We start from the raw sequence: 1,153,433 nt of genomic DNA, 5'->3' as shown, positions 1-1,153,433 counted from the left end.
CAAAAGTGAGAGCTGACACACAGCAGCCCAGGTGTCCCATATGGACAAACTTCACATAGAACAGGGAAGACTCCTGACAGAGGCCAAGCATGGGAGGTTCAGGTCACTCAGGATGCGTTAAGGCTGTGGTTTGATATTCTCGATTTCAGTAGAACTGGATGATTTTTATTATGCCTCCTGGGCCCAGACTAATCCTGAGTCATGGGAACACAGGAAAGAAGTGAGAGCAGATGCAGCTACTCCAGCATACGAAGACTAAAGAGGAAAGTACATAGGATTTTTTCTGACAGTTCTAGAAACAGCCAGGAACTTTGTGACTCATTATCCGTATAACCCAGCAGCCCACTACACCCCAAACACTGATGCTTCCTGCCAAAGGAGCTAGACTTTTCAGAGGGCTATTATCTGGTTCTAAGGATAACCCAACATCACACACGCAATCTCTGGCTCCCCTAGTCAATGCTTCCTTCTTCCAGCTTCCTGTCACAGGGCAACTGGCCCCTGTAAGAGGGAGTGAAGTCAAGTGCACCTGGACTGATTAGCTGCCGCCGATCTGGGCTTAAGGAAAGGCACCAGGGCCTTACAGAAGGCCTGCAGACAGTTCTGGCAAGGGACCTGAATCAGAAAGGGAAGACACCTGTGGAGACGGCCATGCTCCAGACAAGAGGTGCTGGGAGGTGGGAAGATAGACCTTTGGGGAGGAGGGTCTTGGCCCAGCAGAAAATGGAATAAGGACTTTCAACATAGAACTCAACCTTACAAAGAGTTTGTGCAGGACTTAGTACACTGGATGCCAGAAGGAGAATGTTTTGAATATCTGGACTGTGTGGACTTTAAGGGGCCCAGGGTGAAGGGGAAACTGAGGCAGGCCCTGGTGACCAGCAGAGGGTACTATAAGGCAGACATGTGCTTTGGCACCCCTGAGAAGAGAGAGATGGTTTGACTTGGAGGAAATAGGAGAGAATCCAGTGACAGAGCAGATACTTCCAAAGAACCGAGTCCTGATCAGAGAACTATGAATTAGAACTTAAAGGTCAGTAAAACATCAGACCTTGGAGAGATGAGGCTTTTACGAGGAGAACAGCAGCAGCAGCAGCTAAAAGAGCATGAGGGGGGAAATCACTGCATGAAGCACACACAAAATCCATTTTATCTCGCACGTCACTTTGCTTTTCTTTCCATGGAAGATTTTAGCATTAACATGCAGCGCTCTTGGCACCTCCTCAGCCAACACATAAGAAGGTGCAAATAACTTCCTAGGCAAAGAAATCCATCCCCCAGAAATACAATATTTTGCATTAAAATGCATCAGCTAATTTACACTCCCTGTTGGATGTTAAAATGGGGTTGTGACCAGGCAAAGATCTAATCTGGTATCCAGGATCAGACTGCAAAGGACTGTAGGTTTTTTGTGCCGGTGTTTGTCAAACTAATGGGCTCAATATGCCTCATTTCCTGTTCTCTCTATGAGCTTTGTTGAGAGAATGAATAAACTCAGAGGGGCTCCTTTATGAAAAAGGAATCGTGATAATGTGGAAGAAATGATGCACTGTTCTCCTATCATATGGCAAGGTACTTTATAGCTCACGGATGTTGGGAACTGAAGACACAGGCTGAAGGAGATGCTCTGACTGGAGTGGAAATGACCAGCTAAGATTTTACTGTGTGATCTAGGGTGCAGTCTCCTCTCATTTCTATAGACTGGGCTTAAGTCATGCAGTTGATGAGGGGGTAATTTGATCCCCCATCCATTGCTAGCAGCTGCACCCCAAGGGGGATTCCTCCTCTGCAAAAGCAGCCATTGTTAGCACCATCATCTCCCCTTTTGGGTTCTGCAAGGAGATGGTGGTGACACTGGTGAGGCTGTATATGAGAGGAATTGAATCAATGCATCTCCCAAGCACCCTACCCAAACACCTTTCCCCACAAATACCTCCCAGAATGCCCCCCACCACGTGCAAGGAGAATGGAGTTTGTGCACCTTGTGCCATGCAACCCTCCTTTGAAATGGAGTTTCCAGTGGGGGCATTGCTCCCTGGTGTAGAGCAGTGGAGGCTGCGAGGTAGTTCAGAGCCCCGTGTAGTGTGTGATATCTAACTGGGTACATTCTCCTCCAAAGCCTCGTAAACAAAGGGCTGGTAATAATTTCAGATACCAGAGGCCCAGATCCTCAGCTAACATAAATGGAGTCCCACCACTTTATACCAGCTGAGGATCTGGCCCATAGACTTTAACTCCAGGTTCGCCTGTCTCAGATGTACAAATTCTAATGAAAGCACCAGACATAGCTCCCTTCACAGAGCATCCCAGGGGGCTTTATCTATACAGAGACAAATTCAGCCCGATTTACATCCCACTGATTTCCTTTGGCTACCTCTCTCTCACAGCTCCCGGGGCTAGTTCAGTCACAGAGGTTACATCTGCCTGGGTTCAGAAACCAGGAAACATGCATGAGCATGTGTCCCTCAAATTAGAGAGTCGTTTACTTCTGTCTCCCTCACTTACCTGTTCTTACCTCTCATTTCCAGCATACGTTATTGCATGATAGATAAATGAGTCCCACACCATTAGATTTTCTACTCTATTGTTCCTGTCCTAGTCCCACATGTGGACGCTGGATCTGACTGAAGTATGGGGATACAACTAAAATATTATATTCATTTTCAATTGAATTAGCCAACAAAGACCACATCTACAAATCTTTGTGACAATAAACATTTTCAACAATCTAAAACCCGGTTGCTTTAGCCTCCTGCACTGACCCTTGTCATTTAAGAGACAGATTGTTTTGTTTCAGATGATATTCCTGGCAGAACATAGGCATTACTTTATTTTCCTTTACACTGGAATTTCCCCGGGGTCTGACCTAAGATCTGTTACTACCTGACGAAGGTTGGGGAAATCAGTCTTTCATGATGTACAGTACTTCCTGTCCTTTAGGTTCACTATTCCTGAGTCACATTTCCCAGAGTTTTTTCTAACAAGAAAACCTGAGAATTTGCATGTACAGTGCATGTGCTTTGTGTATACCGTACAGCCTGTGTGTGAGAGAGAATTAGGAAGCGTCTGTAGCAAAGTCCAAGGAATATTATTTTGTAATATGTCTGAAGTCTTTGAAAGGACAGTTGTGTTGTCAAGACCTCATAGTTGTTAAAGTTCAGTCAAACAGGCAGCAGAACGTTACAAGTTAAAACAGTAAATAATTGGAGTTCAAGATAAATAGCAGAAATCATTTGAGTCAGTCTTAAGAACGAGTGAGCATCCATCTCCAATCACTCAAGATTGATAATAGCAAAGGACAACATCTTGATAATCAGTTTTATCATGATGGATGGGGGGATAGCTTAATGAGTGAACATCAGGATTAGAATTTCATTAGAGAGTTTATTAGAGTTAAAAAAACAACCTGCAAATGCATGTGGCAAATCTTCTGCCAGGTTGGGTGCCTTAGAAAACACAGGCATGAATAAGTTTCTGTCCCCATGATAGATGCTGAAATATCACAGACATTTGCATCAGGAGGAGTTTGAATGGAATCTACTGCAGCAAGACGTGTCTTCTGGAAAGATATTATGCCTACTACTATGTAATTTAGCAGTCATGAGAGCTGAGCTAACATAATGTAATTGTATTTTAATGTCTTCTGTGAGACTGAGAATCATTAGTCATCATCTAAGGAGACAACACAGACTGAAGTCACATATGATTATGGCAAATTTCTGGGCTTATTGTGTTCACCACCACCATCCTTTCAGTCAAATTCCACAGGGTATTTCCACATTATTTCATCCTCAGGGCTTCACAACTGACTTTCCCAGCTGAGGGGAGAGTTTCAAGGCAAAAGTCTCCAAGTCTAAAACAAAACCAGGTCAATGTCAGCTTGGCTACCTAAAATAAGGTCACTGTTTCTTGGGTCAATTCCTCTGCTGGGATAATTCAGAGGCACGCCACTGAATTCAATGGAGCGGTGCCAATTAACAGCTGCTGAGGATCTGGCCCCTTTGACTGTAAAACCTCGGCATGCATTTCATAACAAAAAACTTAACTACATTTTTTAAAGAGAACTTTATTTGCTTTCCAGACCATTTAACACACTGGCTGTGCTCCTCCTTCTGAGGTTATTGAGGATTTGTTCAATCATTTAGTTAATTTATTTTATCATTTCACCCATTACGTTGAGCCAAGACTATACTCCGTATGAGCTAAGAATGCTAATGAAAATCGTGAAGATCCAGCTCAATAGAAGATTATAAGCAACAGAAGGGTCCTGATTTTATTATTTTTTAAATAAACCTTAAGCAGTAATTTTTACTCAGAGGAAAGGTAAGTTTTTTCCTATTGTTAACCGAAATGCTGTAGGCAATGTAAGTGCTAATAACATAGATACACAATGATTATAAATTCTCTGGTGTTACAATAAGTACATTGGCAAATGAGTGGTTCTCTGGAATGAAAATGAATTTAAATAATTTTTGCTGAAGAATATCCCCCCCTCCTTTCTGTGAGTTAAAAAACAACCCTATTTGATAACACAAATGTGACAGTCAAACAAGAACAAGCTTTTTATCATTTCTTACCCCTAAAAGTAGAGCAGGGAGGGAATGTAATTAGATAGCTAATGCCTGGGAATATTTATAGAAATAAATAAAACAGATTGAGGATTTGTAATAGAAAATTTGTACTCAATTTTTTCAAAAATTATAATAATATGCATCCTTACCAAATGATGATGATATTCATCCATCGTTGTTGATGAAGACCTCAACAACTCATTCATTTGATAACCAGGCTCTGTGCGTCCGAAGATGACTGATCAGTCCGATTCGGGCATGGAACATCCTGTCACACGTCGGGCAGACATGTGATGGCACTGTCGATGATGTGCGGGCAGCTCTGGACTTGCGCAGCTCATGCTTTTTTCAGCCTCAGCAGTACGCCTCGCCTCAGAGGTATTACGGCCTGTGTGAATGAGGCTGCACCAGGCTGGACGGTTCAGTGCGAGGGTTCCCATGTGATGGTGTTGATCGCGAGGGATTTCAGAGAAGTCTTCAGCGTGTCCTTGAACTGCTTCTTTTGTCCTCCATGGGAGCGCTTTCCCTGGGTGAGTTCTCCATAGAAGAGCTGTTTAGGAATGCGCTCGTCTGACATTCTCACGACATGTCCGGCCCATCTGGTCTGAGCTCTCATCAGCAGTGTATGAACTGACGGCAGACTGGCTCTGGTAAGACTTCAGTATCGGGCACTTTGTCCTGCCATCTGATTTTTAGAAGCTTTCGCAGACAGAAAATGTGGAAGTGATTGAGCCTTCGTGCATGACTCCGATAGACAGTCCACATCTTGCAGGTGTACAGCAGAGTTGGAAGCACCGCTGTTCAGTAGACCTTCAGCTTCGTTGGTAGGCTGATTTCTCCACGTTCCCAGACATTGGAGTGCAATCGGCCAAATGCAGAGCTGGCTTTAGCAATTCAGCAGTTTACTTCATCATTGATTGACACTGCTCGGGAAAGGGTACTGCCCAGGCACGTGAAGTGGTCCACTGCCTGAAGTCTCTGTCCATTTACAGTGATGGACGGTTCTGAGTAGGGAGCATGGGGAGCTGGCTGGTGCATAACCTCAGTCTTCTTGATGTTAATGGTGAGACCGAAGTTGTTGCATGTAGATGAAAACTTGTCCATACTAGCTTGCATTTCTGGCTCTGTACTAGCATTCAGAGCACAATCATCGGCAAAGAGAAAGTCTCGAAGTACAGTTTCCTTCACCTTGGTGATGGCACACAGTCGCCTCAGATTGAATAGTTTCCCTTCAGTTCTGTAGTTCAGGCCTACTCCTTCAGTGCAGTGCTGAAAGGCATCAGTCAGAGTGGCAGAGAATATCATGCTGAACAAAGCGGGTGCTAAAACACACCCTTGCTTGATGCCATTGGTGACTGGGAAGGCCTCAGATGTTTCACTGTCATCCAGGACACGAGCCATCATACCGTGATGAAACTGACATACCATTTGTATAAATCTGTCTGGACAGCCGAATTTCGACATGATCCTCCACAGGCCCTGGCGACTGACAAAGTCGAATGCTTTTGTGAGATCCACAAAAGTTGGGCAGAGTTCATGATTCTGCTCTTGACATTTCTCCTGTAGCTGACGCGCAGTGAAGATCATGTCAATAGTCCCACGTCCCTTGCAGAAGCCGCACTGTGATTCTGGCAGTAAGCCCTGCTCCAGGTGAGTGACCAATTGGTTCAACAGAACCCATGCAAGAACTTTCCCAGCTGTAGAGAGCAGCGAGATTCCAAGGTGATTGTCGCATACCTGGCGATTGCCCTTCCTCTTATAGAGATGCATGATGGACGCATCTCTAAATTCCTGTGGAATGGATCCCTGCTTCCAGAAGGACAAACAGCTCAGTGAGTTTCCTAGCAGCACGGGTCCACCAACTTTGTACACCTCTGCTGGTATGGCATCTGACCTTGGGGCTTTGCCACTTGACAGCTGGTGATGGCTTTCTTCACTTCATCCTCTTCTGGTGAAGCATCCATGGAGTCATTGATTGCAACCTGGGGCATCTTGTCAATAGCCTCATCATTGATGACTGAGGGGCAGCTGAGAACTGCTTCAAAATGTTCAGCCCATCTCTGGAGAATCTGTGTCTTCTCTGTAAGGAGCACAGTGCCATCAGAGTTCAGGAGGGGAAAGCTCCCAGAAGACTGTGAACCACAGAGTGTGTTGAGGGCTTCATAGAACTGCCTATAGTCGTTCCTGTCTGCATACATCTATATTTCATCTGCTTTGGCACTCAGCCACAAGTCCTGCATTTTGCGCAGTCGGTTCTGTACTGTTCTGCGAGCGTTGATAAAGGCAGTCTTCTTTGCCGCTGAGGATGGGTCGTTCTGATATGCACAATGCAGGCGGTGCTAATCAGCAAGTAAGGCCTGAATTTCTGCATCATTTTTGTCAAACCAGTCTTGCCGCTTGTCTGTGGAGGGCCCCAATACCTTCGATGCAGCTGTATGGACAGTGTTGCAGAATCGCTCCCAGTCTTTCTCAGCATCATCCTCAATACGAAGATCGGCAAGCTCATTCTCTAGGTCTTCCGCTAGATTTTCAGTGATGTGGCTGTTCTTCAGCTTCGACACGTTGATCCTTTTGAGAGCTTTATAGCCTTGTGGTCATCTCTTTGGCATGATACGGAGCTTCATTTTGGATACTATGAGCCTGTGATCCATCCAGCAGTCAGCGCCGCACATAGCTTTTGTAACCCTGACATCTTGTCTGTCCCTTCTCCTGATGATGACATAGTCGATCAGATGCCAGTGCATGGAACGGGGATGCATCCACGAAGTCCTCTTACAGGTAGGGAGGCGGAAGACCGTACTGGTGATCAGAAGGTCATGTGCTGCACAAGTTTTCAGCAGTAACAGGCCATTGCTGTTACACTTTCCCACTCCATTTTTCTCGATGACGCCTTCCCAGGCTGCAGCATTGCATCTGACCCTTGCGTTAAAATCGCCAAGCAGGATCAGCTTGTCTGTGCGGTGCACTGATGATAGCAGAGCATCTAGTTCTTCATAGAATTTATCCTTCACATCCTCTGGGTTGGTCATTGTGGGAGCGTATGTGCTGATCAAAGTAGCTTGTTTTCCTTTTTGAAGCGGAAGCTGCATTGTCATGAGTCTGTCATTCACACCCTTGGGGGGGACTGGCAAGTTTCCGAACAAGATGATTCTTGATGGCGAAGCCAACTCCAGATTCGTGACGCTCATCACTGCTGCAGCCACTCCAGAAGAATGTAAAGCATAAGAACATAAGAACAGCCGTACCGGGTCAGACCAAAGGTCCATCAAGCCCAGTATCTGTCTACCGACAGTGGCCAATGCCAGGTGCCCCAGAGGGAGTGAAGCTAACAGGCAATGATCAAGTGATCTCTTTTCTGCCATCCATCTCCATCCTGTGATGAGCAGAGGCTAGAGACACTATTCTTTACCCTTCCTGGCTAATAGCCATTAATGGACTTAACCACCACGAATTTATCCAGTTCCCTTTTAAACATGGTTATAGCCCCAGCCTTCACAACCTCCTCAGGCAAGGAGTTCCACAAGTTGACTGTGCGCTGTGTGAAGAAGAACTTCCTTTTATTTGTTTTAAACCTGCTGCCCATTAATTTCATCTGGTGACCCCTAGTTCTTGTATTATGGGAATAAGTAAATAACTTTTCCTTATCCACTTTCTCCACATCACTCATGATTTTATATACCTCTATCATATCCCCCCTTAGTCTCCTCTTTTCCAAGCTGAAGAGGCCTGGCCTCTTAAATCTTTCCTCATACGGGACCCTCTCCAAACCCCTAATCACTTTAGTTGCCCTTTTCTGAACCTTTTCCATGCTAGAATATCTTTTTTGAGGTGAGGAGACCACATCTGTACACAGTATTCGAGATGTGGGCGTACCATGGATTTATATAAGGGCAATAATATATTCTCAGTCTTATTCTTTATCCCCTTTTTAATGATTCCTAACATCTTGTTTGCTTTTTTGACCGCCTCTGCACACTGCGTGGACATTTTCAGAGAACTATCCACGATGACGCCAAGATCTTTTTCCTGACTTGTTGTAGCTAAATTAGCCCCCATCATATTGTATGTATAAATGGGGTTATTTTTTCCAATGTGCATTACTTTACATTTATCCACATTAAATTTCATTTGCCATTTTGTTGCCCAATCACTCAGTTTTGTGAGATCTTTTTGAAGTTCTTCACAATCTGCTTTGGTCTTAACTATCTTGAGTAGTTTAGTATCATCTGCAAACTTTGCCACCTCACTGTTTACCCCTTTCTCCAGATCATTTATGAATAAATTGAATAGGATTGGTCCTAGGACCGACCCTTGGGGAACACCACTAGTTACCCCTCTTCATTCTGAGAACTCACCACTAATTCCTACCCTTTGTTCCCTGTCTTTTAACCAGTTCTCAATCCATGAAAGGACCTTCCCTTTTATCCCATGACAGCTTAATTTATGTAAGAGCCTTTGGTGAGAGACCTTGTCAAAGGCTTTCTGGAAATCTAAGTACACTATGTCCACTGGATCCCCCTTGTCCACTTGTTTGCTGACCCCTTCAAAGAACTCTAATAGATTAGTAAGACACGATTTCCCTTTACAGAAACCATATTGACTATTGCTCAACAGTTTATGTTTTTTTATGTGTCTGACAATTTTATTCTTAAGTATTGTTTCAACTAATTTGGCCGGTACGGATGTTAGACTTACCGGTCTGTAATTGCCGGGATCACCTCTAGAGCCCTTTTTAAATATTGGCGTTACATTAGCTAACTTTCAGTCATTGGGTATCAAAGCCAATTTAAAGGTCAGGTTACAAACCTTAGTTAATAGTTCTGCAACTTCACATTTGAGTTCTTTCAGAACTCTTGGGTGAATGCCATCTGGTCCTGGTGACTTGTTAATGCTGAATTTATCAATTAATTCCAAAATCTCCTCTAGTGACACTTCAATCTGTGACAGTTCCTCAGATTTGTCACCTACAGAAGCCGGCTCAGGTTTGGGAATGTCCCTAACATCCTCAGCTGAGAAGACTGAAGCAAAGAATCCATTTAGTTTCTCCGCAATGACTTTATCGTCTTTAAGTGCTCCTTTTGTATTTCGATCATCAAGGGGCCCCACCGGTTGTTTAGCAGGCTGCCTGCTTCTGATGTACTTAAAAAACATTTTGTTATTACCTTTGGAGTTTTTGGCTAGCCGTTCTTCAAACTCCTCTTTGGCTTTTCTTATTACATTCTTGCACTTAAGCTGGCAGTGTTTGTGCTCCTTTCTATTTGCCTGACTCGGACAGCTGTCCTTCATTAGCAAGGCGAGTTTCGCTAAGGGCTGCAATGTCAATTTGTAGCGTGCAAGCTCTCTGGCGAAAAGTGCTGTTCTTCTCTCCGGTCTCTCTGCTGTGATGTTGTCCAGTAGCGTGCACACATTCCATGTGCCAATGGTGAACGGTGTCACTCTAAGTTTTGTTTTTGTTCAACCGCTTTTGTGGGATCCCCACCAGCCACGGTATGCTGGCCAGGGTAAGGTGAAGCAGGCAATGTTTAGGGCACCTTTTCTAGCCCCCTCCTCATTCTACAGAGGTGAGCAGTGCAATCCTGAATAGGGCTGCTCAGTCGCTCAAGAAGACGCCGAGCTCCACTGCTGCTTCGGTCAGTGAGGAATGACCATTATACCTGAGCCACCTGTGTGCAGGTCCGCAGCTACAGCTCCCAGTGTATCCACACCTGCTGCTTCGTCGCTGGCCCATCGCCACAGGACTTGATATGATGTGATATGATATGATGTCGAGACTTGCGCGTGAATTGGACTAAAGTGAGAAAGAGTTGCGCGACATCAACCTCACTCTCTCTTCCCAGTTCCTGTCTGTATCCAGTGGCAGGACAAGAGTCGAGACGGCTGGAGACAGGGCAGGGCGCAGTGGATGACCAGGACACCTACGTGTCTTGTTGTGCTCTTGAGCGTTCCACAACGCTTGCTGTCACTGTCTTCCTGACCGTTGAACCGGGTTTCCTCAGTCAGCCGGATCCAGCCTTCGCGTGCAATGGGTAGACAGGCCCTAACTCACCGAGGGTCTCAGACTTATCGGCTACCCTCACCTGGTTTAGCCCACCAGTTTAATCCTTGCCAAATCATAAGTAGTTGTAGGAGATGAGACCGTGACTTGAGTGCATGCTTAACTTTAAGCACGGAAGGAAATGGGAGTCAGTGCAACTCACATGCTTAAAATCAGGCATGTGCTTAAGTACTTTGCTCAATAGAAGCCCATGATCCCAAGTCTTGTGGTCTGTAAGCCGGTCGTGTCAGGGCCCGTCCCTCTCAGGCGCGGCGGGGAGCCAGGGCGCCTCCTTACACACTGCAGTTCGGGTAGGCTTAGCCCCTCGGCAGGTGTTGAGCGGGGTACAGGGTCTGTAAACAAGGTAGAGCCCCGACCCTCTAGCCGGGGTCGGGGCTCTCAAAGTAAATAAGCCCTAGCCCTTGGACAAGGCTGGGCAGTAACAGTTCAAGCTCAGACCTCTAGCAGGGGCTGAGCCAACGCAGTATCAGCCCAGGCCCTTGGCAGGGCGGGCAGTAAAAGTTCTAGTTAGCTCTGGCCCCCTGGATCAGGACAGAGCAGCGGCAAAGTCAAAGGGGGCCCAGCCCTTGGTTCGGGTGGGGCACCAAACACAAGTCTAGTTCGCTCTGGCCCTCTGGGTCAGGGCAGAGCAGCGGCAATAGGCGGGAAGAGGGGGAGTCTGCCACCTGGTTACGGGTGGCAGGGGGAACGCAGGCCCTCCCACTCCACTGCGTTCCAGCCCGGGGCCCTAGCAGCGGTCAAGACCCGCTGCGGTCAGTGGGGATCCTGGCCGCAACACACTGACATGGGTTCGGGCTCTTCAGGAGCCAAACCAGGGTCGGCTATCCCCGGGCTACTTCCAACCTCCCCCTCTCTGGGTACCTGGTCCTTGCTGGAGTCGTCTGGGGGGTCCCAGACCATGGGCTCCTCCGGGTACCGGTCGTGGGGAAGCTCAGGCCACTCCTCGGGGTATCGGGCACACGGCAGGTCAGGCCGACATTCCTCCGGGTACCGGGTCTGAGGCAAGTCCAGCCAGCGCTCCTCTGGATAGTGGGAGCGGGGCAGGTCCGGCCAGCGCTCCTCTGGGTAGTGGGCGCGGGGCAGGTCCGGCCAGCGCTCCTCTGGGTAGTGGGCGCGGGGCAGGTCCGGCCGGCGCTCCTCTGGGTAGTGGGCGCGGGGCAGGTCCGGCCGGCGCTCCTCTGGATATTGGGCGCGGGGCAGGTCCGGCCGGCGCTCCTCTGGATAGTGGGTGCAGGGCAGGTCCGGCCAGCGCTCCTCTGGGTAGTGGGCACGGGGCAGGTCCGGCCGGCGCTCCTCTGGATAGTGGGCGCGGGGCAGGTCCGGCCAGCGCTCCTCTGGATATTGGGCGCGGGGCAGGTCCGGCCAGCGCTCCTCTGGATATTGGGCGCGGGGCAGGTCAGGCCAGCGCTCCTCTGGGTAGTGGGCACGGGGCAGGCTGGGCCCAGCGGGAGCCCGGGCACCAGCGTCTGTCCTCTCCGGCAGCCTGCCTCCAACTGAGCGCTGGGGCCGGGCTTTTATACTTCCTGTCCCGCCCCTTGACTTCCGGGGGGCGGGGACAGGCAGTGCTGACTCTGCCCACTGAGGCACCTGCTCTGGCTCGTCCCTCTCAGGCGTGGCGGGGAGCCAGGGCGCCTCCTTACATGGTCTTTAATTTGCAATTTATGAAACCATACAGGGACCCTTCCATGGGCTACAAACAAGATAGTACAGCCCCAGGCCTAATTTCTCTGGGGGGTTGGGAGGGGGCATGACAGGGACATTGTGACCCTCCCCTAATTCCTGCTCTCCATACCAAACTCTCCCCCCAGGCCACCAAGTCTCCCTTCCCTCACTTCACCAAGAGGAGACCCACTATCACAGGGCCAGGCCACCTCCGCTGGGAGCAGTGCCAGCGTAGCAGCTGCACCTCCACCTCTGGCTGGAAGGGGGAAGTTTGTACCCACACTGTTCTTGGGCCCTGTGTGGTAGATCGGCAAGTGCTAGCACATCCCATAGCATGAGGAGAAACTGACACACAAAGACTAATTAATTACGTGCCCAAGGTCACATACATCCTCTATTGCAGAGCCCCTAACAGAACTCAGATCTCTTGGCTCTCAGACCAGCTCAGGGCCATTCTTCCCCTCTCTCTCTCCGCCATTTAGGCTAATGCAGAAGGCATGGATGCAATGCTTATCCAGAGGAGAATATCACTCTTCGGTGATATTCTCCCAGCTGGGTTAGTAGGAGATCGTTCGAAGAAGAGACATTCACAGCCAGAGTAATCTAATAGCTAGAGATGTGCTGAGTCTGTTCTCCAAAACAAAAAAAAAAAATCCCTGGGCCTCACGCTCCAGAAGCACTTAGAGGCCCAAGGAGATTTTACTAACAGCTGTGCCTTTTGTTAAACTGCATAAACTGCCAATGTGGTTTTTACATCTTTCCTAGAGCTAAAACTCCTGAAAGCAGTGCTTACTTCAGGGACAGAAGTGCCCAGGGCATCAGTGGCCAATGGGTATGGTGATGGCGGCTTCTCTGCTAATAACTTAAAGCTCATCTTTGTCCTTCGACATGAAAGATAAGCGGTATCTTTTATTAAGCTATTTAAGCACCTTCCTGCTAGAGCTCACTCTTTTGTACTGTGTCTTGTGAGGGCATTCTGAATGAATGCTAGTTGGCTCCAGGCACCCAGGGTCTGTATTTATTTATTTGGGGAGGGGGGTAGGATATTTTTTTCTACATAATTTAAGCTAGCTCCAGACACAATAAATTCAACCAACCCACTTCCAATGGACTGCATTATTAAAAACATTTCACTTTTCTGCATGACAAAGAACATGAGTAATCATTTTGATAACAGTTCTATTCATGATTAACAATAGAAATGCAGTATGCAGATCTGTTCAGACAATCTTTTGGGCAGACTAGAGCTTAGAAATATTCTAGTAGATAGGACTCCTAAAGGTAGGGGACAGAGAGCTTGAAAAAAAATCCCAGGTTTTAATTAGTTGGCAAACCTATTAAATTAGTTTATTAAATATTTAATATTGCCATAACTTTTTTGTTGAATATTTTTCCAGGTCACATAAAAGGAAATTGATCATGATTATGATGATTATTTGTCACCATGATTTATTACGTGTATTGCAGTAGAATCTAGGAGCCTCAAGCATGGACCAGGACCCCACGGTGCTAGGTGCTGTACAAAACACAAGACAGTCCTTGCCAACAATTCTTTGTGTTTCATAAAGACCCTTGAATCTGATACTTGCCCCTGAACAGCCTGTCCACAACCTACTCCTGTCCATAATGAAGACTATACAGCCATTTCAAGGCTCACTCCAGTAAATTTGGTGGTAGGCCTGGACATACGCCAGAATCTGCAATGATGGTGACTTCTTTCTGTCAATGCATGAAAATCAGGTCCTTGCCATGCTTTTTGTCCTCTGCTAGGCAGCGTTCCATAGTGCTGTCCAGGAATTGTTGTTGATAAGACCAAAGAGCCTAGGAGGGGTGGACAGAGAGGAAACATAGTCCAGAGGTTAGGGGACTAGCTTGGAACTCAGGAGATCCAGGTTCATAGATAGATTCCTAGGCCAGAAGGAGCCACTGTGATCACGTAGTCCGACCCCTGTAGAACACAGGCCATGAGACTGCCCCACAACAATTCCAAGAGCCAATTTTGATTTAAAAATGGTCAGGGATAAAGAATCCACCATGCCCACTGGTAAATTGTTCCAATGGTTAATTACTCTCATGGTTAAACAAGTTACACCGTATTTCCAGCCTGAATTTGTCTAGCTTCAACTTCCAGCCTTCGGACCATGTTAGACCTTTCACTGCTAGATGGAAGAGTCTATTAAATGCCTGTTCCCTGTGTGAATACTTATAGATTGTAACCAAGTCACCTCTTCTCTTTGTTAAGCTAAATGGATTGAGCTTCTTGAGTCTACCACTAGAAGGCAAGTTGTCCAATGCTTTTATCATTCTTGTGGCTCTTCTCTGAACCATCTCCAATTTTTCAATATCCTTTCTGAACGGTGGGCACCAGGACTGGACATAGCATTCCAGCAGCACTCATCTCAGTGCTGAATACAGAGGTGAAATAACCCTTGTACTCCTACTTCAGATTCCACCTGTTTACACATGCAAGGATCACATTCACCCTTTTCGTCACAAAAGGCTCAGCTCCCTGCTCAGACACAGATTTCTAGTATGACCTGGGGCTAATCAGTCTCTCTATGCCTTAATTCCCTACTGCTAAAATAGGGGAAACAGTACAACCCTACCTCACGAGGACATTGTGAGGTAATAAGATTCTACAGTGTTGGCAATAAATACTGTATCTACAGAGCTGCTTTGAGTGACTTCCTTTCTGAGAGAGTCCACATTGTTCGTCAGCCCAAGGGCTTGCTCAGCAGGGTACCTCACTATGAGCATGTGATCCCAATGCACCACATTCTGTACTGGCTTCCTATTACTTTCCAGGTGGAATGTAAAGGTATTGGCTTCAACCTGTCAGTATAAAACCTGAAATGGCTGGAGACCTGCCCACTCTTCTACGCCAAGCTGTGGTCAGCAGAAATATTCAGGCTGGAGGGACCGCGTTAGAAGTAACAGGTCTGTGTGTGGGAAGAGTGGAATATTTATCTGTTTTTGACTGGCCGATTTTGGCTATGGCTGTGAGGACTGCTGGATATGTTTAGATGATGTATTATCAAAAAGTCCTGGAGAGGTGCTTTTTCAGAAGGGATGTAAATCCAAGTAAATAAAATGGTATATTCAATGTCATTCAAATGAGAAACATTTCCTGTGGTACAGTGTAAATCTCTCACCCAGTCTGCACTGTAAATGTACATTATACCACAGTCATCGCTGTCCCAGGTACTCACATGCCCCTATCACCTTATTAGCGGAGCACCTCTCAGTAAGAATGTCCCATAGCTCAGTGGCTAGAGCACTCGGAGAGGTGGGAAACCCCTGTTCCAACGCTTTCTTCCAATCTGGCAGAAGGAGGAATTAAACCCGGGCCACTCACATCCCAGGCCAATGCTCTAATCACTGGGCTAAAAGTTGTAAGGTCAGCAGCACCACCACTTCCTCCTCCTCCTCCAGATGTTGTGTGTGGTGTGAGGCAGGCACTAACTCAATCTCACAAGAAACGCCCTGGGCATCTAAGCTGCCTAGCTCCAGGAGACGGGCTCCTGGTTGTGGATCACTAGCAAAGATAGGCGCCAATATTCGTGGAGGGGCGGGGCTTATGATATACTCCTCTCATCAACATCTCCCATGGGCTAGCTTAGGCACCTCCCTGCCTAGTGTGCTGGCTTTTGTACACCGCTCTAAGGAGCCTCTCTGCCCCCATCCATTGTATAGGGAGACCAGGTACCTAACTTAGGCTTTCTGCATCACAGGTGTCCCTGTGATTTCCAGGTACCCAAATGCTAGATGTTGCAAAGCCCAGAAACACAACAGCTATGTTCTTTTGTGAATCCAGGCCTATGGGACTTGCCCAGGTTCACACAAGATGTTTGTGATAGTGCAGGACTTGACCTCAGGCCTCTCAGAGCCCTCAGCCATTGGACCATCCTTCCTGTAACAAACACAGCATTCACTGTAGGACCAGGTTTGCAAGAGCTCAGCAAGCAATGAACTGAGTAAATTTGAAAATCTGACCTTAGCTGTCAATGGGAACAACTGGCTGATGAGAATTCTTGAAAATCTAGCCTTTGTTCAGGTGCCTCAAATGAAGCTGAGCTGCTTTTTTGAGACGCTGGCGCTAACCGGTTACTTTCATCCACTGTATTATGTTATGCTTTCGTTTTAACTTTCATCTCCATAATATAATATTCCATCAACAGGAAACTAACCTCCACACCAGCTATTTATGACTCTCCATGGTTGCAAGAACTGTACAGGATGACACAGTTTTAAGTAAGAGTGGCTTGGAACACTGGAAAATTGTAGATCTTGACTCTCTGGTGACAACATGATGACTTTTTAACTGACTATAAAACAAACAGGTTTAACATTAGCTTGGCATGAATTCCTCAGTCTAGGAATATAACTGCAAGAAGTTGTGGTCTTCATAAGTGGATAATTGATTACAAGACTGAGCCAATGATAAAAGAATGAAACAGAGTGCACTGGGATTTAAGGATTTAAAATAAGACTGTCAAAAATATGTAATAATATTGTCAGATCAATTTGCTGTCGAGTACAGGTGTGATGTGATAAAATTTCAGAGTGTTTAGCAGATTACATTCTAGAAACAGTAATTTAGGAGTAACAAATTACAATAAATCAAACTTTAAAATCTGAAAGCATGCACTGTAATAGATATAGAATGTGGCTGAAGAGAATAAGCAAATTTAAGCAATATTCTTGAGTTGAGAAAAAGCAGGTGGAACTGCTTTTGAAAGATGATGATCAAAGTCTAGTTAAGTAATGAATCAATAAGACTACCAAGGTTATAGGGAAAAGAGGACTTGGAATATTGTGCTCTCCACACTTCTACTCAGGAGTGGCAATAATCTAAGGATATATAGGGATGTGTGTATACAAAAATGTCCTCCACATGAGAGAGTGGCATAAGTAGAACTGGTCAGAAATTTTTCATCCAAACAGTTTTCCATGGGTAAATGCCATTTCAAGTGAAACCAAAATTCATGAAATCACATTTAGATAAAATTTTGTTTAGAAAAAAATGCAAAAAAATGTCAGAACAGCCTGTGTTGACATTTTCAAAACAAAAAATTTGATTTTTCATTTAGAAATGACTGTTTCAAAATTATTTTTTTAAAATTAAAAGGGTCAAATGAAACATTTCAAATTCATCAAAGTAATGTGTTTCAGTTGAACCAAATGAATTATTTCTTTGTTCTCTTGACATAAGGCAATAGCCTTCCAAATAAAAATTCAACATCTCCAAGGATAGCGTCAGCTTCTCTTCCCAATTTTCCAACAGAATTAGGGGGGAGGGTGGGGAAGAATCAGATGGTGATGGCTGAACAGAGCGGGAAGCTCAAGCATTCTCTTGGTTAGTGGCTCTGAAATTCTCAAGATTTTTCAAAAGTCACCAATGATTTTGGGTGCCTCCACTGTTGGATGCCTAATATGATGCATTTTAAAAGAGGCCTGATTTTCAGATGGCAGGAGCTCATTCATTCACTGGTCACTTCTGGATTCTTGCTTCACCTTGTCCTGTTAGCCAGTCAGCAACGCAGACCCACAGCCATGGAGCATGTGAGAGTGGCACAACTTTTCCAAACCACCTGCCCAGGCCCGATGTTGTTGGTCTGAAATCAGAATTTTCCTTCTGCTAGGAAGACTGCCTGCCACAGCTGATGGGCCCCACCTGCCTGATAGAGGCACAGAAAAGGGAAGTGACATGCCCAAGGTAACCTACCAGTCTGTCTTAGAGCCATGATCAGAACCCATATCTCCTGAGTCTCCCTCCTGCATCACCTTCACTGAACATGCTGCTTCCCTCTACTAGCCCCAACGTTCATGTTCTTTGCTGTCCAATTTCCAACTGAACTCAAGCTACTGCCAAAATGAATCTAGAACTGATTGGCTTAAAAAGGACTTAACATGTCTTGAAGAAAATGGGTCAAACACCTATAAATACTTGCAGAGTGGCAGAAAGCCAGAGTTCATTTGCGCAAGCCTCTTTGGAGATACTTATGTTTAAAAACAAACTTTTTCTGTTCTGAGTGTAAGCAAATCAAACCACCATTCTCAGCTAACAGACTCAAGATGGCATCAGGAAGTTGGTTTGAGAGAAGCACTTTGTAGATATTAATTAAAAAACTGCATGATTTTATGTCTAGTCTAAATCCTATGTGAATTCACAGACAAACCAGGAACGATCTTTGGGAGCCATAGCAACTTGCAAATGCAGTCATAGGCTTAGCAAAGACTGTACACTACTGCTGGGCAAAGACAAAAGTTTTGGTCCCAAATAAGAACAGAGAAGCCGAAGACATCACCTTCAGTCAGAGGGAAGACTTACTATTTAAAATAGAATCTGGCTTTACAGGCTACTTTTCATACTAATGGTATCTCCGAAGGCACTTTAAAAGTGCAGATGGTAACCTTGCACTGGGCAACTTTCACTGATTTAAAAGAGGTGCTGATATGCTCACTTGCGAAGTCATTGTACTCCAAGTCCAGCATCTAACTCATTTTTTTAAATAGCATGGTAGGATCCAATGACTTATTCTGGGAGATCCACCAGATCCAGGGTGAGGGGACCTTGAGTTACTGTTTTAAATACATGATGGTACCTCTTTCAGCACGACACCCCTTAATTTGGTCCACGCTATGCAAGGTGGAGTTACCTAAGCATACCACACATTCCATCCAAAGGCCCTCCCCTACCTCTGAAAAGGTTAGCGTGCCATTGATACCCTTATTTCCACTCCTTAGAAGGATGGCATCTTTAACATGCTGAAATTCACACCTGTACCAAGAGATCATACAGGACATATGTATCACTTAAGGCCTAGAGAATGTGGAATTCAGCCACAAAGCACAACTCACTTAGCAGGGCACTATAGTGAAATTACTGGTGTCACAACAGGAATCAGAAAACACATTCTTCTGGACCAGATGGGAAAATGGTATAAGCCGAGTTCTCTTGATTATTGTATTGGTTGTCAGTCAAGTCCAAGTACGAAGTACGTCAACAAATAGGGCTAGTTGTTTCATCCTGTGAGATCATGTCTGACATTGCCTTAGAGGCAAGGGAGCAAAACAATGATTGATAACGTCACTCGCAGCAGGCAGAGATCACGTAACATAATAAAAGAAAGTTTGTCTACATCAGTTGGAAGAAGCAGGTCATTAGCTATCTTTATCAAACTCGAGTGGTGTATAGTGAACTAGATAACAAAAGTAAATAATCACTCCTAAATTTCTCTGATCACTGCTATTTTTCCTAACTGACTTAACTCTGAATATATTCATTACTGGGCATTCATGACTGCAGCACCTCTCCCCTTCCCGATTGCACATCCCTTTGACAATCATAGCAATTACTTACACAGAAAAGTAACGGCAGGGGGATGGGGGGATTTCGTGGAATTTAGCAATTCAGCACCTGGAATCAAGGATTGAGCAGCATGTGACCTGCAGTGCTCCACAGGCCACCAAAAATAGATTATAGTTAGGGGACCATTCACAGGTTGAAAATCAAAGGAATATTTTTCCGTACAATGAGAGCAGGTGCTATAAATTCAGCCAGCTAATGCCCCACCAATATCTACCTGGGTTCAGAGACAGCATACCATTCCTTCTATTGTGTTGTGCATCTTTTTACTCAGCGAGGGAGACAAAGAATTTCACTTTTCTCCTGTGGCGTCGAATCTCTTCTCCCAACAATCCTTTGCTTCAGTTTTTCTCTTTCAAATGTGGGTCACAAGCAGTTTTGCTGACTTCACTTTTTGCTGCAGCGAATTTTACTCAGATGCAGAGTCTGTTGGCATCGCTCCTGTGTCCCTCTCTTTTCAGCTTGGGGTTGGAATTGTTCCACAAAGAGGTGCAGATTATCCACTTTCTGTCAGGATTTCGATGGAAAATGCATTGTCAGCTCTGATTTCTCGCATCACCATCTCAAATGGGCAGAAAAGGACAACTAAACTGGCAATCAGTTCCCAACAAGAGAAGGTCAAAAGAGACTCTGCCTCGTGTGAAGAACTGTCAGCTATTATGACAACGCCATAATAGCTCGAGCTAGCTGAGCAGGACATTTAATGTGCAGGTTGGAAGAGCACTCACCTACAGAGTTCAGCCCCAGGGGTTCCAGTCTGATGGTCAAACTCACCCCAATGCACACAGCTCACGCAGGAGCTTATATACTAACTAAGCTTGGTGTTAATGGCACACCTGAAGTAACTCATAGGACCTACGCGAACTCTGTTCACCTCTAGGTGAATTTCACCCTAATTATTTTTATACAGCACACTGCAGAACATGTAAGTAATGATGGGTGGTTAGCAGAGATTGAAACCAGGATCTTGATCTAAAAGCAGGAGTATCTACTGTATGAGCCAATGTCAGTGCTCCCATAGCAAACGTATAAACCTTGTCACGTGGATGCACCCATCTCAGGGACAGAGCCGTAATGTGGGTTACACATACATCATTTTATTAGCTGGCTGGAACCCACCTTCCAGCAGATCCCTGCCCGGATGATAGGAAAGATTTGCAGCTGCTTCATTTTAGCATTGAAAAGAGGATTTATTTTAAGGGTTGAGCCATAACAGTGCCTCAGATACTGAAAGCTTTAAAAACTCATCATTAATGAGCAACACGTGTGCTATGTGTAGCTATCAAATAATATAAACCTAAAAATAAAGCTATTCCTTCCGTAAGAACCGACTCCCATAAAAAGAACAGTTATTGTGAGTCCACCTATAAGCACCAGCGCAGACAACTATGGGAGTTAGTTTGTAGCTTAATTGAGGTTAGATATTGAGGGATAGGACAGAGCAGCAACATAAAAAGCCCATCAGGTATTTGAAACTTTTCTACAAAAACACCGATAGGGAAAAATTCACCCCTGTGCAAAGGACCAGCAAAATGCATAGACACCATTTAAGATTGCTGAAAAGATTCTAAGTGCAACAATAAATACCAGAATGGGAACTTAACAGCCAGGCTAATCAGAGTGCATAGCTGACAATGGTTGTGTTTCCAGTTTACTTGATTACAGATTCAGAATGGAAGTGTTACCCTTGTTCAAAGCATCACTCTCAGATTGTCTGTCTGCAGGGGAAAGAGGCTGTAGATATTACAGACCATTTTAATTCAGCCACTGAGCAAAAAAGTGTTGATATTCATCTATTTGGCAGGGGGAAGGATTAAACCCCCATGCCTTCCTTGCCCCTGGCTAGAAAGCAAGATATCAAAGAGAATGGCTACAAATTACTTACTTTGCCTGTTTACTGAACACAAGATTATGCAGTCCCCCATGTCATACAAAACAGCATTTGGTCTAAATGTTAGCAAGCTTAGTGTTGTCACAAACTTTATCATGCATTAAAACTCAATATCTGAACCCCTCTCTGCACCCAGAAGGTGAATTGATATTGAACTGAAGCCTTCTACAGCTACAAAATAAACCCTTAAAACCAGCAGTAAATGGAAAAATACAGTGCCTGTGGTCGATTGCGTTGTTTTCAGTTCACTAGATTCTGCCTGTGGACCTCTCAAAGCAGCGTATGTGCACCAGACAAGGTGCTGTACTAACATAAGCCAATAACTTTTAGGAAATGGAAAGCTGAGTCTGTTGAATAGATGTTTCCAATTCCCTACATCACCATCAGAATCTGTTTGAGTCACTTGGCAGGTTTTCCAACAGCTCCTCAGACTCCAGTTGATTTCAGACCCATTTGGTAACGTCAATGCAATGTCAGGGCATAGTGATTCATTATTTTTCACATCTAAAGGCATGTGAATATAATTGTAGTTTTGAAAATTATGAGCACTTATTTGCATTTTAACATGGGGAAGTACGGGTTATGCTAATCTAACAATTCAGAAAATTATCAGCTACTGAAGTGACCCTATTTTGCTATTCTCCTTTTACAAACACACACACACCCTTGCATGGAGTTTTGACATATGCTGCCAAGGCTTGAGATTCTTCCACTTATCTTATTTCTAAATGCTAAAGAAAAAATTGCCGTTGAAGAATCATTAACTGATCATTTATGTTGATCAAATGAGCTCAGTGGCCAAATAAGTCATCTAAAGAACTCTGTCTTGGCAGTGACCAGATCACGATCACCAGTGCAGAGAAGATTACACAGCAGAACCACGAAGAGCTTTTCTGAATCATTCTCAAGGCGCAGTTTTCTTCACACCCGAGGGCCCTTGGTGCTGCAGTGGCACCTGTGGGCTGTAAAGCTGGCCAATGCCATGGAGGAAATCAGCCAGCTCTAGTTCACTCCTCTTGGCCACTTCATCCCAGCTTAACAGTATGCCCAGAGCAGAGCCAGCGGGTACTGCACTCAAGCAATCCAGAGAGTATAATGGCCTCTTGGGCTTGAGAGAAAAGATGATTACGGCACTAGCCATAGACTCAGTTCAATTCTCTGTTCCACCACAAGCTTCCTAAAGACTGGGATTGTTCAGTGTGGAAAAGAGAGATGACTAAGCCAAGATGATCAGGAGGCAACCCCATGCTCTGGATATCCCTAAGGCTCAGAGTACCAGATGTTGGGACTGGAAGGCGGGGGATGGATCACTCGATGGTTGCCTGTTCTGTCCACTCCCTCTGAAGCCTCAGGCACTGGCCACTGTGAGAAGACAGAATACAAGGCTGGATGGACCACTGGCCTGACCCACTATGGCCATTCTTGTGTTCCTGTGTGACAGTGAACGGCAGCCACTGAGAGTTGCAGGTGGCCATGCAAATGTAAACAAACTGTCTGGAGGCCCGCCAGCGGATAACTCTGATGTGCTGCATGCAGCCTGCGGGCCACAGATTGCCCATCACTGCTCTAGCATCAGGACTCTACACTTTGGTTCTCTTTGTTAGGCCGGGTGAGCACGGGAAATACGCAGCCACATAATCTCGTAGACACACTATGTTCGTACTGGGTCATTAGATATTTATTATGAGGAATGGAAAAAATGTAAAGAAATGAGGACTCGTGTATGCAACACTGACTTTTCAAATGCTAGTGATGACAAAAGGTTAAAAAACATTAATTGACTGTTGGTTTTTTGTTTTAAAACCACAAAGCATCAACTTACTGATTATACATAATTTGTGTCTCCTGCAAAAATTGCTTGGTATCTGAATCAATGTAAAGAGCATCATTTGCAAAAACAGATGAACAGTGCAAAATTCATAAATTATGCATCTATCTATAGCATATGATGATAAGTAAAATTTGATCTCAAGACCAAATTTCCTAATTCGCTAGATCTAGTCATACAAATACTTCTTATGCAAAAAATAAATTAGATTCACTGTATTAATAAATAGAGTGTGAAATGAAATGTAGCCCGATTCTATGCAGAACCACAAGGCCCCTAATCAGATTGTATGGAAGTCAATGGAGCCCCACCAATGCCATTCTAAAAGCAGGACTTCATATGTATTTTGCACTTTTGATTATAACTAGGGAAGATCTGCTGCTTGATTTCATATTTTGGCAAATGTCCTCTTCATATTCCCCACCTAACATCTGTCTTCACAACAAAATAATTCCTTCCTTCTTACTATTGTAAGAGGATGAATGCTATTGGCAGCACATTCCAAATACAGATTTTGCAGCAGGTGGTTTTACTCAGGAAAAATAAGTATTTGCTGATCTTATCAATAAATTCAAGTATTTGGGGATTGCAAAAACAAGGCATTAGTGAACATGATTTAATTCTGATTTGTCTGTGATGTGTGTTAAAAACATAGTGTCCAAAAACTGAAAGATTTGAGAAGAATTACCCATCTGGCCTGATAATAGGCTTAGATGTATTCTAGTAGTAGTTTACAATTCTCTAGCTGAGTGTATACAGTTAGGTAGGCGAGGAGTTTCTGAACAGAAATATGGATGGCACAAGTAAACACACTGGGCCAGATCCTCAGTCCCTGCTCCGGCCTCACTGCACCACTCCCACAATGCAAAGGGACTGGAAGTCTGCCCTGCACTGGGCAGCTGAGAATTTCCTCAACAGGGGAGTACTGAGATTCCTTGGCTGGCATAGATCCAACATGGTTAGCTAGGCCATCTTCTCCTAGCCCTTTTGGTGCCGGGGGTGTGTCAGAAGGGGAGGGGGCATGATTGGTCATGCTCATTGACTTTAATGGAAGCTGGTGGCACACCCATCAGATAGCATCAATAGTCCATGAACACTGACTATTTGCTAAAACTTCTGTGCCTTGTAAAAGCTGCAATCACGAAAGGTGAACAGGGGGAGTAAGGGAGAGGAGGGTACCTTGTGAAGGCATTCAGCCAGGGAGCTGGATGTGCCCAGGAGTGAGGCAGAGGAGGTCTGGGTGTATAGAAAGGGGAGCTAGGGGGACCTAGCCAGGTCTTGTCTAGTCTTACACAAGTGGGCAGATTTGTACTAGAGGAGGAGCAGGCTGAAGGTCAGTTAATATTTTACCTGAACTGAGTCAGCCATTGCTAGTGGAAATTTTATCTCTTCTTTCCTGTCCAGCCTATTAGGGTGGGATGTTCTTGCCCCCACTTCTCCGATTACCTTTCGGCCTTTTGTTCTGTGAAGCTTTAGATGTTTTTAAATTAGATGGTTACATGAACCAACTCCAGCTCTCGCAAGCCTTGAGCTGTTGCAGAGGGGTCTGCTGCAGAGCCGGCCGGCCGGCCAAGCAATGCTTGTCCTGCTTTCAGTGGTCTCTGAAGTGAGACGATAAGGAAAGCACTTAAGATAACAAATGGGATCCAAACTAGAGAAGAACTAATGCAGCAGCTGGTTTGCTCACCCTCTTCTAGATGTCAGCTGCCTCCTCTGCTTTGCTGATCCAAAACATTCATTCTTTGATTGAAAAAAAAATACAAAAATCCCTGTGTGAGAGCTCTAGGCACCCTAACAATCAGCTTTACAAGTAGCAAAAAAATAAATAAATCACCCAGCAACCCAATAAAATAAGAAAAATTAATGTACTAGGCAGTAAACATAACAGTAAAATTCCCATCTCACTCCATCCAAAGCTGATCACATAGACAGCTTTAGCAGCGTGTCCAAAAAGCAAATTCAGGTTCTTTCGGGAGGAGGTGGGGGGGAATCAGAGCTAAGGGTCCTCAGAAAATAACCTTCCCACTGCCCTCTTTCTTAATGCAAGAGGCATCAACTTTGAGTGTCCCAGACGCTCTCTAGTGTGGCACAGGGAAAGGGGTGGTCTCTGTGGGTGCACAAGAGCTAGAAGAGGGGCCACTTGTCCCCGCACTGGTGCTCTAAGCATCCTAGACACAAACATATCCTGAGTGCAGCAGTACACATCAATAGAGGGCTTTGACCTGTAACACTAACACTTCAGACACCCACAAGGGCCCTGGCACCATCTGCTACCAGCAAGACATACCAGTCACTAAGCAGGCTGCTGCATTCGGCTGCTGTCTCACTCTCTGAAGGGATACAAGGTGTAACCCCACTGAGAGCACATGGCAGGAGTCGAATCCTGCAGTGGCACAACAGTAGTGAGGTCCGAGTCAGAGAAAAAGGATACGACTTCTTAAGCTGGTGCAGAGCATTTCTGGGCACTGTATTAATGCGATTGTACATCAACAGTTAGGCCTGAACCTGATTAACTAATGGGGTGCACACCTTTGGAGGCAGTGAGGCAATCATCCCCTTTTACATCTCCCCAGGCAGTTCCCCGCCATCACTCTGTATAGTTCTGTTTGTCTCGCTTGTCATACAGCATTTAGGACTTGCTTAGAGGGTTTGCTCCCTCCTCTTCCCAAAATCCTGGCTCTGGGCCTGCCTGAGCCTTCTACTGAAATGACGCATGACATACCTGCATCTGGCCAACGACAATTCTGCCTTGTTCAATTTCAATTCCCATTGATTTTGGAGACACACATTTCTGAGATGTATGGTATCATTAGATTATACTGTTTAGCCATTTATTTGGGTCTGTCTATATGCATTGGGTTTTTTTCACTGGAGCCTCCAGAAAAGATGCTTCCATCATTGTTATTCAAGTAGCATCACCATTCATGGAGCCCTGAACTATTAGGCAACATTGCTCCGAGAGCCTCCGAGCTAAGGTAATTTGGAGACTAAATCAAATTTTATCGCTGGATGAGGTTAGTGGATATTAATGAGAGAGCAGGAGTTTGCACTGAATCATTCATGTGAATAAATGGAGAGCTACTGTTTAATACTTAATACCGCAGGCACTAATATCTTCTGAAAAATGGAGAGGATCTGCTGCAAATTATATTTAGCATGCTGGAGGAGGAGTCCCACTTTGGCAAGATGGCCGTTCCCGCACGTCAGCAATGGTTCTACCTTGGAACTGCATAATCAATGTTATTACAAACCAACTACGCACACTCCTAGAATACAGCTCAGTAATTACACATCATAATGCCATGAAGAGGTTGTGAGACTGGAGGGAATTCAGAGAAGAGCAACAGGAGTGGGACTGCTTTACTAGCACATGCAGAAAAATTAGAAGAACTTAGTGGATCAGATTCTTTTCTGAGTTAAACCCAATGTAAACCAAGGCAGGAGTTGACTAGGATCCACCCAACTCAAAGTGAACAAATTTAATTGCATTTGAAGGGCACTGACACCAAGAACTGTGACAATATTTAGGGTGGCCCAAGAGGATGTAACAGGTATTTGGACAGGAACTGATTTTTTATTTCATAGCAAAATCCAATATTTCAAAAAGTTTTCTGTTCTGAAATGGAACAGAAACCAAAAAAAATTGTAATTTCCCATGAAATTAAATGCAAGAAAAAATGCAGGTCAATCAGAATGTTTCATTTTGATAAAATTCAAAATATTTCAGTTCAATTTTGACATTATTATTACATTAAAAATGAAATAAATGTATTTTGAAACAAAATTGAGAAATATTCAAAGCACTTTTCTTCAATGGTTCTTTCTAAAGAAACTTTCATCAAAATTGACACATTTTCACAGAAATGTTTTGCTTTCAACCAATCAGCATTTTCCAATGGAAGACCCTTCTGTCAGAAAATTTCCAACTAGCTCTCCTAATAATAAGAGGGTGAAACACAACAAAGGGAATTTGGGGCTGGATATCAGGGAAGATACTGTAAATGTGGACTGTCCCATGAGATAAGGGACGGAAGTCCCATTGATGTAATCATTTCAAACTAGACAAAGCAAAGCATATGCTGCACTATGAGAGCAGTCCTGTATTGGCCAGGGATGGACAAATTGATCTAGTAGAGTCAAGTTCTAAGATTCCATGATGCTTTACAGACCATGGGTCAATTTTGCTACCCATACTCACGTTAATGAGAAGACACCCTCCTCCCCCTCCAAAACAATCCATTGTTATTGGCTCTTGGTTAATTAGTTTAATTAGAGGAAGAATTCTTCTGTTTTTATGCATTTTGATTTAGTAGATGAAAGCTTATCTTAGCTTTGTTACTGATACAATTTAGTAACTCGTTTTTTCCTTAAAATGTAAATGTTAAAGGACAAAGTTCCAGGATAAGATGACCTGAATGGCTGTCCACAGAGCACCATGGAAAATTATTACAAAAAAACATGTAAAAGGAACAGTGAGCTGGATCCTGAGACCCTGTTATTTTGATAGGAATTGCAAATGCTGAGCCCCTCTCAGGATTTAGCAGTGGTTGAGTGGTTTACACTAGAGACCAACAGAACAAGTTGCGTAACTTCTTATTAAACAAACTTCATGAAGAAAGCAATCTTAACCCTGGAGTGAGCATGCTAGGGCTTCATTCACTTTCCCTGGATGAACCTTCTGCACATGGTTCTTTGGCTAACAACATAAAAATTGATGAGGCTTTTTTAAACAACTACCAAAATCATCCAAAGCCCAAGATTTGGTGGTGATGGGGGACTTCAACTATCCAGATATATGTTGGGAAAATAACACCGCGGGGCACAGACTATCCAATAAGTTCCTGGACTGCACTGCAGACAACTTTTTATTTCAGAAGGTTGAAAAATCTACTAGGGGGGAAGCTGTTCTAGACTTGATTTTAACAAATAGGGAGGAACTCGTTGAGAATTTGAAAGTAGAAGGAAGCTTGGGTGAAAGTGATCATGAAATCATAGAGTTTGCAATTCTAAGGAAGGGTAGAAGGGAGTACAGCAAAATAGAGACAATGGATTTCAGGAAGGCAGATTTTGGTAAGCTCAGAGAGCTGATAGGTAAGGTCCCATGGGAATCAAGACTGAGGGGAAAAACAACTGAGGAGAGTTGGCAGTTTTTCAAAGGGACGCTATTAAGGGCCCAAAAGCAAGCTATTCCGATGGGTAGGAAAGATAGAAAATGTGGCAAAAGACCACCTTGGCTTAACTACAAGATCTTGCATGACCTACAAAATAAAAAGGAGTCATATAAAAAATGGAAACTAGGTCAGATTACAAAGGATGAATATAGGCAAACAACACAGGAATGCAGAGGCAAGATTAGAAAGGCAAAGGCACAAAATGAGCTCAAACTAGCTATGGGAATAAAGGGAAACAAGAAGACTTTTCATCAATACATTAGAAGCAAGAGGAAGACCAAGGACAGGGTAGGCCCACTGCTCAGTGAGGAGGGAGAAACAGTAACAGGAAACTTGGAAATGGCAGAGATGCTTAATGACTTCTTTGTTTCGGTCTTCACTGAGAAGTCTGAAGGAATGTCTAACATAGTGAATGCTTATGGGAAGGGGTAGGTTTAGAAGATAAAATAAAAAAAGAGCAAGTTAAAAATCACTTAGAAAAGTTAGATGCCTGCAAGTCACCAGGGCCTGATGAAATGCATCCTAGAATACTCAAGGAGTTAATAGAGGAGGTATCTGAGCCTCTAGCTATTATCTTTGGAAAGTCATGGGAGACGGGAGAGATTCCAGAAGACTGGAAAAGGGCAAATATAGTGCCCATCTATAAAAAGGGAAATAAAAACAACCCAGGAAACTACAGACCAGTTAGTTTAACTTCTGTGCCAGGGAAGATAATGGAGCAAGTAATTAAAGAAATCATCTGCAAACACTTGGAAGGTGGTAAGGTGATAGGGAATAGCCAGCATGGATTTGTAAAGAACAAATCCTGTCAAACCAATCTGATAGCTTTCTTTGATAGGATAATGAGTCTTGTGGATAAGGGAGAAGCGGTGGCTGTGGCATACCTAGACTTTAGTAAGGCATTTGATACGGTCTCGCATGATATCCTTATCGATAAACTAGGCAAATACAATTTAGATGGGGCTACTATAAGGTGGGCGCATAACTGTCTGGATAACCGTACTCAGAGAGTAGTTATTAATGGCTCCCAATCCTGCTGGAAAGATATAACAAGTGGGGTTCCGTAGGGGTCTGTTTTGGGACCGGCTTTGTTCAATATCTTCATCAATGACTTAGATGTTGGCATAGAAAGTATGCTTATTAAGTTTGGAGACGATACCAAACTGGGAGGGATTGCAACTGCTTTGGAGGACATGGTCAAAATTCAAAATGATCTGGACAAATTGGAGAAATGATCTGAGGTAAACCGGATGAAGTTCAATAAAGACAAATGCAAAGTGCTCCACTTAGGAAGGAACAATCAGTTTCACACATACAGAATGGGAAGAGACTGTCTAGGAAGGAGTATGGCAGAAAGAGATCTAGGGGTCATAGTGGACCACAAGCTAAATATGAGTCAACAGTGTGATACTGTTGCAAAAAAAGCAAATGTGATTCTGGGATGCATTAACAGGTATGTTGTAAACAAGACACGAGAAGTCATTCTTCTGCTCTACTCTGCGCTGGTTAGGTCTCAACTGGAGTACTGTGTCCAGTTCTGGGCACCGCATTTCAAGGAAGATGTGGAGAAATTGGAGAGGGTCCAGAGAAGAGCAACAAGAATGATTAAAGGTCTTGAGAACACGAACTATGAAGGAAGGCTGAAAGAATTGGGTTTGTTTAGTTTGGAAAAGAGAAGACTGAGAGGGGACATGATAGCAGTTTTAAGGTATCTAAAAGGGTGTCATCAGGAGGAGAGAGAAAACTTGTTCACCTTAGCCTCTAATGATAGAAGCAGCAGCAATGGGCTTAAACTGCAGCAAGAGAGATTTAGGCTGGACATTAGGAAAAAGTTCCTAACTGTCAGGGTAGTTAAACACTGGAATAGATTGCCTAGGGAAGTTGTGGAATCTTCATCTCTGGAGATATTTAAGAGTAGGTTAGATAAATGTCTATCAGGGATGGTCTAGACAGTATTTGGTCCTGCCATGAGGGCAGGGGACTGGACTCGATGACCTCTCGAGGTCCCTTCCAGTCCTAGAGTCTATGAATCTATGAATTTATGTTTTTAAACTGAATTTTACTATATTTGGAAACTAGTTTGAAGCTCCAAAATTATACTCTCAATCTATGCAAGCCAACATTTCAGAAATGGGGTGGGGAGGGTCACATGGTGCCCAGGAAGAAGACGGCTGCCTAGGCTCACACCTCCACACTCCTCACATATCAGTTCATCTCAAAGAATTGCTCTCCTAGCAAATTGGCAATACGTTTGTCATAAAAGCATAAAGTTTCGATTCTTTTTGTAATGAAATTTAATCAAAATGAACATGCAGCAAGGGAGACTTAGATGAGATATTAGGAAAAGCTTTTTAATGGTCAGGGTGGTTAAGCACTGGAATAGGCCCTCTAGGGAGGCCATGGAATCCCCGTCATTGGAGGTTTTTAAGAGCAGGTTAGACGAACACCTGTCAGGGATGATCTAAGTATACTTGGCAGTGTCTCAGTGCAGGGGGCTGGACTAGATGAACTCTCATATATTCAGACACCGTATGTGTTGTTATCTTTGAGCAATTACCAATAGCTTTTAGCCTGGATCTCATCAATTCACAGACTAAGGTTTTGGTGACCCAATATCACCCACGCACCCTCCTGCTCGTGCTGAGGAAATGTCGAGATTCTTGGTAGGCAATATTTACTGTGCACATGGACTCCATTTCTGCTGACCTGGTAATACCTGGATGGGTTTTGGAACACTTCTGCAGCACTGAATTTCATGTGGCACAAGTTTGACCAAAGTCTGTAAGGTTCCATACTTGAGCTAAATAAGCAGCTATGCAATCAAGACAATGACATAGTCAGAGGCAAGTGTTCTGAACAAATGCCTGTAGGAACTTGAATTTGGCAACATTTAAAAATAGTGAAAATTAGTGTAAACCCTACAGGAAACAATGAAATGCTAGTGCAACTGGAGAAAGCTGCCTGGCAATTAAATTCAAATATAAACAGAGACAATGGTCAGGATGTTCAGAAGTGCTCAGCAGCCATGTTTACCCACGTGCCTAAAAGGGAGCTGAGCTCTTTGGGAAATCTGGTCCCAGTTGTGGGCTCTGAGGCATTTTGAAAGGTCTGCCTCCAAGTCAGAGAGAGATCAATAAACCTTTGTGCATGCTTCCTGCAGCTGTTTTAAAAGTGGCCATGTCAGTGACATCAATGGAGAATCATGGATAATTGATACTGGAGGCACCTGGTAAGTGTGGCAGCACAGAAGCAGCTGAAGTTAATGACATCTACAAGCACTTTCCCCACCAATAAACTATGGGTCCAACTGTCCTCATGATCATTCGCACAAATACTGATTTAAGGAGTAATTTACACCAAGTGAGCTGTCATAAACAGATAGCTAAGGGTTAATGTCTCTTTCACCTGAAGCACCTGACCAGAGGACCAATCAGGAAACCGGATTTTTTCAACTTTGGGTGGAGGGAATTGAGTGTCTAAGTTTTTTTGTCTTTGTTTTCTGGCTGCCTGCTTTCTCTGAGCTTTGGAGAAGTAGTTTCTATTTTCTAGTCTTCTGTTTCCAAGTGTAAGGACAAAGAGATCAGATAGTAAGTTATATGGTTTCTTTTCTTTGGTATTTGCATGAATATAAGTGCTGGAGTGCTTTGATTTGTATTCTTTTTGAATAAGGCTGTTTATTCAATATTCTTTTAAGCCATTGACCCTGTGTTGTATCATCTAATACAGAGAGAACATTTGTACTTATTTCTCTTTCTTTTTATATAAAGCTTTCTTTTAAGACCTGTTGGAGTTTTTCTTTACTTCAGGAAAATTGAGTCTGTACTCACCAGGGAATTGGTGGGAGGAAGAAATCAAGGGGAGATTTGTGTGTTGGATTGCTAGCCTGACTTTGCATTCCCTCTGGGGGAATAGGAAAGTACTTTTTGTTTCCAGGATTGGGAACAGAGAGGGAGATTCACTCTGTTTGGATTCACAGAACTTGTGTCTGTGTATCTCTCCAGGAGCACCTGGAGGGGGGAAGGGAACCAGGATTATTTCCCTTTGTTGTGAGACTCAAGGGATTTGGGTCTTGGGGTCCCCAGGAAAGGTTTTTCAGGGGGACCAGAGTGCCCCAAAACACTCTAATTTTTTGGGTGGTGGCAGCAGGTACCAGGTCCAAGCTGGTAACTAAGCTTGGAGGTTTTCATGCTAACCCCCATATTTTGGACGCTAAGGTCCAAATCTGGGACTAAGGTTATTACATGAGTGGCAGCTGGTGGGATATAGACAGAACCCAGAAGCCAGTAGAAATATTATATTTTTCTTTTCTCTGCTAAGGGCTTTTTAGCAGAGAGAAACAGTTTGGTTTTTAAAGGGAACCAGAGAGAAATTTTTTTTTCTGCTCTCTCTGGCAGTTTGTGGCTTGCATGTTAAGCGAGAAGCCATTAAGAACCTGTTAAGGGTCTTTTGTCATGCAATAGCCCTCCCATTAGGAGGCAAGACCAGCACTTATAGGCATGCAAATAAAGTGGTTTTTCTGGTTTCCCTTCATTGAACATTAGCTAGAGAGAGAAAAGGACAAAAAACACTGTTGCTAGGCAGACTTCAGGAGGCAACAGAGAACCTGCAGTTCAGAAGATAAACACCGGAGGGCACCCCAACACAAGAAAACAGGAATCATGACTTCTAAGGCAAAAATTGAGGCCCAAGAGCAAGTCAGAGAAGCTGAACACAGGCGACAACTGGAAATAAAACAAACAAAGATGGAAATAAGAGAAAGAGAAAGAGAGGCGGCCCACCGCCGAGAAATGGAAAAACAACAAAAAGAAAATGAAGAGAAGGAAAAACAGAGAAAACATGAACTGGAATTGGCAAAAGCTGGGCTGCATGTGCCAGCCAACCCTAACAACCCGGTGCCAAATATTGCTCCACAGCACAGGAAATTTCCCACCTACAAGGCAGGTGATGACACCGAGGCCTTCTTGGAAAATTTTGAAAGAGCCTGTCTTGGGTACAGCATTCCCGAAGACCAGTACATGGTAGAATTGAGGTCACAGCTCAGTGGACCTTTAGCAGAGGTGGCAGCTGAAATGCCTAAGCACCAAATGAATGACTATAAACTTTTTCTAACCAAGGCCAGATACAGGATGGGGATAACCCCAGATCATGCCCGTCGGCGCTTCAGAACCCAAAAGTGGAAACCAGAGGTGTCATTTCCCAAACACGCCTACTACATTGCAAAAAACTATGAGGCCTGGCTAACAGGAAACAACATTCAAACCTTGGAAGAACTGAACCTCCTCATACAAATGGAGCAGTTCTTGGATGGTGTTCCTGAAGACATCACACGGTACATACAAGATGGAAACCCCAAGAATATCGCTGAGGCGGGGGAGATTGGAGCCAAATGGATGGAACTGGCAGAAAGCAAAAAAGCTACTGTCAAGGGGAACGATTACCCCAGGGGGCACACAGACCATAAACCCTACAACCGAGGACAGCCAAAGACCCCACATACCACCCAAGTAAAGCCACAGATACCCTACCCTTCAACCTCACCAGTCTCCAGGAACTCACCTCGGCCCAGTGACCCATCAGATGGAAGATGCTTTAAGTGTAATGAACTGGGACATATCAAGGCCAACTGTCCCAAGAACACCATGCGAGTGCAATTCATTACACCACCATCACACCAAAGATCCCCAGGCCCGGATGCCTCTCAAATACCCTTGGAGCGAAGGGAAAATTTGAGAGTGGGCGGAAAGAAGGTTACTGCGTGGAGAGACACGGGGGCACAAGTGTCAGCTATCCACCAATCCTTCGTTGACCCCAAATTCATCAACCCAAAGGCCAAAGTTACAATTTACCCCTTCATGTCACAAGCTGTAGACTTGCCTACAGCTCAACTGCCTGTCCAGTACAAAGGCTGGTCAGGAATGTGGACTTTTGCAGTCTATGACAATTATCCTATCCCCATGCTACTGGGGGAAGACTTGGCCAACCAGGTGAGGCGGGCCAAGAGAGTGGGAATGGTTACACGTAGCCAAACCAGGCAAGCTTCCAGACCCATTCCTGTTCCTGAGCCATCCACAGAGGCCCCGTCTGTGTTACCAGAGACCCAGACAGAGGTAGTGGACCCGGATTCCATGCCAACCACTGAAACAGCCACAGCACCTCCAGTCCCAGGCCCGGAACTGGAACAGCAACCAGCACCAGCAAGTGCAACCCCATCTTCAAACTCAACGCCAGAGGGCGCCAGCGAGCCAGAACTGGCAGAAGCAAAAGACAGCCATACCCAAAAGGCTCAGCCAGAGCCTGAAATACCCTCAGGTGCACCAGCGGAGAGCGGTACACCAGCAACGGAAACAACCCCATCACCTACATCGCTTCCAGAGGGACCAAGCCCAAGTCCACAGTCTGAGGAAGAACTGGTGACCCCAGCCTCAAGGGAACAGTTCCAGACTGAGCAGGAAGCAGATAACAGCCTTCAGAAAGCTTGGGCGGCGGCACGGAACACCCCACCGCCTCTCAGCTCTTCTAATCGATCCCGGTTTGTTATAGACCAAGGACTTTTATACAAGGAAATTCTTTCTGGTGGACACCGGGAAGAATGGCAGCCGCAAAAACAGTTGGTGGTTCCAACTAAGTACCGGGGGAAGCTCTTAAGCTTAGCCCATGATCATCCCAGTGGCCATGCTGGGGTGAACAGAACCAAGAACCGGTTGGGAAAGTCCTTCCACTGGGAGGGGATGGGCAAGGACGTTGCCAAGTATGTCCGGTCTTGTGAGGTATGCCAAAGAGTGGGTAAGCCTCAAGACCAGGTCAAGGCCCCTCTCCAGCCACTCCCCATAATTGAGGTCCCATTTCAGCGAGTAGCTGTGGATATTCTGGGCCCTTTCCCAAAAAAGACGCCCAGAGGAAAGCAGTACGTACTGACTTTAGTGGACTTTGCTACCCGATGGCCAGAAGCAGTAGCTCTAGGCAACACCAGGGCTAACACTGTGTGCCTGGCCCTAACAGACATCTTTGCCAGGGTAGGTTGGCCCTCTGACATCCTTACAGATTCAGGGTCTAATTTCCTGGCAGGGACCATGGAAAAACTGTGGGAAACTCATGGGGTGAATCACTTGGTTGCCACCCCGTACCACCATCAAACCAATGGCCTGGTGGAAAGGTTCAATGGAACTTTGGGGGCCATGATACGAAAATTCATCACCGAATTCTCCAATAATTGGGACCTAGTGTTGCAGCAGTTGCTGTTTGCCTACAGGGCTGTACCACATCCCAGTTTAGGGTTTTCACCATTTGAACTTGTGTATGGTCACGAGGTTAAGGGGCCATTACAGTTGGTAAAGCAGCAATGGGAGGGGTTTACGCCTTCTCCAGGAACTAACATTCTGGACTTTGTAAGCAACCTACAAAGCACCCTCCGACACTCTTTAGCCCTTGCTAGAGAGAATCTAAAGGATGCTCAGGAAGAGCAAAAGGCCTGGTATGACAGACATGCCAAAGATCGGTCCTTCAAGGTAGGAGACCAGGTTATGGTCTTGAAGGCGCAACAGGCCCATAAGATGGAAGCATCATGGGAAGGGCCCTTCACGGTCCAAGAGCGCCTGGGAGCTGTAAACTACCTCATAGCATTTCCCAATTCCTCACTAAAGCCTAAAGTGTACCATGTTAATTCTCTCAAGCCTTTCTATTCCAGAGACTTACAGGTTTGTCAGTTTACAGTCCAGGGAGATGATGCTGAGTGGCCTGACGGTGTCTACTACGACGGGAAAAAAGACGGTGGCGTGGAAGAGGTGAACCTCTCAACCACCCTGGAACGTCTGCAGCGGCAACAAATCAAGGAGCTGTGCACTAGCTTCGCCCCACTGTTCTCAGCCACCCCAGGATGGACTGAACGGGCATACCACTCCATTGATACAGGTAATGCTCACCCAATCAGAACCCCACCCTACCGAGGGTCTCCTCATGCCCAAGCCGCTATAGAACGGGAGATCCAGAACATGCTACAGATGGGTATAATCCGCTCATCTACCAGTGCATGGGCATCTCCAGTGGTTCTGGTACCCAAACCAGATGGGGAAATACGCTTTTGCGTGGACTACCGTAAGCTAAATGCTGTAACTCGTCCGGACAACTATCCAATGCCACGTACCGATGAGCTATTGAAAAAGTTGGGACGTGCCCAGTTCATCTCTACAATAGACTTAACCAAGGGGTACTGGCAAGTACCGCTAGATGAACCTGCCAAGGAGAGGTCAGCATTCGTCACCCATGCGGGGGTGTATGAATTCAATGTCCTTCCTTTCGGCCTTCGTAATGCACCCGCCACCTTCCAAAGGCTGGTAGATGGTCTACTAGCTGGACTGGGAGAATTTGCAGTTGCCTACCTCGATGATGTGGCCATTTTTTCTGACTCCTGGCCCGAACACCTACTACACCTGGAAAAGGTCTTTGAGCGCATCAGGCAGGCAGGACTAACTGTTAAGGCCAAAAAGTGTCAAATAGGCCAAAACAGAGTGACTTACCTGGGGCACCAGGTGGGTCGAGGAACCATAAACCCCCTACAGGCCAAGGTGGATGCTATCCAAAAGTGGCCTGTCCCAAGGTCAAAGAAACAGGTCCAATCCTTCTTAGGCTTGGCCGGATACTACAGGCGATTTGTACCACACTACAGCCAAATCGCTGCCCCACTGACCGACCTGACCAAAAAGACCCAGCCAAATGCAGTTAAGTGGACTGATGAGTGTCAAAAGGCCTTTACCCAACTTAAGGCAACGCTCATGTCTGACCCTGTGCTCAGGGCCCCGGATTTTGACAAGCCATTCCTAGTAACCACAGATGCATCTGAGCGTGGTATAGGAGCAGTGCTCATGCAGGAAGCAACAGATCACAACTTCCATCCTGTCGTGTTTCTCAGCAAGAAACTGTCTGAGAGGGAAAGTCACTGGTCAGTCAGTGAAAAGGAATGCTATGCCATTGTGTACGCCCTGAAAAAGCTACGCCCATATGTTTGGGGACGGCGGTTCCAACTACAAACTGACCATGCTGCACTAAAGTGGCTTCATACTGCCAAGGGGAACAACAAGAAACTTCTTCGTTGCAGTTTAGCTCTCCAAGATTTTGATTTTGAAATTCAACACATCACAGGAGCTTCTAACAAAGTAGCTGATGCACTCTCCCGTGAGAGTTTCCCAGAATTCAGTAGTTAAAAAGTGTTCTTAAAATGTAGAAGTCTGTTAGTTATATACTTAGAAGTATATGTAAAGGTGCATGTGTTGTATTAATCTGTTTATTTTAATGTTCTAGAAGGAAATCGCCGCCAGTGAGCTTCCCCACTGTCTGCAATTTGGGGGGCGTGTCATAAACAGATAGCTAAGGGTTAATGTCTCTTTCACCTGAAGCACCTGACCAGAGGACCAATCAGGAAACCGGATTTTTTCAACTTTGGGTGGAGGGAATTGAGTGTCTAAGTTTTTTTGTCTTTGTTTTCTGGCTGCCTGCTTTCTCTGAGCTTTGGAGAAGTAGTTTCTATTTTCTAGTCTTCTGTTTCCAAGTGTAAGGACAAAGAGATCAGATAGTAAGTTATATGGTTTCTTTTCTTTGGTATTTGCATGAATATAAGTGCTGGAGTGCTTTGATTTGTATTCTTTTTGAATAAGGCTGTTTATTCAATATTCTTTTAAGCCATTGACCCTGTGTTGTATCATCTAATACAGAGAGAACATTTGTACTTATTTCTCTTTCTTTTTATATAAAGCTTTCTTTTAAGACCTGTTGGAGTTTTTCTTTACTTCAGGAAAATTGAGTCTGTACTCACCAGGGAATTGGTGGGAGGAAGAAATCAAGGGGAGATTTGTGTGTTGGATTGCTAGCCTGACTTTGCATTCCCTCTGGGGGAATAGGAAAGTACTTTTTGTTTCCAGGATTGGGAACAGAGAGGGAGATTCACTCTGTTTGGATTCACAGAACTTGTGTCTGTGTATCTCTCCAGGAGCACCTGGAGGGGGGAAGGGAACCAGGATTATTTCCCTTTGTTGTGAGACTCAAGGGATTTGGGTCTTGGGGTCCCCAGGAAAGGTTTTTCAGGGGGACCAGAGTGCCCCAAAACACTCTAATTTTTTGGGTGGTGGCAGCAGGTACCAGGTCCAAGCTGGTAACTAAGCTTGGAGGTTTTCATGCTAACCCCCATATTTTGGACGCTAAGGTCCAAATCTGGGACTAAGGTTATTACATGTGAAAGCTGGATAAATTGGACAAAAGCAGGGACACAGGCCTGATGTCACTGGATGCAGTCAGGGGCAGACAGCCACTGCATATAAAGCAGGCAAATCACTGGCAGAAGGGCGAGTTGCGGAGTGAAAAAAAGGTATGTGCTCTGCTGGCCAGAGCAGCATGGCATACGCCTCTCCCCAAGGGGAAGTGACTGCTGTGAGAACATACTATCTCCTTAGCAATAATAAAAGGAGACCTTAATTAGCACTTGCCAGCTGGAAGAGACAGATGCAGCTTTCAGTTGCAAAATGGCCACTTCAGAGCTGCTGCTACTTGGTTCTGCCAAATCAAAAGGGCCAGCCCAAGAAAAACCTTCTGGGAAACAAAGTTCCTGGAAGAAGGGAGCTTTGGTCTCGGAGGGTTAAAGAGGACCAACAAGCCACCCAGGGGCTGTTTGCCTTCACAGGGGCTACCACCATTGTATTACAGAGGCATAAGTGAAAGTAGATTTACAACATCCACAAGGTAATATTGTCGAGAGTTCATCTCCCATGTAAAAAGCAACAAAGAGTCCTGTGGCACCTTATAGACTAACAGACGTATTGGAGCATGAGCTTTCGTGGGTGAATGCCCACTTCGTCAGATGCATGTACTACACCTACATGCATGTGATGAAGTGGGTATTTACCCATGAAAGCTTATGCTCCAATACATCTGTTAGTCTATAAGGTGCCACAGGACTCTTTGTTGCTTTTTACAGATCCAGACTAACACGGCTACCCCTCTGATACCCATCTCCCATGTAGGCACCTAAATGACATTTCCAGAACTCCCTTGGTTCACACTAGGAGGGGCTGGAGGTTGAGCAAGTGAACGTTGGTCGCAGTGGGGACTGTGTACTCTTGCATGTGATTGTGAGCATTGTTGTTTTCATGCATGTATAAGCCAGATTTGAGCCATGCTTCATTCATGGAAGTGCCCACCAGCACTTAATGATAAATTTGCCTCCCAGACATCAAATGCTATTTGCTTCCTCATTGCCACATCCACTATGATGCTGCTGGTGAGGTGTTACCTAGCGTGGTCACCATGTGTGAATTGTCACACTGCCCTTCTGCTCTCAGCTAACTCTCAGACTAAGTGTCCTTTCACTCTGACTCCCTGTCCTGGTGTGCTGCTTCTTTGGGGGCAGGGCATTATTAGTTAGGCTAGGTCTTGTAGCTTCTAGGATTCTCCCATGGCTGTCGCTCATATCCTGTTAGGACATGTTAGGCATGATGGGACTCCTGCCTTAGCTGCACTTGCAGTCAGCTGGTCTTCACATTTTCTGGGGACAGCAGGCAGGTGTGTGCCTTTTGGGGGGCTCACTTTCTCCAGAGCAGCCTTTGAGGACACCCATGGACAATTGGGGGACACGTCTTCATCAGCCCAAGGGAGCTGCAGTAAAGCCACTGGCATGAGGCAAATTCAGCTGGTCACGACACGAAGAGCTCCAGCACACTGGATTTTGGAAAGGAAACTGGTGGTGGGAATAGGAGAGAATGTATTCATTGCGCCAATTGCTAGACCTTTCTCACACAATTCTGAACACTGGCAAATCTGGTAAAAGAACCAACAAAAACACACACACACACACACTAGAAATGTTGTTTGGGAGAAGAAGGTAAATATCTGCGACCTGTGTCTCACATTTTCCCTAAGAACCCAGCAGATTCCTCCTGCCCCTAACAGTTCTCCTGGTCTTGCATAAACTCCTTCTGCAGCCTCCTCTCTTTAAGAGCCCTTCACTGCTAGTCACACAGACTTGAATCTCTGCAGGGGGTTTGTATGGCCTATCTGCTCAAACAGCGCATACTGCAAGGCCCTCTCAAGGAGTGCACATGGCACATCAGGGGAAAAGCACAGAAAATGGGGCAGCCCTGCTGGTTCTAGCCCAGCAGGTAGACAGATCTGGTGGGCACTATAACAAAGTTCTCTTAGAAATCACAAAAATAAATGAGATACAGAGGGGTCCAGAACACAGGGCTGGGAGCCAGGGACTCCCAATCCTAGTCCATCTCTGGCTGAGGGCAAATCACTTACAACTATATTTTACCCTCTCTCCCCCCATTCAAAGGTCACATTGAAGTCAATGAGATTTTTTTTTTTTAAGAAATAAGGACAGAACAGGGCTAGTTCTTTACACATTAATCAGGGTCCTAAGTGGATTTTAGTGATGAACAGCCCGATAGCCTGGTTAAGCATTCCTCTGAGGGACCAGGGCCCCCAGAGGTGAGTGGAGAAAGACCAGGGAAGGTTACCAGTAGGGAGGTGCTGTACACTAAGAGCTTGTAGCTGTTCACTAAGCTGAGGTATCAAGCCTAAGTTCCACCCCACGAATCTGCCCCAGCCTGCTAGGCACACCCCAGAGGCAGAACGTTCAGTCAAATGTAACGTTTGAAAAACTCTCTCAAAAATGAGTTTAGCCTTGCAGTCACCTGCAAAGAAAGAATTACTGCCCTCAGGTCCCCAGCCTAGCCTCCCTCACTGAAAAGCTGCTGCATTTGTTTTTCTAGGCAATAGACTTCAGGTACAGCTATATTTTTAGCTGCGTATATTTTCGCAGTGGTGAGTGCTGAAGCTTGGGAAGTCAAAGCACCACCTATGCCAACCAAATCATCAGCCTTGTCTCAGCTGACCGAAAATTATCTCTGTGGTTCTGAAGAGGACAAAAGCCACAGTCAGCGCAGAGGAAATGTATTATCCCAGGAAGAAGAGGCTAAGTAGAACCTTTCAGTCAAACCCAGATGTAATTTTCAGATGCAATTAATTTATTTAAAAAAAAAGTCTTCCTTGTTATTTGAGAAAATGAAATCCCTTGTCTTTTTCTGTGTGAGTGTGAGCACACGCCCAAATGAGAGAGACTTATAAAAATGCAGAAAGAGATAAAAAACACTAACAGCTAAAACCAAAGAAAAAACATAGGAACATCACATAGCAACAAGAGGAAATGATGAAGAAATGATTACAGTGTAGGAAGGAAACAAAAGAAACCATTACATAGATATAAAAAGATATTACAGATATAAAAAGAATTACATGCAAGGAAAAAATACACATAAATAGGGAAAATGCACAGAGATCACGACAATGTTTTACGAAACCCTGATATCTTTAGTTTTGCACAGAAATGCAAGCAATGCAGAACATTTTACAGCTGTAAGGGTATCATTTGAAGTTTCCAGAATCCCGAGTTTCTGTGACGATTCAGGGATCAGACAGACTCAGATTCAGAAGGCTGGATGTGGCACGTAAATCATCTAGTTTGATCTCCTACATTATAAAGATCATGGAATTTCATCTCCTGAGTCTTGCACTGAGCTTAAACTTAAAATAAAAAAACCAAACACACCCAGCCATCATTTAAAGAATCCAAGCGATGGAGAATCCAGCACATCCCTCGGTGAGTTGTTCCAGGGGTTAATCACCCTCTTTGGATATATCTGCATTGCAATGTAAGCCCAGGGCGAGTAGAACTCGAATTAGCAGACTCCGGGTTTGTTAACCTAGGGTTTGAGCATCTACCCTCATTTGTAACTGCAGGTTAGGAATCGTTGAATCCTGGGTCCCCCCTTGGAGTTCCAGAGTCTACACTGCATTATGTGATCTGGAGTCCAGCCACCCCTATCCCAGACCCCCTAGAGCCCTCCCAAAGTGTGGCCACACTAGCCCTTAGTCATGTTTTCCCCACACTGCACCACAGAAAATCAACTGAACTTGACTGTCCAGAGAACAAAGAAAGTTGGCCCGTAGGATCGCAGGATACTTTTGGTGGAATCCCAGAGCACCAGTCCAGAGGGGCTACATCTACACTGCAAAGCAACAGAGCTTAAACCCTGGGTCCCAGCTTGACACATGACCATAGCCTCCATCCCTGTGGGGTCAGGGGTCTGAGCCCTGGGTTAACATGATTTGTGTGCAGACAAAAGCACAATTAGGCTCGAGCTTGCATTCAAATGCTAGGCTTACATTGGCATGTAGACATACCCTCTGTTAAAAATGTTCATTATATTTCCAGGATGATCTTTGCTGACTTCCACAGTTATGTCTGTGTGAAGTCAAAACACTCATCTGTATGAAGCCTGGTCTACACAGAGTCTGACTATTTTGGTCACAGGGCATGATTCTAACCCAAACAGGTATATTTGTATAACCCCTAGTGAGGGCACAATTACATCAAGGTGCTTTGTACCACTGAAGCAAATTCCCCTTCCCTTACAGGAATAAACTATACAGTATAAGCACCTATATATCAGTATCTGCATCCACACTTGGAGTCTTGTACTGCTTTAACTGCATTGGTACAGTTGTGCAATACAGTGTGTGTGTTTAGACAAGCCTTCGGACTCACAAGCCTCTCTCCTTGTAGGTACTTATACACCATGATCAAGTCACTTAACTTTCTTTCTAAGAAGCCAGAGAAGATTCAACTCTTTAAGTCTCTCATGGCCAGGTGAATTTTCCAGGCCATGAATCACTCTTATAGCTCTTCTCTGAACCCTTTGTAAAGTGTTGACATGAAACCTGTGAACACAGTTTACATCAACTCCATGGGACTATTCAGATGTATAATTCTACTAAATTGTTGACATGTCGGATCAGGGCTATTGTTTGTAATGAAAAGCTCTCCAGAGCTTCTAGAATCTCAGCATGCTTGCAGTCCTCTAATTGCTCGCTCTCATGCCCCAGTCTTTTGTCTGGATTGTAACATGCAGGATCCGACAAATACAACAAATACAGGGTGGGACCTCGAGGATGACATTCACCACTGGGTAGAGGGCCAGAGCAAGGCCATAAGTGATGCATAGGCCTTGTCCAGGTGTGAAATTCTCCAAGAATGAGGGACTGAACAGTCAAGATAATCCTTTCAACTATATCTGCAAATGAATCAATTTCCAAAGCAATATTCTTACACCAGAAAAGTCTCTTTCGTAAATCATAATTTCAAACAGGAATGCTGAGAAGGAAAAAAAAATCCATCTCAAAGAAAATTAGGTAGATGACTAAACAATAGGAATCATATTGAGAAACATGTCCTGCTTTGTTAGCCTTCTCCACCACATTCCCAACCTAAGGTGTTACATTTGTTACTTCCTAAGGCTGCTCGTGCAAGTGTCTGACAGGAGTGGGGATTGCACAGTCAAGCCCTAAAATAAACAACCTGCATACACCTCTCGCACACCCCCTTGCTTATCAAATTTCATCAAAATTGCGCAGGCTCTCTCCAGCCTGCAGGAGAATGGGCAATCTGACCAGACGAGCAGGCTAGCCACCTGAAGACAGCCATTTTCCCTGTCCCAAACTTACACAATGCTGAAGAGCAGTGTCCTCCATAAGAAATGCAACAGCATCCTACAGTTACAGTCCAAAACGTCAGCATTTATATTAGTGATACTTTAGGGTTTCGGTCTCTTACTGTAGTATTTTGCTGAAGTGTGAATGATGGCGACACTACTTGATAGCCTTCCAGTAGGAGGAGTGGGGTCAAACAACCAGACTGGAGATAAGATAGATCTTGATATATTTAGGAATGGGATTATATAACAGGGCTGCCTGCAACAGCCGGACACTGGACTTGATGACCCAAGAGGTCCCTTCTACTCCCATGTTAATATGATCACAGATAAATGTGAGTATTTGATATTCATTTTTAGTTCCATTATCCTTCTGGTGTGGGGAAAGTTAAACATTTCCTATTTATCTTTGGATTATGCACAGTAGGGAGTAACAGGGTCATACAGATAACGTAATGCAACGTGGGGATGGCCAAAGGGCTCTGATTGCTGTGGTTGTCTTGGAAAGAATATTCAATTTAGTGTTGTACAAATGCTGCCGTGATTAACATTTGCTGAAGTGTAATCTTCAAGTCTTGTTCAGAGTGCAGAGGTTTCCCATCAGGGCAGAATCCACCCCTCACACTCTGAACCTGCAATCAAATCCATGAGGACAGACCACTGAGCCACGGTGAAGCCACACTGCCTTCAGCGAGATTCTGTGCAGGCATAAGGGTCTGCAGACCTGTCCCGATTTCTGCAGGCCAACTAGGTTCTGCAATGCAGCAAAGTCCTCCTCATTCTACTCTCTCTCACACTAGTGAGAATCCGGAGTAACTATTGATCTGGATTTATGCTGGAGCAAGTAAAAGTAGAATCCAGGTTAGAATGTTTTTAGATCTGCAGGGTTTCGATAATCAAGTTATGTTTTCACCATTAGAAGAATGTTAGAAGAGAGGATCTAGGGTTGCCCATTTTGGTTGGACATATTCCTGGAGGTTTAATTATATGACAATCTTTAGAGATTAATCTTTAATTTCTGGAGACTCCGGGACAATCCTGGAAGGTTGGCAACCCTAGAAGGATCAAGTGCAAATGTCAAAAGTGGTGCTGGTTCCACCTTTTCTGCTATTGCTGAATTCTGTAGTTATTGGGTCCTTTGTGACGTCTGATACGTCTTCCAGTTCTGCAGTTGGTGTTGTGAAATCAATCAACTTAAATGGCACTTCATGAGCATCTGAGAGAGGGGATAAGTGAACCTCCAGGAATGTCATTCGTCATTTACTGTACTTGTTAAAAGTTACAAAATAGCAGTACAGCAGAGGTTATAGAAAGTACAGGGCAGCTAGATAAACTTTCAATCCATTTACCAAATTGCTCACAGCTCGCATTGTCAAGGAGGGTGAAAAAAAATAATAAATGTAGCATTTTATTTTAAGTGTCAAAAAATGCGTAACATGGACCTTTCAATTCTTGCCAGGCTCTTATTACTCCAAACCGAGAGACACTGGATGAATAGTATCAAGAATTTCTCTCAACCAGAAGTTCTTGAACAATAAAGTGTGTAAAGAAAAAAAGATTCATAGTTAAAGGTCAAATGCGCTGAACAATAGGAGTGGAACCTTGCTGATTTGCACTAGAGGGAAGTTCACCCTGGAAGGGGGTTAGCACAACTCCGGACTTAAGTGAGATTTAAGCAGAGATGAGGCCTTGTACTAGGCCTCTGCACCAGAGCGAATTTCTAGTAAACCTTCTTACTTTCTGTACTAAAGGCCAGAGGTAGATTCATACGTCTGCATGAAGGACACGGTGCAACTGATTGGACTGTACAGTAGAGCTGGCCAGAAAATGTGTGGGGAAGCAGGGGGCAAGGGTTTAAAATAGAAAAAACATTGTTATAAAGTTTTAAAAGGTTTTGTCAAAATTGGCAGCAGAAAATTTGTAGCATGTTGATAAGCAGTCAAAGCAAAAACAAAAACTGAGGCAGAAGTTTTTGGCCAAACTCCCCACCCCAAAAAGGGGGGGGGGGGCGGTTTCCCAATGGAAAACTGAACATTTTCAATCACTGCAAACACTTCCCATTAAAACTCTTTTTTTTTTAAACCAAAAATCAAAAAAGTTTTGATGGAAAATTGTTGGTTAGCCCCACTTTGAAGTCCAGTTCAGGGCTTTGGGATTCTCTATAAACAGCAGGGCCCCTTTGGCTACAGTAATAAAGATGGAGTCGATGGCTACTGGGTGTAGAGCACAGTGCTGTGAGCTCAATAGCAAGCGTTTGCAGGCTCAGGCTCTGGATTAAATCAAAGGTCCATATACCATTATTTCAAAACCTCCAAGTAAATGTGCTCCCACTGCTTCTGTCGCATGCTGGGCTAGACCCAGCACCAATTGGAACGAGGAGTCTTTCCACTGACTCATTTATTGGGCACTGGATCAGGCTCTGAATCAGTGCCTAGTGCCCCTGTTTGGCGATTTACATAAAGCTGCTGAATGAACTCACACACAAAAGTGATGACACACAAAACACCCTATCACCCGGGGGCAAACATTTTCCACACAACATTCACTCCATATCAGACCTCTCAGTCCTTGTCCTCAAAAGAAATCTGCACAATGCTTTCAAAAGACAAGCCTGGCAGCTTAAATTCATAACTTTGTCAGATGCTAAAAATCATGGACTCAGAGACACTGGTTTTGTCTCATGACAACAATCTGTAACCCACAAACTCTCCTTGATCTGATGACTGCAGACGTGTTAGTTGCCCACTTCATCTTGAATGGTCTCTTGCAACATGAGTTAACTCCTCGTGTGTAACAATCTGTTTCACCATGTACTTAGCTATGACACTGAACACCTTCCCCAGACCTAAGGAAGAGCTTGGTTGCTCGAAAGCTTGTCTCTTTCACCAACAGAAGTTAATCCATTAAAAACAATATTGTCTCACCCACTTGGTCACTTTGAAATAAGCTAATTCTACTAATCCTCTTGGGGCTAAGTATCGGAGGGGTAGCCATGTTAGTCTGGATCTGTAACTTTTCCTTATTTGTGAGTATTTCAAATTACCTCCTACACATTCACTTTAGTCAGTAGCTACCTTTGGTAGGAGTTTCTGTACAGTGCAGTTCTAGGCAAAGCTTTTCTGTTCACTGCAAAAAAACTGAGGTGTGGGGAGGGGCAGGAAATCATTTCTGTGAGTTTAGTGACTGCCACTGTATTTACTTGCTGTCAAAATTAAATTACAACCTACTGTGGTTTGCTCTTATAACCCCTATCCCTAGTCTGTTCTTGAGAGTCAGTTGCTGTTGAAGAAACCATATAAATTTTGACATTTGCTTAATTTGGATACCTATATCCTGCCTGACAGAATGATCTCTCTCACTTTATAAACGGTACCATGTACTTCTCAATTGGTATTCCCTCTCCCTGCTGCCACAGCACTGGGCTGCATGTGAACTGCTTCCCTAAAGATTTTAGAGCGGTTAGTTGTGATCACTCACAATAAAATAAAAATATTAGCCCCTATTTTTATTCTGGCACATGTTCCAACAATATTTTCCTTCTCCACTGATAATTTTAAATATTTATATGGTGTGCCTCCTATAGGTGTAACCTCGCATATGAATAAACATGAGACTAATAATTTACTGCTTTTAGTGAAACACAAGGTGCAGTTGACCTATTCAGTCTACCTTCCTATTTAAGTGTTACATTCAACACAGCAACCATTTAAAATCAAAGAACTCATTGGGTGGCCCTAGTTTTTAGCATTTTCTAAGAGCAGGAAGTGTAGCTAGATAGGCTGGTCCTATCAATATCCAAACAAACCAACACCGTTCACATGTTGGAAGGTATTATAGCACATTACACACATTAAAAAAACCAGAGAAATAAAATAAATCCATTGTCCATAAGTCTTTGATACGCATAGCATATTATAGCTAGTTGCTATTTCATTGCATTGGCTTAGGATCCATATTTCCACTCCTTACTGGGGAAGAAGCTTAAGGAAATCGAGCCTCAGGTGATCTTCAGCGGGATTCTGCTGGTTCCTAGAGAAGGGCAATAAAGGTGTGACAAGATTATGGTAATCAACAGATGTCTCAGGCAGTGGTGCTATAAGGAAGGGTTTTGGATGTACTGCCACTGGGAAGCATTTATGGACAGAAGACTGTTCTTTCGGGATGGACTTCACCTGAGTAAGGAGGGTAATAGACTTCTAGGATGCAGGCTCGCCCAACTGATTAAGAGAGTTTTAAACTAGGAATTTGGGGGAGATGGTTGGGAGATGTCCAGGTGATCTCCATGCCGGAATTTAACCTTGAGACAGAAGAAAACAAAGTAAGAGGGGATACAGCCGTGGACAGAAGAATTGACATAAGGAGGAAGGGTAGTGTAGATACCAGACTAACAGGTGATGCTGGTGGTAGAATGTCTGTGCCTAACCGGGTAAAGAATGTCAGTGAAGCCAAACGGCAAAAATTAAGATGTCTGTACTCTAATGCGAGGAGCCTAGGGAACAAAATGGAGGAACTAGAGCTACTGGTGCAGGAAGTGAAACCAGATATTATAGGGATAAAAGAAACATGGTGGAATAGTAGTCATGACTGGAGTACAGGTATTGAAGGCTATCTGCTGTTTAGGAAAGACAGAAATAAAGGCAAAGGTGGTGGTGTGGCATTATATATCAATGATGATGTTAACTGTAAAGAAATAAGAAGGGATGGAATGGATAAGACAGAGTCTGTCTGGGCAAAAATCACACTGGGAAAGAAAACTACTAGAGCCTCCCATGAGATAGTGCTTGGGGTGTGCTACAGACCGCCGTGATCTGATTTGGATATGGATAGAGACCTCTTTAATGTTTTTAATGAAGTAAACACTAATGGGAATTGTGTGATCATGGGAGACTTTAACTTCCCAGATATAGACTGGAGGACAAGTGCTAGTAAGAATAATAGGGCTCAGATTTTTCTAGAAGTGATAGCTGATGGATTTCTTCACCAAGTAGTTGAAGAACCAACAAGAGGGGATGCCATTTTAGATTTGGTTTTGGTGAGTAATGAGGACCTCATAGAAGAAATGGTTGTAGGGGACAACCTTGGTTTGAGTGATCATGAGCTAATTCAGTTCAAACTAGATGGAAGGATAAACACAAATTGATCTGGGACTAGGTTTTTTGACTTCAAAAGGGCTAACTGTAAAGAATTAAGGAAATTAGTTAGGGAAGTGGATTGGACTGAAGAACTTGTGGATCTAAATGCGGAGGAGGCCTGGAATTACTTTAAGTCAAAGTTGCAGAAACTATCAGAAGCCTGCATCCCAAGAAAGAGGTAAAAAAAAAAAAAACATAGGAGTTGTAGACCAAGCTGGATGAGCAAGCATCTCAGAGAGGTGATTAAGAAAAAGCAGAAAGCCTACAAGGAGTGGAAGATGGGTGGGATTAACAAGGAAAGCTACCTTAGTGAGGTCAAAACATGTACGGATAAAGTGAGAAAGGCTAAAAGCCATGTAGAGTTGGACCTTGCAAAAGGAATTAAAACCAATAGTAAAAGGTTCTATAGCCATATAAACAAGAAGAAAACAAAGAAAGAAGAAGTGGGACCGCTACACACTGAGGATGGAATGGAGGTTAAGGATAACCTAGGCATGGCCCTATATCTAAATAAATACTTTGCCTCAGTCTTTCATAAGGCTAATGAGGAGCTTAGGGGTAATGGAAGGATGACAAATGGGGATGAGGATATGGAGGTGGATATTACCACATCTGAGGTAGAAGCCAAACTTGAACAGTTTAATGGCACAAAATCAGAGGGCCCAGATAATCTTCATTCAAGAATATTAAAGGAACTGGCACATGAAATTGCAAGCCCATTAGCGAGAATTTTTAATGAATCGGTAAACTCGGGGGTTGTACCGTATGACTGGAGAATTGCTAACGTAGTTCCTATCTTTAAGAAAGGGAAAAAAAAGTGATCCGAGTAACTATAGGCCTGTTAATTTGACATCTGTAGTATGTAAGGTCTTGGAAAAAATTTTGAAGGAGAAAGTAGTTAAGGACATTGAGGTCAATGATAACTGGGACAAATTACAACATGGTTTTACAAAAGGTAGATCGTGCCAAACCAACCTGATCTCCTTCTTTGAGAAGGTGACAGTTTATTTAGACAAAGGAAATGCAGTAGATCTAATTTACCTCAATTTCAGTAAGGCATTTGACACGGTTCCACATGGGGAATTGTTAGCTAAATTGGAAAAGATGGGGATGAATATGAAAATTCAAAGTTGGATAAGGAACTTGTTAAAGGGGAGACTCCAACGGGTCGTACTGAAGGGTGAACTGTCAGGCTGGAAGGAGGTTACTAGTGGAGTTCCTCAAGGATCGGTTCTGGGACCAATCTTATTTAACCTTTTAATTACTGACCTTGGCACAAAAAGTGGGAATGTGCTAATAAAGTTTGCGGATGACACAAAGCTGGGAGGTATTGCTAACACAGAGAAGGACTGGGATATCATACAGGAAGATCTGGATGACCTTGTAAACTGGAGTAATAGTAATAGGACGAAATTGAATAGTGAAAAGTGCAAGGTCATGCATTTAGGGATTAATAATAAGAATTTTAGTTACAAATTCGGGACACATTAGTTGGAAGCAACAGAGGAGGAGAAGGACCTTGGAGTATTGGTTGATCACAGGATGACTATGAGCCGCCAATGTGATATGGCCGTGAAAAAGCTAATGCAGTTTTAGGATGCATCAGGTGAGGAATTTCCAGCAAAGATAAGGAGGTGTTAGTACCATTATATAAGGCACTGGTGAGACCTCATCTGGAATACTGTGTGCAGTTCTGGTCTCCCATGTTTAAGAAAGATGAATTCAAACTGGAACAGGTTCAGAGACGGGCTACTAGGATGATCCGAGGAATGGAAAACCTGCCTTATGAAAGGAGACTCAAAGAGCTTGGCTTGTTTAGCCTAACCAAAAGAAGGCTGAGGTGGTATATGCTTGCTCTTTATAAATATATCAGAGGGATTAATATTAGGGAGGGAAAGGAATTATTTAAGCTTAGTACCAATGTAGACACAAGAACAAATGGGTATACACTGGACACTAGGAAGTTTAGACTTGAAATTAGACTAAGGTTTCTAACCATTAGAGGAGTGAAGTTCTGGAACAGCCTTCCAAGGGGAGTAGTGGAGGTGAAAGGCATATCTGGCTTTAAGACTAAGCTTGATAAGTTTATGGAAGGGATGGTATGATGGGATAGCTTAATTTTGGCAACTAATCTTTGATTATCAGCAGGTAAGTATGCCCAGTGGTCTGTGATGGGATGGGATCTGAGTTACTGCAGAGAATTCTTTCCTGAGTGCTGGCTGGTGAGTCTTGCCCACATGCTCAGGGTTTAGCTGATCGCCATATTTGGGGTCAGGAAGGAATTTTCCTCCGGGGCAGATTGGCAGAGGCCCTGGAGGTTTTTCACCTTCCTTTGCAGCATGGGGCATGGGTCACTTGCTGGAGGATTATCTGTAGCCTGAGGTCTTCAAACCACAATTTGAAGACTTCAATAACTCAGACATAGGTTGGGGGTTTGTTGTGGTCGGTGGATGGGCGGGATTCTGTGGCCTGCTTTGTGCAGGAGGTCAGACTAGATGATCATATTGGTCCCTTCTGACCCTAAAGTCTATGAGTGTCTATCTAAATTAACTCCATGAAAATATAGCTGCCTGAATCTGGAAATTAGGGTTTTAACTGGCAGTTCAAGCCTCCTTCAAAGCCCACTGCAGTCAATGGAGAGACTCCTATTGACTTCCATGGCTTTGGATCAGATCCCTGATGTCTTATATTTATCTGTAAGGTGGGGCTCTCTCCTCAGTGAGGTTAGCTGCTACACAAGTGCTTGTGTAAGCTCATTCATGGACAAGCCGTACCTCACAAGACAGGATCTCCTCATCCTTCCATGTGTCTCTGGGTTCCTTGCTCACATTGGCAGCAATCCCGGGGACTGAGTTATGGACCAAGACTCAAAGCTTTCTGTGAATCTATCTTCTTCCACACTTAGTACTAATGTGGGTGAAGACTGCAACCTACTTTGCAGCCTTGTATTCATGCCGGAACTCACTCCTAGTTCTGGTTCCTCTGAGGTCAGAATCTAACTTCTCTCTGCTGGGAGAGAGAAAACAGGATGTTACTGGTGTGGATGCTGTAAGACACTTCTAAGATTATTCTGTGCCTTGGCATGTATTTTAATCTACGTCACTGCTGTGGAGGCTAGATCCATTGCAACAGCCCAGTTTGAAAAGTGGCAGCTAGTCCCAGGGCTCTGCATAGGAAGGGGTGGCTGATTTATTAGAACATTGTGCACTTTGTAACTGAGGTAGGCTGGACACTGTTCGCTATCCATCTGTATGTGCAAGTGGCTTTCTGGGTTTAAAGACCGTATCTGAGAAGCTATCCAGAAGCAGAATCTTAGCGGTGGCTGCCTCCAGGAAAGGAGAATGGAGCTGTGGAGGTTGAGGCTAGAAGAGCTGTGGCTGTCGCTCCCCACTGGAACAGAAGAGATCGCAATGACAGACACTCATCGGGAGCCCATTGAAAGGGGTCCGTCCCAGCTGACTGAAAGGAAAGGAGACAGAAGAAATTTCCAAGGAGATTTGGATGGGAGTAAAATTGATTGGGAGGGTGATGTGGCATGAAGATGTCTGATATATATATCATGCTTTTCTATGTACGTAGTTATGCTTGCATTGTTGTGCTGGAAGCTATTAATGGCAGTCAACCACAGACCAGATTAAAGCTGGTGGGTATGCACCCTACATCTCCCCTCATACAAGAGTGCCCCGCTCTCTCTCAATGTCAGAGTCTCATTCCCTCTCCCCGACACCAGGGGCTCTGTGCATTTCCCCCATGTCTGGGGCCAAGGTGACCAGATAGCAAGTGTGAAAAATCGGGATCGGGACGGTCCTATATAAGACAAAGCCTCCAATATTGGGATATCTGGACACACTATCTGGGGGTCTGTTTCCCTAAATTCCCCCCTCCGCCATACAAGGAACTCTGGGTGCCCCACATTCTCTTCCTCCTCATATCTGAGACTCTGTATTTGCCCCCAAAGTACCTGCTCCCCCCCCCCCATGGAGGGGACTCCCCATGCGGGTAAGCATTGGGAAGACAGCACATTAAGAGACGCAGTAAGATATAAAGCCTCCTTCACTCTCCTGTCCTTCTGTCGGCAGGGGAGCCTTGCTGTTAGGCAGGTCTTAGCAGGAGGGTGAGGAGCAAGGTTTTAAGTGCTAATGGCTTTTCCAGTTTTCACCAGAATCTATAGGGTTCTGCTCATTGAGGCCTAGAATTTGCCCTGAAACATTGTGTTTGATTGGCTGTGGTGTTCAAAAGTTATCGCGTTACATCCAGACAATCAGAGAAAATCCCTCAAACTGGGGGTTCGATCTCACTTTGCACATTTGGTTTTTCATGTACAACCTATCAGTCCTGCCCTCTTAGGGTATTTTAGTCCAAGCTCCACCAAAGTGAAAAACATTTTTCTCAGCCAGAGTCAGAATTTACAGGGGAATGAGCTTGCTTTGATCCTGAACGCTACAGACAGCCTGTTTTCCTGTCACTCCCTGTTCAGGATTGGTGGGCTCAGTTGTGCAAACCATTACACAAAAAAGTTGTACTCATAAATGCTCACTAATCTGACTAAGAGTTGCACAATCAATCTGTGATGAGGAGATGTGGGATTTGCATTTCGCCATGGAAACACTACTCAGCTAGGAACAAAGAATGGCGGCCATACTCACACAATGGGGGATTCCATCCTGGGAAGCAGTGACTCTGAAAAAGATTTGGGGATCATGGTGGCTAATCAGCAGCACACAAGCTCCTGGAGTGACAATGTGGCCAAAAGATCTAATGAGATACTGGGATACATAAACTGGGGAATCTCAAGTAGGAATAGAGAGGTAATTTACCTCTGTATTTGGTACTTACACAACTGCTGCTGGAATCCTGTGTCCAGTTCAAGAAGGATGTTGCTAAATTGGAGATGGCTCAGAGAAGAGCCATGAGAATGAATAAAGGATTAGAAAATGTGTCTTATGGTGATAAACTAAACAGATTGAGCTCTGAGTCAAACTAAGAGAAGATTAAAGGATGAGTTGATTATGATCTATAAGTACCTACATGGGGAACAAATATTTAAAAATAGGTTCTTCAATCTAGCAAAGAAAGGTTTAACATGATCCAATAGCTGAAAGTTGAAGCTAGACAAATTCAGACTGCAAATAGAGTGTAAATTTTTGACAATGATTGTAGTTAACCATTGGAACAATTTCCCAAGGGTCATGGTGGATTCTCTATCACTGACTATTTCAGAGTCAAAATTGGATGTTTTTCTAAAAAAAATATGCTCTGGGAATTATTTTGGAGACCTTCTATGACCTGTGTTATACAGGAGGTCATCACACGATCCCTTCAGGCCTTGGAATCTATGGCACTTGGCCACAATCTGCTAATAGGGATTCAAAGTATCTCCAACCCACTGCACCGAAACAAAAAATAGAAGCACATGGCTCTTTGGGGAGAGGGCTTTATGCCTGTTAAATTTTAACCCTCCGCTCTGGATGCAGCATGGTGTCCATTTACCCCATCTCTTCTCACCTCCCTCCTCCAGCTATGCCATCCAGTTTAGAATCTGCTTCCCAACATTATGGTGTTTAAATTGCTCATTGTTTTTATTTCAAAAATAATAAAACAGTGGACTCATAGAATGCGACTATTAAGGTTGGAAGAGAACTCAGGAAGTCATCTAGTCTAATCCCCTGCTCGAAGCAGGACCCACACTAACAAAATAGATCAAAACAAGAATAAAACTAAAGCAGATGACAGTCCTTAATGCTAATTTCCCCTGTTAACATTTTTATTTTTCTGTGGCTCTCCCTGATTTCATGCTCATGGACACAATTGCATGAGATTCAGCTCTCTCCTTGCCCTCTGTTCAACCCAAGACACCATCTACAGCAAGGACATTTAAGATGATGTAAAAAGAATTATGTAACTACATTCGTAAGGGTTCCTTGGCTGCAAAGTGTGTCACAGAGACAGCCAATTTACAGAAGATCTTTGTTTTCTAATTATTGCAAAGGAGGATTCAAGCAGTTATCAAACTAAATATGTTTTCCTGTTTTAGGAAGTGAGTATATGAACTCATAAGTCATTAACTGGACTTCTTTTCAACTTGCAGACAGAGACAAAGGCTCAGTTATGCCTCCTTAACTCATGCTGCTCCACAAGTAGTCCCAGTGAAGTTGGTGGGATTGCTTTCACAGGAAGCTACTCCCCTACATCAGTAAAGGCAGCAGAATTGGAGCCTTTAGCAACATGCCCACCATCCCATTCATATTTCCTCATCTCTTGTCCACGTATCTGTTCCCCACCATCCCTCCTGGACTGTTTTCTCACCACTGGATAAATATTGATACAGAACAGTCTGCAGGTTGGATCCTCCATTGATGGGAATCAGCCTTACCCTGTGGAAATAAAAAGAGCTGTAGCAATTTCCACTAGCTGGAGATGTGGCCTTTCATCGCTAGGCCTCTTGTCAGCACTACTGCTTCCCAGGATTCCCCTGCCCACTCAGGATTATTTTCCCCAGATGTATTGAGGGTTTTCCCCCCAGGCAGAGCTTTACATTTTTAAAAACAAACATTCTGCCCATTTCTCATCCCTCCTCAAACTCCCCAGCCTCATCGCTGCTCACAACACCTCCCGACTTAGTTCATATTTTAGCATACTGTTTCCTTCAAGATCAATAATGAAAGTATTCATTATAACAGGGCCTAACACTGATTGCCACAGCACCCCATTGGGCCCCTTACTCACCAGCCATTCCTCATTCCCCTTTGTTTCCTTCTGCCAGTTTTCAATGCACAGGACAAAAATATAGTCAAACTGATTTTTTTTTGTCTCCTCTCCAATAAGTACAGAAATAAAGGGCAGACCGGCTGAGTCCTAGAGACAAATGGAATTCCTTTTCTGAATATCTGTCTTGGACGGGAAAAGAGTAGAGTCAACTCTACCAGGATAACTCTGCATGGTTCCAGAAAACGCAGACTGGATACTTATCACACTCCATGAAGCCATCTCCTCCAGACTCAAATACCTGCTGCAAAGGTAGGAGGCGCAAAATGGGTTTTTAATTCTTATACTATCCTATGAAGGAGCCAAACCTCATTCTAGTTCTTAAACACAGACCATGCATTTGAGAGTTAGGTAGCAAGACTAGTGACATTTTTAGGCCCCAAGTCTGCCAGGAGCTCTGCATGAGCATGCCATTGTATCCTGTGGGCCATTCTCCCTGAGCTCATGAGCAGCACTTTACGTCCATTTTTCTTAACATTCATGGTACCAGTTTTCAGGGGGACGGGATGCTGCATTGCTCCTGTTTAAATGAATCTTTCTGAGCCCCAGCAGCATGAATTAAAGAAGAAAGTTAAGTTCATTTTACTCTGCGAGAAAAGCTGATGTGAAAATATAAACTTACCTGAGATCCAGTCTCTATGGCATTATTGGACTCCATGCAGAGAGGAACCCAAGAATGTCTTTCCAAGAGACTGTTTACAACTCGGATAAATGTGTTTTTTTTTTAAATTAGCTTATAAATCTTCAGAGTTGCTCAACTCACTCCAATGGCCTATTGGAGCTTTTGTTTTATTTAAAGGTCTATCACAACCTGTCAGTGGAGTATCAAGAAAACGCTGGAAAGCACCATTAATCCTGAGCTCTGGACAGGACAGACAAGCTTATTTTACTAGCTGTACTGTATTAATGCCTTGTTAGGGTTTCTTACAGGTCTCCTGCTAATAGGAATAACCTCCGGAGCAATAGCAATTTATCCATACATCTAGCTTACACTGCTTGTCACTGCTAGTAACAATTGCTAACCCTCCTGGGCAGCTTTTCATCTTCATTCTCATTCTAGCATACATTATTTTAACCTGTCAGAACAAAAACAGGACAATTACTTAGACCAACATAGGCGGAAAGTGTTGATAACTAAAGCTAAACCCAGCATTGTCACTCTAATGTGCTCACATTAAACCAAGCACCATGTGCAGCTTGCCTTCTCACATGAAAACATTTGTCAAGCTCACTAATTCAAAAATTGACCAACTACAGCATCTCTTGATTTGCACAACTTGATGAGAAGCCTAGTAAAGCCACTGCAGAGACAGCGAGCTGATTATTGGTGCAGATATGCAAAGTTACAACCCAGGAAGAACCAGGACAAATATGTCTCTATGAAGGTATAACTTGCTGGATTCCACTCATAAAAACTGTTTCTCACTATTTATGTACTGCACCTTCTTACTGAAAGATCATAAAGTCTTCATACAAACTCTGGGCCTCTTTCTGTACTCCCAAACACCCAGAACTCCTGGTGGCCTCATATTTTGTGGATCCATGCACAACAAGATAGGTGCACCTAAGAAACAGCATTAGTTTCTTCAGTAAAAAGACCAATGGTGAAACCCTGGCTCCCCTAAACTTGAGGACAAAACTTTAAAGAGACAAGCCCCCGTCCCCCCCTCATTTTAAATCATGTCCTAACAGGGAACAATTTAAGGAGTCATCTTTGCTGTGCTGTTATTGGAAGCCATCATCAGTATGTTGATAGCACTATGACCAAGTTACATCTTCAAGATCTTCCCCAGTAGATTGGCATATAGGGCTGCATAATAACTAACTGACAGACTTGACTCATTTAGGACTCAAATATTCTGCCTTCCTGTGAACATCACCTCCATCTTACTTGGAATGATATTAAGCCAGTTATTTTTCATCGACAATTGATTTTCTTTGCAGGCTGGGTCAGCACTACCTGTACTGTAGGAGAAAGCTGCATAGCCAGGTGTCGTCCATATATTGGTGCAGACCCTGGCCTCTCACAATCTCCATCATAAGGCTGGACATACCTGTTGGATAACAGGGTCCTAGTATTGAGCTCTGGAGAATTCAAAATAGCAGCAACACTTTTTTCTTGTGGAGCGGAAATGTCAAAAGGGGAGTTCGGTTTCTGTGTGCTCATCTGCGCGTTTGTGCATAGAAAGGGATAGTACATGGAAGAAGAGTTGGTTAAAAGTGTCAGTGGATCACAAATTAGGTTTTTTTTTGTGAAAATAAGTCACTCTGCAACTCAACATACAGTCTCTGCTATGTTAGATACAGGTGTTTATACATGTACTGGACCAATACTTTGGATTTACATAGTGTTACATCAGACAAAGCTCTCAAAAGTACCTCTTGTAGCTAGGTAAATGTAATTCCTAACTTATAGATGGAGAAGCTAAGCTTAGAGCTGGCCACAATTTCCCACCTCCATCTCTCCTCTCCCCAGAAAATGTTGAGTTCTCAGTGAAAAAAATGAAAACCTGAAAATTTTCAACCAAGAGTTTAGGGTAAAACTGAACATTTCAAGTCAGTAATGGTGTCTCAGTGCCTCATGCCCCATTCTCCTCTAAGAGCTGAGCTGCATGGCTGAACTACATCTCCCATCATATTCCAAGGTCTCCCTGGTGTACCACTATGGTGCATCATGGGAGTCCCTGGCCACTGTGGGAAATGTAGTCTGGCTGGAGACCCCAGCCCAGAGAAGGCAGTGGGGGAATGCCCTCTCTCCCCTTCTTCCCATCGGTATGGTTATTGATTCTCCTCATGCTACATGCCCCTCTCCCCAATCAGAAGGTCTGCCCTGCCAGCCACCTGTCTCCCACCCAACACCTGCTTCCTTGGCTCTTGCTCACCTATTCCTTCAAAGAGAAAACTGACAAAATGTGAGGTGACCTTCCCCTCCTACAACCGTCCCCTCCTTCTCACCCGTCATGGACAGTTTCTCAGTTGCTGTTCTCCTGTAACTCCTTCACTTGCCCCAGTGAGACCCCATCCCTTCCCCTGATCTCCTTCATGCTCACTCTCATACCGTCCCTCACCTCTCATTCTCCTCCGGTTCTTACTCCGTACAATAGAAGAATGGTTCAGTCTCATCCATCTTAAAAAACAAAAGACCTACAGCCTTGACCCCACTCACCTCTCCAACAGCTGCCCCTTTCTCCCTTTCATCTCCAAGCTCACTGAACACGCTGTTTATAATTGCTGTCTGGAATTCCTTTCCATCAGTTCCATTCAATTCCCAATCCAGCTTCTACCACTTGTGTACCACTCAAACTATTCTCACTAAAGTCTAATCATCTCATCCTGGCCAAAACCGCTACTCCATGCTTATTTCCCTTGAGCTGCCAATGCCTTCATACTGTTGACGATACTCCTTTTCTGGAGATCTTGTCTTTCCTTGCTTTCCATGACCACCCTCCTACATTTCTAATGGCTCCTTCAGCATGTTCATTAGATTCCCCCCCCCTCACACACACACACACTCTTTGTGAGGGCTGCAAAGGACTCTATCCTTGATCCCTGTCTCTTTTCCCTCTACCCCCCCTTATCCCTGGGTAATCTCATCTGCAAATACAAATTCAGTTATCGTCTCTATGCCGACAACTCACAGCTCTGCCCCAGACCTGCCTGCTTCTATCCAAACTAAAAATTTCAGCCTCTGACATGTCCTCATGGAAATCTAGCAGTCAACTAAAGTTCAACATGGCTAAAAGAGAGCTCTTATAATAATAGTAGATGTATCTTTCTCCTAGAACTGGAAGGGACCTTGAAAGGTCATTGAGTCCAGCCCCCTGCCTTCACCAGCAGGACCAAGTACTGATTTTTGCCCCAGATCCCTAAGTGGCCCCCTCAAGGATTGAACTCAGACTGCTGGGTTTAGCAGGCCAATGCACAAACCACTGAGCGATCCTTCCCCCCTCTTCCTGCCTGTCATTCAGGCCCATACCCTCAGTGTCCTCTTCAACTCAGCCCTTTCCCTACATCTTCACACTCCAGCTGTGCTTAAACTTTGCCTATTCTTTCAGCATAGTATAATTTCAGTGACCTCCCCTATCCAACCACACTGCTGAAACGTGCATCCAGACACTCATCTCGTTTGACTGGAACAACCTTCTCTTCTTTGGCCTTCACAAATGCAGTCTGGCCCCACTGGTACCCATTCAAACTCTGCTGTAAAGATCATATCCCAAGCTTGTTGCTTTGATCATGTCACCTCTCTCTTCGCGCTCCTCCAGCAGCTCCCCTTTCTCTATTACATCAAACAAAACCTACTTGCATTCAGTTATGGCCCTTCACAGCTCATCCCCTAGCTATGTATCATCTCATTCACTCTTGCAATGTCTCCCACCTCCTCCCTACCCATGATACCAGCCTCCAACGCCCACTTGTTAAATCTTCAAGCAAGCACTTTCATGCTTACTAGTATGCTGCCCTTTGCACTTGGGAAGAGTTCCCAGTAAACATCTGCAAACCACCTCATGGTCTTCCTTCAAAACCCTCCATAGAATTCTCCTTTGCAGTGGTGCCTTTAAAAAAAAAAAAAACCAACAACTTAACACTTAGGCGGTTAGTGCTCTAAGAGTGCAGCCCTTCATGTTAACCTATATGATTGCTCTGTTTCTGTGTGCTGTCCCCCATCTGTCTGTAGTCTCTGGTCTTCTACTGAGGTTGTAAGCTCTTCGAGAAGAGATCAGTTTTTCTGTTCTGTGTTGGCCTAGTGCAAGGGGTCTCTGACCTGTGACCGGGACTTCTAGCCACTAACACACTATAGATAATTAATGATAGTGTGAGGCACCCAATTACCATAACGACATTTGCAAATCAAAATTCTTTGGTTGTCAGATAAAAAACTTTTTAGGTTTTTGGGGGGGAGGAGGAGGATGTTTGTTGACAAAAAGTAGATTTAAAATGAAATACACAAAACAGATATTTTACCCAAAAAGGGCCATTTAATTGAAAACCCTAAACGGTTTTCCACAAGCCCTGGATGAGGTGTAAGATTTAAGTGACAGGTCCAAGGTCACAAAGTGAGTCAGGTGTCCTGACTCCAAGTCCTCTGCCAGGTGTCCTGGACCATAATGTATGCAAAGTCCATGCACTCTGTTTGCAACAACCAGGGATACATGCACCTGGATATTTAAACACTGATCTGTGCAAGTTGTATTTGATGCTAAATTAAAAAAAAAAATGCTAAATTACTCTGATGTTTTCATGCTGGTGCACAGAGAGCCAGTGGCAGAGCTCACTAAAGTCACTGGGAGTCTTTCTATTTCCCCTCGGTGAGCTCCAGATTAGGCTCCTAAGGTCAAATTCTCATGTCAGCATCCAGCCCACATAGCTGGGGAACAATCCTGTCCTTCACATTTCACTGAGGCCACTCCTTGGAGCTGTCACATCTCGCCCTGTACATACCCCTCCAGTGGGGCAGAGGACAGAGAGCTGCATACCAGAGACCCCTCTGGCCCCACTCCCAGTACTGCTAACACTGCCACTCTGGGAGCCCCTTTGGAGCAGAACTCCTCCCCGAGCAGGGCATGTGCAATGCCCCAGCCCAGCCTATTCCCCTCAAGCAGTGATACCGAACAGAGGGCTGCGGGGCAGGATTTGTCCTTTAATGGCTAAGATGTACATGTCAGGTCCCCAGAGAACTATATTAAATTACTGTCTCCGGGTGGGCAAATTTCACAATGAACTCAGGATAAGTATTGCACATAAAGTGAAGCCTTCAGTGTTAACAACTTTAGCTCTTTTGGGGCTTCTGCTCAGTTCAGATTGCTCAGGGACCCTGGGACTTCCCTGCCACTTGGTCCTACCTGAAGATTATTAATAGAGTTTTATAGAAATTTAGTTCCGATTGTACCAATATCAAAACCCTCCCCACTCTTAAGAGGCAGCTCTGAAACAATGGTTTCTTTGGCACTGAAAACCTAATCTAGTTTGGAACCACTGTGGAGTTACACGAGAATTAATATAGCTTGCCTAAAGCACACCATCTAATGTCATGCTCAGAGCTTGTTCTCCTGTGCACACAAATTACCCCTATTGGCTAAAGACTATGCAAAACCAAGCAAAAATGATGAATTTCTTTTCGGTCACAGGAACGGCCACACTGAGTCAGACCAAAGGTCCATCTAGCCCAACATCCTGTCTTCCAGCAGTGGCCAGTGCCAGGTGCCTCAGAGGGAATGAGCAGAACAGGGAATCACCAAGTGATCCATCCCCTGTCGCCCATTCCCAGCTTCTGATAAAGATACAGACAGCGCAAAACATGACTGCTGTATTTGGAGGAGAATTAAGAATTGTAACATAGATCCACATGCAAACTTCAAAATTGGCTCTTATCCCTATAAAGCCCCCAATTTGGAACACCCTGAAGTCTAGCGTATTTAAAATCCCTGATAAAAAACAGGTCTACTTCAAGTTTCTGTGGGCAGCAATAATTAACCCAGTTCTGATGTCAGTGGAGTTGTGCCTGGGGACCAGGGTCTGCTCACACTCATCTGACACCAGAACTGGGACCCACTACCACCAGTCTAACTATACATCCTTACTTCTGAGGCTTTTCCTAACGTTGGACACTAGTTGTGCCAATGTTCTCAGAGTTCTAAACTTTGTTACATTTGTGAACAATTCTATTTTTGAGTTTGCAGCCAGGCTTAGCTCCACAGTAGCCATCTTCTGCATCTAACACTTGGCTCTTAACTTTTTTTAGTACAATACTTCAGGCAAATCATCTTAACAATGAACAGAGGTGCAGCTGATTGCTTAGCACCTCTGAACAGACCCCTAACCTGTGCTTTTCAGCAAGACCATTTAATTGGAAAAACAAAACTGAAAATTAATGACCATGCAAGTGTCATGTGAAAATAACTGAAGACAAGAGATTCTGAAGAGCAATAATTTAGCAAGGCCAAAGTGCAAAGCTGCTGATATTTTCAAAGCACATAAGCAAATGAGATGTTGCTTTAGTGCAATATGCAGCTCTGTCCTACTTTAACAATATCAGCACATCCAAACTAGTCAGACTGACAGAAAAGATTCCATTTCAATAAGTTTCAGCCCAATTAAAAGCTCGAGTTTATTGGAAATAAAAGCTGACAGCATAGTGTTTAAAAATTAATCAAAGAAATTAGAGCTGGGTTTGTAGAAAATGCCTTATATGAAAGGCTCCGCTACAGAAAACAGCCCAGTATCGAAGATTTTCACATACCGGATCCCTGAGCCAAACACTTCACATTTATTGTCAGTAAATGTCTCCTTGTGCCTCCTGTTCTCACAACTCCACACTCTCCTGCCTGCGTTTCCTATCTTTTTCCTTCCCATTATTTCCCTCTTTCTTCTATACACTACAGCAGCGGCTCTCAACCTTTCTAGACTACTGTACCCCTTTCAAGAGTCTGATTTGTCTTGTGTACCCACAAGTTAAAAACGTATAAAATCAGACATAAAAAATACAAACATGTCACAGCACACTATACTGACGAATGGCTTATTTTCTCATTTTTACCATCTCATTATAAAATAAATAAATTTGAATATAATATATAGAGCAATATAAACAAATCATTGTCTATGAAATTTTCCTTTGCACTGAGTTCGCTAGTGCTTTTTATGTAGCCTGTTGTAAAACTAGGCAACTATCTAGAGGAGGTGATGTATCTCCTGGAAGACCTCTGAACACCGCCAGGGGTACACGTACCCTTAGCTGAGAACCACACACTATAGTATATCACATTCTTTGTCTACCCAGTGCATTTTCTGTGTGTACTGCTGTAACTGGTTCTCTATAACCCAGTATTGTTCATTATTCAGGATGCCACTAACCTCTTGATGCTTACAGCTTGCTTTCCCAGTATCCAACATGAGAACTACCACTGAGGCATTCCCCTCATCCCCCACAGTGTTTGGTACCTCCCATGTTCTTCCAGAAATTATGGTTAGTGGTTTAGCCAGTTAGTTTGCTAATTGCCTTAAGCCCCTGGCACATATATCATCCTGAACTGCTGATTTGTATCTCAATTGAAGGAAATGAAAACCCAGGCTTGCCTATGATATTCATAGACAACCCCTGCCCTGACAGATAAAGACAATAAAATCTAGCATCTAAGTACTTTCCCTGTACATGAACTTCATCATTGTATTAGTTAATTATAGTTAGAATATCAGTCACGGCACAGTTATTTCCATTTAGCCAACAATACTACTCGTTTTTATCCTTATGATACAATTTCCACCCTTCAAGAATCTTCTTTGTTGTTGCTTTTCAGCTTTTTACTTTTAATGACCCTATGGCTGTTTACTGTGCTCTCAGAAATGTGCTGTTTAGTTATTGCAAAAGTCATTCAACAGGGTACAGGAGCTGCATGAGAGACACATCTCACGTCCAGCAGGCCCCTGAGGGGCAAAGTCTTGCAATCTGACTCCAGTACATCACAAGCAACATAGGAGCATAGGTGTAACAAGTTGCCCTTCACCCCAAGTACCCACTTCCACACCCAGCATCTCTTTCCAGGAGGCTTGTGTCCCAAATGCAGGCACAGCAAACAAAGAACAACTCCTTGGCCCACCCCAGGGGCCTTCTCCACTCCCCTCTCAGAGGAACTTCCAGCTGCTCCTCCTTCTTGCAGCTCCCTGTCTCTGACTCACCAGCTCTCCTGTCCTGTGTTGACTCTTCCCCTCCCCCCGGCTGACCTCTTTTAAATCTAATTGGGGTCAGCTGACCTGTCCCTACTCCCTCTTAAAGGGCCAGTACCACCTTGTGACAGCAGAGCGTTAGGCTGATAAATGCAGATAGCACTGGAGTGGAAGGGAAGAGCCATGTTGATAGAAGAGCTGTGATGTTCTTATTACGCCATTTTACTCATCCAGTCTAACATTTCTCTGCCTTTCTTCGCTATTTGCTTTGGTTTTTCCCCATTTGTGCGTTTGTTTCAGACACCAGGAGACATCCTGCAATGAGGGTTCCTGGCTCTCAAACAAATGTCATAGCTTCTTGCCAATGTTCACTGAGAGCGTCTCCCCTGCCCGTCCCCGACTGGTTCCCTGCACCATTTGGGAGTGGCACCATCACCGCACAGACATTGCCTATTGCTCACCAGCCGTGGCGGCAGAATTTCCACAAAAGTCAGGATTCCAACAGAGGCAGAAAACCATGGAATTCCTGCTACTCCGTTTTACAGCAGCATCTTTTGGGACCAGTGCCTTAGGCCCTACCCAACATGTGGAAGGGTGGCAGGATCTGGCCTTTTCTGAGTGGAGTGACTGGCGATAGCTACATCTCCTCTTCCACTTTCATACTGTTTTTCACTGACATTTGTACAGCTGATCTTTACTGCATCAGCTCTGAATTCCGCGCCCGCCCTGCCTCCCCCATACCTCTGCCTCAAATGCTTTGCAGGGTACCCAGAAAGCCACTGACCAATCCTGCTTAACATTTAGTGAATTGAAGGGATGATCATGCCCTGTTCTACCCTTCCCAGTCATCCTCCATGGTGCCACAGAGTTCCATATAGGGAGTGAAATCTATGGACCATATGGAAAAGACTCACTTGAAATTCAATACGATGCAGTTTCAATATGATAGAGCTGAGGAAAAAAACCTTAGAGCAATAATGAGGGTATGGAGAGAGACATCATGCCTATTGCTAGAGCCAGAATAAAGCCCCTGAAGTAGGGCTTTGTGGATCAATGTGCAAACTGTTATTCTCATTGTTCAGTGGAAGAATTACTAAAATCCATTTGCCAGTAAATGTGCCTTGTCTTGTAAATCATTGGGTCATTAACCTTAACAATGTCAGAGTGTTGGCACTTCCAATTAAATTAAATTACTGACCAAGGTAATACTTAAGAACACAGTCCAGACAAAGGAATCTACTATTATATTATTACAGCCTAAGAAATTTACTAATATTATAATTCTGCATGTGAAAATAAGGAAAAGCAACATCTGCTAAGCCCAGTGTACCGACATCCTTACCAGAGGGAGATAAACAAAAGTGGAGGGGCAGGAGAAAGAGAGGGAGAACGAAATACAATACTGAGCAATCTACTTCAATGGGTCTTAGGTGCATTGTTCTGCATCACAATGCTTCAGTATTCTTGGAAGCAAAGAGCTAGAACACAGGCATTGCTGTACCAGAGCAGAGCAGTGCTTACTGGTCAGTTATTTAACCTGGTATCCTGCCTCCATCAGTGTCTAACAGCTGATGTTTCAGAGGGATAAGAATGTTGTTCTCAGCAGCTGGGATGGGGATGGTCATGCCTAGTGGTCAGAGCCAGAATCAGGAGTCCAGGGTGGAAATGGAGCAAGACAGGAACAGGCACAGGACTAGGACCAGGGCTGGAGCAAGAGCAAGTCTAAAGCAGGCTAAGGCTCCGGAAATCTGGTGCCACAGTCAGAAGCAAGTTCCAAGCTCCTGTTAGGCTTGTACACCTGAGCTGGGAGTCACAAAGCCAGTCTCTGGCTCGTGGATTGGTTGGAGCCTAGCATAGGAGCGACTCATTCCCTTACAGCTGTCCCACCACAATCGTCTATTTAGCTACATGTGTAAAGTTAATTGTGTATATAAGGGTTGAGGGAGAAATTCCCATCTCCCCTTCCCAGCTGAGCACTGATGCAAGAGTCTGGTTATTATTTTACCTGGCTAATGGCAAAGCAGCCAGGGAAAAGAATTGTAGCTGCGATGGGTGAGGGCTGGTAAGCTGAGAAGTGGCATTTAGACTGACGTGGGCTGCATACTGCCCTGCAAACCTTCTGAATTTCAGACAGCTATCTCCAGGCAGGCAACTGTTTCCTTTAATTTTTCCTTCTGGTTCTGTTTTCCAATCCTGAACACCTGCAGACATTATTAGGCAAAACAGAGGCGAAGGAAGAGCCACTAATACAAGCTTAAGCAATTTGCCTTGCGGTGGTACCTGTTGCAAAGTTAATGTATTGCAGTAGAGAAATCAGTCCCCTGTGCTACATCAAAGCAATCCCTTTCTGCAACCTGACTAGTGCGTGCCCCTTTGAAGTACTCGGGGAGCTGAGTGTCTTCTCTTGCTCATTTCTGAAACGTCCCAAAATATGGAAAGTTCCCTGGGGGGCTCCTTATGGACCACTGGTGTGTTTGCCTAGTTGTGGTGTTAGACACACCAAGGCCAAGATTTCCAAAAACAGCTTCCACTGACTTCAACAGAACCAGGTAGCACCGAGCACTTGTGAAAAATTAGGTAATTACCAACTATGGATTTTATGCTCCTGCCTTTGAAAAATCTTGGCCTGAGCTTTTGTGAACATTTCTTTTTTTGGCAGTCGTAACATGGCTTCTAAGATGAAACAAGGACCTTTTAAACCCCACTGCACAGCTCATTCCCCCTGCATGCTCCATGCCACAGATGAATGGCTCTAATACAGTGTGCGTTCTCGCAAACCAGGTTACCAGGTTGTGTGTCTGCTGCCTACGGTATGTTAGTCACAGAAAACAGATATGAAATCCTAGGCCTACCGTAGCAGGATTTAGGAGAGTTAAGCAGCTGAACACCTGCTCTTACCGACCTGTGCCTCCTTTGCACAGCAGGCCACTGCATGGATGCTGCAGCACATTGCATTAAAATAATTAGTGGCTCCTGTGTGGTGTCCATTGCCTAGCATGAGAACTAGCACTCAGGAGAGCACACTGAGTTTGCATGGTGCACAGCGGGTCATGAACAAAAAGGAATAGAAAGGAAGAGGTAATCAGAAAAAAAAACCTATCTAGCTTCAGAAGATGGCAGAGCACACTGGTAATTAAGTAGTTCTGAGAGATGCATCACAGAACAGTTTTAACCCAAAGATGCATGTAAATGACTCAGCTAAAAGCCCTTTTAAACAGTCATTGCCCTGCATCAGAAGCCTGATTTTGTACAGCTGCAGACTCATTCCCCCAGGGAGAAAACAGTGCAGCGGGAAATGCTATAAAAAATTTCAAATGAAATGAAAATATTTCATTCCGTCCAGTTTTTCCATTATTTTTTTTTTTGGTTTTTGACTAAAAAATTTTTTTTTTAATGCAAGCATTGGGGTTTTTTGTCTCTTCCCTCCCCTCCATATTTTCCTTTTCCCATTGCAAAAGGGGCTGAAGGGGTGGCGAGTAAACATCATGAAGGTATTCCAGGTTGTCTTTTTTAAACAAAAGGAAGTTTTGACCAAACTGACCATTTTCAGTGAAAATTTACATTTTGATCACAAAGATTTTTTTTATAGCAAAAATCTTTTTCTGTAAAAGTTTTCAGCAGCTCCAGTAGACACACAGGTATCGGCTACAATTGTATAGGGTTTGGTTGCAGATGAAGAGAAAGTTCCGTACCTGCAAAGCAACTACGTTGGACCACATGGAAAACTCCTACTTCTGTTCATGAAAAGATCCATTCCAGGAACAGAACCTGAAGAAATGTACCAGCACACAAAACCAGCAAAGCACTGCTCTATGGATATAACTACATTGAGGCTTGGGTGCAAAATGGGGCAGTTTTATGAAGAGGGCACAGGAAAAAAATTCTATCCAACAAACATATAGAACATGATTATTGTTCACCTATTATAAAGAGGACATAGAATGACGCTAAGGGCTTAGAGGATACATAAACATTAGAAGAATTGTAAGGTTACTTAAATGGGAATTTAGAACAAAATAGACGAAATAAAACGCTGACAAAATAATTGCCTGTGGAATATCTGAGGCGTTGCAGCTGCACTCAAAGTTCTGCCATCTTTTGGGAAGTCCCAGCCAAGGCACACAACATATGAGAGTCTATTTTCTATTAGTATTCAGTGTGTAAAAGTGTTTTCTGGATGTATCAAAAAGAGACCATACGCTTTAGAGTCTATCTTAGAGACGCTGACTTTCATTGAGTCAGGGTATTTATAATAAAGGAGCACAAAGCCCCCACACAAACAGAAAGCAAGTCTCAAACAATGCTCTGTGCCTTTCAAACAACTGCTCAGATACCAGATAATTAACATTAACAATAACTGCACTTGTATTCCTTTCCTTGCTTTGAGAGCTGGATTTGGCAGCACACCTGAGAGCTTTCACAACAGTCCTGTTTGATAAACTATTAGAGTGAAATTCATATTTCATTTTGCAGTTAACACTCTTCATCAGTTCATCTTTTAGCAGTCCCGGCCTGGCAGCAGTCAATTTGTTTTTAATAGATACAGACACTTTCCTTCCAAAAACACAGTCGATGCTAAGGTACTTGTTATGTGGGAAATTATGGGAAACGGAGACAGCAATTCTAGACCATTACAAAACAGCCGTTGTCACCGTTCTCCCATTCCCCAGTTTGAGGCCCCGCAGGAACGATTACAGAGTGTTCCTTAAACATGTTGTCTTCATCCATCGGATCCCGCTGGGAAAGGCCTTCAGTCACACCCTGAAGCTAGCTGAAGGGCAATTCCTCAGCCAAAGACAAGGGAGGCAGCTTCCTTGGATGGATTTTCTTCCCTGAAATTGAACTTGCTCCAAGTATATTATTGCTGTTAGAGAAAAAAAATGAGAACCTGTCTAGGTCATTCCAGTCTCTGGATGCTGCCGTCAGAATTCTCCCAAGAAAGTCAAGCTTTCACCAGACAAATATTTTGCGGTAAATTAGCTTCCAGGTTGTGTTTTGAAACTACAGCATTCCAAACGATTATACGGCTTGACTTTCATCTCAGCCCATTCCAGGGTGAATGCAAGTTTATTAAAGCTCACAGAAAGACCCTGTAGGGAATTCAGGTAACCTATTATTGTTTGTGAAGTGCTCACAAGGTGCGAGGTGCTCTACACACAGAGGTAAAAATGTGTCACGGTTCGAGTCCTGAGGATCTAAGTAGGCAAGATAATAAAGTAGAGTAACAAAGCTGTGTGAATGAGCAGAGCTCTGTCCTGTAGGTCCATGATGTTTATTTTCAGGATCTTGTAATTATTTAAATGGAGGCTGTGCTGGCATTCAGTGCCCCAGCCCCACTGACATACTGGAGCCAACAACTGGAAGCTATCAATTATTATTGAGTGTGAGGTGTATGTAAGAACTAGTGGATGTAAACTGGCCCTCAACAAGTTTACGGTTGAAATCAGGAAAAGGTTTCTAACCACCAGATGAGTGCAGTTCTGGAACAGCCTTCTAAGAATGGGGGCTAAAAACCCAACTGGCTTCAAGACTGAGCTTGATAAGTTTATGGGGGGATGGGATGATGGGCCTGCCTCTGATGGCATATAGCCAATCTGTGACTGTTAGCAGCAACTATCCCAGCCGCCAGTGTTGGGACGCTAGGTGGGGAGGGCTGAGTTACTACAGAGAATTCTTTATCGGGTGTCTGGCTGGGGGGTCTTGCCCACATGCTCAGAGTCTGATCACCATAGGTGGGGTCGGGAAGGAGTTTTCCTCCAGGTCAGATTGGCAGAGACCCTGAGAGTTTTTTGCCTTCCTCTCCAGCATGGGTCTCAGGGTATTTGCATGTTTAAACTAGTGTAAATGGCGACTTCTCTGTAATTTGAAGTCTTTAAACAATGATTTGAGGATGTCAGTAACTCAGCCAGAGGTTAGGGTTTATTGCAGGAGTGGGTGCGTGGGGTTCTGTGGCCTGCAATGTGCAGGAGGTCAGACTAGATGATCATGATGGTCCCTTCTGGCTGGAATGACTATGAGTTTAGTGCTGTCATGGCTTCCTCACAGGGCTGCTATGAACATTAAGGGATGCATTCTGCCATCTTTATTCACAAGAAGCAGGACCTCTGACTTCACAAGCAGCTCCCTTTATTTCAATGGACCAGAGTCTCCTACATGTTCTCATACTGAGAGCTTCCTTACTCCATGCATCATCTCACTGACTGGCCCTCAATATTTGTTCTGCTCTTAGAAAATGAAAAGTTCCCAATAATTCCGAGGCATGCATAGGTCTAGATGTCCCTCTGCAACCAACTGCCTACAGCCCCTCTGATCTCCGACTAGTAAGGCTCTGATGCAGGGTTCCTGTCTCCTCTCCTTTTCTTTCATTCCCCCTTGTCTTTTTCCCCTACATCCCACATTTCTGTCCCACCATCTGATGCCTTCTGAAAATTCAGCCAAAACTGCCGGGCAGCTGGTATCTCCTCCATCTCTGAACCAAGACAAGATTACCTTGCTTCTCCTCTCCCTCACTTGCACCAAGATTCACCACCCGTGGCTGGCACTCCCCTGCTCCCAGAAAATGAACAAATCTCCTGGCTTCCTAGATCTTCCTCAGTGCCTTAGCAATTGCTCACTCTCCAATGAGCAGAAAGTCCCATTCCCAGGCTTTCCTTTGTGTTTGGGGTTTGTAGAGCAACCAATGAGTAGGCTGGGGCCCAAATGGCTTAATTTGCTCCTGCTGGCTGAGCTGTGCCTCTGACCTAATTTAATCAGCATCACCAGGCTGAGCATATGGGTGCCTTGGTTAGAATATCCTGATTGAGCAGGCAGGCCCTTGTCCATCTCCAGACTCATCCCCTTCAAGCAATCAGAAATTAGAGCACTCAAGGGACACGGCTGGAACTTACCAGGTCTCCTGAACGTCTCCTGCACACTCAAACATCTGCAGCTAGGCAAGCACTAAACAATTCTGACAGGGAGGCGCACTGACAGCAGGACAGACCCCTAGGTGTCCAATAGCACAAATATTCCCTAAAGATACAGAGGTCCCTACCACAAGATCTCAGCACCTCCAAACACGTGTTCACTGGTCAAACCCTGGGTAGTTTTTCTTGCCACGGTGAGTGAAAATCCTGGCCTCGCTGAAGGCAGTGGTAAAACTCTCAGATTTTAATGGAACCATTATTTCACCATGTATCTTCAGGTTTAATGGCATGTTCCTCACCCTTCCCCAAAATGCTTCTTTTGCACGGTAGCAGTTTTTCCGTGAGGATAATCAGGGAGGGATGCCTTTATTTGGGAGATACGTGGGTGATGGAGGTTCAAAAACACCTACTCCTCTCTGAATGCAGGCACAATTGGCGTGTTTAATTTCAAAATGAATTACTTCCATGGCTATTTTTATGAAAAGTTATTCACATCAAACAGAGATGTTGCATAAAAGACACACCAGCCTGCTTGGGCAATTATGAGCATAATTGTTCATAAAATAATTGTTTAATTATAATATATTTATGAAATGAAACAAGCATCAAGAGTTCACTCGCATGCAGAGACAATTGTGACAGCATAGGAGAATTTCAACCACACCATTCAAGCTAATTCCAGGTACCGGGTTATTGTTTGCATTGGGGTTTTGGTTTTTTTCCTTTTACAGTATTCTAATCTCAGCAAAATTATACTCATCTTTAATAAATATCTCTAACTAGCCATGGAGGTATCATTTGAAGCATTGTTCTGCATGATGAATGCACAACGTAATGTGATAACACTGACCACTTTCCAAGCAAGAGGTCACAGATATGCACTCTGACTCCAGAAAAACCCATCTATCTGTAGAAATTCAAATCCAAGGTTAAAATCTTCAGCCTCTATAGTTCTTAGGGCATCTCTGTCCCTAGAGGGATATCCATCATGGCTAAACTTGTTAAAATTCCTCAGCTCCCTGAAGCTGGCACTTCACAAGAATTCTAATAAAAAAAGCCACATTTCAGTGCCATCGGAAGTCAAGAGAGAAATGATCATGATACTTTTCACAACTAGCCCCAAAACTAGAAAGAAAAGCCAAAGCTCCGAGGAGATCTTCATAGCCATTAATACAACAACTCCGACAGGCTCATCAACATGACGACCAAAGGCTTTGATACACCACAGCAGTCAGTACCCCATGGTTCACACTAGCAAACGAGCTCCATTGCTAGTGATGCTGGAACCATTTTTATAGTGCAGGTGATGAAGGCAGAAACCCTGCATTTGAGTTATTACTACTTCAAGCCAGGAGGTGCAGCAACACCCCTAGTTCCAGCACCTATGTCCATATCTAGATTACCTAAAGGATCCCTCCCTGTCTCTCCACTGTCTCATGGACAGAGAGGAACTGCAGAGTTCCTTTCCTTTTCCCCTACAGCCTATTCTACTCGGTGCTTCCTCTCTTTATAGTAACCACCCAGCTCAGCTTTATGTTTAAGTAGGTCTGGCCCACTCTTCAGGTGCAGCCCGGTGGGTTAAGGAGCATCTCTGAAAAGCACGGCATCTTGTTGAGGAACCAGGGCTATAACATTCCACATCCTCTGTGCTGCAGATCCATGATCCTTTGTCCTTTCCAACAAGTCCCACAGATTCCTCTCAAAGCTCCTATAGAACTTCAGAATTCTCTCCCCACGGGTTCTCATCCCCACACCTTCCAACGTGGAGTATAACAGATCTCCAGTCTATCTGGTAGGCCAAAAGTCAGATTCTGGTTCATTTTTGGTGCACTCTCAGGTTTTTTAACTGAAGGCTTCTTACATCTCTTTTCAACCATGAAGTGACAGGAGGCCTCAGTCAGGCTCCACAAGTAATGTGGGGTTGGAACGTAGAGATGGATGGGAAGACTAAAGGCCCACCAAGAATTTGAAAGCAGGGGGTTTATTGAGGTGTTGGAGGCACAGAGTGAGAATTATTCAAGCCAACCTGACCTTTACTTGATTTCTGAGTTAAATTCATGAAAGGCCTGATCCAAAGCCCACCAAAGATTCCCATTGAATTCAGTGATCATTGAATCAAGTCATAAGGGGATAGAGCATGTTGGACAATGGGAATGTAGGGCCTGAAAATATGACAATTCCTGAGCCATTAGTGAAAGGGCAGGAAAACAAGAAACTCTTGAATGGAAATAACTTTGCTTCCACTGATACTGTACTTGACATGAAAGTAACTACACAAGTTACTTACCATTCTGCATGTCAGTGATAAGTGCAAAGTAATGCACATGGGAAAACATAATCCCAACTATACATATAAGATGGAGTTTAATTAGCTGTTACCATTCAAAGAGATCTTGGAGTCATTGTGAACAGTTCTCTGAAAACATCTGCTCAGCATGCAGTGGCAGTCAAAAAAGCTAATAGAATGTTAGGAATCATTAGGAAAGGGATGGAAACAATACAGAAAATATCATAATATCACTATACAAATTCATGGTATGCCCATACTTTGACTACAACGTGGAGTTCTGGTCCCCCTATCTCAAAAAAGACAGAATTGGAAAAGTACAGAGAAGGGCAACAAAAATGATTAGGGTACAGAACTGCTTCAGTATGAGGAGAGATTAATAAGACCGGGACTGTTCAGCTTGGAAAAGAGAAGACTAAGGGGGGATATGATAGAGGTCTATAAAATCATGAATGATTTGGAGAAATTGAATAGGGAAGTGTTATTTGGCCCTTCACATAACACAAGACCCAGGTGTCACCCAATAAAATTAATAGACAGCAGGTTTAAAAACAAACAAAAGGAATAACTTCTTCATATAATGCACAGTCAACCTGTGGAACTCGTTGCCAGGGGATGTTGTGAAGGCCAAAAATATAACGAGATGTCCCTAAACCTCTGACTGCCAGAAGCTGGGACTAGATGACAAGGGGTTGGATCACTCAATAATTTCTCTGTTCTGTTCATTCCCTCTGAAGCACCTGGTACTGTCCACTGTCAGAAGACAGGGGCTAAGTGGACTACTGGTCCAGTGTGGCCATTCTCATGTTCATAATATGGAGATGATACACAGCTCTACATACCCTTCAGTCCTTCACCATATGGGACCACAGCCCTGACACCAAGATGGCCCAGTGCTTGGATAAGATCAGCTCATGGATGAAGAACAGCTGACTGACCTTGAACCCAAACAAGGCAGAAGAGAGTATTTTGAAGAGTGCAGTCACAGTACTGTCTCTGTTGGTTGAAGCTACACATCCACAATTGGTTAATTCTGTCCATAGTTTAGGAGCACTCTTGGATTCCTTGCTGATGCTGAGCTCACACACAGAAGCATCTGTGAGTAATGCTTTCTTCCACCTCTGCTCTGCTTGGAGACTCTGTCCCATCCTGACAGATGATTATCTGGTCACTGTTATTCATGCTTTCCTCACCTCTTGGCCTGATTATAGCAACACAATATCTCTGGGCAGGAATCCTTCAGCACTTAGGAAACTCCAACTAGTACAAAACACTGGTGCCATCTCCTCAGCAACACAGGCTACTGTGCACACCACACATTTGCACTCAGCTCTTTTCATGGGTTCCCATAGAATTTCTGACCAAGTTCAAGGTCTCAGCCCTTATATTCAAAGCACTCCATGACCTGGACCCATTCTGTCTTAAGGATCATCTAATTCCAGGATAAAGACCATGATCAACAACAATACTCCTCCAGCACAATGGAACTCTCACCAGTAAGAATAAAGCTCATCTGTGCGGGAGACAGAACTTTCTCCAGGGGCGACCAGAGACTGCGGAATGAACTCTCCCAAGATCTAAGAACCATTACAAACCTCACCATCTTCTTTTTGTGTCTTCTCTAACACAGAGCAACAGGTATATTTATTTAAAAAAAATAAAAACCCACCAAGACAAGACACGCCACTGCACATGCTGCTTCTCCTGAGCAAAGGATGAAAGAACAAAAGACACATGACATGCTAGTCACATGGCTTAATGCATTACTGGAAGGAGCTCAGATATTACAGTCATGAATGTGGCATAAGAACCTATTAGGGCTGTCAATCGCAGTGAACTCACGCAATTAACTCAAAAACATTCATTGAGATTAAAAAATTTAGTGTAATTTACAAATGTAGATTTTGCTACATAACTGCACTCAAACAAAACAATGTAAAAAACTTTAGAACCTACAAGTCCACTCAGTCCTACTTCTTGTGCAGCCAATCGCTAAGACAAACAAGTTCGTTTACATTTACGGGAGATACTGCTGCCTGCTTCTTATTTACAATGTCACCAGAAAGTGAGAACAGGCATTTACATGGCACTTTTGTAGCCACCATTGCAAGGTATTTACGTGCCAGATACACTAACCATTCTTATGCCCCTTCATGCTTTGGCCACCATTCCAGAGGACATGCTTCCATGCTGATTACACATTAAAAAAATGCATTAATTAAATTTATGACTGAACTCTGGGGAAGAACTGTATGTCTCTTGCTCTGTTTTACCCACATTCTGACATATTTCATGTTACAGCAGTCTCGGATGATGACCCAGCACATGTTCATTTAAGAACACATTCACTGCAGATTTAACAAAATGAAGGTACCAACGTGAGATTTCTAATGATAGCCACAGCACTCGACCCAAGGTTTAAGAATCTCAAGTGCTTTCCAAAATCTGAAAGGCATGAGGTGTGGAGCAAGCTTTCAGAAGTCTTAAAAGAGCAACACTCCGATGCAGAAACTACAGAACCCGAACCACTAAAAAGAGAAAATCAACCTTCTGCTGTTCTGCTGGTGGCATCTGACTAGGATGAAAATGAGCATGTGTTGGTCCACACTGCTTTGGATCGTTAATCAAGCAGAACCCATCATCAGCATGGACGCATGTCCTCTGGGATGGTGGTTGAAGCATGAAGGGACATATGAATCTTTAGCACATCTGGCATGTAAATACCTTGCAATGCTGGCTACAAAAGTGCCATGTGAATGCCTGTTCTCACTTTCAGCTGACATTGGAAACAAGTGGGCAGCATTATCTCCTGCAAATGTAAAAAAATGTGTTTGCCTGAGTGTTTGGCTGAACAAGAAATAGGACGGAGTGGATTTCTAGGCTGTAAAGTTTTACACTGCTTTATTTTTGAATGCAGTTATTTTTTGTACATAATTCTACATTTGTAAGTTCAACTTTCACGATACAGATTGCACTTTAGTATGTGTATTAGGTGAATTGAAAAATACTATTTCTTTTGTTTTTTACAGGGCAAATATTTGTAATAAAAATATAAAGTGAGCACTGTACGCTTTGTATTCTGTGTTGTAATTGAAATCAGTATATTTCAAAATGTGGAAAACATCCAAAAATATTTAAATAAATGGTATTCTATTATTGTTTAACAGCATGATTAATCATGCAATTTATTTTTTTCAATCACTTGACAGCTCCTAGACCCTATATAGAATAGAATCTTTCTAGCTCTTTTGAGCCTCTCTGAGCAGCAACTACAAGCTTAGTTAACCTTTGGACCCCTGGGTTTTGCACTGAGTGCAGGTTGTCTGGGCTGAGAATCGGCCCCGAGGATGCACCTGAGTGTAATAATGTTTCCTTATTTAAATATTGAAAAGTTGCTTTTACTGAAAAGCTTTTTTCTTCCCTTGTATTTTTCTGAAAACTGCTTTTAACAGAGTCTCTTGCTGATGCATCACTCACATCATGCCTTGCAAATGGCTATGACCCATCATGATAATGCAGCATCCACCCTGGAAATCTGAAATAAAACAAATCTCATTATGAAAAAAACATCCATATGTAAGAGAAGGAGGAGTCCTTCCTGGGTAAAGGCCACGCAGGCCATTCAAGATAATTTAGATGTAATTAGCATTTCAAATAGCTACATGAGAGGCACGTTTGCAAATCTCTGTTGAAGAGACCTCTGCCTGCACTTCCCGCATGCGCTGCTTCAAATGATTCAAATGTCATGAGCGTTCCACTGACTTGAAAGATGTCAAAGTATATTTACCACCTACTTACGTAAGCATCATATTTTTTGGAAACCTCCATGCGTGCCCATAAGCTGGGGAAGAGGAGGCTCACACTTGTCAATGACCCATTCGTTTTCCATGATAGCATACATTTTGAAGCACAAGAAAGCAGCTATTAATTAAAAAAATAATCAGTCATCTGCCCTTCTGGTTGCAAAGATAACCTTCAAAATGTGAGCCAAATCTCAAAGGGTGCAGTGCTGCCTGCCTGAGTTAGCAGGGAGCTGAAACAATAGCTCTGGGGAAAGCGTGAACTCCCCCATTTATCTCAGTGAGGCATTAATTCTGAATCCAACCATCAGCATTGCAGACTTTCAGCTCTGATCAAAACACACAAGAAAGAAGCTGGAGGGTGATATTAGGAAGATCTATCTGATCTACCAAGTAGCATCTCAGTGTGGCATCCATGAGTGGGGTGGAGCATGTCAGAGCACCACCACTTATCTGTTTATTTTACAGTCTGACCCCTCTGATCCTTCCACCTCTGAAAGGATTTTTACAAGGAGAGAGCTGTATCCAGGAAAGCCTGATATTATTCATGATAGACCTAAGGTGATGTTTAACTTTTGATGTTTGCCAATAATCCACCACTTCTTGTAAAGTTGCTACTGGGTGGGGGGGGCACAAATCTCTGCATTTAAGAATGAGCAATGAATGCTGGAATAAATTTGAAGAACTGGTCTCAATCTCAGCCCAAGCTGAACCCAAAACCTTTCTTGATATTCAGCTAATTCTGGGTAACTCAAGCTGTGCCTTTTCCAAGATTTCTTCTGAGGAACTTCTTATTGGCTCGGGATTCCCCAGGGATGGCAGGAGAGATTATTTACCTTGTACAGTAACTGGAGTTCAAAATGTGTGTTCCCCTTCCGGACGTGCGCATGCCTATGTGCTCTTGGTGAGTTTTGCTGGCAGTGTCAGTGGGTCTGCGCTGCCCCCTATACATCCTTGTGCTCCGGGGCAAGAGCATATGCGGAGTAGACCCACTGCCACTCCAGTTCCTTCTCAGACTGGAAGTCTAGTTAGAAGACTAAGGCAGAGAAGAAGGAAGGCGGGTAATGGCGCATCTATTAGGGAACACACATCTTATAATACTGTATATGGAGAAATACTTATCTCATAGAACTGGAAGGGACCCTGAAAGGTCATTGTGTCCAGCCCCCTGCCTTCACTAGCAGGACCAAGTACTGATTTTGCCCCAGATCCCTTGCACCAAATCTGAAAGCGTTTCCACTGCTGTCGGTAGATTTTCCTTGTAGTGGGTTTCCTACTATTTAGAAGTGTTGTCTGCACCTCTGCAGAGCTGTCTGGTTCGGGGCCAGAGAACCATCTAGTCACTGGGCTTTGAGATGAAGTGATAAGCATTCTTGGTGAGTGAAGAGTGAGGCAGCTGTTGAGACATACTAGACAGTTCTGGAAACCACACTAGTCTTGGCCACAATGGTGCTATGAGGATGGCTAGTAATTTCTCATTTCAACTTGTTCAGGTCCTCAAACAGTAATGGCATCAGGAGATGGGCATATAGTAATACACATGGCTGAGGGATGGCAAAGGCATCTCCCACTGAATTGCAGTTCTCCCCTTGAACAGCATCATCTGCTCTTCGCAGTGGATGGTGTCATGAAGAGATCTATCTGCAGACAACCTCAGGTGGGACATATCCTTCCAAATACCTCAATCAACTTCTGCTCATGGTTGAGGCAGAAATGCCTGCTGAGGTAGTCCGCCACTGTGTTCTGCAGTCCTGGTGGATAACTCGCGGAGGTCTGTATGTGGGGAGATATGCACCAGTTCCATAGCCCTACGGCTTCAGCGTGTAAGGACTGGGATCTTGCTTCTCCTCGTTGACCAATATAATGCATTGCTACTCTGTTGTCCAGCATTATTCTGATTGGGTGACCCTGGGCTGGGGAAGGAAGTAGTGGCAAGTGTAATGGACTGTGCTGAGCACTAGTATGTTGATATGTGGGGGGGTCACCTCCTGTGGGGACCGTTTGCCCTCAGCTGTGACTTCCGGAAAGTGTGCACATCAGCCTAGCAGGGATGATCCTTGGGAGAGAGGCTGTGAGAATGCAATGCCCATACAGACCTCTGGGGCTCTTTCCACCCACCCAGAGCTCCCCCAGCATCCATTATCTCTGCCTGCAAGGCCTCTGGGCTGGAAAGGTGTGAGCTAAAGGAGACTTAAACTAATCAGAAGATTTAAAATAAAAATCTGAATTCTGAAGGTAAGGGAAGCCTGGCTAAGCTTCCCCAGCGCAGTGATTAGACCGACGAAAAGGAGAAAACCAACACATTGCTTCTTTCTTCCCTGACTGGCTATGTTTATAAAAGGTAGAAAAGCAACTTTGAATGGAACTTGATGGAGAAAATAGAGAGTTTCTGCAATCTCTTTAGACCACCCCCTTATGGCCTTCCTGCAGTTGATATAGCATATCTGAAAAAATATACTCTCATTACCTTGTCAGTAAGACACTGCAGGGGAGGGACTGTCATTTCCAGGGAGAAGAACCCATTGGCACTGAACTAGTAGGAGTGTTCCTCAAAGTTTGAGGCTTTCCCCTATGGATGGCATATATGGTTAAAAACAAAATACAAACTAAACCCAAAGGCCCAAATTAAATCATATTTCTTTCATTTCATGATATTTAAAAATCCTTTTAAAAAAATTAAGCCATCCATCAAGCAAGGGTCTGAAGGCATGACACGATTGATTTTGTTCCAGCAACACAGTGGTTAAATAACTCCTATCTCACAAATTCACACAAGCATCCTGCCGTTTGTTTGTTTCAGCTCCCGTTCAAAATAACCATCATGGAGGCTGCACAGAGGTACTGACTTAGCTATGAGTCCCCTCCTGCGTTAAACTTTCTTGAGCTGATAAAAGAGCTGTTAGTAGCTCTTTGTTAAATAAATGTCAGCCAGGGCAAGCAGAGTGGAAATTTGGTGGTCAGATGTGGGTGGTCAATTGCTGCTGAAAAAGATTAGTTAGCTGATAGAGAATGATATTTACCAGCTGCCTACGGTGTCAGGAGTTGGGGAATGGTACTTGCCTAAACAAAAATGTCTTGGAATAGTCCCCTATTGTTTCCATCAGGCTTTTCAGCTAGGCTGAAAAGGAACCTGCTGATCCCAACAAGACAAAGAAGATCCTTGAAATATTTTAAAGCCTGACTGAATCCTTAGTACTGCTTTTACAGCAGCACTGCGGGAGCCTTTGTGCTGAAATCTAAGTTGCAGAAATATAGTTTGCTTACAAGAAATGAAACCAACAGCCACAGATTCAAGCATCTCGCCAAACTCCTAACCTCTGACAGGGATTTAGCACACGTTTGCAAGCAAATCTTTTCCCAGCATGGTGGAGCTTACAGCCTCCTTTTTCAGTATCAACATTCTCCAAAGGAATTGCAAGAATTCTTAAACACCTTGGGCCCAGCTCCTGAGCTGGTGTGAATTACAATTGCTCTATCAAATGGAGCTATGCTGGTTTACACAAGCTGAGGATCTTGTCCCTTCTATGTAACAGATTTTCTGGGGAACAAAATGTACAGATCTTCGTGCGGTGCAAGGTTCATCAGAACCATTTCATCCAGCAACACACATGATATCGCTGGATTGAGACTAGATGGCTCTCTCTTTTCAATATTGTTTAGCTTATATTGGGGGTCTGATTCTCCTGACTTACAGCAATGTAAATCAGAAGTAATGGTGTTACACCACTGTAGTAATAGGGTAGGTGAGAACCAGAAGTGTTTCTGGGCGCTGAGTTTTGTGATATGTTTGTTTCCCTGGTGTGGTGGGATTTGTTTTCGCTGGGTTGTGTTTCAAATCTATGTCCCAACCTTTTGGATGCATGCATGCAAGCAAAACAAACATACATCTGTGTACACCTGCTGGCATGTCTGTGCCATGGCCATTGCAATCTGGGGTGCTGCGCATATGTGTATTTGCAACTCCTGCTCCACACATTCATTGGGCAAAACTGCATGTGGACATTTGCAAATGCGGGGCCTATGTTCTTTTTGGATCGTTTGTGCCATGGTTGTGTCAGATGCCATCTTGGGCCAAAATGGGGACCTCCAGAGCTAAAATCATGAGCCTTGGTAGCTGCAGCCAGACAACCAGGTTCTATGACTGGGGCTGTAAGTAACAAATTCACATGCTCTGTGGAGACACACACACTCTGACCAATGGGTTGCACTTGTTCTTTATATTACTTTAAATTTCTTAGGGTGGCATCTGAGTGCCATGAACGTCAATCTAAAACAAATGCATTTAAATAAATGTGAATCGCTCAAGTGGGTAACTCACTAAAATCAAACCCCTTACCAACAGGAATAGTTGGTAGCTAATTAAAAGCCAGACAGAACAGATGAGCCTTAAATCATGCTTTGCAATTTGTCCAACTCAGGCTTGTGCTGACTGGCAGAGCAAGCATGTTGCATAGACGAGGCCATAATGGCCAGAGACAATTACTTTCCAGAAAGTAGCAAGCATGAGTGTCCCCAGACAACCGAAACATGGCAGGCCAGATCCTTCCCTCACTACCCCCTCCCAAGGCCCCAGTTGCTCTGCATAACCTGCTCCCTTTGGGTTCCTCCCTGATGGCACAGAGTTGGCAAAGCAGCCCAGACGCACCTTCTGTTGTATGGAGAATGTTAAGAAAGGGAGTATCACTGGAGCACCACTGTGCTCCAATGAACCCAGCTGCCAGAACAGTCTCTTGGGTGTAATTACAGCCAGGCACAACTTAGAGCAGCCCTTAAACTGCTCTACATTATACCAGGGGTAAAACAGTCCCTACCTAGCCTCAGGATTGAGTGGGGGCAGTGGAGGTGGCGTAACAATTCTCCTGCAGAGGTGTTGGGTGAAGCACTGGTATAGCTGAGGATCCTGGTGGCCCAAGCCAATGCCAGCCTTCATATACGCTTAACTCAAGCTGCCGCATTAGAATGGCTTTAGAATGTTATTCTGCCCAGCCGAGAGCATAGAATACAGTTCTCCTTCTGCACAGACTTGCTCATCACTTGCTTTCTACGTGATAAACGAGAATCTTGAAAACACATGGGGGAGGCACACTGGAGCTCAATAAAATTAGATGACATCCTCGCTGCTCTGCAAAGGCCAAGACAAATTTCTCACTGAATTGCAGCAGTAAAACATCATGATAAAGGAGCTAAAGCAAAAGGCTATGATATGCTTGTATCACTTCAGCAGAAAACAAATGCTGTGCATAACTAGGTAAATAAATAATTAGACAAGCAAAGGAGCACTGCCCCCTCACTCACTTCAAATCAAAAAAGCCATTTGCCCCCTGCTCCATCCATTTGGAACCAGCACTGGGGAAAGTTATGAAGCCACTCTTGGAAAGAATAAAAACATCTAACACAGAACTGTGCTCACAAGAGATACATATTCCAAGTTTAAACAGATACCCCAGCAGGACTAGTGACAAACCATCTTACAGACCTGAGGAATGCTGTCCAGTACAGACCCTGGCATCTTCTTGGCACTTGGCTCCATGCTAACTAGGGGTAAAGGCCTACCCCTGTACACTCAGCTGGTTCAAATGTAATTTCCATACAACATGCACTGTGCTTTGGGACTGACTTGTTTTAACTTTCACTCAATGTGGTGCTTACTATACCCTGCCAACAGACTGTACTTACCAACAAAGGAAAGCGTCTGAAGTCACCATGAGAGGAAAGAGCTGTTTGTGCCCTTGGACACCCAGTGTCAAAACCCATCTAGAAGCTCAAAAACAGGAGAAAACTTGACAGAGAAAAATCTGGCTTGGCAATGTTGCCTGCAGCATTCTCAAAAAGGGGAAAGTGAAAACATATTCCTCACAAGGGGCAGGCACTTAGTGGTGGGAAGAGGATCTTGTAAAAAGTAATACAATTTTCTCCATCTAAATTGGATTACCTATTCTGAGTATAAAGCCAGAAATTGCAGCACCTCAGAATAAGATAGATAAAAAAAGTTTCCTAAGACACATCCACTTAAAAGTCATGGCTGAGAAAGACCGACTGTGAGAGAGACTACTGTTTTTCAATAGGCACAGACATTGCAACAGCCGCATGGCAAGGATATTGAGGAAGAGGAAGGAAATCGCTTTATAGCTTTGGCTCTACTGAACAATCTATCTATATATCTTAGGTCCTTATAGGGCCTCTATCACCATGGTTACCGAACACCTTCCAACCAAGATGTTGACTCCCATTCCAGCTGGCCCATAGCACTAGCCCCCATCACCCACTTCTTCCATTTTCAAACAAGCTCCTTTGTGCTTTTCCCCATGCTGCCCCTCAGACCTCCCCTGAAATAGTCACAAAACTAACTCATTATCCTCCTTACAACACTTCTATTAAAGCCTTGACAACAGCTAGGCCACTGGTGAGCTGTGACCACTGCCCGTCATGCTGACCTGTATTGTCTCATTGTTTCCTGGTACTCCCCCTTAGATCGATCTCTTGTCCTAGATCGCAAGCTCTTTGGGGCAAGGAACTTTTTTGGCTTCTGTTTATAGAGCGCCCAGCAGATAGGGTCCTACTCCATAACTGGGGCTCATATGTACCAAGGTAGTACAAATAATCTCAGGTATTTATCCTCAGAACTCCGCTGTGAAGTAGACAAGTGCTATCACCCCCATTTTTCACATAAGACCCAGAGAAACTATGTAACCTACCCGTGGTCTCATAAGAAGTTTGTGGTTGTGCAGGGAATTGATTTTGGATCTCCCAAATCCCAGATTAGAGTCCTAACCACTGGATTTTCCTCCCTCTCTACAAGCCAAGCCTGACTAGTGTTAACTATGGAACTGGGCCCCTCTTTCTAACGCTGTGAGCATGGATAAAACAGACGTATGGTTTGAAGGAAAGTGACGGCCATTAGATACTGGCTCTGGGGGCTACCCAGGCTTTTAAATGGGCAATCTTCTGTTATGTGCCTGCTGTGGATTTCTGAGATGGTCAATAAGATGTGTGAGAGGCATAGAGAGGCAGGAGATACCTTAGAGAGGGTAGCTGAAAGTGAAAGAAAGATGAACTCAGAGCCAATTTACAGATATACAAAACTCATACCAACTCTGACTTGAAGCAAGGTCAGGAAGGCCCCAAAACTCTGACGAGCCTCTAATCAAGACAAACTCATAGACTCATAGACTTTAGGGTCAGACGGGACCAATATGATCATCTAGTCTGACCTCCTGCACAAAGCAGGCCACAGAATCCTGCCCAACCACCTCCACAACAAACCCCCAACCTATGTCTGAGTTATTGAAGTCTTCAAATTGTGGTTTGAAGACCTCAAGCTGCAGAGAATCCACCAGCAAGTGACCCATGCCCCACGCTGCAGAGAAAGGAGAAAAACCTCCAGGGCCTCTGCCAATCTGTCCCGGAGGAAAATTCCTTCCCGATCCCAAATATGGTGATCAGCTAAACCCTGAGCATGTGGGCAAGACTCATCAGCCAGCACTCAGGAAAGAATTCTCTGCAGTAACTCAGATCCCATCCCATCTAACATCCCATCACAGACCACTGGGCCTACTTACCTGCTGATAATCAAAGATCAATTGCCAAAATTAAGCTATCCCATCATACCATCCCTTCCATAAACTTATCAAGCTTAGTCTTAAGACCAGATATGTCTTTCACCCACACTACTTCTTGGAAGGCTGTTCCAGAACTTCACTCCTCTAATAGTTAGAAACCTTCGTCTAATTTCAAGTCTAAACTTCCTAGTGTCCAGTTCATACCCATTTGTTCTTGTGTCTACATTGGTACTAAGCTTAAATAATTCCTCTCCCTCCCTAATATTAATCCCTCTGATATATTTATTAAGAGCAAGCATATCCCCCCTCAGCCTTCTTTTGGTTAGGCTAAACAAGCCAAGCTCTTTGAGTCTCCTTTCATAAGGCAGGTTTTCCATTCCTCGGATCATCCTAGTAGCCCGTCTCTGAACCTGTTCCTGTTTGAATTCATCCTTCTTAAACATGGGAGACCAGAACTGCACACAGTATTCCAGAGGAGGTCTCACTAGTGCCTTATATAACGGTACTAACACCTCCTTCTCTTTGCTGAAAATACCTCGCTTGATGCATCCTAAAACTGCATTAGCTTTTTTAACGGCCATATCACATTGGCGGCTCATAGTCATCCTATGATCAACCAATACTCCAAGGTCCTTCTCCTCCTCTGTTGCCTCCAACTGATGTGTCCCCAATTTATAACTAAAATTCTTATTATTAATCCCTAAATGCATGACCTTGCATTTTCACTATTCAATTTCATCCTATTACTATTACTCCAGTTTACAAGGTCATCCAGATCTTCCTGTATGATATGCCAGTCCTTCTCTGTGTTAGCAATACCTCCCAGCTTTGTGTCATCCGCAAACTTTACTAGCACATTCTCACTTTTTTTGCCAAGGTCAGCAATAAAAAGGTTAAATAAGATTGGTCCCAAAACCGATCCTTGAGGAACTCCACTAGTAACCTCCTTCCAACCTGACAGTTCACCCTTCAGTATGACCCGTTGGAGTCTCCCCTTTAACCAGTTCCTTATCCAACTTTGAATTTTCATATTCATCCCCATCTTTTCCAATTTAGCTAACAATTCCCCATGTGGAACCGTGTCAAATGCCTTACTGAAATCGAGGTAAATTAGATCTACTGCATTTCCTTTGTCTAAATAATCTGTCACCTTCTCAAAGAAGGAGATCAGGTTGGTGTGGCATGATCTACCTTTTGTAAAACCATGTTGTAATTTGTCCCAATTACCATTGACCTCAATGTCCTTAACTACTTTCTCCTTCAAAATTTTTTCCAAGACCTTACATACTACAGATGTCAAACTAACAGGCCTATAGTTACTCAGATCACTTTTTTCCCTTTCTTAAAGATAGGAACTACGTTAGCAATTCTCCAGTCGTACGGTACAACCCCAGAGTTTACCGATTCATTAAAAATTCTTGCTAATGGGCTTGCAATTTCATGTGCCAGTTCCTTTAATATTCTTGGATTAAGATTATCTGGGCCCTCTAATTTTGTCCCATTAAGCTGTTCAAGCTTGGCTTCTACCTCAGATGTGGTAATATCCACCTCCATATCCTCATTCCCGTTTGTCATCCTTCCATTATCCCTAAGCTCCTCATTAGCCTTATGAAAGACTGAGGCAAAGTACTTATTTAGATATTGGGCCATGCCTAGGTTATCCTTAACCTCCATTCCATCCTCAGTGTGTAGCGGTCCCACTTCTTCTCTCTTTGTTTTCTTCTTATTTATATGGCTATAGAACCTTTTACTATTGGTTTTAATTCCTTTTGCAAGGTCCAACTCTACATGGCTTTTAGCCTCTCACTTTATCCCTACATGTTCTGACCTCACTAAGGTAGCTTTCCTTGCTAATCCCACCCATCTTCCACTCCTTGTAGGCTTTCTGCTTTTTCTTAATCACCTCTCTGAGATGCTTGCTCATCCAGCTTGGTCTACAACTCCTGCCTATGTTTTTTCCCCTTTCTTGGGATGCAGGCTTCTGATAGTTTCTGCAGCTTCGACTTAAAGTAATTCCAGGCCTCCTCCGCATTTAGATCCACAAGTTCTTCAGTCCAATCCACTTCCCTAACTAATTTCCTTAATTCTTTACAGTTAGCCCTTTTGAAGTCAAAAAACCTAGTCCCAGATCTATTTGTGTTTATCCTTCCATCTAGTTTGAACTGAATTAGCTCATAGTCACTCGAACCAAGGTTGTCCCCTACAACCATTTCTTCTATGAGTTCCTCACTACTCACCAAAACCAAATCTAAAATGGCATCCCCTCTTGTTGGTTCTTCAACTACTTGGTGAAGAAATCCATCAGCTATCACATCCAGAAAAATCTGAGCCCTATTATTCTTACTAGCACTTGTCCTCCAGTCTATATCTGGGAAGTTAAAGTCTCCCATGATCACACAATTCCCATTAGTGTTTACTTCATTAAAAACATTAAAAAGGTCTCTATCCATATCCAAATCAGATCCCGGCGGTCTGTAGCACACCCCAAGCACTATCTCAGGGGAGGATCTAGTAGTTTTCTTTCCCAGTGTGATTTTTGCCCAGACAGACTCTGTCTTATCCATTCCATCACTTCTTATTTCTTTACAGTTAATCTCATCATTGATATACAATGCTACTCCACCACCTTTGCCTTTATTTCTGTCTTTCCTAAACAGCACATAGCCTTCAATACCTGTACTCCAGTCATGACTACTATTCCACCATGTTTCTGTTATCCCTATAATATCTGGTTTCACTTCCTGCACCAGTAGCTCTAGTTCCTCCATTTTGTTCCCTAGGCTCCTCACATTAGTGTACAGACATCTTAATTTTTGCCATTTGGCTTCACTGACATTCTTTATCCAATTAGGCACAAACATTCTACCACCAGCATCACCTGTTAATCTGGTATCTACACTACCCTTCCTCCTTATGTCAATTCTTCTGTCCACGACTGTATGCCCTCTTACTTTGTTTTCTTCCCTCTCAAGGTTAAATTCTGGCGTGGAGATCACCTGGACATCTTCCATCCATCTCCCTCAAATTTCTAGTTTAAAGCTCTCTTAATCAGTTGGCCGAGCCTCCATCCTAGAAGTCTATTTCCCTCCTTACTCAGGTGAAGTCCATCCCGAGAGAACAGTATTCTGTCCATAAAGACAAATGAAACAACCCCATGAAGACATAACAAAATCAGCCAAACACCCCATGTTTGTTTAAACCCACTTCTCCTGCCACAGAAACCCTTTTCATTAGGAGAAAATTAAACATTCTAGCAATGTGTGCCATTTCTTTAAAGGCCTTTTAAAAAAAGTTTTGTTTCATAAAACATCCGCAGCATTGAAGCAATCCTTCATCCTCATTGGCACCCAACCTGACTGTCACCACCCTCCCAACCTTAACTTAGTCATCTTGTTTGGCCCAGTAATAGAGATGTGCTGTGGTATGTATCATATGGACAGATGATTTGTTCTATTGTTTATGAAATGTGCTGTAAAGTTTCCTAAAGGAATACTGACCCAGGGGACAGAAAGTCTACGAGCTCTGTCATAGTGTGGTATGCTGGGGGAATGGAAGACATTTTTGGTATTAGAAGGGTTGTTGTTTATGGTGTTACGTTTATATGAGGCGATATAGGGCATTCAACTTTGTGTTTAAATATATTGAGTAGCAACTGCCACCTGGGAGTTATTTGCTGTGAGTAGGATTTTAGAATATGCTAGTGTTAATGCATTTTGGAAAGGCATCCCTTACATAGGAAATGGGATGTTATAATCCTCTAGGACATAGGAACCACAAGACTGATCAGACCCAAGGTCCATCTAGCCCAGTGTCCTGTCTCCGGCAGTGGCAGCACCAGATGATTCAGAAGACAGTATAAAGGCCCCTCTGTGGACAGATGAGGGATAATCTGCCCTCACATGAAGCTCACCCTGGTCTCTAACAGCTAGCAATTGGCTAAAATCCTGAAGCATGAGGCTTACTAGCCTTTCCAACATTTTTAGCAATTTGCATATATTTTGGCCAATTTTAAGAGTCAAAATTAAGGTGCAAAAATACAAGTGAAAAATCAAGCAGCGTAATTCAGAAGTTGAAGGAGTATATACACACCCAAACACATGCCTACACATACTAGCCCTGGGTGGATACAAAATCTGTATCCGCATCCGACCCCCCAATACAATCAGTGGATATCAAGCAGAGATTCACAGATCTGCAGGGCTGTACATTCATATACACAGCCACACACATCTAGCAATATATATGTATATGGCAGGGGGAATTGCCTACATCATTTAAGTTTATTTCCAGCGTTCTAACATTTGGTGGGTTTTTTAAAATGTCTACAAGAATTTCCAAGAAGTGTAATTCAGGAATGGGGAGGGACTTGTCAGCTGGAGTCCTTGTGGGCTGTAACAGGGTGTCTGACTCACCACTGTGGCGCCTCCTGCTGGCCATCCTGGGAATTAGCTTGGGGGTTACCAGTACACCCTCCTCAGCTGGTGTCTCGCGCGTCGTCTCATCTGTCTCCACCTCCAGGACCCGCGTCACTCCCCAGATCCGTCATCCTTTTCTGGACACAGCCCTCAAGCTGTGCCCCAGTCGGTCCTTTCCCCCATTCCAGGGGACTAACAGTCCTTAGTCCAACCACTTGTCTCAGTGGCAAACTGCAGTCCCAATTCTAGTCGCTCATTGCAGGGGCAAACTTCAGTCAATTCAGTGGCCACTCCTCTCAGTGGCAAGTGGGGGCAATGAAGGAGGGGGGCACCCAGGCCCACTCACTACTCCAACTCCTAACCCAGGGACCCTATAGCTGGCAGCCACGTACTGACCCTCCTCCAACTCTGCTGTCTCCTTCCCTGGGCCCCTTCCCCGCAACCCCAGCACCTTCTCCGCCTGTGTATCAGGGCCTCAGTCTGGCAGCCATCTGCCTGGAGCTCTCTCCTCCTCTGCTGACCCTTCCCACCACTGCTCTGTCCATGGTGCTCCAGCCCTTTAAGTAGTCAACCCTCCTCCCTCACCCTTCAGGGAGTGACTGCCCCCTCCTCTGCTCAGCAGCCGCTTCTTATATGGGCCAGTCTAGCCCCAATTGGCTGTTCCAATAAAGCGTCTCCTGATAGTCTGGCACTATAAGCCTTTTCCTCATTGGCTGCCTCCCGTGTAGCCTTCCCAGGGTGGCTTTAACCCTTTACCTATCAGTGAGGGGCAGCCACCCCATCACATGTGCAAAAATAGGATTCATGCAAAACTGCATTCGCACCTGTGAAAATCTGGCGCTTGGAGCACTGAGTGCAGCTTGAGCATGGATCCACTGGACAAGCTCAGAGGAAGGCAGCAAAGGGTCATAGGGAATGACCAGGGAAGCAATATTCAGAAAACTGCACATGTGCAGCTAAACAGAGGACTAAAAGGCAGCACAACTGTACAAATAGCAGTAGGGATTCAACATCAAAGCAGGGCGTTCTTTAGGGAGACTAAAGGAGGAATTACAAGGAGCAATGGAAGGAAAGGTTTGGGCTAGACGTCAGGAACAGTGTTAACCCTAAGGGCAGCCGGAGAGTGATCTGCAATGTGTTACATAACAACATATTTAAAGATCTGGCTAACTTCCATCCCTTACCCTCCCAGGGAGCCAATCCTGAAGAGGCCTTTTTGGCTTGGCAAATAGATGGCTCCTTTAACAAAATGTCATTGGGCTCCATCCTGACTCAGCAAAGAGCCCAGTCTAGTCTCTCTTTAACTTGGTCTCAGACTGTGTGCCTACCGTGCTGGTGTTTCGCTGTTATTTCTTTGTACAGCAATTTGCGATAACGATCTATGATTAAAGGAATAATCTCTAACAGCCTCTTTACTTTTGCATTCAGGCCATGCAAGGCCAGAAACTGTTGATATTATTCATCTTTGTCAGGACTGTGAGTCTGATCTGAGTGGGACGATTCATGAATTAAGGTGCTACTCACAGCAAGTACGTGTGGCAGAATCAGGCCGCCAGGGTGTAGACAATGCATTCAGAACACACCATGGGATAAAGTGACTCTGTACATATGCTTCTTCTCAGCATGCAGGTGTAGGCTTTTAAAATCCATATTTTACTCCAATAAACTAAACAGCTACAATATATACCAAAAGCACCATCTGCCCTCAACATATACTGGGGCTTTTCCTTTGCAGAGCTGATGCTACTTCTCGATATAGCTCAATCCTAGCTTGTTAATGACTTCATAAAAGTGCCAAGAACCCCCATGGCTCCAAGTATCTGTGTGGCAATATGTTTTAACAACCACTCGCACAATGTTTCTAATCCTTTAAACTACTACACTGTTCATGCAAATACACCATAGCATTTCGACTTGCGGGGACATGAAATTCATGCATGAAGGTGCCCCATACACTTTGGCATGAGTTGATTGGAGACTGCTTTGATTAACCCTGTGTTTGACATTCAGTTACATAAAAATACAAATCTTAGGGACAGCCTACCATTGAGATCAAGCTAAAAAAAGGCAACTGTTTCCAAGTCTTTGTTTTCTTCCATTGGCACTGGCAGAACTGCCTTGATGTGATAGAGATAAAAAGTTAAGCAAACTTCCAGAGGAAATTAGACAGATCCAGAGCCTGGCCATGTTCGTGTTTCATAAAACTCTTCCACATAGCTGGAATGACATTCCCAGTATCAGCCACTTTTCCTCGCCCCTTTCCCCACCCCCTATAGAAACACCCATCCTAAACACCCCTGCTAACGGAAAAGAGCTAGACACTCTTTGAAGTTATGGGGGAGGTCTAGGTTGGATATTGGGAAATACTATTTCTCTAGGAGGGTGGTGAAGCATTGGAATGGGTTACCTAGGGAGGTGGTGGAATCTCCTTCCTTAGAGGTTTTTAAGGCCCGGCTTGACAAAGCCCTGGCTGGGATGATTTAGTTGGGACTGGTCCTGCTTTGAGCAGGGGGTTGGACCAGATGACCTCCTGAGGTCTCTTCCAACCCTAATCTTCTATTACATTTTAAGTTCATGAGGGACTTTCTGCCTTATGTAGAAGGTGTTCAGATACCATGGTAATGGGTATTTGTATAAAACCCCATAACGGGGTCAGCACTTAATTCTCACGAGTGCGTCCTTCTAGCTGATACATGCCTGCAATCTCTCTGTTTTGAACTGGACAGCACCCACCTCTCATGGGTGCTCCCTTTCTCATTGGGTGTAAGCTTGCTTTTCTTTCAGTTCTTACAACAGGGTGGCACCAAACTTTCACAAACACACCCGCCCCTCCACCCCTACCCCCATCCCCAGCCAATGGTTGTTTAGCATGTCCTCAGTGACTCAGCCGTCCAGCCAAGATACACACACTGTCCCCTCTTCCAGGGTATAAAGTCTCTAGTTCTTGCTCACAGCCCTTGTATGGGACCGTAGCACCAAGGCTTCCTCCTGGAGACACTGCCTCCTCTAACAGCCCAACAGGGGCCCACCTCAGTACCCTCGGTTGGTGTGCTATCAGCAGCCCTCCCTGGGCTTCAACCAGACCAGCAGGGCCCATCACAGTACCCTCTCCTCATCTGGCCAGGTTCTGGGCTCAGTCTGCCCACACTGACCTGCCCATGGTCCTGCTGCTCTTCCCGCCAGCCAGCCAGGCACTCGGTCCTCCTTCTTTGGTCTCCAGGCAGCAACTGACTGGTCTGTCTCTGCTGCCTCCTTTTATGTGGCCCTTCTGACCACTGATTGGCCACTTCAACAGGCCCTCTGATTGGCTGCTTCCTGTGCAGCCACTCTAAGCCACCTGGAGTACCTCCTCTTGCTCTTTTCTGGGGCATGGTGAAGCAGGGCCACAAGGCCTCCAGACCTAGTCCACCCCATCACAAACCCAAAGAGAGAGAGAGAGCACAATATGGATGGTGAACCCCTTCTTCCTGACTCACTCTCTCTGTCTGTCTGTCTCTCTCTCTCACAAACACACACACACATCAATCCTCCCACTGCTGCTGACTATTTTGTAACTTTCCTTGCAGCAAACAATCCAGCACTCACAGGCTCCTCTGAGAGTCATGTTAGTGATACTCCATTAGCCTGGAAAAGATGCTCTATTTATTGCAAAGTCAGTATCTGCCTCTCAAGACTTGAACTCCTGCTCCCAGGTTCTGCAGAGAAGGCCCACAGATCTCTCTGCAAACCAGCAGGCTGCAGACCTTATCTGGGATCCTCCACTTGCATGCAGGTGCTGTGGAGCTGGGGTTCCATTTTAAGCGCACGCACACACAACTGCTTCTCTCGGATACACTTGATCCAAGGCAGAAGATATTGTATGTTTTGAAACAGATCAGAAACCCGTTCTGTGGGCAGTAACTATAACATAGGCATAAATTTGCCCCAAGCTTTCCCAAATCCTTCCTCTAGCCACAACCTTTTCCTGATTCACCCCTCTTTCTTTCCTTTCTTTGCCTCTTCCTGGCTCACTGATACCTGGTATCATTTGCTAAACACTACTGAAGACTTCTTTACAAAAAGCATGCAGTAATTATTCTCAGGGATTGCGACACTGATAGTAAAGGAAATAGCCATGAGAGAGCTGGGGCAGCAGAGCATGCAAGTGAAATCAGGTCACTAGTGGGCTGCAGAGAATGTCCATCTTACAGGAAAGTTTCCAAGAAAACCTTTAAACAGAAATACTGACTTCCAGCAATTTCCTCTTCTAATGACAACCAGAGTTCCTCTGGCTTCCTTTTGTCTGCTTCCATTTGTTCTCCCAGTTTGTCCCTTCCATGGAGCAAGGTTTCGTGTCTGTGACCATCTCTCTTTCAGCTAAACCTCCATAGGGAATGGGTCCTTGACCCACATCCAACATCTTAAATGCAAACTTGTCCTAAGACTTTTATAACTGCCAAAGATTGAATGCATATCACCATCCTTACCATGTGGTAGGGGGATTGCACACTGGACTCAAATCAGTTGGCCTACCATGACAGTAAAGATGCATTTTTTGGGCACATACATCAACCTGCATTTTCGACAGATGCTTTATATTGTATTCTCATGCCCAAGAAAATCTGTTACACAATGCACTGCAAATTACAGCCAGTATCATTTCAGCCACAACCAGCCCTGTGCACGTCCGGAAAAAGTTCAGATCTGTTTGCACTGACCTAAACCAACGTGTGTAAATTCTCTCCTTCTCCACTGTGAAGCATTGGCTCACCTGCCTCTAGTCAAGAAATACAGCCTGGGACAAAGTGCTGAAAAATATCAAGGTAAATCCTCAGCTGGGCCATGTCAGCATAGTTCCAGTAAAGTCAAGGGTGCTAGCTGAGGATTTGATTAATCATTTCTTTTCAGCCTGCTACTGGCTAATCACTTTGAATGGCAGCTATCTGATTCAAATTTACTGGAGTTCACTGGAGCGAGTGAAAAATATAGTAGCTACTACTGTCCTCTAGATGCCAATTAATATCTTTATTTCTCTTGTTAATCTTTGCAAACATCAAAGAGAAATAATAGAAATCATTTAAAACTGAAACATGTTAACATTTAAAACCAATGACCAGTTAGAGACCTGAAACCTACTGAATAGACCCACTATTCAAAATGCCACCTGGTCTTCTGATTACTCCTTGTGTGTGCTTTTTAATGACAAATACATCAAAGAAGACTAGGATAAAACTGTTTTCTTCAGAAGGAGATCATTTTTACCTTACTTAGGTGCTGCCAGTGCTAGGCAGGATAAACAACTGGGTTCCAAATAGAGATGTCTAAAGTGAGGTTGGTGAGTAAGGCTTTTCTCCAGCTGCTTTCTTTTTACACACTTTTCAACCAATATCTAGTCAGTTGCAGTGCAAAATGGCAAGTGTACCTAAATCTGCATTCAAATTTCACCCCTATTATAGTTGTGTTGACACTTCATCCTAGAAGATATATGCTGAGCTCCAGGTACATCATTTGTAACCCTTATAATGATGATGGCAACAAATATAGCACAGTGCCCTCCAACTGATACGGAATGGATACTCAATTCTTCACTATTTTGCAATGAATAAATTGGTTGTCAGCATCTGCGCAGCAGCAGGTTTTTCCCCCCAGTTTAATGATCATATATCCATGGCTTAGCGGATCTCTGTGTACTGTAATGATCAGGAAAGCTTGATTGAAAGATTTTAGAGTGGAATTCAAGTCAAAGTTGCAGCCACCAGGAAAAGCATCTGCATGAATTGATTTCTGTGTTTGAGAGACATTGTAGCATGTTTCACCTTGCATAGAGGTGACCTTCATTAAAACAGTTGTATTTTTGAACAATATGATAGTGTCACAGCTTTATCACATAACCAGATGCAATAACCACATTTTCCCATGACAATTGGGTAATTATATTCAAATTACTTATTTGCACAGGCAGTTATATTTTGGGCAATGCAGACATCCTTGTATGTACCCAAATGGTGGTTGTGCATAAGAAGTGGGTACATGCACAAATGGTGACCTACTCCCCTTCTCCAGGACAACAGGTTCATCTAAAGGAAGGCAGTGTGTGGTTGCCATTTCCATGTGTCCTACCTCATGAACTACCTTAACCTGGTGGGTAAGAAGTAGCAGAGTGATGATGGGAAAGTGGATAGCCCAACAGATCTGTGCCCACTTCCATGATGAACACCATGGTCTCTGAGGGCTGTATGTGTTTTCCCCACTTTCTTGTTTTCCTGCCTCTTCCCAATACTCTCCAGGGGAAAATTGGGGGAAGGGGGGAGGGAGGACTGAGAAAAATGGTTTTTCCCACTATTTAAAAAAATGTTTTTGCCACTCATTTTTCATTTCAAACTGTTTTTTCAAGTGATCAAATAGATTTTTTTGCCAAAAAAAATCACTTTTATTAACCCCATTTTTCAACAAAAAATGATGCCAGGGCCTGCCTCAGACTGCTTGTTTTATGGAAAATTTCAACCAAAATGGTTCAGCCATTTCTCAGAAAGGGTTTGGGGGAAATATATTGCTTTGCCCATGTTAAAAACATTCGGCCAACCATTTTGTTGAAATGCCCGGTGGCCCCATGCTTTGGAGCCAGGACCTGAACTCTGTCAGAGGATGGTGTTTGTCAGGGATGCAGCTATTGCTGCCCCCATGAAAATCTGTCCCAAATCTGGCCAAGTTTTAAACCTTTGAAAAAAATCACAGTTTGCACATGCTTAGTAGAGACTGCCTAGATTTTAACAGTTAAAGTCCCCAAAGATTCCATCCTCACTGAGCATGCTCTGTTTCCTCCCTGGGACCAGACTGTGCATGTGGTATCCCCACAGAGTGACTGAGCATGCCCCAGCCCAGGGCTAAGGGAGCTAAACCAGACCTTCCCTACAACAGCTGCTCTGGGGCATGATGACACCACGCATGACTGAGAGCTGGGAGCCTGTCTCTCCTGTGCTCTCAGAGACCGCCTGCTGCTGCCCAGGCAGCCTGGAGGACAAAGCCATCCGATCTGAATGCAGAAGGAAAGCCCAACCAGGGGAGATTGGAACAAGGAACCTGGCAAGACTGGGCCTGGGTGGGGGAGGAGAAACTCGGAATGGCTGGGCAAGAAGATTAGGCCTGGGACAGGAGGGGAAGATGGAACTGGTTGGGTGAAGAGGCTGAAGCTGTGAGTCTGGGCAACTGAGGTGGAAGGAGAGGCTGGGACTGGCTGGGCAAGGAGACACACTGGTATCCCGGGAGGGCTGGCCAGGGCTGGAGAGGGAGGACTTGGAGCCAGTTAGCTGCGGAATAGGGAACATGGAGATTAAATGAGAAGCTCTCTTCTCCACAGGATACCTGCTTCATTCAATGCACAGGCTGGGTCTGCTCTGGGGATGAATCAGGGATGTGTGGAAAGGAGGCTATTGTCTGGAGGGGCCCTGCCTCATTTGTTGCAGAAGTTGGAAGAGGTGTAGTGAATGAGTCGGGAGGTTGCAGAAAGTGTAGGTTTGGACTCAGTGTCAAAGCAGAAAAATGCTGCCCTGGAAAACTAGATTCAATTCCTGCCTCTGCCACCGAGTTCCTGTGTGATGCCGGGCAAGTCACTTAGGACGCACTTTTCACGGGTGGTCACAAAGTGTTTGTTTCTCATTTTCTGCGTGCCCAGCTTGATACCCTAGGGTCTGATTTGCAGAAGTGCTGAGCACTCAATAGGAGCTGTGCTTCATAATCCCTCCCGATCACCTCAGTGCAGCACTGTGAAAATTAAACATTGAGCACCACAGAAAAGCTCAGGAGGAAATTAATAATTCTGCCTTCAGAGCTTGGTTTGAATAGGACATTCCAAGGTGTTGGCATAAACGACTGAAACATCTCAGGCTCCTAAAGGTTAAGTAAGAGTCAGCTGCAATTTAGCTCTAGAACTGGGCAGAGGTTCGGAAGGGTTTCTAAGCAGTCCATTTTCAAATCTTTGAACGTTATAACTCTTCACGTCTCACGCAACACACATTGCACCACTGGACTGGTTAAGGCAAAGACACAAGAGGGCAGGGTGAGCCATATGCCTGGGCACTCCCTGAACTGAAGTGGACAGTTTAGATCACCTCCCATAGGATTGTGTAACAACAAGCAATTTGATAGCTGTCTGAAATACCAGTAAGGTTTTTCCATAGAGTTGGCTGCCGGGATGATTTTTAAAACTATTGGTAGGTATTATATTTTTGCATTTTTTTCTGTCATAATTACATTTCCTTTGCACAGAACATTTCCCAAACATTCTGAAAATGCAAAATCTTTCTTTGCTTTCACACGCCTGAAAAACTGTAAACATGCTTGGTTCCCTTGCTAATTCCCATGGCCCTCTCTTCAGTTAATTACTCAGTCACAGTTCTGTCGAGTGAAAAATGAATTCTGTCCAGTTTCCATCCTGAAAAACACACAAATAACAAATAGGAATCTCCATCATTCTTCCAGGGATGGGGCTGTGGACCTAACAAACACAGCATGTGAAACAAATCAATATTGTAATCACTAAAGCAACCAATCAAATGTAACGTTAGGACCAATCAATACCGTATCTTCTACTGATGACAACTGTAAGACAGAAGCCTTTAACACTGTAAAGATACTTTTCTTCCCTCAATGTGAGAGGGACCTTGATAGCATGTTCTGTATTTAGTGTTGTCTGGATTTTAAAAAGACAACAGATTAAGGGAACTATTCCTTATGATGTCTCTTGTGTTTGAAGTAAAGATTTTCCCTCCACCTGGAGCCATTCTCTGTATTTTGTGTAGTAATCCCTCACCCAAACTCTTGGATCACAGCCCAAGCAGTGGAATCAGGACAGTCCTCCTGCTCTTTGTTTTTGCACATTGTGGAATATCACAAACATTTCACGGTTGAACTGCATTCTCCAAAACTAAGCATTTGATTGGCCACACGCACTCTTTTGTCATTGTCCAACAATGGTTCCATCGTCCAGTTATGTAAATCACAGGGGTTCCCTCCCTAAGGCCAGCTCAGTAGACATACGCCATGTGATGAGCAAGGCCTATGTAGTTGACATGAATGTTGTGCATTAGTTGGCCATGTGGACTCTGCTGGCATGCAGTAGTGGACATTCATGTAAACCTCATTGACCCGCATGAGGGAACTCTTAGTGCACACTAGCAGGAGCCACCAGGCCAGTTAGCGTGCAACATGCACACTAGAATTGAATCCTCTCTGGAGCAGACTAACGCACCATGTAGACAATCCCAAAGTGATTTGCCCAAAGGCACACATGAAATCTGTGACTGAGATCAGAATTGATCCCAGCTCTCAGTGCCCTATTAACCAGACCTTCCTCTCTACTCCAACACATGATCAGTCTCAGACTCCTTACTTTCCTTTCAGTGAAAAAAAGTTTTAATAGTGAAATGTAATATTCAAAAGAGAAGATGTTGATATTTTAGACCATGAGCCAGCAGCCTGAAAGCCCTTTATCCCAGGGAGAGGGTCTCCCAAACCGCAGTGGGACAGCTCATGGGAAGAAAGGTGAGCATGTGTGATTTTGCAGCATAGGGTCCTACAGCCAGTTCAAACTCCTAGCATCCTGGGGTTGCTACCACAATAATGTAATAGATGACACCGATTGCTATTATTTCACATCTAAAAACACAGAGAGGAAAACATAGGCAGAAAACTCACTGCTGAGAACATTTTGACTTCCTATTTACTTATTTCTTCAGAGTTTAAAAATATGCCTCGAGATGCCCATCTGGTCCTTTGCACCCGGCCTGTAACTTACAAATGACATCATACAGTGCCACCCTTTACAAGTGTACTAAGAGCATTGGAATGAAGAGTGAACCCTGGACATTGCAAAGGGAAGAGACGGTTAGAACTTATTTCTTATCACGAGGTTTTTGTTTCCTTTGGAGAGGAGTGATTTCTCTGATACGCAGATTTTAAAGCCAGAAGAAACAACTATGATCTAGTCTGGCTCCCCAGTATAACGTAGGCCAAAGACCCTCACTCCGGATTCCTGCATTAACTGAAACGCTTTTCGCAAGGCACACTCACTCGGAATCAGTGACGCTCCAGGTGGCTGCAGCAGTCTGCCCAGTTCCTATCAGTTGCAGGATTGGAGCCTAAGTGTCTAAACTGCCAAATTGCGCAGTCCTTACTCCCTTGGTTCTCAGGCAGCCATCCCACTGGCTCCAGTGGAAGAGATGCCTGGGACAGGACTCCATGCAGGCTGCAGGGTTCTGGCCCTTGATTTTGGATTTGCAACAGACATCACTGATTTATTTTTTAAAAAGCATTTCTGTTTGCCTTTAAAACAGGAAGTCCAGGGCTCTGCTGCCCCAGCCACTCAACACCATACAAAAGCCCCTTTTTCCAAGAAGGTCCTTTCATGTCTCTGCTGTGCACGTTTTACGTAGAGATTGCTGACAAAATATGACAGCGCAGCACTTTATTTGTGAGGGTTTTGTTTTTTTCTCTCAGTTTTAACTTTCCACTCCACTAAGCAAAGTTTAACAGAATTCATTTCTCTCAGTAGAATCCTCAGGGGAAGGCACCGTTCTGTTGGTTTCCTTCAGTTATTTATTGCCTGTCTCCCACATCCTGCATATGCTAAAAGATGGACTACTAGCACTGAAAAATTAATCCTATTGCTGTGAGGAACATGGAATGCTACCAAAGCAGCAACAAGCTGGGCCGCATGAAAAGACCAAGTTCACCTGCAGAGCAGGGTCCCAGGATTCCACGATGCTAGAATCCAGCGCAACACATTTCAAGATTCTTGGTCTGTTCTCAAGCCAGAAACTCACCTCAGAAGTGTCTGCAGGTAGCTTTCAGCTCTGATACCCTGTGCAGGGAAGAGCCTAGTCAGCACTCAGGTGGGAGACCTCCACGGAAAACCCCAGAGCTGGTGTTGGTGGCTCAGATCACCAGATGACACCCTTCCCTCAGAGTCAGTACTGTGTGGATACCCCAATATAGTGCTAGGGCATTTTTCTTTCAGGTGAGATATAAAACCAAAATCCCTGACCATTTGTGGTCTTGACAGATCCCACAGCCCTTTTCACATGACTAGGACCATTGAACTAGAGTCCTGGCTACATTCCATTCTGCCGGCATAAAGCAGTCCAAACACCAATCACATCATCCCACCCACAGTTAACAGCACCTATTATTTTAAAGACAGATTCTTTTGAAATATAAAGTGCTAGTATGAGGCACAAACGCTGTCAAACGATTTTTAAGCTTACACAAGCTGCAGCAGATTCAAGGGCAGCCGTGAGTGACACCTGGAGTACATTCCTGGCAGTCTCTCTGAGTGACAACCCAAACACTTTGTGAATGGCAAAAACTTCCATGTATCTGGGGAAGGGTTTTAAGCCCAAAGGGACAAATTCCATCCTGCCCTGCCCCATGTGTCATCGGCCACACCAGTATCAACTGGGTACAAAATGATACTGATTCCAAATCAATATTTCTCTGAAATTTCTGTTGCACTAAACATTTCAAAATTTTGACTTTTTTGTCCCACTTCACAGAATCATAAAATGTAGGACTGGAAGGAGGGGCAGGCCTCTAGGGGGGAGAGGACTAGCCCCAGGCCTCTGTGGGGGTGAGCGGCTGGCTTGGGGGGCAGGGGGAACTGCCCCCCAGCACTCACCAGTGGCGAGGCTGGGGACAGGTCTGTGCACTTCCCACTGTCGGTGAGTGCAGGGGAGTGGGGGCGGGGCTGGGGCGGAGCAGGAGCAGGGGCAGGAAGATGTGGGGTGGGGGCGGAGCATGGCAGGGGCTTCGGGGAAGGGGTGGAGTGGGGGTGGAGCAGGGGTGGAAAGAGGTGGGGCTGGGGCAGAGCACAGCAAAGGCTTTGGGGAAGGGCTGGAGTGGGGGGCGAGGCAGGGACGGAGCAGGGGCGGGAAGAGCTGGGGCTGGGGCCGGAGCAGCATGCAGCTGCTCAGGGCACCAGGAAATTTGGATCCCCACATTTCCTGGTGCCCTACACAGCTGTGTACTTTGCGTATGGGTAGGGACAGCCCTGACCACGAAAGGTTCTCTCTTCCAGCCCCCTGCGCTGAGGCACGACCAAGTAGACCTGGACCATCCAGACATGGGTTTTTCTAACCTGTTCTTAAAAACCTTCAATAATTTCACAGCCTCCACTGGAAGCCTGTTCCAGAGCTTCACTATCTTTATAGTTAGGAAGCTTTTCCTAATATCTAACCTACATCTCCCTTGCTGCACATTAAGCCCATGTCTTCCTGTCCTACCTTCTGTGGACATGGAGAACAAATGATCACAACATCCCTTATACACATCTGAAGACTTATCAGGTCCCCCCTGGGTCTTCTTTTCTTAAGAGTAATCATGCCCAGTTTTTTCTAACCTTTCCTCATAGGTCAGATTTTTTAAACCTTTTATCATTTTTGTTGCTCTCCTCTGGATTCTCTCCAGTTTATCCACCTCTTTCTTACAGCATGGCACCAAAAACTAGACACAGTACTGCAGCTGAGGTCTCTTCAGTGCCAAGCAGAGTGGGACAACTACCTCCCAGGTCTTACTTATGGACATTCCTATTAATACACATCAGAATGATATTAGCCTTTTGTGCAACTGCATCACATTGTTGATTCATATTCAGTTCGTGATCCACAAGAACCCCCAGATCCTTTTTAGCCAGCTGTACTACCACTTAGCTGGTTATTCCTCATGTTGTATTTGTACATTTGATTTTTCCTTCCTAAGTGAAGTACTTTGCAGTCGTCTTTACTGAATTTCATCTTGTTGATTTCAGGTCAATTTGTCAAGGTCATTTCAATTCTAATCCTGTCCTCCAAAGTGTTTTCAATCCCTGCCAGTTTGGTGTCATCCGCAAATGTTATAAGCATACTCCCCATTCCACTGCCCAAGTCATTAATGAAAATATTGATTAGTACTGGACCCTGGACTGACCCCTGCAGGACCCTACTAAATATGTCACTGAACCAGTGATAACTACTTTTTGAGTACGGTTTTGAACCAGTTGTATACCTTACTTATAGTAATTTCATCTACATCACCTTTCCCTAGTTTCCTTTTGAGAATGACACCTGGGACTGTGTCAAAAGCCTCACTAAAATCAAGATCTATCACGTGTGCTGCTTCCCTGCTATCCACTGGGCAAGTAACCCTGTCCAAGAAGGAAATTAGATTGGTCTGGCATGATTTGTTCTTGACAATCCATGTGGGTTCTTACTTATCACTCTATCATCTTCTAGGTGTTTACAAACTGATTCTTTAATAATCTGTTCCTGTATCTTTCCAGGAGTTGACGTTAGACACGATGAATTCCCTGTGGGACAGAAACTGAGTTTTTCAATCAGCTGTAGAGCCAGCTGAGAAAGAAAAGTCCCCCAGCACAGACATTGCCTAAGGACTCCCATAATGCATCATGGGAAATACAGTCCAGTCAGGGAGCAGGGCACGTGCAGAAAACAGAGACACAAACGGCCCAGAACCACAACTCTGATGAGGTACCACAGCAGCTCACGTGGACACAGAACAATGTCAGCTCAGCCCAAAATGAAATATTGTTTTGATTTTCCCCATTGTCTCAAATTCTCAAGGAGGCTGAAACCAGAGATGGGCCCAAACTCCAAATTCAGAGCGAGGTCTGGTTGTGGATTTTAAGCCACCTTCTTCTCCCGCACCCCCACAGTTTGGGGGCATTCAGCTTCAATTTTACAGTTCAGCCTCATTTCTAGGGAAAATCGCTGCATCAGGAATCACTGCTGCCATCTAAATGCCAAGAGCCATCAGACAGCAAAAAAACTGGTTTAAAGATAATGAAAGGGTTCAGCATCGCAATTCTCCACCCTCAAGCCCTTCAAGGTGGCAATTCGCAGAATGAACTATGGACAGAAATGATTTCAGAGCGAACTCAGCTAGCACAAACTAAATAATAGCCTCACTCCTGAAATTTTGCCTCCCGCTCCCAGACAGTACCAAGCAATGCAGGAAGCAAATGAAAGGACAAGCAGTGGCGAGGAAATGCTATCTCGCTGTGCCCATTTTTGTTCAGAGTCCATTTGCACTTTGGACTTTGGTTCAGAGTAGTTGTGATTGCATTTGGAAATGGCTGCCTTTAATAATGGCCTACATTTATAGAAATAAGAATCTCACATGATTCTGCTGTTTGCTCACTAGCAAATTCCAGACTTGATCCAAAAGACATTGACATCAACAAGCATCTTTCAAGTGACTTGAGTGGGCTTCAGATCAGGCCCCCATTACCTAGGAGACAATCTTTACTAGCCCATCTACTTGAGAAAATTTTTACTGCACCCATTACTAGAGTTCAGTCATGACCACTGAGGTAAATGAAGAGTCTCTCTCTTTACGGGCTTGATTATGCACCACTGAAATTAATGGAAGTTTTGGCATTGACTTTTATGGGAGTAGGAGCAGGCTCTACAATGGGAGAAGCTCACATATGGATCCCACTGAGGTCAATGGGTCAAGTTCAGCACCTGGCATAAGGAGATGTATGCAACTCCATCAGAATCAGTGGAATGCATTGGTTGACATCAAGGCTGAATGTGGCCAAATGGAGTTCCATCCATGCAACCCAGGGCAGTATTTCCTGTTAAACTTTGGTTTGGAATCGCCACCTTTTCTGCAGCTCAGAATTCCCATCCAAAGTTGGTGATTCACAGCTAAGTGCTCATGTGTATTTCGAGTCTGTATTCTCTCTACTTCACAGGCTTCTGTCACCCTGTAACACAGATCTAGACATCTAGCACCAGACATCCATTGATAGGTTTTCTAGGTGGGCTACCAGAATCAAAAAAGTAGTGATGCTAGTCTGTGCAACTTTCAAGGCATTATTAAAGCAATATTTTTGGTATTACCAAGGTCTAATGCTGTTTTGAATTTGCAGTTATGGAGTTCATTTTAGAGCACTTGATTATACTTTGAGAAGAAATAGTCTTACAGTACAAGTCATTTTCTCAAGTACACTCAAAGAAAGGATAGTCTATGGCTCAGTAAATACAACAGTCTGAAAAGTTATGAGCTATCAGCCTAAGCTGAATTGACTTACTGATATTACCTGCAATGAATGAGTTTTAGATAGTCTCTCATAAATAGAAGGCTACAGAGCCTACGATTTTATGGACGTCTTGTGCTTATCAATATATATGAGAAATGGCGCTGTCAGGTTTTCGAGGGGATACTGTGTGAACCACACCACTGTCAATTTAATTTTTTATGATTAAATATTTGGTGCTGTTAAAGGTTATTTAACATTTAATATAGCTGCTCTTCTACATAGCTGATAACTGTCACCTTTACATAATACTGTAGTTGAAAATGGATGGGGAAGACATATTTTTAAGACGGTCCCTATTTTTTTAATCCAATTTACTGTTAGATTTGTTCCAGTAATAGGATAATATGAGGTGGGTTTAAAAGGCTTTCAATATTCAGATGTTCTGAGGCCATTGTATAGTCTTCCACAGTGGAAAATCTCTCCAAGCCTGGATTGCGAGACCCTTCTGAGCTCAGATTCCAATCAGGTTTTCTCTTATTAAAGGGACACTATCAACTGAAATGTCACATTTCTGGCTGGCCACCTTTTGTTTTTACCTATAGTTATTAAAACACCCAAGGGGCTATAACTGAAAGAGTAAAAGACAAAATCATTTCTCTCTATTTTGTAGGATGTTTACTTTGTGCACGGGACAGAATTTGACAATGGACAACTGTTTCCTTCATGTGGTCAGACATCCCCTATCCTGCAAACACTTAATACTTGGATAAAATCCTGCCTTCACTTGGGCAGATCCAGGTACAGGTTCTAGCTCCTGCGTAGGACTACTTATGGATGGAAAGTTAAGCATAAGCACAGGTGCTTGCAGGATGGTGCCCACTGTTGGCATGGCTCTTCCATGGGAGACTTACAGAACTCGGAAGATGGGCCTTTTTAAAATCACCAAAATTGTCAGGCAGCCTCAGAGACAGCTGTAATACCTTGAACTATTTTTATTTTTTTATTTTTTTTAATTGGAAAGTGCTCAAGGTTGGTGTGTCCCTTTAAATAGGAGTCCAAAATCATTCTGGTCTTTCTGGTATTCATCCATCATGAAGACAAAGTTCTTTAAGATACATACATAGAAGGGATTCATTTTGTAATAAATAAAATTAAAATTAAATTAAAAAACCCAAATGCTTGGTCTGTGCAGCTCAATCCATTCACAGAATCCGGGCCTTGGATTTGCATTCAGTAGTACTCGCTATGGTATATTTACTAAGAAACCTTTTTATCACCTTTCAGTGACTGAATTATTTTCTTGGGCAATAAAACTCTTTATGTGGATTTTACCTAGCAAAGTGTGGGTATAAAAACATTAGTCTTTCCACTCCCCAAAAGACAGGACTTGATTTTGACACAATCTACGATCTGTTGTGTCATGAATTTACTGTCCTGTGACCTGAAGTTAGTGTACCACAGGTTAGCTCCCAGAGTTTGCCCTGGTTTAGTGCTCAGAACACCTATATAAATGAGCATTTCTGGAGCTGTCACATCTTTCCTGGAACAGTGCTTACATACTACGGCGACAGTGCTTCAGAAATGCAGACCCATGAGAGACAGGAATACCACTTCCTAGGGAATTATACCTTTGCAGGGACATCAAAAAATATACTTGTGCCCCTTGTGGTAGGTAAAGGTACTGATATTGACTTTGTGCAGGCATTTTTTCCTGTGCAAAGTGTGCATTAAATGCTACTCTTCTAATCTGGCAGCGTTTTAGACACACTTTGCACTGAACAACAGTATACACGGCCATCTCTGACTCAGGAGAACTCGAATATTTCAGTATTCCACTAGATCTTTAGAAAAATACCATGCCAAGGCTATTAACTGGCAAATACTCTGTATTGCACTTGTGAGACAATGGGTGCCATGATGCCACATTTGACAGTTTATTTGATCCCTGCACATTACTAATCTATTTGCCGCTCTTTCCTCAAATTAGAAACATAGGTGTCCAGATCCTCAGCTGGCACAAATCCAGCCATTTATCCTAGAACTAGGGCTCAAATGGTGACTGTTTTGTGAGGGGGGAAACAGGACTCTTCTTCCTTCCTCTTTTCATTGTCTGTATTAGACTAACTCGTGGGTGACTAAGAAGGGGTGATTGGAGGAAGTGTTTGCCACTCAGCCTGGGCTCTGCCTGGAATCCTGTGTTTGTTCAATGGCATAATGCCAAGGAGAAGCAAAATGTGTAGCTCAGCAGGGAGAATAACTTTAGTGCCCAAGAAACCCGACCCTTTGCCCATTTACCAGCCCAGGACTGCACTCATGGGGAGCATTGTTTAAGTGCTCAGGATGCAATATGGCCCTGTAACAGCCCCTTATTTTAGAATTTAATAACAGGGGAAACTGCCAAATATACTACGTACAAATATGATTTGTTGCCATTGACAATAATCCTAACTGAGGCCAGGTGGACACCCACCAGACAAAGAGCATCAGCAGCAAGGCAAGGTGGAACCCAAGAGCCACCATGATTGAGTATCCCCCATGGCTCCACCCCTAGTGCCCCACGCTCACTGGGATGCATTGCTCACTTGGAGAGGTTGTGACAGGGCTCCTTCAGAGCGACAGGGGCATTCGCATGGAACCCCTTCCTGCCCCAGCAATGGCAGAAGGGATCTCCTCTTCCCCTGGAGAGGGAGGGGATCACAACAGAACCCCACCCCTACTTACTCCAGCAGCTGGGGTGCTTGTGTTTGGATGGGTGGGTCCAGGACACTGCTCTCTCCTTCTGCCACATGCAGAGGCCCCTGCTCTGGTTGGAGATGCCACCAAAAGTAGTGGGTCTTGGCATTAACACCCTATTGAGGCAACTGAGGCAGTTCACCCCTCTCAGAGCTGCTGCTTCAGTCTCTGCAGACGACACTGCATTGGTTTCACTCAGGTCACAGTTCCAAACTTCACTCTGCCACAGTCAGGGCTAGAAACTGATTTTATTTTTTAAATGAAAGCTGAGCTTGTGCTGTAATCCCAGAAGCTGGGGGAAGAGGCATGAAGAATTTAGGCCTTCCTCCAGGCCTGGCTGAAGAGCTAACGGTGGTAGGACTGCTTTCAGTTCACTGCATGTCAAAAGGAATAACCAGGTAAGGGGACCACCATTTAAACCACTTAGAATTAGACGTGACCCCGTGCTGAAAATTTGGCTCCAGACCTGAACTTCCCCAGAGTCTGGAAATGTTTGAATCAGGGATTCTGGTGGGAGGCATCCTTTTCCAAGGTAGCTTTATTAGGAAAGTGCATGCTGATTTCTGATGCTGTACAGCCTAACAAAATTAGATCTTAGTAGAAACAGACATTGTTCCAGGTATTCAAATTACATTTACGTACTGCCAATGAAATACACTTCCTTATGTTAGGCCAAATATATAAAATAAATAGGGCAGAAATACAGATTTCTTTCTGCATAAAACACCCTGAGAAATTTTTGATGAAAATTCCTGAGTACTTTAAAGGCCTCTTCTATCTCTTTGCAGCAGAGGCGAGAAGGGCAGCAAATTATGACCCAGTAATTATGATGATGGATGTTGAGGCAGTCCATTATATTAGATACAGTGCCGGTGCAAGAACCAACGCTACCGATCGCATACTTCACTAAGTAGGACACTCGAAATTATAATGGGCAATATAGATTTACAACATTAGGTTAAAGCAGGATAATTATTCTTCTTTTCCATTTCCTTTCCCATGGACCTGCCTCTGCTTTACATTTCTGTGCTTGTTTCCAGAGCATAATTTGTATTTCAGGCACGCAGGAACTCGACCTGCTATTCCATTCACTCTGGTGCAAATCAAACATAACTCCATGGAAATCAACAGGCATGGAAACCAGTGTAAAAATGGGGTGTGAGCGAAGAATCAGCCTGGCTGTCTGTTGCTAATTAGAGGTGGTGATGTGCTTGCTTCTATCTCCTACAAACAGCAGGGAGGACAGATTGATTAAACTATGGAGATGCCTATTCTGTGTCAGTACAGGAATGTAGTCGAAAGGCCTGTCTCAGTACAATGCAAACAACAAGCTTGCTGTTACAAAAGTGAGCTCTTGGTTTTATTTGTATTAATTACTTCATCATTTGGGCAAGACTGAGAAAAGGGGAATGTTTTTCAGGTGTGTGCAGATTGAATACTGTCCTACAGCAGGTTTCAGAGGGGGAGCTGTGTTAGTCTGTATCAGCAGAAACAACAGGGAGTCCTTGTGGCACTTTAGAGACTAATAAATTTATTTGGGCATAAGCTTTCCTGGGCTAGAACCCACTTCACCAGATGCCTGGAGTGGAACATACAGGAGCAGGTACAAATACACAGCACGTGAAAAGAGGGGAGTTACCTTACCAAGTGGGGGGTCAGTGCTAACAAGGCTAATTCAGTCAGCGTGAATGTGGCTCATTCCCAACAGCTGACAAGAAGGTGTGAGACTCAACACAGGGAAAATGACATTTTGTAGTGACCCAGCCACTCCCAGTCTTGATTCAGGCCTAACTTGATGGTGTCAAGTTTGCAAATTAATTCCAGTTCTGCAGTTGTTCATTGAAGTCTGTGTCTGAAGTTTTTTTGTTGAAGAAAGGCCACTTTTAAGTCTGTTATTGAGTGTCCAGGGAGAATGAAGTGCTCTCCGACTGGGTTTTGAATGTTAAAATTCTTGATGTCTGATTTGTGTCCATTTATTCTTTCGCATAGAGTCTGTCTGGTTTGGCCAATGTACATGGCAAAGGGGCAGTACCCAACTTGAGAACCCCTGGGCATGATTTTCAGAGGTGCTGAGCATCCAGTATTCCCATGCAACTTCACCTGGAGTGGTAGGCAATCAGCATTTTGAATGTCAGTCCCTGGGAGCAGGAGCTGCAGCAGGGGAGATTTAGGTTAGATATTGGGACACACTTTCTAACTCTAAGGAGAGTTAAGCACTGGCATAAGCTTCCAAGAGAAGTTGTGGAATCCACATCACTGGAGGTTTTTAAAAATAGTTTGGACAAACACCTGACAGGGATGGGCTAGGTTTACATGGCCCTGACACAGCTCAGGGGGCTGGACTTGATGGCCTCTCGAGGTGCCTTCCAGCCCTGCCTTTCTATGATTCTATAATTTCAAGGAGTGCTGAGCAAGCCCAGTTTCAACTGAAGTCACTGGGGGCTGCAGATGACTCAACATATTAGAACACCAGGCCCCAGGTATCTCAAGCCTAACACCCAACATTAAAGCATAGTTTGAAAAAATGTTGCCTTCTACTTTGGAGGCCCCGCCTTTGAGTGGCACAGCACTAAGCCCTAACCCAGCCAGTCAGACTGCAGCATTCAAGCCAAGCAGTGGAGATAGCACGATACAGGGATCGCTGTCTGAGCCACAGAGGCTGGGATCCGATACAGCAGTGGAATCAGAAATGCAGCAAGTACTTAGGGCAAAGTGCATCCCTGTCCAGAGGAGCAGCACAAGGTTTATGCCATAGGCCTGACTCTCTGCACAGGAGAGAATTTCACCGTCTGTGAATGGCTGTGGCAGTCATGGAGCACAGAGACTTGTGTGAGGCTGGAAGATGACGTTATCTCTTCTTTATTGCACATGCCTCTCGGTGCCTTCAGCTGTAGAGCACCAGACCCGTTGAGGGGATTGGGGCCATCTCACCCTCCTGTAGGTGGCCAGCAAAGAAAAAAGACTTGATCAGTGCCGGAGCTCATGCTTCATTCCTTACAGCTCCCGTGGCGGAGGTCTGGGGCTCCCTGCACTTTGGCCAGGAAGCATCGTGTCTGTGCGTGTCATATCCATGAAGCTGTTGAAGAAGGAGGCGATATTGGGGATCGCTGACAGGCCAGCCACACAGTGGTAGTTTAGGGGATAGTGCAGCAAAGATTGTTTTTCCTGGCTGGAGCTTGCGACGCAGTATGAAGTGCAATGTGATACTTCACTGGCTTTCTCACATGACATGAATTTTTAAAGCTGACCAATTACATGAAATGTTTACCATGTGTCTTGCTGCAGCTCATATTAAACATTTAGCAGCATCTCATTGCATGGGAAAGTGGAGTCCTCAAACTCTTATCGGATGGGATGGGTCAGCCCTGCATGTTCCTAAAACAAAGAGTGACAGGCCCACTTCGGCATTTGCAGCAACACCGACATAAAAGTGCTGGGAGCCGTCAGGCCCAAACACGCTGAACTCCCTAGCAGCTGGGCTGCTACTGCTACTCCCCTTCTACCTGGTGCTAGGCCCAATGGATCTTCACAATGTGCAGACCCAGCAGCCATGCTCCAGGCCTGAGCTAGGTAGGGGGCTCTGTTCTGTAGCATGGAGCTGGTGGAGATCCCACTGTCCAGGGTATCTCCTTTTCCCTGCTCAGCCCTAGATCCTTTTAGCAGCCAAGATGCATCTTTTCAGCTGTGTTAGTGTCTTAGGCACCACAGGGGCAACCTAGCATTAGGCCCTAATGATACAGTCTCCTGATTTCCCAATGACAGAGGTGCCAAGGGCTTGATTTTAAAGGTGCTGAGCACCTGCAGCCCCCACTGACTTCCACAGGAGCTGAGGGTGCTCAACAGTTTTGAAAACTGGCTCCTAAAAGACTAGTGGGCGGTCTAAGTAATCCCCCTGATTAGGGAACAGGCAGGGCCAGCTTTAGGAAGTGCGGGGCCTGATTCGAATACCCGGCATTGGTCCGGGGCTTCGGCAGCACTTCGGCAGCGGGTCCTTCACTCGCTCCGGGTCTTCCGTGGCACTGAAGGACTCACCGCTGAAATGCCACCAAAGACCTGGAGCGAGTGAAGGATCCGCCACTGAAGTGCCGCCGAAGACCCGGACCACCGCCGGGTGAGTAAAAATTAAAAAGGCACCTAAGTTAGGTGCTCTTCTTCAGGGCGTGGGGCCTTCTTAGATGCGGGGCCCAATTCGGGGGAATCGGCTTAAAGCCAGCCCTGCAGACAGGGCAGTTTGAGGTTAAAGGAAATAGATAAATTTGTCCCTGGAAAATTGGCTGTAAATTACTCATCCAATATGTGAGACTATTGGATAATGTTGCAATTATATATCACTTACCAGCTTGACAAGGTCATGCAGAGAAGAAACTGGGCTCTGAAACAATGCTAGTAATAACAAGGCCAACCACCTCAACAGCACCTTCTGTGCAAGGATCTCAGAGCACTTCGGAAAGCTCAAGGATGGCATTTGCAGGGAGAACTCAACTCTGAATGCATAAGCCCCTGTGCATGATTTTTTGTGCACTAACTTCTGCATGCCCAGGTGATGGGTGTGCACATGCATATTCTGTCACCCGGAAGAGAGGCAAGTTCTTGAAACATACATGCACAGGTGTTTGCTTGTGCAAAATTGTGCACACATAAAAAGTTTGTCTGTCCACTGCCAGAGGTTACACAGCAAGTGTAACCCACACACCTCCTGAGTGTGGTTCTCTGTCCCCTCTAGTGGCACCAAAACCACTTAGAGATTAATGAGTCTGCTCCACAGCCTTAGCGAAGGGCCGTGTGGCTTTTAGCTCATGCAGTACAGGCTCATACATTTAGCTCCAGATGAGGTTCAATCCCACTGGCCAACAACCAGGGTCTGCCGGTGTTGCAAGTGAGGGGCTTGTTCTGGATTTGAACCCGAGACCTCTTAGAAGTCTCTGAAGCTCGGGAAATGCTTCCTCAGCTAGGGGATGTATGTAACCCACACACCTCCTGGCTGTGGGGCTCTGTCCCCTCTAGTGGCACCAAGACCAGTTAGAGATCAATGAGTCTGCTCTACAGCCTCAGCTAAGGGCCACATGGCTTTTAGCTCCTGCATTTCACTCCAGAGGTCTCAGCTTCGATCCCGCTCACTGACAACCAAGGTCTGTCGGTGTTACACAAGCAATAGTCAGAGCTAAGAAGAGAACCCAGGTCTACTACTGCTCGTTCCTTTCTCTGACCATAAGACAACACTGTTGACACATCCATAGATATAGTAGGAAGTAAAGTCCCCACTTCATCGTTCATGTTGCCAAGAAATCATGAAGCATGCACACATCGACAAGCTGTCTGTCCAGGCACCAACCTTTAGAACAGCGGTAGGCAACCTTTCAGCAGTGGTGTGCCAACTCTTCATTTATTCACTCTGATTTAAGGTTTCGCGTGCCATAATACATTTTAACGTTTTTAGAAGGTTTCTTTCTATAAGTCTATAATATAGAACTAAACTATTGTTGTATGTAAAGTAAATAAGGTTTTTAAAACATTTAAGAAGCTTTATTTAAAATTAAATTAAAATGCAGAGTCCCCCGGACCGGTGGCCATGACCTGGGCAGTGTGAGTGCCACTGAAAATCAGCTTGCAAGCCGCCTTTGGCACACATGCCATAGGTTGCCTACCCCTGTTTTAGAAGAATGCTGATGGGTCCCACTGGATACCTAGCTTTGAGCTGAACGACAGCTGTTTTAAGGAGTGAATTATATTATATTTGTGACTATATGCTCCTGGCTGTTCCCAAATTTGCATCCTCTCTACTAGGAATTTTGAATGGAGATGAACGTTGTGTACATAACTCCTAGGAGTATCCCTAGGCAAGGCAGGGGTTCTGGGAAAGGTCACAGTCAGGACCAGCAGGAACAAAGGGGGAAGAAAGACCACCATGGGGGGGAGGGGCCACAACAAAATGAAGAAAAAGCCCTCTAGTCCCCCAAGGTTATTCTAGTGCCATTAAGAAGAAGGGAAAAAATCCACCAAAGGGAATTAGCTGTTCTGAATGGACAGAAAAGGATTAAAGGGTGGCCTTGCCTTGGAAAGTGAGACCTGCTGCTATTGAACATGTCCCATCATAACGTCCCCCACCTGGGCTGTCAGTGGGATTGCACTCCAGGACCTTCATGGTCAAAAGGATGATCTACACTGCTTGAGCGAAAGACCTAACTCCCGTACCAGTGGCTATAGTAGACTCTTATCCTCTTCTGTGAGCCAATCACTAGAAGGGGAGCGAAGACCCACACTCTGCTAGTGGGTACACACTCATGTCATCCATGGCTCAATGCATACCAGGGGAGGAGCCAAATGAAAGCAGATGAGATAAGTGTCCTGGATCAGTACCTTATTCTCCCACTTGGGACAGGTTCAGCCACAGATGCTTGTAGCATTTTGTTCCTGCTTCTGTGTCCAGCATATTTGTCTCTACCACAGATGTCTCCACAGACCTAAAGCCTAAACCGCATAAAGAAAAGAAATCTGCGAGTTAGGTGACAGAGACTGAAAGGCCTGAGAATTACTTGTGTAGTGTGTTATCAAGGCTAAGGACTGAAGATAATAGAGATGATAATACAAAAAACAGGCTTACCATGAATTTATGAATTGATAAGTCAGTTTCTTATAACAGCACACAGTAAATCACTGCTTGCTCCTACTTGTCTGTGACTCGTTATGTACTCCCTACTTTCTATTTGCTTTTATCTCAGTCTGTGCTTTATTTTATTTTTGGGAGGGCGGGGTCAAGATTTCTCTTAAGTCAACTTGGTAAAACTTTGGCCTTCAGCCCTCTTGATTCTTGGAGGGGAAGAAAAGTGGTTTATTCTTTAAAACTATTGAACAGCTATGTCTTATTTTATTTTTCTGTAAAGTCTATTTGGTCATTTGAGCAAGCTGAAAACATGGGCATTGAATTTTATCTGTCTAGAAAGGGGAGATGGTCCGGGGGTAAAAGTACAGGCCAGGAGATCAGTGTTCAGTTCCTGGTTCTATCACTGATGCCTTGGTGAAATCTTCTAATCCCTCTTGGGCTCAGATCCCCAGCTGTAAAGGAAGAATGATCATTCTTCTTTCTCCCAACCCATTGTCTGTGTTGTCTTTTTAGATGGTCAGCTCTCCAGAGCAGGGAGTGTCTTTTAGTATGTGTATGTACAGTGCCTAGCACAATGGAGTCCTCATCTCAGCTGGTCCCTCTGAGTGCTTGCAAAATACACACAGTAATAGGTATTTATCTGGCCCTCTTTCACTGTAGGCTTGGAGTGCCAAACAGCTAGTACTTTGCTGGGAATATTGTGTCTAATTTGTTTGGAAAACTAGTGTACCTAATGCTAATTCCCCATTGGTATCCTCTCCAGAGTGGGGCACTTTTACTGCTTATAGCATTAGTATGATATCTTTCCTATCAACTGGAGGAATGTACTGCTTCAGTTCTTTTTCCCAGCCTGACCTCACATTGCCAATGTTACCCTGCCGTTCTGTGGGATGAAAGTGCATATAGTGTACCCATTACTTTTACCAAAGATCTGATTATCTTTGCCTCTTCTGTATTCCCTCACCTCTTGTGTTTGGCACCCTTTCTTAATACATTTGGAAGGAAATTATTTGTCCAGTCTCTCTGTTTCTCTTTCATAAAGAGTAACTAAAGTATAGAAATAACAGTGCTATATTTCTCTCTCTTCTTTCAGCAGAAGTAGCCTGATTGGTTGAGAAAGAGAGAGATCGTAAAAATTATCAAGGGAAAGCCAAGAGTTTGATTTTCCGCACAAGGCCTGATATCCTGTGACAAGAGTGGGGCCAAGGTTTGCACAAGTGACTTGTGATTTTGAGATCCCTCAAGTGGGCCTACTTTTCCTGAAGTGCTGAGCATCCAACCTTCAAGATGCCTCCAGTTAGGCTTTCACTAGCCCTTTCTTAAAATCTTGTCCCAGACTTTGAGCTGTTGAGAGCAGTTTAAAAAGTATATAAGGAACCTCCAGCACAAACACGAGAAGCCATACGTCGTCCTTGCAAACACATTGTCTAGCCTCTCCCACGGATGTTGTGGCTTACACCTCTGCCCTGGCACTTGCTACTTGGAGTGACTCCTCCCCTGGCTCTCCTCACATGGATTGGGTCCTGGATTCTTTTTTTACTGGTCCCTGGTTCCTCCTACCAAGGTGACTCCTCCTCACTGTGCTTGAGACATAAGAGGTGCTTCCTTTGGGAAAATGAGTAATGCCACCCCTGCCAGCAAGGAGCATAAAGCCCAGGACATAAAAACAACAATGTACATCAGCACAAAGCCTAGCAAAGACATGACACACCCCAAAATAACAATAGAACACAGGGGGACTTTACTGGGAGCAGGAGAATCGGACCTGGGGAAAGAAAGGTTTAGGTACTAACACATCAAGGAATTCCCACCTTCCAACACTCCCAGCTCTTCCTAATTGCCAGGTCCTCCCTGGCACCTTGCAGACAGACAGGACGCTGGGGAGGAGTCCAGAGACCAGTGTTGCAGTGCTATGAATGTTTGCTGGCTTCAGCAAAAAGGGTCCCCATATGGAGTCTTCACTCCTGGGTGGGGCAGGGTCCTCTGACCTCCCAGATTCGGAATCCTGTGGGGTCTGCGTTGGCTTTCCGGAGCCTGCACTGGGTTGGATCTCTGCTCCTCTGAAAGCTGGTCCCCACAGGGCTGGAGCTGCCTGATCCACTACATCCCACAGCAGTGCAATGCAGAGGATGCTCAGTCTATTCTTTTACTCCAGATGAAGAATATTCAATGGTTTTGTTATTTAAGCCATTGAAAAAAGGAGCAACTGACTTGCCTGAGTAACGCCAAAAAGCTGCAGAGAAAACTCTTTTCTTGGTGGATTTCTGGGTTCCTAATACCCTGGTTGCAGGGATTAGGATAAACACTTAGAGATAACATTGTTTCGGAAAAGAGGAGTTGTGTTTCCTTGTCTTCAGACAAACAATCCTGCTCTGGTATGTTGTTAATCAGCATTCTAAGGAGGGCACCATCTGCCCTCTACACTGTCCCAGTTCCAGGAGAAAGTTAGCAAGTCTTTAGCTCTCTCTTCAGTGACATTGTATATTAATAAATGCTTTCTAGCTGTTACAAGCCTATCATAGATAGTTGTATATCTTCTAGCTGGTTAGAAGTACAGCAGCAGCAGATGTTTTGTATGGTCATAAGGAACCTATTGGATCCTATACCAATCTATGATTAACTATTTATTAAAACATCTGTTAATCATTTGTTAACCTTTTATAATATAAAGCATGACTCTCTATTCTCTGTGTCTTTAAAGAGGAAGGTTTTGTTTACAGGTAATAAACTATTCACTAATACGATGTGACCCTGGTACTACACAGGTCAGTTTGCCCAGTTACTCTGGGTAGGTTATTTGGGGCCAGATCCTGAGGGGCTGCGCATATTCATCTCACACTGTGAGTTAGCAGCTAGACAACTCAGATCTGTGGCCCCTAGTCTCCCTCCGGATCAGTTCTTACATGCCCCCAGAACAACCATATGAACCAAAAGATCCTTCTTCATTACAGTTGACACATTGCGGTGACAGGCAGTTCAACTTACACCTTTACTGTTGAGGCTGCGTGAGCTCCCCCATCCTCACCCCTGTGGAGCTCAAGAACAAACAGCAGACCTGCTGGTCATGGACTGCCCTCTTCCTCATTTTGATGGCAGATGGGTGTGCTTGATGTCTCTGGATTCCGCGGCCATGATGGAGTAGCTGCATCACTTACCCAACATCGAATTTGTTGTTTGTACCATCAGATACCATGCATCAGAAGTTGTCACACTGTAGTCAGTGGGTGTTACAGACCTTAGCACCAATCAGGATCAAGTTACTTGTGTATTTTATGTCGTTGTCCACCACTCAGACAACATACCAGGAGATAACACAAGAAACCAGCTGTCAAGATTTACAGCTCCCAGGAGTTTACATATTCAAAACAAAACCCTTTCTTATTTAAATGTAGTCAGAATTAAATTCAAACCACAATCACAATGGTGAGAAGGTCACGCATTGTCACCTCACAAAAACAAATGGCTTCTCAACTTCGTTACTACAGTACTCACTAGTTATCCCTTTCCCCAAAAGAAATCTTTGTTGATCTTCTTTGTTTCATGGCCTCTTTATAGTCTGCCTCTCTTTTGATTCACTAGAGTCTTGTTTTTGAGACATGGCCAGGTTTGGTGGGGTTTTATTTTGTACAAAGTGCTTCCAGAGAAATCCTCTCTTACTCAAGCAGTGGGTCAGGTAAGAGATAACAAGGTCTACTGAGTCCCTGTAGAGCAGAATTCAGGGTGTGGAGAGATGCTTTTTTTTAAAATCCCTGTTGGGAAGGTTGTTAATCCTGAGACTCAGGAAGGAAAGTGACCCAATTGTCTAGTGAACCCAAGATATGCAAACATGACTCATCATTCATATCTCAGCCTTTTCAACAGAACTGGGATTTGAACCACTTCTTGATGCTGCGGATCAATTCACTAAGGAGTACCACAACAGAAATAACATTTTAAAAGGTACTGTGCATGACTGATTTCCCTGCTCTGGTTTGTGTCCCCTAAAAAAAAAGATATCCCCATAAATAACTAACCAGAAGAAAGGAAAGAGGGGAAATGAACTAGATCTGATTGCTTTGTTTTGATCTCTACATTCTAGAAATAAAAAAACAGCACTATATTCTTTTATATTTAGGTTCATAGTTTGCAAAGAAGACAACCCATTTAAACCACACTGTTACCAAATTATGGGCACTTGCATTTCAGATTGAGAACATTTATGCAACCAATGATGCATGATTGTTGCAATTTTCATCATCTATGTATTCTATTACTCTTTGCCTTTAGATGCTTTTTAAAACTATTCCAAGAGAATTTTTGTCTATCGTTTACTTTCACCTCTCTACCTATAGTTACCATAGATAAGCACTATGGTGACTCAAATAATATCATCCATGCAGTTCAGTAGTTTGAAGAATATGTAAAACACTGTTTACTTATCTTCTGCCAATGTGCTGTCATTTATATGATGGGTATGGAAAGTTAATCTAATTTAATATTTAGAGTCAAAGCTAATTAAGTTTCAGAATGTTTGTCTGAAGTCATTTCAGGAGCCTATGTACTGTATTGAGATTTTAAAGAATTCACTGAACTCTGGTAAGGACAGCTAGGAAATACTCTGAACTTTGTAACTGACATTCACGACATTCCATAGTTTACATAATAATAAATTCGATTTATGCTGTGTAAAATAACTGAGAGACTAATTGTTCAAAATGTCAAGTAATATCCTAACAATGGATACAATTGTAGCCTGGAGGGCATGCAAATATTTCAATGAACTAGAGTACCGCACTCCTGTCTGGTGTTGCTCGTCTCACACAAGGCTGGTAGATGGAGAGCTTAACAAAGCTATGCGTATTGTTACTGGGACTTTATGTGCAACTCCGTTGCCATGGCTGCCAATGCTTAGTAACATAGCACTGCCTCATATTCGTCGTGAGAAGGCCTCTATCTTGCCGCTGCCCAAGATCCATGAAAATAGTGACCTGCCTTTGTACGCAGACCTCGTCAACCACCGCCAGCTCACCTGTCTTCTAGACATCCTTTATGGTAATTTATGCCACCATAGGATGGTGGAATCTGCTTGGTGTAATGAGTGGTCAGCAATGACCATTGTTAATCTCTCTCTTGTCACTGACCCAACTGGCTGGCCACCAGGTTTTGATCTGCCAAGGCACCTGTCATCATCTCTGAACTGGTTTCAAATAGGTCAGGGCAACTGTGCAGCCAATCTCTTTAAATGGATTTTTTCTAATGACCTGCAATGCAGCTGTGGTCAACCTAGGACTGTGTCACATATTCTTGACGAGCACTCAGTGACTTGTTTCGATGGCGGGCTACTGGCTCTCCACCTGGCTGATGATGTCACCATCAAATTAACTCCCTCCATCCTGCATGTTTCATTTTCTTAGACCACAAGCTTGTGGGGCTCTGATCCTGACTGGGACGCCCAGTCGCTATTGCCATATAAACATTAAATAAAAATGAAGAGAGTGCCAGAGACATTATAGTGACACAACTCATCTCCTTTGTATAATATCTGTCCCAGCTCACCCTTTCTGCTGATGGAGCAGGTGCTCATAGTGGGAATGAGAAATTCCATGAGGTTCCTGACACAGGCTTTACTCAAATTCTTCCATTGGGGCAGGGGGTTCCCGGACACTGGTGGATCTTTGATCTGCCAGAGACCCTCACATTGCATGAAGGCCTATCGAGTATTAGTCCTGCCACGAGTGCAGGGGACTAGATTAGACCTCGTGAGGTCCCTCCCAGTTCTATGATTCTATGAGCCACTTGTGGGTGCCTGTCTGGTCTCCTTGGCAGCACAGTATCACTGGAGCTACACTGCTGTGGACTCCCCAGGCTGTGGGTGTTCACAAAATCCCCTCCAAAGGGAATTTGCAAAGTTAAAAGGATCTCCCTAAGGAAGCACTATCTTTCCTGCAGGTTTCCTCCTCCACTGATGGTATGGTGCACCACCCAGTCCTCAACCTCCTACCTATAGAGGTCTGTCCCCAGGTCCTGGGCAAAGGGGATTCAGGCCATGGGAGCAGCTGAACCAGCTCTTCCATACAGGCAGCGTCAGACAATGCACAAAGGGCCCTGTGTAATTCTACTGACATTGCACCAGGGATTAATTTGCCTTCACTATGTTTGACACAAGGAGATGAGCAAAGTTCCTTTTGCAGGTATGGACTGTGAAATCAATTATGGCATGAATCTTACATGGCCCAAAGAAATGGATTTCAAACACAGAGGCATAGCTGCTATCTTGGAGACGAGAGTCAATTAATATCATAATATTGAACTGGGACTCAAATCCTTTGCACTCATGCCAAATTTTGAGCAAACAAAACCAGACGGGGAATAAAAAGAAAAAGGTCCATAAAAGAAGGCTGAACTTTCAATGAATAAATAAATAAATGCATCATGCATTTTTTAAAGTCATGATTAACTAATAAAATATTGACCCTGGCTGGAAGAAGACATGGAGTGTGCTGATCCCTTTAGATTTTAGGAAAGAAGGGGTTTGAATCAGGATTTGTATTTAAGAAAGGAGTGAACATCTGCTGCAATAATTAAGAATTCAGACCTAGAGCTGATTTCACCAGCAGTTTCTTGTCCTGTAACCATTGTACTCAAAATGTTTAAGGAGCTGCAGAAATCATCTAAGTGAACAAAAGCTCTTCATGGTAGGTGTCTACAGTGTGGAAATAGCAAACATTAATGACAAAAAAGTCAACAGAAATGTAGCTAGAACAGGTTGTGGGGAAAGACTGGTCCTTTCATTGCCCCAAAATGAAGAGAGGATTAGGGATACTTTGGTTCAGGATTTAGCCTGAAAATAAGTGAATTAATCCTTTGACTTGATGAATACAAATATTTTAAAGTGGTCTCTGAATATAGAACACAGGAACATAACTGTAAATGTCTCACACCTCACAGGAATCCACACTCAATCTGTTAGCAAAGTTGATAGTGTGCAAGTGTATTTGGAAAAGAAAAGATTCATATGATGTGAAGGGAAACCAGAGCATTCCTCTTAACAACACAACACATTTATTTCCTCACAACACCTTAAGTGCTAAAAAGGCAGGAAATTCCATGGGCAGGTGACCGCAGCCAACACAATCCCTGTCTCCAAGTATTATCCCACTCCCCTCCTGGCAGTAGGGCTGGGTGGGAATTTTTTGGTTAAGCCAGGTTTTTGTTGGAAAACATCAGTTTTTCTAAACAAAAATGTTCACAGGAACATGGCGTGTCTGACAAAATTTCCATCACAAAAGGGTTCTCAGGTCCAGGATGGAATTTCTGGTCAAAGCCAGGTGAGAGACCCACTCCAGGATAGACCAGCAGGAAACATGGGTTCAAGACCCTACTCAGCCTGATTTGGACCAGGGACTTGAGCCCACATGCCAGGTGAACCCCTCAGCAGGCTAGTCTGGGGCATGGTGTCTCTCCTTTTTCTGTGAAGCAGCAAGGGCCTAGCAGCCTGACAAGCTCTGAGTACTGGAAGCTCGAGCATCACTGAAAGCTTTTGCCGCAGCGCTGGCTACGCTTCACCAGCTCCCTCAGCCCTGCACCCTGGCCAGCGCAGCTCCTGGGACCCTCGGCCAATCTCCTTCCTCTCCTTTAAGCCCTATACAGACACATTCTGTAGCCCCAGCTACAGTCTCTGACCCACTGCCCTGTCAGGCTTTCTCCTTGTAAGTGCTAAGACAGAGTGGTTAATGGAAGCAACCTCTACTCTGGAATAGCAGCCTTGTAAGTCAGCTATCTTCACGCTACAAACAGAGTCTTCTCTCTTCCTTCCCTCCTCACACTGCAACATCCATGGGCTGATCCCAGCTCTGGCAGTTTGCGTATGCTGCTGCTCATTGCCTGCATACCCCTCATTGCCGGCCACTGTGACAAAAAGGAGACTCTGAGTGACCCAGCTCCTCTGCAGTGCTGCAGCTGACTCAGCAGCCACCTACATGGCCATTTCCATTTTGTTTGCCTCGGAATCGCTCAACATTAAAATTTTAGCAAAATCAACCCCACTGCGTGTTCCCCAGACCCAGCACTACCCTCCTAGATACACCTGTCAACAGTTCTGTAAGCCAGTTGCCTCAGTAGATCTGAGGGCAAGGTGTCAGAGATCTTGAATCACTATATACCGTATATGAGAAAATTGACACACACTGTCTCAGGCAGAGCTGGCAGAATAAGAGATTTTCTGTTCACTGGCAATTCTGAAAAATTAAAAAAAATTATTTTGAGTTGAACCAAAAATGAAAAATTTTGAAATTTTCAGTGAGTAAAAAAAAATACTCTGGGTCATACAAACATTTTGCCACGAAATGAAATGTTTTGTTTTGATTTCAATAACTGTTTTGTTTTGCAGAAATTGTGTTTTCCATTGCAAAAACATTTTGATGGAAAATTCCTGGCTTCCTGTAAGGAACAGGACAGCTCGAGAAAGAAGGTGTCAAAACCGGTTGGTTCCTTGATGCCCCCAGCCACACTTTGCTGAGCAGATCTCAGGGTAGGAAGGAATCTGGCTGGGCATCTAATTTTGTGCCTTTCTAAATTATACTCTACTATTTGCAGCGTGATTTACAGAGAAGGGCCCAGTGGAAAGTGCTTTTACATAGTATTCATATATAAATTATGAAAACACAGATTTACAGTTTAATCTCTGCATGTGCACTGATGTGTATTAAACATATTCGGTTAGCCTCAGAAAAAGCTGTAAATTTACTATATATCTTACAGAGCATGGCTCAGGTTACTATCAGTACAAATTACTTCCAGGGTGCTTACCATCCATTTTCCCCCACAGCACTACTTCTTAGCTGAGCCAGGATTAGTCTCATTGGAAGAAAATTTAATTTTCCTAATCCGCTCTTCATTGTTGTTCAAAGCAGCAACAGCCCACTTAAAAACAAGTTAGTGGTTGATTTTTCTGAGCAGGTTCTACTCTTTGGTCATTAAGTAGCAAACTGTTTACTCCTGAAAAGTATCTGTTTCCCAGGGATTATTAATCACAGTTTATTGGGAACCAATCAGTTATTTTGTTTATTTTCCCACTCCTTTTAAAATATTAAAATGCTGAGATATTCATTTTTGCAATGAAAATCTACTCAGTAAATTACCACATTTATTTTTCATTTATGGGGGAATAATCTGTTTCAATTAAGCCTAACTGCAGAACTTTTATCAGATGTAATTATCCATTTCAATAAATATGTCTCCACTAATTACATTTAACCATGGGATTTATAGCTCTTAAGTCATTTTGTAGGAAACATAATAAATCTTTAGTAATGCATGCTAAATTCCTATAAATTAACTCAAATCATAAACATAATAAACAAATTAGGATAATTTCACTTAATTAGTTTGGGTGGTTAACTCAAAATCTCCTCTAAAACTTCAAGAATTTCACAAGTATTTTTGGAGAGAAATTTTTGTAACAAGACTGTTTGAATAGGTATATAAGAATCAGATCACTGCTGGAACACAGTAAATACATATTCCTCTTTACCAATAAAGCCTTTTAATAATAGTAGTCAGTGATACCAAACGATCTCGATCACTTAGTAAGCTGGGTGCAAGTAAACAATGTGTGTTTTAACATGGCTAAATGTAAATATATACATCTAGGAACAAAGAACGCGGTCCATACGCAAGGGGAGAGTCTATCTTGGGAAGCAGGGACTCTGAAAAAGATCTGAGGGTTGTGGTGCATAATCAGCTGCACATGAGCACCCAGTGCAATGCTGTGGCCCAAAGGGCTAATGTGATCCTAAACAGGAGACTTCTGAGTAGCAAGAGAGATATTATTTTACCTCGGTAGCTGGCACTGGTGTGACCATTGCTGGAATACTGTGTCCAGTTCTGGTGTCTAAAATTCAAGAAGGATGCGGATAAATTGGAAAGGGTCCAGAGAAGAGCCCTAAGAATGATTCAAGGGTTAGAAAACCTGCCTTATAGCAACTCAGCACCTTCAGTCTATCTATTAAAGCTTAAACAAAGAAAAGGTTAAGGGGTGGCTTGATTACACTCAAACTACCTATATGGAGAACAAATATTTGATAATGGGCTCTTCAATCTAATACAGAAAGGCATAACAGGATCCAATGGCTGGAAGCTGAAACTCGCCAAAGTCACACCGGAAATAAGATGTACTTTTTTAACAGTGAAGGTCATTAGCCACTGAAACAATTTCCCCAGGGTCATGGTGGATTCCTCAAAACTGAACCTTTTAAAATCAAGAGTGGATGATCTTCTAAAAGATCTGCTCTAGGGATTATTCTGGGGCAGTTCTCTGGCCTGTGTTCTACAGGAGCTCAGATTAGACAAACCCAAGGGTTCCTTCTGTCCCTGGAATGTATGAATCTATATTTCCACCCTTGGGACCCACTCCTGAGATCCTTGACTTCAACCGGAGTTTGCACTATGTAATGTCTTCAGGAATTGGGATGTGGGGTGAAAATCACTTCTGTGGCCAGCTCAAGGCCTGTGCACTACATAAATCCCACTTAAGATCAAAAACAGGCCTTAAGTGGGACTTACATGGTGCATAGGCTTTGATCTTGCCTTCTTCAAAAGGAGTGAATTACATCCAAACTGAATAGTTTTAATAAGTCCGGCACATTCTGTCCCTTTACCTCCTCTGATACAGATAAATTACAGATCCTTTATTTTACTTAGCGTAAAGATACAAAATCCGATCTGTATCCCTGAACTGCCACGTTAACTTTCTTCCCATTTTACTTAACTTGTTTTCCTTAATCATATTAATTGCTATATAATATTAGACAATGCTCTCTAACCATTAAGTCCCAAAATAATGGTTGTGTTAAATCAGAGTTAATTAGTATGTCACAAATTCCAGTCCCACTACAGGGTGATGACTTAATGAAAAAATGCAATGTCACTTTACAAGAATTACATATACAATTTTAAAAGGTATTTTAAATATTTTTCTTAATAGCTGTCAACAGAAATGATGGAATGTGATTCTTCAGAGAGCATTTCTCTTTGCTAACTATAGGCAAGCGAGCTATCACAAGCTTTACATGGCTGCAGAAAACAGATTTAACATTAATTTATGAACAGCTGAACTTTTTCTCTTTAATGTCTAATAGTGAATCATGCTTTAAGCCATTTATATTTCACTGCACATCAGCAAGGCTGTCAGGAGCAAAAGATCAGAAAAACGTAATTCTTTTGGCTTGTTCTCATGCACTCTCCACCTATTCCTTAAGAAGTCAGAATAATTTTGAAAGGAAGAAACGTGGAGTAGCAATGTGAAAGGAGCTGCATTTTGAGGGGCCTTAAGTTTTGAAAGCAGGACTCTCAGGATGCAGTCACTCACAGTCTTTTATAGCATACAAGCAAACGAGGGTCTCATAGACTCATAGACTCATAGGTCAGAAGGGACCAATCTGATCATCTAGTCTGACCTCCTGCACAAGGCAGGCCACAGAACCCCACCCATCCAATTTTATAACAACCCCTATCCCAGGACCGAGTTATTGAAATCCTCAAAAATGGTTTGAAGACCTCAAGCTGCAGGGAAACCACCAGCAAGCGACCTGTGCCCCACGCTGCAGGGAAAGGCGAAAAACCTCCAGGGCACCTGCCAATCCGCCCTGGAGGAAAATTCCTTCCCGACCCCAAATATGGCGATCAGCTAAACCCTGAGCATGTGGGCAAGACTCACCAGCCAGCACCCAAGAAGGAATTCTCCGCAGCAACTCAGTACCCATCGCATCCAACATCTCCCCGCAGACCATTGAGCAGACCTGTCTGGTGGTAATTCAAGATCAATTGCCCAAATTAACGATCCTATCATAACATCCCCTCCATATACTTATCAAGCTTTGTCTTAAAGCCAGGAAAGTCTTTTGCCCCTACTACTTCCCTCGGAAGGCTATTCCAGAACTTCACTCAGTCAGTTGACTAACTGTGGTCATTCACCTGAGTCCAAGAGTTCCAGTCTCTAAGAGGGAGAACAGTGCAGATTTCACAGTATAAGGGTGAATGCCCTCTCTCGGTGCTCAGAATTCTCCCTTTCCTGATCTGTTTTCTAACGCACTTAATGCCCCGAATAAATTATATACAGCTATGCCAATGCATTAGCACCTTGTGAGTCACAAAGCAGGCCTGCCAAAACACGAGTTTTAATCATTGCTATCTACAGATCACAGCAAATTATGGATTCCATTCATTTTACCCCTGATGTCTCTGTGATCTAGAGCCAACACTGACAGCAGAACTGCACTTTTCATTATAAAGCCATCAGCGCTACTGGGGGAGTCTTCCAGGCTGAAGGAAGTGAGGGATTAGGGCCTAAAACCCTGGCCTTGCACCACTCTCAGTGGCGGATCCCTGCATTTGTCCAGGGCTTTGTGCAGAATTTGGGCCACAGTCATGGTTTGGGTTTTGTTTTTAAGGCTTGAAGTTGGCCTCAGTGTGAATATACGAGAGCTTCTATTTCCTCTTTGGGGTACGTGCACAGCCCAACTTTGTAAGTGGGCCCACCAGAAAGAAACTGTAGGGTCTAAAGCCTCCATTTAATTCCCTTACTCCCCAGCACTCTTTGGAAGAAATATGTTCCCCTTTTTGCTATGAAAAAAAGTCAAGAGACGTATCATGAGGCTAGCAGGGTCATACAACATACTCCTAAAATAGTGGTGCTCAAACCTAGCAGAGCTGTTAGCACTTGCTAGCACATGACATTGACACACCACAGCCCAGCAGCCTCGGGGTGCACAGCCAGGGGCGGCTCCAGGCACCAGCACGCCAAACACGTGCTTGGGGCGGCAAGCCACTGAGGGTGCTCTGCCGGTCGTCGCGAGGGTGGCAGGCAGGCTGCCTTCGGCTGCCTGAATCCGCGGGACCAGCGGACCTCCACAGGCAAGCCGCTGAAGGCAGCCTGCCTGCCATGCTTGGGGCAGCAAAATGCCTAGAGCTGCCCCTGTGCACTGCAATGCCTGTTGCAATGTTTCAACAGACCATAAATGCAACATCATGACACAAAGACCACAATGCATGGTTAGAACACCACACCAGGAGTTTACTGTTGCTGCATTAGACATTCTCCTACTCCCCCGGCTTGGCTTTTCTTGTCTCTAGTTTCTAGATTCCACTGCTGCCAGCTCTGTCCAAGCAACATGCTGCTTTTGAACCTCTGGAGGGTGTAGAAAGCATCCTAGACTTTGGCCCTGTCTTGTCAGATATTACAAAAATAATAATAATAACTTCACAATGCACTGTAGGAAGTTGTCCTTCCATTATGTTTGTGTTCATTTCCCTGGTTACAGACGGAAGGATTTAGAAATGGGTTTCAGTTTCATTGCATAATATGCAAAAGAAGGAATTATAACAGGAACAATCTTTGGACAGAGGACATCATCATTCATTTAGATGTATAAGGTGTGTGGGAAGGGGTATTTATCCTGGACATCATTTTAAAAATATACTGAGGTTACAGAGCTAGAGACATAGGAGAGTCCAAAGCTCTTCAGACACACTTTGGTTAGGTTTACGATCTGACTAAATTAAGTCCAATGTGCTGAACTACCACACATTTGGTGCCATGTTCAAAGACACGTTCTGCTAACCCAGGCAAGCCACTATAGTAGCTTTGAAGTGCTTTCACTGCTGAACTTTGGTGAATGAGCTGTGTTTATCCATCATCTGAAAAACCAAAGATCCTTTGATTAGAACTGACAAGACTGACTGTACCTAGTACCTGATGGGGGAAAGGATTCATTGCTCAGAAGTATAACAAGGGCTCCTATTAAGGAGATGACCTATAGTACTTCAAATGATGCAGGAGGAAAATGAACCCTTTGTAAAGACCCCTGCAGTACACTTAATGGTAGAACTCTACTCCCTTATCAAGCAGACAATGGAAGAAAGGGAAATGAGAAAGAGGCCCTTATGAAGTATTTATTACCAGCATGGGTTTTCTTGGCCTACTGTACATATTTCACTATCTATTAGGTGTATGGCAACACATCATTTTCAAGGTTAAAATCTGGTCAAGGTCGGACATAAAAGAAGTTAGTTTGTTAGGTTCTGATATCACACAATATTTCCTGATTAGCAGGAAAATGGTCCATATACCGTCAAGAAACAACTTCCTATCTGTTAGCGATAACAAGTGCATTCAACTCTACCACAATCTTTCCTCCCTGAGTGCTATTTGTATGAGCCATTGATTATAACTGTATAAAGCCGTGGAGGCTGGTTGTTATATTAGGTAATGATGAGATTGTTAGAGAACTGTGTATGGAAAGCAAATCCTCAGGCTGGTACCATATCTAACAAACCTGTCATTAATTACGGAGGAAAAACTTCCTACCTCTTAAATAATTTATACAGCTGGATCTACAGTAGCAAAAGATTAAATATAATTAAAATGGAAGCATTAAATTCCAATGGGTTGGGTGGCATTAGAAATCCTGCAGCATAGGCAAAGGCTAGATAAGGGTCACTGCTAATGATGATCTAGTCTGTAGGTAGACAACAGACACTGCCAGAGCTCCTCCTGGAGTGATGGTTCTTTTTATAAAGTAATTTAAGATAAAGTGCAGTAGAGACCTGTTAATCTCAAACTTGATGCACACAGGATGCCTTCCTTAAGCACTTTATCCCTATGGCAGGAATATCTTAGAAGAGCTTCTTTGTCTTAGTCTTTGAGGTTTAGTGAAGGGGAGTGTAATCTTTCAGCAGGGTTATTCCCTCACTAGGTTTTGATTTAATTGGGCTGCGCAGTAGTTCAAATACTAGGCATTTTATTTTTTTAAAACTGTGGGTGAATTCAATCCACATAAAGAACCTAGTCCCCTAATATGTAAAGTAGTACATTATCGCACACTGGCATTCTTCTTTCACGGGGAACTGCTTTTATTACATTGTATTTTAAAAAGGGAAGTAACATGTAACAAATATTAATCACATCATTATGCTTCATTAAATCAGCACACTGTCTCGTCTGGTGTGTTTGAGCACAGATAAGTAGTGCCCCAGTTTTCAGATCTCTGAAGTTTAACATGAGAATTGTTTTTATTCCAACCTAATGACACACACAATTTACAAGGCATCTAGAAGTGCCAAAATTGGAGTCCCTTCCATATTCTCAGATCTATCACCTGAACAGAGAAACTCTGGCGTTTTCAGGGTCTGTCCTCCCAGTGATGTGTGGGAAATTGACATATACACGATGAGTCCAGTTACTCCAGTAAACAAAGCTACATTAATCCTTAATTAATACAGCCCCTGCATAGCTGGTCAGATAGACCTCCTGAGCAATGACAAGGAATGTCCACTGATTGTTGGGGAAGGAGGGAGTTTAAAGCAGTATCACTTCATAACTCTCTAACCTACTATAATATCGTTATCTGAAGTACGAGCTTTTTCTCTGGTAGGTCAGCTAGATATGTTCAATATCTTATTTTGATTGCAAAATTCTCATACTGAAATCACATCAATGCCATCCTGCTCTATATATTCCATGTTGGTATTGCTTTGGAGCTCTGTGCAGCAGGGATCACGTCTTGCTCTGGATATTTCACAGCAGCAAGCCCAGTGTTGGTCCTCAAAAACCCAGTCTTAGGATTAGTTTATTACTACTTTTATTTTTATTATTAAGGCTGCCTGACAAATGTTATTCTATATAATGGGCCAAAGGTATCGGTAACATTATTTTCAGGCTATATACATAATTCTTTACACAACATCCGCACATGCATTTTGCAATGATATTGATGACCAGTGTGACACTGGCTTTTATTTAAGAACTCACATGACTTTCTCTGGTGAACCAGAATATACATACCAGACTCAGGAGAATTCTGTAACCCCTCTACACTTCTCCATGTGCCTCTTGCCAGTTGCCAGTATCCTTGTTCTAACTCCATGTAGCTAATGGAGCTACCACGGGGTTAATTTAGTCCTATGTGACCAATATAATTACGCAGTATCTCCCCAGTGCTGTTACTGCTAACCCCAGCAACTGTTGACTTCCAGTGATCTCTGCAAGGGTTCAGTGGTCCATGTTAACAGACCCCGATGCAGGATTAGGACCTAAAACGTGGGATTTATTATTTAATATGCATGATACAGTAGCGCTCATATGCTCCAGTAAGAATCAAGGCCCCATTATACAGAGCACTGCACGGTAAAGAGACAGACCACACCCAGAGCAGCTTACAGTCTAAGACTAGGGTCTCAAGCTGGGGGTATGGAGCACCCTGCCTTTCCAATAATGCTGAATGGGAGGGTGGTGCAGGCTAGATCTTCTCTAGGCAGGAGGAAGGTCTTAGCTAATTACTTGCTAGATGGAGGTGGTGGCCCAGCATGGAAGAGGTTGAGACCCCTTCACCCTCACTCTAAGAAATGTGATGTAGAACCACCGTGGTTTGGGTGAGCTATAAAACCCACGACAAAGCTCATTATTCAGCGCTCCCATTGAGTTGTCTGAGCTGGATTATAATTTCTGTGTTGCTGTTGTTAAGAACATAACCAGTGAATTGCTGGGATTAGCCACTGTCAGGCCAGCTGCACACTGACTCGAGTACTAGTCCCTAAGCAGGCAGAACAATGCACATGGCACCACACATTTCCAAGGGGCGTTATCAATGCTGTCAGCTCAGGCACAGCAAGCTGACAAGCCATCTCCTTCAGTAAACAATAATTAAGGAATTACTCCTGTCAGGAGAAAATAACCTTTGCTTTGATTTACAGCTTGATAGATTACCCCTTCCCCCTGGTCTTTTTCTTTTTAAACACACATCAGTTTGCCTGGGAAGATCCCATTTCGTTTTGTTATAATACCCCACAGTCTTCACTGGAAATCTACCCAGCCATGCTGCCATAGCTGTATTTCTTTTTAATTCCCAGAGAAATGTTGCCCATGTCAGAGGGGAGCAAGACACATCCTGTAGCTACTGAGATTCACCAGGGGAGTTTCTCTATAAGAAGAAGAGTTTACTCTTTATCTGATTTTTGTATAAAAAGAATGCCCCTGTAGCCTACAGCCCCCATCTTGCAATCAGATCTTTGTAGGACAATCTTTGCATCTATGGATACGTCAACACTGCACTGAACTCTTGTGGACTGCTTGAGCATCCACAGGGCGCTAGAAAGCTGAGTTTACAGTTACTGGATCCGTGTCTCACAGGTATGCTAACAAATCCATGCTGCACTACACAGACCTTCTGATTCAGGTCTGCAGCTTGACCGGTATCTACACTACAAAACAACAGAGGGCTTGGACCAGAGTCCCAGTGGGACTCAGGCTCTGACCCATCCCACCCCCCTACCAGGATACTAGGACCTGGGTCCTGAGAGCTTGTTCACCCAAGTCAGACTGATGTGTGTGTGTGGACGGAAGCAGGGGCGTGGGTTCAAACCTGAGTCAGAGCCAGGGCTTAGTGTGCAGTGTAGATATACCCTATCTGGCATCCCACTCATTTCAAGGGAACTCCTGATATCTACCAAGGTAGCATCCTTGAAGCCAATGGGCTATGCACAAACACAATCATAAAATCATAGAATATCAGGGTTGGAAGGTACCTCAGGAGGTCATCTACTCCAACCCCCTGCTCAAAGCAGGACCAATTCCCAACTAAATCATCCCAGCCAGGGCTTTGACAAGCCTGACCTTGAAAACCTCTAAGGAAGGACATTCCACCACCTCCCTAGGTAACCCATTCCAGTGCTTCCCCACTCACCTAGTGAAAAAGTTTTTCCTAATATCCAACCTAAACCTCCCCCACTGCAACTTGAAACCATTGCTCCTTGTTCTGTCATCAGGTACCACTGAGAACAGTCTAGCTCAGGCCTGCACAACTCATAAAGCGGCAAGGGTCACATTACTCCAAAGAAAACAGCTGAGGCCGAAAACCCCCAGCCCCACGGAACCGCCCCCCAGCACCTCCCAGCCCGCGGAAACACCCCGCCCCAGCGCCACCCAGCCCTGCAGAAACAAACCCTCCTTCCCTAGCGCCGCCTCAGCAAAACAGCTGTGGGCCAAAAAGGAAGGTTGGGGGTGGGCAGGTGATACTTGATTTTAAATCAACCAGGGGCTCCCAGCTGAAGAGGTGGCTGGGAGCCCTCAGGGGCAAATTAAAGGGCCCGGGGATCCAGCGGCTGGGGGAACCCGGAGCTTTGTGGCGTTGGGGCAGGGATTTAAAGGGCCCAGAGCTCCTGCTGCTGACGGGAGCCCGAGCCCTTTAAATCCCAGCCCCAGCCCAGCCGCTGGAACCGCAGCCGGGATTCAAAGGGCTCTGGGCTGCCCACATGGAGCCCTAAGCCCTTTAAATCTCAGCTGCGGCCGGGATTCAAAGGACTCTTGGCTGCCCGCATGGAGCCCTAAGCCCTTTAAATCTCAGCTGCGGCTGGGATTCAAAGGACTCTGGGCTGCCCGCAGAGCACCGTGTGTGCGGGATTTAGAATCCCCCCACGGGCTGCTCAGTGAGCCTCTGTGGACCGCATGTTGTGCAGGCCTGGTCTAGGTCCATCTTCTTTGGAACCCCCTTTCAGGTAGCTGAAAGCAGCTATCAAATCCCCCCTCATTCTTCTCTTCTGCAGACTAAACAATCCCAGTTCCCTCAGCCTCTCCTCATAAGTCATGTGCTCCAGCCCCCTAAGCATTTTTGTTGCCCTCCGCTGGACTCTTTCCAAGTTTTCCACATCCTTCTTGTAGCGTGGGGCCCAAAACTGGACACAGTACTCCAGATGAGGCCTCACTAATGCTGAATAGAGGGGAATGATCACATCCCTCGATCTGCTGGCAATGCGCCTACTTATGCAAGGCTACGTCTGTCCCAAATCAATTGCAGGATCTGGTCCTGTATTTGTACAGATACTGATTTTCACATAATCTAGTCTTGAATAGTCCAGATCAAACCCCGGATCCTTTCACCCCCCAGGTCTAGGAATGTCTGGAGCCAAATTCTGTAAGTCAGACCCAGCTCTAGTTTTAAGTGTCCTAGATGGTTACTTCAGTGGTAAAGTCAAGTCCCTTTGTTTGCTTTAATGTTTATTAGCTGCGCTATGATAAATATTTGTAAAAGACTGGAAGTTGATGTTCTATAGCTGAGCATTGGCACTGCCTGTTCTTTATTCATAACCCTCTTTACTTGTCTGTCACTTAAATATTCAAAAGATTGCGGTAATAAAAATTCATGTCACAACACTTTGCTGGTTTCCTGACCAATCAATGTTCTATTTTCACCTATCATGGATGGCAGATTCTGCTTACTTGTTGCATGTGACTTCTTAATGTGTTAATTGTTTTATTGAAACAATAAGCTGTCTCCTTTTAATTGTTATACAGTACTCAAGTTGCCTTTCGATGCTGTTAATTTATGATTTTGCAGGTGATGCTCTTCCCACCAATATGCTAAACTCATTTACCTGGACTAATTCTGCTGTAATTTTATCATTCCGTTTTTACTGAAATATGCAATTTACATTTAAAAAGCCATCAATACAGGTTAATAAAATTGTGTTAACTGTCATTAAGGAGATGTAAAACTGGCATAAAATAACCCTGCTTTCTACAGGTTCACTGTAATGGAATTTCAGCTTCTTTGGCTGCTGATCAGAGAAGCTCATAGGCTACTCTGCCTTTAACCCATGGAGCCAAATCTGACCCCACATGGACAGGACTTCAGCTTTAGAGTTCATCTGAAAGGTGCTGCCTCCATACCCCCTAAACCAAGCTAGAGCATTGAGTCACTACCAACTCACAGGTAAAAGTATCCCCAAGACCATTTATTTCCTTCTAGACTGATCTCATCCAACACAGACCTACAATGACCTTGCTTAGCCTGTGAAACATGTGAGACTTCAGCCTGTGGTAGTAGAGAGGGGCTGCACACTATAAGACAACTGTAACTTTCCTGAATGAAGGTAATAGGGTGGATCAATACAGAGATATGTGAAATTCTATCTACGGTTCTGCTTTGCAGCTATTTCCATGTGAAACCTGCAATTTCCACGTCTATACTGAAACACAAGGGTCTCGGAACCGCTTTCCACCAGGAAAATCTTCTTGCTATCCACTATTGCTTACTGTACTCCTTCCAAGCCTGTATTTGACTTGTACCACTGATTACCAAAACTAATACAATAGGGAGCTCTGAGGACTAGCATGTGATTGGAGTTTGAATGTTAGCATAGGGATTTTCTATTAATACCAAGCCAGCACACTGGGCAAATGTTTTACACCCAAGGACAGCATCTCTCTCATTCACTTTCCAGCTCGAACCTAAAAGAAATCTGACAAGCTCCCAGTAGCTTTTTTAGTTGATGTCTGGTGAGGTTTCGCCTCTAAAGGATCAGGGCAAGTGAATGGAGGAAATCAGTTCCATAAAGCCTCAAACACAACAGGACAAACTCTTCTGGCCTCAGGAGAATTACATAAGCTGATCTTTGGGCCTCAGAGACAGACTGTGAGATTGTAGCCCCCCTGAAGTCTTGCCACTGACTTCAGTGGAGCCAGGATTTCCCCCCGATAGATACTGATCATTCTGAACCTCAAATGAATTCCCAACAGAATCTTCTTCCACCAGGTCAATGACCTCCTCAAGTGTCCACACGTTACTGCCCCTGAATTGGCCCCTGGAGTAATTAACCCCTGACCCTGCATATCAATTCAGCAATAAAGGCACTGAAAAGTTGTCATTAATACATGCAATTTGTATTTCATGTAATTGCTTTGGCTGCTGTTTAATGCCACTTGTCTTTTTTTATTCATCTCCTCGCTCCCAGCTGCCTTACATGTTGAGTTGCCATATGCAATAATAGGCAATTTGGTTGCAGACTGACTCCTGAATAATTTACTGAGCAGCATTGCTTTCCAAAGTGCTCCCATTTCATGACTGACATGGAGTGTCACATTGTTGTACACACACCCTGCCATTTGCTTTCTTGCTTTCCTTCCCTGCAGGATTCGAACTACTCCCGCTCAACCGCTTTCCTCCGACCTACTCTCTGCTGCAAAATTAAACCAAGAGATTAAAAACCATCTTGCCTCAGATTTGTTAATAACATTAAAAGGCTAAAGTGAATCAGGAGTATTGAAGCTAAGACTGACAGCCCTGAGCATTCAACACGGGAGCGAGTGCCAAGAGGTAATCACCTGCAAACGAGAACAGCTCGACAGGAAAACCAAACACGCATGAATGGTCTACTTCTGCCACCCTTCGGCACATTAATCCCCAAGGTTGCTCAGCCCAAATTCAGGCTCATTAATAAAGATGTGAATGGAGAGATAATGCTAATTCCTGTAGTACTTCGCTATCTTTTCTCCATAGGTAATATTAATTTTATCATGGATCTTTATTTTATAAAATTCAAATAAGGTCCAATCTCTGCTCCAACTCCCATAAAAGTCAATGGAAAGAATCACATTGGGCCAGATCCTCAACTGGTGTAAATAAGCATAGCTCCATTGAAGTCAATAGGAAGGGAAGAGTGTTTACTCACTATTCCAGTTTACACCAGCTGAGGATCTGGTCTGTTGACTTTAGTGGGAGTTGGATCAGGCTCACAATGCTGTTAACATTTAATGTCTGTAACCAGTGTATACTATTAAAATCAATAAAACATTTAAACAGAAAAAAACCAAAAGGAGAGATGTACTTTAATCTCTTAAAATGCTTTAATCCCCCACATCTCTGCATATGACTTTGTTATTAGTGAATTAATTGCATAAGCATTAAGGGATGATGTTACCATTCCCAATATATAAATTCCACCACCAAATCTGCCACCACTGCTTTCCCAATGCTAATTTAGTTTGTTTGCAAGTTCTATACCGAGAGTCTCGTGGTACCTTATCTTACAGACAACACAGGTCTTTTGTTACATATTCACCATATACTGTTTTAAGAATTAAAAGTAATACATGCGTGTTTGAATTGTTAAAGAGCATGAATTCTAAAGGCATCGACTTAGCTGAAAGGTCAGTACTGAGAGCATCTCACTGAGCATGGTATAGCAACTGGGACTCAGCTGTCTAGACATTGTAAGATGTATTTTCAATAGAGCCAGAATAAGCTCTAGTATTCGCTCTAATTCCACGCTGCTATGGAAATGTTTCACTTGTCAGTGTCTTTTTGTCCATTTGATGTCTATGCCACTCTCAGTGCTAAATTATTTTCCTATGTACCAATATCTTACAAATTTGCTTCATAAGAGCTAAAATCAGGTACTTTTCCCATGGTATTTTTGAACATATAGCTTGGATTTTAAGTTGTGACTATTTGCTGTTGAAATCAACATGCAAAATCATTGTAGAATGTCTGTATATTAATATTTCATATCTAAGTTTTGTGTAATTATATCATAAATTATATACTCAAACTAATATAGGACAAATAAAAGGTGTTGGTCTGAAAGTAATGCCTGCTTCTGACCTACCTGGGCTTGACGTCAACCCCAAGAAATTTAAACAATTTGAAAAAGTGTTGTCTAGACTACGTAGTTCACTGAAAACTAAATCAAAGTATTTTCAGTGAAGACTCACATTCCAGTCTTCACTCAATGTACAGGGTGGGCAAATCTTGTTTTTCCCCAGAGTCGTGAGCAACTGAGAACCAAAAATAATTCAGAATTGATGAACCACAGAATCCACCTTGGTGTAAATGCTAGTCACTTTAACATTTGCTGCACTTCTATCTGTTGCCATTAATTCTGCTCAGATGCTGGCTGTCTAGATAGATTACTAACTGATGGCTGACACGGTGCTCTCTTGGCCAGTTTTGTGACAGTCCAACCTTTGTGATATTTGAAAAATTCATATTCAATTATCCTAAATATTCAAGAGCAGAGACATTCTTCTGAGCTGGCAGGGAGCAGTTAGCAGCTCTCTTAACTTTCCTTCCATGCCCTAAGGCTGATACAGCTATATAAAATAAAACATTCGGGTAAGGTGGGCAAAGATGACATTATGGTCCAGTTAAATGCAGAAAAGGAAGCACAGGTAATTTACTCCTCCTCTCAGATGTTGGGGGCCCAGGTCAGGAAAGCACTTCAGCAGCTGCTTTAGTCCATCCATCTTGAGAAGAGCACAGAAGCATGTGCCTAACTTTAGGCATGTCTTTAAGTCGCATTATGTGCTTACGTGCTGCCCCGTGTAGAAACGTTTTCCTGAATCAGGACCTTGACCACAGCCATTCACATTTACAGTGCACAAAAAGTTTTGATGGATTGAATCCACACTCCACTAGCATTGACGTCACAGCACTCAGCACCTTTGCAAGATCTGCCCAACATGCACCAGAAGGTAAATACCAGGGAGTAGGGAGAAAGGGGCATCTAGTTAAGGCAAAGGACAGTGTTGGCATGAAAACAAATGAGGATAAACTGGCCATGACCAAATTCAGATTGGAAATTAGAAGTCTCTAACCATCAGAGGAGCAAAGTTCGGGAACAGCCTCCTAGTAGAAGAAGTGGGGGCAAAAACCGAACTAGTCTTAAACTGAGGCTTGACATGTTTACTAATGAGATTATATGATGGGGTTACCTGGGAAAGCAGCAGATGGGTCTCAATGACCCAAGAGGTCCTTTCCAGTCCTATGTCCCTATTAATAACACAAAATGAGAAAATTTATTTCATTTCCTGGAAATTTTGGTTCTGGGTAGAGGGTGGGTCCATAAATTCAGTAGTGATGACCCCCATGCTCTGGGAGACAGAGGCAGATGTTTTTGATTGGCTGGGCTGACTCTCCAGATAACTCCTCCTACTGAAGAGTCCCCCCAGAGAGATGCTTCCAAAGCTGAAGGTTGTCAGAACTGAATAAAACATTAATAGCTTATACATCTGCCCAACTAATTTACTAGTTACTAAATTTTGAGATTGTAACTCAATTTTATTTTTTAATTTTCATGGCTTTAAGCTTATTTATGGTTTTTACACTTTTGTAACTTGGTATACTTTGCCTGCCCAGCTGCACTCATCAAATATAGTCCTTGAAGGACGGCTGTGTTTTTTAATTTGGATTTATAACAGACATCATGTTCTCCCTGACTTTCCAGGATTTTTTTTATTTAGTTTGGGGACATTTTATTTATTATTTAGATTTTCTCTTTATGCTTTTTTGTATTTTTCTTAAGGTGGCACATTTTGTTGGTAAAGTTTTAGCTTCTAGAAATAATCCTTGTAAAACCTCTGGCTTGATTTGGGCTTTCTTTGCCTTAGGATAAAACAAACTGGTTACTAGTTTTTCCATGGCTGCCAGTGGGTCCCATTTTTTCAAAATATTAGTGGCAGACCTTTGCCATGCTCTGCCAAGAATTTAAAAAAAATCTAATACCACTCTCTGGAGTGCCCTTTTCAGCTGGCCCCAGTCTCCCTCTAATATTTCCCTGGGGAGTCCATATGGTCCACCCTGAGATTCACCCCTACTCACCAGCATGGTACTAATTTCCCCAGTGATAGTTTCTAAAACCCTTCCAACGCCATTTTCCTTAAAGCTAGGCTGTGGCCCTTATACTAAAGGGTGGACACATGACTTGCACAAGCCAAGCAGATCAAGTCATGGCACCACTATGGTGGGTTCTCTCAACACCTCTTGCACTTGGCTCCCCACCTGGCTGCCACTCATAAGAACATAAGAACGGCCATACTGGGTCAGATCAAGGGTCCATCCAGCCCAGTGTGACAGTGGCCAATGCCAGGTGCTCCAGAGGAAGTGAACCTAACAGGTAATGATCAAGTGATCTTTCTCCTGCCATCCATCTCCACTTTCTGACTATCAGAGGCTAGGGACACCATTCCTTACCCATTCTGGCTAATAGCCATTAATGGACTTAACCTCCATGAATTTATCCAGTTTTCTTTTAAATGCTGTTATAGTTCTAGCCTTCACAACCTCCTCGGACAAGGAGTTCCACAAGTTGACTGTGCGCTGCATGAAGAAGAACTTCCTTGTATTTGTTTTAAAGCTGCTGCCTATTAATTTCATTTGGTGACCCCTAGTTCTTGTATTATGGGAACAAGTAAATAACTTTTCCTTCTTCACTTTCTCCACATCACTCATGATTTTATATACCTCTTTCATATCCCCCCTTAGTCTCCTCTTTTCCAAGCTGAAAAGTCCTAGCCTCTTTAATCTCTCCTCATATGGGACCCGTTCCAAACCCCTAATCATTTTAGTTGTCCTTCTCTGAACCTTTTCTAATGCCAGTATATCTTTTTTTAATAATAGGAGATATACCTATCTCCTAGAACTGGAAGGGACCTCAAAAGGTTACTAAGTCCAGTCCCCTGCCTTCACTAGCAGGACCAAGAACTGATTTTTGCCCCAGATCCCTAAGTGGCCCCCTCAAGGACTGAGCTCACAACACTGGGTTTAGTAAGCCAATGCTCAAACCACTGAGCTATCCCTCCCCCTCCAAGGAGACCATATCTCTAGGCAGTATTCAAGCTGTGGACATACCATGGATTTATATAAGGGCAATAAGACATTCTCCATCTTATTCTCTATCCCTTTTTTAATGATTCCTAACATCGTTTGCTTTCTTGACCGCCTCTGCACACTGCATGGACGTCTTCAGAGAACTATCCACAGTAGCTCCAAGATCGCTTTCCTGATTAGCTGTAGCTAAATTAGCCCCCCATCATATTGTATATATAGTTGGGGTTATTTTTTCCAATGTGCATTACTTCACATTTATCCACATTAAATTTCATTTGTCATTTTGTTGCCCATAGCTTAGTTTTGTGAGACCTTTTTGAAGTTCTTCACAGTCTGCTTTGGTCTTAACTATCTTGAGCAGTTTAGTATCATCTGCAAACTTTACCACCTCACTGTTTACCCCTTTCTCCAGATCATTTTTGAATAAGTTGAATAGGATTGGTCCTAGGACCGACTCTTGGGGAACACCACTAGTTACCCCTCTCCATTCTGAAAATTTACCATTTATTCCTACCCTCTGTTCCCTGTCTTTTAACCAGTTCTCAATCCATGAAAGGATCTTTTCTCTTATCCCATGACAACTTAATTTACATAAGAGCCTTTGGTGAGGGACCTTGTCAAAGGCTTTCTGGAAATCTAAGTATACTATGTCCACTGGATCCCCCTTGTCCACATTTGTTGACCCCTTCAAAGAACTCTAATAGAACTCTCAGACATGATTTCCCTTTACATAAACCATGTTGACTTTTGCCCATCAATTTATGTTCTTCTATGTGTCTGACAATTTTATTCTTTACTATTGTTTCAACTAATTTGCCCAGTACCGATGTTAGATGTACCGGTTTGTAATTGCCGGGATCACCTATAGAGCCCTTTTTAAATATTGGCATTACATTAGCTATCTTCCAGTCATTGGGTACAAATTTAAAGGACAGGTTACAAACCATAGTTAATAGTTCTGCAATTTCACATTTGAGTTCTTTCAAAACTCTTGGGTGAATGCCATTAATTCCAAAATCTCCTCTAGTGATATTTCAATCTGTGACATTTTCTCAGATTTGTCACCTACAAGGCTCAGGTTTGGGAATCTCCCTAACATCCTCAGCCACAAAGACTGAAGCAAAGAATTCATTTAGTTTCTCTGCAATAACTTTATTGTCTTTAAGAGCTCCTTTCATATCTTGATCATCCATGGCCCCACTGGTTGTTTAGCAGGCTTCCTGCTTCTGATGTACTTAAAAAACATTTTATTACCTTTTGAGTTTTTGGCTAGCTGTTCTTCAAACTCCTTTTTGGCTTTTCTCATTACATTTTTACACTTAATTTGGCAGTGTTTATGCTCCTTTCTATTTACCTCACTAGGATTTGACTTCCACTTTTTAAAAGATGACTTTTTATCTCTCAGTGCTTCTTTTACATGGTTGTTAAGCCACGGTGGCTTTTTTAAAGTTCTTTTACTGTATTTTTTAATTTGGGAGTATACATTTAAGTTGGGCCTCTATTATGGGGTCTTTGAAAAGTGTCCATGCAGCTTGCAGGGATTTCATTCTAGTCACTGTACCTTTTAATTTCTGTTTAACTAACCTCCACATTTTTGCATAGTTCCCTTTTCTGAAATTAAATGCCACAGTACTGAGCTGTTGAGGTGATCTTCCCACCACAGGAATGTTAAATGTTATTATATTATGGTCACTATTTCCAAGCGGTCCTGTTATAGTTACCTCTTGGACCACATCCTGCCCTCCACTCAGGACTAAATCAAGAATTGCCTCTCCCCTTGTTGGTTCCTGTACCAGCTCCTCCTAGCAGCAGTCATTTAAAGTATCGATACATTTTGTCTCTGCATTTCATCCTGAGGTGACATGTACCCAGACAATATGGGGATAATTGAAATCCTCCACTATTATTGAGTTCTTTATTTCGATAGCCTCAGATTCCTTTATCTGGCATACAGCAAAGCTACACAGAATTGATCATACTCAAGCATAGAGGGTGGGGTATACCACACATCCAAAGTTACACAGCAAACCTCTTCCACTATATACACTTGCGTATTACAATGCATCACATCTTTTGGGATTGAGTTCGTCACGCTGTATGAACCAATCCCTGTACAGCACCCACTGTCCATGCACAACTTACTCTTTACCTCATCTTACATTCTAGGCTTACCTTATCCATTATTATCTTCATAAATTGTCATTGGTTCCCTGGGTGTTCCCCCTTATTTTAGCCACTACAGGCATTCTGATTCCAGCCTGCTGATCCATTAGCCTCCCTAATCCTGTCTCCTAATAAACAAGGCCTCAACCATGTCCAGTTACTTGTGTCAAGCCAGACCTGGACAGTCTGCAGAGGACCTGACCCTTAACGTGCTACAACCTTTGAAGGCAGAGAAAACTGGAGCAGCTCTTCAGTGGAAGGAATTATCTGGAGAGCCACCCCCACCAAACAAAAATGTGTGACTCCGCCTGCTACAGCATGGAGGACTGAAGAACTAATTGATCCATTCCCCAAAGTAAGATATTAATATTACATACATGCTGGGTCAGTAATTATTGCCAAAACTATTGTTTAAACTTTGAAAGAAGATAAGTGTCCAATAGCAAGTTTGTTTATTTGTTCAAATTCAACAAACTGCACAGAACAGCCAGCCATTTTTCTTGGGAAGAAGCCAGCCCAGTATCTGAAAGTGCTTTCTCTGCTTCGTATAACTTCATTACCCTCTTAAAATTAAGGGAATACACTGTGTATCTCTCCTGGACTGGCAAATACATCATCAACCACACTGGGCCAACTTTCAGCTCTTGATCACACCTCAGCAGACCCACTGAAACCTGTTGGGCTGCACTGGTGTAAGCTGAACAGAGTCTAGCATGTTGAGAGTATCATAGCCCCAAAGAGATAAAGTGCACTGTCCTTCCTTTGTCTTGTAACAAGCAGCAGAAGTACTCCACTAACAAGCAGAGCAATTAGCAACACAATTTGAGAGGATTTGCACAATCAATTATGTCTACATTCTTCAGAAATGATTTCCCCATACAACCAACTTCATGTGCCTGGTTTCAGGCCTAACCTCACCCCCATTTCCTGCCAAAAAGAAAAAGAACCAGAAGTGTCTGTGCAGGAGCTTGTGCGTTGTATTCCCTATTAACGATAAAACTCAGCATAGTTCGCCTTTCGCCATCTTGCAGATAAATGGAGAGAGGCTAAGAATGAAAAATACCCCTTCATAACCATGACGTTCTGTACCAATTGTGTTTTTCTAAAAGACACTCCTCCTGAATCATCTGAGACAAAGCTTATGACGTTTGTTATTTCTCTGTTTTGTAAAGTTATTAAAATTCAAAGTAGTAATAGGGGTGGTGCAGCTTTTTAAATGTAGTGTGAAAAGTATTGCCTTCAACTGTTTCAACATTCTTAGACAGGAAGCCAGCTTGCCAACACTTTAAAATTGATACACACATTGATCTCTTGGATCCATTCACTCATCTCCATCTGGCAGGATGGCTCTGCGCCTACTTACAAGGTAATATGGCAGTTTAAATATTAGTAGAAGGTATCCTGCAAATAATCTCAAAATGTGATAGTGTATCTGCAAAAGGTTTCATAGTGTTACATCTCTGAATCAAGATAACATCTATTGTCCTGGAGGCATCATTTTTTTATCTTTTCAGGAGGATGACAGAGGAGACATGCTGCCACATGGACTTACCTCTGCACAACGATCTGCACAACCAGCATGACCATCCAGGAACCCAGACATTTCTTGTCACCTCTGAAAAAAATAAAAATGGGAAATAGACTAGTTTCATAGCAGCACTGCAAGTACGTCAAGAAGGAACCTCACATTATTTGTCTTTGTTCTTGGATACAAAACATGATACTAGTTTCTGACCATAAAAATCTTACCCTCGTCACACATGACCAGCATGCTTGTGTTTAGGAGTACCTGTCTGCAGAGGTCTTTATCATCATCATCTATTACGTATAAAGTACTAAAAGTGTGCTGAGTACTGTACAAAACATGGAAGATGCCAAGCTTGTACCAAAGAGCATACAACCAAAGTAAGATGATGGTCATAGTCTGCCTTGACTTCCAGCCATGCCAAACTACTGAAGACCATTTAATATACTCAGGTTGAACAAAGTACAAGGAAATACGTTGAAGGACACGATCCTGTCCTGGGCAGGAGGATGGACTAGATAGTGAAAAGGGTCAAGACCTGCTGGACTACTATGAATACTACAAAGAAAGAAAAATGTGAACCCTTCCCCAGGGTAACTCAATGAGCTGATTAACAAGTGACCTATTACCTGATGGACGTCATGAGTAACATGCGAGTTTCTCACAGAGATCACAGAAGTCATGGATTCTGTGACCTTCCGTGACCTCCGTGACTTCTGCAGCGGCAAGTGCACCTGGTTCACAGGCAGCTCAGGCAGCCCCTGTGCCAGGCATACTAGCCACTGCTGGGGAAGTCTCTTAGGCCACCTTGCCCCCACGTTTCCCCCGACGACCAGCAGCAGCAGCACAGAAGGAAGGGTAGCAGTACCGCAACCCGCCCCCCTCCCCCTCCAGTAATCTTCTGACCCCCCCACCCCACCCCACAACTTCCTTTTGGGTCAGGACCCTACAGTTACAACACTGTGAAGTTTCAGATTTAAAAATCTGAAATCATGACATTTACAATTTTTAAAATCCTATGACTGTGAAATTGACCAAAACGGACTATGAATTTGGTCGGGTCCTAATTATAGCCATTAGTTCTTGGAAAGTCTGTATCTGAAGTTACTAGTCAAGTTTCACACTGGTAACTGCAAAATCAGAAAGAAAGAACAAAGTTTTTAGTCTCCGTAAGACTAGTGGGAAAGTGAAAAATCTCTCATCTAGTACCAAAGTATGCAATGGTTTTGATGCAGTATGTGAGGTAACGGTATTATATGCAGGTAACAAGATACGTAACATTACTCAGACTGTGGCATTTCTAGCTTGGCTAGAGTGGTACCAAGTAGACCATATTTTCAAACTACCTAAAGCTAACAGAACTATGTAATGCAACACATTTTGAAATGGGCATTTGCTAAAAGCACCTTCTGTACATGCATACAACCCTGTTTGCAGTCATGTGTCTAAACTGCACTGTTTGAAACATGCCTGTGTAAAAATCTGAGCCAGTATAGTTCACCAGAGAGAGAGAGCGAGGGGAGGGCAATCACTTCTCCGGTACAAAATCAGCTCCATTTTAGTTTAGCTAATATGCATATTCTGATACCTCAGGGGATAGGTGGTGGGAAGAAGAACCTTTCGCCTCTAGGTGGCACAGGTAGCAATAGTGACTAAATGTCACTGTCTGACTGCTGTTTGGCAGGCGCTATGACATAAAATAAACTTTCCATCCAGATCCTGGTGTACAAGAGGCCTAACTCTTAAAACTGCCATCATACCTGGCTCTTCTCTCCTTCTAGGACAGACACCAGCACGGATAAAGAGTTTAGACCTACCACACCACTATCACAGTTATTCATCTACTTTTGATGGTCCGAGGTGCTGGCGCTTTTGATGCTGAAGACCCCGAATTCAATCTACAGTGATGACCAACCATCAAGCCAGCCAGACTCCAGCCAGCAGTGGCAGAAGCAGCCAAACAGAGACCTCTGGACATTCAGAGAGCTTTCCACAGTTTTGACTGGACTTCTCTGCTAGGTGCTGATTGGCTTTTTCCTCTAAACCTCCTGCTCCTCCTCTCTCACAGTCTCTTCACCTCACCTTGACTCCACCACCTGTTTCCCCCTTTCCTATCTGCCTTTCCTATTTAGCTAATCCCCTGCTTACCATATCCACCAAAAACAGTGGAACTAGCATGCCATTTGCTGCCATCACACTGTTCACTCACCTTGTGTTCCCCTTCCTTCCCCACCCCTTCCACCATGGTAGGTCTGTCTTGTCTATTTAGCTTGTAGAGCTCTTCAAGGCAAGGGCCATCTCCTAGTCTGTATTTGTACAACGGGACCCCATTCTTCATTGACCCTTAATCAATGCCATAATAAAACTTACTAGATAATACTAATGCTGTCTGTCTGTGTCCGTGGCTGCAATGTGTTCCACATGGATTTCTGTTGCCAGACCTGTCAGTCTAGTTCTGTTCACGAGTACCATTTTTTCCTTCTAATCCGGATGGATGCTTCATTGCTCTGACTCAAATTATGAAAGAGAATAGTAAAAATGCCACAAAATTAATTCCTCCCTATGACAGGTTATCACAGGAAGCTGAAAAGATACAAAAATAGACCCATTCTCATTATTGCCATAAGACTGATAGGTAAATCTTATTGGGAGAAGGAAACTGTAATGAGAAGAATATAAATGTTAATGTGAGGTTCAAATGCAATTTGAATATTTATCCTGTAGAGGTAAATAGCCCTGGAGCATATCTGAACAGTAAACACACACTGAATCAATTCAAGTGCTTGCAAACTAATCCCTTTTCAAATAAGTTTCCTTGAAGGCAAAGAGTCTACACTGCCTAGGACCCAGCCCTTTGGTGATGGAAGCAGAAAACAGAGGCACTAATCTGTGCCATTTTAAAAGCACCAGACTGCTGCATGCAGCTGTCTCCACTGGGCCATCACTCATATCAGAAAGCACTTAGATTGTCAGTTATGCTTTCCCGGAGTCTCCAGTCATTGCTAAGACTTTTGTTGTGTTGACAGCAGGGCTGGCTCTAGCCATTTCGCCACCCCAAGCATGGCGGCATGCCGTGGGGGGCGCTCTGCCGCTCGCCAGTCCCGTGGCTCCGATGGATCTCCCGCAGATGTGGCTGTGGAGGTCCGCTGGTCCCGCAGCTCCGGTGGAGCATCCGCAGGCAGGCCTGTGGGAGGTCCACCGGAGCTGCGGGACCAGAGGACCCTCCACAGGGACGCCTGCGGGAGGTCCACTGGAGCCGCCTGCCGCCCTCCGGGCAACCGGCAGAGCGCCCCCCACGGCATGCCGCCCCAAGCACGCGCTTGGCACGCTGGGGCCTGGAGCTGGCCCTGGTTAACAGCTAAGATTCATCATTCTGAACACACACCAAATCCAAACACCTTTGAAATGTAGGGCGGTTCAAAAACCGTATCTGACTCTGGACTAAAATTTGATAATAGCTCCAGTCCTTATACCAGGCTGAAACCCAGCTGGTGGATCTGAACACAACAGTGCTTAGGACCCAGTGAAGTGAATGGAAAGTTTCTTACTGACGTCAATGGACTCTGATTAAGGCCCACTGAAAAAGCGATACCTATAATATCTGCATAGCAGCAGTTAGGAAATGCCGATTTTCTTAAAATGGTTCCCACCATACATGTTTTGGTGGCTGATTTGCAGATCTTCAAATATTTCATGACTGTTAGAGCTTTGGAAAGCAGTAGTAATTTCAGATTGCGCTCAGCTGCACATCTGATCTGTGACAATATTAATCAAACGAACACGCAATGGGTTTTTGTCTCCCTCCCCCACTTCAATAAAATACAACACGTGTATAGTCCAGAATATAACCTGTGAAAAATGTTTAATGTTTGGTGTTGACATGTAGGAATTAGGTGATAACCTCAGGCATTTGCCAGAGCATTGGTCTCGCCTCCAAAATGCCACAGATCATGATTTTAGGAAATCGAGGTAGGTGTTAGTATATAGGTCTGTTTGTTAGCCTGGGATAGAATGTTGGGTTTGACTTTTTGATACTCTTACATCTTATACTAATATGTGTAAACAAACGACAAAGATGCTGTGATGTTGCTTCTGCCTAATCAGATGGATTTGTTAGTACAATGGGAACAGATAAGAGCAGTTAAAGTGTTACTCGACAGCACAGCGGGCAAAGGGGGATGGGGAGAAGGTATAAACACTAGAAGACCAAAGAAATGCCTGTCCCTGACTGCAGCACAACCTCCCTCCATACTCCTCCCACGGGGTACAAAAGGGGTGGGACCATAGGCATACATTGCTGGTATATTTGGGCCTGCTAAGGAGGAGGAGGAGATGGGGAGGGACCCAGGCAAGGCTCTGCAACGTCAGAGCTGGGAAGGGGGACACGGGGTAAATGCTCTGCAGTGTCAGAGCTGGGAATGGACTCTGCTGGCGTGTAGAGCCATGGATGTGTTTGCTTGGCACTAACCCCAATAAACATCACATTGCCTGCACTTCGACTTCTGGTCTTCTGCTTTCTGTCTTCATGACAAGAACCAGGGAGGGGGTGAAGGGAAACCCCTCTAACAGTAGGTATCCCTTTAAAATATGGTGGGAGTCATTAAAAAGCCAACACATGCCAGGCTTAGCTACCGTTATCTCCTATTCTAAGAAAAGGTGAACATGGGCTTCCCACCCACCCCCTCCTGAGATAACTGCTGAAAAATGCTGCCCCTTGGCCATACACCAAACTTCTGACAATTAGGAAGAAGCTTTCCCAGTGGACAGGTTTCCCTGTAACTGCCAAATGCAGGGTTTCTTGCACCTTCATCTGCAATAGCTGGGGCTGGCCATGTAGGAGAGAGAATATACTGGACCAGAGAGGCCACTTGCCTGAGTCTCTCTGGCAATTTCTGTGTTCCTATGTACTAATGTCTGCGCTGTTAGATTACAGCCAGAATGCTTTCAATTGCTTTGTTTCTAGATGCAATCACCACATTTTTCTCGATATTGTTGTATTTACTATTACCTATCATTGAAAGGTAGTGTATTTGATCTTAATACTTGTGAATTTCAAACAAAATACTATAGTTTCAGCCTCTGTTTAATATAATTTCCTTTTAAATTTGCTAGAATCTCTCAAAATCCAATAATGGTACATGTTATTGCTGCTGGACATTACCTACAACAGAATAAATGGGATGTTCAGTGAAGACTGATTAATCAGTGCTCTTTGTAATTTCGCAGTATGCCAAAGAAGAGTAAATCATGCAAGCCTATCTAATTTTCCACTGCATAATGTCACTAATTATACAACAATTCTTGGATTAAACAGATCTTATGTAAACATAATGATCTAATTTGCAGTGAATTCCCTCAGTTTAGTTAACCAATTGCTTTTGTAATTCTGGAGGTATCATTAAAACCTTTCTAATTTAAATACAAACAGATGTGTATCATAATACCATTGTCAAATGTAACTCTTGATACTTTACTAAATAAGTGAAGGAAAAATTATATATTTCTCACATGATATTTAATTACATGATTTGAAGAGGAAATAATAACTCCTAATGATGGAATTAAAGGTTTCAAGATCTAATTTGATTAAGCTATGTGCATATTGGCATATATCTTGGCATGCAGCAAAATGCGTCATGATTTTCGCATTCACAAGGGGATTAAAGCATTTTTGTTGTAAGAGACACTCACTCCAAGTGTATTAATACTGGGTCACTTTTCTCAAACTGCAGGAAATGCCTCCGCTACAATCCTTTGTGGTACATGTACAATCACCAGATGCTGCCCAAAATGGGGACCCACTGGCATCTGAGCAGAAGATAAAAGGTACTAAATGACTCAATATCAGATGTCTTTGGAGCATGAAAATGCTTGTTTTTCAGGATGTTATTACGCTAATAGATTAAAACAGGCTCTTCTAAGCTCTTTTACAAATGTGTTTACTCCTGAAGACCATAAACAACTTGCTTTGCAGGCAATTCTCATGAATTATTACAGACTCTAAAAACAATTAGAGTGTTATCTGTTCAGGTTTCATGTTCAGTGCAGTTAGCCTACATACAGTAAAAATAACGAGCAATCTACTGGAAAATATATATATAAAAGAGGAGTGTGAGATTGATCAGATAAAATAAATTAAAGTAGATTAGATTAAACAGATACTTATTCAGGAAATGAACTCTTATTCTAGGCACTGTGTACTGTTCTATCAAGAAACAGATTCAACAATAGCTGTTAACTTAATATCTAATTAGATGAGTCACTTTTTTCCCCCTGTTACCGCCCATCTCCACAGCCAGCTGTTCTGCACCTCCAGGCCTCTAGCACTGCCACCTCCCCTTTTCCTTCTCAGCTGTTCTTGCATATGAGATCAGGAAGATGAGAATAAGACAAACAGAGCAGCCCAAGCTAGCAACAGTCCCTGGAGGAATCAATTTCAATCATCTGTTCAGCTGACTCTCCTGGGGTTACGAATCTCACTTGAGAAGGCCTGCCTGAGGGCATGCAGCCTGCATGCTGTGACAGGCATAAACTGGGTTTTATGGACATATGCCACACATTCTTCTGCTACATCACCCTCCAGTTAACAGGTCTGGTTCATGGCAGGCACCACGGTATGCTGCACGGGGGATTAATATTGAACTATATTTTAACAAGGGGTTTTTCAGCTACCCTAGGGTACCTGCACATAGTTAGACCCTGCCTCAGTAAGAGGTGTGCTGCTCAAACATGGGCAATTGCTGAAGTACAGGACAAGGAAACATCTAGGCCCAGTTTACAGGTAGAATTTGAAAGCAAAAAATTCACCCTGCTAGGAGCACAGCTCTCGTTTCCCTGTGTTGGGCCAGATTGCCGGCAGGTGCACTCCACTGAAGTTAGCAGAGTCACACCAGCCCATCCATGGCCCATCCGTTCTTCAGCTATACAGATGAGAGCAGCATAACAGAAGCTATCAGTGTGGCCGGTGACTCTGTGACCATTAATGCCATGTGTTGGGAGAAGAGATCAAATTGAATCAGTGTTCACAGACAATGAATGGGAAGATTGTATCATGACTCATATAGGCAGATACCCAGGGTAAAATCCTGATACTGCACAGCACCAGTGGTCACCATATAGTAACAAGGGAGCATGCAACAGGAAATGACCAAGCTTTAAAAAATGCATAAGATTAAACTTAGGCTACTGGATCCATAATTAGCAATTTAAGGACTGAGTGAAATCCTACTGAAGGCAGTTGGCTCTTTCCCTTGATTATAATGGGCCTTGGATCAGGCCCCTAAACAAGTGGTCGGACTTTCAAAAGTGTTAAGTACCCAGTAGTCCCCACTGAAATCAGCTAGAGCTGCACAGTACTCCGTATTTTTGAAAATCAGGCCTCTTATTTAGGTCCTTATATCTGCATTTCAAAACGTAATGTTTGACTCCTAGGTTTGACAATCTTGGCCCATTTTCTAACCCTATGATTTGAAATGTCTTGGCTCTGTTTGCTGTACATATAAAACTTCCCTGAATATTTGCAGCACTGTAGATTTTCAAAAATGAGATAAATTCATCTTCTTGGCTCTTTGTATGCAATTTCCTGATTTGAACAGTAACCATCCATTCAAATTAGGTGCCACAAGTACAGAATTATTCAGTGCCTGGAATGATGTACATAAGGATTTTGAAAACATGATACTTACTGTGCCCTTTTATCTGCAACTAATGTCACTTATCTGTGCATGGAAATTATTACCCAAAATGTTTCCTTGGGGGAACTCATGAACAAACTTTGTACTGAACCATTTTGTTAACATGCTTAGTTTCTAGTTAATTTACTTTTCAACAGCAGCAAACAGAGAATTAATTGGGCTTAGGCTCATTCCACCCCACTCAGATATCCTTAGTGAGGAATAATAACTAATTAGTTAGACTAGCTGACCCTTGCGATCGCTTCTAGCCCTATGGTTCTATAATTCTGTGAATTAGGCACGAGATGATTAAGGTTAGCAGTTGCATTATCTCTTCTTTTTGGGTGATTACAGATTTTTATCATTATTATTATTATTATTGAATTCACTCCTGTGCTACTGTTTGAAAAATTATTACATTATAGTCCTTTTCAAATCAACAGTATGAATTAATATGAACAGAGACCCTTCTCTTAACTTTAGTCAATCATTAGCAGCCTACAATGCCAAATATTAGTGGTTCAACACCGTGGTATCTTTATTTATTTGCATTTTCTGCTGAAAAACTAAAACACAAAACCAAGAAAACGTAGTTGCAATGACTGGACTCTGAGGATAAAAGGATGTTTCACACTCTCCCTGAGGACACGGTTACCTTGAGAAGTTCCTCATGCTATGACAGGTCAGGTTTCTCAGGAAGGTCATTTTCTGACATTCGGTAATGGTACGGCTGAGCATTATCAATTTAGGCAGCGTGTACAAGACACTAGACATCTATATAGCTGCCTTATGAGAATTAGCCAGGACATGTCAATTTGGTAACCTTGCTGTAACGAAATGATCGATGACCAACTGGTGGGAAAGATCACAACTCTACAGATCTGTACAATATTACTCTCTGAATCAAATCTGACACGAGTAAGGCAGGAACATTTCTCCTCAAGTGGAACAAGACTTCAAGGAAGCCAAGACACTTAAAAATAGGAATATAAGTGTAGAAGAAGTTGAGCTACAAAGGAAAGGTTTGAATTTTAGGCAGAGAAAAAAGCCAGAATCTGAATAGACCCTTAAATGGCTCGTATCACACTGCGATGGATGTGCCAACACCCCTCCCTGGCTAATACACTTTTCAGGAAGCATAAAAGATATTTGCTTATTTTTTAACTGCAAGAGCATTCCACAAATTATGCCATTCTCCTGAGTAAGCTGTAATTAGCAAGTGTCCTACTGCCTTTCGGGTTTATTACAACGCTGCACATCACAACGCTGCCCTAACAAGGAAATAAAAAAGAATCGAATTAATCTATGCACTGGAGCACATCTCCCAGGGAGACAAAGATATAGTGCAAGTACAACAAGGCTCCAGACACCCCTCACTCCCCTTTATGACTGAGCGCAAGATGCTGCACTTGGCGCAAGACATAAGATTGTAGCAAAGGTGGCTGGTTCTGTAATTTCCCTGATCCTTGGCCTGGTCAGGGCAGGAGTCTCTGGGATAAATTAGAGCAGCCTTGCAAGGGGCCTTTCCTGCCCAGCCATGCCCCCTTGCCCCTGGCAATAGCACTAATGGCAGGGGCTGAGCATGGTGAGGTATGAGCCACTGCAGCAGCTCTACCCTACCCGAGGACTCCATAGGCAGAGAGAATTTCCTGAAAGGCTGCTTTTGTGCTGGGGCCAGGATCTGGCACGAATGTTCCAGCTCCTCCTCCTTAATTTCCTCAGCTGCTTCCTATTTACATCATGGTGTTTTAATAACAGGAGAGGTACATGCCAGTGCTGGTTCAGAGTCCTGTTCAATACATATTTGGGATGAAATCCTGGTCCCACTGAAGTTACAGGGAGTTTTGCAATTGGTTTAAGTGAGGCCAAGATTTCACCCATGGGGTTCCAAAATTTATCAGCAGATCTCATTATCTTTACGAGGTCTGAAATCTTATTAATGTTTCTGCTCCAGGACTGGCTAAAGGGAACAGCAGTCACAATTCATGGCTCCCCACTAACTGCAATGGGTGTGCTAATCACCCCTTTGCTCCTCCTCCGATCACTAATTTCCCACCTCAGTCAGAGTTTGTTTGCCTTCACGTCACATCACAAACCCTACTCGCTCATCAATGCAAAGGGGGCAGTGGACGACAGCAAATGTTCAGGGTGGGAGGTAGATTGAGTTCTTGGTAGCTGGCTGTATCATCATGTGCTATTTGATGTGGTCTTGTGAGACAGGCATCTCTACTGAACTGAATAAACAAACATACAACTTAATGTTAAGCCATAGGGGATGGGCCAAAGCTGACTGAAAACATAGCAGCAACGTATTTGACTGAATCTTGGGCAGTACATGAAAAGGTTAATCCTGCAACAAGCATGGACTATGCTATGCTACTGAAGTGGTTTTGAGAGGACGAGTGGATTCACTGTTCTAGTGCCTATTTAACTTCAGCTAAGGTAAAGATTATGGCTGTTATTTAAGGCATTAGACAAAACTTTGACTCAATCTCATTGACAGAGTAGACATGGTTCCTCCAGCAGCTTTTGCCTTGAGAAGTGCGGAAGACGTGTCCTGGCCATGAGTTGCCTTTAGACTATCCTTTTGAAGGACTCTTCTTGATATAAAGAACTTACTAAAATTCACTGATTCAGCTAATAGGGGAAAACAATGTTCCCAAGAAAGTCTCACCCAGAAAGCTGTGTAAAATTATGAGCTTTCACATAAAGCCTGATCCCAACCTGTTACATCAGGTGGAAAAGACTCTCAATAAATGCCTTTGGGTCAGGCTTTTAATGGCTTTATTTAATTGCAATATTAAATTGGGGGGTTGGACTAGATGACCTCCTGAGATTCCTTCCAACTCTGATAATCTCTGATTCTAAGATCTGAGATTTTCCAAGATTCTGTTAATTTGGACCAGGGTGAAAGTTGCATGCATTTCACCAGGGCAAGATTTTTAAAAATGGGACACAAAAATCAAGCTCCTAAATCCCTCTATAGGCTCCTAAATACTTGGCCTGATTTCTGTGGGTTTTACCACCTACTACTTTTACCAAAGTCAGTGCTCCGGTATGTTTCATTTAAAATCCATCTGTGCTCTGAGGAGTGACTGTAAAGTGGCTTTGTGATGCTCCATGCTTCAGAGCCAAATTTCCAAAGCGCTCAGCACTTTGGTCAGCACGGGGTGCTGAGTCATTGAGAAATCTGGCCCTCAGCGACTCCACATCAAATGTGCTCAGATTACAAAGAGGAAAAATATATTGGATCTGGTCCTGACATGGTGTCACTTCCCTGACTTAAATGGAGTTATGATAAGAGCTGGCACCAGCTGAGGACCTAGCCCACTTTCAATAGCTGCCAACCCAGCAACCTCAAGCTGGATTCTGAAATGCAAGACGGATTATTTCCTTCCTTCTCATCTGCCGTTATCACTAGTGATAAAGATCCCAAATCCTGCCCTTAGTTATCTGTGTGCAGCCCTAGGGCTTTCACTGAGATTGGAATTCAGTAATCGGCTACACCTGTGCAAACAGCTCTGCAGCAGATGCACAAGAAGGCTCAGGATGCAGTTCATTCTCTTTACCCATTTGGCTCTACAGAGCCAGCAAGAGGAACATAGTAGTAAACACGTATTATTGTCAGTATAGTGAGCAGATAGGCCCCAGAATACACCCGACGAGCAGAACTGCCATTTTTCCATAGTCATTTTCCAGACTAGAACTTTAATATATAATATATGGTTTGTTAATTCTATGCTTTAACTCTAGTCTAGTACAGAATATGTTGTCCTAGGCTGTGTAATTTGTTGGGAGGTCCCTCTTCCTCCTTCTCAGAGCCATTCATCACTTCCACCAACGCTGGAATAACACTGCCTCTCCCACGAACCTGGAGGCATGCCGTGTAACTTTATTTAGTGTGGTTAATTGAAAGACATCAACACCATTAACTGAGGCTGCACTTGTACTTTCTTGGTTAGCCACATTCGTTTCTTGGGCACTTGTTGGCAGTCTCAGTGACTGATCCCCTCTTCACTCCCTCTTATGCCCACAATCCTGACACACGTCGGAAGACAAAATATCGAGAATAAAGGCTGGGCTATTCTTGGCTTGGAACATCACTCAGTGAAGGTCTCTGGCCTGTGTTATGCAGGAGGTCAGATGAGATGATCAGCATAGTCCCTCTGGCCTTGAAATCTACAAAATGTCTAAGCTATTGCTCTCTGGACGAAGGGCACAGGCATGCCTAAAACATGTTGTCAGTTGTAAAAGCAAAATGCAATATTTTTAATATCTAGATCAATATTTTAGGAGTATTTGAGTCTAGCTGCCCTCTGTATGTCCGTGCAAATGTACCTCATTACTCATTTGCAGTATGTAAAGTCAAAAGACCGTTTCTGAAAAAGAGTTTATCCTTTAAAGGCGTGTGAGACTCTTATTTGTCTTCAGTCTTACAGTAAATAGTTTACCTACATATGGAGGAGAAAAATTTACCCTTGGAATATAGCATCAAGATTGCACTCATGCAACTAAGACACCCTGTGTCTAGCGTGTGTTGGTTAGCAAGGTCTCTTTATTATAGCTAAACAGCTAAATATTGACTATGGAGGAGAACAAGGAAGCAGATGCTTTATCTAAATTACTTCTGATCAGTTGATTTGAGGAGGCTGGTGAAAATAAAGTGGTTTGCAAAATTCACATGAATTCAGCACACACACACCCCTATCTAAGCATGATCAGTAAAACCTTCCCAACAAAGATCACAATCCTACTGGCAATGAACGTCTGTCCTAAGTGACTGGCCTATTAAGAACACATTAAGACGGATTGCTGTGTATGGTATTTACACAGAAAGGAAGGTTGTCTGCTCCTTGCTTTACTCACGTGAGTGGGCCCGTTGGCTTCACTGACAATACTTGTCTCAGTAAGGCAGGAAGAACTGGGCATGGAATCACGGTGCAGTGTCAGGAAGGTGGATGTAGCTTTCGGGTGCATTGGCTACCCAAAAATAGTGTAACCTATCACTTACAACGGACTCTGTACCAGATGACTGGATGATAGTTAATGTTACACTTATTTTTTTTAAAAGGTTCCAGAGGCAATCCTGGCAATTATAGGCCAAGAAGCCTCACTTCGGTACCAGGCAAATTGGTTGAAACTACAGTAAAGAATAGAATTATCAGATACATAGATGAATACAATATGTTGGGGAGGAGTCAACACGGCTATTTAGAGGGAAATCATGCCTCACCAATCTACTAGAATTCTTTGAGGGGGTCAAAAAGCATGTGCACAAGGATAATGATCCAGCTCATATCATGTACTTGGACTTTCAGACAAGCCCTGACTAGGTCCCACAGCAAAGGCTCTTAAGAAAAGGCAGGCATAGGATAAGACAGAAGGTCTTCTCATGGATCAGTAACTGATTAAGAGACAGAAAATAAAGGATAGGAATTAATAGTCAGTTTTCACACTGGAGAGAGGTAAATAGCAGGGTCACCCAATGATCTGAACTGGGACCAGTGCTGTTCAACATATTCATAAATGATCTGGAAAAAAGGAGTAAATAGTGAGATGACAAAGTTGCAGACAATACATACTTATATAAGATAGACTGTGAAGCTTTACAAAGGGATCTCACAAAACTGGTGACTGAGCAACAAAATGGCAGATGAAATTCAATGTTGATAAATGCAAAGTAATGTACATTGGAAAACATAATCCCAACTATACATGCAAATGATGGCATCTACATTAGCTGTTACCACTCAAGAAAGAGCATCAATTCATTGTGGATAATACTCTGAAAACAGCTGCTCAGTCCACCAGAGCAATCAAAAAAGCTGACAGAATGTTAGGAACCATTAGGAAAGGGACACAAAATATCCTAATGACACTATATAAATCCATGGTATGCCCACACCTTGAACATTGTGTTAATTCTGGTCACCCCATCGCAAAAGAGTTATTAGAATTGGAAAAGGTACAGAGAAGGGGCAATAAAAATGATTAGGGCTATGGGACAGCTTCCATACAAGGAAAGATTAAAAAGACTGGGACTGTTCAGCTTGGAAAAAAGATGATAAAGCGGGGATATGATAGAGGTCTATCTACTCATGAATGATGTGGAGAAAGTGAATAGAGAAGTGTTATTTACCCCTTCACATAACACAAGAAACAGGATTCACCCAATAAAATTAAAAGGCAGCAGGCTTAAAAACAAACAAACAAAAGGAAGTATTTCTTCCCACAATGTACAGTCAACCTGTGGAACTTATTGCTAGAGGATGTTGTGAAGGCCAGATGCATAACTGGATTCAAAAAAGAATTAAATAAGTTAATGGAGGATAGGTCCATCAATGGCTATTGGTCAAGGTGGTCAGGGACACAACCCTATGCTCTGGGTGTCCCTAAGTCTCTGACCGCCAGATGCTGGGACTGGACAACTGGGGATGGATCACTCAATAATTGCCCTGTTCTGTTCATTCCCTCTGAAGCACCTGGCACCGGCCACTGTTGGAAGACAGGATACTGGGCTAGATGGACCTTTGGCCATACTGGATGAGATCATTCTTATGTTCTTATGTTATGTTCCTTACTGGCGGAAAGATTCCAATCAGACCCTTCAAGAACCTGGTACCAGTGGGTGAATAAGGATCAAGTTACCATCCATTGATGGTTGAAATGCTCTGATTGCCAGCAGATGAATCTGTAGTGAGCTAAGGAAATGGTCTACCATCCTGAATATAAAAATATAGTCCAAAATAGCAGAAATAGTCCCACTGTCTCTGGAAGGTAAGGGTTGTGGCAGGGCCAGATAAAGAAATGTTTCCACTTTGCTAAGTAATATTTTCTGGAGTCTTTTCTGCTGTTAAGAATAGTTTATACAGCTTCAGAGAAGGAATGTTCTAGGCTTGAGTCCTATCCAAATGTCAAGCCACAGAACAAAAGCATCCAGGACGTGATGTCTGAGCCTGCCATTTTCCTGGGTCAAGAGATCCAGGAAGGTCCTAATGCTGATAGTAGACAGGTTGATCTCTGTAGAAGCCTGGGAACCCAGAATTGTCTGGGCCATTTGGGGGCAATGTAGATGATTCATGCCCTGACCAGTTGACTCTTTTGTAGCACCCAAGGTAGTAGTGAGTAGGAGGGACTACTACTGATCTGTCCAAGGCAGTAAGAGAGCACCTCCTCGGGAACACTATCTCATGGAACACTATATATTGCAATTCCTGTTTGCCTCTGAGGTCCCAAACAGCAGGACTGTGAACTGGCAGTAGGTGTTGTTCACCACAAACCTGAGGTGCTTCCTGTGGGACAGAGTTATCGCTATGTGAAAGTAAGCATCCTTCAAGTCGAGGGCGGTGTACCAGTCCCCTAATCCAAGGAAGGGATGATGGAGGCCAAAGAGACTAAGCGGATTTTGAGTTTCTTCACAAACTTGTTGAGTTCTTGCAGATCTAGGATGGGCCTGAGCCTTCCTTTGACTTTCGGTATTAGGAAATACCAGGAATAGAAGCCCTCACCTTTCTGCTCCTGAGGAACCTCTTCCACTGTCCCTAGCAAAAGGAGCAAGTGCACCTCCTGTGTAAGGAGTTGCTCGTGAGAGGAGTCCCTGAAGAGGGATGGGGAAGGAGGGGGAAGGACAGGAGGGCAGAGAATTGGATGGAGTATCCCCTCTCTACCGTGCAGAGCACCCAACAGTCTGAAGTGATATGGGACCATGCACGGTAGAAAGGGACAGTCAAGAAGAAAAGGTAAGGCAGGGTAGATCCAGTGCTCGATCTGGTACACCATCCTCATGCGTGCCTTCAAAAGGCCTGTTTCTGGCCCGCAGAAGGCTTGGTCTGGCCAGAGCCCTGGCCTGAGGATGGATGTGGCTTCTTCCTGCTGCTCCTATTCCTCCTCTGGGATCCATCCTGTCAGTTTTGCTGGTAAAACCACGGGGGAGGTTGCAGCCTGAAATGTCTGTGTTCTGTAGCGGGGGGGTGTATACCCAGGGACTTGAGGATAGCACTCGAGTCTTTAAACTGTGCAGTCTCCTGTCTGTCTTTTTGGAAAATAATGCCTCACCTTCAAACGGTAGATCCTGGATGGTCTGCTGACTTCATGAGCTAGTCCAGAAATTTGGAGCCAAGAGGACGTCCTCATGGCCAGCCCCGTAACCATGGTACAGGTGGCCACATCCACGCCATAAAAAGCCACCTGCAAGAAGGCCCTAGAAATGAATTTGTCTTCTTCACCAAAGCCTTAAATTTGGAACAGGAGTCTGGCGGTAGCAGGAGTTAAAGGAGTATTTGCTAATGATGGCCTGTTGGTTTGCAATTCGGAGCTGCAATCCACTGGTAGAGTAGACTTTCCTCCCAAATAAATTAAGCTTTTTGGCCTCTCAGTTTTTGGGGGAAAGTTCTTGGAACCCCTGGCGCTACCTTTGGTTTGCAGCATCCACCACCAGGGAGTCAGGTGGAGGGTGAGTGTACAAGTGCTCATACCCCTTTGAGGGCACAAAATAGCATCTCTCATTCCTCCTCGCTGTGGGGGGCAAGAAGGCCAGGATTTGCCACCAAGTTTTTGTGGTTTCACTTATAGTTTTAATAAGTGGCAGCGTGATACATGAGGGCCCAGTGGGGGCAAGGATGTCCACCACGGGATCTGCATCCTCTACCACCTCCTCTGCCTGGATCCCCAGGTTCTGGGCCACCCAGTGCAACAACTGTTGCAGGAACCTATTGTCCTCCAAGGCCAGGGCCATTGACATGCCCGCAACAGCCTCATCTGGGGAGGACGAGGACGAAAACACCAGCCCATGGCCCTGGTCATGGCCCTTGGCACCCAAAGGGTCGTGGAGCTCGTGGGGCTGGCCTGCCGATTGTACCAGGATCGTCAGCGCCAGGATCATCAGTGTGGAGCTCAAAGCAGCAGGCAGGCGTGATCGCTAGAGATGCCAGTTGCTGCGAAGGGGCGACGAATGTTGATGTGATTGATGCCAATCTGGATCTCGAGGCCTGGCTCTGACTCTGGACCTGATGGTAAGGCCAGGGGCAGCTCCAGGCCCCAGCACGCCAAGCACGTGCTTGGGGCGGCATGCTGCGGGGGGCGTTCCGCTGGTCGCCGTGAGGGCGGCAGGCAGGTTGCCTTCAGCGGCGTGCCTGCAGAGGATCTGGTGGCCCTGCGGCTCCACCGAAGCCACGGGACCAGCAGACCCTCCGCAGGCACGCCTGTGGGAGGTCCACCAGAGCCACGGGACCGGCGAGCGGCAGAGCGCCCCCCGCAGCATGACGCCGTGCTTGGGGCAGCAAAATGTCTAGAGCCGCCCCAGGATAAGGCCAGGGAGCCTTGAAGGTTGCCGTTAAGATAGCCATGGTGCCGGATCAGGCCAGCAGTGACGCCTAGATCTAGACCTCCTGCCAAATTATTGGACTCTGCCTTGGACTCTGAGGTCTCAGAAAAAGATGACCACAGAGGAGCAGTACTGGGTGGTGCTGAAGGGCGGTGCCAAGCCTCTGGGGACTGGTGCAGTTCCCACCCTGTGGGGGGCCGGTGCTGGGGAGTGGCACACCAGAGATGGGGAGTGGTGTGACATCATTGCTGGCTTGCTCCTAGATGGAATAGGCGGGCAGGTTAACACTGGGGGAAGGCTGAGCCGTCAGGCGAATAAGGTCCTGCACTGCCTCAAAAGTATCCAGAGTGAAGAGGAGTTGAATGTCCCACCCATGATGGTCCGGAGAATGGCAGTGAGCCGGACTCGACTGAACCCCTTGCGGGGCAGGAGTCAATGAGCCCCTTGGAGCTGCCAGGCCTGAAGAAGGCTGGGTAGGCTGAGTTCTCCCTGCTGCTGTCTCCTTAGGCTTAGAAGCGGGAGAGTGCCCCCTCTCCTGCCTCTTTTTCTTCTGGGGCACTGGAGAGACAGATCGGCGCCTACCAGAAGTCTTATGTTCGGTATCGTGTCAGTGCCGGGAGTCCTTAGTCTACTTTCTAGGCACTGGTGCGCTGGGCATGGAGGAGGTGGCGCGCGGCACGGGCTCCGCCGACCTGGGGTCGGATTGCGGGCGAAGGTATGCCACCATGAGAATAAGTCTGAGTCTCTGCTAGCAATCCTTAAGGGTCCTCGGCCGAAACCCTTTACAAATGTGGCACTTGTCCTTTTGGTGATTCTTACCAAGGCACTTCAAACAAGAAGCGTGCAGTCACTTTTTTGCATCAAATTTCCGCAGACTTCACATAGTTTGAACCCCGGCGACCGAGGCATGCTCTTTCTTTTAATCTGGCCTTGAAATCTACCGTGTAACAATCACAAACATTAAATTCAGTGACAAACTCTAATACAAACAGCAGCTCCAGACGATGTTATGGAATTTACTCACTGAAAAGAAAAATGACTGCCAGCCATATCCCCATTCCTCTACTAAGGAGCTGATCTGGTTTATACCAGGTGAGAATCCAGCCCTGTATCTACAGACAGGACATTCGATTATTTTGCTGCTCAAAAACCTACTTTCACTGTGGATAGAATCATAGAACTGGAAGGGACCTTGAGAGGTGATCTAGTCTAATCCCTTGCACTCATGGCAGGACTAAGTATTATCTTCTAGATGGTCTAAATCCCTGACAGGTCTTTGTCTAACCTGTTCTTAAAAATGTCCAACGATGGAGATTCCACAACCTCCCTAGGCAATTTATTCCAGTGCTTAGTCACCCTGATAGGTAGGAACTTTTTCCTAATGTCCAACCTAAACCGCCCTTGCTGCAATTTAAGCCCATTGCTTCTTGTCCTATCCTCAGAGGTTAAAGAGAACAATTTTTCTCCCTCATCATTGTCACAACCTTTTATGTACTTGAATACTGTTATAGGATAGATATCCAATGATGTGCATGTTGCTCAGGATTAGAATTATGGGTAAAACCCTGGCCCTATTGAAGTCGATAGTAAAACTCCCTTTGACTTCACTGGGGCCAAGATTCCAGGGTGTATAACAGGAGCAGCTGAAGTTTTCTACCAAGGACAATGCATATGTCAATGGATTGACAGAACAAATGCATTCAGGCCACTGGTTATTGTATACACTAGGTATCAGGTCTTCTGCTTTGGATTTTTTATTGTGTAGCATTTGTGTGTTGTCAAACTTTTAAAATGTGGGTAAATTATAAAGGTAATCAGCTGATCGGGAGTGGAGGAAGTAAGAAAAGAATCTCCTCCTGTGGGCTAGGTGCATTATTCTGTTCTAAAAGGTTTTCTACCATCCAGTGCTGACCACTTTAGAAGTCAGCATGCTGGATTAAATGGGCCACGGCTCTGTTCCAGCATGCCAGTCCCTATTAAAATTAGTGAGGAAAACAGAGTGCTCCAGGTTACTATGGTATTCCAGACAGCAGCCCTCTAAGTCCTATGCTAATGATTTAGAAGCCTAATGTTTACATGCTTAGTTTAAAAGTATAGTGATTTACGAGACAGCAGGATTACATCAGTGTAATTGAGAGAAGGATATTGCCCAGAAACTCTATTTAGAAATTAGACATCACTTTTAAAATAAGCCCACTAGCGTTTTAGTGCACCGTTCAGAGGTTCCTGCTCTGATGCTGCATCAAAGCAACATTGAAAGCAGGGAACATGCAGGTTTTAAAGTGGCTAGATGAGAAAAAAACCTTGGTTACCTATAGGAAATGATTTGAAGGGTTGATGCCAATATACAGAAGTATTTTGTAATCCAATCTAATAAATCTCTCTAAATGAGTGTTGAATCCCAAAGCCCCTCACCAGGGAGAGAAAGAGCCTCCCCCAACGGAATCAGAATAGCAGCGAACATGCTTTAAAACAACAGGCAAGTGAAAGGAGCAAGATGCGACCCTAGTGGGGGAATGGAAGGGTAAAGACAGCGTTTTGCCTGCAAGCCCAGGTGCGGCTGCTGGCGCAGCTCAGATCTCCAGCGAGCTGTTCAGTGCTGCTCTACTAATACACGACAAGAGACAACTATCACACTTGAAGTATAGGCTGTTTTCCACACAGCCCCTTTTTGTATTGTCTTCCAAGGGCAATTGGAAGAAGATGCTGAAGATTCCGGTTATAGGTAATGTTACTGACATGTTCAGCTGTCATAGTTCTATAGTTTCAACTTTTTTTTAAATAAGTTTCCCATAATTATTACAAGTTTTTGGTCTAATTCCAGCTGAGGCTTTAATGGGACTCATTCTGACAAGATATAGGATATTGTCCCCATAGAGTCTCATTTGGAAATGGGCCACTTGCAATTACCAGTGTGCAGAGCTGTGCAAGATTAAAAGCACAGGCAGTGTAATTTCTACCTTGTGTCCCAGGCTCTGTGGATTTGTTGCTCATCCAGGCTGTCCATCTGGGGAGCAAACAGCATGTACTCCTTGATGAGAAACTCTGGCCAACCGACCAGCTGTGAAAAAAATAGATTACTCTTGTCATTTTTCCTCCTAGGTAATTTGCTGGGAGTAAAAATATAATTTCTTTGAAGGTGTGCACTTAAAAGAAAATTCTACGGATGGGTCTGACTTATATTTAAGAGTTCACTACATTTATTTGTTAAATCTAATTTTTAAAATGGTACCACTGTTGGAGCAGTCTGTCCGGCCATTTAAGATGCTAGGAAAGTGAATTTCTATTCTTTGAAGTGGAGTTTAAAAGCACAACGGTTGCTGAAGGAAGCAGTTCTTTCTAAATGCGCTGTTGCACTCTCTAAAGGTAAAGCAGACATTATTAAAAAGGTATTAGGAAAATTATGGGAAAAAACCAAATGTGCCTACTGCACCCAGGAAACTGAATTGATCTATTATTCTCTGTTATTCAAGAGTATTTCATAATTCTTTGCAGGATTCAAGAGTTCATTTGAAGTCTTAGGTTAAAGGTAGGTCCAGTGACCCAGAACTGCTGTGAAAAGGGAGACTGCTGATACCACATTAAATAGTGATACAAATACACTAGCGGTGTTTTACATGTAGAGATCACAACGTGTAAAGAGGATTGAATATGTCAAATTAAATTGAACTGTTCAGTGTGGATCCAACAGAGTTAAGGACAGAATCTGAGAATAAAATATCAGCTATAATACTTCCTGCACAGTGAGTTACAAAATATTCAGACAGCAATAAGCAGTGCAGTCTATTAATGGCTGCTTGCTCTCTAGAATTTAAAACCTAGATGCAGCAGCCAAGTGTGTTTGGGTTACACTACTCTTTTGCCTTCGTTATAAACTAACAGAAAAAGACCAAGAAGTTACACATTTGCCAGATAGAAGTCAAGGGGCTTTTTAGATTCAGAAATTATTATAACATTTAGAGTAATACTTCCAGTTTCAATTATGGTAGTGTGTGTTCACCTTTAGCACAAGTCGTAGAGGTCTGTGCTGCGGTAGAGGAGATCCCAGATTCAGAGCCTGTGGACAAGCATGGGGGTGTTTGGCAAAGAATATTGATCTGTACTCCAAACGTTACTTGTGTATTGTGTGGCTGAGATGGTGTGACTAGCAGAGGGAAGCAGACTCCTTTCTCAGGGTACGTTCAGTCACAAGACCAGTGATTTCAAGCCATTAAAACTGAATGGGTCTAACAGAGTGGAGCAACCATTGCTTATGGGGGCATTCTCCTGGCTGACTGGGAAAAACTAGCCTGAGGCTGAGGGAAGCCTTGACACCTGGGTCCTGTAACAAAGACCCCTGTGCATTCCGGTAATTTGGCCCAGACACAAGGAGGGAGGGGCCTTTCAGAATGTGGGAGTTAAAGTGAGATCAGACTGGGTGCCAAGAACTCCTGGGCTTCTGACAGAAACGTAAGTGGTTTCTGTTATTTTAACTGAAGAAGAAAGCATACCTACTGGGCTACCGGAGTGTCCTGATTCTGAGAGCTACATTCTGCTTCACGCTGGTCATTCACATCATTGTGAAATGTACAAACAGATGCAATGTAAGGAGTTATGTACCTATACTGAAAATATGTTCTTAGAATCTGTATCAAGGTGTGAGTCACCAGCAGAGGTGAAGAAACAGACAAGAGATGCTTATTCACCTCTCTCTATCGGATGTAAATGAAGCATTGTACTTTAACACGCTGGATGCCCACTTACATACAAAGCTATTGACAAGATGGGAAGCAGCACACAGAAAAGACAGGCCATGGGTGGTTATGCTGTCTGAGTGCAGACAGATCTTGGGGAGTATAAAGTAGAAGGCAAAGAAGATATCCCCTTAGCAAGCACCTCGCAAATAAATGGGCAGTGCTTTCACATTCATGGCAATGGGATTTCAGCAAACCTTGGTTGAAAACATTCCAAAAGCACTTTGAGGTCACATAAATTTCTTTAGACAGGAGGTTAACCTGGGAAGTTTAGTCTCTAGAAAGCATGTTATGATTTTTATATGGAACCATTTTTTCCCAGTATTCTTACTCACTATCACTTAAATCTTCGGTAATAGATATATTTATACTGAAAACGAAGAGAAGTTTAAGTGCTGTGATACCAACCAAGGAGTTGAATCATACAAGCTCTTTTGTACACTGTTCCTTTTGGGACAGCAGACCTGGTATTTCTGTGAGTGTCCCGTGGAGAAGGGGCTGGACATGACAGGGGAATGCTGCAAAGGGACTCCAGGACTGGGCTGTAACTATTGTTAACCTGCAAGGCAAAGGGAGGGCTGGCGAAGCCCAGAGGAGAGCGTGTGGGCAGCTAACAGGCTGGCAGCGCAGTGTCAGCTCCCTGGCAGGGAAGCATAAGCCACGCTTCCTCGGGGATAACAAGGTGACTCTCAGTCCTGCATACCCCGAGAACCAGCACAGGGTGTGGTGCCCAGATCTTGGTGTAAGAGTGGGAAAATTCTCATTTCCATTTGGACTTACAACTGCCTTGCCTGACTGGAACCAGGAGCGGTTTGGAATATGAAAGTCTGGATAGCGTTACTGGGACAGTGGCAGCTACTGCAAAACCTGGGACGGCTTCAGTGGCCATAGCTTTCCCTGACTTCATGAATCTCAGGTCTCTCACAGCAGGATGGAACAGATGAAGAAGAAAGTGTTTTAGGAACGGGGGCTCCGTCTGCATTGAGCCCCACTTAGGACTGAGACAGAGCACTGAATCTGGTATACTCACCGCTCTGTAAACAGAACGAATAGGTGATCCCTACCAGCCAAAAAGCAATTCAGCTTCCAGCTCTGGGAAGCTAACTGCAAATAGCTGGTGAAGGGGTTGTTTACATCGCCCTCCCGTCCCCTAATACCTGCCAAAGATCTCAACTTTAAAAACAAATCTCGTTGCCTCATTTTGCACTGAAGTGAGTTTTATACAGAGCAATGTTTTGAAATGGAGAGAGAATCCTGTTCTCCCTCACATTTCTCATTACCGCTGCCTTATGTCACAGAAATGCCTCTCATTTTCTGTGGCCAATGTCTATTCTGTACGAGGGGCTGGGAGAGATAGGGAAAGAAGAGCAGACAGCCACTACAGGAGAATCAGCGCTTGCTGTGTGTAATATAGCCATCATTAACCTGGCCTGACTGCCAGAGGTCACTTGGAAGGTATGACTCCTGGTGCGATCTGATGCCTCTGACTTCAGGCATCAGACTCTCCCAGACAACAGACAGACACTTTAGAACAGTCTGATATCTTCAATGTTACGAAGACAGCCAAAAGAGCAGATGTATTCCCACTGACTGGTAAAAACTGACAACAGCCTAGCTGTCAGAAGGAGATGATTGCAGGGAACCTGCATTACAAGCAAGTGTACAGATTACTTCCCTTTGTGAGGTCAAAGATGGAACATCTCAGGGGACAGAACTGATCCAGCATACTCAGTCCTAAAACACTCAGAGATAGGACCTCATTCTGCAGCAGAGATGACTTCAGATTAAAGAAGAACTTCCTCTTCTCTTAGTTATAAGGCAATTCGAAACAAGGAAATAGGGAAAGAGGTACCCGCAAAGGACATATATTTCAGCTGGTCTTTAACATTTGTATATTTCAGTTTATCACAGGCAGAAAAAAACCTACCAGACAGGGATGAGCACAAAGAGTGAAGCCAGATAAAACCTTAACCAGCACGTTTTCTAGGATCAAAAAGCAGGACATTCTTGATGTTAGTCCTCTAAGGAAAGCAAATAAATTGAAACACATCAGAAGATCCAGGAGGTAGACTGCAATACCTTTAACTCCTCAAATCACCTGATTTCAACTGCTTTACATGAATGAGGTGATCACAAAGTAGACATAATATTTACATGCTAGAACTCATATTGCATCAACAGGGTTTGGACAAAGATGCTCACTGAAAATACATGTTCAGATTATACATGCTGCCTTCTTTGAATAGAAATTCAGCTTTTTCATAGGACTTGATGAATTCTGTGTTATAGAGCTTGATCAGGGAAGAGATAGCTCAGTGGTTTGAGCATGGGCCTGCTAAACTCAGGGTTGTGAATTCAATCCTTGAAGGGGCCATTTAGGGAACTAGGATAAAAATCTGTCTAGTCCTGCTTTGAGCAGTGGGTTGGACTAGATGACTTCCTGAGAGCCCTTCCAACCCTCATATTCTATGAGTCATTGCTTAGTTTGCATGAAATATTTTCAATCAGCTCAACACAAAAACCACAGCTATCTCATGTCGTTACTACTGATAAGTAACAAATCTGTATTCTACAGTACATTAAATATACTGGATTACTAAAAACACAAAGACTCTCTCAACAAAGGGTCAGATTCACAGCTGGGGTAAATGAGCATGGTTCCATTGAAGTCCATGGATCCACACTGATTTACAGCTGCTGAAAATCTGGCCCCCTGTTGGGAAAATCAGGATACATCTGTTGACTTCAGAGCCATGCTGATTTGCACCAACTGAGAAACTGGTCCAATCTCTTACTTTCTATTAGGTCTGGTTTGTTTCTGGTAGCGCCTTGACCATGCTGGTTACTGTAGACACAATCTCTGCTTCACATTGGTTATGCACCAGACTTCCAGGGCCAGACCCGTAGCTGGTGCAAATCAGTGAAATTCCACTGTTAGCCCATGAATGTTAAGAACTCAGCCTAGAAAACTGGGATGCCACGTTATCTTGAAGCCAATAGCATCTGAATGTACGTATGTGTAAAGTTACATACAGACAAATAAAATGTTTGGCTGGGAATCAGATCAAACCGTGGCTTACAGGTCTATAAATATAGAACAAAGCATTTATGCTGGCAAAAGTGTTTTTATACCTAAATGCCAAAACACAAAGTCTGACCATTTAATTATAGAGATATAATATTTTGTAGATGTTATAGTTAAGGATCTATCTAACTAGAGAACAGGATTTTCTTCACTCAAATATATTTCTTCATATTAGACAGCTTTCATGAGTGCTATGAAGTACCAAATCACATTTATTCTTTGTGCATTTTCCTTTTTACCACATTGGAATTCATGCCAAATAAATCACAATCTATTAACTGTGGATGAAATTCACCCCAAGCACAGGAGCCAGCACAGGTTCATGAACCGTTTAAGACCTCAGAATAGACCTTGTGCTGTTGCTGTTTACAGGGATGAATTCCATCTAGCAATGGTAACACTTTAACTGCAGAAAGCCACGTTTTCAAGTAAAAGAGATACAAGGCAACGTGCCCAAAAACTACCATGTTCCGCTGTTACAGGGAGGGTAAAAATATTTAGCCAAATTGTTTGTTGGCATAACTCCACTGACTTGGAGTCAAAGGAGTCATAGCAACAAAAACCAAGGCCCATTGCTAACAATTAGCAGCATATGAACTCACTGCACACGTAGCTTTCAGATGACTAAACATGGATAATTCCCGGTGTGTTCCTAGTTACAAATATTTCAGCTCATGTGCTATATGGTACAGCTCGAGGTATAAAAGTCTTGCATGTAAACTTACTGGAGCACTTCCTCACAATCAGACCGTCTAGGGAAATATGGCATCAGCCAGATCTGCAGCAAGCTTCCCTGATAACCCCAGAGACAGTTCCACAGCCAGCTGTTAGGAGTCAGCAAAGAAGTCAGGCAAGGAGCCAACCTAAGCCCAGATGCTGCTATTGGGAACGTTCCAGAGCTTTGCATCTGGATTCTGCCCTTGCCAAACGCGCCCCATCTGTGGATAAGGTGATAAATTCACCTCTCAGAGGAAGAGCAGCAAGAGGAGAACACAGCAGGAGGAAGAGAACACTACCACCAGTCTGAGAGATTGGTTAACACTTGGTCGGTATTTAAGAAAAACACATTGGCCCCAGCGCTGTTATGCTTCACAAGCCCACACCAAGAACCAGAAACACTGCAACAAAAGCCAGGACATTGAAAAGTAAAAACTAGATACGCTGCATGTGAGGACTAATCTGGTTACAGCATCAAGGAAAGGATCTGCAGAAGACTTAAAGCAACAGGGTCCATACCAACACTGTTCTATGTAAGGCTCAAATAAAATTATGTGGGAAGAGTTATCAAGGCAGCTCAGACCAAAACCTGGAAACAAGATTACACAAGAGATTAAATCAATAGAGCAGGGGTTGGCAACCTTTCAGAAGTGCTGTGCCGAGTCTTCATTTATTCACTCTAATTTAAGGTTTCGCGTGCCAGTAATACATTTTAACGTTTTTAGAAGGTCTCTTTCTCTAAGTCTATAATATAGAACTAAACTATTGTTGTATGTAATGTAAATAAGGTTTTTAAAATGTTTAAGAAGCTTCACTTAAAATTAAATTAAAATGCAGAGCCCCCCAGACCGGTGGCCAGGACCTGGGCAGTGTGGGTGCCACTGAAAATCAGCCCATGTGCTGCCTTTGGCATGTGTGCCATAGGTTGCCTACCCCTGAATAGAGAGTGCTGTCATAGGGAGAGTTGTAATTCTTAGACAGGATGAATGGAGAACTTAGTGATATAAGGAGCAAATATGGCTGGGGTCAGAACTGATCGCTTTGCATCCGTGAGCACCGGGGAGAAAAGGGAAGTTGCATGAGAACAAGACATATATTTATTGTCGGGACAGCACGTCGAACTGCTGAAACTGAGGAGAGGCTCAACAGTGATACAAAGGTTACGGCAAGTAGAGCCATGGGACACCAAGACTGGACAGTCTGCACTTTAGAACTGTAGAACAAGGAGATGCAATGAAAGTAGTGACACCAGCAATTTCCAAGTATACCTGATGTAGGGTTTGTACTATAGCTGATCTGAGCACCATCCATGCAAAGTAGATTGATAATAGCAAGGTTCCTATTGGACTTTAGGGAATCTCTACAACCCAGTATTGGAGAAGTCCCAGAAAGCTCTGCTTGAGGTAAAGTCCTTTCTGAAAATAAGACAAATACCTCCCTTATGAAAAATAAATCCCCGCGGCATTGAACAATTCAAGCACTCTGGTGAGCTGCAGTGGTTTGTACCATCACCTTAGAAAACTGAAATTATTCTTCAATATGGGGAGAACATTTGAGAAAGGCTGACATGACACCCATGTCAAAAAGGGAGTTAAGGGAGGAAGTGGGTCCCTACGGACTTTTAGTGCAGGCAGAGATTCTAGACTCAGGGATAAGGGATAAAACAGGATAATTCTGTGACTACTTAGAAAATAGAAGTTTGGAGAGGTGAATACTTACAATACAAAACATGGTAAGCTGATGGTAATACAACTGTGCAAAAACTAAGGCAAGACAGATACAGCCTGCCTGAATTTTCAGCTGAACGCGCACAAGTATTGCCTGGAGGGCATTTTAACTTCCATGCCAATTTTTTCCAAAAAATTATAGCAAGAGAACACATATATTAGAGCCAGGTAAAACCAACTTGTCCCTATCTAGAACAATCTCTCATCAACATACTTTGCAGATACTAAGAAATTGATGCATTCAGGATTGCTCAGAACCCGCCAGAAATCAGCCCAGGTAGGTCGGTGAAAGATGCCCAACACATCCTGGCCACAGAGTGCTGCAAGAGAGACACGACTTCTATGGGGCTACTAGGATCCAGGCATCATCCTCTCTGCCTCCAGACACGTGGGAAAGAAACTATCAGGAGAAGCCAGGCACTGACTAAGGCTGGCAGAGCACTGTTGAAAATCATTCAAGCCAGGAAGTCTGATATTGTCAGACTTTTTTCTGCAGATTCCATCCCCCGTGACCGGCTGTTTGCTCCAACCCCTCCCCGGGTTTCCCTTCCTAGCTAGCTAATCCCCTCTTAACAGAACCCCACAGAACGGATTTAAACAAAACAAAAGCAACAAAAAAATCCTGGCACCACTTTGCACTGATCACTGCTGGGGTGTTCTACTCCCTTCCCCCACCCTGGATCTGCCTTGTCTATTTAGCCTGCAAACTCTTCGGGGCAGGGACAGTCTACTCCTCTGGGTCTGGGCAGGGCACAGCCCAATGGGTGCCCATTCTTGACAGACCCGTGGGCACTATGGTAATAAATGGGATACTAAACATACCTGAAAGCAACCCAACATTGGTTTAATTCTGTTTGTACATCACTTCGCTTACCACGCTACCACCTCTGATACTCCCCCAGCACAGTCTCTCCTCCAACAACAGATATACCTGTCCTCCACCTGCCCTGCTCCTCCACCCACATAGCGCTCATGGGGCCAGAGATATTCAGGAGACACACGGGGACCACTCTCCTCCCCCAATGTAAGAGTCAGACCATGTTAGTCCTAGACTTTCACCTATGGAGACCTCACATCAATCTGGAATCATAGAATATCAGGATTCGAAGGGACCTCAGGAGGTGTCTACTCCAACCCCCTGCTCAAAGCAGGACCAATTCCCAACTAAATAAGTCCAGCCAGGGCTTTGTCAAGCCTGACCTTAAAAACCTCTAAGAAAGGAGATTCCACCACCTTCCTAGGTAACCCATTCCTGTGCTTCACCACCCTCCTAGTGAAAAAGTTTTTCATAATATCCAACCTAAACCTCCCCCATTGCAACTTGAGACCATTACTCCTTGTTCTTTCATCTGCTTCCACTGAGAACAGTCCAGATTCATCCTCTTTAGAACCCCCTTTCAGGTAGTTGAAAGCAGCTATCAAATTCCCCCTCATTCTTCTCTTCTGCAGACTAAACAATCCCAGTTCCCTCAGCCTCTCCTCATAAGTCATGAGCTCCAGCCACCTAAGCATTTTTGTTGCCTTCCACTGGACTCTTTCCAATTTTTCCAGATCCTTCTTGTAGCGTAGGGCCCAAAATTGGACACAATACTCCAGATGAGGCCTCACCAATGCTGAATAGAGGGGAACGATCACGTCTCTCGATCTGCTGGCAATGCCCCTATTTCTACAGCCCAAAATGCCATTAGCCTTCTTGGCAACAAGGGCACACTGTTGACTCATATCCAGCTTCTCATTCACTGTAACCCCAAGGTCCTTTTCTGCAGAACTGCTGCCTAGGCACTCTGTCCCTAATCTGTAGCAGAGCATGGGGTTCTTCCGTCCCAAGTGCAGGACTCTGCACTTGCCCTAACTACAGAGCTCCCGAAGGGTGGAAAGAGGACAGGATGACTCCCACGGACAGGGTCTGTGCAAGAGGCTCTTAGCCCCATTATACCCGTGCTCTCTGGGGCTCTGCCCTGGTTCCTTTCAGAGCTGTCAGCCAGCTCCAGTTGCTCCAAGGGCTAGTTGGTCCATCCAGTATCTCTCCAACTGTCACTGATCCGGGAGATTGTATCTCCAGGCTGAAACTTCAGGGAAATCTCTTCCCCCACCCCCCCGATATAACTCCCCAGTGCCCCACTCGTCCTTACAGCCCAATGTCACTACAGGGTGGAATCACAGACACTGTCTCGAAGGGAAGCCCTGGGTCAGGATTTGGTCTGATCTTGTGAACACAGGGCATGAACACACAAGCATCTCAATCCACTAATTAATTCAGCTTCATTGTCCCAGGGAGGTGGGGAAGTGAGAACAGAATTGGGTTTTCAGAGTGCAACTGTGATTTTTTTTAATCATTTAATATGGACAGATTCATTTTTGTGCCCTGGAGCAGGAGTTCATTGGTTTTGATGGGTGCTAAAGGGAGTTGCTTGATTTTCCGATGCCGAAAATCAAAGATTTGCACCCTTTAATGAAAAGTCAGAGTCACGTTCCCAACAAGTCAGCAGTACAGCATGTTGCCAGGAGAGCAGAGGTGCTTATTGCCAGGGCTGTACTGCCATTCTGTGGAGGGCTGAGCACCATTCTAATGTCATGGAAGAGCTGTGCTGCATTTCTGTACAACAGTCAGTGGGAGATTAATGCCGTCTGATGTGAGACTAGTGCACACCACAGAGGGCTGATTGACAGAAGCATTAACTAATGTTTATAACATGATGGCTTTACAATCAGCTATTTTCATGTCATTGAAACCAAGGGCTCCTGAATGCAACAACAACACGTCATTGTGGTAAGCCCCATGCGTGACATACAATATTGCTGTATGCAGAGAATCATAGAAATGCAGGGCTGGAAGAGACCTCGAGAAGTCATCAAATCCAGCCCCCTGAGCTGAGGCAGGACCATGTAAACCTAGACCTGCCCTGACAGGTGTTCATCCAACCTGCTCTTAAAACCCTCCAATGACGGGGACTTCACAGCCTCCCTTGGAAGCCTGTTCCAGTGCAGAGCTACCCTTATAAAGATCTTCCTAAAACCTAACCTAGATCTCCCTTGCTGCAGATTAAGCTCATTGCTTCTTGTTCTACCTTCAGTGGACATGGAAAACAAATGATCCCCAACCACTCTATAAATCCCTTAATAGATCTGAAGAGTTATCGGGTCCTCTCTCAGTCTTCTTTCTCAAGACTAAACATGCCCAGGATTTTTTAAAGTTTTCCTCATAGGTCAAGTTTTCTAAAGCTTTTATCATTGCTGTTGCTCTCCTCTGGACCCTCTCCAATTTGTTCATAACTTTCCTGAAGTGACAGGTGCAGAACCGGGCACAGTACTCCAACTGAGGCCTCACCAGTGCCATGCAGAGTGGGACACTTACGTCCCTGTTTGTCCCCACCCAGACAATTTTCCACAGCCATTCCTGACTTGCCAGGGGAGCGGGGGGAGGCAAGAAGACAGGGTTCCTGGAAGTTCCTGGACTGCATTGCAGACAACTTTTTATTTCAGAAAGTTGAAAAAGCTACTAGGGGGAAAGCTGTTCTAGACTTGATTTTAACAAATAGGGAGGAACTTGTTGAGAATTTGAAAGTAGAAGGAAGCTTGGGTGAAAGTGATCATGAAATCATAGAGTTTGCAATTCTAAGGAAGGGTAGAAGGGAGTACAGCAGAATAGAGACAATGGATTTCAGGAAGGCAGATTTTGGTAAGCTCAGAGAGCTGATAGGCAAGGTCCCATGGGAATCAAGACTGAGGGGAAAAACAACTGAGGAGAGTTGGCAGTTTTTCAAAGGGACGCTATTAAGGGCCCAAAAGCAAGCTATTCTGATGGGTAGGAAACATAGAAAATGTGGCAAAAGACCACCTTGGCTTAACCACAAGATCTTGCGTGACCTACAAAATAAAAAGGCATCATATAAAAAATGGAAACTAGGTCAGATCACAAAGGACGAATATAGGCAAATAACACAGGAATGCAGAGGCAAGATTAGAAAGGCAAAGGCACAAAATGAACTCAAACTAGCTATGGGAATAAAGGGAAACAAGAAGACTTTTTATCCATACATTAGAAGCAAGAGGAAGACCAAGGACAGGGTAGGCCCACTGCTCAGTGAGGAGGGACAAACAGTAACGGGAGATTTGGAAATGGCAGAGATGCTTAATGACTTCTTTGTTTCAGTCTTCACTGAGAAGTCTGAAGGAATGTCTAGTATAGTGAACGCTTACGGGAAGAGGGTAGGTTTAGAAGATAAAATAAAAAAAGAGCAAGTAAAAAATCACTTAGAAAAGTTAGATGCCTGCAAGTCACCAGGGCCTGATGAAATGCATCCTAGAATACTCAAGGAGTTAATAGAGGAGGTATCTGAGCCTCTAGCTATTATCTTTGGGAAATCATGGGAGATGGGGGAGATTCCAGAAGACTGGAAGGGGGCAAATATAGTGCCCATCTATAAAAAGGGAAATAAAAACAACCCAGGAAACTACAGACCAGTTAGTTTAACTTCTGTGCCAAGGAAGATAATGGAGCAGGTAATTAAAGAAATCATCTGCAAACACTTGGAAGGTGGTAAGGTGATAGGGAATAGCCAGCATGGATTTGTAAAGAACAAATCGTGTCAAACTAATCTGATAGCATTCTTTGGTAGGATAATGAGCCTTGTGGATAAGGGAGAAGAGGTGGATGTGATATACCTAGACTTTAGTAAGGCATTTGATACGGTCTCGCATGATATTCTTATATATAAACTAGGAAAGTACAATTTAGATGGGGCTACTATAAGGTGGATGCATAACTGGCTGGATAACCGTACTCAGAGAGTAGTTATTAATGGCTCCCAATCCTGCTGGAAAGGTATAACAAGTGGGGTTCTGCAGGGGTTTGTTTTGGGACCGGCTCTGTTCAATATCTTCATCAACGATTTAGATGTTGGCATAGAAAGTACGCTTATTAAGTTTGCGGACGATACCAAACTGGGAGGGATTGCAACTGCTTTGGAGGACAGGGTCAAAATTCAAAATGATCTGGACAAATTGGAGAAATGGTCTGAGGTAAACAGGATGAAGTTCAATAAAGATAAATGCAAAGTGCTCCACTTAGGAAGGAACAATCAGTTTCACACATACAGAATGGGAAGAGACTGTCTAGGAAGGAGTATGGTAGAAAGAGATCTGGGGGTCATAGTAGACCACAAGCTTAATATGAGTCAACAGTGTGATACTGTTGCAAAAAAAGCAAACGTGATTCTGGGATGCATTAACAGGTGTGTTGTAAACAAGACACGAGAAGTCATTCTTCCGCTTTACTCTGCGCTGGTTAGGCCTCAACTGGAGTATTGTGTCCAGTTCTGGGCACCGCATTTCCAGAAAGATGTGGAGAAATTGGAGAGGGTCCAGAGAAGAGCAACAAGAATGGTTAAAGGTCTCGAGAACATGACCTATGAAGGAAGGCTGAAGGAATTGGGTCTGTTTAGTTTGGAAAAGAGAAGACTGAGAGGGGACATGATAGCAGTTTTCAGGTATCTAAAAGGGTGTCATCAGGAGGAGGGAGAAAATTTGTTCACCTTAGCCTCTAATGATAGAACAAGAAGCAATGGGCTTAAACTGCAGCAAGGGAGATTTAGGTTGGACATTAGGAAAAAGTTCCTAACTGTCAGGGTAGTTAAACACTGGAATAGATTGCCTAGGGAAGTTGTGGAATCTCCATCTCTGGAGAAATTTAAGAGTAGGTTAGATAAATGTCTATTAGGGATGGTCTAGACAGTATTTGGTCCTGCCATGAGGGCAGGGGACTGGACTCGATGACCTCTCAAGGTCCCTTCCAGTCCTAGAGTCTATGAGTCTATGAGGGTTACTTGTTGCACAGGGACTTTGATCCACTGGGTTTTCATTTACATTTCCTTTAAGAAAAGGTTTCACTGTCAGTAAATGTAACTGTTCAATTTACTCACGTGTAGCCCCTCGCTGACTACGACAGATAGGATACTTTCCCCAGGGTTGGGCGAGCTCCAGACGATTCACAGCATATGAATTGGATTTCTGCAACTCCCCGGCACCGTCCCACTGCAAAGAGTTCCCCGACTGTCACATGCCCAATTTTCTATCTCCCACTCCAGACCCTACATAGTCTCCTGTCAAAGCAAACAGCAGAGGGCTAAGGAGAGTGAACTGTGCTCAGAACTAACTGTTCCTGTCACCAGCGGCAGAACTAAAGACAAGAAAAGTTCACATCTCTATGGCTTCAATAATACAGTAACTGACTGCACACAGAAAGGGAACAAAATTTAATTAACAGCAAAGACACCCCGCAACGAGCAGTGCTGAAACAGCCTCCTGCCCCACCTCCATCAAACCTTCACCACTTTCAGCCGGGGGCGTAGTCATGCAAGACAGCCAATCAGTGCTACCAGGGAAAAGTGTAAAGAAGGACGTTCTGGTGCTCTTCCCAGAACCGTTTTGACAGTTGTTGCCAATGACTGAGTGCTCTCCACAAGCCACTCCTCAGCACAGATGTTTGCATAGAACAACATTGCACAGTGATGGCAACACTCCCTTCACAGCACAAACCCACAGCCATAGTGTTCACCTGGAGAAGGCACTCTCACAATCATCTGCGGTTAATGGGTACAGGAGCATCTGCTGCAGGGGCTAAAACCCACGAAGATATGTCAGCACACAACTAAGTGACTATGTTGTCTTGGGCTTTCCATGCAGCAGCACAGGGTGGCATGTCCCTTGGCAGTCACAGCAGTTACCTTCTGGTTGCCGGCTGTTCCAGGATGTGTGAGCATATGTTGTCCTGGATGTCCCTTGCCTTCTGGGAACCTGGGCCAGTGTGCACATGGGTGGGATTTTATCTGTACAAGCTCTGCAGACTGGTTCTGCCCTGGGCCTACTCCATACAGAAGTATTCCCCTTTATCCTCACATACACTGAAGGACACAACATGCCACTATTATGCTAACCACGCTGGCCACATTGGCATCCAGCTGGGTGTACAGGCATCACCAATGGCATTCAGCCACCCAGAAGCCCATTCAGCAACCTTTCTGCAGCTGCCCAGTCTCAGTTGGATTTCCTTTTTGCTGAGGGTACAGCTTCATGAGCCAAGTTAGGAACGGGTATGTAGGGTCCCCCAAAACTGGGCACAGAAACACCAAAAAGAACCACAATGTTTTTGGGGAATAACGTTCCTTCTTCCCTCCTGAAGTACAATCCCGATCTCCAGTGCACCCTGGCGTCGTGAACGATTCCTGTGTGCCCAGCAGTGTTCATGAGCCAGCATCTGTGGTCCACTAAGCCTTGCAGAACAAGCTAATAGTAACCTTTTCGGTTCACATAGTCACTCACCACTTTTTATGGGCAAAGGATGGGGTTGTGGGTGCCATCAATGGCCCCTGCACAATTAGGAAACCTCATCCCCTGAAATTTCTAGTTGCTGTACTTGAGTTACAGCAACCACCTGTGGGAAGATGACAGCGTTGATACCTGGCAAACTTGCACAGTCACCAGGCGGACAGTGGATATTCCAACCCTGAACTGGTTTGAAAGTGATCGGCAGCTGTCAGGTGTTGCCAGTTTCCAATGGGCAATAGCCACCTGCTCCTACACAGGTATGGGTTTCTGAAAGCGAGCGGTCTGGTTGGTGCAAGCTCCTTGCACAGCTCCATGAAGTTCTGCTTCCTCATTCAGACATTCTGGAGCCACTGGTCATAGTCCTGGGTTTCCAAAATGATGTGATCCCACTACACTGTGCTGGCTCTCCTGGACGAATCTTGGCAGTCCAGCTATGGGCGGACCATGGTTCTACCAGCAAGTGACAACATCTGTACCATGGGACCACACTGGATTGTCATTTGCCCTCTCGGTCAGCTGTCTTCGGTGTCTCCGAAAGTTTTGGGCCGCATCGGTCCAGTATCTTGCGGATAGATACTGCACCACAAGGAATGGCAGGGGCAGAACCACATGATCCTGCACTTGCTCCATGCCTTCTGGCAGATGGAAGAGGTGAGAGGCAGCTGCCATCACCAAATGTGTGAAAGCAGAGGATGGTTCCAGCAACAAGCAGCAAGGCGGTTTCTAGAGCGTCTCCTATGATGCATTGAACTCTGGGATACCACCCCTGAAATGGTAGTGCCAATGTCGTGTACCAGCAAAGGGTGCTGTGGACATGAGTATATGTGTGGACACAGAGTATACATATAACAGCACTGTAAATGTGCAGGTATGGGGTACATGCACTAGCAGTACGTGGACAACTACCTATGGACACACACACAAGAGGAGACATAGCCATAGAAAAAAAATAAGTTGATTTAGCATGTTTTGTTCTTGACAAATCCATGTTGGTTATTCCTATTACCCCTGAAATGCTTACAAACTGTTTCATAATCTATTGCAGTACCTTTCCAGGAGCTGCACGTGGGCGTGTTTCTGTGTGCATACAGTGTCATGGGGTTGTCCCCCTAAAAGTGTGTTACTAATGATTACCTTTAAACCAATAGCTCAGTGCACCAAAAACTCCAAGAAGATTAATTATTGCTTGTTAGGAAAATAATTCTGTTGTGAAATTAGGTCTTTTCCAGAGCAGGAAGATATGAATCTAAAGCAGCTGTTTTGAGGCTTGTGGAGTTGTGTTTATATGTTTTTTAGCAAACCATATTTTGAAGCTAGTACAAATCCTTTTCTGTCAATCAGTGGTCATTTTAATTTTTAGCAAACTCAAATACAGCTTACAAGTTGTGAGTTCAGATCCCATCTTTGATTTTTGTCCTTTGTTGCAAAATTAAAATTAAGCCATTTTCAGTTCAGAGGAGAAGGAAAAAAACATAAGAATCTTATGGATTCAGGCACCGTTTTATGCACCTATTTTGACAAAAAAATTATTTCTCATAGTCTATGATGAACTCCTCTGAGCTGGATTTTTCTCTTTCATTAGGTCTCCCCTTATATATAAAACCTGGGTTTGCAAAACCATAAGTAATCTGCTTGAGTTAGAAAAACTAAATCCCAAAACCACCTCTGGTTTTCCTCGTCTCTCTTACAGACTCGTCCACTAACAACTAAAACCAACACCATCAGCTGAGTTATTTCCGTAAGCCTGTGAAAAGCTCATGTTGATGAGGACTTTCCATATGAACTGGTGACTTAGGCAGGACATGATCAACAAGGCACTGAGCCATCCAGCACCCCATTGTAGCTTCGATGTAAAATTTCCAAAAGCACCTAAGTGATTTAGAAGCCTAAGTCATGTTTTCTAATGTGATTATTTATTTCAGAGCCTAAATCTCATTGAAAGTTGATGGGACTCTGGCTTCTAAGAGCCAAAGTCTCTTTTGAAAATGGGACTTTGGGTTCTAAGTCACTTAGGTACCCTGGACATCTACAGATTAATGGTTCCAGTTTTGACCTACATCTGTTCTCATGCAGACATGGCAGAACTAGAGTTAGTTGGGTGTTGTAAAACCCTACTTGACTGGATATTGTTACCGAAATATTGGGTTTGCCTAGCTGAGAGCCAATTAACAGCCTGACAGGGATAAGGAAAAATGCTTTATTTTGCAGAAAAAGGAGAGCCTGTACCTTGGTACAAAAGACTTTGTTTTACACAAATTTTACAAACCTTTTATACACATTTAGACAAAGACACTTGCGTGTTAATACTTGATTGGTAAGTGTAAAGTTTTATGTTTTTTTTTATTTAAGTAGAACTAACTGGTTAGGAGCAGGATTTTTTTGCCTTGAGGCAGAGGAAAAGAGATAGTGAAAAAATGCAAGCTACTGTGTTTATGAGCAGTACTTACTTCCCCCCCACCTACTGGCCGCTTGTAATTTATTAAGGGGGGTTAGCCAGCTTTTACAATTTCCCCTTCGGGCCTGGCAAGCCCAGATTGCGAGGCCCGTAGCGTAATTTACGATTAAGCTGAAGAGACAGGTATTGAGTTGTTTTACGGACAGCAGAACCTTTGATTACAGCATTATATAGACATTTTGCGCATTGTATTACTATTTAAACAATACATAGGAAAAACAAACAGAAAAGAATTTATTTAATAATTGTACGGAAAAGGCCTGTAAACCATGACCCAAGGTTTGGGAGAAGGTTTTTAAAATTAAAAGTACGATTAAGAGATACAGCATGAAAAACAACAGCCGCATTTTTAATAGCCCGTAAATTTTGTTTAATTAAGCCAGAGTGATTTACATAAAAGCAGCATTTTTTTAATGCGAGCACAAGCCCCCCCTAATTTAGCATTTATTGCATTTAGCACACGTTTATTTTGCATAGCTACTTTTGCTACCTTATTAATTTTTTGTTGCAACTTTTGGAAAGCGTTTATTGATGCATTAGCTGCTTTTGGCTTCTAAGAGCCAAAGTCTCTTTTGAAAATGAGATTTTGGGTTCTAAGTCACTTAGGTACCCTAGACATCTACAGATTAATGGTTCCAGTTTTGACCTACGTCTGTTCTCATGCAGACATGGCAGAACTAGAGTTAGTTGGGTGTTGTAAAACCCTACTTGACTGGATATGATGAAGGTTCCATTTTAACTGATCCCTCGCATGTTGGAAGAGTTGTGCCAGACAGGTGGCCCCAGGCTGAATCCATCTCTTCTTTATATCACAAAACCCACTACGGCAACTGGATGCCCCATTAGTGGTATTAGCAAAGAGGTCATAGGGCGAGCTGGCATGGAGAATGCCCAGCACAGCAATCCCTCCTGAAACTTGGTATCACAGCTGTCCAGTGAATAAACAGATCTTGCCCTTTTGCCAGCACTGAGTGCAAATAAAAATATTTGACATTTTGAAAATGAAGTCAGGCTCTTCCGGGTGATATGGACACAGCCTGAGAAAGATATGGTCACAGCTGCTCTCGTGACAATTCCACTCAAAATCAACTCTGGAAGAACTTTTCTTTTCTAAATATGACTGCATGGTCGGAAATCGATGGCTCCCCTTGCACATGTTCAGGAGTAACACCAGTACTCTCCTGAGTAGTCACAGCTCCTCGCTCTACATCCCTGCACACACCATGCTCCCACTGACTTAGGCCACGTGCTCCCTCCTGCCCAAAACAAGGAACAAGCTGATGCAAAAAGTGCAGCACCACTGAACCCCCAAGTCCCAGCATCCCTTCCTCCCATGCCACGGGACTAGCAGGGTGGGGGACAGGCAGAGGGGGGTGGGGATCCCAACCCTAAGGAGCTCAGGCAGCTGTGTAGAGGAATGACCCTTGTAGGGTTGCCAACTTTTTTATCGTTAAAAAAAAATCCTCGCCCCACCCCCTGCTCCACCCCCTTCCCCAGGACCCTGTCCCCACTCACTCCATTCCCCCTCCCTCAGTCGCTTGCTTTCCCCCACTCTCACTCATTTTCATTAGACTGGGGCAGGAGTTTGGGATGCGGGATTGGGTGAGGTCTCCATCTGAGGGTCTGGGCTCTGGGGGAGGGCCAGGGATGAGGGGCTTGGGTGCGAGAGGGGGCTCTGGGCTGGGGCCAAGGAGTTCACAGTGTGGGAGGGGTCTTTCCCCCACCTTCGTTCATTTTCACCAGACTGGGGCAGGGGTTTGGGCTGAGGCACGGCGTGAGGGCTCTGGCTGGGGCTGTGGGCTCCGAGATGGGGTCAGAAATGAGTGGTCCATGGTGAGGGAGGAATTGGGGGTGTGGGAGGGAACTCCAGGCTAGGGCAAGGGGTTGGAGAGTGGGGGGTGAGGGCTCCAGTTGGAGGGTGTGGGCTTTGGCATGGAGCTGGGGATGAGGGGCTAGGGATGCAGGAGGGGGCTCCAGGCTGGGGCTAAGGGGTTTGGAGTATCAGAGGAGGTGCAGGCTCTAGGAGGGAGTTTGGGTGAGGGAGGGGGCTTAGGGATGGAGCAGGGGGTGAGGTGTGGGCTCTGGATAGCGCTTACCTCAGGCGGTCCCTGGAAGTGGCCAGCATGTCCCTACGGCCGCTGGGCAGAAGCACAGCCAGGTGGTTCTGTATGCTATCCCCAGCTGCAGGTGCTGCCCCTGCACCTCCCATTGGCCACGGTTTCCGGCCAATGGGAGCTGCAGAGCTGGTACTCAGGGCGGGGGCAGTGCATGGAACCTCCCTGGCTGCCCCCGCACCTAGAGGCCACAGAGACGTGCCGGCCACTTCCAGGAGCCACGCGGAGCCAGGGCAGATAGGGAGCCTGTCTTAGCCCAGCTGTGCCACCGACCAGACTTCTAACATCCTGGACAGGATGAAAAACCGGACACCTGGCAACCCTCGACATTTGACCATGCAGATCCCTGTTTAGTCAGGGCAACACATCTAGTTCGGCAGCTGTGCATGCCTTTGGCACAGTGCACCCATTGTGCTTAGGGTTGCCTGGCTGTGCTTCCACCCAGGGACCGCAGGGACATGCCGTCCACTTTTGGGAGCTGCCTGCACATCCCCTCTCACCCTAATCCCCTGCCCCAGACCTGAGACCCCTCCTGCACCCAAACTCCCTCCTGGAGACCGCCCCCCTTCCACACCCCAACCCTCTGCCCAAGGCGGGAGTCCCCTCCCACACCGCAAATTCCTCATCCCTGGCCCCACCCCAGAGCCTATACCACTAGCCAGAGCCCTCACCCCCTCCTGCACCCCAACCCCCTTCCCCAGTCTGGTGAAAGTAAGCAAGGGTGGGGGAGAGTGAGCAACGGAGGGAGGGGGGGAAATGGAGTGAGTGGGGGTGGGGCCTCGGGGAAGGGGCAGGTCCGGGGGCGGGGCAAGCGTGTTCAGTTTTCTGCAATCAGAAAGATGGTAACCCTAGTTGTGCTCTGTCATTCATGAGAGGAGTCAGAACAGGCAGAGGCCTGGTAACACCGAGCAAACCATCCCTGGAGAGCAGCCTAACATGATGGGGAGCATGCTGTTTCCCATGGCATGGTGCACGGGCCCTGCCCTCTGCAGGAGTGGGGCCGGGGGAAACAGATGTTTGGGAGAGTGGATAAAGAAGCATCCCTTTTTGTCCCTTTCCCCCTCCACACGGGTCCACCACAGATCTCAGTAAATGGCAGTCAATTCGGTTCTGTTCCAGTTCCTCTATTGCACCCATCACTGCGGAGGGACCTAGTGGGACAGAATCTGTGCCTAGACTAACAGAACACAGTCAGAGCCAGAAAAGCTTGATTCAGTCATCTAGCCCATTCCCCTGCCAGTGAGAGATTTGTCAAGCTCTGCCTCTTCTCCCAGTGCCAGCTGGGCTCAGGTCTCATTTCCCCATTCATTTGGAGTGTGTATTTGTAGGTGCATCCTTTAGATCAGTGTGATTCCATTTCGCTGTCACTCTTATTAATCCTTCTCCATACAGCGCGTGCGCTGCGGTTTATCTGTTTGCATGACAGGCAGGTTAATACTGTTTGCTTTTAATAATTATAATTCAAAAGTGGCTATTTTTAAAAAGAAAAAAATCCAAGTGATCGCATAGTTGTCCAATTCCAAACGGCTGATGCAGCCAAACCATTTGTCTTCCATCTCAACATTACAGAAAACTGCATGGCAGGAATGAGAACAAACCTCCATTTGTGTGTGTTAAGTTCAGCTGCTTTCTGTTCTCAGCGATCTTCCTGCTGCTCTCTGCAGCCTTCTTTGTTGCTGCTTTTATGTTCTATTAAGAGGGGGGGAGGGAAGTTAACTGATTCTGGTTCTTTTTTTCCTAGCCGCAGTTCAGATGGGGCACTAGAGAGGATAATACATTAGGTCTTGTGGGAGTGGTTGGGGCTGAGGGCACATGCTCTCTTGCTCTCTTTGGGGCTTTGCAAATGATGGACTGAGGATTGTGAGGAATCACATGTGAAACGATGCGTTTTAAGTTGAGGTTGAAATTAACTGATCAGACTGTCATCTGGAGGGTACCATTCCGCCTTTTCTTATGCTCTCCCTGCTGTGGGAATGAATCTCTGCAAAGAGAACAAAAGTGCTACTCATTTCAACTCAAAAAAGAATTCTTTGAAACTGCACGCTGTTAATGTATATACTAAAGATCATTTTCCCATAGCGTTTGTCAGCCAGTTTGCCAATCATTTTAGTTCACAATATCGCTTTGCTTTTTCTTGTAGTGACTTTCACACACTTGTAAGATTGCAAAAGAACGGAATGTCTCCTGCACTTTCATCAATAGCTGGGAGAAGGTAGCTGATCCCACATGAAACCTGGGTCCATGAAGGGAAAGTTCATTGTCTGCATCTCAGATCAGCCAGGTGCTGAGGCTTGGAATAAGAGCACTGCAGACCACACAGATGAAAACCTGCTGCTACTGGGGAAGTGTTCACACACACTGTAAGACCAGGGACATTACATCTTTTTTATTTTTTAGTGATTCTATGGAAATAGGGAGAAATTTTGCCTTCTCCCTGGTTCAAATAATATCAAATACCTGCAGCAAACAGTATTCTTGTGGCAGCTGTATTGAATACCTGAATAAAGGACCCCACTACATTTCAGTCATCAAGCAGCAATTTGTTTACCAGCTAAATGGAAGGTGCTGTGGCACAACGATCAAGAAGGACCAAACTGGTCATGAACTGAGTCTTCTCCAGATTGGAACCAGCCCCCACTTTCATACCACTTGCAAGGGGAAAGGTCCAACATGGGCACCAGGAGGAAAAACACAAGAAAAGTCTTTTTGAAATGGTCAGAAATAGGCTGAAGTTACCTTCCCCATTGTGACAAAACCCTGATCGAATGAGTTAATTTCAGCTTTTCAGTTTGTCAGAAAGCAAGTACATGGTAGCCCCAGATAAACAATCAGCAATTTAGATTTCAAATCCCCCTTATGAAAGGCAACAGTACAATCACTGGCTTAGTGAATCTAAACAACGCTCAGGCGAACCTGCCAACAGGTCCTGCTAGATGACTGATTAGACAGGTTGGCAGAGCTGTAAATGCCAAGATATAAGGTACGTTCCCCTGCATATCTTGAACAAATCCATCCCCATTTGGATGGGGACAAAGGAAAGATGTTATCTTAAGGGACACCAACACTGATCTATGGAGTCTCATGACAGAGTGGAGGAGAGGCAGGGATGCTCAGTGGGTGTGTTTTTGTGCCCTCGAGGGGAATGGGGTTGGAAGGCTGTTGATGGAAGGAGTAGGCCCCCATGCAGTTCCCAGGGATCCAAGGGGAGAGTACATCACAAAGCTACAGCACCCTGTACAGACAGGGAAGAAGTCTTACTACATGAGAAAAGGGCAAACAAGGAATGAGCCGGGGGGAAAGTGAGCAGTGCCAGAGAAACCAACACCTCCTGGCTAACAGAATGAGCAACAAGAAGGTGAATCTGTGCATGGAGCAATAGCATCTCCTTCTTCTACCTTGTTCCCAATGCCCTCCACCTCACACCCACTGTGACCTAGAAACCCCTGTTGGGAGTAGTGCCAGAGATCCCAGCAAAGAGACACAGTGGAGAAGCAATGGCACCAGGAGTGCTACTGCTGTAGCAGACAAATTTAGTGACACCATTCCTAAAAATAGCATGCCTTGGCAGGGAGTAAAAAAAGTAAAACGTGTCCCAGACAGAGCAGGAGAGCACAGAAAGGGGCCGGTCTTTGTGACACACACATTCTACGAGTAGGAAAGAGAGAAGTGAGATGATATTGTCCTGTCATAGTCTTAGACCATGAGCTCCCTGGGACTGGGACAGTCTGTGCAGCATTGAGCACAATGGGACCCTGATCTTGGATGGAACCACTCACACTATTGTAACACAGACCATAATAAGTGTTTGTAAGTGACAGTAATGGCACCGTCAGCTTTGCCTACCACGTAAGGGAATGTGAAATACCCAGAAGTTTGTAAACACTGTTCAGAACCGTCACTCGAAGGAAAGCATTCCCCAGTCTCTGGGAAAGATCTTAAAAGTTCAAAAAACCCTTCAGAGTTAACATTAGTGTTAAGAATAAAAATACTGGCTTTTTCCTCGGTTGAAATATTCCACTGCCTTGCTGACTGCCCAAGCACTGATCAATGGGGGTTTCCATGAAGTAAGCCCATTACTCTTTACAGGCACGTATGAAACATTCCAAACAATGCCTTTTCCCAGTTTGATAGTATAAACCAAAAAGCGCACAGACTTTCAGAAATACAGCTCCCAATGGACTTCAATGGAAGCCAATGGCAAAATTCCCATTCACTTGACGGGAAAAGGGACTGGGCCCATGGGCATTAGAGATAAGCCATCAATATTCCCTGCCAGTGCTGGATTGTTCCTTAGAATATATTTCACCTGCTTTGTCCAGCCTAGACGACAAACGGAGCCTTTTACCACATCTCTGGGGAACTCCCCACCGCCAGCAGTATATCAGACCTCCCCACTGAGAAATATTCCTGATATTCTTCCTGGATCAATCTTCTCAGTTTCAGCCCATAACTCCCATTTACACTGTTTCATCATGGGCATCCCTCAGCCCTGTGGTTTACTCCCTTGAATTACACCTCAATAGTGAGCATCTCCCTTAGTCATCATCTGCACAAGTGAGCGATGAGATTTTTCACCTTTTCTCATTCCTCACATAGTGATCCCTCCAGCACCGGAATTCTCAGATGCTCACAATTCTCCTCTTTCAAACACGACTCCACAGCAATGGGCCCAACCCTGACTCACTGACATCAACAGGAGTTTTGCCCCGGGTTCTATTGGAGGCAACAGAACTGGGCATCTACTTCTCTGCCGGTCGGACTTGAACAGAAACATTAAAAAATATGTGAGCCCGGTAGCAGAGGCACTTTAGGTAGATCAGAGGCTGCTTTTAATGGCAAGGGAGAGCTGGGCTGGGGAATAAGTGCAGGATCAGCGTGGCACAGGGAGGTAGGCCCTGGCACAGCAGCAGGGGCAGTACAGAGTGGACTGCAGGCAGCTGGGTCATGGGTCAGTCCTGCCATGGCAGCCTAGAGGAACTGCTTCTGGACAGGAGCAGAGCACTGCAGCCCTCCTCTGCGTAAGGGCCTGGGGACTGTCCCCCAGGCTGGCAAGGGCTGGTGCCTGGCTAGGACAGCGTACAAGCAGGCTGAGCTACCATCGCATCATGTGCATTGAGCCTTGCTCAGTCCTTGGTGTCTGAACTGAGGAGCCTGGGGGGAAGCATCTGAACTGCAAAGCGTCTCAAATTGAATTTTAATAGCTTTTCTCCTTTAAAAAATTATTTTTCATCTCTTCACAGTTCACCTTTAAGCCCAGCACATCACGAGGGGAAAATACTCTGCGGTGTGTGAGAAACGATATCCCAGCAAAAGAGCCAGTGAGCCAGGTATGTCTGAAGGGGGAATTCATCGCTGCTGTTCTTGAGGCCCTATGGTCATAAGATCACTTCTCACACAAGGGGCAGTCTGTCACAAGCTTGGTGGAGACTGTTTTCAGCTCAGCACTCATTTGGACTGGACCAATGTGTCATGTCTTAGCACACTGTCAAATTACATCAGCTGTCGGTGGTGGATTATCCATTTTCAGGCTCATATATTATGTGATCTGAAGGCTGGTATCACACATTTGTGAGTGTGATACATATTTAGTATTTGGGATTAGTCAGAGAGCTTTAGATTAAATTTGGGCTATCGCCTTCAACCACTTGAGAGCATGCACTCAGGCGTGCAAAAGATCCACAGGCCCAGGACATTTTAAGACAATGAAAATCTTTTCCTGGCCTCTTTTGCACAAAAACAGCATTATATCTGGGTATACATAGGCATCCCTGCTTTAAAAATACTGGGGTTCCTTTCTGAGGGGCAGAGAAAGTCACAACCCAGATTTACTGGCTTTTTAGAAGACTTTACATTCAACTGTCTCCTCTCCCATTCACTATGTGCACATGCAGTGCTATTTGCAACAGGTGCCATCATGTATCCTTGCACATCATGTTTAATTGTCTCCGCAGCAGGCCTCTGGCCAGGGAGCATGTCACTTTTCACTACAATCCCTGCCAATCACAAGCAATTTAGTTGTTGTATGTACTTGCTGATGCCTAGCTGGGGAAGGTGCGGTAACATAGATCCTTGTCCAGCTCATTAAATTAACTGCCTCCCTGCCAAGCCTCTGGCCAGGGGAATCTGGGGAACTGCACCATTAAGTGACCCATACAATCACATTTCACATATCGCCCCAGACCATCTATTGAATTTACCAGTCACCCATTTTCTGTCACCATCCTCTGCAATCCTTGCCACTCAAAGAGTTTAGCAGTCACACGTGCGTACTTGGGCCTTCCTCCTATCTCCCTGCAATGCGTTGACCACTGTGCTCCATGTTCTAGGGCTGCCACAGATTAGGCAGGATGCTTTTCTGCCTACACTTGGCCTCAGGTTAAAATCTTGGCTTAAAGGTCCTAGGTGGAAAGTCAGTATTAATGATTAAACCACTGAACAATCTAGCTTCTTCTATTGAGGCTCAGTCTGAGGTTTCTCATTCATCCCAAAGGTCTCTGCACATGCGTGGCATATTTCGGTGTGCAAGTGTAACCGCTGGTCAGTATGTGCCTGATCCGGAGGATGGAGTCGGTTACAGCTCCCAGCTCAGGCTCCAGTGTAGCAGCACGTGAATGGTGACTCGTCCAGGAACCTCCACGCTGAAAGTTAAAGACTCTACAGCTTGTGCTAAAGAACCAGGCTCCATCGCTAGGACTAACAGAGTCACAGCCTCTGTGGATCAGACACAGAGGGGAAAAATACACCACACAAAGGATGGAGGATTTGGACTCTGAGTGAATTTCTGCTCCCCACTAAAGTGAATAGGAGACTTGCTGTTGACTGCAGTGGAGGAAGGATTTCACCCCAGAGTCTTTATCACTCTCAGCTGATTTTAGGAAACCACAGAAAAGTGAACTGTGCATGTTTGCTTCTGATTTCTCCATAACAGTGATTAGTCACAGGCCTCACTCTCTCTGAGAAGTGAAAGTTGGTAATGCAAAAGTGCCATGAGAACAGGATTATGAATTGTGTACGATAAACAGTTCTGGCTGACTGCCTACGATTATGAGTTCATAACTTATTACTCAACTCCAATCTCTACATTAGAGTCAGCTAAAATCTTCTGGAATATTATTTCTAGGTAATTTACAGGGAAGGAAATAATGAAGTTTCAGAAAGGAGACAATACTGAAAAACCTCCAGCTCTTAAACGGATCGTGTAGCAGGTGTTCCAATACTGTAGCTCATTCCTCTATGTGCTTTTCATCTCTGACATTATTAAACACACAGCTTCTCACCGTTCAGCAAAGCTGCACACGCCACTCCTTGAGTTAAATTAGGTAAACTGTGCAATCTGAACAATTACCAGCCAATCTCAAACACCTGTGCAATCGTTCGGAAGAATGACCAATGCAGACACCACTCACATCATGCCCCCAAAGTAGATGTATATACCACTGAAATTACTGCTTTTAATTCTGGATTTAGAACCCACTGGATTCAGTGTAACTATGTAGTATAGCTCTGTGCATTGGGAATATTGGGGTTTCTCTAGGTACAAGCCAAAGAGCTTTATGGAGCTTTATTTATTGATTTACCCAAGGTTTTTGATATAGCTGATCTCCATATTTTTATCACAGCAATTGCAGCGATCTAATTGGTCACTGGATGTTGTCGGCAAACTGACTCGGGCTGTTTGGGGGGCTAGAGAGGCCCTCAGTGTATCTTAGATCACCCTGGGGCCTAGTTACAATAAGGCTGGGGACTTGACATCACAGGGGTTCTGCTCCACCATGCCCCTCCATCCCCCTGGATATCTGCTACGCCAAGACTTGAAAGGGGGCCCTTGGAAGACAGTCTGGAAGACTGGAGGACCCTTCTCTGACTGGTTATGGGGCTTTTAGGATCCCATGATGCTGCTCTGACCCTTTACCCATTGGGGGCCTGGATCTTTGCCAAGTTTCAACAGGCATTTTTGCTGTAGCTTTCCTTGTGGTGGTGGTGGGGGGGGGGTTTAAAAAGATGGCCAGAGCGTTGTTTAAGTGCGAAAAGTTCACTTGTTTGCTTCTCTCTCATAACTTACAGGACTGAAGTGATTTTGCAAAGTAAACAAAAGCCCATAGAACCCAATGGAAATTTTCAACACAAAAGGGGGATATTTTGGTAAGTCACAAGCATGTCAGAACAAAGGTTTGCAACTTTCAAAATGCTAGCAGATGTAACAAGAATCTATTAGAATACTGTTTGCTTAGGAAAGGTGGCCTGTTTAAAATGTTTCCGCAGTTGCAGTTTGCCCTTCTGAAATAGGATTTCCTTCTATTTTAATTCACTTACAATGTATCTATGGATTACACACAAAATGGTGCAGCAGACATCCCTAAAGATTCCCTGATTAAAACGCCGGGCTGTGTTCCCTGAGTATTTGCATATAAGACAGCTGCAGGTCCCATTCCAAATTATATGTACTTACTGAAACCAGATCTAAAGTGGATAGAACTTGAGATCACAAGTTTATATTAATTTTAATGTTCCAAAGATTAGTCAGAATTTTTTAAGCAAATCAATTCGTTTACTTGGATCCTTGCTTCACATGAGAGAGGCTAGTCATTCAGAGATTTTAAATACATTTTCGATTCTTTTCCTATTGAGGATTACACTTGCTGATTAAGAGGCTTTATGTTAATTTCAGTAAAGTTTTGCCTCCCAAACATCTTCTCATTTGCCGTTTTTAAATGCAATGGGATTATTTTGTGTAGTCTCTGTAGCTGGGAGCTGGAGGTTGGGTATCAAGATGCCAATCTGCAGGCAAGTTGTGTTTTTAATTTCTGTCCTGACTGTTCGATTAATGGCCCCTTTAACCCTGTCTATTGGAAGATTCCCTTTCCTGCCCCACCAGTCTAGCTAAATATGTTGTGTGACAAAATAAGATTGAAAGAATGACTTGCCAATAGACCCCTATGGCTAACAGAAGTTACTCTCATTACAACTAAGAGAAAAAGCAAGCAATGTTAATTAAAGGAGAGTAATATAATTAATGCCAGTCAGCATGGGTTATGGAAAACAGATTCTGTCAAACTAACGATATCTTTTTTCCCCATTGATGTTACAGGTTCAGTTGATAAAGTGAATAGCGCTGATGTAATATACAGACTCTGTACAGTATTTGACTTAATACTGCATAACATTTTGATTTTAAAAAACACTAGAAAGAAACTTAATATGGCACACGTTAAAGGGATTAAAAGCTACCCAACATAGGTCTCAAAATGTAGCTGGAAACAGAATAATCAAACCGCTGTGTTTCTAGTGGGGACCTGCAGGAATCTGTTCTTGACCCTACACTATTTAACATTTTTTAAATCAGTGTCCTGGGAGAAAACAAAAATCACTGACAAAGTTTGCATGACACAAAAGTAGAGGGAGCAGTAAATAATGAAGAGGTCTGGTCATGGGATAAGAGGGAAGGTTCTCTCAGTGACTGGTAACTGGTTAAAGATAGGAAACACAGGGTAGGAATAAAGGGTCAGTTGTCAGAATGGAGAGAGGTCAATAGTGGTGTCCCCCCAGGAGTCTGAATCTTAACGGCTGCCTAGGCAATCACTTGTAAAGTCTTTAGCATTAGAAAGCCTGTTTCACTTTTATTTGTAATAATTTCAGTCTTTATTCCTTATACATGATCTCACTTAAAACCTCTTTGTAATTAAACAAACTTGTTTTACTTTCCCTTTGCTCCTCCTTTACAGTCCAGTAAACATCTGAAGTGGATTCTTCTGAAGATTAGCCCCCAAAATACAGTTCATGCAAGCTTTGAGGAAAGAGACACGGAGTCTGATGGAGAAGGAAATTCCAAGCCGGTTTCTTCTCCTGCTGGTGTTTGCTATAATGCAAATTGATAAGAACATAAGAACAGCTGTACTGGATCTGACCAATGGTCCATGTAGTCCAGTATCTGGTCTTCTGACAATGGCCAATGCCAGATGCCCCAGAGGGAATGACAGAACAGGGAATCAACAAGTGATCCATCCCATCGCCCATTCCCAGCTTCTAGCAAACAAGAGGACACTTCAGAGCATGGTTTTGCATCCCTTCCTATCTTGGCTAATAGGTTCATGGGAGATAAGGTCCATCAATGGCTATCTAGTTGTTGTTGTTGTTTTTTTTAAAACCTTGTTACAGTTGTGGCCTTCACAACATCCTCTGGCAAGAGTTCCACAGGCTGACTGTGTGTTGTGTGAAGAAATACTTCCTTTGGCTCATTTTATATCTGCTGCCTATTAATTTCATTTGGTGACCCCTAATTCTTGTGCTATGAGTAAATAACACTTCCTTATTTCCTTTCTCCACATCAGTCATGATTTTATAGACCTCTCTCTCTTTTCCAAGCTGAAAAGTCCCAATCTTATTAATCTCTCCTCATATGGAAGCTGTTCCATACCCCTAATTGATCTGCTCCTGCCCACTCCTTTGCAAATGAATGGCCACTTGCCATGATTGCTAATGGACTCTGGTGAATCTTGGCTGGAAACGCTGGCTTGTCATTTGTCTGGGAGAAACCCATTTTCCCCCTCCCCATGCAAGTCTGTAGAACATGTTTTACTCCCACATTTCCTTCATATTTGTATGGTCCCTTGGGCATTTAGCATACATACACCACACAGGAATTTGAATGATCAGCGTGGTGTTCATTTTCCAAAGATACTTTACATGTCACAAATCTGATACAGTTCATGGCATTAATGAATAGGGGTGCACTGAATTGGTCAGACCAGGTGGAACTGATATCAGGGAGTCCCTTGCCCTCTGACATCGGGATGCCCTTAGGTTACGCTGATCTCTGATGCAAAACATGTGTTGCTCCACACATTTGTTCTGCTTTGGGAAGCAATAGCTCACCAGGATTCCTAGGACTGCTGTGAGGCTGAAGGTGGTGGACTTTGGGGCTGGGTTATGTCTGAAATCCAGGGCTCTTGGGCTGCTTTACAGGGAGATCCACGGGTCCTGGTGCCAGAGGCTGCCTTACAGAAAACTCAGCTCTAACACCGGCACCGTGTTTCATTCACTAGCGTGAAGCTGAGTGAACTTTAAGTTGAACAAGTGAAATTTTATTAAATCCTACGCTGCTCTGTCCATGTGGCTGAGCTGCTTCCAGCCCAGCTCCCCACATTCCCTGGTGTACCGTCAGTAACAGTCCCCCCAGGAACACTGGCTGTCTGCCCATTAACCATCTCCACTGGCATCAAAACTCACAAGCAGATTTGGGGGGAAAAAATAATGAAACGAAGAGATCTTGTGTCAGTCAAGCTGCCAAAGGAGCATTTCCTTCTTTTCATCAAACCTAGAGATTTCCTCTCAAAGGGAAACTGACCTGATTCAGGACGAGGCGGGCAACACACAAAGATAGCCCTGTGGTAAGTTGAAAGTCACTCTCACAACTGCAAAGCTAGAAGTGGGAGTTGAAGAATGCTGAGAAGGGGAGATTCTTAGCTTCCTATTGAAATACACAGCACCTGCCTCTAACCCCGTAAGTTCTGAGATCTCAGACGTATGTGCGGAAAAACTACTGGGCATCATTTTGAAGGTTATTTTGAAGGTTTTACAGCTCCCAAGGAGCCCTGTGCACTTGGATTCATGTCAGTATTACTGAGGGAGCTTGTTACATCAAATTTCAATAGCTCTTTCTTCAAACCGGGGCAGTTTGCTCCAGCTATTACAGACGGGCATTGCTGAGCAATGAAAAAAGGATGCAGGTTTTCCCTTGTAGTGTCCAGGGAGTTTTCTGTGCTGTGAACAAGCACTCCCTCTGTCCCCATCCTGCACAGAGTTTGCAGACCCCTGAACCACGGTCCAAACTCACCCTTCTTCCTGGTGTTGCCTTTATTGGTAACTTAACAAGTCTCAGCCTGAGTTTAGCTGTTTCTCAGTTTCCATCCATCCCTAGTCCCCGCTCCCTAGAGAGCCCCTTATACTGCAGGTGGAGTTAACAAGCTGCAGCTGTCCCCACGTGAGGCTCCAACAGCTGCTAAGAGGGTGGTCAACAGCAGTGGTGCAAGTAGAAATCATTTCTTGCCAGTACTGCACTCATGGGAGGGACACAAGGGGGGGCATGTCACTCTCCATGTGACTCTTCCCCTTCCCACCTCCAGCCCAGGGCCCCCATCCCCTCTGATACCCTTCTTACCTGTTTAAAATTTTACAAGTGCACCTGTTAAACAGATGCACTTGTAAAATGATGCTTACAGGTGTCATTGAGGACCCAGCAGCACCTCAAATTGAAAACTTCTTAAATGAAAGAAGGATAGGATGGACAATCACCCCACTTTCTCTTAACACACTATCAGTGCCTCCCTTACATCCAAACTAAGCTTCTGCCAGCTTGCCTTTATCTAAGTATTGCTCTCTGCCAGGCAAGAAGAAAGCAAAGATGCTATCCCATCTGGGTTTGATGGAAGAGAGGCATAGGACTGTGTGTGCCATGTACCTCTTGATAGAACTACAGCCTAAATTGTTTTGTTATTTTCCTCAGCATGACATAAAGGATGGGCAATCAAAATCAGCCTGGCAGAACGTGCATGAGAACTGTCTCTGGACAGATGAGCAGCTGATCAAAATCACATTCTTTGATCTCAATAGGAACAGGATTTGACCCCAAGAGATCAGAAGGAGTTTTGCTATTGAATTCAATGGGAACAGGCTTTGACATTTGGAGAGAAAAGAAGAAAACCACTCAAGGAAGGACTGTGTTGCTTATACCACATGTATCAAAGGCTGCTGGCTCATGTGAGAAAGTCAGCAGACATCTGATCTTTGTCCATTGCAAGGGAGAAATCAGCAATCAATGAAGCTAGAACAGTCTCTGTACCAGATCCAACTCATAAATCCATCTGCAAAGGATCAAGGAAATATGAAGGCTCCAGATTACCTTAAAGTCCTCAGTCCCTTGGTTAGAATGCGCCATTAGTATATTTTCATAGTCCAAATGCTGGAGCAGGAGAGCAGCAAAGAGGCAAAATGGAGATGTTTCCAGGTCAGGACCTTTTAGCTTCAGCCAAGTAAAGGGAAATCTGTTCTCACTGTGAAAGATGGTGTTTGGAGTCACATGGGCAAGTTACATGTCCATCACCTCCACCTATATTCTAGTTAGAACGTTCACAAAAAGTCCATTAAGGGTAGACAGGCGTTTTCCAGGGTTCATTGTCAGCTAAGTGCTCCTTAATGGGCCATTCAACTTGACTTGTCCCTTCAGGTGCTGGCTAAATACTTTGTGGGCCTTAGCTATGTTTACTACATGTTAAACTCATAACTTTAGATACCAAGATGAATATACAAGCATAGAAATAGCATAATCATAAGTACCAGCTATTTCCCGTACATGACTATTCCCAAAAGAGATTCTGAAATTTAAAAAAAAAAAAATCTGAAAGAGGCAGAGGTTCACAGATTTGCAAACCTAAAAACCTGTGTTATGCTTTACACCACCCAAGCACATAACTTTTTAATGTTCGTAAACCCAGTAACGGCAAATGAACACTGAATAACCATTAACCTGAATGTGTGCCAGCCAGTATGCCCTCACTGACTAAAGTGGTCCGTAGTCATGCAAATCAATCCCATTGTCTTCAGTAGGACTGATCAAATGATTAAGAGTTTACAGAATTAGGTTCCAAGTTTGTAAATTGTTCTGGATGAACTGAGAATGCCTGAGCTGTCAGATCAGAAGGAGCTTCATTCGAATATAAGGTGGGCAGATGTGTGATAAGTAGATCCGTTGCTAAGATGAAGAACATATTTTCAGCAAAGTTCTTGGCAGGTTCCTGAGGCAGCCGGTTTAAGGCCGTCAGTGTCTGGCATTATAATTTTCACTTATAGTTCTCTCACCCACAAAGTTGGAAAATGAGGCATTTCTTTTCTTTGTTTTGCTGCTCCAGTTCCAGATAACAAAAAATGCATATTAGACTAGTTGCAAAGAAGAATTCTGTGTACACTGGGGACAACACTTGATTCCCATCAGGCTGAAGAACTGGGCTGACATCAGAATCCAAACATCATCTGGTCAGTGCAAGCAGAGGCATTCCCGTAATGATTTGGACTTGAGGTGATGCAGTATGGATGTCATGGATAATTCAGACCAATGGGGAGAAAGAATAAAAAAAAAAAACACTGTTTAAACACCATCCATCCCCCCACCCCTCCCCTCTGGAGGGCTCCTGACCAATTTAACAGCAAAATACATATGCTAACAAACTTAAACAAAGCCTGACCCTAAATTTAAGTTTGTTAGCATATGTATTGTGGTGTTAAAGCCATATGAAGAATGAATGCCCTCCCTAGCCATGTTCTACTCCTTTAAGGAGATTTAACAAATATTTTACCATATTAGCACTACTATCAAACATGCAGAAGCCTGTAACTGCAATAGAAATTGAGCAGGTGGAGATGCTAGGGATAGTTCTCCAAAATTAGGTTATAAAATCCTCTGTTTGCACCTAGGATTACAGAGTCTCTGTCAGACCAAAGCTTACAGCAGCCTTGCCATGGAAGGGAGTTCAGATACCTCTGCAGTTTTATCAGATATTTCTGCAGTCACTTTCCACCTCAGTTTGCATCATACTCTGACTTAAGGAAAACATGCTTTGTTCTGTGCCACTGCTGCCATCCAGAGCCAGTCTGAATCGTTGTTGTTTCAGAAAATTAACTCCAGGAGCATGGATTTCAGCTAGAGCTTATTGCTGCAGTGTTGTAGCAACTAACACCCAGCATTTACACACACACACACAAAAAAATCAATCAATGCAAACTGAGCAATAGAGAAAACATACTTTGAGAAAATGGCCCTGCAAGTTTGAATACTTTGAATGTTATGCTCAAGGATGGGAAATGTGGGTCTCATAGAACAAAGTCATTGGTTTTCCTTTGCTGTCACCTTTTGTGAAGTGCATATCCTGCTTCATTTACATTCCTGTCAACATCCCTATCCCCTCGCTTAGAAACAAGGAGGCAGACCACAGAGCTCAGGCAGGAAATGGAAAAACAGTGATGCATCTTTTTATGTTTAGGATTCTTTCAATGAGAATGGGCTCATACCATGGAGTGACAAGTGGGCTAAATAATCTCTGCAGTTACTTTAAGACTTCTTTTCTACCTAAACCCAAGCTCTTCTAGACACTTAAGCCCACCGTTTCAAACATGGGTGCTAAAACCTAAATCCAGGTTTGGGCTCCCAGCTAACTGAAATTATTTTCTTTAAGTACCCACAGCTCTTATCGACATCCACTGAAGTCAAATGGGCATCACACTCCTGGGATTTAAAAAAGAGCCACTTTTATTTAGGGACGTAAATTAGGATGTGCACACTTGAAAGTTTTGCCAATTCTGCCCACAGCTTCCTGGGCACAAGTCCCACCAACTTCATTATATTCCAAGCCCGACTGATTGCAAGGCTTGTCAGTGGCAGTGTCCATTCACAGGCCTGGTCTACACTAAGTGTTTAAACCAATTTTAGCAGCGTTAAACTGATTTAACGCTGCACCCGTCCACACTATGAGGTCCTTTATATCGATATAAAGGGCTCTTTAAACCGATTTCTGTGCTCCTCCCCGACGAGAGGAGTAGCGCTGAAATCGGTATTACCATATCGGATTAGGGTTAGTGTGGCCACAAATCGACGGTATTGGCCTCCGGGCGGTATCGCACAGTGCACCACTGTGACCACTCTGGACAGCAATCTGAACTCGGATGCAGTGGCCAGGTAGACAGAAAAAGCCCCGTGAACTTTTGAATTTCATTTCCTTTGCCCAGCGTGGAGCTCTGATCAGCATGGGTGGTGATGCAGTCCCAAATCCAAAAAGAGCTCCAGCATGGACCGTACGGGAGATACTGGATCTGATCGCTGTATGGGGAAACAAATCTGTTCTATCAGAGCTCCATTACAGAAGACGAAATGCCAAAGCATTTGAAAAAAATCTCCAGGCTATGATACAGAGTCCACAGCACAGTGCTGTGTGACAAGCGTAACGGAAAGCCAGAGAATCACATGGAAGCTCATGGAGGGAGGGAAGGGGTACTGAGGACTCCAGCTATCCCACAGTCCCCAGCAGTCTCTGAAAAATATTTGCATTCTTGGCACTCCCAGTGCCTGTAGAGTCAAACACATTGCCCGGGGTGGTTCAGGGTATAGCTACCCCTCCCCGCCCCCCCATGAAAGAAAAGGGAAAAAAATCGTTTGTTGACTTTTTTCAATGTCACTGTATGTCTACTGCATGCTGCTGGTAGACACGGTGCTGGGGCAATGAACAGCAGCATCCTCTCTCCTCCCTTCCCCAGTGGCAGATGGTAAAGTGCAGTAGAACTGGTAACCGTCCTTGTCATCAGCCCATGAGTGCTCCTGGCTGGCCTCAGGTGAGGTCGGCTGGGGGCGCCTAGGTAAAAAATAGGAATGACTCCCGGTCATTCCTAGTAGATGGTATAGAACAGCTGGTAACCGTCTTCATCATAGCAACTGGGGGCTGAGCTCCATCAGCCCCCTCCCTTTCATGTGTAAAGAAAAGATTCTGTATTGCCTGGACTATCATAGCAGTGGGATGCTGGGCTCCTCTCCCCCGCACCGTTTAATGTCCTGCCTGGACTATCATAGCAGCTGGAGGCTGCCTCTCCCTCATTTTATCTCACTAACAAGTCACTGTTTCTTATTCCTGGATTCTTTATTACTTCATCACACAAATGGGGGGACACTGCAATGGTAGCCCAGGAGGGTTGGGGGAGCAGGGAAGCAACGGGTGGGGTTGTTGCAGGGGAACCCCCTAGAATGGCATGTAGCTCATCATTTCTGCGGGATCTGACACGGAGCGGCTGCGCTCTCTGGTACACTGGTTCTCTAGTACACTTGCCCCATATTCTAGGCAGGACTGACTCTATTTTTAGATACCATAAAGGAAGGATTGACTCGAGGAGTCATTCCCATTTTTGTCTTTGCGCCCCCGGCCGACCTCAGCCAGGGGCACCCATGACAGCAGCAGATGGTACAGAATGACTGATAACCATCATCTCATCGCCAATTTACAATGGCACAGCAGACGGTACAGAACAACTGATAACCATCTGCTATCTTGCAAAGGCAAATGAATGCTGCTGCGTAGCGCTGCAGTACCGTGTCTATTAGCAACATCCAGTAGACATACGATGACAGTAAAAAAAAGCTGAATGGGCTCCATGGTTGCCGTGCTATGGCGTCTGCCAGGGCAATCCAGGGAAAAAGGGAGAGAAATGATTGTCTGCCGTTGCTTTCACGGAGGAAGGAATGAGTGACGACATTTACCCAGAATCACCCGCGACACAGCTTTGGACCATTATGCATTGGAGTCTCAACCCAGAATTCCAATGGGCGGGGGAGACTGTGGGAACTATGGGATAGCTACGGGATAGCTACCCACAGTGCAACGCTCCAAAAATTGACGCAAGCCTCGGACCATGGACGCATACCACCGAATTAATGTGCTTAGTGTGGCCACATGCACTCGACTTTATACAATCTGTTTTACAAAACTGGTTTATGTAAAATCGGAATAATCCCGTAGTGTAGACATACCCACAGCAAAGCTTCATTCCCTGAACTGACTGTCTCGGAGACAAAGTTCTGCAGGACAAAACTTCAGAGCAGAGCTGGAGGGGGCAACCTTGCAAGACCCAGTTCAATACCCTATGAAGTCAGTGAATATCCTCCACTATTTGAGCAAGCCTTTGATCGGGCCCTCAGTGCCATCCTGCCAGTGAGGATTGCATATGAACATTTTGTCATGGGCATATGCAGGTGTTGGAATCTTGTAGAGGAGTGCACCAAGGAGTATATACAGGGAGAGAGGGGGTGCAAAATGGTGTGCACACGGGTGGAGCTTGGACTGAGGCCCCAAAGTCAATCTAGTCTTGGATGTGTACAGTGTCCAAGCCAATGGGAGCTGCCAGAAGCAGCGCGGGCCAAGAGACATACTGGCCGCCACTTCCAGCTCCTCCCATTGGCTTGGAGTGGCAAACCGCAGCCACGATCGACTGAACCTGCAGACGCAGCAGGTAAACAAACCGGCCCAGCCCACCAGGGGCTTTCCCTGCAGAAGCGGCAGAACAAGTTTGGGAACACTGCAGTAGATCATAGTCTTTGCAAAGATATGTTACATGGCATATCTAGCATAAAACATTTCACAGCTATGTCATATTTACACTCACAAGCATATTTCCATAAAGCATTACGGAGTGCAATGTCACCAATGCGGACACAGTGTGTGCGCTAAGACATGGCATAGCTAAGTGTTGCAACAGAGGATATTGGTACTGAAGGAGAAAAACGCCCTTCAAGTACAGCTGTGTTATAGCAGACATCACCAGCTGGTGCTGGTATGCATAGCTTCAGAGTTTCATTTTCTTGGTGTAAGCAGAGTCAGGATGAGCTCTACCCTGACATCTGGTGGTGAATTATGGGAAGTGCGGAAAGAATGTCAGGAAGAGTGAATTCTCAGATATTTGCATGGGCACGCCCAGCATAGCCCAGTGCAGCCTGGGAGGGTCATTTTGACAGCTCTGGGATCCCCAATTTCTTTGTTATTGGGGCAGGACAAATAAAGTGTTGTCACCTGATTATGTGAATGAGGAACTAGGAGACTGCTTTATGACAGAGATGTCTCAATATAACTTAAGTGACACTTGCTAAACAAGGGACATGGGTTGGGAGGTTGGGGATTGGTGTGTGTACCTGAGGGCATAGGTCCCTTTTGAGGGCTTGGAACACCAATTGCACAGCCGCCTCTCTCCACTATAAAAGAGTAGAGCTAATTTTGCATTCCATTAGGAGTCCATCTAGAGACTATTAAGCTGAGTTCATGTTGGGCCAATGGTGCACCAGTACCAGGGCTCCCCTACTAAGAGCTGAAATCACTGAGTGCTGTGTTAACTAGTGGGGGAGCCTGAAGACCTATTGTTAAGTGGTTGGCAGAGCGGAGCAGTTTGCAGCATGTTGGAGCAACCCATGGAACAGTGAGTGGAGTGGAGTGGTTTGTGGGGACAGCTGGAGTGGGTCACGGGTCGGCTGGAGGAGCAGCACAGCTGGTGTAGTGGAGCTGGTCATCGTGAAGGCTGCAGCAGAACTCCATGGAGAGGCGGAGCAGTTGGCCCCTGGCCCACGTAAGGTGCCCCTTAACATCTTGTGTGGACTTCCCCCCACCATTTCCACCCAAACTGGGGAGGTAAAACTCTGCAGATAAACTTTTGAATTCTGGGGTGGCACTGACCAGACTTTCGGGTTGTTGGACTTTGGGGTGATTGGACTTAAGACCCTAAGGGGGAAAGGATATTGCCAAACGTACTTGGAGGTGGGTTTTTGCTTATGGTTTGTGTTATAATCCTGTTTGTGGTGTTTCTCCAATAGGATGCAGCATTGTTTCCTTCCTTTATTAAAAGGATTTTGCTACACTCAGACTCCATGCTTGCGAGAGGGGAAGCATTGCCTCCTAGAGGCGCCCAGGGGGGTGTAGTATGTAAGTGTCCCAGGTCACTGGGTCGGGGCTCGAGTCTGTTATGCATTGTGTTATTGAAACAGAACCCCTGGATACTGAACCCGGCCCTTGTTGCTGCCAGCTCAGAGGGGCAGAAGGGTTACATTGGCATGCAACCACTGGTCAGTTTTGAAGAAACACTATGTTAGTTTTGCTATTAAGTTTCTTTTTGAAGGAGCTGTTGAAAACAGCAGAAGAGTTTGTTCTCTGCTTTAATCTTTGTAACTAGAGTCAGTTCTTGGGGCAGAGTAACACTGAGAAGCTAGTGTTTGGGCTGAAAGCCCTGTAAGAGGGAATTGGTGTGTGCTGTTTGTGAATGCCTCTGTTCCAGGACTGGTGGGCACACGTAAACAGAACAAGTTGCACTAAGAATATACGCAGACTCTGCATCGCTTATCTCCTCCAACAGGAAGCCAACCTACAAAGTCCTGAAATAGGCTATCGCTCAGCAGAGGGGGCCACACCTGCGCTCGTTCAATGGTAATTAAATGTGAAGGCTCCAATTCTGCGCCCATATGTTGAGTAGCACCTTATTCCTCAAGCATTTCCACTGAAGTCAATGGATCTTTCAACTAGAATCAGAACCCTGCCTTCACTGCACAGCCAGGCTAGGAAAGAACATACACACTACCGCATGTATACAGGCAGCTCAGTCAGAGAGGAGGAGACCCAGCTGCTTCATGGGAGATGTAGTCTGCACAAAGAGCCAATCCATAGGAACGAATGGGCCTGCCTCATGGGTGTTACAGTTCAATGAGGCACCATACAGAGCTGCAATTTAATGTTGAATTGACTCAAAACTAAACATTTTGGTTCAGTTCAAAAATCTGAAATATTTTGATTTGGGTCCCATAAGCCAAAAACAAAAAATATTGTGGAGATTTTCCCCTCAACGGTATTTAAAAATTTCTGCAAAACAAAGTTCACAGGAAAATTTCAATTTGAAGTCATATCTCAATCTGAAATCATATTTTCTGTCAAAAAATAATCTTTTCCATGGAAAATTCCCAGCCCAGCTCTAGCAGAAAACCCAGGCAACAGGTCTCTGAAAGTGCAACGCCACTGCCCCAGGGTGATTGGCTCCAGTACCAGCTTAGCCGATCCAGAGGGAGGGATGGCACCTGGGGCTATCAAGGATAAGGGAGAATCAGAGCTAGGGGGAGAGCCCCAGTGAGAGACTCCTGGTGTGTTAGAGCTGTCTGAGTGGGAGTCAGGGGCAGGCCCCAGAAAGAAGCAGATGTTTCTTGGGGGAAGGCTGATGGAAAGAAGAGCAGCAAGTGGGGTTTGCTGACTTCCCTAAGCCAGAGAGCAGGGCCAGAGGGCTGAAGCAGGGAGCAGCAGAGAAGCTTCCCCACTGATGTCTCCATGCCAGACAGCTAGACCCAGTGAGAGGGCTGCAGGGTGTGAACAATACTCCCAAGGTAAAGATCTCCCAGCAGAGAAGCCATTAGGGTTCCAGCGAGGAACATAAGAACGGCCGTACCGGGTCAGACCAAAGGTCTATCTAGCCCAGTATCTGTCTAACGACAGTGGCCAATGCCAGGTGTCCCAGAGGGAGTGAACCTAACAGGCAACGATCAAGTGATCTCTTTTCTGCCATCCATCTCCATCCTCTGATGAACAGAAGCTAGGGACACCATTCTTTACCCATCCTAGCTAATAGCCATTTACAGACTTAACCACCATGAATTTGTCCAGTTCTCTTTTAAACAATGTTATAGTCCTAGCCTTCACAGCCTCCTCAGGTAAGGAGTTCCACAAGTTGACTGTGCGCTGCGTGAAGAGGAAGAGCAGGGTTGCACTCCAGTTAGTGGGGCTAGAGGAACTGGCCTGGCAGAAGGACAGAAGAGGATTGACTGTCGCAGAAGACACCGGAGGCTGGCAAGGCAGAGAGGCTGATGGTTGTGCCGGCTGGGAAGAATGGGGTTTTATGGACTATATACACTGGGTGTGGGAAATGAACTACGTTCGGAATTCTTGCTGAGGACTATTTGAACTAGTTTTTGTAATAAGCCACAGGATAAGCTTGGATGGAGTTACTTGGAACTCTTTATAGTAAAACTGAGGCAGGCGTTTGAGCTCTGCCATGTTAAATGTTCAATTTCACACCACTCTACTGAATCTCAAGACCCATGACAATATTCTTGTTAGAAGGACTAAACTGGTCCAAGTTAGTTCATATATAGGACATAGGCGAGGAAGAGACCTCTGGTCCACAGAGTCCAGTCCCCAGCTGTCACAGGCAACCCCATCATACAATTCCCTTCATATATTTAATCAAGCAAATGCAACTTCTAGATTTCTTCCAGCTAAATCCTCATTGGTGATTAAACATCTTGTTCATACTGGGTGAATTGCACTACGCTCTTAGCTACGTGATACAAACCTGAGCCTCCTTTATTCTCAAGGGCTTATATTACCCGGTATTTGTATTACAGAGCACACAAGCCCCAGTCGAGATTGGGGTCCCATGATGCTAGGTACAGTAACTCCTCACTTAACGTTGTAGTTATGTTCCTGAATAAAGTGACTTTAAGCGAAACGATGTGAAGCGAATCCAATTTCCCCATAAGAATTAATGTAAATGAGGGGGTTAGGTTCCAGGGAAATTTTTTTCCCACCAGACAAAAGTATATATACACACACACACACACACACACATACATACACACACAGAGTATAAGTTTTAAATAAACAATTTAATACTGGTACACAGTGATGATGATTGTGAAGCTTGGTTGAGGTGGAGGAGTCAGAGGGTGGGATATTTCCCTTACTGCTAAATGATGAACTAGCAATTGGCTGAGCCCTCAAGGGTTAACTCTCTCTCCACACAAAGCCGCAGGAATGGAGGGAGATATGTGCATTTCCCTACACTGCCTTGTTAATTAGTGAGACGCAGCTGTTTTAAGTCCTGGTCTGTCCCCCCTGCTCTATGGAAGACGGGGTGAGCAGTCCAAAAGTTCAGCTGTTTAGGTTCTACAGTGACCACCAACCTCTTACTGGATGAAGAACTAAATGTTTGTATTGGAAAGGCTGCTACCACCTTCAGCAAACTAACTAAAAGAGCACGGAACTACTCAAAGCTGACCATCAAGACCAAAATGCTAGTGTATCAAACCTCAGCATTCTCAGGTATGGTGGGGAAACATGGACAACTTAAGCTCATCAGGAGAAAAGGTTAAACAGTTTCCACCTACGTTGTTTACGCCACATACTCAATATCAAATGACAGGATAAAGTCACCAACACAGAGGTTCTTCAAAGGGCAAATTCACCAAGCATGACAGCCCTGCTCAAGCAAAGACTACTGCGCTAGCTGGGCCACCTGAGTAGGTTGGAAGATGGACGTATACTCAAGGACATGCTATACGGAGAGCTATCCAAGAGAACAGTACATTCCAAGATTTGCTATAAAAACACATGCAAGTGAGATATGAAGAAATTTATCCTGACCAATGGGAAATCTTGGCAAATAATTATAACAAGCGGCACTATCATCTCCATCAGGGCATCAAAGTCAATGACAGGACCTGGCTCCTACAGCTTGAAGAGAAAAGAGCCCGTAGGAAGCGAGCAGCTCCCAACCAAGATACAGACATTTGTAATAACAGCCAAAGATCATGCAAACCTCAAATTGGACTATTCAGTCCCATGAGACATTGTAAACCATCTACATCATAGGCTGCAATTCCCACCATCTCTCACAGATGAAAGGATGCCAACATTATTGTACCACAGAGACACACAAGAGATTGAATCCTGACTTGTAAGACAAAGGCAATTCAGAGCTGGAGCACTCACGGAAAAAAATCCGCAGCTTCCCATGGCCCCACCCCCTGCTCCAGCTCACCTCCGCCTCCTCTGCGAGCGCACCACCACATCCTGCTTCTCCCCCCTCCCTCCCAGCGCTTGCCCCATGAAACAGCTGATTTGCAGGGCTAGGACTTTGGGGATGGGGTTGGAATGGGGGTGTGGCCAGGAGAGGGGATGGGCTGGTGTCGGGGCAGGGCCAGGAGTGAGGAAAGGCCGGGGGGGGACAGGCACCCACCGGCACTGGAGAAAATTGGCACCTATGATCGGTGCTGTGCAAGTTGATTAGAATGTGGGCTTCCAGGATGCTGACAGCATGGAGTGTTTTACTGTGGAAACAGCACACTTAACACCATCTCTGTGACGGTCCAGAGGGAGGGACTGGTCCCTGCAATAGGACGAGTTTGGGGCAAATACAGGGCTGGAAGAGTTTTAAGGTCAGCATGCAAGGTGTAACAAGATTGGGTAAAACAGATAGAGGCTTGTGAGCTCCTTGCAGACTGCGGGGATCAGAGCTGTGAACTAAAGTCATACAGCCACAAGGCACCCAGGGTTACAAGACAGATGGTGGCTGAATCCCTCACTGGCCGGGGTGAACCCCAAAACATTGCAATAAGCTGCAGCGGTAAATTGTCCAATATGGACTAGCCATTTTAATAATTTGCATGTGACGTCTGACATGGTAGATAGCAGCTCTTCCCAAGGGAGAACTGGGAGCTTTGTAATGGTGCAATCTCATCCAGCAACTTGACATTCAAACCCTTCTCACAGTTATTGCAAGACACCCAACACTTCCCCTCTCCACGTGAACGGCTACATGAAGACAAGTGTCCAGCCTGCAGCACAGATTGCCAGGAACTTTTGATGTTGCTCTTTCACTAAATTATGTCTACAGGTCTGCTTCTTATCTGCTTATTTTCACTGCCAAGGTCTAATCTTCACCAAGCAATCATCACAGCTTTAGTTCAAGCTGTTTTATAATGCTGCATTACATATCTTGTAAACCAGTGTGCTGTGTATATCTTCATATTACAAGTGCCCCAGCTGCAAATCTCACCATATATCTTACTATAGCTCAATGTGATTCAATTTCTGAACAAAAATGAGCTCTGGACTCCAGAGCAGTGGATGGCTTACATGAGGTACGTGGTTATGAAAAGCCAGTGGAAGACATTTGCAATTGTAACCAACACACCTTCTGGCTTTGGTGTTCTGTCCCATCTAGTGCCACTGAGACCATGTAGAGAGTTTAATGAGTCTGCTCTACAGCCTTAACCAACAGCCATATGGCTTTTAGCTCATGTGGTAGAGGCTCCTGCATTTAACTCTCAAGATCCCAGATTCGATCCTGCCCACTGATGACTGGGTCTGTCGGCGTTACACAAGCAGTGCCTAACAATGCTAGTGAGGTTTTGCACAAATGCCACCTTTCTTTATGAGACATCCAAGTATCTACTAAACATGCAAGGGTCAAGAAAATGAGGCATGTGGGTGAATTGGCAGGGGGGATGGGAAGAAAACCCAAGTGTCCACCTCAGACTCATTGGGACTCGGGCTGTGGGGTTAAAAATAGCAGTGTAGCCATCCCCACTCGGGCTGGAGCTGGGGCTCATATACTCAGTGACAGGGAGGGTCTCTGAGCCCAGGCTCCAGCCTGTGTGGGTAATGTCTACACTGCTATGTTTAGCCCTGCAGCCCAAGCCCCTCGAACCCAAGTCAGTCAATTGTCTTAGGCTCTAAGACTCTGCATGGTGGGTTTTTCTTTGGAGTGTAAACATGCCCAGAGAGGATGGGAGCGGCTGGGCAAACTGCCCCTTTAAGGATAGCCATTTGGGCCTGGCAACAGGTGGCGGGGGGACAGTCAGACCCATCTGGAGAGGGGTCAGATGGATGCCTGAGCACCTCATTCCTCTGAGGATGGAAAGAGCTCTGCTGGCAGGAGCTACAGGAAGTGGGTTGGCTTGTAGGGCCAGCCTTGGAGCAGAGGGACTCCCAGGCAGATGACCTGAAGGAGGAAAATCGAGACAAGAGTTGCAAGGTGCAGAGAGGCTGTGGCATGGAAGCCCCAGGGGAAGCTGAAGTTAGCTGTTGGGTTTACATCAGACTGTTTTAATTTTGGGAGTGTGGGGGGCTGAAGATTGGCAGTGCAGCCATTAAAGCATGCCCCGAAGAAAGGGCCTGAACAGTCCGTGGGTGTGGTGTTAATCCTTCCTCAGCTGGGCAGACAGACCAGCTGCCTATAGCATGTAATATTAGGAAATAATTCAAGTCCTGGATACTAGACAGATGAATTGCCGAGCGCTGTGAATTAGCACTGTCCTTTAAACTAATGTCCATTCTACAGTCTCTGGCACTAACATCGGTCACCCTCACACACAATGTCATATACAGAAGCTGTCCAGTAATTTTGAAGCAAGTGCCTCCCTCTCAAGTTTCCAGTGACTGATGTGGGACACAGCTGATTATTTTCCTGTGTTTTTTTACCCTTACAGAAAGGAATCAATATATGCAATCAGAGGAGTATGTGAACAAAGGACTAGGCAGGCACCCTTTTGTTCAGCATTCAAAGCCCAACATCAGGCTGGCTTGTAATATTTTAGAGTAGCATGCTGGGCTGTACTTCATACGAAACAATAGCATCTGCTCCCTCCCCCACCCTTAAAAATTCAAATTCAAATGAAAGCATAATCCTGACTGTGTCAACCTCTATCAAACTCAAATGTTCAGTACAGCATTAAATACTTTGAAATAAGGACTCTTGGAGGACTGTGCATACTGCATGAAAGCATTCATTAAGTGCAAGTTACGGTTACTTTTGCTGTCAAGTCAACAATGCTCAATCAGTGGTGCTGAAATTTTGAGCTGGCCTGTTTAAGTCTTACAAATCGCCTTTCAGCACAAATAAATTCTGTTTCCTGCTAATGAGGACAAATTATATGTCACCATGGGATTAATTTCTTTTACATTTGCACCAAAAAAAATAAAGGGGAGGGAGAAACTTCCCACAAATATGACTGTGAAAAACGTGTCACGTTTTCTGCTGGCAGCCATGTTTCTGTTCTCATGATTTTGGTTCTGTTTAAAGTTTTATATAGATAGAGTTAAGATTTCAACTAAGGAATATTTGGATTCAAACACCTCTCATCTCAGCTGAGTGAGTCAGCAGCTAACCCCAGATCTGGATGCATGTTCTGCTAGTGCTCCTACCTTCACATTCGTCTCAACTGGTATGCAGGACAGAGCATCCATGAACTTGGGGGTGTACAAAATCTACATCAAATTCTAGGGTTTAGATCATCACTAGTTAGGACAGCCACCTACTGTACCCAGAGCATGTTTCAGAGACCATAAACATGAGCTAGCTCTGTTGATACAGTATTAGATTTTAGTGAATATACTGCTTAACATTAAGACAACTCCTCTTCTCTAGCCTTGGCAAATGCAAACATAGCCATTCAAAGCACTACCATGCAGAGCATTCTCCTGACCCGTTGCTTTCACCATGTCACCTGTCTCTTTGCACCCCTCCTTCATTATATCAAACAACTTGTCTTCACTTCCAAGGCCTTTCATGGCCTAGGCCCACCCTGCCGTTGATGCCAGCTTGCTCACCTATTACATTTCCAATGGTGTCTCTGGTTTTATACCCAGAGTGTAAGTTCTTCGTAGCTGGAACCATCTTTTTGTTCTGTGTTTGTACAGCTCTTTGCACAATGGGGTCCTGGTTCATGAGCAGGGCTCCTAGAAATCACTGCAATATAATAATCAGTCCAAATAAGAAAGTGTTATACACAACAGCAACTCCTTATTTTGTTGCACAAGGGGTTTGCCCAGATTAATGACATCATTGCTAGTAGGAGGTAGGAAAGCATGGGAAAAAAATCTTCAATAGAACAAGAGACCTCTAATCTGGCCATGTTCTAATGAATAAAACCAATATGGCAAAGTAGAAATGAGAACTCCCTGGGCTAAGCAAAGGATTAAATGTTCATATAAGGACTGGAGTGTTGCAATTTTTGCCATTTCTAACAATATTTTATATTAGTGCTTTGACGCCAGCTGCATGATCATCGCATTGTGTGTGCTGTGCTGCATTTGTTGCTCTAGAGAGACATGATTCAAAAGACTGAAAGCTGGGTTTCCATGGAGTCCTTTAAGATTTTAACAATGTATTAAAACATATACGAAAGCCTTTGTTTAATAGCTGCTCCAAGAAAACCCAAGTGTCCACCTCACCATTAGTCACTGGAACTGTCTGCAGAAGTGCTACTTCCTCACAGGAGGGGGACATGACAAGAAACATGGGGGCATTCTGCAAGAAGAAGATTTGCTTAGGCTTCGGCAAAGCAAACAGACTTCCACACTCAAAAGCCATGATGGTTCAGCTGGATACAGTTCCAACAAGACACTGATAGAGCCCTGTACCTGCAAAGAACCCTCAGGGGTCAGGAAACGCTCGCAGAAGGGTCTCTGTGGGATACACTCTGCATTGTGGTCACCATGTGAGGGACCAGGAGACTGTTTGTTTCTCCTTTTATGAGCTACTGACTTATGTAGTTTGATGTGATCTGGGGTAATTCCTGAAATGTGCAGATTTGACTCACAGACAACAGCATAGGGAAAGAAGAATGCTTTGAAAGACCGGTACTTGCACAGAGGTTTGCTGTTCAACGTTATTTATTGAGTCCTCTCTGAGGAGAGTAAATATTCAGGAAGCCAATTATATTTTGGATAAGGATAGTAATTATAAAGAAGGACCTAGATGTGTTGATGTGGAGGCCAGTTAGGTGTTTGATTCTGCCATGGGAAGCCGAGTGACCACTGCCTTAAGTTTCTCCACCCCCAATTCAAGTTCCTAATATTACAGCAAAAGGCTGGAGGTTTTGTGTCTACGAAACGGGTGAGAACTCTGAGAACTTCTCCTGGGAAATGTGTTTTTGAGGGAGTTGGTGATCATTTTGTTCCTGGTGTGTCCAACAGACACAATTAAGGAATGTGATTTTACAGATTTAAAAGGGGTCGTAAGTTATCTGATCAGTTTACATCATGGGAGAGTAAGTGGGGTGTTTCTGAATGAAAAAGGAGACTTCTCTTTAGGCTAGGGATTATGGGTAGTTCCTTCCTATAAAGTGGACTGAACTAGAAAGCTATGGGTCCCAGTCTGGGAAGGCTCCGCTTGGGAAAGCTTGAATAGGATTGGAGAGAACATAGCAGCAGAAGAGGACTGACTCTGAACCATAAGCTTTCTTGCATATGCTAGTGTATTTGATGGGGAGTTACTTAAACTGTCCTGTGGTAGATTTTGGTATTTTGTTTAATTTCCCTTTTTAATCTTTTCAAAGGAAAAGCAGCTTTTATATCCATATTCCCTGATTCCTCCTGGAGATAGCCTACTGGTTCACAACACGTCCCTGATTCCTCAAGGAGATGTTCTAGCATCACACAACAGGAGTCTTCACCTTTCTTCAAAGCCAAATAACTCCTAGCATTTCAGTAGGCAAATGAAATAATCTACTCAGTTTTAGCTATAATAGTTTTGAATAAATTTATGGGGAAGAAGAGGTGCGAAAGAGATGTACAGCATGACTGATTATATTAGCATAGAACAGGCAGATAAAATGTTATCCAGAAAAAGCAGTTTAATAGCAACTCTGTAAATTAGACTTTCTGAAAACAGGGAGCAATCACTTTAAAAAATGTAAATAAATATTTCTAAAGGAAGTAGCATGTTTCAGAGGGTAAGACTTTCTCCTATCTCACTGCATATGGTAGATTGTGATTATTTTCCCCATAAAAAAGGAAAAAGTTATTTGACTGTTAATCAAAATTCCCTTTAGCTTCAGAGAAAGCACATTGAGATATGAACCAGGGAAGCATTAGTTCAAATCTCATTGTGACTTCACGTGAGCACCCCAATGGGCCAGGTTTGTCTGCATTTGTACTCTCTCAACTTTGTTTTGCTTGTGGTAATCCCTGTTGATAGTTAAACTTCTAAAGCAGGTTTTCAGTGCCTCGGCCGTCTGGCTGATTCACACAGTGCCTATAGGTGTACAAACAAAACAGACCCTTTCCAGGGTGCAAGTCCAACAGGGCCTCTCACGGTGCCGTCTGTAACATCTTGGTCCATAGCCCTGACTCCAGGCTCGGTTCTCAGTAAGTCTAACAGGGCCTATCACAGCACCCTGACTAGCCTTGGCTCCTCCTGGGCTAGCTTCCGATGCTACCTGCTCTGTTAGCAAGCAGTGCCCCTGTGCCCCTCCCTGGAGTCTCTTTGCTCTGAGCTTTCCTGACCCTAGCTGAGGCATTAGTTCAGTTCCATCCCCTTCAGGGGTTAACACAGTTCAATTAAATACTGATCCTGTTTGGGGTCTCCTGTCCCCTTTTCTGGGCTTGTTTAAGCTCTTTCTCTGGGCTTAGGTCCCTCTGCCTGTGGCAGGGCAGTGGGGAACCCAGGTCTGGCCACTGCTCCGGGTCCAAACCCAGGGACCCTAAAATTAGCAGCTGCTGACTGCTTCCCTTTAACTACTTGCTATTGCATTTCCCTGCACCACTTCCCTTCTCAGCCCCATCACATTCAGCTTCACCCTTACGTCAGGGCTGCAGTCTTGCTTGAGTCCAAGTCATCAGCCTGGAACACCTTCCTTGCTCCACTGGCTCTACCCAGCAACTGATCTGCTCTGTTCTCTCCAGCAGCTCCTTTTATATGAGCCTGCTGGGCTGTGATTGGCTGCTTCCCTGCAGCCTCACTAGGCAGCCTGGAGGACCCAGCTCTCCTGTTCCTTCCTGGGGCACGGTGTAATAGGACCACGAGGCCGCCAGCAGGGGGCCTCAAAGGGCCTGATACACCCAATCACACTCACCTATTCCTCTCTTTGATCAAGAGGTAGTGTGGCTTTAAAAGTTGTAGGGTGTGAAGGTCAATCTCTGCTCAGTTTAGAGAGATCACACGAGACAAGAGGTCAAATTCCACACTGGCATAAGATGCTTATAAAGTGGTGCCCTCTATATTACACCTGTGTACACCAGCAGAGAATTTGACCTATACAGTCCATGTTATAAACCTTGCAATTGGCTCTTTGTAATCAGAGCCTTGCACCTACACAGAGGCACTTCGACTTCAGTAGGCTTGGGGTTAGCACACGGAGCCACCCAGACAAGACATCTTTTTATAAATGAAAAAGGCCACCTAAATCTGCCTTGTGAACTTATATGAACTTGGTCACATTATGAAAGTTAGAACCATGTTTATTTATGAAAAATTTGTTATTGGATACCCCTTGGAGCCTGAGAAAGAGATGAATACATAGTCTATGTCCACAGGGCATAGATTCTTGATGTGTCATGACATTACAAGTGAAGGCCATACACAGACAAGAATGGGGAATGGAGACAAAGGAAAAGGGTGCTGTCAGGAAGATCAGATGGCTACTCAGCAAGGAGCATGCAAGTTGTGATGATTCTATTCTGCTGGGTTTTTTTAATTCCCTCCTTCCTTTTGTCACTTCTTGTGGGCTTGAAGGCAGAATTTAAGGGATGGGAATGCAGTGAGGGAGGCTTTGGTAAATAAGTTCAGAGATTATGTTCCAAATATAAAGAACAGACTAGAAAAAGGGGACAGAGATGCCAAGAGAAGTAGCTAGATGGGATGTTAAGACTAGCGATTGCCATTGGCAGAGCAGAAAGGATAGGAAGATCATAGAAATGTAGGGCTGGAAGGGGCCTTGGGAAATCATCAAGTCTAGACCCTGCACTGAGGCAGGATCAAGTAAACCTAAACCATTCCTGACAGGTGTTTATTCAACCTTTTCTTAACATCCAATGATGGGGATTGCACAACCATCCTTAGAAGCCTATTCCAGAGTTTAACTATACTTACAGTTAGAAAGTTTTTCCTAATATCTAGTCTAAATATCCCTTGTTGTACATTGAGCCCATTATGTCTTGTCCTACATGGACATGGAGAACAATTGATTTCTGTCCTTTTTAATAACAATCCTTAACCTATTTGAAGACTTGTCAGGTGCTCCCTCAGTCTTCTTTTCGCCAAGACTAAAAATGCCCAGTTTGGTTTTTTTTTAAACCTTTCCTCATAAGTCATGTTTTCATTTGTTGCTCTTCTCTGGATTCTCTCCAGTTTATCCATCTTCCTGAAGTGTGGTGCCCAGAATTAGAGACAGTATTCCAGCTGAGGCCTCAAGACACCAGTGCCAAGTACAGTGGAACACTTATCTTCTGTGTCTTATACATGACACTCCTGTTAATACACTGCAGAATATTATCCTTTTCCACAACTGCATTACATTGCTGACTCATACTCAGCATGTGATCCTCTAAAACCCTCAGATCCTTTTCAGCATTTATTCCCCATTTTGTAGTTGTTCATTTGATTTTTCCTTCCTAAGTATAGTACTATGCACTTGTCTTTATTGAATTTCATCTTGTTTTAATTCAGACCAATTCTCCAATTTGTCACAGTCATTTTGAATTTTAATCCTATCCTCCAAGTGCTTGCAACTCGTTCCTGCTCAGTTTTATCTGCACATTTTACAAGCACACTCTCAACTCCATTATCCAAGTCATTAATGAAAATATTGACTAGTACCAGACACAGGAATGACCACTGATGGGCTCCACTAGATATCCCAGTTTGACAGTGAACCGCTGAAAACTACTCCGAGTTCAGTTTTGCACCTTCAACTAGTTTTGCACCTACCTTATAAGAATTTCATGTAGACCACATCTCCCTAGTTTGCTTAGGAAAATGAAATGTGGGACTTTATCAAAAGCCTTACTGAAAAGCAAGATATATCACATTTACCATTTCCCCCATACACTAGGCCAGTAACTCTGTCAAAGAAGGAAATTAGGTTGTTCTGGCATGATTTGTTCTTGGCAAGTCCAGATTAGCTATTCCTCAAAACAATATTATCCTTTAATATCTTACAAATAGATTGCAGTATCTTTCCAGGGACCAAAATTAGGCTGACTGATCTCTAATGCCTCAAGTCCTTCTTGCTCCTCTTTTTAAAGATAGGTACTTTTTTATTTTCAGCTCATTAAAGAGCTCCTGGTGGAGCCATATTGACCTCTTGCTATTCTGCCGATCTTTCCTTCACATTGGGATAGTTTGCAGTTGTTCCTTTAATATCATTTCTTTGAGAAACTACCAGCTCTCCTGAATTTTTTTCCTTAGATTTTCTTCCCTGCCATTTCTCTGAGTTTGTTAAAGTGTGCTTTCTTGAAGTCCATTGTCCTTACTCTGCTTCTCACTCTTTCCTTGCCTCCGAATCATGAAAGCTATCATTTCATGATCACTTTCACACAAATTGCCTTCCACCTTCAGGTTCACTAACAATTCCTCCATGTTGGTCAGAATCAAGTCTAAAATTCCTTTTCCTTTGTTACTTCCTCCATGTCATAAACAGAGTGCTAAGGGTTAATGTCTCTTATACCTGTAAAGGGTTACAAGCAGGAAACTGGACACCTGACCAGAAGACCAATCAGAAGACAAGATACTTTGAAATTCGGGTGGAGGGAAGTTTGGGTGTGAGTTCTTTGTTTTTTGTTCTTCTCTCAGAGGGTCTGAGAGAGACCAGACATTACTACAGGCTCTCTAAGTTTCTTTTCATATAGTAAGTAAAACAGGCAGTTTAGGCTTTTTAATTGTTTTATTCTATTTGCATTTGTGGATCTGGCTGGTTAAGTTTTATATGTGTAGTTGCTGGGATTATTTTGATTTGTATTGGTACTGGTGGGAAAGTCTCTTTCTGGTGTCTGTAAGCTATAAGACCCTGTAATATTTATATCTTGAAGTTACAGAGATAATTCTTTACTTTTTCCTTTCTTTTATTAAAAGATTTCTTTTCAGAGAACCTGATTGATTGTTTTTTCTCTGTTTCCCTTGTTTTATCCCAGGGGATTGGGATAACTCACCAGGACGGGTGAGGAGACGGGAGGAGGAGAGATAAAATCTCTCTCTGTTTTCCTTGAATCTGTTTGCCTCTTTGTGGAAGGGAAGGGAGATGCTTCTCTGTATGGTGATTTAAAAGGTTAGATCAGTATCTCAGGATAGCCCAGGGAGGGAAGTTCTGAGAGGGGGAAGGTGGGGGAATGGTTTATTTCTCCTTGTTTTAAGAACTCAAGGGATCTGGGTTCTTGGGGTCCCCAGGGAAGGTTGGGAAGGTCAGAGTATATTTTTGGGTGGTGGCAGCCTATCAGATCTAAGCTGGTAATTAAGCTTAGGGAAATTCATGCTAGTATCTCATTCCTGGACTCTAAGGTTCAGATTGAGAAAGAATGCTATGACACTCCACTTTTTGAAATGGAGAGTTGTCCACAATACATTCCATGAACTTATTTGACATTTTGTGTTTTGCCATATTACTTTGCCAACAGATATCTGGGTAGTTAGTGTCCTCCATTACTACCAGGCCTTGCAGTCTGGATATTTCTGTTACTTATAATAGAATCACAGAATATCAGGGTTGGAAGAGACCTCAGGAGGTCATCTAGTCCAACCCCCTGCTCAAAGCAGGACCAACCCCAACTAAATCATCCAAGCCACGGCTTTGTCAAGCCGGGCCTTAAAAACCTCTAAGGCTAGAGATTCCACCACCTCCCTAGGTAACCCATTGCAGTGCTTCACCACCCTCCTAGTGAAATAGTGTTTCCTAATATCCAGACTAGACCATTGCTCCATGTTCTGTCATCTGCAACCACTAAGAACAGCCTAACTCCATCCTCTTTGGAACCCCCCTTCAGGTAGCTGAAAGCTGCTATCAAATCCCCCCTCATTCTTCTCTTCTGCAGACTAACTAAGCCCAGTTCCCTCAGTCTCTCCTCATAAGTCATGTGCCCCAGCCCCCTAATAATTTTCGTTGCCTTTCGCTGGACTCTCTAATTTGTCCACATTCAGTAGTGGGGGCCCCAAAACTGGATGCAGTACTCCAGATGTGGCCTCACCAGTGCCGATTAGAGGGGAATTATCACTGGCAATGCTCCTACTAATACAGCCCAATATGCCATTAGCCTTCTTGGCAACAAGGGCACACTGTTGACTCATATCCAGCTTCTCATCCACTGTAATCTCCAGGTCCTTTTCTGCAAAACTGCCGCTTAGCCAGTTGGTCCCAGCCTGTAGCAGTGCATGGGATTCTTCTGTCCTAAGTGTAGGACTCTGTACTTGTCCTTGTTGAATCTCATCAGATTTGTTCTAGAAATGCATCAGCCACCTCCTCTTCCTGATTTGAAGGTCTATATTAGATCTCTACCATGACATCACCCCTCTTTTGACTCCTTTTACATCTTTACTCTGAGACTTGCCAGCTGGTCTGTCTCTCATCTCATTCTGGACTTCAGAAAAAAATATACATATGAATAGTAATACGGAATATGACAGGAGATTAGGCCTCAAATACAGACAAGGCCTGCACAGTATAGGGCCATGAAGACAAGCACAGGAAGCTTGAATCGGATACACAAATGTACCTAAATGATATACAACTTTGTGGAGAGTTACCTGGGCTGAAATTCATTCCTTCTTGCATAACACTTTGTGCCAAGCATTAAAGGGAGACAGGGTGAGAGAATCCACTCTAAACCCCTGAGGCATCACTCTGAGCTGAACTTATACCCCTATTCCAGTCATGAGCTTATATAATGTGTGCAGTCCCCAGGATCCTGTACTGGGGGAGCCCCCTGCCAAAGCCTTTAAGAAAGTGATGTGGCAGAGGCCTTACTCCAAATGGCTCCAGGTGCTCCGTGCTATTTGCAGGTAGGGAGGACTCTCCCACCAGGATCCACAGAGTTTTCATAGATTTAAGGCCAGAAGAGACCATTATGATCATCTATTCTAAGCTTCTGAATAACACAGGCAGAATTTCACCCACTGACTCCTGCATAAAGCCCATGACCTCTGTCTGAGCTACAGCATATCTTCTGGAGATGAAATAAAACCTGAATGTAAGATTTCAAGTGATGGAGACTCCACCAAACCCTAGGAAAACTGGAACAATGATTAGCTACTCTCCCTGTTAAAAATGTGTGCCTTGTTTGTAATCTGAATGTGTCTAGCTTCAGCTTCCAGCCATTTGATCTCATCTACCTTTGTCTGCTAGACTTAAAAAGTCCTCTACAACCAGAAATCTTTCCCCCTGTAGGTAATTCCAGACATTAGACCTTATTGGAGGGATAAGTAAGCTCCTCTTCATGGTTTGTCCCTGTGCTTCTCCAGCACTATCATGGTGCTTTAATGGAGTAAAGGATTCGGCTTTGCACAGACTCACTGAACAGTGCCCAGTGTAGTCACTGATTGTTTTCATTTGTGCACCCTTGCACACTCGTATGGAGAGGAAGGCATGGGTGAATACGAGAGAGAGAGAGAGACTATAGTTAGCCACAGGGTACACACAGGTAACCACTGAGGAAGATGAGAACATGAAAAGTGAAGGAGACAGTGGAAGAAAAAGGAACACAGATAAAGGATTGTCATTCACAGGTTACTGCAGACCCCTCTGCTTTTTAGCAGCATTAGTCACAACAGGCACCATAACAGAACTTTTGGAACCAATGTTTTTAGTCTCATGACAGAGCAGACAAGAGTCACATGACCTATTCTTTGGGCAAGGCTACAGCATGCTTTCCAATAGTCATTGAGTGGAACTGCCCTTTTGTTTCTCCCCTTTCCAACAAAGCTCTCTAACTGTGAGCAGGGCAACAGCATTCCCAGAGTTTTGCCTTCAGACAAGTCCTGGGTCCCACCCTACTCCCCACTGATGAGGGAGTTTAGCGTGACATGGTGCTCAGTGCCTTGCAGGATCAGGTATCTTGTTTATTAGCCATGGAGTTTAGCAGCTAAAGCATGTTGTATCAAAATGCCATACCTTCTCCAATGTCTAGATAACATATGGTCAATAGCAAAACAAAATTCTCATTTTCTTTTGTTGCCTCACAATAGTGAAAAATAGAATTCAATCCAGGGAAGTGCCAGGGGACGCCAACAACATTTAGATGAAAGTTTTCTGTGACTTGTTGCATCCAACTTTCTTGTAATCACCCATGAGACTTCCCGCTTTGCAGACATCCCAGATGCTGCCAGAAGAATATGGGTGATTGATTGGGGCCGCAAGATTTAATGTATTCACTGAACCTTGCTCTGCTAACTGCTCATATTCATCTCAATAAGGATTGAATCAGCAGGTCACACTATGCCACCAGGATAATTACAAGCAGAATGTATGAGATTTTTAAAATCCACCCGTTTTAGTTTATATCAAGCATGAATGACAAGTAAGGTTCGAAAGGTCATAGCAAATGTATAGTACAATAAACAGACTGCAGATTGTTATAAGATTGGGGCCCAATCCTGCGGTCATGATGGAGACAAAACTCTCATTATTTTCAGTGGAAAGGTTCTTTTGTGGGGGATATTTGCCTAAATAAGGACTTCAGGATTAGGCACTTATCAGACTCCTGTACTCTGAAGAGAGAGATATTTCACTGCAATTTAGAGCAAAGCCCAAGTAGCTAACGCACATGTAAACGATTTATTCAAAGTAATCACTACTACAGTGCACAATTTCCACACTTCTGTTTGGATCACATTTCTCAATGTTTTGTTATTTATTTGGTAATTTTGGCTTTCACTAAGTTCCTGCTTTTTACCCAATTACCACAGCTAGGGTCCCTGGAGCAGAAGAAGGTCAAGCAGGCAACTTTGATGTTCTTAATATGTTTGTTTTCAGTTTCTGTAGATATTTTTACTCATGAGCGTGAAGGGCTAACATCGCTGGCTTTAGCTAGGCACATTGTGGACAGACGTAGACAAAATCAGTGGGATGGACATTCTTCTACTAGCCCTCTGGCTCCCAGGCAATGGTCCCTGTATAGAAGCCTTGCTCATCCCACATTTGGAAGGGCTCCACTCCAGTAAAGCGCTTAAGCACATACTGAACCTTCAGCACATTTGAACTCCCACTGGCTTTAGTACGACTAGGAGTGTGCTTTACATTCAGTACGTGCTTAAGTACTTTGCTGGATAAGGGCCAAGGGTGGAATTGCAATAGGATTTGTAGAACTTCTGGTCAATGCTCAACTCCCCATTGTGCATATCTGTGTGCAGGCAGCAGGGAGCGGGTGCTGCTGAGGTAACAGGGACTTGAAAGACTTCTCCAATACCAGGCTTGTCTTCATTGGACCAGTGGATCTCAACCAGGGGCCCAGGGCTGCAAGCAGATTTCAGGGGAGCCGCCAAGCAGGGCAGCATTTGATTCGCTGGGCCCAGGGCAGACAGCCAAAGCCCCACCACATGGGGCTGAAGCCTGGGGCCCTGAACACTGCCACCTGGAGCTTCGTGGGGACCCCTGTGGTTTGGGAGCCCAAAGCAGGTGCCCTGCTTGCTACCCTTTACCCCAGCCCTGGCTTTTATATGCAGAAAACCAGTTGTTGTGGCACAGCTGGGCCATGGAGCATGGTGTAGGGGCCTCAGAAAGAAAACAGCTGAGAACTCCTGCACTAGGCCATTAGAACATGGGCCTGAGGGACCGTGTTTAATAGAACTCAGCAGGCAGTGTAGACAGGGACAAATCATATTTAACATGAATAAGTTTCATAAACAAAACTGTTCAATAGTAACTATTGGCTATTTCCCCACATAGACTTCCCCAGTTTGTGGCTGTTAGATCATTTTCAGTGCAAAGTATATTTTAGTACACACACAAATACCCTCTCTTCCTCTCTTCTCATAGAGATGACTTCTCATTTTCTGCAGTGTAGCAGTACCAAAGGCTATATCTCAAGGCCATCCCCTTGGGGTGCAGGCAGACACCTCACTTACCTCCTAAGTCATTCCCTGTGACAGCAGTCTTGTGGGCCAGTCCCTGGGTATGAAGTATAGCCCTGTGGCTGTACCTCTGAGCAAGTCCACCCACTTCCAGAGTGTGCATAAGTACAGGGCCGGCTTTAGGCCTATTCCACCAATTCCCCTGAATCGAGCCCCACGCCTAAGAGGCCCCACGCCCAGTGAGAATCCCTTCCCTGGCTAGAGGCGCCTTTTTAATTTTTACTCACCTGGCGGCGCTTCGGGTCTTAAGCGGCACTTCGGCGGTGGGTCCTTCGCTTGCTCTGGGTCTTCGGTGACACCTCGGCGGCAGGTCCTTCAGTGCCACCGAAGACCTGGAGTGAGTGAAGGACCTGCCGCCGAAGTGCCACCGAAGACTCAGAGCACTGCCCGGTGAGTACAAGCCCCATGTGTTTTTTTACATGTGTTTTGTTGTTGTTGTTGTTTTTTAAGTCATCCCTGCTGGGGTCCCGTTGAAACTGTTTGAATTGGGCCCCGCACTTCCTAAAGCCAGCTCTGCATAAGTAAAACAGTCCAAACAAGAAGGAAAAGTATTCCAAGGTCCAAGAGGGGCCAGGCCCCTTTCCTCACACAAACAAGAGGAAAGCAGGCTTTCCAGGAGTCTCGGCTCCTATCCTTCTTCTGGTTAAAGGCCAAGTTAGTCTTGAGTGTTTCAACAATGAAACACACCAGCCCAACTCCTTGCCTAAGAGGGCTCAGGCTAGTGGTACCCCCAAGCCACTCCTCAGAAAGTAACCTAGTGCCATGCTCTGGGAGCCCTGAGCTCAGGTTCTCCTAGTTTCAGAGTCTTGGGGCAGTCCCATGCACCCTGTTGTGTCCCAGTGTGTCACTGTAGGTGTGCTCCACCTTAGTTTCCCCCCGCAGGGCAGCCATAGGTTCATTTTAACAGCCACGGGCAAGGAGAAGCTAACAAATAGCATGTCCCTTTCCATCAGGTTTCAGGGCCAGAGCAGTTATAACACACAGTTCATAAGGACCTCACCTCAGGGCCCTGGTTCAGAGCTCCCGAAACTTAAAGTCCCCAAAGCAAAGTCTCTGCATCTGGTTAGGCTGGTCTTCTAGAGCCTGAGAGAGAAACTACCACCTACTGCAGCCTGCATGGCTTCTATTCCCTCCTCCCTAGCATGCCTGCGTGTTCCTGTTTAAATAGCCCAACTCTCGAGTGGGGCAAGGTATTGCCTCCCTTTTTACACCCCAATCTATCCCTTAAAGTGGAAGGACTTCCTTCACACACCCTCACTGGGCTGAATTTCTCCCTTTTAAGGGCTGCCCCCAGGCCTGGCTAGCCAGACAGGTGCAGCAGGGTGTGGCTGATTGGGATCATAGAGTTCTTTTAAGCCTCATTGACTGAGGTGTAGAGGGATGGCATGAAAAGTGCAGGTGCGTCACCAGGATTCCTCAGAGCCAGAGAGAATGGCAGCCCTACAGTTCCCCCCCAAATGCTCACACCATCTTCACATATAGATGATTCCAGTCCCAGAGACAAAAATTGGCCATCTCCTCGTTGTCCAGCAGGACAGGGAGGCTGCACAGTGGCAGACTCTGCATACAACAGGTACATCTTAGTCCTGCAGTGTTCAGCCACTAAGTACCCAAGATGTCTCCAGCCCTCCTATTTATAATATTTCCCCCATTGGCTCAGCTCTCAGATGGTGAATGTGTGAGATTGTTAGCCCTGAATAGAAACCTTCAACACAGCTTTAGATGCAGCTAAAGAGCATGTCTGGTAACTGCCCCTCTCCCCACACTTCTGGGTGTTTCTAAGCTGTTATAACTAATTTGCCTTGCCTTGCTGTCTGTACCTGTGCAGAGACAGAGAGGATTCAGCTAAAATCCATGTCTCCTCCCTACTGCTTAAAAATCAAATCCTGCAGATTACTATGGCTGCTAGTATGAATTCTACAGTCCCAAGTTTCACCCCTGTCTGCAGTATGTGGATGGTAGAGATACATCAATGAGACTTCCTCTGCTTCAGAACAGAGTGATGGTGGCACTTGGGGATCTTCTTGCTGTGCCTGAATTAAAACTCCAAAGTATGTGTTTCACTACAGGATAAGGTCCCATTTAAGTGAAGGGGGCTCCAGAGAAGGTAAATGTTACTCATAGACTCTAGGGTCAGAAGGGACCAATATGATCATCTAGTCTGACCCCCTGCACAAAGCAGGCCACAGAACCCTACCCATCCACTTCTATAACAAACCCCTAACCTATGTCTGAGTTATTGAAGTCTTCAAATTGTGGTTTGAAGACCTCAAGCTGCAGAGAATCCACCAGCAAGTGACCCAGGCCCCACGCTGCAGAGGAAGGCGAAAAACCTCCAGAGCCTCTGCCAATCTGCCCCGGAGGAAAATTCCTTCCCAACCCCAAATATGGCGATCAGCTAAACCCTGAGCACGTGGGCAAGACTGACCAGCCAGCACTCAGGAAAGAATTCTCTGCAGTAACTCAGATCCCATCCCATCTAACATCCCATCACAGACCACTGGGCATACTTTCCTACTGATAATCAAAGATCAATTGCCAAAATTAAGCTATCCCATCATACCATCCCTTCCATAAACTTATCAATCTTAGGCTTAAAGCCAGATATGCCTTTCACCCCCACTACTCCCCTTGGAAGGCTGTTCCAGAACTTCACTCCTCTAATGGTTAGAAACCTTCGTCTAATTTCAAGTCTAAACTTCCTAGTGTCCAGTTTATACCCATTTGTCCTTGTGTCTACATTGGTACTAAGCTTAAATAATTCCTCTCCCTCCCTAATATTAATCCCTCTGATATATTTATAAAGAGCAAGCATATCCCCCCTCAACCTTCTTTTGGTTAGGCTAAACAAGCCAAGCTCTTTGAGTCTCCTTTCATAAGACAGGTTTTCCATTCCTCAGATCATCCTAGTAGCCTGTCTCAGAACCTGTTCCAGTTTGAATTCATCCTTCTTAAACATGGGAGACCAGAACTGCACACAATATTCCAGATGAGGTCTCACTAGTGTATAACGGTACTAACACCTCCTTATCTTTGCTGGAAATACCTCGCTTGAAGCATCCTAAAACTGCATTAGCTTTTTTAACGGCCATATCACATTGGCGACTCATAATCATCCTGTGATCAACCAATACTCCAAAGTCCTTCTCCTCCTTTGTTGCTTCCAACTGATGTGTCCCCAATTTATAACTAAAATTCTTATTATTAATCCTTAAATGCATGACCTTGCACTTTTCACTATTAAATTTCATCCTATTACTATTACTCCAGTTTACAAGGTCATCCAGATCTTCCTGTATGATATCCCGGTCCTTCTCTGTGTTAGCAATACCTCCCAGCTTTGTGTCATCCGCAAACTTTATTAGCACATTCCCGCTTTTTGTGCCAAGGTCAGCAATAAAAAGGTTAACTAAGATTGGTCCCAAAACTGATCCTTGAGGAACTCCACTAGTAACCTCCTTCCAGCCTGACAGTTGGCTGTTACAACCCTGTTGAAAGCTTTGTTTAACTGTTATCCAAGACTTTAGTTGTTTGGAGACATGTAATGAAGGGCTGCATTCACTCATAGAGCTTGAACAGAAATACAATACGTGGATGGAGAAATCAATCCAGTGCTGAGACGCACTACTCAGAAAGAAGCTGCACCCATTTTACTCAGATCAGCATCTTCACAGTTCAAGTGGCGAGAAGTTCTTCTCCTCCTTTACAAACCATAAATTGTACTGGAGAATAAAGTTTTGAATCAGCCTCTCTGAGGCTCTTTGTGGCAGTCCCATAACGGCTGACAAGTGACCTCATCTGTAGCAGTGACAAAATGCTGGGGCCCAGTGACGGAGACTGTAATCCAGTTTCCATCCTACTTTAACAATCAGAACAAGAACTTTATTGTTCACAGTTAAACAGTGCTGTTACTGCTGATAAGGAGTTTCAAAATATGAAATATCAGGATTCTATACAGTGGATCCCATTTAAAATAAATCGGGATCTGCCTACTGTCACCACAGCAGAGTATATGAGAAACCTCAGGTAAACTGCTGTGGGAAATGTTGATTGGTTAGTAGCTGCCACAATAACTGCACTATTTATTATTACACCTCTGCCCGATATAACGCTGTCCTCGGGAGCCAAAAAATCTTACTGCGTTATAAGTGAAAATGCATTATATTGAACTTGCTTTGATCTGCCGGAGTGCACAGCCCTGCCCCCCTGGAGTGCTGCTTTACCATGTTATATCCAAATTCGTGTTATATCGGGTCACGTTATATCAGGGTAGAGGTGTATTACCATACTACATAGGAGCCCTAGTTATCATAGGTGCCTAATCCGTGTGTGCTCTGAGGCTGGAGCACCCACAGGAATAAATTAGTGGGTGCTCTGCACCCACCAGCAGCCAAGCTCCCCTAATCCCTCCTCCACCTCCACCCCCGAGCGCACCACGTCCCTGCTCCTCTGCCTACCTCCCAGTGCTTCCCGCCCGGCCGCCATCAAACAACTGTTTGGAGGCGTTAGCACCCTCCGGGAGGGAAGAAGAGGAGTGGGAACATGGCGTGCTCAGGGAAGGAGGTGGGGATTTGGCGAAGGAGTTGGAATAGGGGCAGGGAGGGTGCTGAGTTGGGGTGGGGACTTTGGGGAAGGGGCTGGAATGGGGGAAGGAAGGGGCTGGAATGAGGCAGGGCCTCATGGAAGGGGTGGGGGCAGGGTCAGCGGCAGAGGAGGGGTCGAGCACACACAGGAAAGCGAGGAAGTCGGTGCCTATGCTAGTCATGCACCCACACCCCATTGCACTAGGCCCTATACAAACACAGAACAAAAAGACAGTCCCTGCCCCAAAGAACTTACAGTCTAAGACTCCAAAGATAGACAACAACAAATGGATACAGACAGTCCGATGGGGAGTAAAGGAAACAATACTAGTCAGCCTGATAAGCAGTGGTTTCAGCACACCAGCAGCCTGACCATTAACAAGTTTTTTGTAGGTGGTCATGGCAAAGGAGAGTTGTGAGGAGGGTTTTGAAGAAGCATAATGGGAGGGTGCTCTGCAGATAGTTGTGAGGAGAATCTCCCAAGAGCAAGGGGCAGCGTAGGAGAAGACACAAAGGTGCTTGTCTGAAACTGTAATAAGTGGGTGAGAGGCTGGCATCAGGACCCAACCAAAGGCAGGAGTTGACATTTAGACAGCAAATGAGGGACAAAAGGTAGGGTGGGGATAGGGCCTGAAAGTGAAGCCTTCTTTAAAACTTCTTTGGTACAAAATTCACATATTTGAATAAGAGATGAAAAGAAAGAAGGTGTCAGTGAAAAACTAATCTGGTACAATGTTCAGCCTCCCATTTCCCAGCTGACAGAGATGGTAGAGAAAAAACAATCTGTCTTCGTGTCATGCTTTCACAGTGAAAAGGTCCTTAATGCAGAATACCATTTGTTCTTGATTCTTCTACAACCACAAGAATCTGAGTGAATTTCTCAATAATCATGTTTGCTTGAGAGAAACACTTTGAGAGATGTCTCCCATTTATGTTCTTCCTTTGTCCCTGCTCCTCATTTCCAGAGTACTTTGAGAGCTGGCGTAGGTTTTCACTGATGAATGGACTAGACCATTTTCTATTGTCATTGTGATTTTTTTCAATTTTCTTTTTTAAGCAATCTTCACTTCACAAACTTGCCTTCTCCTTCAGTTTTTCAGTGTCTGATTTTTATTCCTGGCCTGCAGTGGAATACCGCTGTTAACATTTGTGACTAGGGATGGGCAAACTCCTTTTGCCTGTGAGTTCAAAAGTTCAGTTTGAACTTGAATGCTGTTGGGCTTGTGGGAGTAACAGTGATAAAAGAACAGGGGGAGAAAGATGCAGTAGAAGAAACAGGATAAAAATGGAACATGGGAGGAAAGAATACGTTCTAATGGAAATGTAGATACATTAAAACTATCACATACAACACCCTCATCAAGTGCAATATGTCCCCCCTCTGGTGAGCAATCTACAAAGAATAGCTGCCTGCTCCTTATTCCAGCTCATGTCCTTTAGCTCTCATGCTAGAGCTCTGTACTGCAGCAATTCAGATTAACCCCAGAAGGGCCATTGTGATACTCTAGGCTGAACTAGATAACAGAATTTCACCCACTGATCCCTGCATTGAGCCCAACAACTTGTGGCTGAGCTAGAACAAGGAGATGGAATGTACTATATTTTAAGGGCCACACTGGAGCCACAATCAGAGCCATCTGCATATAATCAAGGAGAGTCCCTGCTGCACTGGAGGGCTGCCCTATTTAACACAGGAAGAGGCAGCTGAGTGCGTGTGATATTGAGATTAGATGGTAAATAATTAGTATGGTATGGTGATCTCTGGCCCAAGCCCTTGATAATTTGTCTGACCAGACCCAGGGACGTTATGTTCTGAGCAATCCAAATCTTTTGGGGAGGAGGCAGCTCTACCTTAGCGCAATATTCCTTTTACCTAGAAAAAAAAATACCCTTTAACTGAAGTGACTCTGCAATTAAAGAGTTCACACTGAATTACATGAAATGAAGGCCTGCAAACTTGAGAAGTAGTTTTGTGAAGGGAAGTCATGCTTTACCAATCTATCAGAATTCTTGGAGAGTGTCAGCAAGCAGGCGGATAAGGGTGATCCACTCAATACAGTGTACTTGGATTGTCAGATAGCCTTTGATTAGTTCCCTTGCCAGAAGCTCTAAAGGAAGCTAAAATAGTCATGGGATAGCAGCAGTGGCGTGTATAAGGGGGGCAATCAGGGGCACGAGCCCCGCCCCAATAATTGGGGGCACAGAACTCTTCTGCCACAGCCAAGTACTTGTGGCTACATTTATTCAGATGGCTCCACGGCGCATGAATTTTCATGGAAAGGGCGAGTGTAGTGCTGTTTATTTCTATGCATATGATGTATGTGTGTGTGTTGATATGGTTTCATGTGTATACTGTGTGTGTTTAACGTTCCCCTCCAAAAGCAGTCAAATTTAAATTCCTGTGCACACCCCATCTCAGAAAGGATAGAGTAGAATGAGAAAAGTTTCAGAGAAGGGCAACAAGGATGATCCAGGATATGGAAGCCATTCTATATGAGACACCAAAAAAATTAGGGCAGTTCAAGTTAGAAAAGAGAGAACTAAGGGGGGGATATGATAGAGGTCTATAGAATCATGAAAAGTGTGGGAAAAGTGAATAAGGAAATGTTATTTTCACTTTCCCACAATATAAGAACCAGGGATCACCTGATGAAATTCATAGGCAACAGGTTTAATACAAACAAGAAGTATTCTGAGAACACTAATACAACACACAATTAACCTGTGGAACTCATTGCCATGGGATAATCTGATGGCCAAAAGTACAACTGAGTTCAAAAAAGATAAAAGATAAGTCTGAGACAGGGTTCACTCACCAGAGCAGAGCCTCCTGCTGGTCATGTCAGGGATTAGCTCTGTGGAAGTAGAGAAAAGGATAAAGGAAATTTGAACATAGAGCTCTTAGTCTCTAGGAATAGAGCAAGAGTCAGGCTAACAAAGTCAGGCTGACTCTGACCCTAATAATGCGAGACTTGAAGACCTAGGCAAGTGGAAAGCGAGTGGGGGGGGGGAACTGTAAGAGATACTGTTTTTCGACCTTGTGTTAGATAAGAATGGAATACAGATTGTAGCAGGAACTGCTGAGAAAGAGTAAGATATCGGGAAGGAATATGTATAAACAAGATGCGGTTGTTGATCATTATTGTCTGTAACAAAAGGTATAAATGCTTGCCCTGTTTATCTAACGGAGACCTGCCATGAGTACTCTCCTGTGCATATTGCAATTGCTTGAAATAAACCTACCTCTGGCTTGTTGCTCCAAACTCAAAGTGAGGACTTTGTTTTCCTCCACCGCTCTCTCAGCTGGCACACCCTCTCTTGTGGTGCCTTTCCCACCACCTTTTCCACCCACAGACCCATCTCAGCCCAGGAACTGCAGCATCCTTGTCATGCCTCCGGCCATGTCACCATCTCTGGTTCTCCCCTTCCAGGGGTTAGATATCTCAGACCAACTGCCAAGCCACTTCCCCAGTGGCGGAGAGGGGAGATCTGGGAACAGCAGCAGTCAAGTGCCTTGAAACCACAGGCTTTGGTTCAAAGCTGCCCCCATTAATCTTCAGTAAGGATTCTTCCTAGAAGGGCACCAACTTGCAAAATATTAAATTGTTTGCAGATTTGATTCAAGGAATCACCACAAAGAAAAAAATCTGATATTCCCTGCCTGCTTTATACGTCTGCAGTTGACAAACTCCCACCAACATTCTGCTGTCTATTCCCAAAAGTGAGCCTTTATCTTTCACATCCCAGCCCACAGACCAAAAATCCTCAGCTACATCCTGTACTGTTGCCTACATATGTATTTTTAATGAGTTGTAAACTTGGCTCAGGAAAGAAAATTAGTTGATGTGTGAAACCCAGAATTTTAGCAAACTATAACACACCACTAAATGAGAGAGTTAGAAAAATGGATCTGGAGAGTTACGTCAATTTGTTCTTGTTCTCAGTTCTGTTATCAAATTCAAGTTACGTGCTCACTGTTTTCTTCTTTGTACTACCATCTACCTTAGTTGGTTGCTGGGAGGATTAATTACTGTTCTTCTGCTGTTTTGAAAATATAAATCAACATATAATTGCTAAGTAGCTCTACACATCTTGGGCCCCAATCCTGCAAAGACGTGTGTACACATTGCCTTCAGTGAGACTACTCAGAGTCTAAGGTTAGGCATGTGCATTGGTCTTTGCAGGATCTGGACTTCCAGCAGTAGCATCTGCTGCATTTCAATCCAGAGGCATATCCGGGATGAAGACATCCCAGACAATGTTGTTCTTTACTCTGACAACAGCTTTGCATAGTTCTGACTGGGAACCTTCTCGTATCCTGCCAAGTTCCACGAGGAGGGAAGTTTCATGATGAAAAGCCCCATTTCCATAGGCTTTATTATTATTTAACATTGACATTGTGGTAGCGCCTAGAGGCCATAACCAGGTTGGCCCCTATTGTGCTAGACAACATACAAGTATGAAATACAGGGCAGACCCTGCTCCAAAGAGCTGTGAGCCACAATTCTGGCCCTTTAAAGATTTACCATTCATGTCTCTTGATCTGCACTGGCTTTACATCTCACTTTGTACTGGCTACTCCAGCACTTTTCAAAGCGTTCTGGCTACCCTGCCTGTCAAGGAAATATGCATTGACCTCCAACAGTCAAAGGTAGTGTACCTGTTAGTGGAAAGCAATTAATAATGAAAATAGCCACGCTTTGTGTTGCTCTGCCAAAAACCTGAGATTTATTAATAGTACATTGGATTGGAAATAAAAGTGATAAGCCCTGTTTAGGTGGCTTTTATGTGCCTTTTTTACACATTCTGTTCTTGGAAAATCTGGGGGATTTAACTGTACTAACAGATGCCCATTAAGAGTCCATGTGTTGTACTCACAAAACCTTGACCTCCGTACAAAGGTTAATCAGTCCCAGCTACCCAGCAATACGAACTGCATGGAAGTGTTTTCAGCTCCATAGAGTGCTTACAGGTCATAAATAGCAGGAAGAAGAGGAGGGAAATAAAAATCTGAACATCTTCCAAACAGACGTGCCACAAAACACTCCAGGTGTGGAAAAGAGAAGTTGCTGCAGATCTCCCAAGTGTTTCTTTTGAAAATTTCCTAGGATTATTTCTTAGGGCCCACTTTGCCATTTCCGTAAGGCCCCGTTACACTGCTCATATGATACATAAAGTGCCCTTTCAAGTGCCTTCATTGTAAGGAGATTCTCTGGCCAGCAAAGAGTGTGATGGCTCTATACCTGCTCCCTCCAGCATAAGGAGCATACCAGAGCACACTGGGCAAGGGAGACAATATGGCCTGCTGCTGGGAGCATGTCTCCCAGCACTGGTTGACAGACTTGTGTTAGCGAGGCTCAGGCTAGTGCTCTGAACATACCAATGTGGACATTCCATCTCGGGCTGTAGCTTGGGGTCTCAAGCCCACCTGACCCCCATAGCTCCAGAGCCTGAGCCAGAACATCCACACTGCTTTTTTGTTTTGTGCTCTAGCATGAGTCCTGCAAACACAAGTCTGTTAACCAGTGCTGGGAAATACGCTTCCAGTAGCAATGTAGACATACCCTAGGGAGTCCTGGGCATCCCAAGCATGTCAGACCAACCTTGAAGTGTCTGATTTCATAGGGACCCAACAGGCCCATGACTGTCTCAATAACAAAGGACTTAGAGCCACCTTTGCATTCTCTTGCTGCATTCCTGCACAGGCCATATTGTTTAAGTATTTTGTACATTCTAAGCCCACTTGGCATTAGCCCTGACTCATAAATAAAATGTCACTAAGACAGATTTGGGCTCATGGTATCTACCTAATATTCCATATATCTTTGTGCAGAAGTAGTCCTTGACTAGTAGCACACCCATTTACCACATAGTTTCTAGTAGAAGTTGCCCTCATTCAATATCTGCTCCTTTATTATGCATCTTTCAGTGAACCTGCAGGGGAACGCAATAAAGCAGTGGCTCATACACAAAGATATACAGATGTTCCCTCTCCTAACATAGCTGAAGGCCATGCTTCCTGTTTCTAACCAAGGAGATACCCATGTGTATGATATTACAAGCTCTGAACCACAATGTGCAGACAATTCAATGATAACAAGCCTTATTTATGCTGTGAAACAAGCTGTTACCTTGACTGCAATTCTGTGGCTGCTGTGCAGGTGCATCTCCCATGGGCTTGAGAAGTGGTTGCAAATCCTGCATGCAATTATTGGGGCGGGGCTCGTGTACTGGTAGAGGGCAACTCCTGATCAGACACAGGAGGAGCTGATCCAGACTGTGGGGGAGATCACTGAGGTGAGCAAATCTGCCAATAAGCTCAGGACCCACCAAGGTAGAGGAGGAACTTTGTCACATGGGACTGAATCAGGATGCCCTCTGCAGAGCTCTCATCCACATACCTGTAAATATTGGACCATGAGGTGTCTTGGAGTAAAAAGGGGAGGAAAATAATTGTCAAATAATTCTGCCACTATGTGCAGTCAGTCATTCTTCTGCCAACTTTGTCCTTTGATTTAAATAGCTATTCTCCCTCCCTGGTGTTTACATAGTTCCCCCTCCAGCATCTATTTATAGAGAGCAATCGGATTCCTTCTTACCCTTTGCTTTGCTAGGCTAACCAAGCCAAGCTCTTTCAGTCTTCTCCCATAAGCAGCAGCGGTATTAGGCAGCTGCAACCCATGCAATTACAGGGAGCCACAAAGCTACGATGGGGCCACCAAACACAGTAACTCAGGTTCTTGTCCTTGGTGACAAAATGAAAACCAAAGTGAAATGCATCTGCTCAGCATGATGACACAATGACACAAACGCCACCCAGCATGATGGGAGGCAACAGTGGCAAAATTGAGTTTTGTAGGGGACCACCATAGGACAAACGGGGACGCTGCTCACAAATAGGCTCTCTGTTCCCTTGATCATCGTAGTAGCTCTTCTTGCATCTGTTCCAGTCTGAGTTAATCTTTCTTGAAAACGAGGACCAGAACTCTACACAAAATTTCAGATGAGGCTTACCAGTGCCTTCTACAATTACATTAATACTTCCATATCTCTACTGGAAATGCCTCGTCTGATACATCCTAGGATCACCTTTATCTTTTTATGGCAGCAATATGCTGGTGGTTCATAGTGACCCTGTGACTGACCTATTTACTCAAGTTGTTTTCCTCTGATATTTGCTACTGATGAGTTACATAAGAACATGCTTAACAATGCTGGTTAAGTAAATGAATAGTATTATCAGGGGGAGGAGTTGGAAAGAGACAGAGGGAGTGTGTGTGTGTACTCATGTTCCTATGTTCTGGGGGTAAAATCCTTGCCCCATTGAAGTCAATAAGAGTTTTGCTATTGACTACAATGGAGCCAAGATTTCACCCTGAAAAAATTACATTAAACGGTTTACATTTATATTAGAAACTCCTAGTAAACAAGTTCATATCCTCTTAACTAAAGCAGATTAAAGAAAAAAGACGGTTACTCACCTTTGTAACTGTTGTTCTTCGAGATGTGTTGCTCATATCCATTCCAGTTAGGTGTGCGTGCCGCGCGTGCACGTTCGTCGGAAGACTTTTACCCTAGCAACTCCAGTGGGCCGGCAGGTTGCCCCCTAGAGTGGGGCCGCCATGGCACTCGATATATACCCCTGCCGGCCCACCCGCTCCTCAGTTCCTTCTTGCTGGCTACTCCGACAGTGGGGAAGGAGGGCGGGTGTGGAATGGATATGAGCAACACATCTCGAAGAACAACAGTTACAAAGGTGAGTAACCGTCTTTTCTTCTTCGAGTGATTGCTCATATCCATTCCAGTTAGATGAATCCCAAGCCTTACCCAGGCGGTGGGGTCGGAGTGAGAAGTCACAGCATGAAGCACTGCAGAGCCGAAGGCCGCGTCATCTCTGGACTGCTGGACCAGGGCATAATGGGAAGCAAAGGTGTGGACGGAGGACCAGGTCGCTGCCCTACAAATCTCCTGGATGGGCAAGCGGGCGAGAAAAGCCATCAATGATGCTTGTGCCCTGGTAGAGTGCGCAGTCACATGGCCCGTAGGGTGTGAGCCAAGTCATAACAGGTCCTGATACAGGACGTTACCCACGAGGATATCCTCTGTGAGGAAATGGGAAGTCCTTTGATTCGGTCCACTACTGCCACGAAGAGCTGGGGGGATTTGCAGAACGGTTTGGTCCTCTCCACATAAAACGCGAGTGCCCGGCGGACATCAAGCGAGTGGAGTTGTTGCTCCCTGCGGGACGAATGGGGCTTTGGGAAAAAGACGGGGAGAAAGATCCCCCGGTTGACATGAAAGGCTGAGACCACCTTGGGGAGAAAGGCAGGGTTGGTCTCAGCTGCACCTTATCTTTATGGAAGACCGTATACGGGGGATCTACCGTGAGGGCCCGGAGTTCTGACACCCGTCTGGCTGAGGTGATGGCCACCAGGAAAGCAGTCTTCCACGAGAGATAGAGCAGGGAGCAAGTCGCTAACGGCTCAAATGGAGGGCCCATGAGCCGAGTCAGAACCAGGTTGAGATCCCAGGTAGGGGCAGGGGGTCGAACCTGGGGGTAGAGACGTTCTAGTCCTTTCAGGAACCTAGTCACCGTAGGGTGAGCGAAAACCGAACGGCCATCTCCCCCCCCCATTGAAAGGTGGAGATAGCTGCCAGGTGAACTTGAAGGGACGATATCGCCAGACCTTGCTGCTTGAGGGACAAGATGTAATCGAGAATACTGGCGATAGAAACCTCCATAGGGAGGGAACCCCTCTCCGTGCACCAACAGGAGAAACGCTTCCACTTGGCCGAGTACATAGCTCTAGTGGAAGGTTTCCTGCTGCCCAGTAGTACTTGATGTACAGGGGTAGAGCACCGTAGTTCCGACCTGGTCAGCCACTCAGGAGCCACGCCGTGAGGTGTAGAGACTGGAGGTCCGGGTGACGGAGCCTGCCGTGGTCCTGGGTGATCAGGTCCAGGTAAAGGGGCAGGGGGACTGGGTCGGCCAGAAACAGGTCCAGCAACATTGGGTACCAATGTTGTCTGGGCCATGCTGGAGCTATCATAATCAAGCGGGCCCTGTCCCTGTGCACCTTCAGAAGGACCTTGTGGACAAGCAGGAATGGAGGGAACGCATAGAGCAGGTGCATCGTCCATGGGATAAGGAAGGCATCCGCTACCGACCCTGGTTCTCGCCCTTCAAAAGAGCAGAACATCTGGCATTTCCTGTTCCCTCTGGACGCGAAGAGGTCCAGCCGGGGACGACCCCACCTCTGGAAGAGTGAGAGGGCGACGTCTGGGCGAAGGGACCATTCGTGCGAAAGGAAGGATCTGCTCAGACGGTCTGCCAGCATGTTCCGTACTCCAGGGAGAAAGGAAGCCATGAGGTGAATGGAGTGGGCTATACAAAAGTCACAGAGCCTCCTGACATAGGGGTGAGGATTTCGTGCCGCCCTGCTTGTTGATATAGTACATGGTCGTCGTGTTGTCGGTGAATACAGAGACACAGCGACCTTGAAGCTGATGGTAGAATGCTTGGCAAGCAAGGCGGACCGCCCTCAACTCCCGTATGTTGATGTGGAGGGCCACTTCCTGAGGAGACCACTGGCCCTGCGTCCTCAGGGTTCCAAGGTGGGACCCCAGCCCAGGTCTGAGGCATCCGTTGTTAGGGATACCGAGGGTTGGGGCGGATGAAACGAGAGTCCAGCACACACTACGGACTGGTCTAGTCACCACCGGAGGGAATCCAATACCTCCTGGGGGATGGTGATAACCGCGTCCAGCAGATGCCTGGCCGGACAGTATTGTGTGATAAGCCAGGACTGGAGGGGCCTCATGCGAAGCCGCGCATAACCCGTAACAAAGGTGCAGGCCGCCATGTGGCCTAAGAGGGTTAGGCACATTCTTACAGAGGTCAAGGGAGCCGTCTGTAGACGCAGAATGATGGCTGACAGCATCTGGAACCTGGACAGCGGCAGAACGGCCCTGGCCAAGGTGGAGTCCAGAATGGCCCCGATGAACCCTATCCTCTGCGTGGGGAGCAGAGTGGACTTGTCCACGTTGATAATGAGGCCCGAAGCTCCAAAGAGTCTGCTGATCTTGCGGACGTGGTTGTGGACCTGCAACTCTGACGTGCCTCGAATCAGCCAGTCATCGAGGTAGGGGAATACGTGTATGCGACTGCATCGAAGATATGCAATGACGACCGCCATGCATTTCGTGAATACCGTCAGGGCCATGGAGAGGCCAAACGGGAGGATCGCAAATTGATAATGATGGCGGTTGACCACGAACCGAAGGAAGTGTCTGTGTCGCGGAAAAATGGCTATATGAAAATAAGTGTCCTGCATGTCGAGGGCGACGTACCAGTCTCCAGGATCCAGAGATGGGATAATGGTCCCCAGGGATACCATGTGGAACTTCAACTTCACCATATGCTTGTTGAGTTCCCGCAGGTCGAGGATGGGTCTGAGGCCTCCCTTGGCCTTCGGGATCAGAAAGTAGCGGGAATAAAACCCCTTGCCCTTCTCGTTCTCCGGAACCGCCTCTGTGGCTCCTTTGTCAAGGAGCGTCCGCACCTCCTGAAGGAGGAATTGCTCGTGAGAGGGGTCCCTGAAGAGGGACGAGGGTAGGGGGCGGGAGGGAGGGCATGAAATAAATTGCAGACTGTATCCCGTTTGCACAGTGCATAAGACCCAACGGTCGGAAGTTATTTGGGTCCACGCCGGGAGGAAGAACGAAAGGCGGTTGGAAAACAGAGGGGACGGATCCGCGGGGGAAACTGGTACAGCGTCCTCGGGTGCACCTTCAAAACGAAGGTTTTGGGCCAGGTGGGGCTTTAGAGGAGCCCTGATTCTGCCCCCCTTGGTTGCCCGATTGTCTGCGCCGGCCATTCCTGCTTCAGCGTCTACTAAAGTCTTGCCGCTGGCGGTACTGGGCATAGGGCCGGCGCTGCTATTGCTGTTGCGGCCAGAAGGGTCTGCGCTGTGTCCCGGGCATGTGCATCCCTAGAGAGCGCATGATGACCCTATTGTCTTTCAGGCTTTTCAGCCTGGGGTCAGTCTTCTCTGAAAACAGGCCCTGACCTTCCAAAGGGAGGTCCTGGATGGTGTGTTGGAGCTCCGGAGGAAGGCCAGAAACCTGTAGCCAGGAGATGCGGCGCATTGTAACCCCTGAAGCCAGAGTTCTGGCGGCCGAGTCTGCTGCGTCCAAGGATGCCTGCAATGAAGTTCTTGCGACCTTCTTGCCGCGAATTCTTGACGCGCATCCTGAGGCAGCAACAACTTGAACTTATCCGCTGCTACCCAGGAGTTATAGGCATAGTGACTAAGAAGGGCCTGTTGGTTAGAGACTCTGAGTTGGAGGGCACCCGCTGAGTAGACCTTCCGGCCTAGCAGGTCCATGAGCCTCGCCTCCTTGGACTTCGGTGCTGGGGCCTGCTGCCCGTGGCACTCCCTCTCATTCACAGACTGCACGACGAGGGAGCACGGGGTTGAGTGTACATGCAGGTACTCATATCCTTTGGAGGGTGCCATATACTTGCGCTCCACCCCGTGTACAGCAGGAGGGATGGAGGCCGGTGATTGCCAGATGGTATTAGCATTGGCTTGAATAGTCCTGATGAAGGGAAGGGCGACTCTGGTAGGAGCATCCGCTGAGAGAATGCTCACCACAGGAGCTTCGATTTCCGAAACCTCCTCAGCCTGCAAGTTCAAGTTTTGCGCTACACGCCTGAGGAGGTCCTGGTGCGCCCTGAGGTCGAGTGGGGGAGGACTGGAGGATGACTTCCCACCACTGCCTCATCGGGGGAGGACGACGAGGAGACCCCCAGTAGGAGTGGGTCCACGGGGGACTCCGTCTGTACCAGCGCCTCTGATTCTGGAGGGAGCTGAGGGCCCTGCTGGTTAGATCGGTCTTCCCCTGCCAGAGAGGGGGGAGGGTGAGACAACGAGGCCTCCAGAGCCCTGCGCTCAGACGCCACAGGTTGAGGTGGAATGTGTTGAGGGCCCTGGGCTTGATGGTATGCCCAGGGCGTCCAGAAACCCCACTGCTGCGGTCCCTGATCCTGCGGAGGAGGATCATGGAAGAGGGCCGCGGGTCTGTCCGCGTCAAGGGCGTACATGCTGTCTGTCTGCGATGAGACAGACGGCTGCCAGGAGGGCCATGGTGGGGCCGAACGTGGCTGGTAGGGCTCCCTCGGTCTCGATGTTGACGATCTTCTCGGTGCCGGGGACCGGTACCGGGAATCGTACCGGTGCCGGGATCGGGACTGGGACCTGCCACCAGCTTGGTGCCAGGAGGTCGATCGGGATCTGCCGCCGGCACGGTGCCGGGAGGTCGACCGGGACCGGGACCTGCCACCAGCTCGGTGCCGGGAGGTCGACCGGGGTGCTGACCGCCGACGGGAACGGTTCCTGGAGTCTCGGTGCCGGTAGTGGCGACTCGATCCAGAACGGTGCCGGGAGTAGCGAGACTGTCTGGAAGATGACCGGCGCCGCGAGTGCGACAGGTACCACCAAGGGGAGCGGTGCCGAGACTGCGAGCGGCGCCTGGAGTGAGAACATCCACGGTGCCGGGACCTCAAAGGGGATCGATGCCGGCTGGGCGAGTCCGGAGACGGCGCTCACATTGTCGCAGGCTTGCCTCTAGATATAACCTGCACCGGGGGTACCGGGGGTTGAGGCTGGGTAGGTTCCGTGAGAGCAATTAGGTCTCGCGCCGAAGTGAATGACTCTGGCGTCGAAGGGACCAACAGCTCAACCCCAGATCTCATAGGGGAGCTAGGAGGGACCAGACTCGACGGACCTCCGGGGCCCGGAGTTGACGGAATCCCTGCTGGTGGTGCCGCAGCAGAGGTAGGTGCCAGGCGCTCCGCTCGAGCCTGCAAGGATGGAGTCGCAGACTTCGAGGGTCTTGCGTTGGGTCCTGGTGCTGGGGAAGGTCGGTGCCGGGGCGTCTTTCCGGTGCTGGCGCGGTCCGGTGCCGGCGCGGAGCTGGCGCTCTGCGTCGAGGCCACAGGGTTAAGTGCCGCTTCCATTAGGAGAGTCCTTAACCTCTGGTCCCTCTCCTTTTTTGTCCGAGGCTTAAAAGCCTTACAGATGCGGCACTTGTCCGAAATGTGCGATTCCCCCAGGCACTTCAGACAGGCGTCGTGGGGATCGCTGGTCGGCATCGGCTTTTTGCAGGCCGAGCACTGTTTGAACCCCGGCGAACCAGGCATGGGCCCGGTGCCGGGCGCAGGGAAGGGCTACAGCCCAAACCCGCTAACAAGTATATACAGTTATACTATAATTAACACTAATTAAACTAAACTATCTACAACTATCTACAACTATGAGAACAGTGAAACGAAGGAGAGCTAGGGACATGGAGGACAGCTATGCCGCGCTTCACAGTTCCAACGACCGACACGGCGGTAAGAAGGAACTGAGGAGTGGGTGGGCCGGCAGGGGTATATATCGAGCGCCATGGCGGCGCCACTCTAGGGGGCGACCTGCCGACCCACTGGAGTTGCTAGGGTAAAAGTCTTCCGACGAACGTGCACGTGCGGTGCACACACCTAACTGGAATGGATATGAGCAATCACTCGAAGAAGAACTATACAAATGGATCTGTATAATATGTACATTGGTTAATGTAGGTGGAAATGTGTTACCACTTATTACATCATAGACATTTCAGTCTTTTAATGGGTATTACAACTCCACAAAATCCCTTTGAATACTGAAAATGACATAAGTGGCTGTTTTAAAAGGATGTAGCCAGAGACACATTTGTGGAAAGGTTTCTTTATGTCTTTTTGTGTTTTATACAATATAGTCAGTTTTTCACATGCTTAAATATATTAAGCATACTGTACAGAGTAGCTTATAAAGTATAATTTCAAACTTAAGAACAGCCCTCAAAATTACAAATTAACCCCTCAAAGGCAAAGCAACTTCACTTGCTTAAGCTTGACTGTCTTCTGCCTCCACCCTAACCACTACCTCTTCTAAGAGAGAATACATAAGTAGCCAAGCAGAGAATGTACTTTTATTATTACCCCATTTGAGATTCCCAAGGGGTTTCTATGTCTGTATGTCATAAAGGGCATTCAAATGTCACAGAAAGTTTCTCTTCTGCTTTGTGTAGCCAATTACTTAATTTTATCATTCATTTATTGTGTGATGTTATGATTAACTAACATGTCGTGTCATATATAATCATTGTATGTTGAATAGAACTAAATTGTAGGATTATAGGATAGGATTGATTGGTAGTCAGAAGTGATAAGTATATATTAGGTGTTTAAGTAAGTAGGGCTGAAACACAAGGCTTACAGGCTGACGCCTGTCAGATTTTAGCTTAGCCATACTAGGCCTTAGGCTTAAGAAATGCTTGACATAAGTAAGTGACCAAAGAATAACTCGATGCCACAAGATTATGAGAAAAGATGCACCAATAGGTGGCATTGCTAAAAATTAACCACCAGATTAATTTTTTATTACAAGATACCCAGTAGTCACATTTTTCTAACACATGCCCTAACCGTAGGGTACACGATGTATTAGGGTACTAGGTATAGTCAGAATCACATTATAAAAGAGGATGCCTGGAATGGGAAAAATCAGTTACCTTTGGGAATACTCCAGCAGGAACCACCTATCTATTGATGATCAATCTGTGGAGGACCCATTAGACCTTAAGACTATCTAGGAGGATGAGAGTTTGACTATAGCTATAACTTGTACATGGATATTTTTAGGATTTATATATGCTTGGATAATCAACCTTGATGGAAACTTTAATAAAATTGATAAGGCACACAAGACCTTGTGAATGTCTGTTACTTTCCTTGATCTTCATGTGTTCCTAGAGATTCTAGATCTGAGACGAATGACAGAAGTAACTTTCACTCTGAGTTTAAAATTCTACCCACTAGAGTCGAACCCATGGTGGTATAATACAAAATTACTGAAAATAGTAATTAACTAAATTCACTTTATATGGCTACTTTTGTGTTCAACACATTGCTCCTTCACACACTGAGCTGGACATCAAAATTATCCATTCTGCCACAGAAGGTTGTGTGTCACTTTTCCAATGCCTCCAAATCACATTTAGCAGACATATGAGCTATTTTTAAACTAGATTTTATAAAAATTCTAACCCTAAGGTGTGATGCACTGGGCTTGAGTCCAGAGAGACCTATAACTTAATGCCTCAAATATATTCCAATTTGTGTCATGATTTAGCCCCAAGTTGGTGAACTGTTTCCCAATCACAAAAGGGCATAGTATCCTCCTACCCTTGTCTTTACAATCTCCAGCATAATCTCTGTGTTCTGATCTGTAAAGGTGTCTGTAGTGACAACAAAAGTAACCAGACAAAATAGTCACCTGGTAGACAAACTTAATTAAAGGGTGAACAAAGTCATGCTGGAAGCTTCCAGACACTTCAGCCGCTAAGGGCCTCAGTACAACTCTCTAACTGCCTTCAAGTGTGATGCTCTTCTCAGGGCCTCAAACACTCTGTCTCTGAGACCCACTCCCACTAACGGCCATTAAATCTTCCCCTGCTGGCCAATTATCACCCTCCGCAGCAGAAGAAAAAGAACAGAATCTGACTTCTGCTAACCAATCACTTGCTCAGCTGATTTATCACAAGAAATGTTCTTCTCAAAAGGGCCATCTGAAAGCAACCTGTTCCTTCAGCCCCCACAAGAACAGTGGGAGACAACAGCTCTTCATGGAAGTCTCTGGAGCATCACATTCTTTGTCAGCCTGTGCTGAAGGTGAAACACTCAGTTATGAAGAATAACATGGAAACATCACAATTAATCTTAAAACACACTCTTCAAATGTAGTCTTCTGATGCAATTTTAATGAGTTTACATTGTTTGGGAAGCGTGAAGCACCTGTATTCTGCTATTTGGAACCAAAAGAAAAAAAGTTTGACACGGTGTGGAATTTCCTAAAAGACCCGTTTTAAAATTAATTTAAACTCCTAAAATACTTTACAGATTTAATTGTAAATTCTGTGAAAATGTGTTTATGCTCAGAGATTAAGTGTTGTAATTCTGGGAAGAATATGCTATAATTTTCTTATATCTGAAAGAGGTTGAATACCTAGTTTAAGTACAAAACTCCACCTTAACTATTGAACTGCAACTAGTGCCTCCATAGTATGTATATGAGCAGATAAATAGTGCACCATTAATTGGCATATAATATGTAGCATAGTTCATAAACCACTAGGTTTAATAAAGTGGTTATACATTCAAAATTAGTATAGGGTAAAATTTTTCAGATTTTTTTGCCAAAAATACAGATTTGGGTTGACCAAAAACATTTAATAAACTTGTGAGAAATTTGCCAAATTATTTAGATCAAAAATTTTTGAAAAAAAATTGTTCCATTTTGACACTTTAAAAAAATCAAAACATTTCATTTTGAACTAGAAATGTATTTTCATTATAAATGGTAGTTTTTAAACTGATAAACCTCAAAGCAAAACATTTTGCTTCAGGTCACACAAAACATTTCATTTAACCTGAAAATTAACTGAATTTTTTTTGATTCACTGAAAAATTTGAAAAAAAATCCTTTCAGGTTGACTGAAAACAAAATTTCCCCCCTGGGTTGGCTATCAAACCAACAAAAACCAAAAATCAGTGATTTGCACTGCTCTACTCCATATGGCTTCCTAATTAAGCAGGTCTTAACAGATGGGGCCAGGAGCAGGCCATCTATGGAGGACATTAAAGTTGCTGTGGAAAGTAAGCAGGCAAGAGTGCAAAGTCTCTTTAAATTAAAAGAAAAAGTGCAGATTTATAATTGTTTTAGAGCAATTATGTGATAAGTGGGGATTTCTTTTTTGAGCACTGTCCAAAATATTATCTGTGCTTACGTTAGGGACAAATACATCTAGGCAAAAATGAGCACTTTATCTCTGGCTGATTAGAATGCATTCATCTGACAGATTAATTTTTCAAGCAATAACAGCAGAGCACTGATTAATGTATAAAACTCTCTTATGCTTTTATAAAGGTCATATTAAGCTGCATGTTCTAGTAAAGATTGTCTCTTACTGAAAGCTCCTTACGTGCATATAAATGTGGAGAAGAGACATGGTGGTAAAGACTTGAGAAATGTATTACAACAGTGCACATTTGGCAACACTGTTTACTTTTCAATGAATTTGCTGGTTAAATTAGCCAGAAAGGAGTGTAAAGGTCTAATATACTCAAACAACCATTCAGCAGAGCATGCGGTAATCATTTAACATTAACATCAAGAGCAGAGATCTAATGCAGTAGTTCTCAAACAGGAGTCTGGGGCCCCCTAGGGGGCTGCGAGCAGGTTTCAGGGGGTCCACCAAGCAGGGCCAGCATTAGACTCATTTGGGCCCAAGGCAGAAAGCCGAAGCCCCACCCTGAAGCCAAAGCGTGAACAATGTACCTTTGCAGGGCCCCCTGTGGCATGGGGCCCCAAGCAACTGCCCTGCTAGCTATTCCCCAGTGCCAGCAGAAAACCAGTTACTGTGGCATAGGTGGGCTGTGGAGATTTTATAGCATGTCGTGTGGGCCTCAGAAAGAAAAAGTCTGAAAATTCCTGATCTAATGGATACTTTCCACAATGGAGAAAGTGAAGTGCTAGAATGAACAGAGATGCCACATGATTTTGCATAGCTAGTCAAATTATTTATTGTAATCTTTGTTGTGAATTTAATCCTTTCTTCTTAGCAAACCAATCCTGATTTCTGCAAAGACATTCATCATTTGGACAAACAATTTTCAGCCTAGCTTACTGCACCCTGTTCACTTTGAGGATTTGCTATGTATTATTCATAGTATATGACTGGTCACTTAAGTCATATGGTGTTGTAACTACTTACTGATTGGACTACTGAAACTTTTTAATGTAGAGAATGAGGAATACCAAATAATGGACTTGTTGCATGAATTTTTGGGTGCATATCAGTTTGTGCTAAAAATAGTTTTAAGATTCACAAACAATTTTGGGATTCACTAACACATTGTATGGAGATATACCTCTCTCATAGAACTGGAAGGGACTTTGAAGGGTTGGTAAGTCCAGTCCCTTGCCTTCACTAGCAGGATCAAGTATTATCCCTGACAGATATTTTTTGCCCCAGATCCCTAAATGCCCCCCTCAAGGATTGAGCTCACAACCCTGGGTTTAGCAGGCCAATGCTCAAACCATTGAGCTATCCCTCCCCCCTTGTGACTCGTTGTTCACATAGTCTCACATAATGAACCTTTTAAGATTCATACGCACCTTGTATTTCATATATTCACACAATTCTGTGTCACCAAAAATAATACAAACCAAACTCAAAGCTTATTTGTGAAAATATTTGCAAACTAATTTCTTAAAATTTGACTAGCCCTACTAACTACACAGTTTCAGCTAAATACTATATATTATTTGGGGGAACTAATCTGCCTATGCATCATGGGGCAAATGCTCTGGTGACATAAATAAGTAGAATACAAATGAAGTAACTGGAGGGATTTAAATCTGCAGAAAATTTGGCCTAGTAACTCCATCAGAAAAAATGTTAATTACAGCAAAGTGTTGCAAATTACTATTTCTAAGTAACATATACATAAGATGTGTTGCGTTACTACACTTTATTTAAGAATAGGAAATCTCATCGTTTGATACTGGTAAAATGTTTGTGTTAATTTATCTTTTAATCAAACTCCAAGATTCCTAATTGTCACTTATTTGAGAAGCAGTGAAAAAAAACCATCAGTATTTTACATTTATACAATGATTTTCATCTGTTCGAACTCCACAGCACTATACTCCAAGCTGATTCCTGAGCGATGGGACATTACAATGGAAGGCTCAAGAAGCACTCTGACAGTAGTTTTTGAAGTATATACCACATATACTGAAGGTGGGGAACTATCCCACAAACTTTGAGGTCTTATTCTCATTTAAACCAAAAAAGGATTGTAGAACATAACTAGTATGTTAGAAGTCACCTCCTTCCAAATACCTGTCAGATTCTGATTGCTCCTCAAGAAACACAAGGATTTCCTGACTCCTCCTGAAATGAGAAAGATGACTGTTCACTACAGTGACCATGCAAAATTACAGTTCACCAGTAAATATAATACCATCCGGGCCTCTGGTATGAAATTAATCTATCATCACTACACAGTATATAATTCATTAATTGTTAACCACTGTCATATGTAGCAGCCATGAAAAGGAAGGCATCTGCAAAGCAACAGCACATATCTGCAAAAGAAATGTCACCAACAATCTAATAAAAGTGGAACTTTGATTAAAAAGACATAAAACCTAATAACTGCATCTTCCAATTACCTCTGTAATGGAGGATCTTAAAGCTGAAAATTCAGAAGAAAATAAACCACTAAAGTATGCTGAGAACAGCCATAGAGAAGAATTATAATGTCGAAAGAGGGAGGAGATCATCAGTACAGACTACAAAGCAGACTACTTACTTATATCACAGATATGATGCACCCTACTAATGGCAACACTGCAGCTAAAATACTGGAGGAGAAGATAGAGAAATCAGAAACAAAAGATAAGGTGCTAAGAATGTAAGAACTAAGAAACAAGGAGGAAAAGGACAGGAAAGCAAAGCTTGAGCTAACACAAGAGACAGGGAACTGATAGATCAAGCAAAAAAGGTTTGAGAACATCAAAGCAATGAACCATGCTGGCAGACACCGCATGAGCTCCGTAGGGTGCTAATTCTAGCAAACCTGGAGCAGCTAGTTTACTAAATACTGGAGATCAGGGTGGAACATAACATGTATCAAAGCAAAACCATTATATACAAGTTATGTTTTGCCATAAATGAAGAGCAATTATTTACTTTCAGACTCAAATTACTTACTTTAGGCTAAGGGAAAACACCACAAGAGATAAAGTATAGTCTGCAGAAGAGATGATTCTGGGTCTGAATTTTGGGCCTTGCATCCCTCCCCTAATATAGTGGGAGTCACAGTCATACTGATGGGTAGAGAACTCTTCATTCCAACCATAGCAGTCCTGCAAAAATTAAGATGTTTTAATTTTTATTGAATGAGTTATAAAAGTCCTGATACATTCAGAACCATCAAAATACATTTCCTCTGAGTAAAAATGTCTATATCATTCATATATATCACACAAAAATCCACTTCTCCCCCATGTAAAAAGAACATTAGGGGGAGAGTCAAGCACTCTAAAGATAGAAAATAAAGAATTAAATTTGCTTGTGCAACCTTAATTCAGCTGCCTTGTGCATACGCATTATGATATAGTCTTTAATTACATGATCACATGCTATTTTTTCCATTGGACCTCTTTCCATGTACAGGAAGGACAATGCTCACTTAATGAGCCACTATTCAATATTTTGTTTTCTCCTCATTGCTCAATATGTGGATGCTGCCTTATTTACTGCACACTTCAAACCCCGCTCTGAAGACAGAATTATTAATTTCCTCATGGATTTTTCTATGGTGCTCATTGTTATAGTATCAGAGTGCTTCCCAAACATTAATCTATCTTCACTATACCTCTGTGAGGTGTAGGGTGACCAGATGTCCCGATTTTATAGGGACAGTCCCAATTTTAGGGTCTTTTTCTTACATAGGCACCTATAGGCCCCCATCCAGCCCTGATTTTTCACATTTGCAGTCTGGTCACCCTGGTGAGGTGAGGAGGTGGAGTCATCTCCATTGTACAGATGGGGACTTGAGGCACAGACAGATTAAAGTAAAAAATATCCTGTATCTGTGTGCCCAATCTGAAACATGTAGGACCTGATTTCTTTCATAGATTCCCAGGCAAGAAGGGACCACTATGATCACCTAGTCTGATCTCCTGTATAACAAGGGCCAGAGAACTGCCCCAAAATTATACCAGTTTTAACTAAATCACATTTTAGAAAATAATCCACTCTCGATTTAAAAATTTTCAGTGATGGAGAATCTGCAAGTTTTGGTAAATTGTTCCAATGATTAATTATCCTCAGAGTACTTAGTATTATACAGCACTTTATGTGTTCAAAGCACAGCCCCCACTGACTTCATTTGCGGTTGTAAATGTTCAGCACTTCTGTAAATTAGACCCCAGGGTACAAAATTGGGCACCCAGAAAATGTGGCACACAGTTAGTGTTCATCTGTGGAAAGTGGTTTAAACATACATACCCACTATCACATAGTGACAGAGGCAGGGATAGAATCCAATTCTCCAGGGCAGCTTTCAACTCCCTTAACCATGAGACTGTCCTTTCTCTTTCTGTAAACTTCTGCCTCATTCTCTACACACCTTCCGACACCTGTAGTAATTGATGCAGGGATCCTACAAACAGTGTCCTTCACTAAGCTGAGTTAGGGTGACCAGACAGCAAATCTGAAAAATCGGGACAGGAGGTGGGGGGTAATAGGAGCCTATATAAGAAAAAGACCCCAAAATCGGGACTGTCCCTATAAAATCGGGACATCTGGTCACCCTATGCTCAGTTCATCTCCAGAACAGGTCAATCCTGTCCACTGGATAAGACAAAGGATCCTGTGCAAAAAATAGCATGTGATCACATAATTAAAGATGCTATTGCAAAGTGTATGCAAAGTTGTGGAATTTCCTTATACCTGAGTGCTTGACTTTGCAACTTTGTTATTTTAATGTAATATTTGTGTGTCATTTCCAAGGCTTTAAAAAAAAAAAACTGACAAACCCAGAAAGTATGTCATGAGGCATTATACTGATACCCATGTGGCTCATCAGCAGAGTTGGATTCTTTAGATTCACCACACAGACTACTGCTACTGGAGCTAATGCAGTAACTGATGGCAGTAGTAGGTTGTCATCCTCTATATGGACCAGCACTAAAGGCAGATGATATACTTTGCCAGTGGTTTTCTCATATATTTTCTGACAGCAGAGGAATGGTGAAACTCAGAAATGTTGGGTTCGATTCCAGACTCTGGAAGGGAGCATGCTGTAGCGGGCACACACTCTTCTGCCATTATCCCCTAAATGTGACCCATTCTGATCTCTCTCCTCCAACCTCTTTCTATCCCAGGTCCACTTCTTTCCCATCCTGGCTCTTTGTCTTAGTCCTGTTTTTATCTAGCCAGTCCCAGTCTCCACTCCTCAGGCTTCTCATCCCAGTCTCCTTGCCCAGCAAGTTCCAGCCTATTGCTCAGCTCCCAGTCACAGATTCCCCCTACCCTACTCCTCATACCAATCTATTCCCCACACATAGGCCTGGCACTTGTCCCCTCTACACTGAATCAGACAACTTCCTCCTTCAGGCTGCCTGGGTTCTGCACAGGGTTCATTCAGAAGACAGCAGAGAGTCTCCATGTTCTCATTTCTGGTGTCTAGATCTGGCATGGCTCACAGCCACCGCGCTGTAACTGCTGGGAAAGTCCTACTCAGCACCAGGCTGCAGTATGCTCAGTACAGATAGAATCACTGGAGTTTTTAGCTGCAAAATTAGCTAGATCTGGGCAGATTTTCACAGGGACAGCAATAGGCACATCCCTGACACAAATGCCACTCTGTGTCAAATTTCAAGAGTCTGCTCCAAAGCATAGGGTTGCTGGAGTTTCTTTTTAAATGGCCACCAGAATTTTCTATTGTGGGCAAAACAATTTTTCACTAACCTAATTCTTGGAAATGGGTGAACTGTTTTGGCTGAAATTAAAACAAAAAAAGTTTAAACTGTATAGGCTGAGAACATATACCACTTATTCACACATAGGGTAAAAATGACTGTCACTTAAGGTGTAACCTGAAACCAATGGGTTTGCACAGGTGTCAATGAGGGCATTATTTGGCCTGCAAAACCTTTACTACTGGAGATGATCTATGAGATGGAAAGCACCCAGCTTGACTATCAGAGCCCAGGGACAGTTGGTGGGCCTGGCAGTAAGGAAAGTAATGTGTGAAATGTCCTGAATCCATCCTCTACGCTTGAGTCTAATCAGCTCAGCATAGCTTTGCTGCATGCTAAATAAAAAATACTTAAGTGGTGAAATCTGTAGTCAAAGTGTGTGTTTTGGATCCCAGAGCACTGGATGAAGTGTTCTCCCAGAACTGGAAAAGGTATCTGGATAAGCTTAGTGGAAAAGGTCTTGGAGGGAACCCCAACAATATTCTAGTGACAGCTGGTGTGTTTGTAAGGGATGCTGCTGTTATATTGTGTTGCTACCTTTGTGTTGTTCCTGTGTCTTCAGAATTCTTGCTATTATTCCACATTAAAATAAGATCTTTCATAAATTCCAGCTATTGATTAAGGACTAGACTCTTCCACTCCTTACTCATAATGAGTAGTGCCTTCCTTTAGGAGTTGTCCCCTGGAAATCTATGGGATTACACAGCACTAAGGTGCTGTTCAATCAGTGCAGGTGATGGAATCTAGCCCAGTGTAACTTTTCATTCCTTGGTCTTAAAAAACTTGGTCCCTGATAGCCATACAATAATTCTGGTCAAATATTCAGCCTCATCAACCTTAACCCATTTACTCACCAAAGGTTTTCTACAGATGTACTCACAGTAATATATTTCTTTCTGAGTATACCCAAGCAACAAACCAACCAACCATGCTGTCAGATATCTTTATTGCTGATTTATTTAAAAAGGTCAGGCTAGGTACCAAAATCTAATTGCCTCCAAAAACAACCAACATTAGCAATACCATAAGTGTGAGTAATGTACTTGCTTTGAAAAGGAACTGGGGGAGTGAAGAGGGTTGACTGTAATTGTATAATAGATGTACAGAGTCTGCTATGTGCACTGCTGCCACAGAATGAGAACGAAGGAATCAAAAATGCTTTGCATTTTCAGTGCCAGGGTGCCAATGTGAAGAGATCATAGTGAGAGGAACTGGACAAGCCAATACAAATGCGGTTTGCTTTTGTAGCTCTTTACAGAGATCCCTTTCAGATTTCAGCTCAGCATGAGTGGTCTTAAATATATATTGAGAATATGGTTTGAAAGGCATTTGATTTTGTTGATCGGCCCCTGAGGTATCCTCCTCAAACATTCCTACTCATCCTGTGATGCAGCTGCTGCTCTCAGAACCATAAATGAGCAGTATCCAGCACAGCAGAGGTGGTGGACTAGTTCTGCTTTCAGTCAGTCACCCTGGTGTAAGTTCAGGATAATTCTTCTGACTCCATCTGCAGTGTTCCGCATGCCAGCTTCTTTGCACTGTTCTAGTGGCTCAAAGCAGCCTTAAAGTCAATGTGGTCAATCTTTGGCATATGGCCTTGTAAGCCGGTGGTGTCAGGGCTCGTCCCTCTCAGGCACGGCGGGGAGCCAGGGTGCCTCCTTACACACACAGCAGTCTGGTAGGCTTAACCCCTCAGCAAGCGTTGAGGGAATAAAGGGTCTGCAAACAAGGCAGAGTCCCAGCCCTCCAGCCGGGGTCAGGTAAGCACAAAGTACATCAGCCCAAGCCCTGGGGCAGGGTGGGGCAGTAAGCAGTTCAAGCTCAGACTCTCAGGCAGGGGCTGAGCAAACACAGTATCAGCCCAGGCCCTTGGGCAGGGAGGGGCAGTAGCAGTTCAGGCTCAGGCCTTCAGCAGGCTGAGCAACAGTATATCAGCCCAGAAGGCTACACAGAAGGCCTCCTCAGGCCAGGGAGAGGGGGAGTCTGCCACCATTGGGGGGGTGGCAGGGGGAACGCAGGCCCTCCCACTCCACTGCGTCCCAGCCCGGGGTCCTAGCAGCAGCAAAGGCACACTGCTGTCAGTGGGGATCCTGGCCGAAACACACTGACACGGGTTCAGGCTCTTCAGGAGCCAAACCAGGCTCAGCTACCCCCAGGCTACTTCCAACCTCCCCCTCTCTGGGTACCTGTCTCTCGCCAGTGTCGTCTGGGGGGTCCCAGACCATGGGCTCCTCCGGGAACCGGTCGTAGGGAGGCTCGGGCCGCTCCACGAGATACCGGTCGTAGGGAGGCTCGGGCCGCTCCACGAGATACCGGTCGTAGGGAGGCTCGGGCCGCTCCACGAGATACCAGGCACAAGGCAGGTCAGGCCACCATTCCTCCAGGTACCGGGTATGAGGCAAGCCCAGTCAGCGTTCCTCTCGGTAGTGAGCGCAGGGCAGGTCAGGCCAGCGCTCCTCCAGATACTGAGCGTGAGGCAGGTCAGGCCAGCGCTCCTCCGGGCAGTGAGCACAGGGTGGGCTGGGCCCGGCAGGAGCTCGGGCTCCAGCATCTGTCCTCTCCAGCAGCCAGCGGCCAACTGAGCGCTTGGGCCGGGCTTTTATACTTCCTGCCCCGCCCCTTGACTTCCAGGGGGCGGGGACAGGCGGCAGTGGCTCCACCACTGCTCTGGCTCATCCCTCTCAGGCGCGGCAGGGAGCCAGGGCGTCTCCTTTCAGGCCTCTACAGCAGATCTCACACCACCTCAGTAATGGGGGCATTTCCAGTGCATCCTGAAGTCACTGAGATTCCTGGCTGTCAGAACAGTCTCTGGGGGGCAACACATATTAGATCAGCTTTTAGGCTGCTCTAATTTACAGTGGGCATTGGAACAGCAGTCACATGGCCTCAAGTTGGTGGTGGTATAAAGGATTCTACAGTGCCCACCTTCAGCTGCAAATACAGCTGAGGATCTGACCCTCTACAGGGGACTGAAGCATGAAAAGAATGTCTCCAAATAGCTACAAAAGCAAGAAGCATTTTGTATTGGCTTGTCCTGCTCCTTTTGCTGTGATCTCTGCACACTGGCATCCTGACCCTGACATATGCAAAACATGCTTCATTGCTTCGTTCTTGGTCTCTGGCAGGGGTACACATTACACAAACTTATAAATGTAACAATAATCCTCAAATTCCATTTCAGAGCAAACATATTACTTGCAAACGGCACTGCTATTGGGGGATTTGTTTTTAGATAAAATTCAGTTTAGGTACCCTGCCTTGAAATTTTGCAAGAATTAATACAGGCTACATGTAAGATTTGGGGGCAGGGAAGTGGGGATTAGTGCCTTCAGGTAGCAATATTTATTACAAAAATCTTTTAAAAAACTGCTTGTTAGGTAAAGTCGATTTGGCAGGTAAGATTAGCCTTTTTTAAGGCCAACAAAGGGAGAGTCACATATTCAACATCGTCAATGTATACAGCATTCTATCCCCATGGATTTACTCCAGATTTAAAACAATATGCCTGACAGCAGAATTTGACCTGCTAGTTTGTAATATGATGGATTGTGTAAACCTACAAGACAACAGCAAGATGGTTTGGGGGATTGCTATGAAAGATGTATGCTGTTACCTGGATCTGTTAACTTGGCCTACAACATACAAGGACCATATAAAACATATGCATGATGATGTCACGTTGCCAGTTTGGATAAAGCATCACAACAAGGAGATCAGGACAAGGCAATTAAAAATATTGCTTTTTCTGCCAAATCAAATTTCTGCCTCACTGGGAGGTGAGTACAAGCCAATTAAAAATATATTTATTTAATGCTGCTTTCGCTCTCTTCCTTTTGTCATATTGCCATTTGTTATCTAGTGGGCCTGAAACATATGGAGCTGTTCTCAAGGTACCATCACAGCCAGCAGCAATGTTTATTTTATTAGGCTCCCCGAAGCATCCCAGGGCACCATGCCATTTCCACAGTGAGATCTGCTCCTTTTAAGTAGTTTACTCCATTGCTCTGTCTTCTCTCTTTCCTAAACCCTAAGTTAAAGATTATGAAATGTAAAAATGAAAGGAAAGTCTGGGAATTCACTGGGCCTGATTCCTTTCTCACCAACATAGGTTTTACACAAATGTAATTCCCACTGACTTCAGTGGATCTGCTCCTGATTTACTCCAAGAGTAGAGATAGCAGAATCAGGCCCTGGCATTAACATTATACACTAGATTTTACAGGCCAAAAAATGACTGATAAATTATGAAAAAATAAACACAGCAAAATCTTCTTTTGATCACTTTGACGTTTTCTGCATTTCTTTCACTCCTTGTGAGTTAACTAGACCCAAGCAACACTCTCTTCAGGACTGACTATTTCAGATTCACCTTTTTCCAGGCATTGGAATATCACAGGTTTTTAACAGAACTTAGCCCAAATTCTATTGTCAGTTCATAGATTCCAAGGCCAGAAGGGGCCACTGTGACATCTAGTATGACCTCCTGTACAACTAGGGCCATGTAACATAATTCCTACAACACATCTTTTAGAAAAACATCCAATATTGATTTTAAAATTTACAGCAATGGAGAATCCACCACAACCCTTGGTAAATGGTTCCAACAATTAATTAGCCTCGCTTTTAATAATTTGTGCCTTATTTCCTGTGTGAATTTGTCTAGCTTCAACTTCCAGCCATTGGATCATATTATACCTTCTCAGCTACACTTAAGAGCCCATTATTAAATATTTGTTTCCCAGGTAGATACTTATAGACTGTGTTCAAGTCACCCCTTAACCTTCTTTTTGTTAAGGTAAATAAATTGAGCTCTTTGAGTTGATTACTATGTCATATTTTTTAAATCCTTTAATCATTCTCATGGCTCTTCTCTGAACCCTCTCCAATTTATCAACATTGTTCTTGAATTGTAGACACCAGAAATGGACACCACATTCCAGCAGCAGTCACAACAGTACCAAAAAGAGAGGCTAAATACCCTGCTCAAGATTCCCTTTTATGGCCACAGCATCATATTGGCAGCTCATGTTCAGTTGACCCTACTGAAGTCAATAGAATTTTGCTCCTTATCTTTATTTTAGGTTTGCATACTATTGAAAGGGGTCACATTCTGGAGTAATTGCCCCAAGGGTTACATGGGATGGGGACCCTCTTATCTCACCAATATACAAAAGAGGGTGAGCAGTACACAGCTGCCTTCTCTTTTCCCCCAGATCTCATGAAGAACAAATATCTATGAAAAATTGGGCCCAAGCCCTGCAGAGCTTGGATCATTTGGTATAATCATGATGCCTCTGCACAACTCACAAATCACCCCTCACCCACATATAAGCCTTGAGCATGTTTCTCTCTTGTACTATGCTGCCATTAGATCCCCTAGCATCCTGTCCTGTATGATTCTCCTCTGCCAGTAGATATCTGGATCTCCTGGCAGGGGAGTTAATGCTGAAAATATCAGCACTGATGTACACAGTAATTTGCAGCTTGACGTTTTCTGCCTTGCAAGGAAAGCATGCTGTGCAGAACAGGTGCTCCCTCCCCCAAACCATTCCCATCCTCGCTGCAAGTTTCTGCAGGTAGGGAATTAATGCAACAGAGCTGGTGACAAATCAGTACAGGGTGGAAGAAACTGCCATCTCTCTTTTAACTGGCCCTCAAATCCAAATTCTTTGCACTCATTCAAGCTACCTAGTGGACAGGACAATATAGCCTTTGTTGTTCTAGATCTGTGAAATCCTTGTGAAAAGTCAAATAATCAGTCCAGACAAACAAGGGTTGTTGCTGTTATCTCTAATGATGTAAACTGGTAAGCAAGCAATGTATTTCTTCACCTGCATTATCTCTTAGAGGGTAACTACTCACGCATAGCAACAGCAGAGTACCTAGAACACTGAACTCATTAATTTAAAGTGGGTCTTATAGTAATCCATGTTATTCACACTGTTTTTTGTACAGCATAAGCAATTCATCTAAAGCCACACTTGATTCATGTTTTCTAAGTGAACAGTGTATTCATGTCATCTTGCCTGCTGTTAAGCAGCCTGTGCATGCATGTGTGGCTTTATAAAGAGTATAGAGTGAAAAAATTGTTTCAGTGAGTATGGCCTTTGTTCATGCTCCACGACACGTACATTTATAGAAAAATTGCCAACTTCCTGTTAGAAACATTTTTATGGCATGTACATTCTGGCTTAAAACACATGCAGTCACGACTTACAGCATGCACTCACTCCCCAGGGTACACCTTATGTCAGGCTGCAGAGACTCTTCCACTCCAGCCCTCCTTATTGTTCCTGATTCCTCAATGGTTTGCTGTTACTGTGGCCAAGCCCTCCACCCAAGTCACCTCTCAGTCCAGACCTCTTCTGCAGCTAACAAAAAACAAATTAAATCTCAACTCAAAATAGCCAGCTGGGCATCAAGCTCTATAGTATTTAAACACTAGACCTTCCTAGAGATCCATGGCTGTGTTGTCAAGGTTAGGTCCCTCACTGGGCCAGCTTACTTAGGTAAAGACAGGAACACCCTTGCCTCTAATGGCTTCCTAACTGGCACCTAATAAAAGCAGTCCACCCTTTTTATCTGGCCTACTGAGCTCTGATTGGCCTCCACCTGTTTCTGGCCCTTCTAGGTGCCAGAGGACCAACTCTCATTGGTTCTGCCTGCAGTTGATCATGGGAGGCCTCTCTGAGCAACCCCGGAGGTCTGAACTCACTACTCCTCCTTTCCAGCAGGGTTCCTTCTTAGGGCAGGGTGTGTCAAGGCAATGGGGCTGGCAGCAGGGGACAGCCAATGCCTGTAGGCCCTACCACACTTAGTAAAAAAAAAGAAAAAAAAAAGGGCATAATACATGTGCCTTGGCCTATTTTTACCAATAACTGCTTTTTAGTACAGAACTGACTGTCTGAAAGAGGAAGTCCGCACTGGTTTTGCACAGAGATCCAACCCATGAGCACCTCAGAGGACTTAGATGACTGACTACTCAGCTGTAACACTGTAAACATGAATTTTTATTCCATACCACAGAAACAAGCAAAAAAGACATGTTTACACAAATGTTGCATAACGATGTATTGCATATCAGTGTAGGACTTTAATTCAAGCCCTACATTATCAGGAAAAGATAATCCCCGTAACCATATAGGTACTTAATAACACAAGTCCCCCCTGCAGCTATACAAAATCTTTCCCTTATAAATCCACAAATTTCTGTTATCAATAATATACAGTTAGTAAAGATTGAGGGACAGAGGAAATCTATGAGAGAGAAGACAGGTACATGAATGTTCAAAATCCACTGCATCCATCATCTTCTGAAAGAGTAATCTATAAATACAAAGTGAATTACCAAAGCACAAAGCAGTTTAGGGAAACTTATTGAACCATATTAAAAGTGACTTGAATACTGATATTGCTTGCATATAACTATTTATATCAAAAAGTGTATTAGTGTCATATGCACTACATTATTTCATGAAAAGTTACACTGGGTTTAAACTCTTAATTTATTTTCATACCGTATTTTATTTTATATCAATTCCATGTTACCTCTTCTTGGGCTTGATTCTATAAGGTCTTGACCACGCTTAACTCCAAGGAAGCCAATGAGTGCAGATGCTCACCATTTCTCAAAATTTGTCTTTGAGTTTGTATATTTATCTGCATTTCTCTGTGTGTGTTATTTGACTGCACTTGTATGCTGCGTGTCTATTTTCACCAAAATTTATTCAAAAGATAAAGATATCACAAGTCATCTATATGTAGTGCATAACATGAGAAACTTTTAAATCATAACAATGTGAACAATAAGTAAAATAGCCTTAGTTTTTAGAATTGTGTAAGTTAGATGGATGAACTAAACCAAACTATATGTTAGCCATTTTTAAAAATCTTTTCAGTGAAAAAAATGGTATGATGGAAAGAAGACAAAAATCAAAAATGTATCCTGTCTTAGCACAAAAGAACATAGGAAATGGCACGTAAAACAAACCATTTTGGGCTGTCAAATCCAGTATCCTTACTCTGATATACTTGATATTGCACTCTTCTCCATTGTTTATTACTGTGCCATAAAAGGTGAAGGAACTCCTTTTTGACTCCAGATAGTACTCAGTTTATGCCCTCAAGTACAAGGATTTTTAATCTTGCTAGTGTGACTGCAAATATTATTTCTCTTCATACAAACGCCTAACCCCTTTTAAGCTTGCTAAACTATTAGTGCATTTCACAGATTAAATAAATACATTGTATATATATATATAAATCCATGTAGTGATCAGATAGATAAAAGCTCTACGGCAAAGCTATCAATTCTTTTTAAGGCTAAAACCTTCTGAAATATTGAAGGTAAGGTGAAAATAGTTTATTTCCAGACCGACAACTCTACTGTATAACTTACAATAGACAATGTACTCGGTGGAACACAAATTAATCTAAACCGACTTCTAAAGAAATCATGGGAAATTTAACTGCATTATATAAAGATCAATCATATAGCATTAAAATGTCTCCATTGGATAGACAAAAGCAGCTAATGCTATTTAGAGTTCCTACTGATTATGGTTTTTTTTAGTAATCTAAACAATCATAATTTAGTATTCAAGTTGACATCAGTGAAGCAGTTTCAAAACTCTGAGTTAAATGAGGGCTAACAGACACTAAAAGGGATGATACGTCTCCTGATACACCATAAAAGCTGAAATAAAACTACTGATACACCAATATAGTTACATGGTGTGAGAATAGGACTATAATTACTCTAATAGCATCTTAACAGCTGCAAACAAAACTCTTAGCTTTAAGACAACTACAAGAACAAAGCATAGATTGCCCCCATACAACAGTAAAACAAGATAAGCTGCCACTTTTCCTAGACGCTCTCATATGCTGGTATATACATTAATGAAATGCTCTGAAGGGATAAAGTTCATTACCACAAATGTTGCACAGAGCTGTTAGACCTTCGTTCAGTTAAGAATAGCAAGTTTATCAGCTATTTCCATACTTTGTTAAGCAACATACTTGTAAACAAAAAAACTTGTTGCCCTAAACTAAGTGAGTATCAGAGAGGTAGCCGTGTTAGTCTGGATCTGTAAAAGCAGCAAAGAGTCCTGTGGCACCTTATGGACTAACAGATGTATTGGAGCATGAGCTTTTGTGGGTAAATATGCATGCATCCGACGAAATGGGTATTCACCCACGAAAGCTCAAGTATAATTGAGGAACTTAGTATTTATTGCTCAATGCACTTTCATACATCCAGGAAAACTTCCCCAACAACTGTGGCTAAAGGGTCTGTTTTCTTGTTAAATACTTGCAGCTCCTGGTTTTCAAGGTTTAAAAGTTTGCTGAATAATTAACTAAGATGAAATTTGGCAAATATGCCCTCATCCTGAAAACTGATACATGTGGGTGGACCCCTATAAAGTCTGACAATACGCAGATCTCAATTACGCTTTTTAGGACTGTGCTCCACATTGGAGGATTACAAAGATATTTAGTGCACAATACCTCTTGGCTGCAGTAGTAAAACATGTGCAATTCTACTCTAAACTAAAAATCAGGACTTTTATCTGAAATAACATTTACATACTCCATGAGACTAAGTCTCTGGATGTTACTTTTTTACTGCCATTTGTCTCCTAGAGATGTCACTTCTTTCCACAATTCAAAGCTCTTTGTCCTAGAATTCTTTTAATCAAATCCAGAGTCATATTATAGGCATGCCTATTATAAAGGTTGCAGACAATCTTAATTATAGCATTTCCTAACTTTTGAGTATTTGAATTTGCATCCTTAATAATGTTCTTTTAAGATAGCTTTGTGTGTGTAATATAGCTTACCTGTACATAGCATAATAACTGAGGATTAGTTTTGGTTACTAGATACATGTCAGTTAAGGAGATCAACTGAGATATTAATCTCAGAGATTTTTTGGGAGCATGTTGCCTGCCTGAAGCCAGCACCCAAGACATTATGGAAAGGTTGCTGAGACTCATGGGTCCTTTTGACTACTGCCCCATACTGCTCATCCATGTAGACACTAATGATACTGCCAGGTCTGACCCTAAGCAGATCACCTGAGGTTACAGGGCTCCGGGAGCAAAGATGAAGGGGTTAGGGATGTAGGTGTTCTCATCCATCCTTAGTTGAAGGTAAGGGCTCAGGAGGCATACACACATCCTGGAGATGAATGCATGACTACACAGATGATGTTAATAGGAGGGTGTTGACGTCCTTGATCATTGGATGCTTTTCTGGGAAGGACTATTGGGAAGAGATGGGGTCAATCTGACCAAGAACATCTTTGCACACAGACCTGGCAATCTAGATTAGGTTCAAAGATGGCAGATGACAAAAGCCCACTAGGAGGTATAAAAAAAGGTGACCTTAACTGAGGGCTGTGTGTGGGGGGGGGGGGAAGGGGGCGTTGGACAATTACAAGAGGGCCATAGGAACAACAAGAGGGACAAGACTGGGGGAATCTGGAATCTGCTCAGCATCTTAGATGTCTTTACACAAATGCAAGGAGTATAGGAAATAAACAAGAAGAACTGGAAGTATTAGTACATAAGCTAAATTATGACTTAATTGGCATCACAGAAACTTGGCGGGATAAATCTGATGACTGGAACACTGGTATGAGGATACAGCTTGTTCAGGAAGGACAGGCAGAGACAAAAGGGGGGAAGTTTTGCATATATATACACACTTGTTCTGAGGTCCAGAAGAAGGTGAGAGGCAGATCAGAATAAAGTTTCTGGGCAAAAATAAAAAAAAAGGGGAGGGGAGGAGAAATTATGGCAATGTCATGTTAAGGCTCTGCTGCGGACCACCAAATCAGATGGAGGAGGCATTTCTAAAACAGAAAAATCCAAAACACAAGACCTGGTAGTAACTGGGGACTTTTACTGTCTTTAATTAGTACTTGGTAAAGTAATAAGGCAAAACACAACATGTCCACTAAGTGCTTGAAATGTACTGGGGACAACTTTTTGTTTCAGAAGGTGGAGGAAGTAACTAGAGGCACAGTCATTTTAATTTTGATTCTGCTTTGCAGGAAAATTGATAGTGAATCTACAGGTGGAAGGCGATTTGCATGAAAGTGATCATGAAAGGACAGATTCCACGATTCTAAAGAATGGAAAGAGAGCAGCAATGGACTTCAGAAAAGTAGACTTTAAAAAACTCTGAGAACTGGCAGGTGTGGTCCTATGGGAAGAAAATCTAAGGGAAAAGGGAGTTCAGGAGAGTTGGCAGTTTCTCCAAGAGACAATATTAAAGGAGCAACAGCAAACTATCCCAATGCAAAGGAACTAAAGGAAGAATAATAAGATGCCAATATGGCTCCTTCAGGAGCTTTTTAATGACCCAGAAAAAAAAAATCAAGGAATCCTACAAAAAGTGGAAACACAAACAAATTGCTATGGTTGAGTAACAAAAGAACAGAATACACATGTAAGCTGTAGCGGGGTAGTCACCCCCTCCTGCCTGGAAGGGCTTAAAACAGCCCAGGAGAAGGCTGTTGCTGAAGTACGCAGTTCCCAGGCTGAGTGGGGAAGTAGCCTCAGCTGTGGCCGCACCCCAGTCAGGGCTCAGCTGGCCCTTATAAGAGGGCAATGGGCCAGAAACACAGACACTCTCGCTTTAGCCTTTGGAGAGGGAGGGACCAGGCTGCCTGGGAAACTGAGGTACTGATAATGGAGCAGTGCTGGGGAAGGGCTGTGGAGCTCCAGCCTAGCAGAGCCCCAGGCTGCAGGTCGAAGTAGGGGCCCACTAGAGGGTATTAGGGCTGCAGAGGGGCAGCTCTGCTATAGATAGAGGCAGCAGGTCCAAACCCAATCTTGCCTGTGATGAGTGGCTTATATTGCAGTCAAGAAAGTCGAACAATACTTGCCTTTAAAAAGGGGAACAAAGAGGACCCAGAGAATTATTGACCAGTCAGCCTAACTTTGATACCTGGAAAGATACTGGAACAAATTATTAATCAATTTGAAAGAACCTATAGGATAAAAGGGTGATTACAAATTCATATTGGCTATTATTTAAGAACAAATCATACCAAACCAGCCTAATTTCCTTTTTTGGCAGGGTTACTGGCCCACTGGATAGGACTGCCATAGATGTGATATCTTTTTTTAAAAAGGCTTTTGGCACAATTCCACAAGACACTTTCATAAGCACACTAGGGAAATGTGGTCTAGATGAAATTACTCTTGAGTACAGTCCTTAAACCACTTTTGCACCCACCTTATAGTAATCACTGATAGTTCACTATCAAACGGTGTGTGTGGTGGGGGGAGTTCCACAGAGGTCAGTCTTGTATCCAGTACTAGTCAATATTAATGACTTGGATAATGGGGTGGAGAGTATGCTTATAAAATCTGTGAGTCACAAGAAGCTGGGAGGGGTTGCAAGCACTTTGGAAGGCAGGATTAGAATCCAAAATAACCATGACAAATTGGAGAATTGGTCTGAAAACAATGTGATTCTATGATTAAAGTCAATGGAGACAAATGCAAAGTATTACACTAAGGAAGAAAAAAGTCAAACGCACAATGGAAAATGGGGAATAACTAACAAGGTATTAATGTTGCGAAAAGGATGTGAAGGTTATAGCAGATCACACTGAATGAGAGTCAATAATGTAATGCAGTTGTAAAAAAGATTAATATCATTCTGGGGTGTATTAAGTGTCATATGTAAGACACAGGAGATAACTGTCCCAACTCTACTTGGCATTGGTGAGGCCTTAGATCAGTGGTCTCCAACCTTTCCATGTACAAGATCACTTTGAATTTAACATCAATCCAGGATCCACCCTGCCCCTTCCCCAAGGCCTTGCCCCACTCACTCCATTACCCACTCCCCCCTCAGTTTCACCAGGCTGGGGCAGGGGTGCAGGAGGGGGGGGTGTAGGCTCTGGGCTGGGACCGAAAGGTTTGGTGTGTAGCAGGAGGCTCTGGGCTGAGCCTGGGGCAGGGGATAAAGGGAGTTTGGGTCATATGGTCACACTGCACCTAATCTCATATGTCCAGTGGATTCTTTCATGAATTTTACATTCTTTTTAATAGATCCAAAATCCTTCAGGGGTGGTCACAAATCAGTGTAACATTCTCAGCTGTGGGGCATGCATTGGCTGAGGCAGGTGATCGAGGACCAGGAGAGGGTGAGTGTGGGAGGGAGTTTGGGGCAGGAGGGAGCTCGGGGCTGGTGCAGATTGGGGTGTAGGAAAGGGTGACGAGTGTGGGCTCTGGCAGGGAGTTTGGTGCAGGAAGGGGCTTTGAGCTGGTGCAGGGAATTGGGGTACAGAAGGTGATAGGTCTGGGAGGGAATTTGGGTGCAGGAGGGGGCTCTGGGCAGAAGGGGTACAAGGTGTAGGCTCCAGGTGGGAAGTATTTACCACATGCAGCTCCTTTCCAGTGGCGCAGCAGGGCTCAGGCAGGCTGCCTGCCTGCACCGGCCTCATGCTGCTCCCAGAAGCAACTGGCTGCTGGCACATCTCTGTGGCCCCTGGGCGGGAAACAGCAACAGGTCTCCATGCACTGCCTGCACACAGTGGTGGGGGCAGGGCATGGAGCTGCCTCGGCCCTCCCCACCCCAGGGCCTGCAGAGATGTGCCAGCAGCCAGTCGCTTCTGGACGCAGTGTGGGGCCATGGCAGGCTGGCAGCCTGCCTGAGCCCTGCTCCGCCCTCAGACTTTTAGCGGCCCAGAAATCATGCTTGACTGGCAGAGGCTCTGGGATCAACCAGTCAATCGTGATTGATGCGTTGGCAATCACTGCCTTAGATAAAATACTATGTCCAACTCTGGGCCCACACTTTAAGAAAAATTAGGACAAATTGGAGAGAGCAACAAAAGTGATAAAAAAAATTAGAAAACCACACCTATGAGGAAAGGTTAAAAAAAGACTGGGCATGTTTAGTTTTGAGAAGACTAAGGGAGAACCTGATAAGTCTTCAAATATGTTAAGGGCTCTTAAAAAGCAGACAGCGATCAATTGTGCTCCATACCTACTGAAGGTAGGACAAGTAGTAATAGGCTTAATCTGCAGCAAGGGAGATTTAGGTTAGATATTAGGAGAACTAGGATAGTTATGCACTGCAAAAAGGTTCCAAGGCAGGTTGTGGAATCCCCATCACTGGAGGTTTGGACAAACACCTATGAGGGATGGTCTAGGTATAGTTGGTCCTGCCTTGGCACAGGGAGCTGGACTAAATGACCTCCTGTGGTTTAGCCCTACATGTCTATGATTTTATTATGTGATAAGAGACATGATATGACTCTTGATTTTGTAAAAAAAAAAAAATTAATATCCAAATAGAATAACTCAATCCATTCACAGATTGAATTTCTTTTTACTTACTACTTCAAAGAAAGTTTGAAGTTTCCACTATAACTCATAATCCCTCTCTCCCTTCTGCTCCAGCCAATGACTAAGTAAATCTGGAATGATAGCACAGAGCTTTGGGACCTCCTGTACGGTGACAAGATGCTTTCTTACTTTGTCATTAGGATTACTATTTATTAGTTATGGTACAATATAAGTGTATGTGGCATTGTACAGGAGATAAATTGCAACAGTCAGATAAGGGAATCCCAGACTGGAAGAGATGAAAGTCTGGAAAGGCACAGGCAGGGCCAATTCAAAACAATGCAGTACAGAACAAGCTGACAAATTGTCATTACAGCTGAAATGGAGCTTTACACAGCAGGGGAGGCCACTTGGCATACATTAACTGGCAGGCTGCTCCAAGCCTGACTGATGCTCTCAAATAAGTCTGAGTCAGGAATGAGTGAAGAAAATTACAGTAATATTCCCATGGATACTGAGCCACAATATATCAGTGGGGGCCTTTAAAGAAGCCTTGTTTTAATATCACACATCAAATATCCTGCAGCACACTGAATAATCTAAATTAAGTCAATTCAGTTCCCAACATAATGCTGCTAACATTTGTATTTTAATTCAAAAGACATGACAACTAACCCCATATTCTGCCTGGGGTCTTTCCATCAGGAAGAGGAGTCCATATGTTGGTGTTTCCTATTACAGATGCCCCCTGACTTATGCAATCGTTCCGGTCCAGAAAACCTTGTGTAACTCAAATTTTGCGTAAGTCAGAAAAGTATACCTGTATGTTACACAAATTTCTGTAACTCAAAAATCCTGTTTCTGGCTTACGGAACTTTTTCCGTAAGTGTGAATTTGCGTAAGTCAGGTCTTGCGTAACCCAGGGAGCGTCTATATATATTAAGGTAAAAAATGTGTGTTCAGTGAAACAGGTTGTGAAGTGAATTGGGTTAAGTTTTAGTAGGAGTGAACCAGAAGGTAAGACAGACAAATTTGAATTTTTCTTAAAAAAAAATTCTTCAAGCACTTCCCCAAAGCTAAACACATCCTTTTTATGAGTTCTAGTCAATGTATACTGTATAGTGGCATAATTTCTAATCCTGATGTTTATATATCATGAAGAATTGGTAACCATGCAATATTTAAAGAACAATTCAAATATAGCAGCAGTGAGCAGTTAAAGAAGAAAACAGTAGTCTAAATCAGGTAAAAATGGCTATTGAACTAATAAGACAAATTCTATAGAAGTCATTGTTATAAACATATTGCTACCAATCACACCTCAGAAGCATGACAGGCTACTTAGTCTACACTGGGCCTAAGTTTTATGATGATTTTACATTGATTAACTGTAATTTTTGAGTCAAAAGGTGACTAGAGCAAAGGTTAGGTGCCTTTTTGGTACAAACTGGTAGAAATCTAAATAAATATATAACAATTTGATTTTCCCTCTCACAGTCTGTTTAATTGTCACTCATTGCCATTGGCAGAAGGCTTAATGGTCAGTTTTGTCCTGAGCAGGCACATAGCTGTTTCCCCACCTCAGGGCTGCTTGCTCCACTTATCTGATTAACCTCAGGCTTTTCTGCCTGAGTATCAGCTTTTTGTAGAATTTTTCAGGACTTCAGACCCTGCCTTCCTGTCACCTAAGCTTCAGACTTTTATGACAGTAGTGTGAAATGAATTTTAACATCACTTTAGCTTAAACTACAGAGTTCCACTACCATCTGTTATCTCCTCAAATCAGCCTAACAGTTCTTTCACCATTCTTTTGCCGCTAACATCTTCTCTCTTTAGTCCTAGCTCTGTAAAAGATTTTTGTTGTTTAATAAACTATCAATTATTCCATTAAGGTTGTCCTTAACTTCTCAAAATATTAGAATTAGAGAAGGGCAACAAATGATTAAGGGTGTGGAACAGCTTCCATAGGAGGAGAGATTAAAGAGACAGGGACTTTTCAGATTGCAAAAAAGATTGTGAGGACATATGATAGAAGTCTGTAAAATCATTAATGGTATGGAGAGGGAAAAAAGTGTTATTTACCCCTTCATACAACGTAAGAACCAGGAGTGCCCCAGTTAAATTAATAGGCAGCAGGTTTAAAACAAACAAAAGGAAGTACTTCTTCACACAATGCACAGTCACCCTGTTGAACTCACTGCCAGGAGATGTTATGAAGACCAGAAGTATAACTAGGTTAAAAAAATAATTAGATAAGTTCATGCAGGATAGGTCCATCGATGGCTATTAGCCAAGATTGTCAGGGATGCAACCTCATGCTCTGAGTAACCCTAGCTGCTGACTGACAGAAACTGGGAATGAATGACATGTGATGCCTCACTAGATGATTGCCTGTGCTGATCATTTCTTCTGAAGCACCTGGCACTGGCGGTGGTTGGAAGACAGAATACGGGGCTAGATGGACCTTTGGTTGGACCCAGTATGTCTGTTCTTATGTTAAAAAACTCTGATCAATACAATCTATTATGTGATAACACAGCACAGGATACGATCCCTTCTAAAATCTAAAGGTAACATGAGACAGCCATATAGGTTTCATAACCGATTTAGCTCTTTCCCCTCTCCCTACCCAGACTATGGTCTAATTGTACCCTACTAGGAAGCTGTGGAAGTTTAAGGATTAAAATTTAATCATCAACCAGGGATAGGTTACTGAATTATGAATACTTCTCTCAGTAAGAATGATCCTAAGACTCACAGACTTTAAGATCAGAAGGGACCATTATGATCATCCAGTCTGACCTCCTGCACAATGCCAGCCACAGAATCTCACCCAGCTACTCCTGTAACAAACCCCTAACTTATGTCTGAGTTATTGATGTCCTCAGATTGTGGTCTGAAGACATCAAGTCGCAGAGAATCTTCCAGCAAGTGACCCGTGCCCCATGCTGCAGAGAAAGGCAAAAAACCTCCAGGGCCTCTGCCAATCTGCCCCAGAGGAAAATTCCTTCCTGACCCCAAATATGGCGATCAGTTAAACCCTGAGCATGTGGGCAAGACTCACCAGCCAGCACTCAGGAAAGAATTCTCTGTAGTAACTCAGATCCCACCCCATCTAACATCCCATCATAGACCACTGGGCATACTTACCTGCTGATAATCACAGATCAGTTGCCAAATTAATTGCCAAAATTAGGCTATCCCATCATACCATCCCCTCCATAAACTTATCAAGCTTAGGCTTAAAGCCAGATATGTCTTCTACCCCCACAACTCCTCTTGGAAGGCTGTTCCAGAATTTCACTCCTCTAATGATTAGAAATCTTCATCTAATTTCAAGTCTTAACTTCCTAGTGTCTAGTTTACATCCATTTGTTCTTGTGTCCACACTGGTACTAAGCTTAAATAAATTCCTCTCCCTACCTAATATTTATCCTTCTGATATATTTAGAGAGAGCAATCATATCCCCCCTCAACCTTCTTTTGGTTAGGCTAAACAAGCCAAGTCAAGCTCTTTGAGTCTCCTTTCATAACATAGGTTTTCCATTCCTCAGATCATCCTAGTAGCCCTTCTCTGTACCTGTTCCAGTTTGAATTCACCCTTCTTAAACACAGGAGACCAGAACTGCACACAGTATTCCTGATGAGGTCTCACCAGCGCCTTGTATAACGGTTTTAACGCTTCTTTATCTTTGCTGGAAATACCTCACCTGATGCATCCTAAAACCACATTAGCTTTTTTAACAGCCATATCACATTGGCTGTGATCTAAGAAAAAGCATTCAAATTATATTTCTATGGAAAGGCAATAAACCTTTAGAAATAAGCTGAGCTATCCAATGAACTGCCATTACAAGAATGTTGGACTAAAATCTGAGTCTAAAAATCTGAATCAAATTTGTTACCCATGATCTTGTCCCTCCTGATTCAAATGTTTTTGAAGTGACCAGAAAACCATGACATATCTTTGAGTTTGCTGGTGAGGGCACAATAAAGGGGCCTCTCTTCTCCAGGCTTCTCTCCTTGGAGAAAAACACCAGGCACCTGTTCCTCCCTTCTAGTGCCTTGGAAACCAGTGATCGGACAGTCCCTCTCCCGCTGGCCATAGCAACCGTGCTCCACAACACACGTGGGCAGGGCTCGGCAGAGCAAGCAGGAAACCTAGGCCAGGAGCTAAACCTCTCCGCCGGCCCCGGGCAGCATTAGGGGCGAGCGGCCTGCTCGCCTCAGGCTGCCCCGCCACACTGGGGCACGGGCCCTGCCTGCTCCCGACGGCCACCCGGCTCACGAGGTTGCTCAAAGTGTCGTCACACCCAGGGGCCGTCAGCCCCCAGCCCGGTGATTCCCCCGCGTCCTGCGGAGCCCCCGGCTCGGGGCGGGGGGGTGTAACGCGGGGCTCGGGCGGGCTGGCGGGAGGAGGGGACCGCGTCACCCTGTGCTGAGCCCTCCCGCTAGGCTCCCCTTGACCTCCCCGCGGGGCTCCTCGCCTGCCGCGCCGCGTGCCCAGCGCGCTCCCCGTCCCCTCAGCGGCCCGCGGCTCGCGCCCCTCCCGCCCTTAGCCCGGGGCAGCACAGCCCCCTCGGGGCGCGCCTAGAGGCGGGACCAGGAGTCCCCGTTCTCGTCGGGGGTGGATGACGCTGGGGCCTCTCGATAACTCGGCGATCGCCCCCTCAGTCACGCGTCCTCGCACGTCGCCATTTTAAACGGGCGGGCGGGCGGGCAGGGTGGGGGCACGAGCGGTATCAAGCTCCGCCCACCCCCGTTGCCGCGTGAAGAGCGGGTCTCTGTCAGGCGCAGGCGCAGCGGGTAACCTGCTGTGGCCGTAGGTTCCACCGTGCGTCCCCCAGGTGAGAGGTGACCCCTGTAGGTGAGGTGTCGCCCGCCAGTTCTTCCAGGTGAGACCCCCCCGCAGGTGCGGTGTATGGCGCCCCCCCTCCCCCAGGTGAGACCCCCCCCGCAGGTGCGGTGTATGGCGCCCCCGCGCCCCCAGGTGAGACCCCCCCGCAGGTGCGGTGTATGGCGCCCCCCCTCCCCCAGGTGAGACCCCCCCCCGCAGGTGCGGTGTATGGCGCCCCCCACTCCCCCAGGTGAGAGGTGACCCCTGTAGGTGAGGTGTCGCCCGCCAGCTCTTCCAGGTGAGACCCCCCCCTGCAGGTGCGGTGTATGGCGCCCCCCACTCCCCCAGGTGAGAGGTGACCCCTGTAGGTGAGGTGTCGCCCGCCAGCTCTTCCAGGTGAGACCCCCCCGCAGGTGCGGTGTATGGCGCCCCCCCTCCCCCAGGTGAGACCCCCCCGCAGGTGCGGTGTATGGCGCCCCCCCTCCCCCAGGTGAGACCCCCCCGCAGGTGCGGTGTATGGCGCCCCCCCTCCCCCAGGTGAGACCCCCCCGCAGGTGCGGTGTATGGCGCCCCCGCGCCCCCAGGTGAGACCCCCCCCTGCAGGTGCGGTGTATGGCGCCCCCCCACTCCCCCAGGTGAGAGGTGACCCCTGTAGGTGAGGTGTCGCCTGCCAGCTCTTCCAGGTGAGACCCCCCTGCAGGTGCGGTGTATGGCACCCCCCCTCCCCCAGGTGAGACCCCCCGCAGGTGCGGTGTATGGCGCCCCCCCACTCCCTCAGGTGAGACCCCCCCCTGCAAGTGCAGTGTATGGCGCCCCCCCACTCCCCCAGGTGAGAACCCCCCCAGAGGTGCGGTGTATGGCGCCCTCCCACTCCCCCAGGTGAGACCCCCCGCAGGTGTGGTGTATGGCGCCCCCCCACTCCCCCAGGTGAGACCCCCCCCTGCAGGTGCGGTGTATGGCGCCCCCCCACTCCCCCAGGTGAGACCCCCCCTGCAGGTGCGGTGTATGGCGCCCCCTAGCCCCCAGGTGAGACCCTCCCCCGCAGGTGCGGTGTACGCCCCCTCCCCCAGGTGAGAACCCCCCCAGAGGTGCGGTGTATGGTGCCCCCCACTCCCCCAGGTGAGACCCCCCGCAGGTGTGGTGTATGGCACCCCCCCCACTCTCCCAGGTGAGACCCCCCCCTCAGGTGTGGTGTATTGTGCCCCCCCACTCTCCCAGGTGAGACCCCGCCTGCAAGTGCAGTGGATGCTCCCCCATGCCCACTCCCCCCGGTAAGAACCCCCCACCTCATCACACACTCCCTCGGGGGAGATACTCTTCCCAGCTTCTCTCTCGTACTCCTCCATGTGAAACCCCCACATCCCTTCATGTGCTCCCCAGGTGAGAGACTCCGGTGAGATGCTTCCCCACCCAGATACAGTGCCCCAGGTGAGATGCTCACGCACTCCCCAAGGTGAAACTCTCCTGCAGGTGAGATCTTACTTGTTGGCCTCCTTGCCCCACCCCCCCAACGGTCCCCACAGGTGAGCCCCTCCCAGACCCCCTATATTTCCCCACATGAGCAGTGGTGGTGGGGATATTAGCCCCCTCTGGGGTTAGGCCGGGCGGTGGTGAGACAGGTAGTTCAGCTGTTCTTCAGTATTGACATGGAAGTGTATGTGCTCTGCCATTGCAAGGGGATATTTTATAGGATGACCGCCTGTTGCAATTAAGAGTAATAATGGTGGTCCCTTAAAATGTCATTGATATTTTGAGATACAGCATTCTGTTGAAATGTGTGGTGAAGTGGTCTAAAATGCCTATTCTTTTATGAGAAGTGGGGCATAAATATAAAATATAGCTATCTAGTAAGTGTTAGTGAATTACATATACAAATTAGAATATGGGGTAACACTCCCACCCAAAGAACTGTTACTGAAGTGCATAAGTACAGTATGTACATGAGATAAACTTGAGCCATAATATTTGGATGAGGATCCAAAACTGTCCCCCCAGATTGGTGTTCAGCTCTGGATTTTGGTTTGGGCTCCTCTCTAATTCAGTATTGCACTGTGCAATGCTGAAAACAGATAAGGAGTGGTGTGTGGATGTTTTCAGTTTCTAGCTCCATGCTTATGGAATGCAGGATTTATATGATTCCAGAAATCATATCAATGATGGGAGTGACAGCTCAACCTACAGTATCCTATTGCTTGTGCCAGGATTGTTCTCTTCAGTTTAGCCTTTGGTGCTTTATCCTAGTGTTAATGATGAGTCCAGGTTTAGTAGGAATCTTCAATGCTATAAATGTAATTGGTGAAACTTACTGTAGATTTACATAGTATGGATGACCTGTTCATTAAAATGTTTCATTTGCTAAAAAGTACGGTAGCACTCATCTGAAAGCTAGAAAAAGAGACTCATTTATTTACTGTTACTGGTGTTTGAGCTCATACGTAACATGTATTGCAAACAATTGTTCCTAGCTTTAACTTAAAAATAAACAGATGTTTCATTGTTATATCCTGCAGTTTTCTGTAAAGACAATTGTTTTTACTTTGTTTTTATATTGAAACATAGATAGTCTTGGTATGGATAAAAAGGGATAGTAATATACATCTGTTATGTTAATTTTGTATTTTGAGAAAATATATAGCTATGTGATGGACCTAGTTTTAAATATTCTGTATGTAGACTTCATTTGTCTAGAAGATGCTAAAACCTTTTGTCTATGATTAACTGCTTTCTCTGTTGTGTTCCAGCCTATCATAAATCAGCAGTAGCTTTAGGACTGTGATGCTGAGTCATATGTATTAACAATCTTATACTTGAGTCTTCTTTCCCTGTCAAAAGTACTTGCTACAAATTCACTTTGTAGCATAATTTCAACAAATACTGTTTACTAAATTCTGGAACCCCAGTCTTCCAAACACATGCACACAACTTTACTCCTGTGACTACCCCATGGAAGTCAAGGGGACTGCTCATATGAGTCAAGTTACACATGTACATATGTGTTTACAGGACTGTGGCATAAGCTAATACTAAACAAGTATAGTTTTTTAAATCCTGTTTATCTGTGGAAGAAGCAAAATAAAGCTTACCTTTTACTCTACGTGTAAACTTATCCTTCTTCCAGTTATCTTGTCAAGACTCAGTTGTGGAACAAAAACTTGGAATTACACAAGAAAAATAGTTGAGGAGAGCCAATGAGTAAGGCAGCATTTTAGTCATGGGTATTTTAGTAAAAGTCATGGACAGGTCGTCACGGGCTTAAACACGAATTCATGGGCCCGTGACCGGTCCATGACTTTTACTAAAAATACCTGCCGTGACTAAAACTGGGGTAGGGGTTCTCTGGGGCGCCGTGGGTGCTGGGGGACGTGACCCAGGATCCCCTCTGGTACAGGGGGAGAGAGTTAATGGGTCTGGCAGGGGCTACCTACCAGGCTCTATGTCCCTGCAGCTCCTAGGCGGCAGAGGCAGGGGCTCCTCCGCTGCTCCCGCCACAAACACAGGCTGCTGCAGCTCCCATTGGCCAGGAACTGCAGCTAATGGGAGCTGCAGGAGTGGGGCCTGCGGGCGCGGGCAGCACACGGCGTCAAGATCGCTCCCTCCACCCCTCTGCCGTCTGGGAGCTGCAGGGGGGCCCCCCACCCCCCAAACCCTTGCTCCTAGCCCTGAACTCCCTCCCACACACCCAAACCCCTGTTGCGGAAGTCCCGGTGGAATCTGTGACAGACTCGCAGCCTTACTAGTGAGATACGGAATTAATTTCTTTCACATAAATGGTGATAGATCATATAACTAAGGTTTTGTAACAAAAGTTCTGATGTAAAGAGTTAATAGTAGGGGAAATGGCATCGGTGCTGGATGGATATATATTTGGGTCTAAAATGGAGGCGATGGATGAAGGTAATGAGATACCCTAGAGTATATACTATTACATTGGAGTGAGTGAGTTGGGCCATGACAGTGGAGTTTCAGAGGACTCCCTGCACTGCCATAGGGACGGTGAGACCTGATCCCTGCGGTCACAAGGTGCAGGTGGGAGAGTCTATGGTCCCAATAGGGCAAAGCAGAGACCCTTGGGCTGCGAGGAGGAGGATGACGACAACAAGCCCCTGGCTTTTGGAGAGGCTACCCACTGTTTTATAGCTCCTGCACTATCAATTATCCAAATAAAATCCATGTCTCCCATGCTATTCAGATAAATGGGAATATGCTGTATTTTGTTTTACACTGTGGAAAGTATTGTGAAGCTAATGATTTAAAAAAAAAAAGTCGGTGCACAGATGAGGAGCACTGTAAAATAAGTAGTAATAGGGTTTACGTGTATGAAAATGAATATGTTTTACAGTGTGACATAATTAGATAAACTGCATTCCTGATAGTCTATCATTGACTTTGATGCTGCAGATTCTGTATCCCAAGTTGGGCAGATGCACTATACTAAAAGTACATGCTGTAGGGCAATAAAATGAGAATTTTGATCCTTGGCTGAAAAATGAGAGAACACTTCTTTTTTACAGCATCCTATAAAGATGTTATATCTATTTATTTGAAAAAATGTTTAAAAACTGAAGGGCTTTAAATGTCAGGCTATTGTAATTTTTCAAAAAAACAGAACTCTAGTCTATCTGGAATTTTAAGCATTTTTGTCGATCCAAAAATTAAGATTTTTTTTTTTTTGAGAGGTGTGGGGATGAAAGAGGGTGCAAATCTCAATTTTCTTAGAATGTTCTGCTTAAAGGATATATTATGATAACTCAGTCCCATTAAGTGTTGTGTTTCAATCCTTGCAATGCATGAATTTCATGCCCAATATAGGACCATAGTATGGAAACCAATCTGGGAAAGTCTTATGTTCCACTAGTGTTTGCAGTGTAGTTGTAGCTGTGTTGGTCCAAGGATATTCCAGACTAACGACATTTAGTGCCTCACAGATGTGCCACTTACTATGATAATACTAGGTATGCTATAAAAAATTGTCATTCATTTAATGTTTAGTATCTCCAATAACTACCAATCCTCATGCAGAAAATAAAATAATTGTAGTCTTTTCTATTAAGTTAATGCAAGCACTCAAAAGATTATAAGTAGGCAATATATAAGAAAAAATGTATTGCAGTGTATTCCACTGTATATTTATATTTCATTGATATGTTCACAGCAATAATAAAGCTGTGTGAGATGAGTGAGTTTACATAGTTTGGCCAGACACAAGTTTGCTTACCCTCTTTTGGGCTTGATCCAACTTCCACTGAAGTAAGTGAAAAGACTTCTTTTATTAATTAGGACCAGCATAGTTGTTAGGGTTTTTGGCAGCTCCATATGATGTTATGCAAATTATGTAATGAACTAATTTGCATATCACTAAATTTCAGCTTTTAAAAAATTTAGTACTGGTGAAAGGCATTAGTTTCATCCCTAGCTAATGAAATCTTCTGTTTCTGTACACAGCAAGCTTCCACCTTGCCTTAACCTGGATACGGGGGAAACTTCCTCCAGGTCCAGTTGAGGTAGCCTCATCTTCATGGCCTTTGCAGTTCTTGGCCTCAGCTGAGTCTGCCAATTAGTGGAATGTGCGGTGGTGAGTTTATGATGTAGGAGCTGGAAATGAGACCCACCAAACTCACCTTGTAGAGTAGCCACCAAATAGCCATTAGACGGAAATAACTCTCAAGCCCTACAGAGCACTAAGCTGGATTTAAAGGCTTGCAGGTGAAAGATTCTTTAGTTCATTAAAAATGGGTATTCCGGGGACCCAGTAAGTGCTGACTTAAAAGAAGTTAAGGAACATCAAATTTCCAAAGACAAGCATCAGAATTAGGGTTATCTAGGCAATCTTAATTCTGCCCCTTGTGTATCTGCATCATGATACTGTCTTTAATTACATAAGAACAGCCATACTGGGTCAGACCAAAGGTCCATCTAACCCAGTATCCTGTCTTCCAACAGTGGCCAATGCCAGGTGCCCCAGCAGGAATGAACAGGCAATCATCAAATGATCCATCCCCTGTCATCCATTCCCAGCTTCTGGCAAACAGAGGCTTAGGGACACCTTCCTGCCCATCCTCGCTAATAGCCACTGATTGACCTATCCTCTATGAATTTATCTAGTTTTTTTTTTAAAGCTAAATTCATAATAATCACATACTGTGTTTTTCTCTGCACGAGTCCTCCGCAGAGTTTGAACTCGGACTTTAGATCTGTGACACAGATCTCTTCCACTTGAGCCACTGCTAAAAAATGAACTGGTAGCAGAAGTAGGCTGTTACCCTCTATGTGGATCAGTCCCTAGAGGGGGAGAAGACACTTTGTCTGTGCGTTACACCTCTGTTTGTAAGACAGTAGTGAAGTACTAAGTATAATGATACCTAGGTTCTGATCCTCGCTTGGGGAGCAAAGTGTGATCTGCTGGTTACAGCTGTGCTTGCAGAGGATATAGCCAACTGCATTGCTAATTAGCTTTGGCATGTTTGTTCTGAAAAATAGAATGGCAAAGGGGATGAAATTTGGGTCCCTTATTATAGACCAGAGTTCGGTTCCAAGGTGCATAAGACCATGGTTCATCAATAAGGGCGGTGAACAGCAAAAATATTAACAGCACTCTTATGGAAAAAATGAGACAAGAACTCCTGGTATTTGGATTTGCAGTCTAGTGCAACTTCCCCTGACACCAATCTTTTTTTGTTAGGGGCGCTCTGCCATACATATCTATGTGGGGAGAGGGTAGCTCAGTGGTTTGAGCATTGGCCTGCTAAACCCAAGGGTTGTGAGTTCAATCCCTGAGGGGGCCATTTGGGGATTGGCCCTGCTTTGAGCAGGGGTTTGGACTGGATGATCTGCTGAGGTCCCGTCCAACACTAATAATCTATGATACTCATGTACAGTATGATATTTTCCCTGAAATGCTGCAAGTGAGGACAGAAGTACCAAATGACACTTGGCAGATCTGGTCCTGATCTTTTGAAGCTGCAAGCCTGTGTAAAAGGGCTTTGCTTTGACAAAAACAAACAAACCACAGCAACTCAAACCCTTGGGTGATGGAATCCTCACCACAGACTGACAGGGTGCCTGCACATCTGGGTCACAATGCTAAGTACATTATAAATACTTCCTCTGAGAGGACATAACCTGTGCTATCGCCCTTTCACCCACCACCTGCTTTCCATGTGAATTTTGGTTCAGTGGATCAGCACATTAGTCACTGTAAGATTTGCTTCAAAGTACTGTATTCTTAGCTAAGGAATTATTTGTGGAATATTGAACATTCTTCTGGTTTAAAATCCCTGAATAATAACAAAGATGAGATCTTAATAGAGGAAAATAAAAATTAGAGCAATAACATTTTCCAGAAATTGTTAATGTACTACCAGACTGCTTTATTTATAGAACAAAGAAATAGTATATTACTTTCAAACTTGTAAAATGACTAATTCATGGTTGTCAATTGTTACTTAAGAAAGGCACATTAATAACTATATTAAGTAATTATACCAGTTACACTATCTGTTTCAGTTTATTTTACTGACAGATAACTTGGTTGTAACAAATAGTGTGGTTTACACTATAATACAAGCTATGCATCAAAATACTAGTAGACCATATTGAATCAATACAATTAAAATATTAATCAGTTAGCTCTCTAAGGTCCTGATTCTGCAAACATGTATGTGAGTAACTTTACCCATGGAACAACTCGTGCATAAGTGTGAAAGATCAGGGCATACTTTTACTAGTTCACCCAAAGTTATGTACCATTGTATAACATTTAAAGCTTTTAAGTGCTTTTCAGTTCTGAAAGATCAGTATTTTGGCTAAGCTAGTTCTTAAGATAAATTGTACATGTGATTTGGAGAGATACTAACCCTCTCTAATTTTCTGCTATTCTAATTTTTACATGTAATTACCAAATTACTAATTCAGGTTTATTCTACTAATTTTTGCAAATGTGTGCATGCAAAAAGAGTATGTAAAAATGTGTGCCACTCGCCACCATTTGTGTCTGACAAACACAGCAGAGTGCCACAGCCAGTGGGGCATTATCTTCTACCACCTCTGTGGCACATTCACAGACTGCAATGAGGGTCTGATAGGAGGTAAGCTACAGCAATTTTAAATGGGTTGGAGTGCTGCTGGATTCACCTCCCAAGCTACAGGCTGCACGTTGCACTGTGTCCCGTGTGGACCTGCTGGCATGCTCTAAGTACCTAGAGTATGTTAACATAGTCCATCAGTGTCCACACAGCCTATAGCTTGCTGCCTGTCAGATCTTCATTGCATGTTCTGGGAGAGAGGAGAACATGGAGGGGCAGGAGGAGGCAGTGGTGGAGGAGGAGAAGGAAGGCAACAAACGAGGAAGAAGAGGAGGAGGATCATCTTGGGAAGGAGGTCAGACCTGGAACTGGCCAAGGAAATTAAAGGCAATATTTGGCATAAGAGGGCAGCATTCCTGGGACCAAGCCTTCTCTTCTCCCTGTTCAGAGGTGGAGGCGGGGGTTGTGGATTAAATGAGGGGTGAGGACTAAGGAGCTAAGTCCTTCCGCTCCTTGTCCATAGATAGTGAAAAGACTGGAAGGAGGAGGCAGAGAAAGAGCCTGGTTTCTGTGTGGAGGGGGAAGGAGAGGGAGAGGTAGGTCCATCCAAGATCCCTAATTCTTTTCATAATCATGCTTAAACATCTCAGACAAGGATGGCCTCTCTGAGTTTGCTGGTAGGCATGTTATTTTGATCCACTAGAACAGTTTCAGGATCTAAGGAAATATCACCATGTCCAAGGTCATCTTAATTCTCCATCCCTGAATTTAAGCGAATGGACATTGCCAAAAAGATATACATTGTAGGCGTAATCCTGCAACAGTGCCCCCTGTGAGTTGGTGAGTACTCTCAACTCCCACAGTGAGGGCACGTACCACCTCCTGGGATTGGGTTCTAGATTAGCATTTAGGGCTTAACCCTGCAGGTGCTGAGAATCTTTTGAGAAGTGCAGGATACTCTCAGTTCCCACTGAAGTCAATGGGAGCAGTGGGCACTCAGCACCTATTGGGAGGTGCTTAGGTATTTGTGGAATCAAACCCTCAATTCACCATAGTCCTCATTCTTCCAAGGTGCAATGCATCCTTAGTTCTCATTGGCTTCAGCATGCACTAGGTAGGCACCTCTGCCATATATTTGGTTTGATACTTACACTAGCCATCCTGAATGTAGAGTGATGACATTTTTAAAAAAGTAACTTGTGGAATAAGTCTCTGCCTCACATCTCTGGTTGAAAATGAGGTTTCTGTTATATGTAGTCCATAAATTTCTGTTTTTCTGGATTAAAGGCAAGGCTCTTATTTAATGGATTTTTAATCTTTTCCACTGAACACTTGGTAGCAGTGAGAAATAAACAATACATGTTGAAGATATATATTTACTCATCAAACCTTTCTAAACATTTAAAAAAGATAAGTGGCTCCTCCTTTCTTAAAAATAAAGGCTAGGGATAGAGTGGCCATTTTAGCTGGTATATCTGGAAGGTCAGGCTGAATGGTGGTTACATAAAGAAACATTGCTCAAGAGACACTAACAGTATAAATCATTTTTCTAATCTTCATTCCTTTTTGGTAACTTTTTCATGCTGAAGAGTTACAAGTTTGCTGTAATGAACAGTATTAGAAATGTTCTAATTGACTTTTAAAACATGGATTTCTACTTGAATATAGGGGAACTTTTTTGGTGGAATAATGTCTAACAGTAAAATCTCTATTTACAGCAATATCTGTAAGTCTTGACTTACTCACTGGGGTGCTGACATTATTTTCAGATTGTGAAATATCTGCAAGAATGTTCAGAAATGAGTATCAGGTAAAGCAGAAATTGCTATTTTTTTACTTCCTTTTATGAATGTCTTCCAAAGTTGAAACGCATGTTGAAACCTTCTTAGGTGTTTGTTCAATCTGTGTTTGCTCAACCTTATTTGCAAATAATAATTGATTTGCAAATAATATCGGATACAAAACACACCCAAGTTTGTTTTTTCAAAAAGTTAGTACCTGTCTGAGATCTTGATCCTTCAGTCCTTCCATATGTGACTAGTTCTATTGACTTCAAGTTACCAATACAGTGGGTTTTGTTTGTTCCCTGTTTCCTCCATCATGAATTCTAAGAATTTTACTGGTGTTTTCATATAATGCCATTTTGCACCTTCTCTGATTTTAGTAACCGTAGTCAGTGGGGCTAGTTGATTTAAAAGCTGATAATTTTTGCAGAGGACACAAAAATTCGGGGAATAGTAAACTAACGAAGAGACCAGGTCATGATACAAAGCAGTCTGGATCGTTTGGTAAACTAGGTGCAAGCATAAGCTATGTATTGTATTATGACTAAATGTAAATACATACGTCTAGGAACAAAGAGTCTCGGCCATACATACAGAATGGGGAACTCTATCATGGGAAGCAATGACTGAAAACAATTGGGGGTGAGGATCATGGTTCATAATCACATAAACATGAGCTCCCAGTGTGACGCTGTGGTCAAAAGAACTAATGCAGTCCTGGGATGCATCAACATGGGAATCTTGAGTAGGGGGTTGTTTTGCCTCTTTTTGGCACTGGTGCAATAGCTGCTGGAATACTATGTCCAGTTCTGGTGTCCACAATTCAAGGATGTTGATAAATTGGAGAGGATTCAGAGAAGTCACGAGAATGATAAAAGGATTAGAAAACCTGCCTTATAGTGATAGATTGAGCTTCTTAAATCTGTTTAGTTTAACAAAGAGAAAGGTGACTTGATTACAGTCTGTAAGTATCTATATGGAGAGCAAATAATTGATAATGGGCTCTTCAGTCTTGCAGAGAAGGGTGTAAAAGTATCCAGTCGCTGGAAGCTCAAGCTAGACACATTGAGCCTGGAAATAAGATGTACATTTTTAACAATGAGGGTCATTAGCCATTGGAACAGTTTCCCTGGGGTTGTGGTAGATTATCCATCACTGACAGTTTTTAAATCAAGACTGGATGTTTTTCTAAAATATATGCTCTAGGAGTTTTGAGGGGGCAGGTCTATCACCTATTATTGTGCAGGAGGTCAGAGTAAATGATCACAATGGTTTTTGTGGCCTTGGAATCTCTGAAACGATCCCATAATTACTAAACTCAGTTAAAGTGAAAAGGTGGCATCTCAAAAACCATCAGTAAAGTTCTGTTATGATTCATGATGGATGAAATATTGAAAAATAAAAAATCCACTGCATTGGCTACATCTCTTTACTAGAAACTAATAGATACTCTTCTGTTTAATCATTTAGCTGAGCATTATTCAGAAAATTCTTTTAGAGTGAGTTGCAGAAGTAAAACGTGAAGAAAATATCTATTCACCTCTTGCAAGTTTTTAATATTTTTACATGCCATGCTTAAGAGTTTGGTGGCTTTTTTTGTTTTTTGTTTGGTTGGTTTTTTTGCTGCCCGTAAAGAAAGGACAATGGTAAAAACATATCATGTTTCTTTTACCAAAGAAAATAGTGTTGTAAGTAAGCGTGGACTCTGACGCTGCAGTAAAATCAGACTATAAAGTCAAGAGTGCCATTTGTTAATTGTGTTTAAAAAAAAAATGTTGGCAGTTGAGTGTGGTCAATAATATTTATATTAACCAGGGTTAACCATTGTTTCATGAGGGTTTGCTCTGACGTACTCAGATTTAGCAAACTGTGCTCGATGATGGTGTGCTCAACACCTGGCTAGAGTGATGTATCCTTAAACAATTTTATCACAGGGTGGCCCATTTGTTGAAATATTCAGTGCTCAAGGCAAGAATCCAGGAGCAAAATGGAAGATCTTTGGCAGTCCATCAGCAATTTGGAAAGTAAGTTTTATGGGAGACTTATAAGACCTGAAATATAAACCGTGGAAAAAAGTACATGAAGCTTAAAATTAGAAGGTAATGAGGGCTTTGACCTGACTATGGAAAAGTTGTCACTTGCAGTTCTGTCACCATGACAGAATAAATGACCACTTAAATTAGCACTTTATGCCTGCTTGCAAACTGGATTGGTCACAGCTGTAGTTTTATAGCTTAAATATTTCTAGTGGAACAAAGCTTAATATAGTTTTGCTATTCTGATAACCATTGGGTCAAGTCTGGGCCAAGGGATCATGAATCACATATCTGTCAACATATTTTATATAAAATATATTACAAAAAGCGAGAAATTTACTGAGAATATTATTGCTAACATCTTTGCACTGTTATAAAATTCTTGTTGCTACGCCCCTTTTGACAGTCTTAAGAACAATCAAAGTAGCCTTACACTTTGGCTGTAAGTTTGGGTTTTTTTTGCAGTTTTAGAATAATAGAACTATAGAGTTAGGAGGTTCAGCAAGGCTCATTCAGTCTAATCTTTGCTAAGATTCAGGGTTTATGTCTAAACCATCCAGATGGCTATCCAGCCTCTTTTTGAAAGCCTTCAGTGAAGGAGCTTCCATGACCTCCCCAGGCAGTCTCTTCCATTGTCCTACTGTTCTTACAGTTAGAAACTTTTTCCTGAGGTTTAGTCTAAATCTGCTATGCTGTAGTTTGACCCATTGCCTCTTGTCTGCACTTTGTGGCAAGAGAGAATAACTTTTCTCTATATTTTTTATGGCAGCCTCTCAAGTATTTGAAAACTGCTAGCATGCCCCACCCCCCCAATCTCTTCTTTTCCCAACTAAACATACTCAGTTCCTTCAGCCTTTGCTCACATGGCTTCCATTCCATCCCTTTGATAATCTTTGTTGCTCGTCTCTAGATCCTTCTCCGTTTTGTTACATCCTTTCTATACACTGATGACCAAAATTGGACACAATACTCCAGCTGAGGCCTAACCAGTGCTGAGTAGAGCGGTACTATCAACTCACTTGATTTTCATACTGTGCCTCTGTTAATGCAACCTAAAATTGCATTTGCTTTTTTTTTTTTTTTTTTTTGCAATGCCATTGCATTTTTTTACTTATGTTGAGGTTGTGATCTACAACTCCTCCCAGATCCTCCTCAGCAGTGCTGCAGTCAAGCCAGCTATCCCCCATTCTTTATTTGTGTATTTGGTTTCTCTCCCCTCTTCCCCCAAGTGTAGCACCTTACATTTGTCTTTCTTTGTTGAATTTCATTTTGTTTTCTATAACCCAGTTCTCCAATTTATCAGGATTCTTTGAATTTTAGCTCTATCCTCCAAAGTGCTTGCAACTCTTCTCCCCTCCCCTCAGCTTTATGACATTGCAAATTTGGTTAAGTCTTGATTAAGAGACTGATAAAAGGTTTATTTTTTTCACTGTTCCTTTTTGTAGGAATTTGATAAAGAAGTAAAAGGCTTTGTTTTTGTCCTTGAAGGAAGCAGTCAAACAAACAAGATTCAGCTACCAAAGGAAACTAGACAAACTCGTAAGTATTGAGGCATTACAAATATAAGATGTTGTTCAGATTGTTGTTCTGTACTAATCCAGTATTACTGCAGGAGCTAGCTATTTGCGATATTGTCTCTTCCTTTGGGCAGCTCCTCTGTCAGCAGACTGAAAGGTCGCTTTTCAGCAAGACAGCTGTTACCAATAAGTAGATGTTTAGAAATGGGATATGCAACTAAACACGTTGGGGCAGATCCTTAGCTAATAGTTTTGACCTTGGGCAAAAAACACAACTTAGGTTCTGCTCCTGTAGATATTGTTATCAATAAAAGTCTGTCTGTCAGCAGGTATTGAATGGGGCTCTTAATTCCTCTTTCATTTTATTCTATAAAATGGTGATATTTACCCACTTTATAGAGATGTGAGGCTTAATTGTTTGATAAAATGTGTTATATAATCTGATCGTTTCTGATTACTTTTTACAAACAGTTGTTTAGATCCACAACTTTTTTTAAGTTAGAGTAGAAATAACAAGGGATGAGAAGTTATTCAACAGACTAAAACTTCAGTTTTGCAGAATTTCTCACTTAAATATTTTTCATGTGATTGCCTCCCCCCTACTGATTCAAGGGACTTAACAAGCAGTATTACAGTTAAATATCTCTCTTAACATTTCAAGAGAACTCATCATCTTGTTTAAATCAGCATTGCTCCATTAAACTCAATGGAAAGACACTCTAATTTATACATCCTGAGAATATGGCCCTAAGTCATATATACTGTACCTGTTTTGAAATCTGCTAAACTAAATGAGTGCTAGAAGAACTGTTATCTTAAGTTCCATGTCTGCTTCCCCTTCCACAGGTGTGGGATTTTTTTTTTTTGTGTAGACTCAGAGTGGGTGGTCAATGGGAACAGAACTCCTACGGGAGCTATGTTGTGGACGAGGGAGTAGCCCAGGCAACTGTTCAAGAGACCGTGAGCTTTTGCACATATGATCTTGGCTTCTGAAGATATCTTGAGAGCCATGTTGCTCTTGGAATAATACTGTTTTAGGATCTTAAAATGCCTGCCCACCAGGGGTGGCTCTAGCGTTTTTGCTGCCCCAAGCATAGCAGTCTGACAGCCTTCGGCAGCTTGCCTGCAGGAGGTCCGCCGGTCCCGTGGCTTCAGCGTACCTGTCGCCAAATTGCCACCAAATCCGCGGGACTGGCAGACCTCCCGCAGGCAAGCCGCCGAAGGCAGCCTGACTGATGCAGTCGCAGGGACCGGCAGGGTGCCCCCCGCGGCTTACCACCCTAGGCACACGCTTGGAGTGCTGGGGCCTGGAGCCGCTGCTGCTGCCAACTCAGTAAATGGCCAACTCTCTCCTTCACTAATGGAACTAATAAGAGGAAACTACAAATTTCAACTCATTGATACTTGTATACCCTACAAGTGTGTGGCTTTTTCTAAATAGGAAAGTATCTTTAAAAGTTTTTCTTGTGTGCTCCCCAATTAAGCTATATTTCTACTATTTTAAACTTCAGAACTAGAACTGCCTCATCAAAGCCTCAGAGATTCTAAGGCCAGAAGGGAACATTGTTATCATCTAGTCTAACCTCCTGAATAGCACAGGCCACAGAATTGCCCCAGAATAATTCCTTGAACAGAGCTTTTAGAAAAACATGCAATATTGCTTTAAAAATAACCAGTGATGAAGAATCCATGGCAACCTTTCAGAAATCGTTCCAATGGTTAATTATTCTCATCACTAATTTTTTTTGCCTTATTTGCAATCTGAATTTGTTTAGCTTCAACTTCCAGCCATTGGTTCTTGTTATACGCTTCTCTGCTTGATTGAAGAACCCATTATTAAATATTTGTTCCCAATGTAGATACTTAAAGACTGTAATCAAGTCTCCCCTTAACCTTCTCTTTTAAGCTAAATAAATTAAGCTCCTTGAGTCTATCACTATAAAGCATGTCTTCTAATCCTTAATAATTTTCGTGGCTCTTCTCTGAACCCTCTCCAATTTATCAATATTCTTCTTGAACTGTGGACACCAGAACTGGATGCAGTATTCCAGCAGCAGTCAAACCAAAGCCAAATACAGAAGTAAAATAACTGCTACGCTTGCTCAGGATTCCCCAATTTACGCATCCCACAACCTCTTTAGCTCTTTTGGGAGTTCATGTTCAGCTGACTATCCACCCCAATTTCCAAATGTTTTCAGAGTCATTGCTTCCTAGGATAGAGTCCCATTGTGTAAGTATGGTCTCGGTTGTCATAATTAGGATTGCATTTATGATTTATTGTTTTTGATTAAGTAGTGAGTAATTGCCACATGCTTTTATAATCTTGATGTGAACTTTTATGTGTCTTTTTGGGATACGCTGTTTACATGCTTTCTGAACACAATGAAGAACTGTAAATTAAAAAAAAAATTACATTGCTTTTATTTTCATAAGAATTCTACCAAAACCACAAATGGGACATTTTAAAAGGAACACTTTTATTACAGTTTGATTTGGTTTTCTTCAGTTCTTTTCTGTTTTCGAATGTTGTGTGAACCTTGGGAAATGGTACTGCAGCAGTATAAGCTATACATCATTGAAATACTAAATGGTGGAGTTTGCTTTGTGTGTGTATCCATAGCTATATATTTCTTTGTCTCTGTTTCTAGTTGGACTGATCCAGCGGTTTCTGGTACTTCAGATTTATGTGCCTTTGGGACAAGACTTCTCTACTGAATTGCTGTAAGAGATGCAGAACTTCATAGCATATTTTATGTATAGTAGATACTTGATCAGGTGAACCAACACCAACAGCATTAATTATGTGTGGCAGATTTCGTGTCAAAGAGCGGTGATTTATGATATCAACATGAAGTAATTAAGCTAATTTGATCATTATTTGTCAGACACCTCTATTTTCTGACCTTTTCCTGAGAATAGAAAGTAAATTCTGTTTAACAAAACTTAATAATTATTATTGTGACAATATGCAGACTAAACTAGATACAGCCAGGTGGAAAAGATGAGTGCTTGAAATTCCTCTTAAACTGCAGAAGAGAATCAAAAGTGGTGTGTGTCATAAACAGATAGCTAAGGGTTAATGTCTCTTTTACCTGTAAAGGGTTAACACAGGGAACCAAACACCTGACCAGAGGACCAATCAGGAAACAAGACTTTTTCAAATCTGGGTGGAGGGAAGTTTGGGTGTGAGTTCTTTGTTCTTTGTCTTGGGTCTGACCCTCTCGGCTCTGAGAGTGATTTTTCTATCTCCAGGCTTTCTAATCTTCTGTTTCCAAGTTGTAAGTACAAGGATAGTAAGACAATAGGTTTATATTGTTTTTCTTTTGTATTTACATGTGTGTAGTTGCTGGAGTGTATTCTTTTGGAATAAGGCTGTTTATTCACTGTTTTTCTTAAGCAATTGACTCTGTATATTGTTACCTTGATACAGAGATCCTTTTATTTATGTCCTTTTTAAATTCTTTTTATATAAAGCTTTCTTTTTAAAATCTGTTTGAGTGTTTTTCACTGGTTAAGGCTAAAAAACGAAGGGAGGGGGGGAAATCTCTTTGTGTTAGATTTACTAAACCTGACTTTGCATACCCTCTGGGTGAGGGGGGGGAGAGGTTAGATCTCTCGGTACTTGTGTTTCAAGGACTTGAAGCAGGGAGGGTGGAATCCCTTTGTTTAGATTCACGGAGCTTGCTTCTGTATATCTCTCCAGGAACCCAGGGAGGGAACACCTGGAGGGGGGGAGGGGGAAGGGAAATGGTTTATTCCCCTTTGTTGTGAGACTCAAGGAATCTGAATCTTGGGGTCCCCCAGAGAAGGTTTTGGGGAGACCACAGTGAGCTAGACACTGTATAATTCCTGGCTGGTGGCAGCAATTACCAGGTCCAAGCTGGTAACTAAGCTTGGAGATTTTCATGCTAAAACCCATATTTTGGTCGCTAAGGTCCAGATCTGGGAAGAAATGTTATGACAATGTGTATTAAATATTTCTCCTTTGGCAAGGAAAAAAAGAAATACTGTTTAGTTTAAGAACATTTGAGAGAACCCAGTCAGTGTAATTACACTGCTTTACAGCCAAAATGCTTCTGAAATAAATGTAGTCCAACTTTACTAATTCTGGGTCACTGAGAACGAAAATGATGCTTAAAATTGTTGATTGGCTCTAGTTTTCAAGATATGCTATTGGGTCAGTATATACAACCCTTGAGTTGGGAATGGCGGAGGATAAGTGAGTTATAAAGGGAAGAGATCTCAATTTAAACCAGAAATGACTAAAATACATCTTTGACTGGATCTATGAATAAATCTATGGCTGGGTTTGGACAGTACTTGCTTTTTAGGCAAAACAATGAATGATGCAATCTGAAGCTGGTATTGCGTCATACGTGATATGAATTGCATCATGTTATTCCTAGATGTCATGGATGATGCAATCATAACCAAGTTTACATCACTCTGCTGAACAAATTGCCCTATATCAGCTCTAGAAATCATACAGTGTCCTGCTCTCTTCTTTGTCAGTGTTTGATTTTGCAAAGGGACACATTTCTGTTTAGCCAAAGTGAACAGAGATGCCTCATACTTGTGTGAACAGTGCAGATAACTTCTGCTATGTTTGTAGTGAAGTGACTTTTGCGTCACAAAAGTGCAGTATAACCACTATGGTTAAGAAAGCCTATCACCTTTCTTTTGGCTGCAAAATTGGAGGTCAGGACAAGAGGTGGGCCCCACACATATGCTGCAACACTTGTGCAACAAATCTTCGCCAGTGGTTGAACAGGAAAAGGAAATCTATGCTTTTTGCAGTGCCAATGATTTGGAGAGAGCCAACAGATCATACCAGCAATTGTTACTTCTGCATGGTGCCTTCAGTTGGGAAAGGTGTGTCAAAGAAGAAAAAGTGGACTGTGCATTATCCAAACATTCCATCAGCTATACGCCCAGTACCCCACGGAGAAGGACTGCCGGTTCCTGATGCACCAGAATCATTCTCACTTGAGTCAGACGAGGAAGAGGATGAAACTTCTGGTCCTGAACCATCAATGTCACAGGACCCACATTTTCTCCCATCCTCCTCCTCTGAACCACACCTCATAACACAAGGTGAACTAAATGACCTTGTCACGGATTTGGAACTACCCAAGAGTAAGGCAGAGCTGTTGGGCTCCAGACTACAGCAGTGGAATCTCCTGGCAGGCTATCAGGGCAAATGGAGCCCATCAGTGCTTGCACACTACTGCTGGACAGTGACAAGAGATGCTCTATTTAATGAATACAAGAGACAAACCAAGAAGCACCGAGTAGACACTGAATAGGACTAAATTATGTACATAGTAGTTTTTTGCCTTTTATTTCATAATAAATTTTATTTATATAACCCTTTTTCTGATTTTTAAAGTGTTACATAAACAGGACAGGTGAAATATTTTATCATGTAAAGCAACCATAAACACATGAAAAGACCTAGTATCAGAGGGGTAGCCGTGTTAGTATGGATCTGTAAAAGCAGCAAAGAATCCTGTGGCACCTTATAGACTAACAGACGTTTTGGAGCATGAGCTTTCGTGGGTGAATACCCACTTCTTCAGATGCACGTGGTGGAAATATCCAGGGGCAGGTATATATATGCTAGCAAGCAAGCTAGAGATAACGAGGTCAGTTCAATCAGGGAGGATGAGGCCCTGTTCTAGTAGTTGAGGTGTGAAAACCAAGAGAGGAGAAACTGGCTCTGTAGCTGGCAAACCATTCACAGTCTTTGTTCAATCCTGAGCTGATGGTTTCAAATTTGCAGATGAACTGAAGCTCAGCAGTTTCTCTTTGAAGTCTGGTCCTGAAGTTTTTTTGCTGCATAATGGCCACCTTAAGGTCTGCTATAGTGTGGCCAGGGAGGATGAAGTGCTCTCCTACAGGTTTTTGTATATTGCCATTCCTAATGTCTGATTTGTGTCCATTTATCCTTTTCCGTAGAGACTGTCCAGTTTGGCCAATGTGCATAGCAGAGGGGCATTGCTGGCATATGATGGCGTATATTACATTGGTGGATGTGCAGGTGAATGAACCAGTGATGGTGTGTCTGATCTGGTTAGGTCCTGTGATGATGTCGCTGGTGTAGATATGTGGGCAGAGTTGGCATCGAGGTTTGTTGCATGGATTGGTTCCTGAGCTAGAGTTATTATGGCGCGGTGTGCAGTTACTGGTGAGAATATGTTTCAGGTTGGCAGGTTGTCTGTGGGCTAGGACTGGCCTGCCACCCAAGGCCTGTGAAAGTGTGGGATCATTGTCCAGGATGGGTTGTAGATCCTTGATGATGCGTTGGAGGGGTTTTAGCTGGGGGCTGTATGTGATGGCCAGTGGAGTCCTGTTGGTTTCTTTCTTGGGTTTGTCTTGCAGTAGGAGGCTTCTGGGTACACGTCTGGCTCTGTTGATGTGTTTCCTTATTTCCTCGTGCGGGTATTATAGTTTTGAGAATGCTTGGTGGAGATTTTGTAGGTGTTGGTCTCTGTCTGAGGGGTTAGAGCAGATGCGCTTGTACCTCAGTGCTTGGCTGTAGACAATGGATCGTGTGGTGTGCCCGGGATGGAAACTGGAGGCATGAAGGTAGGCATAGCGGTCGGTAGGTTTAATATATCGAAAACAAAGACTGTGAATGGCTTGCCAACTACAGAACCAGTTTCTCCTCTCTTGGTTTTCACACCTCAACTACTAGAACAGGGCCTCATCCTCCCTGACTGAACTGACCTCGTTATCTCTAGCTTGCTTGCTAGCATATATATATATATATATATATATATATATATATGCCCCTGGATATTTCCACCACATGCATCTGAAGAAGTGGGTATTCACCCACGAAAGCTCATGCTCCAAAACGTCTGTTAGTCTATAAGGTGCCACAGGATTCTTTGCTGCTTTTACATGAAAAGACCTAGGTTTACAATTTATGATTAAAACTCTACTATCTACACAATATACATAGACATAAAATGTAAAAACTTAAATATCTTAGAAACAGTAGCCAATCAGTTGTTTTAATTATTATTTTTGAATTCAGCACATCAAAATACATAATAAATATCACATTTTATCTCTGAAGCAGACGACTTCTCAAAAATTGTAGACCAGTGTTATTTTTGTACCTAAAGGAGAAAAGAGTGAAGGCCATTGACTTTGTTTAGCTGTCCATTTAGTAAGATCAGTACATTACTAATGTAGCATATTGGTTCTTTTGGATTATGCTTAAAGCCTTCCAGGTTTGCCTGTTGAATTGTTGGTAGTGTAGCTAGATGGTGAAATTTACAGATTCATTGAAGTAAAAAGATTCTGCCTCAAGCCAAAAACAGAGTGATTGTTCATTTTCTTGTCAGTAAATTGATTATTTGCCTTGCAAATGGTGAAGGAAAAAAAATGATTTTCTCTTAATGCTACTTCTCTCAACTCCATAGTGTAGCTCTCTTGCTAATCCATTGATTGAGAGATCAGATTACTGATTTAAATGGATGTTATGCCTGCTTACATCCAAGGCTAAATATGACATGTTGTATTTAGTGAGTAATGTCCTGAAAATCCTAAATGGCTTTATTTTTGTCTGCCAGCCTGTTGTCAAGAACTAAAATAAACCAAATGTTTTGTAAGACCAGGACCAAGACAAAAATGAATCTTTGTAACATAGGCTTGATTTGTAGCAGGACGTGAGCTGTAATATCAGACTAATGCTATTGCCAGAGCTATGCTGATGTTATGAAAGATGCTGGTGCGCAAACAAACTGCTGTCTGCAACACAGGAAAAACATTTTACCAAACAGAAAAATACAACATTTCTATGAAATTTCATTTACTCTTTTAAGAGGGCACTGCAACCAGTAAAAAGCTTGTAATGAGGCCTCATGCCTCTCAAGTCCTTTGGCTTTCCCCAGGCTGATCATAACCATATGTTCCTGCTACTCTGTTCCTTATGCATCTATCGCTTTCCTCTTGCTAACAGGTCTTGGGTGGTTTTGGCCTTCGATAATGTTTAAACAAAGGAATTTGGATTTTACCTGCCACATTAACTGTATATAGAAGTAACATAGTTGTTACCAGACAATGGATATATAAGCTTAGTGCAAGATCATAAGGAAATAAACAAGAGCTCATGTGTAATATAAAATTATAAAGCAGATGTAAGGAATCCGTTTCAGAAGCTGGAGACAGAGTTCCTAAAGGATGACTCTAAAATTCTAACGTCCATAATTTTTTAAAATGTATTGGTTATTTAAAGACCTGAGGGCTTTCTGTAATTTATTAATAATTCCTGAGGGACTGAGAATTATTGGTTCTTTTTTTACATTTCCACTCATGGGAATGGTGTTCCATGGTATTTTGAGCACAGAACCTCTTTCTAAAGCCAGTAGGGCTTCATTTGAAGTCAGAGGCAGTTTTGCTGCTTGGGACTGCAAGATTGGGCTTTGAAAGGTGTTTCAGAAGCTATGCTATCTTACAACTACGATAAATGCATTTATGCTATTTCTAAGCAGGATATTACTGAATATATTTGATTTTTTCTGCTGTAAGCTTAGCAAATGTAGATCCTTTAGTATTTGCCTTCCCTGACCCCAATATTTTGTTATTTAAAGGGACATCAACTAATGTTAACATTCTGCTACGTTTCCAGAGTTACAGCCATGAGCCAGCTTCAATAATGTATATTTAACCTGAGAAGCCACAGTAGAGTTTCTTGCCTCTAAGTTTTCCCCAGGTGTTGACCTATTTTGTAAAGGTAAAACTAATATATATGAGTAGCCTTTCATTCTTGAATTCTTATCCCTCAGTGCCCCTGCTTGTGGGTTTGAGTTACTGTCTCAAAACTTAACGAAATGTATAGGCAGCTTCCTACCTGATTGTGCAATTGGGATCTTCAGTATGAGACGGGGAGATGACGGAGGGTAGGGCACTACTCTGAGAACTGAACAGGGAATCATGCCTGCAGCTAGGCCATCATGTATCCTGAGATTTTGCAGCTGCAGAATTTGCTGCAGAATCCACATATACCTCAGAATTGTGCTCCAGAATATAAGCCTTTATTTACAACAAACAAAAAAAAGTACTTGTAGCATTCAGGATTGCAAAGATAACTTTCCAAAGACACTGATGCAGTGTTGTCTACTGGCTCTGAATTATTGCCTCTGAGAGACGTGAACTGTCCCACGCATATCAACAGGGCATTAATGCTGGAATTTAATTCTCATAATGTAGTTGTCAATTTTAACTGAATCATTAAATTTTTTGGTCAAATCATCCAGTTGATATGCCTATCCAGGGCTGGCTCCGGGCACCAGCAAAGGAAGCAGGTGCTTGGAGCAGCCAATGGAAAGGGGGCGGCACATCTGGGGTCTTCAGCGGCAGGTCCCTCAGTCCCTCTTCGAGCAAAGGACCCGCCGCCGAAGAATTAAGCGGCACGGCTGAGCTGCCACCGAAGTGCTGCCGATCGCAGCTTTCTTTTCTTTTCTATTTTTTTTTTTTTTTCCACCGCTTGGGGTGGCAAAAAAGCTAGAGCCAGCCCTGTGCCTATCCCACAATCCCAAAGGACCTCCTCTGCCTGCTTTGGTGGCAAAGTCTACAGATATGCAAATCTAGTTCTCTCTTCTGCCTGCAGCTCCCCCGCCCCCTCCCAAAATTGACAGTGTGTTGTTATGCACTGTTCATGCATTATGTTAATTTTATACCAATTCAACGGCACATTGACAGGTAAAAATGTAGATACTGCATAGAATTGAATTTAGTGCTTTAAGATATTTTACAGATTTTTATTCCTATTTACTGTAATAGTTCTTTGGTTTTATGATTTAGAACTTAAGGCCAAAATTTTCATATGTGAATATGGGTTTGGGGTACCTCAGTTTTTAGGTGCCCAATTTAGGGCACTCCAAAGGGCCTGACATTCAGAGGATGGATGCTCAGCAATTTCAAAAGAATCAGTCCCCTTATAGAAGTCTTACGTCAGGTACCCAAAATTGAGGCACCAAAAATTGGTAATCACTTTTGAAAATGTGGGTTTAAATGCATAGGAACATAGGAATTACAATACTGGATCAGATCTTCTTCTGAACTGAATTAAAAGTTAAAAATACATAAATAATTTCTTAGTGTTACTGTGGCATGTGAGCAATTGCTGTGGTTTACAAGAATGTTATGCAAGTGCAAATAAGAAGAGAGGTCTCTACAAGGCAATCTTTCTGTTTAGATGAAGTCCAAATTGACAACATTTAGAACCTCTGGTCTAGAATATTACTTGAGGCAAATACATTAAAGTTAGATTTTTATTTTCCTAATGTGGGAGTTGACCACTTAATTATATGTGAATGTAGTGTTTGTAGAGGACAGGAAAACGAAGATATATAAAAATTCCATAGCACAGGTACGGTGTAAGGGGTATTTGTGAGAGGAAGTACCAGAATGTGTGTCAAATATTGTAAAAATAGGATTTCAAGCTTAATAGCTCCGTTTTTTCTCTCTCTCCCTGTTTTTGCCTTACTGTGTATACCTTTTTGTCTTTTTTCAATTGTTTCCTTACTGTTGTAGTGCCTATTCTTTCTTTATAATTGTTCTTCAGTCCTTTCTGCCTTGCTTTGCTTTCTCTTTCAAGGTTAAAAAAATAAAAGGACAAATTATAGGAAACTTTTTTGGTTTGCACTGCATTATTTAGCCCACTGCGCAAAAGATTGCCTGTGATGAGCATTTTTAATAAAATTGTATTAATTTTAATTTTGTTGTTTGAAACTTTAACAAATTGAAATTGCCTTTAGACCACTATTAATTATCTGTTTTTATACAGTGGTTAGGTATTTCCCTCTAATGAGCACAGGACCAGAGGATTAGAGCACAGTGTATTCACCTGCTTCCTCAGCATGGGCATACCACGCACACCTCTAAAAGTCTTCCCTCTACTCAAAGTAGAAGCAAGAGAAATTAAAGTGCTGTGAAGTGCTTTTGATCACTATATTTCACTGAAGGGGGGGTGGCATTTAGCTAAATGTCTTGTGAGGCATTTTGAATTCCACTCTGCTGTGCTCTAATTTTTAAAGGAATTGTAGAACAGGAGGCTCCCTTTCTCCACTCTAGATGGATTGTGATCCTCCCCTACGTGGTGGTGATTAGTCATAATATTTCCTGAGCTGATTAGACAACCAACAGGAAAGAGAACAAATTCTCTAGAATATTTCAGAGTAAATGGGAAAGTAGTAACAGAGAGAGGAGAATAAAACTGTATGGAATGTGAAGCATTTTTTGAAAGAAAAGGGAAGAAAAAAATATATAAACATGTGGGTGGTAGGATGAAAATAAATCCTGTCCTTTTTAGATGTTAAAGTATTGGAAATCAGAATGGTAAAGCAGGCACTAACCACATAAGGCTAGAAAATGAGTCTCTTTGTAGTCCAGGAAACAGACCATGTGAGTTGCTTACTTTATTCCAGGCTAGCAAGGTAATGTTTAAACTTATGCTGAGGTGCTGCATGTTTTTTTCCATCTATACTGAAATGCCCAGTGTATCCCATTATCGTTACACTACTTGTTTATGTTATAAAGTCTGCTGACTAATGACCACTATAGTTAAGTCTGAAAAATAGCTTCCATCAAAACACTCACAATTTACTGAAAACTTCACTTTTTAGGTTGAAACTTTCCATACGTGGTGTACCTTCAGTATAAATATTTTTGAAAGTTTGAGGAAACTCCTGTAAATCACTTTTGAATTAAGGTAAAACTGAAAAATCCGTTTTTTCCCTTTTTAAAGAATAATTCTAACCACGCTTTTGGCCCAGCTCTGAAACTTGGCATGTGAACAGTCCTCACAAAGGCTTTATTTATCACTAAGGTTAGAAGAGAATAGGATGTATATCTCCAAGTTGGTTGAAAATTGCATACTGAGCAACCACAGGGGAGAGAGAGAGACTGACTCTGTTCTTCCATAGCTCGGGAAGTTTATATTTTTGAAAACAAAATATGAAGCATTGACTGGGAAAGCCTAAATATGCTCTTAACTTGGACCCACTAACATCCTGTCTAGCCCTCCAACTATTGGATCACAATTTAATTTAATTTTCCTGGTCTCCTGAGCTTTGTACCACGGAACTGACTGGGGCCTATAGAACGCAGGATATATGAAATGAACAACTGGGGCGTAAGTACAACTTGCTCCTAGTTGGGAAGCAGCTGTACAGTATTTTAGGCTCACTGGTTTAGGAAGGGTCCCGAAGTTTATCTCTGTCCTCCATGTCTCAGAAGGTAAATTCCTGATTAGGTCTTGACTGACTGACAGAGGTGTGGTTGCAGTTCTTTTACAACTGAATGCCTGCTTCAATTAAGTACGCAGTCTTTGGGTATGTCTACACTATGAAATTAGGTCAAATTTATAGAAGTTGATTTTTTAGAAATCAATTTTATACAGTCGATTGTGTGTGTGTCCCCCCTTAAAACCATTAAGAGCATTAACTCGGCGAAGTGCGGCCACAGTACCGAGGCTAGCGTCGACTTCCGGAGCATTGTGCTGTGGGTAGCTATCCCACAGCCTCCGCCGCCCATTGGAATTCTGGGTTGAGCTCCCAATGCCTGATGGGGCAAAAACATTGTCACGAGTGGTTCTGGGTAAATGTCGTCAGCCCCCCTCCCCTGTGAAAGCAATGGCAATAAATCGTTTCTCGCCTTTTTTCCTGGGTTACCCGTGCAGGCGACATACCACAGCAAGCATGGAGCTCACTCAGCTCACCATCACCATATGTCTCCTGAGTGCTTCCAGACATGGGACTGCATTGCTACACTGCAGCAGCTCATTGCCTTTTGGGAGCAGACAGTGTATTATGACTGGTAGCCATCGTCATTGTCTCCTGGATGCTCTTTTAGCCGACCTCAGTGAGGTCGGTTGGGGGCGCCTGGGCAGATACGTGTGCTCCTGGCTGGCCTCGGTGAGGTTGGCTGGGGGCGCCTGGACATGAATGGGAGATGACGATGGCCAGCAGTCGCACTGCACCATCTTCTGGCAAGCAGCCAGGAGACAACAATGGCGAGCAGTGGTACTGCACTGTCTGCTGCCAACCTAAAATGTATAAGAGAGACGGAGTGGATCAAAACAATAAAGAGACTAGATTTGTTTTGTATTCATTTGCTCCCCCGCCACTTCCCTCCATGAATAGTGGGGGGAGGGATAGCTCAGTGGTTTGAGGATTGGCCTGCTAAACCCAGAGTTGTGAGCTCAGTCCTTGAGGGGGCCATTCTGTATGACAATCCTGTAATCCAACCCTGTAAGCCATGTCATCAGTCGCCTCTCCCTCCATTAGAGCAACAGCAGACAATCGTCTTGCACCTTTTTTCAGTGCAGACGCCATAGCACGGCAAGCATGGAGCCCGCTCGGATCACCACCGCAATTATGAGCACTGTAAACACCATGCGCATTATCCTGCAGTATATGGAGCACCAGAACCTGCAAAAACAAAACCAGGCGAGAAGGCAGTGGCAGCGCGGTGACTAGAATGACAAGGACATGGACACAGACTTCTGTGGCCCCGGCAATGTGGACATCATGGTGTTAATAGGGCAGGTTCATGGCGTGGAACGCTGATCTGGGCCCGGGAAACAAGCACAGACTGGTGGGACCGCATAGTGTTGCATGTCTGGGACGATTCCCAGTGGCTGCAAAACTTTCGCATGCATAAGGGCACTTTCATGGAATTTTGTGACTTGCTTTCCCCTGCCCAAGAATACCAAGATGAGAGCAGCCTTCACAGTTCACAAGAGAGTGTTGATAGCCCTGTGGAAGCTTGCAACGCCAGACAGCTACCGGTCAGTCGGGCCTCAATTTGGAGTGGGCAAATCTACTGTGGGGGCTGCTGTGATCCAAGTAGCCAACACAATCAAAGAACTGCTGATATCAAGGGTAGTGACTCTGGGAAACGTGCAGGTCATAGTGGATGGCTTTGCTGCAAGCTAGCCACCCTCCCCTCCCACCTTCAGTCACCATTTGCAGAGGCAATAAAGTCATTGTTGCTTCACATTCATGCATTCTTTATTAATTCGTCACACAAATAGCAGGATAGCTGCCAAGGTAGCCTGGGAGGAGTGGGGGACGAGGGAAGCACCGGTTGGGGTGGGGGAGGAGGGAAGAACAAGGCCACCCTGCACTTTAAAACGTATTGTATGCCAGCTTTCTGTTGCTTGGGCAGTCCTCTGGAGTTGAGTGATTGGGTGCCCAGAGGCCCCTCCACCGTGTTCTTGGGCGTCTGGGTGAGGAGGCTATGGAACTTGGGGAGGAGGCCTGTTGGTTACACAAGAGCTGTAGCGGCGGTCTGTGCTCAAGCTGCCTTTCCTGAACCTCAGTCATACGCTGGAGCATATCTGTTTTTTTTTTCCTCCAGTAGCCTCAGCATTGACTCTTACTTTCTGTCAGCAAGCTGACGCCACCTATCGTCTTCAGCCCGCCAACTGTCCTTGCGTTCCTACTGTGCTTTCCTGGATTCTGATATTATCTACCTCCACACATTCTGCTGGGCTCTTGCATGAGCTCAGAGAACATTTCATCACGAGTGTGTTTTTTTTCACCTTCTAATCTTCGCTAGCCTCTGCGAAGGAGAAGATAGTGAGTGTTGAAACATGTGCAGCTGGAGGGGAAAAAAGGGAGAATGGTAGTTAAAAAGACACATTTTCAAGAACAATGGGTAGACTCTTTCACGGTCAACCTTGCTGTTAACATTGCATAGCACATGTGCTTTCGGTACAAGGTCGCATTTTGCCTCTTATTGAGGGTATGCCAGTTTGGTGTGAGAGATCTTTTGCGCAGGGCCAGGCAACAGAATTTGGCTTGCAGGTAGGCATGGTAAGATACAGTCTTTTGGCTTCTTTAACCTTCATAACCTGTGGGAATGGTTTCAAACAGCTGCGCCCTCATTTCCCATACCACGCAGTCATTGAGTTGTCCATTTAAAAGGAGGAGGGGCTGCGGCTTTTGCGTTTACCATGCAGCACAAACCCAACTAAACCACCCACACGTGAGCACACAATTCTCTGGGATGATCCCTTCACCCCTCCCCATACTATGTGGCTCTAATAGCAGGGAACATTTCTGTTCAGCCACAGACAAACAGCCGAGAAGGAATGAGCACCTCTGAAAGTCCTCTTAATAAAATCACCCTATTTCAACCAGCTGTCCAGGAATGTTATCACTCTCCTGAGGATAGCACAAAGAGATAAAGAACGGATGCCGTTTGAATGCCAGCAAACACTGGGACCATACGCTGCCATGCTTTGATTCCAGACTACGTGCTACTGGCCTGGCGTGGTAAATTGGCCTACCATGGAGGACAGAATAAGGCCACCCTCCCCAGAAACCTTTTGCACAGGCTTTGGGGGTACATCCAGGAGAACAGTATGGAGATGTCCCTGGAGGATTTCCGCTCCATCCCCAGACACGTTAACAGATTTTTCCAGTAGCTATACTGGCTGCAAATGCCAGGGCAAATTAATCATTAAACTCACTTGCTTTTAAACCATGTATAATATTTACAAAGGTACACTCATGAGAGGTCCCTTCTCTGCCTGGCGGGTCTGGGAGCACGCCTTGGGTGGGTTTGGGGGGTACTGACTCCAGGTCCAGGGTGAGAAACAGTTCCTGGCTGTCGGAGAAAACGGTTTCTCTGCTTTCTTGCTGTGAGCTATCTTCAATGTCCTGCTCATCATCTTCCTTGTCCCCGAAACCCACATCCCTGTTGCGTGCTACTCCCTTGATGGAGTCAAAGCACAGGGTGTAGTGGTGGCTGCACCACCTAGAATGACATGCAGCTCATCATAGAAATGGCATGTCTGGGGCTCTGACCCAGAGCAGCCGTTTGCCTCTCTGGTTTTTTGTAGATTTACCTCAGCTCCTTAAGTTTCAAGCGGCACTGCTGCAGGTCCCTGTTATTGCCTCTATCCTTCATGCCCTTTGAGATTTTTTCAAATGTTTGGGCATTTCATCTTTTGGAACGGAGTTCTGATAGCACGGATTTGTCTCCCCATGCAGCAGTCAGATCCTGTACCTCCCATTCGGTCCATACTGGAGCTCTTTTGAAATCCTGGGACTTCATCATGGTCACCTCTGCTGTTGAGATCTGCAGCTTGCCACGCTGGCCAAACAGGAAATGAAATTCAGAAGTTCGCAGACCTTTTCCTGTCTACCTGGGCAGTGCATCTGAGTTGAGAGCGCTGTCCAGAACAGTCACAATGGAGTACTCTGGGATAGCTCCTGGAGGCCAATACCGTCGAATTGCGTCCACACTACCCCAAATTAGACCTGGCAAGGTCAATTTCAGCGCTAATCCCCTCGTTGGGGGAGGAGTACAGAAATTGATTTTAACAGCTCTGTAAGTCGAAAATAACAGCTTCATCGTGTGGATGGGTGCAGGGTTAAATCGATCTAATGCTGCTAAATTCAACCTAAACTCATAGTGTAGATCAGGGCTTTGAAATACACCTTGCAGCATCCATCCCATAATTTCTACTATCTTGGCCTTCTAAAAGTCTGAAAATCAAGAGGTGGTTGGGGGAGATCTTCTCAACTTTTGGCCTGCATGTAGTATACTCCTTTGTGTCTGCATTCAGGCAGAGTTGTATCATATGTTGTCATTAGCATTGTAGAGTATTTTGGAACTGTGAGCACTAAATAGAATTCCTTGCTCTATATCCCTCAACAGCAACTTATGTCTCTTGATTTGAGCATTTCCTTTTGTTTTGTTGGTCCTTTTATTTGTTTCTTTAGATTTGTTGACTTATAATTTTGTTACAGCCTTGGCCGAGTTCCCATTATAGATGGGCACAAGTTGCTGTATTGGACCCAGTTTTTAGACCTCACGTGTCTTCAAGCCAGCTGGGTCTGATTGGTGTTCAAACTCTCTCCCAAGTCTAGCCTCTCAGGCATACTCCTGGGCTGGCTGTGGGGCCCTACGACCAGTGCTGACCTGCACGCAAACATTTGTTACCTGTTTTGCCCTCAGGTTCCTCATGCCTGACAGCCATTTGGGATTTGGGTCAGTGGCCTTAGGCATTCTAGGACTTTCCTGCACCCCACTCCTGCTCAGTCTTCTCTTCCTTGCAGTGATCTTTCTGTTGCTTAGAGAGCATGACTCTCTTTAAAAATCAGTCTTTGTGACACCTTTTCTCTTCTCATGGTGGGATTTTCCATGCTCCAGGCCTTGAGTGAAACTAGTGGCAGAAGGTTATTAAAAGTTAATGGCACTGCCTGTAGCCTCCATTTTCCTGCCAGAGCAAGGTTATTCAATTGTTGCTAATGCTTAATGGCCTTCTCATTCAGACACCTAGGCACTAACTCTCTTTTCCCCTTCCCCCCCCTTTAACTTGAGAGGGTTTATACAATCTGACAGTTACAGTGTAGCACATAATCAAGCTGATACTCAGAATGGAGGCTGAAATACCACATGGCTTATCACAGAATCGTATTAGGAACACTGACATACTGCCCAAACTCTCATAATTATTCTTATATTGCAGTAGCACCCAGAAGCATTGGTCAGAATCAGGCTCAGGACTTTATTGGGGGGAAAAAACCCTACAGAAGTAGACAAAGTCCATATATTGAAGACCTTAGTCGGAGAAGACATGTGACGTACATAGAGTGGAGCCAGAGGGAAATGTCAGAATCGGTCCCATTTATTGCACTTTATAGCTCTGTCTTTTTAAAGAAAAAAAAGAGCTTTCCATTGCATGCAAATTTTAACTTCTAAATGAACCGTTTGGTTACACGCCTGTTAGTTCCTGGCAATTGTCCGAAGCATTTGCCTTTTTCTCTTGGACTGCATTAGTGATCTTTCATTTCAATATATTTAATACTTCACTTTTAAAATGCTGTTATATATAGCTGTGTTTAAGACAACCACAAGTATGTACAGTGCAGATTTTAGTTGAGTGTTAGTCACATTGCAATTACCAATGATCAAGAGCAGCTTCTGTCTCTTCAAAAACAGAGGCATCATAAACTTTCCCCGAGGTTAAATGCCAATAGTTTATAACTATGGCATTTAAAATGGCTATTGAAGGAATGGCTGTTCGAATACACACTTGATGTATTAAAATTGCCTAGCAGACATCCAGTGAACTCTGACATAACAAAAACAAAGTTAGTCAATTTTACATGATGGAAATGGCATCTTCATTTTATTCTTTTTAGCATTAAAGTTTCTGTAATATATTCAGTGTTTAATTTAATCTGTAAACGAACTGAGCAGTGTGATCATGAGCGACTTCAATTTGAGCGACATGTACTGGAGGTCTCATGCTGCCAGCATTAAAACATCCTTGGAATTTCTAAATATTATAGATGAAAATTTGCTAACTCAAGAAGTGTTGCTACTAACATGGGGGGATTCTATATTAGACCTAATCTTGACATATAAAGAGGAACTGATCACAGAACTAAAAATTAATGGTAGCGTAAGTATAAGTAATCATGACTTAATCACATTTATAATGTGCAAACAGGATGAAGTCCAGACCATTAATATATGTACTTGATGTTTTAAAAGGGCCAGTTTCACAAAGCTGAAAACAGTAATGAGCCAAATCAGCTGGAGGAAGAATTTAATCAGAAAAATATGAATAATTAGGAACTGTTTAAGAATACTACTAGATGCTCAAGAAGTCACAGACCCACAGTCCTAGGAGAAGCAGCAAAGAATCCTGTGGCACCTTATAGACTAACTAAAGGATTCTTTGCTGCTTTTACAGATCCAGACTAACACGGCTACCCTCTGATACTTGAGTCCTAGGAGAAGGCTGTATTGGTTAAATATATGAAACATAAAAATTTCTGATAGATGATTTAGTTTTGATTAACTTAGAAGAGGACAAGAATCAGGCTTATGATGGAAACCTAATCAGTACTTAAAGCTGGGGAATAGTTACAATAGTTCCATAATAAAACTTAAGTAGCTCAACCCCTCTTGAGGGCCAGAGGTTAGGGAAGATGCGGGGAGAAGAGGAAAAGAATCATCATACTTTCAGGAAACTATGTGCAATGGAAAAAATTCATTTCTGGGATAATTCCATTGACTTTAATGCTATTAGACCAGAGATTATTTTGAAGAAATATAATTTAAAAAAAAATGCAAAGAATGAACAATTATATATTTTCCAGTAGTGTTGGGGTGAATGGGCATCAAAAAAGCATTGTGGTCGATTCTGTCTCTCTGGCAAAGGAGAGGTACAGCTTACAAATCCCAGGATTTGGGATTACTTTGTTATTTTGGGAATTCTGGCAGGAAGCATTGCTGCCTTTCTCCAAGATTGTTCCAGGAGAGGTACTGTGGATAGGACTCCAAGGTATTTTCTTGGGCACCCTGGCCAGGTTGCCAATTCTTCCCACCAGTCTTTCCACCACTGGTGCCTCTGCACTTTGAACTGTTCCAACAAAAGCTGGTAAAACCCAGGGCTCAAATAAACCAGCCGTCTTCCTTTGGCCTTGACAAATGCAATCTTGCACTACTTGTATCCATTCAGAATGCTGCTGCAAAGATCATTTTTCTAGCCTGTTGCTTTGAGCATGTCACCCCTCTTTTTGAGTCCCTCCACTGGCTCCCCAGACTCAATTACATCAAACGTAAGTTGATTATTTTCACTTTCAAGATCCTTCATTACCTTTTCCCTCCCTACCCATCTCTCATTTGCTATCATAGAATATCAGGCTTGGATGGGACCTCAGGAGGTCATCTAGTCTAACCCCCTGCTCAAAACAGGACTAATCCCCAACTAAATCATCCCTGCCAGGGCTTTGTCATGCCTGACCTTAAAAACCTATAAGGAAGGAGATTCCACCACCTCCCTAGGTAACCCATTCCAGTGCTTCACCACCCTCCTAATGAAAAAGTTTTTCATAATATCCAACCTAAATCTCTCCCACTGTACCTTGAGACCATTAGTCCTTGTTCTGTCATCTGTCACCAATGAGAACAGTCTGGATCCATCCTCTTTGGAACCCCCTTTCAGGAAGCTGAAAGCAGCTATCAAATCCCCCCTCATTCTTCTCTTCTGCAGATTAAATAATCCTAGTTCCCTCAACCTCTCGCCATAAGTCATGTGTTCCAGCCTTCTAATCATTTTTGTTGTCCTTTGCTGGACTCTCTCCAGTTTTTCTACATCTTTCTTGTAGTGTGGGGCCCAAAACTGGACACAGTACTCCAGATGAGGCCTCACCAATACCGAATAGAGAGGAATGATCATGTCCCTCAATCTGCTGGCAGTGCTCCTACTTATACTGCCCAAAATGCTGTTAGCCTTCTTGGCAACAAGGGCACACTGTTGACTCATATCCAGCTTCACATCCACTGTAACCCCTAGGTCCTTTTCTGCAGAACTGCTGCCTAGCCACTCGGTCCCTAGTCTGTAGCAGTGCATGGGATCCTTTCGTCCCAAGTGCAGGACTCTACACTTGTCCTTGTTGAACCTCATTAGATTTCTTTTGACCCAATCCTCTAATTTGTCTAGGACCCTCTGTATCCTATCCCTACCCTCCAGCGTATCTGCCACTCCTCCCAGTTGAGTGTCATCTGCAAACTTGCTGAGGGTGCAGTGCACGCCATCCTCCAGATCATTAATGAAGATATTGAACAAAACCAGCCCCAGGACCGACCGTATCAAAATGTCCCACCTCTGATTGGCCCATGAAGTCAACCTCCACCACACATTTGTTAAATTTTCAAACAAGCACTTTGTGTTTTCTCCCCTGCTCTCCTCATGGTTGGGAGGAGTTTCCTATAAACATGTGCCTGTCAACATTCAAATCCCTCCTTAAAATTCTCCTTTTGTCATGATAGCTTCCAAAAAAACCACCCAAAAACAAAGCTTGACAGGGGCTAGACTGCTTGTATGCTAACATCACTGCCTATCCTGCTGACCAATATTGCCTCATTGTTTCTTTGTACTCCCCTGTCTATCAGTCTGTTGTCTCTTGTCTTATACTTAGACCCCAAAGAGTTTGCAATCTTTTTGTTTTGTGATTCTACAGCATCCGGCACAATGGGGTCCTGGTCTCCTAGGCATTATGGTAATACCACCAGTGCAATAACATGGTTTAAAGGTAACATTAAACATATTAAATATCAGACAAATAATTTACTACAAGGAACAGAATTACCTATTGTATGTGGATTATATATGGCTGTCCAACATCTTGACAGATGAAAGGAGACATGACAAATTGCAGTCCATCAGGGGTGCTTAGTAATGGTATGGGAAAATCTTCCCACAGTGGCTACAGGTCCACTCAAAAGATGGAAATATATAGGAAGACAACCTGAGCCCCTAAATTCGGAATTTCAGAGCACAAATATATAGTGAGGAGAGAAGGGATTTAAAATTACCGTTGCATAACTACTTTTTCTGGACAGATTGTTCCTACTTCCTCCTCTTTTTCTGTGGTAAAGACTCGTTTCCTAAACCAAGAAGAAAGGCAATAAAACAAACACCGTGAAAAATGAAAGACATTTGAATGAATTGCAAACCAAGATCAGAGTCTTAATGACGAATGCCTTGGGTGATTAAAAAAGAAAATTTTCTAAAATGTTATATTTTTCTGCAGCCTTTAGGCACTTATTCATTAACTGAGCACTCCAATGAGGTAACATAAGCATTACTGACTTTTAGAACTTGTGGAAGCCAGTGGTGAATTAATCCTCAATTTGGGGAGAATCCCAGACAGAGAGCATGTGGCCTGCTTTGTCTGAGCTAGCATGTTAATAGGCATATTGCTAGTTGAGCCTTAAATGGGGAGGTGGAAATGTTTTGCAGGATAAAGGGACATAGTCATTACATTCAAGAACATACATGCTGCCATCACCATCTTAGTTAAGCCAACAAGAGGTCCAGCACGCAGTGGTACCTGGTGGAGGAAATAGCAAAAAGCATCCAGCAGCATATTAAGATGGGTCGCCATTTGGAATTTTGTCTAACACAGGCAGGTATAGTCCTGATTTTTTTTTTCCAGGCCCCAGTACCCTGCATCCACTGGCATGACCTTGCATGTACAGTTCATGCAAGGTCACACCGTGTAGAGGATGCCATTTCCGTATAAGGCCCGGAACACCAATGAGCACAGACAGGATTCTTTTTAACTAGAAAGCACCTGCCATTGACTCTGTATCACTTTGCAATTTTGTGTGACATATGGAGGATTTTGTCTTAGCATTTTCCTTCTAATTGTTAACAGGCAACATAAAAACCAAACAACCACTTTTTAGTATAGTATGTTACTATATGCTGCATTTTCTAAAGAAACAGTGCAAGGGACAGTACAGCACATTAATAAACAACTTTTCCCCTTTGTGCTGGTCCAGAGCTCCAATTATTATCAGTTGTATTTTATGTTATGCTTCTCCAGGCATTCAGTATTCCACCCCTTCACCATAGACAACAAGACTTTCCCACTGTACAAGCAAGTTTTATGCCAATTGTCAATATATCTTATTTACATTACAGAAAGCAAACAATAAAAAACCTTTGATTTTATTTTATGTCAATTTTAAATTAACTTCCTTCAATTTCCTGTATTTATTCTAGTTTATTAACAGTCAATTAAATAGCTTAAGCACCAATGAACAACTCCATAAATTTACACTGCTTGAATTTATCTACAGATATTTTGTGGTTAATATTACTTTTGTGATACAAAATACATACATTTCAGAGATAATTGCCACACACTGGTAATGGCAAAAATATCTGAATGAAGCTTTCATGTTTTAATAAACTAGCTTATGAGAAAATTAAAATTCTAAAGAAAAATAGATTACAAAATGGATGAACTATGAAGCAATGGCAAATCCTTTCACAATGCTATTTGCGGGCTATTGCTAGCATTATATACATTTTGAATTTTTTATCAAATTCAGTTCACTAAATAACTAAAAGTATAATGGGACCACCCTGGCTGCAGCAACCCTGCATACAATAAATGACTAAAAATCAAGAATTAAATATTGGTCAGTAGTAACTAAACGTAGTGAACTGCTGATGGCTGTTCACTGCCCTGTGTGAAGTGAGGTTGTGGTCTAACTTTCTGTTCCCGGTAGATAGCTATGTACAACACAGAAGACTCTGAGATTAGTACCTTGGGTACATGCCAAAGGTGAAATAAGCTATGGGGAATGAGCTAGTCTGTCAGTCCTCTAAGTGATCCTTCCCGAACAGTTTTAACCAAAACGTCAGGACATGAAAGCAAATTTCTACTGTGCTACCAATGCAGTATCTGTTCCATGAATAGAGCACATCAGTATCTGGAACTAAGAGTCCAGCATCTTTCAAAAGCACTAAATATCACTTTAAAACATAATTAAGACAAGACTACCTGTATAAGATGATTTTTGATCAAGGATGGTATAGATTTGATGTCTGACATGTCATATCCTACCAGATGATACTATCCTGTACGGCAGGGGTGGGGAACCTTTTTTCTACCAGGGGCCACTGACCCACAGAAAAAATTAGCTGTGGGCCACACACGGCCTTGCGGGGGGACAGAGGCTCGGGGCTTCCCCTAGGCTCTGAGGTGGGGCCAGAAATGAGGGGTACAGGGAGGTGTTCTGACCTGGGGCAGGGGGTTGGGGTGCGAGGTGGAGTCTGGGAGGAAGTTAGGGTGCAAGAGGGGGTTCCGACCAGAGGCAGGAGGTTCGGGGTGTGGGATCTGGCCAATCGGCACTTACCTCAGGTGGCTGACGGTCGGTGGCGCACTGGGGCTAAGGCAGACTCCTTACCTGCCCTGACTCCATCCTGTTCCCAGAGGCAGCTGCCATGTCCATCCCCTAGGTGGAGGGCCCAGGAGGCTCTGCTTGGTGCGTGCTGCCTACGCTCTCAGGTGTCACCCCCTCAGCTCCTGTTGGCCACAGTTCCCGGCTAATGGGAGCTGGAGAGCCGGTGCTGAGTTCAGGGGCAGCTTGCGGAGCTTCCCTGATCGCCTCTGCTCCTAGGGGCTGCAGGGACATGCTGGTTGCTTCCAGGAGCTGTGCTGAGCCAACTGGACTTTTAATGGCCTGGCACCCTAGCTTCACCCTGGTGCAGAGACTTGCCACGGGCCAGATGAAATCAAGCAGCAGGCCAGATCCGGCCCACAGGCCGTAGGTTCCCCACCTCGTATTCATGGTGATGGACTTGATAAATTAGTAGATCTTTTCAAACTCATTTTCACTATTAGGCATTTTATAGCATTTCATGTGTTCAAGTGTATTGTACAACTATTAGTCATAATACCACCCCAGCAAGGTAGGCAGGTAAATATTATTATTCCCATAATACAGATTGAAGAATTGAGATTTTAAAATAAAATTAAGAAAATGCTACTGAGATGGAAAAGTGAAGTGACTTGCCCTTGCCATGTTGCCTTTCTAGTAGGATTGTGTTATGCATTTTCTCACATGAACAGGTTTACTTATTTGTTGTAGAACTTATCAATTATAATATGATTTTCCATTTTCACAGTTTACATGAAAACTGACATGTAAAATAAAATCATCTGTTATAAATTGTGACAAATGACTGGCATAATAGCTAGTACTTGAGCAAGAATGAATGTGTGTTCTCTTGGTCAGACTCCAAGCAGCAGAAGTACTCGCACCTGCACATGCCCCATATTTTGGAGCATTTACCAAGAATGCCAGTGCAAACCAGATGCTGTTTTCTTTCCTACCCAAATATTTTCCAAACATTGAGCTACTTTTGTTATTTCAAAAAGGTAGCAAAGTTTCTAAAACTGAGTGTTAAGCAATTGGCTACTATATTACAGCAGATGGCTATACCCAGTATTACTAACAGCCGTGCTATTATTTGCTTCAAAAAGGATGCATAAATTACATGGTCTGATGCTTTAGTTCTAGGGCTTTTTTTACTCTGTTTAGGGATTTAAAAAAAGTTTAATCAATTTAAATATTTGCCAGCCAGACCAATACATTGACTCCTAATGTGACAAATGTTAACTCAGTATCCTCCACCATACAAAATATCAATGTATATTTCCAATGAAATTGCTTTAAAACAGATAGGACAGCTAATTTAAACAGTTGTTTGCACATTCAGTATTTATGACAGGAATCTCGCATGACTGGCTGGTAGCAGCAAGTTAGAAGGTTTAGCTCAGCTGCTGCCACGAGTGATAGATGGCCTTGAAGAATTTCTTGTTTGTGATCAGATCAGTCACAGAACAGAATGCGAAAAAGGGGATCAGCCTCAAACTAGATTCATAAGATTTCCATCTCTATGCAAAAATGAGACAGGAAGAAATGTACTATATAGTACAGCTATTAAAAATTCACAAAGAACTTTTTACATAAAGCATATTTGAAGGTAAGATAGTTGACAGTATGTCTTGACTTTTCACCTAGTGCTATTCAAAGATTCAGATGTAAGAAGCATCCTGTGACTCAGAATGTGTTTATTTTGTATATATTTGATAAAACCAGAAGAACTATGCAAACTCAAACTCTGGAGTTAAAACTCCAGACCTATCTTTGATGGCATATAAGAAATGTGCAATCAAATGTTGCTGACTACTTGGTGTATATAAGAAGCAACCATATTATATGAAGTTTAAACTGTCCATAGCCTGTGGACAATTACAAATTAATGGTTTCAAAAAATTTGGAAAGTAGTTGTAATACTTAACTACTTCACAAGGATGGTGCACAGGGTGCCAGAATACTGGGGTAGAGTTAAGGTTGTGTGTTGAACCAGATTTCCAGACTTTCAAGCATTTGTTTTGTTTTAAAAAAAACTTTAGCTTAGAATTTTCTGACTATTAAACTCTTTAGAGCTAGAATATTCTAAGGCAGGGGTAGGCAACCTATGGCACGCATGCCGAAGGCCGCACGTAAGCTGATTTTCAGTGGCACTCACACTGCCTGAGTCCTGGCCACCACTCTGAGGGGCTCTGTATTTTAATTTAATTTTAAATGAAGGTTCTTAAACATTTTAAAAACCTTATTTACTTTACATACAACTATAGTTTAGTTATATATTTTAGACTTATAAAAAGAGACCATCTAAAAATTTTAAAATGTATTACTGGCACGCGAAACCTTAAATTAGAGTGATTAAATGAAGACCCGGCACACCACTTCTGAAAAGTTGCCAACCCCTGTTCTAAGGTATTTTCTGAAATAATTCATAAGGTTTAATGAGGTTTTAATTGTCTAGGAATTTACTTAAACTTGAATTGTTTGCTATCATAATTAGTCTTGTAGTTCTGAGGATAGTGATATGATAAATTATTCATGCTTACTATAAAGACACAACATGTTTTCAGATATAATGCAACAAAAAATACGAATTTCATGTTTAGCCTTGTTGAGCTTAGAATGGCCTTGTAAAATTAGAAGCAGAAAACAGATGATAATTCCATCATTTACTTTTGACAGCACTGAAGATTTTAGATGCAGGCTGAAGGTAAAAGTTCATTGAACAGATTTAGCTGGTGAGATCCCTTTGAAATTCAAAAGCTGGTGGTTAACTTTTAATAGTGTGTAGCTTGCTCTTTCGATTTTGCGAAATAAGAATGAAATATGGAAACAACTTTTTTTGTAGTAAATTAAGTACATTTATTTCTATAATTTATGAAAAAGATTAACTCATTAATTCACAAGTATTGTACATAGAAAAAGAATCTCTTGCTGTTGTCCTGATGAAAGGGACAGCAGTATAAATCTGATAGTAATGTAGAAAACTGGTATTCCAAATGAACACTTGCAGGTTGTCTTGCTTGGCAGGTATGTGAGGATTAATGCAATTTATTATGGAATTAATAGTAATAGGCACAGTCACAGCTGAAAAATGAGCCCCTGTTGTGATTAGTATGTAGTCTTAAAGAAGATGAACACTTTTTTCCTCCTACTCAGAATTAATTTCTTAGCTTCCCTTTGGAGATAGATGCGGTTAATTCTTGGCATTTGATCACATTCACTCTTTCCTTGTCTGTGAATATGTTCAAATGTTGCATTTTTATGAGGTATTCTTAAATTAAGAATCATCTGGTTCTTTCAATTCTGTTGTATAAAACTTTAAGCAAAGCCTGTGGTATTACTGAAGGGTCTGGAAATCTTATTTCCTCGCTACAAAATATATCTATGTGGACAAGATCTTTTCAGAGTGATAGGGAAGAGGAAGAAAGACTACTTTGTGCATCTCAACCTCCATGGAAACAGTATCTTCAGGATAAAAGCATCAGAAGGGTAGCCATGTTAGTCTGGATCTGTAAAAGCAGCAAAGAGTCCTGTGGCACCTTACAGACTAACAGACGTTTTGAAGCATGAGCTTTCGTGGGTGAATACCCACTTCATCAGATGCATGTAGTGGAAATTTCCAGGGGCAGGTATATATATGCAAGCAAGAAGCAGGCTAGAGGTAACGAGGTTAGTTCAATCAGGGAGGATGAGGCCCTCTTCTAGCAGCTGAGGTCTGAAAACCATGGGAGGAGAAACTGGTTTTGTAGTTGGCAAGCCATTCACAGTCTTTGTTTAAACCTGAGCTGATGGTGTCAAATTTGCAGATGAACTGAAGCTCAGCAGTTTCTCTTTGAAGTCTGGTCCTGAAGTTTTTTTGCTGCAGGATGGCCACTTTAAGGTCTGCTATAGTGTGGCCAGGGAGGTTGAAGTGTTCTCCTACAGGTTTTTGTATATTGCCATTCCTAATATCGGATGTGTGTCCATTTATCCTTTTCCGTAGCAACTGTCCAGTTTGGCCGATGTACATAGCAGAGGGGTATTGCTGGCATATGATGGCATATATTACATTGGTGGACGTGCAGGTGAATGAACCGGTGATGGTGTGGCGGATCTGGTTAGGTTCTGTGATGGTGTCGCTGGTGTAGATATGTGGACAGAGTTGGCATCGAGGTTTGTTGCATGGATTGGTTCCTGAGCTAGAGTTACTATGGTGCGGTGTGCAGTTACTGGTGAGAATATGCTTCAGGTTGGCAGGTTGTCTGTGGGTGAGGACTGGCCTGCCACCCAAGACCTGTCAAAGTGTGGGGTCATTGTCCAGGATGGGTTGTAGATCCCTGATGATGCGTTGGAGAGGTTTTAGCTGGGGACTGTACGTGAAGGCCAGTGGAGCCCTGTTGGTTTCTTTCTTGGGTTCGTCTTGCAGTAGGAGGCTTCTGGGTACACATCTGGCTCTGTTGATCTGTTTCTTTATTTCCTCATGCGGGTATTGTAGTTTTGAGAATGCTTGGTGGAGATTTTGTAGGTGTTGGTCTCTGACTGAGGGATTAGAGCAGATGCAGTTGTACCTCAGTGTACAAGTATCAGAGGAGTAGCCATGTTAGTCTGGATCTGTAAAAGCAGAAAAGAGTCCTGTGGCAGACTAACACGGCTACCCCTCTGATACTTGACACCATGCAAGGCACTACATTTAGCTGTATGGAGTGGAAATCCATCAACCTCATGAAGAAACTTGCACAGATACAGACAGATATCATCTTCCTTTCCAAATGCAAATGGATGGACATCATACCAAATGGACTAAAGGTAAAAAATCCACTGCTATCTACATACTACACAGACCACAGTGACAGATTATGCCATACTCTATCAAAGAAACTGAGGAACCACTTGATCAGCATCCTATACAGCAAACAGGAAAACATCAAAAAAGAGCTCTCCAACCTCCAACAAGTGGAAATCAGGTATATATATATATATACCTACCCCTGGAAATTTCCACTACATGCATCTGATGAAGTGGGTATTCACCCACGAAAGCTCATGCTCCAAAACATCTGTTAGTCTATAAGGTGCCACAGGACTCTTTGCTGCTTTTACTCTGTAAAACATAATGACCCAATAGTCATTGCAGTAAGAGAAATACAAGGGATAGAGTTAAAAGATTGGAAGGGCATAAAAGGAATATATTTTAAAAATAGAAGAGACGGGTTGAACTATGAGAAAAGTTGCATGTTAGTCTCCTCCTCTTTCCATGTCATACAAAACTAGATACTAATGGACAGCATTATAGATCTGCCCACCAGAAAGCAAAAAGGCAAAAAAAAAATAGTCATTCAGGGTTAGTATAAAGCAGTGGTCCCCAACCTTTTCGTTTGGCGGGTGCAGAAAAGGACCTGTGGGTTACAGTGAACAAGAAGCTGGATATGAGTCAACAGTGTGCCATTGTTGCCAAGAAGGCTAATGGCATTTTGGGCTGTATCAGTAGAGGCATTGCCAGCAGATGGAGGGATGTGATCATTCCCCTCTATTTGACATTGGTGAGGCCTCATCTGGAGTACTGTGTCCAGTTTTGGGCCCCACACTACAAGAAGGATGTGGAAAAATTGGAAAGAGTCCAGCGGAGGGCAACAAAAATGATTAGGGGGCTGGAGCACATGACTTATGAGGAGAGGCTGGGGGAACTGAGATTGTTTAGTCTGCAGAAGAGAAGAATGAGGGGGGATTTGATAGCTGCTTTCAACTACCTGAAAGGGGGTTCCAAAGAGGATAGATCTAGACTGTTCTCAGTGGTACCTGATGACAGAAAAAGGACTAATGGTCTCAAGTTGCAGTGGGGGAGGTTTAGGTTGGATATTAGGAAAAACTTTTTCACTCAGAGAGTGGTGAAGTACTGGAATGGGTTACCTAGGGAGGTGGTGGAATCTCCTTCCTTAGAGGTTTTTAAGGTCAGGTTTGACAAAGCCCTGGCTTAGATGATTTAGTTGGGGATTGGTCCTGCTTTGAGCAGGAGTTGGACTAGATGACCTCCTGAGGTCCCTTTCAACCCTGATATTCTATGATTCTATGACCATGGCAACGCAACAAGCGACGTCATTGAGAGACATCACTGCTGAAATTTTGGCGGCATTTTGCCGGATGCTCGACCGCCGGCCAGGATGCGGACGCATTTAGATTCCTCCACAAGTGCCATGGCGCCCGCGGGCACTGCATTGGGATCCCCTTGTATAAAGGAACCATCCTATACGTTTCCTTCAGACTTTTAGTTTCCGTCATCCTGACAGCTCAAAGCCCATGCCAAAGTAATATTTTTCCTCTCCATTTCAACCCTGTCTTCCTTTGAGTCATCCAAAGAAATATAAGGAAAAGGGGGGAGGGGAGGAATCAATTAAATTATTTTTACTCTAGAGATTTTTCTAACTAACCTCCTTTCTAGCATAATTTTCTTTAACATATCTGAGGAGAGTGCCTTCTTAAAGGTGCCTTTCTCCAACTCTGTGTCCTTGTACACATCCAGACTTAGCCTTTGGCTATAAATGAAACCTCTGCTCTTCAGCACTATACAGCCTCTTCGGAAGTCAACAATTCCTACTCCTCTCCTCTATCTATCTAAAGTAGGCATTACCTCTTCGAGATATTTTTCCTCTGACAAGGCTAAGTGAGGCTGCTTGTCAGCGATAATTTATTTATTTCTTAAGTCCCCCTGGCCTAAGACCTCTTTAAGCCAGGGGGTATTCCTGCCGGACTTCTCTTGCTTTCGTGTCCACTCCAAATGCAGAAGCATTTTGAATAGATTACTGGATATATTAATCAGTCTTTGTTCCCTCAGGCTTCATTTGTCAGCAAGTGGTGCTTAGTGTACTCTGCATGCTGCCTCTGCCTCTGTCCTCAATTTGAGTCCTTGTCCAGTTTCTAGAAGGTATCCAAGAGGGAATATGAGTGGGGGTAAAACTGATACAAAATTATACAAATATGGAATCAAGGCCTTCTGCTTTATTTGAATAATAGATGACTGGCTGAGCCCTAACTTCACTGGACATAGAAAGTCCTCCAAAATCCAACGGATAAGCTTTTAACAAAGCTGCTCTGAAAAGGCACTTGGTATCTCACTTTTTGGCCATTATTGAGCAAGAAAAGTCTCAAGGAACAAGTCTTTGTTTTTTCCCACAATTGTGAGGAAGGGCCTCAACTTTTCGAAGGGTTCAGACACATTTCTCATAGTTTTGCCATGTAGAGTCTTCTGTCAAGCACACAATTCCAAGATTACTCTATCAACAGACACAATGACTTCCATACCAGATATAACTGAGATATACAGACTGAACTAACTTGCAGAATTATATTGGGCTGTGGCTATACTATTTAAATTTGTTTCAAGGGCCATTCAGAAGAGTTTGGAGAAACTATCCCCTAACGTGTCCATGGCAGTGGCCTGAAAGCAAGTTGTTATGTGTCTTTTTGGAATCTGTAGAACATACTTCTTTAATACAATGCAGTTATTGAAAGCATATGGCTGGCAACTAGGGTTTTGAGCTCTGCAACCAAAGTCTAGGATTTATGACTTGGGTCCTGAGGCTTTAAGTCCAAATGTCCCTTTCTGCCACTCCAATAAATAAGCTGTTTGAAGACATAATGACAGTCACTGAGAAACACTGTCTGTTCTCCCTTCTTCTGTAACTGTGAAACTCACCTAGGTTTTACACAGAGGGGTATTTCTATTGTCTTCCCTGTTTCCTGCTCTTCTTGTGTTTCTTCTTTCAGGAGGCTTCTTTGGAGCTTGGAGTTCTCACTTTTCCAATAGAAGAAACTGTATGTATAGATGGGATTCTCCCAACCAGAAACTCTCCCTTTTCCCATCTGCAGTTCTACTGATCATATTCTTTTGTGATCTTCTTGGTCTTTTCATCCTGTAGGAGTCTTACTGCAAGGGTTTTGGGTTTGTTTGTTTTTTTTAATTTAAGAGTGGGGAAGAACTTTGGATGCTCTCTCTTGAGGTTTCACCCTGGGATTTCTCCTAGCTTGAGTTCCAGAGAGAATGGCCTAGCCCTTTTTTCAAGGAACAGGGCTTGAAGTTTTATTTCTTGGTATTTCCAAATTCATAAGAGGGTTTTTCCTATATTGGATCTGCACTTCTCCAGTATTGGTAGTTGCCAACCCTTTTCTGAATAGAAAATGTAAGGTTCAGGTCTTTATTCCAGGTGTTGTATCTGCTCCGCAGACTGGAGAGATGCCTGCCTGCATGCTTACATTTGCCCTTCCCACCAGTGTTTCCTTTATTGTACCTATGATAAAGACATCAGCTTTGCTCCCTTCCCTTTAGAGTGTCCTGAGTTTAAGAATATTAGTGAGAACATAACTGCAGAGTAGCCATCATAAAGGGACAGTTCAAGAAAGTTGATGATAAAATGCTTTAAAACTTGTCTCTCAACATGTACTTTACATCATTGTGAGTGAAAGTTGCTAGGCAAATTGACTACCACCAGAAAGTATGTACCATAGCATAAGTACTGTAGCCTATTCTAATCCATGCTGTCTGAATTGGTGCACTGATTATTGTCAAACACTCCATTATATACTTAAAAAGAATGGAGGCATGACAGTTTTGTTTAATATTATCATTTGTAAACCAAAGTTGCCTTTTCTTCCTAATTAACCACTAGCTAATAGGTACTAATAGGCTTTGTCTTCCATTTTTCATTTTCAGTGCAGTCTGTTAAAAGCTTATGATACAAAACAAATGTGGGGGAAATGACCTACTAAGAGCTCTAGACTGTTGACATCAAGACTGGAAATAATTTATCAAATGCATACTTATGTCTACTCTGCCAAATGAAAATTTAAACAGCAAAATGTCAACACCTTGTGCCTTTTGTAACGTGTAATTTTTTTCACATTTTGGAAATTAGACTGGCTAACATTAAGGAACATGTAATGCTGAAAGCTCAATTCTACTTAATCTGTTTTAAACTTAAGCCTGACTCAGAAGAATCTCCTTTCTTGTATGAAAGATATTTTTCTTGGTCCTCTGATTCCTAAAATCTTTTCAATCAAAAGCTGCCACTGATGCCAAATTGTATCTGCAGATTTGTGGCACAGACTAAGGACAAAATCCTTCCTCTGGGGACATGCATGAGCAGATCTCCCTGTTTTTCTAAAGATCATTGCAGAATAGAGTAACATAAAATGGACCTCCTCTTGCCCATGTTACATCTTGTGGAATATCCTATAACATTTTGAAGTCATTTATGTTAAGGTGATATATTAAAGGGATTCATGACTGTCAACATAATTATATTACTATCTCAAATAAGATTACCACCTATGGAGAGAATTTTACTGTCTGCTGGAAGTGAGGCAAAGCAACTACTTAGTATTTAGAAAAAAACATTCCAAACAGAGAGGAAGGAAGGTAATGAGGATATTGGTGCTGAATAAACATCCTAAAACATTGGGAAACTGATATGCCTGCAGAGCCAGATGGCCGAGAAGTGGGGAGTTGTCATTGCCAGCTGCTATGATGATTTCTTTAAGTATCAATAAATGGATCAAACAGCAACCTATCTTGCTAAGAATGTAGAATGGGAAAGGGTGAAGTAGAGCTCTGTGTAGCTCAAAAGCTGCTCTCTCTCTGTCTCTCTCACCAACAGAAGTTGATCCAATAAAAGATATTATCTCACGCACCTATATTAATCCAGAGATATTAAAAATTAGTACTCATCTTTCACTACCTTTTTCTAAAAGACAAGGAACATACCTGACCATGTCTTGATCAAAAGGGCCAACACTGAGAACAAGTTCATACTATAAGATTTGTCACTAGCATGGTTGTCGTCAGATAGACACATGTATACTTAGACTTCTGTAAGATATAAAACTAACTGGCTAACTGTACTTGTAAATGGGAATCATCGGGGGGCAGGTTGTTTCCAGTGGAGTCCCACAAGAATCAATTCGTGGCCCTACATTATTTAACATTTTTATCAATGGCCTGGAAGAAAAGATTAAAATAATCAATGATAAAGTTTGAAGGGGACTGCAGCCAACGGGAGCTGTGGGAGCAGCACCTGTGGGTGGAGGCAGAGTGGAGAGCAACCTAGCCGCGCCTCCGCCTAGGATCAGCAGGGATAGGTTGCTGCTTGTGGGATCCACCCAAGGTGAGCGCCCTCTGGATCTGGCATCCCAAGCCCCCTCCTGTTCCCCAACCCCATGCCACTCCCTCCCTCCCAGAGCCTGCACTGCTTCCCATGCCTCAGCCCCGCACCCCCCCACATACTCCAAACCCCTCGTGGCCGTTCCTCCACCTAAGAGCAGCAGGGACATCTCGGTGATTCCGGGGAGCCACGTGGAGCCAAGTAGGGAGCCTCCGGCTCCACACCAACCAGAGTATCAACCAGACTTTCTATGACGATTAGAAATGCTGGTTTATAGAGCATCCAGTTGGTACAGGGATGGATAACAGAGCTTTTACTGTATACACTATTACCATTTTAAAGAAAATCTTGAGATTTTGGTTATCCCAGAAGCCAGACATTTCAAAGGAAAATTTCATATGAATTTTCATTTTTTTCTTAAATTTATTCATGATAGGAGATGCTGCTTCTGAAATTTCAGCTAGCTGTCCTGAGGAAAATGGGTACATGTGTCAGAGTACTCAGATACTACGATGATGAGCATGATATAAGAACCTACATAGAATAGCACAGGGGATATAGAAAAGAACCCTTCCAGTAACTGATGGGGAAATAGCTAGATCCCTGAACTAGAATTTGTCACCGCTGCCCTTCCTGTAGGGTCTGTGACGTAACGCTGTCATGGAGGATTGGGGCTTGGTTCACTTGCAGATGAGAGGAAAAGGTCAGCAAAGAGATGAGGGTTTGTGACCATTTGCTCTGGGAATGGAATGGAAATTTCAATAGACTTTCCATTACACAAATGTGTAGAGAGAAAAAGACTGCAGAAGCCTAACTTAAACTTGGCTGGTTGCAAAAGCTTTTTTCCTGTATTATCTCTGTGTAATTTGTCTGAAGAACAGTTTTGTGTGTGAAGAATATGAGAAAAAGGGGCAAGAAGATCTTCCATGGTGTGGATATCCATCCTATGGTGGAGGCACTAAATCGGGGTCCTCAAAGTGGAGGTATTACATGGGAGTCACAAGCTGTCAGCCTCCACCCGAAAACCCACTTTGCCTCCAGCATTTATAATGGTGTTAAATATATAAAAGTGTTTTTAATTTATAAAGGCGGGGGTGGGGAGTCTGTATTCAGAGGCTTGCTATGTGAAAGGGATTACCAGTACAAAAGTTTGAGAACCACTGCACTAAAATGATTCATAGGGCTACTTTAGTCATCAGTCTGAAGCAGCCTCCCTGGAGTGGCTCCATAGCCACTGTAGTCTAACAAGGGAGCTCTTCTCCCCACTAGTACTTTTTCTGGTACAACCCGTTTTTCAGCGTAAGAGCAGAGAAGAGGATTTAGCTTGTAGTCAGGGGAAGGATATAGGTGGACAAATTGGAGAAAGTCCAGAGAAGAGTCTTTTCTGACCACTCCCTTTCTAAGTAAAGCCATGTTTTGGACAAAGTACAGTATTTCATTCAATTGTGCGTTTTGCATATGCTACCGTTTAAATATTCTGTGATCTCTTAACACTGGCATATGCCTTCATGACCACAAGACTTCAGTATCATATTTCCTTCCTATCAAGGCTTAAAGCAAGGCTTTCTACCATTTGCATCACGTGCATGTCATAGAGTGTTTATTTGCTGCAATGAATAGCCATGATCATATCCTTCCAGCCATTCATTCTTTACTTTGGCAGCTAATGAAGTGCTAGATTGGCTTTAAATTGGCAGTGCCGTCCTTGCAGTCCTCTCAGTGTGGCAGGGACAGTCTCTGTTTTTTCAGTTTAATCCTGTCCAATGTCCCAGGGAATGATAGCTTCTTTTGTGAGGGTATGTAGAGGTGGCTTTAGTGGGGGGGGTCTCTACTTTTGAGGAGGTTGTTTTCCTATTGTTTATTTGTTAAATGAAGCTTTTGGATTTTGTATCTAAAAGATCAAAAATAAAGTCTGTGCCTGGTCAGGCGAACCTGCTGAGGAGAACTCACCCCCTTTGTCAGCTAGACCACTTCTAGTCTCTCTTCCCCACTCAATTTCCTCTTTCGGTTTAAATAGGACTGTCCAAGGTGGAGCAGAGAGTCTCCTTGGTTCTGTCAGGCGGTGAGCTTCTGGCGGACCCTTAAGGAGTAGTACACTCCTTCACTGGATCCCATTGTTGTGTCTCGGGTTAACAGGTGATGGTCCTCTTGCTTACTAGGACACTAGGTTGGGGAACCCATTTCATCTTAAGATATCTGTCACAGACCAGTTCTCTCACTTTTTCAAACTTTTTTCCCCTTGAAATAAAATATTTTTAATTCACTGGTTTTATGTTTGAATAACCGCTGTTGGCCTCGTAACTATCACCGTTGCCCCATTTTTTACTTAATTATTGGACACCTCAGTAGATTGATTCCATCTCTTGAATATGATGAGGGTGGTTTTTAAAGTAAAACTTTAACTATATTTTAATTGTATTTTGCTGAGTGACATGAGCATCTTTGAGTGTATGAGGGCTTTATAAATGAAATAATTACTTTTGTTTGTTGGCCCTTTGGCACTGCATGTAGAGTGGTTCTCATGCACTCATATAACACTACCCCAGGATTATATATTAATGGCCCTTTTCTTGCCACTGTGGTCCACCAACCTTAATATCCCATTCATGTTACAAATTATTACATCAGCTTTACAGACAATACAAACTTAACAAGTATTTGTGCCCTAAGCGATGTCAGGTGGCATGGGAAGGATTCAGATTACAAATGTTCATTCAGGATTCTCCTAAAGTGTGCAGTATCTTTTTTTTTTATATATAGCAAATGTAGTTTAGACAGCCTGACAGATACTTCCTCATTTGTCTCAATTTATCCTTAAAATATTTTCAATGCTGCTTTTTTATTCAAAACACCACTGAATTAAGGTGATCAGCAATGCATTTCAGTTATCTTGTTGAGATTCCGTACTAGACTTCCATGTAGCATCGGATAGACTTGAACAGGATGTGTTCATTGTTGTCTTTTTTCTAATAAGCTTCTACTTTTGTTTAATCAAAATTTGCATAATCTGCCTGAATTTTGCATATTGAAACCTAGCAGTCATGCCTTTTCTAAAGCCGTAAAAACTACATTGAAATAACATTAAAGATCTGACAAAAACACAAATAGAAAATTGAGAATTAATGAACAAAAATAATGGAGTTTATCTTTATATCCTCCTAGTATCAGTATTAAGTCAGCAGAAATATAGTTGTTTCATATATCTCAATACCAAATGCCTCATTATTCTTTTTGTCTTATACATATTTTTCCTCAATTTCTAATAAGCATCTAGTCCTTATCAGCAAACCCCACAGTAGAGATAATGTATTGCATATGGGGGTTGTACAGTACAAAGGCCTGTCCTACAGTCCTTAACTCAAATAGTCCTTGTTTCTAGGTAGCCCTAAATACTTCCTCTCTCTCACTGAAACATTCACATTATTCCTCTGTATTTCTTTTGGATTTGATCTTAATACACTCTACTGCTCATTCCTTCCCCTTTCCTACAGCTTTATATTTAGACTGTAAACTGCTTAGTACAATAACTGTCATTTATACGTGTTTCAAAAGCCTAAAACATTATAGGCACTATATAGTTAACTGATAAATAATGTAGATCTGGATAAGAAGGTGGTACATTCTGCAGTAGAACTAATCTGTCTCTAATACACTTGCTTGAATCTCTGGCCTTCTGTTTTTCTTATTATAGTCCAGCCTCTATTGTAATGGTGAATTCATGCCACTTAGGCTGGCAGCTTGTTATGATTTTGGATCTTTTTAAATTTTTCAAGCGATTTCTTAGGATGCCATTATCAAGGCTGTTGAATGTTCTACACTGAACTATCATAGGATTTGAAATGTCAGAAGTTACCTGATTACTTTGATTTCTGCTCATGCTTCTTCTGAGTTAAGACAATTAAAGCAGGCACTGAGGCATGTTGTGATGTTACCGTACAACTGAATATGTCGATATTGTCCAGATGTCTACTCTCAGCTATCATGTCTTGATGTATCTCAAGCCCGTGACTCTCAGACTCCCAGAAAATTATCTTTCAGATTCTTCCAGGAGACTTTTGAGGTTTAGTCTAATTAGACAGTTACCCCAGACATGATATACAACATCTTAGAGAGAATGAAAGTGAAATTTCCCCATCAAAGACAGTTAAATTCTTGATTATGTAGGATGGATAATGGGGTGGCAGGCAATTAAATTTTTAGTTGATAAGCGATAAAAAGAAACTTTGCCTCCGCGGCAGTGCTTTAAGCAGTCTCTTTTTGCTGTGGCAGTGCTTTAACGTCCCTGCCCCTTTTATGATGCCCCCGCCTCCCCATTGGTGGCCCTGCCAGTGGGGACCCAGCAGGGCTACCGACTGGGGAGTGCAAAAGGAGCAGCGTTTTAAGCAGGGTTCTTTAAAGCATTGCTGAGGCAGCGCTTTAAGGTCAGCGGTATGGGCCGGTACTGGCGGCCGCCTTTTACCGGTACGCCGTACAGGCCCGTACCACCTTACTTTCATCCCTGACATTATGAACGCTACCATTCACGGACAATGCAGTTGGGTAGAATGACGCACAAAAAAGCAATGACCCAAACTTGTTTCACATACTTTTTGTTTATGCCAAATCACCACTGCTTCCAGACCAAGCCTGACCGACCGCTTGTCTATACACCGAGTTAGTGTATGGCAAGCCAATGTGTGAATCTACAGTGCACTAACATCCTGTGTGGTCACTGCTACTGTGCAGTGAAGTCATGGAGTTCAGTTTAGCACTAAGGGAAGCTCCATGTCAGCTTTGGAATTGGGGGCTTTGGAGGAAGGTGCTTCCCCCTCCAGGTTACTGATCCTCCGTGGGTGCTCTTATAGCTCTTGGGTTATAGTTGGGTTGTGTTGGGCAGAGTGCACTGCACTCTGACAGTTTGCAGCTAGCACAACACCTCCTTGAGCCATTTAAAGCAAGCCTAAAATAGAGTAGACTTTATGGGATGATAGAGGTGGTAAGCAGCCACTTTTCCAGCCTCCGTTCCTCCCCCACCACCCCAGGTCTTCTGCCAGACACAGCTCTGCCCAACCCAAGGATCAAGGCCATGATATCTGTGTGTTGCCATTGAAGGACATAAATCCACACCATGTAGAGGCTGAGCATAGGAGTTTATTACACACAGTGCTGGTGGAGTGTCACCTGGCTTATTAGGCTCAGAGACACTGTCAATCAGTTGATTACAATAGAATATATAGATTTTCCTTGGGCGGAGGAAAGTGACGGGGTAGGGAGTTCTACACTCCGGGATAGGTTTTGCAGCAAGACAAGATAGCATACTGGCCAATGGTTAAAAGGTTACATAATTTCTCCGCCCATGGTCTCAAGTTAGCAAGTTAACATTTAATTAATACTTTGATGAAATGTTATTAGTATAAAATATATATGTTGAATTCTGGATCCATAGGAATGGAGCAACTCCTTTGATTGTCCAACGGGTACATTCCTAGAGGTTAAAACAAAGAAACAGTGAAAGTATATGGCAATAAAGATTGTCCCCTTTATGTCGTAAGGCAGGCACTGGTCCCTGGGAAGGGAGGTGGAAGGATGCCATATCTTATATTGACATGTGCCAACTTTTCATGAACTCAACGTTGGATCTGTGGGAAGAATGTTCCCTACAGAAGAGACTGACACAATAGGAACAGGGATCCTTTGTTCAATTTGAAACTCTGAATAAGACACAATTATTTAGTTCTTAGCTCCAACACCTGGCAATTTGCCAGCCAGGCCTATTTTAGCAAAACAAGATTATTTGTTTACCCCAGCTTTCTCTTAACTAATCCCTATGTGCTAGGCCTCTGGTCTCTTGACCAAACTCTGAACTTTGGGTCTGAGAAAGAGCTGCCACAATCCATATACCAGATTGTTATATAAAATGCACATGGATTTTAACCCTTCAGTCATATTCCTATCTAATAGTCACAAAACGACCGTAGCGATCTTTTACATTGTAACCAATAGAATTTCATCTTTGATGAAGTATATCCCAAAGCTCTTTGAGTTGAAATATGAAATGTTTTGCTTCCCCTTTGATAAGATTTATGCTGTTCATTTCAATGGGCTATAGAGGTAATTTTTTATATTGGACTTCTTTAGTTTGCTTAGTATGACTCATAATATCCCTTTGTCAGATTATGTTCTGATAATACCACAAAAGAAATTATCCTTTAACATGGACTCTCCAAGGGAAAAAATATTATTTATCATATAAACTTTGGTGGTGCTCCAGTTTAATGTAACATGGAAGGACGATTGAATGCTGTTTTTTTAAAATTAATGTGCTGAATCTGAAACTTGAAGATGCAGTGTTAGTTTTAAAAAAATAGTATGGCTGTTTAAAGGACAAGTTTGTTAGCAATTCATAATAGAAAATAGCTCAGCAATTAGAACTGAAACACAACTTATGTGGGAGAAATATCACCATACTTATAGAAGTATTATATCACAGGTGTGAATTTAACCTTTTCTTTGTCTTTAAACTTGAAGGGACAGATTGTCTTGTGAAAAGATAATTTTACAGAGAGGAGAACAAAATGGAAGAGATAGCAGCCAATAAATGAAAGAGAAGAACCAACAAAATTAATTAGAATCATAAATAGACACATTTTTAAGCATAACTAATCTAGGTTTTGGAAGAGATGCATGTGCTGAACATTGCATACATTTATACTCATTACTGCATCTTGTCTGTACTGAACAAATTAAAAGCTATTTTGTGGAATTACATTTTCCTAGATTATCTGACACACATAGCCAGGCTTCAGAAAAGCAAATCACTATGCCATAAAATTGAATTTGGAAATATTTGCAACCCAAAAAAGGAGGCATTGAGCTGAGCTCTCTCTCTATATATATATGAGTTTCAAAAGCAAATATGTTGCAAGATTATTACTGGAAATTTTCGGGAGATAAGGCATTCTTTCATATCAGCTGCCTGTAAACCTTATTGTAAATTCTTTAACACACATAAAAGACATGAGTCTGGTCACAAATATGACTACTTTGATCAAAGATTTCTAATTTCAAATTGATTGTAAGGAGAGTTTTTTGTTTTTTTAAATCAGGTGAACTTAGAAAAGTGATCAGTACTCCATTGATTCTGTAAACAAGATGATGTACATAATTGACATAATACTAATATGCTTTGAGATGTTAGATATGATTGTTTGGCAAAACCTAGGTCTGGATATTATGTATATCCTCAGTCTTTTACAAAATTAAACACTCTTGTTCCCAGTAGCTTCCAAAAGCTGTGGAAATCTTTCCCATTGTTTTATGTGGTATATAGGCAGAGCTGCTATTATGTTGCTCAAGATGCTCAGACTAGTAGATTCCCAGTACACCGAAGTAACACATGCACAAATTCTTTTGAAACTCACATTTAATAAACTGAAATGAGAGAGATGAATCTGAAGGTGGTGGAGTTAGTTTGCCCAGAAACACCAAGCCCACATTACTGTTGATCTATTCACAGTATTTTCATTTTACATTAAAAGGTTTGTAGCATACTCTTATGGTCTCAAGTCCAATGCCAGTGGTTAGTATCTGCCAAACCAAAACCAAATGTGTATTCTCCATTATGTTTTGCCAAAGATCCATTGTTTGTATGGGTATTCATGTGGCCACCATCACAGGAGTATTGGAGCGCCTGATTATTTATGCTTAAAACATGCTGAAGGACTTTTGGGGATATTTGTTTTACTTAAAAAATACAAAGCAGAGGACTAACACAACATATGGTTACAGTATTAAAAATATAAGCTTCCAGTTGCAGAAAATGAAACTACATAGTCATGTTCCTTCAGAAAGTTAGATTAGATTGCACTGAAATCTGCTTGCTTATTATTCAAATGGGAGATAAGATAGTAAGATGCTTTTAGAACTCTATAGCTGTCCACACTATATTCTCTTCAGGTTTTAAAATTATTAATCATTTGACCACTAAACCTGTTTTAACAGAAACATTTCCTGTGACTTGTTTACATTTGACAGATTCCTGAGATTGTCTCAGATTTAATGTAGTAATTAATTTTAATGAATTAATAGAACACTTCCTCTCCAAATTCAGTGATTATGAAAACTGTCAGAGTATGTGTAGTAAAGCTGTATTGATAGTTTCACAGGGCCTCCATTTATCGCTTTTTAATCTGCCCAGCCCCACTCCCAATTCTCCAGTTGGGTCCTTTGCCTCTGGCAGCCTCCCCAAGCCCTCAGTAATACACCCACTCCCTCTCGTATGTCTTTATGCCCTCCATAATCCCCCTGCCATAATGCTGTCTTCCCGAGACCAGCTGTTCAAAGTCCCCATACACTTTCCAAACAGTGTAGCTTGGAGAATTACAGCCTTGGTTCATGCTATCAGCATGTACTCAAAATGTGATTCAGTTACAATTCATACTTTTAGTGAAGAATTATTGCTCTCATCCTGCATACATAACCTTTACTCTAAATTTACATAGTATGGATGGCTCACCACGGGTAGCAGAATTTAGCTTCAGGTAACCAGGTGGCTCTGTTCTTGAGGCAGTAAGGGCAGGGCATTGAAAAGGAAACCAGCTAGTAAGAGGAATTAAATAAGTATTTGGAGTTATTTATCAAAAGGCTTTACAATATACAAAGTTGTGAGAGTAGTGAGAACAACACCCTTACAGAAAATTACTCCTGTTTAGTAACTGTGTCAGGGTCATACTTTCAGGTCCTACCTTAAATTGATGTCATGGATTAAAAAGGCTTATAGGGAGGGTTCATGAATGCCCATTCCTTTTGATTTCATAGTTACTCGTATTCTGAAAGGGTTTCCATGTGTCAACTCCTTCTAGACACTCCGCTTTGTGGAACTTGATTCTCTTTCTGAGACTTTGCACTGATGCTGTTGTCTTTTTATGAATACTAATTTTTTTATTCTATCAAAAATGAGATCCGTGGAGGGGAGATCTCATGACAGAAAGAGCAAAGTGCCTATTCGTAACTGGAGTTCACTAGATCTGTCACTTATCAGCTATCTTGAGTATTTTAGTTTGTAGAATTCTGATGGATAGTCAATACAATTAAATCTGTGATAGGGACAGAACTAAATGCTTTGGATTTTAGGTCTTCAAACAGTTAGTTAAATAATTTATTATACAGCTTGTTGGGACCGGGGGAGGAGTAGCTCAATATGGGGGGAGGGATAGCTCAGTGGTTTGAGCATTGGCCTGCTAAACTCAGAGTTGAGAGTTCAATCCTTGAGAATTCAATCCTTGAGGGGGCTATTTGGGGATTTGGTTGGGAATTGGTCCTGCTTTAAGCAGGGGGTTGGACTAGATGACTTCCTGAGGTCCCTTCCAACCCTGGTCTATGATTCTATGGGTATGTCTACACTACAAAATTAGGTCAAATGTATAGAAGTCAGTTATTCAGAAATCATTTTTATACAGTCAATTGTGTGTGTCCCCACAAAAAATGCTCTAAGTGTATTAAGTCAGCAGACTGCGTCCACAGTACCGAGGCTAGCGTCGACTTCCGGAGCGTTGCACAGTGGGTAGCTATCCCACAGTTCCCGCAGTCTCCGCTGCCCACTGGAATTCTGGGTTGAGATCCCAATGCCTGATGGGGCAAAAACTGTGTCTCGGGTGATTCTGGGTACATGTTGTCAGTCACCCCTTCCCTCCCTCCCTCCTTCCCTCCATGAAAGCAACGGTGGACAGTCGTTTCACGCCTTTTTTCCTGGGTTACCTGTGCAGACGCCATACCATGGCAAGCATGGAGCCCACACAGCTGACCATCACCATAAGTGTCTTGGGTGCTGGCAGACATGGGACTGCATTGCTACACAGCAGCAACTCATTGCCTTTTGGCAGCAGATGGTGCATTACGACTGGTAGCCAGCGCTGTTGTACTCTTGGATGCTCTTTTAACTAACCTCTGTGAGGTCAGTCAAGGGCGCCTGGGCCAACATGGGAGGGACTCAGCCAGGTCATTCCCATCTTCTGCCGAGCACTCAGAAAATGATGATGGCTAGCAGTCGAACTGCACCATCTGCTGCCAGCCTAAAGATGTAAAAGATAGATGGAGTGGATCAAAACAAGAAATAGACCTGATTTGTTTTGTATTCATTTGCTTCCTCCCTCCATCCCTCCGTGTAATCAACGGCCTGCTAAGTCCAGGGTTTTGAGTTCAATCCTTGAGGGGGCCATTCTGTGTGACAGTTGTTTGTGTTTCTCCTTGGTGCAAAGCCACCCTCTTTGTGGACTTTAATTCCCTGTAAGCCATGTCGTCAGTCCCTCCTCCCTTCATCGGAGTAAACAATAATTTCATGCCTTTTTTCAGCCCAGACACCATAGCACTGGGATCATGGAGCCCGCTCAGATCACCTCGGAAATTATGAGCACTGTAAACAGCACGCACACTATCCTGGAGTATATGCAGAACCAGAAGCTGCCAAAGCAAAATCAGGCGAGGAGGCGATGGCGGCGTGGTGACGAGAGTGATGAGGACATAGACATGGACACAGACTTCTCACAAAATACAGACCCCAGCAATGTGCACATCATGGTGTTAATGGGGCAGGGAAACAAGCAGACTGGTGGGACCGCATAGTGTTGCAGGTCTGGGACAATTCCCAGTGGCTGTGAAACTTTTGCATGCATAAGGGTGCTTTCATGGAACTTTGTGATTTGCTTTCCCCTGCCCTGAAACACAAGAATACCAAGATGAGAGCAGCCCTCACAGTTCACAAGCAAGTTGCGATAGCCCTCTGGAAGCTTGCAACGCCAGACAGCGACCCGGTCAGTCGGGCATCAGTTTGGGGTGGGCAAATCTACTGTGGGGGCTGCTGTGATCCAAGTAGCTAACGCAGTCAAAGAACTGCTGATATCAAGGGTAACGACTCTGGGAAATGTGCAGGTCATAGTGGATAGCTTTGCTGCAATGGGATTTCCTAACTGTGGTGGGGCGATAGATGGAATCCATATCCCTATCTTGGCACCGGAGCACCAAGCCAGCGAGAACATAAACCGAAAGGGGTACTTTTCAATGGTGCTGCAAGCACTGGTGGATCACAAGGGACGTTTCACCAACATCAACATGGGATGGCCGGGAAAGGTACATGACACTCGCATCTTCAGAAACTCTGGGCTGTTTCAAAAGCTGCAGGAAGGGACTTTCTTCCCAGACCAGAAAATAACCGTTGGGGATGTTGAAATGCCTATAGTTATCCTTGGGGACCCAGCCTACCCCTTAATGCCATGGCTCATGAATCCATACACAGGAAGCCTGGACAGTAGTCAGGAGCTATGGGTAATAAGCAGGAAGAACTGGAAGTGCTAATAAATAAATACAACTATGACATTGTTGGCATTACTGAAACTTGGTGGGATAATACACACGACTGGAATGTTGGTGTGGATGGGTATAGTTTGCTCAGGAAGGATAGACGGGAAAAAGGGAGGAGGTGTTGCCTTATATATTAAAAATGTACACACTTGGACTGAGGTGGAGATGGACATAGGAGATGGAAGTGTTGAGAGTCTCTGGGTTAGGCTAAAAGGGGTAAAAAACACGGGTGATGTCGTGCTGGGAGTCTACTACAGGCCACCTAATCAGGTGGAAGATGTGGATGAGGCTTTTTTCAAACAACTAACAAAATCATCCAAAGCCCAAGATTTGGATGATTCACAGGTCAGACGGAACCTGTGATGGGGGACTTCAACTATCCAGAAATAGGTTGGGAAAATAACACCGCAGGGCACAGACTATCCAATAAGTTCCTGGACTGCATTGCAGACAACTTTTTATTAAAGAAAGTTGAAAAAGCTACTAGGGGGGAAGCTGTTCTAGACTTGATTTTAACGAATAGGGAGGAACTCGTTGAGAATTTGAAAGTAGAAGGAAGCTTGGGTGAAAGTGATCATGAAATCATAGAATTTGCAATTCTAAGTAAGGGTAGAAGGGAGTACAGCAGAATAGAGACAATGGATTTCAGGAAGGCGGATTTTGGTAAGCTCAGAGAGCTGATAGGTAAGGTCCCATGGGAATCAAGACTGAGAGGAAAAACAACTGAGGAGAGTTGGCAGTTTTTCAAAGGGACACTATTAAGGGCCAAAAAACAAGCTATTCCGATGGCTAGGAAAGATAGCAAGATGGCAAAAGACCACCTTGGCTTAACCACGAGATCTTGCGTGACCTACAAAATAAAAAGGCATCATATAAAAAATGGAAACTAGGTCAGATTACAAAGGACGAATATAGGCAAATAACACAGGAATGCAGAGGCAAGATTAGAAAGGCAAAGGCACAAAATGAGCTCAAACTAGCTATGGGAATAAAGGGAAACAAGAAGACTTTTTATCAATACATTAGAAGCAAGAGGAAGACCAAGGACAGGGTAGGCCCACTGCTCAGTGAGGAGGGGGAAACAGTAATGGGAGACTTGGAAATGGCAGAGATGCTTAATGACTTCTTTGTTTCGATCTTCACTGAGAAGTCTGAAGGAATGTCTAATATAGTGAATGCTTACAGGAAGAGGGTAGGTTTAGAAGATAAAATAAAAAAAGAGCAAGTAAAGAATCACTTAGAAAAGTTAGTTGCCTGCAAGTCACCAGGGCCTGGTGAAATGCATCCTAGAATACTCAAGGAGTTAATAGAGGAGGTATCTGAGCCTCTAGCTATTATCTTTGGGAAATCATGGGAGACGGGGGAGATTCCAGAAGACTGGAAAAGGGCAAATATAGTGCCCATCTATAAAAAGGGAAATAAAAACAACCCAGGAAACTACAGACCAGTTAGTTTAACATCTGTGCCAGGGAAGATAATGGAGCAAGTAATTAAAGAAATCATCTGCAAACACTTGGAAGGTGGTAAGGTAATAGGGAATAGCCAGCATGGATTTGTAAAGAACAAATCGTGTCAAACTAATCTGATAGCATTCTTTGATAGGATAACGAGCCTTGTGGATAAGGGAGAAGCGGTGGATGTGATATACCTAGCCTTTAGTAAGGCATTTGATACGGTCTCGCATGATATTCTTATAGATAAACTAGGAAAGTACAGTTTAGATGGGGCTACTATAAGGTGGGTGCATAACTGGCTTTATAACCGTACTCAGAAAGTAGTTATTAATGGCTCCCAATCCTGCTGGAAAGGTATAACAAGTGGGGTTCCGCAGGGGTCTGTTTTGGGACCGGCTCTGTTCAATATCTTCATCAATGATAAGAAAGATAGAAAGTATGCTTATTAAGTTTGCAGACGATACCAAACTAGGAGGGATTGCAACTGCTTTGGAGGACAGGGTCAAAATTCAAAATGATCTGGACAAATTGGAGAAATGGTCTGAGGTAAACAGGATGAAGTTCAATAAAGATAAATGCAAAGTGCTCCACTTAGGAAGGAACAATCAGTTTCACACATACAGAATGGAAGAGACTGTCTAGGAAGGAGTATGGCAGAAAGAGATCTAGCGGTCATAGTGGACCACAAGCTTAATATGAGTCAACAGTGTGATACTGTTGCAAAAAAAGCAAACATGATTCTGGGATGCATTAACAGGTGTGTTGTAAACAAGACATGAGAAGTCATTCTTCCGCTTTACTCTGCGCTGGTTAGGCCTCAACTGGAGTATTGTGTTTAGTTCTGGGCACCGCATTTCAAGAAAGATGTGGAGAAATTGAAGAGGGTCCAGAGAAGAGCAACAAGAATGATTAAAGGTCTTGAGAACATGACCTATGAAGGAAGGCTGAAAGAATTGGGTTTGTTTAGTTTGGAAAAGAGAAGACTGAGAGGGGACATGATAGCAGTTTTCAGGTATCTAAAAGGGTGTCATCAGGAGGAGGGAGAAAACTTGTTCACCTTAGCCTCCAATGATAGAACAAGAAGCAGTGGGCTTAAACTGCAGCAAGGGAGATTTAGGTTGGACATTAGGAAAAAGTTCCTAACTGTCAGGGTAGTTAAACACTGGAATAGATTGCCTAGGGAAGTTGTGGAATCTCCATCTCTGGAGATATTTAAGAGTAGGTTAGATAAATGTCTATTAGGGATGGTCTAGACAGTATTTGGTCCTGCCATGAGGGAAGGGGACTGGACTCGATGACCTCTCGAGGTCCCTTCCAGTCCTAGAGTCTATGAGTCTATGAGCTGTTCAACTATAGGCTGAGCAAGTGCAGAATGGTGGTAGAATGTGCATTTGGACATTGAAAAATGCACTGGCGCAGTTTACTGACTCGGATAGACCTCAGCAAAACCAATATTCCCATCATTATTAGTCCTTGCTGTGTGCTCCACAATATCTGTGAGAGTAAGGGGGAGACATTTTTGGCGGAGTGGGAGGTTGAGGCAAATTGTCTGGCTGCTGATTATGCGCAGCCAGACACCAGGGCGGTTAGAAGAGTACAGGAGGGCGCGGTGCACATCAGAGAAGCTTTGAAAACAGGTTTAATGACTGGCCAGGCTATGGTGTGAAAGTTCTGTTTGTTTCCCCTTTAAGAACCTCCCCTCCGGTTAACTCTACTTCCTTGTAAGCTGGCCACCCTCCCCTCCCCCCTTCAGTCACCGCTTGCAGAGGCAATAAAGTTATTGTTGCTTCACATTCATGCATTCTTGATTAATTCATCACAAAAATAGAGGGGTAACAGCCAAGGTAGCCCGGGAGGGGTGGGGGAGGAGGGAAGCACCAGTTGGGGTGGGGGAGGAGGGAAGGACAAGGCCGCACTGCACTTCAAAACTTTAAAACTTAAAAACTTATTGAAGGCCAGCCTTCTGTTGCTTGGGCAATCCTGTGGGGTGGAGTGATGGGTGGCCAGAGGGTCCCCCCCCCACCGCATCCTTGGGTGTCTGGGTGAGGAGGCTATGGAACTTAGGGAGGAGGCCTGTTGGTTACACAGAGGCTATAGCAGCGGTCTGTGCGCCTGCTGCCTTTCCTGCAGCTCAAACATACGCTGGAGCATATGAGTTCGATCTTCCAGCAGCCTGAGCATCGACTCTTGCATTCTGTCAGCAAACTGACGCCACCTATCATCTTCAGCCCGCCACTTACTCTCTTCAGCCCGCCACTTACTCTCTTCAGCCCGCCACCTCTCTTCGTGTTCATATTGTGTTTTCCAGCACTCTGACATTGTCTGCCTCCACGCATTCTGCTGTGCTCTGTCAGTGTGGGAGGACAGCAGGAGCTCAGAGAACATTTCATCCCGAGTGCATTTTTTTCACCTTCTAATCTTCACTAGCTTCTGCTAAGGAGAAACGTTTGTAGCTGGTGGAGGAAAAGGGAGAGTGGTAGTTTAAAAGACACATTTTAGAGAACAATGGGTACACTCTTTCACACGTTAAACCTTGCTGTTCACATTACACAGCACATGTGCTTTCATTACAAGGTCACATTTTGCCTCTTGTACTGAGGGCCTGCCAGTTTGGTCTGAGAGATCACTCACGCTTCACCCCTCCCGACACTGAGTGGCTAACAGCGGGGAACATTTCTGTTCAGCCACAGCCAAACAGCCAAGCAGGAATGAGCACCTCTGAATGTCCTCTTAATAAAAGCACCCTATTTCAAACAGGTGACCATGAATGATATCACTCTCCTGAGGATAACACAGCAAGATAAAGAACGGATGTTGTTTGAATGCCAGCTTTGTTATGTAATGATTCCCAACTATGTGCTACTGGCTTGACATGGTAAAGTGTCCTACCATGGAGGACGAAATAAGGCCGCCCTCCCCAGAAATCTTTTGCACAGTCTTTGGGGGTACATCCGGGAGAGCTTTATGGAGATGTCCCTGGAGGATTTCCGCTCCATCCACAGACACGTTAACAGATTTTTCCAGTAGCTGTACTGGCCGCGAATGCCAGGGCAAATTAATCATTAAACACGCTTGCTTTTAAACCATGTGTAATATTTACAAAGGTACACTCACCAGAGGTCCCTTCTCCACCTTCGGGGTCCAGGAGCATGCCTTGGGTGGGTTCCGAGGTTACTGGCTCCAGGTCCAGGGTGAGAAACATAGCTTGGATGTTGGGGAAACTGGTTTCTCTGCTTCCTTGCTGTGAACTATCTTCAGTCTCGTCATCATCTTCCTCATCCCCCAAACCCACTTCCATGTTGCGTGATTCTCCATTGACGGAGGGTTGGGGTTGTAGTGGCTGCACCCCCTAGCATGGCATGCAGCTCATCATAGAAGCGGCATGTTCGGGGCTCTGATCTGGAGCGGCCGTTTGCTTTTCTGGTTTTTTGGTAGGCTTGCCTTAGCTCCTTAAGTTTCATGCAGCATTGCTGTGCATCCTTATTATGGCCTTTGTCCTTCATGCCTTTTGAGACTTTTTCTAATGTTTTGGCATTTTGTTTACTGGAACGGAGTTCAGCTAGCACAGATCCGTCTCCCCATATGGCGAGCAGATCCCATACCTCCCATTCGGTCCATGCTGGAGCTCTTTTGCAATCCTGAGACTCCATCATGGTCACCTCTGCTGATGAGATCTGCACTCCCCTGCACCTTGCCACGCTGGCCAAACAGGAAATGAGATTCAAAAGTTCATGGACCTTTTCCTATCTACCTGGGCAGTGCATCTGAGTTGAGAGCGCTGTCCAGAGTCATCACAATGAGCACTCTGGGATAGCTTCTGGAGGCCAATACCGTTGAATTGCATCCACACTACCCCAAATTCGACCCGGCAAGGCCAATTTCAGCACTAATCCCCTCGTCGGAGGTGGAGTAAAGAAATCGATTTAAAGAGCCCTTTAAGTCGAAAAAAAGGGCTTCATCATGTGGACGGGTCCAGACTTAAATCGAGGTAACGCTGCTAAATTCGACCTAAAATCGTAGTGTAGACCAGGCCTATGACATTGAGTTATACTCAATGCATAAAATAAGGCACTAAGTAAATATAAACTATTGGTGAATGAGAGAGTTGTGTCTGTGACTTTAGCGGGTCACTTCACCTTTCTATTCCTTGGTTTCTGTAAAATGGGGATGATGCTACTAACCTACCTTTTTATAAAGCACTTTGTGATCTGTGGATGATGAAAAGCTCATCTATGGGTTAAGTGCTATTAAAATATTAAAACTAAACATTTGTATCCTCGTACCAATAATTGTCAAGTTTTACTGGCTGGCTCTCTATCGGAGTATACAACAAAAGTTTCAAAGTTTTCAGTGAACAGTGAATTATATGGGAGTTCCTTTTTCACATTAGTGGAAGAAGATTTTTGTTTTCATACCCGTTAAGTTTCCAGGTTGAGTCATTTAAAAAGAGAGGAAACAGCTTCATATTTAGAACAAGTAAGTCTAATAAATGAAGTATCCCTTCAGCAGCCTAACATCATTTTTTTCCAAGTTCATTTTAAGTCTTGAAGTGAACATTAACAAATGGTTGTAAAATTATTGTCTATACAGTAGCAAAGTGAATAGGTAATCTGAGTAGATGAGTTTGTCTATACTCCTGGGTAGTAGCTACCATTTACTCACATTCTCGCCATAGTTGCCATTGTGAGGAAAATAGTCAATCAAAATTGAAGATATGAAATAGAATTGAAAACTGAATTGAAAAGTAATTTTACTTTCAAATGGTTTGCAAATGTAGATGTTAAATGTGGAATGAATGTTGTTAATGACCATAGCTGGGAGAGTTATGCACCTGCTGATCACAGGAATATTATTATAAATGAGGTTGATTTTCTTGTTGACTACCTCATTTTTTCTCAGCGTGGTCTCATTACTTTTCTATCGCATGTCTGACCCTTAAATATGAATACTCAAGCGCAGATACAATAAAAACACATTAACTCTTATATGGTGTTTTTCATATGTCTCTGAGTACAAGAAAAGTAATGTAGATGTTGCTTGTCTTCATAGGTTAAACATAGGTTATGTTTTTGATGGCAAAAATAAAGGCTGAGTTTCATAGCACGTACCTTACAAGTCATTGTGCAAATAAGATTCCAAATTCTAATCTCTCAGTTTCTGCATTGTCCCAAATACGAGCTTCTTGATGGATGTGTTAACTGTTCAGACCTCTCCGTTTAGTTATAGCCTGCAAGAAGTACTGTAATGAAAGTATAAAAAGCTATACTAAATCTTAAATAACAATTCAGTTTGTTTTCTAAAATAAATTACTTTTACAGCATATTAAGCAATTCCTGTTTCTCCAAGTCTACCTCTGACTGTTCAAATGTAGTCCCTGAACAGAATATAAATATGTATGTGCAGAGTTACAATTTATTTCAAGAAAGAACAAATATTTCTTCCACTGTAATTATAATCACATCTCAGTGTGTTACTGTTTAGACCACAAATATGGTCATGGAAACCATCACATTTAACTCCAGCATTTTACAGTGGATGATGTAAAATGCTGGTCATTATTTGAATGTCTGTGCTTTGTACGGCACATTTGGATATGACTGAGTTACACCCGCCAGTGCAACCCACCGCCTTCTTTATTGCTACACTAACTAATATATTTCAGAGAGGAAGAGACTAAAAAAAATATGAATAAAACAGATAAATGATTACTGTTAAACATATGTTGCAAACAAATCATTAAAGATGTGGGGTACTATTATGTTTTTATTGCCACTCATTTGGAAAGGTGTGCGTAACTTACTCATAGGCTCTCACTTGGGTCCAGTCTGACTCTGTGTTTTGCCATTGGCGTCATACGGAGCAGTACTCTCCATTGGGAATTGTGCCGTTAACTTCAATGGGAGTAAGATTGGGCTCTGTGTAAGTCAGTGGTGCCCAAGCTTTTCCTGTTGTGCATGCCCTCCCCCCTTACCAATAATGGAATCTGTTTGGGCTCTCTTCCTGCTCCACGCGCCCTCTGCCCCCATTACTGGTCAGTTTCCTCAGCAGAGGAGCTTGGGCTGAAGGCAGATCTGGGGAAGGAGCTGGGGCTAGAGGCACTGCTGGCCTGGGGGTGGAGAGGTAATGAGGGCAGAGCTGGGCTGGGGATGGAGGAGGGGGCAGAGTAGAGCTGCAGCTGGGGCCAGAGCTGGGCTGAGGACAGAACAGAGCTGCATCCAGAGCTTGGTGATGCTCCCTCCTGCCCACAGTGGGGGCTGGCCCAAGCCCCATCATGTGCCTCCCCTCACTTTGGGGACTGCTGGTCTAAGTAATGCGAACATTACAACTAGTGGCCTCCCATATTAGTTGCTCAATTTTAGACACCAACCACCTGATCTTATGGGAGCCAATGGAAGCTATGCTTACATAAAAGTACCTCCAGCCAAACAACAAGAACAGCAGAGGTGTGAATTCTCCTTCCCCAGCCCATAAGTGTTGGGGTCCTGTGAGGGCTGCTGCAGAGGGAGCAGCTGTTGAACTGTTGCTTCCCCTCTGTTTGGTTTCCCTGTGGGTGCTTGGGATAGAAGGCTGGAGAAAAAGCAGAGCGTGCTCAAGGGAAAAGCAGAGGAACAAGTTCTGGAAATTTGCCAAAAATTCCATCATCTTTGTAGTCAGCTGCCACTAATGCTAGGGAACAAGGAAAGTAGCTAATGGGTGCTCTGAACTCCTTCACATACCCACTTCTGTCTTCAGCCGCGAGCAGAACCTGAGATTCACATAGTTAGGAGATGTGTTGTGTTGAATCCATTTGGGTTGAAATTGTAAATTGCCCAAAGTGGGTGAAAGTAATTTTAATGTGTAAACATGTTATGTAAAACTTACTGTTGAAAGCACAGAACAAAGTGGAAGAAAGGATGTGAACTGAGTTTTTTCAAACTAAAAACTTACGATTAGGGGTTTTCAAGGTTTCTGGTGAGGTTACAAAACTATTCTAGGAATAGAACAAAACTGTTCTAGGAAAAGAGATGGTCAACAAATATGATTAGGTGTATGGAACAGCCTTCATATCAGGAGAGATTAAAAACATTGGGATTTTTCAGCTTGGGAAAGAAATGACTAAGAGGGAATATGATAGAGGTCTATACAATTTTGACTGGTGTGGAGAAAGTGAATAAAGAAATGTTATTTACTCCTTCATATAACACAAGAACTAGGGGTCACCCAATGAAATTAATATGCAGCAGGGTTAAAACAAGCATAAGGAAGTACTTCTTCATGCAACACACTGTCGACCTGTGGAACTTGTTGCCAGGGGATGCTGTGAAGGCCAAAACTATAAGAAGGTTTAAATAAGAACTAGATAAGTTCATGGAGGATAGGTCCATCAGTGGCTATTAGCCAGGATGGTCAAGGATGCAACACCATATTCTGAGTGTTCCTAGCCTCTCATTGCCAGAAGCTGGGAGAGGATGACAGGGCATGGATCACTTGATGATCTGTCTGTTCTGTTCCCTCTGAAGGACTTGGCATTTGCCACTGCAGAAAGACAGGATACTGGGGTAGACGGACCATTGTTCTGGCCTGGTATGGCTGTTCTCATGTTCATAGACCAGAACTATCTTAAGAGAAAAAGAATTATCTATATATGAATCATTGGAAACTTGTTTTAATTGGCCAAGTCACACCTTTTGGATATTTCTTTAGTGGGGACTACTTACTAACATTCTCAATGTTGCAGTGAGACTTCAGCATCCGTATCAACCCCAGGAGCACTATTATTACTACTACCATTACTGCGTGGTGAGAGGCAGGGGTTTGCCATCACACTATTAGGCCTTCTCTTTACTGACCCCCGAGAGATGGTCTGACCTGACGAGACAAGGCAGTTCTATCTTCTACACTAGGGAAATTTTTCAAAAGTTGCCCAGCATTCCTAACATGTTCAGGGTCACTATACAGATGATTTATCTTATTCCCCTGCCAATGTCTGAAGTACAGGCTGAGGTCAGATGGCTGAAGGCTCTCGCAGTTCTGAGGGAGCTGATAAGTTTTAGTTTACCTTGGGAAAGCTGTCTTCACAAGTAACAAAGAGCTAGAGACTGTCTTCTTTTTTGTAAAGTCAAAGCCTAAATTTTGCAGAACAGAAGGGAAAGACCTGACATATGTGAGGGACAGTTTCTTACCATTTGAAACGGTAACATTGCATTTAGGTTTCACATTTACTAAGTAGGTTTAAAAAGAAAAAAAATCAAAACTCTAAACATTGATTGAAAGTTGGTTGTGAGAATGAATTGTCATCTTCTTAGGGGGACTGTACATTTTAGAAAATTATCAGTCTGGTAGAAATACACAAAGTTGTTTTAAAATCGCAGATGAATGAATCCTGATTTCCAGGTATAAAATACAGCCTTTAAGGTAACATCAGTTCTCGGTATAACAGTGTGGAATAGGTTGGGTGATATTAGGCCTGTTCTGTTACCCCTGAGACCTGAAGGAAGCAGAACATAAAAATGAGCCTCTTTATCAATTTTAAGCAAACCTAATCTTTGTGGTCATTGCTGTGGTCTAAATCTGTAGATGTTCAAATTCGATCTCCTTGGTGTCACTGGGAGGTGACCTGAATTGTGAGCAATAAACTTAAGTATTATAATTCAAGTTTAGAGATATGTGCTCAGGAAGTGAAACTGACAGACAATGTTTTGTGTCTCTCTTTAAGCCAACAAAGAGCCTATATGAAATGACAGGTGCATTTTTAGGAAAAGAAAGCCAATAATGTTTTCCTATTTAGTAGGTGACAGTGTGTCCCAAGATAACACAAGCTTAAGAGACCAAAATAAGCATGATTATTAGAGGCTAGTGGCTTCTGAGTTCATACAAATTGAATTCTTTCATAGGCTGAAGGACTGTGGAAATCCAGCAAAAAGTGTAGAGCTCTGAAATAAAATTAGCATGTAAAGTGATTTTATATATGCAGGCTTGTAGCCACTAAGTTTGAATTTGAGAAAGAAATCCCATTACTTATCTTGTAAAAAAGGTAATTCTTAAATTCCCCATTTGCTATCCCTGATATAAAGGTTCTGCATGTGAATAATAGTTTTCTGTGGTTGCCCAAAGATAGAGGTTATTGAATTGACTAAGATCCATTTCTTCCTCTCCTCCCCCCACCCTGACTTTCTCTTTACAGGGTAACTGATTTAGGAAACATTAAAAGAAGATTGTATTTATCAACAGTCCATAAGGAGTTATCTATAACCCCTCTGCATGCAAAACTTCCTCTTTTTATGATCAAACGCAGAATAGTAGGTATCTTGGATATGTTACTTAAAGTACTGTTGAACAAGATATTTCTCTTTGTATCAGAAGACTTTATAGCGTTACAAACCTGATAAAATCCTGTTGACTCAAGACACTTGAAAGAGAACTTTGTCTAACTGAACAGGAGATATGCAATATCTGGTGCATGTGCCTGCGTTTGTGTAGATATTTTTATGTATATGTATAACTGTTCTCTACTTGATGGTATCAGAACTGCTTATCTATTGTGATACAGCATGGCCAGAGGGCAGCAGGAGAGTGTTAGCAGGGAGCCTTATTCCCTGCAAGGGGAGGAAGGTTTGTTATAGATTAACTAGAGCACCTGAAGCCAATTAGAGCACCAGCAGTCAGTCATGTGATAAAAACCCCCTGCTTCAGCCAGGCAGTGTGGGAGTTGGAGCAGAGAGCAGTTTGAAGGAGTTGGAGAAGAGAACAGTATTGAAGAGAGACAAAAGGAAAGTTTGGAGGAGTGCTGTGGTGGGCTGAGAAATCCAAAAAAAACCCTAGGTAAGGGGCACCTGGCTTATGTAGAAGGAGGGCAAGAAGCCCCTTCCCAAGCTGAAGGGCAGGAGCGGGAAGTAGCCCAGGGGAAGGAACCGCTAGTTCAAGCTGTTCACCACAAACCTCAGGGCCCCTGGGTTGGGACCTGGAGAAGAGGGCGGGCCCAGGTACCTCCCTCTCCACTCCCCTCCTCAAGGACACTAGTGGGGTAATTAAAATACCGGTTCAGAGGCAAGCAATGGTGCCCTGAAACCTTCCCCAAAGAAGAGAAAGCATGAGACCCAGCATAACAGTACTGGCAATCTGCCACACTATGAAGATCTGAGTGATAATCAAAATCTGAGGAGGCTGTGGATCTGTTATAATTGGTGCCCTATATCTATTGAAAAAACTCTGCCTCTTCCTATTCTCCCATAATCCATTTCTTTTTTGGTGCTTTCTCTCTACTCACAGATCTCTTCGTCATCTCTGTCTTTCTTCTCCTAGCTATTGGCTATTGGTCCTATTCATGACCTTCTCTGCATATAAACTCACAACCTCCCCATCTCCTTACGACCCTTGACTCCCTTCTTGTCCTTTAGGCTCTGTTTTCTCTATCCTTGTTGCTGTCTGTTGCCCTCCCACCTGCTGTCCTTCCCTTCCGATACATTTGGAATTCCTGCTCTGTTTCCAAGCTCACTACCATTCATGACCTATTGATCTCTCACGAGCTCCATCTCCTCAACTATGGTTGAAACACATTATTTTCCTTTCTGATTCTGTTTCATTAGCAGCCCTCCTTTTCTCACTCACCCTCACCTGAAGTTAACTTTATCACCTTCAGTGGAACTCTGAGTAAGCATTAGCACCTACTTTGAAATGTCACTTGTTTTTACATAGAATTCTACACAGGTAGCTACCGGATATAAGACTAGACACAAAAAAATATTTCATAGAGAACTTTAAAATGATTAAGGGGTTATTTTATTATCATTTAGCTGAAGGCAGTTATGTTAAGTTGTACTTCTAACTTCCTTTAGTTTTTTGGCAAGAGCTGTTTTTAAAAAATTAATATGCACCAGGCCATACCACTGAAGTAGTCATTAATTCAAGATCCATTGAAATAAATTATTTTTCTTCAATACAGTTTCAATTAGTTGGTCTTGGTGTCAGACTAACACTACTGTGTCAAGACTAAAGTATGCATTAATGTACAGTAAATTAAATTCAATCAGAATATGAACTTCAATTACAGGGTTTCGTTCAGATAATAAATCTCTCATCAGAGATCTGACTCAATAGTCTGATCAAATATAATGACAAAATGTTTTAATAACCTTAACCCCTGACCAGCCATAGCTTGTTAAAGAATAGGTCTAAACTCTGCGAGCATCATGAGTACTTAACCATTTTTTAAAAAATCTAATGGCTAGCTGCCTTTTAATTGTGGCAGATGTTTAAAGAGGGGAATGTTTGTTTTTAGTAATAAAAGATTGCTTTTCTCCACAGCCAAGGTTGCATGACCTTTTTAAAATTTTTATATAGATGCGATGATTAATACTGGTATCTACTGTGTTCAAATGTAAACCCCAATATTTGTATTGAACTTTTATTCCCTTAATCACACCTAGCACTTATATAGTACTTTTCATCTGTAGATCTCAAAACACATTGCAAAGAAGTAAGTATCATTTGTCACCATTTTACAGATGGGCAAACTAAGACACAGTGAAGTGACTTGCCCAAGATCAAGCCAATTGGCCAGTGGCAGAGCTGGGAATAGAAGCCCGGTCTCCTGAGTCCCAGTCCTGTACCCTGCACAGCTCTATCCAGGAGGCACTGTAGTCTTCTCATGTGTAATTTAGTGCTATTTCCAAACACTTCTTTTGTATTGAAACCAGATGCAATGTGGCTTACATTCTCAAACACAGGCTTCCTGTACTGCTATTTTTACAAGTGACTGCAGTTCTTCAGCAAAGTGACTGCTCCAGTACTAGACTTAGAAATGTCAATTATAATTAAAAATTGTGTTTTCATTAACTTGCACAGTTTATTCATAATACATATTTCTTACCTTTTGAACTTTCAGATTTAGGAGCAGAAAAATAATGGATGCAGTTTTCTTTTAAAGCTGCTTGGATTAAATTTAATTTGTGCACTCAATTTTTTCCCCCAATATGTTTTACATTTGGCATGTAGATACTGGGTTTTTTATGTATATTGGACCTTTTAAATTCTGTTTTTCTAGGGAAATACTGATTTTCATTATATTCAACATGATATATGTTCAACTACTTATATGTCTATATTATACAAAAATCAACTTTATGCACAGATGTTAAGTTCTCTTTGAATAAAATTGAAACGGACAAAAGTGCAGGAGCTATTGGAGTAATATAAGAAAGACTAGTGCCATAATATAGTAAAATTTTTGGCTGTCTTTTTTACCTAGTGGAAAAATAATTACCAAGGTCTTGTCTGTACTAAGAAATTGCATTATATTTAAACACTATTTAACACTGGTTTTAATCATCGAGTTAGGTAACATAATGCTGACCTTGACTTTTGAATGTAGACAAGAACAGGACAATTCAGTATTGTGTCATAACTACCTGACATGATGCTGAACGTAACTTGTTCTTGTTAAAGTCATGGGTGTAACCGTGTTAGCTAACTAAATAGTTTAAAAAATTGTTTAAATATAGTACAGTTTCCTAGTGCAGACAGCACACTAGTCATCATGTACATTATTTTGGAGGATGTGAGGGGACAGCACCTCTTGCAATTCATGGGGGAATGTTGATATAAGAAGTTACCAAAGAGTTTTTAAGCACAGTCTATAAAAGTAGTTAAAAGCTATAATGAAATTAAGCAACCTTTAAAGTATTGAAAGTAGCCAAGCTTTGTATCAAGACACTTGCAGTTAACAAATTCTTCTCATAATTTGCTTCTCCAGTTGTGTCTGCAAAAACATCTTTGTAAGGATACCCTGGATAATTGTGCTCATATGAGCATGCAGTCACCAATTTTATATATGCAATTACTAGTTTGTATATATAAATGACTGTTGCATGTGTAACTACTGCAGTGGTAACAGATTATTTTTAAAATAATGAAATATTGTGCATAAAGGAAAACTATCAGTGAGTTCAATTTCATACTGCAAGTTTAGTTAGCAGAGAGCTAGACATGGTTCAGATCGTTAAAGGTTGTTGTTAAGGGGATCATGATCAATTGTTCTCTATGTCCACTGAAGGTAGGACAATTAGTAATGGGCTTAATCTGCAGCAAGGGAGATTTAATATATTTAAAAAACTTTCTAACTGTAAGGATAGTTAAGCACTGGAATAGGTTTCCAAGGGAGGTTGTGGAATCCCTGTCATTGGACGTTTTTAAGAATAGATTAGGCAAACATCTGCAAGTTATAATCTAGGTATACTATAGCACCTCAGCACAGATTTTGGACAAGATAATCTCTCAAGGTCCCTGCCAGCCCTAAATTACTGTGGTTCTATCATTTTTGCTACACTGCAATAGTTTATGTAAGGATTGCACTAAAAATGTTTTGCTTCTCTATTCTAGTGGTGTAATTTGTGCATTGACTTGGTAGCATTCACCAGTGAAATATTCAGAGGAGCTGTTTTCCAGTCTTTGGATGGAATTATCATCTCAGCTAACTGTAAACTGAGAAAGATCTTCACTTTGAAATCAAAGCCTCAAGATACAGCTGAGGAAGATGGTGTGTTACAGATGATATTATGTTATCTCTCTCATTACTGTTCATATTGTAAAAACAAAAGCTTCTTCACCATAATCTTTGAATTAATCATTTGAGAAATTATGTGATTTCATGAAAATTGAAGTGTGTTTAGGTCATACACATCTTGTCTTCTTGGACAATAGATGACATCAAGTAAATGTAGCTATGTACATTTTATAGAGTGCCAGCTTCATTAATACTGTCCTGTGGGAAAGATCTCCTCTTTTGTTTAGAATACCTTTCAAATACTTTTCTGGAAAAACTCTATGTGGAGGTATCTTATCATGTAGTTGAGAAGATGGCTTATTGCTTAATTATCAGTGAGTGTTTCTGCTGAAAAAAGGGAGATGTCATTCCCCAAGGTGGCTTCTGGTCAGGATGAAAAACATGTAAATTAGCTGTACTCCAGCAGTTCCCCGATTACCTCTAGCTTGGAGATTTAACAGCTGATGAAGGCTTTCTTCTTTAAACAATTCAAGGACATGTTAGCTAGGAGACTGCAAGTCACTCTCCTACTTCCTGATGATCTTAAGGTGTATTAAACAGAAAGGTTTTAATGTATTTCAGTCCTAGATTATTAAAATTCTAGTTGCAATTTGAATGCCATCTTCTCATGGCAAAGAATCTAAAGAGAACTGAAAGTGGCCCAATGTGGAATCTACTCTTCTCACAAAGACTGCCAGAAAGGAAATTATACAAATGAAATATACTGAATGATCAGAGATACTTATGTGGTCCCTATTGTCATATTGTTTGAGTGCCCCACAGTCTTTATTGGGTTTGTCTTCAAAACATCCTTGTTAGTTAAGGAAGTCGTATTCTCTGCAGCTTACAGATGAGGAACAGAGGCTGAATTACTTTCTCAAGGTCACTCAGAAAGTCCATAGTGGAGCAAGACAGTGACCCTAGGTATCTACAGTCCCAGGCTAGCATCCTAACCACTAGACTGTCATTTGCATGGTGAGACCGATTCATCCCTTCACCACACCCAGCACGGATGGGTGGGAGGCAACTTGCACCTCCCCTATGTAGGGGCTGTGCAAGGCCAATTTAGCCTCTTATGCAGGCTAGGGCATGGGCCTTGTTGCAATGGCATCTATGGACTATTGTGGTGTCTTCTCTTTCTACCCCCACACCAAAAAAATCCCTTTTCCATTAGTTTGTCCACAGCCCACCACAGAACACCCCCTATAAATTGTGTATTGGGTACCACCATTCTACTTGGCCTTGCATTAAACCTAGAAGAAAATAGGGTCCCGGCTATAGGATTACAGTATAAATTGAATACATGGTACCGCAGATAACAAGATGACCAGTTCCAAACCAGTATAGATACCAGTAGATATTAGGGATTTATTATATAGAGTTATGTATCATAAGTTTCTTTGGGAATTAATGTTGAAGAACTTCATGTAAAAAGTGTATTTTCAGGAGGACTATAGAGAGAAAGCACTTGATTACTGTACTAGAAAAGTGTTCCACACAGAAGGGGAGAAGACATACAGAGAAGTTTGAGAGGGATTTCAAGGGAGAGGCTAAGTAAATCACTTGCAGGGAACAGAAAGAAATGGTCATAGAGATTTAGAGTGGGATTTTCGAAAGCATTCTGTGAGTTAAGCACCTGACTCCTAGTGACTTTCAGTAGGAATTTGGCACCTAATCTGCTTCTAAAAATCCCAACTGCAGAGTAGTGCAGTGTCGTCAGTGTGAGCAGTAGCAACTAAAACTTGATAGTGAAGTTAAGTCAGTGTAAGTATTCACACTGTCCTAGACGTGGAAGAGATCATGTGTTTAGATTAATGTATTGTCATTATATTAATTCTGGAACTGTATGGTCAGTGCAGATGTGTCAGTGATTTAAATAACTGTACCTTTGTGCTTTACCAGACTGACTGCAAAGAATTCTAATCCATGTGAATTATTGTCAAAAAGACACTCTGAGGGTATATTAGTTTGTGCCATTCTATCCAGATTATTTGAATTTGTAAGTGTTTTGTTCTGACAGGGTAATGGTTGTTACAGAGCAGTGATGTGTGTATAGGCATCCATTTCACTATCTGTTAGTTAGCTGATTTTTATGTATCTCTCTGAAAGTATGTATGTCATATTTAAATTTTTGTTGAGTAGCGTCCATGAGAGTGACAGCTAAACGGGTTCTATCATCTGAGAAAAAAAAAACAATTGGCAATAGTTTTCAATTTTGATTGACATAAAGAGGGATTGTGGTATGTACAGAATCAAAGCTGCCTTATGATAAATATCTCTTTGTTTATTATTAGATTAGACAGCAAGTGCCTAGATGATAACTAGCTAGCTATTGGTTGTGAATGAGGTGTGGAGAGTGGTGAAATTATCTTCTAATTCAACAAAACAACCTATCGGGAAGAAATGTGAGGTCATGAAGCTACTTCACATTTTTGTTTTGGAAAGCACAGAACAAATTGCCTATATCAGAATTAACCATGAACCAGGGAGAGAATCCATTATTTACTCAGTTGGCAGAAATTGCACTCGAGGTACTTGTCTTCAGTTAGTTTCAGATTAACAGAGTACATGGTTTCTCCCTTCCATTTTCCAAAGTTTTTAAAAGTATACAAAAATGGCCTAAACAAGTTACAAAATTCCTAGTGTAATGTGGTTAATTTAATGAGGAGATAGTTCTAATAAACTGCATTCACTGTAGTGTACTGCATTTTTAATGAGTGGGATTATCACATTCTGTGATTATTGCACAGTTGATGGGCATTAATATTTTCTGTACAGTTATGAATTTTCCTTATTTAGACACATTTTACAATTAGGAAAATGCCCAAAATTTAGTTGCATTAAAATACCATACCACATTCCAAATTCCAGATTTATTACTTATTTATTTATTAACTTTCAATTAATATGCATGTCTGATCAAAGTTCCCTTGCCCTTCTTAGACAACTAGGACCAAATATTTAGATGGTATAAATCAGCTTAGCACCACTGAAGGCAATGAAGTTATAAAGATTAATAAACATTGAGGATCTGTGCCCTCCCATATGTAAGTGTTCGGTGGTTGGCACTCTGGTTTCCAAGCTCATTGTTTAATATTAGTTCCTGGAAGATTATTTGGATGGGAGATAATTTAGGTGCAAGGGGGGGAGATTTACCTACACTGGCAATATGATATGCACGTGACCTTTGTGTTAGGCCTTCTCTCCAGTTCCACACTAATCTATTTAGATAATATGTACAACTCATTTGAGCAGTGCACTTTTCCCATTTAACCACCTTGAGATATTGATTATTTATTATTGTAAATCAGTGGGGCCTCGAAGGGTTTACAGTCTAAGTATGAGATGAGACAATAGGTGGATACAAAAGACACACACGCGAGACCAAGGTAATGGTGAGACCGTAGTGATCAGCATAAGCAATGGCCATCGCTCACCTAACCATTGTCAAGTTTTTACGTTTTTTTTAAGCATCATACCAGTGGAGAGTTTTAGAGAGATATTTGAAGAAATAAATGAAGTGGTTTTGCAGATATTTATGGGGGATCCTCCCATGCATAAGAGACAACATAGACTCATAGATTCTAGGGTTAGAAGGGACCAATGTGATCATCTAGTCCAACCCCCTGCACGAAGCAGGCCACAGAACCCTACCCATCCACTTCTATAACAAACCCCTAACCTATGTCCGAGTTATTGAAGTCTTCAAATTGTGGTTTGAAGACCTCAAGCTGCAGAGAATCCACCAGCAAGTGACCCAGGCCTCACGCTGCAGAGGAAGGTGAAAAACCTCCAGGACCTCTGCCAGTCTGCCCCAGAGGAAAATTCCTTCCCGACCCCAAATATGGCGATCAGCTAAGCCCTGAGCATATGGGCAAGACTCACCAGCCAGCACTCAGGAAAGAATTCTCTGCAGTAACTCAGATCCTATCCCGTCCAACATCCCATCACCGACCACTGGGCATACTTATCTGCTGATAATCAAAGATCAATTGCCAAAATTAGGCTATCCCATCATACCACCCCTTCCATAAATTTATCAAGCTTAGTCTTAAAGCCAGATATGTCTTTTGCCCCCACTACTCCCCTTGGAAGGCTGTTCCAGAACTTCACTCCTCTAATGGTTAGAAACCTTCGTCTAATTTCAAGTCTAAACTTCCTAGTGTCCAGTTTATACCCATTCGTTCTTGTATCTACATTGGTACTAAGATTAAATAATTCCTCTCCCTCCCTAATATTAATCCCTCTGATATATTTATAAAGAGCAAGCATATCCCCCCTCAGCCTTCTTTTGGCTAGACTAAACAAGCCAAGCTCTTTGAGTCTCCTTTCATATGACAGGTTTTCCATTCCTCGGATCATCCTAGTAGCCCGTCTCTGAACCTGTTCCAGTTTGAATTCATCCTTCTTAAACATGGGAGACCAGAACTGCACACAGTATTCCAGGTGGGGTCTCACCAGCACCTTATATAACAGTACTAACACCTCCTTATCTTTGCTGGAAATACCTTACCTGATGCATCCTAAAACCGCATTAGCTTTTTTAACAGCCATATCACATTGGCGGCTCATAGTCATCCTGTGATCAACCAATACCCCAAGGTCCTTCTCCTCCTCTGTTGCTTCCAACTGATGTCCCCCCAATGTATATCTAAAATTCTTATTATTAATCCCTAAGTGCATGACTTTGCACTTTTCACTATTAGAAAGGGTAATGGTGCTTGTTGGGGAATTTTTACAAATGGGCAGTAAATGTAACACCAGCTTTGTGGAACCATTTTGGAACAATGCAATCTACTTTTTAGGTCTGAAATAGCAAGTTTCTGCACATCTGGCTCCTGCCCATTGGTGATGCTCTCTCCCTTGCTTTCACAGATCTTGTGCAAAAGACAGCAAGCAGTTATCATTTGAGGTATATATTGCTTGGCAGCTTTCAGCCTCCTCATGAGAAAACGCCATCTTTTTTTCAGCCTTCCAAATTCACACTCTGCTGTCATTCTGAAGCTACTCAGGTTGTAGTTGAACAAGTCCTTCGTCCTTTCCAGATGTCGAGTAAAAGACTACCTAAGCCAGGGAAACAAAGTGTAAACTCGATCTCTCAGAATGAGAGTGGGACTCAGAACACCATTTAATGTCCATAGTGGTCCTATAAGCAGAAATTCCTTTTTTCATTAAAGAAAATAGGTGTGAGTTTCAAAAGATCTGAGCATCATGGACCTTTCCAGACCACCCCACATTGTTGGTCAGCCTGTTTCGGTGATCAACCAGGCCTTAGAGCAACGTGGAGAAATACCTCTTTCTGTTTATGATATGTAAAGCCTGTGGAGAGCAAAAAGAATAGGTATATGGGCCGCAGCAGAGGCCCGAATACAGTTTGGGTACCCCAACCCTGCAGATCCATCAGTCTCTTGTGCATTGCCAAGCTTTATGATCCCCACCATTAGCACCTTCTTTAGCATATCACACACCTCCTTGACAACAGCCCTGACAGTCAGTATACCAATAGCGAATTGGTTAGCTACTGACTGGGTAGCAACTGGAAGTGCTGAGCTGCTTCACACAGAGAGAAGTTTTCATGTTAGTGTGCTGCTGCTGCAGCTTTGAGGTGAGCTCCATGCAGATGTATTGGAAAGTACCTGCTGTTATCCTCAAATTCTGGCACCACGGCTGGTCATCCCAGGACTGCATCACTGTCTTCTGCCAGCATTGCTAGATGCCTTTCTGAAAGATATATTATAGCTCAAACAAAAGTTATGAGCTTGTAATGTGTCTGGATAACAAACTAACAACTTTTTTTTTAAAATTTGCTATTGTGGGGGGTCTACAAGTTCTTCATCCAGACTGAAGCATTAAAGTAAAAAGAAAATATTTATTTTTACAAAAGAAAGAGGTAGAGTTTCAAACACAGACTCCCATTTTTTTTAACCAGCATTTTCCAGATGAAACTACTGCAGTGCTCTCTATACCGTGCTACATCATGAGACTACACAGAAGATGTAGTTGGTGTAGAACAGTGGCTCTCAACCCTTCCAGACTACTGTACCCCTTTCTTACAACTATTTGCTTACAAAATCAGACATAAGAACGTAAGAACGGCCATACTGTGTCAGACTAAAGGTCCATCCAGCCCAGTATCCTGTCTGCCGACGGTGGCCAATGCCAGATGCCCCAGAGGAAGTGAGCCTAACAGATAATGATCAAGTGATCTCTCTCCTGCCATCCATCTCCACCCTCTGACAAAGAGAGGCTGGCAACGCCATAGAGGCTAGGGACACCATTGTCTATCACAGCGCACTATTACTGAACAACTGCTGACTTTCTCATTTTTTACCATAAAATTATAAAATAAATCAATTGGAATACATTTCAGTGTGTATATAGAGCAGTAGAAACAAGTTGTCTGTATGAAATTTTAGTTTGTACTGACTTTGCTAGTGCTTTTTATGTAGCCTGTTGTAAAACTAGGCAAATATCTAAAGGAATTGGTGTACCCCCTGGAAGACCTATGTGTATCCCTAGAGGCATGCATACCCCTGGTTGAGAACCACTGGTGTAGAAGGCGGCGTTGCTAGGCATTTCGACATCTCTGTGGCCTTAATAGTGGAAACTACTAACTGGGAGCTCAAAAACAGACCCAGTTAATCCAGATGGAAAATTTGGCCGTTAGCATCTGTAGAACAAACATTCCTTACTAAATCTAAATGGTTTCAGGGAATAGGTGCACCTTGCTAATCTGCTCACACACCTTTTTTTTTTTGTTAAATTAATACAAACTACTGTTTGTCCCTACCTCAGCAAAGTTTAATACTATTTACTAGGAATTCAATATTTGCTACTTTAGTAATTGTACCAGCGGTCAGTACAGTATTCTGATGCACAACATGTCAGAAAATCAGAAAAATGAAGTAGTATAGCTGAAACTAAACTTTGGTCAAAATAATGAACGAACATTTTGTGACACTAGCTTTGTTTACTTACAGAATTCATTTATTCACCATGGCTATCCCAGTTATTTGCACAAATTAGCAAGTTTAACTGTAGAAACATTTGGGCCCTAATCAACTTGACAGTGTTGTTTTAGAATTAACAAGAACATTCTTTGAAAAATCAATAGCTGCACAAGGTTTTCAGTGACTGCAACGTGTTATAAATATCTGATCGTATAAACTGGCCTTTATAGCCCAAATAACAAATCATTTAATCATACTGCATTTCTGACCATGTTAGTTATAAAAAAAGTGAAGCCTTTGCCTTTAATTCCAGATATATTTGGTCTTCCATTCACAGCTGATGACCCCACAGATACTATTCCTCGAACCTGCCAGCTAAATACAGATGTGCCACAAGTCACACAACTGCTTAACATGACTAAACTTCGCCAACCAGAAATAAGATTTGGAGGTCGTCCCTTAACTTCATCAGAATCAGGTATGCTGTCTTACTAAAATTATTGCGTGTGTGTGTGTATACGATACATAGTAATATAATGTGCATACAGGTAGATACAGTTTGATGTGTCCTATAACACATTTTAAGGGTCCAGTTTTCTCATCTAGGCACCAGTACATGCCTAAAATTGTATGCACTCACATATGCGCCTACATTTTATAGGTGCAAGGGTGCATGCATACTTGAACAATTCTAACGCGCATGCTTGCAAAGTCCTGGGATTTAGAAGCACAAAACCCATTAGAATGAGTTTTGTAGGTGGAAATTCTAATGATTGTATGCTCAGTTATTAGAATTTTACAAGTGTACACTTGAGTGTTTTGCCAATAGAATAACAAAGCATCTGGAAGATTATAGAAAATTAGGGTTGGAAGATACCTCAGGAGGTCATCTAGTCCAACCCCCTGCTCAAAGCAGGACCAACACCAACTAAATCATCCCAGCCTGGGCTTTGTCAGGCCGGGCCTTAAAAACCTGTAAGGATGGAGATTCCACCACCTCCCTAGGTAACCCATTCCAGTGCTTCACCACCCTCCTAGTGAAATAATTTTTCCTAATATCCAACCTAGACCTCACCCACTGCAACTTGAGACCATTGCTCCTTGTTCTGTTATCTGCCACCACTGAAAACAGCTGAGCTCCATCCTCTTTGGAACCTCCCTTCAGGTAGTTGAAGGCTGCTATCAAATCCCCCCTCACTCGTCTCTTCTGCAAACTGAATAAGCCCGTTCCCTCAGCCTCTCCTCATAAGTCATGGTCACTTCTCACTAATCATTTTCATTGCCCTCCACTGGACTCTCTTCAATTTGTCCACATCCTTTCTGTAGTGAAGAGTCCAAAACTGGTCACAGTACTCCATATGTGGCCTCACGTATGCCGAATAGATGGGAATAGTCACTCCCTCTATCTGCTAGCAATGCTCCTACTAATGCAGCCCAATATACCATTAACCTTCTTGTCAATAAGGGCACACTGTTGACTCATATCCAGCTTCTTGTCCACTGTAATCCCCTGGTCTTTTTCTGCAGAACTGCCACTTAGCCTGTTGGTCCCCAGCCTGTAGCAGTGCATGGGATTCTTCCATCCTAAGTGCACAATTCTGCACTTGTTTTTGTTGAACCTTTTCAGATTTCTTTTGGCCCAGTCCTCCAATTGGTCTAGGGTCACTCTGGACCCTATCCCTACACTACAGCATATCTACCTCTCCCCCCAGCTTAGTGTCATCCGCAAACTTGCTGAGAATGCAATCCATCCCATCATCCAGATCATTAATGAAGATGTTGAACAAAACTAGCCCGAGGACAGACCCCTGGGGCACTCCGCTTGATACCAGCTGCCAACTAGACATGGAGCCATTGGTCACTACCTGTGGAGCCTGACAGTCTAGCCAGCTTTCTATCCATCTTATAGTCCATTCATCCAGCCCATACTTCTTTATGAACTTCATGAACTGGCATGGATTCTGAAATGGAAAATCATGTCTCACTGATCTGCTAGAGTTCTTCGAATGTGTCAGTAAAATAGTGCATGAAGAAAAGCTTTTTGACATAATTTATTTATGCTTCCAAAAGGCATTCTGTAAGGTTCTGCAAAAGAGGCTAAAAGCTAATAAAGACGCTAAGTAATCACAGGGAGAGAGAGACAAAGTACTGTCTTAGATAAAAAACCGGCTAAGAGACAGAAAGCAAAGAGAATTCAGTTTTCATCATGGCAAGATGTTAACAGAGGGGCCTCAAGGTTCTAGGCTAGAGCCTGTGGTGTTGTTCAGTATATTTATTAATGACCTGGAAAGGTGAGTGAATAATGAGGTAGTAAAATTTGCAGATGATGTCTTCAGTTAGGTTGGTCAGAACCAGAGAGGACGTGGAAGAACTTGAAAGAGACCTAAAAGAGCTTGGTGAACAGGCAACACAATGAAGCTGAGTGTCAATAAATGCAATGCACATTGGAGGGAAAAAATTACTCTTATACCTTACTGGTTTCTAAATTAACTGTTTCAACCTGAGAAAGGGATCTGAGCATCATTATAAGCAGCTCAGTGAAAATGTCTGTTTAATGCACAGCTGCAGTCAAAAAATCAAACAGGATGTTAAGCTGCATTAGCAATGAGATGGAGAATAACAGCAAAAATATTATAATGCCTTTTTTAAAAATCAATGGTGTATCCTTACCTAGATTACTGAGCAACTCATCTCAAAAAGAATATTGTGGAACTAAAGGGGTTCAGAGATGAGCAACAGAATGATCAAAGGCCAGGGTTAGCCAGTCTCTAACTATTAGCGATCAGGATGAGACCTATAATATGTGGGCAGATTGTCATGCCTACTTCAGGGTTCTGCCGTCCTCTGAATCATATGGTTCTGGCCACTGTCAGAGTCAGGATACTGGACTAGATGGACCCTTGAAATGTTCCCATCTAGCGGTCCCTACGCTAATATATTTACATCTGCAAAGTGCAGGGGTATGTATGCAAAATGTTGTGTATACCCAAGTAGAGGTTAGGCAGCTGAAAAACTGACACTGAAATTTTTATGGGAAATATTGTAAAGTTTAGCACATTGTTATGGGTGAAAAATTTTGTAAATTGTGTTGATGTCTGGAAGTATAGCTGTGATCTCAGCATCCTCACTACAGAGGTAAGTAGATTTAGGGTCAAACCATTTAAAGAGCCAGTGCTTGTCCACAAAGCCACACTTCCCTTAGAAACCATGGGTGAAATCTTGGCCCTACTGAAGTCAATTGAAGTTTTAGCATTGACTTCAGTGGTGTCAGGATTTCACCCGAGGTCTTTTAATATCTTGCTACAAAAGAATGAATCCTCCTTTTAAACAATTCTGTAATGTTAAAAGATCTTTATTAAAGAGCAGCAACAATGTGTGAGCCATGAATAATTAATTTAAAGTTATATGTCAGTACTCTTGTAACTGATATGAAAGTATTCATAAACAAAAAATAACAGGACTATTTTAAAATACAATTTCAGACAAATACTTGGATAAATACTGTAATTATTTGTTATTTTTATTCCATTCTTCATATCAAAGTCTTTTCTAGTTTAATTTTACAAGATATTTAATTATATGTTTGAATAAATATTCAAAGCTACACCCAAGAATTGTAAGTGTCTTTTTGTTTTAAAGTTCAAGGACACCATGATGCATTGCATTAAAGGGCACTTGGAGAACTCTTGACTGCATTATTAATTAATTTTTTTATACCTGAACTAAAAATTCTTGATAGACTTTATAGTTGAGCCTGTCCATTGATAAGCAGATGTGCATCACTATGTGTCTTATCAAGGATCTGAACATGGAGTTTCATTAAACAATATCCTCCTTTTCATTTCATAAACACCTACACACTATTTAAATGCCATCTAAAAGTATAGGAACTCCCATGTTCTGGTAATCACTTTTCAGGCCCAATCCTGCTCCCACTGATGTCTGTGGTAAAAACTCACATTGACTCCAGAGGGAGCAAAAGTAGGTCCATGGTGGTGTACACTTTTATTGCCCAAGAATACAAACTGATTAGAATACAAACTTAAAAAATAGATGATCTTTGAATGTCATGAGTGAATATAAATGAGTATCTTCACTTGTACAATAGCATACACTTGCATAAATTGTAATGTTTGCTTCCAAATGTACATGCAGTATGAGAAAAATCAGAAAATACTGACATGCACATTGCATGGGTCCTTTTTCAGGAATTTTATTTCATTAACAGATTAGTTTTTCCAAAATTAAGACCATGTTGTCACTTCTAGGTTGTCATGTAGGAGTAATTTTCTTGAATTACAAATAGAGATGTAACCTGTTCAAGAGCAAGAGTGTTTTGAATGTTTTTAATTAAATTAGTAAAACCAGCATGTATCCAGTAAGTCATTGTGTCTAATTTAACTAAAAATTTACACTGTTAATTCTTTCAATTCCCAACCCACATTAAGTAATGACTGTTAGTCAATGTAGGACTGTAGGAAGTAATTTTTTTTTCATTAATGGGACCTCAGTTTAATTGAACACAGAATCAAGTCTGGTTATTTAAATTAAGTAGTTCAACTCACTAATGACAAGATGTAGTGGTCCACTAAGCACAGATCAAAACCAGTAATTTACTTAAAAATTAGTACTCTATTTGCCTGAGTGCTTTCATTTCCAACGCAAGCAACAGTGTGGGTTGTTTTTTTCTTTGTTTTAAGTAAGCGCAGCCATGTTTCTTTTGGACTGTACTCTTTGACTATAAGAGTAGGGGGGAAATGTGTCTACCCAGGATAAGTATTTGTATCAAAAATAATGTTAATTTTAATTTTTTCTGGCTCTACCTTGTCATATAACTGCATGTGACGCAGCTAATTTAAAATAAGAGCTTGTTCACATTTTGCATACAGAGCACAAATATTATAGGCAGATAGTTTCAGTCCTACTTTTTCTTCCTCTTAAATTAAATGTTTTACAGATTTTTGGAACTAAGTGGACCTCAGTTACATTTCCACTGCCTACATCAAATGAACTGAGACAGAAGAAAAACATTCCTAATTGATTTTACATTTTATAAATTTGAATTTCAAAAAATTGTAAAAAAAACAAACAAAAAACAAACAGGCATAATCTGAGTTGGCGATTACTGGTGTGAACAAAGTTGTACAAACTTATCCGTCTTCATATTTCTGTATGTCAGTATGAAACAGGAAAGTGTCCTGGAACATGTTATCAAGGCACCTCTTCTAAAAAATACAAGCAAGCTGTGTTTGCCATAATGTGTTTTGAAACAAAGATGTGTACAGTATGGGCAGAGTCATATGTCCTCCTGCAGGAGATTTTTGTTCCAACTTTTTTTTCAGTTTTCCCCCATCTCTTCACCTTTTTATGACTTTATAAACTTTTCAGTAACCAGATAAGGTAGTAAAAGATTATATCTGAGAAACAGAACATATATCTTGGACATCTAACATAGTGAAAGCCAGTGAAAATGAGGTAGGATCAGAGGCTAAAATAGGGAAACAAGAAGTTAAAAATTACTTAGACAAGTTAGATGTCTTCAAGTCACCAGGGCCTGATGAAATGCATCCTAGAATACTCAAGGAGCTGACTGAGGAGATATCTGAGCCATTAGTGATTATCTTTGAAAAGTCATGGAAAACAGAAGAGAATCCAGAAAACTGGAAAAGGGCAAATCTAGTGCCAAACTCTAAAAAGGGAAATGAGGACAACCCGGGTAATTACAGACCAGTCAGCTTAACTTCTGTACCCAGAAAGATAATGGAGCAAATAATTAAGCAATCAGTTTGCAGCTGGGCAGCAGATGTGTGCTAACTGGGCCTCACGCAGCCCACGGGCTGCGGATTGAGAAATGCTGATGTAATGGCAGCATAACTATGACAGTTACATTACAAAAATAATAGAAATCAGATGAGAGCCTCATGTTAGCTCATTATAGTATTTTGGCTAAATTTGTAATAGGGTGACCAGACAGCCAATATGAAAAATCAGGACAGAGTGTCATCTAGGTGCTCATCTAAGAAAAAGCCTTGAATATCAGGACTGTCCCTATAAAATCAGGACATCTGGTCACCCTAATTGGTAACAAATGGAGTCTTTTTGCTATTCACAATTTGTTACTAGATTATTCTAGATCATTGTATTTTGTTTAATTTCACTTCTTTGTGGATGCTGATGAAATCACAGTATACTAATCCTCCTTTTTCTGTTATATCTTAGGTATCATACTTTACAAAATCCTTAATCTATACTATCAGTTGCTATAATTCCTGTAGCCAAAGGATTATAATATTGCTTACTTTCATCCATTAGAATATATGTAGTATGTATTTTTATGTAGTTACATCTAGAACTTAAGTGGATGATTTGCTGTGCTCTCAAGACTTTTTACCAAACTGAGTTGATAGGCTGAATACAGAAAAAATGTTTCACATTGTCTCAGCATGCATTACACAAACCTGACCTTCCAATGAAAGCAGTGTTGTTGGGACCTTGTGAGTTACTTACACAGCCAAAAAGAACATGGAGCTAGCAGGATGTTATTAGATAGAATCAGAGAAGATTAGGGTTGGAAGAGTCCTCAAAGAGGTCATTTAGTCCAAACCCCTGTTCAACGCAGGACCAACTCCAACTAAATCATCCCAGCCAGAGCTTTGTCAAGTCTGACCTTAAAAACCTTTAAGGATATAGATTCCACCACCTCTCTAGGTAACCCATTCCAGTGCTTCACCACCCTCCTAGTGAAATAGTTTTTCCTAATACCAACCTAGACCTCCCCCACTGCAGCTTGAGACCATTACTCCTTGTTCTTTCATCTGCCACCACTGAGACCAGTCTAGCTCAGTGGTGGGCAACACATGGCCCATCAGGGTAATCCGCTGGCGGGCTGCCAGACAGTTTGTTTACATTTGCATGGCCTCCGCAGCTCTCAGTGGCTGCAGTTTGCCGCTCCTGGCCACTGGGAGCTGCGGGAATGGTGCAAATATAAACAAACTGTCTGGCTGCCCACCAGCAGATTATCCTGATGGGCCACAGGTTGCCCACCGCTGCCTACTCCATCCTCTTTGGAACCTCCCTTCAGGTAGTTGAAGGCTGCTATCAAATCCCCCCTCATTCTTCTCTTCTGCAGACTAAATAAGCCCAGTTCCTTCAGCCTCTCCTCATAACTCATGTGCCCCGGGCCCCTAATCGTTTTCATTGCCCTCCGCTGGACTCTCTCCAATTTATTAACATCCTTTCTGTAGTGGAGGCCCCAGAATTGGACGCAATACTCCAGATGTGGCCTCACCAGTGCCAGATAGAGGGGAATAATCACTTCCCTCAATCTGCTAGAAATGCTCCTACTAATGCAGCCCAATATACCATTAGCCTTCTTGGCAACAAGGGCACACTGTTGACTGATATCCAGTTTCTTGTCCACTGTAATCCCTAGGTCCTTTTCTGCAGAACTGCCGCTTAGCCAGTCGGTCCCCAGCCTGTAGCAGTGCATGGGATTCTTCCGACTTAAGTGCACAACTCTGCACTTGTTCTTGTTGAACCTCATCAATTTTTTGTAGCCCAATCCTCCAATTCATCTAGGTCACTCTGGACCTATCTCTACTCTAACGGAGTTCCTCCTCTTGGTGGGTCCTGCACTTATTGGGGGATTTGCTCACCTCAGGGATTCACCATGTGAGTCAGGTAACAGCCCAAAGACCTTCCTCTCTGGTAGAAGCCACAGTCCAGGTCAGTTCCTCCTGTGTCTGATCAGGAGTTGGAAGGTTTGGGGGGAACCCAGGCCTGCCTTCTACTCCGGGTTCCAGCCCAGGGCCTGTGGACTGCAGCTGTCTAAAGTGCCTCCTGGTACAGCTGCGCAACAGCTACAACTCCCTGGGCTACTTCCCCATGGCCTCCTCCCAACACCTTCTTTATCCTCACCACAGGACCATTCTCCTGGTATCTGATAATGCTTGTACTTCTCAGTCTTCCAGCAATGTCTTCTCACTCTCCGGTCCTAGTGCCTCTTGCTCCCAGCTCCTCACATGCACTACAGACTGAAATGAGGTCCTTTTTAACTCAGGTCCCCTGATTAGCCAGCCTGTCCTAATTGATTCTAGCAGTTTCTTCTTAATTGGTTCCAGGTGACCTAATTAGCCTGCCTGCCTTAGTTGGTTCCAGCAAGTTCCTGCTTGTTCTGGAACTGCCCCTGTTACCTTACCCAGGGAAAAGGGATGTACTTAATCTGGGACTAATATATCTGCCTTCTAACAGTCTTCTGTAGCCACCTGGCCTGACCCTGTCACACTACTCTCCAGCGTATCTACCTCTCCCCCCAGCTTAGTGTCATCCACAAACTTGCTGAGGGTGCAATCCATGCCATCCTCCAAATCATTAAAGAAGATGTTGAACAAAACCGGCCCCAGGATAGACCCTTGGGGCACATCGCTTGATACCGGCTGCCAACTAGACATGGAGCCGTTGATCACTACCCGTTGAGCCCGACGATCTGGCCAGCTTTCTGTCCACCTTATAGTCCATTCATCCAGTCCATGCTTTTGTAACTGGCTGCCAAGAATACTGTGAGAGACCGTATCAAAAGCTTTGCTCAAGTCAAGATATATCACTTCCACTGCTTTCCCCATATCCACAGAGCCAGTTATCTCATCACAGAAGGCAATCAGGTTGGTCAGGCATGACTTGCCCTTGGTGAATCCATGATGACTGTTCCTGATCACCTTCCTCTCCTCCAAGTGCTTCAAAATGGATTCCTTGAAGACCTGCTCCATGATTTTTCCAGGGACTGAGGTGAGGCTGCCTGCCCTGTAGTTCCCTGGATTCTCCTCCTTCCGTTTTTTAAAGATGGGCACTATATTGGCCAGGTCCATAGTTCCTCGAAGCCTCTCTGTTGCATGGCACAAAGGTAAGACTCGTGGCATAAAGAGAGAATTCCTCTTCCACATTGGTAGTAGACAAAGGAACATGCTGGGACAGGGACTAATAGGTCAAAAGGAATGCCCAACGTGCAGCGGCAGTCATTTCTGTAACAGTCCCTTGAACCTGCTTCACAATGAGCTGCGTGAACTGCAAGAGCTCAGACAAGTTGATTGGCTGTACCCTGATGCCAGCCAAGCCTGCTTCCACCCTTCTCTTATGGCTTCACTGCCCACAACAGTTATCAGGAGTAGGGGGTTCAGCCACTCTTGTTTCACAGGTGAGACTATCTGCTCTGGAGCAGCTGGAGTGGTCTCATGGAGTTTAGGTTTCCTGCCTAGGGTGAAGTTGCTGTAACAGTAATGCTTGAAACAGGAGCAAACTCTTGCAGCTGAATGCTGCAGCATTTCAACTCTACTCTGCTTTCTGGCTGTCCCCTGCAGGATAGCAGTTCAGGGCAGACCTTTTGGGGAATTTCCTGACCCCACCACTACTTGAGGCTTATATCTGAAATTAGAGGCAAAAGGGTCAAGTAGGATGTGCACATCTGGAATCCTTCAGTGTTCAAGCTGCTCTTAGTACCCAGGTGTGTTTGGTACCAGTTTCACAGCTTGTTCTGAAGAAGTTGCCACCTTTCCTGGCACTTGAACCAAACACAAGTCTGTGCTGTGCATGTGTGCTCTCGATAATGTGGGAGAAGGGATGCTTCTAAAATTCCCTTTAAAACTGACTCTCTTTTATTTTAACCAAGGCTTATACTGTTTTCCTTACTCACAAAGCTTTTATCACCTGCACTTATTTTGTGTCTAATGTCAGATGCTTTTGCAAATTCTTAACTTTTTCCTTGTGCTGAATCAACTCTCAGTTAGTGAGGGTTCAATCCTACACTACGGAAGTTAATGGAAGTTTTTTATTGTAATCAGAACAGGATTGGACCCTTAATTGTTTTACTTGTTTAAACTGTTTTTTAACATCTTTTCATATGCAAGTATATTTATTTGCAAATCAGAGTAATAGTCAAAAACAAATAATATTTGTAGGGTTTTTTTCCCTCAGAAATAGGCAAGCCAAAGTTCTAGTAAAAAGTTTCATTCTAATTTTATTGTTAGATAGCAGAGCAAAGCCTGGAGTGTGACCTCTCCATGACAATAGATGAAAAATCAGCACTTTTTGTTCAGGCTAAAATAATGAGAATTGTGTATCTAGAGAGAAAACGGAATGTTTATTTAAAAAAGGACAATTAGATGGTGAGCCCTTAGGTTTTCCTATCTAACTACAAAGGAAAATAGCACTTGGCAAAGTAGTAAAATAATTAATGGTAACATCCCTGACCTACACAAAGTTTTGGTTTTCACTAACTAGAGAAAATTAAATTCCTTGAGCTGCAGGTTTAATCTAATCTTTGTTTTTAACCTTGTACTATAACTGTAATGTAAGATCTCCCAGACACTCCTTTCAGAGTTGAGAAATCAAGCTTTCCTGCAAATGGAAGCTTTGATAAGTTTAAGCTTCACTTTAATTAGAAGCTTTTTCTTTTTATCCCCTAAACTTTGTTTTGTTTTACTAATCAACTATTTTTTGATCATATCTTCTTTTAACTACACATATTTGTGCATTGTGGCAGATGTGTTGATGTAAGCAATTAATTGCAGTCAATTAATATGAACATAAACAGAGAATTTTCATGTTAATCAGCTTTTATAATTGGTGCATGGGCAAAAGGCATCCCAAAGTAGTCAGCAAATTAAAAAAATTGACAGTAAACTGAATGGGTCATCTAAGCTATTGAGATGGGAGCTGCTAATAGCAACTGAATGTCACTTCAGGAAGAGGAGAACAAGGAACTCATGGCCTACAGGGACTTCTTTCGTTATGGGTAATACTAGTGAATGATGCTAGTGACTGGTAAATATGTGGACTTGTTGAAATTTCCTAGCTGAAAATGAAAGTCAAACTGATTTGAATTCAAATTTAACCAGTTCCACCATTATAAAAATTATATAAGAGACTCTCAAAAATATGCTTTGGCATTACTTTATTGTTTTACAGAAATATCACAACTCTAAACAGAAAATTAGATGTTAACTCAGTCTATGTTAAAAGAGAAGAGAGCGAGGGGAGATTGATTTGTTTCTTTTCCTTAAAACTTTTTCTTTCTGAACAGCAATATTTTGTTGCCATGACATCCTAGATCTTTATCCACTCCTGAAGTGGTGATCCAATGAAATAAGAATCATTGGGGAATCTTTTTTGAAGCACCTTACCTACAATTGTTCTCTGAAGATGAGCTATATTCCACTGCATAACCCTTACCCATCTTTCTCCTCACAACATTTTCAACAAAAATTTCCATCTACCCTTTGGCTTGGTTTGGTTTTTGACCAGCTATCAAGCTGGTTGACATTTTTCAGTTTTTGAAAAATTATTTATACAATTTCAGACAGAATTGTTGTCACTAATAGTGTCTGCATGTACAGTTATGCCAGACAAATAATAGCACAAGACAGAATTGGTAAATGGGTCCAAGTTACCACATTCTGGGGCACCAGGAAGTTCTTCTACCTTCCATCGCTGTCTCTGATCCCTTGGTCTGGTCATTCAGTCCCGTTCTTCAGTTTCTGGTCTAGCGTTTCTCCAGTTTGGATCCACGTTCACTTAGGTCTTTTATACTTTTCTGTATTACAGATTGTGATCTTTATCCAATAGGCTTTTAGCACATCAACCATTTTGATTTTACGTAACCCAGACATTACGCATGTGCAAGCTTCAGTTACCCAAATTCTGTATTTTTCCGACTGGTTTTGCAGTTTCTCGGTCATGTTTTTGTGTCACCCTGCCCTGGGTCTGACAGAAAAAAAACGGAGGGGGAGTTTTTTATCATTACATGATACATCTTCTTTCTTATCTCTTCCAACACAACATGTGACCTTTATTCTGTCACCAATAACATTTTAAGCAGATTAGAAATTCTGTATAAAGGATGAATTGACAAAACCACACTTATGCCAGCAAGGACTTGGCGTCAGCATTGCCTCATCTGTACTCATTCACACCACATAATTAGAAATAATTAAAAATATAGCTATCGAAGCTCTTAATCTTAACATTAGCAATTCATTTTCTATTTCAATGGTATAAGTCAGTATATGTGTATTATCCTTTCTGCTCTTCATTATTAGAAAGAGGAGGAGGAGTTATGGAAAACATGATGATACTTTATTGTCAGCATTTCTTATCTTCTTTAAACATGGCTGTTTCTTTCAAAGTCCAGGATTTTGCTATTGAGTTGCTTTTAATGATCCCTCAACACTCTCCAGTGATTTTAGTTCCTGCAGGAAAACCTGTACTCCCGCATGGAGCCAGAATACAATCCCATAAAAGCCCATAAAAGTACATGAATCATTTATAACAATGATATAATATTCTTTGATTATTCCATGTGTTTATATTATCTGTTGCACTGGGCACACTGTCAAATGGAAAAGAAAGGGGATACATTTGTATTTTGTCAACAGTAATATATATACCTGTTGTGGTGTTAGAAAGATACATAATTATTTCTTGGAAGTATGATTTTTTCCTATATGATTTATGAATAGAAAAGCAAGAATGAAGAAATAAAAATTTGCGATTGTGTCAAATACTGTGATATATCATGCTTATAAATATGTTCCGTCTAAAGCATCATGTTTGAAAAGGTGTCTTTTTTTTTTAAGTAGACCAGTTAATTAACAAAGGACAAGGCAATACACACAACAGTAAAAATCAAGATGTGTCTCACATTGCATTTGGATCCAAAGTCCTTGGACCACCTCCACCTTCTGGCAGAAGAGTCAACACCAGGGTATCTGGAGAGGTAGGAAGAAGGGTTAAATTATCACAAAACCAGTACCACCTATCTGAAGGTAACAATTGCAGTTATTATCTCTTGAGAGCCAAACTCCAGATTATGTTTGTCTCTGATGGAAGAAGAAAGGTTTTGCAAAAAGGTTTTCTTCAGAATTAATTTGTTTTCTCTTGAGAATATTTTTCTCATAACATTTATTTTTCAAGTGCTAAATTTTTATGTTTTTGTAAGTAAAAGTAGGAATGAAGTTTGACAAAAGCAAGATTTTTCCATGTGTTTTAAGTGGAATCGTTCCATAGTAAGAGGGCCATCATGCAAGCCGCAAACTCTGCATTCCCATATGTAGTGAGTGGGTGATTCATTGTGACAATGAATGGTGTTTGGGCTATAGCTTGGTGGTAGAGCATTGACCTAGCAGATGGGAGACCAAATTTCAACTCCCTAGTCCAATAATTATTTAATTATTTATACACAGCAGAACACCTTCAACTGGAGAGACTGAGAGAAACCAGCTCCTCCAGAGAAGGAGCAGTGGTTCTTCAGAAGGGAAAGAGAGGAAAAACTGGGGTTCTTAGTCTGCTTAATAAATTGTAAAGTGCCTTAATGTGTTCCCTATCAAAATCTGAAGTGTTAAAACGATGAATGATCTATATGTAGCAGACCCACATAAAAATATTAAATGCATTCTAATGTGTCATCTATGCTACTATAACCACAAAAGATATCCCCAGCCTCTACATAATAGTAGCCTCCTATTTGTAGCTTTTCACAACAGAGAATCCTCTGGTAGAGGTCGCACCAGTAATGTCACCTGATTCCTTTTATAGTTTCACCCATATCCTGATGCACATCTGTGCTTCTTACCAACAGTGTCCCATAAGATGCAGTAAACATCTCCCTGCTCCTAGGGTATGTGTCCCAACAACTCAGGACAGAACCTCTATGCAGAGGGAACCTGCTACAGTGTCAAATGCATTGTAAGAGAAACTCCTTATAAACCTCAGTGACTGTCATAATAAATATGTGATGTTGTTATAGGCTTGTAATGTCAGCTTTGTACAGATGAGGAATGGAATCAATTTGAGCATGGGCTTAATTTAAAATTAATTCTGGCATGGCACATCTCCATCTTCCTTTGCCTCCACTTCTTCCCCTCTCCTGTTAATTTTTTCCCTCCCTTTCCCAGCACACAGTTCTCTCTCTTATTTTCAGAGTGCTTACACCTTTGCTGAAAAAGTATCTAATGGTTACTTTTGGCACCGTCTGTCATTGACCCAGATGCAAGCACCATAGAGATCTCAATTTTTTTGAGACACAAATTTTGCTCAGCTGTATCCTAAAATGCATTTTACACTTAGGCAAAACTTGGTGGAACTCAGGATTTTTAATATGTCAGGCATTGGGTTTACCATGATAAAGTAACCCTAAGGAAGAAAGAGGTGACATTGGTACCTAGATTTTTTTTTCCTGCAAAGTTAATGTAAAAAATACAATAAGTTGAGGAAAATCTATTGTGAAAAATAAACTTTATTTAAAATCTGTTTTTAGTTTAGTTTAGAGAGCTAATTTTAAAGCTTTTACATTACCTTTCATTCAGATTTTTTTTCTTAAAGATAATAAAGTCCTTGGGTAGCCGAAGTAACAGATCATGCCAACAACTGACATTAGAAAAAGGAAGCGAGTCAATGCGAGATACCAAGAGATCTGGACTGTGTCTTTCACCATTCTATAAGGCTTTTGATCAAGGAGACAAAGAAAATATTCACCAAACAAATCAGATTACAAGTCAAAACGGTAGGAAACTAATGTGAACAATATGTGAAGACTGATCTATAGCAATAATATCTAACAGCTTGTTTAAAGCCATACTTTCCAACTGCAAAAAGCTTTCACATTTCACTTTAACGTGAGTCTCTTAGTCTCTTGATTTTCATGTTTTTGTCAAGCTTGCTAATTATTGAAGACACTTGTCAAATACGAAGACAAACAATGGTTTGTTGTCTTCATATTTGATCCTACCACGAATGAAATCCATTTAATGCTGATGGTGATATTATAGGCAGAGCTGGTGGTATTAAGGATGCCTGACACTTTCCATTATAAGCCCTATTCTTTTCAGTTGCATATAACTTTGCCAGACTTTAATCACCTCAGCTAAAAATTTCCAGGCTTGCCTCAGGCTGAATTATTTTTGAAAGTCAGTGAAGATCGTTCTGAAACCTCTAAAAATGAAGCTAGGGGAAACTAGGATGTTTTACCAGTGTTAAAAATGTTTCTACCATCTATATGAAGAGTTCTAACAGCTCCATGCTTTGGAGTAAGTATGTGAGATTTGGCAAATGGATACCTGTGGGGGCAGCAAGGTGCCTTTTGCTGTCCTCAGGAAAATTCAGTCCTATTTGGCCAAATTATAAGAGGCTGGCTGGTAAAAATCTCCAAACATCCCATCTGCTGTGAGCCTCCTCCCAGCTCCAATGAGTGCCCTATGTGACTCTAGATAGCACACAAGCAAAGCAGCAGCTGCAACATACTCTCTGATCAAGAAGGTAGTATGCTGTGCTGGGATCCAGGAGACCATGAATACTAACCTAAGTTCTTCCACTAAATTGCCAATAATTATGTTCACTTCACAGCCCTTATTACTGAGCAATGCTTCAGACCTCCTCTCGTAGAGAAAAGCAAGTATAATTGCCCACACACACACTGTAGGTGGGGTAACTGAGCATTTACACAAGGTGCTCTCTAGATCTACAACCACATCTCTAATACGGCAAACCCAAATCTCATCCCCTTACAACACTACTTTTCTGAAGGAATGTACCAGATCTGTGTGTTTGGCTGTGCTTCTTGTAACCGCTAGATAACACTCCCTTCCAGAACAAGGAATAGAACCCAGCAATCCTGACTTTCTGCATTCTTCTGCTATCTAGCAACTAGTTAAATAAACCGCTGGAAAAGGGTGTGTGGTGTTCCCTCTAATGACTTTCCCACAGAACACAGCATCCTACTTCTGCTAATAGTTACTCCTTTAGCTGCATACTATTTGTGCAAAAGTACCCTGCTTCGTTCAGTGTATTGCGGAGGGACAGTGAATGAGGCAGAGGTTTGCAGGAAGAGAGAGAATGTTATTTTGTATTTAAGCCATCAGATTGAGATTCAGAAAAGCTTGGTTCTATTCCTGACTGTTCCTCAGACATCCTAGGTGATTCTGGGCAAGAGTAATGCAAGTTATTGGGCTAAGGGCAGGGGTAACTGGGTGAAATTTTTTGGCCTATGATGAACAGGATGTCAGACCAGTTGATTTAATGGTCCTTCTGACCTTAAACTGTCTGACTGTATGATGTATGTGCAAGGGGGATGAATAAAGATTTCACAACCATCTTTAATTCCGGCATTTTCTAATCCAGTGCTTGACCTCGCAGTCTTATTGTTCTTTTAACAAAGTTCTTTGAGATGTAATTGTATTCATTTCTTTGGCAAGAAATCCAGCAGGAGAGTCTGTGTTGTGAGGGAGTATAATGTTGTTAAATCACAAATATCAAAAAGTAAGAAATAGATACAGAACTAGCTAAGGGCTTGTCTGCACAGTAAATTATTGCTCAGCAATCCAGGATATGAATCTATAGGGACCCTGCCATATCACCCTGAGAACCATCAGCAGACAAAAATGGACAGAGAAGATTATGTTTTAAAAACACTGGCAAAAAAAGACCTGAGATAATCAATGATATGGCACTAATTTTATGTTATTTTACATCTCTGTTCTATCCAGGGTAAGAAATTCTCTCTCTGTGTTGTAAATTTCAAAGGATTCTGAACCAATTCACATAAAATATAAATGTGTGTGCTGCAGGGATTATGGAAATCAAACACTGTGCAACAGAATTGCTTTGGAGCATTGATAAAGATTTTCAGGATTAAACAAAGTGTACCAGAGCAATGCGTAAATAAAAAACCTCCATGCTTTCATGATTAAAGAGAAGGAACTAAAAATAAATTATTTTCTAAACCCTTATTCAATTTAACACCAAAGAACCCAGTAATTAAGAAAGTTGGAACTTTTACTCATCCTAGATAATAGTTTCTGGTTTTAATGCTTATGGTGCCTGCATAGACCCAGTTTCATTTTTCAAAGCTGAGTGGTTAATACATATTATACTACTTACTTGTTAACAAAGAGTCAGGCTTCTCATTATGTCTCCTGTTGTCTTCCTTTCCCTGCCAAAAACCTTTTCATACTCTTTCATACTTCTCTTGCAGCGTCTAGACAAGCATGTTATTGTGACAAAAAAAATTACCTTACAGATACCTAACCCCAGTGTGGACAGTACCTCAAACATACTCGACTGAGACAAGGGGAAAATCATCGGTAACTCAGTCTAATATATCTGTATTTTGTTTGATGCTCATGGTGTTCTCAAGGAATTGGCTATTCCCCCACTGAGACAATGGTACTGAAATATAGTTTCCATTATGGCTTTCAATCGTTGTTTGTTTGAAACACCCCTTAAAAGATGATCCTTCTGAAGAATGTCAAATGAATCTCTGTTTACCTGTATTGTGAGCAATCTGGGTCATGGATTGTCTTTTTATCATTTATTTGTTTAGTACCTAACACAATAGGGCCATAAGAGGCACTGTAGTGTAGGTATTAATGCTTGTTACTCTACCCAGATGTAAAGGAGATAGAAGTGGCTCAATAGAGAGAGGATCTAGGGCAGAGGTGGGCAAACTACAGCCCACACCTCCTGCCTGGCCCCTGAGCTCCTGCCCCAGGAGATTAGCCCTTGGCCTCTCCCCCGCTGTTCCCCTCCCCTGTGGCTTCAGCTCATCCCACCGCTGGCGCAATGCTCTGGGCAGCGGGGCTGTGAGCTCCTGGGGCAGCACAGCTGCAAAGCCAGGGCCTGACCCGGTGCTCAGTGCTGCCCAGTGGCGTGGCTGGCTCCAGCCGGGCACTTGTCCTGGTGCTCTGGGCAGTGCAGCTTTAGCGCTGCCAGCCACCGGTGCTCCAGGCAGCGCGGTAAGGGGGCAGGGAGCAGGAGAGATGGATAAATGGCAGGGGAGTTTGGGATAGTGGTCAGGGGGCGGGAGTGTGGATAGGGGTCGGGGCGGTCAGAGGGCAGGGAACAGGGGGGTTGAATGGGGGCAGGGGTCCTGGGGGGCAGTCAGGAAGGAGAGGGGGGATTGGATTGGGCGGCAGGGGGCAGTCAGGGACAGGGGTTCCAGGGGCAGTCAGGAGACAGGGAGAAGGGGTGGTTGGATGGGGCAGGGGTTTGGGGAGGCTGTCAGGGAATGAGGGGGTTGGATGGGGCAGGAGTCCGGGGGGGTGGAGAGCGTCAGGGGGCGAGAAGCAGGAGGAGATGGGGCGGGGCATGCATGGCTGTTTGTGGAGACATAGACTCCCCTAACCAGCTCTCCATACAATTTCCGAAACCTGATGTGGCCTTCAGGCCAAAAAGTTTTCCCATCCCGATCTAGGGAGTGGGGCTGAGCAGTCCAAAGGCAGGAACTGTAGGAGCAGCCAGCCTGGGGAGAGGGCTTGAGATGCATTTTATTTTATTGTTAATTTATGTGTTAATAAAACAGTGCCAGGAAGTGGGGTAAATTTGGATTCTGCATAGTGTGGACTATACTTGAAAGCAGGCCTGAAAAGGCACCGAATCGGCCAGTAACTTCTGTTCTCTAAGATAGCATGCCCAGCCTATCCTCATATCTTGGCTGATGCTTTCGGCACAGCTAGCCCAGTTCACAAACGGTGGGTTTCTTTTCTATATATGAAGAAGTTTTAATGTGCGTAGTTGCCTTTTATCATACAGCCCAGTCTATTTGAAAGGGATGCCAGCAGCTAGCCCTTTTGATAAGGGGAGGGGCCTTCTGCTGGACTCTGCTCTGACCTGCCTTCAAAGACTGCAGGTGGAATGGCCCACCCACCATGAGGGACTGTCTGACAGGCAATCTGTAGGAAGAACCATAAACAGAGGAGTCCACACATCTCATTTGAAAGAAAAAATATCCAATAATGAATGTAGAGCCTCATCTTTTTAAATAAAACATCACTGCTTCACACATACAACCTTGGAAAGGAAATTTTGTCTAGTTACTTAAAAACACTGTACAGAAACTACTTACAAAAGAAAGAGAAATGCACCTATATTACTGGTATCAAATCAAACACAAACACCTCCACCCATCTCTGACCAAAGTACTCTCTTTAACGTTTACATTTTAAAAACAAACAGTTTTTAAAAAATGAGCTAAAGAAAAAAAATGACTCTTAAAAATATTACTATATTCTCATCAAGGCACAAGACATTACAGGAACGAGGATAAGCCAACAGTTAAGCTCTCTGTGCTTTCCTATAAAAGAGTGAACAGTGTAGAAACACTAAGGCCTGGTCTACACTACGCGTTTAAACCGATTTTAGCAGCGTTAAACCAATTTAATGCCACACCCGTCCACACTACGAGGCCCTTTATATCGATATAAAGGGCTCTTTAAATCGGTTTCTGTACTCCTCCCCGACGAGAGGAGTAGCGCTAAAATCGGTATTACCATATCGGATTAGGGTTAGTGTGGCCACAAATCGCCGGTATTGGCCTCCGGGCAGTATCCCACAGTGCACCACTGTGACCGCTCTGGACAGCAATCTGAACGCGGATGCACTGGCCAGGTAGACAGGAAAAGCCCCGCGAACTATTGAATTTCATTTCCTGTTTGGCCAGCGTGGAGCTCTGATCGGCACAGGTGACCACTCAGAGCTCATCAGCACAGGTAGCAATGCAGTCTCCTGAGAATAGAAAAAGAGCTCCAGCATGGACCGCACGGGAGGTACTGGATCTGATTGCTATATGGGGAGAGGATTCAGTGCTAACAGAACTCCGTTCCAAAAGACGAAATGAAAAAATATTTGAAAAAATTTCCAAGGCCATGATGGAGAAAGGCCACACCAGGGACTCAGTGCAGTGCAGAGTGAAAGTTAAGGAGCTCAGACAAGCCTACTAGAAAACCAAAGAAGCAAACGGAAGGTCCGGGTCAGGGCCGAAAACATGCCGCTTCTACGCTGAGCTGCATGCAATTCTCGGGGGCTGTGCCACCACTACCCCACCCCTGTCCGTGGATTCCGAGGTGGGGATTGTAATCTCAACCATGGCTGAGGATTCTGCGGAGGGGGAAGATGAGGAGGAGGAGGACAAAGAGGAGGACAACTTTGCAGAGCGCACAAAGCACTCCGTTAGCCCCAACAGCCAGGAGCTTTTTGTGACCCAGGCGGAATTACCCTCCCAGCCTTCCCAGGCCACTAGCCCAGACAGTGAAGCCATGGAAGCGACCTCTGGTGAGTGTACCTTTGTAAATATAAAACATGGTTTAAAAGCAAGTGTTTTTGAATGATTGATTTGCCATGAGGGCTTGGGATGCATTCGCGGCCAGTAAAGTTACTGGAAAAGTTTGTTAACATGTCTGGGGATGGAGCGGAAATCCTCCAGGGACATCTCCATGAAGCGCTCCTGGAGGTACTCCAAAAGCCTTTGCAGAAGGTTTCTGGGCAAGGCAGCCTTGTTCCGTCCACCATGGTAGGACACTTTACCACGCCAGGCACGTAGCAAGTAATTGGGTATCATTACATGACAAAGCATAGCTGCATATGGTCCCAGTGATTGCTGGCATTCAAGAAACATCCGTTCTTTATCTCACTGTGTTATCCTCAGGAGAGTGATATCGTTCATGGTAACCTGATTGAAATTCAGGAATTTAAGTAAGGGGACAGAGATGGCCATTCCTACTGGGCTGTTTGCCTGTTGCTTAAAAGAAATTCTTCCTTGCACGTAGCCAAGCGGGAGGAGGGAAATAGCGCTGAGCTTTTTCGTGTTTGGCTATCAGGGATCTTCCCTGATACCAGCCACGCGGTGGGGCGGGGGGAAAGCGGGGTGATTAGCAGTGATCTTCCATGATACCGGCCATGTGGTAGGGGGAGGGGTAAAGCGATCATCCCACAGAATTGGAGGAGGGGGTGGCTTCTGCTGCTGCATGTTAACAGGAAAGAAGCATCACTGAACGGGATTTGCTTGGTTTTTGGGAAAGGAGGGCACTGTGTATATGAAGGCTGCAGAAACCGAAAAACAATGGCTTACTATGGCCGCATGCAAGCTGAATTCTGCTGCCCGGACCTGCGTCTGTGAGATCTGTAACACCAGAGCCGCAGGCACTCAATATTAAGATGCAAAATGCGACCTTGTAGTGAAATCACATGTGCTGTGTAAGGCGAATAGTGTTGTTCACTGTGAAAGAGTATAACCATTGTTCTGTAAAATGTATCTTTTTAAATACTTCTCTCCCTTTTTTCCCTCCCTCATGCAGCTGCACATTTTTCAAGTCTCCCTACTCCATCCCGAAGGCTATCTCAGATAAGGCAGAGGAAAAAGAAGACGCGAGATGAAATGTTCTCGGAAATCATAAAAGTGACCCACAATGAAAGAGCTCATCTGAATGAGTGGAAGGACGTGGTATCAAGTTACAGGAAAGATGCCAGTGAACGTGAGGACAGGAGGGACGCTCGAGATGAGAGGTGGTGCCAGGAAGATCAGAGGTGTAGGCAGGAAGATATGCGGTGGCGGGATGCAACGCTGGAGCTGCTGCATGATCAAATCCTCCGACGTCTGGTGGAGCTTCAGGAAGAGCAGCGGGGTCACAGAGTGCCGATGCAGCCCCTGTGTAACCACCCTCACCAGTCACTATGTTCCATATCTTCCTCACCTAGACGTGTAAGAACACGTGGGGGAAGGCTTCGTGCACCCGCCCACTCCACCCCCGTGGATAGCCCAACCAAAAGGCTGTCATTACTTTGAAATGTTTTTAGTAGCCTTTTCCTTCCCTCCTATCCTCCTCCCAAACCACACCCAGGATACCTTGTCATTTCTCTCCCTCTTTTTATAATGACTTTTTAATAAAGAATACATGATTTTTAAACGATAGTGACTTTATTTCCTTAAGCAAGCTGTAATCGAAGGGAGGGTGGGTTGCTTACAGGGAATGAGTCAATCAAGGGGGGGTTCATGAAGGGTTCATCAAACACAACAGTTACACTGTACCCTGGCCCGTGATGAAACTCGTTTTCAAAGCTTCTCTGATGCGCACCGCTTCCTGGTGTGCTTTTAATCGCCCTGGTGTCTGCCTGCACGTAATCAGCTGCCAGGTGATTTGCCTCAGCCTCCCACCCCGCCATAAAGGTCTCCCCCTTACTCTCACACAGATTGTGGAGCGCACAGCAAGCAGCAATAACAAAGGGGACATTGGTTTGGCTGAGGTCTGAGTGAGTCAGTAATGTGCGCCAGCGTGCCTTTAAACGGCCAAATGCACATTCTACCACCATCCTGCACTTGCTCAGCCTGTAGTTGAACAACTCCTGACTACTGTCCAGGCTGCCTGTGTATGGCTTCATGAGCCATGGCATCAAAGGGTAGGCTGGGTCCCCCAGGATAACTACAGGCATTTCAACATCCCCAACTGTTATTTTCTGGTCTGGGTAGTAATTCCCTTGCTGCAGCTGTTTAAACAGACTAGTGTTCCTGAAGACGCGAGCGTCATGAACCCTTCCTGGCCATCCCGCGTGGATGTTGGTGAAACATCCCTTGTGATCCACCAGTGCTTGCAGCGCCATTGAAAAGTACCCCTTGCAGTTTATGTAGTAGGTGCCCTGGTGCTCCGGTGCCAAGATAGGGATATGGGTTCCATCTATCGCCCACTCACAGTTAGGGAATCCCATTGCAGCAAAGCAATCCACTATGACCTGTACGTTTCCCAGAGTCACAACCGTTCATAGCAGCAGCTTAATGATTGTTTTGGCTACTTGCATCACAGCAGCCCCCACAGTAGATTTTCCCACTCCAAATTGATTCCCGAGTGACCGGTAGCTGTCTGGCATTGCAAGCTTCCAGAGGGCTATTGCCACTCGCTTCTCCACTGTGAGGGCTGCTCTCATCTTGGTATTATGGCGTTTTAGGGCAGGGGAAAGCAAGTCAAAAGTTCCATGAAAGTGCCCTTACACATGCGAAAGTTTCACAGCCACTGCGAATTGTCCCAAACCTGGAAAACTATGCGGTCCCACCAGTCTGTGCTTGTTTCCCGGGCCCAAAATCGGCGTTCAATAGCTAGAACCTGCCCCATTACCTGCAGGATCTCCAAAGCGCAGGGGCCCACGGTTTGAGAGAATTCTGTGTCCATGTCCTCATCACTCTCGTCGCCGTGCTGCCGTAGCCGCCTCCTCTTCCTCGCCTGACTTTGCAGGTCCCGGTTCAGCATAGACTGCACAAGAATGCACGAGGTGTTTACAACATCCACGATTGCGGTATTGATCAGAGCAGGGTCCATGCTTGCCATGGTATGGCATCAGCACAGTTCACCCAGGAAAAAAGGCGCGAAATGGTTGTCTGCTGCTTTCAGGGAGGGAGTCGTGAGGCTGTACCCAGAACAACCCATGACAATGATTTTTGCCCCATCAGGCACTGGGATCTCAACCCAGAATTCCAAGAGGCAGGGGAGACTGCGGGAACTATGGGATAGATACAGGATAGCTACCCACAGTGCAACGCTCCAGAAATTGACGCTAGCCTTGGACCATCGATGCACACTGCCGAATTAGTGTGCCTAGTGTGGCCGCGTGCACTTGACTTTATACAATCTGTTTTACAAAACCGGTTTATTTAAAATCGGAATAATCCCGTCATGTAGACGTACCCTAAACCTCAAATTGCTGCAGCAGTCACTTAGCGAAACAGGTTAGAGTTTCCAGAGTGTTTGCTTTTATTAACCAACCTGTCACAATACTCATCTGTTTGATTTTTTGCCTTTTTCTTCTTGTTCATGAAAGATGCTTTTTAAATATTTTAGTATGTTTTAAATGAAATCCTCTTTTGGTAGGAAATAAATTTCCAACTGCAGTTACCAACCTGCAAATAGATCATTAAAAAGGGTAAGATCCTGCTGCCACTCAAGTCATGGGAAGTTTTGCCACTGACTTCAGTAGGAAAAACTGGGATCAAGCCCGTACTGAAAAGGCTACCTGAAGAAAAACATATTTTACATTTTTCAGTTCTCCGTATAAAGAAAATGTGTTTTATGTTGCCCTACACAGAATGAAGGTTAACATTTTAAATATCACTAGTGTTTTTCATTTGTGATTATCTCCTATTAAAGGATCCCCAGTATTACCTTGTGGTGTTGCCATTGCTGTTTATAATGGAAATTCTTCAGATTTGTAGCTGAGACCACATAAACATATCTTCCCTTGCAGGTGTGCAGTACTTTTACAAAGGTAAATTGTTTTTGAGCAAGGGAAGCAATAAAATGAATGAATATTGTTTATAGTTTGTCAATCTTATTTATACAATCTTGAAACCTTCATTAAAATGTTAGGTTGCAATTAGAAGCTCTAGCATAAATCTGACTGTGTAGAGAAACTAATTAGATGTTTAGGTGATCATTATTGCATTTATCTTGTTTGCTGCAATATTGTGATTACACAGGAATTTACATATTTTCTTAAGACGATATACCAAATTATTCATTACAATTGATATGGAAATACTTGAGGTAAAAAGAGATGCGAGTATAATTAGTGGTTGAGAGAGAAAATGATTTGGTTTGGTCTAGAACACCCTATCTCTTTCACTTGTAGACAATTAACGATGCTGCATTAGCCACAGGTCTCACAAGTTGTTGAACTACATAACCAGTGTAAAATGTCATTCTACAGTCTTCTGTATTTTCATATTTTTGCACTGCATATTACCCTAGATATCAGTAATATAGTAAAGAAGCTAATATATTTGCAGTTTGTGCTTAACTTATTACTAAATTGAGTGCACTTAATGAACATCTCTGGAGAGCACCATTTGGCTTTTACAAAAAAGTTAGACTTCCAGATTCTTAGCAAACAAAGGCAGTCTAGTGAAAGCAAAGATTAGAAAAGTAAGGTTAAATGACCCTCTAGATATACACGATCTTTTACAATAGTCCTTTACACTTCTGATTTCAAACACTCAAGTTCGTATTACATCCACTGCACTGAGTAAATGAAATACAGAGAAGTTGCCAAATAATGTGTCAGGTGGATGGATTTTAATCATGAAACCTTGATTTAAGCTGGAAACCCTGATTTAAATCATCAGTTTTAATATTGCTTAGCCTTTCTACTTTTTAATTATTTTCCTAAAGAAAAGCTGATTCTTGTTGGTTGACAACTATTAAAACATGTTGATTTGCAGCTAAATATAGCCTTTATACTAAATGTTGTGCTTCTTTTTGCTAACCAGGAGGATGGACTATAGCCCAGATTTTTAAAGCTAATGAGGCATTGCTGCACTCACCATTGAACATCTAACAGTTTTAGGAGCCCAAATATCATTTTAAAAAGCTAGTTAGGCATTTAGGAGCCTAAATTCCATTGGCAGTCAATAATATTTAGGCTCTTAAATGCCTAAATCACTTCTGAAAATGAGATTGAGGCTCCTTGATGAGATAGGTATTGCAGCACTGAGCATAGCAACACCTAATGCCTTTTGAAATTTGCTCCTATATCTATATACGTTTATTTAAGCTACTGTGTAGCTTAACTTACATTGATTCTGATTCTTAATATTCACATTTTTATTTGTTAAAATGGTGAATGATGCATTTTTTTATTTACTAGATTATTAATTTTTTACTTGTAATTTGGGTCAGGACCTGCTTCGATGGAAATTAAAACACACAAAAAGCATTCTAAGATTTTTTTTATTAGTTAAATAAAACTACATTTAATGTACTGTATAAAAAGTAACCTTTTTTTCATATGGCTGATGTAAATCTAGAGCAACAACTACAATTTTACATTTAGATGGTTAAGACACATAATTACATCTATGTATTGATGTGATGCCTCCTCCATATTTGTGAATTGGGCATTGAGTTCTTATATGTTCCATGGTCTGTTCTGGGTAACCTCAGTCGCACACTGGAGAGTCTTTACTTTTCCATTTGTATAGCAAGTATCCGTATCTGCCATGGTTTGTGTGGATACGGTTTAGGGTGGCCCATGAGCTTTGTGGGAGATTGAAATCAGGGATCTTCTGTGTTGGGTCTTTCACAAGGCTTCATTTATTACTTCTTGTGAACTGTGTTCAGCTTTCTAAGTTTCATCAGGTTTGAAGTTGCATTGTTGAAGGTTAAATGCGTGCGTCCAAAAGGGTTTACGTGACTTCAAGCAGTGGTGAGGGACATTGTTAAGGTCCTGGTGGATGGGAAGACATTAATTTTCCAAGATCCTCTGGAATTCCCGTAGGATTGCAGTGAATGCATGGGACAGCAATGTGTGACAGCACTGGAAGACGAGTGTGTTGTGGTCACTTTGAGGGTTACAGTGATGTACCGCATTGCAATGGTTAGTTGGACATCATCAAGTCAAGTACGGCTACTTCTGCTCCATACCTGTGTTCAGTACTCAGCTACAAAGTACACAAGGGCTATCGCTGATGTCTGTAACACTGATGTTGATGCTCCCCAGCTTGTGCTTTCCAGTTTCTGGACTAGGTCGACCTTGTCTTCATCTTGACAGCTACCTTCTTCAGATGGTCGTGGAAAGTTAGCTTCACTCCCAGATAGGTTGGAGTAAGGTCATGTCGCACAGTGTTGCCACAGATGGTTACTTTCAGGGCATATAGTGTTCTTGTTTTTCAGATGGAATGCAGTGACTGTTGTTTTGTGAGGATTTGGCTTGAGCCTCCATTTCTGGAAATATTCCTCCATGGTGTTTAGGTCCTTGTTCAAAGTGGACTCGATGTCACTGAAGGTGGCTGCTTGGATTGCCAGGGCAACATCATCCACATATGCAAATTTGCGCGACTTCATTGGAGGCATGTCACTCGTGTAAACATTGAAAAGCATTGGCGTGAGATGGCAGCCTTCACACGGCCAACTCTGTTAAGTAAGAAATCATGACTAATACCATCAATCTGTTGATCAAACATTGATCAACAATCTCCCGGTCTTCAGAGCAATAACTCAAACCACCATAATGGCCATCTTCAGGGCCACATAACATGCCAGATAGGTTCTGCAACAAGGATCCTTCAACTTAACATTTCCTGGGTGAAGTGCGAGTATATTGCAAACACATTGAAGACTCATAACATCGACATTCTTACATTCCAAGAAACCCACGTCTCCAGTGATCAACAGGCTAGCTGCTACCGTATCCATCCATTATGAAAACACATTTTGCATTTAAAACTGTGATTTGTTAAACAAAGGAAATATTATCTGTAGATAGGAATTGAACTGACTGTTTCTGATCAACATGTCCCTTAAGATTTTAGAAGTTGTAGATTTTATCCTCTCAAACCTTGTTTTTATTCATAGATTCAGCTGAACTAGTTGAATAAACTGACAAGAAGAAAATATTCTCTCTGCATTTTCAGAAGAGGCCAAACCACAAGCTGGTTTGAGGTGCTTAGCCAGTGACTTCCACCAGTTCAGTGGGTTTGAGTTTCTTTTAAAACTTGCCAGCAAACATGTACTGCTTAATATTTTTTAAAATTAATTTAAATTATTGTAATATATTATAATAATTTTAGACCTTAACATATGTTATAGTAATTCCAAATTAATTTTAAATAGGTTTATTTTAAAAAAACTAAACCTATATTTAATTTAAATTTTAAAAACCTGATATTTTAAAAAATCATAGATTTTCGTCCATCCTGGAATGTGTCTGACAGAGCCACGTATAGGACCCAGGAGAGTGGCCTGTTGGCCAGTTCTCCTTATCTAACCACTAGACAGTAGTTCTTACTGAATGTTGTCTTTTTATATTTTGATCCTTCATTTATTCAAGATGGACTTGACTCCAGAGCCCCACTACTCACCATCTTTTCTGCCAGGAGCTTTACAAGTTCTGACTTTATAACAGATCTGTATTGCAGCTGGAAAACTGATTAATTTATCTGAAAGTTTTAATTAGCTCTGCAGCCATTTAACACATTAAAATCTCTTACACTGGGCTTCTTCCAGTGCTCTTGATGTAGTCATTAAGGAGTGAACACACAACAGCATTGCCCCATGTCAATAAAACTTGATAGTTTCAGATACAATTTCATAAAGTATTTGTGGTGAGAACTGAGTTTTACCTTTTGAGAAATTCAGATTGCTGGATAGAGCAAAATGGCTGTGAGATTTTCCTTCAAACCTCTGTGCTATATGGAGATATGTAGATAGATAGATATATACACACACACACTCAAGATAATGTTGTCTCCAGCAGAATGTTTTTTTTTCTCCTCACATAAACAGTTCAGCTTGGTCAGTGCACCTATGGCTAAGGATGTAAATATTTGCCAAAACATGTAAATGATATAAAATCTCACTTCATTTATTTTACTGCATAATATAATTTTTTTTGTAAAAATGAGAGGGTTTTTTTTCACAGCTTGCATGCTTTTGAATCACTTTTACCACATACACCCTGTTAGGCAGATGAATACTGGAGACGATCTTTTTGGTTGTATCATGTTGAACCATTCAATGAGTTGAAAACTGTAATACCACAGGCCAGGAGTCCTTGTACTTTCACCACCTGGGTTCATAAAATCAGGCATGTTTTTTGTGATGATCCCAGTCCTACAATCCTTTAGGTCACATCCCATAATCCATTGTGGCTGCAAAGGATAATGGGACTGAGATCCTGGTGAAGAAAAAGGGGCTAGTTTTCTTAGGGAGTACTGAGTGCTGCTGGACAGTAGATGGTGCTGGGAGAAATTTGGGTAGTAGATGCTTGGGCCTGGATAGAGGGAGGTGGATTCTTTGGGATGGTGGGTGCTGCTAGGGTATTGGGGGAAGGCAGTGGAGCTTCAGTTCCTTCCCTCTGGTCACGCAGCATTCTGCTTCAGGGAGATGCCTCCTGAAGGAACGCATGAGCTGCGGAGTCAAGGCAAGTTGCTCCTCATCAGAACTTCCATGAAGCAGAATAGGCCTGGGCAGGAGGTGAGGGAGAATAAGAAGCTGTAGCAGAGCAGATATGGGGAAGTTGTAGCAGCAGCAGAGGGAAGCAGGATGTCTAATTTCCTTTCCTTATTCTGTCTCCATGATTCCTAGCAGCCACCTGACGGTGATTTTGTTGCAGTCCCCTGCTCATGCAACCCGTGTCAGATCCCCAACTTCCAATTTGAGAAAAGCGATCATAGTCAGTGTGCCTAGCATGCCTGCTTGGGAGCTGATGCCGCTGATCCCGCAACCCATCTGTAAATCATTCTGGATATGAATTTTGACAAGTTAGCTCAAGTAGGTGAGATCGCAGCCCAGAGGTCTCCTCCCCAGGGCACAGGGACCAAGAACTGGAATTTGGGATTCCAAGATTAGTGCTAACTGCAAGAAATTGATCTCAGAAGTTATTTTTGTTATTTTAAGTGGTGGCCAGATAAAAGTCTTCTTTGTATCTCCTCTAAATTATCAGGTTAATTCAAAACTCATGTAAAATCACAAGCCATCAAGAAATAATGAAGAATTGTGGTTGGTTGAAGGGGACCCCGGACACACCCCTACTAAGTGATAGGCACTAGCCCGCCTCCACAAAGAGAGAACTTATCCTCCATTCAGAAAGTTAGGTTGGCAGTTGCTATTAACGGTAATAGTAATAGCAACTCTTCAGTCCCCAGGAGGGGGTCAGAATGTATTTACATGAGCTGGGAATGTTGTGCTGGAGGGCAGAGGAGAGCAAATCAGCATTCATGATAGACTTAGAGAGTGTTGCCTTAAAGTATTTAGTTAGGGCAAGATATTTCTTGATTCCAAAAAATCACAAAATCAAATCTGGTGTTGAAAAAAAAAAGTCTCAAAATATCTTTAGCTCTAGAGCATCTTGACAACAACCTCTTGTGAAAAATTCATGTAATTTCAGTATTCTTTTGAGGGCTTTTTTAGAAAGAATGATTACTTTAAACAATATAGTTTTTAGATATATACTAAAATGTAGTGACTATCTCTAGAAACTCAGAAATGATTCGTTAGTGCAAGATGATTAGTACTATAGAAAAATAGAAAGAAAGTTAGTGTTTTCTCTGATGGCTTCAACGTACAGCTTTGAGTAATGTCTAGCATTAATTTCCACTTATGTGACAGAGAAAAATGTATGCAGTGTTGTTGTAGCTCTGTTGGTCCCAGGATATTAGAGAGAAGGTGGGTAAGATAATGTCTTTTACTGGTCCAATAAAAGATATTACCTCACCCACCTTGTCCCTCTAGAGAAAAATATGTTATCAAATAATCTTGAAGTATTTTAGGTTAGCACAGAATGGAGAACTTTTTTTCCCCAAAGACTAATACCAGGTGATCTCATAGACATGGGTCGGAGCAGAAAAGTATCATACTTTGCACAAGAGACAAAAGGACCCCAGAGTGTTCTCACTTATTTGACATGGCTCCTGAAAGAACAGTCTAGATTTTTTAAATTTAGATCAAATTAAAGAGATAATTTGGGTAGTCATCTCACATAGATGCTACTATATCTTAGATCCCTGTTTTGTTTTGTTTTGTTTTGTTTTTTGCCATTTACAGATGTGCTATTTCTACATAATTTCTAGACAGTAGACTTTTTTAGGAAATGGTACTTTAGATTACCTTGATTTATAGGCCAGCCTTTATCAACTTGATCTAAAGAGATTATTGAAAAATGTCTTGGGCTTCTGAATCTCATAGGCTATGGTTTAAAGAGACCTTAAGACAATCTGTCCTTGAACAAAGCGATTTATTGATGTACCAGGGGCAACTAATGTACAAGACAAGTAGAGAAGTAGTTGGTATTAATCCCCCAACTCCTTTGGCCAGTTTACTAGTAGAAATTACCTTTTGGAGTAAGGTTCCTACACCACCTCACCTGGAGTCTTGTCGAGCTAGGCCCTTCTTTTGTTGATAGCCAATTTGAATAGTACTGCAGAAATCACAGCAGGTATGGAGCAAACCAGTCAGAAGATCATTATTTCTACAAGGTTGCTATTCATTCTGGATTTCTCATCCAATTTTCTTCAGCTGCTTTAGTCCAGAAACCGAGGGTTTCCAAATAGAGTTCCTGTAGCTGCTCCACCTGAGCCCGCCTGAGCGGGTAATTTGAATATGTTGTTAAATTATGGAGAGTGGCTTGAATTCCATATTAATAGTCTAATCCTTGTTATTCTTGTTCAGCAGTGGCAAGGCATGTTGCTGCTATTTAAAGGGCTACTTCAGCCTTATAGTTTTAGAACTTTATATTGAGGTTTCTATTTTTATGTTGGCGATGATAATGCTGGTTTATGAAGCCAGTGAGTTTAACAGTATCTTATCCACACTACATTACATTTAATGAAGAGAAGAGAGTGTTGCATACTTGAACAATTCTCCTTTTCTCATATGCTGAGATTCACCTTAATCAATCAGATTGACATTTTTTTCTCTACTATCCAAACAGTAAAATATATCTTAACAAGGTGAGTGTAAAAATGGGCTTTTCATGTTTACACCATTTTTCAGCTGAGCTGTAGTTTCATATTTAAATTTAAACCAGTCTTCTGGGCCTAAAACAAAGTATGGGATTTTAGTGGAGGTGGGAGTGGCGAGGTAAATAACTTTTTGAACTTTCTGCATAACACGTGTGACTTTTCAGAAAATCCTATTCACAAAAAACGTCTATTTCAAAAACACCATCAATAACAAAGTACAAGAAATATGCTGTAATGGAACTACATAGGATTCTTAATTGCTAGAGAAGTGTTAATTGTAATTTCAGATTTGTAAATTCCTTGCATATTATTACAACTGAAAGACTGTGGCCTGCAAATTAATTGCCTGGAGCCGTGACCAGTAAAACATTTTGTTAAATCTTTGGCACGCTGCAAGTTTACTAGAGAGCAGCATGACTTTTTTCATGTCTGCTATATGATCTGGTTTCCATCTTTATAAGCATAAGTGGGATAAAGGTTTTTCCCTAACATCTATTTGCTGTATAACTTTGATATTTTGATGCTGTAGAGAGTTTATTTAAATACTATATGCTAAAATAAACATTTTAATAAGCATCTAACCTTTTGTAAATTTCAGATGACTGGATATTTCCTGAAAATAGCAGTGACGGTTTTCAGATTGATTCCAATGGACAGTCAGTAGCTACCCACAATACGTCCTGCAGTAATTTATCCCTGCCACCAAATACTGAAGTTGAAAGTGAAAGCAAGCAAACAGGTGAACACCAAATAAGCCATAAAGAGATTTTCACATTTTCATCGAGGCCTCGATCAGCTCCTCATGGGAAGTCCCCGAATATGTCGCCAGAAGGCTGCATGTCTCCTTTGGATTTAAATGAGGACAGTGATGGGTTCTGTAGAGGAGCCCAAATGGAAGATGACTTTTATGGAAGTGACAGCAATGAAGAGGTGAGCCGCTTTATACATGCAATACTTGATAAAGCACACTTCATCCTAAAACTCTTGAGGGTGAGATTCTGCCCTCAGGCTCATGGTTATACAAGGGCGTGAAGCCCTCCCCACCCCATATCCTCTCCCGTTCAGCAGCAAGTTAGTCTTGCTCAGTTTGTGTCTGTGGGTGCAGGGGAGAGTTAGGAAGCTAGAGTTCTGTCCAGTTTGCAAGTTGGGCAAGGGAAGAGGATTAGAAGGATTCACCCCTCCCCATCTCTTACAACCTACAGGGCTGAGCCTAAGAGTTTAATCTAGCTCTTTATACATTATACAAAGTATGCATGGGAATCACTTTTCTCACCATTACTTCAGAATGCAGCCAAAACAGCTCAATGGTTTAAAGGCACTCAGCAGCACTGTACAGCGTTTTAGGTAAGGAAGTGGAAAAACACTTCTTACAACAAAAATTACAGAGGAAGTTTCAAGTTGGCAGCATGTGATTTAACTATGCTGAGATTTGACCAGAAAGCTGGGTCTGACTCTTGATTTCACTCACTGGTCACCACTTCAGTTTTACATCTCATCTGAAATGTGGTAATGCCATGTATAGTTCTGGGTTTTTATTCTGTTGCAGTGTGAAAAATTTTGAGCACTTGTATTAGTGAGAGAAAAGAAAAAAATAATCAGCTTCTAATATATTTATAAAAATGAAGCAGATTGTCATGTCAATGAACAGTTGCATCAAGTTGTTACGGTAATTGCCTTTATTAACATTCCAATCTATTTCATTTTTAATTAAAGAACTGTTTCTTATCATTCTAATCTTTTTCTCACAGACTGGGAAGGAAGTACAACAGAGTTATGTGACAGCAAGACAGATGAAACTTTGCAAAAATACTGTTCCGTTCCTCCTGGGAAATTATTTTACAGATGCTAACTATAACCAATAGAAAATCTCAGAGGTGGTTGGGGTTTTTTTGTATATTTTGTTTTCTTTTCACCTTAGACCTGTCAGACCTCATTATTTCAAATATGGTCCCAGAATTTCAGGGTTAAACCAATTAAAGTTGAGATAATGAATCATAAACAATGAGGGGGTCTTGTCTCTACCATATGTTGTCTGTTTTGGAACTCTTTAAAATCCATAGAGATTTTCTATGTCAATTATATTCAAGAGAAGTCAGACTGGTTACTAACTGAAGCTGGATTAAGAAGACAGTTCTAAAACACATCATTATGGTAAACTTTTCCCTGTTTTGTAAATCTTGGTATTTGATTCCTACGCACTTTTACAACGTGTGTGTGCGTGTGTGTATAACACAATGAAGAGAAATTCTTTTCTTATTAAATTTAAACCAAATTGATTGCAGGACTAATATATTCCAGTTCAAATATGTTTTCAATGTACAGAACCAGTGTTTCTGCCTACTCTTATTTAATATTTTGTACCACCATAGTGCTTAAAAAACCTCTAATCCCCTGGTTCTGTGAGATTTTGTGCTCTCTCACACCTTTGACGTTAATATTAGTGGAGGACACATGGCACTACTCAGGATCAGGCCCATAGCTCTTTATATAATGTGAAATAGACCTGAGGACATATGGCTAACAAGAGTGTAATGAAGGACAATTTCATTCATTTCTCATGTATCCTTGAGCTTTCAGTTCATATGCTAAAAGGCATCGTTGGCTGCGCTTGCAAAGGCCTTACACTCAACTTAATAGATAAGGTGGGTGAGGCACTTCTGTGTTTGTATGTCTGTATGTAACACATTAACTTCGAATGCCACTTCTGTAATTCAGGGAATGTTCTAGGCATCCGTGGCAGAACTCACTGATTTGGGGAAAATTGAGAAACCAAAAAGAGGGAAAATGGGGGACAGTGGAGCCACTGCCATCTGATTATCACATCCCCAGATAATTGCACGGGTGCTTGAAGCTATAGATCAGTGGTTCTCAACCAGGGATATGTGTACCCCTGGGGGTACACAGAGGTCTTCCAGCGGGTACATCAACTCATCTAAATAGTTGTCTAGTTTTACAACAAGCTACATAAAAATCACCATCAAAGTCAGTACAAACTAAAATTTCATACAATGACTTGTAAAGACAAATCACATGCCTCAGAGGGATACAGTAGTCTGGAAAGTTTGAGAGCCACTGCAATACTCAAACAACTTATAGGTGGCACCAATTAATGCTTTGTAACATAACAATGTCCTGCTCTTCCTGTAGTTTAACATGTTAACACCCTGAATGTCTTATCTCCCAGGCAAATAATGGGGGGAAGAGGTAATGGGAGGTGTGCATACAACCCTTGGCATGGGGGCCACTGGTAAAATGGAAATGGGGAGAAAGGGGGAGAATGGGGTTGCACACAAAGCCCCTGCCATGAGAGGGAGAATGGGGAACCCTGGCATGGGAGGAGGAGAAATTGTGGGGAGGTGCAGGGAGTCCCTGAAACAGAAGGGTTCAAGGAGCATGTGTGGTGGATGGGAGGTATGCAAGGCACCACTGTGGTGTGCAGTGAGCTTAGCCTAGGGACACTACAAAGCATTCAAGCCCCTAGTCCTATTGACTTGTGTGCAAAGTTACACATGTAAGTGTTTGCATGATTAGGACTTAATACTATAGGTGAAGGCTTAATTCTTAAATATTTCTGAATACTGAACAAAATTATTAGCTCGGTAAGGTGAAGGTAGGTTTCAACATTTCATGTAATCCTGCTTCATACAACATTGCTAAACTTAAAAACACCTACAAGAGTGTGTGCTCTGGGAGAAATTATATGTGATCCAAAAGCTTGCAGCCACGCCATTGTGTTTGATCTTGTCTGTTCTCATGAAATAAGCAGGATAGGAGATTCTAGGTCAATACGTAGATGAGAGCTCACTAAGGGACTCTTAGGTGCTGGAGGAGGTGTGGGTGATGATTCAGTGTCACTCTCAGAGCCTGTACTTAACCATTAGAATCCTAGAATCATAGGATATTAGGGTTGGAAGAGGCCTCAGGAGGTCATCTAGTCCAACCCCCTGCTCAAAGCAGGACCAAACCCATCTAAGTCCCAGCCAGGGCTTTGTCAAGCTGGGCCTTAAAAACCTCTAACGATGGAGGTTCCACCACCTCCCTAGTTAATTGTCTGCTCATGCTGCTGAAGGTGCCTTTTTGTTCAACTGAGATAGAAAACAAAGGGCTGTGGTCATTTAAAATCCCATGTCATGTTCTTAAGAAGGGAAGTTCTCTTTCCTAAGAAATATTGTATCATTTGGTTCCCTGTAGTAACCTTAATAGCAACTGTTCTCACTGCCCACAGAGACATACCAATAGTTATTTTTTACTTCCAAAGAGTGAGTCTAACTTAAATACAGTTAGAGAATTCTATATGCTGCAAAATGTTTCTCATTATATCATCATAATCATGTTTTCTGAGGTGTGTGGCAAACAATCAGTTAGCTGACAGGTGCATGTACAATTATTCATGATCCCTTTAGAAACTGGAGGTTATCCCTTCTTGTAGGGAACACAAGATTTTAAATATTGTATAAACTAAAAACTACCATATGCCGGTAACTACAGAGAAGGACTTTCAGTTCATTTATTATCTAATGTGGATTACGTTAAATAATGTCAATATGACAGCTAGCAAAGCACTACATGTACAATGCTAAAAGATCATTTAAAATAAACAAACCTACATTACAATAACAATTATAGTTTTTGCTTAATTTCATTACAAATTTACTAATTCAGAGTTAAGGGTTTCTTTCATGTGAAAGAAAAGCCAGTGAACTAGAAAATTATTTAGCAGTTATATTTTGCTTGTATTCTTGCACTAATGTATTTTATATTACTTCTATAGTCAGCTGTATATTGATATTCTAGGTGCTCATCTAATTTTTCAAACCATTCTCTAATTTGCACTGCAAAAACAGACTATAGAAAAATGTTTTATAGTGGGCTGTAAAGTCAAGCCTACCACACCTGATCCTAAAATAGGACACGAGACTGCTGACCTATAGTACCCGTTATATTAGCACAATCTAAGACATCCTTGCAAAATCATCATAAATATTTCTTAACCCCAGGACAGTATCTGTTCACCTGACTTTGCCATTATTATAATAAAAAATGATATTTACTCACCCTGTTAAGCTGCATTTTTGCAAACCTGCTCTAAAAATATCTTGAACCTGATATGCTGAAGATACTAGATGTTCACTGTTTTTCGATATGTTTGAAAATCACATATGGTAAATTTATATCTAATTTTAAAAGTCACAGAAAAATATAAATACAAATAAAATATATTTCTTATCTGTGGGTTCCATGACTTCTAGCCTTCTCTTTTTAGGTTAGTTGTTTTGGGCGTGTCACTTTTGATTGCTTTGTACTGTGCCTGGTATTTTGATTCCTCGGCTTGTATGATTTTATACTCACTGAGATAGATTTACTGAGTGCACCTATGATGTCAGCTAATACCATCACAACAGGATAAGTAAGCCAACTATGATAAATTGCTTTTTTGTGGAAAAAAAATTTTTCCAGTCATGTTTATTTTACAGTTGGATTGTAAACTCATCGACATGTGAAGCCAATATTGGCAGATAGCTGGGTATTAAGAACAGACTGCTAAAATAATTTTCTGTTTGATAGTTCTTATAGATTCTGGCTCCTGACCTCTCACCTTGACTGAAACATTTGGGATATACCAAGCAGCAGGGGAAAATGATGCTGGAATAAGATATAGCTAAGATAGAAAGAAGAACGTTCCCCCTTTCCTAAAATTACTGGCATTAACTGATTTGAGGACCTTCACTTTGAAGCATCTTCCTGACAAAGAATGTTTCTGCTGAGGAACGAAGGTCAAGCCTGTAGTGCTTTGTAAAGAATGAAGCTTCTGCACTTCTGTGCAGTCCAAATGTCTCAGGCTGGGAGAGAGGTCCGTTCCAGAAAGGAAATCATCAGGTCACAAATTTTCCACTTTAAACTCTAGGGACCAAATTCCGATCTCACATCAGAGTAAATTTGGAATCAGTGGAGCTGTTCTGGCTTTATACCAGTGGAAGGAAAATCAGAATCCGGCCCTAAAGATTGTATGTTTACAGAAGGGAGTTATGTACTTGTGACTCAAGTAGTGAGTATCAATGCATAAAGACTCACTAACCTACAAGTAGGGCCCTTCATTTTTGCTTTTTATCAAAATCCTCCAAAAAATTACCAGGTTTTAAAAAATCCAGTATTTGGAGTTTTCTGATTTCTACCCACATTTTGTACCGGCTTGAACTCAACGGACCCAGCTCCTGCCTCAAAGAATCCCTATTGGATGGCACAACATGCCCGCTGGTTGGTGGCATCTACAGCTGTACAGTGGAGATGCGAGATGGGCAAGATTTCTGCCAAGGCTGCCAGACTGCTGCAGCGACAGGCTGCAGAGAGCAGAAGGCTGCACCCTGTGAGTGCTGGCCCCCTCAGCACAGCCCCAGGGTACAGACCCTGTCTGTCTGCCTCCCATCCTCCTTTCCCCCCACACACTGCAGCCGTGAGTATCTGGCACCCGTATTCCCACCAGGCATCATCTCTTCCCCTTCATGCCCTGCCATGAGTACTGGGCACCCTCTCCCACCTGCTGCAATCATGAGTACCTAGCACCCCCATCCCCCACCAGGCATCCCTTGCCTCCCATCTGCTCCTCTCCCATGATAGACCTAGTGAGTAGCTGGGCCTGGGGACATGTCACCGCACAGAAAGTAGCCAAGGGCTCAGAGCCCCTTCCACTTCAGCCACCAGACACAGCCCCCATCCAGCCCCCCAGCTGCAAACACATCACTCCAATCTCTCTGCAGCTGCAGAGGAGCACATGGTGTGAGCAGTGTCCCACCTGCCTCAGCTGATGTAGAGAGAATATTTCTAAATCTAGCTACATCCAAGACCATAGAAGAATGAGCCTTGGAAAAGACACTTTGAAAAAGCTGCTGTGAGCCTGTGGGGTTCGCCCTGAAGCCCCTTGTATCAAACACAACTGCACAAGTCACCAACAGTAAATGGGTTTTGTTTGCATAAAGAGGATTAGAGATAATGATTTCATAAACAATGCACTCTTCTTTTTTTTTCTTCGTTGCTTTTTTTTCTGTCTCTCCCTCCAGTATTAACCCTGATAATATATGCAATTAGCTTTTCATTGATTTGTCATCCGTTTTTTATTTTTTTGAAATAAACACTGATAAATTCCCAGGAAATTAATAAAATAATGCCAGAAATGAAGGTCTTTACTTATGGGGCATGTGGGACCCGGGCCAAATGGCTTTGCTTTGAGCTAAGTTTCAAGGAGAAGTGATCTTTGAATCTCATTATACTGTGGGCTGGAGGCCACGAGACACTCAGGAGTGCCTATCCATGCATAATAATAACTTTTGAGAACCTACCATGTACGGAACTTTCCCTTTTCTGCCATCCGGAGGGAAATATTTGGTTTTGCAAATTAGTTTTCAAGCTGGAAAATGCAATCATTTATAAATACCGTTAGTGGGTAGCTAATTAGTCATTGAAACGGTTAAGTGCTGTTATTAAACTGCCAGTCCCAAATTATCAGAAAACAGCAAAACAGCTTCTTATCTTGCTGCAACTTACCACAAGTGACTTATTCTATATTTGTTCAAGCAGCCATACTTTCAAACTGACAACTAAATTCTAATGTATCTCTCTCTTCTGTCATAGACACTGTCTAATTAGACTCAGCTGTCGGCATCCGCCCATTCAGTCAAACCTAGAGCAAAAGTCAGAACTCTTGCCTGTTTACAACACATCATAACAACTGCAGTATCGTACAGCGCTATCCAAAATGTTTTGGATATAACAGATGACCTCATCTTCAGTTGAGTCAGGAAATTTTCTGCACTTGCATAATTAAACGAGCCAGCATAATACAATTAAATAAGACAGTGTACTCTTGCAAAAGAGACTTTTTGACATTAACACTCTGGATACAGAAGACCTGTGTCCCATCTGCTCCTAGTAGGTGGCCCTCAAGAGTCATTAGAATGATCTTCTTAAAATTACAACCCAGCAAGAGCAATCAATTTTAAGTATCCAGAAATTATTGTCCATCTGCATGTTCTTTCAAGGAATGTAGTACAGCAATAGACATGCTGGCTCCTCAGGGAAAGCATTCGCGTCTTCAGTATATATATGCTGTGCTAGAGTTAATCAGACAAACTGTATTGATAGTCCCGGCACCATTTATTATTGAATATTTAACAAACAAAATGATTATAAAACCCAAGTTCAATAGATAGGTGGGAGAGATTTAAGTTTAAGTTATATCAGGATTATCCATTTGTCTCCAATATGTGAAAATAATGTGACATTTCCTTTAATAATCTGTTAAATTACAGTAATGTGACTTAATAGTGCAGGTTTACAGCATAGGTTTTAAAGTAACTGTGGTGTGGCAAATAAAAGTCTGGAAAAAAGAGATATGTGTCTTTGTGCCTCAGTGAAATCCCAAACTAGGGAAATAAAGTAATATTTACAACCTTCCAAAATGCATGTAACTTCAGCAGTAACAGAAACAGAATGAACAAAAGCAGCATATTAAGTGTTTATAAATTTTAAAGGCATTTCATATAACTGTAAATCTCATGCTGTGCACATAAAACCTGCAAGAAAAATAAATATTGTCGAAATGACTACATGTGTGAAGTTTCAGATTTCTTCTATAAAAATAGTGCGTATTAATCTCTTTTCCAGTTATTTGCTAGCTAGTGGGGTCAGTGATGCTAAACTAAGATATTGTTATAATCAGAGTTTATTTTCATTTACCCTTCCTTATACATCCTGTACCTTAATACAAAGAGAGAGATTTTCAAGGTGTTAAATGGCTTATGCCATGGAATACATTAATAAAATATTGTGAAGTGTTGTGGATACATCCACAGCTCATTGATTCATGCAGGCGTTTTACAAAACAAATTTAGAAAGTTTAGCCTGAATGCATTACATTCAGCCTGCTTCTCTCATAGTGTGGTGGATTCTGTCCTCCTTAATGCCCTGTTTGCTTCCCTGCATGTAGCTCCTATAAGCCTTAGTTCAGAAAAAAAGCGTATGCACATGCTTAACTTTAAGCTTGTGCTTATGTCCTCTAAAGTCCATGTGCGTAAAGCATGTGCTTAGGTGCTTTGCGGAATTGGGGCTGTAATCTGATTTTAAATTGAATTCCACCCTTAAATAATATACATTATTATACATTTGGCTTTCACACATCTTTCAGGATGAATTGGGAAGACTGGTGATTATGGAAAGTATATAGAACATTAATGTTTGCTTTCATTCAACTGTTTCAGGGTTTATGTACTTTCTCATAGCACTGAGCTGATTTAACACATCCTCATCATAACCTTCACTTTCTTATATTGCTTCCAAAAAGATGCTGGATGATAAAACAGGAAAATAGGAGCTGTCTGTACAGAGATTGGGGAAACAGCACATTCTAATAGCATTTTTAAATTTATAGTCTGAGGAGATAAAAGAAAACCTTGCAGCCAAAAGGCCTCCAAATTTATTTCCTGCTTCTGTTATTTACTTTAACACTTCAGTGTTTTATATTTGCAGCTAACCTACTAATCTGCTTATAAAGTGTCATGTACATTTCCAGCACTATATAAAAAGGTTTAATAAATAATATAGGTCTCCTTTTTTCTGGATTTTTATCCTTTAGAATTCTGTTTTTAAGGGAAAATAAATACTTTGTGACTTGAGCACCTTTGATAAAAATATTAATGAATAATTGATTGTTCTGGTCTCCATGTGGATGTGGTTGCTGAAAAGCTGCTTAGCTCATTTTATAGGGAAAGCCCTGTGTGTGATTGTGGGGGATGAGAGGAGAGACGATTCTGCCATACCACTTTTTTCTTTTATATTAAGAACAAAATCATACAATAACAACAAAAAAGTAATTGAGAAAGACCTGTATGTAATCATTATCAGGAGCGGCGCCAGGGTTTTTGGCGCCCTAGGCAAGGGTCCTTCTGCGCTCCCGGTCGGCTGCAATTTGGCGGCGGGGTGGCAGGCCTTCCGCACTCCCGGTCTTCGGGGCACTTCAGCGTTGGGTCCCGGAGCGAGTGAAGGACCCGCCGCAGAATTGCTGCCGAAGACCCAGAGTGCGGAAGGACCCCCCACCGCCGAATGCCGCCGAAGACCCGGAGCGCGGAAGGACCTCTCGCCGTCAAATTACCGCCGAGGGCGGCAAAATGCCACCCCCCCCAAATCCTGTCTCCCTAGGCGACCACCTAGGTCGCCTAAATGGAAGCGCCAGCCTTGATCATTATCCTCTACCCACAAACTGTTCACTGCTCATGTCTTATGTAAACCCACTCAAAGAAATTGTAAAACAACATAAAGCAATAGGAAAGAAGTGTATTCTTCATGAAAATATATAATACAGTGCTACTATCTTTGTTGGGAAGATTGTTGTATAATGAAGAGTTTTCTTTTAAATATGAATTTCCCCTTGTAGGGTCTAGTCCTGCTCACAGTGAACTGAATGACAAAACTCCCTTTGATTTCATTATCAGCAGGATTGGACCCTAGAAGGTGAAATATGCATATTTAAGAATGCAACGTTCATGTTGTAGCCATCCTTCCAACAAATAGAGTAGTGCTGTGTTGTGCCTGTGGGGAAGAGGAAGTGTAACACCTGATTGGATAAGGATAGGAGGCCTCCATTTTCCCCTCCCTTGTGTCACTAAGGACCATGGGGTGACCATACCTAGTTTACCCAATCTTTCCTCCTCCCATATCACTTGATTTTCTGCTTGCTGTTTATTTTTGAGTTGAAATTTAAGGGAACATCAGAAGTGTAGTTCAGGGATGTTTTGTATAGACCTTGTTTGGAAGAGGAATAATAGGTTCATAAAGTATTCTTAAATGTTATTTGCTAAATGATTTTTTTAGTAACTTTCAAAGAAGGGCAAGGTGATTTCTTCAAACAGATATGTTTAGGCTTTATATACACTATGTTAAAGTGTCACCTACCACTACAGTAGTCAAGTGGCTATCAACATTATAGACTTTTCTGCCTTACATCCATGTTATTGGTCAGCACATTTGTAAACCACATTTCACTAAGAAGTATATTTATGATGTGCAGACTTTTGGGGTTTCCAGCAGTCTGAATTAGAACAGGAATTTAGGCCTATGTATTCAAAGCATGATGTCATTTTGGGGTGCCTAACTTGAGGTACATAGACCTGATTTTTGTAAAGGTCCTGAGCACCCAACGCTCCATTCTCCTTCACTGGGAGCAGGAGATGCTCAAAATCTTTGAAAAATCTCAAGTTAAGCCATCATAATTAAAGAGCAATTTTGAAATCTTAGGACTAAATATTTGCAAACAGATCTTAAACTTAAGTGGAGGGTAGTTTCAAAATCACTGTTGTTTTCTTTCCCAAATTTAGGATGACCCCAGTGAATTCATCCAAAGTGCTTCAAACCTCAGGACCAGCCACAGTACATCAGGGTCATCTGATTCTGCAGTTTTTAAAGTGATCCCATTAAAGGTGATGTCAGGAAGTCCTGAGCATTGGAAGTATAAAGAATATAGCAAACATAGCCACCTGGAAACACTATCATCAGCCCCACAAGATTCGGTTATGAAAAAAGTAGATCCTGATAATATTCCAAGAAACTGGATGCCTACCCTCTGTCTTTCTCCAACTGGAAGTAAACCTGAATTCTCTAAGGAAAGCCCAAGCACCTCTGGAAAAACAAAGGATACATCAGTGAGTCAATTAAGAACATCAATAAGTAAAAAGTCCCTGAAGGAAATCTTGAGAGAGAATTCAAGTCTGAAATCTGAGACTACTGTAAGTGATTTTGCTTTGGAATTAAATGATTGACATTGTTTGAACAGAAAGGCTGTAACAGGGTCGGGAAGGAATTTTCCTCCAGGGCAGATTGACAGAGGCCCTGGAGGTTTTTCGCCTTCCTCTGCAGCATGGGGCACGGGTCACTTGCTAGAGGATTCTCTGCAGCTTGAGGTCTTCAGACCACAATTTGAAGACTTCAATAACTCAGACATAGTTAGGGGTTTGTTATTGAAGTGGATGGGTGAGATTCTGTGGCCTGCATTGTGCAGGAGGTCAGACTAGATGATCATAATGATCCCTTCTGACCTTAAAGTCTATGAGGGTCCAAACCGATACTAATATATATCTAATCGATTGGTTTTTAGTAAGGTTTTGACACAGTCCCACATGACATTCTCACCAGAAATGTCTAGGTGAAATTACTGTAAGGTTTGTGCACAACTGATTGAAAGGTCGTACTCAAATAGTTACCGATGGTTCATTGTCAAACTGGGAGGATGTATTTTGTGAGGTCGAGCAGAGATCAGGCCTGTATTATTCAATATTTTCATTAGTGACTTGGATAATAGAGTGAGAGAGTATGCATATGAAGATTGCAAATAATACCAAGCTGGGAGGGGTTGCAAACACTTTGGAGGACAACATTAGAATTCAAAACGATCATGACAAATTGTAAGTAGGCACCGGCAAAACGAGGACAGACGCATGCATGGAAATAAATGCCAGGCTGCAACTTTTATTAAACTTTAACAAAGGAGGGGGTCCTACCAGCCCAACTCTCATATTCTCCTATACCCGGCATTTCATTGATTCTAGTGCAGGGGTACATATATGGTTTCATACCATATACTCCATAACGCATGATAGGCTCTCTTCAGCCTCACCCCCTCCCCCGGGTCTCTGCTCTCTGAGTCCTAGCACTCCTCATGAGCCCAAGGCCCAACACCAAAATCCCATGTCTTTTACCTCTGGGAATCGTTCATTTTATTCTCATAACCACACTGGAAATTGGCCATGAGTGGCAACGAATAAACATCTCTACCCCGGTACCTTGGTTAGGTAATAAGTGCGTCCCTGCTTAACCCACTGTGGCTTGAAGGTACTGCAAAGGAGGCAAAAAAAACTCCCTGGTCTTTTGCCAATTGGGCCATGATTGGCTAGACCTGCAGCATCTGTCAGGCCAGGTTCCCATTCCTAATGCAGGTGGGTAGAGCGGGCTGCTGGAATGGACTCAAACGAGGCTTCACATGGTCTTTAATGCTGGGCTAAATCCTGGCAGCAGCGGAATGCTGGCCAGTCAGCATCCCTCTCTCCTAGCTGGCCAATGGGTGCCAGAGACTCCTAGGGAGAGGAGCTACCTATTGTCCCTTGGCAAGTGTCTCTCTCCCTTGCTACTGGGGCTGTCCCCCTTTCACCACTGGCCCCATCAAGTTCCCCCCCCCCCATTCTTGCAGATGGGCAGCATTTGGAGAATCGATCTGACTTAAAACAAGATGAAATTCAATAAAGATAAGTACTAAATACTTCCCTTAGGAAGGAAAAATCAAATGTCAACTGCAAAATGGGGACTAACTGGCTAGGTGGTAGAACTGCTGAAAAGGATCTGGGAGTCATAGCGACTCACATATTGAATATGAGTCAACAGTGTGGTGCAGTTGTGAACAAGGCTATTGTCATTCTGGGGGTATATTAACAGGAGTGTTATACATAAGACCTGAGAGGTAATTGTCCTGCTCTACTTGGCACTGAGACCTCAGCTGGAGTATTGTGTCCAGTTCTGAGCACAACACTTTAGGAAAGCTGTGGATAAACTGAAGAGAGTCCAGAGAAGAGCAACGAAGATGACAAAAGGTTTAGAAAACCAGACCTATGAGGAAAGGTTAAAAAAAACCCTGGGAATGTTTAGTCTGAGAAAAGAAGACTGAGGGAGGACCTGGTAACTGTCTTCAAAGGTGTTATGGGTGGTTATAAAGAAGATGGTGATCAATTGTTACCATGTCCACTGAAGGCAGGACAAGAAGCAGTGCGCTTGATCTGCAGCAAGGGAGATTTAGGTTAGATATTAGGAAAAACTTTCTAGATATAAGGTAGTTACGCTGTGGAGCAGGCTTCCAAGGGTGGTTGTAGAATCCCCATCATTGGATGCTTTTAAGAACATATTGGACAAACATCTGTCGGGGAGGTCTAGGTGTATGTGGTCTTCACAGGGGGCTGGACTTGATGACATCTTGAGGTCCTTTGCTGTCCTACATTTCTATGATTCTATACATCATTAGTATCAGTTGAGAAATAATAAAATAGTATTTTTTCATCCAGATATATGCAAAATATATTTCACCACATCAGTGTTTAAAAAGAATATTTCAGTTCCCAAGTTTGGGTTCTTAAAGTTGCATTGCATATAAAATAGCACTGTGCCTACAAACAGAAATCATTGAGGTTTGCAAACAAAAGATAATAGGCTCGAATAGTCATACAACTCAAGTTCTCAAAGTGTGTGAATTACAAATGCAGGCATAGTTTTGGGCAGAAAGACTAGGAAGGAAAATTGATAGAGTTTCAATAGCAATCTACAGGAAGAATCATAAGAAGATCACTAGTCTGTGCACTTCATCGTCTCTCTGCAGCAGTCCTGAACAGTAATCAGTGATCTGACTGAAGGGTAATGGTAAGGCAGTGCCAGAGACTAAATCCCCAGGCTACTTTGGGGACTGTGTTCAAGTCCATCAAATTGATTTTTTTTCTCATGTGGTTTTATTTTTTTCCCTCTTGTATTCTCCTTATGGCCACATGCAGTGATTGGGGAATAAATTAGCCCATTTCACACAAATGACAGGACATTACTTAAGAGTTAAGGATTTTCTTCCCAAGTTATATATTAAAAAGTCTGCTTTGAATAAGGAATTAGAGTTTTACTTTCAAGCACATTCTGTAGGCAGCAGATCAAAGAGCATGTTCTTATGACACCCTTTGGGCAGTGTCATACTTTGCTATTTGGAATATAAGGCTTCTTTTTTTCCCAGCTCCTGGCCCATCCTCAATCCATTATAAATGGGCTGCACTTCTTCCTGAATTTACTGGGGGTAGTCCAGACATGTTACTCAGGCTTCTGGGCATAGCCTCTCTCCTTTCTTCATCCACCAGAACTTCTGTCACTGGAGGTGAAGATGTGACAGTGGCACAACCCTCCTATCTGTCATATCTAAAACCCAGCTATACAGTTGATTTAGGGACTATCTATTTTCTAGTTCCTGCCCTTCACAGAGTCACAGAATCTTTCATGAGGGCATCTGTCTATTCCCACTTGTGGGATCTGCCACTCCAGTGTCAAGTTGCAGAACTGCCTTAAAAAGCCATCTCTGTTGGGGGGACAGGGTTGCTCACAAGGGATCTTGCAGGAGGAGGGTGGCATTGTCCCATGGTGTATAAGGCAGTGCCACCTCCCCAGTCAATTCAATCCTTCTCCCTATTTGCAAATTCCTAATGTCTTCTAGCGTGCCAAGCTCTAGGGGAAGGAGGGCAGGTAGTATGAATGCGCACAGATTACTCTGGAAGAACAATAGTCTCTTGTTTGAGAATCTCTTTGTGTGAGATTAGCAAGCAGTGCTATACCAGGAAGATGGTAGATGAGTTCTAGCTAAATATGGATGTCTTGTTATTATTTATTATTTTTATTACCTAAGACCCCCTAGTCATTATGCTCGGTACTGTACAAACAAAACAGAACAAAAATACAGTCCCTACCCCCGAAAGCTCTTGTGAAATGGGTCTTTAAACCAGGATATACTTCATTCCTTGTTACATTTTAGCTATGTTCTGTACATCTCGGAATCCAGTGAGAGGGTCTCTGATCAGTAATGAGTTCTCCCTGCCATCTATCCCCATATGCTACAGCAGGGGTTCTCAAACTGGGGGTCAAGACCCCTCAGGGGGTTGCAAGGTCATTACATGGGGGGTCGCAAGCTGTCAACCTCCGCCCCAAACCCCGCTTGCCTCCAGCATTTATAATGGTGGTAAATGTATTAAACAGTGTGTTTAACTTATTAGGGGGGTCACACTCAGAGGCTTGCGATGTGAAAGGGGTCACCAGTAAAAAAAGTTTGAGACCCACTGCGCTACAGATAACTTGGATTTGTTAAAGAGCTTGGTCTTTTCCAGGGACAGACAGAATGCCCTCTTTACATCTAGGTTAGAGAGGCAAGTTTCCCCTGGGTGAGACTGGGCTTAAACTGCAGCAAGGGAGATTTAGGTTGGACATTAGGAAAAAGTTCCTAGCTGTCAGGGTAGTTAAACACTGGAATAGATTGCCTAGGGAGGTTGTGGAATCTCCATCTCTGGAGATATTTAAGAGTAGGTTAGATAAATGTCTATCAGGGATGGTCTAGACAGTATTTGGTCCTGCCATGAGGGCAGGGGACTGGACTCGATGACTCTCGAGGTCCCTTCCAGTCCTAGAGTCTATGAGTCTGTGAGTCTATGGGGACTGGGGAAGAACACAGAGAGAGAAATACATTGAGATAGGAGGAAATCCGAGACCACTGTAGTTATGAAGCTGAGATGGGGCCTCAGGATGACATTGTCCTTGTGAACCTCAGTATAAGGTGCAGTGGCTATCCAAGCACAGAGCTCACTCACTCTTCTATCAGATGTAACTGCAGCAGGTGACAGAGTACAAATCAGCAGTTAGGAAATGCAGACAATTGATGAGGGGAGCTAAAGGCATCAGTGAAAAATATATGGCCAGTAGTCTTAAAGATAATAATAAAAAATTCCTTAAATATATCAGGAACAAAATCAGGAATCTCCTCACATCATTGTGGGAATGAATTTTTTGGAGTATCTGATAAAGCATTTGTAAACCTCTCCCATTTATCATTCACATTTTTATGTTTAAAATTTTCTACCCATTCACTTTTGTTCATTATCTATTTCAGCTTCAGGAAATGGTTCCTTTTAATGCACCAAGTATGTCTATTACTGGTCAGAACTGTATTCTGCTTGCAAATAAGTTAATTAGCTCATGATCACTTACTCGTGGCTTTAGTTTTAGCCCTTGCTCCGTGGCTAATAGCCTTGTCCATTACATCCATCTGTCTGTTCATGGCTTTTAATCTGTACATGAATGAAATAGTGCACACTCCTGTATGCCAGCTGGTCCCTTCAGGAGTCTTAGTTTCTTCTAATGTGTAGCAAAGTGCCTGGCATCTGTCGCCAATAGGCACGTGACCCATTGTTCTTACAGCAGGTCATCGATTCCAGATATTCCCAGCAGGAAAACTAGTGGATCCCACAATAGCTGTGCTGAGATAATATAGGAACAGATAGATTCCCCAAAAGGCTGTTTTAGTGGTATTCCCACTATGGAGCAAGGAACCTATTGCTCCATAATTTCTCTAGCCCTTTTGGGGTTATTTGTCCTATATTGTTTTCAGACTCCCTGAAGTGATAGGCTATTGGTATAAAGTTTTGTAATGCCTTTTCTGGAATATAATGCAGATTGTGGACTTTTTTTTTCAAAATATCTTCCCAGTACATCTTTGTGATTCTTTTTCTATAGTCCTTTCCCAAGCTATCATGTACCATAGATCCCAGGACCAGAAGAACCCATTGTGATATCTAGTCTAAACACAGGACATAAAACTTCCCCAAAATATTTTCTAGAGCAGATTTTTTTAGAAAAACATCCAGTCTTGATTTTAAAATTGCCAGTCATGAAGAATCCACCATGCCCCTTGGTAAATTGTTCCAGTGGTTAATTATTCTCATCGTTAAACATTTACGCCTTATTTCCAGTCTGATTCTTTACCTTCTGTTACTTGACAGCTACCTGCTCTGTTTCAGACTCGGAGGGCTTTCATGCTAAAAGGAGGTGAATTCCTTTCTATGACTAGCACTCCTGTACAAGAATCTAAATCTTAAAAAGACCTAAATCTCTCTATGTTTTTTTGGCTCATATCAAACTTGCAGAGTGTTAGAATTTAAAAAATATCATTCTTCTTTGAGTAGTGGCTCTCTGGGTGCGCCAGTGTAGCTGTGCTTGCATCCCTGTGCTGCTGATCAGAGAACGTTGGTAGCGGTTAGGTCTCGCCACGATTCTAGCCAGTGCACACGGGTCCCCTAACCCCCCTCAGTTCCTTCTGCAAGGATGGGGCAACACACGCTAGGCAACTCTCTCCTTCCCTGGGACAGAGACCTTCTTTATGCCTTTCCTCCATTTTCCCTACTGTCGAAAGTCCTATTGAAAATAAAAAGAGAAGGAGAACATGTCATACTGAATGTTCCTATTTTGCCAAAATAGACTTGGTACCATTACCTGTCACAACTCACGATGTGCCCACTGATCTCTGTCCAAACTAGTCCATACCTCTTCTCGCAGAGTGAAGGATGTACTCTACATCCCAACCTGGGGATTTTCCGCCTCAGGGCTTGGCTCCTTTATGGTTCCAACACATAGAAAGCTCCTGCTTGGAGGAGGTACAAGAGGTATTACTACACAGTAGAGCAGGGGAGGGCAAACTACGGCCCGCGGGCCAGTTCTGGCCCATCAGGGCTTTCAGTCTGTTATCAGGGTTTTCAATCAATGTTATCAGGTTCACAACATGACATCTCCAGCTGGTATTTGCACACTGCCGAAGGTTGAGCTCCACATCAGTCACCTTCCTCAGGAATGGCCCTATCTCAGAAACCTATAGAATGGCGACTTGGGCATTATTCCATCCCTTCGCAGGAGAGTATGCAATCCTTGGGGACTCCGCCTCTCATGCCATCTGTGGCTCCACGGTATTGTCGTCTGTAACTGACCAGACTCTGAAGCCCCAGGCCTACAGTGGGGCACCTATAGGGACACTACTCGAAGAAGAAGAAGAGGAAGCTACTCACCTTGTTCAGTAACCATGTGTGTCGCTATGGGTGCTCCACAAGCCACCCTCCTCCCCTCTATTTCAGAGTTCTTGTCTGTGACTGCAGTAGAGAAAGAACTGAGGAGGGTTAGCCCTCGCCCGCTGGCTAGCCTCATGGTGGGACACAAGGAGAGACAGCACATGGGCCTAACAGACACTGCTACCAAAGTTCTCCCTTCAGCAGTGCAGGGATGCAAGCACACCTACCTTGGAGCAGCCAAAGGGAGACATGTCTCCAAGACCAGGATGCCTTTCCTCTTTCATGGTCCTGACCCTCTGTAAGGTGGACTCAATGTGACAATTAAAAATGGTAGCACTCAGACAATGAGCACATGTAGTCACTGGGGCACTTCAAGTACAGTGAAAGAGAAGTCGTGGCTAAAAAGAGAAACAGCTGAAAAAACAGGACAGCTACATCGGGGGTGGAGAATGAAAAAACTGTGCTAATTGTCCTTCCTCCCCAATACCTTCTTGCTGCAGCTGAGAGTCAGAGTGATAAGTAGGAGAAAGTTGTGTAGGTCCACAAAGCACATTGGGGCAAACTGAGGAATCTTGTGAGACTGTTTTTATTTACCTGAAAATTTCTTCCCACCAGGAAGGTTTTTTCAAATTCTCAGTGCCCCATAAAACAAGTTAACTTCTGCAGCTTAAAAAAGTACATACGTGTTTTTCGTTGGCTGAATTGGTTCGTTTTTAAACATGGAAGGGAAGAGATGTCCTTTTTCCTTTGCTCTCAGATGTTTGATTACAATTTCAAACAGAATGCTCAGACTCTTAATGAGAGTACTCCTGTGTGTAAAGTTACTAACATGCATAAGTGTTTGCAAAATGGATGGGGTGGTATATAGATGGCTAAGATGATTTTTTTTTATTGCCACAAAATATATGTTTAGCGGATCTGACAGACTTACTATTATTTATTATTGTTTGCATTATTGTAGTACCAGGGAGCTCTAGTCATGGACCAGGACCCCATTGTGCTAGGTGTTGTAAAACAGAGAACAAAAAGGTAGTTGCTCCCCAAGGATCATACATTCTAGGTATAAGACAAGAGACACCAGATGGATACAGACAGAAAGGAGGAGTACAATGAGACAATACTCATCAGCATGATAGGCAGACTTATGTGTGTAGTATTTCATCAAAGTTTGAATATATTTTTTCTACTCAGAAGTCTTTATTTGGTAGTCCTCTGCTGCTTCTCTTTGTGGGACTGCTGTTTCACATTGTGTCCCAAAATTGAAAATATGCTGACTCGCTTTCAGTATTGCCTTGTTTTACCATTAGAGAACAGGCTCCATTAACAAATAAAATCTTATATTTTTCCTGATATTAGAGTATTATAAAAATATAGATCATTCCAGGCATTCTAAAGCTAATAGAGAATCATAGAAATGTAGCGCTGGAAGGGACCTCAAGAGGTCATCAAGTCCTCCCACAGCCCTGAGGCAGGACCACGTAAACCTAGACCATTCCTGATAACATGTTTGTCCAACTTGTTCTTAAAAGCCTACAGTGATAAGAATTCCACAGCCTCCCTTGAAAGCCTGTTGCAGAGCTTAAATACGCCTATAGTTAGAAATAGTATCAGAGGGGTAGCCGTGTTAGTCTGGATCTGTAAAAGCAGCAAAGAATCCTGTGGCACCTTATAGACTAACAGACGTTTTGGAGCATGAGCTTTCGTGGGTGAATACCCACTTCATCAGATGCATGTAGTGGAAATTTCCAGGGGCAGTATATATATGCTAGCAAGCAAGCTAGCGATAACGAGGTCAGTTCAGCTCAGCTCAGGATTGAACAAAGACTGTGAACGGCTTGCCAACTACAGAACCAGTTTCTCCTCTCTTGGTTTTCACACCTCAACTGCTAGAACAGGGCCTCATCCTCCCTGATTGAACTGACCTCGTTATCTCTAGCTTGCTTGCTAGCATATATATACTGCCCCTGGAAATTTCCACCACATGCATCTGAAGAAGTGGGTATTCACCCACGAAAGCTCATGCTCCAAAACGTCTGTTAGTCTATAAGGTGCCACAGGATTCTTTGCTGCTTTTATAGTTAGAAAGTTTACCTAATCTCTCATTGGTATCTCCCTTGCTTCAGATTAAGCCCGGTCCACTTGCTTTAGATTAAGCCCATGGGCAGGGAGACAGTTGATCACCATGTAAGGCATACATTTTTAACAGTGAGAGTAATGAATCTTTGGGATGAAATTGGATGCTCTAGGAGTTATTTTCGGAGTGGTCTGTGGCAGTGATGCTCAGACAGAGGCTCGTGAGCCACAAGTGGCTCTTTAATGTGTCTCCTGCGGCTCTTTGCAGCACACGTGTGATGAAACCATCCTCTTTATAACAGCCTATAACATATGTGCAGACTGTTATTAGGTGCCCTGCATTCTTCTTTTCTCAAGACGAAAAAACCTGGGAATGTTTAATCTTTTCTTGTAGATCAGGTTTTCTAAACCTTTGTTGCTCTCCTCTGGACTCTCTTCAGTTTATCCACAGCTTTCCTAAGGTGTAGCACCCAGAATTGGACACTTTACTCCAGCTGAAGCCTCACCAGTGCTGAGCAAAGCAGGGCAATAATCTCCCGTATCTTACATACAACACTCCTATTAATACACCTCAGAATTATGTTAGCCTTTTTCGCAACTGCATCACATTATTGACACCTATTCAATTTCTGAACCACTATACCCTCAAAATCCTTTTTAGCAGTAGTGTTACCTAGCCAGTTGTTCCCCCTTTTGTAGTTGTGTAGTTGTGATTTTTCCTTTCTAAGTGTAGTGCTTTGCATTTGTCTTTGAGTTTCATCATTATGATCTCAGACCAATCCTGTAATATGTCAGGGTTGTTTTGAATTCTAATCCTGCCCTCCAAAGTGCTTGCAACCCCTCCCAACTTGGTGTCATCTGCAAATTTTATACGTATACTCTCCACTCCATTGTCCAAGTCATTAATTAATTGAATAGTTCCAGACCCAGGATGGAAGGACCCACTAGGTACGTCCTCCCAGTTTGACAGCAAACCACGGATGATTATTCATTGACTACACTGTTTTAACTGGTTATGTATCCACCTTATAGTAATTTCATGTAGTCCACATATCCCTAGTTTGCTTATGACCATGTTATGTGGGACTGTATTAAAAGCCTAACTGAATCAAGTAGGGATGTTAAATGTTAACCGATAAGTTTTCATCTCACTGTTAATGTTTAAATCAGATTGGTAAAATAATTTAGTGACGTAATACCTAATGTGCACATTAAAAACTCTACAGCAATACCCGGGGGGCACTGGAGCTTGCAGAGCTCTCGCAGCTCGGGGCACCGCTGGATCAGCCTGTGCCCGGCTGAGAGGACACCGCTCGGGGCAGCCCAGCAGCCCTCCGCCCCCCTGACTCTGCTTCTCTTGCAGCTGGCTGCAGCAGTGGGTCTGCCCAGGGTCCACTGGATCTGCCGGATCACTTGGCTATGCCCTGGCACCGCTGGTCTCCCGGCAGCGATCGCCGAACTAGCTGCACTAGGCTGTGCCTAGTAACTGGGAGAGCAAGGGGTGGGATCAGAGCACGCTCAGCCATGCATACGCAAACAATCCCCCAGCCCACTGTACTGCACCTCTGAGGAGAGACAGCCTGGGGCTTCCCCACCCCCAAGCCATGGGTAGATTGTGAGATTGTTAACGATTAAACGATACAATTTTTATAGTTTAAACAGGTACTTTTTTAAACGATAGTTGCATCCCTAAAATCAAGATGTATCGTATCTACTGCTTCCCCTTATCACCTAAGCAAGTAACCCTGTCAGAGAAGGAAATTAGGCTGATTTCGCATGATTTGAGAAGAGAGATGATTTGAAATTGACTTGTCCGTACGTTATTTTAAAGTCAGAACACAAACAGTCCTAGAGCTAGGAATGTTTTTACATTGTATACCCCGAAAACCTGGGCTCACAATGAGTTTCAGCAAAACATACTGGAAGGGAGACATTGCTAAGTGTAACCAGACAGTCCCATTTTCATATGATTGTCATTGGTCACTGTTCTTTATGCATTCCATGTTGAAACATGTTTCAGTGTTCTGAGCATCCAAAAGGAAGTGAAGTAGCTTTATGATACAGGTAGTTTCCTGTCGAAATGGGAGTTTACACAGAAACAGTCCCTTCTGTTCACATACAGAGCATGGGTAAAAATGGTTAAGCAACTCTTAATGAAATTGATTTGAAAACTACTTAGTAAACTTTAAGGACCTGGTTGCTTGCAATGTTTTATTCATGTTTTAATAGAGTTCTCTATTATTATGTTCAAATATTTTTAATTAAGAAAAAGTACAGCCCTCGGGTAATATTGAAACCATGTAGATAGCTGGTAATTAAACTTTTCCGCACGTATAACTGCATTCAAATAATACTGAATAAATCACGTGAACCTAGTACAATGCAAATGTCATAACATACATTTTTAAACTGAAAAAATGCCTTTAAATAACAGGTTTTGTCAATCCAGCAAAAGTTTAGGAACTTATTAAATGTTTCAGATCATAAGGAGAGGATATACAGAAACACAAGATAAACTTTTAATTACTAACTGAAGTATTCAGCTTAGAAAAATGTAAGTGCATAGCAAAAATATGTGTACATCAAAATTGCCTTATAAAATACAAAGTGAACTTCATTTCAAATTCAATTTTCAAATTCTCTCTTTGAAAATCAACTAAGAAATGATGAATCCTATCAAAGCGTTATGTGGTAGGCATCTGAAACGGCAAAATAATTTCCCCCCAACTTTTTTTAATTTAATAATAAAGAGGTTATTATAGGGAAGAATAAAGGAGAGAGAATGGACCAGTCCTCTCTTCTCTAAACGTGTTATTTGCCTGAAAAATAAGTGTGTTACTGGGTACGGAAACCAATTGCCAACACCTTGATATTTTCAGATAAGCACAATAAGTTTCAAAAGACAAAACTGTGCTGCGTGTTTTGAATTCGTATCAAAAGATTCCAGTGTAAGCTCTTTCTGTGTAGACTGAAGCAAAGAGGCAAATGACAGGACAAATAGCAGTTTCCCCTTAATTAAAGGGGGTGGGGTAGTGAACATTATATTATTTGTGCGCTGAAAGAGACTGCAGGTGTTTCATGAGTTCATGCCATCTGAATAACTCCATGCCAGTAAGTCACTACATAAAAGGATTGTCAAACATGGTGGAAGTTCGTATAAAATTATCAAGTGATATAAAACAAAAAGTTCATCAGTGGGAAAATTGACAGAAAAGCAGGTTTTTTTTGCTGGTGTCTTGATGTTCAGATTGTTGCATATGTATTATATTCTGTAAGGGTCTAGAGAATCTGGTTTGTGCTATTGTAGGATTAGAGCTTAAAATACCATGTTTGGGACAATTGTTACCCAGAAATCATAAGAACGGATGCCTTTAAAAATAGATTAGAAAGACTGTCGGATGCAAAAATTCCTGGATTAAAATGTGTCCAGGTAAAGCTAGTTCACAAAGGTGAGTAGAGGGCCAGCCCTAGACCAAATAGTGCCACAGGCAAGGAGCGTCTTTGGCAGCCCCCTCTCCCATCGTTAAACTTTTGGTTACCTTATTTTTATTGCATTTGTAGCCTATTTCACAACTTTGCATGCTTTACATGCACAATTTATATGCCTGACTTATCCCTCTCATATAAGATGATAAATTTGCACTGTAGGATCTGTAAATATGTATTTATATCTCACTGACTAGCAATGCCCCACCCCATATATACCCAAGAGGGAATGGCTGGCCACATTCCAGGAGGTTCGAGGAAAATGTAGTGCTCAGAAAGTCTGGAAGGTTCCATGAGATTCTATAAACGTCCAGAACGTTCTAGGAGGTTAGCAAAAAATGAATCCATATACAGAATACATAAAACATTCTATTTTCCCTTTTGTCACTAACAACAAAAATAGGTTGCGTGGGTCACCTGCAACTAAATCTGGCCCTAGGTGAGTATCATCTCCTCAGGTAGGAGATCTTATCCAGTTCATCAGAGAAGTATAGAGAAAATTGATTCAACTTCTGTGCAATAGTATGAAACCAAAGTAATCTCCCCGATCAGGACAAATATAGCTAGTTCTGCATTGATTTCCTAAAAGTCACTGGTTACTATAAATGTTTGAGACATCTGACTATTCTGAACATACAAAAGATTGTTTAAGTCCCATTACTTTTCCACATTGGACTTAACAAGGGAATTCTTGTAGATCACATTTAGCCTCAAGTGATAACAGTAATCTTGCATGTTCACATCCCTAGGGCCAGCGCTTGCATTTAGGCAGCTTAGGCAATCGCCTAGGGCACCAGCATTATTAGGAGGCGGCATTTTGCCGGAGGGGGAGGCTGGCGGCTCCGGTGGAGCTGCCGCAGTGGTGCCTGCGGAGGGTCCACTGGTCCGCGACTCCGGTGGAGCTGCCGCAGTCCTGCCTGCGGACGGTCGGCTGCTCGCGCTGCTGCAGTGGACCTCCCGCAGGCACGACTGCGGCAGCTCCACGGGAGCAGCCGACCATCGGCAGGCAGGACTGCGGAGCCGGGGGACCAGCGCTCGGAGCGGTGAAATGGCCGTGCACCTAGGGCGCTCAAACCCCTAGCGCCGGTCCTGCACATCCCTGACTCCTGGGTTCCACAGGTTCTGCAATGTTGTAAAATCTTATGGACCATGGAAGACTTGGCAAGACTACCTGGCTGGCTGTGTCAGAAAATAGCGTCCCAGTGTTTAAGACTATTTTGTAGGAAAATCTGTTAATCCAAAGACGTGTTCTCTACAGAGGAATATGGCAAAAGGCTTGAGATGTGTGATAAAAAATGGAGATTTTTTTAGCAGTAAGGCTTTAGAATTAGATGTCATCCCCTAGTGCCCTTCCATTATAAACCCTGTATTGCAGTAATATTTTGACCATCTCAGATCACTTCAGAATGAAACTTGGCTTGCTGGTTGTCAGGTTGCAGGCACGTTTCTTTTCCCCCTTTCAAAAATTCTTTAAATTGATTCTGCTATTTTGATGCAAATCTCCTTTGGATCAGAGTGTCAAGCACCTTTTGACAGTGATGAAAGAAGCTTGGACTGAAAAAAATATTTTAATACAAAATTTACACCTTTTAAAATAGGTTAACATAAATTTATTACTAAAACTGCCTTTCCCAACTGCAAAAGCTACTCCAGGTGCTTTACAATATAAGACACTCTAAAAACAAACACTCAGTAAAAACGTTGATAAATTGTATACAAACGAAGCAAATTGAGGTCGTCCAACACAAGAGAAAAGGCTAGCAGAGGTGGTGGGTAAATAGATATGGGCAAAAAGACAATAAATACAATAAGAGGAGCAAAGGTGAAAGACACAAAGAAGGCCAAAATTATATAATTGATTATAAACTTGGGGAAATGGACAGGGCTTATTTGGTTGTTGTGTGTTTCAGAAAAACTGCAAAATGTGTGTATACGTGCACTTGAAGAAACAAAAAGCTGAAAAACTCTAGATCAAAGTATTTGAAATGCTTTTTGGGGCAGGAACTTTGGCATTTTAAATGAGGCTGGAGGGATACCTGCTTCCCAAAAGAGGAAATCTGAGAACTAATGGGAACTTCTGAAGCTTTCATTTCATTCAAGGGTGGGTTTTCCTTTGATTTTTTAAAGAACTGTTTGTTGGAGCTTCAAAAGTAACTGAAAAATTTTTACTTAAAAAGTTAATCCAAAATAAAGGCGAAGATTTCAGGTACTTTAAATTCCTACAATATAGCGTAGTGCTGCAGCACACTTCAGTGGCTGCACCACAAAGTGATTTAGTAATTGTAGTGCAGTTACTATGAACAGATCTTAACACCAGAAGTAACAAGTGCTGTCATCCTTACTAGTAATTTCACCAGTGATGTTTTGGTAACCTCTCACATGACAGGCAGTCCCATCAGGCTGGATTTGAGGCACACTAGTGAGGCAGTGCAAGGAAACTTGCCTTGACACTTATATTGTGTTTGTTGTACTGAGAGACATATCAGCCTCCAGTGCCATCAAACTGGCACCTTCAATAAGCTTCACATTTGCTTTTAAACATTTCTGTAAACATCTAAAGGCCTGATTTATTAAAAGATGATATGGGCTCAGTTACTGGGCTCTGCAGATGCCTGAGATATACAAGTTTCAAAAGATTTTGCACACTGTCAGCAACTTCCCCTCTAGAGATCAAAAAAGAAAGGAAAATTGGATCTCCTAGATTTGTACCCATGCTGCTTAGCTTTTCACATGCAACCAACTGTAAAATGGATCACTTTCACTAGAGATGATTACATATCACTCAACAAAGACATTGATTTAGAGCTCCATGTGGTGCATTCCTCTGTCTTGGATGATTACTGGTACCTCTGAAAAAGAGTCCTTTACGGAGTACAGGGTCATTGACAGGAACAGCATTATTGTCCCTCTGCTCCCCTTCCATTCTAGATTTTATTGTTTTCAGGATCAATTAGCTCAGTGCAGAGCCAGACACTGCAGGATTATGAGGATAGTACACCACTTCCTCATAAAAATGAGTGCTGGGATATGGCCCTGTGTACTGAAGCACAACTACACAGCATGCAGCATACTACACAACAACAGAGGTAAGGGAAGTTTGGGTGAAGGACACAGGGGACAAACCCTTTTTTTACAAAATGATCACACAGCAAACATGACCTTACTTTTAACTCAGTTTCTAGAATGCTATTACTTTAATATTCGGTTTCAGAGACAGTAGGTACATAGCATTGTGGTCACCATTAAAGAGTCAACACCCAATGGTGTCCAAGATAATGTTGTTTCCTATTTTACTTACAGCGAAGAAATTATGGTCTCTATTGGCAAATGAAACATCTTTAAGGGTGATCACTATTTTACAATTATAATATGGAAAGTCTGAGCTAAATCTTTTGTAATTTTTGGATGCTATGCAGCAGTCAGGCTCAAAAACTAGAGGCAAATAAAGAGAACCCATTTATTATTTTTTTAAAACCTCATCTAATTAAGCTAATCTTAAAATTTTTGAGCCTGACAGTTGCATTAGCTCAAACTTTCCATATTATAACAATTTTTAAAAAAATCCTACAGTGCTCTCATCCCATTGATGGAGTCACAGTGCCCCAAATTATGCCAAGCAAAATGCACTCAACTCTAAAAATCACAATGCCAAAAAGCTGGAATATACAAGGCCAAATATATTTCAGAACATCAAGAGCTTGTTGAGTTGACAACTAGTTATTTTCTGGTAGTTCATTCTTGAAAAAAGCTTTGTAAGCTGAAACATTTAAACTTGCTGCCCCCTCAACTTTTTCAAAAACAGCTAGTAAGTCAATGACAAATCTTTGATATGTGTCTCTTTGCCTGTTGTTATTATTGTCATTATTATTTATGTACAAGTAACAACCGCAAAGTGCTAGGTGGTATTCGCAAACAGAAACCTTAGTTTTCTCTGAAAAGCCTATTTCAACACAGGTAATAGTGAGCTTTAACATTTCTATCAGAGATTTCCATGTGTGCCGCAGGTCAGCCTCACAAATGTAGTGCAGGCCACACAATAGCTAATGGATGTTTGCAGCTTTTTAGAAATCCTATGAACCAACCTCTTTTAAGTCATTAAAAACATGATGAACTAAAATGTACATTTTAAAATAAATGTCACTTTATGCTACCAAGTGGCTAATATATCTTTCCAGAATCCAGATCTGTCATAACAACCCTGTGCTTGCTATGGTTTCTGTCAAATGACATACATTTTCATTTTTGTGACCTTTATGACATCATGGTAAACGTGTGGTTGAGTCCAAGTTAAGATTGGAATGTGGACATTTTAGATACCTTGATTTTTTTTTTGTCTAAACCTTATTGTAGTCTATATCAGGAACAGCAGATTCACTACGCACTGTTGATTCAACCTACCCTCCATAGCATATTTGTTTTTATATTGCTTCTTATCTATGAATCTGTGGAAGTATTTATGCTTGATCTTCATAGTGGCACCAGGAGTCTGTTCATTAACCCTATCTAATAAATATTTTGCTTTTCTCCTTCTAGGTTAGCTTCTTCTTGAAAAAATATTTGATGCGTATCCAAACGATCTGTTTTGTTTTTGTATTCTCTTCCATTAGCCTTCCTAGATTATTAAGTGTTGCATGTGCAATTTTATTTCATAGGAGTATGACTGGAGGAACTACCAGCCAAGCAGATTGAGTGCATCTGAACTACAGATGTTGGCTAGTATGAAGAGACAACAAAACGAAGAACTAGAGGATAATGGGATCTCACATGGACTGAGTGCATCTCAGATTGACAGCTGCAATGTCAGCATCAGTACAAGCAGTGACGACACAACAACCTGGAACTCTTGTCTCCCACCAGTAAGTTTAAACCGATCTTAGAGTGCTCTAAAAACATTCACATGAATGTTCAGTAAAAGTCTTCACCAATTCTGAGGTACAGTAGACTTTCTTAATTAAAATCTCTGTGGGTATCAATACAATGGTATCTCTCTCATACTTTAAGTGCTTTTGGCACCCATTAAAAAAAAATCATGAAAATGAACCAGCAGCCAACACACCAGCACCCTTCCCCACAAAAAATAAACCTATCTCTCTCCAAAGCCTGAGAAAATAAATAGCCTTTGGAGCATGCCACGATAGTGGGAACAACCTGCAGATATGCAATATGGGTTCTTAAATTCAAACTGGTTTCAGAAGTCAGACCCAAATATACCAGCCAACAGCTGGCTTGCATCTTGGACAATGGCAAACAATTATATTTTTCTGATGGCACAATCTAACCACTCAGCAATGAGATGTTTAAAGGACAGGACATCATTTGTGCAGTCACAGAACAACGTTTCAGCAATCATACAAAGATACTTACAGAAGCTACCATAAAGTTATACAACTTCTTAGTCCACTTATCTAAACACTTCTAGTTTTTCTTTAACAGACTCATAGACTTCAAGGCCAGAAGAGACCATCCTCATGACCAGTCCAGCAGTTCGCAGCCTGTGGGCCGCATGTGGCCCAGTTAGCACACAGCTGCTACCCAGCTCAGCTGTGTGTTAAAGGCCGGCCCAATGGCCTCTCGGTGTTGGGAGTCCAGGGCTGCCACCTAGCCCTGCACAGTGGGGATCTGGGGTCCAGGGTTCCCGTCCGGCTCCGGGATCTGGTGCTGCCGCCTGGTCCCGCAAGCTCCAGGATTCAGGGCTGCCAGCTGGCCCCATGCGGTGGGGGTCTGGGGCTCTGGTCTGGCTGGCCCCACAGGGTAGGGGGTCCAGGGCAGGCAGCCTGCCGGCCTTGTTGGCAGATGTTGAGTCCAGGGTCACGGTTTGGACTGCCACTGCCCTGCCACCCAGCCCCTGTGGCCCAGATAACACATTGTGACCCGCATGTGTTCCTGGCTGCCCAGCGCAGTGGGGTCCGGGTTGCCCCGCCACCCAGCAGTATGCCGGTTTGCGGCCCACAATGATAAAAAAAAAGTTGAGAACCACTGATTTTAGTCTGACCTCTTGCACATTGCAGGTCAGAGAACCCCACCCACCCATTCCTGTAATAGACCCCTAACCTCTGACTGAGTTACTGAAGCCCTCAAATCATGGTTTAAAGACTTCGAGTTACAGGGAATCCACCATTTGCACTAGTTTAAATCTGCAAGAGACCTGTTCCCCGTGCTGGAGAGGAAAGCGAAAATCCTCCAGGATCTCTGCCAGTCTGGAGGAAAATTCCTTCCCAACCCCAAATATTGCAGTCAGTGGACCCTGAACATTTCTGCAAGACCCAAGAGCCAGACACATGGGAAAGAATTTTCTGTAGTAACTCATAGCCCTCCCCATCTAATGTCCCATCACCAGCCATTGGGGATATTTGCTATAGCAGTCGCAGAACGGCTACAGACCGTTTCATCGTACCTTCCCCTCCATAAACTTACCAAGCTCAGTCTTGAAGCCAGTTAGATTTTTTACCTGCACCTCCCCCCTTTGAAGGCTGTTCCAGAGCTTCGCTTCTCTGATGGTTAGAAACCTTCATCTAATTTCAAGCCTAAACTTGTTGATAGCCAGTTTATATCCATTTGTTCTTGTGTCCACATTGGCATTTAACTTTAATAACTCCTCTCCCTCCCTGGTATTTATCCCTCTGATGTATTTACAGAGAGCAATCATATCTCCCCTCAGCCTTCATTTGGTCAGCCTAAACAAGCCAAACTCTCCTCTCATAGGGAAGGTTTTCCATTCATTTGATCATCTTAGTGGCCCTTCCCTGCACCTGTTCCTGTTAGAACTCATCTTTTTTAAACATGGGAGACCAGAATTGCCCCCAGTATTCCAGATGAGGTCTCACCAGTGCCTTGTATAATGGTACTAACACTTCCTTGTCTCTACTAGAAATACCTCACCTGATGCATCCTAAGATTGCATTAGCCTTTTTCTTGTGCTTATCACATTGGTGGCTTATAGTCATCCTGTGATCAATCAATACACACAGGTCTTTCTCCTCCTTTGTCATTTTCAATTGGTAAATCCCCAGCTTATAGCAAAATTCTTATTAGTCTCTTAAGTGCATGACCTTGTATCTTCCACTATTAAATTTCATCTCATTTCTATTACTCCAGGTTTCAAGGTCATCCCAATCTTTTTATATGATATTCCAATCCTCCTCCATAATGGCAATACCTCCCAACTTTGTGTCATCCACAGATTTTATTAGCACAGTCCTACTTTTTGTGGCAAGGTACTAGTTGATGAAACCATAATAAACATTGAAAATGCCCTGTGGATAAGAAATAATGCAGAACAACCCTCCGGTGCAGGCCCAATCTTGCATTAGGTGCACTGGGGCCAGTCCCCCATCATACGTTATTGAGACCTGAGTAATGCTCTAATTTATGTATCTACCAGCAACCACAAGGGGCATATACATGGACTGGGATTTGCCATGTATGAGTCATTGTAGCAGTCTTCCATAATGAGTGATCAATGCTGCATTATAGCTTTGTGGTGAACTAGAGAGTAGAGTTTTCAAGTGAACAGAAATGTATTGATAAATTTGTTACTGTCCTAATAAAAGTCTGATTTACAAACTAGTATTTTGGGGGAGGGCAGATAAACATAGCTTTCGTCTAATTGCTCGTAACACGCTGACACTGTGCACTTCCTTGCATCCCAAGTCCAACATACATTTTTCTACGTATTCACTTGATTAGACCCATGGAAAGAGCCTGATCCTTAAGTGCCTATTCACATGAGCAGTCCCATTGAGCTGAATGGAACTGCTTGTATGAGTAAGTCTGCAGGATTGGACCAGTAGGTTTCAGGTAAATGAAGAACATACAAAACTCATTAATTTTTGAGTAATTATCAGGAAATTAATACGGTTATTTAGACATCTCAAGTTTGGTTTTACATGTATTACACGATTAAAAGAGAGAAAACTTTTACTATAAAATGTACTTTTCCAATATTTAGCAAAGCATGGTGTAAATGCAAAGAGTGTACTTTGATCCCACTACTTTGATCATCTTCTGAACGTTTCAGACTAATGTCTTCAGTTAAAAAAGTTTTTAGTCATTTAAAATATTAATTAAATGTAGCTGTAGTTGTTCAGAATAGTCTTTTGTAGCCATCTCTGTCTACGTAAATCAAACCTGTAAGGAAATGTATTGAACTTTGGCAGAGACAGATTTTTTAAAGTTTCTAGATGAGGATTAAATTGAATTAAAAATAATATTTCAAACACCTGAAGCATGCAAGACCCAAGTAATGAATTTGGGAGTCTGATCTGTGCAGATTTGTGTAGTCATCTGCTCTACTCTCTGCAAAGTGGGCAGTGGGGTTTTAAGATTGTTAGATTGTAGTGGGAGGTTTTTTTTGTGTTGTTTTAGTTTAGAAAGTGAATGTAATGTTTCTGAAAAATTACAGCAGGACATCACTAGAAATGTTATGCAGTGTTGCTGTAGCCGTGTCAGTCCCAGGATGTTAGTGAGATAAGTGGTATGAGGTCATATCTTTTATTGAACCAACGTCTGTTGGTGAAAGAGACAAGCTTTCAAGAGAGAGCTGAAGGAAGAGCTCTGTGTGGCTTGAAAGCTTGTCTCTCACCAACAGACATTGGTCCAATAAAGGAAATTACATCACCCACCTTGTATCACTAGAAATTGAAAGTATCAGAGGGGTAGCCGTGTTAGTCTGGATCTGTAAAAGCAGCAGAGAATCCTGTGGCACCTTATAGACTAACAGACGTTTTGGAGCCAGACGTGTACCCAGAAGCCTCCTACTGCAAGACAAACCCAAGAAAGAAACCAACAGGACTCCACTGGCCATCACATACAGCCCCCAGCTAAAACTCCTCCAACGCATCATCAAGGATCTACAACCCATCCTGGACAATGATCCCACACTTTCACAGGCCTTAGGTGGCAGGCCAGTCCTTGCCCACAGACAACCTGCCAACCTGAAACATATTCTCACCAGTAACTGCACACCGCACCATAATAACTCTAGCTCAGGAACCAATCCATGCAACAAACCTCGATGCCAACTCTGCCCACATATCTACACCAGCGACACCATCACAGGACCTAACCAGATCAGCCACACCATCACTGGTTCATTCACCTGCACATCCACCAATGTAATATACGCCATCATATGCCAGCAATGCCCCTCTGCTATGTACATCGGCCAAACTGGACAGTCTCTACGGGAAAGGATAAATGGATACAAATCAGACATTAGGAATGGCAATATACAAAAACCTGTAGGAGAGCACTTCAGCCTCCCTGGCCACACTATAGCAGACCTTAAGGTGGCCATCCTGCAGCAAAAAAACTTCAGGACCAGACTTCAAAGAGAAACTGCTGAGCTTCAGTTCATCTGCAAATTTGACACCATCAGCTCAGGATTGAACAAAGACTGTGAATGGCTTGCCAACTACAGAACCAGTTTCTCCTCTCTTGGTTTTCACACCTCAACTGCTAGAACAGGGCCTCATCCTCCCTGATTGAACTGACCTTGTTATCTCTAGCTTGCTTGCTAGCATATATATACCTGCCCCTGGATATTTCCACCACATGCATCTGAAGAAGTGGGTATTCACCCACGAAAGCTCATGCTCCAAAACGTCTGTTAGTCTATAAGGTGCCACAGGATTCTCTGCTGCTTTTAGAAATTGAAAGTCTTCATATACCGATCCAGCCCCTTCCTTACACTGCCCTAAGAACATACCTCAGCCTGAGCCTAGGGGAACATCCTGTAGCAATAATGTGGTAGTTTATATCCGTGCCCATTCATTCAATTATTGTTGTCTTTTCTGAGCTAGCTGCCAGGGTGCCATGTGGTGCCAATTGGGATCATAGCTTTTGGAGTGTGGACTTACATCTACTAGAAACTAGTCAGAAATCATTAACTCTTGTATACTTATGTATTTGGAAAGAAGGATAATGTACTTGTATCCTGTGAGGATGATGAATTATTTTGCAGTCCATTCGTAACTAAGGAGGATGTTAAACAGCACTATTAGGGATAAACATTTTTAAAACATAACGTCTGGATAGCTTGCACCAATAGACCTAAAAGAGTTTGCTGAAGAGATCTCTGGCCTGCTGATGTTAATTTTTAAGAAATCTTGGAATGTTGGAGAAATACCAGAAGGCTGGAAGAGTGCTAATGTTGTGCCAGTATTCTAAAAGAGCAGGCAGAATAATCCAGGTAATAGGCCATTTAAAATCCCTGGCAGGGCACATTGTCACAGATACCCCAAATTGGTGGTATGTTCTATAATTAGATTTCACCAACCCGGTAACAAGTGAGAACTCCTGGATCACTGTACCAGTCTTACCATGGAGTCACAAACAGTCGCCTTGGACTCTCCAATCTATCTTGCCACCTGGACTGAGTGATGATGGTCACTTACACCAAAAATCACATCACATTTAGGTTGCTCCCAGACCCAAAGACTAGTCATTTGCCCCAGATTCATTGGTACCTTAGATTTGACACCAAAGACAACAGTGGTAGCCAATTATATAGTAAACTAACTAAAGGTTTCTTTGCTAAGAAAAGGAAATGAGAGTTATTGAGAGATCAAAGCAGGCAAAGTATATGTACAGGTGAGTCACAGTCTGTAATTCCAAATGGCAGCAGAGATGTAGTAATCTGCCAGTTTTCCAAAAGTCTCTCAGGACTGCCCAGAATAACTCTTCGTTCAGTTATTCCACCCTGTTAGAATCCAAACAGTCCAGAGATGAAGGATCTTTCCCTGAATCCCTACTTACAGCTTCTCACAGAAAACAATCTGACAGGGTCACCACCCACGTTGGCTCTTCCTTTGATGATGGAGAATGAGGAATGCATTTAGAGTCTTTAACCTCCAGTTATCACGCACAAACAGCACTTGCTTTGAAATTAGCACTTTTCTGTTAAATTTTTTCATTTGACTTCCACAAGGCTTCTATCTCGTTCGATGGGATGGGTCATTTAATTACAGGGGTATACATAATGTAAATGTTTGCTACTACATTCTAAAAGGATACAGGTAAGTGAAAACACTGCAGGTAACATCCTGTTAGTTTTCATGGAGTGTAAACACCAAATACACTCTTATCCATTTAACAATCACTTTGATTTATGCTAATAAGTGAATTGGCCTGGCTTCCAACCATCATTTGTAAACATTCCATGAGGCCTGGGGCTTTGGCATGAGCTGACACCTAATCTGCCAGCAGCCCAATGAAATTACATGGTTGGTTGCTAAAGGTAGTTTTGTAACGGTAATTAATATACTTAGGATTTAGTACCATATGACATTTTCATTAACAAATTAGCACTATACAGTATCAATAAAGCACATTTTAAATTGATTTAAAAACTGGCTAACTAACAGAGCTCAAAAAGTGTTGTTATCATGAAATTATCAAATGATGCAAGGATCAGTTCTAGGCCCCATGCTATTCAACATTTGTGTCAATGATCTGGAAGTAAATATAAAATCACTGCTGAAGACACAAAGGTTGGTGGCGTGGAGAATAATGATGAGGGACAGGGAAGTCAGTCAGAGTGATTTAGACCTGTTGACAAGCTCAGCACAAACAAAATATGTTTTAATACAACCAAATTCAGTCTAGGAACAAAGAATACAGGCCATACCTGCAGGATTGGGGTGCTGTATCTTGGAAAGCAGCAGCTCTGAAAAGGATTTAGGGATCATAGTGGGCAAACAGTTGAACATGAGTTCCCAATGCAATGCTGTGGCAGAAAGGGCTAATGTGGTCTTGTGGTGTATTAACAGTGGAATGGTGAGTAGAAGCAGGAAGTGATTTTACCTCTGTGTATGGCATTTGGAGACAGATATTAAAACATTGCATATAACTCTGGTGTCCACATACTAAACAGGGTGTTGAAAAATTGGAGAGGGTGCAGAAAAGAGCCACAAAAATTATTCCAGGGTTAGAGGAAATGCCTTACAGCAAGAGACAGCATCAGTCTGTTTAGTTTATCAAAAAGAAGATTGAGAAGTGACTTGATTACAGTGTATAAGTATCTTCACAGGGAGCAAATCCAAGGTACTAAAAGCTCTTCCGTCTAGGAGAGAAAGGCATAGCAACCAGTGGGGGGAAGCTGAACTCAGACAAATTTGAATGAGAAATAAGGCAGATTCTAAACAGTGAGGCTTATTCACCATTGGAACAAGGTTAATCTCTTTATTGCTCCAGATCAAGACTGGATGCCAGCCTGGAAGATGCTTTGGTCCAACACAAGTTATTGGGCTCAGTACATGGGTAACGGGGTGAAATTTAATGGCAGTATCTGCAAGAGGTCAGGCTAGATGATCTAACAGCTTTAACATCAATTAATCTATGAACTAGTGTCACTTAGCTACTGGACAGAGTTTTCATTGAATCCAGACATTAAGCAGAACTCAAGTGTGCAGTATACTTGTGCTACTCCACGGTCACTCAGGGTAACTGGCAGATCCAAATTTAGCCTTTTTGGAGTCCACGTGGAGCCCCCTTGTGAAGTGAGCAGAAAGCATTTGCAGACTGTTCTCTCTTCCTTGCACTGTTCTGCTGTATGGCTACAGGTGAATGTCACCCTACATGAATAAAGGCCTTCATTTCTTCAACTTCCATTCTGTGTTGAAGTTCAGAATTTGTATAACTAAAAGCTAGTTCATATTTACAGAGGGATTGATTTTCATTACTGAAAATCAGTCCCGAAGAGTCAGGGGGAGCTGCAGATACTGACAATCGGGACCTTAATAAAAATTGTATTTATGTGCAAACCACAGAAAAGCTACAGTGTACCTGCATCCATCTTCCATTAGTACACATCAGCAGGGTTCATCTGCACAATGTATAGGAAACAAATTAGAACTAATCTGTACATTATACTTCATAAAATTAAGGACAATCTGAAAAATTGTCCCTAGCCATGATTAACCTTGAGAGATGACTTCATTTCTAGGTAGTCTCCTTCTGCTGATTTAAAGCATTAACATCTTTTCCTCTCTATTAAATTGATAATGTTTTTGCAAATCATATTCCCCATTAAGTCTGTTCTTATTTTTCCACAAAAATTATCAACAGCTCTTCTCCAAAAGGTAAGCCTTTTAGGTCTAAATGCTGGGTAATTTTATATACCTCTTTGTCCCTTGATGTAATCTATAGCAACAGCACCACCAGAAGGCATGTTTTATATCTTTCATTTTTGGAATACACTTTCTTTTCTGTAAAGCATTATAGCATTTAAGTATGTTACCTAGTAAATGTATGTAATATTTTACTTGTAACATGTTTTTTGTGACTTTAAATTTTCCATAATTTTGCATATTTTAGTCTGATTTTCAGCTTCATTTAAAAGATGCCCACCTATTTTTGGCTTTAATGAGGTTCAAAAAAAACCCTTCTGAATGGCAAAGATATATAGATCATATTGCTAAGCCGCAGTTAAAACAAATAAACAGATGTTCTTATACAACTATTAAATTGATATACTAAAAACTGAATTTTATGGCTAATGATAGTTTTCCAAGAACTGAAATGTAATATCTATGCTGTCAAAAGAAATTATTGAAATATAAGTTGTTTAGCAGCTGTTCTAAACTGTGACAGCCCAAAAGGAATAAAATAGTTTTAGGTACTGTACATTACCCAGCATAGCTGTCAGATGTAGATGTTTTTTAAAACATTGAATTTTACCTTGAAGGTAATTTGTAAGGCTTTATAAAATGTGAAAAAATAAAAATTACCTAGATTCCAAATCAGTAATAGAATATTTATGTAGAATTAAAAAATATAAGTATTTTGAAAATGAAAATATTGTACATTGCTTGACCTTTTCAGAGAAATGAAATACACGCAAAGATGTTGCACAATCCTGTGGAATATTTGCAGCTGTACACTTCCTCCTCCTATTCCAAAAAGTCAAAATGTCTGTATCTGGCCTGCCTCCACCCAGAAATAGGCCTTGCTGGCAGGATACCCTGTTTCTCAGACAGTTGGTGCCAGTCAATTTTAGACAGCAGTGCATCATTCGCTGTCTAGAGATCCTTCACACCCCCTTTGTCATTCTGTCTCCAACCTTGGGAGCTGACAAGTGCTCAGCCGGATTGAAGAAGCTTTCTTATCGCCTAGAAATAGCAGCAGTTGAGCTTGTCTCTCACAACAAAAGATGCTCAGGGCTGTACCCCATATTCTTCATCGTAACAAAAAGAATCTGGGGCGGGGGTCTTGGCCATCTGATTCTCAAAAGCCAGAAAAGATTGATGAAGGTGAAATTCAGGATGGAGACTGGCTTGCACTGTCCTATATTTGTCCCCAGCACATACTGACGTATCTAGCAGAAGCTTATCTTGATGAGAAGTGTTATATTAGAGCTGCTGCTTATCAACTGTGTATTCAGATCCAACCCCAATAATCATCAATTTTTTGGCTAATCAATTAAAATTGATACTATAACTGCATATTCATGTATCTGTTCTCCACTCACTAGCCTGTTCACAAAGGTATTGGTAGTGATGATTGCTATTCTTAAATGACACACTTACCACAGCATCATCTCCAGGGGCTTCTCAAGGTCTCTAGGCATGCAAGTTCACAATAAATTTAAAGCAGAGCTTCCTCATTCCCTCTGAGGTTTGTTCATCTAGGAGCTGAGTTACAAGAAAAGCTAGTGGTGTCAACTCAAGAAGGGTTCAGCAAGATGCAGACCCTGATCTCTAAGGTGTCACAGAATTGAGAATCATTAATCCATCTTTATCATAGCTACAGGGCTAGTTGGTCTCTCTGACTGCATCCCCTCTCCAATGCTAGGTCTCTTGTTCTGACCTGTGTCAGGACAGAATCTCACAATCCTTCCATTCTTCAGGTATGTCTACACTGCACACCCCGAATGGCAGTGTGTAATGTAAATACACTGCATGCCCCCCTAGAACTGATAGAAATAGTCGTGTAGATAGTGAGGCACTGCTTAGGCAAGTACAGTAATGACACATCTAGACTCTAAAGCAGTCGTTCTCAACCTGTTACCTACGGGCCACTTGTGGCACAAAACCAGCAGGGGGTGCAAAAATGGGGCGGTGCAGGATTGGACCCAGTGTCAGCGCCTCCCCTTCCCAGGATCAGACCCAGCAGCATTAGCAGGCCAGGGTGCTCAGTGCTTCCCACAGGATCCTGGGTTCAGTGACCCTGGCTAGAACAGGCTCCCCGGCACTAAGATCTCCGCAGCAGGCAGGCAGGGCAGGCTGCACCACTGAGCTGCGTGCAGCAGAGGTAGAAGACCAGCGGGTGCAGGGGTCTAGGGCAACGGGGGGGGGGATGCCACTGATATATGGTGAACAGACTCTAGGTCAGGGGCAGTCCCTGGAGGGGGGACTAGATACTAGGGCACAGTCCCTGGATGGAAGGGGGTTGAGTGGTGGAGGGGACAGTCCTTAGGGGACTGGGTGCTGAGGCAGGTGCTGGGGGGCTGTCCCTGGGTGGGGGACTGAATGTTGGAGGCAGAAGTCCCTGGGGGTGGGGGGCATCATTTTGCCCTGGACAGTGTTGGGGGGAGGATCTGGATGCTGGTGGGACAGTCCCAGGAAGGTTGGGTGATTGGGGGCAGTCTGGGGAGAGGCTAAGGGACAGTCCCTGAGTGGGGTTGGGTGCAGTCTCTGGCTGAGGGGGGGCTCACATCAGTCAGGGCTTCCTATCTTTCCAGGCGGGCTCCGGAGCCGTGGGCTCCGGGAGCTCAGCCCAACCGTGCCGCCAGCAGCAGCGCGGAAGTGAGGGTGACAATACACCATGCAATGCCACCCTTACAGTAAATTAATTAATTTTAACAGTTAATGTTTTGGCTGACTTAGCTAATTTAAAATGCTCTTGATAGATATTTGGCAGTGTTGTAATGAAAGGTACGATATCCATTTGAATCGTATTGCTGTCATATAACAAGCACTACACTTTTTTGGGGGCCTAAATGTACAGGTAGTATAGATATACAGTAGAACCTCAGCGTTTTGAACACACACACACACAACTACACACCTCATTTGGAACTGGAGATACGCAATCAGGCAACAGCAGAGACAAAAAAAAAAGCAAATACAGTACAGAACTGTGTTAAATGTAAACTACTAACAAAATTAAGGGCAAGCAGCGTATTTCTTCTGCATAATAAAATTTCAAAGCTGTATGAAGTCAATCTTGAGTTGTAAACTTTTGAAAGAACAACCATAATGTTTTGTTCAGAGTTATGAATATTTGACTTACGAACAACCTCCATTCCCGACGTGTTCATAACTCTGAGTTTCTACTGTATTGTGCATCCCACATAACACAGAGGGAGCTGCATGTGCAACCCACAATGGTAAATACATTGAGAAGCACTGCCTTAGAATATGTATCCTACATTGCTGTCTACACAACCAAGCAGTGCTTCCCTGTCTCCACGGTTATTTTTAGCAGTGTAATGTCCCACTGCCAGAGTCTTCACTGCTGCAGGGAAAGGCTCTGGCAGCTCCCCACTGCTGGGGCCTTTCCTGCTGCCTCCTCTCTAGCAGAGCCTTTTACTGAGGCATACATATAGGTACATACAGTTTTCTTTTAACTGGAACCCAGGCACACTAACCTATGTAAGCCAGCCACTTGTCACCCTGTAGAGCTGACATGGTTTCAGGAACCTCCATTTCTTCTCTTTGGGGATTAAATGGCCAGAGAATGAATATTCCCAGACAGCCATGTTCCTGAAAGCAAAGAAGTAAATGTATTTATGGCTAGGAACAGAGTATTTTAGAAAAAGTATTGTAAAACAAACCATCTGTCGTGTATGCATAAGGATGGGGAGGGATGGTGTCCCTAGCCTCTGTTTGCCAGAAGCTGGGAATGAGTGACAGGAGATGGATCACTTGATGATTCCCTGTTCTGTTCATTCCCTCTGAAGCACCTGGCATTGGCCACTGCCAGAAAACAGGATACTGGGCTAGATGGACTTTTAGTCTGACCCAGTGTGGCCGTTCTTATGTTCTTAAGAATGTGGGAAATTTAAAAATGTTTTTGTGATCCACGTACGTACCTCAGTCTCTCTATGGGCTTTCTACAGCCATACTTTGAATGGAAAGAAAAGCAATGGGGTTTTTGACCCTTCGTGTGTCTGGATGGAAACCAGAATCATTAACAAGAACTGAATAGAACCTACACATGTGAATGATGGATTTGGGATTGATAGACTAAGGGCCAGGGAAGAGCGAAGATGGGGTTCCGGGAAAGAGGGCCTGAAGAAGCCATGGCTTCCCCAATATACACTCTGTCCTAAGCCCACTTTCCTGATGCTAGTCCAAAGACTTTCAGACAAGCAATTGAACATGAGGTCCCAGTGCAACACTGTGGCAGAAAGGGCTCGTTTCAGAGTCATGGAGACTACAGGCCTGCTCTTGCAGAACAGCGTGGATCTCTGGGATCCACTAAAGGGATATTCCCAGGAGACTGGTTGAAGGCCAGGGCATAGACCTGACCCTGTGAATGCATGACAAGAGATATTTAGGAATAATGCCTGAACTATAAGTGGAAACAGTTAAGTGACCACCATGAGACCTCTTTTCCTTCCTGCCCTGAATATCCCAGTTGGTCCCCTATGGAAAGACACTTCCTCAAAAATATTCATACTAAAATACTATGCCAGTGGCAGATGCAAATACTGATTCAGATACGGCACCTCTGTATTTGTCACCTCAGCACTCCTAGACATTCTGGGCTTCCTCTTATGTGTCCGCAGCTGTTCCCAACAAGAGATGAAAAGGAAAATGATGATTCCACTTACATGGCTCAGTCACTCCCTTGATGGGAACAGGAAGCCCACCTGATGGCAGGACACTCCAGGCCAGATTTTAAAGATACTTAAGGACCTAGTGAGATTTTCAAAAGCACCTCGGTATGTAAACACTCATTGATTTCAATGGGTGCTAGACACCTATATGCTGTGGAAAATTCCACTGGGGCACCTAAATACCTTTAAAAACCTGGCCCTCCCTCTATAATCCATACTCCTAAATATCCTGATCACAAATGCCTGTCTTTCAGGAGAGAAGCGCACCTGGGCCACTCTAATAAACTACTTCCAAAACATCCCATTCCTAATAAGGAGTAGTCTGGTTGGCTCTTTGAGATTTCAGGATCACTAGAAAGAGCATGTTATGGTTCAATCAGACAACACTCTGTGACTGCATCCGAGGTGCCACAAGAAGTTCGTCTCTAACTTCGGTACTCTTGGCCTCCATCATGGCGATACACAGAAAGGAGCCACTGAACACAAAAATATTCCAATCCTCTTCTCCTTAGTCTGTCTCTCTCCTCTGGCTCTTCCCCCTGACAATACAAGCATGCTGTAGTCTCTCCAGTCTTGGAAAAAAACATCCTTGACTCCACTTGCCTCTCTAATTAATACCCCAGCTCTCTTCTCCCTTTCATCTCTAAGATAATTTAACACACTGTCTGCAATCGCAATCTCCTCCAATTCCATCCTAGACCCTGTCTAGCCTGGCTTTCAAAGTCTCTAATGACCTCTCCCTAGCCAGATCTCAGGATCAATACTCCATCCTCATCTTTCTTGACCTGTCAGCCACCCTTGACATTGTTGACCACGCCCTGCTTGAAATCTTGTTCTCCCCTGGTTCTCCTCCTATCTCTCTAATCACTCCTTCAGCATGTCCTTTGGAAGATCCTCCCCTCCAGCTTTCTGCAGTGTCTCCACAGGTCCCCTTCTCTTCTTCTGCTACTCCTTATTTCTAGATAATCTCATCCACAAACACAAATTCAACTACCCTCTAGGCTGGCGACTCAGAGGTATACCTTTGTACTCCAGACCTATCTCCTTCTGTACCAACTAAAATCTCGGCCTGTCTCTCTTTCATCTCCTCGTGGATGTCTAGCAACAAGCTTAAGCCAAACAGGAATAAAACTGAACTCTTAATCTTCCCCCTCCCGACAAGCCTTCCCCATTACTTCCTTTCTCTGTCAAGACCGCCACCCTGCCTGTCACTCATTATTTCCTTGTTCTCCCCATTGGTCTGTCTGTATCCATGTGTTGTCTCTTGTCTTAAACTTAGATTGTAAGCTCTTTGGGGTAGGGCCTGTCTTTTTGTTCTGTATTCATACAGTGCCTAGCACAGCGGGGATACTCATCCATGATCAGGTGCTTGTAGGAACTATGGAGATGCAAATAATATATAATTAATTATAAGATGTAAGTGGACAGACAATAGAGACTGATTTTTAAACCCAGATGACATATCCCAGCTGATATCATAACTAGGTCATCCCAAGGCAGATATATTCCCATCCAGTCAAAATGTAAAACCCAGGCTATTCTTTACTGGAGAACCAGATCAAAGATCACTGAGAACAGATGTTATGATGCATAGATAGCCTAAATGGGTGCTGTGTGTTTTCCCTTCTCTCCTGCTACCCTTTTTGGGGATGTTCACTATCGCAGTTTGACCAGTGAATGAGTTTTTTGCTGTGATATGGATATCATTCCCCAGGGACAGCTGTTTTATCACAGCTCTCTCCACTTCCAAAAATCATGTGAACTGCTCATTTTTTTAATATTGGTCCCTGTTTAAGACTTTATTCCATTAATAAAGCTGCATGTTTGTTTTTAGTATTTCTCATTTCATTATGTATTGACAATGTTTGTATATGGTTGTGTTTTAATTTGTCTGTGTCATGCCCTGAGTGCTTTGGGTGGAGCTGCGTGCTTTGTAAATATAATGATTATTCTTCTGTTACCTTGCACTGAGACAAAAATATATTCCTATAATTTAGAACTCTTGGATTTTTTATATCAATTTGTGAATATTCATTTTTTATGTTAAATACACTGTTTCTTTTAATTAAAAATATGCTCCAAATTATATAACATTAAAACTGAGTAGGACACCATCATGGAGATAAACATTGATAAACTAGAGTCAACAACGTTTCATAGGATTGGCATCTACTTTGTGCAAGGTGATCAAATCTCATGTAAATGTTTATACTGTAGCTCAATGTATAGGCATATGAACCAAGAAAATCATCAATTTAAAACGTACTTTTACAAAATTCGAACCTGAATACCATTTTTGAAACTCCACCTCAGTGATGAAGACCATAGAATTCTAATATATCAGATACTACAAATATATCGTTCGAAAAGGATTCTCTCTTATACTTCTAGATATATTGAAAAAATATTTGCACAGTTATCTTCTCACTACTGTTTTTTGTGTTTTCCACAGCCTGTCAATCAAGGTCATCACTATCAAAAAGAAATGAACCCACTTTCTCATTCTAATCCAAGGTAAGATTGTGTTTAAGAGCCAGGCAGTGAGAATTCAGTTAGAATATTCTGGCTAGTAAATGTGTCTTTCTTTGATTTCATCTTAAATCATTTTTTCAATTGTAACCTCGTCATAGAGTTTTCCTATCGCTCTTTTTCTTCAGAGTTCTATAACATTGCAGTGAGAACACATTATCACAGAATGCTGGACAAAACTCTACTATAGGTAATAGCCATCTGCACATAGGGTCATGCATTTAATGTAACCGATGTAGGCCCTGGTCCTGTGAAGTCGTGCATGGCGCAGTAGGACTCTGTATGCACATCACATTGCAGGACTGGGGCTATGGTCATTCAGGGGTGTGGGCTGGTTTGCATTGAGTTGGGCAGATTACATTCCTTGTAGTCAAGGAGCCCCATTCTTCACAAATGATACATGATTTTAACTTTATGGAATTAGGCAGAGCCTTTAGTTACACAGCACTTTCAAGAGTTGAGTATTATGTAATAGTACTGGGGCATTTGCAGATTTAGTCTGTCTGTAATGTCTATAAACTATTCAAGTTTGAAGTTGTGTCTGTTCCCATTGTAGTCAGGATCAAAACTCCCCTTGGCTTCAATGGGACCTTTTGATAGAGAGAGAGAGAAAGAGAGAGACTTGTCCACCATCAGTAATCTCTCAAACTGTTGCATCCAACGAAGTGGGTATTCACCCACGAAAGCTCATGCTCCAAAACGTCTGTTAGTCTATAAGGTGCCACAGCACTTTTTGCTGCCCTTAAACTACTGTATCTGTGAAATCTTACAATCCTGTTGTCACCCCACCTGTTGAGCCTCCATACTGAACTATAGTTCAGACAGACAACTGTGTCTCATTGTCCATCTGACCGCAGTGATGCTCTCCTGCTTTTCCAATGCTTGGTCAAGACTGTTTTCAGATGAAAGCAAGTTGCATGAAGTTTAATCTCTCTGTAGGTGATGCTGGTGAGGCAGGGGAAAGATCTTGAGGGTGTGATATATTCCTCTTGCTGAGGAGGTCTGTTTGCGTTATTTCAGTATGTTAACAATCTGGAGATGCTTCTGGTGTCCAGTTGTCAGTAGTAAAGCACCTTTTCCATTTCTGTTCAGCTAGGTGTTTGCAACCATTTGTTACTCAGGCTTGGATTTCAGCACTGTCATCCATGCTTTTGTTACCCTAATATGAAGTGCATGGGACTACTCTTGAAGATTACTCAAAAGCGTCGGCTAGTGCACTTGGCAGCTATCTGCATTCTTGGTGGCATATTACAGCAGTTATTTGTTAGCAGGCCTTGGTTCCTCTTCTCTTTCATGTGTACATCAAGGTGTTGACTTTGGTCTACAAAAGCCATAGATAGCTTGGGACCTGCTTACCTATCCCAGCTCCCCAGATATAAATGCCAGGTAGCTTGTATGTGGGCATTCTGGGTGCAGGGCTCTTAGTTCTGGAATTGATTTCTCTCTCTGGTCTGACAGTGCTCAAGTCTTCTATTTTTAGGGCATGGCTCATGGTCCACCTCTTTTTTCAGGCTTTTTCCCAAGGGAAGGCTGAATAGTTCATTTGTTAAAAGTCATTGTTACAGTATATGAACTGTTGTGCATATGCTCAAACACTTTAGTGCCAGGTGCATTTTATATACTGAAAAACTTAATGAACTCCTTTATGATAAACATAAGAGAAATGTTTTTAACATACCAGGTCAGGTTAATATGTTCAAGAAAGTTAGTTTGTGTTTTATATACAGATTCAAAGTCAAATTTTCTGGGCAAAAATTACTACCGGCTTTTGTACCGCTGTTTAATCTATCACACAGTAATCTTTAATTTTTTTACAAAATCATTTTTGACAAATGTGGGCAATCAAAATACCTGTAAAATACCTGACTTGCAACTGTCTCATAAATTCAGTATCCCTGCTGAGCTCCCAGAAAGGCGTTATCGGGCTGTAAACATAGAAGACGACAACATTTTGAGGTCAGCTTGCATCAGGATATAAAAACTGGAGAAGATGTATGTAATGCAGGGGTATTTTATAGCCTGTGACTGAAAAATCATGATTCACATTGTTACATTTTATTTGAAGATGGAAAACTTAGAAATGTTGTTCACCGTGGAGGAAAGAGGGACAAGTAAATGAGAAGGGAGATAAAACTGATGGTGATTCTAAAATGAGTGAACTCCTGAACTATTCTTTAAAACCAGTTTTAACAAGAAAAAATGTTTGTGTAACCTATGTAGAGGGGAGGCAAGTCATTTTAGTTACCAATTCTTTCAAATGAAAAATATAACACAGGCCTAACTAGCAAAATTGTTATAAATAAATACAGCGATTGGGTCTTCTGACAATCCGGGATCTTCTGCTCTCATGTAGGCTCACCCTAGGTATTCTATTGGCAATTAAATAAAGCATTTAGTTATATTGCATAACCAGTTATTTCAGCATCCGTGACATAGAGCACATACACAACTTCAAATAAGAGAAAAAAACTTGACAATTTCTGCATCTGTTAAACTCACACACTGTCGTTGGTTCAATGACATAATACACCTGTCATAAACAGATAGTTAAAGGTTAATGTCTCTTTTATCTGTAAAGGGTTAACAAACAGGGAACCAAACACATGACCAGGGGACCAATCAGGAGACAAGATACTTTCAAATCTCGGTGGAGGGAAGCCTTTGTTCGTGTTTTTTGGGTTTTGCTTTGTTCTCTCTGGGTCCTGGAAGGGACTAGACGTGCAACCAGGTTTCTTGCCAGTCTCCCTGCTACAGTCTCTTATATATTCAGAATAGTGAGTAATTTAGTAAGAAAGGCGGTTATAGTCTGTTGATTGTTTCTGTATTTGCAAATGTGTAGTTTGCTGGAAGTATTTTAAATTGTATCTTGCTGAGGGGGAGGCTTCTTTCTAGTTTCTATAAGCTGACAGACCCTGTAACTTTTACCATCTAAATTACAGAGATAAACTTTTACCTTTTTTTCTTTCTTTTTAATAAAAGTTTTGCGTTTAAGACCTGTCTGATTTTTCCCCCTTGTTGAGGCTCAAGGGAATTGAGTCTGTACTTAACAGGGAGGGAGGGGAGAAGGGGGAATCCCTTTGTTTTAGATTCACGGAGCTTGAATCTGTTTTGCCTCCGGATGAGGGAGAAAGGGGAGGGGCGGGGAAGGGACATTCCTCCCTGTTTTAAGATTCAAGGAGTTTGAATCACAGTAATCTTCCAGGGTAACCCAGGGAGGGAAATCCTAGGAAAGGCAACGGTGAGGAAGGGGTTTACTTTCCTTGTGTTAAGATCCAGGGGGTCTGGGTCTTGGGGGTCCCCCGGCAAGGTTTTGGGGGGGCCCAGAGTTTACCAGGCACTCCAAGTCCTGGTTGGTGGCAGCTTATCAGATCTAAGCTGGTAATTAAGCTTAGGGGAATTCATGCTAGTACCCATATTTTGGACGCTAAGGTTCAGAATTGAGAATTATATTATGACAACACCTTATGATGACGTTTGGCCTCTGATCTACGATTGTTCCTTTACGATGTCTTCCCAGTCTCAATCTCACTGACTTCTGTAAAATTACAGGAAAACATATTGAGATCCAACCCACAGATTCAGACTGGGTTATCCCGGGCAGCTCTATCTGCTCCCTACAGAGTTGAGGGGGAGGATGTGTGTGGATCTGACAGGTGCTCTCCCAGTCAGGACACAGGGCCATGCTTTGTGTCTCAATAACATACATATTCACACAAACACCAGCCCCCGATTTACTTAATTCTAAGCTTGCTTCTTAGAATAACAAGACCAAGGCAGCAGCCTTTGAGGCTAATAGCAAACTTCCCTATCCCTTTAACTATGGCCCATTGCTATATTTAAAAAAATACTTATGTTCCTTCTTGGGATTAAGAACTTTAGAGATACTTCAACATATAACTGCTGCAGACCAATAAGGTCCAACTAACCTGTAAAATTACAGGAAACTGTATTGAGATCCAACCACAGATTCAGTCTGGGTTAACCCTGGCAGTTCTCTTTTCTCCCAGCTGGGCTGGATCTGACTGGAGCTCAACATGACTGACAGTTTTGTATCCCTGACAGCACTCATTATTGATTGGCCAGGAGCGTCCAGCTTCTAACTAAAGGCAGGAGGCTAGGGGGATGGGATGGGATGTACACAAGCAGGCGAGTCTGCCCTTAAAGAAGTCTTCCACATCAGCTTCAGAACAGCTACTGAGCATGGTTAACAACTTGCACTCCCTCTAGTGTGCTGAAATAGCAACTCCTTTGTATCCCTCTGTTGGGGAATGTTTCGATATCAGCTCAGAGCAAGTAGAAGCGGCAGCTGTGATTACAGCAAAAAATTATTGGCTGAACACCATGAAATAAGAAAAAGAAAAGGGGGCTACATCCGGACAGTTGAGAACGATCTAAATCCTCCTACGCAGGCAGGAGCTGTTGCAGAGAAGCAGGTAACAGAATATTTGACAAATGGATCTATGCTGTGTAGATTAGCGGGTGTGAATGATATCCAACGTAACATATTGAGACAATCAGCACAAGCAGTTTCTTTTTGAATAGTCATGGACCATTGAGGAGGCACCAAATGACTGGGGGAAAGTGTGGGGGGAAATGGTATTCATCAAATACAAAGAGAATGATCACGGCAGTTACTATCCAGTAAATTTAGCTTCTATCCCTAACCAAGTTAAGGAACAGATATGAAAAGAAAACCTCTAAAAGATAATGGCACTCAGAGCAATCAACAGAAAGGGCCAGAGCTAGACTCACTTTCCAGGGGTTCCACAGAGCCCAGCTCAGAAAGTCACCCTGGAATATTGGTACCGTCACACCAGCACCCCCAGACTGTGCTCCTCCGTGGGGTCCAGAACCTGCTAGCACAGTGAGCCTGGTTGGCTGGGAGGGCCAGGGCCAAGCCCACATGGAGATATGCTGAATTCCAAGCCTGAGCCAGGCAGTTTCCATAAGTGGGACTCCTGTGACGTGCTGGCTGGATTTTAAAGTTCTCCCAAAGAGGAAGGCAGTGACATTGCTGCCACTACCCTCACCTAGGAATGATATCTCCTTCTAGTGCAGAGGGCTGTGGATTGCCACCCACCTTGCATGCAGCTGATACTGCTTCATCCTCCATCAGCTTCATGTGGCATGGAAGGTTTTAAAGTTTTATAAAAAGAAACGCTAAATGAAGAGAAATATTGTACCAGGCTGTAAAACCTGGCACAGCTCTCAAGAAGGCACTGTGAGCCAAGCTGCAGGCACTGTATGGACAGACTTTTTGAAGTTTCTATAGACTCTTTTCAGAAAATCTGTTCTTTCCAAAAAAGAGCTGATTTTCTGTCATTTTTTTATTAAAGTTGAGAACAATTGCTATAAACACTGGCTCTCCCTGGGACTCACCAGTTATCACAACATTGGCGTGGTGCCACACCAGGCTCTTCTCAAGCCACTACTGAAATTTATGCTCTGAAGTTCAAGCAGCTGGTTTCCCAAGTAACTGCATAAACAAGCTAAGGCAGAACATAAATATTTCAGCACTTTAACAGGGCTTCCTGTAATAAGAAACCTGTTTTATACCTCAGTAATCTCATACAAAAGATGCACAGCCAGATTTTCAGTCAGGCTTCAGACTTTGCACCTGTCCAAAATAAATAAACAAATGTACCCACAATAAACTGTGGGCACAGATATTTACAGTTAGATGTCTACCTGCATTGGATTGTGGGCGCAGCATAAAAGGCCAGCACTTAAAATCTGACCTGTGCTATATGAGAGAGTTCTCTGGTGACCAGACAGCAAATGTGAAAAACGGGGACGAGGGTGGGGAGTAATAGGAGCCTAGATAAGAAAATGACCCAAAGATCGGGTCCCTATACAGTCGGGACATCTGGTCACCCTATCTCTGATCATATTATACCCTATTCCCAGATGATAATATCTGGTAACTACAGGTAAGGTGGCTGGTCCATATCAGTGAATTATGGGTATCGCTCGTTTAAAAAGCATGTATGTGAAAAACTAGAGCAAAAACTAGAATGTTAGAGAACCAGGAATGTAGGAGTGAGGGTTCCACTTCTCAAGCAAGGCAGTGAGATGCTCTCAGATAACTACCCCAACTTTCACTCTGCCCCAGTATGGACCAAACAATCACACTGACAGCTGAACACCTTAATCCCAATAAAACTGCAAGATTTAGGAAGTTTAATCCCCAAAATCCTAAACAGAATTTTCAGTCTCCCAAAGACCGTGCTTAGGCTGTTTGGGGAAGGCGAGGGAGCTGACAAATTTCCCTACACTAGTTGGGATCTCCTGGGGTTAATAAAGCTCCCATTGAGTGGGAGTGATTTTGAAGAGCTCTTCCATGCCCCTACTAAGGCTTGGGGGTGGGGTAAGGGCTCTGACCCCTAAAGATCCCAACAAGTCCAGCAGAGTCCACAGGAGGAATCGGAATGCCTTTTCTCTATGCTCCCACCTCCCCTCCCCTTTGCTTCACTGCTCTCCTTCCTGCTCCACGGCTCTTCCCGCTCAAATTCCATGTTCTCCCCAGCCTACCAATCCACCTTCCTGCAGACAGTTGCTATGGAAAGTAACTCTTTTGTAATTACTCTGTTGACTGGATAGTGTTCAGTCCTACCCTCCGATATGTGGGGATAAAGGCACAGTAACTGAGTGAGTAAAATAAGCAGTGGTTGCATTCAGTAGCACAGCACCCACAATGTGTTTCCTCTTTACTAGTACCTCTTGTGTTTATTTTGGCTTTGTTTGCCAACTGTTTAGAAAAAAGAAAAAAATGAAAACTGACCAAGTTTCTAAAACCCTTAAGAACTTATATTTACTAAAATACCTAACTGGAAATGGGTGATGCTATCCAGGCCAGCATTTTGTTTAGATTTCTATTTTATCTATAAAAAGTGTCCTTGCTGTGCTATGGTTGAAATTCTTTATAGCTTTGCCACTTGTGGTTGTGATATAAACATCCTTCTATCTATAACTGGCTGATAAGGGCCTGCAGTCTTTGACAAATGATTAATAGCCATTGACCTCAGTTCACATTGGTTCAGTATAGGCTGACTGACGCAATCTGTCCTGTCATCATAACCTACATGTATTACATTAGACTGATCACGATGTCATCATTTTTCTTTGCTTTAGAATCCCAAATATTTTTTTGCAACCAGTAAGCATGATGTTTTCTCTCTCTTTTGGTGAACGAATCTTTTCAAACAGAAACAGATAAAGTGTACAGATCAATAAATTACCAAACAGAGGTTACATTGTATATCAGTTTCAGTTGTTTAAAGTTATAATAAAATCTCCATTGATATGAAATTTGTACCATCCAGAATTATTTTTTGTTTCAATGACCTGCAAATCAGAACATATTAAGAGATTAACAACTTCAAAAGTTTAGAAAAAAGTTATGTGCTTCTTCTGGAACATAGCAGAACTAAAATCCTTAATTATTACTTAATCACAGCATATGATTTTCTAATTTTTGTTATGTCTGTCTACAGTGGGTAAGGTAATGAATCATAAAAATGGATAAGCTGCCTGCTGAATTCATTTTTTAGCTTAATTTCAACTTTGAGGCTCGGAGGCTCAAATAAATGTATGATGTTGAAATCTTAACTAGAGAAACTTTTAAAAGGAAACACACTTGCTCACTCCACCGTAAATTTAGTCAGATTCGGGGGGGCACTCCAGCTACCTGCAGAGGAAGAACAATCTAGTGATTAAATCCCACAGTAATGACAATCAGGAGATCTAGTTCTTCCCCTGACTCTGCCAGACTTCTTGTGTGAATTTGGATAAATCACTTTACCTGGAGGCCCTGGTTTCCTCATATGCAAGATGTGAACAATAAAAGTTACTTCACAGAGTTATGATGAAGCTAAATATATTTAATGGTTATAAGCCACTTGGAGATCCTCAAAAAGAAGTCACTTGAGTACAAAGTATTTATTATGGTTTATCTGATACATCCTATCAATAATGTTGTGGCATTGCCCTATGTTAACTGCAGTTTTGATTATACAACCCAATTTTTGAGTTTATAATTCAATACAAAAATGAATTCTGGCATGAACTGTTCCCACGCCATCACAGTAGCAGTAAGGTAGCTCAGAGATCAGCAGGTAAGTGGTTTTTACACGTATGTAAAATAAAGGAGGAAATCAGACTGATTGTACTCACCTAACACATCTTTCAGTGCATGACTCCTGCCCACCCTCTGTGTTTAACCTGACTACGTAAGCATGTGGCTTCTTCTCAGTTTCCTTTAACTAAATCTCTCTGTTACAGAGTTCTCTTCACAGGCATTCAGCATTTCCACAGGCATTCAGCATCTGCCCTTATCAGACAGTCTGAAATTGGTAATGGACATGCAAGATTCTGCTGCCTGGGTACAAACTCCATGTATTGTCTTGAAAGTAAAACTTAAGGGCTCATTAAGTGCTAAGATTGCAATTCAAGCACACTTGTTTGCCCCAGCAAATGAAAACCAAACAGACCAGTCCCTGTTGTGCACTCACTGTTGGTTTGTACCCTTAATCTTGCTGCATTGTTCAAACTTCCTTAAAATACAGTGCAGTCACAAAAGGATTGTACATATATATTTGCACTATAACAGAATTTCACCAGTCTACATGCTGCCGAATTCATACATAAACAATGGCTGTCTCACCCTCTTCCAAGCACAGATTTAATAGCAAAATAGCTCAAGGTTGAAAGTGTAAGTTAAAAAAATGAGTGCAGCAATACAATCAAAGAAGCATATTCATTTTTATGATTCATTACAAGAGCAAAGTCATACAACTTCATTGCTTTTACCAAACAGACAACGTTACATTATGAAGTATTATAAAACTACACTGCAGCCCTCAAAATTAGCAAACGGGGATAATGTATCACAGAATGTACTTTGCTTTTTCATTAGGCTTGTTCACTTACTCACTCATTCACAAAATTCAGTAATTTACAGTGAGTCTCCCAGTCGTTAATCTGAATTAGTGAAATTCTGCTGCACTTGTCAGGCCACAGTATGTGCCAAAGGTACCGTGACAATAAATGTGGGTTATATAGACCTCGCCTTATTAAAAACTACCTTAGAAAGTTTTGGTAATGCTGGAGAAACAGTTGGCTACCAAGGGCTTCTCAAGAACTTGGTGACCTACAGGTATAGAATATGTGAGCAAATCCTGGTGAAAAACACATGGCTTCCCATTGTCTGCGGCTATATACTCTCAGTATTCCACTTCCCCTCCTTCTCTGGAAGATTTGACCAAGATTTGTCAGGCTTCCCCAGCTGGAGTATTCAAAATTACTTTACTGTGGAATCCACCTTTTGCATACCATGTGCAGCGTAAGTATCATCTTTCAGTTTTGTCTCCTACACTCCAGAAAGCAAGTACGTGTATGTTGCTTCCTGCCTTCTCATACCTCTAAATAAGCCTGACCAATAGCATAGAAGATTAGGGTTGGAAGAGACCTCAGGAGGTATCTAGTCCAACCCCCTGCTCAGAGCAGGACCAACCCCAACTAAATCATCCCAGCCAGGGCTTTGTCAAACCTGACCTTAAAAACCTCTAAGGAAGGAGATTCCACCACCTCCCTAGGTAACCCATTCCAGGGCTTCACCACCCTCCTAGTGAAAAAGTTTTTCCTAATATCCAACCTAAACCTCCCCCACTGCAACTTGAGACCATTGCTCCTTGTTCTGTCACCTGGTACCACTGAGAACAGCCGAGATACATCCTCTTTGGAACCCCCCTTCAGGTAGTTGAAAGCAGCTATCAAATCCCCCTCACTCTTCTCTTCTGCAGACTAAATAATCTGCTAAATAATAAATAAGCAATCAGGTTGGTCAGGCATGACTTGCCCTTGGTGAATCCATGCTGACTGTTCCTGATCACCTTCCTCTCCTCCAAGTGCTTCAGAATTGATTCCTTGAGGACCTGCTCCATGATTTTTCCAGAGACAGAAGTGAGGCTGACCAGTCTGTAGTTCCCCAGATTCTCCTTCTTCCCTTTAACGATGGGCACTACATTTGACTTTTTCCAATCGTCTGGGTCCTCCCCCGATCACCAGCAGTTTTCAAAGATAATGGCCAATGGCTCTGCAATCATATTGGCCAACACCCTCAGGTGCATTACATCCAGCCCTATGGACTTGAGCATGTCCAGCTTTTCTAAGTAGTCCTTAGAACCATAGAATATCAGCGTTGGAAGGGACGTCAGGAGGTCATCTAGTCCAGTCCCCTGCTCAAAGCAGGACCAATTCCCAACTAAATCATCCCAGCCAGGGCTTTGTCAAGCCTGACCTTAAAAACCTCTAAGGAAGGAGATTCCACCACCTCCCTAGTAAACCATTCCAGTGCTTCACCACCCTCCTAGTGAAAAAGTTTTTCCAACCTTGACCCTGATTATGAGCAATATCCTGGATCCTTTGTGCTGCTCCAGTGGCTGACTGCCCTACTGAGGAAGACCCACTGCCTGAGGGAAATTTATCCAATAGTAAAGTACCCCTTGGGGCTGCTCAAGCTTGCACAAGGGGCTCACCTGGCTCCTGGCAGCCCGAGATCACAGGAGATCCAAAGGATGCATAAACCTGAGCTCAGCTACAGCCCAGAATCAGCACTCTTAACAATTTCTACCCCCTTTCCCTGCTCTTGCCTTTCTTCTAGCATCAGCCTCCTCTCTGTCCCTTCACTACCCACTGTCCATTGCTGCGGTGAGGCCTTTCTCCTGCGCAGCTCCTGTCTACTCTGAAACCTGTCTAGACATGCTTTTCTCTATCCCTCTGCTGCCATCCCATTGCTTCAGAACTGCAACTTGACATGTACCGTTGTCTGCCTTGCTGAGACCTCTTCAATTCTTCACCTCACTGCTATTTAGTACTTATGTCTGTGAAACATTTGGACACACAGTTGATCTGTCTGCAAGACACTGTCAAAGTGAAGCTGTACTTCATTGTTTCAGTAACTAGTTGTACCCTAAACAGCTTATTCTGATAGATTAGCCTCTTATTATGCCACTAAAACGGTGTGGAGGTTTAAGCTAGCTCAGTGTCAACACTCTGAGCTATATCTCCAGAGATCTACAGTAGGTTGAAGAGTGACCTCTGACTTCTCAAGGCATCGTTAAGTTCAGTCATGTCATCAAGTTGACACTCCTAGGTTCCACTGAGATCTGGCTGCTCGCAATACACAGGCATTTTTCTAGCAAAATAAGCCCATTGTTACCCTTGCAACATAAGAGTGTCCTGGGGGGTGTAGGGGTGGGATTAATGGGGTTTCTTTGAGACTCCATTGAAGCAGACTGCCAGGCAGCCAAGGCAGAGCAAGAATTCACTTACATCATGATCCTGAAGTTGTCTCCACACACACATAAGGGTCACCCACACAGAAACAGTTACAGGATTAGGGTCCTACATCCCTCTTTCCAGGATGGTATAAGTCTCATGTAACTTCCAAAGTTCACTTGCCTTTTAGAAAAGCTATTAATTTTTATAATTTTCTATTTTTTACAGCGCTAAATTACACATCTGCTCTGCTACACAAAAGAGTTTATTACTCAGGATTCCTTTGTAGTTATCCTATTGTTATTGAAAAAGCTTGCTACTTTTAAAAGCAGATTACACTGCATAAGCATAATTTTTGCCACACTGATAAAATTTACAGCTTCACTTTATACTGTTGTTATATCAAAATAAAACCAGGCCAGTGTAATTATATGCCAAAAGTCCAATGTTGTCTTGAATGTATTTGTTTAAATGATTCCTCTCACAGAGAAAGGAAAGTAATTTTCAGGTTTTGTTTTCAGCAGCACACCTGTTAACTAATTTGATTATATTAATGTTAAAGTTATTATTCCAGTGAGCTGTACTTGTCCATTGATTTTTAAAAGCCCCAGCTCCCTAGTCATCCATTAAGAATAAATGGGACGCAGTCTATGGCACAGGACGGCAGAATCCTGCTGGGGGTTGACTGTATGAGAGAAAGCAAATGATGGTAGCTGCAACAAGACCAGTTAGAAGGCATTTTAAGAATTGATGAAACATTAAAACGTCATTCTTAAAATGAAGGGTTTGCTTGTGTTCAGCCTTTTAGCTTTATAAACCCCCCACTAATTGACACTTTGTTAAATGTTTGGGCACTTGAACTAGCAGGCAAGTGAATGCAAGTGATGACAGTGGATAATTGATATGCTTTATTACCATCTATTTGACTGAGATTAAATGTGAATATGCAGGAATTTTGCCAAGTAACTGATTTCCCTTTAAAAAATTCCTTACTGCACGTTATACAGCCAATACACTGATAATCAAATGAATCAAAGTTAACAACGAAGAAAGGGCGTCATATTTTTAGTTAAATTATGTAATAAAACGTTGTTTTTCTCTGTTGGCATCATATATAATGCCAAAAGAGCAGCGAACACCAAGTCTGAAATCTAGCCAGCAATTCACCAGTATAATAAAATGGAATTTTAGTCTTCAAGTAAAATTGCAATTTAGCTCCTACTTAACTTAAAACATGATGGGAGTTGTGCATACTTTCTTAAGGAAGATCTGACCACCGAACAGCAAGATCTATTAATTATTAAATGATTATTAACCTGCAAGTCAGGTCTTTCCCTACTGTTTTCAGCCTAATGTAAATGAATATGCATGTGTTCTTTTTGCTTTTAATAAACTGCTAAAATATATCCATCAACAGCTGACACTGAAAGAAAATCCTCTTATTTAATAGGCTAGATTCTCAACTGCTGTAAGCCAACTGATGTCAGTGTACCTACGCCGATTTACAGCGTTTGCACCAGCTGAGATCTAGCTCCATGTGTAGAATTCATGCTTTTCTCTCTCTGGTCCTGATTCTACTTCCATGGAAGCCAATGGAAAGATACTTTAATAGGAGCCGAATTAGGATCTCCATGTACAATCTCACTTGTACATTTGTCGACCTCTTCTTTAATTAGTCAGTCATCAAAAATTAAATCAGTCAGGTTTAAAAATAAAATCTCTTTGCTGCCTTTAGGATTACTGAGCATTTAGTTGGGCATGTAACAGACTGACAATATCCTGAACAAACCTTATGGAATTTAGATAAACTTTATTGAATTAAATTAAACCTTATTGAATTAGTCTGAATACCTTTGGGGTCTATTTTGTTAAAAATGCAGTTGTGTATGTGTTATTGTGGCACTGTATGTACCTTCTCTTCCCTAGTAGAAGGGGGTATGCTAATTTGCTGCCTCCCTTATCAACACTTTGAAGCCACCTCCTGGAGAAATGTGCATATACTAATTCAAACTGGATTCTCCAGCGACCAACAGACAAAGAAAGGGTTTTGGATAAATAGCCTGGTTTTAAACTGTTGTGAGGCCTTTTCTTCCTGATCCAGCAAATAGACAGGACCCCTGGTCCATGGAGGGCCCCAGCCCTCGGGGTATAGTAAGGACTGGGGGCTTGTTCTGAGCTGAAGCTTTGATGAGCTCATGACCACAGCGGACCCCCCTGGGGGTGGAGGGTTGAAGCACTGATCCTACCATGTTAAGGTTGGGGTCCGTTCTGGTAAACTTGTCAATGTGTGTAGTTTCTTTTATTGTTTTTAATATGTTTTCTTTGTAGTACCTTTTACCTTAAGAATAAATTAGGCTTCAATAGGAAGCGCTATGTGGTAATTTACATCTGTAGCAATTACACCTGTTAACAGTCTCTAAAGAGAAAGCCAGCAGGTGTCCTTGGGCTACCTGTCTGTGCTGGGAATTAGACAGTAAAGTCAAGGAGCTTGCAGCCTGGAAATACCCCAGTCAGAAGGGAGAGGAACGCAGGTCTCCACCCAAGACAGGCAACAGCTGGGGATCTGGAAGCCCGAGATTGGGTGCCCTGTCTGGTCCACTGAGGGGAATTACAGGTGCAGTTGCCCTGATCTGAACTGTGACCGACTGGATTTGCTGAAGTGGTGGATAGCAGGAAAGAGGCAAGACCAAGAGCTTGTGACATTCTGTAAATTTGCTTGTGATTTTCTAAATCTTTGTGCTAGCAAAATAGAAAGTTCCAGTAAGGCATACAGTAAATAAAGATATTATGTATTAGAGATGGAATGAATCTGTCACTTTGACGGATTGTGAGGCAAAGAACAGATTAACAGATTACTCATAGTCAGAATGCAGCTCCCTGTGAAAAATGTGCAGGAAATGATAAGTGTTGGTTTGTGCTGATTTAATGATATTTTAAAACTACAATAACATTCTAGGAGAGTAATAAAATACAGCTCGTGCCTTGCATTTTTTAATCATCAACGTACTGCCAGTTTGACCTTAACATAATTGTGATATTTCTTTTTCAAATATATCTTTCAAGTCATACAAACTTGTATTGCAAAATAAACATTTGACATACCAACATATGTATTTTAGTCCTGTTTAAGCATTCTATTAAAAAGTGCACTTGAAAATCTTTTGTCTTGATTTGTGTGTATGAATATACTATGTATCTTTGTAGGTAATGCATCCTATTATTCTTCAGCACATTCTCTCTATTATCCATCGTAGAAATGTTGTTTTCTGACCTGGAGTTGAGAAAAAATGAACAGCTCTCTCAATTAGGAATTTGTTTATAAACACTACTGAATTTCTCATGGTTTTATGGCATTTTTGATTTAAGTAATTGTGAGAATGTTCAAAGAGCAAAACTGAAGTGTTTTTCGAGGCAGTAATGGACAGTTTAAGACTGGGGCTATGTCTTCACTACCTGCCATATTGGCGGGTAGCAATCGATTGCTCGGGGATCGATATATCGCATCTCATCTAGACATGATATATCGATCCCCGAACGCACTTATATCGATTTTGGAATTCCATCAACCCAAACGGAGTTGCGGAGTCGACATGGGGAGCTGCAGACATCGATCCCGCGCTGTGAGGACAGTGAGTAATTCGATCTTAGATACTTCGACTTCAGCTACGTTATTCACGTAGCTGAAGTTGTGTATCTGAGATCGATTTTCCCCCGTAGTGTAGACCAGCCCTAAGATGACTGCAGCATTATTACTGACATAGCTGATGACAGTAACTGACATTTGATTTCAACATTTTGTATCCCCAGAACAGATATAAGATGAACCACAAGTTACCTACATAGGACAAGCATCTTTTCTTGTTGTTCATTGTTAATGAACTTCAGAGCTCCTACAGTCACTGTAAAACCAGTTTTGAAGAGCACACATTTGTTATTTTAATGGAACTGTTACCATAAAACAAGATGACTTCTCCAGCTACATGTGCGTTATACATTACAATGTAAAGCCCCAGTCATCTAAATGCTTACACATGTGCTTAACATTATGCACGTGAGAAATCCTGAATGCTGCTAGACAGCTCTGCGCTAGCCCAAAGAATGCTTTGGAGTGGTGAGGAAAATGTATGTTTGAAGGTTTATTTTTGTTTAGATAATTATATTCCTCAGGTGATTAAATAAAGAACAATGGTGTTAGAATCCTGTGCAAAGTGTCTGCGTTTTGTGTTGGACCGTTGCATGTGCCCTTGGAGAGTTACCCTTTGGACCCAGAATGTTCACACAGCTGGAGTTCTGGGAGAGGCTGTGTTTAAGCTACAGGGGAGGGGGTCAGCACTGGTTCCTGGGGCTGGGCAGTGGGCAGCTCTCAGGAGGGGTTGCTAAACAGAGGGTGTACACCCCAAGTGTGTCTAAAGACCCAGGACAACAGCAGAGTCTAGTCTCAGTTCAGATTCTGGAGGTTTAAAACACAGGATCCAGCAGTTGTATCCCCTCACAGCAAGCAGTCTGGCGAGTGTCCAGGAGGGGGAGCTCCTCCAGATCTGTCTACATTGCGTGAAATAGGTACTTGTTGGAGCACACAAACAGAGTCGACATGGGACTGTTAACTTTACAAATCACACCCCCGTGTTGCCCTTTGCCACACCGTGCTGGCAAGCTCTAACGTTTCAAGAAGGAGCCTGCAGTGCTCCTGAATTCTGCTATTGCTAGCAATTTATTGTTAATGGTGACAATTGTGATATGCTACTGGTACTGTTACTGTCATTGGAAAAGGCTTTGTATCTATGCTAGTTAGAAAGTATTGGCACGGTTTCCCGAGCATACTTTACTGATCGTCACAATTTGTTGCAAAGATTAATTAAGTTTGTCACATAGCTATAACAGAAGCTGTTTACAGAAATACAAATGATTATGTTCATTTTTAAATGCTGCTCAACTATCTTGTGATTTTCAATATATTATAATTACTTCTTGAATATACAAGACAGATTTTCTGATGCAAATATTGGAGGAAAAAAGAAATGAGATGGTAAAATTGTATAGTGCGTGCTGTTACGTAGCTTGACATGAAAAATAAGTTACAGAATAACTGTAAGAATCTTAGTGCCAAAGTCAGTGCTAAACCTAACTTCGAATGTTTATGAAAACTGCCTCTTCTGGGCCTTTACATAATGTGACTCACAGTATCAAAGAGTGTACTGTTTAGCATTCAACTTTGTTATCAAGAAAGCCAGAGATAGGTCCTGGCATGCTGATTGTATTGATTACAGCTTGAGGTCTTGATAACATCATAAACAAAGGGTGTCTCTAATTAAGCAAAATGCTTGATTAGTTTTTCTGTTTTGAGGAGATAAACTGGCTTCTTTAAGAAATTCACCCTAAAATGATTCTTTCTTCAGTCAGTGTAAGAGGAAGGATAAATTAGACATGCAGCCCACACTCTACATTGCTAAGCAGTCTAATGACCAGTTATCTGCTGGACTTCTTATTTTATATAAAGATATCAAAAAGATTTCAACAAGGAACGTTATAAAATTGTAGCTCACTTGTACTCTCTCCCGCTCACACACACATTCTCTCTTAGGTGCTTCCTTGAAAGCTGGGCCCCAAGACGTTACAAGTTTCATGTGTGCCTAATGCCTGTCTTGACTGCTTGAGCAAAGCATCTGTCAGCATCTCCACTAGAAACCCACCTTTTAGAGGTTTATCCATCAATTAAAAATCTTTGCTTTCTTCTGAAAGTTGTCAGACAAGATCTTAGCACAGATATGAATTTTGTTTACCAATTTTGGAAAAGGTTGGGTTGGTCATGTGTGGAAATATGAGATCCGTTTTTAACATGCATTTGTTTGAATGGCTTCAACTTTAAAAGTAATATTTGGGCAACAAGAAGTCCATAATATTAAACTGAAAAGAAAAAAAATTAAAAGAGCCAAGATATTGCAGTTTAAAAATTGGCCATTGCACCAGCATGGTATTAATAGGCACCTGCTGGATGTATTGTCTTTCAGATGAGACACAGGCTAGTCCTCTCTCTCTGGATCTGACCCACTACTCTTCCTTAAAGGTTTTGTGGTGGGGGTTGCTGGTATAGGGTATTAACACGCATGTTCCAGCAAAACATTACATTTTATATTCTTTCAATTCCCCCTATAATTTCTCATGGAGCTTGTCTTCACTCAGAACACAATGATGTTTGAATGTGATGGTGAAGAGTCAAGTTAGCTGTCATGATGCTTGATCGTGACTGACCACACAGCATGAATCTGGTCAAATCTGAGATTAAACATCATGTCAGCTAATTATGATTAAACCGTGGTCCCAGCAGTAGCACAAAAACTCAGGAACTTGTGCTCAAGGTAGATAATACCAGAAATGCAAATTGCAGCAACGGAAGTGTTTTTACCTGTGACTCTGTGCGTTACAGTGCAGTCACTTGCCTCACTGGCATTCTGCGACACTTTGGACACTTAGGTAGAAATGGATACTCTTTAGGGTGTTTTGGAGAACGTGTGTGTGGAGAGTGGTAGAGAGAAACGGTCATGACCGTGGACTGGTCCTCATGGCCAGTGGCTGAGTGGTAGCGAGGACTAGTTGTGAAGGTGGTCATCTAGGTGCAAATACAAGGATGGTATAAAAGAACATTTCAAATTTTATTTTGTACATATTAAAATGATGGAAAATTCAATATCTCTCTCTCCTTAAATCCTCTATCGTACTTGGTGAAGTTCTGCCCCAGCAGTTGTGTTTTCTGAGGTGGAAAATTAGGTTTTTCATCTTGCCTGCAAAAGAGCAGGTGTATGTCCCCAGATTCACCCCAGACTGGTGTACATACCAGCAGCAGATGATGTGGAAGCAGTAACATGCACCAGCAGCACAAGAACCAACTGAGAGAAGGAAAGCAAAAGGCATATTTTAGCAGCCACAGCATCCAACTGAGCTCTGCCAGGTTTCTCTTTCAGAAACAAATCCTAGTCTGTGTTATCTCAGGTTGGCATGGATTTCCAGAAAGCACTATAAGCACCAGTATCGTACATATTTATTATGTGCCAGATCATGGGCCCCAAGCTGGCAGCAGAAAGTAGTGAAAAGCCAGCAAATCTGGCAGGCTTCCTTAGCATTCCCCTAACCCAGAGGAATCCTCCTTTTCCTGGCCTCCAGCATAGAGACGTGCCCAGGACATCCCTGTGTCTGGCTGCTAGAACAGCCCATGGGGAGCATGACCAATAATGTATTAGTTACAGCAGCCCTGAAATTGCTCTGACATATGCCAGAAACCCAACCAGTCGTAAGCCAGCCCCAGCATGAGGCAAACATAAGGGTGGCACCTTTAAAGGCACCTTTGTCCCTTCCCTCCCTCCCCCACCGCCTTCAGTTTTGCACTGAGCACAGCTTGACCCTGCAGGAGGGATCTAGGTTTATGTCTGGAAACGTGGCCTTAATCTAATAAAGTAGGATTGTTTACCAAGGGCCACATCTGGATTCCACGTTCAAATGTCAAGGCTTTTAATGCTTTTAAGGCTAGCTCATGCTTTATGTAGAAGTTTTGACAAATACCAGAGATCTGCAGTAAAAACTGATGGGCCGGTTTACTCCTAGCTGTTTTTCCATATTGAAACATGGCCCCCTAATGGTGTGCAGCAGCCGGTTTGATTCGCAGTGTAATGTGAAAGAACTGCCCTGGTAACCGGAGCATGCTGGTGCTGCAACTTCTGCCCAAATGCTGTTGGTGAAAAAGTCTGCAGCTCGGTCTGCAAACAAAAAACATATTTCCCTAAAGGTCTGTTTATTCTCCATTACCTGAAATATGATGCTGTCTGTCATACCACGTTCAACTGCAACAAATGGAGTGCAGTCTAGAAACAACTGGATTTTGTATGAACACATGATAACATGAAAGTCATTTCACAAAGCTTTAGAAAATACAAAGTGAAACAAAGGTATAAAAAGCAGGTCAAGTTAAATAAGGGATAAATTAGCCATCTGTGGATTATCTGGCCCAGACTCCCTTCTTAATTACAGAAGGCCCACCAAATCTTGTTCTTTACTGAAGCAAAACGCCACTGCAGCAGCTAGGTCCAGGAGGAGTCTTTCTCCATAGTCTTCTAATTCTATATATTCAGCCAGTAAAATGTGTTCTGAATTGAACTCTGCATTTCTTAGCTCTGTGGTAATTCTACAAAAAGGTATCCTAGTGAATGTATGAGTACGAATTACTGTTTGTACTGCAGTAGCACCGAGGGGCTTCAAGCCCATTGTGGTAAGCATGGGTCCAACACATAACAGAAAGCTGGGCCCTGCCCAGAAGAGCATAAGGTTTTACTGTGATTGTGCTACTACGCTGTCTTCTCTCTCCCTCTGCCATCATGGATTGTAGGTAATAAGACTTATGCTACTGTTGTATAATTTTCTCATTTATAGGGGTCTGGTACATGTTATTATTTTACTACACTGAGCATTCTTCTTCCCTATCACTTTTGTTGGATATATTCCGGAAATAACAATGCAGTAAATAAAAACAAATGTTCCTTTGAAAATCATGTGTAAATATGTGTATGTATATAATTATTCAAGTATATTCATAGAATGAACTAACTGTGTTGCAGTTTAATATAAACCTGCAATTTACTGCCATATAGGAATTTTTCTGTCTGCTATAATGAGAGAAACAAAATAAAACGTCGTTAGAAAATGCTCCATTAGCCAGAAAGTCCATGAGAAGTCTTTATAGATGTGTTGTTATGAATGTGTTTTAATGTGTATTTGTCTGTGATTATGAAATTCCATTATATAGCATGTTAACTGTGCTTATTTCATTAGTTTTGGTTTAGTACTTGGTGTTAGCAGTATCTCAAAAGGCAATGCACATAAAATGGGCAATTTTAAAATAGAAGTGGGTTTTCTTCTTGTTCAGATATTTTCTGTTATAGTTAAATGCCCGTATTCATGAATGTGTTTACTTGAAGGAAAATTACTTTGAGCTTTAGGGCTCACTGTAGAACTGCTTAGAGATTTCTACCTAGGAGATACTCGTTTTGCTGCTAAGCACACCTTAATTTTCAAACTTTTGAAGAGTACTGCTATTGAGTTTAATGAATGTGAAAAGCACATAATTTATTTTGTTTCACCAGACCAAAGATGTTTATGAAAAGTTTTAAACCTAATTGTGAGATTTAGGGAGGAACAAAACAACTTTGTTCAGAATGACTGACGTTTGGATTCATCTTTTTCAGGGACTGGTTAAACGTGTTCAGCCCCCCCATAATTCTTCCAAGCCAAGAGCTAGCAAAGCATATTGAATCTTCAGCAAGTCTAAATATTCCAGGTAGGAATTTATAAAGATGAGACAGTGAGGAGAATGTGTAATGATTTATGAATTGTAACAGAGAAGTATTGCTCAATATTGTTCTCACACTGCTGTTAAATGCTGACTTCTGCACGAAGTCAATGTGGTCATCTGGTTGCACTTCCATGGAGCTAGATTCTGGTCTGACCCTTTTAAGTCCTGTGATTCTTACTGTCGGCTCAGGCTGGTAGAGTCAGACAGGAAGCACTTTCTGACTCTGATAAGTGGAGAATTCATTTGCATAATGACTGTTATCTGCTAATCAAGAGCGGTATGGATTAGCTCTGGAAGGAAATGCGTCCTGTTCATTTTGAAAGAAGACGTTGGTGCTAGGGGAGAAGGAGTAGGAATGGAGAGTCCATGAAGGGGAGATGTGTAAATGTAAGGCTGTAGCCTTTACTCATGCAGGTAATCCCTATACACAAGAATAGCTCCATTGAATTAAATGGAACTACTCTGATGAGTAAGGATTGTTTATGTGAGTAAAGATTTCAGATCATGACCTAAATGAAAGCTTGCTGTGGCTCTTGAGCACTGTTGAACAATGTTGAGTCATCATCTAGAATGATAGCAGCACCCATATGTGACGGTTCTTTACTGGATGTAGGTCTGGTCCTAGACCAAACGGTGCTCCCAGCAAGAAGAGTCTTTGGTGCCCACCCTCAATTTGTTAAACTTTTGAATACCTTATTTGTAATGCTTTGGTTGCCTATGTTACGACTGTGATGCACAGTTTGCATGCATAATTTATCCCTGTCATAGGCTCTGTAAAATTTGCTCCTTGCTGCAAACTAGATTGCAGCTGAGCTTTTCACTTCCTATATTGAGCTCCTGAAGGCTTTTTCAGGGTCATCTTTTATTTTCTACAGGGGAAAACAGACAGTATGAGGGAGAGCAAAAGTCTGTGTTCCACAGTCGTAGAAAGTCATCCAACATTACATGTCAAGTATAGCAAAAGAAGTAGCAGTATTTCTTTTATATTGCGGCATAGACAGGGGTTTGACAGATACCTCTGGCGTCTCATTAAATATGTCCTTTATTAGTTGCTACTTACACTCTTCAAATCTTAAAACACAAGTACACTTTCACAATTACACAATAAAACAAGGTTCACAGTATCGCAACTGGGCTCTCACTTCGTTCTTATGCCTCACTGACTGACTAGCGATGCCCCGTCCCTTAGATACCCGCGAGGGTATGGCTGACAACATTCTAGGAGGTTTGAGGAAAATGTAGTGCTCAGAAAGCCTGGAAGGTTCCATGAGATTCTACAAAGGTCCAGAACATTCTAGAAGGTTAGTGAAAAATGAATCCACATAGGGAATACCTGAAACATGTTACTTCAAACATTCTATTTTCTCTTTTGTCGCTAACAACAAAAACAGCACTCCGAGCCTGGCATCCCTAAGTCTGGCCCTGGCTGGAGGATGACAAAGAATGTGTCCTGAAACAGGACAGTGAACAACAATAGAATTAAAATAAATACATCTCTTTCTACAAAGGTTCTTTTTTCTTTTCTGCTACCCTAGGAATAGAATAGGTTCCTACGTTTTTCACCAGGTACAGAGAATTCAGTGTGAGATCTCATAAATCTCAGCTGTGTATTTTGGCTGCCCAAGGGATGAACATGTCTCAGTGATTTACTGTCTAAAACAGATTATGCTCCTCAAATTGGGAATCTTTTCATAGGTGTACATTTGTAATTGCTTATGACAGCAAAATAGAACTCTGCTGTCAAGAGGGGACCTTGCTTTGAAGAATCGAATAATGTTATGTTAAGTGGCCTAAATAAACCAAAGAGAATGGGACAGTAATCCTTGAGTTAAAAGCGTGTTAGACATACATTTCTGATAGGGGCCTGAGATGGTTCTTGATGTCAGTATTACAGAATCCAACACTGGATGCAGTAACCCTAGAATTTCCATAAGGTTGAAAATTGAAAGATTTTAGTTCAGAAGTTGGCACTGAAGCAGATTTGCTAATTTGTTGTTTTTTCCTTATTATTCTCACTAGAATCTCTGACCGAGGTAATTTGTGAAATGCTCATAAATTAACTTGCTTTAATGATAAAATATCATGTGTGTGTGTCGATGGTAGTGTTGAAATGTACTTGTAGCCATCTTGAGTGGACAAACCCTTTACAGCTGCAAAAACAAGACAAAGTTTGACCTGTAAGTGGTAATTGGGTCTTTGCAGTACTTTGTGTGAAAGACATTATACAAAAATGTCCTATTCTGTAATAAACCTGTTAGAGCTTTAGTGCAATGCATGTTTTTTCCCTCAATCCCTTAACTCAGGTTCACTGACAGAAGAACTGCATGCTACTACTTACCCTTAAATTCCTGAACTGCTTGGTGAATGGGATCAGAACGTTCATACCAACAACCCATGCTCTCCAATCTTTATTTTGAACAACATATTAGATTAGAAAATTAACTATTAAACTATCTTGGGAAGTTGCACAAATAGCAACAGCCAGCCTTCAAGAATTTATGACTCTGAAATCATGAATACTCGAGTGCCAAAGATAACAAAATCATATCAGTAATGAACACCTGTAATTATTTATTACTCATACAAAATATCCTTGTCATCTTTTATATACTTCTTTAACCGTATCCTAAAACAAAAAAGTTAATATAATTTTGCTAATGTTAATAAAAGATTTGGAAGATATTCTTTATTTTGGGCATAATGCAAGGGAAATACCCAAATGGCCAATATTCCATAAAAACAACTTCACTTTAAAGTTTACAATTACATTCTTAAGCTTCTTCTCCTTTAGAAACATATCCAGAGATGTATCCAGGTGTCGCAAGAAATAGACTTCTAGTCAATAGGGTTGCAGAGATGTAATTGAGAGCAAAATTTGAGCCAATATGCTTGATATCTTTAAAAGTTTTATTTTCCTTTGGTCATTGATGTTTATGATTTAGAGTCCATTACATTTTATTTGATATCTTTCATATGACAAAATGGGTAGTAAATGACTCACACATAAAACTCTTTGGAATTTGCCTCTTTTTTCATCAATTTACTTACCTTAACTGCTCATAAAAGAGAATTCTAAGGCCCATGTTAAATAATCTTGTTGCTCAGGCTGCAACTCTTGGCAATATTTGTAAATTAACTCTGAAACACATAATTACAGTACAGATCTGAGCACCTTGCTATTGTCAAAGACAAAACATATTGGACAAAACATTAGGGATATTCTGCTAAATGTGCAGCTCATCTGACAGTGCATCCAGTAGAGTTACAACCACAGAGACCAGGTCAAAATTTGGCCCATGTATGCCTTTAGTGATGTCCAGATTGTGAGCAGTTTTCAGGTACTAAAACCTGGAATACAGTGTAACAAAGTTCCTCCTCTACCTTCGTGGGTCCTATGCTTATTGGCGGATTTGTTCGCCTCAGAGATTCACCATGTGGGTCAGGAATCAGCCCAGAGACCTTCTCCTCTGGTAGAACCCACAGTCCAGGTCAATTCCTTCTGTGTCTGATCAGGAATTGGGTGGTTTGGGGGGAACCCGGGCCCACCCTCTACCCTGGGTTCCAGCCCAGGGCCCTGTGGACTGCAGCTGTCTAGAGTGCCTCCTGGAACAGCTGCGCAACAGCTACAACTCCCTGGGCTACTTCCCAATGGCCTCCTCCCAACACCTTCTTTATCCTCACCACAGGACCTTTCTCCTGGTATCTGATAATGCTTGTACTTCTCACTCTCAGCTCCTAGTGCCTCTTGCTCCCAGGTCCTCGCATGCACACTACAAACTGAAGTGAGGTCCTTTTTAAACTCAGGTGCCCTGATTAGCCAGCCTGTCCTAATTGATTCTACCAGTTTCTTCTCAATTGGTTCCAGGTGACCTAATTAGCCTGCCTGCCTTAGTTGGTTCCAGCAAGTTCCTGCTTGATCTGGAACTGCCCCTGTTACCTTACCCAGGGAAAAGGGATCTACTTAATCTGGGACTAATATATCTGCCTTCTAACAGTCTTCTGTAGCCATCTGGCCCGACCCTGTCACAACAGTGAAAACCCTTTTGTATAAAGTAGGAGGCTGTCTTTATACCCATGCTCTAGGCTATGATAACTGTATAAACATGGCAGCCCTACCGTAATGCAAACAAAAATAATGAATTTCTTATGCCTCTGAGTTTAGAGAAGAATTAAGGCCAAATTTTCAGAAATGGCCCCTGAGCACCTTAGTTTTTAGATACCCGACTTCAGACATGTAAAGTGAGCTTGACTCCAGTAAAATCAATGGCAAAACTCCCATCGATTTAAATGAGGCAACATTTCATCCTTATTTTCCAAGCTGCTGACCAGCTGGAGATCCTGTTCCCTTCTGTAGGAGATGGGGGAGCTCAGGACCTCTAAAATCTCCCAGTGTGTTTGGATGTGATTGATGTTGTCAGGTAGGGCAGAGAGCCTCTCAGTGTGCCGTTGCTGAAGGGTCTAATGACTAGCATGATTTTGAAATGCCTTGATGTTAAATCTCTTCTGTATTCCTTTTAGTTGTTTACAGTGTTATGGGGCAAGCCGCATGTTCATGATTGATTAAACGATAGTCTGTTGAGCAGTCATCGGTACCTGTCATGGATCATGTAATATGGACATCAGTCAGTACGATCACAGGCTCTGACAATGACATAGTCAAGAAGATGCCTGTGTTTGGAACATGGGTGTTTCCAAGTGGTCTTATATGTATCCCTCTGTCTAAAGATGATTTTGTGATAGGCAAACCATGTTGCACACATTTGCTGAGGAGAAGAATGCCATTAGAGTTAACTTTCCCCAGCCCTTCTTTCCCAGTGGTGTCTCTCCAGAGTTCAGGATGTCACCCATGAAGTCACCTATGAGGATAAGCTTGTGGCTGTGGCAGTGAGAACTTCATCAAGAGCACAGTAGAACTGCTCCTTGTTGTCTTCGTCATCGTCCAGTTTGGGAGTGTACACACTAATGACCTTGGCATACTGGTTTATTACTAAGCTTAAGATGAAGAGTCATGAGACATTTGTTAATACCCATAGGGAGTTCTAAAAGCTGGTTAGCAATTTTGTTCTTGATGGCAAAACCAACCCCATGAATATGCCTCTCTTCAGATGTCTTTCCTTTCCAAAAGAAAGTGTAGCCACCTCCATCTTCTTTCATTGGTCTTCATCTGCCCACGGATCTCATTTAGGGCAGCAATATTGATGCCAAATCTTTCAAGTTCTCTAGCTATTATGGCAGTTCTTTTTTCAGGACAGTCACTGTTCAGGGAATCCACAAGAGTTTGAACATTCCAAGTGGTGAAGTATCAGAGGGGTAGCCGTGTTAGTCTGGATCTGTAAAAGCAGCAAAGAATCCTGTGGCACCTTATAGACTAACAGACATATTGGAGCATGCACTTTCGTGGGTGAATACCCACTTCATCGGATGCATGCCAAGTGGTGAACGTCATTATTTTGCTTGGGATGTTCTGAGCATAGGGTAAAGTAATCCCAATGGACACGGCTACCCAGCCAGGAGGGCATTGAGACAGCCTATGTTCAGGGCACCTTTTCTGGCCCCTTCCTCTTTCAGGATGAGCAGACGGGATCCTGAAAAGGACTGCTCAGTCATGGTGGCAGCTGCCAAAATTGCACTTCTGTCTCACGATTCCAAGTGCAAGATGACCAACACCCGGCCACCACCTGCATGCAGATTTGTGACTAGGAACTCCCAAAGCTCGTTGCTTCTGTTTCCACCACCACTTATCTATCACCACAGGACTTTGATAGTGAGAGATGTTAACACCCTTGGCAGAGGCCTATGCATGACAGCTTTTAACATGAAGGAGCCGGTGTGCAGGCAATAACCTCACAAAACTTGACAGGAAGGAGCCCTGGACCCGGTGGCAGGAGCGTCCGAGACAACTGGAAGTCTCCATCCTGCTGTAGCCCTCATCTGCCTTCACAGATGCAGAGAACTGACAAGTCCTCAAATATGCCTGTTCCACTGTTGTGGCCCTCAAGATAGTTAAATCCAAAGCAAACTGCAAAGTTTTACAAAGGGATCTCACAAAACTGTGAGACTGGGCAACAAAATGGGAGACGAAATTCAGTGTTGAAGAAGGAAAGGTTATTTATCTGTACAGTAACTGGAGCTTTTCCAGATGTTTTGTCTTTGGGGTGCTGCTCCACCTCCCCTCTTTCCCTCAGATGCAGAGTCCTGCTGCTGGGCTTTGTAGCTGAGAAGGAAGTGGAGAGACGGCAAGACTACCCCTTCCTATATGCCCTTGTACTGGACCTTAAGGCTGTGTGGGTGCAGGTGCAGACCCACTGATACTGCTGACAAAAAATCTCTCATCAAGTGTGTCCTGATGGGGAGCACCCATGAGGACAAACGTCTCAAAGAACTCTAATTATCATACAGGCAAGTAACCTGTATTTCTGTGCGCATCTAACACACCAGCCTATTTTTTGGCCACCTGATAATATAACCTATATATCGTAGTTCAGTCCCAGCTGTAAATAGATTCTGAGTGTTGTGAAACTGGTGCTGTTAGCATAACAGGCTATTTTACTTATTGTGAGGTAGCAGTGCATACAAACCACATGATCTGCATTACTGTTCTGAGCAAGAGGTAAACATTTAGGATGAAATGCAGGATACAGATTGCATTCAACTGTGAATTATTTCCTATCAAAGAGATATATATCATAACTTACATTTAGCTTTTATAAAAGACAGAACTGAGAAAAGAACTTTACTGTACAAAATGTTCATAGTACATATCCATCTTTAGCACTGTCAGTGTACTTGTACTTGAGGCTAAGAATTGATTTCCATATGCTAAAAACATTCTTGCAGTTAACATAATGCTCAAAATATTAGCTTTAAACTGATTTATTAGCTGGCTGCATCCTATTAACTCTTTGGTGCTGAGAGTTTTCATACGCCCGTCGCCTGTAATGGGTGATGGGCTGGAAAATCTCACTCCTACATTACAATCTTGTACATCGGGGTTAATGTACAAACTGACATTCAAGAAATAGAAATATTGTATTGCCAGAAAGCAGTAGACATTTCAGTAGTTGTTGGAACTGAGGTAGACCCAATTCTTATTGGCTGGTCTGCTACCTGGAAAAAAATCACTAATGACGTTATCATGCAAAATGCAAGTTTTCTACAAGATGTCTAACATGCTGTAAAGTCTAGGAACCAGGAAGTTGTTGTAAGGGTGCATAATGCTTGTTTTAGCAGTAACAGACTTCTGTAGTGTTAATAGAAACTGAATTGGCATTAATCCTTGTAGTGAAATGAAGCACTGCAAAATTTTCTTGTGTGTCACCTGACCATGTTCTCTAGTAGAGTTACTGGGTGAAAATCTGGCCCCATTGAAGCCAATAGCAAAAGTTCATGGAGGATAGATCCATCGATGGCTATTAGCCAGGATGAGCAGGGAGGGTGCCCCAGCCTTTGTTTGCCAGTGGCTGGGAATGGGCAACAGGAGATAGATCAGTGGATTCCATCCACTATGTGTCTTTACGGCATAACTGACATCCAGGGATGAAAGCAGAAATAGGGACTTACTGGTACGCAGCTGGGTTGGGGCCAGCTCTGGCCCCAGAAGGGGCAGGGCCTCAGGCAGAAGAGGCGGGGATGTGGGGGTCAGAGCCAGCCCCGGCCCACCCTGTACCAGTAAGTGCCCTCCCCCGTCAGGATGGCAGCGGCAGCCGGGGGCTTCGGCAGCAGTGTAAAGGGCACGGAGTCGGTGCTGCTATCTCCACAGGCCTCTTAAACCACTGCCAGAGCCCCCAGCTGCCGCTATTACCCCAGGGCTCTGGCAGCAGGGCTTCTGGGCCTTTTTAAAGGGCTGGGGCATTAGAGGTAGCGGGAGCCCCGGGCCCTTTAAATAGCCCCCAGAGCCCCGCCGTTACTCCAGGGCTGTGGGGGCTATTTAAAGGGCCCAGGACTCCCCTGCTTCTACCACCCCAGCCTTTTAAATAGCCCCCAGAGCCCTGGGGTAGTGGCTGCGGGGCTCCAGCGGCTATTTAAAGGGCCCAGGGCAGTAGAGGCAGCAGGAGCCCCAGCCCTTTAAATAGCCCCCGAAGCCCCGCTGCCACTACCACAGGGCTCCAGCAGCAGGGCTCTGGCGGCAATTTAAGGGGCCTGGGGTTCCAGCCACTGCTGGGAGCCCCAGGCCCTTTAAATTGCCACCTGGGGAAGCCAGGCCACCCCAGTACATCATACCAGCTCTTGCCAGTACGCCGTACAGGGGAGTACCAGCTTACTTCCACCTGTGCTGACATCAGAATTTGGCACACATGATCACCAAATTTTTGTTTTTGCATTGTAACTTTGGTTTCCAGAGACTTGCACTGACGTCTTTTTACAGTTATAACAAAACTAATGAACCTATAATGTCATGATGTAATGACCAGTATGATGTCAAGACCAGTGGGAAATGCAGTCATTATAGTGCATGTGTAGAAATTAATTTTCAGTTATATTTCTTGAATGTTTCGTAATTTATTTGCTGTGGGTTTTTTTTTTCAAAATGGTGCACTGCCTCACTATACTTAAGAACTAATTACTTACAAATTTTATACATTTTTAAATGAACTCATTTTTGGTTTAGGGATGGCAAAATACATCTGGAGCAGGATCTAAACTGTTATTTCTGCTGCTCTATACATAAAAAAGGTTTATCAGAATAACACCATCTCTGGTTCCCAAACCAATAACATTTTGGATAAGTTTATTTACCAGCTGGAAGCACGATCCAATACACAAGGAGTTTATAGTCAAAGAAATGCCAGCTTTACCTATTACATCACTACTGACATTGTAATAAATTTGTTAGATTAGTTTTGACACAGAATTTCTCCACCCACCTGTTTAAAGCCAATTAGTGAAATATTTTGTACCTACTTAATTGCTTATGTTTAATACATTTATAACTTTCAACAACAGAAATCTGATCAAATTATATAATAAGTTAGCACACTTAAAGGTAAATTGTCTGAGACAAGCATAGCAAGGATAAAATCTCTAAATCAAGACCTTTTGCTTTACGTTAGATTATCTGATTCTTTCATCTAGAACATTTTCATGGTTAATGCAATTTCATTTTCACAGATTAAGAGCTGATTCACTGTATTTGTTGTGCATACTAATATACAATTATTTAAGCAATTCTTTGAGAAAGATCTCCGTTATCAATACATAGCTTTTTAGACCAACTTTTAATATGCTATTCCAGCAAACTGTCTGTGCTTTCAGTTCTTAGGCAAATTTTGCATTATAATTTTACCTCAATTAAATATAAACCTTTAGAAACGTGAATGAAAACAGGAATAAATGTTAACCTCAAAGGTAACAATTTTAGTATTTTGCACAAAAGCCAAGAGGTTACACCCTCCTACAGAGGCACTCTGCCAGATTGTCGTCTGTGATAGAAGGGTGCTTTTGCTGTGTTTCAAGGGTGACTAACAGGGTAATTTTTCTCCCTTCACGCAGGTGAAGATGACTTCAGTGCTGAGGAGGATGAGGAAGTTCTGACTCTTTTGTATGATCCATGTCTAAACTGTTACTTTGATCCGGAAACTGGAAAATACTATGAATTGGCTTAGCTAGTTCCTGGTTCAGAGGGTATTGCCCTCCATCAGAACAGAATTAACATCTATTTCTCTGTAAAGTATTAACCAGAATGTAACATTTTATTCCATAATTTAAAAGTTGAATCCGTAAGTCATTTTGCAAGCAAATGGATATATTTTACAAATAATGTAACATCTTATTTTTGTAGTTTTGTATTGTTATAATACAGTAGAACATCATAGCACACAAGCTCTTGTGGCTTTGACAGTTGCTTGTGAGACTAGTTTGTTTTATATTAAATACTGAAAGATTCTGTGTGTAAACAAATTAGGTGGAATCAAAAGGTTTTTCAGTGTTGACAGGTAAATTATGGCTTCATACAAAGAAAAGGTGTTTTTTCATTACTGGTTTATCAGATGTTTGTTTAACTGGATTCCATGATACCTTAACTTTGTACTCCAAGAAGTGGGGTGTGATGTTCAAAGGCACGTGCTCCGTGGGCTCTCTCTCCTTATTCACCAGAAAAAACATCATCTTCCTTCCTCTTCAGGAAAGTCTCTGGACTAATGAAATGGCGTTATAGTAACTGCTTCTGAGAAATCTTATCCACTTATAATCCTTGTAAGGTTACTGTAATACACAGGATTCCTGCTAGCAGATTTAAAGCCCCTTCATTTCATATTTTTGGGTTGTATGAACATTTCTTGGGTTTTGTCACAATCCCCTCTATCGACTGTTTGGCACAGGGGTACAGAATCCAAACGCTAGAGTGGTATAGTTCATACAGTACAATGCTGTTCAAAGCAGACCCAGCACATGCATGGTCAAGCTGTGACTCCAAGCCACAAGAGAGATTTGATATCTAACTGGAAAACTCCCTGATCTCAAAGTGTAGTGATGAATCTCATTTCACGGATTCCCTCTTCCGAAGGGTGGGAGTGGGAGTGGGGTTCTGCCATTCGATGAAGTGGGTTACTAGGGAGGAAGCAGTGTGTAGCACTTGTGTGTGGAGATGCACTCAGCACGGACAGCTGCTGTGTTACACCTCCCAGCAAAAGATGGGATCTGATTAAACCAAATTGTACTTTTTGCTCTGTAATTACTCTAGGGAAGTTCTCCGGCCTGTGCTACACAGGAGCTCAGGCTACAGAATCACAACGGTCCGTGCTGGCTTTGGAATCCCTTAAAAAGTGATTGATTTGGATCTACCCACATTTTGCACTTTCTAGCTTATGTAGCCGTGTATTTCGATTACTCTTCCTGCATCTTCCCTCCTGTTGCGTGTTGCTCACTTGTTTCACCTTGCCTTAAGTTAGGTTATAAGCTTTCAGAGCTGGATGCCCTGTCTGTGTGTCTGAATATGAACAGCACCAAGCACAAGGCGCCCCCCAATCCTGATTGGGAATGCTTAACTCCCAGGGCAAAAGTGATCTACAGGCATTTCTAGTGCTCTGCCCCTTAGCTTGATCATATCTATGCTGTAGCACAACGGTCATTTGCAAGATGATTATTCTGTGAATTTTTGCTAAGAATAAAGCATTCTAAGGTCAGGTTTAGGTTACAACTGGCAAGTAATGGAAAATGGTATGTCTCTAAATTATTTGTAATTATGGATCCCAGTTAATGAACATCCTGGCGTCAATAGAAAATGCAGTTGTTAATGGGAGCTTGGCATAAGATCAGAGCATGTAGTCGGCTTCCTTGGCAGGCTTAAACGTACCATCACAAATGGATTCAAGTAAGTGTGCCAACAGAGTCTGCAGGAAGACAGATACTGTACTGGTGTAATTCACTTACTCTGCTTCAACATATTTCTGCCAGCCAGTTTTAGTCCCTTTTTTGTGACTCCTATAGTCAGTTTAAGTGTTCATTGAAATCATGTTTCTGACCTTTGAGAATTGCCTTGGCTGATCTTCACTTATGGGATAGTCACTTCCTTCTAGGTTATAAAAGGTTGTGCAGTCCCGGCCTCCCTCCTTCCAGCACCATTTAGCTCCGGGCATTCAGAGTCTCTCTCTCTCTGTGGTGTCCACTGTATTTCTGGCAGTTATTCTTAGAAACACATTGTTCGTTTCAGGATAATTATGGGGGTTTATGTTGATTTCTCTTCTTGGTGGTTTTAGAAACCAGATCATTTCTGTTCCTTGTATTGCCTCAGCTGTCAGAGCAGTGACCTGCTTCTGCCAGGCCTGGTTCACCGCTGGTTTTGAACCATGGCTTACCGTGACAAAGTGGCTGGCTGTAAGAAGTGTCCATCGTGCAAGGGTCAGAATCTGCGCCTGACCAATGTATGTGCTGTGTTCCATGTATCTTGGTGGAAGTCACTCCCCAGCAAGGAGTGGTTGTAACAGCGGCACTCAGCAGGAGCTCTGTGACAATTCAGTCTAAAAATATTGTGGGATGGATACAGAGAATATGGAAAACCGGAAGAAGTATCTGAAGGCCTTCCACTTACTGGAGGCATTGATAGCACCATCCTAGATCCCTGACTATCTAGTAAGGCCATACTCAGGGTGAATCATCCTGCCACGTTACCCCCATCTTCAGAGCTAGCCTGTAGGTATAGGTATTTGCCAAGGGAGGCATAGCTATAAGTTAAGGCAGGAACCTCAATGAGCCTACAAGCTTCCAGGCCTGTCAGACAATAGTTTAGCTAAACTGATCGAGGCATAGGGCCCAAAAAGTCTTAGCATAAGCAGCTAATGAGGAATAAACCTGGATCATAAGTAAGGCTAAGATTTTGTCATGGGTGTTTTTAGTACAAGTCAGAGACAGGTCACAGGCAATAAACAAAAATCACAGAAGCCTGTGACCTGTCCCTGACTTTTACTAAAAATACCCGGGTGAGGGAGGACAAAGAGAGCAGTGTTGGGGCTTGCAGCTGCTCCAGCCCCACCACTGCTGGTCCTGCAGCAGGGGCTGACCCAATCCCAGCTGCTGCTCCTGCGGGCTAGGGACTGCTATTCCAACAGCCCCGGGGCTGGCCACCAGACAGCTGTTCTGTTAGCCCCAGCCTGGCCACTGATCAGCTGTTCTGGCAGCTGCTGCTCCAGCAGCCCCGGGGCTACCAGCTATTCGAGCCCTGTCCCAGAAGGGGTCCTGGAAAGTCACGGAAACCATGACCTCCATGACAGAATCATAGCCTTAATTGTAAGATTTCACCAGGTAGAATGCTGGACTGACTAAACTGCTGACAGGTAACCTCACAATGTCAGTTTATACCAGCTTGAGATATTTACAAGTTGGAACATCAGCAGATGTCTGATCACAAGAATGCCATGGCAACTAATGGACGTACATGCTAATGAACTTGAGGTAAAAGGCCTAGTAACATGCAGAAGAAGGGCATCCCAACATTAGTGGGGTGTGGAAATTGAAATAAGGAAAAGGGGCTGAACCCCCTGTTGAACATGCATTAGGCATAGTGGTGTCAGCATAACCCATTATAAAAGTTTTATCCTGACCTCTGTGCCTTGGGAGATGCCAAGACAATGACCACTGGTGATGGTGAGGATGACGAGGATAACTTTCAGGTCTTTGTGCAAGGGATGGTGTGAGTATATAAATGCTCAGATGCTCATTCTGTATTATTTTTATCTAGCCTTGCTGGGTAGGAGTGTTTCCAAATTTGCTAATACTGTTAAAAAACCTTGCTATTACGGAAGGCTTTTCCTAAGTGTGAGTGTTGCAACCGTCTGTGTCAGGGTTCCCCACGTAATAATAATTCTGACATTGGGCCTGATCTTGGGATTAGACCCCACCAAACCTCAGTGTTTCCAGGTTTAACCTGGTCTTTTGGGTTATAGGTTGATTCAGCTAATCATAATGTACTGGAATGGAACTTTGTGGTGTATTGTCAATTAATATATGAATTGTTTTCTTTTAGAATTCTGCTTGGGTATATAACGCCCTTATAAAATGTTTGTTGTCCTGGTATTTGAAGGTTTGCCTGCTCAAATGGTTCACCTCTTACACATCCCGCTATTATGTTGTATTAGTGTTTTAGCCTCTTGCCCTATCAAGCCGCTTTATGTTCTCAAGGTAAAAGGTCAAATGGATCCTATGTATGTCCAAACAATAACGCTGATTTATTCTCCAAAAAGGGATCATAGGGATGTGATGTAAACAGACTCTTACATGTTTGTGATCCAACTTGTCACTCCCATTGAATTTCTTTGATTAAGGGAAGGCAAAAGGACTTAATCCCTAATTTTAAGTCCTATACAAGGAAAATAAAATATTGTAAAACCAACTTTGCAGTTAAAACTCTCCGTGTATGTTTCCTTTCAAAAACATCAAGGGACCAATTAAGCCCTCCGAATTGATTTTGTGGGACTACTCTCTCTTACACAAAAAGTAGGAGGTAGTGGATCTCTTTCAAAGTGGGTGAAAGCAGTTCCCCACTGCTAAGGCTCTGGTAGAAGAGATGTTTCCTCACCAGGGATGCTCCATCAAAAATGAAAACACACCCCTGTGTTTTTGTTTTAGTTAATAATGTGAATTAACTGTGATTGATTGACAGCTGTACTAATAACCAAGATATGGGATAGTTCTAAGTTTATAGAATACCAGAGTTGGAAGGGACCTCAGGAGTCTAACCTCCTGTTCAAAGCAGGGCCAATCCCCAGAATCTCTAAATGGCCCCCTCAAGGACTGAATTCACAACCCTGGGTTTAGCAGGCCAATGCTCAAACCACTGAACTATCCCTCTCCCAGTCTAGTTATAACTTGGACTAATGATACTTCTTTAGCTGTATATTATGTGTCAATTCATAAATGGGGAAAAATATGTGACTGAAGGTGCCCCAGTGGGCAGATCATTTCCCCCTCTCCAGTAGTGCAATCAAGGGAGTCAGCCCCTAATAAGCCCTGTTGTAAAGGCCATAATAGGCAAATGTGTGATGCTGGGCTATGAGCTAGGGGATGTAACCACATCACCTTCGGTAAATTGGAAAAGGGTCTTTCCCCTAATCAGTAACTCCAGGCGAGGAGGCAACTACGCCTATAGTAGGAGTATTAATCAGCCGGATTCAATTTATGCACATTCCTGTTGGGTTCAATTTGTCAAATTGGCGTGGGGTGAATTTAATTACTGAGGCTTCTTTCTTTTCAGTGCTCCTTGGATCAGGTTACTGCTTATCAGCAATGAGGAGAGAACAGTGGAAATCATTTGTTCTCCATATGGTAAATGTGTTAAACACCATCAGGAACTCCCTCTAGTATTTAGAAATGGGGAAAGTCCCACATTTAATCAAAGATGAGTCCATCTTACATTGGTATTGACCAAAATATTTTCATGAACGTGGGGAGAGAAAAGCCACTTGTTTAAAACGCTTGTCAGAGATTGTTGTAACCTGGGGATGGGCTAGAGTCACTTCACTGTCCCTCTCTTAGGGCTTCAACACAAGATGTCCTACAGAAAAGCACATGGAGACCCAGAATTGAGGGGTTTCAGCGAAGATTGCACAGGACTTTATTTTAAACTGAATCTTGTCTCCATCCACCTAAAATTGCAGTTAAGATCACTGAGTAGCAGGAAAAGTGAATGAGGAGCTTCTGGGTACGGCTGAGCATCTAGATGCTCAGATACTGTGCTGCTGGCAACAATATAGAGCCTAAATAAAGTATAATCGGGCCAGTGGAGGGAGGAACTGCTTACAAGTCTGTTGCTGCTTCAGAGGGGGATGTTGACACATTGTTTGTGCTTTCCTGTCACTATGACACGTGTTTTGCATGTGAGCGTTATGTTGGGATATTTGTCCTTTTTGTCTTAATGAGCAGCATTGTCTGTTTGACATTTTAGGGGCTGCATTACCATCATAATGTGAACTCCAGCACCGCGTACAGACCCGCACAAGGCATAGCTTCTGTTACTGACATTCTTCTTCATCATGATTCTAAGAGCCTTGAACTAAAGCATTACTAAGGTGGAGCATGTTATTGATTCTTTTCTTCAGCCAATTTATCAAAGTCAGCATTTATGCTGAAAGTGGCAAGACTTAAGGAAGCACATAGCTTTGCTCCTAGCAGTTATGTACAATGTTTTGATTTGTGATTCATAAGACTTGTATAATTCACACTAGGGTGTGCTTCCAAACACACAAAAACTGTGATGGACGTAAGATTTTCAGGCTATCTGCAGGCAGCCCAACAACTGATCCCTGAGAATAGAGAAGTTTTGAAATGCAATCAATTTTAATAATGCCTCATCAGTGCTTTCTAGATGAGCTGTGAAGTTGCAAGAATCAGCTAGTTTGGTAGATGCTGTCTGCGGTTGGCAAGTCTTGAATGAAACTCATCAATCAAAGACCTTGGACCCCGTGTCTATACCTTGTACATGTCACATGTGGGCTTGTTTCAGACTGGTAAGGTTGGCAACCCTTGTTTCAATAAACCATCTTTTAAAGGGATTGGGGATTTTTTCTTTAAGTGTTTGTCCATATATATACTCCACTCTTGGTATGCATGTGGCCCATGCACTTGAGATCAGAGTCTTTGCACCTCCTCCTCTATTCAAGGGCAAAAACCTCTGGTGCCTCAGATGACAATGTCTCACCCCAATGGCCACCTCCTTCAATGGGTCCCCTGGGGAAGGCAGATCAGCATTGTATATTGCTAACACTTTTGCAAGCATCGCAGGGCATTTCGGGAAGGGTCAAAGGTGTGAGTGAGTGTGGAATGGAAGATTCCCTTGCAGGGAGCGAGAGGCCAAAAGGGGGAAGGAGGAAAAGAGCAGAGAACAGGTTAACTCAACACTCCAGCTCACTCAGTCAAAAGATAAAGCACCGACTCCAGCCCAAGACTGCAGCTCAAACAGCCAATGCTCGGCTCCTGCCAATAAAGAGGGGGGCCTGAATTTCCCCGCCCAACCAGCCGTGAGAAAGGAGAATTCTGCTAAACAGAGAGACCTGCAGAGGCAGCACAAAACAAATGAGACAGCAATGGCCAACACAGGGGAAAACAAAGTCCCACCGGTGTGTCTGGAGCCGATGTGTTTTGGAAAAGTTGAGGAGACCACAGAAAGCCAGTTTGGACTGGTACAAAGAGCACTGGGAACAGAGGTCATGGAATGAAACACCCCCAAAGGAACCCTGGATTTAAAACCTTCCTGAGAGCCAGAGCAATCTGGAGATCACAACAGACCCCAGATGACCTGGGCCCAGGACAGAACTCCCATTCACCCTTCCCCCTCTTCTTCTTACGTTACACTCAGGCTTGGCCAGCCTAGGGTAGAGCGTGTATGAGTATGAAAGTGGGTTAGGGCTTGGGGCACTAACACTTTCTTCCTTCCTCTGAGAGACATGAGGAGCGCCTCTCACTCTGCTGTTATTTTATTATTTTATTAATAAAGCTTTAAACTTAGACCCTTGGTGTGTTTCATCATCTCCTCCCCTAAAGATCCTGTGGCTTCAGCCTGATCACCTGATGCCTCAGGCAGACTGGTAACAGAAATCTGTCAGAACAAGACGTTGTAGTAAGAGGAGGCCCTGAGATATAAACCTTGGTATCAGAGGCCTGGTATGAGGCCTAAGGCCTGAACTAAAGTAATGGTCAAGACTTTGCTAACGTAAAGTAAAGTTAAGCTGTGAGCCAGAGGCAGGCCCTGCTCACAGAAGCTGGCAAGTAAAGGGCTGATGTTGCAAGAACATACGTACCTAAAAGGTACTGACACTAGAGATCAGAACATTCACATACTTGCACATTCCACACAGATAACAAGGAACAGACCGACCCATCCCAATGACAGGGGCAAAAGGGTAATATGATGGATAGCATTGTTTTGTTCAAACCAACATGTACAAGGTGAGAGGCGGCACCTTACTACGTAGAGGGGTTGTACCTTGCTACGTAGAAGGGTTGCACCTCAATACGTCAGGAGTGATGTGTAACTTGTTTGTACCTGTGTATAAGAATGCATCCTTGGGGCAGTGTCTTTGTCCAGCCGAGGGGGCAGTGGAAAGTCCCGCCACTGACTGAGCTGAGTCCATTGCCAAGAGGCACTTTCTCGTAGTATGCCCTGAGTTGGACTAAGAAATCCACAGGGAACTTCAATTGTGTCCATGCGGCAATAAACCTGGCCAACGTGCCTGACCTTACTAGGCTCTGTGGTCATTAGGGGTTCTCTTTGGGTCTGCTGTGTCAGCTATCTGCGCAGAGCTGGGACAGCACACAGAGGGAACACACACACGCAGCCGAGTGATATCAACACTGAACAGAGCAGAGCACCATACCGGTAGCATCTGACAACACACATGATCCTCAGCCATCAGAGAAAATTTCTCAGAAGGAGGAACGAACTCAGAGTGGAGATTTACAAGTGCCTGTAGCTGTGTTGTCCAAAATAATTCCTAGAGCAAAGCTTTTGGAAAAACATCCAATCTTGATTTCAAAATTGTCCGTGATGGAGATTCCACAGCGACCCTTGGTAAGTTGATCCAACAGTTAGTTACTCTGACTGTTCAAATTGTTTGCCTTATTTCCAGTCTGAATTTGTCTAGCTTCAACTTCCAGGCATTGGATGGTGTTAGACCTTTCTCTGCTAAATTGAAGAGTCAATTACTAAATATCTGTTCCCCATGTGGATACTTATAGACTGTGACCAAGTAACCCCTTAACCTTCTCTTTGTTAAACTACATAGATTGAGCTCCTGGAGTCTATCACTATATGGCATGATTTTCTAATCCTTTAATCATTCTCATGGCTCTTCTCTGAACCCTGTTGGTATAGGGTATTTGCTGAGGAAGGCAAAGTTAAGGCAGTAACCCAATGAGCCTATAAGTCTGAAGGCCTGTCAGACAATAGTTTAGCTAAACTAATGAAGGCATAAGGTCCATATGTACAGCTAACCAGGAGTAACTTAGATCAAAAGATATCACAAGATAGAATGCTGGAATCAACAAGTATGACTGAACTGCTGACAGGTAACCCCAAGATGTCAATTTATACTGGCTTGAAATATTTTAAAGTTGTAACGTCAGCAGATGTCTGACCACAAGAATGCCATGGCAATTAATGGACTTGAGGTAAAAAGCCTAGTAATCTACGGAAGAAAGGCATCGCAACGTTACTAGGGTGTGGATGTTCAAATAAGGAAGACGTGCTGAAACCCCTGCTGAATATGTATTAGGCATATTGGTGTCAGCATAACACATTATGAAAGCTGTATTCCTGCCTGTATGCCTGGGAAGATGTCAGGATGACAACCACTGGTGGTGAGGAGGAGGAGAAGGAGGTTGACTAACATTTTGGGTTTTTCTGCAAGGTATGGTGTGAATATATGAATGCTCAGATGCTCATTTTATATTATCTCTATCTTCTTTCCTCGGTTGGAGCGTTTGTCGCTTTGCTAGTTGTGCTAAATACAATTATTACACAGACAGAATGCCTTTCCTAAATGTAATTTCTCCTTCATGCACACCAGGGACCTCATCACTGTAATAACTTTAATGTTTCTGGGTCTGCTCACAGGATCCTGCCAACCCACAGAGCATTAACTGAGATTTCAAGTTGATCAATATAATTAATAATCAGTAGATCAGGCAACAACCCTCTCCAGTTTATCAACATCCTTTATGAATTGTGGACACCAGAACTGGACAAAGGATCCCAGCAGCAGTCTCACCAGTGCCAAATACAGAGGTCAAATAACCTCTCTATTCCTACTCGGGATTCCCCAGTTTATGTATCCCAGGATCACGTTAACTCTTTTGGCCACAGTGTTGCAGTGGGAGCTCATGTTCTGCTGATTATTCGTCACCATCCCTCAATGTTTTTCAGAGTCATTGCGTCTCAGGATACAGTCCCCCATCCCAAAAGTATGGCCTATATTCTTTGTTCCTAGATAATACATTTACATTTAGCTATATGTGACAGGGTGTACCTACCCCTCACCAGCCCCCAAAGGGTTAACTGTGCTTAGCACACTGAGGAAGCCCCACCCCTTTGACTCTGCTGGGCATGCTCAGGCTGGAGGCAGAGTATAAAAGGAAGCAGCCCAATTCAGTCTGGGCAGGCTGCAGGCTCTCTCCGGGAGCTGCTACAGGTCCCAACTACGGAGCCACGGCACGCAGAGCTCCAGACGGACTCCAGGCTGCCTGACAAAGCCAGAAAAGGGAGCGCACTGGCAGGAGCTACCCCACTGGAGGACCCCAGAGACCTGGGGGAACTGTGGAGCCTCACCAAGGGAGAAAGGGTAGGAAGCAGCCCAGGGGACTTAGACTTTTCTCCAATGATTGAACCGGGGAACCAGTGAGCATGTTTTGGGAGGATCCCTGCTGACTCAGTGGTGAGCACCCCCACCACCGCCAGGGCCCTGGGCTGGGACTCAGAGGAGCAGGGAGGACCCAAGTCCCCCTCCCTGGGCGCCACACAGCCCTAGGTGGTGCTCCACTTCCCCAACGAGCCAACAGGCCACACAGTACCCCAGAAGTGGGTGCCTTTATTGACTCTGGCGTTCAGACCACACTGCCCTGAGAGGACTTACTCTAGCCACCAGGCCGTACTACCATGTTTTATAGTCAGGGTCGTGAAAACAGAACCTAATTGGCTGCTATACAGTTTTTTTTTCCTTCTCACCGTACAGCACCCGGCACCCAGAGTGGAGTGTACCTACCCCGCAACACCATATTAACATGCATGTTGTTTGCGGCAAGTTTACTGAGTGATCCAGATTGCACTGAATCAGTGACCTGTCCTCTTATTTATTTACCACTTCCCCAGTTTTTGTGTTATCCAGAAATTTTATTAGTGATGATTTTATGTTTTCTTTCAAGTCATTGATAAAAATGACAAAAGTAAGAACTGATCTCTGCAGGACCCCACTAGTCAGCCTTTAATTCATTTAATGTGGGCCTTGTTAATTTTATATTGTTCTAGTTTTTTAATCACAATGTTGTGTAGTACCAAGTCAAATGCCTTACAGGAGTCTAATTATATTATATCTCACTATTACCTTTCTCACCCACACTGGTAATCTCAAAAAAAAAGATATCCAGTTAGTTGGATGGGATCTATTTTCCATAAACCCATGTTGATTGGCAGTAATTATATAGCCCTCTGTAGTGAAGTGAGACTCACCGGTGCAGTGCCTCCTGCTTTTTGTCATGGGAATTATTTCGATTATAGCCCAGAGCACCCTCTGCAGGCTGGTGGTTCACCTGCCTCAGCTGTGTATCCCCCCCCAGACCCCGGTGCCCCTTACCTGGGGTTCTGCCCCAGCAGTAACCCCAAGCTCTAGGTCTCCCCTCCCAGGGGAACCCCCAACCCTCTGAGCCCACCTTGCGTCAGTAGCTACTGCAATCATCTAGCCCCCGCTCGCTGGGGCAGACACAGTCCGTAATGGCCACTCATCATTGGCAAGGGGTTGGAATGTGCTGCCACTGCCTATTCCCAGGCTGTATCTCTGCAGCCCCAGTACCTCTGTAGCCTTCACCAAGGCCTCAGCCTGGGGGTTTACCAGGCTGGAGCTCCCCAGCTCCCCTGCCCTATTCCCCAGCACTGCTCCAGTTCAGCCAGCCCTTCTCTCTCCAGGGGTGGAGAGAGACTCCTCAGACCTTGTCTCACAGCCCTTTTATAGGACCCACTAGGGCCTGGTTGGTGCATGGCCCCAACTGTGGCTGCTTCCCCAATCAGCCTAGCCTTTCTCAGGAGCGGGGTAACTGCCCCACTACACCCTCCTTTAATTCTTTTGTGATGCTTTACTGGACCCTACAAAGCATAGCTGGCAAATACCTGTGATTGTAACCACTACCCCAAAGAAAGCTGACAAAGAAAGTGCTGGCAGTTGAAGGAGACTATCTTCATACACACGGTGGCTGTGGCAGCTAATGAGAGGAGCAGACAGGGCCAGCCAAGACTCTGCAAAAAGGAACAAAAATGACTTAATTTACTTGGTCACAAATGTGACTCCCTTGCCAGTTTACAATTCAGAATTTCAAATGACTAGGAATTCTTTGCACATTATGATTTTCTGAAATACAACCAATTAATGGATTTTATAAGAAAATAAAGAAGAGTTTAAATCTCTAATTTTACAAAGATAATTGCCTGAACATCCGTACAGCCAGCTCTAGACACTGCTGACACTGCTGCATAAACTGTGGCAAAATCAGTAGTTATCAGGTGGGCATCTTGATTCCAGAGTTTGGACGTTCCAAGAGAAGTGCAGTCAACTGTGGAGGATTTTCCTTCTCAGCTCTTGGACTTTTTTTTGCCTCTAAAACTGATGATGATCTCCACACCTTGGAAGATTTTGGAGACACACTTCATTCTCCTAGTTTTATATACCTGTTACAAAGAGAAAACAAGGGAGACGTTGTGCCTATTCTAAACATAGAATATCAGTGCCCGTTGATAAAAGAAGGTGCCAGATGGAGCTCCCTAAAAAGAGGCATTATTGCCAAAAGAGAGGGCCTTCTGCTTCAACAACAACTATGTCCCATCCTGCATATACAAGCACACAAGTGTTCTGATGTGTTAGTCAGGAGTCACACCACAGCTGTTCTTTTGAATCTAGATCTTCTCTTCTCTTTGGTAAATGTCTCCAGTTCTTTGAGGAGTCATGGAACTTGATAATAACAGAGTGCTGGGTCCTGGAGATCATCTCAGAACATTATTCTCTATGTTCCATTCTACGCCTACCCCATTCCCCACTTGCCCCTCCCTTTCCAGGGACCCCCTCTCACAAGAAGTAGATGCGCTTCTGTTTCTTGGTGCAATAGAGGGGGAGAAATTTCTACTCCAATTATTTCCTCAACTTTTCCCTACTGAAGAAGAAGGGAAGTTGACATCCAGTTGTGGATTTGAGACACTCAACACCATCATCTGACACTTCAGATTCAGAATGATGATCTTAGGCAGGGGTGGCAAGCTGGTCGCCATGAGGGCAGCAGTCAGGCAGGCTTTGGCGGCATGCCTTTGGGAGGTCCACTGGTCCTGCAGCTTTGGCTGTGGGTACGCTGAAGGTGCGGGACCAGCAGATCACCCACAGAAACACTGCAGAATCCATGTGACTACCCCTAATCTTAGGCTACCATCATTCCATCATTAGAGCCATCAGGTTTATGGCTCTCAGCCTGCAGGATGCCAACTTTCCCATTTCCATACATCTAACACACAGGAAGAACTTAAGACTCCAGATGAGACAAAGCCACTGTCAATACTGGATCCTACCCTTTGGTGTCTCTACATCACTGAGGGTGTTGACCAGGGTCCTAGCAGTCGTCACTGCTCATCTGAGAAGACAAGGCATAACATGTACCTGGATGACTGGCTCATCTGAGGAAAGTCTCCACAACAGGTGAAAAGCTCCACCCATCAGATTCTTCAACTCTTCATGATGCTCATCCTAAATATCAACAGAGAAAAGTCCCCTTTAATACCAGCACAGCAAATACAATCCACAGGGGCAGCATTAGACTCTACAACACCCAGAGATAGTCCGCCCCCAAAACAGGTTCGAAGCCATGTCCAGGCTTGTCATTCAACTACAAACAACTCCACAGATCACACTAAGGACTTGTCTAAGTCTACTCAGATACCTGGCCTCCTGCACATTCATCACACAGCATGCCAGACTACCCCTACGATGCATGCGGGGTTGGCTAAAATCAGCACATGCACTGAGCAGACACTTCATGGAAAGGCCTCTGCTGATTCCCCAAGATCCAGAGTGGCCTTGCTTGTTTTGTCAGCCAGGGTTGAAAATGTTTTCGGCACCCACACTCCACATGGCCAAGCCAAAAACAAAAAATCTCAGAGCAGTATCGCGTCTCCTGGAAGTAGGCACCCAGGCAACTGCCCTGCTGGCCTGCCCCTAGAACCAGCCCTACCCAAGACGTGCTTTCATTGCTGGCGGAATGATCCCAATAAGATGTACAGAGAAGAACCCTTTTATCCACCCCAACATACCAAACCGTGTGTGACAGCTGCATTGCTCCTGGGATGGGAAGCACATCTGGATCACCATCAAGCATGAGGCAATCAGTCTCACAGGGAGACTCACTTGCATATAAATGTATTGGAACTCTGAGCAGTTCTCAAGGCTTGTATCGAGTTCCTACCATCTGATTCAAGAGTTGTCTATCCAAATTCTGACTGACAGAATGACTGACATGTTTTGGGCAGGGGGCACAGTCATCTCCACTATCGAGCACCTCTCACAGCGATTACCCTTCCAGGTTTGCAGTACACTCTGGTGGACCATTGGAGCAAGCATTTCTCATTGGCTCACGAGTGGATAATCCAGGAGTCTGTGTTTCACGTCATTTCCCAGGAAAAGGGTCATCCTTCATTAGGACATGTTCACCGCTGACAAAAACAGGAGTCTGACTTTTTGTTCCACACTCAGGAGCCCTAGCAGACTCATTCCTTATTTGATCATCACTGGAACTGATCTGTGTTAACCCACTTATGCCTCTGATTTCCAAGGTATGCCGAACAATCAGGCGAAATGCTGCCAGAGTCATCGTGATAGCTCCCACCTGGCCAGGCAGTTTTGGTACCCAGAGCAGGTGCTATTAGCAACCCATCCTCCGGGGCCCTTATTCCTGCTCCCAAACTTGATATCCCAGGACAATGGTGAGTGATCATCACTTTGTGATGAATTTTTCCCTGTCTTTGCAGAAAACACCAGGCCTGACTACTCCAGCTGAATCTCTCCGTGGAAACTGAATAATTAGTAGTGACTTAGGGTCCTTGATTCAATAGTATTACAATTCAGTGGCAGGTCTGAGTGCTAGGCACTGAACAAACATACAGAGAAACAGTCTCTGCCCTGATGGTCTGACGTTCTAGGGAGTCGGCGTAGAACAAGTCTGGGGTTTGATTCCACTTGATATTATGCTTCTGCTGCCACGGTTAACAGGTGAGGAAACATAAAATGTCATTGCTCTGAAAAACTTCCTATCTGGGGGCAAGTCCGTCAAAAGCCAAGACTGGGAAGACTTCTTGCCTCTTGAGAACATTTTAGAAAACTATTTTGCATAATCATATTCTATACTAAGAGGACTTTCCTCGCTGTCTTTGTGGTATGTGTTGGGCTGGTTGTTTTAAGCAATGCTCTGCACGTGACAAAAATAAAACCAGTCTGTCCTATGTGGCATCATTGCTAATTTCCACTTTCCTCCCATGGTTGCTATAGTAACTTGGCCTCTTCAACTGCCACCTTTTTTGGCGCTAAAAACTCTTTAAAATCAGCCCCCCGCTAAGCCGATGGCTCTGCTTCAAGGCATGCCAGGGGCTGTGTAACACCAAAGCCTGCAGTTTTCATAGCTGGGGTTTAAGCTGCTTTTTAGCAGCTATACAAACAGCTGGAACTGGGACGTTTCGGGCCCTGCCCCAGATGTTCGAACCAGTACACAGCCTGGAGCCATGAATGAAGCTTTGGAAACTTCCAGGAACTCCTCTGAGCCACATTCGCCAGCCTGAAATGCTGAAGACTGGCACAGGCTAACCAAGCCGAGCCTTTTTCTAACCCAGTGCCCCTTCCGAAGCAGCCCAGCTTCGGTTTGCTAACCGGCAGGAAGGGCAATGACTTGTGGACATTCGATCTCTGCTGGTTGGTCCGTTTTATGGCAGCTGGGTTAGAAATATGGAGGAATCAGTGCTTGCTTTAAACTTCCTGCCCTATTGGGCTTCCTCTGCCACGTGCTCTTGCCTTGGAAAGCCCAGAGTTGGCAAGCCCTGCACTATGGAGCCCAGCTAAGGGGAAGCTGGATGTGGGCTGCACCTCAGAGCTCAGTGGGGCTGGCCCAGACCTGCTGAGCCCTGCAGTGGGGCTGAGGGATTGGACTGAAGAAGGAGGAGGGCTGCTGCCATGGACCGGAGCATCACGGCTGCCCGGGGCAGGAGCGCAGGCTGGGTTTATGGGAGCCTGACAGAGCTGAGGGCTGGGTCATAGGACTGGTGCAGTGATAGCAAGGCTGGGCCCGGGTCAGGTCTTGGAGACTGGACCGAGTGCCGTGCTCCCACCCGAAAGGGCAATCTGGGTGCTAAGCCTTGGGCGTCTGGTTTTAAAGCAGCAGTACAAAGCGCACCCAGGGGATCTCTACACTGTCATTAAAAACCTGCGGCTGGCCCATGCCAGCTGCCTCAGGCTGCGGGGCTGGTTCAGCTGGGGGTGTCGAGCTGCAGGGCAGAGGCGTCGCTCGTTGGGAGGGCAGCAGCCAAGACTAGACGCGCTGGACAGGATGGCTTAGTTCCTTGGTCACATTCACAACCTCCAGAACGATTCTAACCAGTCCAGTTCATCGGGGTCACCTCCCTGCCCCCGACCCCCTGTACCAGACTCGAGACCAGAGCAGATCCCAAGGCACAGCCAGCTGCAGTCTAGTCCAGCTTTGGCTCATCACAAAGCTGAGCAAGCAAGTGGCACCTACACCTGAATAACTGTTCGTGAGGCAGGGCCTTCATGGAAAGGTAGTGACCCTGCTGAGGTCCCGCAGGATGGGGAACAGACACAGAGCTTTGCTGAGGGTCTGGAGTTTCTCTCTCTCATCATTAAGTAGGTCAGCTTTCTCGGTAACCACTGTGCCAGCAGGGAGCAGACATTCAAACTCTAGCTCCCCTCTATAACTTCCCACTTGGCTCCACAATGCTAAGCAGTTACTGGGTCTTCCAGAAATGACAGATCCCAAACCTGGTGTTGGTGCCAGATCACAGGGTGGGCTGCAGACCTGTCACCCAGTCAAGAGTGTGGTTGGGGAATGAGAGGATCTTTGCCCCTCGCCCCAAACATTTCTGCTGGCGCAGCTGGGCCAGCATGCAAGGAATTCACCTGGCCAGTTCAATCCTTGAGGGGGCCATTTGGGATCTGGGGCAAAAATCAGTACTTTGTCCTGCTACTAAAGGCAGGGGGCTGGACTCGATGACCTTTCAAGGTCTCTTCCAGTTCTAGGAGATAGGTATATCTCCAATTATTTAGGGGGGAGGGTTAGCTCAGTGGTTTGAGCATTGGCCTGCTAAACAGAGGGTTGTGAGTTCAATCCTTGAGGGGGCCACTTAGGGATCAGGGCAAAAAAATTGGTCCTGCTAATGAAGGCAGGGGACTGGACTTGATGACCTTTCAAGGTCCTTTCCAGTTCTAGGAGATTGGGATTGGTAACAGCAGATCAATCCCCTGCTACAGTGAGCATGGAAGGAACCTTGCATCTCTGAGGCATTGTTCTGCAAATGACACACCAATGTGGTGACCCTAACCAGGGCTCAAAGGAAAGAGACACTGTTGGCCTTGGTGTGGTGTGTAGCTTTCATGAACTCCCAGCAGGATCAGGCCCACAGTTTTCTGCTTTCTCATATTTCCAGTTACTAAGAGTCCCAGGTAGCAGACTGGCTGGAAAGGGGGGGGCAACAGTTTTTTAAAGAAGATGTCTTATCACCTATCACAACTGTGACTAAACTAGTAACGCAGTTGCACATTGAAGAATGTTTACGTTACACAGCTTAACTTTTTCTATTAAAAAGTTTAATATTGGGCGATTGTGCAGTTTGTGTGGGAGATAAAAAAAAATTTAGCTCTCTGAAATTGCAAATGTAGTTTTAAAGCACTGCATATTTATTAGTCCGTCTGCTACCGCAGCATTAATGGCAAAAATCTTACTACAGGCAATTTATTCACAACTACAGTTTTACCACCTGATGTGCAAAAAACCAAAGCTCTGCTTGTCTTTATTATTGTGCTGAGTAATTTTCAAATGAATTCATGAAGCTTAAGAGAGCACCGACGTGAACATTTCCTTTAAGGTTGGGGCTCCTTCTTCACTGTAAGAACGATGCAAATAAGCCAGGATTTTTCATGCCTTCTATGACCCAATCTTGGAGCCTGGAAAGGACTGTCAGTGCTGGAATCCCATTGGATGAACAAGTTTATTGTGCCCCGCACATGACTGGCTGGGGTTGATTTTTGAAATTCTGAATTTTGCAAGGCAGCTTCTGGTTAGGTTATCTGGGTACTGAGGACAGGAATCTGTGCTGTATGTTGCTAACAGGCCAAGGGAAGCTCAAGTTAAAATGGCTGGTGTTTTGCCAAGAGAGAGAAACCACATGTAGCTTTTCAGAAACAACTGCCCCCAGAGTACCAATTAACGTATGAGTGACATTCAGGCAAAAGAATAACAATTATCAAACCTTTTTTTTTGTCCTCTTTTCTAATAACCAGAGGAGTCTTTAGAGCATGTGTCTGTCACAGCCACGTTTCTAGTGCCGACCTGCACACTGCGCCCAGCATCTGTGGCATATTTGCAAATGAACAGCCTGTGAATCTTTATCCAGTTTAATTACTGTGACGCCTCTGATTCGTTTGCACTCTGTTGCTGGAGCTGGCCTCACAGAGGGACAGAATAACATTTGCCGATGGGGCATAGATAAGTGGCTGGGAGAGATGTGGAGACCTCGTGATGGAATTGAATGAGAGGAGAACAAGTTTAATGGCAGTCTCTAACTCACCACAACTCTTTTGGTCTCGCTGCTAATCGTACTAATCTTAACCCATCACTAGCATTTGTACTCACCCTCGTCTGAGTGCTATATCCCACTCCCCCGCCTTTTCCGCTTCTGCCTTTGTAGAGTGTCAACTTCTCAGAGCAGGGATTGTCACTATGTGTTCGTACAGCACACTGCGTGTTGGAGCATTATCCTAGGCTACCAGTAACCGGAATCCCGAAGTGCTTAATGGGAACAACTCCCAAGTGCTAACAAAGGTAAACCTCCAGGTTCCAGCACTACATGAAGAGCGGCTGAGGGAGAGGTTGTGTATTTGGTTGTCACGGGTTTTGTTCCTATGGCAACTGAGTTAGATTATTAGGGGATAGCCCAGCCAGCTTTGGCCGGTTAGGCAAGCTCTGTGTCTGTAAATAAATGGTAGTTTTGTTAGCTGTCTGCTGTCTGGCCTCAAGTGATTTCTTCCTAAACCGGCTGCCCCCTAGGATATAACAGGAGAGAGCTCTTGAGAGGGACAAGAAAGGGAAAGGAGATGGAGAAACAGTGCCTGGAGAAATATAGAAAGGCTGCTCCAGACGACAAGGGCAGCAGAGGAGAAACTACTAGCTAAGACTGTGGGAATGGACAGAGAGGCTGGTCTACAAAGGTCCAAAGTCCAGGGAGGTGCTTCAGTTAACCCCATGCTGGACTCCAAATAATCCTGTGGTCGAAGCCACAGGAGCATTCCCCAGGGCACAAAGAATCTGCCCCTTGGTCTCTGGTGCCAACCTGAAGCAGCTGAGAGATGAGACCCCTGTCCTACGAGGCACCAGCGACAGGAACAGCCGTCGTCACGCAGGGATCCAGCCTCTGGGAAATGGCTTCTCTGCCAGGAGGAGACACTTCCTCTTGTGCGTGCCATGGCTCAGCCTGTCTGTTAAGCCAGGCTCCCTCTAGCCACTCTCTTAAGAAAACTATTGAGGAATCCTTTGCTTCACCATATGTCCAAGTCTGAATGGCTGCAGGCTGCCTAGAACCGTTGGCTCCGCCTGTGCCTGTGGCGAGGGCTCGTTACCTGTGTGCCACTGACCTGTTACTGTACCACCCTGGGCTCTGTCAGTGCAACAGACAATTTAAGATGGTGACCTCCATGTGCCCATGGAAGGCAATGCCTGGCGCACATCCCTGTGGGACAATCTTTCTCTGATTGCCTTTCCTGGGCCTGCGAACCACCAGCAAAGCTGAACCAAGCAGTAAGGTAGAATATTGGTGATCTGCCTCATCTCGAGCCCTCCATCTCCCACTGTGTCTGGTCCCTACATGTTGTCGGGGTGCTCCATCTCCGCAGCCCCGCATGGCTTCTCTCAAACTCACAGCGAGGCCAGCAGGTTGTTGTGATCTATTTCCAACCACCCCCCCAAACACCCCCACACCCAAAGGAGAGGTATAAATGTCTTCCTCAGTGGGAAGTGTGGCGTTTAATATTACTTTGTGCACTAATTACGCTGAATGTTATAGTGGGAACACTTCGACACTGTAAAGTTAATGACCCGTTGCTGGAAGAGGAAAGGCACGTTTATATTCAGATTTATAGTGTGAGTTGTAACGTCGAACCATATTAACCAGCCTGAGTAGCCTGTTTCGAAACGCCCCGAAGCACTAGCTTTGAAATTACAATAATGCTAGGATAGCAGGAATGCCCTCTAAGTAATAGATAGTTTGCAGGGAAATTCTTCCTGCACTAGCCCATTCCTGCCTCTCCGTGAGTTACTAGGAGTGGTTGCTAATATGGGCCTGAAAGTGCTCATTCACAAAGACATTTTAGCTGCACACGGTGATGAACTCGCCAGTCGGCCAAGGAAACCTTGATGGGTCCCAGCAGCTGGCTGGAAAGGTGCAAAACCATTGTGTTTGCTAGCCATGCAGGGCAGCATGGGATGCCGATGATGTGAGGAATACCAAGAAACGTGCCAGCCTGTGGCCATTTAGCCTGCTGGCCAGAAAAAAAAACGCTAAGGGAATTTGACACCCAAATCGCTTAGGCATCATGAAAATGCCAGCCTAAGAAGTATCATCAGAAGGGATAGAGACCGGCTGTGCTTTGAGAAGCTTGAAATAAAGCCAGTACACGTCTAAGTGCCTCATTTAAACCTGTCAAAATGCCACAGCATGCCAATGATATTCGTTAACTCCCAGATTCACATCCAGCAGCCCTTCAGACCTCACCTTGGGCAAACTCACTTTGCACTAGAGTCCATGGAAGTTTGTCAGCGCAACGTCTGCAGCGTTTGACTGCCTGGGTGCTGCTGTGTGCTTGGTATCCCACATTTCTGACAGTGCCTCTGTCCTTCCGGGCAATGAAGCTAAACACAACGGTAATGTCAGACACCAGCTTCATTGAGCATCAGGAACTGCAATTCAAATGACCAGGGTGTCTGTGGGGAACAAACATGCCATTCTGTTAAATTCCTTCAACACTTTATAAAAGCACAATAATAGTCTTTAGTAAATCTTCACGGATTCTTTACAAGATCGGGAGACAACTGGTGCTGGCTCTCTCTTCTGCTGCTGTAAAATTCCAGCTTTTTCTTTCTCCGTCCAGGTTACAAATGGCCTAGGGCAAAAGATACACACCTGGGACAAATTCTACCTTTGCAGCACAAGCTCCAGTTATCTCAATGGGAACTAGATCTAAACTCACATGTTCAGAAACATGTTCCCTGTAGGTGATGGTGAGCTGTGTTGGCTGATAATACATAGCAGCTGTGTAGCTTCAAATTCAATCTCAAAACATACCAGTATGGTCGATACTGGAACACGGCACTGTTATCCCCATTTCGCAGGGGACAAAGCTGAATCTTGGAAAAGAAGTACCATATATACTCGTTCATTAACCCATTCATTTATAAGCCGACCCCCAATAATGGTTAGGTAAAAATAGCAAAAACTATATGACCCTTTCATAAGCCAACCCTATATTTCGGGGGTTGGCAAACTTTGGCTCCTGGCCCGTTAGGATAAGCTGCTGGCGGGCCTGGACGTTTTGTTTACCTGTAGCGTTCACAGGCACGGAGCCCCTCAGCTCCCAGTGTCTGTGGTTTGCCACTTCCGGCAGCTCCCAGCGCTGGGAACGGTGAACCACGGCCACAGGGAGCTGAGAGGCCCCGTGCCTGCTGACGCTCCAGGTAAACACAACGACAATGTATTAGATATTCAATTCAATTATTCCATAGAGTTTTAAATCATCAAATTTTGGTGTAGACCCATTTATAAGCTGACTTCTGCTCTTTGATGGGTCACTTTTTTACCAAAAATATTTGGCTTATGAACAAGTATATACGGTAATTCACCCAAGGACACAGAGTGTGGTTGGTGTCTGAGCCAATCTGAACAGGCAACAGCCTGTCTTCAGCTCATTGGGCCTCACTTTGATGTCAGGTAAGTGACCTGATTTCCACATTCAGACATTACAACTCCTATGACTTAGGCTGGCAGTTCTCAACCCGCCGCATGCAGCCCAATTAGCACGCTCTGCGGCCCAGCTCAGTTGTCTGTTAAAGGCCTTGGGCTCTGGGCTCCCAGCTGTCCTGCCATGCAGTGGGCTCTGGGGTGCCAGCTGCCACCCAGCCCCATGCAGTGGGCTCAGAGTCTGGAGTCCTGGCTGCCACACGGCCTGGCACAGCAGGATCAGGGTCCCAGCTGCTACTGGTCCTGAACGGTGGAGACCAGGGTTACGGCAGGGTCAGGGGTCCCTGCCCCGTGCCCGGCTTTCCACTCCTGGCCCCACTCTGAGGAGGGGTCTTTGGGCAGAGGGCACTGGGCAGAAAGGTTTATGGGGCAGGTTGCAGGGGGACACTATGGTTCTCAACCTGCAGCCCAGGTAACACCTTGTGGCCTGCATATGTGGCCCGCAATGATAGATAGGCTGAGAACCACTGACGTAGGTGGTTATATGCTTTCCTTTCAAAGGAGGCTTTGTACTTCTATTTTTCCATGTATATAACACAACAATTGTTTATCTCCAGGTGCATTTACCATCTTAAAAAACATCTTGCATCAGCTAAACCAGTATTAACAAAGGAAAACACAATACCTGCCCCGCACCCCGCAGCCTTTGAAAGCGTTTACACGTGCACGCCTTTCCCTGCGGCCTGTCCGAAAGGAGCTTGACAAGCCAGGGAGTGAATTGCAGACCCGGGGGCCTTCCCCTGACCCCTGGCCATGCAGATTTCAGCTGTGACATTTTATTGACATTCATGCACAAAGAGCTGTTTGGTTTCCAGAGTAGAAACGTTGAGTTAAATGAGAGTGACCAGTGGAAATGTGTGCCTTTGATTTCCAGGATCTGTCCCCAGCCACCCCCTCCTACAGTCCTCCCCCTGTGTGCTATAAACTGCTCTCTGTGCCGTTTAAATGTACGCTATTTGACGCCTTGTAAACCACATAAAATATGATCTGACAAGGCCCCTTAGCAATGAAGGATTTTGCACAAAATCTTCAGGCACTAATTCAATTTCAGGGCTCTTTTCCCATTAAAATCAGTGTGTGACGGTACCAGGAAACCTTGACTGAATTATAACCTTGTATTTCTTATAGGGCATCTTTTCCTGTGGGCAACAAGGTTTTTCATTTGAATCAAAGATTAGCATAAAAAAGCTGAAGAGATTCCCATGTGCTTTGATGCTGGTTTTGTTTGCTTTGGGAAATGTGAAACATTGTGGCTCCAAGAGAACAACCATCTTCTCTCCCAGGGATAACAGATTATTATTATTACACTGTGGACGTTATTTTCCGATATACTTTGAGTTTAGTTTTTCTCTCTCCCTTTGCCAGTGGTTCCACGATCCACGTCTCTTGCATTACCAGTGAACAGTCGGAGGGAATCACCGTACTTCTGCCTTCTGATTCTTGTGTAACATTTCTGAGGATTGTTTTTTATGTTGCGTATAAATCAGAGTAACACACAGCAAAGCCCAAATGCGCTGAGTGGCTCTGAATATTTAAACTACTGTTGAAGCTTCGTGCAGTAGCCCATAGCAGCCTTTTAAGAGCGGTGACGATCTTCTCTGAAGCACATGTACTGGCATTTTTTTGTGACTGGATTATTGATGAGACTCTCCCAGCTCTGAAACAGCCTTCACAGACTATCATCTAAATCCCTCTTAATTCACGGCTTCTTGGCCATAATGGTTCTGAATAAATATTTTGTGCCAATCTCTCTCATGTGGGCACCAAGTCACCTGCTACAAACTATCCATAACAATGTCAGAAGTCACACGCTCCTGGATAAGACGACCTTAACTGTTGTACAACGTCACATTCTGTTAAAATGTCAGCTAGATTGCATAGGATTTCTGCTCACCCCCCAGCCATGTAACTAATGCCTGCCGACTGTCTAGTAAGTATGGAACTTTCGCTACCAAACACAGGCACTATTAGCAATTTTCTGTATTACAGAAGCACTTAGCTGCCCCAGCTGAGATGAGGACTCCCTTGTGCGAGCTGCTGTATGCACAGCTAGTGAGACACAGCCCTACCCACAGAGCTGACAATCTACGTTGACAGCACGGGTGGGAGGTGAAAATGGCAGCAGGCACCGAACGCACCTTGCCGGGGTCCATGTTCCCTCTCCACTCGGCTATGCTGCCTCGGCAACAGCGGGAGCGTTTCCAAGGGTTCCTGCAAGCCTGACATCACTCAGGTAAGTTGCACTGCATTGCTAGTGTGATTCCTGCAGGTCATTATCTGCAAATGTGAAATGTGTGTCACCGTGCCGAGAAAGTCGCCCTGAGCGGCACGGGGCTGCTGGTCCCTGCCAGGCAGTTTGTTTGTGCCAGGCAGCACTGCAGGCCCCACACGCCTCTGCCAGAACCATTGCTCCTGCGTGGCAGCTTGCTGAAGGCATCCCCTGCCTTGGTGGGGAAGGGTGCAGGCCACCCAGTGGGTGAGGGCGATCATGTTATCCCTTTAGACAGACTCCGGATTGCCACCAGGCGCGGGGGAAGGAGGGGGATCATTATCCCACTGGACCTTTATCAGCTGAGCCCCATTTCAGCACCAGCAGCTGGGGGTGGGGAGATTTATTCCAGGCATTATGCACCTGAAGGATCCTTCCGTTGCTTCCTGGCTCAGGGTGGGAACAATCATCTGCCTGCTAGAACATCAGAGGAGCACTGAACCCATCTATTCTGGCCTGACTACGCTGAGGGCTTCCCTGAACCCCACCACCAATGACAGGCGGTGGGCTGGAGTCACAGACTCCTTTCCTGGGAAAATGGAAGTCACCGGCTGACACGTAAGAACATACATGGCAGTGTCCAAAGGGAACACCCTGTGGGCATGAGCCCTGCAGAGCTCTGGAGGTTCCCACAGTCTGCACTGGACAATAGCCACAGAAACCATGTATCGAGTCCCTTTTGTGTAATGGCATTGCCCTGTGTTGGGGGTGAAGGCACTTTTTGCTCACCTTCCACTCTGGATTTGTGGCCTGTTTACTTAGATGCTTTGCCCTGGTCGCTAATGTTGTCATTAAACCTTGTGACGGTGCCCACAGCCTTCAGGAATGTGGTATTAATTTGTTTAATGGCTGTGTTTCTTATCAAAGGGGCAGATAGTGACTGGAGAGGAGGAATAGTCCCCCAGCCCACGGTTTCTTCTCATGAATGCGTGGTCTGTCTAATGAACGAGAACAGGGACTTTATTCCTAAATCAAATTGTAATACTAAAAATTTAAATTGCTGAGCCCAGTGTTTATCTGTGAAGCCCAAATTAATCCATGCAGAAGATAATTTGCAGCAGTGATTTCTGTCACAGGCTGATTGATTATTAGCCATTTATTAAGATATCAACGACAAATGCTCTTGTGGTGGTTTGATGATGAGGTAGCTTCAGAGTCAGGACGTAGCTTAGCTCAGGATGCGGGGGTTGGGTCCCCATGCAGCTGGGGTTCAGAACCAGAAGTTCAAGAACTGAGGTCAGGAACCAAGAGTCGGATGTCAGGAATCAGGAATTAGGGCCAGGAGACAGGAGTAGGCAGTGCTGGGTGAACAGCCCAGAGCAGCGGCTTCCTAGTTGTATGGACGACACCCTGTTCCTCCTCCTGACTTAAGCAGGGGGAAAGGGCCAGTGAGGGGCTCTGGAGTTGCACCAATTGGGACCCCAGGGCAGAGCCTCCTCTCTGAGCTGGGCTTCATGGAATCCTGGTTCCAGCTGTCAGGTGGAGGGTTGGAGCGGGGTGACCCTGCAGACCCGGGTTTGAGATCGGGGGGTCATGACGGAGCCATTCAGGGAGAGCCGCACAGTTCCAATGTACCATGAGATGCTGCTACATGGGCCTGATCCTGCCAATGCTAATATTAGTGGGGACTCCTCAGGCGAGCCCCATTACTCACTCGCACGGCCATGTCTGCAGGACCTAACCTAGCAGAAGGCCTCTGCCCCTGAATGCACTCCTTGGGCTAAGTACATTATTACACATTTCTAATAAAAGAATAAAATATTTAAGAGTCTCCATTCTCTAGGCCCAACCCTTCCGTCCGCCTCTCGGCGCTGAGTGCAGCAGAGCTCTCTGCACGAGCCCTGGGGTCCCGGGAGGTGGCTTGGGTAGCAGAAGGGGAAGGTGGAGATCAGATGGGGACAGGAGCCAGTTTCCTCAGGTCGCAGTCGCAGTAATGCCAGGAAGAGGACAGCAACGGACCTTTGGCCGGTGCAGCGTAAGAAAGAGTTACAAGTGATTTAATTGGCTCATTCTTTCACTACAGTGATTGCGAGTCTGACCTTCTGGCCCTCATCTCTCGCCCATTCCTTTGTGGCTGCAGTAAAATTGCCAGTATCAATAACTGTCTGCAGGATAAACAGCGCAGGGTTTGTTACAGAAACAAATGGCAGGAATTATTCAGAGTAGTTAACGGAGAGGAGGCAAAAGAATAACAGCCTGCAGTAGGGAAGGGAAGGTTCGAGTTTGCCATCATGGGGAAAAGTCTGGGCTCTGAGGTCAATTGGGCAAGGGGAACATTCCTCCAGGAGGGTCATTCGGGAGATAATGAGACGTTACATCTCAAAGAAGGAAAACTGAGCAGAGTCGGGATTTGCACTGAGCTGCGGACGTCACTTCTTCACCGCTGTGCGGTGACCGCGCTAGAGGGAAGGATGAGCCCTGGTGCTCGGTGACCCTCTGATCATGACCCTGACGCTGACTGCCCCCCTTGTGTTAACTGAAACCAGAACTGGTCAAAATGAAGACGAGACTAAAACTGGCATGTTCCGTTCTCCGTCGTCCCTGGGCTCTGAATAGTCCTGGGAAGAAATTCCCTCCTGCACAGAGGGCCACTCGTCCCAGGGTTAAACTCTGCCCCACTTCAGTCCTGATGAAGCCATATGGGACAGGCAGTTCACCAACCCTCTGCACGGGGCTGAATTGCAAATATCTGGACAACTGCCAGGGGTGCATGAAACTGTTTGCAAAGCCCCTGTAAGGTGCTAGCTTGTTCCCAGGCCACGAAGGACCCAGGGCCAGACCCAGAGTCTCTTTCCGGCCACAGATTTGTTTTCCAGACAGAGACAAAATCCCCAAACCATCCCTCCAGGGCTACAGCTCCCGGGCGGTTTTTCCCTTTGCCCCTCTCAGTCCCTCCTGTTTCAGGGCCTCCTGCAGGATTCTTCCCGGCCGTGTTTGCTAAGACCCACTGCCCAAGGCTGTCTCCCTGGAGTCCCTTTTCCCCAGCAGATTCCCAGTGCCTCCCCTCCCAGCAAACGCCCTGTGGCTCCTGCTTCCCTTCTGACTGACAGCCTGACTCCTGAGAGCCCCAGCTGCTCCCTGGCCCTCTTAGTTGCTCCAGCTGGGAGCAGATGTTCTCGCACAGGGGCAGCTCCCTGGTTATACAGGTTTCGCACAAACGAGTGTCTGAAAACACGTCTCCGAATTGCACCACTGGCCGGTTTAAAATGTGCTCGCCACCCCCCAAGGAGAGGCCACAGTGACCACCCAGCCACTGCCCATAGCCAATACCTGAAGTGGGCAGATCACAAGCAGGCAGGCTGCAAACAACTGGGCAAATGCTTCGGCCTGAACCTTCCTGAATGTTTGTTATTCACCAGCCTAATCGGGAGCTACACTCACAGCAAACTCTATTAATGCAGAACGGTTCTGTCAGCTCCAGCTGAAATCCGCAGCATCACCGCTGGCTATCGATCACTGTCACAGCCACTGGGATCCTGTATGTGACAGTATTTTGTACCTTCCTCCTGTGCTGAGGCTTGTTTCTTTGGTACAAGCAACAACACTAATAGTTACGGTGACCCAATGCATCTTTTCTCTGTTGTTTTGATGACAATTTAACTGTGACATTTGAATTACAGCTGAAACCAAAGCGAGCACCTTGCACTGAGGTCACAAGCATGTACCGTTTACAGGGAGTCTTTGGTACTAATGCAAACGCTCTCTGGGTTTTCTTCTGTGGCATCACTGTAGTAGCTAAGTGCTGGTACAGTTTTATCCGTGGCCCAACCCCCATATGGATACAGCCCACACTCTCCCCTTGTATCAGAAAACCTTTGAGGCGCTAATCAAATGTAGGGAACAAACACTCCATCAGCTGAAATACGGAGCAAGGGCAACGTCTCTTACCAGAGGTAGCTGATGAGCTCAGTGAAATACTGGAAGAAACGGCAGATGAAAATATTAATAATGATTTTCATTATTCATGCTATTATCCATGGGAAGGCACCAGACACCCGAAACAGCCAATTGATAAGACACAACATTCATTAATTCCTATCAGGGAAACCAATACGGAACCCGTTTCAGAGAAATACTTCCCATTATTGAAAGGTATTTTAGCTTTTCAAAATACACCAGAACTAGCACAGAAGTCAGCACTGAAATGATACCTCTGCAGTAATTGGCTCCATGGTCAGTACCAGGAGGGATTCCACATCGATGGTCAGAAAGAACAAAGGCATTATCCTACAGCCCTGGGGAAGGGACGGTGCCCTGTACTCTGCAGTGCTCAGCTGCACTGGTTTGTAATTACTCAGGGTTGAAATTGAAATTCACCCCTGGTCAGGGGACCATATAGGTGGGGCTACTATAAGGTGGGTGCATAACTGGCTGGATAACCGTACTCAGAGAGTAGTTGTTAATGGCTCCCAATCCTGCTGGAAAGGTATAACAAGTGGGGTTCCGCAGGGTTCTGTTTTGGGACCGGTTCTGTTCAATATCTTCATCAACGATTTAGATGTTGGCATAGAAAGTACGCTTATTAAGTTTGCGGACGATACCAAACTGGGAGGGATTGCAACTGCTTTGGAGGACAGGGTCAAAATTCAAAATGATCTGGACAAGTTGGAGAAATGGTTTGAGGTAAACAGGATGAAGTTCAATAAAGATAAATGCAAAGTGCTCCACTTAGGAAGGAACAATCAGTTTCACACATACAGAATGGGAAGAGACTGTCTAGGAAGGAGTATGGCAGAAAGAGATCTAGGGGTCATAGTGGACCACAAGCTTAATATGAGTCAACAGTGTGATACTGTTGCAAAAAAAAGCAAACGTGATTCTGGGATGCATTAACAGGTGTGTTGTAAACAAGACACGAGAAGTCATTCTTCCGCTTTACTCTGCGCTGGTTAGGCCTCAATTGGAGTATTGTGTCCAGTTCTGGGCACCGCATTTCAAGAAAGATGTGGAGAAATTGGAGAGGGTCCAGAGAAGAGCAACGAGAATGATTAAAGGTCTTGAGAACATGACCTATGAAGGAAGGCTGAAGGAATTGGGTTTGTTTAGTTTGGAAAAGAGAAGACTGAGAGGGGACATGATAGCAGTTTTCAGGTATCTAAAAGGGTGTCATCAGGAGGAGGGAGAAAACTTGTTCACCTTAGCCTCCAATGATAGAACAAGAAGCAATGGGCTTAAACTGCAGCAAGGGAGATTTAGGTTGGACATTAGGAAAAAGTTCCTAACTGTCAGGGTAGTTAAACACTGGAATAGATTGCCTAGGGAAGTTGTGGAATCTCCATCTCTGGAGATATTTAAGAGTAGGTTAGATAAATGTCTATTAGGGATGGTCTAGACAGTATTTGGTCCTGCCATGAGGGCAGGGGACTGGACTCGATGACCTCTCGAGGTCCCTTCCAGTCCTAGAGTCTATGAGTCTATGAGTCTATAAATCCTATTGTGGAAGTTTAAAGGGTCCTGTGCTAGGCCTCTACACAAAGGCACTTTCCACTGTTAGGCCAACAGAAAGCTTCCATAGCAGCTGGGATTAAGACGACCTCTTCAGTGGAGTAAGTAAGTGTGCCCGAGTCTCTGAAGAGAAGCAATAGGCCACGGTGCCGCAACATGAATTATACGCTACAACAGAGCCGCAAAACCTTGTCCTGGCCTGGCCATTCATCCAGGTGAGAGAAAACATGATATATTTCATCAAACAGTATTGATTTTATTTGATCAATATCAATTTCCATATCACGAATTCATGGTTGCATGTCGTGCAGATAGATGGAAAGCACTAGCATGCTGGTGTTCAAAAATGGCTTTAAATCCAGGGTGCTCAGAGGCCATCCTGGTAACAGATTATCATGTCCACGTTAGGTCAGACGGAAAGAAAGAACACCATAAAATAAAACATCTTTGATGTATGGTGTGGAACTGTGAATGCATGCCATGGCTGAGACCCTTTCTGTAACTACGTTCAATCCAGGGCATTTGAGACAGCACCTCTCTGGATTATTTTGTTTTTATGTTTCAATTTTAGGGGCCTAAGAGAGAAGGCAGAGCTGCTGTCTGGAGGTAAGATTACGGCTCAGCACATGTGCTTTCTGAAGTAATGGGAATGAGGATTGTGTGGCTGGGAAATGGTGATAAGCAGGGGTGGCTCCAGGCCCCAGCACGCCAAGCGCGTGCTTGGGGCAGCATGCCGCGGAGGGCGTTCTGCTGGTCTCCGGGAGGGCTGCAGACGGCTCCAGTGGACCTCCCGCAGGCATGCCTGCGGAGGGTCCGCTGGTCCCACGGCTTCAGTGGAGCATTCGCAGGCACGCCTGTGGGAGGTCCGCTGGAGACACGGAACAGGAGACTGGCAGAGCGCCCCCCGCGGCGTGCCGCCATGCTTGGGGCAGCGAAATGGCTAGAGCCGCCCCTGGTGATAAGCCCAGATACTAACATCTGCACAGCCAGACACCAAAAGCCGTGCAAAGTCCATCCATGAACACACAGCTGAGCTGTAGGCTAGACGCTGCCCCTCCGGGCTGTGCGTGATCAAGGAGCCAAGACCAGCACCTACTTGCCACACGTTGGAGAAGAGTTAACCAGAGCAGTGACCTAACGAAACTCACTCTGTGAGTCCAGCATGGGGCAGGCTTGTTTTCCAAGCCACGCTGGGGTTTGCAAGGAAACCTCGTTAAGCCTTTGAAAGGTCAAGTGAACGACCTCACCTTGTTGTTCAGAGCTCCTCTCTGAGTGTTGTGCCACGTTTGAGGTAGCCATGTGTACGTAAGACAGTAGCCAGGTCTGTGTGTGAACTGTACAACTTGTATTATATACATTAGCAGTGTCCTCAGTCGTCTTCTCTGGCCCTCTCCTATCCCCTTCCCCCCCCCCAAGCCACACATCGTCTTTTAGGCTGCTCCTTCCTATCTGCCTTTTACCCCAGGCCTCTTTTTGCAATTGGCTAGCAAGTACTTCACTGGATGTTGATTGGCCTGCCAGCCATGTAAATTGCTTTGAGCTCACCTGGTCAGAAATCCTCACATTTTGTCAATGCTGTGCTATCTCCTTTCAGCCGCTGGTCTGTGTGTCGCTGTGTAGACAGTCCCACCTTTCTCTTGCAGCAGGAGAGACGCCTGTATGATTACAGAGTGGACTCAAGACCAATAACTAACCAGCTCGTCTCACAGCCCAACATACAATGACAAAGCCAAGTGGATACCTTGTGCTGGACTGGGCTGTGCATCCCAGCCCGCGAATGGTAAAGTATTGACAACTCAGTATCATCTGTTACTTGCATTCTGCGGTTTTACTCCAAGTTTCATTTGGCTACGAAGTTAGTTGTGCCCAGGGCACCCTAATAAGCAGGAGCACAGGCACTTGATATTTCAATTGACAACTTTGACTGTGCTTTAAAACTCCTGCCCTGCCTGAGCACGAATGTGAAATGTTAACTTGAGCATCTTAACAAACAGACTTAGCCTGAGGGTGAACACAACGCAGAGGCTTTGTGAACATGAATGTTTAGAGCATCCCTGAATCTGGCCTATCCCCCATTGCTTGATGCTAAAATCTGGGTGGCAAATACCTGACAGTCCTAGCCAGTTGTCTAGCCCCGACCTGTAGCTCCCTTCACGGCCTAGGCAGGAAATCTTGCCTCCAAGAGTTGCACTTAGAAAATAGTTTTTACTCTCTACGTATGTCATGCACACAGAGAGTGGCTGTCAGCTGCTTAAAGTGGGGGTGGCAGGTTACTTTTTCTGAAGTTAGCCTGAAAGTGTTTCTTTCTAGCACTTTTGCGGCAATTAGCCAGCAGTATCAGTGGGATCGTGGAACCTAGAAATCCTAGAAGCAAACCGGTTTGATGGCAAAAATAGAAGTCAGTGAATGTTAAAGCCAACATTCTTCAAATAGATGCATGCAAATGTGCATACATATTTTTCAGCTTGTCCCGTGTTGGTGTGCAAATCCCCGCAATATGTGTGTGTGTCTGCGTGTGTGTGTACATTCCCTGAGCTGCATGTACACATTAGGGACATGAATGCCAAAACGGGCACATGCAGAAGTGGATGCACACTTTTGAGCATGTGCTTTTGAAAATCAGGCCTATGCATGTAGCAGTAGCGTCATGTTAGAGCCACTGAGGCTGCTTCTCCTGGCACATACCATAACTCACCATGAATCCAGAGTAAACCTCCCCCCCACCCCCGCGCTGGCACAACAGAGTTACTCTAGCGAAACCCAGAGTAAGTGTAAGGAGAACTGCGTTTGTGTGAGTTAATGGAAAAATGTAGCAAAGCAAAAACCTTAGAGACCAACTTTAAGGGAAGTTCAAAGAAGAATTACGTAAGTTCATGCAGGACAGGTCCATCAATTGCTAATAGCCAAGATGGTCAGGGATGCAACCCCATGCTCCAGGTGTCCCTAAACCTCTGACTGCCAGAAGCTGGGAATGGGCGACAAGGGATGGATCACTTGACGATTACCTGTCTGTTCACTCCCTCTGAAGCACCTGGCATTAGCCACTGTTGGCAGACAGGATACTGGGCTAGATGGACCTTTGGTCTGACCCAGTATGGCCGCTCTTACGTTCTCAGGTTTAACAAGTTATTGAACTTGATAGTGTCATTTACATAACAGGGAAGAATCGCTTCTTCCACTGCAAGAGTTAAGGGTGAACTTTGAAGCCCTAAGTTATGCAAGAGGTCAGATGAGATTATTATAGTGATTGCTTCTGGTCTTAAAACCTATCGGGGAAATTGAGGTCAATGGGAGTTTTCCATTGACTTCAGTGGCACCTGGATTTCACCCTATGGGCCAAATTATCTGCAGACGAAACTCCTGGGGTGTCAGAGAAATTATTCCAGCAGAGAAGTTTTACCCTATGAATGCCCACTGCAGTCAAAAGAATGACGAACCCTCATTTTTGTGCGGCAAATCTGTGGGAAACCAGTACAGAATTTAAATCACAGGCAGAAAAGAAGCACATTGTAACCTCTAACAGGAACAAAGAATCTGAGGTGACCCCAAAGATCATTGCCACCTCAGGCTGTGGTGGGGAGGATGAACCACCATTCATTTAAAAGAACTTTTACAAATCAGGAAGATGAGATTTGCATTCATGCAGAAGCTAAGAGAAGTCAAACTCAAAATTGTTCAGGTACCTGTCCCAAGGGCCAGATCCTCAGCTGGCATAAATCCATTGATCAATGACGCTTTGCTGATTTTCACCAGCTTCGCGTACAACCCAAGGCTTTGTAAGTGTCTGTAACAGACAAGATTGTCCTGCTCCGGATGGGCTTTCTGAGCTGACTGCAGGTGTGTGGCCATTTGTCCACTTGCACCCTAACATTGTTCTGAATTCTTTTTTTCCTTCTGAAACCCTCCGTGTGTTGAGCCCAGCAGAGTCTATTTCATGTTGTTTATTAGGAATAGCTTTCAAGAAGTTAGCAAGGAGACAACTCTGTTTTCTCTCGCTTTTAAAATCTATTTTCCCTTCCCAAGATATTTGTTTTACACAAGAGTAAAGGCTAAATAAACATATCTAAACAACTGAAAAACATGTTGACATTCAACTTCAAACTAGAACTCACTGAAGTGTAAAATTACACCCCTTGTTCCACAGATCTCTAGCAAACACCGCAGTTCTGTAACCTGCTGCGCACTTTGTCCTGACAGAGTTTAACATACCGTGCAAGCCACGCAAAGTATTTACACTGCATCTCCACAAAGCAAAGCCCTGCTCAGTCAGTCTGCCCACTCGCCTTCCAGCTCTGAAAGGATCACAGGCAACTAGGTGGGTGCAGCTTTTTTTCGAATGATCAAACCAAAGCAGGTCACCGATGAAATGGTAACGTAGGCTCCCAGTGCAGGAGGTGTAGAGGGCAAAGAACCAGAGACATCACTGAGATGCTCTCCAACCTTCAGTCACCTGGTAAAACTTTTTCTCTTTCTGAAACTTCCTGTGATTTATATTCTGCCAAGAGAGCTTTAAAAATGCCAGTTTCATCTTGAGTGAGGCATTCCCCTTTGTAATGGCCCCGGGATGGGTTATGTGCCTGGCACCCGATCTCCAGCCAGCGGCTAATGGTGAAAGACCCGGAACGGATGTGCACGAGCGAAGTCTGAGTATGAGAGTGACATTCACCCCTGTGCTGAGTCCACACTACTCATCCTGTGACTCTGGAAAGACCAAAGGGGCACTAATGCCAGCTTAGCCAGCCTCCTGAGGATCCTCTGAGGCTCCTGAGTGTGGAGCCGTTCTATACCTCCCTGTCTCTGTACCCCTGAGTGCGACTGGAGCACCTCTGCACTCCACTCCTCCCCATCACAGCCCTGCTGGTCAGAGGATCTAACCGGAGAACTTGATCATACTTTAAAACTACGTTCCCTCTCCTTCTGTGAGGTTTGTGGATGAATTCTGACTGCTCAAACGTTCTGGTGAGTCAGAATGAACGTGTTATTTTTTAAGCAGGCTCCCTTTCAGCCAAACTGAATTTATCTGTATGCGCAATAAGGAGCAATTAATTTAACTAATTAATCTATTGGCTGTCCCTGAAATAAACTTCCAAACCTTAATTAGACCATTGTGATTGAGTGTAAGAAATTGAGCCCTGAAGGCAAGTCAGCTAGGAACACGTTTACTCTCCTTGATTGCCAAAATCCAGAGTGAGTGCAGGAACAGACAACTAAAGTTAATGGGAAGAGAAGTTTTACCTTAAAACATACTATGTGACTAAGACACAGTGTACCATCTGCCAAACCAGGCACCACAAAGTAGAGAAAACAGAAAGACTAGGTTGTAAAGAAGGAGAACGAGAGAGCAAGAGACTCTGCAGAAGAGCTGAAATGAAGAGAGATCTTCGAAAAACAAACAAAATCCCAATCTTACAAACTGATTGATTAATTGCACCATTATCTTTCTGGTTACGAAAATTAAGCTGACTGGTCTATAACTCACTAGGTTATCCTTATTCCCATGTTCATAGATCAGTACTGTATTTTCTCTTTTGCAGTCCTCTGGGATCCCCCCTGTCCTCCACAACTTCTCAAAGATAATCGCTAATGGCTCAGAGATCTCGTCAGCCAGTTCCTTAAGTATTCTAGATGTATTTCGTCAGGCTCTGCTGACATGAAGATATCCAACTTATCTAAGTAATTTTTAACTTGTTCTTTCCCTATGTCAGCCTCAAATCCTACCCCGTGTACACTGATGTTCACTAGGTTAATAGTCCGATCATTGCTAACCTTTCTGGTAAAAACTGAAACAAAAAGGACATTGAACATTCAGCCATTACTGTGTTTTCTGTTACTGTCTTTCCTCCCTCACTGAGTAACAGGACTACTTATCGTTGGTCTTTCTCTTGCTTCTAAAACAGTTGTAAAATGATTTCTTGTTATCCTTTATGTCCCTAGCTAGTTTAATCTTGTTTTGTGCCTTGGCCTTTCTAATTTTGTCCCTACACGCTTGTGTTATTTTTTTATATTCATCTTTCAAAGTAATGAAGGAAAAATCATTCTAATTTCTATGTAACTTAAAATATATTCTAAGAGCCCGGTCTTTTCATTCCAGATTCTGGTGATGTCACCTGCACTTTCTACTTTTCAACCAGATGACACAATTTTAACAAATTGAAATAGTGTTTCTTACTGGTAAATGTGTGCAGATTTATATTCCGCAGCAAGTTGAAGTGAAAAGCAGATTCCTTTAGGGTCAGGTACTGTATCCTGGCCACAGAGTTCTCTGGCCACAAGTACTGCATTTGACGTTAAAAAGACAACCGTTATTTCCTATTCTGTGTATGGGGCATCATAGATACAGTAGCATGGTCTAGTAACTGTCAGCAAATGGTGACAATTTCATGCTATCATTGTGTAGGTGATACTTTCTGAGTTTCCTTCTTTTATCCAGACACTTAATAACTTGTACAAGTGTCAGAGCAGCGTATGTCTATCTTCTATTTCCTTAGCAAGCCGAAATCTTCTTTGAGTGTCTAAGGCCTGGTCTACACTAAGCGTTTAAACCGATTTTAGCAGCATTAAACCGATTTAACGCTGTACCCGTCCACACTATGAGGCCCTTTATATTGATATAAAGGGCTCTTTAAATCGGTTTCTGTGCTCCTCCCCGACGAGAGGAGTAGCGCTAAAATCGGTATTACCATATCGGATTAGGGTTAGTGTGGCCACAAATCGACGGTATTGGCTTCCGGGCGGTATCCCACAGTGCACCACTGTGACCGCTCTGGACAGCAATCTGAACTCGGATGCACTGGCCAGGTAGACAGGAGAAGCCCCGCGAACTTTTGAATTTCATTTCCTGTTTGGCCAGCATGGAGCTCTGATCAGCACGGGTGGCGATGCAGTCCCAAATCGAAAAAGAGCTCCAGCATGGACCGTACGGGAGATACTGGATCTAATCGCTGTATGGGGAAACAAATCTGTTCTATCAGAGCTCTGTTACAGAAGACGAAATGGCAAAGCGTTTGAAAAAAAAATCTACAGGCTACACAGTGCTGCGTGACAAGCGTAACGGGAAGCCAGAGACTCAAATGGACGCTCATGGAGGGAGGGAGGGGGTACTGAGGACTCCAGCTATCCCACAGTCCCCAGCAGTCTCCGAAAAGTATTTGCATTCTTGCCTGAGCTCCCAATGCCTGTAGGTTCAAACACATTGTCCGGCCTGGTTCAGGGAATAGATTGTCAATTTACTACCCCCCCCCCATCCACGTGAAAGAAAAGGGAAAGAAAGCATTTCTTGACTTCTTTCAATGTCACCCTATGTGCACTGAATGCTGCTGGTAGACGCGATGCTGCAGCAGTGAAGAGCAGTATCCGCTCCTCTCCCCTCCCTGGTGGCAGATGGTACAATGTGACTGATATCCATCATCACCATCAGCCCGTGAGTGCTCCTGGCTGGCCTCAGGTGAGGTTGGCCAGGGGCGCCTGGGTAAAAATAGGAATGATTCCTGGTCATTCCCAGTAGATGGTACAGAACAGTTGGTAACCGTCTTCATCATAGCAATTGGGGGCTGAGCTTCAATCAGCCCCCTCCCTTTCATGTGAAAAGAAAAGATTCTGTACTGCCTGGACTAGCATAGCAGTGGGATGCTGGGCTCCTCTCCCCCACACTGCTTAATGTCCTGCCTGGACTATCACAGCACCGGCAGGCTGCCTCATCCTCATTTTATGTCACTAAAAACTCAGTAAAAGCAGCAAAGAATCCTGTGGCACCTTATAGACTAACAGACGTTTTGGAGCATGAGCTTTCATGGGTGAATACCCACTTCCTCAGATGCAGAAGTGGGTATTCACCCATGAAAGCTCATGCTCCAAAACGTCTGTTAGTCTATAAGGTGCCACAGGATTCTTTGCTGCTTTTACAGATCCAGACTAACACGGCTACCCCTCTGATACTTAAAAACTCAGTGTTTCTTATTCCTGCATTCTTTATTACTTCATGACACAAATGGGGGGGACACTGCCATGGTAGCCCAGGAAGGTTGGGGGAGAAGGGAAGCAATGGGTGGGGTTGTTGCAGGGGCACCCCCCCGTGAATGGCATGTAGCTCATAATTTCTGCGGGATCTGACACGGAGCAGCTGTGCTCTCTGATACACTGGTTCTCTAGTACACTTGCCCCATATTCTAGGCAGGACTGACTCTATTTTTAGAAACCATAAAGGAGGAATTGACTCGGGGAGTCATTCCCAGTTTTGCTTTTGCGCCCCTGGCCAGTCTCAGCCAGGGGCATCCATGGTAGCAGCAGACAGTACAGAAGGACAGATAACCGTCATCTCATTACCAAATTACACTGGCAGCAGACGGTACAGAACAACTGGTAACCATCTCTCCTATCATGCAAAAGCAAATGAATGCTGCTGTGTAGCGCTGGAGTAACGCCTCTGTCCGCGGCATCCAGTACACATACGGTGACGGTAAAAAAAAAACTGAACGGGCTCCATGGTTGCCATGCTATGGCGTCTGCCAGGGCAATCCAGGGGAAAAGGGCGCAAAATGATTGTCTGCCGTTGCTTTCCCGGAGGAAGGAATGACTGATGACATTTACCCAGAACCACCCATGACAATGGTTTTTGCCCCATCAACCACTGGGCTCTCAACCCAGAATTCCAATGGGCGGGGGAGACTGCGGGAACTATGGGATAGCTACGGAATAGCTACCCACAGTGCAACGCTCTGGAAATCGACGCTAGCCTCGGACCAGGGACGCACACCACCGAATTAATGTGCTTAGTGTGGCCGCGTGCACTTGACTTTATACAATCTGTTTTATAAAACCGGTTTCTGTAAAATCGGAATAATCCCGTAGTGTATCTACAGCATGGGAAGAAAGACATTCTCTCTCCGTCAAATGGTTCTGTTTGACAAACATTACAGACTGTCATACAAACAATAGAAGCAACGTGCTAGGGGCTGTGCTCCCATTAGAGGGTTAATTTCTGTTGCCCTTTTGCACAACATGCGGTGCTGCGCCGTGATGTTTATTGGAACATTAAGTTTCATTAGCAAGGAAAGGACAAAACTTTATTTTCTGAGAGATGGTGCAGCACAAGGGGTTCCGAAGGCTTTTAACTACTTGGATAGAGCTATAAATAAATACAAATAATGGGCTGCACTAACAAACTTATCCACTCAGAATGTTTGTCTATGGGCTTGTGGTACAGCCTATATCCTGCTGATGGGAACCTCGGTGGAAACTATTTAGTGCCCATTTGAAATAGATTCATGGATTCATAGATTCTAGGGTCAGAAGGGACCAATGTGATCATCTAGTCTGACCCCCTGCACAAAGCAGGCCACAGAACCCTACCCATCCACTTCTATAACAAACCCCTAACCTATGCCTGAGTTATTGAAGTCTTCAAATTGTGGTTTGAAGACCTCAAGCTGCAGAGAATCCACCAGCAAGTGACCCAGGCCCCACGCTGCAGGGGAAGGCGAAAAACCTCCAGGGCCTCTGCCAATCTGCCCTGGAGGAAAATTCCCTCCCAACCCCAAATATGGCGATCAGCTAAACCCTGAGCACGTGGGCAAGACTCACCAGCCAGCACTCAGAAAAGAATTCTCTGCAGTAACTCAGATCCCATCCCCTCCAACATCCCATCACCAACCACTGGGCATACTTATCTGGCGATAATCAAAGATCAGTTGCCAAAATTCAGCTCTCCCATTATACCATCCCTTCCATAAACTTATCAAGCTTAATCTTAAAGCCAGATATGTCTTTTGCCCCCACTACTCCCCTTGGAATGCTGTTCCAGAACTTCACTCCTCTAATGGTTAGAAACCTTCGTCTAATTTCAAGTCTAAACTTCCTAGTGTCCAGTTTATACCCATTCGTTCTTGTATCTACATTGGTACTAAGCTTAAATAATTCCTCTCCTTCCCTAATATTAATCCCTCTGATATATTTATAAAGAGCAAGCATATCCCCCCTCAGCCTTCTTTTGGCTAGACTAAACAAGCCAAGCTCTTTGAGTCTCCTTTCATATGACAGGTTTTCCATTCCTCGGATCATCCTAGTAGCCCATCTCTGAACCTGTTCCAGTTTGAATTCATCCTTCTTAAACATGGGAGACCAGAACTGCACACAGTATTCCAGATGAGGTCTCACTAGTGTATAACGGTACTAACACCTCCTTATCTTTGCTGGAAATACCTCACCTGATGCATCCTAAAACCGCATTAGCTTTTTTCACGGCCATATCACATTGGCGGCTCATAGTCTTCCTGTGATCTACCAATACCCCAAGGTCCTTCTCCTCCTCTGTTGCTTCCAACTGATGTATCCCCAATGTATATCTAAAGTCCTTATTATTAATCCCTAAGTGCATGACCTTGCACTTTTCACTATTAAATTTCATCCTATTACTATTACTCCAGTTTACAAGGCCATCCAGATCTTCCTGTATGATATCCTGGTCCTTCTCCGTGTTAGCAATACCTCCCAGCTTTGTGTCATCCGCGAACTTTATTAGCACATTCCCGCTTTTTGTGCCAAGGTCGGTAATAAAAAGGTTAAATAAGATTGGTCCCAGAACTGATCCTTGAGGAACTCCACTAGTAACCTCCTTCCAGCCTGACAGCTCACCCTTCAGTACGAGCCGTTGGAGTCTCCCCTTTAACCAGTTCCTTATCCACCTTTCAATTCTCATATTGATCCCATCTTTTCCAATTTGACTAATAATTCCCATGTGGAACCGTGTCCAATGCCTTACTGAAATCGAGGTAAATTAGGTCTACCACATTTCCTTTGTCTAAATAATCTGTCACCTTCTCAAAGAAGGAGATCAGGTTGGTTTGGCACGATCTACCTTTAGTAAAACCATGTTGTACTTTGTCCCAATTACCATTGACCTCAATGTCCTTAACTACTTTCTCCTTCAAAATTTTTTCCAAGACCTTACATACTATAGATGTCAAACTAACAGGCCTATAGTTACTCAGATCACTCTTTCTCCCTTTCCTAAAGATATGAACTACGTTAGCAATTCTCCAGTCATATGGTACAACCCCTGAGTTTACTGATTCATTAAAAATTATCGCTAATGGGCTTGCAATTTCATGCTCCAGTTCCTTTAATATTCTCAGATGAAGATTGTCCGGTGCCTCCGATTTTGTCCCATTAAGCTGTTCAAGTTTGGCTTCTACCTCAGATGTGGTAAAATCCACCTCCATATCCTCATTCCCGTTTGTCATCCTTCCATTACCCCTAAGCTCCCCATTAGCCTTATTAAAGACTGAGGCAAAGTACTTATTTAGATATGGGGCCATGCCTAGGTAGAAATAATGGCTAGGTCCTAAAGGGAGCCAGCAATATAAATACATTTCACTACGATATATAATTTTCTTTTGCTTATTTATTCATTCACTTTATGGCCTAGCAATCTAGGGCCCATTAAGAATTTTGTGGCCGTGTCCAGTGTTTGGAATGGCCTGGAAGCTGGAGGCAGGTTCGGTCTATGCAGTGTTTGGGCAGCAGTGAGAGTTTTGATTGCTAGTCACAGAGACTGAGCGCTGCCAAAGAATGACACACACTCCTGCTGCAGCAATGGACCCAAAGCGCTAATCACTCCTGCAGTTCCTGGTTATGTGGAAAATCCAGGGAAATGGATCCCTGGAGTCACACAAGACATTTTCACACTCTGAGCCTTCGTGCAGCAAGAGTCAGTGGGCTCGGGGAAAGGGAGAACGTGAGGAGAGCATCCCTGGCAACATCAGGGAGAGGACAGGCAGGGGAAGGACTCACAAGCCCTAAAATGAAGAGCTGAGAGGATGCAGGGGAAATTGCCTGGGCTCCAAGATACCATATTTTCTAAATATACCCAGCCACGCAAGGCCTAGCCACAGACACACTGCGGCTCTGACTGGTTTCTGGTGGCTTCTAAAACACAGTGGGAGCCACTAGAGGGATCACAAATTATTTAAAGGGATACTACTCTTTTGCCCTACACTACAGTGGCAATGTGAGGGGTGCATGTGGCTCTGGGGTCCCTTTCTCCCTTCCTTGAGGAGCACTACAGGGGAATGAATAGGGTGGATAGGAGCAGCATCTGGCCCCCAGCTCGTTCCCCACTGTTTCTCCTGCCCTCTGGGCTGCTGCTCCCCTTCTCTCACTGGGGAGGCTATCGCAGGGGAGCAGGGCCTACAAGAGGCAGCAATCGCTGCATCTGCCTCTCCTGGAGAACTGCAGCCAGACACATGCCGCTTTGGCTCCCAACAGAACTGCAGCATCTGTTCCAGTTCTGCCTGAAATCCTGAGCTAGCAGGGGCCTCTCTAAAGACTCCGAGAAGGAAGTAAAATTACTCCACAATCATGAGACTCTTGAAAATCTGATGAGAGTTGGCCAGTGGGAGTTCCGTTTCATACACAAAAAGCTCATGGCAACAAGAATTACCTTCCTCACAAAATACAGACATTAATCTCTTGGCCCAGTGAGCAGCCAGTGTATAGGCTGTGCGCTGGGGGATTTCTGGGGGCTGCTCTTCATTTATCTGTGGAAGGCATAATACATAAATGCTGCATTCACTATGTTTACCACATCATTAACGTCTCCTCAGCACTGAGAGTTTGTGTACTTATGAATTGGTTGCATAAAAAAACCCAGGAGGACACGAGAATCCTCGATAGAAGGAACAAAGCCCAGCTAGAGCCAAATCACTGCCCCGAGCCCCAGACAGTCCATAGAGTTTAAGATTTGTGGATTCTTTCATCCACTGAGTCAAAACAAGTTAAGTTTTACAAAGGACTTAGTGGCTGGTTCATTCTATATCGATTGACTATAAAGCTACAGTTTGGTGAAAAACTCCCTTGGTAGCGTAATGCTGCCACCTTGTTACTGTGCCACCCGCTCCCAGGAGTTGATCACCAGCCTTGCAATACTTGGGTGTGTTTCGTAAAGATCCAGCTGCTGGACTTGGGTTATTCTGTGAGAACCCCCGTGTTCATTCAGGGATGGGCAGGACGTACATTTCTAGTCCTCATAGTTGGGGAAGAAAGCTTGAAAATGTGACATCTGAATGCGCCAGCCCAATGGAGGACAAAAGAACCCAACATTCATTTTTTAAATCTCCTGATTTTAAAGCCCATCTCATGATTCTGGGGGCCTGACTCGAGGGAGTGGGGTTGAGCTCCGGTGAGTGGGTGACAGACTGGGAGGAAAGCTACTGATGGGCTATGGGGAGGTATGGGGCTGAGGAGCAGGGTGAGTTCTGGGGGGGAACAGGGTGTTGGGGGTGGTGGGCTTGGGGACCAGGATGTTGGGGATGCGGAGATGTTGGGGAGACGTGGGGGATTTGAGGGGTTGTGGCTGAGGGCTGCACCAAGTGGTGTTTACATCATGGCTGCTGGGATGTGTGCAGGGGCTCTCAGCAGAAGTGGGAGCTGGTGGGGGCTTTGGGCCTATGTGTGTGGGTGGGAGGGGCATTTGGGTGACTGTGAGGAATGTATGGGACAAGGGCTCTTTACAGGTGGTGGGGAGGCCCCTGATTTCATAGAAACATAGACTTGGAAGGGTCTTTAGGAGATCATCTAGTCCAACTCCCTGCTCAAAGCAGGGCCAATCCCCAGACAGGTTTTTAACCCCAGATCCCTAAATGGCCCCCTCAAGGATTGAACTCACAACCCTGGGTTTAGTAGGCCAATGCTCAAACCACTGGGCTATCCCCTCCCCCATATGCATAGGGCCCCAGAATTCTGTGCTCTGGGCCTACCTTGGTCAGGGCCAAGCGTTCCTGTGAGGGCTATTACTGGAGCTCTGACCAGCCAAATCGTTTAAAGATTCCATGACTTTTTCCATAGACATCGGGATGTTAACCCCAGACTAACTGCAACTGCTGTTTCAACCAGTGGTTGCCTTCTTCACTTCGTCTCCAAACTTTGTGTACATGGCAGTGATGTGTGCCGTTAAACACCTGCTGGGTTCTACCCCAGAGGAAGCTGCATTTTGATCCTGGCTGACATGGTCCCAACCAGTCCCTTCCTATCTCCCAGATGAACTGCAGGGAAAGGTTGTAAAGCACTTAAAGAAGTGCTGGTGACAGGCCCTGTAGAAGGGCTAAGAGTTATTTGAAGGAGGGCATGATGAGTTGGATCACAGAAAACCCCTTGGGGCTGCCAACTGATGTGCCAAGACTACTTCTGCCCCTGCTTTCCTGTCCTGGCAGCTTAGGACTCCAGCACCCTGTCTGGTTTGAACCAGACCCGCTAGCCTGCTGCAAACCCAGACTCAAGGTCTGAACCACGTCCCCTAACAGCTGTAGGCTTAACTGAAAGCAGCTCACAGAAACGTTCCTGTCTTTAACACTCAGATGTCTAACTCCCAATCAGGTCCAAATCCCAAATAAATCCATTTTACCCTGTATAAAGCTTATACAGGGTAAACTCATAAATTGTTGGCCACTATAACACTGATAGAGAGAGATGCACAGCTGTCCCCTCCCCCCGCCGGTATTAATACATACTCTGGGTTAATTAATAAGTAAAAGTGATTTTATTAAATACAGAAAGTAGGAGTTAAGTGGTTCCAAGTAGTAACAGACAGAACAAAGTGAATTACCAAGTAAAATAAAACAGAACATGCAAGTCTATGTCTAAGAAACTGAATACAAATAAAACCTCATCAGTTCCAGTAAGCTTCCTTTTACAGACTAGTCTCTTTCTAGTCTGGGTCCAGCAGTCACTCACACCCCTGTAGTTACTGTCCTTTGTTCCAGTTCCTTTCAGGTATGGAGTGGAGTGGAGATGGGGAGTGAAGATGCTTCTTCTTTAGCCAGCTGAAGACAAAATGGAGGGGCCTCCCAGGGGTTTAAATAGACTTGCTCTTGTGGGGGGAGACCATCTCCTCTCTAATATGCAAAGTCCAGCTCCAGGATGGAGTTTTGGAGTCACATGGGCAAGCTACATGTCCATGCATGACTCAGTTTTTATCAGCCAAGCCACATCCCTGGGAAGGCTCAGATGTGGATTGGCATCTTCAAGTTCGTTGTTGGCTTAAGTGATTTTTGATTGGTCACTTAATTTGCACTTTTCTCAAGAAGCTGACCAAATGCTCTGCTAGGCTAATTAAAATCAAGCCAGTACACAGCCAATATTCATAACTTCAAATGCAAAAATGATACATGCATACTGATAGGATGAATACATTCAGTAGATCATAACTTTTATATCGATATGTTACATGGCATATGTAGCCTAAAACCTATTCCAGTTGTGTTGCATATACATTCATAAGAATATTCCATAAAGCCTTATGAGGGGGCACTGTCACAGAGGGTACCTGAGTTCTGTGATCTTTGCCACTAGAGATGTTCATTAACCAGAGTGGGTCTTCAGAGACCGCTGCATGGGGCCAGGCAACACACAGGACCTAGGGTTTTCCTCCTCATTGTGGAGGTGGCTTGTGACTGTGGGTTGCATTGTGCAGCTTCAGACTACTGGAGATTCATGCTCCCAGCTCCCTGTAACTCCTCATGTGTCAAATGCTTCCTTTTATAAGCCGAGTAAAGGTATGTCTAGCCATTTATAGCATTATTACACCAACCCTCTGCTACACTCGAGACTTAGCTCATTTCTCCCCATCCCTTGGGCTCTGCATTGGCTCATATGTTAATTCTCACCCGTTTACTTACCATGCAAAGTCTTTATGGATCAGCATAAAGGAGTTGGGGGGGGCCGCCAGGTTATTGTAGCAGGGGTGGGGGGAGCTGTGGTACTGCTACCCTTACTTCTGTGCTGCAGCTGGCCGCGGCGCTGTTTTCAGAGCTGGGCAGCTGGAAAGCGGTGTCTGCTGGCTGGGAGCCCAGCTCCGAAGGCAGAGCCGCTGCCAGCAGCAGCGCAGAAATAAGGATGGCCTGGTATGGTATGGCATGGCATGGCATGGCATGGTATGGTATGGCATGGCCTGGCCTGGCCTGGCCTGGCCTGGCCTGGCATGGCCTGGTATGGTATGGCATGGCATGGCATGGCATGGCATGGCATGGCACGGCACGGCATGGCATGGTATGGTATGGTATTGCCACCATTACTTCTGCACTGCTGCCTGCAGAGCTGGGCTCTCAGTCAGTATCTGCCACCCTCCAGCCACCTAGCTCTGAAGACAGCAGCACAGAAGTAAAGGTGGCATGGCATCATATGGTGTGGTATTGCCACCCTTACTTCAGAGCTGGGTGTCTGGCTAACAGCCGCTGTTCTCCAGCCGCCCAGATCTGACGGCAGCGCAGAAGTAAGGGGGCAATACTGTGACACCCCCCAAAATAACCCTGTGTCCCCCCCTGCAATTCCCTTTTGGCTCAGGTCCCCCAGTTTGAGAAAAGCTGGTCTCCCCTGTGAAATCTGTATAATACAGGGTAAAAGCACAGAAAAGACCAGCTCTCACTGTCCATGATGCGTTTTTCATGACCGTGAATTTGGTAGGGCCCTGCTCACCTGTCAGTACAGCTGTACTGCGTTATGTAGCTAGCAGCAGAGCTGGGTGCTGATGGACCGATGAATTCGTCCTCATCCCAGTGCTCATTGGATTGCAGCGATGCTTGGAATACACAGGTTTATTCCTGTTCACACAGGGCAGCCTAATTGCCCATTTCCCAGAAGAGAGCTGTGTTCATCTCAGAGAGAAAACAACCACAGCATTTGCCTGTCTGGCTTGCATAGTTATTTATTTAAAATGTTGCTGACTGCGAGAGCTTCCTGAGACGCGTGTTTTCTTTTTCCTGGGCTCCCAGGGGAGCTCAATCAGACAGGCTCCTCTCCAACACGCATTGTAAAGGCAGCTTTGGCGTAACTGAGAAAGCACCAGTGCTGAGAACACACGGGGCCTGACCCTGCGCGGTGCTGAGAACATGTGACCCCAGTGGGGTTGGGGCGCTCAACACCTTTGAGCTGCTCTCACCCAAGGCCTGTGTGTGACCTGCTGCGGTTCTCTTTCATGGCAGCTGATGCTGCTGTGATGCTCTCCTACACAACCACCCTTTGCAGGGACACTGCTGGTGGGATTGTATGAAGATGGCGGAGATGGCGGGAATGAACGTGCCATCCTGCAGCATCTAACCACTAGCTCAGGGCAGATCTCTGAAGATATGGCCGGCTCCAAAGACACAAGAAATGGAGCTAATGCTACATGTTAACTCCTGGGAGAGAGCGCTGAGTGCACGAGTGTCTCTTTGCACAGGTGCAACCCACAGCAGAAGACAAGACTCTGTTGTCTAACCCAGCTCCCAGGCTACACTTCACCTCTCAGCACTGGTGGCACCTGGTGGGAGAAACAAGAGAAGGAAGTTTTGTGGCAGTGAAAATATTTTCACATGAATTTTACAATAGAAGCATTTGTGTGAGAAAGAGAGAGCCAGAGAGGCGTGTGCGAGGGGACTGTGTACAAAACATCATCACAGGACCCCATGCTCATCTCACAACATAATCAAGTTTCATTCTCTAGACAACAAATGTAGAGAGTTATGGCTCCACATGCAAAGAACAAATCATGCGGAGGATGGGACCCCCTACGTTTCAGCAAGGGACCAACAGTCCCCTTACACCAATACTGGAAGAAGAAGGAAAAACCAGCAAATTTTATAAAATAGTCAGTGCCTGTTCCTTTCCACCTTATGCCTTGCAAAGAGTGTGAGGGAGTGTAAACGTTTACCCAGCCCTAACTCTGCCAGGGTGGAAGGCACTCATCAAGTAAAGGTTTGTCATAACATTTTTTCCCAGATCTAGACCTTAGCGTCCAAAATATGGGTGTTAGCATGAAAACCTTCAAGCTTAGTTACCAGCTTGGACCTGGTAAAGCTGCTACCAGCCAGGAATTATACAGTGCATAGCTCACTGTGGTCTCCCCAAAACCTTCCTTGGGGGACCCCCAGATTCAGATGCCTTGAGTCCTACAACAAAGGGAAATAACCCCCTCCCCTTGTTTCCTGGTTACTTCCTCCCAGGCTCCCCTCCCTGGACGACCCTAGGAGATTCCCTGCTTCCAGTCCTGGAAACACAAGTACCGAGAGAGCTAATCTCTCTTCCCTTCCTCACCCAGAGGGTATGCAAAGTCAGGCTTAGTAAATCTAACACAAAGAGATTTTCCCCCTGACTTCTTCCTCCCACCAATTCCCTGGTGAGCTGCAGACTTAATTCCCTGGAGTCCCCACTAAAGAAAAACTCCAACAGGTCTTAAAAAGAAAGCTTTATAGAAAGAAAGAAAAGTACATTAAAAATAGTCTCTGTATAAGGTGACAATCTACAGGGTCAATTGCTTAAAGGGAAAAAATGAATAAACAGCCTTATCCAAAAAGAATACAATTCAAAACACTCCAGCAACTATACACACGTAAATACAAAAAAAAAACAATATAAACTCATTGTCTTACTATCTTTCTACTTACAACTTGGAAACAGAATATTAGAAAGCCAGGAGATAGAAAAATCACTCTCAGAGCTGAGAGGGTCAAACACAAGACAAAGAACAAAGAACTCACACCCCAAAATTTCCCTCCACCCAGATTTGAAAAAGTCTTGTTTCCTGATTGGTCCTCTGGTCAGGTGTTTCAGGTTACTCCTTTCCAGGTGAAAGAGACATTAACCCTTAGCTATCTGTTTATTACAAGGTTAAACCAAACTCTCCACTGACTTCACGTCAGTTGTTTTATTTCAGCAGAACAAGGCAAGCCCGGTATTTGGTGTCCCCAATATATAATAATTGCTACAACATTTGCTGCCTAATCCTCAGCACTCATAATACCAGAGGTGTCAGAAGTGAAAAACCCTCGCACAGCAAATGAATTTTAGGATGTTAAAAGAAATGTGAAGCGTGTGGAGATCAAAGACTTCTGAATAGGTAGGAATACAAAACACCCTAGTCTTTTAATTCATTAGGAGATATTTAAATGAACCCAAAGTTATTCATACTGAACACTATGGGGTCTTATTGCAAACATGGGTTGTTTTACTAGCTGCCGACCACTCAAGGGTGGCTGAAAGCACTTAATTTAACCTCCTGCCTCACAGTTCATTGAAGATTGTGTAACAGATAATGAAATATCATCCTCTTTTTCTTTTTCCTCTAATTATGCTTAAATTGAGCATGCTACATTGCTTTACCTGAATCAACGCTCAAGTGCTAACCTTGTTGGTGTTAGATCCACTAATGACACATGCCAGGGCAATTTGCCCAGGTCTGTTAATTCTGCCGTCTCTTAAGGGATCTGTAGACACTTATAATGCCTCCTGAAGCCAGTCACATTATTGTCTCTTCCAACCATTTCAGAATTTGGGCTGCACAGGGGTTAGGGTAATGGGAAAACATGCTCTGGATTATGCCCTCATTCACCTCAAGGACCAGCTAGTGAGGTTAATCGGGTACTGGATTCAGGCCACATCAGGAGGGTTACCTGTATCTAAATCAGGAGAGTAGCGTAGAACTTTAGAAGTGTAGGACTGGACGGGACCTCAATAGGTCATCTACTCCAGTCCCCGGCATGCAAGGCAGGACTACGTAATAACTAGATCATCCCCGACAGGAGCTTGTCTTAACTTGTTCTTAAAAACCTCCAGTGATGAAGATTCCACAGCCTCCCTGGGCAATTTATTGTATGTATCTTTTCCCATGTTTCCCCAGTCCTTTCTCCAGTGGGGATTTGCCCCAATCCACACCCTCAATGGCCTGGCCTCCACAGCAAAGTCCTGGCATAGACAGGCCGAGATGCTGTTTACACTGAATGAGTTTACCCTGCTTGAAACCAGGATATGCTGTACCAGTTTGGAGAATGCAAAGAGCATATGTCTACACAGCAAAAAAAACCCACAGCTGGCCCACCCGGCAGGGTACTAGAGCCCAATGCCAGCCTGATCCTGGATGTCTAGGCAGCAATGAAGCACCCTGCAGCCGGAGCTCCACGAACCTGAGTCAGCTGGCATGGGTCAGCTGTGTAGACAGGCTCAGAGTAACGAGTATTGCATCTGCTTCAGTCCATCGTTTGCTGGAATTGGGGTGACTGCACCCTGATTGAAGAAGGGAGTATCTTTTTATTAATACATAGAGTAACGAGTTACAGAATTAATGGGAAAAGTTGAACAACAATTTGGACACTTCCCCCAAATCTTTTCTCCATTCCCCACTGCCCCACATTCAGGTCCCCATCTCGGACTGCCTCTACCGCAAGTTGGACACTGCTGATCATGGAGACAAATCTCAGCCTGTGTGTGTACATAGAGCAAAATAAGCAATCCACCGAATGTTTTAAGGCCCTAACTTGTCTCACCTGAGCTCAGGGGCCAGCACCTACAAGCGTGACCTGCTATTCAGCCCTAGCATTACGCAAAGTCTTTAAGGAGAATAAACTCCCAGGATTTGAGCAGTTCATAATGCTGTCATTGTCCACCAAGATCTCAGCAGGTTTCCAAGGCTCTCTCAATGTAGGGCCAGTCAGCCTTTTGACAAGGCTCTGAGCTAAAGGGTGATTGGTGCAATTATGATCTTTCATACAGGGACGTATCCTGCCTTATGCTTTGCCGCAAAGCAGCTGTGTAAGGGCCAAAATGCAGTGGACGTGTCGTGTGGCAACTCTGCAGAGCGGGGGGCTTTGTACCTCCCTGCTAGGTGCAGGGCCAAGCAGTACAGGTGGTGTCTCTGCCAGATCACGCAGGGTGGGTTGTGGGGTGTATCTGTGCCCAGCTCTGGCCCGAAATGCCCTGGCCATACCCTGCAGCGAGGCAGAGAGGACACTTCCGGGGGCAGGTTGGGACTGCCGATCAGTATTGGAGGGGGAAGAGAGGAAGCTTCCATTGTTCAGCCTCCTGCCATTCATCCGGTTCTTCCATTAGCCCCACTGACCCTGCCGCACGTGTCTCCTGACCTTGGTATCTCATATCGGTTTCATTCTGGGGAAGCGAGTGGCAATTGGGAATGCCTCCTGCTACCTAATTGCACCGAATAGCAGGCAATTTCCTGACATTCAAAAGATCCATCCCCACCGTCCCTCTCTATGTGAAACACTAAGAAAATCTGGCCAGCACAATGTACAGCTCATTTGAATATATCTTTTCAACACAAAAAGAAAAAAAAATCCCAAACCATTCACAACTCAACTAGCCCAGTTTAAAAGCCTCCCAGGACAACAGCCTGTTATTAACATTTACAGGGCTGTGGTTGCAGGATAAAGAAAAGCTTCTGTGTGATTTGTGCTAATGTAACAATGATGGCACTTAAATTCAGTCATGTGCGGAAAACGGCAGGCGCCATAATGGTCCTCAAGAGGAAATCGACAAGGACATTATGCCAGCCTTTTTATGGCACAGGTGAGTAAGTTAGAGAGAAACTTTGCCTTCCTGCAGGGTATCTTCAAGGGCTCTTCCTCACCAGCAGAAAAAGGGACCTCGCTGGTCATTCTCAATGGGAGCTGCTAAACCAAGCTGATGGCACAATAGAGGTCTTTAGAGTTGGATTACACTTCTGATGTGGCCATTTCCATGGAGAGTTATTAGCAAGCTGTTTGTGCCGAAATTGTTACACTTGGCAACCAAAGGAGGGTTTGAAACAGTCACATTTGCAGTGTGATGCCAGTATTTTTTGTCTTGCTGCCAAATTATTCTCTGTCCTACACTGTCATTCCACAGCTTTATTTCTGCACGTCAGCCTCATTGGTAAAGAAGGCGAGAAATCCTCTGGCAACAGGAAAATCTCCCAATTAAAAAGTGTACGACATGCAAAAATGTCAGAGAAGTCTCAAGAGCAGTGGTAAAAGCGGTCACCTCTTGTCCTCAATTTATGCTATTTCCTTCACCCCGGGCATTATATTTGTGCTGACAAGGATCAGTTTAACCCCTGTCTGCAATCTAATAAAAGCTTGCATGGGGGAAGCATGCATAATCTTTCTGCGGTGTCTTAGGGAACACGCACAGTAGAAAACTGCTGCCGTTGCTACGTGGCCAGAACTCTGGGCTGAAATAAATTGGACCCTGCCTGATGCAGACAGTGAGACGTGCTTTCAACAGGAGACTTCTCAGAAACCCCTGCTCACCCTGCACTGGGACAAGCCCCCACGTGGGAGAGTGGCAGCACCATGAACTCCAACTCAAGCAGCTGCCACCTGATTCCTCTCCTGAGGAGTGTAGCTGGCTTTTCCCCCAGCTGCCCTCTCCCCTGCCCCCTAAAAAAGGGGGTTCAGCTTGGGGGAATCTGGCAAAGGGCATCTACACCGAGTCTGCCTGCCCACCCCTCACTGGAAGGAGCTGTGCTGCCCTGGTTCCCTGGTGGTGCTACCTTGGTGGGGCTTCCCCGGCCTGGGGAGAACGCCCACGGGTTGCTGTGGCCTGGGGAAGGGCAGTATGTGGCCTGCCACGCAGGCACTCAGGTACCGCAGCGAGGTGCGCAAGAACTAGGCCTGCTCTGGAACAGCGTCGCGGAGCAGGCCCACCCCGTCCCAGCCCCACTGCTGCAGGCTCTGCTCTGCCCCCCAACTGAGCTGCTAGCTTTCCCTCCAAAAGGCGGTGACATTTTCCCTGGCGCTCCAGAACCCAGTGGTGCAGGGAGAGGACGAAGGCAGGTGCGGCTCACCCTTCTGCTCAGCAGCGCTGCGTTCAGTCCCCAGCTCCTGCGCAGACCTCCCCGCCCTGGGCTTGCTTCCCTGTCTGTGAAATGGGCTTCCTACTCCTCCCACGCTCCCGCCCGGTGGCTGACGGGTCTGGTTAGCTTGCCAGCTCGCCTGGGCAGGGGTGGTCTCTTGCCATGTCTTTGTCCAGCACCGAGAGCACCGGGGCCCTGGTCTCTTGGGCTGCAGCTCCACAGCCCACGGCAGCACCCGTCCAGCCTGGAGACGCAGATGAAAATAGCAGAGCAGGCTGGAGCTTGGGCTCTGAAGCCTTGAGAGGGGGGTGGGCTTGGAGCCCGAGCCGCAGCATACTAGTGCTATCTATGCCATTGGTTTTGGTGCAGTGGCACGGGCCTACCCTTGGTGCTGCTCCTCTGATACCCTTAATAATCCGCAGTGCTGCTTCCCGCTGCTTAGCACCAGCAATGAGCTCCCTTCCCAGCCTGAACTCCAAGCATTTGTTATTTTTCTCGGCATTCAGCTGGCAGGACTCGCCCAGCCAGACTTCCCATCATTGCTACACCCAGCAAAGGCAAACGTGTGGAAGGCGCTGCCCTTCCAAATGCTGCCCTCAGGAAATGGCTGGCCAGCTCCCATTTCTTTCCTCCTCGTCATTAATTGACCAACTCCAGTGTTGCAGTGTTAGCATTATGCTCTGTTACGCTCTGCAGTAAAAACACTGCTTGTGCATAAGAAACAAATTTAATGATATGATACTAATAGGGTTAGAGATTTCCTGTGCCAGCATTAATAATTTATAGCTACATTCATTTTTTAATGCTGTTTGTGCTTCTGTAACACGAAAATGCTGCTGCTCTAGTCGATCAATCCCCCGTTTATGTTCTCGTCCAGGGGAAGTACAGTCACCAATGCACCGGAGATAAAGGGCCCTGGAATGAAGCCACTCGAGGTGCAAATTCACCGTTTGGAAATAATGTGAATTGCCTTGTCCATAGTTTAAAGGAGACACTGTGCTTAAAATGTGAACATTCTTATTATCGGCCTCACACTAGCTACTTTAAATGCTGGATATTCATTTGCTTTGAATTCACCCAGGAGCTGCTGGGATAGTTTGGGGTTTGTATATTATTGTCTGCATTTGTTAGTGCAAAAATCATCATAGAACACTGCTTCACGGGCGAAGGGCCGGCTTGTCAATTCACTGCTTTCCCCACAGGACTGGGGCTTTTAAGGGCAAATCCTGCGGCCCGAACTCAGGCTGAAATAGTTGTGAGGGCTTCAAGGCAGGTGCTATCTTATTATTGCCTGTCTGGCGCCTGGGGCAGTGGGACCCTGACCCCTGATGGGGGCACCAGGCCCCACTGAGAGATGAATTATCATCGTCACAAATAACCTGTCAGTGAGGCTAAGGAGGCCTTTGTCTGGCTGCTCCCTTCTGCTGCTGCAAGAAGAGGGTAAAGGCAAAGCAGCAGCTTTGCAACATGTTACCTTCCGTTTCCATCCATCCGCTCCCCAGGGACCAGGCAGGATCTGGTGACCTCCAGGCTCTCTGCACTCCACTCTTCCTAATCTGAAGGGAGCAGAAGGCTAGGAAACAGCAATCAGCCGATTTGCAAAGGAAGTGTCACAGGATACTCAGGTAGCAAAGCATAGCGGAAAAGGATCGCAAACTGCTACATGGCCACAACGAGAGATGGGCCCATTCTATTCCATTCGGTTGGATTCTCTGTCATCTGAAGCCTTTAAATCAAGGCTGGAAGTCTTTGTAAAGGGTAAATCTAGCTCAGGCCAAGGTTATAGACGTGATGCAGAAATTGTTTCATGCCCTGTGCTTTCCAGGAGGTCAGACTGGAGGATGGCAATAGACCCGCCTGGCCTTAAAATCTATGAATCCATTGTGTGCTTTGTTCTTCAGGTCTTTCTACAGCCCTCCTGACCCCTGTCCGAGCGCCGGCCAGAAAAGCATGAAGCGAAGCGACCGACAGCTGTGCCACATGTGCTTCTAAGCCATAAAATCAGGATCCAGGTTTCAACACTCCAAACTGGAATCTGCAGTTCCAGGGTGGCCCATTATTAAATTTTATTTTATTGGGGCCATTTGCCCAGCCCTAATCCAGAGCTGGGTCTGAACTGTGAACCCCCTAGGGACGATTGCATCTAGGGTGTTGAGTCAAGCTCCGCTCTGCCATCGCCCTCAATACTCCGAGGCCAGGAATGATCACCGACAATGGGAAATAGATAGCATGTGTCACAGCTGTCCAGAGAACAAATGGAAACAAAGCTGCAGTGGCTACTTGCTGTGCAGAGTGCTCAGTGGCCACTGTGTATTTTTTCCAGTATCTTTCAGCTGGATCTGGCGGGAGATTCTGCCCCTGGCAAAACTTCACCAGACCCATCTTAGACTAACTGCTGAAAATTGGGTAAATAGGGTGTGGCACTGCTGGTTACCTCCAGACTTTCTCCTTCTATGCCCACCTCCCTCTCGGTGCCACTTCAGATGCTTTTAACTTGTCACCAGCAGCCAAGATGCCACTCATATACTTTTACACACCTGTGGCAAGGAAAGTGAGACATCCATCCTGCTCTTGGAAAATGCCAAGCAAACCCCTCTTGTAATGAACTAACAGTAGCCCTAGAGGCTGAACCACAAACTGACAAATTCAATGTCAAATTAGGTGATTGAGAGGAAAACCAACAGGAATTCAGAAGATGCAGGGCCCAGAACCTCAGCTGACCCGAGGGGGTTGCAGCACAACTCAGAAGGGGCAGCTGCAGAGGTAACCAACCTCCAATAACCCCAGAGCCAAGGTGTCTGACTAGGGCTGGTTTGGCCAGTTCTTGGATTCAGACTGGTCAAACACACCTAGACTTCACACGGTTGAGTAAATCTTACAGATCTGTGGAGCTTTTGTACTCAGGTGAAATTGCTCCTATATAGCAAGGCAAATCCTAATTTTAAAAATGCCATATTAAAAACCTTGTGTAAGTGCCAGTGTATAATGAAGGTTTGTATGCATATGGAATGGCACTTAATTTCCCCTCAACCCACGATCAAACCTCCAGAATTACATAGGATGATTCTCAACTGTTGTTCTGTTGTGTTGGTCTGGAAACAGACCCACTGTCTGTGGCATAGTGGGAACACTGCAATCTCAGTCTTATAATGGGCATGTTTTCCATCAAAACAAAGAAATGACACCAAATTATTGACATCTGTGCTCAACCCAGTATTTCCTAGACAGTGAGAAACCATCTCAACGAAAGAATTACAGCATCTTTTCTTGGGAAAACTTTCACGCTAGAACCTAATGCAACATTTCTTGCTCTCTTCATTTTGTTCAGCAGAGGCTAACTCATAAACTACTACTGGACTGCGCTCCCCAGGCTCTCTCAAGGATGTCAGGGAACTAGCACCGTATCTTCTGTGCTTTTCAGCTGTTTGTGCCAGAGGAGGGGAAAAGACACCCGCTTTGCACAGGTAGAAATGGCACCATGGGGAAGCAGCTCAATAGCCCAGCAGCACTTGTATGTTGTAAACAGAGACGGGAGTGTGCTGTGTGGGTGCCTGGAAGAACCATTCAGTTATCCAGGCCACAACTGTCAATCTTAACTTCATGAAGTTGGGCATCTAAGGCCGTAGGTAGGCACGTAAGTATTAGTGACCTGATTTTCTCAAGAGTGAGCCCCTGCATGTCTAGGTGCTTCCATCTAACATTACTGGTAAGTGCCTATATGGGCAAAGCCTGGGCCTCAATGACTGATTGTCTCCATAATTAAACTGGGTAGGATAAAGCTGTGGCCTACTGTTTGCATAACACCTGGCCTCTGTCCGCAGCCTGAGGCTAGTCCTCAGCAAACTGAGCAGAACTTGGCTGGGGCACATAGTAGGGATGGGGGGAGTTACATTGAAAATAACCTTTGGTGAGTAAGCAACATAAATAGGGGTGACGAATGAGGGTTTGATAAAGTGAAATGGAAGCTAATTTCCTAGGATGTGCATAATTGCAGCAATTCAAAATGTTAAAAATGCAAAATTAGTAATAATCAGTGGCTGTTTATGATCTGTGTCTATAGTCTGTGAATCCAACTAATATGGAGTAATTACATTCCTCTAATTCTAGGTATTTATCTTCTTTTGGTTAAAGAAGACTCATAAGAAACAATAAAAACAGATTGCTCTGTATTTGGCTAGCACGGCATACTGTGAAGTTGGTGCTGTATGGGCTAATTTCTCTTTTAATGGTAAAACTGTTATAATTTGGCTTTACTTATATTTCTTTTTTAAGGGTAAAACAGTTATTATTTGGCTTTGCTCACATAGCTGTTACATACATGCGTTCAGAGCTCCTCTAGCGTGCAGCAGCTGATCAGTTGCGCAAGAGCACCATCAATAGACAATATCATGGCATTACAGAGAAGACACATGTTATCTCTTGGCTGCACAAGTTAAGACTGCTGAGTGCGGTGCAGGATAATACTTCCACTTTATTTGTCTACTGTCATATATTTTTATGGAGCATTTGCCTTTACTTATTTTCCCCCTTTAGCTCATAAGGGGACTGGGATCTCTGTGCTGCTACCGCTTGCAAATGTTTGCCAGCAGAACAAAGTTACTGCAAAGAGCCTTTCCAGCTGTACTGCGGTAATGCCTGATGAATGTATTATCAGTTTGCTAACGTGGGTCGTTCCTTAGTTGAATTAATCATTCCATTTTCCCTGTTCCATATGCGTGCACTCCAAAAGTGAATCAGAGAGCTAAACACCTGAGCGGGCTGAGGTCTGCTTTTAATGGATGATGTTTGTTCTCAGCCCCGGAAGTGGTCATCAGAGATGTTAAATATCAGAGGCCTGTAGCAAGCCTGTATGGTGATGAACCTATCTCTTGAATGTGTGACTCACAGGCTGCTGTGGAACCAATGACATGGTTGTCTGGCTTATGAGCTGCTGTTAATTGGAATGGGTTCCCTAGGGAGGTGGTGGAATCTCCTTCCTTAGAGGTTTTTAAGGTCAGGTTTGACAAAGCCCTGGCTGGGATGATTAAGTTGGGGACTGGTCCTGCTTTGAGCAGGCGGTTGGACTAGATACCTCCTGAAGTCCCTTCCAACCCTGATATTCTATGATTAGTCTAAAGGGTCCCTCTGGTGGAGAAGTGCTTCTGTAGCTTTGTCCTGCACTCAGCAGCCTGAACCAATACTGTTGTTTTTCAGTCCCTCTGATGTTGTTTGTAATAAGTAGGGCTGCTCAAACTATTCTTTACGGGTGGTATTTGTTGGGCCTTTAGCACATCTCGGTTAGCAGACTGTTAGCAAAGCGATGCTGCCTGTGTAGATGCTCAATGAATCCTCTGCACAAATAGTTCACAAGCTCTGTTCTTTGACTGTTTGCTGCTTGTCTCACAAGGTTTGGCTCATGGCCTGGTCTCCCATATTAACGTAGATGAATATATGGACCCAAGGTGTTAATATGACCATGTAACAGTCCAACATTAAGCAGTTTTAAACAAGTTTTGGGGTTTGGAATACAGAGACCTCAGCCTGCTTTGTACCATAGTAAACACACATTAAAAATTCTTTAAACCATTTATTAAAGGTACAGAAGAAGAAGGGCAAGGGAGACAGGAAGGAGCAGAAATAAGGTGGGCAAGGAAAAGGACACATAGGGATGGGGGAGACAAGGTCTTACATCCCAGGTAGTGTTTGGAATTTAGCTGGAGCCGGTGGATGTGGCGGTGTCATCTGGGTCCCTCTCTCGGGTCCAGAGATCTCTCAGGATTAGAATGAAGAAGGCCTGGCATCTCAGGAGATGGTGGGGGTGGCAGGCAGGATGGTGATGCTTGCACCTTTCCCTTCTCTTGTCGTTCATTCAGCCAGCGTTTGCTTCCAGGCATCCGTCTTTTCCCCCAAAGTGTCTTTTTTAAAGACCCCCAAAGGGAATGAAGGGCAGAATAGCCCATCCCCTCGTTATTTTGTTCACCCATTTGGCCTAATTTGTGACCTACTCTTTTTAGTTCACTAATTTCCAGTCCTACACTTTTCTTGTTTAGCACACATGAGCTTAACAGAGTCTGTGAATTATACCAAGGGGTCTTGTTGTTTGGACTATTTCAGCTTTTCAGTTTTCCATTTGCACCTTTTCCCATCAACACGTGTTGTTACAGGGCACTTCAGTACTGTAGGAACTTTGACTCATTTCTAACAATTTGGGTAAATTTGTAGGCCCAGCGATTACAAGAAGCCCTGTCCCCTGGCAAGGTGACGAGTGTTTCAAACAGGAGAGTAATGAACACGGCTGAGCAAACACACAATGCATGGGTATAATCATCCTTTGTGCTAACATCTCTGCGTTCACCTAAGCTGGTGGCTGTTTGAATCCATGTGAGGAGAGGGAAATTTGCCCCTGTGCAGATGGGACCAGCCTAAACCCTCAGCACCACTAACCCCCATGTGCTTCTCCACAAATGAACCCAGTTCTATTCAACCTTCTCTGGCGGTGAGTGATGCTGTCACACTGATGATGGGGCTATACACCATTGTGTTCAGAGGTGGTTGAGTGACGTGTCTGACTGCTGAACATGCCTTCTGCTAGGAGATGCTCCTGTCTTGGTAAGGGGGCAGATCAAGGGGGTTGCGGGACCCAGAGACACCAAGCTTCTGCTTCTACAATACCTATAGGAAGCTTTGTAGTCATTCATATTGTCCTGACATTTAACTGTGCATAAAGCCCCTGGCAGAAGCACTGAGGAATAAAACTCTCCAACACCCCTCTGGCCCCCTCCTGACTGCCACGGGGAAAAGACAAAGTGGACAAACTTCATTTGCATGTTTGTTACCCACCATTTCACTGGGAACATTTTGGCTAAAATTCGTAACGAAATACAACGATCCGTGTTGTGTAACCAAAAGGCTAAAGACTTGCACTAAATAGAGGTGACGGGGTCACCCTGATGCAAACCCCAATCTTGCATGGCTGGGTTGTGGGCACAGGTACGGAAGGGGGGGGATTTCACTTTGTGGTATGAGGCCTGTTCTAAGAGGCGAGGACTCTCTCCAGCAGCCCAGCATTGCCCAGGGAACTCTCAGCTTGAAGAAGGCAACATGACATAGCTGCAGCAAGAGCAGTGCAGAGCTGAGCTGAGCTGCGCTGCTCTCGTGAGAGGCCATGGGCAGCCCAGGGATGCAGGCTCTTTGGAGACGTGACGTGCAGCAGAGGGTGGACTCAGTAATGACGAGCTGAAGAGCCTTTATGGGGCCTTAACCCACCTGGGGTCAGGGCTAGCTGAACCCTGAGCTGAGCTGCAGCCATACCCTAGGGTGGGACCAGGCCAGGCAGCTGTCACAGGAAGAGCCAGGACCGATGAGGGAAGCTGCCCCGATTGTCCCTTGTGGGCACCAGCCGAGAGGTCAAGGAGGTGGACAGCTGTACTGAGCACATATTGAGGCTGCAGGGATGGGGAGATGAACAGACTCTTTGCTGGTCAGGGGTCTTTTCTTCATTTTACTTGCGTATCTAATAATCTTGGGTTTCCCATAGTCTCTTGTTTGTGTTCCCTTTCCCTACAGTAAAGTTCTCTGCTTCAGCCCAAGTGAGAGAGCTTGCTAGAGGAGAACTGCCTGACCAGAGAGGGCTTCGTTTTATTTTGTTTCCCAGAGCAGGAATACCAGTAAGACTCTGGGTGGGACCTTGGGCCAGCATTGCTAGCAGCAGGCCAGCTCTTGCTGCTGCCAATCACACCTGGCAAAAGAGTTACACATGGAAGCTTGACTATTATCTTTAATGGCTACAGGATAATGCTGCTATTAAGACGGCACGTTGTTGTTTGCATGGCACATTATTCATTCCCCTGCCTGGCAGCTTTTCAATATCACCTGTATTTATTTTTTTTAATTCCTCCTTGTCCTTAAGAACTGTGAAGGATTCTCCCAATGGGAATATTGCAGCCTGAGCCTGATGCCACTCCATTCCACGGCTCTGGTTTATTATTTGCTGTGTTGCAATCAAGTTAATGATCTGCTCCCGCAGTTTGATACATTGACGTGTTGAGTAATGTTGTGCTTCATTTTAATTTCACCTCGCTGGGGGTCACTGAAATACAAGATGGTGCCCGAGCTTCCCAGGCACAATCCTGGGTATGAACTTCCTCCACCAGTTTTGAGGCATCAGATGCTGGGGATTTAGGGTCCAGCCCTTCCCAGTGGGAACTGAGAAGAAATTGGACAGAGTTAATGCAATATAATCACTTGAGGATTCCCTGTTATTCCAGTCCCTCTGGGGCATCTGTCTTTGGCCACTGTCTGCAGACAGGACACTGGGCTAGATGGACCTTTAGTCTGACCCAGTCTGGTAGCTCTTATGTTCTTAAAATAGGGGAGAGTTGTGCCCTCTTTTGCTTCCTTATGATGGCTACAGTCAGTCTGCTATGAGGGTCTTTGTATTTTAAGTTTTTCCTCTTGTTCTTTCCCCTGGAAGTGTCTGGTGCATTCAGGCTAATCCTCTCCCTTTTTTGTGTGTGTTGGAGAGCTTTTTGGATGACCAAGGAATGTGTTTTGGGAGCTGTCTGCGTCCTCAGTGGAAGGCAAGGGAGTGGGGGAGGGAGGGGCACTCCCTCAGAAAACAAACTCCTCTCCCAAGTGTGTCCATTAAATACATGGCAACAAAACTGGAGCCGTGCAGTCTAAATACACCTAGGACTTGATCCAAACCCCACTAAACCCAACCCCTCGACTAAACTGCTTTCACTTCCTTGGGGCTTGTGATGTCTCAAGAGTTCTCCAGACAAACATAGAGTCTCCCTGGCTAGTTGAAAACTGAATCTCTACCATAAGACGCAGTGGAGAAAAACAAACGCTGTTTTGGGAAACCCCTTTCAGAGCTTCATTCTCCACCATGAAGAAGCAAAACAGGGTCCGGGCCCCATTTCTGTTAACTTTGCAGGTGACCTTTCAGCTGGTGATATTTTGCCCTGTGACGTCGCTGATCTTGGATGAACATTTCCTGCCCATTCAATCAGGTGCTTTCAGTGTTTAAGCAATTTCTGCTGTCGCTTCAATCATCCGCTCATGCCCCGTCCTCTCACTCCAACACAACGCGGCCTCTAACCGGGGAAGGGCCCCCAACCTTTTGCAGAGCCTCCTTGGCCTCACTTTCTTTGCTCGTCTTGTTCAGCCCCATTTGGGCCCTTTTCCCTGTTACAGTCAAACAAAGGAGAGGAGCTGTTGCAAGGGTGTCCCGAGCATGCTCAGTGAACCCTCTCATGCTCTCGCTCTCAAGCTTGACTTCCCCCGGTACAAAGAGCGGCTTGGAGACCCCAGAGACTCAGGGCTGGAAACCGCCCAGCAGGCCTCAGGCCTCCGTCAGCCAAAGCCAGGCTTTTATCATTACAGCTTCCCAAATTAGGCTGTGTCTCAGATGCTGCTGAGAGCCAGGGAGGCCGTAGGGCTGCAGCATGCTGGGGTCTCTGAGGCTGTTTGTTATTGAGCAGAGCCAGGTATTACCAGCAGCTAAACAAACTAATAGGAAGGATATTTCCCTGGGGAGGGAAGAGGCTGCTGATTGAGAATGTGCTATTTAAGCCCAGATCCTAGCTGCAGTTAAAATTTCCGTCTGAGGCTGACGAGCATCAAAATGCAAAGTTCAGGCCTAGATTTCTGTTAGTTAAAGTGATCAGAGTGAAAAGAGCTGTGACATGATTTTACAGCTCTGCCGTTACAGAGAGGGGAGGATTCATCCCCCCAGCCCTGGAGGGCAGTTTTGGTGTCCAGATGTCTGTGCCTGAGCCCATCAGATTATTACCTGTCAGCCCTGCCCAGTCACAGCACCACACCCTGGGCCTCGATCCTGCAATCGGATCCATCATGCGCTCCTGCCCGGCAGTGGCCAACGGACTCACCCAGCAACAGATGTGCAGTAGCCTTCCCCCAGCCTCTCGCCTGCCTGCCTGAGCCCAGCAATCAGTGAGTATTAAGGACACTCCAGCCCCTCAGCGGTCCTGAGGAAACTCCAGGCTGTGGATCAAGCCCCAGCCATAGCACAGCAAGGGAAGACCGGCAAGGAAAGAAAGAGGGACAAGGACATGGAAGCAGGGAGAGAAAACCCCTCCAGAAGAGGGGCGAGGAACGGAAAGCCGGAGTGGGCTCTGGGAAGTGGGGAGAGGGCGGCAGATTCGGGGGCTGGGGGAAAGACTGAGGGCAGCAGTGCAGAACGTTTCCTGGCTGGTGCTAGACTAAATCGAGACAGAGAAGGACGAGGGTTGGGAGACAAGGAGCCCAGAAACCCCTGAAGGAGCAGGAGTGAGCATAGAGAGAGGCGTGAGGCAGCGCCCAGAGGCGGCGGGGCGATGACAGGCGAGAGACGCACAGCCAGCAGTTAAAGGGGCAGGCGGCGCGGAGGGAAATGGCGACTGGCTCCAGATCCTTCATTTGCAGACTGGTCCCCTGATGTGCAGCAGCCTCTACTCAAAGGCGTTCAGGGTCACGGGAGCCCAGCCAGCCCCACACAGAAAGAGAGATGGCACAAACTGAGCTGTTTAACCATGCTAAGGGGGCTGAAGGCGCCTGCTAAAGTCACAGGTTGGCCTGGCAATGGCATGCAGAGTCCAATGGGAAGCCATGTTTATAGTCAAGTCATCACAATGTGTTTGATTGGTTCATGCTAACAAACGAGGCTAGGCCCCCTCCTTGCATTCCATGTGTCTGGGGCACTGGCTCTCTGCTGGTTACGCAGTGAACGTAGCATGAAGGAACCACACCAGCACTGTGTTCAGATAACTACGTTCACTAAGGACTTGTCTACACTTGCAGTGCTGCACCTCTGTAGCACTTAGTGACGACACTACCTACGTGGACAGGAGAGCTTCTCCCATGGGCGCAGTGACTCCACCTCGCCGGAAGGCGGCAGCTATGTGGACAGAAAAAGCTGTCCTGTTGACATAGCACTGTCTACACAGGGTGTTAGGTCGGTATAACTGCATCACACTGGGAAGTGGATTTTCCACACCCTCAAACAACATTGTTACACCGACAAGTTGGTAGTGTAGACCAAGCCTGAGTGTTCATTCACAACATGCCAGGCCTAGCTACGTACACACACTGCTGTGCTGCCGAGAGTCTAGGCTCAGACCGCAGACCACACGGCTAGAGGGCTCATGAGCTATTTAAAGGGATAATACCTGATTCCTCTATACTATGGGTGTCATTATATGGGAGCAGCGGGAACCACAGACGGGAAAAAGTAAGCTGTGTCCCATCATGGCTGCCACCGCATCCTCTCCTGGGACTCTGGGATCCACCATGACACCACTGGGCCTTGACTGGCCTGAGTGTGAAAGGCATCCTGACCAGACCAGGCCTGAGAGTGGGAATCAATGAAACTGCCCCCAGCTTCAGCAAATCCTGATCACCACCAGGGATGTGAGGCTGGGGTTCCCACTCCCTTGTGTGTCACTTTCTTTCTCCTCAGTCCAACCGCTCTCGTTGCCTCTGTTGAACAAGGGGTAGCCAGCCAACACTGCTATGAGCCTCTGACTGGGAAGGCTGCTAAGCGCGATGCCGTGAGCCTGGTCACGCTTTGCCAGGCTTCGGCACGAGGCTGCAAGTGGAAGGCAGCTGCAGAGACAGAAGAGGCCTTTGCAATTCCTGCTGTTCTCTCCTCTCCCCTCGTGAGTGCGTTGGCCTTGTGTTCACTTGATTTCATCAGCCCCAGGCCTTGCGCACCTTCCTCGTGTAGGCTGAGGGACAGGCGGAGCCACGCCGCGCAACCATGGGCGGGTTCAGAGCACTCCTGCTCCCAGTTGAGTCCGATTAAAGTTGGCTTTTCAGAAATGTGTTCAGAAAATGCCGTCACCGATCCCTGGATGCTGTGGTATCCAACAGGATTATTGCTGCACATGGGGCCTAGGTTGTGCCTGACCTTTGCAATAAGCGGCAGGGTACGGTACAGGCACAGTTTTGCACTCCATGCCCTCTCCTGCCCGTCAGTCTCCATGTTGAGGCACCGTTTGCCTGTTGTATATAGAGTGCCTTGACTGTGGTTGGTTTTTACAGTGTAACAGAGCACGGGAACACCAGAGGGGTTTTCCTGTTATCATCCTGCTATTTCAGAGCTGTCCTGCTGGTGACGTAGGGAGGGGTTCTGCCATAGAGTCCTGAGGGGTCTTGTGGGACATTCTGAGCCGCAGATGCCTGGTATAGAGCGAGATCCATGTCTGGGAGTGAGGTCACCACACATTCAATATTCTTGTGCTGCTTTCCCCGCTAGACCAGAAATCAGGTGTAATGAGGTCACAGGAGCAGATGAAATGGTCGCTTTCGCCCTAATCCGGTATGGGGAAAGTCTGTTCATCTGAGCAGCAGACTGTTTCTTAAGTGTCACTTTAGGCTGTTTCTGCCTGACGCAGGGAGCAGGCCTGATTTTTAAAACATCAGTCAAATAAACCCTTTGCTGTCTAGAACTCTCAAGTAAGCAAGAAATCACTTGCCTGCTGCTGTGTTTTTGTCTGGTGAAATCCTGTGAAGTCTGTAATACTTGTGTCTGTCTGCTGAAACATAAAACCAGGCCTCTGACCACTTGTGATCATCAAAGATCCTCTGGCTCTTTTTGATAAGAAAAAAGGTGTTAACTTCAATAGCCTGGCTAAATTCTGCCTACTTAAAATCCCCATGCAGTTGCAACTCGATGCTGTGTTCTTTTTAACTGCCAATCCCATTAGGGTGACCAGAAGTCCCGATTTTATAGGAACAGCCCCGATTTTTATTTTTATTTGGGGGCGAGGTATGGGCTCCTATTACCCCCCGCCCCGTCCTGATTTTTCATACTATCTATCTGGTCACACTATATCCTGAGCTCTTGCATGGTGATTGAAGAGCTGCCGTATTTCACTGTTGGGGCAGCTGTGTTTCAGGCCTGGCTGCTGTGGTTCCGGTATATCAGGTGAGGTTTGAGATCCAGGAGGATGAAAGGTGCTATATTATTGTCTGTTAGCATTAGGAGCTAGTCCAAAGGCCACTGAAGTCAGTGCAAGTTCTTCTGCAGGCTGCAGTGGGCTCGGGATCAGGCCCTACTAAGCAACTCAACAAAACCAAAGAGAGAACAAATCACGGAGCTAAAATAAATGTCAGGAATACATCCACAGGCTCCCTCTTGCTGTGGTCTCCTTGCGCAGAAGGGAAATCAGTTTATGGGGAATAAGAGATCAGGAAAACAAAAGGCTCAGCAGACAACAAACTGCTTTAGCAAAATTAGTGGCATTGAGGTACTAGCGGCATGAACCCTGAACTTGTGCTAACCAGGCCAGCTCAGCAGTGCAGGAGGCACTTACCACCTCAGCAGCTCCCATGCTACCAGCAGTTATCTCCCTAGGGAACAGGAGCAACCCGCTTTCTGCCTCATCGATGTGAGCCGGGATGCAGAGTGGGGCATCAACCAGCCTGCCTGGGGCCCGCTCCCTCTCCCCCGAGTCTCTCCGGCTGGGCAGGGAGTGAGGAGCTCACTGCCCCGCGTTTCCTGCAGGTGAAGGGCTACTAGAGTCTGGGCAGCCACTGGGCGCGTCTCTCCATGCTGAGCAAGGCAATGCCAGCTGGGAAACCTGGGATCTAATGCCATTCCCACTGAAGTCCTTGGGCCGGAGTCTCACTTACACTAAAGGCCCTTGACACCATTCTTCTGTTTACACACATCTTACAGCTGTTTGCACTGCCCAAGGCTGGTTAATGAGCCTTAGTGTTCATTCAGGCCTGTTGACTTTAATGGGGGCTGGATCAGGACCTTGGTGGTTCACTGTATTGATAAAGTACCCAGGGCTGCATTCGTTCAGGGGAAGGAGTGCAGGACAACTGTACGCAAAGGCCCCAGATCAACAGAGAATGCAAAGAAAAAGGGAGCGGGGCAAAAATCTTCCTGCACAAAGCAGAGAACCCTTAAAGTGCTAATTAGAGCTGAATAATATCTGCCACTGACCAGGTGCTGCTTCTGACCTCAGACGAGAGGGGGCCTCGCTGTTCACATTTCCCATTACAGCCCGGCTGGAAGCGCTGCTCTCGGTAGGTTTACGTCAGCAGGATTTCTATTACCAGCCGGCTTCTCAGCTATAAAGCTTTGCTCTGGGGTGATACGTGGGATCTAAGTTGTCATGCTGAAATTTACTTTTTGAACCTCCAAGATAATCCACTGGGCTCTAAGTGGTGGGAATGAAAAAGTAAAAGGCTCCATTCACCATGTGCCAGGTGAATGGGGCCTAGATCCTGAAGGATGTATATTGCATACAGCACAGAGTGGAGAACCAGTCCCTCCAAAGAGCTGTTCCTGGCATCAGGCACATAAAAGTAACAGCTTCTTAAAAGAAACCTGCCTAAGTACATGTTTGCCATTAACTGTGGGCTCCTTTGGACACATTATAGTCTTTTGGAAAAATAGGTGCTTGCCCAAGACAAACTGTACAGTTTCATGTGAAGATAGCAGGCTGGATTCTGCTCGCAGTTTCATCTGTGTACATTCAGAGTCACTTCAGTCAGCAAATGGGGTTACTCCAGATTTACACCATTCTCAATGAGAGCAGAATCCAGCTTCTCTATTTTATAACCATCCAAGGACACTTTTCTTACAGATTTCTGTAATTAAAGACACCAAACAATGTTCGACTAAGACGAAAAGTGGCACAAAAGAAGGAACGGTAACAAAGTCCAAATTAAGGCTGACACACTGTCCGCGATGCCCACAGTATCTTTCTTACACAATGTGTAAGGTTGGAAACTGCATCATGAAACTGCACCCAAAGTAGGCTTGGTCAGTTTTCACCTTTATTCACAAATTTTCAGACAGAATTATTGTCCTTTATAGTTTCTGATCACATAACATGATAGACCATAAACAAATAAGACGGAACAGGTAGGAGTTTAAGTAACCAAGTTCTGGGGGACTGGGAAGTTCTCCTGAACTTCATGATGGTCTCTGGCCTCTGAGCGGGTGTTCTCCTGCGGTCTCTGGTCTGCCATTTCCCTGACTGGGGCCTTGCTCCCTTGGTTTCTTATTTCTTTCCATATTACACAGTCATTAGATTTCCTCCAATCAACCTTATGTGACATGACGCATACTCAGTTGTACGTTCACCCCAAACCTTCATAATTTGTTTTTCATGCTCCAGTCTATGTTGTTAGAAATCATTAGCATTACATCAGCATTAAACATAGCCCTTCTTTTCTAGCATTCAGCAATTTCCTTTATGTTCTGATGTCATCGTTCAGTATATGTGGATCATCAGAACCTTCAATTGCTATTAAATAATAATAGGAGAGTTATGGGGCCAATACGACCTGACCTTAATGTCAGCATTTTATTATCTTTTCCAAACTGCGTCTTCATAGAATCGTAGGACTGGAAGCGACTCGAGAGGTCGTCTAGTCCAGCCCGCCACAGTCAAAGCAGGAGTAAGTGTTATCTAGACCAGGGGCAGGCAAACTTTTTGGCCTGAGGGCCGCATCGAGTTTCAGAAATTGTATGGAGGGCCGGTTGGGGGTGCTGTGCCTCTCCAAACAGCCAGGCATGGCTTGGATCCCGCCCCCCCACCCCGCTTCTGGCCCACTGACGGCCTTCCCCGGGACTCCTGCCCCATCCAACCCTCCCTGTTCCCTGATGGCCCCCCCAAGACCCCTGCCCCATCCACACACCCCTCCTTCCTGTCCCCTTACTACCCCTGGACCGCCACCACCCCATCCAACCCCTCTTCTCATTCCTGATGGCTCCCTGGGACCCCTGCCCCATCCAACCACCCCTTCTCCCTGACCGCCCCCGGAACCCCCACCCCTGACTGCCCCCCGCCACCCCATCCAACCCCCTCTCTCCTTCCTGACTGCTCCCCTGGGACCCCTGCCCCATCCAACCACCCCTTCTCCCTGACCGCCCCCGGAACCCCAACCCCTGACTGCCCTCCGCCACCCCATCCAACCCCATCTCTCCTTCCTGACTGCTCCCCTGGGACCCCTGCCCCATCCAACCACACCTTTTCCCTGACTGCCCCCTGCTGCCCCATCCAACCTCCTCTCCTTCCTGACTGTCCCCTGGGACCCCTGCACCCATTCAAACCCCCCGTTCCCTGCCCTCTGACCACCCCAACCGCTATCCACACCCTCACCCCTTGACCACCACCCCAAACTCCCCTGTCCTCTATCCACGCCCCCCCGCTCCTGCCTCCTTACCGCACTGCCTGGAGCACTGGTGGCTGGCAGTGCTAGAGCCACGCTGCCAGAGCACCAGGACAGGCAGCCGCACCGCCTGGCTGGAGCCATCCATGCCACAGCACAGCACAGAGACTGGGTCAGGCCCCGGCTCTGCAGCCCAGCTGCCCAGAACATTGCACCAGCAGCGGGGTGAGCTGAGGCTGCAGGGGAGGGGGAACAGCAGGGGAGGGGCCGGGGGTGAGCCTCCTGGGGCAGGAGCTCAGGGGTTGGGCAGGGGGGTCCAGTGGGCTGGAATTGGCCCGCAAGCTATAGTTTGCCCACCTCTGATCTAGACTATCCCTGATAGGTGTTTGTCTAACCAGCTCTTAAAAATCTTCAGCATTGGAGATTTCACAACCTCCCTAGGCAATTTATTCCAGTGCTTAATTCAGGGTGACTTTTTGCCCAAAGTCTAATATCATGCTTATAAATCAGTAACAAAAAAACCCCAAAAAACCTAGTTGGTAATTTTGCCTGTTGTATTTTGAGGGGCTTTTTATTTTGCGGCCTTGATAGTCAGTTTTTTCCCCCCAACAACTGCATCAGACTTGAATGCTGTGTCAGCCTCCCTTTGACATTGTTTGCTCCCATGGTATGTCTTATTTCCTGTGTAACAAACTCCACACGTGCTCCCTGCACGGAGGGCCAAGCTCAGAGGGGGGACAGTGGTGTAAATTAGATCACCCCCTCACACTAACTGAGCCCCCACATGAACAGTGATTCAACTACATTATAAAGTCACTGGGCGTCTCACGGAGAAAATGTTGCTTTATTTCTCTGCCATAATTTGGGGCCTGACCCTGCAAAGTTTAACTTAGGCAAGTAACCCTATGACCTTCAGTAGTAATATTTATGTACCAGCAGGCACATGCTCATATCTTTCATCTGTTGCAATTGCTATGTGAACTACTTTAAAACTGAGCAGTAAAGAGGCACATGAGATTCTGGGATAGGTCCTGAATCTTCCTGGGTTTATATGTTGAGAAAGAAATGGGGTGGAGGCCAGCTAAGTATGAATAAAAGGCCAAAAGGATAAATGAACTAAACAAAGAAAGCAGTCACGTTTGAGCAAGATCATTCTGACTGATCCCTTCATGTGCACACGGATATTTTGTCAATGCCAAGCTGAGCTTCCATGCAAATAACCACACAGACTTCCTTGTTCTTTGGTTTGTTCTGAGCTGCTGAGCTGTGTATAGTTGATTTAACATTTACTAGACCAGCGGCACAGTGCACACGGAAGGTGTTTGTGGTGATTCACAGAGGGGCTGGGCTGTAGCATGGACTCAACCCAGTGGATCACTAGACTTACAAGCCTTAGTCAGAAGGTGTCCTGTCCTCTCTCTGTCAATATCCCATTTGGAACGCAGCCTTCAGAGAGTAAAGAGACCTGCTGGACGGTTTCCCTGGTATGTACATTTGACTTCAGTCCACAAAAGAGCTCTGATACCTTTGTGTTGCTGGGGCCTGGAAAGAGGGTTTTTTTAAGTATAACTAAAATAATAGATTTTTGTCCTTTATTTTAGTTACCATTGTAGATGTTTTTTACAATTAAATCTGGCTCAAGCAAGGGTGATTTCCGTAGCTGGGTGTAGAATAAAGCACAGCTAGTAGCAACCATTTGGGGCAGCATATTTATTTATTATCCCTTCTTATAACACGGGGAAGTTGAGAGAGAAATCGGATTAGCTGGTGTACTTTTTACAGTCTATAACCTGGGGACTGGTTTCCTTCTTTCTACTCCTCTCTGTTCTTACCCTTCTTTAGTTCTATATATCTGCTTTTCCAAAGGAAAATTTTCCAGCCAGGGTTACTTGTACAACACTGTTTATGACAATAGTTTTAAAGCCCTGAGCAGTTTCAATTTCTGCGTGTCCATTGACTAACTTCAGATAGAACCTGTTGTCTGACGTGTGTTCTGTGCCAAACGTCTTTATCGTTTACTGATATCAGAATATCACTAGAAGTATTTCTGAAAGAAACAGGACTTTTTTAGTACCAGCGCCAAATGCTGCGGCTAGTAGTCTAAGGACCAGCTGAGTATCAATCTGTTGTTTTTTGTTAGCACCTAAAGAGCTCATTCTTGAGTCAAGCCCCCCCAGAACTACCTGCTGCACACACGTCTAACAGACAGCTTACAATCTCAGCACATGACAAGGAAACAGGCAAACTGGAGGAGTCGAAGAAGACAAGGTACCCATGTAATGATCAGGTTTAGTGCAGACCACGTTTAGTGCTCACAGGCTGGATAATAATGAACTCTTCACTGCCTTACAAGCAAAATCTTTTAATATTCTTGTTCCAAAAACCCAGAGCTGAGCTGACCATAGCTGTAAATAAGGCAAATAGGTCTGTAAACTGTAGATCAGTGCCAGGCTTCAGCGCAGACTCTTTAATGCTGATATGACTCCGATGTGCCGGAGGGGAGGCTTTGGGTCCAATGTAGCCACACATTTTATTATCTTCTTTAGCTGATTTTAAATTCATCCCAAGTGCATGCAGTTCTCAACGGGGATGTTATTAAAAACGAGGACTGCGAACATCAGCTGTTGGGTTTGGTTCTCCTCCGCATCGGCGCACAGCAGGGCCAGGTTTGCAGAAACATCTGGGAGCCAGTTCCAGCTCCTGATTGGTCCTGCTGAGAATTAGGGCTCCTTGTGCCATTGACTCTGAGTCCTTAATGGAACAAAGAATGCAGCCGTACTTACCCAGTGGGGGATTCTACCCAGGGAAGCAGTGACAGTGAAAAAGATTTGGGGATAAGCAGCTGAACATGAGTTCCATTTGCAAAGCAGGGGCCAAAGGGCTAAATGATCCCTGGATGCATGAACACGGGACTCTTCAATAGGAGTAGAGAGGTTATTGTACCTCGGTATTTGGTGCTGCTGGACTACTCTGTCCAGTTCTGCGTCCACAAGTGATGTTGAGAAATTGGGCAGGGTCTAAAGACAAGCCATGATAATGATTAACGGATTAGAAAACCTGCCTTATAGTGATAGACTCCAGGAGCTCAGTCTGTTTAGCAAAGAGAAGGTTGAGAGGTGACTTATCACAGTCTATAAGTATCTACAATGGGCTCTTCAGTCTTGCAGAGAAAGGTCTCGCGTGATCCAAGGGCTGGAAGTTGAAGCTAAAGAAATTCAGACTGGAAATAAGATGGGCATTGTTAACAGCGACTGGAACAATTTCCCCAGGGTCGTGGTGGATTCTCCATCACTGGCAAAGTTTCAGTCAGGACTGGGAATGTTTTGAACAGGTCGGCTCTAGGGCTTATGGTGAGAGGTCTCTGGCCTGTGCGATGAAGGAGGTCTGAAGAGATGCTCACAGTGGTCCCTCCTGGCCTGGGAATCGATGAATCTCTGGACTCAGCACAGTGGAGCATAAACGTAGCACAGTCATCCTCTTACACACCCCTCCCCATGCATCCTCACCTCCTCCTATGACCCTTATACAACAGGGGAGGAGAGCAGGTTGCAAAGCTGCTGCTCTCTGGCTGGCCCTAGCCTGGAGGCCACAGGCAACCGGGCATGAATGAGAGGACCTCTGAGACTGCTCTAACTGATGCCAAGGAGGGGAAGGTCCCCACACAACCCCCAGCAGTCTGGCCCTGCATTGTCGTAACCACCACCCTGTGGACTGCTGCTCTTTACTTGCAGTCTTCATGGCCATTCTAGACTATGCAGCTGTCCAGAGCAACCCTGGACCCTCGGCTGCCTGTCACATTGATCCAAGTGCTCAGTGCGGTCACAGCACCAGTGTAACTCATGGCCCAAACAAAGGGCAGGGTTATTAATGTGTGACAGCTGCCTGCAGTGTGCCGACACTGTGCGTCAGACTCCTTTATCTCACTGTTTGCCTTAGCTTCCAACCTCTTCATTTCCTCCTCTCGGTGTCCTTTGCTCTTTAATGTTTGTTTTCTCAGCCTGCAGAAATTGGTGGCTGTGCTGAAGAATTGCAGTAGAACAGGTTCTTCCAATTGACCTGCCTCTTGCTTTATGCCCAAGCCTAATAAACTTAGGGCAGATCTTCGGGGGTGAGCACAGGGTGCCATGGGAACACAACAGCTCCCAGATTGGGTCAGAGCCAAGGATCACCTGGGCCAGTAGTAGCTGGTCTCTGATGGTGGCCAGCACTAACTGCGTCACAGGAAGGTGCAAGAACCCTGCAGCTGACAGCTCCAGGAGAAACCTGCTGCCAGGGAAAATTCCCTCCCAAGCCCCAGTAATTAGTGATTGGCTTATGCCTGGAGCGTCAGGTTTCATGCTTGAGCCCTGACGCGGGAGGGTTTTTTAGCACGTACCATTCTAATTCTGGGTATTTTTGGTATCCATAGAACTGTCCAGTCCTTTTGTGACTCCCGCTGAGCTCTGAGCCAGTGCCAGAGGGACTGATGTAGCTTGAATTTACCTCCAGGCCCCGCTGCAGGGCTTGATGAAACTCACTGCAGGCTGAGTTCGTGGTGGTTTGGGTATTGGCTCCGTGATGGGGAATGAAACTGGACAAAGGCTGAAAATCAAGTATAAGAAGACAATAGGCCACATTCTCAGCTGCTGGGAATTGTGTAGCTCCAGCTGAAGTCAGTGGAAATCAAGATCTAGCCCAGTGCATTGAGCTGGGGATAGTTGTCTAGTGGGACAGGGCAGATCTTCTGTTGAGTCCTGTCACCTCCAGGCAATCCTGCTAGGCCCTGCCTGCCGACCCCTTCTTCACGGATCCAGCTGACTAGTCACATCAGGGTAGGAGAGGAACAGCAGGGAGGAGGAACTGGACCCAGCACAGAGAGAACACAGCAGAGCTGGTGGTACTGGAAGCCATGGCCAGTGCCCCATTTCCTCAATGGCCACATCACCACCATAGGGAACAGTGGGTCCCAGATGCATTGTCCAACACGAGTCTCACTGTGAGCAGTTCTCCAGCACAGCGGACACTAGAATGAGCAGGGTTCTAAGCCAGGTGAGACGGGGCATCCAAGCCCATTCAGACAAGTTCCTGGGAAGAGGCATATTTAGAATAGCTCTGGTTAACAGGGCTGCCCCACAGCAGAAGGGGTTCCTGCCACATTTGGGCCCCAAATTCACCAGAGGCACCTGCATCTTCTGGGGCACGTTAGTACCCAAGCCCTGCTCTAAAGGGGCAGAAATTCCCTCACTCATCAGCCTCACCTTTCAGGACCAGCTCCACTGTGCTGTGTGCGGGGACGGAGGCAGGCCATCACTGGTGTGGCTTTGACCCTGGTGGCCTCTGAACCTTCACCCTTGCCGTCTCCAGGAGCCTTCACACTGCCTGCCCCTTACTCCAGGCAAGCCACAGAGAGTACAGTGGGCCACCCTTGTTTGGCTTCCAGACCCTTCCCCAGCTCTGGGCCAGATGCTCAGTTGGAGTGGGCAGGCACTGCTCCACTGACTTCAGCTAGAGCTGTGCTGCTTTAAACCGGCTGTGAATCTAGCTGCTAGGCTCCTGCCTTGGCCTTCAACCCTCACACTGTTCACTGAGTAACTATTTACCTATCACAGCTGTAAATTTTTCAAAAGAGTCACACCTAGTAAGCCTTTGTCCAAACATTTTATGAGCTGAACAATATATATTAAAGAAGCCATCTGGCAGGAAGCATTTGCCTATGGACTAGCCCAGCTAATCACAGTAACCCCTACCCTTATCACAGGTAGAAATACATTTGTTCCCTGTCATTCAGTTCCGTTTTGTCGTACAAATGTCAGCGTTTAACCTCCTCGGCGTTCTACAACTCAAAAGAGCCTGGGATTGATTGGGCCAGAAAGTCTCCTTAGAGACCCATTTGTCAGCCAGGGTTTTCCACACTTCTGCCAAGCAAGATTGCATCCCCCTCTTTGGCTTGCAAGAAGGAAAAAGGTTCAGACTGACCGCCCTGAACATCCTCACCGAGAACAGTGATGCTGATGCTGGAGGGGAGGCTGCTGGGGAAGATGCTGCCTCCTCTTCCGTACACAGTTAAGCCATGAACACAGGCTCACGCATCTGCCTGCTTCTCTGGACTGCCAGGTATTCTGAAGTCAAAAACAAACACATTTTGCAAACACTCTGAGCAGAACAATGATCGTTTCAAAGCAAATTGCATCTATCCGTTCAGCTAGAAGGCCCTGTGTGGGATCCTCAGCAGGGGAAGTTGGCACGGCTGCATTAAAATCAGTGGAGCATTGCTGATTTACACCAGTTGAGGAACTGGCCTAATTTTTTCCAAAGCTGCACAGTGAACATGTGAGACAATTCAGGATTTGGGTCTGTCTTTTGTCTGTGCTACTTTTCTTTTGATTTCTTTGAAGGGAAAATCCTTGTCTTCCATGTTTCGGTCAGCTCAGCAGCTAGAAATGTCTATTGCCATGGGCATGGGTATGAGCATGTATATAAAACCAGATTGCTGAGCTGAGGTCATCAGCCTGCCAGGAGAGAGAGAAAAGTGCAGCAGTGAAAAGAAAAGGGAAAAATAGAGAGCGGTGTTTTCCTTGGGAAACTAACCTGAGATTTTCTCCACTATTAAGAGGAGAATGTGAACATTCATAAACTGGAAAGTGCCGACTGCCTGAACCCCTCTCTGAGAATATGCACATTTCATGACATTTCTCTCCTAAGGACTGACTGCTGCAAACAATATCTTGGAAAAAGCCAAGATCTAACAGGTAGTTTCCTTTAACATCAGTGTCTGACCAGAGTCCTGTAAAGGAGGAAAAGTGTTGCCTGGATAATGTTTATTGAGAAATCGATTTGTTCTGGAAAAGGTTTTTAATTGCTTAGCCAAACAATCTGTACATTTCACACACACCGCCACTGTCTTCCACAACTACTTCCTTTCTACTCACCCTCTGGCTAGTTGCTTCTTCTTCCATTGCATTTCAGTGGATCGTAGAAACAGTGGGATGAAATGGTCCCTGGGATACTGCAGTGAAGTGCTGGGGGTTTCACCAGGGCCAGATTTGATCCAGTGAGTTTCATTTGGGGATACATCAGAGACAAATGGCACAAACAAGTAAGTGATTTGCTGAAAGATGTATTATTTATTGACTGATATGCCATTTATCTCTCTGCATACCCTGCAGCACAATCAACAAGAGTATAGCTGAATACACCTTGTGTGCGGGACAGCAGCTGGCCAAGGGGAGGAAGCAATTGGTTCCCTACATTATTTTCCTGGGAGTGGTTCTTTTCCTGTTAAGGTGGGATTTGGGGCCAGTTAGAATGGGGTTGTGTTGGGAGTGAAGCTGCTGCCAGAGCAAAGGGGAAACGTGGGGGGAAAAAGCCACCTTGGAAACACTCCTTCCCCTGGCCAAACTCCTAATTCATTTGAAGATGGAGCTTGATCATTTTATGAAGAAGATGATAGGACAGGGTTGCCTGTGACAGCAGGGAATTGAACTTGATGGCCCAGAAGGTCCCTTCCATCCTACATCCTTATAATTTCTGCACCTCCCTTTCCTGGTTTCTTTCGTGGCTAAGGATATTGGTGAAAACAAGCACATGGATTTTCAAGGCTCCATCCCCTGTTTCATGTTAGTGGTGCCAGCAGCATCCTGGCTTCTGGCAATACTCACAGCAGGGAGAGGAAATCTCCACAGGATCCCCTCATGGAAATCCCGCTTCCCCACATTGTCCCAGAAAAGGCTGCATGACCCCAAATCTGGCAGTGCCCTGGGAGGGTGGAGCCATCTCCCCCCAACCCCATCTGACTCCCTGGCTTCATGCTCCTCCTCGTAGACCCAGAATTCAGGTGACTCAGTCCAGACTCAGTCATGGCATTACACTCGGGGCTGGGCAGGGTGGGAGCCCAGAGCTCAGAAAGGCTGAGGGTGGAGGAAACGTGCTGTGTTCCCAGACACGTCTGGGGGAAGAGCGAGGAGACTGAAAGAGGCATAGGCCCTGCAGAGCAGGTCTGACCATTCATGGCGCCCGTAGCAGTCTCCAGACCTATGTGCTATTCCTGGGACACTCGACCAGTCTCATTCTCCTGCGTGCCTGGGCCCTGCGCTGTGCACACTGGTGCCACAAGAAGACAGAGGCTCTATGTCTCCTCCTTTCTCTTGCCTTTGCCCCAGGCACAGCAGGAGGGAGGCGCAGCTGCTACAGCAGGAGGATGCGCTTGCCAGGGACCTCATTTGGCTGGCTGATAAATAGCCTCTGCCGTGCCGAGGCTGAGACTGCGTGCAGGGGCTGTGAGGAGAAGAGTACTCTGGGTCCGTTGGTTCCCTCGGCAAAGAGACGCCTGCCCAGTGAACTGCAGAAAGCTGGGCCAAGTGCCATAGCAATGGATTGAGTCTCCAAGACAGAAGAGAAGGAGCTGGACACGTCGGGCTGACGCTTCTGCCCCATAACCCGCTTTTCTGCTTCCGGGCCTGGCTGTGGCTGGCAGCTGCAGTGCAGGCCTGGTTCTGCTCTCGTGCGCCAGTTTATCACCACTGGCAGACCGAGCAGGAGGGCCCCCACGAACGGAGCCATTCTGCAGAGGGGACGGTCTGGCTGCCTATACTGGTAACTCCCCGGCACATGTGGTGGTTGCCCCTGTGATCCTTAGAGCTGTGCGTTGGCAAGTACCCTACGCTTCGCCAAAAGAGCTGGACCCAGCCAGCTCCTGGGTGCGTTTGAAATCCGTGTGGCTCCCGGTGAAAAGCAGGACTATTCGTGAGGTTAAGTCTTGGCCCTTGGAGCTCGAGATCGCGGATAATTAGCTGGGTGAAAGTGCGCAGGCGTTAATAGCGATGCGGAAGACAAGCTGAGACGTTTGTTTCAGGCTTTCAGCAATCGGACCGAACTACCAGCCTTTGGTCAGGGACCGGCAGGTCCAGCCAGGGAACCCGAGGAATTGTTGGGCTTTGTCGTTCTGTTCCAAATTCTCCAGCATGCGGCTCAGATCTCTCTGTGCTCCAGTCAAGCCCACGGTGCTGAGCTGGATGCAGGGAGCACTGGCTGCAGTTTTGTTGCCTGTGAGATGACGGAGGTTCTGCATCAGAGGTTCTCAAACTGTGAGTCACAACCCCATTTTAATGACATTAGACCCCAGGGCTGCCATTAGACTTGCTGGGGCCCAGACCAAAGCCCGAGCCTCACCGCCCAGGGCCAAAGCCTGAGCCTTGTCGCCCGGCTGAAAAGGAAAAAACTGTGACTTTGGCCCCTGTTTTCCTTGATTCATATAGTCAAGGCCAGTGCCTGGGGCATGAACAATATTTCACTGGAGTAAATTAACTGCCAGAATATAATCTCCTGTAAATAAGGGCTTCTGGGGTCAGAAAGCCCCACGGTGCTGCTAACTGGCAATACATTGCTTAACAAATATTTATCATGTTAATAATAAACCTGGATGTGAGACAACCACACACAGAGTGAGCTTGGAGCTCCTTGAAAATGAAGCTAAGGAAAAGGCCAGTCTTTGTCCCACATCATGGCTTGGGCTGGTAAGCCCGGTGTCGTTAGCTCTTCCTTGGCAGGCTTCAATCATCACATCAAGGAAAAGTAAAACCAGTACAGCCTTGTAACAGGGTTGAAACCCTTTGGCTTAGCAGAGACTTGGGGAGGGACAGAGTGGGAAGAAGGGACAATAATTTGTTAGAATATAAGAACTTGCATGTCCTAAATGCAAGGTCTTGTGGGTAAGGCACTTGGCTGGCTGGGGGCTCTGGGCTCATAGCTGGCTTTGGCAGACCTGCTGGGCCAATAAGGCAGAACTTATCTTTCCCTCCAGCTCATCTCCACTCTCCCTGGGCAATAGGGAAGTTCCTTCTCTGGGATCTGGTTGCGCATTGGTGGGGGACTCCAGCCCCCACTGATCTCCTGCAGGAATGCAGCTTTGGCCCTTAGAGGACCTATCTCTAGATCTTCGCCAAAGGCCCAGGGGATGGAGTCCTGGACAGGCTGGTTTCTGGGAGGTACCACCAGTTCTTAAAAAAGCACGTTGGGATGCAAGCAAAATCATTTCATACATGCTCTGCGGGCTGACCGGCGCCTTGTAGGCACACAGCCATGTTGGGAGGTGGGCAGTGGAGCTGCACCAGCCCAGCTGGAGGCCAGAGAGAAAATGAGCTTCAAGGAACCCCAGCGTCTCTGGGCGCTCACTGGCTTGCACTCAGGGCATGCATGCCCCTCTGTAGGGTGCAGAGAGAGCGGCCAGGCCAGGCCCCTCCACACCCACTTTATGGAGGCTGGAAACACTTGCAGCACCAGCCTGAGGACTGAGGTAACGCTCAGCCCTTGCGCAACTATGGGACCATTGTCTGAGTCTGAGCAGGAAATGAAAGATCCGGGAGATGATTTGCCATTAACACTTTGGCCCAGTGATTACGTGACCTGTCAATCAGGTTATGGGAGGGTCAGTGGAGAAAAGGGAGCAACTCAAGGGAAGGATCTTTTTTCTTTCCTCTTTACGTAAAAAAGAAACACACTCTCCTTCCCCCGCAGCCTGGCAGCAGCGGTCATTCTGTGCCTGTCAGACAGGAGACACGAAACCCACCACAGCTCGCGTGTGAAATTTTCCAAGGAAGAGCTAACAAAAGCTGCATTTTCTCCTTTAAGGCTGAACACAGCGGAGCTGGGGGGCGCATGTCAAGCAGTTAAAATTAGCCTCCCTGCTCCAGAGCAATCACAAGTGGTAAAGCAGGAATTGAGGTAAAGGGTCCGTCCTCCACAGTCACCTGCACTGTGTGTGTCAGATCAGAGGCAGCGGCATGGGGATAGGCAGCAGCAGCAGCACAGGCGATAAATGGCCCCTTTCAGGCTTCCTTTTACCACTGATAAGGGGTTAGCTTTGGAATAGACAGGACAGCCAATCCCAGTCCTTGTGGACTGAAGGTGCTCAAAGAGAATGGTAGTGAGGGCTTATAGGAGTAGACAGATAGTCCATGCTCAATCCCTACGCAGGCAAAACTCCCAGAAAGCAAATGAGACTTGTGTCTCAGTAAGGCAATATAAGCTCTCATCCTGGGGGACAAACACTGATCTTAGTCACTCCACTGTAAATCCAAAGTACTTGGCAGACTTCTGGTGTCACCCCAGGGCAAGAAAGAATCGAATTTGGTCCTATGTCTTTATTTGCAGTAGAAATGATCCTAATGAACTTTAATAACTTGTTATAGGTAGAAGCCCCATTTAGGGTGGTAGCCAAAAAAAAAAGTATCAACTACACTGCTCCCTCGATATAACGCCACCCGATATAACAAAAATTTGGATATAATGTGGTAAAGCAGCGCTCTAGGGGGCCAGGGCTGCGCACTGTGGTGGATCAAAGCAAGTTCAATATAACACAGTTTCACCTATAACACAGTAAGATTTTTTGGCTCCCAAGGACAGTGTTATATCGAGGTAGAGGTGTATGTGATGCAAAGAATGGAGATCTCTATGAGTATGTAATATCTGCTTGTTACTGTTTTCAGTTATTCAAATATTGCGGTTTCTTTGACGGTATTGATTTGTGACGATAAATTTTCCCTAGCATGTCAAGACCAAATCTTGCCATGTTCTCACTGGTGGTTAGCACCAGGGCCAGCTCCAGGCACCAGCTGACCAAGTACGTGCTGGGGCGGCACCTTGGGGTGGGGCAGCGCTGGGTTGGGTTTTTTTTGGTTCAGCCGGGCGGTGCTGGAGGGTTTTTTTATTTGTTTCAGCCGGGTGGCACTCGGAGGGAGGGGCTGATCCGCAGCTCTCGGGGGGGGCTTGGGTGGTGCGGCACTCAGGGGGTTCAGGGGCTTGGGCAGCACGGCACTTTAGGGGACAGGGGCTTGAGTGGCACGGCGCGGCACTTGAGGGGGCGAGGGGCTTGGGCAGCACAACGCTCAGGGGGCTGCGGGGGGCTTGGTAGTGCAGCACGGTGCTCAGGAGGGGGCGGGAGGCTTTGGCAGGGCAGGGGGCTTGGGCGGCATGGTGCTCGGGGGGGTGGGGGCTTGGGCGGCGTGGCACGGCGTGGCGCTCGGGGGGCAGGGGCTTGGGCAGCACAGCATGGCGCTCAGTGGGGCAGGGGCTTGGGCGATGCGGCACAGAGCTCGGGGGGGGTTCGGCAGCGTGGCATTCACGGAGGGGTGTTACGGCAGGGCGGCACTCTTTTGTTTTTGCTTGAGGCTGCAAAAAAGTTAGAGCCGGCCCTGGTTAGCACTCCTTAGGATTAGAAATGTACTTTGCATTATCCAGCTATAAAATGCAACAAAACTGCCATTTGAAATATTCTGTAATAAAGAATGTGCTACACAATTTTCAGGTAAGTTTAAAACTCATTATTCTTATTATAATCATCAACATATAGAAAAAAATGGATACATTTTGAAGTAGAACATAAAACATTATGGTGGGTTCAAAGAATAAGTGGCAAGTAGCCAAGGGTGGTCTTAAAAATGAAGTAAGTTTAAAACAGTGGAAGCTAGTCTCATATAATTGAGCCTAAAAATTCTGAAAATTATAAAAATGACTTGTAATAGTTCTACAAAAGCCATCACAGCTGAATCAAGTCCGTGTGTAAATATATATAATGGATGCTTCTTTGCTGTGACATCTTGTTGCAAAAATACTCTAGTAGTGTTACCGTAGCAATTAAGATCTTTAATCTAACATTCATCTTTTGCTTCTGGAGGACAGTTACATTTTAAGATATTTTTTCTGTTTCAGCAGGTTGACCTGTGATCTTTTATTAGAGCCCAGATTCCACTGTCCCTGAGTGCTACAATGAGGTTGACAGGTAAGAGGCGAGAGGATATTTGTCTTTTATAATGATTATAAAAAATGCTCTTTGTTCCTGTTCATTGGGCCTGTTTCTGATTCGAATTAAGACCTCTAAATTACCGTATTCAGCCGGAATGAGCTAAAAGGATCTCCATGTCAATAAGTGTGCAGTCTTGTTTTTAATAACTTTTATACAGTTCAGTCTATTGTCCTTTTTCCAATGAAGTCCCTCTAGACTGGGGAAGAGGTGACTATGGAGAGGTTCTTGGTTCCAGAAGTGCCATTCACATGCAGTATAAATATTTTCTCCAATCATGTTTCCAAGGCAGGGAAAGAGCATTGGGCTCCACTGACGGCTGCTTTAAAACCAAACCCCAATCAGATTTATATGAACAGCTGTTCAGTGAGTTGGGGGGATCAGGAGCCTCCTAGCTCTGGGAACTCAAGCAGGACTTGGATTTACATGGCTTTTGAACGCCTCGGGTTTACTCTAAGACGGAGAGGAACATGAGTGATGCTTTGCAGTTATGTAGCATCTTTCGTCCACAGACCTCAAAGCACTACAGAAACATGCATTCATAGAGCCAAAGATTTTTAAGGCCACAAGAGACATCTGATGATCTAGATTGACCCCCTGCATAGCACAGACCAGCAGCTCCTCCCAATACGTCAAACCCAGCCCCAGTAACTTGGGCTAAGCCCCATGTGGTGCATATTATTTGTATGTAAGAATGGGGGAGCTGAGGCACAGGGAGACCAAGCAGCTTGCCCAGCGTCGCACAGTGGACCAGTGCAGAACGTGACTCCCAGTCTCGTGCGCTCACCACTTGATCTCTTGCTACATGCAGGCCCCATTAAACAAACCCACTGGAGCTAGCGAGGGCCATGCCCTAGCTCTGAACACCCCCGAGCTCTGGAGACGTTGTGCTTTGGGCTCATAGCTAAGTGGAACACACATATCATGACATTGCTGTTGCCAGAGCACCCCACCTTTACAGCCCCCCAATCCTTTCACCTCAGGGGGATGAGCAGAACTCCCTTCCCTGCCTTCCTGTCCCTACGCCGTAGGGGATCTGGCAGTATCTGCTCTTCTCCCCACGCAGCTTCGCGGTATTGCTTGTCTCTTCTCTTTCCTTCTCCCGCTGGGGCTGCATTGGGACTGGCCGCTGAACGCTGCTTGGCGCTGTGCTCTGGGGCCGGAGATGGAGGGCAGGCACAGCCAAACGTCGGTGCTGATGGCCTGCCTAGCACCCAGTGCTGGTCATTACTTACCCAAACCCAGGTGGGTGGATGTCTGCACCAGTGCAAGGCCACATGGAAGGGGGGCAGCGATCTGCCCCATGGCTCTGACTGCAGGGGGGGCTCTCGGGAAGCTAAAGAAAGAGAGTCACGTTTTACTTCTCCAAAGGTCAGAGGAGAATTGTGCCGGGAATTCACTTCCTTCTCTGAGAGCGAACCGTGGTCCCCAGCCAGTGGCGGGAAATTAGCTCCCCCTGGCCGTGCTGCTCCCCTCTCCAGAGCACTGTGACATACACGCTATTCTTTGCCTCCCATTGCAGGGCTGATCCGGATCGCAGCCATGCTGTTCTCGCTGGGCACAGCCTGGCTCTTTGTACAGACGTACTTCAACACTGGCTGGAAGGTCGTCAGTCTGCGGAGCTGGCTGGGTAAGGCAATTTACCAGGACAGACGTCCGAGGTTCCATAGGTGCCTCCATGGGATGTGTAATTTGTAGCCATCGTGGTCCTGCCTCTGGCTGGACAGAGTATTCTGCCCCCGTCCCCTCCACGGAGCCCATTTACTCGGGGCGCCTGAATTGCACTGTAAGATCTCGCCTCCATCTCTGCAGTGGGTCTGCGTGGACGGCAGGCTCTCCGTTCTGCTTGCCCACCTAGATCACCTGCACAGAGTCCTCCAACTCTGTGTCATTTAATGCCCCCGGTGGGGCCATGGGCCACGGGCCTGGCATGTAGGGTACGTCCGCCCAGCAGAAAAAGACCTGTCACAGCAAGTCTCAGAGCCTGGGGCTTGTGGGGCTGGCACTGCAGGGCTATAAAGAGCAGTGTAGACACTCCAGCTTGGGGCACAGATGTTTGCCCCTGCCCTCACGGGCTCTTCGCCCATGGCGCCTGGTCAGTTATTCTGTGATTAATCATCTTTTCTCATTTACACTCATGTACATATTTCTATAAAGTGGGTCTCCCCAGCTGGCCGCATTAATCCCAAACTCTGGGTTGGGCTTTGTTTAGCCAGACACCTGCCTTCCTCCTCCAATTGCTTCCTTTGCTGCCCAGTCTCTCTTTCGGCTTGGCAAAGGGGCGGGGGAGTTCAGAGGTGTGATGCTGCTGTTTGTCTCTCCCCAGGTTCCGAATCCGACCTGCCCAGTGAGTATACGAGTGCGCCGTTCTCATGTCACCCGTGTCACATCGGAGCTGTGCGGAGCTCTGAGAAGTGCTGGCAGAACGAGGGAGCAAAGCGGGGCTCGGTTTACAAGGCAAGGGGTGAAATCCTGCCCCGCTGAAGTGCCTGGGAGTTTCACTGTGACTCCAGTGGGGCCAGGAGTTCATCCTTGGGGCCTCACTTGTTGCCAAAGAATCACACTGAGGCCCCAGTTCCTCCCCCCTTATTGATGTCAAGTGGCCCCCTCCTAGGCGAGCCGTCCCAAGCACGCTAACCGAAGTGCTGGGCTGGACGCGGGAATCCGTGGGCGAGGTTCTCTGGCCCATGCGATGCCAGAAGTTAGACTAGAGATGCTCAGAATGGTCCCAGGTGCTGCTGCACGACAGCTCATGACAATCGCAGTGATAACAACAGCCTCCCCTCGATGGACATACTGTGTCTGTGACTCGCCTGCCTGTTGAGACAGCCGCTAAGTTAGGAGGGGGAAGTAAATCCCTTCTGGACGCTGCCCTCTGCTAACGATTACAAACGATTCACTCTGAACAAGCATCACACAAGCCTGCACCAGACCCTGCCTGATTCACCCGCTCTGGATACACCGCTCCCACGTTAAACCTTCAAACCGACTCAGCTAAACGAGCCTTTTCCTCAGCGCCCTTCATTTCACTGGCTACTGGAGTTTACCCCAGCCCATCTCTTTCCTTAGAGATGCTGCAGTTATTCCAGACACCCTTTTCTGCCCAAAATAGTTCTGTGCCAATATCAGAACAATAAACTCAAGTGGTGCCCTGCCAAGGGGATGCCCCCATCCTACAACTGTGCAAGGATGAATTTCACCCAGTGCCCCAAACACTGAACTCTCTGCTCAGATTAGATGCAAACTCCCTCTAATGTCTAGAGAAACCGAGTCAGTCCCCTCAGGATTTGGCCCATGTATTGAAAACCCGCACCAGATTACCTATGTGAAGCAATGTCCAAAGGTTGCCTGTGCAAAGCAGTACAATTCACAGTCTGTTCTTCATTCCCTTCAGAGACTCAGCCCCTGCGAAACAAGTGTGGTAATAAAAAAAGTTGTCCTGAAAGCACTTTTGCATTTAAAGTCTCGAGTGGAGCAGCCAATGTTGTTGGGCCTTCTATATGCTTTGAAAATACGATGTAAGTACTGAAGTAGCACACCAAAAGGCCATATTACACAGGAGGTAGGAGGAACTTTTGGGAGAGGACTTGGGGGGTGGGCTGAGCAGCCTTGAGGGAGGAACCTTAGCAGCAGCCAAACCTGGGGAGAGGGATTCAGCTGCTCTTTGTTATGTTATTAATGTCTTTGCTTGATAAAAGCAGACTCAGGCAAGGGACACATTTGGACCCTACGTGGTATGTGGGCTGTGCTTGGGAACCAGCGGGCAAAAGCGCCTGCTCACACAACAGGGGAAGAAAAAACTGCTGGGTAACAATGATGATGGGCATAGGTATAAATGAGGTTGAAAATCCTTTGAAAATAGGCCTCCCTGCTGCAATGTTCATGACTATTGCAGCTGGCCTAAAACGAACCCTGCAGACGCTCTTTTCAGATGGCTGTGCTGGGCTCTTCCCTTTGGACTGACATTGATTCTCTGCGCTTTATTTCCAGAATCATGAGTGGCGTGAAGAATAACGTTGGCAGAGGGTTAAACATCGCGCTACTAAACGGTGAGTTCTCAGAGTGGGACTCATTCTCCCTTGTACACAGGGTGCCCTGTCCTGCACCAATTGCAGTGGGAATATCACCTACAGCAGGGCTGCAAGCTCTGGCCATTTCGATGCATTTGAGCAGCTACTTATCTTCATGAGTAACTGTCAATGGGAAGGAAATGATTGTATCAGTGAGCTCAGTAACGACTCCTTGGGCTCTAGGGTTATAGCTAGTTACCTATTTAATTCACTAATGCTTGCCCAGCAAATACAGGGCCAGATCCCAGCTAGTGGAGGTCAGCCCAGGCCCAATGACTTCAGCTCATCCCAGCTGAAGACCTGGGTCTTGCACTGCAGAGCATGAAGTAACACTCTATTGGGCCCACTCCGGAAGTCCTTAGTCAGGTAAACTCCTGTTGAGCAGCGTTCACTCCGTTTTCATCTAGTCTTGCTGGGGCAGGGACCTCAGGGTTTGGCCCCTTATTGGCTGCTGACCAAAAACATATTGATTCCTGGAGTGAATCTCCCTGGTCACTTAGCTTTTCTTTGTACTCTCCCTGTTAGTCCCAGCACCCCCTGCTGAGTTTCCAGAGTGGGCAAAATCACTGGCCCGATGGCACAAATTTGGCACAAGCCCCAGAAACACAGACCCACACTGCTGGCTAGGCGCTGAACAGAGCCAACTCCCTCGTCCTGCCAGTCTGCAGAAAGATACGCTAGCAATAAAACAGCTGGAAGGTTCAGAGCTCAGTGGGTGTCGACACAGCTCAGAGTTTAAATAGCAACCCCCCCAAAAAGCACAGAGCTTTAATGCAGGCGAAGCAAGCAGTGCCCGGGCAGAGTTAATGGAAGGCAGTCAGGTATCAGTAGGTTTGCCTACTGCTGTACATAACACAGCACCCCTTGGGAACCCATTGAGCAGGGGCTGGGGCATAAGCCACTGGGGCAGACAATAAAAGGCACCATAGCTTTGTCTCTCCACTAACTGTCTGTCCTTAACCCAAGAACTGAATTCTCTGGTCAGCATTTCAGCGAAAGGGCCCAGCTCCGGCATGAAGGAGCTGTCATCCCCCCCAATGGGAGCTCAGCTCAGCAACTTCAAGTCAATCTGACAAAAGGCCGATTATCGGAGAACATCTCAGGTAGAGCGAGAGACCCCAGGGGCACCACTGTTACTCTGCCGGGGTGGTTCTGTTGCAATCAATGGAGCTGTGCTGGCAGGAGACGAGGGTAATGCAGCAGTGAAAGGAGCCCAGGGTGCACCTAGTGTATCCAACTGCAGGATCAGAATCCTGAGCGATGCATTTAGCTCGATGTGCAATTAATCTTAATTTCCATTGCTCCCACAAAACTCATGCTAGTGAAATGGAATTCCACAGTTACTGAGCAAACATTAATGATAGATGCTGGCTTCCACTGGTTTTGCTGGCAAAGGCAGCTTTCCGTACCATGGGAGTGAACATAATGAACATAATTTGTTGGGAAAGAGTCAACATGGTTTTTGTAAAGGGAAATCATGCCTCACCAATCTACTAGAATTCTCTGAAGGGCTCAACAAGCATGTGGACAAGGAGGAGCCAGTGGATATAGTGTACTTAGATTTTCAGAAAGCCTTTGACCAGGTCCCTCACCAAAGGCTCTTAAGCAAAGTAAGCTGCCCTGGCATAAGAGGGAAGGTCCTCTCCTGGACTGGTAACTGGTTAAAAGATAGGAAACAAAGGGTAGGAATAAATGATCAGTTTTCAGAATGGAGAGAGGTAAATAGTGGTGTCCCTCAGGGCTCTGTACTGGGCCCAGTCCTATTCTACATGTTCATAAATGATCTGGAAAAAGGGGTAAACAGTGAGGTGGTAAAATTTGCAGATGATACAAAACTACTCAAGATAGTTCAGTCACAGGCAAACTGCAAAGAGGTACAAAAGGATCTCACAAAACTGGGTGACTGGGCAACAAAATAGCAGATGAAATTCAATGTTGATAAATGCAAAGTAATGCACATTGGAAAACAGAATCCCAACTATACGTATAAAATGATGAGGCCTAAATTAGCTGTTACCACTCAAGAGAGAGATCTTGGAGTCATTGTGAATAGTTCTCTGGAAAGATCCACTCAATGTGCAGCAGCGTCAAAAAAGTGAACAGAATGTTGGGAATCATTAAGAAAGGGATAGATAATAAGACAGAAAATATCATGTTGCCTCTATATAAATCCATGGTACACCCACATCTAGAATACTGTGTGCAGATGTGGTCGCCCTATCTCGAAAAAGATATATTGGAATCAGAAACGGGCAACAAAAATTATTAGGAGTATGGAACTGCCTCTGTATGAGGAGAGATTAATAAGACTGGGACTTTTCAGCTTGCAAAAGAGATGGCTAAGGGAGAATATGACAGAGATCTTTAAAATCATGACTGGTGTGTAGATAGGAAATAAGGAAGTGTTATTTACTCCTTGTGATAGCACAAGAACTAGGGGTCACCCAATGAAATTATTAGGGAGCACATTTAAAACAAACAAAAGGAAGTATTTCTTCACACAATGCACAGTCAACCTGTGAAACTCTTTGCCAAAGGATGTTGTGAAGGCCACAACTGTAACAGGGTTCAGAAAAGAACTAGATAAGTTCGTGGAGCATAGGTCCATCAATGGCTGTTAGCCAGGATGGGCAGGGATGGTGTCCCTGGCCTCTGTTTGCCAGAAGCTGGGAATGAGCGAGAGGGGATGGATCACTTGATGATTCCCTGTTCTGTTCATTCCCTCTTGGGAACCTGGCATTGGCCACTGTTGGCAGACAGGATACTGGGCTAGATGGACCTTTGGTCTGACCCAGTATGGCCGTTCTTATGTTCTTAAGGAAAGATCGCCTCCAGTACAGCCTCCATGTGGCTGCAGGCAGCTCACAAATGCCCCCCTTGTTCTGGTGGCTAGGCTGGGAGTTCAGTGGGGCCAGAGTGACCCAGGGCAAGGCATGGCCGCTGGCAGGAGACAACGAGGTGGGGAGAGCTGGTCTGTTGTCTCAGCCCCAGCACAGGTCAGTAGGACCAGAGTTACATTACACTGTGAAGTTTGGGGCACTGGGTAGCATTCTGCTGTGCTGGAAACCAGTGCGGACTGTGTCTGAGGGAGCAGCAGGGCTGACCTGCCACGGGGACCCCACACGGAATCCTGGCTAACACGTCTGACGGTCTGGCCTGGCATGCCAGGGGAGTTCCTGGGAGAGTGACAATTGCACCAGCCTTTGCCAGCCCACAGCCTGCCCTTCTTCCTCTCCTCCTCCCCCGCCCCCCGGGCCATGTGGATGGAGATGTGAGCTCATGGCCCTCCCCTCTGCCTCCCACTCTGGGGAAGCTGGGAGTGCTGCTGGTGCACACCTGCTCTAGAGCCTCCCGTCCTCACACAGACTGTGTCCAGCCCCCTGCTGAATCAGAAGTGGGGCAAGAAGACGCCCAGGCCCTTCCCCTGTGTCCCGCAGACCCAGGCAGAGAGATCCGCAGTGGCAAGATCTAGCAGTGAATGCACATCGCCATCAGCATGGGATGGGTATTACCAGTGATAGCACTGCCTGCCCCTGCATGTCAGACCTCAGCACTACAATTCACTGAGCATTAGAGTGTCCAAGAGCCTTCAGTTCCTGCCTGGTCTAGCTCGTTCCTGCCCGACGAGGAGAGTGAGCAGCAGTGTGATAAAGACGGAGATGGAGACAGCACGGCTGCTCCTGAGCCTCGCGACAGACACCACAGATGGTCAAAATCTGCCCACACGTCCACCTAGCCCCACAGATGTCAGGAGGTCGCATGGATGTCAGAGCAGAAGTAGGTTCAGTGAGGAGGCCAAGGGTTTAACGTAGGGGGTTGGTCTTAGGGAACCTTGTATTCCTCCAACGTACTCTGCTCTATTTAGAATGATAACTTCTCCGTCATTTATTAGTGGCTTCTCTGCAGGTTGATGGACTCTGCAGCACTTTTGCACTTAATAATTCCTAGGAACAGCTCAAGCAGGCCTGGGACAATCCACACTGAGCTTTTCACAATGGAATTGTGAGAGATCAGCACTCCCCACTTTCCTTCTGCTACTGTCATCTCTCTCCTTGGCAGCTCGGACCATCTCCCTCGGATCGGAGGGTGCTGCCATTGCCTGATTTAATGTTTTCATTCCACATTATGGTCCCAGTCCTGCAATCGGCTCCACCAACTCAGACCATTCTGGAGCCCCATTGAGCCTCCTCTGCTGGCGGCGTAAGGATCTGTTCTAGTTGGTCCCTTTTGCTGGACTGGGACCTAAAACGAACTGATGGCCATTCAGCCTGGTGTCACCCACCAGCGCTGGATCCTTTCCAGACTACTAGATGGTTATGCTAATCCCATTGCTCCAGTCATAGGCAGCGTGTCCTTTACGAAGTGCAGGATTGCATCAAGGAGCAATTCTGCACAGATTCCTCTGGATACATGAGCTGAACAGAAGGACTAAACAATGCATTTCTGTCACGAAGTTTACATTATAGAAAGTAATTGCTCTGTTTCATTTGCCACCTTTAGGAACAAATGGCCAGGTCATGAAAACAGACGTCTTCGACATGTATTCTGGAGGTAGGGCTTTGCTTTCACTGAACACTCAGCCTCTCCCAGTGCTTCATGGTTATAGTAAAATCCAGAGCATTGCGAGCAGTATTGAAAACTAGCTCCTTCTCCTTCTCCTCTGTTTACTCGCTAGTAAAATGAAGTGGACCTAAGCAGTGCTGCCAACTCTTGCTATTTCTATTTGGTGTTTTTCTTAAAGCCCCTACTCCTGGAATCATGTTATTATGTGAGACTCTCAGGTTTTATTTATTTTTTTAAAAAGGACATTTCTGGCCCTCATGGCTGTGGAGAAAAGCTTGAAAATGTGCTCTCAGATGTCTTGATAGACAAAGCACATAAAAAGATCCAAATTTATTATTTTTAAAGCCTTATGATTATTAAACCAATGAGACCTGACTCATGGTTTTTGAACACTGGGGTTTGGCAATCTTGTTTATGTTGCTTGTTTTCTTCCCCTCCTATCACAGAGTAAATTACAGATTCAGTGTATGGATGCTAAGTAGTTTTCTGCATTAATCACATCTGTCTAAAAGCATGTTTTTTAAAAACAGTCTTTATCTTCCTATAGAAATCCCCCTCACTCTGTTCACATGAATTATTCTGCTAGTTTTAATGGGATGATTCTTGTGAGTGAAAAAGACAGTACTGGGCCCACGTTTTGTGTCGTGTAGACACTACAGTGCCCAGATGCCAGCCCTTCTGAAACGTGTGTCTAGCACTTGGCCGATCACAGAGTGTAGCGTACATGTTGTTAGCTCTGTAAGAAAGCTCATCGATAAGTTGTATGCTGAACTCCCAGAGGATCTGTTCTCTGTCAGGAACATCATTACACAGTGTCTTCCAGCCAGGGACCCCAACCTGATGGGGGGAAATCACTTAACTGTCGCCACAGTATTTCCTTTCAAACGTGGTTAATCCACCTGTCAGTATCCAAGAGGCCAAATTCTGCTACTACCCAACTGCAGCCAGCAGAGGGCAGCACTGGGCACTTCAGGGCCAGACCTTCAGCTGGTGTCAATCAGCATAGGACTGTTAACAACAGTGGAGATGTACCAGCTTACACCAGCTGAGGATGTGGCCCAAGATGTTTAATTTTAAACCGATGTGGAAATAACAGAGGGACAAGTCACTTAGGGCTTGTTTCTGGCCTTCTGCACAGGATGACTGTCACTCTCAGGGAGGACGGGCTCGGTGTTTCCCCTCAGCCCTCCTGGACGTCTGGGTGCTCAGCAGTGTACGGGATTAGACCCGTTCTGCTCAAGAGCTATTTATGCCCTCCTACCCCTACTGGGGCTCTGCGCCGGCGGCACATTTGCTGTGCAGGAGTCCATAGGCACTGTCAGTAAAGACTTTGCGGTTTTCAGCTAGGTCCCTAGACAGAGCCTTACTCTGAAGAATCTCAGCATAGGTACCAGTAATGGTTGCAATGGAGTCACAGGGTGCTAGCTAATCTCACCAACTTTATGTAGCTAACTAGGGTCTCAGACATGCAATTGGATCAGACCATTGCACCTCAGTGTATCCAATTGCAGGATCGGGATCCTGAGCTATGCGTTTAGTTCCATGTGCCATTAATCTTAATTTCCATTGCTACCACCAGATTCATGCAAGTGCAATGGAATTCCACAGTCCTTGAGCAAACATTAGCACTAGATGCCAGCTTCCACTGTTCTGCTGGCTTCCGCCATGGCAGTGGGAGAAAATAGCTCTGCAACATGGTGCAAAGGGCCCAGTCCTGCAAAGTGCAAGGGACTTTCTGCAAATTGCTGAGTGTCTTCGCCCCCATTGAAGACAAAAGGTGCTGAGGGGGGCATTTGGCACCTGCTCTGATCCTATCCCAAAATGTGGAGAAATTAATTTTCAGCTGTTTTTCCCCAAGGCAGAACATTCTGTGCGCAGTTGTTGTGTGTCTGAGGCCCAGTCATTAACTCACTCCATGGAACAGCCCAGTGGGTATCGGGGGGGGGTGCAGTTGTCTTTGATTCTAATGAGTTTAGCCCAATGGCTTTTAGCTGATTGATCAGCAAGGAGGTATTTTATTAATTAGCCGAAATGATGCTGTGTGATGAACTTTGATTTCAACCAGGTTGGATTGGAAAACTATAAATAATACTTGACGGAAATGGGCTGATTTGGCTCACAAGGGAAACCCAAAGGAGAATAATTGAAGAGGAAATTATTAGTGCAATTCAGATGCCATCTTTCAAAAACCGTAGCCTTTCCATACGGTCAGGGCCTCAATGTCCGAGTAGCTGGTCAAACGACTTAGGGTTCATTGCAGTGAGATCTCTGCAATATTTTTCTAACATAAACCATGATTAAATGAAACCAGTATGCATGTTATGCCGGGCAAGTGTAATTGTGTGAAAGTGGCATTGCTGAAACAGGTCTGCTTTCTTGCCGTCAATGAGCTGTGAATTCAGCCTGACTTGGAAAATTCTGTTATACTCTATGGGTGACATTCTCCTCTGCAATTCATGCTGAGGGGTCTCCCAGGACCATGGGGTCAGAGTGCTTATGCTGGGCCTCTGCCAGGGGTGAATTTTACCCTATCCCTGTAAAATATCTGTTGGGAACTGGCTGTGGCTGGGTACCAGGTCTTTTAGCAGAACATCTCTGTGGATTCTCTTTTCTCTACCAGACACCAAGCTGTTACTGGACTTCCTGAAAGCAATCAAAAGTGGCACTATAGTGATAGTCGCCTCCTATGATGACCCAGCAACAAAGTAAGTACAATGCGAGGAGGGGACATTGGATTCCCAAAGGCCAGTCCTTCGCCCAAAGTGTCAATGGCAAATCTCTCCTTCGGTTCTGGGGGAGCAGGGTCAGACCCCAGATCCATGCATTGCAATCAGAACTGGATCAGGATCATGTGCTCTACAGGAGCTACCCCTTTAGACCATTCAGAGCATCAGACGATGCAGAACACAGCTGTCTGCTTGCCAGTCACCATGTGTCAGGAGGAGAACACATTACACCATGTGTCAGGCGGAGAACACAAAGGTGCCACGCAAGCTAATTTTTGTTGGCACGTGAGGTGGCCTGAGTCGCTCAGCCCACTGCCGCTCTGGGGTTCCCACTGCTGGCTCCTTGCCAGCCAGGGTCCCACTGCCGGCCCCACTCAGCACCCACTGCCAGCCTGGGGGAAGGAACCCCAGGCTGGCAGTGGGCTGTGACCCCAGCTGGCAGGAGCCAGCAGCTGAAACCCCAGAGCAGGGGCAGGTGGAGACACTCAGCCCACCACCGAAACCCCAGAGCTGGGCAGGCTGACCTGCTCAGCCCCCACTCTGGAGTTCCGGCTGCTGGCCCCTTGCCAGCCAGGGTCCCCTCTGCAGCCCCACTCACCTTGCTTCCAGTTGGAGTTCCAGCGCAGGCCCCCTGCCAGACAGGGTCCAGACCTCCAGCCCTGCTCAGCCCTACCAGCCACCAGCTCCACTCACCTCAGCTGCCGACCTGGGGTTCCAGCTGGTTAACAACTGATCGCTCAGAAGCCAGCGTGCAGCTTAAAGTATCCAAATATTTGCCACCAGACATTGGAAAACTCAGCAAGGAAAAGCAAGGGCAGGGATCACACTAAGCTAATAAGATCTGCATTTTAATTTAATTTTAAATAAAGCTTCTGAAAGATTTTGAAAACCTTGTTTAATTTACATATAACAGTAGTTTGGTTATATATTATAGACTTATAGAGAGACCTTCTAAAAAATATTAACATGTATTACCAGCACGCGAAGCCTTAAATTAGAGTGTATACATGAAGACTTGGCACAGCACTGCTGAAAGGTTGCCGACCCCTGCATTACACCATGTGTCAGGCGGGGAACACATTACGCATTCCACCAGTGCCCAGAAAGCTGCACTGAATGTCCCAGGAAGTCCCCCAGGACCTATGGACAATCACAAACCTCCCCACCTTCTGCCCCAAGTGCAGGACACATTTCTTTGACCTGCCGTCTATAACAAACATATAACAGGTGTATTACCCAATTATTATAAAAATTATAACAATATGGTTTTAAAAACTCCAAACCCAGCACTCCCCTGCACACACTTCTCCCCCAGAGGAGAAGATGAAAGAACTAATAGGTGACAGATGTTTGTCATGTTGCGTAATGCCCAACGGGAAGGCTCGGCACTACCCTGATGAGCATGTGGCACCGATCTCGAATGGCAGTGCGGGCTTCGCTTGAGAGGATGAGGGAGCTGCTATCCAGCAATCCTCTTTTCATTTTTTCTTAGGCTGAACGATGAAGCACGAACATTATTCACCAACCTGGGAAGTAGTCATGCGAGCAAGCTCGCCTTCCGAGACAACTGGATTTTCATAGGCGCAAAAGGGCTCAAGGATAAAAGCCCCTATGAACAGGTATTTTCCCCTCTCCCGCAAGAGTAAGCCTGTGGCCTTGGTTAATATTCTGGCCACTTCTGCCTGAGCTGCTACCGTCCAGGCTGTGCTGGTATTCATCTGACTTGGACAAATTCTTTAAAAAAAACAAACCTGGCAAGTGCCCAGCTCTGGATGTAGTTCAGCGAGAACATGTGGCACGCACGGCAGCTTGCACCAGAGCCACCCAAAGAATTCAGGGGGCCTGGGGTCTTCGGCACGGGGGGCCCTCGCCACTGAATTGCCGCCAAAGACCCAGCACTTCAGAGGCAGGTCCCGGGGCGGAAGGACCCCCCGCCGTCAAATTGCCACTGAAGACCCAAAGCAGAAGAAGCTTCGGGGGCCCGGGCCCCACGAGAGTTTTCCGGGGCCCCCAGAGTGAGTGAAGGACCCTGCTCCAGGGTCCCCGAAAAACTCTTGTGGGGGCCCCTGTGGGGCCCGGGGTAACTTGCCCCTCTTGCTCCCCCCTCTGGGCAGCCCTGGCGTACACTCCCTTCCCTTGCACTGCTGCACGGCGGCATGGAACTGGAGGAACCTGCCAGGCCTTGCATGCAAACAGACAAATCAAACATCCCTTCTGCTGCCCAGTTCCTGTGTCCCACACTGAGACAATGCACAGGGCTGAACTCCAGCGTGGCTCTGTTCACACACGTGCACTGGAGAAGCCAGGGCCATAGGGAAAGTGTGAGGCAAAATCCTTCTGTCCTAATTCCAGCTGTATCCAAAGCCACGGATTGGGAAGCCACTGCACAGGCCTTCCAGTGACCGGAGGTGTGACTGTCTCCTCTGTATTCCCCTCTCCACGCCGCTGTGTGCTGCTCCCGCACATACAGTCTGCACAGGTGGACGAGAGTCTGGAGCCACTGCTGCTCCTTCCAGCACACACTGGTGCTGCTTTTGCATGTGTGGGCAAAAATGTATACAGTCGGAACTTGGTTGATAATTCTGTAATGGCACAATCTCTATACCCTAAGTGGTCCACTAAAGGACAACAGCCTGCTGCCGCTACCAGCTACTGGAGCTTCTCCTTTAGCTCAAGTGGTAGAGCTCTGTGCTGCAGGGCTGAACATCCATGGTCCAAGCCGTGCTGACAATGCATGCAGGGGAGATGACATTATACCCCCATTCTACTGATCTGTTGTCTTGTAAATTGGACGTTCCCTTCTGCCATACCAACCCCCTGCTTCATTTTTTTTCCCCCTCCAAAGCACTTACAAAATGAAGCAGCAAAAAACAAATATGAGGGCTGGCCTGAAGTTCTGGAAATGGAGGGCTGCATGCCAAAGAAGATGGATTAACAGAAGTCATAACAATATGTTCCTGTCTGGTTGGAAGAAGGCACTTCCAGCTGAATCCGGCATATGAACTGATCCCAGCTCCATGACAGCACAAAGCAACTGTTTTCAAATCACCAGCCAACTTGTAATGGTGTCTGAACACTGCTTTAAGAACCTGTGGGCTATGGTATACTACGCCGGCTATGAAGTCATAGCAAATGTCTAATCTTTCAGCATGATGTTCTATTATATTAATAAGGCACATGTTGAGGTGAAGGCAGTAATGTCAATATCAGGCATTTAATTTTCCTGTCTATCTCAAAACAATCAGTGCACAACGCCACCTGGGAAGAAATTGCTTCAGCTTCTGCTTCTTGAGTTGTTAAAAGTGATTTTAACAGTTTAAATCCTCCCATGTTGTTTCCAAGAAAAGAGATCAGAGACCAGGGGGCTTTTCAGCCTTGCTGACAAAGGCAGAACAAAATCTAGTGGCTGGAAGTCAAAGTTAGATCAATTCAACCTTGAAATAAGATGCCATTTCCTAGCAAAGAGGGGGATTAAACATTGGAACAATTTGCTGGGGAGGCAGCGCGCTCACTGTCACTTGGAGTCTTTGAAATAAGTTTTGATATCTTTTTTAAGTATAAACTTTAACCCAGCTTCTAGGAGAAATTCTAAAGCCTTTGGGGGTGAGGGGGGCTGGATGTCATGGTGACCTTGGAATGTGGGAATCCTATGATTCCCCCTGTTCGTTCCCTTGCTTCATGGGCCACAGAGAGGCCAGGAAGCTCTGCACTGCCCTCAACGTGCTCGTAACATGTGCAGTTCTGCATTATGAGAATAACTGTAATCAAATCTCATGCTTCAGGGCTACAGCCAGTCACCTGCAGTGGTCAGGAAGGGATCTTTCTGCCCAGGGAACAGTTGTTATATGTGCTGTAATATATATACAGCTTACTGTATTTTTCACTCCATGTATCCAATGAAGTGGGTTATAGCCCACAAAAGCTTATGCCCAAATACATTTGTTAGTCTCTAAGATGCCACAGGGACTCCTCATTGTTTATTTTCAAATAGTTTTCTCAGGGCATGACGATGCCTTCCAGTCCTGTCACTCAGATCCCAGTCAGCGCACGCACTTGCACACCAGTGGGTGTTTCTGCAGGATACCTGCATACCAGAGGGTGAAGTCAACATTTTCGATTATTAGTGTCTGAAGGAGCCATCATCCAGACAGCAGAATTCCCAGTGAAGTCAGTGGGCCAGTGATGACATCAATGGCCCGTTGACTCCAGTGGGACAGTTAGCACTATGTGCAAAGTAACCTTCATGTGCACGTCTTTGCAAGAATCAGGGCCTCAGATTGAAAGGTGTTTGTGGCAGACAGGGGTCACATTTTCCTCTATGGACAGCATCCAGCACAATGCGGGCCCTGAACTGGTTGTCTCACAGGGACCATCAGCCTTGGGACAAAGTCCTGGGCACTGCTGAGACCCCAGGGCTCACTGAAGCACCTCTCTCCCCTCCCCCTGCCCAACCGGAAGGCTGGGGAAGTTGCTGTGTGTGACATTTTTTGCTGGTGTTCTCTGGGTTTGATTCCTGCCTGCCGGAGAAGCTTTAGTGCGTGTCACTGGGGTTGTACCTGCTCTGGTGTCCCAGCAGCTCGCAGGGCTAGAGAGTGGGGAATCCAGAGAGCCCAGGATGTTTGACAGGGAGGGGGTTGCTCTTCTACGTCACACACACAGGGATGCAGGTTTCTTGCTTTCAGACATTTATCAGAAATAAATTGTCTATTTTATACGGGGGCTCTGGTTCTGGGAATATCAAATAGCTGAACAATGGGGAGTTTGGGATTTTTTGAGTCTCTAACAAAATTTCTAACCAATGATGCTAACCTGCTCATTTTTGGGGAGAGTCTCGCTGGGGAGGGCAGATCGGGCAGTGCAAGGGCAGATGAATTGTAACTGGGATAAAAGCACAGTAAAAATGACCTCATTTTCTCATTTCAAATGACCACAGCTGAGCTCACAGAATCCCCTGAGAACAAAGCCCTAAAGGTCCTTGTGGCATGTGCAGTGAACAGGTCAGCTGACCACCTGGCTGGGTCCTCCCAGGGATCACTTTCTCCCAGGGACGCTAACACATCTCAGTACAGGAGCTCACGGTGAGGGTCACAGTGACCTTTACAGCATGTGCAATGAGAGCTGACGGGCGAGGGAGGCAGAGGGGTCTAGTGGTTAAAGTCAGGGCTCTGTGCCCAACTCTGCTGCTAACGTGCTGTGGAATCTGACTTCTAAGCGTGGGAAAGATGCAATTGGAAGCTACTTTTCCCTTCTGCCTCACTCATCGAACAAAGGGGCGCTGCTGGGAAGGAAGAGCCTGAGCTTTTAAAACTACACAAAAACCTTTCTTTACACAGCACCAGGCAAGCCTCTGGAACTCACAGCCACTGGAGCTCCCTGAGCCAAACAGGGCTGGAAGGAGGAGAAGGGAGCCACTTCTGGCCCCCTGTGGTAAGCTAGTCCGAACTCTGCAATGCCAGAGCTCCAGGATGAGAGCACCGCTCTGCTGGGACAGAAAGAGTAGGGTTGCCTTTCAGAAGCTGGCAACCCCATATGGGCACCAGTTTGGGATCAAGAAGCCCATGGAGGTTTGCGTTGCATAGCATGCCTTGGTCATCCATGCCCAGAGGGGGATTTCTGTGCAGGGATCTTCCCAGGTCTGCATGAATGGGGGAAGACATTGTGCTGTCAGGGACTGGACACCGTACTAGATGATCCACTGGACTGAGCTCGTATTGAACTTCCTATGAGAAATCTGAGCAGGGCAGGGACTGGGCCATTCACCAAAATGAGCAGAGCATGTCCCTGACATGACCCATGGAGAGAAATCACAGTTGGATGTTTCTCTGAGCTATACTCAGCCAGAAGTTAGGAGCTTGATGCAGGAATTACTGGGTGGAATCATGTTGTATGGAAGGTCAGATCATAACAATCCCTTGTGACTTTACAAACCTATGAACCTTCAGCTACATGCTTCTTTATGGCTGGAGCCACCGGACACCTGCAAAGAGCACACACAGGTGGGGGTTGAACCTCATGGGCTGTGGGCGGCACTAGGATTGTTTCACTCAGTTCTCTTTCTGGCTGCAGAGTTTCTTGCCTACTCATACGGGTAAGCAAGAGCCAGCATGCCTGGGATGTGAGTGACGGGGAGAACTTCGGCATTACAGATGCTGGACCCCATGGGTTAGATGCTTCTCTCACACCAGTGGAAATCAGAGCGACTCCACGGAAGCAAAGTTCCAGTGGCGTTAGAGGGGAAACGCCAGTGGTTTTAAAAAAAGGAGGCAGGAGAGAATCCAGCACTGTTACCCTTCACTGAGAGACACTTGGGAAAGGAAGGTCTGAGCCAGTGACAAACGCATTTAACAAGTTGTGATTCTAGGTTCGGACCAGTAGGTGGAAACCTTCCCGCAGGAGAGCTGGGAACACGGGCTGAATGTTTAAGATCTGTACTAGAAAATCAGAGCCTGCTGTCCCAGCACCCTAGTGATTATTCACCTTGTGCTTTAGAGTCTCACTAGCCATCTGATGGTGACTACACTTCACCAGGGCCCCCACTAAGGGAGATTTCATGTAGCTACCTGACTCCCTGTGTTTGCATGGCAGAGCTGTACAGAATTTGGTAACATGTTGCCTCTATATAAATCCATGCTGTGCCCAGACCTTGAATACTGTGTGCAGGTGTAGTTGCCCCATCTCAAAAAAAAATATTGGAATTGGAAAAGATTCAGAAAAGGGCAACATAGATGATTAGGGGGATGGAACTGCTTCCATATGAGAAGAGATTAATAAGAATGGGACTTTTCAGCTTGGAAAAGAGACGACTAAGGAAGAATATGACAGCGATCTATAAAATCATGAGTGGTGTGGAGAAAGGAAATAAGGAAGTGTTATTTACTCCTTCTGATAACACAAGAACTAGGGGTCACCCAATGAAATTAATGGGCAGCAGGTTTAAAACAAACAAAAGGAAGTATTTCTTCACACAACCCACAGTCAACCTGTGGAACTCCTTGCCAGAGGATATTGTGACCAAGACTATAACAGGGTTCAAAAAAGAACTAGATACTTTCATGGAGGGTAGGTCCATCAGTGACTATTGGGCAGAATGGACAGGGTTCAAAACCATGCTCTGAAGTGTCCCCAACCTCTGCCAGAAGCTGGGAATGTGCGACAGGGGATGGATCACTTGATGATTCCCTGTTCTCTTCATTCCCTCTGGGGCACCTGGCATTGGCCACTGTCGTCAGACAAGACACTGGCCATTCTTATGGCTGCAGGAAGGGAAAGGCTGGTCTAGTAGATAAGAGAAGATAGTTGACCGGGACCCATGAGAAGTGGAGTCTACCCCTGGCTCTGCCATATGTTCTTGTGAGAAATTGGGCAAGTCACTTAAACCAGCATTTTCACAAGTGGCCACTACCTGTGTGTTCCTCATTGCCCAGTGAGAGACACCTGGGGTCTAATTGCCAGGAACGCTGAGTACTCAGATGTGTAACTGATGTCAGTAAGAGAGGGAAAAATCAGGCTCCTTGTGGGCTTTTCAGAGCCTTCAGGTGAAGGACATGCAGCATTTCTACAGCCCGGCGTGTGCATTCCTGCAGGCTGCTCTGGGCTCATGCAACCTGAGGAACTCGATCACACAGAATTAAGGCAATTTGGTTACATTACAGAGAAGCTCTTTCTGCTGCCTGGAAAAGAGGCCTGAGCCAAGCTAAAGACTAAAAGTCCACACAGATCAATGCAAAATACCTAATCCCCTGCTGAATAACCTAGCGCAGGGGGTGCATGCCTGAGCCTGGGCCTTCAGCTCCACTTCGCACCCTAGATCCCCGAACCTGAAAAACAACTAGGAAAAGGAAGCTGCAGTTTCCTTTCTTAAATACAAATAAAAGCAAAATTTCCCTTAATAACTTTCAAAGGTTATTGCAAAAAGCATAGAGAGACTCATGAAAATATTTAAACCGTCAGGTGCCTGCCTGGCGTTTACCCTCGTACCAAGAGACTTCTGTGCTTTTACACTACGTTTCATGACGTCTAATGTCTCACAAATAGGTCCTCAACTGTGCTGTTAAAACACTGTTGTTAAAGCCAAGTGCTCATGCACACACCCCGGGTCAGCACTGAGAAACCCTGTCCGTATAACCACTGCCGGAGCTTTTCAGCTAACACACGCCTCGTGCCTTGCCAGCGTCAATATGCCAGCTGGTTTACTTCCCCTCAGAAAGCAGGGATCCCCTGCTAGGGCAGATTAAATTCCCACAAAGTCTTTCATAAAAATTCTATTCAACCCTGCCATCCACCCGGGGGTTGGTCTGGTTGGATGGGAAGGGTTTCCAAGGGGCACTCATGTTCCAGGCACTGTGCGGAGACTCTACTTTGGATTCTGCGATTGAGCAATTAGTAAGGCAGGTCAAAAATCTGGGGCTTTAAAGTCAGGCTCCTAAATCCCTATTTCGGCAGCTTGATGAGCAGGCCGATTTTCAGCAGTGCTGCGGGCAGAGCAGCTCCCCCTGGAGGCACTGGACTCTAGTGATCACCCAGCACTTTGTAAAATCTACCCATTTCTTAAGGTGCCTAGCCGCAGCCTTAGGAGCCTCACTCCAGCCACTTTTTTTACAAAACGTTTGGCTGTGGTAGCTGCAAAAGGGGTGGGCGGTTTGGATGGATTCTTTATGGCTGAGATCTTCCCTGGTGAGTTTATTAAAGATCATTGAGAAGGCTCCTGAGTGGAACTGACCCTCCCCATCTCACACTGACTTTAACAGAAATAGGGTCTTCAGCACCCCACCGGATTGGCCCTGGGGGCTGATTTAGCTGGGCAGAACTCCACTGCAGCCGAAGCACGCGTCGAACAAGGCATTTACACGGTGCAGTTCGGCGGTGGTACCCACTGGGGCTAAGCCGCACACACGGTTCACGTTATGTAACATCTTTCTTTAAGATGCTTGTTTGTGAGCAGCTGCAAGACCTTGCCGAAGTTGAAGTGCTGCCTGCTTGGGATTGCAGACGCCAAGTGCAGGAGCTACAGCCTAGCCGCTGAATAATAAGCCTGCATTCTTTCTCCGAGAAGTGGGGAAATGGGCTTATTTTTCAAGGCATCTCCGCCAAGCCATCATGAAGTGCAAGACAAATGGCTAGAGAGGATGGCACAAATCCACTAGCAAACAAGGACCTCCTAGTGCTGGGGCTCAGCCGAGCCCCCAGCAGGTCGAATTCTTTCACAGATCAGCTCTGCATTCTGTGACATCTTGGTCTGTCAAGTACAATTACTATAATCTTCTGCAGCCTTTCAGAATAAGGACCCCAGCTTAGAAGCCAGGCATCTACAGGATGAAAGCTGCCTTTGTGCCTGGGCAGCCCCTGTGTGCAAGTCGGACATTAGGTATCCAAAAGTGAGTTCTTTACGTGGCAGGAGAAGAAGTCAAAGGAAAACTTCAATGCTCATCTCCTTTAAGAGCCTGCTGATTTTTGCCTGCATTGTTCTGTGGAATAAACTGGAGCTGTCAGGGAGCCAGGAGCCGTGTGTTTGCACATTCCCTAGTGTTGAATGCAGCCCATGCTCTCCACAGATTGTGTGGACAACACCACAGAACGACACAGAGCCTGTGACTCCCAGCAAGTGCAAGCCAAAAGGACAATTCGGAGGGACTGCCGGAGATTTGGGGGAGGCTTCCTGGACACTGACCTTGTACTATGGGAGCTGCTCACGGGAAAAAGGTAATAGGATGCCTTTATTCTTTGATGCTTAAGCATTGGTGGTTTTGAAGAGATGACACTTGTCTGCTCACATGTAGCTCTGATTAACCCCTTTGTGCACTGCCCAGTCCTTTCAGGAGTTCAGTGGTGGATTAGAGACCAGGAGCGGCTGGTGTGGACACAGGTGTCAAACGCTGTCAGCTGGATGAAGTATTTCGAGCTGATCAGATTGATAAATTGGCCTTCCTTTAGGGAGCCCTCTAGAGCCAATGAGGAGCGTGGGGTGGGGCCGAACAGTGATATGCCTGGAAGCTGGAGAGCTGCATGCACGCACGCACACCCACACACCAGGCTTAGTTTTTGCAGTCACTGCCAATGACAATGGTCACTCACATAGCTGATGGTTTTAATCTTGTCGGACAAGGTCAGCAGAGTTTTACTGATTTAACTTGTGACAGTTCTGAGCAACGTTAAAAGCAGAGCAGCATTTTGCTTTCTGGCGCATTGGGGAGATGTGTGGAGTGAGTATGCAGGTCTATACACTGCATTCTCTGTAGATCATCTACAGCATGATTCCAGGGGTCCCTCAGCAAGCCAGTGCCAGCAGTGAAGGAGACCGCTTGGGATTGTTCTACTTGCTAAACTCAGCAGCCTGGCGTCTTGCGTCACGAGTAGCTGCTCACTGCATTGTTTTTTCACTCGATTAGTGTAACTAAAGTGCGAAGTTATTCCCCTTCAGTAATGAGCACTTCTCTCTGGCCTGTTTGGCATGCCTGCCTTCACACTGCTGATCACAAATGACCCTCCACCTTGAGAAAACATGTCAGAGGCTACAGCTGAGCAAATATTCATCGCAAATCATTTATTTAATGTAGCCTCTTGTCTGTTCAAGAATCACCTGCAAGCAGCTCAGAATTTCCCTGAATATATTCACTAGACAAAAGTATGACTGGTTCTCAGAAATATTTCTTGTCCTGTCAATTGTTCACAGCTCACTCGCCACCAAGTATGCAAGGCCGGATTCCTCCGTCAGTGAACGTCAGCGGAGGGCTCTCCCTCCACTCATCCGCCAGGAGGACTCATTTGTTTTCCTCTCTTTCTCTTCTCCCATTAACTCCCCTTCCCGTTAAGGTCACATTCAGCATCAAATGCCATTGGCAGAGAATAGAGGCAGCAGCAATTACAGATTCATAGATTCCAAGGCCAAGAGGGACCACTGTGAGCATCTAGCCTGACTCCCTATATAACACTGGCCAGAGACCTGCCACCAGAACAATCCCTGCAGCAGAGCTTTTCGAAAAACATCCCAGCTCAATTTCAAAACTGGTAGTGATGGAGAATCCACCATAACCCTCAGGAAATTGTGCCAATGGTTCATGACCGTCACTGTCAAAAAATTACGCCTTATTTCCAGGCTAAATTTGTCTAGCTTCAACTTCCAACCATTGGATCTGGCTATACGTCCCTCTGCTAGACTGAAGAGACCATTATTAAATATTTCATCCCTGCACAGGCACCTATAGACTGTGATCAAGTCACCCCTTAACCTTCTCTTTCTTCAGTTACATAGATGGAGCTCATTGAGTCTCTCACTATAAGGCAGATTTTTTAATCCTTTCATCATTCTCATGGCTTTTCTCTGACCCCTCTCCGATTTATCAGCATCCTTCTTGAATTGTGGGCACCAGAACTGGGCACGGGATTCCAGCAGCGGTCGCACCCATGCCAAACACAGAGGCAAAATAACCTTTCTGCTCCTACTCAAGATTCCCCTGTTTATTCATCCCAGGATCACATTAGGCTTTTGACCTCAGCATCATACCCGCAGGTCATGGTCAGCTGATTATCCAGCATGATCCCCAAATCTTTTTCAGAGCTTTCCCCAGTAGAATCCCCCATCGTGTAAGTACGGACGACATTCTTTGTTCCCAGATGTACACATTTAGCTGTATTAAAACACACATTGCTTGCTTGCCATTTACCAAGCAAGCTAGATCACTCTGAATCAGTGACCTGTCCTCTGCATTATTTACCGCTCCCTCCATTTTTGTGTCATCTGCAAACTTCCATAAATTAGCCTTTTCCTAACCTATCCTATGCACTCCAGCACTGTGACACAGAGTATAGCTGCATTCGAGCTGCACAGTGGAATGTCCTTTGTTAGCTCTGACTGAGGGGAGGCCTGGCGCTGGGAGTGGAGGGAGGGGATAGCCACGCCAACCATGGTACTATCAGAGCCTCTACATCCATACTCAGAGCAGCTAGCACCTCCTGCTGCTCAGCCCCCGTGGCCGTAATTCTAGCTCCATCAGGGATGTCCGCTGGAGTGGGAGTTTGCACCTGGCTTGAATGATGAGGTATCTGACGTCTGCGGGATGGAGGGCTGAATTTGTACCAAAGTAGCCCTGAGATGCACTTCAATACCTTGTAAGTTACACCAAGCCGTGCACTAGGAGCTGAGCGGGGACAAGATAACTGCGTTTTTTAATTTAAAGATAAAACCCCCCTCAAAAGTGCTGCCATGGAGCCAGTCCTCCCCTAGTCGCCTCCAGAATCCCTGCACTGTGGCTGGTGAATGCACTGCAGCTCTCACAAAAGACAAATGTTTCCAGTACAGCAGGCTTGGCTCTGACACGCTTCTGACAGATGCTGCTTTGGAGACTACTTGACTTGGGTGGGTACAAACAAGGTCAGAGATTTCACTTGCATTTCAACAACCACAACGTTGCCTGGTTAGACAAAAGAATGTGGCCCTGGATTGTGGCCGTTAAGCAGGAAGAGCCGTTACAGACTAATGACTTGTGGGTCCATTTTTTATTGTCTAGAATGAATTTGATGGGGGTGGGAGGGAAAGCCCCTTTTCTCCTGTTTCCTAGGTACGGTTAGACTGTGCATAAATGGAGCAATCCTCTCTTTCCTCCAGCACTGAGTTAACGTCTATGTGCCCGAGCAGAAGCGAGCCTGGCTGAGGGCCTGGAATCAGGGGTTCCCAAATGCCAACCTCCTACCTCTGGTGTCCTTCACAGGCATTTACAAACTCTCTGTGTGTGTGTCCAGATAAAGTTTCGCCTGATAGATAAAAGTGAAGCAGCAAGAGCCGGATTTAATACCGCTGCCGCAATGTCTAGTGAGTAGCTCGGCCCAGAAAACAGAGGAGCAAAGGACAAGGGAGAGGCCTAGGCAGCTGTCAGAGGATTGGCCCAGGGCCGGCATAGCAGCCCCTGTGTGACATGCCTCTCTTCAGACAGTATCAGGGCCGTGGCCAGGATATAGCTATGCCCCACTGACAGCCCTTTGTGAGTCCTGCCAGCCAGCCCCAGTTGTTTGCTTTGTGGAGAAGTTTGGCCCTCGTTATGGAGGTAAGACTTTCATCCATTCCTGCAGTATCTGAGCCCCGCGCCCCCGCTGCTGGATTCAGCCTCCCAGCTGTCCTGTGAGGCAGGGACTTCAGCAGTCCCATCTTCTAGATGGGGAAACTGTGCCAGAGAGGAGAAGTGACTTGCTCAGGGACAGACAGGGTGCCTGTGGCAAAGGTGGAAATTGGGATTCTGGCTTGAGTCCCAGTTCAGTCTCTTAACCACCTCACCCTTCTCTCCGGCTCTGATTTACCCCGCTGGACCAGCCCTGTGCACAGAGCCCTCATAAACAGGACTGTGTACCCCTCGCTGCAGCCAAGGACTCGGGTGCTCCTTGTCTCAGATCACGAGACCCAGGGGATCCGTGACACTGAGGCTGGGTGGAAGCATACCCTGAGGCCCGCAGTAGGAGCCACACCAAGAGGTTAGCAGAGTTTGTGGACCCTAAGGAAAGACCTCTGTCGCCACACACGAAAGGCAAAGCAGGGACTAGGCCCAGCACAAGGAGTGAGCTGATCGCCTGTGAGAGTCAGGGAGGAATTTTCCATCCTGCACGTTGGTGCTGTGTGGGAGGATCATTACTGCCCAGTGAAGCATTAGCACTGATCCCTCTGGACCAGCTGGATCTGCTCTGCCCATGTGTGATGTCCCCTGTGTGAGCTCCTCCTTCCCTAGCTGTACCTGCCGGTCCTGGACAGGTTGTGCTAACAGACACTGCGCGGCAGTTTTGTCCAAGCCTTCACAAGTGTCATTAAGAGCTGCATTAAACACGCTGCTCCAGAAGGGCTGGGTTCCCTCCGCCAGGCCCAGGAAAGCTCCGTTGTAAAGAGCAGGAGCTGCACAAGGAATGCCCGAAGGGCTACACATACGTCACACCCAAGCTAGGGCTGAAGTCAAGAACTGTCCCAAATTCACACCTGTCAGATTTAGAGCAGAACAGCAGCACCAAGGGATTAAAATAAGTGGATTGTGATGTTCAGGACATTAGCAGAACAATAAGGTTTAGCAAAGAGCGCCGGCATATCTGCAGGGAGCTTGCAGGGCGTTAGCCACCAGCCCTAGCTCAGGGATCCTACAAAATTCCCCCTTCTAGGGCTGCAGCTGCTTCACCATCGCGGCCTTGCATGGGGACACCAGCTCTGCACGGATCCACACCAGCACTAGCAACTGCAAGATCGGGGCTGAACCAGGGTCAAGAGGCATCAGGAGGCACAGAACACGGCTGAGGGCAGGAAGGGGGAGATCAGGGTGAAAAGGCCTCAGGGCCTAGCACTCTGCCCAGTGCTTTGCAAAGCACAGGCTCAGCAGTCATCAGTAAGCTAGAGGGGAGTAAAGGCAATGGGGAGTTATTAGGTTTAGAGCAGATCAACAATCTAAGCTAATCTAGCTCACCAGCCCTCCTGGGATGACTCCAGAGACTGATGTGCAGTTCGGAGGAGAGACTGCAGGAAGAGCCGTGGGATGGATGTGGAATTGCTCTTTCGTGTCTCTGCTGTTGTGTCCAGGATTTCCTTGCACCTCTTGCTCACCAGCACGTTTAACACACTAGCAATGCTGGCCCCAAGCTTCAGCTGGCAGAGCTGGGAACCTTCTCAGTGACAGTTCTGGCCACACACATTCTCTGGAATGTCAGGTTTCCACAACACTGCAAAAACATACCCTGGTGTCAGCTCCTCTTCAGTTCCCCTTCCCTTGCAGCCGGGAGCACGGCTTGTGGATATGAACTATTGAAGGTAGCAGTCCAATGGTTTAGGAAGAAGGCTTCAGACAATGACCGGGGGGTTGCGTAAGCAAATGAAGCACGCCGCGCCAGCCTGATGATCTGTTTTACATTCTCCCTGTGCAAAGGTTTAGTTATAGTCATGGGGAAGGGTCTGGCATCTCTGGGAACTGGAGCCTGAAGATAGGCCATAGGTCAAGAGTGTTAAACTGGAAACAGCAGTGGAACTGAAAACTCTGCCAAAGCTGTGAAGTCCGCCCATGTAACTCAGTTCTTTATGCACTGCCGTGGTCCTCTCCTACTTGGCCTGTCAGGATTTCTAGTCTGTCACAGGGCGAGCCCACCTGCAGCGCCCTCCGGTGGCAGAACAGGCATGCTGGCCTCAAATTCCCTCCTTCAGAGTCCCCATTAACATCACATAGGCTTTCTTGCCTCAATAATTCCCTCCTTTGGACAGTATATTACAAAAACATAGTTCAAATATTCCATAATAAAAGCCCTAGACTAGGTCCACTTCTCCATAGTCACCAATGTATATGGTTCTTAATACTTTGCATTGTCTAGTCCACTGACCTAGCACATACCATGTGGCCGCGTCTTCCACCACACCCGGATTCTTCTTTGGACCTTTCAGCAAGACAGCCACTCAGCCCGCACAGCTAGACTGTAGCCCCGCCCTTCCCAGCAGGAACCCCTACATCCTCTCTGCTGGGAGTTCTGCCTCATCAGGGGAGCACCCATATCAGCCCCCTTTTCCAGCTCCCAGCACCCAGCTGCCAGTGGGTAAGCCCCTCCACTGCTCACACACTCCCAGAACATTGGACATTCCCGCAGTTCCGGGAACAGCATGGGCCTGCCCCCACCAGCATGTCCTCACATGCCTGGCATGTGCAAGGTCCTGCCATGTGGGGGACACCATTTTCTAGAGTCCCCTGGCCCCACCGGCCTGAGCTGCATGAAGCGGGTGAGGTTAGGTGACAGGGATGGAGTGGCGCCCTCTTCAGAATGGTGTCGCCCATCCGATACTGGATAAAACCACATCTGGTTTTCTCCTACGACTGGACAGGGGACAAACCAGACAGAGAGAGGCCAGGCCAGTATCAGGAGAGATACTGCCCCTTGTCTTCTGCCTTCTCTCGCCCTTTGCTCTGGCTCTCCAACTTGAATGCCAGGAGGCAACTCCCTCAGCTGCTTTTCTGCCTTCAGCCCTCTCATCTTCTGCCTTCTACCATCTACAGCTTCCTTCAGGGACCTCCTGCAGTCTCCCAATGTCTGGCCTCCCAGGCAGCTCTCACTGCCCCTTCCTGACCAGCTCTTCTCTTTAGAGCCCAAGTGCCTTCTTTTAAGGCCAAATGGGGGTCAGCTGACCCATCACAGGTGCATTGGCCTCTTCTCTTGCCACCACGTGAAACATGACAACACATTTAAGGATGCTACATAAAAATTAAATGTACCACACAGATGTTGCCAGGATCACTAGAATGCTCTGTTCTCGGCTGTATTTCTGCCAATTTCCTGTATCCCCCGACTACGACATCTCTGTATTACTTTTCTGACTGCTGCTGATCATCGAGCTATTTAAATACACACAAGAGCTTTGCACTCTTGTAATCAACTCATTCTGTCAGGTCCACTTATCCACAGACAATGACACAGTCCAGTGATGGTGACATCAGCCACTGGTATGGGAAACTGGTTGTCACCAGGCCCAAGTCCATAGAAAGTGAAAGCAAAGTAGCAGGTAACCTTTTTGTACTGAGGGATAGCCTGTAATCTCTGGAGAGATGTGCTACTCCCGATTTAGTGTAACTACTGTTACAGCAGTAAAAGTATAATACCATACGCTATGCCTCTGTTCAACCTTACATTCTACCCATTTCAATTGACATGGTACGTCAGGCTATTGGTGAAAGCATACTGCAGCTCTACAGAAGTTAAAGAAAGTTGCTCTTTTCTATTTAAGAAGCTTTGGATAAGGGTGAGTTCTTACTACTAATTTCTTCAGATTTTTACCTACCTTCCCCTCCCACGTACAAAGGAAGCTCCCCAAGAAATGAAACTGTGGCTTGATTTTCCCTGCAGCTCCCATCCGCACAAACACAAGATAAATAAAAGATAAAATAAAAACAAGATAAAATAGACCTGTTGTTTCAAAATGACACTGCTTCCTGCAATTTCAAATAAAATATGGTTAGTCATACATTCGTTGCAAGTACGATAATTTCATCAAACCGGATGATTCATGCTGCAAAGGTGACGAATGCTAAAAAAGTCAATATTTCACTTGTAAAATACAAGCTACACCCTGGAATAAAATTCCTAGAAGGAAATGGGCTAATATTACTTATACTGTACCTCGCCTCTAACAGGAGGAGAATGGTGCATTGATACATAACAGGTCCTTTGCCCTTTTCATTGGCTTTGGTGCAGGAATAAAGTAAAGCCATTGGCTATATATTCATGAGGTGTCTCTTTCAAAGCTAGTCATTTTGTCCATCGTAAGGTTGTCCCAGATTATACGCATCTACCTGTTGATTCTGCCACTGACACAGCAAAGGTAGCAAGTAAAGAACGAAGTAGAAGTTGTGTTTCTTTTGTTTCTTCTTCCTCCAGTTCTCAGTATAGCAGGAAGCCGTGATGCCATTTTTATCAATGTCACCAGACAGCTGAACAGGTGAATTCTCTTCCAAGCCTCACATGTGGATCAGCATCTGAACACAACCACAACCTCAAGCATTGTAGCCCAACCAACCCTAAAATGAAGGTGTCGTTTTCTGAAGGGCATATTGTTAATGAGCATCTGTTTGCCACAGACTGGACATTGGGTCAAAGCAGCACCTGGTATAATTCCATTTGTTCCAATGGAGTTTACACCAGGAAAGAGTCTGATCCTTTCCCTTGAATGGTGCTGGCTGTGAAAAGGCAAGACGCTGGCAGAGAGCAGAGCTCTTAAATGCTAAGAGGAAGTTTAAAGGGAAAATCTATGTTACTAAATGGAAAATTCATATTGACCAAAAGCCGCTTCTCTCCCTTGGAGCTTTCGGAAACTCTTGTCCTGGCCATTAAAATGCTGGGCCCTTCTTTTGGAAAGAGCCATGCAGAGTAAAGGCAAACAAGAGCAGCAGTGTTTGTGGCTGGCAGGACAGAGAAAAGCTTTATCAGGCGAGCCAGAAACGGGCTAGTTCACTGACTGCAAGGCAAAGAGCAAGGAAGAAAGAACTCCGATTTCCGGGGGAGTAACACGTAATGCCAGCCAGCAGCGCCGAGAGCCTGATCGTGATTCCACCAGAGCTATAGATCCTGGAACTTCCATCTAAAGGGAAGAAATGGAGCTGGGGGCCCAGATATGATTACTCAGAGACTGCTCTGTTCATTCTCCAGCTCAGTTCCCATTTCCTTCCTTCTAAAGCTCATTAGCCTCCTCCGGTATCAGCTGGAAAGGAACAACTGGTAATAAAAAGAGCCTCAGGAATCAAACAAGAAAATGGAACAGAATGGGCCCAACCCTCAGCAGCCATAAATCAGGGTCGTTCCATTTAAATCAATGGAGCTTGTGCAAATTTGCAGCAGCTGAGGATATGCCCCAAATGTAATTCTGTGTACACATGGAGCCGCCAATTCTGAAAGGCAGAGCAAAACTCACTGGCTGGAAGCTGATGTCTGTGCTTCAAGGAAGGGATGTCAGGGAAGGCAGGAGCATCTGCATGGGAGGAGGATAGAGCAAGGGGGAAAGAGCATTTGCTTAGATTCAGAGGCCCCATGGCCAGACGGGACCATTGTGATCATGTAGTCTGACCTCCCGCAGTGCACAGGTCAGAGACGGCCCCCAGTAACCCCTAGAGCAGATCTAGGAAAACAGCCCATCTGGATTTCAAAATGGTGAGAATCCACCATGACCCCCGGGCAATTGTTCCAGTGGTTAATGACCCTCACTGTTACAAACCAACACCTCATTTTCAGTGTGACTTCCTCTAGCTTCAACTTCCAGCCATTGGATCCAGTTAGACCTTTCTCTGTTAGACTGAAGAGCTCATTCATTAAATATTTGTTCCCTGTGATCCCTTTTAGGCTGTGATCAAACCACCCCTTAACATTCTCTTTGTTAAACTGCATAGACTGAGCTCCGTGCGTCTATCACTATACGGCAGTTTTGCTAATCCTTTAATCATTCTCCTAGCTCTTCTCTGAGCCTTCTCCAACTTATCAGCAATCTTTTTGAGCTGTGGGCCCCAGAACTGGACACAGGATTCCAGCAGCAGGCACCCACTGCCAAAAACAGGAGTGAAATAACCTCTCCGCTCCTACTTGCGATTCTCCTCTCTATGTATCCAAGGATCGCATAGCCCTTTCGGCCACAGCATTGCACTGAGCTGATTATCCACCATGACTCCCAAATCTCTGTCAGAGTCGCTGCTTCCCAGGACACAGTCCCCCATCCTGTAAGTGTGACCTACATTCTTTGTTCCTAGATGGATACGTTTACATTTACCCATATTAAAATGCACATTGTTGCTTGTACCCAGTTTACCAAGCGTTCCAGAACATTCTGTACCGAATGACTTGTCCTCTGCGTAATTTATCACTCTCCCAATTTGTGTGTCATCTGCAAACTTTATCAGTGAAGATTTTATGTTTTCTTCCTGGTCATTGATAAAAAATGTTAAATAGCGTAGGTCTAAGAACAGCTTCCCACAGGCCTCCTTCAGAAACACGGTTGCTCAGTGGTGACTCCCTGTTTTAATGCTGGTGGTGGCCGAAAATGCTGGTTGAGGAGGAGAGACACTGTAAGCCTATGAACAATTGCCCTCCATGTGCTTCTCAAAGGCTGCTTACAGGCTGTATTGACCTTAAAGAATTCTACTCTTATGGCTGAAAAAGCATGCCGGTGTGAGATGCTGTATGACTGATGGAGGTGTGGTGTGGTGTGAAGGCTAGGTGCCCCCAGGCATTGAGGACGCTGACATCCAGGCCAGAGTTCTCAGAAAGAACCCACACTTTTGGATTGTCCCTAGTTCTTTTTTATAGGTATTGTGCACTACCCAGTTTGGACATTGCCGACCCTACGAGTTCCTCTCAGCACAGGAACACGCCCATCCTGCTAGAACGGCGGGGCCTTCGCATCGCAATCTGGGCATGACACACCCCCTTTAGGCAATGAGACCGTCGATGTTAGGCCCAAAAGGCAGAGCAAACGGGGCTGGTAGCCATTAAACACTACCAGGGGTTTCATGGCACTGGCGTTTTGAGAAAAGATCCAAAAATCAGCTGTGGCTGTGGGAGCAGGAGACAGAGTGGGGTTTCCCTTGCGTTGTCCATAATAAATGCATCTGTTCAGGAGTCAGAAGAGTTTCGCTAGAATGACTGGCCTGGCCGGTGCTGAAGCGACACCTGTTTGTGTCTCCTTGCACTGGTGAGTTTGTTGATAAGCGGTTGGCTCTGACGCAAAGGTTAGTGCACACACTCTCTCTCCACACAGTGCTGGTAGGGTTGGAGAGACTATGGGCATGTGGCAAGGTTGGCGTGAGCTGGGGGATGAATCCAGTGGCTGTTTATGGTCTGACTGTCCACACAGCTCTATCCACAGGAATTCCTGCAGCCTGGTTCATGATGCCACATCCCCTCCCTTCTCCTCTTCCTCCTGTGTCCTCTTTCTGACCCCGGCAGCCTCTCCAAGCTGGGCTGTAGCCAAAGCTTTCTCAGGAAGAGCATGCCTTTCTTACAGCACTGGAGCCAGGCAGAGGGACAATTTCGTTCACAAAGACTTTCCCACCTGATTTTATGCTTATCCTTATGGCTAATTTCAGTCACAGTCAGCTAGGCACCACATTTGTGCCTTTGCACAGAAGACCCAAAGGCGCAGGCAGTACCCTGGCCTTGCAGATCTAACAGGTTGGGAGCTGTTGAACAATAGCAACCATGGTTTGCAGTGGCCAAAAGCTATGGTGGGAAGGGGGTCCCCAGCCTGGCCTTCCCTCCAGGCCCTCATCTGCAGCTTGCTCCCTCCCTTTGGCACCCATCAGCAGCAGAAGGTCAGCTGAAGGGATCAGTGCAGAGTGACATGAGGGGCCCTCTGCCCAGGGGAGCTTTTTGTGGTACTTCAGCCCTGACAGGCAGCAAAAAATGGCCATTTCGGAGCCATATCCTGAACCACGGAGCTAGTGGGTTATCCCCACACGCTGGGGTTTTGTGCCAGCTGCAGTGTCGACTGCCCTGCTAAGATGGACAGTCTGACACTGGGACCTTCTGCCTTTCGTAATTAAAGATGTGCCCGAGCCAAACCTCAGCCCGGCAAATGTTGACATTCAGACTCTGAAACCAGATCCGCACCCAAATACCTGGCTGCTCCTGATCAGCTAGACCAAAACTCTATTCGAAACAACCCTGAATTTGGGGGGTGGGTGTCAAAATCTGGGTTTGACCAGTGAGTCTTGGGCCCTTTGCTATTTTCCACTTTTCTTGTGGGAACCAAGAGCTTTGAACCTTGTTAGCAGGAGAAAAAAGAAAAGCAGCTCAGTGGTTTGTGAACCAGAGAAAGCCCAAGTGTAATTAAAGAGCCCAGCTTGCTGACAGGCCTCACAGTCTGGGCTTTCTCTGCAGCCACAGCCGAGGAAGTAGAACAAGCTCATGTCACTCGGACTTGCCCAGAGAAAATGCCCTGAGGTACAGCTGAACGCTGGGCAGGAAGCAAGAGCGAGCTGCTGTCTTCCAGCCCTGAGAGACCATTTCAACAGAACTAAAGGAACTGAATTCTGCTGACACTTTGGCCAAATGCCAACTGCAGTGTTTGGGAGGCTGCAGAAAGCATTTCTCGACAGATCACTGGCCCATGGAACAGAGTTCCTTTTAGGACTTTTTTGCACAATTATGCACACACATGTGCATGCACACACACACACATGCACCATCATTCTAACTGATCTAGCTCTTTCCAGCAGACAATCCCAAATGTGAAACTCACCCAGCAGGGTAAGGCACCAGAAGGGAGTCTGACATGCAAACAGAGCTGCTACAATTCCACCGCACAGAGCAGGAGCTGTGGGAGAGGGGAATTTTGGTGCACAAGAGTTGAGCTCAGCATCGCTGCCTCAGAAACCATTTACGTCCCCAGTGTGGAGTCAACAAAAAACAGAGCTGCTGAAAAATCTGGGTATTTTCTTTTGCTCTTTCTCCTAAAACGGTTTCCTTTGGGACTGACAAAGCCCCATAAACGCTCAGCTGGGGTGCGGAGTGGGAGAGGTAGGTGGAGTCGTTAGTGGGAAAGTGACCAGAGCGATCACTGCCCAGGAAAAGCACCAGCTGACAGATCTGTGCCAGCTCGCTGACGCCCAAATCAAAACTGCTTCAAGTCTTCGCTGGGCGGCTGCTGCGGCTTTGTTCCTTGGGGTTTGCATTTGGATTGAACTACTCACATGTCAAGGATAATTCATAGAATCATAGACTATTAGGGTTGGAAGGGACCTCAGGAGGTCATCTAGTCCAACCCCCTGCTCCAAGCAGGACCAATCCCCAGATTTTTACCCCAGTTCCCTTAATGGCCCCCTCAAGGATTGAACTCACAACCCTGGGTTTAGTAGGCCAATGCTCAAACCCCTGAGCTAATAATAAGAATAAGAAGAATCATTTGTGTGTGTTTGTGGGGCCTGTCAGCCCCACAGGATCCTTGAGCTCTTACTGCTGTGATCTCTCCATAGCCAGCTACTGCTATGCAGCCACCTCTGGGGTGGGACTGTGGCTGTCCAGTGAACAATCTGCTCAGCTTCTACTGTATGGAAGTCTGGACAGGGAAAGTGTTGGCCAAGGATGCTGGGGCAAGACGCTAAGCTAGAAATAAATACAATGACACAAAGTTCACAAAGGATCTCTAACGCGTCTCCTCTGCCAAAAGCTGGGAGTGGACAATATGCGATGGCTCACTCAGCAATTGCCTGTTCTGTTCATTCCCTCTGGGGCACCTGGCATTGGCCACTGTCAGCAGACAGGACACTGGGCTAGATGGATCTTTGGTCTGACCCAGTATGGCCGTTCTTATGTTCTTCTCCATGTCTTCCAGTGACTTTCTATCTATCACTTTTGCAACGTTACTTCTACATGTACCGAGCCATGTAGGGGCTGCAGTGAGCATACTTCATTCTAAAATCAACGTTAGCCAAACATGGGACTAGAGAGAGACTCGAGAGGGGCCTGGGTCATGAACCTCAGACCGTTGGCAGTAGCTAAACTTGCCCAATGTCCAGATGATTCAGATCCAGGTTTTTGATTTTCCCTGATTATAGAGAGATGGGCCAGCCACAATGACAGACCTGCCACAGCCTTCAATTGTCCTTTGTAAAAGAGCAGCAGAGAACTATTCAGCATTAATGTCTCAGCGAGGAATGCTTCCTTGACATCTAAAAATGTCTCCTTCAGTACAGGTGATGCTAAAACCTACTGGGCTCATTAAACTCCAGTGTAGATCATGATTCATTATTTTATGGCAACCTTAAGTGTGCTAGGCGCTGCACAAAAACATTCAGCGGGAGGTCCCTGCTCCACAGAATGTACAGCCTGGAAGAGTGGCTTGCCAGGTGAGGGAGGGGCGTGCCACACACCAGGAAGGGGAGAAGCATGGGAGGACACGCCCACATGGCTGCCCATCTAGGAGCCATACATCTTGGTAGTTCAGATATGAGAAGGTTTTCATTTGTGCCCAGATCAGTGCCTGGCCCAAGGGGCTGGGTTGGGCACTGGGCAGATGTGTGAGTGACAGGGGAGAGGAACCCATGCCACACTCCCATGCCGTACTCCTAGCTGGACAGGGTCCAGCTACGAAATCCTGCTCCCTCCATCTGCACAGCACAGCCAGCTGGAGCCTGCTGCCTGGGGACCCAGCCCAGCCATGCCCACCTGGGGGCTGAGACAGGATCAGCCAGGAAGTGTCTGGCTGCACAATTCACTGGAGACACTTTCCCCACCGCAGGGTATTTGTGACGCGGGACAGGAAAACACAAGAGGGTGCACCATGCTGCTGCAGCCTGGGATGGCTCCCAGCAGCCGCTCGAGGGCTAAGATAGCCAGCAGCAGAACGCCAGCTCACAGCCCTTTAGACAGGGGGTGGCAAAATGAGGGCAGGGAGGGCTGGGAAAGCAAAGCCCTCCCGCTGTGCCAGGCCTGGCTCCTTGTAGGACGTGGCAGCTCAAGCCAACAGCAATGCACAGAAATCGCATCCAGGAGCCTTAGGGTCCGTGTGACAATCCTCTGTTCAGTGTAAATCAGACCAGCTCCATAGGCTTCACTGGAGCTACACCAATTTACATCAGCTGAGGATCTGGCCCTTGGTTCCTTACTGGTCCTTGCATGTTGAGCGAGTGCATATGGCAGACCTTTTCCTCCACCTTCCCGGGCTTCATGAGCCCCACACACGCACACAGAGTCTGAATATCTCTTCCAGGGACTTGCCCTTTCTTTACTCCTGCCGCCTGTGATATGCCCACCCCCAGAATGCCCACGCAGCACTCAAGCAGCGATGCTAACCAGCCCTGCTCTCCATTTCTAATGGCTGCAGGAACCAGGGGGTGACCCTGATTCCTTTTGCCAGGTGCAATGGTAAGTGGATGTGTTTGCCTCGGGCACTCTTTGTCTCGGGTTGTAAAGAACTTTCCCCATTTTCATTCCCAGGCCAGTGGTGATGTGTCCAAGTCCTAGGCTGAAACCCCAACAACCCAAATGTTGGGGTTGGAAGCCAGACATCTAGGCCTGGATACAAATTCTGCAGAGACCACCTCTCCCTAATGGGCTGAACCAGAACCCAAAATCTGAACAGAGCCAACTTTGAGCCACAGGCTGGCTTTTTCTGCTAGGACCCAGCTCCTGTAGGCCTGAGGCAGTGCGGTCAAGTGGGAAGAGGGCCGTAGTGGGCATCAGAAGAGCTGGGTTCTGCTGGCAGCTCTGTCCTCTGACCATGAGCAAGTCAGGTAACGTTTAGCATCCTACGTCCCCTTATCTGTGAAATAGAGATAGTGGGTGAGGTTACCATGAACACCAGCTGCATGTCAGAGCTAGGTATTGTTACTCACGAAGTTCCTGTGTGATGAATGTCGCTTGTTGCAAAGCCCAATTCTATTGGCCCCGTAGTGTTCCTTGCTGTGTTCTCCTCCGCGCGACAGCAATTCAGCCTCGAATCGCTCTGGGCCCCCTTTCTAACTGCCATCAAGGTAAACTCGCAACAACCCTCAGAGTAGCCAGGAATATCATTTGCATCCTTCATTCAATGTCTCTGGTGCAATGCACAGAGTACACGAACTCGGGAGAGCAAGGAGCCTTGAATGGCCCGGCATTTCCATGGCTGGTACGAAAGGGACACTAACAGTGGTTAACAAGGTTCTGCTGAATGGTGTGAATGTAACCAGCTGAGGGCAGTGCAAGAATTTGGCTGTGTGGGTGTGCACCTGTCACACGCACAGCGCACCACAAGGGGCTAGATGAAAGGTGACCCACTGCAGGTAAGGATTTGGCTAAGGCCTAGAGCCAACAGAGGGTCCTTCAGCATAGTGAACTGCATGGCATAATGTCTTGCTTTGTTTTGTGTTAGGTGGCACCCAGCCAAGACTTTCCTTTGGTCTTTGTGTTGGAGTGTCAGATTTGACAGTCAGTGCTAACGCTTCCCCAGTTGTCCTTGCACACTGATTGGCTGGGCTGGGGTAGTGTTTTACGCTGTGTCCGGCTATTCATTGCTTTGGTTAATTTGCAGGAAGCCTGCTGTTCAGACCTGGATAAAAGTGGGACATTACACTTGATCTCACAGGTCTCTGTAGGGTTTGTTTTTAGACTCAATACGCAGCATGGAGATTGGACATTTATTGGGGCCGAGTCTAACTCTCATTGAATTCACTAGTGGATTTTTCCACTTGGATTGAGCCCTGAGGCTGTCAGCTTCCCTTCTCTATCTTTGCAGTTGTACTTTGCCGGGGCAGTTGGCAAAATGGGCCTGATTCGTCAGCGTTTTAAAGCTTGTGACCCTCTCCATAAAGCCACTGTTATTTCCTTAGTGCAGAACTTGCAGCCAGAGCAGTGCAAAGAGTAAAATCCAAATGAACCAGAGAGACAGGAGACCCTGCTTGGAACAGATCCCAGCCTAGAGACATAAGTGGGTACAGTTCAGATACTCCCCGGGTTATGCAAGACCCAACTTATGCAAATCCATGCTTATGGAAAAAGTTCTGTAAGCTAGAAATAGGAGGGATTTTTTGTTTTGTTTTTTTGCATAATGGTCAGAGATTCGTTTCCGACTTATGCAAAAATTGAGTTATACAAGGCGTTCTGGAACAGAACACTTGCGTAAGTCGGGGAGCCTCTGTACTGCAAAGAACACACACAGCAATTGGACTGGAGCTAAACTGAATTAAATCCATACCCGCTGTCCACTACAACAGCATCATAATATGACAGTGGGCCAATCAGTCCAACAATTCATCCTTTGCATAATGCAGAGACAATTTGCTAATGCACTAAGTCAAGGAAACATGCTTTTCTTTTTTTTAATGTCGATGCATTTATTGTCCCTGAAAGTGAAGCATCACACTGGTTAGAAGCAGGTATCCTGCTTTCCCAGTGCATGTTCATCCTGACCTGCAACACCCTCTTCCAGCTGCTTGGACCTCTCTGGTGCAATGCCAGCCAACTGCCCTGTGCAGAGCTGGTTTCTGGTGCTGGGATGCAAATGAGAGTCCGTGAGGAATGCGATGAGGTCGCCAAATCTGCTTCCATTTCAGGCCTAATCCGAACCTGAACCCTGGCCTCCCTCCAGAAATGCAAAGCTCACGCCGTGAGGTCACAGAAACCCTTAGAGAGGGAGGAAAGTGTGGTGCTTTTAATTCCTTACTAAGGTTGATGGACAAGTCTCCCGTCAATAGCTCAGTACAGGCAGCACTCACTAAGGACCTGCGCAGTGTCCTGCCATCTTGATCATGGAGTAACTTGTACTCAATCCAGACTTTGGCCATGAATGAATAGGGTAGATTCATGGTGTGATGGCCATGCCTGTCCTGCGAGCAATGAGCATGACCTCTTGCTATTTCAGGTCAGTGTGGGCATTTGCGTTAAAGGCCACAAGGGAAAAAAACCAAAGGGTGCTTGATTTATGAATAAAATAACACAAAGTGCTATTTCAAGCTCTGGCAACGTTCTACTTGAATAGCTAGTAAAGTGGCCACCTGTCTGATCGTCTCAGGCTGTGAGCTGCAGTAATGTGATAATAGTACAGTAATGAGATCTCATGACCGTGTAAACTTGCCATTTTTCACTACAGTTGTTGAAAAGCCATTAGGTCCCTGTTCATTTTCCTGAGATCAGCCAGAAATTAAATCTCACGGAAGTCCTATAACCCTGAGCCTACCTTTAGCCCCGGTGGAATAAGACAGATTTTTAAAGGTCAGAAGATCAGTGATGAAATGTTACACCAATAAATTGCTATACTGGAAAGTACTTTGCAATATGATAGTGAAATCTACTATGTTATGGGCAGGGAATAGAGGTAATATTATCTTTGGGCTTTGCTTAAAAAAACTAATCAGATGCTGTACAAAGCCAGCTATGCATATGAGTGCCAGCCAATGGGAACTGGCATAACACAGCAATGCTTCTGGTGTATTGAAACCAAGGGGAGATCAGGTAAACAAAATCAAACAACCCGGCTCAGTGCTGAGAGAACAGTGTGTGTATTTCCCATTAACTTGTTCCTTATGTACATTAAAGGATTCCCATTACTATAGAAACACAATATTCTGTCCTCCATGGGTTAAATAAAGAGGAGGTGCTATCAGAGAGGGAGGTGTTAGAAGAAGAGGTGTGGGGGCAAACTGGTCATTAAAAAAAAGCATTAAACCACTAAGCCCACATGGTCCATCCAAGAGTTCTGAAGGAACTTGAGTATTAGTGGGTGAGCTGCTGACGAAGATATGAAATCTCTCATTAAAAACAGCTACTGTTCCACAGGACTGGATGATAGCAAATGTTGAACCTATATTTTAAAAAAGGCTTGAGGGTAGTCTGGAGAATTACACGGCAATACACCATACATCGGTACCTGGCAAACTGGTTGAAACAATGGTTAAAAATAGAATTATGAAACACCTGGAGATCATGATCTGATAGCGTCTATCCAGCCTGGTTTCTGTGAAGGAAAATCATGTCTCACTAATCCTTTAGAAGTCTTTGAATGTGCCAATGTAGTAATAGTTAAAGGAGAATAGGATGACATTATTTAGACTGCCAATATGCCTTTTACAAGATCCCTCACAAAAGACCGTAAAAGAAGCTAGGTCATCATGGGGTGAGAGGCAAAGCATTGTCAGCTGCTAGGGGACTGAAACAGAGCTGCTTGCCCCTGGGCTGGAGAGTCTGGGGCTAAGCCAGCCCTGGTGACAGGATGAGCCCACCTGAGGGGAATCAGGTATTTCAAATACAAAAGGCACCTGGAAGCTGCAGGAAGCAGGTTTGGTTGAGATGGCCAGAGGCAGGATCCTTGCCAATAAGCAGGGGAAGAGACCATGTGGATCCTGGAGCTGCAGAAAGTTTGTGTGTTTGTCTCGGGACTTCTTTGAGTTCTGTTTTGCACAATTATGTTGCCAGATTGCTGACGAGTGAATTAAGGGATCTGGGGCTGAGAAGGCAACTGGAACCATTGTGAGTTCTTAAAGGGGCCCTCGTGAAAGGGAAACAGAGGCAGGTGGTGGCCCTGGCGCGACAGAAACAAAAAGCAAAGAGTGGGATTCAATGGGAGCACAATTTGCAGATGACACAAAGAAATGCGGGGTACTCAGGACCAGCAAGGACTGTCAGGAACATCAGAGAGACCTGAACAAGCCAGGAGAATGGGCAACATAATGAGAGATGAAGGTCATTGTCAACACATGCAAAGTAATGCACATTGGAAGGAAAAAAATTAATCTGCTTGTACCTCTCAAAGGGTTCTACATTAACTGTATCACCCCAGGAAAGAGACCTGGTGATCACTGGGGACAGCTCAGTGCAGACCTCTGCTACGCAATCTTATGGAACTAAGGAACGACAGGGAGACTAATACAGAAAATAGTTTATGCCCTTCCAGAGATCAATAGGCAGCCTCGATGGGATACTGTGTGCAGTACTGGTCGGCCCATCTGCCACAGGACGTTGCTGAACTGGAGGGTGGTCAGAGAAGGGTGACAAGAATGAGCAAGAGAGTGGAAAAACTCCTCTGAAGAAAGAGTAAAAAGGTTGGAAATATTTACCTTAGAAAAGTATATAAAATACTGACTGATGCAGTATTGACATAGATCAGGAGTTTCTTTTCTCCTGGTCTCAAAGCATAAGAGCTAAGAGACATTTGATTGAATTAAAAGGTGACAAATTCAAAACCGACAGAAGGAAATACTTTTTCACACAATGCATAATTAGACGGTGGAACTCACTGCCACAGGAAGTCATTGAGGCCAAGAACATAGCAAGATTCCAAAAGAAACTGGAGATCTATGTGGATGTCAAGAATATCTGGAGTTATAATTAATGACAAGGCCTAAAATCATAGAATCATAGAATCCCAGGGTTGGAAGGGACCTCAGGAGGTGTCTAGTCCAACCCCTTGCTCAAAGCAGGACCAATCCCCAACTAAATCATCCCAGCCAGGGCTTTGTCAAGCCGGGCCTTAAAAACCTCTAAGGAAGGAGATTCCAACACCTCCCTAGGTAACCTAGCTGCTGAAGCACCTGCCGTGCTCACCTCCAGTTGGCGCACTACTCCAGGACAGTTGGCACAGTACTGGCACCCGAGGAGTTTGGTGTACTGAGCAACCCCCCAAGAAATACTTCAGTCACCATCAAAGGTCTGATTGCAGAGGGCTTTGGACCAGGCCCCAGTTGCTGAGAGGGAGCATAATAGACAAACTATTCAGAATTAAGATGTGAGAGCAGAGCAGCAGCTTCAGGTAACATCTAAGAGCACCCAGCCACATGGTCTCATACAAGGCAAGGGGAGCCAGCAATGGGAGGGTGTCTCCGGTTTAAACTAACCAATGTTCACCTCGGATTTGGCTGGTGTGCTTCTAAGTCTCATATGATATGGTTTCACCAGATGGAATTGCTGTGTCTCTTGGATGTGCCTGTGGCTGGTGTGTTGTTTCAATGCATCAGACCTCCCTTGAAGGGTTATTTTTTAAGCACTAACATTGTTTTCATTAATCAATGTTCATTCACTGACCATCCGTGTAAACAGTCTCTATGTCAACTTATGGGAATTAATTACCTTTTTTCCGATCTCACTTACATTAGAATATCTTGAGCAAACTCCAGTCAAGTTAATGGAGTTATACTGGTATAAACCGTGTGTGTGTGAGTTCAGAACCAGGCTGTAAATGTTCTTTCACTTGGTGGCATTTTATACACCTTAATATTTCTTAGTTACCATGATCTGATTGCAGCAATTCCTCTCCTAGCTCATTTACTCAGATTTTGACTGGCAACATAATACTATGACTATAATGCTATAGGGCTTTGACATGGACCTAAATCCATCTGATACCATACTTATAAAAGAGCAATTAAATGTGCATTATTGCTACTTGGATTGTGCCTGTGTTGACAGCTGGCTTATCTAGCAACTTTAACCAACACACGAACACAAGTAACGATTCTCGAGAGGATTAATTTTGCTGAAAGCTAGCGTTATGTTATACAGGTGTAGGACAAGTATCACATCTTCGAAATGTTGTATAGAAGGGCTGGGTAGGGCCTTTGGCAGAGTCGTGGGGTCCCTGGAGCAGACTCTCGCTCACCAGGTTAGAGATGGAAATTAACAAGTAGGCGGAAGAGGAAGGAGAAAAGCTAATTGATGCTTGCTCTTACCAGCCAGTTAATTGAGGTCCCCTGGCTTTGGCTTCACCCAATTTATGGAGAAGTTCCCCAGTCACAGCTGTTCAGCACTGAAGTATCTCAGGAAACATCGTGGTTTCAAGGCGAGAAGGTGGGGAAATCCTTGGGATCTGGCTCCATGTGAGAGCAGGATCCAAACTTGGGGACTGTACAACACACAGGAGCAGAGCTGGTGCTGTATATGCTGACTATGAAACAAAATCATATCAATAAAAGAGCAAATTCCTGCTAGGAGATCACTCGAGCCAGTCTTTATAAAATAAGTCGTTTTCCCAGTTTCCTCTGCAACACGCAATGCTGCAGCCTAGCAGAGAGACTTGTACACTACCAGGAATATAGCCGGCTTAGTGTGGTGCAACGATGGAGCACCACTTCTGGAAGTAACAAATGAAAATCCATGTCCTAGGTGAGGGCATTCACGTTTTCAATAAATACACTTATTGTATTTTAACTAACTTTTAAAGGACAGAACAACTCCAGGGCATAAGGTAGAAAGGAGGGGTTAAAATGGAGGGCTCAGTGCATATAAACTGAGGTCACTGGAGCTATGCCAGTCTATGCTAGCTGAAGCCCTGCCATGTAAACTGTAAGTATGTGCTTGATGCCCCCTTCCACAGCCGTTGTGTTTGAGAACCTCTCTCCACCAGTGGGGACATTTCCTGGCTGGATTCATGCCTGGTGGATTTTTTTCGTCTCCTGTGGATTTAGGGAGCTCGAAGGAATTCAGCCATCCTTGGAGCAGCTTCTTAGAACGGATTAGGAAGGCTAGTGACTCCTTATGCTCCTGTGCATGATGACTCCAGGCTGTTTGAGGTTCACTGGTTAGATCTCACACCTGAAGGCATGTGTGATGCTGACAGTGCTTCACCTGAAATGTCACAGCAAGCAGGACCGGTGCTAGTGTTTTTAGCGCCCTAGGCACACAGCCATTTCACTGCCCCGCGCGCTTGTCCCGCGGCTCCAGTGGAGTTGCTGCAGGCGTGCCTGCAGCAGGTCCACTGGAGCCGCAGGAACAGGGGACCCTCCGCAGGCATGACTGTGGCAGGTCCACCAGAGCCGCCTGCCGCTCCCCCCCGGCAAAATGCCACCCCCCAATAATCCTGGCACCTTAGGCGATTGCCTAGGCCGCCTAAATGGAAGCGCTGGCCCTGACAGTAAGCCGGCAACTGCAAACTGACAAGAATATAGGGCTCTGCTTGGAAGATGCTAAGAGCCCTTAGATCCCATTTACTTCAGTCAGGATTAAGAGCACTCAGCACTGTGCAAGAGGTGCTCAGAACTTCACAGGATGAGGCCCTCAGTCCCTTTCATTTAATCTGTTAAGCATATCATGGCCTTTCTGCCTCTGGATTAGCTAGTTCTGAACCTAACAAAGAAAACTCTTCCCATCGTATCCCTGTAGGAAAGCGGCCATGATAAGGTTAACAAGGTAACCCAGGGTATTATGGGAAGGAGCCAGGTTCCAGCCAGTCCTTTGCTTCCTGTTTAGGCAGTGGGACTTTCCCCCCAACTCTGGAGTGATGCAGTGAAATAAAGCAGCAAGTTCCCAGCCTGCAGTGCTGTGAGTTGACTTAGTTTTGTTGCACTGAGCAGGCTCTGCAAAACTTCCGTGATTTAATTGTCTAATTCTCAGAGGGAACCTTCAGCCCATCTCCAGTGATGGCATGCTTCTGGGATAGCACAAGGCCTAAATTCTGACTTTTGCCTCCCTCCCCATGCAACTGCACATCTGGTGTTGCCATCTCTAAACCATTCCTATGTGAGTCTCACAATAATTGTGGGTTCTCCGTAAAGCCCCAGCTCCTGGAGACCAGTGATTACACACTAGACTCCAGCTTTCCTTTAAACAAGTAGTAAGTTTCTAGCCCTCAGGGTTGTAGAGAAAAGATCAAAAATGTGACTCAAGTATAAGCTAAAGACTCAGAAACCAGAAAGCAAATAAAACAATGTTTAAAAAATACTAATGATTTTTAAGCCAATCTCATGATTTTTTTTGGAGCCTGAGTCATGATTTTTGACCACTTGGGGTTGGCAATATTGTAAATCTCTGCAGAATTCAGCCATTGTTATGTGAAGAAATTCTCTACTGATCTCCCCTACCATGCACAGCAGCCTTTGTAATCTCACTGTGGCACACATGTTGACATTAGGCGTGTACCTCTGCATTTTTACCCTTTGGGGTGTGTCATTAGCAGCCCGGTCTTTCTGCTTAGCCCAGATCCGAGTCCACGGTTATACAGCTAAGCACAGTACGTGACTTTTTGCGGATCAGTCCAGCTAAGCATGTTTACCATTTTGACACCAGAACAAAGCAGTTCTTTGTGTGGAGCCCAGCCTGAATGTCACTCCTGGCCTGTCACCGTTTGACCTTCCGAGGTCGTTTCAGAGCATTTTTGTTCCTCAGCACGTCAGGGCCTTAATCTTTCTACACAATGAGTAATGCATGTCCCAGCTGACGGCCCTAGGGAGAAATTCACCCCTCAGTACAGGACCCAGTGCCCCCACCTGCAGTTTCAGCCCTGGCTGCAGAGGAGTGAATTTCACCCAGTGTGAGCGCCCTTCCAGTAAAGACTCTGCAGCCTTTTTCCTGACCTGTCTCCATTAACACACTAGGAGGAAACCCACCTGAGCCCATAATGCCAATAGAGTCAGTGGGGATGTGAGTTCTCTCAGCACAGTTGCAGTTACTGACCTTGTTGAGTGTGCATATTTAGTAACAGTTATTTTGGGGGAAATAGATTAATGTGGCAAACTCATTCCCTTCTCTCTCTCTCTCTAAAGAAAAGAAAGCAAAAGAAGCAGGTCTCCAAATCTGCAACCTGGCTTTAGGGAACTGCTCCCCGGAGTTACACGCTGGAGCAAGCTGACACTTGCCTGCCTCGGGGCTTGTCCACACCACAGAGCCTTGGCCTGAACAGCTGGGCAAGCAGAGCCCGCTACTGCAGATGCAGCGTAAGCCAGACCACCTCCCGGAATGACACTCGCCAAGCTGCAAAGAATCTTGTGGCACCTTATAGACTAACAGACGTTTTGGAGCATGAGCTTTCATGGGTGAATACCCACTTCATCAGATACATGTAGTGGAAATTTCCAGGGGCAGGTATATATATGCAGGCAAGCTAGAGAGAATGAGGTAGTTCAATCAGGGAGGATGAGGCCCTGTTCTAGCAGTTGAGGTGTGAAAACCAAGGGAGGAGAAAACTGGTTTTGTAGTTGGCAAGCCATTCACAGTCTTTGTTTAATCCTGAGCTGATGGTGTCAAATTTGCAGATGAACTGAAGCTCAGCAGTTTCTCTTTGAAGTCTGGTCCTGAAGTTTTTTTGCTGCAGGATGGCCACCTTAAGATCTGCAATAGTGTGGCCAGGGAGGTTGAAGTGTTCTCCTACAGGTTTTTGTATATTGCCATTCCTAATATCTGATTTGTGTCCGTTTATCCTTTTCCGTAGCAACTGTCCAGTTTGGCCGATGTACATAGCAGAGGGGCATTGCTGGCATACTACTCACCAAGCTGACAGACGCGCTTGTCTCCTGGCACAGCTGCATCTAGAATGCGGTTTTTGCCGACATAGATACATCCACGAGGGATTAGCATGGTCGTGTAGACCAGCTCTGCAGGGTTTGCCTTGTGTTCTGTCAGGCAGCTTGCAGAGAAGGACAAGCCACGTAAACAACGACACCCACCACGGCAGGGATGCACCTCACCAGCAGAATACGGGCCGTGGAAGGTGCTCTGCTGCCTGAGTGTGAGGGGCTGCCACACAGTCGTGCAAGAAGCTTCTGCTCCTCTTGTGTGCAGTGGAGCTGGGATGGGGCCAAGCCAAGGCCACAGGGTTTGTGATTATAACCCCTTGAGGGAAGGGGTGCACAGGAGCTGACTTGATTCATGCCACGCTTGGGCTTAGTGTTGTACAAAGAGGGAAGAACAATAAACCATCATTCCAGCCCTGAAGGCAAAACAGCAGCAGTAAGAGGCTATAGTGCTGCCCCGTACCCTACTCGCAGGGTGCGGATAAGCTCCATGCCCCTAATCCATGCTTATTGCTCCACCCAAAATCTGTCGTAAGCATAATGGGAACATGTACTCCAGGTGTTAACCCATTGAAGCCAATGGGTCTGGTCCTCCACTCCCCACCTTTTTACACCAATGTAGCTCCCTTCAATAGAGTGACTCCTGATTCACGTGAGGGTAGAAGAGAGATTTGTATTCAAGAGTTGTATTCATCACGATCCCCCTGCCCCAACCCGCTGGAGGACTGAAAATCATGTGTCAGGACACATTTTCCAAACAGTATAATAATCAGTCATTGTTTATTTCCCCTGGAGCAGCGTGGCATTGAGACTTTGTTACCGGGTGAGTCATGGGTGTCCTGGCATCTCCTGTCACCCTGTCACCTACTGTCGCCCTCAGGCCAGGAAGTCGGAGAGTGGTCACAGGTCAATTACATTTTAACAATATAATACGCTTCCTCACCTTCTTTTATTAACCTTGACAAGATTCTGCTCTAGCTGCCTCTGGCAGGGATTTACCCAGGAGCGTTGCCAGTTTCTAGAAATGGCTGAAGCACATTTCTCAACCCATCACTGCAATGTTTTCTCTAGGTCTATGATTTGATTTGAAAAGCAAATTCCTGTCCATTCCCACAACACCTGTCCATTGACCCCACTGGATCAGGCAGAGGCACCCATTCACCACTTCCACCCATCTAGAGCAGAAAAAGATCAACTTGTGGGTAATTAACTGCATCCTGAGAGTTAGAAAGAAGCCGCTGAGGAAAGCTGCAGACCTTGTAGTGACTCAGGTGGAACTCACCCATATTGTTGGCACTATTCTGTCTCTTTCTTTGGTGGGGGAGGCAATATTCTAAGGGAGATCTAGGCCCCCATACTGAGCAAATGATTTCACTAGGCCCTTGATTTTGATACTGCTGACCAAGCCCCAGATCCTCAGCTGGTGAAAATCAGCATAAGGCCTTGGATGTCCGTGGCTCTACATTGATTTATGCCTAGTGAGGATCTGTCTCCTGTTTATCTGTTGAGGAGAGGAAATGTTTGACACGTTTTAGAAGACGATCTTCCAGCATGTGGAGTGAAATCCAGGCTCAATTAAAGTCAAAGGCAAAATTACCATTGACTTCAACAGGGTCAGGATTTCACCTGTGGACTCTGAAAGACACAACTGTGCACAACATTACCTCCACCGTCCTGCAGTCTGCTTTCAGTGGGCTGAGTTTCAAATGAGGTTTAATAAAGAGACGTAAGGGCTAGAAGGCGAAGTCTTTTCACAGTGACCTGAGCCGTTCCCAGTTTAGTTTGGAGCTTGCATACACAGTGATGGTTCACTAATGTCACAGCCTGGATGAACAGTAAATATATCTGGCCAGTTAGCTCAGCCCCTTGCATGCATGTGGGGAAGGATAGTTTCATCCCATACAGATCTTTGGAAAACTGAGGATCTGGCCTTGCTGTTGACCTGTCTAATTTCTGTATTGATTATTTACTTAGGTAGTTTTAAATAGCAATGAACAACTGCCACCAAAAAAGCTCTAAGGTGCCCTAGCAATTAATTAGACAAATGACAACCACCCGGCAGCAACAACGAATCCAATAATGAGTTAACGCCGCCGGCTAATAAATCAACCCAGCAAACGGACTCTGTAACTCCCACACCTAGGAACAGCCCCTATCTCTTCCCCCACCACCCTGTCAAATTAATGGCTTTTGAGGGTTAATATTCATCATTTATTTTATAATAGTTCCTCATCCACTCCATAGGCACAGTATTCAGTGCACTGACTGAGTCTCTGAGAATGTATTTAAGCAAAACCTAAGGCCAGATCCTCAGGAGGAGTGAATCCGCTTGGTTCCCCAGAAGTCAGCTCGCTGGGAGGGAAGACTGGTCCTGTGTTTAAGGAACTAGTCTGAGACACAGGAGATCTGCGTCAATCACTCAGTTTATGACTCTGTGACAGACATCCCTGTGTATGCTGCAGTTCACCAGCTGTAAAAATGGAGCTAAGAATCCTTCCTCCCACCCCACCCCCCATCCCAAACTGTCTTGTCTATTAGTTGTAAGCTCTCTGGGGGCAGGAATTGTCTGTACAGCACCTAGCGCCATGCGGGCCCGATCTCAGTGGAGACATCTAGGCACAGCCACACCCCAAACACTAAGTGATCATTCTCCTTTCAGCCTGAGAACGGCCCATCTTCTCTATGAGACACTTGTTTTCATTTTCCCATGAGTCACTCTGAAATTACAAGACCCGAACCGCTCACGGTCACAACATTAATTACAAAATCGCTACAGTAGGAAAAACAACATAAGGAACATGGCCTACTAGGTGCCTGCCTAGGACTATGGATAGAAGAAGGAAGAAAAATAACCAACAGTGCTGATAACATACTGGATGAGTTGTCGTCAGATTTCATTGTCTCAGGGTATCAAGTAGAGGAATTTCAGCTTCGCCAGGAATATTGGGTGAATTTGCGAACCATGAAAAGCATTGTCCGAAGGAGCCGCTCCAGATAAGTATCACCTAGCAACCAGCTGCATTGGCACAGGAACCTTCAGGGAGCCGTGGAGAAATACAAAGGCTTTTTGTTTGCCCCGAAAACTTAAGAGCACAGGTTGAAATTGTTTACTAATTTAGATGCCAAAATGAATCGTAGCTCAAGTAACTCCTAGGAAAGCAGGTTTGATGTGAAAGTCCATGGCCCCCTTTGGCTCCACTGAAGTTCTTTACTCTCAGAAAGACTCATCCCTCACAGTACAGAGCCTGTACCCCCTACACAGGCACAAAGGAGAGTAATCAGGCTGCACAGCAGGGAGGAGTCTGAGAATGGGAGCCTTACACATGGGCATGGGAGGCTGTGAGAGTGTATCAGACAGAGAGCAGCAGGTCAAGGGTTTTGAGCATTTCATTTCTTCTATTTTTACCAGTTATCTAATGTTATCAGTCACTGAGCTGATACGGGCTTTCTCATGGGCCCACATCTGCCCTAGCAATAAGGCACTTGGGAGCTGAAGGCAAGTTTAAATCCTGCTCTGTTCCCCTTAACATGGCCCCCGTGAACTTGCTGATGCAGAGATGACCAAACGCCACTGGCTAGTTCAAGAGCAATATGGAGAGAGCTGCACCAATCCCTCCTTGGACAGAAAGTTAGTCTTGTGAATTAAGAGCTTGAGTGTGGCCAGGGTAATGGGACTGATAGGAGAATCCAAGAGAAACGTGAAGGCCCATTCTGAGGGTGAAGAATTCCATTTGAGCCGTTTAACCAGAGAGCCGGAGATTTCTGTAAATAATCGTGAGCAAAGCGCTGCTGTATCATGGAGTAGCTAGCCTGAGGACAGTGACTCTGTATTAATAACCTGATACTTGATGTTAGATCCACTTATTGCAAGTATTGTAATAGGAAAGGAGTGTTGCCTGATGGTTAGCAGGGCCAGGAGGACACCTGAGTTGGAGCCGACTTGCTGTGGAACTTTGGGACAGAGACTTCAGGTGTGTACCACTTTACGGGTCGTCACCAAGTGGTGTTGCCACTTCAGAGGAAATAATACAGCCCTATTATTGTAGTAGGCCAGTTGTTTTTCAGATCATTGTTCTCATACAAGCTTATTCATATCTGCCTTTATTTGCGGTCATTATCTTGAGGAAGTTAGAGGCCCCGGGGCACGTTTGCCTTGTCAGGAAAATGAACCATCCTGGGGCATCTTTGCAACAACACAGAAAATTAAATATTTCCTCTTATTTGCTCCATTCCTGGCAAATGAAACAATGAAGGTTATAACTGTCAAAAGAATTGTAACAGAACAGTAATACCAGCCAGATATCTATGGATCCTAACAGGTCTGTAACATCCTGACTCTTAGCTTTCATTCTAGAACTTTTTGCTTGTGCTGAAGGTTAGCATGGCTCTGATCCATTTAAGGTTCGTCACTTTTCCTGAGGTTCGTCCGGAACCGTCCGTTTGAATGTATCCGTATGTCTCTGCTGCTGTGCAACAATTACTGTGGATGTGGAGTTCTGCTGAAGTGCCTGAGGTCAGAGAACCCAAGAGACGTTTGCTTTTCTGATGTGGCTTTGTTTGAGAGAGTGAGAGTCCTTCTGTATACGTCAGAACGGCTCTTTTCAAACTAAGCCCTTTTTTTACATAGGAGTGTTCAGGATTTTGTGTGTGCGCACACAGACACACATGCACGCACACACACACGTATATAGGTACCATGTATAGGTATTGAAATACATACCAGGTAATTTCTCCACTACACCAGTAATATTAAAATCCAGCATTTCCCCCAAATCCTTGGCTTTCTGTGTGTAGCCTTCTTTACAGTTCATGGCTGTGCCATGGGTAACTTAGGACAAGGATAGGCAACCTATGGCACGCGTGTCGAAGGCAACACGCGAGCTGTTTTTCAGTGGCACTCACACTGCCCAGGTCCTGGCCACCAGTCCGGGGGCTCTGCATTTTAATTTTATTTTAAATGAAGCTTCTTAAACATTTTAAAAACCTTAGTTACTTTACATACAACAATAGTTTCATTATATATTATAGACTTATAGAAAGATCCCTTCTAAAAACATTAAAATGTATGACTGGCACGTGAAACCTTAAATCAGAGTGACTAAATCAGAGACTCGGCACCGCACTGCTGAAAGGCTGCAAGCCCCTGGCTTAGGAGAAAACTCATGCCCCTGCTCTCTGGGCCCTACTGTCTTCAAAGTCCATTGACAAGTCCATTGCCAGACTCTTTCCACTGATGTTGAATTCAGGGCCTAGGCCGGTGAAGCTAAGGCATATGGCAGAGGTAATGAATTGGACTCTAGGGCGGCTAACGGAGGTGATAGCTCCTTGCTACGTTATTCCTCCTCCTTCCTAATGCCTGGGTTGGCTGAGAAGACAGCCAAGTCCCTCTCCATCTCTGCTGGGGGGAGCAGCCTGAGGTGAGAGAGTGTGAGGTGCAGACTGCGAGTGTGAGGTACTGGGTGAGGTAGCTCAGACTGAGGCTATGGAGACAGGCCCTCGAGCACACAGACAGGTCACCTCTCGCATTTCTCTCTCTTCTCTTTCACAGAAAGAATATTCTCTTCAGTCCACGTTTCCTCATGGAAGTGGGAAGCATGTTATCAACGGCTCAGGTGAGTGTCTGGGGCAAGCCACACCGGGGTGGGAATGGCACGTTCTGCTCAGCCAAGCAACGGGGCTCTTCCAACGGCAAATAGGGCAACGTCCATTGTTCTGCACAATCGGTGTTCCTGGGGCTTCCCCCTGCTAGCAAACACTGCCAGGCTGCAGGGCCAGGGGAGGGAGCTCAGAACATGGGTTCCAGCCAGCCACAATCCTGGTCCTCACTCAGGGAGGAGGAGTGTTACTGAAACACAGTATTTAATATAGGAACATCTGACTGGTTCTGTGCAGCAGCAGAAGTGGGGAGAGGGTGCAGGAAACCCTCTCCTCCGCAGAGGGACCTGCCACAGTAAGTTAAGATTACAGCCAGCAGGAAATCCACATGCAGTTCCCATTAGGCGCCCACACTGCCAGGGTCACACAGGGCAACCAGCAAAATGTAACTCTGCCCTGGCTCCCCTGTTTCGTTCCAGGTGGTAAAATCCCCTACAGGTGACAGCTCTGCTGCGATTGAAACACGGCTATCGTAGGGTGCCAGAGAGGAGCTCGGAGGGACAGCTGGGTGGGTTGTCTTGCAGAGGGCTAGCAGAGGGGCTCTCTCACCCCCACAGCCTGAACTTTCATCCAAACCCCAAAAGGAAGCCTTCTCAATGCGGAAAGTTTCTCGCCCCCCTATCCCTTTCACCGATACATGTTTGTGGCCCCTGCTGAGACTGAGTCCCACTAGATCATGGAGCTTGGGGTATAGTGCCCCCCCATGAACCTGCTGAAGAGGATGAAGCCCTTTGGGGGATGGGGAGATGCCCCCTAAGAGCCCAGAGATGTGGGCACCACTGGAGTTTCCTTGCTGATAAGCAGTTTATCCAAACCTCCTCCTTCCCCCTGTCTCACAGTCCCACCCGTGGCAGCCTCAGTCCCCCACCCCCCACGCTCGTCATGCTACTCTCCCCTTCCTCCCTTCCCTTCCCCCTCCATGATCCTGTTCCCCTCCTGTTCTTTACCCCCATGCTCCTATGGACTCATCCCCTCGTGCCCTTGCCCAGATCCCTTTCTGTTAACAGGCTGCATGCCTGGCATGACCCTGATCCTTTTGTCTGTGTGATACACTCACGTGGAGCATGTGAACATGCGTGTCTGGCTTAAGCAACAACACAGCCTCCTATTTTCTCCCAGTTCAGAGAGTTTTTATTTCCTGCAAGTTGGAGAAGCTTGTGGTTTAGGTGCCAACGGTCCCGGGTTCGATCCCTGCTCATAATCATGGGGTCGGTACCTCTAGGTTGCTGTGGTTTGTGACACTTGTACCTTTTTGTCTTGTAGACTGTAAGCTCGCAGGGGCAGGAACTGCCTCTTCCTACAGACTCGCAATCTAGCACAATTTGGGCACCACCAGAGTAGGAGCAATAATCACTCGAACAGTAACACTGCTGCCCCAGATTCATGTTGCAGTGGATTATCCTGGGCGGTGGGGAGTGTGGGCCCATCTTTGGACAGTCTGGCTGTCTCTGTCTGCTTGTGCAATGCAGCTTTAAGGGCAGGAGTCGCTGCTGGAACATGGGCAGTGATTCTGACGCCTCTGTCAGCTCTGGGGGTTGCTGTGAATGTTCTTGCCTAAATGGTTGTTCCAATCATCTGTCACACATGAAGCTGTTTTCCTCCCAAGAAAAGAATCAACTCCTTCCTGAGCATTGAGCTAGCACTTGCTTTGGGAAGAATGTCCCCCAAGCGGAGCAATTACCAGCAAATAAGTCATTTCTGAGTAGAGCTGCCACACTAGAGCAGAGGAGTTAATAATGCTCCCCTAAGGCGTGGGCGGCTCCCCGCACACAACAGTAATGTAATATCACAGGAGCTGAGCAGGATGGTTTTGTTAGTGCAGAATGTGCTTGTCAGCAGGGGAGGGCAGCAGCTATGCAGCAAGCGCAGATCAGAGCACGTGACTGTTTATTCTCACTCCCTCTGAAAAGACCTTACAAAAGTGAGAGAGTTTAGCAGTACAGAGCCAAAAAGTCATGCACACTTGGACCTGCACAGCACTGAGAAGAAGCTAACTCAGACTAACAATCCTGAGAAGCTCAGAGACCTGGCTCTCATGTCTCAGAGGGTGGAGGACCAGGTCAGGGTACCACCTGGAGCTACTGGACTGTACAGAGCAATGCTGGTCAAATCAGGTAAGCACAAATGTCTCTGGCAAAAGTCTCCCAGGTGCCCTCCCAGGCAGAACCAGAAATTTGATGAACTTGAAATTTCCATTTGACCTTCTGCCTGCTCTTCCCCTGCATTGGCTTTGACAACAGCAAAGGTGAAGTATTTTATGAACCCGCCTGGATCTGTGCTGTCTCTGAGTTTCCCTAATAGGAATACTCTGCAGCACATCTGTGTTTATTTAAGGGGCTATTTTACAGCTAGTTTTAAGTCCTGTAACTCTTTTGAGATCTCTTTCCTTTAAACCTTCTGTAGTTCACAGGCTTCTTCTGCCTCTCTGAATGGACCCATAGGCTGCTGGGTATACTGTGAGCAACCCTGTGCTGTAATTCAAATGTTCTGTTTGGAAGGGAATTATGCTGGAAGAATACGTGCTAATGAAATCTCTGCTGTTTAACTTGGGAGATTTTTCTCTGTGTTCTTTTAAATATCTTTGGGCTACCTAAAAACATTTTCTGGTGATTGGGACAATGGGATCTTTTTATCATGGGTGTGCCAAAAGCAGAGAGCAAATATGTGATGATATATTAGTAGTGAATGTAGGATTTCTAGGCATCTGTCACTTCTTAACAAAAATAACTAAGCTGGCAGTAATTAGCAATATGTACATTAGAGAAAGAATTCTTCTATGTCCATGAAAAATTTCAGTAGTAATGACCCAAAACCCTGCTGTCACATTATGGTTTTGGCCACTCCCATAGAATACCATGGCATGTTTTTATAAGTGTGGAGCGAAAGGTATTTCACTGAGACAGCTTGTTAATTGTTAATCAAGGCAGGAATCCAAGGACTGTCATGTGTATTTAACTGTCACAATCTGAGAAATTTTAAACTCAATTGTTAACTAATTTACCAGATTTCACCTGCTGCCACCACAGCAGGGATTTGGCTGCCGGGATAACTTTATAAGCAGTTTCAAGCTTAGCTGAAACACAGTCAAATTTGCATGAATTGTAAACACCTTATAACTTGGGTTAGTTGAAAAATAAGCCAGTGTTTGTTTCCTTTGGAAGATTTGGTGATTACCTGATCTGTTCAATCCCTCTGGGGCACCTGGCATTGGCCACTGTCAGCAGATGACACTGGGCTAGCTGGACCTTTGGTCTGACCCAGTGTGGCCGTTCTTATGTTCTTGAGAAATTAGCTAGTGAGCAGGATTGGAGCAGTCCCAGATGTCACGTCCAACCCTTTTGGATTTGAACACCTTTTGAAGGTATCTATACTGGCAGCTTATGTTCTCAGTAGACAATGCTAGCTGCTTGTTCTCAGTAGGCACTGGACTATGCTAAGTTACACCGGTGTAAATCTAGAGGGACTCCATTACTTTTGAGTTTCTTTGAACTTAATATGCAACAGTGTAGATGAGAGCAGCATTTGTCCCCATATTTTCAAGAATGGCACTAAGAGTTGTGAGGGGCGGGTACATGGGAATATTAGTGAGTACCAGCACCTAGATGCCATGAGAGAGTGTGTTACTCCTTGCACAGCTGTTTGGGGATGTAGCAGGGTGAGTCTCTTTCTCAGTAACACTGGTGTAAATCCAGAGTAATGCCACTGACTATTTACAGATCCAAAATGGCAGGCTGTAGGAAGGGCTGGATCGCTCAGGAGCTTGGTAACATGCTGTGGAGTCTTTGCCTTTCACAACAGGTTGCTGGATCAATCTAGCTTAGATCAATGGTAACCCAAAGATGTTACCAACTGAGAGCTGTTGACCTACATGGAAGTAAAGGGTGTTGTCTCCTCCCCGTGGATAGGCACCCACCTCCCAAAGCTGACACTTCCGGGGACCCTACAGAAAGCTCACACTACTGCTGGCTGTGCTGCACTTGCTCTGTGGGTGAACAGAGATCTCCATTCCCCAGGGCTGTCAGCCTGGTACCCTTCACAAGCAAGAAATTAATAGAACAATATATCAGGTTAGAGAGATTTGACAGAGCGCAGTACAAAATACGTTGCAGGGAACAGGCCTGCACTGGCACTAGGGAAGGACTAGGCAACCCAGCCCTCTTTTCAGTCTCCAATTTATGAATACATCGCTGTGGGGCCACCATGTCAGAGCTAATAAGAAAGACAGGGAAGCCACCAGCCCTGTGCTGAGAGGGACACTCTGAAATGTGCCCTGTATGTTCTTTATCCCTGAACCCGGCATCAGGAACACAGTTCAAAATCCAGGTGACAATAGGTACTGTGGCCGCTGTATAAAAATGTGAGCAGATACTGCTGTCAAGATTTCTTTGCTTTCCCCCAGCAATAGTTTGTGCCACAAAAGGCCATTTTCTTCCACCCTTATTCATGGTGAGAAGAACCTGATTCTGTGAGCAGTCCCTAGAGAGTTTGCCTTTGCTATGAGATGAGCTTAATAAACTAGTGGAGAACAGTCTCTTTCCACACCCAGAGTGACATATCACACAGAGATTCACGCACTGCACCTGGTCTGAAATCACATGGATCTTAACTGTAAAAAAAAACCAACCTTTCCTTCCCATAAAACCCAACTTATTGCATTTGTAATGCCATCCGTCTTTTCTTTCTCCTCCTGACATGGTGCCCTTTGTTCTTAGTTTTGTCCCTCAATTTTAGTCTTGATCAAAGTTTGGAGAACCTGCAATGTGTGCATTTGCCGCTCTCATTCAGAGAGTTAGGAATCATTTCCCAGGGTGATCACATCAGGTTACAGTTCCCTATTGCATTATAATGACCAGAATTAGGCTTGGTTAATTATTTAAAACTATAGATTAAACAGAGACAAAGGATTTTTGCCTTCCTTTGGGAGCGTGCCCTGTTGCTCCTCGGAGACGTGACTGCTCAACCCAAGGGTGAGTGATGAGGAGGGGAATGTCTGCCAGGTCTGTAGTTATACCCTGTTACATGCACAGCAAATTCCAGAAGCTGCCTAAGAACTAAGAACCCAGACAGTTCAGAAAATCATAATGATGATGCCAATGATGCTCTGACAGTTATGATAATTAGCATCTGCCAATCATAGGGCTTTCTGTTATTCTAATTGCAATGTCCATCACCACTGCAGACACTAAGCTAATATAAGGTATCACTACAAAAGTTTTTTTTTCTCCTGCTGATAATAGCCCATCTTAATCGATTAGTATCATTATAGCTGGTATGGCAACACTCATTTGTACATGTTCTCTGTGTATATATATCTTCCTACTGTATTTTCCACTGCGTGCATCCGATAAAGTGGGTTTTAGCCCATGAAAGTTTATGCCCAAATAAAATAGTCTCTAAGGTGCCATAAGCTAATGTAAGGGAATCAAGTTGTTGTTTTGTCCCCAAAATGATCTTTGTTAATAATGAGACTCAACCTGGTTACTGCTCTGAATCACGTACTGTAGATTTTGATCCTTTAAAAGCATCTGTCTACGGGATTTCTAAAGACCACTGAGTCGCTGGTAGTTTCTAGAATACATTCACTTTTGATCACATAAACAAGATAGCTCTGCATTTGGCTCTTTTCTTAATCTACTGAACAAAACTTTCCAAATAAGTTCATTTTCCTGGAGTTTGGAGAATTCAAGAGGATCGGGCCAGGTCAGCATTCAAAATGCTTCTGATTTGGAAGCTAGGTTTTTATTAATGTCATGCAAGACACATTCCCACTGGCTAAAGAATACTAGCTGTGCTGCTCATAACTGTGACAAAACAGGGACCAGTATGTGGCTGCTTTATTGGTCTGTGTCTTCAGAGTAATGTCCAGGAGGAACTGTGTCTGGAGCAAGTAGATTGTGTCTGTCTGGTCAGGATCCTTTTGCAAATCTAACTCTGCTCTGTAAACATGTAGGGGCAGATCCTGGCATAACATCACTGACTTCAGAGGACTGTGACAATTTCCTCTGTAGAACTGCCCAAAGACCTTACTGTGGGAATTATAAAGCAAGGAGAACTCTAACAAACAGAAACTCATGACAGATTAACGTTTGCTTTGTGTTTGTGGAATAAAAGTCAAAACAATTATCTGTCCCTTTCCCACAGCATCAGATTATACCAAAGTCATTGTGCATGTCAGCAATGTTGGGAAACAGAACAATCGATCTCTGGATTCCCTTGATACAGTTGGAAACGTTACCTGAGGCTCCTCCAGAGATCTAAGACATGTTACCGTTACTTGTGCAGCGTGGGTCAAAGGGACTGTAGAAGAATTCAAAACTCCCATGACTTCTCCAGTGTAACTTCAGGCTAAAAGCATAACAAAGAGGCGCTGTTGATTTGTTACTGTATATTTTATGTCTTTGTATGATTTTCAGTACAGGATGTTGGGATACAGAACAGCCTACACCTAAATATTTCCAATCTTCTCTCTTTTTAGTAAAGTAGCAAAAGAATCATCTAAAAAACTGCAGGGTTATGATATAAATTCCCAAGAGGCAAGAAATTCAAACTGAAGGATAGTTATAGAATCGTAGAGTCATAGGACTGGAAGGGACCTCAAGAGGTCATCTAGTCCAGGCCCTTGCCCTCATGGCAGGATTAAGTATTATCTAGACCGTCCCTGACAGGTGTTTGTCTAACCTGCTCCTAAAAATCTCCAATGATGGAGATTCCACAACCTCCCTAGGCAATTTATTCCAGTGCTTAACCACCCTGACAGTTAGGAAGTTTTTCCTAATGTCCAACCTAAGCCTCCCTTGCTGCAATTTAAGCCCATTGCTTCTTGTTCTATCCTCAGAGGTTAAGAAGAACAGTTTTTCTCCCTCCTCCTTGTAACAACCTTTTATGTACTTGGAAACCGTTATCATGTCCCCTCTCAGTCTTCTCTTTTCCAGACTAAACGAACCCAATTTTTTCAATCTTCCCTCACAGCTCATGTTTTCTAGACCTTTCATCATTTTTGTTGCTCTTTTCTGGACTTTCTCCAACTTGTCCACATCTTTCCTGAAATGTGGTGCCCAGTATTCAGTACCAGACACAGTACTCAGCTGAGACCTAATCAGCGCAGAGTAGAGTGGAAGAATTACTTCTCATGTCTTGCTTACAATCTCTTTGCCTTAATTCATTCTTTAGGACATGCATATGGCATAATATATAGTGTCATCACACCACATCTCGCACCATATATAGAGCCAGATTCAAAGTCCGCTGCAGTCAGTGGAAATTCCCCCATTGATTACAATCACCTTCAGATCAGATCCAGAGATTGCCTTCCCGCACTCATCTGAGACCCCCTGCAAATTGGCTCAGTGAACTAGTGCCAGTTGCGTTGTTAAGGGCCTGCAGGAAGCAGAAGTTCTGGGTCTTGCTGTTTGAAATGCACACATGAAAACTTCTGGAAAATATGTCTTTTCTTCCGAAAATGTGCAGGGTTTTTAAAGTTCCTAATTCATCACAAAGGCTCCCTTGAAACTATAGTCTAATGCTTTGTCCTGATATCTCCCTGGGAACCTTTATGTTATACAGTGATAAGGTGGAGCTTCTAGACTTAGTGTGTGGATTTTGAGATATTGGGGGCTCCTTCGGTCAACAGGGACTCTTTCCATTAAGATTTAGGGATTTTTAATAGGTGGATACTGAAATACAAGCCTGTAACAGGGCCTTTGTGGTCCATGGTATTGTCAATGTGGATGCCATTTATTTTTATGTGATACTGAAGGCGCACTAGGTTCATGCATTAAATTTCCTTGTGGAATTCAGCATTTGCAGCCATCTCTCTTCTAAACAAACAAACTGCAAACTGTTAGCTACGTTTTTGAACAGTCACATCTACGTTTAGAGACATGAAGGCCCCAAGAGGTGCCTGCACTTCTACGTGTGCCGCCGTAGGCACACACAAAAACCCTTGATGTGCTCATGCAACAAAAAGTACCATGGGGCACGTAGACACGTGTACATGCGCTCCAGCCTACCTTAAAGTGCTTAACTTTAAGCATGTGCTTAACTCCCATTTGTTTAATTACTGAAGAGTGTTGCGGCAGGCAGAGTGGCAGGAAAGAGATCTGTATTCAGCATGCACAGAGGCCAGTTTTATATTCTGTTTGTCTGGTAGCTGCCTTGCCCATCCTGCACTCCTGAGCCCCTGGTGACATACCAAACCAAGTCCCTCCTGAAACTTGCCCTTCTTCCTCCATCTCCACACGTTGTAGTGCACCTTTGACTTCAGTGTTCAAGTCAGCTGTGTGCTTTGCTAAATTGGGGCCTCTTGGGGTGCACCTCTGTCAAATTCCAGCCTCCAGCACAAACTGTACAGCTATAGGTATATCACTAAGTTCTGGTTCTTGTTTAAGCCGGGGTGAATTTTGGCGGCCAGGTTATAGACATCTTAAAATCAGGAAGCACTGCTGACACATCTGATGCAGCCCTAACTGTGGCAATGTGAATGATGACATTGTTCCATTTCATCCAAATGCCCAATGTCATTTCTATGGCACAGACATTTGCTGGTGGTGCCCAGTCAAGGCCTACCAGCACTACTGCAAACCGTGGTACTAGCTTGAAAGAAAGAGCTTCATTTGAGCAGCTCGCCAGGTTAGCCAATGTCAGCCCTTTGGTGTATGAATACAGACTTAGCTGAGATTTCTCAAACTCTTTCCACCTTCTGGCCACATTAAAGCCAGACTTCCACATGTTGGGGAACTGTACATTTGTAGCCGTTTGGCAAAGCATCACACTTCAAACATCTTTGGGAGCAGAAGGCATTCAGAATGCTGCAGAATTTTCCATCCACCCAGTGAATTTTAAATGGCCTTTGCCAGATCCTTTTTAATCTCTATGCAACAAAGGAGATTGAACTTCTAAGTGAATTAGCAAATGCAATAGTTCACACTACAAGAAAAGGCCAAGCTGGCTATTCCTAATTGCAATTGAGGTGGGTTTTTTAAAGCTAACAGCAAGTTCTTTGTGTGTCTTTGAATATAGCCTTAAATATCTGCTTGATATTTAGTTTCCTTCCTGCCTTAACCTATCTGTTATTCAAAAGATATTAAAGCAGTTGCTATTATTTTAAACATCTCTCCCAGATCCCATCAAAAATTGCTCCATAAAGATGTTTTTTTCATATAATTTCTGCAGGATGCAGCATTTGGGGGTTTGGGTTTTTTTGTTTGGTTGGTTGCTTTGTTTTTTTTAAGTTTAGCAGATCCAGAGTTATAAAAGGAGTTGGCTTGGGCACTGGAACCTTGGTGCAAGTTTGAGTTGCCATGGAGACCTGTTGTGTTTAATATTTGGGCTTTGGCAGATAAAACGCTGATTGAGTTTAGAACACCACTGTGATGGCAAATTCTCGGAAATGACTACAAACTCATCAGTGCTGCAGCTGAGCATACTGAGTGCATGATATAGGTTATTTCACAGTGTCAGAGCAACAACGAAATAATTCCAACTAGCTGTGAAAAGCCACATTGCAATTCAGTATACTGAGTTGTGGCTTTTAGATGACTCATGCAATGCATATTCTCCCAGTACACTATAAAAGTGTTGATAGTACACCAACCCAGTTCAGTAGCCACCATCACTAATTTGCTATTTTGCCGTTACTGTACTGAGATTTGTTCTTTTTGATTACAATAAAATACAGGCAGGATATGCAAATAAGCAATGGGTTACTTCCTAGAGCTGTATTCATAAATCACCATTCAGGAGAACACTCTCTTCAGCCAGTGATTTTAAGAGCCCTGAACAGCCACATTTATACCTAACTTCTGGAATCTTGGTCAAGTTTTGACTTTCTGGCCAATCTCCAGCAGGAACAGGGTTTCCTAGAATTATGGACATTAATGCTCCCTCCATGTGCGTCCTGACCCCAACCCCAGAATCATGCTTCAGGCCCCTAGTTTTGCACTGGTGCCCTATGTTCCAATCACCTATAAATAGAGAGAAAGAGGAGGAGGAGGAAAAGCATTTTATTGATATAATTTGGCCTGAAGCAATCACATAACATATAGAAGTATGAAATAATGAACTACAATGCACATTCAGTCCTCCCTGAAAATCCAGCAGCAGTATTTCAAGAACGTGTAAGAGGGATAATAGATGTTTGTTTGCTGCCCTTGACTATTTTCTATACCAAGTATACATGTCTACTGCAGCACCCCCTCTAGTTAAGCTAGGACTATTGTATTTAACAGATACCACCTGTTGTAGATATTTTCTAACTTTCATCTAAGCCCCCTTTTTCAGTTGTTCCTAGTTTATTTTAAAAACTCCTTTTGGGGCTGAAATTTTCCATGCTTGGTCTGTTCTCAAAGGTGAACTTTTTTGGAAAGTTTGAGTGAAATCATTTTGCAATTATTCGGTCATGAATGAAAACCTTTTCTTCAGATGTTCTAGCCAGAAAATTAGTACTCAGATAACTCAACCATCAGAAACTAGGAATTGCAAACTTGGCTTGTTTTGTAGATCTGACTGAAGCCTAAAAATCAAAGTGCTCTGAAGAGGAAAAGCTCAATAGCGTTAAAGTTATACCTTTCAAAAGTCAGAACTTTTTACATGTGTGCATTAGAATTTTTCCACACAATTTTATGAAAACATATAAATCATTTATAATAATATATTTCCAGGTTAAGGGGGCATTTGTTAAGGTCATCCCAGTTAAGGTTGCATTAGTCAAGGATGCCCCAGTTGGAAACATTAATCATTGAAACATCTGTGAAATTATTTTGTTCAAATAGTGATTGATTTTTATGTGTCAATGAGATCAACCAAACCAGCTAACTTTGACATTTCTAGCTTCAGCCCTTTTAAAATTTTTTAAGTTGGAATAAAAACAGCAGACTAGCAGACATCCAGTTAGTGGAATCCACTCGTTAGCGAAGCCAGCAGAGCTTGTGAGAGTCGCTGGTTGAGAGTTCTATATCAACAACTTTGCAAGGTTGGCCAAGAAAGGATTTCTAAAGGGCTGCTGACTTCGGAAGGCCTCAGTGAAGGATAGTGCTGCTTCAGCCACAAAGCCCAGGAGTCTGTGGAGCTCATAAACACTGCCAGGGAATTGTTGGCCTATTATGTGTATTATGATAAGCAAGATGAGGGGAGGGGCTATTGTTCTATTTGTCAAACACAGAGCGAGAGGCAGTCTCTGCCCTGGAGAGCAACAATCAAAACAGAGAAGCCAAAGAAAGGGTGGAGGGAAGGGACCTAACGTACAAGTAGAGTGAACAATGGGACAGCTTGTAAATCCCGTGCGGAGTGGGGGAAGGTTGTGGATGGGTTGGTTTCCTGTTTTCCTTTTGGGGGGGTTGTTCAGCAGGAAGAGGATTATAGCTACGGGGAGGGGGAAACGTTAACGGGGAATTGAGAAGGGAAGCACAAGTCAGGCGGAGTGATGCTGGAGAGGAGAGACTGTCAGGGAGGGAGCAGGCAGCCAAGCTGCAAAAGAGAAAGAATTTCAGGGTAAAATCTATAAAAAGCAGTTAGGCACCGAGTCCTCAGGTCTCCCCAGTACAGCTCTGGTCCTGGCGTGCTGGGGCAGAACCTCAGCCCAGAAATAAAGCTTCTGAAGCTTAATAGCCCTGGATTTCTTTCTTTCTTTGCTTTTGTTTTTAGTAATTTCCCCCTCTCAATCCCTTTTGTCTCTTAGAAACCTGCTGGACCCAGCCTCAAGCTGTAACCAGCCATGGCACCAGTCCACTGAGTGATTACTTTCACTTCCCTTTAGAGGGGAGTTAATCCACTTAACATTCCCTGAGATTATTCTCATGCACCCAGACCAGTAGACAAGGCAGTTAGAGCCCTTTAATAACAGCACCCCAAGCACCAGCATAGCAAGTCTCTGCCAGGTATGGGGATATATGGTCCTGTGGTCATGGTGCAAGGCCATGAAATGATCCATTTTTCCAAGACGGGGCATTTCCAGAGCGAATCCTGTCTAGTTAGAGATAAGTAGAAGGACCCCAAATATATTCTCTGTGACGTGTATCTCCTGTCTCGTAGGGAAATGACATCATTGTGACCCAAACAGCAGAAGCAAATGAGATACAGGGATGGGCTTCACAGCTCGATTCACCCTCTGAGTTTGGGTTTCCACCCCAGTCCAGAAAATATAACTTAGCCCTGAAAGAGAGTGATGCTAGTGTCTGCGAGACCAGCTCCCAGGGGAAGAGAGAGCATCATGCCACTCCAGAAGCCATCACCCCTGCCTGGATAGTATTCAGAATAAGAACATAAGAATGGTCATACTGGGTCACACCAGTGGTCCATCTAGCCCAGTATCCTGTTTTATGTTCTTACAGGCAGCAGGTTTAAAACAAACAAAAGGAATTATTTTTTCACACAACAGACACGCACGCAGAGCAGCAGGAAGGGCCTGTATTGTTCATGACCCGGACTTTGCTTCTTTGCCCAGGCCAGGCGGGGGCCTCCCGCACTTTGGTGACTCTTGCAAAAATGCAGTTCTGTCTCCAGAACACCGGGCCTCTGACAGGGGCCTAAAAATGGCCAGAAACAATTATCCACTGCTGCTGCAATGTCAGTCAGAGAAAGCAGCCTGGGAGGACTGCACGGCTGAAAGACCTCAGTCTATGGTGGGTGCAGGGATATTAATTCAGTATAGATTTTGGCAATTAGATAGAGACCTGACATTTTAGCTATGTCTTGCTTCGTGGGTCTCAAAGGCAGCGTCTATCAGACTAACAAGTATGCATACAAGTATGGGGAGCTACAATTTTCCTGATGTGGCAGAGTTTCAGAAGATGCATTTGCAGTTATCTAACACTCCAGAGAAGCCATGCTTTTCAAACACCAGCTAGTGCTTTTCCAAAGCATTCTACCTATCCATGTTTTAAGGGAGGCAATCAGTGCTCCACATTGGGCTGGCCAGCATGGTCATTAACCCCCTGCTGTAAAATGCAGAGGTGAACCAAAAAGGAGACTGGCTTCAGGTCCTCAAGTCTGGTGGGGGTTTTAGCTCTGGACAGGGCTGGCTCTACGATTTTGGCTGCCCCAAGCAAAAAAAAAAAATCTGCCCGGACTGTGCTGCCCCAAGAATGGCCAGAATGCCACCCCTTAGCATGTGCCGCCCGACGCACGTGCTTCCTCCGCTGGGGCCTGGAGCTGGCCCTGGCTCTGGATTGCATTGTACAACCAATGTTTGGGGCAGTACTTGGGCTCAGATAAAAGGTTCTGGTTTGGGACCCTTGCAGGGAGACCAGACTGCAAGTGTGAAAAATCGGGACTTGGGGGAAGGGTAATAGGAGCTTATATAAGAAAAAGACCCAAAAATCAGGACTGTCCCTTTAAAATCAGGACATCTGGTCACCCTCGTCACACACGACGGTGCATATACTAGATATCTGTGTATTGCTCCTTAAGCAGAACTTCTCCGTTGCTTTTGAAACAGGTGATACGATAAAGGCTCACTGGATTTTTCTTGAACAAGGCGTCCTGCGTGCTAGACACAGCACAAAACCTAAGTGAAGCAAGAAGTTGCTATAGAAACTTCCTTTATATTGACTCCATAGTAAATATTTGCTTAAAAGTTACCTAACTTGTTGGCATGCCTGTTTCAAGTCCTGCAGATGTGCAGTGACTGACTGTGGTCTGAAATGCAAACTTTAAGGCACGATTCTCCTTTAAGATCTGCTCAGCAGTGAGAACTGCACAGGTCAGGCTGCAGAATAAGCAGCGACGGCTCCAGGCACCAGCGCTCCAAGCACATGCCTGGGGCGGCAAGCCGTTGTGTGCGCCCTGGAGGTCCCTGAGAGGGCAGCAGTCAGGCAGCCTTCGGCAGCTTGCCAGCAGGAGGTCAGCCGGTCCCACGGATTCGGTGGCAATTCAGCAGTGGGTATGCCGAAGCCGCGGGACTGGCGGACCTCCCACAGGCATGCTACCAAATCCACAGGCCTGGGGACCTCCCGCAGGCAAGCCGCCGAAGGCAGCCAGACTGCCATGCTTGGAGCGGCAAAAAAGCTAGAGGCGCCCCTGAGAATATGCACTCTGTGCCTCTGAGAAGAGAATTTCTCCCATACTCTTTGGGCCTAGGCATTGCCTTGGACCGGTAAACATTTAACAAAGGGACCTCCTCCTTTCACCACTCCTATCCCTAGGTGCGTTAACCCTGTTCCTTTAAAAGGAAATGACTTTCCCCCTCTTATTCCCCACTTCCTCTTCAATTTGAGGTCTTGGTTCCCATTTCACTCCAATTTCTCCCGTTTGACTTGCACGCTGCCGAGATACACAGTATAACAGCAGGAAGGGAGCACGTGAATCTGCTGCAGAGAAAGCTGGCGTAACCATTTCCTGGCATCCAATGCTTTAGAAATCTCATGGTTTTATTAAAATAAATTGGTTCCTGACTCAGGAGCTTGATTATGCCCAGCTGGACTCTGCATTGGTATGAATGTAAACATTAGGGGCCCAATCCCGTGCTGGGTAGGTCTGCACAGCTCCATGATGATTTGGGCCTAAACCAGGCCTGGTTTACATGCTGCAAAACCAAAACCAGTGGTGGTTTGGAACCTGGCCCCCTGCTACCGAAACCTCACCTCACCGGGTAGGGCATGGCCGGAAGGGTTTGGGTTTGGCCCATTTCTAACTTAAATGGTCAATGATCATTTAGCCATCGATGCAAGCAGGAGTAGGGCCCCGTATCTGTCATGCAGTCTCTCTCCCTGTACGTCTCATGGAGACAGCCCCAGGAGCCCCACGTCACTGTCTGGTCTGTCTGGCTCAGGTAGATGAACTGGCTACTTGACCGGCACTGGGAGCTCTCCAGGCAGGCGGCCAATCCACCCCAGGGCTTTTCAGCCACAATATTCTGTTCCTTTCTCTGGAAAAACAAAGTGAAGGCAGCTCCTCTCAAGGACTGAAATGTTACATGAGGCTTCTCAGACTAATAACAAAGGCTGTGCCTTCTTCCTCAGAGCCACATGAATGCCAGGTGTCTCTGTGCCTCCAGTTTCACCCCAGAATACAAAAGGGAATTGCCACTAAAGCAGAAAGGCGAGAGAATTACGACAAGGCCAGGAAATGCGGGTGTCAGGTTGTCATCTGGGTTCGAAGCCTTTTGCTTTCGTCTTCTCTCTTGTGTTCTTTCCAAGCTAGACAGGAGGAGACTTTCCATGCTGGCCCTCCAATTCTGTTTGTAAATGGATGTAAATGATTCTGAGATGGGTCCCATGAAAAACTTCCATTCTCTGCTTGTCTGGCACAAAGACAAGGTGCTTCAGTCTGAGATACAGACAAAGAACTCAGAGCTCCCCACTGCTGCTCCATCAGCAGGCTTTAGCCTGATCTGTGGGACCCCCTGTACCCGGAAGAGGCCGTTCAGGCTCCAGGGCTATCCTGTCTTCACCTCTCTCTGAAGCTGCCCTCCGGGATGCCAAGGGGTACAGCGGCTTCTCTGAGTCTCCTGCCTGCTAGGAAATGGACTGAGGCCTCCACTCCTTTCATAGCTCTGCGTGGGTGGGGAGAAAACTGCCACATGCGGAGCCCAAACCAAGCACCCTCCAATGTCCATGGCCTGTCTCAGATCTACGCCCTCTGGCCTTTTTCCCCCTGAAAAGCGCCTTCCCTAGAAAGCCTCAAACATCTAGGCCTGAGGAAAGGGAACATATGTGAACAGCTGCCAATGGCTTTTATAGGTGCTGGTAGGGTTACCAACTTTCTAATCGCAGAAAACCGAACACACTGGCCCCGCCCCTGCCCTGAGGCCCCGCCCCCGTTCACGACATCCCCCCTCCCTCGGTGGCTCACTCTCCCCCACCCTCACTGACTTTCACTGAGCTGGGGCAGGGGCTTGGGGTGCGGGAGGGGCTGAAGACTCTAACTGGGGGTGTAGACTCTGGCATGGGGCCAGAAATGAGGGTTCAGGGTGCAGGAGGGGGCTCCGGGCTGGGGCAGGGAGTTGTGGTGCGGGAAGGGGTGAGGGGTCTGGCTGGGGGTGCTGGGGATGAGGGGGTTGGGATGCAGGAGGGGGGCTCCGGGCTGGGGGGTGGGGGCTGAGGGATTTGGGGTGCAGGAGGGGGTTCTGGGTTTGGGGGGGCTTGGGGCTGGGCAGGTTTACCTCAGGCAGCTCCTGGTCAGTGGAGCAGCGGGGCTAAGGCAGGCTCCCGGCCTGTCCTGACTCTGCGCTGCACCGCGGAAGCAGCCAGCAGGTCCAGCTCCTAGGCGGGGGGGTCAGGAGGCTCCACACGCTGCTCTCACCCGCAGGCCCCCCCCGCCTCCCTTTGGCTGCAGTTACAAGGGACATATCACTGACATATGACTGAACCTTGCACAAACAGGCCCAGTGCTGCAGAGAGGGAGCTTGGGTTACAACACAAACCCTCCACATGATGATACTAAGCAGGCAGACAGCCTTATGGCTTTGACATTAGTTACCTGCAGGCCTGAAAACGTTGGCTGAGCTCCACTAGAAACATTTCACCTCATTTGGCCATAGGGCGCCCAGCTGGTAGAGTGCAATGGAAGAGATGCCTGGGCCCTGAACCCACAGGTAAGCCCTGAGTCGTGTTTTAGGGAACACGGGCACTTTTCTTTCTAGTCTCCACCCTGAACTGTGTCAGGCAAAGGACCCATGAAGATTTACATGAGAATGGCCAGACTGAGTCAGACTAAAGGTCCAGCTAGCCCAGTGTCATGTCGTCCGGGAAGCTCCACCAGCGGCATAGCTAGGAGTGGAAATTTGGGTGGGCCCTGACTTTCCGGTGGAGAGGCAATGATGGCCTGTGCTAGCTCTTGCCCTGTTCCTAGCCCCCATTCACAACCCTTGGGATTTTGGTATTTTCTCCCCTAGCTTTCTCGTCCTTCCCCTTGTTTCCTCTGGAAAAGGGAAGAAACAAAACAAATTAAACCCAAAAGTAGCCGGACTGACTCCCCCGCTCCACTGCTGCAAATCACTGGGCTCCACTGAAACCTGATTTTCACCAGCTGAGGATCTGGCCCTAGAAGTATATGAATCAGCCAGGCATTTATCACTGAACGGCTGCACCCAGCCATCTTTCACATCTGCCAGTAGTAATGTATGATTCTAATGGAAAATAATTTGGTATAAGAAATCATTGGCCCAGGATTCCAGCAGCCTTTAAATGTGTGCTGAACTTTTCACCCCAATTACGCTGATGTAATGGGTTGTGATTTGTTTTTCTTCATTCCCAGTGTGCTGGGGCTCTAGCCACATTAACATGCAATGGGAAACTGTTCAGAACTGAGTCATTTTCCTCAGCAGTATTTGTTCTTACACAATTTTATTTGCTAGCAACCCACTTTAAGTTTGGTGACCACTTACTGACTGTGGAAGAAGGGCCTAGCCAGCCTTGTTCCATTGATTGCTCTTTCAAATGGATTTTATAGCTGAGAAGAGAAAGATGTTGCAAAACAACAGTTTGCCCTACTGTTCCCTGGACCCAAATGTAAAAGAGAGACAGTTCCTGATGTGGTGCTGCTTGCATGCACCTGCTTCCTGAGGTTACGCTGCACTGATTCGTAAATATCCAAACCATACAGGCATGTGGTTGTGAGTGAGTGATTAAGAATGAATTCCTCTTTACAGGCCACTTCAATTCCTGCATGCATGCAGCCTTTACACAGCCTGGCACAACTGCCGTCAGCCTGATTGTGCACTGCACTAAAAAACACTTAAAAGTTCATGTACTTTATCTCTCAGTCTGTGGTTTTGGTCATTTTGTATAAATTTTAAAGCAAAAAACAGCATTACTGAACCTTGGACAACATCAGCAGGCTTGTTTGACATCCAAAATACTGTCAATTACAACATCACAAGCACATGTTTTGACATATTAACATGTGCAAAAGTATGATATGTGTGAACTGTAATATTGACGCTGTGGGGCACTGGGTTGGGTACAAAGCAATAGACCAATTGGGGATCTCTGAAAGTTGAGGATTTCATACAATTTGTCACCATTTCTTTGGAGCATTTTATGGAGTCACGTCCTGTCGTCATGGATCCACCTGGATCTGAGCACTTTAGGGTCTGGATGCACTAGCAGTAACGTGCAAAGCAGTTGCACCGCATGGGAGTATCTGGGCCAGTGTTTGTCTTTTGTTTTATTATGAGCTATTCATTGTCATAAATGATTACAGCGTAGTGACTTTCATTAATCAAGTATCAATGGGGTAGTCGTATTAGTTTAGATCTGTAAAAAGCAGCTAAGAGTCCTATGCACCTTATAGACTAACAGTTGTATTGGAGCACGAGCTTTCATGGGTGAATACCCACTTTGTCAAACGCATGTCAAAATAGATTTCCATTCCATACAGCTAAATGCAGTATTTGCATCGTGTCATGTATCTGACGAAGTGAGTATTTGCCCACGAAAGCTGATGCTCCAATACATCTGTTAGTCTACAAGGTGCCACAGGATTCTCTGTTGCATTAATCAATCAATTATCATGAAATGCTGTAGCCAGTGAACTGAGCGGCTGGCACTGTTTTAACAAGTGGACTAATTCATTTGTATAAAATTCACACTATCATGGGGATTTTCCAAACAGCATGATTTTTTGCATGGGTACATATATGCACACCCATGGACACCCATGTTGTCAGATGTGTTGTCAGATGCTACCGGTGTGGTGCTCTGCTCTGCTCTCTCCTTGTTGGTATCACTCAGCTGCGTGCGTGTGTTCCCTCTGTGTGCTGCCCCAGCTCTGCGCAGATAGCTGACACAGCAGACCCGAAGAGAACCCCCAATGACCACAGAGTCTAGTAAGGTACGAAGGCATGTCGGCCAGGTTTATTGCGATCTCGGACACAGTTGCAGTTCCTCTGAGATTGTTACTCTACAGGGCATACTATGAGAAAGTGCCTCTTGGCAATGGACCAGGCTCAGTCAGTGGCAGGACTTTCCACTGCCCCCTAGGCTGGACAAAGACATAGCCCCAGAGATACATTTTTATACACAGGTTCAAACAAGTTACACATCACTCCTGACGTATTGAGGTGCAGCCCCTCTACGTAGCAAGGTACAACCCCTCCACGTAGCAAAGTGCCGCCTCTCACCTTGTACATGTTGGTTCGATCAAAACAACTCTATCCATCATTTTACCCTTTTGCCCCTGTCATTGGGATGGGTCGGCCTGTTCCTTGTTATCTGTGTGGCATGTGCGAGTATGTAAATGTTCTGATCTCTAGTGTTCAGTACCTTTTAGGTACGTATCTTCTTGCAGCATCAGCCCTTTACTTGCCAGCTTCTGTGAGCAAGGACTGCCTCTGGCTCACAACTTCACTTTGCTTTATGTTAGCAAAGTCTTGACCATTACTTTAGTTCAGGCCTCAGGCCTCATACTGGGCCTTTATCAGGGCCTTCACTTACTACAACCCACACATAGCAAGCCACACACGTGCGCGCATGCACACACACGCACACACACACTTAGATTGTAAGCTCTTTGGGGAAGGGACCCTCTTTTAGTTGTGTTTATACAGCGCCAAGCAGCCTGGCCCTTCACTAGGGGCTACCTGGGGCTACTAAAAAATGCATACATCAACTAAAACACACATACACATGATGGGGTGGGGTGAAAGGAAGGTGTACCTGTTGGATTTTGACCTCAAATTCAATGTGTTCCTGTCGATACTGAGCCTTCTCTTTTCTCTTCCAGCGTCTATGTATTCAGAAATACAGAGGGAGCGACCTGAGGTTAGGAATTTTATGTCTCACCCAGACTACATAGATGGAAACCCGGATCTCATCAAACCTAAGAAGCTCCTAAATCCTGTAAAAGCCTCAAAAAGCCACCAAGAGCTCCACAGAGAGCTGCTTATGAACCACAAAAGGTGAGGCAAAGATGCAAATGTCTCTTCAGCTGCCTTTGCATGAGCTGGACACAGGGGCGGCTCAGGCCCCAGCACGCCAAGCGCGTGCTTGGGGCGGCAAGCCGCAAGGGGTGCTCTGCCGGCACAGCGAGGGTGGCAGGCAGGCTGCCTTCCATGGCTTGCCTGCGGAGGGTCTGCTGGTCTCGCGGCTTCGGTGGATCTGCCTGCCTGCCATGCTTGGGGTGGCAAAATCCCTAGAGCCGCCCCTGGCTGGACGAGAGAGACTGGTTTCTGGTGTCACATCAGCTCAGGAGTGACTCGTTTTTGTGGTAAAGCTCTTTACTGTTATGGGCAAATAGCAAAAGGTGTGAAACAGGCTACGGTGGGAGGCAGCGTCTCTCTACCATGCTGTGACCCAGATTGTAAACGAATCACTTGGTCATTCAGAAAAACTAAGGAGTTCCTAAATGCCGGGCCTGCTTTTCAGAGCTGCAGAGCGCTCACCAGCCCCTCCAATGGGAGGCAGTGGGAGCTGCAGGTGCTAAGCACCTCCGAGAATCAGATCACTCAGCTGGCCGAACCCTCCCCCTCTTGTCTTACTCCTTCTGCCCACCAGGCAATGCCATGATTTACAGCCCTTCTATGCCTCTTGCTCTTGGAGTGTTTGGTGTGAATTTTGTGCTGGGGAGCGGTGCTCTGTTTATTGACAGCACAGATCATATCAATGCAAGATCCTGCACACTGGGAAAATGCTGACACCTGGTTCCCTACAAGCAGACTGCTGCTAGGTTAAAGGCTGAGTGAGCATTCATGAGCCTGATTCTCCAGTGTGTTACTTCAGTTTAACCGTGTTGTAACCGATGGAGTTACAGCAGTGTAAAGCTGGAATGGGGCAATACGGAATCAGGCCCAACAGGTGCATCAGCCCTCCCGCACTAACGTCCAACATGGTGATTTCAAAAGCAGCTGGGTAAAAGCACGTTTGGTACAGAGCCCTTTGAGCAAGGAGCGAATTCTGCTGATTCTCAGTGGGATGTTTCCTAACCGTCTGAACTGTTTGCAAATCTGACTTAAAGATTTGCAAATCTGACCATTTGCAAAGAGACTGTCTGGGAAGGAGTACGGCAGAAAGAGATCTAGGGGTCATAATGGACCACAAGCTAAATATGAGTCAACAGTGTGATACTGTTGCAAAAAAAAGCAAACGTGATTCTGGGATGCATTAACAGGTGTGTTGTAAACAAGACACGAGAAGTCATTCTTCCGCTTTACTCTGCGCTGGTTAGGCCTCAGCTGGAGTATTGTGTCCCAGTTGTGGGCACCGCATTTCAAGAAAGATGTGGAGAAATTGGAGAGGGTCCAGAGAAGAGCAACAAGAATGATTAAAGGTCTTGAGAACATGACCTATGAAGGAAGGCTGAAAGAATTGGGTTTGTTTAGTTTGGAAAAGAGAAGACTGAGAGGGGACATGATAGCAGTTTTCAGGTATCTAAAAGGGTGTCATCAGGAGGAGGGAGAAAACTTGTTCACCTTAGCCTCCAATGATGGAACAAGAAGCAATCGGCTTAAACTGCAGCAAGGGAGGTTTAGGTTGGACATTAGGAAAAAGTTCCTAACTGTCAGGGTAGTTAAACACTGGAATAAATTGCCTAGGGAGGTTGTGGAATCTCCATCTCTGGAGATATTTAAGAGTAGGTTAGATAAATGTCTATTAGGGAGGGTCTAGACAGTATTTGGTCCTGCCATGAGGGCAGGGGACTGGACTCGATGACTTCTTGAGGTCTCTTCCAGTCCTAGAGTCTATGAATCTATGAATCTATGTAATCAAATAATAATAATATCCATTTGCTCGGCTAGTTATAAACAGCAGCGAGAGTGATTGAAAGTGACGGCAGTAATCATAAGAGACAAATCAAGGTATTTAATCACCTAACAATCAAGCCGTTCGAAAGCAAATTGGCGTCATTGATATTGACACAACCTGGACTTGGACTGACCCTGACATTACAGGTGATAGTGTGGACTTGGACAGGTCACCAGCACACAGCGCGCTGGAGCAGGGCAGAGAATGCACTTCGTTAAGCTAAACTTTTCACAGATCAATGCAAAAGTGAGCTACAATTTGATGTTAGAGCTCAGGGCATGCGGCCTTATGTTACTTCCACTTAGCCCACTAGATGTCACCAGAATGCAGCCTATATGACCACGAGCTCGCTGGCTCTTTTGAGAACCTCAGACATCTTTTTTTTAAACTCCAGTTGTCCCCCTTCCCGCCCTCCCACACAGGGGCGGCTCTAGGAATTTTGCCGCCCCAAGCACGGCAGGCAGGCTGCCTTCTGCGGCTTGCCTGCGGAGGGTCTGCTGGTCCCGCGGCTTCGGCGGACCCTCCGCAGGCCGAGGGCAGCCTGCCTGCCGCCCTTGCAGCGCCAGCAGAGCACCCCCTGCAGCTTACTGCCCCACCGCTTCCCCCACCCCAGGCCTTGTGGAGTCTAAGAGCTGAAAAGTGACCAAGAAAATCCTTGTTCCAGAAGAAAGCATGATGCCCTGTATCTTATAAAATGTGCCTCATGCCTGCAGTTTAATATAACCGTGTTCAGAATATTTTGTCCAGCTTTAAAGGGCTTTCGGGGCTGATCCCAAGTGCATTGATTTACATGGAGTTTGGCTCAAGCCTACAGAAATGTGGCAGATCACAGCATAATCAGTCTTTCCCCATACTGGCCAGCTGTAAAACTTTCGATTCCTCTCCCTTAAAAAATAAAACATCTCCAACTACTTCTAGAAGTTCAGTAAAATGTACAGTTCCAAACTACTCCAAACTGTCCTCCAAGAACTCTGACTTTCCATTTGCCCTGGACCAGGGGGCTAGGTAGAGGCCATCCTGTGTCAATAGCACTGAGAGCACATCTTAATCAGCTCTTCTGTTAGTTTCTTACACTTTAGCACAGTCAAACTAAAGTTAAACAAAGTCTCTGCTTCTCAAAGTTCAGCAAGTGTGGATGTGTCCCCATAAGTGTATCGGTTCGGATGAATTTATTGCTGAGCGAGTTTTGCAAATGTTGTCAGGTATGGAGTCACAATGAGGCAGAAGTGATTATAACAGATTTTAGTGATTTAGATCAAAGGGGTTTTTAATATTGACAAGGGACAGGTTCAGCGTCTCTGTGGTGGGGAAGATTTTAGACCCTCCACCAATCCTAGAAGAAGAGTAGGGACCCTCACACTGTAGTGTAAAGAGAGGGAAAAAAGTGGTCTTGTGTTTGGAGCATTAGACTCATGAGGATGCTGGGTTCTCTGTCACCATCTCCCTATGCAGCCCTGGGCAGGTCACCTGAACCTCTCGCTCACTCTGTTATGTAACCGGAGCAGGTTACCCAACACTCCCCATTCTAAGACCTTGGTTTCAGGCACCGGGAACCATTTGGGTTGAACCTGTCCATGTCAGCTGTCTGCTCAGGCTGGATTGTTTTTTTAAAAAGTTTCAGCCAAAGTGGTCAAGCCTGTGGAGGAGCAGGCAGATGTGAAACCCACTGGCAAAGTACGTGTGTCTGTGTGTACGAGAGAGAGACAAGCTACTATTGCTATCAGTTGCAGCTCAAGTGGCAACCCAGCTGATGGCCCACAGGAATGTCACTGTGATGCCAGTTTGCTTTTATAAAAACCTAGGAAATTACACACACAAAAACGCTGCTAAAAGAACATTAAAGTTGCACAACTAAGCCCTCACAAGTTAGGAAATGCCACAATTAAGCCTGCCTGTGCACTATCCACCCTGTGCACGGAATGAGGCAGGGGTCTTGATGAAAATAACAGTATGTGCCCATGTAATCGACGACTGTCTCATAAAGCGTACACACAGGCGTTTCCTGACTTCGGAGTGCTTGGCTTTGTTATTTTAATGTGGTTTTGGTGTGTTTTATAGCTGGAGACTCAACTAATAATGAGTACGTCTGACCTGTGTCTTAGGGGTTCATGTGGCCCATTATAAAGATGGTTGGAGGCGTTTGAAAAATCGGAATCTAGCTCTGGTTGGATTTTGAACATCCCAGCGGTGGAAGGTGTTTAGGGATTTGCTTCAAGACCCTCTCTCATGTGTCCACAATGCATGAACACACAGGTGAAAGCTCCAGACATGTCTCATTTCCAGTGAGCCTATCAGGTCGCCTACCTCGGCTGCTCGGACCCGCACTGCTGTATTATCCCAAGGATGAAACTGCCACAGTTATTGACAGAAACGTCTGCGTTCAGCAGAAGGGGCCTTTTATTTTGGCCAAAAGGCCCATAGGCATCACTGTGTTAGCTCCATCTCTAAAATCAGCAGAGCCATAAAGCGAGTGGTGAAGCACCTAGAGAAATATGGCGAGGAAATAAACTCCAGGGCTAATTGCTGTCACTCACTTCCCCTGCTGGTAAAAATGAAAAAACTCAGGCACTTAAACAGCCCCATAACGTTACACATGATTACGGCTACGTTTTAGTCACAGGTATTTTTCGTAAAAGTCATGGACAGGTCACAGGCAGGGGCCCGTGACCTGTCCATGACTTGTACTATATAAGCTTGGGGGTTCTAAGGCAGGGGGTGGCCCGGGGTGCCATGGGTGCTCTGGGGCAGGGAGTGGCTTGGGAGCACTATGGCTGATCTAGGGGGGGACCATGGACACCTCAGATGCTCTGGGGGGACAGCACTTGGCCCAGAACCCCTGCGGGTGCTGGGAGGGATGGGCAGCGGTGCCCGGCCCGAGACTCCTGCAGGTGCTGGGGAGAGGGGGGGCCAGGCGGTGGCTGCCAGGGACCCCACTGCTGCTGGGTTGGGGGGGCACAGTGGCAGAGACCTCCGCTTGGGCTTCTGGGGGATGAAGAGGGCAGTGGCCCGAGACTGCCTCAGCAGCAGCTAGTGCAGCTGGCCCAGGAGCTGCCTGGTATATTTGGACAGGCCCGGATCCAGCTGCACCGGCCACCGCAGAAATCACGGAGGTCCCAGAAAGTCACAGAATCCGTGACCTTCATGACAGACTCACAGCCTTACACATGATCCTGTTTTAGAATTAGCTACAAATTAATGAGAAAGGACACGCCAAACTGTCCCACTTCCCCCAACTCACAGAACTTGACAGTGGCAATGGACCAGGGCCACCAGGTCTGGCAAGCTTTCTATGCCCACGACTCCCAGCCACTCACTATAAACAGCACACATTTCCCAGCATGCTCTGCACGCCAGTATGCACCACGGCATGTTACACATCCCCTGTTAATGCATTAATGGATTAACAGCAGATACAAATCCCAGCCAATAAACTTCATTAACCTATAGCTAAAATGTAAAATCTTTATGATGTCATTTGAACGTTGCTTGGGTTTTGCATGTAGTTTCGGGGAGTGGATACGCTCCACCCCAGGAATAAGTGAGTTTCCATTTTATTTATCGTGATGTAGTTCAATTTTGGCACCAGGCCTTGCATCATTATTCAGCTGGGTGAGGAAGGGCCATTTAGAACCTCAGCCAACGCCCATTGAAATGGTTGGGAGTCTCTCAATGGGGTTTGGTTCAGGTCTTTAATGTTCCTATTTGGATCTGAAGACTGGGCCCCAGCTCTCTGAACCAGCAGGCTCCGCACATGTCTAACGGCAGTGAGATTCTGGGCTGAAGGCAGAAAGGGCTCCAGCTCAGAGATATTCTGCGTTCTGTTCACAGAGGCCTGGGCGTGGAGAGCAAGCCAGAGCTCCAGCGAGTGCTTGAGCACCGACGGCGAAATCAGCTGCTCAGGCAGAAAAAGGAAGAAGAAGAGGCAAAGAAATTGCAGTCTCCATTTGAACAAGAGCTTCTGAAGCGACAGCAGAGGTTGGATCAGGTAGAAACTGAATTTTAAATCACTCTCATTGTTATATGAAGTGTACCACACAAGGGCTGGAAGGTGCTTAAAATGGAGCCAAGTCCAAAGAGAGGGTTTGCTCTCCATCAGAACTGAGCCCCGGCCTTAGTCCTACCCCGAGTGCGAGGTGGTGCTGTGGAACTACAGTGGCTGAGTAGTGACCCTCCAAAGCATCCTGACCCCAGTGGGCAGCCTCTGGCAAAACACTCCCCAGAGACTGCTGGAAATTGTTGACATAACATTTTTTCACCAGAAAATGCCAGTCACTCAAAACCAAAACCTTCCCTGGGAAAGTATTGGAGTGGGCAAAGCTTTTGCTGGGAAGGTTTCTCGGGTCTAGGATGGAATTTCTGGCCAAACTCAGAGAGGGAGACCCAGCCAGGAATAGCCAGGAATCCAGCGGTTAGGTTATTACCTAGGCCATGTGGAGCCAGGTTCCACTCCCTGCTCTGCCTGATGCAGCCTCTCACATCCCAGGTGCACGCCCTAACCACTGGGCTATTGGCTAGGCTCTGTCTCACTTGCTCTCAATTTCTGGGTGCAAAATTTTGAAAGGTCTCAGTCTGTTCTGCTGTAGAATGAAACCTAATGGCAACACTGTGACATTTGTCACAAAACAGTATTTTTGTTTGCCGGCCAGGCCTACTCTACAGCGTTCCATACACCTGTGCTTGGCAGGAATCGGGTCCTCCCTTCAGACCTGCTGCCAGCCCGGGCCACTGAGTGAAATTCATTCTGATTTTGCTGTCTAGCTTCTCAAACTACTTACAACTGAAATCTTTAGCTGCTCCAGATCTAATAACTAAATTGAAATAATAGTTTATAATTATCCATTGTTTATTTATGTAGGGACAGATGTGCTACCCTTACTCACATTAAGTAGGACCTTACTCTGTAAATAGGTCCACTGAAACCAACGAGACTAATAGCAGAACAAGATGCCACTCAGTGTGAGTAAAAGCTACAGAATCCGGCCAATAGTAATTAAGTATGAAACCTGCAACAGTGTAGTGAATGGATTGCACTTCTGTTCTCTAGCATACAAATAACATTCACTGTTCTTTCATCTAGCTGGAGAGAGGACAAGAGAAGCATGAAGAACATGCACCAGAATTTATTAAAGTAAAAGAGAACTTAAGAAGAACATCAACGCTAACTGGGGAAGAGAAAGTAGTGTAGCATCTGCCAAACCTAAATGGAGGATCATGTCAAGCTGGCGCTAATACCTACACACTGACATCTTTGTATGTGGTGGACATTTACAGCCATGTCCTTGGGGCTACTTACTGTTACTAATGCTTGCTCCAGTAGAAATGCATAAAAGGCCTTTCCCGTCCAGGACAGGGTATTTAAATGGTAAAGCTGTGGTATTTACCAGTAGAAGTACACACATGAGGAGATGTGAGGCAGACGATGTCATTCTCCCCTCAACTTGGGGGTTCATGCTAACATCCATCCCTATTAACTCTTGGTTAACCCCTTGAGATACAGCATATGCTCAAGACAGAGGCACTTATGGAATGACAGTTCTTCAACAGGTTTGGGAGACCCTCCTAAGTAATCATACCAGATGATCTCAGACCGTGTGGCTGCTGGTACTGAACTCTACAAGACAGCAGCTGTAGCTTGGGAGGGCATCCTGGAAACCTGCAGGTGACATCTTAAAGGGATGATCCTGCATATTGCTGGGAATGCCCTCGGTGACGCGCAGGGGCCAGCTGGGAGAGCTGTAGGGTGACTGTAAGATTTCCTCCTTAGAGAAGCTATGTGTCGTCGCAGTACTCCCCTGTTTAGCTGCTGTGAGAAACTCAAGTCCCATATCTGCGTGTTACTGAGTCAGCCTTGCCAAACAGGATGGGACAGCTCTTTCCTGGTGTCGATCCTGAAGTTACACTGGAAATATGTTAACGAACTAGGATGTAGCTACATAGCAGGTAGCACACTGGGCTGCACCACAGAGGCCACCCGGCGTTTAAAGCTAATGTTAGACACTTAAAGCAAAGACTGGGAGTTCTGAGCATTAGTGGTAACCAAACTGCACCCTGCGCACCCAGCAGGTCCCTTTGGACCAGAGACGCTCATACCGAGAGAGTCAGAGTGGCAGACTCATTGACTCTTCTCTCCAGATTGGGGTTTGGGTCCCCTCCCACCTGCTAGGCACCTGTTATTTTAACAGCTCTGGAAAGCGCATTCCTGGTGCATTGCTTGAAAGCTGATGTAGGCAGGGTGGGGGGGTCAGTATAAAGCCCCTCAGACCTAGCAGCTGCTCGACTTAGTGCTACAGCATAGCTGGGACCTGAACCAGTTTTTGTGACTGAGGAGCAGATGCGGATCACTGCAAAATACTAGGTCATGCTCTATTGTTAGCCTTCTCCCCTGGAGGCCTGTTAACGGGGGAGGAGCCACGCTCATTTGCCATGAATGCAGAGTATCTTCTAGCGTTCATGGTGGCAGAGGCCAGCATGTGTTGCCATGGAAGGTGGCGCCTTTGCTGTCAGAACTCCTGCACTCCTAACCAAACTTCAGGTCCCCCCGTGCCTGAACTTAGGGGACGTTCCAATCTGGGGCAAAATTCTCTGGCTCGGGCCCATCTTGGCTTCTTATCATTCACTGTGTCCCTGATAAAATGTGAGAGTAAAATAACCTGCTGGCTGCCTTTGGATGCCGACTGTCTAATGGCAGCAGTCAGTGGATATGGCCTGTGACAAAGACATCAGATGATTAAACAATATCCACTGTGTGAGCCCCAGCGGATTCACATGCAAAGTCAATGAGTTCTGGGGATTTACCACATCTTTCTTAGAAAGTGAAAGCAGCCCCACAAACACATTGTCTGGTCTCGCCACCTCTGTTAGTTCAAGAGACTGTTGCTTACTCTGGCAGCAAGTGTTTGTTTCCAAAATCTGTTGCCTCTGGTCAGCATAGACCCAATTCAACAGCTCCTCCATCCTGTCTGCTCAATGCAGCTTTCAGTTAGCGTGTTGGGCAACCAGCGTGTTCTGGTTTTTAAAGAGAAATTTCTCACCAGCACAAAAGGGGAGCAGTTGGGACCATTTTACACATGGCTCTGAAGAACACTGTGTTACACCTGCTAAGAAGCATCAACATAACTAAGACTGAGTCCTGTGGCACTTACAGACTAACAGACGTCCTGGAGCATGAGCTTTCGGGGGTGAATACCCACTGCGCCGGATGGCAGTAGGTGCAGTACATGCAGCTGACGCAGCGGGTATTCACCCCTGAAAGCTCATGCTCCAAGACGTCTGTTAGTCTGTAAGGTGCCCCAGGACTCTGTTGTTTTTACAGATGCAGACTAACACTGCTACCTCTCTGATACCTAACGAACGTTGTTATTAGCCAAACCTAACTGAGCCAGGTTTCTGATGGCTCCATTTCTTTCCTCCCAGGGGTTACAGCACTGGTTAAGATGTCTTAATTAAATATGGCCAAGAAATGAAACAAACTAACATCACTCCTCTAAGGGTGAAATTCACCCCAATGCAGACAGCCTGCACCAGTTACGCTCCAGGCTAATCACTCACCATAAGCAGAGCACAGGACCATATGTCAGCTTCCTGCACTGCAGTGAATTCCACCAAAAAGAGCTAAGCACTTGCATAAAGGAAAACCTGCAGTACCAAATCCTTTTAATCCATAGCATGAAAAAATCCAGCTGGGCCTGGCTAAGCTGAGGGCCAAGATCAACATGGGCACATCTATAACTCCCTGTCAGTGGAATGGTTGAGTAGGCTTATGTTGGCTGAGGCGTGTGGTGTGTCACAGTTTGGCCAGGTTATGGGTGACAGTAAAGCATGAATGCACTCTGGGATTCATTGAGGCTGCAGAGCGGGAAAAGGTTGGGTGTATTCTAAAGGAAGGGAGAGGCCAAATCATGCAGTTCTGACTTGGGGTAAGTTCCCCAGTGATGAAATGTGCCTACCCGTGGAGAGACAAGGCCCAAACTCCAGCCGAGTCGAACAGCACAGTGGGTACAACCACACAAGGGACACCCCACATACCCCTGTGCACTGTGCAACCAGGCTCCCTAGCATTGCGCTCTGTGGTGGAGACTGGGCGAGGCGGCGGGATGGCCAGCAGGTCCACACACTGCCCATAGCCACCGATCTCGCCACAATCCATGAGAGTCCAGCTGCTAGAGTAACACACACAGAGCAGTTGCCTGGTTCCCTGCTCCCTGTTCCATACTGTGGAAGAGGGTTCCCGCCTCTCTAGTCCCTGCATTTGTCCCCCAAGACAGGATGGGAGAGAAGCAGATGTTCACCCTGAGCAAGGACTGCAGGCTTTGGCTCTAAGGGGTTGTACATTTGAAATGATGCAGTGAGTATTTAAGGGTTTACTGGCAGGTTGTAAAGTGCATCATTTGCAAACACAAATATCCTCCCCTGTGTTACCTGGCAACCGGTTAAGGTGTTAAAACTGATACTCCTTTCACCACAGATACCGTTTGTAGTTCACCCGCCACTCTGCTCGGCCTAGATAAATGTGGGAGACAAGTTTCTAGTCAGCTTCCGGCCCTGACCCTGGAGTCTGGCCACACTGTTGGGGTTGTAAACACTGCGGGGAACGTTTAAATCCAAAGAAATTAAGAACAGCTGTCACTGAATTAAAAAATAGTGATCAGTGACAACAGTTCTAGCATTATTACATTACTAGGTTTTTGTAAAACCTTTTTTTTTTCCTTCTTTTAAATAAAAACCTAAATGATGGGCCTAAACTTCCTGTTAGTAGCCCTTTCAAATGCTTCTGTAAATAACTGTGATTTACCCAAACGATGCACATTCCCAATACTACTGAACAGACAACCTTCTGCATTGCTTATGCTATATAATGCTCTACATACTATACACAGTGTATGTGTGTATGTATATACACTTATACATTATGCAGTTTTTTCAAATTAACTGTTGTTGCTCACATTATTTAATGTACACATTTCTGAAGAAAGATGATCAGCAAATAAATCAAGGGATGACTGTATATTTTGTTCTTTTCCACAAGGAACTGAAAAAGCTCCATGGATGAAGGCAGAAACCAGCCAAATAAAATGATTTCAAATTAAATCACTGAAGTCCAACAGTTGATTGGTCCATTACTGCTGCAGTGTCAGGCTCTTCAAAAAAATATTTTCCTCTCCATGGGCCCAATCTTGCATTCCTTGCTCACCCAGAACTCACACTGAATTTGCTGAAAGTAACTATGCAGGAGTAGGCCCCATATCTGTGAGGCCTTCCTGACCCACCCTCTTAAAATCGGAAACCTTTATTTTTTTAATTGCCAAACTGCAAAGTCTAGGCCCAATCCTTTAAAACAACCAGGTGAGGAACTGTAGCAAACAGATTCTATTGAACACGTCCCTCTGGTAAGGGTCTCAAGTGGCTGTGATGCTTTGGGGTTCACCCAGGCCAGGAAGGCATGGTGTCACCTCCTGCTCTGTAGCCCTGGGTGCTTCTGTGTTGTGCAGCTTTGGTTCAGAGCCTTGATGCGAGCAGGTTGCTCACAACACAATGCCCTCCCCCTGGCTTCCACCAGCCTGTGTATGCTTTGCAGGGTGACCCCACCAGCCCCTCTAGCCCTGAGTCTCCGCAAAGCTGTCTCGTCTGCAGGGCTCAGCCCCTCGCCCTGCAGCATTCACAAACCTTGTCAAGTTTGCTACTCCTTTAAAGAGCCAGCACCAGCCTCTGAGCTTGGCTGGGGTTTGTACTCTCCAATTTGAAACGCTGCACAGAGCTGGTTGTGTAATAGAACAAGATGAGGTTTATTAGCACAGACCAGCGATTGAAGAGACACGAGGTAGGAGGAATTGGGATACAATGGCTACAAACAAACAAAACTAAAATACTTTTCTAAGAAAGACTAAAACCTAACGTCACAAACCAGTCTCTTGCACACAGTAGATTCCTCCTCATAGGTAGAGTGACCAGATGTCCCATTTTTAAAGGGACAGTCTCATTTTGGGGACTTTTTCTTATATAGGCACCTATTACCCCCACCCTGTCCCATTTTTTCACAGTTGTTGTCTTGTCACCCTGCCCACAAGTGTTCTTCTGGCATGGCTGGCCACTCCTTAGCCAGGATCCGACACACACACACAGCACAAAGCACTGGGCTTCTTTGTCTCCTCGGGCAATGGATGCCAAAATGGCTTTTTCTCTCTGCAGAGAGCCTCAAAGTTTTCTCTTTGTTGTCCAAGTCAGGCAGCGCTCCGGCGGCTCAGCTTGCTATGGCCACCAGCTTGCTGACACCATGTTAATTTGAACAGTCTCTCGCCGCCATGCTGGCTAAGTGGCTATCGCCCCCACTCACTAGTCTGCTGCCCTGCCTGTCATCACACCTTCATTGTCTCTCACGGGAGACACATCCAAGTAGGCCGGGCCATATTCCTTTGTCTAGGGCGGAATGACTTGAGCTCTACCTGCCAAACACGTCTGAAGAGCATCTTTCCAGCACATATTTATAATGTTTATAATGTTTCACATATCACCCATACATACCTACATAGCCACCGCCGCTTGCAGGGGCTGGAGTCATTAAGCCGGAGGGAGCAGCTGTACCTCTGGAAGCTCCGTGGCATAGCCACAGCCTGGGATTCACGCACTTTCTCAGTGACCCTACGGCTGATCTTTGATCACACAGAGAGAGCATGTGAAGCTCATGGTTTTAACATGAAACTAGTAGAAATTCTGTGTGGACCAAAATGTTTGTCTGAACCTCTGTAAACTACAGGTGTTGAGTTTCACACAGCTCTAGTTCTAATACTAGGCAATCTACTCTCAAGGGTTCTGTCAACTCAAGCATTAAAACAAATCCATGAACTCTATGTCTGGAATTATGCTCCATACCACGGTAATATAGAATTTCCCATTACAAAAGTGACGAGGACAGAACTACATGAGCTGTAGGAAGCTCACTGTTAGCAATAGCGAATATATTACACCCACTGCTGAGCCCTTCTGATTCCAGCCAACAGAAAGCAGTAGAACAAATGCACGTTTAACAGCTCTTTGTTGAATATACATATGGCTTTCAGTAAAGTGAAAAGACATCTGTGAGTGAGAACTTGAGATCCTAGCTGCATTAAACCCTATTTAACTCAGTCTCATCTGTCATCAGAAGACACTTGCCTCCTGAAAGGCATTTTTAATAAGTGGAGTAAAGCTGAAATCACAGGCTTACTGCCAGTCGTGGCTTGCCTTCCTCTGAAGATGCTGGAGGGTGTGTCTTACGGCAGGTAGAGTATTATAAGGGCCTTAAAGTTCAAGGGGAAGAAAGGACACACATTTGAGAATAAGGAGAAATGAAGTTAGTATTTGTTGTTTCCTTATTTGCAACATTATTTTCTCTCTTTGGTGCAACAGATTCAGGTAAGAACTCAGGTACATTTCTTTTGGAACTTTTCCTTGGAATGTCTTAGCTAGGACAATTCAAGTGCAGCTCGACTCTTGAAAAGTGACTATGTAAAAATGATCAATTTCTTGCTCAATAGATCTAGTCCTTGAGTGTTTTCCTAGTCATAATTACTTATAGATTTAATGCTTCTTAGCCATGCAGATAAGAGAAAGAGTGCTGGATTCTTTTCTCTTTTTTTGTGCATCATCCACAGAAGTGTTCACTAAGGTTTGAACTACAGAGTCATTCAATTTATAATGTTCTGAACAGGATGGGCATTCTGAGCTATGTATATAGACTAGGGTGAGGAATTTATGTATTGGCATATATAGAAAACTGTGCTCAGAATTTGTGCTGGAACATTCAATTCCGAAGGACTCCCTCTTCAACCAGAGGAACAAGCAGATCGTGGTACACAACCCAGGAAAAGACAAACGGTGGGCCTTTGAAACAGTCGGAAAGCTCAGACAGCATTTCCCCCACCCTGAATAACCATGAATCACCATGCTAGAGACAAAAAGAAAAGAAAAAAATATCTTTTTAAAAAGGAGTTTTGAGGCTAACATCAAACTGAGGGGCAGTCTCTTGGTGGGTGCTGACTGTGAAACGCTGGATCCCCTCCATGGGCGGGCGGGGGAGCACAGAGGGAACTTGTCCAATGGCAATAGATAACTTGTATTAGAAGAGGAAATTTATCTAATATAGAAGTGGGACACCTGAAGTTGCACCTTTCTGTTTATTTTCTAGGTCACTTGGCTGGTGTGGCGTTCCCTTGCTATTTCGTCTCTGACTCAGTGATTTTTTCCTATTAAATAAACTTTTTCTTTATTTTGCCCCTAGACCGGTCTCTGTTGTGCAGGCTGTGTGGAGTGTGTGTGCCAAAATGACCGGATATCTGGGGAGATGGTTTTATTCTTCTGGGGGCGATGAACCAGAGGGGAGAAACCCAAGTGTCTGGCAGTTCAGAGCTCATGAAGGACAGATTTGGGGAGACACAGGACCAGAATGGCTGTTGGGGTCACTGGAGTACCTCATGTGGGTGGGCTGGTTACCAGTGGGAGGGCTTTGAGCCATCACAGCCAGCATTGAGGATCTGCAAGATGACAGAGTAGGCACGGCTAGAACCCCTTACTTGTCTGGGTGATCCCCAAATCATCACAATTGCTTTTCCCATTGGTGCAGACAGAGAGATATAGAAGTCTTTGCGTTTACTGTCCCCTCGCAGACCAATCGCACCTTCATTGCTTTCCACATGTACTGAACTCAGCTGTTTGGAATGAAAATGGAAGTTACATGCTTAATGTCACCAGACATTGTGCATGAAATGTGTCTTGGCACCTTTATAGCAGGCCTGCAGCTGGATACGTATCAGCAACCCCGTTACAGTATTTATGCTGTGTTGTTTCCATAGGATATATGTACACTGCACACATCACAACAGCCACCAGTGCTTTCTGGGAAGGTGCAGCAGTGTTCCTAGTGTTGGCCAAGCTGCAGAAAAGCTGGTAACCAGATAAAGCAGATTGCTGGAAGGAAGCTCTCTGCTAGACATATGTGTTCTTTAAAAAATTAATCTTCAGGATCTTACAGTTAGAGTGAAATCAAACTCAAGGTAAGCACAATAGTAGTGTGGTGTTATACCTGAGAATAAACTTGTCTCACCTTCAGCAGTGGGTGCTACATTGGAAGCAGAAAGCAATGGTAGGCATCACTTTTAAGCATGATAAGCACTCTGAACATCATGTTATGAACGTTATTTTAAAGTATTAAAGCTAGATACAACAGTTTCAAATGGTTTTTCAGTGGGATCTTGACCCCCTGTAGCTGTAGGCTGATGGGTCTTTGTAGTAAACAGGAGATTCCCTGCATGATGCTGCATGCTTCTATCTTCTCTGACTCTCCATTAATATGCTACAATGATTTGCCCCTTTGTAGCCTTCTTGAAGAAATCAGATGCTCTTGAGTTCTTGGGCAAAATCCGCATGCGCCGTGATGTGGACGGAGGTTGTGCTGGTGGGAGATGCACCTTTGAAGAAGACGATGTTTTTGATGATAGAAGCTTTTGGGTTAGTAGATGGTATGCTGCATGGGATGGCTTGAATCACGTTACCATAGTAATATGGGACTACTTCATTTGTTCCATGAAGGGTCACTATGGTCCTTCATTTGCCTTAATTCATGTAGGGCTAGAAAAATGTAATCATAGAAATGTCAGTCTGGAAGGGACCTCAAGAGAGCATCTAGTCCAGCCCTCTGTGCTGAGGCAGGACCAAGTAAACCTAGACCATCTCTGACAGTTGTTTGTCCAACCTGTTTTTTTGCTGTGCAGACATACCCTATGACGAGTTTAGATTTAGACCTTGTATCATCCTGGAACATTGCATAATCTGCAATGATGAAATTCACCCTTGTGCAGAGGGTCTGCACAAAGATGTAGGCAAAACATGAGGCCCTCTTAAGCCTCCAAGGTGACAGCAGTGTTCAAATCCTAGTACAAACTCTCTAACCTTCACCGGTCAATGATGTTCTTGCTCTGCTCCAATGATCACCACTGCACCACACTCCAATTGGGATTTAATAGCACTAACAAGGTAAAGGCACGTGTTATTTCTATTGTAGTAAAGGGATTGCTAGTGCCTAGTTTATGAGGAAGGACAACTGATGTGGTAACCGATCCCTATGGAAAAATATTTTGGGGGAAAAGCAACCAAAGCAATGCAAAGTCAGCTGGATTTTTGTTTGTTTGCCCAGTGTCACCCAGGTTGACATATGTACTAGAGCAACCTAAAAAAAGTCTCTCTTTTTGTTTCCCAAGGAAGAGTTCTTGAATATTTATCTCTTTAGGAGTTTGTTACAGTGCCTTCACTACTCTGGGAAATATCAGGTATCTAGTTATTTATACCTAAATCTACATTTTAAAGAATGAAATAGGTTATTTTGCATTTCTTCTACCAAGTCTGACCTATTAACTTATGTAGGCAGTGACGCTCTGGCATGTTGGTCCCAGGCTATCAGCGACACAAGGTGGGTGAAGTAATATCTTCTATTGGAGCAACTTCTGCTGGTGAGAGAGACGAGCTTTCGAGCCACACAGAACTCTTCTTGAGCTCAGAAGCTTGTTTCTCTCGCCAACAGCAGTTGGTCCAATAAAAGCTATTACCTTCCCCATCTTGTCACTCTATTAACTATCAGCCATTTTACTGGTTTTGAGGCCAAAATAGACCATCCGTAATGGTCATCTACGCTGATCTCCTGCATAGCACTGGCTGTAAAATTTCATCCAACAATTCCTGTATCGAGCCCAGTGACTCACATTTAAACCACAGTCCTCAGTGCCAGTTTTCCAGGCTGATATTCAAATAAATTAAAGTCTCCAGTTCAGATCATCCCCAATAATGTATTTATTTGCATTCTTCTACAGCCCCCATTTCCAGGCCATCTGGGTATCACACATTCAACTGACAAACGGACCAACTCATCTTCAGCCCAATGTTTGACACAGGCCCTAACTAGGACTAGTATTTACATTGTGATAGAACCAAGAGGCCCCAGTCAGGCCATGAGGTCTTATTGTGATAGGTGCTGTACTGAGAGAAAGGAAGACAGAGATCACACCCCTAAGAGCCTACAATGTAGAGATAAACACCAGAAGGGATGCAACCAACAGGCAGAAGGATGGGGTGAGGGTGGAAACGTCATATTAATCCCAAGACTTCTTGTCTTTATTGTATTTGTTTTATCTCTCTTACAAGAACTGAAGAGTCAGGGGGACTGTGGGGCAGTCAGGGTTGCAGCAGGGGAGAAAGAGGAATTATGGGAGGAAAAGGAAACAGAAGAGCAAAGACAAGAAGGGTGATGAGAAACAGGAATGAATAGTGAGGTTGGGCAGTTGAATGTCTGCGGTGTGAGAGAGGGGCAGGGCGAAGCCACTCCTAGGGATGCAGTAGGTGAGGGGTGGGGAAAGGCAGCATTGCTAATTTTCTTTCTTCACTGCTCAACACTTTCAGACTCAGTTCCACACAGTGACAGAGACTCCAACGGAGCCCGCCATTACACTGCAGGTACTTTGCTGTTTGGCAGGCTATGTGGCTCGCTGGATTGCTTTGACCCAGAAGCACTCTCAGGACCACAGTTCAGAGAGGCCTTTGATGAGGAAGGAGAATTAAAAGCTGCTGTGGTCTACAGACTCATCAAGCCAGGGCAGAGGAGGGCAAAGATGAAGCACTTGTAAAGCAAATGATAAATCTCATACACTGGTGCTCATGGGAGATTTTAACCAGAGAAAGAGAGAGATTCAGCGGTCAGCCTTAACAACTACCACCGCTAGCTTTGCCAGAGATACACAGATTACTTAGCTCAGCATTAGCAGTGTCCCCATGGTAGTTCTTCCAGTCAGCCCAGGGAATGTTGGCAGGTCAGAAGTAACATATCACTGTTCTACAGCCAAAATGCTTCTGAAATAAATGTAGTCCAACTTTACTAATTCTGGGTCACTGAGAACGAAAATGATGCTTAAAATTGTTGATTGGCTCTAGTTTTCAAGATATGTTATTGGGTCAGTATATACGACCCTTGACTTGGGAATGGCGGAGGATAAGTGAGTTATAAAGGGAAGGGATCTCAATTTAAACCAGAAATGACTAAAATACATCTTTGACTGTATCTATGAATAAATCTATGACTGGGTTTGGACAGTACTTGCTTTTTAGGCAAAACAATGAATGATGCAATCTGTGTCCTGCTCTCTTCTTTGTCAGTGTTTGATTTTGCAAAGGGACACATTTCTGTTTAGCCAAAGTGAGCAGAGATGCCTCATACTTGTGTGAACAGTGCAGATAACTTCTGCTATGTTTGTGGTGAAGTGACTTTTGCATCACAAAAGCGCAGTATAACCACTATGGTTAAGAAAGCCTATCACCTTTCTTTTGGCTGCAAAATTGGAGATCAGGACAAGAGGTGGGCCCCACACATATGCTGCAACACTTGTGCAACAAATCTTCGCCAGTGGTTGAACAGGAAAAGGAAATCTATGCCTTTTGCAGTGCCAATGATTTGGAGAGAGCCAACAGATCATACCAGCAATTGTTACTTCTGCATGGTGCCTCCAGTTGGGAAAGGTGTGTCAAAGAAGAAAAAGTGGACTGTGCATTATCCAAACATTCCATCAGCTATCCGCCCAGTACCCCACGGAGAAGGACTGCCGGTTCCTGATGCACCAGAATCATTCTCATTTGAGTCAGACAAGGAAGAGGAAGAGGATGAAACTTCTGGTCCTGAACCATCAATGTCACAGGACCCACATTTTCTCCCATCCTCCTCCTCTGAACCACACCTCATAACACAAGGTGAACTGAATGACCTTGTCAGGGATTTGGAACTACCCAAGAGTAAGGCAGAGCTGTTGGGCTCCAGACTACAGCAGTGGAATCTCCTGGCAGGCTATCAGGGCAAATGGAGCCCGTCAATGCTTGCAGACTATTGCTGGACAGTGACAAGAGATGCTCCATTTAATGAATACAAGAGACAAGCCAAGAAGCGCCAAGTAGACACTGAATAGGACTAAACTACGTACAGAATAGTTTTTTGCCTTTTGTTTCATAATAAATTTTATTTATATAACCCTTTTGATGATTTTTAAAGTGTTACATAAACAGGACAGGTGAAATATCATCGTGTAAAGCAACCATAAACACATGAAAAGACCTAGGTTTACAATTTATGATTAAAACTCTACTATCTACACAATATACATAGACATAAAATGTAAAAACTTAAATATCTTAGAAACAGTAGCCAATCAGTTGTTTTAATTGTCATATTTGAATTCAGCACATCAAAATACATAATAAATATCACATTTTATCTCTGAAGCAGATGGCTTCTCAAAAATTGTAGACCAGTGTAATCTGTGTACCCAAATTTTACGGGTGATCATCTCTCTCTCTCATTAATTACAATCTCCCACAAGCACTAGGCCATGAGACTTGTTACCACTCCTGCTTACAATCACTGCCTCTGGTGGGCTATATTTATTTGTTTCTCTATCACCCCACTCCAGCCCCAGCCCACTTCCTTGTCTTGTCCACCTGTTACATCTTGTCTTTAAGACGGTAAACTCTTTCAGGGTGGGGACAGACATTTATACCCTTATACAATGCTTAGCACTATAAAGCCCACCCTGGCTGTGGCTTTAAAGATCTTACTGCAGCGTAATTAGGCTTGGAAGGATTAGATTTTTATCAGTAAATGTCAATAAATGTTGATTTCACCATACACACAAACCAATGAAAAATATCTCCACTGATCATTGAAATTTGCAGACAGGCAAAGTAAGAAAAATGCTTCTTAAGACCTTATTAGAGTTTGATGTAAGGGTATTTACAGGGCCATCCTTAGGCATAGGCAACATAGGCAGCTGCACAGGGCACCTGAAAATTTGGGGCACCACTGGGTCTTAGTGTCCACCCCCTTGTTTTCCTATCCCTGTTCTGACCCTTCCTGCAGGCTCCCACAGATGGCTGCTCTAGCCTGGTGAGTCTTCCTTGGGAGGGAATCTAGTAGTTAAAAGTGAAAAAACCTCCAGCCTGCCAGATCTATTAGCACAACATTGAAACTGTTAAAGAGACATTCAAGGGGTAATAAAGCCATTTAACAGGCATTTGCCAACCCCAAGGTATATACTGACAGGTTTCAGAGTGGTAGTCCTGTTAGTCTGTATCAGCAAAAACAAGGACGAGTCCTTGTGTCACCTCAAAGACTAACAAATTATTTGGGCATAAGCTTTTGTGGACTAGAACCCATTTCATCAGATGTCCACGAAAGCTTATGCCCAAATAAATTTTTATACTGTCAGTTTCTGACTTTACTGACAAAAACAGTTGTGCATTAATGTAATATTTACACAGAACATGTCAGTCTACAGGACCTTAGTTTAAAATTTGCTTTAAAAATATTTCATTAGTGAGCTGGTGAAGATTATAAAATCACATTTCTAAAAAATGCTTGCATAGAGTTTTAGATGCACAATCATCTTTAGCCTTAAATGTGTGGATCTTCACACATAGTTTTTTAAATAAATCCTTCAAAAGACCTCCCTTATCTAAAATACACATTTTAATTACTATAGTTAAAAAAAAAGTGCTTCCAAGTCTTCCTGTCCTTTCTGTCCATCCCTTCACCCCCTCTCCCCCCCACTCCCCACTGAAGAGAGCCCTTAAAGGGACAACAGTCCTTCCCTTCCAGATAGCTGGACAAAGAGTTCCCTTTCTTTACTTCTGACTATCCGACAAACTAGTTTTAAAAGAACCCTCAAGCAAAATCAGTACCTTACAAAACCCTTGTTATACCTAAAATCTTTGGGGACATATTTTTTTAAAGTTGGTGAAATTTCATAACCATGTCTCTTGTTATGGAGATCACACAAAGTAAATTACTGTTCCCTTTTTCTAAAAGCAATGAACATTGTTATGAACACACTAAACCTCTCTGATTAATTTAAAAGAATGTCTTTGTTTCAGTGAGTTAAATATGTAGTAATCTGGAATGCTGGCTTAAGATTTGAGTACATTTAAAATATAAATTCAACTTAGAAATACTGATGAAGAAAATGTAAAACAGAGAAGAGCTGCATCATGTATTCCATTATATGTAATGTTGTATTCAGCAGGACAGATGACTCACCCTTACTATGAAGTTTTTGCAAATAAATCTCTGACAAACTTCAGGGCATATCAAAAAACCTGTGACTGACATTTTTTATTCCCAAATTTTAGTGCTTTTAATTAGGTACTTTCTTCATGTCCATTCTGCATGAGGGAGAGTGCATGGAAGTCTCTGCGGGGAACTGTGACTCTCCGCCACCACGAGGCAGGCTGGGCATCTCATTATCCTTTGCTGTCAAGTCCCTCCTCCCCCTCCCCCACCAGGCTGTGAGCTTGGGCTGCCATCCGGCATAGGGGCACCAGTTTAATAATACTGCCTAGGGCCCCATAAATCCTAAGGACGGCCCTGGGTATTTACTTTGTACATTTTGACACGTGATGTTGATAGTTCATGTTGTTATGACTACAAAGCTTTAGCTTTTTGAATCTCATTATCTACAGTCATTAAATAATTATTATCTGCATAATTGCCTGCAACTGTGAACATTTAAATTGACAACGAAATACTTAACACCCATAATTTTGCACAACTGTGAATATTTACATTAATAAAAATCTTTTAAAAATAAGCCAATATTATCTGTTAAAATTATAAAAAAATAAAACTGGAATTCTTCCAAGTCTAAGTGTAATATTAAATAATAATTTTCATTTGTCAGCTGAGCTGTCTGTTCAACAGCTAGAGCTGGGAGAGGTTTTTTGGATGAATAGCTTATTTGCCACAGCATGTCATTTGGGGTTTATTGAATTCAAGTTGAATTTGGCTACTATTTTTCGTAAAAAAAAATGATTTTTTTTAAAGAATATAAATGTTTTGTTTTGACATTTTCAAAATGAAACATTTTGACATTTGTAAAAAAATTTTAAGGGAAAAACACACCTGACAACTAAACAAAACATTACATTCTACCTGAAATAATTTTTTCCATTTTTCGTTGCAGCAAGAAAAACTGAAAAACTTTCATTTCAGTTTGATCCAAAACAATTCTCCCCCCCTCCCCTCCAATTCTTCAGTTTGGCCACAAAACAAAACAAAAAAAATCGGTTATTCACACAGCTTTAGTGACCCCTCCTGACCTGAGGAGTCAATAAACTCAATTCTTTATTGTTTTTCCTCTCTTATTCTAAACCACAGGATTTCACTGCTTCCACTGACATAATTCTCCATATGTGTTCCCCTAGTACAATCCCCAGCTCCTGCAGACAGGTCAGATACACAGTCTTACCACAAAGAATAAATGTAACTCTGCTCAGGTTAATTCTCTGGCCAAATATATTACTAGTCAAGTGCAAAGTGAAGGTCTGACTCTTCAAAGCCTGTAGGTTTCCATTTATTTCATTAATTTTTAGGAGTCTTCACTATCAATGTTCCATCTGAAACTTGTCTCTTTGATTGATGCCCAGCTGGAGCGAGTGGATGGATTCACTGGTGAATGCCCAGTTGTGGTCAGAAGAAACCCAAGGAACATTCAGTCATCGCTCTTCCACAAGTAGAAGAAAAAGTAGCAGAAATTGGCTACTTGGAAGTTGTCTTGTCTGTATTAACTCTGACTAATAAAAGCATGCAACTAACGATGAAACGCATCACTCCCTGACTCAGATAATACAGACAAAAAGACATCAGGCTCCTCCCAGACCCCCAGCTACTTGCATTCTAGCTACATATGTATAAACACGAGTTACCCAGAAATGCATTTACCAGGTTTAACTATCAGAGGTGATGCACAAAACAAGTAAGACAGAACCTAGACCTAAAGGTTCAGAAACAATAAAGCTGGATATTGATTAGAATTTAAACACCCTTTATTTCAGAGCTAAGAACAAAAGGGCAATGTGAGGAACAGCTGTTTATAGATACCACAAACTACCATTTATTTACTTTGCTTTTAAGACTCTGTATTTTAATGTAAAATATTCTGCTTTGCTCTGTATTTAAAAAAGAACAACAGTGTTTTCTTACATATACTGGAGTCCTAGAGTTACATTGGTTAGAAATAATAAGGCTGTTAAAGAAAATATATTATTTCCAGGCTACTAAAGAGCACGATAAAACTCTGAGCAGAAAGCAGCTTCCAGCCTTGTTTACAGATTAAGATGCTTGCGCCCTGCATAAACCAGCCAGAATCCAGTTTAAAAGAAATAAAACGGTTGTGTCTAATGTGGACACAAAATGGCAGGCAGATCTGGTTAACATGGCTCCCTGCTCTAAACGCAATGATGGCCATAAGTACATTTTAAAGGTGAGAAACATCCTGTCTAAATACACCTGGGTGGAAGCCCTAAAGGATAAGACCGAGAAAGAGGTGACGAGGACATTTAAAACTATTTTCAATCAAGTCAAAAATTACAGATGGACTGTGGAAAAGAATTTGTAAACAAAGCTTTAAAGAATTTGTTAACACAAATACTGTTTTGTTATCAATAATGAAGTTAAAGTGGGGGTCATGGAGAGGTTTAACAGCACTTTAAAATGAAAGATGTGGAGGTACTTTACATCCCGCAGCACCTACTGATGCAGCGACATGATGCAGGCTTTTATACAGAAGTTACCACAGAATCATCAGCGGGCGACTGATCGATGTTAACAGTTTTAACGTGCTGGCTGTGTGGAAAACGGCCTAGGCGGGCGGTTTTAAAATAAAGTTAACACAATCTCTTCTTAAAATCACGTATGGTACCTAAAACAAAAGGGGCATCAGTTAATGGGGGAGTTCTATGTACTGCTGTTGTGCTGCGTTCACAACTGCGGCAACAACAATGAATTTATCACTATCAAGCATGGCAAACTGCGTGATGTTCCTGAGAGTAAACAGCACATCAGAACCATCACTATGGAAATAAAGCCAGACCTGAATAAAAACGTTTCATTTCATTTGGAAAGGCGAACATTAAGGCCTGGTCTACACTGCAGGGGGAGGTCGATCTAAAATACGCAACTTCAGCTATGAGATAGCATAGCTGAAGTCAACGTATCTTAGATGGACTTAGAATCAGTTACTTCACGTCCTTGCAGCACGGGATCGACGGCCGCCGCTCTCCTGTCAACTTTGCTTCCACCTCTAGCACTGCTGGAGTTCCGGAGTCGACGGCAGAGCAATCGGGGATCAATTTATCCGCATCTACACTAGATGTGATAAATTGATCCCTGATAGATTGATCGCTACCCGCCGATCCGGCCAGTAGTGTAGACATACCCTTAATGTCATGTGCACTTTGGGAAAGTTGAAGGAAGGTGACTCTAAAAACTTACGGGACTGCTTTTTGTTTAAGAACTACTAAACGGCCCAGGCTGGTTATGCCCTACCAGGATAATCAGGGATTGCCTGTTCCGTAGGGGGCTGAGTTAGACTGGATATTCCACAGTCTTTTTAGAAAAGCTGGGCCGATTTTGAGAAGGGAGCTAGAAATTATTAAGCCTCACACAAAAATGGCTGTGAAACATATAACCAAAGATGTACTGACCCACGTACCTAGTGCCATTACACACAACAAAGGCATGTACATGCAACAGGAAGGCTCTGGTATAGTAGTGATTAGGGAAAAAAGAACAGTATCCTGCCGTCCATTTACAGGTGCTCCCTCCCATGCCCTTTAAAATGAAAGCTGCCTGAAGCCGTCGCAGATAAATGTGAAAGCTATCCGAGGAAGAGGACTGTAGATCACGGTGAAGGGGATATACACTCCCTGGGGGACCACAAGCAGGTTTCAGGGGGGCTGCCAAGCAGGGCAGCATTAGACTCACTGGAGCCCAGGGTGGAAAGCCAAGGCCCCACTGTATGGGGCTGAAGCCCAGGGCCCTAAGCCCCACCACCTGAGGCTGAAGCTGAAGCCTGAGCAATGTAGCTCCATGGGGGCCCAGACAATTGCCCTGCTTGCTACCCCCTAACGCCGACCCAGGCTTTTATATGCAGAAAACCAGTTGTGGTGGAACAGAGGGGCCGTGGAGTTTTTCTAGCACATTGGTGGGGGGGGGGTCAGAAAGTAAAAGCTTGAGAACCTCTGTTTTAAAACACAACATGGCTTTCATTCATGGTGATCCTGAAGAATGTGCTGAATCCCAGCTGGATTTATTTGAAATAGCCCCATATCTAACCAGTATTGAGAATCGCTTTCCTGGTGAGGTGCCACTTGGTTGCTTTAAGGGTGAATGCCCTTCAAGAATGTTTTGTTTCAGGACACAGGGATCATTACTTAGACTTCAGCAGCACTTTGCAGTGTATGCGCTGCAAGACAGCGAAAGAAGACGGTTCCGACATTGATGACAATGCCAGGATCACCTCATTTCCACCCTTTTTACCAGCTGGCTGTCACTCTGGGTGACTGACTTATCAGTCAGACAACAACGCTTACCCTTACAAAGCCTTTATAGAATTGATTTTAAACTACTGCAATGAAATCTTTTCTACGCAGGTGTCCCCCAGAGGGGTGCAGGAAGACACAGAAGGAACTCACAAGAACACCACTTGGCTGCTGTGGGTAACAGGGGGTTTACACCGCAATTTCATTTTTCAAGAAAAAATGCTGCTGAATGGTGTGGATGTGAAAATTAAACTCAAACATAGCAAAGACACTTTTTGCCTCCTGAACAGGACTACTAGTCAGAATTATAAAGTGCATATTTAATGCTGCGACTCTCTTTCTGAAACATCTGAAAGCGGCTCCAAGGGTCCTTTTGGGACATGCAGAGGCTCTAATGACAGTCAACGCAAAGCGCCCTGTAGACTGGTTCGGGATGAAAGTGTTTAACGTCCCAGCCAGCAGTCACATCAGTAACCAGGAAAATCTCGTTCTGGGTCAGTCACCCAAGCAGCACATTATTGGATTTGCAGATATTTATGTCTTCAGTGGAAATTATGCTAAAAACCCTTTCAACTTTAACCATTACAATGCTGCCACAAAAATTGTTGCTATTTTCAGCCTCCACTTACAGACAGTTTGTAGTGTAGCTGTCACTTAACCATGGCCTGGCTACCCCAAAAAACAGCTGTTCTTGGTCAATTTTTCTAAAGCCACAGTTCTCTTTGCTTTTTTGAAGCTGGTTCCCAAGAGCTTTCTTCTTTTTGCTGTTGCTGGGTATCTTGGTAGATAGCATATGATGCTCTGCTAAATGACACACATAAAACCCAGTTTTAGGATCTAGTAACAAATATTTTTAAAAGTTTTAAACAAAATCCTATATTTTTAATGAAAAATTATTGATGACAATAGATTGCTGGATGAGGGATTTGAACTTCTGCAGAGACACAAGCTACAGGGTCTTAAACAGAGTGTATTAACCACTCTTGCTCTAATCATGTTAGGATATAGCTTAGCAAATAATTGTACAAATGTTTCTTCAGTATGTAAATGCAGAGCAGAACTGTCAAAACTAACCCCTTCTTTACACCAAAAGGGATGATAAGCATCTTTGAAAAACGTTACCTATGCTCTGTCATGTTTATTTCCAGTTACTTTTGAGTGAGACCAAAATCTTCTGGTTGTGTATGGAAGGCGAGGGGAAGAGCAGGGATTCTGCATGGTTTATCTCTCCTGAAAACTGCTCTCTGATTATTTAACCAAACAGCCAAGTTATCAGTGTTTCACATTTCACAAACCTCCACATATACAATGTCAAAATAGCAGTCATTTCTAATGGCAGCAATTTTTAATTTACTTTAAGTCTTGAATATATTTAAGTTAAAAGCAAATTTTAAAAATACAGTTATTTCAAAAACTTGCCACACTTACAGCTTCTCAAAACTGTTGTGTAAACGGAATCAAGAACCCTTAACCTTCGCAATTGTACTAATAATCGCAAAGAACAACTATACCTATGCTCTTGGATATTATTAGGAATAAGGCCACTTTGAATTTGAATGCTGACTTGGTCAAAATTCCACCATATTTGGGCAAAAATAAAACAACAAGCAAACAAACAAAAATAGAATAAGAACCTGATCTTTAGGCATCTATTTTGGGTGTTTCGTTTTGTTTTTTTGGGGGGAGGAGTCATTTCTGTAGCTATGCTTTGTCTTTTTTGGCACCAACATACACAGCTACAATCTCTCTTGTAATTGTTACAATCAGAACAAGATGCAGAGAACTAAACTTCAGTGTTACCTCCAGCCTGTCTGTAAGCATCCATGTAACAGATTCCTGGAGCTGTTTGTAACTCGCAGTTTTCAAATGAAGAACCAGATTTTCCCATGAATTTAGCAAACTATGTCAAGGGCACCATTGCTTTCAGGAAACCAATAGTTAACTTTACAGACTCCCTCAGAAACCAAGGCAGAGATAGAGAAAGAAAAGGAAGGATCCTGGCAAAATGTCGCCATTTCTGCAGAGAAACTTTTTACATTTTTATCATGGAAATGGCAAGTTTTAATTTTCACTGAAAAGACTGAAACATTTTAAATGAAATTAGCAAAAGCCCGCGCACAGCTCCTGGCCTGCACCCATTTTTTAGGATCTGTCTGAGGGGGACTGAACAAAGATCTCCTTTGAGTGTCTTCCCAAATGCACTCTTCATGTGTAAGGGAATTTTCACAAGTGCATAGTATAAAAGTATCAAAACCAGGGGTTCTCAAACTGGGTGCTGGGACCCCTTGGGGGTCACAGGGTTATTACATGGGGGGGTCATAAGCTGTCAGCCTCCACCCCAAGCCCCGCTTTGCCTCTAGCATTTATAATGGTGTTAAATATATTTTAAATTGTTTTTAATTCATAAGGTGGGGGGGTCGCACTCAGAGGCTTGCTGTGTGAAAGGGGTCACCAGTACAAAAGTCTGAGAATCACTGATGAAAACATTTGGTGATAAACTGTTTTGCTTCAGTTAGGATTTGCCTTAATCTAAAGTGAATTATTGACAGCGAGGGATAAAGTAAATATTAGCTGTTCTATTATGAGAGTAAAGCTGCATTCCCGTGACCTTCAGTCACACACAGATCTTCACCCTCAGACAGCCTCCCGTTGCATTAAATAATGGTTCACTGCTGATCTCCATGTCAGCCGTGCAGTTCAAACCAAAGCTTTACACTTTTGCTTTTGTGAAACAAATACTGACCCTATAATATTTCCTGTCGCCTCCTTTCCTGACTAGCCACTTCTGGGTCAGGTAATGGGGATCGGAAGTGGGGACAACTCACTGGAAAGAAGCTCTTTGATGAAGCTCTGTTGCCCAACTTCAGTCCAGACTCTGCCTTTGCTGCACACATAACGGGGGGCGGGGGGACGGGACTTTGAAACAGTGTCAGGCCTTCCTGCTCTCACTAATAATGCTGCTAACTTCCTAGCCCCACCACGATGGAGGTGGCTGCGACATGGAGCCTGTGTGGGGAGAAGACTCAGCCACCTAGCACAGTAGGGAGTGTGACACCTTTCAAAGACGGCTTCCTTTCCCTCACTGGCTCCAGGCTGCCGCTGCCTGCAGCATGCTCCGGCTCCCAGAGCTGTCATATGCCAGGGTGTAAGAGAGACCCCGAGGGCAAAATATGCCGACCAAAGTAGATGGGTTGGGAAAGCGTGTATCTGCCGGCCGTCAGCAAACATGGCTGCCCTATGCTGCCGCCTGTGAGGTGGTACAAAGGGAAAATGTGGTGCGGAAGGGGCAAGGAGAGTGCCTGGGGGAAGCACCCTGGGGTGCAGGCCTGTGCTCTACTGCAGCTCCGAGCAGGTGATCGTAATAGCTCAGTGGTTTGAGCATTGGCCTGCTAAACCCAGGGTTGTGAGTTCAATCCTTGAGGGGGCCATTTAGGGAAGTGGGGATTGGTCCTGCTTTGAGCAGGAGGTTGGACTAGATGATCTCCTGAGGTCCCTAACAATCTGTGATTCTGTAATGGTCCCTCCTGGCCTTACAATCTGTGAACCGTGGAAGAATTGAGCAGGAGAGGGAGGAATACTGGGGGGAGGAGGAGGGAGATGGTGAAGTGGGAGAAGCCTGAGGGAAAAGGGAGTATGAGAGGGAGGGCCAGGGAGCAGGTAATGGTCTGAGATGGAGGAAGCCAGAAGGGGGTGATGGGGCAGGATCTTGAGCCTGGAAGAAAGAGAGAGTGATGGGAGGGGGCATGGAAGGGAACAGAGAATCAGCTCTGCCACCCCTAGGCTGGGAAGGGGACACGAGCCCCCCCCCCAGCAGCTAAGGAGCAGGCCTGTGTGTGCGCATTTATGTTGAATTTCCACCCCAAAATGATCTCACACCCACACATGTTGCAGGGCTGGGGTGTCCCCAGAAGCGTGAATACTCAGTGGGCTGACCAAAAACAAAACCATTTTTAAAAATCAACCGCCTGGTGTTTTGCGGGGTTGTGAGCTCTTGGGATCAGCCCTTCTGTTCACTGCAGTCTTGTTCTGACACCACTGGAGCAGGTGCCACGTGCCACCCACTAGAGGTCAGTGGTGGTGCACGGCAGCCAGTGTGCACTGCACAACCAGGAGTTAATGACAAAGCCTGACACGGAGAGTACTGGGAATGGAGTTTGCAGGCAGCTGCTGAGAAAGTTGGGACGGAACTGGACTGGAGATGCCACTTTCCCTTCTAATGGCTGCCAAGGGGAAGGTAGGTGAGCATGTGTGTGTTTGCCTGGGTGAATGAAGTGCAGCTAAACCAAAGTAGGAGCATGAAACTGAAGGTTACTGGATACCTCTAAGCTGCCATGTTCGCTTTTCACTGTACAGCAAGAGCAGTCGATTACATTTGTTTTATTGGCCTGAGCAATGTTTCTATGCCTAGACGATAATAGGCAGACCCTGAATTCAATGCCTTAAGATCATGCCAGGTGTTAGGATCTGTTTAGCAAAGGGCTTCCAAACTAGAAATAACTAGGAACGACAGATAGCTTTACGAAGCCAGACAACCTCTTTCATCAACTCCAGCTGAACTGGGCGTCCTTCTACTCAGCGATAGAATTGGACGTTTGTGTAGGATTACGGTTAAGGTCAGACAGATTTTAAAGCCAGAAGGGACCATTAGGATCATGTAGTCTGACCTCCTGACAGCACAGGATATAGAATTTCACCAAGTGATTCCTGCCTCAGTAACATGTGGCTGAACTAGAGAGTGTCTGGGAGAATAACTGCAATTAATTGAAAGAGCATATTCTATTTTCCTTTCCTTTCCCTTGAGTTAAATGATTCTGCAGTCATGAAATCCTTATTTTTCAGCAACTCTGCTAAACAGCTTAATCTCAATCCAAAATTAAAGTACTATCAACACATGCATCTCATTAAAAAAAAAAAAAAAGTGTCCCAGCTACAACTGTGCTTAATTGTCTTAAGTAGTCAGGAAGCCTACTTCTCGCTTAGTCATTACTTGTCAGGGTTAATAAGCAACATGTTGGATAAAGGGCGTTAACCAGGTAAAAAGCAAAACCTAACAACCTTTTCTCCCCCTGACTTCAACTAGAAAGAGAAGTGGGATAGCTTTAAGGGAAGAACTTCTGTTTTAAGGTAAGAGACTGTTTATGGCCTTTTTTTTAAGTTCAACATGTAAAGGCGGAATTGTGAGTATGCTTCGGATATGTTGTGGTCGTGCAGAGGGAACTTTTCAAATTGCTGTACAGTGTATGCACTATAGCCTCAGTCCTGCAACTGGATCTGTGGGAGCAGTCGAAGTCAGGTCACTTGCTTGTGTTCACACATGCCTATGCATTCCCCTGCAGTGTTGCAATGTTTGGGGTGCAAACACTACCAGGCACATTTAGAATGAGGGATGGGAAAGGCAGGGTAGTTTTGATAGGAAATTTTTAAGTAAAACATAACAAGAATCACTTTCCTTAAACTCTTACACTTTGAATCCTAATCCAAGATGACCATGTGCCATCAAGTGCCCTAAACATCCTCATTCTATGCTGCCATATGGTGGGGTTTAAACAGTCATGCAGATCCACATATTCTATTAAATTGTCATGAAAATTTACCTGCCTGGGGACAATATCTACTCCCGCATCTTTTGGATTGATGATGGGTGCCGGTGACCGAAAACGTACAGTATTCTATTTGCCAATTCATAGGGGAGGAAAAGAAAGTGTCTGCCCCACACACGTAGAGTTTTGCCAGGCTGAGTTAGTGTCTGCTCAGTGGAAGCCAATCAGCTTGTGCTTTTACAGTTCTTTTGGTTGCACAAAACACCACGTTATCAGAAAAATCCAGCAAAATAGCATCAGTCCTCTGGACTAGGCATAATTCATCCTCCTTGTAAGACCAGCTCTAGACATGCAAGTAATTAATGTATCAGATGGTAGCCGTGTTAGTCTGGATCTGTAAAAGCAGCAAAGAATCCTGTGGCACCTTATAGACTAACAGACGTTTTATAAAAACGTCTGTTAGTCTATAAGGTGCCACAGGATTCTTTGCTGCTTTTAAGTAATTAATGAAAACCCTGCCATAGGGGATGCTCACCTGGGTTTTCGGGGGCTGACAGACTGATTCGTACCATCTGTTCTCAGGGCTTCCAGCAATCTCAGATGGCCCAGTGGAACAGGAGTGGCTATTTCAGGAACTCTGGTAGCAGAGATGTGAATCCCGACCTTGAAACTGAAAGGCAGACTGCCTCCTTCAGTGTGGAGAGGCTCACTGCCATATTGGATGGAGGTGCTGACAACACCAGGACACGGAGGGCAGTGGGTGAGTGGGCTTTAAAAGACTTGATGCTTCCTTGATGAGAGAGACACTTCCATGTCCCTGTTACGTCTGTAAAAGCAGCAAAGAGTCCTGCGGCACCTTAGACTAACAGGTGTATTGGGGCATGAGCTTTTGGGGGTGAATACCCACTTTGTCGGATGTTATGCCTGCTTCTTCTCTGCAGTGGTGACTCTTATACCCAGTGAGGAACCTTCTCCTCAGACCAAACAATAAAAAATTTAAGCAAAGAAAATGTCATAAGGGGCTTTTAGAAAGAGAGAGGCTTGAGGCCAGGACTCTCCACTGATGTAAATCAGTCTAACACCACTGGAGCTACACAAATTTACACCCAACTTTTTGCCCCACTTTTCCTCTTCCAGATCTCTGGGTGACTTCATCAGGTGCAACAAATTAGGCAAAACATATAATTAAGGCTCAGATTTTGTCATGGATATTTTTTGGAAAGTCAGGAACAGGTCACAGACAATAAAGAAAAATTCACAGAAGCCGTGACCTGTCCCAACTTTTACTAAAAATATCCATGACAAAATGGGAAGGGATGGGGCAGATGCAGGGTGGCTGGGAGCTCAGAGTTCCAGGGTCCCCCCAAACACTCCCCCCCAACAGCAAGGAGCTCCAGGGATCTCCCTGCCCCCTCCCTGGTGGCCAGGGAGCAGGATTGCTCCATGATTTTGGGGAGAAGAGTGGTGACTAAAAGGGGCAGCTGTGGAGGGAAAGCTGAGATGCAGCAGCCATGTCGGAGAGGGTTGGAGCAAACAGCCAGTGAGCACAGAGCAGAGACAGTCCAGTCCAAAGGGCCAATAGTTCTCTGAATGTCCGAAGGCCCCTGCTTTAGCTGCTTCAAGTCTCTGGCTGGGCTCCTCTCTGCAGTTTTATCAGCTGGGAGGTGCATTCAAAATTGTACTAAAGGTCACAGATTCATAACCTCGGTCTATACGCATATTTCACAATGACCATCAAGTCCAGAACATTACAAGCTGTCATAAAAAACTGTACTCAACATATTGGGCAACCAGTTGATTCAATTGCCCATTCTTTGGGGTTCAGACCCCTGTTCTCTCCCTGACTGTCACACTTTCTAACGACAAGTGTGTAACTGATTTGGCTGGTCCTTCCTCCTGGGCCAGCTCTCTATGCAGCAGGGTATCCCAGAGTGCATTGCTCCACATGATGCACATGTCCCCTGGGCACCATTCCCCTGCAGAGTCAGTATGGGACAACAGCCAGGATAGTCCCAGGATGCACTGCTACAAAGACAGTGAAGTAGCATGGTTCAGGTGGGCAGGCAAACACAGTTGGATACATGGTTGTGTTATGAAATACCTGCTGTGTGGGCACAACACAATGCTGTGTGATAGCTGTGTCAAACAGCATGTCATGACCAGGTTACCATAGCGCTCACCATACTCAGGAGGTAGCCCAGCTACAAACAAAGCTTGCAGCTGTGCCAATCATAGAATATCAGGGTTGGGAGGACCTCAGGAGGTCATCTAGTCCAATCCCCTGCTCAAAGCAGGACCAATCCCCAGACAGATTTTTGTCCCTAAATGGCCTCCTCAAGGATTGAACTCACAACCCTGGGTTTAGCAGGCCAATGCTCAAATCACTGAACTATCCCTCCCACCCCCAATGCCAAGGAGGGGGCCAGAGCAGGAGCACGTGTGGTCTGGAGGAGGTTTCTGGCCTTGTCATGTTAAGGAGGGCTGGAAAGCTGATCACTAAAATTAAGCTGTGAAGGGAAGAGGGGGATTCTGGGAGTTTAATCAGGTTGAATCCTTGCCTGCGTAGCTCACATAGCCTCTGTCTCAACTGAAATAGAGGCTGGGATCCAGGTTGTCTGCAGAGACCTCTGCCAGGTGAGGCTTTCCCTGTGGCCAGCCACCACCGTGGTAAAGCTTTCCGTGGCTGCAGCTTGCTTTCAAACACAGCTCAAGGTTTGCTGAGAGACTGATCATACTGGGGCAGAAGCACCCCAAGCTGTACTACCACAGAGCGAGCCCTCCTGTTCTGTTTTACAGAGGCAGTAATCCACAGTGAACCTGGCTTTAGCAGAGAAAACCAATACTTCCAGAGCCAGAATGAGAGGTATGAAGCAGCAGTCAGAAGGTCTGTTTACCTCAAGGAGAAGATGCATCAAATGGGATGGACTGAAGACGGGCCTGAAGTTAAGTATTGCTACAGGTAATGGCTTTAGCATTGTTAATATTATTTTCATTTAAAAAAATCTATTTAAACCACACACACTCCAGTTAAGAGGCTGGAAGATGCAACTGTTCATGGACTGATTAACAGGGGTTCCCCCACAAGCATGCTACAGATTCTTACTTTAGCACTGTGCTCGGGAGAAAACAAAAACATTTGTATAAAACTGCAAGGGAACCACTCAAGAAGTAGCATACAGCTGCTCCCGCAGTAAAAACGAGACAACAAACTGGAAATGACAGTTGATCCAGCTTCCTCCCACTTCTTTCTCACACATACCCTTCCCACGGGTGCTGCTTGTGAAGACAGATGTGGTCTGGATGATCTCAGGCTGGGCTCCCAACTCACGTAGTCCTTTTAAATAACCACAAGGACAACCAGAAACACATTACAAATTCTGAGTTAAAACGTGAGAATGGAAAGTAAGCATTTACCAGCAAGGTGGTGGCATGAGTCCCAGACCGGTAACTCCAATTCCCTATGAAAGGGTCTCATCCGCACAGCTGAAGACAGAGAATGCCGCCCCAACTGAATTTTTAAGTCTTTTCCATATGATAAAACGCTACTCAAATGAAAGGCCACTAGTATGACAACCTGACAATGTGGTTTGCAAAGTCACTGCAGCTCAGCTTTTGAATTCATAAACAAGGCAGGGAATTTACAAAGTTGTTGGATAAGTTCCATTTTTTAATAAAAAAAAGTTTGGTTTGTGCATTTATTTAGTTATATGCATAAAGGGGAAAAGCTGCTATCCTGGGCTCTAGGCACCTTTGATATAATTTTTAAATGCAACGACAAAATAACCAGCGGCTTTGCTCGAACGAGAAAGTACGAAAATAGCCAATCAGCACCCTAAAGATACCCATCACACCTGCTTTCATCAGGCCCCTCTCCCCACTCACATCAGTGGCGCTAGTCATGTGCTTCCAGTGCAGCATGTGCACAAGTGCTTTGCTGAAACAGGGCCAGAACACAGAGCACCTTGCAGGTGGACCGAGTCCCTGGCCTGCGTCTCAGATATCATCACTTGGCAAGTTCTTCAAAGAGCCAAGTGCCTCACAGTGTTGGAGATAGTGGAACAGTGGCAAGTATCTCTAAAACCTGTTTTGAAAATTCATTTTTAATAATGTATATTCCTAGCTGGCTAAAGAGTGTATCACTGCTGTGCAGTGCGATCTTTCTTCAAGCATTCCCTTACACACGTTTCTTCCCCTACTCACCTCCCACCCTAGGTGATCTTGAAGCTCTCCGAGGTCCTGTATAACAGGAAGGGGATGATCATTTATTAAAGAGAACAGGTGTCCATCAGTTTTTAACAGAGGTGCCTCTGGTGGCACTGCAGTAAAACAAGGGGATGCAAATAATCTAAGGAGATTGATCAGAACTATCAGCTCCACTGAGCAAAGATTTCCACATCTGACAAAAGGTGAGCTACCTTCTGTGCAGAAGGAGAAACTCCAGAAAGAAGGTCCTTTAGACTCCTCCTACCTCTTCTCACTGTTTCTATTTTATAAAAACAAAATTAAATATTTTACAAAAGAGAAATTTTCACCGTGTCCTACTGAGATGACATTATCTAAGTTCCTATGGGCTGCGGAACTTAAGAATGTGCCATTCTGGGATGGCACCATGCAGTTGAGCCAGCTGGCATGTCATCAGAGGAACTGAGTAGACATTTAAAAAAAAAATTAAGTAAATTCAAAGTTGTCCAAGTCCTAAGTGACAGTGGATGCAGTTCAGTCTGTTCCAGCTAAAATCAGTGATATTCAGTATTTTTGGTTGTAATTTAAATAGAAGGAAGAGGAAAGATGAAAGGGGGTAAAGAGAAGACAGGGTTAATAAAAATCAAAGGAAGTTTAGCGGTTGGATGGTGTTTTTTAGAATCTCAATTCAACACTACTAAGCTGATCCGAAAAGAGAGAACACCTTTCCATGGTGACAAAAGACAAGGGAGGTGTACTCATCAAACAAATCACTCTCAAGCAAGGTATGCTATTAAAGACAAAATGGAACCAGCTTTGAAGCATTATTTTTCTCGTACTTCCTGTGTAGATGCGTTATGTTACAAAATTAATTCAAAAGATCATTAACAATGGGAACTCAGAACTGGTATGTGCTGAAGATTGTTTAAAATGGCTTATGCATTTGCACTGTTGCATTAACAATATTCTTAGAACGAGCACTCATGCAGAATACTGTCCATACATTCCTTCCAGGGCACTTGGAGGAGACCTAGCATTTAATGTCCACAGAGTCTTTAAGAACAGTATCTTGGCCCTGGGAACAGATGAACAAATTGCCAAGTGGATACCACTTGCTGACAAATACCACATTATAGGAACCTATGCTCAAACTGAATTGGGACATGGTAAGTCTACAGAGAAAATGTAGCATTTCCTTAGGAAGAAAAACTGGCCCAGATGTTACAGTTGGTGTAAATTGACTCAGCCTCATGGACTTCATCTTAGAATATGTCTGAAGATTGTTTACAACATGAGGCACCTTTTGGGGAAATGAGCTGCTCCCACCCAAAAAATTTCAGAGACTTGAGTTTAGAGGTTGTGGAGCTGTTCATCTGTGGATTGCATGAGAGTCCCAAGGAAGAGGAAAAGCCCCTCTCGCTTTAGAGATGGCAGGAAAAAAATGAGTGTCAGAGAAAGTCTGCTGGAAGCTGAGTTTTGCTTTTTGATTCTGAAAAGTTCAGGTGGTGGAAGGGGAAGACTTGGAGTTGGATGCCAGAAAACTGGGATCCAAGAAGGGCACCCTCATCCCAGGAGTTGGTTGGGGGGATATGTCTGGCTCTACATTTTCTATTCTTGGGAAAGGGATTTGCCAGGTTGCATCAAGGGTAAATGCGCCTGGACGATGGGTTTTAGGGTAGTACTCACCAGGCTGGGTTCCAAGCCAGAGACTAAACCACAAACCTTTGGGGAATGTCCGTACTAGCTTCCAAAAAGGTGTAACTACTGCAAGTTAAGTGGCAAACTTAACTCAAGGAAAAACTGTAGTGTAAAAATACTCCAGAAGCCTACAGGTTGGGCCTCACCTTAAATATCCCATAGAGAGAGCTGCAAGAGCCTGCACTGAATGCACAGTCTCTGGCAGATCCTTCTCTGAGAGGAAGGGGCCTGGTAGGAAGGGGGAGCTAACGATCTACCAGAGGTCCAGTGTCGCTCTTCTGCGGTGAAGACTCGAGGATGGGGTGTCTGTCTCTCAGGTGACCCTTCTGACATACTGAGGGATTATGTCCATTTATCTTTGTGCAGGGACATTTCTTCGGGGTTTGGAGACAACAGCGATTTTTGACATTTCCACTCAGGAATTTACATTGAATACACCAAAGATCTCGGCAATGAAGTGGTGGCCTGGAGACTGTAAGTACCAAACTCAGAATTACACTCTAGTGTTCCTAGTCTGCACCGTTCAGTCACTATCCCCTCCCGCTGCCTGACTTAACTCATGTGGGTGTCAAGGCTGCCTTTGCTTGCCCCCTGAACCATACTGAGATTACTTTTTAAAGCTGTTGCCTGATATGGGGTGTGTTAGTAGTGTTGATTTAAATTATCAACTTAATTTAATGTAATTTAATTATTTTTAATTAATAATCATTATTATGGATATTAAATCATATGGGGTTAGGCTCACCAATTTGTTTGATGAGAAGATAAAGTTAGTCCTCAATCAGGCTTCACAGAGTTTATAAAAGGACCTTCGGGGGTATGACAGGAAGCTCACACTGAGACAGATATAGTCATAAAGACCTTTTATTAAAATAATGAAATAGTAAGAAAATGGCAAAACAGTTAGAATTACAGAGTTGCAATTGTATTTCTGCTATTTAAGAGATATATATGATAATACAATATTGTGTGCTGCAAACTTTAGTTAATACTCACACTCTGTTTTAATAACCCGGTGCTGGAAGACACGGGACCACGCCTCTGGCAGTTCTGGTTTCACACCTCTAGCTAAGGCAGCTAATGCAGAGCAGTTAAAGCTGTTTACTCTCTAACTTAACTCAATAAACCTTGAACTGAAATAAAGTGTAGGGAGACCAAGCTTAGCCTAGTCCCCTTAAAACTTAAAAGTTTGAAAAGAAACAAGGTCCAGCCTGCTAATAGTTAATAGCCATCGTAGATGGGTAGCATCGATACATTGTTGAAGATGGAGACAATGAAGAGTAGATAAGTGGATAGAGTGCCTCTAAAATGGTGAAATGAATCGCCCTTTTATAGGGCATTAGTCGGAAATCCTTCCTCTTATGCCCAAATTTCATCCTTCCCCCACAGGAATGTTAGGGTACACTTACCCCAAAGGCTAGTATGCATGTACGCACTTGTGGTGTACTTGTTAAGTCTGTGGCTACAACTTTGAAAAATCCCCTTTGCCATCCTTCATTGTCTATTGGTTTAGGTAAAGATCTCTAGACATCTATGTAGGTGTTTTATCTATTTGAGTAACAAAAAGAGGTCATCTTACTTTCCTAGGAAAAGGGTCCCAAAATGTGCTAACTTTGCCTTAGCTTAATATACAGGGTTTGGGCCTGTAGGTCTCTTGCATTACAGCCAAACTTATTTTTAATATAAATCTATAAACCTATTACATCAAATACTCAAATTTCTAAGAAAAGATACATCTATGCAAGCAAGCAGATTAAACCTTAGGGCTACAGTGACCTGGTGAGCAACGTGTTTTGATGGAGTAGGGACTGTCTGTGTGCCGGATGGGAGAGCCGGGGATGTCTTTAGGTGGGGGACAGGTGCTCAGCCTGTAACCTGAGCCAGAGAGCAGGGAGGTGTGTCCGCACCTTTGCCCGGGAAGCTGGACAAAGGGAGGGGGCCGGCTGGAGGAGGTTGAGTTTAGTTTTGATTTTGGGCTGGGTGGTTGGAATTTAGGGAATCCTAAGCTGGGATCCAAAGACCCTGAACCCCCAGAAGGACTCGATTGAGGGGTCCTGGTTGTGCCTCCAAGCTCTGCTGTAACCTGCATTCTGGTTGTCCAATAAACCTTCTGTTTTACTGGCTGGTTGAAAGTCACTGTGAGTCCCAGGAAGAGGGGTGCAAGGCCGGACTCCCCCACACTCTGTGACAGTGTTTTAAATATATGAATAAATGTTTACAAGTCAAAATGGACATTATGATCATCTAGACTGACCTCCTGCACAACACAGGCCAGAGATATCCACCTAGTGACTCCTGCTATGCAGGGAATCATTCTTCTCTGCTCCAAATGAGACTACGAGCCCAGTGACTTGTGGTTGAACTAAAGCAGACCTTGGAGTTACTTCCAGTCTCAGCTTAAAGACTCAAGGGATAGTGAATTTATCAACCCTGTTGAGAAGTTGTTCCACGGGTCAATTTTCCCCCACTGTTAAACATTTCACCCTATCTCCAATTAAAAATTTCTAGCTTCAACTTCCAGTGACTGGATCTTGTTAAGCCTTTGGGTCAGTCTACACTGCAACTGGAGATGTGATTGCAGCATGTGCAGACACAGCTCAAAGCAGCTTTAACCTAGCACACTTAGGTAGCAGAGCAGTGAAGCTGCAGTAACATGGGCTGCAGCACGGACAGTTCTATCCTGCCTGGGATCCTGGGTACTCACTGGGCTGGCTACTCCACAGTGCCATCGTTTCACTGCTGTTGATACTCTCACTAGCTCGACTGAAGCTAGCTCAGGTACATCTACACAGGCTGCAAGCCCACCTCCAAATGCAGTGTGGAAATGCAGACCCTTTGCCTGCTGTAGCAGGGGCTCCCTCTTGTGGTGTGCACTGATCACTCAATGCTTAAGGTGCTTGCAAGAGCTCTGCTTTATTCTGTGTCCAGTTCCAGCTGAGGGTGTTTAATAAGAGCTTCACCACACCCCAACCAGCATCTGTCTGAGAAGCTCAGCCTGTAAAGCCACAGTCCCCAATACCACAAGTGGCAGATGTCTTCTCCCTGCGGGTACTCATGGATCACAATGAACCCTGCGATCAGTTTATACTAGAAGATGGCAGGCTTTCCCAAAGTACCTTTAGAAACTAGAAACCAGCGAAAGGACTGGGCTTCGTTTCCTTAGTCCGCATGTGGAAGGAAGGAATAGTTTTCTGGTTACAGAGAAGAATGGAACCAGGAGCCATGGGATAAGGGCATTCATTTCTGGTGCTTGCTTCCTTACCTGCAACACTGGGATAACACACACAGTACCCCCTCTGCAGGGTGTTGAGAGGCCAAATTCGCCAATGTCTGGAAAACTACAGAAGAGCAGAGAATCAGCACCTGTACTCACAAGCCAGTGTCTCAGGTTCCCCTTGGTTTGAGGATGACACATTCCACACACAACTGCAGAGCTCAAGGCAATTACTACAAAATACTTAGCACTTCAATTGCATCTTAAATATTCTAGGACCTGTATGAGCATTAACTATTTACATAGCATTTCAAAGGGAAACCGAGGCAGGAGGATTGCATGATTTGCACAAGAAAATCCAGAAAGTGAAAAGTGCTAGCAGAACTACTCAGGGACTTCCTGGCTCCCAAGGTCTCTGCTCAATATACTACATCACATCTTCCTCAAGGAACCATTCACTATCGACTACTCCATGTGTTACGTCAAACAGAACCAATGTCTGCTGCATTTAACTGTAAAAGCATTTATTGTATCTAATCTTAGGGAAACCTGGTATTCTTTCCCCTTCTAGTGGGCAGGTCAGCAACCCACGCTGTGGTTTTTGCCCAGCTGTATATTAAAGGAAAGTGCTACGGTTTGCATGCCTTCATCCTGCAGATCCGCAGCCTTCGTGACCATTCACCTGCACCAGGTAATTTACTTCAGATCCTACAATGATGTTTCAGTTTCCTTGTTTAGTTCACTCTCAACATATTTTCTAAACACTGGCCTTCAATTTTGAATAGTCCTACATGGACACCCGACAACTGTCCCAATGTAGGACCAAGTACTTATAAAGATCTTCCTGAATTTTCAGGGGAGTCACAAGCAATGCTTACAATTGTCAAACATTGGCCCAGCATAGCTATAAATACCCCAAGCCCTTTAACTGAAGAATCATTGGCAATGCCCTTTGGCAGCTTCAGCATAAATCTACTTTCAGTTGTGAAATGTCAAGGCTCCTAGGTGTGCTGCTGTATCCATTTTTGGTATTAACATTCAAACTCTATTCCCCAGGCAGCACCTATAAATCAGTCGATAGGTAAGGTGGGCAGACAGCCCTTTGGGATTCATTTACCTCCCTCACACCGTGGGGAAAGTTTTCTTCAAGGGAAGGGTCAGGGAGTTGAATATCTTGTGCTAGATCTACAAATTTATTGACGTGTTAAGAAAAATAAAGTTCCAGTGGAAGTAAACAGGATCCATTTTCCCATTCCTTAGGGGTTATTGTGGGAGACATCGGTCCCAAAATGAATTTTGAACACATTGACAATGGCTATCTCATGCTGCAGAACATTAATATTCCTAGAGAAAACATGCTGAGCAGATTCTCTCAGGTACGTGAGGCATTAAATTACAAACACCTCAAGCAGATCCTATAACATCTAGATTTATGGCAACATTTTATCCTCAAGACGTGCATGCAACTTCAATTGAAATCACTGGGAATTGTAGATGAGGGTGGAATTTACTTGTATCCTAAATGTACTCTGTACATCAGGAGTCACGTTAGCGGCTAAGGCAGCGGTTCCCAAACATTTTCCCTCCATGATTCCATTTTCAGATGTATTGCCTCCCATAGCCCCAGTCAGGATGGAGGACGCCATTTAAAAATGGCAGCCTCCGTGCAGCATGATCTTGCACACACCGTACATGCAAGGTCATGCTGCGTGGAGGATGCCATGTTGCTTTACGAAATGGCATCCTCTGCACAGTGTGACCTCCTGCACACTCAGTGTGTGTGTGAAGTCATGCTGCATGGAAAGTACCATTTTGTAGAGCAAAATAGCCTCTTCCATGCAGCATGACCTCACACGTACGGTGTGCGAGAGGTTGTGCTGCTCAGAGAATACCATTTTGTAAAATGGTATCCTCCACACATGCAGGATTGCTACGACCTCATCCGCTGATGGAGTGACCCCGCTTGGGGGTCACAACCCCCAGTTTGGGAATCGCTGGGATAAAGATTATGATGCAGGCAAAATATATTGTTGTCAGCAGAAGAAAGAGCATGTGTATCTAAAAATGGGCACTTTATCCCTTATATACTGGAATATTTAGCTCCAAAATGACCACAGAACCATTCGTTTTACTGAAGCCAACTACTGCCCTCTGTGGGTGCTGTTTTATTTCTCTGTATTTCAAAGTCTAGGTTCTACCAGATGGCACCTACGTGAAACGAGGGTCCGATAAGATTAACTACTTGACCATGATCATGACACGCATTCATATACTTTGGATTGAAGTTATACCCACGCTGTTGAAGGCCTGCACCATCGCCACCAGATATTCGGTGGTTCGCCGACAGTCCAAGTTGAACCCGGGGTAATGGCATGTGGATAAACAAGGGGACAGATGCAGTGTCACAGTGTGCACCCCTTCTCTATCTTCTGCTTTTATTCCTGTCTCCTTTCACGTGTGATATCATCACCATGTCATCAGTTTATTCACCTTTCTATTTGAGGAAGGAAATCAACATCTTCCATCGCTATTTCCACTAACAGCTTTTCAGCCAAATCCTAGGAGACCCCATTCACAATTACTGCCTGAGATAAGACCCAAGCTTTATATTTATATAATCCAACAGCCAGGAAAGATCACTTATTTTCTCCCTGATTGGCCGCCCTTCATGTTTACATAATCCAGCAGAATCTTGAAAAAAAAAACACTGATGGGGTAGAGAATTCTTCTTCAGTCCCATTCTATCAATGGACGAGACATTACACTGATTCCCTAGCAAACACAGTGCTGGTGTAACCATGTCATTCCCAGACCTGAAGAAGAGCTCTGTGTAGCTCGAAAGGGTCTCTCTCTCACCAGCAGTTGGTCCAATAAAAGATATTACCTCACCCACTTTGTCCCTAGTGAATAGCTACACTGCACAGTGCAGAATTTGTATTAGCATTAGAAGTCTCTGTGTAATGACTGCATTTTATGGCTATTGTCCAATTGACTTCGACCCAAAACTTTGAACACTTTCATGACTTATTTATTCATTTTCACTGAAATTCTGAGATGAAAGTCTCCTTCAAACGTGCAACCCAGACACTGCACCACTTTGCTAATAGGAAGCTGACTAGTTTAGTTTCACTGACAAGCTCAATTTTGGGAAAAAACTAAATACAGAAAAAAGTGAATAAATTAGACTGTTTAAAAAAGCTGTAAGGTCCAAATATTTTCATAAGAAATGCAGGGTTTGACCCACAGGGTAGATTAAAGATTATAAAAGTATATGATACCTAACAGTGCACATTAAAAAAATACATATTCTGTATTCAAGAGAGCTTTTGAAGTTTGACCATTTGGATTGGACTGTTAATACTGATAACAACACAAGGCAATTTTTAAGTGTGTGTCTCTGTGTAAGGAAGTTGCTGTTGCTTGGGTTTTTCCACTTCTATTTTCAATTTTTCTTTCTCCCAGTTGAAGAAGAAATTTTGCTAAAGCACCTTTAACCTTCTGTGCCTTTATTCAGGGCCGGCGCTACCATTTAGGCAGCCTAGGCAATCGCCTAGGGCGCCAGGATTATTCGGGGGGCGGCATTTTGCTGGGGGGGCGGCAGGCGGCTCCAGTTGACCTGCCGCAGGCGTGCCTGCGGAAGGGCTGTTGGTCCGCGGCTCCAGTGGAGCTGCCGCAGTCGTGCCTGCGGGCGGACAGTCGGCTGCTCGCGCGGCTCCAATGGACCTCCCGCAGGCATGCCTGCAGCAGCTCCACCGAAGCCACGGACCAACGGACCCTCTGCAGGAATGACTGCGGCAGCTCCACCAGAGCCGCGGGATCAGCGCGGGGGGCGGCGAAATGGACGTGCGCCTAGGGCACGAGAAACCATAGCGCTGGTCCTACCTTTATTACAGAAACATCGGCGAGAGTTGGTCAGTTTGTGAGCTGCTTTCAGACCAAGGATCCTGCCTTAGGGTGACCAGATGTCCCAATTTTATAGGGACAGTCCCGATTTTGGGGTCTTTTTCTTATATAGGCTCCTATTACCTCCCACCCCCATCCCAATTTTTTACATTTGCTGTCTGGTCACCCTATCCTGTGTGCAAAGCAAAAATACTTTGGGCTCCTTAGTCTACCAAGACATTTCACACTAAACTAATATTATTGCTGTCCACAGCTTTCCATACTTTATAATCATAAATCATCTTCCTACAGTGACCCAGAGGCAAAAATCCTAGACTACCAGACTCAGCAACAGAAGCTACTACCTCTGCTAGCAACAGCCTATGCCTTTCATTTCATGAACGCCTACGTGAACGAGTTCTACAACAAAGGATACACAGAGATCAGACAGGAGAATTTTGATTCACTACCTGAGGTAATTTGCAACAAAAAATAAAAAAATAATTGTTACTATTATTTGCACACACTGTGCATTTTAATCCCTAGATCTCACAAATAATTTACAAAGCACCCCACTAGACAGATGGGAAAATGAAGGACTAGGATGTTAAATGATTTGCCCAAGGCCCACAGAGATTACAGCTCAGATCTGGACGTCCAGAGTTATCTGCGTGCAAAAGACAACATTTGAAAGGTTTTTTAGCTTGAGAAAACATTGTTTCAATGATCCAATAGTTCAACATGGCTCAGATTTACTTCAGTCTTTCCACACTCACAAAAAATTAACTTCTGGGGTACGGTTGCTAATTTTGGTTGCACGTATTCCTGGAGGTTTCATCACATGACAATCTTTAATAAAAGCTTAATCTTTAATTCTTGGAGGGTTGGCAACCCTATTCTGGGCTGAGAATCAAAATGTAACTTTTGGGGCAAACCAGTGAGTGCCTGTAAACTGGGGTGAGGGGCACACTCAGGGTAGGTGGAACAAGGCGTGAAGAGGAGAGGCAGGGGCAGAGCAGGAGCAGAAAGAGGCAGACCAGGTGTGGGCCCTTGGGGAAGGGGATAGGGGTTGAGCACCCCCAGAGAAATGAGGAAGCCAGAGCCTGGGACTCCTCCATGTGAATGCTGCGGCATGAACTAAAAGGTATCTAGTTCGCATTAATGCACTCCTCTTCAAACAGGACTAAGTTAATGCAAACTAGCTACCTTTTGTTCCACACAGGAGAGTTACAGTGTAGGAATGCTGCAAGTCACGTGCCCATAGTCCAAACTGCAGGGGCACGTAAACACAGCCTATGAATCACCTGGCAGCACGGTTTAGAAAAAGTGCACGTGGTCTGAGCATGTGCAAATTCGCAAGGATACACATGGACAAAAATCGGGCCCTTGAGTTTGCATGTCCATGCAGCCAGAGGACCTACACTACAGAAGTCAGACTTATCAGAGAATACAGTAATTTAGCTTTTTGTAAACTTTTAATGGCCTTCATTACATAAATTGTGTGGCCAAGGGCCAAACTCCTTCACTGTTAACAATGTATCTGCTTTACACAGCTTCATGCCCTTACTGCAGGCATTAAAGCCATAATTACAGAGTACTGCACTGCGGGAGTGGAGGTCTGTCTCAGGGCCTGTGGAGGCCACGGTTACTCTGCGCTGAGTGGACTCCCTTTTCTGTATACTAAACTAGCCGCTTCTTGTACTTACGAAGGGGAAAACACAGTCCTGTTCCTGCAGACTGCCAGGTAACTCTTCAGCCCTGTTTGTGTAATAACCTGCCTCCTAGTCCTCGCGCTCCTTACAGCATCTTCTCCAAAGCAGTCAAGGACCTCAGCAGCTTTCCTATAATGCATGCCCAAAGCAAACCCATTTCACAAACGATTCACTATTCACTCCAGCAGGCAGGGAAGGAGGGAGAACAGTCGCTGCCCGTCCCCAGGGCTTGGGGTCTTGAGAGTCCATGGGGACAGGGGGGGCAGGTTGTAAACAGATTGGATACATTGTACCTACCTCAAGATCCTGTCACTGGGAGGGGAAGTGAAAATACCCCTCCACACGATAAGTTAGGGGAAAGTTTTCAGTGGAATTTGTTGCCTTTTAAGGTAATTTTAAATTAAGCTTCAATTTCGAGAATTTAAACTTATTCCACTTAGACCAGGCTGTGGCATGTTGTTGTTCTCCCTTGGGTACATAGACTACTAATTATCTGCAGTGAATAAAACACAGTAAAAGGTGTTTTACTAATTGCAGTAATAAAACATGCACCTAGTTAAAATAGGAAAAATCTAGTCCACATCCCGAGAGAGAGAGATCCACACCGCACCCCCACCACTACGTTTGCTGGCAGTACCAGCAATGCCACAGATAGGACGGACTCATAAATGACCTCTGTACTGTATTACTCCTGGAGATGGTCCATCCAGGTCAGCCACATCAATGGGACTTGGTGGTGAAGCTCACACTGCTTCTGTCTGTCTACCTGTCCACGGAAAAAGAGATTCAGTATTTGGGGCTCTCATGCCAGCATCTTTCATGCTTTTTTTAAGGGGATAAATGCACCAAACACCAATTGGTTTTAAACTTTCCTTTTTTGTGGCTCATGTAGTTTTAAAGAGAATTATCTAATCACCACACAGATGGAATCATGTTAACAGCAATAGCAATTCTAAGCATTCATCAGGACACACATTAGCCAGACCCTGTGGAAAGCCAGGCCCATCACATCAGGTTACTGCAAACAGCAGGCAGAAAACAAAATTCCTCTGAACAGGTGGGTTTTAGACTTTTGATGGGACACAGTAACTCACCGCTCCTCCCTTACCACACAGAGAGGCTCATGACACCTTCCAGTAGTTTGCACAGACCAAACAGGTTCAGTACAGCCTATTGCATCTGCAAAGAACAGATTCTTTAAGGATGAGTGTCCGAAAATCAAAACTAAACTAAAATTCGACCTGGGTTTGAAGTCCACTAGTTAAGCCAGACTCACAAAGCCATGTTCTTTCCCCAAGCTCTGTGCACCACTGAGGCTGAGTGCTTGGCTCCCGTAGAGGAGTGGGGAACAGCTTGGGTTACTAAGCAGCTGAAAGGAGTCCTTGCTTAACAAGTGGTGTAGGGTCCGTCCAGCCCTGCTTGGTTAGCTGGATGTCAAATGTGATGTAGTCTGGGTGGGGATGCACAGGAGGAGACAGGAACTTGTGACAAGGAAATGTGGAACCTCGTTCCCCACCTCATACCAGAGGAGAAAGGGTCCTACATTTTGACAGTAAGTCCCCAGGTTTCCAAACCATGACCTGGTAGGTATTCAAATACACTTCCCAGGGTTTGCATCTGGCTTCAGCTGAAGAAGCTTCAGGTCTCCGCAAGAGGGGTCACTTTCAGGACATGGTGCAATTTTGGAAACCTCCTGAGATGAGGACCCATTCTGTTACCCTGTTGTCAGGTTTCTGGTAAAGTGCCTTGCAGCAGTTCACTCTGGCCAGCCCATCCCTCCATCAGCCGCCTATTTGTCTTCAGTGGACTCTGGAAAGTGTCAGGCACGGACCAGCGCGGACTTTCTCAAACCAGACATTTACGCAGAGGCCTATCGGCACAGAGCAACCAGGTCAGTAAAGAGCGGCTGGAGGAGAAACTTTTCCAAGTTTAACATTCGAGTAGTCCTTGAATTCAAATCCTTCATCACAAATAAGGAAGCCACCAAAATTGGCTTCTCAGCTTAAAAAACGGAGACTGTAGTTTAAATGTAGCAAAAACCTGTGTCATGCTGTTCTCACAGAAATGAAGATTCTGCCCTTTCCTGGTGGTACCCTTGCAAGTGAGTCCGTTTTCCCTGCTCCAGATCCCACTAATATTAAATTTCTAATGCAGAATAGTAGGATTTTTAAAGCCATACATAATTAAAGCTAGCAAATTCTGAGCAGCACTGGGTTCTAAAATAAAAATAAAAATCACTAGAAATACAAGTCACCAAATGGAATCTCTGTCATCCAGAGAGATTGCTGGGCAATTTAACTCTGTGCCATTCTAAACGTTGCCAAGAAAAATAAAACATCAGATGCTTAAGAAACTAATTCCTTCTCCAAATGGTCTGTGTAGCACAATGGAGCTCCAATTCGGATTCTAGCCATCGAGTCCTACAACAAATTAATAGTAATGATACAAGTCCACACATACATAGGTTATACACATTTATAGATCAAGTGATGTTGCGGGTCTCTGGAACCCAGGACAACGCAGCAAGCCAAATCCTCCTCCTGTTTACACCAACGTAAATGCAGAGTACCTCCCCTGAAGTCACCGTAAAGTCATACTGTAGTACATTAGAACAGTATCTGACCCCGTGTACTGAAGGCAGCAGTGTCGGAGACCAGTTGTAAATACTGTCACCATTTCTTTAAATTCATTGCTCTCTCTCACATGAATCCCAGCTAAAGAGAGATGTGAGCTGCTGTGGGTGGAGTTGATGAGTTGCCCGAGTACTTTTCTCTGACTTGTGGTTAGATGGTTTCAGTTTCCATGGCCAAAGCTCTTTGCCTTCAGGGTACCTGAAATGCAATTCATTTAAAATACTCACTTCAGACATGTCTTTTTGACATGGTGGGTACGTAGAGTGGTGAACAGAGTGTGTGTTTATAGACACGTGCAATAGAAATAATTTTCTTCCCAGGCTCCTCGGAAATGCAGCAACCAAGCTACAGGGTTTGGTTCAGTCAGGAGCTGAACAGCATGAGGCATGGAACCAGTGCACAGTACAGCTTGTACAGGCTGCGAAGGTTAGTACAAATCCAGTATTCATTAGCCCTACTAGGTATGGCTGACAACAGACAACAGGAACCCATGGTCAGCTTACACAGATTTAGTAACATTCCCAATTATTTACTCTTTGTATGACAGAAGCACCTATTCCATTCCATACAGCTTATACCTAGAGCTCCCAGCTGAGATCAGAGCCCCATTGTGCTAGGCACAGAACAAAACAGTGAGACACATTTCCTGTCCCAAAGAGGTTACAGTCAAGAAAACAAGAGGCATGAGGGGAAACAGAATCCAGAGAGGTTAAGCGACTCACTCATCATCACACATCAGCCAGTAGCAGAGGAACTGGCTCTCAGTTCTGTTCTCTCTTCACTGAAATGCATCACAAATCACCATTTAACTCAATTGCCATTGAAAATGTTCATTCATTTCCTTTTGAATTCAGTGCTAGAATCAGAAAAAGTTGGAGGGTCATTGGGCAAAATTTACCTCAATGTAAGTTTATTGAAGTCTCTTAGAGTAACGGCCAGGGTGAATTAGGCCTATTATTTCCTTTTTAGCTTTAAAAGGTATTTCTACTACCAAAAAACAGGAACAGTGATAAGTCTGATACTGTAATTTCCACCTTAAGAGGAGGAAATGGAATAAATAAAATCAATTTAGCGAGACCCAAAAATGACAGTATATCCTGATGAAACTGAGGTGGGAACTAAGGCAGGCAAAATATACATTCCTCAAACTGAAATTTGCCGAGACAGAGTTAACACCCTCTACACTTCAGCTCTTTAATGGAGCACACCAGGGGAACCATTAGAGAAACCTCATTCAAGGGGGAAATGAAAAGACTTGGAATTTCATTACAGCTCTAGTAGGCAACAGATAAAAATAAGTTACCTGCAAAGTTTCAAACTTTGCTGCAATCATGTTAAAAATAAAGTTATCCTCTTGTTCACTTTTTATCTGACGGAGAATGTTTTTGAAAACAAAGATCTATAGCTCATTTGTTTTACTAAAATTAAAGAGTTTAAAATCTAATTTCTTCTGAAATGTGCACTTATAAGTTCAGCTTCAGCCTGAGACTGTCCAAATTAAACTGGAGGAAGTATAGCTCCCTCACAGGGGTTGTGTATAAAGGAAACTGACCACTCAACTGCAGCTGCATTGCTTAGATGTCCCCTTAAACTGGAAACTGCACCCAGTGTGTTTAATCCAGCAGCCAAAGTTCACAACAGCGCAAGTGCTTTCCATCAGGAAAATACCAACCAGTGCTTCGAAAACATTAGAGAGGTTTTTCCTCTCCGACTAATCGCACTTTCAAAAGAAACAGTGCACTATGATCTTCCAGGTCAACGTAATCTTTCAAAAGCAGAAGTAAGTAAATCCACTCTGAGCAATATTGGCTCTCTCTAATGGCATTACAGTCCAGCCAGCTGCCCAATGTATGTGTTTTCACCTTTCTGGTAGATGGAAGAGCTGCAGGCAGCCTCAGTGGAGCAGGGTATTCAGCATGGCTAAGTAAAAAAGTGCAGCATTTATTATTAGGGATGGTTGAAAAATTGGAATTCTTTTCTGTGAAACAGTTTGAATGGAACAAAAAGTTTTTTTAGTTAGAAGTTTTCCAAAAAATTCAATGAATCAATTTGATACATTTCAAATGGAAAGAAATTGAAATAAAAGCTTCCATTTTGGAGCCTGCCCTCTCCTCTCCTGACCCCCAGAGAAACGGATCAGGGACAATAAAAAAAAATTTTCATTCAGCCTTTTCTGTGCACAAATCTGGATTGCAGGCTTGATCCTCCACTCATTCAAATCAATGACTGAACACCGCCAACCCACTGATTTCCCTGGTCCAGGATCTTGGAGGCAGGCAGGCGGGCGGGGATTGGAGAAATGGCCCATGCGTCATAAATAAGGGCCAGGAATGCCCTTCCAACTGTGGAATAGAAGTTCAGTTAGCAGAGAGACAGACAGACAGAATTTGACCAGGATTTGTAAATAAACAAAACACTGATTAAAGAATGAGGAGTACTTGTGGCACCTTAGAGACTAACAAATTTATTTGAGCATAAGCTTTCGTGGGCTACAGCCCACTTCATCGGATGCATGGAGCGAAAAATACAGTAGGAAGATCTATAAACACAGAGAACATGAAACATATCTTCTGTGTCCTTCACGTCTTTTGTTCTGTTTGTACAGCACTGAGTGCACAGAGTCCTGGCCCAGGACTAGGGCTCCTAGGCACTATAGTAATATGAATAATCAATCATTGTTAATTGGAAAGATGCACATTCATTTGTCGCTCCCTGAAGAAAGACTGAAGTCTCCTTAGCTCTGAGCTCCTGGGAAGGTTGAGTGCTGCATGCTGCTCCAGTGCGACATCTGCAGTTGAATGGATTTGCTTTCCCCTCTCAGTCCACACTGACAATATTTTGAATAAGAGTAAGCCAAGTCTGGAAGCACTTTTCTAATCTTTATCACAGTGGTTCTCAAAGGGTGGGTTGTGACCCCGTTTTAATGGGGTTGCTAGGGCTGGCATTAGACTTGCTGGGGCCAAAGCCAGAGCCCCATCACCCAGGGCTCGGGCCAAAGACGAAGCCCAAAGGCATTAGCCCTGAGCAGTGGGGCTCAGGTTACAGGCTCTCCCGCCGGGGGCTGAAACTTTTGGGCTTCGGCTTTGCCCCCTCCTGCCCAGGACAGTGAGGCTCAGGCTTCGGTCCCCGCTTCTGGGCTCATGGAGTAATTTTCATTGTCAGAAGGGGGTGGCAGTGCAATGAAGTTTGAGAACCCTGCTTATCACTATCACAGTGGTGATTATTACTGTCCCCTCTTCTCTTCAATACAGGGCCAGCTTTAGGCCAATTCCCCTGATTCCCTGGAATCAGGCCCCACGCCTTAAGCGCCTTTTTAATTTTTAAAATTTTTTTACATACCTGTCTTCGGCGGCACTTTGGCGGCGGGGGGTCCGGAGCAAGTGAAGGACCCCTCACCACTGAGGTGCCGCCAAAGACCCGGACCGCCACCAGGTATTCAAATCAGGACCCACAGCTCCTAAAGCCAATCCTGCTTCCATACTGTAGAAGTCAAACATGAATGTGAATGGCCTAACCAGAATAAAAACTGGTAGAAAATGGCCAGTGAAAATGAAAGGTTTTATATCCTTTGCTGGAAGGCTTAGGTCACTCAGCATAGCCCTTATCACTGGAGACATTTATGAGGATGCATTCATAGTTGCATGTAACTCTTTTCTAGGCTCACTGCCACTACATTGTTGTGAAAAACTTCATAGACACAGTGGAGAAACTTAGAAATGAGGCTGAAATCCAGAAGATTGTGAAACACCTTTGTGACCTTTTTGCATTACATGGTATCTTCTCAAACACGGGAGATTTCCTGTATGCTGGGTACATATCTGGGGACCAAATGGACATGGTGACTGCATCCTACCTGGACCTACTCGCTGTCATTCGGTGAGCTATGATAGCATAAGAAAGTTAGACAGCAGCTTTCCCTCTACGTCCCACAAGAGGGGGGAAATGATGTTAAATAACTGTTAAGGATAGTTAAGTGTGTCACCATCACCAAGCCTGATGGGATATCAGGTTTACATTTGTATACAAGGCCTATGTGCAAGCTTTATTTTTACAGTTAAACAGATTTAAACCCTTAGAGGTCTGAAAAAACAACACGTCTCAGGATTTCATAAATTGCCTGCTTTTAAATACCTTCGTTTTATCATTAAAATGTTACTACCAATTAAAGGTAATGTTTCAGGTACTTTAAATTCAGCATTTCAATTTAAAAAGAGTTGCATGCACATAAGACTTTTCTCACACAGACAACAGTCAACTAATTCTTCCTTGGCTTGAGATATTTCTCTGCGGTGACTGGATTGCAAACAATGTGGCATTGGGCTATTGCATGAGAAGCACAAAATAAAACAAAAATTAAACCGACCACATGTGACAGTGCAAAATGTAATTTGTTACCTTAACGGTGCAAAGTTAGATTTCAGAAATGGTTGTAAATGTAATAATCTAAGAGGTTATTAGCAACACAAGCACGAAATTTTTAAGTACAATTTTACCCTGACTGTGGCTTTAAATTATACTATTTAGAGAAAAACGATATACTTAAACTAGGAAGTTAAATAGCAACCATGCAGAATGTCTTGTAGCTTTTAAACATCCAGTAGTACATGCTAACATAAATAAAATAACCCTTGACCCATTGAATACTTTTTGCCATTTTACAAGATTTCTTAGGTTGTTTCAAAGTCATGTTTGGTTATAATCAGAAAAGATGAGAAGTTTTTCAGCCATGACTTTTAAACAAAAACAAAAATTAATCACCGAGTCATTTCTCAGATAACACAGTAAATTAATCCCTTACAACGTTTAAAAAGCTGTTTTCACATAGGATTTACTTTTCATAATAGAGCACTGCAATTTAAATATTCAATTTCATTGGGACTTTAGACTAAATTGTGAGCTAATTGGGATTTTGCACACAATAATAAGAATACTCCCTACACAATGGACTAGAAAATAGCAATTGAGGCAGCACATATTTTTACTAGAATTTCTCAACCAGGATTCAAAAGGTAGCAAACCTAAACTGAATTTTCAAAAGACCTTAGCCGATGGAACGAATAGTCAAAGATACTTCTGAGGTCAAGAATTTAACAGGACTCAAGAAAGGAGTGCCCATTTCTAATGGATAATGAAAACATGCATGGAGTCAATATTTAGGATTAAAATGAAAACAACCAAGAGTTTGAAAGGGATACAAACACTCCAGCTTTGGGACATGAGACCATCTCATTGACAGGGGCTCGGAAGAAACTTCCCATATGAGCAGGTTGTGACAGGTTTCCCTCCGGGTGCCAGTTGGAACTGGGGTATCACTGAGCCCGCCTGACCCACCAGACTGGGCTCCCTTTAACTGGACTGCTGTGACAAGCTGCAGACCTGCTCCTGATCTCCCTCTTTCACCTGCACACATACAGGTAGGGACAGATCCAGCTGTTGTAACATGCAAACAGGCATTCTGACTAGCCCCTGCAGGGGAAGGCTTCATCTAAGGAACTGTCTAGATACTGAAGTGCACATCCCGCTCTGGAGCACAAACCCAAGGTATGCCATCCTGTGCTGTACAGAGAACTGTACACCGTAAGCTCATGAAATTCACTCCCTTCCTCAATGTGGGGAGAGCTATGCAACAGTTTTTTGCCCCCTATTTATGAATTCCACACACTGGGTTAAGACAAAACAACTTTATTAACTACAAAAGGTAGATTTTAAGTGATTATGAAGAATAGCAAACAGAGCAAAGTAGATTAACTAGCAAATGAAACAAACATGCAAGCTAAGCTTAATGTACTAAAGAAACTGGTTATAACTAGCAAATTCTCACCCTAAATGTTGTTTTAGGCAGATTGCAGAGGTTATTGAAGGCCAGCTGCTCTTGCTTGCAGCTTCAAACTCCATGTATTTCTTTCAAAGGCCAGACACCTTCTAGCCTGGGTTCAGTCCTTTCTTCCCCAGTTCAGTCGGAGGTGATTATAGTAGTCATCTTGGGTGGGGAGACAGTGAAGAATGAACCACGTTGAGGTCACTCCCCTGCCTTAAATAGGTTTTGCATATAGCAAAACTTAGTTTCCAAACTTAGTTCCCATGCCAGTCAGTGAAAACACACTGGTATTCCAAGATAGATTCCAGCACCAGGTGACTTGATTACATGACCCTACAGCCATAACTCAAAGGCTGGTTGTAACATCCTCAGGAAGACTTCCCAGGAAGGTGTGAGATTAGCATCTTCTAAGACCTATTGTTCTTCCTAATGGCCCTTTCCAGCCAGCAATCTAGACTGATTGCATTCTGTCTAGTGCACGTTCCCCAGGTGTACACACATTTGTAATAGCTGCACAGACAATATTCCGAACTTCAGATACAGAAATGATACATGCATACAAATAGGATAATCATATTCAGTAAATCATAACCTTTCCAATGATCTCACATGACCCATCTTGCATAAAATACATCTTAGTTATGTCATAATCACTTCATAATCTCTATGAAAAATATGGAGACGTAGCGTCACAGGTTATTTCAGAACTACCTACTACAGTGTTTCATGCAGCTGGTACTGGCTATTGTCAGAGGCCAAGATTCAGCCAAGTATTTAAACACCTCATCGCTGGTGACTACTCAGGTGCTTAAAGTCAAGCATATGCTTAAATGCGTTTCTGAATCAGGGTCAGAGATAGGATACTGGACTAGATAACCCATTGGCCTGTAATTAATTATGTTTATCTCAATATACTGCAAGCTCTGTTGTCCTGAGGAAGCCCTAACACGTGTAGATTTTTTGACATTTTGAAACCAACATGGTATTTCACCTATTGCTTAGTTCTTTGTTTATATGACGACATTATCCAGTGCTTGTTAAGACTCTGGTTTTTTAAGGAGCTTTTCTAACAAGTAAACATAATCTGGAGGCATATTATTGTAATTCCACTTTAATTTCCTCCATTTATTTTTCAAAGGCACTAAAAGCAGAACATTTTGTGAATGAAATAAACTGTCATTTATTTAGTTATTTTAAAAAATAAATCCTCTAACAAACTTTATTTTTTTAAAATTAGTAATGCTCTTTAAAGGCTTTCTAAGATTAAATCTCTTAGATAACTATTTTACCAGTGGCAACAGCATGAAGCAGTGAATTTCTAATGCAATGATTAAGATTTGCGCTTCGTTAAAATGACGAGTGTCACTGCTTTTGATTGTGTGGTAGCAGGATGCAACTGCCGTGTGAAATACCATCTCAGTGTGAAAAAATACCCCTGTACCGAGGGCCTGCACAAACCTAGGAACCACTTAAGCCCACCCTAAGACACAAGCTGCAGGGCCTGCTGATTAAGTGTTCCACATAAGATTCAATCCTGAGTCAGGGACAAATCCACAGAGGTGCCAAGCACCTTCAACTGCCATTGACCCCAAGGAGAGATGAGATGGCTCAGCACATTGGACAATCTGCCTTTCACAAAGTAAGATATATTGGACAATAATCTCTCAAAAACCAGGAACATTCCTAAAATCACCAGGTTTCTTCACACTGCAGTAAATACCTAATGGCAAATATGAAATTATGTTTTCTCCCATTCGGCCCCAGCAAAGTGGTAAGGATTTCATTAACCCTGCAGTGAGTGCGGTCCATTTGCTTCTCTAGGAATGATGCAGTGCCTCTAGTGGATGCTTTCGACTTCACCGATGAAAGTTTGAATTCTGCGCTTGGCAGTTACGACGGACATGTCTACCAACGGCTTTACGAGTGGGCTCAAAAGTCACCAACCAACAAACAGGTACGGACCGTGGGCTACTGCCACGGAATGTGGAGAGTCAGGGCCCTGCACACTCACTTCCTGCTATTCACCATGACTCTCAGCCATCCAGTAGACCAGAAGGTTTATTAGAAGATAAGAACACAGTCCGAAGCAGGGCTTGTAGGTACACTCAGGACCCCTCAGCCAGATCCCTCTTGGGGGGCAAGGAACTGAGACCCCAGACTTGGGGTTCCCTGCATCTTCCCTGCCAGCCCAAAACTGAAAGAAACCCCTCCAGCCGACTCCCTCCCCTCGGCTCCTCCTCTCGCCTTTGTCCAATTTCCTGGGCAGAGATGTCACCAGTCCCCACCCTTCTCCTGGCTCAGGTATCGTCCCTCAAATAAAGTCATCCCCTGCTCTCCCAGCCCCCATGCAGACAGTCCCAGTAAAACTAGACGGCATTCCCAGGTCAATCCGCCCCACTCCTTACTACGTCACACCAGGTCAATCCACCCCACTCCCTACTGCGTCACAGCTACAAACTACCAGCACCTACGCATTAGCCTAGGCACACATTATTTTGACATATAACATTCAAGGCTGAAGAATGGAAAACAGCCAGGAGAAAGCAAGTGGACTGACAGGTTGGAATTTTGAGGCCAAAAGGTAAAAATCACAGTGTGTTCCTTGGAATGGAGTATTGAATTGTGCCAATTACATGCATGGCTCAGAATCTGAGAGTTTAATGACTGAGGCCCTGCTCGAGCAATCAGCTCCCTGTGGATGGATCTCTACTGACATCAGTGGGGCACTGCACAGCCACAAGTCTGTCCATAGAGAGCTGCTAGAGCAGGACATCAGAACCATGTCTGCCCTTGTTCCATGTGCAGAACAACCAGTAAGAACCGTGGTTTGGTGCTGGTGTGGTAATTGGAACCTTAGAAGTTTAGACCTGTTTGTTCAATGAATTCAATGTTCACAGAAGGCACTGGCCTGACACTGCTGGAGCTGAAATCCAGTTTAACCACATAACAGGTACAGCATAGTAGCACCACTGCTACTGTGCCAGTCTGCCACTGCCCTTTTCTGAAGGGAATGCCCTGTAAGTGGGGACAGGGTTTGCTCGGGCCTGTTCATTCCTTGGCCGGTTCAGCAGAGGCCTACTAGTACCATTTAAAATGGTGTCTTGTCATGAGCCCTGCTGCAACAAGACCACCCTGAAACCCATCAGATGGTCTTTCAGTCATTAGTGACCAGGACCGGAACTGAACAGGCAGTCTAGAGGCCGGGGCACTATCGCCTATTACAGTAGCCAGAGCTGTCCAGCCCTCTGGCTGGAACATTTTTGTTTTTAATTTGTTTATCGCTCTGAACTACCACTGTGAAAAGGCAAACAACATGCACAAAACCTATATATGTACAATTTAACACCATGGAAAGATATGATAGTTACACACTCTGCATTAACAGGCGGCATATTCACAGGTACTTTTATCACTACTTATCAATAAGTATGTTCTTCTTATAGTATGCTTAAGCAGTAGAAGGTATAAGTTTTAAACAAGGTAACCTCCCCTTTCCCCCACCCACACATTCTATTCTCAGCACACTGCCTTCATTTCTAACATCACATTAAAGGTGAATTAACATCACTGTTCACGTTACACTGGGTTTTCTTGCTTAATTTAAAAACACAGCTCACCTACTTGAACAAGATTTTACCTTAGTACTTTTCCCAGCAAACCAAGCACCACTAGCAAATTTTACAAATGAATGCACAATTTGAATTTTGCCTTCGGTGAATATTCAAGTTAAAAAAGTGCTTTTCGAAATTAAATGCTTTGCATCCTCATTTGGATGAGCAGCGCTGCATATTAACAATGTAGGGGGATCCCAGGTCCTGGGTTGGGGGGCATTACACACTACTGTAGCATATTCTTTAAAAGTTACACTTCAAAGAGCATTCCGAGTTATTTAGAAATCGTTGTTCCCCCTTAGTCACTGCTGATACCTTTCTATACTCTCCCGCTTCCACAGGTGAGCCAGGCCTATGCAAGATACCTGAAACCACTTTTTCAGAGTGCTCTGTCAAAACTATAAAGATCAACAGCTGTTTGGGACATAGACAACATCTTCTTTGGTTCCATGTATGGTGCACTAGCTAGCACACTGCCAGTGTTTTATAAATAATCAAAGAGTAACACAGAACAGTTGACTGTACTGTCTGCAAACATCAACTGGAATTCTTAGTCATTTACATTTAAGAATGGAAGGAAGCCAATCAGTTTTCATCTATGTCCATGGTTAAGCAGAGTTCCATTAGGAACTTAACTAATTTTTTTTTTAAAAGTATGTTCACAGTAGCTGCTGAAGCTGCCTTATTTAGCAATCCAATTCTCAATGTTTTATTACATTCAGGTTAAAAATAATTACTTTCTTGCTGCCTGAGACATAAGTTTGCTGAGCTCATAAAATGCCTTGCACAGAATCAAGGAACTTAAGTTAACAAAAGTAATGTAAAGTCACAGCCAGAGGTTCTAAAACCAGCTGCTTAGATTAAAAGCTCTGTTAAAATGTGAACTCTTTGGGACAGGGGACAGAATTCCTTCTTGTATCTTGTTGAGCAGTAAGCACTATCTGCACTTAAATTTAACCAGTCAAAACTCACACAGTATGTGCCAGCTTCACCTTGTGAAAATGATCTGTTATGATGAAAGCAGCAAAGAATCCTGTGGCACCTTATAGACTAACAGACGTTTTGGAGCATGAGCTTTCGTGGGTGAATACCCACTTCTTCAGATGCATGTTATGATGAAAGCTTCTGATACCCTTTCTGTAAACTCCAGCCTCCAACAGGAGTGTGTGATTTAGGGTTTGCTTATTAAATGGATCTGTGGTTCTCAAGTAGAAAGGACAGATATCTTCTATTTGGTGATTAAACCAAGCATTACATTGCAAATTAATGAAGAAATGCTGTGAAGTACTTATTTCAGGATTTTCTTGTACTGTTGCAAACAAACTATTTTACAGGGGTCATATATTGGGTTTCGCTTGGCAAGAAACAGAAGCAGCTTGCTGGAGCTTCCTCAGTTCGACCTAATAGCAGCCTTTTCCTATTTGAATAAAATAAAAATCACTTAGTGCTCACAAACAAAACAGAACCAAACAATCCCCTTAGCACCAATAAAAAGGGGGGTAAAGATATGACCAAAGAAAAACATGGCGCTGAGAAAGGTCTCCATGGTCAGAGAATTGTGAATGAGCCAACCTGAATAAGCAGTGCATACCCACTGCCAATTCCATGAACTTTAAGGGTATATTTACACTGCAACAACACACCTGTGACTGCCCCATGTCAGCTGACCCGGGTTTGCAGGAGCATAGACGTTCCAGCTGAGCCTGCAGCCTGGGCTCGTGGACTCCCTTCCTTTGCAGAGTCCTAGAACCCAAGCATGGACATCTACACTGCAATTTTGTAGCCCCATAGCACAATCGTGGTGAGTCAGCTGGCATGGACCAGGCATGGGTATTTTATTGCAGTGTAGACATACCCTAAGTCCGACCAAAAAGCTGCTAAAGTGGTAGCCCAGGCTCTCTCTGACCATACCCGGGATGCTGGCGTCCATACTGGCCAGCTCAGCTAGACCAGGTGAATAGGAAGTTTGTATACCTAGAGATGATTGTGAATTATTGAAAGCAGACAGAAACATTACAACCTAGAAAGAGAAGTAAGCAGAATTGCACTGGCCTAGTCACTGAAAGCAGATACCAAGTTTATTTATTTCAGTGTTTTCTAACTTTGATTCCTGCTTGTTAGTATTTTTTATGAATAATTCTACAGAATGCATAAAAGAGGCAGGAGAAGTGTCTAGGGAACTGGCAGATAAGAATGAGGAGCCAGAGTCCCATCGACTTCAACAAAAGCAGCCCTGCACAGGGTGATGAGAGCTCCGAGACGTGCTGGCAATTGATTTGATGAATATTTTGAAACTGGATAATGTTTCCCACCAGGTTCTAGATGTACCCTGGATTAGCATCTTTTAACTGGCATTAGTCCTTTCCAGCTTCCCATTACTCAAAACATATAGCTTCCCCTCTGAATTTTCAATATGGAAATTATCCCTATTGGAAATTGGAAATTTCCCTATTGGAAATACGATGCTACAATGTCCATTAAGTTGAATGTTAAGAGTGAGCTAATATTCCTATGCACCAGAATAGGGAAAGTAGGAGCCTGGCCAGTTTCACTTTCCTGTATTGATATATCTTACTCCCCCGTTTTGCTTAGAATAAATTAGGAGAAGATAAAAAATACAACTTATTTCCATATTTGACATTTTATTAGCTTCTTGCTGGCAGGCATTACATTTGGGAATAATATTGCACCGGGCATTAAAAGTATGAATTCTACCACAGGGATATTTTGCATTCAGACTCTCATATAAATATTTCTACTCACACTTTCATGGCTACAGATAACATTTGGTTGCTTGATTTATATGCATAGAAAAACAGTCGTCATAACTGTAAAAGTACTTTAAAAGGGTAGGATTTGTTTTCCTAAAATATTACAATACTGTTAAATGATTTAGAAACTAGGTTAGTTTACATGATGCTAGCATTTCCTCCATCTGCATCTTAAATCCTGTTTGTTCTTTATTCCCAGTGTTTTAGCATTAAATGGATTACAGACCATTTAAATAAGTGAATTTAGCACTTTAGGTCGAAAGAGCTGACATAAAATTTCTTACCATACTGATTTTTAAGACTCTTTCTTTAAAAAAAGGTGTCTTAACAGTGTGAACAGGCACATGCATATCTTTTTCTGAACAAGACAAAACAGATCTGCTAGAGCATGTAACTTCTCCAGTCCTTAATAGTTATTAAAAAATAGTCTCATAAAAAAAGCCCATGCTGTTGCTTTAGTCAAAACCAGATTCCCTCAGGTATGCTGTTCCCGGAAGTTGCATGTAACCACTGAAATGGCATCTGTGGAGTCATACATCAGTCATCCGTTTTCCGTGCCAGTCTACAGAAAGTCCAGTTGTGCTCCACTGTATTTTCATTGGCCCGCTCGCTCATATGGTGAACTCTTGTATTTCTGATAGTGAAACCTTGTTTTGTAATGTACTCCATCAGATGGACTCTGAGGGAAACTTCCTGGTGGTAATCACATGGCCCAAAAGTAAAGGAAACTTGGCAGTCTCTTGTGTCCATCATGTGCTTATTCCACTTGGTAAAGTGGTTTGAAATGCCTTCCAGTAACGCATGGACCTTAGTTGTAATGGTTAACTGTGTTATGATTACTGCCACTGGATTGGAATATTTGGAAAGTTTCCGTGTGCTGGACAACTCCACTACTTCCTCAAAGGTATCCACAGGATACAAAGGCTTGGGGTCATTAAGACACTGGATTAGGGGTTCAATTTGATAAAAATCTGCTTCTTTTCGAAGCAAGTCAAATTCCTTGAAGTCCAGGGGCAAAGTCAACTCTGAAGTCCGTAAAAAATTAAGAACATACCGGAAAAGTGGTCCATCTCGGTCAATGAAGTAATTGCCCTGAGAGTCGCGGGCAGTGGGGAAGTCTCCCCCGAACATGGCCCCAAGCATTGAATCAGGATATCTTGTCAGAGTGGTGAGGGATGTTGTATACAAGTGTCCACCCACATTTATTGTGACTGGATCAGTCATCTAGAAAGAAAGAAATTCCAGAGTTTAATCAAACTACCATGAGAGATTTCTTCTCTCCAACACGTGGCAGTTGCTGTCAGAAAGCTGCCAGCCCTAGAAAGAATTGCAATTGTTCAGTCTGAAACCTACCAATGGGGTTATGCAGGAATAAATTCAAGAAACCAAGCCATAATCCACACCTGGCAACTTGTAAAGCACTTTGAAGATATGCTTTCTAAGTATTAACTAAAGCCCAGAGCTCAATGTCAAATAACTATTTCATCCTCTGCAAAGTAAATATTTTCTCCATTTTACAGATGAAGAGACTGATGCACAGCGTAAGTGATTTATCCAAGGTACGAGTCAGAATTTCACCTCTGGCTCCTTGCTTTCACAATATCCCTCTTACTCAAGAAGGAGCTAGCTGAGCAGGTACAAAACCTCTTCCCAGAAAAAATGAAAGGACATAATGGAATTTTACATCTAGGACCAAGAGCTTCCATTCAAAGGTGCAGCTAGGGGACATCATAAAGAAAACTATCAGGCAAACAGTATGCTGCGTAGAGGAGGGTCCAGAGTAGTAGAGCTAGCCTGTAGCTACAGCATCCAGACCACACCCTAAAAAGGCAGGGAGAAAAAGGACACGGCACCATCCTGGGCACTGATTCTGACAATCAGGGCTGAGGGCCAGCCGGATAGGCAGACAGACAACAGGGAACAGGATGTTTAGAGAAAGAGGTGAGAAGGAAAAGTAAGAGGTATGTGTCTAGTTTTGTTATGAAAGATGAAGTTTAAGAAGCAAGAATATTTTTCCAAATAAAATGACAGCAAAGTAATTAAAGGAGCAGGAAGGGAGAACATATTTTTTTCAACTTTGTATACCAGAAAGGTGGCTTTCCAGCCCATCATCAAATTGTATCTTTTTAGAAGAAATGTAGCCCTTTTCTTGCTGTTGTTTTAAATAATTTCTACTATTTGGCTGAAGATTAAGAACATGAACTGTCCCAATACACAATATAAAATGAAACACTTATTAAAAACAAACCTATTTGCTTATATTATTTATACTAAGTTCATTGTCTTCACTCAACATTAAACCCTGGGTATATACACAAGGCCAAGAGATTCGACATAAAAATCTGGAAAGCCTAATTCTATTTTTCAGCATGCACTTAGCTTTATATTGGATCACTTACCATATATCCCCAGTCTCCATTATCCATCTGTTCTGTTGTTTGATCTATGGCAGTCTGAGTTTAATTGAAGGTTGCTAGGAGAACACACAATTCACCTTCCTATTCCCCTCTGCAGGTTGGGGGGAAAACAAAAAACAACACATGTGACAGACTGTAAGTACTTACAAGAACAAGAACAGAATGTTTCTAATCAAAAAGACAGACTTGTGCCATAAACCAGTTTCTTGCATTCAACTCCAAAGCCCCTACAGTACAGGCATTTAACAAAAGAAGAACTTCCCTATACAACCTTCCAGCATATCCTTCACTTTTACTCAGGCCATGTCTACATCTAAAGTTTTGCAGCGCTGGTTGTTACAGCTGTATTAGTACAGCTGTATAGGGCCAGCGCTGCAGAGTGGCCACACTTACAGCAACCAGCGCTGCAAGTGGTGTTAGATGTGGCCACACTGCAGCGCTGTTGGGCGGCTTCAAGGGGGGTTCCGGGAACGAGAGAGCAAACCCGGAAAGGAGACCCGCTTCGCCGCGGTTTGCTCTCTCGTTCCCGGAGCCACCCAGCAAACCGCAGGGAAGGAGATCTGCTTGCTCGGGGCTCCGGGAACGAGAGAGCAAACCGGGAAAGGAGACCCGCTTCGCCGCGGTTTGCTCTCTCGTTCCCGGAGCCACCCAGCAAACCGCAGGGAAGGAGACCTGCTTGCTCGGGGCTCCGGGAACGAGAGAGCAAACCGGGAAAGGAGACCCGCTTCGCCGCGGTTTGCTCTCGCGTTCCCGGAGCCACCCAGCAAACCGCAGGGAAGGAGACCTGCTTGCTCTGGGCTCCGGGAACGAGAGAGCAAACCGAGAAAGGAGACCAGCTTGATTACCAGAGGCTTCCTCCTTCCACGGAGGTCAAGAAAAGCGCTGGTAAGTGTCTACATTGGATTACCAGCGCTGGATCACCAGCGCTGGATCCTCTACACCCGAGACAAAACGGGAGTACGGCCAGCGCTGCAAACAGGGAGTTGCAGCGCTGGTGGTGCCCTGCAGATGTGTACACCTTCAAAGTTGCAGCGCTGTAACTCCCTCACCAGCGCTGCAACTTTCTGATGTAGACAAGCCCTCAGACTGCTGTCTCTAGACGCAACTGGTAATCACTTTGTAGGCTGTTCTAGGCATTCCAGTTTTGTTAAACAATGAGTCTCTCTTTGAAGATGATTTATACTCAGAGGACAACCACATATTTCACTTGGGAAAAGGAGATATAGTTTAATAAGTAGCTCCAGTTACATCAATCAGAAACTTTATTTACCCACCTATTGGGATGGACTTTCAGCCATATGAGGTGGGGTGTGTATGTATCTATAGATACACACAGATATGTAATTATAATTGTAATGGTATTAATCAGCAATTCTGCATAAAATTGTACAGAAACCCATGAGGCGTCACTGTGTTTAAAATAACAGTGAGATTCTCACTGGAGTTAACGCTTCACTAGAGGGGACTGCAACTTGGCTGCAAGAGTGTGAACCACAAAGTGTGAAACCTGAGCCCAAGCTGCTTTCACAGCTGCCATAGAAACTTGCAAAGCAGTTTACTTTTCAATGCATTTTTATAAAGGAATCAGAATACATTTTCAACAATATTCCAACAAGAATGGTTTGAAAAAAAGTTGTGACCATAACTTTCTAAGAGATATCCTCCACAGCATCCACTCACACAGCCAGGGAAATGACTCCCTCCACTCCAGGAATGATGGGTGAAAGCCTAGGGCCTGGATTATGCAGGAGATCCCTTCTGGCCTTAAAAATCTCAGAAGTTTGGTACAAAAATAATCCTAATACATAGAGACATGTTTTACAAGCCCCGCTGTTGGCAAATAAGATCAGCTGTAGTATTCAGTCTCCTTACAGCACTCCAATCGATGATCACCCAGCAAATGAAATCACAAAGCTTTGGCTGAGACAAAGCCCTACATTCTTCTGTACCTCTTCAAACTCAGACCCAAAAAGAATTTGCTCTTCTTTTCAGTCCCCAGCAAACAGGGAGTCCATATCACCCACTTCAGAAGAATGTGGAATAGCTCAATGCCTGCTCAAAACAGGCCCAGTAGCAGAGCACAATGGTTCTCTCTCAAAAGGTCAGCCAGGCACTTGGAGAACAGTGATACAGCCACAGCACACACTGCATCTCAGAATGAAAGAACTTCAGGTGTCCAATCCAGCGCTGTGACAGGGCGGATTGGCCCTAAACTGGTACAGCAGGGGTGAATCCATCCCTCCTAACAGAGGAAACCACACCCTGGCATGCTCCACCTGGAAGTCAGGTATAAAAACCTGCAGAGCTGCTCAGTCGGGGGGACCATCAGAGGGGAAGAAGGCTTGTTGCGCTCTCCAGCAGAAGAGAGGCTTGCACCCTGAGATGCAGAGGCCAGACATGCCCAGCTGCACTGCAGAGGGAAACTCAAGGACACTACGGACCTGACAGAATCTGAGAATATGGTAGGAAGTGACCCAGGGAGTTCTTAAAGGGGAACGGTGCTGAGACCGTTCAGGCCAGAGTGTTTTGAGAAGATCCCTGCCAAACCACTGGTGAGGAGAACTCGCCACAAGCAGGGCCCTGGGTCAGGACCCAGTGGAGTGAGTGGGCCTGGGTCCCCCTACCTGGGCCATCCTCCTTTGAGAGGAGCTGGCCCCACACAGTGAGTTATATGAACTCCAGCCGCTAGGCTGCATTACCCCACTAGGGGAGAGGAATTAGGTGGACTCTGGCCATTGGGCTGCACTGCCCTAGGGGCACATTGTATGGACCCCGGCCGGTAGGTGGCACTATCCCAATCAACAAGGGGAAGTAGATGGACTCAAGCCATTGGGCCACCCCCTGTGCAAACTACAGAAGGTTTAGAACATGGACTTGGGCATAGAGAGTCTGTGCTATCTCCCGCCCCCGTGACCTAAGGGGCCGATGAGGTACGAGCTCCGACACAGGCACTTCTTGCAAATTATGAAAAGCAACCCAGTTAAATATCACTAATCACTTTGGAGTCCCATATTTATGAAGTGCAGGTGGAGAGCACCTCAGAGCAGTGTCGCAGCAAATGAATGCTGACCTGAAAGGTGGAAAGAACCTTAGAACACCTGCTCGACTGCCATATACTAGAATTCATTTTATCAACAGTAAAGGAATTGGTGGTCAAGAAAACAAGCCTTCACAGCTTGTATTTGCTTTTAAGAATCTTCAACCTGAGCACAAGTGCAATACACAGTTGCATTACAACAGGGAGAAAGAGCGGGGAGGGAGTCTGATAAATTCCCCATAACAACACTGGAGAGGAACAGCACTCAGACTTGTAGTAACAAGCAGCAGGCTGGCTAACCTAGTGAGGAGGGCTTTAAACTAAGTTTACTGGGGGAAGGAGACCAAAGCCCTGAGGTAAGTGGGGAAGTGGGATACCGGGAGGAAGCACAAGCAGGAACACACAAGAGGGGAGGACTCCTGCCTCATACTGAGAAAGCGGGACAATCAGCAAGTTATCTTAAGTGCCTGTACACAAATGCAAGAAGCCTGGGAAACAAGCAGGGAGAACTGGAAGTCCTGGCACAGTCAAGGAATTATGATGTGATTGGAATAACAGACTTGGTGGGATAACTCACATGACTGGAGTACTGTCATGGATGGATATAAACTGTTCAGGAAGGACAGGCAAGGTAGGAAAGGTGCAGGAGTTGCATTGTATGTAACAGAGCAGTATGACTGCTCAGAGCTCTGATATGAAACTGCAGAAAAACCTGAGTGTCTCTGGATTAAGTTTAGAAGTGTGAGCAACAAGGGTGATGTTGTGGTGGGAGTCTGCCATAGACCACCAGACCAGGAGGATGAGGGGGACAAGGTTTCTTCCAGCAACTAACAGAAGTTACTAGATTACAGGCCCTGGTTCTCATGGGAGACTTTAATCACTCTGATATCTGCTGGGAGAGCAATGCAGCAGTACACAGACAATCCAGGCAGTTTTTGGAAAGTGTAGGGGACAATTTCCTGGTGCAAGTGCTGGAGCAACCAACTAGGGACAGAGCTCTTTTAGACCTCCTGCTCACAAACAGAGAAGAGTTAGTAGGAGAAGCAAAAGTGGGTGGGAACCTGGGAGGCAGTGACCATGAGATGGTCGAGTTCAGGATCTTGACACAAGGAAGAAAGGAGAGCAGCAGAATACGGCCCCTGGACTTCAGAAAAGCAGACTTTGACTCCCTCGGGGAACTGATGGGCAGGATCCTCTGGGAGACTAACATGAGGGGGAAAGGAGTCCAGGAGAGACTGGCTGTATTTTAAAGAATCCTTATTGAGGTTGCAGGAACAAACCATCCTGGTGTGTAGAAAGGATAGTAAATATGGCAGATGACCAGCTTGGCTTAACAGTGAAATCCTTGCTGATCTTAAACACAAAAAAGAAGCTTACAAGAAGTGGAAGATTGGACAAATGACCAGGGAGGAGTATAAAAATATTACTCAGGCATGCAGGAGTGAAATCAGGAAGGCCAAATCACACTTGGAGTTGCAACTAGCAAGAGATGTTAAGAGTAACAAGAAGGGTTTCTTCAGGTATGTTAGCAACAAGGAGGAAGTCAAGAAACGTGTGGGCCACTTACTGAATGAGGGAGGCAACCTAGTGACAGAGGATGTGGAAGAAGCTAATGGACTCAATGATTTTTTTGCCTCTGTCTTCACAGTCAAGGTCAGCTCCCAGACTGCTGCACTGGGCAGCACAGCATGGGGAGGAGGTGATCAGCCCTCTGTGGAGAAAGAAGTGGTTAGGGACTATTTAGAAAAACTGGACGAGCACAAGTCCATGGGGCTGGATGCGCTGCATCCAAGGGTGCTAAAGGAGTTGCCAGATGTGACTGAAGAGCCATTGGCCATTATCTTTGAAAACTCATGGCGATCGGGGGAGGTTCCGGATGACTGGAAAAAGACTACTGTAGTGCCCATCTTTAAAAAAGGGAAGGAGGAGGATCTGGGGAACTACAGGCCAGTCAGCCTCACCTCAGTCCCTGGAAAAATCATGGAGCAGGTCCTCAAGGAATCCATTCTGATGCACTTAGAGGAGAGGAAAGTGATCAGGAACAGTCAGCATGGATTCACCAAGGGCAAGTCATGCCTGACTAACCTAATTGCCTTCTGTGAGGAGATAACTGGCTCTGTGGATGAGGGGAAAGCAGTGGATGTGTCATTCCTTGACTTTGGCAAAGCTTTTGATACAGTCTCCCACAGTATTCTTGCCAGCAAGTTAAAGAAGTATGGGCTGGATGAATGGACTATAAGGTGGATAGAAAGCTGGCTAGATTGTCAGGCTCAACAGGTAGTGATCAATGGTTCCATGTCTAGCTGGCAGCCGGTATCAAGCAGAGTGCCCCAAGGATCAGTCCTGGAGCCGATGTTGTTCAATATCTTCATTAATGATGTGGAGGATGGCGTGGACTGCATCCTCAGCAAGTTTGCAGGTGACACTAAACTGGAAGGAGTGGCAGATACACTGGAGGGTAGGGACAGGATACAGAGGGACCTACACAAATTAGAGGATTGGGCCAAAAGAAATCTGATGACGTTCAACAAGGACAAGTGCAGAGTCCTGCACTTCGGACAGAAGAATCCCATGCACTGCTACAGACTAGGGACCAAATGGCTAGGCAGCAGTTCTGCAGAAAAGGACCTAGGGGTTACAGTGGACGAGAAGCTGGATATGAGTCAACAGTGTGCCCTTGTTGCCGAGAAGGCTAATGGCATTTGGGGCTGTGTAAGTTAGGGCATTGCCAGCAGATTGAGGGACATGATCATCCCCTCTATTCGGCATTGGTGAGGCCTCATCTGGAGTACTGTGTTCAGTTTTGGGCCCCACACTACAAGGATGTGGAAAAATTGGAAAAAGTCCAGCGGAGGGCAACAAAAATGATTAGGCGGCTGGAGCACATGACTTATGAGGAGAGGTTGAGGGAACTGGGATTGTTTAGTCTGCAGAAGAGAAGAATGAGGGGGGATTTGATAGCTGCTTTCAATTACCTGAAAGGAAGTTCTAAAGAGGATGGATCTAGACTGTTCTCAGTGGTACTTGATGACAGAACAAGGAGCAATGATGTCAAGTTGCAGTGGGGGAGGACTAGGTTGGATATTAGGAAAAACTTTTTCACTAGGCGAGTGGTGAAGCACTGGAATGGGTTACCTAGGGAGGTGGTGGAATCTCCTTCAATGGTTTTTAAGGTCAGGCTTGACAAAGCCCTGGCTGGGATGATTTAGTTGGGGATTGGTCCTGCTTTGAGCAGGGGGTTGGACTACATGACCTCTTGAGGTCCCTTCCAACCCTGATATTTTGTAAGCAGTGAGCATCAAGGACAGCTGGCTACTTAAACTGCACAGCAACCAATGGGAAAAGAGATCCTCCTGTCTGCAAAATAGGTGTGAAGCAACAGTAACATTTTAAAAAAGAAGACGAGGAGAGTACTTGCTCACCAACATAAGAGATTTTCTTTTTCAAATTTCCATTATGTAGCCGATGACAGTCAACTGCAACCTTCCAACCCTTGGCACTGATAAATCAAGCAAAAGCTACCCTTTTGGGTGATCATAAAGGGAAAGAAATAGATTACATCTTCCTGTCTGTACCATAGCAAAAGGCTTCACTTGATCACAGCACTGCTATGTAACACCAGGGTGAATAATTTATGAAAGCACTTAGCTCAGACAAGCCCACGTGTCAATAAATAAATAATTAAATAAAGGGCATTCAATAAGCTGCATTGATTTTTGTGTGGGATTTGAAAGTCACTAGACATACAGAAATCTGCTTAGGCAAAGATAATATTAAAGTGAGGCGCACATTAGAAATACTCAATAGCAGCATTAAAACTGCATCACATCATAAGTTAAAATGCCACGTGCTTCAGAAACAATTAACTTTCCTCATCAGCATTAGCCTCGAAGTTTCTGGGTTGCTCTTTTAGGCAACTCAGTGTATAGTGATTATTTATTCTGTTCAGGTATGACTCAAGTATAATGAATATCTAGAGGTAGACTAGAATGGCGAGGGAAGCCTTTGACAGCTCTGCCTTTCAACCAATGCATTATCTCAGTTAAAGGGATTTAACCACAGAATATTTTAAGATACGTTATCTGCAACTAAAGAGGATGAATGCTCTCTCGGGGTTAAAATCAGCAAGCTAGCATAAGACTCCACTTAAGCCCTATTTAGCCCACAGCAAGTTCCCCCATACTATGCAGAATGTTGACCACATAATAAAAAGTTAATTGAGCACCATCATTTTGAGGCTGATTTTACAGCATCTAAAGAAAACTGTCCTCAATAAGCTTTTTGGAGCAAGATACACAGCACTAGAACAGTTAAGCACGCTTGCCATTTTACCTCAGCAACGGAGGAAACAAACCCCAATGAATAGTAGAAAGCAAGTGACTGATGACAAGTGGCTGTTTAATGATGAATGATCAATGATCCCAGTATATCAAATCAGTGTGATCCCATTTATATCAGTGCAGCTTCTGTAAATGTTGTTTAATACTTCATGACTCTAGAGATCTACTATGCTACCTTACTATCAGGCATAGTGCTTATTACAGTCATTAGTCCGATTACTTTAGTGGAGCTTTTTTTGGGGGGCGGGGCGGTACAGAGAGACAGCGCAGGCTCAGAGTACAAATTGTAATCAGAGCCATCTGAGCATTCTCATCTGCACCATCCACACTGTGGACGAAGGTTCAAGCCAGACTGGAAGAGATTTAACCTAGTGGGGCTCTTAAGCTTTTCACTGTGTGGACCCCATTTTAGAAGAGAGTGTGCCATGCTCCAATCTCACCCCAATAATACAATGTTAGGAAACCACTTCCTATTTTTAGCTATCTTTTCCTGCAATTTAGCAGCTAGACTAGAGGACAGCCAGCACCATGCGACCTGCCAGCTGTTTGCAGACCAACTGTCCACAGACAACTGCTTTAGAGCCTACAGCTTAATCATTTCTCTCCAATAGCTCAACTAAAAGTCACTCCTAGTTCCAGTCTTTAATGGTTACTCCAGCATCAAAATACTAACCCTGGCTGTGGGTCTTCAGTGGGTATCTCGGCTTTCTAGATCACTCAAGAATTTATAGACAGTTGCAGAGCTCATCTCAAAGGTTGCAAAACTAGCACTCCCACTACACAGTTACATACATTTCGCTATTCAAGCTGCTCCCAGACAGCCACTTAAGATAGGTCGCTGTCTCTGGCATTCAGACATATATAGATGAAACAAATGTCCTAGCTTCAAGTATAGATAGTTACATTTGTACTCAATCTCTCTGCTCCTCAGCTGTGCACAGAGTTTGAAAGATCATATTTTCATAAAAATGGATGGAAGAAATTTAAGGCAGTCACTTGAGTCAAAAGGAACCAAGCTGGCACAAGCAGCAGCTGCATTTGCAAATACAATGGAAATGTAATCACAACACAGCATTATTCTTAACTAAAATATTTACAACTTGACTTTTTCCTTAATACAACCCTGTTCAAGGGTTGTAACACAGCTGTTTTGCTTTACTCCACAATTAATCATGGTTTATACATTTCCAGAACCAATTTTTTTTTTCTGAAATAGGTTACAGACAATAAATATTACTCTATTACTATTTAACTTTAAACAAGAATACAAATTTCACACACAATTGGTGGTCTTTATGTTGTCATCTCTGCACGCTTAGTTACTTTATTATAATTTACAGCATCCTCAATTCTTAAGGGGGAGAGCTTTATCAAACAAACAATTTGTCAAAAAAAATGCATAGTTCAGACCTTTTCTTTTCGCTATAAAATTTTTTATTTTAAAAGGTGTCAGGGGATGTTTTGGAACAAACTGATAAACTGAACAGTAATAAGTCACCAGACCAGCTGGTATTCACCCACGGTTTCTGAAGGAACTCAAATGTGAAATTGCCAAACTACTAACTGTGGTTTGTAACCTGTCATTTAAATCAGCTTCTCTACCAAATGACTGGAGGACAGCTAAGGTGAGGCCCATTTTTAAAAGAGGCTCCAGAGGCGATCCTGACAATTACAGGCCAGTAATCCTGAACCAGAGCCAGGCAGACGGATTGAAACCGCAGTAAAGAACAGAATGATCAGACACAGCCATGACCCTAAGTTGTTGGGGAGGAGCCAGCGCGTGAAGGGGACTGGTGCCCCCCCCCCCTCTACTAGACTCGTGCAAGGGGCTGGCGAGCCCGGAGGAGACGTTCAGGCCCCATGGAGACCAGGACCGGCCAGGGAGGCAGGCGGAAGCGGGGTCCCAGGACGAGCCCCCCCAGGGCAGAACTGACTCCCGGCCCGGGAACCGTACAGCGCCAGGCGCCGTGTGAGAGCCCGGCCCCTGCACCGAGCCGGCGGGTCACCGCACGGACCCCGTCCGCAGCCCGCCGCCCTGGCTCCCGCCTGCGCCCCACGGCCGGGGAGGGGCCCGGCACAGCCCACTCGCTGCTGCGGGGGCGCGGGCTGAGAAACGAGCAGGACCCCGGCGCCCCCCCCCCGGCCCCGGGGACGGGACCCCGGCGTCCGGCCCCACTCACCGGCTGCGGTCCCGGGCTGTGGAGAGGCCGGCGACAGCAGCGGGGACAACTGAGCGCGCGCCCGGCGTTCCTGCCGCGCGGCCCTGGCCCCGCCCCCGAGCCGCCGGGCTGCCCCGGGGGCGGGGGAGGGGGCCGCACGCGCGTGTCTGTGCTGAGCGCGCGAGGGACGGGCGGGGGCTGCGGGCCCCCCCCCCACGGCAGAAATCCTTCCTCCTCCAGCTCCCACTGAACCCTGCCCCCGAGCGTGGGCAGCGCCGCAGGCTGCGCAATCCGGGGGCGCTGAGCACCATTGAACCAAACTGGGAACCCTGGGTGGGATGGAGCCCACGTCCGGGGGGGGCGCAGCACCCCCCCCCCCACACACACCCCAGTGCCAGCACCAGCACATCACTACATGCAGGGCTACAGCAAGCCACATAACACCACTGCGTTTGTGCTAACCATCCTCCGGCAAGGAGTTCCACAGGGTGACTGGGCACTGTGTGCCGAACTATTTCCTGCTTAGTTTTAAATCTGGTGCCTAATGATTCCATTTGGTGGTTTAATTTCTATCAGAACAAATAAAGGACACTTATTTACTATCTCCACACCAGTCATGATTTTATAGATTTCAAATCATACCCCCCCAGTCATCTCTTTTCCAAGTTGAAAAGGCCCAGTTTTATTAATCTCTCCTCATACAGAACCCATTCTATACCCCTCATCAGTTTTGTTGCCCTTTTCTGAACCTTTTCCAATTCCAATATATCTGTTTTGAGACAGAGCATCTGCAAGCAGTATTCAAGATGTGCATGGATTTATATAGAGGCAATATTATATACTCTGTTTTATTATCTAGCCCTTTCTTAATGACTCCCAACGTTCTGTTTGCTTTTTTGACACCGTTGCACGGTGAGTGGATGTTTTCAGAGAACTATCCACAAAGACTCCAAGATCTCTTTCTTGAGTGGTAACAGCTAATTTAGACCCCATCATTTTATATGTATAGTTAGGATATGCTTTCCAACGTGCAGTACTTTGTATTTATCAACACTGAATTTCATCTGCCATTTTGTTGCCCAGTCACCCAGTTTGTGAGATCCTTTTGTAGCTCCTTTTGCGAGCTGCCAGGGTCTTAACTATCTTTAGTAATTTTGTATTGTCTGCAAATTTTGCCACCTTACTGTTTACCCCTTTTTCCAGATCATTTATGAATATGTTGACTAGGACTGGTGCAAGTACAGACCTGGGGGGTACACCACTATTTACCTCTCTCCATTCTGAAAACATTCATTTATTCCTACCCTTTGTTTCCTATCTTTTAACCAGTTACCAATCCAGGAGAGGACCCTCTTATCCCATGACAGCTTACTTTGCTTAAGAGCCTTTGATGAGGGAACTTGTCAAAGGCTTTCTGAATATCGAAGTACACTAAATCCACTGGATCCCCATAAGAACGGCTGTACCAGGTCAGACCAAAGGTCCATCTAGCCCAGTATCTGTCTACCGTCAGTGGCCAATGCCAGGTGCCCCAGAGGGAGTGAAGCTAACAGGCAGGACCGGCGCTAGGGGTTTGAGCACCCTAGGCGGATGGCAATTTTGCCGCCCCTCGCGCTGGTCCCGCGGCTCCGGTGGAGCTGCCGCAGTTGTGCCTGCGGAGGGTCCGGCGCTCCGCGGCTCCGGTGGAGCTGCCGCAGTCGTGCCTGCGGGTGGTCCACCAGAGCCGCGCGAGCAGCCGACCGTCTGCAGGCATGACTGCGGCAGCTCCACTGGAGCCACCTGCCGCCTCCTCCGGCAAAACAGCGCCCACCAATTATTCTGGCGCCCTAGGCGATTGCCTAGGCTGCCTAAATGGTAGCGCTGGCCCTGCTAACAGGCAATGATCAAGTGATCTCTTTCCTGCCATCCATCTCCATCCTCTGACGAACAGAGGCTAGGGACGCCATTCTTTACCCTTCCTGGCTAATAGCCATTTATGGACTTAGCCACCATGAATTAATCCAGTTCTCTTTTAAACCCTGTTATAGTCCCAGCCTTCACAACCTCCTCAGGTAAGGAGTTCCACAAGTTGACTGTGCGCTGCGTGAAGAAGAACTTCCTTTTATTTGTTTTAAACCTGCTGCCTATTAATTTCATTTGGTGACCCCTAGTTCTTGTATTATGGGAATAAGTAAATAACTTTTCCTTATCCACTTTCTCAACATCACTCATGATTTTATATACCTCTGTCGTATCCCCCCTTAGTCTCCTCTTTTCCAAGCTGAAGAGGCCTAGCCTCTTTAATCTTTCCTCGTATGGGACCCTCTCCAAACCCCTAATCATTTTAGTTGCCCTTTTCTGAACCTTTTTTAGTGCTAGAATATCTTTTTTGAGGTGAGGAGACCACATCTGTACACAGTATTCGAGATGTGAGAGTACCATGAATTTATATAAGGGCAATAATATATTCTTAGTCTTATTCTCTATCCCCTTTTTAATGATTTCTAACATCCTGTTTGCTTTTTTGACCGCCTCTGCACACTGCGTGGACATCTTCAGAGAACTATCCACGATGACTCCAAGATCTTTTTCCTGACTCGTTGTAGCTAAATTAGCCTCCATCATATTGTATGTATAGTTGGGGTTATTTTTTCCAATGTGCATTACTTTATATTTATCCACATTAAATTTCATTTGCCATTTTGTTGCCCAATCACTTAGTTTTGTGAGATCTTTTTGAAGTTCTTCACAATCTGCTTTGGTCTTAACTATCTTGAGTAGTTTAGTATCATCTGCAAACTTTGCCACTTCACTGTTTACCCCTTTCTCCAGATCATTTATGAATAAATTGAATAGGATTGGTCCTAGGACTGACCCTTGGGGAACACCACTAGTTACCCCTCTCCATTCTGAGAATTTACCATTAAATCCTACCCTTTGTTCCCTGTCTTTTTACCAGATCTCAATCCATGAAAGGACCTTCCCTTTTATCCCATGACAGCTTAATTTACATAAGAGCCTTTGGTGAGGGAGCTTATCAAACACTTTCTGGAAATCTAAGTATACTATGTCCACTGGATCGCCCTTGTCCACGTTTGTTGACCCCTTCAAAGAACTCTAATAGATTAGTAAGACACGATTTCCCTTTACAGAAACCATGTTGACTACTGCTCAACAGTTTATGTTTTTCTCTGTGTCTGACAATTTTATTCTTAACTATTGTTTCGACTAATTTGCCCGGTACCGATGTTAGACTTACCGGTCTGTAATTGCCAGGATCACCTCTAGAGCCCTTTTTAAATATTGGCGTTACATTAGCTAACTTCCAGTCATTGGGTACCGAAGCTGATTTAAATGACAGGTTACAAACCTTAGTTAATAGTTCCGAAACTTCCCATTTGAGTTCTTTCAGAACTCTTGGGTGAATGCCATCCGGTCCCAGTGACTTGTTAATGTTGAGTTTATCAATTAATTCCAAAACCTCCTCTAGTGACACTTCAATCTGTGACAGTTCCTCAGATTTGTCACCTACAAAAGCCAGCTCAGGTTTGGGAATCTCCCGAACATCCTCAGCCATGAAGACTGAAGCAAAGAATCCATTTAGTTTCTCTGCAATGACTTTATCGTCTTTAAGCGCTCCTTTTGTATTTCGATCGTCAAGGGGCCCCAGTGGTTGTTTAGCAGGCTTCCTGCTTCTGATGCCTTAAAAGACATTTTGTTATTACCTTTGGAGTTTTTGGCTAGCCATTCTTCAAACTCCTCTTTGTCTTTTCTTATTACACTCTTGCACTTAAGTTGGCAGTGTTTGTGCTCCTTTCTATTTGCCTCACTAGGATTTGACTTCCACTTTTTAAAGGAAGTCTTTTTCTCTCTCACTGCTTCTTCTACATGGTTGTTAAGCCACAGTGGCTCTTTTTTAGTCCTTTTACTGTGTTTCTTAATTTGGGGTATTCATTGAAGTTGGGCCTCTATTACGGTGTCTTTAAAAAGGGCCCATGCAACTTGCAGTGATTTCACTTTAGTCACTGTACCTTTTAACTTTTGTTTAACTAACCCCCTCATTTTTGTATAGTTCCCCCTTTTGAAATTAAATGCCACAGCGTTGGGCTGTTGAGGTGTTCTTCCCCACACAGGGATGTTGAATGCTATTGTATTATGGTCACTATTTCCAAGCGGTCCTGCTATAGTTACCTCTTGGACCAGCCCCTGCGCTCCACTCAGGATTAAATCTAGAGTTGCCTCTCCCCTTGTGGGTTCCCATACCAGCTGCTCCATGAAGCAGTCAATTAAAGTATCGAGAAATTTTATCTCTGCATTTCGTCCTGAAGTGAAATGTTCCCAGTCAATATGGGGATAATTGAAATCCCCCACTATTATTTGGTTCTTAATTTTGATAGCCTCTCTAATTTCCCTTAGCATTTCATCATCACTATTACTGTCCTGGTCAGGTGGTCGATAATAGATCCCTAATGTTATATTTTTATTAGAGCATGAAATTTCTATCCATAGTGATTCTATGGAACACGTGGATTCGCTTAAGATTTTTACTTCATTTGAATCTACATTTTCTTTCACATATAGTGCCACTCCCCCCCTGCACGACATGGTTCTGTCCTTATTTTGTACCCCGGAATGATTGTGTCACATTGATTGCTCTCAGTCCACCAGGTTTCTGTGATGCCTATTATATCAATATCCTCCTTTATCACAAGGCACTCTAGTTCACCCATCTTATTATTTAGACTTCTAGCATGTGTACAAGCACTTTAAAAACTTGTCACTGTTTATTTGTCTGCCCTTTTCTGATGTGCCAGATTCTTTTTATGTGACTGTTTATCATCTGATCCAGCCCTTACATTATCCTCTTCCGTTCTCTGTTCCTGACTATAACCTGGAGATTCTCTATCATCAGACTCTCCCCTAAGAGAAGTCTGTGTCCGATCCACATGCTCCTCTGCAGCAGTCGGCTTTCCCCCATCTCCTAGTTTCCCCTTGTCCACATGCTTATTGATCCCCCCTCAAAGAATTCTAGTAGATTGGTGAGGCATGATTTCCCTTTACAAAAACCATGTTGACTCTTCCGCAACAAATTATGTTCATCTATGTGTCTGCCAGCCTTTTGTTTAAAAACTGCTCTATGACCTTTTTAAGTGCCAGCAATCTGGTTCCGTTTTGGTTTAGGTGAAGTCCATCCTTCCTGTATAGGCTCCACCTAAAGAGTGTTGCCAGCACTGATTTTTCCAGTGTTACCCTTGCTTCAGAGACACAGATCCAGCCCCATTTCATTGGATCTGTCCCATCTCATTAACTTAACTTTCAGAGCTCTGAGGCCAGCATGACTACATCACATGAAGACAGTAGCCCAGTGGAGCAGCATAGGCACTGTGTGACACAGAAGACATACCCTGGCTGTGCAGAGCCCAGTCCCAGGAGAACCACGTTAGGCTCCAGGGTGGTGTCTGGAAACCCCATCAGTGTGTGTTGGTAAAAGTATTGCGGTCTTGTGACTTCACTGTCTGACACCACACACAAACACTATGACACAGCACAACAGCCAGAACCATGCAAGGCAACTACCAGAGTCTCCCCAGTACCAGCTAAACCTTGGGCAGTGGGATGCAAGTGCCTTGTGACGCACTCATCTTCTGGGGTGAGACCTGTGGCCTGCAGCTCAGCTCCATTAGGCTAATGGAACGTAGAACGAAGCCCATGTGCAGGAGTCAGCACTTTCTCAAGAGGCACCAGAAATTGGAACAAGCTCCCACAGACAGTAAGGACCTTTGTAAACCGTGCAAATTCCACTCCAAGTGCCAAGTTTACCTTTTCAACCTGCAGCCTCTATCACAACCACAGATATGTCTACACTACCTGCCGGATAAATACATCTATCCCCGAGAGCTCTCCTGTCGACTCCTGTACTCCACCGCTGCGAGAGACGCAGGTGGAATCGACAGGAGAGCGGCAGCAGTCGACACCGCAGTGAAGACACTGCAGTGAGTAGGTCCAAGTACGTCCAACGTAGCTGAAGTTGTGTAACTTAGATCGATATCTCCCCCACCCCAGTGTAGACCAGGCCTTGTAACATGGCCAGATTTGGGCAGATTTTCACAGGCACATCCCTGATGCTACGCCAACCGCCCTGCTAAGTTTCACAGGTGCATGGCACCTCTGAACGAAAAACGTTGACTCAAGAATTTTTTTACGTGGTCAAGAATCACAACTTTTCTCCGGCTTCATTTTCAGAAGCGCCTGCACCCACCAGTCTGAAATCCCCCTTCGCCCCTCCCAACATAACCACAGCCAGCTGGAAGCAGCACTCCGCATGGCCAAAGAAGTGAAGTCTGACAACAGCAGCAGCTGGAGACAAGTCTTCCATGGGCTCCTGCCCTCCAGGGAAGGCAGCTGTAAGGATGGCGCCTCCGCACTAGTTTTGGCCCAAGCGGCTCACCATACTCTCAGGGCAAGAGGACGTTCGGCCCGCGGATTCGCTGAACCCGCTCAATGCACCGAAGGGCGGAAGCGAGGCAAAGACAACCCCTAGGGCCGCCTCTGTCTCTTCTCGCGATAACAGTGGGTAGCTCCGCCCCCTGCGCCCGGCTGCCCGGCAGGGAGGGGGCGGTCCCAGGTTTGATTGGACAGACAAGGTGTTACGCAGTGACGTTTGGGGCCGACAGGCAGAGGGTGGGGCAAGATGGCGGCTGCCGCAGGGGCGCTGAGGAGGCTGGTGCGGTGCGGGCCGCAGCAGGTAGGGTCGGGCCGGCTGCCCCCGCCCGCCTCGCTCTCCCCCGGCTCCGTGCTAACGCCTGTCCCCGTCTCTCCGCAGGGCCTGGGGCGGCTGCTGCAGCTGCGCAGCGGGATTCACGGGTCCGCGCCGGCCGCCGTCCAGGTACCGGGTCACGGAGCGCGCGGGGGGGGGGGCGCAGCCTCCACTGCCCCGCCCCAACGTACCCCCCGCGCGCCGGGGAGGGGACAGAGCCTGTGGGGCCGGGATGGGGCGGGGGGCGCCGCCCGCCTCGGGACCCCCCTCCGCTCGCCCCGCGGAGATAAGGGGGCGGAGAGCCCGTCGGGACGGGGCTGTCTCTTGTCCGAGGCGCTGTGACACTGGCTACAGACTGAGTCCAGTGGCCAAGTGGCATCATCCGTCTCCATCTTCTCACCGCTGGCCGCTTTCCTGCAGCCGCTGGCAGCTTATTTCCAGGAGCCCCTTGTTCGTAGTTCCGCAGCTGTGACTGCCGGCGGTTTGCACGGAGCGCAGCTGGAGCTTTTCACACCAGACTTATTTTTCATGCTGTAAAATACTTGCCCTGAACAGTTAATCTGGCTTTATCAGGTGAATGTCCGTGATGCATTGAATCAGGCATTAGATGAGGAGCTGGAGAGGGACGAGAGAGTATTTTTGTTGGGAGAGGAAGTTGCCCAGTATGATGGTGCATACAAGGTGAGCAGACTCAATTAAGTTAATAAACATAACTAACATTTGGTAATACAGTTTTAGCAACCCAGTTTTTCTTTGCTAATTGCAGATTAGCAGAGGTCTCTGGAAGAAATACGGAGACAAGAGAATAATAGATACTCCTATATCAGAGGTATGAATAAACTAGAATTTTTTAAATCTCTCCTCACCCACCCCCCGTCTTTTGGAACTCACACTCATCCTTAGTTTCTTTTTCTTTTTAAGATGGGTTTTACAGGAATTGCTGTAGGTGCTGCTATGGTAAGTAACTTCTGACTTTTTGAAGTGTGATCAGCGTTCGCTTGGTTTGTTTAATTAAACAGAAAAATGTTAAATGCAAACTATCTTGCTATTATGATAGCTATATTAGTAGTTAACACTAGTTTAACCATCTTAATTTAACAGGCTGGACTGAGGCCTATTTGTGAATTCATGACCTTCAACTTCTCCATGCAAGCAATTGATCAAGTTATAAATTCTGCTAGCAAGACACTTTACATGTCTGCAGGCCTGGTGCCTGTCCCAGTTGTCTTCAGAGGTCCCAATGGTGCCTCAGCTGGAGTAGGAGCACAGCATTCACAGTGCTTTGCTGCTTGGTATGGGCATTGTCCTGGACTGAAAGTAGTCAGCCCTTGGAGTTCAGAGGATGCTAAAGGTCTGCTTAAAGCGTCAGTCCGGGATGACAATCCAGGTGATTGTAACTTTTTATAAATATCCTGATCTAATGATTAAGTGCCAGATGCTTAACTTACTCTCCAGTTAGTCTCTGAAATGTTTTTTAAAAGCAAATTTAACTATTACATTAACACCTAAGCTGTTTAAAATCACAGCTTTATTGCAAAGATTCTCCATGCCCTTCTAAGAGCAATTAGAGTCTTTCTGCACACTTTTCCTAGTGTGATATCTGCAGCTGACTTAATGGCAAGTTATATGATCAGTTTGTGCCTTTCCCAGCTCAGCTTCAATAGTCTTAATTTTTTTTGGTGACGTTCTTAACCACATACTGAAGTTGAGCTGTCCCAGAAAAACAAACTTCATACACAGGTTTCTAACTCGTCTAGTTATAAATGATTAGTTAACTCAGTAGTGCTGTCTTGTTGAGTCTACATTTATAGAGTAGAAAAGTCAGAGTTACTGTATCCATTACCCATACCGCACAAATCACTGTAGTATTGGGCACCTTTGATGCATTGATTTTGGTTTTTTTTGTTTTTTTAAAAAAGGACACCATAACAGTGAACTTGGGAATTTTAAGGGGGCATGCTGCTCCATACAGTGGCTTTAATGCTAGCAGGCACACATGACTATGCCCGTCACTTGGTGGTGATTCTCCTCCTCTCCCCAGAGGGAGAAGCATGTGCAGTGGAGTGTCTTGGTTTGGTACTATGTCTTTAATATATAAATACCTATTACTATGTGCTTAGATTAGGAAAAAGCAAAGTCAAAGAAATGTGCCTGGCACTTGGAGCAGAAAGTGGTAGGGCTTGTGATAAATTTTTAGTTCCTGGTGGATTTCATTCCACACTGTTGAACAGAACTTTCCCAGGAGGTCAGTCTCCTATACCAGTGTGCTTATTAACTACTAGTGTTGAGAGTTCCATTATGCCGAAGTTCTCTTTTTAAAATCTTCTTAAAGCATGATGTGACCTTTTTTTTTCCAGACTTCCAGGAACTTTAAAGGGAGAAACCTTAAACTCCTGGCCCTCGTTCCTCTTGTTTGAGTTCAGTTTAGAGCGAGAGAATAGGGAGATCCAGATGTTTAATTTCTGTAGTGACCAAGTTAGAAAAGAATTGATAACAGTATGGCCCTATTAAGGAACTGGCCTCGTTCATCCTTTCCCACATAGATAATGGGACTGCTCATGGGAAAAGTTGTTGGATCAGGTCTTAGGCTTCTGCCTACCACTGAATATCTCAAATCACCAAATTTAAATGCTCATGGTTAATTTTTTTTACCATGTTAACAAACAGGATCATTTAGTCAAACTTACTAGCTGCTCAAGTTAACTGAGTAATTGTTCATGCTGATACAACGTGCTACCTAAACTATAGTTTTATTGCATTTGTTTGCCCTCTTGTAAATGAGCCAAGAAGAGTTAAGCATAATGGAGCCCCCTAACATGTTTGGAATTTGGGGGGAGGGTAGAGTAGGGAGCAGATGTTGGATGATACTGGATAATACTTTCATCTGGAGAAGTGCATTGGACTAACCAAAGTAAACACTTGTTGTGTTTTCAGTTGTGATGCTGGAAAATGAGTTGATGTACGGAGTCCCTTTTGAAATGTCAGAAGAAGCTCAGTCAAAGGACTTTCTTGTTCCTATTGGAAAAGCCAAAATAGAAAGGCAAGGTAAGTTCGGAATACTCTTAACACTTCACATAATCTGCTCCTCAAATTCTCCTCCTCTCTTAGGTCACTTGAATTGAATAATGTATTCATATACAAAACACTCCCTTCTTGTGGAATAGGAAAATATTTGAAGGCACAGAACTCTGGAAGTTGAGTTTGTTAACATACTGTACTAACCTCCTGTAAACATCACTTCATTCCATCCTTTTGGCCACAAAGTATCTTGGTCATTAGAAACAAGGTGCATTTCTGGATCAAGACTGGAATGAGCCAGGTAATAGGCCTATGTGCTGTGTGAAATCTGTCACATTTCGCTTCCTTCCTTGTATTCAGACGACTACTCTTGTTTAGATTCTTAGTGATCTTTGATGTGCTGAACAAACCTGCAGTGGTTCTAATGTTTTATTATACATAAATTTGTTTGCAATGATGAGAAGAACTTCATAGCCATACCTTGGCAAGTTAATGCTGCTCATTCTGCATGTAGAGTACAAGTGTCGGACACCTCAACTACATAAACTCAGGATGAGTTCAGTTGTTGAATTTCAGGCTATTCCTAGTGTATAAATGTTACTTTTAAATAGACTAAAATCCAGTTAAATCAATGTTCAGTCCTTATGTACTTACTATTTCAAAGCTGGACTGTGTTCTTTTGAGCTTTCAAGGCTACTTACAGCTACTGAGGGTGTGGGAGGAAGATCTGACTTCTGTAGTTAACTCTTATGTAACTTGATCCATCACCAGCTTCTGTGTTTCAGGAACCCATGTTACTTTAGTGTCACACTCCAGATCTGTTGGACACTGTCTGGAAGCAGCTGCTGTACTTGTCAAAGAAGGTGTGGAGTGTGAGGTGTGTTGTGGGAGGATTCTAGTCCCTGGTGAAGAAATTCCTTGCTCTTTAAAATCAAATTAAGGCCCTGCAAAATTAAGCCCAGTTAACTGTTTGCACTTTAAAGTCCTCTCTCATCGCTGATTTAAACACCGATGGAGACAAATGTTCCTTTCATGTATCTGCCATCCCCTGGCTTCCATCATAGAGCTGGGCAAAATTTAATGCCATAGATGCAAGTCAAAACCACAAGCACAAGGGAAGCTTGTGTGGGAGAGAGATGCTGCAGCACTGCCGTGCATACACTAGGCACGATGATGTTTAGTGGGATTCCTAAGGGGTGACCAGGGATTTGTGTGGGGTTTATTTTTAATTGATTCAGTTAAATCAAAGGCTGTGTAGACACTGAAATCAGTATAAGCCTGGCTTATATTGACCTAGCTTGTCAGGAACAGGCTATAAGTGATATGGGTCAAGTCTATATTGATTCTAATGTCCAGCCTTTTCACTCCATTTAAATTTGGTTTTCAAATCAGTTAGTTAAGGTAAACTGATGTGCTCTTTGTGTAGACAAGGCATGAGTCAGGTGTTCACATTTTAAACTACGTAGAGGCAGTGAAAGGTCTGTTTTCCTTGATCCAAGGAGGCTTAATGCAGAAAAACAAGTGAATGCGTGTGCAATGCTAATTGCATACACCTCTATATTGAGGGAGGGATGACTAGAAAGTCAGACTTCTGACACGCTGGAGGGTGAGATGGGAGTCTGTAGCATGATGTGGCTAAAATTAGTCATCTACATGCAGGTAGAAGCATCCTATCCCAGGACAAAGTGAGTAGTTTCTCTTTGGACGGAGGGGTGTGACTACAGCTGAAATACAGAATTTAGGTACTTCTGCAGAGGAAAGATGGCTAAAATAATGGATGCAAGATACACTCAGTTGGAGGAAATGCCCTAGATCGCTTGAAGTGTTGACTTTCTTTAGCCACTTATCCTCTCAAGGACTAAAACAAGAAAAGTACTAAGGTGAAGTTAACCACTTATGCAATTATAGATAGGCTTAAAGGACCTCTTGCAAAAACAAAACACTTAATACTCTCTCTAAGGTGATAAACCTCCGTACCATTAGACCAATGGATGTAGAAAGTATAGAAGCCAGTGTTGTGAAGACAAACCATCTTATAACAGTGGAAGGAGGCTGGCCCCAATTTGGAGTAGGAGCTGAAATTTGTGCTAGGATCATGGAAGGTATGTCAGAATAGCTTCTGTAGCTTATTTAACTGTGTATGTTTCCAAAGTTAGCTCACTAACCTTAAACATAGGGCTTTCATGATACAGTAGCTGTCAAGACTTTTTTTTTTGGGGGGGGGGGGGGGGGGGGAAGAGAAGAGATTTTTAACAGAAAACCTGAAACTTGATTTAATTAAACTTAACCACATGGCAGTGGAAAATCTTTTGCCCCTTTATTCTACTGTGGCCAGTCCCTGTAGAGCCAGAGCTTGCAGGGGCTGTGTAGGTGGCAGGAAGTTAAGCAACCTGGGAATGGGCCTTAGAAGAGCATGGGACACATCTCCCTGCCCCTTGTAAACTTTAATTGAATGTGTGACGATAGTGAGAATTAAGCAAGAATGTCTACAGGTTTAGGGTTAATATGTCAAAGGACAGGTGCAGGAATAAAGGGATTAGCCCCTGGCTCACTGAGACCCTAATTCCTTTGAAAAAAGTTGTAGCTAAATCTGCATGAGCCTTTCCTAAGACCCTTTTATTCTCTTCCAGGACCTGCCTTTAATTATTTGGATGCTCCAGCTGTGCGTCTTACAGGTGCAGATGTTCCTATGCCTTATGCAAAGATTTTGGAAGAAAACTGCTTACCTCAAGTGAAAGACATCATATTTGCCGTGAAGAAAATATTAAATATCTAGGTTGTGTATATACAGGGTGCTCTTCCAAAGTGTGTGTGTCTTAAGAAGAGAACTAATAGAACGGACTACAAACTTGTATTCATAACAATGTTATATACCTCTGTTGACCTCTTGTACTGAGGGAAAGGTTTAGGTGACCTTTTAAATGTATTTAATCTGTGTTTAGTGGGTTATCCTCTCAGCTGCTTTCTTCTACCTAGCTAAGCAGTAAAGCACACTTACATGTGTGGGTGCCAGACTCATTTTGTAAAAAGTGTGAATCTGTATTGAAAGCCGTAGGTATTACAGAAGGTGAGAAGAAAACATTACTCTATCAAGGGAGCTTAAACCTCCCTCTGCCATTTACAAATGTAAAAGAAATAACCTTTGACCCAAACTGCACCTGAAAATAGCAATAAGCACTTAAGTGGTGATGTCTAGGACTGGAATGCAGCATCATAGCATGCTTGAGGAAAGCATTTGCTGAATGAGTGAATGTTAAAGGTTTTAACCAACTGTGTTTTCCTAGATGTAACTGGTAGTGATGGAATTCTTCAGAGCTGGCAGCTCATCTTTTACAGTGTGGCTGTAATAATTACTACTGGAAAACTTGCAAGTTCAGTGGTGGAAAGGACGTAGCTACCCCAGGGATGTTCTTCCCTTGCCAGGAGGAGAGGAGGTGGTGCCTGTATTTACAAAGTCAAAGAGGTCCATGCTAGCAAAGAGTCACCTATGCTATAACAAGTTGCTTCTGTGCAACTCAGAGACAAGAGAGGTAAATTGCAGGGGGCAATGAGAGATGCTGGCTGCAGTACATTGGTGGAGGAAAGAAGATAGCATTTCAGCCCAGCCTGCACCAGTTTTTTTAAACCATGTTCATCTGCAGCTCATTAGTTACAGCTGCCTGACTCAAGGTGCAATTTCTTTTAAAATGCTAACTTATAATGAGGCTGCCAAGTCTTTGGGTGAAAATCAGTCAAGAAAATACTTGTGCTATTTGTAGTGTCCAGTACTATAGCTTCCCCTTTGTCAGATAAGAAATAAGTCAGTCTGGACTAGTTTTGTTCAATCTTAAGTAGGCTGCTAGGTCTAAAGTTAGAGGAAGACCTGCTAAAAAGGGTTAAGAATTTAACTACTGTTTAACTACTCTGACCATATGATCAACAGGAGCACCTGTCCAAAAAACTCTATTCCTCAGTCAGCCACTCAGTTTCACCACAAGGATAATCCATGATCAAGTCCTGGTAAAATAAATCATTTGAAAATATTTTGTTACTTAAAAAAAAGCCACTATTGAGGTTAGACAGCTTGATTCAGTAGTCTTAACTTTAGAAAGAATGGAACTCTCCTGTGGATGTTGTAAGTATAGATTTAAGACCACTACTAACCCCAGTAAGGAAATAGTAGATAGTGAAGGTCCTGTGTTTAAAAAAGGAGGCCCCAGTGAAGTCATTCTAGACAAGTGTTGGTACTTTACTTTAAAAAAGTGCTTCCCTGTAGAACAGTAAGTAAAACAATGAACAATTGTTTCAGGAGCAGCTAGTGATTAGTTACCACAGCCTGTCACAGGTGTTGTTATGTATCAGTCACTATTAGATACAGCACCAAAATCTCTCATGTACCCAAGGAGTTGAATTCCTTCCCTTTGCGTGGACAGTCAGGAAACTGAGCAGCACTAGCCGATTATGTCAGTACTTCTGACCATAGCAAAATGGCTATCTATCACTTCAGTGCAGGGTGTAGAAGCTTCTGCTGTGTTAGTGGGGCTGTAAAATAAAGAATCTATCTCATTTTAAAGCAGGGACCCTCGTTCTCTGACTGGAGGAATTCCAATGACATTTATTTTAATAAAAATATGACAATATATCACAGGTTACAGGACACTTTATACACAACATTCTCTGCATAGTAAACACTGATGTGTACTTGAATTTAAAATGGATTATCTATAATCCTTTAAAGTGCAATTTGTTTAAGGTTTTAAGCAAATCATAGAATAAGCAAATCTTTTCAAGCAGTCAGCATTTTAAAACAAAATGTGTTCTGCAACTTCCCCAAGAACAAGATTAATTTCATATGGATGCAAAATTTACCTGTGTTAAACTCCCCAATCCAGAACTTGTGTTGAATAATCCATGCCAAATTAACTCCCATTTTATTGCCTGAATTAACAGACTGTTTTCCCTGTACATGTAACTGGAAACAGCCACATGTTTAGGGGATTGTTCCAACAGTGCATTACATACAGGCATGAGCCACATTCATGCTACATTGTTGAATTCTGGAGTACTCTCCAATGGCAGATTGCCATAGAGACAAAGTTAAAAATCTACAGTTCCCTCACCAGTGTACTTTTGGATTAAGTGCTTTTTAAAAAAAAATGATTATCTAAAACAAATGAGTGATTTTTGATGCAGCAAAAATAATGTGCTAACTACAAGGAATTACAGGAAAATAGGGTAGACTAACATTAGATTTTCAAGTGTGTTTGAAATAAGGGGTAGGGTGGAATCAAATGTACAGAGTCAGTATCCTCATGCTTGTTCTTATTTTCAGATCATAGAAATATTGCTTTACCTACCTCCCTTCCCAAAAATCACTTAACTAGAAGTTGTTCATTTTAACTGGAATAACTGAAGTCAATAGTTATCACCACAATAGGGCAATGTAGGTCAAACGACGTAGTGCTGCTAGTCAATGACAAGGAGAAATAATTTCTCTAGAAAAAGCTGAAATGGTTCAGAAGAAACAGCTGCAAAATAATAGACCAGCATGAAGTGGCTGATCATGCCTCAACTGAGGACAGTTGTTCATGAGAAAAATATCCGATCCTGCTGTGAAGAGTTAACTTCAACTGATCCTGGGAACACTGTAGTCACATGTGTCTGCTTTCTTCAAAGCTCCTTTCTGAAAGTTTTGAATGGAGCTAAGTAAGGCTTCTCGGCTGGCACTGTCAGCAGGCGAAGGATCAGGATGCACTGCCCCATCCATTTGAGGAGGAAGTGGAGGAGCTGCTGGTGGTGGGGGTATAGTTGACACTCCTGTTAAGATCAGACAACAATTACACAAGAACACACCACCACAAGATTAGCTGACCGAGCAAGGCAGCTGCAATTATTAGAATAGTAATAAATCCACTGGAGAAGTCATTTACCCAAGTAAGTATGCAACTTCTTGAGTACTGCAAATGGAAGACATAGAAATTAGACATGAGAAAGACCTAGGAGATCACATCCATCCACCTGTAAGTGCAGACTTGACAGTCCCCTGATAAGAGATCATCCAAGTTACCTTTGACGGGAAGCCCTGGATGCGCCATTACTTGGAGAATCAAGGGGCAATACAACTGCAAATTATAAGAATCTTACACTGGCTGAGAGGGATGAAATAAGTCGTTTCCAGGACTTTTCCCTCATCTGATTCCTATGATTTGTTTCTTAGTACTAACACCAAGTGAAGCACTCTGCCCCCTCCCTCCAGTCTCACAAAGCCAGACCCAATACATAAAATAGTTGGACTGTGGCACTAAGTCTTACTGTTTCCCAGGTGTAGCTACACTGGGAAGTGAGTTTTTTTCCCCTCTAGTCAGCTTATTTTCTATTCCAGGCGTTCTGTTTTTAGGTTGTTAGCTATACAGGAAAGTATTGATAAGTGTTATAAATAGAACCCTTTTCTAAGAAAAAGGCAAGTTTCTAGTAAAAATTAATTATTGAGCATTGATATCCTTTTATAGATTACACTGCATCACAAATTCTTACCAGAGCCGTGAGCATAAATCTCAAAGACCACGGTGCTGGCCAGTGGCACCTTTAGCACTGAAAAAAATCTTGTCTTGTTTTGCTACATTCTGTGTTCTAGAATCAATTCTCACCCTCTCTTTCTGAGCCGCCCCCCCCCCCCCCAACATACTATAAAAACTCCCCAGCCCAGCTGTGCCACAACAACGGGTTGGTTTTTTTTGCATATAAAAGCCAGGGCTGGTTTTAGGGGGTAGCAAGCAGGGAAATTACCTGGGGCCCCCACCACAAAGCTAAGTTGCTCAGACTTCGACTTTAGCCCTGGGTGGTGGGGCCCGGGGCCCTAGGCTGCAGTGACGTGGCAGGGCTTCAGCTTTCTGCACTGGGCCCTAGCAAGTCTAACGTTGCCATGCTTGGTGGCCCCCCTGAAACTGGCTCATGGCCCCGGACCTTTGGTTGAGAACCATTAGTCTAGATCACACATATGCTTCACTTTCTGTAACTTGGTGTGTCTACTTTACACTCTTACATCAAAAATACACGGACACAAGCTCCCTTGCAACTCCACATCACATGGCCATACAGTCAGATCTGGGGAATTTAGTTAAGCCTGGAAGGATCTGATTTTTTAATAACCAAGATTTGGTGAACATCAGTTTCACTGTTCAAACAGATGAAAAAAAATATTTCTATGGATAATCAAAATTTGCAGATAGGCCAAAAAAACAGCTTGAGAACTTATAGCATTTGGCTTAAGGTATTTATATTTTGACACGTGATGTTGACCATTTGTATTTTAATGGTTTAAAGCTTTAACTTTTTGAATGTGAACATCTACTTAAATAATTACTGTCTGACCTCCTCCACTGCCCGCCACCCTCATTTTCCTGCCCTGAAAATTTAAATCAAAAATAAAATTAAAAACCATAAATTCAGTTGTGCAAAATTAACTAAGAATTAAAAAAATGCTTAAAAATTAACATTGATATCAGTTGAAATTAAAAAATATATACAGACTGAATTCTCCCAAGCCTATTTATAGAGTCCCCTATTCTGTCAGATAATAGGATGACTACTTCCAATACACACATCACATATGCAGCAAGGGGTGGAGGAGGTCTGATTACATCCATCACCCACGTACTTTTTTGGTGATATGAGCTACTCAATAGACAAACTGGAAAGAGGGGAATGTGAAAGATACAGCATTGCATTTAGTCATGCCAGGTTTCGTGTATGTGGAGAACACGGGTGAAAACTGTCCCATTATCTGACGAGAGGCTAAGGGAAGGAATAGTTACCAGAGCAGAACCGTGTGCTGCCATACTTCCATTAACAACACTCTCAATGAATGCCTAAGAAGTTAAGTCACACAGAATGACATTCAAAGGTTATTCAATGCTCAGCCACAAACAGAAAGCAAGTGAAGCAATCGCTTCTTTCTCAACAACTTGTCCCATTCTTCCTTGCTGCTGCCGCCGAGTCTCAGAGTAGTAAGTGGTGGTGAAAAAAAAGTGCTGTAATAAAACAAGCTGAGTTCTAGAAGGAAAGAACCTTAGTTTGAAACATTTTCAATTTGTGTCAATTTTAAAGATTGTTCCTATGTGGAAAAATCTAAATCAAAAAAGGAGACTGTTTCTACAAAAAGCATTTTATTTGGCCAGTGATTAACGGCATTCCTATGGTTACTGTACTTCAGCCACTGGCACATAGACAAGAGTTTCCGTTCCTCACAAACCAGCACCTCCTGCAATGGGGAGGATGGGGGAGACAATCCTCTGATGGGAAAACAGCCTGTTCCCATGGAAATGTGGCTGTTTCAAGCCTTTGTTTTACTCCACTCCTCTCTGGTAGAAACGTCAGTGTTCAAAGGAGGACTCTTACACCGGGCAAAATCGAACCATTTCTGTTGCAGAGATTTTTTAAAATCCATCCCCTTTTGGTAATTGAGCTGGAAGCAAAGTTAATACACATTTCAAAAGTAGAGATGACCCAAATTCATCACTGTGTAATTCACTGACCTACCTGATTTGTCCGTATGCCAGCACAGATAATTGGACCTGAAATTAAGTTCATTAATAAAATGTATTGGAAAGTTATCCCCAGCATTAGAGTCTCACTAACTAATGTACTCACTTATGATCAGCACAGTGTGGGAAAATACTATGACGAGATCCAGACTAACATGGGTACCCCCTGATACCATGAAGAGTGATACTTGAAATTCAGGGCAGAAGGAAGAATCAATGGTGATCCACAGCAACGGCTGAGGCAGGACGGTAAGCATTAAGGTTGAAGTGGTCAGAGTAGAACAACAGGGTAGGTGAAGTCATCCCAAATCCTTATTGTTTAACTTGTGATCAAATGAATTAGCCGTTAATATATGCCATGCCACAAAAAAGTCAAGAGCATCTGAGTAAGGAACAAGACTGCATGAGAGAGACAAAGCAGAGAAACTGATAGGAGAGGAGAGAAAAGAATCAGAACGAAATAGACAACGAACAGAGAAGACAGACTAAAAAGGCTAAAAGGATGAGTTGTCCAATACCAAATATGAATGATTATGAACAAAAGTACAGACTTCTGTAAGGGGACAACAATAATAGTAACACAGAAGGAAAAACGGTGTAAACTTGATGAGAACGGTGGAAAAAAGTCATCATACATCTAATGATGGATCACTATTTATCAAGTATCAGAGGCGTAGCCGTGTTAGTCTGGATCTGTAAAAGCAGCAAAGAATCCTGTGGCACCTTATAGACTAACAGATGTCTTGGAGCATGAGCTTTCGTGGGTGAATACCCACTTCGTCAGATGCATGTAGTGGAAATTTCCAGGGGCAGGTATATATATATGTAGGCAAGCTAGAGATAATGAGGTAGTTCAATCAGGGAGGATGAGGCCCTGTTCTAGCAGTTGAGGTGTGAAAACCAAGGGAGGAGAAACAAAGACTGTGAATGGCTTGCCAATTACAAAACCAGTTTCTCCTCCCTTGGTTTTCACACCTCAACTGCTAGAACAGGGCCTCATCCTCCCTGATTGAACTACCTCATTATCTCTAGCTTGCCTGCATATATATATATATATATACCGGCCCCTGGAAATTTCCACTACATGCATCTGACGAAGTGGGTATTCACCCACGAAAGCTCATGCTCCAAAACGTCTGTTAGTCTATAAGGTGCCACAGGATTCTTTGCTGCTTTTACACTATTTATCAGTCAGTCCAGGGCACGATGTTACCTAGTTTCTAGGCTGGTTACTGTTTTGGATGGGGGAGATCAGTATACTTTTTGTGCTTTTTGAGAAAGCTTTCAGAGCTACATACTATGTAACGACTGAGCTGGAAACAGAACTGCCAGCACCAATGTGCAGCAAGGAGAAACTCAGCTTTCCTCTACTGCGGAGGCACTTTGGTTGACCTGACAATTTAAATCTGAATTTAGCCGTTACGCAGCTGCAGCTATTGAAACTGTGTTTAAGTCAGGCGGGAGACCTACCTACAAACATCACATTTGTTTTATTGGGACCCATTCCGTCATACACTTACATGAGTGTCTTTATTGACAGGTGTCTACGGGTTTCCAGGACCTGGACTCTAGTTTATAAAATGTAACAGTTATTTCATTTCAATCAGCACATCTTATAAGAAGTGTCAGGCAACGAGTCATCTGTCTGTCCTTCCTCCCTGCTACTGAGTCATTCTGAGAAGGGAGACCCTATGGTTATGTCTGCACTGCAGTGTAAGTCCAGGGTTTGAAACCCGGCTCAGGCCTAACCCCCTTCCATCGATATACAAATTGCACTGAACTTTGGTCCCACTGTCTCCTTGGGTTGGAGGGTCTCAGCTGTATTGCTTTGCAGTGCAGATGCAGCCCCACTGGACTCGTGCTCTGGGAGTTCACAATCACTTTGCCAACTTTCTTTGTCCTCTGCACAGTCAAGTTTGATGGTCAGTCAGTTTTCCCCTCACTGTACCACAAACAAGGGCAGGAGTGGCCACATTTTGGGGAGGATGCCAAGAATTCTGGGATATGGGTGGTTGGACTTGGGTCCACATAACACAGCATAGATGCTGGAGCCCCAGCTTGGGACCCAAGGTTCAATGATTCCTAACCTGCGGTTATAATCGAGGGTAGACACTCAAACCCTAGGTTAACAAACCCGGGGCTGCTAACTCAAGTTCTACTAATGCTAGGCTTACACTGCAGCGTAAACTTACCCTTACAGTTCGTCTACACCGCAATTAAAGCACCTGTGTTGGTCACTCAGGCTTGCAGGGCTGTAAAATTGCTGTGCAGATGTTTGGGCTCTGGCTGGAGCCCGGGCTCTGGGACCCTCCCCGCATTGTGGGCAGGGGCAGCTCCAGGCCCCAGCACGCCAAGCGCGTGCTTGGGGCAGCAAGCTGCGAGGGGCGCTCTGCCGGCGCCATGAGGGCGGCAGGCAGGCTGCCCTCGGCAGCTTGCCTGCGGAGGGTCCGTCGAAACCGCGGGACCAGCAGACCCTCCGCAGTCAAGCTGCCGAGGGCAGCCTGCCTGCCATGCTTGGGGCGGCAAAATGCCTAGAGCCACCCCTGATTGTGGGGTCCCACAGCCTGGGATGCACAAGCCCAAACATCTACATGGCAAAATTTACAGCCCCACAAGTGAGAGTCAGTTGATATGGGCCAGCCATCCGTGTTTAACTGCAGTGTAGACAGACCCTCACTCACCTAAATATACTTTGGTGCAGATGCAGCTACTGTCCAGCAGGAAAATACTTTACAATATTTACAGGGAGAAAGTGACTTGATGCAAGAGTTTGGTTAGCAGGAAGCCTTCCCTACAGATATGTTGGAGGAGGCTGCTCAGGGCCAATGAATCATTTGTTTATCCCTAGGACTTCATGACTGAACACCTATCAAGGGTTTACAGAGTGCCGTTTTTGTTAAGAGTTTATCAGATACGGGAAAGCTGAAGCCTGACTTGAAACAAAACTCAATAATGGATCTAAAGTGATAGCAATTGTGAAAATTACGTGTTTAACTGGTTGGTAAGAGAATGGGATGCAAACAAAATTATTTTAGTGATAGTTTTTAAAAAGGCTATATTTAATTACAATAATTAGTGAAGTAGCTTATGATCTACTATTACTTTGTTCCTTTTTTATACCATGAGAAGTTCAAGGTCTGTGTTCAGCTTTCCCATACAGAAACAGAACATCTTTAAAGAGAGAGAAATCAGCATTAGCTTACATTACCGATAAATTCATGTTCAAAATGATGTAAGTTCTATTGAAGACAGCACACAGAGAGAGAAAGAGAGAGAGAGAGGACAAGTCATTATTCTGGTTCTAGTGTCAGTCACACTTAGCTGTACAGTTAGTTAGGTTACTCAATGCTTATATTCATACATTTTTCTATGAATTAGAATGTATTGGTTTTGAACGGTTTTAAAACTCCCATTATATAAAAAATCAGCCAAATAATTGTGAACGTAATATCGACTAGTGAAACATGATGTTTGTAATTTCACAGACACACATCCATCCATCTAAAAATGCCAAATGTCAAGCTCTGGGGGGTTCTGAAAGCACTTTTAGGTACACTAAGGTACATCTTAGAGTGATTCAATAATAAACTGTATGAGAAGCAGCCATAAGAAATAAAATCCATTCATTTTGTATGAAACATTCCAATCATTTACTTTTACCCTGAAACATTCAGATTGTGTATCTGATCTGCACATTCAAAAAAGGAAGAACAATTAATGCTATTAAGTTGGCTCATAGTGATTTAAAAGGCAGAACACCAGCACACTATGACCGTCAGCAAGACATCTCTTTCTCCTTGAAGGATTTAAAGCTAAAGAAAAAAAACACCCATAGTCCAGTCCAAATCCTGCTCCTGGGGTCAACTCTACTTAAAAGATTAAGGCCAAAAGGGAACATTATGATCAACTCTAACATCCTGCATAACACAGGCCAGAGAACTTCCCCAAAACAATCCCTATAGCAGAGCTTTTGGCAAAACATCCAATCCTGATTTTAAAATGGTCAGTGATGGAGAATCCACCAGGACCCTTGGGAAATTGTTCCAGTGGCTAATTACTCCCACTGTAAAAGTTTATGCCCAATTTCCAGTCTGAATGTGTCTTATCTTCAACTTCCAGCCATTGGATTGTTAGACCTTCCTCTGCTAGACTGAAAAGCCCATTGTTAAATATTTGCTCCCCATGTAGGTATACAGACAGATCAAGTCTCCCCTTAACCTTCTCATTGTTAAACTAAATAGACTCAAGGAGCTCAATCTATCACTATAAGGTAGGTTTTCTAATCTTTTAAATCATTCTCATGGCTCTTCTCTGAGCCTTCTCAGGAGCATGCAATGAAGAGCAAGTTATACTTTCCCTTTTATAGCGTCCCATCCCATCGACTTTACGTACAACTCCCAATCACAAAAAATGAATGGATTCTTAAGTGAGAGCAGAATTAATGCAGTGGGGGAAAAAACTGAACATGCAAGAGGAGGTGACAATCACTCTAGCCAAAAGCTCAGAGCCATAGAAATCTGTGTTAGAATCAGCATTTGCCACCACCTAAAGAAGGTATCTCAAAAAGATTTAGTAGTAAAGCTGAGAGAATAATTTACAAGAAGTTTAGCCTCCTCCTCTTAGCAGCATGTCTGTTAGCCAGCCATGTTTTCTGTACACATTATTCAGATTTAACTGATTAATTTTTTGGAACTTTTTGCGCTGTTAACAGACATTTGAGTTATGTTGCTTCGTTGTAATTCATTAAAGTCACATAGTATTGTTTCTGCTCTGAGTGTGGATATGCACACAAGCACTACCAAAACACATTTATGGGTCCAAATTTCTCTGTGAATACTCATGTATGAGTCTTTGAAATTCACCTTCTGCACTAGAAGTGTTGGAAAGCAAACACAAAAGAGTCATGAATGTAGCCAATGTGAAATCACTGAGAATTTCAGAAGAATATTCATGGATATTTGTTTGCATTGCTCATTATTGTCTGCTAGCAGTGGCAATATTAAAACTAGGAAACAGAGCCCAGCCTGACCTTCCATATTTGAGGATGGACTTGCCTTAACCCTGAATGAAGAGAAGGGAGATGAGGGCATGTAAAAGTTACTGGTAGCCCCCCTTAATAGCTTACAAGCAGCCAGTAGGGGAAAGCAGAAGCCTCATATATACAGTAACCTGAACTTTTAAACTCTCTCTTTTCTTCTGCCTCAAAGCAGTAAGCAATTTCGGTAACAGGCACATGGCTCTTTGCAGGATCAGGCCCCTCAGTAAGAAATACATTAAAAGTTATTCAAATCCTGCTAATTGAGAGGCTGCACATTAGGCACCGCTGTAAGGGCCTTCACTCCGCTTAGATTAGGCCATTAGGTTTCTATTCCACTAGCTGCTAAGTGCTACATGTTCCAATTGCTAATGGAAGGCACCAAGAAGGCAATCTACCCTCACTTCCTTTAATTTAGAGCTGTGAGGTGGCTAATTCCCCAAGCACAGCGCTGAATGTCACTTACCAACTTCTACCCCCAGAGAGTTCAGTACAGCACTCCAGCTACAATATATGAAGATGTCTACATAGAGTTAGCTATTTAGACTCTTAATCCTCGTGCTCACCCAGATCATTTTTCCCCCATCCCCCAAAGTTAATCAATGAAGTGGCAAAGAAATTGGGCTTCATGGCATTTCAAAAGGTGTTGAAGGTCTCACAGCTCTTGAAGGCAACAATGTTAAATGGTAGGAATCTAAATTATGTACTGAGCAACCCAAGTTGAAAGCAACTAAGACCGGCACCCTTATACAACACTCATCCACCAGTAAGCTCTCTAAATGAGCAGTTTAATCTGCTGAAAATTCTCTCAAGGACTGATCTCTGTATTTTGCCCATGAGGGAGTCCAAGTCCAACTCCACGGCAAGGTGATGGGACCAACAGCTGCAGCATGGGTTTGTTCTTGTAACATTTTATGCAGTTTTTGCAAAGATGTGCAAGAGAACACTCTTTATTTACAATAAATGAATTGTATCCTCCATGTGTGCAACTGTACATTTGTTATACAAAATATAAAAAATAGATGCTAAAAATAAATTGTGCACATAGTACAGCTCTTAATTCACTAGACCTTGCATAACAAGAAGTGGTCTAATAAATGCCTTACTTAAGGATCCCTTAAAGAACTGCTGGAGTCTCAGGAAAGCTTTGAAAGAAGGGCAGTATTCTGAAAGGTTTGGGGGAGTGCTGGTTTCCTGTACTCCTCCTCTCATTCTCTCTCAAGGCCTGATCCAAAATGCACTGAAGTCAGTCAGCAGAAAGACTCCCACTGATTTCAATTGGCTTTGGATCAGGCCCTCACCCAGGTCATACACCTAGGGATCCATGTCCCTCTGCTCTCCCTTCCCAGCTCCACATATTCACATACGGTACTTTTGCTTGGCTGGCAAGGGGCCTGTTGGGGATAGGAGTTCATGTTCAGACACATTTCCCCTCTCATTCCCATTCACTTCCTGATGTGATATGCCATCATCATGACATGCCACGTTATCACACAACTGCACTGACATGAACAGGATACAGATCAGAAATCTAGAGGAAAAAGCTTGACACCTCTGCCAGTCACTTCACCAATTAGTGCCCCCATGAAAAACTTTTGTCCTTAGTCAAAATCAGGGAACGGGGAATACAGAATGCTGCTTTGGTAGCCTGTATCTTCTTTCTAAACAATGTTCTTCAGTTGTGTCAGGATTTCCCTCCTCCTGACCAATAGGTCATTTAATGGTTTGATTGCACACAGAAGTGGAAAAGGCATATTCCTGTAGAAAACCAGAGACCCAGTCCCCCTAACTGTATTTTATAGCTAATATCTGAAGTGCTAAAATTATCTTTAACCACTCCAATTAATGCAAAACAAGATCATCTTTTTATACCATCATGTATGTATTCAGTTTATAAAAAAATACATTCTTAAATGGTGGCAGTACTAAGAATGCCTGAAACAAAATCAGAAGCATCATCACAATTTGCATGCCACAGCACTTTTTGATTAGCACACATGCAGGGACAATTTGCATAGAATCAAATATGTTATGGACTAGATCAAGCAGTCAAGAGCACAATGTCAGAAGGACGACATATGATAGGATGTTCATAATGGAGATGACACAGAAGCCTAACACATGCTGAAACTGACAGAGTACATTTCAGTGTAAATCCACATCAATGTCAAGACATGAATCTAAGTAAAAAAAAAAACCTGACTTCATTTCACAAAACAAAGAACTATTTTCTAAGCATCTATCCGTTTGGGAAAGGTAGAACTGTTTCTTGCATTTCCATCTAATTCCTCTTTTTAAAAACACATTCAAATCTTAGGGGGAACCCCCCCAATCAAAATGTAAAATAAAAGTTGGCACACCTGGAGGATAACACTTGAATACAGAGCATGTAGTGGCATCCTAGTATCCTAAGTCCAGTGGAACTGGACAACTGAATCCTTCTTAGCGAGGACATAGTTCATAATTCTCAACATATTCTAAATTCGACACAGAAAAAACTTTTTGCTGAAGTCTGTGGATTACGGCGTCTTTCAGAAGGTCAATTAGAACAACCAACCACCCCAACACACACTGACATTTCCCTAACCAACTAACGTAACCTAGATGGAGGAGATGATGCCATTCAGTGCAGCAGGTTCCTTGGACCAGAAATCCGGTGAGCTGGTCACTACTGCATAGGTAGTTGGTATCAGCGTTTCTTTCTGATAACGGATAGCATTAGCACCCTCTAATAATGCTGCTCCTCAGTGATCCTTCACTGACATTTGAAATGTAAGTGATGTATTGTGGGTTAATACTGGGATCTGCAATACTCAGGAGGTACAATGATGATACAAAATTGCTAAATCACAAAACAGCATTCTGGAGCCAGCAGTATGGATCACCAAAAAGCAAAGCATGTTTGCAAAATAATGCAAGGTCCAGAGGATGTCTGGAAAGTACCAATGACGGTAGGATTAGGGTAGTGCAGATTTTGACAAGCATTTGTATTGTGTTGACAGATTATCTACAGGAGTATTACATGGAAATTTGTTAAACAAGGCGGCTTTGTATGTTACAAGGCTATCTAGGATGCTCAGAAGAATGCAACTGTATGAACTTTTGTCACTAGAAGGTAAATAAATGTCATCTGTATATTTTTATGGCCAGTCCTTGTCCCCTAAAACTCTATCACCCTTAAGGATATGAAAGATCATCTCCCGCCCTAGAAAAACTCAATGAAAGACAGACCAACTTTGCAGCGTCTCTTTCACTTACCTGCTGTAGAGGGTGGAGTGGGGGACGATGGAGAGGTCATAGGGGAACTTGCCCCAGAGCCTGCTAAACAAAATAAAAAAGCCACAGTAACTACAGCTGTAATTTCAGGATTCAACACAGTAACATGGGCCTTCGGAAACAGTCTGATTTTACTGACTGCTTCCACTGAAGTCAATGGCATAAATGTCCACGGACTGGCATGGGTACAGAATCAGAACCAGTCTGAACTGACTAGCTGCACAGTGTGGGTGAACAGATCAGGCTTGACAAACATCTCAGCACTCTCAGAATTCTCCAATGGGGAATGCTTCTTTTCAAAAGCAGGCAGGCTGCTTTGAAATCCAACAGCATTTAGTCTGAGACTAAATTTTGCCCTCCTTTAGGTGCATGCCACCCACTACCTGCAGACTGACTGCATCTCTCTTTCTAGGAAAGAATTTTCTAGTCAGTTGCTATAGCTTCACCAGTTACTTTGACAGACTATTTCACAATGAATCTCTTTCTGAATAGTTACACTCTTTAAGATGGGCACTTCTTCCCCTTGCAAGTCATTTTAGTTAACAGAAACTGGCTGCATTACTAGACAATAGAGCAAGGTGATGGCTTACCACACAGAGCCATCTTCAGGACTGGACGTAGATGCAGTAACCCCCCCATAGCTCATTGATTCATTTTAATCACTTCTTATCAAGAAATACAAATTGCAACAGTGTTTCCACGTGAAGGATGAAGTATTCAATGGATTGCCTGACCAATGCTATTGTAAGCAACACCCAAACCTTCTGTCCAATGCTCAGAGCACTAAGTTAAGAGGTTTTCACCTATTAATAAAACTATAACAACTACCAGTGACAATGTTTTTAAACCCACATTTGACCATGATGAAATAACCAAATACTAGGATCAGCTTGTAATAGTCGGTCAGTATACAACAGAAAACTCAGTGATTTTAGGTTTTCTAACTAGCATGTAATCTGATTTTTTTTTAATCCAAAAAGAGACAGAGCTGTAAGCCTGTTGAAAGGGCTCTGTTAGTTACCTGAATTGTTTGAGTTGCTGTATTTTGTCAAGTGTTCTTCCCCACTTTCAAAGGCAGTGAGCTTTGACTTCTTTAAGAATTAAAGGAGAGAGAGAGGAAAAAAAGACAGGAATGAACAGCATTTCCCATTATTTCACTGCAGGCCCTTACCAATATGCCTTTGACACATGAGGATTTGCATCAGCCCCCAAGGGGTCATTATAGCATGCGGGGATCACCAGTGCTCTAACCACACTCTTCCCTTGAGCATACTCCTGCTGTCACAGCCCTATTGGCCAACTCTGCACCAGTTAGGGAATCGTCCATTGCTGGGGAATATCCCCAGCTGCCCACTTTGGGCAGCGATATGGCCCTACTGCCAACCACAACAAGGGTCAGGAACTGGTCCTCAGAGCCAGAGATGCAGGAAATGTGCTGCAGATGCAGGAGACTGCACATTCTGCTGGGGGGGATGGGAAGCTAAGGGACAGACTGTTCTAAGTACTTTAGGCATTCATATAGCCACTCCTCACATATTCATATAGCCACTCCGTTTTTCTTTTTTAGCTCATTTAAAGTTACTGCAAATCAACTGCTGTCAGCATTTAAACATTGCTGCACAGCGCATTACCTGTCCACATACATGAAAACAATCAGAACAGATGTTCTTTCTCTCTCCGAAGAGTTCCTGTAGGTCATAGGGGTGGGAGCATATCCACATTATTCCCTCATTTCTTCAGCACATACCACACTTGGAATGTACATACTTCTCTGCATGCCAGAAACTCATGTTAAACAATCCTATTTACCTTTCGTGCCAAGATTTTTCTTTTCTTTTTCTCTTCCTCAGAACCATGGTGAGATTGAGCTCTTGTCAGTCTTCTATGCTGGTGAATCTTTAGAATATGAGAGAGACAGACACCAAAACAGCCCACATGAAATGTACAAAGCTTTCATCTGGCAACCTCGGAGAAGGGGAAACACTTGGAGAATACTCAAGTGGCTTTGAATTTTTAAAAAAAATATTTAGATTTTTGCTACTAGTTTGGGGCCCAAAGACCAGAGTTAAAAAAAAGTTAAAGTTAAAGTTAGATTTATAAATTTCTAGGAAATGTTTTGGGAGCCACTCGTGGCAATTCAGCTAAAGACAATGGCAGATCCATGCATATAACAGCTGCACAATGAGGCCATGGCTCCTTTACTAGGGGTGTCAAATGTACTGCAAAAACAAATGTGTTCCAACAATGATATCGTCCACCGCATGGACTGGATAGTCTTCCTCTAAAAAGCATTCTGAGATCATACATCTCATACTGATCTCTTCCTCAGCTAGAGGTGGGCCTGTAACAAAACTTAAGAGAAAAACACTCCCAAAATTTGGGAAAGCTTGGATCTGATCCTCAGCTTTAAATCTGGTTTCCTTCCCTATAAAAGGCTGAGGAAAAACCCTGATTCAGATGCCCCAAACTTCAGGAAACTTTAGATCTGGACTTTCTGACTCAAACTTATCTATAAATTTCAACAGCCCTTTGAAGACTACTAAATTGATATTCAAGTATCCAACATAATATAGTCCATTAAGGGCACCAATCACACTTTTATTTTTAAATGTAAGCTAATAAGAAAACAATATACGGCCAGATTTCCAAACTGTCCCCCAGTTTGTCCATGTATTTATCTGCACGCGCAAAAGCCAATACTATGCACAAAAATCTCTCGTTTGTGTCTCTATCATGCAAAAGTGTTAGAAACCAGGAAGTTTGGCTTCATGATGTCATTTGGCCATGTTAGCTCATGTAGTTTTTAAATATGATAAAGTTAACTAGAAAACAAACAAGTTTGTATTTTCTATTTTAATACTCATGTTCTACCTTACATTGAGCAGCATACCTTTAAGACACCCAAATATAATTCAATTGAAAAAAAATCTGTTCTAAAATGTTTCTTACATCTACTGCAATAGTCTCGCAGGCATACTTCACCTCAGTAAGATCTATTAAACCTACTGATGAAAATTTAACATTTCACCATTTGTCATAAAAATCTTTGGTTTAAAAGATATGGGGGAAAGAATGTCTGTGGGAAAGTCATAAAGAAATGCAGAAATTACCAGTTTCTGTTCTTCAGTGAGTCTCTTCTCTATGCATTCCTTGGCTGCTTTCAATGCCTCTTTTAACTTTGTGGGAATCTGGTAAAGAAAAGAAAATAATCATGGCATGGAATGTACCAAGCAGAATTAACACAGCTTCACTGCCAAACATCCACTTTCAATCTGAGGTATTTCTGGATCTATGACAAGGCCCCAGGTTCTCACACTGATTGTTTAATGAAGATAACTGTATCCATCTAGACCACATAGGATTTCTGCAAGCACTGCTCCCTCCAAACCTGGCTGCAAGTCTCAACAGGAAAAGAACATGGTGTATGATGGAGGAGTTAAAGCCAACGTTCATCAAACAGCTGTTCAGATATAAGGTGCTTCAGATTGGACTGAGGACTAACGGATGGTTTAGACTGGTTCTGTTGATTTCTTATGGGAAGGTTCCGATCAGTGGCAAGGAGATCACTCTCCCATGCAATCCTGCAGGAGTCTGTTCTCACCACTGCTGTTGGAACGCACACGGGAAGTAGTTGGTAAACAGACTTGGTGCTGGATCTATATTAGGTTACTCATGCTTTGAAGAGATTGTTTGTCCTGAATCTCCTACAGAACTTTATGAAGTTCACATTTGTTCATCTTATAACAAAGAACCACCAAAGAAAATCTTGCTGTTTACTTCTCTTGTCCACTATGTACAAGTACTTCTTTTCTGAGGGACAGTTTGAAGCATCTGCAGAATTCGGTGCTGAGCAGCCTCCCTCACTATCCCTAAACCCTGAGTTTGCTTTACGTTTGCGTCAGTGTTCACAGTAAGGAACAGCAACTGCCATCATCCTTAAGAAAATCTAACGAGTAAAAAATCCAAGTGCTCCCAGGGACATTGCAATGAAGAAATCCGATCAACAAGCTCCCCTGCTAAGTGCTGCTGAAAGAAACAGCAGCACTGGTGCCTTGGCAGCCGTGAACATAGCTAAGTGTCCATCTCATTCACTCAACCCCCCATTTTGGATGGATAGCACCAAGGCCCAAAGCCAGCCACATAACTACACAGTCAGCAGCAATTCATGATATGCCAGTGTCGCTCACTTTTACCTTAAACTGCGGTTTCTCGGAATTCGTTAGTAGAATATCACTGAATAATCTGAAAGAAAAGAAAAGTTCAAGTTGGTGTGTTATTTCCAAGAGACAGATAGGACCCAGAAGAGAATGCTGCATTACCACCATCCCCTCCACTGCTGCTTATTCTTTGCACTAAGACAAAGTGGATTGGACCAGCTTCTGCTGGTGAGAGACACAAGCTTTCACGCTCACACAGAGCTCTTCTTCAGTCTCTGCGCTGGCATTTATATGGTGCTTTTCACCCAGAGGGTCATAATGTACAAAACAGCAATCCTCCCTGACACAGCCACCTCTGATGTGGAACATAGCAAGACTAGCTAACAACGTTAGGTGACCGAGAAACACTGGCAGCTGAAACAAGGTAATTTTAGTTAGGCAGACTAGAATCTCCCAAAAATCAACTCTCCCTTTGCTTAAAATGCCATAACGACTACAGGGATCAGGTGGTTTTGGGGGGTTTTTTTTGGTACATTGCATCCAAAAGATCACTCCTCTTTCTGAGGAGAAGCTCTCTTTGCACAGTCATTATATATTATTATTCAAAATAATAAAGAGCATGGAAGACATCTGAGTAAAGCTTCACATTTCCGTTTAACCGGAGTGTTAAAATCCAGTTAAAGTAACTGAACAAGGAAAAAATGTTTCATTCAATCCCACTAGACAGCAGCAACAATACAAATGATTAACCCTCTCTTCAGAGCACAGGTGTAGTACACTAGAGGGCAATGTTGTTATAGTATTTCTATTTTCAGACTTTTTGAAAAACACAGTAGAAGGTTGTCCAGTGAAATGTCAGAGTTAAATCCCCCATGAACAATAGTTTAGAATTTTGACATTATTGCAGATCACCACATGTTTATGCAAGTGATGAACTTATCCAACATCCCAGATCCAGACACTCAGGAACAATAGTAGGTAGAAAATTCAGAGAAAGGTGTGATAAAGTTGTTAAGAGTCCCTTTAAAACCTACTTGTGGATTTCTTCCGCCCCCCGCTTTTTAATTATGCGCCCTTGCCAAAACTAAATAGACTTTCTACAGAATAGTATTTTATTCAAGGAGAGAAAGGTTTATTTTTAATGTATTGGCATGTATATGAACCCAGAACCTACACATTCCAAATCATGCTACATGTACACATCAGGTCAGACTGGACATGGATTATCTTCTCTAACTCATGACCTTTATACATTCTTATACCAATACCATTTCCCTGTTGTCAGATTTCTGTTTATTTCCTCTCCCCCTCAAATAAAAAAGAAGAAAGAAGACAAAAGACAAGACTGCACTGACTCTTCCCCACCAGAGAATATGGAACTCTGCAACATGCCCCAAAACGTGTGGCAAGCTACACACCATGGGACTAGGCCACAATTCTAAAGGACAGAATATTACACTTCTGTCCATTCCCTATTTTGAGCACAAACATTGAACAAAGTAATAAAATCTACTTTGTTAATCACATTGCAGGCTCACTGCCAATCAAATCTATTAAGGATCACTTCCGCATCTTCGATGTTTTCTTATCATCCCTCCATATACTTCTGCATGTGTTCATAACTGATGGCGGGCCCATTTAAATCATCACAGCAACATGCTCTATAATCGGGCTTACGTTTTTCAGGGTTAATTACTTCCCTTTTTTGGGATTTATTTTTAGCAATTTGAATTTTATGTAGAGGTCCAAAATCAGAGGTTTTCAGGGCTCTCTTTGTATACTCTATAACATGTATATAATGTAATATTATATATTTACTCAATACAGGAATATACTCTGTGATGAATAATCTCTTATAATGTTCCCTGGCATACTGTAATGTAGAACCATTTTAAACAGCACTATGCTAAAGTGCACGAGGGAACATCTAGTGTACAGCAGTAGGATCTACATGGAGCAATTAACATGCAGCACATTAGTGCACTTTAGAAATCTCAACCCAGCACTCCACATCACTGCTCTGTATAGACAAACCCTTAGATACAAGAAACCATTTCCAGTGGGGTTTTTTGGATAAATGCTAATTTTTTTAAATAAAATAAACATTCAGAAAACACTCCTTATTAATTAACGTTGAAAAATCAGAAGTCCTTCATTAAAATGCAACCACCACTTGTGTGGGTGAATGTATTATACGTTACAATGTAGCAAGGGTCAGAATAGTTTAAGGAACATCATTCATATTTCACAAGTGACCTACATCAAATAAAGTTAGACCATTAATGCTCTCATTTAGGAGAGCTTATTCCTTGCCCCCCCAAAAACCTCTTTATTATGAATTATGAGAGCACAGAGAAAGCTTTGCTCATATTAATATATACAACAACAACACTACAAAGTCTACAAAAAACAAGGCAACGAGAACTTACGACATCTGTAAGATCTTGGAGACAGCTGGCATACCATTCTTTAGGGCTTCACAGGAGAGTAAGGATTCCAAAACAGCCACTTTAAAAAAGGAAGGAAGGAAGGAAGGAAGAGAAAGGAAGGAAGAGAAAGGAGAAAGAATGGGCAGATTTTTATACTGCAGGAACACATTTGCTAACATTGCTTTCCTTGCTTTGGGATAAAAGATTAGGCACTTTTGTGTAACACTCCCTAACTAACCTTTCAACTAAGACAGTTCAGGAGCAGTAGATATTACTTTTACCAGATTATCAGAAACGGTGTAGTAAAGAAAGAATGATAAAGCAACTCAGTATCTATGTCTCGTATATAATTTTTCAGGGAAAAGGCATCTCACAATACAGAAACGTACACGTATGGTACATTTTCTATTGTAATTTAGTAAATAAATTATCCAGCCTCAGAACTCTCCTTCTAAAGCCACAAGACATATTTAGTAGGTTTCTAGTGTAGTCGTAAGGCAGACAATTGAAGTTACTTTAAACAGAGACTAATACCTCCCCAACAGTATACTGACCGACTGACGCTGATGGAGCAGGAGGGAAGCCGTCCACTGGGATTGAATCTGGAGGTCTCCCATACGTCATTTCATACAGTAAGTGACCAAAGCAATGTACATCAACACCTTCTAAAGTCTAGGAAGACAAAAGCCCAGCTTGCTAGAATCAAGCAATTTTGCACATTTCAGTTTCAAGATTTACAATGCTCCATTAAAGAAGGATGGGCTTGTGGTTAGGGCACAAGACTGGGGCTCAGGAGATACGGGTTCAATTCCTAGTTTTGCCACCAAACTGTGTGACCTGGGGCAAGTCCCTTAATCTTTCTGTGCCTCAATTCCCCAATGATAAACATAATCCCAGTCCTCTCATGCTTTGCCCATCTTTTCTATTTAGATGCTAAATTTGGAGGGGAGGAACAGTCTTACTATGTATACAAACTGCACCTAGCCCAAATGGCTCCTCTAATAAAATAGACCCTTCACAAGTGATCAATTTGGTATTTTCAGTTGCAGGTGACAATTCAGCTAATTAACCTAATAACTGACTTAACTATTTTCTGTTCACACAAACCTTATTCCTACAAAATATAGATTTTTTGAAAACCACAATACTGAAAGGAAATCTTGAGCTAGCGCATTTTTCTATTATTCCGACAGCAAACACCAAGATTTAATACACTATATATAAATGTATTACTAGTAATAGTACACATACCCACACCACACCCCCCAACTGATTTCCAACTAGCCAATAAGTAGATAAAAAGGAAAGTATCCAAAGAAAGAACTACAGTATTTGTACAAAATACCAGAGAGCTTAGTGCATTTGGCTTAATTTAACATAGTGAACTAAGTGTTAATAAAGGATGTTCACTGGCTTTTAGATTTATGTTTAGTAGCAGATATATGTGGCTGCACTTATTGGCTAAGACTTTAGTAAGTTTTGATGGCACTGAGTTAATATAACCATAAACGTCTGAAAGTTTCATTGGCAACTCAGCACAACTGTTGAACAAGGTCAGCAGCTGTCCCATGTGATACCTTATGTAATTTATTACAATGAGTACTTGAGGGCAAGGCAACATATCAGTTAAAAGTATGCAAGTTCCACAACAGGGCAGATTTCCCAACAGAGGGGGAAGTTAGGTCTAGCTTCTCTGTAGACAGAGTCAACTGCTGATGTGCAAATCTGCAGCTAAGAAATAACTTGCACCAACCCGCCCCCACCCAACTTATGAGTTTTGAAGAGCCAGACATCTACATAATGCCTCTAGCCCAATCATCTTAGAGAAAACATTCTCTATTTCATTCCAGAGATATATTCTAACTTGAGCAGATGCCTGTAGAAAGTACAACTTCTGTAACAGCATTAAGGTCACTTTTCAGGGTTGATAAACTATTGTAATATTTTATTGTCAAGCACAAATTGTTTTACTATCACATCTACGATGAATTTTCACACAGGAAATATCTATTTATCGTTTTATATATTTTAAGTGACTTACATTAATTTTCCGAAATTGTGAAAAGTACGATCGATAAAAGGATGGGAGTCCCAGCAAGGAATTCTCTAGATCCAGCAACCTGCATGTATCACCATCCAACACCACATTGGAGGAATGTAGATGCCCATAAGGAAATCCTTTTTCATGCAAGAATTTTAATACCTGAAAGATCAGAGAAAAGTGTCACTGCGAGGACATCTGTTAGGATGATTGTCAGACAACGTTTGAAGTGCACTTAAAAGAATGCACAATGGATGGATGAACTCCCCAGACTCTGGATCTTTCATTTTTCCCCATTCAGCTCCCACCTTCTAGCCACACTGTCACAGAGTCAAGCCATCTTCTACAGCTCTTCATTCACAGATTGGGACTGGCACCACCTATACGATCACACTCCTCTCTATACCTCACCTGGTGGTTTCCCCCACCCATCAGGCTCTAAAAGTTCATGTTCTCACATTCCTCTCTAACAACTCTTTCCTCTAGCCACTTCAATCAGAATCTGCTGCATTTGGTTTCTTTTCAGTAGCTGGAATCTGAACCATCCAGTCTTTCCCATATAGGAACTATCCTGTGAGATGCACACCTTTATTGTTCTTCTCCCATGGACTTATGGGAGTTTCCCAGCAGACTGTGGGAGTTTGACCTCTTCTCCCACAATTCTACAGAGCTCCCAAAATGGCTTCTGAAAACTCCCAGAAGCCTCTGTTTCACAGCATCATGTCAGAAACAGTGGAGTACATGGGGCAGGGCAGCAAGGATCAAGAATGGAGTATTTTTGGATAAAAGGATCTCTGGCTCAGGGCAAGGACTAGTCACAAGTGAAGTGAAAGGTCTTTATCTATTCCCTCTAAAATCTCATCCCTGCAAAGGTATCTGATAAACGGTAATGGTCCTGTTTTTCCTTCTATGACCAACTCCCGTCTGCAGTACCCTGTATAACCACACAGATACTTATGTGGTGGAAGTTTGCCTGAGTCTCACGTGTGTAAGGGAGTGTATCTAGTCGAGTTACAAGTAGCCTGTTCAATAAAACAAGCATACGAAAGAAATCTTAAGACTTTAACCCCCTAAGGCTCCTACTGGTGCCAAGATTCATGACAAAATAGACTGGACTAAGGAAGCATCAGAAGAGGAGATACTGTATTATAATCATATCAGCACATAATATGATCTTAATCAAGAAGTCTTGAAAGTTGACACTGATCAAACACTCACAATAAACCTGGAAGTCATTTTCATGTAAACAGCACCAATACACATATTGAAAAGGTTCTTGGAGCAGAATAAGAGGCTGATAAAAGGGGTTTATCTACTGTCTGTTAAAAATAAAAGGGTCAAACTGAACCAAAGTCTACAATATGGTTTTTAAACTTTTTTTGGAAGATTAATACATTTAGTGATGTAAACTGCAGCAAGTAGAGATTTAAAAGGATGCTGCTGACTTGAATTTTTTCTTTAAAATTTACTAATTTGGAAAAAATTCCAGTTTCTGATGGCACACCCTTTTAAGTACTAGAGCCTGGTTTTTTCAAAAAAGTTACCCTTATCAGTGCTTTTATGGTATCCCTACTCCTGTCTATATTTATGGGTCTTCCAGCAAGGAAAAAAAGGTAGTTACTTAGTCCCCGGCACAGCAAATGGATCCACATGGGCAAACCCTGGCACATGTGCAGAACTCCAGTTACATCACAATGGGAGCTCCATGCAAGGATAAGGGTCTGCATGCAAGGATCCAATTGCAGGATGGAGGCCTAACTATCAGGGCTGGCTCTAGCTTTTCTGCCACTCTCTCTTCCTCTTCGGCAGCAGCTCAAAGAGGAAGAGAGGGAATGAGGGACCTGCCACCGAATTCCCGCTGAGGACCCAGACGTGCCGCCCCAAGCACCTGCGTCCTACTCTGGTGCCTGGAGCCGGCCCTGCTAACTATATAGGGGACTACACTGAACTGACTACACACAAAGTGTGGTCAAATGTACAAAATAAATTAACTGCAAAAGGATACATCATTCTTAACTCCCATCCATTATAATAATCCCAGCTGTTAATTATGAGAATATCATCCCTTTAGTCACAAATGCATTTTAAATAGTAAAAGGAGTTACCTCTAGTATTTGTCTCCCAAATGTTTTTATTTGCTGAAGTTCAAGACCTTGAATTTTTTTGGGATTGCAGTACTTCTTCAGGAATGGGTCTTTTGGTTTTGCCTTTAAAAAAAATAAGAAAAAAGTACACAGCTATTAATGAACATATAAAATGCCATGCTCATAATAAGCAATTATAAAGAAGAAAACTTAAGTACTCTTGATTTACTCAACAGTAAAACATAAAAAGCACTTTATACTATTATTAACATACGCTCTAAAGACTATAAAGTAACAAAACATGGCAGAGCATTTTGCTAAAGATCAGTGCCATTGTACAGTACCTTATAGATAAGGTCCTTTAGTGTTCCCTTCTCATTGAACGGTCTAATGACCAGTGCTGAGGATTCATTGGCTGTGGCAAAAGTGATTTTGTAAATGTAGGGATGCTGCCAAAAGAAGAAGCTATTAAAAAGATTCATACATTTTAATGTGGATTACAGTAAATTCACACTGGATTCATTTAACAGAGAATAGATATCCTGAAGTAATATCATGCATTTGAATTATTTGTTTATCAAAATGACAAACCAAACCAGAGTCTGTAGTCACATCTGCTTAATGGACCATTATTTTAGTCTTAACCAAGAATAAACATAGCAAGGATTTTATTCAGCTTCCACTGAAGTAGGCAGGAATCTTATTACCAATTTCAGTAACAACTGGAACAGGCCCTAAACTAGTAACTCACACACAAGGATGTGCACAGGAATTTAAATTTAACTGCATTTGAAGAAGCATGTTCTGTGCCCCTGCCGCAGCCCTGGGGCTGGAGGAGCTTGCTCTGCCCCCACTGATTATTGCATGGAGTGGTGCGCATGCCCCTGCTTGCCCCCCCTTGTGCACACCCCTGCCTACACATGATAAAACAGATGTACTTAAACTGGAGGTGACCAAGCACAGGGTTCAGAGGAATTTGGTGGGCATCAGGGGAAGTTAGGAGGCTGCAAATCTATTACCTGTGCTCTTCCTCATGATCTCTCTTACACTGCAGTCAGTCACTAGCTTGTTGATAAAAAAAAATTAGGGGTCCAGTCCTGTAAACACTCATGCATGTGAGTAACTTTAAGGTGAGTTTCATGGGACTATGCTGCATAACACCTTGTTGTAGCTGTGTCGGTCCCAAGAGATTAGATAGACAAGGTGGCTGTGGTAATCTTTTATATTTGGACCCACTTCTGTTGGTTAGAGAAACAAGCTTCTGAGCTTACACAGAGCTCTTCAGGTCTCGGAAAACTTACTTACACTTGCACGACACCACACACACACACACACTTTGGTATAACTATGTCACTCCGCGGTATGAAAAATCCACACCCTTGAGCAATGTAGTTATACCAACCTTAACCCCCCCATGTAAACAGCGCTGTTATGGTGGGACAGCTTCTTCCACTGACATAGCTACTGCCTCTTGCAGAGTCATTAAATTGACAGGAGAGCTCTGTCCCAGTGGCTTAGATTGTTTTCACCAACCACGCTACAGCAGTGCAACTGCACTGATGTAAATTTGTACCATAGACCTGCCCTTAGTGTCTCAGCTGAATACAATATGGAACAGATTGTTCAGTGTAAGTAGTTGAATGGTTCCGTGAAATACATGTTAAAATGAAGTGGCCTGTTCTGTTCCCTATGACTGAAGGAGTATTAAATGGGCCATGTCACCTTGAGTGGTCCCTTGAAATATGTATTAACTATTTATGCTAAAACAATCTGTTCCATCTTGTGTTTAACTGTGAGACACCGAATGCGGTTATATCTATATTAGAACGCTTACAGCCTGCACCACTGTGGTGACTCTGGTGAAGACACTCCCAGCCAATGGGAGAGAGCTCTGTTGGCTTCATGACTCCTGCCTCCACGAGAAGCAGTAGCGATGTCAGTGGGAGAAGCTCTCCAGTCAACATAGCGCTGTCTACACTGGCACTTAGGTCAGTATAACTCACATTGCCCAGGGGTGTTGGTGAGTCATCTGTTATACTGAAGTAATTTGTAGCAGAGACAAGGTCTAAGTTTCCCAGACCTGAAGAAGAGCTCTGTACAAGGTCAGAAGCTGGTCTCTCTAACCAATAGAAGTTGGTCCATTACCTCATCCACTTTGTCTCATTTATGCTGGATAAAGTTACTCATGGGTTTGCGGGCTCAGGCCCTAGATTTGCATACGAGGCAGTTCAAGACTAAGAATTCACAGCACTAGTTTCATAACCTTTTCAGAAATCAATATCACTCACTAAAGTAACTCAGTGTAACTGGGCACTATTTACTTTCTGCTGACAACTTTGCTTGCAGAATTGGAAAAAACAACCAACCAACCATACCCATTTAAAACCTGGCTGTAAGAATTAGCCCCAAGGTGGCATATCAAAAAGCAAGAGAGTCTCAAATTGGAGACAGGCCGCACAGGACTCCCTTTGGGGTCAGCAAATACTCTTCCTTATTCAGACAGAGGGTATGTCTACATCTACAATTTTGCAGCGCTGGTTGTTACAGCTGTATTAGTACAGCTGTATAGGGCCAGCGCTGCAGAGTGGCCACACTTACAGCAACCAGCGCTGCAAGTGGTGTTAGATGTGGCCACACTGCAGCGCTGTTGGGCGGCTTCAAAGGGGGTTCGGGGAACGCGAGAGCAAACCGCAGGGAAGGAGACCTGCTTGCACGGGGGTTCGGGGAACGCGAGAGCAAACCGGGGAAGGAGACCTGCTTCCCCGCGGTTTGCTCTCGCGTTCCCCGAACCCCCCTGCAAACCGCAGGGAAGGAGACCTGCTTGATTACCAGAGAGGCTTCCTCAGGTATGCTGCGATACCTGTTTATTCCACGGAGGTCAAGAAAAGCGCTGGTAAGTGTCTACACTTGATTACCAGCGCTGGATCCTCTACACCCGAGACAAAACGAGAGTACGGCCAGCGCTGCAAACAGGGAGTTGCAGCGCTGGTGATGCTCTGCAGATGTGTACACCTCCTAAGTTGCAGCGCTGTAACCCCCTCACCAGCGCTGCAACTTTGTGATGTAGACAAGCCCAGAGTTACTACAATTGGATCCTGCCATTTAGTGTTCCCTGGAACACAGGAAATAAGAGCACTGCCTCTGCCTCCAGGCTACTGACAGATTGCAGACAGAGCACAGAAAATCAAAACACATTTCACTGATATCCATTAGATCCTCAGGACATCTGAGGAGTTGTTAAACAATTCAATATATAGATAGCACTATTGTGAGAGCCTGAAAATCTTGGACATTTACAATCAAAGTTGACACTAACTCAAAGTATTATTGAAAGATAGGAAGAGAAAAAGCAGAGCAGCCATGACTTTGACATTTCTGGCACTGCTACTTTCTTGTGCGATTACGTATTACCTCACCAGGATGTAGGAGGCTTAACTAGTGTTTTCAAAGGCTTTGAGCTCTTCAGATGAAAGCAGTTTTATAAAAGTACAGAAGATTTTTACATTAGACTGCATACACTTTTTCAGGATTAGTCCTCATAAGGGTTAGCTTTGGGTTGGCTCAGTTTAAGAGTCATCCAGGTAACACTCACAGAACAAGAAGGAAGAAGTTTCACAGCACACTGGAAGTCTTTATCAGACAAGTATTTATCAGGGCCAAAGTCAGCCTAGAAATGAATACAAACAGTAAGGCATCAGCTGACTAATACACAGAAAAAGATGGAAGGATTTTCACTTAGTTTTCTCACAAGTTACTGAAACATCTGCTTCTGCAAAGTTTACCTCTAGAGTAAAAGAGGGCAAATTCTAATGCAAGGTAATGCTTTACACATTATGAAGAGAAATTCCAGAAGCTAAACTAGCTCACAATTGGTTCACATTGCCACTTAGAGCCGGATCCCAAGCACTCAAGTTTATGTTTCTGTTATTCACATGCAATATCTGAAACACTATGAAGCCAGGCTTCACTAAAATAAGATCTTGAGGATGAACTCAAAACATTTATTACTTTTGTTGGGGATGATGGCAACCACACAGAGGGGTTTCAGAATGCTGTTTTGACCAGTTCATTTATAGTTATCTTGAAGACCCTGAAAGTGGGATGAAATTTAAGATATAAGCATACCCAGCTTAACATGAGTCGCTCCTTTGGTTGATTCTTACTCTTCATTAAGAAATACCTCTTACGTATTCGCCACCCTAGAAGGAAAAAACGCTTTCACTTTTGTTTTTAAAAAAAGCTACTGAAACATAGTAGGATTTATTGCTCACTCTTTATTATGCTTCTCCAATAAGAAAATTCTTGTAGATTTAAAAAGACCTCTATCCGTAGGGAATTATACCAACACATACCAAATTTATGTCAATGTGGAAAGATACATACATAATTTAAGGCTTCAATGCTTAGTATCATCAGTGGTAAGACTCTAAATCCTTTATCATATACTATATATAATGATAGAGCTCTTCTAACTTGGCTCAAACTGTCACCATTATTCTCCATTTTAATTAAGTCTCCTTCACAAAGAGACATTTAAGGAGAGTATCAGAGGGGTAGCCATGTTAGTCTGGATCTGTAAAAGCAACAAAGAGTCCTGTGGCACCTTATAGACTAACAGACGTTTTGGAGCATGAGCTTTCGTGGGTGAATACCCACTTCGTCAGATGCATGTAGTGGAAATTTCCAGGGGCAGGTATATATATGCAGGCAAGCTAGAGATAATGAGGTAGTTCAATCAGGGAGGATGAGGCCCTATTCTAGCAGTTGAGGTGTGAAAACTAAGGGAGGAGAAACTGATTCTGTAATTAGCAAGCCATTCACAGTCTTTGTTTAATCCTGAGCTGATGGTGTCAAATTTGCAGATGAACTGAAGCTCAGCAGTTTCTCTTTGAAGTCTGGTCCTGAAGTTTTTTGCTGCAGGATGGCCACCTGCTATAGTGTGGTCAGGGAGGTTGAAGTGTTCTCCTACAGGTTTTTGTATATAGCCATGCCTAATATCTGATTTGTGTCCGTTTATCCTTTTCCGTAGCGACTGTCCAGTTTGGCCGATGTACATAGCAGAGGGGCATTGCTGGCATATGATGGCGTATATTACATTGGTGGACGTGCAGGTGAATGAACCGGTGATGGTGTGGCTGATCTGGTTAGGTCCTGTGATGGTGTCGCTGGTGTAGATATGTGGGTAGAATTGGCATCGAGGTTTGTTGCATGGATTGGTTCCTGAGCTAGAGTTACTATGGTGTGCAGTGCGGTGAGAATGGTGTGGTGTGCAGTTACTGGTGAGAATATGTTTCAGGTTGGCAGGTTGCCTGTGGGCGAGGACTGGCCTGCCACCCAAGGCCTGTGAAAGTGTGGGATCATTGTCCAGGATGGGTTGTAGGTCCCTGATGATGCATTGGAGAGGTTTTAGCTGGGGACTGTATGTGATGGCCAGTGGAGTCCTGTTGGTTTCTTTCTTGGGTTTGTCTTGCAGTAGGCGGCTTCGGGGTAAACGTCTGGCTCTGTTGATCTGTTTCCTTATTTCCTCATGTGGGTATTGTAGTTTTGAGAATGCTTGGTGGAGATTTTGTAGGTGTTGGTCTCTGTCTGAGGGATTAGAGCAGATGCAGTTGTACCTCAGTGCTTGGCTGTAGACAATGGATCGTGTGATGTGCCCGGGATGGAAGCTGGAGGCATGAAGGTAGGCATAGCGGTCGGTAGGTTTTCGGTATAGGGTGGTGGTAATGTGACCATCACTTATTTGCACCGTGGTGTCTAGGAAGTGGACCTCCTGTGTAGATTGGTCCAGGCTGAGGTTGATGGTGGGGTGGAAGCTGTTGAAATCGTGGTGGAATTTTTCCAGAGACTCCTTCCCATGGGTCCAGATGATGAAGATGTCATCAATGTAGCGTAGGTAGAGAAGGGGTGTGAGTGGACGAGAGCTGAGGAAGCGTTGTTCCAAGTCGGCCATAAAAATATTGGCATATTGTGGGGCCACGCGGGTGCCCATAGCTGTGCCACTGATCTGGAGATATATATTGTCATTAAATTTGAAATTCACTGACGTGTATTCACCCACGAAAGCTCATGCTCCAAAACGTATGTTAGTCTATAAGGTGCCACAGGACTCTTTGCTGCTTTTACAGATCCAGACTAACATGGTTACCCCTCTGATACTTGACACCATGCAAGGCACTGCATTTAGCCATATGGAGTGGAAATCCATCAACCTCATGAAGAAACTTGCACAAATACAGACAGATATCATCTTCCTTTCCAAATGCAAACGGATGGACATCATACCAAATGGACTAAAGGTAAAAAATCCACTGCTGTCTACATACTACACAGACCACAGTGAGAGATTATGCCATACTCTATCAAAGAAACTGAGGAACCACCTGATCAGCATCCTATACAGCAAACAGGAAAACATCAAAAAAGAGCTCTCCCACCTGGAGACTCTCATTAATAACCGAACTTCCATACAAACGGACTTCACTAAAATAGGACAGGAGATCTACATTATTCGCTTCACCTCTCTACAAAGAAAAAGGACTGTAAGCTGTCAAAACTCCTACCTGCCTCATGGGGCCACAACTGTGGTACCCCCAACCCACCCAGCAATATCATCAATCTATCCAACTACACACTCAGCCCAGAAGAAAAGTCGGTCCTATCTCGGGGACTCTTTCTGCCCTGCCACCCCCACCAACACGATACAGTTCTGCGGTGATCTGGAAGCCTACTTCCGCCGTCTCCGTCTCAAAGAATACTTTCAGGACAACACTGAACAGCGCACTGATACACAGGTACCCTCCCACCAACAGCACAAGAAGAAGAACTCCACATGGACTCCTCCTGAGGGTCGAAATGACAGTCTGGACCTCTACATTGAATGCTTCCACCGACGTGCACAGGCAGAAATTGTGGAAAAACAACATCGCTTGCCTCATAACCTAAATCGTGCAGAACGCAATGCCATCCACAGCCTCAGAAACCACCCAGACATTATCATCAAAGAGGCTGATAAAGGAGGTGCTGTTATCATGAACAGGTCTGACTACCAAAAGGAGGCTGCCAGACAACTCTCCAACACCAAATTCTACAGGCCACTTCCCTCAGATCCCACTGAGGAATACACTAAGAAAATGTAACATCTACTCAGGACACTCCCTACACTAACACTGGAACAAATCAACATACCCTTAGAGCCCCAACCAGGGTTATTCTATCTACTACCCAAGATCCACAAACCCGGAAATCCTGGATGCCCCATCATCTTGGGCATTGGCACTCTCACTGAAGGACTGTCTGGATATGTGGACTCTCTACTCAGACCCTATGCCACCAGCACTCCCAGCTATCTCCGTGACACCACTGATTTCCTGAGGAAACTACAATGCATTGGTGACCTTCCAGAAAACACCATCCTAGCCACCATGGATGTAGAGGCTCTCTACACGAACATCCCACACACAGATGGAATACAAGCTGTCAGGAACAGTATCCCTGATGATGCTACAGCACAACTGGCTGCTGAGCTCTGTGCCTTTATCCTCACACACAACTATTTCAAATTTAATGACAATATATATCTCCAGATCAGTGGCACAGTGGCACTTTCACAGGCCTTGGGTGGCAGGCCAGTCCTCGCCCACAGACAACCTGCCAACCTGAAACATATTCTCACCAGTAACTGCACACCGCACCATTCTCACCGCACTGCACACCATAGTAACTCTAGCTCAGGAACCAATCCATGCAACAAACCTCGATGCCTACTCTGCCCACATATCTACACCAGCGACACCATCACAGGACCTAACCAGATCAGCCACACCATCACCGGTTCATTCATCTGCACATCCACCAATGTAATATACGCCATCATATGCCAGCAATGCCCCTCTGCTATGTACATCGGCCAAACTGGACAGTCGCTATGGAAAAGGATAAACGGACACAAATCAGATATTAGGCATGGCTATATACAAAAACCTGTAGGAGAACACTTCAACCTCCCTGGCCACACTATAGCAGACCTTAAGGTGGCCATCCTGCAGCAAAAAACTTCAGGACCAGACTTCAAAGAGAAACTGCTGAGCTTCAGTTCATCTGCAAATTTGACACCATCAGCTCAGGATTAAACAAAGACTGTGAATGGCTTGCTAATTACAGAATCAGTTTCTCCTCCCTTGGTTTTCACACCTCAACTGCTAGAATAGGGCCTCATCCTCCCTGATTGAACTACCTCATTATCTCTAGCTTGCCTGCATATATATACCTGCCCCTGGAAATTTCCACTACATGCATCTGATGAAGTGGGTATTCACCCACGAAAGCTCATGCTCCAAAACGTCTATAAGGTGCCACAGGACTCTTTGCTGCTATTTAAGGAGAGAGAATTGACCAGTACACTTCCCCTAAGGAACAGTAAGTAACATGGCAGCCATGTCTCTCCTTGACCGGAGACCCAGACTGCCCATTTCTTACCTATATCTTTTAGTGGCTCTACCACCTCCCACTTTGGCTCCGACCGGAAGAACATTGAAACATGCTGTAAGGCAATTTCTGCAAAGAGATTTTTAGAAGTCTGTTAATTATACACATATTGCTGAATGTTCAGGAGCAAACTGCAGGGATTCAGGCTTTGCTTCCCACTAACAAGGCAGCAAAATTATTTTTTCTATTAAAATAAGTCACAAAACATGGCTAAAAAGTGTTTGAGCTTTTAACCTGAAGTAGTTTAGATCTTCCAAGAGAACAGTGTAAATCAGAACGCAAACTTCATGAGCTAACATTTCCTCTGTACTAGAAATGGGCCTAAGCCACAAGATCCAAGACACCACCAGAGACAGTTCAGATTCAGATCCAAAGCTCATGGTTTGGATTACCCCATGTCTGGTCTGCCTCACAACAGGACATTTCTTTGCTATTCATCTTTAATGACAAATTTTAAAACCTTAATTTACATTTAATTCTGCCATTATTATGTACAAACTATTCATCTATTTATTTTACTCCTTGGCTGCTCTGCTCCTGCAGAGTAACAGGGCTGACTAGTGCAAAGGCACTTACTTCCCCGCAGACATTCTGCTGGCAGCATCCAGCATGCAATTCTGAAAAAATGAAACCATTCCAGATTACTGGAGACAGACAGTACACCCCCGCAGCTGGAAAGGCAACTCTTCTTTTAGGAGTTCACAAGGTGATTTAAGAGAAACTATCACTAGGGAAAGCAGGCAAACAATGAAACTTCTCTAATGTCACTAATCTTGACTGGGACCAATAGTGCAAGTGAATAAGAATGCAGGATTTTAGATTTTATTTGACCCATTGTGTATTATTTGCCTGTGACCATTTGTGGAAACATGCTAAGAGAAGGGGAAAATTGTTTATTGGTACAACAGTAACTTAAAGTAATGCCCCACTAATGGGGTCTGCCAAGATCACAGGCAGTGACTTAATCATTATTAATTCCCTTGGTACTTGCTGTAACAGTAATCTTGATGAACTTGCTCTGAATTAATATGAACGTCAGAATACTTCTTAGAGGATCACCACTGTTTGTTCAGTGGTAACTAGATGAGCTGATATTTTAAATGTATTACTTGTATTTTAGGTCTCCTCCATAGCTTAAATGTCAGAGAATGTTTAGGGAAAGGCAGTTCACTGTATGCAGAGCCAGCAGACACTAGGACAGGGCTGGCCAAACTTAGTGACCCGCAGAGCTGTATAAGACAATCTTCAGAAGTTCAAAAGCTGGGGCACGCCTGTGGGGGCTTGGGGTTTCAGCCCCATTCCTGCTGTGAAGTGCTGAGCCCTGGCAGGTGTGCCCTGCAGGGCTGAAGCCCCAAAATTCCTCTCCTCACTAGGCAGATGCCCCGACCCTGCCCCCTGTTGCAAGGCAGGTATCCCGAGCTTCTCCAACCTCTCCAAGTCAAGTAGATGGAGGAGGGGGTAGCAAGTAGGGGGGCTCCATGAACCACGCTTTAACTGTAAAAGAGTCGCATACAGCCTGCAAGCCACAGTTTGGTCACACTTGCACTAGGATATTTCAGGGACAGCGTGGACACAAATGGAAAGTAAACAGTATAATTCTGCTTTGCTAGGTTGTGTTTTATGAAAATAAAGGTTTGCATTTTGCAGTTTATAGGGGAGTTGACACTATACGTTGTCTCTGGTATGGTTTTCCATTGGTTAGTGCTCAGAAATAAATTGTAGAATGGCTGCCTTCGTTTAAAATCAGCTTTTTGGGGTGGATCAGGCTATCATTTTACATCAAGCTGGCTCATCTTATAAAAGTCTGGGGTTCACCAACAGAGGGGGTGCCTCTTTGTCATCTCTCCTTCCAGCTGCAATCACATAAGCCATTTCTCCCCCTAGTTGCAATCCTGAGGATCTCCCTCATTGCCCTTCAAAGCAACCTAACTGTTATGGGGCTAAATATACCAACTAGTTATAAGGGGAAGCAATATTGAGCACATTTAATATATTTTCAGCTTTCTTTACTGAAACATAAGTTAGAATCAAGGAGAGAAGTCAGAACCATTTGGCTAGCAAGCTTCCTCCACAAGTGATCAGCAAGAGCTCTGAACAAATTTGAGAGCTGCTGTCATTGTTTTTTTAGAATCTTCTGCAAGAACAGAGTTTTCAGTCAACAAGATCCGAAGAACATTCGTAGTCTCCCACAAAAAGATTTATTGCCAGCAGCTTTAGTATGGACAACAACGTTTAGAAAAATTCAACAGGAAAATCTTGTTTGGATAGGTACCATAAAATTCTTCCTCCTCTCATAACTGCCTTCTACGTGCTGGACTATGGAGAAGGGGGAAAACATACAAGTCCAGAAACAGCAGTTTATGCTGAAGAAGGATTGGCTCCTAACAAGCTGGGTGAGCTCCCAGAATATCAGTCAGTGTGGTCAATTATTCATTATTAGAATTAAAAACATATACATGCACACTTTAATTTTTCCACCTTCCCAAATTATATTATGCACCTATCAACATTTCTCAAGATGCATGATCAAAGCATGTCATCTGCATATTTATATATTGCCACAAATTTTACACAGATCAGGACACATTCCCTGTTCTGAAGAATTTAAAATCAAAGTAGAACCATAATACAATAATACACAAGTCTCTGACGGTGCTTTCATCAGTAGATCTCACAGTGCTTTACCAAGAAGCAAACATCATTATCCCCAATTTACAGATAAGAAAGTTGAGGCACGCAGAGGTAAAGTGACTTGCCCAAGACCATACAGCAGGCCAATGGTCAAACCAAGAATAGACTCCACATCTCCCAAATGCCAGTCCATGGCTGTATGTGTCAAGTCAAACTGTACATATGGGACAAGACACGGGACAGCAGCCCAGGAAAAGACCGTGTTGCAGTTACTACTAATGTGAAGACAACAGGAGGGATTACTGGCGGAGGTAGGTTTCAAGGAGGAATTTGGAAGAGGAAAGCAAGAGAAGTTGACACCCTAGGTAAATTCACTCACCCTTATTGGTTAAATGGGAAGAGTTTTAGAGGGGTAAGCGTGTCTCACCCACATGTTACTGTAAGGATGAGACAGTCTATACAGCACTCTAGAAAAGGACTACCTTAAAGGAAAGCAAATTAGACATGGGGCTGGATGTCAGGACTCCAAGATTCTATTCCCAATGGCTCACTGTGTGCCCTTGGACAAATCACAGCCTCTGCCTTAGTATCTCCATTACAGACGCACCACCTCTGTACAGCACTGAGAGCTAGACATGAAGAATGCAAACTGTGAAAATGCCAGCTACCCATGATGCAATGGGCAGGAATTTGTGAGCTATAACAGCAGAACACAGTAATATATGGGGTCTCTATAGAAACCACGAGGAATTTGCACCATGGGCTTCATAAAGTACTCAGCAAAACTGGAACAGTTCCCTGTGTGTCTTGACTCACTGCCCCAGCTCAGGTACAGTAGTTTAAACTGCCCCTTGGCAGAATCTTACGTCTCCCCTTGTTACATTTCCTCATACGGATTTTCTCGGTCCTGACCACTCTTTGTGGTAACCGCAAACTTGATAACAACAGTACAGTAAACGCACAGATCTGTTTCATGACAGACAGCATGTGGGAACTTCAGAGTAAATTCACTCCTACATGTCACAGTATCACTTCTTAATAGTATTAATGCACAATTTATAAGGTGAGACTGGTCCTCTGTATCAGCAAGAAGGAGTAAATTTCTCCTGTACCCTTCGCTCAGCAACTATTAGGCAAGTAAATTTATTAATGCAGTTTTACAATTCTTCACTTACCTGTATAGTTTACAGAATAGTTGTTTGGATCCAAGAATTTCTTTACCAATTCACAATTGGATAGTATGTGATTGGCAGTGAGGACGTTGAGATAGTTCTGGAGTCCTTTCTGTCTTTCAGCTATGAATTCACGATCCATATTCCCAATCAACTTTTTGGGAGGTAGAGGTAGACTTAGAGCCGAGATCTTTTTTAATAAAGAGAGAGAGAGAGAGAGAGAGAGAGTGAGAATATCAAAACCTTCCTCTTCTAATGTCTCATGGTGGTAAATAATTGAGCCATAAAACACTAGTTTTGCACTGTTTTAAGAACCAGGTAATTTTAAAAGAGTGAATATACAGAAAGTCTATATTGTTATTTTGCTTTAAGCTTGTACAGCGCTGAAAGAGTCTGCTATGAACTCATCTCAGAACATAGAGATGTGTATATGTATCACCACCAAAAGTGTCAGGAGATTTAAGTGCAAGAGCCACACTAACAAAATGAGAATAAAGCACTGTGTTTTCTCAGCATATCTATGTCATAGCACAAACCAACATTGCATCCTAGTGTCTGCTCTTGACAACCTTTCTTCTCTCCTATTTAACTTGTGCACAGATTGATAATAGTTTCTAGTTCACCCACTACCATTATTAGGACTTAAAGAAGCTAGCAGTAAGGGCTTTTAACTTGCAGTTTCAATAACGAGACATTCTTCACATCACATTCTAAAATTTTTGCCGTGTGACATTATACAGGTAGAGCTGTTATTCTAGTGGTGGATCACTATATACTCCATACCCTAAAGGTTGTGAGGCTTTAGTTAATGTTCATGAAGCACTTACAGCTCATCAGATGAAAGATGCTGCAGAAATGCCAGGTATTATTTTAAAGAAATCAGAAGACTGTGTTTGAAAAACAAAAATGTAGGTTGAACACAGTATTTATATCTACTTACATCATATGAATTGATACAAAATAAATTATTCATCTTTCCAACACATCCCTGTTCAGCAAATCAAAGCAGATGCCTCACAGTTACTGAGCCTTCATGGGAGAAATCCTTAAGAGACCAGGTGTCTGTCACAGAGGCTCATAGCGCCAGCTGGCAAAGGGTTCCCTCTTTTGTAAAGCAACTCTTAATAGGCCTGACAAACTCACTACACCTATCTGAAGGGTAGCCGTGTTAGTCTGTACCAGCAAAAATGAGAAGTTCTTGTGGCACCTTAGAGACTAACAAACTTACTTGGGCATAAGCTTTCGTGGCCTATATCCCTAGCCCACGAAAGCTTATGCCCAAATAAATTTGTTAGTCTCTAAGGTGCCATAGAGAGTCCTCATTGTTTTTGCTACTCCTAGCACACCACCATTTATCCATAAAGAATATCACACAAGATCTTAAATGAAAGCCAGGATCATACTGATCATCCATATCATTGTGAAATGTATGTACAAATATCATGTCAGAAGTTGCAGGCACACATAAAATATACTCCTGAAATGTCTGAATCAAGGCAGGGTTAACAAACAAGTTTCTATCAGACAAAAGGATGTATATTCATCTGTCTGCCTCAGTTCACATGCAAACAAAACGATGGAAGCTCTATTTGCATACGCAGTCAACATGAACTCAGCACACCAGAGAACAAGGTGGGGGGTGGGGAGAAAGAGGGTCATGCTGACTTTAGGAACACCACAATGAATTTTGGGGACTATATAAGGAGAAGGAAAGCCTAAGGACACTTCTATCCTTCTCTGAAGAAGGACAGTGCTTAGGGATAGTAAACCTGATATTTCTCTGCATAACCAGTGACAGGGTGGATGTTACAGGTGAAGACTTCAAGGGAGTTCAGAGACTGGGGTGCACCTATTAACCTACAAAGCAAAGTGAGGGCTAGCTTTGGCTTGAGAAGACTGTATGAGACAGTTGCAGAAAAAGAAAGTTTGAAAACATCCACTCAATGTGCAGCAGAGTAAAAAAAGCAAACAAACAATCTTGGGAATCGTTAAGAAAGGGATAGATACAAGACAGAAAATATCATATTGTCTCTATATAAATCCATTGTACGCCCACATCTTGAATACTGCATGCAGATCTGGTCATCATCTGGTTAAAATATGACCATATGGATCATTGTTGAAAACACTGTTATATATTTGCAAGAAATTTTGTACATCTTTTTGTAAGATGTTATGGAAAGGTTATGATTATGCTATCTGTATCATTTCTGTATTTCAGGTTATGAATATTGGCTCCAAACCTGGATTTCAAATGTCTGTTGCTGGGGTAACGCCCACAAGATAGTTAGCCAGCACATCTTGGGAGGCACTATTCAAATTAAGTGGCTCATCAAGAAACACTTAACTGACAATGGACCATAGGAGATGCCCATCTACACTGAACGGATTGTCCTGCAAGTGCTGTTTGGGGTATAGTTAATGGCTTCTACTGTGTCCAAACCTTCAGCGTGGACATGTGACCTACCCATACAACTCCAAACACTATCTTATCAGTCGTAATTTTCCACTAGCTGTGCTGAGGGCTTTGTTTGAAACAATGGGTTTCCCTCCAGATGGCTGAAGATGTAAAAGGCTCTGGAAACCCCTCCATTTTGCCTCTTTTCTGCTCCAACCTCCGGACTATGAACTTATATTAATGGAAGCATTCTAACCAAGGAATTGAGAACCTTCCAATGATTTGGAAGTAGTCAGAGATTTGACTTAGGTCAGCAATTTATTCTATCATTGCTACAAGCCTGAACCAAGCACTTTGCAATTATTATATATATTTGATTCCTTTAACCAATTTTAACTCTTTCTTTTTATGAATAAACCTTTAGATTTTAAATATTAAACAATTGGCATCAGTGTGATTTTTGGGTAAGATCTAAGTTGAATATTGACCTGGGTGTGTGGCTGGTCCTTTGGGCTCAGAAGAATCTTTTATTTGAAGAGACTGGTTTTAAAGAACCACTCATCTCTAAGTCTCATGTTTTCAATGGTAAGACAAGGACTGGAATGCCTAGGGAAAACACTTTTCTGACTTGTTAGCCAGTGTGGTGAAGCAGAAGTTTATTTTTGTTGCTTGTTTGGTATCTTTTGGGGGATTAGCCACCAGTTCTGGGGTCTATCAGCCCTATTTTTCAATAGTTTGTCCCGAATTTGGCATCCTCAATTGTGATGCTCTGAGGCACAGTTACAACATCTCAAAAAAGATCTATTACAATTGGAAAAGGTTCGGAAAAGGGCAACAAAAATGGTTAGGGGTATGGAATAGCTTCCACATGAGGAGAAATTAATAAGATTGGGACTTTTCAGCTTGGAAAAAGAGATGACTAAGGGGCGTGGGGGAGAAGACATGATAGAGGTCTATAAAATCATGACTGGTGTGAAGAAAGTAAGTGTTATTTACTCCTTCTCAAACACAAGAACTAGGGGTCACCAAATAAAATTAATAGGCAGCTGGTTTAAAACAAACAAAAGGAAGTCTTTCTTCACACAAAGCACAGTCAACCTGTGAAATTCTTTGCCAGAGGACATTATCAAGGGTATAACAGGGTTCAAAAAAGAACTAGATAAAATCATAGAAGATAGGTCCATCAAAGGCTATTAGCCAGGATGGGCAGGGATGGTGTCCCTAGCCTCAGTTTGCCAGAAGCTGAGAATGGGTGACAAGGGATGGATCACTTGATGATTACCTGATCTATTCATTCCCTCTGGGGAACCTGGCATTGGCCACTGTCAGAAGACAGGATACTGGGCTAGATGGACCTTTGGTCTGACCCAGCAGTATGGATGTTCTTATGAATCAGTAGCTGATAAAACGTTGGTAGGAAAAATAAGGTTAATGTGACTGTCTTAAGTTACTGGAACATATACAAAGCATTCTAACCACTGAATTTCCCCACACGCTCAACCTCCTACTTCGAGGGGGGAAAAAACCATCTCACTTGCAGGCTAAGCAAACACACATAGTCAGTCTGAGAACCTGCACCACGATTCCACCAAGATTAAAGAATTACAGCAAAGCTTCTAAACAGAAAATGCATCTGATTTCTGATCAATCAAATCAATAGAAAAAATATGTCAGATCACAGTCATAAGGCTCTTCCCCTGAGAGTTAGCCACTGCTTTACAGAGAAGGGGTTCTAGTTTAGGTGACAATTTTCAAGCTCTCTCCAAATGCTCCTGGGGCAGATTCAGTTCCTTGTTTCAGAAAAACAAATTTGAATATTTAAGACAAGCCCGGTATTTTCACCTTGGACTTCTGCAACCCCACTTGCCAAATTACAAGGGGGACTGGGATCATATCTACGGAAAGGCACCTCAGTGAGGCCCTGACCCTATGAAGACTTATGTAAGTGCTTTACGGCCTGAGGGAATACTTACTCTGGGCCCTAACTCAGCACTCAGAAGTAAAGCACCCACTGCAGCCAATGGGATTTTTGCCAGAGAAGGGCCAATGCTTTAACACTTATCTTCAAACCAGAGCTTTCCTCTTAGAGATCTCTGTTGATAATTTAGAGTGCCTTGTTACACTACTTCAAGTCATTTGCTCCCTTGGTAGAGAATGGTCTGAGAAGTTCTCTCAACAAAATGGAGATCACATGATATACAATTTCCACACTTTTACACTAAATCTTAAAGTAAAAAAGATATATAGGATGGATTGCGATAAGCTTTTCAATCCATACACTCAAGGAGACTCAGGTTGAGATTTTCAAATGCAGTTTGAAGATTTAGCCACAAGTTTCCCATTAATTTTCAATGGGAGCAGTGTGGCTAAATCCCCTAGTCCAGTCAGTCAGTTTTGAAAATCTCAGCTATTATTTTTAAGAAGTGTCCGGTAACAAGGCAGTACAGACAACAAAAATCCACAACAGTTCCAAGTTCAAGAAGTTATCCAAGCACACATCCTGAAGCAACAGGCAATAAACAGGTCAAGAATGGAGTCAGAAAAGAACCTGGGTGGCTTATGGCTTAAAATCCAAGAGAAGTTTTATTTCTCTCTTCCAGGAATAGGTCAAAGTTTCATAGGCAATTTTACTCTGAATTAGCTTCCATCTTTACAGGAGGGGTTTAAGCTTGTTTTTTTCAAATTCCCAAGGTCAGTCACAGGGCCTAAACATTCCTATACAAGATGGTGCTGTTGGGCATTTTGGAAGGAACTAGAGACTGTGCTTCTTAAAGAATTATTAAGTATACATGTGAATGCAATGCTGGAGTTATTTTACATAGCTCAGTGGAGCAGAAGGAAGAAAAAATAACCTTAATATGACCCATTTCCCCGAGTGTTGCCCCACAAACCTAGCTCCACCCTCTGTGCCAAGAAGGGATGTGTCAGGGTAGTGCTACACAGCAGCCAACACTGCACAGATTCCTGGCAACACTGCAGCCAATATAGGGTTTAAAGCAGTGGTTCTCAACCTGCGGTCCGCAGACTATATCTAAGGGGTCTGGCAAAGGTTGTCGTTACCATAAAACAGTGGTTCTCAACCTGTGGTCTGTAGACTCCTGGAGGTCCACAGACTACATTTAAAATATCCAAGGGGGTCCGCACCTCCATTCAAAATTTGTAGGGGTCCGCAAATGAAAAGAGATTAAGAACCACTGGCTTAAGGTCACTTTAGGGACCTCTCCTTCCCGCTGTGCTTCAAGTTCTGTGCTGTGCCTCCTAAAGGCTATGTTCTGAATCCTCCCAGTTTACAGATCATGGGAAGGTCTGTTACTAAGCATCTTTTATAACTTTGACCCTTCTCAATCTTCTGTTATTTACTAAAACCACTTCTAAGGAAAAATGAGTTGAACATAACGTGAGCATTTGGGCTTAACTGAGATTGCCCTGGCTGGGGCATCTGCCCACCACCTCATAATTAATAATTCCAGATGTTTCCGCCAACACAAAAAATAGTTACAATTCCCCAACAACCTTGTTCCTTCCCCACAAGCAATCTCTTTTTACCTCAGGTGTCCCCTTGATGCAATTATTCAGTTAGAGTTTTGTAGAATACATTACATCAGCTTTTTACCAGTCAGAGGTGTTGTAGATAGCGATTTTGTCACAAGCATGCTCCATTTCTCTCTCCTAGGAAGTGGTATGCGTTTTAAAGAACAGTGATTATCAGCCTACACACAGGACCAGGAGGGAAAGTCACGGGGTTTGTCCATTCAGAAGGATTTTCTTTTCCTGCTACATGGGGGTTGTTTTTAAAACCGCTCCATTCCCACATGTGCACTCTCTTCTGAAAAACTGCTGGAATCCAGTCGTCTCCTGCTGAAGTCATGTTTGGGCTGAACACAGCTAATACATGCCAAGATATATACAGGCTAACAGAGTAGTCATGAACATTGTATGCTGTATCAGTATATTAAGGGCCCAAATTTGGATTCCGTACTCAGGCAAAATTCCCGGTTAGATCAAATGAAGACAGTGGGAGCTTTTCCTGATTAAGGAGTGCAGGATTGGACTGTAGAAGATAAAGTAGTAAAGTAAAGTTGGTCAATTGATAGTGGTCATACAAAATCTTGAGTGCAAATTCAGATCTGAAGGATAACCCCATAGAACTCAATTAAGTTACACCTGCTAAAATTGAGTCTGAATTTCGTCCCAAGTCTCTCTCGGCTTCCATATTTAATGTTGCTCATACTGTGAGCACAATTCAATATTCTTGCCCATTTTTGTTTACTAGACTTCATCAAGTAGTCAGGTTTTAAAAACCAACAAGGAAATGAAAATCAGAAACAGCCTTAAGGTCCTGCAGTCACACTACATGTGACGGGGGAAAAAAAAAATAAAAAAAGAGAGAAGAAAGTGACAGATAAAAATCTATTTTTAAAATACCAATAGTGCTCAATTCATGTGTTATTTGTCTGGTGTTAAACTAAGAAATCCTGGAATCACAAGCATCCTTCCTGTAAATGTTAGTTTCTGCTTGCCCCTCATCCCACACACACTTTGCCTTTTCCTACGCAAACTAAAAGAAACTACTGTCCTAAAAAAGAAAAGAAAAAGAAAAAAGCACAGTCAATTCAGCGTTTAACTGAGGAACCTTTGCAATGATACAGAAATCCATCACATGATAAGCAGCATCTGGAAGTGCTTTTAGAGGAAGACAAACAATGAGATACATAGCACTTCTGTGCTGAATTAAGAAGGTCAGTATATGCCTCTGTTTTGTGCGAGTCAAAGAAAGAAGGGGTAATAATAGTACACCAAACCAGAACAAGTCACATTACTGAAGGGAAAGATTCAATATCTGCCAATCTCCTGTCTTCAGATTTAAATTGGTCACACAGGAGTTACAATCAACATTTCCCACGGTAAAACCTAAAATAGCTCAGCATCTCTCCATGTTCAAAAATGTCAGTTTATAATTTTAAATTTTAAGTCATTCATTTCCACCCATGTAAGTTTGACGCTGTCTCTGTTCTCTTCATTGTTGTATACAAAGAAAGCAAATATATTTAAAATACACTATAATATATTAATTAGAATTCTAGTTATATAATCGGGGGGGGGGGGGAATCTTACCTGCAAACTACTATTAAGCAAATCAAAGTCACTGTATCTTCTCACAATCTGCAAAACAAAGGCAGTACTGAAACAACACACTAGATTTTATATTGCAGGATTTTTTGATAACTAAACTGCATGAGGGAAACAAATTCATATTGCAGTCTTGGTTTCACTAAGCTTCTCTGTATAAATGCAAGACTGCTGGGTTTACACTACTGTCTATGAGTCTATGGCAGCAAGTGGCAAGAAAGAGAGAAAGAAGAGTTGCTCACTGTGATGTCTTATCTTGCAAGATTCATACATCCCAGGCCAGAAGGGACCATTGACCATCTAGCCTGTTGTCTTGTATAACTCAGGCCACAGAACTTTCCCCAAAAAAGTCCTAGACCAGAGCTTTTAGAAAGTCATTCAATCTCAATTTAAAAACTATCAACGATAGAGAATGCGTCACAACGCTTAGTAAATTATTCCCGTGATTAACTACTCTCACAGTTAAAAGAGTACACCTTATTTCCAGTCTGAATTTGTCTTGCTTCAACTTCCATCAACACAGCTTCCTAGCAGTAATGTTATATTGGAGCAGCTTCATTACAGGTGTTTGCAGATACCTTCTGATTTTCCCATTCTAGAAGCAGCATTTTTTTTATATTTTGAATCTATGATTTTGAAGTACTTAACTTGACCTTCTCCAGAAAGTCTATCTGGTACCAGTGGATGCTCACCAGCTCTTCACAGGATATCATCATTATTACTACTTATTTTTATTACAGCATAGCATGGACAAGACAATGGTTCCACTACTAGCTGGAAGGCAGGTTCTGGCAGACTATTCAGACCCCATAATTTAGATTTAAAAACAAATACCATCTATAAACACTTGCATATATATGTAATAGGAACACACTGCACAGATTATTCTTTGTCTGGCCTAGAATATCCACAATGGCAGAAGACAATGAGGTCTTCTGTAAGTACCACAGCCACATCATTCTTCTAAGATGAAGAGGTCTGACAAAAGTGTTCCTCTAACAATCACAACTTTCAGAAATTTTGGTTAAACATGGAAATAGGAAGTTTATTCCAGAAGGAAGAAAAAAAACAAAAACCACACTTGCTTCCAAAACTAGAGCAAACAGTGTACAGCATCCTAGATTATTATCATCATCCTCCTACTGACAACATAACCGAATAAATAAAATAGGAAATCATGCTAGCGCAAAGTGTGCATGAGATCAACATGAAGACTTTTGTTCTGTGTCCACTGGTAGAATTGTCACAGAAACTAAAGGACGGATTCACCAAACTTTACTCATGGACGTTGCCCACTGTTGTTGGGACAAGCAGTCCCACTGACAATGGGTAACTGTTGGCACAAAATGGGCCCTGGTGTTATATCTTAGGTCACATAGATATAAGAAAGCAGGTCACATGCATTGGTTATCTGGAAGACCTAAACACTGAAATGAAGCCTTCATGCCAATTAATACCAATACTAGAAACAGTCTGTGACCAAACACATTCAAGCATTTCACATTCCTGACTCATTCTCAAATAGTATTTGGTCTCTAGCTAGAATTAGACTAGCCAGGATGAATCCATATCTTTTCCTATGAACAGTGGAGATTAGCCACTGGGCCAATGGGGCCTGTGCCCAGGGACCCCAGAAAAATGGGCACCCCAACCGCACTCCCCTAGCTCACCCTGCTGGGTAGTGGGGGAAGCCCTTGTGCCCAACCCCACTCCTTGGCAGGACTGCTGGGTGTGGGGAGGGACAACTGCAGGAAGAAGGCGTAGGGAGGGGCCCCTATTTGCTGTGGCCCAGTCCTCACAAAACTGTAATCCACCTCTGCCTAGGAAGACCTTCTGTTTAAGTGAACCAAAATTTCAAGAGAGATTACCTGCCAACTGTTTTCCATGGAAATTCCTCTCTGCACACGAATTATGTATTCCTAGAAATGAGAGGGAAAACAATAGAGAAAGTTATTAGAAACAGGAACTAGTGACTCAAAGTGTGAATGCATAGTCAGTCTTCACTTTATAATGGATTTAAACTGACCACTATGAAATCTGGAAAAAGCTCAGAAATGGTGAAAATTCTGATTTAGATTTAAAACTGGGAAGTGTTCTGATCAGGAGTCTCGTTCAGACCCATCTCTAGAACACACACTGAAAGATGAAATTGAATTTTAAGAGCATAAATGCTTCAGAAACCTGTAAGCACTTTCATTTAAGTAATGAGAGACAATATTGAGTACATACCCTCCTGTTAACTCAGCCAGTAAAAGCTGGAGAAAAATTTGTTCCCCAAAGATCTAACATGTAAGATATGTCCTGGAATTACAGCCACCTTCATAGCTGAACAAACTCCAGCTCCTCACTCCCAACTTTACTACCACTCATTGCTGCTGAATGCAAAAATTACTATGGAAAGCCTAGGTGAGTGGATGAAGGTGTTAATAAGCTTGAGTAACTAGCACACTTCTATTACTCCTGATGCAAAGCAGCAAAGAAAAGAAAAAAAAGCCATGATCGCCATCGGCGGCAGCTCCGCCATGCCGCTTTCTTCTTCGGCAGCAGGTCCTTCCCTCCGAGACGGACCGAGGGATCCTCCGCCGAATTGCTGCTGAAGAGCCCGACGTGCCACCCTTTCTCCTTGGCCACCCCAAGCACCTGCTTGCTGAGCTGGTGCCTGGAGCCGGCCCAGCTTGTTGGAGTCTGTTTCTGAAGCTTTTCTGTTGCAAAATTGCCCGCTTTAAATCTGTTACTGAGTGGCCAGAGAGTTTGAAGTGTTCTCCTACTGGTTTTTTGAATGTTACGATTCCCAGTGTCAGATTTGTGTCCATTTATTCTTTTGCATAGAGACTGTCCGGTTTGGCCAATGTTTGGTCTATTCAAGCAATATCTCTCCATATAAAATCAGCATAGGATTGTTTCCACACCGTTCATTCCTCTTATTAATATACCCAATTATATTAGTTATCTTTCCCCAAAGCCAAAGAAGAGCCCTGATCCCCAACCCAGGTACAATGAAAGGCAACAAAGTTAACCTCGATTTACACCAGTCTAACAAAGATTAATTAAGCAGACACTTTAAATGCCTAATTTGCATTTAACGGTTGGGTTTTTTCCACTTCCTGATTTCTAATCTGTATTTTAGGAAGTGGGAAGAGACTGCTTTGTATATACACAGACAGGAAAAGTAGTAACCACTTATTCAGCAAGACTCTAAGGAACATTAGCTGTTTATCTGAAAGAATGTAAGGGAAAGATTATTCATGAGGTTTGGTCATTTATCATTACTAGTATTTTAAAGGAAGCAGAGTTATTGCCCAATCTCCCCTACTGCTCACTGTTTACACAGGGACTGACCTCATTGTGCTACTAAGGAATGTTCTCAGGCCGGCAGAATGGAGGCAGTTTCCATTCGATTACTGCTTGGGAAAATATAAAATTGTTTTCAATATAATACTGTTCTTTCCTGAATAAAATACCAATAACACAGCTTCATCCCACTGCTTCCCTTATCTCCCTTGCAATACACTATCCCCATCATCACTGTAAAATTCCTTAGAAGACAGATTTGGATAATACTACTAACTCACTCACTCCCCCACCCTCTAGCCCCATCCAGCTACTTTTTTGTCATCAGGCCTCCTCTTCCACTGCAATCAGCTCTCCCACAATCCACTGATTCCACTGGGTCAGACTGAGAAATACCTTTCATTTCCACAATCAATTCACTATTAAGTAAAAAATCAGGCTGTTCCACGGGTTCCTTGCTCCTCATCTGTTTTATACCAAGGAGGTTTGAAAAGCTGACAAAAGTACAGAAATCCAGGTCATCTTCGGTTCATACCAAAAGCTTATCAGAGACCAAGAAAAGCTTTTCAAGCTTCCAGCTTTTTAATGCTCGAAACTGGAAACTTAATTAAGCAAGAACCATCCACAAAATACTAGTTTAAACATCGGATTGAGATTTTTTTTTTTTAAGAAGGGGTTCTAAAAAGCCCCTTATAAATGATTATTTTAGAAGTCTTCTAGTATGGAAAGTAGCAGTGTGATCATGAAAGCCGCTTAGACCTGCGGGTCCCTTTTATAAGGGGCAAAGTATGTTTACTATTACACAATTCATCATTATACCACCTCATTTAATATACTGCTGGCACAAAGGAATGCCTACATGTAGTATAAACAATGCAGCTCATGTCAGCTGTACTTTATTATAATGTACACACCATTTCATAAATAATTTATAAAAATAGGACAACAGCAGAAGAAAATGAGAGACACACATTGAAATTCACTGAAATTTACTGAACAAGGAAACCACTTTGGAGAGAGCAGAGAAAAGGTGCTGTCCCTCTTCCCAAAGAAGGAAGAGCTGGCTAGTTCTCTTGTCATAACGCAAAGTGTTTTGAATTTTATTAGAGGTTGTCTATAAAGGATGTGCTTAGAACAGAATCAGACAGAATCCAGCAAGATGCCATGCACCTTGGACTCCTACAGACTTCAGTGGCATAGGTACAAACTCAGCACTTCGCAGAATTGATCCCCGAAACTGTACACAACACATACAGTCTAAGTACGCTGTAGCTTTCAGGTCAGAGACTCTTCCTTTGATTGTACAGCAGCCAATATAATTTGGCCACCATCCTCACTGGGACCTCTGGGTGCTATAGTAATACCAATAATAATTAGCAGTGCTATTAGAAACCTTCATGCTGATATCACTAAAATAAACTGTGTGTTCAACAGTCAGGTATCTTGTCTTTTAAGCTATAACTGGACTTTACAAAACTACACTGGGCTGACTTGGAGGTTTTCTTCAAAACACACACAACTCAGTTTTTTTAGTTAATGGTCACCTTTAATGCTGATTCCATTGTGTGTTTCAAAGCAAAGGAAAATGCTAGACAAGAGGCTGAATTCATTGCAAATTAATGGCACAAGGATCTACAAAAGTTTCTAACAACCTAGATTCTCTCCTTTCCTAAAGTTATAGCTTTAGAAAAATGTAGTCTGATTTTGTACTACATAACAATCTAGAGAGACAGATTAAAAAATCTGAATCTTAAAATGAACTAAAGGGATGATTACATGTTTAAAAATAGCGTCCCTGTTAATCGTTACTCAAGGGAGAAAAGCTTTAAAAATATATTTTGAGGAATTATTTCAGCTTTTAACCTCTGGGTTACCTTAAAGCAGCAGACTAATGGAATGGCAAATTCCATTTCACTGTTGTAATTTCAAGGTACAATACACCAAGCAGGGAAAGAACTGATTCCAGAGAGGACATGCATGCACACCCCCTAATGGTTTTACTACTTTAAATAGTTCTGCAGCTCGCAGGTCCAGGCATGCAACTCCTGCAGCAGGGATCTGCAGAGAATATCATGAAAGACTAGTTTCCCATTTAAGGCTTAAAAAGCAAAAGTACATACACAGTATATATTGAGACATGGAATGAGCTATGTCCAATTATACATGCTAAGAAATCCAAGAATTTTTACATTGTGTTTAACCAGAAAAAGAGCTCTCTAAAAGTTAGATCATGGTGTTCCATACATATTCTCACTTAGGGACTTCCAGATCAAGTGCTATCAGTCCACGAGCAAAACAATCTACATATGTACTGTGATTTTATGTTTCAGTGTAGAAATTTGAAAAAAAATGGGCTGTCTTTTCAGTCTTCACTAGCAATAAAGAGTCAAAAATCAAAAGTCAGATGATAATTTTGTTGCTGCACCATGAAACTGAAGAGAACCCTATATATGTACTGGCTCCACAGTGCTAGCTGACATTGAACTGTATCTACTCAAAAGATCCTATCACACATGGGGAGCCAGTCTGCTGAGCGAGTAATTTTTATACTGATTTTATAGCCATTTTTCTGACAGACAACAACACTTGGTACAAGTTTAAGATGTTTGTGTGTGCTCTCTGTCAAGTGAGAGAGTTACATTTATTACTATGAAGTGCAAACTTTTGTCCGAACATTTCAAATACCAATTTCATTCCCATTTCGGTTTCTGACTAATTCAAACATACATAGTGGGATATTCATGTTGAAGTTTTCTCCTCATCTACAAGAAATAAGAATCAGTCTGGTGCCAAATGTAGAATTCTATTCAATGCTACTGAATTTATATTTCCCCAATATTTTAATGTCATACTAGCCAAACTGTTTTACTTGACCTAATTTAACAGAAACAGGCTAATCCACTACAAGAGTCCATTTCAAGTTTCCCCATCCCTAGTTTTTGTCTTGCACTTCGTATCTTACCACGTTTAGAGATTTTTTTTTTTTCCCTGCAATTCATCACCTTTATCTTATAAGTCACTGGTTTAGTCAAAACTCTGACCATTTCTGGAAGCTACAACAACTTTACAGAGTATTCCTAGCCTGGATGTCATATGAAAGCAACAACACTAAATCAAACCTGGACCCAGGTTCTTGGTTTCTAAGAGCTCTGGAAGAGGGTGTTTCATTTTTGATAAATCCAATGGAACGTTCTTAAGCAATCCGCACAGCATTTGCAGCCTAACTATTACAGCATAGCACTAGGTGACTTAGTAGTGTCAGATTCAAAAGAGGAAACTATCTATTTTCATTGTTCAAACCAACACAGATGCAAGATTTTTTAAAAAATAACTGGATCTTTCACATTTTCTGCTTTAATAATCTTAGATGCCATCCTTATCACAGATAAGCATTTTAATTGTTGTTTATTATTATTTTTAACATGGCCACATCCCCCTAAATTACAGATAGAATGTATCACTGGCATATGAACAGCAGGTTTATTTATAATCCCCTTTTCATATCTGCTATAGGGCAATGCTAATTTATGAAGATTCTGCTCTCCATGTGTTCGTAGAGGATAAACACATTTATAACCAGTATTTCTTCCTTTTGGGGCCTTTTCTTTGAAAGCCTGAAGGGGTTTTCATTTAGTCTTCCTATTTCATTCAGTTTCACTTAGTCTTCCTGTTAATAAAACATAACCACCACCCTGTGGCTCCATTATGTCAGGAATACAGTAAAATGCAACTATTCCTCCCCCAAGATGTCTTGACAAGTCTCTCTTCTTGGAGGGAATCTTGCCGCTACACTTGGGATCTGTTAATGTAATTTAGTTTTCCCATAAAAGTTCAAATCAGATGCAATAGGTATCAATTCCTTCTTGCTCTCGCCCAGTTTCCCAGCTCAGAAACAAGGCGATAAGGTCAGATATGCAAGATGATAGGGTAGTAGATTCATGTTAAATAGGAAATCCAGACTGCTGTGGCACTCGCTATTTTGTTTTAGCCATTACCCCACGCTGCCTCTATGTAAACTATCTGTACTATGCACACCTCAAGACCATTTTATTTAAATTCTTAACGATAGTGCTTCTAGCGTAAAAACTATTAGAAATATACGCACCTCAAACAGCTTTTAAAATCAAAAGCACAGTGCTACTGAATTCTGATGTTTTGTGCATTTCTGGTGAAGAGCAGAATTACTATTAGAATCTTCCCCAATGTGAATTAACACGGAGGTACAGAGACAAATGATCCAAGGGTCACAATCCTTGCTACTGAAATCCCACACATGGAAGTCACATCGCACAGAGTATTTGGGATAGAAAACAGCTTCTGAGTGCTTTCTGTACAACAGGACTCGGTGTGTTTTTTTTTTTTAATTAAATTAAATTCCTGCTAGAGAATCAACCAAAAAAAAACAAACAAAAAACCCCTACAAACCAACCAAAAGAAAAGACACAAAAAGCTATTGTTATCTTTGTACTTGTAAAGGATTGTAATAAATGATGTTGAAAATAGTTAAATGGGGGGGGGGAGGGCGTAGGACCCACAATGAAACTGGGATCTGGCTTGGTAGCACAGGGAAACAGATTACATAATCTCTCATGCAACTAAACATGCTTACACATCTCAATTTACAAAAGACAGGTAAAAGGTTTGTCAGAAAGTATACCTAAAATAGCTTTGGTTATAATGCAAGTTTGAACACAGGGCAGAATTTAGAACCCTGGCCTTGTAAATCACTAGTCATGACTTCTAAACTCACTGATGCCTTCTAAAAGATTCCTCATAGTTAGAAGAGGGGAATTGTGTTCAGAGGAAGACTGCTTTACAAAAGTCACTTCATTAAACTACCAATTTGAGATCCTCAGACAGAAAGCATTGCAGAAGTACAGATTATCTGTATGTTTACAATTTTGATCATACAGAATGCTTATTAACTATAAATACAGCACTATATACCTCTATGGTTATTCATGTTACAACATTCACCAGACACAAGGACTAAATTAGAAGCCTGCTGCCATGATATGCATGCATGCATCTAAACAATGAGAAAGGCTGAAGGACACATCCCTTAATGTTCAAAACAAGTCTCTTACCAATGCACCTGCTGCTGTGGAAGTACACCTGGTCTCATCTCTTACATCCCCATTCCCTGCTAAGTGAGTAAAGCTCTGAAACATGTGATACCATACAGGTCTCCTTTTCTGATTCTGTACCATGGCACTGTTTGATAATACCATGGTAAACATAGTTATTCACCAAGAACAGGCCAATAAAAATAGCATTATGGAATTCCATTGTTGTTGGGTATCAGTGACCCCAGACCAAGTCTGCTCAGTTTTTAAGAAAATGGTGTCATGTGTAAAGACGTCACAGGAAAATGAGCTTGGCACCTGAAAGTCAAACTGGGTTTTCTTTGGCTAAGCATCATAAATCAGAGTACTACATGCTGCCCTCAGTTACACCTGTGCAGCCTTGTCTTCACTGGAGTTGCACAGATGGAACTGATGGCAGAACTTAACCATATGTTGTCACTTACATTAGACCCCAGCTCCACTCCCATCACTGTGATGGATGCCACTGTAGTGCATCTGGTGAAGACGTGCCAATGGGACAGAGCTCACTCTCATCACCATAATAAAACCACCTCAGTGAGAGGCGGTGGGCGTAGCTATGTTAGCAGGAGTACTGTCCACACTCGTGCTTAAGTCAATGTAAAGTGCATTGCTCAGGGGGGTGGCTTATTCACACCAGAGTGACACTAGTTGTACCAACATAACTGGTAGTGTGTACAAGCCTGAAGAAGGTGGTGTTTTTACACTGTGACTTCATTGACCAGCACAATACAAACAAACAACAAGTACAGGTGTGCCATATGGCATAGAGCAAATCCATCGAGGAGAGAGGAAGCAAAGGGGCTGCACAGCACTGGGCTTACCGTAGAAAGCCAGGAGACAAAACCCTGCTACACAGCCACCAGATCCACACAGTGAGCTTCCCTGGGGTTTGTTCCCACTCAATGCCAATATCCCAGCTCTCACTCCTCACCTCCTCTGGGGCTCCCCCACACACATACACACTCAGCTCCCCACCTCCCCTGGGGCTCCCACCCACCCACACACACACGGTGCCAAACACACACGGCGCCCATCTCCCCTGGGGCTCCCTTTCTCCGCACACACAGCGCCCCACCTCCCAAGGCTCCACATACACGGCACCCGCCCTCCTCTGGGGCACCCCCTCACACACACACACGGCTCCCCACCTCCCCCAGGGCACCTCCACAACACACACACAGCGCTCCACCTCCCCTGGGGCACTCCCACACACACGCAGCTTCCCACTTCCTCTGGGGTGCCCCACACATACGCGGCTCCCCACCTCCTCTGGAGCGCCCCCCCTACATGTCCCTGTCCCCTCCCCACACACCCAGCTCTCTCACACACACTCAGCTCTCACACACACACAGCCAGCTCTCTCTCTCTCTCTCACACACACACACACCCCCCCCCCGGCTTCTCCTTCCCCGGCTTCTCCTCCCCCACACATACACTCGGCTACGCCCCCCCTCCCCTTCCCTGGGGCTTCCCCCCACCCCCACACTCCTCCGGGGCTCCCCCCCCACACCCGGCTTGCCCCCCTGGGGCTCCCCCCCCACACCCTTGACTTCCCCCCAGGGTCCCCCTCTCACACACATACCCCCCCGGCTTACCCACCCTCGGGCTCCACTCACACACCCCGGCTCCCTCCCCCGGGCTCCCCCCTCACACACACAGCTCCCCTGGGGCTTCCTCCCTGCTCTCCCCTCCCTGGGGCTCCCACACACACACACACACACACCCCGGCTCCCCTCCCTGGGAACCCCCCCCACAGACACCCCAGCTCCCCCCCTCTCCCGGGGCTCCCCCCCCAACACACACACACTCGGCTCTCCCCCGGGGCTCCCCCCCCAACACACACACACAGCCACCCCCGGCTGCCCCCCTTCCCCGGGGCTCCCCCCCAACACACACACACACACACCCACCCCCGGCTCCCCCCCTTCCCCGGGGCTCCCCCCCCAACACACACACACACACACACCCCCGGCTCCCCCCCTTCCCCGGGGCTCCCCCCCCAACACACACACCCACCCACCCCCGGCTCCCCCCCTTCCCCGGGGCTCCCCCCCAACACACACACACACACCCACCCCCGGCTCCCCCCCTTCCCCAGGGCTCCCCCCCCAACACACACACACACACCCACCCCCGGCTCCCCCCTTCCCCGGGGCTCCCCCCCCAACACACACACACACACCCACCCCCGGCTCCCCCCCTTCCCCGGGGCTCCCCCCCCCAACACACACACACACACCCAGCCCCGGCTCCCCCCCTTCCCCGGGGCTCCCCCCCCCAACACACACACACACACCCAGCCCCGGCTCCCCCCCTTCCCCGGGGCTCCCCCCCCCAACACACACACACACACCCAGCCCCGGCTCCCCCCCTTCCCCGGGGCCCCCCCCCCCCAACACACACACACACACCCAGCCCCGGCTCCCCCCCTTCCCCGGGGCCCCCCCCCCCAACACACACACACACACCCAGCCCCGGCTCCCCCCCTTCCCCGGGGCTCCCCCCCCAACACACACACACACACACACCCCCGGCTCCCCCCCTTCCCCGGGGCTCCCCCCCCAACACACACACACACACACCCACCCCCGGCTCCCCCCCTTCCCCGGGGCTCCCCCCCCAACACACACACACACACACACACCCCCGGCTCCCCCCTTCCCCGGGGCTCCCCCCCAACACACACACACACACACACCCACCCCCGGCTCCCCCCCTTCCCCGGGGCCCCCCCCCCCAACACACAAACACACACCCACCCCCGGCTCCCCCCCTTCCCCGGGGCTCCCCCCCCCAACACACACACACACCCCCCCTTCCCCGGGGCTCCCCCCCCAACACACACACACACCCCCGGCTCCCCCCCTTCCCCGGGGCTCCCCCCCCAACACACACACACACCCCCGGCTCCCCCCCTTCCCCGGGGCTCCCCCCCCAACACACACATACACACCCACCCCCGGCTCCCCCCCTTCCCCGGGGCTCCCCCCCCACACACACACCCACCCCCGGCTCCCCCCCTTCCCCGGGGCTCCCCCCCCACACACACACCCACCCCCGGCTCCCCCCCTTCCCCGGGGCTCCCCCCCCACACACACACCCACCCCCGGCTCCCCCCCTTCCCCGGGGCTCCCCCCCAACACACACACACACCCGGCTCCCCCCCTTCCCCGGGGCTCCCCCCCCAACACACACATACACACCCACCCCCGGCTCCCCCCCTTCCCCGGGGCTCCCCCCCCACACACACACCCACCCCCGGCTCCCCCCCTTCCCCGGGGCTCCCCCCCACACACACACACCCACCCACCCCCGGCTCCCCCCCTTCCCCGGGGCTCCCCCCCACACACACACACCCACCCACCCCCGGCTCCCCCCCTTCCCCGGGGCTCCCCCCCAACACACACACACACCCACCCCCGGCTCCCCCCCTTCCCCGGGGCTCCCCCCCCAACACACACACCCACCCACCCCCGGCTCCCCCCCTTCCCCGGGGCTCCCCCCCCAACACACACACCCACCCACCCCCGGCTCCCCCCCTTCCCCGGGGCTCCCCCCCAACACACACACACACACCCACCCCCGGCTCCCCCCCTTCCCCGGGGCTCCCCCCCCCAACACACACACCCACCCACCCCCGGCTCCCCCCCTTCCCCGGGGCTCCCCCCCCCACACACACACACCCACCCACCCCCGGCTCCCCCCCTTCCCCGGGGCTCCCCCCCCCCACACACACACCCACCCACCCCCGGCTCCCCCCCTTCCCCGGGGCTCCCCCCCCAACACACACACACACACCCAGCCCCGGCTCCCCCCCTTCCCCGGGGCTCCCCCCCAACACACACACCCACCCCCGGCTCCCCCCCTTCCCCGGGGCTCCCCCCCCAACACACACACACACCCACCCCCGGCTCCCCCCCTTCCCCGGGGCTCCCCCCCCACACACACACACACCCGGCTCCCCCCCCACACGGCTCCCCCCCAACAGCTCCCACACACACACACCCCACCCAGCCCCCCCTATCCCCGGCTCTCCCCCCGGGGGCCCGGCGCTGACCGTGTGCGAGTGCAGGCTCTGGCTCGCCTCGATCACGGCTGTCAGCGGCACCGTGTCGTCCAGCAGCACCTTGCCAGCCAGCGGCTTCTCCATGAAGGCCATGCCGGGCCGGGCCGGGCCCCGCGCCGCCAGCCCGCCTCCCGCGCAGCGCCCCGCGCCGCGGCCGCCGCTGTCAACAGCCGGGCGGCGCCAGGCACCGCCGGGTCTTAAAGCCCGAGAGCCGGCCGGCTCGGCGCCTGGGGCGGGACAGGGCCGCGGCCCGCCTCCCGGAACTTCTCTCGGGCCAGAGAGCCAGCACGGCGGGTGCGGCCAGCCGGGAGTCTGACACCCCGGGCCCCCCCCCTGTGCGGCCAGCCGGGAGTCTAACACCCCCCGCCCCGGTACAGCCAGCCGGGAGACTGACACCCCCGCCCCCCCCCGGTCCGGCCAGCCGGGAGACTGACACCCCGAGTCCCCCCCCCCGGTCCGGCCAGCCGGGAGACTGACACCCCGAACCCCCCCCCCCCGGTGCGGCCAGCCGGGAGACTGACACCCCCCCCCCCCCCGCGGTGCGGCCAGCCGGGAGACTGACACCCCCCCCCCCGGTACAGCCAGCCGGGAGTCTAACACCCCCCGCCCCGGTGCGGCCAGCCGGGAGACTGACACCCGGACCCCCCCCGGTACAGCCAGCCGGGAGTCTAACACCCCCCGCCCCGGTACAGCCAGCCGGGAGACTGACACCCCCGGCCCCCGCCCCGGTACAGCCAGCCGGGAGACTGACACCCCGAACCCCCCCCCCCCCGGTGCGGCCAGCCGGGAGACTGACACCCCGAACCCCCCCCCCCCCCGGTACAGCCAGCCGGGAGTCTAACACCCCCCGCCCCGGTGCGGCCAGCCGGGAGATTGACACCCCTGCCCCCCCCCGGTACAGCCAGCCAGGAGACCGACACCCCGGGCCCCCCGCTGCGGCCAGCCAGGAGACTGACACCCGGGCCCCCCCCGGTGCGGCCAGCCGGGAGACTGACACCCGGACCCCCCCCCCGGTACGGCCAGCCGGGAGACTGACACCCCGAACCCCCCCCCCCCGGTGCGGCCAGCCGGGAGACTGACACCCCCCCCCCCGCGGTGCGGCCAGCCGGGAGACTGACACCCCCCCCCGGTACAGCCAGCCGGGAGTCTAACACCCCCCGCCCCAGTGCGGCCAGCCGGGAGACTGACACCCGGACCCCCCCCGGTACAGCCAGCCGGGAGTCTAACACCCCCCGCCCCGGTACAGCCAGCCGGGAGACTGACACCCCCGGCCCCCGCCCCGGTACAGCCAGCCGGGAGACTGACACCCCGAACCCCCCCCCCCCCCCGGTGCGGCCAGCCGGGAGACTGACACCCCGAACCCCCCCCCCCCCGGTACAGCCAGCCGGGAGTCTAACACCCCCCGCCCCGGTGCGGCCAGCCGGGAGATTGACACCCCGGCCCCCCCCCGGTACAGCCAGCCAGGAGACCGACACCCCGGGCCCCCCGCTGCGGCCAGCCAGGAGACTGACACCCGGGCCCCCCCCGGTGCGGCCAGCCGGGAGACTGACACCCGGACCCCCCCCCGGTACGGCCAGCCAGGAGACTGACACCCCGGGCCCCCCACGGTACAGCCAGCCAGGAGACTGACACCCCCCCCAGTACAGCCAGCCAGGAGACGGACACCCCGGGGCCCACCCCGTTACGGCCAGCCAGGAGACTGACACTCCAGGCCCCTCCCCCGGTACGGCCAGCCAGGAGACTGACACCCTGGCTCCCCCAGTACAGCCAGCCAGGAAACTGACAGCCCGGGCCCCCCCCCCCGGTACAGCCAGACAGGAAACTGACACCCCGCGCCACCCCCCGCTACCGCCAGCCAGGAGACTGACACCCCAGCGCCCCCGCAGTACAGCCAGCCAGGAGACCGACACCCCGGGTCCCCCCCGGTATGGCCAGCCAGGAGACTGACACCCCGGGCCCCCCCCCCCCCGGTACAGCCAGCCAGGAGACTGACACCCTGTCCCTCCCCCACACCCGGTACAGCCAGCCAGGAGACTGACACCCCGCCCCCCGCCCCGGTACAGCCAGCCAGGAGACCGACACCCCGGCCCCCCCTCCAGTACGGCCAGCCAGGAGACTGACACCCCGGGCCTCCCGGTACAGCCAGCCAGGAGACCGACACCCCGGGCCCCCCGGTACTGCCAGCGAAGAGACTGACACCCTGGGCCCCCCCCCGGTACAGCCAGCCAGGAGACTGACACCCCGGCCCCACCCCCGGTACAGCCAGACAGGAGACTGACACCCCCCCCAGTACAGCCAGCCAGGAGACGGACACCCCGGGGCCCACCCCGTTACGGCCAGCCAGGAGACTGACACTCCAGGCCCCTCCCCCGGTACGGCCAGCCAGGAGACTGACACCCTGGCTCCCCCAGTACAGCCAGCCAGGAAACTGACAGCCCGGGCCCCCCCCCGGTACAGCCAGACAGGAAACTGACACCCCGCGCCACCCCCCGCTACCGCCAGCCAGGAGACTGACACCCCAGCGCCCCCGCAGTACAGCCAGCCAGGAGACCGACACCCCGGGTCCCCCCCGGTATGGCCAGCCAGGAGACTGACACCCCGGGCCCCCCCCCCCCGGTACAGCCAGCCAGGAGACTGACACCCTGTCCCTCCCCCACACCCGGTACAGCCAGCCAGGAGACTGACACCCCGCCCCCCGCCCCAGCACGGCCAGCCAGGAGACCGACACCCCGGCCCCCCCTCCAGTACGGCCAGCCAGGAGACTGACACCCCGGGCCTCCCGGTACAGCCAGCCAGGAGACCGACACCCCGGGCCCCCCGGTACTGCCAGCGAAGAGACTGACACCCTGGGCCCCCCCCCCGGTACAGCCAGCCAGGAGACTGACACCCCGGCCCCACCCCCGGTACAGCCAGACAGGAGACTGACACCCCCCCCCCCCCGTACAGTCAGCCAGAAGACTGACACCCCGGGGCCCCCCAGTACAGCCAGCCAGGAGGCTGACACCCCGGGGGGGCGCTCACCCTGGGCCCCCCGGTACAGCCAGCCAGGAGACTGACACTCTGGGGGGGGGTCGCTCACCCTGGGCCTCCCGCTACACCCAGCCAGCCAGGAGACTGACACCTCGGGAGGGGCGCTCACCTTGGGCCCCCCGCTAAACCCAGCCAGGAGACTGATGCTCTGCAGGGGCACTCACCTCAGGGGCCCCATTACACCCAGCCAGGAGACTGACACCCCGGGGGGGCACTCAGCTCAGGGGCCCCACTACACCCAGCCAGGAGACTGACACCCGGGAGGGGGCTCACCCTGGGGCCCCCACTACACCCAGCCAGGAGACTGACAGCGGGGGGGGGCACTCACCTTGGGCCCCTCCAGTACAGCCAGCCAGGAGACTGACACCCCAGGGGGGGCACTCACCTCAGGGGGCCCCCCAGTGCAGCCAGCCGGGAGACTGACAGCCGGGGGGGCTCACCCTGGGCCCCCCGCTACACCCAGCCAGGAGACTGACACCCTGGGGGGGCTCACTCTGGGTCCCCCGCTACACCTAACCAGGAGACTGACACCCTGGGGGGGCTCACTCTGGGCCCCCCGCTACACCCAGCCAGGAGACTGACAGCCAGAGTGGGTTACCTCAGGGGTCCCGCTACACCCAGCCAGCAGACTGACAGCCAGGGGGGCTCACCCCAGGCCCCCCGCTACACCCAGCCAGGAGACTGACAGTCTGGGAGGGGAGCTTACACTGGGCCCCCTGCTACACCCAGTGAGAAGACTGACAGCCTGGGTGGGACGCTCACCCCGGCCCCCCCACTACAACCAGCCAGGAGACTGACAACCCAGGGGCGTCTCACCTCAGGGGCCCCCGCTACAGCCAGCCAGGAGATGCACCACAGCCCGGGAGGGGCTCATCTTGGGGCCCCTGACACACACATCCAGGAGAGTCACAGCTCAGGGGATTGGGGGTGCTCACCTCAGGCAGCCAGGGGCCATCCCTCATGGGCCCCACCACACCCAGCCAGGACACCCACGACAACCCAGGGTGGGCCCCTTACCGTGGCCTCCCACTACACCCAGACAGGAGACTGACAGCCTGGGGGGGGGGCGTTCACCTTGGGGCCCCTGACATACACAGCCAGGGGATTCACAGCTTGGGGGATTGGGGATGCTCACCTCAGGCAGCCAGGGGCCATCCCTCAGGGGCCCCACCAAACCCAGCCAGGAGACCCACATCCACAGACCTGGGCAGGCCCCCCCACCCTGCTGGAAGCCCTGTTTCTGCACACTTGGACCCCCATCCAGGGGCTGCAGCTCCACACAGGGCCCCCTGGACTGGGTCCCCAGAAGCCTCAGGCCTGGACCCCGCTCCGTACTGAGGGGCACCACAGCAAAACAAAAACTCTGCTGACTGGCAGGCAAGGTTGTGACCGGCCATGCTTTAGCCACCCAAAACTGTGATAACATGGAACTAAGTTAAGGGGATAGACTCACTCCTTTCTTCCTTCACCTTGGTTACAACTCACTCCATACTGCTTCCACTTCCATCTCCAGCAGGTACCCCAGTATGTACCCGACTGCATACAACTTGCACTCTACCCTGGGTCCTGAGCAGTGATCGCATGTGCTAGGAGAGCAACAGATCAGCACACTTAGCTGGCACCCATTCCATGCATTTTGTAAGTTATTCTGCCTTAACACTATTGAGGTCATTCACCTGTGTAGAACTGCTTTTGTAGGAATCCGCACATGAGGAGCAACTCTGTGAAGAAAAGACAGGTCCCAAAATGTTGCAGATTTTTTGCAAAAGGGGTACAAAGAAAAGTGACATAATCCAGGGAAAAGTTGCTAGAAGGGGTGGTGGTGGGTTTTTTTTTTGTTTTATTATTATTTTTAATTCTATTTATTCTTTCGGTAATAAATTATTTTTAATCAAACTACCACAAAAAAATCCAAACTGCACTCAAGAGTTTATATTCTGAGTTTTGTTTTTTTGCCATTGCAGTGAGATTTCTTACAAAGGTTTAAAGCTCCAAACTGAACTACCCCACCTTAAGCAAGGTGCTGCATCAAAATTATTTATTATTTGATTTCAGTAGCACTAAAAAGTTCCATTTAGGATTTGGACCCCATTCTGCCAGGCACTGTACAAACACAGTGAGGGACATGATCCGTCCCTCTTCCCAAGCATTTACAATCTCATTTAAAACCAAATGAATAGGTGTGGCTAGAATAATCACTACCTGCTATTACTTGAAGCATCACTGTTCCCTTCCCTACTCTCTCCCATTGTCCAACCTGACCCCAGCAATGATCCCCTCTTCTCCTGTTTATAACCCCAGATCCACAGGGAACAAGACCACTTCATCCCTTGCCCAGCAGGGCCCTCCATTATACTTGCTTCAGAGATGCCTGTTTTGCTCTCTGACTCTCTACAGTTTATGGCTATCAGCATCTGGATTTAGATTTGGTAACTGCTCCAAACTGATACTCACTCTTACCCAGAGGTGCTGAAACTAGGAATGCTGGGCCTGCAGTAGCACTTCCTAGCTTGAAGTGGTTTCCAACATATCCAGGGTTTACAGTTTTGTTCAATGGCTTTCAGCACCCCCATTATAGAAATTGTTCCAGTGCCACTGCTCTTACCCAACAACCCCCCCCCCCCCAAACTTGACCCATTATATCAAATGGACACAGAACTGCACACCAAGGGAGGCAGAAGAAAAAGGAATTAAAGTCAAAAGGAGAATTGGAGCTGGGTGCCTTTAAAAATCTTCCCAGAGGTTATTCAGGGAAGGCCTGATCCTGAGAGGTCCTGAGTGTACTTGACTCCTCACTGGGAGTCAAGAGGCTCAGCAACTGACTGTGTTAGGCCTAATGTAATAACAGAAAAGAAACCAAGTGAAGCACCTCAAACCGAGAAAAAGAAACTGAAAGTCATGTGCAGTCAGTGCTGGTTCTGTGCCAGGAGTGGCCAGGGTAAACCCAGTGCCTCAGACATGAAACAGTTTCAAAATTTTTCCTGAGATGAGATCACACAGAATACAAAAAAGGCCTTGTCCACTCCCAGCTGCCCCCATCCGACCTCCACCAGTTTCAAGGAGCCAGCTTACAGACCCTGATCCTTTGTTAAACTCCTTTTGTTTACCTTTGTATTACAGTGCGGCTTTGTAAGGACAAAACACCATTCACTTCACAATATACCAAAACATCTCTGGACAATTTATACTTTAGAATATTTTACCATCATGGGGGTTTTGCTAAACTGGCTGGGGAGAGGCATGTATACAGTGGAAAATAAAAAACTTTCTGAGGTTGGTGATAGTTCCCAAAATGAATTATATTAATTGTGAATAAATGTATTTCCAAGGAGGTGGGAGATACTCTGGAAGGCATCGATAGTGTAATGGGCAGGGATGGAGGACTTTTGGCCAGCAAACGATACAAGATTCATCAGCTGAGAAGTGCCTGTAGTTCTGCTCCTGACGCTCTCCATTGCTCCAGGGCTGATAAGTAATTTTTAAAGGTTCATGACAGCATCTCTAATCATGCTGGCAAAGAAGCAACTGAGGCTACAATGATTCAGACTCAGTTCTTCTTTACTCCTCAAAAGCCTAATCTGTTTGAAACATTGCTTAGCACCACTAGTAACCAACCAAAAGCCTGGTGGGTCTGGACCCATGGCACATTTCAATCAACTCAGGATAAGCAAACAACATTTAGCAATATCAATGAATCTAGGATAGACAAAACCTTAAGGCTCTGATTCTCTACTGCTTTGCACCTTGCCTAGTCATTTATACCTGCATGACATGGGTGTAAGAGGCTACCTAAACACTATGGACAATAGGCAAGAAACAAGGATGAAGACAAACGGGCTCTCTATTGATACCTTCCCTAACCCACCTCCCTCCAGTTCTAATGAACAAATTCCCCCATTGAGTGTAATTTGTTTACAATTAGATTTTGTAAGACAATATGCATTTTACTTCTTAATACCTTCAAACCTCATCTCTAGACCAATAATTTACTCTCTCCAGCTTAGCATAGAGGCTGATTGTGATCAGCACTATATACAAAGGTACAAAGGGCAAAGGTAATGAGGACATTTGGGAAATAGCCTATTGCAGCAATACCAACTGGAAGTGATGAAGTCGATCATGTGAGGAAATCCTGCTAATTAATCATGCATGTGTATCAGCATCCTTCCCCTCAGCACGCAGGGCTGCGGGTTAAACTTACAGCAGTTGTCCTTTGCCATTGGTATCTACTTGTCACTGAAATAGGTTAAATAATCATAGCTTGAGGATAACAGTAATGTTTACACACAAGGCAGGGAGGGGGGAGCAGTCCAGGAGCTCTCATGAATCCACTATCAAAACAGCTCCTCCACTACTTTGGGGTGTGTTTGTTTGTTTGTTTTTTGCATGGGTGAGCACGGTAGGGGGACAAAGAGCCAGAAGCAGGAAAGAATAAAATTATTGAACATCTCTAATATTGTCAGAGGAAGATCTCTTTATGCATATACAGTAAATTCAGTCCTATGCAGCTGGTCAGGCCAAGACACATGCACCATTTAAGTCCCACATAAGACCTTAAAAACCAGGCTTAGATGTGCACAGGTCTTGTTCTATCCCTCTGCACTGAGATGAATTTCACTGTTATAGAATGAGTGTAATGAGCTTTAGAGTAAAACAGTAGTAGATGCAGACCTCAAAAAAAGTGAACATCCTTCTGGGATGTATTAGCAGGAGTGTTGTAAGCAAGACATGAGAAGTAATTCTTCCACTCTACTCCGTGCTGATTAGGCTTCAACTGGAGTGTTGTGTCCAGTTCTGGGTGCCACATTTCAGGAAGGATGTGGACAAATTGGAGAAAGTCCAGAGAAAAGCAGCAAAAATTATTAAAGGTCTAGAAAACATGACTTATGAGGAAAGACTGAAAAAATTGGGCTTGTTTAGTCTGGAAAAGAGAAGACGGGGGGACATGATAACAGTTTTCAAGTATGTAAAAGGTTGTTACAAGGAGGAGGAAGAAAAATTGTTTTTCTTAACCTTTGAGGATAGGACAAGAAGCAATGGGCTTAAATTGCAGCAAGGGAGGCTTAGATTGGATATTAGGAAAAACTTCCTGTCAGAGTGGTTAAGCACTGGAATAAATTGCCTAGGGAGGTTGTGGAATCTCCATCATTGGAGGTTTTTAAGAACAGGTTAGACAAACACTTGTCAGGGATGGTCTAGATAATACTTAGTCCTGCTTTGAGTGCAGGGGACTGGACTAGATGACCTCTCGAGGTCCCTTCCAGTTCTATGATTTCTATGATCCTGATATACATCATTACCCACCTACCTGAGAAATAAGATGATAAATCAGTATTTGTCCAATATAAATCACTTTGCTAAAGTACAAACACTGATTAAGGGAATGCAAACTGTCTGGCACTACATTGGATTAGATGGAAGTTTAATAATGATTCACTTCCAGTGCCATAAAAAAATTAGAGCATTTGCACATTGAACTATCACAGAAGTTATGGTCTCAATGACAGAGAAAAACAGGAAACTTTTTTTTTTAAACACAAGACTTCATACAGCTACTCCACAGAGAATGAAATGGCCAATTTGAACTCAACTTTGCCATCAGTTGTTTAGTTTGACTTTCCCCAGGAGTTTGTTTGCCAGAAGAACATCCTTTAAATAACACAGGACCCTCAATTGTATAAATCTTCCACTTTTGCAGAACATAGCCTTATGTGTGAAGTCTGAATTACTGTAAATTATTTCCATTGCGACAGTATTGCCTAGTGGAGGTCTGGGACTATCAAAATCCTTTGTAGATCAGATTTCTGTCTGGAGCTACCACCAGAATTCTTTCAGCATCTCTGGTGTCAGATAATCTAGCAATGAAAGTAGTGCTTTCTCTGTATTCTCCTGTTGGGAGTTCTTTAAGGCCTCCCCATATGTACTGTAATTAATCTGGATTTTCATTTACTTTCAAAGGCCGGGGAGCTCTGGTAGTATTTCCTCCCAGCAACCCCCTAATATGAATGATTTTTAGTCTGCACTGGTTTTCCAGAGCATAGTCTGTATCTATACTACAGGGACTACATTGGCTTAGCTATGTCCATGTAGCTAAGGTGTCATAACCCCATAGTGTAGATGCAGCCTACACCAATGGAAGGGTATTTTCCACGTGTTTAGGATCATCACCTCTCTGAACAAAGTCAGCTACATCAGCAAAAGTGTTCTTCCATCAACATAGCTGCATTTACACTGAGGGTTTGGTTGGCATAGCTCTCAGTCAAGGGTATGTATTTTTCATACACCCTGACTGCTGAAGCTATGTTGAACTAACATCTAAGTACAGACTAACCCTAGTAAGCACAGCTTATTTATATGACTGAAATAAGCAACACTTAAAAGTTAGGTTTTCAAGGTCACTATTGTTGAAAGCCTAATTTTATGCTCTTCTCCAGAGCAGAGAGGGTGAGTTGTAATTGTCAGTGCCTCCAGACTCCCTTAAGCGCTGAAGCAAGACCACCATGACAAAAGGAGTTGGAGGAGCTGAATGTGATGGTATCAGGAGCTACACTGTCAGTTACAAGCTTCAGCCTCAACATTATCAGCTACCAATTTTATTTTAAGCATTCTCAGAATATGCTTATGTATATGAGCTATACACAGAAGCAGAAAGGGCTATTAAAAAGATCTGATGCAAAACAATGCTGATATAGAGTACTAATTATTGCTTGAATGGAGCACACAGGAAGAAGTACCAGCTGGTTGATGAGCCCTCTTCTCTTTTTAACTTAATTGTCTCTTGTTTTCAAACAGATCACCAGAGATGACAATCTGTCACAAGACAAAAATAAAACTGTTATAGAGAAGTTTTAAAAAGTCTGAGCTATCGTGGGAGAATAATCAGCAGACTCTGAGGTTTGAAAGTTGACTTCTTTATTACTTCTCATAACACAAGAACTAGGGGTCACCGAATGAATAGGCAGCAGGTTTAAAACAAACAAAAGGAAGTATTTCTTCACACAATGCACAGTCAACCTGTGGAACTCCTTGCCAGAGGATGTTGTGAAGGCCAAGACCATAATAGGGTTCAAAAAAGAACTAGAGAAGTTCTTGGAGGATAAGTCCCTCAAGGGCTATTAGCCAGGATGGGCAGAGATGGTGTCCCTAGCCTCTGTTTGCCAGAAGCTGGGAATGGACAACAGGGGATAGATCACTTGATGGTTCCCTGATCTGTTTATTCCCTCTGGGGCACCTGGCACTGGCCACTGTCGGAAGACAGGAAACTGGGCTGGATGGATCTTTGGGCCATTTTTATGTACGCTATTAACTCAGCAGCAAGTTTCATAGCCAAGAAGAGATCTACTTTTTCTCTAGCTCCTGAACAGTGAAAAAGTCTTCCTTCTCGGGACCCTGCTTCCTGCCATTTTCTTTTTAGTTGTATCAACAGCAGTTGAAACTGAGATCTGCTTGAAAGTCATGAAATTCAACAGACTACACTTGCCTTCAAATAAACAAACTCTTATTTTACTCTTTATTTCATCTTATAAAGTCACTGATTGTGCAGCTACCTCTTACTTTTACCTTGTTCACAATATTGTCTCTAGGGTGCAGTTTAAAATGTCTTGGATACCTTTAAAAACTTTTTAAAGAACCAGGTGTACATTACGGGTTCTTGCTGTCCTTAAACTACCACTACATTTTGCTGTCACCAATTTTTTAGTTGACTGCCATTTGAACAGAGAATTGTGCTGTTTAAACATGACCATTCTCTGAGTTTTAGATTTAAAACTCAGAAGTGTAGATCAAAGATTTGCTTCAGTTTGAAAGGCTAGATTGAATTATTGTGTGTTTAAAAAAATCAACTGCAATTTTGATGTATAAAGCCCTGTATGGAACAAGTCTAAAGGCTACCACACCCTTACAGAAGACAGCTGCTACGCTCAAGCTGACAGACCCCAGATTTGTACAGTGGGACACAGGCTTGGTCAGTAGAAAGCTCTTGATTCTGGCAATGGCTCCAAGAAGCTCCCACAGTCCAAAGCCTAAGGTCTAAGAAAGGATGTTTGCTTTGTCTGTCTCTCCCACTAATTCTGGCTGGCAGTTCTGTTATTCACAACGTATCATTCTTAATGTAAGCATGCCTAGAGATTTAGTATATATAGATATCATAAACAGACCTGGAATGAGACTAACTTTAAGAGAGAAAAGAAACTACAGCTGCTAAAGCAGAAATCAGCCTAGCGTAATTTGACTATCCATTGTAGCCACAGAGTAAGTTATGAGGCAAACTCTGCCATCAGATACACAGCACGTTGCTCTAGCTTACATTGTATAGATAATACTTAGTCCTGCCTTGAGTGCAGGGGACTGGACTAGATGACTTCTTGAGGTCCCCTCCAGTTCTATGATTCCTGCAGCTCCGATAATGGTATCAGACTTCGCTATTTAGTACAGCCCAGGGTTTGGGGTGTTCGCATGGGACTCTAGAGTCCCCAGGTTTAATTCCCTGCAAATGTCCCATATGACTTTTTGCAGCCAGTATTTTTAAAGGTATTACACATCAAAATATGATGATAGGTGACTAGGTACTATGGGAAACCCCACGAGGTGCTTAGCTGCAGCTTTAGATGTCTACATACCTTCAAAAATCAGTCCCCTAGTCACTTTGGGCCTTACTTCCCCATCTGAAAAATAGGGATCATCGCACTTCCTTCACAGGTCTGTTTAGAGGATAAATACATTAAAGTTTAAGTTTAAGAGTCTGCTCAAACACTATGGTACTAGGGGCAGATAACTACCTTGTCAGGTAAATTTAAGGTTACAGCAGCCACCTCATTTATTCTGATCTGAGATACTTATCTTGGCTCCATGTTTATTCCGATCTGATCAAACTCTGCCTGTCTCTCTCATACACATTTGGCTCCATGTGTTATCTGAAATAACAGACCTATTAAAAACACTTCCTTCTAGCTACCCTTTTTCCAAAGCAGATCACCCAATAAGCAATTCTGGAGTATAAAGGGTTTAGCTCATAAAGCTACCATGTGTAGCCACATGTCTGTAAAGTTCCCTTATAATTTAGTTTTAAGAGTTCCTTCATTTGTGACAGGTTGCCACATGACATTTAGTTTGTAGTTTAGCAGTGGTAGGAGGTGATCCAAGACCTCTACACAGACCATTTTTGTTTGGCTTAATGATAGCCTTAAATCAAATGACTCCTTTCGCTTGAAAATTAAGTGGAACAATGCATTAATTTGTGAAAGAAACATCAGAGCTACCCTAATAAAGGCAGCATTTGAATAAAAAGCTTTTTATTCTTGTAAGTCAGGGGAGAGGATGACATGCATGTGTTAATATGAACCCAATGCTGCTTGCTTTATTCACCCCTGTAGGCCCTTGGACTTCACTGAATTCACAGAAGGGGGGGCTGTGTGAGAGAGAGATCTGGCCCCTTGCCATATCTAGAACCTCAAACCAAACAAGAGTTCAAAACTCAATATATCAGACATATAAAATGTGGCACATATTGTGCAATAGTAACAAGGAACCAAGAGAATACTATATGTATTTATCAGAGATACTTATCTTGGCTCCATGTTTACTAGTCAGGGGACAGGAATCTCTTGACCAACACCAGAACATTACGTGAAGTAAACATGTCTTTGTAAAAGCTTCCAGTAAAGAATGGTGTTTATTTTGGTGAAAGACAGTTGAGCTAGGAAACAGAATAGGCTTGGTGGCACACAATGGTAATAGATATAAGGTAAGTATAGATCATACTGATCTTCGTGTGTCCTTACAGGCAATCAAAAGTGACGTTTTACATCTCTCACCTACAAGGCACAGTAGCTCTCAAAATGAACAGCAAGCTGTTACTGTTTCTGGAGGGTTCCTCCTACCAAGGTTTGAGGTACCATACATGTGAGGCCCCCACCACATACTTCTGAATTTTACTAAAGAATTAAGCGCCATGCAGTCAGGAGCGCTGACCTTCTGACACCATGACTTTCACTATCCCTTCCATGACAGTCTTTTCACTTTCCCTAACAGTACATGATACTGAAATGTATGCAACAGATCTTTTCAGTCTCATCACTTCTGCTGCAGCTAAGACTTCTTCTCCAATGTACAAGGGAGCTGGGAAGTGAATTTCCTGAGAAAGAAACACACAACCATAGCCAGGCATTTTAGTACCTATAACTGCAGAAATAAGTCCATTGATCAAAACTCCATGTACAATTGTTCTCCCAAACCTAGTTCTCTTTGCATAGTCTTCATTCAAATGCAGTGGGTTTGTGTCCCCAGTTAAGGCAGCAAAACTAACAACATCCTGCTGTGTGAAGGCTTTAGTAAGCTCAGCCTTGTCTCCAACCTGTATATGTAAACACTGAAGAGAGGGAGATCTAAGCAATGCGCTGGCAATGTCTGGTTTTGTCAGGATGGTTCTTTTGAAATCCCCACCAAAAATTCTAGGTCTGAGTAGTGCCAACATCTTGAGCAATGTCTGCTTCTTACAGTCCAACCATGTCTCCTGTGTACTCAATCCAGGATGAGTTCTCTACTGTTCCCAGATAACGCAAGGAGAAATGGAGAGGTCTGGTGGGGGGAAAAAATGACATTATGAAAACATCACACATACCAAGCACTTTCCAGCAGACAAGATTAAAAAAAAACAAAAATCTTCTCCTATAAAGCAAAATTAGAGCAACTTAAGCCAACCATGTTATTCAACTATCCCCTTGGAGACCAACTCCAGCTCCCAGACTCAGGTTACTGAACGTTACATGGCAGAAGGAAACGAGCATTTCAAAAGGAACAAGCATTGGGCTCTGAAGTTCAAGTGCACTGGGGTTTGAAGTGGGTGAGTCACAGTGGGGGAAAAATACAAGTTTTTACCCTGATAGGGGCCAAGGACAAACTGATATGTAAACTGATGAAACTCAGACACAAGAGTCTAGTTTTACAAGATCGCATCTATGTGAGCCCCCAAAAGGAAAGATGATTCCCAGCATCTACTTCCTCTCAGGCAACCCCAGATATGACAACAGGCGATTGTTAGGGTACAATATAGAGAGAGACCGGGACATGACAATGCAAGTCGACTGAATGTCAGCAATTATAAGACAGCCTGATTCAGTCTCTCACCAATCTGTTTCATACCCATCCTTAAGGGTATTTAACTCTAAAACCAGATCAGTTTTTACACAAGTAAGCCATGTCCCTATTAAGAGGTTTTGTGTACTTGAGTAGACTGAGTAACCCTAGAGAGGACTAAAATTCAAGGGCAGATCCCAGAGTTCCCCAGGGCTTTACCTGTATCACTCTGAAAGCACACTTCCTGTTCTGGTAGGAGCCCAGCAGTGTTAGAGCACTCCACAGCTTGACAAGGCCACTAAATAATGACAACATTAAATATATTATTAGGATTCACATGCCTCAAAGGTTTTGCTGCTGGATATACAGCTTAAATAGAGATACCCTAAACAGAAGGAATAATGAACTCCCAGCTGCATTTAACAGCTGGTAATTTCATCAGTGGGCTCTGGTGACAAGTTTGTGACACAATTACTCTTCAGTGTAGTTTGTCTTATCTATGGTTTGAAGTATTTAATACAATCAATGCTCATGGGTTTTGCCCTTGTCAAATCCTTTTTTCATGGGCCTGTTTCCTGAACCGCTCTTTCTGTGCCTTTAGTCTCCTTCCCTTCCTCAACCCCAATAGCTTCCATTCATCTTTAATGCCCTAATCTCCCAACTGCTCCTGACCTCTTCCCACAGCAAGGGATAACAGACACAGATTTCAGTACTACATCATCCACTCCTGGTCATTTTATATTTTAAGACAGGAACACTGTATGGATCCATGTTTATTGTCTCACTGAGTATGTATCAAGTTTGCTCAATTTAAGTAAAAAGAGGTTTGAGTCTTTAACCTCCAGCCCTGTATACTCAGCCTAACAAAATCAAGCTATGTTCTTTCTAGGTCATGCTTCATAATCAGTAATAGATTCTGTGGGCCCAATTTTCCTTTCAGTGCCACCTGAGCAACCCTGCTGCCATCAATTGATTAACCTCAGGTGTAACTGATTGGCCCTGGAACCAGGGCTTTGGAGCGGAGTCAGAGTGTGGAGCAGCCCCGGAGCAGCAGGTTTTTGCCTGGAGCTGGAGCATAGCTCCAAAGCCTTGCCTGGAATGCAGGAACCAATTCTGCTGATGCACAAGGAACACTATCCAATTCACTCTAACCTGCATTGGCTCTGCAGATGTAACTAGTACTGAACACTTACTTTTGTAACTAAATGCAGTGGATAGAACTACACACAGGAGGCAGGTCTGTCAAGACGTTGTGAGGTTTACACAACTTAGCCACTTTTTAGACCACAGTGTCATTTTAACTATTCTGGACCAGTCACATTTCTGTGGTCTCTGAGTCAGAAAATAGTTGAAACCCACAAATGCCAATGGAAATTTGTTGTGTTTGAGGTGGTTTCTTAGTCTGCCTTTTTACTGCTCTTTTGATTCCTGGTGCTTTCCCATTTTTCTTAGGGTTTGTCTACTCTAGAAATTTACAGCACTGCAACCTTCTCACTCAGGCTGTGCAAAAACACTCCCTGAGCTCAGCAAGTTTCAGCACTGTAAAGCACCAGCGTAGACATTGCACCAGCGCTGGAAGCTACGCCCCTCGTGGAGGTGGATTTTTTAGAACGCCGGGAGAGCTCTCTCCCAACGCTGTGCCGCGACCACGCAAGGCACATGAAAGAGCCGCCAGCGTAGACTAGCCCTTAGTAGTAAATGATTACCCCAAATTATTTAGTGCTTTACATCAAAAAGTCTTGATGTGCTTTCTAAAGCTGCTCACTTATCCTCATTTTACAGATGGGACACCATTACAGAGATGCTAAGTAACTTACTCATGGTCACAGAGCAAGTCAGTGGCAGAGTCAGGATCAGAGACAAACTTTCAATGCCCTTGCTCTAACTTCTAGAACCTAAACCAGGCAGACCTTACAGTATTAACGCTGAAAGAGAACAGGGATGTAAAGACTGCTCTAAAAGGCCAGGTACTGGATTTCACACCTTAAAAAGGCTTTTCAAATAGCTTTTTAAAATGGAAAGGAATCATTTACAGTTTTGCTCCACAGCTAATCATCCTCCACTCCAGGTGCCAGGCACATTCTTCACCCTGCCTTCTCTAACATGTAGCAGTGCGTACATGCAAAAATCCAAAACAAAAGAGACTATGCTATACATGTAATTCTCCCCAAGCAGAGGATGAGAATAGAATAAACCATGTCATTTAATGCACTCCTTGAAGGCACTCAGATACCACAGTGATGAATGCAGTATAAGAATACAGTACAGACTATCTAGAGGCCAATAAGGCTATAAATGTCCTCCTCCAGACTTTTAAGCAGCCACTTGATAACTGAGTGTGAAAAAGCTCCCTCTTTCAGCAATGGATTGTCTCATATCAGTGAAGGATGAAGCGTCTACCAATTCTGGGCCAGGTGCCCCCCTAGGTATCTCTTGAAATTCAAGTGCAGTTAGGAAAAAAAAACAAAAAACCACTCCCGAGTGATTACTAAGCAGCATTCACAACATCCCAGAAACACACAAGAATCATAGAATCGCAGGACTGGAAGGGACCTCGAGAAGCCACCTAGTCTAGCCCCCTGCACTTTTTTTTTTCTGGGCACTTCCTCTTCAGTCACTACTTCCTTTCCCCGAAATAAGCAAACAGAAAACAACAAACCAATAACCACTTTGTCTCTTCTCCAGCCACTACACGTAAAATTCACTTAAAATCACTACCAGTGTCTCAAAGCAATCAACTGTGCACAGATCCTGCTCGACTACGCCACTGTGACGGGTTGGATCACAGAACCCTCTTTGGGAGCTGCCACCTGATGTGCTAAGCCTACTTGGCAGGACTAAGCATTATCTAAGACAGCAGTTCTCAAACTTCATTGCATCATGACCCCCTTCGGACAACAAAAATCACTACACGACCCCAGGAAGTGAGACTGAAGACTGAGCCCATCCAAGCCCTGCCGCCCTGGGCTGGGGGGGGCCAAGGCTAAAGCCCAAGGGCTTCTGCCCTGGGCGGGGGGCATGTAACTTTAGCCCTGGGTGGTGGGGTTTGGGCTTCAGACGTGCTGAGGCCCAGGGACACTACCAGCCTTGGTGACCCCATTAAAATGGGGTCCCAACCCACAGTTTGAGAATCCCTGATCTAAGACCATCCCTGACAGGTGTTTGTCTACGCTGCTCTTAAAAATCTCCAATGATGGAGATTCCAAAACCTCTCTAGGCAATTTATTCCAGTGCTTAACCACCCTGACAGGATGTTTTTCTTAATGTCCAACCTAAACCGCCCTAGCTGCAATTTAAGCCTGTTGCTTCCTGCCCTATCCCTCAGAGGTTAATAAGAACCATTTTTCTCCCTCCTCCTTGTAACAACCTTTTATGTACTTGAAAACTGTTATGCTCCCCCGCCAAGTCTTCTCTTCTCCAGATTAAACAAACCCTATTTTTTCAATCTTCCTTCACAGATCATGTTTTGCTACACTTATTTTTGTTGCTTTTCTCTGGACTTCCTCCAATTTGTCCACATCTTTCCTGAAATGTGGCACCCAGAACAGAACAATACACCAGCTAAGGCCTAATCGGCACCGAGTAGAGTGGAAGAATTACTTCTTGTGTCTTGCTTACCACACTCCTGCTAATATATCCCAGAATGATGGCTGCTTTTTTGCAACAGCATTACACTGTTGACTCTTATTTAGCTTGTGATCCACTGGGACCTCCAGATCCCATTCCGCAGTACATCTTCCTAGGCAGTCATTTCCCATTTGTATCTGCGCCACTGATTCTTCCTTCCTAAGTGGAGTAATTTGCATTTATCCTCATTGAATTTCATCCTATTTACTTCAGACTGTTTCTCCAGATCATTTTGAATTTTAATGATATCCTCCAAAGCACTTGTAACTCCTCCCAACTTGGTGTTGTCTACAAACTTTATAAATGAACTCTCTATGCCATCATCTAAATCACTGATGAAGATATTGAACAGAACTGGACCCAGAATTGATCCGTACAAGACCCCATTCAATATGCTCTTCCATCCAGGTTTTATTTCCCTTGTTTGTTTATGAGAAGGTCAAAAGCCTTACTGAAGTCAAGATATACCAAATCTACCCCTTCCCCCATCGACAAGGCTTGTTACTTTGTCAAAGAATGCAACAGACAAAAACAGGTTTAGAAAATCTGACCCATGAGGAAACATTAAAAAATCCAGGCATGTTTAGCCTTGGGAAAAGAAGCCTGAAGGGCAACCTAATAACAATCAACTATGTTAAGGGCTATTATAAAGAGGACAATGAGCAATTGTTCTCCCTGTCTACTGAAGGTAGAAGTAGTTGTGATGAGCTTAATCTGCTGCAAGAAAGATTTGCCGGTAGGTTAGATATTAGAAATAACTTTCTAACTAGAAGGGTAGTTAAGCACTGGAACAGACTTCCAAGTGAGGTTGTGGAATCTCCATCATTGGAGATTTTTAAGAACAACCTGGACAAACACCTGTCAGGGATGGTCTAGGTTTACTTGTTCCGGCCCCAGCACAGGGGCTGGATTTGAAGAATTCCCAAGGTCCCTTCCAGCCCTGCATTTCTATGAAATCACAGCTATTATTTTCTCCCTTATTTTGATAGGAAACTATCAGAAGTTGTAAGCTAGTTATTTTGAAATTAAAGGTTATTTATACATCTTACACAACTCCATGTTGGTACTTGCAAGGTACTATATATACAATCAATGTCTTACCTGCTAGGAACTCTTAGTATTGCAGAGAGGGTTTTTTCCTCATATGTTAAGACATCAACAGGCAAGGCTGCACCAACCTATGCACAAATAGGGCATTACTGTTAAATCAATATTATTCACTGCTTTAACAACAGTTTATGAACATATGATTTCCATGTTCTCCAACTGAAAACATTATTATTAGAGCAACGTTGTAATACCCAGCTCTCATATAGCCCTTTTCATTCACAGATCTCAAAGCACTTTGCATTCTTATCACCATTTTACAGTTGGCAAAACTCAGACAAAGAGGTGATGTGACATGTCCCACCTCACTCAGTAAATCAGTGGCAGAGCCAGGAATAAAACCTAGGACCTCTTTAGTTCCAGTCCAGTAGATCATATTCCCTTCTGCTTTTTTCTCTTTGAAGCTCCACTGCAGCAGGAGCACTGATACTGGGACTTAAAGGAAAATGGTTGTTTTCACACCCAGCTCAGTGAGTGTCAAATAGCACTGAAGCAGCATCCAGGCTGAAAGGAGGTACATTAAGGCTCCTACTTCAGTTTCGTGAACTTAAAAGCCAAAGTCTATGAAACAGCAGAAAGCAGGGAGAGAAGGGCTCTGAGGGAGCAGGAGGGAAATAATTTTAAATTGTTTCTTCCTTTCCCTTCATTCCTTTCTGCTTACTTTCAGCTCTAACTTTCTATTAATAATTCTAATTCACGTAATACTATTCACTCCATTAGAACATAATCTAAAGGACGAGCTGGAATCACTCATTAGACCACAAACCTAGAGAATCACCAACATATTGGTTATCTTTTGAGGGACCCCATCCAAGTACTGACCCAGCCTGACCACTTCCAGAATCGCCAGTGTGCAATTTTGAGTGAAACAGCTTCCACACCGAGAAGTCAATTAGTCAAAATCCTTTGCCCTGCTAAAATTAATGTTAGGTCTGATGAATCGTGTATGCAGCACAAGAAACTTCAGGGTTCAGAAGACTCTGAATACACATCAGAACTGCAGTGAAGATGGGATTTTCATACATTTGCCTACTTAAACAGAAGAATTGTAACATTTACTACCATTGTTATAAGCAGCCTGATGTTTACAGATTTAAAAAAAAAAACCAAAACATAATCATAGTGTGGTAAATAAAGAACAAGGTGCAGAAAGATCAGACTCTGTCATTCAGCAGCACACTCTCCTAGACTTTCCATTTGAAATAATGGTTTTTTAAAAGTCAGCACTATTTAAGGACGTGGTGATTCTCCATCATGTGCAATCTTCAAATTGAGAGAGAGGCTCAACTCAACCCAGAGTTATAGGCTTGATGCATAAATTATTAGATGAAGTTCTTTGGCCATTAATATGCAGGAACTTACACTAGAAACTAGATCATCATAATGGTTGCTTCTGGACCATACAAAAAAAGAGTCAATGGAATTATATTTACGGGAATTCAGAGAAGTACAATAGTCCATCACAGGGTCAATGATCTCATACCTCTCCATGCAATTCCTTCAGTGCTGAAATAATAAGTTGCTTGAAATGAGCAGCGTTCAGTCTAATTCCACCTCCTTGAAATTCTCTGAAAAGAACAACGGTTACATAAAGTCTTATTATTCAAGTCTATTGCGCGTACAGTGGATTCCGTATTTAACGACAGGGGAAGCGGAACTTACAAGCAGATCTTCACGTAGTGGTGTTCGGAAGCGTTCCTGAAAACGAGTCTCTCAAACGCAGCAGGCTTGGGCCCCTTCCCTTCGCCCGGTTCCACCATGCTAGGCCTGCCCGGGAGCGGGGCAGAGCCGCGCGTGGAGCTGGGGCGCAGCAGAAACGCCAGGCCCGCCGCACCGGAGCCGGCCTCAGCTACCGGGGCTCCCCCTGTAACCAGCGGCGGGCACGTGGGCGCAGCTCCTGGCAGAGCGGGCTCGGCGCCAACGGGGCCTGTCGGGCGCGCGCCCGGCTGAACTCTGCGCACGCGCGGCGCCGGGCCGGGCCGGCCTGAGAGCGCTACAGCGGCGCGTGGTCACAAGCACTGACCACCCAGCGGGGGCGGGGTTTGAACCGAACTAGCTCCTCAGCCGCTCTCCTGGGGGCGGGGGGAGTGGGGAAAGCGGCTCTGTCCGCCCCACCGACCAATCAGAGAGCAGCACCTCCTCCTCGTGGCCAATGGGGGAAATCGACACGGCCCGCCCCCTACGGCGTCCCAGTGGGGCCGATGAGAAGTCGGAGAGGGGTTGGGCGCTATGTTGGAGCCTGCGGGGAGTAACGGGACGGCACCTTTGTTGCTGTCACAGCTCCGGCAGCGCCCGTCGAGCTCGACTCTGCTCTGCGCGTGCGCGATGCTCCCCAGTGACCGGGCTACGGCGCGTGCGCGATGCTCCACTGACTTAACGGTTTCTGCGCGCGCCGCTGTGGGCTGGTCACTGTTGCTGGGCTCCCTCCCCCTCAGGAGAGGCAGAGCGCGCGGCCCGGCCTAGGGCGGCAGGTGTCAATCAGTGTGGCTGCAGAAGGCGGGAGGGACGGACCAAACATGGCGCCCCGAGGGCGGGAAAGCCTGGTGGAGGCGGGCCGCGGCCGGGCTCCGAGCAGAGGGGACCGGTCGCAGAAAGGGCCCGGGGTCGAGGGCAGAACCCCGGGAGCAACAGGAGCGGGGGGAGAGGCCGTCAAACCCCCTCACAGCCCAGCCTCGGGCGGCGGGTGTAGCCGCTCCCTCAGCCAGGTACCGTGGCCAGTGGCAGCCCCGTTACCGTAACTCGGGGCCCTGTTCGGGGGGGCGGGGAAAGCGTTGGGCTTCTGGAGGGGGCGGGACTTTTCTCGCCCCTGGTCTGCTGCTGCCCGGGCCCTCCTGTGCGCACAGCTCGGGGCTGAAAACCTGGGCATGCCCCCGCATCGACCCTGCCTCAGCTGCCGCCCTCACTCGCCTGCTGGCGGCCCTGCGGCGGTGCTGAGGGTGGGGTTCACTCTGCAGAGCCCCACCCAGGCCCTGCCCCAGGGCTCTGCCCCAGGGCCCTGAAGCTCTTTCCGGGCAGGGAGCAGCGCAGACCGTTAGCTCTGCCGACAGTGTCAGCGCTCTGCCTGTTACACAGCGACCACAACACGGAGAAGCAGAACCGAGTTGCTTATTGGTTAGTGATTTTTGTAAGAGATATTGAGACTGGCCTCAGTGAGGACTAGGTACCCGTAACATCTCCAATTTAAAGTGCATCCATGAGTCAGGTGCACAAAGACAGTATCTTAGCATTTTCACAGAGTGCAGCTAGTGTATTTCTTCACCTTAAAGTAAAAACAAGTGAAAAGATATTCTAAAATATTCACCCTTTGGGCTGAGACAGAGTGTGGAAAATGCCAGACTCAAAGAATTCCCTGGAATGCTGTGAACTCTTAAGAATTGGAATTTTTATCCTGGTGAAAGTCACAACTACCTTAACAACAATGTGCTCTACTCAGCAAATGCTGAATCTAACAACACTTGGTTTTATATGCTATAATGAGCTTCCCTCCCTGCCCAAGTTCCACAGGGAAAGACCTGTGCATTGCATGGGTATGGACACTATTTAGTAATTAAAATTCCATGCACAGACTTGCCATGTTCATTAACATGATACAGGATCTAGACTGCATTTTTTGGAGCTGCTGCTGCTTTTTTTTTAATTAAATTTCCCATGACTGGGTTGGGTTTTTTTCTTTTTTTAAAGGCAAAAGCTACTGGTACTGCCTAGAAGCTGCACTAAGGCCTCTATCTGCCCTCTAATCCATTACAAACTTCCTGGGGAGCCTGTACTGCTGGCTTTTCCCATGACTTAGCTGTTGTTACTCCTCCATTGCAGCCCTCTCTATAACAAGTGCTGCTGTTGCTATCAGGACCTGTGTTCTAAGCCAGTGGTCTCCAAACTTTTTTGATTGCGCATCCCTATCAGTAAAAAAATTTTGAGCATGTACCCTCAATATTTGTATATTTATTTATATATAAATTATGTACATATACTACTATACTAATATTATGTGCATTATAAAACAAAATAGAAACTAAAAGGATATAAAGATAAATATTTAGAATATATATTTTTATTAACAGTACAGAACTTTTTGCTTTCACAAAAAAATTATTAATGTGATTGATTATGCTTCATTATTTCTGAACATCTTGGTTTAACACTGATACAGCGATTCAAAGGTCTGGGTTAGGGTGTGGGAGGGTGCTCAGGGTGGGGTGTGGGGTCTGGAAGGGAGTTAGGATGCAGGAGGGTGCTCAGGGCTGGGGCAGGCAGGGTGCAGAGCACTTACCTAGGGCAGCTCCTGTTTGGTGCAGGAGGTGTACAGGTGGCTCTGTGCAGCGTGGCACGGCCCCCATGGCTGTGACTCTGGGAGCCCCTCCGCCCGCCAGGCAGGGCCACCCGGAACGCAGGGGCATTAAGGGCTGCAGGGCCCTGGGCTAAGTGGGCCCCGGCCTGCAGCTCTAAAGCTTCCTTCAGAATGCAGCCCTGCGAACACGGGCCAGAGGACTCAGGAGGAGCTGGGGCAGTCGCGCAGCCAGCGGTCGGAGAGAAGCAGCGCTTTCCCCTTCAAAGCACCACTTCTCTCCAGCAGGCTTTGAAGAGGAAAGTGCTGCTTCTTTCTGGCCGCTGGCTGCGTAGCTGTCCCTGCTCCTCTACGGGCCAGAGGACTCAGGGCCGCTTTCTGAAAGGGGCTTTAGAGCTGCAGGCCAGGGCCCGGGGCCTCCTTAGCCCAGGGCCCTGCAGCCCCTAAAGCCCCTGCATTCTGGGTGGTCCTGCTCGGGGTGGGGGTAGCTTCCCCACTCGCTCACGCCCTCCCTCCTCCCGCAGTACTCCTCCTGCTGTGGCGCCAGGACCGCCCAGAGGATTCAGGGGGCCTGGGGTCACCCTGCCGCCAAATTCCTGGCACTTGGGCAGAAGGACCCCCTGCTGCAAGTCTTCGGGGCACTTAGGTGGCGGAGCAGAAGGACGCCCTGCCACTGAATTGCTGTTGAAGACCCGGAGTGGAAGCAGCTCCAGGGCCCCTGAAAAACTCTCGTGAGGGCCCCTGGGGCAAATTGCCCTGCTTCCCCCCCCCCCCACCCAGCGGCCCTGCATGCCGCTCTTTTGCTCTGGTTGCGTTCCTCCCACTGTGCCCCCCAATGGATCGTCTTGCGCACCCCACTTTGGAGACCACTGCTCTAAGCTACTCAAATGCCTGTCACACCTGAGGGATCCTTTAAAACTAGCTCCCTCAGAGACAGGAGGTGTCACTGCATCCATTGCAGGTGGTCTGTTAAACTTTGATGTGGGAGAAGGCCTCTAAGCATGGCTTTCCTGGGATTGATTGGTTGGTGGTGGGTTTGGTTTTGTCTTTCCAATCTTGGAAAGGACATGTGGCCCAGTCCTGCAAACCCTGACAAATATCAGTACTCATTGACTATCCAGGTGAGTGTAGGTTTGCAGGACATAAAGAGTAGATCTGGCCCATTTCTGGACCTCCCTTCACATGGGTAGATGAACACACACCAGACTTAATCGTTAGTCTAGCACTAGTTATCAAGAATATGGAAACTGTTCTTTAGTTCACATCCCATGCTGTTGTCTTTTATATACACTTCATGATGGTGATCATCACCAATGACAAATTTAATGCATTCATTGATCTGTCATTCAAAAAATTCCTAGGGCTAAAGTTTTTGGCTGTTCCATCTGTAAACACCAGATGGCAATGCAGAATTGAACTTGGGCTTGCACAATGAAAGGGTGACCCCCTCACATGGCTCAATGTATCTAGGCTTGGAAGGAGTAGCTTTTTATCAGTAAATGTCTATGGATGTCAATTTCACCGCACACACACAAACTGATGAAAAAATACTTACATTGATAATAATCAAAATTGACAGCTAGGTAAAGAAGGAAAAATGCTGCTTGATTAGATCACAATCCAGTGATTTTGTCTTTTGAATTAGGCTTGTGACAAATGGCCTAGCAAATGAACAATAAAAACAGGAGTGATTTGTTGATATAGTACAGTGTTTCCCAAACTGTGTTCCACGGAACACTGGTGTTGCGCACGATGTGAATAGGTGTTCTGTGAAAGAATCGTAATTAAAAAAAGTGTCCTTAAAATTTTTTAAATTTGGCTTATTTGAAGTGTAGTTTACAACTCTTTTTGAATGACTATAATTTAACATAAAACTTTTTCCAGTTATTGATCTCATATTGAATATCATGGTGGAAAGAGGACATGGCACGCCAGCATGTTGACGTCTACCCCTTTCAGGCACGTTTCAGTTGGTGACATCATACCTCTTCCGCTCGAGGCTGCGTGAACTGCAGCGGTATGCGCACCCCGTTCTCTTTATGCCATGGTGAATATAACATTCACTCAACACGTTCAAACCTTTGGGTCTTTACCATCTGTGCGATAAGCACAACTAAACTAGCTTCGCTTGAAACAATATAAATATTTGTGACAAAAAAAATGACAAATCAGTATTTCTAAATATTGTTACTAAACCTAATCATCATGGATTTGTGGCTAAAAGAAGGAACTTTGAAACGAAAAGCAAGTTCTTCTGGTACTCCAACTGTGGCCGAAATAAACGAGCAAAAATATTGTGACACTTCAAAGTGAGGATGACTTTTGTTGCCAAAAATCTGTTAGTACTAGTGAGTTATCCAAGGTGAAAGAAAAAACAAGCAGCAGCAGATATTAAATGACCGAAACTAAAGTATGTTGAAAGTTATTTGTCTTTTGGTTTTACGTGTGTTGGAAATAAAGATGTTCCTGATGCGCAGTGTGTCATGTGCAACAAAATACTAGCAAACAGTTCATTATCTCCTGCTAAACGTTGTAGGCATTTGGAAACCAAGCATGCTGAATACAAAGACAAAGATACAATTTTTTTCAAGAGGCAGCGTGACTCACTTGGAAATTGTAAACTTGACCTCGTGACTGAAACAGGACTGCTGGAGGCAGCGCTAGCTTTACCGTGCTGCCCCAGGCACGCTGCTTGGAGGGACTGAGCAGTCCGAACTCTCTCAAGTTCTGTCTCCTGCTGCAAGTGCCAAGATTATCAATTATGAATGTGTTCTGCATGCTAGGAACTAGACTTGAGATCAGACTCATTTCCCATAGATCAGCCATCATTGATACCAAGGAGCACAGTGAAAGAATGCAATGTGACCTAGAGCAGAAAGGTTGCTGGTCTTGTCATTAACCCGATCAGCCATCCTGGCCACAGATGGAATTATATGTTGAACTCACTGATGTCTCTCTAAGCCTGAAAGCACAGCATTGATCCCTATGGATAGAAACTCCTATCTGAAAAACAGAGAGCGATTCAATAAAGTAGCTTAATAGTAGGGAAATGTTGGTCCTGCCCTTACTAGGAGCAGAACTCTGCTAGCTACAATCCCATTTAAACACAAGGGATGTTAAAATAGCAGGGTTCTTGCATTATTACCCTGATCTGAGTGTTCAAAGTGTTATAAAACTGTGTTATAGCCTGCCGAAGAGGGTAGGTATCAGAAGGGGGAAAATAGGGTCTGGTTTTCAGAAGTGCTGAACATCTCCAACTCCAGTTTAAATTTATGCATAGGACTTCTGAAAATCAGGCCTAAAAGAACCCAGCCTGCAGAGAGAAAAAACACCATTTTTAAGGGGAGAAAATCTTGTCTAGGGTCAGCACACAGTGTTAGAGCACTGTTAGTATCAGCCATTTTGATCAGGGTTGCAGCTAGCATTGTTCTGAACACCGTGTGGATAAGGACTAAATGTTCTTATTACTTAACTATTATGACTTCGTTTGGGTAGATAAAAGAAATAAATGAATCGCTAGCTGAAGAATCTGATGTGGGGAACAAATGCTTGTCATAGTATCCTACTCTTGTACCCAAATGCATATAAGATAAATGCAGATATTTTTTGCCCAAAAAGGGTCATGGTCACAGAGTCACAAAATAACTTTGTACCCTGAGGCAAAGACTTCCTATAGTACTTAACCCTGTTTCTGTCATGCAAGTGCTATCTGTTTCTGGAGTGGCTGTTTCAACAAACTCCGTTCCTGTCACATCTACATTCCAGACAAAAGCACATCTTGGAGTTGGTGGATCTGGTGCATAATACACAGGACATTATAAACCAGCATGAACTTCAGGAGCGTTGGAAGAAGTACTGTTGGAGTCTGCTCTGAAAAGAACCATGTAAATAGCATGCGGTGCTCTGTTTATCTCCAAATTTCTGAACAGATGTGCTCTATTTACAGGCAGAGATATCTAGTTCTTGGAGATTCAATCTGGTATCCGAGAACCCAGCTGCTCTCTTTGCTTCTCATATATCACCTGTAATAAAGGTCCCAAATTAGGCCCTGTACAAACCCACATCATGTCTTGCATGATGCAATCAGAATCACCTGTGCTAACTCAGAGCTTTCAGTGGAATCACACAGGTAGGGCTGACTAAATATTAGTAAACTCTTCTGCTGAAGATACTTAAGAAGAATACAGATTGCTCCCTTTGAGCATGTTTGGCTTTACAGGGCTCACCCAGAGTGAAAAAAGAGCAGCATAATATTAGTTTAGTTCTTAAAGTCAGCAGCTTTGTCTGAATGTGTACCTGGAGCAAATCAGCTGAGCAAACATAGAACCTTCTTGCAGCCACTTCTCAAACTAGGACCACACATTAATTTACAAAATTCTGCTGCTTGTGCGAGTTCTACAAAATGTGACAGTGCCAGAGTTTATGCAGTTAATGTTATTTTATCCCCTGTAACAAAATGTTATCAACATTTGTCAGTGTATAGCAGACCCAGGCAGATTTAAGATTATCTTAATTTTTATAATAATCTAGGCAATGTGATAGACCTGAAGGAATAAAAATACCTAAAGTCTCAGTCTAGAAAAGTTGAGAATATGTAAGAAATGTGGTAAAAGGACAACCTTCCTGGATTTAGACTTTAGGAATTTTTATTCCTTTGGGTTTATCACATTGCCTAGATGGTTATAAAATTTTGAGAATCTTAAATGTCTGGAGCATCAGAAAAGTACTGTTTATATCAGGGGTAGGCAACCTGCGGCACACAAGCTGATGTTTGGTGGCACTCACACTGCCCAGGTCCTGGCCATCAGCCTGGGGGGGCTCTGCATTTTAATTTAATTTTAAATGAAGCGTCTTAAACATTTAAAAAAATGTATTTACTTTACATACAACAATAGTTCAGTTATATATTATAGACTTATAGGAAGAGACCTTCTAAAAATGTTAAAATGTATTACTGGCACACGAAACCTTAAATTAGAGTGAATAAATGAAGACTCGGCACACCACTGCTGAAAGGTTGCCGACCCCTGGTTTATATCATTGTCATATGGAGAGGACTGTGCCTGAAAGGAAGACTTGCAAGGTACTACTAACTCCATATTTGTGGTGTATGAAACGGATGCCCATAGTAAAGAAACTGTGTACTCTATCTTTAAATTTGTTGAGAACCATTTTGTTCTCAGTGGCTCCTGCTGGTTCAGTGGGGAGAGAGAGACTCTCTCTCTCTCTCACCGCCCTCCCCCCCACCCCTGCCCAATGGAGCCTTGATTCTCTAACTTTTCTTGTTTGTATTAATCTAACAAAAGTCCTTTAGCCAAGGTCATGGTTGTTCTTTGTGTATGGAAGAACCTAACAGCATTCTGGCAGTGTTGGAGGACTGCGGGGGAGTTCACCACTGAATTTCTCTGCTGTTTATATCTCCGCCTTGAGTCTAAAGCAGTGGTTGCCAAAGCGTGGAGTACGTGGTCGTTGTCTGGGGAGAGCTGGTTGGTCACAGGGGGCTAGAGTCTCATTCCCAGCTACTACATTACATTAAAAACAGCTAAAAAGACATGCATGCTTTCCTGAAATTACCTTTCCATCTACGCTATTGCTGTAGTCCCCACTAAACCTCTGTATATAACACCTCTGAACGGACAGCAGCTAAAGACCCAAATGTGCCCTCCCGCTCAGTGGAGCAGACAGGGCTGGTAATAGTCTGAGGATATCCAGACTGGCATTGAAACTGGAAAGACAAGGGGCCCCACTGCTGGCCAGCACCACTGCTCTTGCAGCTGTAGGTAAGGTTTTTAAAGACTTCGAGGGCTGTTTAAAACACGGTTCTATTCTGATGCAACCACCATCACTACTAAAATGTCAGAATACTTAGGAGCAATCAGCTCTTGGATTAAGAGCAGTCTTCATGCTCAAGCTAGGCAAGACTGAACAGATGCTGGTTGGAAAGGAGAAACCCTTTAACAAAATGACTGAGATGATGTCTCCACCTTCCACTGAAGGGGACATGCCCCATTCACCAGAGTGGGATGAAGCTTTGGGGTCCTCTCTGACTCCTCAGTGATGAATGGCCAGAAAGCATCAACATCTGAAAATGCCTCCTTTTACCTGCAGCTCATTAGGCAACTTCCTCCCTTCCTCCCAGATGAGGACTGGCTACCGTGTTCAAGCCCCTCCATTATCTAACTCTTGATGCCAGTTTAAGACCTTCATCCTAATTTTCAAGCGATTAACGGATCAAGCTCCAACTACATCAAAGACCAGATTTTGATCTATGAACCTCCATGACAGCTGCGTTCCACGGGGACAGAGGCCAGCCTGCTGACTGCATTGCCTAGATGAAGATGTTGCTACTTTTTGCCTCCTGTTGTTTTTGCAGAGCCAACGTAACTACGGAGAGGAGTTTGGATTCAAAGTCTGGCTCACACATCAGCACTAGCATTGTTAACTAAGGATACTTACGGCTGGTTATATTTTAGTTGTAATCTGAACAGTTCGGATATGGTGCCTCAGATAATAAACACAGAACCCTGCAATCCCTTTCTTATGGTCATGTAGTTATTTTGAAGGCATAGGGCTGTATTCTGTGTACACCTCCAAATAGCCATGGTCAAAGAGGATTAGACAGCCCAAGCTTTTTTGCCCTGATCCTGGTTCCATTGAGACCTAAGGAGGCTATTACACCAGTCCTGCAAGTGGAGCCACAGAGTTGTGTTCTGAGACATGGATTTAAGAACTGGCACACAGACCATTTGGAGCATTTCAATGCATGTGTACCCTGAACCAGATCCACATAATTCCTCCCCCAACAACCGCAGTCATTCCCATCCTGCTTGTCACAGGAATAACATGGGGATGAGGGCTCTAGCTACCTAGAACCCAAGCTCCAATAGTAGGAGGTTTATAGCATTAAAATACATCCTTTTTCTGGGAAACCTGAAGATTTCTCAGAACCTGGCCCATAATTCTCACTAATTGCTGTGATTGCTATTCCCTTGGGCTGCTGGATATTAATGCCAGGTCATTCTATTGGCCTTTATTAAACTAAATTAATTCTGCTAAAATTGTATTTAAAATGTGAATTACTTTGGCAAGCGGGTAGAAAAATACGCTTTTGATGATATAATTGTTGCCCCGTAGAACACTCGCCCAATAGAAGAGGCAACATGCTTATGTTACAAGAGCTGTCATCCCTGCATATAAGACTGAAACAGAAACCTGTTAGCACAGTTTTTGGGCCAAGTACTGTTCTTATTCACCCCTGCCAGTGCAGCCCCAGAGAGCAGAATGCAGCTCTTCATGCAGGCAAATGTTTGAACATAAGAAAATATCTAATGTGGGAGGACACAACAAAAGTCATTGATTCCATTCTTGGCAGTGCACTTGGAGTTTCTCCAGAGAACAGAGTGCATTCTTCCTATGACTAAACAGATTGTCTTAATTTCCTGGGGCAAAGATACATATTACATGATGATGCAAATCCCTGAATTCACCAGTGTTACAAGATTCGATTAATGAGGATTCTCACTGCAATACAAATGGTAATCTTGTTTAGAAGTAGCATTAAATCCCATGGGAAAACCTGAGCATTTTGGAATGATCAAAGCATGTAATATGAAATTTTCTCATTGTCATTTACTTGGATGCTTCAAGTTGACAACAGTTGGTTTCTTGACATTAACATAAAGCTTTAAAATGATAGGATAACAAAACAAAAACTGAATCTGAACCCCATGACACGTGGGAGCTGCAGCAAACATAGGTATGAATTGTAACCAATGACAGGTGTGTGGCTCACCCCAGGCAAGAAGGGTAATCATTTTGAATGTGTTCTCTTTGTTGGACACTACTCTCCCACTTCCTTGGTTATAAATGATAATTCCCAAGGACTAAATACTCCATTCTTCAACCCTACCTCTGACCTCCTAACTCCAGCAATAGCAGTAGAAGAAAATCCTTTGAGATGACAGAGAAAGCAGCTGAGCTGAGAGCTTTGGAGTGAACTTTAGATTTGAACGTGAATTCTTACTTAAGACAACCATGGACTGTGCAGCTTCAGCTAATGCAGGTGAGTTGGAGCAAACTGGAAAGTTGTAATAAGGAATAGAGTCTTTTTAAGAATTTTTCCGAAGCCTTTGCAATAATAGATGTTCAGCCACGGTCGAATTAAATATGCTCATCCCACCAATTTCTGCTTGAAAAATAAAGTAAAACATTTTTAAGTTGACATAGAAATAGCAGGCTGCTTTCAGTTACTGACCACACTGGCTCTGAAATGAGAGGCTGGCAGCTTGTTTTTACGCATCGGATTTTCTCTCAACTACAGATGTTTTTTGTCAATTTAAATGATCCCCTGCCTACAGACCAATTCCATGTCGAGGACACAGTACTGTAAAACTTGGTAACAAATGGCAGCTCTCCGTATTATATATTTGCTTTAATCCTGCCTTAATGCCAGCAACAGTAACTGGACTGAGAATGCCCTGCTGTTAGTTTCTGAGGGTACGTCTACACTACGGGATTATTCCAATTTTACATAAACCGGTTTTATAAAACAGATTGTATAAAGTCAAGTGCACGCAGCCACATTAAGCACATTAATTCGGTGGTGTGCGTCCATGTACCGAGGCTAGCGTCAATTTCCAGAGCGTTGCACTGTGGGTAGCTATTCCGTAGCTATCCCATAGTTCCTGCAGTCTCCCCCACCCATTGGAATTCTGGGTTGAGAGCCCAGTGGCTGATGGGGCAAAAATCATTGTCACGGGTGGTTCTGGGTAAATGTCGTCAGTCATTCCTTCCTCCGGGAAAGCAACGGCAGACAATCATTTCGTGCCCTTTTTCCCTGGATTGCCCTGGCAGACGCCATAGCATGGCAACCATGGAGCCCGTTCAGCCTTTTTTTTTTTTTTTTTTTTTTTTTTTTTTTTTTACAGTTACCATATGTGTACTGGATGCCGCGGACAGAGGCGATACTCCAGTGCTACACAGCAGCATTCATTTGCTTTTGCATGATAGAGACAGTTACCAGTCGTTCTGTACCGTCTGGTGCCGGTGTAAATTGGCAATGAGATGACGGTTATCTGTCTTTCTGTGCTGTCTGCTGCTATCATGGGTGCCCCTGGCTGAGATCGGCTGGGGGCGCAAAAGCAAAACTGGGAATGACTCCCCAAGTCAATCCCTCCTTTATGGTTTCTAAAAATAGAGTCAGTCCTGCCTAGAATATGGGGCAAGTGTACTAGAGAACCAGTGTACCAGAGAGCACAGCTGCTCCGTGTCAAATCCCGCAGAAATGATGAGCTACATGCCATTCACGGGGGGGGGGCCTGCAACAACCCCACCCGTTGCTTCCCTCCTCCCCCAACCTTCCTAGGCTACCATGGCAGCGTCCCCCCCATTTGTGTCATGAAGTTATAAAGAATGCAGGAATAAGAAACAGTGATTTGTTAGTGAGATAAAATGAGGAGGCGGCAGCCTCCCGGTGCTATGACAGTCCAGGCAGGACATTAAGCGACGTGGAGGAGAGGAACCCAGCATGCCGCTGCTATGATAGTACAGAATCTTTTCTTTACACAGGAAAGGGAGGGGGCTGATGGAGCTCAGGCTCCAGTTGCTATGATGATGACAGTTACCAGCCGTTCTGTCCCATCTACTGGGAATGACCAGGAATCATTCCTATTTTTACCCAGGCGCCCCCGGCCGACCTCACCTGAGGCAAGGCAGGAGCACTCACGGGCTGATGGTGACGACGGATATCAGTCATATTGTACCGTCTGCCACCAGGGAGGGGAGAGGAGCTGTCATAAACAGATAGTTAAGGGTTAATGTCTCTTTTACCTGTAAAGGGTTAACAAACAGGGAACCAAACACATGACCAGGAGACCAATCAGGAGACAAGATACTTTCAAATCTGGGTGGAGGGAAGCCTTTGTGTTTTTTGGGTTTTGCTTTGTTCTCTCTGGGCTCTGAGAGTGACCACACGTACCTACAGGCTCTCTAATCTTCTATTCCAATTTAGTAAGTACAAAAGGTAGAAAGGCGGTTTAGTCTTTTTGATTGTTTTGCTTTATTTGCAAATGTGTATCTGGCTGGTAGGGGTCTAATATGTATTTGGCTAAAAGTATTTTAAATTGTATTTCTGCTGGAGAAGGCTCTCTCTCCAATTTCTATAAGCTGACAGACCCTGTAATATTCCATCTTGAATTTACAGTAATTTTCTTTATTCTTTTTTTCTTGTATATAAGTTTTGCTTTTAAGACCTGTCTGATTTTTCCCCATGTTGAGGCTCAAGGGAATTGAGTCTGTACTTAACAGGGAAGGAGAAGGGAGGGGGAGAGAAAGGGGGGGGGAACCCACCTGATTTCTCTGTGTTGTGATTCAGGGAGTTTGAATCATGGTGATCTCCTAGTGTACCCAGGGCGGGAAAGATCTGAGAGGAAGAAAGGAGAAGGGGGAATCCCTTTGTTTAGATTCACGGAGCTTGAATCTGTATATCTCTCCAGGAGCCCAGGGAGGGAACACCTGGAGGGGAGGAGGGGGAAGGGAAATGGTTTATTCCCCTTTGTTGTGAGACTCAAGGAATTTGGGTCTTGGGGGTCCCCAGGGAAGGTTTTGGGGGAGACCAGAGTTTATCAGGCACTCTACTCTAAGTCCTGATTGGTGGCAGCACTACAGGATCTAAGCTGGTAATTAAGCTTAGGGGAATTCATGCTAGCCCCATATTTTGGACGCTAAGGTTCAGAATTGGGAAATTATACTATGACAGGAGCGGATACTACTCTTCACTGCTACAGCATCGCATCTACCAGCAGCATTCAGTAGACAGAGGGTGACATTGAAAGAAGTTAACAAACGAATTCTTGCCCTTTTCTTTCACGTGGGGGGGAGAGTAAATTGACGAGCTATTCCCTGAACCACGCTGGACAATGTGTTTGAACCTACAGGCATTGGGAGCTCAGCCAAGAATACAAATACTTTTTGGAGACTGCTGGAGACTGCTGGAGACTGTGGGATAGCTGGAGTCCTCAGTACCCCTTCCCTCCCTCCATGAGCATCCACTGAGTCTCTGGCTTCCCGTTACGCTTGTCACGCAGCACTGTGTAGCCTGTAGATTTTTTTTTCAAACGCTTTGCCATTTCGTCTTCTGTAACAGAGCTCTGATAGAACAGATTTGTTTCCCCATACAGCTATCAGATCCAGTATCTACCATACGGTCCATGCTGGAGCTCTTTTTGGATTTGGGACTGTATTGCCACCCATGCTGATCAGAGCTCCACACTGGGCAAACAGGAAATGAAAATCAAAATTTTGCGGGGCTTTCCCTATTTACCTGGCCACTGCATCCGAGTTCAGATTGCTGTCCAGAGCGGTCACAGTGGTGCACTGTGGGATACCGCCCGGAGGCCAATACCGTCGATTTGCGGCCACACTAACCCTAATCCGATATGGTAATACCGATCTTAGCGCTACTCCTCTCGTCGGGGAGGAGTACAGAAACCGATTTAAAGAGCCCTTTATATCAATATAAAGGGCCTCGTAGTGTGGATGGGTACAGCGTTAAATCGCTTTAACGCTAAAATCAGTTTAAACGCGTAGTGTAGACCAAGCCAGAGAGAGACTGCATCAAAGCTAAGCCCATTTAAAAGAAAAAAAGCATCTCTGCCTGTGTTGCCCACAGTGTATTTACCATGGAGCATTCAATATTTGTCTTTGTGAAGCTGAAAGAGCAGCTTAACTCTATGAAAAGCCATCTGTACTCAGCTATCTCTGAGAGGACTTATTCCAGAACCAGTAATTCTTGTCTTCAACAGCCTGAAACAAAACTGATGATGAGACTGCAGCACCCTACACCTTCATTGCCCAGTGAATTTCTTGAAACTGCCTCAAGCCATGTTACGTATCAAGTATTCGCATGGAGGTTTCCATGTTAAAAAGGGCACATTACATCATTCAAATGGCTGTGTCAACTTGAGAGGAAATGTAATTTTTGTAACATGCAGATTTGGCCAAAACAGTTGGTTTTAACCCCACAGATTTAAGGGACAGTAGTTCTGATAACCACTCATTTGTTTACAGTATCAGTATACTGTAGATGTTAACAATTCTGCAGCTGTGGTGGAAGAGATTGTTTAAAAAACTAAGTATTGGTTGTACTTGACTGTATCTCAATTTACAAGAAGTGCAAGGTGACTAACATGATACATTTCCTACCTGGAGTAACCTTGGGCAGCATGCACTCATTTGGGGATGGGGTGGAGTTGGGACAACAACAGAACAGAGACATAATCAGAAAAGTGATGAACAGTTCTAGTCCCTCATGCTGGGGTAAGAAAACCAACCCGTTCTGCATTTTGTAGTGGATCCTTTCTCACTTTGTAATGATAAAGCATAAAAGTTTCTCTGTACAGGGCCATGCACCATTCACAACTGATCTTCAGTACACACTGCTCTGCACCAAAGCACTAATCCACGTAATGGAGATAGAACTTTATCAGGAGGGGAAGAAAATGGGTCACTTTAACCTTAACTAAGTTTATGATTTAGGCCTGGTGTGCACACAATTCTTGTACTGATTGAGCTATTGCAGTTACAGGGGGTGATTTTTCTACCGAGAACTAACTCGGTGCAACCCCCAGCATGCATGTAGTTGCAGCAGTATAGAGGTGCCTTATGGTGCAAAAGTGAATAGCTAGACTGCTGTGAGGCACCTTTGTACCACTATATCTACACTGGGGGGTTGCACGACTTTAACAGCATGGGGAGAAAACAACGAGGAGTCCTTGTGGCACCTCAGAGACTAACAGTCCAGTCCACACAAGAGGTCCACTTCCTAGACACTACAGTGCTAAGAAGTGATGGTCATATAAACACCACCCTATACTGGAAACTACTGATCGCTATACTTACCTACGTGCCTCCAGCTTTCATCCAGACCACGTCACACGATCCACTGTCTACAGCTAAGCTCTAAGATACAATCGCACCACTCTGAACACTGGGATAGTTAATATGATATAGTTTGTGTGTAGACAAGGCCCGTATGCATTAAAGTTTCTTTGTGGACGCTGTAGGAGCTGTGCTTGGAAGGATTGGTGCATGCTGAGGCCACTGCTGCTCCTCATGGCATGCGTCCATCTGCTAGGGATAACAACCTGAGCACAAAACTTCTTCAATTGGTCTTATTTTTAAAATCTGCTTTTAAAAAACTCAATCCAACAATTCCCAAAGGATTCTCACTTTTTTAATCACAACCACCATCCCCTACCCCTTTCCTGACTGTTGGTTTGATGGCCTTAAGCAGAAAGTTTGACCAGTAAATAGGGGTTTTCATGGTTGTTTGCAGAGATTCACACTCTTGGGCTGCATGTTTCTTTGGCACACAAATTCAGCCTTCTGGATGGCTGTATCCATAGTGGCTGCACACGTATCTGTGTGGATCCAACTACTTGGCCCAGGAGATGTGACTTACTGTCCTGTAGTGCCTTTCCACATGACCTATGTGCCAGGATTCTGCTGTTGGGGAATTTCCTGCAAAACCTTTGCCTTGCTGTGGTCTCTCTACTTTCATTAAATAACAGTTCTTTGTGTATGCCTCTTCCTGCCAAAGAGAGCCTTCAAAAACACAAACCAAAACTAACTGCTGCAGTGCTGTCTTCCTTGAGTTTGCAGCCAGCCTGAAACAATGGCAGAGATCTGTCCCCATTCACAGTGGGGTAACAGCTCAAATCTATCATCGTGCTGATATGCTGATCCCAGATTCAGAGCCCAGATGACAAGTGTCTGTGCATGTGATGCTTAGACATCAGTAAACTCTGTTGCTCTGCTTGGTGCCAAGCGAGACCCAGCTCCATGCCGCTTGTTTTCTTGGGCTGGGAGGCTTCTCTCCCATCTCAGTCAATGGAGAGGGATTCGAGTGCCCAGAAGGTGTGGGGTTCTTCCAAACGCCTAGTGCTCTTGGCAAGCTTTGGATCCAATCTTTAGCTCATGCTTGACTGGGGAGACAGAGTCCCTAGTGGAGGCACTTCATACCTTTTAGTGACACGGATCTGAACAATTCCCAGCTTCCCAATGCTGACATGGGAAGCAAAGCCCAGACATGACACATTTATGTCATCCAAAGCCCCTAGCGAATTTACTAAGACACTTTCCATTTTGAAAGTTGATCAGTGTCCCATGGATACCCCCGAGTTCTTCTCCCAAATCTATACATTTAAAGCTGTATGTACATTTTAATAAGGGTAAAATAAAACCAGCTCAGCAAAAGCAAATATGCCGTCATGCTGGGTGTTCAGATAGTAAACTCTCCAGGTCACACAGCACGTCTCTTGTACTGGATGTTTTCATGTTTCCTTTACAGGTTTTGTGTTAGTTTTGTTAAAGAAATAGACAGCCACAGCCCAGCACACATTATGCGTCAGCTACAGATGCAGGAAGCTTATCTCATCTTAAAACTACTTTTGTTCTCCTTCAGAATTTGTTTTAGGACAATCTATGTTTTGCACAGTGCTCAAATAATAAATCAGAATGCCAGCTGCACCATTTTACCATGTTCTGTGGCAATAATACCAGTAGGAACTGGTTTGATCCATAGCAATATCATCCACATACAGGTGGAATCTAAATGCATCAATAAGGTCCTCTCACCAAACAGAGAAATTCAGTGGTTGGGGAATTTTGTAACTGGTTTTGTTGCATCAGGGAGAGAATACCATTTTCAGCCGGCCACTGAGAGCACTAAGTATAGTGCCTCCTGCAGTCCTCCAAGTAATTTAGCTTTCGCCTTTGTCACCAGACATACCCGGCCACTTCACTACATAATGCTGTGGGGGGCTGTGTCGGCTGGAATAAGTTAACACACACACAGGATTGTACCAGGAAAGCTGGACACGACATGTCAGCATTTTATTAACCAAAAGTGAAGCTGAACCCCAGAATGTTTTTAAACTACAAGCTTATATGGCAGGAATTTTTCCCCCCCCACTGTCAACATGATAGTGCAAGAATCAATCTCTCTGCAATCACTCATCCTTTGAGAATCAAATACTAGTAGTAAAATGACTTAATAAAATATGGGTCTCCCAATGAATCAATAAACATTTAACTCAATGCAACAGACCAATTCGCAAAACTGACTTATGGAATTCTCCCAGGTGAAAGACCTTTAAAGCACTTGGAGCCTTGAGGTAGCATCTTTATGCAGAATTCATTTTTTTTCTGAGTGGAGAAAAATATTGGTAGCACATCTTTAGCTCCAGCCAGGCTAAATGGATTTCAGTAATTCTCTTATGAGGCTAGTGCTTTCTTTTGCATCTTTAAATACTGATATAACACTACAGCCTGTAAAGAGAGAAATCACAAGGAAGGCCTCTTGAAATAAAGCATATGGTTGAAGTGACTGAAAACAGAATAACTAAGAACAACAAAAGGTAGCTGGAGTGAAAAAACCCAACACATTTGTATTTTGGCAAGACTGGTTTACAAATACATGTCAAGAACCAGAGTCCCAACATCAGCTAACTGAAAAGGAAAGAGAATGGAAAGTGACATTCAAAGGGGTTTTTCTTTTTTCCTCTGTGCAAAACTGCACTTTGTTTTTGTTTTTTTAAAAAGAGACAGCTTTTTTTTTTGTACATTGTGAAACCTGTGCTGTGACGTTAACCAGAAATACCATATGCCAGGGCACTTGACCACTGAAAGCTCCTCTCACTGACTTCACAACAAATCACAAGCAGAGAATCAGAAATAAGACAGATATTTCTCCAAATCTCAAGGTCACCATTCTCTTACCCACTTTGCTGCTGAGTTCTCTTATTAAACTAGAGCTCTCTCCACTACCAATTGCTGAGAATCCATGGCAGATTTACTGACCACAGAGCCATACCACCTGAGAAACTCTCACATCCATTAGAGTCATTAAAACAAAAGTGGCTGGAGTAAGACAGGGATGTGGTGATGCAGCTGCATAACTATTGGCCAATGTCTCGGTCAGTTTTTTCTCTCTACTTTCAAGCACTCTGACTTTGGCTAGCCAGAGTATGAATAAAGGACAAAGGTGCTATTGAATAACATTCTGTAGGTCACCTCTCCCTATCTGCCTGTCCCCACTCCCAAAAGACTACAAAGCAAATTGGTTAAAACAAACCAGACCAGCCAGGCAAATCCCAAATGATGGACTTTAAACTGATAACGCCGCAGCCCTTACAGGTTCATTCTCTCTGCTCAAAGTTCAATTGCTCACTTGCATCATACCAGTGTCCCATCTGACACTGGGTGTCACACGGCTCTGTGTGATAATGCCACTCTACTGTGTTCAAGGAGCATAGAGATGGGTAGAGGTTTGTAAATCTGTTCTCCCTCATCTGGGACCTCTAGCTTTCTGAGTCCATGGCCTCATGTTCCCTCCCTCTGCAGAAGTTCCTTAAGGCCCTAACAAGGTTACCCAGTAGACTTTTTGCTTCCTTTTGGCCAGGCTTCGTACCATTTACAAGGCTTGCATATTCTGAGGCACCGAGACCTGTAATGCAGAGAACTGAAAGTTGTAATGTAGCCAAACTTGCTCCACTCCAGTGGATACAAGGGAGGGGCATCCGAGGAAGCATTCGTATGGGAAGGACCAAAGCTGGTTGAGGATATTTATTCAGAGAGATCCTCTTTGGTTCATGTGACAGTTTAAGCTGTACAGAAACTCAGATGGGTTTGGAGACCAGCCTGTCTCTCAATTGCCTGGACAATCCACAGCTGGCCTGGCTTGGGAGCCCGCGTCTACTTCTGAATCCTAATCTCTCAGGTATCAGCGTGAGGACCTGCCATCTGTTCTTTTTTTTTTAAATTCTATAATTTACAAAGAAAGACTATGAGTGTTTTTAGTGTTAAACCTCAGAAGCATGAATGACATTCCAGTTCCTGCCGCTTTTTTAGCTTTGCAGAACTGAAGAAGCTGTACAGTAAAGCAGGGAAAAACACACTGTGCTAAGAATGGAGGCAACTAGGTACCACCATGGCACACCTTGTTCAGTGGTATTGATTACAAACCAGTCCATCATCTGAAAGCGTAATGCAGTCTACGGTAACTAGACAACATCCGTACAGCCTCAACCTGATTATGGATCCAACTTTACAGAACAAGTGCAGGAGCTGGGAGGAGTGAGGAAAATATTACAGGCTAGCAGCCAACTCCGTGTCGTAGCTCTTCACCTTCCACTTGTTAAAAAGAGCAGATTTCTAGTGTGCTAACAAGCAGGAAATGGTCTCGGACACTATTCGATGGTCTAGAGACATTTACACAGAGCACATCACCGGCCACCGCCAATACCAAGAGTGAGCCGGCGTGACTTCGTGCACCCACAAGGGAGAAGAGACCTGTAAACTTCCCCTGCTGGACTTTATCCCCGAGTCCTGAACCAACCGAACTGAACTCCACCATGTGAGGGTCATCCTATCTGCATTACCCAGCCCACTTATTTATACCCATGACTGTCTGTAACTCTTTGTATGAGTGATGTATCTTCACTGCTTCCTGACTGTATCTTGATCTCACCCACCATATACCCCCCCATTGGGGACATTGCAGACTGTCTATGTTATGTGCTGTCCAATACCAAAATACTAGCATCCCCCTATACTCTGTACGTTACCCCCGATGACCAATAACTGATGTTTCAAACTCTGTATCATCTATTTATAAACATTCTCTAATAAACTTTTAATTCTCTCCCCTTGCTCAGGTGATCATAAAAACTAGACAGTGTGTTCAGTTCTACCCATCAGAGTCTGCAATTAAAATTTCACCATCCCAGAAACGTGGGTAAGTTTCACATAAATTTAGAAGACTGAAAATGGAAAGGGGACCACTAGACTTATTACCTACAAATTCAATGCTTTTCCTTTATATAAATATTTTATTTTTTACCATAATACTCTGATAAAATCTCATCAGGATGTGCCTTAAGGTCAATGATCTATAGAAATAGAAGTCTCCCTAATAAGTGCTGCAGATTTGACAGATACATATCTTTAACTGAACTGTTACCTAAATCAAAAGACCACTCCAAATACACCAACTGCCTAGTTAGCAAAGTCATTTGCTTCATGAAGTCAAATGTTGCTAATTTCTGAAAGGTTTAACAAACAGACTTGGCATCTGAAAGTATCTAAGTGTCCAATCAAGTTAAAGAATATTACAAAATATTAGAATTAGGGGGAGCTGCTTAATTACATAAATATTGTTCCTTTAAATTACACAAAATTAACCTCCTTAAAAAGAGAGTTTTAAAACTGATCCAGACAACAGCAACGCCCTGTGAAATCTAACAGTACAAAGGATCTCTCTAAAAGCAGGAGAGGGTCATGTGCTGCAACATCTCAGCAGTAAAATCTGCCCACTTTAAGAAATGGAGATGGGGATGATACAGCTATGGCACCTTCAGGCCCTGGAGCTGCTGGACCACTATCAAACTCTCTGCATATATGTTTGGTAGCATGAAGGACTAAACCAATTCTCTTTACTGCTCAGAAAATGTTCAGAAGTCAATCATTCTTCATTTTCTGCATTTCAGTATCGAGCAGTTATTTCTTGTGCCCCCAGGTGTGTTTATCGTTTTATTACAGAACTGCAATACCTGAAGCTTTCAGCAGATGGCAGGAACACCTCAATGCCAACTTATTCAATGGCTCTGATAATTTCAAGTCCCCTTGATATATTCGATGTCAAACCCAAATGCTACAATTAAATTTTTGACATTATGTAAAGGAAGCGTCAAAGGAAGATATTAACAGACTGTAAAGAGAAGGCTGCTCCCTGGGGGACAATAAGCAGCCTGTCATTACAGATCTGCTCTGAAGATTTACCACAACAATAAAATGAGAAAGAAAAAGAAGGTTCTGTATCTTTTACACTTTGGGTTTTGCATCAGGCACTTAAATGGTTGGAGAGACATGCCATTCGGAGCCAAACAAGTGAGAGAAGGGTTAGAATCATCTTTAAACTAAGCCTAATAATGAAATTTCAGCAGCAAAGTGGAGGCATGGAGTGAGCCTCTCCCCATCCATCTGTGCTGAGACTTATTTATTTCTAAAATGCCCAAGAAGACAGCAGCAGTAACTGTTCTGTAGTGTCCATTTTTCCTTATGTGTTGTGTTGCTGATAGGAGACTTTTCTGTGTCTTGAACTGAGAAGGCACTAAAGTACCCTGTGCCTAATTCCCCGGATCCAATAGGTCCATGCTCGAACCAAACATTGCCACCAGCTGTTCCTCATAATGTGTTATATTCCTCTTCATAATGTCCATGCAGGGGCCAAGCAGCCTCTCGAATGCTTGCACATCCATGACTACACAGAAACAAATAGAAGAGTGAAAACAAATAAAGAGCCGTCCTCCAAAATAAAGCAATAACCTAATTGCAATTACTTTCTAAAACTCATGCAACTTGAATCCACCCAATATGGTTCTAATGTTTCAGTTGAAGCCACTCCCACTGAAGTCAAACTTCTAGTTTCACAAAGCTGTCATGCTGATCCAGGAGACTAAAAAATAAATGTCTGATCCTGGGATAAATCTGGAGGCCAAATGCAAAAATACACAGCTGCAATAAAAGCAATACTGAAAAATCTCAAAGTCATGTGTAACAAACATCTTTAAAGGGAAGGAAATCAAGCTGAATGGAGGTTGTGCTTTTATGCTACTATGCTGCAGATACACACTCGACTCTATTTATGACTTCTCTTTTCTGGAATGGTGGAGGCCAGGCACATAAAGGAAGTAACATACTTAATCTCCACTGGGCACTTCTGCCATCCCCAGTCAAAACAGAGATGGTACAAAGAAAGGCAAGATGAAGGAAACAAGGGTTCCCAGACTGAAGTGCTGAAGGTCCCTTGCAGGCCAAAACTCCTGGCCTTGACTGAAGAACAAGCAATCCAGATTGGATACCAGTTAGGATCTACATGGCTGTACAACTTAATGGAATAGCATAGACAACATGAAGCGACATTGCTTGAAGGCACCTACTGCAGAGAGACACCTAGCAGCACAAAGTACCCTTACCTAAACACTTGACATCCCCAACAGCATAGGCAGAGGCTGCTCTGGGTTTGTTGGTAACAAGTGCAAGCTCTCCAAAATACTGTCCTTTGTGACACCGGGCAATCTCCACTTCCTGGTTAGCATCCTTACTTGTCATAGTCTGTGCCAGAAACAGAACAATATGTGAAGTGAATATATTAGTTACTACACAGTGCTATGCATACAGCTCTCCCTGAACAGAAGGTCACAGCTGGCAGAGAAATGCTTCAGTAGTGGCTCAGCATCCTGTGCACAGGGTCTCCAGAATATTCCCTAACAAAGATTTTAAGTATAACATACACAAGGCTCCGCCTTGTAAAGATTGCCTCAAACTGGGAGAAGTATTCGTTTGAAAGCAAGTCTTCAGCTAAAAGAAGTCACAGGAAGGGCAAAGGGTTAAAAGACGCTGTACTTTGAGTATCTGTTGACTGTAGCCTACTACAATCCCCCCTAGGGAAGACACTATCCATGTTTGAAGTTTGAAAGGGAACATCACGGCAATTTGCACATGTGCGGATGGAAGCAAAGCATGTTTCTCAAACAGACATGAGTCATCTTCAGAATCGTTTTCTGAAATAGCTTGAAGCCACTTTAGGAGATGTACAGCTTGCCTTGCCCGACCAGAAATAATAACTATCAGATCTTAAAAGAATCTGAGAGTTAGTCTGTTGTACAGTACAGCACTTTTATTAAGAACATAGAATCCATGTAGCCCACTGTCCTCTCTAACCCTATCCAGTACCACATGCTTCAGAGAAAGGTGTAAGAAACCTGCAGGAACCAGTTTTAAACTAATGTGTCTTCAGTTTCAGACAATGTCCCCTTGATCTCCTATTATGAGAGGGTATTTTTCTTTTTAGCCTCCCCTGCCCCCCCAGATGTATATTGAGCAGGGCTGTCTACAATGATGCCCAGGACTTTTTTTTAAAATGTAGAACACAGCAATAGCATGAAATGGTTCAATTTTTTTCCTTTAAGTGTTAACTTGCATGTGTCAAACATTAAATGTAACCTGCCATCGTGCTGCCCATTCACTTTGTTAGGTCCCTCTGCAACTTTTCACTCTTCTGTAGTCTTTATTCACCTACATTAGTGTGTCATCTGCTGGTTTTGACAACTCACTGTTCACTCATTTTCCCAGCTCATTGATAAATATATTAAACCACCGCTGACCAGGGGCAGCTCTAGGTATTTTGCCACCCCATGCACGGCAGGCAGGCTGCCTTCGGGGGCATGCCTGCAGGAGATCCTCTGGTTCCACGGCTTCGGCATACTCGCCACTGAACTGCTGCCGAAACCGCAGGACCGGTGGACCTCCTGTAGGGAAGCCACCAAAGGCAGCCTGCCTGCCCCCCTCACGGCGACCAGCAGGGCGCCCCTCACAGCTTGCTGCCCCCACATGCTTGGTGTGTTGGTGCCTGGAGCCGCCCCTGCCACTGACTATTATGGAACCCATGCTACACCTCCTCTCTATTATCTGTTGGCTATAGCGAAAATTGACCATTTATCTCTTTTTGTTTCCCGTCACTTAGTTTCTAAGCCACAATAGCTCTTGACTTCTCACCCCATAACTGTATTTGAACTCACCTTGCTTTTAATCAAGATTTTTACTTCACCAGACTCTACAATGTAAAAGCTGTCTGCTTTATCACCCTATAAAGAGAAAAGGTAAGAATAAATTAGCCATCCTATTTTAAGATGCAGAAATTATATTCCAATTTTCACAGAATACAGGGCTAAGTATTAAATTGTGCACAAGTTGAAAATTGGCTGCAGTGAATAATACAGGAAGTGGCCTAAATTGGGCTAAAGCTGTAGCTGAAAATGGGGACAAGGAATCTGAGGAGAGTTTACCTGCTGACATCCAAAAGGCTAACAATGCCAATATCAACAAGGAAGGTCTTAAAAATGCTGGTGAAATACAAGGGAAAAAATTGACAGGAAGTTGATGAGGTAAACAGTCCTCAAGGAATGCACATGTAATATTAAGAAAACAAAAACAAAGCAATAACTAGAGGAGTCAAAAGAAATAAGAAAGGGTTCTAGAAGTGCGTTCAGTAAAAGAAAAAGGAAAGAAATATACAGAATCTCTGTAACATCAGAAAGGAGAGCAAGTATGAGAAAATCTCAAAAGAGCCAACACTACAATGAGCTGCTTCTGCTCAACTTGTAGTAAAAACCTTGTGCAGGAAGCAGACCAGTTGTTATTTGAGACAGCAAATGGAGAGGTCAACAGCAAAAGGGCAAACAATGACAGGGGAAAAAATCTGGCAAAACTACTGCAGATCCTGATGAAACGCATCATATAGTTTTTAACAAAACTAACCAAGAAAGGCCTGGAACCTCTGAAAACAAGTTTCAGTGAGTCACTGGAGAGACACTAGCTGTCTGGAAAATACCAAACATGGTAGCAACTATTCCTTTAAGGCCAATAGGAGGAAAGAACCAGAAAATTACCAGCTAATTAACCCAACACATTCTGGGCAAAACAGCTGAAACTAATAGGAGTCTAATACATCAACTTCTGTGGGAAAGGTGTCTAAAAACTAATAAAAGATATTGTATTGCTAAAACTAAGCTATGCCAACAAATCCAATGGCCTTCTATAGGATTAATGGTATATCTGACAATGAGGGGATGGAGTATATTGCAATGTCAATAAGGCATTCAATATAGAGCCAAAAATATAATATTAAAGAAACAAAGTTACTCATTCAAGGTAAAAAAAAAAGATACAAATTGGTGTACAGCTACCCGAAGAGCAAACAAGTCCAAGAAAGATATTATAGGGTGGCTTCAAGTAAATCAACTAAATATGACCTTAAAGTGCAAAATGGCTGGGGAAAATGGGAGTGTAGCGCCACAAATGCACCAGAACTACCACCCTTGGAAACACTGTGTGTTCCCCTTAGGACTAACAGGGTGACCTCCATTACCTGTCTAGCTTTACTGTGATCCCATATCTATGCAAGTACAGAGACAAGTGTTTTGTAGACAGGGCAGAAGCTTTGCCTAACAAGAACAGTGACCAGCACTTTCCATTATAAGACTAAATTTTCAGTTGCTTATAACTTTGCAAAAGTAACCATTTGGGCTGAAATTTTCCATGCCAGGCCTCTGATGCAGGAGGGTTTTTTGGGAAAATTCCAGCCAAAATGGTTCAGCTGTATCCAAGAATTAGCCTAGGGAAAAATAATGTTTTGCCCATGTTAAAAAATTCAGGCAATCTTTTCTTTGAGAAGCTCTAGCACTTCAGTGCTTTGGAGCAGGAAGTTGAAATTTGTTAGGGGACTGCCCTTTGTGTCAGGGATGTGCTTTTTGTCTTCCCCATGAAAATCCACACATTTTTCTTAACGACCCAAACAAGAGTAATTTTATTGTACTTCCTGTATAACTTTTGAAAAAAGGCTTTTTAAAAAATATTCACAAGCAAGAAGTAAATAAGAGTAAGAAAAATGGATAATGGAACAAAAACCTAGGGGAACTAGGTACCAACCCATCCCTGAAAATAATAAAACCTTTAAATAAGATGTTAGTAGGAATAATGGCGTTAATGAGGTCAAACTGGACAACCAAACTGGTATCTATGATTCTACGTAATATAAAAAAGAGGGAAGAATTCAAAGTCCAAATACCTGAGAAATGATGCGCTCCCCATCTCGATACACCTTCTCCCCAATTACATCAACTATCTTCATTCGTTCTGAAACCTGGAACAGAGAGAAAATTTCCATTCAGCCTACTACTGCCCCTGAGATTCATAACTCTCTCAGTTTGCTATGAAGTAACAGGCATGTATAGTTAAATACATTTAAGATGTGCCTTTGGGTACTGAAAAACATGCATGCCACAGTGAAAGTTTTTGCTACATTCCATCACAGCTTTCAAGAACAGAATACAATATACGTACAGTAAATTCCAATGTCCACTCTGAGCTTCTTTCAGTCCCTGTTTTAATTTCCTATTCTTAAGGAGATTTTTAAGTTTGCATAGAATTGGTTCAGATGTCTGAGTATTGAAAAAAATTAACTCATTTCCCTATGTTTCCATTAAGATGAGTTCTCTCTCTCTCACACACACACACACACACACACACACACACACGTTACAAACTTCCAACCTGGTTTGTTTCATAATCTTCACTGAGGAAAGGTGGAAAAATAACTGAAGAACCCAGATACAGTATCTTTTGGAATTATTACATTTAATGTCAGCACCTTCTTGCCAACACACTATTTTTTTCCTGGAACCTATTTCCTACAGTGGCTTTGAGCACTAGACATGCTCAATTTAGTGCCTTAGTTTCTTTCTTTTTCTAAAACCACATGGCAATCAGACTGAAAAATTAACAATGCAAGTTTAGAGAAGAGTAGACAAGCGCACACACAAAAAGAAAAATATTTTGAAAGTGAAATGTTTCCAGTGAAACATCTTTGCCACATTATACATATGTGCAATGGTATTTCCTATTTCTGTTTTCCTTATTAAGGAATGATACACTACATTCCACTTGTCTGTTACACATATATCATAATATACAACAGGCATCTGTTGTTGTTATTTTTAAGGGCCCACAAACATGCTCATCTCCCTGCCCAGAAGAGCATAAAGTCTAAATGCAAACATGGCAGACAAGCTAGAGTTAATAAACAAAAGTAAACTAAAAACAGCTGAGAGGCACAAGAGGAAAGACAATAATCCACATAGTTAGTCAGGCATATACACATCATGAAGGTTTGGGGCAAAATGGCAGAAGTGAATCTTTAGGTCCCCCTGCCCCATCTCTCCTTTCCATTCTCTCCATATATCAACTACTGATGTTCTTTTATACGCTATTTATCCAGGAACCTTCTCTGTAACCTTCTTGTACATGGTCACTTCAAATCCCATAGGGCAGCATTTCCCCAACTTGGGATGCTGCTTGTGTAGGGAAAGCCCCTGGCAGGCTGGTCTATTTACCTGCCATGTCGGCAGGTCCGGCCGATCACAGCTCCCACTGGCCGTGGTTCACTGCTCCAGGCCAATGGGAGCGGCTGGAAGCAACGCGGGCTGAGGGACATACTGGCCGCCGCTTCCAGCCGCTCCCATTGGCCTGGAGCGGTGAACTGCGGCCAGCAGGAGCCGCAATCAGCTGAACCTGTGGACACGGCAGGTAAACAAACCAGTCCGGCCCATCTGGGGCTTTCCCTACACAGGCAGTGTCCCAAGTTTGGGAAACACTGCCACAGGTAAATCTCTCCTCTGGTTAATATCTAGCCAACACATCTAATTGCAGTTCAAAGTGTTGCCACATAATGGATTTGAGTTTGTAACTAACTCCCAGGACACCAGCTGTGTCATCTTCCAGCTAAGTGATCAGAAGAAATCCCATGGTTCTAGATTCTCTTTGACAGCTCTGTCTCTGAACCTTGAAATGTCTTCATGATGGTGCAAGTCTTGTCATTAGGGATGAAAATCTAAGCTATATGTAATTTTAATTGCTGTAAGGATGCCCAGAAACTAGGTGATGGCCCTTTTTTACAAATGTAAATACTACATCACAGACAACCCTCACATTTAGGATAGATCAACTTGACATTGGATATTTTCTAGGGGAAAAGCCTTGGGAGGGTTAACCGGTGCAGAAAGAAGTTTATGACCTGTGAAGATACAATCTGCAGGAACTAGATGCGATCATTCTGGTGGGGTAGAAGTAGATGGCATGGGAAGGATGAGAGAGAGCTGATGGCACTCCTGAGCAATTAGGACCTGAAGCCATGTGAAGCTTTTCCTATTCTTATGTACTACACCAAAAAGAATGTTTGCTATGCCCTTTGAGATCAGCATGCCATACAACTGACAGTGAGCGCCTGGGAGTTACTGCTTTTTCTAGTGTCATAGACAGAGAACCAAATTCAACAATGGAGTAAATGGAGATTGACTCTATTGACTTTAGTGGCGTTTACTCATTTATTCCAGAGCTGAATTTAACCCTATGTACATATGACTAATTTGCAAGGGGAAAGTCAAATGTGTTAACTTGGCTGCAGTTTAAAGGCTTGTTGTTTTAATGATGATAAATTAGAAATTAAAAATTAGAAAGCAGTTGTATGAAATACATATTCCTGAGTCTTCACGTATAGGCAAGAGACAATAGTTTAAAAGAGATTAATCTTACACTAAAGCTCACACTTCTTCTTGTCCACTTAGCCTCTCAAGAGAGAATTGAGGAGACAAGCGTGGCGGCAAAAACAGTTCAGAAAGTTCTAACTCTACACCAAGGATGATACATCAGTAATGGATTTAAATCTTACTCAACTAATCTTGTGCATGCGTATCTCAAAGGTACTGAAATGAGTTATTTTACATACAATATAAACAAAGTTCGCCATGCAATAAGCCACCAAAAATGCTAATGAGATTTTTTCTATTTTCCTAAATATTTATGAGACATTTTAGTGCTCAGGAAGGTCCCAGTGATGGAGCTGGTTTAACCCAGGTACAGAGAGCAGAGGCTGTGGACATTTCCTCCCATAGATTTGCCAATACACCTCTGTCCTGACCTGTATCACCATGTTTTTTCCACCCCTTGAGCAAAGACTGCCAGTCACAGCTAACCATAATACTTTGCTTTTCTCTAGCACCTTCCATCTAAGGATCTGAAAGTGCTTTACAAACATAATTAAGCCTTAGAGAGCACCCCGATGAGGAAACCAAGGCAAAGAGACGTTAAGTCATTGTGTAAATTAACAACACATCAGTACCATACTCTAGAAGAGAACCCTGACTCCTTAACTCCATTCCTTGCTTTAAACAACGTTGTTTTCCGAATGCATGGTGATTGAAGAAGGTACATATGGTATTTAAGATTAAATCAGCAAACTTTCATTCCACTTGCGACTGAAGGAAGGATTTGAACAAAATTTTTGCATAACTGCTATAAAAGACATTAAGTTGTTCTACTAAGGTAGTGTTACTGTAACTTCTATTTCAAACTGTGCTCTAGTAAAGATCCAACAAGAATCCCATCTACTTGAAAAGCATCAATAACAGCAGACTCTCGAAAGCGAATGCTAATAAAACAGCTTTACCTCTAGCGATTTAAGAAGGGGCACAGACTCAATAAATAATTCAAAAGTCTTCCTCTTCTTCGCATTGTTTTTCAATATAATTCTTCTGAATGTCACTCGATCCTGTAAGAGAAAGGATAGAAAAGTAGATTATCTCCTTTGGACAAAATGGCAAGTGCTTTAAGAGATATGCAGACTGATGCTCTCTCTCCACAAAGTAGGACTGTTGCTGTGATGGTACCTCCCATAAGGCTCTATGGAAATATGCTTAGAATGTGTTTTATGCTACATATGCCATGTAACATATCTCCGTAAAGGTTATGATCTATTGAATGTATTAATTCTATTTGCATGCATGTATCATTTTTGTATTCGATGTTATGAATGTTGGCTGTGTACTGGCTTGATTTCTAAATAACCTTAGTAGAGCATCTGATCAGTTCCTGGAGAAAGGAATGTTGAAATTAAGTACCTAATCAAGAGACACTTAAAGGACAATGGATTTTGGAATGCTCCAATCCACATAAGAAGTCTACTTGAGGACATTCAAGGTACCATGTAAACAATAGATGCTACCTGTAAAAACTGAGTCACGCATGGACATGTGACTTGCCCAGGTGTCTCCTAAACTCAATCTTGGAGCTGGACTTCGCATAGGAGTGAGGAGGGGGTCTCCACCCATAAGAGAAAGTCTATTTAAACCCCTGGGAGACCCCTCCGTTTTGTCTTCAGCTGGCTAAAGAGAGAGCCTTTCCACCTCCCAGGATACTTGGAAGAAACTGGAACAAAGGGCAGTGACTGCAAGGGGTGTGAGTGATTGCTGGACCCAGCCTAAAAGGAGATTAGTCTGTAAAAGGAGCATTCTGGAACTGGTGAGGATTTTATCTGTATTCAGTTTGATTAGATGTAGATTTGCGCATTTTATTTTATTTTGCTTGGTGACTTACTTTGTTCTGTCTGCTACTACTTGGAACCACTTAACTCCTACTTTCTGTATTTAATAAAATCATTTTTTACTTATTAACTAACTCAGAGTATGTATTAATACCTGGGGGAGCAAACCGCCATGCATCTCTCTCTATCAGTGTTATAGAGGGTGAGCAATTTATGAGTTTACCCTGTATCAGCTTTATACAGGGTAAAATGGATTTATTTGGGTTTAGACCCCATTGGGAGTTGGGCATCTGAGTGTTAAAGACAGGAACACTTCTATGAGCTGCTTTCAGGTAAACCTGCAGCTTTGGGGCAAGTAATTTGTTGGAGCAGACGGGTGTGTCTGGCTCAGCAAGACAGGGCACTGGAATCCTGAGCTGGCAGGGAAAACAGGGGCAGAAGCAGTCTGGGCACATCAGGTGGCAGCTCCCAGGAGTTTCTGTGATCCAACCCGTCACAGCTACAAAAATGCTAGTTTATAAACAGGGTGTTTAAAAAGTCTATTAAAATTGTGCTATATTAATCAAATAATTGGCACTGCTGATGGCTGCTGTAAAAAGGACCTACTGTAATAGAAATCAGAAGTTAGGAGTTGTTGAAAACTGATAAGGGAAGCAAAGGGACACAAGGAGAAATCTATAGCCAATAGAGTTAAAGACAAGGAGGAGACTTTTTAAAATATATTAGGAACAAAAAGAATCCTGACTCTGATATTGGTCCACTGCTAGATGGAAATGGTAGAACTGTCAATAATGCATAAAAGCATAAGTGTTCAGTAAATATTCCTGTTCTGTATTTGGGGGGAAAACACAGAGGATATAGTCTCATATGGTGACAGCACTCTCCACTCCACTAGTATCTCTGGACGATGTTAAACAGAAGCTGCTAAAATTAGACTTTTTAAATCAGCAGGTCCAGATAACTTGCATCCAAGTGTTTTAAAAGAGCTGGCTGACGAGCTTGCTGGACAGTTAATGCTGATTTTCTCTAAGTCCTGGAGCACTGGGGAAGTTCCAGATCACTGGAAGAAAGCTAATGGTGTAACAATTTTTAAAAAGAGTAAATGAGATGACTTGGGTAATTACAGGTCTGTCAGCCTGACATCAATCCCAGGAAAGATAGTGGAGAGGCTGATACGGGACTTAATTAATAAAGTATTAAAGGAGGGTAGTAATTAATGCAAAACAACATGGGTTTATGGAAAATAGATCCTGTCAAACTAACCTGATTTTTTGATGAGATTACAAGTTTGGCAGATAAAGGTAATAGTGTTGATGTAACATACTTAGACTTCTGTACAGCGTTTGACTCGATACTGCGCAACATTTTGATTAAAAAACCAGAACGATATTAAAATTAACATGACACACATTAAATGGATTGATAACTGATAGGTCTCAAAATATAACTGTGAACAGGAAATTGTCATTAAGCATGTGTTTCCAGTGGGGTCCTGAAGGGATCAGTTCTTGGCCCTATACTATTTAACATTTTTATCAAAGACCTGGAATATAAAATCAGAACTGATTAATTTTGCAGATGACAGAAAAATTGGGGGAGTGGTAAATAATGATGAGGACAAATCACCAATTCAGCACAATCTGGATTACTTGGTAAACTGGGCACAAGCAAACAATGTGCGTCTTAATATGGCTAAATATATACATCTAGGAACAAAGAATGTAGGTCACACTTACAGAAGGGGGACTCTATCCTTTGAGGCAGTGACTCTGAAAAAGGTTGGGGGGTCATGATGGATTCTTGCAGTGGAACATGAGCTCCCAAAGTGACACTGTGGCCAAAACAGCATAAGCAGTCCTGGGATGCATAAAGAAGGGAATGTCAAATAGGAGTTGAGAGGTTATTTTACCTCTCTTTTTGGCATTAGTGTGATTGGTCATGGAATATTGTGTCCAGTTCCGGTGCCCACAATTCAAGAAGAAAGTTGATAAATTGGACAGGGTTCAGAGAAGAGCCACAAGAATGATTAAAGGATTAGAACACATACCTTATAGTGCTAGACTCTAAGAACTCAATACATTTAACTTAAAGAGAAGGTTAAGGGGTGACTTGATCAATGTAGTCACTAGGTAGTAGCGTTTGACCAAATGAGATTAAGCTTGTTCAATATCTGCAGGGGTTGTTCACCTCATATTTTTGTATCAGAAATATTTAGCTTTCTTGAGAACTTCTTCTCAGCAGGCTAAGGGACAAATAGTACAAACATAGGGACAAAATCAGAAAAGCTAAGGCACAGAATGAGTTCCACCTAGCAAGGGCCATAAAAGACAATAAAAGATGTTTTTAAATATATATTAGGAAAATATGAATGAATGAATATGTCTTCTACTTGATGGGGAAGCAGAGCCAATAAATGATCACATCAAGAAAGCTCAGGTGTTTAATACCTATTTTGCTTCACTCTTCACTTTAAAGGTGACCAGGTATTCAGCACAATTATATTAACAGGGGAAAGGAACACAAACCAAGATAGGGACAGAACACGTTAAAGACTACATAAGTTAGATAAGTTAGATGTATATTTAAGATGGCAGGGCCTGATTAAATTCATCCTAGAGTATTTAAGGAACTACTGAAGCAATCTTGGAAACGTTAGGGAGTCACATTGAGAACTCATGGAGGGTGGGTGAGGTCCCAGAGGACTAGAGAAAGGAAAACACAGCACCTGTCTTTGAGAAGGAGGACAAAGGAGCATAGACCAGTCAGACTAACTTTGATACCTGGAAAGATAGTGGAACAAATAATTAAACAGTCAGTTTGTAAGCATCTAAAGCATAAAAGGGTTATAAGAAATAGCAACATGAATTTGTCAAGAAGAAATCATGCCAAACCAACCTAATTTCCTTCTTGAACAGGGTTACTGGCCTAGCGGGGCACACAGCAGCAATGATATACCTTGATTTTACTAAGTGTTTTGACACAGTCCTGCATGATATTGTCATGAGCAAACTAGGGAAATTTGGTCTAGATTAAATTTCTATAAGGTGGGTGCATAACTGGTTGAAAACTCATACTCCTGTAAGAGTAGTTATCAATGGCTTACTGTCAAAGTGAGAACGCATATCTTGTGGAGTCCCACGGGGGTCTGATACTATTTTCATTAATGACTTGGATAATGGAGTGGAGAGTATGCTTATAACATTTGAAGATGACATCCAACTGGGAGGGGTTGCAAGAACTTTGGAGAACAGGGTTAGAATTCAAAAAAATCTTGAAAATTAGAGAATTGGTCTGAAATCAACAAGATGAAATTCAGTAAAGATAAGTGCAAAGCACTACACATAGGAAGAAATAACTACAAAATGGGGAATAATTGACTAGGTGGTAGTACTGCTGAAGAGGATCTGGTGGTTACAGTGGATCACAAACTGAATAATTCAACGATGTGATGCAGTTGTGAAAAAGGCTGATATTCTGGGGTATATTAACAGGAATGTCATATATAAATATGGGAGATAGTTATCCCATTCTGCTCAGCACTAGTGAGGCCTCAGCTGGAGGAGTAAATACTGTACCCAGTTGTAGGTGCCATGCTGTAGGAAAGATGTGGATACATTTGAGAGAGCCCAGAAAAGAGCAACAAAAATAATAAAATGTTTAGAAAACCTGACCTATGAGGAATAGTTAAAAAACTGGATGTTTAGGCTGGAGAAAAGATGATAGAGGGGGGACCTGATAATCTTCAAATATGTTTAGAGCTTTTATAAAGAGGACAGTGTTTATTTGGTCCTTCATGTCCACTGAAGGTCGGACAAGAAGTAAAGGGGTCTGTGACCCTACACCCCATATTAGTCACAGAGATATGCTTATTGTATAAATATGGCACAACTAAGATATGTTTTATGCAAGATGGATCATGTGAGGTATCTTGGAAAGGTTATGATTTACTGAATGTGATTATCCAATTTGTATGCATGTATCATTTCTGCATCTGAAGTTAAAAAAAATATTGACTATGTAATAATTACAACTGTGTTTTCACCTGGGGAATGCCCACCAGACAGTATGCAAACAGCCTGGATGGGCCATTAGGAAGGACAACAGGACTTTGAAGATGCTAATCCCTCTTGACTGAGAAGTTTCCTGGGATGCTGCTTTAACACTGCAGGGTCAGGTGATATGTCACCTGGTACTGGACATCATTTTGGACTTCTGGTATTTTTCTACTGGAAGGGGGTGAGGGACAAACTAGGGAACAAAGAATTCCCGCCATATGTAAATCCTATTTAAGGCTGAGGAGGGAGTTCATCTTGGTTCTTCTCCACTGTCTCCCCGCACAAGAAGGAAGACTGCTGAAAACACCTGAAGAAACAAAGGAATTAAGCTGGGGGCAAGGCCTGAGCCCAGGCGAGAAAGGTCAGCCTGTGAAACAAATACCTGGAGATTCAAGCTGCAAGCAGTGCAGTTTACCTTCAGGAAACTCTGCAACCTGCACAAAACAACACTTAGGGTAAGAATTTGCTAATATTAACCAGTTAATTTAGTGTAATAAGCTTAGTTTGCGTGTTTTGTTTTAGTTGCCCAGCGATCTGCTTTGTTCTGTTTGCTATCCTTCATAATCACTTAAAATCTACCTTTTATAGTTAATAAACTTCTTTTTTGTTTATTCTAAAACCCAGTTTGTGCAACTCAGGATGGAGGGGAGTAACTGTGCATATCTTCCTCCACACTGAGGGAGGGAGCGAATTTCATGAGCTTACACTGTATAGACCATATAATTTTGGGTTTACACTCTGGAAGGCGTGCGCACCTCTGTGCTGGGCAGTTCCCCAAGCTGAGTCTTCCCACACAGACTCTGTGCGATTCTATGGCTGGGTGAGTCCCTACCTGTGTGTATGTGTGTGCAGCAGGAAGGATGATGGAGCCCAGGCTGGTGGAACGGGCGGGCTCAGTGGGACCCCAAAACATCAGGTGGCATCCCGGAAGGGGGTCCAACCCATCACAGGGTTAGTTTACAGCAAGGGAGATTTAGGTTAGATATTGGGAAAATCCTTCTAACTATAAGGGTAGTTAAACCCGGAATATGTTGTGGAATCTCCATCATTGGAGAGTTTTTGAACAAGTTAGACAAACACCTGTCATGGATGGTCTAGGTTTACTTGGTCCTGCCTCTGTGCAGGGGGCTGTGCTTGATGTCTTCTCAAGGTAATGAGGGCCTAGCTGAGCATTTTAGGTATGCTGGCAGAGCAAGAGCCAGATCTTAGAGAGGTTATGATGGAAACAATAGTAAGATCTGGGCACAGCTTAGAGCAGGGGTTCTCAATTTTTCTTTCTGAGCACCCTCCCCTCCTGCCCCCAACATGCTATAAAAACTCCACAGCCCACCTGTGCCACAATAACTGGTTTTCTGGATATACAAGCCTAGGCTGGCGTTAGGGGATAGCAAGCCGGGCAATTGCCTGGGGCCCCCATGAAGCTACATTGCTTAGGCTTCAGCTCCAGGTGGTGGTGTTCAGGGCTCCAGGCTTCAGCCCCATGTGGTGGGGCTTCAGCTTTCTGCCCTGGGCCCAGTGAGTCTAATGCTGCCCCGCTTGGTGGCCCCTCTGAAACCTGCTCGCTGCCCCCTAGGGGTCCCCAGACTCCTAGTTGAGAGCCACTGGCCTTGAGTATTGGTGTAGACAGATGGCTGAGTCACGGATGACACTCAATCTGTGGCCTGAGTGACAGAAAGGACGGTGATGTTAGCAGAGAAAGAAGACAAGAAGTTCAGTCTTGGCCAAAAGAAAGAGAAAATGGGGTCACTGGAGGAGAAGAGCGAGTGAGAAACACCTAATGAAAAGCACAAGGAAAACAGAGTTTTGGGGGACAAGGGGAAAAATGAAGTCACAGCAAAATCTTGCTGATCTTTTCTTTGTAATAGCTGGTTACATCTTGTGTGGAGAGGCAGAAGACACAGGAGCAAAGTATGATTTCAGGAAGGCATCAGAGGTTAGGAATGAGTGTGGGGATGTGGGTTTGAGAGTCAGTGAGGGAGGACAAGGGCTTCTGTTTGATCAGGAGGAAGGCAGAACTGAAAGAGGGAAGTATGCATGTTATTGAGTCTCTCTCCAGAAGCATTCAGTGGCACAGGAGCAAGATAAATCAGATGTTGGGAGTCAATACTCTTCACTGCTTTGCAAGAGACCTAGATTTGATTACTGATCTTAGTCTCTGACTCTTGCTGAGATGGGCTGGCAGTGCTGGGGAGGTAGCTAAAGGCTCCTGAGTGGAAGAGAGAGAGAGTCATTCCTGTGGTTTAGTAAGTAGCTGAGAGCTGAAGTGAGGTGCTTGAGACAGTTCTACTTCAGAGTGATGAAGATATGTTAAAGAGAAAAGCATAGAGCAGGCAAAGGGATCGTGGGAAAATAACCATAATTATGGCTAGACAAATCAACTTCATTTCAGCTTAAAGGTAACTGGAATAAAAAGTCCTTTTATTCACTTTTTCTAATGAGCTCCACGTGCAGGTGGTTCATTTTACATTTTTTAGCCTGTTTTGTTACAGAAACTAACTGGATCCCCACACTACTCCCAGGTTAGCTTATCAGAATCTTTCCTTTCCTTTATGAACTGCAGACAAAAAGAGAAGTCAATCTTCTGAGTGTGCACTGAGATTGCACAAACACACTGGTGCGTAATAGCTTATCAATCACATAATCAAGGTCATAATGCACAGTCAGCCTTTACTGATAGTTGCTGAGGAGCCCTGTGTACTATACGACAAACTTCAAAGGCTTCTGAGGTATTACAGTCATTTTATGACGTGAACCACAGCAGATGAGTAACGCAGAGCACTATGAAGGCAGACCTTACACAAATACTGTAGAGAAAAGGACAATATAGGAAGCTCTGATTTCTAAAAATCACATTTAACAAGCTAACCCAGAAACAAAAGCAGCAGTATTGTCTATTAGCCCAAAAGGTGGGAACAAATCTCTAAGCTGTGCCTAACCTAGGACCTCTTCCACAGTAATGCGAAGCAGGGACCATGAACATCATGAAAGCTACAGTTTGTCCTTGGGAAAATGAACAAATCTTTTGGTGTCTTTTCCTACACCCTCAGAGTGAGTGCTTCAGATTACCTGACAGGCTAACGAGAAAGAGAACGACAACTGTTCCCGTGAGAGAGAGGAAGATGCTAAGAAGTTAACATTCTTGCCTCCCCACTCCTAGATGGGTGGGGCTGCTCTCCTAATATAAAATACCTGCATCCGTTACCTTCTCTCTATCCCTCGGCAGTATGAAAAAAACAGACTAACTAGCAAAAGCTTTACATCGCAGCCCCTCTGAAATGATCAAATGACCCTCCCTAATCGATCTAGAGTTATGATTTATTGACAGATTGTTTTAGGGAAGTGCACAATGAACTCTGGGTTGAAATAATCAATCATGATAAAATAGCTATTTGCATATAGACATGCAATGGGAAAAAGTAACAGCTGATGGACGTGGTGCATTAATTAGTCTTTAACATTGGAGGCACCTGAGAATAATGTTCCACACTTACCAGTCCCCAAAGGGCTCCTTCTGTTGTGGCAACAATGGTAGCGGCTCTAGGAGTGTTGTACATCAACGCCAGTTCCCCAAAACTGCCGTGATTGTCGTAACGGCCGACACAACGAGGCTGGCTGTCTCGTGTTACAAAGATATCATACAATCCCCTGGGAAAAAGGAAAAAATACTGTTCATTAGACCAAATTACAGCACTGCTAATAAAACAGTGCTTTCCACAGTTGGCTCAAATACAAATTATGCAAACGTTTTCCTATCTCTGATCTGTGTACAAAGAGCACATGCTCTGCTCAGTTTGCCATTATCTGTTGTAGGCTATTTCTAAGTAAGATGCCTTCAAAACACCTCCCCCTTCACAATGCATTTTAACTCCTTGAAGCCTCCCTTTGACAGTCTTGATCAGGGCTCTCTGCTTTCTTCTGAAATTATTACTTGGGCTTCCTGACTTTGCTATTGTAGAACTGATTAATACAATTGTTTTTCATTGTTCACTTTATTAATGTAACTTCATAAGTAAAGTTTTATGAATGAAACAACATTCATTCATAAAATCGGTTACCCCAATAACTGGCTAATTGACAATTAAGATGTTTGTTAAGAGCCATAGCTGTTCAGCCAGTTGTCCTTGTAAGTTTCACTATCAATCCACTCCTGCTTAAATCACTGAGACTTGCACTGTTTTAGTACTGTAACTTCTGTTTACTGTTTGCCATTCACTACACTTGTCTACTTCTGTTCACTGTTTGCCATATTGTAAATTCAAACTCCATTTTACAAATGCTTACTCCATTTTGTAAGCTTGCTGCAACCTTCATTTTTGCAAAACCCTGCTGTAATCTTATTAGTTGAGATGTGTGAATGGGGTATGTATGGATGATGGAATCAACCTCCAGCACCAGCCTGTCCTGATGAAATAGAGTTCAGACACCAAGGGCTGAAGATGCAGACAACAACCCTAACGAAGTAAGAAGAGTCCACCCTAAAAAGAAAAGAACAAAGGTACAATAGAAGGAAGATCAAAGCCAGGTCCGAGTCTGAAAGTCATGACTGCAATTGACAGGTGCTCAATCACATCGAACCCAGAGGCAACGTGACACAGCAAGACCTATAGACTCCAGATTCAAACTAAAGCCTATGAAAAGGATGGGTGAGATGGAAGACTTTGGAGGGTAATGTTCTGCCGCCAAGATGGGAGCGCAGACTCAGCCCTTCCTTGTGCTCGGATTTCCAGGCCCGTTAGCTGCCACAAGCTATGAACCCAAGCTGCAAACTCAAGCCACAGACTCAAGCTATGTTCAGGACTGGTAACTATACAGCAGTTGCAGAACATCTGTTGGATGTGTGTGTGTGGATATGTGTATGTATATAGGTATTAGATATTAGTTATTAGTCATAAATCAAATTGTGCGTTATCATAATAAATGCAGCATCTTTGTCTTGCCCCCTAAAATGATCCTGTGTAGTTTTGTCTGCATAACACTATGCCTAGCAGATGTCACTGGGTTTAAGAGCTTTTTCAGTTAGGCTAACTGCTGCTAATTCTGATGTTTGAGGTGCCTGGCTCTTTAAAAGACATTTGGTCAAACTATATTTGAGAGTGGGGGAAAGAAAGGGCATGAATGTGTCTCCTTCAGTTAAGCTGAGAAGATGCACCAAGAGGGCTTTTGCTGCATTGGACGAGGATTCCAAGTACTAGGGCAGTCCAAATGAGTTTCTCTGGTTATTCCATTTACAATAAGAGAATCATAGAAATGTAGAGCTGGAAAATACCTTAAGAAGTTGTCATGGTTTTCAGAGGTGTAATCCAGACCAGTGAGGGATTTATCACCTCTTACCCTGTAACCTCGAGTGGCTCACAATGACTTGCTACTGGGACACTCACAGCAACAAATATGCAGGTCACACCCTGAATGCCTATGTGCTATGCAACCAGCCCTGGGTCAGCAACTTTGACCCCAGCAGCCTATCTACAGACCCCCAGCCCCACTCTGACTTCCACCAGCCTTGATAACAACTAGCAAGGTGACCCCAACACACTCCCCATCCTGAATTTTCCCCAAACCCTGTGCTCTGCAATCACCAGCCTTCTCCTGGACAGTTCAGAGAAATAATAAGGTTTATCTGTTCCTTTAAAGAGACAAAAGCACATTACAGCTTTTTAACTTAACTGGAGTATATAAACTCTTCCCTGTAAACTCAGCACTGAGTTGGTTTATAGTAAAAAAATAAAACAAATGTATTAACAATAGGACAAAGTTATGTGCTGCAAAGTAAAAGGAATACAGTTAGAAACTGCTACAGGCAAATAAAAGTGAAAATGCATCTGAGCGTCTAAAACTTTATCTAGGAAGCTACAGGCTTTGTTCAAGATGATGGTTTCTCTTACCAGTCTCCCTAGCCATGGCTGACTCTCCCTCAGTCAGAACCTTCCACAGAAGTACAAGATGCTGGCTTCCCTTGTTTTCGTAAGTGACAGATCTTTGCCTTTGCAGGTTTCATCCCCTCCTGGGTTGACGGATCCATCTTTCTCAGCTGCAAGAGCTCTAGCCTCTTGTGCCTGGTCTAGTGATGGATAACTTAGGGATGTTCTCTGCCCTCCCTTTATAGTCTAATAAACCTTTGAAAAGCATTTCTCTCAAAGTTCATAGACCCTGCTGTTTCTCCCTTCCTGTGGGCTTCTCATTCCCCATCTGATTTCTATGTAAATGGGGCTTACATTGTTTTAGTCACACCTTGCTTAATTTCTTTGGAGACAGGGAGATAGCTATAACGTTCCCCCCTGTCTGGGAGAGACCTGTTTCTCCCTTTGTTTGGGTCACAGATTGTAAAGCATAATATTAAGGAGTATTCATAATTCCCTATGTAGTGTTAATAAATACAATTCACAAATATACTGATCACCAGTGTGTGTCATAGGCTTTCATAGAAGACCTCGCTCAACACACTTTTATCATATAGTAATATTGTATGCAATCAGTAGATTCAATTTCTGATCACTTGAGGTTCAGCCTCCACCTTGTCTTTATAGACGGGCAAAAATCTGTAATGTATTCTTTGAAAAGTAAGACACAGTCAAACTTCTTTCTCTTCCTGGGTATAGATGCCATGCTGTCTCCTCCCCTAGTTGTTAGCTTGCTAGTTTAGGTTACCTAATATGTAAATAGACTTTCATTCTCTCTGCCTGATGACCAGACTGCTCAGAGAAGCAAACATTTCTTTGTTTAGGGCAGACTGTTTACTGATTTTCACTGACATTCCTGATTTAAACACATTTTAGTCATAGTTCTAGCATATATCCATAATGTTTAATACACACCACATACATATATCATGCAAGAATATTGAGTTGGGGTACACTGAATTTGTCAGGCCAGCTGAAACTCATTACATGATACCCAGGAGCCCCCTACCCTCTAGCCCTGGGATGCTCTTAGGGTCACACCTCCCCCATTACAATGCTGCAGGAGGGTTAGCCACTGGCTGACCCAGAGGCAGAAGGTTAGAGCCCTCTTTCCTGGACAATGCATCTGCCACGCATTTTCCTTCCCTGTGGAAGAAACCTGTTTTCTCACCTTTGTCTGTTTACAGCTCCAGGACATAATATCAGAGTATCCATAATTTCATATACAGAGTTGTTACAAAAACATTTCAGTGACATTAATGACCAGTGTGTTATTAGATTTCAAACGATATATTATCTGTCACCTTTTAAAGAAATAACATGACACAGTTTCTAACACAGAGTTTCTAACACAGTAGCGAACCTCAAATGGGCCTCTGATACAGAGGTCATCTACTCCATCCCGCTGTGCTGAGGCGGGACCAAGTATACCTAGAGTCCCATATGCATTAGCAGACTCTGCACTGCCACCAAGCCAACCAACTGTCAGGGATGGTCGATGGCACTACCTCTGAATCATACCTTCCCTCATGAAAAGACAAAGATTTCCTACATTTTAATGTTATAAGGGAAGTGTCTGAGCAGGAATGATGCATCTGAGGAATACCCTAATAGAGTCATTCCTTGGAACACACACATTAGTCAAGGAGAATTTCTGAAAGATGTAATCTCTAGAGGAAAAACAGCCAATTAATCTGTTCATGGAAGAGAACCCCAGGAAAACCACCACATCAAGCTTTTATATAGACTTAATGTTGGGTGCAAAGCTATAATCTTCAACAGCAAACTGGAGAGAATATTATTTACCTCCCATAGGGTGTCAACTGCCACCTAGAAATAAGAGAATTGTCAGAAATAGCAGCAAGTGGAACTCTTTAATGAATACATTTAAGAACAAATAGAGTCCACTAAGTTAAGTCCTAGCTGGCAGCATCAGTCAAGCAGCAGTTAGGAGTGATGACTGCATACCCTGGCATTGGATATGAGTTATCTTTGAACTATGCTATTTCTAAAACAAGCACTGGGTGCAGCTCTGTGCCAACAACACTTGCAGATAGCTCCACCATATTGATGCTTCCTGCACAGACACCTCAACTCAGGCCTGGGCTACAGTAGCAGGTGGGGTGGGGTTCCAACTAAGATACACAACTTCAGCTATGCTATTCGCGCAGCTGAAGTCGAAGTATCTTAGCTCGACTTACCTGGCCGTCCTCGCGGCAGGCGACTCTCCTGCCGAGGTGGAGTACGAGCGTCGATTAGCAGATTGATTTATTGTGTCCAGATGAGATACGATAAATCGATCCCTGATACATCGAACACTACCTGCCGATCCGGCGGGTAATATAGACATACCCTCAGAAACTATAGTGTATCAGGTGTGGGAAAGCTTTGCAACAAACCCACAAGTTGGCATTCCTGCCTCAAAGCCTTTCAGACCAAAAGATTAAATTTAGTTTGCTGGGTCAATTCCAGCTATGTCTGAGTCAGGCTTGTGAACATTTCAGGAGACACCCCAAAGCAATCCAAGAGTTACCAGTCTCAGCTGAGGCACTCTCCTTTCATTCAGAAAGCTAAGGTTGAAGACAGAAGAATAGGGGAATAGCCTACTATGTCTACAAAAGACTTTGACCCTTGGAACCATATTACTTAATTATATATGGAATACAGACAAGAGAAAACACAATTTCAATAAGCTAACAGAAGGCCACTCTAGCAGTGAACAGTGAACTACCAATGCCACATGCAGGTAACAGAGACACTATGAACAATAAACCTATTAAGGGAAGCATAAGGGCATCAAGAGAGGATAGGCGTAAGAACTCCCAAAAGAAAGCAAACATCGATATTGATAGGAGCAATAGTCAGATGGGTGATACAGTTAGTGCAAGGACTATACCTAATCCAGCTAGGAAATTGGGCAAGGTCAAACAACAAATGTTTGTACACTAATGCAAGGGTCTGGGCAATAAAATGGAGGAGCTAGAACTGCCAGTATACGACATGAAACTGAATATTATAGCGATAGCAGCAGTCAGATGAATAGCAGCTCCATAGCAGGGGAGGATGCAGCCTGAAACCCACTTAAGTTTCTGGGTAGACACTGATGTTCACTTGGCTATGTCTGCAATAGATACAAATAGTTTGAGAGACTCTAAAAGGTTTAATTCTGTCCAAATAATGTGCTAATGCTCGCCTAACATCCAACGTGTGATGGGCAGCATCCTCTCTAGTCTGATGGGGTTTAGTGTGGAAAACTGGCAGATTAATAGCCTGACTGATATGGAAGTTGAAGATGACTTTGGGTAAGAACCCTGGTACGGTTGGAGGGATACTTTATCTTTGAAGAAGATAGCGTCAAAGACAAGATTAACCATCAAATCACCTAACTCACCAAGTCTTTAAGCATAATTAACTGCACTACTAGAAAGGCAGTTTCCATGGAAAAGTTTAAACCCATACAATTATTATTATTAAGGATACAAGAGCAAACTATCCCAATGCACAGGAAAGATAAGAAGTACAGTAACAAAACACCCTAGCTTAACCAGTAGATCTTCAATAACCAGAAATTCAAAAAGCAGAAACTATATCAAATTATAAATGATGAATATATATTAAAAAACCACCACCACCACAAGCATGTAGGGACAAAATTAGAAAGGCCAAGGCACAAAATGAGATTAAACCAGCTAGGGACATAAACGTTAACCAGAAAACACAAATACATTAGAAGCAAGAGGAAGATTAATGACAGAGTAGGCCCATTACTCAATAAGGACGAAAAGACAATAACAGAAAATGCAGCTGTGGCCGAAGTGTTAAATAAATTTGTTTCAGTTTTCACCAAAAGGTTAGCAGTGATTGGACCACTAACATAGTGAACATCAGTGCAAATAAGGAAGAATCTGAGGCTAAAATAGGGAAAGAACAAGTTAAGAATTACTTAGACAAGTTAGATGTCTTCAAGTCAGCAGAGCCTGATGAAATACATCTAGAATACTTAAGGAACAGATGATGAATCTCTGAGCCATTAGTGATTATCTTTCAGCACTCATGGAGGACGGGAGAGATCCCAGAGGGCAAGAAAAGGGTAAATATAGTACTTATTTATAAAAAGGGGAATATGGTCTATAATCCCCTGGGTTGTCCAATCAGTTTAATTTTGGTACTTGGAAAAATAATGGTGCAAATAATCAAACAATCAATTTGTAAGTATCTAGAAGACAATAAGGTGATAAATAACAGTCATAGATTTGTCAAGAATAAATCATGTCAAACCAACCTAAAATCCTTCTTTGTGAATGGGAGGGAAGAATTAAATATGATATATCTCGAATTTAGAAAGGCTTTTTATACTGTCTTACCTGTCATCCTCATAAGCAAACTAGGGAAAAGGTACCCCAGATGAACCTACTATATACAGTGGGTGCACAACTGGTAACTATCAGTGGTTCACAGAGTCAAACTGGAAGGGCATATCAACTGGGGTCCTGCAGAGGTCTGTCTTTTGCTCAGTGCAAGGCAATATCTTCACAAATCATTAAGATAATGGCACAGAGAGAATTCTTGTAAAGTTTGCAGACGACACCAAACTGGGAGGGGCTGTAGGAGCTTTGGAGGACAGGATTAGAATTCAAAATGATCTTGACAAACTGAAGAAATGGTGTGAAATAAATAGGATGAAATTCAATAAGGACAAATGCAAAGTACTGCATACAGGAAGGAATAATCAACTGCACAAATATAAAATAGGAAATGACTGCCTAGGAAAGAGCACCGAAGAAAGGATCTGGGGGTTATAATGGATCACAAACTAAATGTGAGTCAACTTCATAATACTGTTGCAAAAAGAGTGAATATAATTCTGGGATTTGTTAGCAGGAGTTTTGTAAACAAGACAAGAAAAGTAATGCTTCCACTCTACCCAAAACTGATAAGGCCTCAGCTGGAGTACTGTATCCAGTTCTGGGCACCCTACTTTGGGAATGATGTGGACAGCAACAAAAATGATTAAAGATCTAGAAAACATGACCTATGAGAAAAAATTGGGTTTGTTTAGTCTAGAGAGGAGAAGACTGCGGAGGTGGGAAACATAACAACAGTCTTCAAGTACATAAAAGGTTGTTTTAAGGAGGAGGGTGATAAATTGTTCTCCTTATCCACTGAGGACAGGACAAGGACAAAAAATAATAGGCTTAAATTGCAGCAAGGGAGATTTAGATTAGACATTAGGAACTGTATGGGTAGTGAAGCATGGGAAGAAATTACCGAGGAAGGCTGTGGAATCTGCGTCATTCAAGATTTTTAAGAACCGGTTAGACAAACACCTGTCAGAGACAGTCTAGATAATATTTAGTCTTGCTTCAGCGCACTGAACTGGACTAGATGACCTCTGAGGTCCCCTCCAGTCCTGTATTTCTGTAATTCTAAGCAGTTAGTGGTTCAAAGGGAGTTTCATCAGAGAATTAAGAACTAAACTGAAATCTCAAGCTGTGCTGGGTTCTCCGCCGTTTGGGAAGAGATTTGATAAACTCTGATGAATCTGGAAGTTGCAGGATGTGCAAATGCCAAGAAATCTTCCACAGGAGAATGAAATCCTGTAATGGCCACCATGTGGACTTTAATGGAGCTCAAAGACAGACCTCCTTTCTTCAGAATGAAAAAGTATTCTAGAACCTCCGAAATGGGAGAGCTGACGGGAAACAGAGGAAAGTAAGTGCACAGACTTTCTGAAGGCAAATGTTCCATGTGGATTCCCTTCTGCTGTTGATTAGGACTTCTTTAACCTTTCTGGAACAGGAGAGTTCTAACTCTGAGAGCTGCCTAAGCACCACGCCTTGAACCACAGAGTGTTCAGGTGGAGGTGACAAATGTTCCCCAAGTCCTGAGTAAGAAGACTGGGCATCAGAGGGACATTGATGGCCAGCCAGGAGGAGAGGTGAAGCAGATGAGCTCCCCCTCCAAGGAGGAACGCGGCCAAAACTATTGTGACAGTGGGAGGAAGATGGTTGAAGGGAACCCTGAGCAAACCTTCTCCGGACTCTTCAGTCGGTCGAGGGCTACTACTACACAGCTGGGAATAGCGAGCTATTTGTTCAGACTGTATATAAACTGTCCTGGGCAGGTTTGGAAGCAGTGCAGATAAGCCTATTTGGAAGGAGCATGAGGAGCTGCAGGCATGATCTCACAGCGACCTGTGGTGTCAACTGGACTCATGCAATTAAGTATGTCAGACTGAGAAATCTGTTCTAAGGTAGGTTTTGGATGTCGAGGCATCAAAAGTGGCCCCTTTGAACGTTATCAACTGTCAAGGTAAGAGGGAGGACTTTGCAGTATTGAGCTGATGGAGTGCTTGAGGAAGAGAAACTCAGCCTTCTTTACTGTGGTTCGCACTTCAGTGTAGGAACGCACCTGGAGAAGCCAAATGTTGAGATAGGGAAAGAGTACTACTTCCCCAGGTGAAGCTGCGGGGTCACTACCACTATAATTTTTGTAAACGCTCCAAGGGTGGCAGAGAGTCCGAAAGGGAGGACTCCCTGATCTACATGAATCGTTGGAATCTCTTATGAGAGAGGTGTATCACAACATGAAAACATGCATCTTGATAGTCAAGGGCTGTGAAACAGTTTACCAGCTCCACACATGGAACAACAGCTCCGATTGTTACCATCTTGAATTTTTGTACCTTGATGAAGGTATTCAGCAAACTGAAATCTAGAATTGACCTCTACTGCCCTTCTTTTTTGGGAATCAGGAAGAACTTGGAATAAAATCTCCTTCCTCTGTACTGACTGGGAACTAGCGTCACGGCTCCTGTGCAAAGGAGAGAGAAAGAGACTCTCTTACACAAGTATTGCAAGGCAGGTAAGGAACTGGCTAAAAGGGAGATGACAACGGGATGTGCTGAAAGAAAAACTTTCAGGTTTGAGGGAGATTGTAATAGAGTTCACCAAGGATTGGTCTTGGGACCAATCTTATTTAATATTTTAATTAATGATCTTGATACAAAACGTAGAAGTGTGATAATGGAATCTGCTGATGATAGAAATTTGGGGGAGACTGTCAATACAAAGGAGAATAGGATTATTATGCAGGAAGAAAAGACAGTTACTCACCTTTGTAACTGTTGTTCTTCGAGATGTGTTGCTCATATCCATTCCAATTAGGTGTGCGTGCACCACATGCACATTCGTTGGAAGATTTTTTTACCCTAGCAACACTCGGTGGGTCGGCTGGGTCGCCCCCTAGAGTGGCACCACGATGGCGCCGGATATATACCCCTGCCGACCCAATGGCCCTTCAGTTCCTTCTTGCCGGCTACTTCGACAGAGGGGAAGGAGGGCAGGTTTGGAATGGATATGAGCAACACATCTCGAAGAACAACAGTTACAAAGGTGACTAACTGTCTTTTCTTCTTAGAGTGCTTGCTCATATCGATTCCAATAAGGTGACTCCCAAGCCTTACCTAGGCGGTGGGGTCGGAGTGAGATGTCGCAGAATGTAGAACTGCTGATCCAAATGCCGCGTCATCTCTGGACTGTTGAACCAGAGCGTAATGTGAGGCAAAGGTGTGGACCGAGGACCAGGTAGCTGCGCGACATATCTCCTGGATGGGTACATGAGCCAGGAAGGTGGCAGATGAAGCCTGAGCCCTGGTAGAATGTGCGGTGAGGTGGCTCAAGGGAACATGAGCCAAGTCATAACAAGTACGGATGCGCGCTGTCACCCAAGATGAGATCCTCTGGGAGGAGACAGGTAGGCCCTTCATTCGGTCTACCACCGCGATGAAGAGTTGGGGCGTTTTACAAAAGGGTTTTGTCTGCTTGATATAAAATGCGAGCGCTCTACGGATATCTAGGGAGTGCAATTGTTGTTCCCGTCGTGATGAATGTGGTTTCAGGAAGAAGACCGGAAGGAAGATATCCTGGTTGATATGAAAGGCCGATACCACTTCAGGGAGGAAAGCGGGGTGTGGTTGCAACTGCACCTTGCCCTTGTGAAACACAGTATACGGTGGGTCCACCGTGAGAGCCCTAAGCTCGGAGACTCGTCTGGCCAATGTAATGGCTACGAGGAAAGCTGTCTTCTAGGACAGGTACAGTAGCGAGCAGGTTGCTAACAGCTTGAAAGGGGCAGACATAAGTCTGATTAGAACCAGGTTGAGGTCCCAGGTTGGGGCGGGATGGCGTACTTCGGGGTATAGGCGGTCCAAGCCCTTGAGGAACCTAGAAACCATAGGGTGTGAGAACACGGAGCGGCCACTTTCCCCTGGGTGGAAGGTAGAGATGGCTGCCAAGTGCATCCTCAATGATGATACCGCTAGGCCCTGTTGTTTGAGACATCAGAGGTAGTTCAAGATGGTGGGGATCGAGACCTCGGTGGGAGTAACATTATGCGTTTCGCACCAGCAGGAGAAATGCTTCCACTTGACCAGATATGTTGACCGAGTGGAAGGTTTCCTGCTACCCAGAAGTACTTGTTGTACTGAGGCAGAGCAACGTAACTCGGACTGGCTTAACCACGCAGCAGCCATGCTGTGAGGTGAAGGGACTGCAGGTGTGGGTGGTGAAGTCTGCCGTGGTCCTGAGTTATGAGGTCTAGGTGAAGAGGCAGGGTAATTGGGTTGGCTATTGACAGGTCGAGCAGCATGATGTACCAGTGCTGCCTGGATCATGCTGGAGCGATCATGATCAAGTGAGCTCTGTCCCTGTGGAGCTTTATCAGGACCCTGTGAACCAGCGTGAACAGTGGAAAGGCGTAAAGCAGTTGGCTCGTCCACAGCATCAGGAAAGTGTCCAAGATCGAGCCCAGGGAGAGGCCTTGGAAGGAGCTGAACATCTGGCATTTCCTGTTCTCGCGGGAGGCGATACGCCCAAGGTGTCCAGAATGACCACTGATGGGGGCCTTGAACTTGGGCCTGGGTCTCCTGGAAGAGCCTGGAGGGCACATCGGAGTCATGGTCCTGTGCATAGGAACTGTCCGCATGAGAGGACACCGATGCGTGTCGGGATGGCCAAGGAGGGGCTGAAAACCCCTGGGAAGAGTCTCCCTCTATGACTGATCTCGCTCTGTGCCGCACCGGGGATCGGTACCGGGAGCCATACCAGTACTGGGAACGAGATCGGGACCTACGACTGGAGCAGTATCGGGAGGTCGACCGGGATTTCGAAGCTCGGCGTCTGGAGTGGCTGCGAGAGTCATGGTGCCTGGAGCTGGATCAGTGCCGAGAGTACTGGGCCGGCGAACGGGACACTGATCGGTGCCGCGAGTACGACCGGTACCGAGAATGGGATCGGTGCTGGGATTGCAATCGGCACCGGAATCGGCAACGGGACAGAGAACGCTGGCGGGATCGTGATCGTGAGCGGTGCCACTCTACAGTGCTGACAGAGGGTGGTCTCATCAAGGCCAGCTTGCCTACAGATTGTATAACCCGCACCAGCGGCACCAGGGGTTGAGGCAGGGCAGACTCTGTCATCGCGATCAGCTCCCTTGCCGTGAAAAATGTCTCCGGAGTGGAGGGAATAGTGAGCTCAACCATGGCTCTCGCCGGGGAGCTTTCAGGTACCGGACTCGACGGCCCTTGCGGGACCGGAATCAACGGTGCCAACGTTGTCGGTGCCGTGGCAGGTGTAGGTGCCAGGCGGTCTGATCTAACTGGGTGCCCTGGCTGCAGGTAGCACGGGAGCAGCGGAAGTCTTATGTCTCTTCACCCACGGGGAGAGAGAATGGTGCCAAGCAGACACCGGTGCCGGCGATGGTCAGTGCCGAGAGGTCTTAGCAGTACTGGTGCGATCCGGTGCCGAAGAAGCGCTTCTGCCAGTGGATTGTCCAGCACTCGGTGCCGAGGGCGGAGGAGTAAGAGCTGCCTCCATCAGGAGCTGTTTGAGATGAAAGTCCCGCTCCTTTTTTGTCCTCTGCTTGAAAACCTTGCAGATCCGGCACTTGGAGATGTGGGATTCCCCGAGGCACTTAAGGCAGGAGTCATGGGGTTCTCCTGTTGGCATCGGCTTGTGACAGGCCAAGCACGGTTTGAAACCCGATGAACCGGGCATGGGCCCCGGCACCGGGTGCAGGGGAGGGGCTAATCCCCAAACCCCTCTTAACTATATACACAATGTTATAAAAACCTATAAGAATTAACTGCAACTATAGAAATTTCAGCTATATATACACAAGAATAATGAGAGAACTACGAGTAGCTAGGGAAGTGGAGATCAGCTAAGCCGTGCTCCACTGTTCCAACGACCGACATGGGTGGTAAGAAGGAACTGAAGGGCCGTTGGGTCAGCAGGGGTATATATCCGGCGCCATGGCGGGGCCACTCTAAGGGGCGACCTAGCCAACCCACCGAGTGTTGCTAGGGTAAAAAATCTTCGAACGTGCACGCGGCGCGCGTGCGCACACCTAATTGGAATCGATATGAGCAAGCACTCGAAAAAGAATTGGATGACCCTGGGAACTGGTGTAACAGAAATGAGATGAAATTTATTGGCATGCAGTGCAAGATCATGCATTTAGGGACTAAAAAGAAAAATTTCTGCTATAAGCTGGGGGGAGGGAGGCTCATCAGTTGGAAATGACAGAGGAGAAAAACCTGGATTAATTAATTGATCGCTGGAGGACTAGGAGCCACCAATGTAATGTCACTGTGAAAAAGACAAATGTGATCCTACGATACATCGAGTGAAGTATTTCCAGTAGAGAAAAGGAAGTACTAATGTCATTATGCAAGCACTGCTAAAACCTAATCTGAAATATTGTGTATAATTCTAGTCATCCACATTTAGGAAAGATAAACTCAAACTGGAACAGGTGCAGAGAAGGGTTATTTACATAGAATATAAGAACGGCTGTACTGGATCAGACCAAAGGTCCATCTAGCCCAGTATCCTGTCTACCAACAGTAGCCAATGCCAGGTGCCCCAGAGGGAGTGAACCTAACAGGTAATGATCAAGTGATCTCTCTCCTGCCATCCATCTCCACCCTCTGACAAACAGAGGCTAGGGACAACATTCCTTACTCATCCTGGCTAATAGCCATTAATGGACAACCTCCATGAATTTATCCAAATTCTTTTTTAAACACTGTTGTAGTCCTAGCCTTCACAACCTCCTCAGGCAAGAAGTTCCACTGGATGATCAGGGGAACGGAGAGCCTATCTTCCAAGAGGAAAGTAAAAGACTGTGGCTTGTTTGGCCTAACAAAATGAAAGCTGGGAGAGGAAAGGATCTGATTGCGCTCTATAAATACATCAAGGAGAAGAGCTATTTAAGCTAAAGTACAATGTTTGCATAAGAACCAATGGGTAAAAACTGGCCATGAATACATTTAAGATGGAAATTAGAAGAAGGATTCTAACCATCAGAGGAATGAGGATCTGGAACAGCCTTCCAACAGGAGTAGTAGGGGCAAATACTCAAATTAGTTTTAAGATGGAGCTTGATAAATCTGTGAATGGGAAAATATGTCAGGGTTGCCTGCAATAGCAGGGGGATAGACTCGATGACCCAGAAGGTCTCTTCCAGTCCCAGTCCTATATTCCTAATTCACCCTGCATCCAGGAAACCTCAAAGAGTCATCTTAGTGCCTCTGAAGCAAAGTGGACCCAAAAACCCAAGCCTCAAAGGCACGGATGGTGGAATTTACTGCTCTACACCAGAGCCAGAAGGCTTTGAGAAAGGCCTGTGCCTAACATCTCCAAGCAGGTGGAGAAGTGAAATCTGCCACAACAGTTACCGTTCAAACAGGGAGCTCCTTCTTTGACCATGATGAGAAAGGAACTGTAAGGAAAGGTTCTCAAGAACATTAGTGCACTAGCAATTGCTCTGTGTACAAGACACACCAACTGATGGCTTAAAGAGCTAAAATCCTTAGAAAACAAAGGAATTTCCACCTAACTCAAACCAGAAGTGTATGACCCAAGAGCAGAAATCCAGTCAATGTGGTATCTTTAGGGAAATACGCTTTTGGACATGGAAAATAGATACAATAAAAGAATATAGATAATGTTAGACATTCAAAGATGATGATTTGTGGAACGAACAGTACAGCAGACACTGCTGAGCCTGCATTTCCAAGTCAGGTCTCAACTGTCATACAATACTACCTAGCAGGCTTGATTCACTTATTCTCAATATATTGTCTTTTTGACCTGCACAGTTTTGCCCACAGCTGTGACAGCAATAAAGTACCAACTACCGTCATACTCTCGGGGGGGGGGGGGGGGGAAGGAATTTGGTTGAATTAACTAGGTTACCAGAAGCTAATGTACAAGTGCTTTGTAAACTTCATAAAAATACCATAAATGACAGTCCAAAGGAAATGCACTGTCTTAAGGAATTGCTTTGAAATCTTTAGTGTCTATTTAATAGTGGCATTATTTGAAAGCGGAGCATCTGATAATTACATGAATCAACATCTGTGGCTGAATCAAGATCCTGTTCCCACAACCACTTATCCTTACATTATTCATGATTATTCTTATTAACATTACAGTATTATAGGAGCCACAAATGTATATTCTTCATATCTGCACAAGAATTAAGTAGGTGTTCATCAACACAACTGTCACTAGGAGATGCTTATAAGAGGAAACACTGATAAAGTTATTCAGAGAAACTCTGATGTATTATAAAAAGGTAAATTTATATATTAGGTATTTTATACATATGAAAGGGAGAATCTCTTAATTACACAGATATATAGATATTGATCTGCAAGAGAACAGATAGACTGAGTGACTGACAACCAGGTACCTTAAAATAGCTACCTAGTACAGAAGATTAGGCCAAATAATAGAGATGTTTATAAAAATCCCTAATGCCAGTGAAAGAAAAAACTAAAGAAAAACAAAAGCTGTATGAGGTACTAAGTCTATAGGAATTCCCTACTATTTCCAGAATGATTGAAATGGAACAGAAATTATGAGTTTAGATTTTTATCTCCATAGAACTCGTAAGTCAATGGCTCATTTTCCTACCTCTCAACGACATAAAAGTTGTCTCCATCATCTCCTTGGTCAATGACGTGTTCCTGAGGTTTCACTTTCCTCTCAAACATGGCGTCAAGAACCTGAGACAGCTGCTCCTGGAAGGTTAAAAAACCTCCATTAACATTATTCATTGGAAAAAGACTGGTTCAATTCAACTTTTGTTCTAGACAGTAAGTAGTAAGGCAAATGGATTTTCATATCCTGAATAGGAATATTTGGGTTATTTTAATATTTGGACATTAAACAGCTTTCAATTTTATTTTAATATTTAGTATCTCAAGGGTTTGCTTGCGTTGCATTTTCTGACAAAAACGATGATTTGTAGTTCAAGCCTAAACAGCTTAATCCACTGCTATGGGTTCAATGCCAAAGATCCTCAGCAAGTGTAAACATATCGCTCCTTTGATAGAGACATGCTGATCTACACCAGCTGAAGATATGGTTCACTAAATCTACGTCTACATAACAGCGCCATACTTACCCATCACAGTCTCTATCACTGTGCCATTTAAGGGCCTTATATGAATGCTGAACTTCTTTCCTATATTTGCAAAAAGAACAGGAGTACTTGTGGCACCTTAGAGACTAACTATATTTGTTATCCTTAAAACCCCTGACAATTGACTTTCACTGTAATTGCCGTCCACTATCAGATATACTAACTTTAATATTTAAATCACAACAGATTCCCAAAATGCAACTCAAACACCCCTAATCCAGTGTTTATGCTGCTTAATGCATTTTAAAATTTACTACACTAGTTTTATAATATGACTCATTACAGCAGTATCTGTAAGCACCACTATATTAGAAGTGCTGTCTAACTTTTCACCAGAAACCTTATTTTCTCATCTTAAACCCGCTTAGTATTTAAACTGAGAAGACAGTCTCAGCCTGAAAGGTGTTTGTTTTAACCACGTATTTAAAGTATGTGTGTCTAAATAACAGAAGTCAAAAAATGTAAGCATTGTGGCTATAAATACTTTAACTCCTAAAGCTCAATGGTGCCTTATTTTGGGGGGTGGGAAGCAGAGGCTTTAAAAAAAATCTTCAAGTTTGTTGATAATGTGAACAAGTATGGCTGGATCCTGAAATCTCAAACGTAAACAGCCACAGGAGGTTAAAACACCAGGCACGCTCACCAACTCCTTTTTAATAAGAGTTAGTAGCATAGCTGATGCACATACCCAATACATTACAGCATTTTAAGATTCTACAAACTCACTCACAAGATATTGTGTAACACAACTGCATTAGTGAATATCACTTTTTTTTGCAGGATTCTCTCCCATGACAGAACTCATATTTTGTTCTCTCATGGCTTTAGATGTGGAGACATAATGCAATTAGTTTTCCACAAGCAAGAGTGTTCAGATCTGCAGCTTATTAAGGACTTTTGCTAGGAACCTGGATTGGTTTTACTCCAAAATTTATTCTGATTCTTGCAAGAAGTGATCCAAAGGACACTGGCTTCTTAGTCTGATTATGAGTGTTCTGGTAGTGAACTCACGCCTTTTAGAAGATATATTTAAACAGAACAGTGGTTTGAGCATTGGCTTGCTAAACCCAAGGTTGTGAGTTCAATCCTTGAGGGGGCCATTTGGGGAACTGTGGTAAAAATCTGGGGATTGGTCCTGCTTTGAGCAGGGGGTTGGACTACATGACCTCCTGAGGTCCCTTCCAACTCTATGATTCTATGAAATAGGCAACAAATTATATAAATTACCTGGGAATTCAAATCTCAAACAACCTAGAAGAGCTCTAAGATTTAAATGTCAAACTACTACTTCAGCAAATAAACAAAGATCTAGAAGGCTGAGGAAAGCATGCAATGTCTTGGTTGAGAAGAATATCCATAGTCAAAATGAACACTCTGCCAAGCACTTCTTCATTGTTTCAAAATTCTTATGTGATTCTGTGAAGTTTTAGGAAAAAACTAACACCAGTAGGACAATGGAACAAACAATAGCAGGGGATTAGCCTACATGACCTTTGTGGTCCTTTCTAACCCTATGGTTCTACCCCAGATAAAACCCTAGCAGGAACACAAAGGATGTTAGAATTATGTGGAATAAGAAGAGACCAAGAGTGAGCGCAGATACTTTGTACAGACCCATTAAACAGGATAGATTTGCTGTTCCAAATATTCTATAGTGCCACCCAGCTCAAAGCAGTAGTGAAGTGAGGGTGCTCTTAACCAGGCAAGCACTGGCCCTTTATGGAACAAGAAAATTGTGGCAGTGAAAATGTCACAAGGCTACAACAGATTAATAAAAAAAATCATGCCCTCCACAAATCTACACACATTCTTTATCAAAGGCTACTCTATGAGGTTGGGATAGAACTAGAGAAAAGTAATTCTTTTCTGTTGCCAATAGCTCCCACTGCTAATAAGCCAGATCTTAACGCAAACTGTGAACTCCAGAGCTTCCAAGATTAGGAGAGTGATGGAATACACATGGTTGGCCAGTTATTCAATAAAGAAACTTTTCTAACTTATTTAAAGATCAAAACTAACTTTAGCTTGGTCCACTCTGCCCTGGTACCAGTACTTTCAAGTCAGGCATTATGTTTCTTGATTTTCCAGAAAACAAAACTTTAATAAAGAGATGGTGTCTACTCAATTAGAACACAAACAAAAAATATAACTAATTGGTATAAATCTTTGCAGACAGCTTTCCTAACAAAAAAGTCTCTTTTTATGACATGCTGGGGACAAGGATGCTGATAGACAAATTACCTCAAGAGGGTCTGATCTGGAAAAGAAGACTAGTGATTTTAGTTTAGTTTAGTAGCACAATACAAGAAAATTTCTTGAAGATACTGTTTCAATGCTACCTCACCTCAGTCACGTTAAAAAACAGAGATTGAATGGGGATAAATGTTGGAAAAGTTGCGGTGAAAGAGGAGATTTTATGCATATATGGTGGACATGTCCAGTCATAAGAGAGTATTGGGATGCCATCTGTAATCCAATACCACAAATTGTTGGAAATGTATTACCAAATGATCCTTTGGTAATTCTCCTACAGCTTCCAAGAGGAAATGATGAATTAATCCCTTATCTGTTAGTCGCTGCTTGGCTATCAGTAGCCTCTCACTAGAAAAAGGAAAAATAGTCCAACCACAGAAGAATGGTTCAAAAAATATGGGAGGTTGTAGTTCTGGAAAAATGAACACATCAATTATGTAGACAGCAAAATAGATAGGACAGATAGCTACTTAGATATTTGTTTACATTTTATTCAAAGTACATCCATCAGCGCCCTTCCCCTGCCTCATGATCAATGTTTCTGAATATTAACATTTGATAGATATGCCTGGTCTGTTAAATGCATACACTGACATTTCACTCAACTTAATAAAATCACTAGAAACAACATATTATAGGTGTTGTAATGATGCTCACTCTGTAATATGGTAATACCCTGTTAAACAGATTACTATCATCTGTAAAATGTCTCTTTAAACAAAAGGTAACTGTTATGATAGTTTTGTTTCTGATTTTTGCAATGCAAGAATTTGTAAACTTGTTAAAACTTCCCAAATAAATAGTGTAAAAATAGTTTTACGCTCCCTTAGTCATCACAACAAAGGGCAGAAGAGCAGATTTCTGTCTGACTGTTTTGCAAGATTGGCTTACTTATATTAGACCATTCATTATGTTGAGACCACATACAGAACTGGATACAAGCAGATGCTGCACACACTTTGTAGCCTGGTGCGTATTCTGTAATCGTTCTTTCCAGGCTGTTCATATTTTTCAAGGGGGATTGAGAAAAAGATGGCAAATGCTACCCACCATTCATATTGCTATTGGAAAGAAGCTTGACTCCTTTTGTAAGGTGCCCTCAGAGGTAATGATGTCCTGTACCATCAACCTACACATCATGATCATTTTCTTTAGTATAAACATTGTTCTAGTGTTGGAGCCCTAACAACTGCCATAATTAAGGTTGCTCAGTTAAGAACATAAGAATAGCCATACTGGGCCAGACCAATGATCCATCTAGCCCAATATCCTGTCTTCCCGCAGTGGCCAATGCCAGGCGATTCAGAATGAACGAACAGAACAGGAAATCATTGAGTGATCCATCCTATTGTCCACTCCCAGCTTCTGGCAAACAGAGGCTAGCGCCACTCAGGACATGTGGTTGCATCCCTGACCATCTTGGCTAATAACCATTGATGGACCTATCCTCCATGAACTTACCTAGTACTTTTTTGAACCCTGTTATAGTTTTGCCCTTCACAACATCCCCTGGCAACGAGTTCCACAGGTTGACTGTGCACTGTGTGAAGAAGTACTTCCTTTTGTTTTAAACCTGCTGCCTATTAATTTCATTGGATGACCTGTAGTTCTTATGTTATCTGAAGGAGTAAATAAGATTTCCTTATTCACTTTCTCCATACCAGTCAAGATTTTATGGACCTCTATCATAACTCTTAGTCGTTTCTTTTCCAAGCTGAAAAGTCACAGTCTTTTTAATCTCTCCTCATACAGAAGTTGTTCCATAACCCTAATCATTTCTGCAGCCATTCTGTGTACCTTTTCCAATTCTAATATATCTTTTTTGAGATGGGATGACCAGAATCACATGCAGTATTCAAGGTGTGGGAGTACCATGGTTTTACACAGAGGCACTATGATATTTTCTGTCTTATTATCTACCCCTTTCCTAATGGTTCCTAACATTGTTAGATTTTTTTATGGCTGCTGCACATTGAGTGCATGTTTTCAGATAACTATACACAATGGCACCAAGATCTTTTTTTACACCCCATCATTTTATATATATAGCTGGGACTGTGTGTTCCAATGTGCATTAGTTTGCGTTTATCAACTCCGTATTTCACCTGCCATTTTGCTGCCCCGTCAACCAGTTTTGTGATAACCCTTTGTCATTTTTCACAGTCTGCTTTGGACTTAACTACCTTGTATTTTCTGAAAATGTTGCCACCTCACTGTTTATCCTTTTTCCAGATAATTTATGAATATACTGAACAGCACTAGTCCTAGTACAGGCCCTTGCGGGAATACCACTTCTTACCTCTCCCCATTCTGAAAACTATTTATTACTACCCTTTGTTTTTTTGTCTTAACCAGTTACTGATCCATGAGAGGACCTTCCCTCTTATCCTATGACAACTTACTTTAAGAGCCTTTAGTGAGGGCCCTTGTCAAAGGCTTTTTGAAACTTTAAGTATACTATATTCACTGGTCACCCTTGTCCATGTTTGCGGACCCCTTCAAAGAACTCAAAGATTGGGAAGGCATGATTCCCCTATATAAAAACCATGTTGACTCTTCCCCAACAATCTGTTCATCTATGTGTCTGACTAATGTGTTCAGTTTCAACCTATCTTCCTCAGATTCAACTTCCAAGTTCTGAACCATTTTTAGGGAAAAGAAAATCACGTACACTGGTACAAAGCAGCACTTATTGGCATAAGAACAGCAGCATTAGCAAAATAGGTTTGTCGTTAGTGAAAATAGAAAGGGATGCAATTTTCTTGCGGAGAGTGTCTAAAAAAATCATGTTAGTCAGAATCTTGAAACATGTAATTGAATTAAAACAGATTGATTGGTGTTTGATCTTTATGTACATGCTCAAAAACTGACTGCAAACAATTCATATTTCAGAAACTGGCACTGTGAAAGTGATGGGCAGGAGTGTTAGAGTCAATGACAAAAACCATGTGAGCATCAGCTGTGTAACTGGAGAATTCTTTCAAAATACTTGCATATTAGTATGCAAATATCAATGGAGTAAATTTTAGTGAGTGAAGGAAATCATCACTTGAATGATCTGATATAGTAGACAAGGTCATCACAAAGTAACACAGCAGCAGTGAGCAAAGCCACAATAAACCACGTTCTCCACTGGTGCAGCTTACCACAGCTTCAAAGCAGAATGTGCTGCACCAGTGCAAGTCACGGCTTACAAAGATTTTTGCCTATCTGCACTAGAGATTTGCACTCATGCAGCTACAAGAGCTAACTATTAACGCTGAATCCCCAAAGCACAAGAAGTCTCAGAACAAGGCAGTTCCTACTGATACGAAGAAAGTTATACCAGTGCAACTTGTGTATATAAACAAGAGCTGAGGAAGGTCAGACCACAGATCTACAATGCCTAACTATTCAGTTATAAAATTCTTGTTAAGACAGCAGAGTATCACATATCAGTTGCTTCTACTTTGGATATTGCAACAGTGTTTCTGGGCAATCCACAACCATGCTATGGAAGGATACTTTAGATTCTTATTTTCTGCATCAGAGGGTGGTGGCTCACTTCACACTTCAATGTACTGTTTCTTTCTCAAGAGTCATAACCTAAAAGCTACAAGAGTTTAGAAATTTTCGTACTGCTTCTTTTAATAGCTCTTTGTGATTCTCAAGGTAGCAGCAGCAATAAGGCTGTCAGGCCTTTGACTGTTCGGCTACCTTGGTTTCACAGTATATTACAAAAAGCATTCTGGCTCTTGGCCTTCTGGCTTCCAAAGCTTGTCTAACCAACCTGCTACGTAAGACAGTGCTGCTCTTTTGTGAGGGGCAAGAAGCGATTCTGTTCAAGTTCTACCTGACTAAATCACGTTTTTTACCCTCTGGTTTCCAACAGCCAAAAAGATAATTGGAATCCTGTGATGGTTCAGGGCAAAACATTAGCAATGGTTACAAAGGAGAGCTCAGGATTCTGAGCTCAAGACTTGACTGGAGAATACTTATGCCATCTAGCTAGTTTTATTTAAAAATGTATTCAACTGTAATTTAAACATCCTCATATTCTGTTACTAGTTTGGGGGGTTAGATTTTTGAAATAATAGAAATTCTTCATAGTCATCTTTTCATAGAATCATAGAATATTAGGGTTGGAAGGGACCTCAGGAGGTCATCTAGTCCAACCCCCTGCTCAAAGCAGGACCAATCCCCAACTATTTTTTTTGCTCCAGATCCCTAAATGGTCCCCTCAAGGGCTGAACTCACAACCCTGGGTTTAGCAGGCCAATGCTCTAACCACTGGGCTATTCCTCCCCTCATTCAATCAGGAGAAGATGACTATAATGGAGAAGATTACCTGGATCTATTTCTACTTAAATCTTTTACAAGTTTGATATTTGCTTCTTAGTTGAATCCTCCTTTGTAATGAGGCTATTACAGGATACAAATTCAGATGTCCTTGTATTCCTACAATACTCCTTCTGCAATATTCCACTATTGAGAACAATATAAATAGCTAGTAATTATACATACGGTAAGTGACTGTAGTTCGAACATTGAAGCAGTACTACCTGATCTAGGTTTTTGAAGAGGAGTATATCTTTGCATGCTTCCTGCAGTCTACATCTCTGCTCATCTGTTTTTGGATGAACTACCTGCAAAGAAAAACAAAACAAAACCTGTCATGACAGTGAAGAGGTCTGATCACAATCTGCAGCATACTTAACCTCACAAAGTGAATCACAATGTTAAGTAAGAACCTTGATGTAGCTGGAACCTCAAAAGAATGAAAAGTGAAATAATGTATAAAAGAAAAGTGAAAGAAAAAATAATATCTGAATAGCGGCAATAATTGTTCAGGAACTCATACTTAAAAAAACTGATATTCTGACAAAGCATATTTTTAAAGAACATCCAGACAAAAACAAATACTCAAATATTTAGAAAATTTAACTGAGTGAGCAAAAGCTGTTTTACTATTGCTCTTCAATGAACTATTTTGTTGTTTTAATATTCCGCATCATAACAGCTCCACTAATACTTAACGAGAGCATTTGACATATAAATATGTCTCAAAAGTAGTTGTTTGAGAAAAAGAATTTATTTTTAAAATTCTGGAATTCTTTTCCACTCTTTCCCACTTCTGAATTGTTTAGTGATCTTCAGGCAGCTGAAACACAAAGCCTGCCTAAGAGACTAGATCAGAGTATGGCATGGAAGGATGGAAAAGAAACCCGCCCTCCTGCACACACACAAGAACTTGGAAGAAAAGGAACAAGAAAACAATTCCAAGTAAAAAAACAAAAAGTCAGACCTCTCTTTTCTTCTAAACTGTTCTATTTTCTCTTTCCTCCAAGTTCAGAACGTAGGCGAGCAAAGAGGGACCAGGCACCAGTTCAACTGCTGTGACCATGTCTGATCCAGAGATCTCTGTGCCTTTTACAAGCAAGAACTGGAGAAGAGACTCATGACCTTTATGAGAATGGGAGAGGTGAAGCTAGTGCAGAAGGAGCTTCTCCCTGACAAATTACCCTTCCCAGGCACTTTCAGACACGGGAGGTCAGCAACTAAAATCTTTCCCTTGCACCAGTGAAAATTAGTCATTCAATCCTAAAAGATGGGCTTATAAAAAGAAAACTGAGATCTCAGATGACAACAGTTTGTCCAGTAGATTCACACAGCTTACTAACAACAAAAGTTATTTACTTTTTTCTAAACTCAAAATTAAATTAAATTAATAGAAGTAGACTGTAAACCATGTTTCTAGAGAAAAATAGCCAAGAAAGAAATGAACAAGGAGGAGAAACAGAGGGTATCCCAGCAATAGCAACGTATGTAGCCTCACAGTAAGTGTTGATTCCACAAGCAAGTGTATTTGCAACTCCAATGGCTACAACTTTCTAGAAGGTTCAGATTTTGATGCAGATGCACATGAGAGTGGGGTCTATGTGGACAATAAATGAATTTGAAATGTTATTTTTTGAAAGCCTTAAATTCCACTGAAAGTATCTGTAGTACTGAAAATCTTGATGAGATCCAAAATACATGGTATACTACCCAGACACCTTTGTGAGGATCATAGTAGAAATACCTAGACAGTACAAAAATCTTATGGTACATGTTTCTAGTGGCCATAACCACCAGTAAATCATCTAAAGAACTTGAAAACTGAAGTTTTTAGTTTTGGTTTTCTTCAGATGTCTTCCCAGATAAAGAGAACAAATGTTCATTTCTTCACTAAAATAATTCCTTATTATAATGAAAACAAAGTCAAAGTAAACTCACTGGGGGTTAAAATTGGATAGTAAGCAGATAAGAGGATGAATTGATTCAAATTAACCACATAGATAGCCAGGATTCTGAAAGAAAGTTGCACCATTAAGTAAAAAAGAATGAGAACACACTGAAAAATCTGATGTAAAAACAATACAAGTCAAAATACTACTCAGGAATCAAAACTTCTAACATGGCGGTTCTCAAACTTTTGTATTTGTGACCCCATTTCACACAGCAAGCGTCTGAGTGTGACCCCCCCCTTATAAATTAAAAACACATTTTTAATATTTAATACCATTATAAATGCTGGAGGCAAAGCAGTATATGGAGTAGAGGCTGACAGCTCGCGACCCCACGTAATAATCTCATGACCCCGAGTGGTCATGACCCCCAGTTTGAGAACCTCTGCTCTAACACAAATGAATCCATTTTTCAAAAACATATTTGCAGTTACTAGACACACCTATCATCTATTTTTCAGTATTTTGCAATAAAATATTTAAAAAGAATCTTCTCCTTTGAATAAATTAAAATGGCTTTAGATTTTCACAATATTGAAAATCTGACATATCCTTAAGACTGACAAGGCAGCTGAGCTTCATTCCAAAAGTACAAGTCCCTAAAGGAAATATGAATCCCTATCAACCAAGATTTTGTTATATACAGTAGCTCTCGAGAAATACAATTACAATATCTGAACTGTAATAATCCCTATAAATTGCCTGCATTTAAAAAGATACAACAATCGGTGATTATAGGCTCAAGCACATTTCAACAAAGCATTTCCAATATAAGCAGCAGGTAAGCTCTCCCAGAACAGAACTGTTTTGACAAGAAAGGCAGTGAAAAACATGAGAGGTATTCTAGGCATCCGGACAGAGAGCTGTGCTAAACCTTCACTAACTCGCCACACTAGCACCAGTGCTCCAGGAATTGTCTGAACAAGTGTTACTTAAGCAGATAATTAGGCCTATAGATACAATTTTAAAATCTTTTTGGACAACAAATTTGTAAGTTAAAGCCCATAATGCCCAAAGGAATGCCCAGAACAAAGAGACTTAGTATTTCAGAATAATTCTGCTTTGTCAGTAATTATTTCATTTTGCAGAATTAAATGTAGAACTGACAAGGGGATGATGTGCTTCACATGTACATTAATGTATGCAAAAGACTATGCCAGATGTGATTTGCCCATTCTTACCCTTGGTTCTGTATCTTCTTCTTCCTCATCTGGGTTGAAGGCTTCAGCACAAACTTAATAGGAAGAAGAAGAAAAAAAGGTTACACAAAAGCTCTATTTCACAGGAGCATAAGACAAATAAAATGTCAATTCCTTCCCTCTAAATTTGCCTTTCTATATTTCACTTTTGTTTTTAAAGTGATTTTTTGTGAGAATAGTATCACAGTGTTAAAGGATGAAATCCTATTTATTATCAGAATAGCTACATTACGGTCATATCCAGACACCAAAGTGAGGGGCATGTAAAAGACTGAGTAAACTTCCTCCACATTGGCCAAAACTACCTTTTAAAACTCTACCTCTAACCAGCAAGCTTACCTTCAAATTATAAATACCGTGCTCTTATGCACACATACAGATTTCAATTCTCCAATGTCTTATAACCACATTTATAATGATCATGAACATAGATCCATTCACAAAACTTTTCCTAAACATTAGAGGAAAAACCATCTTGTAGCCACGACCCCTCATTCACATACAACATTTCAAAACTACATACAACACCTATAGATTCACACAAACCCTTTATTAACAAACAAAACACAAAATGTAACCAATAAATATAGTCTCCATTAAGGCTATAAGATGGTGGCTTAGGATGAGAGTGTGAAGATGTGGACTGTGAGTCATGGAACGCAGGTAGGCAGGTTTGAAAAGGGGAACTGATTAGTGGAGTATAGATGGGTTGCTGAATGACTAATTTGCTTTTTATGGTCTGTCTTGGAGAGGAAGGGAAGAATATGGAATCTATCCATCTTAAAGTTCAGGGTTTTTTTGAGGAGGGTGGTAGAGAATTTCCCAATTTTTAAGTACGTATTAATACTAATAACTACTCAGATGGGTAAGTATCAACTCTTGGTATCTACTATCACCTGCACTCCCCCCCCTCAGAGTCCAACGTTTCATGCATTCAATTACAGCCTGCCCCGCCGAGCTGTAGTCCTTCCCAATGTCTCCTGCAGAACCCCATTTCTCCTTGGGCACAGACTATTTCTGTGTCTCATGCACCTTTCACAGTATACGAGCATTGTCCCATAATGTATCTTCGGAGCTAAGCCACCAGTTCTCAACAGGGGGTCCAAGGCTCCCTGGGGTCTGCGAGCCCTTTCAGGGGGGCTGCAGAGCCCCGCCACTGAAACCCGGTGCCCCAAGCAGGGAGCGGTGTGGGGTGGAATCCCAAGCCTGGTGCCCCCCCCATGGGACTGAAGTGGGGAGAGGGCTGAAACTCTGAACTCCCCCCGCCCCGCTGCTGAAGCCAGGAGCAAGGGGGGCCTGAAGCTGGGAGCAGGGGGAGACTGAAGCCCCTAGCTCCCCCTCCCCCCGCTGCAGCCAGGAGTGGTAGGGCTGAAACCCAGAGCTCCTCCCCAACCTTCTTGGAGCAGCAGGGCTGAATCCCCAAGCTACTCCCACACACTGCAGCCAGGATGCAGGGGGGGCTGAAACCTTTAGCCCATGGGTAGAGTTGAGGGAGCACGAGGGTGTTGTCCCCCCCCGCCCAAACTGCAGTACCTTACCTAGAGTGGGGAAGTCCTGGGGGGCAGCTCCACCCCAACCTCCTCCTCTCCCGCAGCCCCCCTCAGGACCTACTCTCTGGCCTGGTCCTAGGCCAGAAGCCAGAGCCAGGCAGTGAGGGGAAGCTGCTCCTCTGGCTGGTGGTGCCATGCCATTCCCTCCTCTGCTCCTGGTGCCCGGGGTTGCAGCTGCTCTTCAGCTCCCGCAGGCTGTCAGAGCTGCCTGGACGGCTCTGGGGCCAGCAGAGCCCTCGGGGAGCAGCCACCGGCACACAGCCCCAGACAGGTGGGTAGCCTGCAGAGGTGAGTCGGGGGTGGAAGTGATGCTCCCTCCTTGCATCCTGCTGTGCAGAGCTGGCCAGAGCCCTGCCAGCCCTTAGCGCCCCCTCCCCCCAAAACAGAAGTCAAACTAGGCCTATGCCCAAGAGTTTTCACCTCAGCCCAGAGTCCTGAGTCTCCCCTACCCCTGCTTGGCCCTGGAGTTTCTATAGCATGTTGAAGGGGGCCTCAAAGAAAATGTTGAGAACCCCCTTGAGCTAAGCAGAGGTGATGCGTTGGAGGAGCATGTGAGGTCATGTGCCCCCTCCCCCTAATTTGCTGCTTGGCTTGTACTGAGCATGCTCACATGGACTAAGCAGGTTCAGGAACATCTTTTGATGCTGCTGCCCTACCTCTATCCCCCACTATCTGCAGCTATGGGTTGTTTCTGGAGCTGAGCAGGACTTCCTTCTTGTAAGTCTTTGCAATACATTCCAGAAACACTACATTTAATATATCACACACAAAATATATATTATATAATTTCATACACTCTCCCCACATTACATGAACCACATGAAAAGGGGTTCCAAAGAGGATGGATCTAGACTGTTCTTAGTGGTACTTGATGACAGAACAAGGAGTAATGGTCTCAAGTTGCAGTGAGGGAGGTTTAGGTTGGATAGTAGGAAAAACTTTTTCACTAAGTGAGTGGTAAAGCCCTGGAATGGGTTACCTAGGGAGTTGGTGGAATCTCCTTCCTTAGAGGTTTTTAAGGTCAGGCTTGACAAAGCCCTGGCTGGGATGATTTAGTTGGGAATTGTTCCTGCTTTGAGCAGGGGGTTGAACTAGATACCCCCTGAGGTCCCTTCCAACCCTGAGATTCTATGATTCTATGATACACACAGAGATAAAAGACTTGGAAGCCACTGATCAGAATAGTTCAATTCTGTTATATAGCCAAAAATATATAATCAATTGATGTTTATAACACCCAATAATACATACTTACATCAGTACACACTAGATTTTAATCACCTATATCTGCATTAACAAAGTGAAAGCCCAGCATTAAAATAACATTAAATAATCTTTTTGCACACCATTTAAAAGAGGACACAATAGGCAGTGAACACTTATTGCATGCATACAATGAGGTTATGAGGAAGACGATTCCTGGCCAAATGACTTTAACCTTTAGTTATTACTGAAACAATCATGATGTTAGAGAGTCAAGGTAGGGGGAGGTAATATCTTTTATTGAACCAACTTCTGTTGGCGAGAGAGACAAGCTTTTGAGCTTACACAGACCTGAAGAAGAGCTCCTGTGAGCTCAAAAGTTCTCACCAACAGAAATTGGTCCAATAAAAGATACTGCCTCCTCCATCTTGTCTCTAACATCCTGGGACCAGCACAGCTACTGTTACCATGTAAGAGAAGCAATTATAATGGTTGTTTTCAAGAATTTTGATGTCATTTTAGTTCAGTTTGAGTGTTTCAGGGTAGACTTTTCTTCCACTGCAGTTTCATAACTAGTAAAATCTGGTACATAATGACCTTTCGGGGAATATTAAGAGCCAAATATTCTCCAAGTTCTAGAAAGATAAGTCTTTAAAAGAAAATGTTTCTATTAATTTGAGAGCTTTGACAGTTCTTACGTATCTAGGTGGACTTCGATTACATTCACATGAGATGCACATATGCGCAGACACAAGGTGAAAAGTCATTCTTGTTTTTACCTACTTCTGCTCTTGCTTTAATAAGGGTAGTCTTGCAGCTAAGCCTGTACACCATTTAAAATTTTAAAAGAAAATAGACAGGCATGTTCTTTTGTACTTTATTCATTAGCCTGACAATACTGAAAACTTGGCAAAATGCCCAGCTCATTACAATGACATCTAAAAAATTAATGGATTTAGGAAGAAATTAAAAAAAAATAGCAGGTTTTAAAACTCTAGAACCAACTCTATTTGGAAGTTGCTGAATACTAATTTAGAGAAGGATACAGTACTGATCACCAATAATCTAGTCATTAGTCTTTCATAGGGGTTACAAAAATCTATCATTTTAGCAACATTTAAGGTGTTTGTATATGTTCCATAAGCAGAAAGGTATAAATACAGTCACTATGTTAGCTAATTAAGTTTGAGTCCATTTTTTTCTGGGTTATGTGATACAGCATGGCCAGAGGGCAGCAGGAGAGGGTTAGAAGGGAGCCTTATTCTCTGTAGAGAGAAGAAAGTTTGCTATAGATTAATTAGAGCACCTGAAGCCAGTCACCTGATATAAACCCCCTGCTTCAATCGGACAGGGAAAGGTGTTGGAACAGAAAACAGTTTGAAGGAGTAGAAACAGAGTTGATTGGAGTTGGAGCAGAGAGCAGTTTGGAGGGAAGCAGAGGGAAGTTTGGAGAAGTGCAGCGATGGGCTAAGACCACCAAGACCCTAGGTAAAGGGACACCTGGCTTGTGCAGAAGAAGGGCAGGAAGCCCCTTCCCAAGCTGAAGGGCAGGAGAAGGAAGTAGCCCAGGGGAAGGAACCGCTAGTTCAAGTAGTTTACCATTATCCCTAGGGCCCCTGGGCTGGGACTCATAGAGGGCGGGCCAGAGTCCCTCCCTCTCCATTCCCCTCCTCTAGGACACTAGTGTGGCAGTTAATATTTCAGTTCAGGGGCAAGAAACAGCTCCCTGAAACCCCCTCCCTAAGAAGAAAAAGCGCAAGACCCATCATAGTAGTACCGGCAATTTGCCACAGTATGAATACTAAAACATAATGCAAACCATTCATTCACATCACAACAATGAAGCCAAATGCTGAAGTCATTAACTGTATGAACAATGACAAAACAGTCCTGTGGCACCTTATAGACTAACAGACGTATTGGAGCTTAGGTTTCGTGGGTGAATACCCACTTCGTCAGATGCCGAATGCGGTATTCACTCATGAAAGCTTATGCTCCAGTACATGTTAGTCTATAAGGTGCCACAGGACTCTGTAAATTTTTACAGATCCAGATTAACATGGCTACCCCGCTGATGTATGAACAATATCTATTGTTCATTGTCTAGTACATCAGTAGGCGAACAGTTTATTCTCTCTCTATTAGTTTGGAGTAATTTGAATATGTCTTGATGGTCCATCTCCACCATTTGATGACCATTTGATACTAGTTTGCTGACGAGCAATCAACATCTTAGAAGGGCTTGTTCAAAGACTCCATTGTGTTCTGGTGGGGAAAGATGAAGCCCTCCATGTTCCAAAGAAAGGTAGTATTATGAGTGGATAAGCAACCTAACAAGCTACAAACCCCAGAAGGGTAAGTATACACTCATTCTGTATGACAAAAGGTACACAAAAGGGAAAATTATTTATTAGCAGTTCTGTTTGTAAGTCTTCCTCTTCCTTTCATCTTACAATAGGGATCATAATCTACTGTGAGAGAGCTCTGAAGATTCCATAAGTAACATCTTACAAGACAGACACTCCCTGCTGTAGATTGTGTGGTATCCTATTCACTCAGTAATGTCAGCAAATCAGTCTAATTATCTTACCAGTAACTGGAGTTCATTCCTCCTCCATGCAATAAGGAATCTTAAATAATTCTGATCTAAACATGCTAAAAGTCAGGTACCTTCTGATGTGTAGTTAAGAACTTAAGAGGCCACAATACAGGCCAAAGTTTTCTCCAGCAATGTTCTACCCAATATCCAGAGTTTGGGCTTAGACTTTGTCCCCCTCAGTTGTGTTGAGACTATTGCTAAGAAGCTCTTGTTGGAATTAAGGAATATCCTTTCAAGATTTCCCCCAGACAGGGAGAGTTTGATTACCATGGCTTAGACAAGCAAACACAGTGGTTCTTAACCTTTACTGCAGCCTGCATCCCTTTTGTTCTCAAAATATGTTCTCGCACTCCTACAATTAGCTTAAAACACTTGAAAATAATTTGTTTGTATATTGTCTGTATATTGCAGTAATTGTTAAAAATGTATAATGTTAATAAATACATAGGTTTAATGAAACAAGGTAGTTGTATTTACGTGCCTTTGCTTAATTTATGTTTTCAATGATTTACCTTCTAAAAAAATCTGGCATGTCTCGCACCCCCAGAAATGGCATCGTGCACCCCAGGTTAAGAAGCACTGTTGTAGGTGGTGAGGTGTGGCATTTTATTATCAGCAGTTGTGTGCGATAATCTCTCCTCTTACACCTTACTGCTTGCTATCACCATTTCTTTTAACAATAAAAGTACAGTATTGTAAATTGAAGGAAAACAACAAGGATGTGGCTAAAGTAATCCACTCATTCATTAGCTCCACAATAGACTACCACAACTCACTGTATCTGGGGCTGAAGAAGAAAATAATATAGAGGCTCTTAATCATGTAAAACAAAGCAGACCCCCTTCTCAGGGACAGGCCACTGAGAGAACATTATTCCTATGCTCTGATCCTTACACTGACTCCCAGTCCAACTGCACTGCCAGTTTCAGACTCTGGCGTTGATTTTTGCCATCAACAGGTCAGGACCCAGCTAAACCAGTAACCACATCACCCTCCATGGCCAGTTGTGCTGTTCTAGGACAAAACAGCTAACTAAGCCCACAATGCAACGCATGAGAGCCATAGATAAAGGGTTCTTGATTAGGGGGATCTGAGTGTGGAATGAGCTTCCAAAGGATTTCAGACTGTTCCATAATCTGTTTATCGTTAAGGCACATCACAAGATCTTCCTCTATGATAAAACCTTCCCAAAAAACTCTATTTTATAAATACACCCACACCTCTAGATATGCATATCAAGGTTCTCAGTGGACCTACAAGGCTATCAGAAGAACCCAATGTGGAGCTATGCGGTTGAGGGAGGCTCTGAAAGAACACTTTAAAGTCAGCCACAGTAGTGTTCTGTGCTGGAGAGTTCTCTGGACCTGGAGCTTTGAGTGCTGCTAAGAACTGCACAGTGCTTGCTGTGCATTTATAAATAGGACTGGGTATTTTCCTGATGGTTATGAATTCTGTGGTGCTTGGTATGCATTTACAAGTACTGTTTGCTTTGACTACCATTCTGCAATATTAGTTGTGAACTAATAAAGGTAATTTGATTATCCAAAAACAGAACTTTATTGGGTGGGAAAAAACAGTGCAGAAAAGTAATGTGCAAATAAGCCACACAGGCAATGCTATACCAATTTTTAACGTTTCTATGGCTGATCTGTAGCTGTGCTTGCATAATCTCTTCTCCCCACAGGCCCAGGAGATCCAATATTTCCTGTCTACTCCAGGCAGGAATCAGTTGGGCAGTTGCACATAAGAGTGAGCAGCTAGGTATGTTCACCATGATGGGCAGTCAGGAAATGGCATTTCAACTCTGTGACCCTTGAGTAGAGGAGTTTAACATAGTACCAGAGCAGTTACTCTTGCAGGGAATGGGGCACTGGGGGACAGCTGCTGGAGGACTGTTACAGTTAACACCGCTCACGCAGTATCTAAACTCTCCTGATGTCAACCTCAGTAAGTTGACAAACGCTTTATGCCATTTGGGGAGCTAGTTTTATTGTGTTGCTATAATGGCATGCATGTCAGCTAGAGACAAATCTGAGTGTAGCTATATGCATAAATAGGTTGACGCAAGGCATCTTACAACAACCTAATTTTGTAGTGTAGACCAGACTTAAGATAAATATGACAAAGAAAAGTAACTTAATAGGCAGTTCTGTTTGTCATATAATCTGTCTCCCATACTACTTACCCTCCCACACCTGCTCAGGGATTGCTTTTACATAGTGAGCCCTTTTCCATTATATTTCTGTCTTTGTTTCACTCTGGAAGTTTCATTGTGGAAGTGGGTAGGCTGGTGCCTTTATTCTGATTTTAACTGCTCTTGCTTCCTGGTAGCTAGAACAGTAATACAATATCTGTTGACAGATGCGGAAGAGAGGAGATATAGGACAATTAGGAATTCTGAACAACAGATTAAATACCGTGGAGTACTACAAACTCACAAACTAGCAACAAGGCTGACATCCTAACAAATGACAATCAAATGCCCTGTCCATCCCAGTATTTTACAAAATTAGTAATGCAAGAAAAATATTGTATGTTAACATCTTCTAGTGCATCTCCCTGCGTATTCAGTTTTATCGCCATTTATTTTAATTTGTAAGCTGCTTGGGGAAACAGACTATCTGGGTCTTTTACAGCATGTTATCTCTTTAGATTTTTATATCAAGTTAATCACCATGGTGCCTCAACATACTGTCTGTGCTTGAAAAATAATGCTGTGCATCTGTTCCTTTTGCTGCCATTAACTATATACAAAACCCTTTAGCATATTCATGAAAAGTTAACGTAAGGACAACTAAAGGTTACCCATAAGTAGGTTAAATTATAAACATTGATCACACCAAGCTGATCCTTACTTTTTCATGAAGAAAAAAAGGTAAAATGCTCCACTATCTTATATGAGTGAATTAGCACTATTGGCTATTTCAGTGTATAACAAACAGATATTTGTGGGAAGCCTACATATACAGACTATCCTAAAGATAAGTTTTGTTAGCATTGTCTTCTTGAATCCATCTCTGATAACGAGACAGTGGAATCAGACTTTGCCTACGATGGAATTTTTACAACTGTAGCTACACTACTGCAAGACATGGCACACCAGTGTAAACTATGCCTTGCACCAGTGCAGCACATACACATCAGGCATTTGCATCACCGCAGCTACACATTTACCCTAATTGTGAGCTCCACTGTAAAAAGAGCGAGTACGTTCGTAAAATGTCACAATAACCTCGAACAAGTGTTAATGGGAAAAAGGTGCAAAAACAAGATGCGCAGACTGAATTAGTTTAAACAAAAAGGCCAAGTGATATCACTCAAGGACTGTGTTAAGATCATGCCTGGTTAGCAAGAAAAGTGTGGAAATGAAAAATCAGTGAACCAAAATTGGAGTGTCAGAAACTAGACCTAACTGATGGGCAGAATACTACATCCTCTCATTATTCTGCCCAATACTCCCTCTTGGAGGGATGGAAGTTGCATTTTCTATCTTTGTTGTTCTGTGTGTGTGTGCGCGCGTGTGTGTGCTGTCTTCTAGGAAACAGGATCGGACTTTAAAAGCAGCAACAACAGCTCCAGCCCATTCCAGCTAATTTCTCCCTCTCTCCAAAAGGACAGTTATCACCATCTTTAATAACATCTATAAAAACCTGTCAAACGAGTTCTTTTTCCTTTTAAAAACTCTCTCCAGCTAAAGGGTCTTTGCTTTCTCCATCATCACTGTCCCATCCTTGTATAGTCCTTTGTTCATGACATATCATGTGTGTTACAGAACAAAGTCCTTGCGGCTCAGAGCAAATATCAAAATACATGTAGTAGCTAGGATTCACAGGTGAACACACTCAGAACTCTCAAGAAGATTGTATCTGGGCCATAAGTTGGGGCATCAACTCTGCTTTTTCAAATCACCAACTACAAGGCTCAGATTGTGGAAGATTTCTGAACTTCCAAAAACGTGAGTTAGAATTATGTTAAGTGGGACACTCAGAGTGCAAACAGCATGCCAAAAACCTCAAACACCAACAGTGAAGTTTACATTAGAGATGTTCTCATATTTTTCATTTTATATTTTTCTTATCTTAGCAAATAACAAAGACCTCCTTTGTCATACTTTCTCTGCACTCTTGGAGATGGCATTTTCTGTAACTTGAACATAGCCATGAATCAATATTAATATATTTTACCGTATAAATGCTTAATTTTTCTTTTTTTTTTTTTGCATCTAATAATGGACTTATGAGTGGAGTAAACCCAAGGCAAGGTGTTTTGCAATTATTCCTTTAAAGTGTCCACTTTGTGCTACATTTAAGGCAATATTCTTTGCATAACAGAAGACTACAACTTTAGCAAGCTCACATCTTTGCCTTTTTAGTTGTTTATAGATCAGTGACTGCCATTTTGACATTTTGGGAATCTCAAAGAAGAACCGACATTGCTCCTGAATGACAGTGACACTAAGAGCTGGAACAGTTTCTAGTTCTGGGTATGTTTCAAAGACAATGATGCCATCAAAAAAACTCTCATTTGTATGATGAAGCTCAGTGTCCTGCTTCTCAGCAATGATCCCTGCTCAATGGCACGTTTGGACCTGATGAATCCAAAGACACTGATTTACTGCAATTTGAGATGAGCACAAACCCTGTTTCTCTAGTTACCCTGGGTGAGGGTCAGCAGCAGCAGGGACGAACCTAGAATTTGTGAATCTAAAACCATGAGTCTGTTGCCTGAGCTGAGGCACTCAGGTCAGTTAGCTCTAAGCCAGGAGCAGACTCAAACCACTACGTGGGTCCAGCTTGGGTTACATTAACATTTACATTTACATTGGAAGAATCCTGTTTATGTTATCTTCAGTTCATTTGATTACTTGTTTTCTACCATTTACTTCAACTCTGGGCATGTTAACCCTGATACATTTATAAGTTGATACCAGTAATCACTAACCACTACTCACTCATTTGCACTACTGAACAACAATTCTCACATTTACCACAGTCAGATTCCCTATTCTCATTCTAACACTGAAGACTACGAAATAAGATGAGCTAACCAGCTTTGTAGAGAAACAGTTTATCAGATGTCCTGCCCATTTTCCAAAAGTTTCTAGAAAGCCAGTAACACCCAACAGTTGACCATCAGCTCCCTTCTCTCCAACGTTCAATGACAGTTGATTCCACCACCATGCCCCCTTTCTCCATTCAGCAATGACTCCAATCACTCCCTTTCTCCTCTAAGATTCTAAACAGGTTTATAACTTTTATAACCTTCCTAATCAATAGGCATAACAAGAACCTCGATGTTCTTATATCTTCTTTTAAATTTTCAGAGTAGCTACAGCTTTCATTTATAGATTAAAATTAGGGACTAGTGTTTTTAGTGTAAGTAATTTTTTCAAACACTTCAGTGACAAATTGAAAACAAAAAAAACCCCAAAAGCAGAAAACACTGTCTTTCAGAATGCTCTCTCTCTCTCAAATAAAGCCCAAGAAAAAATTCTAAAAGTTAGAGGTATTTGAGGGGGTGAGTATTTAAGTGGCAAAGGAGAAAATGTGTTGATTTTCAATTCTGGAAACCCTGGTTCAAATTTAACTTACAGTAGAAAACAAGTAAAAATAGGTATCAGAAGAGCTATTGCTTAGCCTAATTTGGAAAAGTCAGTCTCTGCTCAGGACTGAAAGGGCTGCATTGGCAGAGCTGCACTGTAAATCTTATGAAGTGCCCATGAGTTTGGCACCTCTAGCTCTCATTACTGTCTTTCAGAATATTGCAAAATATTGGGGAAATGAATTACTGGACTACTCCTCATAATATTATCTTGCCTGTGTCAAAATTCCCATTACAGCATATCAGCAAAATACTGCATTAGTTCGACTCATGCTGGCACCATAGGCTAAATTTTATTGCCATAATCTCTGTCACACACTCCCTCTTCTTTAAATTAAATCTTTTCAGTGATGTGATGTGTGCAACTTGAAGGGCCAAGCCTGGGCCCTGCTTTTTAAACAGTCTAGGATAATGATCATTTCTCCATAGGAAACATTCACAGAATTATACAAGTATCTTTTCCTCCAATTGCAATTTCAGGTATACAGTAAGCCAAAACGTTTATATGGTGCTTTATAACATGACTATCTTATGTTGTCTTTTAAAATAAGCCAGTAAAATACAATAAACAGCCATAAAAATAGGTTAACCTAGCCACGGGTTAAATTAAATAGACTTGTTAAATATAGTACAGTATTAAAAATACTAAGATTAAGTTCCCGTAGGGACCAAACAGGGAATTTCCTGAGGGAAGACATAAAATGATAAAAGTAATTTATGAACAGCAAATCTAAACTGAAATCTGGCACCTCTACACTGAATAAATATCACTTAAACAACAATTCTTTTGATAGAGCTATGAAGCAGACTACTCACCGCAGTGAAGACACCACGGTAAGTAGATCTAAGTTATTCACGTAGCTGAAGTTGCTTAACTTAGATTGATCCCTCCCCCAGTGTAGACCAGGCCCAAGAATAATTACTTTTAAATCTGTTATAGAATGTCCAGGGAGATGGAAGTGTTCACCTACTGGCTTTTGTATGTTATCATTCCTCATGTCCAATTTGTGTCCATTTGTTCTTTTACATAGGGACTGTCTGGTTTGGCCCATGTACATGGCAGAGGGGCATTGCTGGCACATGATGTTACATTAAAAAAACCTGCATAAAGGGAGGCTTGATTTTTACCTCCTCGTCAGAGAAGCCATGTGCCAAAGAATGAATAAATCCACACAGTCACTCCTTCCTTTTGCAGTGAAGGATCTCTTCGAATAAAAAAGTGTATAGACCCTTGTGGCGATAGAGAGGTACACATTATACCATACACACACAGAATTTGGTATTATAGACAAACTAATTTTGGTTAATTTGAAAGCAACTGCCTAGCATTTACATAGCATTCCATCTTCAAAGCACTTTGTAACAATCAATAAACCTCAGAACACTGTGAAGGATTTCTCTATTTTACAGATGAAGGCTGAGGCACAGAGAGATTAAATAATTTCCCCAAGGTCATCTTGCGACTGAACCAGGATTACAACTCTTAAGCTTCTGGCTCCCAGTTCCGTACTCCAGTAAATCTGGGCATCCCATTAGATCCCGAACTGCTCTGGATGTTAAAGTAACACAGAAGCAGAGTACTTTGTACAAAATAAGTTACATCATGCTACAGAACTGATTAAAAACAATGTAACTTTATGTGGAAGCAGTGTAGAAGGAGCTCACATTCTGACAATGCCTTGATTTTGACTATCACAATTAATGTTTGATCAGTAATTCAAATTTGCTATTTAATTTTTACTTCAATTCTCCGAATGGATATTTAAACAGAATTTTAAAAAACAACAGCTCGTTAGTCATTTGCATTATACATGTTGTATGTGTCCTGATAGATTAATACAAGGCTCGTATATAGGTTTGCTTTCCCAGCTTCAAAAAAAACAAGAAAGAAAAACAGAATGTAAACACACTGTTGATCCTATTCCACACACTCCACTGAGGGGCAGCTTTCTAAGAGAGCCTCCCTGACGATGCAGCTGTGCATAAAAAAAGATCTTCTGGAAAACATTATGCTACTGCTATTTCAGCATACCTCGCTTTGCGCCAGGAGGCAGAAGGCTCATTTTTAAATGTGCAATGTTTTATCCAATTTCATAACCACAAGAAGTGTGTCACTGATTCAGATTAAACTAGCAACTGAGCACGCACAAAAAAGTAATACTTTATCTTGGTTACAAACAGCAGGGAGAAATGTTTAATTTTACATTTAGCCTTTTCTGTAGAGTACTCAAGACTCTTAAGATTCTAAGAAATGAAACAGTAAATCTGTGTTTCCAAGATCAGCATGTGTCACTTACACACAGATTTTTAAATGCAAGCAGATAACAGTAATGATTTAGCTGATGAACACAAATTAGTCAGAGTATTTTCCTTCATGGAAACAGGAAACCCTCCCTCTCAATGCCCAAACAGAGAAATCCTTGCACCTTTATACCTTCATCTGTAAGATGTGAATTGCAAAGACAAAGGCATGTATTACATGAAAGGAGAACCAGCACCCTAGAAGTAGTGCATAAAAAGGCCTTTGAATTAAGATGCAAAGAGAAAGCAGCAGTACATTTAGTGTTGAAAATTACCTACACCTTTTCTGTCATCTATCATTACAGCAGCTTGAAGGATGTCTAAGTCAGCGGTTCCCAAGCTTTTTACTAAGTCGACTCATCAACTGCATTTGTCTTCTGTGGAGACACACACAATAACTAGTATTTTTAAATGTTTTTGATTCAAACACAAACAGAAAATTATGTGCTTTTCACACTGCTAGCACCTTTCCCCAGCCTCCTATTCCCTTCTGTCCATCTACCTCAGCCTAGCCCCCAAGCCTCCCTCACTCTTGCTCTCCTAGCCCTGCCCCCCACCCCTGCAGCTTCAGCCAGCCCCCTACTCTGGGTCTTGCAACCTGGTGCATGGGGTCACAGTGCCACTCACTCAAATTTGTCCTGGCCACCTCTCCATCATGGACAAGACAAATCTGCATGGCACTGTGACCTGGTGCACCAGGCTGCAATGGGAGCCTTCACAAGCAGGAGACCTGGCTCAAACCACCCCTTTTCCCCTACACTGTGGGTGGCCCCATAGGGGGAGTACTTTCAGGACATGTGGAGGTGATGGTAAGGGGAAGGAGATAGTGACAAACAACCACAAATTCTTCCCAGAATCAACCACTTGGGAAATGCTGGTTCAAGTCCTAGATGGCATTTGTGAACTAATAATCATTTTAGAAAATTATTTTCAAGCATTGCCTGTAAGTAAAGATGGCTTCATACCTGTGTCAATAGATCTAAAACTGGGTTTACATAAGAACATAAGAAGGGCCATACTAGGTCAGACCAAACGTCCATCTAGCCCAGTATCCTGTCTGCCGACAGTGGCCCATGCCAGGTGCCCCAGAGGGAATGAACAGAACAGGTAATCATCAAGTAATCCATCCCCTGTCGCCCATTCCCAACTTCTGGCAAACAAAGGCTAGGGACACCATCCCTGCCCATCCTGGCTAACAGCTCCATGAACTTCTCCTGTTCTTTTTTGAACCTTGTTAGGGTCTTGGCCTTCACAACATTCTCTGGCAAAGAATTCCACAGGCTGACTGTGCATTGTGTGAAGAAATATTTCCTTTTGTTTGTTTTAAACCTACTGCCTATTGATTTCATTTGGTGACCCCTAGTTCTTGTGTTATGAGAAGGAGTAAATAACACTTCCTTATTTACCTTCTCCACACCTGTCATGATTTTATCCCCGTCTATCATATCCCCCCTTAGTTGTCTCTTTTCCAACCTGAAAAGTCCCAGTCTGTAATCTCTCCTCATACAGAAGCCGTTCTATAGCCCTAATAATTTCTGTCACCCTTTTCTGAACGTTTTTCAATTCCAATATATCTTTTTTGAGATGGGGCAACCACATCTGCACACAATTAGTATTCAAGATGTGGGCATACCATGGATTTATATAGAGGCAACATGATATTATTATCTATCCCATATGTAATTATTCCCAATGTTATTTGTTTTTTTTGGCTGCCGCTGCACATTGAGTGGATGTGTTCAGAGAACTACCCACAATGACTCCAAGATCTCTTTCTCGAGTGGTAACAGCTAATTTAGCCCCCATCATTTTGTATGTATAGTTGGAATTATGTTTTCCAATGTGTATTACTTGAAATTCATCACTGAATTTCATCTGCCATTTTGTTGCCCAGTCACCCAGTTCTAAGAGATCTTATTGTAGCTCTTCGCAGTCTGCCTGGGACTTAACTATCTTGAGTAAAAAGCAACAGAGTCCTGTGGCATCTTATAGACCAGGGGTAGGCAACCTATGGCATGAGTGCCGAAGGCGGCACGTGAACTGATTTTCAGTGGCACTCACATGCTTGGGTCCTGGCCACTGGTCCGAGGGGTGCTGTATTTTATTTAATTTTAAATGAAGCTTCTTAAACATTTTAAAAACCTTATTTACTTTACATTCAACAATAGTTCAGTTATATATTGTAGACTTATAGAAAGAGCCCTTCTAAGATCATTAAAATCTGTTACTGGCACGCGAAACCTTAAATTAGAGTGAATAAATGAAGACTCGGCACAGCACTTCTGAAAGGTTGTCGACTCCTGTTATAGACTAACAGATATATTGGAGCATAAGCTTTCGTGTGTGAATACCCACTTCGTCAGATGCATGTAGCCATGATGATGATGATGTCTACATGCGTCTGACGAAGTGGGTATTCACACACGAAAGCTTATGCTCCAATATGTCTGTTAGTCTATAAGGTGCCATAAGACTCTGTCGCTTTTTACAGATCCAGACTAACACAGCTACCCCGCTGATACTTTGAGTAGTTTTGCATCACCTGCAAATTTTGCCACCTCACTGTTTACCCAGATCATTTATGAACATGTTCTTTTGCGTTTTTCTGCAGGGGGGGCACAAAAATATGTGGGCCATATGAATTCTGTGCTCCTGCACAGGCGCAGAATTCTGTCAGGAGCATAGAAGGCTCCTAATATGATTAGCCACATACCCTGCAAAATCTACAGGAAACATTTTGTATAGATTCTAGTCCTCTTAAATTAAAATCACTTTTCTGTTACATGCATTATCCACAGAAAAACTGGAAAGAAAAGTTCAAGTTACCACAGAAATGGAAGCATATAGAGATCTCAAAGCAGTTATTATGAGAGACTGTTTCAGGGAGAATTTTTTTTTTCCTATATCCAGCCTTAAAATGGGGATCTAGTAACTAAAGTCCTAGATGGCTTGGGATCTTCTTGAGGCCTTTCTCACCATGTAATATTCCCATAATTGTGATCAGCAAATACATTTGTGCTTTCATCGGTTTTCTCTGCTTTTGCGAAAGGCTGGTTGAAGTTTCTGGAGGGGCACAGAGTATTTTTCAGGGTGGATAAAATAAATCAGTTTAAAATTAAACTTGAAATTATGACAACTTATGTTCAGGACTAAAATTACTATTAGCGATTCAAATTATTTAAAGAAAAAATGCTGCATCAATGAGTCCTCAAATTTTAATGAGTTAAACAGAGCTGCTTTTTTAATTACATACATAAACGGGGGGAACATCTAATTTTGAGGTCTGCTTAAATGTTTATGAATATGTCACAATGTAATGCATTATGTATATTATTTTCATGCTTTATAATGAAGCAAATTTTCCACATGTAAATATTTTCAATTTGTTATGCAGAAAAGCTTTTCCCTTCATCATTTCTGGTTTCAGTTAGCAGCAGGTGCAGAGAGAATATTTGTTTTCATTTGGATAAGCTCATTCAAAATTAAGAAACTGGGAGCTGAAAGAGCAGGAAAGCTTGTTTTCCTTTTATAATCTATGAATGGAAACCAGATGGGAGAGGATGAGGTCTAATAATTCTAAACCTGAAGACGATGAGGCTGAATTTTCAAAGGTATTTAAAAGGCACCTGAAGGCCCAGTGTGACCAGAAACAGTCCATCAATTCACCAACTACAATTAATACTAGCTTTGTCTAATAAATCAGTTTTAAATTAAACATATTTCTTGATAAACTTGTTTTTCCCCCCTTATGTACCAAGTACATTTAAGGTAGTTTTATTTAATAAACAATTTTTAAATGCTATTTTGTACATTTTTATTGAATCTAATTACCATCATAATGCAGCTCAAAACAAATCCTGAGGGGGAAAAAATAGAATTTTTAAACACAACTTTACCACATTTTACATATGTTATATAAAAAAGTAAAATTTAAGAATCTGCATAAATGGATGTTAAGATATATAATTGCTTAATAAATGCGTATAGATAGAGTCTATCCTCTTGGTTGGTTAAAAGGAGTAACAAATTTTGTATAAAGCCTTTTCAGGTATCTAAAAGGGTGTCATCAGGAGGTGGGAGAAAACTTGTTCACCTTAGCCTCCAATGATAGAACAAGAAGCAATGGGCTTAAACTGCAGCAAGGGAGATTTAGGTTGGACATTAGGAAAAAGTTCCTAACTGTCAGGGTAGTTAAACACTGGAATAGATTGTCTAGGGAAGTGGTGGAATCTCCACCTCTGGAGTTATTTAAGAGTAGGTTAGATAAATGTCTATTAGGGATGGTCTAGACAGTATTTGGTCCTGCCATGAGGGCAGGGGACTGGACTCGATGACCTCTCGAGGTCCCTTCCAGTCCTAGAGTCTATGAGTCTATATTTGGTTGCAAATTAATACAGTTTAATGCTTATACCAACCAACCAATGTGAATACATCTTTTAGGACAAGAATTAAAAAAAAATCAGTAATTTAAATCCTTCCACGTTAGTACTTTTTGTCCACCTGGTGATTGATTTGTATTGTGTGGGGGAGGGTAGATGCTAGTTGGGTCAGGTATTATAAATAGTAGCTTTTATATTATGCATTTTATATTAAGGATCAGCACCTACGGCTTTAGACTAGACCAGGGATAGGCAACCTATGGCACATGTGCCGAAGGCAGCATGCGAGCTGATTTTCAGTGGCACTCACACTGCTTGGGTCCTGGCCGCCGGTCCAGGGGGCTCTGCATTTTAGTTTTAAATAAAGCTTCTTTAACGTTTTAAAAACCTTATTTACTTTACATACAACAATAGTTTAGTTATATACTATAGACTTATAGAAAGAGACCTTCTAAAAATGCTAAAATGTATGACTGGCACGTGAAACCTTAAATTAGAGTGAATAAACAAAGACTTGGCACCCCACTTCTGAAAGGCTGCCGACCCCTAGACTAGACCTTTTTCGGTATGATCAGAAATATAAGCATCACTAGCTGTTATCACGAATCATTAAATATTACTTCAAGATGAAATCTAATGTATCTATACAATATGTATCAACTAACTGAAGTTACATTTGCTAATTTCTAAAAGTAAATTCCTTTTCATTATTTATTAAGCGGCAATTACGCATGAAAATTTTTAAAGAAACCTCTGTATTCCAAAGAGAGGAAAAGGTCTTCTTTCCATTAATGTAATGAATAATGACTCATATTTCTTACATGAAAGCACCCACACAGTGCCATCACTACTTTCATCTGCCCTCCCACACACTTAGTCCCTGCACTCATATCAGCATTTTTAAAGACAATTTATTGTCACTTGTAGTTATGTCAGTTCTGCAATGAAGACCAGCAAAAAATGACAAGCACGTCAGATTTTTGTAACAGAGAAGCCACAAGTAACAATCTGCATTTCTAACATAAATCTCTTACAGATTATAGTTTCCCTGTAAACACTCACCAGGGGTCACCATACCAGTAGCAGTTCTATTAAAATTGCAAATAGTGAAACATGAGAACTCACTAAATATCAGAAGAAGCCAAACCTCCATTTCCAGTTAATTTCTTCAGTCCCACAATCCAGTATGTTAAAAGTATGGAAAGTACATCATTTATACTGAATTAGTTACCCAATTTTCCTCCATGAATGACTTAAGGTTAAAAGATGTTGGCAGAGAAGAGAAGAGGCAGGTGGCACCCACAGAGGAGGAAAACACTTTATACTATGGTTAGATGTGCATCTCAGAGGACAGAGCGCAGGCTTTGGCTACTGTCATTATTGGGGTGTCCAGAAGGAGCGTGGATTAATTCAACAGGACCCCAAAATGTCATATTATATCGCCCACAAGAGGTTAGACTTGAGTAAAGTTACAAAAGTATATCAGGAGACTAATATAGTTCACAAGCTCTTCATCCAGCTAAAAAAGAGTTTTGCCTACTCTGCTAACAGAGCTACTGGTAGTTTGATTCATTTTTCAGAATATACAAAGGCAAAAGACAAAAGTTGTACTTCAGTTACCTTGACATTTAAAAACAACACTGGTGAATATGTTTTGTTTTGGTTTTTTTTTTTTTACAAGGGTTCCATAGTTACTTGCAACTCTTTGTAGTGTGTACCAATGAAGCATAAACTATGATTACCAGTCAAACAATAAACTTGTGTGGGTCTAAGTCTTACAGACTGAAAGTTAAATGATTCATCAAATGTCTTGTTGCAATGGAAGGTCATCTTATCATGACTACAGTACTCAAAGCAATGCAAATGCATCCAGATTTATATATTTTATTTTGGCCTTAAGAATACAAAGATTTTCTCTTTTCACCTAGATCAAACTGGAGGAATTTTAGTTTCAGTATCAAACAAAATTGTGTTAAGTTAAAATAAATCCAAAAACAATTTTTCAGCTAGTTTTTCAATTTGACCAGAGGTAATTAGTTCATATAATCAAGGCTACCAATATGCTTAGCTGGACTTAATTTCTGTATTAAGGGCCTTAATACATTTCTGCAGCACTCTATTCAAACTAGAATTTCTGAAGCAGATTCAGGTATATTCCAAAATGGAAATTTTTGCTTGATTAAATACAAAAATGAATTAAGCATGAATAGACATTCAGTGAGTACAGCTTTGCTTGTGCAGACTGATATTAAATTCAGTTTATTTCACACTGCTGCCAAGTTTTCCATATGCCATATTTGTGTATTAACATGACCATATTGTAGAAGTTGTTTGGGGAAGGGGGAAACTGAAATGTTGGCATCCAGGACACAGCTGAGACTTTAAGCAATGGAAAGACGATACCATCCTTTTAGCTCTCCTTGTGATATAGTCTTAAGTGGCTGTTCTTGGATGGGGGAGAGGATAGGGAAGATGGGCAAGCTAAGTTTCCCACCACAGAAACCCTTGACATCGGTGGATCCTATGATAATGGATAAGTAAATTATCTGGATATTACTGCTAAGGGGATCAGCAATGAACACAGTGAACTTTATTATTTTATTGATTTAGTTTGGTTTATAGCAGTTCTCAAATAGGGGCCTGGAGCCCCCTGGGGAGCTGCGAGCAGGTTTCAGCGGGTCCACCAAGCAGGGTCATTGTTAGACTCACTGGAGCCCAGGGCAGGACACCAATGCCCCATTGTGCAGAGCTGAAGCCTGGGGTGCTGAGTTCTCCTGTCTGGGGTTGAAGTTGAAGCCTGAGCAACTTAAGCTTTGCGGGGCCCACTGTGGTGTGGGGCCCCAGGCAAATGCCCTGCTTTCTACCCCTTAATGCCAACTCTGGCTTTTATATGCAGAAAACCAGTTGTGGTGGCACAGGTGGGCTATGGAGTTTTATAGCACATTGGGAGGGCCTCAGAAAGAAAAAGATTGAGAACCCCTGGCTTACAGTAAATATTTTAACATTATCTTAAATGCTCTGGGTGTCCTAAGCTTCAATTGCCAGAAACTGGGAGGGGATGACACAGGATGGATCAATCAACAATTGCCCTTTTCTGTTCATTGGCCATTGTTCGAGGACAGTTTAGATAAACCATTGGTCTAATCCAGTACAGCCATTCTTAAGTTCTTAGCTATCACCCACCTAGCACAGTCTCCATTATCCTGTCTAGTTCAGTGCATCTCTGTCCCTTGCTGGTGACTGCTCCACATAAAATAAGAACCTACTAACGCTACTAGCTGGAGGAGTCACTCTCTTAATTCAAGCTGTAAAGGCTTGTGTTTTCAGCTTTGACAGACCCAAGTTTGAATCCTGCTGTCAACCCAAGTGAAAGGGGTCTGTGTTGGCAATTTTGTTATAGTAAACCTATATGAATTTTTATTCAAATATTGGAAATAATCACAACAAAAGGTCCCCAAATGCACTGATTTTTAATGTTTTATCCGTCAAAAAATCCAACAGCTTCCAAGGGCCTAAGCAGCCTCTGGTCTCACTGAAATCTGAAATGGAGCCCCTGATAATCACCCCTTTATTTCCATCATTGCTGTTTCCACCCACTGTGGCCAGGTGGCATTTATACTGTTATGGTGACAGTGGAGATGGCACAGTTACAATAATTTAAATTCTTTTTCGTATCACATGAATACCGTTTGAAAGAAATGCTGCAGTGTTTTTAGTTTTATGATGCAGTTTCTTTCTGGGGGGAGCTTTCCGAACAGCAAGAGAGTTGGCTCTCTGCCTTACTCTAACTGGAGCAGATTCTTGGGGCAGAGTTCACCCCGTGGAACAGAACACTGGTGTTCTAGACAAGATTCCTGAGAGAGGATTGCCTGAGGGCTGTCTGACCACCTCTGTTCACGAAACGTTGTGTTTAATGCTATTAAAATAAGTTATAGTCAAAATATAGACTGTCACTGGTTTTACCTTCAACAGAAAACAGACCAACAAGGGCCTAAAATTTTGCCACCTTGCAGGGGTGATAATACACAAATCCATAATGTGCAAAAGCTACTTTTAATAAATAAATAATTCCATCAAATATATTCTAAAATTAGTCAATGACGTTCATCTTTGCAAAGATCAGTAGCTCCTCTGGTTGCAGGTAATAATGTAAAAAACAAAAATCATGTACCAGTGACAAAGGTTGTATCTATCCTAGGATTCTGTAGTAGTATCCAGCATTTAAGTGCTCATTGAAAATATTAATAAAAATATTAAATTTTAGAGAGACATCTTTAGCTGAAAGTATTACCTCTGTGACCTACACAAGAATGTAGGACAAGGATATATTTCTAGCAAATTGATATACTCAATTATCAATTCAGAAAAAAAACCACTAACCAGCCCTCCTTACCTTCCATCCAAAGCACAAGGCTATGAGAGGACAAATCTATTACCTACTTAAACTTTCCTGGGAGATTAAATTTCCTGGTAATGCTGAATTTAAAAGGCAGAGAGGAAAATATTTTTGTGCCTCTCTAGCATCTTACATCCATGGATCTCAAAGAATTTCATAAGTTCTCTGCATCCCTAGCATTTAAAGTTTTATTATAAAGATGAAGCCAATCGTAGACCAAATTACAAGTCATTTGCAGTCTTATTACTTAACTGACATCAGAAACCACAAAAGGCTGCAAATAATCAGCACAAGTACACATAACAAGTGGGGGAAGGAGAACGTATTTAGAAAATCGGAATACGGTCCTTCTAGCAATATTCAAGTGGGATCATGGTTTTTCAAGTGCTTAAATTTGTTGAAGTAAGCTCTCATATAAAATAAACACGTACTCAAATCTTTGAGATATAAACTTGTAATTACATCTTTGAGTTCTGATAAGAAAGTGCTTATCAAAACCAAATATAAACTCCCCAAAATCAATCACTACACAAGTCTCCCCAAGTTCCACCACCACCTCCAGCTAGTCTGACTTCCTAAAGGCAATGTTTCTGCCTGGTTTTGAAACCAAAACCTCATGCAAGGCAAACACAATATCCACTACACTGCAGAAATGCAGTTCAAAGACTCAGTTTAAGTCAGTCAGATTTACTGGGAATCAGTAAAGGGTCACAGATTGCAGAACTAACTTCCCACCTTGGTCTGAGAACCCAAAGTTAGCTGACCTTCAGATCACACTTCAAAAGCTTCTCTTTTTACCAGGGACCTTTTATATATAGTATTATTATTGTTAATGTCACTGTTAAGATCCAGGAATTTTTTTATACAAAAATAAACCAAAATAATTAGATAACCTCTTGATGGAACTGCAACTTTATTTACAACTGAAGATGTGAAATAAATTGAGAACCACTGCCTCAGATTATTGTATTTAACACCCTGCAGTACAGAGGACTGCTTTGTTTACACCAAACAAAATCCACTGATGTTATTCATATAACAAGCACAAAATAAGCATCTCTTACATAATATACTACAGATTAAGCATAATCTATGACAGAAGTGAAAGTCGGGGGATAGAGAGAGGGGGCATCTATCTATATAGGCTACCTAAATTTTCAATAGAGAAATGTGACAGTGAATCTAATTTACCTTGTAAATTGCACCTAAGAAGGAACTATGTATAAATTATCAGAGGGGTAGCCGTGTTAGTCTGGATCTGTAAAAGCAGCAAAGAGTCCTGTGGCACCTTATAGACTAACAGACGTATTGGAGCATGAGCTTTCGTGCATCCAACAAAGTGGGTATTTACCCAGGAAAGCTCATGCTCCAATACGTCTGTTAGTCTGTAACAGGGGTTAGCAACCTTTCAGAAGTGCTGTGCCAAGTCTCCATTTATTCACTCTAATTTAAGGTTTCGCGTGCCAGTAACAGATTTTAATGATCTTAGAAGAGCTCTTTCTATAAGTCTACAATATATAATTGAACTATTGTTGTATGTAAAGTAAATAAGGTTTTTAAAACGTTTAAGAAGCTTCATTTAAAATTAAATAAAATGCAGCACCCCTCGGACCAGTGGCCAGGACCCAAGCAGTGTGAGTGCCACTGAAAATCAGCTCACGTGCCGCCTTCGGCACCCGTGCCATAGGTTGCCTACCCCTGGTCTATAAGGTGCCACAGGACGCTTTGCTGCTTTTATGTGTAAATTACATTCCCTGCACCTGCACAGAGCCCAAATTACATAAAAGGTTTTAGCACAAAACAACTTGCAGGATCAAGACTCTCTATTAAAAAGCAGTCCTTAGAGATGCAAATTTACATTGAATGATTGCAATGCAGAAATATTGGATAACAAATATACAAGAACCAAAGTTTGCTACAGGATGCTACAAATGTTAAATTGATATATGATCCACTCTCACATAATACCATGTAAGTAACGACTATCAAAATGCATATGCACAGAGGGATGCTGCTGCAGTTATGCGTGGAAACTTCTTGTCATTTCTTGAATTCTTAAGCACTTAACCATGCAACTGTGCCATTTGTTCAATATAGTTTCCGGGTTTAATTTCCTAGAGGTTGTTGGTTATATAGATTCATAGACTCTAGAACTGGAAGGGACCTCGAGAGTCCATCGAGTCCAGTCCCCTGCCCTCATGGCAGGACCAAATACTGTCTAGACCATCCCTAATAGACATTTATCTAACCTACTCTTAAATATCTCCAGAGATGGAGATTCCACAACCTCCCTAGGCAATTTATTCCAGTGTTTAACTACCCTGACAGCTAGGAACTTTTTCCTAATGTCCAACCTAAATCTCCCTTGCTGCAGTTTAAGCCCATTGCTTCTTGTTCTATCATTAGAGGCTAAGGTGAACAAGTTTTCTCCCTCCTCTTGATGACACCCTTTTAGATACCTGAAAACTGCTATCATGTCCCCTCTCAGTCTTCTCTTTTCCAAACTAAACAAACCCAATTCTTTCAGCCTTCCTTCACAGATCATGTTCTCAAGACCTTTAATCATTCTTGTTGCTCTTCTCTGGACCCTCTCCAATTTCTCCACATCTTTCTTGAAATGCGGTGCCCAGAACTGGACACAATACTCCACTTGAGGCCTAACCAGTGCAGAGTAGAGCAGAAGAATGACTTCTCGTGTCTTGTTTACAACACACCTGTTAATGCATCCCAGAATCACGTTTGCTTTTTTTGTAACAGTATCACACTGTTGACTCATATTTAGCTTGTGGTCCACTATGACCCCTAGATCTTTCTGCCATACTCCTTCCTAGACAGTCTCTTCCCATTCTGTATGTGTGAAACTGATTGTTCCTTCCTAGGTGGAGCACTTTGCATTTGTCTTTATTGAACTTCATCCGGTTTACCTCAGACCATTTCTCCAATTTGTCCAGATCATTTTGAATTTTGACCCTGTCCTCCAAAGCAGTTGCAATCCCTCCCAGTTTGGTATCGTCTGCAAACTTAATAAGCCTACTTTCTATGCCAACATCTATAGAAAAGGTTCCATAATCTAAAACTGTTCATGATGTTCTCTCTCTAGATATGACGAGAAAGGATTTAGAGTGAAATTTTTCTCTCAAAAATAGCTGAAGAGTTTGGGCTGAAACATTTAAAAAAAATCACCCCAAAAGACTGGGAAACCTGAAAAGAACAGAGCCTCAAACAATAAAATTACTTTGCGAAAAGCCTGACTATCTTCTATTTAAATCATTTTAAACTACATTTTTAACAGTCTTGAAACTCCGTATTCCCCTCCAGCAGTTCCTTCTGCAGTCAATATCTTTCATTTGTGAGCATTCCTCAGACTCCAGCATTCCAACCTAAAAACCAGTATCACCACCACATGTGTCTCATGTACACAAATACTCATTTTTATCTAAATGAGCCTTCCACATCTTGTAGAGTTTTCCAAATGCAGTAGTGGCTAGTCCAATTCACTTTGTGTCATCTTCACAATTCCCATGCTTTGATATTAATCCTCCAAGGTACACAAATTTTTCCCACTTGTTCTAATTCATTTCTATCTTCGATCTTTACCTCTTTTTCTTGTCTTCCAGTTGCCAAATTTTTGTCTTCTCCATGCTGATCTTCAATCCAAGTTTTCTGCTTTCTCGGTCTACCTCGTTAGTTATTCTCTGTAAATACTCCTCCTTTGTCAAAGCCACGAGATCAATATAGTCTGCAACTTTAAGGTTATTCATGGTCTTCCCATGTAACATGACTTCTCGTTCCATCTGTCAGCGCTACAGCCATTGCTGCTTCCAGTACCCAGTTAACCAGATCTGGCAATAACATGCATCCTTATCTCACTCCTACAGTTGTCCTGAACTATGCAGTCGGTTTCCTCTCTACTCTCACTGCACTCCTCAACTTGCTGTAGATGTTTTCTATCAGACTGATCAATTACTCAGGAATAACATGCATTCTTCAAGACTTGCCATAACCCCTTCTGCAAAATGCTACCAGAAGCCTGTTTGAAATTTATAAAGTTGTTGCAACAGGTTTGGTTGTGTTCTAGGTGTCACACTGTCTGGAGTGGCTCATAACTGTGAGTGCCAATCTTAGGTCAGAACGTTAGAAATTAGATTTCACCAAGCCAGTAACAAATTTGAACTCCTGGATCACTGTACCAGACAGTTCCCTTGGGCACGCCAGGCTCATCCTGCCACCCAGACAAACTGGACTTAGTGATAATGGTCACATAAACAAAAAAACCCAAAAACAAAATAATCACACCACATCTGGTTTTTTGCAATCCCAAAGGATCAGTAATTTACCCCAGATCAGTTGGTATTTTGGAGCTCACACCAAAGAAAACGCTGACAGCCAATTCTATAGTAAACTAACTATAGGTTTATTAGCTAAGAAAAAATGAGTTATTGAGAGGTTAAAGCAGTTAAAATATAATGAGTTAAAGTTTGTAAATCCAAAATGATAGCAGTTGATGTAATACACTGCTAGTTTCCCAAAAATCTTTTCATGGAACCCTGATGTTCTGGGGATCTCCATTTTGCATTTCATATCCTCTCTGTAAGAGTCGAAGCAGTCAGAGATAAGGATTATTCTTTTGAATCAGTATTTATAGTGTCTGCTTAAAAACGACGATCTGAACAATGTCTTCCTGTGTGGAGCAGTGAATTTCCATTGTCAAACATAATGGCCCTTGCTTTGAAGTTAGCACTCTTCTTCATTTATATTTCCAAGGCTCCAATCGCATTTGATGGGTAATTTAATTACAGGGATATACACAATGTAAAAGGTAAAGTAATAGCAAACAACAATCCATTAATCTTCATGAAGTTTACACATCAAGTATACTCTTATCTTAACACTAACACACACGTTTGATCTAGGGTTAACTAGTTACAGAAATATACATAATGTAATGCAATAGCAATCAACATAGATAAATGAAGACAGTATCTTTAACATTTCTTTTAACTCAACTAATACACAAGTGAACGGCCTGATTATACTACAATACCTTTTGTTGCTCCTTTGATTGTTATTAGCTTTGAATGAATTAGCCTACAGCCCAGTCCTGAGCGGACACCAGGGTACACAGCATCACACTAGGTATTTCTCCAAATTAACTGTCTTATCACAAATGCCTGATCTATTGTACTTCATCTCCATCTAAATCCAACACGCTCCTTCTGCAAGCACTGCTTCATTCAGGTACCTCTTCATTCTCTACAATGTCTCGAATGCTTTCGTTGGCATGTTCAAGACGATGATTCTTCTAGTTCTTTCACTTACTCTTAACTCTTAACTCCTTTTTTTATAGATTGGTACTCTTATTTTCTCACATTCACTTGGCACTTGGTCTTGCTTGTAATTTTTGTTAAATAGCTTTATCACATGTTCCTTGCCTGCTTGCAAGAGCTCTGCAATTATGTTGTCACTTCCTGGTGCTTTTTTCTTTTTCAAAATTTCTATAGAGATCTTTACTTAGTCTTCTTAGAATTCAAGCATTTTCTCTCCCCCATTTGTACTGGGAAGCTTCTCCGGGAGATTTTCATCTACTGTGTTCACAACATGGTACAGGTCTTCAAAATACTCTTTCCATTGCTTATGCTTTATTTGTTCATCCTCAATTAATTTGCCCATGCTTATCTTACACCTCTGCTCATGACCTGCTACGTAAGCCAAGAGTGGAGGAAGCTTACCTTATAGAATCATAGGAACAGAAGGTACCTCGAGAGGTCATTTAGTCCAGTCCCCTGCCCTTACGGCAGGACTAAGTATTATCTAGACCATCCCTGATAGATGTTTGTCTAACCTGCTCTTAAAAATCTCCAATGATAGAGATTCCACAACCTCCCTACACAATAACCATCCTAACAGTTAGGAAGTTTTTCCTAATGTTCAACCTAAACCCTCCCTGGCTGCAATTTAAGCCCATTGCTTCTTGTCCTATGCCCAGAGGCTAAGAAGAACAATTTTTCTCCCTCCTCCTGTAACAACCTTGTACATACTTGAAAACTGTTATGTCTCCTCTCAGTCTTCTTTCCCCAGACTAAACAAACCTAATTTTTTCAATCTTCCCTCACAAGTCATGTTTTCTAGACCTTTAATCATTTTTGTTGCTTTTCTCTGGACTTTCTCCAATTTGTCCACATCTTTCCTGAAATGTGGCACCCAGAACGGGACACAATACTCCAGCTGAGGCCTAATCAGCACGGAGCAGAGCGGAAGAATTACTTCTCATGTTTTGCTTACAACACTCCTGCTAATACAGTCCAGAATGATGTTTGCTTTTTTTGCAACAGCGTTACACTGACTCATACTTAGCTTGTGGTCCACTAGGACTCTCAGATCCCTTTCCGGAGTACTCCTTCCAAGGCAGTCATTTTCTATTTTGTATGTGTGCAGCTTATTGTTCCTTCCTAAGTGGAGTTCTTTGCATTTGTCCTTATTGAATTTCATCCTCTTTACTTCAAACCATTCCTCCAGTTTGTTCAGATCATTTTGCATTTGTCATGGTACAATCCCCCACTCTGAACCTTAGTGTCCAAAAGATGGGGTACCAGCATGAATTCCTCTAAGCTCAATCACCAGCCTAGAACCCGTAGCGCTGCCACCAACCAGGAATTCCAGTGCCTGGTACACTCTGGTCCCCCCAAAACCTGGCCCAGGGACTCCCAAGACCCAGACCCTCTGGATCTTGGAAAGTAAACCCTTTCCCTCACCGTTGCCTCTCCCAGACTTCCCCTCCCTGGGTTATCCTGGAAGATCACTGTGATTCAAACTCCTTGAATCTTAAAACAGAGATGACAATTCACCTTCCTCCCTCCTTCTCTTTCCCCCTCCCAGATTCTTCCTGAGAGAGAAAGTAATCCTGACACAGAGAGAGATTAGCCTCTCTCTCCCCCACTTCCCTCCTTTCTCCCCACCAATTCCCTGGTGAATCCAGACCCCGTCCCCTGGGATCTCACCAGTATAAAAAAAACAATCAGGTTCTTTAATTAAAAGCTTTTCTTGTTTAAGAGAAAAAAACAGTAAAAATTATCTTTGTAAATTTAAAATGTAATAGGTAAGGGTCTTTCAGCTATAGACACTGGGAATACTCTCCCAGCCTAAGCATACAAGTACAAATTAAAATCTTTTCAGCAAAATACCAATTTGAACTCCTTTCAGCCAAATGCACATTTGCAAATAAAGAAAACAACCATAAGCCTAACTCGCTTTATCTACCTAGTACTCACTAGTCTGAACTTATAAGAGCCTGTATCGGAGAGATTGGAGAGAAACCTGGTTGCACGTCTGGTCCCTCTGAGCTCCCAGAGTGAACAACCACCAAAACTAACAACACTGCACAAAAACTTCCCTCCCTCAAGATTTGAAAGTATCCTGTCCTCTGATTGTTACCTGACCAGAGACCAGCCAGGCTTACTGAATTTGTTAACCCTTTACAGTCAAAGAGATATAAAGTACTTCTGTGCTATTAACTTTTCTTATCTGTTTATGACAGCATTATAATCCTATCCTCCAAAGCACTTGCAACCCCTCCCAGCTTGGGATCGTCTGCAAACTTTATAAGTCTACTCTCTATGCCATTTTCTAAATCACTGATGAAGATATTGATCAGAACCAGACCCAGAACTGATCCCTGTGGGATCCCACTCGTTACGCCCTTTCAGCATGAGCGTGAACCACTGATAACTATTCTCTGGGAACGGTTTTCCAGTCAGTTTTGCACCCACCTTATAGTGGCTCCATCTAGATTGCATTTCCTTAGTTTGTTTATGAGAAGGTCATGCGAGACAGTATCAAAAGCTTTACTAAAGTCAAGATATACCATGTCTACTGCTCCCCCCATCCACATCAAAAAAAGCTATCATGAAGAGGTTTTAAAAACATAAGACTAATAAAAACTAGTATAAGACTATAAGATGTACAGCTTTAAATCACACGTTTGTATGATAGCTCCATGTAACTCTAATATAATATGGTTCAGTCATTGCTATTACAACTCCTATAAATTTATCAACAATGTACAATGTAAAAGCTGAAGTTGCAACCATATTACCTAACATAATTTTAGCCCAGTTGCATTAGTTAGTAATCTGGTTTTACATTCACTGCCAGTTCACGCTAACATATAGAGGCCTTCATAAACAAGTACTCTGTTTCTCAGTAAAGACTGACTCATTATTGCACTGGTCACCAATGAGACCACTGATACAGGCATTTCATTGCATCTTCAGTGCTGAAGTACCTCCCCTTTCAATGGTCACTTAGCCATTCTGCCCCTTCACTATGGAGCTTACTTTCTTTGGACATCTGGAATAGCTCCATTTTCTCATTTACATTTTTTATGTAATTGCTTTTAACCAATTATTAGTTCTCAGGATGGATTACTTTAATATTTATGTTAATGTAAAATGCCTTGAGACCACACCAATAAGGTGCTTTAACGAGTTGTCAATGTCCCTCCAAATTCACCAATGCAATAGTCAAATATGCTAGTGTCAAAATAATTCACATGAATTAAAAAGCTCTGATTATAGCCCACCTCCTTATGTGCAGCAACACCCTTGTCTCCAAATAATCTCCTTAACTGAACCTGAGGAATTGCACTGAAGGCTAATAGGGCTGCCTAGGTGTAAATGAGGACACAATTTGGTCACAAGGGGACTTTATATGTGAAAATACAAAGGTCCTAAAAGATCTTTCCTTCTCATTCGCTATCACTGGAAAGGACCATCTCAATTGTCTAACCTCAGGCTGAATTTGCACAGGTGAATTAGAAAAAATATCTTTTTATTTAAAAATGGAGAATATTTGAACAAGAAATAATTGACAGATAATGAACATGGAACTCACAATGCCATTTTCACAAAAGTACTTTTAAAAGTAGAAGTACATTAACTAATTTCCTGGACAATTATCCAAGTTTAGTTAAATGAAAATCAAAGAGAATTTAAGATGATTTGTGCTGTACTCTGGCGGAACAACAGTGGAGTTCCTATTTTTATGTTTAACCTTCTGATGGTTCAATACCACTCATTTTCAATGTCAACTTAAAAAAAGGATGGTAAAATCAAATGAGAAAGTTGCAAAATATTTAATCATGTGAAAGAACTATGCCTGGGAACAAATGCATCAATTACGCTTCCTGAACAAATGGACATTTGCAGATCTGACATTTTTAGCTATGGCAGTGTAGCTGTAGCCGTGTTGGTCCTAGAATATTAGACACACAAGGTGAGTGAGATAATATCTTTTATTGAATCAATTTTTGTTGGTGAGAGAGACACAAGCTTTCGAGCTACAGAGAACTCTTCTTCAGGCTCCTCTGTGTGGCTCGAAAGCTTCTCTCTCTCACCAACAAAAGATGGCCCAATAAAAGATACTACCTCGCCCACCTGTCTAATTTTTCGCTATTATCAGTCTCCGGAGGCATGGCGTAGACATCTGCTGCTCTTAAGATAACCATCTCTTCAGGTTAGACCAAGTGACAAATATGGTCTATTTGAGAAGACCTAACTTTCTGCATTCCGGTCAAAGATAAAACTGACAGCAATCTAGAAGATTAGCAAGAAGAAATAGCAGCAGATTCAAATGAAAGAAGCTGAAACATTCCCAGAGTTACTTAGATGAGTCTTTTCTGTGGCCTCTGTGATATAGGTCTTCACAAATGTATCTGGACTGAATGGTTATTAATGTTGAAGTTGCCTTAAAGCCTGAAACTGTCATTAATAGGAAAAAGGTTTTCGTACTAACCTATAATTTGCCATCTATTGATTTATAAAATAAATAAATGGAGAGAGAGAGAGAATTACACTTATTTAAATAGAATAACTACTATGCAATGTGCTAAATACAAAAGACAAGTGTTAACGGGCCACATAAACTGGAAAGTTATTGCTTTCAATAAGTACATATTTAAAATATTTTCAAAAGTGTATTAAACTAATAAGGGAAACTTTACCTGATACTCTTCTGTTAAATCTGTTAATAACTGGAGCTGCAAAATAAAGAAAAAAAAAATCAGTTAAAGGTGAAATTACTGTTTGCTAAAATAAGTCATTAAGAATCAAAACTATCACATTGGTAATGCCATTATATTTTTTCTATTTTATATCCCATCCTATTAAAATCTTACATACACTCTTCATCCACTTCCTTATGTACCAGGAGGAGTTTGGATATTTAGAGCTAAGCTAGATTTTCCAAGAATGTAACGGGATAAAAAATAAAACAGCCCTTTAGTACCTGGTATTTTCTTCCCATTACACTAATCAGGTTACCATCTCAACCTTCTTTTTGATAAACAGATTGAGCTCCTTAAATCTCTCACTGTAAAGCATTTCTTCAGCCTCTCAAGTCATTTTTACGGCTCTTTCTGCACCATCTCCAACATTTCAACATCCTTCTTAGAATGTGGACATGAGAACTGGATGCAGTATTCCAGTATCAATCTCACCATGTCTGGACACAGAGGTAAAATCACTTTCCTACTCCCCTGTTCATCCATCCAAAGACTGAGTTAGCCTTTTTGCCACAGCATCGCACTGGGGATTTACGTTCAGTTGTTTGTCAGTTTTGACCGAGAGATCTTTTTCAGTCTCTGCTTTCCAGGATACAGTCCCCCATTTTGTAGGTATGGCATGCATTCTTTAATCCTAGATTATAACTTTGCATTTGGCTATATTCAAACACATTCTGTTTGAATGGGCCCAGGTAAACTAGTGCTCTAGATTATTCTGTATAGCTATCCTGCCACCATTTGCCACTATGTTTTCTCTACCATTTACCATCAATGGTTTTATATTTACTGCAGATCACTGATGAAATATTGAATAGCATCACATATGGAATCGGTCCCTGCACAATCCCACGCAAAATACCCCCATTTCATGATTCCCTATTGACAACTACTTTTTGAGAAGTAATAACTTTATTATTAGCAGGCCAGAGATCTCCTCAGCCAACTTTTAGGAATCAGGTGTAAGTTATCTTGGTCTGCTGTTTTTTCATTTTTTGTTTTATCCCTAGCAGATGCTGTTCAATACCCACTTCATTACTAACCGACTGGAAAGTAATTCCTCCTCTTGTGATATGAATATATCATCCTGCTTCTTTCTAAATACAGAGCAGAAATATTTATTGAAAAACTTCCGTCTTTTCTGCATCTGCACAGATAACTTTCTTTAAATCAAAAGTGGAGCAAGCAAAAGCAGAAAGATAAAGCTGAGTGGTACTGCTGAAGACAAATAATGGCACTAAGGCCACTCTTTCTGCCTATGTGGAAGAAAGAATAGCAGTACAGAAAGAATCAAGCCAAAACCTCACAGTTTCCTTCCAAGGAGAGAAAAGTGAAACTATGCAATCAAAAGTACAGACAAGCCCAACCAACAGCTAGAATGGCTACACTGGCAGACTACCATAAAGAACAATGTGCAGTGCTGACTCAAGAGACAGAGAATCACAGCCCCTTGTGGAAAAAAAATCTTTCAAGTGGAAGAAAGAATGGACAACCACAACTAGGGATGAATGAAAATTATTAGAGACTGAGGTGTGGGATGGACCAGGGAAGTGCAGGGGCCTGAGAATTATTATGTATTTTGCTGATGGGAAAGAAGAAATAAAGCAAGAAGCCTGGGATTTGGATCAGATTTATCTCTGTTTCCACATTTACATAAAAGTGTCTCAAAATATGGAGTCTCTCCAAGAACACTCTGCTACATCAAGCATACATGAACCATGCATAAGAGTGTTGTAGTGCCGATGTGAAATAGAGTTTCTCATTCAATTTTTTATTAAAAATTTCCTCTCTTTTTAATCTTACATAAGAACGTTGCCATGGTAATTTGATCATAGAACTTTAGAGGGGAGCGTACCAACACACACAATTTGTATGCCATATATCAAGGTTGATAGAGCAAAGCATAAAAGTACTTTCTGATATTTCCTTGCAGAGATATCCACTATATTAGGAGCACAATTTGTGCCTCACTCATGTAAAGTGCACTAGCTGTAAATACCAAGGCATCACCTAAGACCTGAACAATTACTTTGCCTTATATTTTGGAGCACAGTAGATCTGAGACTTTTAAATGCTACCTGCTGGAAACGCTGATTTGTACACACAAATGCAACTCAGGAGTTTGGCACCTTTTCACAAATTTACTCCAGGGATGCAGTAATTTTAACTCTAAATGCAGTTCATGCCTCAAGACAAAATCAATCAATCAATCTTCATATATGAGTGTAAGAGCAAATGAAAAAACTGCCACTTCACTTTCATGGATGCAGAGTCTGAAATGTGAAATTTGTTGAACATTTTTCAAAAGCTATCATATTTAGGCATGTTAACATTCCAGAATTGCACCACAAATGAAATATCTACAATATTACATAGCTACTATTATTACCAGAACAAGTCAGTAACATAACAAAACGACAAAGATAGAGACGATTACTAGAAGTCATAACATGAAAGTGCTGGTACATTAAAAACCCACCATATTTTATTACACACTAACTTTCCGAATCACCATAGGTTAACAGAATTTTCTGCTGAAGTACAATTTCATCTCATGAGTGAGAAATTCAATTTTTTTCTTCTAACATAACTGGGATTGATATGGGATTGATAGTTTTTTGCCTTTCAGGCTTCTGTAAGCAATAAATACAACATCTGAAGAGGCTCTTAGAAGGAAGACAATATGGATATTGAGCGATCAGCTGTTGTGACCTGCACAGGATGTGTCATGTTTGTCTTTCTCCCAGAGGGCAGAAGCGAAGGTTGAAGGACTAGCGAAATACGTATCAACCCTGCGTTGCATCAGAGAAAAGGAAGGCTTCCTGGACAGAAGTCAGTGTTTGATACTGTAGGCACAGCATGCTGAAGGACCAGAGAGGGCAGTGCAGAACAGGGAAGAAAATTAGCAGCAGGTGACCTCCAGAAGAAGAGGAGAACCTGTGTACCCACAGTGCAAATAAGAAGCTGTTTTCAGGCTCTCTGCACAGGTATACGGCGGAGAATTGTTTGGAAGAGTCATCTGAGGGAAGAGATCAGAAGGAGACTCCATTCACCGGAAGGTATGGGATGCATTGTCCTAGGGATGAGGGTTCCACCACCACCACCACCACCACTCCCAAGAGGAGGAGACAGGTGGTGGTCGGGGACTCCCCCCCTAAGGAGGACTGAGTCATCCATCTGCCGTCCAGACTGGGAAACTTGAGAAGTGTCTGCTGCTTGCCTGGAGCGAGAATTCAGGATGTGATGGAGTGTCTGCCAAGACTGATAAAGCCCTCAAACCACTATCCCTTCCGAATTTTCCATGTGGGCACCAATGATACTGCCAAGAATGACCTTGAGCGGGTCACTGCAGACTATGTGGCTCTGGGAAAAAGGATAAAGGAATTTGATGCACAAATCGTGTTCACATCCATCCTCCCTGTTGAAGGAAAAGGCCCAGATAGGGACCATTGAATTGTGGAGGTAAATGCATGGTTATGCAGGTGGTGTCAGAGAGAGGGATTTGGACTCTTCGACCACTGGATGTTGTTCCAGGAAGAAGGATTGCTATGAAGAGATGGATCCAACTAACGAAGAGAGGGAAGAGCATCTTCGCAGGCAGGCTGGCTAACCTAGTGAGGAGGGCTTTAAACTAGGTTTGCCAGGGGATGGAGACCTAAGCTCTGCGGTACGTGGAATACCGGGAGGAAACACAAGGAGGAGGGCGCAACAGGGGAGGACTCCTGATTCACACTGAGAAAGTAGGGCAATTGGCTAGTTATCTTAGGTGCCTGTACACGAACGCAAAAAGTTTGGGAAAGAAGCAGGAAGAACTGAAAGTCCTAGAACAATCAAGGACCTATGATGTGATTGGAACAACAGAATCAGTGGGGGAGCTCACGTGACTGGAGCACTGTCATGGATGGATATAAACTGTTCAGGAAGGACAGGAGGGGGAGAAAAGGTGGAGGAGTTTCACTGTAAGTAAGAGAGCGGTATGACTGCTCAGAGCTCCAGTATGAAACTGGAGAAAAGCCTGTTCAGAGTCTTTGGGTTAAGTTTAGAGGTGAGAGCCACCAGGATGATGTCAGGTTGGGCGTCTGCTATAGACCACCGGACCAGGAGGATGAGGTAGACGAAGCTTTCTTCGGACAACTAACAGAAGTTTCCAAATCACAGATTCTGGTTCTCATGGGGAACTTCAACCACCCTGACATCTCCTGGGAGAACAATACAGCAGTGCACAGACAATCAAGGAAGTTTCTGCAGAGTGTTTGGGACAACTGCCTGGTACAAGTGCTGGAGGAACCAACTAGGGGCTGTGCTCCTCTTGACCTGTTGCTTACAAATAGGAAGAACTGGTAGGGGAAGTAGAAGTGGGTGGCAACCTGGGCAGCAGTGACAATGAGATGGTCAAGTTCAGGATCCTGACAAAGGGAAGGAGGGCATCAGAATATGGACCCTGGACTTCAGAAAAGCAGACTTGGACTCCCTCAGGAAACTGATGTGCAGGATCCCCTGGGAGGCTCATATGATGGGGAAAGGAGTCCAGGAGCACTGGCTGTATTTTAAAGAAGGCTTACTGAGAGCACAGGAACAACCCATCCTGATGTGTAGAAATAATAGCAAATATGTCAGGCGACCAGCTTGGCTTAACAGAGAAATCTTCGGTGGGCTTAAAAACAAAAAGGAAGCTTACAAGAAGTGGACACTTGGACTAGAGAGGAGTATAAAAAAATTGCTCGAGCATGCAGGGGTGTAATCAGGAAGGCCAAAGCACAATTGGAGTTGTCGCTAGCAAGGGATGTGAAGGGCAACAAGAAGGATTTCTACAGGTATATTAGCAACAAGAAGGTGATCAAGGAAAGTGTGGGACTCTTACTGAATGAGGGAGACAACCTAGTGACAGATGATGTGGAAAAAGCTGAAGTACTCAATGCTTTTTTTGCCTCAGTCTTCACAGTCAGCTCCCAGACTGTTCCACTGGGCAGCAGAGTATGGGGAGGAGGTGAGCAGCACTCAGTGGTGAAAGAACAGGACTATTTAGAAAAGCTGGACATGAACAAGTCCATGGGACCAAGTGCGATGCATCCGAGGGTGCTGAGGGAGTTGGCTGATGTGATTGCAGAGCCATTGGCCATTATCTTTGAAAACTCATAGTGATCAGGGAGGTCCCGGATGATTAGAATAAGGCAAATATAGTGCCCATCTTTTAAAAAGGGAAAGAGGAGAACTATGATGTGATTGGAATAACAGAGACTTGGTAGAGTAACTCATATGATTGGAGCACTATCATTGACGGGTATAAATTGTTCAGGAAGGACAGGTGGGGGAGAAAAGATGGTGGAGTTGCACTGTATGTAAGAGAGCAGTATGACTGCATTGGTTGGATCTCACAGTTCTGGATCTTGATATTCAGTACCAGGCTCGGTACCGGAACTAGGGTCCTGCTCCAAGAGGGGAAGTGGAGGTGCTCTAGATTCTGATACAACAGAATAAGACCTTCTGGAATGTGCCCCTTGATTGGAGGAAAAGTCCAGGGGTTCCAGAACAGCCACTGTGCTGGCATCTGCCACAGTGCAGGTGGCCAAGCCTTGCAGGTGGGACGCCCTGGCCTGGGTCTGTCATCGGGGGATGTCAGCTAGAGTGCTGATTGATGCTGGCTCCTGCAGGAGACATACAACTCTGCCTCTGAGGATTCCCTTTCAGAGGACCAGGGAGGAATGGTGCTAGCAAACAGTGCCGGGAGGGAGGAGAGCAAGGCTGTGCCATCATGACGGGTTTCCCTTTCGACGACTCTCTTATGGTGGAGAGTCCATCGGCGCCAGACTAAATGGTGCCTATTCCAGGGCTGGAGTCAACGGCACCAGACAATTTGCAGGAGCCTCAGAGTGGCGCAACATGGGTTGCACTCTGCTACCATCTCTTTGCCTCACAGACCTCGCAGTTGGAGATTGCTTTCTGTCCATCTTCTTCAACTTCTTTCTCGGCATCAGTGGAGAACAGTGCTGAGAGTCCCTTACCATAGTTTTCTTCTGCCCCAGGAATGATGGACAGTGCCAGGAGCCCTGAGAAGCTGAAGAAGCATCCTTTTCCGGTGCCAGAGATGTGAAGCAGTGTTGACTCTCCTGAGAGAAGACAGAGTGACTTGGCACCAAGGGATAATGAAGTGCTGCCTCCATGAGGAGAAACCTAAGCCTAACGTGTCTGTCTTTTTTTCGGTGTGGGGCATGAAGCTTTTGCAGATATTGCAGCACTTCCACATGTGAGGTTTCCCAAGCACTTAGGCAGCTGGAATGGGAGTCACTGACAGATAGACTTGTGGCATGAAGCACAAGACTTAAACTCTGGAGACCAAGTCATCCTTGGTGCTCAGAGGGTCTTACCCTGCTGAGCGGGGTTTGCTATCCTAACTGCCTTAACAACTGAAGCTTAACTACAAACAGAGATGACTACACATTATAAAAGAATCCAAGTCCACTGAAGGAGTATATGTGAAACACAAGAACAAACTGTAGTTCCAGCAATCATCACTGGCAGTAAGAAGGAACACAGGGGGTGGCGGGTCATCAGGACCCTTTCTATCATCACCATGACCATGCGACTCCAGAGTGCACCAGAGTCAATGTGATACCACTGAGGGGAAAACTTTCTGGTGGCAGTGCTCAGGGCAAGCACACACCTACACTGGAATGGACATGGGCAAGCACTTGAAGAAGAACAAGAATGGACCTTCAGAAGAGCAAGGTCCATCCACAGAGACCAAAAACGGATCACGAACAAATAAAAGCAAATCCCTTCGGATTTTAAAATTTTCAAATCAGATCGTTTAGGAACTTCTGCATTGCTTTCATCGAGGTTTCATCTGTAACACCACCACTCAACGTGGGAAAGTGCAACATCTTTCCTGTTAAGTCTGAAAGATGGCAAGATTCCACCATACACTTCTTCAAACAGATCCCCAACACAGCTTGCACAGCCTTGGAGCTGCAAACTGAGGGAATTCAAGTGATCAGTGGTATTGCACTGAAACGATACCTGTGACATAGAGGGGACATTATTAATAAATTCTAGGAACTCACAAGTCTTATTGGTCTTGTGGTTTGAAATACATTTTATTATTTCTTTTTAAAGTGCACAAAATATCTTTAACACGTACCCCCTACTTAGCCAGCAAATATCGTCGTGCTGCAACAGGTCACTATATTTGGCTGAAACATCTTATAAAAGAGCTTTAAAAAGACCATCATAAAATCTAACGAACAGCTGGCCAGCGTCACTTAAATCCCTTTATTTTTCCATTGCAAGAGACATGTATTTGGTGTTTTTCAAATCAGAAAGCAGTGCTGACAGACAATCCCATAAATTATCTCCAATCTTCGGACTGCCATGGAATCAGGCAGGAGAACTTGCTTCATATGGTTCACAACGTCATCTTTGTTTTTATCTCTGGCAAAAAGCTCCTCCAGCATTTCCAACGTGCACTCTTTCACAAGCTCGGCATCTAGAAAAGGCTGTTTCTTTTTAGCTAGTACTCACATTATCCGAAGAGAGGCAGCTGTTCCTTTTTCCTGTACTGTTGCTGATGTTGTGAGAATGACATTTGAAGTGTGATATGGAGACTTCAAGATTTTCAATTTTGTCACATCTTGCAACACTGCCAGAAGGATAGGGAGTGTTGAAATTTGTTTACTTTGATTCAAAGTGGTACCCACCTGTAAGGTTGTCACCATGAGGCTCAATAGTTTGGCATATCAAACACAAAGGTTTTGTGTTTAAATGAGGCAGAATAATAAAAAGAAAATCCTCTGTCCAGTTTGGGTTAAAAGCTTAGTCTTTGCTGTCGACTTTGGATGTGTACTCCCACTCACTCATTTTTTGCTCCATTTCCATCACTAACAAAAAGGTGGGCAGCATCCTAGCTCAAGCGTAGCTGATGCCATTGTGAGAACTTAAGAGCCAGTCAGTTACTTACTAAAGACGCCATAGGCAAAAGATAGGCAGCACATTACTGTTCGTTAATTTAATTATAAACATTATTTACATTTATATGCAAGCCGGCAGGCCACACAAGAAGCCTTGGTGGGCCACATTTGGCCCCCAGGCCGTCTTTTGGGCACCGCTGATGTAGAACCTGCTGGAGTGCTTGTTTGTTTGAAACAGTATTATTGTTAAAAATGCACTAGGGAACCTATAGAGGACACCAGCAGGATCTACATGGACCAATTAACGTGCACCACAGTGATTTCAGAAATCACATCCCTGCACAGGGCATTACCCCTCTCTGTAGAAAAGCCCTAAAATTCTAGAACCTAATTTCAGTGGACTATTGCTCAGTCATGCTGCAGTGTCAGATCTACTGGGTTCAGAGTTTACAATTAACTCTCAGGAAAAAGATGATATGCATGACTATGAAATGGCGCGTTCAGTGCACAGTGGTGGTAAAGAAAATAGCCCAGAAGTTAGCGTAGATGTAATCACTTTGAACATTGAGTTCAGTTTTTGTCATGCTCTCAAAAGGGATATAGTAGAGAAATCAAGAGCAATACAAGGAGATATTAAAATCTTACTCTTCCTTTCCAAAACTATCAAGGGTAAAATGAGAGATAAACTACATACATGGCATAAAGAAGCATCTTTGACCAGATTCCATGGATCACTGTTCCCCAACAGGAGGACTTACAGGAGCAACTCTACTGTAATGTTCTGCAAAGGAGAGGTTACAGATGGCAATCACATTAGTAATAAAAGGCATGATGCCAAAAATGTTGTCGATGTTACTGCAAGTTAGCTGAGCAATAATATTAATCGCTTATAAAGTAATTAACTAAGGTTGGAATATCCTTCCCCCGCTACATAACAAGATCTACTTGCCTGTAAACAAAGTTTTTAAGATTATATGACAGAGTCAGATGTTTAAATAAAAGAAGTACTTGCATATTCTGACTACTGAGGTTCACAAAAACATGGTTTAAATCAGACACAATAAGAAATACTACTGGCCAAAAGCCATACCGCTTCAGGCTATGAGCTTGAGAGATCTCACAAGCTGACTCATAGAAATGGGAAGACAATTCAGCAGGTGGCACTTTCTCCTCAATCAGTAACTAACAAGATCTTCCTCCATTTCCTCTTCTCTAATCAGGTCTACCACAAACACAGACCTTTGGATCCTTTTACTGACTTCCTGTTTCATGTTAAGTTCTAGCTCACTCTGCTTTCAAGATTCTTCAAAACCCACTCCCACTTAATCTTATTATTTCATCACATTGACACCCTTTTTGCGGCAGGTAGTAGCCCATCAACACAGGGAATTTCATAATTGAGAACACTGTGCAGCACCCTGCTCCGATTATCTCAGTTCCACTTCAGTTTTATAGTGAACACACTGTAATAAATTTTGTAAAATGAATTAAGTCAGTCAGTCATATGAGACCTCTCTACAATACCAGACTATTGCAGTCTTTGCTGAGAAGCAGAGAGGGACCCACCATTTTGTGTGGCAAAATACAACATTTGTGGAGAAGGAAAGTGTAAATAAGCAATATACAGACTATATAAAACAACAAATGGCAACATAACTGCTCTGGTGCACAATGTGAGCAGGATCCCATTATTCCAAACCCTTAAAACCTACCAAAGTATAATGTGGCATCTTTAGGGCTACTGAAAATCAGATAAATATTCAGCTTCAGTATCCATCTTTAACTTCAACAAGCTTATCTAGCCAAGGCCAAAATCCTCAACTCTGCACCATCTGGATTCAGGTTAGAAGGCACAACAGAAACAGCATGAGGGCTGTTGATGGATTATCTCCTGAGGGCAGATATCCATTCTCATTCTCCTGGAACCTTCAGACAGGTGATTATGAGTTTCTGTCCCATCTCTGGGAGGTGGCAGGTTCCAGGGAACAAGATCAAATGGCATGAGTATTTTCTGGAGACATTCAAAAAGTAGTGCTAGGAAAACTATACTTCCACCCCCACATGCCTCACTTGCAGAGTCCCACAGGCTAAATTCCCTGTAAGCTATGCGGCCGCGCAGCAGCCATCTTAGCACCACGCAGGCGCTCAGAGAACCAGTGCAGGGACCTGCCATGGCAGGGGTGCTCCTCCCCTGGCCAAAACCTAGCCCATCCCCAACTCTGCCACAGCTGGGGCAGCCCTCCCCTGGCCCAAACCCAACCCAGCCTGGACCTTCTGGGAGAGGGGCGCCTGTCCTGCGGCCCCAGCCCCATAGCTGCCGTGGCAGGAAGAGGTGGCTCTCCTCGCCAGCCCAGGTGCTGCTACAGAGGCAGAGAGCTAGGGGGAGTCCCCTCTCCCCACTGTAGCCCAGAGCACCCTCCTGTATCCTAAACCTCTAATCCCCAGCACCACCCGCAGAGGCCATACCCCCAACCGGAGCCCTCACCCCCCTGCACCTAACCCTCCGGCCCAGCCCTGAGCCCCTCAGCCCCGGCCCCACCCCAGAGCCTGCACCCCTACCGGAACCCTCACATCCCTGCACCTCAACCCTCTGCATCAGCCCTAAGCCCCCCTCACATGCCAAACCCTTCGGCCCCACCCCCCCACAAGAATTTTGGTATGTGCACTAATATGAAGGTGATGTGTCACACATCACCTCCATACTGGTGCACATACCAAAATTCATTCCGCACATGGGTGGGAAAAATTAGAGGGAACACAATTCTCTCTTTAGTCTTATTCAACATTTGCAGGCAGCCACCAGGAGAACTGAGGAGGCATCACTGATTCAAATGCCTTATCAATACATTACTTTCATCAAGCTAGCTATGTGCTTGTCTTAAATCAGAAGGCTGAAGCTAAACCCAAGTAAAACAGAAGTTATGCTGATTGTCAGAGGAAAAACGCTTCAAAAAGATTGATAGCCATGGCTTAGTCTCCCTCTGCCTGAAGATACGTATTTCACAATTGGTCATGTCAGTCCACAGCTTAGGAAAGCTCCTGGATTCCTTCCTCATGTTAAGCTTACACATAGCAGTGTCCACAAACAACATATCCTACCCTCTACAGCTGGAAAGGAAAAAATGTCCCCATTCTGGCAGATGATGACCTAGCCTCAGCAAGTAATACTCACCTTCATTATCCTCCTAACTTAACTATAGCAATGCAACTTACTTGGACATGAAATGATCATCCCTCAGCAAACTCTAACTTGAGCACAATGCAGTGGCATGCCTCCTTAGCACCAGACATATTAAAACCTGTCCTCCACTTGTTACACTGGCTTCCCATACAATAATGTGCCAAATTCAGAGTTTTGGACTTATCTTCGAGGAGTTCAGCCATCTGGGTCTGGCAGGGCTGAAACCGGGAAAAAACAGGTGCTGTTATGATGTTACCAGACCAGGTGCCAGCTCATGCCAAGGCCCATAGGCCTCACTGAACATTGACAAATGCATAGCTGGAAACCATTCTGACTTACCTGTGTGTTAGCATTGTTAAAACAGATGTTAAATTGGTAACAATGTATTTAGTCTTGATGAAATGCTTGTAGGATGCTGAATGTTACTTACATCGGTAGCCCATGGTATTCAGTTATGTTGAGTGTTTGCATTGTAACTGTACATTGTTTCTGTATGGTTTAGCTCAGCAAACAGGACAGAAGCATTAATATAAAGAAGCCCCATTGAAACCAAACGAGCTACTGTGAAACACCAAAGAACAAAGACTTTGTTGACTGCCCTCCCAAACACAAACCCATGAAGAGGAGACACGTGTTCCATTAGTTTGAACTCTGGGGGAAGGGAACCAGAAGGTACTGTATCACTGCGCTGCTTGAAATTTTAAGAGGTCAACATTTCTAAGCTGAAACAAGAGATCCTCAACCTGCTTAGCTTGGGTTAGCCCTATTCTATTACAATGGTGGGACCCTGGTGTAAATGGTTGAGTTGAGTTTGTGCATTATTAATCAAACTGTTACATATCTGATCCACAGAATCATAGAACAACAGGGTTGGGAGGGACCTCAGGAGGTTATCTAGTCCAACCTCTTGCTCAAACTATTCGGTACTCAAAGCAGGACCAATCCCCAGACAGATCTTTTCCCCAGATTCCTAAATGGCCCCTCAAGGATTGAACTCACAACCCTGAGTTTAGCAGGCCAATGCTCAAACCACTGAGCTATCCACTGGCTACTATTAATAGAACACTTGACCATAGAGTGGAACATACATACTGTTTGGTGTCAGGTCCTTTTATTTGCTGCCTCTTTCAGCACAAGTGTATTTCACTAACTTGATAGCCTAAGCATGCTTGGCTGCAAATATCAGCCTTACTTCATCACTTTCATTCAACTAAAATAAATACGTATGAATGCAACCCCTTTCCTTCCTAACAGGATTGCCTAAGTGGTAAACCATATCACTAAAATTTCCCCAAAGCTGTATAACTTCCCATTTATACATGTAACTTCATTACAATATTAGATTCCATCAAGTTCCCTAATTTTCATTACTGTATCTGACAATATCTGATATTAATTTAAATTTTAATTCATTCATAAATAGAGAAAAAGAGGAAGTCTCTGTCTGCACCAGTGGTGTACTCTTAAAGGCTGCAGCAAGTTTTACTCCACAGAGTACTGAAGAAATCTAGCCACTAGACCTTGCATTTTTATTCTCTCAACCTTCTGTTCTATCTTTCTCTAAAACAGCCTTGATGCCTCCGCAATTCTCAAATAGTAGTAACTCATAACTTTGGGCCCTTAGTTACAATGACAGAATTGGATTTTATGATGGCATTTGTGGTTTCTAATTCTTGCAATAGGAAACACTTTGGCAATTTTTTTTTTAAACTTCCATGATATTTATACTAATGGGCAGATGTTTTACAGTCTACCATGCACCCAAAATAGTCTTAATTTTTTTGAGCTTGGCTGTCCACAACAATTTGATCAGTCCAAGTTGGACTGGGACAACCAAGTTTATTTCTTAAAGTGTATTAGAAGAAAAGCCCTGGTGAATAAAGGAATAAAGTTTACAACATACTGCTTAAATTCACATGTACAGTACCCAGCTTAAACAAAAACGAAACTGAAAAACAAGAAATAGGTTTGGATAAAAAAAACAAACACCAGCAAGTGACTACTTCAAAAAGCATCAGATTATCGTACAAAATTATCCTGTGTGAATGAGACGAAGACAGAAAACAGAAGTAAACTGTTCCTACTTAACAAGTCAATTAAAAATTACCCAGATCATATTTAGGCTCAAGCTATAAACTCTTCACAGTGTAAATATTAGGATCAGAGTCAAATATCCGTTGAGATGACTGGCTGTATGGAATGCAATGTCAAGTGCTGATAAGGAGGTGTGAGACACTGGCTGTCAAGCCATTTTTCCTCTCACCAAGATGTCAACAGGCTCATACCAATACAAACAATTATGATGGTGAGAAAGTTTAACAGACTCAATTTCAACACAACAGGATTTTCAGTAATGAAAATGTTTAAAGTGCTACCACAGAAACAACACTTCTACCAACAGATGAATAATCCTTTACAGTAGATATCCTATGAAAAGCAGTATTGACGAGCAAATATTATATTTTAAGAGAAAGCCATAATACACAAGTTTCTTAGGGAAGATGGAACTTCTCCACAGTAAGTCAGTAATACATGCTGCACCTACATGTCATTAGAATGTCATGCAAAGGTTCAAAACTTATTTTTGAAATGTTAACATGGAAAATTTAATTAACATTTAAACTATGTTCTGTCTGCTTGTGCTAACATGAATGCTAAGGACCAACTCAGTTTTGGACAGCAGCCACAGGACTTTGAAACCCCACACACTACAGCAAGCAGAAATTTGAAAAGGGCAAATAGGCTGAGGGGAAAACCTGGAATCTTGTTGAGGTTGCAGAGAAGTAGGAGATATTTAGATGATACATCAGAAGGCAAAAAGTAGGGGATTAGAAAGAGGGAGACAAAGGAGGAAGTGATGAAAGGAGCTGAAGGGAGAGAACAGAAGAGGGAAAACCAGTTACTGAAAACACTGCAAGGAAAGAGATCCAGGATAAGAAAGACAAGGGAAAAAATATATTGACGGAAAAGTACAACAAAAATGAGATAAAGTTGCATCTTTTTAAAAACCTAAAGTTGATTGACAAAGTTAGAGTTTAATTCAATGCACAAACAATAAACCCATTTTTGTCCTTCGTACTACAAGGGGAGTGATGATGCAGTTATTTTTCACACTGGGTATTAAAGCTTAGTCTTCTGCCTAACTAGGAGACAGTAAAGTTTGCAAGTTCAGTGTAGCCTCACATCCTTGGATCCAGATCTATTCAATCTATTTTTATTTGGAGTTTGACATTGCAGCAGCAAAAGATTTTTTATTTATTTTTAAAGTACAGCGTTGAAGCCTGATCTCAAACTGGAAGTGGCTCTTGGGTATTTGTTTTCTTCTGTTTTGTTTTCTTTCAAATCACTATATGGAGAATTTAAAAACTATTTTATGGTAAAAGTTGAGTCAACAGGCAAGCAAAATGAAATGTCTAAACAAAAAGAATTTGGACTAAATTCACATAGCAAACCCTGTATTATGCTCTTTTACTCAGGCAGTTCTCTAATGAATTATTAAAAGCCTTTGCACTCCAATATTGTTAGATTTTAGGAATCTGGCGGATCTCGAAGGGAGTAAACCAGGTCTAGATAAACTTTAAAACTTAGAAAGACGGGTAAAAGGAAAGCTCCACTGATTAGCCAGAACACTTTTGCCAAATATTTACTAAAGAATATTTTTTAAAAATTGAATAGTTTTTAAAAACCCATTGCAATTTTATTATTTCCAGGCAATAACTGAATTTGCATCTCAATGAAGATGGGGATGGGAGGATCCTGTCCTATTTTAACAATACTTTTCAGCATATGACAAGCACAATGCCAATAGGGAAGAAAGAACTGGCTTTCCACTGGACAGTGGAAAGTTTCATAGTTGTATAATTTTATAAAAATTCTTGGGTTTTTACTTTTCACCTCAGAAACCTTAAAATTTGTAATTCTTTCTAATGGAAAGCAGATTCTTTTTTTTCTATTTTGCCCTGTTCAACTGTCAAGATGGTGGCTTCTGTTTGATTGTTAACTGTTCTTTTAATTTAACAGTGATTTTCTGTGGTTTATTCTTTGTAATTAGATACAGCGATAATGATCTCTTATATTATGCTGTAGTTTCCCTTTAGTTGTAGCCCCAACTAGAGCAAGCTGATGTTAAGAAATATCTTAGAGAGATTTCTATTATAATGGTGCCTCAAAAAAAACAAAAAACACCAACTTTGAGCAAAGGGAACTGTGGAGAGAGATATCACAGAACTAGAAAAATGAACAAGGACTTTTGACAGATATTGCTAATGACCCAATATATCTTTTCCATTACTAGCTTCTATCATGAAATTATTTTACCTGAAATGTAAATATGAACTGAAAATTTTATATTGAAAAATTAAAAATCATTGTTGTGACAGTAACCCCCATATTATTCATAGAAATATTGTTAAAATATGATTACAGCATATCTAAGATGTATTTATGAAAGATGGGTCATGAGAGATCATTGGAAAGGTTATGATTTACTGAATATGATTATCATTTGTATACATGTATTATCTGTGTATCTGAAGTTAGGAATACTGTCTATGCACCCACTATAAAAATGTGTTTATACCTGGAAAATGCCCACTAGACAGAAAACAATAGGTCTTTATACTGTACAGATGTTACTTTCTCACCTTTCTGGAAAGCCTTCCTGTGGACACTGCAAATAAACTTTGAGTTATGACTGCAAGGTCATGTGATCAACTAACCTAATACTGGACTCCATGATAAAATTAGTACTTTTCCACTGACCGGGGTGGGAATCACGCTAGAAGACAAACGATTCCTGCCACATGTAAAACCTATTTAAGGCAGGGGAGTGACATAATCGTGGCTCATTCGTCACTGAATCCGCGCCCAGGATGGCTGCTGTAAACATCTGAGAAACAAAAGGCAAGGCGGGGTGGAGGAGAAGGACTGAGCCCAGGTTGGAAGGATGTCTAGCCTGTGAATGAAACATCTGAAGTTTTAAGCTGCAAGCAAGACCAGCTTGCCTTCAAGAACCTCTGCAATCTGCCTAAAACAACATTTAGGGCGAGAATGTGCTACTCGTAACCAGTTTCTTTAGTATCTTAAAGCTCAGATTGCACGTTTGTTTTATTCGCTCAGTAATCTCCTTTGATCTGTTTGCTATCCCTTATAACCACTTAAAATCTATCTTTTGTACTTAATAAACTGGTTTTTGTTTTCTCTAAAATCGGTTTGTGGAATTCATAACGGGGAGGCGTAAAGCTGTGCACATCTCTCTCCACATTGAAGGAGGGTGCAAATTTCAATGAGTTTATGCTGTACAGTTCTCTGTGCAGCGCCAGACGACACAATTTTGGATTTACACTCCAGAGGGGGTATGCACTTGAGTGCTGGGCAATTCCTTAGCTAAGCTTCCCCTTGCTGAGCTGATCTCAGCATCTGTGTGAAAACTGCAGCTGGGCATATCCCTACCTGTGTGTGTGCTGGTAAAGTGCAGTTTGAAGTCTGAGGGAGTGCTTGGCTTGCTTGCCTCAGCAGTGGTGTAAAGGGAACCCAGAGTAGTGGGTGGGCTCAGGGGTACCACAGTTTCAAGTGTCACCCCAGGAAGAACCCATCACAACTGTCAATACATATTTTGGCTACCATCTACGATTATTTTCAATGTGCTAATTAGAGAATTAATGAATTATGAATTAAGACTATAAAATATTTAGGTTGCTTTCGGTGATTAAACAGTGCTGTCAGTTTATTCACTAATCTTTTACTTTTGAAGATAGGAATTCCAATCCTGTTTAGATCCCAGGTTAAACAGAACAATATAAAAAAATGGCACTGTCAAAAAGCTGTGCACTTCTTAATGGCTTTCAAATTCAGTAAAACATTGTTGAGCCACTATTTATATACGACCATAAATAATTACATATAAAAATGCCAGACGTATGGTTGCCCATGCAACCTTAATCCTGCCTCTTAGACAACATGTGCATTGAATAAAGCTGGGGTCCTGTAGAAAAAGTAACATGATCGTGCAATTAAAGATTGTAGCGTAATGCACACGCACAAGCGGGCAGAATTAAGGCTGCACAGGCAATCATAATCCTATCATTTCCCAGCTTTTGAGTGCTTGACTTTACAACCTAAATAACTCTTAACATCGTATTTTTTTAAAATACCATTTCCTAGGAAATGAGGTAAAAACGAATTCTATTATATTCATCTGGAACAACAGCTCGCTCCATCATGCATCTTCATCAGAGTTTGAATCCTGAATCTTGAGCTACAGAACTACCTGCATTGTTTGACAGCAGAAAGCAGCTGTTATTTGGGGAAGCAGGGATGGAAGAAATGGGCTACATCCAAGGGATAAGCAGAGGAATCCCTCGCTAGTTTCCTCTCCCAATTGTAGAGTGGTGGTTGGGCTCCTACTGCTGATGCCAGGAGAAGGGTTTCATGGAACAAATAGAAACTTCTCTCAGTCACGAATCTTCAAGGTCTGCTGCAAACAATGGAGGGATCCAAACGTCTTTAAAATGTATGTACATTTTTTTTTTACAGTGGAAAATATTAGTCAATCTAAATAAACGCTTGCTATCAGCTCTCCCTATAACACCCAGCTCCCAGATCAAAACTGGTGAACTGAAAGAACATGAGAAGATTCCTTTCACCATCCTTGAAAAATGCTACTTATCCAAAAAGAGTAATATTTTTGGTTGGCAAGTAATATAATTATGGTTACATTAAAAACTGATGATTTGACAGATAGACTTGTAGAAATTTTGCCTGGACTGGTACATTTTTATGATTGGTTTGAACAGTTTTTATTTAACATACCCCTTTGTAGCTCAGCTAAAGTCATTAGAGGCAACATGTCAAGGTTTCATACAAAATTGTGTGATGCAAGCCTCAGCACTAAGGAGTTAATGCAGCCTGATTGAAGCACTTTTTCACTCTCTTGTGACAGCATTCCATATTATCTACCATATTATGTACCATTGCAATGACATGATCCACACAGATCTCTATTTCTTGCTGACATGTTTCAGAGTTCTTGGCAAATGCTGAAAACTTTTTTAAAGGAGTTCATTTTTAGGAGGGCTATACAGATTATCTATATAGTAGCACAGGTGTACACAGTTCCTTACAAAACAAGGTCCCACTACTAAGGTATAATCTAAATTAGAATGATACAAACACATATAACGATTAAGGATCTGGCTGTATGAGAACTGCATAACAGAGGAGATTAGGAACTGAAGTCCATGAAGGATTTGAAAGAGGAATTTTTATAGTACACAGAAGAGGAAGGATGTTCATAGTATAGGGAAAGTCACAAAAGGAGGCACAAACTAACGAGTGGGAGGAGACCATAAAGCGAGCATAGAGCAAGAGACAGGGTGTAGGAGGAAAACACAAGCTGAGATGTAGGTGAGGCTCTCATGAAGAGTCCTGAGAGTGAGGAAGAGCAATTTAAGCTCGATTCTGAAATAATAAGCCAGGAAAACTATTTGAAAAAGAGTGCAGTAATATGGTCAGAGAAGCAGCACTACAGACATTTCAGTAGTCACAATGAGATAAGGCATGCACCAAGGGTTTTAGAAGTTGGTACGGAAAGTTGTTTTGTTTTGAAATATTGAAGAACACAAAAAATTTGGGAAGAGCCTAGACAGGGAAGTTTTGAGGGGAGAAGTCTAACAATGAATTGAAGATGGCAGTCTAATTGGGGGAACCAGAATAATAGAGTCTTCAGAAATTAAGAAAGTGTATACAAAACATTTTAAGACTTGTAAAAAGTTAAAAAACTGTCAACTATAAAAACAGAAGGTTTATCCTGCCTAGGGAATCCTGAAGCATTTCCCAGTTGGCCAGAATCATAGGTAATTTTATACATATTTTCCCACACAGTTTCCAACACTTAGAACAGTGTTCTTCCTCCAGTGCACCAAGCAACCACCTTCTCTTTTGAGTCTCTCCTAAACACTCACTTTTGGCTTCCTTCCCACAATTACCTCCTCAACTCTGCTCTCATGCCTCACCCTCATTACTAGACTCCCATCACATCAGAAATACAAGTTATTAAACTAAAAAACAGCTGCTTTTGAAAAATCCCACCCTAACTGACTTAGGAGCCTAAGCTTCCATTGGACTTGGGCACTTCCGAAAATTACCCGTTAACAAGATTTATGTCCTACTGTAGCAACTCAATTCACACTTCATTTAAAGATGCATTCTCTCTCCCTAGCCTGTACTTCACCTAATTTTAGTATGGTCTGATTTCAGAGGTGCTGAGCAATTACACCCTTCATTGGCTTCAATTTTCAGAGCTTTTGAAAATCAGATCCTAATACCTCTGGAGCAAAGAGAGTCTTATTTATCTGTAAACCACTAACATACAGCAATGACTCTTCACAAATAATTAACAAAGATACAACCTACTTGAAAACTTTTAAGAACCATTTTTAAATAAGAAGAAACAAATTGTTAATGTCTCAATAGCTGAGAAGATAGTTTAAGGAGTTAACATTCTCTGAAGTTGTTGTACTTGTTTAAATTCAGCAATTCACAGTTGTACAACATCTCTTTCATGAAAGGATAACATGGTATAACTTTTCAACTTCCATGGCAATAAGTAAAAAAAATGGGGGCCAGCGAGTGCAGCATGAATAAAACTTAAACCACAAATAAAACAATATTATTAAGAGCATGTCTACACTACAGCCCTAAGTCGACCTATGTTAAGTTGACTTACGGCCACCATAGTAATTACAGCAGTGGCTGATGTCCACACTACCCTCCTTCTGTGTGTGTGGGGGGGGTCTGCTGAGAGACTTCTGCGCTGCTCCCCACCTGAAGCCCAGCTCTCGCCTCCCCGCTCCCAGCAGGGGAGGGCGCCAAATGCACAGGTTTCTCATCTGCCAGAGCAGGGAGCCTCCAGGCAGCAGCCCAGCTTGGAGTGGGAAGCCAGGGCCAACTGCCTCCTGCATGGAGCCTTGAGATTGGCAAGACAACCAACAGCCAAAGTAATGCAGTGTCTACCCGGATGCTGCGTCGCCCTAACTACACCAACATAAGCCCTATGCCTCTTGTGGCAATGAAATTATTATGTTGGTGTAATAGGACATTTACATTGGTGGGACAAGGTTGTAGTTAGTCCACTGACACAATTAGGTCAATGAAAGCAGCCTTATGTCAACCCAACTGTGTAGTGTAGATCAGGCCTAAGTAAAGTTTCATTTTTATTAAAAATGTATATTATGGCACTGCCAAGAGACATCAGAATCAAAGCCTCATTGCTAGGTACTGAATAAACTTGAGCTAAGCACAGGCACTTGTCCCACAGAACTTACAATCTACAACGACATTGTCTGCTACTCCCTTTGCTTTGCCAACAATGCCAGCTTTGATCACTTGCTTTTCCTGCAGATACCTTTGCATTTTCTTCCAGGTTGGCCCTTATCAATGGAGGGAGGAAGGGGATGGTGGGGGGAGACTCCAATACCAATCCTTCCAAAAGAATACTTGTAAGTATTTTGAAAATTACCTGGAAATCATGCCAGAAATCCAAAACAACTATCAAAAACAAGCAAACCCACCTGCTGATGACAGCCATTCAACACAAAACAGAGTGGAACCAACTATAACTACTCCACAACCCACAGAACACCATCTCCAGGAGAAACCAGGGCACCTGATCTAAATTATCTACACTCTAGGGGATGGAGCATCTCCCCCACCACGGAATCTGATCCTGTACTAATAATATGTGGAGAACTAGAAGAATTCTTCCACCGTCTCTGCCTCAAAGAATTTTTTCACTACGACAACACCACTCACAATTACCACATCCCCACCAACAATAAGAAAAAAAAATCATCATCTGACTGGACATCACAGATTGAAAAATATTTGACTGTGAAATCCTTAACAAACATATCCACCATAATCTCTTCATCGCCGAGAGGACTGCCAGGTAGACCATGAAATCTAACTACCAGATAGTGATCAAACCAGCAGACAAAGGGGGCACCGCTGTAGTTCTCAACCATGCTGACAACATTAACGAGGCCAACTAACAACTCTCCAATACTATCTACAATAAAGAACTCACAGATAGAGCACCGAGCAGATACAAATTTGTATTTCCATCTAAGTTGTGATCCACTAACATGGTCAGTGGATATAAAGTGGATATCCGCAGATTTTCAGGGCTCTCTTCTAGAAAACCCCACACCACAATTTACCCAGAAGCTTAATGATATCATCAAATCCTTCCCCAAACAACTCCAAGAGAAACTCTACAAATTCTTCCCCCATAAACCCACTCCAGGAACCTTCTATATGCTTCCCAAGATATGAAAACAAGGGAATTCAGGCAGACCCATCATATCTGGTCATGGCACCCTTACTGAAAGAATACTGGGACTTACAGAAGCCATCCTCAAACCACTAAGGGCCAGCTTCCACCAGAACACACTGACTTCCTCCACAAACTCCACAATATTAACAGCTTCCCTTAGAACACTATTCTCACCACCATGGAAGTCACTTCCCTGTACTCCAACACCCCTAACAATGACAGCATAGCTGTCTGCCTCAAATGCTTACAAGACAATGGACTACACTCAGATAGCCACCCCAAACACATTGCCAAACTCATCCATTTCATCCTCACCCATAACAATTTTACAAACACTTTGTCCAAACCGTGCAAACAGTCAAGTGTACTAGGATGGCTCTCCAATATGCCAACCTCTTTGTGGGCCACCTTGAAGAAGTATTTGTCCAGAAATTCACCACCAAACCAATGACATACCTGAGATACATCAATGATATTTTCATCCTCTGGAAAGACATCTTGAACTCCCTCAGATTTCCACCACAACTTCAATCATCACCCACCCATTAAATTCTCTGGAACACGCCCACACTAGCAACTTCCTGGACACGACGATCAGTTTAAACAATGGAGCCCTACAGAAAACCATATATAAGATCAACACACCTACCTTCACAGATCCAGTGACCACCCCAAACACACCAAGAAATCTGTTATCTACAGCCAAGTACTCAGATACTACTGAATATGCTCTGAGGAATAAGTCCAGGATATATATCTTAACACACTTAAAACCATCTTCACCAAACAAGGACATTTCACCAGAGAAGTAGATCGCATCATAGAACAGGCCACCAAAATACTCTGAGAAAACCTGCTTTTATATAGAAATAAAAACCCCTCTGACTATACACCATTGGTTGTCACCTAACACCCCACACTGGAATCCATACGGGGTATCATTTTACTGGATTTATGGTTTATTAGAACAATCTGTAACCCTCTAACGCCCCTCTCCTTTATCCTATGACTGAAGAGGTGCTAATGAGGCCACTTCACCTTGAATGGTCCCTTACAATGTGTGCTAACTACTTAGGCTAAACTATCTGTTCCACCTTGTATTTTGCTGTGACTCTGGAGTACCTTTCCCAGACCTCAAGAAGAGCTCTGTGTGGCTCAAAAGCCTGTGTCTCTCACCAACAGAAGTTGGTCCAATGAGAGACATTACCTCACCCACATTTTCTCTCTAATTACCAGTTTCTAGCAAACCGAAAATATAAACTTTCTTCACCTGTAGCACACTAAAGGAATCCCACTCATCAATCAATATGGAGCAAACATAGGTTGTCTGAATCTCTGCACTAAAGGCCCTCACCCTGTAATTCGATCCACACAAGTGGCGTCTGGCACCTTCAGGAGCCCCACTGACTTCTGTAGCCCAAGGCAGGCACAAGGGGATACCCTTGCAGATCCAACTGGAGGATTGAAGCCTACGAACTCTGGAGTGCTTAGTAAGTTCTCTTGCATCTGCAGAAACAGGAGTATAAAATATTGCAATAGTGATGAAGGAGAAAAACAAAGCAGATGATCTTCTAAGCATCAAGAAATTAAGAATCCTGTGAAACATGTCCCAATTTTTACCCAAGTTTCTCCAAAATCAGGACAATGCTAGCTATTGTAACATCTACTCTCCAGCCTCCTGACAGCATTCCACTTTACAAAACCATAGTAGAAAAAAATTAGAATCCTAATGAGATGCATTTTATGAACCTATTAGATAAACTTTTTTATCCTCTGTAGCTCACACACATTAATGAGGGAGAGCTCTCCCAGTGATAAAAAAAATCACCCTGAATGAGCAGTGGTAGCTTTATCACCGATAAAGCGCTGCCTATACTGGCGCTTTTCAGTGCTAAAACTTTTGTCACTCAGGGGTTGTTTTTTCACACCTCTGAACAACTAAAGTTTTCCCATTGAAAGTGGCAGTGTAGACACAGCCTTAGGGCTTGTCTACATCAGAAAGTTGCAGCGCTGGTGAGGGAGTTACAGCGCTGCAACTTAGGAGGTGTACACATCTGCAGGGCACCACCAGCGCTGCAACTCCCTGTTTGCAGCGCTGGCCGTACTCCTGTTTTGTCTCGGGTGTAGAGGATCCAGCGCTGGTGATCCAGCGCTGGTAATCAAGTATAGACACTTACCAGCGCTTTTCTTGACCTCCGTGGAATAAGCAGGTATCCCAGCATACCTGAGGAAGCCTCTGGTAATCAAGCTGGTCTCCTTCCCCTGCTTGCTCTCGCGTTCCCCGAACCCCGAGCAAGCAGGTCTCCTTCCCCGCGGTTTGCTGGGTGGTTCGGGGAACGCGAGAGCAAACCGCGGCGAAGCTGGTCTCCTTCCCCGGTTTGCTCTCTCGTTCCCCGAACCCCCGAGCAAGCAGGTCTCCTTCCCTGCGGTTTGCAGGGTGGTTCGGGAACGCGAGAGCAAACCGGGAAAGGAGACCAGCTTCGCCGCGGTTTGCTCTCGCGTTCCCCGAACCACCCTGCAAACCGCGGGGAAGGAGACCTGCTTGCTCGGGGGTTCGGGGAACGCGAGAGCAAACCGGGAAAGGAGACCAGCTTCGCCGCGGTTTGCTCTCGCGTTCCCCGAACCACCCTGCAAACCGCGGGGAAGGAGACCTGCTTGCTCGGGGGTTCGGGGAACGAGAGAGCAAACCGGAGAAGGAGACCAGCTTCGCCGCGGTTTGCTCTCGCGTTCCCCGAACCTCCCTTGAAGCCGCCCAACAGCGCTGCAGTGTGGCCACATCTAACACCACTTGCAGCGCTGGTTGCTGTAAGTGTGGTCACTCTGCAGCGCTGGCCCTATACAGCTGTACTAATACAGCTGTAACAACCAGCGCTGCAAAATTTTAGATGTAGACATGGCCTTAGTTTTGCTTTGCTTGAGGTATAACAGACTTTGGGGGGGGGGAAAGAGTGTAATTTCTATATTATACTGTTATCAAAACAACGTTCATTGCTCCCTACACTCCTTCACAAAAGCTAATATGAGTACGGAGAAATGCATATATAAAACCATAACAACAAATGTAATCCCCCACATCATCTACAACACATAAAGGCAGTAAATGCTAGTAATTACTGCCTTATCAATATCAATTCACTGCTCCATAAACTGTAACTATACAAATCAAGCAGTTCAGATCGTTAACAAGTTACATGTAACGCACAAGAAATCCAACATATCTGTATATATTGCCTAATGAAAAATAAAATATTTAGTTCTGATTCCCCACAATTTTCCTTTCCTTATTTCCCACTACCATTTACAAAGCGCTTCTAAATTAGGGAAAGATATCAACTGCAAGCTGCCCTAATATGAGAAGAGCTTCAGGTGTAAGCTGGTCTGTTCAGCTGTCCACTGATTTGCAACCAGGAGTGAGACTCCCAAACCATGAACCTGCCCCATGCCATCCTTTATCCCTGAGCCCCCTTCCTACCAAGTCCCCGCCCTTGCACTGCCCCTTCTCCACGAGCCCCCACCATCGTGCTGCCTCTTCCCTCCACAAGACCCTGCCCCCAATCACTCCTCTCCACCTCCTCCTCCATGTCGCCCACTCTTATAGCCTGGTAAAAAGTGCAGAGGGGCAAGGGCCCCCTGTTTCAGTACCCATGGTTGCAAGTACCACTGCATCCTTACTCCAGAAACATCACCTTTGCTTTACATATGTTATACAAAATGCAGCAGGAATATATTATACTATAATCTCTGTATCAGTCATTGAAATTTCGTCACCATACAACACAAATTGAACACACAGTTTAATCAGCATTTGTCTGGGTTTGTGCAAATGAGACTGGTTTGTTAGTCTATAGTAAGAGTGAGCATTGCAGTATCACTCGTAATTAAGGTGGGAATGGAAATCTTTGTGTCTGAGTGTTGTTGGGTTTTTTGTGTTTGTTTGATTTTTGGAAATAAAGTCGCTCTCTGCCCAAACTCGAAAACTCCAATTTTTGAAAATTCTGGAAATCATGCTCTCTGACCACTCTACCTACACATCCAAGAACTTATACTGCATCACCATGGAGAAGTAGCACTTTCTGTTAATATGCTCCTTGACTTCCTGGAGGTGGTATCACAGAATATGGGGAGATGGGTTTCCTGAACAGCTTCTGCACAATTCAGAAGCCCAGTTGTTTAAACCCCTCCTTTATCTCTGGTGCACTGATCACCTTGACTACAATCCCTAGCAATATGCTATGTATCACTACGCAAACCTCCACAACAGTAGCTCCCACCATGGGCTTCCTGATCCCAACTAACTGACTATATGGAGTAGCCATAAAAGCAACACTACTCTCTCTCTCTCTCTCAGCCCAACAGAAAGGTGCTCTCATGGTGGAGGCTAGATCACCACAGAGGGACAGAAGTGTCTCCTTCCTCACTGTGAAGTTATACACTCACTGTTGCTTATTCTAGGTCTCAAAGACAATTTAGTCCCACTAGTCTGATTATGGTCCGGATCCAAAAACAGCATTCCATCTAGTGAACAAGTTATTCTCAAATACACACTGCCAGCTCTTCTAGAGGCCCCAGAGGATTAGTGATGATTGCAGCAAATTTTATATTTTATGTTTTTGTTGTGTGGTGTGTGGTTGCTGGTGAGTATTTGCTTCAGGTTTGATGGCTGAGCTTTGTAACTATTTCACATTGGGGACAATGCGTACCTTCAAAACAGCGGCACTGCTATGAGTACCTGGACGGCCCCACAGTATGCCAACATTTTTATGGCCGACTTAGAACAACGCTTCCTCAGCTCTCGTCCCTTAACACTCCTACTCTACTTGCGCTACACTGATGACATCTGGACCCATGGAAAAGATGCCCTTGAGGAATTCCTCCATGATTTCAACAATTTCCACCCCCACTATCAACCTCAGCCTGGACCAGTCCACACAAGAGATCCACTTCCTGGACACTACAGTGCTAATAAGCAATGGTCACATAACCACCACCCTATACTGGAAACCTACTGACCGCTATACTTACCTACATGGCTCCAGCTTTCATCCAGACCACACCACACAATCCATTGTATCTTAGAGCTTGGCTGTAGACAATCACATTTGCTCCAACCCCTGAGACAGAGACAAACACCTACAAGAGCTCTATCAAGTATTCTTACAACTACAATACCCACCTGATGAAGTCAAGAAACAGACTGACAGAGCCAGAAGAATACCCAGAAGTCACCTACTACAGGACAGGACCAACAAAGAAAGTAACAGAACACCACTAGTTGTCACCTTCAACCCCCAACTAAAACCTCTCCAGCGCATCATCGAAGATCTACAACCTATCCTGAAGGATGATCCATCACTCTCACAGATCTTGGGAGACAGGCCAGGCCTCGCTTACAGACAGCCCCCAACCTGAAGCAAATACTCACCAGCAACCACAGAACAAAAACACTAACCCAGGAATCTATCCTTGCAACAAAGCCCGTTGCCAACTCTGTCCACGTATCTATTTAGGGGACACCATCATAGGACCTAATCCAATCAGCCACATTATCAGAGGTTCATTCACAAGCACATCTACCAATGTGATATATATCATCATGAGCCAGCAATGCCCCTCTGCCATGTACATTGGCTAAACCAGACAGTCTCTGCATAAAAGAATAAATGGACACAAATCAGATGTCAAGAATTATAACATTCAAAAACCAGTTGGAGAACACTTCAACCTCCCTGGTCACTCGATTACAGATCTAAAAGTCACAATATTACAACAAAAAAAAACTTCAAAAACAGACTCCAACGAGAGATTGCTGAATTGGAATTAATTTGCAAATTGGACACCATTAAATTAGGCTTGAATAAAGACTGGGAGTGGATGGGTCATTACACAAAGTAAAACTATTTCCCCATGTTTATTTTTCCCCCTGCGGTTCCTCACACCTTCCTGTCAGCTGCTGGAAATGGGCCATTTTGATTACAACTACAAAACGTTTTTTTCTCTCTCCTGCTGGTAATAGCTCACCTTAACTGATCACTCTTGTTACAGTGTGTATAGTAACACCCATTGTTTCATGTTCTCTGTGCACACATATCTTACTACTGTATTTTCCACTGCATGCATCCGATGAAGTGGGTTTTAGCCCACGAAAGCTTATGCTCAAATAAATGTGTTAGTCTCTAAGGTGCCACAAGTACTCCTGTTCTTTTTGCTGATACAGACTAATGCGGCAGCTAATCTGAATTCTGTCTATATAGTTAATCCATCTCTCTGAGAGGCGACAGCTAGGTTGACGGAAGAATTCTTTCATCGACCTAGCTGCATGCATTCCAGGGGTTAGGTAAACCTAACCACGGTGCTCAGGTTAAAAAATCTTCACATATGTAAGCCCCGTAGCTAGAGCAATCTAATTTTTAAGTGTAGACCAGGCCTTAGAGTTGGGTTACTGTAAACTGAACTATGAGAGGGTATGAGAGATAAAGTGAAAATATATTGAGGCAACATAATTACACTAGCCAGTATAAACTACGTACTGGATTATTCTCATCTTACCACGTGTCATTGTGTGCCCTATCACAGTCACAGTCCTCCACAATTATTCCTGGTTTCACACTACCTTTTATGTTTGGAATAGACTTAACTCTTAGTGTTCCAATGGCACCTTCCAACCCAATTTAAAAAACACTGACATTATCTTCTTTACTGAACGACTCAGCAAATGAGGTATGTGCATCTTGTGTTTCAAGTTATCCAGTGCTTCATATCTGTCCTAGTTACAACACAGAGTCCTCAAGCCAGGGACCACGTCTTTCAACTGTTTTGGTAAACATTATGTATATTCCTAGTGTCCTGTGTCAATCATACTGAAGTTTTAAACATCAAAAAATGTGTTGTCTTCCCTCAGCCACTAACAGTGCATTTTGTTTTGGTGGAGTAGTAACTAATTAATTAAAAACTGTCCAAAGTTACTTTATGATTAATATGACAATGCAATGTGGGGTAGCACAAACTACTGAAGAAATTACTCCCTGTATTACTGCCATCTAATGGCACATATACATACATCTTGTGATCTAATGAGTTTATACAACTTTTAAGAAAAACATGAAACTGCATTATTGATTACTATTCAACTTTTACCAGAAACCAAATATTATGGCAGAAAATACTACTTTCATTAAGTGGTCTGTATTCAAGGGAATTCAGAGTTTGTTCTGCAGCAGCACACATTAATTTTTGGAAGATGCCTGCAATGTGCAGTCCTTAATTGGAATCATGTCACAGCTACCATCAAGTAGCACAGTGAACATAAATGCTGGATATCTGCACTTGGCAGCTGCTTGGCAGGCTTTATAATAAGAAATCTTATTGAAAACTGATAGTGTCTTTAAATAACATAATACGCGGGTATAGACAGTATTTTGAAAATCAAATACTTAATATCCTGCAGCAGTCTTCCAATCCATCCACATCTGATATACTGTTTACCATCAATTTGAGCTACTTTAACAGCTGGTAACAGCATTTATATTCAGTCACCATTTTCAAAGAGAGCAGCCAAATAGCCTAATGTAACATGACAACATACCTTCCACTGGGGAAAACATCTAATATATAACTTCTAATCAAAGTTTTGGGGACCAGGCTAGATGGACAAATATAGTATGATTGAAATTACACTGTCAAGCTTGAGACAATAAAATTGAATATACTGCATATCAAAATACATAAAAGCAGTGAACAATAGAAAAGGTCAGTCTCAATGAACAAATGAGCATGGTGGATTGAACAGACCCGGTCTCAAGTGTCAGGTAAGTCATTCTAAACATGAATAATGATACATCTAGTCATCTTTAAAACAATACGTTAGAAGTAGTTTCAAGTACCCAAGTCCCTCTGCCAATTCATGGTTTTACATAATTGCATTTTCCTGGGATTTAAAGCATTGTTCTCTCCTTTTACTATATGGAAGGCTCTCACAATCAGGGCAAAGTGACTAACCACCAGCAGGGGGATGGGGTGGAGGGGACAGTGAAACTGACTGTACATAAAGTGCTGTCAAATAAGCACTAAATAAGCTAAAAACAAAAAAATCTTTATAAATATATATTACAATCTTAGGTAAAAATGCATTTACAGACATGTATATTTTTAAAGACACTGATTTCACAAATATATATTTTTTTGCATGATCCATTTGCTCTATTGTTTTTCCATAGTAGCAGAACACTACACAAACCCTCTCACACAAAAGTTAACAGAGAACGGCAAAACAGCTGCTCATTGGGAGGTAAAAGTGGCATTAAAAGAATAAGCACCAAGCAGCGTTGTTTAAAACAGGAGACAGAGTCAGGATCCAACTCTATTCTCAACTCTGTAGCTGTCTTAGACAGTGAAGTTAGGTAAATTCCAGATTCTGTACCTTCAGTTTTTCCATAAAGAAGCAGTATACAATAATTAGGGCCCTACCAAATTCACGGTCCATTTTGGTCAATTTCATGGTCATATCAGAGGGGTAGCCATGTTAGTCTGGATCTGTAAAAGCAGCAAAGAATCCTGTGGCACCTTATAGACCAACAGACGTTTTGGAGCATGAGCTTTCGTGGGTGAATACCCACTTCCTCAGATGCATGTAGTGGAAATCTCCAGGGGCAGGTATATATATGCAAGCAAGAAGCAAGCTAGAGATAACGAGGTTAGTTCAATCAGGGAGGATGAGGCCCTGTTCTAGCAGCTGAGGTGTGAAAACCAAGGGAGGAGAAACTGGTTTTTGTAGTTGGCAAGCCATTCACAGTCTTCGTTTAATCCTGAGCTGATGGTGTCAAATTTGCAGATGAACTGAAGCTCAGCAGCTTCTCTTTGAAGTCTGGTCCTGAAGTTTTTTTGCTGCAGGATGGCCACCTTAAGATCTGCAATTGTGTGGCCAGGGAGGTTGAAGTCTTCTCCTACTGGTTTTTGTATATTGCCATTCCTAATGTCTGATTTGTGTCCATTTATCCTTTTCCGTAGAGACTGTCCAGTTTGGCCAATGTACATAGCAGAGGGGAATTGCTGGCATATGAATGGCCACACCATCACCGGTTCATTCACGTGCACGTCCAATAATGTAATATACGCCATCCTATGCCAACAACCTTGACAAATTAGAGAATTGGTCTGAAATCCATAAAATGAAATTCAATAAAGACAAGTGCAAAGTACTACACTTAAGAAGGGAAAATCAAATACACAACTACAAAATGGGGAATAACTGAATAGGCAATAATATTTCTGAAAAGGGTATAGGAATTATAGTGGATGGAAAACTGAATGAGTCAACAATGTGATGTAGTTGCAAAAAAGGTTAATATTCTGGGGTATATGAACAGGAGCATCAAGTGTAAGATACAGGAGGTAACTGTCCTGCTCTATTCGGCACTGGAGAGGCCTCAGCTGGAGCACCGTGTCCGCATCACACTTTAAGAAAAATATAGACAAATTGGCAAGAGTCCAGAAGAGACCAACAAAGCAATAAAATAAGCTATTAGAGCCCCTTTTTAAAAAAAATGCATAAACCTACTTCTATGACTATTTATAGCTGGGTCTTATGGAATCCAGATATAAATTTGTTTTGGCAAATACTTAATATAAATAAATCTCTAAGTATCTCTTAATATGGCTGATTTAAAAATTACAGACTCTTAAAAATCCTTATTTGGGAAGTACTAAAGCTGTAATCTATAATGAAAGACTGTGTACCAGAAAATTTTTTTTTAAAATTATGAGAAAGTATCCAAAGAAAATGGATTCAACTGAAAAACATTTCAATTTTATCATAAGCATTCCATTGAGATTATTTACAAAATACATTGAGAAATTACCTTTTACATTTTTACTGCTAAGAATACATATGAACTCAAAAATTCAATACTTATTAAAAATGTACACAAAGGAATACAGGGTGAGGGACAGCTCAGAGGTTTGAGCATTGGCCTGCTAAACCCAGAGTTGTGAGCTCAATCCTTGAGGGGGCCACCTAGGGATCTGGGGCAAAAATCAGTACTTGGTCCTGTGACCTTTCAAGGTCCCTTCCAGTTCTAGGAGATATAAATAAAAAAAATTAATGGCGATATCCTATGAAAATTAAGCATAATATTATGATCTTCATGTGAAAGTGCCCAGCTGAAAACAGAGAAGCTTCATTAAGAAAATATGAAACAACTGGAGCTTTCACAGAAACTTTGTACTGTACATTTTCATAGGAATAGGAAAAAAAGTACCTCCACTCCTATAAAGTTACCATTGTATAAGCTGGTGGGCTAACTCACCCGCTCAGGAATGAACCAGTGCCATGCCAGAATCTGTTTCAGGCCCTGGCCTCAGGGCACAATTATTCATACACAAAAAGTTAACGAAGTAACTTAAAACAAAACAGGTTGCAGTACCCAGAAGCCTTTCTCCTTGTTTCTCTCAGCCCCTGAAAGAAGACACACCTCTTCCTTCAATCTCCTGAGTCATATTATTTTCATTTATTATTTGTATTACCATAGCACCTACCAGGCAGCCCTTAATCCCTTCAGAGCAGTTTCACCCTGTTGCTGTCTGTAACAGATCACTTGTATACATTTGTCACTGCTGGGAAATGGCCATGCCAGTTCTCCAGCGTTGCTGCAAATGCATTGTATTTCTTTGATAATTCAGCAAATGCATTTTTCCATTAAAACCCAATTTCATAGCTTCTAATGACTGATCCAATATTGCAATCTATTAAAAGACTTTCATGATGGTAACTGTCTTCACCCTTCTAATTTGCACCAGTATGATAGACATTTTACATATGTACAAATACACAGTCTCTGCTCTGAACAGTTTACAATGCAGGAGACGGATGAAGCATGGTAAAGGGATTTATCAAGCCAAGCAAAATGGCAGCGGTGAATTTTGCAGATGCTTTGTTAGTTCCAAGGAACCTTTGTGGAGCAAGGGGTTAGTTTTTCTTCCATCCAATCTTGTTCACATTACTTAGAGGGAAGAACTTTTTCTGTAAGTCCCGCTTTTTTATAGGTGGACCACACACCTCTCTCTCATGGATATGTCCCTCCCATCTGTTATCACATGGGCCACTGCCTCTCTCAATTGCAATAGTATAACATCCATGGGAGAGCTAAAGCAGCTGCTTACCAGGAAAAAATATTAAGAAAATGTATAATATTAGCTGTTTTAGCATTTTGTCCCTTTAAAAAAAAAAAGTGAACCACAGCAACTCTCCCTCCCATTTGAGAAAAGAACGGACCAAACGGAAGTGGGGAGAGCCAGCAACAAGTGACTTGCCACGAACCACAGTTTGGGAACCTCTGATTTACACACCAGTAATAAAGTATCTAGAGCATATGGCACTGGATTACTCAACCATTTACCTTACTAATTTACACGAATGACAGAAAACCATTGCAAATTAGCAAAATCGGAAACATAATAAAAAAGCAAGGATAATACAATACCAGGCTAACCTTGTTCATTTTGACAATTAAAACTGAATTTACAAAAAGTTATAATGCAGTAAAATGTTCTATCATACAGTTGTAAAAATAATTTCATAGAAATTTCATAGAATATCAGGGTTGGAAGGGACCTCAGGAGATCATCTAGTCCAACCCCCTGCTCGAAGCAGGACCAATCCCCAACTAATTTTTTTGTCCCAGATCCCTAAATGGCCCCCTCAACCCTGGGTTTAGCAGACTAATGCTCAAACCAATAATGAAGTCTTAGAAATAAAATACTTCACTACAGACTATTAAATATTTGATAACTGGGGAGAAATACAGAGGTGATATATTAAGAGTTCACAGTAAAAGACCATATTTAAGAACAAAAGGTGAGAATAAAGGAACTGATATTCTGTGAGAAGAAACTGCTGAAATAGATTCAAGTCTTTACACACAATGTGACTTGAAACCATATATACTGAATTACTGATAAATTTGTAAGTGGCTGTACTGATACCATGCTCATTTCAGTACAAGACAGAAATAGTTCTAAAAAGGAACCAAACTATTTCCCCGATTTTGTGAAAATACAGAAGTTTAAATTTGTCTAATAGAAAGTATAGGTAAATTATAAACTTCATGCGAAAAACTAAGCTGTCACGGGATAAGAGGGAAGGTCTTCTCATGGATCAGTAGCTGGTTAAAAGATAGGAAACAAAGGGTAGGAATAAATGGTCAGTTTTCAGAATCATCATCATGTTCCCATTACACGCCTGGCATTTAGGGCAGTGACGAAGCTCCTCCACTCCTATCCATTTCTTGCAAATCTTTCAATGGTTCCCCAGCTGTGCCCCACGTTTTTCCGGGTGGGTTTCCACAGCTCTTTACCATGTTGTTTTCGGGTGGCCTCATTTCCGTTTGCCTTCAGGTGTCCATCTTATTGCTACTCTAGCAATGGAATCAGTCTCCATCCGAAGCACATGGCCAATGCATCTCCAGCGCCTCCTGGCAACGATGGTGCTCAGATCCTCTTGGCTGCACTGTGTCAATAGATCTTGATTTGAGATTGTTCTGGGTCAAAAGATAGAGGATTTTTCTGAGACAGGTTGTATGGAATAAAGATGGTTTGAATGTGTCATACTTTCTCATTCCCCAGCATTCTGCACTATAAAGTAATGTTGAAAGTATGCAGCTCTGATAAATCTTGAATTTGGTTTTGGTGTTGTATTTTGATGATTTCCAGACAGTATTTAAGCTCCTGAAGGTGCCCCTGGCTTTACGGATTTTGTTCTGGATGTCCTGGCTTGTTTCACCATCCTGGCTGATGGTGCTGCCCAAGTATGTGAATGTTTCTACATTGGTAAGAACATGATCCTCTATTCATATTGGTGAGGGTAAGGTAATATTAGAAGTCATGATATCTGTCTTATTGCGATTGATTTTCAGTCCAATTTGCTGGCTGAATGTATTGAGTCAAGTTGTTTTTTCTTGTAAAAGGAGAGCAACATCATCTGCAAAGTCCAGGTCTTCCAGGGATGAGAAGGGTGTCCATTTAATGCCTCTTGGCACGTCTCCTATTGTACGCTGCATTATGCAGCCAATGGCAAAGTTGAGGATTGCAGATATGATACACCCCGATGTACTCCTGTTTTGACTTCAAAAACGGAGCTCACTGTAATCAACATTGCATGTAAAGTTGAAATAAAAGCTTTTGATGATGTTCATTATACAGAGAGGCATTCCATATGCCCGCAGAATGTGTCATAGGCTGGTCCTGTGAATGCTACCAAAAGCCTTCTCAAAGCCTATGAAGTTTATGTAGAGCTGCTGTCATCATTCTAAGGACTGTTCTATTATGTTTCGTAGAGTGAAGATCTGGTCTGTGCATCCACGCCCTTTCCGAACACCGGCTTGTTCTTTTCTGAGAACGCTATCAACTGCCTCTGATATATGCTGGACTATGATCGTACACAATACTTTGCTTGGCACAGATAAAAATGTGATACCATGCCAATTATTCCAATCACAGAGAGTTCCTTTCTTTGGTATCTTCACTATAACCTCATTGGTCCACTCATCTGGCACTTCTTCCCTTTCCCAGACTGATGTAATCAGAGGGTCCAGGACTGATGCTGCTAACTCAGAATTTACGTTGAAGAATTCTGCATTTAAGTTATCATTGCCAAGAGCTTTCCCATTTTTTAAGAATGTGATGGCTTGAGCGATCTCCTCCTTAGCTGGGGTGTCTGTGTTGATATCAAGATCTTCTTCTCGCTCTGAATGCTTGGAATCATTAAGAAAGGGCTAGATAAGATGACAGAAAATATCATATTGCCTCTATATAAATTCATGGTACGCCCACATCTTGAATACTGCATGCAGATGTGGTTGCCCCATCTCAAACAAGATATATTGGACTTCTAAAAAGTTCAGAAAAGGCAACAAAATTATTAGGGGTATGGAACAAGACTGGGACTTTTCAGCTTAGAAAAGAGATAGCTAAGGGGAGATATGATTGAGGTCTATAAAATCATGACAGGTGTAGAGAAAGTAGATAAGGAAGTGTTGTTTACTATTTCTCATAACACAAGAACTAGGGGTCACCAAATGAAATTAATAGACAGCAGGTTTAAAACAAAGAAAAGGAAGTATTTATTCACGCAACGCACAGTCAACCTGTGAAACTCTTTGTCAGAGGATGTTGTGAAGGCTAAGACTACAACAGGGTTCAAAAAGAGAACTACATAAATTCATGGATTATAGGTCCATCAATAGCTACTAGCCAAGATGGGCAGGGATGGTGTCCCTAGCCTCTATTTGCTAGAAGCTGGGAATGGGCAACAGGGGATGGATCACTTGATGATTACCTGATCTCTTCATTCCCTCAGGGGCACCTGGCATTGGTCACAGTTAGCAGACAGGATACTGGGCTAGATGGACCTTTGGTCTGACCAAGTATGGCCGTTCTTATGGTCATTTGGCAATTATTTTCTACCATTCTCATTGAATGGTAGGAGTGAACTGCTTCTAAAAAATTTGATTTAGTCCAAACTGCCACGTCATTAGATGAATTTAAAGGCAAACACTCCTCATAATGACAAAAACTGAATATTTTTAGCGTTTAGACGAGAATTAAGGGAAATAAACTGTATAAAAGTTATAAATTTAAAAATCTATGTTGTCCGTTGTCATGGAAAATTAAAATAATTTAGAAACTAATTCCAGCTTCTTTTTTTTAAGCTTGAGGCTATGTATTATTCCTTACATAGTCACATTGCGTATGTTTCTCAAATGCTGCAACTAGTTTCCATTCTCAGTATTAATGGTAGTGGAAGAATTGACCATACTCAGGCTTTTGCACATTTTGCCTGTGCCCATTTTGCTTCTTTCTTACAGCTAAAAAGGCCTGAAAGATATTAAATATGCTTTGTTTTCTGTTGTTGTATTTACACTAGAAATATCAGGTTTTGACTTCTCCATGTTTGCTGGAGGACTAGGAGAATTATTACTCTTATTATTATTGATTATTTCGAAGGCTCCTATCATAAGAGACAAATTTGAGCAATTTAGAGATAAAGGTGTTTTAAACAGACTCTTTAGAGCTTGTTATCAATACTTATTTAACCCAAATATTTGGTGAACATGTGGGGAAAAAAAAGCTCTTGGTGAAAGCTGAAAGAGCCCTCACCCATTCAAACTGAGGATTCACAAAGCTGCACTCTAGTTCTCAGTTCCCAGGAATCCCCCAGTAAAGACACAGGAGACAAGACTTGGTATTACTAATATTTCTAAGAGAAAAAAACAGTTTTTCTGTTGTTGTTGAAGTCCTTTTTATAAACTGAGAAGAGGCAGAAAGGGCAGAATGACTGATTTCTCCTTTACAAGTCACCTTCAAAGCAGACTCAGACAACTTTGTTTCAGAGTAAAGAAAAATGCTGATCAAGACACTTTAATACTTTCAAGTGGAAAAAAAAAAGAAAAATGCTCTGTACTAGGATTTATTGCTTTTAACTATACTCTCAGTAAAACACTTCAGAGAAACTTTGCTTTGGTGTTCTACATGTCTCAGCAACCATTTATTGCTTTATACTGAGTACTACAAATCAATGGGGATTTATCCCTGAATAATTGATTTTGAGCAGAAAGATCAAAGCAGTCGCTGAACTCTTCACCTTTGGAGGTTGTCATAAACAGATAGCTAAGGGTTAATGTCTCTTTCACCTGAAGCACCTGACCAGAGGACCAATCAGGAAACCGGATTTTTTCAACTTTGGGTGGAGGGAATTGAGTGTCTTTGTCTTTTGTTTTCTGCCTGCCTGCTTTCTCTGAGCTTTGGAGAAGTAGTTCTACTTTCTAGTCTTCTGTTTCCAAGTGTAAGGACAAAGAGATCAGATAGTAAGTTATATGGTTTCTTTTCTTTGGTATTTGCATGAATATAAGTGCTGGAGTGCTTTGATTTGTATTCTTTTGGAATAAGGCTGTTTATTCAATATTCTTTTAAGCAATTGACCCTGTGTTGTATCATCTTAATACAGAGAGAACATTTGTACTTATTTTTCTTTCTTTTTATATAAAGCTTTCTTTTAAGACCTGTTGGAGTTTTTCTTTACTTCAGGGAAATTGAGTCTGTACTCACCAGGGAATTGGTGGGAGGAAGAAATCAAGGGGAGATTTGTGTGTTGGATTGCTAGCCTGACTTTGCATTCCCTCTGGGGGAATAGGAAAGTACTTTTTGTTTCCAGGATTGGGAACAGAGAGGGAGATTCACTCTGTTTGGATTCACAGAACTTGTGTCTGTGTATCTCTCCAGGAGCACCTGGAGGGGGGAAGGGAAAAAGGATTATTTCCCTTTGTTGTGAGACTCAAGGGATTTGGGTCTTGGGGTCCCCAGGAAAGGTTTTTCAGGGGGACCAGAGTGCCCCAAAACACTCTAATTTTTTGGGTGGTGGCAGCAGGTACCAGGTTCAAGCTGGTAACTAAGCTTGGAGGTTTTCATGCTAACCCCCATATTTTGGACGCTAAGGTCCAAATCTGGGACTAAGGTTATTACATGAGTGGCAGCTGGTGGGAGATAGACAGAACCCAGAAGCCAGTAGAAATATTATATTTTTCTTTTCTCTGCTAAGGGCTTTTTAGCAGAGAGAAGCAGTTGGTTTTAAAAGGGAACCAGAGAGAATTTTTTTTTCTGCTCTCTCTCGCAGTTTGTGGCTTGCATGTTAAGGGTCTTTTGTCATGCAATAGCCCTCCCATTAGGAGGCAAGTACCGGCACTTATATGCATGCAAATAAAGTGGTTTTTCTGGTTTCCCTTCATTGAACATTAGCTAGAGAGAGAAAGGAAAATTAACTAAAGGCACTGTTGCTAGGCAGACTTCAGGAGGCAACAGAGAACCTGCAGTTCAGAAGATAAACACCGGAGGGCACCCTAACACAAGAAAACAGGAACCATGACTTCTAAGGCAAAAATTGACGCCGAAGAACAAATCAAAGAAGCTGAACACAGGCGACAACTGGAAATAAAACAAAAAGAGATGGAGATGAAAGAAAGAGAAGAACAGATCAAAGAGGCAGCACACAAAAGAAAACTAGAAGAAGAAGAGATGGCCTACCGAAGGAAACAAGCAGAAGATGAGTTGGCCCACAGAAGGAAGCAAGAAGAAGAGGAGGCGGCCCACCACCGAGAAATGGAAAAACAACAAAAAGAGAATGAAGAGAAGGAAAAACAGAGAAAACATGAACTGGAGTTGGCAAAAGCTGGGCTGCCTGTGCCAGCCAACCCTAACAACCCGGCACCAAATATTGCTCCACCGCACAGAAAATTTCCCACCTACAAGGCAGGTGATGACACCGAGGCCTTCTTGGAAAATTTTGAAAGAGCCTGTCTTGGGTACAGCATTCCCGAAGACCAGTACATGGTAGAATTGAGGTCACAGCTCAGTGGACCTTTAGCAGAGGTGGCAGCTGAAATGCCTAAGCACCAAATGAATGACTATAAACTTTTTCAAACCAAGGCCAGATACAGGATGGGGATAACCCCAGATCATGCCCGTCGGCGCTTCAGAACCCAAAAGTGGAAACCCGAGGTGTCATTTCCCAAACACGCCTACTGCATTGCAAAAAACTATGAGGCCTGGCTAACAGGAAACAACATTCAAACCTTGGAAGAACTAAACCTCCTCATACAAATGGAGCAGTTCTTGGATGGTGTTCCTGAAGACATCACACGGTACATACAAGATGGAAACCCCAAGAATATCGCTGAGGCGGGGGAGATTGGAGCCAAATGGATGGAACTGGCAGAAAGCAAGAAAGCTACTGTCAAGGGGAACGATTACCCCAGGGGGCACACAGACCATAAACCCTACAACCGAGGACAGCCAAAGACCCCACATACCACCCAAGTAAAGCCACAGATACCCTACCCTTCAACCTCACCAGTCTCCAGTAACTCACCTCGGCCCAGTGACCCATCAGATGGAAGATGCTTTAAGTGTAATGAACTGGGACATATCAAGGCCAAGTGTCCCAAGAACACCATGCGAGTGCAATTCATTACACCACCATCACACCAAAGATCCCCAGGCCCGGATGCCTCTCAAATACCCTTGGAGCGAAGGGAAAATTTGAGAGTGGGCGGAAAGAAGGTTACTGCGTGGAGAGACACGGGGGCACAAGTGTCAGCTATCCACCAATCCTTCGTTGACCCCAAATTCATCAACCCAAAGGCCAAAGTTACAATTTACCCCTTCATGTCACAAGCTGTAGACTTGCCTACAGCTCAACTGCCTGTCCAGTACAAAGGCTGGTCAGGAATGTGGACTTTTGCAGTCTATGACAATTATCCTATCCCCATGCTACTGGGGGAAGACTTGGCCAACCAGGTGAGGCGGGCCAAGAGAGTGGGAATGGTTACACGTAGCCAAACCAGGCAAGCTTCCAGACCCATTCCTGTTCCTGAGCCGTCCACAGAGGCCCCGTCTGTGTTACCAAAGACCCAGACAGAGGTAGTGGACCCGGATTCCATGCCAACCACTGAAACAGCCACAGCACCTCCAGTCCCAGGCCCGGAACTGGAACAGCAACCAGCACCAGCAAGTGCAACCACATCTTCAAACTCAACGCCAGAGGGCGCCAGCGAGCCAAAACTGGCAGAAGCAAAAGACAGCCATACCCAAAAGGCTCAGCCAGAGCCTGAAATGCCCTCAGGTGCACCAGCGGAGAGCGGTTCACCAGCAACGGAAACAACCCCATCACCTACAGCGCTTCCAGAGGGACCAAGCCCAAGTCCACAGTCTGAGGAAGAACTGGTGACCCCAGCCTCAAGGGAACAGTTCCAGACTGAGCAGGAAGCAGATGACAGCCTTCAGAAAGCTTGGGCGGCGGCACGGAGCACCCCACCGCCTCTCAGCTCTTCTAATTGATCCCGGTTTGTTATAGACCAAGGACTTTTATACAAGGAAATTCTTTCTGGTGAACACCGGGAAGAATGGCAGCCGCAAAAACAGTTGGTGGTTCCAACTAAGTACCGGGAGAAGCTCTTAAGCTTAGCCCATGATCATCCCAGTGGCCATGCTGGGGTGAACAGAACCAAAGACCGGTTGGGGAAGTCCTTCCACTGGGAGGGGATGGGCAAGGATGTTGCCAAGTATGTCCGGTCTTGTGAGGTATGCCAAAGAGTGGAAAAGCCTCAAGACCAGGTCAAGGCCCCTCTCCAGCCACTCCCCATAATTGAGGTCCCATTTCAGCGAGTAGCTGTGGATATTCTGGGCCCTTTCCCAAAAAAGACGCCCAGAGGAAAGCAGTACGTACTGACTTTAGTGGACTTTGCTACCCGATGGCTGGAAGCAGTAGCTCTAGGCAACACCAGGGCTAACACTGTGTGCCTGGCCCTAACCGACATCTTTGCCAGGGTAGGTTGGCCCTCCGACATCCTTACAGATTCAGGGTCTAATTTCCTGGCAGGGACCATGGAAAAACTGTGGGAAACTCATGGGGTGAATCACTTGGTTGCCACCCCATACCACCATCAAACCAATGGCCTGGTGGAAAGGTTCAATGGAACTTTGGGGGCCATGATACGGAAATTCATCAACGAATTCTCCAATAATTGGGACCTAGTGTTGCAGCAGTTGCTGTTTGCCTACAGGGCTGTACCACATCCCAGTTTAGGGTTTTCACCATTTGAACTTGTGTATGGTCACGAGGTTAAGGGGCCATTACAGTTGGTGAAGCAGCAATGGGAGGGGTTTACGCCTTCTCCAGGAACTAACATGCTGGACTTTGTAAGCAACCTACAAAGCACCCTCCGACACTCTTTAGCCCTTGCTAAAGAGAACCTACAGGATGCTCAAGAAGAGCAAAAGGCCTGGTATGACAGACATGCCAGAGATCGGTCCTTCAAGGTAGGAGACCAGGTTATGGTCTTGAAGGCGCAACAGGCCCATAAGATGGAAGCCTCATGGGAAGGGCCATTCACGGTCCAAGAGCGCCTGGGAGCTGTAAACTACCTCATAGCATTTCCCAATTCCTCACTAAAGCCTAAAGTGTACCATGTTAATTCTCTCAAGCCTTTCTATTCCAGAGACTTACAGGTTTGTCAGTTTACAGTCCAGGGAGAGGATGCTGAGTGGCCTGACGGTGTCTACTACGACGGGAAAAAAGACGGTGGCGTGGAAGAGGTGAACCTCTCAACCACTCTGGAACGTCTGCAGCGGCAGCAAATCAAGGAGCTGTGCACTAGCTTCGCCCCATTGTTCTCAGCCACCCCAGGACGGACTGAACGGGCATACCACTCCATTGATACAGGTAATGCTCACCCAATCAGAACCCCACCCTACCGAGTGTCTCCTCATGCCCAAGCTGCTATAGAACGGGAGATCCAAAACATGCTACAGATGGGTATAATCCGCTCATCTACCAGTGCATGGGCATCTCCAGTGGTTCTGGTACCCAAACCAGATGGGGAAATACGCTTTTGCGTGGACTACCGTAAGCTAAATGCTGTAACTCGTCCGGACAACTATCCAATGCCACGTACCGATGAGCTATTGGAAAAGTTGGGACGTGCCCAGTTCATCTCTACAATAGACTTAACCAAGGGGTACTGGCAAGTACCGCTAGATGAACCTGCCAAGGAGAGGTCAGCATTCGTCACCCATGCGGGGGTGTATGAATTCAATGTCCTTCCTTTCGGCCTTCGAAATGCACCCGCCACCTTCCAGAGGCTGGTAGATGGTCTACTAGCTGGACTGGGAGAATTTGCAGTTGCCTACCTCGATGATGTGGCCATTTTTTCAGACTCCTGGCCCGAACACCTACTACACCTGGAAAAGGTCTTTGAGCGCATCAGGCAGGCAGGACTAACTGTTAAGGCCAAAAAGTGTCAAATAGGCCAAAACAGAGTGACTTACCTGGGGCACCAGGTGGGTCGAGGAACCATAAACCCCCTACAGGCCAAGGTGGATGCTATCCAAAAGTGGCCTGTCCCAAGGTCAAAGAAACAGGTCCAATCCTTCTTAGGCTTGGCCGGATACTACAGGCGATTTGTACCACACTACAGCCAAATCGCTGCCCCACTGACCGACCTGACCAAAAAGACCCAGCCAAATGCAGTTAAGTGGACTGATGAGTGTCAAAAGGCCTTTACCCAACTTAAGGCAACGCTCATGTCGGACCCTGTGCTCAGGGCCCCGGATTTTGACAAGCCATTCCTAGTAACCACCGATGCATCTGAGCGTGGTATAGGAGCAGTGCTCATGCAGGAAGCAACAGATCACAACTTCCATCCTGTCGTGTTTCTCAGCAAGAAACTGTCTGAGAGGGAAAGTCACTGGTCAGTCAGTGAAAAGGAATGCTATGCCATTGTGTACGCCCTGGAAAAGCTACGCCCATATGTTTGGGGACGGCGGTTCCAACTACAAACTGACCATGCTGCACTAAAGTGGCTTCATACTGCCAAGGGGAACAACAAGAAACTTCTTCGTTGGAGTTTAGCTCTCCAAGATTTTGATTTTGAAATTCAACACATCACAGGAGCTTCTAATAAAGTTGCTGATGCACTCTCCCGTGAGAGTTTCCCAGAATTCAGTAGTTAAAAAGTGTTCTTAAAATGTAGAAGTCTGTTAGTTATATAGTTAGGAGTATATGTAAAGGTGTATGTGTTGTATTAATCTGTTTATTTTCAAGTTCTAGAAGGAAATCGCCGCCAGTGAGCTTCCCCACTGTCTGCAATTTGGGGGGCGTGTCATAAACAGATAGCTAAGGGTTAATGTCTCTTTCACCTGAAGCACCTGACCAGAGGACCAATCAGGAAACCGGATTTTTTCAACTTTGGGTGGAGGGAATTGAGTGTCTTTGTCTTTTGTTTTCTGCCTGCCTGCTTTCTCTGAGCTTTGGAGAAGTAGTTCTACTTTCTAGTCTTCTGTTTCCAAGTGTAAGGACAAAGAGATCAGATAGTAAGTTATATGGTTTCTTTTCTTTGGTATTTGCATGAATATAAGTGCTGGAGTGCTTTGATTTGTATTCTTTTGGAATAAGGCTGTTTATTCAATATTCTTTTAAGCAATTGACCCTGTGTTGTATCATCTTAATACAGAGAGAACATTTGTACTTATTTTTCTTTCTTTTTATATAAAGCTTTCTTTTAAGACCTGTTGGAGTTTTTCTTTACTTCAGGGAAATTGAGTCTGTACTCACCAGGGAATTGGTGGGAGGAAGAAATCAAGGGGAGATTTGTGTGTTGGATTGCTAGCCTGACTTTGCATTCCCTCTGGGGGAATAGGAAAGTACTTTTTGTTCCCAGGATTGGGAACAGAGAGGGAGATTCACTCTGTTTGGATTCACAGAACTTGTGTCTGTGTATCTCTCCAGGAGCACCTGGAGGGGGGAAGGGAAAAAGGATTATTTCCCTTTGTTGTGAGACTCAAGGGATTTGGGTCTTGGGGTCCCCAGGAAAGGTTTTTCAGGGGGACCAGAGTGCCCCAAAACACTCTAATTTTTTGGGTGGTGGCAGCAGGTACCAGGTCCAAGCTGGTAACTAAGCTTGGAGGTTTTCATGCTAACCCCCATATTTTGGACGCTAAGGTCCAAATCTGGGACTAAGGTTATTACAGAGGTGCACTATAAAAGTTATCAGAAACGTATGTCATACTATTTTAATGGCAGCAGGTGCAACCTACTGTAAGGTACAAATTCCAGATTAGCTCATTGTTACTAAAAACATCATAATTGCCATTTACAAATCTTGCCCACAAGAAAAATATATATTTTGCCTAGTAAACGCAACATCAAGCCACTGTTACAGAGCAACCTGCAGCACACACTACACATTACAAGTCTGTTTTAAGGGTAAGATAAATGTTAACTCCTCATAGATTTTACATACAAAAACTTACACAGGTCGTGAGAAAAAAAGAGTTAGTGTACAGAAGTAAACATATCTCAGGAATTGCACCCTCACATTGCTATCCACAATTAAACCACAAAGTACTATATCCATAGTAATCAAAAGCTTCCAACAGTGAGAAAAAAGGCTGACTTCAGTGGGACTCCACATGGGTACAAGGGTCTACTCAAGTGGAGCAAAATGCAAGGTTGGAGCCCTATGTAATTAGGGAATGTTGACCCTCATTTGAACAACAGTCTGATTACCCTATATCAGAGATAAGTCATATTTAAATCCAATTCAAAAAAATGTTATATACATGAAATTGCAGAAGTATTTAATCAAAATATTACTCAAACATTCAGAAACTGGTCTAAACGAAATCCACATATCAGAGATAAGATGGACTTACAAAGATTTAGCCCCTTAAAACAACGATTTAGGAATCTTTGTCATTTTTTGCAAGAACAAATGACAAACTAAAACCATGAGTGTGATTTAAAAAAAAAAAAAAACCAAAAAGAGGCATCACTACAGCCTCCACTACTGTAGGATCTAAGAGTCTTACAAACATTGATGAATTGACACAAATAGGCTGATCAAAGCATTGGACTGGAGAGAGGTTACCAGTGGAGTCCATCAATGATCAGTCCTGGGACCAATCTTATTGAATATTTTTATTCAACACCCTGGCACAAAGAGGAGGAGGGTGCTAATTAAATTTGCTGCTGATTGGGAGGCATCATCCATACAGAAAAGGACCAGAATATTATATAGGAACATCTGGGTGACCTTGAAGATGGGAGTAACAGAAAAACTGGATGAGCTTCAACAGTACAAAGTGTGAGGTCATGAACTTAGGGTCAAAAAGAATTTCTGCTATAAGCTGGGGCCTCATCACCTGGAAGCAACAGAAAAGGAGATAGACTTGAGTGTGCTGGTCAAACACAGGATGATTATGTGATGAGGCTGTGAAAAAAGCAAATGTAGGATGCATTACACAAGACATTTCCAGCAGAGATAGAGAAGTAATAATGGCATTGCACAAGGTACTGGTAAGATCTCCTTTGGAATGTTGTATACAATTCTGGTCACCCACGTTCCAATTAGAATTAATCCTTCTTGAACAGGTGCACAGAAGAGCAATTAGGATGGTCAGGATAACTGAGTGCCTATGTTATGAGAGGAGACTGGAAGAGCTTGGCTTGTTTGGCCTAGCAAAAAGCAGGCTGAACAGATATATAATTGTTCTCTATAAATACACCAAGCACCAGAAAGGGTAAAGAGCTATTTAAGCTAAAGAACAATGCTGGCGCAAGAACACATGGGTATAAACTGTCCATGAACAAATTCAGGTTGGAAATTAAATGAAGGCTTCTAATCAGAGGGTGTGGGTCTGAAACAGCCTCCCAATAGGAGTTGTGAGAGCAAACAACTTAATTAGTTTTAAGAGCTGGCAAATTTTTGAGTGCAATAGTAAGACGAAGTTGCTTCTGATTGTGGGGGACAGGATCCACAGCCTTGAGGTTCACTTCTGGTTTATGTTTTATATTCCTTAAAATTCATGTTTCAGGACTTTAGCCAGCCACCCACAGGAGTCAGAAAAGGAATTTTATTTTCCTCCTGCTCCCCAATTTTTTTTGGGGGGGGGGAGCAGGGGGAGAGAGAGAAGGGTTGGTCTCTTTCCATTGAAGCATCAGAGATAGTCGTGGCTAGAGATGGAACACTGGATGGGGTGGGGTGGTGCTCTGAAGTGGCACCAACCATTCTCTCTGAGGTGCTTGGATGACTGGGTCTTGCTCACATTTCCAGAGTCTAACGCATCACCATATGTGGGGTTGAGAAAGAAATTTCCCCAAGATCAGATTGGCAGTGACTTGGGGGGGGGGGGAGCTTTTCCTCTGATGCAAGTGACTTGCCAGGATTCTCTGGGTATCTCAATCATTTTCATGCCATTTCAGGGGCTGGAGGCATTGGTGCACTTCAGTCCCTCCTATTTTATCCCTGTGGCACATAACACCTAGTCTTTAGTGGGCTGTGATGTTTTGGTCTGATTTTGATCGTTGGGTTCAGGATGCCAACTGATCACTGGATCCATCTGGTGGTTCCTTCTGGCTTTAAACTCTAAATCATATTAGTTCCAGAATTATCCCTTTGGGAGGAAAAAAAAAGGGAAAGTTGTCTTACCTGTAACTTTTCATTCTTGGAACCTCCACTTCGGAGAGTTTCACAGTGGGGCATTCCGTGTCATAGCCAAATGGAGGCAGACTAGATCTTTGCTTTGGTCTAGCTTTAGGATTCTCTAGAACGGTAAATTCCAAAGCTGGAAAAAACTCTGCAAAGCTTGAAAGTGCTGTTCAGCTCAAATAATTTGCAGCAGAACCTTGACATGAAGTTTAGGGATGGAACACCCTCTTCTTTCAAACTACTCAACAAATGAGCATTAGCCAGAAAAACACCCTGGCCGGAGTGCCATCCTTTGAGGGAGCGCCAGACTGTCTGACCCATAGGTCTAAGAATCAAAAATAAGAGAAAATTTTCCCTCTCAGTCCCCTCCATCTGCTAATCTTCACAGTGGGATGCAGAAGTTAGTAAATCATCCCTAGAGAGGGAAGAATGATTCAGTTTACCCATGAAGAATTGCACCCTGACCATAACATCTGTAACAACCTTCCACCAAACACTGCATCAGCTGAGGAAGGATGTCAGCTTAACAAAATGATTAAGTTTATACATGATATTTTCTTTCTTTTAGGCCTCTCTCTTGCAAGATTTCACAAGGACTCAGTATGCACAGATCTTTATGCAGAATTGACACTCTGGTATTAGTAAAAGCAGCAAAGAATCCTGTGGCACCTTATAGACTAACAGACGTTTGGGAGCATGAGCTTTCGTGGGTGAATACCCACTTCCTCAGATGCATGTAATGGAAATATCCAGGGGCAGGTATATATATGTGTACTAGCAAGCAAGCTAGAGATAACGAGGTCAGTTCAATCAGGGAGGATGAGGCCCTGTTCTAGCAGTTGAGGTGTGAAAACCAAGAGAGGAGAAACTGGTTCTGTAATTGGCAAGCCATTCACAGTCTTTGTTCAGTCCTGAGCTGATGGTGTCAAATTTACAGATGAACTGAAGCTCAGCAGTTTCTCTTTGGAGTCTGGTCCTGAAGTTTTTTTGCTGCAGGATGGCCACCTTAAGGTCTGCTATAGTGTGGCCAGGGAGGTTGAAGTGCTCTCCTACAGGTTTTTGTATATTGCCATTCCTAATGTCTGATTTGTGTCCATTTATCCTTTTCCGTAGAGACTGTCCAGTTTGGCCGATGTACATAGCAGAGGGGCATTGCTGGCATATGATGGCGTATATTACATTGGTGGATGTGCAGGTGAATGAACCAGTGATGGTGTGGCTGATCTGGTTAGGTCCTGTGATGGTGTCGTTGGTGTAGATATGTGGGCAGAGTTGGCATCGAGGTTTGTTGCATGGATTGGTTCCTGAGCTAGAGTTATTATGGTGTGGTGTGCAGTTACTGGTGAGAATATGTTTCAGGTTGGCAGGTTGTCTGTGGGCAAGGATTGGCCTGCCACCCAAGGCCTGTGAAAGTGTGGGATCATTGTCCAGGATGGGCTGTAGATCCTTGATGATGCGTTGGAGGGGTTTTAGCTGGGGGCTGTATGTGATGGCCAGTGGAGTCCTGTTGGTTTCTCTCTTGGGTTTGTCTTGCAGTAGGAGGCTTCTGGGTACACGTCTGGCTCTGTTGATCTGTTTCCTTATTTCCTCGTGCGGGTATTGTAGTTTTGAGAATGCTTGGTGGAGATTTTGTAGGTGTTGGTCTCTGTCTGAGGGGTTAGAGCAGATGCGGTTGTACCTCAGTGCTTGGCTGTAGACAATGGATCGTGTGATGTGCCCGGGATGGAAGCTGGAGGCATGAAGGTAGGCATAGCGGTCGGTGGGTTTTCGATATAGGGTGGTGTTAATGTGACCATCACTTATTTGCACCGTGGTGTCAAGAAAGTGGACCTCCCGTGTAGATTGGTCCAGGCTGAGGTTGATGGTGGGGTGGAAGCTGTTGAAATCATGGTGGAATTTTTCCAGAGTCTCCTTCCCATGGGTCCAGATGATGAAGATGTCATCAATATAGCGTAGATAGAGAAGGGGTGTGAGTGGACGAGAGCTGAGGAAGCGTTGTTCCAGGTCGGCCATGAAGATATTGGCATATTGTGGGGCAATGCGGGTGCCCATAGCAGTGCCACTGATCTGGAGATATATATTGTCATCAAATTTGAAATAGTTGTGTGTAAGTATAAAGGCACAGAGCTCAGCAGCCAGTTGTGCTGTGGCATCATCAGGGATAGTGTTCCTGACAGCTTGTATTCCATCTGTGTGTGGGATGTTTGTGTAGAGAGCCTCTACATCCATGGTGGCTAGGATGGTGTTTTCTGGGAGGTCACCAATGCATTGTAGTTTCCTCAGGAAATCAGTGGTGTCGCGGAGATAGCTGGGAGTGCTGGTGGCATAGGGTCTGAGTAGAGAGTCCATATATCCAGTATATATCTGGTATTAGTGTCTCCTTACTGCCCCTTTGTCATGCCCACTGGATGAATCTTGTATAGTATTCCTCAGAAATACTCACTACCTACCTCCCTAAACTATGTTCTTGCCTCCTTCCTAAGTCATCTGTTACAGTGCTACATAAGAGCATTCTAAGAAGACACATGGTGCTTCGCACCTTGCCATTTTTGTAGAATTGGTGGTACTTGTGAATATTTCAGAAAATAAACAAGAGATAAGCCAAAATAGCATAATTCTACAAACCTAATGTCTATTTGATTAATAAATATGAATATCAACTCAGTCATTGGAAGCAATCAAAACTCTTATAATATAATTACAGGAGTGCATTTGTGTAGCTAAAGTTACGTTACAGTTCCCACCATAAAATTTTTTCAAGGGATTATCATTCAGATGTAAATACTAGCTCTTTATAGAAACAAGTCTGTTGTAAAGAGCATTGCAGTAATCCTTCATGTAAACCCATTTAGCTTTCAGATAGATCCTAGTAGATTTTTATCTACTGTATTAATCCCACTGCAGCACTAAACGTACATGTTAAAATTCTTTATAAAACTTTATAAATATTAGTAAGCAAATGCAGGACACTGCACTTTTAATGGATGAAACTGAGTTAGGAATTTTTTATTCTAAAATGTTCAGCATTAATAAATAATATATATTTAGCATGTTTCTTCCTGAAGAATTCCAAAACATTTCACAAACTATATACAAAATTACTTCACCTCATCTGTGGCTGTAGCCACTTTCTTAGCAGCAGAAAGCAACAATTTACAATAGCTTAATAAAGTATACTTTATTCCACTGAAAATACTGGGGGGGGGGGGTTTGAAAAGAGAGAATGTCGTTACCAAACTGGGGAAGACTAGGTTAATACCCCAACTGGTGTCCCTAGCCTCTGTTTCCCAGAAGCTGGGAATGGGCAACAGGGTATGTATGGATCACTTGATTACTACCTGTTCTGTTCATTTCCTCTGGGGTACCTGGCATGAGCCACTGTCGGAAGACCCTTGGACTGACGCAGTGGTATGGTCATTCTTCTAGTATACGCTAGATTTTTGTCTTTTCTCTCTCCCATTTCCCATGTCTCTATTCTGTAATCCTCCCCTCCCCCTGGAGATTTTTTCATTCTTTCTTTAAGATGCGTACAGACCTTAACTACTTGTTCTTGCTGTTTTACAAGAAGGGTTAAAAGGTCTAGGAAAGGTTTTTTACATTAGAAATTGACAGTTTTTCTACCCTAGAAGACTGTGGTGATTGTACTACAGGTTGAACCTCTCTAGTTTGGCATGATTTTATTTTTTGTTTTTTATGCTTTATCTACTTATTTCATTGTGTCAATACAGTAACATTGTGTAACAATACTAACACTTTGTTACGAAGACAGCCGGCAAGCCTTGGCTAGGCGGCACTGCAAGCGTTGTTCCATTTATTCACCTCAGTGAGATAAAAATAAAGAGACCCGCTCACTACAATATTGACCTTCCATGGTTCGGCAAATTCTCTGGTTCGGCACTGGTCAGGTCCCAAGGGTGAAGGACTAGAGAGGTTCAACCTGTACTAGTGAAATGGTACTAAGACTCATGAGTGAAAAATGAACAATTGTAAGAGGAGACGCTTTTAGTCAAACTATTAACAAAACAAAAAACAGAATTTTAAACACCTATTAAATTCAATTACTAACACTCTGAAGAAAAGACATCCTTCTTAAAGATTCAACATCCCTGTCCCTCCGATTAAGGTCTGAGAGCTAATATACACCCTCCATGATATCCAGAAGGTTCTCCCACATAAGGAAGACCGGAACTCACATTCTTGAGATTAAAATATAAATGCCACCTTTTTTGTTTTTAACAAATACTCTTTAGGGTGTCTTTATAAATCATAAAGCAGCAAAAGAGAAAACAATCCCACTTTTAAAAAATCTTTTGCAAGAGCCTTTGGCCTGCACTGGTTAGTCAGCTCACTATCAAAACACTTTTATAGGTCGAACATTAGAATTCCTACCTCTACTGAAAAACCTTTGGGCTTCTCCTACAATAATAGTATGATTAAAAACAATTTCTCTCTCTTCATATTAGTGTTCTAGCTTACTCTACAAAATTGCAATTGATGTATTGCTAAAGAGCTGATTAGTAGTTTCATCTTTTCCCAGTATGGTTGATATTGAGGACTCTTGAGCTAACCTTAGAAATTATTTCTTAGAGATTAAGAGACTTTGTAGTTTAGTAAAACAAATGTGCTGCCTCTTACTACCCACTGTTGTCAGCTGTTCTTATTAACAGGATTAGAGGTTAAGGCAGATTTATGGACATGCAAAACAAACAAAGTGGAATCTTAGCCTTTCATGCTCAGCAACTCTACTGTGTATTAAAGCAACCCAATGCTGAATGAAATCAAGTGGTTCTGGACATCAGGTTAACTCTGTGAAGGCATCAGTGTCTGCCACATATCACTTGTGTTGGGCTCATCTGATATTACTAATCTTTACTCACTCTTGTTTTAATCTTGCCAATTCTCAGCTCCACAAGCTTTTAAAGAATCTTTTATTAAGTACTGGTATGGTCACAGTAATGTAAAAAAAATACATCACAAACTTTAGTCCAGCCTCATAAAACTGCCATGAACAATTACTAGCCCATATTCAAGATCTAAAAGATTATTCACCACAGGCAACCAAGTGTTTTCAAAGTTGCTTTAGGCCAATTCTGCAACTGTTCCAGTTGACAGGACTTTTGACAAGACTGATCATTTAAAAAAAATGCACTGCTTGCATTCATGTCACTGACAGCACTAGTTTATTTGCTCAACGGGTCCTGGACACATTTTCCTAATGCACAAGGTTCCAAAAAGAGCTCTGAGTAACTCAAAAGCTTGTCTCTTTCCCCAGTAGAAGCTGGGACAATAAAAGATATTACCTCACCCACCTTGTCTCTCTAATATCCTGGGACCAACTGCAAGCAGAAATGAAAGAATGATGGCTGAGGAGCTGATTAAAGATTTCACCACTATTGCTTGGGACCAGCAGGCAGATTGTTCTTTATGTAAAGAAAGCTAAATATTCATTTTTTTAAAAATGATCTCTTTTAAATGTTCCCTAACAAATATGCTAGCCAGGGAGAAAAGAGGAAAATAAAATATTAGCTTGCAAAACTTACATGGCAACAGTTGAGCAAAGAAAACTAAAATATCCATTATACTCTAAAAATGCATGGGGTTGTGCTGTGGAAAATGACCCTTTTCTTGGGCATAAATAATCTTTCATTTGGTAGAACTAGAGTATCTACACAGGCAATCTACTACTGACTTGGAGCCAATGCACTACAGGACAATAATTATAACACTAGGGCTGAAAAAGGTAAAATATGAAGATAGATAAAGGGGGATGGGATTATTCTCACTGGAAAAGAGAGAATATAGTTGAAGCTTCCAAAGCTACCAAACGTGCTAGTGTAGAAGAGATATCAATATATTAAACTAAAAAAGTTCAGAAGCTTCAAAAATTAGGTTTCAATTAAAAAATTAGGAAACAAAGTAAATAGAGAATACAAAAGAAGTAATTTTACACAAAGGATGTTAAACATAAACTAAGTTCCCAGGAACAGATGAGTCATCAAAAGAGACTAGTAAGTTAATATAAATAACAGCAAGGATTGTAATTGACCGAGATGACTGAGATATGGTGAACAAAAATGAACATGGGCTTAAAATAAAGCCAAACCAGTAGGTGCTTGTGATGGGGTCTGCCAGGCCTTCTCTGGCTGCTACTGGAGGTGTTGGAGCCCTGACATCCCCTTCCTCAAGGAAAACCCACTCAAGTCCAGGCTACCAACACTTCTGGTCCTCCACAGGACTGGAAGGGCCAGGAGGAGACACTAACAAATCAGGAGCCAGCAGGCTAATTAAGAAGGCTTGGCTGCTTCTTCTCAGGGACAGTGCTGGCACAGAGGAAGAGCTCATCAGTGCTAACTCAGAATCCCAGGATTAGGTCAGGGTCTTGCCTTCAAGCATTGCAATTAAGCACTTGCCTTTGAAGTTGTGTTTATTTAAATACACAAACAGCCAAATTCTGAGCGTGTTATTTTTACTTAACTTTTAAGACTGATGTCAAGCTTTTGGCCTGGGCTATCCTGCTCCAGGCACCCACTCTTTCGGAAAGAGGTAGGGAGCACCTGCGGTGCCATGGTTGGCCCTGCAAAAGGGGGCACTACAGAGCTGCCCCTGTGACAGCACTGTTAATAAAATGTCTTACTGTAAGAGAGGTAAGCATCTACTATGCACTGTATATTGCTTAGATTTGTATCAGAAGTCTCAATTGTCCTATTAAAGTATCAACATTTTGTATCTGAAGTTTGACTCAGTTTACAAGAGATTTTTTTTCCCAGCAGAAGGCTAAAGTAAATGTGAGGTCTCCCAATAGTGTAAAATTACAATGGTATTGAAAATCTGATGAAATTTAAACTTTGTATTAATTCATCAAGCCATTTATCCAGATGTAGAAAAAAATAATCAACACTAACTCACAACAATAAAGATGGTTCTTTGCTCTTTTGTGACTAGAGCAATTGGAGAATGAGGCAGGCTTACTGGGTTTTAGTTTGGTCATTTTGGGTGGTTTTTTGTTGCTGTTGTTTAAAAAAACTTTAATATTAGGTATATTCCAGCACATTACTGACTTATATTCAATTTGAGTCCATTGTAAGCCCTGGATCCTTTTCAACAGTTCTACCACCTAGACAGTTATTCCCCATTTTGTAACTCTGTATTTGATTGTTCCTTCTGAAGTGTAGTACTTTGCGCTTATCTTTATTGAATTTCATACTGTTGATTTCAAATTAATTCTTTAATTTCTCATGGTCATTTTGAATTCCAATCCCATCATCCAAAGTGCTTGCAACCCCTCCCAGTTTGCTGTTACCCACAGATCTTATAAGCATACTCTCCACTCCATTATCCAAGTAATTAAACAGAATGAATAATACAACCCAAAAATGATCCCCGGTGGGACCACAACAGATATTCCCTCTCAGTGTGACAGGAAACCACTGATATCTACACTTGGAGTATGATCTTTCAACCTATTGTGCACCAACCTTAGAGTAATTTCATCTCAATTACATTTCCCTACTTTGCGTATTAAAACGTCACAGGGAATTTTGTCAAAAGCCATACAAAAAAAATCAAGATATATCAACTCTCCACTAGGCCAGTAATCTTATCAAAAAAAGAAATTATGTTGGTTTGACATGACTTGTTCTTGACAAATCCATGCTGGCTTTTATGCTCCAAGTGCTTACAAAGTGATTATTTAATAATTTGTTCCAGTATCTTTTTAAGTATCAAAGTTCAGCTGATTGGTCTGTAATTCCCTGGGTCCTCTTTGTTCCCCTTTTTAAAGACAAGTACTATGTTTGCCTTTCTCAAGTCCTGTGGGACTTAAACCTGCTTTCCATGAACTCTCTGAGGCCATGTCTACATCTAAAGTTTTGCAGCGCTGGTTGTTACAGCTGTATTAGTACAGCTGTATAGGGCCAGCGCTGCAGAGTGGCCACACTTACAGCAACCAGCGCTGCAAGTGGTGTTAGATGTGGCCACACTGCAGCGCTGTTGGGCGGCTTCAAGGGGGGTTCCGGGAACGCGAGAGCAAACCGGGAAAGGAGACCCGCTTCGCCGCGGTTTGCTCTCTCGTTCCCGGAGCCACCCAGCAAACCGCAGGGAAGGAGACCTGCTTGCTCTGGGCTCCGGGAACGAGAGAGCAAACCGGGAAAGGAGACCCGCTTCGCCGCGGTTTGCTCTCGCGTTCCCGGAGCCACCCAGCAAACCGCAGGGAAGGAGACCTGCTTGCTCTGGGCTCTGGGAACGAGAGAGCAAACCGGGAAAGGAGACCCGCTTCGCCGCGGTTTGCTCTCTCGTTCCCGGAGCCACCCAGCAAACCGCAGGGAAGGAGACCTGCTTGCTCGGGGCTCCGGGAACGAGAGAGCAAACCGGGAAAGGAGACCCGCTTCGCCGCGGTTTGCTCTCGCGTTCCCGGAGCCACCCAGCAAACCGCAGGGAAGGAGACCTGCTTGCTCTGGGCTCCGGGAACGAGAGAGCAAACCGGGAAAGGAGACCAGCTTGATTACCAGAGGCTTCCTCCTTCCACGGAGGTCAAGAAAAGCGCTGGTAAGTGTCTACATTGGATTACCAGCGCTGGACCACCAGCGCTGGATCCTCTACACCCGAGACAAAACGGGAGTACGGCCAGCGCTGCAAACAGGGAGTTGCAGCGCTGGTGGTGCCCTGCAGATGTGTACACCTTCAAAGTTGCAGCGCTGTAACTCCCTCACCAGCGCTGCAACTTTCTGATGTAGACAAGCCCAAAGTAAGTGCTAGCAGTTCTGAGGTCACTTCAGCTAGTTCCTTAAGTACCCTTAGATGAATTTTATCTGACCCTGCCGACTTAAATACATTTAAGATATCTAAATATTCTAACCTGTTTCTCTCTCTTTTGGCTTGTATTCCTTCCCTCTTTTTGTTAACATTTTCATCAAACATTCCTTTTGCGTTGCTAAAGATTCTTCATACATCTTTTCTAGATGTAAATGAAGATTCCCTAATTTTGCATTGTTCATATGAAGCATAATTCAATTGTGTAACAAATAAAATACGGTACTAAAAATCAAATATACATATAGAAAGAATAAAAGCTTCGGATAACACATCACACCTGACAGACACACAGCCAAAGCTTTCATGTTATGTCCAAGAACCTGATTAGAACAGAAAGAAAATACATGGCTTATTACTATTTTCTTCATAGCCTGAACACAGGGTAAGCCAACTCATAACAATCACTAATAAAAAGTAAAGAGAATGAAAACCTCTATCCATTAGCATACATAATTAGCCAAATGTTAAAGCAGCAGAGTCCCCTTTCATCAGATTCGGGTTTTTTTGTATTTGCTCTGATTGTATTCAAGAGTTTACTTATCAAAATTTCTTCTTGTACTAGATGCATAATTTAACTAAATTCAACAGTACTGTATCTATATTTATCTTATATATTTTACATCCCCTAAGCTTGTCTCATCAATGCAAGGAAAATTTGACCGTAACTCCATTAACACTAACAGGAGTTACCTTTAGTTAATCCTTCAGACTTAAAACTGTAGGAATTGGTTCTTGGATGCAAAATGTTGTCTCATGTATAATCATTACACTTTTACATATACATTATTCTTTTTGTTCAAGACCTGTTCGTTCATAAACACTTTCAAAATATATCCTGTTATGCTAAAATATGTCTATAACAAAGTTTGCTGTGGTCTCAGACACTCTCAGCATTTATACATAAATATATATTGTATACAACTCTATAGTTTATAGAGTTGTATATAAGACAGGGTGAACTGTTTGTTTTTTAAACCACACTTTCCCTTCTAAAACCAAGGGCCTAATTTAATTTGGTCAAAGTTTGCTAGTGCTTCCCTCCAAGATCTAGCATAGTAACCTAAAAACTTTAAAAGACACTGAAATCCTATTTCTTTTTGGACTCTGAAAGCCACAGCAGGGTATAAAATAATATTGTGATTACAAAAAGTTAAGGCACACACTGTTAGCTGCAACAACGTCAAAGTAAAAGAAGTAGTTCTAGCCTTAATTATTATTATTTATTGTTATTATTATGTAGTGCCCATAAATAATGTGCTTTACAAATAGGACATTCATCTCTTGGACTGTTTTAGCATTACAACATGCAATAACACAAATAAGTTGCAAAATATGTGTAAAGAGCATGCTATAAAAAGAGTTATTTTACTTTTAATCCTGCCCTCCCCCAGGGCAAAATGGGGCTAGTAGTACTATGCTTTGTAGCCTTCCTTATTTCCAAAGATTTATCAAATATGGAGGTACTTGTTTATTTGGTGAATATGCTGCTAAATGTTAAAACACTTTAATGTTAGAGGCTGTTATGCCACCAAAAAGCTCTGAAACCAACCCGAACTGAACTGCATTTGACAACTTGAAGAGAACACATCAACAAGCACCAATACCCATCGTTCTCCTCCTCCAAAACATTAAAATAATTAAACTGATGAAGCATTGCACAAACTGAGTTGCTCAAGTGAGTTGATTCAGTGTACCAAACTCCATAATCATAGACTATTAGGGCTGGAAGGGACCTTAAGAGGTCATCTAGTCCGATCCCCTGCTCAAAGCAGGACTAATCCCCAGACAGATCTTTATCCCAGTTCCCTAAATGGCCCTCTCAAGGATTGAACTCAGAACCTGGTTTAGAAGGCCATGCTCAAATCACTGAGCTATCACTCCCCCACAAAACATAGACAACAGATCGAGCCTACCTAGCTAGTACAGTATAGGAAAATATAAGGCAACTCATATTTTAAATGTGAACAGTATTAACTGATATGTCAATGTTTGCAAAGTAATTATTACTGACCGTTAAAAGGACTACAAAGGCTTCAATTTATCCTTCACAGGTGGACTGGATGCTTCCTCTATTACCTGATATCACTTTATAGAAGACAACACTTTTAAAGGACTTGAAACTCTTGATTGCTTTTTTCCCCAAAAGGTGCTATGGTGCTTTAAAAATGACATTTTGCAAACTTCTGATATTAAACCAGGAAGCACTCTGTACAAGACCTAAAGCAGGTACATTTTTACCTGCTCTTCCAATACATAATTACTATGTTTTCCACTGCAACAGTAGAGCAGAGCAGAGGATTCTTTCAGGGGATAAACACTTAAAAAGTGTTCCCTTTTGCCCTATACCTGCTCGGGACAGGAACCAAAAAAAGCATATGAGCCTTCCGACCTCCACCAGGTTCACAGAGAAGGAAAGTTCCCCAGGGAAGAAAAAAGCATTAGATGCCCTAAACTAATTATGATTATTTAGGACACTGAATTGCCCACACAGTTAAGATACATCCACACCAGCATCCCATTATGTACACTGAGCTTAGCACCCACCACTACCACCCAAAAAAAACACCATATAAATGGAGAAAAGGATATTAGATGTTTAGAATTATCAGCTTTTAATAATCCAGGTAATAAAGTTAGCAACAGATTTCAATCCTTCATAATAGTGTGCAATCTTAAATAAACATAGAAAAACATCAAGCACCAAGTTCATACTCAAAGTCAAGGAAAAACAGTTATGTTTGCAACTCTATCCTGAAATAACCACATTGTGGTAAGTATTGTAAAGGCCACACAAAAGCACATGATCTTACATATTGCATACTCTGCAGTAGGGACATTTCAATCTTTGATGGTTCATGTCAGACCCTACAGTACCATTTGGGCAGTTACTGGGTAGCTGCTTACATTTGATTACGTCCTCCAAGATTAAAAAATGAGGAGTCCTTGTGGCACTTTGGAGACTAACAAATTTATTTGGGATGTCTCTCTTGCAGTGGAATAAAGGCCTAACTTTGTACAGCAAACTGCCTTTTCAACTGCATATCTACTTGTTATGGGCAAGAACACTTCAGAACCCAAATATATAACTTCTTAATAGTATTGATAACAAAAGGGCAAAGGAACACAGATAGAAAAGCCCAGCAAAGGAAGCTAAGAAACAATTACTAGCAGACTCCACTCCAATGCAAGCTCATGTCCCAAGGACAAAGTGTGGGTTACAGCACCCCTAGATTCCCTTCCCCCATTCAAACCACGGTGTCTAGTATTAATCTGCAGCTAAAATGACCCAGGACATTAGGGAGGGATGAGGATTGTTAAGGTTTTTGCTGTGGAATTCATCAAACAGATCTCTCGATAACAAAGGATTGCAGGAGGATGAGCCCAGAGAACACAGCCTGGGAAGAATGCTGACAGGAGAATAACCTTCTGACAGCCTCTTGACCAGGAGTTCTCAAACTGCGGGTCGTGAGGCTATTACATGGGGGGGGTCACGAGCTTTCAGCTTCCACCTCAAACCCAACCTTGCCGCCAGCATTCATAATGGTGTTAAATATGTAAAGAAGTGTTTTTAATTTAAAAAGGGGTCGCACACAGAGGCTTGCTATGTAAAAGGAGTAACCAGTACAAAAGTTTGAGAACCACTGCCCTAGCCCGTTCCCCTCCCGCTAGGAAAAAGGGGACCCGGACAGTTCCCTGCCATCATTCCTCTCAATTGTGCCTCATTTCCCGAGGGAGGCACTCCCGGGCACAGGACGGCCAACATTACCGCTGTCAGTGGCTATTTTGCTTTGTCCATCACTTTGACCACAAAACGCCGGAAATAAGGAACCGCACACCCGAGGACCCAAGCCCAGCCCATCTGCCTTTCCCCTTCTGCACGAACACTGTGCCCCCTCCCCCCACCTGCCTCCGTTATGGCTCTTAGGGGCATCTGGGCCAGGCAGGTGGAGCCGCATCCCTGCAGGGGGCGCCCTTTCCTGCTGCCCACATCCCCCCGCGGGACGGGGACGGGGCCGGGGCCAGCCCCCGCCCCCCTGCCGACAGCTGCCCCGGGGAGCCGGACTCCGCCCGCCGGCCCGGCCCTTACGCTCGAAGTCGGAGTCGGAGTCCTCGTCGTCCCGCCCGGGCTCCTCCTCGCCGTTGGACTCGGTCTGCATGGGCTCCCCGTCGAAGTTGACCCCCTTGCGGGCCCCGGCGGCGGCCTCCTGGTCGCGGGCATCCCGCAGGCGGGTGAAGTAGTCGGCAGCGAAGCCCAGCAGGTCGGGCGGCCGGTGCCGCAGCACCTCCACCGTGTAGCCCTGCAGCAGCTCGGTCAGGCCCGGCGGGATCTCGATACTCATCGTGCCGGAGACTGGAGCCGCCTCCCCCGGCTGGCTCCGGCGGGCTCGGGGCCTCCCTCCTCAGGGCGCTCGCGGACTCCCGCCGCCGCTGTCACACCAGCCGCTCCGAACGGGAGCTACGCAACTGCGCATGCTCTGCGGGAGGCGCGGGGCTGAGCCCGATGGAGAAGCAGAGCCGCGCATGCGCTGGGGGTAAGACAAGTCGACCTGTCCCGAGGCGATAAGCGTGAGGATGCGCATGCGTCACAGTAGGGACATGCGCACAAATTGCGTCCTCGGATTATAGAGCACTAAACCAGTCTTGTGGGAAGAAGGGGGAATACTGCGCATGCGCATATTGTGGCGTCAATTGGCAAAAGAAAGCAGCGCGTGCGCAGTAGAAGAACGCGGGAATTTGATGTAGTGAGGGTGACGTTAAGCGGTCCTGTACTTCTAGTCACCTCGAGAGCGGCCTGGCTGTCGAGCCTCCCATTCCTGCTCCCGGCTGTGCCCCCTCTGCTGGGATACCGCGCTCTCCAGAGCGGCCCTCACCCGCGGCGGGGCAGCCCACGTCCCTCGACCGGCTCTCCGCATCCTTCCTCGACGTGGGCGGGGGGAGGAGAAACCCCCTTCTCAACCCAGCACCCCTCCTGCCCGGGGGGCGGGCCCGGGGCCCGCCTTTGCACCCCCCCCAACTGCCGCGGGGGCGGGCCCGGGGCCCGCCTTTGCACACCCCCCAACTGCCGCGGGGGCGGGGCCGAGGCCCGCCTTTGCACCCCCCAACTGCCGCGGGGGCGGGGCCGAGGCCCGCCTTTGCACCCCCCAACTGCCGCGGGGGCGGGCCCGGGGCCCGCCTGTGCACCCCCCAACTGCCGCGGGGGCGGGCCCGAGGCCCGCCCTTGCACCCCCCCAACTGCCGCGGGGGCGGGGCCGGGGCCCGCCCTTGCACCCCCCCAACTGCCGCGGGGGCGGGGCCGAGGCCCGCCCTTGCACCCCCCCCAACTGCCGCGGGGGCGGGGCCGAGGCCCGCCCTTGCACCCCCCCCCAACTGCCGCGGGGGCGGGGCCGAGGCCCGCCCTTGCACCCCCCCCAACTGCCGCGGGGGCGGGGCCGGGGCCCGCCCTTGCACCCCCCCCAACTGCCGCGGGGGCGGGGCCGGGGCCCGCCTTTGCACCCCCCCAACTGCCGCGGGGGCGGGGCCCGCCTTTGCACCCCCCCCAACTGCCGCGGGGGCGGGGCCCGCCTTTGCACCCCCCCAACTGCCGCGGGGGCGGGGCCGGGGCCCGCCTTTGCACCCCCCCAACTGCCGCGGGGGCGGGGCCGAGGCCCGCCTTTGCACCCCCCCAACTGCCGCGGGGGCGGGGCCGGGGCCCGCCTTTGCACCCCCCCAACTGCCGCGGGGGCGGGGCCGAGGCCCGCCTTTGCACCCCCCCAACTGCCGCGGGGGCGGGGCCGAGGCCCGCCTTTGCACCCCTCCAACTGCCGCGGGGGCCGGGGCCCGCCCTTGCACCCCCCCCAACTGCCGCGGGGGCGGGGCCGAGGCCCGCCTTTGCACCCCCCCCAACTGCCGCGGGGGCGGGGCCGAGGCCCGTCCTTGCACCCCCCCCAACTGCCGCGGGGGCGGGGCCGAGGCCCGCCCTTGCACCCCCCCCAACTGCCGCGGGGGCGGGGCCGAGGCCCGCCCTTGCACCCCCCCCAACTGCCGCAGGGGCGGGGCCGAGGCCCGCCCTTGCACCCCCCCCAACTGCCGCGGGGGCGGGGCCGAGGCCCGCCTTTGCACCCCCCAACTGCCGCGGGGGCGGGGCTGAGGCCCGCCTTTGCACCCCCCCTAACTGTTCTGGAGGACGATCTGGGCTTGTCCTCTGGCCGCTGTTCATGGTGTTGAATTCCTGTACTGCCCATACTCATTTTTCCCCACTGCCAAGGAGTCCAGCTCCTCCTAGATCTTGTATGACATTTTTCGCTCTACTTCTCTCCCTATCTTCTCAGTTGTGCACACTCAATCTTTGGCCCCACAAAGTTGCAGGGCCTCCTTGTCAGCCGCCTCCTGGCAATGGCCAAAGTTGCCAGCTATTATAAAACTACTAGCTGTTAAGGGGGCTGCTAACTGTCACCGCTGGGAGCTGCAGGGGTCCCCCCACTGGCTGCAGCAGCCAGGAACTCTGGGGTTCCTCTTACTGCCTGCAGTGACAGGGATCCCCGCTGCCATGGCTGGGAACATTGGGGTTCCTCTCACTGCCTGCAGTGACAGGGATCCCCGCTGCCATGGCTGGGAACATTGGGGTTCCTCTTACTGCCTGCGGTGACAGGGATCCCCGCTGCCATGGCTGGGAACATTGGGGTTCCTCTTACTGCCTGCGGTGACAGGGATCCCCGCTGCCATGGCTGGGAACTCGGGGGTTCCTCTTACTGCCTGCGGTGACAGGGATCCCCGTTGCCATGGATGGGAACTCGGGGGTTCCTCTTACTGCCTGCGGTGACAGGGACCCCGCTGCCATGGCTGGGAACTCGGGGGTTCCTCTTACTGCCTGCGGTGACAGGGATCCCCGCTGCCATGGATGGGAACATTGGGGTTCCTCTTACTGCCTGCGGTGACAGGGATCCCCGTTGCCATGGATGGGAACTCTGGGGTTCCTCTTACTGCCTGCGGTGACAGGGATCCCCGCTGCCATGGCTGGGAACATTGGGGTTCCTCTTACTGCCTGCGGTGACAGGGATCCCCACTGCCATGGCTGGGAACTCGGGGGTTCCTCTTACTGCCTGCGGTGACAGGGATCCCCGCTGCCATGGCTGGGAACATTGGGGTTCCTCTTACTGCCTGCGGTGACAGGGATCCCCGCTGCCATGGCTGGGAACATTGGGGTTCCTCTTACTGCCTGCGGTGACAGGGATCCCCGCTGCCATGGCTGGGAACTCTGGGGATCCCCCTTCCAGTGGCCGGGAGCAGCATGGGCCCCCCTGCTGCCTGTCAAGTATCAGAGGGGTAGCTGTGTTAGTCTAGATCTGTAAAAGCAGCAAAGAATCCTGTGGCACCTTATAGACTAACAGACGTTTTGGAGCATGAGCTTTCGTGGGTGAATACCCACTTAATTGAATGCAGCCAGGAGTAGCGGATTCCTCTCTACCCCTGTGGTATCTGGGAGCTGCAGCTGGGAGCTGCAGGGCTCCCTCCTGCCATCTGCAGTGGCTGGGAGCTGCGGGGATACCTCCCAGTTCTCTGTCTCCACAAGTGGCAGGGGACCCTGCAGCTCCCAGCCAGCACTGGCTGAAGTCATGGAGGTCTCTGGAAATCACGGATTCCGTAACCTCTGTGACTATCTCACAGCCTTACTTATGAGTAATATCTACCCCATTCACCTTAATTTGTGTTAACTCTGAAGCCTAATAAGGGCAATTTAAATATGTAGTCTGTTTCAACCCTCCATGATTGGCATATTAATTGAAGTTGACCACCTGGGACAATCTGGTTGATTGCTCATGAAGCTGAAGCAGCCAAGAGTTTGGACTAAACATGAGTGTGCTTGTTCTGAACAGAAGCTGTGATGAACTTGTGACCACAAAAGAAACCCCTTGGCTGGGGTTTGGGTCAGCTCCAGCCAGAGCTCATGTTAGGGTTGGGGTGAACTCTGGTAGGCTTATTAGCATGTGTGTAGGTTCTTTTATTGTTTTCTCTGTAGTGCTTTAACCTTAAAAATAAAATAGACGTATAGAAAGAACTGTGGTAACATAACTGTTGACAATCCCTCTATTACCAGCCTCTGAAGAGAAAGCAAACCTCTGTGCTTAGGCAGGCTGCCTCTGCTGGGAATAACACAATAAAGGCAGGGAACTGTGCACCCTGGAAACACACTGGTCAGAAGGGAATGAGGGCTAAGTGTCCACCCAAGAAGGGCAATGGCTGGGGAGTTGGCAACCTGAGAATGTATGACCCTGCTGGACCACTGAGGGGAATTATAGGTGCAGTTGCCCTGAATTTACCAACGAATACTACTATCTGGTCAGTGATCAGGTGAGCACCAAAAGCTTTGGTGGCACAATAAGTTTGCCCATGATGGATGTAGATTGAACATCCAGACAGACTTAAGGACCTAGCTAGAGATTGATCTAGGTGGTGCTCAGTCTTCAAGAAGACTGTCATTTTGGGATTTACCATGATGATGCAGGGGTCGGCAATCTTTCAGAAGTGGTGTGCCGAGTCTTCACTTATTCACTCTAAATTAATATTGAACTACCTTATACTGATGAGGTGAAGGTTATTTGCTTAAAATGTGAAGCATTTTGTAAATTCAGTATAAAATTATTGTGTGCGCACATTAGAGCGAGCAAAAACAGTGTACTGCATTATGGAGCTCTCACTTATATTCTTTGTACAAGGCAGGCACATGGAGCATGGTATCTATCTATGTGCACCCTGAAGGCCTGCCAGACATACAAGTGCTGTCTACCCTCTTCATGGCTTGGGACACACCTAAGAGTTGGGACCAATGGGAACTATAATGTTGGAGACAAAATAGGTTTGTCCAGTCTTGAGGGGAATAAGGATGTTGGTTTGGTGACACCACTCTATGGTGTCAGTGTTAGTATTTTTCTTTTCTTCTTTTTCAACAATAGAAAGGGTCAGAAATCAACATGTATTTTAATTATGAGCTTCATTCTCACATTTAGAATTGGCTGAGACTATTTATGACATGTTGGTTTGCTCATGTGCCAAGAGGTCCTGTGGCTTATCCATGTGGCTCTCAGTCCACTCCCCCATACAGACAGATACATTTTATTCATGGTTGTTGAACCAGCGGCACTACTGGGGACACCCAAGTCTCCTTATTCAGTACTCCTGCTGAATGTTTTTTTGTGTGTACCATGAGGGAGGCCAATTAGAAATCTTCTGGCATTTATTACAGTACTCAGTGTCTCTGTTACAAGATGTTCATTGTAGTGCTGCTTTCATTATTTGGTTTGGGGTAAGCTTGTTTTTATATCAATATAAAATTAAATAAAAATACAGACAGAGCCTTTTGATGAAATATAGCAAATCTCTCTGAGGACACAGACTTAAACTCTTTCCTTACACTCTATGGTAGACACACCTACCAGAAGAATGTACTTTTCTTGGAAGCTGCTTTATTACAGTTACACATCTCACCCCTACTCCACCACCTTATCTGTGGTCTGTTACCAGAACACATTGCACCAGCCCAGTATCTGTCTGTGCCTAGACTGGTAATGAGAAGCTTAATGGAAAATGGCCTTGACTGATAAGAAGACGCAACTTCGCTGCCATACTCCGCAGGTGTAAATAGGCTTCTGGCAAGTTCTTATCTCCTTTGGCCCTTGGGTGCTAGGAGTGTTACTGTTGGTATGGAGGTCTCTGTAAAGGCAGTGTGCACTTTTAAAAAGAATCCTTGGCAAGTAGGGAGAGGAAAAAGGAGAGTCTGCAGCTCCAAGGGAGTAAAATGATTTATCTTTCCAAGTCTCTTGCACGACAGCCAGCTGCCTGGCTATCCCTTGCTTTTGGCACTAGTTGGCACTTGTACCAGTTTTGAATGTTTGTTGATAATTTTCTCATTTGTCCCTGTATGTGTAAATCTGGCTATTTATATAAAAATGTGTTACCAGTAAATATTAGTAAAGCTCTAAGGAACTATGCTGTACTAATCTTCGGATGTTTATATGTCCATACACAGCAACCAAACTCAGACGGAGGAGGACGACATGCTATAAAGGAGACTAGCACATAAACACTGGGGCTTTGTTTAGTTTCTGTCTGAAGGTCAGTGGACAAAGAGAGAAGCCTCCAAGGACACATGAAGCACATTTCAGAGTTATTTTATTCCATGGTTCATTTAATATCTTTGTACTTTTTTATTTTGTGGGTGTGGGAACTGATAGCAAGTTTGTGCAAGAGACTTGTCCCTGTCAAGTGAACTTGAAGTGTAATATCCCCCACTCTGTGAATATTTATAGCTGATAATAATCTATGCCATCTCTCTAGCTGTACATTATATTTCTTCACTAGAAAAATCCCTGTATCAAAAGAATGCTAAGGTTGAAAAGTCAAGAACTCAGAAGTTAGAAAATGACTGACTGACCAACTTAATTCTGTCCCTACTATAATTGCATAATCACATTCTACTTTTTTCCACAAGATCCCTGCCTTATTCTGCAGGGATGGAATAAGACAGAGCTGTATAGTTAATGAAGCTGTTGTCCATAGGGCCCCTTGGTCAAACGTTTTTCTAGAGTAATATTTTTCTAATCCCTCTTGCCGCCTGATAACTTTTTATTGTTTCTGTGTTAATCCTACTCCTACTCTCAAGCCCCCACATTTTGACTTCTCTCTCCCCTTATCCTTACCAAACTCTTGTGCTTTGTGTGCAGTTTCACAGTGAGAGTAATTAGAGTTGCATACCAAAACAGCATTGCTCATGCTTGTAGCAGGAGCAGCAAGGTTGCAAGGAAAGTGGCAAAATAATTCATGTTACCTTCTACTTGGAAAAATAATCAGATTAGTCTTCCAGATTGTCTCTTTAGAGGTGAAATAAATAAATCTCTTTATGTCACTACTTCCTATAATTAGTTATTTTTGATAGTGCTATCAGCATTGATCTGAGCACAGCAACGTAGATGTTATATATAATACCTAACTTCTATTGTGCTTGACTTTGTGCCTTTAACCTCAATTGAAGTCTGGTCTACACTAGGGGGGTGGATTGATCTAAGTTACGCATCTTCAACTACATGAATAACGTAGCTGAAGTCAACGTACATAGATCTACTTGCTGTGATGTCTTCACTGCAGCGAGTCGACTGCTGACACTCACCCGTCGACTCCGCCTGTGCCTCTTGCTCCAGTGGAGTACCGGAGTTGACCGGAGAGCGCTCAGCGATCAACTTATCGTGTCTAGACTAGAAACAATAAATTAACCCCTGCTGGATCAATCGCTGCCCGTCGAGCCTGTGAGTAATGTAGACAAACCCTAAGCATCTGCAACCCAATGTAAAATTAGGATAATAGGGGAACACACTAGGTGTTCTGCTGGTTGATATTACAAAATACAATTTCTGGTTGTTTAAGGGAAGCTGGATTTGCGACTAAGTGAACACAGTTCTTCCAAGCTATCTTTAAGGGACCACTTGTCAGTGATCTGTATAAAAAAAAAAAAAATCCCAGAACTGCCCAGAAAAAATAAAGATCAGGAGAGAGCCTTATAACAAAGAGCCAAATGCTGCCCTTGCCTACAGACCTTCTCCTCTCTGAGTTATCCAGTCAGGGCCCAGATCACTTTAACTGTGTGGATACTAACATTTGTGGGGTGTGTGTGAAAAAACACACCTCTGAACACAGCAAGTTTCAGCGCTGTAAAGTGTCAGTCAGTGTGAACAGCACACCAGACCTGGAAGCTGCTCCCAGCACTGGTAGCTATTCCCCTTTCTCCCAGTGCTACACTGTGACTACACAGCCACGTTAAAGCGCTGCTGTAGCCAGCACTTAAAGATGGCTAGTGAAGACATGCCCTAAGACTGATCGGGGGAAGAAAGGACTGGACCCAGGCTAGAAGGTGTCTGACCTGTGAAAGAAATATGTGGAGTTCTAAACTGCAAGCAAGAGCAGTTTATCTTCAAGAATCTCTGCAACCTGCTTAAAACAACATTTAGGTGAGAAATGACTACTTGCAGCCAGTTTTTTTAGTGTATTAAGTTTAGTTTGCGTGTTTATTTGCTCAGTAATCTGCTTTGAGCTGTTTAATATACCTTATAATGACTTAATCTTTCTTTTGTAGTTAATGAACTTGTTTTTTGTTCATTCTAAAGCCCATACAATTTTGGGTTTACGCCCCAGAGGGGATGTGCACTTGAGTGTTGGGAAATCCCCTAGCTGATTCTTCCCATGCAGAGCTGATCTCAGTGTCTGTGTCTTTCTGCAGCTGGGCGTGTCCCTACCTATGTGTGTGTGCCAGAGGAGGCTTGAGGGCCTGGCACAGCAGGACAGGGTGAGGGAGCCCATGCTGGTGGAACAAGTGGGCTCAGTGGGACTCCAGTACATCATGTGGCACCCTGGAGTGGCTGGGCAACCTGCCACAGGGTGTTTTCTCTATCACAGTATTGTTATAAATAATGTAATCTAACGCAAAATAAACAGCATAAAGACTAGATCAATAAGTTTGTAAAGTATGTTGAAAGAACAAATCAGAATTCTCAAAACATTGTGACCATGAGCCTACATAGGACTCACTTGGTGCTAGTTCCCTGTGACTAGATGTCTGCTGGTCCTTTCTGGCTATGGCTGCAGCATGTACCTTCAGTTTACTGCATGTCTGCAGTCTCTCCAATCCAACATCTGCTTTGTTACATCACTGGAGATGTGTTTATACCCTATAACATTGTAGATACTGAAGACAAAACCTTCTGTACTCTTTCTGGCAGAGTGAATAATGTTAACAAAAGCAAGAATGAGCCTGGGCTTAGCAACCAGGATGCAGAGATCCTTCAGTGTGATATACAGGATAAAACTGCTTTTGTTTGTTTTTCTTCTTAGTAGGAGTGCTAAGAAAAGAAAGTCAAAGTGACTGAGGCTTTGATGCCCCCTAACAGAATGAATCAGTTTTCACTTGGCAGAAAATAAAATTCTTTCAAAGCATACCTCTTTCCATGAAGCTTTTATTAAAATTATCTCAAAGAATGAATATTGCACATCTGTTTTAAAGCTAAATGAAATTGATAACAGAATTCTATATCACCAGTACCTCTCCCCAGACAGGCTAAGAGTATGTCTACACTGCAGTTAGATACCTGGGGATGGCCCATACCAACTGATTCGGGCTCCAGTCTGAGCCTGGACGTCTATACCACAATTAAACAGCCCCTTAGCCCGAGTCAGCTGGCATGGTCCAGCCATGGGTTTTTAATTGCAGTGCAGGCATGTCCTGTATAGTATTTTAGGGTAAAATTCAGCCCTGGGCATAAGTCAGTGTAATTTCATTGAAAATCAATAGTCACATCACTTACACCAAGGCTGAATTAATCAATTATCTATATGAATCTGGCTTGGATAAATGCTGGCAAGACATTCTTCTGCATTCAGTGATAATCTTGAACTATCGACAAATTAGGGGGGAAATCTGTTCTACTGAATAGGAATCCCAGGGTTTCATTGACCCAACTGATTATTTATACAGCCAACACTGACTCTATTGGTTACACTTAACAATTCTTTGAACGAAGAACCTAAATCTCAAAACCTGTGATCTTGTAATATGCCACGTTCAACTAGGAGCGTGCTGGCTGCTGCAAAGGTCTAAAAATAAACATCTTTGGAGTTTAAGTGTTAGGGCCTCATGTGACCAACACATCTTATCATAGCAAAAACAAACAAACGTTCAAATAGCCAAAAAGGTGAAAAACCCTTAGGACATCCTGCACTGTAATATGCCATCTGATCTATCAGAAACCATGTTGTCACAAATGATATTGAGCATGGTTACAATAACCTGTTGAACAGAGATAAAACCTACTCGATATGACTGCACTGCAATAAACTAAACCTGTGGCACCAAGTATTAGAGCCCAGGTCACAGGGGGTGACTTTCCCCGCTTTCCCCTGGGTGCTCGACACCCTCCATCTGTCCCTGCCCCCACTCAACCTCTTCTGTGCTGCCTGACCCCTGCCCCACCCCCATTCCAACCCCTTCCCCAAAGCCCAGCCCCCTCCCTGCCCCTATTCCAACACCTTCCCCAAATCCCAGCCCCACCTCCTCCCCTGAGTGCACCACATTCCCGCTCTTCCCCCTCTCTCCCAGCACACCGCCAAATAGCTGTTTGGCGGTGGCCAGGGAGAAGCACTGGGAGGCAGGCAGGGGAACGGGGATGCGGCACACTCGGGGGAGAAGGAGGAGGTGGGGCAGGTGATGAGGGAAGCTTGGCTGCCACTAATTTTTCCCTGTGGGTGCTCCAGCCCCAGAGCAACCACAGAGTCTGTGCCGATGGCCCACGTCATCTGACTCAGGCTCACGGTGCTTGGTCAGGAGCGTGGCTCTGAGACTCTCAGATCAAGCCCAAACATCAACACTGCAACTTTATAGCTTAGCAGTCTGAGCCTGCTAACCTGGCCATGCCATGCTCTTTATTGCAGTGTAGACATAACCATAGGCTCCACATCAGAGAAGCTTTGTGGAGTTTCTGAGGAGGGAGTTCAGGATTTAGATCATAAAAATTACTAGACATTTTAGATACCCTTTCCAGATTTCTCATCTGGTCTTCTTTTCAGTGCTCAGCTGCAAATCTGGAGCTGTCTTTAACTCCACACTCTCTTTTTCACCTCACAACATAGCCTGTGTCTGCCACTACTTGCACATTCATCCTGTGGAGTAATGTAGACAAGCATCTGTGCTATTATTACAGCTCCTTTCTTCATGGCTTCTCAGAATCACTCCAGTCTGTTCAGAATGTTACTATCACCTTCTCACCTGTATATGCAAACACTGTCACATCTTCTCTGGTCTTGTATTCCCATTTGGCTTCCTATTTACAATCATATCCATAACCAAAATCTCATCTTCAGGGAACTTTATGACCAAGATGCTTTTTAAATCCATAATCTCATCACCCTGTGCCCTACTACTTGCCCCCTCCGTTCCACCAGTTCTGGCCTTCTTTCAGTCTTTTATTCCTCTTTCCTCTCTGTCAAAGCTCAGTCCATTAATGATGCTGCACCAACTGTCAGTAACAATCTTGCCTTCTTTTTTCTGTTTATGCTGATAATCAAAGCTGTTAACAGCTTGATTGTTACAATTTCCAAGCAATTCATGCCTCTCCCCTCCTGTTCTGGTACATGCTTCATAATTGTTGGTTTATGAACATATAATATTAACTTGTATTGTATGTGGAGCGTACATTACTGATCCTCCCATTTTTGATTCTTCTAGGTGCTGGCTTCCTACTTCTAAGAGCTAGACATAAAAGTACGATAAAAGAGCTTTATCCACCATCTCCCTAGCTTCTTTTAATTTTACTTCAACCATTTTATGAGTTGTATACATCCATTAGCACTGGCTTTAATTAATTTAATTAAGCTTGTAGCACAGCGTGCAGTTCAATTTACTAATAATTTACAGCTCAATTTGGTGTCATAACCATTTCTTTTCAGAGAACACTAGCAAGATCTCCCAGCTGTTTTTTCCTGCCATCCATCAGATGCTGTGCTTTAGCATATATTATAAAAATGTTAGTAGAGGATTGACTAGTTCAGGAGAGTGGAAATGTGAATGGAACCTTTTACCTCTAGGTTATTTCTTCCAATTCAGCTCAGGACCATAATGAATAAAAGTAATTTGTCTCTGACTGCTGTTTGATAGCCAATATGAAATAAGCTGATTGTCACATTTCAGTTGCAAGGGAGACAGGTAAGGGGGGGAGGGCTAGTTCAGTGGTTTGAGCATTGGCCTGCTAAACCCAAGGTTATAAGTTCAGTCTTTCAGGGGGCCACTTAGGGAGCTGGGGCAAAATCAGTACTTGGTCCTGCTTGTGAAGGCAGGGGGCTGGACTCAGTGACCTTTCAGGGTCCCTTCCAGCTCTATGAGATAAGCATATCATAAGTTTTGGACTCCTCATTGTCTCAGCAAAGGGACCAAAGTTTGAATGACTGAAATAGCTTTGCATATCACTGGGTGGTCCCACCAGATAAGAGTTAAATCAATTTGGTATCAAGAGCTTCTTGCACTGATATTGTGTTGCAAATCTTCTCCTAAGAATTATTAAGAGACTTCCATCTTCAGGGCTATCAGCCCAGCACCTTCTAGCAGTATTAAATTCATTAGAAAAGGGGGAAACAATGTAGTTTTAAATAATGCAATTGTACAACTTTCTGTACAGTTTGCTTAGACATGCCTCTCCATTGACATCTAGTGTCCATGCAGATAGAGCTTCAGACACCTGATATTTGTTTCTAAAACTTTCCTTTAATGCTTTTCCCATATATAGTTACTATGAACTCTTATTAGGAACAATACAACAACATACTAATGAGGTGGGGACAAATTATTAATCAAATTTCACCCTGAGCATCAAACTGCACCAAATCCATACGCGCCAACTCCACAGGTGCTCCAGAGCTGGAGCACCCGCAGGGAAAAATTAGCAGGTGCTCCACACCCACCGGCAGCCAACCTCCCTCCACCCCAGCCACCACCTTCTCCCCCCAAGTGTGCCACATCACTGATCCTCCCCTCCCCAGTGCTTCCCACCCACCACATAACAGCTATTTGGCAGTGCTTAGGACTTTCCATGAGGGAGAGGGAGGAGCAGGGACACCGCGCACTCAGGGGAGGAGGCGGAGAAGAGACAAGGCAGGGCGCGGACCAGGGGAAGGGGGTGGAATGGGGATGGGGCAAGGATGGTGCAGAGGTCGGGGGGGTCAGCACCTATGACCAAATTCCAGTTTTGAAAATTTGGTTTAGTTTTTAGAAGAGTACCTTACTTGGCCTAGAGTTTGTTCTTACCCAACAACCTTCTGTCTTTGAGTTTAGAAAACAGCTTCACTTGATCCTGAGATTTCTTATGCCACCCAAATCTGCTGCCAACTCTGTTTTCTTGGTCTAGAACATCTTCTTAAGTGCTACCAGGGCCGCCTTGTGGTGTCACCTTTTTTTCTCCTTCCTTCAAAAGTAGTCCTGCATGTAAGGCTTTAAGTACCTGACCTTTATCTTCCTCAATTGCTTTTTGCCAGCTTGTATTCCTCATGACTGTCCTCAGTTCTTACTTTCTGCCATTGCTTAAACTTTTCCTTCAGCTTCTCTACTGCCTCCAGTATATCATTTGACATTGCTTTGCCATGAAAATTTCCTTCCTTTTGTTTGGCCACAGACAGCTTTTACACTTTGTCAAGGTTTTTTCCCCACTTTGAACTTTAGCATCCAAAAAGTGGGGACCTGCATGGACCCTTCTAAGCTTAATTCCTAGCTTAGATCTGATAACGCTGCCACCAGCCAAAAATATAGTGTTTGGCACACTTCCTGTTCCCTCAAAACCTTCCCTGGGAACCCAAGACCCAAACCCCTTGGGTCTTAAAACAAGGAGAAATAACCAATTCCCCCTTCTTTCCCCCCCCCCAGACTTTCCCCTCCCTGGGTTGCCTTGGGAAGCTATACAGATCCAAACTCCTTGGATCTTAAAACAAAGAGGAATTAACCATTCCCTTCCTCCTTTTCCCCCCACCAATCCCTAGTGAGTTCAGACCCAATCCCCTTGGGTCTTAAAACAAGGGGAAAAAATCACTCAGATTCTTAAAAAAGAAAGCTTTTAATTAAAGAAAGAGAAAGTAAAAATTATCTCTGTAAAATCAGGATGGCAAATGCTTACAGAGTATTCAGATTCATATAGACAAGAGGGACTTCCCCCGCGCCCCCCCAGCCTGAGATTCAAAGTTACAGCAAACAGAGGTAAAAATCCTTCCAGCAAAATATACATTTACAAGTTAAGAAAACAAACATAAGACTAATCCGCCTTTCCTGGCTAGTACTTACTATTTTGAAACATGAGAGACTGATCCAGAAAGATTGGAGGAAACCTGGGTGTACATCTGGTCCCTCTTAGCCCCAAGAGTGAACAACGAACACACCGAACAGCACAAACAAAGACTTCCCTCCGCCAAGATTTGAAAGTATCTTGTCCCCCCATTGGTCCTCTGGTCAGGTGTCAGCCAGGTTTACTGAGCTTCTTAACCCTTTACAGGTAAAAGAGACATTAACTCTTAACCATCTGTTTATGACACACTTTCTGTAATATGATTGGATGTTTTCTCAAGCCTCATTCACATCATGGTGTTGGTTTCATCATTGTCCAGACTCCACAGAACCTCATTCTTAAATCTCAGACTAACTTCCCTATCCACAAGCCTCAACTATTTTATCCTTTATTCCACAACTTGGAAGTCCATTACAGCCAGTCTATATGGCACTGCAATCTGCTTTCCTAGAATCACTTTACAGTCTCACACATTTTTTAGATCTTTTCCTTGTCAGGAACTAGTCAATCTGAGACCTGATGGCACTGTTCTTATAAGTAATGAAGTATTCCTTCCTCTTTACAAAGTGTGTACAATATGACCATGGGCTCTGGCGGGCTCCAAGATATCCTCACCAGCTTCATTTCTAGTTCCAGAGTCTCATTCTCCATGACAGTTGGCATAGCCCTCACTGTGCTTTCCCATATGTCTGAGATCTGCTCCGACAATCTAGTACTCAGCTTGTGGTACTTCACTTATAAATGGTCCAGCGGTATCTGGAATTCCTCCTTTGCCTCAGTTGTACAACCAGCCTGCAGCACTTATCTGCATAAAACATTCAATATTTGTTCTCTGATCAGTGCACTTCTAACTTTTATCAGCTGGTCACGCTTCGTTTGGATGTCCGCTGCTGCAATTATTCCTACTCCATTCCTCCTTGCTACTGAGTCATGACATATCTTGTAACCCTCCCTGATGTTCAAAGATTTTGACCCCTTTCATTTTCTCTCATATACAGGCAGTGTTCACTATTCTTCTCTTCAGCATCTGTTACTTCTCTTAAGTTAATGAATTAATTGTTCCCACATTCAAGGAAGCCAGAGTTAGTTCTTGGGCTTGCTTCTTTACTTGCAGGCAACCAGCATACAGCAGCCTTTGCTAATTTTGCACAGCAGTCAGGCAAAGCAGTTATGCATTGTTTCCAGGGAACACTATTGATGTACGCCCTGAAGATGATGATGACCCATAGAGCATGTGTGAACATCTTTTAGAATACTGCAGGCCAGGCCTGACATTTTTGGCCTATGATTGGAGTTTCTTTTCCTAGGTGGACTGTCTGGCACAGCCGATGAACCCCAGCTACCATGCACAATCTGGTTCTAAGGTCATCCATCCACATTTCACCTCCTCCCTTCCAGTTAAGAATACCTCTGCCACGAAAAGGCAAAAGGTAGAAATTTAGCTGTCAGAGGCTAGATATTTTGCATGGGCCTCATGAAGCATTTTCTAGGAAGTGAGAATTTATCGTCGAACCCACCTCAGCCCTGACAGGTCTTTGCCCTTAACTCATTTATAATTTGTATTTATATAAAATTTTACAAACAAAAGTGAGACAGAAGCCCTGCCATGAAGAACTTGCAGTCTAAATGTTGACATCTGTTAATATGTTAACTTTCATAACTGTGAGTTATACAAGTTTGACAAGTCCATTCAGTTTGTGGCTTAGGCTACGTCTTCATTACCCACCGTATCGGCGGGTAGCAATTGATTGCTCGGGAATCGATATATCGCGTCTCATCTAGAACTCCACCAACCCGAACGGAGTTGCAGAGTCGACATGGGGAGCCACGGACATCGATCCCGCGCCGTGAGGATGGTGAGTAATTCGATCTTAGATACTTCGACTTCAGTTACGTTATTCAAGTAGCTGAAGTTGCTATCAGACATTGATTTTCCCCCATCGTGTAGACCAGCCCTTAGTTAAATGCTACTGGCTTTCAAAACCTTTAGGATCCTAGAGTACATGGTCTGTGTTTTTTTTTGTTTTTGTTTTTAACTTTAATATGTATACTTCTAATTTTGATGTTTGTAATTAATAAGATAATGATATCAGCATTCTAATTTCTCATTCACCTTAAATAGGGTACTTAGCTTCTGTGGAAGGGAATGGCTTGAATTATCCAATGACAAGGCCTCTGGGCAGCTAAGGGTGGCAGTAAGGCTATGATGGGAGTGCCATGCAGTCTTCATCACCCAAAAAGGTGTTACGATTTATGGTCTCTGAGAAAATAATACCATCCCATTCCCCTTCAGCACTAAGACCCCTGGGGGGTATCCCCCCTCCCTATAGCCACATGGACTTGGAGAGGAAAAAAATTGAACAGAGAAGTGATCCCTATAGAAATTTTAGCTGGCAGTTGCAAATGCAAGGGGCAGCTTCAGCAGGTATTGCAGCTTTGAGGGAAGGGGGTAACATAAGGCACAGATGGGACATAGTTGGGGCCACCACTGCTCTCCCGATGGCCCATGTACAGGGGTGACATCCATGGCTGCTCTGCAGGGGAACTAGGACCCATCACCAAGACTAAGGTTTTGTCACAATTATTTTTAGTAAAAGTCATGGACAGGTCATGGGTAACAAACAAAAATCCATGGAGTCCGTGACTTTTACTAAAAATAACCATACAAGCTGGGGCAGAGGCGCACAGTCCCAGCTGCAGCCCCCACTGCAGGGCAGGGGCGCATGTCCCCGGTGGTGGCCCCCGGCACAAGCCACAGGGCTACATGGGGTACGTGGCCACAGTGGTGGCCCTCCCGACATGGGGCGCACAGCCCCTGCCATGGCTCCAGCTGCTGACAGCTGAAACTGAAGAAATCTTGGAGGTTCGGTAAAATCACGGAATTTGTGACTGCCGTGACCTCTGTGGCTAAATCGTAGCCTTACCCATTGTTCTGACTCTGCTTTTATGTCCTCTCCCTTTCCCCGTCCTTTGGCTGTGTTAGCCAATACATATGTTAGGGATAGTACCTTCTGTGTGGTGCACACACTGAGAATTTGCTCTGTTTCCTTTCCATATTGTACTGTTTTGTTTTTAAATAAGTTCAGCTAAATTCAGTTATTTGGTCTTGAACAATTTTAAGAATAAACTGGTGAGCAGAGTCACATGGTTGACTGTACCTTTTTGTTCAATTGGTGAGCCAGCCCAGAGCCATCAACCAAGTATTAAGTCAAACCGATTTGGCATGGGGTCGCAACCTAGCCATCTGGATTTTGGATAGTAAATCTTATAGCGCAGGTGCGGCCAAACCGGGGCTCTTTTTCAGTTGAAGTGCCGCTCACAGAGCTCCCCACTCATTATCTGACTACCAGACTTGGGGGCGGGTTTGGGCTTCTGTCCTGTGGCAGGGTGCTAAGGCTAGGAGCTCTCAAACTTCTGAAGATTATTGTATGTGGCCCACAGGGTTAGTAAGTTTGGCCACCTCTGTCATAGAGGTTGGACTTTAGGGGTTGTGGATCCTAAGTACACTTGTAGCAGGCACTGGGGAAATCTATAATAAGTGCTGCTTTAGTGAAATGCCTTAAGTAGCTAGTTAACAGAAAATAATAAAAACAAACTGCTTTTCTGGGTATAGGGCCATATTTTAAGACTATATTGCAGTGAACATTTTCTCGGCAAAATGCCCAGATACAGCAAAGGTTAAAACTGCAAAACTCCAAAGCCCACAAATTAAGAGTAACGATGGCCAAAAAATAATAATAAATTATTTCACACATCTTTTGTAAGAAAATATGTACCTAAATTTGGGAGCAGGACATGAGGCACAAAAACAACCCTGGGATTCATTATGTGAAGTAAAAGTTAAATAAGGAAACAAATCAAGGAACTAAAAGACTCAAAATAAGAAATGTAAAAGGCCAATGGAAGGTATAGGCATCTGTAAATACCCGTTTCGCTTACAAGAAATGAAGGAAAGGCTAGGAGACTGACAATGCGCAGCCAGCAAGACAGACAGAAGTTAGGTTGGCAAAAACAAGCTACAAATATTAAACATGTGGAGTGGCCCAGAAGCAGTTAACTCTAGTGAGGAAGGGCACTCCTAGAATCCATTTGGAGTGCAGACAAAAGCAAAAGGCACTTGAGGAACAAAGTCAGGTTCTGTGGGAACAGATAGAAACCCCCATTCTCCTTCCAGAGCTGGGATGAAAAACAGATGTCATGGTTCTCAGTCCTTTCTTCCCTCCCCCTTCCACTAAACCCCACTCCCCTCTCAGAGCTAATAATATAACCTTCCTTCTCTAATATTTTGACATAAGGGTCAAGTTTTTCCTTTGTCCTTTCTCCTTCAAGCCATCCCCTTTCCATTTTTCTCTTGTATTCCTCACTTGGCTCAGATTACTAAACTCAAACTCGCTGCGGCTGCCTGTACTTTAAAATTTCTCACAATCTTAATTAATCTCCCTTTGCTCCTGTCTCTTTCCATTCCTACATTGTTTCCTGCTTAAGTTATAGTTACAGAGACAGAGCAGGTGGGAAAGAAAACAAAATTAATCAAAATGCTTAGGGTAAACATTTTACTTTAAATAAACCCAGTAAGATTAATAATTAATGCTTCAGCAATGCAGTAGCTAAAGAGACTTGTGACTTTCTGGAATATAGTTAGCATTTTTGTTGCTTGGCAACCTGCACTAACCAATATATGAAACATGGGTTGTTCTTATTTCTATATAGTAGTGTTCTTAGTTTATTTACTTTATCTTAAGTTAATTAAATTAATACAATGAAGTGGGCAAATAATTTAAGTGATTTTTATCCATTCTTATTAAGTTTTAAATAAAAGGTAACAATCCTGCTAATTAAATGTTTAATTATTTTAACTGTTTTGTAAAATGCATTGTCTTAATAGCTTTAAGCTCTTAATACCTTATCTCAGGGCTACATGTGCCGAAGGCAGCACACGAGCTGATTTTCAGTGGCACTCACACTGCCCAGGTCCTGGCCACTGGTCTGGGGGGGCTCTGCATTTTAATTTAATTTTAAATGAAGCTTCTTAAACATTTTAAAAACCTTAGTTACTTTACATACAACAATAGTTTAGTTATATATTATAGACTTATAGAAAGAGACCTTCTAAAAATGTTAAAATGTATTACTGGCACGTGAAACCTTAAATTAGAGTGACTAAATGAAGACTCTGCACAGCACTTCTGAAAGGTTGCCAACCCCTGCCTTATCTTGTAGAGTTATAAATACAATAGGCACCATTCATCTTCAATTGTAAGCTTATGTATGTTGTCCTGTTTGTGAGTCCTGTGAATATTTTGTTTTTACTTTTTTTGTTTCAACAAAAATCAATTTTGCACTCAGTTTTTTTAGATATTAGTTCTACCATACTGTTAATATTATGGTTGGGTCATTACCACCATATTACCAGTTGTGGAATTTTTTGCTAAACTCAAAGGCCTCAGTTATAAATATGCATACATATATTTCTCCCTCAGTAAATAATTCAGTTGCACATTAATGCAAAGGTAATAAAATCTTAACTTTTTTAGGTTTTTATAAACTTGTTTCCACCTTTAAATATTAAAATAGCTATTTTTAAACATTTTGGCTATAATGTACTTATATATGATGTCTGGTTATGTTACAAAATGTTAAAGCTAATCATACAGATTTCAACAGGTTACTTTTGTCTCCCAAACACAAGCAAGGCCTTGTCTCACTGCACAATTTTGTTGGCAAAACCCCCTCGACGGGAGACATAGAACTTTTTGTGGCAAAATTAAAGCGAGAGAGTGTCAGTGTACACACTGCTGCTCCTTTTGGTGCCATAACTGGCCTTCCCCAGTATCCCACAATGCCCACCATGACTGCTCTGCTCACTGTTTTGAACTCTGCTCCCTTGCATCTAGCTATGCAGGCATGCTCCCCTCCCCCTTGAAAGCTCTGGGAAGCTTTGATATTCCTCAGCATGAAGAGCTCACACAGCTGCTCAGGATGCTGCTCTTGGTAGCTGAACTTGGAAGAAATCACAGAATAATTAATGTGGAATCCTGCTCTCTGCAGCACTAGGAACGCAGCCACTGCAGGCAGGGCCGGCTCCAGGCATCAGCGCGCCAGGCGTGTGGTTGGGGTGGCATGCCATGGGGGGCGCTCTTTCGGTTGCCGGGAGGGCGGCAGGCGGCTCCGGTGGACCTCCCGCAGGCATCCCTGCGGAGGGTCCGCTGCTCCCGCGGCTCCAGTGAAGCATCCGCAGGCACACCTGCAGAAGGTCCACCGGAGCCGTGGGACTGGCGAGCGGCAGAGCTCCCCCCGCGGCGTGCTGCCGTGCTTGGGGCAGCGAAATGGCTAGAGCCGGCCCTGACTGCGGGAGTGGGGAGACTGCTGTGCTGTGCAGAGCTGGAGCTGATGTAGGGGAGTGTCCCCATCCTCCTGCCTCAGGTTTGGTTGCTCAGGCTGCTGTCTGAACGTAGAGACAGCAAGCTGACACACTTTCTCCCAACACACACTTCCCCAACACACACTCAATTCTGTCTCACACACACCCACAGAGTCTCTCCCCACCCCTCACAACACTTCAGTTGAAAAGTGGCTGGCAATCTAGTAGGATGCCCCTGGAAGGATGGGATTGAGAAACATGCATCATGTGACGCTGTACGTGCCCCATGAGGCATTGCAAACCCTTCCCAAAGCACCTTGCAGCCAGTTGCACAGTGATGAGATAGCTACCTACAGTGAACTGCTCTCTATATCGATATAAGAGCTGCTATTGTGCATGCACTCTGCCAACACAAAGAACATAGTGTGGACATGAAAAATGGTTTAATTAAAGCACTTTAATTAAAATGGCATAAGTTTTGTTGACAAAACTTTATAGTGTAGCCATAGCCCAAATGTTGTGAAAGTTTATTACCCTCAGTGTTTGCATAAACATCCATTTAAACTTACTTTTGCTTTAATTATAATACTATTTTCTTTGGTGTTGTGTTCAAAAAAATTAGTTGTTAAAGTTTGTGCTTTCAAATATTTAATAAGTTTAATTGCTATAGCAAGCAAATTAACTCTTAAAAAGCTTGGGTAAAAGTTCTGTTGCTAGACTGAATCGTCATAAGATAGAGCTATTCCTCTTCTCACAGAAGATTGCTCAGACGTACTCACAGCCAACATGGCGCGGCTGGAGTAGCAAAGCGGGGGGTGGGAGAACAAAACAAAAACGATGTGGCCGGCAAAGCGAGGGGAGGCAGGGGAACAATGGCGCGGCCAGCAAAGCAGGGGAAGAAAACAAAACAAAAAACCCTACAGGGCGGCCGGAGCCAGTGTGCAGGGGGACTCCCTGTGCTGCAGAGTACACGCCCGGTCTAGTGGAGGGGAGTGGGAGGGGAAGGAGCGGGGCCAAGAGAGAGAAGAGGGCGCCCAGCACTTCAGCGGGGTGCTCGCCATGTGTCCCCAACTGCCGCGCTGCCTGCCGGGAGGGCTCCGCTCCGCTCCAGTCAGCAGGGAGGGAAGGACACCGGCGATCCTGCCGAGTTTGCTGCAGGGCACTCCCCTCTTCCGCGCTGCTGCCCCATACAGGGCGGCCAGAGCAGCAAACAAACAAAAAAAAGTGGCCATGCCGCCCTAGGATTGGGCGGAATGCCGTCCCGTAGAATCTGCCGCCCTAAGCACGAGCTTGCTCAACTGGTGCCTGAAGCCGGCCCTGCTACTGAGTCTGTGTCCGGGCGGTTGGGGCAGCAGTGTGATCTCCCTCCTCCGTACAGTGAGTGGCCTGTCCTCCCTGGTACCATGCTGGAGCCTCCACATTTATTTACTGACAAAACTTGCAGAATTTTAAAGGTGTGCAGAAGCTTTATTTTTCTAGCGCAGTATTCCCTCCGGAGTATATATTGAGACAAAAACGTTAGCATCTACTATCTCCTGCCCTGTAAAACTTACCAAGTGGCATCGATCAGCAGTAACAGTGACCTGTAATATGAATGGATAGTATTGTGTGGTTAAAAAAAATTTCTTCTCATGTACATACAATCGTTCAACCCACAATGTTAACCCCTATTCCACTTTACATGGTAATAGTTTTAAATTACCTTCATTATTATATTACCACTAACACAGTTTGATAAAACAGGATAAGTCTCAAAGTCTTTTCCTCTGCTTCATGTTAATTTGGCAAAGGTGTCCCCCTGATGTTATCATCACGTGGGTGACTTAGCCCATACCTATGATAGGTGTAGTTTACACCATTTTAATGGGTATTACGTGTACACGGTTATAAACTTCAATACTTTATATAGAGTTGAAGTTAATGTTAACAATGTATTATCCTCTGTTCACCCGTCAAGTATGCCACAACACTTGGCAAAACTGAAGTCAGCTTTGGCGTTAGAAAATAGGAACCTGTTAATGCCTGTTAATGAATGGTGGGGTATACCACTATGCCCAGAGAGCTTGGAGTGTGGTATCCAACACAGAAAGAAGAAAAGTACAGAACAAAACAACAACACTTTACAAACGTATGGGGTAGATTTTAATGATGTGTAAAGTTATAATATAAATGCTATTAGCTTAAATGCATATCTTTGAAGCACACTTTCTGTGTAAGGTAAACACACTGCAAGAATTTGCTTTCCAGGAGTGGATGTATGTCTCTTTTTATATTGTACTGTTTAGTCTTTAGACAGTAAGTTTGGTTATTTGATCTCTTGACAAATTTTGAGAACAAACCTTAAGTTGTTGTCAAACAATTGGTTACATCTTTTAATCAATATCTGTTTTTTTCTCTTAGAGAAGGTGTGGTCAAACTTTTTGGCCTGAGGGCCACATCAGGTTTTGGAAATTGTATGGAGGGCCGGTTAGGGGAAGCTGTGCCTCCTCAAACAGCCAGGTGTGGCCCAGCCCCCACTCCCTATCCCCCCCGCTTCTCGCCCCCTGACAGCCCCTCCCCCAAGACTTCTGCCCCATCCAACCCCCCTGTTCCCTGACAGTCCCCACCAGGACTCCTGTCTCATCCACCCCCCCGCTCCCTTTCCCCTGACCACCCCTAGAACTCCCGCCCCTTACTGTCCCCCATCACCCCATCCAAACTCTCCTCTAATTCCTGACTTCCCCCCAGGACCCCTTCCCCATCCAACCACCCCTTCTCCCTGTCCCCTAACTGCCCCTGGAACCCCTGCACCTGACTGCCCCTTGCCACCCCATCCAACCCCCCCCCGATTGCCCCCCCAGGACCCCTACCCCCATTCAACTCCCGTTCCCTGCCCTCTGACTGACCTGACCCCTATCCACACACCCACCCCCTGACCACCACCCCAAACTCTCCTGCCCTCTATCCAGTCTCCCCCGCTCCCCACCCCCTTACTCTGCTGCCTGGAGCACTGGTGGCTGGCGGCGCTACCAGGGCCGTCCTTAGGATTTATGGTGCCCTAGGCGGAATTATTAAACTGGTGCCCCTGATCCTGTCTTGCTCTTAGCAACACAAACATAAGCTTACGCTATTGGAAAACTTGCCACATGCATGTTATTAAAACCAGTTTAACTTAATGAAGCACACTGTAATGCTGATGGACTAGCACTAAAGAAGCAGCACTATAGAAAAAATTTTGATTTGACAGAATGATGCAAATAATATAATTTTTTTAAATTTGTCAACATTTTATTGGAAATTTCTATGAAGAGGTATTGAAACAAGGATTTGTTTTTAATTAAAAGCAATCTTTCTGGCTTTTTTGTCTGCAAAAATCAGTAAGAATGTCATTGTATGACAAAGACAAATTGATGTCTTGTTTGATTGCAAGAATAGCAAGACCAGTCAAGTGTTCCTGACTCCATGTAGAGCGAAGATAGTTTTTAATGAGCTTTAGTTTTGAGAAACTCCGTTCTCTTGATGCTACTGTTACAGGAATTGTCAGTGGAATATGAGTGGCAATGTACCCTTAGGATATATGTCACCAAGTTTGCTGGTATGAGTAAACTGTACAATGTCCATTATCGATTTTGCATGTGGCAACATTGAGGACAGTACTCAATTCTTCATACAGTTTAAGTCCATTTAAATCAAAAAGATCGCCATGCTTCAGGAGGATCTCTAGGTCAGGGGTCCCCAACGTGGTGCTCGCAGGTGCCATGGCGCCTGCAGGGGCCTCTCAGTGCACCTGTGTACTGGCCAGCGTACAAGCATCTGCCGAAATGCCACCAAAATTTGGTGGCATTTCGGTGGCAACGCCTCTGGATGACGCCGCTTGCCGCCGATAAGCAGCGTCATCCAGAGGCATCACCGCTGAAATGCCGCTGAATTTCGGCGGCATTTCGGCAGATGCTCATCCACTGCCATGGTCCTTCATCTGGTGACCGCCAGATGAAAAAGGTTGGGGACCACTGCTCTAGGTTCTTGCACTTTGTCATTAGTTGCTCTTGTTTTCCTATTTCATTGAATGTAGTCCTGCTCAGCCCACCTACCAGCTGAGTGAATGGAACTCCAGGCTGACAGTGGGTTGAGTGGCTCAGCCAGGGTGTCAGCCTGCTGCCAGCCTGGGGTTCCTTGGGGTTCCCCAAGCCAGCAGTGGGTGCTGAGTGGGGCCGGTGGCCGGGACCCTGGGTAGCAATAGGTCAGCAACCGGAACCCCAGAGCAGTGGCAGGCTGAGCCGCTCAGCCCACCGCTGCATGCCATCAAAAATCAGCTCGCGTGCCACCTTTGGCACATGTGCCGTAGGTTGCCGACTCCTGCTCTGTACACTAGTAAGGAGATGAGCATATTACAGCTGTTGGAGGGCTCTATTTAGCAGTAACAGGGCTCTAGGAAAGTCAGTCAACATTTTTTGTTTCTGTGATGAAAACTGGCCCACTCCCTTCCCCATACCAAACTTGTCACAAATAATTGTCAACAACTTAATTTTCTGTTTTTGGCTAAGAGATTGATTTTTTTTTTTAATATTGAAATTGAATTCAGGATTGTTAGCAAGCATTTTTGGTGAACAAATTTGTTAAATGACAATCTAAATGGCAACGCAGTACTGCTTTCATGCTTGGCTCACCCCCCAGCCCGCTGGTCCAACAGCTGCAGTAGAGGAGGAGATAGGTGGAAAACTGCAGGACCCCAAAATCCACCTCTTGGGGTGCAGAGTGGCAACAGCAGCAGCAAACCCTCAGGTCCGATCACACGCCAATGGGCACCACCGCCAGCCCAACAGACCCTGGTGAAGTTAGCACAGCATCTGATCTCAGGGACGGGGCACTCATGTAGTCACAGCAGCTCATCCTGCCCTGTGCAGCTCCCCACGGATGAGATGGATCGCTGCCAGCCTGGGGGAGAGACGTGTGAGTGACCAGATCCAGATGTCTTGATTTTATAGGGACAGTCCTGATATTTGGGGCTTTGTCTTATATAGGTACCAATTACCCCCACCTAGGGTGACCAGACAGCAAGTGTGAAAAATCGGGATGGAGGTGGGGGGGAATAGGAGCCTATATAAGAAAAAGACCCACAAATCAGGACTGCCCCTATAAAATCGGGACATCTGGTCACCCTGCAGGTGAGTTCTTTCCCCCACCCCTTCCCAGAGACACCAGCAGCCAATCCCCTCCCCAGACTGTGCTGCATTCATCTCTCTCTAGGACCCAGCAGCCCTGCTCTTACATGCTCCACTACTTCCCATCTGTCTGGGCTCCCAGCAGAGCGGTGCCCCCAGGCCTAGTAGTGCCCTCGGCGGCTGCCTCTTCAGCCTATGGCTAAGGACGGCCCTGGGCGCTACAGTCATGCTGCCCAGAGCACCAGACAGGCAACCGCACTGCCCAGCTGAAGCCATCCACGCCACAGCACAGAGACTGGGTCAGGCCCCAACTCTGCAGCTGCGCTGCCCCAGGAGCTTGCAGCCCCGCTGCCCAGAGCATTGCACCAGCGGCGGGGCGAGCTGAGGCTGCAGGGGAGGGGGAACAGCAGAGGAGGGGCTGGGGCTGAGCCCTCAGGGGCCAGGAAGGAGGGTCCCACGGGCTGTAGTTTGCCCACCTCTGCTTTAGAGGGTAAGTTGTGTAGGGACAGTCTATTACTCTAGCCCAGTGGTTCCCAAACTTTAATAACCTGTGAACCCCTTTCACTAAAATGTCAAGTCTTGCGAACCCCCTCCTAAAAATTAATATTTCCAGGGATTTTCTCCTTTACCTGAGGATAAATTATAAAGGCAGTGATCTTGGAAATATAACATTTGTTTTTATGACATGTTTATTACACACTATTTATTATTAATTATTATTTATCATTACAGTATTTTTATTACATTATTAAAATGGCAAGATCTCACTTTCGTGGCTTGTATCACTTTGAATAAGCCTGTTATAAGACAAGGCTCTTACGTTTCATCAAGGAGTATCAGATGTGGAAGAATGAAGGTATTTAAGATACCAACTCAAAGAGTTCCTCCTACACAAGCATTCAGGTCTTGAGCAGTCCAGGCAAACAACGCACGTTACACAAAGCTTAAACTTGTTCTTCATCATAATTTTAAAAACAGTCCTAGCTGCCTATTTAATTTAAAAAAACAGCAAAAAATATCCACCTCCCTTTCCATTTCTTATAAGAAGTCTTGAAGTTTAAATCTCCTCAGCGTGATAGAGATGTTTGCTTTGATCTGCTTAGCTCTCGGAAGTCCAGGGGTTCCGGGCTGCTGGCCCCAGGCTGCCTGGGGTCCCTAGGGACAGCTCTGTCTGCCATTAGGGATTTTTTCCCCCAAGAACCCCCTGTAACATTTTGCGAACCCTAGTTTGGGAACCACTGCTCTAGCCCCATTCTCAGTTGGATGCAGGCATTAACAATACAAAAAAATATATAAATTAGAGGACTTTTCAGGCTCTGCCAAGGAGATGGAGGGCAACCCCCTTCTGCTGGGGAAAAAAAAAAAAAGTTAAAACAGCCATGCCTGGTTTCAGTAAAAGTCAGGAGAAGCTTGCACTACCTCCTTATATTCTCCCCCAGATCTCCAGTACTGTACTGGTTGTGTGGATAAGATGTTTTCACTCTCGACCTGTCAAATCAGCCCCCCACACCAACTCCAAGTTAATTTAAAATGCTTCTGAAAAGTAGCCAACTACAAGTGAATCTGTATTGAAAGAGAGTGCTGCATCAATAGGCCCAGAGCAAGAGAGAAAGCCTGGAAGTAAAAACATTGATTAAATACCTCCAGACTGGAGTATTTATGTATTCAGCTAACTGGTAAGAGTAAAACAAAGGCATATGAATAAGGGGGGAAATGTGATGTGGCGTCTCATTCAGAGCAGTGCCTTGGTGCGGATGCTGGCAAAGCTGAGGTAGTAGCCAAATGGAGTCATTCATTCCAAACATTTTATGATCGTTATATGTCTATAAATCTACGTTTCTCTCCGTTCCTGCGCTGCTCGCACTTGTCTGTCTCCATTCATCCCTGATTTTTCATCCCCCAGGTAAAAACTCAGATTCCAACAAGTCCCAATTCTCCCATCATTTCAATGGAATATAGCAGCAGCTGCAGTCAAGAGCCTGTTGCCAAGCAGCACATTTCAGTTTCCCCATGGATTTGGGTTACCATAGTGACAGCTGGGAGTGCAGATGCACTAGGCTGAGTTGTATAAAAGCAGCTGCCCCTTGAAAAGCAGGGCAGCTCTGTCCTGAAAGAGAGACTCCTAAATGAGCAAAGGCAGCACCGATAATGAGCACAGGACTGTGTGTTCGCAACCTGTACTTGCTATTTATATAGTGCTGAGGGAGAAAAGGAGACAAGGGCCATGGCCAATTTATACACATGACACAGCATGTAAAGATAATGTCCGCACAAAGGTGTGGGGGATTAGTTGAGTGAAACAGGTGCTGGGGCCGTCAATCTTGTGGTTTACATCATCAGAATCTATTACATCTTCATAAATAATCTGTGTGCACATTATTTTGTTACAAAATGTAGCTACCAAAGGAAGCAGTCTTGTACTTATTAAGTTAGTGCAGTTTTGTATCATTGTGGATAGACATCACTTTCCATTTATCCTGCAGGGGATTACAGCCTTGTCTTATATAGACAGATTTTCCTGCAAAGGCTTCAGCAGGATGCAGCAACCTGCTCCTGCAGCTATAAGCAATCCAGTCACCAGACCCAAGTTGTCTGCAGGAGCTCCATGGGAAAACGCTGATGAGCTTTCAGAGGGCTACAGAGTAGTAGACCAATATCCACAATGCTGATCAGTTACTAACATAGTATAGCCTGGGGAATGAAAAGTTTGGGATAAATGGAGACAAGGCTGTGTGCAAGTGGCAGTAGTCACTGATAACAGGTTATTTTGGCTACATAAATATATTATTAAGAAGGGAAGTGGTGAGACATATAGAAATGTGAGACTTTTGGAACTATTTGGATGTTCAGAAAGCAGAGAAACTGAGGATTGGTACATTTTGTGTTGACTGACGTACAACCTCACAGAGACTGTTGGAAACAAAAATACAAGAAACACTGGAGAATATCATAAGTGGGCTGTGATGGTCCAGGCTTCCACCATTCCATCACCTTGATGTGCCTACTAGAGATTGAACATACACCTTACTTTATACCCCTTAGCCCGTATGCTCACATGTCTGGTGACCATATGTAGATTGCCTCCTGGCCCTGGTCTATGAGTGGTATTCTGGGGAATCATAATTGAGGTCCTGGCTGTTGACGTAAGCTACTTGCATCAAAATATATTTCCCAATATTTCAAATTGCATTCATGCATTGACCTCAGGGTTACATGTATCCCAAAATCCCCTAGAAATCCATTATTTCAGGATTGTCTTTGTTCTCTTGTGGGCTGTTTATCACAAACTACGTATTGTAAAAACCCCCTGTAACTTTATAACCTAGATCAAACACTTATGCTAACATGTCTATTTATGCTAATTACCAGGTGGCCTTTTAGTGATACCAAAAGGTATCAACAATATTTTAAATTGTGTTTTCCCTCATTTCCATGATACTGTTTCCTTAAGCAGCTCATCCTAGCATATAATTTATAATACCAACAGCTTGATATAAGGAGTTCCCAGATCAGGACAGATGTCAGTGGTCAAGAACAAATAACCCATGGACTTAAATGGGAATAACCATGTAACTGCTCACTAAGGAACATAAGGGGCTCATAATTTGGTTCATAGGCAGCAAGTATCCCCAGATCGCTTGGGTAGAATTTTTAGAAGCAGAGAAGGCACTCAGAGCGTGAAGAATTTAGGCAATCAGATGGCTGCTCTTGCTCTAGGAAACTTTTCTTCCTTAGGACTTGTGCAGTAGCAGGCCTCTGTTATAATTAGTTCTTGAATAAACAGCATCTCCAGCACTCAGCTCTCTGCATCCGGCTTCCTCTTCTTTAGCTGCCCCATCACAGTTCCAAAGTCTTTTCTAAATAGTGTTTTGCAGTAAAATTCTGACTGCTCTTCAGGAAACAAACTAAACCTGGGTAGTGCTACACACAGAGCTTCTTACCTGGATTCCTTCGGAAAAAATAGCCTGCTTTAAGGGGACTAGCACAGATTCTAATCTTCAAAGGCATAACCACATGCTACCAATCACAGTGTTATGCCTCAGTGCGTGTATTGTCTGACACACAAACATTTAAAAGTAAAGCACTGCCTCCACTTATAAACTGGCATGAGTCCTGCTGATCTAACACTAATTTTGGATTCCATCTCCCTACATCTGCTTCCCCAAGCTATTGCACCTTCCAGAAAGCTTTTGGCAGTTAGCAGCCTCAGAACCCAAGACACCGTTGGTTGTGTATTTGTACAAGGTATCTAGACTGTGGGAAGTATTTCTCAACCTGTGAAATTTTGCATTGTTGCACTAAGCATGTGTGCAGCTTTCCCTGAACTTATGTTCCCTGTCATCTATGAACTTCTTTGTGTCAAATGGTAGAAGGCACAGGTGGGCATAGAGTTTGACAGGGATCCCCTGGGTCATATCTATGCACAATAATTCACCAAAGGGTGGCAAGTATGGTCTCTACTGAGAGCCAATATCCCAGTGTTTATCATAATAATTGCAAACTGTATGTTTAGATAATATTTAAGAATTTATGTACCTACACTGGAAATTATGTTCTTAAAGCCCTGAAATTAAATGAAGATGATACACTTCAGGTTCTGTTCAGGCAGGGGACTGTAGATGTAGTCTTTGTCTTGTCTTTGCCTCTCACAATGTAAGCCTATTTGCATATGCAGCCACCAACTAATCAACATTGCCAAATCCCCAGGAAGAAGCACACAGCAAGAGGTGCCTGAGTTACGAGTAAAGCTCAAGGGACTGCTCTGATGTATTGGGGGTTGCAAAGAAAGTGTCCTTTCACTGAGGAGACGAGCTGACAGGGAGTTATGTTTCATGAAGGAGGGATCACAGCCAGTCACTGGCCTGGTGATCACAGGGCTGGTGAGCTATCTCGTATTAGGAGAATATCTTGTTAATTAAGTCTAGGTTCTAAAATGCATAAAATTCATCTTATGGTTTTATTTTACATTGAACCATTTCTTTCCATTACTTTTGCTTGCTTCTTCTCAAATCTCTATACTTTGTTAAATAAACTCATACAAGTTTTCACTGTCAATATATCTAAGTGCTGGGTGATAAGCAGAGCAGTAATCTTAAGTGAAACTGGTGAACTAGGATGTACTATTCCTTTGAAAGCAACAAATCTGTGACTGCAGAGAGTGTCCAGTGAAATGGATGCTTAGAGGGAGTGAGGATTGAAGCATGCCAGTCGCTAACCTGCAGAAGGACAGCAGAGCCTGCATAATCTGAGAGGGGAGTGCTTGTGTTGCCCATACCCGAAGGAGTCGGGGACCTGGCCCACAGAAGATAGGGACAAGGCTTCCTCACACTAAGGACAAGTTGTAGTGAGGTACCTCATAACTCTGGCTACCCTCAGGAACCATCCCATCCGATCTGTTGTCTCTTGTCTCATGCTTACATGGTAAGTGCCTTGGAGCAGGGAATTTCTTTTATTCTGTTTGTACAGCATCTAGCACAATGGGGTCCTGGCGCATGACTGGGGTCTCTAAGAAATGCTGCAACATCAATAATAAATCTTACACTTACACATTAATGTTGCTTTGACCTCCCACAAAGCTTCCAATTCCAAAACTAGCAGCTTCTGTTATTTGTGTTTATTCAGCATTTTATTCTCCTTCCAACTGTGCCCAAGAAGCAGAAATTCTTTAATGGTGCCTTTGCTTCCAGCAGGGAATTAGAAGGGAAAATACAGAAATAACCACAATAAAACTACCCTCTTGGATTGTCTGATGCCTGTCTTCTCTGCCCCTATTAGAGATGACCATGTTTTCCAGCTGACAGCTGATTCAGACTTTGTCAAAGGAGATGCAGTTTAAGCACAGTCCTAGCTCCTGGGGCTGGGAGGGACATGGTAGGTCACTTAATGATCCCTCAGGGATGTGGACTATGAATAATAAAAGAACCACTCACTGGGCTTCAGCTAACCAGCTCCCTTCTCACATTATGGCCAACTGATTTACCCCAGGTCCCAAGAGCAGCATTTAATGCATTGAACACAACTAGGTCAATAAAATGGAGAGATGGTCAGTAAAATTCTGTCCCTCCCACATGCATGTTGTGTGATCCCTGGTCTAGAGGACATGCATTTCGGTGTCATTGTTTTATTTATGTATTCTTCCAGAGAGAATGCTGTGATTCTGCCTTTTTTCATATTATTCCATCTCTGTCCTGCAAGCAGGTGTTAAGCTATTTGGGCCCTATACAGAAAAGGAGGGGGGGGGTAGTAGCTTGTTATGACAATTTGGAAGCTCTGTTGTGGCTGCAGAATGTTAACAAATATGGCATGGTTCTGCCAGATCTGGTCCTCCTATGTTCTGCAGTTTCCATGTGCTAAGAGCTGCATCCAGATAACTGAGCCACTTAAAGGGACACAGACCTTTCTAGCTACAAGCAGCACTTCAGCTTACTAGAACTGAAGTTACAGACCTATCATTTCCAGTCTGTTTACTTCCTGCATTTGACAGCACGTTGGGGACATTGCGTTCCATACTCCTCCCCATGTATAGCAAGCTTTTAAAACCTTGTTTTAAATGTGAGGATGTGATATCAAAATGGAACTGTGTCAGGAATGGGACAAGGTGATGGGAGCAGCAGGGGACCAGACTAAGATGGCTGCCTGAAGCCTGATCTCAGAGAATGACAATTTGCCTCCATCAACATTCTACATCAAATAACTCTGATCAAGAAAGTGGAGCACAGGGTTCCAGAGGATGGATTCCTCAAAACAAATCCAAACATTAAAAATAAAAACCCCTCATTGAGAAAGGAGGCCTCTCTGACTGCAAGTGAGGGCATGTCCTCACAAAACAAGCAGGAATAATAAGGCCAAAGAGCCAAATGGTCACACCAAGGTGGACCTCAGAAGTGAATCTCTGAGTTTAAGGTTCTGAGAAATGATGTTCAAGAGTCCAGCAAAAAGAAGGAAGTTGCTGACTTTGAAGGTTGAGTCCCTGTGTTCGAGACTGACTTAGGAGAAACAACTGAGAGCGAGTGAGCGTGCATACGCTACAGAATCACATGGCATTACTGGAGTAGAGAGAGACAAAGATGTAACTTATGTTAGATGATATAGAAGACAGTGAGGAGGAAACGTTAGAAATTAAGGTTCTGCCTGAAAATGTTGAAGGAGGAAACCCGATCAGGTATGTCAAGTTGTTAAATCTGAGCTCTCTGGAGGTGGTGAAAGTGGACAGAGCACATAGAATCTTATTCCATCAGCTTGTGCCTCATAACAGATCCAGAGATCTGATTGGGAAGTTTAATCATTATCAACAAAGTTTTAATTATGAAAAACATCAGAAGGTTTCCAGAGCTTACCCTCAAAGGCCACAATCTCCAATTCCCTCAAGACCTTACTGCCCTAACTTTAAAAAAGACAAGACTAGAGATAGGGGAAATTACAGTGGCAGTCACATGGGCAGAAATCCACAGTAGATCAGGATTCCCGTTTACATACTCGTTTGCTTCTAGAATTGGTATTACACAGTCAACAGTTTTAAACAAGGGGGCATATAGACTCAGGTTGCTTGGGATAGAAATCCAAATCTCAGACGCACACGAGGATACTCCAGAGGTTGCCAGGGGGAAAAAAAATATGGCTGACAACACAACTCCAGCAAAGACAGGCAGGAAAAGAAAAGGTGAAAGACTAGAGAACATATTTGCAATGGCAGAAGTAAAGCTGAACAAGAGTACTCAGATGCCTGAGAAGTAACCTAATCATTAACCAGAAAAGACTTCTTGGGAGTCATCAAGAACAAATAGCTGATCGGCATGTTACTGTTGTAAAGAAAGTTGTATTAAGTTTAAGTGGAGTGATCATAACTGTGATCGCTGTGTTCTGTATCTTAAAATATAGAGAAAATAAAAGATAATAAGGGGCAAGTGGGTGGCTGGGTAGCGGTCTCGGGGATGGAGGAGAGTGGAGAGGATGGAAAGGGGGGGCCCTTAGCTGTTTTGTATACCCATGAGTAACTCAAAAAGATTAGATGGTAATCTGTCTCTAAGGGTGAGGGTTGATGTACCCTAGGTGGAGAGAGTACCTCTACATTGCAAGAGGAAAAGCAGCCCACATATTCTTGGGGAGAGTATAGCTGTTTATGGTTCAACAAATCACAGTAGTTTGAGAACTGATTTCTATGCTGGCTTTGGTATTTTATTTTTTGATTTAAAGTGAGTCTGGAAAAGATCTAACCTCATTGAGCTGTGCTGAGTCATATAACAAAGATTTTAATTGATTGTATTCTTAGTGCCAGATGAAAATGAAATCCATTTCCTTTGTTATTACTTGCTGGAGAGAAAACTTTTGATAGCATAGAGTGGAACTCCGTGTTTAAATTCACATCCCATATGGACATTTGGCCCCCACTTCCTTGAAGAGATGGTTGCTCTTTATACTAGCTTGTCACAGGGTGCTCTACTCATTGCTAGCTGGCGCCTCCTTCAGGCGATTCTGGGGATTAGCTCCACCCAGTCCCATGCCCCCTTTCTTCTCTTCCACCATGGACGGTCTCCTGCTCATGGAGTTGCAGTATGGCTGCTTTGTGACCTCCAGGGGTATCTCTGTACAAGCAGCGTCAGGCAGTCCTCACACCCACTGCCCTGATTAGGTTACTCCCACAGTGACTCAGGCAGTCTTCCCGTTTGCTGCCCTTAGCAGTACCACTCTGCAGTGGTTGGTAGGGGAACCCAGGCCCACCCTCCACTCAGGGTTCCAGTCCAGGGCCCTATAGCGAGCAGTTACGGTCTGCAGCTACATCTAAGGTCTGGACTACTTCCTACCGTGCTTCTCCGAGCTTTTCATTCTCCAGCTTTCCTAGTCAGACCCCTCTCTCCTAGGCCTCCTAGGTAAACCTTCTCTCCTAGGTTCCTATGTCTTTTCTCAAGGGTTTCTCTCTCGTCTCATAGAGGGGGACTGCAGGCTTTCTCCCTCCTGCGTTTATCGAAGCATTGCCCATTCCCTCACAGGTGAGCTTTCTCCTCATTCCTCCACACAGATTACATCTTCCCCACCTGCAGCTTAATGGGCTGATTGGGCTTGTGGGGGGAGTACACCATATCACACAGCCTAACAGATGCCGGTGTCCCCTGTAATTGTTTGAATCCTGGGGCTAGTACCTCCTCCCCTTATACTTTAGGAGGAGCCTTAGGATGCGGGTGGGCTTGAGCCCACCCGCCTCTTCAATAGGTTCAGAAGCCAGTGAAGTTAAAGCTCCCTCTTTTGAATTGCACGGGAGAGATGTCATTGTTGCCTTTGCTTTTTGCATTGACCACGGAGTGTTTTGCAGAGGCTAAGGAAGAATTATTACTCTATCAAAGGAATAAAGCTTGCAGGAACACATAAGAAAGTCGTTTTGTTTGGCAATTATATGATTTTTTTGATCTGATCTGAGCATTTCTCTGAAATTAGTATCAAAGAAATCCACGACTTCAGGAGAGCATCTGTCTTTCAAGTAAATGATGCTAAATCTTAAATACTAGCTATGACTTTGCCACACTTGGAAGAATCATCCCTCCAGAAAACATTTGGATACAAATGGGCAACAGGTTCTGTAAGATACGTGGGAATTAAAATCTCAAGCTCGGGCTCTATGATTTAGATGTCAAACCTCTATTTCAGCAAATAACAAAATATTTTGAGCGGTAGAAGAAGTATGCAATTTCTTGGGTATGAAGAAAATAAAAATATCCACAGACAAAATGAATACTTTGCAAACGATATCTTCCTTGTTTCAAAATCTTCCTCTAGTCATCTGAGATAGAACACTAGCAGGAGTATATAGAATGTTGTTAGAATTTATGTGGAATAAGAAAAGACCCAGTGCCATAGTTCATGGCATCTGCACATGCATTCCCCCTCTGTGGTCCAGCAAGCGACACCTACACCTAAGCTTCTGGCTCCCCAGCCGTTGCCTCTCTTGGATGGAGACATACATCTCTCTTCCTCCTGAGCTGGTATCTCCAGCCTGCACAGTTCCCTGCCTACACTGTGAATTCCCTAGCAAAACTGGAGTGCCTAAGGAGGCTTGCTTTACATCTCTCCTCAGAGATGATAAACAGTAATTGACACAGTTTAGTTACCACACAGCTCTTTCTAAGCAAGTACATTTATTCTTCAGCTAAAAGCACAACAAAGAATACATATTAAAAACAATAAAAGACTCTACATACCTGCTAGAGATCACCCCAACTCCAACAAGGGTGCTGGCCTGTGAACAGTCCTTCAAACCCTACCAAGAGGTTTTTGTGTGGTTGCACATTCATAACCCTTTTTCCTCAAAACAAGAGCACAGACTGGGCCAAGTCCTTCCAGCCCTTCCCAGGAAGGATTAGGGGCCCACCTGGGACAGAAAACCTTTTTGATTAAAAAAACAGACAAGAAGGCCCTGGGTCAGTTTTAACACAAGCTATTTAACCAAAAGTCCTTTCTTAGTCGGTTGGTCCCTGAAGAATCCAATTTCCGCCAGTACATGTGAGTCTCTCTCCAGGTAGGGGGAGCTCTCTGGAGGTGTTACAACCTAAGTGAATTTGCCTAAATCACCCCCACTGTTATAAATTCCTGGAGGGCTGATAGCCCCCTCTCTCTGTAATTACATGCAATCTCTGGCCCACAAAGATACATAAACTTAATTCGGTGGGGTTTGCTCAGGATGTTGCCCTATCTATCTATCACACTAATGCTGAATTTGGATGCTTTGTACAGACTTATTAAAAAGGGTGGACTAGTTCTTCCAAATACTACACGATATTGTCAAGCCAGCCAGCTCAAAGCAGTTAGTGGCTTGGGGGTGCACTAACTCAGCCAAAACTGTGTCTTTATTGAATAAGAAAATTGTGGCCATGTAAATATTGCTATATTACCATGGATTAATTTTAAAAAATCACACCCTCCAAAAATATATACATATCCTTTGGCAAAGGGTACTCTATAGGTTTGGAACAGAACTTGGGATAGAATACATTATTGTCCCCATTGCAAATCATTCAGATTTTAACTCAAATTACAAACCAGAGAGATTTAAGAATTGGGAGAGCCCTGGAATACATACAGTCAGCCAGCCTTTCATCAAATAAACTTTTCTAACTTATTTAGCAATCAAAACCAGCTTTAACTGGCTAACTCTCCCATGGTACCAGTACCTTAAGTTAAACAGCTCTCAACTTTTCTATAAGGTTATTTTATACAGAAAGCTAAATTTAGTAAACACAATGACTTCTGGTCAATTAGGAAACCAAAAATAACACATCAATCTTTGTAGGCAACTTTCCTAACAAGGAAAATGTCCATATATGACACAGTGGGAAAAGGATTTGGATAGACAAATTACCCCAGAGGACTTGATCTGGAAAAGAAGACCAACAACATCAGTTTGTACTATGATAAAAGAAAAATTTTGTATTGTTTCAGTTAGCACCGGTCTAGTTAAAATATAAAGAGAGATTGAATAGTGATAAGTATAGGAGACATTGTGGTGAAAGCAGAGATTTTATGCATATGTGGTGCAGATGTTCAGTCAGAGAGTGCTGGGGTGCAGTTTGTAACCACACATTACAAAGTGTTGGCTATCTATTACTAAATGATCCTTTGGTAATCCTCCTGGGGCTTCCCAGTGGAAGTGATCACACTCGAAGAAATGAAGAATTAATCTCTTATCTGGGATGAGCTCATTTTCGCAATGATTAATGCTTTCTTGCTGACGTTTACATGGAAGTGACTTGTAAACCTGTTCAAACTTCTGAAATAGCTCTACAAAATTTCAAGTTGACATGGATTTAAAAATCAAATTAAAAAGGACTAAACAGAGTACTTAAAAATGTTTCTGCAGGAGCTGTCCTGGACTTACATCCCACAGGATATGTCAAGTGCCCTGGTAGGTCTCTCCCTATCTCCCGTGTGTATGGTCACTCTCCTGAACTTGGCCCTCCCCATAGAAACCCCCAGTGACTTCAGTGAGAGGTCGTCCTCATTAGTAGTTCTGTGATTTCAACAATAGTTTGAATTCCTAACTCAGTCTGCTTTGATTTTGAACATTATAAACCACAGTTAATGCACAACACAACCTGGCCTCTTTGTGCAGTTCATAAAGACACAGCATCATTTTTACTATGGGGGGTACAATTGTGTTACACACACTACAGAAAGAAAGGTAAATATGGTCTCTGATCAATCCTAGCTTACTAACATTTTGTATTATATTGCATGTGTAACTCTTCTTTGTATCACTACGGTAAATCAAATAGGCTCAGAGAAGTAGAGTTTACTTCTCCATGATCCTCTCTCTAGATTGCAAGTATCATGTGGTAGAGCCTTTTGGTCATTTCCATTTATTCTTTTTCAGCACACATTGGGGCACAAATCCACTGAATTTCTGATCGCTCTTTTCAGCATCACTCAGAAGATTGACTTCACCGAGTCAGACTGCTACAATGGTGAGTCAAACGCCCAAAGTGTTACAAGGAAAAGTAATGACTGAACAGGGGGAGGGGGCTGCCCTCTCTGGACCAATGGAAGAGGAGTGCTCAGACATTAAATTCAGCTCTTGTGTCTGCAAGAGAGAAATCTCTAGAAACTAAATGGATCTTTTGGAATTGAAGGAAACAACTGCTAGAATCCAACATGGGAGCATTTTAAAGGAGGGAGGGAACTAAGATTGGTGATGAAGCACTTTCACCAATCCCCTGCTCCATGTTTGTTGAGAACAAGAATGAGTCTTTAGTGACAAATTGCATGGAGTTTTCCAATGGAAGCGGGAGTCCTGCCCTCTAACAACCATGTGACTCTTTGCCACTGTGGCCAGTTGGGCAGCCCAGTACAGTAACTCCTCGCTTAACGTCGTCCTGGTGAATGTCATCTTGTTATGTCACTGATTAGAGGACATGCTCGTTTAAAGTTGCACAATGCTCCCTTACAATGTTGTTTGGCAGCCGCCTGCTTTGTCCACTGCTTGCAGGAAGAGCAGCCCGTTGGAGCTAGCTGGTGGGGCCTGGAACCAGGGTGGGCTGGCAGCCCCCCATCAGCTCCCTTAAGATCCCTGTGCGGCAGCCACCCAGCAGGCTATCAAGTGCCGGGCAGTTCAGGTGTCCATCCCCACACTGCCTTGGAGCTGCTCCCAGGAGCCTCCTGCTTGCTGTGCAGGGGATGGGGGGGGGGAAGAGGGGTGCTGATGTTAGGGTGTCCCTCTCCCCCACTCCTGTACCCCATCTCCACAGAACGGAGGGGGGACATGACCGGGCTCAGCACAGAGGAAGCTTGCTGGCAGCAGCAGCTGTCTCAACTTGCTGATCTACTTAAAAAGGCAATGTACTTAAGAGTGGGGTCATCATACTTAAAGGGGCAATGTGCATCTGTCTCTGTCTCTCTCTCGCAAACACACACACACACACACAGTGTGTCTCTCACATACACGTGCACACACACACACACACACACACACAGTGTGTCTCTGTCACACACATGCACTCTCTGGCACTTTGGAAAGTGGAGGGAGCGGTGCGCTCCAGTGGGATAGCCTGGGTTCATTGTCACGTTCAGTTTCCGCAGGGAATGTTTGCAGTCACTGCTGTGTCTATTGTGTCTCCTCCCTCCATTTTTGCTGCCTTGTAGAGTGTGAGGCTACATTAACAACCTGTTAACCCTTGAGGACTCAGCCAAGTGCTAGTTCATCATTTAGCAGCAAGGCATTCCCTGGGAAATATCCCACCCTCCCACTCCACCACCTCAACCAAGCCCCTCAATCATCATTGCTGTGTTCAGTATTAAATTGTTTGTTTAAAACATATACTGCGTATATGATGTCTCTTTTGGCAAAAAAAAAAAAAATCCCTGGAACCCAATCCCCCTTATTTACATTAATTCTTATGGGGAAATTGGATTCACTTAACATCATTTTTCTTAAAGGAGCATTTTTCAGGAACAGAACTACAATGTTAAATGAGAAGTTAATATAATGTCATGATGAACTGGTAAGAGGCCACCCACTTATCTGTTATATCCCACTCAGTACGTATGGCCTAATGGACATACACAATTTATCATTTGTTGCTGTGAACTCTTTCCACAGAGGGAGAAATGTAAAGAGAATTCAGGAAACACTTTGAAAATTAGGAAGTTACAAATTTTACAGCAGCAATGAAGAGTTAACCTAAATCAGGAAGAACCATATATTCTGTGCCTCAGCCCAAGGGCAGGAGTGCCCTGTAAGGGCAGTGAAACAGATAAAGTAAATCAGCAGGATATTAGCATGATCAGAGGGATGACAAAGTAGAAAGGTACAGTGCCTTGAGAATCCAGTGGGAGAACTGGATGGGCCACACTTTCTTCCTTAGATTTTACTTTCTCTGTGCATAGACGTGATCTCCTTGCCCCCTTCTTAGAGAGATTGCTGCATCGATTAGGCATGGGTAGTGTGTCAGTCTCCTTTACTAATAAATATCTATGGCATTTGTAAAGATGCCTGAACTTCCAAATGTGTGCTGCATCCCATTTTACATGCAGGTTTTCTTTGCTACACAGTCCACAGGCAGCACCCCGGGTTTGGCTACACTTGTAGGAGTGCAGCGCTGGGAGTTAAAGCTGTCTTTGTACAGCTGTGTAGGGAAAGCACTGGAGTGTGGCCACACTGACAGCTACCAGTGCTGCAGTGTGGCCACATTTGCAGTGTTTGCAGTGGTGTTGGGAGTGCAGCATTATGGCAGCTATCCCACAGAGCACCTTGTCCCATTTTGGCACCGTGGGTTGTAGGAAGGGTGCGGAGGGTGCGGGTCATTCTGCTTCCTGTCCCAATGCCCCGTGATGCATCGCTTCACATCCCAGCAATCCCTGTTTTTCCGTCCACGTTTGGCACCATCTTGACTCTCTCAACGGTTTCTGTGCAGCGCGATTTCTGTGGGAAATGAAGCCCAAACTACTGAGGAGTATGCTGACGAGTGTCGCCAGCACATCACGTTTGGCAGTTGAGCTATTCCTTAAGATCCAAAGTGATGAGGAGTCCGACGATGATAGCGAGTCGCCTGACGTGTATGACACTAAATTGCTTCTGGCATTCACGGAAATGCTCAGCACCGTAGAACACTGCTTTTGGGCTTGGGAAACAAGCACTGAGTGGTGGGATCACATCGTCATGGAAGTCTGGGATGACGAGCAGTGGCTGCAGAACTTTCGGATGAGAAAAGACACTTTCATGGGATTGTGTGAGGAGCTCGCCCCCACCCTGTGGCGCAAGGACACGAGATTGAGAGCTGCCCTGCCGGTGGAGAAGCGGGTGGGTATTGCAGTCTGGAAGCTGGCAACTCCAGACAGCTACCGATTGGTCGGGAACCAGTTTGGAGTGGGAAAGTCGACCGTTGGAATCGTGTTGATGCAAGTTTGCAGGGCCATTAATTGCATCCTGCTAAGAACCGTGACTCTGGGGAACGTGCAGGACATTGTGGATGGCTTTGCACAAATGGGTTTCCCTAACTGTGGAGGGACGATAGATGGGACGCATATTCCTATTTTGGCACCACCCCACCTAGCATCCGAGTACGTTAATCGGAAGGGGTATTTCTCTATGGTTCTCTGGGCACTTGTGGATCACCATGGGCGTTTCATTGACATTAACACAGGCTGGCCTGGAAAGGTGCATGATGCACGAATCTTTCGGAACACTGGCCTGTTCAGGAAGCTGTAGGCAGGGACTTTTTTCCCAAACCAGAAGATCACAGTAGGGGATGTCGAAATGCCCACTGTGATCCTTGGAGACCCTGCTTACCCGTTAATGACTTGGCTCATGAAACCGTACACAGGGAGCCTTGACAGGAGCAAGGACCGGTTCAACTACAGGCTGAGCCGGTGCAGAATGACTGTGGAGTGTGCTTTTGGCCGTTTAAAGGGGCGCTGGCCATCTCTGTATGGGAAGCTAGACTTGGGGGAAAGCAGCATCCCTGCGGTTATATCCGCGTGCTGTACCCTCCATAATATTTGTGAAGGGAAGGGTAAAAGACTCAGTCAGGCATGGACCTCTGAGGTTCAACGCCTGGAGGCTGAATTTGCACAGCCAGACAGCAGGGCTACTAGAGAGGCCCAGCACGGGGCTGCAAGGATTAGGGATGCCTTGAGGGAGGAATTTGAGGCTGAAAACCAACAGTAATGTTTGGTGCCTTGCACGGGAGTGAAGTGCAGTGGTTACAATGTTAGTAGGAATCTGTGTTTCCTAAGCTGATTTGCAGTGCCTGTTTCTTTCCTGGGTTAAGGTATCTTTGACTTTCTGCAATAATAAAGACTCTTTTCAAAGCCAAGAATTCATTTATTGAAAAGAAAATAACTTTATTGACAGACACACAACATTTTGGGAATCTAAAAGGGCAGAGGGGTGGGGTGGGGAACTGTACAGTCACAGGTTTGAATATGTCCTGTCTGGAGTGCTGTGCAATGACTGCTGCACTTCAGGATGGCTATACTGCATGGTGATGGGGTTTGAGTGCAGAGGGTAAGGGTCGTAGTTCTCAGGGCTGGTTGGTGAACGTACAGGTGTTGGAGTCAGCTGGTGGAGATAAGAACCTGGATGCTGGGGAAAGGGGTTTGGAGCTGACACTGGGGCACAAGGGAAAGAGCTTGCGGGGGGGGGGAAGCAGTGCGGCAGTGCTCTGCCTGCATGGCTACGAGCGCCTGGATAGAGTCCACTTGGCGCGCCAGGATGCTTATCAGCTGCTTTGTGCTTTTCTTCCTGGCTGCTACGTTTTTCTGGCAGATCCTGCTTTCCCTTTCCTTCCAGTCCTGCACTTTTTGATTCTCTGTGACAGAGTGCTGCATAACTGCTTGCAGCATGTCTTCTTTGCTTTTTCACGGCTTCTTCCGGAGGTTTTGGAATCTTTGAGCTGTTGATAACACGGGCAGCCGAGATCTCAAGGTTGCTTGTGGAAAGGCAAAAAAGGCAACAATTAACAGAGGCAGCACTGTTTATATCAGACAGTTATTCCCACACAGCGAAGGAGTTTACAGTCTTCACAATAGCATAATTTTCCCACACCAAAGAGAGCGCATATAGCCCACAGGAGCCCCGAAATGGTGAGTAAGGGGGACTGATTGCTTCAGGGCTGTACTGTCCTCGGGGTTTCTGTGTATTGGGGAAAGCAAACTGCTGCAGGAGGCACCTACACTGAACACTCTCCCAACATTTTCCACAGGAGTTAATCCTGGAAGATATCTCGCTGCTGCAGGTCACCTGGGAAGAGCGGGAGGGTCTTCTACAGCAATGCGGATTCCGCCCTGGCCCCTATGCAGCTTGCCTGTGTGCAGCAATGGTCCCCCCACCCCTCGCGGCACAGTGGCACGGACGCGTTAGCCTGACTGGGACAAGGACCACAGTGGCTCTCCCAATAAACTTGCACAAGCACATTGCCCACGCTATTCCACATCTAGGCATGCATGCAGCCCTAACCCTCCCTCCTCTCCCGAAAAATTTCCATTCTGAAAATAAAAGCCGCTTACTGGGAACCCGCTCCTCTGCTTGTCCTTCACCAAGTACCGGCTGCTGCGACTGGCTACCTTCCTCCTGGCTTGAGAAGAGCTCCTGGCTTCATGCCTCCAGGGACTCCGGGATGTCCCCCCCCCCCACCCCAGTACCTCACTCTCGGTTTCCTCCTCCCCCCCCTGCACCTCCCCCTCCCGCTTTGAAGTGTCCATCGTGGTCCTCGGATTGGCGGTGGGGTCACCCCCAAGTATCGCGTCCAGCTCTTTGTAAAAACGGCAGGTCGTGGGAGCAGCGCCAGAGCGGCCGTTTCCCTCACGGGCTTTGCAATAGGCACTCCGCAGCTCCTTCACGTTAACCCTGCACTGCACCGCGTCCCGCTCATGGCCCCTTTCCAGCATGGCCCTTGATATCTGCCCATAGGTATCGTAATTCCTACGGCTGGAGCGCAGCTGTGACTGCACAGCTTCCTCCTCCCAAACACTGTTGAGGTCCAGCAGCTCGCCACTGCTCCATGCTGGGGCTTGTCTGGCGCGTGGAGCCATGGTCACCTGGAAAGATTCACTGATTGCACTCCACACCTGGCTGAGCAAACAGGAAGGGGATTTTTAAAATTCCCAGGGCATTTAAAGGGCGGGTCACCTGAGGCCAAGGCAGTAGAGTTCGAACTGAAGAGCAGAGTTGTTGAACAGGCATTCTGGGATACCTCCGAATACCTCTGGAAGCCAACAACAGCGCTTTTGGTGGCCACACTGGCAGAGCAGCGCTGCATCACCAGCACTGCAGTCATTATTCCCCAGGCCGAGGTGGAGTACATGCAGCGCTGCAGCCAGGGAGAAACAGCACTGGATGTGCCTTGCAAATGTGGAGAGTGAGTTGCAGCGCTGTAAAGCCACCACCAGTGCTGCAACTCTCCAGTGTAGCCAAGCCCATAGTTATTAAACTGCATGTGCCCTGTTCGGAACTGCACTCCTTTGCTTCGAGACCACAGTTACTGGGGAATACTGCTTTAACCCTGTCTCTCTGGCTGGTACAGCCCCTTGACCTTTCCCTTGCAGTGGTAACTGACCTCAGTTCAGTGCTTGTCAGGCGTAACCAGCCAGGCTGTTCATGTCAGGCTTTTGCTTTAGCCATTGTTCCCCCATTTCTAACCGAGGGGGAAATGCTCAGAATCCCTCTCAGAATCCTAAACACCTAGGTTAAAACAACCCTAGCAGACAGGTTCCTTTTGCAGAAGTTAATAAGAAACTTCAAGAGTGACTCTTACTCTTAATTGCCTTGTGCCCTGTTCCTTTCACAAATATTTCAAACAGGCAGTTTCTGTCACAAAGGAACGGGCCCTGTCTCTGGCTGGCTACACACTCAGGAAAGCAGCTTTCATCAGCAAAGAGCCAGTCCTTGTATTAAGGAATTAGCAGACCATATTATTGTCCATCTGAGGAAACATTTCAAACCAGCCTTGTCCAAAATGCTATTGAAGAATTGTACAAGACTGTACATTGCCACACTAGCTAATGTCCAGGAGTGGGGTTTACCCAGGCCACTAAATGCTGCTGTAGCAAGGAGTGGGACAGGTCTCTGCCTGCTAGTAAGTGGGGCAGATGGGGAATCTGGGAAGAGCCAGTTCTCAGCCATACTTCCTCCCTCAGCATGAGAGGAAGCATCTCAAACATTGCCCCAGGCCAGGAACTGATAGGCAATTGTCTGGAAGCAATTGGCATAGAGCCAGAAGCTTAAGTGGGGGTTAGGCCTGGGGAAACTCTAAGGCCTGGTTTACACTGGGGGGGGGGGGAATCGATCTAAGATACACAACTTCAGCTATGAGAATAGCATAGCTGAAGTCAACGTATCTTAGATCAAATTAAAATTACTTACTTCACGTCCTCGCGGTGGTGGATCGACGGCTGCGGCTCCCCCGTCAATTTTGCTTCCGCCTCTCTCACTGCTGGAGTTCAGCAGTTGACGAGAGAGCGATCGGGGGTCAATTGATCGTGTCTACAGTACTCGCGATAAATCGATCCCCGACAGATCGATCCCTACCTGCCGATCTGGCGGGTAGTGTAGATGTAGCCAAAGGCTTGTCAGGTGTAATCAGCCTGTGGAACTCCTTGCCAGAGGATGTTGTGAAGGCCACAACTATAACGGTTCAAAAAAGAACTAGCTAAATTCATGGAGAACAGGTCCATCAATGGCTATTAGCCAGGATGGGCAGGAATTGTGTCCCTAGCCTGTTTCCCAGAAGCTGGGACTGGGCAACAGGGGATGGATCACTTGATGATTCCCTGTTCTGTTCATTCCCTCTGGGGCACCTGACATTGGCCACTGTTGGAAGATAGGATATGGGGCTGGATGGACCTTTGGTCTGACCCAGTATGGCCATTCGTTAGCTTAACCTAATTGCAAGGGACCTTAACTAGACCCAGCTGAACCCCCTTTTCAATAATTTTAGCTGGCTGTGGCATAGGTCAAGCAAGGAGTTAGGGGCAGGTAAGGGATTGAAAATTAATTCACTGGTCTCCAGTGTCCCAGGGGAGAGGGAACATATTTAAAGGATTAATCCAACTTCAGAATTCTTTAAACATATAAAAGGCTGGAGAGAGAGAGGAGGAGGGCAGCTTCCAGCAAATAAATATTAGGAAAGTAAAGGCAGGATTTGAACTGCTCTAGGACAGGCTCCCAGCACAGGGAACCAAGAACCAGCAGTTTGGTCGATAAATATTTACTGAAACATTCACAGTTTGTTCTCCTTCTTGCTCACACCCAGGGAAGCAGCACAGACAGTATAAACCTGCACAGAGCCTTGTGCAAGGAGTGAGTCTGCCACTTTGCATATGCAAATATTTTTAATCATTAATCAGTGGTACCTGGGGTTAGTAACTACATGATGATCCTTAGCAAATCTAGGTTCAAACGGTCATCTGCAACAATGGAAAGTGAACCTGATCTACAGCCTTTTGCTGTAAGAGTTCCAGTAAGCATATAGGGCTTAGCTAGCAACGTCTATTAGAACTTGGCTAAACCCACATCACTCCCAGGAGAGCATGAAAATTACTGATTTTACTGATCTGAGCTGTCTCAAGAAGCAGCTGGGTTAACCAGATCTCAAGTGTATGAAACTGAACGTGTCACAGGATAGCGCACAGTCACAGTCACGCTCACAGGCAGCGTATGGCAGGACAGGGGGCAGTAGCAGGTAAAGGAGGGCCATATTCACCTTCCTCAGCAGCTCTGGGCCTCTTGCTTCCCCTTCTCTCTTCCAAGGAGCAGAGAGGCTCCTAAGGTGGAAGAACTGGCAAGGTATTTTGGGGAGGGGAGAGAGCATTCAGGGTTGGAAGGGGAAGTGGAAGTAGTCCTGAGTTGTGGGGCTCTTCAAATAGTGGGAGGATCCACTCTGTCCGCCCCACCCATGTAAACAAAACAAAACAAAACAAAACACAACACCTTGCTCCCTCAACTTCTGGGAAAACAAAGGGTAACACAGAAGCAGCTGGATGATTCCTCTCTGCTCCTTACAAGAGAAAGGGAGCGAGGAGCAGGGTCCTGAGCTGCTGGTGCCGTAGCAGGTAAAAGAACATCCTTGGGGGCAGCCTGGCAGGGACAGCCTGATTAATGGAAAGCATGCTAAATTAATTGTATACCTTAGTGGGCCTGGTTAGGGACAACTCCTCATTCCCCAGCCCTCACTTCCCTTGGTGCCTCCTGAGGAATCTAGGCACGGATCTTCTCCCTAACCCAATTCCCCTCCCCACCCCCACACCTGTAACAGCTGGTTTGTTTGCATCTCACCATGAGAAAATAGCCTTAAAAAAACATTTTAACCTAACAAAAAAACCCTCAGGTGTTGCCCATTTCAGCCATTTGTCACACATTTCAGTGGCTTGTATCAGAGAGGGGCAGGTCTAAAGGTTGAGAGGCATAGAATTATCACCACCAAAGACAGGCTACCCATCCATACGTAAGCTGTCTGCAGGACTTTAAGGTAGGCAGATCTCCGAACAAAGTGTAAGGGAATATTTGTATGCCCTTTGCATACACTAATCATGCACCAAAATACAGAGCGCACAAAACCACAAGCAAACATTCTAGCTGAGCAGCAGCAAACTTTATTGAGTCCTGATAAAATAGGATCATTTAATCACAACTGGAACAGGTTACAGACTGTCTTGCCTGTCCCTTGCATCAATCGTGTCAACTCAAAATTTGTTGTTTAACAAGATCTCTTAATGCTGAGCTGAGGAGCCAGATGCTGACTTCAGGGCTGACTGTTCCCATTAAGGAAGCCATGGAGGGAATTCAGCACCAAAATAAGTTTAAGTCTTCTCCCACTTTGAAATCTGCTCTGTACTTCCTAGGCCACCATCTCTCAGAATGCATCATTCAGGGACATCAGATATAGCACAGATTGCAAAGAATCATATAGTATTTGTGAAGTTGTGTTCTGGATATAATCAGTGAATCAGTAAATACCAAAGGGATTTCAAAGGGGGAAAGAGGATTTTGCAGAGAAATGAGATCAGTTAGAACTTGTTTCTCTGCTGAATGCCCCCGCCAACCGGGTTAGCAGTGCTTAGTAAAGGAAGATGGGCGTAATTTACTTTAACTCTTAGTTCCACAGTGCACCTTTCATCGGTTCAAGATGGTCACCATACAAGGTCCTCCAGAATGCTTTAGAATCCCTCCCTGCCCCTCTGCCCAGAATTAGGATTTTTTTTTAGCTATAATCTGTTCTGTTCCACATTGCCCTTCATTACATGCACATAAAATAAAGGCACCATAAACATGCTAACAGCTGATGAGACTATCTATAACTGACGGAAAATAGTGTCTCACCTCAACATTGGCAATAAAGTGTTAAGCTATATCCTGAGAATTAAGTGCACACTGGCTGGTAATTACAATTTAGAAAGATTTTCAGCACTGATTCTTCAGTAAACAAAGAAAGAAATTAAAAGTCTCCCCTTCTTCCAGAGGAAGTACTTAAGGACTCTGACTGTAATAGCGATAAGTGTCTATTAGCAGCATCACTGCTATGGTGCATTTGGCTCAGAAGGTAAGTGCACTCATATTTCCCCTTCCTCATGAAAACTCTGCATCAGAGTTATGGCTCGGGGTTCAGAATGGCACCTATTATACCACCCAGAGGATGTGAGTAAGGCAAATGGGATTAGAAAACTAGTAATTCCTATGGTTTCTCAAGTCACCCTTAAATCCATCACCATAGTCTTTTTTTCTTGTCCCAGGAGGACATTTCCTAGTCTTCACAGACTTGGTGCAATCCAGTTAAGGAACTTCATAGCAACTTCAAAACCAAGGAAACAGGCCTGGAACAGACACAGAACACGAGGATCAGATGAGCCTTAGCCACACAAAGCTGGAGTGTTTGGAAAAGGTATTCTCAAAGCTGAGGGATACAGCAGCATTATAAACCCCAAACATGGTTTGTCCCCCCCCCCCAACATGACTGATCTTGAACTGGAAGTAATGACATAACTGGGTCCCTCTATAGCAGAGACAGAATTTCTGATCTTCAGTGTCATTTGTTAGATCCTTCCATTTAAAACAGGTGCAGATTCAATCTAGCCATCCAAAATGTTCGCACTTGGTGTTAGCAGATGTGTAGAACTGTTAGTTTATTCTAACACAATAGGGGTTTAGTGCAAAGCCTGTGACCCTATTCCTGTTAACGCTATCCCTACAGCCTACTTTAGTTTCCCAGCTACACAGATTTGAGCCAGTATTTTAAAAGCTTGGAAACAGATCCCCCAGACCATATACCCAAGGGTGTGTGCTCTAACGTAAGCAGCACTAGTGAAATAATAAACAGTCAAACAGTCTGGAATCAGAGTTAACTGCCTCCTTTACACTCACTAGGTATTTAGGGTGCAAGTAGCCAGCTCCCTGCAGCCCACTAGATATCACGGTTTACTTACTGCGTTAGCGGGAAAGGCCCTTATCATAACGGCTGTGAACCCTTTGTATAGGGATGAGACTCCTTCCTCTCTGATAAGCTCCCTCAGCACATCCCTAAAGCCATTAGGATACTTCCCTGAAGCAGCTGTTGACAGAAGCAGAACATGGCATCTATGATTTGGGAATGCAGCCGGCTGAGACTTTAATGGTTACACTGTGGCCTTCCACTGTAATTCATACGGATTATTTTCCAAGTAACAAATGATTTCAAAAGACTATTTTTTAATTTATTTTCATTATATGAAGATATACTGATCTACAGAACTGGAAGGGACCTTGAAAGGTCATTGAGTCCAGACCGCTGCCTTCACAGCAGAACCAAGTACCGTCCCTGACAGATTTTTGCCCCAGATCCCTAACTGGCCCCCTGAAGGGCTGAACTCCCAATCTTGTGTTCAGTGGTGTGCGCATTGGCCTGCTAAGCTATCCTTCCCCGCCTTTCAGTCCAGTACATCACTGACAACTCGAACAAAGACCCAGTGAGCAGGCGCCATATGCATCCCAGCACTGTAATGATTTTAAATAATAATCAGGTCATCTGGGGGAGAAGGAAAAAAAAAGAGGAACTTAAGCGAAGGATTAGAAAACTGGGAGCTTCAATCTAGCGTTATTACTGCTGGTCACGCTAACAGCATCGGCAGAGTGGAGAGTCAGTGGTGCATCAATCGATAAAGCTGGTTTGCAAGAGAAAACGCTGGTCTGTTCTCACAAATATCCTCCCACACACTAGAGCCAGGAATGGCAGTGGCTTTCCAGTGAAAACGACAGGCTTCATTTTAATGCTGATGTTACACAGATCTGACCAGGTGTTTGAGGAAAGTGATTTTATAGGAACAAGTTACCTAATCATGTGACATGCCACTGGAAAGTATTACCATGACGGGGCCCTTGACCAGCTCCTCCAGAGTCACAAACAACTTTTGGAAAGTGACTCGTGGAGCAGGGGCTGCAATATTCTACTATATCCCATTCAGGTTTTGCTCCCTTGGTCTGGAGCATCACAGAAGCCAACAAACAAAACAAAAAACACACCACAAACAAAAGGATTTTCCTGTATCAGCAACCACTGTTGGACGCACTGGGACAGAAGCTCTGCCTATGTCCTTGATGCGCAACAGAGAAGATGCAGGGATCTTGTTAATGCAAGGCAGAGCCAGAGAATAGTCCTGCTAGAGGCTGCTGCAGAGCTCTGTTGTACAGGAATATTCCTCTGGGAGGAATGCCGAAGGAATCAACCAGAACCTTAACAGCAGCCTTTGCTGGAGCCCAGTACCCCAAGTGTCTGGGCTGTCCCTACTGCAATTTTATGGAGCACCGACTGCAGATATTTCCATGAGGTCTGCAGATTTGCCAGTCACAAAGCAATGGATTGTGAGAGACACGCATAGCTATGGTGTTCCCTGCTCCACTGTGATTTTATTTTCAATATGACCTGTCTGAACCAATGCAAGCATGCCCAGTCTTATCTGAAACGATTAAGCACTTTCAATAGGAGTATATTTGTAATAAATACCACCCAGCTCTTCTACAGCACCTTTCAGCACAGTTCTCAAAGAACTTTGCAAAGGATGTATCATTTTATACATGAGGGCACAGATGAAGTAACTTGCTCAAAGTCACCCAGTAAACCTGTAGCAGAGCTGGAAATAGAACCCAGGTCTCCTGAGTCCCAGTCTAGTGCTGTAGGAGCTAGGCCACACCGCCTCCTTTCTAAAATTCTGCCCAGCCGTAAGCTTCTCTATTGGATTGTCCACCCGGCCCACAGAAATGCTCCATCTTGTGGAGCTCTTACACGACTGACATCTGACTCACCAGTCTGGAAGCGGGATTTCAGCACATCCGGAGGGATGGCAACAGCCCAGTTGAAGATCCCTGCCATACCCCCAGCAAAGAGAATCCTAGGCACGCTGAGGTCACTGACACTGCAGAAATATTGAATTGAAAAGGTGTCTGTCTTTAAATTAAGACCAGAAAGGCAGCTTGGCTGAGAGATAAGACATTTCAATGGTACAGACCCGGCGTGAGAACAGCCACTGTAGGAATTCAGAGAAACTTGTGGCCATAATGTGCTCTCTCCCCACGGGAAAGGCTCAACTCTTATTGCTCTCTCATACTTGCAGCATGACAAGGATGCCTGAAAGACCAGCTTTTAGCACACAGCAGGGACACAGAACAGGTGCATCTCACACTGAATGCTTTTCTAATTGTGCCATTAAGAGGAGTGCTTCAAATACCATTCAGCAATCAATCCAATCCCACAGTGAGATGAGTCATCTCGATGGGAAAGCCACTGACAGCAAACTCCTCAGCAATCACAGAAGACACTACTCTGGTGATTTTGCTCTCATCTGCTTAGCAGGAGAAATTGACTGGAAGTGTCTGGAGAAAGTCAGCATTGCCCTGATTTAGGATTTAACTAACCTCTTCCCCTCAGGGGTCAGAATGTTTTTCAGCCATTCATACGTCATGAAGTACATTCCAGAGGCTGGAACATCTAGTTGGGAGAACAACAAAGAGACTAAGAGAAGTAGGAGAATGACACCTGATCACCTCCGCACGCAGGGGAAAAAGAGAGAGGAAAGGAAGTTTTCACCCCTAAGGGGAAGCTCTGGGCTCACATCAGCTGCCAACCTTTGGGACTGTTCTGCACCAGCCTCAGCAATGCCATCAGGTACCACTAATTTCCCTTTCTGAGCCTTCTAGTGCAAACGGCTGTGTCTCTGGATGGAACAGCACAAACATTTTCAGAAAGAGCAGGGGCATGCTGCAGAAACACTTATTCCTGAACCCCTGAGTCACCAGCCCTTCCAGTCACATTGTTACCTTGACTATGAGAGAGGTCTAAGCTCCCCAGACTGGAGACTGGGCAGATTAAGCCAGTCTCAGTAGCTTTGTGACATGTTCACAGCCAGTTTGTTCCAACCAAACTTTCTGCTTTTTTATATCCTCATGCAGCCAATGCTCAAGCCCACTGCTAGGATCAGACAACCAGTTCTGTCAGGCATGTTGTCCATGCTGCTAGCTGTTACAATCCTATGGGAGTGATGGGACAGATCATTTCCTGGGCTGGTGGAACTGCAAAATGCCTACAGTTTCTCTATCTGAGGATGCTTAGGTGAAATCACTGCCCCCAGACGGGGCGTATTTTAACCTCATTCAGGGGAGAAAGCATCCAAACATATTTCTAACCTGACCCATGGGGCTTTAATTTGTTCATTATAGGTGCCTTTAAAAAACAGAGAGGGAAAGGAACATGATGGACACACAAGGTATTTTTCCTCCATACCAAAAATGAGTGAATAAACACCACTTTCAAGCTGGGACAAAGAATAATTCATTAACCAATCCAATTGACCACCACAGACTGGAAGTCTCATGTACAAACCCCATCCCAAAGTTAAGAAAATGCTTCCTCTTTTTTCTTCTCTGCCTCTCCGCTTCTCTCCCCAGACCCATCATCCCTCGCCCATCCTGGAACTCTATCGTAGCCTTCTGCGTCTTGGATTTGGTTGGTCTTTACCTCTCAAGTCCCTTTGTGTCCATTTCTAGCCTTCCTCCCCTCGTTCCCTTTGTACTCCTCTAGTTCGCTTCCTCTCACCACCCCTACCAAGACTGCGACACATCCTAGTTGCAATTCTCAATCCCCATGAGACACAGGGTAGCTGTGAAAACTGCAGCACCTGAGACTGATGCACAACATAGCTCGATGGCCCAGGGTGAGATTTATGATGTTGGGTCAGTTTTGTTCTGATGCTTCTCTTCCTGCAGGGGTACTGTTAGAATTACCTCTCATGAGAGTGAGCACGGTTCCTTTGTATATGCCTCGAATCCCAGCCTCACGGTACAGCTGTTTTGCACAGTCCATTGGGCCGCCGTACTTAATTTCACCTGAAGCAGCCTGGATCTGGAGGATTAAAGTGATGGTTTAGCAGGCGTAACCCAAATAGTAATTTGGAACGCTTGTGCTTTCTAAAGCTACATTGTCAAGTGGAAGTTACCAGCTCAGCCCTTTTCCTGTAAACAAAAGCCACCCAAGGAATGAATGCTCCCGCTGATATAGACACAGACTGGTACAATGCATGTGAAGTCACCATATTCCCAGCCTGCTTTTCCTCCCTTTTATCCCTGTAGTCTTTCCTCAACTGGCAGACACTCCTGTGATGTTGGCCAGGGGTTCTCACAACAAAAATTTTGGTGGCGTCAGAGAGTGTGGCCACAAACTCTTGTTGGTGGCCGCTCTGACAATTTTTCCTAAAATACTTAATTAACTTTAGAAAAACAAATAAATATGCAAATACACAGCTCCAATCAGAGTAATTTATTTATGTAGGGTTTTTTGTAGATCTAATAATAAAAATAATTTATAGTTGTATGTATTCCTTACTGGATCTAAAGATAATAGCAAAGTACATTATTTATGTTTCATGTTGGGGGGCACTTTCTTAATGACTTCACAGAAGCAATCTTACTAGCTAGCAAAAGTGATATTTGAATGTTTGTTAATATCACTTTTCATAGCAGCAGACTTGATAGCTAGAAGAAAGTGAAAAGTGATATTAACAAACATACAGATACCACAGACTTACTCACAACAGACAACAAACTTACTCAGCCCTGGTAAGCGGAGGACAAATTAAGCCTGGTGACCCCATCAAAGGGGGCCGCGACTCACTTTGGGGACCTGACCCACAGTCTGGGAACTGCTGATCTAATAAACACTCCCCTTTGTGTTAAGCCACTGCATAGTTTACACTTACTAAAATTTCTCTGCTACCCAGATTGAAAAGGATTTGTTTCCATAGGTGTTTACTGAACCATGCACTGGCTGGATCGTGCCAAATTAAGAACCGATGCTTACCTAATTTTCACTAGTTTAAGTTGGAAATAACTCAGCTGAAATCAGTCAAGTTACTCCAGATTTACACTGACAATGACTCCAAGAAAATTTCACAGAACTCAGACAATATTTTTTGAATAAAAGATGTCCTGTGATAATGCTTTGCATATTGGAATCAATATCTAACATCCATTAAAACACTAAGTACAGCAGTCACTGTGAGACAGGGTAGAGATCAGGTCTGGCACAGATAGTATTTTCATTTGTTCAAATTCACATTTCCCACCAGGGTTTCAAAAACCAAGAGCTGTGACAGGTTGAAAGTTTCTGGTCACTAGACTAGTTTTATAATAGCTTGTTTTATATATTTTTGAAATAGGTCCTTCTGTTACAAACAAGGATTCCAGGGAACTAGGGGCAAAATCTTTATCATGCAAGAGTTTCATGAACCTGATTGTTACTATAAAGGCTTTGTTTTACGTAAGAAGATGGGCATTTCTGAAATCTAGAGAGTATCCTAAGAAGTCAGCTGGTATCCTAGGGTGAGGATGCATATATGCTGAATGGTGTATATAGGAGTGCATGTTGTATTTACCAAACAAATTGTCAGGGAGGGAAGCTGTATAATGCTTCTCCACAACAGAGTCGCATCAAGTTATGCCTTAGCCCTGCTGAAAGGGGCACTTTCTAAATTCAGTACAGAGTAAATATGCTAATTAAGGAATTATATCTTCCTAAGCAAGGGCTTTTTAAATCAGACAATGCTCCTGAGATTAAAAGGTGGGAATTTCTCCCCCTCCACACACAAAGTCTTACCTGTAAAAGGCACTTGATCCTCTCTCCTGGAGCCATGATTGCTGTTGTGAACACTCCAGATAACATGCCAGCAGCAAACAGCTGGGGATATCTGTGCAGAGAAAACAGGAAAATAAAGATCCCAAGATAAATAATCCAATAAACATGGCATTTAATATAGTCAGCGTAAAAGGACTTAACAATGCAACATTACAGTTAAATGTACAAGAGTTTGGAAAACCAAAGCTACGGTTCCCTCAGCAAGTATACTTCTGCTCCTGTGCATTCACAGTATTTTGTATTACTCAATGTGCTTACGTTTTATGCTACAATATACAGTGTGAGACCAAGTCATTTGGTGGGCCCGAGCTGTGTGGCCCCCCCCCTTTGGCTCTGGCTGTCAGCCCCGGGTGGCTGGAGCTTGTACAGAAGGGCCATGCACAGCTGGGAGAAGGGGCGGGGGGGGGGGAATGGGGTAAAGGCGACAGGTAGAGCCCCATCGCCCAGGGGCTGAGAGTCAGAGCCCTGCTGCCCGGGCTCCCCATATCCCTCACCAGGAGGCAGTGGCGGGACTCTAGTTGTCAGCTTTGGGGTGGCAGCAGCAGTGCAGAAGGGTGGCAATGGAGTGCTAAGTCTGCTGTGAAAAGTGATCCTGACAAATATCCATCCACATTGCCACCCTTACTTCTGTGCTGCTGCTGGCAGGGCACTGCTGCATGTATGGGGGAGGAGCAGGAGGCAATTACAGACATGAAGAAGGAGAACACAATCAAGGAAGTTTGAGAAGCACTGCTCTAGAACTACGAGTCTTAAGGCCCAATTCAGTAAAGCACTGAACAATTGAGTTCAGTGGGAAGCAAGTATATGAAACAAGCTTTACATTTCTTGATTTACAAGAAAACTTGAGAGAACCATGATGGATTTGGAACAGTTGAGTGAGCAACGCTCTTGAACGAATGCACACACAAGTATATTATATGTGCATCCGGAGTGCTATTTCTGTTAAAAACCCCAGCAAGTGGATGAGTAGTATGCATGAGTGGTACAGGATTTTCAAACACCTAAGCCAGATTTCTTCAGATGTGTTACACACTGGTCCTCACTAGAGACTAAGTCTATGACAAGCTGAACATTTCAAAAATCATTTTTTTTAATTAAAAAGCTTCTCATTCACAAATAACCTGTCACAGATGCATAAAATTTTATCAGCCATCCACAGAATTCCAATATGGGCCAAAAATGCAGCAGGAGAAATTTTGTTCCAAAAAGTCATTTTTGCAGAAGGGTCCGTGTGCCTGAAAAGAGGCTGATCGTAGAAATGCCTCTTTAGCCATAACCAAGAGAAACACTCCTGTGATTAATAACCTAACCTACAAAGTGGATGCAGTGAGAGTCCCACTTACCACTAGCAAGAAGGAAAGGTCATGTCTTGTGACCCCCAGCTCTGTCAGGTGGCTATACTGGAATATACATGTAATCTTTCCACTCAGTTTCCCTTAACAGCAAGGCTGTTCTAAGTCATTATCATTATGTAACACACATGGTATTCAGCTACAACTGAGTTGTTCTTTAATGACTGTCTTTCTGCACAGGGAGGGAATTGCACAGTACTTGCCCACCTGCTGTCTGTTTTTAGCCTGTGCTATCAGTCCCACGCTTTTAGGAGTATTACCACCACCAGTGTTTGTTTTTAAATATATTTATAATCCAGAGAGGAGCCACATTTACACTACAACCGAACGTGTAATTCAATGCAGCAGGCTGGGAGCCGTAGAAAAGGTATCCCAAGCGTCTGAACAACCTAGAACTTACGTCAGAATGTCATCAGGATTCTTCTGCTGGAGTTTTTTCCCCAAACCAAATCCAAAGAAGCACACAGCAAACATGGGAGTCACTCCAACTATCGGAGCTGCCATTCCTTTATACAAGCCTCGGACTCCCTGCAAGACACAGGGGTTATTTAGGTTTCACGAAGCATTCTTCAGGAGGATAAATATTTCACCGCATCAAGAAGCAAATGAAGTTACTATACAAGATGATCACAGCAAAGGCGGCCAGCTGCATGAATGAAAGGGCTTTGCAGTGATACAGAGGGGCTGTTGGGAAATCATACCAGGACTTGCTGGGGTGTGTGTGTGTGTGAGAGAGAGAGACAGACTTTGTGAACAAGAAGCGGGCAGTATTATCTCCTGCAAATGTAACCAGACTTGGTCTTACCTCTTGTTCAGCCAATCACTCACACGAGTGGACGTGGAGGCTCTAAAGTTTTGCATTGTTTTATTTTTGAGTGTGGTTCTTTTTTGGTACGTAATTCTACATTTGTAAGTTCAGCTTTCATGATAAAGAGATTGCACTACAGTACAGTAACTCCTGACTTAACATCGTCCCGGTTAACATTGTTACATTGATCAGCAATTAGACAACGTGCTTGTTTGAAGTTGCGCAATGCTCCCTTATAATGTAGTTTGGCAGCCGCCTGCTTTGTCCAGTGCTTGCAGAAAGAGCAGCCCCTTGGAGCTAGCTGGGGGGGCCTGGAACCCGGAACCAGGGTGGGCCAGCAGCCCCCCTAAGGTTCCTGTGCAGCAGCTGCCCAGCAGGCTATCAATTGCCAGGCAATTGAGGCGTCCCTCCCTCGACTGCCATGTGCTGCTCCTGCCCTCTGCCTTGGAGCTGCTCCCAGGAGCCTCCTGCTTGCTGTGCAGAAGGGGAGGAAGGGAAAAGAGGGGTGCTAATGTCAGAGTGTCCCCCTCCCCCCACTCCTGTACCCCATCTCCACTGACAGGACAGGGCTCAGGATGGAGGAAGCTTGCTGGCAGCAGCTGCTGTCTCAACCTATTGATCTACTTAAAAAGGCAATGTACTTAGCATGGGGTCAGCATACTTAAAGGGGGAATGCGCATCTCTCTCTCTCACACATGCACTCACAGTGCATCCCTGTCTCTGTCTCTCTCTGCCATGCTGTCTCTCCTCCCTCCATTCCTGCTGCCTTGCAGAGTGTGAGGCTACATTAACAACAATGTATTAATCCTTGATGGCTCAGCCAAGTGCTAGTTCATCATTTAGCAGCAAGGCATTCCCTGGGAAATATCCCACCCTCCAACTCCACCACCTCAAAGAAGCCTCACAATCATCATTGCTGTGTTCAGTATTAAATATTTGTTTAAAACTTATACTGTGTATATGTCTTTTATCTAGCAAAAAAAAAAATAGAATAAAAAAAATAAAAATCCTTGGAACCTAATTCTCCCCCCTCCACCCATTCACATTAATTCTTATGGGGAAATTGGATGTGCTTAACATCGTTTCGCTTAAAGTAGCATTTTTCAGTAACATACCTATAATGTTAAGCGAGGAGTTACTGTACTTGTATTAGGTGTATTGAAAAATACTATTTTATTCTTTACAGTGCAAATATTTCTAATAAAGAATATAAAGTGAGCACTGTACACTTCGTATTGCATTGGAATTGAAAATATCAAAAATATTTAAATAAATGATATTCTATTATTGTTTAATCCTGCGATTAATGGCACAATCCTTTTAATCTTGTGATCTTTTTAATCATGCTTAATTTTTTTAATTGCTTGACAGCCCTAATAATTTCAACACATTCTTACATGTTTCCTTACACTGAAAGGCATGACTGGCTGGCAACCATGTATGACTCCACTGTGCAAGAAACTCCGTGCGAGACAGACCTTTGAAAGTCCTGCTTGGCCAGCTCACACAAGGAGGGTACCAAGAGGGCCTCCAAAAGGGAAAGACTTAACTGTTCTTGGCTGTATGAGGGCTTGTCTACATCACAAAGTTGCAGCGCTGGTGAGGGGGTTACAGCGCTGCAACTTAGGAGGTGTACACATCTGCAGGGCATCACCAGCGCTGCAACTCCCTGTTTGCAGCGCTGGCCGTACTCCTGTTTTGTCTCGGGTGTAGAGGATCCAGCGCTCGTGATCCAGCGCTGGTAATCAAGCGTAGACACTTACCAGCGTTTTTCTTGACCTCCGTGGAATAAGCAGGTATCCCAGCATACCTGAGGAAGCCTCTCTGGTAATCAAGCAGGTCTCCTTCCCCGCGGTTTGCTCCGGTGTTCTCAGAATCCCCCCCCAAGCGGGTCTCCTTCCCCGCGGTTTGCAGGGGAGTTCGGGGAACGCGAGAGCAAACCGCGGGGAAGGAGACCTGCTTGCACGGGGGTTCGGGGAACGCGAGAGCAAACCGCGGGGAAGGAGACCTGCTTGCTCGGGGGTTTGGGGAACACTGGAGCAAACCGGGGAAGGAGACCTGCTTCCCCGCGGTTTGCTCTCGCGTTCCCCGAACCCCCCTTGAAGCCGCCCAACAGCGCTGCAGTGTGGCCACATCTAACACCACTTGCAGCGCTGGTTGCTGTAAGTGTGGCCACTCTGCAGCGCTGGCCCTATACAGCTGTACTAATACAGCTGTAACAACCAGCGCTGCAAAACTGTAGATGTAGACATACCCTAAGCTAGTAAACAGGAGTAGGGAGGTAGGATTACCTTTGTACCTAGCAGTAGTGAAACCACTAGCGGATATTGTGTCCAGTTCTGGTGTTCCAGAAGGATATTCAAGAAATAGAAAAAGTACAGAGAAGAGCTACATGAATTATCTGACATCTGAAAAGTCTCCCTTATCATGAGAGACTTATGAAGCTCAATCTATGGAGTTTATCCAAGACAAGGTTAAGAGGTGACTTGAGCACAGAATACAAATTCATGTATGGAGGGAGATTTCTGACACCACAGGGCTCTTTAGTTTGGCAGGCAAAGGGATAACAAGATCTAATGGGTGGAAGCTGAAGCTAATTCACACTAGATAGAATGCACAATTTATTAACAATGGGGGTAATTAATCACTGGCACAACTTACCAAAGGGGACAGTGGATTCTTTACCACTTAAAGACTCTAAATGGAGACTAGATGCCTTTCTAAAAGCCACACATATGGGCTTGATGCAGGAGTCACTGGGGTGAAAGTCAATGGCCTGTGTTATGCATAAAGTCAAACTAGATGAACACAAGATTCCATAGCAATGGGGGACTCTAACCCCCCAGTCATCTATTGGAAAAGTAATATGGCTAAATGCCATTACTAATAAGTTCTTGGAATGTACTGGGGACAACTTTTTGTTTCAGAAGGTGGATGAAATAAACAGGGAGACAAACCATTTCAACCTCAATTCCCACTAGCATGGAGGAATTGGTGGAAAATCTGAAGGTGGAAGGCGATTTGGGTCAAAGTGAACATGAACTCATAGATTTCAGGATTCTAAGGAAAAGGAGTGAGAGCAGCAGAATAAGGCCAAACTCTGCTTTTCTGAAGTCCATTAACAAAGTCAGAACTGAGAGGTAAGGGCACTTGGGAAGAAAATGTAAAGGGGGGAAATTAAAAAAAGAGTTAAGGAGAGTTGGTAGTTTCTCAACCAGACAAAATTAAAGGCACAACTGCAAACTACCCCAATGCAAAGGAAAAATAGCAAGAATAGTAAGAGGTCAGTATGGCTCCATAGTGAACTCTTTAATGATATGAAATTCCAAAATCGACTACTACAAGAAGTGGAAACAGAGACAAATTGCTAAGGATGAGTACAAAATAGCAAAGGCACGTAGGGAGATTTTGCACAAAAGGAATTATTGCCTTTCATGTCCCCTCCTAGGGGTAAAAGGAGATTTTACACATACGTGAGGAGCATGAGAAAGATGAATAAAAAGTTTCTCTATTTAGTGGAGAAGGAAAGCTAATAACAGAACACTTTAAACACCTGAGCGTTCTTGATGCCTGTTTTGCTTCACTCTTTCCTAAAAAGATTAATTGTGACCAAATATATGACATATATAACACTGCTCTACAGCCAAAATGCTTCTGAAATAAATGTAGTCCAACTTTACTAATTCTGGGTCACTGAGAAAGAAAATGATGCTTAAAATTGTTGATTGGCTCTAGTTTTCAAGATATGCTATTGGGTCATTATATACAAACCTTGACTTGCGAATGGCGGAGGATAAGTGAGTTATAAAGGGAAGGGAGCTCAATTTAAACCAGAAATGACTAAAATACATTTTTGACTGGATCTATGAATAAATCTATTACTGGGTTTGGACAGTACTTGCTTTTTAGGCAAAACAATGAATGATGCAATCTGAAGCTGGTATTGCATCATACATGATAGGAATTGCATCATGTTATTCCTAGAAATCATGGATGATGCAATCATAACGAAGCTTACATCACTCTGCTGAACAAATTGCCCTATATCAGCTCTAGAAATCATACAGTGTCCTGCTCTCTTCTTTGTCAGTGTTTGATTTTGCAAAGGGACACATTTCTGTTTAGCCAAAGGGAGCAGAGATGCCTCATACTTGTGTGAACAGTGCAGATAACTTCTGCTATGTTTGTGGTGAAGTGACTTTTGCATCACAAAAGCGCAGTATAACCACTATGGTTAAGAAAGCCTATCACCTTTCTTTTGGCTGCAAAATTGAAGATCAGGACAAGGGGTGGGCCCCACACAAATGCTGCAACACTTGTGCAACAAATCTTCGCCAGTGGTTGAACAGGAAAAGGAAATCTATGCCTTTTGCAGTGCCAATGATTTGGAGAGAGCCAACAGATCATACCAGCAATTGTTACTTCTGCATGGTGCCTCCAGTTGGGAAACGTGTGTCAAAGAAGAAAAAGCGGACTGTGCATTATCCAAACATTCCATCAGCTATATGCCCAGTACCCCTCGGAGAAGGACTGCCGGTTCCTGATGCACCAGAATCATTCTCACTTGAGTCAGACGAGGAAGAGGAAGAGGATGAAACTTCTGGTCCTGAACCATCAATGTCACAGGACCCACATTTTCTCCCATCCTACTCCTCTGAACCACACCTCATAACACAAGGTGAACTGAATGACCTTGTCAGGGATTTGGAACTACCCAAGAGTAAGGCAGAGCTGTTGGGCTCCAGACTACAGCAGTGGAATCTCCTGGCAGGCTATCAGGGCAAATGGAGCCCATCAATGCTTGCAGACTATTGCTGGACAGTGACAAGAGATGCTCTATTTAATGAATACAAGAGACAAGCCAAGAAGCGCCGAGTAGACACTGGATAGGACTAAACTATGTACATAATAGTTTTTTGCCTTTTGTTTCATAATAAATTTTATTTATATAACCCTTTTGCTGATTTTTAAAGTGTTACATAAACAGGACAGGTGAAATATTATCATGTAAAGCAACCATAAACACATGAAAAGACCTAGGTTTACAATTTATGATTAAAACTCTACTATCTACACAATATACATAGACATAAAATGTAAAAACTTAAATATCTTAGAAACAGTAGCCAATCAGTTGTTTTAATTGTCATATTTGAATTCAGCACATCAAAATACATAATAAATATCACATTTTATCTCTGAAGCAGACGACTTCTCAAAAATTGTAAACCAGTGTAATGGGGGGAGAAAAGCATGCCAAATAGGGGAAAACAGGTTAGAGAATAGTTAAGTAAGTTACATGTATTCATGCTGGCAGGGCCTCATGAAATCCATTCTTGGGTCCTTAAGGAACTAGCTAAAGCAATGTCAGAACCATTAGGAATGATCTTCGAGAACTCATGGAGGACTGGTGAAAGGCAAACACAGTACCTATCTTCAACAAGTGGAACAAAGAGGACCTGGGCCATTATTACAGACTAGTTAGCCAAACTTGGACACCTAGAAAGAGACTGGAGCAAAATTCTTCAACAATTTATATGCCCCTAGAGAATAATAGGGTTATAAGAATACCTAGCATGGATCTGTCAAGAACCAAATCATGCCATACCAACTTAATTTTCTTCTTTGACAGAGTTACTGGCTTAACAAATAGGAGGGAAACTGTAGACATGATATATCTTGATTTTAATAAGGCTTTTGACACAGGCCCACATGACACTCTCAAACAAACTGGAGATGTTTGATTGAGATCATTTTACTATAAAGTGGTTGATAGACAGTAGCTGTATCAAGGGTTCACTGTCATACTGGGATGACATATCTATTGGGATCCCACAGGGATCAGTCCTGAGTTCAGTACTATTTGATATTTTCATGAATGACTTGGATAATGGAGTGGAAAGTGTGCTTATAAGATTTACAGAAGACATCAAATAAAATTTTATAAAGACAAGTGCAAGGTAGTACATTTAAGAAGGGAAAAAAAATCACATGCACAGCTACAAAATGGGGAGTAAGTGGCTAGACGGTAGTGCTGCTGAAAAAGGATCTGGAGGTTATAATGGATCACAAACTGAATACCAGACAACATGATGCAGTTACAAAAAAGGCTAATACAGCCCAGTGTGTTAACAGGAGTGTCATATGCAAGATGCTGGGGGATAATTGCTCAGCACCAGAGAGACCTCAGCCGGAGCACTGTATCCAGTTCTGGGCACCACAGTTTAAGAAAAATATATTCATTACAGCCTTGAACTTTAGGTATTAACACCACATTGCTGACGTAAAAAAAAACCAACATATATATCAAATCACACATTCCAAAGATTATTATGTTCTCCCTCTACCAGTTCTGTCAAATTTTGTAATGTGATGGAAAATTTGGATTAGAACCATTTGAACTGATAACCTGAGAATTTTATAGTCTCAAGGGGGCCAGATTCCCACAAAACTCCACTCCAATGACATACATGAGCAACTGACATTTTTGGCAGGCATAGCAAATGCCAGTATACAGTACCTCTCTAACTAGAGTCTGTCTGAAACAGTCGAAGGTCCCAGAATAGAGTGGAGGCTGCCCAGCCTGAGGTTTTGGTTGGGTCTGTAGTCTGACCTGTAAAACAAGAAAAAAAAGTTTGCTTTTTTCTTTTAAGATACATGATTTTTTTAGGATTAGTTCCAGAGAGCCATATTAAAGTCATAGGTTTTATAATCAGACATTGTAATATCGGTACAAGGGTTAAAACTCAGTATTTTAGCTTGTGCAAATATCTAAAAAAGAACACAAATACCTTAAGTTATTTCAATATTAATTTAAATTCAAGTTAATGCTCTCTAAACAGCAGTGTGGCTGCTTTAAGCACTTCTGAGATCCAGTGCCATTTCTACTGCTCTCTTTCCCCATCTGCTAAACTCATGGTATGGTCGCCAATGAAACTTGGTTTTATTTATCTTCAGATTAAAGAATATAATTAAAAGGAAAGGAAACATCTCATGTCCAGTTTCATCAATCCATAGATCAATAATGCAGAACAAATACTTGTTAAATTCCAAAAAGCTCCCACTCATATCACGATGGGCCATCATGCTCTGGAAGTTGTACCCGCCACAGGTCTGATGTCTATATTAAAGAGGAGATCTTTGCTGTTCCCTGGTCTTCAGTTACTTCTTTATCTACCTTTCCCCCTCTCAAATTCTAGGCTCCTTTGCCATAACAGTGTTTAAACACATGTAACAATTAGTTATTGGGGCTCAAGGTCACAAACGTCCCTTAATTTGTAACTGCTTTTTGGAACAAGAGTTTTGATTTCCAGTCATCATTGATTTTTCTGGACGGGAACTGGACTTTTCTGAGTGTCTTCAGATGAACGCGCTGGCTAGATGAAGACAAGCAAAACACAGATTGGAACAAATACATAGTTAAAACAGATGGACGCTACCATTTTGAGAGTAATGGTGAGCCTGTGGTTAGGGGCCTAGCCTGAGACTCAGGAGACCTAAGTTCAATTCTCAGCTCTACCACAAACTTCCTCTGTGATTTTGGCAAGTCATTTAGTTTCTCTGTGCCTCAGTTCTCCATGTGTAAAACAGGCATAATGGCACTTCTCTACCTCACCAGGGTGTTGTGAGGATAAATACATTAATGTTTGTGAGGTGCTCACATACGATGGTACTGGGAGCCATCTGAGTGCCAGAAACAGAGTGGTACAAAGAACACTCCAACCCCCTGCCCCCCCAATAGGCTATCATAATGAAACTGTTCACACTCAGATAGAAGTGAGCTTAGGGAGATTTTTATTTCAATTAATGGCAGAAGGGAGGCCAAGGGAGTTCCAGCTATGACAGGCTGAGAGTGGAAATGCTCCAAAGAGAATATCAGTCTGATTTTAGACCGAAGTGGAGTTGCCTTCATATGCTAGTGTAGTAATTTCTCCATTTAAAAAAGTCACTTGTATATACTATCAAAGTGACATAACAAAGAATACCAGATATCCCAGTCATGTCTCTCCTTTAAAATAAAGTGATAATGATCAGCCTGGGAAATTCTAACAAAACAGGATCATTGATATCATGAGCTAATGGTGAGTGACACATCAGTGCTGCCTCTGTGCGGTAGGAAGTGTACACCTTAAACTGACCGAGTTAGCTGGTGAAATGAAGGGCTTCTCAAAAACAGCAGAGATCACGCACCATTCTAGAGGATACAGGAATTCTAAACACTACCACAGGTGCCAGAAACTAGATGCAAATATTGCTGCCAAGATAAGAGGTCATGCCCTGTGATAATACTGTGTGTGTAGGATATATCACAGGTCAGACAACACAGAGCTTTCAGGTCAGTCCCATTTTCATACAGTAAGAGTAATGAAGGGGAAAAAAGGGGAGGGGCGATACGCAGCATCCATGTCCAGATACAACTCTGCCAGAGTCTCTGCACACCCCTCATGGCTAGATGTTCTCAAAAGTGGGTTGCCTGGTCTTGTGAATCCCATAGTGTCAGTTTTACCTAAGGCACACAGGGACTTTTAGCATCTTTACCAGCTCTCTTCAGATCCCACTAGATACCACTGCCCAGAGGGGGCCCTCCAGGCTGCTCAGGCGGTTTTATGCCAAAACTAGAAACTACCACGACCCACTAGACAGACAAGGTGGAAGAGCCAATATATTTTACTAGCCCAATATCTGCTGATGAAAGAAACAAGCTTAGGAGGGGTTATACCCCCCCCAGCGCGGTGCAGGCCGGGAGCTGTAGTACCTCCCCCTCCCCCCCCGCCGCGGTGCAGGCCGGGAGCTGTAGTACCTCCCCCTCCCCCCCCCCCCGCGAGGTGCAGGCCGGGAGCTGTAGTACTCTCCCCCCCGCGAGGTGCAGGCCGGGAGCTGTAGTACCTCCCCCTCCCCGCGAGGTGCAGGCCGGGAGCTGTAGTACTCTCCCCTCGCGAGGTGCAGGCCGGGAGCTGTAGTACTCACAGCCCCCGCGCGGGGCATGTCGGGAGCTGTAGTACCTCCCCCTCCCCGCGCGGTGCAGGCCGGGAGCTGTAGTACCTCCCCCTCCCCGCGCGGTGCAGGCCGGGAGCTGTAGTACCTCCCCCTCCCCGCGCGGTGCAGGCCGGGAGCTGTAGTACCTCCCCCTCCCCGCGCGGTGCAGGCCGGGAGCTGTAGTACTCCTCCCCCCCGCGAGGTGCAGGCCGGGAGCTGTAGTACCTCCCCCTCCCCGCGCGGTGCAGGCCGGGAGCTGTAGTACCTCCCCCTCTCCCCCCCGCGAGGTGCAGGCCGGGAGCTGTAGTACTCTCCCCTCGCGAGGTGCAGGCCGGGAGCTGTAGTACTCACAGCCCCCGCGCGGGGCATGTCGGGAGCTGTAGTACCTCCCCCTCCCAGCGCGGTGCAGGCCGGGAGCTGTAGTACCTCCCCCTCCCCGCGCGGTGCAGGCCGGGAGCTGTAGTACCTCCCCCTCCCCGCGCGGTGCAGGCCGGGAGCTGTAGTACTCTCCCCCCGCGCGGCCCCCTCACCTTGATGGTGTCCAGCGGGTGCCCCACGAACACCAGGCAGACGCCGCCGAAGCCGCCGGCGAAGAAGTTCTTCACGGGGCTGATGGGCTGCGGCTGCTTCGCCATGGCCGCGGCAGGAGCGGAGCCCCGCGCAGAGCCCGCGCGCTAACCTTTACCCCAGTGCCGCGCCGCAAGGCATGGCGGGACAGTGGAGGACTGGGCTGCCGGGGCGGCGCCCTAGACGGAGAGTTGGCTCCCTAGGCACTCCGCCCTGATGCGCATGCGCTGTACTCCCGCTGGCGGGGTCCCGCCCTGGAGCAGGGCCGGGCCGTAGGGATCCCGCGGCCCCGCGTGTACTTGGCCTGGGGTGAGCAGGGGCCCGGGTTTCCCGGCCAGTCCTGCTGTTCAGCGCGTCCCCGTACAGAGCTGGCTGCCGCCCCGCCCCGGCCCTGGCCCTGGCCCGAGCTCTAGCTCCTGTGCCGGCCGCGGGCCGCGGGGCCCTTCGTGCCCCCTTGAGCACACGGCGCGTTCCCGAGCCAGCCCGCAGCTGCCGCTCCGCTCCTCTCCTCCATGCCGGGATAACCTGCTCGCCCGCAGCCGCGCGCTGGCGGGGCAGCAAGCAATATTTGAGTGTGTCTCCCCCTTAATTCCGTGGTCAGGTTGATGAGCACAGGGGAAGAACGACGAGCCCCGCTTTAGAAGGAGCTCTCTGCGGCGGGGTGTCTAACAAACTGCTCCACACCCCGTCTGGTGGTGCGAGGGGCTCTGAGTAGGGCTATGGCCTAGCTGCTATTCAATTTTCCTGATACGGTTTTAGGAAACCACTGTTCCTGAGGCAGCTGATACCATGTAGCTCTTGCCCTCAGAGAGGAAAATTTGTTTCTGGTTTGGAGCAGTGATGCACCCACTAATGCAGACAAGGCGGAAGTGTTTTTACCACTGGCTTTTCCTGGCACTGTAATTAAACCCCAGTACTTACACCGATGCAAGTAAAGCATGGCTGACTCACCGCTGAACAATGGGTACAGCAGAACCTCAGAGTTACAGCCCCCTCGGGAGTGGAGGTTGTCCATAACTCTGAACAAAACAAAGCTCCGGCTCCAGCAGTTCACCCTCTGGGCCAGGTTCCAGAGGCAGCTAGGCAGCTTCCTTGCAGACAGCTTCTTTCTGAACTAGCTTGTCCCCCTCCCCACCAAGGGCTGGTGGTGGTGAAAACAGTGCCCCCTCCCAGTGGGGTGTATGTGTGAAAACAGCACCAGTGACCTCACCCCCAGCCAAGAGAGGGCTGCATGTGAAAACAGCACCAGTGTCTTACAGGAAAGCAGTGCAGACACCAATGCAGTTTCTGCACAGGGCTCACAGCTTTGCCTGAGAATCTCAGCATCTTCAACACCTAGCTGTCAGTGGGGGCCCAGTGTGTGGGGGTGGGGACAGGCAGCCCAGATGTGCCTACCTTTAAGATGCAATTAAGGCACAGTACGTATTTGCTTTTTTTGGGGGTCTCCGCTGCTGTCTGATTGATTACTCCTGGTTTCACATGGTGTCCTGTTGACCAGTCAGTCTGTAATTCTGGCGTTTATATTTTTGAGGTTCTACTGTAATAATTTTCCAAGTGTCGACAAGGCCAAGTTGGAAAAGTGAACTTTTTCAGAGACTGTTACTCTCTAATAAATCTGAAAGGCCCTGATACACATGTTCAGTCACTTCCCCTCCTGCCCCTGCTGCCTAGTCTCCCTCATCCCATAGAGGCAACCAGAAGGTCTTTATAGAATGCAACTGCTGTGACACAGTGCAAAACAAAGCCGTTCTTTCTGTGATGATATCCCACTATTGGATATGACGACAAGATAGAGTACAACAGATGGGTGTGATGTGCTGATGTTAGTCTGTCCTACCTAGCTGGAAGGCTGCTGGTTATAGTTTCTGAATTGCCTTCAGGATTAGCCCAAAGTAATCGCAATAATTCAGTCTAGGAGTGATAAAAGTGTGATTCACTGGCCTAGTGTGTGATCTTGTCTCACTCCAGCAGCTGGCCCTAGCAAGAATAAGGCTCTGCCACGTACCACTTGAGTTAGAGGAGTGTTTGCTATCAGTAAGCTCTCATTCAAGCACTCCTTTTCAGTGTTGAATGTCCCAGGTTTGATTCCTGCTTATGAATGTTATTTATGCTATACATCAAAAGCTTAGCTCCCTGTGGTCAAGTCTGTACCTGAGAAGAAAGGGCAAAGTCAAAAGCTGGGAAAAAGCATTTCTGATCAGTGCTACAGTTTGATTGTCCATGAACATGAACAAGCCTTATCGGGGCCAAAGTTAGAAAACATGAGGGCACTGTAGCCTCTCTCCTGATCTTCTCCTAGCATCTTAAGACTGCACACTGAAGGACTAAGGAAGTGAAAGCCATCAGTGAAAAGGAAGATTAATTATAACCTCATGGAATCTATGTAAGGAGAGAACAAAGCCACATCAATGCAATGGAAGAGCGGGGAAGTTGATTGCAATAAATAAAAATCAGAAGATACTAATTTTCTACAATTCTTAAGGGAAGCAAAAGGACAAACATAGAAGAAACATATGGCCAGCAAAGTTAAAGACAATAAGAAGGCATTCTGAAAGTGTATTAGGAACAAACAGAATCCTAACAATGGTACTGGTCCATTACTAAATGGAAACGTTAGAACTGTTAGTAATAATGCAGAAAAAGCAGAAATAGTAAATATTTGTTTTGTATTTAGCAAAAAACAGATTATGTAAGCATATCATACAGCGACAATGAAATTCCATTGCAATAGCAACTCAGGAGGATATTAACAGAAGCTGTTAAAATTAGACATTTTAAAATCTGCAGGTTTAGATAACTTACATCAAGAAGCTTTGAAAGAGCTGGCTGATGAGCTTGTTGGACCATTCATGTTGATTTTCAATATGTCTTGGAACAACAGGAAAGTTCCAGAGGACTAGAAGAATGCTAGTGTTGTGCCAATTTATAAAAAGAACAAATGGGATGACCAGAGTAATTATAGGCCTGTCAGCCTGACATTGCTCACAGGAAGAATAATAAAACAACTGATACAGGATTGGATTAATAATTACAGAAGGGTAGGTAGTTTATGGAAAACAGATCCTGTCAAATTAACTGGATGACATTTTTTTAAATGCAGTTACAAGTTTTGTTGATAAGGATAATAGCATTGATGAAATATACTTCCACTTCTGGAAGGCATCTGATGTGGTGCCGCAAGACATGTTGATTAAAAAACTAGAATGACATAAAGTTGACATGGCACACATTAGTTAGATTAAAAACTGTCTAACTGATAGGTGTCAAAATATAATGGTAAATGAGGAATCATCATTGAGTAGGTGTATTTCTAAGGAACAAGTTTTTGGTCCTTTGCTATTAAACATTTTTATTAATGACCTGGAAGGAAATATAAAACCATCACTGTAAAGTTTGCAGATAACACACAAATGGATAATGAAGAGGACAGGTCCCTGTTAAAGAGCGATCTGCATTGCTTGGTAAGCTGGACATAAGCATAGAATATTTGTGCTATTTTGACCAAACAAACATATCTAAGAACACAGAATGTTGGCCATACTTATGGACTGAGGGACTCCATCCGGGGAAGCAGTGTCTCTGAATAACATCTGGGGATCATGATGGATAATCATGTAAAAGTGAACTCCCAAAATGGCTAATGCACTCCTTGGATGTATAAATGGGAATCTTGAGTAGGGAGGTTATATCTCCTCCGTATTTGGCAGTGGTGTGACTCCTGCTAGGATAGGTGTCCAGTTCCGATGCTGATAACTGGAAAGAGTCTGGAGAAGAGCAGTGAGACCGGCGGACGAACTGGGACACAGGCCTTCTGCTGGCAGGCGGGGGCTGGAGGCACTGGCGCGGCGAAGCGGCTCCTGCACCAAGCCGAGGTGCGGTGAGGGCCCGTGCCCGGGGGCGGGGGGTTCAGAGGGCAGATCAGCAGCACGTCTGAAACGAGCCCCCCGGGATCAGGGCGGATGCGCCAGGACTGGCTCCCCTCCCCCGCGGGCTGGGCCCGCCGGCGCTGAGCGGCGCAGTGCCCAGGGCGGCGGGGGCCGGGCACAGCCCGCTGGGGGCCCCGCCGCCGCCGCCGCCTTCCGGGGGCCTCAGCCCGGACTCCCGCCGCGGTCACGTTACCTTCTCCGAATCCCGGGCCTCCCCCCGCGCCGCCGGAAATGACGTTCTGCCGGACGCCAGCACTTCCGGTGCGCAGGCAGTAGCGGCCCGGCAGGAGGAGCCCGGGGGGAAGCTGAGCCCCCTTCCCGGCGGTCCCCCCGCGGCCCCGGTAAGTCGGAGGGACGCCGGGCCTTGTTGGAGACGGGCAGCTCCTCGCGGCCGCGGGGGCAGGGCCTGGGCCTGGGCCTGGGCCTGGGTCGTGTCCCACCGCTCCCCCCGAGCCCGGCACGGAGCCACTGCGGCGGGGGCTGCCCCCGGGGGGGCTGCGGGGTGCCCCCTCCCCAGAGACTGCTCCCCCCCGGGGGGGCTGCGGGGTGCCCCCTTCCCAGAGACTGCTCCCCCCACCCGGCTGCCGGGTGCCCCCTCCCCAGAGACTGCTCCCCCCCGGGGGGGGCTGCGGGGTGCCCCCTTCCCAGAGACTGCTCCCCCCCGGGGGGGCTGCGGGGTGCCCCCTTCCCAGAGACTGCTCCCCCCCGGGGGGGGCTGCGGGGTGCCCCCTTCCCAGAGACTGCTCCCCCCGGGGGGGGCTGCGGGGTGCCCCCTTCCCAGAGACTGCTCCCCGCCACCCGGCTGCCGGGTGCCCCCTCCCCAGAGACTGCTCCCCCCGGGGGGGCTGCGGGGTGCCCCCTCCCCAGAGACTGCTCCCCCCACCCGGCTGCCGGGTGCCCCCTTCCCAGAGACTGCTCCCCCCCGGGGGGGCTGCGGGGTGCCCCCTTCCCAGAGACTGCTCCCCCCACCCGGCTGCCGGGTGCCCCCTCCCCAGAGACTGCTCCCCCCCGGGGGGGGCTGCGGGGTGCCCCCTCCCCAGAGACTGCTCCCCCCCGGGGGGGGCTGCGGGGTGCCCCCTTCCCAGAGACTGCTCCCCCCCGGGGGGGCTGCGGGGTGCCCCCTTCCCAGAGACTGCTCCCCCCCGGGGGGGGCTGCGGGGTGCCCCCTTCCCAGAGACTGCTCCCCCCCGGGGGGGGCTGCGGGGTGCCCCCTTCCCAGAGACTGCTCCCCGCCACCCGGCTGCCGGGTGCCCCCTCCCCAGAGACTGCTCCCCCCCGGGGGGGCTGCGGGGTGCCCCCTTCCCAGAGACTGCTCCCCCCCGGGGGGGGCTGCGGGGTGCCCCCTTCCCAGAGACTGCTCCCCGCCACCCGGCTGCCGGGTGCCCCCTCCCCAGAGACTGCTCCCCCCGGGGGGGCTGCGGGGTGCCCCCTCCCCAGAGACTGCTCCCCCCCACCCGGCTGCCGGGTGCCCCCTCCCCAGAGACTGCTCCCCCCGGGGGGGGCTGCGGGGTGCCCCCTCCCCAGAGACTGCTCCCCCCGGGGGGGCTGCGGGGTGCCCCCTCCCCAGAGACTGCTCCCCCCACCCGGCTGCGGGGTGCCCCCTCCCCAGAGACTGCTCCCCCCGGGGGGGGCTGCGGGGTGCCCCCTCCCCAGAGACTGTTCCCCCCGAGGGGCTGCGGGGTACCCCCTCCCCAGAGACTGCTCCCCCCCACCCGGCTGCCGGGTGCCCCCTCCCCAGAGACTGCTCCCCCCCACCCGGCTGCGGGGTGCCCCCTCCCCAGAGACTGCTCCCCCGGGGGGGGCTGCGGGGTGCCCCCTCCCCAGAGACTGTTCCTCCCGAGGGGCTGCGGGGTACCCCCTTCCCAGAGACTGCTCCTGCCGAGGAGGGGAGGGGGGACTGTGTGGTGCCCCCTCCCCAGAGACTGCTCCCCCCCGGGGGGGCTGCGGGGTGCCCCCTCCCCAGAGACTGTTCCCTCCGGGGGGGGCTGCGAGGTGCCCCCTTCCCAGAGACTGCTCCTGCCGAGGAGGGGAGGGGGGACTGTGTGGTGCCCCCTCCCCAGAGATTGCTCTCGCCGGGGGCTGCGGGGTGCCCGCTCCCACCCCCTGCCCAGCTGGGAATATAGCCTTCTCCCACCTGTGTGCTAGATGGTAGTGGTACTCCAAGGGACATAGAGAGGAGCACAATACACTGATTCTTAAGAAAAGCTTTAGTGGGATTCTCAGATAAAATTGTGGGCTGTGTACCATTATATAGGGTAATTTGAAAATGGGGAAATTTTAAGTGCAACTTACTATAGGCTTTTTGTGTATCTCTGTTGTAGTGCTGTTAAATGAAATTAGGTCTGGAAGGATTCTGTTTAATTTGGTAATGATTTCTGTCCTCCACATGTGGCACTCTAACTTCAGCAGGCATGCTGAAGGGGAATCCTTTCCCACAGATGTGACAGGAGTGACATACTCTTGGCCTACTGACTGGATGCTATCTACTTGATGTAAATGTTTGGGTCCATGACAGGTTCAGAATCTGCAAAATGCAAGTTTTGTTTTTTTTTAAAGTTTGACATCCTTGAATAGAAAATCTAATGAAAGTGAACTGATGTATGACTGTCTTAGTTTGAAATGGCTTTAAGAGGTGTGAATTCCAAAATCTATATTAGTCCAGTGTCAAATCACTCAGACATATTATTATGTTCTTGATTTGTACATGCAGGTGCTGCGGTTGTAAATGCAAATAGGGAAGTTGCATAGGCAAATCTCCCAGAAGGACAGAAATATCACCACTCCTAAAAGCCTTGCATTCTCCCCTGAGTGGAACACAACTGTTTAGTTGTTACATAAGGCCCATATTCTGCTCCCAAAACATCCCACGGCATCAGTGTGAATCCCCTGTACATTGAAGGAGTAAATGGATCAATTTAAATGTAGCTCGTCTTTCTCCGCAGGATGAGCATGACTCCTTGGGTAGGATTGAATGCTTTCCTAACTAATAATGTATGTCTGTCCTGAGTGATCTATGAGATCTGCTAGATAAAACTGGCATAACCATTAGATTCTTGAAGACTTTGTATGGGTGATTATTAAGGACTACCCTCAGGTGGTTCTAAATTCCTGGAGACTAGCATATCTTTTAGACAAATGTGCTTCACTCAAACAGAATGTACAGGCTCTGTGCAGGAATTACTGAGTGAGGTTCTATGGCTTGCCTTGTTGCAGGGGATCAGATTATCATAATGGTCCCTTCTAGCCTTAATCTGTGACTAACCTTTTCATGGAGAGGCTCAAAACAGTGTGTGTGTGTGTGCGTGCGCGCGTGTATATATATTAAAAAAAACACGCAAAAGTATATATTTGCTTTGGACTTGGCAAAAGCAGAACTCAGCACTGATTATGAAATATAGTAGTGAGGAATCTTTGCTTGGAAACCCAATAAGAGAGACATTAGCTGCACTTAAAACATACTTACCAAATACATCAGCTTTTCCAGATATTTTCCTTAAAGCCCATTTGTCTCCTTCCCTTAATTTCTAAATGTTTCCATTTGGGGAAGCCTGAGGACTCTCTTGTACCTAAGGGGTTTCATATGGCATTAGAAGACCTGCTTTTAGAATCTGTTGTGTGGATAATTTCTCAGTGATGTAACTTAATTACTTGGATTTGGTGTCCTTTTCATCTGGCAGAAAAGGTGAATATTTGTCTATGGCAACTTGAGTAACGTGTTTTATTGGTGTTTCTATAGTGCTCATCACTACAGTATCAATGTTATGGTATAGGAACATCGTTCGCTGAAGACTATTACTCAGAGTTCCATGTAATTTGGCAAAATAAAGTTATACCAAAACCTAAATGTTCTCTCCATAATCCCGACTCTCCACTCCTTTGGTTTTAGAGGAAACTGAATGATATAAAAAAAGTGGATGTGACACATTGCAAATAAGTCAAGAAATCATGACGTATGTTATGGGTACGGAGAACAGAATTTAGCAGTCTAATGTGACTAGCTTCCAATTCTCATCCTCTCCTATAGGAGAAGGTTTAAATCTGCTGAAATGACTGCAGTGCCTCAGAATAATTGTACATTAAGTTGGCTCCTGAATGACTTAGAGCACCTAACAACTGTGTTTAAATCAAGAGACAAAGAGTCAGGGAAATAATGAAGTCCTCTGGTTGAGGTTGTCCATGCACTAAAGTCAGGAAATTCAGTGTTCTGGTTCCCACAGCAACAGTAACTTGCCAAATTGCACATATATATTAAAAGATTAAAGTTAACAGCAATTCAACATACCACATATATGCAAGGGCCCAATTTATACTTCCCATGGGAAGTAACTTTGAAATTTTTAAATCTTTTGCGTGTAAAACTCAGTGACAGTGTATTCCAGCTTTTATTTTTTGTATTTAATACAGACCCTCTTGAGACAAAACTAACTTGATTAGATCCTAGCTTGTGATTGTTTTATTACAGAGATACTCATAACTCAAGGATTTATCAGCTTGTGCTGTCTAATGACTCTTTTATGACGAATACGTTGTGGTCATTATATTGGTGACTTGAGTAGAAGTTGTGCAAGACAGGTAACTAAGATAAAATTGACTACTTTGCCAACAGCAATGAAAACGTAAAGCATAATTTTGCTATGTTGATCCTTGTGTAATTTTAGTAGCTAAACATTCATTTTTTACTGAGAATATCAAGAAAATGGACTAGTTTCTGTAGTTCTCCTCTTTGGATATAAGGCCCCAGGCAAGTGTAAGCCAAGACATGTCTGCCAGATTCCAAGTAAGGGAACATACTGAGGAGCTCTTGCCTTTCTGAGCCACTGCTTTGGGTGCAGCTCAGAGCTCTAGGATTCTCTCCCCATCCTCATTCTGAGCTGCCAGTTAAATTCTGTGCTCTAGAGGCAGCATGGGCTGAGCATGGGCTCCTGGGTTCTCCACTGAATTGCTGTGACAACCCATTTCCCATATGTGCCTAAACTACCTTACGTGAAGGGTGTAAGAAATAGCTGAAGTATTTTGAAGATGTGACGTACTAGATATTATCTAGTTACATCCCTGACCAAACTGTATGGTAGAAGTTATACAGCAATTTCCGGATGACAAGACATCTTTAAGTCCTGGTAGAAGCGCTAGGAAACAGTGCAGTAAGCCCTGGTTGAGAACCACACTAGTGAGATGTGCCCAGGTTTTGCAGGTGCAGAAGTCAGAGCTGATCTCTAGTCAGGGACCTTCATGATAGAATGTTGCTCTCTAGCTCAACATCAGGTCAGTGCATTTCTGACTGTTTGATCATCTGCATGGTACTGAAATATTCTGTTACAATTTCTTAGGCACAAGAAAAAACAATATTTTTCCTCCCCCATTTAGGAGACAGAAGTCAGATGAATTCAAAGGAGTGATAAAGGGTGGCGGAGAAAGAGAAGCTGTGGTTGCTTTCCTGGTCCACAGTTTGGCAGGACACTAAGATGTCTGTGGACATGAACAGCCAGGGCTCTGACAGCAATGAAGAGGATTATGACCCTAACTGCGAGGAGGAGGAAGAGGATGAGGATCCTGGGGATATCGAGGATTATTATATTGGGGTAGCTAACGATGTGGAGCAGCAGGGAGCAGATGCCTTTGATCCAGAAGAATATCAGTTTACCTGCCTGACTTACAAGGAGTCGGAGAGCACCTTGAATGAACACATGGTCAGCTTGGCCTCCACATTAAAGGTGAGCAAATGTTTCTGCATTCATCAGGTGTGCACTTAAGGCTGTATGACTGAAACAGCAAATACTGATCCAAAATTTGATTTGGATCACTGCTTGAGGGAGGGTGGTGTTTAAGGTTGGTAGTTCTGAGCCGACTCAGGGCTTTACACAGATTACAGTATACTGGCTCTGGGGGTTGATCCTAGAAAGCTATTTACAGAACCTTTGAGAATTTTCAGAGCTGAACTTACTTCATTACTATTACTGGAGAGTTCTAAACCAGGGTAAAGCGAAGAGCATGAAAAGACATCAGACACTACAAATAGTTGTACTTACGTTTGTTCAGAAAATGACTGGCCAGAGGCAAGCCATGCTAAGAGCATAAAGCTCAGCACACATACCCCGCCAGTTTGAGATACTTTCAGAAAGATAGGGTTGGTGCAGGAGATCTGAGCTATCATTGCATTGACAAGCTATTTGATTAAGGGTGGTGAGCTTATCTGCTGTTATACTAATGACTAATTCCTCCTTGAAGATTTCCACTTCTGTAAGTCAGCCTGTTGACATTAAGTAGTCTCTCGAGTACTACATTATCCCTTTTGTGCAACTGGTAGTATATTACAGGCTAGTAGCAATGCACGTTTTCTTGCACTGCACTATCACTGTGCATCATTCCCATCATGGAGGAACAGCTTATAGAAGTAAGAGGAGAATTCAGTCTCTAAGATGCTTTCAGACCTTGACACCTCAGCTAAAGCTGTCAGTGGGTCTGCCATGTTGTGTCAGATGTGATGGTGTCATGTTGTGATGTGGACCCTTGGCCACGGGAAGCTGGAGAGAAACAATCACACTAAACAAAAGTTGAGTAATGTTTTGATAGCAGTACATCATAGTCACCAACATGCCACCCACACCTTTATCTGATCCTGCTGTCCTTGATGCCCACTTTAACCATCTACTGTTTCAAGCAATTTAATATTCCATTCTCCCCTACCATAGCTAGCTGGCTCTTGGTCACATCATTCTTTTCTAGAACACTTACATTCTAGTCAGTTTCCCCCATCCCTTACAGATTCTAGATAAAGTGGACAAAAGGAGGGGGTAAATGGGAGGATTTGACCTGCACTTGGATCTGGCTTCCAGTCACTGTCATTTTTAAGTGATTCAGTAAATATTTAGAAAGTCATTTTGCTTCATGCCTGAGTGACTCATGATGTACCCACTTAAAAGGGGTAAGTGACTTGTCCATTAAATCAAATGAATGAAAACACTAGATTTTCAGTTTTAAAGTCTGAGGGTATCCTTACCTGAGGACAGCATCGAATTTGTATTAAAACAGTGAAGACTACAGTTGCCCTCATCTTTAAAATCATAGACTTTAAGGCCAGAAGGGATTATCATGATCATCTCATCTGAACTCCTGCACATCACAGGGCACAGAACCTCACCTATTCCTTCCTGTATATGCTATGATGTGAGTTACTGAAGTCCTCAAATCTTGATCTAAAGACTTTTAAATTACAGTAGTCCATCATTTACTCTAGTTCAAACCATCAAGTGATCAGTGCCACACACTGCAGAAGAAGACAAAAAATCCAGGGTCTCAGACCAATTCTCCAATTTCTCAAGGTCATTTTGAATTCTAATCCTGCCTTCCAAAAACCTAACAGCCCCTCCCAGCTTGGTGTCATCCACAGCTTTTATAAGCATATTCTCCACTCCATTATCCAAGTCATTAATGAAAATATTTAATATTACTGGATCCAGACAGACCCTTGCCAGGCCTCAATAGATACATCCTTCCAGTCTGACAGCGAACCATTGGTAACTATTCTTTGAGTACGATCTTTCAACCAGTTATGCACTCACGTTTTACTAACTTCATCTAGACCACATTTCCATAGTTTGTCCCATGTGACATTCTTAGGAGCTATATTGAAAGCTTTACTAAAAATCAAGATGTCACATGTGCAGCTTATCTCCTATCCCTTAGGCCAGTAACCTTGTCTAAGAAGGAAATTACCTTGGTTTGGCATTATTTGCACCTGACAAATCCATGCTGGCTAATCCTTATAACCCTATTGTCCTCTAGGAGCTTACAAATTGATCGTTTAATAATTGGTTCTGGTATCTTTCCAGGTATTGAAGTTAAGCTGACTGGTCCATAATGGCCTAGGTCCTCTTTGTTTGTTTTCCTTTTTGGAGATAGCTACTATGTTTGCCTTCTCCAGTCCTCTGGGACCTCACCTCTCTTCCATGAGTTCTCAAAGATGTACACAGATGGTTCCAGTGTTGCTTCAGCTAGTTCCCGAAGTACTCTAAGGGTTTGTCTTTGTTACATGGCAAAATCAGCACTGCTGCAATTGATACAGTGGTGTCAATTTAGTGGATCTGGTGAAGACTCAATGGGTCAATGAGAGAGTGCTCCAAGGTTGATGTAATAATTCCACTGCAATGAGAGGCGGAAGCTGTCAATGGGAGAGTATCTCCTGCTGACATAGCATGGTATAGACACCACAGTAAGTTGATGTAAGTGATGTCGCTTGGGGGGTGAGTTTTTTTGCACCCCTGAGTGACATAACTTACGTCAACTTAAGCGGTAGAGTAGACAAGGCCACAGATCAATTTCATCAGGCACTACTGACTAGATGACATCTACTTATCTGGATATTCTTTAACTGGCTCTTCTATTTTGGCTTGCATGCCTTCCCCCTTCATATTATTTGTTAAGTATCAGAGGGGTAGCCGGGTTAGTCTGGATCTATAAAAGCAGCAAAGAGTCCTGTGGCACCTGATAGACTAACAGATGTTTTGGAGCATGAGCTTTCGTGGGTGAATACTTATTTGTTGTAAGTATCTGGTTACTATTAACCTTTTTAGTGAAGACTGATACAGAATAGAAGACTGATGCCAAAATAGGCATTAAACATCTCAGCCTTCTTGATGTAATCCCTTATTAGCTCTCCTTCCCCTCTTAAGTAGTGCCCCTTCACTTTTAATCTTTTACTTGCTCCTAACGTATTTAAATAACCTCTTATTTCCTTTTATGTCCCTTGTGAGGTGTAACTTTGATTTTGTCCCTACATGTTTGTGCTATTTTGTATTTTTGCTTTGCAATTTTTGTCCTCCCTCTTTTTCAGACAAATACAGAGCTGATGGTGGTATATCGACCTCTTACTATTCTTCCTGTCTTTCCTTCACCTCAGAATAGTTTGCTCTTGTGCCTTTAATATCTTTTTGAGAAGCTCACAGCTCCCCTGAACTCCTTTTTCCCTTAGATTTTCTTCCCATCAGACGTTACATTTCAGTTCTGAGTTAAGTCTTTTTTAAATTCATTATCTTTATTCTGTTGCCGCTGTCATTTCCTGATCACTTTCACTCAAGTTGCCATCAGATTTGCAACCAATTCCTTCCTATTACAAAGAATAAAATCTAAAATTGCCATCACCTTGGCTACAGCCTCCACTTTCTGAAACAAATTGTTATTGGACATTTTATATTTTGTAGTATTACTTTTCCAAGAGATATCTGGGTACCTAAAGTCCATGTGATGGGATGTGACTCACCACCTCCTGCTGGCCGTGCGGGGAAATTAGCTCTTGATTGCCAGTGCACCTTCCTCTAGTGGTGTCTCACCGCCATCACTTCTGCTCCACCTCTAAGACCCACATCACACCCCAGACCACAGCATCATCTTCTGGGCACAGCCCTCCGACTGTGCCCCACTTCACTTTCTCCCCCTTTCTGGGGGAACTGGCTGTGTCTAGTCCTCTACTTGCCACTGTGGCTTCCTGCAGCTCTCAGTCTAGCCCCTCACCTCAAGGGCGAGACTGCAGTCCAAAAACTGGCCACACCCTCTGTGGCAAGTGAGGGAGAAGGGGGGGGGGGAGGGCCCACAAGCTATTCCAGGCCACAACCCAAGGACCCTATAGCCAGCAGCCACATGCTGCTGCTCCTCCAACTCCTGCTGCCTATTTTCCTGGGCTACTTCCCTATAGGCCTAGCACCTTCCCAGCCTGTTGTATCAGGAGCCTCAGTCTGGAGCTCCCTATTGCTCCTCCAGCCAATACTGCTCTCTGTAAGGCAGCTAGTCCTTCTCCCTTGCACTCCAGGAAGAGACTGACTCTGTGGTATTGAGCAGCCCTTCTTATATGGCTCCCCCAGCCCTGATTGGCTGCTCCAACCAACCTTCTCCTGACTGGCTCTCTACAAGCCCTCTTCCCATTGGTTGGGTTTTGTGTGCTCTCCCTGAGGGTTGCTTTAACCCTCCATCTACCTATGTGGGGCAGCTGCCCTACCACAGCCCCCATTACCAATAGATCTTGTGTTTTGGGTATTTCTGCTGTGCTAGAAATGCTCCTCCTCCTCCTAATTTGCTGATCTATAGTAGACCCCTACCTCAATTTCACTCCTGTTTTTTCCCCCTTTTGTCTTCACCCAGAGACTTTCAGCTGGTCAACCCTCACCTCCACCTGGACCTCAAGACAAGTGTATATTTTCTTGATGGGCTGTAGGCTCAGAGACCAAACATTGCAGCTTTTGGCGACTGCATGAAAATAAAATTGTAGAAACTCAGTGTAGACAAAGTGAAGCTAAATAGTCCGTCTCTTCCAGGCTGATTGAACTCCAAAGAGCAAACAAATCACTTGAAGGGCAAATAGTATTTTAAAAATTGTTTTAATAATCTTGTAACAGAGGAGGATTTATTTTAATTAACATGTGCCCATTTAATAAAGTGGTGTGGCTCCTGAAGGCTACAGGTCCCAGTGAGCAATACTCCCTTGTGCTTAGAACAACCACTGCTTGGGCTGGAATGGAGTAGTCAACCCCATGCGCAGGCTACATCTCCCGTATTAAGGCTGAGAGAGCTCACATGATACATTTGTTTTAATCTAGTAAAGCTTTTAATTACCTGTTGCCCACCAAGTGGGAATGGCATTGTGCTGGGGGCAGTAAAGAGCATTCATTTTGACCTTTGGGGTCTTATGCTCTTAACCAAATAGGTTGCTTTTCTGATGCAGCTGTAGCAAGACATTAATTTAACCTTCTTTCCCTGCATGAACAGCCTAGCTACCTCTTCCCAACTTGGTCCACCATACACACAAACTCATTTGTGAGGTGTCTACTGGGAGACATTTCACAGATCTGAGACAGTTCAATAGTTCCTATTCTCTCCCTTTGCTTGTGCATTAAGAGCAGCCTTGTGGGATGCATCCCAAAGACTCAGGAATTTGTTGCTTATGAGATGAAGGGTCCTTCTTGCTTTAGTCAGTTAGAATCAGTTTTCCTTTCAGCATTTGAGTTGCTGTACCTGTTCGTATTCAGGATATGACTTCCGTTCTTCTGGACATGCTGGATATAAACAGCAATCTGAGTGGTAACAGAATACTGGCTTTGCTTGGCATGTCTGGTCTAGCACCCTTCTAAATCTGAATGGGCCCACCCTCTTGTTAGACGCATCTGACGTTAATTAGTTGCTAGCATCACTTAAAATTGCACTGTTTTTGTCAAGCTGAGAATATATGGGGTTTTGTGTTACGCCTTAAGAAATCTGTACCTGTATTGTGTTGTATGAGGTATTGACCATACTGCTCTAGAGGCTGTGTCTGATTTGTATTTGGGTACCTCTCAGTACAGTTCTTGGCATTTATTGGCTTGCTATAGCCTGTTGCAGAGAGTATTTAAAGGATACCATTGTAATGTTTAAGATCTCTAACAGCTTCATCTGGTCACAAAAGTCACTAAAAATGTTTAGCTGAGTGTCAGAAATATAACCACTATCATGTGGGAAGCTGCTCTTTCCTTGCTGTTCTCTAGTGCCCACTCCATGTGAAATTTTTAACTTTAACTCTGCTGACTTCATGTTTTTGTCACTGGTACCCTGTAGAATAAGAGTTGACCATTTCTTAGGATTCTCATCTTTCATGTGTATCTAACATGCAGACTCTTCTGTCCCCTTATTTTCTGTTTCAATAAAAACTTTAAAAAATTGAGACGCTGCCACTTTGTCATCTTCATATTATGATGAAGAAAATTCAGCTCCCATTAGCAAGCATGGAAATGGGGGACGTTGGATAGCTGCTGTTAAGAAAACAATATAGTATCATTGAATGGTGATCTTCCCCTGCCCGCATTGAGAGATCCTCTGCTATTCCTGGTCCTGAGATATTGAAATAGTAGCTGATGTTTCGGAGAACTGTTAGAAATTCTCTTAGACTCCTTATGTAGTAATGTCCTTGATCTCTAAGATCTTAACAAATCGATAGCAGTTTCCTGTTAAGATGGATTTCTTCATAAGTTGTATTGTACTTATGGCTAACAGCCCATTCCTTTGCATGAGGATTTTTCACACTTCTTGCCATCACTCTAGGTATATTATGATGATCACTCTTTTTCCTTAGGGAGACTAGTGATTCCCCAGCTCGTTTATTCCAAGACTGCTTATAGAGCAGTTGGTTGTAAGATCTGTGCTGTGGGTCAGGAACCCTCCCTAGAGTCAGTGCCACCTTTCTCTGCAAGGACTGGGGCAGGTTAGTACTTAGGCAGTGTTTGCCCCTTCAGAGGAAAGTTTGAAGGGTAAATTAAAGACCATTTGAGGAACTACAATGTTGGAGATAATCCAAGGTGCAGAAGCTGTGCACCTGGCTCCCACACCTGGGAGACTGTTTTCTGTGCCACCTCTGTTCTTTGTTACCCTGGGGAAGAAACAGCAAAGCTGCCTTTTGAATGACCTGCTGTTTGTGCTATTGATCTGGCTCACATCCATCGCTGTTCTGTGCTTCAGAGAACTAGACTCTGCAGGTCGTTCATTTCCCGGGATAGCATTGCACAAGAGCCCAGTAGTGCAGGGAGCCTTGCACTTCCATTTGTCTTATTCTTTGGGATTCCCTCTCTGACAGCTTCTAGAACAATTTTTTTTCTACAGGGTGGTGACTGGGCTGCACTGGGACCATGGCCACTACAGCAAGTATTCTACCCTTGTCTTCACACTTACAACAGATGCTGATATTTCTTAATGGGAATTTGATTCAGTTGTGAATTGACTGCTCTGGTCACCTATTTCTTTTGACAGCATTCTTGCTTGTCCAGGTTAGCTTCCAATCTTGAATGTCTGTTTTCTCTTTGCAGTGTGAGGTATATTGGACCCATCCTAGAAATCTTCTGGGCTGTCTCCTCCCACCTACAGCCCTCCATCCCTTATAAGTCACATGGCACTTTCTATGTGAAGTTTGGCTTGGCCTAACTCTTATTGAAGTTAGCTACGCAACTGAAGAGACTCCTTATCACATAGTACACATCTGACCAAGTATATGAATGCACTCATCATATGATAAGCATGTATGCTACATTAACCTAGATCAGGGGTAGGGAATCTATGTCACACGTGCCAAAGACGGCATGCGAGCTGATTTTCAGTGGCACTCACACTGCCCAGATCCTGGCCACCGGTACAGGGGACTCTGCATTTTAATTTAATTTTAAATGAAGCTTCTTAAACATTTAAAAAATCTTATTTACTTTACAACAATAGTTGATGTAGTTATATATTATAGACTTATAGAAAGAGACCTTCTAAAAACATTAAAATGTATTACTGGCACGTGAAACCTTAAATTAGAGTGAATAAATGAAGACTCGGCACACCACTGCTGAAAGGTTGCCGATCCCTGAACTAGATAGACCCTGCCACCAAGAGCTTGTTGTTTAATCTTTAGTACCTAGCACAAGGAGTCATCAGTCCCTGATTGGGGTACTTGAGTTCTACTGTAGTACAAATAATATCTTCTGAAAGTTTGTTCCCTTAGCTGTTGCTGTTACTGCTTACACGCAACAGAGAGGAGTTCTGTATGTTACACTGAAACTGTACTGTTATCTAGCAAATGTGTAAAATATGGGTAGTACCAATAATAAACTCAACTTCAGTGGGACAAGGATTATTCCTTTCATATAAGGCTTGTAAGTTTGTGGTCTTCAGTATGCAGTATCTGCTCAAAAAATATTTTGAGACAAAATAAAACAATACTCCTTAAACAATTACCTCAAAATCCAATGTACCAGAATGTCTGGAGTGGACCTTTGGCTGGAAAGATCATAGAGCTGGCAGGAAAGCCCAGGACTTGCAAAGTTAGCAGTTTCACAGGATTATTTGAGGAAAGTCAGTTTTAGTCCTCACTGCCCAAGTCGTCAGCTTGTTGCTATTTCCAGCTTGATGGAAAAACTAATTACAGATGTGTGGGTTGATTAAATCCCATTCCTTTTCTCTTCTCTGATTCATGCATCACCTAAAACTTGCAGCCTCTCTGGATCTTCACTGAGCGAACATGGCAGCTCACAGCTGTTGATGAGTCTGATCTTGGTGGGAGGTGGAGGGAAGAGAGAGCACTATGGAAATATCTAATCTGAGTTTCACATTGCCATCTTATAGCTGGACCAGATGAGCACAGAAGCTGTGAGAGGCAGTTAAAATACATGCTATGGCTGTCAAATTCAATAGTTCAGCTGAGATTGCCATTTTGTGTACCCTGAAGTGATGGCCTTTATATGAGCAATTTTTCTCTTTCCTTCAGTTGTGTTTCTTAAAAATACACCTGGGATCCTCTAGCAGAGAGAGATGGTGAAACGGGGCAGAAGATTGGTTTGTCTTTACTGCAGAGAACTCAAGTCGTGACCACACACACACTTCACTTGAGTGTGATGGTGCTTTTAACTGTAGTTGGCTGGCCTGCTGGGGCACAGCGTATGGCTTGAGTGAGCACAACTCAGCAGCAGCTAACACAACCCCTCTGGATAATGTCTTGCTTAGAACTTCTTTTCGTTGAGCTTGCGTTGTCTCCCCTGGAAAAATAACGTGCAGTCTGAGAAATGCAGCACTTTGCGTTTTCCCTAGCTAAAGCACTACTGATCCCACTTGGCAGCTGAAATCTCCACTGTGTGCGCGGGAGACCAGGTAGATTAAGGCTAATGTAAAATGATTAAGTACAGAGAACAAGGAGTTAAGACTTAATGTAACTCTTTATTCAGTGCGCAGCAAACTATGTTGTGGACTGAAAGCACTTGCAAGTCCTGCTTAGCAGCACTTGTAGTATTTATCAGTCCTTCACTGCACTCTAACTCGTGAATATGTTTCTAATCTTGTGGGCTGACGTTGGGTGTCTGCACGCCTGTGGCCAGGTGACGGGGGGAGATTAAACCCCCCGATTTAGAAATAGTTGTGCCATGCAGGCTGTCAAGACTGTTCCGTGATATCAAGGCTACAGCTCATGAGTCTGAACCGCATGTCTCCTACTTTTTCTATAGCTCACAATCTGTCGCTGAGGGAGAGGCTGAAATGTCAGTCTAATTCTAAGCAATACGCTGAATGCTTAGAACTTTCAAAATTTTCTACTCAATGTGTCAGAAGTCTGAGTTAAGTAGGTGTTAATTAAAAGTTGTAAACAGTATGATGAAAAAAGCCTTTCATTTTGCCCAGGTTTCAGTTTCTTGTAGTGCCTCAGTCCCACTGCTTCTACAGTTCTCCAAGGAATTATCCAGCAAAATCACAGAAGTTGATATCTGTCTCTAGTGAAAATATCTCCGGTGGTCTTTATGAATGATGAAGAAGCACAAAAGATTTATTTTTTTCCTTTTCAGGTTTAACTTTTACTTAGATATGTTTCTGTCTAGTTAGTACAGTATATGAAGGTCAAGCATCTTCAGAAGTTTTCAGCAAAATATAGTGTTTCCTAGCTGGGATCTAATTTTGGGAGTTGCTGTAGTTCCCTGTGGTGGTACGGTTCAGAAGGCTGGAGTTGTCTAAATTGACCTCATCTACTCTATCTTCATTATTCATCAGCCATAGTGGTTGCAGAGGCTCTTGCTCTTTGTGGGTTGCTTTGATCATGCCAGAGTATTGGTGTAAGTCTGTAAGGGTTTGATCTAGCAGTAATTTATCTTGGTCACCAATTACCTTCTCTTGATGAGACAATCCAAAGTTGTAACCACTGGAAAGTCACGTTCTAAGATTAAAAGGAAAACTTCTCAGAAATATTTTCTTACCTTTGTGGCTTAGAGAAAAACGTTTATTACAGTAGTTAAAACCCAGTGTTGACTCAACTGGGGAAAGAGGACTTTCTTCCTGGTTTCTCCCTGGAGAGATTCCCAGCCCCAGCAGTAGTGAGCCCAGCCAGTTTAAATGTTTGTTTTTTCTCCTTTCTCCTTCCTACTAGGTTTGTTCTCTTATCTGGCCAGGCACTTCCAAACACAGCCCTGATTTTGTAGGACGTTGTCAGCCTGACTTAAAATCACAGGATGTGTTGACTCCGACTGACCCCTAATGTACTCTCTCCTTAAGTGGTCATGTAATGAGCACGGGGTCAAGCTGCACTCTTATGGGTTCCCAGTCAGCACATCTCAAAATCTGTGTGTTGGGAAAAATGGATTTTTCTGTGGACCAGTTAGAACTTAGTCTAAGACTGTCCCTAGGAATTCTCTTTAAAATGCCATCAGAAGATCTCTGCAAAATCCACAATGAAAACAGAGCTCCAGAAAAGCAAGTCAAACCTGGAAGACATTCAGGATGGGGGGAGCTGCACAGCTACTCCACTAAATTAATCACCATTAAGGATTCTAAGTTCTCAAACATGAAACACTCTTTAAGCTTTAGGATCAAATTTCTACCTGCGTGGACCACTCTCAAGGCCAAGTGGCAATGGTTGAAAAATTATAGCCACAGATGTGTCTCGCATAGAATCGTAGGACTGGAAGGGACCTTGAAAGGTCTTCTAATCCAGTCCCCAGCACTCAGGTCTGGACTAAGTATTATCTAGATCATCCCTGACAGGCGTTTGTCTAACTCAGGGGTTGGCAACTTTTCAGCAGTGGTGTGCCAAGTCTTCATTTATTCACTCTAATTTAAGGTTTCACGTGCCAGTAATACATTTTAATGTTTTTAGAAGGTCTTTCTATAAGTCTATAATATATAACTAAACTATTGTATGTAAAGTAAATAAGGCTTTTAAAATGTTTAAGAAGCTTCATGTAAAATTAAATTAAAATGCAGAGCCCTCTGGACTGGTGGCCAGGAACTGGGCAGTGTGAGTGCCACTGAAAATCAGCTCACGTGTCGCCTTCAGCACCCGTGCCATAGGTTGCCTGTCTCTGGTCTAACCTGTTCTTAAAAACCTCCAGTGATGGAAATTCCACAACCTTCCTAGGCAATTTCTTCCAGTGCTTAATCACCATGACAGTTAGGAAGTTTTTCCTAATGTGCAACTTAAACTGCCCTTGCTACAATTTAAGCCCATTGCTTCTTGTCCAATCCTCAGAGATTAAAGAGAACAATTTTTCTCCCTGCTCCTCGTAACAACCTTTTATGTTATCATGTCCCCTCTGTACTCTCTTCTCCAGACTAAACAAACCCAATTTTTTCATATCTTCCCTCATAGGTCATGTTTTCTGGACGTTTAATCATTTTTGTTGCTCTTTTCTGGACTTTCTCCAATTTGTCCACATCTTTCCTGAAATGTGGCACCCAGAACTGGACACAATACTCCAGTTGAGGCCTAATCAGCATGGAGTAGAGTGGAAGAATTACTTCTCATTTCTTGTTTACAACACTCCTGCTAATATCCCAGAATGATGGTCGCTTTTTTTTCCAACAGTTTTACACTGTTGACTCATATTTAGCTTATGATCCATTATGACCCCCAGATCCTTTTCCTCAGTACTCCTTCGTAGACAGTCATTTCCTGTTTTGGATGTGTGCAACTGATTGTCCCTTCCTAAATGGAGTACTTTGCATTTGTCCTTATTGACTGTCATCCTGTTTACTTCAGATCATTTCTCCAGTTTATCCAGATCATTTTGAATTTTAATCCTATCCTCCAAAGCACTTGCAACCCCTCCCAGCATGGTATTGTCCACAAACTCTAAGTATACTCTCTATGCCATTATCTAAATCATTGATGAAGATATTGAACAAGACGACATAGGTGGGGGCCAGGCTGCAACTGCTGGAAAATAAGGTGGCCTGTCTAGGAAAATGAGCTGAGGACACAGCCAATTAACTCTACGCTCTTCAACATTCAAGAAGGAATAGAGCACCCAGAGAATTCCTTTATCCAATCCTTCAGATGTTTCAGCATTCTCTTGGACAAGATAAACTTTCCAGGACACATCAATATGATGAGTTTTTCTTACCCTGAAAAAAGACAAGAACCTGAGGACTGTAAATCAAACCACCCAACTTGATTAATCTGGACATCAGAATAGGTGAAAAATTTTCTAATTGGGCTTTATATATTGGAGATCAACAAACCACATCATCTGCAGAACTCTGTCTCATATGCTACTCCAGTGGGGTGAAACAATGGTCTCAATTCCTGTATGCAGAAATTGAGCGTGTTTATTGCATTACCGCTTTTCGGTACTTGAGAAAGTTACCTTTGCCCTGCAATTTATGGTGTCTTGCTAATTGTTCTGTAACTCTGCCATGGAGATGCCTGCTCATCTAGGAGGCCGAGGTGCTGTGCCCCCACTCCTTCAGTGTATGGAGTTTGCACTTCAGCTACCCATGCTGCAATGTGTTTTGAGAATAAGCATAGTTCTTCAGTGTCTAGGGGCTGTCAGTTTGGCACTGCTTCAGCTGTCAGCAGCTGCGGCCAGGGCTGTACCTCCCCTCCCCAGCTGCGGCAGGACTGAAGTCAGGGCTGTGCTTCCCCCTCCCCCCCATGGCCGGAGCTGGGGCTGCCAGGGCCCCATGGCTTGGTTGGGGCTGTGCCCTCTGTCCTATTGCCGTGAGGCTTGGGCTATCAGTGCCCCCACCCTCTGCAGTGGGCTTGGGCCATCGTTCTCCCTCTCCCCCCCCCCCCCCCGGTTATTTTTAGTAAGAGTCACAGACAGCTCACAGGCTCCAGTGAATTTTTGTTTATTGCCCGCGACCTGTCCATGACTTTTACTAAAATAACTGTGACAAAATCTTAACCTTAGTTATGAATAATTAAAACTGATGCATTTTATCTGGGGTGGTTTTGTGGAGCTTTGGCCAAGACCAGGGACAATCACTTACTCTTGTAGTTAGCACACAGCTCTTTAACATCCTTCTCAGTCAAAATGAAGCAGGCAGTGCACAGTGCTTGTCCTAAAGGCTGGTCCTGCTAACCGTGCCCATTCTCCTGAGCTGCTCCAAGGTATCGGAATCTCTGTAGGACTCTAATTCACAGCCTCGCATTTTAAAAGCAAGTGTTCAGTACCTGTATTGTCTCGTAGTTCAGACCCCAGCTTTACCCCACAGCCCCATCACACTTGTATGCTCCTATTAATACTGCACCAAGATAAACAATGTCAGATTTGAAACTTTTAATTTGCTTCCTCTTCTGGGGCTACCTGGAAATATTTTTCATTTATCCCTTCTCTCAAATTACACAGGGTTACCTTGCTCAGGCCAGTAGAAATTATTTAATTCTAGCCTCTGCCCAGACCTGTAGCAGTGTATCAACCCATCACTGGAAGTTGTACCATCTCTAGTCCTGTGACGGGAAAACTAAATGTTTCCTTTTCGTTCTTACCATAATCTGTGCCCCGTGTGCAGCTGGTCACCTCTCCTCCGCCCTGCTCGTTAAGAGGTGTCTGTCTGCTCATGCACAAGTCACATGGCATAGTGTGCTCTATTATGAGTAACAATACACTTTAGTCATGGGGGTGACTGGTTCCACGACTTTACCGGACCTCTGACTTCTTCGGTTTCCGTTGTCAGTGCAGCTGGCCGGCGCCTGGACTGCTGCTGTGTGTCCCTGCCCCCGTCGGGGTAGTGGGGCTCAGGCTGTCAGTCCCCACCCCATGGGGCTCCAGCTGTCATTCCCCTCCCCCACCTGGTTATTTTTAGTAAAAGTCACAGACGAGTCATGGGCTCCCGTGAATTTTTGTTTGTTGCCCACAACCTGTCCGTGACTTTTACTAAAAATAACCATGACAAAATCTTACCCTTAGTTCTGACCTGGCCCCTGCCTCCTCTCTTGAGTCCCACCCTTTTCAGGCTTAGCCAGGGGAAGCAACAGTCAGGTTTTGAGTTTCTCACACTTGGCTGCATCTGTTAGAACAGGGATTACTTTAGATACGGCTGTATGTGTAGCTTCTTTCCCCACCCATGGCATTGTTTAACCCTTGTATTGAGGGGACCTGTTTAAACTGGGACCGTTCTTTAAAGCCTGCGCTGGAAAATTAATGACCTGCAGGTTCTGGGTGAAAATACTGGCAGGCATTGTGTTTTGCTGTAGATTTCTTTTGGCCCTGACACCTGACAGTGAGTGAAAGCATGAACTATGCATGATGGTGTGAGAAACAAATTTCATAGGAATATTTTCCAGCCCAGACCACTAGCACGGAAAAGTCTAAACAGTGACCTGCATAGTGTGTGTGTGTGTGCGCGTGCGCAAACCCCTAAGTGTACAAGGTGGGACTCTGGAAATATGCCTCTTGATTCTTTTTTTTTTTCTTTTCTCAGGTGTCTCATGCAGTTGCTAAGCTTGTATTAGTTAGTTTCCACTGGCAAGTCTCAGAGATTTTGGAAAGGTAAGTGTGACTAACTTGTATGTATCCCATTCTAGTCGCTTTTCACTCTTACTGTTTTGCAAATATGAATGTACCAGGCTGTTTCCCACTGATGTCTACACAAGAGAACGGTTGGGCCAGCAGGGTGGTTGCATACTGTACCCCCGGGGGGTGAAGAGGAAGGCTGCATTTTGATCAGATGAATTCCTCTAGCTGACCAGCTAATGTAAGTAGAATAAAGGGAGGGAAATGGTGTGTTTGTCCTGGAGGGCTCCCATCTCTTTAAGGGATTGTTAAGCAATGCAAATGCATTTTGCTTTAAATTTGAACCTGTATATTGAGAAAACTGCAGCAGTAATTGATTATAACAAAGGGGAAATTTCCTTTAGAATCTCCTTTGTATTCTTAACTCTGTTTCTAGTAAGCTTTTCCATGAGAGAAGAATCTGATCCCTGGCCATAAACAGGTACTGAACTAGTGCCGGCTTATCAGGCAGCCATACTTTCGGATTAAAGCTTTTTGCTCCTTCTGCATACAGTTGGTGATTTTTCTGGAGAGCACCGAAAAGAGGTTGAGTCAGGATATTGGGAAGTGGGATACTGGCTCCGTAGCGACTCAGGCAGTGCTGAACAATTCTTATAGCAGATCAACAGGCTGCAAAGGCAGAGTGTGAATTGTGTCCAAACCCAGCGGCCAGTGCCTCTTTGCATCTCCTTCTGGCTGGTCCAGAAATAGGGAGAGTGAATCTGCCCCACAAGTCCCTGTTAGCAATCAACCTCTTCCAGAGAGGGTGGGAGAAATGCAGTTTCCGTGGTTCATGACTCTCAATGTGATGTGTAGCTCACACTGAGCAAACAAGCTTCCCACGTCACGCAGCTGGTCCCCAGGGAGTCCAGAACTAGCTCCAGAAGATGGGATTTCTGCATGGGAGCCACTGCTCTTCTGCAATGTAAGTGGTCAGATCTGGAACAGGAGTACATCGGGGAGGGGCTTTATTTTTAAAATGGCAACATTACAGATTGTTTCTTAGTGCATCTGGTCCTCAAGCTAATGTCAAACGTCTATTTTCCTTCCTTAGCTACTTGATATAAATTCAGTGGAGGCCCTAATTTCAATCCCTAAAAGTTGTGGAGTGAGGAGAAGAGGGGGTTCACATATCCCAATATGAACTGAAATGACTTGGATTTAATTTAGTGATGTTTACATCCATTGTGAAAACCTTCCTCTGCAGTGTTGGAAACCCCAAACAGCAACATGTGACTACTTCTAATGCTGCTTATTTCTTATTTGGTGGTGTTGGAGGGCATAGGGGCTCTGATACAATTGCATAAATACTTAGCTAGATAATGTATTGGAATCAAAGTGAGATCAAACTGTCCAAACTGAAGTGTGAAATGTCAACAGCCTTTGTTGAAAGGGGATTTAGATTACGAAAATCCGGTTGGTCTATCCTGTCTAAGAATATGAGGGAAATCTAGTTCACATTTGGATTAAACATCAGGCTGGACTGATTTAAGTCAAAGCGATTTAAATCAGAAAGCAGGAAACGGTCATTTAAATAATTGATTTTTAACCTCATTTTGCATGAGTACTTTGTTGTTTTCCTACATAGTTTATTCTCACTAGTTGGTAACCATTAAAATATGATGATTTGCCACTAAATACAACTTTACACTAGTTTGTGCTGCTTTTTGCTAACCAGGAGGATACACTGGCAATTTTTAAATCAAGGTTGGATATTTTTCTAAAATATCTGCTCTAGGAATTATTGTTGGGAAGTTCTGTGACCTGTGCTATACAGGAGTCATGTTAGCTAACCACAGTGGTCCCTTTTGGTCTTTGAATCTATGTGTCTGAGATTTATTTAAGCAATTATACAGCTTCTTCCTTAGTCAGATTCTGAATTTTTGCATTTTTATTATGGTAAATGATGCATTTCTTGTTTAAACTAATTTTTTACTTTTGATTTGTGTCAAGCTTTTTGGATGAGAATTCAGATGCACCGTACCAGCATTTTAAAAAATTAGTTAAATAAAATTACCTAAAATGTGCTGCATACATAAGAAAAAAGTTTATCAAAACAGGTTTTGCATTTACACCTGATTTATTAAACAAAGAAAGTAATATCCGTAGTTAGTGAATTGAACTGATTGTTTCTGGCCACTATTTCCTTCAGGATTTTAGAATTAGTAAACCTGACCTTCTTGTAGCTAGTTTTTTATTCTGCAGTTTGAACAGGAAAACAAGCTTTCCTTCTTTTCAACTTGTGATTAGTTTCTTAGCTTTGAATAAACTAGGCACTGAACTGAACTAGTTGAATAAACTGAAATGAAGAAAATATTCTCTCTACACCAACAGAAGGAACTGCTGCTAAAAATTAGGTTAGTGCTTAAACTGTGGTTCCAAGGTGCTTAGCCAGTGACTTCCAACAGTTCAATAGTTTGACTTTCTTTAAAACTTCTTCAGCAAACATGTCCTGCTTAATATTTTTAACAATTTAATTATTTTCTTTATATTAAGTAAAGGCCTATATAATTTCAAATATCATTTTAAATATATATTTTTAAATAAAACTGTATTTAATGTAAATTTTAAATGGGCAGATAAATCCAGTTTTTTTTATTAAAAACAATTTTTATCCACCATGTTAAGCATAGTCACTATTTTTTGAACAATGCTAGTTTAGGGTTGCCAGGTGGGTTGCATGTGCTAGTTTAGGGTTGCCCGGTTTTCGACCAGAACGCCCGGTCGAAATCCGGTCAGCACTGCTGACTTGACTGTTAAAAGTCTGGGCTAAGGCAGCGGCTCTGCACGGCTCCCGGAAGCAGTGGCATGTCCCCCCTCCAACTCCTACACGTAGGGGAAGCCAGGGGATCCATGCACTGCCCCTGCCCCAAGCCCTGCTTCCGCAGATCCCATTGGCGGTGCCTGGAGATGGGGCAATGCGCAGAGCCGCCTGGCTGCACCTCTGTGTAGGAGCCGGAGTTTGGACACGCCGCAGCCTCCAGGAGCTGCTTGAGGTAAGTACCACCTGGAGCCTGCACCCCTCACCCCCTCCCACACGCCAACCTCCTGTCCCAGCCCTGATCCCCCTTTTTCCCTCCAAACCCCTCAGCTCCAGCCCGGAGCACCCTCCTGCGCTCCAAACTCCTCATCCTCAGTCGTCCCAGAGCCTGCACCCCCAGCCGGAGCCCTCACCCCCTCCTCCTGCACACCAACCCCCAGCCCACAACCCCCTTCCTGCACCCTGATCCAGTAATTTCTGACTCCACCCTGGAACCCACACCCCCAGCCACAGAACCTGTACCTCCTTCCACTCCTCTGCCTCAGCCCAGAGCCCCCTTCTATACTCTGAACCTCTTGGCTCCACACCCAGAACCCCTTCCTGCAACCCAAACTCCTCATCCCAGAGCCCATACCCCTAGGTGGAGCCCTCACCCCCTCTTGCATCCCACCCCATGGCCTCAGCCCGGAACCCCCTGAACTCCTCATTTCTGTCCCCACCCTGGAGCCCTCACCCCTTCCTGCACCCCAGCCCCCTGAATCAACCTGGTGAAAATGAGCGAGTGAGTGAGGGTGGGGAGAGTGAGCAACATAGGGAAGAGTGATGGAGTGAGTGGGGGTGTGGCAAGGGTGTTCAGTTTCATGCAAGTAGAAAGTTGGCAACCCTATGCTAGTTATGTCCAAAAAAGGAGGGTTTTATTTGCAAGAGTCCACTTTGCTGCATTAAGCGCCTCCATGAAGAATGGGCTTAGACTTTCCTTGATCAAATATCCTGTGAGACTGCACTCCAGTTCAACCAGAAGCTACTCTTCATTAGTCGCAAAATGGTTCTTGTAAAATCAAAATGCATTTTGATGCAAGAGTTTAATTGTTAAATTCACCCTTCCAGGCACAAGTCCAATTCTGCCCAGTTGCTAGTGGAAGCACGAGTTCAACCCACCTCATCCAAACATGTAAGTAACTGGCAACTTCAGTCTGCACCACCTGATTCTAGGATCACCTTTCTCACTGCATGGCCTGCCTCACTCTAACATTTTTTGCAGACTTAATGTTTTAAACCTTAACCCAATACCTCCTGCTGCTCTTTTACGGTGAGACATAGCCAAGATGTCTCTGGCACTTAAATATAAGCCTTCATATGGTGGTGTAGTTAATGTTCAAGAATAACCTCTACAGATGAGTAAATTAAATCACCATAGCTCTTCAAGAGCAGGTTAGATAAAACATGGGAGTGAGAGTTCTGCAGAATCCACAGGAGCAGACTGCATGGCCCAAGAGGGCTCTTCTCATCTTGCTCTCTGTTTGTAAAAGAGGCTTTAGGAGAACTGTGAGCTGATAGAGAAAATAAGGCCTATTTGTTACTGAAATTGGGTGTTGCCTTGAGGTGGCTGCATTGCTCTGCTTGAGGATGTTGAGGCTAATCTTCAAAGGATGCTTCTTCCCAACCAGTTTCATAGTGACCTTTGAACCCACAGTTTAGGTTCTGAAGCAGTGGTGGCCAGAGTCCTTGGAAATTTGCCTCTCAGTTAGAAGCTTCCTATTGCATGTTGACAGGACTCATTCGCTGTAGGTGTTGCAATCCAATGTGTTATGTCACAAATGGTTATTCTGGGAATGGATTGTGACTTGTCAGAAGCTGGATTACAGAATATTGGATCTAGAGGAGGGTGCTTTTTTACAATGGATAGTTGCTGTTGCATCTGAGTCAACTTGTAGCTACCACTGATGAAAAAGAAAAAGGAAAAAAGCTAAAAGTGGAAGGCTACATGAACTTAAAATAAACTCTCTAGCATGATTCTGGGATGCATTAACAGATGTGTTGTAAGCAAGACACGAGAAGTCATTCTTCCGCTCTACTCTGCGCTGGTCGGGCCTCAGCTGGAGTATTGTGTCCAGTTGTGGGCACCACATTTCAAGAAAGATCTGGAGAAATTGGAGAGGATCCAGAGAAGAGCAACAAGAATGATTTAAGGTCTAGAGAACATGACCTATGAAGGAAGGCTGAAAGAATTGGGTTTATTTAGTTTGGAAAAGAGAAGACTGAGAGGGGACATGACAGCAGTTTTCAGGTATCTAAACGGTGTCATAAGGAGGTGGGAGAAAACTTGTTCATCTTAGCCTCTAAGGATAGAACAAGAAGCAATGGGCTTAAACTACAGCAAGGGAGGTTTAGGTTCCTAACTGTCAGGGTAGTTAAACACTGGAATAAATTGCCTAGGGAGCCTGTGGAATCTCCATCTCTGGAGATATTTAAGAGTAGGTTAGATAAATGTCTGTTAGGGATGGTCTAGACAGTATTTGGTCCTGCCATGAGAGCAGGGGACTGGACTCGATGACCTCTCGAGGTCCCTTCCAGTCCTAGAATCTATGAATATTTGGGTTCCAGACTAACTTAATCTTTATTACTACATATGTTGTGAAAAGGTCCCTGAGCACTTATGAACTTGATCTAGTTTTCTTGTATCTGCTTTCATCTAGGTGTCCTCCTTTGAAATGCTGTTCTGTGCCTTTGGGAGGAAGGGTGAGGTAGTTAAGGCATTGGATTAGGACTTGGAAAATCTCGGTCCAGTTCCTAGCTCTGCTACATGCTTTTCTGGGGCAAGTCACTCTGCTTCAGTTCCCTCTCTGTAAAATGAGCATACTGCGTCAGTTGCCTGGTCTATTACCATGTGAACTCTTCAGGGAGAGGCTTCTCTTACCATATTTATACAATGCCTGTCACAGTGCGGTTCTGAACTTGGCTGGGACCTTTAGGTGCTACTCTCAAGGTAATTTGTTATAGTAGTGCCCCTCTATGAACGACCAGATTTTTCCACATGTGAAGGCAACACTATGGAAGGAGGAATTTTCCGTCTTTGTCAATGGAAAGACCCACTCTGACTCCAAGCTGTCTAAACTGAGGTACTGGTCCCAATAGGTCTCATGCATTTAAGATTGTATTGTAAAGTGTGTTTACACAGTTTGTGGAAACACATTAAATGCTCTGGAATGCACCACGTCTTGAATGCAGAATATATAGGCCCCAGGTTGTGAAAGTTCTGTACACAACCCTAAATGAAAATGCTCATTATGCCACCACTTAGGAATACACACCTGCCCCAGAGAACTCCTCCAGCAGAGGTTAGAGGAGAAAGTGTTCTCAGTGTTCTGCTTATGCTGCTCGGATGGGAGAAGTGTGGGGAGAGCATGTGTTCGAGAATGCCGTAGGGAAAGGCACCAGCTAGAAGATTCGAGGGGAGAGTCCGGTTCAGATTCTCAAACAGATGATAAAAGTTGCTTTTCTTGGAGTGAAACTATGATGTGTATAAAAATGGGAATGGTGGAAATTCTTTCTACTTGCCAAGAAACAGTGGGTCCTTCTGCAGCAAATCTACAAGAGGATTATAGGAGAGACAATTAGCTAGAACTGGGGAAACTGCCTTCTGCCCAAATAAATGTTTTCTTGATCTAGGCAATAAGTGATCCCTAACACTGTTAGAGAACTGTTCTCAGTAACAATAGGAATAGGTCTCCTAGAACAAAGATGCTTCTACCGTAGCAGACAACGATGCTACAACAGTGTTGTATGCCTAGTGTGAACAGGCCCTTGCACTGTCATTCAGCAGTGGCTGTGTCCTAAGAGTGCATAGTCAGGCCTGGGAGGTGAGTTATCCCATGCAGGTTTCTCTGGAAGGTACCAAAGCTTTAAGGCGTTAGAATGGGATTTTTATTATGGCTTCAGTCTGAAAGGGACAAATGGGTGTATAAACTTTGCTTCCAGATGTGGAGGCAGAATCTTGCTTCTGGTGGTGCTCTGTTAACCTACTTCCCCTTCAGCTTGAAAGGGTGAGATGAAACATAATGTGAGTAGCTAAGGGCTGCATGTGTTGCTTAGTGGCTCGTTCTGCACGACCACATGGGAGATCCAGATTGTCTCCTAGTGACTTGCTTCCTGGACCAGCAGGGCCTGGGAGTAACAATGACTTTGCAATGAATCCTGCCCATTCCTCCTCCGCCAGAAGGATGGTGTCTGCATGCAATGTTGGCACAAGTGAAGGTGAAGAGATAGGAGAGGTTCCTTGAACTTCACAGTGAACTGGGATCTGCTTTCCCACACCACAAATACTGATGTGCATAAAGGTGCTGCATTGGCTTGCATCATTTGTTATCTGAAAGTGCTGTCCAGCCAGACAGACACTGATAGGTGAGTTCCCAGAACGATTGCTTCCTGGGATCTAGCCAGACAGTGAATGAACAAGTCCCTTTGAACTGACCTGTGCTAACAAGGTAGATGGAAAAACTAACTGAAGAAAGAAATAATGCAATGGTGTATTTCAAAGGGATGATTAATCTGCATTTGGTAGCAGGACAAGGATGGAGAGCAGAAAAACAAATCTGCTTGTGGGGAATACACCAGATCCGAGGCACAGGCAGTCCAGTGACCGGGATGAGAAAAGCGAGACTTGTCTGTTGTCCTCTGACACCTAAAAGGCTCCTAAAAATAATTAATTGGTGAAGCGGCATGCTCCTTTCCTAGATGGCTCCTTTTCCCAGCCTCTGATGGGCTGAAGCCAAGGGCAGTCTGAATTAGGTAAAAGTGAGTCTGTCCTGGGGTAAAGTTTTAAAGACAATACTGGGCTCCTTCCACAACAGTGCCATGTAAGGGCAGGTGAGGGTCACTTTGGGCTTACAGGGCCAGAAGAGCTAAGTGATGCCAGGACCCATTTCAGCCCAGCTCTGATTTGCACCTCTCTTTCAGACAATGGTACATTCCTCCCATCACTGTGCAGTGTGTATGCAGTTTGTGCGAAAGGAGAACTTACTCTCTCTGGCCTGTCAGCACCAGTTTTGCCGTAGCTGCTGGGAGCAGCATTGTACGGTACTCGTCAAGGATGGTGTCGGAGTTGGTGAGTTCAAGGCAGACGCTTTGGTGGGTTTTTATTTGATGCATTGACCTCCTCCCCCACTCCCCAAGGCAGCTGGACCAGTCACGTTAATATCTTAATATTGAGAAAATGAAGCATGCAGTTGATCTGTATGAAAATCAGTGTCTTAAAACGGATTTAAACTGGTTTGGACTGAATCCATAATTGCCAGGATCTCAGTAATCTTAGGCTGGTCCCTAGAGGATGCCACTGCCTCCCAACAAGGAACTATAAAGCACCACTTCCGTGTACTTAAGTACATCTGTACATACTGACATATTTTGAAGTGCTCTATATACGTCTAATTAAGGACTTTAAAGAGTCTGTACTTAACACTTGGATTTAAGTACATTTTAAAGGTACTTCAAGCATACATAACTTTTTCCTAATCTGCAAGTACTTCTTCAAAACAGTGTTGGTTTGGTTTTTTTTTTTAAATCACATCTCTCCCAACTGTCCTGGATTCTGACAGGTCCAGGACCCATTGCCCTGACTTGGGACATTCAGGCTCTGAGTTCTGACTGCCCAGGCTTTGTTCTGTTAGCCTGACTGGTGCACCAGCCAAGGAGTATAGTGGCCCCACCACTTCACTGCTGATAGGTCACTGCAGCTGGCATTAGGGAGACATGCTGCCTGGCCCAGGCCAGCAGCAGTGGGGAGACAGATACCTCTCAATCTCCTGCACAGAGAGAACAGGACCAATCACGGCATCCCCTGCAGGGTGGTGTAGGAAATGCTTATCAGCCCCTGTGCATGCTCCAACACTGCAGGGTTGTTGGGAAATTGGGGATTTGTTCATGGTTATTCCTTGGCTATTTATGTATATTAATACAACTTCATTGTTGCTGGTTCTCTGTCTTCCACTCTGTGCTTATATTATTTAAGTAGTTGTCCATAAATTGACCTAACAATTGCAGGGAATACAGGAGTTGGAAGTTCTTGTTCTTTTACTTATCTATTTATAAGTCCTATTTCCACAGCATACTTGTACTTAAAAGTACTTCTGTAATGGTGTATATAGCACTTATAAAATGGACTTAATTATCAGTACTTACGGCAAACATTGCTATAAATTGGACATAGCTTTTGGTCTGTGTTCTCTTGTTCTCATCTTTCTGATCCTGCCAGGCTGTGATCACAGGTCACTGTTGTATTAATTTAGGTGGAATATGGGCCCAGAGAGATGAAGGCCTTTATCATGACCCTGTAAATGTCCAACATTAAACAGTTTTAAACAAGGTTCAGAGTTTAGAATACAGAGACCTCCGCCTGCTTAGTACCATGGTGCAAACATCATTAAAAATCTCTTTAGCTCTATATTAAAAATATGGGTGTGTGTGTGGGGAAACAGTTAAAGCATTTGAAATGTAAAATATTAAGTAAGGCTTTCATCTTAACATCTGGTACCCTGCCCCTTTAGTTGGAGAGTCTTTAGAGAGGGAGAAACCCACATGTGAATCTCTCTTGGATGGTAATAATGATTCTTTTTGGGGAAAAGAGAGAAGTTAGTTAAGATAGGCTGGAGCAGTTGTTAAAATCCAATCCCATTTTGTAGAAGACGAAATAAGATGAACACACACAAAAGAGGAAGAGAAAAGAGCAGCAAAGGTAGAAACTGCAGCTTCTGCCTCTGAGATGGACTCACTTGCAGTCTCACTGCTGGAAAAACATAGGCATAGCATGTGATCTTATCAGCACCACCACCCCCCGCCTGAGACCTGGCAAACTTGTACCAGGGTTGGGCTGTCTAAGGTGTTACATTTAGCTGCCTCTTTCTGGACAGAGAGAGACTTACCGCAGTGTAGCTGTATACAGTCTTGGCCAACTAAGCCAGACTCTTGTAAATAGAGGGAAAAATTAGAGGGCTAGGCAGGCCAAGAAATAAAGTGGGGAAGGAAAAACACACCCCGTGGGGTGGGAAAGTAGCGCAGTTTCACATCCCAGGTGGTATTGAGGATTTAGCTAGAGCTGGTGGTGAATGTCATTTGGCTCCCTGTAGTCTATCCTGGCCAGGACGTCTTTCAGCATAGGATGAAGAAGGCTCAGGGTGCAGGTGGCAACCAGGATAGTGAAGCTTGTGCCTTCCCTTTCTCTTGTCTTTCAGTCAGCCAGCGTTTTGGTAGTCAGCTTGGTTCCCCCAGGGTCTCTTTTTGAGGGCTCCAGAAGGGAGTGATAGGTGGAATAGTCCATCCCCTCGTTATGTTGTCCATCAATTAGGCCTAATTACTCTCCCACCAATTTAGGTTCATTGACTCCCAGACTCTCACTGTTCTTGTTTTCTAGGCATTACCTTAACACAGTCCTGGAATTATGTCAGGAGGCCTTTTTGTTTGTACTAATTCTGTTTTTCTGTCGACTTCTTGCACCTTTTTCCATCAACATTTATTGTTATAGGTTACTGTGACATTTTATGAACTTTCACTCACTCCTTACAGCTGAACTCACAATTCGGGAAAATTTGTAGGCCCAATTATCACATCATCACTGAGGTGTTTGAAGCTGCAAGATTGCGGTGTATAAAGATTGCACTTCTTCATGAGCACTTTGTCCTTGATGTCTGTTGGCATTTGAGTGTGTAGGGGTCTTTGAGTGTATTTCCATGGGCCCCCTGTGTGTTGCTGCTGCAGGTTGACTGGCATCTCCTCACCTGACCTTCAGTTGCACAGCAGTAACTGTGAACTGCCCAAGATGCCCTTGACTCTGTCATCTTCCACTGAAAGCAGCTGGACTCCAGCTTTTCAGCAGCCCTGATAAATGGAATTGCTGTAATCACTTGCATCAGAACAATTAGTTGCACTTGAGAAGCAGTATTGGGCCCAGCACATCTCTGATCTGCGTGCATGAGTTTCTCAGTTCATATCGCACTGTGCAGCAACTGTCCTTTGTTTTTAATAGGGGTCTCCTGCATGGCTCAGGACTGTCCACTTCGGACACCAGAAGACTTTGTGTTTCCACTGCTGCCGAGCGAGGAGCTGAAAGACAAATATCGGCGCTACCTTTTCAGGGACTACGTGGAGGTATTTTCTGCTTCATATTCCTGTAGGCCTGTGCCCTGACCCTACCCAGTAGTCAGATATTTGGGCCAAGATTTTCAGAAGTGACTAGTTTGAGAGCTTCATTTTTTAGGGCCCAAACTGAGACCTCTTAAAAGGGCTTGTTTTTTTCCAAAAATGTTGAGCACCCTCCCCTTGCAAAACAGGACCCTGTAAAGCAGGGTTCCCAAGACAAATTATTTGATGGCCTCAGAGTGTGGCCACCAACTCTTGCTGGTGGCTGCTCACCCTTTTTCCTAAATTATTTAATTAGCTTTAGGAAAAACAAATAAATATGCACATACACACAACCAAATCATTGTAATGTATTTATTGCTAGCTAGTAAGTCTGTTGTGAAAAATGATATTAACAAACATACAAGTATTATTTTTCACAGCAGAATTACTCAGCCCTGGCAAGTCTGGGGATAAATTAAGCCCTGGATGGGAGGTCAGGGGAGGCAGAGGGGGGCTGGAGCCTGAAGCCCTGTGACCGGAGGACAGAGCCCAAAGCCATGCGGCTGGAGCTTGGGGCCCACCACCGTGCAGCTGGAGCCTGGGACTCGTGCCTGAAGCCCTGCTGCCCCAGAGCTCAAGCCCAAAGCCTGAGCCCCGCAGCCCCTGGGAAGATGGGGAACTCACTGGCTGCCTGGTGCTCCCGCATTGTGCCCAAGGTGTCTCCAGAGTGGGGCAGGACCAAACCCCTGCTAGCAGCTCCAGCAACCATCACAAAGGTGATGCATCCAGGAGCACCAAGGAGTGGGAGGGGCCTCTGCTTTGCTCCTCCCCACCCCCAGTCACAGCCCAGGAGGCTGTGGCTGCAAGAAAAGCCCCTGGTGGCAGCACTTGAGAAATGTTGCTGTCAAGTGTCCCAAGCTGGGCACCCAAAATCACTAGTGACTTGTAAAATATTGATCTTGGTGTCTGGGCTTCTTGATGATGCCTCTCTAGAGAGTTCAGGGGCTGGAGATGCAGCAGCTGCTGCAGGATTGTAGCTGACAGGCATGTTGTCTGTGGCTCATGCTGTGGTACAGGGCTAACTGTCAGAGTTCTCAAATGATTTGTCAGAGTAAATTTTCCTCTAATGTCATCCCAGTGATAGCAGCTGGTGCCTGGCCTATATCTTGAAGCAGAGTGCTCTAGTGTTAGAGCGGAAAACTTACGCTGAATGTTAAATATTGGTGCAAGACCAAGAAATATTTGTAGGCAGCTACAGATTTGCCCCTCATCCCGATGCAGCGCAGGTCACTATTATACAGCATCCTTTGTACGTGCCTTCACTCTGCAAAGCTTCGTGAGTCGTATCTAAGCTAGCAAGAACGAGAATGTTTAAGACAAGATTTAGAGGAAGTAACTCAGTGACTTGGACAGAGAAGGAAGTACTTTAGTGACACCCTCTCCCCAGTAATTGTGGGGAGTCACAGGAAGGGGACAGACTAGCCACAATTGAGAAGCAGAGTCCGTGCCCTGGGGCAGCAGGGGGGTGGAAGATGGGGCTGGGGGGGAAGGAGTTCAAGTAGAGTGAGATTCTAGATCAGTTTGGAGTTTCTCATCATGGTCTCCTGACATTCTGGATGGGATCTCAAATTTCCTCATTTCATGACTAACCACTGCAACCTCAGCTTTGAACAAATGCAAAATATAAAGCCTCCAAATCTTTTGTTGGAACAAGCACTTAATAACTAACTAACCTCCTCCGCATGCAGAAGAGATTGGCTGGGCATCTTCTGGTGGCTCTTTCCATTGTCTTCTCCAGATCTAAGAACTACGGATTCACATTAACAAAAGGCATGACTTTTACTACTTAAGAATAGAAATCAATATTCTCCCATACCAATTGCTTACCTTGCCACTCGGTGTATTTGCAGAGCCATTACCAGCTGCAGCTGTGTCCCGGTGCAGACTGCCCCATGGTCATACAGGTACAGGAGCCCAAAGCTCGACGAGTGCAGTGCAATCGATGCAATGAAGTTTTCTGGTAAGGAAGTAAAAGGCTTAAAGGCTGTGAGGAAAGCATGTGGCACAGGCATATGCTCTCTTTAAGGTCACTTCATTTGAGAACAGTTCTAGTGTATCGAGGCATCACAGACACATTACTGGAATTGCTTGTAACTGGAGCCATCTGTGTAATAAGGGTGTAGCCCGGGCCCGGCTTTCAGTGGTGGTCAGTTCTTGCTGAACTCAATGGGAGCTGTGGGTTCTGAGCACCTCTGAAAATTGAGCTCTTATTAATTAAGGTAAACAAGTCTTGTCTAGTTTCTTCTGTAGCTTGGATTAATCTACAAATTATGATACAAGCATTGGTGAGTGATTTTGGGTACGAAGCCTTAATGGCTGCTGCTGGAACTTGTCTGATGCCTGTGTTTGTATATTTGTATACTTTGTTCCCAGAGTCTCTAGTGCATTCCCAATATCCAGAGAACTATAAAGCCAGGGGACTCAGATATCCTAAATACACACACAGGCTTCCATGGTATGAATGCTCCTAAACATGCATAGAAACAAAGTGTAGCATTTGGATAAGATGTCAGTTGATTTCTGTATATGAAGGCTAGAATATCTTTAAACTTCTATGTGCGTGAGGTCCTCCCCAGCATAAGAATAAACTTCCACTGGATAGGAAAGCTAATGGTGCTTTCCTGGCTTGCAGTGTCCAGGAGAGGAGTAACAGAACTAGGAGTAATATCGAAAGGGTTGCTGCTGGAGTATCTTCTGACACCCCCTACTCCAAAGGTGTAGCTGCATCGTGAGTGTCCAGGGACAGTAATATACGTGGGTTAGTAACCAAGCCGCCCACTAGTTGCATGCAATTAACCCTGAACAGGAGCGTATTTGGAATTTATCTGGGATGACATAGGCTTGCTCCATTATCTTAAAAGTGATGCTGGGGCTCCAGGGAAAAGATGATGGCTGTTCATCAGACAGCCAGACGCTCACTTGTCTGAGAGGGAGCCCTGTATTCACTTCCATTCAGAAGAAAGGTAGTGATATGTTAAGAGTTTCAGGAGAAGGAAGTGATCATTCCCAGAAGGACCTGGCGGGAGTTCTAAAGGTTGAACCCAGCCCCTCTCATTGTGGTATTTAGGAACGAACTGCTTGTCTCCTCACACCTGTTTCCCATCCAGATCCTGGTCATGAGGAAAGACTGACTTCTTGGTTATTAATACAATGTATTAACTCCCCTGAACACTGGTATTTCTTTCTTTTCCTGTTAAGTTTCAAGTGTCGGCAGATGTACCACGCACCCACAGACTGTGCCACCATCCGGAAATGGCTCACCAAGTGTGCAGACGACTCTGAAACAGCCAACTACATCAGTGCTCACACTAAAGATGTAAGGGAGAGCATGTCAACATTCCTTTCAGGCATCTAGTCCTACTGAGAAGGGAGGGGCAATTCCGTGCAATTGTAGCACTTTATGCTGCTTTTTTAATAATGTTAGTAAATTCCCACTTGGGGTTTTGGTGCAAAGATCTTGAATACCTTGAAATCTAATGACCATCTTAGATGTCTATACACTAATGCAAGAAGTATGGGGAATAAACAGGAAGAACTGGAAATACTACTTAATATTCACAGTTATGACATCATTGGTATCACAGAGACTTGGTGGGACAATTCACATGACTGGAATGCTGGTATAGAAAGATACAGCTTGTTCAGGAAGGACAGGCAAGGAGAACAGGGAAGAGGTGTTGCTGTGTCTATCAGATAGATACGCTTGAACTGAGGTTGAGAGAGTTGAGGATAAAAGGAGTAGCTCAGGGCTTAGTAGTGATGGAGGATTTCAACTACCTGCACATCTGTTGGGAAAATAATACAGGGGACGAATTATCCAACAAATTCTTGAAATACATTGGAGACAGATTATTACAGGAGGTAGAGGAAGTGACTAGGGGAGATTTGATTCTAACAAACAGGGAGGAACTGGTTGAGAATTTGAAGGTGGAAGGCAGCTTGGATAAAAGCGATCAGGAAATGATAGCGATCAAGAGTCTAAGGGAATGACAAGGGGGAAAACAGCAGAATAAAGACAATGGACTTCAAGGAGGTGAACTTTAGCAAACTCGGCAAATACTGAAGGTAATATCCTGTGGGAAGCAAGTGTAAGCGAAACAAGGGTTCAGGAGAGTTGGCAGTTTTTAGCGAGGCGCTATTAAGTGCACAGGAGCAAACTACCCTAATGCGTAGGAAAGAAAGGAGGTATGGTAAGAGGCCACGCTGTCTTAGCCAGGAGATCTTCAGTGACATGAAATTCAAAAAAAGAGTTGTACAGAAAGTAGAAACTAGGTCAAATTACAAAGGATGAGTATAACGAAACCCACAAGCGTGTAGGGGCAGAATTAGAAAGGCCAAGGCACAAAGTGAAATTAAAATAGCTAGGGACATAGAGGGTACAAGAAAACATTTTACAAACACACCAGACGAAAGACCAAGAACAAAGTAAGCCCCATTACTCAATGAGGAAGGAAAGACCATAACAGAAAACGCAGCAATGGCTGAAGTGTTAAATGCCTGTTTTGTTTCAGTTTTCACCAGAAAGGTTCACAGTGATAGCATGACTAACCTAATGAACATCCGTGTAAATGAGGCAGGAGCTGCGGCTGATTTGGGAAAGAACAAATTAAAAATCACTTAGGCTATGTCTAAACTACAGACCTTACAGCGGTACAGCTGTACCACTGCAGCTGCGTTGCTGTAAGGCCTCCTGTGTAGCCGCTGTATGCTGGTGGGAGAGAGCTCTTTTGTCGGTGAAACTCATGCCAACAAAAGTGCTAGTGGACACAAAGCTTAGACAGGTTGGATGTCTTCGAGTTGGCAGAGCTTGCGAAAATACGTTCTAGAATACGTAGGGAACTGGCTGAAGAGATCTTTGAAAACTCACTCATGGCGAGAGTGGGAGAGATCCCAGAGGACTGAAAAAGGGCGTGTATAGTGTCTATCTATAAAAAGGGGAATAAGGACTACCCAGGAAACAGTAGACGAGTCAGCTTAACTTTGGTACCCAGAAAGGGAATGGAGCAAATCTGGACTGGAACAATCGTTCTATAAGCACCTAGAAGATAAGGTGATAAGTAACAGTCAACATGGATTTGTCACAACATATGTCAAACCAGCCTAAAATGCTTTTTGACAGGATAATAATCCTGGTGGATGGAGAGGGAAGCAGTAGATGTGATATATCTTGACTTTAATAAGGCTTTTGATACTATCTCACATGACTTTCTCTTAAGCACACTAGGGAAGTATAGCCTAGATGAAGCTCTTGTAAGGTGGATGCACAACTGGTTGGAGAATTGTACTCAGAGAGTAGTTATCTGTGGTTCACACAAGCAAGAAGGGCATATCAAGTGGGGTCCTAAAGGGATCTGGCCTGGGTCTGGTTCTATTCAATATCTTCAAAAATAATTTGGAGAATAGCATAGAAACTACACTTATAAAGCTTGTGGATGATGCCAAGCTGGTAGAGTTTGCAAGCATTTTGGAGGACAGGATTAGAATTCAAAATGTTCTTGACAAACTGGAGAAATGCATTGAAATAAATAGGATAAAATCATTATGGACAAATGCAAAGTACTGGACTTAGGAAGGAATAATCAGTATTAAAATATAAAGTGGGAAATGACTGCCTAGGAACAAGTACTGCAGAAAAGGATCTGGGGGGTTACAGTGGATCACAAGCTAAACAGGAGTCAACAGTATAACACTGTTGCAAAAAAAGTGAACATCATTCTGGGATGTGTTAGCAGGAGTGTTGTGAGTAAGACACACGAAGTAATGATTCCACTCTGCTCAGTAATGATAAGGCTTCAATTGGAGTATTATGTCCAGTTCTGGGCACCACACTTTGGGAAAGATGTGAACAAACTGGAGAAAGTCCAGAGAAGAGCAACAAAAATGATTAAAAGTCTAGAAAACATGACCTATGAGGGAAGTTTGAAAAAATTAGGTTTGTTTAGTCTGGCGAAGAGAAGACTCAGAGAGAATTGGATAACTCTTCAAGTTTGTAAAACATTGTAAAGAGTTGGGTATTAAATTGTTCTCCTCTTCCACTGAGGGCAGGACAAGAAGCAATGGGCTTAAATTGCAGCAAGGAAAATTTAGGTTAGACATTCATAGACTCATAGACTCTAGGACTGGAAGGGACCTCGAGAGGTCATCGAGTCCAGTCCCCTGCCCTCATGGCAGGACCAAATATTGTCTAGACCATCCCTAATAGACATTTATCTAACCTACTCTTAAATATCTCCAGAGATGGAGATTCCACAACTTCCCTAGGCAATCTATTCCAGTGTTTAACTACCCTGACAGTTAGGAACTTTTTCCTAATGTCCAACCTAAATCTCCCTTGCTGCAGTTTAAGCCCATTGCTTCTTGTTCTATCATTGGAGGCTAAGGTGAACAAGTTTTCTCCCTCCTCCTGATGACACCCTTTTAGATACCTGAAAACTGCTATCATGTCCCCTCTCAGTCTTCTCTTTTCCAAACTAAACAAACCCAATTCCTTCAGGCTTCCTTCATAGGTCATGTTCTCAAGACCTTTAATCATTCTTGTTGCTTTTCTCTGGACCCTCTCCAATTTCTCCACATCTTTCTTGAAATGCAGTGCCCACAACTGGACACAATACTCCAGCTGAGGCCTGACCAGCGCAGAATAAAGCGGAAGAATGACTTCTCGTGTCTTGTTTACAACACACCTGTTAATGCATCCCAGAATCACATTTGCTTTTTTTGCAACAGTATCACACTGTTGACTCATATTAAGCTTGTGGTCCACTATGACCCCTAGATCTTTCTGCCATACTCCTTCCTAGATAGTCTCCTCCCATTCTGTATGTGTGAAACTGATTGTTCCTTCCTAAGTGGAGCACTTTGCATTTATCTTTATTGAACTTCATCCTGTTTACCTCAGACCATTTCTCCAATTTGTCCAGATCATTTTGAATTTTGACCCTGTCCTCCAAAGCAGTTGCAATCCCTCCCAGTTTGGTATCGTCCGCAAACTTAATAAGCGTACTTTCTATGCCAACATCTAAATCGTTGATGAAGATATTGAACAGAGCCGGTCCCAAAACAGACCCCTGCGGAACCCCACTTGTTATACCTTTCCAGCAGGATTGGGAGCCATTAATAACTACTCTCTGAGTACGGTTATCCAGCCAGTTATGCACCCACCGTATAGTAGCCCCATCTAAATTGTACTTTCCTAGTTTATCTATAAGAATATCATGCGAGACCGTATCAAATGCCTTACTAAAGTCTAGGTATATCACATCCACCGCTTCTCCCTTATCCACAAGGCTCGTTATCCTATCAAAGAATGCTATCAGATTAGTTTGACACGATTTGTTCTTTACAAATCCATGCTGGCTATTCCCTATCACCTTACCACCTTCCAAGTGTTTGCAGATGATTTCTTTAATTATCTGCTCCATTATCTTCCCTGGCACAGAAGTTAAACTAACTGGTCTGTAGTTTCCTGGGTTGTTTTTATTTCCCTTTTTATAGATGGGTAGTATATTTGCCCCCTTCCAGTCTTCTGGAATCTCCCCCGTCTCCCATGATTTCCCAAAGATAATAGTTAGAGGCTCAGATACCTCCTCTATTAACTCCTTGAGTATTCTAGGATGCATTTCATCAGGCCCTGGTGACTTGCAGGCATCTAACTTTTCTAAGTGATTTTTTACTTGCTCTTTTTTTATTTTATCTTCTAAACCTACCCTCTTCCCGTAAGCATTCACTATATTAGACATTCCTTCAGACTTCTCAGTGAAGACCGAAACAAAGAAGTCATTAAGCATCTCTGCCATTTCCAAGTCTCCCGTTACTGTTTCCCCCTCCTCACTGAGCAGTGGGCCTACCCTGTCCTTGGTCTTCCTCTTGCTTCTAATGTATTGATAAAAAGTCTTCTTGTTTCCCTTTATTCCCATAGCTAGTTTGAGCTCATTTTGTGCCTTTGTCTTTCTAATCTTGCCTCTGCATTCCTGTGTTATTTGCCTATATTCGTCCTTTGTATTAGGAAAAGCTTCCTAACTGTCAGGGTGGTTAAGCACTGGAAGAAATTACTGAGAGATGTTGTCGAAAGTCTGTCATGGAGATTTTTAAGAACAGGTTAGACAAACACCTGTCAGGGATGGTCTAGATTCTAGATAATACCTAGTCCTGTCTCAGTGCAGAGGACTGGACTAGATGACCTGTTGAGGTCCCTTCCAGTCCTACATTTCTGTGGTTCTGTGGCTGACTCTATTCCTGCAAATACACTTTAAACTGGGAAACCCATCTGTGTGTAGGACTGAGTACTGAAGTGCTCCCTCTATATGCTAGTATTCATTCTGCTAAATTCATTGCGAGCATCATTCTGCAGCTGGGTATGTTGCCCTCTAATGCAGAGAAGCAGCATGGTGGTTGGCTCAAACACTTGTCTGGTGTACAGCTACAGTTTGTTTTTGTTTTTTTTAAAGGAGAATGCGCGGATACACAAAGGGTAGATAATCTAGCCTATCCCCATTTGCAGTAGTGTGTAGCTTTGCTTCTAACCATGGAGTTCGGAGAATGAAAAGCCCTTGAGCATCAATTTCCATTTGCAGGATGAGGCTTTAAGCAAAGGCTAGGGTTATCTAGCCTGAAGTGGGGGATGCACAGATATGCAGGGCGGTATGAAAAGGAATATGCCTATTGGAAGGCCTAGTCCTGTTCTGGCTAGGGGAGCCAGAGGGACTCCATGACTTAAAAGGTCTTTGTCCGTAACTTTGGTTTTCTGAGCACTTGATTAATTTAAAGGCAACAGATTTAGACTCGAGAAAAGAAGCTATTTATGCAGCATATGGTGAACTTGTAGAATTCATTATAACTGGATTTAATTTAGGACTTTATGGTTCAGGAAAATGGTTATGGATTCAGTGCCCTTAGCTTCTAGGTCAGAAACCACAGTCTAATCCAGATTGGTAGTAATAATTCTGGACTGTGATATGACTTGGTGTCTTCAGATTCAAACTGGCAAAGCTGGATTACTTCCTATAGCTGTTCAAACCAAGAAAATATAGTACCAGTCAAATTGTGCAGAATATCAACCGATTACCTGTGGAACAAAGAAACCTAGGTAAAGCATTGTATAGTCAGGCGGGTGTATGGTGGCTTTGTACTTCCTCTGAAGCAGTCACCCATCGCTACTACTGAAGGCAGGATACAGAACTAGATGGTCCTAGGGTTTGAGTCACTATGGCCAGTACTGTCTTTCTATGTAAACTGGTTGAATTGCTAAACCTGACCCGCCAGTTAATGGTAACTATTGAGAGTGAACTTTGATTCACAAGTGGTATTGCTAAGAATAATGACCTCACTTCTTGGAGCTGTTATCTCAAACCACCGATCTGTTGTTGATGCCCTGAGTCATCCATCCATCCCCCCTTCATCCTGCTTTAAAATGGTTTGACAGGAATAGCGTATGTGTAATAATAAAGCCGGAACTGTGTTCTTAAGGAGTATTAGAGAACAGCTGGATCTAATGAATGCTTCTGGTTTTCCCAGTGTCCCAAGTGCAATATCTGCATTGAAAAGAATGGAGGCTGCAATCACATGGTGAGCAATTCCCTGAATACTTCAGATCTTCCTTGTCCTTAGCTGAAACCTTTCTGTCCTTTTGCAGACTGCTAATGCCTCCTCTTTCCTTCTTTTCCAGCAATGCTCCAAATGCAAGCACGGTAAGTAGCAGTATCTGGAATCCGTTGGGGAAAGGGAATATTCCTTTATTACCCCAGTCGTAAATTTTGTTGTCTTAAATAGCCAGTTAACCATTCCCAGTACAAATATGAAGAGGATTCTAATTACACATCTAACTTGGTGATAAAGGCTTATTGTTTCACTTGCTACGTTCTTAACTGGTTTCTGATTCTTCATTTAGATTTAATGCTGTAAAAAGGTCGTCACCTCCTTTTCTGTCATGAGATTGATGCTCCTCAGAAATGTGCTCTGGTATTTAAAAGCTTTCCTGATGTAGTTCTTGTTCTGTACATTGATTTCTGCCCCACCGGCTGAAACCACTTGCATTGTAATGGAACTCTCTGAGCCTTTATGTCAAACTAGACTTAGCCTTTATGTTCACTGATGGACAAAATGAGGCCCTGCATAGACCAAGCGACAGAAGCAGGTGTAGGTCTGTTGTTGATCTCTATAACCTTATCTGCTTGATTGCTCCTCAGTCCACTCCCATGCAAGAAGCAGCCTGGCTGTCCTCAGCCCTTATTAAAGCCCTGAAAAATATCAGGAATGCAAAGCAAATGGCTTTTGTGGGATACTAAATTTCTCTAACCCCAGGCAAGTGAGTGAGACTACCTGTTGCTGGGGCTCCCATGTTGCAACTCTGCTACCAGCCAGTAGGGAGGCTGAGGAAGATAACCCACTTCAGAAAACATTTAGAATCTACCCCTCCCAGTTCACTTCCTTTGCTGCTAGAAGGTCAGCAGGAATGATAGTGACTTGGTGGGATGCTGTGGTATCAGGAGTAGGTGAGCAACAAGTTTCTAGATACCGCAGTGATTGAAACTCGAAAGAGAGCAAGCTAGCCCTTGGGTGGACTTAACAGATTTCCACCCCACTGAATGGGAAAGGTAAGCCTTCCAGAAGTGATTCGTACAGCAGCTGTTTAACCTCCTCTTTTCTCCTTCCTGACAGAACACTGCAAGTATCCCAGCTCTAAAACCAGGCACTTCTGTTTTGTGGGTTTAGCCGTTGCTCTGCTTTTTCTCCTTAGCTTTTACCTACGTCCTCCCACTCAGGTCAGGTCTACGCTACAAGCGTATATCTGTATAACTACGGGGCTCGGATGTGAAAACCCCACACCCCAAGCACCATAGGTATACCAACGCAATCCCTTGTGTAGACAGCGCTGTGTCAGCAGGAGAGATTTCTCCCCGTGACATAGCTACCACCTCTTGCAGAGGTGGATTAACTAGGTTGCCGGGAGAGCTCTCTGCCTTCAACGTAGGAGTGTCTCCACTGAAGTGCTACAGCAGCACAGTTGTGCCAATGCAGTGTTTCAAGTGTAGGCTTGTCCTCAGGGATTTCTGGTCTGAAGCTCTCTCCTAAACCACTGGATATGGATAGGTGTCTTAGAGTCACAGAATTTAAGGCCAGAAGGGACCATCAGATCATCTAGTCTGACTTGTGTATCACAAGTCACCAACACCACCCAGTGTGCACCCGTGACAATGGAAAGTGGATTGTCTGTGTGGGTTTGTTCACTGTTGGATCAGATTAGGATCCTTCCAATCTGATCCAGCAGAGACCCATGCTGGCAACTTGCCAGTAGTGAGAGAACTGCAGCTCACTAGCTAGTAGGACTGCAGCTGCCCTTTTCTTTAACTATGAGGTGCAGCCTGCGGAGACTACAGGTCCCAGTTTCCAACACTCCTTGTGGATCCAGGCAGTGTCCCCTTGGAGCATGCTGGAAGTGTTACTCCACAAGCTGCATATTTAGCTATAGACCCCCAAGATGGGGTTGTATTTGGCCCACAAGCTGTATTCTGTTTCTCCCTGGGCAAGATGGCACAAATAAACTTTACATGCTGCTTGGCTAAAGGAAGCCCCTGAAACAGAGGGACTGTTTCTCTGTAACTTGGTTTCTGGAAACTCATTTTTTCTATGCATCACAGTGATTGTGCCTTGTTCTCTGCAGACTTCTGCTGGATGTGTCTGGGGGACTGGAAGACCCACGGTAGCGAGTACTATGAATGCAGTCGGTACAAAGAGAATCCTGATATTGTAAACCAGAGTCAGCAAGCACAGGCCAGGGAGGCCCTTAAGAAGTACTTGTTCTATTTTGAGCGGGTAGGACACATCTCTTTGGCCAGAGCTGCTGTAGCCTTTTAATGTCCCTGCCTGGTGCAATGTCGGTGTAAGAAACACACAAACAAAGGATTCGGTACAGATGAAGTAGCTTCTGGAGTCCCAGTTTAGGTCGTCTTTGTTCCTTCAGACTCAAAATTCTGCCCAACAAGTCCTACCAAGCTGTTAACTTTTGTTCTCCATTGAAGCAAACCATGTGAGATTGCTTCTGATTTTCTGCGGCATCAGGAAACTTAATGTCCTGCATTTTTCTCTTCTTTCACAGCAACTAGTACAATGGGATTCTCATTCACGAGTAGAGCTCCTAGGTGCTACAAATAACACAAAATAATAATTTTGATATAGTGTCCCTCTGCACGATGTTACTGTGTTGTTGCAGATAGGTATCATAGGACTGGAAGGGACCTCGAGAGGTCATTTAATCCCATCCCTGCACTCATGCAATATCACTGCAACCATTTCCTCACAGGACCAGGGAACTTTCCAAAGGTTCTTACGGTGTGAATTTGTAGGGACCAAGAAGAAACAAATCTCGGTTGTTTAAATCAAAACTCCATAATGTGGTTTAATGAAATGTTAAGGGAATTTCATGTCAAGACATGTTTAAAGAAAGGCTTTTGGAATCTGTCACTAACCAGTGAGACAGTCAGAGCTCCTCTTTCCCTGCAGCAGGCGTGAATAGGACTGGTCAAACTGTACAGGTCTAATGCAGATTCGCTAGAAGAAAACACTGTAGATCCAAGGTTGCCACTTTTCTGTGAGGTCAGCATGCACTCGTTTCCTAATTCAGCGATCAACGGCTGCTTATTCATAGCATTAATCTAGTCTTAAAATAATAATAAATTAATAATCTTGACTTTCCAGATCAAGGGACTCTGGGAAATGGCCATGTTTTACAATGATGTTTCATAGCACAGATGTGTCAGCTTTCAGTAAGCCCATGTTAAAGGTTAATCTAAATCTCTTGGCAGAGGCCTCTTAAGTGGGGAAGTTCCCATTATTTTACTCCTTCTAGTCGCTCACAAGATGCTGATGTGACCATAGGGCATTTCTACAGAGGGGCTGGATTTGCTCCCTGCTCCCACCTGCCTCTTACAGTGTACGCAACTTCCATGGGCTTGCAAGTGGGGGGTGCTGCCTTGCTGTCCTCCTGCCCACAGCATATTCTATCCTGCTGGACTCCAGCCCCATCTTACTTCCTGTTTGCTGGAGCTTGTATCTGTACTTTGATCTCATGCCCTTTTTCTTCTACATTTGCAGTGGGAGAACCACAATAAAAGCTTGCAGTTAGAGGCACAGACATACCAGCGAATTCAGGAGAAGATCCAGGAAAGGGTGATGAACAATCTGGGAACGTGGATAGACTGGCAGTACCTGCAGAACGCTGCAAAGCTGCTTGCAAAGGTGGGTGTTTTGGGCTCTTTCAATCCACAGGAGAGAGCCTACACACCAAAACACTTCCATCTGAGTAGCACGCTGAAGAGGGAGGCAATTCAGGGGTTAGATCTGTAAGGATGTTATGCCCTGAATCAGACACTAACTGCCTGACGTTAGCAGGAGGATGCCTTTCTGAGCAGGTTATTCCATAATTGGTCCTGACAAGTGTTTCCTGCACCTTCCTCAGAAGCATCTGATAATGGCCTCTGCTATAGTGGACTGGTCTGGCAACTCATGTGTCCCTATATTAGTCATAGAAATAAGCTGTGCTAACGACATCAAGGTCTAAAACTCTTTTCCTCTTCTGTTGTAGTGTCGTTACACCCTGCAGTACACATATCCGTATGCCTACTACATGGAGTCTGGCCCCAGGAAGAAATTGGTAAGGTGTTTGCTCAGACTTCTTGGCATCTAGCTAGGGAGCATAGTAAGCCAAGCAGACACCTAGATTTGTGTCTTCAGTCCCAGAGTTTGCGTGTGTATAATAAATCCATGTAATGACATGTATGTGACATTGAACCTCACATATCCTCAAACTTCATAATCAGCTCCAAACCCTCCCCCCAACTCCCCGTCAGAGATTTAACAGCAAAGCTCTTGTTGGCTGTCGTTACAGAGACGTCCCTATTTTTACAGACTTTACTATAGAACAGTACTACACTGTGAATGACAAACTAGTTGTCAAACTATTTTTCCTCATAAGGATTCACATCATAAGCAAACACACACATCTAGAATCTGAGTTGGTTTTTACTGGCTCCTAGCTCCTGGGAAATGGGAGAGTTACAGCAGCACGTTAACCTTTCAGGAACCTGTATAAAAATGGAGGAAGTAAACCTCTCTGCAAATGGTAGGGCGCTAGCCAGGGTGCGCTGCCCTAGAGCTGGCTGGCAAGCCAACATCTGGGTCTCTACACGCTATTGTTTGACTTGAGTTTTGCTTTGCTGCTAGTATTTGAGTTAGTGAGATCAAATCTAGCTTGGGGTTTGTCTACCTGTGCTGCAGACACACCTTTGAGCGCCGTGTAGACATAACCTTCAGCTAGACATTTGCTGACTTTTGGTTCTTTCCCAAGTTTGTAGTGGGGGAAGGACAAATAAATGAACCTTATTCTTTCCACGACTGACTGAAGTCCCTGTTGTTAATTACGAGCCAACCCAGCTGCTCAGTCACTTAAATCACTTTACTATCAAGGAGGCCGCTTTGGTAGGCCCAACGTGATTTACACTAAGTGGTTTTGAGACTGGGATTCTGGGGTAAAGTTTCCCTGTTGGTAACGCCATAGCGCTGGGCCTTGTTTTACATGAAGGTGTGTACAGAGCAGAAACTGCATTTCTAGCCCGTAAGTGGGATGGAGATTCACCAGACTGCAAACACCAGTTGGTGGTGTCAGTTTCCTCCTTGTTGGGCATATCCTAATGCTTGAATAATTAAAAGTTGAATATACAAAAATCCATCTTCCTTAGGATTTTGAAGTCACTGGACATGCCACATTGTAGTGCTCATTGTTTTCCCAAGTATTCCAGAGATTTGCTCCCCCAAACCTGTTGCGGAGAGGAAGGACCCTAGGGGTGTGTGCTTCCTCTCGCCACACCTGTTTGGTGGCATAAAGCTGCTCGGGGTAGATTGGCTTCTCTAATTGTCCGTACTGTTGATCAGTTTGAATACCAGCAGGCTCAGCTGGAAGCTGAAATAGAAAACCTCTCCTGGAAAGTGGAACGAGCGGACAGCTATGACAGAGGGGTAAGTTATCTGTTCCCCTGCGGCTGCTGGGCAGCCCTTCACTTACAGGTGGCTTAGTACCTGCACAAAAGCGCCCAGGCCAGCTTGGCAGGCAGGTGAAGGCAATCAGATTAGCTTTGAGTCTGGCCTTCTGTTCACTTGGCCTGCAGATGCTTGCTTCCTGGTTGGGGGGATGGGGGGAGAACTTTGCTGCTCTCCAGCAATGACTCCTGGCTGACTGAACCAGGGCTGACAGGCTCTGAAGGAAGATGCATTCAGCCCTATGCTGGAGGCGAAGTGACCCTGGTGTGTGGGGTTTTTTTGCTTTTGGGAGGTGGAAGGGAGCATCAGAAACCCTCTAAGAAGGGAAATGTAAGGAGAATTGGGTTCAGAGGGACATTCCTTTTATACACTATCAAATCGGAAGGGTCCCTGCAGTCTTTAATTTGCTTGAGAAGCAGTGACTGGGCCTCACATTCTACCATACAAGTGCCTTTTCTTTTCCTCTGGGGAGTTCAGATTAATGGGGTTCTGCCTTGCTGTTCTTTGTTCCAGGACTTAGAGAATCAGATGCATATAGCAGAACAGAGGAGGAGGACCTTGCTTAAAGACTTCCATGACACATAAGGTGGAAGGAGGTGGTGAGGTGCAGGGGTGAGAGCAGCAAGCAAGGTGACAGTGGCTGCCTCAAGAGAAATGAGCACTGCCTGTGGGAGAACCCGGCCAAGGACAAAACCATCCCCTCCCCTTGCAAAACAGACACGTGCAAACACCTCATCTAGTCCCTTTCTGTTTTTTATCTTTCTGCTTTTCATTTCTGCCAGGCTAGAGGCTGGAGTTCAGATTGGCATCGTTCATGGGATGTTTCCTCCTACGCCAGATGGCTTTTGAGAGAGGGAATTTTTCTGAATGGCTGTTAATAGTATTAGATCATTACAATTTATGTAATTTTCAACAGTTGTACAATTATACAAACAAACCCTAGAATAACACACAACCCTTTTTAAAAATAAATTGGCAGTGGAGTGTTTTTCCTTAATAATCTGCTTGTAAATTAAATGGGCTTCTGTCCCAAAATCCTTTTATGCACTGAGGGTTATGAAATAACCCAGCTAGATTTCCCTTTCCTCTAACATGTGCTTTGTAGCACTGGCCTGTGGCTGCACGAGGAGAGTGGCTGGAGCACAGAGGGTGGCTGCTGCTGTGTTTGCGCCTTACAGCATCTGTGGTGGCTACATATCAGCACAACTGTGTGTGGCATCTCTTCTCTCAGCAGTAGTTTGTGCTGCATGAACCAAAGCAAATGGAGGTGTTACAGGGCAGAGATCAGGTTAACATAAGAGATATGCCGAGTGGTAATTCAGATCTTTGCATTCAGTGAATTTAAGGTCTTCCATGTGGATTTTTGCTTTAGTTGGTTTTTAGGGGTTTTCTATGCTGCCAAAACTATGGTGTTTGGGAGACTGTTAGAACAGTTGTTCTAACAGTGTTAAATAGGCTTGGTCTTGTTAGGAACAAGCCATGTTACTTCAATGCGTACCGTTTTGTAAAGATCGGTCATACATGGAGTGTAACATGATCAAACCACTTTGCTCCCATTTACCTAGGCAGGACTAAGCCGCATTGCAAGTCAAGGGGGAACAGTAATGCATAGTGTGGTCCCTGACACACACCTTGGCAATGTGACAGGCACTCAAAACCAAGTGCTAGAGCTAACATTGTTCTGCGTCAAGCCAGACTGAAAACTGACTGCTGGAGTTAATGTATGTGTATATGGGTATTAAAGCTGCTGGATGGTTATTATAAGTCTGATTATTGTCTGGGACTCTCAGAGCTTTTGTATGGCATGTTTAATGTAAAATATAATTTTTTTTAAAAAGTGACCTCCCCAATGCATCTTAACGAGGAAGTCACTTCAAAACAGTGGCTCAAATGCCAACACTTTATGACGGTGGATGAACCATGTACAAGTGCCTATGTAACACAGGGACTTGTACGTGCATCTGCTGTAGGCAGGCAAAAATGGAGTAGCTGAGTGTCTGAGCTGAGGAAATCCCCAAGTCTAGTGTGAAAGTAGGGAATCCCCTTCCATGCCATTTTCATGAGGAATGTTGCCTTGACACATTCCTCACTAGGATATTCTTATTTTCACCCTTTTTGACTTGACAGGCTGAAAGACTGACTGGAGTCTTCCTAATTCCTGCTTGACAAAATAAGCTACTCTTTTTTTATATGAGACACATGCACTATATGACTCTAGCCCCCAGAACTGGGTATGTAGGTTTTAACCATGTGAAGGTGGGAGGAAAGAGAGGGCCCTCAGTTTGAGAGGGATACTTCTTCTATGAACTAATCTTGTGGACAGAGCTTGTACAGTACTGTGCAGAGTTAATGTTTATCCAGTGCTTTAAAGGTGTAAAGCATAAAGTACTAATATAGGATATGAACTGATGTTCTAGTTAAGCTAGCTGCAGTCGGGTGAAAGTTGGCCTGTTTGCCAGAGAGGTGTAGGGAGGTATCTTTTCTAATCCTAAATAATCAGTTTTGCTGCCAGATGGTGCCCGTTCCTCCCTGCTCACTTACATTGCATAAGCATTTAGCTCTGAACCAGGATAAGCATAAAAGTGTTTTAAAATCCTCATTCCTGGAGCAGTGTAGGTCAGATGGCAGGAACCAATTGCCAAACGACCCTGAGAGTTGACTCGCAGTCCAGACTGCTCAGACACCTTGGTGATGAGCACTTAAGAAATCTGTACAAATACAGACTGCTTTGAAAGCCATCTCTTTGGAGGTACACAAAACTCAAGCTTTGTCAACAAGGTTTTGTTTCTCCAAAACTCTTCCAGAAAGGAGGCTGTGAATTTCCTGGTTCCCATGAACAGATCCTGCTTCCACCCTCTGTGTAGAAAACAAGGCGGGATTGTCTCTGCGGTGTGAGCCCAAACAGGGCAACATTTGTGCAGCTGTAGTATAGGAACAGGTAAAACTGTGGGGAGATCTCCCATTTCCTGCTCATTCTGGCATCTGAAAAGGATAAGCTGCTGCTGTTTGAGAGGTAGGTGACTGATAGGAAAGAAATTAGTGTTCTCAAGATCAAAGGTAAAGGGACAAATTCTCTTTTGTGAACACAGCCCCTTTTGAGTCAGTGAGGTGGCCTGAGAATAGAAGTTGGATCAGGCTATTAACTCTAAAAGGTACAAATTTTTCCTGGCACCAGTAACATGGTAATCTGGCAGTGTTTGTCCCTTCCTCTTTTTGCAGCTGCTTTGGTATTCCTAGGTCAGCCTGACGTCTCTCTCCATCCTTGCATCTGATGCTCATTATTTCTGCTTTGCTCATGCTAATGCACTGGGTGACTCAGATCTCTAACAGTCATCAGACTTCCCGGACCATACAAAGGTTTTTTTACTGACAATGTAAACTGCATGACTGCTGCTCCGCACATGAATTGCTCACTGTACCTGTGTGGGACAGGAACAGCAGGAGGTTTCTGTACTATAATTTCACATTCAAACTTTTAGACTTTTTAAGCAGGTGATAAATAGAACTTTATTTTTAAATGAGACTTGTTCTAGGGACTCCTTTTCTCACCTGCATCTCCTCAGTTGGATTGTTCTCCAGGATTTCAGGTAGCAGCTGCTGCTGTGGGAGCTTTAGTATTATGGAGAGTGTTGCTGTTTCCTGGCTGCCTTGTTCCATTGGCGAGGTCTTCTCCAAGAAACTGACACCACTCTTAGCTTTTCTTTATAGGCATTGGAGGGGAAGGGGCAAAGGAAAATGCCCTTGAAATATTTCCCAGAGGTGGAGTGGTTTATTTGAAATAAATTGTGAATTTATAATTTTAAAGGTGTGTACAGTGTCTTTGTTCCATCAGCTTTTAGGTGAAAAACCTCTGCTTAATTTTTCTTCTTATTAATGTGTCAAGCAGTGAGACATGGGCTGTTAGAATCACATGAAGCAGCTAATAGACAAATCATAATTGGAGTGCTACAACAGTACTAAAATGCTGGTAGGGAGGAAGGTTTTAGGATTAAGGCACATGGGAGATTGTGTTCCTGGCTGTGCCATTGATTTTGTGATACTTTGGCAAAGTCACTTAATCTCTCTGCCTCCATTTCCCATCTGTAAAATGAGAAAATACTACCCTACTGCAAAGGGTATTTTAGAAACGAAGTCTGAACTTTGAAGCTCTTGACAGCTATGATGAAGAGTGCCATATAACCCCTATAAAGCAATGTGAAAAGTCAAAGCACAGCTTTGGGGTTGATGTATTAAAATATTAGCATAAAGGAAGAGAATCATGCCAATTGTAATTCCTGATTTTTAAAAACACACATGGTGCTGAATTTTCGGTCCAATTTAGGTAAAATAGTGTCACCTTCTAAACAAACTCTTATAAGTAACAAGCATGAGACTGTTGCATATTGGAGGATATTCCGAATATGCAGTAATCCTGTTCCCCTTTTTGCTGACTTTCTCTAAATGAAGAATAGCCAATATTTTTTGTCTAATTAGTAGATATTCTAAAAACCAAACATACACTATTAACAAGCAGCATTACCAAAGGTTTTGGTATATTGAACTAGTTGTAGGTAACTATGTCCTATAGTAGACGACAGGCTTCATTCAAATCACCAAAACTATCAAACTCCTTGAAGTTGAAATTAAAAACAAAACAAAAAAATCTTATAATACAACAGATCACTTTTAAAAGAACACGAGCTTGCGAAGCTTGATGCCTATGCTGCTGATAAGCATTTCTACAATATCTGTTCAACATGGAGCACATATGTGTGAAGGCTTGTCTAGTTTTAAATAGTTCATGTTTTGGGGTCCAAAAGGCTTAACCTCCCAAGAACTCAACCTTGTAGCTGCTCTGGGGAAGGCTTGGTTGAGGTGGCCTTCATGCCATTTTATGGCTCTGTGCCCACCTCTGGACAAAGAAATATAGTCAGGTCAGGCTATAGCTCGTCAATAATTTTCATGCTGCAGCGGTGTGCTGTCCCAGCTGGAGCTGATGAGCACTTTGCCCGCTGGGCCTGGCAGAATTTGGGTGTCCTTGTTTGTAACTGAGAGGGGAAAGAGGGAGACTATTTTAAGATTTTTACTTATTTGAATGTTCGGTTGCATGGAACTGGGGGTAGGGGACAGAAGAGAAGTGTAACTTTTTAAATTTCAGATTCTCCCAGGAGTGGCAGTGGGGCGGGGGTCCGACCCCCATTTAATGACAGCAGTCCAAGGCTGAGCGTTACCCCTTCACAGCTATTAATGCATGTTGTCAATGTGCACCTCCCACGCTGAACCCGGCTGCTCTTTCTGGGTCGGGGACTGGGCCCCGTGTGTTCCCGCTCCCCGACCGGGCGGCCTGCACCTGCTGGCAAGTGCTCACCAACAGTGCTGCCAATTCAACATAGCAGGAAGTCACCAGACAAACCCTACATGTAGCTGTTTAAGCACTCAAAAAGAGTCAAAACTCTCACTGAACAAAATTTTCAGAGAATTTTATTTATTTACACGCATGTAGCTATAGTCACAAAATCATTCACAAGCAGCTCAATAGAGTTAATCAAATCCATTCCATTCTCTTCTTACTACATTCTCTTACGCACCAGAAGCAACTACAACACTACGCTGTCATCAGGCGGGTGCCCTCTGCTCATTGGGCAGGGCGCTCTGTACATGCCAGCCCAGGTCGTCGGGTTAGTTAATTTCAGTCGCACCTCCCTTTCGTGCCAGCCTGGACTTGAGCCGACAGGTTAGTGAAGGGCAGATCCCAGAGCCAGGGGGAAGAGGACATTCATCTGACCTGAGCTCGACGCTGCAGGGAGCCAATAAAGTAGATATCAAAACAAAAATCTGCTAGCCAGACCCCTTCCCCCTGCTTCCAAGGTTTCATTTCTGGGCAGCTAACCCCACGCCAAGCCAGGGGAAGGAGTAAAGGGCTTCATTCCTGGAGGCACAGTGCCCCCTGCCCCATTGGGGCACATGGCCCTGTTTCATCCCACCCCACCTTCCCTCTGTGCAGCTGTCCTCGCTGGCTAACCTGCCTCCCCTGCCCTATCCACATCATTAGCCAGCACACCCTATGATGCAGGGAAAGATATCTACTACAGAGCAGTGAGAAAGAACATTTGGGTAAAAATGGCTAATGTGCTGCTCTCTCCAACGTGCACCTGTCTTTAGCAAGTATTGAATTAGCCTCCGCAGACTTTTTTTGTCGCCTGCAGATGATAGTGATCTCAGCCCTAGAAGCCCTGGAATGCGATTCCTTCCGAGGACGTGCTCCAGTGAGGGGTACTGGCACTGACTTGGTGTGTACCAGAACGTAGGAGGGAGGGCACCGTGTAACGCCGACAGAGCGCGGTAGTCAGCGGCGGGAGCAAACCTGGGATTGCTGGAGCTTAGTGCATGGGCCTGTACGGCATGAGGTAAAAGCCAGCTGGCTGTTAGCGACGGCTGCAGAGCAGTCTGCTTCTCGCTCTCGAAGGGTCTCGGGGCCACTGGCCGGGACGGAGCCCCAGCCCAGGAGCGTGGGGTACACGGGGCCGGGATTGTATTAACACATTGAGCTGCTGGTGAATGAAGTGGTGACGTCTCTGAATGTCACTGCGAGGGGCAGTGACAGGCGCTAGATTTGTCACTGGTCACTTGGACGCATTTTCTCACTAGGGAAACCAAAACATCACTAACCCTAGTGACAAAATGGCTAATGGCAACAGCGGGCCCCCCAGGGCAAAGAGCCGTCATTTGGCGTCAGGCACGTCTTTGCCCTCACTACGCGTGGCCGCGAGCTCCCCTCTATGCTCAATGGGGATGAAGGTGCACCGTGCCTCAGGCAATTGGCCGCCACCGTCCCCCGTGGGCCTGAGGCCAGGCTACCCTCAGCAAAGATGGCCGCCGCGTTCCCCTGTTCGCAGTGGGCCTGAGGCCAGGCTACCCTCAGCAAAGATGGCCGCCACGTTCCCCTGTTCGCAGTGGGCCTGAGGCCAGGCTACCCTCAGCAAAGATGGCCGCCACGTTCCCCTGTTCGCAGTGGGCCTGAAGCCAGGCTACCCTCAGCAAAGATGGCCGCCACGTTCCCCTGTTCGCAGTGGGCCTGAAGCCACGCTACCCTCAGCAAAGATGGCCGCCACGTTCCCCTGTTCGCAGTGGGCCTGAAGCCACGCTACCCTCAGCAAAGATGGCCGCCACGTTCTCCAGTTCGCAGTGGGCCTGAAGCCAGGCTACCCTCAGCAAAGATGGCCGCCACGTTCCCCTGTTCGCAGTGGGCCTGAGGCCAGGCTACCCTCAGCAAAGATGGCCGCCACGTTCCCCTGTTCGCAGTAGGCCTGAGGCCAGGCTACCCTCAGCAAAGATGGCCGCAGGGCGGCTCCGACCGCCCTTTCCACCAAGTGTCCTGGATGCGCTGACGTCAGGCAGTTCATCCAGCCCCGCCCCTGTGTGGTCACGATGGTCATTGGCCAGTCTCCTCAGCGTGACTCGTCTGTGCTGTGACGCTCGCTCTCCCCCTCGTGCGTGGTGACGACATCACACTGTCGTTCCACCCCCCTCGGGGCGGTTGCCGGGGTGACGGTGTTGGCGCTCCGGGGGCTGGCGGGGCCGGGCGATGGCGGCGGAGGCGGCGCGGGCGGAGGGGCCCCCGCTGCCCGGGCCCCCGGGGGGGCGGCCCCGGCAAATCTGCTCCCGCCCCTACTTCGTGGTGCTCATGGTGTTCGCGCACCTCTACGTGCTCAACGTGCTGGGGCTGCTGCTCTTCGTGCACCTCAGCGCGGGGGACGGCCTGGGCCCCGGGCCCCCGCCCCCCAGCGAGCCCGGCCCCCGCGGGGACGCCCTGCCCCGCCGCGAGGGCATCAAGGCAAGGAGCTGGCGTGGGCGGGCTGGGCCTGGACCGGCTCGGCACGGCACGGCACGGCTCTCCTCGACGCGGGCCGGCCCGGCCCTCTGCCGCTTAGGCTGGCTCGGGGAGGTGCCCATGGTATGGGCTGGCACGGGCAGCGTGGCGCTGGGGTGGGCAGCCTGTCTCAGCATTGCTCGGTTTGGAAGGACTTGGCACGGCCTGGCGTGGCACGGCTCACTGAGGTTTGACCTGAGGTGACTTAGCAAGAAACAGCCGATCGGGGTCAGAGCTCTGCCAGCTTGGTGCCGTTCTCCGCTCTGTTTCTTACCGACTTTGGGGTAAATTGGGCCTTGCTATCAATGTGTGTCACGCCATTGATCCCAGCTGCACCTTGGCTGAATTTTTAACCCCTTTAAGCTGAGTTTAAACCAAGAACTAACCTGTCCAGATCCAGTGATGAGGTGCCCAGAATTGAATTCAGACATCCAGCTGCAGTAGCACATGAACTGTATAGAAAGGGACTCCTGACTGCCTGCTATGGCTGTATAGATGCAGTCCAGAGCCTGCTGCTTTTTTGCGTAGTGATTGTTGGATGCACAGTGGGGGGGGGGAGTACTGAAAATTTGTGCCTGGAATGTAGTATGTTAACTCCTGCTGTTTTTTCCCCCCAGGTGGGCCATAAGCAAAAGGTGGAGCTGGTCCCTAACAAAGTCCATTTCATGAAAACTCTCAGCTTGAAACCGCTTCTCTTCGGTAAGACAAGGCACTGCACAAGACCTGCTAACAGGGTGGCTGAAATCTCATTGGTATTTTAATCCCCACTGCAGTCTGGATATATTTGTGGCCATTATGGGCCCCAAGCCAATAAAGAGAGAGCATGGGAGTTATGGTAATTCAGAATCTGGTTGATAAATAAAAAACACATCTTTGTAAAAAGGAGAAACTTCTGCAGTAAATCATGAAAGTGGAGTTTGTGTCCTTGTAGATGCTGTTCATTTGGTGTGAAATGATGTCTGAATTCTTTAAGTGGTAGCTTCAGAAGGAATAGTGTATATGGGTGAGAACCACTGTCCGTGGTACAAGGTTTTGTGCCTTTCATTGGATCTGCCTTTCCTGCAGAGTTAATTTGAGTTATCTACACTCCAGTTATTGCTCCCAAGTTAGCCTAGCTCCAGTGAGAGCAGCCATACTGTAAAATAACACTTGAGTTGCTGTGTGCACACTGCCACCGCACTTGCTGTGTGTGGCCCTTCTGTGGGCAAAGCCCATACTTCTTTGCACTTCAGTAAGATGAGATGCTCTGTAAATGCTTTCACAGTGAATTGTGTGAAAACTTTTTCTGTCCTTTCTGGGAATGCTGGGGGAATTGTGGGATAGCATTAGAAGCAGTGTGGTCATTTAGCAAGCTGCTGAGTTGGACTAACTCAAGCTTAGCTTACATCTCCTCTCAGGCCAGCCAACGGGAATTAAAAGCATCAGTGTGCACAAATTAACGGCTTGTGTGTGTGTGGAGAGGACTCGAGTTAGGCACAACACTCAAGTTGTAACTTGAGTTAACTTAACGATGAAGACACAATCTTTGAAGCATCAAGGGATTGGTAACTAGTACCTGACTAGTAGATTGAGTGTCTCTGCTCAGATGAGTTAGAGAAAATTGATATGTTACTTAGTTGATGTTCCAAGGAGGCAGAGCATGATTGTGCCCTTTTATGTGCTTTGTTTAATACAGTATATACATGTGATGGCTTATGTGTCCCCTTTAACATTGTTCGCAGCCCAGTGCAATAAAAACAGGCCTGTGTGAATTTCGAAGATTGGCGGAAATCCAGTTGCCAGTTTGCCTTTGGCAACCTGCTTTGATTGTAGCTCTTCTGATTACTCCCACGGGGCACACAGAAGTGACTGATGCTGACATTATAACATTTGTAGCTCATCTCTCCTGCCTTTAGAAAATAGATTTTTCAGACTTTTGTTCAGATCTTTATTAAGATTTACTTATTAAGGCAGAAAGAATCAATTCAAACTTTTGAGCTGCTTACCAGTTCTTTTGCTTTTATTTTTTAGTATAATTTGAAGAATAAGTGAACAGATCTGAATTCCACAAAATGTTAGTCACCTTTTTTCTTAAATCAGTTTCCATCTCAATTTGCCTTCTTACCTCCTAATCTCTGGAGAATCAAGATACAAGCCATGGAATGTGCAGCTGGGAGCACTGTATGTACAATATAGCAGAAAGGACTGTGCATGTATAGGTTTTTGTTAAATTTTTTAGTGCTTCCATTGATGTAGAGGTTGACTTTCCTTGGAACAGTCAAATGGTTTGGGTTTTTTAAGGGACTTCTGTTTTAATTTTTAATCAGGAAGGGGAGTTTTCATGTTCATTTCTCCTCCAACAATTAAATTCCTTAAATCATGTTGTGCTACCCTGGTTAAGTATGTTCACCCTTTGTGTTTAAGATGTTTTGATCCACTGTCCATAGAGATTATTAATTGGACAGTCCACTTAGGAGAGTTTGGAAAACTGGTTAATTTCCCTCAGGTTCTCCTCCTCTTCCTCCCCCCCAAAAAAACCAAAACATCCAAACCCAAACAAACAGCCCCTTCCCTTTCTATGTTTGGGGTTTTTTAAAATCCCATGGACCTAAGATCCTGTCAAAAAGATGCTAGAGATTGAGAGATTAGGAAGATATAAGGATCCTGGAACGTTTGAAAGTAAATGATAAGGCAACTTAGCATTGCGGTTTAAGTATCTAGGAGAGGAAATGAATAACGAAGATAGTAGTAGAAACAGTGCCTTCCACTCTCCTTGGCATGGCATGCTATTCACACTTTTAGTTCCTAGCCATTCCACAGTACACAAGGATTCCTCTTAGCTAGATCTCACTTTAGTGTATTGAAAAGATGTGAGTAACTCTTACTGGCAGAATTGTGTACAAGTTTTGCATGTCCAGGTGGAGAGAAATTGTTTCCGCCACGAAAGCTTATGCTCAAATACATTTCGTAGTCTCTCAGGTGCCACAAGTACTCCTGTTCTTTTTGCGGATACAGACTAACAAGGCTGCTACTCTGAATTCTTTATGGCACTTTCACTGTTGTTGTGTGCTATGAATAAGAAAAAAAGGATCCTTGTAGTTCACACTACCTGATTCAAAGTGAAAGTTCAGAAAAAACCGAGACAACCTTCTTATTTAAATCCTTTTAATGCAACAAGCATCTTTAAGAAATGCACACGGCTCTGTCATTGGTTTCTAAATACACAGTATTCATAACTTGTAAATTCCAAAATAATTTTCCCTCTGGTAGTGTGTAAAGTCTGAAGTTTGGAACTGGTGTCTTATAAAAGTCATACACACAAAAAGCCTCAATTTAATGACAGGGAACAGAGTGTGAGGGGTCAGTTTGATTTTACTAATTAAGTTTCCCTTGGGCCCTCAGTTCTAACTTATTTACCCTTACTGATGCCATTCACCGAACAGAGCTGATCCTGGCCTTCAAGAAAGCAGCTGTAGCTGACAAAAAACAGACTTATGGCATAGTAGACTCACAACTTTATTAATCCAGTTTAACACTTCTCTTCCGGATTCTGGGGTAGGCCTTGTTTTCTGATCCTGTTATCTGGAAATGCATCACTCCTGGAACAGTGCTTGATGTCCAGCGCTTTAGGGCCTTATTCGGCTTGCTGTGCTTTGTCCTCTGATAAGGAGTTCCTATTTAGGAACTTCAGCTCACAGGCAGCTCTTATCACCCCACTGAGCCTCCCAGGAGGCGGGGTTGACTTTAAAAGACCACTAAGGCATTCTCGACTCACAGGTTGTTTCAATTTAACAAAATTGGTTTAAAAATTGATGTGAAGTTGGAACAGCCCCACTGTGTTGATGCTCATCATCAGATTGAAGTGTATCTATTTTCACTTACATCAATAAGAAATCAACACCTGTTATATGTAGACAAAGCATAGAGGCTCTAGCTGTAAAGGACTTTCCAAGTTAGTTAATTCAAAGGCGTTTATATTTATCAAAACGTTTTGCAGAGTTTGAGGACAAGTATAGAAGTGAGTGACTAGTCCATATTCTGAATGCCTTCAGCAAAGTGCAGTGCAACATTGATTTCAGGCAAAGGATGTCATATTAAAGACTTCTCAGCAGCCTTGTGTTTGGGAGTGTGGCAGAGGGCACTACTGGGAAATTGTTCTTTTGGTTTTTTAATACTTAAACATTTACAAATGACAAAGAACCATCTGCCGTTGAAACCAAGCTTATTATTTCATGGAGCTAGGAAAGGTTCTTGTCCTGTATGTTTTCCTCCTTATGAGAAGCACTAGTAATCAAATAATCCTGTTAGCATCAAACAAGCACCAGACAGGACTTTTTTGGTCTTTATAGATACTGTGATAACTTAGGCCTTGGCTACACTCACACTTTACAGCGCTGCAACTGGGGTGTGAAAAAACACCCCCCTGAGCGCTGCAAGATACAGCGCTGTAAAGCGTCAGTGTAATCAGGGCAGCAGCGCTGGGAGCGCGGCTCCTAGCGCTGTACGCTACACCCATAAAGGATGTCGTTTACATGCAGCGCTGGGAGAGCTCTCTCCCAGCGCTGCCACTCCGACTACACTCACTCTTCAAAGCGCTGCCATGGCAGCGCTCCCGCAGCGCTGCCAGGGCAGCGCTTTGAAATTCCAAATGTAGCCATACCCTTAGAGTGCAATCTGCTTTGAGGCAGTTGTCTTGTAAGAGATCACTTGGCAAGGAACTCTATGGTTTGGGCTCGAATTTCTGAGCCGAGGGGGGGAAATAAAAGCAGGGAGTCTCGCTGTTTTTTTTAGGTGTTTGACTTGGTACTGTACAAGATTTGGATTAAAGGACTAGAATGATGTACAAGTAATATGGCACCCATTAAAGGATTAAAAACTGGCTTAACTGGTAGTTCTCAACACGTAACTGTAAGTAGGGAATCATGGAGTGGATGTTTTTCTAGTGGGGCCCCAGAGGGATCAGTTCTTAGCTCTATAGTATTTAACATTTATATCGATATCCTGGAGGAAAACATAAAATCATCAATAAAATTTGCAGATGACACACAAATTGGGAGAGAGGTAAATAATGAAGAGGTCAGGTCACTTGTACTGAGCAGTCTGGGTGGCTTGGTAAGCAGGGCACAAGCAAACAGTGTGTTTTAATACTACTAAATGTAAAGGTGTACATCGAGAAACATAGAATGCAGGGCATGTTTACAGGATGGGAGAGTAAAAAAAGATTTGGCTATTTTGGTTGGTAAGCAGCTGAACATGAGTTCCCAGTGCAACGCTGTGGTCAGAAGGGCTAATGCTATTCTTGGATGCATAAAGAGGGGTGTCTTGAGTAGGAGTAGAGAGGTTATTTTACCTCTGAATGTGGCACTGACGAGACTGCTGCTGGAATGCTGTCCAGTTCTGACATCCCCAATTCAAGAAGGATGCTGATAAACTGGAGAGGGTTTAGAGCAGAGCAGTGAAAATGATTAAAGGATTAGACAATCTGCCTTATAGGGAATGAATATTTAATAACGGGCTCTTCAGTCTAGCAGAGAGAGCTAATGGATGGAAGATGAAGCTAGACAAATGCTAACAAAATATGGTGTAAATTTTCAATAGTCAGGGTCATTAAACATGGGAACAGTTTACCAAAAAGTGTGGTGGATCTCTGGCGATTTTGAATGAAAGGTTGGATGTTTTTCGAGGAGATCTGCTCTAGGAATTATTTTGGTGACATTCTGTGGCCTTTGTCATACAGGAGGTCAGAGTAGGTGATCACAGTGGTTCCTTTTTTTCTGGTCTTAGACTATGAATCTATAAAATCCTCTGTGCCTCAGTGGTCCAGAAGTTAAATTTGCACAAATGTCAGGATGTGGCCAGTTTCCCCAACTGAATTTAAACAGGGAAAGTCCTGGGGCCGCAAGCCTCACCTTGGGTACTGCCAGAGCTAAAGAGAAAATCTGGTTGCCAATTAATGAAACACTTTAAGAGCATTAGAGACAATGGTACCTGAAATGCACCTCTGTCCAAACAAATGTTCCATGCATCTCCCCTCAGCACGCTGGATGATCGTTAAAATGATCAAGAAACAAAACAAGCCTCACGTTGTAGGTAAAACATGTCAATTATCACTGTACGAGGAAGACCCATTTACCCCCAAAGCTTGTTTTCTTTGCTTCCCTAGTTCAGTCCTGTATTTACTGTATTTGCTCTAGTTTAGGAATCCTCCAGACATGACATTTCCTTTCACCAGGAATTCTGGAAAACTAACTCACTCTCTTTGTTTGCGCTTGGCTGTTGTGCTCTGCTTCAAGGCCTGTGGTCCACAGTGATGGCAATGCCTGTCTGGAAAGCAGGAGAACCACACCTGTCCTTGAAGATAACTGCTGTAAGTGCTGCTTTTGATATAGGGGCTCTGCAAAGGATTTTAGAAAAATGCTCCTGTTGCTATTTTTGACTCTCTTGGATAAAGAAAGATGGTGTGGAGGGATACAGTTAATGTTTTTTTTCCCTCCCTGCTTTGTTTAACCTTTGAAATATCAGAAGCATTGAGTCTGATCTTCCCAGGTTTTGACAGGGGACTTCTCAAATGGTCTCAGACCATACTTCACTGAAGAGGGGGATGTTGAATCTTGAGGAGAGACATCCTTTCTCCAAAATGCATGCTAGTCACTGGGATTAAGTGGGTGCTAACAAAAAAACTTTTAAGCAGTCTCACTAAAAATCCCTTCATCTCCCAGTTGTTCAGCTTTCTGTCCTGACTCTTGGGAAGTCCTCACATCATTAGTTCTTCAGTCACCAGGGTCTTCCTAGGTCAACTGGTTTTTGTTTTTGTTTTTAATTCCCTTATCAAATTAACCCTTTTGGGGCCACCTTTTTCTATCAGAAAGTAAAAAGGGCAGAAATCCAACAGTTCCCTTCACAGGTGTCCTTTAAAACTTTAGCCATTCCATAGGCAGCCCCGGGGGGTAGTTGCAAGTGGTGACTACAGCTGCTGGCCGCATGTCCCACCAAGCAAGGTGACCTGTGTGTGGAAATGTCTTTGTAATATCCCTGGACCTACAGCAAGCTTGTGTTTCAGGGACAAACCACAGGACTGAAATTACTACCAGTTTCAGTGTGAAGGGAACAGACAGGAATAGCTATTAGGTATCTCCTCCAGTCCATTCTAAGCTGAGGACTTCAATTCACTTATTCCTGCTTCTACACAAGCTTGCCAAATCTATTAGAAACTGGGTTTCCAGTGCAGGAGGAGATGAAGAAGAACACAGCATGTTTGTGTCTTTCCATTTCTTGGAGCAACAGGTGACTCCCTAAGCTCTTAATTAACGAACATGTTGTATAGCAATCCCTTAGTGAAATGCTCTGTGGTATGGCCCCTAGACCTTGGCTATCGACTACACTGAATCCCACTAAAAAATAGCCACTGTACTGACCCACAGCTCCAAAGCTCTGGTTGTCACAGATTGTTTGCTAGATACAGGGAGGGGAGCAATTTCCTATCAGTAGAGCAGAGATTGCTGAAATCTCCTGCCAGACTATGCGCGGCACCGGTGATGTTTCCATCGCCGCACAGCCAGCTGCAGGTTCCTGTTCTTCCTGTGCCATGCATAGGCCTTGTTTACAAACACCTTGTCATTCTGCACCTCTCCACTGATGACATAGACTCCTGTGTGTGTACCTCTCATGATGTTGTGAACACATGTGGCATCTAGGTCCAGCCAGTGCTGCAGTTTTGGGTGGATTTCCACCCTGAGGAGGGGGCCGTGCTTCAAAACCTCCAGCTTGGAGTCCAGGTCAAAAGCAGAGATGGTGGAGGTCGTGTTCTTCCTGGAGATTCTGATTTTTACAGCTGAAAGAAGCAAATGGGAAACAGTTACCGATGTGTTATTATCCACCTGATTTATGTTAATTCCCTTTGGGATTTCTTTACTGCTGGTGGTTAACTACCTCCCAACCACTTCTGTTGGCAACATACAGAACTTTTCCATTTTGAATGCAGTAAGCGTTATAGGTGTTTCCCTGGCTCAGTGATGTCCCAGCCAAATCAAAGAGGTTGTGCTCAACTTGTAATTCTCCAAATCTGTGATTACAGCCTTTCTAGTGCCAATAACTGTTCTCCTCACTTCCCCTTTCCTCGAGTAGGGAGAAGGATGAGTGCTCACGAAGGAGACTAATGCCACTGAATAGGCAGAGGTACAAGGCAGGAAGAAGTTGTGCAGGTGGCCTTGTGCATCTGCCCAGTGCACCTCAATTCTGCTTTGCACTCCCTTTTTTGTTCCAGTCTTAGCCTTCTCCTCAGAGCAGGGGCTGCGAGCACTAATATCCTTGTCAAAGTTGTCCAGGATTTAGCCATGAAGATTGTGTGGTTGAATGCTGTAGAACTTTGTGAAAATTGAAAGTTAAGCAAACTGATTCGCCCAACCCCACTACCTGCTCCAGTCTCTGGCCTCAGAGCAGAAACAGGGAATTGCTGGGATACATGTCTTAGGGTTTGATATGTGTAGGCTGGAGATGACCAAGTGTATCTGTCTTGATAGGAATCTGATTTGAACTCTGGTCTCCAAAGTGAACCACATGATTGGCTCTCTCAGCATATGGGGGAATAGAACCAAAACCAATAAAAAAAATGCATAATGCAGGATGTTGGCCTTGGTGCAAGTTGTGAATTGTGGGCAAGTTGCCAGAGCAGCCCTGAGCAGTTTGGATGCTTGACGCTCAGCATATAGGTGAGGAATGAAAACTGTAAAAGCTGGAACCATCCCTTTTCCAAGCCTTTTCTTATAGCAAATAGAAGAGGCTTCCAGGGGATGCTGCTATTTGGTTGGCTATCAGAGGGGAAGCCAGCAGCAGAGGTGGGAAGAAAAGGTGTATGTACTCACTGAAGTCATTGGCGCAGATGTTTTCCAGTATCTCCTTGGCGGTGCTGGCTTCCTCGAGCTCACAGTCCCTACAGCTGGCTTGGGGCACTGCTGCAACAGAGACAAAGTTATAACATTCTTCTTGAACTTTTCCAAAAGCTCCTTGATGTGCCTTGAAAGCCCGGGAGATTCAAGGGTTCTAACAGGCCCACTAACAGCAGTGGCACTGCCAGCTTCCACCGTGAGTGTGCTGCCCCTCTGAACTGGAACAGCTCACTGGTGGTTGAGATGGAGTGCAGCCTCTGACTCATTCACTCCTTGGGCTTTGTGTGAGACGGGGAAATAACACTGAGACGTGTGCAGGCAAAGATCCTATTACTACCACTTGCCCAGGGCAGGTGTAGATGAATACAGTGGTGGGAACACTCGCTCACAGCGCCACTACCACCAGTGGCAGCAATAGTGAGAAATTAAAGAAGGAAAAATCATCTCCCAACTTGCCGGGGCAGTGTTCATCGTTGTCTGCATTTTCCTTTGTGTTGTCTCCCTTCATTAATGTTTTTCTCTGTGCTTTGCGTATGCTCAGCTTTGCCATTCCCTTCTGCTCATGGCATCGCAGGGTGTCTTCACCACAAACAAGCAAAGGTTTGTTCTTCTCTCATCAGCTAACTTGGCGTAAAACAGCAATGAAGACACAGCAGCTCTGCTTCTACCTGGGGCTAGGGGGCTAGTGCTCAAGTTCAAGGCCAGGCTCCTCTGGAGGCTCTAACTCAAGCTGCTCACCCAAACTAAACGCCATGTCTTCACAGCTGTTTTAGCCCAAGGTAGCTCACCTGAGTTAAGAACACTTTCTTTTGCATTGAAGACTTACCCTAGCTTCCAGCTGGAAGACTGGGGGGGTCAATCAGTGGGCAGCTGCTTTTGAAGGCAATGCAAACATTGTTTGTTGCATGGGCTAGGAAGGATGGGTGTGTACTGTATTTGGCAGTCTGGCTGCTTTACCCCTTCTGAAATTAAAGCACATCACTTCTGTGCTCTGCTCAGGGGCTTCCAGAGTCTGTTTTCAGCCCAGGATGCCTAGCACCAGCAAATGCTTCAACTGCTAGAGCATCATTCAAAAGGGAGAGCAGAGTATAGTGCTGCTACAGGTGCAGTCAGAGTTTGTCTAGACTAGAGCTTCATGTCCTCTTGTAACTCCCGTTCACAGACACCACTATCAGACACTGTAGGCACTCTACAAACCCTTGTGTCTGGGAACAGATGTTTGTGGAGTGTCTGGTGTTGGTTAACTGGTAGTCGCATAACAGTAGTTAACAGGGGCCAGCCTGAGTGGATGGGATTGGTTCTTCGTGTGTGGTAGAACTGTCAGCTATGCACTTGTTCTGGAAATGCTGGCAACACCCGCAGAATGCGGGAAAGGTGGGGTCAGGTAAGAGTTCCCCTTAAAATTTTACTTCAAAGCTGTTTGAATTTTGCATCACACCCACTGACCAAGAGAGGAGTTGTGCCATTTTTAGCTGTTTTCTGATGTACAAATAAGGCCTGAATGGTTTTTCTTATGCATGTTTTTTTTTTTTAACCTTAATATTGAGCTGAACATCATTGGCTTTGCTGGAGGATCTTGTGGCTGTCTGAGCCTGTGTAATATTAACTCTCATGCCTTGCTTGGAGGGGCAGGCATATTAAATCTAGAACAAAGTCCTTGTTTCTCCAAAATGTTAAATAGTGATTGAAATTGAACAGGTTTTACCAGAAATAAAAACCCAGACTTCTAAATAGTCTGACTAAAAATTCTTTCCCTTCCTACCTGCTCTGTTTTCTCTCATTTCCTCAGTTCTCCAGTTACCATAGAGTTCTCCTGGGTGCACGAAACCAGCATTTCCATTGTATGAAAGCCTAGCAGAACGTAAAGAGGTCATTTTAAAAAGAAAAGCCCAAACACGGTGCAGGCCCGTTTTTGCTTTGCAGTTCACCTTTAAATGTTATATATGGCTAAGTGGGTTAGCAAAATGTCTTACTTCTCCTGCTTGAAGTGGTTTCATCAGTGATTGTTGAAATGCATAAGTTGTGATCCACAGGGAATTTGTTGCAGTTCAGGATTTCAGGCCATGGGTAGCCATAGCAAGCCATGATTGGAGCACAGCTGTTCCTAACAGCTTCACACAGGCTGCGGCAGGGGGAGATGAACCTAGTGAGAGAAACAGGACTGCACTGAGGCTCGAACAAGCACAAGTGAAGAGTTAACTGTTCCAGAGCAAGCTCAAACCACCTTCCTTCCTAAATTAACAGCAGCGTGTGGTACTTTGGAATGACATTCATATTCCCTACAGTAAATTTAGTTTGCAGAATACAATAATTACGGTCCTGGGGGTTTTCTCTAGGAAGGAAACATCCGAGTACTTTGTCTCAAAAATTGGTACTGATTTTTCCAGAAACCATTAGTAAACTGTCTGTACTGGTGTCTTAAATTGGGGTTAACTTCCACAGGCATTGCCTTTACAGGTTTGCATTTTAATGGTGCTGTAGAAATTTTGACATACACTGTGAATATGCACATTTTGAAACCAAACAATAAATGTTTGAGTATTTGAAGGGTGTTAGCACAAATGGGAGAGGATATAATAGGATGAAATTAAGGGCTAAGAGCCATTCCCTTCTCCTTGTGAAGGGTGTAGGGTATTGCCACGAGCTCCTGTCTTCCATAGGTGAAAGCACTTGCTCTAGTGGTGCAGCTGCGGCTTGTACTTCTGTTCTGTTCTAACTAGGTCCCTGGAGCTCCTAAATTGCTGTGCAGTTTGTTGCCAAGCCACCACAAGAACTAGAATTTTTCCTTTGTAAGAACCCCTAGTGCTGGGGTGGGGGGGTGTTGTGTAAGGAGAGGTTACTGGTAGTGATGCAGGAGCAGGATTATTTGGTTCAGGACAAGAGGAGTGGGAGCCAAGGATATTTATAGGAAAGTTACTGGAAACCTGGAGTAGAAGAGAGGAGTTACTGTGTTTAGGTCAATAGAAATTCATTGTGTGCAACTGTGCGAGAAACTGGACTCCAGGTGAACCCATGTGCTGTGTGTGAGAGACGTGGAGGGGGTGAAATGCAAAGGGGCCAACACCTAGAACAGGAGAGCAAAGAATTTAGAAGCAGGAATACAAGGCTTGCTGGTGGTGGGAGACAAGGAGAGGAGAGAATTACTGTGCTGATATTTCAGGCATGGCCAGCTCACTGTGTGGAAGTGAAGAGAGGAGAAGATAGGTTTTTTGCATACTGTACAGAAGCTGGAGCATTGGGTGAAGACCAGCATGGTCTGCAGGTAGAAACCTACCAGTAGGTTTTCTGAAGTAATTACAGTTAGAGAACTGTGTGGGTTATAAGGCAGCTGCTCTTCAAACTAAATTCAAAACCAAGGACACATTTCACTTCTATGGCAGGATTTTTATTTCCCATCAGAAATGCCACGAAGTAGAGGGGGAAAACCCCTAGTGAGTCATCTCATTTATCCCCCTGCCCAGGGCACACTGTTCCTTACAATACTTTGGTGCTTTGTCCAGTCTAGTTCTAAATGACTCCAGTAATTGGATTCCCCAGCTCATCTCGGGAGACTGTTCTCCTATTAGGAAGCTTTATCTGACAGACCATGTTGAAATAACATATCTGAAATGCCTTACCTGTCCAAGCAGATAGGTGCAAAGAGTGAGCAGAGGAAGATCCTGGCATCTGGGTGGCACTCTCTGGCTAGCAAGGGCAGCCAACTAGAAGACTGTTGGATCACCTCTGCCATAGTCTCGTGTTCCAGCAGGTTGGGGATGCGCATCTCTGAATATCCAATGTCATAGCACAAGGCCATACTTCTTGGAATGAGCATACACCTGGAGGAGCTCCTCAGGAGGTACCCACGGACTCCTGGGGAGCCCCAGGTTAACAGATACATGGAGACAGCCAACAGCCACTGCATGCTCAGTTTGGGAAATCTGCAATTTGCTGCATCCATTCTTTCTTCGGACCAGTAGCTGTAAAATGTTCAGAGAGCAGGTGAGGCTCTGCCTTCTGCAGTGCACTGTGGACTGACTTGCTTCTCACTGGGAGATGGTTTTTATAGCATGAAGCCACCTCTCTGCTAATCCAGTCTCATTACATGCAACTCTCTTTGAGCTCTTGTTGGAAGACAATACCACAGTTTGTGTTTGCCTTGATTGTTTGGATTTTTGTAGGAGGCTTGGCTGAGATCAGCAGGTGTTTGGGGGGGAGGGGGGCGCTGTGGAAGGGCTTGGGGCCCCCATGGCTTGGAGCTCTCTGTTCAACAACATTAGGCTGGCCCATCCTCTTCTCCCCGGATTAGTCATTATTTTATAAATGCCAGTGTTTTTCTCCCTTTTGTTTTTGTGGAAAAGCAATCAAGTGTTGCCCCAAGTCAATTAGGAGCCATTTGTTTAGCTTGATCCATTGTTAAACAGGCAATGGGGTGGGATGCCCCTGTGTTCGGAAGTTAACCATTTCAGGGAACTCTCTGCCCAGTTTGGTCAGAGCAATTCATTTGCAGCCATAGGGGAGGCTGTTTACACACAGGATTACCAGCATTTGATTGACAAACTCTTCATCTAGCAGCCTGTGCCATAGAAAGCTCATTCTAGTGAATATAAATTGTATTTTTGGTATGAAATCCAGCTGCTGTAATTTAGGAGAAGTTGTTCCTTCTCTAGCTTGTAATTAAATTCCAAACCTTTGTCATGTTATTTCAGTCCAGTTTAGGGAAGGTAAAGTATTGGGGGTATTGCTTGTCAGTTTGCTCAGTTAATTCTTAACTTGTGTTATGCCACTAACTAGAAAGTGGCAGGTGGATGTTGCAGCTCTGCAGTATTTCTATGAAGAGGATTATGTGTGTTGCCTGTGACAGGAATTGTTCCCTACCAGGGGGGTTGTGGACATGTGTTTTGGGAAGGCTTTCTGGGAAGCAAGCGGCAGTGTTGTTTTCTGCAGACTTAGCACCTTGCTGTACCAAATGAGAAGCCACCTGCTCACTGGGGATTTTAGCAGACAGCCTCAATTCTAAACAGAAGTAATTATCTTAATTTTTTTTCTTTTCAGTGTGTTTCTTGGTTGAACTGTGGTCTGTTCTTAGCCCAGAGACTTGCCAAAATTCTAGGGGAGGTAGCTCAGAAAGCAAGAGTGTGGTATTTGAGTTTTCAAAACTGGACCAGATGTGCTTTCCCCCTTCCTAAAATATCTTCAGTGTTAATGAGGTTTGAGTGTCGCTGGTGTGTCCTATGAGATCTCTCCAGTATCTCACTGAAAAGATTGTTAACCCCAAACTCCATTTGACTGGAATTCTCCTGGCCACATAATCACAGATGGAACTTTTCTCCTTTGAAAATTGTATATAATCTTGGTATTGGCTCTAAACTGATAGCTTTGTGTTGCTAACGATAGGGAGGGGTGTGTGTGTGTAAGAGAGAGGCTTTGATGAGATATAGCGTCTTGATTCTGTAAAGTCTATAATACACCTACCCCTTATTTTTGTGACCCTGTCGATGGACACTCTCTCTTCTTCACCTGTGCTATAAATCTGTGCTCAGAGATCAGTCATCATAATTTGGAGTTGAGGGTGTGGGAGTTAGGTTGGAGGCTGCCTTCCCCTTTCATATCAGTGGATTCTCTAAGCCAGGCTCCACTGAAGAGCACCTGGTTCTCTGCCAAATTCCCCTCCAAATAAGGGCAAAGAAAGCGTAACAGCGCTGCAAACATGCCAGCACAAAGGCTCTGGAGTCTCTTCCTCTAGAGTAATTTCCTGCAACTAGGTATTTAGTAGAGTCCCTAGCAGCTCAGTGGTTAGTGCTCTATGCTGCCCCTTTGGGATCGAGTTCCATGGGGATGAGTGGGGTGCATTGGAGGAGGGAATATTAAACTTTCTCCTCCCCCAAATCTGTTGGGAAGCTTCTGATTTTCTCCTCCTTTCTTTGTTGTCTGCCGTTAGTTAGGGATTTCACTGCAACAGTTTCCTTGGTCTTTCATTCACACACTCTATCTGTCTCTCTTTTTTTCTGCAGAAATTCCAGATTTCCTGACTGAAGAAGAGTGTAAGCTGATTATCCACTTAGCTCAGTTGAAAGGGCTGCAGAAAAGCCAGATCCTGCCTACTGAAGACTATGAGGAGGCCATGGAAATGATAGAAATCAGCCAAATGGACATCTTCAACCTGCTGGACCACAATCAGGATGGGCAGCTGCAGCTCAGAGAGGTAGAGAGAAACCTAGAGAGGTTTGATATGGGGACTCAGAAAGAGAGACTGTTGTGAAGTTGCTCATCCTTGTATGGTTAACTGTACCAAGGCATGGCTGAGCCCAGCACAGCACATTTCATTACTTAATTGGAGGAGGTCAGGTCTCTACAGGACTTTTGCATGTAAGAGAGACTTCGTTTCTCAGATTGATATGTTCAGTAGCAGTGATCCTGCTGTGGAGTTGCTAGGAAATGTCTCATGATCAGCTGGGCAAAGGCTCCTATGCAGAAATAAGAGCGAATGTACAGTTATGTGTTGTTTCGTATCTTCAGGGCTGTAGTTGGCACTGGGAGGGCTTTGCTTGGTGAAGCCTGCAGAGGTTGCCATGCCTTCCCATGGTGAGCAGGGCACTGCAGAGTCACTGGTTAGAATTATAGATGTGTGTGTAAGCTACTGAGGCCATGTCTACATCTAAAATTTTGCAGCGCTGGTTGTTACAGCTGTATTAGTACAGCTGTATAGGGCCAGCGCTGCAGAGTGGCCACACTTACAGCAACCAGCGCTGCAAGTGGTGTTAGATGTGGCCACACTGCAGCGCTGTTGGGCGGCTTCAAGGGAGGTTCGGGGAACGCGAGAGCAAACCGCGGGGAAGCTGGTCTCCTTTCCCGGTTTGCTCTCGCGTTCCGGAACCACCCTGCAAACCGCAGGGAAGAAGACCTGCTTGTTCGGGGAACGCGAGAGCAAACCGCGGGGAAGCTGGTCTCCTTTCCCGGTTTGCTCTCTCGTTCCCCGAACCCCCGAGCAAGCAGGTCTCCTTCCCTGCGGTTTGCAGGGTGGTTCGGCGAACGCGAGAGCAAATCGGGAAAGGAGACCAGCTTCGCCGCGGTTTGCTCTCGCGTTCCCCGAACAAGCAGGTCTCCTTCCCTGCGGTTTGCAGGGTGGTTCGGCGAACGCAAGAGCAAACCGGGAAAGGAGACCAGCTTCGCCGCGGTTTGCTCTCGCGTTCCCCGAACAAGCAGGTCTCCTTCCCTGCGGTTTGCTGGGTGGTTCGGCGAACGCGAGAGCAAACCGGGGAAGGAGACCAGCTTCGCCGCGGTTTGCTCTCGCATTCCCGGAACCCCCCTGCAAACCGCAGGGAAGGAGACCTGCTTGCTCGGGGGTTCGGGGAACGAGACAGCAAACCGGGGAAGGAGACCAGCTTCGCCGCGGTTTGCTCTCGCGTTCCCGGAACCACCCTGCAAACCGCAGGGAAGGAGACCTGCTTGCTCGGGGTTCGGGGAACGCGAGAGCAAACCGGGGAAGGAGACCAGCTTGATTACCAGAGGCTTCCTCAGGTATGCTGGGATACCTGCTTATTCCACGGAGGTCAAGAAAAGCGCTGGTAAGTGTCTATACTTGATTACCAGCGCTGGATCACCAGCGCTGGATCCTCTACACCCGAGACAAAACGGGAGTACGGCCAGCACTGCAAACAGGGAGTTGCAGCGCTGGTGGTGCCCTGCAGATGTGTACACCTCCTAAGTTGCAGCGCTGTAACTCCCTCACCAGCGCTGCAACTTTCTGATGTAGACAAGCCCTGAGTCTGCTAGGGTAAGCAAGTGCAGAGAAGGCCTCAGAATGAATGCAGCCATAGTGTTACAGCACAAGATTGGGAGTCACGACTTGGATCCCAGTCGTGCCCTGACTCACTGTGTGACCCTGAGCAACTCGTTTTCCCTGGATGTGTGTCACATTTCCCCAGATGTCGAATGGGGCTAATGACACTTACCCTCCTTTGTGAAGTGCCTTCAGGTATGCAACTGAAGAGCGCTATGTAGTTGCTGAGTATTGCCCTTGATCATAGTGTGACTGCAGGACAGGCCTTCTTCCTCCAAAGCTAGGAGTCTGCCTGTAGCTCTCTGAGGCATTTCCCTCCTGGATCTTCTTCAGAGAGCAAGCATTTCTTTCTGAACCATTCCCTTCGAAAGTCTTTAAATGGCACAAGTGAAAACATTAACTCTGGGCATGGCTACACTTGCACGTGGCAGCGTTTTGAAGTTTCAAGTGTGGTCGCAGCGCCAGCGCTGGGAGAGAGCTCTCCCAGCATTGCACGTACTCCACCTCCTCTACGGGTGTAGCTTGCAGCGCTGGGAGCCGTGCTCTCAGCGCTGCGACACTGTTTACACTGAGGCTTTACAGCGCTGTATTTTGCAGCGCTCAGGGGGGTGTTTTTTCACACCCCTGAGCACGAAATTGCAGCGCTGTAAAGCGCCAGTGTAGCCATGGCCTCTGTAGCTGTTCAGTTCACTCTCCCTCCAAGGGAAAGAGAGACACTTGCTGCCTTTGCTTGGCTCTTGGCTGTCTTACTTCCAGCTGTGCTTTTATGATGGCATAAATTGAAATGTTAGAGCAGGTGCTGGTCACACTGCTATAGCTAAGGTTGCAAAATAGCTTCCATTTGTATCCCTTTCTCCTGCTAGCTGATGTCCTTCAGAGAAGCTGTCTCAGGATTGAGAGCTACCAGCCCGTAGGGTTTAATTAGCATTACAGAGGAACGAATCATTGCCCAGGATGTGAGAATCTTATTCGTAATTTCAGGTGCTGACCCACACCCGCCTAGGGAATGGCAGGTGGATGACCCCTCAGAGTATCCGGGAGATGTACACGGCGGTCAAGGCAGATCCTGATGGCAATGGTGAGAGGGGCTTTGAAATACAGCCTCTGAGAATCCCTTTTATCTCTAGCGCACTGGAGACCAGATCCAGTGCTGTAATGTGAGCCTGCTTTATATATTCCAGGGGTCGGCAACCTTTCAGAAGTGCTGTGCCGAGTCTTCATTTAGTCATTCTGATTTAAGGTTTCACGTGCCAGTCATAAATTTTAACGTTTTTAGAAGGTCTCTTTCTATAAGACTATAATATGTAACTAAACTATTGTTGTATGTAAAGTGAATAAGGTTTTTAAAATGTTTAAGAAACTTCATTTAAAATTAAATTAAAATGCAGAGCCCCCTGGACCAGTGGCCAGGACCTGGGCAGTGTGAGTGCCGCTGAGAATCAGCTCGCGTGCCGCCTTTGGCACACGTGCCATAGGTTGCCCACCCCGATATATACCAAAAAGCAAAATCCAGTCACAAAGCCCCCTTTCTTCCCCGGCTAGTCCCCACCAACCCTCAGAGCCCCCGTGTGAAGTAGGTAGGTTTTATTCTCTCACACATACACACCGTACTTTAGAATAGAGAAGTGATTTGCCTGGGCCCACGCAAAAGGCTGCCTGTAGGGCTGGGAAGAGAACCCACACCTCCGGACTCCCTTCCCCCTGCTCTAACAACCCCTTAGCATTTGCCTTATGGTGCTAACTGCTTAACACCCTTTTTTGACTATAGGTCTAATTATAATAATCTACGCTGATTATTTTGAGGGTGGCATTTGAGATCGCTGCGTATCTAAGAAATGGTCTATGCTGAAAAGCTAGATCAATCCCTCTGTGTTGTTCAGGACTGTGAAACCCCCTCTGAGCAACACAGTTAAGCTGACCTAGCCCCAGTGTAGACAGCGCTAGATCAACAGAAGAATTCTTGCCTCTACCTACCTCCTGCTTCTCAGGGATGTGGATTAAGGACAGTGACAGGAGAACTCCTCCTGTCGCTGTAGTGAGTGTCTATACTGAAGTGCTGCAGCGTTTTAAGTGTAGACGTAGCCTAATGGCTGCAAACGTGTGGAGGGAGCCAGGATTGCACTATTTCAGGCACATGATTCAACCCCAGTTGAGTAGTGGTGTACAAGTGTGTATATTTGTGTAATGCACAAGGGGCCCTGTAAGCTCAGCCTTAATTTGTGCCACTGCATAATGGAGAATCCTTTGGGTGCAGCTCTGCTTTGTTCCTCTTTAGTTAGTTCTTGGGGACCTACAGCCCCTTTAATCACTAGAGCTATAAGATGCTGCTGCCATACCCCCTCCTTTTTGGGGTGAGTCATGTCTCCTTCCTGCTGTTCCCAGATTTGGAGCGCTGCCCTGCTAACTCCCCTTCCTGATGAAAGGCTGTCGGGGTCAGTGGACATGAAGGCAGTTTCCTCAGTCAGCTCTTGGTGCTTCTCCCCCTCTCTCTTGCCATCAGAGTTTTAATATGTTCCAAGAACCCAGTTCCGCCCATCCTTCCTCTGGCCTTCCAAGAGCTCCCACTGTCCCAGGCATGCAGTTTAACCTCTCCTGCTCTAATTAGAGCGCCGTCAATGGAGTGACTCTCCATTTCCTAATCAAATTAAGTAAACATGCAGTCTGTACCCACTCACTTCCAGTGGCCTGGCTCTCTGGGCAGCCCTGAGAAACTGCTTTGGAGCAGGGGAGCAGCATTTGGTGAATGGGAAATTTGGCTAAATATCCAGTCAGCACGCTTGCCTCAGTGCTCTCTTGGCTCATGATGTCCTTGGCTGGGTAAAGGGCGGATGAGCTAACTGTGATGTTTCCACCATGCTGAACTTTAATAAATGAGAAGCTTCAGATCTACCCCCGGGGCCGTGCTCTGTGCCACTGGCAGAGCCTCACTTCCGGAGTCTTGCTCGCCTCCATTGTTACCTGATCAACGGGCAGGCCAGGTCACAACCTGGATGGCACTGTGTCCTTAGAGGCAGGCGGAAGCGGGGGACAGAGGATGTGTGCAGACAGCTGGAAATGGTGACAGCTAATAGTTCAGCTGAGAGTGCCAGCGTCTGGGGAAACTGTCCTAACTTTCCCTCTGACAAGCCCCCTTCTTCCCTCTTGGGAAAGGGGACAGTGGAGCTTGAAGTCTAGCTGTGGCCATGAACCATAATTTCTCATCAGCACAGTTAGTTTTCTGAAGTTCAGGGGCAGCCGATTGGAGGCAAACATTTCTAATCCACAGTTAGATGCGCAGAGCTGTCTGAGTACATGCTGGTTGCTGTGCTGGCCTGTGAGGTTGCCACACTGCCAGTGTGTGACACACAGGGCTAGACACCAAACCTGATTCTTCTTAAAATAAAAAATGTCAGGGTCTTCCATAAACTGGGAAAGGCAAAAAGATAATCCTGTCCTCTGCTACTCATGCATCACCATTACAGGGGAGAGTCCAGGCATGCATGTCAGGAAGGAAATGTCTGTGTTTTAATGGAAGCCACCTTTTACATCTCATTTCTTGATTATCGTCACTCTCACAGTAACCAGAACATACTCTGTGCATTTGCCTTTCACATTTCTCTTTGAATTACATAAATGCAGAAAAGCTTCACAATCCACTTATAAACTGTTTTGCATTCACTGTTCAAAACTGGCAGATAAAATTATTGTTTGAAATGTGGGCAGAGCCCTTCTGCAGAGTTTTCAAATCAGAGTCTATTTATTCATCCAAGTAACAAGTCCATTTAAAGGGGCAGTGCAGCATTTTAGCTAAGGCATTTCAAAGGACAAATCTGGAGAGGCTGTTTATTTCTTTGTAGTAGATTACATTGTGTTTTTTTCAGAGCTATTCACAGTGAAAATGTGGGTAGCCAAAATATAGCCCCAGAATTTGACATCTCATGGCTGTTGTGTTCCTAGAGTTCCCAGCATGGCCTCTGCCCAGATAAAGACAGAATGTTGCATGCTGGGACCTGTTGTCTTCACAGGTGCATCTCCATATTAGAGATGAGAGCAAGTGCAATCTTCTCTAAGACCTATCAGATGCAGCTCTCTGGCTACCAATGAGTTGCCAGTGCAGCCCTCAGACACAGTTGCAGGCCTTGGAATGGCATGCTTTAGAAGGGTAAAACCCTGTGGTGCCTAACTCTCCCTGAAGGCTGGACACTACCAGGTAAACGTGCACCTGGACCAGAAAGCTGAAGAGACAGCCTGCTTTCCTTCTCTTTCATAGGTGTGTTGAGTTTGGAGGAGTTTAAACAGCTAAACATTCGTGACTTCCACAAGTACATGGGGAGCCAGAAAGTGAAGATGAGCGATCTGGTGCGGAACAGCCAACACACATGGCTGTACCAGGGTGAGGGGGCACATCAGGTCATGAGGTCCATACGGCAAAGGTAAAGGCACTGGCAGGGTAAGGATGCTGTGTAGGCACTCCATCGTGTCGGGGGAAAGGTGGGATGCACACACGTGGGGGGCAATATACACACAGTGCAAAGCGGCTGTGTCTTGGGTCCCAGGACAACATGAAGTGGTGGTAATCTGTTCAGTCATCATGGAGTGAGAGCCGTTAGTAGACTGGGATCAGTGAATGTTGACACCGAAGAGGGAGATTCCCATTAAGGCTTGAAATTCATCTACAAACGCATTGTTCTGTGGACAGAAATGAAGTTTTCAGCAACTCTGCTTCTGGGAGCAGCCTGATAGAATCACAAAGACTCAGTGTTACATGGGATAAGTAATGGAAAGATTCACCAGGTGAAATTGTTATTCTTTGCCAGTAATTACTGTGCCTTTACTTTAACTACTCGTACATCTCACCTGGATCTTCTCACTGACAGCTAACAAGTGTAGCTTTATTCCAATTTAGCTAATCCAGTTTAATCCTCTGAGCATACATCCAGTGATAGGCCTCGCTGTGACGGTGTGGCTCCATTTGTCCATCCATTGAGATTGGATTCAGCCCTGCACAGACCTCAGACCCAGCCCTCCTGCCAGTCCCTGATCTGGGACGCTCATTCGCTACAGATGCAGCTGAAAGTCACTTCCATCTCCCAGCAGATCATGGTCTCTCACGCCCACGGAGCCAATAGTTGAGCCATGCACAGCTAGTCTTGGCCTAGCAAGTGAGTGGCTAAAGTGGTTCAAGGCCTAAAAGTGGCTCTTGTCCACCCTCCTCTTCAGTGTGTCCCAGAAAGAGAACTGGTCCCACCTTGACTAGAGGGGGCAGCAGCTGCTGTGTGCGTTGTGCCTGTTAGCTGGAGCCCATAGGCTCCTGATGCAATGCCAGCGTGACCCTTATTTGGGCAGTGTTGGGGTGTCCCTGCTGAAGCAGAAGCTTTCTGTTCCAAAGGCTGCCATTAAAATCCTTTGTAGGATTTGGAGATTCTCAGAAGCCAGAGCCCACATAATCCTGGTATGGATTTCATGATCCAGGTCTAGCACTGCAGTCCCCTTTCCCCAATCCCAATGGGGTAACTAGTCTGGGTTCTTGCAGTGTATCTGAGAGGTTCCTGCTCGCTTTGGGGATGATCAGAGATGTAGGAAGTTCTTGAGGGGGACAGAAATCCTAGAGCTCCAAGGTCTGGTCTCAGTGCTTGCTTTCCATGCACCTCAGTCCTGTTGGGAATAGTGCAGAACAGGAGGCAGAGGACAGATGAGAAATGTGATCAGGCTATTGATAGCTAAGTCTTTCTGCCCTTCCATGCAGTCCTATCATGGTCCCTCTGCTTTGCTATTTATCTCTGAGCTCTATAGGGCCATTTGCAGAACCTTGGGGAAGGGGAGGACATGGCACCTGGAGGTCTCCAGGGACATGTACAGAAAGGAATCTTTCCCAGCAAGTGGCAGCCATGCTGAGTGAGAGCAGCTTAGCCAGGAAGTTTCTGATTAACACTGACTAGGCTTTTCTGCTCCATTGTTCTGGCTGTCCAGTTCTGTGATGGGTCCCCTCATTCTGTATGCACTAGGTGTGGTGTTGTGCACAGTCTTCCCAAAGAAACTCAGGTATAAAAGTATACCCCGTACCTGGTGGTCCTCTGGACTCCAGGGTCCTCAGAGCAGGGAGGTGTTGGTCACTGGTCCGTTTCACCCACTGCATCGTGCTGATGCGGACTGTGCAGTGAGTAACTCGCTGAGTGTTTAGCAGAAACATGTTTTGCAGTTGTCTTGTAAGCAGCTTTGAGTATCTGGTGACCTTTCTTCTTGGCACGAGGCCTTTTTGCTACTGCAACGAGGTGACCTACCAATTGACTTAAATGACAAATATCACCTTCCGCCCCGACTGATTGCCATACTGTGTGTTGTTCTAATGCAATTTGATGCATTCAGGCAGAGCTCCCTCTAGGGTACTTTTGAACATACATTGGCATTTCCCCTTTACATCAGGCTCCTGGCTTCTGCTCAGGGTTGAGGGGGCTTGGGTTTGCACGCGCTAGTCTCTCTAACTAGGGGAAAGGGGAACATTTTAAACCATTTAAAACATTCTGTGCATCTCAGCTGAGAATGATATGCCATGGGGAAACCAGGTGCTGGGGTTGACCAAGGCTGTGAGGCAGGCTGGATCCTACAGGAGTGATTCAAAAGGGAGGAACCAGTTTCCCCGCACTTAGATCCCTCCTGAAGACTCTTCTACCCTGACAGTGCATGAAGTCCCCAACTCATAAGACCAAGGAGAGAGGCCGTGGGATAGTTTATACGCTTGACAACCTTCAATGTGTCTTATCAAGGCCTTGACTAGTTATCATTGGGTCCACTTGCTGCAGCTCTTCTCCACTGTCGTCCTCTTAGCTCTTTGAGGCAGGAAGCGTCTCCCTGTCTGTTGAGCACGGTGCACGTTCCTGGTGGCTATAGTGGGATTCATAGAAGCTCAGGGTTGGAAGGGACCTCAGAAGGTATCTAGTCCCACCCCCTGCTCAAAGCAGGACCAGCCCCAACTAAATCATCCCAGCCAGGGCTTTGTCAAGCCAGGCCTTAAAAACCTCTACAGATGAAGGTTGGCTTGTTTTGCTTCTCCGCAACCTGCTTTCCGGCTTTCCCAGGGTGATGCACTTGACCCGTCTGCCTCCTGAGATTGTGGAGCACAGCGAGCCCCTGCAGGTTGTGCGGTATGACCAGGGAGGGCACTACCACGCCCACATGGACAGCGGGCCAGTGTTCCAAGAGACGGCCTGCAGCCACACCAAACTGATCACCAACGAGAGCGTTCCCTTTGAGACCTCCTGTCGGTGAGTCGTGCGCTCAGCTTCTAGTTTCACACCAAGCCAGCTTGGTGCCAGGGCTCAGTCTGGGAGCAGATTAAAAGGAGACCTATCTAAAGTGATCTCAGTGTGAGACGGGGGGCTAAAGGCAGCTCACTTCACTGCACATACATAGTGGGTTTGCTTGCTACCTTGCTCAACCCCTTTGGTCCCTCTGGCCAATACAAGGAGAGGCACTGACTGGCTCCAGGAAGCTGTTGGCCCATCCCTGTTGGAGGCTAGAACAGTGCTCCATAGTGGGGATAATCCTGCATTTTAGCCACACCCTGGAGAGCAGATGAGATGGTCCCTGTTAACTTTCTCCTTGGAGAACACTCTATTCAGGCTCTGGGCCAGGCGATACATGCTTGAGCCCCTATGCACGTGCCAGCAAATCTAGCCATTGGTTGTGGGGATGGAGTTTAGGGAAGGGCTTGTGCGACAGCCTGTGGGTATCTTCACTATTCCAGTTGCACCCTGTAAGCAGCTGTGCTCTCTGTCTTACAGCTACGTGACAGTGCTGTTCTACCTGAACAATGTGACGGGGGGAGGAGAGACCATCTTTCCTATAGCTGATAACAGAACCTATGAAGAGATGGTAAAGGAGCCTCTCCCCGACCTGCCCCCGTCTGTGTTCTTGCTGGCCCCTGAGTTTGTGGGATGTGGTTGGGGAAAGGCGGATTTGGGGCTTGGGTTTACACATGCTAGTCTCTCTAAGTAGGGGACAAGAGAATGTTTTAAACCAAGTGATAATGAATGTGACAAAGCCCAGAGGGAAGAGACTAGTACAGGGCTGTGACTAACAGGGGGACACTGGAGAGCCTCCTGGGGAGAGTGAGCCAGTGCCCAGCACAGGTTCTGCTTTGCTGATTGCCTCTTGGCAGATTTCCTTGCAGGAGAATGAAAGCTCTTCTCATTGCACGCACTTTGCTGTCACTCCAGCTGGTGCACTATTGAGATGGCCAGAAGGATAGCAGAGCACCTGGGGCAGGGTGGGGAGGGCAGGCAGCTCCCTGACTTCTGTACACCCTAAATTGGCTGCTGAAGATGTGAGGGGAGCCTCCTGTTCTGCCTAATGCAAATGTAAAGCTGTTTTAATGGAAGGGGCTGATAAAGAGGGATACGATGAAGAGGGGCAGAGGCTCCTCATCCCAGTCCTGTTTACAGGGCAATGTTTATTCTCATGTCTTTTCCTCAGTCTCTGATTCAGAATGATGTTGATCTACGAGATACACGGAAAAATTGTGATAAGGGCAACCTGCGAGTGAAGCCACAGCAGGGCACTGCTGTCTTCTGGTACAACTATCTGTCAGATGGGGAAGGTACTGTCCCACCTCAGCACTACGCCTGTGGGGAGGGGAAGAGAGAGGCTTTGGGAGGACAGCAGCCTGTTTCTTTGGGCCTCGCTGTTTGTGTGTTGTGGGTCGGGGCATTTCTTCCCATGAATTCTGCAAGGACGGCCAAGGAGCAGCAGCCAGGAACTGATGAGCACTGCTGAATTCTCCTTGGTAGTAGCTGGGCTAAATCTTCCTGTGTTCACAGCCAGAAGATCAATGGGTCCTAACTTCCTTGGAAAACTCACCGGCTGCCTGGTCTCCAACACTGTGCCCCAGATTCTCCACAGGGGGAGCAGGGCCCAACACTGCCAGTGGCCCCAGCAACCAATGCCAAGGCGGTGCATCCAGGAACAGCAGGGAGGGGCTGCTACTTTGTCTGCCTTCCCCCTCAATCACAGCCTAGGAGGCTGTGGCCGCAAGAAACCCCCCTGGTGGCCACATTTGAGACATGCTGCATTAGATTTTGAGATGATGGTGCAGAAAGGAAAGGGGATTACAGCTGCCTTGTGAGCAGCCTGTGGTTTCTCCTGCAGGAAATCCCAGCATCACTGCCATGGGAAGGGCATCACTGAAGGGCAGTGAGGCATCACTGCCATGGGGAGACTGAAGGACGGGTCTGGGCTCCAGCCACTGCACAAGACTAGAGCACCTCGGTGTGCTGTCATTGAGATCCCAGTGGCTCTGTTCAATAGCAAACAAATAGAATGCAAAGAATAGCCGCTGATGTGGGTCTGATGCAGAGTAGGGCAGAGAGAATCGGTGGTGCTGTTGGAAGGTGCTGGGGATCAGCTAAAGCTTCTGTAAAGTCAGTTGTTTCTTTTACACGATACGATTAATTATTTTAAAAGACAGATTTTACCTTCCAGCAACCCTGGGATTTTGCCTTTCAAAGCCTTCTACTGGCAGCATCTGTCATTTCTGTCCTGCTTTGAAAACTGTTCTTCACATCCACCAGCATTCAGTCCATAGGTGGTGATTAGTTAGCTAGCTATGGCAAAGCTAATCCCTGGGGTTCTCCCTTAAACAAGTCACTGTCCTAAAATTGTAGTAGCTGACGTGGTCTGACATCTCCTTTTGGGCTGGATTGTTGTACTTGTCAACAGGAGAATTATATATGCAGGCCAGAAGTTAGTCCTTGGCCACGTGCCTGTCTGCACTCCACTGCCCAAGGGAGACACTGCGGGGTTGTGAGGTACAGTAGAGTGCAGTGACAGTTGTGGTTTGTTTTCCTTCTGCAGGCTGGGTTGGCGACCTGGATGAATATTCCCTGCATGGAGGCTGCCTCGTCACTCGAGGAACCAAATGGATTGCCAACAACTGGATCAATGTTGATCCCAATAAGAGGCGCCAGCTCCAGTTCCAGCAGGAGATGGCTCGCTATGCCAAAGAGGGAGATGAGGCCCAGAACGAATGGACTGTAGATAAATCCTACAGCAACGTGCATGTGGAATTGTAGTGTCCCAGCGCAGCTGGGCTTGGAGATGCCTCTTCAGTAACACTGTGGGACCCTTTTAGCACTTGTCAGTTTAGTTTATATTGATTTAAGTCCTTTGGTATTCTACCCCTCCACCCTCCCCACACGCATCCCTGCAGTAGTCTGGGCTCTGCTGTAGCCTGCATCTCTGTTGGTCAGACTGGGGAAAGCACTACGGTAACGAGCCCATTGGGAAGCAGGCCTCATGCTAATGAGTCAGAGGTTGAGGAAGATTTTGACAAGATATATTTTTATTTCAGGTTTGTTTTTTCGTGTGGGAGGTCCAAGTATCAGTGAGTCCTGCCCAGCTGAGGCTTCTTGCCTCTCCAGGCTGGGCCTCCTTCAGGGGAAAGGTGCTGTCAGTGGTTCTGTAGAGTTTCAACCCCTCTTCATCCTGGGTCTCAATTTTTTGTTTTCCCATTGAAATGGATTCGGTCTCTCTTTAGCTGCCTCCCAGGCTTTCCTTGGCACCTGCCAGTTTCTGTCCCTAGAGTGTCCTGCTGCTATTCCCTCCTCCCTCCAGAGCACCGCCTTGGCTCTCTTGACCAGTAACTGGCAGCACTGTCAGTCAAGCCAGAGCCCTCTGGTATGGAGGCTGTATATTCCAGGAGGGAACATGGGAAGTGGGATCACTCAGCTTCTGCATTAAGTCACTTCCCTAAATTCCAGCCCCATGATGTGAGACTGATCAGGGGCAGAGGGCTGTCAGTCCTCCCGTAGTAGTAGGAAGGGAAGTGTTTCAGGTGCGACTGTGTGCCTATGGAGATCTTGGAGTATAATGCTAATGGTGAATCCTTCTCAGGGGTTGATGTATTTCTGAAATGCTTTTATGTTGTGTTGACTATCAAGGAGAAGGGAAGCTTTTATGTGCAATAGCAGCAGAGCTGATTAAGTGTGTGTGTAGGGGGAGAGTTTCACTCTAACCCCGTGATTTGTGTGCCTGCCTTGTTAGGTGTTTGTTTCCTGAAGGTTCCTTCTGCCAAGTGATTCTTTTCTCCCCAGTCACGGAGCTACGTATATTTACCAATGTCTCTGTAGCAAATTTGAAGCGCATTGGGGGAGTGACTCCCAGTGCCTCTCTCCAGACAACTGAACAGAAGAGGTCTCTGTGTATCGTCATCTGATCCTCACGTGCTGAGGAGTTGGTCACTCACGGTTCACCTCAGCTTGAAGCATTTTCTTCCCTAACTGCTTTAAATTTCAGTCGGTGGTCTCTTTTTGTGGGAAGGAAAGAATTTGAAATGTAGTGAGGAGTGGAACAGATCCCTGCCTTGCCACAGCACAGGGCATGGGCTGAATGCATGACTGCAAGCTCTGGAGATGGGATTTCTTCCCGGCTAGTACATCCAGAAAGTCAAGCGAAGGTCCATGCCGCCCTTAGGGCTGAGTGAGCCTGTTGGATGTGCAGCCAAATGCTGAGGAAGTGGCTGGAGTTGTGGCTGAGGTGGGAGCTGGGTTGGTTGGTTTGGCTTTATTTATTCATTCATTCATTTATTTATTTGTTTGTTTTAAAGCTGCTGAACTGAGGAGAGGGCTCAGTGTGCTACTTTAGTGCCTGATGTTTAGCCGTAAGGCCAGGTGGATGCACTGATGATCACAGCTCTATCCCAGTGTAATAGTATTAGGTTACATGCCATGCTAGTGAGAGAAAACTTACTGCATCAGGGAAGTCTGACCACAGTCCTGCTGCAAGTTACCCTGCCAAGCAGGGGGATTAGCCATGACAGAAGGCGGGCGCGGTGAAGTGTTGCTATGAAATCTAATTCCCTTTCATTGCTCTCTCTGGGTTTGGGGAGCAGTTTGAAATGTTCAACAGAACATTTGCCCCAAAGAATGGGGTTTGTCCTGTAGCCCCAGCACTAGGGAACTGGGTATGTTGCTAGTAGTTATTCCTGTGTTATTGTATTGCTACCCAAGCAGAAATAGGAGAGGCACTAAGCTAGTAATGCATGTTGCCACCATGCAACCCTCCCAGACAAGGAGACCAAGAGGAATGTGCATCCAGAAACAAACCTGCAGTAGGGGATCTCCTACCAAGGCACTGCAAAGGGTTAACAGTGTGTTTATCGCATTTCTCTTTCTTCCAGGTGCACACTGGAACCCTGCTGCCACTTAGTGAGCAGGTTAGCAGGAGTGTATTGTGAAAGGTCTTCTGGAAGAGAGTAACCCTGGTTGTTTGGTAGCAGGAATATAAACAAGACTCCAATGACCGGTCATGTTCAATGCAGCTTGAATCTGACCAGTTGGAACCCTTTCTAGCTGTATGTACTTGACTGGGATTCTGGGCTTTGGTGTGTGCTTTGGGGGTGTTGCTGCCCCTTCCTGTGTTTGTTCCACTTTACCAGCAGAGACTAATCTAAGAATGGAGGATTTTGTACATTATTTTTTTAAGATGTTGTAGCTCAGATGCTTTCTTCACAGGTGGTGATGTGATGTCATTTTATTTATTCTCCAGAAGGCATGACTTTCTATTGGATCTGCCAAGCCTGCAATCAATCTTTTTGCTACTCTTAGCTCGTTTGAGTGACTTGGCACTATCAGTTGCATGTGCAAGTGACTGACCATTGTCTGCCCTTGGTTTTCTGTGTTTTCCATAGCCTCATGTGCACCCAATAAGTTTTTCATCCCTTATTTAATATTTATTTAATTTATTATATCCATGGGCAAAGAAGCCAGGCTGTCTGTCCTGAAAATAAAGTTTTGAAAACTCTTTGACTCTGGCATTAGTAATGTGTTTCCAGGTGTTGACTGTGCTTGGGGGAGGACTGCAGTTTTCTGCAAACTCCCACCCTTAGCAGCAGCTTTAGGATTCGGGACCCCCTGGCAACTGTTTGTCATCTCAGCAGGTGGGGGTGGCATGTTGTGATGCTGCATTGTAATGTTACAAACCAGCCTGGGTAAATGCTGCAGGGGGCAGGACCTTATGTCAGGTTGTCTTCTGAAGAGGCGACCACGTTATTGGAGGAGAGGCCCCTAGAAATGCCGCAGGTGCCTAGGACATATAATTATTAATCCTGTTGTCACGGGCCGGCCTGGGGTCCGGGGTGCTCGGCGCTGCACAGAGCTCCCAGGAGTGCAGGCGGGCCGGCCACATGTGCAGCCGACGCTGGCAACAGGGCACGCAACAGCCCTAGCGACCGCCGGCCAATGGGGCGCAGCGTCAGAGAACCGGGACGCGGAGCAGTAAGGAGCCTCTCGATTGGTTGGTGGAGTGTGGGCGGGGCCGAGGCGAATTGATTCCCGCTTCGGGTCCCAGTATCCGGCCGGCCGAGAGCTCGCGCGAGCCCGGGGGCGGAGTCAGGGGCTCTGCGGGGCCATGGACTCGCGGCTGCTGCGCGCTCCCGTCACGGCCCTGCGGTTCGTGGGGGGAGCCCGGCTGGTGGCAGGTGGGGCCGGGCGCGGGGGTGTGTGAGCGGGGGGCTGGTACCCGGGGGGGGCGGGGGAGGATGTGAGCTGGGGGTCTGGTACCCGGGGGGGGGGCGGGGGAGGATGTGAGCTGGGGGTCTGGTACCCCGAGGGGGGAGGGTGAGCCGGGAGAGGGGGGCGGGGGAGGATGTGAGCTGGGGGTCTGGTACCCTGAGTACAGGAGGGTGAGCCGGGAGAGGGGGCTGGTACCCTGATGGGGGCAAGGGAGGATGTGAGCTGGGGGGCTGGTACCCCGAGGGGGGGAGGGTGAGCCGGGAGAGGGGGGAGGGGAGGATGTGAGCTGGGGGTCTGGTACCCCGAGGGGGGGAGGGTGAGCCGGGAGAGGGGGGAGGGGAGGATGTGAGCTGGGGGTCTGGTACCCTGAGTACAGGAGGGTGAGCCGGGAGAGGGGGGAGGGGAGGATGTGAGCTGGGGGTCTGGTACCCTGAGTACAGGAGGGTGAGCCGGGAGAGGGGGGAGGGGAGGATGTGAGCTGGGGGTCTGGTACCCCGAGGGGGGAAGGGTGAGCCGGGAGAGGGGGGAGGGGAGGATGTGAGCTGGGGGTCTGGTACCCTGAGTACAGGAGGGTGAGCCGGGAGAGGGGGCTGGTACCCTGATGGGGGCAAGGGAGGATGTGAGCTGGGGGGCTGGTACCCCGAGGGGGGGAGGGCGAGCCGGGAGAAGGGGGCTGGTACCACGGGGGGGTGAGCCAGGAAAGGGAGGCAGGAGGAGGGGAGACAGGTGGGGCGGCGATGGCTGGGTCTGCGTGGTTCAGTCCCGCCCGGGCGACCACGGAGCCGGTTGGCTGGTCAGCGCTCACCTGCTGCTGGGGGCAGCTCATCCACGGGCCCTTCCTGGGAAGGTTCAGCCCTGCGGCCCCTCCACCATGCCAGGCATCCCCTACCCCGGCTGGCGGCTGCCTGCGGGACCCCCGTCGCGTGAGTGCAGACAGGGGAAGGCCTCTGGCAAACAAGGGAAAGCTCCGGTGCAGCCTTCGCTGCGGCACCAAGTGCTGCTGTGGTGTGACAGGGCGCCTGGTGTGGTGGCAGGTGCTGCACTGGCCCAGGGAGGGCACTGCTGGGAAGAGCTCTGGCTTAACGCCCATCGCTTACTGCCTCTTAGGTGAAGGACCCAATGTGGTGGTGTACAGCCTGGATGCTGATGGCAGAGAGGCGGGGATCCATTGGCAGAGTGTGCTTCGGAACCATCGCATCCACGGGATCAAGGAGCAGAGGAGTCCCTCTCCAGAAGCCGAGCAGAGGACTCTGGCTGTCTTTGGGGGCAAAGGTCTCATTGTCCTGGAGCTGTGTGTGCGAGGGAAGGAAGTGAATCTGTTTGAACTCTGCCAGCTCTGTGAGCTGCATGACTGGATATGGGATCTGCAGTGGCTGGCAGGCAGCACAGGGACCCTCACTTATGTTGGGTTGGCCCTTGGCCATAACTCTGTGGCACTCTATGACTATGCCAGTCACAGGACCCTGCGGGAGTTGCACTGCGAGGAGAAGTGCATCCTTTACTCTGCTTATCTGGTTGGAGACAGCTGGGATGAGCTGGTGGTAGTGGCTGGCACAGTCTTTAACCAGCTTGTAGTCTGGCGCGTGGCTGACGGGAGCAATGAAGAAGCGAGGATAAAACCCCAGAGGAGGGTCAGTGGACATGACGGAGTCATCTTTAGCATCTGCTACTTGAAGAGCAAAGGCACATTGGCCTCAGCCTCAGATGACCGGAGCATTAGGGTGTGGGATGTTGGGGACCTGCAAGCGCCTCGTGATCCGGTGCGCTGCCTCCTGGTGTGTTATGGCCACCAGTCAAGGGTGTGGTCTGTCAGACTGCTGAGTGACTATCTCATCAGCATCGGGGAGGACTCTGCCTGCATTGTGTGGAACTACAACGGAGAGGTTGTTCAGAGCTTTAGAGGGCACAAAGGGCACAGTGTCAGGGCAGTGGCTGTCCACGAGGCACGGGGCTGGGTGGCCACAGGTGGAGCTGACACTGGGGTTAGACTCTGGCACATTAGAGGACCTGAATCCAATGGGAATGGCCTTGTGCAGCTAAACTTCAGCCCGCCCCATAGGAATGGATCCCCCAAAGCCGTAAAGTTGGTGGACGCAAGCCGGCTGCTTGTGATGACTGATGCGGGGGCCATCTACAGCTACGACTTGGCCTCTAAACGCTGGGCTTTGGTCATGGAGGATGCAAACTATCAGGCCTACAGTCTCCTGGAAGTTGTGCAGCTAGCCAATGGCATCGTGCTGTGTGCCATGGGCAATCTGACGGGGCATGTCAAAGTCTTCTCCCTCTGCTGCTCCACGGAAAGTGAGGAGAAGAAGCTGTATGGGGGGAAGGTCCACAGCCTGAGCTGGGCCGTGTGCCCAGGTGGGCATCCCAGCAGGCATGTGCTCTTTGTCTCTGGCCCAGAGGGTGTTTTGCTCTGGCTGGAGGTCTCCTGCTGCTCCTCCGGACGAGTGGCTTCAGTGGTGGAGAAATGTTGCTATCTCTTGCCAGTCTGCAGGCACAGGTGGCATACAAGCATTGCCTTCTTGCCCCAGGAGGGGCTTCTGGTCTGTGGTGACCGCAGGGGCTCCCTGCTGCTGTTTCCCTGCAGCACAGCTCTGGGATCTGGCACAGAACAAATGCTAAAGGCAGGACAAGGGGATGTTGCTGATGACCCTGTGGGTCATGGTTTGGTCTGTAAAGATTCAGGTGACAAGCCAGGTTTGATTTCTTCCCAGGGGGAAGGAAACCGCCCCATGCAAGGTCCCATTTCCCTGCTGTTTGGGCTTCATGGGAAGCTGGGTGTGACCTCAGTGACCTGCCATGATGGCTTAATTTATAGCACGGGCAGGGACGGCTGCTACCGCCAGCTGCGAGTGCAGGACCAGCAGCTGCAGGTGCTCAGGAAGCAGAAGCCATGCAAAGGGCTGGAGTGGATCGAACAGCTGCACTTCACCCCTGATGGGAACCTGCTGGTGCTGGGCTTCCACGCCAGCTACTTTGTGCTCTGGAGTACCCGGACCAACGAGAAGCTGCACTGTGTGCCATGTGGTGGGGGTCACCGCTCATGGAGTTATGGCCGCGGACTTGCTTCCGAGGTCTTTGTTTACATCAAGTCTGGGGACATCTTGGTCTATCAGAGCAGGTGCAGGCCCAGCAGGCAGCATGTGCTGAGGGAGCCTCTGCATGGGCGGGAGATGACATGCGTGCGGCACGTGGGCACAATAAGGACCCACAGGTGCTGGCTGGTGGATATCCTTGTGACCAGCAGTGAGGACATGACTTCCAACGTGATTGCCGTCAGTGAGTCGTCCCATTCATTGACTCCACTCGCAGCCATCGGCGACCACATCTCAAGCGTGAGAGCTCTGGCCGTGGCCAGTGGCAGTTGGCAGAAGGAGACATCTGACTGGTCTGCTGTCCTGTTCTCTGCTGGGGGCAGGGCTCAGATAGAGTGCTACAGGCTCCTGCTCAGCTGTGACCATGATGCCAGGAGTGGCGTGACCTGCCAGGTCATCCACGTGGCCTCCCACCACCTGGACGAGCACTGGGATCACATGAGGAACAAGCACAGAGTCATCAAGATGGACCCAGAAACCAGGTAACACCCCGGCCTTCCCCAGGGAAACAAGGATGTGGGCTGGGCCAGATGGGGACCTAGTTTCTATCATGGCCCTGGAGAGTGAGCCTGAGACCCCTGCAGTCCTCAGCCCTTCAGTCTGTCTGGGCCAGAGCTCTCTTCTCCCTTCCCTCCTCCCCGCCAGTCACATAGCTGAGGGACCAGCTAGAATGGGACTTTGCCCTCCTGTCCTGGAGAGCTCACCCAGTGTCCCTCATGCCGCCAGTCGACCTGGAGATTGCCAGGCTGGTGGGCTCTGCCGATCAGGGCAGGGCTCTGCTGCCCCCAGTGTGGAGGCAGGGACTAGGGTGTGGACTCAGTCCCTCGTGTTGTCTCCTCTGAGACGCCGGAGCTGTGCAGCGTGTTGTGCTGGGGGTTGTAGTCATGCTGTGGGGCTGTTGGCCATCTGCCTGGCCAATGGGCTGACTGGTTGCTGTGTTTGCTCCAGGTACATGTCCATTGCAGTTGTGGCTGGTACCGATGCTCCCTGCCTATTCCTGGCTGCCGCTTGCAGTGATGGATCTGTCCGGTAAGGAGGAGTCTTGGCTGTGATCCCAGAGACCCGCTTTCCCCCAATGGCCTGGCCTGTTCCAGCTTGCCAGGGGAAGGAGACACAGTATGATCCAGAAGGAGTGCAAAGCCCTGGAGGAAGAGACGCAGCAGAGTGGGCTCGATGAAAGCAGCTGCTCCCCTAGCCTTCCTAACTCCACCTGTGTGCAGGGGCTGGAAAGCGCTCCCCCTTCCCCAGCTGCTCCCGGCCTCTCTGGGTTGGGAGAACATACCCTGAATCTAGCCACAGGGGCAGGAGAGCGGGCACCTGGGCAGAGCTGCAGTGAAATCTGTCCCCCCTCCCAGCCCCCGCTCCCTTGCCCTGACTGCCTTCCCCTTGCTGCTACTGCAGGATCTTCCTGATGTTAGAGTCTGCCCAGAAGCTGCTGCTTGTGGCCGATTCCTTTCACCACCAGCGCTGCGTCCTGAAAGTGGAGACATTTACGCAGAGGGTAGCGGGAGACAGCAGGTGAGCACTGTGCTGCATCGGGCCTCCCTGCAGCTAGATGGGGAGAGACACTTTCAGCTGTGATTGGAGGAGAGCAGACGAAGGGGAGGGGTACAGGGAGGCTCATGCCCCCTCTGGCCAGCACCCCTCACCCTCAGGATAGCTTTGCCCTGGATCTTGACCGCCAATCCTCCCATCTGAACTAGGGCATTAATCCCAGCGGAGGTTGCATGGGTAGGAGCCAGCGTGCTCCCATAGTCTCCGTCCTGCAGGGATCTAGGGATGCTTTGTGTGCAGATTGCTCTGGCCTGGCAAACCTACCCTCACCAGCACTGCAGGGCCAGGACAGCTGCAGGTCTCAGCCTCGCTGTGGCGGCTCAGGGTGCTATGGCTTTGTGATCAGATTAAACGCTGGAGAATGGAGGAGCCGAGATCCAAAGGTTTGCTCACTGTAGGGACTGGAATCGCTGCCAACTCCCCACTGGGTCCCATCTAGGGCAGCTGGTTTGTGTACTGAACAGTCTACACTTAGTTCAGCCAGGAACCTCCCCCAATGTGTTTGGTTTCCCAGGAGACACTTCCTGTGCAGCGCAGCCACTGATGGGAGTATTGCATTCTGGGATATAACTGCCACCATTGAGCATGCTGCAGCCACCCAGGAGTTGGAGAGTGGAGAGCTGCAGCCCCTCGGTAGGTGTTTCCCAGCTTTCGGTGCCTGGGGCTGCCTCCCGGGGCACCTCCTGGCAGCCATGGCAGCAGCCACTTTCCTTTGCAGCAGAGGTGACTGTTGCTGCTTGCCCTTGGTTGTCACTGAGCTCTTCTTTTCTCAGCTCTGGGGGCCCCGTCCCTGACTGTCCAGGCTCACAGCTGTGGCGTGAATAGCCTCCACATTCGGCAGACAGCGGCAGGACGGTACCTGGTGGCCAGTGGCAGTGATGATGGCTCCATCCACATCTGTCTCGTTGCTGTGGATACAGCCCTGAGTGAGCCATCCTCCTCCCTTCCTTGGGATGTAGTGCCCCCTGGAGCCAGAGCCGGGGCTCGCATTCTCCTGCTGGAGGCGTTCTCAAGGCCATGTGCCCACGCGGCCCACGTGACAGGACTCAGGGTCTTGCGGCCAGACCTGCTGGTCTCTGCCTCTGTGGACCAGCGCCTGATGCTTTGGCGTCTGGGCAAGGACAGCCTCGTCTTCCTGGGCAGCAGGTTCTGCCACGTGGCAGATGTGGCTGAACTGGATTGCTGGGGAAGCGAGGAGCGGGGCTATGGCTGTGTGCTCTGCGGGCAGGGCCTGGAGATTGTCTGGTGCATGGCCAGAGCAGATACCCAGCAGCTCCATTCCTGCAGGGCTTTCGAATAAAGTAGAGCACATGGCAAGGCCTGAGCTGCCTTATTTGTGTGGGGCAGCCTGCCTGTTGCTACGGGAACCGCAGAGCCTCCATAGCCCTCTGCTTCCATTGTCACAAGACCTCTAAACCCTCTCTCCAGCTGGCACTCCATCCTGCCGCTTCACACTGGTCCTAGTCCCCAGGGAGCTGGCACGTCAGCTGAGGATGCCTCTGAAACGCTGGCAGTTCCCTCTGGGCAGAGCAGCCTGGGAACCCAGTGGGGCCTTGCCCAGGCCCACCAGTGACCCTAATAACACTTGGCTGTTCCAGAGCCCCGTACCCCAGGGGTCTGCAAGCCTTTGACATGCTGATGAAGCCCCATATCTCTTGGGAGCTGGTGCAAGGCAGCTTGATCCCTGTCTGCCACATGGTAAAACTGAGTCATGGTGTGGGAGTGACAAGCAGGGTCCCATGGAGCTGAGAACAGAACCCAGGCATTCTGACACCCACCCCTGCACTCTTGCCCTGCTGCGTACACGCTCGGCATGCTGTGTGCTGGCCAGCTGCTCAGCTCCAGGATGGACGTTGGGGGGCTGCCTAGCTTGGCTGTGCCTGACAGCATGTCCTGACTGCAGAGTCCTTGGAGGGGTCCCACCACTGTGGGTCAGGGTCTGACAGCACCACCTGGACGAAGGAGACATCCTAGTGCCAACCTGAGATGGCAGCTGCTGGGGAACACGCTAACAGGGCGCAGGGCCCAGCAGACCCCAAGTGCCACTGCCATGAGCAGTTTTGTTCCCCATCCTCAGGCTCCTCCAGTGGGTGGTGCCTGCGCTTTGCCATGTGCCCTGGGGGCTTGGGGCCAGGGTGCAGTGTGCTAGGAGATGCTTTCCGCTGCTGGCTCTGCAGCTCAGGGTCAGTAATTCAGTGCCCTGCAGCCTGGGCTGGCTGGGGTTACATGCTCTCCAAGCGCAACATACATATTTCATAGATGTGGATTGCAGTTTGCAGAGGCTGTGCCAAGGCCCTTTGTGCAGCCCAGCTGTTGTGCACTGACAGCTCCATGGTCCTTGGGCCAGTCGCTCAGGTGAGCTGCTGCTCTGGCTGTCACGTAGGGTGAGTTGCAGGGGAAGTGAGGAACACAGAACGAGGGGGAGGTGGCCTGTGCACTGCTCTGCACCCTCGCAGCACACCAGCCTGACGTAGACCATCCCGGGAGACAGGGTAGAGCCCGAGTGACCTTCCAGAGGTGGCTCTTCAGGAGAGCAAAGCAAAGGGCAGCCCCTGGAGGAGCCTAGGCAGGCACGGGGGCTGCAGGCAACAGGCACACTATTCTCTGTGACCAGTGCAGTTGGCTGAGGGTCAGCACTGCCCACAGCAGGAGTCACCAGCTAGCCAGGCTGCACCACGAAGATGGAAGTGACCCCATCCTTCGGGAGGAGCCAGGTGCCTGGGAGAAACAGAGAAGATGGTGCCGGGGACCAGCAGGCCAGGCCAGGCCAGGTACGGTGCTGTCTCGGTGCAAGGGTGCCGCCCTGGGGCGGCAGGGGCTAGTGTTTGACTGGGAGAGTCTCGTGGTCCTTGGGGCAGAAAAGCTTCAGCCTCTGCTTCTCTCGGGCTCTTCTGTCGGGGCTCACTAGCAGCGGCGCAGCCAGTGCCACACTGCCACGTAGAGCACAGGGTCACCACTCCTGCCAGCTCGCTTGCAGGGCCTCACTTCACTGCTGAGCCGCCAGGCTGTGTTGGGCTGACGAGTCTAGACAGAGCAGTGGGGGACGAGCCTGAGGCAGAGCTGTAGGCGGGAGTGGGGGGTCGGGGTCTGGATCGGGGTGCTACAGAGCTGTGGGGGGGGGGGTCTGGATCGGGGTGCTACAGAGCTGTGGAGGGGGGGGGGTCTGGATCGGGGTGCTACAGAGCTGTAGGGGGGGCCCAGATTGGGCTGGGGGCGGAGGTCTGGATCAGGGCATGGCAGAGCTGTGGAGGCGGGGTCTGGATCGGGGCACGGCAGAGCTGGGGACGGGGTCTGGATCGGGGTGCGGCAGAGCTGTGGAGGGGGGGTCTGGATAGGGGTGTGGCAGAGCTGGGAGGGGTCTGGATCGGGGTGCGGCAGAGCTGTGGAGGGGGGGTCTGGATCGGGGCGTGGCAGAGCTGGGGAGTTAACTTCTCACTCTCCCTTAAATCACTTGCTTGTCTTTCAATAGCCACTTTTATGAACCGTCCCTTCCATGAGCACCAACTTGTTCCACTGCCAGTTTAGCTAGGGGGGGGTCTGGATCGGGGCGCGGCAGAGCTGGGGGCGGGGGGTCTGGATCGGGGCATGGCAGAGCTGTGGAGGGGGGGGTCTGGATTGGGGTGCAGCAGAGCTGGGGGCGGGGGCCCAGGACTGGAACGGCGGAGGGTGTGGAGGGGGTTAAACAAGAAAACAGCACCTGCTCCATAACAATGTGTATTTGGACCCAAACACCAAGGCTGTAGGCTCGGGGCAGGGACGGGCGTCCCTGGGGCCAGTGGGGACCTCAGCCAGTTCAGAGCAAAGCAGCCAAAAGAACCACTTGTTACAACACCACTGAGGCCTGGCCTGGCCTGCTGGGTGCCCCACTCCACCCCCGGGGCAGGGGCTCAAGGCAGACAGATCCCGAAGGGCTGACGGTGGCTGGCACCAGGCTCCCCAGCAAGGTTGGCATCAGTGGCTGGGAGGCAGAGCCCAGGCCCAGTGCCAGCAGTGCGGCAGCCCTAGCTGTGGAAAGGGGATTGAACCCCTTCTGCTCCAAAACAGCCAGCCCCTCCAGAGAGCAACTAAACCTGTGGGGAACCCCTCCCCCACCCTCTGGAACAGGGTTACCCTGTGAACTCCTAACAGCAGCTTCAGAACAGACTCTCTGCTCCCCGTTTGGCACTTGCGCGGTGGCCGCATGGCTCAGATCTGGCTGAGAGGAGGCAGGTGGAGGGTAGCCAGGGCCCTGTGGATCACATCTCTCACTCCTCTCAGCAGCTGTAGCCGAGCAAACATCTGGCTGAACAAGTGAGGCAGTGGCTCCTGGAAGAGAGCGGACAGCAGCTGCAGCTTCCCTGCGCTCCAGGGGCAGGGCTCCTCGCAGCTCCTGCTCAGTGTAGGGAAGGCGTCCTGGAGTCCCTCCTCCTTTTCTCCCCATTGTCGCAGCCCCCCTGCTGGATGGGGGTCCTCCGCCACTGAGTGTGCCCTAGCCAGCAAGCCAGGCTTTCCTAGCTGGGCACCCCGTTAGTGCACTGCCGTCCCATTCGCTTCCCATGGAGGGGCATGCCCGGTTGGGCACTGACGCCTGCAGGATGAGAGGGAGAGCAGCAGCTGCTGCTGCCTGGCAGGGCGGGAGGGAGAGCAGGCTGTTTTCCAGGAGGGTCCCCACTTACCCCCAGTATGTGAACGCGGTTGTAGTAGGAGCTGAAGTCCATGCTCAGGTGGATCAGGAACTTGCACACCTGCCACACAAAGCAGAGCCGCTAGAAACCCTCCTTCCCACAGGGGGTGGTCAGGGACTGTGTGCTCGCTCCCTCCGGTGACACCCATCCCAGTCTGCCTAGTCAATCACCCCATCCGTGGTCCTGGCCATCTGCCCCTACGTCCAACACTGCCTGGCTGGAGCTAGCAGCTCCACGCCTGTCTCCTCCCTGGGGCTAGGAATGGGGGGCTCCTGCTGACGTGCTGGGTTCCCAGGAATGGGAAAGCAGCAGCGGCCCCCAGAGGAGGTGCTCTAGGGAGCAGCCTGGGCCTCAGTCCCAGCGGAGAACCACAATTAGAGGCTGCTTGCACGACGGCTTTATACAAATGCCCCGAGAGGAGCCCAGCAGAAGGCGGCTAGCACCCTGCCTGTAACCGCAGTGGCCAGGGCCGCATGGGCACCCGTTGCTGCACAGCACCCTGGGCCTGGCCAGCTCAGCAGAGGTCAAGGACTGGATGGGCCACAGAGCATGAGCTCCTCTTGCTCTCAGCAAGGCAGCTTGTGCTGCTGCCTCCATTGGACCTGTGGCAACAGCCTGCCTCTGCCTTGAATCATTCATTCGCCAGGCTGTTGAGGCGGCTGACCAGACTGCTGGGGTTATCCCCTCTCGGACAGTCCCCCTGGGGCAATGCCCTGGAGGCAGACACAAGAGACTAGCTCCCTGTTCCCCACCCCTGCCCCGCCACACTGCTAAGCCTGTCAGCCTGGGACACCCATTCGCTCACCGCTGCCCTGTAATCAGTCTCTCCCTCCGTGAACTAACGTGTAAGGGCAGCATGCTCTCCTGCAGACCCCCGCTCCTGCCAGGCACAATGCTGTGCCCCCCCCCGCAAGGCAGCAGGGGGTGCAGTTGTTTGGAAGAGGGTTATTTAGCAGCAGCCAGGCTTAGTCCCTGCAGGCGTTCGCTTACTTGTCCTCCCTGCACTCCTGTTTGCCAAACTAATTTGCAGCTTGTGTTAGATCAGACTGAACTCTACAGGGCTCAGCAGGCCCTGGTTCTGACTGGGACCTCAAGGCGCTGCAGCCGTATAATGAATCTCTTCAAGAACAGTGGCTCTAGCGCCAAAGCAGCCCTCTCTAGTGCTCCACAGCCAACCTGCAAACCTCCAGGCTGGAGCAGCCCTTGCACCCGCCTGGGGCTCTGTCCCCAGTGAGGCAGCTTGCCCAGAGCCCTCATCACGTGGGAGGAGGGGGGGTAGCCTGCAGATCATCCCCGCCCCCAGAGTCGCTGATCTCACCGCCTCCGTGCTGGCTGTGATTCGAATCCCTTTGCTGGAGAGGGGCAGTTGTGCTGCCTGGCTCAGGGTCTCTGGGAAGGGAAGAATGTAGTTGAACAGCAAAAGCCATTCGCCCTGTGGAAGGAATAGACATGTCAGTCACCTCCCAGCAGTCCCTCTCTCCCCTCACCCCATGCCCAGCTCGGGTAGCCCCGCAGGACTGGAAGGTGGAGATGACTGGAAGCCAGGGCAGGGGAGGACAGAGCCATCAGGCCCAGTGATGGTTCTCCTGGGAGCCAGTCTGAACTCTGGGCTGTCTGAGATTCCAGTGGATCTGATCCTCCCAAATACAGGAGGAAATGGCTGGGGGTGGGGTGAGGGGGGGAGTGAGAATAAGCTTGACTGGCAGCCCCTCCAGCCATGGGTCTCTTGGTCCAGGCCCTCGCCCTGGGCCACTCACCTCTTCTCTGAGCAGGGAGAAGTTCAGTTCTGATGCTGGGGGAAAGGCCGGGTATGCACCTGGAACAGAAGTTCAGTGCCTGGTTACACAGATCCGGGGAAGATCTGCAATTGGCAGCAGCTCAGAGGCGGGCGGGCGGGGGTTTGTTGCCTGGAGGAATCTAACATAAAAGATCCTTCCCAGCAAGCGAAGCTGCCTCAGTCACATCATCCATGGCTTTTGGTGCTGTTTCCAGCCCACTGCAGGGGGAAGCCTTCCCAGCACCTTCCTGCCGTGATGCTGGGGCCATTGGCCTGAACCCTGCTGGGCTTAGTGAGTAGGCTGGACCTGCCTGGCCTGTTGGACCCCACCCCTTGGAGCGGTTTTGTCAGACTGCTTGTTGCAAGCCCATTCACAAAGGATTTTCTCTGCCTTCTGGCTCAGTCAGACCAAGGGCTATGAGTCCGTCCACCCTGAGTCCCTGGAGCCTCTTGTGGGCCCTGATGACCAGTAAGGCCCAGCCTGGCCAATTGCTGCCATCGCTCCCACGGGTTGTTCCCTGAATTGGTTTGGGCCCGAGCTGAGCAGAGCGTCCTGCCCACAGCTGATTGGGCAGGCAGTCCTGGCACTCACCTTGCTCCACAGCCTGCTGGTACGTTTTGAAGAGCGTAGCAAGCCGAGCGCAGTTGTACATCACAAAGGCTCCGCTTTTCGTTCCCTTTGTGGAGATGCTGCTGTCCTCCAGGTTGAGGAAAATCTGAGGGGGGGGAAACCAGCTCCGTTCCTCTCTTACTTTTTCCTCAGTGGTCTGTCTGCCCAGCAGTGGCTAGTTCCTCCCTATTCTCATGAGCCCCTGCACCACTTTCCCCTGGTGGGATCTGACCCTGGCCTTCTAACATAAGAACGGCTGTACTGGGTCAGATCAAAGGTCCATCTAGCCCAGTATCTGTCTACCAACAGTGGCCAATGTCAGGTGCCCCAGAGGGAAAGAACCCAATAGGCAATGATCAAGTGATCTCTCTCCTGCCATCCATCTCCATCCTCTGACGAACAGAGGCTAGGGACACCATTCTTTACCCTTCCTGGTTAATAGCCATTTATGGACTTAACCACCATGAATTTATCCAGTTCTCTTTTAAACGCTGTTATAGTCCTAGCCTTCACAACCTCCTCAGGTAAGGAGTTCCACAAGTTGACTGTGCACTGCGTGAAGAAGAACTTCCTTTTATTTGTTTTAAACCTGCTGCCTATTAATTTCATCTGGTGACCCCTAGTTCTTGTATTATGGGAATAAGTAAATAACTTTTCCTTATCCACTTTCTCAACATCACTCATGATTTTATATACCTCTATCATATCCCCCCTTAGTCTCCTCTTTTCCAAGCTGAAGAGCCCTACCCTCTTTAATCTTTCCTCATATGGGACCCTCTCCAAACCCCTAATCATTTTAGTTGCCCTTTTCTGAACCTTTTCTAGTGCCAGTGTATCTTTTTTGAGGTGAGGAGACCACATCTGTACACAGTATTTGAGATGTGGGCATACCATGGATTTATATAAGGGCAATAAGATATACTCCATCTTATTCTCTATCCCCTTTTTAATCCTAACATCCTGTTTGCTTTTTTGACCGCCTCTGCACACTTCGTGGACATCCTCAGAGAACTATCCACAATGACTCCCAAGATCTTTTTCCTGACTCGTTGTAGCTAAATTAGCCCCCAACATATTGAATGTATAGTTGGGGTTATTTTTTCCAATGTGCATTGCTTTACATTTATTCTTTTGGGGGAAGAAGAGTTGGGCAAGTACCAGGTCACACCTAGGCCCCAGCCTGGAGACCATTAGGAAATGCTTCCTCAGGGCAGATTTGCCACAGCTTTCCCCTGACCATTCACATGTTCCAAGCAACAGGGCCCCCATCCATGCTTTTGGGAGACCAATGCACGGTCTAACAGAGCTCCCTGCTAGCAAAGGATTCCCGATCATCAACCTCCACTTGCCTTTGCTTCGTTTCATCCCTTTGTTCGTAGTCACACCCTGACCAATTCTTTTCTCTCCCCACGTTAACCTCCTTCAAAGGCCTGCTCCTTAGCCATTTAGGAGCCCAAAAGAGAGCTGTCTAGCTCTAATCTTTCCTCCTAAGCCTTTCCTGACCCATCCCTATTTTTGTTACTTGTCTCTGAGGTTCTTCTAATTTGTCCTCCTCCTCCTGGTGCTAAGAGCCACACCCAAAACCGCTGCTGCAGGTGACTGTCAGGAGACTTGCTGTTGCTGTCTTGCTCTGGGTTGCAGCTCAGAATGACTTGTTCCACTACAATATCACTGTAGAAGCTCCTCTCTGATTTGCTGTGTGTTATCTCCTAGGTCTGTCAGGGTTACGGCTTCCCAGGTTCTTGTCTGTCTCAGAGTCCTTTCCCTGAAACGTACTGACTGCCTTTTCCCGGCTATCTGTCCTCCCTGCATTCCTAGGCCCTCTAGACCAGTGGTCCCCAACCTTTGAGCATCCACCAAAATGCCACCGAATTGCGACAGCGACGCCTCTGGATGATGCTCCTTATCAGTGGCAAGCAGCGTCATCCAGAGGCGTCGCTGCCAAATTTTGGTGGCACTTCGGTGGCTGCTCGACCGCCGGGCAGGACGCGGGCGCGTTTAGATGCCCCCGTGGGTGCCATGGCGCCCGCAGGCACTGCGTTGGGGACCCCTGCTGTAGATGGTGGGATGCTGCTCACTGCCTGTGGCCCCTCTAAGGCCAAGGGGCAGCATACACAGGGACTGCCTCTTAGTAACCAGGAAGGAAAAGCAACGTGGTTCCTTCTTGTGCTTACCTGACTCTGATGGGCTGTACTCAGCATTTCAAACCTCATGGCAGCTGATGTCAAGACGCTGATGATCTCAGTCCAAGAGTCATCTGCACAGAAATTGTGGCAAAGAACATACAACTCGAAGTACTTGGCTGAGTCCATCAGCCATGCCACCCGCTAAGCCTGCACACTCCCTAGTCAAACACCATGAGCAGGGCACTCGTGGTCATAGCTGGGACAGGTCCACTTCTTGCCGGAAGAGGAGGGCACGTCAGGGTGGTAGCCCAGCCACCACCTGGGGAACATGGGCTTTGTAAGCTTAGTGCAGGAGGCTGGGGTACAGCTGTGGGGGCCAGCTCCTCCTCTCTCCACATGCCATGCTGGCCCTGGCTGGGCATGCTCCCCACTTCTCTCCCCATCGGCATACCTCAGCCCTGCCCAGGAGCCTGCCCTGGGGGCAAGAGGGAGCTTGCTGGCTGTTGCTTGTGAAGCGATTGGTCTCTGCTGAGGCCCCAGCTAGTAGCCTGGTGATGATGGTTTGGACGCCTCCTCACCGGACAACCACCCTTCCCGGAGGCTCAGCAGACACCCATGGTGGGAATGACTTAACGTCCCTGCTCATCTGGCTGGGAGAACCCTGCAAATCTGCTTGAAATCCATGGACCATGTCTGCGGCTCGGATGTGGGTGCGCTACTGAAGGGCTCTGACCTCTGGAAAAAGCAGGCCTGTGGCAGCGTGGTGTAGTGCTGCCAGGGAGAGAAGAGCCATGAGCGCTACTCCTCCAGCAGCTAATTCCAGAGACTTCACACACACACACAACAGCCAGTGTGCAGCAGGAGGAGCCGCGGGTGCCACTAGCTCTGGTGAGCGGCTGCCTGCACTAATGCAACCTGCGGGTGAGGAGACTCCAGGGGCTCTGCCTGGTCTCCTTGGGCCAATGAAGGTGCAGCAGCAGGAGGAAGCATCCCCTGGCCAAGCAAAGGCACAAAGCCTTACCCTGAACAAGGTCTCCATACTTCATGACTGAGGCTTCGTACATCTGGCACCTGCGAAGCCTGGGAGGAATAAATGCAGTGATGCAAGAGAGCCCAGGGCTATCATCCCCTTGCCAGCTCTCAGCTGCACTTGGCACTACCCTGGCCCCTCTGAGAACCATGGCAACACCCACCCAACAGAGCTGGGGATCGGACAGTGTCCAAAAGAGCCACCCAGCAGAAAGGGGCACTCCTCTTGGCGTGTTGTAGCAAGGAATCCCCCCTTGGTCACATCTCTGCCCACTCCCATTGGCTGCCAGGGTTTTGGCTCCAGCTCTGCCAGCGCAGAGAGGCTGGGCTAAGAGACCAGGGCTCATTTCTCTTGGGCAGCAGAGTGGCAACCCAGCAAGCTGGGACTGGCTGTGAAAACAACCTGGGGCAGAGCTCCGTGCAGCAAGGATAGCATCAAACTGAAACCAGCTCCCTGAAAGGCTGTGATCCTGACCATGCTGCCAGAGACTGGGCCCCTCTGCTACTGAACCGGTAATATGGGACTCTGCTTCATGATGTGAGGGCAGCTGGGCCTTTGGCGCATCTCATCGAGCTGGGCCCCTCACAGGAAGCAGAAGAGAGGAGGTCTAAGTGGCCTTTCTCGCCTTTCAATGGCCAAGGAAATCAGAAAGCCGTTGATTAGAACCCTAAGGATGCAGACCTCTTTCCTGCCCAGGTCCCTGCATCAGCCACGGACCCGGGCAGGAATCTCTGGCCAGAGCAGAGCAAGAAATGGGGGCAGACAGCAGGTTGGATACGCAACTGTTCATGCCCAGACCCGCCCATCAGAGATGCTGCAGGGAGCTGTCAATCCAGCACCAACACCCCAGCCTAGTTCTATCAGGCCTGCCTGCTTCTGTCCTCACCTCCCCACAGTGCCTCTGCAGGACAGAGGCTGGAAGAAGGGCTTCCTCTTTCCATTTCCCACAGCATTAACCAGTGACCACTAGCCCTCCACTGAGCAGGTGGGGCGGAGTCAAGGCCTGCTCCTCCGCCCTGCAGGGCTATGCAGATCAAGGTCAACGGCTTGAAACAGAGACTTGAAGTCATGGCACCAAGGTTCTCTTCCCAGTGCTCCCCGTGGAACTTCGATTAACCCTCCTCCCTGGCTGTGCTACCCACCTCTGTACAGAGGAGTTGTGCTGAAGAAGCACTGCGAGGGTTACAGAATATTCTACAGCGCTGGCAAGTTGGGCAGCACTTTTACAGAAGGAAAAAACACGCTGATTATCAGCCACCTCAGCAGAACGCAGTGAAACGCGCTCAGTTGAACGGCTGCAGCAGAGTCATTGCTCAGTGCCAACTTACTGGAAATACTGGGGTGCCCCCACAGGAGAGGGGGAGTTAGCGACCTTCACTGGCCCACAGACGAGATGTTTCTGAGAGAGAGGAGGAGAGAGTGAATCCTGGGACAAAGGAGGGGCAAACAGCTCCCTGGCCTTTTGCACTTCACCAAGGGCTTTCCCCTTTCAGGGAGCATTGGGATGCATGAAATACTGAGTGTGCCAGACAGTACCAGCCGTTCAGCTGTGCTTAGATCCCAGGGTGATGGACACGACACAAAAACCTCAGCCCCGGCTCCCAGACCGCTGTAAGGTCACAGCTTATTCAGTCAAAAGAAACCAGCCGTGCTGTGAGTGATTCCACTTTTGTCTACCCCCCTCCTCCGATGCCCTATCACCTTAGCATCAAGGTCTTCGGAGGCAGGAACACTGCCTTTCTCATCTATAGTGCTTGACCAGAAGGGCAGGGGGAGGCTACAGAGGAGGAAAAGGAAGGTTTTCAAGGAGATAAGGTCCCCTTTCACCATGAGTTCTTCCTGGGGGAAATCGGAGGGAGCCATGCTCAGACACCCCAACCCAGACAACTTCACACAGCAGCAGGAAACACTTTTCACATCATTGTCCTCTGCTGCGTGCTGCCATGGGAGGCAGCAATGGGGGAGCCAGAGACGTGCCTCACCTGTAAGGCTGTGTGAGCTCCCAGGTCCAACATCCTCCAGAGCAAATCCACCTGCTGCTGCTGAAACTCTCCCTCACAGCTCACCACATGCACCACCCTGCAGCAGCCTCCCGGCCCCGTGCCCTGCAGCAAAGCAGCAGCCTGGTTAGATGGGCTCCCACCAAGCCCAGGAAGGAGCAGGGCAGGCGCTCTGGGTTCCCTGTTTACCAGAGCAGCAGGGTTACTCACCGCACAGCGCAGGGCCATTTGTCGCAGCTCTGCCAGGACCCGCAGTTTCTCCTCAGTCACTGCCAAGGAGGAGGAGAAGACTCAAAAAGGGAGGTACAAGCTCTTTGCACCCTGTCTCCATCCCAACCGTTGTTGCCTCACTCAGTGTCCTTTGGGGCCATGACTTGCTAAAGGCTGGTGCGCCAGAACCAGGAAGGAGCAAAGCGAGTGGAAAAGGGGGATTTGAGACCGAACGCCCCTTATTTTCTGTGTGAAAATATGCCACCTGCAGCCTTGTGCCCACCCAATCAGACAGCAAACGTTAAATGTGTGACACTTACCAAGACAGACATCTAGGTTGGGGTCATAGCCCTCCAAGCTCTGCTGCGCCAGGAAGTTTTTCAAATGCACTTTAAATATTACATTGTCAGCCAGCCTCATCTGCCCTGGCTCCAGTCCTGAGACTGTAGCATAAGGGCACCGGCTGAGGACTTGTTTCAAGGCCAAAACATCCTCAGGAATGAATGTCGTTTCCAACTCTGAGGGCCAGTCAACTCTCATCTGGTGCAGGAACTTCTGGATTCCTTCGTCAGGCACAGCAGGAACCAGGTGGACGTTCAGCCTAGAATCAAATACAAACACCATTTATCATGCAGAACTGGTATGAAATACAAGCTCTTTGCTCTCTCTCTCATTGAGCACGAGCCTGTAAAAAAGCCAAGGAAGAGCATTTAAAGAGCTGGAGAATTCAATCCACTGACCCTTGTATTCTGAGCACTTCAGCCAAGTGGTCAGTTACTAGAATGGCTCTCAGATTGCTCAGGCTAAGCATGTCCAGGCTTCTCCAGCTCCAGAGGGGTGTGCAGTTGAGGATGATACTCTGCCCACCTGCGGACTGGAAAGGCTTTGTGAACTCAGCAATAGAATTCAGGACCTGCTGGAAGGCAGCCGGTCTCTGTAACTGAACAGTCAGCCCCAGGGGGGTCTGCTGGCAGCTCTGGAGAGGTGGTACTCCAGGGCATTTTAGTGAAATCACATCCTCTATGATGTCTTTGGGAACCTGCAAGAAGACAAGACAGACCCGTGAAAAGCTCCTCTAGTAGACACCTTCTTTAACACCAGCGTGCCATCTTGCAAATTCCTCCCTCTTACTGACAGAAACTAGCTGGAATCTCACCAGTCTCGGTTAGATTCATAAACTTTCAGGCTGTTACTGCAGCCCATGGTAGTAGGCGCTGCTGTCCCTTCGGTGTCAGTTGAGAGCCTAGGACCCCAGTGTGGTGCAAGGGGTGCTGCTGGGGGAATTCTGCACCACTGTGCAATGTAGAATTTTGCAGAAATTAACGTTGTGCATGCAGAATTTCCTTTCCGCCACAGAAATGGGCTGCATGCTGCTAGCCACTGCTGGAGTCCCTGAGCTCAGCTTGCACATAGAAGACACTGCTGGGGGGAGGGAGAGGGAGCTTGAGGGTTCCTGGCAGCTACACTTCCCAGCCTGCCCTGGGGGAATGCAGGAAACTCTGCAAGCCTGGGACTGAGCATCGGGCTGTTTCTCCCTCTGGATCTGGGGGGCAGGGAGATGGATGTCTGGGCAAGGGGGAGCCCTGCAGCTGGACTTGGGAGCAGAGGAGCTGAGGGTATCTGGGCTGGGGGGGGCCTGGAGTTGGGCTCTGGGAAGCAGGAGGTTCAGGTGTATTGGGGGGGAGGGGCCTGCAGGTGTCTCTCCCCCCTTCCCCCAACTGGGCTCCAGGGTAGGAAGGGGGCAGAGAAACTGGAACTGGGTTGTCATAGAGGTTTCTTTAACTCTCTGTTGCCGGGAGGGATTTTTGTGGGTGCCTGTATTGTTACAGACATACTTGCTGACAGGTATTTTGAAATAAATTACCAAAATAACTCAAACTGGCATGAGTATGTAGTGTTATTTTGACAAATAAAATTTGCAGAATTATGCAATGTTTTAAAATATTGTGCACAGAATTTAATATTTTTAGCGCACATTTTTCAATGTTTTGTCACAGAATGCCCCCAGCAGTAAAGGGGGGCTATGCTATTAGAGGTGATTTTGAATGAGAAGTGAAAGAGCTTCTAGTTACTAAAAGTTCTTGAGATACATTTTGCAAGATTCAGGCTGCAAGATTCCTAAGGTTTTATTTACCTCTCATGCAGAGCATCACCCAGGCCTCTGTACCACATGTGAAATAGGTATGTAGGGTTGCTACTTGAGGGAAAATGGTTGCTGTGTCCCAGTGCGGAGCTGGCCCTTGTGTTGTAATTCCCGTAGTTTACACAGAGGGCCTGTGATCCGCACACTCCAAAACTGGCCCTAGACAATGTGTTCTCCTCAGGGTAACCTCCTGCTCTGCAACCCCTGCAGTGAGACCCAGGGGCCCTCCAGGAATCCCCCCCTTTGCCTCAAACTCAGGGCTGAGCTCCTCGGGGCTGATGTGTGCTGCCCCACTCCCCTGAACGTGGCACAGAGTCACCGTTCACTAGCACTAGGCTCCTCCCCCTTGGCCACAGGCCCCGCCCTCTCCCCTGCCCGCTTGGCCTTAGGCCCCGCCCCCTCCCACCCTCGCTTGGCCTTAGGCCCCGCCCCTTGCCCACAGGCCCCTCCCCCTTTGCTCGTCCCGCCTACCTGCCCCCCCGGGAACAGAGGCCGCAGCGCGGCCTGGGGGGCGAGGAAGTCGCGGCTTCGCAGGTTCCGGGCGCTGCTCTCCTTGAACCAGACGGAGGCGGGGGGGCCGGGTTTCTTCTTCAGCGCCGCGTTCAGGGCCCCCAGGGTCTCCGACACCCCGAATCGGCCCCCGCCCGTCTCCATGGGGACCGAGGCAGCTCCCGAAACCGGAACCCCCCGCCAGGGATTCGGGGGCAATGGTCGATGAGCAACTTCCTGTTTGCTTAACCGGAAGGAGCGTCACATATTCGAACAGCCATCTTGGGTGTGGAGGCAGGTGACAGTGGCCATTTTAGGTGTGGCCGGAAGTTCCGCGAACGCCATCTTGGGTGTCGCCGGAAGAGTGGAGTTGCCATCTTGCTCGTAGCGTGCAGGGCGAGTGGCGGCGGCCATGTTAGGTGTGGAGATGGCCGCCCGGGCTGTGGGGGCTGGGCCCCGGGGGACGGGCGCTCCCGGGCGGCTAATAACAGCGAGGGCCCCGGCCCTGCCCCTCCCCTCCCGGCTCGGCTCGGCTCGGCTCGCTCCCCCGCCCTTCATACGCCCGGGCCCCGCCCCCTCGCCCTGGCGCCCGCCCTGCTCCTCCCCCTCATCCGCCCCCCCACCCCCCCCAGCGCTGGCCTAGTGCCCCTCCCCCCCCAAATCCTCCCCGCCCCTCAGCGCTGGTGTGGTGCCCCTCCCACCCCAGCCCCCCAAATCCTCCCTGCCCCCTCAGCTCTGCCCCAGCGCTGCCTAGTGCCCCCCCACCCCCCAATCCTCCTTTCCCCCAGCGCTGGCCTAGTGCCCCTCCCCCCCCAAATCCTCCCCGCCCCTCAGCGCTGGTGTGGTGCCCCTCCCACCCCAGCCCCCCAAATCCTCCCTGCCCCCTCAGCTCTGCCCCAGCGCTGGCCAAGTGCCCACCCACCCCAAATCCTCCCCGCCCCTCAGTGCTGGCCTGGTGCCCCCCCAAATCCTCCCTGAGTCTCAGCACTGGCCTGGTGCCCTCCCCACCCCCCCGAATCCTCCCTCCCCTGTCAGTGCTGGCCTGGTGTTCTTCCCACCCCACCCCCATCACCCAAATCCTCCCCGCCCCTCAGCGCTGCCCCAGCACTGCCTAGCGCCTCTCCCACTCCCCAGTCCTCCCTCCCCCCAGCACTGCCTAGTCCCCCCCTCAATCCTCCCTCCCCCCAGAACTGCTGGAGTGTCAGACAGCCTGGGGAGGGGGCTGGGCGAGGGGAAGGGCCCCAAAGATATGGGTCTGCAGGGGAGAGGGAGGGCACATGGTGGGGGGAAGGTCCCGGTGAGACCTCAGTGCTATGGGAGGGCAAAGCAGAGTCTCAGGTGAGGCTTATGAACTTGATCTTCGTGCACAGGCAGGGACTCAAGGGCACGAGATCCGAGCTGTGGGAAACAGCAGTAACATCAGCTCCTGGGTGCTGGACAGGCTGGGCTGGAGAGGAGGCACCATTGTCTACATGAGAGAGACTCATGGTGTGAGTTGTTTCAAACACAGTCACCAACTCATGATACTTGGTGGGGTTTTTAAGTTGCCCACGATCTGAATGTGTCAAATCGCTGGTTTTAAATTCCTGAATTTTCCCCAGTCAAAATGGCTGCCATCTAGAACGGTATTTTCAAGAGGGTTGATACCAAGTTGGACTGAGTTGAGCTGACCACGATTTCCTTATAGTCTTTGCATGTAGAAGTGAGGCAGCCCCAAGTGAAGATGGCCACGGCCACCATCTCATTGCTTCCAGTTAAACTGGAGACAATGTCATTAGCTGGGCCTGGGTGGCTGCCGCTCCCTGGCTTGGGACCTCCTAAGGAAGGTAGGATGCAGGAAGGTGCTGGGGGTTGTGAGAGAGACTGAAGTGTGCATGGGTGTGTGGGGAGTAGGAGAGAGGAATAAGGATACAGGGGGAAGATTGAGGTGCATCTGAGGGAGCCATGGTTCATGGCAGGAGGCTGAGGGGTAGGGGACTCAGATGAGGGTGCAGGAGGTGAGGCTGAAGGATTGCAGTGGAATGTGGGCAGAAGCCAGCAAATGAAGGGCAGAGGGGAGATGTACGGGCAGGATACTGCAAAGGGAAAGTGGGGAAACATAGAGCCAGCGCACTGTGGAAGAGGAAACAGGCTAGTGATAAGAGGGGCAGAGTAGCCTAGCTGGTCCCTCTCCCCAGGTTCAGGAGACTGCACATGGAAATCCCTCCAAGCAGCCAATAGGAAGCCTGTATTTGTGTGTGTGAATTTTGAATGTGAAATGCTCGTGCACAATCAGGACCGGGTTTACCATGGCACCAGGCCCATGCTCAAAAGGGGCCCCAGCCCGGCCCATTCCACTTGCACTGCACCCTGAACTGCTGGCTCCTCTCCCCCTTCCCCACTCGCTCCTCTCAGCCATCCTGGGCCCCCTCCCACTGCTCTCACAGGCTGAGTGCTCCTCTCTGCTCCCGGGGGTGGGACCTGCCTCTTCGTGCCGCTCTGCAGAAGCCGCAGGCTGGGAAAGTCATCTCCACCTGGGCACTAGTGCTAGCAGGAATGGCACCAGGGTTTTTAGCGCCCTAGGCGCAGGGCCGGCTCGCCAGTCCCGCGCCTCTGGTGGATCTACCACAGATGTTCCACCGGAGCCGCAGGACCAGCGGACCATCCGCAGGCACGCCTGCGGGAGGTCCACCAGAGCAGTCTGCTGCCCTCCCAAATCCTGGCGCCCTAGGCAACCGCCTAGGTCGCCTAAATGGAAGCGCCGGCCCTGAGCGCCAGGCAGGCAGGGCTGGGTGAGGGCCTGGGGGACGGGGCTGCTCTGTGCTCCTGAGCTTCAGCTGTCCTTCTCCCTAGCACTGTTCTGGGAGTTGAGATCCCTGCTCTGCTCTGGCTCCACAGGGCCAGGGAGTGTGCCTGGGGGGCACAGCGTGGGGGAGTGGGTCTGGGGGGGCTTTAAGGGGGTGCTGGGCAGTGCGGGAGGGTTGTGTGTTTTGGAGTTTAGGCTGTGGGGGGGATCTGTTGGGGAGGTGCTGAGCAGTGGGGGGGGGTCTGTGGGTCACTGTAGTTGTGCTGGGGCTGTGGGGAAGGACACTGGACAGTGGTGTGTGGGGAAGATCTGTGTGTTTGAGGTGCTAGGGAGTGGAGGGTTCTGTGTGGAGTGCTGGGAAATTGTGGGGCTGTGGGCAGGGGAGCGCTGGGCAGGGATGGTGGCATGCAGGGCACTGTGCATTTGTGGTGAGGAGGTCTGTGGAGAGTGGCACTGGGCATAGAGAGTCGGGGGTGCTGGGCAGCAGGGCTGTGTGGTGTGGCACAGGCCCGCCCCCGAGGGGAAGGGGCATGCTGGCAGCACAGGGTTGGGCAGGCCAGTTTGTAAACCAGTGCCCTCGCACTGGACTGGGTGGAGGGGGTCACCCCCACCATGCCGTACCCCATTGCCCCTAGCTGCCCCCTAGCTTCGGGGACCAACCCCCTTGCACCATGCTCCATTGCCCCCATAGGGACCTACAAATAAGTTTGGCACTGGGCCCCCAGAAAGTCAGTCCAGCCCTGCACACAGTTTGAATGCAGGCAGCTTCCACCTAAGGGCTCAGTATCCAGGGAGAGGATTAAAAACCCCATTTGTTAAAACCACGATTTTCAAAACCATCTCATGAGCTGTTGGAATCTGCTCCTGCTATTTGAACCTTTCGGGATGGGAAGGTGCAAAGATGCCAGCTCCTTCGCAGTAGGGGCTGTTGCTGCCTGAGATCATGGAGCCCGGTCCCACAAGGGTCGGGACTCCTTTCATAGCCCCAGTGTCCTCTCCACTTAGGGGACAAACACAACTCTTGGAATTAGCACCAGCCAGGCAATGTGTCTCTCTGAGTTGCTGACGTATTAAGACATGAAGGCCAGGCTCTTACGAAGAGGGGCTGTGCTGCTCCCTTCAGATATTTCTGTATCATGAATGTTGGGGTCCCCCCCCCCGACGGAGCTGTAATGTAACTCAGCTCACCTTGCTGAATGGGGCAGACACTGTCCTGTACAGAACTCAGTTGTTCAGAGTTAGGTCTGGGATTTCATTTTCCGCTGTTGACAGAATTGACTATAAAGCACTGGGTTCTAAGGTGCAGCAGCCACACCTGAAGTCTACCCTGTGACTAGCCTGTCTGATTTGTCCATTCATTGTCATCAGTGCTTAAAAGCAGCACATGTAGGTGTTATTAAAGGAATAAGCCAGGACACCGAAGACCAGCTGAAATGTTTCCATCACAGATTTCTTAGACTCTAGTTTGGATCTTGAGGTGTTTGCAATTCAGCAAACTAAACAGTTTGAAAGTGACCAGAAACAAAAGTGAAAGGGGTAATCAGCTTACTTGTCCAAGCTGAGAGGAATGCAATCAGCAAGTGCAGCACAGTGGCCAGGAAATTGCCTTTTTTCTGGGTTAATTTATTATTTATGCAGCAAAGAGTCCTGTGGCACCTTATAGACTAACAGACGTATTGGAGCATGAGCTTTTGTGGGTGAATACCCACTTTGTCGGATGCATGATGAAGTGTATTCACCCCCGAAAGCTCATGCTCCTCAATAAATTTGTTAGTCTATAAGGTGCCACAGGACTCTCTGCTGCTTTTACAGATCTAGACTAACGCGGCTACCCCTCTGATACTTTATTTTTTATGGCACCCAAAAGGATGCTGAGCATTTTTACAGACCAAATAACTGCTCTGAAGTCATTGGGAGTTAGGGACATTTGGTACCTTGCAGGAGCAGGCTCTCATAGGTTAATGGCAATATAGGTGGGAGATATGCTGGGGGGTTGAAATCTGTAACTTGACAGTGTCTCTTTAACTACTTGGGGAAGGTGGGTGCTTGATGTGACTGAACAGGTGCTGAAGTTGCTGATCTAAGGGGAACCTGCTAGTATCTGCTATGGGGACAGACGCAGCGGTTGTGATCCTGACAACTCTGAGCGTGGGCCAAGTAAACCCATGCTGGATTTTACTGAAACTCCATTAGGTCTATTTCTTTCTCAGCCATAAAGGAGTGTGTCTGCAAAGGGAAACCTGCTCCAGCTCCCTCCACACACTCACAAGCCTGTTTTCTTCTCTGAGATCACTAATATTCTACACTGGCCTGTTCCCATGGGTGGGTGGGAAGTGCTGGTGAGGAGCAGGAGAGCCAGCACATCTCATTAATCAGGCACAACAGGAAAGGAGATGGAGACAGCAATCAGAGTGGGCCAGCAGATCTACACAGCTAAGTTCCTCCTGGCATCATTGCAAGCACCTGTTTATAGCATCATAGGCCTGAAGGCTTTAGAGCATTGTGAGCAGCTAGTCTGATGTCCCACATACACGGGCCGGGCCGTGTGGTTTCACCAAAAGACCTGCAGCTGTCTCTCTGCAGCCTTAGAGAGCTGCGACCTTTGCTCTCAAGTGCGATCAGTATGGCCAAGGTAATGACGCAGCAGGCTGCTGTGTCTGCTGCTCTTGACTTTCCCTGTCTACTACTACTGTGTGACTCTGTGTGCTGGGCATTGGCACAGTGCTGCTGCCCACTTGCTACGAGCAGAACTCATTTAGTTTTGGGGTGGAACTTGGGCAGCCCAAACTTCAGGCCGGTTCAAGCCCACAACTGACAGCCATGGGCAATGGCTGAATTTGCCCAACAGGTGGCTTCCAAAAAAACTGGAACTACTAGAGCCATTCACCTACCCCACTTCCAATTTCTTCCCCTACCCCATTCTCCTTGTCCCCACGTCTCTTCCCGTTGGGCTAGCGGTCTGTGGGCAGAGCAGACCCTGTGGGGGGCAGAGGGAGCAGTATCTAGGAACGTTGTCCGTTGCTTCCCAGTGGAGAACCTTTAGCTGATGGGACGAAGAAAGGTAGATATTGCCCTGTCCTAAAGGAAATAAAACCCTTAGTCCTCTGCTGCCTGTAACCATTGTTAACATACTTAGCATCTTGGCAGCAGTTGAAACTCTAGATCTCAAAGTGCTTCACCAAGGTGGGTCACTGTTATTAGGCCCTGTGCTGTTTGTTGTGCAGTAGTTTGGGGGTTTTGCGAACTGCAGAAAACGGGCAGTACCCAGCTGAGATGAGATGGGCATTTAGGAAGGGGGCATGTCACGACCCAGTCTGAAACTGACCACAGCTGCTGTGCTTTGTCTGACTCTCCCCTACAGCAGACTGACTGCTGTGCGGTACCGTAGTGTCTAGAGGCCCAACGCAAATCAAGGCCCTCCAGCAGCAGGCTCTAGGGCAGGCCAAGGGGATTTGAAGACTATCAGCTTAGCCGCCTTTGTCACATTCTCCCTGCGTCCTGGGCTCTCCTGCCACCATGGCAGTGGTGGTTGGCATCGATATAGGTGCCCAAAGTGCCATTGAGCTCGCTCTCCCTTAGGTGACATGTAGCTGATGCACAAACGGAGCATTTCCCAGCAGAAACTTGGGGAAATTCACTGGGCCACAGAACATACGAAGGGCCCTGCTGGGTCAGAACAAAGGTCTCTCTAGCACAGTATCCTGGTGCTTCCAGTGAGCCGTCCCCTGTTGTCCAGTCCCAGCATCTGGCAATCAGAGGCTTAGGCAAATCCAGAGTGTAGGGTTGCATCTTTGCTCATAGCCATTGCTGGACCTATCCACCCATCTAATTTGTTTTTGAACCTAGTTTTACTTTGGCTTTCACAACATCCCTGGCAATGAGTTCCACAGGGTGACTGTGTGTTGTGTGAAGAAGTTTGTTGTGTGTTGTGTTTAGTTTAAACCTGCTGCCTGTCATTTCATCAGTGACCCCTGGATCTTGTGTTATGTGAAGGGGTAGATAACTCTTCCTTAGTCACTTTCTCCAAACCGTTCCTGATCATCTAAACCTCTATCATATCCCCCAGATGTAGCTGCAGACTGTGTGCTGAGGCCTGGGGATCTGCCCTGCTTTCCTAGCCTCGGTGAGAGCTGGCAATCTGGCTCCCTTTGATACGTTGGGAAGTCCCCTTCGGGGCTCCATGTTTGCTCTGGAGATACTGTTGTTAGGTGTGTAGTGCTCTCGGTGGGCCTGGTGCCGCCAGGTGGGTGGCAGGCTGAGCTCCCTGTCCCAAAGGGCGTATAAGCTAATGCTAGGCCACACCCACAAGCCATGGAGGGGGAAGGGCACCTTGGGGCCCACTTCCCATGGGCAATCTGAGGGAGAGCTGATTACACTGGGTTTGTTAGAAACGAGACGTGAATGAAGTGGCGTTCGCTGGAGGGCTGGCACCAAGAGGCCTCTGCATGTCTGGCCACTAGCCAGCTCTGGGTGTTGGGCCACGCTGGATCCGCCTGTAGCCGCAGACAGGTTAGCGATGGGAGAGACCTCTCTGTCCCCTCCATTTCCTCCTCCCTTGGGTGACATGCAGCAAAGGTGCAGTGTTCTCTGCACCACCACTCACAGCCAAGAGGTGATCTGAGAATTCCTGCTCACGCCAGACCAACTACTGACTGTCTGCAGTGACAGGAAGAGACCTGTGCGCCTCAGGGTGTTCCCCTGCTCCTGCATAGCCTGGCTGGGCTCTCCAGCCTGCGGGCCCAGCTGTGTCCAGCCTGAGAAGAGAAAAGAAGAGAGGCAGGAGAGCGATCATGGGGCTGGGGCTACGTTTTCCACCATCGCAGCGCCACAGCTGGCGACAGCGCTCATGCTCTAGTATAGACGAGGCGCGGCAGTAACCACTGCCAGCTCTGGGCTTGCTCTGAGCACGGTTAAACGGCTCAGTGGGGAAACCTCCAGCACGACATCTGCACAGGGGCTTCCATCACTGCTTCCTCTGGGCGCATCCGAGGGTGGGTGTGCAATTCTGAGAACCCAGTGCAGCGGGAGCCAAGTCCACTAGCAAAAGGCCTAGGCTCGGGCTGCTCCCCTGCCCTGGGGAGTCTGCAGGAGCAGCTGGCCCCTGGTGCAGCAGGGAGACCAGGCAGGGCTTGCCTCAGGAGGGCAACGCCAAGCACCCCGGTAGCAGGGAGGAACCACTCCAGTTCCAGCAGGCAGCCCCGGTTCAGGGAACTCGGCAGGGCAGGCAAAGGAGACGCAGTATTATTGGGAGTTGGGGGCACATGGCTCAGCAGGAGTCTGAGAAGTTGGGGTGTGGTGATCAGAACATCCTGAGGGTCTCCCCCAATACACAGATCTCCTCACCTTCCCATGACACAGGATGTGGTGAGGGCGTGTGGGCTGTCATGGGCTGGAACCAATTCAGAACCAGACTGAGCACTTCCTGCTGAGACAGCAAAGCAAAAAGGGGGCACTAGGAAAACAGGCCAACACAGCCTGGCTCCAGCCCCTTCTGTGGGATCGGAAGTGAAGGCTGCCAGCCCCAGGGGAGGCAGGGAAGGATGTATTATCTCCGTAGGCCACGCAGGAAAACGAAGGGCCAGAGTAGTAGTAGAGCTGGAATAGAGCCCTTGTCCACTGCTCTGACTGCTAGACCAAAGCTAGGAGTCCTGACGCCCAGCCCTCGTCTGCCCGCTAGGTAATAATGAGCCACGTATCAAGTCATTTTGCACGTTGTATTGAGAGTTCCAGAGGCAGGCACACATGGACTGAAGGCCACAGACCAGGAGAGTCGGGGAAGAGTGGTCTGCCTGCAGTCACACACCTACGTGCAGGCAGGGTGGGATCCTCGGGATCACATGCTGGGCTAATGGGGCGCAGTCTTCCTCCAGGAGGTGCCGAAAGAGCTTTGGGCGGACACAATATTCCCGATGGCGCTCTGGCTGCTCGCTCAGCGGGAGTGATCGTGTCATTCCAAAGCAATTTCTCGCCAGCGGCTAGAATGTGTCATGTTCCAGCTGAAATCACCCACATGGCTGCTTCTCCATGGAAGTACCACGCTGCCCCCAGGTGTCCTGACAGTGACTCCAGTGTCACCCTGGTTCCTATGTCTGGAGCTCTGAGAGCAGAGAGTGCCCCTTCCCCAGCCCCATTTAGAAGGGATGAGGAATCTGACAAACGTTATGTGCTAGCACCTCAGGCTTGCTGCTGCGTCTCACTGCTGCCATGCCCAGGGCACAAACTGAGACTCTGGTTGGAGCTCCAGGACCCCACTGTTCTTCCCCTGCCTTCACTTCCCATTCCTCTCAAGTGCTGCATCCAGCCCAACCCTGGATCCACCGCCACCCGCCCAGTGCCTTTGAGCACCTCATTCAGTTGCTGTCTAGGAACATTTCATCTGCCCTCAGCTCCTTCCTTGTCCATCTAGAGATGGAGGTCAGGCCACTTGGAAACCGAAAGGGCAGCAGGACAGTGACGTCCTGCCCAAACTCTCCATCCTGGCCTGGAGGGAGCCTCCTGCTAGGGGAAGAGGAATTGGCCCTGGGTGTATCCCTCCTGCCCAAGGCTGATGCTGTTTCTCAGGGGCGAGGCACTGTGGGCTCACCTGCACAGAGGAACTGCCACAGACAGTGCGGTCACCCACTAGCAGGCAAGGCCAGTCCGTTCTCCAGTAGCTAATGGGAAGGTCCTTATAGACACGACCCTGAGCTTTTCCCAGCCACATCCCCCCGTGGCTCTGCCCAGGAGTTCTCTCTCTCCCAGTGCTGGGCTGGCTGGATCCCTCCTTTTCTGAGCACTACCTGGTGCAAAGCCCAGCCTGTGGCGCAGAGCTGGGGAAGAGTCCTCCTCCCCCGAGCCTGAGTTACACTCACAGCAGCAGGAAGCACGTGCATGTGTCTTGTGACTTTAGCCTCCTGCTGGGGTCCTCTCTGGCCTGCTGCAGATGGCCACATCCACATTGTGGCCGGCAGCTGGTGACTGCCACTTCTGCAGAGCCTCTTCTGGTGGTTTCTCCCCAGGAAGCACGCAGCTATCTTTAGCTAGCAGGAGCACCAGACTGCAGGAGAGCCCTGTGGACTCAGCCTCCTGCTGCTCCCCCTGCTCAGTGCAGGCAGCGAGGAACCGGGGCCAGCTCCTCCCTGGTCTAACCAGACCTCGCTCATGTCAAAGAGGAGCCCGGCCAGTGGGGAGATGTACTGTGCCTCACCCCAACACACGCAAGCCCAGATGTGATCTGGGACCTGCCTTTGAACTGCAGCTAGGTTCAGTTTGTGGGGTGCCCACTTTGCCCCACCCAGAACTGCTGCTGCAGTAGGTCCCAGGACCACATGTCCTTTGAGGTGGGGCTTTCAAGTACACTGGAGAGGCAAATCGGGTGACCAGATGGGCCGATTTTATAGGGACAGTCCCAATTTTGGGGGCTTTATTGTATATAGGCTCCTTTTACCCTCCACTCCCTGTCCCGATTTCTCAGACTTGCTGTCCGGTCACCCTAGAGGCAACACAGTGCCTGGGTGGGAGTGCACCCTGTGTGGAGCCCTCTGCAGGTCCCAGCTCAGGGCGGGGAACTGGCCACTTTACCCAGCAAAGTGCTGAGTGCCTGTCTGGCTGTCCGTCCCCTCCGCCCCAGGAGTGGGGTCTCTTGGCTCTGTTTGAAGCTCCCTGGAAGGCCCATCTGCAGCCAAGCACCTGTTGCAGTAACTGTTGGGTGGGACTGGAGGTTTCTCTTTCGCTTGTTCAGGCCCTGCCTTCACTTCCTGTTTCTCCTGCCTGCAGAGTCTCTGCTTCCCCAGATCAAGGCAGGCAGCCACAGTGACAGCACTTGCTGGGCTCATTCATGGGAGTGGCTGCCCAGAGGCCCAGGGCCCCCACAGCAAGAAGGAGCCCGGGCATGTTAAAGAGCAGAGCTTAAAACTCCTGACACCCACCACCTGGGGTATCCCAGTCTCCCTCATTCTGCTGCTGTGCAGGAATACCAGCCCCTGCTATCCCAGACTGGCCCTGCCGCCTCCTAGCCCTGGCCCACAGCCCCCAGCTCTTCCAGACCAGCCCTGCCACTGTCTCCTAGCCCTGGCCCACAGCCCCCTGCTCTTCCAGACCAGCCCTGCCCCGCCTCCTAGCCCTGGCCCGCAGCCCCCTATTATCCCAGACTGGCCATGCCGCCTCCTAGCCCTGGCCCGCAGCTCCCTGCTATCCCAGACTGGCCCTGCCACCTCCTAGCCCTGGCCCACAGCCCCCTGCTCTTCCAGACCGGCCCTGCTGCCTCCTAGCCCTGGCCCGCAGTCCCCTGCTCTTCCAGACCAGCCCTGCCACCGTCTCCTAGCCCTGGCCCGCAGCCCCCTGCTCTTCCAGACCGGCCCTGCTGCCTCCTAGCCCTGGCCCGCAGCCCCCTGCTCTTCCAGATCAGCCCTGCCACCGTCTCCTAGCCCTGGCCCGCAGCCCCCTGCTCTTCCAGCTCTCCCACTCCTGAGCAGTTGGACCCAGTTGTCTTTGCAGAGCTTTTTGTTGCAACAGGGAACTAACCAAACTCCCCTCAATCCAAGAGGTTACTGCGTAAAGCTAGTGGCCTCACTCCCCAGCTTGGTGCGTCCCGGTGCTCTCACCCTAGCTCACAACAGGAACGTGTGTGGTCTGTGTTCCTGTCACCGCTATGCCGCCATTCCACCCACCTCTTGGCCTGTTGTTTAAAGCAGCCAGAGAACTGGCTGTGTAACTACCTGAAACTGGCCTGGCTCCTCTGGCATACACAGAGACCAGCAAACCATCCAAGGGCCCGTTGTGCCGAGAAAGTCCTGCAGAGGCTGTTAAGGGAAGGAGTTACTTCTAGTCCATTAGAACAAACCATTATCCCAAAGGAAGAGACCCAGGAAGCCCTGGTGCCTACCTATAGCATGACCAGATGTCCCGATTTTATAGGGACAGTCCCGATATGTGGGGCTTTTTCTTGTATAGGTATCTATTAGCCCCCACCTCCTGTTCTGATTTTTCACACTTGCTATCTGGTTACCCTACCTACCTGTCAGGAATGGTCCTTGGAGCAGTGTCTCAGGGGCTGGCAGAGCGCTTGAAAATGCATATGATGCTATGAGCCCTTGGTGTGCAGGATGGGCTGACAGATGCCCGGGCAGGAGAGCAGGTAACGAAATCCAACCGCAGCTGGGATGCTCAGAGGAAGACAGCTGCTTTTGGGATTCCGTTGCCCGCTGTCGCGCCATCGAGTGGGCAGGTGGGTATCCAGTGCCACAATCCCCAGGAACCAGGCCCAGCAGGAAAGTCCAGCTTCAGATTCCTGGGGTGGGTGTAGAGAAAGACAGACTAACACCCCATAAAGTAGCAAGGCTACAACAACACTGCGAACAGTCAAACGTCAGCCTGAGACTCCCTAGTGGGATACATCCAGGAGAGGACGATCACTTACCACAGCTGCCAACAGTGGGACCCACATGAGGGAGAGGTGGGAACATCCTGAACTCACCCAGCAGCCTCTTCCCAGGGTCCATGAGCGTGCAGCAGATCACTCTAGGAAGAGGAACCCCTCCAGAATCAAGCCCTCAGGAGCATGGTTAGTCAATGCTGCGGGCCCATCACCGTTATGCAGTCTAGCCACAGGAGCAGAGAAGCCTCTGACCCCAGCAGAGGGGCCAAGGAATGGAGCCGTCCCACTCGCTGCAGGTGCTGTGATCTGCTCAGACTTCGTAAGCTAAGCTGCTCTACGCAGAGTCAGGTGCTGGGTTTTAGAGATCTGGGGAGCTACAGGAAGTGTTGATGTAAAGTGGTGCTCTTCCCTCGGGGTCATTAGTGACCCCAGTGTGTGACCATGGTGCTCTGTGGCCTGGGCCGCTGGAGGTGACCTCTCTCCAGGAAGACCTGCCCACGCAGGGTTAGTAAAGATCGCTGGGCATGTGTCCTGGCCAAAAGTACCATTTGGGTAATGACGTTCTGCTAAAGTCCTTATGCCCTGTCCGTTGGACAAGGGATTCTTCTTCACTTCCTCCTCCAAAGCTGGTGCTGGGTGCTGTTAGAGAGCTTCTGTGCTCCACCCCAGAGGGGGCTGCAGTCTGATGGTGGGTATAGTGAGCTCTGTGAGTACATGCCTGGTTTGTAAGGGGTTGGCGTAGGGAAGGAGCTGTAGAGATACAGTTATAATGGGGGGAGAGGGATCTTGCAGCAGTTCCACTCCCGGCAGGAGGCTCTACAAGGAACAGGGCAGAAGCTCTGGCTCTGGGGTGGAGCCCAGGCAGTGCAGTGCTGGAAGATGGTTCTAGGGAGGGAGTCAGTGTGTTGGTGGTAAGAAGAGGCTGGTAGCAGCACTGCCGGCCTGGCCCTGCTCCCAGCAGGAGGGGCTCTGAACAGGGTGGCTAAAACTGCAAAGGCAGACGGAGGAGAACAAAGAGCTCACCTGGACCAGCCCTTTCCTAGGGAAGGAGCATCTGGCATTGTAGGAGAGGCTTCTTTAATGCCTGGAAACCTGAGACAGCCCCCCCGCTCCCCCTGTCCTTTCATCCTGGCTTACGCACTGCCAGCGAGGGAGGGGGCCCAGAGGTGTTCAGCACCTCAGAGGCCAGCTAGGCTCATGCAGGGAGGGGAGAAGCAGGCAGGGCTGCTGGTTTGAGGTGGGGAGCAGGAGTCAGGGTTCGGTTGCCGATTGCTGAGTTGGGAGCAGCACCAGCGCTGGTAGAAGGAGGGGACATCCCAGGGAGGGTCTGTGAGGGACGGTGGGGGCAATCCCGGAGGAATTCCCGACCTGGCCTCTCTTCTCTTCTGCTCCTCTCTGAAGGTTTCACAGACAGTTGCTAGCAAGGTGTGACCAGCCCTGACAACCACCTGCTGCTTCGGCCTTCCACTCAGTAAGGGGATTCAGCGGCTGCGCCCTCATTCAGGGCTCATGGGGTGGCTGGATCCAAGCAGATGGGAGGAAGAGCAGGAAGTGAAGTTGCTCCCCCTCCCCCACGTGCCCAGGGTAATTCCAGGGCAGGCTCTGAAAACTGGCAGAAAGTCAGCTGTGAGCAGTGCCCGGACTCCTCAGCAGGGAGTCACAGCCACAAGCTGGCGCAAGGTGGGGCTTGAAGCTGGCTCTGCCCTGGACCGTCTGCCACCCCAAAGGCTCAGGCTCTGCCTCTGGGCTGTGGGAAGGATGTGTTGGCGCTGCAAGGGGCTGGGGCATGCCAGGTCCCTGGGGCCAAGCTGCTCTGCATGGAAGGGGCGAGTCCCCTGGGTTTAGTGGCGGGTGTGGTTCCAGCGAGCAGTGCTTCAAGTGCAAAGCCCAGTGCTTTGGGGGTGAGACCTGCCTGGGATTTACACTAGCAGCAGCCCTGCCCCGAGCTCCAGCAGGGCTCCTCCCGCAGGCCTTGGGATGCAGGGGAGGCCGGTAGATTCTGCCCGGGGAGGCTGGCGGCCTTGCTAATCATGAGTTGTTACTTGGGTGAAGGCGTTGGCTGGAGATGAGGGCACAGCGGAAATCCCTAGGGAGAGACACCCCAAGGTTCTCTCTGCCTGCGCCCCTGCTCCTCAGCTCTCTCCAGGCCCCTGGCGCTGCCCTCCCGCCTGCCCCCCTCGCAGGCACTGGCACAGGGCAGGCTCTAGTGCACGTTAGCAAGCTCAGTGGGGAGGGGCAGACAGGCACCGAGGAGCCGCAGTGGCCCAGTCCTGCTTCTCATCCCTGCCTGTCCCAGGACTCCCTCAGCCCTGCCAGGAGAGGGCACCACTCCCAGTCCTGCTCAGGTGCCTCTCACCAGACAGAGAAGCTGCCTGTTAGTGGAACTTGTCTGCAACCCCCCTCCCCTGACAAGCCTGCGCTGCCTGGCCCCTCCAGTGTGAGGAGGGCCTGCCTGGCTAGGTGAAGCGGGGCAGCCTGTCTCCTTGGTCTGCGTTGTGCCCTGGCCCACTGCTGCAGCACCTCCAGCCCAGCACAGCCAGGCTGAAAAGCACAGAGGGTCAAATTGCAAATACAGCAGTCACTGGATCCTTCCAGGATCCTTCCCTGTACCCCTCCACCCCGCCCCCCCCCCACTGGGAACACCAGGCCGGGGGTAGTGGGACATGGGGCGGCAGCTGAACACACATACACCGCTCCCTAGCTAATCCCCCAATGGCATCAGTCCGGCTGCAGGCTCTTTGGAGCAGGGGCTCTGCCGCCTATTTGCAACTCTGGAGTGCTGTATAAATAGGACATTATCACTGTAATGTGGGGGGGCCCCCCCATCTCTGCCTGCGACAGGGCCAGGCAACCTTGCCCCCTCAACAGTGCATGCTCTGTACCTGGCCTCTGCAGACTGGGCCCTTCCCCACTGTGGGGCTGAGAGCTCTTGGCAGGCAGAGCAACTGCAAGGAGGAAATGCTTGTGGGGAGCTGGGAAACAGGAACTGGAGAGTTGGTGGTGTATGGGGCAGAGGGGAATTCAGACCATCTTTTCATATTAGCGAGCAACAGCTCGCAGTGACAGAGCAAAGCACCAGCTCACAGCACGGGCTGCAAGGGTGCTGGCTGTGTGGGCGGGATGGGGGCAGATCCTGGCCACTCTGGTCCCGGCCTCCCCCAATGGGGGGCACTGTGGGAAGTGGGGCAGGAGCGCTGGCTGTGAGAGTATCCCTGTGCTCAGGGGATGCTGAGGGGAGGCAGGGCAGGAGTGCTGGCCATGGGGGGAGCTCCCGGATATGCTAGCCTCACCCTCTCCTAATGGGGGTCATTGTGGGGAGTGGGGCAGGAGCTCTGGCTGTGGGGGGAGCTGCTGGCTACTCTGGTTCCAGACTGTCCCAGCAGCACATGCCTGACAAAGAGAAGTGCCCAGTGTTTCTCCTGTAATGAAAGAGGTGCCGGGGCTCTGAACCGCCAGGCCCGGAGGTGCCGGGCTCTGAACCGCCAGGCCCGGAGGTGCCCGAGGCTCTGAACCGCCAGGCCCGGAGGTGCCCGAGGCTCTGACCTGGCACAAATTAAGCCCTGCAAGTGCCTGTGTTGGTAAAGTGTTCAGCAGGTCCCTCCCTCTCTCCGTGCCATGGGGCAGACGTGGGGCTAGGCTGGGGGGAATTCCAGCCCAAGGGAGGAGTGACTAAGCTAGCGGTGTCTCCCTAGCCCCGCATATCCCAAGCGGTGGGTCACAAGAAGGTTTTAGAGGGGTTCCCATGTCCGGGGCTGGATTTCCTCGTGTGGGCCAGGAGCCAGGGCTGCAGGCCGAGGGGTGGGGGGCCGGGATGGAGGGTGCATGGGTGGGATGGTGGATCGCAGAGACACTGCCATAGGAGAGTGGCCTTAGTGAACAGCTGGGGAACCGTGTGTTCCCTCCAGGGCTCTAGTCCGCGATATGCTCAGCACAGCCAGCGCCCACCGCTCGGCCCTTCCACCTGTGGTGCAGGCCTGGGCTCGTTGCGGGTGGTTGCAGCTGGGGGAGGTGGCCTCCCACAAGGAGGTGAGAGGCTGGGAGAGGGAGGGGCAGTGGAGAGGAAAAGGGGTGACCCAATACTCTCCCATCCCCTTGCCCAAGGGCGCTGGCTTCCCAACCTGGCACAGGTGGGTGGGCAGCCTGCATGCACCTCTCCCATGTGCTCTGATTGATTTCCGACCGGGCTCCCCGCTGGGGGCCACACCCCAGCTGTGGTGCTGCCAGCTTTCTCCTGCCCCCAGACACATGGCAGGGCCAGCCCAGGGGCACTTGGCTCCTCCACCCTCGGTCGGTCGCTCGGTCAGGAGACGCCCTGGGTGACAGGGAGCACATAGGAAACCTTTGGGTGGGATTCAAACCTGCACCACAGCACGTGGCTGGACAGGGTGAGGGATCGAATGCCAGCACCCAGCTGTGCCAGTCAAGGGCAGCTCTCCCAGCAGGGCACAGCTCCCTCCTCTCACCTGCCAGTCCTGAGGGTGGGAGCGTCGTCCTGTGCAGCCATCCTCCGCCTGTGCCAGGTTCAGGCTCCTTCCCCAGCCCCCAGTAGGACTGGGGGCTGCGCGGGGTCCTCTGGGCACAAGGCTCCCCCGCTGTGCCCCAGCCGAATGCTGCACTGGGCAGGAGGGAGCCTGGCAGGCCAGGGGCAGGGCTCTGCACGCTGCCAGCTGAGTGTGGAGTCTGCTTGGGTGGCCCCAGGCTGCCCAGAGGCAGAGGCTGGGGAGGGGTGGGGTGGGGTGGAAGATGGGCTCCTTTCCTCCCTCTCCAGCCGGGGCCTGGCCCCGCTTGCCTGGCTGCCCCTCCAGGTCTGGCTGTTTTATGCAGAGACGCCCAAGGCAATTCCCCCTCGGGAAGCCCAGCGCAGCCAATCATGGACCAGCCCCCCCCCCCTCCAAACTTCCCCTTTTCAAGCAGCAGCAGTTTCACTTTTGCTATTTCTCTGCTCTGCTCCACCCTGTGGTGCCTGGCCAGGCCCCAGGGCAGGGCTGGGCTCCCCCATGGGGAGGGAAGGGCAGCCCCTCGCTCTGTCTCCTCCTGCTGTCGGTGCTGGGGGCTGGTCAGCCCTGGCTGTGCCTTAGGGTGACCAGATGGCCCGATTTTATAGGGACAGGCCTGATTTTTGGGCTCCTATTACCCCCCACCCTGTCCCGATTTTTCACACTTGCTGTCTGGGCACCCCATCCTGCCTGCCCCTCGCGGGAGTGGGGGGGGCAGCTCTTCCGCAGTCCCTGCCCTTTCTGCAGCGCCTGGCCGCTGGCTCAGGCTACCCCTGTAAGCAGTGAGGGGCCAGCTGGCCACAGCGGCCCTGGGGCATCTGGCCAAAGCCAGGGGCTGTTGCCGGCAGTGTCTCTCCATGGCTTTGGCACAGCTGTGTCAGGTGCCAGGCTTTGGGTCCTGAGCCAGCACCAGGGCTGGGGATTTCCACCTGCCGCATCCCTCTACAAACCAAAGGAACTGAATGTTGCAGTTCCCACTGCCCCTTTTCTGGGAGTTCATGGGCCTGTCTCCCCAGAGCTTCCGCTGGCCTCAGCGCCCCTGAGCTCGGGTGATACCAGAGCCAGGCTGGGTTACGCCCTGGATAAAGCCTGTGTTCAGCCTGGGACTGGAGCTGGGCTGAGAATGGTCCTTTAACCCCAGCACAGCCACTGCCAAGTATTTGAACTGTGCTGGCACAATTCTGCACACAGCTGAAATCCCCCTCCCACGGCGGCCTCCCACCCCTGGGGGCTAGACCCTGCCATTGGGCTGCTGAGATCCATGAACCTACCACCACTGTACACCATGCTCTCGCCTGGTGCCTTCCCAAGGGCCCCACCCCCTAGGGCTGCCTGTCCTGTCACCATGTTGCTGGGCCTTCAGGGTTTGAGGCAGCTGCCAGGGCCCCACTTACCTAGCCAGCCAGGACACTGCAGTGTGTGGCCATCAGGAGCCTTCCTTCCCAAGAGGCAAAGGGAGCCATAGGCTGGGCCGGGCTGGAGCACACGTGAGGATGGCAAAAGGGTGTGTCAGAAGGGAGCACAGATCTAGGTGGACGTCTACATTGAACTTGACTCAATGGTTCACTCCACTCCTGCTGTCTGAATGCTCTGTGGCTGGCTTCGCTCCCCTTCCTGTCCACAACTAGGAGCCCTCAATGGGATGTGCCCATGAAAAGGGCTAATGCGGTCCTAGGATGTGTCAGGTGAGGTATTTCCAGGAGAGACAGGGAAGTGTTAATACCTTGTACAAGGCACTGGGAGCCCTCCTCTGGAATACTGTGTGCAGTTCTGGTCTCCCGTGTTTACAAAAGATGCCGTCTAGCTGCAACGGGTGCAAAGAAGGGCTACTAGGCTGAACCGAGGAATGGAAAACCTGCCTTATGAGAGGGGATCTTGGCTTGTTTAGCCTGGCCAAATGCAGGCGAGGGGAGAGCTGATCACTGGCTATAAATCCAGCTGAGGGGGAACACCAGGCAGGGAGAGGTTATTTCAATTAAGTGACAGTCTCAGCTGGAAATTAGGAGAGGGTTTCTAGTCATCAGAGGAGTGAGGTTCTGGAGCAGCCCCCCAGGGGGTGCAGAGGGGGCAGAAAACCTAACTGGCTTCATGCCTGAGCTTGATACGTTTTCGAGGGGATGGTGTGATGGGGCTGCCTCCGATGGCATGGAGCCGATCTGGGAGTGCCAGCAGCACAATCCCAACAGCCGGAGATGGGACACTAGCTGGGAAGGGCTCCAAGTCACTGCCGAGACTTCTCTCCCAGGGGTCTGGCTGCCGGGTCCTGCCCATGTGCTCAGGGTCTAACCAATCACCAGATCTGGAGTCAGGAAGGAACCTTGTGCTGGTCCCTTCATAGCGTGGCCCCCAGGTAACATGGAACTTGCAGAAATGTGTCCTTTGGGAGGCTACCACAGCGATGGGGCCATGGAAAGGCCTAGAAATAACTATCCCCCGAGCCCTCTTGTGTACGGTGCCAGGGAAAGCAGCTGGTGCGTGGAGCCCCCGTTGTGCAGCTTTCAGGGCTGGCTAACTGCAATTCGTGGCATTGGGAGAGGCGGTTCCGCCCCGGTGGAGTGTAGCCAGGAGGTGCCTGAACCGCACAAGTCAGGGAAGGCATCTTGAATTACACTGCCTGGCAGAGAGCGACGGAAACTGGCACATGGGCCCTGGCCAGCCCAGCCCTGCTGCTGTTTGACAGGGACAAGCAGGGAAACCTGAGCCCGAGATCCAAGCGGATTAGCTGGCTTTGGTTTCTGCAGTGGCTCAGCTCCAGCTTGCAGGTGTTCGGTGGGGAGGGGGGTCTGCCCCCAGCTTCACCCACAGCCACTTTCCTGCTCTCCCAAAGCAGCACGAGGCTACTTGGATCCAGTCCAAGCCCCCTGCAGACATCTCGGGGGGGGCATCATGGAGGTCATAGTAATCCCCTCTTTGTCCCCACAGAGCCCAAGCGATGCCCCTCCGTCCCCAGGAGGCAGGGAAAATATCTTGCTGCTTCTGGAGGGGTGGTGGTGTCTGTGAGGCACAGAGAATCTGGGCCAGAGCGCAGCATTGAACCCAGAGCACTTTACCCACAAGGGCATCCCGCCTGCCTGCCTGCCTAGCCACGGCCCACATGCTTGTGCTAAGCAGCCGCAAACCCACACCCTAGCGGCCTCATGCTGGCCACCATGGTTCAGCCGGTGTGACGGCGCCATTTGCAGGTCGGAGTGTCCGGCCCTCCTCCAGGTGAGTGCTAACGAAACGTCCTTGCTGCGGTCAGGCAGTGCAGGCCTGCGTGTGAGGCTGCAGCTGGGGGCCTCGGTAGGTGTGGAGTGCAGTAGGGAGAGGAGGTTGGCTTTCCAGAGCAGTTTGCAGCCAGACTCCATTAGCCTTTCTTTGTCCTCGGTAAGGAGTGTGTTCAGCCTGTGCTAAGGCAGTGCTGGTGTCATTTCACGGCCTGGCCCCACTCTGGAACCAGTTTTGGAATGTCCTGGAGTTCTGTCACCATCCCAGCGAGCAGAGTCGGTGGCCAGGTCCTCCGCCTGGGCGCACTGTCTGCAGCTCCAGCCTTTAGGAGCTCAGCTCCCGGAGCTCTGCCCCAATCCGCAGAATCCTGGGCTGCCCTACCCAGGCGGTGGCTTCCCCACCTCCCAGTGCAAGAGGGCTCGGCTGGCCCCCCACCCCCTCCAAAACCGCTGTCTTTACCCATGATGCTCTGTGCCAGGGCTCTATTCAGCTGAACATCCCTGAGGTGGGGCACAAGCTGGGGCTGGCGGTGGGAGCCCCCAGCCCGTCTCCCCTCTGACCATGGCGAGGCCACTTGGAAGTGATCTGCGCCACCATCTGCCAGCACCGCCCCGGCAGGGACAAGCCGGCACGGCTCTGCTGAGGCTGAGACTCGTTGTCAATTAACTGACACCTGGGAAAAGCCCCCTGGTCCCCAGGGGCAGGTGCTTTCCAGCAGCCCTGGCACTGGGCTCCGGGGTGGGGGCTGTGAAATCCCTGCAGGCCCCTCTGGCTGGCCGAGCAGCCCCCATGCTGCCCCTGCCCCCTGGGGGCGCCACAGCCCCGCACCCCCGCCAGGGCCTGGGAGACTGGGCAGAGCTGGGGGTGCTGGGCCCGCACGCGAGCCTGGGGCGGCACCAGCTGGTCCCCGACCCAGGGGGAGCTCCCAGCGCCGGCCAGCAGGGGGCAGCGTGAGCGGCGGCAGGGCCCGGCCGGCCGCTCTTCCCGCCGCGCCGCTCCGCTCCGCTCGTCGGCAGCGTCCGCGGGCCGCGTAAGTGGGGCTCGTGCGGCCGGGTGCCCCCCCCGCCCCGCCGGTGCCCCTCACTCCCGACCTGCAGCCCCAGGTCTGCCCCCCCCGCCTGCAGCCCCAGCTCTGCCCCCCCTGCTGGTGCCCCTCACTCCCGACCTGCAGCCCCAGGTCTGCCCCCCCCCGCCCTGCCGGTGCCCCTCACTCCCGACCTGCAGCCCCAGCTCTGCCCCCCCCCTCCGCCCTGCCGGTGCCCCTCACTCCCGACCTGCAGCCCCAGGTCTGCCCCCCCCCGCCCTGCCGGTGCCCCTCACTCCCGACCTGCAGCCCCAGCTCTGCCCCCCCCCCCCGCCCTGCCGGTGCCCCTCACTCCCGACCTGCAGCCCCAGCTCTGCCCCCCCCCTCCGCCCTGCCGGTGCCCCTCACTCCCGACCTGCAGCCCCCGCTCTGCCCCCCCCCCCGCCCTGCTGGTGCCCCTCACTCCCGACCTGCAGCCCCAGCTCTGCCCCCCCCGCTCTGCCCCCCCCGCCTGCAGCCCCAGCTCTGCCCCCCCCCGCTCCCCGCCCTGCCGGTGCCCCTCCCCTCCGCTGTGCCCCCCCGCCCTGCCGGTGCCCCCCCCTCGCCCTGCAGCCCCAGCTCTGCCCCCCCCTCCCCGCCCTGCTGGTGCCCCTCCCCCCCGCTGGGCCCCCCCCCCCCGCCCTGCAGCCCCAGGTCTGCCCCCCCCCGCCCTGCCGGTGCCCCTCACTCCCGACCTGCAGCCCCAGCTCTGCCCCCCCCCCCCGCTCTGCCGGTGCCCCTCACTCCCGACCTGCAGCCCCAGGTCTGCCCCCCCCCGCCCTGCCGGTGCCCCTCACTCCCGACCTGCAGCCCCAGCTCTGCCCCCCCCCTCCCTGCTGGTGCCCCTCACTCCCGACCTGCAGCCCCAGGTCTGCCCCCCCCCCGCCCTGCCGGTGCCCCTCACTCCCGACCTGCAGCCCCAGGTCTGCCCCCCCCCCCGCCCTGCCGGTGCCCCTCACTCCCGACCTGCAGCCCCAGCTCTGCCCCCCCCCGCTCTGCCGGTGCCCCTCACTCCCGACCTGCAGCCCCAGCTCTGCCCCCCCCCCGCCCTGCCGGTGCCCCTCACTCCCGACCTGCAGCCCCAGGTCTGCCCCCCCCCGCCCTGCCGGTGCCCCTCACTCCCGACCTGCAGCCCCAGCTCTGCCCCCCCCCTCCCTGCTGGTGCCCCTCACTCCCGACCTGCAGCCCCAGCTCTGCCCCCCCCCGCCCTGCCGGTGCCCCTCACTCCCGACCTGCAGCCCCAGGTCTGCCCCCCCCCGCCCTGCTGGTGCCCCTCACTCCCGACCTGCAGCCCCAGGTCTGCCCCCCCCCTCCCTGCCGGTGCCCCTCACTCCCGACCTGCAGCCCCAGGTCTGCCCCCCCCCCCGCCCTGCCGGTGCCCCTCACTCCCGACCTGCAGCCCCAGGTCTGCCCCCCCCCTCCCCGCCCTGCCGGTGCCCCTCACTCCCGACCTGCAGCCCCAGGTCTGCCCCCCCCCCGCCCTGCTGGTGCCCCTCACTCCCGACCTGCAGCCCCAGGTCTGCCGCCCCCCCCCCACCCCCGCCCTGCCGGTGCCCCTCACTCCCGACCTGCAGCCCCAGGTCTGGTTCTCCCCCTAGTCCTGCTGGTGCCCCTCACTCCCGATCCGCAGCCCCCTCCTAGCCCAGCTCTGCCCCCCCCGCCGCAGCTCTGCCAGCGCCCCTCACTCCCAACCCACAGCCCTCTGTGGTTCCGCCCAGGGCTCTCCCTCGCAGCTGGTGCTGGACCTGGACTGAACCTGGCACTGGTGATTTCTCCAGTGCATTAGGGTTGCCTGGTACTTTACAGATGGGATCATGCCCCTGCCTACAGCCTGAGATGCAGCCCATGGGCTGTGGGCCTGGTAACAAACGTGCGGAGCAGAGGGCTGCACTCAGCTGTGGCACAGGGCAGGCAGGCTGTGAGCATGCACAGGGACTCCCAGCACCTTCCCGTGGGCAGCAGCTCTGGCTTTAACCCTCTCTCCATGTCATTGCAGCAGGATGATTCTGGCCTCAGTGAAGATCTTCTGCCGCGGGGGCTTAGCTCCTAGCTGGAGGCTGGCAGCTGCCAGGAGGGGACCTGACTGGTAAGGTTGGGAGAGCCCAGCGGAGCTGAGGGCCCCAGCACCATCTCTCCCTGGATTTCCCATGGCCCAGTGCAGACTGGCCTGACCTTCTCTCGGGCAGAGTGAGCCTTCCTCAGCAGCTAGCAGAGCCTGGCTGCTCCGGGCCAAACCCCAGCAAGCAGCAGCAGCCTCCCCCTCTCTGAACGGGGACTGTGTCCAGGTCCAGGCTGGCTGGTGCTCTAGCAGCAAGACAGAGCTGACCAGCAGTGCCCATGGCCCCTCTTATCCAGGCCCAGCTGCTGCTCCTGTAATTGGTCCCTGTGTGGTGCGGCTTGACCTGGCCACTCAAAGGCTGCCTGGGAGCCTTGGGCGGCTCTGGGGTGAGTCCATGGCAGTAGGGGAGCCAGCCACCAAGCACAGTGTGGGGAGGTCTCTGCTCAAGGGGGACTGGTGAGGAAGCTGAGTAAATCCTGGGGTTTTTGGCTCATGGGTCTCAGTCAAGCCCTCCTCTGACAGGCAGCCGCGCCGGGGTCACCGCCTCACCCCTGCAGATGACGAGCTTTACCAGAAGACAATGCTGAAGGTGCTGGAGCGGGACTCCTCCAGCATGATGTTCATAGACAGCTACACTAGCCGGGGCTTCACCATCAATGGGGACAAGGTGGTGGGGCCCTGTGCCATCATACCACGTGCCATCCTGCAGTGGAATGTGAGTGCCCCAGGGGCCAGTGTGTGGAGCCTGAGGACCTGCCCCTCCCCACAGGGCCTGGGCCTTCAAATCCCCCCTGTGCTGCACTCCCAGCCAGGGGGAAGTGGAGTTCCCCATGCCTAGTCCAGTCCTGGGGGTGGGTGTGTGGGAGACCCAGGGAGCTAGGCCTGAGTGGGAGCACGTCTGTCACTTTGACTCTTTCCTGCCCCCAAGGGGGAGTGCATTTGCTTTGACCTGAGCCTCCCTGGCTGTGTGTTGAAACCTGCCCAGTCCAGGCAACAGTGAGCACCAGTGGCAGGTTGCTATTGGACTAGTGTGGGCCTGATGGCTCAGTGGGGCATGTCCCCCATGCAGGGCACAGGCTGCATTCCAAGCCAGGTGGCATTGTGGGCAGGACAGGTGAGTGTCTGTGTGTCCTTCCTTTCCTTCAGGTTGGCTCCTACCAGGACATCACCAAGGAGAGCCTGGTGCTGTTCCGGCTGCTGGAGCCGAGAATAGGTAGGTGGGGCACAGGGGCATACTCTGCTGCTCCCCGCAGAGCTGTGCTAGTCCCCAGAGCAAGCCAGGAGCAGGGACTGCACTGGCCAAGCCACACTTCTGACCTGCCCCTGGCGTGTGCTGGCACGTGTCCTGCTACCCTGACCATGTGTGTTATCTGAGCCAATGGAGAACTTCCCCTTCCCGACACTGCCCAGCAACAAGCGTTGGGAGTGGGGCAGCCAAGCTGGAGTTACTCAGGGTCTTACGCACAAGGCTTTGGCCACTGCAGTCTGAATGGACGGACGGACCTTGAAGCCGGCTAGCTCCAGGATGGCTGTACTGGTTGTGTGCTGTGCACCCGCTACTGAGGGGGGGAGGCAGGGCTGGGTTTTGCCATGTGGCCAGCACAGCCTCACTCACCTGGGCTTGTCTCTTGCTGCTAGAAATCCTGGTGCTGGGCGTAGGGGACAAGGTGGAGCGGCTGGAGCCTGGTGTCCTGAAGTTCATGAGGGAATGTGGGATCGCTGTGGAGGTGCAGGACACGGTATGGGGGGACATGCTGGGACCGCGGGAGGTGAAGCTGAGCAGACCTGCAGGTCAGAATATCTGCTCAGGAAGCCCAGAACCAGGGGTATGTTATGAGGCAAGGTAACCGCTGTGTCTGTGCCTGCCCAGCCAGGCAGCTGGAACTCGAGTCGCCTAATGCAGCCAAAGGGGTAATGGCCTGGTGCCCCAATCCTCCCCTGGCCCCTTGCTCAGATGGGTGGAGGCCACAAGTGACCCTGCAGGGCCAGGGAGTGTGAAGGACCCATAGTTGCTGTGTTCTGAGCTGGCACTGGGCCCCACATACCCTCCATATCATTTCACTGGACTGTGCACCAGGGGTGCAGCCTCATGATCACGTGCACACGCTGGGGCAGGGCAACTGTGCCCTGGTGACTATTTGCTTGAGATGCACTCCTGCCACCACAAGGTTAATGTTACTTTTCTGATAGGCACCAGGCGAGGACCTCTGTTCCCTGGGCTAACAATCATGTGTCTAGCTGTGAGAGGCAGGCCGGGGCTGGGGCAAATGTTCCATGTGGCCAAGGGCTCTGGGTTAGTCATTGACAGTTTCTGCCTTCTCTTTCACAGCCTAATGCTTGTGCAACGTTCAACTTCCTGACAAGCGAGCGTCGGGCGACCGCGGCTGCCCTCATCCCCCCCAGAGCTGGTAGAGCCCTGATGTAGCAGCAGCTCCACAGCTGAACCCGGCTGGCCCTTGGGACTCTCACCCAGCCTGTGTACAAAGGGTTAAATACCTCCCAGGGCCTGGAACTGGACCATGAGCTGGTAACAGGAAGGAGAAAATGCTTCAGAATAAAGAGTGAGCAGCTGCCCTGCATGCAGCCTCACAGTGCTGCTATGAAGACTGGGCAGCCTCGAGAAAAGCAGGCTGCCCTCATCCTGTGCTTCCTTCCTCCTGCCCTGGGCCTGGCCAGTCGCTCATCAGGCTGCTGCTGGGGAGGGAGCAAAGGGGCTAGAGCAGCCCTTGGAAAGCAGGGGCAGCTACTCCCCCCTTGGTGCAGAACTGTTCTTGGCACAGGCTGTAGCCCCCCAGGCAGTACTAGGCCCTGCCCCTTCCCCTCCACCCTTGCAGGAGAGTTTCTGGGCTGGCCCCAGCTTGCTCCTGCCCTGACAGGTACCAGGGGTTGGCTCAGCTGCAGCTCCTCCACATCCCCCAGGCAGCAGAATAACCCCTGGGAAGCACCTCAGCAAGCTGGGGTGTTCAGGTGGGAGTGGCCAGTAAAACCTGCCCCAGGGGGTGGGAGGGGGATGGGAATGGGGACAGCTGTTACTCTCACAATCTTGCACCAGAGCAAACTCTGGGCCTAGCACAACACCACCAGCCTAAGGGGGGACCTGTGGGCACGACAGCCTCTCTCACCGCCCCTGGGCCCAGTGGCCACAACAATGGGACAGAAGTTCAGGGCTGCAACCTGGGGAGAAGAGGCCTGAGGTGAGGGGAGTGAGACAGACAAGGAGCCCGACTGTTTTTCTTTTATTGTAAAACGGGCTGGGGCATTGGGAACACCAGCAGGTTGTCTTCAGAGGGCCAGAAAACAGCTGCTGAGCCCAGGGAGCAGCAGGCACTTGCAGGATAATGGCACTTCTGTGAAAGGAGCAGCTCAGGTGCGTGGCAGCTGAGGGCTGCAGAGCAGCAAGGTGCTGAGTACAGGCCACGGACCCTCCTTCAGAAGAGGCGCTTCTCATACCTAAACAGACAGGAAAGTTAGCGATGGGGCCCGGCCTGCCCAGCCCAGCACACACGGAGCAGGGACTGGCTTGCCCCCAGGAGCCGTATGCCAGCAGCAGCTGCTGCTCTCAAGCCATGGGGCCTGTGCTGGGACAGTCAGTTGCAGTAGATCTGATCCGTCTGGAGAAGCCAAGTCCGGTGCTATCATGGAACAGCTCCGGCCCCCCAAGCAGCCAGGCTCACTGCAAACCAATGGGATGCAGCCTGTACCACTGCATCCAGGGACAGCAAGGGCAGGGCTGGGCCACGCCACATCCACATCCAAATCCAACCCTGTGGAGCCACTGAGAGCCCAGCACTGGCAGGGGACTTACGAATGGAGGCCGTGAACTCCTCCTTCCACCTGGGCAGACATTGTCCTCTTCTCAAACTTCAGTTCTCCTGAGTACATCATGGCTCTGCCCAGGGAAAGCAGATCTGTGGTCATGCTCCCCTGGCGAGTGCCAAGGAGGTTTCACACCAAGTGCAGCAAGGGGTTTCCACACGCTTCCCCCCAGGCCCATTTCTGGCAGGAGCAAAGCCAGGAGGCAGCTCCAGCATCTCTTTCAGCAAGGCTGCCCAGGCAGCACTCTCCCATCCCAACTCCACCTTCAGGGTGTGCCCGCTAGGGACTGTGACAGGAGCAGGGGCTACAGCTCAGCTGCACCACAGAGATCAGGGTCAGACATGGTGGGCCTTGACTACCAGATGCTAGCTCAGGGGTGACAAGATGAGCTCCATGGACGGCACTGAGGATCAGCCAAGCACTCACAGGGGAAGTCTCTTACCTGACTTGGGTCAGACTCTTGGCACCGATATCCTGACAGGAGTGCTGGATCCCAGCAATCAGGTACGGGATGAACTTGTGGATAGAGCCTTTGTCTTGCACTGCACCAGAGACTCCCTGGGCCACTTTAATTTTATCTGTCTCACTGTGGATGGTCAGGAGAAAGAAAAAAAAAAATACAAAAACCCAACCTTCCATGGAACAAACCAAGGCTGGCAGGCTAAGGCAGTAATCTCAGACTCGGGGACCTGCTGCCCCTCATGCCAGGTCTCTCCTACCTGAAATAGCGCGTCTGGCTGCCCAAGTTCTTGTCCATGGCATCCAACGATCCCATTCCCCGGTATTTCTTCAGCCTGATTCCGTCCGAGAAGAAGTACTCGCCAGGGGCTTCCGTGGTGGCAGCCAGGAGAGAGCCCATCATCACTGGAGCCAGCGAGAACGTTAGCGACAGCGGAGTCAGCCATGGGGCAGGAGGGGAGCTTACACTGGGGCAGGGCTTTGTGTAGTCACTGGGGGGTGGGGGGGTGGGGGACTGCAGCAGGACCCTGTGATCTGGACAAACGGTGACAGTGGAGCTGGCCAGAATATACCAGGTTGCCATTGTTTGCTGGGCCCTCTCCCCCATTAGCAGGTGCTGCTGCTGCGAGAGGATCATATGTGTTGACAGTTCCCCCAGGAGGAGGATGTGTTACCCTCACCTGGCTCTAAGGGAGGTGGGGGCTGAGCAGGCCTGAGGGAGGAACGGTAGGAACAGACAAGCTAAGGGAGAAGGGCTCAGCTATCTTTTCAGTCATTAATTTCTTTGTTTGCTAAAACCTGAGGAAGGGGCAAGTCTGGGCCCTACATAGCAGGTGGACTCGAAAACCAGACTGAGAAAGACAACAGCTTAGAGGCTCGCTGGGTTTGCGGTTAGCCCTTGTACCTCTGGGCAACAGGCCTAGATCATGAAGGAGCCAAGACACAGCCAGGTTTGTTTGGCACAAGCAGACCTGTCTGGAGAATGCTGCACTGACCTGGCACAGTCTCCCTGCCCTGAGCATGAGAGTAGATCAGTGCCTAGGGGCTAGCTCCCACTCCCAGCCTGGCTGTGATGGTCTTGACACTCATGCTGACGCGGTCAGGGCTTTTCAGTGCTACTGCCCTTGTAGAGCTCCCGTAACACTGCCAAGCAAGCGCTGCAGAACAGTCTGCAGGCAGGCAGAAGCTCACTCATTGGGTTGATATTCCAACAGCAAAGCAAATCCCCCAGAAAGGAGACACCCCTCTGAACGCCCTTAGCTCCCCTCGTCCCCCTCACCTGTGGAAGCACCGAGTGCCAGGGCCTTGGCAACGTGTCCCACGGTTTGGATCCCTCCATCTGCGATCACCGGGACCCCAAACCTCCTGGCATACTCGGACACTTTGTACACTGCTGTGGCTTGGGGCCTGCCGCAGGCCAAGACTAGAGCCAGGAAGAGAAAGGGTGAACTGTCAAGGACCAGGTGCTGCAGCAGTGCCCGTGCTTAAAGGCCTTTGGCTTTCAGTCACACACAGACCTCTCAGTCTGCTTCTCCCTGGAATACACCCCACGGCCCAGAAGGCAGGTGAACGGGGGCTATGAAGTAACTGCTGCCCCAATGCCATAGAGAAGCTTTCGCAGTGGTTACAGAATGACCATGGACCCCAGCTGGTCAGTCCTTAAGGTGATTCACTCACCACCTAGTGTCCTGCAAGACAGAGAAGGAAGCTGGGCCAGACCCAAGAAACCCAAGCCCAGTGAGTCCCATACGATTGCTGTGTTCCCCGCCCTGCTATCACCACAATGATGGGTGTCAGTGTGCAGCCAGGAAGAGGCATTGATCAAAAGGAGTGAGTTTCTATTGATATGCAACAACAGAAAAGGAAAGACAGAGGCGGACTGATGTGTTTCCCCAGCATTGCAGGGCCTCCTTGAAGTTTAGCCAAATACAGATTTACCAGCACTTTAGCAACTACAGGTTTTTCACTGTACAAAGAAACACCTGAAGGGAAACCATTGAGTGACGCGTATTTGGGTACATTTACCAGACAAGTGCATGCGAATATGCTGCAGTAACCTTCCCATCCCTCAGATTCTCCCAGCAACAGTCACCAGGAGGCCTTTCCTCCAATCGCAATCAGCACAGTCACCCAGATGAGATTATGAACATGCAAGATTAGTAATTCAGGGTGCAAACATCATGTTTGATGCAAGGTTTCAAGCTGCCACCTGTGAGCAGCACCAAGCGTGCCAACTCCTAGGAGACTGGTGCTCTGCCACAAGAGGGAGCCTTTACAAACTCCTGTTTGCACTGGGTCACACACATTTCTCCCTGTGCTCCTAGTGCTCACACCCGCAGCTCAGGTTGGGAGATTTCCAGGTAGCGATCGTGAAAGTCAATATTAATTGGACCCAGCCAGCCATGAAGTGTCTGCTAGTAACAGTGTGAATGCTGTTAGTGTTAAAGAGATGGTCTCACTTGGTACTGCACTGCCGAAGCAGAGACTGAGGGTGCCCGGACAGCAACTCCTCACTTAACGTTGTAATTACGTTCCTGAAAAAATGCAACTTTAAGTGAAACAATGTTAAACGAATCCAATTTTCCCATAAGATTTAATGTAAATGCGGGGGGTTAGGTTCCAAGGCCATTTTTGGGGGGCAGACAAAAGGCATGACATACTGTACTGTACTGTGGTTGGAAAGTGCCCCTGGCTTACCCCACACAGGCACAGCCCGCTGCAGGCCAGGACACTAGGAAGCACCTTCGCAGCAGTGGCAGCTCCCCCCGAGAAGAACAGGTGCTGACTTTGCTGGGGGATGCTCCAGTCCCACCTCTTCCTGTCCCCACTCCACTCCAGCCCCACCCCTACTCCACCGCCTCTCCGGAGCACACCACATCCCCACTCTTTCCCCTTCCCCCTGAAAGTCCTAGGCGCTGTTTGGTGGTGGGGGAAGCACTGAGAGGGAGGGGGAAGAGTCGGAGAAGAGGCTGCTCCATTGTAAAGTCACTGCTCTCCTACAGAATCTTACAAGCAGTGGACAGAGCAGGCAGCCTAATGGCATTATAAGGGAGCATTGCACAACTTTAAACAAGCTGTGACGTAACTCTGAAACAACGTTAAGCGGGAGGACGTTAAGTGAGGAGTTACTGTACAGCCATCTGTGACGGCACCATCTCCTCTGTGCACCAGCCTGATTTCAAAGAAACCCAGGGCCCCAAGCCTCTGGATCCCATTATTCTCTACAAAGAACAGAAGTTTGTAGCTAATTTAGAGAAGTAATCCCCGAGACCAGCCCTTTACAATTCACCTCGTGGCACAGGGCACATGGGACCGTCACATGACTGTATTTGGCTGTCCCAGCTCCCAGTCCCAAGACAAACAGGAGGTGCAGGCTTCCAAAGCAGGGTTCAAAATGTACGCAGCCTGCACCTGTACTTGGAGCAAAGGCCTGTAAGGGTGGCACTCAGAGAGGACTGTCATGCTAGCGGGTACAACCCAGGAGCCAAACCAGAAACCTCTTTCCCTTGGAAGTGCTTCACAAATAGGGCAAAAGCCAAGATTCATCTTGGTCACCTACTTATCCTGTAACAGCATCACAAAAGTATTGCTCGCGAGGTGAGAGGGAGAAGAGCCCTTCCTCACACTCGCAGGTCAGAATCACTGGCAAAGGGCATGGTTCTGGGATGCGCCTTCCAGGTTCGCCACAGGGTGAACGTCCCTGGTAAAGTCACATTCACACAGCACGGCTAGCTTCACGCAAGGCGAAATGTAGCTGATGTGTAACCTCTCCCATCACGGAGAGGAGACCAGATTCAGAGCAGAATTGCATGCTCTGCCTAGGCACCATCCTCCCACATGCAGGCACCTGCTGCACCTTCCACTGAGAGCCTCAGCAGTGCCCCGAGGAAGCTCAATCGGGTTTTTAAATTGGGTTTGGATTAAAGACACTGACAAGCCCAACTGGCCTCGATTAGGACAATTCAGAACCCTGCTTTAGAAATCCAAAAGACTTCTCAGCATCAGTCTTTGGGTCAACTACCAGTATCCAAAGCCACAAAACCCCAAGTGCATCTGCAACTCAATGATTCTCAAACAAGCGGAGGGGCCATGTGCAGCCAATCAGGGTCCTGCTTCAAGACAGAATTAAGGTTGAGAACAGGGCAAGTGACTTACTATAGGTGCCCATGACAGAAGACGGGCACTTGGGGCTGTGGGACTTTAGTTCTGGAGGGATCTGTGGAGCAGCTAAACAAAACAAATAAATAAAATTTAGAAACAAACAGCAGCAGCAGAATAAAGGGCCCCCCAGCAGTGACTTTACCAGGCTGAGCCTGGGATAACTGAGCCAGAGCTCGGACGTCAGGGGTCCCCTCTCAGGCCAATCTCCTGAGAAGGATGCCAAGCTGAAGGCCACGTCCAGGGGAGCACGACCTGGCACTCAGCATGTGCTCTCCCTACTCCAAGGACATTTCATGGAGTAATCCATGTGATGCTGAAACCCTGGCTCCTCAACCTGCTCCTGGCGTTCCTGGTACAAACATCCCCTGTGAAGTACAGATGTTCCGTCTCTGCTGCCCCTGCTATCCCACTGCTGCCAAGAGAGGGACAGAGCTCCCAGAGTCTGGCTGTATCCAACACACTACCTGCCATCACTTCCTCCGGTGCTTCGTGGGTGAGCGCCCCAAAGGGAGAATGAAAAGGAGCAGGAAAGTGCTGTGCATGAATGGCCTGGCCCAAACCAGGAACGGCTGGTGCAGTAGGGGATTGGGTAGGGAAGGGCAGCTCTTGACTTAAACATTCTTACACAAAAGAGACAAGAGTTTCTCCAGCACACCTGGGCCAGTCTCCAAGCAGCAGGTGCTCCCTTAGCAGGCACAGCGAGAACACAGATCCTTGATACAGGGGGCAGTCCCCAAGGTGTGTCACCCCTCCCCAGGGTCCTCATGGGGCCCCAAGTACTGCTGCTGGGATCTGCAAGACGACCCTGTGTGCATATATCAAAGGGTTGCTTCTACTAGTCAGCGGCTTGTTTCAGGCCCATTACAACAAAGGCAACTGACGAAGCACAAGAGAGGGGCTCTGCAGCAGTGATGGCCCCTCACAAGGCATCCACTCCCCTGCTTGCTTGTTTCACTTGGAACCGTGATGTCCAGTTGCAGCTTTAAAACCAGTCTTCATCCCAGGCCATACCCAGCCACTGAGTCAAGTAGCTACGCTAGGCTAGAGAGCTGTGCCTAGGAACGCTGCCTGCCTGGCACAGGCTCCCCTGGGATCCTGCTAACTGCAATAGCTGCATTCAAAAACCTCATCTTCAGCAGGCAATTGCACACTGGCACCACAAGGGTCTTACTGTCAGCTGCAGCTGCCCCAGGGCAGGGCCACACAAACAACCCTGGGATTTTTATCACCATCCTCTCTGCTGCCCTCCTAGCTATGCCGGGCAAATGGAAACCCCCTACCTGCCCCCCGATGTCTGTACCCTATGCCCACTCCTTTGCCCTGCTCACTTCGATGGAGATCAGGTCGAGTGGCACTTCTACGCTCCCACACCCAGCCCTGGAGTGTCTTTGGCACTACCCAGCTGTAAGATCCTATCCCTGGTACACCGGTCCTGCGGCAGACAATCACCACCACCCCAACAGCGCCTAGAAGTCACAGACTGTGTCGCCACAGACTTATCGCAGGTTCTCAGTAGGAAACAGATGTCTAGCAGATGTGTTCTTCTAGCTACTGAGAAGATATTAAACATTTTCTTTACCTTCTTGTGTGATGCAGATGGAGCCACTGCCCATCCCCACCCGTAGAGCATCGACCCCTGCATCAATCAGATTCTTCGCCTGAGCAGCTGTCACCACTGAAGCAAACAGAGGAAGGTTTTTAAATGAGAATGTTGTCTCCTTTCACCACTAGTAGCTAGCCAGTCGCCCTAGCTTCCTGCAAAGGTGCTTCCTCCCTGAGCTGGCTTGGCAGTAAAAGGGTTCTCTGCACTTGCCCAGCACCTTCCACTCGGGCATCTCAATGGGTTCCACAAACAGCACCTGATTCAGCTTTGCAGCTCCAGGGGATCTTGGGATGGAGAGGGCTCCTTTTTGGCGGCAGGCCAATTGTGTTGGTATGCACGGTAACACAACAGGTCATGCACAAAGTCAGTTTAAAAGCTCAACAGCAATCTGGCATCAAATGGCTGGTTCTCAGTCAACTGACAAGTGTGTGCGCATCCCCCTGCTGCTCCCGTGCATGCACCAGTCAGCACAGCCATGGCACGTGCACACTGAACCAGGGTGAAAACCAGGCCTTGATGTTTGACTGCTCTAGAAGAGACCCTGCCAGCTTGGTGTGCAGGGACCAGGGGTTAGCTTTACACCTACACAGCACCTCTCGGGGAGTTGGGAGGGATCAGCCTGGTGCCAAAGCCTGGGTGGGGGTGAGGTTAGCCTAAGACTGGGTCTTTCCCAACGTGGTTTGTGTCTGACTGATTCCCAGGGCCATGCTTCTCCACTGCCCTTTTCACTGGCATTGTACTGGCTGCTGAATCCACAACAGCTTTCCCACTGACCCAGTGGCGCAGGGGAGCCCGTGCTGCAGCTAGACTAGTGAGGCCCTTGTAATGCATTATACAATGGTAGAGGAAGCGTGAGACATGCGGAGGGCCACGCAGGGGACAAAAGGCTGGAGGAGGCACTATGCTGCGTTATCAACATATTTGGTAACGCAGATAAGACGAGGAAGAGAGTTAAACTCTGCTCTGCCAGATTCAGATGGATCTTTCCATTTATTTTCCACAAAAGGTAGGAGTCGTCCAAGAACCAGACACATGAAATTCTAGAAGGATTTCAAAGCAATGTTACAGAGCCAGAGAGAAAAGGGTCATGGCTGGGGACTGCAAACACTGCATTAACCCTGCGTGAGAAGTTTTCACACAGAACGGAAGTGTCCCTCAGGTGCTGAGGGGCTGGACCATATTCTATACATCTGACGCACAGGTCAAAGTCTCATTGGGCAGGTGACAGAGACGCTCATTTAAAGCAGGTCAACACGTCTTTCACTACAACTGAAAACACTCCAAGTCTAGAAGCTAAAATTGCATTCGCAGATTACCATTGCCTCCAATGACCTGTAGGTTATGGTATTTCTCCTTGATATACTTGATCATGTTGATCTGGAAAATGGAATTGCCCTGAGAGGAATCCTGGAAGAGAAAGAAAAACAAAATCAACCAAAATAGCTACAAGGGATTTTAAATCCAGCCCTAGGAAAGTCATAGAGACTTCAGCACGTTGCAAACAGGTGATTAATTCACTTCAGTACTGAAAGACCCCACTGCCCAGGCTCAGAAGGCCAGGAAGACACGAGCCACACGAGAAAACTATCACAAACTTCCATCTTACGGGATATTTCAGCCTAATGAATGCAGGGCGCGCACACACACACAAACAGCTCACACCGAGGGCTAAGAGAAACATCTAAGAGCTGCATTCTTTAGAGAATTATTTGTGTTTCGGGGTCTCAACTTCACACTGCCAAGAGACAGCTGCCTTGCGAACCCCAGGACAAGAGGATGGCTCGCTAATACTGCCCTGGAAAGAAAGGTTGTGGGGGGTAGGTCAGTCCAAGCTCTTAGTGCCACCTGTCTAGTCCTCACTGTCCAAATGGTCCTGTCCCACCCTCAAGAAATGCATGTGTCCATGGTACAGTCCATACGAGTGAGGAAGGATGGTCGTGTGGTTAGAACCCTGGCCTGGGCCAGGAGACCAGGCTTCAGTTCCTGCTCTGCCACAAATACCTTGTCACGTAAAGTCACTAGACCTGTCTCCCACCCCTAGAACCGGAATGGCAGGACTGCCTGGCCTCAGAGGGGTGGTGAAGATTGTCAGGTGCTCAGCTACTACGGTGATGGGCCCCCCGAATACTGAATTCAGACAGACCCCAGAGATGCTCAAGGATGACTCTTACCAAGTCCCATGCACGCGGCTCGTTTTTTGTCATTCATTCATTTAACTCTGGGTGGGTCTTCACAGCAGTCAGCTCCACTTCTCACAAGTTTGCACTCTGGGTCCTGTACTGCCGCTAGCCCGTCTTGGGTGAGGCCACGTCTACCCCACCAGTACTAGAGCGGCACACAGCTGCAGCGCTGTAGCAGTACTGCTGTAACTGTTAGTGCAGTGCAGACACAGAACGCTGCAGCAGCACCACTGCAGCCCTTCAGTGTAGACAACCAGTACTAACAGGTGGCGTTCTCTTCTTGGCATGGGGTAAGCCACCGCCCTGAGAAGCAGCAGGCAGGTCAACAGCAGAATTTTTTCATTAACCTAGAACAGTCTATATTGGGACTCAGGTCACCACCACCAGTCAGGGGCATGGATTTTTTTCACACCCCTGAGCCATGTAGTTGAACAGACCTACATTTCTAGTGTAGCCCAGACCAGATGGCAGCCATGGAAGGGTTTTTTCTGTCACCACAGGAACTCCACCTCCCCGTGCAATGGCCGCATTCTTCCCTTGAACTGACTGCAGCTGGCATAGCTACGTATGGCACTCAGGCGTGGGATTTTTCACACCTCTGAACACCATAGCTATGCTAAGCTAGGTTTTAAGGCCAGGCCTGACAGCAACCACACTTCAGAAGAACACTGGCATTACACAGATTGCTCGTTAGTAGCACAGAACGATTGGATTAGCTATTGATGAGATCCTCACTGCATTACTAGCTGCAGTGTCAGCATCCCTGGAGCGCCACCGCCCCATCCACCTCATGAACTAGCAAGCACTGCTTCATTCCAGCTAGAGAACTGTGCACGTGGACAGGAGTCAAGTCAGGGGTCAGATGGATTATAACTCAAGTTACCTGTGTGCTGAAGACACCCTAAAACAGGAAAAGTTAGTCGCTTTTTTCCCAAGGCAGCAGCAGTCCCTGCTTATGGAGGCCCCACATTAAGTGCACCAGCCCCTTGTTAGCATGGGAGAGAGAAGGTTCTTCTGACTAACCCAGCTAACTAAGATGGCCTGTTAACCAAGCACTGGATAACCATGCTCTGGGAATATCACCCATTTCCTTTGGGCTCTCAGACTAACCCATCGACAGCAAGGGCACGTGCAAAGAGCTGTGCCCCAATGATTAGAGACGTGGGGCTGACAGGACGGACTGCTGAGGAGTTCCAGATTGGTCCCTCTGCGTTATCAGGTAATTATGGGACACAATACTGTTATTTCACACCAGGAGTCCAACACATGCTGGTACATTAGTCCTATGGTCAGTGACAGACAACAAGCGAGCAGAGCACCTTTGTAATTAGCCATCTAGCCTGAGGTCCCTATATCGAGCTGCACAGATCACCACACGCTAGCAACCTGTACCTGTACCAACACACATGCCATAAGAATGCCCCACCATGAACAAACTGGCCATTTAGACTAGTCTCCCTCCTGCGCCAGCCCTGCAGGTCCAAGCTAGGCCACTGGCACAAAGTCCATGATGAAGCTATGCTATGAAGAGGGATGCTAATCAAAAACTTGTCAGAGTGTGCTGAATTCACTCGACTAAGAAAAGTCAAACCCTGGTGCTCACCAAGACGATGACATCCACCCCCGACTGCACTAGGAGATCCAGGCGGTACTTGTCATCTTCATGGGTTCCAATGGCAGCGCCACAGAGCAGTTGCTTCTTAGCATCTTTAGATGCGAGCGGGTAATCACGGTTCTTCTTCAGATCTGTGCGGGCGATTATAGCCACCAGCTCATCCTCCTCATTAACAATTGGCAGCTTGCCTTGAAATAAATATAAACACACCATCATTTCAGAACCTCACCCCAGCCTGGCCCTCAGGGCAGGAGTTCCCAGTTAAAGGAACCCAGCTCACCGGCAGCCCGAGCACGACTTGCTTTTGAAACCCAGCAGGTTCTTGTCCCAGCTGGCAGAATGAGAAGTCAGTAGGACTGGGAAAGGGCTCAGGATTATGATCCTGATCGTGCTGCATAGCCTTGAATTCAAAAAGGGCACTTGTACTCAAGTCACTCCAGACCCCTCACAGAACTGAACTGGTCACAAGCCTCTGAAACCAGACTCTAGAAACTCGATACAAAATTAAAAGCCTGCGGCCAAGTGCACTCTTGGCATTTACAGTTTTTCAGCACCCTGACTGGCAGGAATCCCTGAAGTTCTAAGCAGATTCAGAGATTAAGGTGATGAAGGTTTTAATTTTTTGGCAAGTTTTCATGCTCGTTTGGGGCTCCAGGACATGCCTGTCTTTACCTCCCCCTTTTCTCCAAGGAGATTTGGAAGGAACACCCCATGGGACACCTGGTACCAGTCTTTGATTGTGGGGAAAAACATTCGCGTTGAGAAACAAACTGAATGTGCGGAGAGAGAAGCATGAGAGCATTTCCCATACATGCAAAAATGTGTGCTCACATCTGCCCCACCTCCCTCATCCCCTGCTCTAGGCCAGACACAGCTCACTCACACAACACATAGCTAGTCACGATACCTTTTTTGCTTCTCTGCAGAATTTCATTTGCTTCCTTTAATGTTACCCCTGCAGGGGCAACAACGAGATCACCCCGCTTTGTCATAATCTGATAGAAAAGGAGGCAAAGAATGAAAAGTTACACGAGTGAGAGCTCCTTCCTACTTGATCCAGGACAGGAAACACAAACTGCCAAGCAAAGACGCTTCAGCGGCCACTTGCTAGGAGCCAGAGGGTCCCAACTACACACTACATATGGGATGGATGAGGGAGCACGTGATAGCGTGGAGTAGCCCATGGAAATGAATCTTCAGCCTGCAGCGCTCAATACTCATTCAAACAGTCCACTCAAATCCACATGGAGCCCGGCACAAAGCTGTGTCCATAGGCTGTATCTCCATACTGCCGGCTGGCCCAGGGACATCACCTTGAGAGAAGGAAGAACAACCTCACACCTTCTACTTGGGATTTCAGCAGCACAGACTCCCCTCACATCACCAGCTACACAATCCTGACCAAAGTACTTCTAATAGGTTAGGAACCTAACTCCAGCACTCATTTGTCTGATATAATCACAGCCTCTTACTGTTCTGGCAGAAACTCCACCAGTCACTGGGCTTGTTTTCAGATAGCGCTCCCTAACATGCTGGCTTTAGGACGACTCTGCTTGGGGGTGCCTGATGCTGCAGAATAAGGGCAGGGGATGGGAGGAAGAATTCACATCTAAATAAGGGTTGTCAAGTAATCATAGTTAACTCACACGATTAACTCAAAAACATTCATCACGGTTAATTGCACTTATAATAATAGAACACCAACTGAAATTTATTAAATATTTTTGGATGTTTTTCTACATTTTCAATATTGATTTCCATTACAACATACAATACAAAGTGAATGGTGCTCACATTTTTATTACAAATATGCTCTGCAAAAATGATAAACAAAAGAAATAGTATTTTTCAATTCACCTCGTACAAGTACTGTACTGCAGTCTCTACTGGGAAAGTAATTTACAAATGCAGATTTTTTTTTTGGTTACATAACTGCACTCAAAACCAAAACAGCATAAAACTTTAGAGCCTGCAAGTCCAGTCAGTCCTACTTCTTATTCTGCCAACCACTAAGACAAACAAGTTTGTTTACGCTGATGGACGATAATGCTGCCTGCTTCTTATTTACAATGTCACCTGAAAGTGAGAACAGGTGTTCGCATGGCACTGACATGCCAGGTATGCTAAACATTCGTATGCCCCTTCATGCTTTGGCCACCATTCCGGAAAATATGCTTCCATGCTGATGATGCTCGTTAAAAAAATAATGCATCAATACAATTTTTGATTGCACTCCTTGAGGAGAGAATTGTATGTCTCCTGCTCTGTTTTACCCACACTCTGCCATATGTTTCATGTTATAGCAGTCTCAGATGACCCAAGCCATGTTCAGTTTAAGAACACTTTCACAGCAGATTTGACAAAATGCAAAGAAGGTACCAATATGAGATTTCTAAAGATAACTACAGCACTCGACCCAAGGTTTAAGAATCTGAAGTGCTGTCCAAAATCTTGAGGGACGAGGTACGGAGCATGCTTTCAGAAGTCTTAAAAGAGCAACACTCTGATGCAGAAACTACAGAACTCAAACCACCATAAAAGATCAAGCTTCTGCTGGTGGCATCTGACTCAGATGATGAAAATGAACAGGGTCAGTCTGTACTGCTTTGGATCATTACAAAGTAAAACCCACAGCATTGGCCTGCTAAACCCAGGGCTGACAGTTCAATCCTTGATGGGGCCATTTAGGGATCTGGGGCAAAAATCTGTCTGGGGATTGGTCCTGCTTTGAGCAGGGGGTTTGGACTAGATGACCTCCTGAGGTCCCTTCCAACCCTGATAGTCTATCAATATGGAAGCATGTCCTCTGGAATGGTGGCTGAAGCATGAAAGGACATATGAATCTTTTGCACATCTGGCACATAAATATCTTGCAACACCAGCTACAACAGCGCCATGTGAACACTTGCTCTCACTTTCAGGTGACATTGTGAACAAGAAGCGGAAGCATTATTTCCTTGGAAATGTAACCAACCTTGTTTGTCTGAGGGATTGTCTGACCAAGAAGTAGGACTGGGTGGACTTGCAGACTCTGAAGTTTTACATTGAATGCAGTTTTTTTCAATACATAATTCCCCATTTGTAAGTTCAACTTTTATGATAAAGAGATTGCACTACAGTACTTGTATGAGCTGAATTAAAAGTACTCTCTTTTCGTGTTTTTTACAGTGCACATATCGGTAATAAATAGAAAGTGAGCACTGTACACTCTGTACTCTGTGTTGTAACTGAAATCAGTATTTGAAAATGTAGTAAACATCCACAAATATTTAAAATAAATGATATTCTATTGTTGTTTAACAGCATGATTAATCGCAATTAATTCTTTTGATCGCTTGACAGCCTAATCTAAATTAACATGCCTGCCTGTGTCCACTCTGACAAACCAGCACCAGTGTGCATCTGGACAGGGCTCATAAGGTACATATGCAAGAAAGAGAGCTCTCCTCCCTGAGTTCAGGGGAGTAATATCTAACCCAAAATTGGGGTGCAGGGGGCTAGTTTGTATTTAGATTGCACAGAAAAGAATTCCAGAAAGAGGGCAGGGGGGAGAGAATAGCACCCAGCACTAATTACTTGGAGAGCCTATGAGAGCAATGAGCAGGACATGAGAGCTGAATCATAAGTGGGATGAGAACCAGGGCTGTTGCAGAGAGGCCTATAAACTCCCCTGCCTACTGTTGCATACATAGGAATCAATGTTTGAAAGAAGACTAGGAGAGGGGCTCCCAGTTTTGCAGCGTAGATGCTCAGAGGCCTGAGCAGGAGATCTGGCACGAATCTCAACTGGCCACCGTCAGAGACAGAATGCTGTTCTAGATGGACCATTGGTCTGACCCACTAGGGCCGTTTGATGTTCTGAACGGTTCAGCATCTCTGAAGAAACACAAGTCTCTTTGGTACCATTCTTGAAGTGACACTGTCAGCGTCTCTTTGGCTAGTAACAGGAGATGGAAAGCGGAGTTGGGACATGAATGCAATGCCAAGCTGGGTCTATCTTTAGCGCATGCTGACCTAAGTCAGGAGGGCAGCACTGGCCAAGAAGCACTAAAAACTACCCTATGCTGACATCTGACAACACCGAAGCTCAACGGAATTAGCCCCAGAAGGCTCACACACCAGAGTGCATGCTGATGGGTGAGAGCAAGAGGGAGAAAAGGAAAGTTGGTTCAGGAAGCACGGTGGAAGTGCTAAATATGACCCTACTGAGCCCAGGAGTTAGCCTGCACTGAGAGAGTCCCAGCCAAAGGGATTATACCAGGAGCCTGAAAGCACTATTCAGTGAATGGGAGCTTGGTGGCTCTAGCCTGTGCATTCAAACAATGTCACTTTTCCAATGGCCAGGTCACTACAGGAGAGCAGCAGTAGCCAATACAGAACCAGGAGAGAGATGATGGCTAAAGCCAATAGTGAACATAGTGTGGGTAGGTGGGAGTCGAGGCCCCGCCCCTGCCCCTCCTTTTCCCCAGAGGCTCTCGGGCCCCCCATCCCAGGCACGTAAAGGATCTGCAGCTCCCCACTGCTGTGTGGGCCGCTCTCACCTGGGCCTGGCGATGAAGTCTTATGAGGGAAGAGAAGGGACAGGGTCCATGGCGAACAATGGATGGGCCAGGTGTGTCCACTTTCAAAAGTGGAAAGGCCATGTGTGGCCCCCCAGTCCCCCGCATTCCTGCACCCTGATGACTGCTATAGGAAGCAAAAAGGATCATGGCCAGATTGTGCCAAATGGCAAACCCAAGCCAGCAGTCATTGGAACACGTTAATAATAGGCAGCTACAGAATGAAGCAACAGGCACAGAACCCAGAGGTGAGCAGTTCAACTAAGCAACAAAAAGACTAATTTAAACCTGAATAAAACAAAGCCAGGCCCCTGTCCCCGCTGGGCTGGTTCACAAACCTCATTCAAGCACTGAGCCTGTGTCATCACCACACAAGGTAGCACTTCCTAACATAACCCTCCCTCTCCCACCAGGAGCGCGGGACCTCAGGTAACAAACCTCACTGAGGGGCAAGTCGTGCTCCTCCTCTTTCAGGAAGTCAATGTCTCGGGATGAGATGATCCCCACCAGCTTACTCCCCATCTTTCCATTGTCTGTGATAGGAATGCCACAGAATCCATGACGGGCTTTTGCTTCAAATACATCTCTCACTCTGTCCTTGGGGCTCAGCACCACTGGGTCTGTGATAAATCCCTGTTCATATTTCTGAAACAAAGCACATTCAGAGAGCAGAGTAAACAACATGGCTAGACTGAGCTGTAATGGGACAGGCATTTAGCACTTCTCATGGTAAGAGCTGTGAAGGTCTGTCACTCTCCCCAAGCTGGCAGAGTCCGTTGCATACAGGTATTTGGGGTCAGTGACTGCAGTAGCAAGGATGCTGCATCAACCAAGTCAAGCTCCTATCTGCCCATCTCTGGGGATAAATTCATTGACATATTTGAAAATAGGCAGGGGGGATTTAACCCCAGCATCCTGGTCAACATTCCCCCACACTCAGTAAGCAGGTTCTTGTGTCCCTAGCAGCTCTGGAATATGGCAAGACAGAAGAGCTGATACATCCACCTGCACTGACCAGCACCACTGCTCTAAGAGACCAGCGTACAAGGGGAACGAGTGCCTGCCAACTCTCCTTTGCTGAAGCCTATTTCATGGTTCTCAAACTGGAGCCAGACCCCTTTGGACATTTAGTGACTTGCCCAGTTGCTGCAGCTCCTAGTTTCCTGCTTCAGCTGTTCTTTACCTTAACTTTCCGTACTTCATTGGCCTGGAATTCCGGTGTGCAGTTATGATGGATGAATCCAATCCCACCTGTGAGCTGAAAACACACAGAGGCAGCAGTAAGTCACTGCAATGACAGGGACCTTCAATTTTATTTGGAGAATTCAACAACCAGGTACAGACAGCAGACTACTACTGTAGCAGAGCAAACTGCGCTGCTAATGGGAGCTCAGATGCTCTGAGGGCAGGATCTAAACAGTATAAATGCCAGGATTTCCTTATCCAAAGACATGACTTGCCTCCCACCCCCATGGCTGCTTATGGGATACTAGTGTAAGGAGTATATTCAGGCCCAAAACATGCTCCAGTTTTCTTTTAGGATGATTTAACATCAGATGTTGAATGTTACAAAGGCTTTGTTTTCCTTACAGAGTGAAGAGTCGGAATACAGCAGCTGAGAGGCTATACTGCTACGAGAACACATTGATAAAGCTCCAGTATGATGCAGAGAAATAAGATCTAACCCACTAATAGCAAGACCAGCTTAAGGAGATCTGAAAAAACAACGGCTGGCAATAGCGAGCCTAGTTAGTGACAGCTGGTTTAACACTGTAGCACATTATTTTAAACTGTAAGTTTAACACAGATGATGTCATCACTCTTGGGAACCGGTATTAAAAAGTTATTCTTCAGTCTACAGGAGTCACTTCTCCCACCTTTACTGTTCCTGTCCAAGGGCACTCACCGCCATTGCAATGGCCATGCTGGCCTCTGTCACTGTGTCCATGGGCGAGGAAACCAAGGGAGTCTTTAAGGTTATCTTTTTGGTCAAAGCTGAAGTCAGGTCCTAAAAGAAGAAAAGGTTTGTTGGGTGATATGCAAGTTCATCTCAAAGCAACTCTACCTGGGCCTGTGAACCAGGGAAACCAGCATGGATTTTTGCTTAATATGCCACGCACCAGTGCTTTACAACAGAGCGTTTTCCTTAGTTCCCATGATCTTCAAAGGGGCACCAATGTCTCGAAGAGTTTAGCTCCAAGGGCAGCCAAGAGAGTAAAAATAAAGATCATTCTCTCCCGCTAGAATGGCCACTTCAGCAGACACGAGCCTGTTAGCAAAGAACTGGGGCCAGGGAGCACCAACCTATAGACATTAATTCTGGATAATGCAAATTTCCCCTTCATACTCACCACTTGGTCTGCAGTGAAGTCAATGTAGCCAGGAAGAATAAGGAAGTCACTGGACCATGGGATGGAAGGAGACAAACTGAAATCACCTACATGTCAGGGACACGACACCCCCCCCCGCACCCCCCACCCTCAGGGACAAGACTCCCCCCCCCCCCCCGACAGGGACTTGGAGGGAGCCAGCCAGCGCTGGGTGCGGTGCCCAGGGGGGACGGGGGGGCACAGCCTGGGCCAGCAGCCAGACTGCGCGCTCGGGGCCCCCCGCCAGGTCCCGCAACCCGGGGGCCCCACCGGCACCGCGCCAGCTGCGGGGGGGAGGGGCGCCACGGAGCCCCCGCGCTGGGAACTCGCCTGGCAGGACAACGCGGCTACAGACCCGCCCCCCCAGCACCCCCCCCGGGCCCCCCCGACAGACCCGCCCCCCCAGCACCCCCCCCGGGCCCCCCCGACAGACCCGACCCCCCCAGCACCCCCCCCGGGCCCCCCCGACAGACCCGCCCCCAGCACCCCCCCGGGCCCCCCCGACAGACCCGCCCCCCAGCACCCCCTCCAGGGCCCCCCCGACAGACCCGCCCCCCCAGCACCCCTCAGCACCCCCCCCGGCCCCCCGACAGACCCGTCCCCTCAGCACCCCCCCTAGGGCCCCCCCGACAGACCCGCCCCCCAGCACCCCCCCCGGGCCCCCCCGACAGACCCGCCCCCCCGGGCCGCTCACTTGTAGGTCAGCCCGTCCCCGCAGTTGAGGAGCTGCTGCGCCGTCAGCCCGTCGTCGGGCACGTAGCCGGTGCCGCCGCTGATGAGGTAATCGGCCATGGCGGCTCCGCGCTAACGGCTGCGGCCGCGTGCCCAGAAAGAGGCGCCCCCGGCGCGCGCCCCGCAGCTCCGCCCCGCGCAGGCCCGGCCCCGCCCCCTACGGGGGCCGAGCGCGGACAGCAGCCCCGCCCCAGCGAGCGGCGAGCTCCCTCGAGCCAGCCGCCCCCTCCCCCCGCGGGCCGCCCCGACACGTGTCTGGAGGGGGCCCCGTGTTCCCGGCAGAGCCCGGGGGGGGGTAGAGAAAGGTCCAGCCCGCCCCTCCCCCCCAGCGCGTGTTCCCGGCAGAGCCCCCCGGCCCCGGCCGGAGAAGGGTCCAGCCCCCCCCGGCCGGCGGGGCGTGTTCCCGGCAGAGCCCCCCGGCCCCGGCCGGAGAAGGGTCCAGCCCCCCCTGGCCGGCGGGGCGTGTTCCCGGCAGAGCCCCCCGGCCCCGGGCGGAGAAGGGTCCAGCCCCCCCCGGCCGGCGGGGCGTGTTCCCGGCAGAGCCCCCCGGCCCCGGCCGGAGAAGGGTCCGGCCTCCCCCGGCCGGCGGGGCGTGTTCCCGGCAGAGCCCCGGGGGGAAAAGGCCCCGGGGGCCACGGCAGGTGAGACGGGGAATGTGCAGGGGCCAGAATGGATTTTAGAGCTCAGACAGCCCCGGCTTGAAAGCCCAACCCGCACGGGAGAGTCCCAGGTCTCCGCCTGCTGTGCGGACAGGGCGGAGTCCAGCAGTACCGTGCACACTGCCCGGCTTAGTGCGGTAGAAAACCCACCTCATCTGTGGCTGAAGCAGGGGTTTTACCCAGGAAAGCTGATGCCCAAATAACTCTGGTAGGCTTGAAGATGCCAACGGCCTCCGCGTTTTTTTAAACTATAACAGAACAGGAAGAGTGCGAAAGAAGAGCTAAGTCCATTGAAGCACTAGCGAGAAAAAGGGAGCAATGAGGATGATAAGGACAGGACACCACCGAGAAATTTAATTATTTCACCTCAGTCTTCACTGCCAGAAATGCTGGGGAAATCCAGCCCTGGGCCCTGCTCTTCTCTGGTAATAAAGATGAGGTGCCCTCAGCGACTCAGGTGAGGTGCTGAAGCAAACTGATAACCCAATGGGTAACCAGGCCCAGACAGTGTATCCAAGAGTTATGAAGGAATGTAGGTATGAAATAGCTGAACTGCTAACAAAATACACCTCTGTTTGGATAGAACATGGGTAAAGTAGCGCTCCAGGGGCAGGGCTGCACACTGGTGGATCAAAGCATGTTCGATATGATGCAGTTTCACTTATAACACCGTAAGATGTTTCGGCTGCTGAGGACAGCGTTATATAGGGATAGAAGTGTATATGCAGTTTCTCATTAAAAATAGCAATGATTCCAGAGGATTAGAGAGTAGCAAATGTTGTACCAATATTTTTTTAAAAGTCTTGAGCAGTGATCCTGGCAACAAGAGTAGTGAACTTTACATGTATACCTGGAAAAATCAGTTTAAATTATAATTAAAAGCAGAACAAAACACCTGAAACAACATGAGAGCATCTAATCAGCATGATTTCTGCAAAAGAAAATGTTGTTTCAGTAATCTCTCAGAATTCTCTGTGTCAATGTTGTAGTGGCTAAGGGAGAACCTGTTTACATAATTTTTTTGGATTTCCAAAATGCCTTTGATGAAGTCCCACCCCAGAGCCTATGAAGTGGTCATAGGGTGAGAGACAAACTATTGTCATGGATCAAAAGCTGGCTAGGAAACAAAACCAATTAAATGGTCAATATTCATCCTGACAAAAAGTTAACAGCACAGGCCTCTAGGTTTCGTGGCAGGTTCCATGTTGTTCAATATTTTTCTTAATGATCTGGAAAGGATGGTGAGTAATGAAATAGCAACATTTACAGATGACAAAGTAATTTAGGTTAGTCAGGACAGAGGAGAGTGAGGAACTACAGTGAGTCCTAAATAAACTTGGTGAATGGGCAACATGATGGCAAATGAAAGTCAATGCAGGTAACTACAAAGCAGTGCACTTTGGAGGGGGAAATGAAGTACTCATACAGTTAATTTAGACCTCTGTAAGCTGTATTAACACAGTAAAAGAACCTGGACATCATAGTACACAGCTCATTGTACAGCTGTGCTAAAAAAAACCAAAGATTTTAGGATGCCTAAGGAATGAGGTGGAGAATACACCATTATATACTCAATAGCACAGCCTCAGCCAGATTGTGTGTGCAGGATTGGTCACCCCATCTCAGACAGGATATTACAGATGTTTGGAGAAGCACTGAGGATGATCAAGGGCCTAGGAAAATTCTCTCATGAAGAGAGATGAATGGAGTTTGGGATTGTTACCTTAGAAACCAGAGCAATAAGAGGGGACACAATAAAAGTCTATAAAATAAGAAACTTCTGTTCTGCCTGCATCTTAAAAGAGCACATACAATTAAAAAGGTGGGAAACAAACTGGATAAAAGGAACAGTGTCAGTTACACAGTTTGAAATGCTGTGGAACTTTGTGCCATGGACAGCCATTGAGGTCAAGAGCTGAAGATGCCAAAAGGGACAGACATTTATATACATAATGTCTACTTAGGGTATATTTTGGAAGGGATATTAAAACTCATACTTTAGGCTTTAAAAGAATAAAAGCTAATGTAGGGAGCAGATTATCCAATTTTACACCCTCCTTTGAAGTGGTATTTAGACCTGCATGAGTTGGCAGCTGAAGAAATGTTGACCCCATTTCTAGATACATTTGGATTAAAAAAATAAAATAAAAAACAAACCAAAAAAACCCAACAGAGATGGCTCAATCACCACCAGACTTCCATTTCACCTAACCCCTTCGCCTCCTATTCATGTAGGTTTTCTGTTTCATAACTGTTACGTCTTGCCCAAACATGGCTATGTAGTATTGTCTGGTCTTGCAGCGAGTTGTAAAATTGTATAGTTGGGTAATTCTGTTGGAGATCCTGTGAAGGATGGGGTATTTGAAAACATATACAACTAAGTCATGCACCTTTTTGGACTTTGCATTGTCTGTTTCTTTATGAAAAATAATCACAAAAAGTTTCATATTCTTCAGTTTCAATCAACAGAGGGTGCCTCTTTTGGGGCCAGATTTTCAAGAAAGCTCAACACTTTGGGTACTGAACCATTTTGAAAGTCCCACTCCCTTTGCTACCACATAAAACTGGTTAGGACTGGATAGGATTCTTCTGATGACAGCGCAGCAGGGCTCTCCCAGCCTATAGCCTGTCATTGGGGTGACAGTTTAGTTTAACTTTTGGTTGTTTACTTTATTCCAGTAACTTGATACTTAAGGGCAGCACCACATCTTTTATACTAGATATTGCATGGTGTCTCCGTGACTGTTTTGTTAAGCTGCTCTTATAACTTAAGGCTGTAGTCACTACAGAAATTGACCACTGCAGTTTTCTTTCAGTGACTCCCAATTTTCCTTAATAGGTACAGCACACTCTGTGCTAGCTGTACCTAGTACTCAGAGCGGTATCATTTCATTCAAGATAGAAAAGGAGTTTAATTTTCCTTCTCTTCAGCCTTGGAGTTAATACTGTTTCCAGTTGTGCAATATTAAGTTTTCAGTTTGTGTTGTAGGATGGCAACTGTTAAAGAGAAATATGGCCCTTGGGTTTCATAACATCCCTGGCTGTGATTTTATACATCTGTGCATTGTTTCCTGGTTATAGGTAGAGTTACAGAATTCATACACCCGCATGCTGATTTCCACCTATTTAGAATTTTCTTGGACTACACTGAAGGAGATACAGTGCTAGCAGTTTAGGATTAGATGTCCTGACTGACATACCACACGTGGCTTAGAGTAGTGATATTAAGGCAGTTGTTCCAGTTGGGCTGACTCAGCACTCAGGCAGAAGAGCATTTAGACATGTTTTTCTTTTTAAAAAAAGTGACACATTCCACCAACAGTAAATGTTGCCTACTGTAAGAGTGCCAGAAGTGAGGATATATTGCCTGCTTAAGATCTTTTGTTTATTTTAAAGGAAAGGACGATGGTGGTACAGCTGCCCTATTCCAATGCAAGGCACATTTACGCTAACCTCAGCAGTGATAACTAGAGCACAGAGTAGTAAACAAACAGGCAAGTTAGCGTCTGTTCCATTAGAAACACAAGGCAAGGTTTAATGGTTGTCAAACAGACTACAAAGGCTGCAGGGAAAGACATTTCATTTCCAAGGGGATTACAAAGATCAGAGGGTATAAGAGTAAAGTTAAATTAAAAAAATAGTTGAGTTCATCTCTTTAAAATGATTTGCAGTGTGAATAACTCACAGGGGGCAAAAGCTACTGGAGAGCTGGAAGGTCACTTTGCGGGATGCAATGACATATGCTGTTCAGATTAGGATTCGATGAGGGAGGATGGACAAGACATTTCTGGCATGCAGGCTGCACCATTACCAAAAAAGGATCTGGGCTGCAACTTGAACTAGTCTTAGTGAGATGCATCCCCTACCCACCCTGTGTTCTTTTCTTACATTCCCTCATTAGAGACCAAGATCCAGTTGATTCCTGCTTTATGCTGGGCTCAGTCCTGCCCTAACCCTCCTGATTAACTCAGTAGCAAGAACAGATGGAAGCAGGCAACTGGAAACTTGGCTGCTGCGCACAGGGCCATATGGGCAAAAGTGTCTACTGCAGTGCTGAGAGCTGTGCCAGAGCCACACTGGAGGAAGGGATTGGCAGGCAGAGTGCCACAGCCATTGCTTCCCCTGTCTTTTGGCAGCTTAATATCCCCCACTCCCAGGACATTAACAGTTCTTTCCTGGAAGAGGTTTGAGATGCTCCTTACAGTAGAAAGATGTTTGTTAGTGTTGTCAGCAATAGCTTGGATGTTTTCTATGCACTGGCTCCAATGAAACAGAACATGCTGAAATGACGGGGCAAGGTGCATTCCTTAAAACATCTGGGGAAAGAAAAAAAATCTCTGTAGCTGCTGTTGGAACCTAGCAGCTCAGGATGCACAGCTGGGAGAAGGGCCCCACATCAGAGGCTGTAGCAGTTTCTATCCCATTTTAATGGTGATGTAAGAGTCAGAACGTTAAGATTAACCATTTCATTATTAAACAGGTTACACCTAGTGTGCAGTCATCATGCAACTCCTCAGACAGTACAGCAAACAGAAGGGAAGCTAGAACATTAGCAGTAAAACCCTCTGTCCCATACAGACAGAAAAGGGCTCTTTTCAGGCATTGTCACCTCTTTTATTTAGCAAGAGATAGAGAACTTGGGGTGGTGGACACAGCTTTTGTTCAATTCCAAGTTGACCAGGGCAAATGGACTTGTTCTCTCCTAGGTTGGAGCAATCTGTCTCATTTCCACCCTGTGAGGATCGGTGCATGACAGGAGTCCTGTTTAGAGACACTTTCAGTTCCTAAAATGGAAGTTCTAGCTCCCACAACGAATCAGGCCAAGGCAGCATGCTTTGGGAACAGCTTCAGACATACAGGAGACTACCTCCTCCCAGAAACACGGGAGTCTAGGAATCAAGAAATTAGAAAATGAAGGAACTATATTAAGTTACACTTAGATTGTCCTCTTCCTCCCTCCCTCTGCAGGAAGGGGCCAGGGGTGATAGTTTTCCACAGGCTGTCCTCCACTGCTTTGGTCATTCCAATTCTACAGTAGTGACCATCACCACCAAAAAAAGGAAATAAGGACATGATGGCACAGTGAACACCAAGTCTATGTAACAGACTGTAAGTGTCCTGTAGGAGAGCAGTTATATTGCAATTTCATGACACACAGGACAATACATGGAGGTCAGAGGTTAGAACGCAAGAAGCTTCACAAAGCTGCCATGTTCAATCATGCTACACTTTCTGTGGAGACAAATGGGCACAGAAAAATTAAAAACAAACAATGCAGGGGGGCCTCAGACTAAATAACTAACCAAGCTGAGATAGAACAGACAAGGCAAAAGGAAGGGAGTGAGTTCTGGGTTAAATATGAACAGCAGCAAGATGTTTGGTACTCAAGAGGTGTTAGGTGGCATGTCCATCACTGAAACTCAAGCAGGGAGTGGAAACAAACTGAATATAGAAAACCCTGCTAAAGAGAGCTATTTTACATCATTTAACCAGGAGCAGATTTGCCAATGACCTGGGTAAGACCCTAGGCCAACAGAGCACTGTTGCCTAATCTGGGTAGAGTTCCTTCCAGGAGTCCTTAAAAATAAGGCTTTAGGGTGACCTTACTAGAAAGGAAAGGTCAGATCACTCTAATCAGAGAATACAGGATTTAAACTCCAGAAATATTGCAGACATTTTAAACTGGTTTCATAGAGCTATGCAGACTAGAAACAAGTTCTGTAAAGTCATCTGTAAAGCACAGTATATTGGATAGTCTCCTAAGAAATGAAACTGGTATCAGACATTTTGATACCAGACAGTACAGAACACTGCATCTTCAGGTCAGCACCTTCATCTTCCATAGGCAGGAGAAATCAAAAAGACAGGACAGGGATGGAAAATCCTCACTGTTTGCTAGGGCAAACCTAATAAAGATAGAGGGGTTTACGGGGCCCTCTGCACCTACTAAACTCCCAATCCTGTTAAAGTGAGTTGTGCTTCTCTAGGCTAAGTGGAGACCCTAAAGAATTACTTGACTCTCCACCACTTACATTTTTTGATTCATTTGCTCTTTACAGTAGCAAGTGAACAGCAATAAATACATGAGACTCAAGTACATTTGTAAGCAACATAGCACACAGCTTCACCACCAGCTCTGCCAGTGTGCCCCAACTCAACCTTAATCCCTTGTTATTCCACTGCTGGGTCTTGTCCATCTGCCAAACCATTTCAAGCTCTGGCAAGTTTATACTTACACAAAAACATTATGTGAAGCCACATCTCAAACCATTCCATCCACTTAGTACTTGGCGGAGGAAAGAATAGCCAGCCAGCTTCCATTTTCAGGTTGCTCTCAGGATTTAATTAACAGTGAAAGGGCCCCACTCTGACCTCTGGGAAGGCTGGATTTAGTTTCATATGTGGCATTCCAGGGCACAGCGACTTGAGGATGGGTGTTTAGCCTGCACATGCTTATTTCTCAGGGTCACTTGCTTTCTGAGCAAGGCAGGATGCTTCCCCTCTCACATCCAACATTCAGAGCAGCTGTTTACCCAAGTGATCTAGATATTAGCTCCATGCAGGCCCAGACACCCTTAGCACAACACACATGCGTCTCTGCTCCCTTGAGCAGAGCAATGGCTACCTGGCCCATAACTATGTCCTTAAATAATTGAACTGGAGCTTGGAGAATACTGCAGTCATTGGAACACAGTGACAAGGTTATAGCATCTGACAGTAGCCAAACCAAGAAGTGTTTCTGACATGCACACAGAAGAAAAGTGCTGCTGATACTCCCAATTGCTGCACTTAGCTGAGGGTATGATGGCAGCTTTACCCTCCACCTGTCTCCATTCTCTTTTCCTGCCCCACATGGACTAGAGTATCAGCCAGATACTACCAGCAGTCGAGGCGGGACTTGAGCTAAGTCAGTGGACTTTGCTTAGATCACCACTCTGGGTGTTGATGTTGGTAAGGAACAGAGGGAGCAAGGTAGCATCAAACCCACTGCACAGGGGATGCACGACCTCCTGCAGCAGTTACCCAAACATTTCTTACCAAGTTAGGCTTTTAAAAAGTTCTCTTCAGGGGCAAATCCCTCCTCACTTTCATATTCTCAGGCATATCTGCATTCTGACTGTTTGATGCAAGGAGCCTTCCATCAAGCTCAAGTATGACATGCTAGGACCAGAAGTCTTCACTGGACATACCTCCACATCAGACAGGACGGCACACGGGCAGGTAACATTATGGACAGTCCTGATTTAGGGGTATATTCTATCCTTGGTGCACATGTACAGATCAGAGGGAGGACACACTCTGCTTGCAAATGGAAGGAGAGAGTGGTGACAAATGGAAGCCTCAGGACTCTCTCATACAGTAGTGGAGGAGCTTCCATTTACAGGGCTGCAATAGAGGGAGAGAGGGGAAGGCAGATTGAAGAAGCGTCACCTCCTCACGTCCAAGAAGCTGGCAGCTCAGTAACCTCAAGCCTCGCGAGGGGGAGCTCCCATTTCAAGCACAGCGGACAATCGGTTCTCTTTGGAAGCCACCAGAAATGTCATGTTGTCAAAATACAGCAGCCATTGAAGATACAATGAGGCAAGTGCTGTGGGTCTGATTTAAAAAAAGAATTACGACCCCTGACAACTCTTGAAACTATACAACTATGATACTGATAGGCGAGCCAGCCAGCCAGCCATACAGCCTGAAAAGCATTTTCTCCCCTAACCCTCCAGCCACTGGTCAGGTACTTTAGGCACAGGCAATGCCTGCCCCAGCCCCAAAGCCCCACACACTGACCTCTGCTGCAGACAGGACACTGGTCTGGATGGACCAATAAGCTGATCTGGTGCAATAGCAAATTCCACGTTCCTAGCTGGACACGAAGTTCTATCAGCAAACTGGTTTCTCTCAACGGTAAGTTATTACACTGAAGAAAAAAGCTGACCCAATGTGCAACACTAAAGAAGAACCTGGACATCCTAACAGGAGTGAATTCCTTCAGACCTTCAAAGTTTGGAGGGGTGGGAAAAAGGGTCCAGGGGGAAAAAAAACAAAAAAAAAAAATCACACTGAAAAGCATGTGTGGGGATGAGAACAACCCAATTACACTGATCTTTTAAAAATGCTCCCTCTTGCAGCTCTTGCGCTCCTCCCCAAATAAAGAGACACTGTTCAATGGTGTGTTGAAAAGACGTGCTCGTCATTCTTAACAAACACCTAGAGTAAGAATACATAAGAGAAACGGGGGTATCTTTATATGATACACAAGTGTATGGTACAAGAACTCCATCAGGCACAGGAGCCTCAAGGTTTAAGGCCTCAATGTCAGGCCAAAAAAAGAAGAGTGTGGTAAAGTTTTTTTTGTTTTTTTTTACTTTTAACATCTAAAAATGTCACTTAAAGGTTTGAATAGAAATTGTTTTTTAGAAATCATAATTGCAGTTCACTCTCCTCCTCCTCCTCCCAGGACAACAGCAAATTAATGTCTGAGCACAAAGGAGAGACACCTGCCTCTCCTTGGCTGGCTGAGCAGGTCCGTCCATCCATCATTCTGCGCTCTCCAAGCTGCATGTGCTCTGAGGAGGCGTCAGAGGCCCCAGCCATCCAGGCCAATCCCATAGCTCATGTTCTGTTTTCTACATCATAAAAAACCAAAGTCAGCCAGCAGTTTCAACAGCTCTGAGCTGGCAGAGAAATGCAGCCTCCAATGGTTCTAACAGCTCAGTGTGTTTGGTAGGATACACAATGGGCAGGTTTTCCTTTTAGATTCTTTTAAACAGAAGAAGCCTAAAAGGGCTTCATAACTACACCAATAAAAAACAAAATGTAGGCATCTCCTTTAGTGTAAAAGTCTGTACAATTTATCCTTGCTCATCAGCACCCTCCCCCCCACCCCCTTCTGAGCTGGGAAAGATGCCTTAGTGCATGGTGCTGGCATTAGCCACAGCAATCGCTTCCTGAATCTCTCGTATCACCAGGATCCGAGTGAGCATCTGCTCCATCTGCTCTCTGCTGATTGGCTGGATGGAATACCAGATCGGGCTGTTGGGGGCTACCACCGGCTCCGGAGTTAAGTAAAAGGTGTCATTCCGGCCTTTCACACTCTGGGGGCTGCAAGGAGGGAAACAAAATCAGAACCAGGCAGGCTAGTAACATGTCCTGGAACAGGTAACCTCACCCTATTCACCCTGGGCCTTTAAGAATCCTTATAGTGAATGTTGGGCTGATGAAAGGTGCAAGGACTAGGAGAGCCATGGAAACACAGCCACATGATGGGCAATGATAGGGCAAGCTTCTCCTACCAATGGGTCCCACCTAGCCCTAGACCGTTCTCCTCTAGGGGAAAGAGGGGAATTGTGTCTTAATGACTCATTCAGCCACTGGACTAAGTCCAGGCTAACAATAACGAGCCGCCTTTCCCTCCCCCCTGCCAGCTAATCACGTGGACCTATATTCGCTAGGAAAGATTAAACTCCTTTCACTTGGGTACCAAAGGCTCCCATTTAGCCTTTAAGAGAGTCAAGTTTTCTTCTCAGACTCCATTTTCACTTCAGTAAAGCTAGTTGTGGTGCTGTCCATGAAGAAGCAATTCAGCTACTAAGAGACCTTGGTCATCTCTAATATTCAAAACAAACTTCCATTTCTGTGGCTGCCACCACCTGGGTCTCTCCAACATCTCATGCAAAGCAGAGGGCACTTCCATCAGATGTACTGTCAGTGCACATGTGGGCTAGGGGGCCAGTGCTCTGACGTCTATAAGTAAAGCCTGGGATAAACACTTACAACAATTCACACTTCAAATACTGAGCAAAACAAGACTTTAGTGACGTTTTTTAATGCAGCCCTGGATCAAAGTTTACCCTCTATTATGGGCATGCACGTCTACTGAAGTCCCCATCCTAGTTAGTGTATTTAACATACCAAGTAAACCGCTTTTGAGGAGAGAGAAGTACAGTCCCAAAGGCAAAGCTAGCTCTCTCTGCAGCGCTAACATGCCATCTAGGTACACATTTAGAGAGGATAAGCACCCCCACGGGACAGGAGCTCTCACCATTTGAAGAGGTAGAAGTCATAGAGCTTTATGGGGCACCGCAGGGGGTTCTCTGGATTCTCAGTCTGCTCTGCATACATGTCATCTGTAACTGCAAACCAAACCCCCCCCGCAAAACCACAGTGTGTCAAACTGAGTACAGGAAACTGTTTGTAGTAGAACAATAGTAGGTAATAAAATCAGCAACGTCATGCAGCCTCAATGTTTGCAAATCCTGTCATCACACATCAAGTTACCAGCTGCAGGAAAGGTAAAAGGAGCCAGATCGCTGCCCCAAAGCACAGCTCACTTGTCAGCAGCCAGAAACCTCCAGGTATTGCTTTTGGCTGCCTGCTTTATCACCCCACCCCACTCATTAACCCACCATCTAGCGATAACCCCGAAAGACAGGAAGTCTGGTTACATGGAACGCCAGCACCTGAGCCAGTGGAAGCTTACATCAGCAGGCCACATTCTACCCCTCAACTCCATGAATGTTCCCAGGAGTCAAGTGCTTCCATTGAGAGAAGAGAACACGCTCCACTCCTACTCCTCTACCTGCTCAGATGCCCTGGCATCACAACAGTGCCTCTGCCTGGGAGAATGAGACTGGAAACTGATACCCAACTCTTCCGATGGGGGGGCCTGTGTGCCTCAGATAAATATCAGCTTCCAGCCACTCTACGCTATGTCAGAAGGCATCACACTCTCACAAAACACACAGACGTGCTTCATCTCTGATCACCAAGCTACTGGGGGAGGATCTTTCTGTCAAAGACACTGGTTTCTTGCACCCCACCTGAAGGCACCTGCAAGTCTCTTTATAAGACTAGTACAGACCAGGTCTGTCAATCTGAGACATTCTCAAGAAGGCTTGCTTCTCCTCTCCTGATGTACACTCTACCTTTCTGGCCTGTCTGGTGTATGCCAAGTGCCTTCAGATACCGGATACTCGTGCTCTTATCCTTGGGATTGGAAGGGTTCTTCTTGGTCTGCCTCAAGACCTTGGAGAAGGCCAACTTCATATGCTGGTCTACTGTTTTCAAGAGGAAGTACCTGAACAGTGAGAATAGGACACAGGACATTTATGGGGCAAACAAAGCCTTATGCAGCCTCTCATCTGACAGTGAAGTGGTGATCTTTCCTTGCTATGAGCCAGCCAGGATTCAAACCAGCCTCTGGAAGTCAGGTGGCATTCTGAGCAGCATAACACAAGAAAAGGCAGATGCAAGTCCAGGTTTCTCTGTGTTAGTTCACTTCCTTGTTTTACTGCATACAATTGTGTGTGTAAAGGGACTGCTCTGGGATTTGCTCCCATGTCCCTAACCATTAAAAAGCAGTGACCACACTTAGTCCAATACAATTTCCTGTCTGTCCTATCAAGGATGCTGTAAGTTCCTTGGCCATTAAATCAACTACCTCAAATACTTACTTTGTGTTAAAAAACATCAGTGTAGTGAGCAAGGTGGAAGGGGAGTGAGCTCCCAGCTGCTTGCACTCCCACAGCATCTCTTCTGTGACATGGCTGGGGAGGACATAACCTGAAACAATCAGAAGTCAGCATTACCCACCTCGGTAGTTACAATATGAACACAAGAGGCACTTCCAGGGATACACACTAGAAAAAGGTTCCTTGAGGAAGAG

General features: G+C 45.0%; 20 protein-coding genes and 1 pseudogene across 71 annotated transcripts in view; 10 read left to right on the top strand and 11 right to left on the bottom strand.

The window, feature by feature from the left end:
• Nucleotides 1-5,762: 5,762 nt before the first annotated feature.
• Nucleotides 5,763-10,299, bottom strand: LOC127053724 (craniofacial development protein 2-like; annotated as a pseudogene).
• A 256,913-nt stretch (nt 10,300-267,212) lies between these two features.
• CFAP20DC (CFAP20 domain containing) lies at nt 267,213-477,101 on the top strand. 13 transcript variants are annotated; one of them, XR_007774955.1, is made up of 17 exons: nt 267,998-268,223; nt 276,493-276,584; nt 278,493-278,582; nt 280,040-280,133; nt 282,760-282,832; nt 335,917-336,031; nt 340,110-340,266; nt 347,560-347,700; nt 359,849-359,988; nt 361,593-361,773; nt 379,076-379,407; nt 389,841-390,248; nt 407,342-407,545; nt 422,924-422,985; nt 443,508-443,599; nt 453,104-457,327; nt 461,615-461,624. XR_007774955.1 is itself a non-coding variant. In XM_050957360.1 (16 exons), exons 2-16 carry the CDS (start codon nt 276,564-276,566, stop codon nt 453,214-453,216), a joined length of 2,223 nt encoding a protein of 740 aa, XP_050813317.1. In that variant the 5' UTR covers nt 267,213-267,243; nt 276,493-276,563; the 3' UTR covers nt 453,217-457,410. The 13 variants fall into 13 exon arrangements, 12 of the variants coding, with proteins under 12 accessions (XP_050813317.1, XP_050813316.1, XP_050813315.1 ...); XM_050957360.1 differs by lacking the exons at nt 267,998-268,223; nt 461,615-461,624 and adding an exon at nt 267,213-267,243 and having other exon boundaries at nt 453,104-457,410; XM_050957359.1 differs by lacking the exons at nt 267,998-268,223; nt 461,615-461,624 and adding an exon at nt 267,260-267,290 and having other exon boundaries at nt 453,104-457,410.
• A 141-nt stretch (nt 477,102-477,242) lies between these two features.
• FAM3D (FAM3 metabolism regulating signaling molecule D) lies at nt 477,243-550,378 on the top strand. 5 transcript variants are annotated; one of them, XM_050957545.1, is made up of 12 exons: nt 477,243-477,300; nt 483,353-483,387; nt 484,376-484,561; nt 534,173-534,239; nt 535,783-535,890; nt 536,587-536,607; nt 537,655-537,778; nt 538,251-538,309; nt 542,831-542,881; nt 545,514-545,598; nt 547,112-547,238; nt 548,465-550,378. In XM_050957545.1, the coding sequence occupies exons 4-12, from the start codon at nt 534,227-534,229 to the stop codon at nt 548,552-548,554; spliced, it is 678 nt and encodes a 225-aa protein (XP_050813502.1). In that variant the 5' UTR covers nt 477,243-477,300; nt 483,353-483,387; nt 484,376-484,561; nt 534,173-534,226; the 3' UTR covers nt 548,555-550,378. The 5 variants fall into 5 exon arrangements, with proteins under 5 accessions (XP_050813502.1, XP_050813503.1, XP_050813501.1 ...); XM_050957546.1 differs by lacking the exons at nt 477,243-477,300; nt 483,353-483,387; nt 484,376-484,561 and adding exons at nt 522,778-522,969; nt 523,626-523,753; XM_050957544.1 differs by lacking the exons at nt 477,243-477,300; nt 483,353-483,387; nt 484,376-484,561 and adding exons at nt 522,778-522,969; nt 523,626-523,753 and having other exon boundaries at nt 534,170-534,239.
• A 4,173-nt stretch (nt 550,379-554,551) lies between these two features.
• Nucleotides 554,552-614,084, top strand: FAM107A (family with sequence similarity 107 member A). The gene is made up of 5 exons (XM_050957584.1): nt 554,552-555,318; nt 585,331-585,394; nt 605,097-605,271; nt 610,943-611,099; nt 612,192-614,084. The coding sequence occupies exons 1-5, from the start codon at nt 555,295-555,297 to the stop codon at nt 612,297-612,299; spliced, it is 528 nt and encodes a 175-aa protein (XP_050813541.1). The 5' UTR covers nt 554,552-555,294; the 3' UTR covers nt 612,300-614,084.
• A 9,193-nt stretch (nt 614,085-623,277) lies between these two features.
• LOC127053211 (uncharacterized) lies at nt 623,278-984,533 on the top strand. The gene is made up of 2 exons (XM_050957539.1): nt 623,278-624,186; nt 984,320-984,533. The coding sequence occupies exon 1, from the start codon at nt 623,335-623,337 to the stop codon at nt 624,082-624,084; it is 750 nt and encodes a 249-aa protein (XP_050813496.1). The 5' UTR covers nt 623,278-623,334; the 3' UTR covers nt 624,085-624,186; nt 984,320-984,533.
• On the top strand, nt 634,574-663,793 carry ACOX2 (acyl-CoA oxidase 2). 3 transcript variants are annotated; one of them, XM_050957367.1, is made up of 15 exons: nt 634,574-634,721; nt 636,610-636,787; nt 638,824-638,986; nt 641,224-641,375; nt 642,274-642,381; nt 645,693-645,812; nt 646,382-646,497; nt 647,313-647,485; nt 649,316-649,478; nt 650,557-650,747; nt 652,445-652,606; nt 653,669-653,774; nt 657,007-657,224; nt 660,988-661,120; nt 663,119-663,793. In XM_050957367.1, the coding sequence occupies exons 1-15, from the start codon at nt 634,686-634,688 to the stop codon at nt 663,179-663,181; spliced, it is 2,082 nt and encodes a 693-aa protein (XP_050813324.1). In that variant the 5' UTR covers nt 634,574-634,685; the 3' UTR covers nt 663,182-663,793. The 3 variants fall into 3 exon arrangements, with proteins under 3 accessions (XP_050813324.1, XP_050813326.1, XP_050813325.1); XM_050957368.1 differs by lacking the exon at nt 634,574-634,721 and adding an exon at nt 635,521-635,611; XM_050957369.1 differs by lacking the exons at nt 657,007-657,224; nt 663,119-663,793 and having other exon boundaries at nt 660,988-661,080.
• On the bottom strand, nt 665,400-668,090 carry KCTD6 (potassium channel tetramerization domain containing 6). The gene is made up of 2 exons (XM_050957540.1): nt 667,948-668,090; nt 665,400-666,772 (listed from the first exon to the last, which is right to left on the bottom strand). The coding sequence occupies exons 1-2, from the start codon at nt 667,972-667,974 to the stop codon at nt 666,086-666,088; spliced, it is 714 nt and encodes a 237-aa protein (XP_050813497.1). The 5' UTR covers nt 667,975-668,090; the 3' UTR covers nt 665,400-666,085.
• Nucleotides 684,134-690,048, top strand: PDHB (pyruvate dehydrogenase E1 subunit beta). 2 transcript variants are annotated; one of them, XM_050957513.1, is made up of 10 exons: nt 684,134-684,225; nt 684,304-684,366; nt 684,811-684,918; nt 685,004-685,066; nt 685,159-685,194; nt 685,339-685,624; nt 687,172-687,282; nt 688,041-688,132; nt 689,216-689,357; nt 689,886-690,048. In XM_050957513.1, the coding sequence occupies exons 1-10, from the start codon at nt 684,172-684,174 to the stop codon at nt 690,029-690,031; spliced, it is 1,101 nt and encodes a 366-aa protein (XP_050813470.1). In that variant the 5' UTR covers nt 684,134-684,171; the 3' UTR covers nt 690,032-690,048. The 2 variants fall into 2 exon arrangements, with proteins under 2 accessions (XP_050813470.1, XP_050813469.1); XM_050957512.1 differs by having other exon boundaries at nt 684,157-684,366.
• On the bottom strand, nt 691,785-747,221 carry PXK (PX domain containing serine/threonine kinase like). Of its 10 annotated transcripts, none has more exons than XM_050957412.1 (19): nt 747,071-747,220; nt 736,483-736,533; nt 734,600-734,647; nt 727,090-727,276; nt 723,275-723,352; nt 718,925-718,998; nt 718,392-718,466; nt 715,144-715,248; nt 714,821-714,922; nt 712,716-712,877; nt 711,229-711,346; nt 710,675-710,753; nt 708,282-708,330; nt 707,199-707,276; nt 705,898-705,984; nt 705,110-705,179; nt 704,071-704,133; nt 698,986-699,016; nt 692,965-693,051 (listed from the first exon to the last, which is right to left on the bottom strand). In XM_050957412.1, exons 1-18 carry the CDS (start codon nt 747,170-747,172, stop codon nt 699,000-699,002), a joined length of 1,545 nt encoding a protein of 514 aa, XP_050813369.1. In that variant the 5' UTR covers nt 747,173-747,220; the 3' UTR covers nt 692,965-693,051; nt 698,986-698,999. The 10 variants fall into 10 exon arrangements, with proteins under 10 accessions (XP_050813362.1, XP_050813361.1, XP_050813369.1 ...); XM_050957414.1 differs by having other exon boundaries at nt 704,071-704,130; XM_050957413.1 differs by having other exon boundaries at nt 692,983-693,051; nt 698,981-699,016.
• HTD2 (hydroxyacyl-thioester dehydratase type 2) lies at nt 759,761-760,580 on the bottom strand. The gene has a single exon (XM_050957587.1). It carries the CDS (start codon nt 760,578-760,580, stop codon nt 760,065-760,067), a length of 516 nt encoding a protein of 171 aa, XP_050813544.1. The 3' UTR covers nt 759,761-760,064.
• On the bottom strand, nt 760,586-768,346 carry RPP14 (ribonuclease P/MRP subunit p14). 2 transcript variants are annotated; one of them, XM_050957611.1, is made up of 5 exons: nt 768,180-768,346; nt 767,279-767,484; nt 765,911-765,987; nt 761,402-761,480; nt 760,586-760,684 (listed from the first exon to the last, which is right to left on the bottom strand). In XM_050957611.1, exons 2-5 carry the CDS (start codon nt 767,405-767,407, stop codon nt 760,628-760,630), a joined length of 342 nt encoding a protein of 113 aa, XP_050813568.1. In that variant the 5' UTR covers nt 767,408-767,484; nt 768,180-768,346; the 3' UTR covers nt 760,586-760,627. The 2 variants fall into 2 exon arrangements, with proteins under 2 accessions (XP_050813568.1, XP_050813567.1); XM_050957610.1 differs by lacking the exon at nt 768,180-768,346 and adding an exon at nt 767,579-767,719 and having other exon boundaries at nt 767,400-767,484.
• PRKAR2A (protein kinase cAMP-dependent type II regulatory subunit alpha) lies at nt 785,058-923,597 on the bottom strand. Its single transcript, XM_050957510.1, has 11 exons — nt 922,787-923,597; nt 863,386-863,421; nt 831,342-831,394; nt 828,436-828,519; nt 821,131-821,237; nt 805,742-805,895; nt 797,323-797,424; nt 793,888-793,962; nt 791,840-791,905; nt 790,235-790,373; nt 785,058-789,519 (listed from the first exon to the last, which is right to left on the bottom strand). Exons 1-11 carry the CDS (start codon nt 923,037-923,039, stop codon nt 789,386-789,388), a joined length of 1,203 nt encoding a protein of 400 aa, XP_050813467.1. The 5' UTR covers nt 923,040-923,597; the 3' UTR covers nt 785,058-789,385.
• SLC25A20 (solute carrier family 25 member 20) lies at nt 969,586-989,101 on the bottom strand. Of its 2 annotated transcripts, XM_050957531.1 has the most exons (9): nt 988,834-989,101; nt 985,848-985,940; nt 978,920-979,047; nt 977,129-977,219; nt 975,262-975,379; nt 973,897-973,969; nt 973,288-973,397; nt 971,436-971,560; nt 969,586-970,826 (listed from the first exon to the last, which is right to left on the bottom strand). In XM_050957531.1, exons 1-9 carry the CDS (start codon nt 988,936-988,938, stop codon nt 970,764-970,766), a joined length of 906 nt encoding a protein of 301 aa, XP_050813488.1. In that variant the 5' UTR covers nt 988,939-989,101; the 3' UTR covers nt 969,586-970,763. The 2 variants fall into 2 exon arrangements, with proteins under 2 accessions (XP_050813488.1, XP_050813489.1); XM_050957532.1 differs by lacking the exon at nt 971,436-971,560 and having other exon boundaries at nt 988,834-989,100.
• A 3,943-nt stretch (nt 989,102-993,044) lies between these two features.
• Nucleotides 993,045-1,042,800, top strand: ARIH2 (ariadne RBR E3 ubiquitin protein ligase 2). 3 transcript variants are annotated; one of them, XM_050957475.1, is made up of 16 exons: nt 993,077-993,137; nt 995,203-995,288; nt 998,161-998,507; nt 1,012,966-1,013,033; nt 1,016,905-1,016,968; nt 1,020,754-1,020,901; nt 1,023,815-1,023,936; nt 1,025,820-1,025,929; nt 1,027,168-1,027,285; nt 1,033,480-1,033,530; nt 1,033,631-1,033,652; nt 1,035,626-1,035,777; nt 1,037,056-1,037,199; nt 1,037,546-1,037,614; nt 1,038,907-1,038,975; nt 1,039,510-1,042,800. In XM_050957475.1, the coding sequence occupies exons 3-16, from the start codon at nt 998,259-998,261 to the stop codon at nt 1,039,579-1,039,581; spliced, it is 1,458 nt and encodes a 485-aa protein (XP_050813432.1). In that variant the 5' UTR covers nt 993,077-993,137; nt 995,203-995,288; nt 998,161-998,258; the 3' UTR covers nt 1,039,582-1,042,800. The 3 variants fall into 3 exon arrangements, with proteins under 3 accessions (XP_050813431.1, XP_050813432.1, XP_050813430.1); XM_050957473.1 differs by having other exon boundaries at nt 993,079-993,137; nt 1,038,892-1,038,975; XM_050957474.1 differs by lacking the exon at nt 995,203-995,288 and having other exon boundaries at nt 993,045-993,137; nt 1,038,892-1,038,975.
• A 3,700-nt stretch (nt 1,042,801-1,046,500) lies between these two features.
• P4HTM (prolyl 4-hydroxylase, transmembrane) lies at nt 1,046,501-1,076,245 on the top strand. 3 transcript variants are annotated; one of them, XM_050957478.1, is made up of 9 exons: nt 1,046,501-1,046,809; nt 1,047,463-1,047,544; nt 1,061,703-1,061,893; nt 1,064,453-1,064,549; nt 1,067,721-1,067,883; nt 1,070,527-1,070,712; nt 1,071,232-1,071,322; nt 1,071,923-1,072,046; nt 1,073,300-1,076,245. In XM_050957478.1, the coding sequence occupies exons 1-9, from the start codon at nt 1,046,561-1,046,563 to the stop codon at nt 1,073,515-1,073,517; spliced, it is 1,401 nt and encodes a 466-aa protein (XP_050813435.1). In that variant the 5' UTR covers nt 1,046,501-1,046,560; the 3' UTR covers nt 1,073,518-1,076,245. The 3 variants fall into 3 exon arrangements, with proteins under 3 accessions (XP_050813435.1, XP_050813436.1, XP_050813437.1); XM_050957479.1 differs by lacking the exon at nt 1,046,501-1,046,809 and adding an exon at nt 1,046,823-1,046,929; XM_050957480.1 differs by lacking the exon at nt 1,046,501-1,046,809 and adding an exon at nt 1,047,111-1,047,129.
• On the bottom strand, nt 1,054,043-1,059,747 carry LOC127053209 (secreted frizzled-related protein 5-like). The gene is made up of 4 exons (XM_050957537.1): nt 1,059,327-1,059,747; nt 1,057,683-1,057,852; nt 1,055,686-1,055,772; nt 1,054,043-1,054,655 (listed from the first exon to the last, which is right to left on the bottom strand). Exons 1-4 carry the CDS (start codon nt 1,059,647-1,059,649, stop codon nt 1,054,342-1,054,344), a joined length of 894 nt encoding a protein of 297 aa, XP_050813494.1. The 5' UTR covers nt 1,059,650-1,059,747; the 3' UTR covers nt 1,054,043-1,054,341.
• Nucleotides 1,076,246-1,076,806: 561 nt separating the features above from the next.
• On the top strand, nt 1,076,807-1,082,924 carry WDR6 (WD repeat domain 6). Its single transcript, XM_050957301.1, has 6 exons — nt 1,076,807-1,076,921; nt 1,078,063-1,080,535; nt 1,081,002-1,081,082; nt 1,081,455-1,081,571; nt 1,082,122-1,082,240; nt 1,082,381-1,082,924. The coding sequence occupies exons 1-6, from the start codon at nt 1,076,852-1,076,854 to the stop codon at nt 1,082,905-1,082,907; spliced, it is 3,387 nt and encodes a 1,128-aa protein (XP_050813258.1). The 5' UTR covers nt 1,076,807-1,076,851; the 3' UTR covers nt 1,082,908-1,082,924.
• A 2,384-nt stretch (nt 1,082,925-1,085,308) lies between these two features.
• DALRD3 (DALR anticodon binding domain containing 3) lies at nt 1,085,309-1,097,094 on the bottom strand. 4 transcript variants are annotated; one of them, XM_050957399.1, is made up of 14 exons: nt 1,096,639-1,097,093; nt 1,094,765-1,095,063; nt 1,094,345-1,094,625; nt 1,094,025-1,094,083; nt 1,093,797-1,093,919; nt 1,093,516-1,093,653; nt 1,093,143-1,093,213; nt 1,091,806-1,091,864; nt 1,090,833-1,090,915; nt 1,088,641-1,088,764; nt 1,088,029-1,088,087; nt 1,087,590-1,087,703; nt 1,086,263-1,086,331; nt 1,085,309-1,085,912 (listed from the first exon to the last, which is right to left on the bottom strand). In XM_050957399.1, the coding sequence occupies exons 1-14, from the start codon at nt 1,096,819-1,096,821 to the stop codon at nt 1,085,793-1,085,795; spliced, it is 1,782 nt and encodes a 593-aa protein (XP_050813356.1). In that variant the 5' UTR covers nt 1,096,822-1,097,093; the 3' UTR covers nt 1,085,309-1,085,792. The 4 variants fall into 4 exon arrangements, with proteins under 4 accessions (XP_050813356.1, XP_050813357.1, XP_050813358.1 ...); XM_050957400.1 differs by lacking the exon at nt 1,086,263-1,086,331 and having other exon boundaries at nt 1,096,639-1,097,094; XM_050957401.1 differs by lacking the exon at nt 1,093,516-1,093,653 and having other exon boundaries at nt 1,096,639-1,097,091.
• Nucleotides 1,097,095-1,117,581: 20,487 nt separating this feature from the next.
• Nucleotides 1,117,582-1,122,249, top strand: NDUFAF3 (NADH:ubiquinone oxidoreductase complex assembly factor 3). 14 transcript variants are annotated; one of them, XM_050957582.1, is made up of 6 exons: nt 1,117,582-1,117,602; nt 1,119,559-1,119,648; nt 1,120,144-1,120,336; nt 1,120,768-1,120,834; nt 1,121,260-1,121,360; nt 1,121,951-1,122,249. In XM_050957582.1, the coding sequence occupies exons 2-6, from the start codon at nt 1,119,563-1,119,565 to the stop codon at nt 1,122,044-1,122,046; spliced, it is 543 nt and encodes a 180-aa protein (XP_050813539.1). In that variant the 5' UTR covers nt 1,117,582-1,117,602; nt 1,119,559-1,119,562; the 3' UTR covers nt 1,122,047-1,122,249. The 14 variants fall into 14 exon arrangements, with proteins under 14 accessions (XP_050813539.1, XP_050813538.1, XP_050813537.1 ...); XM_050957581.1 differs by lacking the exon at nt 1,117,582-1,117,602 and adding an exon at nt 1,117,656-1,117,676; XM_050957580.1 differs by lacking the exon at nt 1,117,582-1,117,602 and adding an exon at nt 1,117,765-1,117,785.
• A 595-nt stretch (nt 1,122,250-1,122,844) lies between these two features.
• On the bottom strand, nt 1,122,845-1,141,234 carry IMPDH2 (inosine monophosphate dehydrogenase 2). Of its 2 annotated transcripts, XM_050957443.1 has the most exons (15): nt 1,141,078-1,141,234; nt 1,140,366-1,140,414; nt 1,139,921-1,140,022; nt 1,139,198-1,139,272; nt 1,138,453-1,138,659; nt 1,134,363-1,134,450; nt 1,133,444-1,133,643; nt 1,130,977-1,131,067; nt 1,129,637-1,129,732; nt 1,128,052-1,128,123; nt 1,125,176-1,125,319; nt 1,124,157-1,124,301; nt 1,123,880-1,124,023; nt 1,123,427-1,123,510; nt 1,122,845-1,123,071 (listed from the first exon to the last, which is right to left on the bottom strand). In XM_050957443.1, exons 1-15 carry the CDS (start codon nt 1,141,173-1,141,175, stop codon nt 1,123,050-1,123,052), a joined length of 1,617 nt encoding a protein of 538 aa, XP_050813400.1. In that variant the 5' UTR covers nt 1,141,176-1,141,234; the 3' UTR covers nt 1,122,845-1,123,049. The 2 variants fall into 2 exon arrangements, with proteins under 2 accessions (XP_050813400.1, XP_050813401.1); XM_050957444.1 differs by lacking the exon at nt 1,128,052-1,128,123 and having other exon boundaries at nt 1,141,078-1,141,231.
• Nucleotides 1,141,235-1,149,938: 8,704 nt separating this feature from the next.
• Nucleotides 1,149,939-1,153,433, bottom strand: part of QRICH1 (glutamine rich 1) — a 23,311-nt gene continuing 19,816 nt past the window's right edge. Inside the window, exons 7-10 of the mRNA XM_050958899.1 lie at nt 1,153,222-1,153,330; nt 1,152,694-1,152,845; nt 1,151,811-1,151,901; nt 1,149,939-1,150,870 (exon numbers count right to left, since the gene is read on the bottom strand). Coding sequence (XP_050814856.1) covers nt 1,150,678-1,150,870; nt 1,151,811-1,151,901; nt 1,152,694-1,152,845; nt 1,153,222-1,153,330 — 545 coding nt within the window. The 3' untranslated portion in view covers nt 1,149,939-1,150,677. The remainder of the gene's footprint in view (nt 1,150,871-1,151,810; nt 1,151,902-1,152,693; nt 1,152,846-1,153,221; nt 1,153,331-1,153,433) is intronic.

This window comes from Gopherus flavomarginatus, chromosome 6 (assembly GCF_025201925.1).
Source record: "Gopherus flavomarginatus isolate rGopFla2 chromosome 6, rGopFla2.mat.asm, whole genome shotgun sequence".
NCBI lineage: Eukaryota > Metazoa > Chordata > Testudines > Testudinidae > Gopherus > Gopherus flavomarginatus.
This window is presented reverse-complemented; position numbering and strand designations above follow the sequence as displayed.

Excerpts from the sequence above, each read along its gene's own strand:
- DALRD3 (XM_050957399.1), bottom strand. The coding sequence starts at position 1,096,821 with ATGGAGACGGGCGGGGGCCGATTCGGGGTGTCGGAGACCCTGGGGGCC. Across the intron at positions 1,094,084-1,094,344 it reads CAACCTAGATGTCTGTCTTG|TGACTGAGGAGAAACTGCGG; the intron begins GTAAGTGTCACA and ends CCTCCTTGGCAG. Across the intron at positions 1,091,865-1,093,142 it reads GGGGCACCCCAGTATTTCCA|GCTTCGCAGGTGCCAGATGT; the intron begins GTAAGTTGGCAC and ends TATTCCTCCCAG.
- IMPDH2 (XM_050957443.1), bottom strand. The coding sequence starts at position 1,141,175 with ATGGCCGATTACCTCATCAGCGGCGGCACCGGCTACGTGCCCGACGAC. Across the intron at positions 1,134,451-1,138,452 it reads ACGACTTGCCCCTCAGTGAG|ATTATGACAAAGCGGGGTGA; the intron begins GTTTGTTACCTG and ends CTTTTCTATCAG. Across the intron at positions 1,124,302-1,125,175 it reads GGCACTCGGTGCTTCCACAG|TGATGATGGGCTCTCTCCTG; the intron begins GTGAGGGGGACG and ends CGCTGGCTCCAG.
- PDHB (XM_050957512.1), top strand. The coding sequence starts at position 684,172 with ATGGCGGCTGCCGCAGGGGCGCTGAGGAGGCTGGTGCGGTGCGGGCCG. Across the intron at positions 685,067-685,158 it reads TAGATACTCCTATATCAGAG|ATGGGTTTTACAGGAATTGC; the intron begins GTATGAATAAAC and ends TTTCTTTTTAAG. Across the intron at positions 685,195-685,338 it reads TTGCTGTAGGTGCTGCTATG|GCTGGACTGAGGCCTATTTG; the intron begins GTAAGTAACTTC and ends TTAATTTAACAG.
- RPP14 (XM_050957610.1), bottom strand. The coding sequence starts at position 767,676 with ATGGTGGAACCGGGCGAAGGGAAGGGGCCCAAGCCTGCTGCGTTTGAG. Across the intron at positions 765,988-767,399 it reads TGAAGGAATTGCATGGAGAG|GTTGGTGCAGCCTTGCCTGT; the intron begins GTATGAGATCAT and ends ATTTGTGCATAG. Across the intron at positions 761,481-765,910 it reads ATACTAAGAGTTCCTAGCAG|TGGCCTTGTCAAGCTGTGGA; the intron begins GTAAGACATTGA and ends GTCATTATTTAG.
- ACOX2 (XM_050957367.1), top strand. The coding sequence starts at position 634,686 with ATGCCACTTTCCCTTCTAATGGCTGCCAAGGGGAAG. Across the intron at positions 641,376-642,273 it reads TCAAACTGAATTGGGACATG|GGACATTTCTTCGGGGTTTG; the intron begins GTAAGTCTACAG and ends ATCTTTGTGCAG. Across the intron at positions 646,498-647,312 it reads TGCTGAGCAGATTCTCTCAG|GTTCTACCAGATGGCACCTA; the intron begins GTACGTGAGGCA and ends TTCAAAGTCTAG.
- LOC127053209 (XM_050957537.1), bottom strand. The coding sequence starts at position 1,059,649 with ATGGATGCAGCAAATTGCAGATTTCCCAAACTGAGCATGCAGTGGCTG. Across the intron at positions 1,057,853-1,059,326 it reads GCACCTATCTGCTTGGACAG|GTTCATCTCCCCCTGCCGCA; the intron begins GTAAGGCATTTC and ends TTCTCTCACTAG. Across the intron at positions 1,054,656-1,055,685 it reads CATCTGCGCCAATGACTTCA|CTGTAAAAATCAGAATCTCC; the intron begins GTGAGTACATAC and ends TGCTTCTTTCAG.
- P4HTM (XM_050957478.1), top strand. The coding sequence starts at position 1,046,561 with ATGGCGGCGGAGGCGGCGCGGGCGGAGGGGCCCCCGCTGCCCGGGCCC. Across the intron at positions 1,061,894-1,064,452 it reads GGCAGCTGCAGCTCAGAGAG|GTGCTGACCCACACCCGCCT; the intron begins GTAGAGAGAAAC and ends TCGTAATTTCAG. Across the intron at positions 1,071,323-1,071,922 it reads ACAGAACCTATGAAGAGATG|TCTCTGATTCAGAATGATGT; the intron begins GTAAAGGAGCCT and ends TCTTTTCCTCAG.
- PXK (XM_050957404.1), bottom strand. The coding sequence starts at position 747,172 with ATGGCCTTCATGGAGAAGCCGCTGGCTGGCAAGGTGCTGCTGGACGAC. Across the intron at positions 707,277-708,281 it reads CCGAGAAACCGCAGTTTAAG|ATTCCCACAAAGTTAAAAGA; the intron begins GTAAAAGTGAGC and ends TTTCTTTACCAG. Across the intron at positions 705,180-705,897 it reads GAAAAATCTTGGCACGAAAG|AAGTCAAAGCTCACTGCCTT; the intron begins GTAAATAGGATT and ends TAATTCTTAAAG.
- FAM107A (XM_050957584.1), top strand. The coding sequence starts at position 555,295 with ATGGGAGCTGCTCACGGGAAAAAG. Across the intron at positions 605,272-610,942 it reads CTGCTTATGAACCACAAAAG|AGGCCTGGGCGTGGAGAGCA; the intron begins GTGAGGCAAAGA and ends TTCTGTTCACAG. Across the intron at positions 611,100-612,191 it reads GACAGCAGAGGTTGGATCAG|CTGGAGAGAGGACAAGAGAA; the intron begins GTAGAAACTGAA and ends TCTTTCATCTAG.
- HTD2 (XM_050957587.1), bottom strand. The coding sequence starts at position 760,580 with ATGTTGGCACTACTCAGACCTAGAATTTTTGGTGGGGATTTCAAAAGA.
- SLC25A20 (XM_050957531.1), bottom strand. The coding sequence starts at position 988,938 with ATGGCGAAGCAGCCGCAGCCCATCAGCCCCGTGAAGAACTTCTTCGCC. Across the intron at positions 985,941-988,833 it reads ACCCGCTGGACACCATCAAG|GTCAGACTACAGACCCAACC; the intron begins GTGAGGGGGCCG and ends CTTGTTTTACAG. Across the intron at positions 971,561-973,287 it reads GAAATCCCGCTTCCAGACTG|CTGCTTCAGGGAAGTATCCT; the intron begins GTGAGTCAGATG and ends TTCTGTCAACAG.
- KCTD6 (XM_050957540.1), bottom strand. The coding sequence starts at position 667,974 with ATGGATAATGGAGACTGGGGATATATG. Across the intron at positions 666,773-667,947 it reads ATGGAGACTGGGGATATATG|ATGACTGATCCAGTCACAAT; the intron begins GTAAGTGATCCA and ends CTTTCTTTCTAG.
- ARIH2 (XM_050957474.1), top strand. The coding sequence starts at position 998,259 with ATGTCTGTGGACATGAACAGCCAGGGCTCTGACAGCAATGAAGAGGAT. Across the intron at positions 1,037,200-1,037,545 it reads CTGCAAAGCTGCTTGCAAAG|TGTCGTTACACCCTGCAGTA; the intron begins GTGGGTGTTTTG and ends CTTCTGTTGTAG. Across the intron at positions 1,038,976-1,039,509 it reads CGGACAGCTATGACAGAGGG|GACTTAGAGAATCAGATGCA; the intron begins GTAAGTTATCTG and ends TCTTTGTTCCAG.
- FAM3D (XM_050957545.1), top strand. Across the intron at positions 538,310-542,830 it reads AAACATCGCGCTACTAAACG|GAACAAATGGCCAGGTCATG; the intron begins GTGAGTTCTCAG and ends TGCCACCTTTAG. Across the intron at positions 547,239-548,464 it reads ATAAAAGCCCCTATGAACAG|CACTTACAAAATGAAGCAGC; the intron begins GTATTTTCCCCT and ends CCCCCTCCAAAG.
- CFAP20DC (XM_050957360.1), top strand. The coding sequence starts at position 276,564 with ATGTTCAGAAATGAGTATCAG. Across the intron at positions 278,583-280,039 it reads GTCCATCAGCAATTTGGAAA|GAATTTGATAAAGAAGTAAA; the intron begins GTAAGTTTTATG and ends TCCTTTTTGTAG. Across the intron at positions 282,833-335,916 it reads GACTTCTCTACTGAATTGCT|GGTAACTGATTTAGGAAACA; the intron begins GTAAGAGATGCA and ends TTCTCTTTACAG.
- WDR6 (XM_050957301.1), top strand. The coding sequence starts at position 1,076,852 with ATGGACTCGCGGCTGCTGCGCGCTCCCGTCACGGCCCTGCGGTTCGTG. Across the intron at positions 1,081,083-1,081,454 it reads TGCAGTGATGGATCTGTCCG|GATCTTCCTGATGTTAGAGT; the intron begins GTAAGGAGGAGT and ends CTGCTACTGCAG. Across the intron at positions 1,082,241-1,082,380 it reads TGGAGAGCTGCAGCCCCTCG|CTCTGGGGGCCCCGTCCCTG; the intron begins GTAGGTGTTTCC and ends TTCTTTTCTCAG.
- NDUFAF3 (XM_050957582.1), top strand. The coding sequence starts at position 1,119,563 with ATGATTCTGGCCTCAGTGAAGATCTTCTGCCGCGGGGGCTTAGCTCCT. Across the intron at positions 1,120,337-1,120,767 it reads GTGCCATCCTGCAGTGGAAT|GTTGGCTCCTACCAGGACAT; the intron begins GTGAGTGCCCCA and ends CCTTTCCTTCAG. Across the intron at positions 1,120,835-1,121,259 it reads GCTGCTGGAGCCGAGAATAG|AAATCCTGGTGCTGGGCGTA; the intron begins GTAGGTGGGGCA and ends TCTTGCTGCTAG.
- LOC127053211 (XM_050957539.1), top strand. The coding sequence starts at position 623,335 with ATGCCTCATACTTGTGTGAACAGTGCAGATAACTTCTGCTATGTTTGT.
- PRKAR2A (XM_050957510.1), bottom strand. The coding sequence starts at position 923,039 with ATGAGTATCGAGATCCCGCCGGGCCTGACCGAGCTGCTGCAGGGCTAC. Across the intron at positions 831,395-863,385 it reads ATTTAACAGAAGAGTATCAG|TTTGTGCTGAAGCCTTCAAC; the intron begins GTAAAGTTTCCC and ends CTTCCTATTAAG. Across the intron at positions 805,896-821,130 it reads AACTTTTATGTCGTTGAGAG|GGGATTGTATGATATCTTTG; the intron begins GTAGGAAAATGA and ends CCTTTTTCCCAG.